The following is a 1,153,433-nucleotide window of genomic DNA, read 5'->3' as shown; positions in this document are numbered from 1 at the left end:
CATTAATTTCAAGTTTATCATTAATTATTCTAATTTAAATTGAAGATGGAGGCAGTTAGGGAAGTTGAGTGCTCCGATTGCAGGATGTGGGAGGTCAGGGACAGCACAGATGTTCCTGATAGCACCTATAAAAGGTGGATCCAGTTGCAACTCTTGGAAGACCAGGTTAGGGAACTGGAGTTGCAGCTGGATGAACTGCATATCATAAGGGAGGCAGAGGCAGTAATAGGAGTTATGGGGGAGGAGTTTCATTGCTTATTAGAGAGAACATTACAGCAGTGCTGTGGCAGGAGGGTTTGGTGGGATCATCCAGCGAGGCTGTTTAGGTGGAATTGAAGAATGGCAGAGGCATGAATACATTACTGGGAGTGTATTGTAGACCACCAAATGGACTGAGGGAATTAGAGGAGCAAATTTGTAAGGAGATTGCATATATATGTAATAAACACAAGGTGGTAGTTGTGGGAGATTTCAACTTTCTGAACATTATCTGGGACACCCATACAGTAAGAGGGCTGGATGGAGTAGAGTTTGTTAAGTGTGTTCAGGAAAGTTTTCTGAATCAATATGTAGAAGAACCGACTCGAGAAAGGGCTGCATTGGCGCTCCTATTAGGTAACGAGGTAGGTCAGGTGACAGAGGTTTGTGTTGGGGAATTCTTTGGGTCTAGTGATCACATTACTATTAGTTTTAGGCTAGTAATGGAAAAGAATAGAGATGGCCCAAAGGTTGAGATTCTTGATTGGAAGAAAGCAAATTTCAAGGGGATCAGGAAAGATTTGGAGGGTGTGGATTGGTATAAGTTATTTTCAGGGAAGAATGTAGCTGATAAATGGAAGATAATCAAAGGAGAAGTTCTGAGAGCACAGAGTTGGTATGTCCCTATAAGGATTAAAGGAAAGGTTAGAAACTGTAGGAAGCCTTGGTTTTCAAAAGATATTGGGAACTTGGATCGGAGGAAGAGGGATGTGTACAACAGGTAAAAACACCAAGGAAGGGATGAACTGCTTGAGGAATACAAGGAATGTAAAAAAAATCTGAACAAGTAAATTAGAACGGCTAAAAGAAGATATGAAGCTGCTTTGGCAGGAAAAGTAAAAATAAATCTAAAGGGTTTCTATAGGTACATTAAAAGTCAAAGAATAGTGAAGGATAAAATTGGACCCCTTGAAGATGGGGGGAGGGAGTGGTGGTAGGCCCTGTGAAAAGCTTGAGGGTGTGGGTGAAATTTTAAACTATTTTTTTCTTCAGTATTCACTATGGAAAAGAATATAGAGCCAGATGAAGTGAGGAAATATGGTAGGGAGCTCAAGGATAATAAAAGAATTAATGAGGAGGTAGCATTGGTATATTGAAAAAGATCAAAGTGTATAAATCTCCAGGGCCTGACAAAATATTCCTTAGGACCCCGAGGGAGGTTAGAGAAAAAATAGTGGGGGCGTTGAAAGAAATATTTTAAATGTCACTGGCCATAGGGGAAGTGCCAGAGGACTAAAGGGTGGCTCATGTTGTTCCGCTGTTCAAAAAAGGATCCAAAATTAAACATGGTAATTATAGGCCTGTAAGTCTGACATCGGTGGTGGGTAAATTAATGGAAAGCGAACTTAGAGATGTGATATACAACTATTTAGAAAGACAGGAATGGATTTGGAGTAGTCAGCATGGTAGATCATGTCTAACAAATTTTATAGATTTTTCGAGGAGATTACTAAAAAGTTTGATGAGGGGAAGGCAGAGAATGTTGTCTATTTGGACTTTAGTAAGGCTTTTGTTAAGGTTCCCCATAAGAGGTTAGTAAGGAAGGTGGGAGCATTAAGTATTAATGATGAAGTAGTGAGATGGATTCAACATTGGTTGGATGGGAGATGCCAGAGAGTAGTGGTGGAAAATTGTTTGTCGAATTGGAGGCCAGTGTTGAGTAGAGTCCCTCAGGGATCAGTACTGGGTCCACTGTTTGTCATATATATTAACAATCCAGGTGATAGGGTGGCAAATTGGATTAGTAAATTTGCAGATGATACAAAGGTTGGTGGTGTTGTGGGCAGTGAGGAAGATTATCAAAGCACAGAGTGATATAGGACAGTTAGAAGAATGGGCTAAAAGATGGCAGGTGGAATTTAATACTCATGTGTGAGGTACAAAATTAAAATAGTGTGCAGCAAAATTAAACAAGTGACTACACCAAGGCTGATTTAAAATATAGTTTGTGTTGATGAAAATATTCACTCATGAATATCCAAGTGACAAACCATTTTTTTTAACCTATCATATTGTTCACCATGGCTGGTAATCACAATGGTTTCATTACTGTATCTTTTTCGGATCATAGCTCTCTCTTCCAACTTCATAACCAGTTCAACCTGCAGAATTCTCATTTTCACCTTCATTTCATGTTCTCCCTTCAGATATTGATTTTATACTCATGAAATTCTCCGGCTAACTTCACGCCATGGTCATCTTTTTTTGTTCTCTGCTGTAAGGTGGTGGCAGCATCTCAGGGATGCTATAGCAAATGCGGAGGGTTCACACTCACTCTGCACTGGCTCTTCCATCCTGATTAGATTCCTTTCCTCTGGGAAAAGCACAAATAAACATATGGTCCTTGGAATGAAAGAAGAATAAAGATTGACACAGACAGTGGAATATATTTACTAAAGGAAGTAACCAATTTACTTTCTTTGGTATATTTACTATTTGTGCTCAGTTCTTCATGTGAATTGTCCAAATGGTCATCATCTGGTCCACCACCAGTAATAAATTGCTCTCTTCTGACCTCTGCATTCTCTCTTTTTAAAGCCAGTTTAAGGTTTTTCCACAGAATTTATAAAGGCAGATATCATTCATTCAAATGATGTCACAAATATATGAATATGAGAAACGTGAAAAACTGATAATAATGAAGAAATCTCACGTGAAGTTGTTGTACTTTTCTTGTGGTTACATTTTCATTTGCATTGAATTCACTGCAAATTGTGGCCCATCCACTCTTTTTCTTTTGTTCAGTCGCAGTAGTATGGTTTTACTTTCAATAACGAGATGGTTTGACACAATTTGTTTTAGTTGTATTTTTTCATACTTACTAAAGTTTTTTTTGAACTAGTTCTTTTTACCTATGCCATGGTTTTGTCTCAAGATTCACACCAGAAATGGTGTTTTCTTTTCCATTCCAGGTTTTTATGAGCACCATTAGACCAACAGCATGTGCTCATACTTAACCTAATCAGGCTTAGCTCATGTTCTCATTTAGCCTTACTTACCTTACTCCAGGGCACTGATTCTAACTATTTTCTTTCCACTCACATACAATTTTAAGTAATCCCTATGGCATTGGTGTTCTGTGATTAGTAAGGGATTGTTTAAGGTGTATGTGAGTGGGAGGGAAGGTTGAGAATCACTGCTCCAGACCCAATTGTTACTGAAATATTTTGCTTGACAAAAAATTGTCATTGGCCCATTTCCTTTGGAAATATGAAACTGTGCACATAACGAGTCAATTAGGTACAATTAAAACAGTGGTTTTCAACCTTTTTCTTTCCACCCACATACCACCTTAAGCAATCCCTTACTAATCACAGAGCACTTATGGCATAGGGATTGCTCAAAATGGCATGTGAGTGGAAAGAAGAAAGGTTGAGAACCACTGCTCCATGACTTCATAGACTCTGACTAACTAAGCCAAACTTAAGCCACGTTCATGAAAGCTACTTAAATGTCCTAGTTTAACTAGTACACATCAAAACCTGCTCCTGTCTGTGAGACCATGTGTTAAGCTTCAGTTAAACTCAATAAAGGTAAATGCATATTACAGTGCTATAAATGTTTGTAATTGAGCAATGATATCCATTATCAATTGGGTTGCCAATGTGTAGAGCGCATCGAAAGAACCAAAGACTTGTTGATCCAAACCAAGGCTTTTATTAACTAAAAGATTGGAGCATATCACAAGTAGGTCGACCAGTCCAGAATGACCTGGTTTGGCTAGGAGCAATCCTTTAAGACCTGCCAGTAGGTGTGGAACACTCTCAGCCAATCACAGTCACCCTACACTACCATTTGTACATATACACATTGGTGATAGAATCTGTACTATCACACAATGCTTTTGATTTATGGTTATATTTGAGGAATTCCACCTTGATTGAAAAGTTGTCAGTACCTGGGAAGCTACATCCAGGATATGTCACTTTCATCTGAACAGCAGGAGAGAAAATAAACATTCAAACGTTACATGAATAGGAATATTTCAATACAACCTTTTATTTTATTTGTTAATTTTAATGATACAGCCCAGTGGAAGGCCCATCTGGCCATGAAACCCGAGCCGTTTAATTACACCCAATTAACCTTACACCCATATGTTTTTTGGAGGGTGGGAGGAAACAAGAGCATCTGAAGAAAATCCGTGCAGGTCATTTGGAGAACATGCAAACTCTTTCCAGGCAGCATCAGGTTCGAATCAGAGTTGCAGCCACTGTAATAATGTTGCACTAACTGTTACACTAATGTTGCCATCTTACAATACAATGTTTTAACAATCACCTGTGACACATTGTCACATTCTGAGTAATGACAACGTTTATCTGAGTTTGGCTTGTCAAAACCAGCACCAGAAATTAGATTTTACTGTCTTTCATTCAATGTGATTTATGCTTCAAATTTTCAGCTGGCAATAAAATAGTTTTATTCTAATAGGTGCTGTTGATTCATTTGCTTCCTAAAATGGCTGCTTGAAATGTATTTTCTTAGCTTTTCTACATCATTTTAGCACTATTGTTGGATAATGATTTGAATCTGCTTTTGGTGACAAATCTATCACCCTCTGTTGATGTGATAAACTATAATTCTCTCACTATATTAGCGTTAAAACAGATGAAAGTAAAGCAATTGGTGATGACGCAGGATTGTCTCAGAGAATGATGTAAGTGCATTGTGCCCCCAGAAACTAAAATTGGATTTCATTCTGCAATGTCGCCACAGTGTTCCAATTACCATCTTGGTGACCATTTAGATAATGTTATTATTCTGAGACCCAATGAATTGAGTTTTTGAAGCAATAATTTGAATTCTAGATTCTTGAAACAAAATTTATTTTCCAAACGTGTCCATAGTTTTAAAAATAATAAATTAATTAATCATGTCATTATTTTGAATTACAATATAATTCTGAAAACTGCTGTTAATTTAATAGAAAGCAAAAACCTTCATGTAGATGCATTTGTCTCTTGAGAAGAAGCAGATTGAATTGGCCATTGTACCACCATCAATGAATCTCCACGCTTCTCAGCTTATGACCGAAGGAAGGTGTAATTATTTTGTTATGATAATACTGAAAGGGAGGCAGAAATATGCCATTCATCTTGGCTCAGCTAGTTTTATAACCTCTTTTCACTCACTTCCCAGGAAGCTAGAAAAGCTTGTGCAAATTTTAAGGTGATCTGAGTGCTAAGATCTGAGTCTGTAATGAGCATTTGAAGGTTAGATACCAGTCCAGGTTGATGGTGATTGGATGATGACATGCAGATGTTACATTTTTTTTGCTACGGATTCCATGTCCTTTAGGCCACTCTTCACATACACTTCAATTTTTGCTCTTCTTGCCTACCGAGGCAGCTGGACACCGTTCCTTTCAGTTTTGGCCAAAGCGTTTTTCAGTGCATTTCATTGGACCTCCATATATATAAACAATCATAAATTAATCCAAACCTAAATTCATGCCACGCCGCCCATTATTCGCCATTCCAAACCCCCACATCCTCCAACCTGACTTCCATCACAAACCACCTGTCACTTACAAGGGCCAATTTCAATAAGGGCCAATTTCAATCCACAACAGCATACAAAGTTAAACGACTGCTTCTACCATGAAGTTGACTTTAGGTTTTATGTGCACAAGGCCAATAAACAATATGGTTCATGCCAGCTGATGGCTGAGATCACATTGAAAGTTACAGCACAGATAGTGTGTGCGTCTCTACCTCCTATTAATACATAGTAAGTGTGGGTTGATTCTCAGCATTTGTTTTCCTGCAATATTAATTTGGTCCACAAGGAATTAAATTTGAACCCTTTTCCATTTTATTTCTCAGTGCTACATCACTCATTGAATTTACCTGGTAGCCTCAAATCTATTTTAAGTAGAAGTCACAGGTTCTCATAGCTTTGTGAAGGACTTGCTTCATTTGTAGGGTAGCCTTAACTCCTGCTCTTGAATAAAGGTGTTTGAAACAAAGCAGTATTTTACCTCTGGTTTACAGCTTGTTTGAACATCAGCCTATTTTTATATAAATATAATAAATTAATGGACATAATAGGTAAAAAAATATTATTTTCCTCAAGTCCATGGCAATATTTTTTACAGCTATTATATTCTGCTCTTTAACACCAACAGGCTTTTTCTAAGACAATGAAAGCAATCTCTAGGACACCCAAGATCATCTAAAGGTCTTACAGCAATATATTCTGCTTCTGTTATATCGTGTGCATTTGAACAATTGCTGCCATGAAATTTATGATTTTCATTTTCCCCCAGACATTTTGGACAGTGAGGTTAAAATTGAAATAGGCTGCATTGGTCTTCAGTCAGAGCACCAATAAATGATTCTGGATTATCAGCTCATTTTTACTTTGTTTCAATTTGATTATCTGTTGGCTTCAATGGAAATGAAGAACTGGTAGAAATAAAATTAGATTTCAACTTAGAATTACGAAATGCTAAATCCAAGAGCTATCACTGGATGATTAATGGAATGGCAAGAGAGCCTAAATTTCAAGTAATATCACGATGATCTTTTACCAAAGATTGTCAATGTGTGAATAACATTTAAAAATGTAAACATGGAGGACAATTCAATTCTTTTAATGCTTACTAAAAAAATAGATTTTCAACGATTTTCACTGGAATGGATCTGCAAATCATATTGATGGGGGGGGGGGGTGGTGAGAGTGGGGAATTCGGTTACTAAAAATTAATAGAGATGGAAAAACACCCTTTGCATATCAAGGTTATCATTATTTTTATGTTTTGAGTTGGCAATGTAATTTTAAAATTTATTTTACAAAATTTCAGGCACCCACAGCAAACAAGCCTTGGAAGGATTAATTTGTATTTTAACTTAATTTGTTGTTTCCCCTGTCAAATTAAAACTGAAGAGTTCACTCCATTTGGCAAGGTAAAGGTCAAGCCTCTTGGCAATCAGCCCCACTTACATTACACACAGAGTAGAGGAAAGGTACCAATCCTGCTTCTTTTTGTGGCTTAAACTATTTCCTTCAGGACAAGATCAGAGCAGGTTTTTTTCTGAATCACCCTTGTTTTGCAACTTTTGGAATTTTTCATTAGTAGTTTTATCTTTCTATGTATTTTTTAAAAAGTCTGCAACCTGCCCCCTAATGAGATGGCTTGACACTTAATCATAAATGTGTTGCTTCAACCACACCCACTTAATTTTAATTAACATTTTTGTCACTTCATATTTCAGTTTGATGCAGGAATATGAAGGTGATTAGTGTGGTTAATTTAACTCTTGCTCTTAAAATTTCCCTGATTTGAGTTAGCCAAGATAATGAAATATATTGGAGATGACAGTATTGTGAAGAGGGAGCTGATGGTGAAGAATAGTATTGAGATTTTTTACTCAAACCATTATCCTCTCTTGTCTTTCAGATTGGATTACCTTATTTTCTTATTTTGGGTTTCCTCTGATATTGACTACACAGCTTTGGCCGCAGCCCAAGAACATGACCATGAGACGAATGCATATCACGAACCTGCAATTGAAAGGATGCCCAGTTTGAAGTTAATGCCAAACTATTCCTCTGTGATATATCAATGGGACACCCATGCCCAGTAGTTCTGGCATCACAGAGTATTTGACTCTGTGCATGGTCTCTCACATCTATCGATTAGATCAACCGTTCGTATGGTTTCCGACAGGTTAGTGTGCCATGGTCTTAAAAAAGACGTTACACAAATGGTGAGGTCCTGTATTGCCTGCCAAAAAGCAAAAGTTCAGTGGCATATTAAGGCACAATTGCAGTCCTTCCCGGCAATTACTTGGCATTTTGCTCATGTCCACATGGACACCATTGGTCTGCTTCCTGTTTCAAGAGGATACCATTGTCTTTTTACAGTAATAGACAGGTTTATGCAGTGGCCCGAGGCTGTGCCTATGGTGGATGCTACTGCAGACACTTGAGCTTGGGTGTTCCTCAGATCCTGGGTGTCTCATTTTGGTTTACCAGAGCATGTTACTTCAGATAGAGGGCTACAATTGACTTACTCGCTGTGGATGGCCTTATCTCGCTTGCTCAGTACAACAATTCATCATACGATTGCATATCATCCCTAGGCCAATGAATGGTGGAAAGATTTAATCGACATCTCAAGGAATTGTTGAGCAGGCTAAGGGAGACCATAGGAAAATTGACCCCTATACCACCATCGTCACATGGAGAACACTCTTCCTTTATGCCAGAAGACCTCAAAAATTGTGAATATGTCTGTACAAAGAGGAACACTTGGTCAATCTTTACAGACACCCTACAAAGGACCTTATAGGATACTCAGACAAACTAGGTCAATGTGTATTTTGGACATTGGAGGGAGGCCACAATCTTTCACTATTGACAGGCTTAAACTACCTCATGTGGACAAGTTTTCCCCAATGCAACAGCCAACAGTCCGTCGCAGAGGTCGACACCCTAAAATACAGATGAACCTTTCTGCCGGTTCTGTGGGGCAGGGCCGTGTAGCGGCGCTATGGCAGCACTACAACTCCCAGGAGGCATCGAACTGGCCATGTGACATCAGTGCATGATGACATCAGCACATGCTGGGCATGTGATTCTGGCTTTTAAAAGGTTGCAGGGAGATGCAGAGTAAATCCGTTTGATTCACTCTAAAAAAAAATCCTTGTGTGGTTATTTTGTCATGTCCACTGTGATTCCAGTGGCCACCAGCCATTTGAAACCTGTTCAGACCTGATGGCAGTTGGGTTGGGCAGTTGGACCAGCACTGAGTCTCTGCTCTCCACCCTCCACAGGTCCGTACCAGTGGCAGCGCTGCCATTACAGCAGCTTCGAACGTGCCACCATTTTTTCCCTAGTGTACCGCACTACAATCACAGCATCTGTAGATTTTCAGGTTTAACTCCTGCCTATCTGGTTACACTCTCTGGTTTAAATGAAATTTGAATTATCAATCAATATATTGCATGATGAAATTGTGACATCTTATCTCAGCAGTTTGCATGTCAGTTAAATCTATCCATAACTTTTCATTTTGCTTTAAAATGAGGAGGCCTGAAAAGTGGAGAGATTCAGCAATAGGTTTCATTATACATTTTTTTTTTCAGTTGGTTGTTTTTCCAGACTCTTTCGTGTAGTCTTCCAAAGGCGCTATTTGCCTTGGCGAGTCTGTTGTCTATCTCATTGTCGATCCTTGCATCTGATGAAATGGTGCAGCCGAGATAGGTAAACTGGTTGACCGTTTTGAGTTTTGTGTGCCCGATGGAGATGTGGGGGGGCTGGTAGTCATGGTGGGGAGCTGGCTGATGGAGGACCTCAGTTTTCTTCAGGCTGACTTCCAGGCCAAACATTTTGGCAGTTTCCGCAAAGCAGGACGTCAAGCGCTGAAGAGCTGGCTCTGAATGGGCAACTAAAGCGGCATCGTCTGCAAAGAGTAGTTCACGGACAAGTTTCTCTTGTGTCTTGGTGTGAGCTTGCAGGCGCCTCAGATTGAAGAGACTGCCATCCGTGCGATACCGGATGTAAACAAAGATAAGCGTATACAGAGCCGTTGTCATACACACACTCCTGTTCGGCTCCGAATCATGGGTCCTCTACCGGCACCACCTACGGCTCCTAGAACGCTTCCACCAGCGTTGTCTCCGCTCCATCCTCAACATCCATTGGAGCGCTTACAAAGTACTCGAGATGGCAGAGGTCGACAGCATCGAGTCCACGCTGCTGAAGATCCAGCTGCGCTGGATGGGTCACGTCTCCAGAATGGAGGACCATCGCCTTCCCAAGATCGTGTTATATGGCGAGCTCTCCACTGGCCACCGTGACAGAGGTGCACCAAAGAAAAGGTACAAGGACTGCCTAAAGAAATCTCTTGGTGCCTGCCACATTGACCACCGCCAGTGGGCTGATAACGCCTCAAACCGTGCATCTTGGCGCCTCACAGTTTGGCGGGCAGCAACCTCCTTTGAAGAAGACCGCAGAGCCCACCTCACTGACAAAAGGCAAAGGAGGAAAAACCCAACACCCAACCCCAACCAACCAATTTTCCCCTGCAACCGCTGCAATCGTGTCTGCCTGTCCCGCATCGGACTTGTCAGCCACAAACGAGCCTGCAGCTGACGTGGACTTTTTACCCCCTCCATAAATCTTCGTCCGCGAAGCCAAGCCAAAGAAGACATTTTTTTTTTATGATTAACGGGATTTGTTTACCTGTGTCAGCATATGAATTGATGGATGGATGTACATTGTAGAGGCCTTTGAAGACCACTTTTCTTCTTTTTGATCAAAGATGCATTGTTAATGGAATTTGATGTGCAGAAAATAGTGATAAGTTAATGACAAAAATCAATAAACTGAAAATGCTAGAAATCTGAAATAACAGCTGAAAATACTGGAAAGGCTCAGCAAGGTAGGCAGCATCTGTGAAAAATCAGTTTCACATTCAAAACTTTTTGTCACAACTTCATTTCTTTATGAAGCCTGGATGGAATTAAATGTTGTTTCTAGGAATGTTATCTTGTATATTTTTTTAAAACTCAGATGCATCCATTACAGATGCAGGGAGACACTGAGGCTTTGTGCCACTCAGCAAGAAAGGAAAGGAATAACTTGAACTCCAATAATCCTCAATCCAACGATTTGGAAATCTCAATGGCTTTCACATCTGGATGACCTGGGTGTTGATCCCTATGTCTCCTTGAACAATTCATGCTCTGTCTTGAAACTCAACAGGATTTTTTCCTCCCAAGATCCTTTTACATCTATCAGAGCAACTGGAAAATTTATTATTCAACAAATGGAGTCAAGAGTAATTCAAAAATTCAGAAAATGCACTTGTTCACCATCACAAAAGTCGCAAATGAGACTGATTAGGGATTGGTAGAGCAGTCTGCGTTGGAATGGTCTGAGGTAGAGTAATAAGGCTTTGGCGAGAACAGGCAAGAGGTGAGGGTTATAGAGGAAGGACAACAAGGACAAGTGTATATTTTGAATCTCGTCTTGGGACTGTGGGAGCAAGCTGTGAGCAAGGGACAGAGCAAGCAGGTTCTAAGCAGACCAATCGGCAACAGGATAGGTAAGTGTTCTTTTATATCTCTCCAGAGTCGCCCAATGTAGGAGTGGCATTTTGAGGTTTGGGCTCATGAGGCTTTGGTGAGTAGAGGCTGAAGAGAAGGTGCAGGAGTAGAGAAAAGGTAAGGACAGGTTTTTCTCATTTTTTTTCCCTATATCATAGATAGTGGGAATGGCAGCCAAGGCAGGACATGCTCCTCTTGCAGGATGTGGATGATTAGGGAAGCCACACATCCCTGATGACTTCATCTGTGAGAAGTGCATCCAGAATCAGCTCCTTACAAACTGTGTTGAGGAACTAGAGCTGGACTGGGCGGTTGCCTCTACTCCCCACTCTCCTCATGTCCATACCAGCAGAAGTGCTGCCTTGATAGCAGCTCCAGTAGTACTGCCGTTTTTGTACAATTTTCATATTTTTGCACCCTTTTTGTATTCCGTTTTCCATTTTCGTATCATGTGGTGAGTGGCTTACCTAGTGAAGCACCAAGCCATAGGTCAGAAATCAGGAATATAATGGCATAAGCTCCTCTTGCCTGGATGAGAGCAGCGTAAGCAACACGCAAGAAGATGAACACAATTCGAGACAAAGGAGTACACGAGATTGGTATCCTGTTTGTCACCCTAAACATTCTTTCCCTTGACTAGCCTACATTGGGGTGGTGCTTACTAATATCAAAATACGCCACTTACACTCACCTAAGCACCTCTCATAGTAGTTCCCAAACCCCTGACCTCTACCAGTAAGAAGATTAAGACACATCACTGCTTGCAGGTTTCTCTCCAAGTTCACACTATCTTGATTTGGAAATATATTGCAGTTCATTTATTGTCATGGGGTTTATATTCTAAAACTTCCCTCAGCAGAGGCAATATCTTCAGCACAAAAAACTACAGCAGTTTGAGGTAGCAATTCTTCCCTATCCTCTGTGGGGTAATTAGGGAAGACAATAAACGGCAGCTATGCCATTATCCTGAAGAAAGAGTTCTGAGACTGTACCTAAACCAGTGTTATCTGATAATTCAACGTTAAAGCTGCAAGTTTTCCCATCTCACATAAGAAAATAATGGAAATAAAATTGCAATCATTAAACATCTCTAAAACCTGAGAATCTGATGAAAATGAATGAGCTCATTCACTGGTAAACAGTGCTTTTGATTGCTCATGTGTATCTGAGTCCACGATTTGCTTGTTCTATTTCTTTGCTCAAGGAACAAGTACTTTATATTCCTGATGATGCCCTTTTAATTACTGAAAGTTGAAAGTCACAAAAACATGATTCTTACTTCCACAAAAACAATGTGAGATGCATTCATGGAGAGATACATAATGCACTATTGTTAATGGTAATGATCGAGAGTTTCATGTAAAGTAGGAAATACGACAAAAGTAACCTTTGTTCTGGGAAATTATACACAATCAACATTTGTATAACAAAATAAAATCTACATAGTGAAACATCTGATGACTGTAGTCATGAGGTTACTTCTTAAAAATATATTTAATTATTTCTGTAGCAGCAGAAATTCTCAGAACATTAATTGAATATACCTGAAACAAATCTTTCTGCCTATATTTGTAAAATTTTCATTAATTATTTCAGTTATAGGTGAGAAAGATTTATATTTTGGAAGTTATTTAAAATTTTTAATTAATGTTTATTTTTGCTTTTGTATGTAAATGACATTAAAATTCTTTATATCATAAGGTCAATAAAAATTTACAATAAAGGGTCAAATCAAAGTGAATGATATTTAGTGTACATTAACATCAGTTAAAATTAAATCTGACGTAAAGTTGAGGAAAAGTTTTTCAAAGCTTTGCTGATTTTAAAGTGTCAAATCTTGTTTAAATAGTAAATGAAAATTTTACTTAATTCTGGAACTATCAGCTACCACATTGATTTATTTTGTGTAAGGTTAAATTCATAATTTAAATGAAATTCATAACTAAATTCATAACTTAATTATGGATCACCCACCATCCTCCATTGATCTGAAGAGTAAAGTCTGAGCTGGGTCAACCTTTCTTCATAAGACATATTCTCCAATCCAGGCCACTTCCTGGTAAATTTCCTCTGCACCCTTTCCAAAACTTCCACATCCTTCCTGTAATGAGGTATCCAGAACTGACATAATTTTCTAAGTGTGGTCTTATTAGAGTTTTATAGAGCTTACAACTCTTAAACACAGTCCCCCGACTAATGAAAGCCAGTATACCATACACCTTCATAACCATCTGCTCAATTTCACAGGAACCTACATATTTAAAAAATGGCGGTACTGCCACTGGTGCAGACTCGGGAGAGCGAGGAGTGCTGCTCCGCTGCCCAGTCTTGATGCTTTAAAATGGTGTTTTTTCCAAACATCCTGCAACCTCGGAGATTTGAGTCCAAATGGCGATAACTGTACTGGGCAGTGGACCACGAGAGATTGTAGACTCTAGAGGAGCAGCAGACTGGCGCAGGACACCAGAAACAAGGAGAACTCCCATCCCATCCCATTGAGCAGGAGAAGCTGGGAGATACCCTACAGGAAAGATTAGCATGGGAGCAGACCAGCAAGGGACTGAAGGAACCACACAGGCTGTGGGCAGTTGGCAAGATGGCATGACATGGAATTTTAAAGTATTTTTTAACACTGTTTCGTAGGGTTGCACTTGTACAATTGGATTACAATAAATTTGAACCTGAACTGCTGGCAACATGCAGTTAATGGACACACCAGACTGAAGGTTGCTAGAGATTGGTTCATGGGAACCAGGTACAGGAACTGGGATTAGAGAGGGTGCTGAGGGCAAGAAGGGCTCCTGAAGGGCTTTGGGAATTGAAGGGTTTCCTGGTTGTATCAGAGGTTTGGATCTGAGCTCAGGTAGAACAGGAGTCTCTGAGGCTGCAAAGGCCGTGGGAGTGCTGGATGCAAATCTACTGCAAATCCAAAGGGATTCACTTTTGCTTCTCTTTCTCTTATTGCTAGGGGCACCGAGCAATGCTAATGGAGACTCTTTGTTTGCCTTATGTCAGGCAAAGCAAGTATATCATGCATATTACAATTTTTCTATAATTACATGACAATAAAAGGAATCTTGAACATTGATTTGGACCCCAAGATCCATCTGTTCCAGGAAGGGTACGTTTCATCTACTACCCCAACCCCCAACCACCTCATCCCCCCATCTTCTGTGGGCAAACCAATGGCAAATCCATTCATCAGGTTTCCATAGATCCCATGTCTGATGACTTTCTAGATGACCCTACCATGGGGAATCTTGTCAAACACTCTACTGACATCTAGATCCACTGACAACTTCTTTTGTTACCTCCTTGAAAAACTCAATTAAGTTCATGAGGCACACTCTGCCCATGTTGACTATCCCGAACAAGATTTTGATTCTGCAAAACCAGTCCCTAAGAATCCTCTCCAATAGTTTGCCCACCACTGTTGGAACATTGTGGAACTGTGAAACATTTACACCTGAATTCATTTTTTGAGAAATGGTACATTCCAATTTTATCAAATTCCATTATTTCTACTTAAATATCATGTATGAATGATACTTAATAAAGTAGACTTTACCAGCACACCAGGTGTGTGCAAAATCCATTGGCAGTGGGAATGGGTTTGGAAGAAATAATAAAGGCTAAAAACTGGCAAAGGTATGTCTCTTGCTGCAATCATTTGACCTACATTTCAGGTGTGATTTCCAAGATGACCAAATAGAGATTTGCAGTACTTCACTGCTGAATTGTTTTTCTTTACCCTAAAACAGGGGTGGTGATTCATCCTTAACATGTGGACACTACAAGATCACAGTGGCTGCAAGAAACATCAGGCAGCAATAAAATGATAGAACACATTTTAAAATTCCATACTTAGTGTGGTTCAAATCAAAAGGAAGCAGATTTTGATGGCAAAACCATACACCTATTAGTAAAGCTTCACTAAATGGTTATTGAAGCAAAATAAAGGTTGCAAGATTGAAAATGGTGGAAAAAGCTGAGAATTAAAATGAATGCTTACCAGACACGAGTATCAGAATGGGGAAAAGTCAAGAAACACAAGCAGGGTTCATTAGCTTCTAGGGGTTAGTCATATATACAGATGGGATACACAGAAATAGTCTACAACTGTATAAAAAGTCCTGAAAATACACTGTCTATGGGGAAAAGAGTACTATGAATTGAAAATGTTACATAAACCATACTTTATTTTTATTACCCTGAGGCAGAAATTGAAATAAAAAGTATTGTTTTCAGACAGGGGTGGCTAAACTATGGCCCCTGGACCAACTGCAGCCAGTTGCCCAGTTTTAAGTGGCCCAGGGTGAATTTTTAAATATTAAATGGAATATGGCCTATTAGAACATAGTTGCTAATAATAAATTCCACTGCATGTACATTGCACTTTGTGGTTTCAACAATAGATGTCGCTGCCATGTTGAACAATTACTAGAGTGACTGTCGCAATGTTACTCATAGATGAAAATGTTTACCTCAGTTGATTAAATCTGGCAGAATCGAAAAGATGGAAAATAGCAAGGGAGTGCCGAAAATTTCAGACACAGTGGGAAATTAAGGGGAAGTGTGTTTGTTTGATTTGCAATAAATTTGTTAATTTTAATAGCCTATCTGCAGATATACACATTACATCATAATCTTTGAGGTGAACATTTGGGCCATGAACTGTATTCACTGAGAGTCGTAGAGAAATGTTGGAGATGGCCTTGTCCCTTTCTTGATTTTTTATCCTGTTCTTATTTTGCACCCAACTTTTTATTTTGCACTGCTTTTTGAATGAGTTTTAAAGTATTCATTTAAATTAAATTCAAGAGCAGCAGATACAGATACAGAAATGCCTACTGTTGTATGTGAGCACATCACTAAACTACTGTAATGTCAACAGTTAAACTGTTCAGTAGTATCGTAGTTATTTTGATAGAAAATGAATCTTCAATGGCATAGGAGTTTTCTGGTCTAAAAGCATTGTTTTTCTTGCAGTGTAACTGGTTGAAAACTGCTGAGCTTAATATTGTTTGGCCCTTGACTCCTTGTATTTTTATGTATGTGGCCCACAACCAAAAAAACTTTGGCCACCCCTGTGTTAGGGTAAAGAAAAAACAATTCAGCAGTGAAGTACTGTAAATCTCTATTTGGTCATCTTGGAAATCACACCAGAAATGTAGGTCAAATGATTGCAGCAAGAGACATACCTGAAGGCATTGAAGTAATGTGTGAGGATAAATTTATTCTTTAAGGTTAAAACAGAGTTCACTATATTCAAGGATCATAGAATATATGTAAATCAGGTCACGATATTGCAAGTTTCTCATTTCCAGAAACAGGTACAACACATGCCAAACATATAAATCATCACACATAAATAACTGAAAGTTGATACACAGCCACTGCAAGCCATTAGGAGGGCATATTGTGTTAACTGTACAACGTCAGAGAAATTTTTCTACATACATATGGAGTCCCGATGAGAGCACATCAAGAATATTGTGTTCAAGTCGGATCATCCTGACTAAGGAAAGATATATGTGATAAAGGGGATGCAATAATGATTCAGCAGCTGTTTCCTGCAATGGGAAGTTTGTTGTATGAGGAGAGATCAAGAAGACATACCTATGATCTCCAGGGTCTGGAAGAACAAGAGCTGATCTCATTGAAACAACAACATTCTGAGGGGAGATGCAGAGTTGATGTTTCCCCTGGGATGTCCAGAACCAGAGTTCATAGAGCACCAGCCATTCAAGGCTGAGATTAGAAGGCATTTCTTCATTAGAAATTGATGAATCTTTACAATTCACCACCTAAGACATCAGTAAAGATTCCATCATTGAGCATATTGAAGACAAAGATTGATAAACTTTTGAATGCTTGAAGAATTAAGAGATATTGGGTCAGTGCAAATTAGTGATACTGAGGTAAAATGTCTGTCTTGATTTAGTTAAATGGCAGAATAAACATGAACGGCCAAAAGGCTATTCCTGCATCATGTGTTATACAAATGAACAGATTAAACCAACTAATAAAGGAAAACAACAATTCAAATTTGAAGTGAATGTGGAAAGTACTGCAGTTTATGTATTACATGTTCATAAGTCTCTTGAATAATGGGTCATCTCAATATAGATACAAGCACAATATACAGTGAGTTCCTTGCTGCTAGATTCAAACAAACACTGTGGTCCTATAACCATAAGTACTTACCCAATTTCCAGCAGTATTCAATGTCTTCATTTGAATTCACTGTTTTTAATTTTTTTAAATGTTAAAATTTAGACAAACAGCATGGTAAGGGGCCCTTCTGGCCCATGAGCCCACGCCCCCCCCCCAAATACACCAATTAATCTGCAACCCCCCCAATACCTTGAAGGGTGGGAGAAACCCAAAGGGAACCCACACAGACATGGGGAAAATGTACAAACTTCTCACATTCAGAGCTGGATGTGAACCCAGATCACTGGCATTGCAATAGTGTACTGCCCAAAACTATGCCTTCATATTTTCATTTTAGTTTGTTTTTCTCAGGGGTTCATTTTATTTTATTAAAATATTTTAAATAATCAAAAATTCAGGAGAATAACCATGTCAGAAACTTGTTCCTTTTGCTGAAATTCCATGCTGTATCCAGAGTTAACTAACAACAATTTATTGAATCAGTGTTAGCTGTGCCTAATGCAAAGGGTTCACTCTATTCTATCCACCATGCTATAGTCACTAAATTACATTCAAAGATAATGTGGTAAAATTGATTCCGAAGAAATCAATCTCTGTGCAGTTCCAGCTTCTTTTAATGGTGCTAATTAAAAGCCTATTGCTTTCAGCTCACACATCAGATGTGTGATGGATGTGTTCCACAGTTTCTTTATACTCACATATTTCACTCTAATCATACATTTTTGTCTCACAAATGCTGCTAAAAAAATGGATGTGGAATTGTTTGATAAAGAACAAAACTGTACTCTAAGCGAGGCAAATTGTGGGGTGCTGGCATTACTCCGTACAAAATATTTCAACTGAATGACTGCATAACAGTTCTCAGAATTATAGGGGAAAAAGTCTTTATTTATGTTCAAGTATTTAAAAAATGCTTTTCCTACAGTGAATTGACTTGAATCGGATAACTGCACAAGTAGAAATAGTTCATCTTAAATTAATAATATGAGAATACAGTTCTGCAGAATGTGGTTCAAATGTTTAAATTGAATTATTAGCTGAAATGCAGGAAGAACTCAGCAACTCAGCTACCTATACAAAGGGAAATAAGTTCACATTTCAGGCTGAAGATCTTCATTTTAGATTTCCTACATTCACAGTTTTTTGCTTCTGAATTATTAACCCAAAGCTTTGCCATGCTTTAGATTAAATGAAAAGAATGGCCACTTTGTGAGATATTGAAATAAATAATTGAGCTTTCTTTCTTTTTAAAATATTTTATTGATATTTAAATTATAAACAATTGAACAGTACAATTATACAATATGCCACAAAATTTGAAAAAAAATACAAATATGATCATAATTAAGGAATCCAGAGCATATTCTTAATAATAAAACAAGGAAAAAAAAAGTTTTAAAATGTCAAACCCCTTCCTCTAAGCAAGGTTAAAAATTGACAGCTATGAATCAAGTAACGCCTTCTTGGAGAGGGACAACACTAAGTTTTTTAAATTATTTATTGAGTTCTTTAAAAAAAATTCCCCAAACCCTTGAGTCAGTGTTAAAGTTATGTAAATCATAATTTACAAAACATAAACTTATCCATAAAATAGAAACACACATGGCAACAAAAAGTATCAATATAATAACCATATTTATGTGTCTATTTAGACCTTTAATATCATTTTTAAAAACTGCTGTTCATTAATATGCTTCACCACAACATCCACCACTATTTCTCCCCAGGAAACTAGATCTTTGCCCCATTTTACTGTCCAATTTATCGAACTGTTTGTAAGACCTGCGTTCAAACGCTGCCACTTTGGCCATTTCCAAGGCCCACTCCTGAAATGACAGTCCCCCAAATTCTCCCAACCTCTAAGTATAATTTGTCTAATCACACTATATCTTAAGATTATGAGAGTAGTCCATAAATGAGCCCCAATTCTTTTGTAATTTAATATTTGAATCGTCGATAGCATATCTAATTATTTTTAAATTTAAGCAAGACATAATATTGTTTAGCCATTGTGCATGTGTAGGTGGGGTATTATCTTTTCATTTGATCAATATTGCACATCTGGCTATCAATGAAGTAAAAGATAAAATTTGGCTCTGAGTGGAAGTCAGTAATACATCATCCTCTTGAGATATTCCAAAAACAGCAATGAAAGGGCAATTAATTTGTGTTTTCAATGGACCCCAAAGATGTGATGGGTAGTACTGAGTCAGGATTTAGACTGTTGTTGGCATTATCCTAAGCTGATATTGCTTTGCACTGATATTTAATTTGTAGTGTAAATGTAGCCTAAAAATCACAGATACAGTTGTCAAAAAATCTAATGAGCCTTCTTCAACTGTTTTTACAACTCACTTCTGAAACATATTAACGTTAACACTGAAATGTTCCTGAGTTAATGACTACAATTTCAGATTGAAATAAACTTTGTGCATGACATAAATAATGGCTCAGAATTGACTGGAGCATGGCACATTGTCATCTTAATCTTCTTTATCCTTCAGATCAAAAATATTCTTCCTTGCAAGTTGCTAAACAAAATCACAAATGTAGGTTATTACAATCTCTAGTTTTCTGTCTTCGTGAATGTTTGGAACTAAGAAAGCTACATAAAAATGATGGAAGAATGCAAAAGAAAGCCAAATTAGTAACAGAGAAAAAGAGAATGAGAGAAGGATTGGGAAAGGTAGATGGACAGACAAGAAAAAGCGGGATAATAATTTTACAAATTTTCAACAGTAATTGCAGTATTTAATCTATATTGTTTTAAACTAATCATTTTTTAGTCCAGAAAAGCTGATTTATGTTCCACATTTTAAATTTGAAGTTAAATCTGAACTCCCTTTTCATAGTTGGGCATCAAACTGGCAACTAGTGCACATATGAGCTCACCAGGAGTCAGAGTTTTATTCATCAAATGAAGCACCCTTCAGCCCACTGAAGCCACACTGACCATTGAACATCCACCTCACATTAATCCTACACTAAATTTCATTTTATTACGTCTCTACATTCCCATTAACTCTTTGCACCAACACATTAGACACAATCTACAGGGGTTAATCAACTTACTAACCCACGCATTTTTCAAGTTCAAGTTCAACTTTCAAGTTTAATTTTATTGTCAGACTACATACATGATAAAAGATTCTTTTCCAGTGGGCCAGGCAGAATTTCTACTTATCAGTAACTGTAAACTATGTGCAAGAGAAAGATATGTATACCAAAGAGAGAAATGTAAACAAATAAATAAATGTAAACAAGCTGTGCAAATACAGAAACAACTATTCAACAATAAATAATGTGCAAAGTAAAAGTCCTTAAATGAATCTCTGATTGAGTTTGCAGTTTAGGAGTCTGATGGTGGAGGGGTAGCAACTGTTCCTGAACCTGGTGGTATGAGTCTTATGGCATCTATACCTCTTTCCTGATGGCATCAGTAAAAGGAAAGCATGTTCTGGGTGGTGTGGATCCTTGATGATTACTGCCAGTCTGCCAATATTTCACATAGAATTTTTCTATAGTGGGGAGAGTTTTGCCTATGAGGTACTAGGCTGTGACCACTACCACTACCTTTTGGAGAGCATTCCACTCAGTGGTATTGGTGCCCCATACAAGTAGATGATGAAACTGGTTAGCACACTTGCCACAACTCATCTGCAGAAATTTGCCAAAGTTTCTGATATCATAAAAAACCGCCGCAAACTCCTGAGGAAGTAGAGGCACGTTTGTGCTTTCTTCAAGATGACGTTAGTATGTTAGGTCCATGAAAAGTCCTCCGAGGTAGTGACTCCGAGGAATTTAAATTTTCTCATCCACTCCACTTCTGATCCCCAATGATCACTGCAACATACACCTCTGGTTTTCCCTTCCTAAAGTCTGCAATTTTCTCCTTGGTTTTGGTGACATTGAATGAGAGGTTGTTGTTAATACACCATTCAGCCAAGTTTTCAGTCTCCCTCCTGGAGCTGACTCTTCACCCCGTTTTATACAGCCCACTATGGTGATATAATCAGCAAATTTGCAAATGGTGCTGTCATTCCAAGCTGTGTAAATCATATAGAGCAGAGGGCTGAGTATGCAACTCCAGTGCTGATGGGCATTATGGACGACATGTTCTTGCCAATCTGCATTGATTGGGGTCTGGCAGTGAAGAAATCCAGGATCACAGTGTGGCATTGAGGCCCTGATCTTGGTGTTTGCTTATTAGTTTTGAGGTGATGATGGTGTTGAATGTTGAACTGTCATCAATAAAGAGCATCCAGATATATGCATCTTTGCTGTCCAGGTGTCCCAGGGTTTCGTGCAGAGCCAGTGAGATGTCATCTGCCATGGACCTGTTGCTGTGGTAGGCAAATTGGAACAGATCCATGTCACCACTAAGGCAGGAGCAAATATGCTTCAACACCAGCCACTCAAAACAATTCATGACTGTTGATGTGAGAGCCACTGATCAGTAGTCATTTAGGCAGGTTAGCATACTCTTCTTGGGCACCAGTACGATTGAAGCCTGTTTGAAGATATCCATGAAAATATTACATCAGTTAGTCAGCACAGGCTTTCAGTACTCAGCTGGATACTCTGTTGGGACCAGATGCTTTACTTGGATTAAATCTCCTGAAGGCAGCCTGTACCCCATCTTCAGGTACTGACAGTAGAGGATTATCAGGGGATGTGGGAGTATGCAGTGGTTCTTCCTCGTTCTAGTGGTCAAATTTGGCATTGAAGACATTAAGTTCATCTGGGAGGGAAGCTTGAGTGTCTTCTATTGCACCAGATTTGGTTTTGTGGTCATTTAGGTCCTGTCACTTCTGTCTGATATCTTTCATTCACGTCCGGAATCTCCACTTTGCCCAGGATATGGCTTTACATTGGTCGTACCTGCTCCTTCTGTTGTGCTCTGAATCTCTGGACTTAAATTCCTGTGATCTGGTTCTCATCAGGTTTGGATGTCATTGTTTATCCAGGGCTTCTGGTTGGGGAAAACCCTGAATGAATTGGTAGAGACCCACTCATTCACAGCTGTTTGGCCTCAGTTCTTCAACTGTGTTCTTGAATACCACCAATCCACTGATTCGAGGCAGACCTATAATAGCTCTTCAGCTCTTCAGAAGGAACACTGCCTGCAGGTGATCCAACTTGCCAAAATGCAATCTCACAATAAGATGATGGGCCTTCCTTATCTTAGTGTAGCAGTGATCAAGTACACTGGGACCTCTGGTACAGCAGCTTACATGCTGGTGATAATTGGGCAGAGTTTTCTCTGTGATATGTGAAGAAACCAGAACATCCAGAGGAAACTAAAGTGGTCACTGAGAGAGAGCATGCAGGCATCACACAGATAGCATCAGAGCTAAGGATCAAAGCTCGGTTAATGGAGTTGTGAGGCAATGACTTTGCAGGTTGTGCCACTGTTCTGGTCCATGAAACTAATGGCATATCAATGCAAATCATTCCCCATTATGGCAATTCAAAGTTCATAGAATACAGCATTACACTCATAATAATTCCCTGACCAATTTATGTGTTACACTAACCCCACATCCCCTTCTTCCCTCAATATCACAAAGGCTATTGGTATTTGCCTTCTACACACACTGCACCTGAGTGTCCTTAACCTGTTGTGTGGAGATTTCCAATGATTCAGTAACTTGTTAACAAAATATTTTCCTCTCGATTCTGCCCTGCGATTTTAAAAAATATTTTATTTAAAAGTATTTCCATGCATATAATTGGTAAAACACTACAATGTTTAAATTGAGGAGATTTTCATTCATTACATGATGGTTATATCCCATCCCCTTCCCTGCCTATCCTATCCCCCCCCCCCCACCCTTATAAAAAGAAGAATGTATAATATATGCAGAAGGTTTTATATATAGTAAAAGAAAGTAAGAAGTATTAAAAAGAAATAGTATGGTACCTTGGATTGCCTGGAGCATTGGAATTAAACACATCTTATATAGTCATTTCATTTTAAGGAATAAGGTTAACACAGGACTCAAGAGGTTGGAAGAACATTTCTACATATTTATACCTAACATTTGCATATATGGGCTCCAAATTCACAAAAATATAAAATTTTTATTTCTCAAATTATATGTAATTTTCTCTAAAGGAATACAGCTTTGAATTTCTGCATTCCATCTTCTCATATCTAAATGCAAATACGATTTCCAAGTCACCCCAATACACTTCCTTGCTATTGCTAAAGCTATTTTAACAAATTTCATTTGATAAATTGATAATTTCAGTGTAGGTCTTATTCCTTCTATATTCTCAAATAAGAATAAATCTGGTTTAATAGGAATGCTATTCCCATAACTTGTTCTAAAAATTTCCCTAAGTCTGCCCAAAAGGGTTTTACTTTGGAACATGACCAAGTTGACTGTAAAAAAAGTACCTATCTCTTCACCGCTCCTAAAACATTGATCTGATAAATCTGATATCATTCTATTCAATTTTTGTGATGTTAAATATAATTGCTGTGAGAAATTATATTGAACCAATCTATATCTTACATTAATAGTATTGTCATAGTGTCTTGACAGAAATCGGACCATTTTTGTACAAGTGTGATATTCAAGTCCATCTCCCATTTCTGTCTAGATTTATGCTGTCCTTGCTTAAGTTTCTTTTTGCAGTATATATTGCTAATGTAAATTTCTTGGTCTTTCCTCTCCTAATAGGTAACTGCATCTCTGAACCTAATTTTTCCCTTAAGAATGCTCTCAGTTGGAAATAACAAAATAAAGTGTTATTGGGTATTCCATATTTGTTCCTCAATTGTTCAAATGACATCAATTGGCCTTGTTCATAACAATCTGTCCTCTATGACTGATCACTTGTTTTAAGATTGTAATCACTGCTTCAACACATCCCAACTCATGGAAGCATCTCCTGGTGAATTGCTGGATAAAGCAGCTAAATAATTTTGCACATTTCAGTGAGATCATTCTATATAACCACAAAAAAACATGTTTTTTCTCTCTTTTTATCTCTCCTTATACAACATACAGTAAGTGCTGTTTCAGACAGCAGTTTTTCCTGCACTCCCTCTATTGCAAAAATCTCCTTGCTTAAATAAATCAGTCCGAACAGCAAAAATCCAGAAGCATGGTCACCCAAGGCCCTATATAATTAGAGCAAGAGATTTTTTCTTGTAAGGTTCGCCAGTGGCTACACTTTGTGAGGAGTTTGAGGAGATTTGGTACATCACCGAAGACTCTCGAAAACTTCTACAGGTATATTGTGGAGAGCCTTCTAGCCAATGGTAATTTATATTCTAGAATATAGTCATTCCCTAGTTCTGGAGGTTTTCCATAACCTCTAGAATAATTTCTCTGGTCTCTCCGATGACTCCACATTCATTGTTTCTTTTTACTACTATGTAGAAGGTTTCCTAATCTGGCTTAAACATTGTAGCGTGAGTATTCTGGTATGGGATTTTCTATTTCTATCAAAACCTTCAAACTCCTTCGTCAATTCTGAAATGTTCTCAGTGCTCAGACTTTCTACATTTTTTGTCAACATTATACATCTTCCCTTCGATCTTTAGCTTCTTAAGATGACCATGTCTGGGTAACATATCCTTTTGTGCTTGTGTGACTTGAAGGTTAGATGTAATATATTAGTCATTGCTTGTTTGATATCACACTCTTTAATGTACACTCGATATCATTGTCAACTTTGCTTTATTACAATTTAAAATCCTGGTTTTGGATTCAAACCATTTTCAATTTTTTCATATTATGATCATTGTTCCCTTAAGTACCAGATCATGAATGAACCTTTTCACATTGTACAATAAAGTACCATAGCTTCTTCAGCCCACTGAGTACCTCCAGCAGATATTTGTTGCTCCAGCTTCCAGAATCTGCAGACTTCAGGCTATGTATCTCTATCTTGTCCCCTTATTGGTCTTTCAGCAGTGATGCAGAAACATCAGCAATCGATCACCGTTATAACAAACTCGACGTAGATTCGATCACCGTTATCACAAACTCGACATAGATTCAATCACCGTTATCACAAACTCGGTCGATCACCGTTATCACAAACTCGACATAGATTCAATCACCGTTATCACAAACTCGGTCGATCACCGTTATCACAAACTCAACGTAGATTCGATCACCATTATCACAAACTCGATCGATCACCGTTATCACAAACTCGATCGATCACCGTTATCACAAACTTGGCGTAGATTCGATCACCGTTATCACAAACTCGACATAGATTCAATCACCGTTATCACAAACTCGGTCGATCACCGTTATCACAAACTCGACATAGATTCAATCACCGTTATCACAAACTCGGTCGATCACCGTTATCACAAACTCAACGTAGATTCGATCACCATTATCACAAACTCGATCGATCACCGTTATCACAAACTCGATCGATCACCGTTATCACAAACTTGGCGTAGATTCGATCACCGTTATCACAAACTCGACGTAGATTTGATCACCATTATCACAAACTCGGTCAATCACCGTTATCACAAACTCGACATAGATTCAATCACCGTTATCACAAACTCGGTCGATCACCGTTATCACAAACACGACGTAGATTCAATAACCGTTATCACAAACTCAGTCGATCACCGTTATCACAAACTCAACGTAGATTTGATCACCATTATCACAAACTCGGTCGATCACCGTTATCACAAACTCGACATAGATTCAATCACCGTTATCACAAACTCGGTCGATCACCGTTATCACAAACTCAACGTAGATTCGATCACCATTATCACAAACTCGATCGATCACCGTTATCACAAACTCGATCGATCACCGTTATCACAAACTTGGCGTAGATTCGATCACCGTTATCACAAACTCGACGTAGATTTGATCACCATTATCACAAACTCGGTCAATCACCGTTATCACAAACTCGACATAGATTCAATCACCGTTATCACAAACTCGGTCGATCACCGTTATCACAAACACGACGTAGATTCAATAACCGTTATCACAAACTCAGTCGATCACCGTTATCACAAACTCAACGTAGATTTGATCACCATTATCACAAACTCGGTCAATCACCGTTATCACAAACTCGACATAGATTCAATCACCGTTATCACAAACTCGGTCGATCACCGTTATCACAAACTCGACATAGATTCAATCACCGTTATCACAAACTCGGTCGATCACCGTTATCACAAACTCAACGTAGATTCGATCACCATTATCACAAACTCGGTCAATCACCGTTATCACAAACTCGACGTAGATTCGATCACCGTTATCACAAACTCGGTCGATCACCATTATCACAAACTCGATCGATCACCGTTATCACAAACTCGATCGATCACCGTTATCACAAACTTGGCGTAGATTCGATCACCGTTATCACAAACTCGACGTAGATTTGATCACCATTATCACAAACTCGGTCAATCACCGTTATCACAAACTCGACATAGATTCAATCACCGTTATCACAAACTCGGTCGATCACCGTTATCACAAACACGACGTAGATTCAATAACCGTTATCACAAACTCAGTCGATCACCGTTATCACAAACTCAACGTAGATTCGATCACCATTATCACAAACTCGGTCGATCACCGTTATCACAAACTCGACGTAGATTCGATCACCGTTATCACAAACTCGATCGATCACCATTATCACAAACTCGATCGATCACCGTTATCACAAACTCGATCGATCACCGTTATCACAAACTTGGCGTAGATTCGATCACCGTTATCACAAACTCGACGTAGATTTGATCACCATTATCACAAACTCGGTCAATCACCGTTATCACAAACTCGACATAGATTCAATCACCGTTATCACAAACTCGGTCGATCACCGTTATCACAAACACGACGTAGATTCAATAACCGTTATCACAAACTCAGTCGATCACCGTTATCACAAACTCAACGTAGATTCGATCACCATTATCACAAACTCGGTCGATCACCGTTATCACAAACTCGACGTAGATTCGATCACCGTTATCACAAACTCGATCGATCACCATTATCACAAACTCGATCGATCACCGTTATCACAAACTCGATCGATCACCGTTATCACAAACTTGGCGTAGATTCGATCACCGTTATCACAAACTCGATGTAGATTCAAGTCTCCCATGATTATTGTATTACCACTGTTAGACTCATTCCCAGTTTTCTGTTATCCATTATATTCTGCATTACCTCTACAATTTGGGACCTGTTAATTAACAGCCACTGATGCTTTCTGTCCTTTATTTTTTCTTAGCTCAACTCAAATTGATTCCACTTCTTGATTTTCAGAGTTATTATCTTTCCTCTCTACTACCTGTAGTCCATTCTTTAATTCAAGGCTACCCCATCTCCTTTTTTATTTCATCCAGCTTTTTGAAAAGTATTCTGGAAGTTTAATTCCTAGTCTTTTGTTACTTTACAACTACATCTCTTCAGTGACTATTAGATCATCATCATTTATTTCTACTTCTTTAATGAATTCACTTAGCATTTGCATTGTGATAAAGAGACCGGAGTTTAGTCCTTTTTTACTACTTTTTCCTGCTCTGACCTTGAATTGATGTATATGCTGATATTTTTACACAATTCCTTTCAGAGACTCTGGTTATCATTACACTCTTTGCTGCCCTGCACCATTCCTTTGTCCTTTGACTTTCTACATTTCTCCTCTCCATAACATTCTCTCTCCTTTCACTGCTCCCACTTCCTCCCACCTATTTAGTATAAGTCTTACCTAAAGCTTCAGTTATTTGATCCATGAAGATACCAGCCCCAATCTGATTCAAGTTAATCCTGTACCATGGAACAGCTCCCTCTTTCCCAATACTGGTGCCAGAACTAATGAATGGAAACCCATTTCTTAAAAAGCAAAATTTGAACCATACATTCACTTATTTTATCTATGCCATTTTTCACATGGCTCAGGTGGTCATTCAGAAATAATAATGTCTGTGGCTCTGTTTTTCTTTGCTTTCAACACTAATTGTTCAACTTTCTTCAGCAAAACCTCCACCATTGTCCTTTCTGGGTCATTGGTACCAATGTGGATCCCACCATTGAATCTTTCCAGTCCCTTTTCAAGAACCTTTCTTGCTGAAGGAAATGTTCATACCCCTAGCACCAGGCAGAGGGCAGTTTTTAGAGTTCATGCTCATGGCTATATTTATCTTCCTTCACAACCTGTCGTCGATGACCATTGCATTCCTTTACCTTTTCCCAAGAATGCTTCAACTTTATTGATAGACGTGTTTCTGCATTCTAATGGGAGAAAATATGAAATACTCATTCTAATGATGGTGAAATTACTGCCTGTTTGCATGTAATGTGGGAGCTTTATATTATGGTGCAGTTTGGTACAATGCAAAGTGTGATAACCTTCACAAAGGATCCAATATGCAGCATTAAAGCAGCATTAATGAGTCACTGTTACTATTTAATGGGGATTTTGATCTGCTTCACTGAAGCAGACAGTCACTTCTGATGGAATGACAAAATGTAACGATAAACTACATAAAATATTAACATTAAACGTCAAAAAGTGAATTGACAATAAATAAGGAACATTAGATGAAATTGAATTTGGATAGTCTCAATCCAAACACTGCACTGAACAGCAACTGATGTGATAGTAATCCACAATAAAATAATAGACCAATTCAATGAGGCTGCAGCGTTCTTCATTGATTGCATACATAGAACCAAATTCTGAACGGAGGATTCACATATCACGTTGATGATATGTTATGAATCAATACATGATCCACCTACCTAGGTGTGCTTGCCTATATATCAAGGAAAAATAAGAAAACCATGTTGACAAACTAATTTTAGTAGAGAACAATTTTTTTTAAGAATATTTCTGTCAGTGGGAGATGACACTGTTACCTGTCATTTGTTGCTGTGCCAAATCAATTAAAAAAAAACCATGGACAAGAGGTGCACAACTGGACTGAAACAACCCACTTCCATTTTCCCTCCCTCCCCATGGGAATCACATCTGACCACCACTTGATCCAAGCTTAAGATTGGGTCTCTCAATGGGGACAACTTCAGAGATAAACCCAGTACTTAGCATTGTGTGATACTGACATTCTACCTAACTTATTTCCCTGCAACAGTAAAAGCAACTCGGTTCTTTGAGAAATGACTTTATTTCATTGTATTTTATGTATAGAAAAATTAATAACAATTTACAATGAAAATTATTTTCATTCAATGATAAAAGGAGAATGTAAGAATCCATGCTGTTTCCTTTTCTATATGACATGATTGTGCTTTTTTTTGCTAAAATAAAGTGCATTCACTATTAATATATAAAAACACATTTCCACATAACATGGTGCTCTTACATTTATTCAGTTGCATTTTGACAATGGGGTTAGATGTTAGACCAGGTTAAAGTATTTCATCTACTTACAAATATTATTACAACCTTGCACTAAATTACTTACCATAAAAAGTAATTTATCAATGATGTCTATCATTTTAGATTCTTGCTGGCAATGTTCAGTTGTTCAATGATAGAAAATCTATATCGCAAGTATATAAATGATATGGACAATGAAGTAGCAATGACCTGGTGCTTGGTTCCTTGTGAGAAATTATTGTCACCAGTGAAATAAAGTGCAACAAAGTGATTTAATAATAAATATTTCTGTGGGTTTAAATAATATTTATTATGTTAATCAAATATCTGGTCCCTTTTACTGATGGTAGCTTATTTTAGAGCTTTTTTGTTCATTCCAAATGGCTTTGATTTCATAGTAATTATATGAAATATAAAAAAATCTTCAGATGCAAATTGAGTAAAACAATACCTTCACCGTGTCTTTGTTTCTTTTTAATGTTTTATTTTAATGGCTGTGGTCCAGGTTATAAATTATTGTCAAATCATAGCGCAAATGGTCAGGGATTTAGCAGGAAGTATGCTCGATGAAGTGAGAATGGGCATGGCATCCAAAGCAGTACCATGATTGCCAGCAACAATTTAATCACTAAGGAGGCCATTTTTGGTTGGTTGTTTTTGAAATGTGCTTCTCTCTCCTCCCGACCCTACCCAACACATAATTTCAGATAACAATCCTAACAGTAAGTTTTAAAATCTACATAGTAAAATAAAATTAAAATCAATCAGCTTCAGAGCGTCTGTTCACACTGTGCTCAAAATATTAGATAGTGATACATCTTTTTAACTTTGGATTATTGAAAGTATAATACATCATCTCAGGAACCAATTCTATTGTTATTACAGTAATATCTTTTCACATTGAAACATCAAGGAGTTGATAATCCCGGTAAATATATGTAGCGATTTATTACGGTATTGCTTAATGCATATAAAATGAAATAAATAGTTTCACAGTTTAGAAATGGAGGCAAACATCTTCAAATAATTTAACCACCATAAAATATCCACACATAAATACATCAGAAAGATAAAAAGGTCAGCCGCGGTAATATGCTGCTTTAGACCCGACACGGCACGGGAAATGAAAAGGGGATAAGGTCCGACGAGGTCAGCCTCTTCTCAGGACAGTTCGTGCAAAACTCACCGACCCTGGAGAACAAATCTGAAGGTAAAAATTGTAAGAAGCTTTGACGTTAACGCATTGACAGCAACAAGGAATTGCCTGAGAAACATACTGTTCTTTGAAGTGGCTCCATGTGCAATCCGTTAGACGTCGCTGGGAGACCGCGCTCGGAGTAAGATGTTGGGGGGAACACAGCCGCAACAGACGAGCCACAGCGCCTTCTGGATCTCCTGGTTTCGGAAGGCATAGATAACAGGGTTGATGATGGAGTTATAGGTGGCTGGAAGCAGGGTGGCGTAGGTGTAGATGCTTGGGTAGGTGTAATCTGCTATCAAGCAGTAAACGGTGAAAGGCATCCAGCAGGCAGCGAAGGTGCCCAGTATGATGGCCAAGGTGGAGACACCTTTCCTGGTGGTCACATAGTGGGACGTGGCCAGGAAGTGGTGCTGAAGGGCGATCTGATGGGCGTGTCTCATCACTATCTTACAGATCTGGATGTAGAGTTGGAGCATCATCGCGAACATGAGCAGGAAGGACACAGACAGCACGGCCACGTTGTTTTTGGTGAGGGGCTTGATGACGCTGCAGGTGGATTCATCCTTCAGGCAGTTCCAGCCCAGGACAGGTAAAAAGCCCAGACAGGTGGACACCCCCCACAACACGACGAGCATCACGTAGGTGAAGGTGACCGTCCTTTCCGAGTTGTAAGTCAATGCATAATAGAGCGAGAGGTAGCGGTCGATGGTGATGGCCATCAGGCTGCAGATGGAGGCGGAGAACGAGGCGACCACCAGCCCCAAGGTCACCAGCCTGACCGCGTCCGAGTGCAGCAGGTAGGCGAAGGCGAAGTTGGCGATCAGCCCCACGCCTGCCAGGAGGTCGGCCACGGCCAGGCTCCCGATCAGAACGAACATGGGGGCTCGCAGGCTGGGGCTGTGGAAGATGGTCACCACCACCACGGCGTTCTCGCACGAGATGACAGTTCCCGAAGTGCAGAGCAGGATGTCCCAAGGATTCACGCCGTCCGGGAACGGCACCACCGAGGCGCCCGCTGCAGAGGTGTTCTCGGCAGACTGAGCCAGCCACAGACCATGTTCACGGGACGTGTTTTGCAAGTCTTGGTTCATTATCTTTCCCTTCGGCTCGGCCTAACGCTAGCAAAGAGAGGTGCACACTCAGGGTTACTGCAAACAGCCACTATTCACGTGAAATCAAACGCGCCCCCTTCTCCCATTCCCAGATCGCTCTCTCGCGATTGAGAACTGTCCCCGAACAATCTGGCACAAATAGTTCAAACCTTCCAAGCACTCTGCGGGTTACCTTGGTTGTCTGGTGCATCGCCCCCATCTGCTTCTTCTCACTGCACCATCGCCCCTTGCGCCTCTCCTCTCCGTCTCCCCCACGGCCGCCGGTCCCAACAGCCGGGCTCAAGTCCTTTGTGCGTGGCCGCAGGTCGCTTGCGGCGCTGCTGCTCGAGGTTCGGCGGTGCGGCGCATCGCTCAATGAGCTTCCTGGATGTGCGAGGTGTAGCGGCTGAATCACTGCACCGACGTCACCCACAGCAACAAGAGCAAGGCAGCGGCAGCCAGACGGAGCATGCATTAAAGAGACCCCTGCGCTGTCCTCACTCTGAGAATTCAATAGCGGAGGACGTGGTTCGCGCCGGGTGCATCTCATGATCAGGAAACGAGAAATAACATTTAAAAATGCAGTTGCCCACCTCTGCAGGGAAGTTTTACTCTAACTAGATGACTGGCCGCAGAGCATTCTGACCATTGACAGGATTGTTGCACACTGTCTCCAGAAACCTTTTTCTTTCCACTCGCGTACCACTTTAAGTATTTCTTATGCCATAGGTGCTCTGTGATTAGTAAGGGGTTACTTAAAGTGGTACGTGAGTGGAAAGAAAAAGGTTGGGAACCACAGCAAGGAAACGGAAAACGTGGACCGACCATTTATCTCCATGGATGCTGCCTGACCCGTTGAGTCCCTCCAGCCTCTCTTTGTTCATTCAAGATTCCAGCAGCTGCAGGTTTTGTGTTTCCCCAGTGCACCCTATTCTAAATGCAGCCACTACATCCACGTTAAAAGCGCTCACCAGAGGAGGACAGCCGGAGAGCGGCACTTTAGTTTGTTGTTAACAAAACGCAACAATCTCAAAAGATTCAGCAAGCTTGCCCTTCGGTCATACCTAAAGTTACAAGCCGACATATTTATCACCATACCCAGAAGACTACTATCAGGTGCAATTATTTCAAATATTTGTAAGTGGTTTATTGCAATGGATCTTTATAAAATTAACAGATGAGGCACAAGAGGTGTTTTACAAATAAATTAATCTATTCTGAACGAATAGATTTACCAATTTAGTCTCTTCCAGTGCAGGGGATAACTGCAATGGATGCATGTAAATTTGCATATGCTATCCAGTTAGAACAGGCATATGGGTGGCGTGGTTAGTGCAATGCTATTACTGTTTGGATGGCAGTCTCTTCAGTCTAAGGCGCCTGCAAGCTCACACCAAGACACAAGAGCAACTTGTCCTTGAACTACTCTTTGCAGATGATGCCGCTTTAGTTGCCCATTCAGAGCCAGCTCTTCAGCGGATGACGTCCTGTTTTGCGGAAACTGCCAAAATGTTTGGCCTGGAAGTCAGCCTGAAGAAAACTGAGGTCCTCCATCAGCCAGCTCCCCACCATGACCACCAGCCCCCCCGACATCTCCATCGGACACACTGAACTCAAAATGGTCAACCAGTTTACCTACCTCGGCTGCACCATTTCATCTGATGTAAGGATTGACAAAGAGATAGACAACAGACTCGCCAAGGCAAATAGCGCCTTTGGAAGACTACACAAAAGAGTCTGGAAAAACAAACACCTGAAGAAACAAACAAAGATCAGCGTGTACAGAGCTGTTGTCATACCCATGCTCCTGTTCAGCTCCGAATCATGGGTCCTCTACCGGCATCACTTATGGTTCCTAGAATGCTTCCATCAGCGCTGTCTCCGCTCCATCCTCAACGTTCATTAGAATGACTCCATCACCAACATTGAAGTACTAGAGCTGGCAGAGTCCGCAAGCATCAAATCCATGCTGCTGAAGACCCAATTGAGCTGGGTGGGTCACGTCTCCAGAATGGAGGACCATCGCCTTCCCAAGCTCTCCACTGGCCACCGAGACAGAGGTGCACCAAAGAAGAGGTACAAGGACTGCTTATCTCTTGGTGCCTGCCACATTGACCACCACCAATGGGCTGATATCGCCTCCAACCATGCATCTTGGCACCTCACAGTTCGGCGGGCAGCAACCTCCTTTGAAGAAGACCGCAGAGCCCACCTCACTGATAAAAGACAAAGGAGGACAAACCCAACCCCAACCAACCAATTTTCCCTTGCAACCGTGCCTGCCTGTCCCGCATCGGACTTGTCAGTCACCAACGAGCCTGCAGCAGACGTGGACATACCCCTCCATAAATCTTCATCTGCGAAGCCAAGCCAAAGAAAAGAAAATTACTGTGGTGATATGTAATTACACCACTAGGTCACCAGTGGTCATCCCGGTGACCTTGTATATAAAGCAGTCCAGAGCTACAGTCTCACCTTCCTGGTTCATCTTGCAGAGAGACAAGACCTCTGAGTGTACATATTAGTTTATTAAATTGTACTGACAATAACCACACCAGCAGTGCAAGTATAAGACAGCTTTATTAAACTAATATGTACACTCAGAGGTCTTGTCTCTCTGAAAGACAAATCTGGAAGGCTAGACTGTAGCTCTGGACTGCTTTATATACAAGGTCACCGGGATGACCCCTGGTGACCTAGTGGTGTAATTACATATCACCACAATTACAACACCAGCGCTGTCTGTAGGGAGTTTGTATGTTCTCACCGTGTCCATGTGGGCTCCATCTGGGTGCTCAATTTACTTCCCACCCTTCAAAACATTGGTTTGTAGGTTTTTTGGGGTTTAATTGGGCAACACAGGCTCATTGGCCGGAAGGGTGTCTTTTACCGTGCTGTATGTCTAATTTTAAAGATTTAGATGGAAGCAGGAAATAAATAGATTATTTACCACTCATCTGGAGTTCAGAACAGGTAAGTGTACAGACATACACTTTGGCCCTATGACAAAGGTAAGAAACTAGCATTGTAATAAACAAAGGGGCTTGAGAATCCACGCACATTAATCATTAAGAGATAGCAATTCTGAAAGGTCATCAAAAAGTCTAGTGGAGCATGAGGAAGGCACACCAGTGCCTCCGCTTTCTAAAGAGTCTGACGAGATTTGGCATGTGGTCAGATACTTTCCCAAACTTCTGATGCACTGAGGAAAAGATACTGACTGGTTGCATCACAGCCTGCTTTGTGCCAAGGAACACAAAAAGCTGCACAAGGTAGCAAATTTGGCCAAGTCCACTACAGGTTCTGATCTCCCTGAGATATCTATGTGAGGCGCTGCCACAAGAAGGCAGCCAGTATCCTAAAGGATTCCCATCACCTGTCACAACCTCTTCTCACTGCGACCTTCAGGCAGAAAATCAGCATCTCAAGGTTCAAGAACAGTTTATTTCCATCAGCTATTAGACTCTTGAACCTCCCCTTTGTAAATTAATCATGGTCTGTCTTACTATTGCAAGTCATTTTTTGCATTAGGATTTCTGTGAATATTTATTGTCTCTTTTAATTTAATTCAATTGGTCATCATTATCATTCAAAGAATATTTGCAGTTATTTTCCAAAGTCTGAATGCAGAAGAAGGAAATTATCCTTTGGTTGTACCAGTTGTGGTCAGCCCCACCTCAAGTACATGTTAGGGTTTGGGCACTGCATCTCAAGAAGGATGTGTCCTTGAAATGGAGATTCACCAGAATTACAATTAATAGCTTAACATTATGAGGGTAGATTGTACTGAGTAGGTTACAGATGCCTCAGCCATAAGTTAGAGTACTTGAAATGTTAAACTGGTTTAATAAACTAAATAGAGCTAAACTATTTTTTTCCATTGGGGCCTCAGGGGAAAATAATCTCAAATTAGAACAAGGCTGATTCAGGAGCATATAATTACAAGGCTTTTTTTTATACAAGGGGTGGTGGAAATCTAGAATTTTCCTAATAAAACTGTGGATGCCAGGATAATTAGGATTTGCAAGACACGAAGATAAAAATTATTTTATTCTGTACAAAAATCAAAGAATGTGGGTCAGAGATTTAAGAATAAAACTGCCATGTACTGGACAAGTTTTAATCAAATAGCAAAATGGGGTTATGGAGCTACTTCTGTCCTTGATATTCATTTGAAACAAAGGACATTTTTACTTTAAAGAATAGTACATTTGATATTCTTTTGTATACTAACTAAACCATCCTCTCAATCTTTATTGGCTTATTTCTCTATGCTCAAGGGAATGGAACTGTAGGAGGTAGTTTCTATATTTTTATATTTAGTGATACAGCACAGGAACAGGCCCTTCCTGCTCACAAGCCTGTGCCATCCTATTACAACCATGTGACCAATTTACACACTGCAGTGAACTGGAATTCACTGTCTGTGTATTGTTCAGATGGCTGGCTCCACCCTCACCTACCCCAATATAAACCCTTGTTTTCCCTCCTTACCTCAGATTCACCTGAGGTCTATTGTGTCTACCGGCCTTTGATTGTAAGCTATTAAAAGCATGTTTGTTCTCTTCACTTGTCTCTGAGTGCATTCAGTTGCAATACACACACTAACACATAACACATGTGTCTTTGGAATGTTGGACGATATTTGGGCACCCAGAGGAAGCCCACATAGTCATGGGCATAACGTATAGATTCCTTACAGAGGTGTGCTAGCTGCATCATGAACTGTGCTACCCCAAATAATATCTCCTTACTTTTCAGTGCTACTCAAAATTCACTTTTATTTGTCATCCTCTAATAAATCACTATAGAAACACAATCTGACAACATATGCTTTTAAGTAGCATGTCTCAATTTGCTGGGTTACTTCTCAATTAGTAATTATTTTGCAAATGCATCAAGCTCTTGGAGACAATTTTATAAAAATACATAATTGCTGTGGAATAGAAGAGTATGAAGAATTAAGGTGGGAGTAGGCCACACAGCCCTTCAGGTCTGCTCACCTTTCTAATCATTCGCTGATCTAATTATTGGTATCAGCATTACTTTCCCTTTGACCTGTGATAAAGCCTGAAAGTATTTCTAACTCCTCCACATCTCCCTAGGGTATGGAATTTTACATAATCATCAGTGAGGAGACACATGGCAGCAGAAAGGTCCCTGTACTGGGGGCACCGGAAGAACCAGCATAAGAAAAATTTTATTCTGAGTAGAACTCTAGAAGAAAAGGACTTCCCTTTAGGACAGTTGAGGAGAAATTTTTTCAGCCAGAGGGTGGAGAATCTGTGAAATTCATTGCCACAGATAACTGTGGAGGCCAAGTCATTTGGTACATTTAAAGCAGAGGTTGATAGGTACTTGATGAGTGAGAGCATCAAAGGTTATGGGGAGAATGCAGGAGAACAGGGTTGAAAGGAAAAGTACATCAGCCATGATTTGAATGGAGGAGCAGATGTGATGGACTGAATGGTCTAATTTGGCTCCTATGTCTCGCAGTCTTTTGGTCTAATTTGGCAGATGGTGGCTCCAGGAGCCTCCTCCAGCATAATAGAACAATGCCAAAAAATCCTGACGTTTCCAGACACATCAAAGTGAGTGCACACTATTGTTCAAATCTGAAAAATGAATATCCTCTTTATGTGGTGGTCTGATCTCTTTAAGCAAGGTACCACTAATTAGGAAATATAAAGCTGTAGCTAGTTCTGCAGTAATTGGAGCAGGAATTTATTGTTGTGTTCCTGGCTGAGAGACATACACCACAGCATGTGAAAAGGTTTTACATGTCATCTGGGCTTCCCAATATGTCAGAAGTAAATCACAAAAATCTGCAGACATCATGGTTGAAGTAAAAACACAAAATGCTGGAGAAACTCGGCAGGTCAAGTAGTGTCCTTTTTGTAGCAAAAGTAAAAATATATAACTGATGTTTCGGGCTTGAGCCCTTCATCAAGGTATGCAAAAATGTCAGTGGGCATCCAAAGAAAATGATGGGGAGGGAGAAGGGGGGGGTGGCAAATGCAGGAGATGATAGGTAGAGAATGGAGGGAGAGGACAGCAGTGATGAGGGAGAGAAGAGATGGCTGGGTGGGTGGAAGGGAAGGGAGAACTGGAAAAACTGGAAAGGGGGAGATGGTTGTGGTATTGTGAAGAGGATCACTTGGTTTGTATTGGGGATTTTATTTTAAGGAGCCAGATCAAAATCTACTGATTAAATGATGAAGTGTTAATGCCTGTATCCTCTACTGAGAGGTGAAGTTGTTGAGGCTGAGCAGGGAGATTCCCCCATTCGTCTTCCTCCTGTTCCTGCTGCTCTCTGGACTCTGCCTCATGGCCCTCGGCCTCTGGAACTTCTTGGTGTTCTTTCTGTCTTCAATCAGCAAGGTTGCACAGCATGCAGGAGGCACTGATGATCTCTCTGTCACTGCCCGGTAGGAACTGCAACCCTCATCCAGGTGCAAAGTCTCATCTTCAGGACACATGGAGCACTTTCCACTATGATCCTGGGTCTCTTTATAGCTGCACTGAACTGTTGTCGTTTCAAGTGCTCAAGCCAGGGAAGTAAAGGGTAGCTCTTATTCCCCAGGATCTGTTCTTCCAGACAGTGCTGGCCACTGCAAACATCTGGCAGTGCTAACTCCCTCAGGATAAAGGAGCTTCCCAGAAAAAGAGCATTCACCGTGACCAAATTCTTTGTGTGATCCATAAAGACCTGTAAATCTAAGGTGTGGAAACCGTTCTTGTTCACAGAAAAGCTTGAATTATTAAGGGGACCCTTTAGTAGCAACCAAATACATTGTTCAGATGATGCCTCGGCATAAACTTTGGTAGTTAGGCTCTTCACTGATGGAGAGCTTGGTCTCAGATTTGTACATCACCCAATGTGGATTGTTGAAGCTTCAACTGAATGAGAATTTTGACAGGTCTCTCTGTCAATTTTAGCTTTTTCTGTGGGCTTTGGAATGTTGTTTGAGATGCTTGTCCTGAAAGTGTTCTGTCAGGATTCGGGGTGTCGGTTCCTTTAAATAGTGAAACAAACACCAACTAATATCAACCCAGTTCCACTGATAATGTTCCAAGACAGAAGTAACCGGAGCTTTCCTTTCCAATCTGTCAGCTTTGGATGAAAAGACTATTATATGAATAACAATGTCATTTAGGATGAACATGATGCTGGGGAAATGTTAAGTATGCTAACAGAAATGCATGTTATAGTTTTAAGTGTAATTTCAGCCAGAAATGATCTACAGAAGAACGCACTCCAGATAAAATTAAAATTGGATCACATGACACTAAAAAACAAGTACCCTGAACTGTGCAATCCAGTTTCTAGATTATGAGCACTGAAAGTGAGTTATCCTGACTAGAATTATTTTAAATTCTTGAACATTTTAGCTTCAGAAGGCTGCAAAAGAAGCAGGAATGTTTTTGTTGAGCTTGCTCAGGTCTTCTCTGGCACAACATGAAATGTTGAAATCAGAGATCAAAGTGGGGGTGCTGTGGAGAAATAAAGGGACGAGCCACTGAAACTCAGGGTCATACTTGCTGAATGAACAGAGGTGGTCTACAAAATCTAATCTGTATTTTGTTTCCCCAGTGTGAAATGTGAGTGAATGTTTAGAAAAGTACAAATAAAATTGGTGCTTCTTGAAACAGAATTTTGGCCCCTTGAAGCAGATTTTCAAGAACCATAGTATTTTGCTTTTGGAATCTCACAATTAGCCTGCTGTTTAATGATTTAACAATAAAATCAAAAATATAAAACATGAATATTATACTGATAAAATGGAAAATGCAATGCTTATGCCTTATTACACTGAAACAACTCTCTTTGCTAGATACTTAATTAATAGCTTTATTAGATAGTTGAAGAATAACAGTTCAACGTTGTGAAAGTGTTGGGTATTTCTACTTGGATTTAGAGTGTAGTGGCTGTGTAGCAGGCCGAGTGGGCACACAGAGTGGTATCACAAACAGTTGCCGGCGTGGCTCTTCGGCAGGCGCGTGGAGCCATAGACTGGACCGCTGGGTACTCACCTGGTTGAGGTGATACAACACTACACTGACCGTACTCCTACCAGCCTACTGCAGGGGGCAACCACTGTACCTGCAGGTAGGTAACCTGGAAGGATGGTTTCACCTGTCGACTGTCAATCACCGGCCTGTATAAAGACCTGAGCCTGCCCCTTCGGGGGGTCAGTCAGAATTGGAGCCAGCAAAAATACTAAGACTGGTCTACAACGTTTAAGCTAATTAAAGCCTATTGTACAGTGTGTGAACTTTGCGTCAGAATTATACACACATCAGCGCTCACAATTTAAATAGCTTAAAATGAAAAGGACCATGGAAAAATTCCTCACCATCGAGATGCTGGATATCGACCCTCAACACCCGGATGCTCCAGCATACTTCGAGATCTGGAAGCATGTGATTAAGGTGATCATCCACACACAGGCTGAGGACATCAACACTAACCAGAAGAGACTTGTGGGACATCGCAGCAAGCAGGGCCCATGCACTTTCCAGGCTATCCGAGACTGCACGGATTTTGAACCAGTGATGGTCATCCTCGAAGGCATGTATCAGCCCCTGCCAAACATACTCTACACCAGTACCTGCTCAGCATTAGGGTAAAGCAGCCAGGTGAGATGGTAGATGCTTACCTGGGGGCACTGTGAGAACTAGCACGCCCAACCATGATCGAAGCTGGGTTAACTGCTGGGGAGGTGGAGCAACTTGTCTGAGAAGCCTGCATGCGAGGGTTGTGGTCGAAGGTGATCCAACAGACACCGTTGGTGGAGAATAATGCCTCCCTTACCTGCGCCAGTGCGCAGTTCCAACAGCTTCAGGCGCTGCACGACACCCTTTGCCACCCAGGTGTCACGTGCCTGTACCACTTTATTAAGGCCTGGAACCTCCTCTTCACTGTCCAAGAAGTCCGGACCAGGACTGAGTCCTGTAGGGTCTGTGCAGAATGCAAACCGTGTTTCTTCCGCCCACCACAGGCCCATGTAGTGAAGGCCACTTGGTCCTTCAATCAACTCAACGTCGACTTCAAGGGACCTCTGCCTTCCACAAATAAGAATGGCTATTTCCTCTCAGTTATAGATCAATACTCTCGCTTTCCCTTCGCCATCCCTTGCCCTGACACCTCCACCGCCTCCATTATCAAGGCACTAGCGCTGATCTTCACCATGTTCGGATACCCGGCATTTACCCATAGAGTCCGGGAGTCCAGCTTCGTGAGAGAGGAGCTGCACCAGTACCTGGGGGTCCGAGGCATCGTGGCTCGTCATACGAATAGCTACAACCCCAGGGGCAACGTGCAGGTGGAGTGTGAAAACGGGGTAATCTGGAAGGCAGTCCTCCTGGCCCTGAGGTCAAAAGGCTGGTCCACCAACTATTGGCAAGAGGCCCTCCCTGAGGCACACCATGCCATGCAGTCGCTCCTGTGCACAGCTACTGTAAGGTAAAACATCATGAGATGGGAATGTGTAGGGAGTTACCCTGTACAGGGCAGTAACAAGAAGGGGAGGTGTCCTTGTACTCCTGTTAGGTAAAACATCATGAGATGGGACCGGAGAAGGAGTCACCCAGTACTAAGGAGTAACAGAATGCATCCTTGTACTTACAAGATAAGAGAGACATTGATGGATTGAGAGGCAGGAAGCTAGCAGGGAAAGGATAGCAACAGTTTAAGAGAGACATTGATGGATTGAGAGGCAGGAAGCTAGCAGGGAAAGGATAGCAACAGTTTTAGTCATTGGACAAGTAATGATATGATGATGTTCTAAGCATGTATCCAAGGGTATAAAAAATCACCATTTTGCTGATAACGGCAGAATGCATTCTCCGACTAACCTGGTTGGTCGCAAGTGTTACAATCCGGTAATAAAGAACAAAGAACCCTGATTTCGACTCAGCCTGGTGTTTGTCTCACTCATTCATGAACAAAGCAGACCTAACACTACCAATCAGACCCCTCATGAATGCCTTTTCTCTTGTCCTAGGAAATTGGCGACTAGCATCTCCCTGCCAGCGTGGCTGACTTCTCTGGGACCAGTACTCTTCCAAAAACACAAGGACCCACAGATCTGACCCCCTGGTCATGCATGGGGGTGTGAGGACACTGTCTTGACCAAGGACCTGGTACCAGCAGGGGCCCAGCCCTCTCACGCTGGGCACCCTTGGTCCATCTAGCATCCCCTGGGAGCCAACACTCCCTCTCTCTGCCTCTCCAGAGGACCCCACTCCCCATGGGCCCACCCCACACCTACACCCCCTCTCTGCCAGACACCATACTACCCACACCACCGGCCACTCCGGCCACCCTAGAGCACACCAACACTCAGGCAGCCCTCTACCTACTGACCATTGACCAGGAGCCTGTCCTGCAATGGTCCCAGAGGCACAGATGACTGCCGCACCACCTGAACCTGTAGAAACCCAGCACTGAGGACACAGCAACCCCCCCCCCCCACCCTGAGGATTCATTTTTAAAAAGGGGGTGAATGTGGTGATACAACCACTACACTGGCCACACTCCTACCAGCCTACTGCAGGGGCAACCACTGTACCTGCATGTAGGTGGTCCAGCAAAGATACTAAAACTGGTGTACAAAGTTTAAGCTAATTAAAGTTTGTTGTACAGTCTGTGCACTTTGCATCAGAATCATTCGCACAGCAGCGCTCACAAAAGTAGTGTCAAGTCACCAAATTATTGTTAGTGAGAGGAACAAGACCATTACCTACAACAATGATCATAGGATACTAGGCCCAGGTATGGTTTTCCTCCATTGTTTGAGTAATTCCTTTTGTCCTCCATCCCTGTCACATGAATGAGGTATCAAAGGTAGAAATGGGTTAAAATTAGGTTAAAAACTCGGAATGCTGGAGGAACTCATCAACTCATGTAGAGTCCATTTGAATTAAAGATATAGAACCAACATTTCCAACTCCAATCCTGAACTGTTTAGGATGCACAACATTTAACGTGAGATTTTTTCCATTTATGGGGTGCCCAGCTCTACAGGCGGACAAAGGCCAAAATACAACAATAATGTTGCCATTGTGTCTTGACCATGATTTTAATTCCAGGTTGATTACTGTTCCATAAAGTCCCTAAACCACCAAGCAGGCCTGAGGCATTTTTTCCATTTTAAATTACCATAAGGATCTGCATTATTTCTTTGAACCCAATGGTGACCTCCCTGTTCAAGTGCTCTACAGCAGAGTGATTCCTGGCGATGATGTTACTCCCACTCCTGTCCGTTGATTACCACCCCATCTCCTCCAACTTGACAGCTTTGGGAAAGAGCCTTCGATGAAACCTTAAATCCATGGCTGGAAATTCAAATGTCCTGCTGATGAAACTATGAATTCACATCCAAGATTCTCATCTAGGTTAAAGTAAATTGATACATTCTAGTGTTGGAAAATATATATTTTACACAAGATTAATTTATTTGCTATTACATATTTGATATCATAGAAAAACTAATTATATATTAAATTAATTCTTTCATTTGGTTGCTGGAATAGATATGATATATTAACATTACCATTACCAACCCACATCTCTTGAGTGGGTGAAAAAATACAAATTTCTAATTCTATCTCCAGCTCCATCACAACTCCGCCGTTGTTTTCACTCAGCATCAGCTTGATGATAATTGTTGAATACATGTTTAGCATAACAGCTAGCACACGTTCAGCATAGCGGTTAATGCAACGCTGCTACAGTGGTAGCAATCCAGGTTCAAATTTGGTGTTGTCTGTAAGGAGTTTGCATGATCTCCCCATGTCTGCGTGAGCTTTCTCCAGGTGCTCCAGTTTCCACCCACCATTCAAAATGTATGGGGTTCTAGCTCCAATAGGTGTAATTGGGTGGCACGGGCTCGTGGGCCGAAAGGACCTGTTACTGTGATGTTTGTCTAAATTTAAATTGAGCAGAGCTATCCAGAGAAATTCCAACTTGGGATATGCAACTCTACCAAATTCTTGTCTGTTCATCCTTTGAAATGGAACCCTGCTTGTCATCATCAGTAAAAAAGATGCTGGCCGTGAATTTTTGTGGTGAACCAAACCTACTCCATTCTCTTGAGGACAATGACCAAATGAAAGATCATCTTCTTTCTATGTGTACAGGTAAATCTGGAGGGGCTTTCCAGATTGGTCCATATTATATTAGCAAAAGGAAAATTATTCTCAAAACACTGGGGAATGAAATAGTGAAGAGTTTAGGTAGCAATAACTGAAAAGGCCACTGGGAATGTAAATTGGGTGGACTGGAAATCTGGGAATGATTTATACTGTAATTATCTCCCAGGAAACATCAAGCCCACTGAGCACATTAAGGTAAACAGTGAAACTGCATCTCATTTAACACTATTTATTTTATCTCTCAGCCAATCAGCTGCCTCTGACAACCTCAAGTCAAGTCAACTTTATTGTTATCTGATTGTCCCGTAATACCCAACAAAAAGCATTCTCCAGTCCTGGGTGAAAAACATGTAGACACGCAACCAGGCATAATACACATACAGACAAGCAATACATATGCAGGATAAGTATTTTGTCTATACAAATAAATATTGTTTTGTATACATGAGAATATTGGATGGTTAGTGTGAGCAGTTCCTTTGGTTGTTCATCATTCTCGCTGCCTGTGGGAAGAAGCTGTTCCTCAGCCTGGAGGTGCTGGCTCTGATACTCCTGTATCTCTTCCCTGACAGCAACAGCTGAAAGATGCTGTGTGCAGGGTGGAAGGAGTCCTCAATGGTTTTGGACACCCTCTTCAGACAATGATCCTGGTAGCTTATGTCAATGGGGGGAGGAGGGAGGGAGACTCCAGTGATCCCCTCTGCTACTCTTATGGTCCCGTGGATTGACCTCCGATCCATTTCTCTGCAGCAACCATACCACACTGTGATGCAGCCAACAAGGATGCTTTCAATAGAGCTCCGATAGAAGACTGACATAATGGTGGCCAATGCCCTTGGCCGCTTCAGTCTTCTTAGGAAAGGCAGTCACTATTGTACCTTCCTGACAAGTGAGAAGATAGTTCTCCAGTTAAGTGAAATCCAAGGAACTTGGTGCACTCCACTCTTTCTACTACAGAGCTGTTGATGTGTAGTGGAGGGTGGTCGTTCCTAGTCCTCCTGAAGTCCACCATCATCTATTTCATCTTGTCCACTTTGAGACTCAGGTTGTTGCTCTCGTACCATTTCACGAGATTTTCCATCTCTTCTCTGTAGTGAGATTCATTGTTGTTCCTAATGAGGCCAACTACTGTTATGTCATCTGCAAACCTGATGACACTGTTGGAACTGGATCAGATGATGCAGTTGTGGGTCAGTAGCGTGAACAGAAACAAACTGAGCACAGAGCCCTGAGATGCGCCAGTGCTCAGCATTCTGCTACTGACCTGGACAGACTGTGGTCTTTCCATTAGAAAGTCCAGAATCCAGTTACAGAGAGTGGTGTTGAGTCCCGGTGAGGGCCAGCCTCTGGGGAATGATTGTATTAAATGCCGAGCTGAAGTGAATGAACAATAGCCTGGCATTTGAAGCGTGGTTCTCCAGGTGCACCAGGATGGAGAGAAGTGATAAGGTTCTGTGGAATGGTTTCTTCTATAGGCGACTCTGGGAGGAGTGCTTTGATGCTTTCCATCATCAGATGATCAAAGCAATTCATAATGGTGAAGTTCAGTGCCACCGGGCAATAGTCATTCAGGCCTGTTATTGTCACCCTCTTGGATACCAGGATGTTGGTGGCCGTCTTGAACCCTGCGGGAAGGATGGACTGCTGCAGTGAGGAGTTGAAGATGTCCATGAAGATATTTTCTGGCTGTCATCCCATGCTCTATCATTTGTAAAATAAGTTAATAAAAACTTCACTGCTTAGATCCTAACCCATATTTTTTTTAAACTCTACTGATCTCCATTTGTTCCACACATTTATTTACGCTTCATCATTCTTTGTAAATCCTTCGAATTTTTAAAAAATATTCATAATTTTTCAAACTCAAAATGTCAACAATCCATAATAATCCATAATAATAAAGACACTACATTTTACAGTTATATACAAGCTTCACCCTTGAGTCCAATCCCCCCTCCCCCCCAACTCATCACAATTAATATATCCAGAGACAAATTTAAATGGACAATTACCCTGAAAAGAGTAACAGCAACAATAAATTAGTTCTCGTCCCTTATTCCTGTAACATTTTACAACATTCTTTTACCTTCTAGACCAGGGGTGGCCAACCTTTTAATTTTTAATTTAGACATACAGCGTGGTAACAGGCCATTTCAGCCCACGTGTCCATGCCACCCAATTAACCGACATCCTTTCACACTGTGATAGGCCATAGGTGTTAATGAGGATGTTCTTTAGAGCCATATATTCACCTTCCTCTGGTGGCGCCTGGTTGAGGTCATCGACTCGTGAAGCGGACTCCTGGTCCAGTGAGCTGACAACAAAGAAGAATTTTGTGGAATCCAAGGTTATCTGCTTGGGGTGGAACTGGGCCTCCGCTTAGCCAAACCAAGTGCGGGGCCTGTTTGTCCGGAAAGTGAGCAGCTTTAACGCAATGGCACCTACAGCTGTGGGGTCCATTGTGCCGAGACTTCAGAACATGGAGACTCGTCGGGGTCACCGGTGTAGTGGGTTGTGCGTGAGCACAGCGAAAGAATTGAGACAACAGGCTGTGAGCTTGTTTAGCACAACTGATTCACTTTGAAGTTCGTGCTGCAGCCCTTAAGGCTGTCCAGAGCCCACCCCTCGCGTCCCAAAACTTACATCATGCTGATGTAAGCATGTACACACACTTCTGATTTGCACTGGAAGAGAAGGACTTACAACGCCATCTTTGCTGCAGCTGCCCCGCTGACCGCTCGCGACAAATGGGCTTGGTTTGCCACTGCTATTATGTGCGCTGCCACAACCCACCAAAATATATATAAATAAAAATAACATTATTAATGATTACTATTGGCCAATATTTATAGTACAGGAGTTCTGCAGAATTAGAGAGGTCCCAAATAATCTAATTTTTAATCAGGAATATGGATTTACCAAATTATCACAATTGAAACAAGAGTAATCAAGAAAATAAGGACAATTTGATTAACGGTTCACCTGGTCTAACAGCTTCCATTCAAGGATTTTAAAGGAAGTTGGTGACAATATTACAGGTTGTCCAGAGCTTTTGGATAGAAAAAATTTCACCCTCTGGTGTAAAATATAGTAAATGTGACCCAACATCACAATATCCAGTCGGAACCACTTAGCATGTCCAGGATTACTAACTGTAGATGGATTTTTGAGGAGAATTTTTCAGAGTGAATTGAATCATTTTCACTTTCATGGTGGCAAGAGCAGACAGAAACAAATATGTTTTCAGGAATGCTCTTTCCCCAGGTTTTATTCAGGCTGGGTATGACATGTGTCTGGGTCTCTACAACTAGCCTTCAACCAATGCCCAGAGCAAAACTTACCTGAGAAAATAAAATGACCACGTGATTTCATCTTGCTGCTACTACTGAAATTAAGGGTTCTAACTTAAAATGTATCCACTCATGAGGCAACAGTACAGGACACATGTCTTTCTAATCTTCCCCACACACCAACAAATACCTGGACCTGTAGGGTCAGGTTGCTGGTGATGTGGAATGCATCATTCCTCCAGGAGATTTGAATTTATTTCCCTTCACATCTGAACAAATTAGTGTGCCGGTACACCATTAGGCAGGCGAACTGGCAGCCAGCCAAAATGGCGCTATCAGGGGTTTCATCCCAACCTCGGCACTGGGCTCAGAAGCCCGCGCTTGGGGACCCAAGTGATGCCCTGGAGACGTCAGGGTCCCCCCAGCGCGGTGCTCAGCCAGGTCTGGGCTGGAAGTATAAGACCAGCCAGGCAGCCTGCAATAAATCAGTTTTTGCTCACTGAACTCAACTCGTCTGGTTGTGCGATCCTCCAGTTAGCAGTGTAGCCGCTGCTACAATTGGTGACCCTGATAGGTTCAAACGTCTTTGAATCCAATATGAACAACCCTTTGATCAATGCTATAGCCATCAAGCTTCCTGACTTCTGGGTTCAGGAGCTGGAGACCTGGTTCAGCCACGCAGAGGCTCAGTTTCACCTCTGTCAGATTTCATCAGATTCGACCAAGTTTTACCATGTGGTTGCCGCCCTGGACCAGACCACCGCCAACCGAGTGCTGCACCTTGTTCAGCACCCACCCATGGAAGATAAGTACGGGACCATCAAGCGGGTGCTTAATGGTTCTGTCGGCCTCTCCAGGCGCCAGCGTGCCACTCGGATGCTGCGTCTCGACGCCTTGGGAAACAGAACTCCAATCGGGTTGATGGACAAGATGCTTGCGCTCATGGACGATCACACCAATTGCCCCCTCTTCAAGCGCATCTTCCTCGGCCATCTGCTTGAAGACATCCAGCCATTACTGTCCCAGGAGAGCTTAGTCTACCCTAGGAAGGTCGCTCAAAAGGCTCAGGAGCTATGGCTCGAACGATTCCCGGAGGGCTCAGCAGTCCAGCAGGTTATGAGTCATGGGCATGACCATGCCAAGCCTTCCTCTAGCGCTGCAGTGGAACACACAGCCTCTGCAGGGGCCTCAAAGAGCATAGCCAGAAGCAAGTCAGTCACTTCAGGCCTCTGCTTCTTCCACCAGCGCTGGGGAACCAAGGCTCGGAGGTGTCGTCAGCCCTACTCGTTGCAGGGAAACGAGCAGGCCAGCTGCTGTTAATGGCTGCGGCGGATGGCCAAGAACACAGACTTCTCTACCTGCAGGATTCATTCAGTGGCCGACGCTTCCTCGTTGACACCGGGGCCCAGATTAGCGTCATCCCGGCCACAGCCATCGAGTCCCGGAACCGGATTCAAGGACCTTCCTTCCGTGCAGCCAATTTGATGAAGATCTGAATGTATGGAGACAAGACCGTCCATTTCCAGATCAGCCTGCAGAAGTTCTTGTGGAGGTTCACCGTTTCGTCCCTTCCAACTGCCATCCTGGGTGTTGACTTCCTCCTTGCCCACGGACTCCTGGTCAACATTCGAGGTAGGCAACTGGTAGATGCCCGTACCTTCCAATCCATTCGCCTCAACGCATCCCGCACAGAGCAGCCGCAGATGGCCATGGTCAGCATGCCCAAGGACGAGTTTCAGTGTATCCTGGATGAGTTCCCGTCCCTCCTCAAGCCGCAGTTCTCTGCTGCCTCATCATGCCATGGGGTGTTACATCCCCACCCAAGGCCCACCGGTCCATGCCAAGGCACGTCGGCTCCCACCGGATAAGGTCCAGATAGCAAAGGAAGAGTTCTCACATCTGCACGAGCTGGGGATCATTCGACGCTCCGACAGTCCTTGGGCCTCACCACTCCATCTGGTCCCGAAAGCCTCCGGCGCCTGGCGCCCCTGCGGAGATTATTGACGGCTTAACGACGTGACAGTACCTGACTGTTACCCGATCCCTCACATTCAGGACTTTACGGCCAACCTGCATGGCACAAGGGTATTCTCCAAGGTTGACCTGGTGTGCGGGCACCAAGGACATACCCAAAATAGCTATCATCACCCACTTTGGCTTGTTCGAGTTCCTACACATGCTGTTCGGGCTCAATAACGCTGCCCAGACCTTCCAGCGCCTTATGGATACAGTGGGCAGGGATTTGAATTACGTATTTATTTACCTGGATGACATCCTTGTCGCCAGCAGAGACCAGGGAGTTTCCACGCCTGGACAACCTCAAGGGGCTACAGGAGTTCGCGGGTATGTCAATTTCTATAACCGCTTCATTCCAGGCGCTGCGCACATCATGCAGCTGCTCTTCACCCTTATCGCAGCCAAAGACAAGACACTCACCTGGACTCCAGAGCTCAGCAGGGCATTCGAAGCCACGAAAGATGCTCTCGCAAAGGCTATCCTGCTCGTCCACCCATGCACCGACCTGCATATGGCACTCTCCGTCAATGCCTCTGCCACAGCTGTTGGTGCCATCCTGGAATAGCAGGTGAATGGACAGTGGAAACCACTGGCATTCTTTAGCCGACTTCTTCACCTGCCAGAGCACAAGTATAGCGCTTTTGATCATGAGTTGCTGGGGATGTACCTGGTGGTGCGTCATTTCTGCTATTTCTTGGAGGGGAGGCCTTTCACCATTTTTACCAACCACAAACCCCTCACTCAGGCGCTTGCTATGGCAAGAGATCCCTGGTCGGCCCGCCAACAGCGTCACCTCTCCTTCGTGTCGGGGTTCACCACCAACATTCGACACAAGGCAGGGAAAGATAACGTGGTCGCCGACACACTTTCACAACTGGCCATTTGCGTGATGACACCTGGCCTCAACTTCGACCAGCTCGCCCAGGACCAGAAGTCCGACGAGGAGACACGGTCCTTCAGGACTGCCATCATGGGCCTGAGCTTCCACGACCTCCTGACTCCTCACGGTAAGGTCCCCACCCTGTGCGATGTCTCCATGGGCACCCTGCGACCAGTGGTTCCACAGCAGTGGCACAGGCAAGTCTTCCACTATATCCATGACCTTTTCCACCCTTCCATCAGGTCCATGGTCCGTATGGTGGCAGAATGTTTCATCTGGCACAGGCTTTGGAAGCAGATTGCGGACTGGGCCAGAACCTGCACCTATTGCCAGCTTTCTAAGGTACACAGGCACACCAGAGCGCCCGTACAAGATTTCGAACACGTCCGGGAATGGTTCAGCCACATACATGTGAACATCGTTGGACCTTTACCCTTTTCCCGAGATAACCATTACCTTTTCACAGTGGTAGACCACACCACTCGTTGGCCCAAGGCGATCCCGATGCCAGATGCTTCCACGGACTCCTGCTCCCGAGCGCTTTTGCATGGTTGGGTTGCCCGGATCGGCATCCCGAGCCACCTCACCAATGATCAGGGCACCCAGTTCACCTCTGCGCTCTGGGCACAGCTTGCCAACAGGTTGGGGATCGAGCTACATCACACCATGGCTTATCACCTACAGGCCAATGGGCTAGTCGAGTGATTGCACCGCCACCTTAAGTCGGCACTCATGGCCCACCTCACCGGCCCCAACTGGGTGGATGAGCTGCCTTGGGTGCTCCTGGGCATCCACTCGACACCCAAAGAAGATCTACAGGTGTCATCAGCTGAGCTGGTCACGGTGCACTGCTAGCCCTACCTGGTGAGTTTGTCAACGCACCTCACAGTCTAGTTTCCCACCTCCGGGTCCAGTTGGACTTCTTCACACCTCCACCACCACCCAGACATGGCACACGGGTCTCTTACATCCCCAGTGAGCTGTACTCCACAGAGTAGATTTTTATCAGGCGGGGCCCATCCACAGCACCTCTACAAAGACCATACAAAGGGCCATACAAAGTCATCCAGCATTCAGGATCCACTTTCACACTGGACATCGGTGGTAAGAGGGAACTGTTTACGTTGGATAGGTTAAAGCCAGCCCACCTCGACCCCACCGAACCAGTAGTTGTGGCCCAACCCAAGAAGCGATGCCACCCAGCAAAAACAGACATTGGCCCCAGTTCTGGGGATAGCCATTAGGCAAGTGAACCAACCCCGTTTGTCACGCACACAGCAGGGCAGTTGGCCAAAATGGCGCCGTTGGGGGTTTCCTCCCGACCTCGGCACTGGGCTCAGAAGCACGCGCTTGGGGACCCACATGATGCCCCAGTGACATTGGGGCCCCCCAGCATGGTTCTCAGCCAGGTCCGGGTTGGGTGTATAAGACCAGCCAGGCAGCCTGCAATAAATCAGTTTTTGCTCACTGAATTCAACCTGTCTGCTTGCAGTGTAGTCGCCGCTACATTAGAAAATTAAGTTATATAGTTTCAGAAGAGTTCAGACCAACTGGCTGCAATCATGCACATAAACAAAAAGATTTGAGAGGTAAACATAACTTCTTACAGTTTTTCAGAATCTCTTGGTTTCCAAACATTCAACACCCTTCCCATGTGAGCTGAACTCCAAAGGTGAGGTTACTGTAACGTCAAGGCAGCATTTGACTGAACCAAACTTCAAAGAAACTTGGTAAAACTGAAATCAACTGAGAATCAAATGAGAAAATCTCCATGTACTGGAGTATTCCCCGCATAAAAGAAAGATGGTTGAAGAAAAAGTTTAGTTGTGGTTTTTGAATAATTATCTCATACCTCCCCAAAAGGAGGTCACACAAGTCTCTCAGGGCAGTGCCTTGAGACCACATCTTTAGCTGCATGAAAAGTGACCTTGTCTCTGATATCAGAAGCAGGACTATTGACTTGTTGGCATAATATTTCACACTCTGGAGCTTGGGCTTTCACTACTTTTTTGACAATGTAGAAAAACTCATTTGCTATGTTATTTTATCAGAATTTATTCAAAAGTTGAACCATTATGATACAGATCACTTAGCAACATTGAACCATTATTTCCTTATTATTTATTTAACCAACCTCAACAGCCTTCAGTGAATCATTCACTGCAGTAACGATTAGTTTCATAATGATATCATTAGTTTAGCAAGCACTGGAAAACCTACTGTGATGTGCAGTTTGTTTACGGCCTTCACAGTGTTAACGTTTTTTTTGTGTTCTGTAGCTTTCTCCTTAAATTATAATATTTATTACTTCTTTCAGTAGTTCCTGGAATTGCTTTAATTGGTTGCCACAGATCAGTTGTACCTTTCTGGAAATGCGATGTTCCAACACGATTTAATTAAAGCATTGTTAAAAAGTGAATGTGAAGAAAATATGAATTAGATCAAGCACAAATTTTTCATCTTTCCATCTGGAAGTAAAATGTCAACCATAATTTTAGTGAATGACACGACAGACACAAGAGCACAAATGGCTTTATTGTATTTATTAACCTTATTTCTTCATGCCTGTTACCAATTGGGACACAAGCAGACAAGATTTAAATGAGCTAATGTTGGGTGGTAGGTGGAAAACCTTCTTTGGAAATGTCAAGAGGTAATAAAAGCATCAATGAGAGTTTCAGGAGAGAGGTGTGGACAGTTTTCTGAGGATCTTATTGAAGAGTTAAAGATGATGAAAAATTTGGTAAGATAGACTAAAGCATTTCATTTGAAGGCAAAGATATCCAGAACTTACAAGTACAGTATAACAATTTTGTAAGTAAAACATGAAAATCTTTCGACACAGTGATTGAAGTAAAAACGCAAAGCTGGACAAACAGCGTCCTTTATGTAAAAATACACAAACAACGTTTCAGGCTTGAGCCCTTCATCAAGGAATGAGAGAATGTCAGTAGGCACCAGAATAAAAAGATGGGGGGGGTGAGTGTGGCAAAGGCAAGAGATGATAGGTGGAGGGAGGGAGGGGAAAGCAGCAATGAAGGAGAGGAGGGATGGGTCTTCCTCCCCTTCCCTCTCTGTTCACCCAGCCATCCCTCCTTCCCTTGATCACTGCTGTCCCCTCCCTCCCTTCTCCACCTCTCTCCTCCTGCCTTTGTGACTACACTTTCCCCCTCCTCTTTTGTTTGGACGCCTGCTGACATTTTTCCATACCTTGATGAAGGGCTCAAGCCCAAAACGTTGGTTATGTATTTTTACCTTTTCTATATAAAGAACACTACTTGACCTCTTGAGTTTCTCCAGCATTGTGTTTTTACTTCTTAATTACAATTTTGTACGCAAGGAAATACTACTTCACTCAAAGAGTATTGAAATATAAACTCCTTCCTCCAAAACACTGCTAAAAATGGAAAATCCAAAATGTAAAATTTTTGAGACATTTTTTTCTGGCTCTTAATTGAGGATTATGGAACTAATACAGGGAAATCGAATTTGGAGACAGATAATCATGATCTCAGAAATGGCAAAATAATCTGATCTTTATTTCATTCTTCTAAGTTTTTATTGCAGAAAATAAGGAGTAAAAATTAAATGGGTGAAAAATTAGTCAATTAGCTGCAGTTAATATTCTACAGTATTCAATTTTCCATTTAATTGTCTTCATTGAAATTGAGGTCTCAGAAAGTGAAGCAAAAGAGAGTCCCCTCAGAGTCACTGAGTGTCTTCTGGATTTGCCTCCAGTGCTCCTGAAGTCCCTGCAGCCGCACAAAACTCCAGTTCAATTCAAACCATCAGCAATCAGAGCCCAGATCCAAATCTCCGACATGATGAGGAAGCCTTCAGCCTTTGGGAACCAGAGGCTGGTGAATCAGGACAAATTGTTGGGTGTATTGAAGGGAGAGATTGATAGGTTCTTGAATAGCCATGGCATCAAAGGTTATGAGGGAAAAAGCCATGAGGCAGGCCTGAGTGGGGAAAAAGTATCAGTTCATGATTAAATGGTGGGGCAGACTTGATGGGCTGAATAGCCTATTTCTGCTCCTACGTCTTATGGTTTTATGGTCCCAGTCCTGTCCAGGGGTAGACCATTCAGTTTGTACCTCCCCAAGAACCAGTTCCAATGCCCCAGATATCCAAAACGCTCCCTTCCAGCACCACTGCTCAAGTTATATATTTATCCTAATTATCATCTCGTTCCTACTCTGACTAGCATATGACACAGGTAATAATCCTGCAATTATCACCTTTAAGATTCTACTTTTTAATTTATCTCCTAGCTCCCCAATTTTGGGCTATTTTACCTATTATCTTTGGAAACTACATGCAACACAACAACTGGCGATTTATCCTTCCCTTTCAGAATGCCCTGTAGCTGTTCAAAGATGTCCCTGAACTATGCTCAATAAATGCACCCAAAGGAGCTTCTCATTCACATTCAATGTATTGGTCCACCCAGATCACTTCCAGATGTTAGTAAATATGAAACAGTCAATCATCAGATTCATAGATTTAGTAAAGTACTTCATGAAGAGTACGCTGTATTAAGAAGTTATTAATGGCTGTACTTACAATATTACTTAGGTAGTGGAAATATCATGCTTTTAATGGGTTTAAATCACAAAGCATCTTTGAACTACACTATTTGGCGAGTAAAACATAAAGGTGAATGGGTGGATAGCTGGTTATTAAACTTTTGTTCTCTGATGCTGATCCATGCTTCCTGCAAAATACTTGATTGTGTGACAGTGATTTTTTTTTTGCTGGAAAGATTAAAAGCTGAAAGTTAGATCGAGTCAGTTCTTCATTCTCTGTCAATGTGAAGCTCATCAGGAGAATAAAATTCAGGTCCTGCATGGGTAAGAAATGGGCAGAGATGAGCCTGCTGTCCAAAATTGGGGAGCTAGGAGATAAATTAAAAAGTAGAATCTTAAAGGTGATAATTTCAGGATTATTACCTGTGTCCTATGCTGGTCAGAGTAGGAACAAGATGATAATTAGGATGAATATATAACTTGAGCAGTGGTGCTGGAAGGGAGTGTTTTGGATTCCTGCAGCATTGGTTCTTAGGAAGGTACAAACTGAATGGTCTACCCCTGGACAGGACTGGGACCATAAAACCATACGACATAGGAGTAGAAATAGGCTATTCAGCCCATTAAGTCTGCCCCACCATTTAATCATGAACTGATAATTTTTCCCCCACTCAGGCCTACCTCATGGCTTTTTCCTCCATATATATTTTATAAATATGTCAAGAGGAAAAGATTGGTGAAATCCAGAGTAGGTCCTTTGCAGTCGGAATCAGGGGAATATATAATGGGGAATAAGGAAATGGCAGACCAATTAAATTCTTACTTTAGTTCTGTTTTTACAAGAGAGGATACAAATAACCTCACAAGGATGTTGGGAAACATAGAGACTAATGCAAGGGAGGAACTGAAAGAAATCAGTATCTCTAAGGACATGGTCTTGGGGAAATTGATGGGATTGAAGGCAGATAAATCCCAAGGGCCTGATAATCTACATCTTAGGGTACTCAAGGAAGTGGCCATTCAGATAGCAGATGCTTTAAGAATTATTTTCCAGAACTCGATAGACTCAGGATCAGTACCCATGGATTGGTGGGTAGCTAATGTTACCCCACTATTTAAAAAGGGGGGTAGAGAAAAAGTGGGGAATTATCGGCCGGTGAGCCTTACATCAGTAGTGGGCAAAATGATGGAATCCATTATTAAGGATGTAATAGCGGAGCATATGACTAGCAGAGAAGGGATCGGACGGAGTCAACATGGATTTACAAAAGGTAAATCATGCTTGACAAATCTATTGGAATTCTTTGAGATGGTGACAGGTAAAATAGATGGGGGAGAGCCAGTGGATGTGGTGTACCTGGACTTCCAAAAGGCCTTCGTTAAGGTCCCGCATAAATGACTGGCTTCCAAAATCAAGGCTCATGGGATTGGGGGCAAAGTATTGATGTGGATTGAGAACTGGCTGGCAGGTAGAAGACAGAGAGTTGGGATAAATGGCTCGTTTTCTGAGTGGCAGGCGGTGACCAGTGGGGTACCACAGGGATCTGTACTGGGACCCCAGCTGTTCACAATTTACATTAATGATCTGGATGAGGGGATTGGATGTAATATCTCCAAATTTGCAGATGACACTAAGCTAGGAGGGGTTGTGTGCATGGAAGAGGGGGTCAAGAAGCTCCAGTGTGATTTGGATAAATTTAGGGACTGGGCAGATACATGGCAAATGCACTACAATGTGGATAAATGTGAGGTTATCCACTTTGGTAATACAAACCGGAGGGCAGATTACTATTTGAATGGCAATAGATTAAGAGATGGGGAAGTGCAGAGAGACCTAGGGGTACTTGTACATCAGTCTCTGAAGGCGAGCATGCAGGTACAGCAGGCGGTTAAAAAGGCAAATGGTATGTTGGCCTTCATATCAAGAGGGTTTGAGTATAGGAACAAGGATACCTTACTGCAGCTGTACAGAGACAACACCTGAAGTATTGTGTGCAGTTTTGGTCACCTTATCTAAGGAAGGATATTCTGCAATGGAGGGAGTGCAGAGGCGATTCACCAGGCTGATACCTGGGAGGAATGACTTATGAGGAAAGATTGCGCAAATTGGGATTGTACTCCCTGGAGTTTAGAAGATTGAGAGGGGATCTCATAGAGACATATAAAATTCTGGCAGGACTGGACAGAATGGATGCAGATGGGATGTTTCCAATGATGGGAAAATCCAGAACCCGGGGCCATGGTTTGAGGATAATAGGCAAACCATTTAGGACCGAGATGAGGAGGAATTTCTTGACCCAGAGGGTGGTGAATCTGTGGAATTCATTGCCACAGAGGGCAGTAGAGGCAGGTTCATTAAATATATTTAAAAGGGAATTAGATATATTTCTTCAGTATAAAGGTATTAAAGGTTACGGAGAGAAGGCGGGGACGGGGTACTGAACTTTAAGATCAGCCATGATCTCGTTGAATGGCGGAGCAGGCTCGAAGGGTCGAATGACCTACTCCTGCTCCTATCTTCTATGTTTCTATGTTTCTAACCTTTGATGCCATGGCTATTCAAGAACCTATCAATCTCTCCCTTCAACACACCCAACAATTTGGCCTGATTCACCAGCCTCTGGTTCCCAAAGGCTGAAGGCTTCCTCATCATGTCGGAGATTTGGATCTGGGCTCTGATTGCTGATGGTTTGAATTGAACTGGAGTTTTGTGCAGCTGCAGAGAATTCAGGAGCACTGGAGGCAGATCCCCAAGACACTAAGTGACTCTGAGGGGACTCTCTTTTGCTTCACTTTCTGAGACTGTAAGTGGCGCTAGGCAAGGCTAATAGCAAATCTTTGTTTGCCTATGGCATTTTCATGTAACATTACATTTCTGTTTCATTACATGACAATAGTGTATGATCTGATGCATGTAAGAATGGAACATTAGTTATCATGGGGGAGTTTAACTCACACATAGATTGGGCAAATCAAGTTAGTAGAAGCAGTCTTGAGGAAAAGTTCATAAAATGCATGGTTTTCTTGAATAGCATGTAACCAAACCTACAAGTGAACATGTGTAGAGCTCGTCGAAAGAATCAAAGACTTGTTGATCCAAATCAAGGCTTTTATTAGCAAAAGACAGGAGCCCTTCACAGGTGGCCGACCAGTCCGGAATGATCCGACCTGGCTAGGGACACAACCCTTTAAGGCCCAGACAGTAGGCGTGGCTTAGCTCTCAGCCAATCGCTGTAAGCACAGTCTAGATACTGTAACTATATACATTGGTGATAGATCTGTACTATCACAACATGTTATCTTAGATCTGGCCCTGTGCAACGATACAGGTAAAATGAATAATCTTGTAGTTAGGGATCCTCTCAAAAAGAGTGATCACAGTATGACTGAATTTCTTATAGAAAGAGAGGATACATGATTTAAAAGCAGTGGATTATGCCTGATCAAGAGAGATAACAACAGGATGAGGGAGGAGTTGGCTGGTATAGCCTGGGAACACAAGCTCCATCGTGGGAGAGTTGAGGAAGAGTGGAAGATTTTCAAAGAGATTTTTCACAGTGCTCAAACAAAGTGCATTCTAGTTAAAAGCAAGGACTGTAAGAGTCAGCATTAGCTAACTCCAGGTAGAAAAGAAGGCATCAAATGATAAGTTTATGCATATAAGGTCAGCAAGAATGAGGGCAACTGGAAGATTGGGAAAATGTAGTTAAGATGAGCTGAGTCCATGGCCAGATCAGCCATGATCTTATGCCATGCACATCCTCATTGATGGGATGAAGATGGAATGGGTTAGAACTTCCAAGTTCCTGGGAGTCTATTTATCAAACGGTCTCTCCTGGAGCGAGCATATTGAAGCAACCATGAAGAAGGCACACCATTGCCTATATGGTCCAAGAAATCTGAGGAGATTTGGCATGTCGTTGAATGCTCTATCAAACTTCTGTAGGTGTGCCATTGCATGTAGGTGGACTGGTTGCATCACAGCCTTGTTTGGTGCCCAAGAGTGTAGAAGGCAGTAAACATACCCATGTCCTTCATAGGCTCCAGTCTCCCATCCATTGAAAACATCTATGTGAGCTTCAAGAAGTTAACGAATATCAGAAAGGACTCTTATTACCCTGATCACAACCTCTTCCAACTATTGCCTTCACCCCAATATTCAAGATCAATTCCTTTCCATCAGCTGTTGGGTTTTTGAAGCAACTCTTGTTTTACTAACCATGGACTGCTCCAACATCATAAAAAGGACTAACTGCATTATAATGCCACCATTTTATTCTTGCACTATGCCAAATGAATATTAATTAACTACCTTTCTTCTGTATTTATTATCTCTTTTTGATTTAATTTAAGATATACTATTGTAGTTGTTTTCTTTCTTTACCAAGTACCTGTTCAACTGCAGCAAGTAAGAATTTGGGTTCATAAGTGCACATGACGACAAACTCATTATCATTATTATATGGCAGAGCAGGTTCGACAGGCCAGATGGCCTACTTGTGCTCCTACACTTCATATGTTCTTTATGGCAGATTGCAAAAGTGATTCACAGCACGAGATTTTGAAGTGAACTCAATGAATAGACTGTAACTTGGAAAGGTTCATGTGTACCATGCCATTGTCATATCTGATCTTCCCATGGCATCCTGTCATAAAATTATTTTCATGTAATAGTGATTGAAGGACCAGCAAATGCAGGCAAGTGATAATTCTGATGCTGGAGATGAGATTTAACTGGACAAGGTAATTTCCAAGAGGAACACAACTTTATCTGAGGTTGAATCCTTTGTTGTGCAGAGGAGCTCAGAAAAATATACCCCCATTTCACAGATCAGGATATTGATAGGACATGTGATATCCTTTCATGAAATTCAACTTTTGTTTATTAACCTATCACTATATCAATTTGTATGAGAGGTTGATAGAACAGTTATTGCAATGAGCATAATTATTACTTGTTAATTTGCTGCATAAATTAGAGAACAGTCTGTTTCAAGCAAAAATAAAACAAAACTATCTCTGCAATAAGGTATTTCTTAGAATTGCCTTTCCCATTGTGTGTGTGTGTGTGTGTAATATATACATTTATTTTTAAAGCTTTATTTCAATAATGGCCTTGCAGTAAACAAAAGATTATTGAAAATGGAGTGTAACAATTAAACAGGCCTTTGAAGAGTGCATAAGCAGCTTTATACCATGAAATTATCTTTCCTGCAGCAAGTGATCAAATTATAAATTTTCCTGTACTTTTCATTTGCAATGAGAAAATATTTACCTGTTTGGTAATAAGCAGCAAAGTATATCCAGAGGGGCCTTAAAATAAATCAGTTTATGATCTATATTTGCATTTAATTGAAGTTAAATTGAGCAGGAGGTTGCGATTACATCTCCCAAGGGAGTTTTGCATTGTTTGATTGTAAGCGCTCCAGAGTCACATCACAACCCTGAATCTCGATCTGTGCTCTCACTTTGCTATTCAGTGTAATGGCACAAACTGACAATTTAATTTTAGTAACACAGGAACCAGGCTTTCTGTAATTTGACATTGACAGATCAGCAACACAGAATAATGTTTTCAAAATTATAAATAAAAAGCTTTAAAGAAAATCCTGGTCTAAATTACAACGCAGCTAGGTCAGGTCAATGGGCGGCGGTGGTGGATTTGCACAAAATACCATTTTTGTGCTTGAATAAGACCATAACACCATAAGGCGTAGGAGCAGAAATAGGCCATTCAGCCCACCAAGTCTGCTCCGCCATTCAATCATCAGCTGATCCATTTTCCCAATTCAGCCCCACTGCCCAGCCTTCTCCCCATAACTTTTGATGCCCTGGTGAATTAAGAACCTATCACTCTCTGCCTTCAATACACCCAATGGCCTGGCCTCCACAAATGCCTGTGGCAACAAATTCCACAGACTCATCACCCTCTAGCTGAAGAAATTCCTCCTCATCTCTGCTCTAAGAAGATAGCCTTCAATCCTGAATTCATGCCCTCTTGTCCTAGATACTCCCTCCATGGGAAACAACTTTTCTACATCTACTCTGTCCATATCTTTCAACATTCAATATGTTTCAGATATCCACCCACATTTTCCGAAATTCCAATAAGTACAGGCCAAGAGCTATCAAATGTTCCTCATATGATAATCTTTTCATTCCCAAAATTACCCTTGTGAACCTCTTTGGACCCTCTTCAGTGTCAGCACATCCTTTGTTAAATGAGGAGCCCAAAACTGCTCATAAAACTCCAATTGAGTTACAAAGCCTCAACATCACATCCCTGATTTTATATTCCATTCCTCTGAAATAAATGTAAGCATTGCATTTGACTTCTTCACCACTGATTCAACCTACAAGTTTACTTTCAGGGTACCCTGCACGAGGACTCCCAGGACCCTTTGCATCTGGGAGTTTTCATCCTTCTCTCCATTTACAAAAGAGTTGTCCCATTTATTTCTTCTACCAAAATGCATCACCATGCACTTTCTGACATTATATTTCATTTGCCACTTCTCTACCCATTCTCTTAATCTAAGTCCTTCTGCGGTCTTCCTGTTGGCTCAACACTACCCACTTCTCCATGTATCTTCATATCAGCTGCAAACTTGGTCACAAAGCCGTTCGTTCCATAATCTAAATCACTGAAGTGCAACATAAAAAGAAACGGCCCCAAAGCCAACCCCTACAGAACACTCTAACAACTGGCAGTCAACCAGATTATCATCCCTGTGTTCTGATACTCTGCTTCCTGCCAATCAGTCAATGCTCCACACACTTTTATCTTGTTAAATAGCTTCATGTGCAGCACCTTGTCAAAAGGCTTCTGAAAATCTAAAGACTGTATCCAACATCCACTGCACCTCCTTTATCTAGTTTGCTTGTCACTTCTTCAAAGAATTCAAATAGATTTGTCAAGCAATTTTTTTCCTTAAGGAAACCATACAATGCACGAGGTGTTGTTACAGGAAGTCCAGGTATGACCAAGGGAAGGCTATCACAGCAGCAAAGAGGCAATTCCAAGGAAAGCTACAAACAGAGTCAGATACTCACCAGCTATGGTAGGTATTACATCCTACAAGGTGAAGTTGAATATCATAAATGGCTGTGATGCTTCACTTCCTGACGTGCTGAACACCTTATATGCTCATTTTGAAAAGGGGAATTCAACAATACCAATAAGATTCCCTGCAGAAGTTGGTGACCCTTTCTCTGAGGTCAACATTAAAACATCCTTCAAGAGGGCGAACCCTCGCAAGGTGTCAGGCACCAATGGTGTACCTGGCAGGGTACTGAAAATGTGTGTCAATCAACTAGTTCATGGATATTTTCATTCTCTCATTACTGCAGTCGGAGGTTCCCACCTGCTTCAAAAGGGTATCAATCATATCTGTGCCAAAGAGCAGAGTGAGCTGTCATCCACTAGCACTCACATCCACTGTGCTAAAATACTTTGAGAGGTGGGTCATGGCCAGAATAAATTCATACCCAAGATCTGGACCCACTGCAACTCACCTACTCCCATAATTGCTCCACAGCATATGCAATCTCACTGACTCTCCACTCAACCCTGGATCACCTAGACAACAGAAACAGACTACTTTTCAATGACTGCAACTCAGCTTTCAATACCATCATACCTTCAGTACTGGTCAGCAAGCTTCAAAACCTAGGCTTCTACGCTTTCCTCTGCAACTGGATCCTGGACTTGCTCATCGAAAGACTGCAGTATGAATCAGAAATAACATCTCCTCCTCAATGACAATCAACATGGTCACACATCAAGGATGCGTGCCTAGCCCACTGGTCGACTCACTCTACACCCATGACTGTGTGGCTAGGTACAATTCAAATGCCATCTACAAATTTGCTGATAACACCAGAGTCATCAACAGAACCATAGAGTGGCAATGTGGAAGCTTACAGGAGTGAAATAGTTGAGTGGTGTCACAATTACCTTGCATTCAACGATGGCCAAACTAAAGAATTGATTGTTGGCTTCAGGAAGAGGAAACCAGGAAAAGAGGGAAAAGTTTACAGGATCCAAACATGATGCTGGATATTCAGGATGGGGTCAGAGGCAAGCAGGTTAAAAAGTGAGTATTAGAGAATGAGGATAAGTAGTAGCAGAGAACAGCCAGGAGAGTAGCAAAGCTAAGCATCAGGTCAGTTCTGACCTCTGGTTCTCTGTTTGGTGTTTGCACTCTCCTTTTCCCTACATGCTCAGGCTTCCTCCACATTCTAAAGATGGGCAGGTTGGTAAGTCAAATTGAGCTGCATGGTGAACGAAGCAGTCAGTGCAACCTGGTTGGAATCCAGTGCAGTCTGTAAGGAGTTTGTACATTCTCCCTATGAGATGATGCTTTTCACCCTACATTCTCCCTGTAGGGTGTTCTGGTTTCCTCCCACCCTCCAAAACATATGGGTTTGGGAGGCAAATTGGATGACCAAAGTTTCATGGCAGCAAGTACCTTCTACTGTGTTGCATCGTTAAAATTAAATTAAAATTAAGACTTGGTTATTGCAAATGTAGGTGTGTTGTGGAATCTCAATATTTGATACTTGCCACCAAAGGCTTTGTTTCTATGCTTAATGACTCTATGAAGGAGAGCTGTGGCTGGTGGGAGAAGGTAGTGATGGTGGCAGAGGAGTTGTTAGTGTGGAATGGCAGGGATGGAGAGAGGGGCTGTATCATCCATCAGGAAAGATCTGATGGCAATTACAAAGGGAGTGATGGGTAGCAGCAGATAGTGGGGTCTGAATGTGGAGACAGAAGAAAAATATTTTAATCTTGCCAAAATAATTCCAGCCTATTAGACAATTCATTTCAGATGTATGCGTTAGATTATTGCCAGTCAGCAGTTTTTGTGAGTGCCGCCCACAGGAAACCAACGTAATACCCTACAACTGACCTAACATCCATTTCGGGACACTGCATGTGACTTGTTATCTTCTGTAAAACAGTCTGAATTTAGCCCACATGAAAACACTCTTGAGGCTTTTTTGTATCTAATAAATAGGTGCCACTTGGCTAAATTGCAAAGCGACTACCATCAAATTCAAAATGTAATGTACATTTTTCAGCTGCTTCAACCTGACAGGGACTTTACACAAATCAGAAAATCATTGATGCACTGGCCATACATCCACTGAACTCAACGAGCAAGAGACATTTGATACACACTTCTTTGTAGATCTCGCCAGTTGAGAGGGTTCTCTCAAGATTTATCTTATGAATCCACTGCCACGGGCTTCATCTGACACAAATTCAGAAGACTTGGAACCAAGAAAGCACATTGTTAGTAACAATGCCTCTTTCATGTTGGCAGGGTTAATGGTAACAAGTGATGATGCTTTTCACCAAGAATTTTGTAAGAGATATGGTTGCCAAATTTATAAGCTACATCAACAGCTGCCTGCTTCAAGATGAAATTTGAGCCTATTCAAAATATTCTCATGGGATTTCTTTAACTTTGCAATGATAATGGACCTTTTCAAAAGAAGTCGTCAAAACTGTTGTAGAAACCAAACAACTCCCATGAATTCTGAAATTGAAACTGAAAACGCTGAAAATACTGAGCAGCTCAGGCACCACCTGAGGAAACAGATTCAGTCCGAACACTGGCCCCTTCCGAGCAAGCTGCAGAAGAGAGAAAACAAGTAAATTTTAAGTCACAGTTAGGGTGGGGAATGGATGTATAGGGTAAAATAACAGCTTTAAGAGTACGAGGCTGGTTTGTTAACTACATCCTGTAATTGACATCTTTATGAGAACAAGAACAAAAGAGAAAGTGAGAAAGAGAAAAGAAAACTGAAAAATGAGAGAAAAAAAAGAAAAAGAAAATGAAAAGAAACAAGCGAGTAGTTAAAACCTGTGAAATGTAGGCTATGCAGCAATAAATGTCCCCCAAACGAGGCAGTGTTAGTGAAGAGAAATACTGAGTGACCAACACAGATGGATAATGTTACAGTAGAGACTCAAGAGACGGCATATGCTGGAATCCAGAGCAGAGAGCAAACTGCTGGAAGGACTTTCTATTGTTGCTTCACCCAGGGCAAGAATTGTTGAAAGCAGAGATGCCAGAAAGAGATGAGACGATTGTGGTGAATCTCTGCTAAGCTGCCTGTCTCCCCTCTGGCAAGCCTTGCTGTACTAACATTGGCTACTGTTAAAGACATTCCCTTTAGGTATAACTGTATATGCACCCATTGTTTTTCATTATTGTACCATAAGTTTCTGCTAATAAAAGCCATGAATATTATTTGCCGTCTTTGCTTACTTCATCAACTGGCACTTCAACGATGTCAAAGGATTTGTCATTAATGGTGGAGAGGGAGCCTTGGTTGTGGAAGACACATCAAAGGCAGCTTTGTGGAATGTTGCATCATTGGAACAGGTTTAATGGAGATAGGAGAAATGGGAAATGGGAAAATGGAATGAAGGGAAGTATAATTGCAATAGCAACAGCAATGTGGACTATGAGTGGACTCTTGTCCCTCCTCGTTGTCTATCTCTGGAACTCTGTTCCCTTTCTGGAATTCTAAGTTTCTGTCTCATGGGATTGGATCTTCAAGCTGAAACTCTATACTTCTTCCCACCAATGCTGCTGTGTCCAACATTTCATAGAATGCTTTTTAATTCATATAAAATTCTGTCTTTTATTTTAATTTAACATCTAATGATACCTTAGCCTAATAGCCTGAATATGCCTGAAATTGTCTGATCTCAGAAGCTAAGCAGCCTCAGGTCTGGTCAGTATTTGGAGGGGAGACTGCCTAGGAACCCCAGGTGCTGCAGGTTTCTATGAGGGGCGCTGGAGAAAGTGGAAGACAAAATTTCATGTATGTTACCTTCTGTGCAGTATTACGTGACAATAATGGAACCTGAAAGAACTCACACAACCAGACAGGTTGAGCTCAGTGAGCAGACTAGTTTATTGCAGGCTGCTGAGCTGTACTTATACTCCCAGCCCTGGCTGAGAACCGCACTGGAGGGTGCTGATGTCACCCGGGCATCACGTGTTCCCCAGCGCGGACTTCTGAGCCCCGTGCTGGGAGGAAGGGAACACCCCTGATGGTGTCATTTTGGCTGGCTGCCCCTCCACGTGACTTACAAGTGGGGCCGGTTCGCCCACCTAGCGGTGAGCCGCCACACAGCCACCCCCTCCCCCCACAACTGGCGCCAATGTCCTTTTTTTCTGGGTGACCTCACTTCTTGGGTTGGGGTATGCCCATGGGCTCAGTGGGATCGAGATGCGCTGGCTTCAGCCTGCTCACGGTAAACAGCTCCCACCTGCTGTCAATGTCCAGAGTGAACATGCAGCTGGAATGCTGTACAACCCTGTATGGCCCCTCGTATGGTCGCTGCAGAGGTGCCGCGGTCGGGCCCCGCCGAACTAAAACGTACTCCACGGAAAGCAGTTAGACAGGAATGTGAGACGGGTGGGTGCCATGCCTGGGCAGTGGTGGGGGTTCAAACGAGTCCAAGCATGCCCTGAGGTGAGGAAGTAGTTCATGCGGCAACCACTAGAGATTGTGAGGTGCATTGATGAACTCACCACATAGTGCCAGCGGTGCACCATAGACCAGCTCAGCAGATGATACCTGCAGATCTTCCTTGGGAGTGGAGCGGATGCCCAGGAGCACCCAAGGCAGTTCGTCCACCCAGTCAGGACAGGTGAGGTGGACCATGAGTGCTGACTTAAGGTGGCAGTGCAGACGTTCGACCAGTCAATTGGCCTGTGGGTGGTAGGCCATGGTGCAGTGTAGCTGGATCCCCAACCTGTTGTCAAGCTGTGCCCAGAGCGCAGATGTGAACTGGGCGCCCTGATCACTGGTGAGGTGGTTTGGGACGCTGAACCGGGCAACCCAACAATGCAACAGTGCTCAGGAGCAGGAGTCGGTGGAGGTGTCTGGCATCGGGATTGCCACAGGCCAGCGAGTGGTGCAGTCCACCATTGTAAATAGGTAATGGTTGCCCTAGGAAATGGGTAAGTGCCCGACGATGTCCACATGAATGAGGCTGAACCTTTCCCGGACGTGCTTGAACCTGTACGGACACCTTGGTGTGCCTGTGCACCTTGGACATCTGGCAATGGGTGCATGTTCTGGCCTAGCCCGCGATCTGCTTCGCAGCCCATGCCATACGAAATGTTCTGCCACCGTGGACCTGATGGACGGATGTGAAGTGTCGTGGATGTGACAGAAGACCTGCCTGCACTACTGCTGGGGAACCACTGGTCGTGGGGTGCCCATGGAGATATCGCACAGGATGGTGTCTTCGCCGCTCGGAGTCGGGAAGTCTCGGAACCGCAGGCCCGTGATGGCAGACTTGAAGGCCCTCGTCTCCTCATCAGACTTCTGGTCCTGGACGAGCTGGTCGAAGTCGAGGCCGGGCGTCAGTGCGCAGATGGCTGGTCGCGAGAGTGCATCAGCAACCAGATTGTCCTTCCCCGCCTTGTGCTGAATGTCGGTGGTAAACACCGACATGAAGGAGAGGTTACATTGCGGGGGGACCGACCAGGGATCCTTTGCCATCGCAAGCGCCTGGGTGAGGGGTCTGTGGTCAGTGAAGATGGTAAAAGTCCTCCCCTCCAAAAAATAGCAGAAATGCCGCACCGCCAGGTACATGCCCAGTACCTTGCGGTTGAAGGCACTATACTTGCGATCCAGCGGGCAGAGCAGGCAGCTGAAGAATGCCAGTGGCTTCCAATGTCCATTCACCTGCTGCTCCAGGACAGCACCTACGGCTGTGGCAGAGGCATCAACAGAGAGTGCCATATGCAGGTCGGTGTGCGGGTGGGCGAGCATGGTGACCTTCGTGAGGGCATCCTTGGATTCCAAATGAGTGTTTTGTGCTTGGCTACGATGAGGGCGAATAGCGGCTGCATGATGCACGCAACTCCCGGGATGAAGCGGTTGTAAAAGTTGATCATACCTGTGAACTCCTGCAGCCCCTTGAGGCTGTCTGGGCTTGGGAACTCCTGATAGCGGAGACCTTTGCAGTGGCTGGTGTGGCTCCTTCGGTTGTGATGGTATGGCCCAAGAACTGCATTGACTCTTTCCCGAATTGGCACTTGGTCGGGTTGATGGTAAGGCCGAAATCAGCCAGCCAGGAGAAAAAGGTGCATAGGTGGGCCTTGTGTTGCACCTGGTCTTTGCTGGCGACAAGGATGTCGTCCAAATAAATAAAGACAAAATCCAAATCCCTACCCACAGAGTCCGTGATGTGCTGGAATGTCTGAGCGGCGTTCTTGAGCCCGAACGGCATGCACAGGAATTCCAACAAGCCAAAGAGGGTGATGATGGCTGTCTTGGATATGTCCTCAGGGTGCACCAGGATCTGGTAATATCCACGCACTAGGTCAACCTTGGAGAAAACCCTCGCACCGTGCAGGTTAGCCGTAAAGTCTTGGATGGCAGGGATGGGGGTAACGGTCAGGAACTGTTCCCTCATTGAGCCATCGATAGTCTCCGCAGGGACGCCAGAGGCCTTTGGGACCAGGTGGAGCGGCGAGGCCCATGGGCTGTCAAATGATCCCCAGTTCCAACAGATGCGAAAACTCCTCCTTCGCTTCCTAGAGCTTATCAGGTGGGAGCCGGCGTGCCTTGGCATGAACCAGTGGGCCCTGGGTGGGGATGTGTTGGAACACCCTGTGGCGTGGCGAGGCAGCAGAGAACTGTGGCTTGAGGAGTGTCGGGAACTTGTCCAGGATTCGCTGGAACTTGTCTCTGGGCGTGCTGATCGTTGCCATTTGTGGTTGCTCCAAGCGGGAGACGTTGAGGCGAACGCCCTGGAAGGTACAGGCGTCCACCAGGTGCCTACCTCGAATGTCCACCAGAAGCCTGTGTGTGAGGAGGAAGTCTGCACTCACGATGGCAGTAGGGAGGGACGAGACGGTGTACCTCCACGCAAAGTTTCGTTGGCCGATCTGGAAGTGGACTGTCTTGTCTCCATACATCTGGATTTCTGTTGTGTTGGCCGCATGGAGGGGTGGTCCACGAGGTCAATTCCTGGACTCGACAGCCGTAGCTGGGATGAAGCTGATCTGGGCTCCAGTGTCAACGAGGAACCGCCGGCCTCTGACTGAGTCCCGCAGGTAGAGGTGGTTGTGTCCTTGGCCAGCCACCGAAGCCATTAACAGCAGCCAGCTTGGTCATTTCCCTGGAATGAGCAGGGCTGATGACACTTCTGAGCCTTGGCTCCCCAGCACTGGTGGTAGAAGCAGAGGCCTGGAGCAGATGCCCCCAAGAGCCCCTGCAGGGGCCGGATGCTCTACCGCAGCACTAGGGGTGGGCTTGGCATGGTCAGGCCTGTGCCTCGTGACCTGCTGGACCTCTGATCCCTCCGGGAATCATGCAAGCCACAGCTCTTGGGTCATCTGGGTGACTTTCCTCGGGTTGGTGAAGCTCTCCTGAACGAGCAGCGGCCAGATGTCCCTGGGCATATGGTTGAGGAAAATGCGCTCGAAGAGTGGGCAGTTGGTGTGCTCACCCGTGAACGTGAGCATCTCATCCAACAGCTCCATCGGGGATCTATCCCCCAGGTCGTTGAGGTACAGCATCCGAGCAGCACACTGGTGTCTGGATTGTCCAAGGGATCCAGTAAGCACTCACTTGATGGTCTTGTATTTGTCTTCGGCGGGTGGGTGCTGAATGAGGTGCAGCACACATCTGGCGGTGGCCTGGTCCAGGGCAGTGACCACATGGTAGAATTTGGTCGTGTCAGACGAAATCTGGCAGAGGTGAAACTGAGCCTCTTCGTGGCCGAACCAGGTCTCCAGCTCCTGAACCCAGAATTCAGGCAGTTTCACAGCACTGATCCCAGGTTCACTCATGATGGGTTCAAAGATGTTTGAACCAGTCAGGGTCACCAATTTTAGTGGCAGCTGCACTGCTCCTGCAATAACACACACACAACCAGACGGGTTGAGCTCAGAGAGCAGATTAGTTTATTGCAGGCTGCTGGGCTGTACTTATACTCCCAACTCGGAACCTGGCTGAGAACCACACTGGAGGGCGCTGACGTCACCCAGGCATCAGGTGTTCTCCTGCAAGGGCTCCTGAGCCCCGTGCTGAGAAGAAGGGAACACCCCCTGACGGCGCCATTTTGGCCGGCTGCCCCGCCACGTGGGTTACAAGTGGGGCCGGTTCACCTGCCTAGTGGTGAGCCGTCACACCTTTACCTTTACTAATATCATAGATTACTATTTCAATCTTTTTCTGTTTCATGTCCACTTTAAAATTTGGGATTCCTATGGCAGTTTAATTGATGTCAAGTTTTCACCTTGACATTAACCTCTGTAGTGAAACTGTAAAAAGTCAACTTCTATTCACATGTTCAAATTTTTTCCATTATTAATCTTTTGAAAACTTTCCAAACATCTTCGTTTCCAAAACAAAGTGGTAAGGAGTTGCTATTTAAAGTCTTGGCTGTGAAACTGCAGAGTGCCATTTTTTTTTCTGTGTAAAGTTGAATGTGAAATGTTAGTGTATATCTTTAGTTAGATATATTGTCAGTTAGATAGGGCAGTTCCACCCATCAAAACTGTGAAGAGTAGCAGTAATCTCAATTCTTCTTTAATGTTGATTTGATGTCAACCATCCTAAATTAGGCCACAAAATCCATCTAATGCTATAAAACACACAAGGGATCCAGAAGTTTAGCTGACATGTCTTACTTAGATGAATAACTGGGATATGTGCAAGTTATGAGATGTGAGCATGAGGCTTGATGGGTTCTGTAGTGGGGGTATCGAATGTCAGCTGGGGGTTATGATTGTTAGAAGTTGTTAAAAGTAAGTGATGAGATTATAAGAGCAAGGTGTGAGAGGACATGTGCCATTATTGGAAATGGGACTAATTAATTAGCCTTGAACACATCTTTGGCTTGGCTTCGCGGACGAAGATTTATGGAGGGGGTAAAAGTCCACGTCAGCTGCAGGCTCGTTTGTGGCTGACAAGTCCGATGCGGGACAGGCAGACACGGTTGCAGCGGCTGCAGGGGAAAATTGGTTGGTTGGGGTTGGGTGTTGGGTTTTTCCTCCTTTGCCTTTTGTCAGTGAGGTGGGCTCTGCGGTCTTCTTCAAAGGAGGTTGCTGCCCGCCAAACTGTGAGGCGCCAAGATGCACGGTTTGAGGCGATATCAGCCCACTGGCAGTGGTCAATGTGGCAGGCACCAAGAGATTTCTTTAGGCAGTCCTTGTACCTTTTCTTTCGTGCACCTCTGTTACGGTGGCCAGTGGAGAGCTCGCCATATAACACGATCTTGGGAAGGCGATGGTCCTCCATTCTGGAGACGTGACCCACCCAGCGCAGCTGGATCTTCAGCAGCGTGGACTCGATGCTGTCGACCTCTGCCATCTCGAGTACTTCGACATTAGGGATGAAAGCGCTCCAATGGATGTTGAGGATGGAGCGGAGACAACGCTGGTGGAAGTGTTCTAGGAGCCGTAGGTGATGCCGGTAGAGGACCCATGATTCGGAGCCGAACAGGAGTGTGGGTATGACAACGGCTCTGTATACGCTTATCTTTGTGAGGTTTTTCAGTTGGTTGTTTTTCCAGACTTTTTTGTGTAGTCTTCCAAAGGCGCTATTTGCCTTGGCGAGTCTGTTGTCTATCTCATTGTCGATCCTTGCATCTGATGAAATGGTGCAGCCGAGATAGGTAAACTGGTTGACCGTTTTGAGTTTTGTGTGCCCGATGGAGATGTGGGGGGGCTGGTAGTCATGGTGGGGAGCTGGCTGATGGAGGACCTCAGTTTTCTTCAGGCTGACTTCCAGGCCAAACATTTTGGCAGTTTCCGCAAAGCAGGACGTCAAGCGCTGAAGAGCTGGCTCTGAATGAGCAACTAAAGCGGCATCGTCTGCAAAGAGTAGTTCACGGACAAGTTTCTTGGTGTGAGCTTGCAGGCGCCTCAGATTGAAGAGACTGCCATCCGTGCGGTACCAGATGTAAACAGCGTCTTCATTGTTGGGGTCTTTCATGGCTTGGTTCAGCATCATGCTGAAGAAGATTGAAAAGAGGGTTGGTGCGAGAACACAGCCTTGCTTCATGCCATTGTTAATGGAGAAGGGTTCAGAGAGCTCATTGCTGTATCTGACCCGACCTTGTTGGTTTTCGTGCAGTTGGATAATCATGTTGAGGAACTTTGGGGGACATCCGATGCGCTCTAGTATTTGCCCAAGCCCTTTCCTGCTCACGGTGTCGAAGGCTTTGGTGAGGTCAATAAAGGTGATGTAGAGTCCTTTGTTTTGTTCTCTGCACTTTTCTTGGAGCTGTCTGAGGGCAAAGACCATGTCAGTAGTTCCTCTGTTTGCGCGAAAGCCGCACTGTGATTCTGGGAGAATATTCTCGGAGACACTAGGTATTATTCTATTTAGTAGAATCCTAGTGAAGATTTTGCCTGCAATGGAGAGCAGCGTGATTCCCCTGTAGTTTGAGCAGTCTGATTTCTCGCCTTTGTTTTTGTACAGGGTGATGATGGTGGCATCACGAAGGTCCTGAGGCAGTTTTCTTCGGTCCCAACAAAGCTCGAAAAACTCATGCAGTTTTGCATGCAGAGTTTTGCCGCCAGCCTTCCAGACCTCTGGGGGGATTCCATCCATACCTGCTGCTTTGCCACTTTTCAGTTGTTCGATTGCCTTATATGTCTCATCCTGGGTGAGGACCTCATCCAGCTCTAGCCTTAGGGGCTGTTGAGGGAGCTGGAGCAGGGCGGAATCTTGGACTGAGCGGTTGGCACTGAAAAGAGATTGGAAGTGTTCTGACCATCGGCTGAGGATGGAGATCTTGTCGCTGAGGAGGACTTTGCCCTCTGAGCTGTGCAGCGGGCTTTGGACTTGGGGTGAGGGGCCGTACACAGCCTTTAGAGCCGCGTAGAAACCCCTGAAGTCGCCAATGTCTGCGCTGAGCTGGGTTCGTTTGGCGAGGCTAGTCCACCACTCATTTTGGATCTCCCGGAGTTTGCGCTGAAGATGGCTGCATGCGCGATGGAAGGCTTGTTTCTTCTCTGGACAGGACGGCTTTGTAAGGTGAGCCTGGTGGGCAGCTCGCTTCTTTGCCAGCAGCTCCTGGATTTCCTGGCTGTTTTCGTCGAACCAGTCCTTGTTTTTCCTGGAGGAGAAGCCCAGTACCTCTTCAGTGGATTGCAGTATGGTAGTCTTCAACTGTTCCCAGAGGGTTTCAGGGGACGGGTCCGTGAGGCAGGTTGCATCGTCGAGCTTTGCTTTGAGGTTTGCCTGGAAGTTTCCTCTCGCTTCGTCTGACTGCAGGTTTCCAACATTGAACCTCTTTCTGGGGGCTTTACTGTTCCTGGGCTTTGGCTTGAGGTGAAGGTTGAGCTTGCAGCGAACCAGCCGGTGGTCAGTGTGGCATTCCGCGCTAGGCATGACCCTGGTGTGGAGCACATCTTGTTTGTCATTTTCTCGCACCAGGATGTAGTCCAGGAGGTGCCAGTGTTTGGATCGGGGATGCATCCAGGTAGTCTTAAGGCTGTCCCTCTGCTGAAAAATGGTGTTTGTAATGACAAGCCGCTGTTCTGCGCAGAGCTCCAACAGGAGGCGCCCATTGTCGTTGCACTTGCCGACGCCATGCTTGCCCAGGATTCCTGGCCAGGTTTCTGAGTCTTTGCCGATGCGAGCGTTGAAGTCGCCATGGATGACAACCTTGTCGGCTGTAGGGGTGCGTTGGATGAGGTTGCGCAGGTCAGTGTAGAACTTGTTCTTTTCTGCTGGTTCCGCCTGGAGGGTTGGAGCATAGACACTGATGAGGGTGATGCAACGCTTGTTTTGAAGGGGGAGTCGCATGGACATGATTCGGTCCGAGTGGCCTGTCGGAAGGTTTTCGAGTTTGGAGGCAATGAAGTTCTTGACCATGAAGCCTACACCAGATAGGCGTCGTTCATCCAAAGGCTTGCCAGACCAGTAGAGTGTGTAGCCCGCGCCGCGTTCTTGGAGGCTGCCTACAGGATCATTTAATTACTCTTGACATTTCCAAAAACTCTGTTCTTCCTCATCAACCTGATTGGCTTCTTATTTCTTTGAACATTGACACTTTCCTGATATAGCAAATATAAAGATACAAAACCAATATTTCAGGCTTGAGCCCTTCATCAAGGAATTGGTTTGAAACTTTGGTTATGTATCTTTATCTTTGCTATGTAAAGTACACTGGCCTGCTGAGTTTCTCCAGTATGGTGTTTTTACTTCAATTACAGTGTCTGCAGAATTTTTGTTTTACACTTTCCTGATATAGTAAAATCCCCATTATTCCAGCACCTACGGGGATCGCAAATTTTCTAGTTGACCAAGATTCACTCGTACACTGCCTAACATCTGGATTAAGAATACACCTTTTAAAAGACAAAAGACAGTGCAAAATGTAAAGTAATTTGAAAAAAAAACAGTATTGTCTTTAATTATGTAAATTTTACTTTAATCAAGTCATTCCTGTAACTTACAACATTTAAATTTGAATCCCGGTCATTGGCGCTGTAACAGCTTTGCACTAGCCACTACGGTAACCATGCTCCCATCATAATTAAACCCTCCTCCCCAATTTACAGATAAAGCCTAATACTTAATACTAATAAAAATATAGACTCTTACTAGGCAGGGACAGGGAGACACTTTGGGAGAGTCACTCCAGTGGTGAGTGGCATCGACCAGCTCTTTACCCTGCTCTCCTGGTCAGGCCCTTGGCGTAACCCGACTCACCTCCACAAAAGTGTCTCAGTCAGACCCTTGGCGCAACCCAACTCACCTCCACACAGTATCCCGATCAGACCCTCGGCACACCTTCCTTTAAATTTGAACCTTGGTCGCTGGCCCTGTAACATTTTTCTGTTAACTGTGCAGCTGTCATAATTACCCCCCGCCCACCACTAAATTTACAGATAAAGCCTTACTAATAATAATAATTTACTAATAAAAATAAAGGCATACCAGGCAGGGATAGGGAGATGCATTGGAAGAGATGCCCCAGTGGAGAGTGGCACTGGCAGCTCTTCATCCTGGGTGCCACCATTTTATTCAAACGCAACTTTATTGAAACTTTATTCAAACAGCTACTGTGGGCAGGGCACAAACGGGGCACTCCGCTGGCTGAATGTTTGCTCCCAAGGGGTTGTGTCTTGTTTTGGAGAACCTTTACTTTTACAATTTTAAACATTTATTTAGAACTTTATTTACTCTTATTATTTTAAAAGTTTTTTTAAAAAATGTATTTCATTGAGGTTTTTTTTTGCCATTTGTTTGAGTTTCTGGTTGATTGAGCACCAGATAATGGGATTTTACTGTACTCAACATTTCATCAGTATAAGGACCCCACATCTGAAAATTACGATGTTTTCTCTTTATTTTATTCTTGCATAGATTCCAGGAAAAAAGCTTTAGGATACCTTTCAGCAGGGGTGAGATACAATGAGCTCCTCTCGTTTAAGAGATGCAGGAACTTTTTAAATCTGTGCCAGTATGATAAACAGTAATATTGCAGTTAGTACTGAATTATCGATATGAATCTGATCGCAGCTGAGAGCACTAATTTCATGAAGAATCTGCAGCAAGTGAAGCTGGAGAGGGTTAATTCTGTTAAAAATTCTAGCATGTTTTCCAGTACAGTCCAATTTCTTGTCTTGAGTCTTAAATGCTACTCAATATTAAATACCCTGGTTGACAAAGAAAATTCAAACAGTGGCTCAAAAAATGAATAATGTAATATATATAAAAAAATATATATATATATAGTACTTGTATTGGTGAAAGTAGTTATTTAAAATTGATATCTAAATTATTAGATTAATTCTGTCTATAAAGGATACAATGGGAGAATTTGTACTCCCTAACCATTGCTGATGTGTGGGCCAAAATAATGACATCCAGTCATTCATCTAACCAGATTTGGAATTGGGAATTCAATTTTGCTCAAAAATATTCAAAATGAAATCAAAACAATTGCATGATTGCAACTGCTGTTGGCTTCAGAATCCAATGCTTGGCCTGGTCATGCATGCAAAATTATTTCCATAAGAACACAAGAGAATACGAGCAACAGTAGGCTATCACTCCCCTCATGTCCGGCCTACCTTTAATATGATCATGGCTGATCTATGCTGGTACCAGTTCTGTCCCATTTCTATATACCCCTCCACCTCTACTTTAAATATTTCTAATGATCCAGCTTCCGCCAGCCACCAGGGCAGAGAATTTCAGAAATTCACCACCCTGTGCAAGAATAAATGTCTGCATACCTCGGTTTTAAATGACTGTCCCTTATCTTGTAGTTATGCCCCCCAATTTGAGATTCCCCACGAGTGCACACATTTCAATATCAACCCTGTCAAGTTCCCATTTGCTTAAGAGTGGTCGCTCCTCATTCTTCTAAACTCCAATGAATACAGACACAAACTCCAGATCACACATGTCAAACTCAGGCCCGCGGGCCAAATTTGGCCCGTGATATAATTATATTTGGCCCGCAAGATCATATCAAATAGGTATTAGAGCTGGCCCGCTGGCCACCGCGCCAGTATAGCGCATGCACAGCTAATATTACAAATCCCAGAATGCTTTGCAAATGCGTTGGCGCCGGCCCGTCAGCCCGCTAATCGCCCCCACCTCCTCTCTTTCATTAGCATCTGCGACCTGTCGCCCAACTCACACGTAATAAACCCCTTTCGAAAAATGGCCAAACGAAAGACAGAAAACAGGACCTTTCAAGACAGGTGGGAGGCAGACTATCTGTTCATCATTTTAAAAGACAAACCTGTTTGTCATTGAAGCAAGTTGTTTTTTTTGACTTGTTGGCTTGTGAAAAAAAATACATTTAAAAGGAGCTTAAAGGCTATTAGAGAAATATTATTTATTGAATATTTTATTTCTCATTTGTTAATGCTTCTTCTGGAAAAAGTTTAACCAAAACTATAATTAAACATTTATTTTAATAAGAAAAAGTTTAACATTACATATGTTGAGAGAAAACATGCAGATGTTGTTGAAAATTTTCAATAAATATTTAGTTTGGCCCACGACTTAGTCCAAGTTTTTAATTTTGGCCCTCTGTGAATTGGAGTTTGACACCCCTGCTCTAGATTCTCTTGGGTAGGAAAACCCTCTCTTCCCACGAATTAGCCTGGTGAAATTCCTTCACCAAAGTTACTATATCTCTTTTTTGGTCTGGGGAATACGAGTCAAGGATCTATCAAATGAGCATGCTCAGAAAGATTCAAACCCTGTATCAGCAAAAACTCAATGCTGGAGAAACTCAGTGAGTCAAACAGTGTCCTTTTTTCTAGCAAAGATACTGCAAATCAGAATCAGAATTTATGGTCCTGAACAAGACACAAAATTCAGTGTTTTGCAGCAACATTATAGTGTAAATATTCATATACACCACTTTTATAACAATACATTAAAACCAAAACTAAAATAGTGTACAAAAAGTAAGGCAGTGTCTTTTGGGTTCATTGATTATTCAGGAATCTGATGGCAGCAGGGAAGAAGCTGTCCTTGTGCTATTACGTGCTCCTCTTTAGGCTCCTGTTCCTTTTTCCCAATGGTAGCAGGGTGAAGAGGGCATGGCCTGGCTGGTGGGAGTCTTTGAGGATAGAGGCTGCTTTATTAAGACACCGCCTTATGTAGATGTCCTCAATGGAGTGAAGGCTAGTGCCTGTAATGTTGCAGACCGAGTTAACAACCCCCTGGAGTCTTTTCTTGTCCTGAGAGTTGGCACCTCTATACCAGACAGTGATGCAACTAGCCAGAATGCACTTAATGGTACACCTGGAGAAGTTTTTGAGAGTCTCCTCAGACTCCTCACAAAGTGTAGCCTCTGGCAAACCTTCTTCATGATTGGATGGACATGGAGGCTCTAGGACAGATCCTTGGAGATGTTAACATCCAGGAATTTAAAGCTCTTCACCCTCTCCACTACTGAGCCCTTAATGAGGACTGGGTCATGTTCCCCTGGCCTCTTCTTGAAGTCTATAATCATCTCCCTGGTCTTGCAAACGTTAAGCGCTAGATTGTTGGCATGACACCACTCAATGTGCTGATCTCTCTCTCTCCTGTACACTTCCTCATTGCCGTTTGTGATTCTGCTGACAACTGTGGTGTCATCTGTAAACTTGTAGATAGCACTGGAATTGTTACGGGTATATAATGAGTAGAACAGTGGGCTAAGCACACATCCTTGGGTGCACCTGTGTTGATAATCAGGGAGGCGAAGACGTTGTTTCCAATTCATACTGACTGCAATCTTCCAATGAGGAAGTCAAGGATCCAGATGAAGAGGCTTTGCCTAGCCCGAAATGTTGGTTATGTATTTTAATCATGATAAAGTTACATAACAGATACAGGGTTTGAAGTATTCAGATGTAAAGGGAGAGAGGTTTGAGGAAGTCAATGTCTACACAAGATTTCCTCAAATGAAGTACAAGAAGGTACTGGGGAAAGAAAGAGGATATCAGTAATTTCATATGACAATTTTCTGTGGGAAAGGAGAGAAAAACGATTGAAGGAAATTAAGAGATTAGCAAATGAACTTATTTGGACTTATTTACTGTTCTGGTTCCTGAAGAAATTTATACCATTATTCTTATAACATTGGGTGTTGATTGGATACATTTAAAATGGAAACTAAGTTAACAATTGCATATTTATACACTTAACCAACTAGTACAGGGTCTTGTGACTCATTCATCTTTAATAAATAACAGCCCCAGGTAGTTATCACTGATAATGCAATATATTCTTGGAAATTGATAATGAATCATAACAATTGTATTATAAGACTCAATTGCAATGAGTCATGGTAATAATACTCAAAGTTCAGGTCTGTTCATGAATGGTGAAAAGCTCATCTTCTGGTACACAAATTTGCACCTGCCTTCTTTCTGACCATTTAGTTCATTGTTACTGCAGAAAGCTGAATATACTCTTCAGAGAGCAGCAAACCAAAAAAACCACTATTTGTTTTTGTTCAATATGGTAGACAATGAGGAAATTTGAGAGCAAAAAAAGATGATTTTATGTCAGGAGGTCAAATTACAGCAAATTGGCCCAAATAAACTGATAATTGATCAAAAGAAAAAGTAGACGAGGTATTAGAACCTGAATTACTTCTATCTAAGACATTTATGTGAAATGGGACTGGAAAAAGGAAACTGTTCTTTAAACAAAAACATAGAGACCAAATGTCACTCAGGAACCTACAGACTTACAAATTTGACAGCCGTTGTCAGGAAAGTTCTGAAAACATTACTCAGATCATTGAGGAGCTGGACAGAAATCTAATAATAAAAGAGGCCAACTGTTGTTCATGAAATGAAGGTTTTGCCATTCTCACCCACTGTTTTCTTTGTCAGTTTGAATTATGGATGTAGATAAGGAGAAACAGTCAGCGTTGTTCTGCATACATCTCATAGGTTTTTGATCTGACATGAAACATAAATGAGAAGAAAATGATAGGCATTGAAAATAAAAGACCGAGGATCCTTACTGAAAATAAATTGAAGCTGTTGCAACACTATTCAATGAATAAATCATGCATAAAGATGTGCAAGGATGCATTGAATGTAAATATGGAGTAGAAACAATGTGGTAAATTTTATTAATCTCATTGCTGCAAAATATCATTTACGCCGATTAAGAAATATGCAAGTTCCAAAATGTATGCCATATTCAAAATGTTTCATGCCATTTTCTTCAGTGGAAAAAAATCTTGCTGCTTGCCTGTACTTTCTAAATTGCAATTTACCACTGCTGCTATTAGTTCAGTTTGAAGATTCATTTTTTTGTGAATCTGATTACACATTAGTAAATCATTTGAACTTGCTGGCTTTCCCTTTTTCCAATCAATCTAAATTCTAATGGAATAACTGCTTTATGAATTAGAATATTGTGCACCATTTCCATTGTTGGAAGTTAGCAGCCAGGGTGATTGAGGGGACTGAGGGATTGAATTATGGGAATTATTAGTAAATTGGATAATTTCTCACTGGAATACTGAGTGTTAAAAGCTGATATGATTGCTAGTTTTATAATTTTAAATAAACTATGTAATGTACATCATGACAAGCTATTTCAATTGGTCAAAACCAGTCAAAGTCAAGAATGATGCACTTGGAGAGATAAATTCAAAACTAATTTCATGGGATATTTTTTGTTGATCTTATTGTTGATCTATGCCCAAGGACTGGTGAGTGTCAGGAACTGTGCTTCGCTTCAGGGGAGTTTAAATTGAAACGGAGCGAGAACCTCGGCGACTGGTTGGAGTCCATGAGACAGCAGCAAATAAAAAGGGAAGCTCAAGCAGAGTGGCCTTGGTAGAGTGACCACTGTGTGAGTGGCCCAGTGTAGGAGTGGTGAATTAGAGGCTTTGGCTCAAGATAGTTCACTGAGCAGAGAGTGAGGATATGCTACAGGTACAGGCAAGACCAGGTAAGATCTTTTCATAGTAACCCAGAATAATAGTGGAGATGGCAGCTAGGGCAGTGGTATACTCTAATTTCAGGTTATAGGAAATCTGGGACAGCACAAGTGTCTCTGATGACTACCCCTACAAGAAGTGCATCCAGCTTCAGCTCTTTTCAGACCATGATAAGGAACTGGAGTTTGAGCAGGATGAACTCTAGATCATTTGGGAGGCAGCGGGGATGATAGACCAAAGCTACAAGGAGATAATCACACCCAAGAAGCAGGTAGCTGGGTGACTGTTAGTGAAGGGCAATAGGCAGTCAGCACAGAGCACCCCTGTGGTCATTCCCCTCAACAATAAGTATACTGTTTAGGGTGGAATATCTACCAGGGATAACTCATAGTGGTCAGTTCAGGAGAGCTATAGTCATTAGGGATTCGATAGTTAGGGGAACAAATAGGGGGTTCTGTGAACATCATTAAGACTCCCTGATAGTATGTTGCCTCCCAGGTACCAGATTCAGGAATGTCTCAGATTGAGGACACAGCATTCTCAAGCAGGACATTGTGGTCCATGTTGGTACCAATGACATAGGTAAGAAAAGGGATTCTATTCTGAAGAGGGAATATAGGGAGTTATGAAGGAAACTAAAAGCAGGACCTCAAAGGTAGTGATCTCTGGATTACTGCCCTCTACATCGAAGGGACTGGACGCAGACTGGGAGATTACTTCGCTGAGCACCTTCGCTCTGTCCACATAAATTACAGGGATCACCCAGTGGCCAACCATTTTAATTCTGTACCCTACTCCCATGCTGACATGTCTGTTCATGGTCTCATGCGCTGCCAAACCAAGGCCACCTGTAAATTGGAGGAGCAATGCCTAATATTCCATCTTGCACTCTCCAACTAGATCGCATTAATATCGACTTCTCGTTTCTGCCTCTCTTTTCTATCCCTCTGTCCTTTCCTCCAGCTGTCCAACCCCCTTCCCTCTCCATTCACAGAGCTATCCCCCTCCCCCACTTTCTCGAGTGCTCCTTCCTTTATCCACTGATTACTTCATCTGTGAGCCTGTGCTTCTCCCCCCACCATTTTATTCAGACACCTGTCTACGTTTTGCTCATACCTTGATAAAGGGCGCAAATCGAAATGTTAGTTATGTATCTTTAATCAGGGAATTGAGTTCAAGAGTTCTATAAAACTCTGGTTAGACCACACTTAGAATTTTGTCCCTAGGAGGTGAAGACATATTAGTGATATTTCAGGCCTGAGCCCTTCCTCAAGGTATATTGTGTTCAGTTCTGGTCGTTTCATTATAGTAAGGATGTGGAAGCTCTGGGGAGGTAGCAGAGGAGATTTACCAGGATGTTGCCTGGGTTGGAGAATGTGTCTAATGAGGCAAGGTTAACAGAGCTATGGATTTTCTCTTTGGAGTGAAGAAGGATAAGAGGTGACTTAATAGGGGTTTACAAAATTAAGAGAGGCATAGTTAGGTTGGACAACCAGCATCGTTTTCCCTCAGGGTGAGAGTAGCAAACACCAGAGAACATCTGTCCAAGTGAGGGGAGGAAGGGGTAAGTTTGTGTTTTCTTTTTAACATGGAGTGTAGTGGGTTCCTAGAATGATTGGAATGACATGGATTGTAGGCTGGTACAATAAGGATACTTAAAAAAACTCTCATACAGGCACACAGATGAAAATAAAATAGAGGGTTATAAGGTAGGGAAGGTTTAGATTTTTGAGTAGGTCTATATAGGTTGGCACAACATCACGTGCTGAAGGGCCTGGACTGTGCTCTATTGTTCTATAAGGTGAAAGTGAAAAGAAAACAGCATTTTTTAAAATAAAAATGAGACCGTTTGTGTCATAGCATATGAGTAATTTGAAACATGATATTCAAGAGGATTGGATCAATGATTCCCATTGCATTCTATCATTTGGGTTTTCCTTGCATCATTTCTAGGTTGCTGAAGATTAGTTAACAGCAATTGATGTCTAATGAGCCTGTTTACTTTGAAGGGCTGACTGCAGAAATGTTGAAATGGTGATTCAGAATGGATCAAAAACATACACTGCTCCTCTCTCTCCTGATTTCTGAAATACTTATTGGAAGGGAACCAAGTCAACTTCTTTGAGCTGTTTGAGAAACTCGGAAGGTTAGACAGGATCCATGGATAGAAATGGTCAGTCAACATTTCAGGTCGAGACCCTTTATTGAGTCCGAACTTTATGCGAACTGACCATTTCTACACGTGGATGCTGCTTGATCTGATGAGTTCTTCCGTTAGTTCAATGTTAGCTCAAGATTCCAGCATTAATTATGCCTCTTTGATTGTGTTGAAAGGGCTTTTATTTGAGAAACAATTTTGTCATTTGCTTTTAAGGGCAAGATGTTATCCTCCAGGAAGGCAACACAGATACAAACCTTCCTTGTTTTCAGTCTCTATGGAAGAGATTTTACCTTGTAACAATTACATTTCCTCATTTAAGGATATTTTCATTGTCTTTAATCCAGAACACTGCACTAAAGGCCAAATAATTTTGCTTTGGCACTCTACAGTGGGAAAACGGATTGCCACATTGGGTATTGGTCCCAATAGCGTGATGGATGCACACATCCATAAAGCTTTCTTCTCTCACCAAATTTTGAATGATTACCTCTTTCACTTCAAATGTATCAAGTTGATTCTTGTCATCTTTTTTTACAGTAAGAAATAAAGCAAACTATCATCTACTTATCCCTCAACAACTCTGAAGAGACAGTATGTGGGAATGCATGGGAAATGAAAATAATTAATGCAATTTCAGGTGAGGGAAAGGACAAGGGCCCAGAGTACTTACAAATACAGGCATAGTTAATAACTTGGGTTCCATTTCAAAGTTATATATTCTGTATTGACTGACAGAGTTCATAATAAATCTACAATGGAAATGCCCCATGCAAAATTGCACTCCAATTGCATCCCTCTAATAATGGTGGTGCTGCCCTCTCTCCACTGAGGATATGATGGCAGTCTGGCAGATTCATAGCCTAGTAATTTAAAATAAAATCAAAGGGACTGAGACCAGAACTTGAAATTACAACATGCACTTGACAGAACACACACAGACATTATTAATGTAATTTCCACGACCAATCAGCACCAACTGTGTGGCTTATGATCGGTATCTAAACGTTGGCCTAATTTTATGCATGATTAACTCAGCTCAAGCCAGCTGACGAAAGTCAGCCTACAGACATTCTTTATGGATGTAAATGGTTATTCCATGGATTAAAGTTTAGTGCTAGTCATGGCTGAATGCAGGTGACAGAGGGCACACAAAATCCCACTGCATTCCTACTGGCCTTCATAGTCGAGAACACAAGGGAGTTCCTCTACCCCATGGACATCAGGCAGCCCTCCAGGAACTGCAAAGAGGCAGAGAGAGAAGGCAAATGTTGAATTGAATGTTTGAGGAGAAGGAGCAAGAATGTGCATTTAATACCAAGTAACGGCTCCACACACCATCAAGTATATCAAAGACATTTAATCCCGTCTACAACGACATTGCCACCTTTCACATCTAACAATGTCTATTAATGATTGAAATAAAAAGACAAATGTATCTCACATATGCACCTTCCTCTAAGCTGTCATGCATTTGCATATGTTGCCATCAATTCAAACATAACAAATATATTACCCATTCACAATACATGTCACTCACTAACACGATTCCCTTGAGTGGAATACAATATTTGCCAGTAACAGTAAGCTGGTGCAGTTCCAATGACTCAATTCTGTGGGAGATAGCAGCTGGACATTGTTGGACAGGTACTATAAAGTTAACCTTCAGCAGTCATACAGATACAATTGAAGATAGTGTGATGATTGGACTTAAACCTCAATAAAATTCCACTTCCGTTTCATCTCACTCTCCCTTTAGATTTACAGAAAGGTACAAGCTTTTATCTTTTACTCTGTCCTGCAACCACTGACCCTACCTTGTCCCACCACAACAACCTCACTATCTTTTCTATTGTACTATTCTCAAATTCAAAAGTGGACTGTGGATACCACGTGAACAAAGTTCCCAGAATAGAGTCGGGAATATAGTCATAGTAGAAAAGGGCAACAGAGTTTCAGATGAACTTAATTTTCTGAGCCTTCTAGTGAAGTAACAGACCATCCAGTGGATGACTGTACAGCCCAGCCTGGAGGCTACAAAAGTACGGATGGAGGTTTAAGTCACACAAAGGTTAACAAGCAAGAAGACAAATTACACCATGCAGGTAGGAGTTGGTCTTGTAAAAAATCAGCTTGGACTTAAGTTCAGTTAAGAATCTGATAGGATACAATGATTTAGTTGGAGAAGAGTTCACAATTTGTTAAGTTTAAGTTCATTGTCAGAAACATTAATACAATATCCAAATGCAATGCAAATCTTAATGCTGCAGCTTCCCAGGGACATAAAACATATAACACACAAGAGAAAAGAGATAATAATAATAATCATAATAATAATAATAATAATATAAAAAGAGGAAAAAATAAAAATATTCACAGTTGGTTTTAGTGCAAAAGATTATCTAAGTCAGTAGTGCAGACAGACGTGGTCTTGAAGAGGTGTTATGAAGTAGACAGCAGGAAGGTTCATGAGTCTGATACCTGTTGGAATGAAACTGCTCTTGAACTTAAAGATGCTGGGCATCAAGCTTCTTCTGTACCTTCTGCCCCAAGGTAGCAGTGAGAAGAACGTGATGGGGATCTTTTATGATATTAACATGAGGCAGCACCCCGCAAAGATATCTTCAACAAACTTCTACAGGCATACTATACGAGTTGTATCATGGCCTGGTTTGGCAATACAAGTGTCTAGGAATGCAGAAGGCTGCAGAATGTAGCAAAGACAGCCAAGCCCATCACAGCCTCTGACCTCCCATCCTTTGCAGACAGCTATGTGAGGCACTAACTCAAAAAGGCAATCAACATCATAAAAGACCACCATCACTCTGGTCACAACCTCTTCTCATTACTACCTTCGGGCAGAAGGTACAGAAGCCTGAAAACCAGCACCTCTAGGTTCAAGAAGAATGTATTTCCAAAAGCTATCAGACTCTTCCACCTTCCCTTGGTACACTAATCGTGAACTGTCTGTGTCACTTTTTTGCACGATGATTACTGTGAACATTTATTATCTATCCTATGTATTTATTATCTCTTTTAGTTTAATTCACTTAGTTTACTTTTATAGTTTTTCTTGATAAGTACCTGTTCAGCTGCAGCAAGAAAGATTTTTGGGCAGAAGCACATTGTACAGTGTGTCACAATAAATTAATCATTATTATTATCAATGGCTGGAGATTGGTGACCATGATTGACTTGGCTATTCTACAGGCTCCTATGTTCCAGGGCATTCATTTCCAAACCAGGCTGTGTTGGCAGGGGGCAAAGAAGTTGATGGACAAGCAGAGTGAAAATCAAAGGCCAATGTAGTGAAGAGTTCCATTGTGCTAAGAAATAGATGGGGCCCCAACCTTAAATCTTTGGTGTATATTAAGAAAAGTTGTACTTATTTCAGGTCATAACTAGGGTAACAAAGACCGTTGAAAGCACCAATACATTTCTCCAAGTGTTGCCAACTATGTTACTGCCTTTTAAATAAAATTGCCCTTAAAAAATAATTCTGGGTTTTCAAAGTCAGACATCTAATGCAACAAAATTACATAAATTATTTTACTCCACTAAAATGAAATAATTCATTTATATTATTTATACCAGCTATCCATCATATTTCTTTTACACCTTTGTTCCATAAAAGTAATAACATGAGAACCTTATGAAAACAATGGCCTTAAGATTTCATACCGTAGTCATTAATTATTTTTTTTCTGATGAAAATAAGTATTTATAACTCCCACAATCAGATGGGCAGTAAACGTGAAATAAACACTATAACTAGATATGAAACGAGTGAAGAAATAAAGTCAGGAAAAGAGACAAAGGATCACTGCTCTGTGGCAACTCAGTCACACCCCAGAGCCTCATGTGACAAACTGGAAATGTCATTTTTAAATTAATTATAGCATTCTATGTGACCCTGACCTGAGCTTCCTACCCCATAACTAATTCACCAGCAGGACTGTTTACTTCCATCTTCATAACATGGCCTATCTCTCTTCTGCAATAGTTCATCTGCCATCAAAACCTTCATCCCTTTAAATTATCCATATATTTTGGTGGATTGGTTCAGGAACGCAGCCTCAGACTATAAATCACACATCGAAGATTTGCCCGGTATCAGCAGCTTTCTGCCCAGCACATGCATCAAGGTGAGAAAAGAACAGCCCATAAAGAACGACAGGAGCACCAATCACCTTCATTGGGCCTATCTGCATGATTTATAGTAGCATTACACTTCAGATCAACAGCATTTGTTTCATGATTATAAATCTTTAAAGACTTCTTGCTAGACTAGTCTGTAAAACTTAACCACTCTATGTAAATTTGAGGAGCACTAGCTCACCAGTGAAAGACCTACAATGTACCAGCTGTCAGCATTTTGTAGCAGCTTGCATCCATGCTGTGTACAGACTTTCATACAAAGTGCCATTCTTTCCATTATTTCCTCATGCCATAAATAGGACATAAATTAAATGTTGTTGCCATGAATTCGTTAACAGTATTAGAACTTCAACACAGGATGATTTATTTATATATAATACATTAGCATACAGATAGACCGACTAGAATCTGATCTTCAAAGGCAATTTCAAAAGATTTTCCGATATATCAATTCAATGAGCACTAGAATTTACCCGCTCAGGTATAAATTCAAAACTCTGCCAACAACATGCCGCTAAAAATAAAGCCAGCTTTCAGCGCAGCATACATTGTTCTTTCACAGTTCTTTGTATTGCTAGTGAGCAACCATCAAGCTATTTTCATCGTTCTCCAGCCCACAAAGACTCCACAAGCTATTGAAGAGTGCGAGTCTTTTGTCAGCATTCAAGAATGCAGCACTCTCACTTTGTCACATTGCTGGTTTTTGACAATCTTTGATTAGCATATTCCTCATCAGCCAACAGTACCTCCCAGAGTTATAAACAATCTATTTATGTGTCCTTTTCAGTTCACACCACACCTAATGATTAGGATGCAGCATATGCTAATTATATCACATTTTGTAGAGGAGATATGAACGGCATTAAAAGAGCTTTGAACCAATTAAGCAGGTTGGAAGATAAAGATTGGTGACGGTGAAATATTCCATAAGATGGAATGGTTTCAGCATCCCAGTCAAAACAGGATGATTAATCAAATTCTAAAACACTATGAAGCATTTAGAAAACAAACTGGAAGTAATTAAAGAATAATTAAGAATCAATATTCAGGATACTATTTCTTTGTAGAGAGTCACAGAGTGGTCCTTCACCCCAACTAGTGCATGCCAACCAATATAGTATTCTGGGCTCATTTCAACTAATCCAGATCCTTCATCACTCTGTCCCATTGCATACCTAATTTTTTGGTGTCATCCACAAATTTCCTAGTCAAGTTAACTACATGACTATTCAAATTGTTAATGTAGATAAAAAGCACCAGTGGACCCAGTACTAACCCCTGTGGCACACCTCTGGACACAGGCATCCAATCAGAAAAACATCCTTCTACTATTACCTTCTTTTTCCTTCCACTGTCAGTTATGAATCCAACAGCCCAGCTCACTTTGGATCATGAGATTTAACCTTCCAAACTAACCTAAAATGGGACTTTATTAAAGGTTTTGATAAAATCAACCTATATAATGTCCACTGCCCTCTTGGTCACCTCTTCAAAACGTCTTGTCAGATATGTGAGACACGATCTCTCTGTCACACATGAATCGTTGACTACTTCCAGTCAGTGCCTGACCATCTGAATGCCACTAAATCCTGTCCCTTAGAATCCCATCCAGCAATTTTCCATCCACCTATGTCAGGCTCACTGGCGTGCAGTTGTCTGGCTTCTCCTTGCTACTCTTTTTAAATAATGGTGCAACATTGGCCTTTAATCTTCTGACCCTTCACCCAAGGCCAACAATGACGTAAATATCTCGCAAGGGCCTCCACACTTTCTTCGCTAACTTCCTACAAGTAGGGAGAATGCCCTGGTGATTGTCCATTAGAATATATTCCAAGGCTGCAAAGACCTCCTCTCTGGTAGTTGTAACATGGTTCACCACTTTGCCACTTGTTTTCTCCTATTCCTCAGTTTCTGTGATCTCCTCCACTGTAAAAACTGATGAGGAATAGTCATGCAAAATCCCACCCACCTTCAATGGTTCCATACAAAGATGGATGGCCTTATTGATCTCCACAAATTCAATGAGTGAGACCAAAATGAAAAAGACATCATCTGAATGACAGGTAACACTCCTGCCATGATATCTTTTTCTAATTAAAATGCAAAATTACTATGAGGAAAACAAACTTGGTCAAATATCTGAAATAATTTAAATTCAGACAGCTGTGATTGGCAAATACAGCAACTCAACCAGTTGTACAGTGTGCACCTAAGCACTAGATTGAATAGTGCCTTGATTTTGAGTGTTACACATTCTTTCAGGGTCTTCTGTTTAGACCATTAGATCCGTGATTTTTATTTAGGGCTACTCTGCATCTGGTGAGTGACACAAAGGAGAAGTTGGAGGCATATGGTAATGTCCAGTGAGACTGCTCCCGTGATCTTCACTTGGAGTACTGTGTGCAGTTCTGGTCACTCGTATACAAGAAGGACATCAATAAATTGGAAGAGCTGTAGGGAAGATTCACGAGGATGTTGCCAGGACTGGAGGGCTTGAGTTATGGGGAGAGGTTGAATAGGCTGGGTCTTTATTCTCTGGAGTGTAGGAGGCAGAGGTATGACCTTATAGAGGTTTTTAAAATCATGAGGGAACTTAATAAAGTGAATGCTCTCAGTCTTTTCTCCAGGGTAGATGATTCTAGAACAAGAGGAGATAGGTGTAAGATGAGAGGGAAAATATTTCATAGACAAGAACTTGTATTGTAAATACCCAAATTGTTTTCCATTGAGGCAACATAAAATAGGTGTGGGGCATAAATACAGGAGAAATCCACAACTATGGGTGGAATACACTGGTGGGTTACTAGGACAGGTAGAAGTCTTGTTGCCATAATAATTATGGGTCATTAGCATTTTCTAGACCTCTACTCTCAGCCTTCTTTACAAGAACAGATTTCCCCTGGTCCCGACTTTCCACCCACAAGCTTCTGTATTCTAACTTCTGCAATATCTTGATTGTCATGGACTGGGGAATGGGGAAGATGTTTCACCAGACACTGGGTATATATGTGGTCCCTCACCTTTGTGTTTTATTTCCTGTCCATGGCAGCTTTTTCTTCAGTTTCAGTGGGTGCCAATGGAGAGGGCACTTTAAGCCTGTGACAGCTTTCCATGATGACCAATGACAAAAACATCAGAGCTGTAATCTCAGCTAGGAACTGTCTTGCAGATCAAATCTTATCAATTAAAAAAAAAGATAAATTCAATAGTTTTTTTTGAGAGTTCCTCAATTCAGGCTGAAACAGAACACAAATTGGACACGTTAAGAGTGAGTGAGTAAAATTCAATTTATAACCACTTGTTTCTCACACTTGCGCAAGGCACTACTCGAATATATCCACTTATTCTACCTTGTTTGTAATAATCTTATTGCCTCTAAATAAAGAAAAACATTGTCAAACATCTTAAAATTGAGCTCTTTTAAAAGCGGTGAATGTGTTTGTGGGTAATGTCGAATTAATTCCTAGACAACAAAAAAAAGCCACTTGTCTGGTGTTTAATCTTCATTTTGTGGGGCTGCACAAAAGATGTTATTAAATTCTTGAAATTATGAACAATTGCATATTGGTTGAACTCATAGTTCTGTTGTGTGACTGTCCATTAATTTCTGATGTTACCTGGAGGAGCACATTTAAACAAATTGATGCTTTTCTCTTTCTGTCATGACATGGACATACTCCTTGTGTTTTTAATCTCAAAGATAAGACGGTAGGAAAATACAATGAAACTCAGTGATGTGGAAATCTTTTCCAGTAATGACTTAAAGATTTTTTTTATTTTGGAGAATTCTTCAATAAAAGTCTCAACATTTAGTTTATGTAAAACAGACATTTATTCATTCCTAATGTTGACATATCAGCTATCTACTGAAAAGTATCATTTCAACTTTTAAATACTTTCATTTGTTAATACCTTTAAACAAAGTAAACTTTATATTTTTTCTTCAGTTGGAAACAACATGTTTTATATAATAGTAAGGCAATTTTTCAGATCAATTAAAATAGTCTTTTAGATATTAAAAAAACTTTTCTGAATCTTTAATGTCTCTTCCTTGCAAGCAAGTCTCTCCACCTACAGTTGACAAACTTAATGTATTTTCCATGGTTTCATGATTCAGAAACAGGAGTACAAATCCTGCCTTAGCAGCTGAGGAAGATTACTTCAGGATATCAGATAAACAAGATTAAAAAGCATGATCAATAATCCCACTTGTGAGTGTTTCTTAAATGCCATCTGATTCACCAATGTCTTACAAGGAAGCAAATATCTACCATCCCTTCCCTGCCTGATCTATATATGACTGTATCCATCAAAGTAGTTGACTCTTATTGGTCTCTAAAACTACAATTTGAGGAGGGTCTTTAATGCTGGCTTCACATCCTGTGAACTAATAATTATAAATTTGGTATTTTAGTGCCTTTGAATCCACCTGCAATTAGCTACCAGATTTAATCATGTCGTATGTTGGACTGGTGAACAGACACCAGGATCTCCCCTATGCTATGCAGCGTTATTGGCAGATGACTATCAGCGAAGGAATACATCACACGCTACAACTACTCCAGCAGAATGTTAAAAAAAAACAGAAATAAAAATACTTCTATTTATTTCTTATTGGAATGAAGATTATAGAGTTATTCTCGATTATTTCCCCTGAATTGCTGGAATATATTACTGCAGGATGTGCTTGAATAAGCCCATGTTTGCTTTTCTATGATGTTAATTTAATCAGTCATCATTTGAAATGGGTGGCATGCTGTGGTGAGCAGAAGAACTTATATCATACTTATATCTAAATGTAGGGGTGATAATTACATATGACACATTTTCATAAAAGGGGATAGGCCATTTATGACAAAAATTAGAAGAATTTTGGTTTTAAATAGTGGTGAACTTTTGGAATTGCCTACCCTAAAGAGCTGCGTAGGCTCAGTCAATGCCTTAGATGGCAATGAACTTGGAGCATGGTTAAATTCATGGAATGCCAACATTGTGGCTATTACTTGGCTGACACAAGGAGAGGATTGGCTGTTGCAATCATGAAGAAGACTCACCAGCGGCTATACTTCATGAGGAGTTTGAGGAGATTTAATATGTCACCAAAGACTCATACAAATTTCTACAGGAGAGCATTCTGATATCAGACTGGTTGCATCACTGTCTGATATGGAGGTGCCAATGCACAGGATAGGAAAAGAAAACAGAGTTGTGAACTCAGCCAGTACCAGCATGGCAACAGTTTTTACTCCATTGAGGATATCTACAAGAGGTGGTGTCTTAAGAAAGCTGCCTCTCTCCTTAAGGACCCTCACAACCCAGGCCACACCCTTTTCACACCACTACCATCAGAAAGGAGGTAAAGCAGCCTGAAGACAATGCCCAGCTTCTTCTCCTTGGCCATCAGATTTCCAAACAGACAATGAACCACAGACATTGTCTTACTTTTTCTTCTTTTGCACTAATATTTGCACCTGTGATGCTGCCACAAAACAACAAATTTCATGACATGTTCATGACAATAAATTTTGATTCTGATATAGATGTTTCAAAAGGGATAGGGAGTGAGGTGAAAGAGCATTGGTAATCCCGGGATGGTATCACAGCTGTGGAAAGGAAGGTATCATCTACTGAATCGTGTGGGTGGGAAGTTAGAAACAGGAAGGGAGCAATCACTCTATAGGTCCCCAAATAGCCACTGAGCAACAGGCAAGTAGGCAGATTTTGGGAAGGTGCAAAAACAGCAGAGTTGTCATCAATGGGAGACTTCAACTTCCTGAATATTGACTGTCACCTTTTTAATGCAAAAGCTTCTGGTGTGGCAGAATTCATCAGGTGTGTATAAGAAGGATTCCTGACCCAGTATGTGGACAAGCCAATGAGAAGAGAGGCCACACTAGATACAATACTGGTGAATGAACCTGGGCAGGTGACAGATCTCTTGGTGGGTGAGCAGAGGATATACCAGGATGTTGTCTGGATTGGACAACAGTCATATGAGGAAAGGTTGAGCTTTTCTCTTTTGAGTGATGACTTGATAGAGGTCTATAAAATTATGAGTGGACAGCCAGCACCTTTTTCTCAGGTGACAATAGCAAATAGGAGAGGACATCTGTGACAGCACTACCCTCTACCTAGTTGGATGGCACACCAGTTGCCAATCGAGGTTTGGATCCACCCCACCCATTAGTACATACCTGCTGTTGGTCCCATGTAAATTGACTGAACTCTCCAGCCTGCCTGTACTTGGCCTTGGGCCATTGACTGATGTAATTGGATTAACCCTCCTGGCACTGAACCATTGGTTCCTGCTAACAACCTGGGCAGGACCTCCAGCACTATAAAGGTGCCATGTGTTCTTTTCCTCTCTCTTTTGCCATCTTTGAGGGACCACCCTGCTTCACTCCAGGCTGAGGAATGTGGAAGAGCACTGGAGAAACTGTTGGTGAGTTGTGAACTAAATAGGGTTGGGAGCATTGATTATTGTCCCTAAATAGCATAGAGCCATGTCTGAACAGTCAAAGGGTGGTAGACATTGTATTGACTTTTCCCTTGGTTGTTTGTGTGTGTATGCAGTTTGTCCCCACATTCATTATTAGTTGCCTGCATGTGTTTAGTCGCTTACTGACTTTTTCCCACAATTGCTAATAAACTGTATGGGTTGTTCAGTACTGACCTGGCATTTTTCCCATGATCTCTAATAAACTGAACGCATTGTTTCACTGCCACTACCTTTTTCCCCACGTCTGCTGTAGAGTGTGTGTGTGTGTGTGTGTGTGTGTGTGTTCCCATTTTCCCACACTTGCCTTCTGTAAATAAAATCCTTCACTACAAAAAAACTGTGTTCAGAGTCCTTGCCTTTGAGATCTACCAAACCTGTTCCCTCACTCACAACAACATCCTTTTAAGATGAGTGGAAGGAAGATCATTTTTTATACTCAGAGATTGGTGGGTGCCTGGAACGCTTTCCTGGTGGTGCTTGTGGAAGCTGGTACAATGGGGACATTTAAAAGTCTCTTAGATAGGCACGTGGATTCAAGAAAAATAGAGGGATATGGGTGAGAGATAGAGAAGGATTAGATTATTGTGGAGTAGGTTCACACACATCCTGGGTAAAGGTCTTGTTCTGTGCTGTAATGTTCTACAGTATGCTCTATGACTGTGATCAAAACAGATTGATATATTGAATATCAAAGAGATTAAGGCATGTGACATTACCACAGTGATACCACAGCAAATTCCATACAAATTTCTCACCCTCATCTACTAAAGAATCAGAATAACTCGTTTAAAATTTGACCTTTTCCAGAAAGCAGGATTAGATTGTTAAATTTGAAATGCAAATCAAATATTATTTATCCTCGTAACATCTCTACATTCCTTATACATCAAATTACTGACCTCCAGTTATTTCCAATTAATTGAAATAATTTGATATTATTCATATCTTATACAATCACAAAAGAGATCTGATAATGTTCCAGTTAAAACAATCTTGGAGATCAAGGGAATTGAAAAGCTGATAGTTTGAACGATTAATATAGCCAGGGCAGTCTAACTATAGTGAGAAGTTTCCTGCTACAAAGACATGATTTAGTTTGTTTTTACATGCTTTTCAAATTACTTTCTCTTATTTCCACATAAATCTATGCCAAATGGGACTTCATGACTGTTTTTCCATTCGTTCTTGGACTTGTACGTCATTGGTAATGCTGGCATTTATTAGATTATTGTTCCTGCACTGTCAATCACATTGATGGGTCTGGAGCTTCATTCCCCCCCCCCTCCCCCACCAACCCCGCCAATGATTTTTCTCCTTCTCTTCCTTTAATCATTCTGAAAAAAAATGGATATAGGTTCACAAATACTAATTAACACAACATTGTAGCTAAAACACCAGAAAATTTGACAAAAGCAGCAAGTATAAAAATACTAATGAAAACAACAGCGTGCATGTGATTCAAAGCATCTTTGTGACAGCTCTGACTGGAGCGCATCAGAAGGTTCAAAAAGTAAATTAGCATAGAGTTTTAGCCTTGTAGGTATATTGATACAATTAAGCTAGGCTTACAAAAAATGCTTTTGTTGTTATAATTAACTACAGGGATATTTTTCTAAAAAAAATAATAAACTTATGCTGAAACACTGCACAAAAATTTTACAATCATTTTAGTGTCACCCAGTGCAGTTCACATCCCCTGCACCCACCGAGTGATCCCAGTGCCCTGTGTTTTGGTTTCTTTCCATATTTAGAAGAAATACAAGTTGAGTATTCAGCCACTGTACTGTAGATTTGATTTGGTTTGACCAATATCCTATAATTGCTCCAAATAGAAATTTCAGGATAGAAGGGGGTCAATTTAAAACACGTGGGAACATTTCTTTAATCAAATGGTCTTGAGTCTGTGGACAGGCACCTGTGGAAGCAAGATCATTGGGTGTATTTAAGGCAGAGAATGACAGGGATTTCCTTAGTCAAGGATTTCGGGGAGAAAGCTGGGGAGGGGGGCTGAGTGGGAGGATGGATCAGCTCATGATAGAATGGTAGATCAGACTCAATGAGCCACTGGGCCTACTTCTCCACCTATCTCTTGAAATCTTGTTAGAAATTAATGAAAATATGGTTACCTTTCCTAGTTTCTTGCAGTACTTGCACACCAGCTGATGCAAATCATACAGTAGGATAACCAAATCCCTCTTGATCTTGTTTGTACAACAATCCAACAGTTTCACCTTTACCATAACTGTGACTAGCTTCTTTAGTTAAAATTCTATTTTATTTAATTCCCAGCTGTCATGGTGGGATTTACTGCCTTTGGATCAATGGTCTGGAAATCTGGCTGTCAGTTCAATAACTTAACCACTCCATCACTGTACCTCATTGCAATTCAATTTCAGTGACAAATTAACATGTATATTTGAAAAACCTGTGATCACTGTTCAAATAGTTGATGCATATTTAATATCATGTTCAATAGCATGGACAAATGCAAAAAGGAAAGAAGCAGACTACAATAGTCTCTTTTACTCCCGTGCATTTTGCTTCCAGGAGATGGAGGCGGGGGAAGGTGATGGGAATGTGGAAACAATAAAGTGGGATTAGTAGAAGATTAATGAAGGAAGGTGCATGAAGGTTAGCACAGACTTGATGCTGTATGACTACGTCTCCTAAGAAATAAATGACCAAACTTGACGACCGCTTATACCAATGTGGCTGACAGGTAGATGCAACATCTAGTAATTGAGATAGTGCTGAATTAACTAATTATCCAAAACATTCTGAAGTAAGTTAAAATGAAAGAAATGAGAGATCATTTGAAAATTTATCATCACATTTCAAGTTGTTGAATAATGGATCTGCAAAACCTTAATTAATAGTAATTGGGATGAAAACTGCATCTCCTGTAATGTTGAGAAAGAATGAAAAAAAAAACAGGATTAATGGAAAGATATTAAAGGTGTTGCTGGTACAACACAGAAGGTGATTTTTCAACCTTTGTAACTTTACTGGTTGACCACATACTTACTTTTATTGTTTGTTGCAGTGGCAAGCATTGCAAAAAAGTAAGAAAATTGCCCTCTAGCTACATATTTAAATGACATCTGAGATACTTGGTGCTGTCCCTTAGCTTGCAATAAGAATATGAATAGTTACTTAGCACATGGATGGGACTGCTTTATGTGTGCATGAATCATAGATCTATATTCAATGGCAATTTTGCTTTCTCATTGTAGACAGCTACTGTTCCGGTGGGAGCGCACTGGCTTTCTTCCCAGAAATATCTATCAATTAGCCAATCAAAAAGTAAATGTATGCAAAAAAGCATCAACGGTTCCTGTAAAACCTTTCTCTTCACCTGGGCTGCTGCCAATTTTCACATCTGTCATCTGATTCTTTTGAGGTCCAAATTATTTTTGATGGCTGTATTTAAAATTTCGCCAAAATTTAAAAATATGCTGGCATGTTTTTTTTCAAATCCCCTATCTCATATCAGAAAGGAACATTCCAAGTTATTCTGCAAAATAAGCAATTCCTTGCATACATTGGGATTAGTTAGGTTTTAGGGTGAAAGAAGCTTGCACATGGTTTTCCCCCCACTATGGTCCCTAGTGGAAGAGCTGCAAGTGTTTCTTCTGCCTGCTTGCTCTCCATCATCCTGCTCAACCATTTTGATATTGTCTATGGGGATGTTCCTAGTGAGATTACAAGTTTAACAGTTGTGTCTTTTGTATGTCTGCAGCAACTGTATACGTGCCCTCAGATATCATATACAAATAATATGGACTCTAAGGAAGGTTGACTGCCACACTTGCACATTGCTAACCAGCTCCCTCCCACATTCCAAAATGGAGGATTGACGAAGTTCAGCGCAGCTTCCAAATCCTCTAGCATTGCAGTAAGAAAAAGAAATAAAAATATAATACTTTCTGGATAGTGAAAGATTAGCTAACTGTTCTGATCATAAAATATACTAATCAGTAGAACATATGTTAATTTAGGAGTGCTGACTCCTTGTCGTCAAATAGTCATTGATGACTTCAAAGCAGAAGCCAGTAAAATGTGTTAATTAATAGGTAGATAGAACTATGGATAGATTATATTTAGTTAGAGAGACAGTTACATGAAACTGAAACCTTTAATGCAGTTAGTGAGCGATGTTTGCTCACTGGCTGCCTGTGAAGCAAGGCACAGAATGATTGATGAAGAGACCAATTATATGGGTTTTCTCTGTGTTGTAATGTGGTCTAGTAACTTTTCATTAGTTTGTTGTATATTCCATCATGTTTGTCACTCTACTCATGAGAGTTTGATGTTAGACAACATTTTAAAAGTTGAGACCAAATATATATGGGAAACCACAGGAATGAGGTCACCAACTATCACAAAGAATTTCAACCCCAAAACTCAATGTCTGGCAATGTCTAGAAAGTACCCATACCTCTGTCAAGATGCTGCTTGTTTTTGAGAAAAAATCTAAAATGTGAGAAAATGATGCCCTAACTATTTCAGGTTTTTCTGTTACTTCCATTCACAGTGCTGCATTCTGGGGCAGAATAATGGCAAATCATTTTAATAACCAAAAAAGACCTTGTAATTAGAAACAAAGAGAAAATTCAGATGGATCAATCTCATCTCAAAAAGCAGCAGGTCTCAAGGTTCCTACTGTGCAGCAGTACGATCATTTAGGCTTAGCCTTGTCACCAGTGATAATGGAGACCAGGTGGATAGGATGAGGAAGATGAGGAGGAAATGTAAGAGACAAACCAAGAGAAAGATGAGGAAATATTTTCATACCTCAAAGACACTGAACTCAACGGATGACACTTTCAATAAATATTCCCTATTCCCCATTCCAAATTAGGTTGAGCCATTCTTCCCAGTTGCTAACAACCACAATGAGGACTTGAACAGTGACAAAGTAAATGCCAGCAAGAAGTGAACAATACAAACTTACCTGTGTGTGGCAATTATCAACCTCTTGCATTCTCATGCCACGTTGTCTGTCTTTCACACACCTTAGACTCCCTCATCTACCTTATTGACCATAGCTGACTGGTGTAAGACTGCAGATGGCTTAGAGATTGTTGGCAAATATCCCAATGATAAAGATACTATCAGAGTGGCAAGATCACAAATTCTCTCACCTTGAGAAGGAATAGAAGACTCATCAAGGGAATAAATATAAAAAGTATAGGAATTGATAATACATCCAACTCTTAGTATATTTAAGGATCTTTCATTTAAGAGTTGCTGATTACCAGACTCAGAAAAAGGAAATACAAAGCTTTTTTTTAGACTTACAGCATGGTAGCAGGCTCTTCCGGCCCCTGAGCCCGTGCCCTCTAAATACACCAATTAACACACAAGTCCCATACATTTTGAAGGATGGGAGAAAACCAGGGCACCCAGAGGAAACCCATACAGACACAGGGTAAAGGTACAAACTCCTTATAGACAGCGCTGGATTTGAACCCAAGTTGCTACATTGTAATTGCATTGGTCCCTCTATTCAAAGGTAAGGGAGGATATGGCATAAGGTCCAATTACCATTTTCCCATCCTCTTTGACGATTTATATGATGTCGTATGTGAAGTAGGCTGTTGAATGAGACCATTCTTCAAAAGGGAAAAGGAAAAGACTAAAAGCAGCTAAGCCATTCATCTTAATGAGAATTGTTGGATATTAGCAAAGATTTATTTAGAGACAATCCACCTGGCAATTTTTTTCAAAAGGTACCACAGAGGTTTGAAAAGGGTGGCATTTTCGATGTAGACTGCAAGGCATTTGACAAAGTCCCAGGCTGCATTAATCTAGAACACGAAAGCCCGAAGAGGAGTCACATGATGGAGTAGTGGCTGGTAGGGAAAACCAGCCCTCTCCAGGAAAATAGGAAAAAAAGTTAAGAAAAAGCAAAGCATAACAAAAATAGAGTACAAGAAATAGAAGATAAAGATACAGAGAAGAGAAAGAAGATGGCTTCCAAGAAGGAGAAAGTAAGAACAACTGGAAAAAAAGTAAAAAAAAAAGTCACCAGAGAAGAAAGAAGGAGGCTTTACCTGGAGGAAGGAACAGGACGCTGTGGTGACGAGGAGCACCCAACCCTCGAGGTCAGTGCCTGCCCTACAGAGTCATGACCCACCAGCCGGTACACTACAAAAATGGCTCTCAGAGCCAAACAAAAGTGCGCAACTGCGCAATCAGAGGAGAAAGAGGACATCGGCAGGAGGGGGGCTGAGGAGAGGAGTGGGCTGTTACAGACCGAGCAGCTGAGAGATGCCCGACACCAGGGCTCTCAGCTGGAGGATAAGGAAGACAGCAGAAGAGGATGCAATGAAACAGACATGGAAGACAGACGGAGGGAAGATCAACAAGAAGGCCAACGTCAGGAAGCACAACAGATGAGCAGCCCAGGAGGGGAGGACCAGCAACAAGAGGGCCAGCAGGGAGAGGCCCGACAAAGAGATATAAGCAGCTCATCAGGAAAAACAGAAGAGACACAGACACAAAGAAGAGAAAAAGAAGACACAAACACAGATACAGACATAGAAGAGGAGGAAGAAGAAGACCATGATCTTCACAGAGAAATAGAAGGTAAAACTGATTGACAAAGAGAAATAAAAGGTAAAACTGATGAACAGAATATAGATAAAGTCTTTTTTGAAGAACAAATGAGATCACTAAAAGAATGGTTGTCATTAGAGTTTAATGCAGTTAAAAGGAAAATTAAAAGAACAGAAGATAAAATGCAAAGGTTAGAACAGGTAATGACAGATATAGGGAAAAGAGTAGAGAATGTGGACGAGCGGAAACTGCTGTAGAAATGAAAATGAATGACTTAAGAGAAAAATTGGAAGAAAGTGACAAAAAAATTAAAGAGACACGAATTGTTAACTCAGAAAATTGATATGTTGGAAAATTATAGTAGGCGAAACAACATAAAAAAAGTGGGCCTGAAGAAGGCATAGACATGAAGGAATTTATAAAAGGATGGATCCCAAAGGTCCTGGGAATGACGAAATGCAGGAAGAAATGGAAATAGAAAGGGCACACAGAGCATTAGCTCCGAAACCACAGGCACATCAAAAACCAAGATTCATCTTAGTAAAATTTTTGAGATACTCAACAAGAGAAAATATACGGGAACAGGCAAGGAATAAAATTAGAGAAGATAATAAACCATTGGAATACATGGGTCAAAAAATATTTTTTTACCCAGACATAAGTTTTGAACTCTTAAAGAGGAGGAAGGAATTTAATACACCAAAATCAACTTTATGGAAAAAAGGTTACAAATTCATATTAAGACATCCAGCCGTGCTTAAAATATTTATACCCGGGGAGCAAAACAGACTGTTCTCGGATCCAGAGAAAGCACAAGAATTCGCTGAACGTTTGCAGGACAGGAGAAGAAATGAAGAGATGTAACAAGAATGAAGAACGGCGATTAAAGTATAAATAAAGATGTAAAAACAATTATTATGTAAAGAACTAAAGAGGGAAAAGAGAAGGGAAGGAAGGGAGTAAGGGGGAAAAAGAGAGAGAGCTTTGTTATATGTGTTAAAAAAATAGTGTTTTCTGGAGAGGGCTGGGTGGAGGGGAAATAACCGTCACTGCAAAATCAGTTGACACTGCGAACAAGATCGCAACTCAAATGAAAAGGGGAGTTGTGGTTGCCCGGCAAGGGGTATGGGGCAACTCAGAGAAGGGGAAACTTTTGGGGTTAAGGTATTAGTGGATGTGGGAACTGCAGGGGTACTTTATGTCTTAAATGTGTTCTTGTACATTAAGTGTAATAAGAGAAAACTAAGAGATGAAAATGGGGAAAAGGGGGATGGAGGTGGCAAAGAGGTGGAAAAGAGGTGTATGCAAGATATAAGATGGCCATGTTGAACTATATGACTATAAACATTAATGGAATACATAACCAAATTAAAAGGAAGAGGCTACTAAATTTATTGAAGAAGGAAAAAATAGATATAGCATTTGTGCAGGAAATGCATCTAACTGAAGCGGAACATAACAAACTAAAGAGAGACTGGGTAGGACATCTAACAGCAGCATCCTATAATTCAAAAGCTAGAGGTGTAGTCATACTAGTTAACAAAAATGTACCAATCAAAATAGAGGAAGAAATAATAGATCTGGCAGGGAGGTATGCAATGATCTTCTTTCTTCTTTGGCTTGGCTTCGCGGACGAAGATTTATGGAGGGGGTAAAAAGTCCACGTCAGCTGCAGGCTCGTTTGTGGCTGACCAGTCCGATGCGGGACAGGCAGACACGATTGCAGCGGTTGCAAGGGAAAATTGGTTGGTTGGGGTTGGGTGTTGGGTTTTTCCTCCTTTGCCTTTTGTCAGTGAGGTGGGCTCTGCGGTCTTCTTCAAAGGAGGCTGCTGCCCGCCAAACTGTGAGGCGCCAAGATGCACGGTTTGAGGCGTTATCAGCCCACTGGCGGTGGTCAATGTGGCAGGCACCAAGAGATTTCTTTAGGCAGTCCTTGTACCTTTTCTTTGGTGCACCTCTGTCACGGTGGCCAGTGGAGAGCTCGCCATATAATACGATCTTGGGAAGGCGATGGTCCTCCATTCTGGAGACGTGACCCATCCAGCGCAGCTGGATCTTCAGCAGCGTGGACTCGATGCTGTCGACCTCTGCCATCTCGAGTACCTCGACGTTAGGGGTGTGAGCGCTCCAATGGATGTTGAGGATGGAGCGGAGACAACGCTGGTGGAAGCGTTCTAGGAGCCGTAGGTGGTGCCGGTAGAGGACCCATGATTCGGAGCCGAACAGGAGTGTGGGTATGACAACGGCTCTGTATACGCTTATCTTTGTGAGGTTTTTCAGTTGGTTGTTTTTCCAGACTCTTTTGTGTAGTCTTCCAAAGGCGCTATTTGCCTTGGCGAGTCTGTTGTCTATCTCATTGTCGATCCTTGCATCTGATGAAATGGTGCAGCCGAGATAGGTAAACTGGTTGACCGTTTTGAGTTTTGTGTGCCCGATGGAGATGTGGGGGGGCTGGTAGTCATGGTGGGGAGCTGGCTGATGGAGGACCTCAGTTTTCTTCAGGCTGACTTCCAGGCCAAACATTTTGGCAGTTTCCGCAAAGCAGGACGTCAAGCGCTGAAGAGCTGGCTCTGAATGGGCAACTAAAGCGGCATCATCTGCAAAGAGTAGTTCACGGACAAGTTTCTCTTGTGTCTTGGTGTGAGCTTGCAGGCGCCTCAGATTGAAGAGACTGCCATCCGTGCGGTACCGGATGTAAACAGCGTCTTCATTGTTGGGGTCTTTCATGGCTTGGTTCAGCATCATGCTGAAGAAGATTGAAAAGAGGGTTGGTGCGAGAACACAGCCTTGCTTCACGCCATTGTTAATGGAGAAGGGTTCAGAGAGCTCATTGCTGTATCTGACCCGACCTTGTTGGTTTTCGTGCAGTTGGATAATCATGTTGAGGAACTTTGGGGGACATCCGATGCGCTCTAGTATTTGCCAAAGCCCTTTCCTGCTCACGGTGTCGAAGGCTTTGGTGAGGTCAACAAAGGTGATGTAGAGTCCTTTGTTTTGTTCTCTACACTTTTCTTGGAGCTGTCTGAGGGCAAAGACCATGTCAGTGGTTCCTCTGTTAGCGCGAAAGCCGCACTGTGATTCTGGGAGAATATTCTCAGCGACACTAGGTATTATTCTAGTTAGTAGAATCCTAGCGAAGATTTTGCCTGCAATGGAGAGCAACGTGATTCCCCTGTAGTTTGAGCAGTCTGATTTCTCGCCTTTGTTTTTGTACAGGGTGATGATGGTGGCATCACGAAGATCCTGAGGCAGTTTACCTTGGTCCCAACAAAGCTTGAAAAACTCATGCAGTTTGGCATGCAGAGTTTTGCCGCCAGCCTTCCAGACTTCTGGGGGGATTCCATCCATACCTGCTGCTTTGCCACTTTTCAGTTGTTCGATTGCCTTATATGTCTCATCCAGGGTGGGAACCTCATCCAGCTCTAGCCTTAGGGGCTGTTGAGGGAGCTGGAGCAGGGCGGAATCTTGGACTGAGCGGTTGGTACTGAAAAGAGATTGGAAGTGTTCTGACCATCGGTTGAGGATGGAGATCTTGTCGCTGAGGAGGACTTTGCCGTCTGAGCTGCGCAGCGGGCTTTGGACTTGGGGTGAGGGGCCGTACACAGCCTTTAGAGCCTCGTAGAAACCCCTGAAGTCGCCAATGTCCGCGCTGAGCTGTGTTCGTTTGGCGAGGCTAGTCCACCACTCATTTTGGATCTCCCGGAGTTTGCGCTGAAGATGGCTGCATGCGCGACGGAAGGCTTGTTTCTTCTCTGGACAGGACGGCTTTGTAAGGTGAGCCTGGTGGGCAGCTCGCTTCTTTGCCAGCAGCTCCTGGATTTCCTGGCTGTTTTCGTCAAACCAGTCCTTGTTTTTCCTGGAGGAGAAGCCCAGTACCTCTTCAGTGGATTGCAGTATGGTAGTCTTCAACTGATCCCAGAAGGTTTCAGGGGACGGGTCCGTGAGGCGGGTTGCAACGTCGAGCTTTGCTTTGAGGTTTGCCTGGAAGTTTCCTCTCGCTTCGTCTGACTGCAGTTTTCCAACATTGAACCTCTTTCTGGGGGCTTTATTGTTCCTGGGCTTTGGCTTGAAGTGAAGGTTGAGCTTGCAGCGAACCAGCCGGTGGTCAGTGTGGCATTCCGCGCTAGGCATGACCCTGGTGTGGAGCACATCTTGTTTGTCACTTTCTCGCACCAGGATGTAGTCCAGGAGGTGCCAGTGTTTGGATCGGGGATGCATCCAGGTGGTCTTAAGGCTGTCCCTCTGCTGAAAAAGGGTGTTTGTAATGACAAGCCGCTGTTCTGCGCAGAGCTCCAACAGGAGGCGCCCATTGTCGTTGCACTTGCCGACGCCATGCTTGCCCAGGATTCCTGGCCAGGTTTCTGAGTCTTTGCCGACACGAGCGTTGAAGTCGCCCAGGATGACAACCTTGTCGGCTGTAGGGGTACGTTGGATGAGGTTGCGCAGGTCGGTGTAGAACTTGTTCTTTTCTGCTGGTTCCGCCTGGAGGGTTGGAGCATAGACACTGATGAGGGTGATGTGACGCTTGTTTTGAAGTGGGAGTCGCATGGACATGATTCGGTCCGAGAGGCCTGTCGGAAGGTTTTCGAGTTTGGAGGCAATGAAGCTCTTGACCATGAAGCCTACACCAGATAGGCGTCGTTCATCCGAAGGCTTGCCAGACCAGTAGAGTGTGTAGCCCGCGCCGCGTTCTTGGAAGCTGCCTACATCTGCCAGGCGGACTTCACTGAGAGCGGCTATGTCGATGTCAAGTCTGAAGAGTTCATGTGCAATGAGGGCAGACCGACGTTCAGGTCGATGGCTGTCAGTCTTATCTAGCATGGTTCTGATGTTCCAGCATGCTAGCTTGAGTTTGTGAGCATCTTTTGAGGGGGAGGACGTGGAGGGGGAGGACGTGGAGGGGGAGGACGTTGAGGGGGAGGACGTGGACCTGTCCTCGGGCCTGCGCAAAGGAGCTTTTAGGTGGAGTGCAGTGCGCGCAGTACTGGCCCCACCCTTTACACCCATGGTTCGTGTGCCGTGGCCAAGCAAGCTGGGACGTGGCAGCGAGGTCCTTGGGTCGTAGGTTTTATATCGGAGTGGCTTTCTCCTATGCAGGTTTCTTACCCGGGCTGGAGGGGCCTGCCTCCCCTCCTAGGTCGGTCCATACTGCCCGGACCGGGGCCTCCGTCTGCCTCACTCGACCGAGGCCGGGGCCGCCGTCTCCCCCTTGCTCCTGCCCGTATCGGGACCGCCGCCGTCTACCCTTCGCCCGGACCGGGGCCTGGGCCGCTGCTGCTCTCCCTGTGCCCGGACTGGGGCCGCCGCCTCCCACTCCCTGTCCGGACCGGGGCCTCCGTCTGCCTCACTCGACCGAGGCCGGGGCCGCCGCCTCCCCCTTGCTCCTGCCCGTATCGGGGCCGCCGCCGTCTACCCTTCGCCCGGACCGGGGCCGGGGCCGCCGCTGCTCTCCCTGTGCCCGGACTGGGGCCGCCGCCTCCCCCTTGCTCCTGCCCGTATCGGGGCCGCCGCCGTCTACCCTTCGCCCGGACCGGGGCCGGGGCCGCCGCTGCTCTCCCTGTGCCCGGACTGGGGCCGCCGCCTCCCCCTTGCTCCTGCCCGTATCGGGGCCTCCGCCGTCTACCCTTCGCCCGGACCGGGGCCGGGGCCGCCGCTGCTCTCCCTGTGCCCGGACTGGGGCCGCCGCCTCCCCCTTGCTCCTGCCCGTATCGGGGCCGCCGCCGTCTACCCTTCGCCCGGACCGGGGCCGGGGCCGCCGCTGCTCTCCCTGTGCCCGGACTGGGGCCGCCGCCTCCCCCTTGCTCCTGCCCGTATCGGGGCAATGATAAAGTGTCAGATATACTCAGAATTTTGGAATTTGCTCAATATATATGCACCTAATGAGGATGATCAAAAGTTTATGCAGGATATTTTTTTGAAGACACACAAGGAAATATATTGATAGGAGGGGATTTTAACCTTAATTTGGACCCAATGTTAGGTAAAACTGGACAAAAGACAAGTAAAAAGAATAAACTAGCCAAATTTATGGTTAAACCAATGCAGGAAATTAAACTCTCAACACCCAAGAGAGAAGGAATTTTCATATTATTCGAGTAGTCACAAAACTTACTCAAGGATTGATATGTTTTTGTTGTCAGCCAATATTCAAGGGAGAGTTAGAAAAATTGAGTATAAAGCTAGACTACTATCAGATCATTCACCCCTATTATTAGCAATAGAACTGGAGGTCATCCCACCAAGAACAAATAGATGGAGGTTAAACTCCATGCTACTTAAAAGACAGAAGTTTAGGGAGTTTATTGAACGCCAAATTAAAACATATTTTGAAATAAACACAGGATCAGTGAAAGACAAATTTATATTATGGGACACAATGAAAGCCTTCATTAGAGGGCAGATAATAAGTTATGTGACTAAGATGAAAAAGGATTACAATCTGGAAATAGAGCAGTTGGAAAGGGAGATAGTAAGTACAAAAAAGGAATTAGTAAAAAGGGGTGATATAATGAAAAGGAGAGAATTGGCAGACAAAAAAATTAAATACGAAACATTACAAACGTACAAGGTGGAGAAAAACATAATGAAAACAAAGCAAAAGTATTATGAACTGGGAGAAAAAACACAAAATATTAGCCTGACAACTTAAAACAGAACAAGCTAAAAGAACGATACTGGCATTAAGGAATAAGGACAAACAAATTACATATAATCCAACAGAGATTAATGAAAATTTTAAGAAATTTTATGAACAATTGTATCAAATTGAGAACGAGGGGAAAGATGATAAAATAGAGGAATTTTTAGCTAAAATTGAACTGCCGAAATTGCAATAAGAGGAACAAAACAAACTAATAAAACCATTTGAAATAGAGGAAGTACAGGATATATTAAAAAAGCTGCCGAACAATAAAACGCCTGGAGAGGATGGATTTCCAATGGAATTCTATAAAACATTTAAAGAGTTATTAATTCCTCTCTCCTGGAAGTAATGAACCAGATAGTAGAAACACAAAACTTGCCAAATTCATGTTTTTTCTTTGGCTTGGCTTCGCGGACGAAGATTTATGGAGGGGGTAAAAAGTCCACGTCAGCTGCAGGCTCGTTTGTGGCTGACCAGTCCGATGCGGGACAGGCAGACACGATTGCAGCGGTTGCAAGGGAAAATTGGTTGGTTGGGGTTGGGTGTTGGGTTTTTCCTCCTTTGCCTTTTGTCAGTGAGGTGGGCTCTGCGGTCTTCTTCAAAGGAGGCTGCTGCCCGCCAAACTGTGAGGCGCCAAGATGCACGGTTTGAGGCGTTATCAGCCCACTGGCGGTGGTCAATGTGGCAGGCACCAAGAGATTTCTTTAGGCAGTCCTTGTACCTTTTCTTTGGTGCACCTCTGTCACGGTGGCCAGTGGAGAGCTCGCCATATAATACGATCTTGGGAAGGCGATGGTCCTCCATTCTGGAGACGTGACCCATCCAGCGCAGCTGGATCTTCAGCAGCGTGGACTCGATGCTGTCAACCTCTGCCATCTCGAGTACCTCGACGTTAGGGGTGTGAGCGCTCCAATGGATGTTGAGGATGGAGCGGAGACAACGCTGGTGGAAGCGTTCTAGGAGCCGTAGGTGGTGCCGGTAGAGGACCCATGATTCGGAGCCGAACAGGAGTGTGGGTATGACAACGGCTCTGTATACGCTTATCTTTGTGAGGTTTTTCAGTTGGTTGTTTTTCCAGACTCTTTTGTGTAGTCTTCCAAAGGCGCTATTTGCCTTGGCGAGTCTGTTGTCTATCTCATTGTCGATCCTTGCATCTGATGAAATGGTGCAGCCGAGATAGGTAAACTGGTTGACCGTTTTGAGTTTTGTGTGCCCGATGGAGATGTGGGGGGGCTGGTAGTCATGGTGGGGAGCTGGCTGATGGAGGACCTCAGTTTTCTTCAGGCTGACTTCCAGGCCAAACATTTTGGCAGTTTCCGCAAAGCAGGACGTCAAGCGCTGAAGAGCTGGCTCTGAATGGGCAACTAAAGCGGCATCATCTGCAAAGAGTAGTTCACGGACAAGTTTCTCTTGTGTCTTGGTGTGAGCTTGCAGGCGCCTCAGATTGAAGAGACTGCCATCCGTGCGGTACCGGATGTAAACAGCGTCTTCATTGTTGGGGTCTTTCATGGCTTGGTTCAGCATCATGCTGAAGAAGATTGAAAAGAGGGTTGGTGCGAGAACACAGCCTTGCTTCACGCCATTGTTAATGGAGAAGGGTTCAGAGAGCTCATTGCTGTATCTGACCCGACCTTGTTGGTTTTCGTGCAGTTGGATAATCATGTTGAGGAACTTTGGGGGACATCCGATGCGCTCTAGTATTTGCCAAAGCCCTTTCCTGCTCACGGTGTCGAAGGCTTTGGTGAGGTCAACAAAGGTGATGTAGAGTCCTTTGTTTTGTTCTCTGCAAATTCATGTAAGACAGCAATAATTACAGTAATACCAAAGACGGGGAAGGATCCATTAACACCAGCATCATATAACCAATATCTCTACTTAACTCAGATTATGGGATAATAGCAAAATTATTAGCAAACAGATTGGCTGATTATGTACCTAAAATAGTAAAACAAGATCAAACTGGATTTATTAAGAAAAGACGAACAGCAGACAATGTCTACAAACTTATTAATCTAATCCACGCAGTTCGAGGAAATAAGAAACCAACAGTGGTTGTTGCTCTACACGCAGAAAAAGCCTTTGACAGAGTAGAGTGGAATTATTTATTTAAAGTATTACAGAAGTTCAATCTACCAGAAAAATATATAAATTGGATTAAAGCATTGTATAATGGACTGTTGATTAAGGTAACAGTAAATGGATAATGTATCGAGTCACTTTAAATTAAGTAGGTCAACTAGACAGGGATGTCCACTATCCCCCTCATTGTTTGCCTTAGCAATAGAACCTTTGGCAGAACTGATAAGAATAGAAAATAAAATAAAAAGGATAAAAATAAAGGAGAAGGAATATAAAATCAGATTATTTGCAGATGACATCATAGTATACCTAACAGAACCAGAGGTATCAGTAAAAGAATTACATAAGAAATTGAAGGAATATGGAGAAATATCGGGGTACAAGATCAACACAAATAAAAGTGAAGTGATGCCAATGAGTAACGCAGACTATACAGTATTTAAAAAAGAATCACCATTTAAATGGGAAGTCTAGGGATCAGGTTAGATAATAACTTAAGCCACTTGTACAAACTAAATTATCAACCACTAATAAAGAAATTGCAGGAAGACTTAGAACATTGGAAAGAATTACCGCTAATGTTGATAGGGCAGGTAAACTCCATTAAAATGAATGTGTTCCCAAGGATACAATACTTATTTCAAAGATTACCAATTCCTTTAACAGAAAAATTCTTTAAGGAACTAAAGAGAATAATAAGGAAATTCTTGTGGAAAAGGAGGAATCCAAGGGTAGTGTTAGATAAATTAACAGAGGTATAATCAAGGTCATTTACAGTTACTAAATTTTAGAAATTATTATAGAGCTGCACAATTGAGGTATTTATCAGATTTTTACCAGACCAGACTGGACTAAGATAGAACTAGATAAAATAGGGGAAAAGTTAAGGGAACATATACTTTATGAAAAGCTGGTGCAATATAAAAACTCACCAGTACTTAATACATGGAAGAAGATCCACTTAGAAAGGAAAAAAATGAATGATCAAATACCAAAATTACTATTGACGCAAAATCCGCTAATCACTTTTACAATAGACAACCTTTCCTTTAGAGAATGGAAGAGAAAAGGAATCAAAAGAATAGAAAACTGTTTTTTGGGAAATAATTTATTAACATTTGAATAGTTGATATATAAATATGGAATAACTCATGGTACAATGTGTGCATATCATCAATTGAAAGCTTATTTAAAGGATAAATTGGGAAACAGCTTGAGATTACCCGAAGGAAGCAGCTTTGAATATGTGATTACAGACACAATGATAATCAAAAGATTTATAACCAACATGTACATTAAGCTGAAGTTAAGGAAAATGAAATAAACTATAAACCTAAGCAGAAGTGGGAAAAGGATCTAAACATAAAGATAAAAAATGAAGTATAGGAAAAGTTATGTTCTGGAACTATGAAGAATACAATAAAGACAAGGTTATGCATGATACAGTATAATTGGTTACATGGGCTATATATCATGTCCCAAAAGTTAAATAACTGGGATCCAACATTATCAGAAAAATGTTTCCGCTGTAAGAAGGAAACAGGAACAACAGTACATGCAATTTGGGCATGGGAGAAAGTGAAAAAGTTTTGGGAAGATCTAAATCAGGTATTAAATAAAATCACAAAAAGCAACATACCAAAAAATCCAGAGATCTTTCTTCTAAGTAATATAAGAAGTAAAGAATTAGGCCTCAAACTGGATGAAGCACAAAAAAGATTTATTATGATACCCTCAACTGTAGCAAAAAAAATGTATAATGTCAACTTGGAAATCAGAAGAGACCCTGTGAGTACAGCAATGGTACATAGAAATGAATGAATGTATTCCATTGGAAAAAATAACATACAATTTAAAAAATAAAGTCACATTATTTGAACAAAATTTGGAACCAAACATAGAACATATTAGAGAGAGCTTGCCTATGACCTCCATCCCCTAAAATGAGAATGAAAATGATAAGAATACAAAACGACTAGATTCAGTGTGTAATAAATAGATGACACATTTTTCTTGTTTATTTTCCTTTGTGTGAAAATATTGTTTTATGGTTTTGTCTCCGCTCCATCCTCAACATTCATTGGAGCGACTTCATCTCCAACATCGAAGTACTCAAGATGGCAGAGGCCGACAGCATCGAATCCACGCTGTTGAAGATCCAACTGTGCTGGGTAGGTCACGTCTCCAGAATGGAGGACCATTGCCTTCCCAAGATCGTGTTATATGGCGAGCTCTCCACTGGCCACCGTGACAGAGGTGCACCAAAGAAGAGGTACAAGGACTGCCTAAAGAAATCTCTTGGTGCCTGCCACATTGACCACCGCCAGTGGGCTGATATCGCCTCAAACCGTGCATCTTGGCGCCTCACAGTTCGGCGGGCAGCAACCTCCTTTGAAGAAGACCGCAGAGCCTACCTCACTGACAAAACACAAAGGAGGAAAAACCCAACACCCAACCCCAACCAACCAACTTTCCCTTGCAACCGCTGCAACCGTGTCTGCCTGTCCTGCATCGGACTTGTCAGCCACAAACGAGCATGCAGCTGACGTGGACATTACCCCTCCATAAATCTTCGTCTGTGAAGCCAAACCAAAGAAGAATATGTTGAATATTTATGAGTTTTGGAAGGGGGTGGGTAGAGGGGAGGGAGAGAAAGGGAGGAAAAGAGGGGAGAAAAGACCACTGTGTAAATTTAATGAGATACATTTGTACATATTTTGGTTGCTATGGTTCACAGTGTGAAAAATGTTTTAAAAACAACATGAAAGCCCATAGAATCCAAAAGAAAGTGAGGTTAGATTTACAAATTGCCTTTTGTGGAGAAAGTAGAGGGTATTAGCTAATATTTATTGATTGGATAGCTGCGTACAATGACTATGATTGATAGCAAGTGTGATGTTTCATTTATTACAATAAAGAAACTTGGGTTCATTTTAAAACAACTAGATTTATTAACTAAACAACCAATACTAAGGACAGAACATACACATGCCAAATCTCATGTGGAGGCATCCATCTTGAATCTACCCAAGATGCAACATTCCTCAGACTCCTGGTGGTAGCGTTCTATAACAACATCCCCTTTCCTTCAGATGTTTAATCAAATGCGACACATTACTACAGTATTCTTTCAATTTAAATTTCAACACAAATGAAACATGAACATCAGCAGCACAAACCTTTAAGTGTGCAGTTCTTTTTCTTTAATTCCAAACACAATTTGATCATGGATCGTTGAATTTTGCAGCCATCCAAAATTGCATGTTCTTGTTTTTAATTTTAAGTCAGTTAAGAAAGTATCAAAGCTCTCTTCCTGCAGCTGTGTGTATGACCAAAGCACATACCTCTCGACTTAATTGGTGGAAAGAGAAATTTCCACCCCTCCCCCCAATGAGGAGAGGGTGTCTAAACTTGATAGGCTCATGGAAGCTGGAAATCTCAGCACATTTAAAAAGTATCTGGATTAAACTTGAACGAGACATAGTCTACAAGTACCTGTAAATGCCTGAAATCTAGAATATGGAATTAAACTAAACAACTCCTTTTTTGGCCCACATGGATGTGACAGGGTTGAATGGTCATCTTTCTCTGTTGCTATGTACCTATCAGGGGAGTTGGCATCTGGGTCAGGACACTTGCTGTTGAAACTCTCACCCCCAACCTTCATCTATAATCTCTGCAGAATTTCTTCATCATTCCTGTGAATCTCTGTCTCTTTCTGTTTCACTACATCAATAAGTCAAATCTATTAAATAACACTTCTGCGGAGTGCCAATGGAATGCTTTACTCTATTAAAATACAATACATGTGCAAATGTTTATTGTCATTAATTGTAGAGACTAAAATGAGTGCATTTTTAGAAGAGTAATGCATACATCAAGGAGCAAAGAACGTGACCACCAAAACCACCCATGTGCAATTTCCTCTAAATGATTAAGAATCGAGTAATGAAATGTTTGGCTAATCTGATATTTAGGATACTGTATGAAAACCTGAATCTGATAAATCTGAAGTCCTGCTAGATGGTCGGAATTATTTAGACTGCATCCAAAATATTTTGCAATCATAAAGGGGATATAAATAAGTATTAAAGAATTTATATTAGAAAATTAGGAATTGTAATATATTTCAAATTCTTGAAAAGCACCCATGGATTTAATGTGCTTGATAATCAAGTACCTGCTGTCCTGCAGAGGTATATACTTTAAATAGCATGCAAAATTATTGAAGAGAACTTCGTTTAAAATAACCTAAATACTACAAAACTCCAAGCTTGACAAGACGATAGTCTAGTGATAAAATAGTAAATCATTTTGATATTGTATTTGAAGTGTCTGAACATTACCTACTAGCTAATGGTTATACATTTTGAGGTGGTCTACACTTGAAAAACAGGAAGGTCAGGGGAGTGAGGTGATCACAGAAATTAGAAATGAAAGAGCACCTCCTATTTGGTGGGAATCCTATGGTTTTCTGCACAGGGCACACTCATTACGCATCTTGATCCAATGATTTTGAAATGATACCATCGGTTCTATATTATTAACGATGATGGATTTACTTTCTGATTTAAAGGGAAGATGTCATGCAAGGCAAAAGTGCTGCAGGACTTGAAGTATTTGTTTAAATTAACACTATTTTAATGTTCTAATTCCATGTTTAGAGGAAGAAACTATAATGCACTTCCTATTGTCAACAATGTTTTGGGGATTCTTGTCTTGAAAAGTAAACATTTTAAGAGATCTTTCGCTGAGGTAATATTTTGCCTCTCTTGAAATACCAAATGTTTTCTGAAGTCTGATCTGACAGGATTGCATGACAGGAGCACATATAGATTGATATAGTACAGGACAGACTGACCTCTCTGTTTTATTTCCAGCTTAAACTCGGTGTACGAAAACCTGAGCCAAAATGCTGATTTGTAAAAGCTACATCAAGTACTGTTAATTTATCTGTAAATGGTTGAATTAATGTTGAAAATGCATGTGGAATAAAAGCGCTAAGTCATTATGACAATAAATCTTTGGCCAAACTCATCCCACATCCTAGATTCACCAGGATGAACAAAGAAACACAAAAGCTACAGATGCTGGATTCTGGGTAGAAATGACTAAGCTTGAATAAGTGAAAAATTATTTTTTTACAAAGGGGAAATAAGCTGGGAAGTGACCCAAAGGTGAAATTACAAAAATTGGTATTCATTGCTAGGTTTACAGCTGTCCAAGAGGAATATGATGTGTTGTCTCATGCCTTCTGACCTGTACTCTATTGCTTCTGGGCCCATCCTCCAGCTTCTTTCTTCCTTTATATATGTAATTTCTCCTTTTCTAGCTAAGCTTTGATAAAAAGGGTTTTGACTTGTAATATTGACTGATTATTTCCTCTAGCAATTCTTTGTTTCATCAGAATGAAGCTCGGGTTACAAAAGTAATTATAAAGAGAGATGAGCAATACTGAGACACTTTCCCTCTTTTAAATCAGGTGGCAGATTTAATTGTAAAATAACATGAATTTTAAGTATAATATAATCTAATAACATTTAAAATATTTTCCAAAGACAACTGAAGACCTTGGTGCTGGAGCTAGAAAGAAGGAATGAGGTGCTCTATCCAAGGCAGGGTAGAATGGGGGAATAAAGAGCTTGCGGGATAACATTTCTGAAGACAGTGATGTTAATGCCAGGATTCAAGGCCCCAGTGCTGCAGAAAGTTCTATCAATTTATTTACATGAATATCCCACCTATCGCCGTCCAGGCATCAGCCACTCCACAACACGCCATAACCTCATCTCTCACCTACTAAGTAACATTACCACACCTAACACCCGCGTTCACTTCAGCATCACACTTGTAGCATAGCTACAAGGAACACTTTTATTCCTTGCAGCCCCTAAGGCCATTAGCTTCTCAAATATGACAGACAAATCACCCAAAACCATTACATGATGTCCTTGACCCACTTCCTCAAAATTATAGTAAAAGGCTATATGTAATTGGGATGATTAAACTCGCAAAACAAACTTTTCACTGCAGCTTGGTACATGTGGCCATAAATTTGAATGTTGTGTAGAGAAGGCTGCTCAGTGTTGGAATACGTAGTTAATCTTGAGTTTTTATTTCCATCATTGATATGCTATTGATAGCTCCAAAAGACTGGAAGTTACCTATTATTCCCATAAGATTGCACGTTCGCTTATGTTGCTGGCCCGATTCCAGGGTCCATACTGGAGGAGAGACTTGGGCATAACCACCTTTATTAGGGAATTCCAAGGAGGAGGAGTCACAGGGTTTGGTAACAGGGAGGCGGGCCAACCATACACACAAAGACAGTATAAATGGAGCAAATAGGATTTCCATGGTATCATCAGAATCGCAACCAATCCTCCCTCTCACATCCCATTTACACCTCCTCCAACTCTTTATATAAGGACTGAAAATATTCAGGCAACATCTGTGTAAGAGACAGATCAGAAACGCAATGCAGTGTTTTAAATTGCTTTTCTTTTCTCTTTATTTGATTTTAAGGTTTTCCTCTTGACATAAAAATTTCTACTTTTTTTTTTACTCAAGTAGGTCTGTTCAGAATTAACTTAGCACAGACTTTATGCCAAGCTTGGACCCTATCCTTCACAGCCTGAAACTGATGGCCAACTCCACTCATGCACTTTGGACCCAATTATCCCAATTATGAAGCAGTGTGCTGTTACCGCTTCCCCTCCCCCCCACCACTCCACCAGAGCATGAACAAAAATACTCCCAACAATGGGTGCTGTACCAGAAGTTCAGCTTAATGTCATGCACGATCAGATTGTTGAATATTTTGTTTTTGATTTTCAAAGACTCACAAATCCAAACACCATTTCTTTCAACAATAGTATGTTACATACAGAATCTATTTTTCTCCTACCCCTCTCCCCTCCCTCCCATATCCTAATATAACAAAGAAAAAATTATATAAATTAAACAAATAGAAATAACCAAATATCGGTAAAGTCACAAACCCTTACGGGAACTTAAGAAAAACCCAAAGAAACCTAAAATTAAAAAAGATAAGGAACAAAATGCAAGAGAACATCATCTGTGCCATGACCCACTTCATTGATCTCAATAATTTCACTATTGGCACAGATTGTTGCATATCCTTTATTCAGAAGGGGTTTAATTATATCTATGCACCAATGGTTGCAGATAGGGCTGCCACACCCTAATGAATGTGTCATATTTCCTCCTCAAGTATTACGTTATTTTGCTCCAGGGGAACACAACTCTAAATTTCCATATTTCAAAATATATTTAGTAGGGAGTCGGACTTCAACGTGATCGCTATACACTTCCTGGCTACTGACAAGGTGACCTTCAAACTGAATTTGGTATCTGGACAGTTTCAAACTCACATCCATAATGCTTCCTAGAAGGTACAATTTCAGATCTAGTGGAAAATCCACTTTCGTAATTTTTTTTCAGGATATCCCACTGTTCTTCCCAGAAGGATCTCACCCTTCTCAGCCAGGTTGAATGGATAAAGGTTCCTATCTCCACACCACATCTAAAGCACATTTCTGAAATTTCTGATTTAGATTTATGTAATTTTTGTGGTGTGAGGTGCAGTTGATATAGGAAATTGTATTGCACCAACCTGAACCTGGAATTAATAGCACGTTCAGATTGTTGACTTCATAGTTATGAGAGATTCCTAATGATAGCATTTTAGACAATATATTGTTTGTACATAAATTGAACAACAAAATGTGTATTTAAATAGCATTTCCCAGCATTTTCTTAATTTGTTCTGCCTCTATGTTTCACTGTGTGACCTTCTTTGATTATAATTAATAATGCTATTTTTCCTGATCAAGTTACTATAGGCAATGTTCACAAATTCATATTTTATTTCATTATAGCTTTATGGCTTATTCTTCTTAGATGTTTGAAAACAGTAGCTTGTTTCATGCTCTTTAAATGGATCTTGGTTTGTCATTTATCTATCGGGCTCCAAACAGAGTATTCTGTTTGCTCAAAAAGAAATTGCCATTTACAGGCCCAGCTCAACTCATTGACTTTCTCAAAACATGGTTTTATAGGACTGAGGAAATTGAGCAGGCTGTATACGGCAAACTGGTCTTGCCAGGCTGTAATCCAGCACCAAACTCATTGCTTTGCTCTAGTTGTAAAATACACACCCTGGAATATTATTATGCTTCTAACATGAGATTACTTTGGCAAAGCTGAAGACATTATGCCTTGCCCCAGCACATGCAAGAATAGACCTGATATATACGTAGAAATGGAATTGCAAGGAGAAGTCTTATTTTCTCTTTTCATTTTCTATTTCATGCTTTTGTATTTCAAATCCATTTCTATTATAGCTTCTGTTCTGTATTCTATGACATGAAGCTATATTTGAATAAATAATGGTGCAAAGTTTTTTTTAAGCTTGTAATTTGTAAAAAGAAAGTTACATTGTAAATCATGAAAGAGCAAAATTTTGGATGTTAGTTTCTGTTCCCTTCCATCTGTTATAGGAATTTACCACCATGGAATTAGTAGAAGTTGTAATACCATGTCAGCTTTGGACATATAAAGAGTAGTTACCATTGGTCTGAACATGGCGTGTGGTTTTGTATGCCTAGTCTGGAGCCTTTTGTTGTTCAATTTGTTGAAATCAAGCAAATTACACATTCTGAAGTTTTGAAATGACTTTGAGGACAAAGCAGGCCAACACACAGATGTCCAATTTACTGTCTCATGTTAAGTCTATGTTCAAAGGGTCTGTTCAAACGTGTTTCCTTTGGCAGCCATAGCGGTTTGTTTCCACTTTCAGCACTTCTGTTGTAACCTTGGGAGTGGATTTTAAAAAGGAAATTTGGCCTTGATCTTTACAGCAGGATGGGGAGGTAAAAGGGAGACAATCACTTTCTTAGATATTTAACTGGAATTAACATTGGGGCATAATTTAAACATTTCCTCCCAATTTTTAACTCTGCAGTCAGATTACAATAACAAAGAAAATTACTTTTAAAATAGAAAGCTGTACTACTGATATTATTATGGTATTGACTTATTTTAATTGGATGTGACCTAATATGAAATGTAGAACACTGATGTCTTCAGAGCTTTTGAAAAGGCACAGTTCAAATGACTCAGAATAATGTTCTGTTATAGATATGATGCAGGAGTATTTTGATGGTCAATAATGTGGAAAAGCAAAAACAAAATTGACTGATGATGGACACTATCTGCAGCTACAAAAAGCTTCCATCTGTTAATTTAGAAACAGTTGCATGGTTAACTATATTCTGACTACTGTAGGAGTTATCTCTGAGCTTTCACTTTATAGACGATAGATCACACTGGGCTACACAATACTAACAAAGATAGTATTAAAAACAACATACAATAAAACCCCTGTTATCTGGAATTCAATAAATCTTCAAAATAATTCACACAATGTAAAAAATATGAATTTAAAATTGTCATGCTTTTCTGTTAGTTCACCAATCCATCCAACACACAATCTCAAACAACCGGAAAATTCACTTATTCAGCATTTACTAATCCCCTTAAGTGCCAGATATGAAGGGTTTTACTGTTTTTGTGCCATTAATTTAGAAATTTTCAAGTCACTTCACTTAAAAATAAATGGACACGGTGCTGCATCAGGAGATACGGACCCCTTTTCATACCTCAGGACCACCTTTCAATGAAGGCAGATACACTCTTTGAAATTTGCCACCATTTTCATACATCATCACATTCTTTGGCTGTCATGGGGGGGGGGAAACTTTTTAAACTACCACCAATGCTTTCACCACCAAACACAATAAATCCACTGCAGGATAACTAATCCAATGTAAAAACACAAAGTTGGAGAAACTCAGCAGGTCAAGCAATGTCCTTTATATAGCAAAGGTAAAAAGATGTAACCGATGTATTGGGCTTGACCCCTTCATCAAGGGATGGGAAAATGTTGATTTACTTCTGACTACTGCCCAACTTGTATTACATTGTTTTACAACTGATCCAATGTTCCTATCTTTTCCAAGGAACACCACATTGAGAATCTAATTCTGTCAGCCATTTCTGTGGGGCAAATTGCCTTATTTTGATGCCCAACACCAGGATCCCAAATAGACACTCCAACATTTGTAATGACAAGTTACCATAAATACTCTGAAACAGTGGTTCTCAACCTTTTTCTTTCCACTCACATACCACTTTAAGTGTTCCCTATGCCATCAGTGCTCTGTGATTGTTTAAGGTGGTATGTGAGTGGGAAGGGAAGGTTTAGAATCACTGCTCTAGACCCAATAGTTACTGAAATATTTTGCTTGAGAAAAATTGTCATTGGACTATTTCTTTTGGAGTTATGAAACCATGGACGCAACGTGTCAATTAGGTACAGTTAAAACAGTGGTTTTCAAACTTTTTTCTTTCCACCAACAAATCTCATTTTGTAAAAGAAGTCACCCTCAGAGAATCTTGGGAATCTCTGGCCTGTGACCAGACAAAATGAGGAAGAATGTGCTGAAAATCTCATCCCTTTGTCAGGGTATCTAGGTATATTACCTGACAAACAAAATTTTGAAGCATCTCCTGGCCCACCTGCTGCAGAATCTGTGGATCCCTTCATGAGACGCCTTAGAATCTATAGAAATGGAGTAGAAGAAAGAAAATAGAAGACTGCAGAAGAAGGGAGAAGGTTAGGGCAGGTGACAGATTATTTCTTAAAGATGGAATGAGAGGAAGATAAATTGAGTGAAGAAGAACAACATCTTAATGGCCTAACCATAAATCAATCTCAGAAACTGCAGACAGTATTCACACACATCTTTGGTAGTAACCAACTGGAATATATCACTAGACAAACATTTTTATCACATTGCCCTCCTGATTTCAGCCCATCGTGGCTCCTTGTTATTTGGAACATAGGTGATTAGGAGATGTTGACTTCCCGACACCTTTTTGACAGGGACAGTTTGTAATTGAGAGGTGAAGATTTGAGATGTTGGGACTACACAGGGTAGGAGAAAAGATAGAAGAAGTTTTTATTCATATGAAGAAAACAGATAACCCCATATTAAAACATGTAATTCAGACATGGTTAAAAAAAATAATCAACGTATCAGAATAAAAGTGAGGATATCTCCTAAAGCGCCCTTGATCCAGAACAAATTACTACCTATGGCCCTGGATAATAAGATCCTGGCCACCTAGTGCCGGAAGGGGATCAAGTATATCAAGGATTGTTATGAGCAAGGGAAGCTTATGTCATTCGAACAGCAAAGGAATAAATATGATTTGTCTAATAAACTTTCTTCAGCTATCTTCAACTAAGATCTTTCTTAAGGGATCATTTGAGACAGTCTATGGCCCTGACCGTGTATAGTGACATGAAGATTCTAATTGGGAATATGCGTAAGTTGATTTCTATGTTATATCTTCTATTCCAAAGTGAAGGCCCAAAGCTGGGCTTACAAATTCGAGGGAAAGGTGGGAGATGGACTTGGGCACAACAATCCATGAGTGGTGCTGGTCAGACTTGTGTCTGGACTGCATGACAGCAGTGATTAATGCCAGGTACAGGTTGGTGCAATACAATTTCCTACATCAACTGTACCTCACACCACAAAAATTCTATAAATCTTAATCAGAAATTTCAGAAATGTGCTTTAGATGTGGTGTGAAGATTGGAACCTTTACCCATTCAACCTGGCAGTGTACAAGGATGAGATCCTTCTGGGAGGAACAGGGGGACATACTGAAAAAGATTTACCAAAGTGGATTTTCCACAGGATCCAGAATTGTACCTTCTGGGAAACATTATGGACATGAGTTTGAAACTGTCCAGATACCAAATTCAGTTTGTGAAGGTCGCCTTATCAGTAGCCAAGAAGTGTATAGCGGTCACATCGAAGTTCGACTCCCAACTAAATATATGATGGAATATGGAATTGCAGAGTTGTATTCCCCTGGAGAAAATCATGTACAATTTAAGGAGGAAATATGACACATTCATTAGGGTGTGGGAGCCCTATCTGCAACCATTGGTGCATAGATATAATTAAACGCCTTCTGAATAAAGGAAATGCAACAATCTGTGCCAATAGTGAAATGATTGAGATCAATGAAGTGGATGATGTTCTCTTGTATTTTGTTCCTTATCTTTTTTAATTTTAGGTTTCTTTAGATTTTTCTTAAGTTCCCGAAAGGGTTTGTGACTTTACCGATATTTGGTTCTTTTTATTTGTTTAATTTATATAATCTTTTCTTGGTTGTATTTGGATATGGGAGGGAGGAGAGAGGGGTATGAGAAAAATAGACTCTGTATATTACATTCTACTGTTGAAAGAAATGGTGTTTGTTTGGATTTGTGTGTCATTGAAAATCAAAAATAAAATATTTTTTAAAAAATGAGATTTTGGTTGATCTTTCAGTACTTAGTAATTTCTCCCATATAATTAGAAATTGTATATTTATTACATTGGTAATACAAGTCATGAATAAATATCCTTACATAATCATCTTACTTACTGAATGAAACTCTGATGTCTAATACTATCCAGGTTTTTCAGTGATGCATTATGACTCATTGATCAATGTTATAAGGATTTCTTGAGGTCTGTTACACACACATAGTGGTATCACCTTCCTTTCTTCTCTCTGGAAAGTTAATCACTAAACCACCTTACTATTGCATGTACAGAGAATATTGTGATATCTTATAATATTTTTCTGTGAATTAGTTTAAGAATAAATTTCTTTTCAATTCAGAAACAGTCCTAGTTTAATTGAAAATGAATAGAAATCTAGATTTGCTGCTCTTAAAAATTTGCTAGTCTGCATTTCAGTATCCAGACTTGAATCAATGAGTTTGACAGATATATGGCTCTAGACTTGAAGTGACTGCAGTATGTACAGTAGCCCTGGCCTCTGCAAATAAGAAAATATTAAATTTGATTGCTGGTATGTGGTTAATGATCTATTCTTGGCTGGTTTGCAAAAGCCTTATTTGCGATTAAAATTTAGTCAGCATGCTTATTTGTCAGAGATTCAGGAGGAATTTTGCTACTTTATAGACCCTTTTTAAGGCTACTGGTGGTGATAATTGTTCAGTCAGTTACACTGAGATGAAAGGATAATTTCTCTGTCAATTAATGTGAGTGATTGAGGCTGATTTTAGGCATAAAATTATATATAACTATCATTCAGTCAGTGGATTCTCTGGAGAAGTTACCCACTTTTACTGGGAGAAATTGCTGCAGGTTCTCACAATTGCTTCTACAATTGACTGTTGGATGAATAAATGATTTTGTTTGCTGGGAGTCGCATCTTCAATTCATTGGCTAAAGGTGTTCTCAATTAATATTAAAAAGCATTTTCCAACTTTAACATATGAAGCAATCACTGAAGTAAAGAAGAACTGGATTGGAGATACCTTTGGAAAACTGGATGAGTGGTAAAGGAAAGATGAAAAACAATCTCACATTTCTCCAAAATCAACATTTCCAACATTGGCTCCCTTTAATTTCAGCACGGATTCTAGGGATTTTTAGTCATGGAACATCAGATTATATTTATATAAATACTTCACTGTAATATTCTCTACTTCTCGATTCATTTGTATCTTAGTTGTCTTTACCTCCTTTATCCTCTTACTGCTATCAATCCCTTCCAAAATGTTCAATGCCATCTTTCAATTTTATAAACTCCAGATATATCGGACTAAAATAAATCACAAAAATCTGTAGACCCCATAGTTGAGTTTCTCCAGCAATTTGTGGTTTTACTAAGGTGTATAGGACTACTCATCCTTCATACAATAATCCCCTTCTTCCCAGCAGTCAATCTAATGAACCTGCTCCAGTACGTCCAATACAAATATATTTTCCCCAAATATGGAGGTCATAACTGTATGTACTCTAGGTATGCTATTATTGACACATTGTAAATTGAATTTTCCCTTCTTCAATACCCATTACCCTTACAAAAAAAAAGGCTAATGTCCCATTCGTCTTCCCAATTCAATCATTGAAGACATCTAAGTGAGGCACTGCCTCAAGAAGGCATCCAACATCATAAAACCCCATCATCCTGGTCACAATCTCTTTTCTGTTTCTCTCAGGAAAAAGATACTCTCCACCTCTAGGTTCAAGAACAGATTTTTTTCCAACAACTACCTATTTCTTGAACATCCCTTTACTACCCTAACCATAAACTATTCCAGGACCTCCAAAAGATATATGTATATCTTTAAATGCCCAGATATAATAATATCAATAATGTTGCAGTTAGTACAATGTTATTACAGTGCCAATGACCTGGTGCTGTCTGTAAGGAGTTCTCACCATCACCTGCAAGAGGTTTTCCTGGGTACTCCAGTTTCTTCCCATAATCCAAATGAATGAGATTGGTTGGTTATTTGGATGTATTCGGGCGGCATGGGTTTCATGGTGTGGAAGGACATTCTATTGTGTTGTATCATTAAAATATTTTTACAGTAGGGAAAATATTTAAATTTAATGTAATGTATACCTATGGAGTTGGGTTTTTTAAAATAAACTACCTGTTTGGCTGCAGCAGATATCAAGTAAGGATTTTGGCGCCAGTATACATTCTACTTGTGCATATGACATTAAACTTAATATGATTATCATCAATTACTTGCTAAACCTACTTCATTTTTTTCATGTCTGAGGTCTGCCAAATTCTTTTGTATGTTAAACTACAATCACAGCAATGCAGACTTTCTTGTTTAACAGACAAATAAAGAAAACAATGGTTTCTTTTTCATTGACTAACTTCCAGTACTCTCTTGTTTGAACTCCGACCTACTATTGTATCCTCCCTGAATGTGAACTCAGTTCTCTGTTGCCCATATCCTTGCTGACAAGATCCATGCTAGTTGATCTACATTGGACCCTGATGCATCAGTTTTAAAATTTTCATCCTTCATTTCAAGTTCTTCATTGCTGGGTCCCTCCGTGTCTCTATAATCTCTTCCGGCCCTCCAAGACTTTATTGCTTCTTTATCTTTGACCTACACTTCTTTCACACTACCATTGTCAGCAATGCCTTCTTTCTCCTAGGAGATAAACACTGAAATTTCCTTGTTAATTCTTTCCAGCATGCAATGTACTGTTCCACCTTTAAGTAGCTCCTTACAATTTACCTCTTTAACCAAACTTTTAGTTACCTGTGTAGCAACTGTGTCGCAGGGCGAAAAGAAGAAGGAGAAAATGATCAGACGTGGTCGAGTTGAGGTTCAGTAAAGTCGTTTACTCAAACAGTCACACGCAGCTTTTTAAAACCCATGTGTTCCAAATGATGTCATCGCATTGTGATGTCATGAGGTCACTCAGAACCTCCATTCGATTAAGCCTTCAGTGAGCCGCTACACCTGCTTGTGAGAGATGGGAAAATTGACCTAAAATTATGAACATGGAAGAAACTAAAGTTCATCAGTAAAATGGCTGAAACCAGTTCAAACAGGATAAGTTTGGGGCTTAGGATGCAGGAAAGCAGAGTCAGCACGATTAACATAAGAATCTTCTATCCTTTGTGACAAGACCATAGGACTAAGATAAGGAATGGTAAGGTACAATAGAATGTAGGAAGTTGAGGTAGTCTGGATCAGATAAGGGTCTCCTAGCCCTGGACAGAAGTACCAAGTCATACATTTCTAATTAGCTAACCATACACAGATTTATGCATATGAAATTAGCCAACCCTAGATAGAATGAGTCAACTCTGCATATCAAGAGACTGTAGCCCAGAGAATCAGGAAGGTGTGAATAAGGACAATGACATGAAGGGACACCGACAGGATACCCCCCCTGGTCCTCCAAGTGTACTGAAACTGCACGTAGGCAGGAAGAATTACCTATGCCAAACCCATCCAGGGGGCAGAAGAATGTAAGGGGGAGGGCATTCTGATACTGAAATTGACTGTATAAAAGTTGGGTGAGCCCCAGTATGTGTGTGTATTCCCAGGGTAAGGGGAAGCACCCAACTTTGCATTGTTGTAGTAATAAATGTTCTTTGTTCTCAATTTTTGTCTCGAGCAATTTCTTTAAAGGTACTTTAATTCCTAACAAATGGGGGCTCGTCCGGGATCACACTCCCTCCACTGACAGAGTACCCCGACGACGAGAGTAGGTGCACCCCGGCTGATTCAGCTGGACTCACGGGCGACGGGTGGCTGGTCAGTGGAAGAAGCGAGTGATATCCGAGAAGAGGCATTGAGAACAAACGGCGGAAGGACGCGCGCTAGAGCAGTACTGCCAGAACTCGGTAAGAGTATTTTACTTGTTCCTAAGTATGGGAATAGCGGGCAGTAGAGATGAGAGTCCTGACACAGGACGTGACCACCAGATAGCTACGTACAGCCCGCTTGGGATGATGTTATCTGAGTGGGGCACAGGAAAGACCCGCGGTAAAGACAAACTGACGACGGTCAGGTATTGTTGTAATGAATGGGTGGGATACCCGGTTAAAGGGAGCTCCGTGTACTGGCCAAAATTCGGATCCGAGGATGAATGGATGTGTGAAGCTTTGAACTCATGACTCTATCAAAACCAGCCAGACAATGTTGAGAGCAGGGAATATGCAGCCTGCTGGCTCAAGGGATCCATTGAACAGCTGGTTTTGAATGAGAAAGAATCCAGGGATAAGAGAGAGGAGGAACCTCTTGTCCCTGAATCACAGGGTTGGGATGTGTTACATTCCCTCCCTCCACCCTATGTTCCTCCTATGCCGGCTCCTATCTTTCCTTCCCCTCCTATGACCTACCCTTCTGCACCTTCCCCACCTCCCCCACCACTAGAGAAGAGAGAAGAGAGCAGGAGTGGTATGATAACTTGCTCACAAAGCACTCGATTACCACCTCTGTTGGCAGGAGAGAGAGGTAACTTTAATTCAGAACAGCGTGAGACTCTTCAGGAAGAAAGGGCAGAACCCTTTGATTCATTTCCCAGGGAGCAGGAACCCAGACCTAATAAGCTAGAAACCAATTGGATGAGACCACTGTGGGAAGTTCCCATGGGAGAGGGTCTCGGTTTCGTAAATGTGCCCCTGACCAGTACTGAAGTGTGTAACTTTAAGAAAGAACTGACCTCCCTGATAGAAGATCCCCAGGGATGTGCTGAACAGTTAGACCAATTTTTGGGACCATATATATATATACAATATGGGGGTATCGACATAGAATCCCCAGCAGGGGAACAATTGGTACTAACAGGTTTTGTTACCAACTCAGCCCCAGACATTAAGAGAAAATTACAAAAGACAGAAAATTGGCATGAGCAGGGAATAACCCAGCTTCTACAGATCACACAAAAAGCATTTGTCCAGACATCTGAGGATAAGCAGAAAGCAAAGGCTAACATTTTGATGCAAGCAGTTAAAGGAATAGTAGATGAGTAACATGAAAAAAAGGCAGGGACTGTGTGCCAGCTCCTGAATGTTGGGAGAAGTGCAGGGAGTGGGAGAGTAGAGACCAGAGATAATTTCATAAATCACGACTTCCCACTTCAGTCACTGACCAATATTGATTAAAATTCATGCTAAAAATTAAATGTCATAAATGATCGTTTTTCAATACTGTAGAATTAGCAAATTTAACTACCAGTTAATTCCAATTTATGAAATAAATTGTATTTAAATGTGATTTTGCACAGGGAGTACCTGATAGTTGAGTGATGTTATAACATTTGCAGGGAGAAATGTTTGCGCAAATAGGGTGAGTTCTATACATCTTAACTTTAAGTGTATGTGAGATAAAGAAAGGATCTGATGTGTAAAGTGGCTGGTTCAGCCAGTTGAAGCAGGAGTGTGCATGTCCCTTTAAGTGCACTGTGGCACTTGAAATTGAGGCTTCAGGCTCTTGTCTTGCAGTTAGAGGTATGGAGCCCTATCAAATACATTTCTTCTACACATTCAGCAGTCAAGGTCCGTGAGTTTAAAGATCACCCACCTCTGGAGAATAAAGATACCTCTGGGGATTCCTATGGGGATTCCTATAAGTTTAATCATTCATTTCTCTGGTGCATTTTCCTCTGGAGTGAAATTAATGCCTCAGCACAATTTCTCTGTATTGCCGCTGTTATTTAATTCATGGTAACTTTCCCCCATTCATCAGGTTTATATTTAAATCCGGTAGTGCGGAAGTTACATTGTAAATAATCACGGAGGTAAACCCTGCGCGACTGGATTCAGCTTAATGGAGAAATAAACCTGCGAACTGGTCTATGGTGCTGTGTGAGTACTACAATAGGTGGAATATGATTTAAATTGGTGGCATAGTTCAGAACAATTGGGTGCATAAGAATAATAATATCATTAAGAACTCACAGATCTTGTACCAGATGCTATTCAGTACATCTTGACTTAAGGACTGGAGAAATTGGCATGTTAGAATGAGATTGGCATGGTACCAATATTTCTTGATTCAATAATGACTCCACAAGCTCCAGGATTCATGCAGCAGAACTTTTAAGTGGAATATAATAGAAACTAGCCTGTACTTAAATTATTGTGTGTGCAATCTTCATAAGAACATCTTTTAACTTTTTTTTGGTGCCTGTTTTACAGACTGTTTTAAATAAGGCCAGCTCCTGTGAGCTGTGGCACAAGGCATTTTACTTAAGGCAGAACTAAAGGTTGAATATGTTTCAAGTTCTCTTGCAGGGGCTCTTGTGCTGCAATGTCTGTTATGTCCTCACTCTAACAAGTTGGAGGGTTGTGCCCCATACAGACAAGCAGCTCCAACTGCATTTTAATAAGGTCTAACATATTCAAAACCCATGCAAATATGGTTTGTGTTTCATTTTACAATTTTTACACTAACACAAAGGAAAGTCAGATTGTTATTCATTTTATTAAAATCTAGTGATTGGTTATATGTAAAAGCATGGCAAGAGGATCAACTAAAACCTGCCTGGGATGGTCCCTTCTGTGTACTTTTAATTACAGACACCGCAGTAAGAACAAGAGAGAAAGGCTGGACCCACATTCAAAGAATTAATGACAAAGTGCCATAATGTTACAATTTTATTCGTTTTTTTAATGGTTTATTCAGTTTTGTGTATTTTATTGCTGTTTTCAATGAGCTTTACATTTATCGTGGTTTATTCAGTTTTTGTGTATTTTATTGCTGTTTTCAATGAGCTTTACATTTATCGTGGTTTATTCAGTTTTGTGTATTTTATTGCTGTTTTCAATGAGCTTTACATTTATCGTGGTTTATTCAGTTTTTGTGTATTTTATTGCTGTTTTCAATGAGCTTTACATTTATCGTGGTTTATTCAGTTTTTGTGTATTTTATTGCTGTTTTCAATGAGCTTGACATTTATTGTGGTTTTATTCAGTTCTTCTTGCATTTTATTGCAGTTTTCAATGAGCTTTACATTTTTTGTGTTTTATTCAGTTCTTATTGTATTTTAATGAGCTTACATGTATTCTTCATTGTTGTTTACTAATTTCTTTGGAATATTGTTCGTTAATGTTTTAAGCCCCCCTGGAATAGGGGCAGCAGAGGTTACAATTCAGCTCCTTTAGAATGTAGACAGGGCATAGATTTGATGTATAGTCATAATGGGATATAAGGGATCCCAATACGGACCAGGGGAATTAAACAGCTTTAGTGGAGTACTCTCGATGTTTTAAGTACTTCTGGAGAAGGGGTAGCAGAGGTTACAGATTGTACTGTTTTACAGGCTAGAGAGGGCATAGAGGCAAGGTATTTAGAATACGGATCAGGGAAACACAGTGGGGATAGGCAGTCACACAGTGAGGCACCTGTGTACACAGACTAACCGCAAAACAAATAATGTACATTTCACACAAAGGGGGAAACTAACAAGCTAACCGCAAAACAAACAGACACTTCACACAACCACGAGACACATAATCCCCCACCTGGCTCTCTCTCTCTGATCATCCCTGAAGGGGAACACCTGTTTTCAGGGAGCTGCTGCTCATCTGGTGGTTATATAACGTGGAAAGGAGCGAAGTAGAGTGCAGGGTGTCAAAATCCTCACAAAGGACATGGTGGGACAAAGACAGACAGAATGGTAGTCAGGATTGTACATGTAGCAGAGAGAGAGAGAGAGTTGACACATATGCTAATGTACACAGACAGGCTGCAACTCACAAGTTCAATGATACATATGCTAATGTTAGCAGACAAGCTGCAACACACAGTTAAATCACAAGAAACGATCCCCCCCCAGCTTGGTCTCTTTTCATCACCCCATGAAAGGGAGCACCAGTTTCCAACAACGTGAGCTGCTTGACACTTTAATATCAGGCTCCAAACAGCCTTCGGAGATCGGTGGCCCTAGGGTTCGGGGCTGAAGAGGACATCAGATACTAGCCACAATCAAACGGAACCGCCTGACTACTGCTACTCGTTCGCTGCTGAAGGCAGCGCTTCTCATAGACTGCGACTCGTTCGCTGCTGAAGGCAGCGCTTCTCATAGACTGCGACTCGTTCGCTGCTGAAGGCAGCGCTTCTCATAGACTGCGACTCGTTCGCTGCTGAAGGCAGCGCTTCTCATAGACTGCGACTCGTTCGCTGCTGAAGGCAGCGCTTCTCATAGACTGCGACTCGTTCGCTGCTGAAGGCAGCGCTTCTCACAGACTTCGTCGGGACAACACTTACAAAGGTCGTGTGCTTCAAAGACACTGCTTCAATATTTCAACGTATGGGATGGACTAGACTTTTTACTGAGAACTGGAGCCTGATACTCCAAACCCTAATAAGCAGCTGGACTCACTCCCCTGACCTTCATGGTGCTCCCCTACCTAAAGACTTTACACAGACATTACTATTCGGTTATTGACCAGCTGGGTAAAACTACACCTTACACTTGAAAGATCAGTGTTACTGATCTAAAAGAAAAGTGAGGAGGGGGGGGGGGGGATCAGTCACACTGACACTAGTAACCAAAGATCAGTAACACTGATCATGGTGAAAGATCAGTATTACTGATCTAAAAGAAAAGTGAGGATTGTGAGAGATGGGAAAATTGACCTAAAATTATGAACATGGAAGAAACTAAAGTTCATCAGTAAAATGGCTGAAACCAGTTCAAACAGGATAAGTTTGGGGCTTAGGATGCAGGAAAGCAGAGTCAGCACGATTAACATAAGAATCTTCTATCCTTTGTGACAAGACCATAGGACTAAGATAAGGAATGGTAAGGTACAATAGAATGTAGGAAGTTGAGGTAGTCTGGATCAGATAAGGGTCTCCTAGCCCTGGACAGAAGTACCAAGTCATACATTTCTAATTAGCTAACCATACACAGATTTATGCATATGAAATTAGCCAACCCTAGATAGAATGAGTCAACTCTGCATATCAAGAGACTGTAGCCCAGAGAATCAGGAAGGTGTGAATAAGGACAATGACATGAAGGGACACCGACAGGATACCCCCCCTGGTCCTCCAAGTGTACTGAAACTGCACGTAGGCAGGAAGAATTACCTATGCCAAACCCATCCAGGGGGCAGAAGAATGTAAGGGGGAGGGCATTCTGATACTGAAATTGACTGTATAAAAGTTGGGTGAGCCCCAGTATGTGTGTGTATTCCCAGGGTAAGGGGAAGCACCCAACTTTGCATTGTTGTAGTAATAAATGTTCTTTGTTCTCAATTTTTGTCTCGAGCAATTTCTTTAAAGGTACTTTAATTCCTAACATGCTCAATCATTTCTTTATAGTGCTCAGTGCTATAATTTGTCTTGTCACTCATGCAATGTACCTTGAGATGTTTTACAATGTTAAAGATGTGACGTAAATGCAATTAGCTGTTATTCAAGGGCAAAAGTTTGCAGTCAATTAGGAACAATTAAAACAGTGGTTTTCAAACCTTTTTCTTTCTACTCACATAACCACCTTAAGCAATCCCTTACTAATCACAGAGCACCTATGCCATAGGGAATACTTAACGTGAAATGTGAGTGGGGGGGGGATTGTTTGAAAACCAATGGACTAAATTAAAGAACTGAGATATTGATGTAACTCCCACCGTAATTATACTTCTCACAGGCTGTGACTTGGTGGGGCTACAATACCTGGATGAGTGGTACCTATCTCTTCCAAATAGAATTCTGAGAGAAGCAGCATTTCCTTTCACTAAAATTGATATTTATCCCATGACTTCATCTCCCTGATCTGTCCACTTCCACTGCCATAATGTTGCCTGCTTCAACCTGTATGATGATTCATGATGGCCTTCCATGAAGTCCAATGGTGGCTTCTACACTACTAAGATAACATATATAAACCTCCATATCCATTCATCTGCCCATTCTCCACAATGTGTACACATCTAGTTCTTCCAAAGTTCATATAATTTTCTTCTAAACCTTTTCTCTTATCCTGGGTAATTTTATATTTAAACCCCACCATGGTTTATTTGTTTCTCTGCAGCTTCTTCAGATTTTTATCCCAATCAGTGGGAAATTGGGACAATGTCCTATCAATAAATTAACATATGATCATCTTCATCAAAGCAAAGAAAATCAAATTATTAAATGTCAATTTAAAAAGAACAATAATATGGGGACTTCAAAGAAAAACACCTAAAACAAACCTCAATAAATGAGTTAATGTTGACAAGACAAATGCTGACATTTATTCCAAGAGAGATACACCAAGTAAGTAAACTGTTTTTTAAAAAGTGCCTATTGATTAATGTTCACTTGCCAGCAGTACTTAAAAGTAGTTGATTCCCTGCCATAAAAAAAACAAAAAAGGTTTTCCTACTAATTACCCAGCCCGGTCATCATTTATCAGGTGTTTATTCAAATTTAGAACAATAAAAATGTGAAAATATTATCCAGCTATGAGATAGAAATATTGGGCATAGGGTAAATGTTTTAATGAATACTAAAAATCTAAAATTTTAAAAACCATAAACACAAGAAGTAGAAACAGGAATACAATACAGTATTCAACACCTGATGTCTGCTCCATTTTTAATAAGATTATGGCTAATCTCTTAGTTCACTTTTGCTCCACTAAATCTATACACTTTGATTTCCTTAACAGCCAATTCTCTTGAAATACTTTGTTGAAATATTATTGAACAAGAAATTGAAGTTCATAAATAACAAATCCATCAGTATGTCCTTCACTTCATACAGGTAAAATTATATCTAGAAGCAGAGTCAATTCCACAATGCCACTGGTGTCACCTTCCTGAGGTTTTCAAGGATCCAAAGAGCTCTGGAGCTGAATTCCATTAATAGTGCTCTGACACATTGGGCAAGCAGCCCAAGGTTACTGCCTTACTGAAATTTCAACAGACTGAATACACAGAAGTACCGCAAATCCAAAGAGATTACAAAAATAGTTTCTGGGTAGCCTATGTGGAATATGATTGCTTGAGCATGTAACAAATAATGAATAGGATCTCTTAATGAGAGGTTTTAACTTGCATGAAATTCTAAGTCCCTTCCCACCCTTCTGGTTTACACAGAAGACTTTACCTGTTCAAGGTGAGAAGTTAATTAAAAATTATTTACTTTGAAGGAATCTACTTTTGTTTAAAGTAAATAACATTAGAATAAATAGATTAACAAATGCAGACGTTTTTTATTTCTATAACTTTTCAGCAATCCCCGAAGTCTTAGTCAGAGCATGATACTTTTGTCGATTTCAGTAGGTGAGCATGGCCATCTTGGAAAGTATTTGAGATACTGTCAAATTAAGCCGTGCTGGATACTTACAGACTAATCCTTAACAGTCTGGGTGGATTTATAAGATGTGCTTCATGGTTGACAAATTTAATTGGATTTTTTTACTACAACTTTTCTGAAGCTTTTTGGTAAAACATTACAGGGAAACAAGTTATCAATGGGAGGGATGTGATATTAATAGGAAACTAGCTATGCAAATGATAGTCATGTGAAATCCTACCAAAATCCTAAAATATCTACTTCTGCAGGACAAAACCTCTATCTCCAGGATACTGGTGCCATCCAATCATCAATTTTGTCACCTCGAGCATCACTGGCAATGACTGTTGACTTTCAACCTGACAGAATATGCAACGTGCATTGGCCTTGTGCAATAACCTTGTCTGCAATCTTAACATATTCAAATAGCTCAATGACACTCGTGTCCATAACAGTCACTTAAGTGAGGCAACAGAAGCCAATAAGTGCTGCAAAGTTATACATCAATTAAAAGAAAATCAATGCACCCAACAAACTAATTTGGACTTTGAACTGTTCTGATCACCACAAAAGAAAAGATATCATTAAACTCAAAAGATTTATAGGATTGCTACTGGGACTGGGAGGCTTGAAGTATAAGGAGAGGCTGGATAAGTTGGACTTTTCTCTCTGGAACAGAGGAGTTGGGGGGGGGGGGGGGAGGAAGAGACGTTATAAAGATTTTTTTTAAATCATGAGGGAGATATATAAGGTAAAGGCCACAGGCATTTTCCAAAGGTAGAAACATATAACATTTTAAGGTGAGAGGGTAAATATTTAAAAGGGACCTGAGGGGCATCTTCTTCATATAGAGGTGAGTATAATTATAATGTTAAAAGCCATAGATAGAAAAGGGAGAAAGGGCTTGCTTGGGTAAGCAACTTGATTGGCATGGCTAAAGAGTCCATTACCAGCCTGTAAAACTCTGCATCTCTATTCATTACTAGGCTATAGGTGAAATATATTGTTCACACTCTGTTTTATTTTTGACTCATCCAATAATACAGCATTTATCTCCATGTGGACCATCAGTTGACCTTCTATTATCCGGCGCTCTGTGGTCTGGCAACAGCCATGGTCCAGCACGTTTTGAATCCGCCGCCATTAGTGCAAACTCTTTACAGATAGCGTGGGACTCGAAATCCGCTCCCGATTGCTAGTGCGGGAACTTGAACTCTGCTCCCGATTTCTGGCGCTGTGAAGGTTGAATCTGCCGTGATCAGGACTGGGGTTCAAGTCTATAAGGAGTTTACACTAACAGCGGCAGATTTAACCTTTACTGGGGTTCAAGTCCTGTGCTGTCTGTAGGAATTTGCACTAACATCCTGAACACTGGCGCTCTAAAGATGTTGTGCTAACTGAGCTGCTCCTCAGTATTATTTCCTGTTTTAAGCTTTGTTCTACCTTTGATATGTTTACATAGGGGGTTCCCTTAGGAGGTCAATTTCTGTTTTCCACCATTTTCTGTGGTCAGGCAATTAATGCCAGGTCCTGACATCACCAGGTTAGAGGTTCAAACTGTATCTATACTAATCCTATTAGCCTCAGCTGGATCTGTAACTTTCTATGCTTGATACTGCATGTTATGAGAGTACCTGCTTTCACCATCCCCTTGGTATACTACGTTCCAGCTTCCACTCTCCGAGTGAAAAAAAAATTCCTCTGCATCTTTATATCCACCCTTTAGTTTTTCATATCTCTGCTATGGAGAGAGGTTTCCAGCAATCTACCCTATCTATTTTCTCATAATTATTCATACTCCTTTCAAGTGCCCCTCAGTTTCCTTCAAAACCTCAATGCTACATCCCAGGAAACTTTCTGGTTAATCTTTTCTACACCTTCTCCAGCATGATCACTTCTTTCCTGTGCTATGGCTATTAGAACTTCACAGCTGCCTTCTTAATTGCTTCCAAATAAAAAGGTCATCCCAAGCAAACTACTGGTCTGATTGATTGTAACAAACCACCTTGTTGATAAAATACTTTCACCACATAGCCTTTGATTTGCTTAACATATTCTTGACATTAAAAGTTAGAAATCCCCAAGCCTCTATAGCCCTCTGGGTGAGAGAATTCTAAAGATTAATTGGAGAGAAGAAGTTTCAAAGTTCAGATTTATTGTCAGAGTAAATTTCTGTACATGACATCACATATAATCCTGAGGTTGAGGGCGAGGCAGAATTCCTACTATTGATTCTTGTAAACTGTACTCAAGAAAAAGGATACAAAAGAGGGAAATGTAAACAAATAAAGAAATGTAAAAAAATTGACTTTACAATACAGAAAAAATTCAGTAATTCAATGTTCAAGATTCCTTTATTGTCACATAATAATACAGAAAATGTAATATTGCATGAAATTTCCTTCTGCCTCCCATAAGACAAAGTATCACCATTAGTAATGGCCAGTGCCCCTTAAGGAGGGAAAGAGAAGCAAAAGAGAATCCCTTCAGAGACACCGAGTGTCCATGGATTCGTCTCCAGCAGCCTCTGCAATTGCACAGATCCTTGTTCAATCCATTGGTAACCTGAGCTCCAATTCCAAAGTTCCAACACAATCAAAAAACCTTTGTGCATGATGTCCTTCGGGAGCCAACCTTGCCCTCAGCACCCTCACAAATTCCAGTTCTGTGAATCCGACAACCACATCATTGACTGCCTGCAGCCTGTGTGGGTCCTTCAGCCGCTGAGCCTCTCACTGGCCCCCTGTTGTGATCACCATCCTGTATGGTTGTCTCCTCTGCTTCTCCTTCTTAATGGGGGATGTTCTCCCCAGTTCTGGTGCCATGCTGCTCCCATGGAGTCTGCAAACTCTCATGGCCGCTGCTGAGCATAGGTGCTGGCCCACCCCAGGGCTACAGAATTTTAATTAAAAACACCCTTGGCTCCATTAACAAGCCATTTAAAGGCTGTTTGGAGCCACCAGCATTAGGAGCAGGCGGTTGGACCCTCTGGAGTCATGTTTTGTCTCTGCTCTTCACTCTCCTGGTCCACACCCGCAGCAGTCTGCCATTACACCACCTCCAGAAGCACCACCATTTTTAAAAATAATAAATAAACTAAGTCTTTAAATGAGTCTCTGAATGAGTTTGTTGTTGAGGAGTCTGATGGTGGAGGGCTAGCAACTGTTCCTGAACCTGGTGGGTCTTCTGGCACCTATACCTCTTTCCTGATGTCAGCAGCAAGAACAGAGATTGTCCTGAGTGGTATGAATACTTGGTGATTGCTGCTGCTCTTGGCTGGGAGCATTCCCTGTAGATTTCTTGATGGTGGGGAGAGTTTTGCCTGTGATGTACCGGACTGTGCCCACTATCTTTTGTGGACTTTCCACTCAGATCTATTGGTGCCCCTATACCAGACCATGATGCAGCCAGTCAGCACATTTTCCTCTACACATCTGTAAACCTTTCTTATTATATTATCTGGGTCCTGAAGTGCTAATTTGATTCTGTATCCCCCAGTCTTTTTACATCCAGGCATGCAAGATATCATCCCTGTAACTAACAGCTGTGGATGTTCATAGCAAGAGGTATAATGGTCAATATGTGAGGACTTTACTTTAAAGAAGTATATATTCTTTGGCTTGGCTTCGCGGACGAAGATTTATGGAGGGGTAAATGTCCACGTCAGCTGCAGGCTCGTTTGTGGCTGACAAGTCTGATGCGGGACAGGCAGACACGGTTGCAGTGGTTGCAGGGGAAAATGGGTTGGTTGGGGTTGGGTGTTGGGTTTTTCCTCCTTTTATATTATGCTCCTGGTTTCAGGGTCCTTTGGTGAGTTTTCTTCCAATCCATCAGTATTTTTGAAGCCACTCTTCCTGAGGCCAAAAAAGAAACTGAGGCCCAGACACCCACATTTTGCTCTTTAGAAAAGATTGGACTTTCAAACCTTGGGAAGCCAAGTCTGCTATCTTGTTAACTGTGTTAACATATCTCTACTGCAGCATATATGAGACTTTGGCCACGAAAGTTCAGAATCTTGTGGTCTTGTTGTTGATGTATTTCAACTGAGAGGTGCTATCGGTCCAAAATATGGAGTCTGTTAGTTTCATCTGCAGCTCCTTTCTCCACGCTATATCCATTTTGCTTTCCATGATGGCAGCAGTCAACTCCATTTGAGGGATAGTGACTCACTCTTGCTTTTCCCCATCACAAATCAGCAATGTGCCTGACCATGGTTATTATATAGTTACAGGTAACTAACAGTACTGTAACCATCAGCAAAATGATGCGGTTGAACACATGTCACAGTTCCAAAGTTTGTGGGTTTGAAACATCTGTCAGCCTTAAAGTCTTCCAGTTTATGAAGATCCTGAATCCAACACATTCATTCCTGTACAATGGAATCTAGTATTGTATCATCCCAACCAATCCCTTTCCAACACAAATCTTGCAGTCAGGATACTAGTGTCAATATTCCTAGGGGATCATATATTGAAAGAATCTCCCTTCTTGTGAGGGATCAGTCTTTCAAGATGATTTTAAACTTAAAAACATCCGAATGAACACACCATTGTACCCCTAACACCCTCTCCACAGGAAGGTTATCATAATCCAAGTCCAGATTCTTCATTTATTTTGCTCTCTCTTTTTCATGTCTGGCAGCCAACACATGACAACTGTTACTCATCCATTTGAAAGGTAGAAAGCCTTCGATTGTAGCTCACGATAAAGACCTATTGCATCTTCTGAAGTTGCTGAATTGAGGCAGTCATCCACATAAGAGTTGGCCATGATGGTCCTTACAGCTGGAGGGCTAAACTGTTTCATATTGTCCTCGGCACACTTCCAAAAGGCAAAGTTTGCACAGCTTGGAGATGAAGTTGTTCCAAATAGATGCACTATCCTTCTGTATTCCACCAGATTCTGACTGAAGTCTCCATCAAGCCACCCGAGGAACCGTAACAAGTCATGGTATTCACGTGGTACTTTCACCTGGTGGAACATGGCTTCAATGTCTGCAGTGATGATGAGAGGTTATTTACGGAATGTAGCCAAGACTCCCATCAATGTACTGGTCAAGTCTGGCCCCTGTAAGAGCTGAGAATTTAGTGAAATTCCCCGAAATATCGCTTCACAGTCAAACACCACTTGGAGTTTTTCTTTTGTGGATGAAAAATCCCATCGTATGGTAGATACCATTCTCTGCCATCACTACATTCCAAGACACTATCTGGTACTTGCTCTGTATAAGCTTTGGATATCATGTCAAACGTGAAGTTGGTGTAGTTTAAATGAAAAGAAGAATCCCTCTTGAATCTTCTCCTTAGGTTCAGCGTTCATTGTGTCAGCAACACTTCTATGGTCATGCATTCATTTTCCTCTTTCCTTTAAAGGTTTTCCAAAGCAATAATCCCATCGACTAGCTTGGCAGATCTTGAGACTAAATCCAAGAACTGCTGGTCTTCTCTTGAAGGTTCTTGGTCCTCACTGAGGCCCTCAGGAAATTCAGTCCTAAAATGCTGTTCCCACAGCTCATCAACTGATATCCTGTTGACACTATTCACTGACCTGCTCCTGAGCATTATCATTTTCTTTCTTTTTCTATCTTTTTATTGATTTTAATAGACAATAAACAATGGACGAAGAGAATAAGGATACATAATTAAAAAGATTACAATATACAGCAATTGGTACATAATAATAGTATCTTCATCTCCCCATACTCAAAGAGAAAAAAAAGCAAAGAAAAAAATTCACATTATAGTAAAACCCCTCGTACTAATCTAATGGAGAAGAGAAAACAAAACTGGAAAGCCTTGGATCAGCGTTCATCAAACATTGGAAGCCTGGTCCTCATCCAAAAGAAAAGCTTAATGGTATCAGGAAGGGACAGTAAGTCAAAGAAAATGTTAAAAATTATATCATATGAAAATATGGTATGAATGGGCACTAAGTTTCTTCAAATTTAACAGAGGGATCAAATGTAGCACTTCTAATTTTCTTTAAGTTCAAACAGCCCATGGTTTGCAAAAACCATTGAACTCTAGTAGGTGAAGTAGGATCCTTCCATTTAAGAAGAATTGCTCTCCTTGCCTCAGGGTGGGAAAAGCCATCATCCGATTGGCTGAAGCCAGTCAATGACCTACATCTGCTCCTAAAACTCCAAAAAGAGCAGTTAAGGGATTTGGTTGTAAATCAATTGCAAGGATCGCTGAACGAGCACCAAAGATATCTTCCCAATATCACGTTTGACATGACATGATATCTTTCCAGGACCAAAACATATGGTCAGTGAAGCCACTTATGAATTATACCTGTAACAGATTGGATTAAAATTAGGAAAACTACAGGTGAGCTTGTCCTTGGACATATGTGCCCTATGTACTACCTTAAATTGAATAAGGGAGTGTTGAGCACACATTGATGAAGTACCAACTAGTTTGAGAATCTTTTCCCACATCTCTGCAGGTAAAGACTTTTGGAGCTCCTGCCCCTGCGCCCTTTTAAATTTTTCAGTTGAGAATAGTCACAATTTTAATAACATATCATATATGACTGCTATTAAACCCTTCAAAGAGGGGTTTAAACAAAAATGAGCATGAACCATATCCAAATGATACAGCAGGGGAAAATGAGTTAATCCAGCACTCAGAAAATATTGAATTTGAAAATATCTAAACAAATGCGAATTAGGCAAACCATATTTGTTCGAAAGTTGTTCAAAGGACATCAGATAAACTTCCATGAAGAGATCCCGAAAGCATCTAAAAGCCTTCACCTTCCAAAAAGAAAAGCTTGATCATTCACAGATGACTGAAAAAAATAGATAAAATAAAGCCAGATAAAGTAAAAATGTTTAAATTGAAAAACCTCCAGAACTGAAACCATATCCGCAATGTGTGCTTGGGTATAGGATTAGGTAAGTGAAAAAGGAAGGACAGTTCCCAATAGGGGAACTATCAAAAATCTCTCAACTGATTTCAATTCCATATTTACCCATGACGGTCATTCAAGTTTATCAGAATAATAAATCCAGAATATGATATATCAAATATTAATTGCCCTATAGTAGGATCTAAGATTAGGTAATGCCAAGCCCCAATCCTTTTTCAACTTCTGTAATTGTGCTTTATTTAGCCGTACATCTTTATTCTGCCAAATATAGGAAGATAGCTTGGAATCAATAATATCAAAATAGGATTTTGGGATAAAAATTGGAATGACTTGAAATAAATACAAAAGTGTAGGTAAAATCATCATCTTGATTGCATTAATATGACTTACTAATGATAATGGAGACCATCTAAAAAGGGATTGTTTCACATGATCAATAAGAGGAAGAAAATTTAACTTATATAAATCTTTAGATTTTTTATGAATTTTAGCACCTAGTTAAGTAAAATTATCCTTCACAACCTTAAAGGTATATCCTCATAAATGAGTACCTGAATGTTTAGAGAAAGTTATTCCCTTTTGTGAAGATTTAATTTATAACTAGAAAAAAAAACTAAATGGCGGCAGCAAAGATAACATAGAAGGAGTGGATTTTTCAGGGCCTGAAACATATAACAACAAATCATCCACATATAAAGATACTTTATGAATGCTATCTCATTTTCTCCTCCTAATGGTCCAACCAAGCATGGTTTTGACAGTGTAAGATCCATATCCCACACTGTATTAAATCTAGTGGTTCCAGAGCCTTTGGCACACCTGAGCCAATCAGCAGCTCTCTCAGGGCAAATTTCAGGTAGATAAGCATTTTCTCAGATGAGACCACCAATCGATATAATTTTGATGTGGGATGTTTCCTTCATGCACAGGCATAGTCTTCTGAGTATATATGCCTGGGAGATCACATAATCGCTGTTGTCCAGTTCAGCAACCTCTAAGCCTGAAACAATTCTGGTTTCAATGACCTTCCTTTGACCCATAGTTCTCAATAGAATACTTGACCTTCTTCCCTGAAGTTTACGCTTATTCATTAGCCCCACTGTGCAAAATGATGCAGTGCTGCCTGGGTCAAGAACTGCATATGTTTCTACTTTGCATTCCCCTTCCTGGCCTTGACAGCAGGTAAACTCCCTAGTTCCTCTATAATTTTCCTTATCTGCATCTGTCACAGTGGTAGCAAAGTAACTTCCTTTTATTCTTGATGAGGCTGTGACTTGGACCTCCTTACATCTTTACTTGGAGTGTCTTTGATATCTTCAAATACTGGATCTGTTGCAATCTGCACTTGCCATTCAAGTAAATCCACCATATCCTTACAGGTACCTCTTTGATTGTGTTTTGCCTGGAACTTACAGGCCACAGTTCTCCATATATCCCTCAGCTGGTAGGGCAACTTCTTTATGATGATTACAGTCTTATGAGTATAGTTGATATCTTCCATGGCATTACAACATCCTCTTAGAAAGTGGGCGTTTGCCTGTAGAGTCTTTGTGTCATTCAGTTTTATTGACGACCATGAAAGAGCTTTCTCCATACAAGCTGTAGCAATTTTATGCTCATTGCCAAAATGCTCCTGTAGTAGACTTAGCCTTCCTGAATCCTCTGTTTGAGGCCATATGTAAGTAACTCCTTACAAACTCCCTTGCTTCTCCTCTTGTGTACTGGGGTTTTTGTTCTTGCTTTCAATATTATGTTGAAAGGATTTAATGAATGCTTGTTATGAAGTCGGTCACCATCGAAAACTTGAAAGTCCTTCTTGGTCATGGAAGAGAGACACTGTAGCTGGATTAATAATGCATTGATTTCATTTTTCCTTTCAATGACTAAGAATTGGCTCTGTTGCTTATAGCAGGTAATGTAGCTGGAGATGTCATATGTGCATGTTCACCCGTATTTCTGATGCTTGACTGGAGTGTCAGGGGATCTGTGGTGAGAGATTGGATTTGAACTACAGCTCTGTCTGTGGTTGTTTGTCGATTGGTAACACTGTGCTTTGGGAAGATTTGTCCATATCTTTTATCTATGCCTTAGCATTGTTTTCTTTTCCTGTTGTCTTTTCTCAAGATATGACTCCACACCATCAGACGCTTCAGATAAGTTACTTCAAACACCAGATCCCTTTGAGGCTCCGAGTACCTTCATTTTGGCCATAGTAGCAGCAATGTTTGCTTCCATCACCTGGTGCTCTTTATTTCATCCTTGTCTCCCTCCTTAGCAGTTCCAAGGCATATTTATCCTTAAGCGATTTTTGTCATACAACAAGAGTAGCCATGGCTCAAGTCCTGAGAACCGGTAACACCCACTCCTGGAGACAGTGGGGTCCCTCTGTTAAGGGCGTTCTAGCAGATTGCTAAGTTCATTAAATACTTAGGAGGCTGGTGAAGATGTTAATGAAATAGATGATGTTATTGTGAGAGCTCTACCAATGATAATGATTTTCAGAGTGAGATTACTGACTTGCACACTAAAGGACTTTGAATTCTAATGGGGTTTGTCATCATCCTGGCTGAATGAGACAGATGGATCATGAATACCATCAAGACAGACTGTGCCCAAGTAAAGCTGTGGATTCTCAGGACATATCACTGAGAAAGGCTGATTTAAATAATTGGAAATACATGGAAATTTTCTCCTCTAATCAAATACTAGTCAATCCAGACATTAGCATAGAGACAGAAGAACTATGTTTTATATAATAGGCAAATAGTTAGAAGTTCAGTACTATTCAGCTGTGGGAAAAGAATATACACATTTGACAAAATTGCTCCACCTGCATTGAATTCGCCCATCGTTATTGAATGAAGATCTACCGGGACCAATGCCTGAAGAGGGCGCACAAAATCAGTGAACCGGTGCGGACTCGAAAGGCCAACATGGCCTGTTTCCGCTCCGTAAATGATTATATGGTTATATTTCAGCCTCAGCCTTTATACATGCAGATATAGTTACTTGTGGAACTAGAAACTCTGGAGCTTGATCCAGAACAACTTCATTTGCTTCTCCTGCTTCCAGAATTTGACACACTGTCACCAGGTATTTCATCCTGTATGTCAGATAATAATATTTGACTCTTACTCCGGTTAGAATTGCACATCCTTTTCATCCTCACCCTCTTCACCATTTTGTGACACACCTTCAGCCATTTCCAAGTTTCTGACTTTAAATTCGGTCAACGTCTTCTGGAGTGGTTTTAATCGCATCTCAGAGGTGACATTGGCAGCCATTTTACATGTCTCCATCCAACCATCTGCTGAGCTTGAGCACCAAGTATGCACAATACAAGCCCAAAATCAACAGTCCCCAATGTTCAAGTGGCAGTACCTCCAATGTGTGTTCAAACTAAATAAATAGACAGAAGGAATCCACAAAAGTAATCCTACCACTTCTGATGAGTGTGATGCACTGCTGTCAACGAGCGAGTTTCCACCACACCAGCAGTCAATAATATTGCTGTGATTCTCGGCAAATGACTCTGCCAGCATATACATAGGATATAATGCTCTAAGATTAGAAGGCCTGGACCCCTCTGTGGCTGATGCTCAGACCAATGGAGTCAGATTGCTGTCAGCAGCTTGCGTTCAGAATTTCCAATATGGTCACCATATTGCTTTCAGTACCAGTCAAAACCAAAGATGGATAGTGGAACTGTTTCAACAAAGTCTAATTCAATCCTGTTCAATATTTTCTGCAACTACTACCATAAAAAAATGCTTTGAAGGTGAAGTGCGCTCTTTACTATGGAATTCATGAAGTCCAGTTGAGTTTTAAACAGTTTATTAATTAATACAAAGGTGGTATGTCAATGGAAAGAAAAAGTTTGAAAACCACGGTTCTAGAATGGAGGGAATTTTAGAAGATAACAACTTGTTCATCCACTATTAATACACACCTTCTTCAGAACCTTGGGGTATAGATTACCTGGTACAAGGGGTTTATTGGCTTTTACTTGTATTAATTTCTCCAACTTCTTTTTTCACTTGTTATTTTTTTCACTTCCTTTTCCCTTTACAGTAGTGAAACGTGAGATGTGCCATCAGTTTATGGTCATAAAAGTTTCTCAGTCAAGTAACTTTTCATCTTTGGAGTTATTGATAGCGCATCACACCTGGTCTTCATTATTTCTGATGGGTTCTCTCAGCTTCACACAGGAAAACCAATGCAACATTGCTCTGACATTCATGTAGTTTAATGTATAAGTAACCTATTTTAATATTTGTCCATCTTTTACCTTTTCGTATACATATAGAAGTTTTTATAGCCTATTTTTGTTTTCAACAAGTTACTCTTGCATTCTATTTTTTCTTTCCTTTTTAGAGGCTTTATTCTCCTTTGGTGAAATATGTAATTTTTCCACTCATCAGGGTCATTGATCTTTTTGGCATTATGAACCTTTTCCATTCTAAAACAATCTCTAGCTTCCATTTATGCTATTGCTAAATTGCTTTGCTGATATTTTTTATTGTGTTAAAGTTTATAATTTTTGTTAATTATGCTTTAAACACTAGCTATTGTTTATTTTCTGATGTCTTTTAATCTACAGCAACTAAGATAGCTTAATGTTAGAGGAGAATTTTGGAAGTATTATTTTTCAATACAATATTTGTGATTTCCATGGAAATTCCTGTCAGATCAACATAAAATGGTTCAATACGGATGCATATTAACATTACTCAGGAGATTATTGATTTCATTATATTGCAAAATGAGCAATATTTTCAGACCACAATGTCGTGTAACTACTGTCTCTGATCTCTGTGACCCTCAGCCTCTTCAATAGATTACCGAAAGTTCTAAGAGAGTAAAATTTCCTCAAAGATTTAACTACACTTCAAAAGTTAAATTGGTGTAAAATGCATGGCAAATTAATGAGATCATGAAAGGCATTATATAAATATCATTCTTTCTCTGTTTTTTTGACGGTGCAAACTGAGCTTGTGCCCTAAGCATTCCCTTTGCTCAAAATCTTGAGGCTAAGGTGGGACAGCAAATGGAATATGAGTCTCAAGGTAGGGGACAGAGAAACCAAACAAGTGGAGAGCAATCCATGACGTTGCTGACCTGAACCTTGTAGATGGTAGAGAAGCATAGGTGAGTTTGGAGGTAAGCTACTCAATGTCGAATTCCTAGCTCTGACCTGCTCTTATACCCACGATCAGTATATGGGTATTCCAGTTCAGTTTCTGGTCAATGGTAACCACCACACCCCCCCCCCCCCCGCCCCCACACCAGGATATTGATAGTGTGTAGCCAACTGCTACAAAGAAACACACACACTTGCAGTGTGGAAGATTAAGCCCTGAAATTTATTGTGGCTGGAAAGGCTCCTTTTATACAGTTGGAATTCCTGCCGTTTGTTTGATTGGCTGACATCAGCTGCATGAATAACAATAGTGGGCGGGAACATTCTTGCATGTGAATACCCTTTTTCCCCAGCATGTTATTGATCTGTTAGCTGGGCAGCTTGCCAAGCACCATTTTAGGGCTGCTGGTCTTGTACTGTTCCAGCTTTCAACCGCGCCAGTTCACTGTGTTAAGGTTCTTGTTATCTGTGTTATGCTGCTGTTCACTACCACGCACAACGCGCAATGTGCCGGCTCTATCTTCGCGGAGGCGGGCCACCACCTGACCCCACCCCACAGAACCGGTGCTGCAGTTCATGGTGTCCTTGGATGCAGTCCCCAATGTCTTCCTCTGCGTCGAGGTGCTAGCGTCTCCATGGGTTGTGTCGGGTCCGTGTGTGCTGGCTTGAGCCTGTCTGAGGTGAAGGCCTTTGGTTTGCCACCGATGTCCAGTTTGAAGGTGGCTCCATTGTTCCAGATGACTCGGAAGGGGCCTTCATAGGGCTTCTGTAGCAGTGGATGGTGTGGCCCTCTGCGCATGAACACATACTCACAGTCTTAGAGTTCTTTAGGAATGTTGAACTTGGCTTCCCTGTATTTGGAGGGTGGGTTCAGAGCCAGGTTACCAACCTTTTCCCACAGCCTATCAAGGAAGGTGATTGTATCCTCTTATTCACCTCTGGCTAGTGGGACGAAATCTCCAGGAACCATGAGTGGAGTTCCGTAGACGAGCTCGGCAGAGGATGTGAGGAGGTCTTCTTTTGGGGTCGTACAAATCCCCAGCAGTGCCAATGGCAGTTCGTCCACCCACTTGGGGCCTTTGAGTCTGATTATAAGGGCGGCCTTGAAGTACCTGTGGAAGTGCTCAACCAGCCCATTAGATTGCGGGTGGTATGCTGTTGTGTGATGTAGCTGAGCGTCCCACAGGTTGGTAGCATCGGTCCACAGACTGGAGGTAAATTGTGTGCCTCTATTGGAGGTTATGTGGCATGGTAGCCCGAACCTTGCTACCCAGGATGAGATGAGTGCCTTGGCGCAGGACCTGGTGTATGTGTTGACCAATTGCTTCTGGCCACCAGGTGAAACAGTCAACCACCGTGAACAGGTAGCGGAAACCCTATGAGTCTGGTAAGGGTACCACTATGTCCACGTAAATGTGGTCAAACCTTCATTCTGTTGGCTCGAAAGGCTGCAGGGGGACCTTGGCGTGCTGCTGTACCTTGGCTGTTTGGCACTGCGTGACTGTCTTGGCCCACCCACTGACTTGTTTCCGCAACCCATGTTACACGTACTTGCTGTCCACAAAGCGGACCATGGTCCAGATTAATGGATATGCCACCCCGTGGATGGAGTTGAAAACTCATCACCTCCATGCTGTTGGGATAATAGTTCGAACCTGCCCGGTGGCTATGTCGCACAGGAGGGTAGTGTTGTTACCTGTGCCAACTGGGATGTCCTGAAGCTGCAGGCCTGTGACGTTGGTCCTGTACTGAGATATCTCGTCGTCCTGCTGCTGTGCCTCCGCCAGTGCCATGAAATGCAGTCCATTAGCCAAAGAGTGGATGCTCTGTCTCAACAAGGCATCTGTGACCACGTTGTCTTTTCCCGCAATTTGCCTTACGTGGGTGGTGTACTACGAGACGCAAGACAAGTGTCTCTGCTGGTGGGCTGACCAGGGATTGTAGACCTTGGCCAGGGTAAATGTCAGTGACTTGTGGTCTGTGAAAGCCCTTCCCTCTGAAAGTACCGGAAATGTCTGTTGGCTAAGTACAGCGCCAGTAGCTCTCTGTTGAAAGCACTGAGGCATCAACTGTGAGGGCTGTGGGAGTGCCTGGCCTGGGATGGGCCAGGAGTGCAGCATCAGCTAGGGCTTCCTTCACTTCCATGAACACTCATGTGGAGTCGTCATCCCAGGTCAAGTTCTTTGCTTTGCCGATCATCAGGGTGAAGAGTGGGCGCATGGTTCAAGCCGCTGAGGGGACGAATCTGCGATACAAATTGACCATCCCCACAAACTCCTGAAGTTCTTTGGTCATACTGGGCCTCAGGAAGTTGCAGACAGCCTCCACCTTGCTGGATAGTGGTGTAGCCCCGCAGTTGGTAATCCTGTGGTCCAGGAAATCAATCGTGCTCAGCCCGAAATGACATTTAGCCAGGTTGATAGTAAGGTCAAACTCATGTAGGCAACTGTAGAAGCTATGGAGGTATTGTAGATGTTCCTTCCAGGTTCTACTTGCCACTAGGATATCATCTAAGTAGACGAAGGTGCCGTCCAGATTCTGGCCCACCGCATCCATCAGTCGCTGGGAGGTCTGTCCCCCATTCTTGAGCCAGAATGGCATCCTCAGGAACTCAAACAACCCAAATGAACTGATGATGGCCGTCTTGGGGATGTTGTCAGGGTGCACTGTGATTTGGTGGTACCCTCGGACCAAGTCCACTTTGGAAAAATCATTGCTCTCTGCAGGTTTGCCCCAAAGTCCTAGATATGTGACACCATCTGGAGTGGTAGCCTTGTTAAACCGACGGTAGTCATCACATTGTCTCAAGCCCCCAGATGCTTTCAGCAGGGGAGAAGCCCATGGACTGTCCAACTGCTGAAAGATGCCTAACTCCTCAAGCTTGTCAAACTCCTCCTTGGCCAGATGGAGCTTCTCTGGGGAAAGTCGTCTCGCCCTTGAATTGGAGAGGTGGACCCCTGGTAAGGATGTGATGCCTGACGCCCATGTTGGGGCACCTCCACTATGAACTAAGGGGAAAGGATTGCCGGGAACTCAGCCAACACCTTGGAGAACTCATCGTCTGAGCTGTGGACAGAGTCCAGGTGCAGTGCCAGGAGGTTTGGAACGTCTCCAGGTGCAAGTCTCTTGCCCTTGATGTCTACTAGGAGGCTGTGGGCCTACAGGAAGTCTGCTCCAAGGAGTAGCTGTTCCACTGCGGCCAGAGTGAACTCCCACGATGAGTGACTGTGTCTGAACTGCAGCTTGGCCCTACGCATGCCATAGGTCTGTATGCTGCTGTTGTTGGCAGCTCTCAAAGCAGGGCCCACTTGCCTGCATCTAGTGTCCAAACCTGTTGGAGTCATCACGCTGACCTCCGTTTCTGTATCCACCAAGAATCGTCTACTGGAAAGGCATCCCATACGTAAAGGAGGCTCTCTTGATGGCCAGCCACCAAGGCCATCAATGATGGCTGGCCTTGTAATTTCCCTGAAATTCGCAGGGTGACCGGCATCGGCCGCCTCAGAGCCCCATTTTTGGTTGTAGAAGCATCATCTCTCCTTGGACTCATCCCTGTCACTCCTTTCTAAGGCCTTCCTTGGTCTGATTTTGAGACTTTGTGACAGGCCCCATGGTAGCTGAGCACTTCGGTTTCTACTTCCACAGAATATCTGCCTACGCTGCGACTTTCCAGGGGTCGCTGAAATCCGCGTCAGCCAGGAGCAATTGGATGTCCTCGGGCAGCTACTCCAAAACCGCGTGCTCAAGCATGTTGCAGGGCTCATGGTCTCCCAGGAGGGCCAGCATCTCGTTCATGAGCGCTGACTGTGATCTGTCTCCTAGCCCATCCAGGTGGAGCAGTTGTGCCCCTCTCTCTCTCCATGAGAGCCCAAAGGTCTCGGTTAATAGCTCTTTGAAGGCACTGTAAGTGCCTTCCGATGGTGGCCAGTAGATGAAGTTGGCCACTCTGTCTGCAGTCTCCGGATCCAGGGCGCTGACCATGTGGTAGTACCGAGTTCAGATGTGATGCCCTGAATCTGCAACTGAGCCTCAGTCTGGTTGATCCACACGCCAGGATGAACTATCCAGAAGATCGGGAGCTTGAGGCCGACTGCACTGATCACTTCTTCGCTATCCATCGCTAGGATTAGATGCCGTCTAAACCCTCGGGGTCACCAATTGTAGCCAACTGCTAAAAAGAAACACACACATTCGCAGCGTGAGAGGTTAAGTTCTGAGATTTACTGAGGCTGGAAAGGCTTCTTTTATACAGTTGGAGTTCCCACCATTTGTTTGATTGGCCGACATCAGCAGCATAAATAACAATAGCAGGCGGAACATTCTTGCATGTGAATTACCCTTCTTCTGCAGCCTGTTATTCATCTGTTAGCTGGACAGCTTGGCCAGCGCCATTTTAGGGTTGCTGGTCTTGTACTGCTCCTGCTTTCAACCATGCCAGTTCGCTGTGTTGAGGGACATGTTACAGTATGTTAGGCTGCTGCTCGATCTCCACGGTGGAAGGTCACCACAAGTGCAGAATTCAGTGATAGAAATACTATTGAATGTTCGAGGGTGATAGCTGAATTGTTGAATATCATAATTGCCATGTATGACATTAATGTTGTTTGTCATCTATCGGTTTAGGCCTGGATACTGGGGGAAGACAATGGTGCAGTGGTATTATTGACAATAATCCAGGGCCAAGCTCTGGGAACCTGGGTTTGAATCGCACCTCAGCTAAAGGGAGATAAACCAGATATCCTTACCTGATCTGGCATACACACGATTCGAGATCTACAGCAATGTGGCTGACTCTCAACTGCCTTCTGATATAGCCTAGCAAACCATTCGGTTGTGATAAGGCATGAGGAAGCCACGACTACTCAAAGTGGAGAAAGAGCTTTGGAGATGGTACTGAGAACTGCAAGAACCAATGTTAGAAGCATAACTAGTTAGAATGCACTGCTTCATAAACTAACCACCAACAAATTTCCACTACCAGCCCTGCCAAGCCACTTCCTGTTTGACCTATGTTAAAATATGAAGGTTCCACATTGGCCTCATTGCTCACCTTCGAACTGACAGAATTGGAGTGGGAGCAAATCATTCTTGGTTCCCAGAGATCGAATAAGAGGAGAAGCAGAAGGATATTTGGGATACATTTCTTCACTAGTTGTTGCTGAATCATATTGTAAGAACTTCAGCTAATGAACAAAATCAGCTAGACACTGTTTCTAATCAAATTTTGAATTTGATGGATTTGCTTGAGTTTCCTTAAATTTCTGCAGCTCTAAATTATCACAAAACTTGTTGACTATTTCAAAGAACAAACCAGTGGTGAAGGACCTCTGTGCTTCGAATAATTGGATTACTGTTGAACCTGCAGTTAATTCAACAAATTTGCAGGAATACAGCTGTCACCAGGATTAGCAGTTCAAAGCAGAAGGGAGGCAATTCTTTTATTAGTATTGAATTTTAATGACTCTTGTATTATTTTCTCCATTACTTGAACCCCCCTCTCCCCAATTATCTCTAAAATATCAGAAAGCATTTTGAGATCCAATAATGAGTGAGTGGTTTATTCTGACTCAAAATTGGAAAGATCAAAGTAAGTGCATTAAGCTCTGGCAACAAACTCTGCTCTGCAGTCAGCAATTCGTTCTTCTCTCTGCAACCTATCCAAACCAGATTATGCAACGGGAGGAGACCACAAGCGATCACGAAGACTGTTTCCAGCTCTGCAGCATTGCCCATTTTCACCTGAAACCTTTATCTGTTCTTTTGTTATTTCTAGCTGTTCCAACATATTTCCTGGCTAGCCTTCCTCTGTAAATAAGAGGCTATTTAAAACTTTTACTGCCCATGTCATAAATCACAAGTCCTATTCATTTACAATTCCTGTGATAGTTGACCTCCTTTTCTCCCAGTTAAACAATGCCTCAGATCAAAACTTCTCACATCTGTTTACAAATTTCTTGACATTTTATTCCTTTGGAAATCTGTATTCACTGTCAACCCTCCATCTCACCGAGATCACTCTGCTCCTCCAGTTCTGGCATCTTGAACATCCAGATTTAATTACCCTAACATAGGTTGGTTAAATCTCTGGATTTCTTTCCTAAACCAGACTACCTAACCATTTCTTCCTACCAGACTACCTAACCATTCTCACCCCACCCCCATCATACTTTATTCTGTTGTATTAATCTACAATAGTCATTCATTTTGTAACTTGATTCTAAACTCTTCAAATTTTATTACTCTTCCATTCATTAACAATTTCTAATTTAAATTTGTTGAACATTTTAATTGCTCCCTGATTTATTAATTCTGAATTATGCTAGGAAAAAGATGAAAATGGATAACAATTGTATTTATGCATGAAATTTTTTGTCTTACTGGAATTACATTAACTACCCACAGAAACATCAGCAAACTAATTCTGAATCACTGGAACATTTTGTGTCTATTTTTGCATTGTTTGAAATACTGCATCCTAGGAGTCCTCTCTTTTGAATAAATACTGTAATTTGAATCTAGATCCCAGAACAAATATTGTTTTAATTGCAAAATAATGACCAAGATAATCAAAATCTGATATAAAGAGCATAAAGCTATCATTTGTCTGTGATATAACTTGTTCTGGCAGAAATAAATACAGGGGTACACTCAAGGCTACACCTACTGGAATTTATGGGCTTCCACTAATCCTGCAGGAGACACCATTGTTATAAAGCTTAGTGTCCACTGGAATTTCCAAGGCCTTGTGGCAGCAGAAGGCTCATGCAACTGGCACTTTTTTTGGAAATTTTGCAAGCATTGAGGTCTGTGCCCAAGATGGTGGCACCTATGCTGGATGGCGTACAATGAGAGGTTGCAGACTACAGGGGAGTAGCAGACTGGTGCAGGGCACCAGAAACAGGGAGAACACTCCCCCCCCCCCACCCCCAATTAACAAGGAGAAGCATGGGAGACAGGAAGGTGACCATGGCAGTGGACCAGTGAGGGGCTCTGCAGCTGAAGGACCCACACAGTCTTCAGGCTGTTAGCAACTTGCAGTCGAAGGACTCACACAGGCTGTGAGCTGCTGGCGACTTGTGGTCAAAGGACCCACAAAGGCATCGGGCTGCTAGAGACTGTTTCATGGGAACCAGGTATCGGAACCTGGATTCAAGAGGGTGCTGAGGGCAAGAAGACTCCTGATCGTATCAGAGGTTTGGATCTGAAGCTTGGGTTGCCAATGGTTTGAAAGGAGTCTGGAGGCTGCTGAGGCTGTGGGAGCACTGCAGGTGAATCCATGGACACTCTGGGTTGCTTCTCTTTTTCCTATTTCGTGGGGAAATGCCCATGGCGATCCTTTGTTTGCCTTGTAGTATATTACATTTTTATGTATTATTACGCGATAATAAAAGGAACCTAGACAAGATGAGTGAGTCTATGAGTCTGATGGAATGCGAACCAAGAAGCCAGCTTGAACAAGCAGAAAAAGGAGAGTAAAGTGACTCAAATTAATTGGAGCCACTATCACCAATTCTGAACTTGGTGGACAACTGACCAAAGAGATGGTGACCATATAAAAATTGAGGTGGAGCTAGATAGTCAGCAAGTTGACAATGTGGATACAGGTCATTGTACCCTATTGAAAATCTAATAGAAGAATCCAGCTGGGAACTGACAAGGGAAAGTAACAAGGAGCTTCCAGAAAGGCACTTATGGTGACCCAGAGCCATCAAATCTGGAGAACCATCAGTTTATCTGACAAATCTCAAGCCAGATCAGCTGTGAGGAGCATAACTGCTACTTGTGGATAGATAGGTGTTGCACTCTTTAGTGTTGAGACAGCTGCCTTCAGGTAATGTTCACTAACCACATTAGGGGAAACAACATGCTCCACAGAGCATGAGATTTGTGAGTTCAAGTAGCTTGTCTATCATTTGAAATCTGCCCCTCAATATTTTTCTGTGAGGACTAATATATTACTGTGAGGACTAAAAATTGTCGATAGATTGCTGAAGGAGGTAAGAGTTGGCACAGTGTGCAAAGAGCTTTCAATGCGTAACCTTGTCCATGGACAGACTCTCTCCTTTAAGCTTCCCTCCACCTCACCTTCCTTGTTTCCAGGATAGACTAATAATTTTCTCTAAAAGCCACATGCATTAATCACAAAGGTATACAGATATGTTTTGAAATTTGGATCCTTTTTGTGAAGATATGCTGGCAGGCAGGTTTGCTAGAGCTGTTGTGGAGACTTTAAATGAGTTGGCAGGGAACTGGGAACCAGATTGTGAGGGCAGAGAATAGAGCAGACAGTGGAAAGGATGATGCAATGTATTGTGGGTTTCTGAAGAAAGACAGGCAGTTTTGGGGGGTGGGGAACATAAATGTAGTCTGTTGGAGGATTTGAAATGTGTCTCTTTCAATGCAAGGAGTATTAGGAATAAAGGAGATGAACTTAGAGTGTGGATCAGTACGTGGAATTACAATGTTATGGGTGGTACAGAAACTTGGCTGACGTAGGACAGAAATGGCTGATGCGGATACTAGGGTTTAGATCAATGGTTCTCAAGCTTTTTCTTTCCATTCACATGCCACTTTAAATATTTCCTATGCCATTGGGGGCTCTGTGATTAGTAAGGGATTGCTTAAGGTGGTATGTGGGTGGAAAGAAAAAGTTTGAAAAACCACCATTTTAATCGTACCTAATTGACTCATTATGTGCACAGTTTCATAACTCCAAAGGAAATGGGTCAAAAATACTTCAGTAACAATTGGGTCTAGAGCAGTGATTCTCAATCTTCCCTTCCCACTCACATACCACCTAAGCAATCCCTTACTAATCACAGAGCACCAATGGCTAGGGATTACTTAAAGTGGTATGTGAGTGGATAGAAAAAGGTTGAGAACCAATGGTTTAAAGGTTTTAAAAGGGATAGAATGGGCAAAAGAGTGGGGGGGGAGTAATATAACTGGTCAGGATTAGTATCACAGCTGAAGAAAGGGAGGATGCTGTTTAGAAGATGAAAGTCCGAAATAAGAAGGGAGCAATCACTGTATTAGGTAGTCTATTGACCCTCAAATAGCTCTTGAACGCTGAGGAGCAGATAAGTAGGCAGATTTTGGAATGGTGCAGAACAGGGTCGTTGTTATGGGAGACTTCAAATTCCCAAATATTGTCTGGCACCTCCTTCAAGAGAGTAGATAGCACAAGATTTGTCAGATGTGTCGAAGAAGGATTCCTGACACAGTATGTAGATCAGTGGCAGATGGAGTTCAATTTTGATAAGTGTGAAGTGATGCATTTTGGGAGATCAAATTTGAAGGCAGAATACATAGTTAATGCAAGTATATTTAAAACTGAGGGTCCAAATCTCAATACATCTCTCAAGGTTGCCACACAGATTGATAGGATAGTTAAGAAGGCCTATGGTATGCTGGGCTTTATTAGTCAGGGGATTGAGTTTAGGAGCCGTGGGGTAATGCTGCAGCTCTATAAATCTCTGGTGAGGCCACACTTGAAATATTGCGTTCATAGTCACCTCATTGCTGGGGGTGGTGGTGGAGGCTGAATCAATAAACTCTTAACAGACTCTTAAACAGGCAGATGGATGAGAGAAAAATGGAGGGTTATGAGGTAGGGAGGGTTTAGTTTTTTTGGGGGTAGGTAAATAAAGGTCAGTACAACATCATGGGTCAGTACTGTGTAGTAATGTTCTATGTTCTAAGGGCTGTGCTGACATTGGAGAGGGTTCAGAGGAAGTTCACAAGAATGATTCCGGGAATGAAAGGGTTATCATACAAGAAGCATTTGACACCTCTTCAACTGTACTTGTTGGAATTTAGGTGAATGAGGTGGGGAACTCAATGAAACATTTTAAATGTTAAAAGTCATGGACAGAGTAGACGTAGAAAGGTCATTTCCCATGGTGGGAGAGTAGACAAGAGGGCACAATTTCAGGATTGAAGGGCATCCACTTAGAACAGAGATGCAGTGGAATTTCTTTTGCCAGAGGGTGGTAAATCTGAGGAATTCGTTCCTGCAGGTGGTTTGTGGAGGCCAGGTCATTTGATGTAGAATCAGTTCTTGATTAGCCAAAACGGTACAGGAGCATGAATGGAACGGGGACTGGCCTGCACAGTGAACATGAGCAGCAGAAGTTGATCAGAATTGAAAGGTGAGCTGCAGAAGGTGTTTGGTTTACAGGATATCTTTGGAGACGCGTGTCAGGAGACGGTGGAGCTGTTGTTACGGGTTGTGCAGTGGGGCTGAGTGAGAAAATAGATCAACTCATGATTAAATGGAGGCGGGGGTGTGACGTGATGGTATAAGTAGGAGATGTGGGAAGACACCTCTCCTGACAGAATTGTTAAAAACTTCAACAATAAAAAAACTTTTTTGACAATAAAAAGTTATAAGAAACATTATTAAAATTGTCGACAGCTAAAATGAGGAAAACTAAAATACAGACGGTAGAGAAAAAAAAACGGCTCAGAGACAACAAGCAACAACAAGCCTACTTTTAAATCAAAATCTGGAGACTTGATTTCGTCTGGTCCACCCCAGCGACAGCAGCTGCAGAGAGTGCAGCTGGCTCCAGCCCCGACTCACCGGAGCAGGGAGGATCAAATGCACATGCACGCTACTCAGATTGTATTGCACTCCGCTGGGGGGGCGACCTCTCTCGATTAAGAAACCCCAGATCATTAGGAGAGGGGTCCAGAACACGGAGGCAGATGGAGTTGTCATCTCGATCTACAGAGGAGGAAGGAGGAGAAATCATTGGAGGATTTGAAGAAGAAGCCATCTCTTTGCCTACTGAAGAGGAAGATACAGTAATATATCAAGGTGGGCCTACTTCTAAGCAGTCAGAAGGATCTCAGATTGACTATTTGACTAAACAGATTGAGGCTATGTCTAAACAAATGAGTCAAGGCTTTTTGTCAATGAAACATCAATTTATTAGTGTGAAAGAAGAAATTTCAACTATGAAAGTTGATGTGGCAAAATATGCAAGAGTAGTGGACAAAGTACAGGATAAAATTAAGAAGATTGAAGAAGGACTTTAGGATTGTCATGAAGAAGTTGAACAACGTAAAGAAAAAAATATGATGGAGGATTCCTTTACTGGTTGGAAAATTCAAAGAAATTATTTGTTAAAAAAATCGATGCTTTCGAGAACCAGAGCCGTAGAAGTAACGTTAAAATTGTTGGACTCCCAGAAGATTTTGAAGATTCGGACCCAGTACAGTTTTTTCAAAAATGGATTCCTATGTTTTGGGAAAGGTGTATTTTCCGAATGGACTGGAATTAGATATAATTCATCGACCACTTGGAAAAAAAAATTTCTTCTTGTTCAATCGCCACGCTCTATTCTAATTAGATGTTTGCATTATCAAGATAAAGAAACAATTTTGCATTTTGCAGTTCAGAATGTGAGAAAACATCAGGGTCCTTTGATGGTTAAGAATAGTAGTTTTCTTTTATGCAGACTTAAGCCAAGTCATAATCAAACGCCAGGAAGAGTTTAATCCAGCTCAAGCAGTTTTATGGAAGAAGGGTTACAAGTTTGCCTTCAGATATCCAGCAGTGTTAACAAAAATAAAAAATTAAAAATAAAAAATAAAAAAAAAATATATATATATATATATATATATATATATCCAGCAGTGTTAAAAGTTTTCTATGGAGAGTATCAAATCCAAATTTTTAGTGATGACACTGAAGCTCTGGTATTTGTTAATTCTTTGCCAGATAATAAACAGCAAAGTCAAGGTGTTTTTCTTTTAGTTGCTGCAACCAGCTCAAGAAGGGAATGAGTGCACAAAGTGGAACAGTGTAAATCAGCTGAAGTTGACATTGATGATGATCAAGTTAACACAGATTTGGAAGAAGCTGATCATACTTGAACGGTTTTATTTACTGCCTTTTAATATTGGTCTGTTCGGGAGGGGAGGGGTGGTATTTGTTGCTTCTCCTTCCGAAGTTGTTAGCCACTTAGCAGGTCACTTTCCACGCGGTAGAGGGAAGTAATACTGTGGTACAGTTTTTTTTTGTTTATTGGGAGGGGGAATAGTGTTCTTTTTACTTTTGGGATTTTTCTATTTTGCTTTATTAAGAAGATGAACATTGTATTTCAGTTAACTGTGGATTGGGACTTCACTACACAAAGAGGTTTTAAGATTTAAATAAATAAGATGTCTAATTTAATATTTGCAACATTTAATGTTAAAGGGCTCAATAACCTGATTAAAAGGAGTGAGTATTGGCTTATATTAAAAAATTTAAAGTAGATATTGCTTTTTTACAAGCAACTCATTTAACTGAAAAAGAACATCAGAAATTGAGAAGAGATTGGGTTGGTTAAGTCAATGCTTCATCTTTTAATTCTAAAGCAAGAGGAGTTGCATTTTGATAAATAAAAAATTGTCATTTAAATTGGAATCTGTCATTGAATCAGTTGGTAGACTTTTAATTGTAAATTGTAACATTTATTCAGAATCTTGGACTCTTATGAATATTTATGCACCCAACGTGAACAATGAAAAATTTATATAAGGTTTCTTTCTTAATTTGTCACAAGCAGATGACAAATTTATGGTTGGAGGTGATTTTAAATATTAGATAAATTTGCAAAAACAGCAACTTGAACTAAAATGGCAAAAGAAAGTATTAACCTTAATGAAAGAAATGAATTTGGTTGATATATGGAGAAAATTAAATCCTATGATTCTTATTCCAGAATAGATTTATTTTTCTTATCGATACAATTACGAGGTCAGATGGTATCTCTAAGTATAAAACTAGACTTGTATCAGATCATTCTCTTTTATTAATAACATATTCTTTCCTTGGCTTGGCTTCGCAGACGAAGATTTATGGAGGGGGTAAAAAGTCCACGTCAGCTGCAGACTCGTTTGTGGCTGACAAGTCCGATGCGGGACAGGCAGACACGATTGCAGCGGTTGCAGCAGAAAATTGGTTGGTTGGGGATGGGTGTTGGGTTTTTCCTCCTTTGCCTTTTGTCAGTGAGGTAGGCTCTGCGGTCTTCTTCAAAGGAGGTTGCTGCCCGCCAAACTGTGAGGCGCCAAGATGCACGGTTTGAGGCGATATCAGCCCACTGGCGGTGGTCAATGTGGCAGGCACCAAGAGATTTCTTTAGGCAGTCCTTGTACCTTTTCTTTGGTGCACCTCTGTCACGGTGGCCAGTGGAGAGCTCGCCATATAACACGATCTTGGGAAGGCGATGGTCCTCCATTCTGGAGACGTGACCCATCCAGCGCAGCTGGAACTTCAGCAGCGTGGACTCGATGCTGTCGACCTCTGCCATCTCGAGTACTTCGACGTTAGGGATGTAAGCGCTCCAATGGATGTTGAGGATGGAGCGGAGACAACGCTGGTGGAAGCGTTCGAGGAGCCGTAGGTGGTGCCGGTAGAGGACCCATGATTCGGAGCCGAACAGGAGTGTGGGTATGACAACGGCTCTGTATACGCTTATCTTTGTGAGGTTTTTCAGTTGGTTGTTTTTCCAGACCCTAAGGCTAGAGCTGGATGAGGTTCCCACCCTGGATGAGACATATAAGGCAATCGAACAACTGAAAAGTGGCAAAGCAGCAGGTATGGATGGAATCCCCCCAGAAGTCTGGAAGGCTGGCGGCAAAACTCTGCATGCCAAACTGCATGAGTTTTTCAAGCTTTGTTGGGACCAAGGTAAACTGCCTCAGGATCTTCGTGATGCCACCATCATCACCCTGTACAAAAACAAAGGCGAGAAATCAGACTGCTCAAACTACAGGGGAATCACGTTGCTCTCCATTGCAGGCAAAATCTTCGCTAGGATTCTACTAAATAGAATAATACCTAGTGTCGCCGAGAATATTCTCCCAGAATCACAGTGCGGCTTTCGCACAAACAGAGGAACTACTGACATGGTCTTTGCCCTCAGACAGCTCCAAGAAAAATGCAGAGAACAAAACAAAGGACTCTACATCACCTTTGTTGACCTCACCAAAGCCTTCGACACCGTGAGCAGGAAAGGGCTTTGGCAAATACTAGAGCGCATCGGATGTCCCCCAAAGTTCCTCAACATGATTATCCAACTGCACGAAAACCAACAAGGTCGGGTCAGATACAGCAATGAGCTCTCTGAACCCTTCTCCATTAACAATGGCATGAAGCAAGGCTGTGTTCTGGCACCAACCCTCTTTTCAATCTTCTTCAGCATGATGCTGAACCAAGCCATGAAAGACCCCAACAATGAAGACGCTGTTTACATCCGGTACCGCACGGATGGCAGTCTCTTCAATCTGAGGCGCCTGCAAGCTCACACCAAGACACAAGAGAAACTTGTCCGTGAACTACTCTTTGCAGACGATGCCGCTTTAGTTGCCCATTCAGAGCCAGCTCTTCAGCGCTTGACGTCCTGCTTTGCGGAAACTGCCAAAATGTTTGGCCTGGAAGTCAGCCTGAAGAAAACTGAGGTCCTCCATCAGCCAGCTCCCCACCATGATTACCAGCCCCCCCACATCTCCATCGGGCACACAAAACTCAAAACGGTCAACCAGTTTACCTATCTCGGCTGCACCATTTCATCAGATGCAAGGATCGACAATGAGATAGACAACAGACTCGCCAAGGCAAATAGCGCCTTTGGAAGACTACACAAAAGAGTCTGGAAAAACAACCAACTGAAAAACCTCACAAAGATAATAACATATATAGGGTCAGAAAAAGTGGACATTACATATCGATGGAGATTTCATTCTTTATGATTAAAAAAAAATGTTGAATTGTGGCAGTACGCCATTTGGCAGGCGAACCGGCCCCGCTTGTCATGCACGCGGCAGGGCAGCCGGCCTAGATGGCGTCGTCGGGGCTTTCCTCCCGACCTCAGCACCGGGCTCAGAAGCCCACGCTGGGGGACCCACATGATTCCCCAGTGACAACAGGGCCCCCCAGCGCGGTTCTCAGCCATGTCTGGGCTGGGAGTATAAGACCAGCCAGGCAGCCTGCAATAAATCAGTTTTTGCTCACTGAACTCAACCCGTCTGGTTGTGCGATCGTTCATTTGACAGTGTAGCCGCCACTACAATTGGTGACCCCAACAGGTTCAAACGTCTTTAAACCCAACATGAACGACCCTTCGATCAACGCTATAGCCATCAAGCTTACCGACTTCTGGGTTCAGGAGCCGGAGACCTGGTTCAGCCAAGCAGAGGCTCAGTTTCACCTCCGCCAGATTTCATTGGATTCGACCAAGTTTTACCATGTGGTCGCTGCCCTGGACCAGGCCACCACCAACCGAGTGCTGCACCTCTTCTGCACCCACAGAAGATAAGCATGGGACCATTAAGCGGGTGCTCACCAGCTCCCACGGCCTCTCCAGGTGCCAGCGTGCTGCTCGGATGCTGCGCCTTGATGCCTTGGGGGACAGAACTCCAATCAAGTTGATGGACAAGATGCTTGCGCTCATGGGCGATCACACCAACTGCCCACTCTTCGAGGGCATCTTCCTTGACCACCTGCCTGAAGATATCCAGCCGTTAATGTCCCAGGAGAGCTTCATCGACCCTAGGAAGGTCACTCAAAAGGCTCAGGAGCTATGGCTCGAATGATTCCCAGAGGGCTCAGCAGTCCAACAGGTTACGAGTCACAGGCATGACCACACCAAGCCTTCCTCTAGGACTGCAGTGGAACACCCAGCCCCTGCAGGGGCCTCAAAGAGCATAGCCAGAAGCAAGTCATCCATTTCAGGCCTCTGCTTCTTCCACCAGCGCTGGGGAACCAAGGCTCGGAGGTGTCGTCAGCCCTACTCGTTGCAGGGAAACAAGCAGGCTGGCCGCCATTAATGGCTGCGGTGGCTGGCCAAGAACACAGCCTTCTCTACCTGCAGGTTTCAGTCAGTGGCCGACGCTTCCTCGTCGACACTGGGGCCCAGATCAGCATCAACCTGGCCACAACCATAGAGTCTCGGAACCAGCCTCGAGGACCTCCCCTCCGTGCAGCCAATTCAACGGAGATCTGAACTTATGGAGACAAGACCGTCCACTTCCAGATTGGCCAGCGTAAGTTCTCGTGGAGGTTCACTGTTTCGTCCCTTCCAACCGCCATCCTGGATGTTGACTTCCTCCTTGCCCACGGACTCCTGGTTGACATTCGAGGTAGGCGACTGGTAGATGCCCAATGCCTCCCGCACAGAGCAGCCGCAGACGGCCACAGTCAGCACGCCCAAGGACAAGTTTCAGCATATCCTGGATGAGTTCCCGTCCCTCCTCAAGCCGCAGTTCTCCACCATCTCACCATGCCATGGGGTGTTTCATTACATCCCCACCCAAGGCCTGCCAGTCCACGCTGGTTCCCGCCAGATAAGTTCCAGATAGCGAAGGAAGAGTTCTCGCATCTACAGGAGCTGGGGATCATTCGACACCGACAGTCCTTGCGCCTCACCACTTCCTGAAAGCCACTAGCGGCTGATGCCCCTGCAGAGATTATCGACGACTTAACGACACGACAGTACCTGACCGTTACCTGATCCCTCACATCCAGGACTTTACGGCCAACCTGCATGGTGCGAGGGTATTCTCCAAGGTCGACCTGGTGCCTGGGTATCACCAAATCCCAGTGCACCCCAAGGACATACCCAAAACGGCCATCATCACCCCCTTCAGCTTGTTCAAGTTCCTACGTATGCCGTTCGGGCTTAAGAACACCGCCCAGACCTTCCAGCACCTTATGGACACAGTGGGCAGGGATTTGAAATTCGTATTCATTTACCTGGACGACATCCTTGTTGCCAGCAGAGACCGGGCACAACACAAGTCTCACCTGCGCACCCCCTTCTCCCGACTGGCCAACTTCGGCCTAACGATCAATTCAGCCAAGTGCCAGTTCAGATAAGAGCCCATGCAGTTCCTGGGCTATACCATCACGGCCAAAGGAGCCACACCTGCCTCTACAAAGGTCACTGCAATCAAGGAGTTCCCACGCCCGGACAACCTCAAGGGGCTACAGGAGTTCGCGGGTAAGGTCAATTTCTATAATCGCTTCATTCCAGGCGCTGTGCGCATCATGCAGCCGCTCTTCGCCCTCATCGTGGCCATAGACACTCGCCTGGACTCCAGAGGCCAGCAGGGCATTCGAAGCCACAAAAGATGCCCTCACGAAGGCTACCCTGCTCATCCACCCACGCACCAACCTACATATGGTGCTCTCCTTTTATGCCTCTCCCACAGCCGTCGGCACCATCCTGGAGCAGCAGGTGAATGGACAGTGGAAACCACTGGCATTCTTTAGCTGAATTCTTCGCCCAGCAGAGCGCAAGTTGAGTGCTATCGATCGCGAGTTGCTGGGCATGTACCTGGCAGTGTGTCATTTCTGCTATTTCTTGGAGGGGAAGCCTTTCACCATTTTTACCCCAGCAGTCACCGCACAGTCTACTTCCCACCTCTGGGCCCAGTTTGACTCCTTCACACCCCCACCGCTGCCCAGACACGGCACATGGGCCTCTTACATTCCCAGCGAGCTGTACTCTGCAGAGTTCGTTTTTATCAGGTGGGGCCCATCCAAAGCACCTCTACAAGGACCATACGAAGGGCCATACAAAGTCATCCAGCATTCAGGATCCACTTTCACACTGGACATCGGTGGTAAGAGGGAATTGTTTACGGTGGACAGGTTAAAGCCAGCCCACCTCGACTTTTTGTAATTTTATGAGGGATCAAATACAGAAGTTTTTGAAAATAAATGTAAATTCTGTTAACATTAAGTTTATATTATGGGATACTTTGAAAGCATAGTTAAGAGGACAAATTATCAATTATACTTAAATTAAGAAACAACATTTAGCGCAAGAAAATAAATTAGAAAGGGAAATAGAATCCTTATAGAAAGATTTACAACGGGATCCAACAGAGGTTAAAAAGATACAACTGGTTAATAAAAAATTACAGTATAATTCATTACAGACTTATAAATTTGAAAAATTGCTACAAAGAACTAAACAGAAGTATTATGAGTTAGGGTCAAGGGCTCAAAGTTTTAGCTTGTCAATTGAAATCAGAACAAGTTTCAAGAATGATAAATGCTATCAGAAAAGATTCAGATATTACGTATAAACCTCAAGAGATAAATGATGAATTTAAGGCATTTTATTAAAAAATATATAGTTCAGAGGCCATGAAAGATGAAGTTATAAAAATTATCTGATCTTCAATTGCCTTCTTTAACTAATAAGGAAATTAAGGAATTGAAGACCCCTTTTACTTAAAAGGAAATTATAGAAGCATTTAAATCAGTGTCTTATGGGAAATCTCCAGGTGAAGATGGGTTTACAGTTAAGTTTTATAAGAAATTTCAAGATTTATTGATACCTTTATTGATGAGGTTCTTAAACAAGCTATGGAAATTCATTCTTTACTGGATTCATTTTCTCAAGCTATTATTAGTTATTTTTATGAAAGATAGAGACCCTTTGAAAGCAAGTTCTGATAGACCTATATCTTTGTTATATGGGATTATAAAATTGTAACAAAGGTTCTTGCCAATAGACTGGCAATGTATTTACCTTCTTTGATTCATAAAGATCAAGCTGGATTTATTAAAGACCATTATTCTGCTGATAATATTACAAAGTTAATTAATTTGATATTTTGCAGGAAATATCTAATTTACTAATGGTTTTATCATTAGGTGCTGAAAAAGCATTTGATAGAGTATTGTAAAATTTTAAATTTGGACTAATTGGAGTAAGGCAATATATAAAAAGCTGATGGCTAGAGTTGTGCCAAATGGGTAGATATCATCACTGTTAATATTAGTGAGGTCCACTAGACAGGGTTGCCTTTTGTCACCAGCATTGTTTGCATTGACTATTGAACCTCTAGCTCAATTAATAAGATAGTAATATCAAAGGCATTAAAGTGAGATCTAATTAATATAAAATTAATTTATTTGTGGATGATGTTTTGATTCACTAAACAGAACCAAAAGAATCTTTGAGAATTTTATATGACAGATTGGAACAATCTGGTTATAAAATTAATTAAGAAAAAAGTGAAATTATGCCATTCACTGAAGATGATTATACCCCTTGTTAAATTTAAATGGTCAGGTTAAATATTTAGTATTAAAATTGACAAAATTTTTCATCATTTATATGAATTAAATTATTTATCTTTATTTTATAAAATTAAGAATGATTTAAATCAATGGAAAGATTTGCTGATAACATTAATAGGTAGAGTTAATTGTATGAAAATGAATATCTTTCCTAGAGTACAATATATTTTTCAGTCTATCCCTTGTAAAGTTCCTCAGAAATTTTTTAAAGATTTGAATTTTATAGTTAGGAAGTTTTTATGGAAAGATAAAATGCCAAGAGTATCTTTACAAAAATTAATATGGAAGTATGATTTAGGAGGTTTACAACTTCCAAATTTTCAAAATTATTATAAGGCAGCACAAGTTTATTAATAGAATGTTTGATTTGGAAAGTCAATTGGTATGGGCAGATATTGAATTAAATCTAATTAATGAGAATAAGAGGGACCAATTTGTATATAAATGGAATTTGAAGTTGTTACGCAAATATAATTCACCAATTTTTATACATTTGATGGAAATATGGATTAAGATAAATGGAGAGGTTAGTATATGTCTTCTATGAAGACACCTTTGCATCAGAATAAACCTTTTCCGGTTAATAATCAACTTTTGTAAATATGGGATCAAAAAGGAATTAAATGTGTACAAGATTGTTATGAAGCAGGTTATTTTATTGAAAAAAGACAAATGCTGGAGAATGAAGGAAAATATGAAATACCATTAAATACTCTTTTTTGTTATTGTCAAATTAGAGCTTTGTTAATGGATCAATTTGGGAAATACTGAGGTTGCCTAGACAGACTAATTTTGAAATTTTAATTACAGATGAAAATAGGTATCTACATCTCCCTCATCAAAAGGAGGCACTAGATTTACCTCTCTACTAGGCAAAAACCTCTCCCCAGAAGTTACAACTTCAGCTTTCTTACTTTCCACCCTATCAATTTTCATCAATCTCTAATTGATACTGTCTTTCAGCTAACTCTAACTCATGCATCCTATTTTTCAGCCTCTTCTCTTTGCCTTTCAGCTTGGTCTGACTCATACTGTGTCTGTTTCTCAGCCTCTTCTATCCTCAATTTCTCCAATTCCAATTCACTAGATCTATCCTCTGGAAAATCTTGTGTCTTTCTGAACAAATTTACCCTCACCTATATATTTCACTGTAATCCTCTAAATTTGTACTTTCCTCATCCAATGTTTAACTTCAATGTTTAATGCCTTAGAAATAACCATCAGTTCCTCTTTTCTCTTGCTCTTCAGTTCTGCAGGTGGTGGTTCTGACAAAAACTTATCAACATCCATTGCTGCTCTTTTTCACAATCAAGTTTTAAATTAGCTTAGAAAAAAAACCAATTGACTAATAACCCACAAAACTCACGTTCAATTGACTGGACGATCCCCATAAAATGTTACAACCCCAAAACCCAGCAGCAATAGACTTTTACTAAGACAGTATTTACTTAAACAAAGCAAAAATAGCACATGAAGTTTTGTCTTGGCAGCTAAAGGCAGAGGAAACCTTGAGGACAATCAATGCAGTTCAATTGGAGTCAAGATATGTTATCTCACTATCCAAAAAAATTAATGTTACTTTGTTACGAGCCCAAAGGACCCCAAAACCCAGCAGCAACAGACATTCACCAAGACAAGTAGTTATTTAAACAAAAGTTGTTTTTAATCAACTTTAAACATGAAAACAGAATCAAACTTTAACTTATCTCTATACTTAACTAACCCAAATTTACCTCCTTCTAATTCTAAGCGCACGTGTATGTAATGTGTGTGTAAATTTAAGAAGTTCTTTGGTTCACAGTTCAATCTCACTTCTCCTTCTTCCAAGTTCTCTGGATGCAGGCAATTCTTATACTGTGCATAGAATTTAACATGTATAAAGTTCACCAGGCTTTGGTGCTTGAAAGGTAAATGTTTACCTTTCAGGAAGGTTCTTGTAGGGTTTGCAGAGAGATTTGTTGTTCCAGGATTTCCACAACTGAGGTACCACCATTAGTCGCCTCAAGGTCTCGCTGATTAAACTTTTCCCATCAGGGTTTTCCAGATGGTAACCTCTTTCTTCAGGCTACCACCACAGAGTTTCTTTCTGTTCCCCTTATTCCAAGAGAAACATCAGACAGATAGCACTTCCAGCCATCTGCCACTGAAGCTTTCTGTTTCCAACCAGGTTTTCCTGGCTTACACTGTTCAGCTGCTTTCAGTGTCACACACACTAGCTGAGAGCTTGTTGAACTTGTCTTATCTCTCTCTCTCCCTCTCTCTCTTCAACCGAGACTCCCAGAAAGCCCATGCGACTCTCTCACTTGCAAAAAGCCCCACCTTCTTCAGCAAACCACAGGAGTTCTCTCTTGGTCAAACTGTTTTCTTAGGTAAACAAAACCCAGGATTCACATTTCTGTGAGCACTTTGCAGAAAGGTCAGAAGCCTTGTAGTTATCCAACTATCCAGCCTTGTCTCCAATTCTAAACAATAGTCTATTCATTTCATGACGTCATTTCAATTAGCACCGACTTGTGAAATGTGCAAAAAAGTCTCCAAACATACGTGAATGTATCTGTATTTAGAGGAAAATATAGATAGTATAGACAAGAATTAATAAGGGAAGGTAATGGAATAGAGAGAATAAGGATGGAATTAAAAGAGTGACCTTTGTTACATATGAAAAGTGAAATCTTTTCTGGGGGGGGCTGGGTGGGGGGGAGTTGTGGTCACTGCAAAATCAGTTGACGCTTGCGAGTGAATTCGCAAACCCAAATGGAGAGGGGAGATGTGGTTGTGCGACAAGGGATAAAGGACAACTCAGGAGGGGAAGGGGAGATTGGGGCTAAAGAAGTTATAAATAGGAGAATAAGGAAAATGTTTGATGTTTTAGGAATGTTGTCTTATAAAGGGTTTAAAATAAGAAAACAGAAATGGAAAAGGAGGAAAGGTAATGATGGAAAAACGGAAAGGGAAGATAAACAAAGTATAAAATGGCTACGTTGAACTATATGACTTTAAATATTAATGGAATACATAACCAAATTAAAAGGAAGAAACTGCTAAATTTACTGAAAAAAGAAAAAATTGATATAGCATTTGTCCAAGAAACACACTTAACTGAATTGGAGCACAAGAAATTAAAGAGAGATTGGGTACGACATGTAACAGCAGCATCGTATAATTCAAAAGCAAGAGGAGTGGCTATATTAATTAGTAAAAATGTGCCATTTAAAATAGAAGAGGAAATAATAGATCCAGCAGGGATATATGTAATGATAAAATGTCAGATATATTCGGAGTTTTGGGATCTACTCAATGTATATTCACCTAACGAAGAAGATCAAAAGTTTATGCAAGATATCTTTTTGAAGGTAACTAATACGCAAGGGAACATACTAATAGGAGGGGATTTCAACCTGAATTTGGATTCAAATATGGATAAAACTGGGAAAAAAATTAACAGAAAGAACAAAGTAACCAAATTTATAATTAAATCAATGCAAGAAATGCAACTTTTGGATATATGGAGGAAACAAAACCCAAAAGAAAAGGAATATTCATATTACTCGGCTAGACATAAAACATACTCAAGAATAGACCTATTTTTGTTATCAGCTAGTATGCAAGATAGAGTAAGAAAAACAGAATATAAAGCTAGAATACTATCGGACCATTCACCCTTAATATTGACAGTAAAGCTAGAGGACATCCCTCCAAGAATGTATAGATGGAGATTAAACCCCATGCTACTTAAAAGGCAGGATTTTAGAGAATTTATTGAAAAACAATTAAAAATGTATTTTGAAATAAATACGGAATCAGTGGAAGATAAGTTTATACTATGGGATGCAATGAAAGCATTCATTAGAGGGCAAATAATAAGTTATGTAACCAAGATGAAGAAGGACTATAATCAGGAAACAGAGCAGTTGGAAAGGGAAATAGTAAATATAGAAAAAAAATTAGCAATGAAGGAAGATACAACTAAAAGAAGAGAATTGGCGGATAAAAAAATAAAATATGAAACATTACAAACATATAAGGTAGAGAAGAATATAATGAAGACAAAACAGAAATATTATGAACTGGGTGAAAAAACGCACAAAATTCTAGCATGGCAGCTTAAGACAGAACAAGCTAAGAAAATGGTATTGGCATCAAGGAAAAAAGACAAACAAATTACATATAATCCAAAAGAAATTAAGGAAAACTTTAGAGAGTTCTATGAACAATTATACCAAACTGAAAACGAAGGGAAAGAAGGGAAAATAGATGAATTTCTGACTAAAATTGAACTACCAAAACTACAAATAGAGGAACAAAATAAATTAACATAACCATTTGGAATAGTAGAAATACAAGAGATAATAAAAAAATTACCAAATAATAAGACACCAGGAGAGGATGGATTTCCAATAGAATTCTACAAAACATTTAAAGACTTATTAATTCCGCCCCTCCTGGATGTAATCAACCAGATTGATGAAACACAAAGCTTACCAGATTCATGTAAAACAGCAATAATTACAGTAATACTAAAACAAGGGAAAGATCCACTCTCACCAGCGTCATATAGACCAATATCTTTACTAAACACAGATTATAAGATAATAGCTAAACTATTAGCAAACAGATTAGCAGAGCAGGTACCGAAAATGGTAAATTTAGACCAAACTGGATTTATCAAAAAAAGACGCACAACAGACAATATTTGTAAATTTATTAACTTAATTCATGCAGTAGAAGGAAATAAAGCACCTGCAGTAGCAGTTGCTTTAGACGCAGAGAAGGCCTTCGACAGAGTAGAATGGAATTATTTGTTCAAAGTATTGCAAAAATTCAGTTTACCAGAGAAGTATATTAATTGGATTAAAGCATTATATAAGGGACCGTTAGCGAAAGTGACAGTAAATGGACATGTATCAAAGCAATTTAACATAAGCAAGTCAACGCGGCAGGGATGCCCACTATCACCTTTATTGTTTGCGTTAGCTATAGAACCACTAGCAGAATTGATAAGAATAGATGATAATATAAAAGGAATAAAAATAAAAGACAAGGAATATAAAATCAGTCTATTTGCGGATGATGTTATAGTGTACTTAACAGAACCAGAACTATCAATAAAAGAATTATATAAGAAATTGAAGGAATATGGAGAAGTGTCGGGTTACAAGATAAACGTAAATAAAAGTGAAGCAATGCCTATGAATAATGCGGATTTCTCAAAATTTAAGAAGGAATCTCCATTTAGATGGCAAATGCAGGCAATAAGATACCTAGGTGTACAAATAAACAAAAATCTCGGCCAATTATATAAACTCAATTATTATCCACTAATGAAAAAATTACAGGACGATTTAGAGCATTGGAAAGATTTACCACTAACACTAATAGGAAGGATAAACTATATTAAAATGAACATTTTTCCAAGGATATTATACTTATTTCAGGCATTGCCAATACAACTGACAGAAAAATTCTTCAAAGAATTAAAGAAAATAATAAGGAAATTTTTATGGAGAGGGGGGAAACCGAGGATAGCACTAGATAAATTAACAGAATGGTATAAACAAGGAGGCTTACAATTGCCAAACTTTAAAAATTATTATAGAGCCGCACAATTAAGATACCTATCAGATTTTTATCAAACAAGGGAAAAACCAGACGGGACGAGATTAGAATTAGATAAAATAGGGGAAAAGATACCTGAACACATATTATATAAATGGGATGAAAAATTGGTACAACATAGAACTTCTCCAGTATTACATCATCTCCTCAATATTTGGAAGAAGATTCATATAGAAAGAAATAAAACAAATTATCAATTACCAAAACTAATATTGACGCAAAATAAGTTACTCCCTTTTACAATAGATAACCTTTCCTTTAGAGAATGGGAAAAAAAAGGGATTAAAAGAATAGAAAATTGTTTTTCAGGAAGTAGATTCTTATCCTTTGAACAAATGAGAGATAAGTACAATATAACTGGAGATACAGCGCTGGCATATTACCAATTGAGATCCTACTTGAAGGATAAATTAGGAAGCAGTTTGAGTTTGCCAGAGGGAAGTAACCTTGAATATGTGATTACAGATACAATGTTAATCAAAAGATTTATAACAAATATGTATATTAAACTGCAAGAAAAGGAGAATGAGGAAACAAATGGTAAAACTAAACAAAAATGGGAACAAGATTTAAATATAAAGATAAAAAAGGAAACATGGGAGAAATTATGTTCTGGAACGATGAGAAATACAATAAATACGAGGCTACGTATGATACAATATAACTGGTTACACAGACTATACATTACACCTCAAAAGTTAAATAAATGGGACCCAACAGTATCTGATAGATGTTTTTGATGTAAAAAAAGAAATGGGAACAACAATTCATGCAATCTGGACATGTGAGAAAGTAGAAAAATTTTGGGAAGATCTCAATCAGATATTAAATAAAATAACAGAAAACAATAAACCAAAGAATCCAGAGATCTTTTTCCTAAGTAACATAAAAAACAAAGAATTTGGAATTGATTTGGAGGATGCACAAAAAAGATTTGTTAAGATAGCTCTAGCCGTAGCAAAAAAATGTATTATGTCAACCTGGAAATTGGAAGATAATTTGAAAATACAACAATGGTATATAGAAATGAATAAATGTATTCCATTAGAAAAATTACATATAGTTTAAGAAATAATATTGAAATATTCGAACAAATATGGGAGCCTTACATTAAATACAATAGCGAAAACCTACCGGGGACAATCATTACCTAAGTTGATGGAAGGAGAAGGAAAGAAAAGAATGGACTCAGTAGAATTTCTGGTGTATTTTTGTTGAATGACAACATTGTCTGACTGGTTTAATGTAACCTAGATTGTATACCTAAAATGGATGGGGGGGTGGTGGGGGGGTGGCTTGGGAGGAGGGAGGGGTAGGGGAGAAAAAGTCACTGTATATGTGTGAAAAAGAAAAAGTGTGTATCATGGCTAATGTGATTTATGGTGTGAAAAATAAAAAATTAAAAAAAAAAGTCTCCAAAGATCCTGCAATGTTACTGAATATGAATTCTTCAGTCTTTCAAATAAGATGTTTTAAAAGTGTGTATGTATGTAACCTACTCTAATTTTACCAAATTCCTCCCAATATTTATACATTACAAAACAAGATTTACTTATTTATTTGTGGATATGAATATTTGCCCTATATATATCTGTATGTGTGTTGTGTCTGGTTGTGTGTGTGTTCTCCCCGAGGACCAAAGAACACTGCTTGTGCAATCCGATGACAATAAACTTGACGACTTGAATGCAGCTACTATTTCAAGGGAGAATGTGCTCAGAAAGTTGAATGGTCCAAGGGTGGATAAGTACAGTGGACCAGATGGATTACATCCTCATGTTTTGAAAGAAGTAGCGGCAGAGATTTTGGAAGCATTGGTAATGAATAAATCGATTCTGGTATGGTTCTGGAGATCTGGAAAATTGCAAATGTCACCCCACTATTCAAGGGAGGGAGGCAGCAAAAGGGAAATTATAGATCGATTAGCTTGACATCAGTGGTGGGGAAGATGTTGGATTGTACTGGACAATAAATTTTTTCAAAAGACTTGTTTCCTGTAACTAAAAATTGGGGATTATGATAGATAACTTCAAGATGAACACAGTTAATTTCAGATTTGGTGTATCATATAGGAAATTTAATCACATAATGATGCTGACAAATTGCATTAGTTCAACTGACCTAAAAATGTTTTGCTGATTATTTTTGTTTGTACTCAGCATCTGATGCCTCTTGTGTCAATGTTCAATACAGTCAGCATTGAAGTATCCCAGTTGCCCTGACACCACCTTTTCCATGATTGCAATCATGTTCATCACTGGCTGCACCACAATCTCAGTGGGGAAGAAGTCCAAGTATGAATGCAGAAAATGAATTTTCCATGACATTGCATTTCATAGTTTTGTATGCTTGAAGAAAACTTAAAATATGATAGGAAATCACAAAAATTGGTTATACCTTAAAAAAAAACTAAATGTGATAAGATTTTAAAGATTTTACAGTAATTTTCATGATCAGCAATCCAAAATCCATAAAATAAACCCAAAAGTGTACAGGAAGCAAAATCTTCACTTTCCTATTGTGAGAGATAATAGAATATAGGAAGTAAAGCTAGTATGAATGAAATAAGGAATACTATAGACTAGATTAGAGGAAGTTAAGTAAGTGCTGAGTAGGGATGAATTCCGATAAGAGTGTGAGGAAGGGTTACGCAAGTATAATATAATAAGGGTCTTATAGTGATAGATAGAATTAGTTCTGCATATAGAATTAGTAAGTCCTGGGGGATGAGATGTGTGAATAAAGACAAAGGCAGATTCATGAATAAGGACAATGACATGATGGGACCCAGACAGGATACCCCATGGTCTTTCCGTAGGCAGACAAGAATTACCAAATGCCAAACCAATCCAGGAGGCAGAAGAATGTTAAGGGGGGGGAGGGTACCTCTACACTGAAATGAACTGTATAAAAGTTGGGTGAGCCCCAGTATGTGTGTGTATTCCCATGGTAAGGGGAAGCACCCAACTTTGCACTGTTGTACAATAAATGTTCTTTGTTCTCAATTTTTGTCTCAAGCGAAATCTGTGAAGGTACTTCTGTTTCTCACACTGTGTTGACAAGAATGAAGTTACAGAGTACTTGGAGGCACATGACAGGATAGGCCAAAGCCAGCATAGTTTCCTTTCGAAAAAAAATCTAACTTGACCAACTTTGTAAAAGTGACAAGCAGGCTGTTATCCATAGAGTCTGCAGTTGATATGTATTTGGATGTTCAGAAGGCCTTTGACAAGGCGCTGCACATGAGAATACGCAACAAGATAAGAACCCATGGTATAATAGAAAACATTAGTGTGGGTAGAGCATTGGCTGATATGGCAAAAAGCAGAGAGTCAGAATACAGGGTTCATACAGTAAACTGGTCGGCTGCTATTTGCTCGTGGTATTCCACAGAGGTTGGTATTGGGTCCACTTCATTAAATATTGTACATTCATGATATGGATTATGGAATAAATGGGTTTGTGGCTGTTTGCAAATGTTACGAAGGAAAGTGGAGAAGCAGTAGTGTTGAGGAAACAGGGAGGCTGCAGAAGGATTTAAACAGATTAGGAGAATGGGCAGAGAAGTGCCAAATGAAATATAATGTCAGATCATGCATTTAGATAGAAACAATAAACGGGCAGACTTTTTTTTAAATGGGAGAAAACTGAAATTACCCAGGTTCAAAGGGATTGGAAGTCTTTATGCACAATAGCCTAGAGGTAAATTTGCATGTTAAGTCCATGGTGAAGAAGGCAAATTAGCATTCATTTCAAGAGGAATAGAATATAAGAGCAGGGATGTGATGTTGAGGCTTTATAAGGCACTGGTGATACTTCACTTTGAGTATTGGGAGTAGTTTTGGGCTCCTTATTTAAGAAAGAATGTGCTGAAGTTGGATATGGTTCAGAGGAGGTACACAAGGAGCATTCTGGGAATGGAAGAGATATTATGTGAAGAGCATTTTACACCTCTTGGCTTGTACTCATTGGAATATAGGAGATTAAGAGGGAATCTCACTGAAACATTTCAAACGTTGAAAGGCACGGACAGAGTAGATGTAAAAAGATTACTAGAATCTAGGACAAGAGGGCACAACTTCAGGAATGAAGTGAGTCTGCTTAGAACAAAGATGCATAGAAATTTCTTCAACCAGAGAATGGTAAATCTGTGGAATTTGTGGCCACAGGCAGTTGTGAAGGCCAGGTCATTGGATGAATTTAAAGCAGAGATTAATAGGTTCAATTACCCAGGCCATTAAAGGTTATGGGAAGAAGACTAGGTAGTGGGGCTTAATAGTCCATTTCTGTTCCTGTTTTATGGAAAGTAGCCAACATCATAAATTCTCCCCACCATCCTGGTTACAACCCCTTTTCACTGCAGAAGGTAAGTGTTTTGGGCAGAAGGTACTGAAGACCAGTGCCTCCAAGTTCAAGAACAGTTTCTCTTCACACCTATCAGACTCATGACCTCCAATTGATACACTCATCATGGACTTCTGACACCACAGATTGTCTGCAATATTGCAGAGCAACTTACTTTGCACTAGCATAAACGTGAATATTTATTAACTATTTATTGCATCCTTTCAATTCAATTAAGTTTTCTAATTTTTTTTTTAAAAAATGAAGTACCTGAGTACCTGCAACAATAATAAATTTGATGCATTTGTGTGTGGTACAATGTATGAAACATTATTCTCAAGAGAATAATCAATCCTGCTCATTGTGTTGATATTAGTGTTTACCAGCCCTCTAGATGGCATTGCTTCACAATTTAGAACCAATCATTATTGTCTATTTGTTCTGCAAGTATTCTCAGAAGCTTGAGATTCTTTATTGTTTTGATTGGGACTGCTTAAAAAGAATGTTATACAGATAAACCTTTAACTGCTAAATCATGCAATTATGAGAAAAACTTGCCTTCAGGACGGCCCCCAATAGATAGCCAGAAACTCTGTACTGTTAATAAGAAATTCAAAAGGTTATAGTTGTAAAATTAGTTTTAAAAAAGCATTGGAATAGATTGATAATTAAAAGATCAGTGCAAGATTATGTGGGAAATCAACATAGTGATGTAGACAAATTTAAGTTTCAAAGTGTTTATGAAGCTTATGATATCTTTAGATCAAAGATACCACTGGAAGGACTAAACAATTAACAATAAAAACAATTTGTTCTTTACAATACCCACATTATTCAATGTGTGCATGTTGTAATTACCCAGTGCCAATTCTGTTTAAATGTCTTGCATAATGTCTGACAGAAAAAAGGACACCTGATCACTCCTCCCAAAATTTCCTGATAAAAATCCTGCATAAGGGAGATACCCCAAATAATTCAGTCTCTTGCCAAGTATCATGTTGAAAGGGATTTTCATGGTAGTTAGATTATAAGATTAGAATCATCAATTCTTTGTGTTTAAGATGTTGCTTTCCATTCAAAAATGTAAAATTACTCAGTGTAAAAATAATTAATAAAAATCACTGTGAAATATGGAAGCCTACAGATGCTGTGATTGTAGTAAAATACAAGAATGTTGGAGGAACTCAGGAGGTCTCACAGCACCCATAGGAGGTAAAGTTGTATAACCAACATTTCAGGCCTGAGCCCTTCTTCGAAGTATGAACAAAAAGCAGGCAGGCATCTGAAAAGGCTGGGGAGAAAGGAATAAAGGGCAGGGAGAGAAGCACAAGCCAACAGGTGATCATTGGACATGGATCAGGGGACAGTAGAGGAAAGGTGGAAATTATCAGGGAAGGGGGTGCCTCTATGAATGTAAATCAAGAAGAAAGATATAAGGATAGGGGAAGGGGAGAGATGGGGGGTGGAGGGAAGGGAAGAAACAGGTGCTCACAGAAACTTGAGGTCTCTATTTACCTCCATTTGAAGGGTTCCCAGACAAAAATAAGGTGTAGTTTCTTCAATTTGCACATGGCCTCAGTTTGCCAGTCCATGAGACAATGGACAGACATGTTGGCATGGGGAAATAGGATGCCACTGTGAGTTCCCTGCTATGGTGGCAGACAGAGCCACGGTACTGAATGAAGCGATCTCCTGTCTCTCCGATGTAGAAACCGCAGATTCACTTGGAAGGACTGCTTGGGATGCCGAATGGTGGTGAGGGAGGAAGTGTACCACTTCCTGCAGTCATAGGGGCAGGTGCCAAGGGAGCAATTGGTGGGAAGGGACGAGTGAAGATGTATCCTGTGGTGGTATCGTAATATGTGGCAGAAATGGCAGCAGATGATATGTTGGATGTGGTGGCTTGTGGGGAAGTGAAACAAAATCACTAAGGCAGTTTCTAATTTCATATTGCTCTATATTATGTTTAAGTAAGAATTTTTAAAGTAGAGAAATATTTGAAATAGCTAATGAGGCAATATACTGAAGCACCTCTGTTGTGTTCAGAGGAGCATCAGGTTCAATAGGTTCACAAAGAGACGAGCCAAGACACACATGTTGCAATCACACACAAGTTTTATTAACACAGGAAATAAACGGGAGAATATTAAATAGTACTTGATCACTATTTCACTTAAGCGATAATATAGACATTCACCTATACTCAACCCACTCACACATGCAAATTGGGACTCTTACACACACACCCAATTTCCTGTACCAACAGGGTTGTGGCTCTCTGCAAGTACCAACCTAACGGCTCAGCCTCAGTGTTGTACACTCCTTACCCGCGACACTTCCAGCTATGTCCACAGTAGTGACCTGGTGTAGACTGATATCTAGGATTTGGACCACAAGGCAGAGAGAAAGAATGTACTGTGTGTTGCTGTTATATGCAGTGCTAATCTGTGGTTCTAGCCAATAATGACCCTAGGAGATTTAAATTAGCCAACTGCAAGGTGTGCACTAATGGGTGTCCAATCAGAGTGACTTCTGAATAAGTTTCAGATGGGGAGGACATATGACCACCCACAATACACACATTCTCAACAGGCAGGGAGGCCACGTTTCCAACACACACAACATTCCACCCCTCGGAAGTCACATTACTCTGAAATCACTACCTCTATGTTCATGCTATAACTTTAGAAATAAATAAAGAAAAACAAAGACATTTTTAGAAAAAATGATACCAATCAACCAGACCAATATATACACAAGTATCTTCCGTATGGTGGACAACACACATAATCAAATTCAATAGGTGGACCCTCCACCTTGAGGGCGGCAGCAGGAGCGGCTCTTAACTTGCAGATTCACCTTGCAGGTGGCACCCCTAAAAAGCTGGTTGCAGCATTGCTTGGTCCACCTGAAAGGGCCTATTCATAACCAGAGCTCCTCCGGATCTGATGGAGGCAGGGTGACTGGTGCCACAGTGCCACCCATCATAAATATGTGGCATAGCAATGGCCGTCTTCCCTAACCATAATCACCCACACAGGTGGAATCGCTGTGCGTTTCCCACAACAGTTCCAGCCGCATTGGGAAGACCGCCATTGCTATGCCGTGTTTTGAGCCACATAAAGCAGCTCCGGTGTAGGAGTGGCCAGCCGAGCTGTGACACCCCTCACAGGCCATCCCTGCCCCGACGTCCTCCATTAGCTTTCCCTGCCCCAATGGTCACCCCTGCCATGACATCCCCTGCTGGCCACCCCTACCCCATCAGCCCCCCTTGCCCCAACAGCCCCTGCCAACCTCCCCTCCCCAGTGGGATAGGGGCTATCAGGCAGTAGGGAGTTGGGTCGCTGGCTGATGGAGTCATCAGCCTGCCCCCAGGCAGCCACTTACAGCAGCTGCACATTCAGGTGTGTCAGTGGAGCGCCGCGCTCTACTGATTATCCCTCCTGGAGGAGGGTTGGTGTCGGCGCCTAGGAGGCGCTTCTGCTGCATTCAGGTGAGTATGTCTTTAGCCAAAAGGGGGGAGATTATGCAGCTTTACACTGGGGTGTTCAGGCCACCTGAAAGGGCCTAATGAAAACACCTCACCGGCTCCCTCCCACCCCTTCTCCCCACCCCCTCCTCCCCAAAGTGACAGGGTCACTTTGTTTCTAATGGGCCAGGGTGCTGTGGGAGCTGCTTCCCAGTGTCAGAGTGGAGGGTAAAGAAAGGAATTTCTCTGGTCACCGACTCACATGCTTGGTTTTTCCGGCTTGGGTGGCAAATGTGCACACCCTTAACACCGACATCTGCAAGCAGGCAGTGCAAGGTCATCCATCAGGTGCCAGAGCTCTCTCTTGGCTTCCACATCCTGTGCCTTGGCCCTCCTTAAGCACAGAGCTCAGATGGCCGTTGTCAGGGAAGGGACAGGACGGCAGACATATATCCAGGGTGTATCTGGGAGCACCCCATTTTTCTGGGCTGTCATCCGACACAAGGATGCTGTTCCTGCTTGCGTTCTCTTACAATAAGTGTCACAAGTGCCTGTGTTGGGGGTGGTATATAGGCCTCCAAATAGTACTGTAGAGGTGAGGGAAGGTATTAAAAGAGAAATTAGAAAAGCGTGCAATAAGGGAACAGCTGTCATCATGGGAGTCTTTAATTTTCATATAGATTGGACTAGCCAAATTAGTAAAAATACTGAGGAGGAGGAATTCCTTCAATGTTTACGGGATGGTTATCTAGACCAATATGTCGAGGAAACAACTCGGGAGCAGGCCAATTTAGATTGGGTATTATGCAATGATAAGGGGCTAATCAACAATCTTGTTGTACGAGGCCCTTTGAGTAGGAGCGATCACAATATGATCGAATTCTCACTCGACATGGAGAGTGATGAAATTAAAACCGTGACTAAAGTCCTGAATTTAAATAAAGGGAATTATGATGGTATGAGACGGGAGTTGAGTAAGATTGATTGGTGGTGTTTATGGGGGAGTTGACTGTGGATAGACAATGGAAAGCATTCACAGATCTAATGGAGAAATTGCAAAAATCGTTTATACCGGTTTGGCATAAAAATAAACCAAAAAAGTGACTCAACCGTGGATAACAAGGGAAATTAGAGACAGCATTAGGTCCAAAGAGAGAGCATATCAATTGGCCAAAAAAAAGTATCACAACCGAAGACTGGGAGCAGTTCAAGATGCACCAAAGGAGGACAAAGGGATTAATCAAGAGAGCAAAAATAAATTACGAAAGTAAGATTGCGGCAAATATAAAAACCGACTGCAAAAGTTTTTATAAATATGTCAAGAGGAAAAGATTGGTGAAATCCAGAGTAGGTCCTTTGCAGTCGGAATCAGGGGAATATATAATGGGGAATAAGGAAATGGCAGACCAATTAAATTCTTACTTTAGTTCTGTTTTTACAAGAGAGGATACAAATAACCTCCCAAGGATGTTGGGAAACAGAGACTAATGCAAGGGAGGAACTGAAAGAAATCAGTATCTCTAAGGACATGGTCTTGGGGAAATTGATGGGATTGAAGGCAGATAAATCCCAAGGGCCTGATAATCTACATCCTAGGGTACTCAAGGAAGTGGCCATTCAGATAGCAGATGCTTTAAGAATTATTTTCCAGAACTTGATAGACTCAGGATCAGTACCCATGGATTGGAGGGTAGCTAATGTTACCCCACTATAGGCCGGAGAGCCTTACATCAGTAGTGGGCAAAATGATGGAATCCATTATTAAGGATGTAATAGCGGAGCATATGACTAGCAGAGAAGGGATTGGACGGAGTCAACATGGATTTTCAAAAGGTAAATCATGCTTGACAAATCTATTGGAATTTTTTGAGATGGTTACAGGTAAAATAGATGGGGGAGAGCCAGTGGATGTGGTGTACCTGGACTTCCAAAAGGCCCGCATAAATGACTGGCTTACAAAATCAAGGCTCATGGGATTGGGGGAAAAGTATTGATGTGGATTGAGAACTGGCTGGCAGGTAGAAGACAGAGAGTTGGGATAAATGGCTCATTTTCTGAGTGGCAGGCAGTGACCAGTGGGGTGCCACAGGGATCTGTACTGGGACCCCAGCTGTTCACAATTTACATTAATGATCTGGATGAGGGGATTGGATGTAATATCTCCAAATTTGCAGATGACACTAAGCTAGGAGGGGTTGTGTGCACGGAAGAGGGAGTCAGGAAGGTCCAGTGTGATTTGGTTAAATTGAGGGACTGGGCAGATACATGGCAAATGCACTACAATGTGGATAAATGTGAGGTTATCCACTTTGGTAATACAAACCAGAGGGCAGATTACTGTTTGAATGGCAATAGATTAAGAGATGGGGAAGTGCAGAGAGACCTAGGGGTACTTGTACACCAGTCTCTGAAGGCGAGCATGCAGGTACAGCAGGCGGTTAAAAAGGCAAATGGTATGTTGGTCTTCATATCAAGAGGGTTTGAGTATAGGAACAAGGATACTTTACTGCAGCTGTACAGGGCCTTGGTGAGATCACACCTGGAGTATTGTGTGCAGTTTTGGTCACCTTATCGAAGGAAGGATGTTCTTGCAATGAATGGAGTGCAGAGGTGATTCACCAGGCTGATACCTGGAATGACAGGAATGACTTATGAAGAAAGATTGCGCAAATTGGGATTGTACTCGCTGGAGTTTAGAAGATTGAGAGGGGACCTCATAGAGACATATAAAATTCTGGCAGGACTAGACAGAATGGATGCAGATGGGATGTTTCCAATGATGGGAAAATCCAGAACCCGGGGCCATGGTTTGAGGATAATAGGCAAACCATTTAGGACCGAGATGAGGAGGAATTTCTTTACCCAGAGGGTGATGAATCTGTGGAATTCATTGCCACAGAGGGCAGTAGAGGCAGGTTCATTAAATATCAGTATAAGGGTATTAAAGGTTACAGAGAGAAGGTGGGGACGGGGTACTGAACTTTAATATCAGCCATGATCTCGTTGAATGGCGGAGCAGGCTCGAAGGGTCGAATGACCTACTCCTATCTTCTATGTTTCTATGAGCTGGAACTGAAAGTTAGCCAATTTTTAGTTTTAAATTAAAGTTCCTGAAGCCCCCACCCCATGAGGTGAGGTACTGGTTTCTGTTAATGGAAGTTCTGGAGCGACACTGTCATCGGCCAGTGAAACAAAATATATATAACATTTATTACTATTGTCCGATCAATGACACTTATAAATTGTAACTTTGAATCTGTGATACTCTAAGCACACTCAGGGAATTGAATTGAAGACATCATTACTGAGGCTCAGGGTGGTTAAAACGGAGAAAAACAAAAGAAGAGGTCCTTTACAGAGTCTACGCTCGGAATGTGCATAACAAGAGATGCAATCAGATAGCCAATGCTGAGGTTTAGATTTCCATGGCAACAGGTCTTGCCTGTCTTGAGAAGAGTTTTTTTTTACATAATAAGTGTTGGGAGCTGCTTCTTGCTGGTTGCAGTAATGGTGCTGTGTGAAAACAGTAATGAGTTTGTAGTAGTCTGTTGATGAGTGTTTCAAGACTTTTCCTGTGAAAGGGGGTGGGGGGTGGTGTTGGGAGAGCTCAAAAGATAGATTAGTCAAGGGCCATCTCCAGTGGGGGAGGATTATCACATGGGAAACAAAAAAAGAGAAGGTTAAACGGTACTTGGTTATTATTTCACTCAAGCAACAATATAGACATTCTCCTCTGACTTCGTTTAGGCAATTGAGCTCAACATTTGAGGACAAAAGAGGAAGCGGTCATTGTCAGAGTAGGCTGAATCAAAGTAGGAAGGCTCTAGCTCAACAGGCTTTGATGAGAACAGGTAAGGGATGAGGAATAATTGGAGTTGAAGACAAAAAGGGCCACCCTATTTGAGGAACAAATAGGATTCATCAGGTAGGCACAGGTAAAGGTAGGTTTTTTTTTTAAGATATATTTTGTTCATCTAGTCATAGACAGTAGGAATAGCAGTCAAAGCAAGGGAATGCTCCTCTTGCAGAATGTGGGTTGTCAGGGAGGCCAACAGTATGCCCGACGACTTCATCTGTGAGTTGTGCATCCAGCTGCAGCTCCAGACAAGCAGAGTTAGAGAATTGGAGCTGGAGTTGGATGAGCTCTGGATCATTCGTGAGGCAGAGGGGGTGATAGACAGGAGTTACCACACCAACTGAAAGTGTAGGTTAAAGGGCATAAACTGGTGTTTGATTCTGAGAGCTTTAGACATCAGACAGTCCAAAAACTCAATCTTCAAGTGTATCCCACTAATTATCGTATTTTTTAAGTGTCCCATATGCAGTCTATAAATATTCAAAAACATTGTATGGTTCATTTATCCTTGCAGGAGGAGGAATTCTGTAAGTTCAGAATGTATGTACTTGAGAATTTATGTGTTCCGCTTCTGTAGGGTCTTGACTTTGTTAAGGGCCCAGAGGACCCCAAAACCCAGCAGCAATAGAAATTCATCAAAACAAATGGTTACTTAAACAAAAGTTGATTTTAATTATCTTTAAAAATGAAAGCAGGGTCAAACTCTAACTTATTACTATTAACTTAACCACCTTCCAATTCTGTGAAGGTGTAGGTAATGTGTGTATAAGTTCAGAAAAGTTCTTTGATTCACAGCCCAATCTCACTCCTCCAAGTTCACTGGTTGCAGGCAATTTTTATACTGTGCACAGAATTTAACATTTATGAATTTCACCAGGCTTTGGTGCTTGAAAGTTAAATGGTTGCTAGTCAGGAAGGTTCTTGTCAGTTTTCAGAGAGAGATTTGTTGCTCGTTGGACACAAACTGATTCCATCCTATCAGCCACTTCAGTGTCTTACCAAAGAAACTTGGCCCATCAGGATTTTCCAGATGATAACCTCTTTCTTTCAGGTCATCACAGAGTTTCTTTTCTGTTTCCCTTATTTCAAGGGAAACATTATACAGCCAGTCATCTCCTCTTGTATGGACCACAAGAGTTTTGAACAGGCTGAACTACAAACTCACAACCAGTCTTCAAAATGTGGTTTTTCCACAAACCTGCCAGCTTATCATGTTCCAGTCCCTGCTGCTGCTACTGAACTGTAGAAATAAATTCTCTCTCACTCAGGAAAAAAAACACATGATCCTCTTAGGACAGAAAACTACACTGAGATAAATCACAGCACTAGACCCAAACTTCTGAATTTGTTCATCTGTTGCTTTCCAAAACAATAATCCATTACTCCACAGCATGTCCAATTAACACCTGCTTGTGAAATTTCTATAGGCATTATTCAAAGTTTTTGCAAAGGCATTTGGAGCTTGGACTGTCTGACTTGAGCAGAGCTTTGGCATTTTAAATGAGATCTGTGTTGTGAAGTATTTATATCTGTGACCTAACTTAAGAAAACCCACAATTGATCTCCTTTAAATATCTATATACAATATAAAATATAACAATCTGTCACCACTTCTTGTGCCACTTTAAAAACGTGAACCTGGAGTTCAGTGAACTGAGATTCACTGGTGGTCTGCCCCCATCTACCCATATATAACCCTGGTTTCCTGCCTAAAACCTGAGCACCTCTGAAGACCACTGTAAGACCTTACCCTCAGTTATAAACTAATAAAAGCATTTGTTCTCCCTCCAGTCGTGAGAGCCTTTATTCACGCTACAGTTTTATTAGCTTATTCCCTAAACAATGGAAGCGCTACTCATGCCAGGTACGCTGCTGATAGACCCTCTGTCCCCCGACGTGGCAGAGGAGTTCACGTACTGGCTAGACTGCTTCCAGGCCTACCTGAACGCAACTAGAGACGTCTTCCACACAGATGAATTCCGGAGGTCCGCATTCATTTCGAGGGTAGGAACGAAAAGGTATGCAGTCATCAGAGACTGCACTACATATGACGCTGCCATCAAGGCTTTGAAGGCTCGGTACCTGAAGTTGTAAAACAAGGTCCTAGCGAGGCATCAACTCACTCTACGTCGCCAATGGCCAGGAGAGACCATCGATGACTACCTGCTGGATCTGTGGATGCTTGCCAAGGAGTGCAAGTACGAAGCGGCTACAGGCCATGTTCATGAAGAACAGATCCGGGACACTCTAGTTGCAGGGGTCTGCTCGAGCTATGAGGCAGCGATTGCTTAAGTCGGGTAAGAAGGACGGGGCAAATCACATTGAACTGGCCAAATCATTGGAACAAGCTCAAGAACAATGACCTCACTCACCCAGGTGACCCCTTCCAAGGACCGGCTGCTTCCACTACCCCAGCCCTAATGGCTGCCACTTCCTGTGCTAAAGAGTGCTACCGTGCTAGGGAGTGCTTTTTCTGCAGCAAGAGTCAGTGTGTTCCAGCTGTGGCAAGAAAGGACATTGGGCAAGGGTTTGCCCCGCGAGGGGAAGCCCGAGAAAGTCCGTAGCCTGCACTGCTCCCGGATCCGACTCCAGCCCAAGCAGTCTGCCCTGAATTCACCCAAGCCCAATTACTGCGCTACATGCCATCAGAGGGTGGCAATGAGGAAATGGCACGAAAAGGCTCAGCAACCATTTTGCCACGACTCAAATTCAAACTCAGTGCCATCATCAGAGGAGGAGGAAGGAGGGCAGCCATCTTTTCTTGACATGAGGTCAATGCCATCTTACCCACAGGCAACCCAGGATGGTGGGGGCCACTCGAGTGAAGAGCATGGAGTTTCCGGGTTCCTAACCTCGATGATTCGAGATCAGTACAGACCTCACCAGCTCAGCAACTCCACAATGACTGTGAAGGTAAATGGACATTCCACTAAATGTCTAATCAACACAGGCTCTACTGAAAGCCTCATAGACTCACAGACTGTGCAAGAATAGGACCTAAAGATGTATCCTTCCAATTATTGCATATTCCAGTCACATTTTATGCATATTCAACATTTGTCATTTGAAGGGGGGGGGGGAATTTTGTAAGATTTTCCTGTCTGTACTTGATGAAATGTGTGATCCGGTGCTGTTGGGTCTAGACTTCTTAAAAGCGTGACCTTGAAGTTTCTGGTCCACTCCCCCTATAAAGGTTCAGAACGAAGGGCCTCCAAGATCAGAACCCACATGCAGCCTCTAAATATCGACAACCCCTCCCCCCCGTCTCACCTCTCTTCCAGAGTCTGTCCTCTGACTGCAAACCTATTGCTATCAAGAGCAAGAGGTTCAGCACAGCAGACGGAGATTTCATGCAGTCTGAGGCAAAACGTCTGTTCGGTGAAGGTATTATCGAACCCAGCCCCAGCCTGTGGAGAGCATAAGTGGTAGTGGTAAAAGGGGAAACTAGTAATTGACTATAGCCAAATCATTAATCGGTACACGCTCCTGGACGCATACCCCCTCCCTCGAATTTCAGACATGGTGAATGATATTGTGCAGTATCGGGTCTAATTGACCTGAACCTGCTTATCACCAGCAGCCAATCCATTCCAAGAACTGTCCATATATGCCAATTCTATAAATTCCAGAGAGTCCCTTTTGGTATTACTAACAGGGTTTCTATCTTCCAGAAGCAGATGGACAGAATCCTGGATGGGTATGGGTTGAAGGCTACCTTCCCTTACCTCAATAATGTCACCATCTGTAGCCCCACCTTAGAAGACCATGACTCCAACCTCCATGCGATGAAAGTCCTGAACCTCACATAACTCTAGCAAGGGTATGTTCAGGACTAAACATCTGGCTATCCTTGGCTACGTGCTGGAGAATGGCTTGATTGGCCCCGACCCTGATAGGATGTGCCCCCCCGTTACCAGGACTACAAAAGCTTTGAGGAGATGCCTGGGGTTTTTCTCGTATTAAGCCCAATAATACGCTGATAAGGTTCGCCCTATTTTAAAAGCCACTAATTTCCCCCTCTTGGCTGAAGCCCAAATGGCTTTTAACTACGTCTGAAATCATATTGTGAAAGCTGCCATGCATGAGGTGGACGAGAATGTACCTTTCCAAGTGGAAAGCGACGCTTTGGACAAAGCCCTGGCCGCTACCCTCAACCAGGTGGGCAGGCCAGTTGCTTCCCCCCCCCCCCCCCACCTGGACATTGCAAGGCCATGAGCTCTGAAACCACTCTGTGGAAAAAGCGGCTCAAGCTATTGTAGAAGCAGTGAGGCACTGGAGACACTACCTGGCTGGTAGGAAATTTACACTTCTCACTGACTAGCACTTTGATGCAATGATGTTTAATAATGTCAAGAGGCAGAGAATAAAAAAAATGACAAAATTGCTAGGTGGAGGATCAAGCTCTCCACCTACAATTATGACATTGCCTATTGGCCATGAGCCCTTAATGACCCTCCAGATGCCTTATCCAGAGGAAGGTGTGCCTCTGCACACACCGGCCAACTCCGGTCTCTGCATAATGAACTTTGCCATCCAGGGGTCACCCGCATGGCTCATTTTGTCAAGGCGCGCAATCTGCCCTACTCCATGGAAGATGTCAGAGAAATGATCAGGTCTTGCCAAGTCTGCGCGGAGTGCAAACTGCATTTCTACCGCAACGCAAAGGTGCGTCTGATCAAGTCATCCAGGCCCTTTGAATGGATCTGTGTCGATTTTAAGGGACCTCTCCCTTCCACTAATGGGAACATTTTTTCCTATCGTTGATGAGTACTCCCGCTTCCCGTTCGCCATTCCTTGTCTAGACACATCCACTTCATCAGTCATATAGACAGACCCTAGATTCTATTTTCACCCTGTTCGGATATCCGGGCTATATTCATAGCATCCAGGGCTCATTCTTCATCAGTGACGAGCTACATCAATACCTGCTGGTGAGGGGCATCGCATCCAGCAGGACTACGAGCTACAACACCCAGGGGAATAGGCAAGCTACAAAGGAAAGCACCAGTCTGAAAGGCTGTCAAACAGGCCCTGAAGTCAAGATGCCTTTCAGACTCACACTGGCAGGAAGTCCTTCCTATGGTGCTCCATTCCATCCAGTCGCTACTATGTACCGCAACCAACGCTACTCCTCACGAGCTCTTATTCAATTTTGAAAGAAGGTTGGCATCAGGAACTACACTCCCAACATAGTTTACAATTCCTGGTCTGGTCCTTCTCAGGAAGCACATGAGAAGCAAGACTCACCCCCCCGGTGGAAAGGGTGAAACTGCTTCCACGCCAATCCTATGTACGCCTGGATGGGGGAGAGGACACAGTCTCCATTAGGGACATGGCACCCACCGGAACAGAGGGTCCATTGCCTCAAGTGCCCTGCAAGCCACAGAGCTCATTCCCACCACCCCCAGTCAGGGTCTCAGGGAATCCAGTTCAGGAGGAAAGTGCATCCCCCTCCACCGTAGATCAAGAAACCCTGCCCGCCACTCCTTCCCCACAAGGGGACCAGGAGACTCAATGAGCCCAAGGCTCTCCTGTGCCTAGGCGCTCCACCAGAATCTCCAGATCCCCAGACCACTTACATTTGTAAATAATTATATTTTTACAGATTATTTTTCTGAATCAATGTTCTCTGTCTTCATCCACAGACCCTAAATTCTGCAGGAAGGGGTGAATGCAGATTAACTGGTGGTGTGTTATATTGATGGCTGGCTCCGCCTGCATCTACCCATATATAACCCTGGTTTCCCACCTAAACCCTGAGCCCCTCTGAAGACCACTGTTAGACCCTACCCTCAGTTATAAGCTAATAAAAGCATATGTTCTCCCTCCAGTTGTGAGAGGTTTTATTCATGTTACAAGGAGTATTCTTGTCCTCTCCCTCCCATTATGGTTTGGAACAGAAGGTCCCAAAACTCTGATGCCATTCGCTGTCTCTCCACACGGAATATAGATCCAGCTCCTCTTTTCCCGAATCCAAGTACCAATTGCTACAAAAAGCAGACGCTACGGGGCAGAGGACAAGGCATTCATCAAAGCTGAGACACAGCGACTGCTTGATGAGAACATTATCATCCACAGTACCAGTCCATGAAGAACACAGGTGGTGGTTGTAAAAGGGGAAGAAGAGTTCAGGCTAGTAATTGACTATAGCCAAACTATTAATCGTTTTACACGACTGGATGCATACCCCCTCTCTTGTATTTTGGACATGGTGAATGAAATTGCGCAGTACAAGGTTTATTCAACCATCGACCTTAAAGCTGCTTATCACCAGTTGCCAATCCATTCCAGGACCATCCCTACACTGCTTTTGAGGCGAATGAGAGATTCTATCAGTTCCAGAGTGATCTCAATCTTCCAGAGACAAATTCGTTCACCATTCGGTCCATCTAATTTGAAAGCCAGCTACCCCTACCTCGACAATGTTACCATTTTTGGCCACTCTCTGGAGAACCATGACACCAATGTTCAGAATTTCCTCCATGCAGCCAAGGCCAGGAATCTCACAACATGTGTGTGTTCAGGGCTAAACACTTAGCCATGTTGAGCTACATGGTGGAAAATGGCATCATTGGTCTTGACCCCAACAAATCTTGAGGTCCATGAAAGCTTTGAGGTCGTGCCTGGGCTTCTTCTCATATTATGCCCAGTGGGTTCGTCAATATGTAGACAAGGTTTGTCCCCTCTTAAATACCGCTTCCTTTCCACTAACAGCTGAAGCTTCAAACTGCTTTCAACTACATCAGAAGCCACATTGTGAAGGCCACCATGCATGCAGTGGACTAGAGTGTACCATTCCAGGTGGAAACTGATGCCTCAGACGTAGTCCTAGCTGCGACTCAATCAGGTGGATAGACCAGTTGCAATTTTTTTCCAGGACCCTATAAGGTCACAAACTTCAGAATCCATCAATGGAGAAAGAGGCCATCAGGCACTGGAGGCACTACCTGGTGGGCATGAAATTCACACTCCTCACAAACCAGCGATCAGTGCCATTTATGTTCAACAATACAAAACGTGGTAAAATTAAAAATGATAAAAATCGCTTGGTGGCGGATCGAACTCTCCACATACAACTACAATATAGTCTACTGACCTGATTCCCTCTGTGAGCCTCCAGATGCCCTGTCCATAGGAAGCTGGGCCTCTGCACACATTGGCCAGCTGTGGTCATTGCATAATGAGCTTTGCCACCCAGGCATCACTCGAATGGCTCATTTCGTCAAGGCACGCAATTCACCCTACTCCATTGAGGATGTCAGGAAAATGACCAGGTCCTGCCGGATCTGCGCTGAGTGCAAACTGCACTTCTACCACCCCAGCAAAGCACACCTGATAAAGGCATCCCAGCCCTTTGAATGACTCAGTGTCGATTTCAAGTGACCTCTCCCCTCACAGTCATTGACGAGTACTCTCGTTTCCTGTTCGCCATTCCCTGCCCGGCTCTGACCATGCCCATGATCAAAGCCCTCCGCAACCTCTTCACCTTGTTTGGATACCCCAGTTATATTCATAGTGATCGGAGGTCCTCATTCATGACCTAGGGTATGGCCACAAGCAGGACCACCAGCCACAACTCCTGCAGGAACAGGCAGGTGGAAAGTGAGAACAGCATGATCTTGAGGGCAATCCTCTTGGCCCTCAAGTCAAGATGGATGCTAGTCTCCCACTGGCAAGAGGTTCTTCCAGAAAACCTGGTCCCTACTCTGTACTGCTAAAATCACCACCCTACATGAGAAACTGTTCTCAGTCCCTAGGAAGTCAGCATCGGGAACTACTCTGCCAGTCTGGCTGATGACCCCAGGGTTGGTACTACTCTGCAGACACATTAGGACTCAAAAGGCAGACCTGCTAGTCAAAGAAATGCATTTCCTGCATACAAATCCCCAATACGCCCATGTACAGTATCCAGACTGGGCACGAAGACACAGTGTCAGTCCAGGACCGGGCTCGAGCAGGAGTCTCAGCAGAGAAGGTGCACCCAGAAATCCTGACCAGCAAGTACCATATAATGTCCAGACAAATTTCCACTCGAATCCACCACCACTACCCCTCAGGCATCAGTCCCTGCACCCCTACACCACAAACTGAACCACTAACAACCCCAGAACACGTTCGGACTAACACAGTTCAGCCCCCAGACATTTAGCCTGCCACACAGGTCACTGTCACGCAGGAGCTGCCAACGACACCACCAGTACTGCGGCGATCACGGCAGCGGATAAAGCCACCGGACCAGCTGAATCTATGAACTATGAAAGACTGAACAACAGGTAACGATGGATGCACTCCCTCATCACCCTGCCAGACTTTATTTAAAAAGGAATGAATGTGGTGGAATGTAGTAGTGCAGGTGGTGACTTCACTACACGGTATAGGCTGGCCCGCCTCCGACCCTGAAACTCCTCCCTGTAAGATTCCAAATAAAGGCTGATGCCCCTAGTCTCCTCCCTCAATACCAACCTTAGATCTGGGCCAGCAGCATGTAAAGATGTGCCTGAAATTTCAGTTTATTAAAGCCAATAATCACTTTGCGTCTGCTTGTGGTCATTGATCGTGCTACATACAGATTAAAGAGGAAGTGCTTGCTGTCTTAAAGCAACTAAGGATGGATAAATCTCCAGGGCATGATAAAATATTCCCTTAGACCGTGAGAGAAGCTAGTGTAGAAATTGCAGGGGCTCTGGCAGAAATATTTAAAATGTTCTTGGCCACGTGTGATGCCAGGGGATTGGAGAGTAGCTCACATTGTTCCGTTGTTCAAAAAAGGGTTCAAAGATAACCTTGGAAATTATTTGCCAGTGAACCTAATGTCAGTAGCAGGTAAATTATTGGAAGGTGTTTGAAGAGATCACATATACAATTATTTGGATAGCCAGTAACTTATTAAGGAGTCAACATGGCTTTTTGGGTGGTAGGTCATGTTTAACCAAACATTTAGAGTTTTTTGAAGAAGTTACCAGGAAAGATGATGAAGGAAAGGCTGTGGATGTTGTCTACATGGACTTTAGTAAGGCCTTTGACAAGGTCCTGTGTGGGAGGTTAGTTAAGAAGGTTCAGAAGCTAGGTATTCATGGTGAAGTATTGAACTTGATTCGACAATGGCTGGACGGGAGAAGCCAGAGATAGTGGTGGGTGATTGCTTCTCAGACTGGAGGCCTGTGACTAGTGGTGCGCCTCAGGGATCAGTGCTGGGGCCATTGTTGTTTGTCATCTATATCAATGATCTGGATGATAATGTGGTAAATTGAATCAGCAAGTTTACAGATGACACTAAGACTGTAAGTGTTGTGGACAGCAAAGAAGGTTTTCAAAGCTTGCAGAGGGATCTGGACCAGCTGGAAAAATGGGCTGAAAAATGGCAGATGGAATTTAATGCAGACAAGTGTGAGGTTTTGCATTTTGGAAGGACAAACCAAGAAAGGACATAGACAGTAAATGGTAGGGCACTGAGGAATGTGGTAGAACAGAGGGATCTGGGAATACAGATTCATAATTCCATGAAAGTAGCATCACAGGTGGATAGGGTTGTAAAGAGCTTGTGGCATATTGACTTTTATAAATCAGACTACAGAAATTTGGATTTTATGTATCAGGTATATTTTGTTGGATGCTGTTGAGGGAGATGACCTGACAGAAGCTGGCAGCAGTGACCAGGTCGCTGGCACTGAGCCTGGCATGGTGGACCAAAAGGTAAAGAGGAATGCAGTGGTCATTGGGGACTCCATTGTCAGAAATACAGACAGGAGATTCTGTGAGCCAGATAGATATGCCCGCATGGTGTGCTGCCTCCCTGGTGCAAGGGATATCTCAAATCGGGTCCAGGGTATTCTAAAAGGGAGATGTGGGGGGGCTGGTAGTCATGGTGGGGAGCTGGCTGATGGAGGACCTCAGTTTTCTTCAGGCTGACTTCCAGGCCAAACATTTTGGCAGTTTCCGCAAAGCAGGACGTCAAGCGCTGAAGAGCTGGCTCTGAATGGGCAACTAAAGCGGCATCGTCTGCAAAGAGTAGTTCACGGACAAGTTTCTCTTGTGTCTTGGTGTGAGCTTGTAGGCGCCTCAGATTGAAGAGACTGCCAATGTAAACAGCGTCTTCATTGTTGAGGTCTTTCATAGCTTGGTTCAGCATCATGCTGAAGAAGATTGAAAAGAGGGTTGGTGCTAGAACACAGCCTTGCTTCACGCCATTGTTAATGGAGAAGGGTTCAGAGAGCTCATTGCTGTATCTGACCGAACCTTGTTGGTTTTCGTGCAGTTGGATAATCATGTTGAGGAACTTTGGGGGACATCCGATGCGCTCTAGTATTTGCCAAAGCCCTTTCATGCTCACGGTGTCGAAGGCTTTGGTGAGGTCAACAAAGGTGATGTAGAGTCCTTTGGGCACACAAAACTCAAAACGGTCAACCAGTTTACCTATCTCGGCTGCACCATTTCATCAGATGCAAGGATCGACAATGAGATAGACAACAGGCTCGCCAAGGCAAATAGCGCCTTTGGAACACTACACAAAAGAGTCTGGAAAAACAACAAACTGAAAAACCTCACAAAGATAAGCGTATACAGAGCCGTTGTCATACCCACACTCCTGTTCGGCTCCGAATCATGGGTCCTCTACCGGCATCACCTACGGCTCCTAGAACGCTTCCACCAGCGTTGTCTCCGCTCCATCCTCAACATCCATTGGAGCGCTTTCATCCCTAACGTCGAAGTACTCGAGATGGCAGAGGTCGACAGCATCGAGTCCACGCTGCTGAAGATCCAGCTGTGCTGGGTGGGTCACGTCTCCAGAATGGAGGACCATCGCCTTCCCAAGATCGTGTTATATGGCGAGCTCTCCACTGGTCACCGTGACAGAGGTGCACCAAAGAAAAGGTACAAGGACTGCCTAAAGAAATCTCTTGGTGCCTGCCACATTGACCACCGCCAGTGGGCTGATTATCGCCTCAAACCGTGCATCTTGGCGCCTCACAGTTTGGCGGGCAGCAACCTCCTTTGAAGAAGACTGCAGAGCCCACCTCACTGACAAAAGGCAAAGGAGGAAAATCCCAACACCCAACCCCAACCAACCAATTTTCCCCTGCAGCCGCTGCAACCGTGTCTGCCTGTCCCGCATCAGACTTGTCAGCCACAAACGAGCCTACAGCTGACGTGGACTTTTTACCCCCTCCATAAATCTTCATCCGCGAAGCCAAGCCAAAGATTCTAAAAGGGGAAGGCGAACAGCCTGATGTCTTGGTACATGTGGGGACCAATGACATAGATAAAAAGGAGGAAGTACTGAAAAAGGATTACATAGAGCTAGGACAGAAACTAAGAAATAGGACAGCCAGGGTGGTGATCTCTAGTTTGCTACCTGTGCTAAGTGCAACTGAAGACAAAAATGGAAGGTTAAGAAAAATGAATGTGTGGCTGAGGGGCTGGTGTAAAGGACAGGGTTTTGGCTTCTTGGATCATTGGGATCTTTTTTGGGGAAGGCATGACCTCTACAAGAAGGATGGGTTACACCAAAACCCAAAAGGGGTCAATATATTGGCAGCTAGGTTTGGTACAGCCGTCGGGTGCGGTTTAAACTAATTTGGCAGGGGGGTGGGAACCTGTATGATAGGGCAAAGGACAGAAAAGATAAAACAGGAAAAGTTAGGTTAGGCAGCGAAAGTAAAAAATCAGAAAGAGCAAGGAGGGTGAAAAAAGCAAATCTGAAGGCTTTATATCATAATGCAAGAAGCATTCGGAACAAGGTAGATGAATTAGCTGTGGAAATTGAGATAAATATGATTTGATTGGGATTACAGAAACATGGCTGCAGGGTGGCAAGCCTGGGAACTTAACATCCCGGGGTATATGATATTTAGGAGGGATCAGCAAGAAAGGAAAGGGGGTGGGGTAGTATTGATGGTGAGAGAAGGGACCGACACGATTGACAGGAAAGATATTAACTCAGAAGATGCGGAATCTATATGGGTAGAACTGAGGAATAGCAAGGGGCGGAAAACGTTAGTGGGGGTGGTGTATAGGCCTCCAAATAGTAGTGTAGAGGTGAGGGAAGGCATGAAAAGAGAAATTAGAAAAGTGTGCAATAAGGTAACAGCTGTCATCATGGGAGACTTTAATTTGCATATAGATTGGACTAGTCAAATTGGTAAAAATACAGAGGAGGAGGAATTCCTTGAATGTTTACGGGATGGTTATCTAGACCAATATGTCGAGGAACCAACTTGGGAGCAGGCCATTTTAGATTGGGTATTATGCAATGATAAGGGACTAATCAGCAATCTTGTTGTGCGAGGCCCTTTGGGTAGGAGCGATCACAATATGATCGAATTCTCACTCGACATGGAGAGTGATGAAATTAAAAACGAGACTAAAGTCCTGAATTTAAATAAAGGGAATTATGATGGTATGAGACGGGAGTTGAGTAAGATTGATTGGGTGGTGTTTATGGGGGAGTTGACTGTGGATAGACAATGGAAAGCATTCACAGATCTAATGGAGAAATTGCAAAAATCATTTATACCGGTTTGGTATAAAAATAAACCAAAAAAGTGACTCAACCGTGGATAACAAGGGAAATTAGAAACAGCATTGGGTCCAAAGAGAGAGCATATCAATTGGCCAAAAAAAGTACCGCAACCAAAGACTGGGAGCAGTTCAAGATGCAGCAAAGGAGGACAAAGGGATTAATCAAGAGAGCAAAAATAAATTACGAAAGTAAGCTTGCGGCAAATATAAAAACTGACTGCAAAAGCTTTTATAAATATGTCAAGAGGAAAAGATTGGTGAAATCCAGAGTAGGTCCTTTGCAGTCGGAATCAGGGGAATATATAATGGGGAATAAGGAAATGGCAGACCAATTAAATTCTTACTTTAGTTCTGTTTTTACAAGAGAGGATAGAAATAACATCCCAAGGATGTTGGGAAACAGAGACTAATGCAAGGGAGGAACTGAAAGAAATCAGTATCTCTAAGGACATGGTCTTGGGGAAATTGATGGGATTGAAGGCAGATAAATCCCAAGGGCCTGATAATCTACATCCTAGGGTACTCAAGGAAGTGGCCATTCAGATAGCAGATGCTTTTTTTTTTAATTTTTATTTTTCACATCATAAATCACATTAACCATGGTACACACTTTTTCCTTCACAGTGCCATTTTCTCCCCCGCCCCTCCCTGCTCCCATCCCACCCTCCCTACCTCCCCCCTCCCGTCCATTTAAGGTATACAATCTAGGATACATTAAACCAGTCTGACAATGTTGTCATTCAATAAAAATACACCAGAAATTCTACTGAGTCCATTCTTTTCATTTCCTTTTCCTTCCGTTAACTTAGGTAATATTTGTCCCCGGTAGGTTTTCGCTATTGTATTTAATGTAAGGCTCCCATATTTGTTCGAATATTTCAATATTATTTCTTAAACTATATGTTATTTTTTCTAATGGAATACATTTATTCATTTCTATATATCATTGTTGTATTTTCAAATTATCTTCCAATTTCCAGGTTGACATAATACATTTTTTTGCTACGGCTAGAGCTATCTTAACAAATCTTTTTTGTGCATCCTCCAAATCAATTCCAAATTCTTTGTTTTTTATGTTACTTAGGAGAAAGATCTCTGGATTCTTTGGTTTATTGTTTTCTGTTATTTTATTTAATATCTGATTGAGATCTTCCCAAAATTTTTCTACTTTCTCACATGTCCAGATTGCATGAATTGTTGTTCCCATTTCTTTTTTACATCGAAAACATCTATCAGATACTGTTGGGTCCCATTTATTTAACTTTTGAGGTGTAATGTATAGCCTGTGTATCCAGTTATATTGTATCATACGTAACCTCGTATTTATTGTATTTCTCATCGTTCCGGAGCATAACTTCTCCCATGTTTCCTTTTTTATCTTTATATTTAAATTTTGTTCCCATTTTTGCTTAGTTTTACCATTTGTTTCCTCATTCTCCTTTTCTTGCAGTTTAATATACATATTTGTTATAAATCTTTTGATTAACATTGTATCTGTAATCACATATTCAAGGTTACTTCCCTCTGGCAAACTCAAGCTGCTTCCTAATTTATCCTTCAAGTAGGATCTCAATTGGTAATATGCCAGCGCTGTATCTTGAGTTATATTGTACTTATCTTTCATTTGTTCAAAGGATAAGAATCTATTTCCTGAAAAACAATTTTATATTCTTTTAATCCCTTTTTTTCCCCATTCTCTAAAGGAAAGGTTATCTATTGTAAAAGGGAGTAACTTGTTTTGCGTCAATATTAGTTTTGGTAATTGATAATTTGTTTTATTTCTTTCTACATGAATCTTCTTCCAAATATTGAGGAGATGATGTAATACTGGAGAACTTCTATGTTGTACCAATTTTTCATCCCATTTATAAAATATGTGTTCAGGTATCTTTTCCCATATTTTATCTAATTCTAATCTCGTCCAATCTGGCTTTTCCCTTGTTTGATAAAAATCTGATAGGTATCTTAATTGTGCAGCTCTATAATAATTTTTAAAGTTTGGCAGTTGTAAGCCTCCTTGTTTATACCATTCTGTTAATTTATCTAGTGCTATCCTCGGTTTCCCCCCTCTCCATAAAAATTTCCTTATTATTTTCTTTAACTCCTTGAAGAATTTCTCTGTCAGTTGTATTGGCAATGCCTGAAATAAGTGTACTATCCTTGGAAAAATGTTCATTTTAATACAGTTTATCCTTCCTATTAGTGTAAGTGGTAAATCTTTCCAATGCTCTAAATCGTCCTGTAAGTTTTTCATTAGTGGATAATAATTGAGTTTATATAGTTGGCCGAGATTTTTGTTTATTTGTACACCTAGGTATCTTATTGCTTGCATTTGCCATCTAAATGGTGATTCCTTCTTAAATTTTGAAAAATCCACATTATTCATAGGCATTGCTTCACTTTTATTTACATTTATCTTGTAACCCGACACTTCTCCATATTCCTTCAATTTCTTATATAATTCTTTTATTGATAGTTCTGGTTCTGTTAAGTACACTATAAAATCATCCGCAAATAAACTGATTTTATATTCCTTGTCTTTTATTTTAATTCCTTTTATATTATTATCTGTTCTTATCAATTCTGCTAGTGGTTCTATAGCTAACGCAAACAATAAAGGTGAAAGTGGGCATCCCTGCCGTGTTGACCTGCTTAAGTTAAATTGCTTTGATACATGTCCATTTACTGTCACTTTCACTAACGGTCCCTTATATAATGCTTTAATCCAATTAATATACTTCTCCGGTAAACTGAATTTTTGCAATACTTTGAACAAATAATTCCATTCTACTCTGTCAAAGGCCTTCTCTGCGTCTAAAGCAACTGCTACTGTAGGTGCTTTATTCCCTTCTACTGCATGAATTAAGTTAATAAATTTACAAATATTGTCTGTTGTGCGTCTTTTTTTGATAAATCCAGTTTGGTCTAAATTTACCATTTTCGGTACATACTCTGCTAATATGTTTGCTAATAGTTTAGCTATTATCTTATAATCTGTGTTAAGTAAAGATATTGGTCTATATGACGCTGGTGAGAGTGGATCTTTCGCTTGCTTTAGTATTACTGTAATTATTGCTGTTTTACATGAATCTGGTAAGCTTTGTGTTTTATCAATCTGGTTGATTACTTCCAGGAGGGGAGAAATTAATAAGTCTTTAAATGTTTTGTAGAATTCTATTGGGAATCCATCCTCTCCTGGTGTCTTATTATTTGGTAATTTTTTTATTATCTCTTGTATTTCTACTATTCCAAATGGCTCTGTTAATTTATTTTGTTCCTCTATTTGTAGTTTTGGTAGTTCAATTTTAGTCAGAAATTCATCTATTTTCCCTTCTTTCCCTTCGTTTTCAGTTCGGTATAATTGTTCATAGAACTCTCTAAAGTTTTCCTTAATTTCTTTTGGATTATATGTAATTTGTTTGTCTTTTTTCCTTGATGCCAATACCATTTTCTTAGCTTGTTCTGTCTTAAGCTGCCATGCTAGGATTTTGTGCGTTTTTTCACCTAGTTCATAATATTTCTGTTTTGTCTTCATTATATTCTTCTCCACCTTATATGTTTGTAGTGTTTCATATTTTATTTTTTTATCCGCCAATTCTCTTCTTTTAGTTGTATCTTCCTTCATTGCTAATTCTTTTTCTATATTTACTATTTCCCTTTCCAACTGCTCTGTTTCCTGATTATAGTCCTTCTTCATCTTGGTTACATAACTTATTATTTGTCCTCTAATGAATGCTTTCATTGCATCCCATAGTATAAACTTATCTTCCACTGATTCCGTATTTATTTCAAAATACATTTTTATTTGTTTTTCAATAAATTCTCTAAAATCCTGCCTTTTAAGTAACATGGGGTTTAATCTCCATCTATACATTCTTGGAGGGATGTCTTCTAACTTTACTGTCAATATTAAGGGTGAATGGTCCGATAGTATTCTAGCTTTATATTCTGTTTTTCTTACTCTACCTTGCATACGAGCTGATAACAAAAATATGTCTATTCTTGAGTATGTTTTATGTCTAGCCGAGTAATATGAATATTCTTTTTCCTTTGGGTGTTGTTTCCTCCATATATCCAAAAGTTGGATTTCTTCCATCGATTTAATTATAAATTTGGTTACTTTGTTCTTTCTGTTAATTTTTTTCCCAGTTTTGTCCATATTTGAATCCAAATTCAGATTGAAGTCCCCTCCTATTAATATGTTCCCTTGCGTATCTGCTACCTTCAAAAAGATATCTTGCATAAACTTTTGATCTTCTTCGTTAGGTGAATATACATTGAGTAGATTCCAAAACTCCGAATATATCTGACATTTTATCATTACATATCTCCCTGCTGGATCTATTATTTCCTCTTCTATTTTAAATGGCACATTTTTACTAATTAATATAGCTACTCCTCTTGTTTTTGAATTATACGATGCTGCTGTTACGTGTCCTACCCAATCTCTCTTTAATTTCTTGTGCTCCAATTCAGTTAAATGTGTTTCTTGCACAAATGCTATATCAATTTTTTCTTTTTTCAGTAAATTTAGCAGTTTCTTCCTTTTAATTTAGTTATGTATTCCATTAATATTTAAAGTCATATAGTTCAACTTAGCCATTTTATACTTTGTTTATCTTCCCTTTCCGTTTCTCCATCATTACCTTTCCTTCTTATCCATTTGTTTTCTTGTTTTGAACCCTTTATAAGACAACATTCCTAAAACATCAAACATTTTCCTTATTCTCCTATTTAAAACTTCTTTAGCCCCAATCTCCCCTTCCCCTCCTGAGTTGTCCTTTATCCCTTGTCGGACAACCACATCTCCCCTCTCCATTTGGATTTGCGAATTCACTCGCAAGCGTCAGCTGATTTTGCAGTGACTGCAACTCCTCCCCACCCAGCCCCCCCCAGAAAAGATTTCACTTTTCATATGTAACAAAGGTCACTCTTTTAGTTCCCTCCTTATTCCCTCTATTCCATTTCCTTCCCTTATTAATTCTTGTCTATACTATCTATATTTTCCTCTAAATACGGATACATTCATGTATGCACATTATACATATACACACATATACCTCTTTACCCACATACATATAAATCGTGGTCATTTTTACTCTTATTACATATCTTCATCTCTCTGGTTGTTTTGTAGTTGTTCTGCAAATTTCCTTGCTTCCTCTGGATCCGAGAATAGTTTTTTTTTCCATAAGATCATTTTCGATGTATTGAACTCCTTTCTCTTCTTCAGGAGTTCAAAACTTATGTGTCTTTTTAGTTCTCAGTCTTTTGTACTCTCGTTACACGTCTTCATCCCTCAGTCTATTTTGTAATTGTTCTGCAAATTTTCGTGCTTCCTCTGGATCCGAGAAGAGTCTGTTTTGTTGTCCTGGAATAAATATTTTCAATACCGCTGGATGCTTTCGTATAAATTTATACCCTTTCTTCCATAAAATCGCCTTTGCTGTATTGAACTCCTTTCTCTTCTTCAGGAGTTCAAAACTTATATCTGGATAAATGAAGATTTTTTGCCCTTTGTACTCCAGTGGCTTGTTGCCCTCTCTTACTTTTTCCATTGTCTTCTCCAGTACCTTTTCTCTTGTAGTATATCTTAGGAATTTTACTAAAATAGATCTTGGCCTTTGTTGTGGTTGTGGTTTAAAGGCCAATGCTCTATGTGCCCTTTCTATTTCCATATCTTGCTGTAGTTCTGGACATCCTAGGATCCTGGGGATCCAATCTTTTATAAACTCTCTCATATTCTCGCCTTCTTCATCTTCCTTAACGCCCACTATCTTTATGTTATTTCTTCTGTTATAATTTTCCATTATATCTATTTTCTGAGCTAACAGTTCTTGTGTCTCTATAACTTTTTTATTAGATTCCTTCAATATCTTTTTTAAGTCCTCTACCTCCATTTCTACTGCTGCTTCCCGCTCTTCCATCTTGTCCATTCTCTTTCCCATTTCTGTTAAGGTCATATCTATTTTATTCATTTTCTCTTCTGTATTGTTTATTCTTCTTCTTAAATCACTAAATTCTTGTGCTTGCCATTCTTTAAATGACTCCATGTATTCTTTAATAAGAGAAAGTATATCCTTTATCTTGCCTTTCCCTTCTTCTTCTATTTCACTGTACTCTTCCTCTTCTTCTTCCTCTGGGTTGGCCATCTGTTGTTTCTTTGTTGCCCTTTTCTTCTCTTCTTTCTTGTTTTCGTTGTCTTCTATGTTCTCCTCTTGCTGCAAGTGTTCTGCAGCTGTCATTGCTGGCTGTGGAGATCGACTCCCCAGCTGGTCACCCCTCCCGTCGGTGTGTTTTTTGCATGCACATCGCGCATGCGCGACTCCTCGCGCATGCGCGGTTGCGCACTTTTACTCAGCTCAGCGAGCCATTTTTGTAGTCCACTTTCTACCGACCTGAGGGAGCGGGTTTCTATCTCCACCGCGGGCCTCTTCGAACAGGTAAGGCCTTCTCCTTCTTCTTCCGTTGTCTTCTCTTCCTCTCTTCTTACCGTTGATTTCGATTTTTCTTTTTTCGTCGCCATCTTCTTTCCACCTTTATATTCACTTTTCTTTAATTTTTATTTTTGTGCCTTTGTGTTTTCCTTTGTTTTTTCCGACTTTTCTGGAGAGGGCTGGAGTTCACCGTCCGGCCACTACTCCATCACGTGACTCCTCCCCAGATAGCAGATGCTTTAAGAATTATTTTCCAGAACTCGATAGACTCAGGATCAGTACCCATGGATTGGAGGGTAGCTAATGTTACCCCACTATTTAAAAAGGGGGGTAGAGAAAAAGCAGGGAATTATTGGCCGGTGAGCATTACATCAGTAGTGGGCAAAATGATGGAATCCATTATTAAGGATGCAATAGCGGAGCATATGACTAGCGGAGAAGGGATCGGATGGAGTCAACATGGATTTACAAAAGGTAAATCGTGCTTGACAAATCTATTGGAATTCTTTGAGATGGTGATAGGTAAAATAGATGGGGGAGAGCCAGTGGATGTGGTGCACCTGGACTTCCAAAAGGCCTTCGATAAGGTCCCACATACACGACTGGCTTCCAAAATCAAGGCTCATGGGATTGGGGGAAAAGTATTGATGTGGATTGAGAACTGGCTGGCAGGTAGAGACAGAGAGTTCGGATAAATGGCTCGTTTTCTGAGTGGCAGGCGGTGACCAGTGGGGTGCCACAGGGATCTGTACTGGTACCCCAGCTGTTCACAATTTACATTAATGATCTGGATGAGGGAATTGGATGTAATATCTCCAAATTTGGAGATGACTCTAAGCTAGGAGGGGTTGTGTGCACGGAAGAGGGGGTCAGGAAGCTCCAGTGTGATTTGGATAAATTGAGGGACTGGGCAGATACATGGCAAATGCACTACAATGTGGATAAATGTGAGGTTATCCACTTTGGTAATAAAAAACCGGAGGGCAGATTACTATTTGAATGGCAATAGATTAAGAGATGGGGAAGTGCAGAGAGACCTAGGGGTACTTGTACATCAGTCTCTGAAGGCGAGCATGCAGGTACAGCAGGCAGTTAAAAAGGCAATGGTATGTTGGCCTTCATATCAAGAGGGTTTGAGTATAGGAACAAGGATACCTTACTGCAGCTGTACAGGGCCTTGGTGAGACCACACCTGGAGTATTGTGTGCAGTTTTGGTCACCTTATCCAAGGAAGGATGTTCTTGCAAAGGAGGGAGTGCGGAGGCGATTCACCAGGCTGAAACCTGGAATGACTTATGAGGAAAGATTGCACAAATTGGGATTGTACTTGCTGGAGATTACAAGATTGAGAGGGGACCTCATAGAGACATAAAATTCTGGCAGGACTGGACAGAATGGATGCAGATGGGATGTTTCCAATGATGGGAAAATCCAGAACCCGGGGCCATGGTTTGAGGATAATAGGCAAACCATTTAGGACCGAGATGAGGAGGAATTTCTTGACCCAGAGGGTGGTGAATCTGTGGAATTCATTGACACAGAGGGCAGTAGAGGCAGGTTCATTAAATATATTTAAGAGGGAATTAGATCTATTTCTTCAGTATAAGGGTATTAAAGGTTACGGAGAGAAGGCAGGGATGGGGTACTGAACTTTAATATCAGCCATGATCTCGTTGAATGGCGGAGCAGGCTCGAAGGGTCGAATGACCTACTCCTGCTCCTATCTTCTATGTTTCTATGTTTAAGTTGTATAAAACATTGGTGAGGCCAAATATGGAGTACTGTGTGCAGTTTTGGTCACCTAACTACAGGAAAGCTATCAATAAGATAGAAAGAGATCAGAGAAGATTTACTAGGATGTTGCCTGGACTTCAGGAACTAAGTTACAGGGAAAGGTTAAACAGGTTAGGTCTTTATTCCTTGGAGTGTAGAGGAATGAGAAGAGATTAGATAGAGGTATTTAAAATTATGAGAGGATAAGCACATTCAAGGCAGGCAGAGAGGCCACATTTCCTCCTCACACAACATGCAATGTTTGTTTGCTCTTCTGCATGGAGTTAAGTTACCTAGTTTTGACTCCTGTTCTTATAGCAATAATACAAGTCTTTCCAGCTCTGCTCTTGATGAATGCAAAATTATTTTTGCTGATATATTCCGTGCAAGCTGGGATTTCCCAGTCTAACTTGTTGGTCAGGATTACATAAGGAAGGAGAGACTTGCCTTAATGTGACATCTTTTGTATATTAGATATTCAAGAATACTTGTAAATAACAACAGAAATACTAGAAATACAACACATCAAGCAGCAATGGTAGAAGAAGAGAAACAACATTTCAGATCAATGAGTTTTTGTCAGAATTAGGAAACATTTAAGTGGAGCAAAGATGAAAAAAATTGGAAAACATCGAACATTTTGTTAAAGTGTACAACAGGAGATGATGCCATAAATTAATATTGTCCAAGGAAAAACAATTTAGAATAATAATGTACAAGGACGCTAGTTGACTGACTGAGATTTCCCAGCATTCCCCTTTATTTCAGATTTTCCTCAGATTTCTACCAGGTGCTATGCTTTATAGCTCAGTTCCAGCAGCTTTTCCTTTCCTCTCTCTATTTACAACTCCCCAGTCTGATTAGCTGCCATTAACAAGCCTTTGATGCCCCCTTTTGGCAGAAACAATCATTCATACATTTTCTTGGTTTCCTTTGGTCTCCCCATCATCACGTCATTGCAACTTAAAACATCCGTTTTATAAATTTTCCCAGTTCTGGAAAAAAGTCATCAACCAGAAAATACCATATATATTTGTGAAACAGTCATTATTGTACAAGTCAACCCCCCCGCCCCCCCACAACCTTTTTTTGGCCCAAAGATTGGATGGTTTTGTATGACCCGTGTAAAAGCCACCCTGCCTCATTTTTGGCCAAGACTACCTGAGCTCCCGACACCCAACAGTGGACCCTCACCCCAACCACACCCCCACTGGAGTTCCCAATGCCCCAACAATAGACCCTCTCCCCAGCCGCCTATCCACCAGAGCTCCCAACACCCCAGCCACTCACCAACTGGAGTTCCTAATGCCTGGCCACTCATCCATTCAAGCCCTGGCCACCTACCCCATCTGAGCCACCTAATCCCAACCTTCCATCTAAACTCCTGACACCCTGGCCACCTGCCCATCCAACAGGAAGGGTGATCAAAAGAGTCCTGAAGGAAGCAATCCCATGGAAAGCAGAGAGGGAAAGCAGTGTGGAAGATGTGTCTGGTGGTGGGATCCTGTTGTAAGTGACAGAATTGCAGAGGATATGTTGAACACAGAGGCTGGTGGGGTGATAGGTAAGGATATGCAAAAGCTGATGAGTGAGGAGGAGAGAAAAATATTTCTGCTCCAATTCAAAGCTATTCATCTTTGGATTCATCATGGATTACCTGAAGTGGAGCACAAGAACATAATTGATGCAAGAGTAGGCCATTTGTCCCATGTTTGATATGATCATGGCTGATTTGCTCCAGGTCTAATCATTTAAGTGCAAATTCTCCTGAGCCATCAACTTCCTCATCTTTCTTTTTAAATACTCCTAGATTAATGAATTCTAGAGATTTAACACCATCTATGGGAAGAACTTCTACTGCTCATCTTGCAACTATACAACCTCATTTTTGATTTCCTCACTTAATTGTGCTTCCCAAGGATCTTGTGTGTTCTAGCAAAATTTTGGACCTTAAAATAGATATATTCAAGTTCCTTAGCCACACATGATAGCACAACCTGTTCGTCCCAAAATTAACTAAGAGATTCTCTTTTGGACTTCTTACAATCCCATTATATTCTTTCTTAAATGAGGAGACCAAAACTACATACAGAACTCCAAGTATGAGTACAGTGTACTCATCAGTACACTGTACCAGTACTTCAATACAAAATGCCAACCCTTTCAAAAAAGAATAATGTGCTATTTACCTTCCCAACCATTTGTTGCATCTGCCAGCAGTGTGCACAAGAACATTGAGATCTCACTGTACTTCATTTATCTACAATCTTTTTCCATTGAGATAAATCTGCCTTAAGATTCCTTTAACCGAAATGCAACCTCACTTTTCCACATGAAACTCCATGACAAGTTTTCATTCACTCATTCAATTTGTCTAAAGCTTTCAGTTTAAATATTCACATTGCAAAGCATCCTCCCACATATTTTCATTTTACCAAGCTTTAAACCTACTTTTCATGCAGCGGATTAAGAATTCTTTTGACAGAATTTAGCGGTTTCGAATGTTCCACAGACTGTTACTGTCAAATATTTTGCTCCAAAGGACATACATTTACATTTTACAACTTTAAGATATCAATTTGCAGCCAATGAAGCATTGTCACAAAATAGGGTAACATGGCAATTAATAAAGTATAAACAATAGTGGACTACATGCACGGCTCTAGCAGAAGATCAATTATAGGCCTATATTTGGGAAATCTCTCATCAAAATGTAGCATACAATATTTTAATTCTACCTGAGAGATTAAAAAGACTCTATATGCCTCATCCAAAGGATCCAAAGACTTTCAGTTGCTGCAATGGAGTATAATCCCAAGGATGGCAGGAATAACTCTGGAAACAATAGAGACATTATCTTTGCATTAAGTATAATACTTTTTTTTTAAAAAGAGGGTAAGAATTCATGGAGAGAAATTGATTATTTTCACACTGAAAATTACATACCACTACTTAATAGCTTGAAACTACATTTCATCTGGGTATAACATAATTTCTCATAGGAACAAGAGAATTCAGGGTCATGTTAACATTCATTTAATTATTGGATAGAAAGGATGCATTCTCTAAGAGATGCCAATACATTGTGATTTTTTAAAACTACCAGCAATTAGGTCTACTGCTATTAAACTGCAGAAGAATAAAACATGAAAGTTAGAACAATTTAAATGTCCTTCTGATTTGGAGGAACTGGACTGGAAGGAGGTGAGAAGGATTCTCAAGTACCTCCTCATTGTGGCATGAGCTCTCTGGCTCCCAACACCATCATCTTAAATGTCAATCAAACAGAAATGCTATAATCATGATACAATAGCAAATAGTTACGAAATGGTTACTTAAACAAAGAGAAGGGCACTTTGAATAACTTTGTCACTGAGATTTTGTATGGAGTGAAGAAAACAGCCAGTTGGATTGAAATTCTGCACTTCTATTTTCTAATAGTATAAAAAGCCTCATTGGAATTTCTGAGTTATATTTCTAAATGATAAATGTTTATGAGAGCAAGGTCTATCCTCCAAAATGTTAGGAAGGCTATTTAACACAATGCAAGAAATCTTGAAAGCATAAATTTTCTTTTGCTGTTTAGTTTATTTGAATTCAACTCATTATAATTTTACACATCTATATGATTAGAAAATAAATTGTTAATAAATGGAAATTCAGGATGAAACCAAAGCATAACAAATGTTTACAAAATAGTTTTGATACATTTTTTTTTAAACTTAACACTAGGTATATGAGAACTAGAACAGACATTTATACATGAATTAAAATGTCTTAAACTATTGGCAATATATTTGATACCTACCTCAAATATACATCAACAGAATAGCACATAACTTTTCCAATTTAAAGTACTATTTAGAGGGGTAATCATTTAAAATAAGAAAAAACTCAAATTAAGAATGAATGAGTAGCAATTTTTAACTGCAGAAATATTTTGGAGTTATTATCCTCAAATTTTATTCTATACAGATTCATAGTGCTTTAAGTTTAATAGAAATGTAACTTTAATTTATCTAATCTTTATTAACTTTCCTCCTTTGTAAAGGGAAAAACATGGGGTCTCTGATTTAAAGTTGAAATCACTATTGAAAGGATATTGAATCCTGATTAGTCTCAGTATTATCATTCCTGTGTGAAGCAGATCCACTTTTGTCCAGGGATCCTTTATCTGTGGAGCTACTTCAAAGAAAGAACAGCAGGCTTGGATTTGTGTAACACTTTGTACATCCTTTTTATGAAAATTGAAAGCATTCAGTGGTCCACGATGTGCTTTCAATATTGTAAAATAGATAATTCAGCTGTCAATGTATACATTACTTCCCTAACAAGATATTCTGTTTCTCTAATTTATTAACTTTTAAATGGCAGATGTTTGTCAGAACACTGGGAATAAGATTCACTTGTCCAAAATGAAAATATAATCCTCAATTTCTATGTTTCAAAGTTTAAGAATTTATTTTAATACATCATTAAAGCATTTTCAGTAGCAGTGAAGCTGATAATACCAACTGGCATTTGATTAAGAGTTTCTTATTCAGTTCCTACAAAGTACTGCACATTTATTATAAATAAACAATTGTTCTTCCATAATCCTTACTAAAGTCATTGGTTACACTCTCTCAGTGGTATATTTAAATAATTCAATTTAGAAATAATTCTTATTTTATAATTCAATTTTGAAGCCTTCATGATATATCAACATTCTTACTCATCTCAACCAAAAGTCATTTAAGTACAGTCATGTGCCACATAACGTCCGTTTGGGCAATGTTAATCACATACATGTCCATGGTCCCATAGGTTATAAGAGTTCAGAAATCGCAATCACAAAATGGGACGTAGCAGCTTCCCCTATGCAACATTTGAATCTCAGGTTTCTTGAATACAAAGCGATTGCGCTGTCAGGCATATAATGGTTCAGTACATATATATACATCATATAGTCATAATAAACACCTGTTACTATAACATGGTGCTTGCACAATGTCCAAATCGCATAACGTCCTATTTCACAGAACATATCGTGGATGTTATGCAATGCATGACTGTAATTATTATTTCACATTTGTTCCACATTACATTTAATAATAAATTAAGTAATATACAATAAATCTATTGAAGCTGCATGTTAGTCTGACCAATTATTCTCAAACTCAGAATCATCATCTGAATCACTATATTCCACGGCAATACGTCTGGATAGAATAGTTGCTACATCATTCCCAACTGGCTCTCGCTTAGCTGCTTGCTCGCGTTGCTCTTGAACTTTTTTCAGTTGAATTCCTAGAGTAAAAAAAAGTTGGTTCCAGTAATCGATGGCAGAACTTGTCAAACTTTTGTCTAAAATGAAGAAACAGGACCCCTCTAAATCCTCCTTTATTTAACAAAATAGTAATTACTAACTCAAAAATTAAATTTTACAGAACATCATTTTACCCTTTACTAAACTTGTTACTGTGAATATATCATCCCTGCTGTTTATTAGAAATTGTGTTCAACAATAATAAAGTTTGCTATGGACAACTAAGATTAAAAAAAGATAGATTGCCTTTTCATTTAGAAGTAAAATTATCAATGGCAATTCAGACAGAGTTCAATTTTTTAAAAATTAGAATACATCAATTTGGCTTCTATTTTCCAGTTTTTAAAACTTGTCAAAACATAACCATAATTTACTATTTTTCTAAATATATTCTGAAACTGTGCCCTTGTTCAGGAGCTCATACATTAAAAACAAATACAATTCTATGCTTAAATTGACACAAGTTAATGTACAAAATATTATCTTCAAAACTGTTAATAATAATCATATCCCAAATTAGACAATTAACATTCTAATTATTCCACAATTAGAAACTAGTATTTATTAATCTGCACTACTTGATTTGCTTCGAGTTTCAGGCTGGGATTGTGAATAAGATAAATAAAGAATCCAGGAATGAAAACATTATAAAAGATTCATTTTCTCCTGCTCATAAAAGAGTGGAAATACTGAGAATTGATCCCTAAAATCAGCTGTGCAGAAAAGTTGGTGATGTGAGGTTTTCCTGATACTATTACATTACATTCATAAAGTTACATTGAGGAGAATGGTCAATTGCAACATCAAAATTGTAAATTATTTGCAGATAAATTTAGTTTTACCATGTGGAGTGCAAGGTTCTTTCAGGTGAGGGTGGGCCCGCAACAGAAAAATAAGTAAAAATCATGGGTACAGTTTCATTCAGTTAAAAATGAGGGGTGCACAGTTCGAATCCAGAACTGTCTGTAAAGAGTTTGTACATTCTCCTCATGGTGCTCGGATTTATTCCCACCTCCCAAAAACATAGCTTAATTGGTATATTTTGGGGGCATGGGCTCGTGCGCCGCAAGTGCCTGTTACCATGCTGCATGTCTTAAACATTCATTTTGATTCTTGGTCTAGGATTTCCTTTGTTCTTCTAATAAAATTGCTGATTAAAGCAGATAAGAGCTTCTGTGGAAAATTACACCACTACTATCATTAGCTCCAATCAATGTTAAACAAAGAAACCAGCATGTAAATATAATTCTCCCTCTTATTACTTACCCACACGAATAGCAGCAAGGAGATCACTTCTGGCATCATTGAGGGGAGTATTTTCTGGTTCATGCTGTTTGTTTTCAGGTATAAATTGATTATGCATTGGAGAGGAAACTAGGGAGGAAGATGTTGCTGGCAAAGTTGGAGGCAAAGGTGGGGGAGGTACAGGAAGGCTAAGTGGGGGAGATGCTCCAGGAGACATTGGAGATGAAGTAGATGCAACTCCCATCATTAATCCAGGATGGGAAACTGGTGGAGTAGACACTTGGATTGGATTTACAAAGGCAGTTTGTGCTGATGGAATTACTGGGTCAGAAGGAGGCAGGGAAGGGTCTGTTGAATTGTAATATTCCATCATCTGAGGAGAAGGTGGCACACTACAATAAATAATATTTAGTTTAAAAATTATGCAACATACACATTTAAACATTTTCATTGAGAATACATCTGCTTTTATTATTTTAAATGTAAAAACTCAATTCTGATATTCTAAAAAAAAATCACAACATTTTAGTAGTATGGTATCTTTAAAACATAGAAATGAATCATTCATCTACTGTTCTACACCAAAACAAATTAAAAGCCACATTTTTTCCAAGTCTCAACTAGAAAAACAGAATACAAAATTAAGAAAGATAAAACTGTCTATGTAACATAGTAACAAAACAAAGAAAATGAGTTATTGTGCAAATCTGATAAAATATTGGTCAGAAAACAAGAATCTTCCAAAGTAAATGTCTACAAATAATTTTGTTTATGTTCCAAAGTTACTTAAGATTTTCAGTCGCAAAATCTTTTATGTTCACTTAATTCACATTATTATTATGCTCTAAAACTATCTAATGACCTTTCTTCATTTTGAAATTGCTTCCTTAATAAAAGATCACTTGGAAAACTAGCTATCAGTGCCAAACATTCTTAGCATCATTATCAAAGTGGGTTGCCTGATATGATTATTACGGTATTTCCAGACTCTTTTGTGTAGTCTTCCAAAGGCGCTATTTGCCTTGGCGAGTCTGTTGTCTATCACATTGTCGATCCTTGCATCTGATGAAATGGTGCAGCCGAGATAAAGATAAAGAGTCTGGAAAAACAACCAACTGAAAAACCTCACAAAGATAAGCGTATACAGAGCCGTTGTCATACCCACACTCCTGTTCGGCTCCAAATCATGGGTGCTCTACCGGCACCACCTACGGCTCCTAGAACGCTTCCACCAGCGTTGTCTCCGCTCCATCCTCAACATCCATTGGAGCGCTTTCATCCCTAACGTCAAAGTACTCGAGATGGCAGAGGTCGACAGCATCGAGTCCACGCTGCTGAAGATCCAGCTGCGCTGGATGGGTCACGTCTCCAGAATGGAGGACCATCGCCTTCCCAAGATCGTGTTATATGGCGAGCTCTCCACTGGCCACCGTGACAGAGGTGCACCAAAGAAAAGGTACAAGGACTGCCTAAAGAAATCTCTTGGTGCCTGCCACATTGACCACCGCCAGTGGGCTGATTATCGCCTCAAACCGTGCATCTTGGCGCCTCACAGTTTGGCGGGCAGCAACCTCCTTTGAAGAAGACCGCAGAGCCCACCTCACTGACAAAAGGCAAAGGAGGAAAAACCCAAGACCCAACCCCAACCAACCAATTTTCCCTTGCAACTGCTGCAATCGTGTCTGCCTGTCCCGCATCGGACTTGTCAGCCACAAACGAGCCTGCAGCTGACGTGGACTTTTTAACCCCCTCCATAAATCTTCGTCCGCGAAGCCAAGCCAAAGAAGAAGAAGATTATTACGGTATCCACAAGGATTGGGTAGCATAGTAGTTATGAACATTAGTTCAGTTGAATATTGTGATCCAATTCAACTGAGGGCAGATAACACTCAAGACATTTTTGTCAATACACACTTCTTCTTAGGCAGTGCATCAGGATTGAGGATGACTTAGTTCCACTTTGTTGTTCCATGATGCCATACGAGGCCAAAATGGGAACCACAGTCTCTTCCAAATTGGAAGTGCCTGAGAGGGAAAGCAGGTGCCTTTCTTCCATCACTTACACTATATCCCCAAATTCCCATGGACTCAAAAGTTCTCAATACCATTTCAAATGCTCCTTTCCCAGTGTCTTCTTAGCCAGAGGTTCTCAGGAGTCACTGATGATGGTGCATTTCTAAAAAAGGCTTTGACCATATATCCTTGAATGACTTCCTCTGCCAACTTCCTATTAGAGAGCTCAGGATAAAGTAACTATTTCAGGTGAATGATGTGGGGTAGGAGAGAACAATGACCTATCAAACAGAGCTGACAGAGTGTACTTGGGATCTCAATGATGAGAATATTGACTTAGGAGAGATCACTCATATTGGTTCACTTATCCTTTGCAGAAATTTGAGGAGACAGAATTTATAATATTTTTACAGAGCTTCGAAGCATTTTATCTAGGTAGTCTGGGTCTTTGAAGGATAAAAGACAGGGATCATTGCTGCCCAGAGGACTACCAGTTTTATGCTGGGTCTGAAATTCCCAAATATCCTTTTTTCCCTCAAATTAACCTATCACCCCAGGCACACTGAAGGTAGTGGTGAATTTCATCACCCACATTGTTCTTCCATTATCCAGTCAACATTATCCAGGATCTCACCCTGAGTCTACTTTGGGAGTGCTGATATGCAGTGAGATAAGATTGTTGGAGGACAGTGTGCAAGGTCCATCTTCTGCTTAAATACGTGCTTATGCAATAGTTGTCTACATACTGCATTTCAATTACTGAGGTCCTGACTCTGCAAGTTGAACAATTCCTATTAGTTCTGAAGATCAACTCCATTCCAGTGGGAAGTTGATTAGAACTCCAGTGCAGTCTACAACTGCTGGCTATCGGGTCAATTCAAGCCAGTACTTTTAATCTTGCACCTCACCCCATAATACTTGAAGTAAGGAAATATATTTAATGTAAAATACTCGGCAATTTAAAAACACTTGCAAATTCCCCAAATCAGGGACAGATAATCCAAGAGTCTTTTCATGGGCAAAATATTAATTTTACAGGTGCAAGGCAATAGAAGCACACCCATAGAATTTTTATTAACTTCATGCTATGCTACTACTTCCTGCATATTTCAGCATTATCCTTTTTTCTCCTATGACATTAGACAATGATTATTCTGGAATTATTGGCAAACAGGCCAGGTATAACATTTTCCACATCTTTCACAGCATTTTTTGAAATTTAAATTTGTATTCAAATGTATTTTGCTATTGACTAGATCAGGTTACGCCATGCTACATTTATTTACTAAGAGTGGTTTTTATTGAATTTACCTAACCTTTGATATAAGTATTTCAAAACAATGGATGTTTCTCAAAATATTAAGTTTCCCTGATAAAAGTCACATGTGAACCACAATCTGACTACTACCAATTTGCAGACTACAATTTTAACTTTCTCTTCTCAGCAGGTAACAGGGATATCTGCCATAATATGGCAGGGACAACCTTAAATATGCAGTTGAGATTCCACTCATTCCATACTACTATTTTAACAAGCAAGGAAGTGACTGCAGTAACAACAAAAAATGTCAGAGAGGTGAATCATGTCACTAATTTTAACCTTCCTATTTGGATACAATACATTTAGATCTTCCAGGTTAAGAGTTTTATAATTAATTGACATGGTTCAGCAATATTGATCCCAGAGTTCTGATCTGCTGTGAGGGTAGGATAGTTTGCCACTCCTGTTTGCCTGATAGCCATCCAGTGGTAAAATGGGACCATATTCCATCAATATACTCTTAAAGTGCTTGAGATATGCAGAATGTAAGGACTTAAATCTGCATTCAGTGCCAAGTTTCAGGAGCCTGTATCTTATTGAATCCAGTGAACAACTAGAAATATGTAAATGTGCTATCCCATTACCAGCCCAGCCAATTAGAAAAAAAGATTAAGGGCATGTTTTCATACAAAAAGCAGAACAGAAAAAAAAAATCATTGTATTCAATAACATTTTTTTAAAAACCTAAACATAATCAGCTGTATTTTTTTGGATACCAACATTAGAGGTAACAATTAATGGTCAAGGAACAAAATACTGTGAATTTCTAGCATTAATTAAATCAACATTGAAAGATATAGCAATCACAGTTTAAATTCTGTCACCTACAAGGCAAACAAATCTCTTCTCCAAATGTTATGTAATAAAGTGGTTTTAGTTAAAGGAGTTGGTTTATAGTTCAGGACTCCATATTTAATAACTGACAAGATGCATGCAACTTACTTGTGGTCCACTGGTTGCTGGAGTGTTGTGTGGATATCATTTATAGTAGATGATGGTGGAGGTGGTGGAGGTTGTTGAGGCCTATTCAAAGTAGTATGTCTAAAGCTTTCAGCACCTGTTCTGCTGTCATGTTTCTGAACTTGATTCCTAGCCAACATTTGCTGGTGGTGTGCATGATGACTTGGGGTAGTAACAGGATAGGAATATTCTGTGAGATCTGATCCATGAGATCTGGTGTCAAAAGCAGAGAAAAATTAACAATCACCAAATATTCCAGAAGTGTTCCACAGTTAGGTTTCAAAACAGCATTAAACCTGACAATAAATTTTAAAAAGTCCACTCAGCAAATAACATTTATAGAGTTTATTCCTGGTTTTCTATAAAATCTCATTTTTAAATTTGTCCAAAATACTGTATGTAACATTCAAGTGCATAACTTAATCAAAAATAAGTTCATTACAAAACGATCCCCATAGTTTAGACAGGTTGGCACAACATGGTGGGCCAAGACCTGCACTGTTCTAGATTTACCATTCCTATAATAGTTAAGTAAAAATGCCATTTTTATATCTATTGTGCAAGAAAATTATATAATAAAAATTAATCATTTGTGTGTAACATTTCTTTATTCTTTCCCAGCTTTCAGTAAAATCTAAAGATAAATCCTATAAAGAGGAACATGTAAAATGATAGCAATGAATTTTAGATTATTTTCACCTGTCCTTCTCACTAATGCAACAGGTTGATACCCACTATGAGGCAAAAAAAATTCAAAAATCTTCATGATTTCAACCTCAGACTTCCAGTAAAACACATTTCCTCCAAATAACTACGAAAAATATTTAAGTCTTTAAAGCAATGCAATAATAATAGAATGATGCCTTAACTTCTGAGATGAAAGTGTGCTTTCTTTGTATTTTCCAACTCCAGCTTCCTGAAATCTTTGGCATTTAGAGTGGAAGAAGAAACAAAAGATAACGGCTAAAGAAGAACATCATGTACATCACAAACACTAAAAATCCCTACGATTTCAGGCTACATTTATGTGGCACCTTCAACAGAATTTTTTTTTTTTCTTTGGCTTGGCTTCGCGGACGAAGATTTATGGAGGGGGTAAAAAGTCCACGTCAGCTGCAGGCTCGTTTGTGGCTGACCAGTCCGATGCGGGACAGGCAGACACGATTGCAGCGGTTGCAAGGGAAAATTGGTTGGTTGGGGTTGGGTGTTGGGTTTTTCCTCCTTTGCCTTTTGTCAGTGAGGTGGGCTCTGCGGTCTTCTTCAAAGGAGGCTGCTGCCCGCCAAACTGTGAGGCGCCAAGATGCACGGTTTGAGGCGTTATCAGCCCACTGGCGGTGGTCAATGTGGCAGGCACCAAGAGATTTCTTTAGGCAGTCCTTGTACCTTTTCTTTGGTGCACCTCTGTCACGGTGGCCAGTGGAGAGCTCGCCATATAATACGATCTTGGGAAGGCGATGGTCTTCCATTCTGGAGACGTGACCCATCCAGCGCAGCTGGATCTTCAGGAGCGTGGACTCGATGCTGTCGACCTCTGCCATCTCGAGTACCTCGACGTTAGGGGTGTGAGCGCTCCAATGGATGTTGAGGATGGAGCGGAGACAACGCTGGTGGAAGCGTTCTAGGAGCCGTAGGTGGTGCCGGTAGAGGACCCATGATTCGGAGCCGAACAGGAGTGTGGGTATGACAACGGCTCTGTATACGCTTATCTTTGTGAGGTTTTTCAGTTGGTTGTTTTTCCAGACTCTTTTGTGTAGTCTTCCAAAGGCGCTATTTGCCTTGGCGAGTCTGTTGTCTATCTCATTGTCGATCCTTGCATCTGATGAAATGGTGCAGCCGAGATAGGTAAACTGGTTGACCGTTTTGAGTTTTGTGTGCCCGATGGAGATGTGGGGGGGCTGGTAGTCATGGTGGGGAGCTGGCTGATGGAGGACCTCAGTTTTCTTCAGGCTGACTTCCAGGCCAAACATTATGGCAGTTTCCGCAAAGCAGGACGTCAAGCGCTGAAGAGCTGGCTCTGAATGGGCAACTAAAGCGGCATCATCTGCAAAGAGTAGTTCACGGACAAGTTTCTCTTGTGTCTTGGTGTGAGCTTGCAGGCGCCTCAGATTGAAGAGACTGCCATCCGTGCGGTACCGGATGTAAACAGCGTCTTCATTGTTGGGGTCTTTCATGGCTTGGTTCAGCATCATGCTGAAGAAGATTGAAAAGAGGGTTGGTGCGAGAACACAGCCTTGCTTCACGCCATTGTTAATGGAGAAGGGTTCAGAGAGCTCATTGCTGTATCTGACCCGACCTTGTTGGTTTTCGTGCAGTTGGATAATCATGTTGAGGAACTTTGGGGGACATCCGATGCGCTCTAGTATTTGCCAAAGCCCTTTCCTGCTCACGGTGTCGAAGGCTTTGGTGAGGTCAACAAAGGTGATGTAGAGTCCTTTGTTTTGTTCTCTACACTTTTCTTGGAGCTGTCTGAGGGCAAAGACCATGTCAGTGGTTCCTCTGTTAGCGCGAAAGCCGCACTGTGATTCTGGGAGAATATTCTCAGCGACACTAGGTATTATTCTATTTAGTAGAATCCTAGCGAAGATTTTGCCTGCAATGGAGAGCAACGTGATTCCCCTGTAGTTTGAGCAGTCTGATTTCTCGCCTTTGTTTTTGTACAGGGTGATGATGGTGGCATCACGAAGATCCTGAGGCAGTTTACCTTGGTCCCAACAAAGCTTGAAAAACTCATGCAGTTTGGCATGCAGAGTTTTGCCGCCAGCCTTCCAGACTTCTGGGGGGATTCCATCCATACCTGCTGCTTTGCCACTTTTCAGTTGTTCGATTGCCTTATATGTCTCATCCAGGGTGGGAACCTCATCCAGCTCTAGCCTTAGGGGCTGTTGAGGGAGCTGGAGCAGGGCGGAATCTTGGACTGAGCGGTTGGTACTGAAAAGAGATTGGAAGTGTTCTGACCATCGGTTGAGGATGGAGATCTTGTCGCTGAGGAGGACTTTGCCGTCTGAGCTGCGCAGCGGGCTTTGGACTTGGGGTGAGGGGCCGTACACAGCCTTTACTGGAGATGCTTTGAAGTACACCTGCTTATTTTAAGATTACAAATGGAACCTGGGACCGGATTGCTTATTGAGAAGATATTGTTAGAAGCAACAGAAATCGGCAACAAGCAAGGACAGATCCTCAAGTACCCTTCACCAAAGATGTGAAGGCTGAAAAAGCATTGCAGTAGAACAAAGGGCCTTGATTTTTTGTCAGCTAGTAGTGTGGACAACTCTATCAAAGGCAGCAGACATAAACAGATAAATTAAGTCTTTTATAAAGAATGAATGCGATAGAGAAGAAATCGTCAAGTCTTCTGATTCCCTTCAAGAGGTGAACAATCTCTGAAAGACTGGCATAGTTAATTTCAATTTAGTCACAAAAAGACAAAAAACACCAAAATGGAGAGAAGTGAATCAATGTGTGGATAAAGATTCAAAATTCTCCAAATTTTATCTTGCCCTTCACTGAAATAGTATTAAAATCCAAAGTTAGGAAGTTCAAAGTGAAAGGAGGATTAATGGAACAAGCAATAAAGGTCAGGATCATACCGAAAACAGAAAGGAGCTGCTTGTCAATGCAGTTATCTATCCCACATTCAGTTCATTAATACAGAGAAGACCGATAAGTGTCAGCTACAGTATACAGTGCCATCCATAATGTTTGGGACAAAGACACTTTTTTTTCATTCATGCTCCAGATTTTAAAATGTAATCAAACAATTCACAAGTAATTACAGCACTTTTTATACATCGTCCCCTCATTTCAGGGTACCATGTTTGGGACATTTGGCTTCACAGGTGTTATTGAATACTTAGGTTAGTTAAATTCAGCTTTGGAACCCCTAGCAATAGCACTTTGGGATTTCAGCGACAGTCAGGGAATTAATAGAGGAGATGGAATTCACAAAGTATCTTTATACAGATGATCTTTTTGTTTATATTTCAGATCCTGAGAAATCTATTCCTTCAATGTTGTCTTTGCTCTCCAAATTTGGTAGTTTCTCGGAATATAAATTGAATCTTTACAAGAGTGAATTATTCTCAATAAACATGTGTGTACCTGTTTATAATCACACACCTTTTAGTGTGGCTAAAGATCATTTTACCTATTTTGGGGTTAAAATTACCAAAACATTTAATGATCTATATAAATTTAACTTTCTTCCTTGACAGATTATGTGAAACAAACTCTTTCTAAGTGGTCTCCATTGGCTTTATCTTTAATAGGTTGTGAAGATAATTATCTTACCTAAATTTTTGTATTTATTTCAAGCAGACCCAGTTTTTATTCCAAAATCCTTTTTTGATATACTCCAATAAATTTGAATGCCCTATTGGGTAATTTGGAATTGAGTAGCCTCTTTATTGGGAGCAGCTCTTCCTTTTACACTTTCCAAGATTAGCAGACATACCTTCAACCCAATACTTAAACATACATTTGTAGCCGCGTGCTACTCGAAAGAAAGGCACATTCGTAAGTGCAGTCAGATTAAGCTTTGTGTTTTATTGGGGGCTCAGGCCCAACTTTTATACCTTTCCTGTTCCCGCTGTTTCCCCCTTTCTACTGACACAACGACCCCCATAACAAAGCAGGTTTCCCGTGCGTGGGTACCCTCTTGCACGACAATCCCTTCTTCCCCACGCACTGTCCATGTCTGTTGGCTATGCAGCGGGGCCATTTTGGGGTCACTGGCCCTAAATTGGTCCACCGGTTCACTTGCTAGGGACAGTGCCACTGCGTGGTCTGCTGGCTTTTAGGTGCGCTCGCCGCCTGGAACCCCGGTTTAATCGCTGCAACAGCAGGCCGCCACACATTATGGATTTGGTTTCAATTTCAGAATTTCTTTGACTTAAAATTTTTTATTTTATCTAGTACCATTTCTCTTAATTATTTTTTTCAATTGTCTATAATTAAATCAAGCCTTTTCTTTTTGGAAAATTAAAGGAAGTATTTTTTCAGATTTGTTTATAGATTGCAGTTTAATATCTTTTGAACAATTATCCAACAAATACACTATACCCGTCACATTTTTAAAAAAAAAGATACTTCCAAATTATAAATTTTCTGAATACTTTACTGCCTAACTTTCCAACATTATACCAACCGGATTTGACTGATACCTTTTTTAAAATTTGAACCTTCTTAAATAGGTAACATTCATAATAAGATAAGATTGCAGTCAAATTCTAATGACAAAATTAAAAGGACCTGGGAAGTGGAACTTCAGTTACATCTTCTAGCGGAATCATGGGAGAAGATTTCTGGATTAGTTAATACCTCTTCAATATATGCTCAACATTCATCAATTTGGTTTAAAATGTTATATCAGGCACATCAATTTGTCAAAAGTCTTTTTTGGAATTATACAATAGTTCCAGAAGTGGGACAAGTTCCTACTTCCACACATCGGGTTGTAGCCTTTTCTACATTGTTGGCTAGAAGAGCTTTTTGATTTAAATGAAAAGATTCTAATTCACCTACTTTGACTCAATGGTTCTCTTAAATTATGTCATGTTTAAGTTTAGAGAAAGTTAGGAGTCATACATTTGATACTTGTTAAATTTGAAGAGACTTGGTAACCTTTTATAAATTATCTCCGCACGACTTAGTTAGTATAATTATTTTCCCTTCTGGACTATTTAATTTTATTTTATTGTCTTTGTTGGTGAAGAGCAGACAATTAACTTTTTATTAATAAATTATCAGGATAGGTACTCAGTCTTTTTTTTTTAAGATTAGATGGGGTTTTATATAATAAAAATTTTTTTTTGAAGATTTCAGTTTGAGGAGATGAGAACATAATCGTTAATTGTGATGCAATGCAATATGATGTCATTATAGTGATTTTTTTTCTTGATTATGTACTCCTATTCTCATGTATTGTTTATCTATGATTAATAAAAAAATTGAAAAAGAAAGAATGGTCAGGTAAAATTGCTTTGTCGGTGCAGGTATAAGAGAGCTAGCCTTTCTTCTATGCTTTTGATCACCTTTGGAGTGTGTAGTTGCCATTTTTCTACACGAGGACCAGAGTTGTGCCAATGAAAGTCAAAGAAGCTATTATTAGGCTGTAAAACAAGAATAAAACAGGAAGCAACATCATCCAAACCTTATTACCAATATCAAAAGTTTTGAACATTATTAAGAAGAAAGAGCGAATTGGTGACTAGTATTCCGAGGAAGACCTCCACTGCCTATGACAGAACAATTCTCATTGGGAGAAATCCCCAAACACATGTCCAACAGATCAGAAACACTCTTCAGGAAGCAGCTGTGGATGTGTCAATAACTACTGTCTGCAGAAGACTTCATGAACAGAAATACAGAGGCTGCACTACAAAGTGAAAACTACCAGTTAGCTACAGAAAGGATGGGTAGATTACAGTTGGCCAAGTATTTAAAGAGCCTGAAGAACTCTGGAAAAATGGTCTTGTGATACAAACCGGGACCAATGCTTGAAGAGGGCGCACAAAATCAGTGAATCGGTGCGGACTTGAAAGGCCAACATGGCCTGTTTCCGCTCTGTAAATGGTTATATGGTTATAGACTGAGGAGACCAAGATTAACCTGTATCAGAGTGACGGCAAGAGCAAAATGTGGAGTCATAAAGGAACTACCCAAGATCCAAAGCATTCAACCTTTGCCATGGTTTGCACCTTGCAGTGTAGGGAACAAATGTTTGAAGAGCTAAATAATGTGTGGCAAGCAGCTAATGAAGAGGTGTTATTTATGCAAGAGAAAGTTAAAAGAAATGTCACAGGATGAATGCAAAAAAAATGCAGAATATATAAATTGTGAAGAAATTATTACTCTAATAATTGGGGAAGTTAGGTCACATAAATCGAGTTGTAGAATCCCGATTTGAATCACTAATCATAAAATAAAGAACATTTTCAATTGCAAAGATTATTTCTAAAGCTCTATAAGGTGAAGTAAATAATCCAAAGCATACATACTGAAGAGAGGAAACCAGAGAAGAAGGGAGTTGGAGGAATGGAATCTTTCAAAGGAAAACTGACTGAAAGGGAATACAATAACTGTATTGGAGCAGTTTGTACTCTTGGAACAGCTAACTTTGAAAATCCCAGAGAAGGGGGCGCCAGCCCGAGGAAGCAAGAGTAATTTTTGGCTAAGAAGGAAAAGGAATTAGGTATATATCTACTATTAAAATACCAAAGAGCATCAATTAGCACAAAAGGAGGAAACCACACAAATAAAGTTATTAACATAGCAAAATAAATTAGAGTGGCCTCAACATCAAAAGTGGGGATGTTCCCTATTTGGTACAAAGAAAGATTTTTTTAAAAATTATACATAAGGCATGGCAACAGGTCCACGAGCCTGTGCTACCCAAATATCCCAATTAACTCACAAACCTTAAACATTTTGAAGGGTTGGAAGAAACCGAAGCACCCGTAGGAAACACTTGTTGACATAGTGAGAACATAAACTCCTTACAGACAGCACTGGATTCCAAAGCAGGTCACTGGTGCTGTAATACCATCGCACTAACTGTTATGCTCACCATTCTGCTCACGATAGTTGTCATTTCTATGATGTTTCCATCCCTCTCCTCTGCATTGTAATGAAGATTTTTATTTATGTGTGTTGGACAACATCAATCCTGAATTTTTTTCCTTTCTTTTTTCTACATTTACATAGCTATATTATATCTTTTCTATTGACTATGATTATTTTGAGGGAGCGGGGTTAAGGAGGGAGGGGATTTGGGAGTATCTAACTTGATTTGTTTCGCAATTTGTGTTACTACATTAATTTAGATTACTGATGTATCGAGAAAATTTTAATAATATTCAAAAAGAGTTCAGTTAAAAGAATACAAAAGAAATAGGTAATTCAGTCATTCAAGCTTGTTCCACTGATCTAATTAATCATAACTGCCCCATATTAGATTCAATTTGTTATTTTTAAAAATTAATTATCGCTCAGCAGGGGAAATAGTTTGTAATTAGCATATTTTTCTCAATCCTTACTCTCCCTTTGTTTAGTACCTGCCATCTCCCAATTCCAACCTTCACCAATCACCCTCTCTGGTCCATCCAACCCCTCCCACCCTGTCCTCATTATACTGGCCATCTCTGCTCTCCAATCTCAATTTGATGAAAGCTTCTGACCAGAAATGCTGACAATTCTTTATCTCTCACTAATGATCCACTCCTCAACCCACCGAATTCCTCCAACAGATCGTTTATGGCCGAGTGTATAGTTATCTATTGAAATCCTTTATCATCTAAAGGATTTCAATTTTTTTTAAAATTTGCTACACAGAAGCCAATTGTGGCCACCCAATTAACCTACACTCCCGTTCATTTTGGAGGGTGTGAAGAAATTGGAGCACCTGGGGAAAATCCACCCAGATACGGGAAGAATTCACAAACTCCTGATAGTACCGGATTATAAACCAGATTGCTGGTGCTATAATACATCACGCTATCCGCTATTCTAACTGTGCTGCTCTTTGATCCTAAACTGTGCCACCCTACTTTAGGCCCTAATCCCTTAAATACTAAATTCAAATGCATACAAGCCATGTTTATGAGGCCTATATTCATAATTTGATGCTGCAGAACCCGATACAATTCTGAAAAATTTGTCTCTACAAGACCAAAGATTATCTGAACTGAACAAGGCATTCTAGATGGGGTACAAAATTAGTTACAGAAACTCAATTTACACCCAACACAAATTGGATTTGAAGTTCTTTGATCTCTTGCAATGATTTGGCCAATTACAATCAAATTGCACTTAAAAAAAAGTACAATTCTTTTTAACATTAAAATGCTGGAGAAATTCGGCAGGTCCTGCAGCTTCCATAAGAGATAAAGATACAGTATATAACCAATGTTCCTACCTTTCCAGCCAGTAACCAAATCTTGTAAGCCAATAACCAAATCTTGTAAGAATCTTACCTCTAGCTCCATGTGATTTTATTTTAAATATTAACAGAAATCAAGGACAAACTTTAGTTAAGTTTAGGACAGAGATTTTTTGAGATGCTTCTTGATAAAGTAGAGACCAGAAATCATGCTGTTCTTTGAAATAATGGAAAATTCCACACGTTGAAAAAGCAGGAGAGAATACAGTAAAAATAAAGGCTTAGTGCGCAGAATAAAGATCTTGCTAATTTCTGTCTCCATCACATAACATCACAAGCAAAAATAAGTGTACCATCTTCTAAAACAATCCCTCAGAATCAAGAATGATCTTTTATTCAGAATTTTTGAATTCGGAACAGTCTAATGAGGCCAATTTGGTAACCAATGGGATTGAATATGCCTGATACCTTGGGTGGGGCCAGGGCAACTCTCCTCCTACTGCTTATGCAGGGCTTCTGCAGTACCCAGGCATGGATATAATGATTTCAATACCATCAGAATGCAACTTCTTCACAAGGAAGAATCAGTGACTAGAGTGACGAGTTCGAGGCAATGTTACATTTCTTCGAGAAGGCTTTGAGCATATTCTTGAATCTTTTTCTTTAACTACTTGTAACATCATCCCAATTCAGGGGATGTTATTAGGCAAAAGGGGAACATAGCCTTCCTAATATAGCTGAAGGTAACTAGGGCCTTAATGCTGGGCATTGGACTGAAAAAAGGGTGCAAACATTCGTTCACATACCCTTGCAGTGAATTTGGGGTATTTACAGGAGGCGTTTGTCCAGAGCTTTGGCTAATTTAGGTCTCAGAAGCATATAGGTGGGCATGGATCAGTGATCTTCATAAATCATGAGTTTTATGCAAGGTCAATAAATCAAAGCCTGTGCTAGGACATTGAAATTGAGGGTAACTTTAATCATCAGGTGGCTCTTGAGAAATGGGAAGTGGCTCATATTTTCCTGGATATCACCACAATCTTTATTGTTAGAGGGTAGTATGGTGCAGGTTGCTCGGGATTTTGTCTTGCAATGATTTGAATTGCAAGCAAAGTCAATCCTCAAAAATGTTTGGAGAGGATAATCAAGGGTGCGCTAACTCAAATCTTTAGCTTGATTACTGAGGTTCTGGAGTGAAGCTGAACAATTTCCCATCAGTTCTGTACTCTCATTATTTCCAACAACCTGGTTCCAAAACATTGAAGCATGAAAACCAACATCAAAGCTTTCAAGGACAAAACAAAGTCAGCTCTTATCGGACTTGGCTTCACAGGCCACCCGTCACTCCTAGCTTCTAGGAACCATGAAGTTTACATGGCTAATGACCTGCCCTCAAGTCTGTCATAATTGGCAGTTACAAAATTAAAAAAGGTACATTTAGCAAGAAGGATGAGGACTCATTTGATGAGTATATTCAGGTGACTGAAGGTGCATGATGTTCTTAGATTGGAAGCTTCATCTTACTTCAAGGAAAGAAATGGCTCTACAGGCACCTGAAGGAAAACCAGTCATTAAAAAAAAACAAGAGACTCAGTAACTCTGACATACACAACATACTTCGATTCAGAGCTGTAAAAACAAAACAATTATGGCTCAAAAACCCAGACCCACCCCAATGACAGCCAAGGCAGGGTGTGCTCATCAAGATCAGAAATAGTCAACACACATTGGAAGGGAGTATTTCAGACCCTTTCAATTGTGAAGTCCTCGACTTCAGTGCCCTTGATTCCATCCCACTGCAATCTAAAAATTAAAAACATTGATATTTTCAAACAATTCTATGCATATTATTAGTATGGGTTTTCTAAGACCTGCAAATTAAGTATATTTTAATACAAATTAAAACTGCATTTGGCAGAGAAAGACTGATACTATTAAATATGTTTGAAACTTGCATTTTTTCTTTCCCTTATCAATAACACTGATTATCATTTAACACAAATTAAAATGGGACTTCCAAATATAAAATAATTTCTGATAAAACACCTGAATTGGCAATGCAGATAAATAGAATGGATGATTGATTGCCTGCACTTAAAATGTTACAGAGCACTTACAAAAAAAACTTTAGGAACAGAATTAAGAAAAAAAAGTTCATCATTATGAATTAGTTGAGCAGGGGGTTTATTAGATAGAGAGACCCAGAATATTAATAAATATTATTAACATGTAGAGGCATGATCTCAACAAGTTTCTGGTCTGAGCATTTAAAAGGGAAGTAGGATACTGCTGTTCTCATGCAACAAAACTACAAAAACGACCAGCAGCAAGATTGGTACCAAAGCAGTCAAGGCTTTGATAATAAAACTAACAAACCCTTTAGGCATTTTCTCCTCTTTCATGACCTCGGCCTGCTCCAGTTCCTTTTCGTCTGTCATGAACTCTTTGCCCATTTTCATTCTCTCCCATTCTTCTTTTCTTGTTCTGACTTTTCTCACATTAACTTGATGATTTCTGTTTGAATTCAATTTATGTTTCTCTCTCTGGAGGGAAAACCATACCAATATAGGAAATAAACAAACAACTAGAAGCAGCTACTTGAACCAAGTTCCAGAGGAAACCTCCGTTCAAATTAAGGTGCAAGTTAATTAAACAATAGTGAGTGCCAATCTCAGAACAGTCACAATACTGTTCAAAAGAATATTATTTTGAAAAAGATATTTAAATTCACATTTACAGTAATTATATGATCAACATTATGTTTAATAACAATGATTAACAAAATATTACTGTCATTACTTTTTGAATTGTCCTAATTAAATTACATAGCTGCAACCCATAATATTGTAGTGTGTTGAATGCCAATCCATCAAACCTATTTCATACTAAGAATCTAAAAGTTTAAAATTTAAAGCAACACTTAATTTCTAATATAGCATCTTGTAATTTTTGAAACTTTTTTTTAATGTAGTTCAGTTACAAGTGGAAATAGAAAATGCCTTCAAGTACTGAAAGAGTCCAATATGAAATAAGCTTCAAAACCAGTCTCCATCCAATGCTCAGTGGTAAAATTCAACTTTAATTTACAAAGATATCAAACAGGTTCATGGATGGCAGGGACTGTCAGAAATGTTCATCTGCATACGACACTGTAGAGGGAGATCTGCATCTGACTAAACTGGGGTGCTCAATGTTTGGTACATGAAAATTTAATTATTCCATTGCCAAATATAAACACCGTGGCTTCAATAAACACAAGAAAATAGTTTATTCTGCCACCAAAAAAGTAGACTAAAAAAATACCTTTGAATACAAACCAATGGCTTTGGTTTGGGTACAATTGTTTTGTGTTTTACTGAATATTTACCTCTAGGTACATTTAAAACAAAAACACAATATAGTTACGGGAACCCAATTTACACCCAGCACAAAGTGGATTTGAAATTATTTGATCTTTTGCAATGTTTGATTACAGCCACATTGTGCTGAAAAAAAAGTACAACCCTTTTTAACCTACTTCCCATAAAAATACAAAAATGCAGAAGGAACTCAGCAGGTCTCCCAGCTTCCATAGGAGGTAAAGATATATAACCAACGTTTCAGGCCTGAGCCCTTTGTAAAGGAATGTTCCTCCAGCATTTTTGATTTTTTTCCAACAATCAGTGCACCTGCAGGCTTTCATATATTCCCATGTTCCTTAGAAATCCACTGAATCATCCTTCCTTGGAAATACACCTCATTTCATTATGATACTACTGGGTTAAGAAAAAAGTGAATTAAAAGTAGGTAGGAGTATTGATGGGAGTAACAGCCAATAGTCCTTAAAATATGCCAGTCAGTTACGACCAAAATAATGCATTTCATATTTCAGTTAGGTTTTTGCCAGTTCTTAATTTTGTAGATCATCTTTCCACAACTTCCTGCAAGAAAGCATATGGAGAAGGAACAGGATTCTTACGAGTTACATATTAGCCATATGAGCTGCTTTAATTTTTTGCATGGTGAGGTACAAACCAAATGCATTTTGAAAAATAAACAGCTAACTTTTCACATGATCATTTAAACTATTGCTTCAGCAGGATCTTTTGCATAGTTGAATGAAATTAAGTATCTGTATCAACATTGAATAATATAGTTGTGGCACTCATCTACATTAAAAAGCTTCAACAATCTTTTTATTGGTAGAAATCTAAATTCAAAATTACTTAATAGTTGAGAGAAAATATACCTATAGATACCCTGGATAAGGCACTTGTTAATTTAGCGAATAATTAAACTAAAAGGTTCAGAAAGTTCACGTTTCATCCTCACATTGCGATTGATTAGCTGATCTCAGACAAAGCAACATCACTGGTAAGTGGAACCCCATTATAATGCAATAATTTGGGTCAAAAAATATATTGCATCACGAAAAAAGTGGGGTTGTGCTAAATCGGTGTTTCAATAAATCGTAGCTACAGTTGAAATTATAAACACAAATTAATTTTTAGTAAACCAACCGTCCCCGCTCCCAGCGGCAGCCTGAGGTCTCCATTCCTAGCAGCAACCCAAGGTCCCCAGTCGCTCTCCATGGCAGCACGACACCAGAGTCTAATGACTCATCGCATTATATCCGGATTTGCGGTAAATCAGGTAGCGTTAAATCAGGGTTCCACTGTATGTTGACAAAGAGGATGATTGTGGAGCAGGGACAATCATCCTCCACTACATATTAATAACTCAGTAGTGCAAAGAGTAGAGAGCACCATTCTTTGGAGACCACTGAAGAAGTGACCCATCCTAGACACAAAACATCTCCTCACTTATCAGGAAGCCACAACAGCAACTGCACTTCCTTACAAGACTGAGTCGGGCAAAGCTACCAACTACACTGGGGGTGACAGCACATTCACATATTTTTCTCTTTTTTTTAAACTGAATCATTAGGAGAGAAGTATGGAAGAAATTAACTAAACAATTGCTTCATAGGGAAGGGAGGAGTCATAAACTTTGAGCAGAGTTCTAAGGAGGCTGCTGTAGAGCATTAGATAGAAAGCAAATTCACAGAACCATAAAAGTAACAGAGAGGATCACTGGGTCCCCCCTTCCCATTGATTAGATTGATCTAATCATTGTTTAAAGAGGGCTCATAAAAATTAGTCAGGAGCCTTACCACCCTGCTCGCAGCATCTTCCAGCTACTCCTGTCAGGTTAGAGATGCATAACTATTAGAACCAGAACCACCAGGCTGTGGAACAGCTTCTTCGCACGGGCAGTGAGACTACTGAAGGACAATTGACAATTGTCCACTATTTACTAATCATATTTCATTTAAATACATGGATATATGGACTGTACTTGACTCTATGTAGGTTATGTCTGCATGAGTGATGGCACTATGAACTGATTTGACTGATTGAACTGGGACTATCAGATGATAAATTGAGAGGGAGGACAACTGGTCTGGGTCCTTGGTGATTTAGGAGTAATAATCATTAGACCACTTGGCCACAGCCTTGATTGTTAAAATGTTAGTCAACACAATTTGGAATAATGATCGAGGTCAGATCCTTACAGTCAAAATTTACTGACATGGCTCAGTAGGTCACAAGAGAAAGTCACTCCTCATCATTAAATGTCATATTATAATCTTCGCCATATTCTGGCTGAAAGTGCACCAAATGCCATACTGAATAACTTTTTACCATCCACAAATCTTTCTCAAGCAGGAATTAAGCGGCGTCAAATAATAGTTTAAGGACACCTCAACGGCAAAATCCTACTCAAAAGTAGCAGAAATTGTCATGGACTAACTGGGATGTGCTAAATGGAAATTTTTAAAAAAATTTATTATCTGGACTTGGCAAGGCTAATGCTCCTGGACCGACAGAAAATATTCACCTATTAATTCCTAAAACGAGGGCTCAGGCCTGAAAATGTCAACTTGCTTTTTACTTTCTATGGAAGCTCCACGATCTGCTGAAATTCTCCGGCACTTTTGTGTGCTGCACTAGACCCCAGCATCTGCAGATTTTCTTTACCTTCATTGGAATATTCATTGCTATGTAACCATAACTAACAGCATCCACCCAATGAACCCTTCAATTCCCATCCCACTGTCCTCTTAAACACACATCTCCAACCAGATGTTTACCTGTACTTTCCAAACATTTCATCAGTTTAGAACTTGCAGGTCACGGTTAAGATTTAAATGAGGTTGAAATCTGTGATAGCCTTGGTCCACAAATATTAGCGCATGTGGTGCTTGCTCCTCTATCAATTTTGTCTGCAGTTTGAAGATTTTCTCTTATAATGGTATTGCTATTACTTGTTCTTGATTTTAGAGTTTTTATTTCCAAAATAATACTTTTGCTTATTGTCAATTATTTCTCATCAGAGGGGAAAAATCTGGAAAGTTATGTTTTCAAGTTCTTACTGACCAGGGAGCTTATATATACACAGACCTATTGCTTGGGGAAACTGAAGACACTCCGTGACACAAATTTTGAGATAATCTGTTGTCAGGTCTAAGTTCTTTGTCATACGCCATCATATTCCACTCCTGCCGCCTGTTCTTGGCCTTTCTAACTTTTTTCACCTCACGGGCTGTGCCATCTACACGTTTCTGCTCCTAAGATAGGAAGAAAGCATGCCAAGAGGTAGGAAAGAGAAGACATACAGAGGGTAAAATTAGTTAACAACAGAAGGAAAGTGTGCCATTTCAAAGAAGGAAACTTTCACTTGTGAATTTTCGTATCTGGATTTTAAATAGATTACATTTAAATTGGAATTAAGAAAAATTAAATAATGAGATTTTGCTGAATACTTGATTGTTTTGTATAACTTTCATTTCCATGGAGGAATTAAAGTCAAATCCTTAGTGAACTTGAGTATATTATCTAAAGTCAAAATTACAGCAACATGATTAAAAGTTGATAAAAATAAAACTCAAACATACAGTGGAAAGAAAGGAACCAAAAGAGAACTAAGGTAAAAAATCTATTTAAAAAGATTGATGATGCACTTTTACAATAGGTGGTTTACTTGCTTAATATTACAAAATTAAACTAGTTTTCAGGAATCACAATATTTCAAGACAAAAAAATTAAAATTTACATTTTTTTGTTATGATGTGAACCAAGAAATTATCACTGATCATCTTAATGGATCAAACTTGAAGAAAGATTTTCAAATCTTTAATGCACTTGTAGGGCATACATCCAGATGCCATTTTATTGTATGCATGCCCTAAGTTATTTATTTTGAGTTTAGGCTGCCTCTGAATAACATACAGGGAAATTATATACAAATGAGTTATACAAGTTTCAAATAGATTATCATCACTTACTTCCAGAACCTCGGACTTACAAAATAACAAAGTTTCACATCCTCTTGATTGTTTGAAGAAATAAAAATCAAAGGCTGTACCCGCATCTCCTACTTTGATCTACCAGTTTTGATCCTGGGTTCACAGCATGATCCTACATACTTAAAGATATTCAACATGGAGGAAGAATAGAATGAAATGAAAAGGAGGTGGGGGAGCTCTGCTCATTAAAGAGGAGGTTAACGCGATTTCAAGGAAGGTCATCAACTTAGATAATGTAGCATCTGTATGGGTCGAGTTTGAAACACCAAAGGGCAGAAAACTTTAGTGGGAGTGTTGTACAGATCACCAAACAGTAGTGAGATCAAGCAAGAAATAAGGAAAGCATCCAATAAAGGTACAGCAGTGATCATGGGTGACTTTAATATGGATGCAGATTGAGAGAACCAAACTGGTTGTTTGTAATACAGCAGAGGATAATTTCATGGTGTCAAGTAACATGTCAAGGAACCAGCTAGAGCACCTGCTACCCCTCTACCGTCAGACTCCTAAACAACAAACTCAGTTCATTAAGGACTCTAACTTTCATATTACTTATTACTCAATATTTATTTTTTTCTGTATTGCAGTTTGTTTACATTTCTTTCTTTGTTTAAATTTTGTGCACGCACACACTTTTTGAATTGATTTTTGCCCTACTCAACTAGAAACTAGTAATTCTGCATGTCGCACAACAAAAAGAATCCCAAGGTTGGATGGGATGTCATGCATGTATTCTGACAATAAATTTGAATATTGAACTTTGAATGCAGGAAAGATTTAATAGCCTGTTAAACCTCAATATCCTGTATTGGATATTAGATCCATTTGAGGAACAGAAAATCTCCAGAGTAATATATAATTGGACACCTTCAATCAAATTTAAAAAAAAAGATTTAAAAAAAAAAGTGATCTGCCACATAGATTTCCAAAACCATGGGAAAAGGCCAAAATATTTTTCATTGCCTTTCCCTCAAAATAGCTTCCTTGACAAAATATTGCAACAAGAGGTTACCTTGGACTATCACTCTCCAATTTGGAGCCTGATATCAAAACCCTTACACAGATATATAAAGCTCAAGTATATCCCCCAAAATTTTCATTTTATAAGTTATTTTTTTTTTAAAGTTCTTTTGATCAAGTTTTCACATCAAGTTTATGCTCAATGTTCCTTAAAGACTCATTGTGTACAAGCTATTGTAATTTGTATGTTTATGTTTTCTTCTTTCCTACGTTTGTATTTATCGGTTTGTTCTGCAATCACAAGCCACGAGCTCAGGTCGTGAATAGTCATTAGTGTCCCCCAGCACCCCTTAAAAGTACGAGAGAAAGAGCAAAAGAAAGTCCTTTCAGAGTCATTGAGTGTCCATAGATTCACCTTCAGTGCTCCCACAACCTCTGCAGCTGCAGACAACTGACAACCCGAGCTTCAGATCCAAACCTCCAATATGATCAGGAAGCCCTTAGCCCCCTGAGGTCCTTCGAAAGCCCTTCTTGTCCTTGGCACCCTTTTGAATCCCAGCTCCAAAACCTGATCCTCGTGAGCCAGTCCAGCACCGCACAGCCAGGCGGGTCCCCCGACCGTGTGTCACCCACAGCCTCTGCTGAGCCCCTCGCTGGTCTGCTGCCATGGTCACCATCCTGTAGGTCATTTCCCGAGCTTCTCCTTCTCTACAGTGGGTGGGGGGTGTTCTCCCCATTCCTGGTGCCCAGCACCTGCCTCCGATTCCTGGAGTCTGCAACTTCTTGTGGCCACTGCCCAGCACAGGCACCACCATTTTGAGCACAGATCCAGAGGTTGCAGGATTTCAGTTTAAAAACACTATCAGCTCCTATAACAAGCCATTTAATGCATGATCGGGTAGTTGAACCCTTCAGAGCAGTGCCATATCTCAATCTCCTGGATTCGCACCAGCAGCAGGCATTGCTGTGAGAGCAACTCCAGGAACACTGCTATTTTAAAAAATTTATTTAAAAGAACACTTTGAAGCATATAAAATTCTGACAGGATGAGACAGATTAAATGCAGGAAGGATGTTCCTAATGCTGGGGAAGTGCAGAACAAGGAGACACAGCCTAAGGATAAGGGGCAAGCCATTTCTGACTGAGATGAGGAAAAAGCCTCTTCACAAATTGTGAATCTGTGGAACTCCCTACGACATAGAGTTGAGGCCAGTTCATTAGATATATTCAAGCGACTTGGAACAGGTCCTTATAGCTAAAGGGATCAAGGAGTATGGAGAGAACTCAGGAATAGGTACTGAAATCATATGATCAGCCATCATATATAATCAGATGATTATATTGAATAGTGGTGCAGACTCAAAGGGCTGAATGATCAACTCTTACACCCACTTTCTAGGATTCTATCCTGACACTTGATGTTTAATTCAGAAATTAGTTCTGCTTTAGTGTGATAACTGGGAGCCTGAGTAGGTAAATGTCAATGGACATCCTGGGGAAAACACAATAAAACGTTGAGAGATCTCTCACACAAAAGAAGAGGACTGTGCTGATTAGAAGTCAATTATCCCAAGACACTACTGCAGGATTTCCTTTTGCCAGTGCTCCAAACCTTATCTTCAGGTGATTGAAGAACTTCCTCCTACCATAAGGCCAAATGTGATTACTCATTATATCCTCAAAAATGGAGCAGTCTATGGACTGAAAAGTAACAAGCAATAACACAGTACAAAAATGTCAATAAAAAAAAATCACATGGTCAAGTCATCTTCTCTCAACTCTTCTTGGCTTTCATCCTCAACATTCACAAGCTCAATAGATACTTAATATTTCAACTGTTACAAACCACATACAAGTGCAAGTCAGAAGCTAGGTATCCAAAAACAAGTTACTCCCTTCTCTACAACCCTAACCCTAATCCCTGATTCTTACATACCCTTGTATTTTACAGCTATTTAAAATCAACAGTGACACTCTCTTCTCCTGCCAATAACATTTAACATATTAAAATTGCTGGTGGAAAGTAACCACCAAATTCTGTGCAAATTGTGCACAATCTTCCACAAAATATGAGCCAAACTTTATTAAACATAACCAATTGGGAATTTCCACACTGGTTTTGTTGTCATGCAGCAAAAAACCAGAACTAAATTTATAATGATGTTGCATCTTATTCATAACAATCTTAATATGCAATAAATTCAGCTATCAAAATTCATTCAGCCTGGCTTTAGTAAAAAAAAACTAGGCAAAATCCAGATATAATGCCCCAGTATTCAGTGGCATGAACATTATTGAATATCAATATCCTAGGGATTACCACTGACCAGACACTGAAGTAGTGTCACCATATACAAAAGGCTAAGAGTCCTTTCACAGGTACCACATCATCTAACTCCCCAAAGCAACAACCATTTCCAAGGCTCAAGACACATCTGGATGACAGCAGCTTCAACAACGCTGAAGAAACTCGACATCACAAAGTTCAAATTTATTATCGGAGTGTATTTATGGCATCACATACCCAGATATTCTTTTTCCCAAGGGCCAGGCAGAATTTCTACTTAACAATAGTGTAACTGAACTCAAGAAAAAGTATACAAAAGAGAAATGTAAACAAAGGAAGAAATGCAAATAAACTGACTGCAATTTAAAAAATACATACAAATAATGTGCAAAATAAGAGGCCTGACTCAGCCAAATAACCATCTCATCCATCAGAATAAGACTGCATTCTGTCAGTTGCAGTGAAAGCAAGTCAGAAGGTCAATATTTGAAAGGAAAGGTAGTAAAGGTTTCTATAGCCCGCAGAAAGTCACCATTGATCACCAGCACCTTTTATTAAATTTGATTTCTGCCCATCTACCAGTAACACTGTACCATCTACAGTATATTCTACAATAACTCTCCAAAATGCTTTAGAGAGAACCTATCAAACCCACAGCCTCTAAAAGCCAGAAGGATAAGGGTAGCAAAAACATGGTAACACCACCAATTGGAATTGTCCAAGCCACACACTATTCTGACATGAAAAAATATTTTTGTTCCTTCACCATTATTGGGTCAAACCTCAAGGATCAAGGAAGAAGGCAGTTCACCACCTCCTTCCCAATTAGGAACAAGGAATTTAATGTTAGCTTAGCCTGTGAATATGAGAAAGGGGAATAAAAACCATTACATGCCCATCCTGCAATTTAATTTTGAGTCTTAATGTTAGATTACAGTTGCAATGATTGCAGTGTAACAGTTCTTTCATACTCCTGTAACCCTCCAGATGCAGTAACCTTCCATATTTTCCACAACTTCCATCCATTTTGTTTGTAATCCCTTACCAAAGTGAAATGGGTCCTTTCTATTCACCCTGGGGTTATTTTTCACACTCAGTTAAATTCCTATTTCCTAAAAATGACAAGCCCTGCCTATCAAATCTTTCCACATATTTAACATTTCCCAGTCTTGCCAATTTCTTAATAAATCTCTGCACCTTGTCCAGTGTAATCACATCTTTCTGCTCATCTGATAATCAGAAGTGTAGACAACTGCCAAGCATTGTAAAAAGACCTTCCTGGTCGAGTACTGGATGCAGTTTCGGTCACCTAACTACAGGAAAGATATTAATAAGATTGAAATAGCACAGAGATTTACTTGGGTGATGACAGGACTTGAGGAACTGAGTTACAGAAAAAGGTTAAATACGTTAGGACTTTATTCCCTGTAGTTTAGAAGAATGAGGGGCGAATTGAGAGAGGTATACAGAATTATGAGGGGTAATAGATAGAGTAAATGCAAGTAGGGTTTTTCCCACTAAGGTTAAGTAAAATGCAAACCAGAAGATACAGGTTACAGGTAAAAGAGAAGTAGTTTAGGGGGAACTTCTTCGCTCAAAGAGTGGTGGGAATGTAGGCTCATTTTTAACATTTAAGAAAAATTTGGACAGGTACATGGATGGAAGTGGTATGGAAGGATATAGATTGGGTGCACGTTAGTGGAGCTAGACAGAATAATAGCTTGCCACAGACTAGATGGGTAGAGGAGTCTGTTTACTGTGTTGTAATGTTTTATGGTTCTAATGCAGGAAAGCATCTTCCATGCATTTTAATTGGCTTGTGTATCCTTAAAGACCTCAAGTTTGTTGATCCCTATTTTGCAATATCCCTCAATTTATTTCCTTATCGTCTTAGACTTCCCCCAAATTCGTTATGTCATACTTATCTGGATTAAATTACAAATGCTACTTCTCTGGACAAACCATAATCGTCATTCAAATGTGCTTTGTTTTGCTTCTCACAAATAACTTTTGTATTATAAAATCCACACAGAAGGAACAATCCACACCAACCAACTTATTGACCCAACTCATTCATACCAACCAAGTTGTTAGCATTCTGAGCTCATCCCACATGCCTGCATTTGGTCCATATCCTTCTCACCCCTTTCTACCCACATACCTGTCCAAATGTCTTCCGAAGATTAGATCTGTATCCACATCTATACCTTCCATTGGCAGCTCATTCTAGACAAGACTACCCTCCAAGTAAAAGTTGTCCCTCTCACGTTAAACCTATGCTCTCTAGTTTTAGAGTTATCTGGAAAAAGCCTGTGACTATTCACTTTAATGCATAACTTCTATTTAGTCATCCCACAGCTTCTTTCATTCAAGGGAACAAAGACCCAGCCTATCTAATTATCAAACTAAAGACCCAGAGGCATTCTTTGAATTTCCTCTTCACCCTTTCAATTGCTTGATATCCTTCCTACAGCTGGGTGACCAGAACTACACACAGTATTTGCCAAGTGTGGCCTTACCAATGCCTTGTACAGCTGTATTACAATGTCCCAACTTAATACCTCACCCAGTGAAGGTGAGCATGCTAAGCTCCTTCTTCATGACCCTGTCCACCTGAGTTGCCACTTTCATGGAACTATGCAACTGCACCCAGAGGCTTCTCTGCTCTACAAAACTATTCTGCTATTTACTGTGCAAGTTCTACCCTTGCTTGACATACCAAGTTCAGCACTTCACAAATGTCAGAATTAAATTCCATTTGCCACTCCTTGCCCCATGCTTCCAACTGATCTGAAGCCTTTTGTAAATTTAGACAGCTGACCTCACTGGCCATTTTACCACCAATTTTTGTGACATCTGCAAATTTAGTAATTGTGTTAACTACATTACCTGTCAAAGGCCTTACTAAAGACCTTATACAAGATCCATTGCCCTTCCCTCACCAGTCCTCTTGGTTAGCTTTTTAAAATCTCTATCACATTCATGAGGCACAATCCACCCAGCACAAAGATTATACTAATTACCTCTCATCAGTCCCTGCCTATCCAAATGCTGGTAAATCCTGCACCTTAGAATTCTCTCCAGTAACTTTCCCATTACTTTCCCAACATCAGGCTCAGTGGCCTACAATTCTCTGGCTTATTTTTGCTGTCCCTTTTAAATAACAGTACATTTGCAGCAACCTCCTTTGAAGAAGACCGCAGAGCCCACCTCACTGACAAAAGGCAAAGGAGGAAAAACCCAACACCCAACCCCAACCAACCAATTTTCCCCTGCAACCGTGTCTGCCTGTCCCGCATCGGACTTGTCAGCCACAAACGAGCCTGCAGCTGACGTGGACTTTTTACCCCCTCCATAAATCTTCGTCCGCGAAGCCAAGCCAAAGAAAGAAAGACATTAGCCACCTTCCTGACACTTTACATGAGGCCAAAGATGCAATTTGTTCCCTCGCTTCCTACAGGATGCATTTGATCAGGCTCTGAGTATTTGAAATGCTAATACAGTCCAGGCCAGAGTAATGGACAGGCAACATGCACCACCTGGTGGCGCTGCTGTGCTCCTGTTCAGAGGACACACTGCCTGCCAATCAAGGTCAAAGACTCACCCCAAGCTATCAAGGTGACCTTTGCGATTGGCCCACCTAAATCACCAGGTGCTGCAGTCCAGGCAACCTACCCAGACTCAGCCCTAACCTTCACCCAAATGGCCCAGGTGAATCACCTCGGCTGACCCCTGCTGAGCCCCTGCACTTGGCTTCGAGCCATTGGCCACAGCAGCCAACGGGGCCCAGCCTAACCTGGTCTGTGACTGTCTGGCATATTGTTGACCCTGTTGTCCCGTTTGCATCCCCAAAATAAATGTACGCTTTTTACCTCGACTTTGGTCTGGTTCTTAACCTGTTGGACCCATATGAACCTGAACAGCCAGAAACACTTTCTCCCTGATACTTCATGTTGCTATTTAGTAGGACCAATTCTCTCTAACCACCCTTTTACTTAATAAATCTGAAGAATTGCACAAGATTTTTCTTCATCCTCTTTTAACCCTACTGATTTCCCACTTAAGCATACTTTTACACCATTTATACTCGGAGGGAATTGCTTGATCAGATAGACCACCTTTTACTTGACCAAAGCCTCAATATCCCTGGTCTTGCTTTCTCACCTTTAAAAGCCCCTGATAATCACCTTTCCAGATTATCAGTTTTTCCCCCACTCATCAGCTGAAAACTTCTTCATGACAGTCACTGCACAAAGTCTAAATAATTAATGCAAAAAAAAAAGGGATAAGATACTGCACGTCATGGAAACCCATTCAAAACAGCCTTCCAGACACAAAAATACCTATCACTTAAATCTCCTGTTACTATTTTGGATTCAGTGAGATTCTTTCTGATCGTCACAGAAGTTATCCAATCTAAACAATATCTAGTGAAACAGCAAGGATGTAAATTATACAACTTATGTAGTGAATCGTGAAAAATATTGAAATAATATTGCTGCAATCGTTTGATCAAAAGTTAAATGTTTGTAACTATTTTTTGAGGTATGCAATCAACAACATTTATTTTTGGGTTTCCTTCTTTGAAAAGCAGTCGATAGATATCTTAATGTGCAAAGCATTGAAACAATTGGTAAGTGATAGAATTATAATAGATGCATTTGCAGAAGTTAATTTGAAAGCAGTTAATTTTACACACGTCTGGGGGAAGTTAAAAGCACCTCCAATTTTAATTATGTAGAAAGTTAATTCCACATTAATTTATTTTTAAGGTTTTTAACCAAAGGAAGACTTTATGGTATGAATCATTAATTGTTTTTAGGATACAATGAAATTTTTTAAAAGCCACAATTTTTCCATATTTTGTACCTTCTGTCTTCTTTTCTCTTTCCTTTTGTCTTCAGTATCCTGGAGCATCTTCTCTTTCCACAAATCAAAGAAATAAGATGGATCTGTGTAAAACTTAAGTCCATCTTTTTTGTCATCTCTGGAAGTACAAAATGCAATTATTTTAGCACTTCCTAAATAAAAGAATTTGGTCTTGATACTTTCTCAACAGTCGTGGATGATTTGCCTTTGAATGTAGATTAAAATTCCATTAAATAACGAATTAAGCCAGAATGAATCTGAACAGCAATCAAACAACAGATAAACAATTACTTCATTACTTTAAATGACATCCCCTACCTTTATCAGTTGAACAGTCTTGATGGTTCAACAGGATAGAAATCAAAATAGTTTTATCAGCAGCGGATTTGTTTCCAAGAATTTCTCAGCAGACTCAGAAATCATTAGGTGTAATCAACCAACTAATAATGATCCTTAAAGACAATTTCCATGACTTCAGTTTCTATTTCTGGAACAGACACATTCTTAGCTCTCTCAGTACTGATTGGAACAGAAACTCTAGGTCTGTTATTCTCAACTTCATTAGGCCAGGTGGCAGATTTGTGTTTTGAAGGAGCAATATTCAGTCATAAACAATTTCTAATCATAGATGCAAGAAATAAGAATGTGTGCTCATCCTCAACCATTGCAAGTTAATGCTACTACATTGAACACTTCAATAAAGAAGGAACCAAAGAAACAGGTGCTCAATGCAGCAACCAGTAACAATGAGAGGAATGGAGATCAAAGACTCCAAAAATCACTGCATGGGCCATTGCCAGGTAAAAGATTGTTTTTACAGATGCCCACAAGTCTGAAAGTACACAGAGATCACCCAGTATGGTGACTATATCTCCATAGTACCATAATAAATGCCATCAAAACCATACATAGCTGATAAGAAAGAAAATGACTAAGTGGAAAGAGGAAACTGGTTCTGTCATTTGCAGGAAGGATTATTTTTATGTACTTGCATTTCAAACTTTTAAATGTAATGAGAGCAGGTGGGCTCATAGTTGAGCAACTGTAATTGGGGAAACAGCCTGTACACCCTCAGATACATTTGATCTCACTTTTCCAAATACCAGATAATCTGGAGGATTTAACTCCAATTGGGCCATTGACATTGCAGGCCACAAGAGGGGTTTAAATACCTGGGAGTTAATATTGATGGCAACTTGAATAATTACACCCCCTTGCTGGAGAGAGTTGAGGAGGATTTGAATAGATGGGCAGGGTTAACAGCATCAAAATGAATGTGTTGACAAGATTCCAGTATCTTTTTCAGACATTGCCTGTGCAGTTGCCCCGGGATATCTTCAAACAGCTGCTACACAAGGTCATATATTAAGGTGGCGAGGGTCTCTATGGAAAAATTAACATGGGACAATAGTGTAGGCAGATTGAGGATGCCAGACTTTAAAAAATATTATTGGGTAGCCCAGTCGAGATACATCGCCTCCCTCTTCCAGGGAGGGGGTGTACCATCCTGGGCACAAATTGATCTGCACCTGGTGGGCAAGAAGATAACAGTTGACTTTATTTATAAATGAGACACTAAATTGCTGTCAGGAAAAAAGAGCAGCCCCATATTAAAATGTGATTAATATCTGGAACAAAATTAACCAATATTTGAACATCAAAGTAGGGCTGTCCCCAAAAATATGCCCAGACTCCTAATAAATTAATACCATTAACAGTAGGTAACAAGATCTTGGACACCTAGCACCAGGTAATGGCATCAGCTGCATAGAGGACTGTTACAAGCAGGAGCAATTAATGTCGTTTGAGCAACTCAAAAATAAATATGATTTGCCAAATCAGACATTCCACTGCTATCTTCAATTAAAGATTTTTTTTAAAAAAACAGGATGTAATGGGTCCAAGTATGGCTCTACCTTGTTGCAGTGCCATAGAGACCATGATTCAAAGGGGGAGTGGAAAGAAATTCATTTCTGCAATGTTGTTCCTGCTCCAGTCGGATGGACCCAAACCGGGCCTCCATAGATTAAGAAAATGATGGGAGTCGGACTTAGATATTGTAACTGATGAGGGATGCTGGTCTGACTTATGCCGGGACAGCATGACCACGGTCATCAATGCAAGGTACAGGTTGGTGCAATACAATTTCTTGCACCAGCTGTATCTTAAGCCACAGAAAATAAACAGATCAAAACCAGAATTCTCAGACCACTGCTTCAGATGCAGCATGGCGACTGCGACTTTCGTACACGCAAGCTGGTCATGTGCCAAGGTGAGGCCCTTTTGGGAAGAACTAGGCCAAGTCCAAGAGAAAAATCATAAGTAAACGATTCCCACAGGACCCAGAGTTGTTACTGTAGGGAAACATAAGGCTTACAATGAAGCTGTCCAAATTTCATATCCAATTTGTTAATCGCCTTGGCAGTGGCCAGGAAGTGCATTGCAGCTACCTGGAAGTCCAACTCTCGTCTTAGTATCAAACGATGGAATATGAAAATGCAGAGCCATGTTCCCCTGGAGAAGGTAACTTATAATTTGAGAAACAAATATAACACTTTTTGAAGGATTTGGCAGCCGAACATGCACCACATAGGCGTATGGCAGTGATTGACTCCCCCATTCCTTGCCGTGGTGTCCTCCCCTCACAATAATCCCAATCAAGGAAAGACAAGAATATATATCGGCCTGTCGATGTAGGGGGACTGGAAAAGACGCAAGCTTGTGAATGCAGTCAATAATGAGAATGGAGTTTATGTAAATTTGAATACAAGCTGCCAGGATGGCACTAACAATGTATATGGCAATACAAGCTTGTGTGAAAATATAAACAAAATATTTGAAAAAAACCTTCCCACTACCATACCACCTCAAGTAATCCCTTACCAATTACAGGACACTTAGGGATTGCTTAAGGTGGAATGTGAGTTTGGGGGGGCAGTTTGAAAATCACTGCTCTAGAGTGTTGTGAAATGGTAATTCTCACAATTCACTTGGAGTAAAGTCAATTTTCAAACGCCTGTTGCTAAAATAGTGTTATCTGACTATTTCTAGGTTTTCAAGCTTTGTGCACAAGTGTCTCTTCAGCATAATATCAGCAAATATCTTGCCTTATTTGTAAAATTGCTTCAACAATCCAAACTCATTATGGGTGTTGACCTTTAGTTAATTGCCTTTGTCTGCCAGAAAATTCATTTTTATCTCTGTGCCAGTTCTACTTCTTTGTAGTAAGAGAATGTCAAGCCTCTTCTTTCACTTATAGAAAATGAACATAACTGACCCCTCCACAGGTAACCGACTTAGCAGCTATGCATGAAATCAAAGATAAAAGGCTACAAGTCTCTATTTGCACAGTATGTAGCCATTGCACCAAATATGTCCAAAACTCCTAAGAACAGGACAAGTCAACTTACATATTTTATGTCCATACCTATACTGTGAGAGCATGTTCAGTGGAGGTGGTTTATCACTCTTATTATACATTTCCAACACTGGATTTGGAGTTGAACCCTTTGAAACAACTTGTTGGTCTTGCATTGTGGAGCTCTTGAAAGCTTTCCTCATGTTAATATCCTGTAAGGAAACTGCATAACACTTCATATTAAGGACTTGAATTCACTTTCAGAGATTATTTCTTCTACTGTACAGTAATCACTGGAATACTGAAAAGAAACTTTAATCCATTTTCAAAATGTAGATATAGCTATATGGTTTAATTAATACATTTTTAAATGAATTCATTAGTGCACAAGAAATCAGATGATAGAAGTTGAGCTTTTTGTTAAACTTCACAGTCTTCCATTTTTATAATTAATTCTCCTATTATTCTTTAGGCCTTATCCTAATTGCTATGCTTCAACATACTGAAATATTTCACAGAAAGACACACAGGCAGAAATTCCTCTTTGATCATAAGCATTTAAAGACTATAATGTTTTCTATTCTCCCCTGTTTAGGTTCATCGACTTAGTATCTTCGATGACACTGAGCGTTCCAATGCTATATCAACTGCTCACCACCTCTGATGCCATGAATATTAATAAAACAACTATCCCTTAAACTATGAAGAATTACAACAATGGTTAAAAAGTACTCCAGCCCACACTATATCTTATCCAAGTAGTAGCAGCGTGGTTAAAACAAATGGTAGTTGTCCATTTTGGCACGAAAAGTTTAAAAAAATCAAGATGGTGAGACTTCTTGGCTTCAAGATGCAGAAAGACAGTGACGATGATTTATGTACCTATGCAACAAAATTACTTGCTACAGCTGAACAGCTTCTTTTGTGGTGCCAAACCATGATTAATGTGACAACAAGGTGAAAAGAACTGTTCTTGAATCTAAAGAAGTTGGCCTCTGGCTTGATAGAGTTCTCCTAATACATGATTTAATAGTGTAGGCAAGAGAAGTAATCAGAAAAGCTACTAGAATGTTTGCATTAATGAAAATTAGTACAAAAATAGGGAAGTTCAGGGGCATGGATGAGATGAGTTGAATAACATTAACTATCAGGGAATATACAATGTACAATATTGTTCTTACTCAGGGAAGGTTATAAATGTAATGAAAGTGGTTCAAATAAGGTTTATCTGACTGAAATGTCATTTTTCTTTTGAATAAAGGTTGGGCAGGCTAGACTTTAGTTGAAAAAAAGGGACGAGATTGGGACACAAGATCCTGAGGAGGCCTGACATTGTGGTTGTGGAGGAGAATGTGGTAGAATCTAGAATTTGAGGCGACTGTTGAAGAATAAGCAGTTATCTATTTAAGACAACATTAAGACAAAACTGCTTTTTATAAGAGGGTTTTGCTCTTTTGAACTTTTTTTTTTTTAAAAAGGGCAATGAAAGCAGAGACAGCCTGATTTTTGATAAGAGTGAAATCTTACCAATTAAGAAAGATTGTAGTCATGAGGAAATAAATGAGTAACAGGTTCAAGGGGCTAAGTGGCCTATTCTTTCTCCTAATTTATACATTGCACATACATTTAGTTTTTAAATTTTAATCATAATTCATGGTAGAAGGCCCAGTATCACCCAATTAACTTAACCCATACATTTTGGAAGGTGGGAAGAAGAGGAAACAGGGAGAACATACACACTCCTTACAGGGAGCATCAGATTCAAATTCCGAACACTGGCTTTGCAATGGCGTTGCATTACCACTACACCAACAGATAATAGAATCCTAAACTATTGTGGCACGAGCAGCCTTTGCAATTTTAGCCAGTTCTGTCTGCCCTTGGAAATAATTGATCTCTTTATACTCAAAATCCTTGATAATTTTGAATCCATTCCTGTATGCTCCACCCCCATTTATTGTCCATCTCCTTAACCTCTCCTATTCCAAGAATAATTCCATTTTCCATGACATTTCCCTTTACCTGTTACCTTGCATCACTGACATCATTCTAGTAATTCACTACTCCCTCATCATTGCCTTGGTTTCATCCTGAGGTATTTTAATCAGAATTGGACACAATACCAGCTAGAACCAACTATAAAGACTTATTATAACATCCTTTCTTGCTTACTACCACTGAGTTCCTCCTACACTTTGTGTTGCTTTTGTACTTAGTAATTGAATTTAAAAAACCTAACATTCCATATACTTTTTCAACTTGCTGGCCTCAAAGATTTTGTTCCCTGTTCCCGAAAATCCTTAATTGTAATAATAATCGTAAGAATATTTAGAGCAAGAACTCAGATTACCTTTAACTAGTTATTCCAATTTCTACTTCCTAGCCTCCTCACCCCCTCCCCCCCACCACCATCACCTATCATCTCCCACCCTCGCCTCCCCCTTTTTGTTCAGACATCTCTCATGTTCCCCCATACCTTGATGAAAGGCTCAAGCCCAAAATGTTGATGCATCTTTACCTTTGCAACATCATAAAGGCACTTTGATCTGCTGAGTTTCTCCAGCATTTGTGTTTTTATAGACAGATTACTTGTTAAACTACATATACTTGTAGCTTAAATAAATGAGTAAATTTATATTCAACATCTTCTTGAAAAAATATAAACTTAAAGATTTAGCTTTGTACTTCCTAGTACTAGAAAGACTTCAAATCAAAGTGAAGAATGCTTCATTCATTTGCAAGAATCTGATTTCTTTCTATATTCTAAGCTATATTACTATAAAGTATATAGTAATTATTCAAAAACAAAGCAAAAAATGTCTTCAAGTAAACTAATGGAAAAAGATATAAATAAGGTAACTTAATAATCATCACAGCATTAGCACACAGAAATTATTTACCTTCCTCCACGGTAGAGTCCAGTTGAGTAACTTTAACAGCCAAACGATCAATTCTATCTTGAAGAGAATTTGCTCGAACATGGAAGTTGTTGGCTTCATTAAAGAGTTCACTAAATACATCCTCTGCATGTTTACCTGAGCAAGTTAAATACATAGAGTAGATTAAAAATGGGAAAGCTATTATGCAAAAGATGAAATTTAAATTTTGCAGAATTCTATTGGAAAAAATGTAACTGTTAGATTTATACTGATAACAAAAGCACAGTCTAATATTTTATGATTTCCAAACAGCAAATGCCAGCAAAATAGACAGTATTAATCAATGCATCACATACAAAGGTAACAACGATAATACAAAAACAAAATATTAAAGTGACTATACATACTGTTGTTCGGGTTCATGTGGGTCCCACAGGGTAAGAACCAGACCAAAGTTGAGCTACAAAGCACACGTTTACTTTGGGGATGCAAATGGGACAACATGGTCAATATGCTAGGCAAACCTCTACACACATATACACACACCCAATATGCAAGGGATAAATATACACTTCGGATAATGAGAAAGGAACAGACAGAAGACTGGGGGAAATTTCATGAACACACACATTCAACAGTCAGGATCAAGGTGATACTACGTGCCCCCACCCCTTGACACAGCACTTGCTACCTGACCTTGGGACTCACCCCAACCCAGTGTGAAAGGTGCTACTTATGTGCCACGAAGAGTCCAAAGAGGCAGAACAAAGGGGCACATGGTCCTTTATATATAGTTCTGGAGGCCAATCACTCGGGGCAGGCTGGGCCCCGTTGGCTGCTGTGGCCAATGCCTCGAAGCCAAGTGCAGAGGCTCAGCAGGGGTCAGTCAAGGTGATTCACTGGGCCAATTGGGTGAAGGTCAGGCCTGAGTGTGGGTAGGCTCCCTGGACTGCAGCACCTGGTGATTTAGGTGGGCCAATCGCAAAGGTCACCTTGATGGCTTGGGGTGAGTCTTTGACCTTGATTGGCAGGCAGTGTGGCCTCCGAAAAGGAGTGCAGCAGCGCCACCAGGTGGCGGACGCTGCCTGTCCATTACTCATATTGGGCATGGTGCACCCAGGGATCCTTTCCCACTGCACCATAATTTACCTGGTTCATCGGGAATCCAAAATTTAAAGGGGGGGGAGGGGGGAGGTCCCGCTTCCAGTGGTGAAGTCATGAGTGACGCATTACGTACAGTGCTCTGACAGCCCAGCCGACTGTACAGTTTATATTTAACATCATAGCCAGCCGTGCTCTGGCAGCCTCGTCGACTGTACGGTTATAATTCACAGTGCAGCCGGCCGTGCTCTGGCAGCCTCGTCGACTGTATGGTTATAATTCAGTGCAGCCAGCCGTGCTCTGACATTAATGGTGGCCCCGCCAACTGCACCGTGAATCCCCACAGCGTAGCCGCTAGGCTGGTCAGAGTGCAGCCGGCCGCGCTGTGAAATATAACTGCCAGACTGACGCAAGCACTTGCGTCGCTAATGGTACCTGGTAAGTCGAGTAGACCATTCACACCGCCACAGAGTGATTAATGAGTTAACTCGGCCGGGCCCGGACACTTGCCCCCACAAGTGTCAGAAGCCGGTTGATTTTTACTCACTCTGCCCGGATGGGACCTTTCACACCACCAGATTACCCACTGCAGACCTGCTAAATTGGCTGGTTCAACCCACATGTACTTGGCAGTGTGAAAGGGGCTAAAAGCTGAGTTCTATTTCAAAACTCTATCATAAAGTTGGATTTGGAAAAATATTTTCTCCAGTATTTCCTATTTATCATTAAGAAGGTCAGGCTAAATTTCTGTGGAAATTTTTGAATAGCAAAAACTAAAATTATGTCTTGTACCCCAGTCTTAACAGCAGGCAACAAGACACAATGACACTAGGAACAATAACAACTTGCCCATTGCAAAAAGCTATCCTGAGAGACTTCATTAGAACAAAATTATACAAAATTTGACATCAAGCCATACAAGGGCAGATTACCCATGATTATTCACTGCTCGGTTTTAAAATAACTACCTTAAATGAGGTAGAAAGGCTGGAGGTTTTTGCAAAGGAACTTTAGAGCCTAGGACCTTGACAGCTACAGTGGTGGAATCATTAAATTTGAAGTTGACCAAAAGATCAAAATATTGTTTTCTCATGCTTCAGTCTGAGATGTTTTTCAATGAGAATGCCAAAAAAAATTGTTCTACATAAACTCACCACCATTCCCCATACCTTCTCCCTCACCACCATTTGGGACCCAAGCATTCCTTCCAAGTTAAGCACTTGTAAAGTGCAGGGGTCATCTACTACAACCAGTGCTCGCATTGTGGTCTCCTCTACGTCAAAGAGACCAGATGCAGACTGGGAGATCACTTCGTTGAGCACTTTTGCTCTATCTGCTATGATAGTGGGGATCGCTTAGGGGCAATCCATTTCAATTCCCTGCCCCATTCCCATGCCAACATGTCTTTCCATGACCTCATGCACTACCAGATTGAAATCTATCTGGGCATTCTTCAACCAGATGGCATTTACATTGACTTCTCCAGTTTCCATTAGCCACACCCCCATTCTCACCTGATGCCTCCTTTCCTCCAGCCCCACATTCATAGAGCCACCCACCCCCCCACCCCCTCTTTGCCAATCAATTCTCACCTTTCCTCTCCTGACCTTCCATCCATGTCAGATTATAGTCTTTTGCCTGTTGGGCTGTGCTCCTCCCCCTGCCCTTTCTTCCTTCCTCCCCCAGCATTTTTTTTTTTTTTAAATTCAGGCACCTACCAGCTTTTTGCTCATACATTAAAGGAGGGCTCAGGCCCGAAACTTGGTTATATACCTTACCTCCTTGGGCTGCTGCATGACCTGCAGAGTTCTTTCAGCACTTTTGAGTTTTTAAACAATATACTTTTATTTTCCCCCCAAAAAAACCCGAGACTTTATCTAAAATTCAAAACGCGACCATCAACACAAACTTCACTCCACTGAGCTGCTTGTTCTTAAACAATATACATGAAAAAAATTGTTTTTCACTGTTTTCTCCTTCTTCTTCTTTTCTTTGGCTTGGCTTCGCGGACGAAGATTTATGGAGGGGGTAAAAAGTCCACGTCAGCTGCAGGCTCGTTTGTGGCTGACAAGTCCGATGCGGGACAGGCAGACACGGTTGCAGCGGTTGCAGGGGAAAATTGGTTGGTTGGGGTTGGGTGTTGGGTTTTTCCTCCTTTGCCTTTTGTCAGTGAGGTGGGCTCTGCGGTCTTCTTCAAAGGAGGTTGCTGCCCGCCAAACTGTGAAGCGCCAAGATGCACGGTTTGAGGCGATAATCAGCCCACTGGCGGTGGTCAATGTGGCAGGCACCAAGAGTATTCTTTAGGCAGTCCTTGTACCTTTTCTTTGGTGCACCTCTGTCACGGTGGCCAGTGGAGAGCTCGCCATATAACACGATCTTGGGAAGGCGATGGTCCTCCATTCTGGAGACGTGACCCATCCAGCGCAGCTGGATCTTCAGCAGCGTGGACTCGATGCTGTCGACCTCTGCCATCTCAAGTACTTCGACGTTAGGGATGAAAGCGCTCCAATGGATGTTGAGGATGGAGCGGAGACAACGCTGGTGGAAGCGTTCTAGGAGCCGTAGGTGGTGCCGGTAGAGGACCCATGATTCGGAGCCGAACAGGAGTGTGGGTATGACAACGGCTCTGTATACGCTTATCTTTGTGAGGTTTTTCAGTTGGTTTTTTTTCCAGACTCTTTTGTGTAGTCTTCCAAAGGCGCTATTTGCCTTGGCGAGTCTGTTGTCTATCTCATTGTCGATCCTTGCATCTGATGAAATGGTGCAGCCGAGATAGGTAAACTGGTTGACCGTTTTGAGTTTTGTGTGCCCGATGGAGATGTGGGGGGGCTGGTAGTCATGGTGGGGAGCTGGCTGATGGAGGACCTCAGTTTTCTTCAGGCTGACTTCCAGGCCAAACATTTTGGCAGTTTCCGCAAAGCAGGACGTCAAGCGCTGAAGAGCTGGCTCTGAATGGGCAACTAAAGCAGCATCGTCTGCAAAGAGTAGTTCACGGACAAGTTTCTCTTGTGTCTTGGTGTGAGCTTGCAGGCGCCTCAGGTGGGCGGCGGCGGCCCCGATCCGGGCAGGAGCAAGGGGGAGACGGCGGCCCCGGCCTCGGTCGAGTGAGGCAGGCGGAGGCCCCGATCCGGGCAGGGAGTGGGAGGCGGCGGCCCCAGTCCGGGCACAGGGAGAGCAGCAGCGGCCCCGGTCCGGGCGAAGGGTAGACGGCGGCGGCCCCGATCCGGGCAGGAGCAAGGGGGAGACGGCGGCCCCGGCCTCGGTCGAGTGAGGCAGGCGGAGGCCCCGATCCGGGCAGAGAGTTGGAGGCGGCGGCCCCAGTCCGGGCACAGGGAGAGCAGCAGCGGCCCCGGCCCCGGTCCGGGCGAAGGGTAGGCGGCGGCCCCGATCCGGGCAGGAGCAAGGGGGAGACGGCGGCCCCGGCCTCGGTCGAGTGGGGCAGGCGGAGGCCCCGTTCCAGGCAGAGAGTGGGAGGCGGCGGCCCCAGTCCAGGCACAGGGTGAGCTGCGGCGGCCTCGGCCCCGGTCCGGGCAGTATGGACCGACCTAGGAGGGGAGGCAGGCCCCTCCAGCCCGGGTAAGAAACCTGCATAGAAGGCCACTCCGATATAAAACCTACGACCCAAGGACCTCGCTGCCACGTCCCAGCTTGTTTTCTCCTATTACGCAGGTAAATAGCAAATCTTGAGCAAAGAAAGAATTGCTGGAGCACCTCAACAGGTTAGTTCAGTAGTAATGGTCAGTTAAAATTTAGGTTTGTGGGTTGGAATACAGGAAGATCAGAGAGAAGAAACAGTAAGATCAGATGGGGTTGAAGGGCTGCTAAATTAACTGCATTCTAAAATTTCAGTCCAAATTCTTTTAATCTCTTAATCTTACATGATCCATGTAAGAATTGCTTTTCAAAGAAACCCTGATAGAGGCCGCATATACAGTAATGTCGAACAACAAGAAGTGCCTATTTTTTTTTTTAAATTTAGAGATAATAACAGGCCCTCCTGCCCATGAGCCCAAATATAACCATGTGGCCAACTAACTTTCTAACCTGTATGTCTTTGGAATGAGGGAGGAAACTCCAGGAAACCCATACAGATACTGGGAGAACATACAAACTCCTTTCAGACAGTGCCAGATTCAAATCCAGGACGCTGGTGCTGTAATAACACTGTGTTAACTTCTACAATTACTGTGACACCCAATCCTACATTCAAAAAATTTTTTAAGGAACATTTCAATGAATGTTAAATCTGTAAAAGTGAGGACCACAAAAGTAAATAGCCTGCTAAATAATATTAAAATCATAGTTGCAGACAATAATTCCGTTCCTCGGAAGGCACTTTGTGTCAGTGTTTAATCTTTAGTTTCAAATGACTAGAAATTCCACAAGTAGTACCTCTGTAACCTCAAAAGAACTAAAATCATCATCCATTTTGGATATAATCCTCAGTGCTAATATTTGAACCTTCTCGCTATTTTATAACTAGATTCTGTCAAAATTTAGTCCACGTAAAACCTCAATGTCCAATGCACTATTTATTGGTAAAAGGTAGCTAACTGGGAACCCAAGAATAGTTTACTTTTTATTACTCAAAAAATAAGCAAGAAATATACATAAATGAATACAGTATAATATAATAAAACTTTGTTCACTGGAGCTAGGAGGCAAGAGCTTTACTTGCTGCACCATTGTACAGTTTTGATATTAAAAGATTACAGCATCCTTCTCCATATCGAATTGATAATGTATCCTAGCGGCTGAAGTCCATTATTAATATAATCATTGTATTTGTATGATGTGTATCTTAAAATAATTGGTCCTTTCAGAGAAAATTTTATAAAATAAGAGAGTTTAAGTAGTTCTGAATATTGTACAGGTACACAATCCTTTATCCAGAACCATTGGGAGACAGTGTGTTCCGAATTTTGGATTTTTCCGGATTTTGGAAAGCCCACCCAAATTGTGCTGCCGTCTCCATCTCCACCCCCTTCCAGTCGCCGAGCCATATAACCATATACAGCACAGAACAGGCCAGTGTGGCCCTACTAGTCCATGCCGGAACAAATCACCACCCTCCTAGTCCCACTGACCACCACCTGGTCCATACCCCTCCAATCCTCTCCCCTCCATGTAATTATCCAGTCTTTCCTTAAATGTAAATAACGTCCCTGCTTCAACCACCTCCGCCAGAAGCTTATTCCACATCCCAACCACCACGTGAAGAAATTTCCCCTCATATTCCCCTTATAATTTTCCCCCTTCAGTCTCAAACCATGGCCTCTGGTTTGAATATCCCCCACTCTTAATTGAAAAAGCCTATCCATGTTGATTCTCTCTGTCCCTTTTAAAATCTTGAACACCTCCATCAAATCCCCCCTCAATCTTCTGCGCTCCAGAGAAAAAAGCCCCAAGCTGCTCAACCTTTCTCTGTCACTCAAACTCTGACATCCTGTCAACATTCTCGTGAACCTTCTCTGCACTCTCTATTTTGTTTATATCCTTCCTATAATTTGGTGACCAAAACTGCACACAGTATTCCAGATTTGCCCTCACCAATGCTTTGTACAATTTCATCATAGCATCCCAACTCTTGAATTCAATACTCCGATTTATGAAGGCCAACATTCCAAATGCCTTCTTCACCACACCATCTACCTGAGTATCAACTTTGAGAGTACTATTTACCATAACTCCTAAATCCCTTTGTTGCTCTGCACTTCTCAATTATCTACCATTCAATGCCGCCTCCCCCAGCCATTGGTCCCCATTTGCCGGATTTTGGAGCTTTCCGGATTTTAGATGTCTGGATAAAGGATCATGTACCTGCACATGTTTTACTTCATTCGTTGCTGCTGAATGATTAAATAACTAGAAATCTAAAACAACGTACGCTCACTGCAACCTAGTCTGACATTCAGAAGGCCCCATTTTCAAGATTTTGTAGGTGAGCCTGTGTTGTCAAAATTCCAAACTTTAATGAAAGAGAAAGGTGTAATGTTTCACAAGAAAATGTCTCAAAAGTGAGAATTATTCTTTGTTTAAAATAATAGGACAAGATGGAAAAGAGACTTCACAAAATTAGAATTAGTCATACTTAACAGAAATGAGAAAATGAATGTAAAACAGCCCCAAATATGCACAGAAAAAGAATTATAAAATGGAATTCAGAAAAAAAACAAAATAGTTAATACACATAATTGAGGAACAGAGAAAAGGAGAAACCAGATGCATAATAAACTGCCTAACAAAATCAAAAATCAAATATAAATCAATAAACAAGAAAGGAACTGGAAAGTGAAACTAGAAAAAAAATTCTCTTAAAAAAATCATACTCTAACATGTAAATGGTATTTTCTTAAATAGTTAAAATGACCTTTGATCACATTTATCAACTTCCAAGAGTATATCATTCCTTAGATAAGTTTAGATGATTACATTCAATAGGTAATTTTAAAACAATAATATCAGAAATTCCAGCCATATGAATCTCAGAGAATATAGTCCAGAAAATTACTGAAAAGGTGTACTGGTCGTGCTTGAAAAATTTAATGTAATTTATTTTCTCCCTTAATATGAAAAATCCAAGGTTACAGTGTACAAATTTTTGCTATTCAATTCCAATACGCAGCAAGTGCACAGAATTATTACTGTTTGAAATTAACTGATATAGAAGTTTAAAGTCACAATCATCAATGTTTACCAAAATTAATAATTTGTCAGAAATAAAATTAAGGTTTTCTCTCAATCTGGTTTAGGAGAAACAATTAAATTCTCAAATCCTCACAAGATGAGGAAACACCCTTTTACTCCTGTTTGTGAATCAAATGCTAGAGAAATATGCAAACTGTTCAAAATTCACAGATAGTACAAGGTTAAAGCATCTAACTGAAGCCCAAGGTGGTCACGGGAATACCTTTAAATTTTAAAAATTACACTAATCTTTACAATGTTATTGGTGAAAAAAGCTCAAATTTGCAGTACTGGGTTATGAAGTTTGTAATGTATTAAAATGAATTTATTTTAGATAATTGAAGTTAATTAATTGGAGACAAAAATCAAAGGGTTGGAAAAGTTTACAAAGTTCAGTTATGCTTATAAAGTATACATCCAATTAAGTATGGTAACTGGGAATGGCATTTTGCAGAGGAAATAGATATACCCTGAAGATTTTTAATATCAAGCTAAAATGATGATCCTTTAATGGAAACAAATTCTGGAAATAGTTGGGTTAACACCAAGAGTAGCAGAGTGTCACAGCCAGGTTTTTGCCTCATGGTCCTAGCATTCTCATTGAGCCAAACCTTCTGATTTCTCGATGTGGTCTTCCTCATGGTGCTTCAATTTCATCAGTGTAACTAAAGTGAGGGGTTGGTAATTGACCATTCTAATGTGGCCTCAAATGTGCAGTGAGCGGTAGAATTTAGGGGGTTGGGGAATTGACAGGAATGAGAGGATAAAATTGAATTAGGATAGGATAAATAGATGCTGGTGGGCAAAGGGTCCTTTCCACGCTTAATGGTGATGATTTTCATTTCAAATTAAACTTTTCTCATAGATGTTGTTTGTCCTGTTATTTCCAGGTTTGTAGTTTAATTCCAGCAAATTCAATATTTTCTCTTCATGATATATTATATTGAAGTGATCCACAATCAAATGCCAACATATGCCTGCTCTCGATTTCTTCAGCAGCAAAAAATCCTGCTCAAAACTACGTTTATATTCTTATATTTAATTCAGAACCCACTCTATTCTTATCCTAATTTGACATTTTCACAGAAGTCTTTAGTTGTGTGTGCATATGTTTGTTGGTGTGTGTCTTTTCCATGTATGCCATAAAATCACATGGATTAATTTCCCCAACAGCACTCTGTGGCAGCATTGCATGGTAATTCATGTCATTTGGTGCAAATCTGACATGAGAAATGCAAACATATTTTACAATCAATTATGCTTGGAAAAACTTCCAGCATGGCACAATTCTGTATAAATCAGTCAATAATAATAATTCTAATCCAGATTTTTTTTTAAATTTATATAGCCAGGAATCAGCATCCTCAACCCCACAGTTCACACATGTCAAAACTTTCAGTAGAACTTAGACTGATTAACTAAATTGAGGAATATGTATAGTAAGCCAAGCTTATCAGTTTCAGCATTAATTTCAATATCTCCAAAGACTTTCAGTTCCTTTTTAGAGTTTTCTTTTAAATTGTAAAAATACTATATTTAAAATGAAGTATTGCTCTTTTTAAAGACATTACTATTATTAGTTTTATGTGTGACTGAATATATAGAAATATTTTTGGGAGATAAATTGGGAAAAGTTAGAGTAGGTTACATACAAACACTAAAACAGATCTTATTTAAAATACTGGAGAATTCATATCCAGAGTTACTTCACAGAAACTTTGAAGAAGGCCTATGGAGACTTCCCAAGTAGGTGTTAATTGGACTGTGGAATGAATGGACTATTGTCTTTAAAGCAACAGCAGAGACATGATGGCTTTTTACAAGAGAGCTCAGAGAGGTCGCTGTTGGGTTCTTGTTTACCTAAAAACAGATGAACCAGAAGACCGACTCCTATTGTTTGATGGAAAGATCAGGTGGTTTTTGCAAGCAGAGGGAGAAAGCAGTCTCTGACTGAGGGTCAGAGTGTGTGGGTGAGAGAGAGAAAGCTGTGACAAGTACCAGAAGCTTACTGGAACTTAAATAGAAGCTCCAGCGTGGAAAATGGCTAGAATGGCTGCCTAATGTTTCACTTGGATTAAGGGAAACAAAAAGGAACTCTGTGGTAACCTGAAAGAAAGAGGTTATCATCTGGAGAACCCTGATGGGGCATGTTTCATCAGCAAGACGCTGAGATGACTGAGGGAAGTACCTCAGTTGTGGATGTCCTGGAACAACACATCTCTCTCTACAAAACCTACAAGAACCTTCCTGAGTGGTAACCATTTACCTTTCGAGCACCAACGCCTGGTGAACTTTATACATGTTAAATTCTGTGCACAGTATAAGAATTGCCTGCAACCAGTGAACTTGGAAGAATGAGAAATGAGATTGGACTGTGATTCAACCGCCAACACCTCTGATACAGATTGTTCTCCACTACCCTTATTCTCTCAAAATATCTTATTTCAGTGGAACTTGTAATCAGATAATATTAATTTTCATGTTCAGTTTTTCCTTTTACAATTAATAAAATGCAAAATCAAGGGAAAACATATTCATTATTTGGAGTGATGCAATATGGAAGTTCTGTAGATTTCATTGCCAAGTCATTCAATGTGATCAGTACAACATAAATGCAAGTGCATTTATTACAATTCAAACTTGTCTTATAGATTTACTTTAATCATAAATGTTAGTTTTAAAATATCGACCCACAGATATTAGTGACAGCTGACAAACACTGGTTATTTGAGACTTAAATGGCTTTGTTTGAATATTTATACAAAATGCATTCGGAAAAAGTATTTGTTAAATGTAAACAATGAACATAATGAAAAAGACAAAAATTAACATTTTTTTAAATTAATCTATTTTTAGACTTACTGAGACTGCTGAGCTGACGAATGATAGCTGCTAATGTATTGTTTGTGACACACTCCAGTTCATTGTTAATTCCTTCAGGTAAAGCACCATGACAGAGATGCCTGGGTTCGATGTTCCTCTTTACTAATGGCATGATTTCTTGTGAGCATAGACCTGCAAAAATAAAGAGGTCATGGCATGAAACTACTGTTACATCACTACTGTATTCTGTTGTTCATAACAAATGGATGTGAGATTAAAATATTATGGGGGGGCAAAAGGGATGATCATCTATAAATCCTGCCTCACTCTTAAGGCTAATCAGATCTATCAAGTGGCATGCCCAATAATTGATAAAAGCTTGCCAGAGATAGAAACATCTGTTAACCAACAGACAATGAGAAGTAAACATACCTAAATAACGAAGAATAATATAGAGATGGTTACCTATACAACATAATCTCTGAATATAGTGAAAGAGATAGAAATATTCTAAATAATGTGATAAATGCTAGGTGGTAGGTTTTCTTCTAGAGGATCTGTTTAGTCAAACGTAGGAAAAGGCTGAAGCTTGGTTTGAGTTTGTCTTTCCTAAGTGTAGGAATTCTCACTCATTTGAAACTTGCTCAAATAAATCTCATGAATTCACAAAATATGGAAAACAGTCAGTGTGCTATTTTAAAAAAATTGATCTGGGATCCACTGATACAATAATCAGTGAAAGGCGCCTTGGAACAGCAAATGGAAGGATTATTATGTAATCTAAGCTTTACGGCAAGATTTATCGTGGTCACGTACCTACCTTCGTCAGGAGCAGTGCCCACTGCTGATAATGAAAGCGATGCAACCACGGGGGGCAATAGCCTGCATGCATGGGTGTGTTAAGCACCAGTATACGGGTGATGAATCTCAGATGCAGAAGGTGAATGAGAGTCTCAGGATGACCCATGTGACAGTAAGCCAATGAGAAGGTCAGAGGAGTTTAACTGGGTGGTGTTTGGGGAGTCGAAGAATGAATACAATGTTGTGTCTAGTGAATAATAAATGAAAGTCAACTTCATGGTGTGTTGAAAGAAATGAGTGAGTGTATTCTTTATTTGTTTGTAAGCTGTGATAAATCAGTGCCGTTACAATATAATTCAGCAGTAATCTGTAAGGTATTGCGTCCAATTTGGTCTCCATTTGGAACTTTGGTTTAGCAGGACATGTCAGGAGGAATCCATTATTGCCTGTGCAATTGATTCCTTCCTCCACTCTTGTGTGACACAATGGTGGTTGCGTTCCACTTGGATTTCCCTTGACAATTTTCTTCATCCCCTTGCTACATTTGTTCCTGCTCTTCTTCAGGTTGTCTTCATAGCATCAGTAACTGTAAGCTAATCTTCCTCTAGAACTAGCAGTCTTCTGATCAAAATGTGGTACAACAATGAGGTCCTTGTGTCAGGAGGGTATGTATTACAGGTAGTTCTCAACTAATTAATGCCTCTACGCTTTGCTGACCAGGAGTCTGCTTTGGCAAATAAGTGAAAGTAGAGAGTGGCAAGTGAAGGCAGTTAGTTGCCTTTCACTACTGCTTTGCAAGCAAAGACAACCCTCCCTCTGATCATCCTCTTCACGTTCCACACTCTTCCTCGTGCACCCAAATGCAAATTGTCAGCCTCCATCAGTCCAATGATATTCCCCAAATCCTCTCACTCTCTCTACAAGTCTACATCACACTCCTCTCAATAACCTTTCACCTCTTCAAATTGCTTGTTTTACATGGATGCAGCACAACTTTTGCTAAATTTGGGAATTCAACGACTTTTCCTCAGCCCCTACTAGAAATTCCTTGGGTCAAAGTGCTCACAAGCTGAGTTTCTTTCAGATTCTCAAACTGAGTTTACAAAATTACATCCTCTCTATCTCAATGAACACCCACATCCAACTTTAAGGATTCAAGATTCTTTTATTGTCATGGTAAGAAAACAGAAAATGTAGTATTATGCAACATTTTCTTTAGTCTGCCAAATGCAGAAAAAGAATCACCATTAGTATTACCAGGCACCTCCTCCAGTAACAGAAAAAGAAGCAAAAGAGAGTCCCTTCAGAGTCAGAGCGTCTGTGGATTCACCTCCAGCCCTCCCGCAGCTGCACAGACCTGTTCTATCTGTTGACAACTCGAGTTATTATATTATTAATTTGCAAAAACAATCAGCAAAAGGCCAAGTGGTCCATTAAGCCTGTGCTATATTTGTATGTCTTATAGAATTGTAACTTATATACCCTAAAGCAGGGGTGTCAAACTCCAATTCACAGAGGGCCAAAATTAAAAACTTGGACTAAGTCGTGGGCCAAACTAAATATTTTTTGAAAATTTTCAACATCTGCATGTTTTCTCTTCTTTCAACATATGTAATGTTAAACTTTTTCTTATTAAAATAAATGTTTAATAATAGTTTCGGTTAAACTCTTTCCAGAAGAAGCATTAACAAATGAGAAATAAAATATTCAATAAATAATATTTCTCTATAGCCTTTAAGCTCCTTTTAAATGTATTTTTTTTCCACAAGCCAACAAGTCAAAAAAATGACAAACAGGTTTGTCTTTTAAAATGATGAACATATAGTCTGCCTCCCACCTGTCTTGAAAGGTCCTGCTTTCTGTCTTTCGTTTGGCCATTTTTCGAAAGGGGTTTATTACATGTGAGTTGGGCGACAGGTCGCAGATGCTAATGAAAGTAAAGAGAGGAGGTGGGGGCGATTAGCGGGCTGACGGGCCGGCGCCAACGCATTTGCAAAGCATTCTGGGATTTGTAGTGTTAGCTGTGCATGCGCTATACTGGCACGGCAGCCAGCGGGCCAGCTCTAATACATATTTGATATGATCTTGTGGGCCAAATATAATTATATCATGGGCCAAATTTGGCCCGCGGGCCTGAGTTTGACATGTGTGCCCTAAAGGCTTCCTCATTCCTCTTCTACACAATGTAGCAAACAATTAACAGATACAAAATGTAGTAGTGAGGACTAGAAACTTCCCTCAGAGTGAATCTACATTTATATTGATCCTGCATAGCTCAATATGACAACACCATTTACAAATTTGCTCCTTGGTTTTGGAGACATTGAGTGAGAAGTTGTCGTTAGTACACTATTCAGCCAAGTTTTTAATTTCCCTTTTTATATAACCCACTACTGTCATTTAATAAAATAGAAAATGTAATATTACACAAAATCTCAGAGGACCTTTCTTGGCCCCAACATACTAACATCATTGTGAAGAAAGCAAGTCAGCACCTCTACTTCCTCAGGAGTTTGCGGAGGTTTGGTATGACATCAGGAATCTGGGCAAACTTCTACAGATGTGTATAGATGCTAACCAGCTGTATTGCAGCCTGGTACGAGAACACCAATACCTCTGAACAGAAAAGCCCAGCAAAAAGTAGTGGACACAGCCCATCACTGGCAAAATTCTCCCCACAATCAAGAAAACCTACATGGAACACTGTAATCAGAGAGCAGCAGCAATCATCAAGGATTCACACCACCTGGATATGCTCTGTGCTCGCTACAGCCATAATAAACTAAGACTCATACACCAGGTTCAGAGACAGTTCTATCTCGCCATCAGATTCCTAAACAACAGTCTGAGACTGCACATTATTTTTGACTGAATATTTTTTTCTGCATTTAGTTTGTTTACATTTCTCTCTTTTATATATGCATCTTTTCTTGAGTACAGCTGTTTTACACTACTAAGAAGAAATTCTGCCTGGCCCACAGGAAAAATCTCAGGTTTGCATGTCATGTATGTACTCTGACAATAAATTTGAACTCTGAACTTTGATATCTCATCAGCTAATCAACATAAAATGGACGAATACGAGGCTTCATGCTTCAGTTAACTCAACAGAATTCTAAAAAAATAATTGCTAAGTTAACAGCATGGTATTTACAACAACGATTCCCAGAAATAGTTTAAATTATTATATCATTTGATTCATAACCCATGCAGGTTTAGGAAACTATCTCCAAGCTTGGAACACTATCCCTACATGACAAGGCAATAGAAACATAGAAAATAAGTGTAGGAGTAGGTCATTTGGCCCTTCAAGCCAGCTCTCTCTCCATACCCCCCGATCCCCTAAGTTACAAGTACTAAATCTAACTCTCTCTTAAATATAGCTATGGAACCACAATGCATGATATGAAATAATTACAACACACCCCACTTCCCCAAAAAAATCAAACCAGTCTTCTCATTTTTAGAAACAATAAAAGTGGTTTTAACCAAAAAAAAACACCTCAAGTCAGACAAATAATGTTTATCTGCTGCAAAGCACAAATGATAATAGGACACATTAACAGGAATTTGCAACTGTAAAAAATACTCAAACATACTCAAACAAGTTAACACTGGAACCAAAACAAACTATAGGAAATCACAATGGGTCAAGAAGCCTCTGAAAAGGGAAAGAAGCAACCCATGTTTTGGGTTGACACCCTGCATCAGTCCTGAGAGCATGAAGGGGGAAAGCCAATGCAAGATGTGAAGGAAATGGGTTGGATAGGAGCAGGAAAGTAATAGATGGAGAAGAGGCTGACAGCAAAGGGTGCAGATTATGGAATCTGACAAGAAAGATGGTGATGAATAGAACCAGATAAAGGAGGAATGGCGAGCAAATGTTGGGGAAGGGGTGAGGGAACCAATTGGAAGATGTTTGAGCAATTGCCTGAGGGGAAAGAAACAGAATAACAGGTGTTGGGGTGGGAAAGGATTGGAAAGATCCTGGATGAATGAGAAGAGGAACTGCAGGTTACCTGAAAATATACATTTCAATGTTTATGCTGTTGGGTAGTTTACAATCTTTTTATATTGGCCATCTCCCTTTTACATTCTCAGTCCTATTTCAAGGTCTCAATTCAAACCCTTGTGGCGGCACGCCATTAGGCAGGCGAACTGGCCCCACATGTCACTCACACGGCGGGGCAGCCGGCCAAAATGGCACCGTCAGGGGTTTCTTCCCGACCTCAACACCAGGCTTAGAAGCCCTGATGGCGTCCGGACCAACGGCACGGTTCTCAGCCAGGTCTGGGCTGGGAGAATAAGAACAGCCAGGCAAGAACTCAATAAATCAGTTTTGCTCACTGAACTCAACCTGTTTGGTTGTGGAGTTATTCAGTAAGCAGAGTAGCCGTCGCTACACCCTCAATAGATCTGGCCTGATCCACCGAATTCTAGCAGTCTGTACTCGTTGCTCCAGATTCCAGCTTCTGCAGTCTCTTGAGTGTCTGTGTTCACAATTATGAACTATTGTTCATCTCATGTCTACATAATGTTAAATATAATTGGTAAATATGTGGTTATAGTCCTAATAAAGCAACCTAATTAACAGTGCAGAGCTATTTTAATTTAGAGTCCAATACATATTTCCTTTACAGTAAAGGATAAAACAATTGCAAATACACCTATCGGTGCCAATTTTTTTTTTAAATTGCCCAAGGTAATTACATTTTATTCCACATATTATTTTGTATTATGCAAAATTAACTCACAAAAAAGGATTTAAAAAAAACGGTGAATCTGCTGGAGCTGCTGTAACAGTAGCACTGCCACTGGTGGGCACCTGTGAGAGCAGTCACAACGCTTCTCCAAGGGGTTCAATTGCCTGATCCTAATACCGGCAGTTTGGTACAGGCTTTAAGTGGCCTGTTAAAAGACCCAATGGTATTTGTTAAGTAAAATCTTGCAACCGCAGAGGTCTGTGCCCAAGATGGTGGTGCTTGTGCTCTGCACCGGCTATAAAGATATGCAAACCCCAGGGAGCAATGGACCAACGTAGAACACCAGAAACAGAAAGAACACCTCCCGTTGAGAAGGAGAGCAGAGGAAGATAACCATAGCAAAATAGCAAGGGCACAGAAGCTGAAGGACCCACAAACGCTGTGGGCTGCTGGAGACTGGCTCATGGGGACCAGGTGTTGGAGCTAGAATTTAAGAGGGTGCCAAGATCAAGAAGGGTTCCCAAAGGGCCTCAGGTGCTGAAGATTCCCTGATCATATCAGAGGTTTGGATTCTTGATCTTGGGTTACCAATGAATCAAACATGCGTCCTCAGACACTCAGCGACTCCGAAGGGACTCTTTTGCTCCTCTTTCTCTCAATGTCAGGGGCACTGGGCGATACTAATAATGATTCTTTGCCTTACAGCAGGAAAAAAAGCAATTTTGTGTCATATTATGTGTTCTGTGCTACTATATGACAATAAAGGAATCTTGAATCTTATAATTGCTCTAAACTTTTTATCAAAAGAAACAATTTCTTAAATATGGCTGAATTGCAACTGTGTGTGGAATTATATTTTTGATCAACTACTGCCAAATTAAAAGCTCTATTAGAAGAAATAGTTCCTTCCCTCAACATAAAGTGAATCCTGTTTTATGCTTTAAATAACTTGCATGCCCTGTGCATATGACTGTGATATACGATGGATAATCCTTATCAAAGGATAAGCTAATTTTCTTGTATAGAACTGTATAATTTGAGGTCTGGCATTTAGACAAAATTCAATTTATTTACAACATATGTCTTTAACATTATTTCTCACAAAGATAAAATATTTCACAAGCTTAGCAATCTATGTTATTCTTGAACTCAAAAGGGAGTCCATGTCACTGGTGGGAAATGGTAATATTTTCCACTTCTACAAAATCATATCAAAGCTCTCCAAGTCAAATTTGGTATGCGATAACCTAAGAAAAACATGCAATATAATAAATAAAATTTCCTCGAGAAACAAAGCTGCAGATACTGGAATTGTTTTTATTTAATTATTTTATTTTTGATTTTTTTCCCCAAAATATACAGTAACATTTTAAATATATTAAACATTTTCTTACAAACACAATAAACAAAGCAAAAACGAGTGTCACTCCCTTCCTTCCCCCCTCCATACGTACAGATTTGTTCATCGCCAGAGTTTACATACATTTTAAGTATATAGAGTACAATTGGGAAACTACGTTTTTGTATGTTTTCCTTTTTATTACTGTATCTGGGGCCCCTATGTGTTGATACTGGAATCTTGAGCAAACAAAGAATCACAGGTCAGGCAGCATCCATGGATAAAAATGGACAAAGTTTCAGGTCTGGACCCATTATCAGGAATGAAGTTAAGGGGGTGAAATTACACATGTAAAAGGGAAGAATCTGGTAAATGGCCCCTGAGGTTATAAGACAACCATGTGAGAGGTGGAGAGACCACTATGAAGATGGAAAGAAAAAAATTAAAGGAGGGAAATAAAGAAGCAATGGAAGAAGTGTCACCAGATAGGGGTGAGGTTTTAATCAAAATTAGAAAAAAAATGATGATTTTAAGGCTGTCTAGTAGGAATATGATGTTCCTCAAGTTTACACTCTGAGAATGGATGAAGCCAAGAACAGACGCATTGTTGCAAGAGTGGAAGTGGGGGGGGGGGGGGGGAGACAAGAAAAGGGGCAGAATGTTTGCACAGAAAGCTTGAGTTTAAAATGACAAATAACATGGGTGTTCAGTGAAGTGAGTTTACTCTCTGGAGAAGGCCACACGGAGTATACTGAATACTATAGATTAGGTTGGACAATGTGCATGTGAAACTCTGCCTCACCTGGAAGGCCTATTTGAGGCTCTGGATGGAGGTAATGGAGGAGATGCAGGGACGTTTTGTACTTTGAGATTCTAGCATTAAGTGCTAAGGAGGTGGAAGGTTGGGTAGGGTGAAAGACTGGACTAGTGAATATGGTGGAGAGGGGAGATGCTGGAGGAAGGAATGCATTAAAGTTAGCAGAAGTGTCAGAGAATAATGTGTCAGATGCAGAAGGTGGAAAATGATGACCAAAGGAATTTTCCTTGTTCAGGCTTGGGGGAGGTTGGGTAAGTACAAATAGAAAAAATACAAGTGCAGGTGTATCAATGATAGTCTGGCAAAACAGAAGATTATTGAAGAAAAAGAACATTTTAGATATTTGAGCGTAATGAGCCTCATCCTGGGTACAGAGGAGGCAGAGGCAGTGGAACTGTGAGAAAGGGATAGTGTCCTTACACGAGACAGGATGGGAAGAGGTATAATCCAGGAAGCTACTGGAGTCCATGGGCTCACAGCAGGTGACCATGATAGTTTGTCACCTGAGATGGGGATGGAAAAATCAAGGGAGAGCTGGATTTGGAAGAAATGGGAATCATCAAAAGATGTTGTTAAGGGTGAAGTCAAGTTCTGCAAGTAGAGAAGAGTGTTGGTAATTAGGGACTCAACAGCTCTACACTCAAAAAAGAGGGCCCTGAACCCTTCCTGATGGGGAATGGGTTTGTAAAGAAATTGCACATCCTTTGAAGAATTCCAATACTCTGGTCCCCACCGTCTTGTCTTCACAAAAAAAATGGAGAGCATAAGTGGTACCCCAGACTTGGGTAGGAAGAAACTGAACAAGGGAGACATGATGGTGTCAAGGTATGAGTAAATAAATTTTGTGGGGCAAGAGCATTGGGTCAGCCAGGGCAAATCTGCTTGTGAATTTTGGGTAGGAGTTAAAAGTGGGGATGGGTAACTATTAAGATGGAGAAAGTGGCAGGAAGATTTTTGTAAGTGATTAAGGCCATGATGGTCTAGAAGAGGATATCATGATGATGGTGGGTTGGTCTCAATCTTGGAGTAGATATGGGGAGGTATCTGAGAGCTTGTGTCTGGCCTTAACAACAGAGGTCAGTACATGAGACCACAACTGCAGATCCCCATCTGCAGGTTTAATGGTGAAGTTGGAGTTGGTGCAGAGTGAGCAGAGACCAGAGCATTTGGGGAGCCAAAATTAGCAAGGATAAGTGGGGTGGACACGTCCAAGCAGTTATTGTCCTGTTGGCCATTGGAGATGAAAAGATCAAGAGCAGAAATTTGCTGGAGGGGAGCATCCAGAAGGAGAAGGTCTGTTCAAGATTACTTCATTAGTGGGGGAGTTGGGATTCCTTGTACAGAAAGCACCAGCAGCAGAAAAAGTGGTCAGTATCATGTTGAACATAATACTGATATTTGGGGGTAGAAATATATGAGAAGACTTTTGCAAGGGTCAGACCATTCCACATCAGAGAAGGGGTAGTCAGAATGTAAAGACATGGTAGGAGTTGAAGCCAAGATCAAGTAAGTGGGTCAGAGGTCAGGGAGAGGGAAGGGGTGTTAAAATGGTAGGGGTTGAAAGGGCAAAGAGGAAAGAAGGTAGTGGAAGGGTACGTGGTGGTGTGGAGAATCAATTTCCTATATTGATCTCTATCATTTAAACATAGCCATCCTCTAAATAAGGATAATGGGGCAAACGAGAAAATTAAAGACCATCACTGTAGAGAAATTATTGGAGAACATTCTTAGGATGGTATATATTGGCATCTACTAAGATAGAGACTTATTAGGGATAATCAACATGGTTTTGTACAGGAGGATGTTATACAAACTATTTTTTGAGGTGGTGTTATCAAAAATGATGAGTAGAAAGTTTATATTTTAGTAAAGCATTCAAGAGAAGGTGGGCTGATTATAAAGTTAGTCCACATGGGATCCATAGCAACTTGGCAGATTGGATTCAAAATTGACATAACAATAGAAGACAAAGGGTAGTGTCTATGTTAGAACAAAGAACACTACAGTACAGGCCCTTTGGCCCTCAATGTGCCGACCGATATATCAGTAAAACAAAGTACTAAACTCACCCGTGTAACCTTCATCCTTTGCCTGTCTGAGTCTTTTAAATGCCCCTTATGTTTCAGCCTCCACCACCATCCAAGGCAAGGCATTCCAGGCACCCACAACTTTGTGTAAAACAAAAACTTACCCCTGATGTCTCCCCTAAACTTGCCTCCCCTAACTTTGTGCATATGGCCTCTGGTGTTTGCCATTACTACCCTGGGAAACAGACACTGGCTGTCCACCCTGTCTATGCCTCTCATAATCCTGTAGATCTCTATCAAATCTCCTCTCATCCTTCTATGCTCCAAAGAGAGAAGTCCCAACTCTGTTAACCCTGTCTCAAAACTTCTTTCCCAATCCAGGCAACATCCTGATATATCTCATCTGCACCCTCTCTATGGTTTCCACATCATTCCGATTATGAGGTAACAAGAACTGTACACAATATTCCAAGTGTGGTTTCACCAGAGATTTGTAGATTTGCAACTTGACCTCTCTACTCTTTAACTCAATCCCCTTATTAATGAAGCCCAGCATCCCACAGGGCTTCTTAACTATCCTACCAACATGTGTGGATTTGAACCCCTAAGGTCCCTCTGTTCATCCACACTCTCAAGTAACCGACTATTAACCCTGTACTCAGCCTTCTAGTTTGTCTTCCCAAAATGCATCACCTCACCCTTATCAAGCTTGAACTCCATCTGCCACTTTTCTGCTAATTCTGTATCCTGTCTATATCCTCTTGTATCCTTCAACAACCTTCAACTCCATCCACAACTCTTTCACTTTTGTGTCATCCGCAAGCTTACTGACCCATCCTTCCATCTCTTCATCCAGATAATTTATTTAAAAATCATAAAGAACGGGGGGGCGTGGCAAGATGGCGTAGGGAGCGGACGTGCATTCCCGGTCTCCCCCAGGCAGTTATATAAATACCCGTTTTAAGAATATTTCTTTTCTGTTAAAAGTCTTTGTTTTGTTTATCAATTGTTTTTAGTTTAAAATGGCAATAAAGATTAAGGAAAATAGAGTTCAAATACAGAACAAAACTACACTCTCCGACTTTGGAAGAAACTCGGCCTACTTGCCCAGACAGAACCACGGAGTCAAGGCTGGAATTTTCTTAAGAACGGAGCTCATTAATTGGACTGTCGGATAAGCTGGCCTTGGACACCCCTCTGAAAGATGGTGATGAATATTGATTTGAAATGTTTTATGAAGATAAATTGTAGTAATTGGCATTGGTTGCCCGTGAGTTTTAAAAATCCAGATAACATTAAAGTTTATTAGTGATTTTTTTTGGATGGAATATCGGAAGGATGAATTTATTATCTATAAATACAGAACAAAATTACATTCTTTGACTTTGGAAGAAATTTGACCTATTTGCCCAGACAGAGCCAGAGTTGGTGCTGGAATTTTCTCAAGAACAGAACTTAAAGTTGATTTCAATCTCCTTTTTGAAAGATGGCGACGAATGTTGATTTGAAATATTTTCTGAAGATAAACATATATATGGAACTCCTTGACCTGCAATAAGGTTTATCAGTGATTTTTTTTTGGATGGAATATTGGAAGAGTGAATTTATTATCTGTGAGTATGCATACATTGCAAACAGATTTTAATAGTTTTGAAAAGATTTTTTTTAAACTAAACAAGATCAGTTTAATATTGAGAAAATTGGAAAAAACGGAAACTTTATTATTAAATTTGGAAATTCAGTAGAAAGAAACTATGAACAAGATTGATGATTTATAAAATTAAAGTCGAAGGAGCAATGTCCAAGAAAAGTTAAAAATTTTGAATAAGTTTTTCTTGAAAATAAACAATAATTTCAACTTAACATTGAGAAGATTGACAAAGTGGAAAATTTGGTATTAAATTGGGAAACACAGAAGAAAGAACTTATGAATAATATTGATGCTTTAGAAGATCAAGACCGAAGGAATTATGTTCAAGAAAATTTTAAAAGATTTGAAAAAAACTTTTTTTTTGAAAGTAAGCTACAAATTCAACTTGAGACTGAGAAGAATGGAAGATTCGGTGTTGAACTGGGATGTTCAGAGGTGTTTTAATTCAGTGGATGAAATTCAGGAAGACTTGAAAAAAAAATTTAAAAAAACACTTTTATTGATTGTAAACAATGTTTAACTCAGTGTTGGGAGGGTGGAAAGGGTGCAAAATTTAATATCAAGTTTGGATTTTCAAAAAAAAGAGTTTATGAATAAGATTGGTTAAATTGATGGACCGGGGTTTTATGGATATAAGAAATGATGATTTTTCGGTTTATATGTGTATTTTGTCTGCCTGGGGGGGGGGGGGGGGGGGGGAGGGAGTGGTACTTCTGCTCCCGAAAGTCATATGCCACTTGTGGTTTATACCACACCCATTTGGGTTTTTGGGAATTAACCACCACAAGGTGGTTTCCTAAGGGGTTAGGGGAGGTGGGGGGGGGGTGAAAATTTGAAAATTATTTAGTATCTATTATGTAATATTATACTAAGTCAATTTGAAATGAATGTATGGAGATACTATAAATAAATTTTGAAAAAAAAAATCATAAAGAACAGGGGGTCCCAGAACAGATCACAGCAGCATTCTACTTGTCACTGGCCTCCAGGCAAAATACTTTCCTTCTACTATTTTCTGGAAGGCAATGTTTTTAATCCACACAGCCAAGGTTCCACTGATCACATGCCTCATGACTTTCTGGATGAGACTCTCATGTGGGACCTTGTCAAAAGCCTTGCTAAAATCCAGGTCTGTGATTTTACATTGAATACTGATAACAAAAGGGGCAGGATGTATAACTTAACAGTGTCAACAACTGCACCTAATGTCACATATACCGTTTTTTAAAATATTTTATTTTTCATTTGTATCAATACATACATATAAATTCTTTATCATATAATACAAAGTAATAAAAATGTTACAAAATGATATAATTTTTTTTCTTTTTATTCCCCCTCCCTCCCCCAAAGTGAAAAAAGAGAAAACATGTGAATTTATTGTCATTTACTATTCGTATATTCCTAACATATTATTCTATCCTATACATATTAATTGAGAGGAGTGGGTGTTATGGACAATGTGGATGGACTCTTACTAATGAAATCCAGATATGGTTCCCAAATAATAAAAATTCTCAGGTTGATTCCTTAAATTATAAGTAATCTTTTCCAATGGTATAGAATTTTGAATTTCTGTATGCCATCTATCCAACCATATAAAATTATCTGACATGTTACTGCCATACATTTCCATGCCACCGCTATTGCTCACTCAAAAATTTTGGTTGATATTTGTCTAACTTCAATTTAGTATCAATGTCATACAAATCATCAAGCAAAAATATTCTGGGATATCTTGGTATCTTCATAATTTGTCCTAATAATATATTCAAATCTTCCCAAAGTTTTCCCACATTGTCACAAAACCAAACTACATGTAATAAAAGTTCCTGTTTCTGTTACATCTGAAACATTGGACAGAACAATCTGAATAGAGTCCATGTAATTTATAGGGAGTGTAGTATAATTGGTGTAAAAAATTATATTGTACCATTTGTTATCTAACATTAATTGTATTAGTTACACTCTCCTGGCACAATCCAATCATGAATTTGTATATTTAAATCTTTTTCCCATCTCTTTTTTTTTTAAAAACTTAAATAGTTCCTTTTTTTGCACTGTGTCTTGTAATTGTATATTAGTAATAAATTTCTCAATAAATGTATGAATTATTAAATACTCAAATGGGCTCTGTTCCAGAAGTCTAAAATTCACACCTAATTTCTTTTTTTTAAAATATGATTTAAGATGATAGTATGAAAAAAGTTTTATTTGGTATATTTCATTTCTCTTTCATTTCTTTAAAGGTCAAGAAAAAAGAACCTAAGAAACAATCTTTTATCCTTTTTATCCCATTATTGTGCCAGCTATCAAAGAAAGGATTAAAGTAAAAGGAATAAGTGGATTCTGCTTTAACATTATCTTAGCTATTTGATAGTTCTTAATTCCTCTTTGTATATGGATTCCATTCCATATCTTGAATAAATGTTTTAAAATTGGTACTCCTTTCAAAGTACTTAGTTCCATTTATACAAAAAATGTTCTGATTAGTTTCTCCGATATTATTCATTTCAATATGCACTCCCACTGTCTTCTCCCCAATTTGAGAACAGGAGGATAGAAATCTTAATTGAGCTGCTTTATAATAATTTTTAAAATTCAGCAACCATAATCCTCGCTGATCAAATTTCCAAGTTAATTTTCCAAAGGAATCCTTGACATTTTATCACGGCAAATAAATTTTCTTACACTTTTATTTAATTCTTGAAAAAACTTAGTTGGTATAGGAATAGGCAACAACTGAAATAAATATTGCAACTTTGGTAAAATATTCATCTCAATACAACTTATCCTTCCTATTAAAGTTATTGGTAAATCTTTCCATCTCTTTAAATCTTCATTGATTTTTTTTGTAATGGTAGAAAATTCAATTTAAATAAATTATTTAAATTTCCATCAATATTAATTCCTAAATATTTAGTTGCTTCCTTTGCCACTTAAACTTCATCACCTGTTTACTTAATGTATAGTCCCCATGATTCATAGGCATCACTTCACTCTTACCTACATTAACTTTAAAACCTGAAATCAAACTATATTCTGTCAATCGTACATTTATTTTCTTTAATATTTCTAGTTCTGTAATATATATCATCTGCAAACAAGCTAATTTTATGTTCTCTATCTTATATTGTAAAACTCAATCTCATTATCTCTTACCATTTCTGCCAATTGTTCTATAGCCAATGCAAATAAGAATGGTGATAACGGGCATCTAGATGACCTTTCTAATGGAAAAGGTTTAAATATTTGCCTATTCGTGACCATCTTAGCTTTTAGATGATTATACAAAGCTCTTATCCAATTTATAAAATCATTTGAAATTCCGAAAACATTTAATACTTTAAATAAAAAGTCCAATTCTAGTCTATGAAATGCTTTTTCTGCATCTAAAGCCACGACTACTGCTGATATTTTTTCTTTCTGGGCAGCATTTATTATACACAAGTTTAACTATATTGTCCGCAGATCTTCTATGTTTAATAAAGCCAGTCTGATCCATATTTATTAATTTAGGTAAATATTTAGTTAATCTGTTAGCTAATAATTTGGATACAATTTTATAATCTGTATTTAATAATGATATCACTCTATAAGAGGATGGTAATAAAGGATCTTTTCCTTTTTTGGAATAACTGTTATTCATTCTTTTTTTAAAGATTCTGATAAGTTATTCAGTCTCTCATTTGATCCAAAGGTCCCATAAAAACAGAAATTAATTCCTTAAATTCTTTATAAGCTCAGGAGTAAAACAGTCCTCTCCCAGAGCCTTATTATTTGGCAGTAAATAAATTGTTAAAAATTCATTTCTTCAACAGCATTTAATTCTGGCAATGTAACTTGTGATCAATATTCATCTATTTTTTCCCCTCATCCTTTAAAGATTCAGACTGATACAATGGTTTATAAAAATACCTAAATCATTAATTTCTTGCATTTTATATGTAATTTTACCAGTTTATTTTTTGTTGCTATTATTGTTCTTGATAATTGCTCCACTTTGAGTTGCCATGCTAAAACTTTATGGACTCTATCACCCAATTCACATTTCTGTCGTGTGCACAGTACATCTCTTTCTACTTTATAAAATTGTATTGTATTAAGTTTCAATTTTTTTTATGCCAGTAATCTTCGATTCTCTTCATTATGAAGATGCAATCCCTTTTCTCGATACAATACATCTTTGTCTAATTGATCTACTTTCATATATTCCTTCTTATTTTAGATGTGTAACATTATTTGTCCTCTGAAATAGGCTTTCATAGAGTCCCATAAAATAAATTTATTTGCTACTGAGTGTTCATTAATTTCTATAAAAAAGTTATCTGTTGTCACATAAATTCACAAAAGTCCTTCCTCTTTCAAAGTACTGAATTAAATCTCCATCTATAACTACACTTTGTTCTTCTTCCAACGCAATTGACATCACTAAATGATCCAACAATATTCTTGCTTGATATTCAATCTTCTGAACTCTAGCTTGTAATTATGTAGAGACTAAAAACATAATACGTGAATACTTCTTATGTCTAAAAGAATAAAAATAGTCCCTATCATTAGGATTAATTTTCCTCCAACTATCAACAAGTCTCAACTCATTCATTAAATCTGTTATGATTTTAACTACTTTTTTTAATAGACAAAATATTTGCACCTGAGCTATCTAGTTTTGAATCAAAGTAAAATTAAAATTTCCACCCATTAATATTTTCACCTGGGCACTTGATAATTGCATAAAAATATCTTGTATTAATTTCCCATCATCTACATTTGGTGCATATATATTCATTAATGTCCAATACTCTGAATAAATTTGACAATTAATCATTACATATCTCCCTGCTTTATCTATAGCTGTATCCAATATTTTAAATGGTAATTTTTAAAAATGTATTATCATAGCTACTCTAACCTTCAAGTTAATTGAAGAACCCAATTCATATCCAACCCAATCTCTTTTTAACTTCCCGTTCTATTTCAGTCAAATGTGTTTCCTACAAAAAAGCTATATCTACTTTAATCTTTTTCATATAATTTAAAAATATTTTTGTTTTATTGGATTCTGAATTCCATTAATATTAATACTAATAAAATTCAATTTCCTGCCATTAAGTACCAATATTAAATCTTCTGTCCATCAATCGTCCCTTTCCCACTCCTCTTACTGCCACTAAAATAACAGGATATGTTACAATAATCTTAGTCAATCAAAGCATAAAAGAAATAAGAACTAGAAAAGAACCACCCCCCACCACAAGGCACATGATGTGGTTACTTCTCTCTATCCCTGATCTATTCGGGATGTGATCCAAATCACATTCACGGACAAGACTTCATAGTGGTTAGGATACATTCAAATATCCACATCCACCTGTCTTGCTTTTTCAGGCAATGAATCGGCATACACCTTTGCCTCATTAGGTTCTGTGAGACACCTATTTCTCCCTTCTGGAACAAAGGCCTTCAAAACTGCCAGATACCTTAAGACAAAGGCATAACTTTCTTCCGTAACACATTTTTAATTGAATTGAATTCTTTCCTCTTTTTCAACAACTCAAAACTTATATCAGGATAGAAAAAAAATCTTATTCCCATAATAAATCATGGGTGACTGTCGGTCATTTTGCTTTGCTGCCAGCTCCAAGATCTTCCCTTGCATCTTAGAAATCTGACGAGTATCGGGCATGGATTCTGGTCCAGCTGTGGCTTTGGCCCCAATGCTCTGTGTGCTCTCTCAATTTCAATGTCTCCTTGAAATTCAGTCACTCCCAAAGATAGTGGAATCCAACACTGCAAAAACTTTTATTTTAAATTTCTTGTCCTTCATCACCTTCTTAGTCCAATAATCGGTTTTTCTGCTGAAGTTCTCTAAAATGTCTATTTTCTGCATTAACTGATCTTTTGTCACAGCTGCTTCTGCCTGCGCCACTTTTATTTGCTCCTTATGCCTTGAATTTCAAATTCATTACCTTTAATTTTCTCATCCATAACTTCACATTTTTTATTCCTCTGCTGCATTAATTTTTCAACTTTCTTCACAAAGGACTTGTTTTCAGCTACAATCTCTCCTTATCTTTTTATTTATGCCATTATAAACTTCCTATCTTGTTTGGAAGATTCCATTTTTTCATTTATCTGCTGAAATAAATGATCCTTTCATTTTCTCCAGCTGTGTAGCCTTGGGACTGAGAAAGCAAAAAATCCTGTTCTTCCTGCTCACTTGAGCTCAAAGTTTTTTTTAAAGGTGCCTCTTTTTTTTGTGCTTTGTGCATGTGTGACTCCTCATGCATGCTCAGAGTCACATCTTCATCCAAGTTGGCCAGCCATGGTCTGGAGAGACTGGAGAGTACTGCAGATTCCAAGGTCTCGCCAGCTCCTGGCTCCTGCCTCAAGGTGGGCCTTTCATCCTTATCTTCCTCAGTTTCTTGTACTGTAACAGCTGGTTTTTCTTTCTTTGCTGCCATTTTAAAATGCTCTGCAGGTCTTCCAATACTTCTTTCTTCTATTTTTCTTAAGTTTTGCCAACTTTTTGACATTCCCCCAACATACCGTTTTTTGACAGCATGTGAGATCCACTTGTTTTTCCAAAAAAAGTGGCTCAAAAATATTTCCCCGATTTAATATGTCAGGTTGAAATTAGAGTGATAATGGTGAGTAACACCAACAGTATAGCTGTCGGTCCCCACAGTGGTGTTGAAGAGCCAGGTCTGTGAGAAATGAGTCTGCTATCAAACATTTAACTTTTATTAAAACACAACAATTAGTAGAAAGCATGGGAATAAACCACATATGCATGCAATATGGAAAAGTGCGTGAAAAAATGCACACAATTTAATAAGACATACGCGCACAATGTACAAAGGAGCTTGGGAATAATGCTTTCGGATTATTGCCTTAGAATCTGGCCAACCTAGTGTCAAATCTAGAGTTAGGGTTCATCATCCTGCTTGTATGCACTGGTCTCGTCTCAGAGGTTCTGGGTCACTATAGAATCCCACTTTTGGTCACCCTATGCTTTTATTACCGTGTGCCTGCTTCTAGCTCTTAGTAGGATCAGTGTTGCATTTTGATATGACCTGGGTAAATTTATTGACTGCATAGAGGGTGACCTTGTATTCACACCTTGGGGATAGGCGTGAGATTTGGGATAGGGTCATGGGTAAGCATGGGGTTTTGGTCAGGGGTATAGAAGCCACTTTCCAAATTCTAGTATTTCCCAATTTCAAAACATGTCATCTTCAAAGAAATGTAAGTGACAATATTCCAAATTATTATCTTATTAATTCAATAAATCAAACTTCGTAGTTGCAGCTGTAACTTTAATTCTTCCTTAAAATGAATAAACATTTTGCACAACTTTGCATTGATTTTCATAATCATGAGTAACAAAGCATAATGATAACAATATTCAACTTTAAACAAATATAAAAGAAATAAACAAAATAAAGATGGATTAAGATTAAGATGAGTTAAAAAGTATCTCGAGCTTACATCTGTCATGATTCTTCGAAGAATGAAATACAAACTCTCAATCCACTTGGATAGTACAACATGTCATAGTAACTATGGTAACACTACAAACAACAATTTTCTTAAATGGATAGACAAAATTATCAAAAAGCAAAAGCACAGGGATAGGCGTGGGGTTTGCAGCCACAACCACACAGAGGAGGCAGCTGACCACTGGGACAAAGCGGGATAGTGAATATACCAAGAAAATTAAGGTACACAATACACTTTGACCCAAGTTGGTCCCAGAATGCCTACAGTGCACTTTAGACTGCAGGCATTTAGGGAAATTGACAAGGGGTCTAGGAAGTAAAATGTCAGAATGGGAATGACATCCTCATTCTCATTGAGCTCTTTATACAGCATACATTCCAGGAAAATGGAAATAATTTACTGGAATGCAGCAGCTGTGTAATAAAACAAGAGAAAAACAACAGTAGATTTGGTACATAAATAGAGTAACAGGATGGATTAGAACTTCCCAGTAAATTTTAGATTATTTTGAAAATAATAATTATATTGTAAAGCTGCTAATTATCCACCCATGTTTTATTTGAAATTGGAAAAGAAAATTGTTAATTCCTTACAATTGGGACTGATTGATGTAGAGGCAAAATCTAAACTAGTACCAACATCAAAAGGTGTGTGTTATTTTAATGCTAATTGCATTCACCCAGGTAATTTTAAAGATTTAAGAGAAAAGAGTAAATCGGCACATACACACATTTTGATTTGTTTCCTTAAGTTGAAGGATTTAAGCAAACAAAGCCTCTAAGTTAGGAGTCTCCAAGGTGGTCGATATCGACTCCCAGGTGTTAATGAGTCCATCCAGAGGGTCAATAAATGCCAGGGGATCCAGGGGGAAAAGAAGAGATTTAAAATAGCACCTTCACACCACCCACAAATGGAGGATAAATTAACATCCAGCTCAAAGTGGCACCGGAGGGAAGACAGAGGGCTCAAAAGTCGGACTGTCCGGCCTAAAACGGACATCTGGCCACTGTACCCTCTCAGCCCACCACCCCCCCCCCCTCACTGCATCCAGCCTCTCCAACCAGTGCCAGGATTCCATGCTTTGGGGTCGATGAGGGAGCATGTAGTTCCTGAAGGGGGTTGACAGTAAAAAGCTTTGGGGACCCCTGCTCCAAGTAAAATAGGTACAAGGCCTCTAGGCATTTGATAGGGAATGCAAACAGGAACTGGGTGATTGAAATAGATGGAAAGTTAAAGGGAAATAACTAACAGTGAAATGGAAACTGGTGAAACTAATTTTCTGAATATTCAAGATTCCTTTATTGTTATGTAATAATTAGAAATGTAATATTACATGAAATTTCCTTCTGCCTGCCGTAAGGCAAAGATTAGCCATTGTTATTAGCCCTCATCCCTTAGAGAGAAAAAATTAGCAAAAGAGGGTTTGTTCAGAGACATTGAGTGACCGTAGATTCACCTCCAGCAGTCTCAAATCCTCTACAGATCCCCTCCAATCCATCAGCAACCCAAATTCCAGTTCCAAAGCTCCAGCACAATCAGGAAGTTTACAGCACCAGAGGCCCTTTGAGAACCCTCCCTGCCCTCAAAGCCCTCTTGAATCCTGGTTCCATGTGTCCCTCAACCGCAAGTTGCTGAGACCCTCGCTGGTCTGCTGCAGTGTTCACCATCCTGTGGGGGCCTTTAGCTGTTGAGTTTCTTGATGGACTGCTGCTATGGTCACAATCCTGTTGGGTCTTCTTCTCTGCTTCTCCTTCCCAACATAGGGTGTTCTCCCGGTACTGGTTCGCTGCACCAGTCTGCTGCTATCCCAGAGTCTGCAAACTTTAGTGATATTGTCAGAGCATAGGCTCCATCTTGGGCACAAACCCTGGGGTTGCAGGATTTTTAATTACAAACACTGTTGGCTCCTTTAACAGGCTAAGTAATATCTGTATGGAGACACCAGCATTAGGATCAGGCAGCTGGACCTGTTGAGTAGTGCTCAGTCTCTGATTCCCACTCTCCCTGGTCCACACCAGAGGGATCACTGCTATTACAACAGTTTCACCAGCACCACCATTGTTTTTTAAATTAAAAATTGAACAGGTGAATAGGTTACAATTAGGTACGGTGGAATAGTAGAACAGTAGAGTCTTAAAAGAATGATGGATAAACATGATATGAGAGAGATTGAAGGAACTACATTTTCCCAAAAATTTCCACACACATGGATTATGGTGATGGTATTTCCTTTCCTTGCTAAGTAACACATTACTTATTCTCAAAAAGATCAAAGTAGAAAAGTGAAGGGCAGGAAAAAAAATTTGAGAGACAGCAGAAAAATAAAGAATAGCAGTGAAAACAGCAATAAAAGAACTCACTTGAATTATTTAATTTAATGATTTAAATGCATGGGCCACATTAGAGGATCTCTTTTTATAGTAATTTGCTTTGTTCCAATGTGGCCAAAATATGGCTTTTGACCTTGTCTACAGAGCAGGAAGGAAATTAATGATGGCACAATAGTGAGAACTTCTCTGACTGTAGCGGATGATCAATTAATTATTGTTCAGTTTTTTTGAGAAATCCCAGTGGAATAATCAAATCTCAGATCATGACAATCTGTACTCCCATGAAGCAAGAGCTGGAAAAAAGAGATCCATAACTGGCACTTAAGATTTGTTATCACACAAATGCCAGGATCTGATGAAAATCATGTCCAAACACAATGCTGAGTCACATTTCTTCATTCTCATCCACACACACCTCTCTGAAAAACCACAATAGAAAAGTACAAGTTCTTGACATTTGTGATTTTTTTTATATAAAGTATATAAACATCCTTACTTGAGCTTGGAATAAAATTGGAATATATCTGAATAGCTTATTAAACTTCTTCAGAAGGTACTTGTGAATCAACTACAGATGCCTAACCTTTTATCTGGGATTGTCAGGTCCGGACACCTACCGCAGCTCAGTATCTTCCAGATTTTGGAATTATTTTGATTTCCATCCCTTTAAACCCACCCGAGTGGTGCTTCCCTCTCTCCCCGCCCACATCCCACTGCCGTCTCTCCCACCCCACCCCGCCGTATCAGCGTCAGGAGAATGGTCCCTTTCTCAGTTCCCCTGCACTGGCACAGTGGTTTCAGCTGTATGGGGGATTATGGGTAGTGACGTCAGCCATTGAGCTGCCACCAAGCTGATTGAAAGTGCCGCGATGCTGGTAATTAGGAGGCATTTATAAAGTAGCGAAACACAACAGGATACATCGAAGTTGAGCTAGGGTCGCGTCGGGTCATGTTTGGTGCCAAATTCCATCTTTGATGAGCAGATGTCATCTACCGAAAAAAGTGCCAGTTTTGGAGTTGCTGGTTTGCAGAATTCCAGATAAAACGTTAGGCACCTGTACATTCCTATCTGTCTGATGTCACATATAGCCTAGATTAGAAAAAAGACAGATTTCCTCCATGAAGGATATTGGTGAGGCAGCTTTTGATTGCTCTCTGATGTGGCTGATGGAATTATGGAAAATATTTGTTGGGTCATGCAATTCAAACCTTAATCTCCAAGGCAGATTTTTGAATCATTTGCCTCAAAAATGATTGATATGATATTCAGATTTATTGTCAGAGTACATTCATGTCATCACATACAACCCAAAAAACCTCAATATACACATAAAAAAAATGAGGAAATAAACTGATTTTTCAAAATAAAAACGGAGGAAAAAAAAATCAATAAAGTGCAAAAGTAAGAGTCCTTAAATGAGTCCCTGATTGAGTTTGTCTAATGGTGGAGGGGGAGCAGTTGTTCCTGAACCTTGTGGCACCTCTTTCATGATGGTAACAGTCACAACAACATGGTTGGGATCTTTGATGATCACTGTGGAGGTTCTTAATAGTGGAAAGGGTTTTACCTGTGATGTCCTGGGCTGTGCCCACTACCTTTTGCAGGGCTTTACACGCAGGGATACTGGTGTCCCCATACCAGACCACGATGCAGCCAGTCAGCACACTTTTTAAAAATACCTGATTTTAAAGTTTTCATACATGTAGTATATAAAATCCATACACATCCATCATTTTGATACAGATTGATTCTGATTACAAATAAAAATTTATACCCCCTGCCGTTAAAAACTAAAACCCTCCCTAAACTAAACCCCCCAAAAAAATCAAACTTATACATATGAATATTATGTAATAACCTATTAAAAGAAAAAGGAAAAATAAGACTACTGGATTGTACTAGGTAGGCCAGGGAAGCACCGAAGACTTAACCATCAAGTATTTATATGTTCTATCTGGTGATGTTGTAGGAAATAGTGATTAGAAAAGAACAGAATTAACCCACAATACCCATCTTGTGTATATATGGGCTCTATATTTGTAAATATTATATTTATTTCTCAAATTGTATGTAATTTTTTCCAATGAGATGAATTTGTGTATTTCCGCATAGTCTGTCTATGCCCAGGTAAGAATCCGACTTCCAGGTAACTGCAATACATTTTCTTACCACTGCCAATACTATTTTCACAACCTTTCGTCGAGTTGATGAAAGTACCAGTTTAAGATTAGTTCCTTCAATATTCCTTAACAAAAATAAATCATGATTTTGTGGATAGGAGATATTTGTAACTTTTTATAACAAATTCCCTTCTTTCACCCAAAAAGGTCTTACTTTTGGACAGGCCCATGTAGAATACAGAAAGGTATCATTGAAGCAGTCCGGTCCCATACTCAAGGGGCCAAGTCGCCACAGCAGCGCAGAGACGCCTCCTCAATGAGGAAAAGCACCAGGGTAAAAGAGCAGACTGCAGGAGTTAGTGCCGCTCCTGAATGTGCATTGATGTCACTCCCGTGAGCCAATGCAGTAGGGGGGTTTCACAGTATTGATTTTGTAGCGCAGTCTCTTAGAATAAACAGTCAATTACTGGTTCACTCAGCTCGGTGCAGACGTTTTCCTTTCTTTTCACAACACCACCATATCATGCACGCTACACCATCTTCTATACCACGCTTAAAACCCTTATTTGATACGTCCGATTTTATTTTATGCAACTTGCGGTGTGATGTATAATTGATGTAGAAAATTATACTGTACCAATCTGAATCACACATTAATTGCATCAGACATATCTTTGGCTTGGCTTCGCGGACGAAGATTTATGGAGGGGGTAAAAAGTCCACGTCAGCTGCAGGCTCGTTTGTGGCTGACAAGTCCGATGCGGGACAGGCAGATACGATTGCAGCGGTTGCAGGGGAAAATTGGTTGGTTGGGGTTGGGTGTTGGGTTTTTCCTCCTTTGCCTTTTGTCAGTGAGGTGGGCTCTGCGGTCTTCTTCAAAGGAGGTTGCTGCCCACCAAACTGTGAGGCGCCAAGATGCACGGTTTGAGGCGTTATCAGCCCACTGGCGGTGGTCAATGTGGCAGGCACCAAGAGATTTCTTTAGGCAGTCCTTGTACCTTTTCTTTGGTGCACCTCTGTCACGGTGACCAGTAGAGAGCTCGCCATATAACACGATCTTGGGAAGGCGATGGTCCTCCATTCTGGAGACGTGACCCATCCAGCGCAGCTGGATCTTCAGCAGCGTGGACTCGATGCTGTCGACCTCTGCCATCTCGAGTACTTCGACGTTAGGGATGTAAGCGCTCCAATGGATGTTGAGGATGGAGCGGAGACAACGCTGGTGGAAGCGTTCTAGGAGCCGTAGGTGGTGCCGATAGAGGACCCATGATTCGGAGCCGAACAGGAGTGTGGGTATGACAACGGCTCTGTATACGCTTATCTTTGTGAGGTTTTTCAGTTGGTTGTTGTTCCAGACTCTTTTGTGTAGTCTTCCAAAGGCGCTATTTGCCTTGGCGAGTCTGTTGTCTATCTCATTGTCGATCCTTGCATCTGATGAAATGGTGCAGCCGAGATAGGTAAACTGGTTGACTGTTTTGAGTTTTGTGTGCCCGATGGAGATGTGGGGGGGCTGGTAGTCATGGTGGGGAGCTGGCTGATGGAGGACCCCAGTTTTCTTCAGGCTGACTTCCAGGCCAAACATTTTGGCAGTTTCCGCAAAGCAGGACGTCAAGCGCTGAAGAGCTGGCTCTGAATGGGCAACTAAAGCGGCATCGTCTGCAAAGAGTAGTTCACGGACAAGTTTCTCTTGTGTCTTGGTGTGAGCTTGCAGGCGCCTCAGATTGAAGAGACTGCCATCCGTGCGGTACCGGATGTAAACGCGTCTTCATTGTTGGGGTCTTTCATGGCTTGGTTCAGCATCATGCTGAAGAAGATTGAAAAGAGGGTTGGTGCGAGAACACAGCCTTGCTTCACGCCATTGTTAATGGAGAAGGGTTCAGAGAGCTCATTGCTGTATCTGACCCGACCTTGTTGGTTTTCGTGCAGTTTGCACTAATTGCATCAGACATATAGTCTCTATACAAATCCATCCAAAACTGTGATACTCAAATCCTGTTCCCACTTCTGTTTAGATTTATAAAGCCCCAGTTTACATGTTGCTCTCTGTAATAAAAGATACATTGCAGAAATAAATTTCCATTCTAGCCCTAATTAAACAAGTTTCCACTTCACTACATAGTGGCAGCAAACTTTCTGGTCCAAATTTGTCTCTAAAGAATAGTTTTATTAGAAAATAACAAAAAAAGCACATTTATAGTTAATCCATATTTATCATTCATTTAAATGAAGGACATTAACTGACCTTGTTCATAACAATCTTCAGACCACAATTTCAAAAATTTATTATCTTGTGAAAAAGATATCAAACTATTCTGATACCTCCCTTTGTCCAAATTTCCCCATCTATCTTAACCCAAATATCTATTAAATGTTTCAATAAAGGTGCATCTTTAGTTCCGGTCATCAATCAATGGGTGCAATAAAAAGCATCTGAGCTGTTCTATAATAATTCTAGAAATTTGAAAGTTGCAATTTCCCCCCCGCCATTCACATTTCCATTTTAATTTCTGCATAGATACTCTATTTTACCCTTCCATAAGAGTTTACGATTCCACTTATTAAGTTATTTAAAATAACTGAAAAAGATATTGAATTCTTGGAAAATATTAATCTTTATACAATTAATTCTACCTATTAAAAGTAATAGGTAACATCATGGATTTCTTTAGATCCTCTTCAACTTTATAAAGTAAAGGTAGATAATTCCATTTATATAAATTCTTTAAATTGGTATCTTTTCTTATCCCTAAATATTTAATCCCATTTTTTGGCCATTTAAATTGGGTATTTCATTGTCATGTAATCGGGGGGCATGGCAAGATGGCGTAGAGTCTAGACGTGTAATCTCGACCTCTCTGGCCGGACTTTTAAGTACCCATTTTTTAACCTTTTGCTTTCAAGTTTAAACTTCTTAAATTTTAGTTTAAAGTATTAAGGAACTATTATGGCCATTAATGGTAAAAAGATTAAACCTCAAGTGCAGAAGAAGTTACATTTTTGAAGTATTGAAGATTTGGGGCCTAAACAACTTGCTACAGCTTCAGGTTTAATTTCTTCAGTGCCTAAACTACAAAGACTGCCTGTGGGAGCTGAAAAAAAAATGTCTACTATTCACCAAGTGAAGGATAGCACTGGAATTACCCGTTCTCTGGAGGAAGGTGCGTGTTCCCAAGAAGTGGATCCAAATTCTGGCAGCTTGCTGATTTTAACGGAGGGAGCACGCAGGAAGACGACTCTATTGTCTGAACTGCTTCAGGAAGCATTTCAAACTGAAGATCTCGATTTCATCCGTGATTTTTTGAAAAAACTGCGAGCTGCAGGGGGGAGACCAGCGTCGACCCCCTGAGGAAGTCGGGGTGCCGTCGCTGGGAGTCCAGACCCGCAGTAAGACCGTTAAAATGCCTTTTGTTGAGTTGCAGCAGGAGCTGCAGTTACCTGGTTCTGCCACTACGTTAGAGAAAGCAGAGCTGAGCTTTTCTGAATTACAATGTAAGCAGTTAAATGCTGTCATTCAGCCTATAATGAATGAGCTGGCTCAAAGAATAAGTTCAGAATTGAATACAGTTAAAGCACGTGTAGAAGCATCTTATGAAGATTTTTTTTTAATTTCAGTTTGCTTTTTTGGAATGTCAACAACAAGTGGCTTCTAATACAGAAAAAGTGTTGAAGGTTTTTTCTGAAGGCTTGGTATTGGAAAGAGCTCATAGAACTTTAAGGAGATCACCTTTACCTGGTCAGCCACCGAGACCTGTAATAATTCGATGTTTGAATTATTTGGATAGAGAAGCAATACTTCGACTGGCGGTGCAAAATGCGAGAAAACGACAAACTCCATTATTGATTCAGGATAGCAGTTTTTTTCTATCCATATTCGAGTCAAGAGGTTATTCAACGTCGACATTGATTTAATCCAGTTAAAGAAGTTTTGTGGCGTAAAGGTTATAAGTCTACTTTTCGCTATCCGGCAGTGTTGAAGGTGTTTCATGGAGATGATCAATCTCGGTTTTTTGAGGATGATCATGAAGCAATGATTTTTGCTGATTCATTGCCAGATATAAGAGGACAAAGACGTAGTCCACCATTGTCTCCTAAAGAAAAATCTGGTTGTTCTGGAAACGGAAGAAATGGTAGAAATGGGAAAAAACGGGAATGGAAAGAGTCTAACTTCTTTTAAAATGGGATCTCCGAGTTTAGAACCTCTTGGATGAATAGCGGAATCTTCTTATTCTTATTTTACTTTTTATGTTATGATATTTTGAGATTTTTTTGTTTAGCTGGGGAGGAAGAGATTTGTTCTAGGTTCTATTAGTCATGAGCCACTGGTGGGTGATCCACACCCAAATTTTGTTCAGGGATTACTACCTTTTGGTAGTTTTTTTTGGGGGTGGGGGGGGGGGGGGTTTGTTAATTTTTTTTCTTTTTTTTTCTTTTCATTTTATCTAGCTTTAACTTTGTGATTTTTTTTCTCCTATTGGAGGGCCTATATACGATGATTTGAGTTTTTATATAAAGATATTATTGGTCTTTAGTAATATTAGTAGATATGTTAAGTTGAGGTTTGCCACTTTTAATGTTCGAGGTTTAAACAGTTCGATTAAGCGTAACGATGAGGGTCAGCTATGGTATTGATAAGAATTCTTTGTTTCTTTATTTTAAAATTTGATCTTTGGTAAAATGTGTGTTTGGTAGCGATATGATGGCAAAGGAGGAAAAACCCAACACCCAACCCCAACCAACCAATTTTCCCCTGCAACCGCTGCAACCGTGTCTGCCTGTCCCGCATCGGACTTGTCAGCCACAAACGAGCCTGCAGCTGACGTGGACTTTTTACCCCCTCCATAAATCTTCGTCCGAAGCCAAGCCAAAGAAAAAGAAAAAGATTTTACCTGAAATGACTACATTTGAGACTTTTCTTAGGAAGGTACCAGAAAAGGGTTATATTTCATTCATGTATTAAATATTATAGGATGGTATGGATAAAAAGAGTTGGGATAAATCCAAATTTGCATAAGATTAAAATACCTTTAGATCTGATAGTATCTTTATTGGGCAGTTTGTAACCTCTGAAAGGTTTGGGATTAGGTAAATTTTAACTTGCTTTTGTATATTTAGCATTATTTGTAGAGAAAAAATGTATTGTTAGTATGTGGAAAGATACAAATATGATTGATATTAATAGATGGCATAATGAGATGACATACTGTTTAATAATGGAAAAAATTACATATGTTTCATGTGATAACTATAGCTTTTTTATTAGTAAGTGGTTGTTATATTCAGAATATTTACATTTTGATATATGTTGATTAGATTTTAATATGTATGTTTAATTTTTCCTTATTTTTTTCCCCCTTTCTTTATGACTCTCCTTAGGAGAGCTGGCTGGGTGGGGGGGAGGGGGGGTTTTCTTTTTTCATTTTTTTCTAAAATATAATGTTCATGTTTTTGGTTTATTGTTGTATATGTTATTTACTATCTGTATTTTGAACGAATAAATAAAGTTTAAAAAAAATGCCGTGTAATCACCTTTTGTAAATCGTAATAACTTCAATTTTATCCCATTTTATCTTATATGGCGAAACTGTCCACATTCTTCTAATCAGAGATGCAATTGCCTTAAGGAGGACACTGATTTGGTCAAGTATATCAATACATCATCTGCATATAAACTAATTTTACGTTCTTCATGACCGACCCTAAATTCATTAATAGATACTTGTCGTCTAGTCATCTCTCCAAGAGGTTCAATAGCCAATACAAATAATGCTGGCGACAAAGAAGATCTCAAAATTAATAGGTGTCAAAATTTGTCCAATTAATAATGGATTATCCCAAATCAAATTTGTCCTGCATCTTAAAAAGAAAGTCCCATTCTAATCAAAGGCCTTTTCTAGCATCCAAGGCTATAGCAACACTTAAATTTCCTTTTGATTGTGCTAAATGAATAATGCTTAACAATCACTACATTATCAGCAGCCAGTCTCTTTTTAACAAAACCTGTCTGATCAGCATTGATTAACTTCAGTAATAATTATTTATCCTATTAGCCAAAACTTTTGCAACAATTTTATAACCCACATTCAAAAGATATCTGTCTATATGAAGCAGGCTTTAAGGGATCTCTTTTTTTTGGTATTACCATAATTATCAGATCCATAAATAAAGTGCGTAATAAATCTTTAAATTCCTTATAGAATTCAGCTGGAAAGCCATTTTCTCCCAGAGCTTTATTAGCTTGTAATGTACTCACTGTTTCTTTAATTTCTAACTGATCAATGGGAGAGTTGAGTTCTGACTGCTCTTCCACAGACAGGACAGGCATATGTATTTGACTAAATAACTATCAATTTTATCAAGATTCTGAACTACACAACTTTGAATAAAAATCCCAAAAGGAGTCATTTATATCTTATAATGAATATTATTAGTCTTTCCAGATACCATTCATGGTTCTGGAGATTTGTTCAGTTTTCAATTGCCACACAATACCTGGTGTGATCTCTCACCTAATTCATAATATCTTTGTTCAGTTCTCATTATCGCTTTTTCGGTTCTACAAATCTGCATGGTGTGATAATTAAGCTTTGAGGCGGCGCACTCTCTTGCGGTGAATCGGCCCCGCTTGTACCACCACATGGCAGGGCAGTCATGAGAAGAGGGCACCGTCAGGGGTCCCCCTTAGCCTATAGTTCCAGCCCAGTGCACGCCTCAGGCAGCCATCAAGACATCACCACTCACACGGTGGCTGAGGTCATGCTCCCCTTAAAGGGATTTGAATAAAACAGTCGTTGAGAGCATCCAGGGTGGTGGTTGCGAGTTTCTTTGCTGTAGCTCCCGCTACAGCTTTTTATTAATTAATAACCTCCTTCTATCCTCTGACCTGCAAACATGCAAATCTTTCTCCCTATCAGTTATCTCCCTTTCTAATTGATTCAATTCCCTCATATAGTCTTTCTTTATTTTAAGAGGTGAAACATAATTCGTCCCCTCAAATAAGCTTTCAGTGCATCTGTAATGGAGAGGCAGCGTCCACCACTGGGCAGCACTGCTGCACTTCTATTCAGAGATCACACCACCTGCCAATCAAGGTCAGAAACTCATCCCAAGCCATCAAGGTGACCCTCATGATTGGCCCAGGTGAATCACCTCGGATAACCACCTCGGTTAACCCCTGCACTTGGCCTTGAGCCATTGGATGCAGCCACCAACAGGGCCCATACAGCCATATGATTGGCCCCCCAGCTTTGCCCCCAGAGCCATAAATTTGTTCTGCCTCTTTGGACTCCTTGTGGATCATGAGTATCACCTTTCATACTGGGTTGGGATGAGTCCCGAAGCTAAGTAGCAAGAGCCGTGCCCATACTGACCAGAGGGGGGGGGGGGTGAGGGCACGTACGATTACATTGAGTGTGTGTGTTATATAAATAAGATTTACTTGACAAATCAACCCCACTGTTTCCTCTTTCATCCCCGAAATAAAGTTGGTTTTGTACCATCCACCTCGGTCTGGTTCTTAACCTGTGGGACCCACACGAACCCAAACAACAGCATCCCAAATCACAAATTTGTCAGTTACTGAATGAAAGTTCAGATTACAAAACAACTAAATTTGCTCTCTTACAAAAGCACAGAAATCTGACCGTTTTAATCATCATCTAAAAATTGCTTTCTTTTTATCAGGCATTTCAACCTGTAACAATAATGGTGAATGGTCAGACAAAAGTAGAGCTTGATAGTCTACCTGAAGTACTCTATCTTGAGTTATGCTGAAAGCAAGAAAAAAAATTCTATTCTGGAATACAAATCATGTCGACTTGAGTAAAAATAATCCTGTTCAGTCGGATGTAACAAGTTCAAATCTTTCATTAAGGTCAGAGTTGTTTTGGCGGCTCTGCTTCTATTGGTCCCTCTTGAAGATCTATCTAATAAGATCTATACAGAAATTAAAATTTCCTCCTACCACTACATTCTTTTGGGCGTTTGCCAAATTTAGGAAGGTTTCCTGTATAAACTTATCATCTTTATTGGGCACATAAATATTCAAAAGGGTCCACAGCTCAGAATAAATGTGACAATGAACCATTATAAACCAACCTGCTGGATCTGTCTCAACATGGTGAATATCTATTGGAAGGTTTTTGTTAATTAAAAATAAAAAGAAGATACAACATAGCCAACCCAATCTCTTTTCAGTTTTGAATGTTCTTTTTCCGTCAAATGTTTCCTGTAAAAAGGCTATATCTACACCCATTTTTTAAAATATGGGCAAGTATTTTCTTCCATTTAATGTTCCATTAATATTAAAATTTGAATTTTACCAATTTACTCATTACTTTTTAATTTCAATCTTTATTTCCATCACCTTGTCCCACAAACCTCCACCATTTAGTTATGTAATTCAATGTCCTCTGTGTTTGCCCACCTGACAACCCAAAGACAAAAAGTAAGTAAAATAAGATACTGTGCCTGTGCACATCCTCATGGCGAACCGGCCCCGCTCGTATCGCCATGTGGCAGGGCAGCCATGGGGAAATGGCGTCGTCAGAGGTTTCTCTCCGACTCCAGCACCCCTTCCAGCGTGCACCCTGGGCAATGATTATGACGTCACAATGCACCAGGTGACTGAGCTCATGCTGCCCTTAAAGGGGCATGCTGAATTTGAATAAAAAGTCGTGAATTTCAACGTGATGGCTGTGTTTCTTCCACCGCTCACACCGCCACAATACATTACTAAATATGATACCATTTAAACAGGATTAAAGAAAAAAACTCCTTGTCGCATTGCTAACCATAGCAACACTATCACCACCACCCCACCCCCCCACCCCATGCGGGCCACAAATGAAGTCACAGATACACACATGAATCAGCGTCCGCACCCTCCTCCACCTCTCCCTACCCTCCTAAGAATCTTAGTATATTTCTTTTATTATATAAAAAAAACTTCATAATCATAGTTCAACTCCAAGCCAGTTGTGTCGAGTTTACAAAGAAAGAAACAATCACATTGCATCCACAATGTCTTCATCCCGACTGTTGACCTGGCAAGTTTTCAACAAATTCTTCTGCCTCGTGATCGTTTAGAAAACTGTTTTGTCCATTTGGAAGAAAACTTTTCAAGGTCACAGGGTGTCATTAAAAATAAGCAGTATCCTTTCTCCCATAAAGTCTTTTAATTAAAAAAAAACAGGATTGAATGCTTTTCTTTTTAAAAAAATCTTCACTGATATCTGGATAAAATAAAATTTTACTCCCTTAGTATTCAAGTGGCTCTTATCTTTGACAAGCTTTCTGTGCAGCTATTCTCAATACTTTTTCTCTATCCTGATAACGCAGTAATTGTTATCATCACTGAACGTGGATTTTGTTCAGGGGATGGTTTACGTCAAAGGGCTCTGTGAGCCCTATCTCTCTCTCAAGAAAAAGCCTGTTTGATTCTCTCTGCTTGCAAAACCACATGACCCTCTTAGAACAGCAAGCTCTACTCCAGACAGAAGGCGGCTCTGACAAGATCTTTCATCTGTTGCCTTTTGTAAACAACAATCCATTAGTGAAGTCTCTTGGGCACTCTTCAAACCTCTTTCAAAAGCTGTGGAGCCGATATGTCTAACATCAGCAGAGCTCCAATATTTCAAATAACATTTTTTTTTAATATAAAGTGTTTGTATGCAACCTACTCTAACAAACCTTTCCCAATTTATCTCCCAAAAACTTATCTATATACTCTGTCACAGTACTTTTTTTTAAAACTAGTTTTCAAGAGGGTCAGAATTTAACGTCCTAACCCCACATCATCATGAGACATTCCCTCTCAAAACCACACATCTGTAGAAGTCACCAAGGTTTCTGGTGTCAGACCAATCCTCTGCAAACTCCTGAGGAAGTAGAGGCACTGATGTGCTTTCTTCACGAAGGTAGCACCTAGGTTACATAGGTCTGACTTATGGACAGCCAATACTTACAAATGGACTACATGCGGCTTCTGGTGCATTGGCTCAAGTAAGGAGAATGGGGTCCACCATTTTTAGTTGCCATTAGCAGTGTTGAGTGTGACGATTTCAAGAAATTGATCCCTGTAGTTTTATATGCATTGAAGTGTAAAATGTATACTAATATACCAAGGCAAACATTTGACAAACTGACGCTAAATAAGAACTTATGTACCTGTTCTGACTTACTTACAAATTCCACTTAAAGACAGACTTACAAACAGATCTCACTTGTAAGCCGAGGACTGCCTGTAGTGTGTTGGAGTCTCTGAGAGCTGTTATAGCAGTTCTCATCCTTTTCACCCACTGATGTTACTCAACTTGAGTTCCTTCAGCAGTTTGGTCTTTTGGCCCATGTCAGAGGAGGAATTACCCCCACCCCCCAAAAAAAAAACTGCTCCTAATCTACTTTCTACAGCTATTTCTGAAGCAGCTAGATTCTGACTCAATGTTTCTACACTCCACCACCAGTGGGGAAAAAGTCTTCATCTTTCTATTTATTTATTTCTTGAGAATCTTCAAATGTAAACTTGACATTGTTCTGAGTACAATTCTAATTTGTGTAATATTTTCTCATAACCTAACTTTCAAATTAGTTCCACCATTAGTGTTAACAAAAAAAAGACTTCCTGTCTCAGATCCAAGATCTTCAAAATTCTTTATTAATGGGAAGAGATGGTGTGCAAATTTTCCTGTGCTCAATGTCAAGTGGCAACACACGAGTATCAATGAGAAGGTTGAAATATCTGCAACCATCTTCAGACAAACGCACCAAGTTGATGATCCTTCTGAACTTCTACCCAACAACCTGAAACATTGCTAAAGCCTGGAGTCACACCCAACACATTTGTTGCAGGTCTGTGAAAGTCCCTGTTTTGGATATGAAACAAATTTTCAGGACCACTGTGAATCAAGTCAAACACCTTTATTGCTTTGCAAAGCCTGAGCACACCATTGTAACAAGAGGCACTGCCAAGCAGCTAGTCCCACTCTTATGGAGTCTGCCTTGCCTCCAAAGTACAGTAGAATTTGTATCTTCAGGGTACATGACAACCACTTTTCTTTTCAACCCTTACAATTTACATTGTTCTTGACTTGCACAGTATTTTTTTATGCAGAACAATGATCTTCACCCATGAGACTCTCAGGCCCTTAGGGTCTCTGCTGATCACTTTAAATGTTATCTTAAAATGGACAGACCACACGTTAATCCTTTTAAACCTGATCACATTAAAAAAGTCTCCAGTCCTCAAGTAAGACAATTGATAGCCTTCACCCGTGATCCTGACAGAGTATTTGTTAATCACATTAAATGTGCTATCTGGCCTTAAGAAGAATAATCAATAGTCATCACTAGTGATCTGGGCAGAGAATCTGCTAATCACTTTTAGGATTGGTCACATTAAAATGCTTCCTGGCCTCAAGTTAAAAAAAACAATTAATAGTCTTCACTAGTGATCCTGGTGGATCATCTGCTAATTACTTTGAAACTTACACATGTAAATGACCCAGGTTGCAGTACCTAGTTAGCCGTTCACACTGGACCACTGAATTTAAGGGGTGGCAAACCTCCAGCAGTGACAACCTGAATGACAAATTACATATTTGCAGGGCACATCAAAGCACATATCCACCCAATGTACAAAAGACCATAGGAAAATCTACTACAGTAGGATGCACTGTTCAAACTTAGAACAAACCCATAGACCAGCTTGTCACTACTCCCTAAACAATAGAGGATAACAACTATTTACATAGCATTACATTGTATTTGCATTATAAGTAATCTTGAGATTATTTAAAAGCACAAGTATGCACTGTCAGCCCTGCCAGCCGCCCTGTGAGTTATGAATTTGCAAGGGTCACCTACTGCATCCAGTGCTTCCATTGTGGTCTCCTCTACATTGGAGAGACGAGGAGATCGCTTTGTTGAGCACCACAGCTCTGTCTGCCGCAATAGCGTGGATCTCCCTGAGGCCACCCATTTCAATTCCCCATTGCATTCCCTTGCTGACATTTTTGTCCATGGTCTCATGCACTGCCAGACTGACATTTATCTGTAAAGAGTTTGTACTTTTTCCCCAGTGTCTGTGGTTTTTCTCCAGGGGCTCTGGTTTTCTCCCACCTTTCAAAACATTGGAGGGATAGGTTAATTGGATGCAAATTGGGGCATGGGCCAAAATGGCCTGCTACCATCCAAATTTAATTTAACACCTCATCTTCTGACTGGGCACCCACCAACTGGCTGGCATTAATATCGACTTCTCTGGCTTTGGTTGAACACCCTTTCCCCCAGCTCTGTGCCTCTCCCTGTTCCTTGTCTCCTTTTGCACAGGCATAATTCTCACTTCTCCCCTTCTCATATCCAATTAACACCTTTTGTTGGTCTGGATTCCTCACCCAGCCAGCACTGTCTGCATGCTGAGATTTCCTGGGTTGTTTTTTTTTGGCTCATTCATTCGGAAATATATTTTAGACGCTGAAAGACCTCCGAGCTCCTAAGCATGTGTTTTTAAGAAGCTGACACCAATCGGGACAATGCAACGACTTGCCAAGTTCCAAGTTTTTATGTGGTCGATGCCCATGTTTCCAGGTCGTTGTGGATTACTCGTTCGTATATTATATCTCTTTAATCTCAAAACAATGATATTCTTCTGCAATTCAAGACCTTCTGGCAGGATAATGCAAGCGTTTATACAGAAATTTCATCTAGTGAGCTACAATTTAAAACAACTTTAACCAAAATTTTACCAATACGGTTTGCTGCTTATCCAAGTGGTGGGGGTGGGGGGTATGTCCGCGATAGCTTCTTTTCATCTGTCCAAATAACACTTTCCTCGTGTAATTAACGTAAACATCTAGATTTAAAGTTTACTTTAACTCCCCCCCCCCCCAAACAAAAAACTTTTCCAAACTAATCTTGCCTGTTAATAATTCTCGAACCTATTGCGTCTAAAAACTGCCGTCAACTCGATGTCCAATCCAGTGACTGGGCAAGGAGGCTGCAAATGAAGACGGGCTGAAGGGAGGTCTCTGCCCACCCACCCAAGAGGAACTATCCTGTTGGAGAGGGGTGAACCCGTCCTCGCATAAGAATGACTAAAAGACCGCGATATGTGATTTAAAAAGGCGGCAGCAGCGCGACAAGAACCGAATTAAAGACCCCTTTCCATTTGCCGCCATCGGCTCTGAACTGCGGTTCAACCGAGCTTCCGCCGGCTGCCCACCATGCGGCCAGTGCGATCGCCCCCCTGACCACCCACACTCCGCACTAACCTCAGATGGGTAAACTGCGGTTTAAGGACGGAATATTCCCGGGGGGTGGGGGTGGGGGGTGGTCGGTCCTTCTTCTTCTTCTTCTTCTCGCTCGCTCGTTCGCTGTCCGTCCGTTGGAAGCCCGTTAGAGCACCGAAACGCTACGCGCGCCGGATTAACCTCACAAGCTCACCAGCACGTTCTGATTGACGTGAGTTTCAGCCACTCGCAGTGTGGCCTCTGAAATTCGACCGTCACTGCCCAATGAGGTGAGCGATGAACCAAGGTCAGCTAAGGGGCGGGGCGGGGCGGGGCGGGGGGCCGGCGCGTGCTGCTGTGGCCGTGATCTGCCGAGGCAGCGTGTGATGGTGCACGTGGCTTCTGTCTTACCTTCCCCCGCCCCCCCCACCCCCACACACACACACACACACACACACTGATGCTCGTGAATTAAACTAGTCAAAGACCTTATGATTTAATCTTTACTTTTTGGCCGTTTGTCTTTCTGAAATTATTGAAATCAAAGTATGTGCGAAAATGCCCTCGAATAAGTTATTATTTATTTGCATAATGTCCAACTCAATGAACCAATTCACAAGGACCCCTCGAAAATGCGGCGAGCGCGTTGTTGACCGAAGCCATAAATGTGCTTTAACTTTGTTAAAACAATCCCAACAAGACGTCTCTGGTCATCATTGGTAGGTTGTAATTAGTACTAACTGGATCGCCATCTGTGCTTCGTTGACATAGCGTTTCGCCAAGTGAGTAGCCAGCTTTAATCGTGGAATATTGTTATATGTTGGACTCTCGTTCTGATTGCAACATCCAACGCTCTCAGGACGGCCACCAGTAACAATCCTTCCCTCATTGCTCATGCAGTCGTTCAGGAGAGAGGAACTGAACTCTGAGAACACTGATGAGGCCATAGTGAAACCAGCAAACTGCTTAAGGGACCTTGATGAAATGAGCCAATTTGCAAGATGGTGCACTCCGTCGGACAAGGGAAGGGATTTGAGATTGTCAGCAACCTCCAGATTGTGCCTTGTTCTTTTGAGTTCTCATTTCTCTTCTGCATCTGCACTAAATACTATTATATACTAAAATGCCTCAATGTCCACAAGTAGGCTTGTGACATCCAGACCATCCACTTCTAAAGTAATATCACTGGATTTTATCCCTGCCTCAACTCTTCTAGTGGAGTTATTTCTGGACTTGATTATTCCAATCAACTTTAAGCCTGTTCTCTCATTCTTCTGTGGTCATCCATAATCCTGCTGCCCAGGGCCAAACTCACAACAAATCACACCCATTGCAGTTCATTACAGCCACAAGTTCAGTTACAGCCAATGTGGAATAACAAAAGCTTCCAAAGATTAGGTAGTTTGTGTCTGATGGAACAGGCAGTTTGGGGATGGATAGTTGGTGAGATGGAGCACACCTCACATTCTTTACCCTGGACGAGAGGCTCTCAACTTCTCTCACCCTCACACCACCAAAGTATTCCTTTACTTACCACAGACCACCAGTAGGGAGAGGATGTACTGTCTGGCTTGACCTCCTGCCCATCCTAATGATAGGAGTTTTATTGATTTGATGAGAAAACTTTTTGTCACCAAAATTACAACCTATTTTACATTAATTCTTTACAATAATATTTGCCTCTGCTGCATTGCCACGTACTATCTATAACAAACCCATGAACACCAGTCGTTGACAGACCACAGATTGAGATATATTGCTGAAACAAAGATTTTTGTTTTCAGTACCATGCTGAATGCAATTAAAAACTAAGGATTCACAGGAGTCGATGCATGCATTGCATTTCTTCAAGTAGATTTTGAAAACTAGTTGCTATGCTAATTAGTCATGTTACAAGCCCAGAGGACTCCAAAACCCAACAGCAATAGAAATTCACCAAGACAACAGTTCCTTATAAAAAGTTGTTTTTAATTTTCTTTAAACATAATAACAAGATCAAACATTAACTTAATACTATTAAGTTAACCCCCTTCTAATTCTAAGCACATGAGCATGGAATGTGTATATGTTCAGGAAAGTTCTCTGTTTCACTGTCCAATCATTTATTTTTCACTTTTCCAAGTTTGCTGGTATTAGGCAATTCTCATATTATGCACAGAATTTAACATTTATGAATCTTCACCAGGCTCTGGTGCTTAAAGTTAAATGGTTACCACTCAGGAAGGTTCTTGTTGGTTTCAGAGAGAAATTTGTTGCTCATTGGACACACACAAACTGATTTCCTCCAATCAGTCATTTCAGTGTCTTGCTGAAGAAACTTGTCCCATCATGGGTTTTCCAAATGATAACCTCTTCTTCCAGGTCACCACAGGAGAAACACTCTAGCCAGCCATTTCTTCTTGTAAGGACTACAAGGGTTTTGAACAGGCTGAACTCAGAACTCATAAACCATCTTCAAAATGGGGTTTTTCAACAAGCCTGCCAGTTGCCATTTTGGAGCCTCAACTGCTACTGTAGAACTGACCTCTCTCTCTCTCTCTCTCTCTCTCTCTCTCTCTCTCACTCTCTCTCTCTCTCTCTCCAAAAGAGAAATCACCCCTCTCTCTGCTTGTAAAAACCGCATGACTCTTCCAGGTCTCCAAACCCCAATAGTCAAAAGATCTAATCAGTATCTGTGAGCCTGGACTTTATTGCCCATACATAATAGATCAGGATCCTTCATTGCTTCTGCAAAGTCAACCAATGCCTCAACATCAAGCTTCAGCAAAGCTCTTGCATTTTAAATGAGATGTCTTTTGTGAACTGTTACTCTGTGAAGTCTATACCCCCACCATCTATATCTTTTAAAGACATATATAGCCCATAACCATTCCAACATTCCCGTAACAGTCATTTCTTTTATGTGAGCCTTGAAAAAAGTGTCAGTCATGCCCATTGCAGCTGACAGTGCAATTAAGACCTCAGTGCTGGGGATGTTGGCTGGATCTGCTGGGATCTCTATCCAGTGGATTTGGGGAATTTTACGGAGGTAGCCTTGGTGCTGTCTTTCCAATGCTTTTGTACTGTTTCATGCACAGAGGGCTGAGATCACTACTGCTTGATAGACCGCAAGTCATGTGCCAAATTTTTGGTCTTGATTGTCAACTCCTTTTCCCTATGTTTTCAGAGGCTGTGCTGGCTTACTGGTGAATTTACTTTTTTTTTTAATTTAGAGATACAGCAGGCTAACAGACCACAGTCCCATGCTGCCAAAATACACCCATATGACCATTTTTTGATGAATATGTTCATGGTGAATTTTTAATTTTGTAAAAGACATAGCTCCTAAGATATGGGAAGTGATCTTTAGTTTCCAGTGTCTTGCAGTAAACATTTATTGTCAAAAGGTGACATTACTCACAAAGGTTTAAAAAAAACTCTTCAACAACATTACAAGTAGAGCACCTAAATCTTCTGAAAGTTGATTGTAAGGCCATCTTCTTGTATATTTTGGTGAATGCATCATTGATGCTGTTAAATCTTATACAAGAATTTAAGCAAATGCAAAATTAGGTGAAATTCAACTACTGCGGATGGGATCATCTTCGTTTTGGAATGTAGACTCTATAGTTTGGACAATATCCCATCAGTCCTATTGATCCACTTTATTCCTGTGGACGGTTGTTGGAGGTGAGACATATCTTTGGTAGTAACTACTAAACTATGGACAATGACACATCCTTATTTGAAACTGAAATTAGCAAACATTTATTGTATTAATTGTACTGTCTTGACAAAGTTCTAACCAAGTTTTCTCTTGAATATTTACATTTAAATCTGTCTCCCATCTTTGTCTTAACTTATGGACTCTTCGTTTATACATTCCTTTTTGCAAAGTTATATACGTAGTTGAAATAAACATTTTGATAGACATATCTGTAATTAAGTTTTCCAAATGACTATGTTCAGGTAATACCAAAACTGGTTCTAATTTATCTCTTAAACATGCCTTTAATTGATAATAAGTATATATTGTATTATTTTGTATTCTGTATTTATTTTTCCAATTGTTCAAATGTCATTAAAGTTGAACCCTGAAAACAATCTTTTATTCTCTTAATTCCTTTGTTGAATCAAATATTTAAAAAAGTTGATTACTTATTGTGAAAGGAATACATTTATTTTGAGTTAATATTATTTTTGGTATCTGATAATTCCTTAATCCCATTTCCAAATGTATTTTGCTCCATATTTTTAAAAAATGTTTTAACAAAGGCATATCTCTGTCTCCACTTAACAATTTATCATTCCATTTGTATGTAAAGTTCTCTGGATTATCCTCTCCTATTTTATTCATTTCTATCTGAATCCATGCTGGTTTCTCTCCCTCTTCAAAGAAGGTAGAGAGAAATCTCAGTTGTGCTGCCCTATAATATTTTTTTTAATTTAGAAGATGTAATCCTCCTAATTCAAATTTCCAAGTTAATTTTTCTAATGCAACTCTTTCCATTTTCCCTTTCCAAATAAATTTTTCTACTCACTTATTTAATTCTTGAAAAAATTTTGATATAAATATAGGTAATGATTAAAATAATATTACACTCCAGGAAATATATTCATTTTTATACAATTAACCCTTCCTATTAATGTTGAAGGTAGTTCCATCTATTTCTTTAAACCTTCATCACGTTTCTTAAGCAAAGGTGTATAATTCAGTTTAAATAAATTATTGTAGTGGGTCACTATGTTTATTAGCTCAAGGTTAAAGAAAGAAGACGCACATGATGGGAATGTAGTCGACACTGTCTTTATTGGGCTGCAGGTCACCACTGGGGCTTGGCTTGAGCAGGGCTGGCTGCTGATTGGCTGTCCCAGATCTGCAGGCTTAGATTGGACCACCTGCGATCCGCTGGCAGTGAATGGTCAATTCAACCACTATTACTGCGGCCTATGGGAACAGGCATCTCATTCCACTTGCTGTTTGCTTAATTGCTGCGATCAACAGTTGCTTCCTGTATCAGCCCATGGAGTGGGCTGTGGGCCACTACACAACCCCTCCCCCCCTCAGAACTGGCAATCGGGACACTATCTTTTGGAGGCCGACCCCTGCGCCGTGGGGTCAGGTGAGTGCCCGGCTGGTTAAAGTCCAAGTGGGCTGGTTTCAGCCTGTCGAGCATGAAGGTCTATTCCCTGCCGCCACTGTCCAACACGCAGATGGAGCCATTGTGTCTGATGACATGGTATGGCTCTTCATAAAGCTGCTGGAGAGGTGGCTGGTAGGGCCTGCGTCAGACGAATACATAGTGACAGTCTGCAAAGTTCTTTAGAACAAAGGTTGTGGCTTACCTGTGAGCTCTGGGCATAACTGGGGCTAGTGAACCCAGACGCTCATGCAGTCGAGACAATATGGCCGCTGGGAACTCCCCCAAGTCCTCGGAAATAGCCATGAATTTGCCCAGGATGACCAAGGGTGCGCCATAGACCAACTCGACAGAGGATGGTACAGATTGTGAGCAGAACCCAAGGGAGTTTGGTCCAGTTTGGTCTGGTAGTTGGGCCATCAGGGCTGTCTTCAGGTGCCTGTGGAACCTCTCCACCAATCTGTTGGCCTGCAGGTGGAATGCTGTGGTGTGGTGGAGTTGGGTCCCCAGGGCATATGCTGGAAGTGAATTGGGCCCCTCTGTTGGATGTTAAATGTTTGGGGACCCAAAAATATGTCAGCCAGGTGTTCAGTAATACCTGTGCACACATCTCCATATAGATTTCAGGTAGTGGCTCCGCCTTTGGCCATCTGGTCAACAGGTAATGTGCACCTCTAGATATAGGTAGGTCCCCCACAATGTCTATGTGCATGTGGCTGAACTAATGGTGTGCTGGTTCAAAGGAGTGTGGAAGGGGTTTAATGTGGATCTGGACCTTGGATGCCTGGCACTAGGTATATTTTGGCCCACTGAGTGACCTCTTTATGGAGGCCATGCCAGACATATATACTGCCCATCATTTTAACTGTAGTCCTGATAGTGGGGTGAACCAAATTGTGGTCCGAATCAAAAACTCGCCTCCTCCATGCAGCCGGAATGACGGGGTACGGTTTTCCAGTTGAGGTATCGCAGAGCAGCTTAGGTTACCTGGAATGATCTGAACGTCCTCCAGCTGGAGGCCGGTAAGTGCCATCCGGTTCACTGGTATGTCAGGGTCTGCCTGCTGCGCTTCAGCCAGGGCCGCAAGGTCGATACCTGGGTGGGGTCGTACACAGCTAGAAAAGCCGGATGGGTAGAACATCGGCTACCACATTGGGCTTGCCAGCCATATGTTCAATGTCTATCAAAAATTCAGATATATAGGACAGGTGCCACTGTTGCCTGGCTGACAACGAGTCTCACACCTTGCTGAAAGGTTTGTGGTCTGTGTAAATTTTGAACTTCCTGCCCTCCAGGAATAATGGAAATGCCGAATTGCCAGGTATAAAGCTAACAGCTCCCTATCAAAGGCACTGTCCTTGAGCTCTGGTGGCCTGAGATGTTTTCTGAAAAAGGCCAGCAGCTGCCACTGCCCATTAACCAGTTGCTCAAGGGTTGGAGGCATCTACCATGAGGGCGGTCGGGGCATCTGTCCTCAGGTGCACAAGGAGGGTGGCATTGGTTAGGATGTCTTTAGTTGCTTAGGAAGGCTCAGTTGCCTCCTGTGCCCATTGAATGTCCTTCCTGGGCCCTGCCATGAGGGGAAATAGCAGACTCATGATGCGGGCCACTGCAGGTATAAAATGATGTTAAAAATTGACCGTACCTGCAAACTCTTGCAGGTCCTTCATGGTTGATGGTCTGGGGAAGGAATGGATGGCATCCACTTTCGTGGGCAATGCCTGGCCCCATGTTGGCCAATGTGATGGCTCAGGAAATTAATTGTCTTTCGCCAAAACTGGCACTTGGCCAGATTGATGGTTAAGTCAAACTCACTTAGCCTGGAGAACAATAGTTTTAAGTGAGCAGCATGCTCAGTACAGGTGTGGCTGGCTATTAAAATGTCATTAAGGTAGACAAAGGTGAACTGCAGATCCTGACCCACTGCGTCCATCAACCTCTGGAAAGTCTGAGCTGCATTTTTCAACCCGACTGGCATGCAGAGGAATTCAAACAATCCAAAGGGGGATTTAATGGCAGTTTTGGGCATATCCTCAGGATGGACTCGGATCTGATGATAATCCCTGATGAGGTTCACCTTAGAGAATACAGTGCCTCTTGCAGATTTGCAGTGAAGTCCTGGATGTGGGGCATGGGATACCTGTCAGGCACGGTGGCCTCATTAAGGCAGCGGTAGTCTTCACACAGCCTCCAACCTTTGGTAGCATATGGAGGAGGGAGACCCATGGGCTATTGGAGCACTGCACAATGCCGAGTTCCTCCATCTTTTGAAACTCTTCTCTAGCCAGATTGAGTTTCTTGTGGGGAAGATGCCACACCCTGGTGTGGAGTGTGTTATGGAGTCCAGAGGACCCCAAAAACCAGCAGCAATAGATATGCATCACAACTCAGGGTTACTGAAACAAAAGTAGTTTTTAATTATATTTGAACAAGAAAACAGAATTAGACTTTAATTTATTACTTAACCTATTTACCTAACCTACTTTATCTCCCCTCTAATACTAAGCGTAGGTGTGTGTAATGTATATTAAAGATTTGAAAAGTACTTTGGATCACAGTTCAATCTCACGGGTTGCAGGCAATTCTTGTACTGTGCACAGAAGTTAGCATTAACAAAGTTCATCAGGCTTTGGTATTTAACAGGCAAATGGTTACCACTCAGGAGGGTTCTTGCTGGTTTTCAGAGAGAAATTCTTTTTCCAGGACATCCACAACTGATTCCTTCTCAATCAGTCTTGCTGTCGAAACTTGCACCCTTTAGGGTTCTCCAGATGATCCTCTTTCTTTCAGGTCACCTTTCAGACCGCCTTTGACCAGGCAGCCTTCCAAAGTTTGCCAGCAGGTCCCTCTGGAATGGATTTCTGTGTCTCTCCACTCTGTTTCAGTTCCTCCCTCTTTGAGAGCAAAACTGTTCTGTTACTTGTCTGCAAAGATCACATGCTCTCCCAGGCAAGCTGCTGCCATTGCTACTTTGTTGCTTTCTGAAAAAAGCACTTTGCAAAAGTCCTGCAAACATTCTGTGCTTAAAATATGTGAGTGCAAGCTGCTCTATCAATTCCTCCCAAACCACCTCAAAATACTCTGTCACAAGGGGAGGACCCTCCATAATGATTTGGTGTCTCACCCCATGTTTAGGTTTCTCTGAGTTGAAATAGGACATAGTGATGGAGGGGAATTCCGCTAAGACTCAGTGAATTCGTTGTCGGCAGTACTCACCGAGTGTAGATGGGGGTTAGTAAGTTTGGTGCCCTTGAGCAAGAGTGTCTGAAATGACCGGATGTGTACCAGCCAATACCCCTTAGTGTCCACCAGTAATGAATTAGCTCTTAGGAAACTGGCACCCAGTAATGGTTGTTGTATGGCTGCCACCGTGAACTTCCAAGTGAATTGTCTGTCTCAAAAGCAGAGGGGGATTGTACTGGTCCCAAATGTCCGAACGTTGGAGTCATTTGCTGCTTGAAGCTCTTGGCCCACTTTGCCACTGTGAGCCTCGAGGCTGGATGGGGGAAGGATGCTGTACTCTGCCCTGGTGTTCACCAAGAAATATCGGCCAGACAGGGAATCTTAGATGTGGAAGAGGGTATGTATTTGGCCGGTCGTCACAGCCATCAATGACGGTTGGCTTTGGCATTTCCCTGGAATGCGCAGGGGGAGTGGCATTGACGGGCCTCAGAACCCCATGTTGAAGGTAGAAAAAGTACTGCTCACTGGTGAGGTTCGCCGTTTGGGTGGTCGGTCGGCGGACTTGTTGGCTGGGCGATGCTGATGAGGTGCCATCACCTGTTCAAGCATAGGGCAGGTGTCCCTCTTTGCTGCCCAGGCAGCCACCATCCTGGGATCGTCAAAGTTTTCTTCTGCGATGAGCAGCCAGATCTCTTCAGGCAGGCACTCCAGGAAGATCTGCTGGAACAGTGGGCAAGAGATGTGGCCATCATTGAGAGAGAGCATGCTGCTCATGAGGGCAGAAGGGACCCTGTCCCCCAAATCATTTATGTACAGCAGTCAGGCCACGCACTCGTGCTTCAAGAGCCCTAAAGTGTGGGTTAATAGCTTCTTGATGGCCACATACTTCCCTTGCTCCAGGGGCAGCTGGAGGAAGTCGATGATGCGAGCTGCTGAGTCTTGATCGAGGGCGCTGACCACATGGTAGTAGTGCAAGTCGACGGCGGAGATCCACCGAATGGCGAACTGCACCTTGGCCTGCTAGAACCACACCCGTGATTGCAACATCCTGAAGCCCAGCAGCTTCAATGATACGGTGTTGATTGTAGGTTGATGTTCCATTGTAAGTCCAAAGCACTGTATGGACCAACCAGGGTCACCACTGTAGCAGAATGCTATGGTTATAGCTCGAGGTATAATGTGGTTATAGGTCAAGGTTAAAAAAAAAGACTCACACGAAGGGAGTGTAGTTGACATTGACTTTATCAGGTTGCAGCTCTGCCTTTTATAGGCAGTTAGCCGTGTCACCACCGAGGCAGAGCTGGCTGCTGATTGGCTGTCCCAGATCCACGGGCCCGGATTGGACCACCTGCAATTTGCTGGTGGTAATTGGTTGATTGAATCAGTATTACTGCGGCCTATGGGAACAGGCATCTCATCCTATATGTTGTATGCTCAATCGCTGCGTTCGACAGCCATTTCAAATTTTTTAATAAACAAATATAGGATCAGTTGATAGTAAATTTGTTTTGTGGGATGCTTTGAAGGCTTATTTGGAAAGACAAATTATTAGTTATACTGTTATAATTAAGAAATGACAAATGTCTGAACTTAATAATTTGGAAAAGGAAATAGAGGTTTTGGAAAAAGATTTACAACAAGTAAATCAACTGAAGATAAAAAAGATACGATTAGTTAGTTTGAAACTACATAATTCATTACAAACATAAATTTAAAAAATTATTACAGAGAGATCTCATAAATTGTTAGCATGGCAGTTCAAAACGGAACAAGCGACTAGAACAATAAATGCTATTAGGCATCATGTGAGGATTATGTATAAACCTCAAGAAATTAATGATGAGTTTCGTATATATTATGAGAAATTGTATACTTCTGAGGTATCACAAGACGAGGTTAAAATTGAAAATTTTTTATCCAGTTTAATTTTACCTTCTTTGAATGATAAGGATATTAAGGAATTGGATGCTTCTTTTACTGTTAAAGAATTAACCAATGCACTTTGGTCTATGCCGAGTGGTAAGTCTCCAGGGGATGGTGGGTTTACTTCTGAATTTTATAAGGAATTTCTCGACTTATTAATTCCCTCATTGATGGAGGTCTTAGATCAAGTGGAAAAGATTGGATCCTTTCCGGATTTTTTTTCTTAAGCCATTATTACTGTTATTCTTAAGAAGGATAGAGATCCCCTGAAAGCGAGATCTCATAGACCTATTTCTTTATTAAATGTGGATTATAAGATTGCAGTCAAGGTTCTGGCTAATAGATTGGCTAAATGTTTACCTGATTTGGTTCATGTAGATCAGGTGGTTTTTATCAAGAATCGTTATTCAGCAGACAATGTTGTAAAGTTGATTTAATTAATTAACATTTCTTGGGAACAATCTGACCAACCAATGGTAATTTCTCTGGATGCAGAAAAGGCCTTTGACAGGGTGGAATGGAAATTTTTGTTTAAAATCTTGGAAAAGTTTAATTTTGGGCCTTTTTTTTGGTTGGATTAAGGCTTTATATAAAAATCCCACTGCAAGAGTGGTGACTAATGGACAGGTGGCTTTACCTTTTACATTATCTAGATTGACCAGACAGGGCTGTCCTTTGTCACCAGCTCTGTTTGCTTTGGTCATTGAACCTTTGGCTCAGATGATTAGACAGGATATTGCCATTAAAGGTATTAAGGTGAATTCTGACGAACATAAGATAAACTTGTTTGCGGATGATGTCTTGATATATTTAACACATCCTTTGCAATCTTTGGAGATTTTGCATAAACGATTGGAACAGTATGTTGCTGAAGTGGCTGAAGTGGCTTGTAGACAAGTTGTGGTTTAAATGGTCTGATCGTATTAAGTATTTAGGTATTGTTATTGATAGTAATTATAATCATTTATTTAAATTGAATTATTTACCTTTATTGTCTAGAATTAAGTATGATTTGAATTGGTGGAAGGATTTACCTATAACATTGATAGGTCAGGTTAATTGTATCAAAATGAATATCTTTCCCCGAATTCAATATCTTTTTCAATCAATTCCATGTAGGATTCCTCAGAAATTTTTAAAAGATTTGAATACTTTGGTGAGAAATTTTGTCTTGTCCATGTTGAGACTCCGCTTTTTACTCTCGCACCATTTCATGAGATTTTCCATCTCTTCACTGTCGTGCAACTCATCGTTGTTATGTCATCTGCAAACTTGATAACAGTATTTGAACTAGATCTGATGATGCAATCGTGGGTCAGTAGTGTGACTAGGAGCGGGCTGAGCACACAGCCCAGAGATGTGCCAGTGCTTGGCATGACAGTGCTCAATGTTCTGCTACTGAATCATACAGACCATGGTCTTTCCAATAGGAAGTCAAGGATCCAGTTGCAGAGAGGGGTGTTGAGTCCCAGCGAGACAGCTCCTCCACTGGCCTCTGGGGAATGATTGTATTAAATGCTGAGCTGAAGTCAATAAACAGCAGTCTGGTGTATGAGGCATCAAGGGAATAGCAACTTCTGGAACAGTTTCTTCTATAGGCAAATTGAAATGGGTCCAGCAGCATATCTGGGAGGAGTGCTGTGATGCTTTCCATCACCAGATGCTCAAAGCATTTCATAATAGAGGAGGTCAGTGCCACAGGGTGGTGGTCATTAAGGTCTGTCATAGTCACCCTCTTGGGTACCGGGATGATAGTAGCTGTCTTGAACATAGAAGAAAGTTCTAGCTGAATCATAGAAGAAAGGGAAGACAACATTTTTAAGAAAAGATCCTTCAATATTCCCTTCCAATAATTTGCTTGAATATGATTCAGTAATTTCAATCTTTTCCATCTAGTACAAGAACACTAAGTACAGTGTGTTCAAGCAACATATTAAATCCATCTTACAGAAAAATTGGTCTGCAGTAAAAACAAATCATGTGCAACCCAATACAAATATAAACACTGTACATAACTTCATTACAATTGTCATTTATCTTAATCTATGTTTGGTGACATGTTGAAATTATGGCCAATTTTCATTGCATGAACTTTTTCATTGTTGCTGCAAAATTTCCTACTTTACATCTTTTGGTCTGAAAGATTGCAGATTATGATATCTTAAATGCAGGTTCATATGCTTTTTAATGCAATGTCGGCTTCTGTCTCTATCACTCTTTCAAAAAAATGCTGCATCCCAACTCCCGACTTTAATATAAAGTGTAAACGTGAAGTTCTGTGACATTTAAAGCAGATTTTGATATTTCTCTCTTAAATCATACTATCCACTCCCCTCTGTTCCAAGAAAATTACTCTTGTATATAAACATTCTCCAATAAAATGATAAAACCTGTGCATAATCCTTTAGTTATGGTCCAATTGTGTTTAATATTGATTGAATGATGGTTTAAATTGAAGGATGTGAGATTTTCCGAACTGGGTGCTGTTAAACATTATGCACGTTGGAGAGGTGATCATCATCATCCAGGTAAGTAAAGAGAACTCTCTTGTTGTCCTTTGGTGCTTTGTTCCTTTATGAGGAATTCTGTATAAGTCTCTCTCATTGGTTCCCCTCTTGTTCTTCTGTCAAGCTCTACAACCATGTGATCTCACTGACTTGCTTCCACAGGCTTGTGTCTTTCCTGGGCAGTAGCGTATCTAGGTAGAGTGGCGCCCTAGGGCTGCCACTGACATTGGTGCCCTCTGTTCAAAAAAACACACACCAACCGTTTAGAACATAGTGACATCAGTGTGTCTGGTGCAAGTCATGTGTGGCGATTCAACAGCACGGCAACATATCAACCCATCACAGTTCGAACTGTGAACTTCAAACTCTTCTCAAAAACCAGTTGTTTGCCCAACGGGAAAAAAAAAAGACAAAACTTTCTCCACTCAGCAATGCGACAGAAACGCTGGGTCATGGTTGTTTCTGTAAAGTTGTTGCCATGTGTCTTTGTCTGTGTGCACATGCATAGCAAATATGGCTTTCCAGCACATTGAGTGACTTTGAAGCCCCCTTCTCACTTGAGTCAGTCAGCAAAGTTTGAATGCATGGCAAGGACATGAGTGCCAATTGCAACCCTTGCCTCACTGCCAGGCAGAACTGCTCGCTGGCAAGTGAGTCACTGCTTTGCCTCTGTGGACTGACTGCACAAAATGTGGCATCATCATCCGGTCGGCTCTGACCTGTGTGTCTCTGATATTAGAGTGAGTCGCCTGTTCTTGTATTTCAAGTTGCTTCTGCAATGTCTTTGTGTTAAATGTGTATTTGATGTAATTTCCCCCACCTCCCTGTAACACATATATGCACACACATTTGGCAATTGCAGGGGTGCCTGAATTTTGTGAATAGAAAGTAAATAAGGGCTTGACACTGATGGTGCATCGTCATTAAGGAGAGAGGGCGAGGGTTGCCGGCACAGAGCAGGGGGATTGTGCCTGGGCGCTCGCCACCTCTTTCCTGCCTCACACTGGAGCACAGCACTCTGCTCTGCCTGTCATCCAGACTGACAGAGGGGAGAAGAATGGTGGCCCCTGTCATTCTGCAGCTGGTGAGTTACTGTAAGAAGCTTGTTTGGGAAGTGGGACATGGAGCAGGAGGTCGGCCTTCATAACCACGCTGCTTGCCAGAAACTGAATCCCTTTGGTGGACCCATTTATTCCCTCCCACCAAACAATCTGATCAACAACCTTGAATCCGCCCAGTCCTTTCCTCGTCCACTGACCTGCACAGACAGCAGCCACCCCCATCTTGCTCCAAAAACGTTTCCAAAGGCGGCCGGCTTCTATCTCTTGGCAGCTCCCTTCGTGCATCAATCCTCATGGAAGCCAGCTGTTCAGAGGGGAAAGGAAGCCTTGTCTACCGATGCTGCCGGCAGGGAGCTCTGCACCAGTCTCGGTCATCCAGTGCCCACCCACCGGCATCATTACCACTCGCTGCAGCTCCGCTCAATGTGGGTTGAATGGGCAAAATGGCCATCTTTGTCTTCCTTACCCATAATCCCCCTTACAGCTGAAACTGTTCTGCCAATGCCAGGGAAACACAAAACAGTTCCAGCTGCATGGGGGATTATGGGTATGGAAGATGAAGATGGGCATTTTGCCCATTCATCCCGCATTAAGAAAGGTGCTGCAGCGGCTCCGAAGCGGCCCAATGAGATGCCATCCTGGAATAGTGCTCTGGAGTGCTCAAGTGAACCCAGCAGCACTGCACCCCCGGGATGGAGATTCACTATTGGGCTAGGGACTCGGATAGTGGACAGGAAAGTCGAGGACAGTGATACCCCCCTGCAAATGGTGCCCTGGTTCTGTGCCCCAACTGCCAAACCCTAGATATGCCTAAGTTCCTGGGCTATTGGCTTGTGCCACGTGCTTTTCAACTCCGTTTTCAGACCTCCCATTTTGGCCCCTACAAGGATTTCAGGTACTTGCACTCCATTGGTTCACATTTCTGGCTATAAAGGTAAACCAGAAAATCTGCAGACTCTGTAGTCTAGTGCAATGCAGAAAAGAGGAGAAACTCAGCAGGTCTCACAGCATCACAGGAAGTAAAATGTTTCTAGCCTGAGTCCTTTGTCAGAAATTTAAAAAATGAAAATAGGTAGGTGTCTGAATAAAAAGGTGGCAGAAGTGAGGAGGAGGATTCATTGTTAAAAAGGTTTTGGGCAGTACGATTCTTAGTGTCTCTGAGTATCCACCACCCTAGGACATTTGCATTGTGATATTGAACTGTAATAATAATATAAAGTTCAAGAAAATATAGTTGGAATTTCTTTTTGGATGTGAACATTGCCAAGCAAATTTTTGAAAGTCATAAATGTTTTTTTGCTATATCAATAGTAGTCTGAATGTTCTCCAGATCTAGCTACATTTGGACAAAGGCTACTTTGTAATCTTTGCAACTGGAACAGAATGCTGCATCCATCACCAGATATCCCCATTTGGAAGGAATGTCAAAATTCTTGGAAGGCATTTGGGCCTTGAATACTTCTCTGATGAACTCTGCAGCAATATCCCAAAAGTGAAATGATCTAAATTCAGCTGTTGTAACTAGCCAACTGATTTCTGCCACCGCAGAAGCTGCTCTTGATTCTTGGTGATTTCATTTTTACCAAGAAGGTTGCTACCATTCCTATCCAAAGGTTCCCTTGTTGTCACTGTAATATCAGTTCTAGAATTCAGTTTTTATCCTTTGGACCAAGAGTGTAATGAGATCCAGAGGCAATTGGTACCAGCAGAACTCAAACTAAGCAGCAATGATCTGAAAGGTAATAAATTAAAAGAAAAAGCTACAGGTGCCGCAAATCTGAAACGAAAACAGAAAATGCTGGAAAAACTCAGGAGGTCAGATATTATCCATGCAAAGGGAAAATGAGTTAACATTTCAGGTCTAAGACTAGTTTTCTCTTTTTCTCAATCCTGATGAAGGGTCCTCGATTCGAAATGTTAACTCCACTTCTCTTTCCATGGGCGCTGCTTAATTGCTGGGTGTTCCTGATGTCCTCAGCTCTTGTAGTACTGATATGCATCTGCTGGGACATGGAAGTAGACTAATTTATCCACTAAAGATGATCTTCTTGCCCACATTTGATCTGATTACATGATACTTTTTGAGTTAATCCAACTCCTAAAGCCATGCTTTTCCAACTTTTTCTTACAGTGCAAACATCAGACAATTCCTGGAGTGATGGTAGAGGATATAGAGAGTGGTTGAAGTTTGATTCTCTGCTTCCCCCTTGGCCACTAGTTCAAGTTTATTGTATTCTGATTGTACATGTACGACGCAACAAAACCTGGTATCTCTGGACCATAGTTAAGACACACAGTACACCCTGCACACACATGACATATATACATAGTGATCCAAAATAAATGTATATAAAAATAATTTATGAGTTTCCAGAATTGTTCAACAGTCTCAACACCTGTAGGAAGAAGCTGTTTTCCAGCCTGGCAGACCTGGTTTTTATACTCCTGTACATCTTCCTTTAAGATAGTCTCAAAGATACAGCAACCTGGATGGTAAGGGCCCTCGGTGATTCTCTGTGCCCTTTTTAAGCACCGCTCCCTATAGATCTCATCAATAGACAGAAGGAATATCCCAGGGATCTCAGCACTTTTAATCACTCTCTACTAACCTCCAATTTAATGCTTTGCAGCTACCATACCACTAAAGATGATGCAGCCATTCAGGACTCTCTCCATTGTGCTCCTGTAGAATGTTGTTAGGATGGTGGCCGGTAGTCTTTCCCTCCTCAAAATTCTTAGGAAATATAGGCACTGTTGCACCTTCCTGACTCATGAGGAAGTGTGGGTTCAGGTCGTCCTTTAAATGGAACTCCCCACTCTTTCTATGAGAGAACCATTGATATGTAGTAGGGAGTGGTCCTTTATCCTCCTGAAGTCCACAGTCATCTCTTTTGAATTTATCAAACAATGAAATTTCAATCATGATGTTCTTTCTAAAATAAAAGCTAGTTTTAATGATGGCAACAATAAAACTACAACATTGTCACAATAACCTTCTCGTTTACTCATGTCTTAAGGGAAGGAAATTGATTGTCCTTACAAATCTGACCAAGAGTCATACAGTGCAAATGGTGGACCTTTGGCTCAACTTATCCATACCAATCAAAACTGCCTGAACTAGTCCCATTTGCCTGTGCTTGGCTCATATCCCTCTAACCATTGTGAGGTGTTGCACTTAGCTAAGGTCAAACCAGAGCAGGACTCATTAAGTGGGAGGGCCCTAGAAATATTGTTGTACAGAGACCTAGAGCTACGGATACAATATGTAGTCCCCTGAAAATGGCAATACCGTGGATAGGGTGATGAAGAAGCATTTGACATGTTTTTGTTCATTGATCAGGGCATTGAGTGCAGGAGTTGGGGTGTCATGTTCCAACTGTATAAGGTTGGTGAGACCTAAATGTGACTTTAGATCCGCAATGCATTTGGCTCTCAAAGGCCAAAGGTCATTGCAGATAGGCAATAAGTCCTGGAGCTGACAGTGGTGTTTCCATTCTGTAAAAAAAAAAATCGATTGAAAAAATAAGAGCTTCAGTTATTTATGAGGTGCTTATGGTAACTCCTTGCTTTCTAAGCTGTCCAGAAAAATCACTGCATTGAAATAACAAGAGGCTCTTATTCATAAATGCAGTTATTGGTGGACACTCTCAGAACAACATGCACTTCCTATTGTGGCTCTAGACTGGGATGTGTACTCGGTAAAGGAATTAATTGCTTTCATTCAATTTTACAGATAAGGAAAAATTGATAGGCAGATAAGCTTCTGAAGATGTGAATTTGTCTTGATTGTAGTTGTGCCTTTATAAGGATACCGTAAAATGCCCATAAATTTACCCTTGTAGAGGAAAACTGAATGCAGCACTGATGATTTTTAGCGGGAGCCCCACGCGTACAACAGAATTATGCACAGCCACAACAATTAAGCAGGCTTATTACCAGAGCGCATCGCCTCCAACGATGTCCCAGTTCTCCAGCTACAAGCCAGGTACCAGCAATTAGGAAAAGCGCACGAATAAGAGCCCGCGCTTTATATGGCACCCGACACCCGAGGCTGGAAAGTGATGTCACTACTGCATCCCAGAAGGCTCAGCGTGAAATGGGCAGAGGGATCTATAAAAGCTGTGGTTAAGCACAGTGTCATTTATTGCCACTTGCATAGGTAGTATCGTCAGATAGGCCACTACAATTTCATCTGCAGGATAAAATGTTGGTTTATGTGCCAGTTGACTTTATATCATGGATCAAAATACAAATGTCCTTTATTCATGAAGAAGAAAAAAAAATCAAATATGCAGTTATACAAAATCATTTGAATTATGCCTTGAGAATTGTTAGATATACCTCTGACATTAAGAATCCATGCTAAGTTTAAGCAAGCCAATTTTTCTTGTATGTTTTTAGCCCCTTTAGCCCCTTTCACACTTGCAAGTGATCCCAAGAATTAACCACCAATCGGCCTTTAAAGTCTCTAGTGTGAAAGCAAAATCACCGGTGTCAGATGACATCATCTCACTCCAGGGATTGACGGCCTCGACCCCTAGTACAATCCCCAGCATCTGCAGATGCCGGCATTACAATCAGGCAACTGTGAAACGGGCAATTGCATTGTTGGATTGAAATGACCCAAGTTTTGGCATGAGTGCAGGAATGCGAAGGAAGAAGAGTGAAGGTATAAACTTTGCTGTGGTAAACTTGCTGGGGGTGTGGGTTGAGGGAGGGAGAGAGGAAATAGCGATAATGGACAATTTTTAAACAGCATGGGAAAATTGTGCTACAGCACACAATTTATAAAGACCATGAGAAAAAGCAATGGTGGATCTGAATTCCCAGAATGCCATGTGGCGGAAAAACCTTTCCATTCATGCAGCCAGCCATACAGCCACATGGCATTCTGGGAGGGCAGGTCCACCATTGTTTTTCCCCATGCTGTTTATAAAATATATGCGATAGCGCTATCAACTTTCTGACACTATATAAATTGAGCACCATAGCGCTACTAACTTTTCCACCCTGTTTAAAAATGATCTGCTATTGCTATTTATTGCTAGCATTTTTCCATGGTTCCTTATAAAGGTTCATGTAGGTTGGCACAACAACAACTGGGGCTGAAGGGCTTATACTGTGCTGACAATAAAGCTTAATCATGTTATAATTAGGCATGATTAATTTTGTTCAAATATAAGATTGAACAGGATTTAGGGCAGGTTCACCATCATGTGATGCGTCATGATGTCACCAATAGAAGGTAGAACAGTCCTAACCCCAGGGATAGCTCCTTGAAAGTGCGAAAGTGTCCCAGTTAGGAGTGGTCAAGTGTGAAAAGCCAAACCCGCATTCCTATCCCAGGAGACTGAAAGGCCAATTTAGTGGGATGCAAGTGTGAAAGGGGCTTATGTTAAATACATTAAAGATACTTTTCCAAGAAAATCAAATATAAATGAAATGCAGAGACATGTGAGATGTACAAGGTCTGCTGGAAATAGGATTAAAGGATTAGTCCAATGGCCAGGGAATGTTATAGCTTAATGTGATTTTATGGCTATTTATAAAGCTAATCATATGGTTATCACAGATAATGTCAAAATAAAAGGTTGAGATTCATTTGAAATATCGTGGCTCTGTGGACTTTTTTTAAACTAGAAGATGTAAAACAAATATTATATCTGAAGAATTACATTAATAGGAAATATATTTTAAAACTCCCTGAGGAGCTTTCCAATTATATGCTGAGAAAACATTCTTATACTTAAAATAATTAAGTTCTTGCCCTCTCAGTTTTTCTTGATAATTGGTTTTTCAGTCTTGCATTTTTTAAAAATTATAATGTAAATGAACAATTTTCCTTTTAAATCAGATGTTTTGGCTTGCTATCCTCAATCTATTGTTCCAAAACATAAGGATCTAAATAATCCATATTGAAGGATGCAGTTTTAACTCCACCCATTTCATTACACACTCTGCCCTTGAAGCATTATCATTTATTGAGGCAAAGGGAAATCAATAGAAAATCAACAAAAAACTGAACCTTTATCTAATTGCAGTACGGTACCAATATTTCACCTTTTTTTTTAACCTTAAGATGTCTAGTTTGAAGAGACTTTAAACATATCAGACATAATATACATAATAACATTTGTAGTAGTCGTCTTCACAGCAAAAGCCAAATAGAATGGTGTATTCAAGGGATTAACCCATGGCATTATGTTTTATTCTGTGTTTATTCACCTCTTTGTCCTTGTACAAGAAAGAGAAATTATTCAATAGTACTGTGAGGCCTACATTACAAAGGAAACCCTTGTTTATTAATAATTTTTATTTTAAATTTGAACATACAGTACGGTAACAGGGCCTTCCAGCCCACGAGCCTGTGCCTGCTTAAATACCCCAATTACAACTTTGGTACATTTTGAAGGATGGGAGGAATCCAGAGCAAATGGAGGAAACCCATGAAGATGAAGGTATGATGTACAAAACAACTTACAGACAGGACCGGAATTGAACTTGTGTCCCTGGTGCTGTAATAGCATTGCGCCAAATGCTGAACCAACCATGCCACCATTAGCCTGTTTGAGCAATACCATGGATTATGTTGCAGATTATTAAAATCAAATACAAGCCAAGCTCTGGGGTTAATTCCTGGAGGGATACAAGCAAAAGTAATGTTAGTCGTCCTTCAGCAAATGATACATATGCTTGAAAACACAAACTTCCAGATTCAAGGACAGTTTCTTTTGCACTGTTATCAGACCCTAAATAGATCTCACACCAGTAAAAGATGTTGTCCTTGCCCTAAACAAGGGTACATGTCGGTTCAGGGGACGATTACGGTACACAAAGATGGTGGAGAAATTCAGCTGGCCACGCAGCATCAATAAGAAGTAAATATATAAGGCTGCATGACCTAGCGAGCTTCTCCAGCACATTTGTGTCCTTGGTCTGTTTATTAAACTTTACTTTTCCTATACCTGGCACTATGTTCTTATGTTTCTCTATACTCAGCACTATTTGACTTATTGTAACATTATTCCCTGCACTGTTGTCTTGTCCATTTGTTATTAGTTGACTTGCCTGAATAGCACAAGAAGCAAAGCTTTTTACTGAATCTAGATTGCATTCAATTTAGATTCAAAGAGCACAAAACAAACGCTGGAGGAACTCAATAGATCTGGCAAAATCTATGCAGGGAAAAAATAGTTTGTGTTGAGACAATGGATTGGAACTCAGAGTAAAGAGATAACCAATATAAAGAGGTGAGGGGAAGGATCAAGTAGGAGCTTGCAATAAATCGTTAGATGGATTCAGGTGAGGAGGTTTCATGAGCTGATGGAACCAGGAGGAGAGATAGCAATGAAGACTGGGAAATGATGAGTGGACTCGATAAGGGAGAGATGAGGGGCTGATAGGAACAATGGGGGAGGGTACAGGGGAACCAGAGAGTTGCGTGGTGATGGGAAGATAGGACCAGGTGGGGAGGGGAAAGAAATTGGAAACATGGGATTGTGGGGTGGGGGAATAATGGAAGAAGAGTGTGTGTGAGAGGACCTGGGTGGATGAGAAAGGAACCAAGAGGATACAGATGACCCAAATTGGAGAATTCAATGTTCATGCTATTGGGTTGTAGACTACCCAGGTGGAAATGAGGTGCTGTTCCTCCAATTACTCTAAGGACTAGAGAAACTCCACTCCTATTCTATCTTGTTGGTGGAGTGAGAGCAGAAGTGAAGGAAATAGAGAAGATGTGGGTGAGGGTTTGATCAACCACAGTGGGGCAAAGCCAAATTTCCAGAAAAAGGACATTTCAGATGTCTTGGAGCAGAACTCTGTTTCTAGGGAACTGATATAGCAGACTGAGAAACTGAGGGAAAGGAATGGTCTCTTTGCAAGAGGGAGGAGGTTTTGTCCTGGTAGCTGTGAAGGTAATGGGTTTCTAATAAATGTCAGATAGTTTGTCTCCTGAGCTGCAGAAAGAAAGGGGAGAGAGATGTCAGAGATAGTCCAAGTGAATTTGAGGGCAAGGTGCAGGTTAATAGCAAAGTTGATAACATTGACAAGTTCTACACAGGTTCAGGAGGAAGTGACAATGCAGTTGCTAATGTAGAGGAGAAAGAATTGGGGAGTATCAGAGTAGGTTTGGAACAAGGACTACTCCAAGTAGCCAATCAGAAGGCAGGCATAACTGGGGCCCATGCAAATGCCAAAACCTTTAATTTGTAGGAAATGAGAAGAACTGAAAGAGAAGTTGTTTTGGATAAGTACAAGTTCTGCTAGGCAGATGTTTGTATTAGTTGGGGGGGACTGGTTGGATTCATGTTCAAGAAAGAAACAAAGACCACTAAGGCCTTCCTGGTGGGAAATTAATCTGTTTAGTTTAGTTTATTTATATAGCACATTTAAAACAACTCACATTGACCAAAGTACTGTACAGATCATAAATTACATTTTTACAAACAGCTATTTAAAGTGCCGTATAAAACGGCTTGTAAAGAAACTGAAGAACTTTAAAATCTATTCTGAAACTATTACAAGCTCCCGTTTTAGTAAATGAAATTATCACTGAAGAGATAGTATGGACAGGGGTGTCTGAATGGTCACATTTAACATTTCGCACAAGCACAACACAAACCACGGTCTATCGATATTCAATACATTGAAAGAACTGAGAGAGGTTTTGTCACAGTTTGTTCTAGAATTCGATACATTTGCAGACACTGTGATTTTGCAAAGGGGAACCGTTCTGACTGTGGAAGAGAAAGCAGTTTTTTGATGCAGCCTTGTGCCAGCCATTCTGTGGAATTCAGAGCAAAGCATGCTCTGTGAATGACTGGGCCTTTTTGGTGGATTGACCTGTTCCAGGAGGGTCTTTTGGGAAGCAAAGTGCTTCATTTCGATTGTGGCTAACAGTGAAGGTCATTTGGAGAGACTGGTGCCAGGGTCTTGGAAGCTTCGTGGAGGCTGCCCAGTTCGAGTCTTGCCTACAAAAGGACCAGGAGTGTTATGACCACAACTCGTGTGGATGGACATTTCTTCAGAGGCAATGCAAGAAAAATTTGTGAATCTGTAGCAGCCACAACTCCAGTCTTCCCATCAGTTCAACATTAATTCTGGGAATCAAATTTCAAAGGCCTACACTTCAACACTGAATTTAAAAGACTGAACTGTGAAGTAACTTTCTAGATTTTGGCCTGGACTGTAAGGGTTTAGGTATATCACACACACAAGACACCTGCACATAGCTGGGGATAGATTTAGTGTTAAGGAATAGCTTAAAAGTTAAGACAATAGTTTAAGAGTTAGAAATAAAATAAAATGAGTGTTTTAAAATTAAACACTTGTTACTTGGGAGGCTTCTTAAATAACTTAGAGATGCAAGATTCAAATATCAGAAGAAACTTTACTTACTGATGTCTTCCACCATCTCTGGGATCTGTTCACACACTCACATAAGCTCCACAGTCGTGCACTACAGTTACCAGAGTATTCTACAGCGGTTACAAAATAGTTCACATTAACCTGACTATATAACACATTGTCTGGTTCATTGCCTATTGATGCTCATTACACTTGGTTGGTAACAAGCTGTACTGGCAGCCAGTGAATGGAGGCTATTAGAGGAGTGATATGGTCCCTTCTCTTGGCTCCTCCTAGCCACTGCATGCTACACAGTTGCAGATGGGATAATGATAACTAACTCCCATATGTAGAAAGTTGGAGTAGTCTAAATGGGAGAAAATGAGGGTATGGATAACTTTCTCGAGGTCTTTCAGTGATAGGAATGATTTGATTTTGGCAATATCGTGGAGCTGGAAAAGGCTAACATTTACTACTGAATTGACCGGTTTGTCAAATGAAGGAGGACTCGAATATCACACCAAGGGATTTGATGTGTGGTTTAATGAGGCTGGATAAGTGACCAAGTGTATTGGAGATATTTTTGGTGGAGTTGGGGGGGGGGGGCAATAGGATGATCTTGGAGTTGCCTTTGTTTAGCTGAGGACGTTTTTTGAGCCATCTAGCACTTTACGTCCTCCAGTCGTTGAGGCTGTTATCTTTGCTGATTGTTGGGCTTCAGGGGGAGATAGAGCTGAGTATCACCAGTGTAGCAGTGGAAGGAGATGCCATTTTTGGATGATAAGGCCGAGGGGGAGCATGTAAAATGAGAAGAGAATGGGACCCAGAATAGACCCTTGTGGGACCTTGCAGGAAAGAGGAGAATGAAAATGTCCCTGCATTTGACTGAGAAGTCCTTTCACTAAGAGAAGATTTAAACCAGTTCAGGGCTGTGCCATCGACACTAATGCTCTGCCGGAGGTTATGTATTATACTAGTGTGATTCACAGTATTGAACGCTGTGCTAAGGTCCATGAAAATTAGAGTGACAGAGCTCCCTGAGGAGCAGGTCATTGTATACTCTTAGTAAGGCCGACTCTGTGCTATGGTGGGCCTTATAATCTGACTAGAATCTTTTAGATATTTTTTTTGGTGTCGGTAGAGCAACAATTGGCTAATAACAATTTTTTTGTGGACCTTTGACAGGAACAGAAGTTTAGAAACAAGTCTGTAATTTTTGGGTGTGGTGGTTGAGATTTTTTCAGGAGGGGCTGGATCACAACACGCTTGAAACAAATTGGAACTTTCCTGGTGGCCAAGGAACTGTTATTAACAGAGTGGATGCTAGGACCTGCTATATCGAAAACATCCCTCAGGAGGGGAGTATGGATAATGTCGAGGGGGCAGGTTGTCGGCTTCATGAGGAACACAATCTTTCTAAGGGTAGGTAGTGTGATTGGGCTAAAACAGTCCAGGATGGATAAAGAGAGCCATGGTAGAGTTAGATTGCAGGTGGAGGAGGGAATGTTGGTATAGGGACAATCTGCGTAGGGACAGGTATATATAATCTGTATAGGGACAAGCGTCGATGATAAAGATGAGGTGGTTCAGGCCAAACAGGAAGAAGTTGTTACAATATTAGTGAGCAGGCAAAATGTCCAGGATGTTGGTGAGAAGGGATTGGACAAGGAGGATATAAGATGGAGTTGAAGTACAAGGAGATAAGTTGAATGGGGCAAGAATGGACCTACTGGGCAGTCTTGCTTGTGGATCTTTGGTAGGAGATGGAAATGGCAGTAAGGGGCTGAGGCTTTATCAGATTGGAGGCTGATAGCAGATTTCCTGGGAGACAGTGAAATATTTTGATCCCTGTCAGATGTGGCCTGACCCACTGAGTTCCTCCAGCATTGGTTTTGCTCCAGTTTCCAGCATCTGCAGTCTCTTATGTCTACATTTTCAATAGAACCTTGTTCAGGCAATACTTGTCATGTGAGAAGTTCTGGGCTGTTAAGCTTGGCTGCAAAATCTTTGCTGAATGCTGCCCACTTGCTTCCAACTTGTCCAAATGACTGGTGCATATTAGTCAGGTAATTTGCATCAAATGACACTTTGAAAAGGACCCTTAAGTTTACAGCATTATTATACATTAGAAATACGAAGAGCAAGCAGAAGTTGACATCTGTCAGCCTGCAGGCAATATCTGTGCAGGAAGAGGGATGATGCAGCTTATATCCGTGTAAAGCAAGTATGGAAGATTGACAAGTACTTCCCAACCTGTGCCATTTAACATGCTCAACAATTGCTTGCATCTCAGCAGCTGATTTAATTTTTCCTGCTGTTTTGTTAACTGGACATTTTAGAGTTGAAAAAAAATCCACAGGAAGTGGTGTGCATTAACTTTCACAAATATCTCCCTTACAGCGCAAGCACATCAGCTCCTCTCCATCACAGTCTAGAAAAGCTTCCAATGCAGCATCCACAAATGTTGAAGTTCATGGTCTTTTATGTGCTGCATCCAACCAAGTTGTAATCCCAACCCAAATTATTTCCACCATTTGATTTCCTTTAAGTACAGGCTGGTGTAAGCAATGTAGGCCATCTTGATGTAGTGCAAGCCATTTACAAACATGAATCCCTGCTCATGAGCTAAGGCTGTACATAACACAATTAATGCTGACTGAATGCTTAAATCTTCTTTATTAGCAGGCAGAATTAATCTGGCATGCTGCCGGAATGTGTCAAGTTGCAAAGTTAATTTTCCACTCTAATTCTGATTTTAAAAGAATTGTATTTCTCCACTGATACCCCTTAAAGATAATTTTTAGTTTAAAACATAAGGAATTAAGAAGCTGTTATTCAACAGTAATTGTAAAATATATGCAACTGATTACCTTTTTGAATATTTTATTTATAATTTTTCAAACTAAAGTTTCCATATGCAAATATTTACAAATATAATTACAGCCATGTACAAAATCAACTGCCGAGTTCAATTCATTTTGCCCTCCACCCCCACTCCCCCCCTCCAAACCTCACACTCATACCTCGCATACAGGACATCTACAACGTAGGTAAGGGAATAAGCAGTGGATCACGCAACTGATTTCCTGCACCAACCCTACACTGACTACAGGCTGTAGTCCTATTTGTGAAAATGAATCCATTTTAAGCCCCCAGTGTATTGGTAAGGAAAACATAACTTACAATAGAATCAGTCAAAATGGTCATCCACCATTTCAATCAAGAGGAAGGAGTCATAACAGCCAATAAAATGTAACTATGTTGTTTTGGCCAATAGAAACACAATTCATTACTCTAACCTTTCCTTTTGAAAATCTGCTGATTTCAGAAATAGAATCTTAAAATCATAGGAAATGTGTTCTGCAGAAAGTCACAGTCCACCATGCCTGTGTTCGGTGGAAACAAAAGCTTACACAGCCTATTCCTACCTTCCAGCACTAGGTTCACAGAGTTGTAGATCCAAGTGCCATGAGGATTTCTGCTTCTGTCAGGCCTCTATTAGTGAAAACATTTTTCGTCATCTTCATTCGATTATGCCTACCAATTACTTCATAACAATGCCCCTTGGTTTTTGACCACTCAGCAAAAGGCAATATGTCTTCCCTCCCCCCCACCCCCCATTTACTTTGCCCAAAATCCCTCAATTAAGTCTTCAATATCTCCTTTTTATCTCCACTACAATCCCCTTCAAAAGTACCCAAGCTACTTAGTCCTGGCAACATCTTTGTAAATTTTCTCTGCACCTTCTTCACTAATGTCCCAACTCATACTAGCCTACCTGCCCCACCATACCCTACCCATCCTGAAGAAGACTATCATACCATACAACTTCACCACATTTAATGTGTAAGTCTTACCCTGGTTTCTTTTTTCAATATTTTTTATTGGTTTTTATAATAAATAAAGTAAAATGAAGAAAAGGAATGAAGATGAAAAAACAATATCACCCCCACACACCCACACCCACCCACACACACATACACACCCACACATACACACCCACCCACACCCACTCACCCACACATACACACCCACACACACCCACCCACACACCCACTCACATACACACCCACACACCCACACCCACACACCCACACATACACACCCACACCCACACACCCACACACACACACCCATACCCACACATACACCCACACCCACACACTCCCACACCCACACACAAAACTTCAAACCCCCTCCAATCCACTGGACGAAAACAGAAAAGACATCAAAAAATTATATATATGTGTGTACATATTAAAACTCATACCTAACCTACTCTTTAAAAAAAAAAATCTGAGCAGCTTAATCTGAGGGTAACATATATTTTTTAGCTTTTGATTCACACTGTGAATCAAAAAACAAAAGTAATACTATATCTCATCTGGAAGAGTGAGAAAATTAATCACATTAAAAACATTTACATCAAATGAAAAGAAGGCATAAAAGCTCACCATGTATCTTCAAATTTCATCAATCAATCAAATACATGATATCGAATTTTTTCTAAACTTAACAACAGGACATAATATGAGAGAACGATTGAAACACTGTTGAAGGTCTAGAGTCTTTCCATTTGAATAAGATGGCTCTTCAAGCCAACAACGTAGAGAAGGCGGCAACCCGATGCGCAGGTACAGAAAAACTCCCCATGTTTGGTTTAATAACCCTAAAAAGATTAGTTATTGGATTGGGTCATAGCTCCACCTGAAATAAAGCTGAAAAGATATTAAAAATTTCTTTCCAATAGATTTCTAAGGATGGAGAAGTTTAAAACATATGTGTCAATGTAGCAATATCAGATTTCGATCTGTCACAAATAGGGTTAATATTAGAAAAGATATAAGCCAGCATATCTTTGAACATGTGAACACGATGCACCACTTTGAATTGGATTAATGAATATAAGGCACATATTGTAAACGTATTCACCAGTTTAGGAATCTTGTCCCATAGATCCACTGATAACGGTCTTGCAAGTTCCAATTCCCAAGCCTTTTTAATCTTATCGTGAAGCACTGGACATAATTTTAATAACCTATCATATATAATTAAAATTAATCCTTTCTGAGGATTCAATTGAAAAATATTACCAATTAGATCTGGTTGATATACAAATGGTAAAATGGTACAGTATTTAAGAAATTTCTCATTTGTAAATATGAAAAAAAAGAATATTTGGTAAGTCATAGCTATTCAAAAGACATTAAACAACCTTCCTTAAATAAATTTGCAAAATAAATAATACCTTTGATTTTCCATGTGGACAAGGATTGATCAATAATTGATGGACAAAAAAAATTATGATAGATAGCACTAGATAGAACAAAGTTTTTTTAAATTAAAAAAATTCCTAAATTGGAATCAGATTCGCAATATATGTTTGATTATTGGATTAGATATATCCTTATTGTCTTCATTAGATATATCCTTATTGATCTTGGTAAAACTAAATGGAATCAAAAAAGAGGCCACTGAATCCTGCTGTATAGATTTCAATTCTAAATCTGTCCATAATGGATGATACAATTTGTCAGAATAAAAAAATCCAAAAAGTTAGATAACGAATATTAACACTCCCATAATAAAATCTAAAATTAGGTAGGGCCATACCTCCATCTTTTTTCAAATAAAGAAAGAAACTTTGAGTCAATATTATTAAAAAAAAGACTTTGGGATGAAAACTGGAATTGCTTGAAGTAGATATAAAAACTTAGGTAATATTATCATTTTAACTGCATTAATTTGATCTATTAAAAATGATAAAGGAGACCATGTAGAAAAAGAAAATCTCACATACTCGAATAGAGGAGAAAAATTGAGTTTATATTAATCTTTAAATCGCTTTGTAATTTTAACCATAAGTCTGTGAAAATATCTCTGGCAATCTTTAATGGAACTTGAGTGTAGATAGAGACTTGTATATTAATCAGAAAAAGTTCACTTATACGAAGGTTTAATTTATATCCAGAGGAAGCGCTGAATTGAGAAAACACCGATAACAGCTGGGAGAGATCTATCAGGATCTGAAATATAAACTAATAGGTCATCTGCAGACAGAGAAACCTTTCGAGCAGAGTCACTATGTTTCTGACAATCCCTTAAACATAATGAGTGCCAGAAGTTCTAAAACTAGATCAAATAGCAAGGGACTAAGGGAACATCCCTGTCTAGTTCCCCTAAACAGCCTAAATAAGGAGGAATTATTATTAGTAACCACCATTGCTAAGGGGGTACTTTCTTTCTTTGGCTTGGCTTCGCGGACGAAGATTTATGGAGGGGGTAAAAAGTCCACGTCAGCTGCAGGCTCGTTTGTGGCTGACCAGTCCGATGCGGGACAGGCAGACACGATTGCAGCGGTTGCAAGGGAAAATTGGTTGGTTGGGGTTGGGTGTTGGGTTTTTCCTCCTTTGCCTTTTGTCAGTGAGGTGGGCTCTGCGGTCTTCTTCAAAGGAGGCTGCTGCCCGCCAAACTGTGAGGCGCCAAGATGCACGGTTTGAGGCGTTATCAGCCCACTGGCGGTGGTCAATGTGGCAGGCACCAAGAGATTTCTTTAGGCAGTCCTTGTACCTTTTCTTTGGTGCACCTCTGTCACGGTGGCCAGTGGAGAGCTCGCCATATAATACGATCTTGGGAAGGCGATGGTCCTCCATTCTGGAGACGTGACCCATCCAGCGCAGCTGGATCTTCAGCAGCGTGGACTCGATGCTGTCGACCTCTGCCATCTCGAGTACCTCGACGTTAGGGGTGTGAGCGCTCCAATGGATGTTGAGGATGGAGCGGAGACAACGCTGGTGGAAGCGTTCTAGGAGCCGTAGGTGGTGCCGGTAGAGGACCCATGATTCGGAGCCGAACAGGAGTGTGGGTATGACAACGGCTCTGTATACGCTTATCTTTGTGAGGTTTTTCAGTTGGTTGTTTTTCCAGACTCTATAAATCAATTTAATCCATGATATAAAGCCCATATCAAAATTAAATCTCCTTAACATTTTACCCTTGTTTCCCTTCTGAAAATTCATCACTTCAGATATATGGAAGTTAAATTCTGTCGGCCATTTCTTGGCCCTCTTTTCCAGTTCATCTTGACCCTGTTATAACCTTAGATACTATCCAGCACACCACGAATTTTGGTGTCATCCACACACTTACCGTTCATGTGACTTACATTCTCATCCAAATAATTAATATTTATGATGTATAACATGGAAACCAACACTGATCACAACCTAGTTTTCCCAATCTACTTGCATGTTAAAATCCCCCGTGACTACCATAATATTGCCTTCTGATAAACCTTTTCTATTTGATGCTGTAATTTGTTGTCCACATCCCGGCTACTGTTTGGAGGTGTGTATATAACTGCCAACCGTGTCTTTTTATCCTTGCCATTTCTTAACTCAATAATTCTATATCTTCTTTTTCTATATCACCACTTTATAACAACTTAATGTTATTCCTCACCAACAGGCTTATGCCACTCCCTCTACTTACCTGCCTGTTCTTTCGATCGGAATTGGACATTTTAGCGCCTGCTGTTTGGTACTGTACATTTTGGCAAAATTACTTTTGAAGCCCTTTGTACATTTTGGTGCTTACAGTTGGGCGCTGGCCCAGCAACCCCCGGTGTTTCAGTGTTGTCTGAACCCCAGGAAACTGCTCCTCTAGTGGCAATGGCAGCGGCAGATCTAACAGTAGTTGTCATTATTGTAGGATATTAATTAAATGTATGTGTATGGAAGTTTCTTGTTAATAATGCCTATGTGCGCCCTATCACCTACGACTATAGACGGTTCTGCTTGGTTAACAGTAGGTATTACTTTCAATTGTTTTATTGCAATTTCTTGTCGAAGGCTGCATGAACGACACTGCAGAGAGAGAATGGCGACAGTAGTTATAGTCACAATGGTTGCATTGAGTTGCACCAGATGTTCAGAACAAAGAATCTATTTAACGACAGCTGGATTGTTTTTAACGAGTGTTTTAAATTTTTTAATAATTTTAAATTTAATTAATTATATATTCTATTATATGTAATTAAACATAATAAATATATCATTATCATTTACCAAAAGCCCTTGTTTTTGATCATACCCTGACTTTTTAATAATTTAAATATATCTCTATAAGCTACGAAAAGGCCTTGTTTGCTGGGGGAGTGGTTTCCTGAGGGGATGGAGTTTCTGCAACACCAGTGTTTCAGGCAATGTGGCAGGACGGAATTGGCCAGTAGGCAGTGGGCCAAAATGTTCAGTGCCAAACTGTGGGCACCAAAATGTCCAAGGGTGCACAGTGTATCAAAAAAAGGATCTTTGACAGTTTGGTGCTGGCCATTGTGGTGCGCTGTAAGGCAGAATCAGACACACACAAGGTAAAGACTGTACCACAGGCTTTAATCCACAAAAACTTCCACAGAGCCAGGCTGGCTGTAGCTGCAGCAACTCAGTGTGAGGCCTTGGGAGGCCAGCGCAGGCTTATATCCCAGAGGGTGATTGACACCCAACTGGGTGGGGTTTGATCCATTCAGGCCAACTGATTGACAGCCGGCCAGGTGTTGTCCTGTCCCCTTACACTCCACCAGGTACAGAAGTTTCCCCCTGCAGTTGGCCAGTGGTGTACCACCACATTCACCCACTTCTTTAAAATTGTCCCGGGGGGGGGGGGGGCAGTAACAAGGAATCGTACCCACTATGTACATACAATATTTACAGGTTGAGATGATTTGGCGGCCACCAGGGTCTCTGTGATCGTCATAGGACTGGCTCCTGGTCACTGGTCAGAGGAAAAGTGGGGGGGGGAGGGTCTGGCGGCAGGGATGTGTATGGCTGGTGGGGAGTGGCCAGGGGGGGGCCGGGGTCGACGTATGCGGGTCGTATTGGATGGGTGGGGAGGCTTCCCTAGCTATCCACTTTCTGCGAGAGGAGCAGGTCCCTGCCTTGGCTGCCATTCCTACTGTCTACTAAAGAGGAAAGAATTAGAAAAACCTGTCCTTATCTTGCCTCCGCTACACCTCATCCTCTGCTCATTGAAACCTCTTGAACCAAAGCCTCAAATTCCCACTCCTACACTGGGCTACCCACAAACGGCTACTCCACAATGATCGCTTGGCTTCTGCTTGCCTTCCTTTTATTGGCTCCAGCTAATTAGTCAATGAATAAATTTAAACAAGCACCTATCTCTCATTGCTTTTTAAATGCTTCTCCTCTTGTTCACAGTCCTGCTCTCAGTCCCGACGAGATCCACTAAATCCTCTTTTCTAACCTCTTCTCTCTGACCTGTGTAGCTTTCTTGCTCTGCAAATGGATGGATCTGCTGCTGATGCGCCAAGAGCCACGAAATGCTCCTTTTTAAACTCTTCTTGTCAACCGGAATGTAGCTCTCTCGCTCTGCAAATCAGTCATTTTGCCCTGCAACACATCTCTGGTCATAAGCCTCCAATATGAAATACAACCCTTCACCGTCACCTTCTGAATCATTCCACCAATCTAATTTTGTATCCAATTGACTCGCTCACCCAGGATCAGCCATGATCTTGTTAACTGGCAGAGCAGGCTCAATGGGCCTACTACTGCGTCAATTCCTTACGTTCTTACCATCAGGCTCTTCAACCTCCTCTTTTGACCATAAACTACTCAAGGACCACAAAAAGAGCCGTCTGCTCTCTTTGCACTATATAATTTACTGAACTTTCTTTTTCATGCACTAATTGTGAATGTTATCTACCTTTTATGCTTCTTTAATTCTTTTCTGTGAAGGAGTAATTTAATGTGCACAGTATTATTGTGTTTTTTTTTAAACAAAAATACCCATTTAAACTCAGCCAACCTTTAAAATTATGTTCATTGGTCCCAAAGCCTCTTTGCAGGGGGCCAAGCAGTTGTCTGATCAGTGTTGCATGCAGTTCCAGCTTGACCTCTCTAATTCTACATTTTTTGCCTCAATATTTTAAAATTCCTTATTGAGTTGACCAGTTATCTTTAAGAATCTGTGTACGTACATAATTGTTATTCTGCGTCTCATTATTCTCCCAGACACAGTACACTCCTTGCTTTAATGCAAATCCTTAAATTCTCTGCATCAAATTCCATTCTCCACATAGCCAGTCCATGTTGTCCTGCAATCTTAAAATTTTACTCTTTGCTTTCAGTATTATAATGAATTTTCTATCACCTACAATTGTCATTCTCTATAAATTTAAGTTCAGGTCATTGCTCTAAACCAGGGGTGGCCAAACGTGCTTAATGTCAGAGCCACATATGATAAAATTCAAATGTTTGAGAGCCGCAAGACATGAAAAAAATATTACATTCCCATTTTTGTCAAGCTGTATGAATTAGTTCTGTCAGGTGTTGAATTGCAACCATTGAACAATCCTTTGTCTTCACAAACTTCATTAGAGTGCAGTGTGAGGGCATCCAGGGCCTCAGGTGCTAGGATGGGAGGGCAGCCAGGGAGTTGGGAGCTCGGATGGGCAGGAAGGTGGCCTGAGCCAGTTGGTAAGTCTGCATTCGAGGCGTCAGGAGCTAAAATGGGCCGGAGGCCAGAGTCTAGGCGATAGTCAATGGCTGGGATATCGTGAGCTCCAATGGGCGGGCAACCAAGGCCTAGGCAAGAATCCGCAGTTGGGACGTTGGGAGCTAGGATGGGCAGGCAGCCGGCTGGGGCTGTGTGCTGAGGGTGCGCTCGAGGTGTCGGGAGCTCCAGTGGGTGGGTGACCGAGGCTTAGGTGACAGAGTGCAGTTGGGGCGTTGGGAGCTTGGATGGGTAGGCAGGCAGCCAGTTGGGGCCAGGTGATGAGGCCACATTCGAGGCGTCAGGAGCTCGGATGGGCAGCCAGATGGGGCCCAAGCAAGAGTCCATGGCCGGAGTGTCAGGAGCTCCGAAGAGCAGGTGGCCTGGATCATACTAAAACTCCCCTAATTTCTCTGCCTGCAATAGAGCCACATATGCCACAATCATCCAATTGCAAGCTACGTCCATAAAAACTACTATTGTGAGCATAGGCTCATATGATTCCTGATAGAGACAACATATTTCTGAGAGCCACAAATTGTATTTCAAATTTGCAAGCATATGGCTTGTGAGCTGCTGTTTGGCCACCCCTGATGTATTCTGTGAAATGCAAGAGGCAGAGCTCAGAGCCCAATGGAATATCCTTCCTCCTGCAAAAGCATTATTTAATAGTCATTGTCTGCAGGCAAAGTGAAACACGATGCTGTGACTAGTAAAAACACTGAAACGCTGGAGGAACTCAGCTATTCTTTTCAGCATTTCAAGCAGATAAAAATATATTGCCAACATTGTGGGCCTGAGCCCTTCTTCAAAGACAATTCAGAAAAGGCAGAAGCAGGAGATATCAGAAAATCTCAGAATTCACACAATGGGGGAGGAATCCAGACCAACAAAAGGCATTAATGGAATGTGATAAGCAACAAGGGAGAATTTATCATGTCTGTGTGAAAGACAGGGAATGGAGAGATGAAGGGGGTGGGGTTTAATGAAATCCAGAGAAGTCGATATTAATGCCATCTGGATGGAGGGTGCCCAGTCAGGGGATGAGATGCTATACCTCCAATTTTCAGGTGGTCTCAGTCTGGCAGTACATGAGACCATGGGCAGACACGTCAGCAAGAGAATGGGATGGAGAATTGAAATGGGTGGCCACTGGGAGAGCCACACCATTGCGGCAGACAGTAGTGTCAAGGTGCTCAACAAAGTGATCTCCGAGTCTGCGTCCAGTCTCTCAGACATAGAAGAGACCACAACAAGAAATCTGGATGCAGTAGATGACCCCTGCAGATTCAGACTTTCCCGTTAAATTTGATAGTCATCCTTTGCTTCTTGCCAATTGCCACTCTCCTTGGAATTTATCTGCACATTTGTTACAGATATTTCTCTTTTTATCATTTATATTCCTTCAAGTTGATGTTTAATGTTGTAATGACTGAAATTTGATCTAGTTCTAAACTAGATTTTCAATTGATCATGACAGCTGTGGCAAACAAATCACTATTGCTTTCAGAATGGTATTACATTGTGGCCTCATCATAATGCAATCATTGGGGTCCATAAAATCTCATCGCAAAAAAAAAGGGTTGTGCTAAATCAGGGTTTCATTGAATCAATTGTTACAGTTGAAATTAAGACAAATTAATTTTTAGTAAACCATTATGATCCAGTACTGTGTTTTAAATATCAGAGCATCTGAGTATAAACCCGTGCGCGTCTGTGTTTGGAACTGCCATGTCTTTCCCGACACCCCCCACTCCTGCCAGGAGCCCAACACCAGAGTCCAATGACTCATCAGGTTATATCCGAATTCGTGTTTAATCGTAGGTACAGTGAAACCCTAATTTAAGAAAAACTTTTTAGACTAAGACCTTGAAAATAAAAGTATTATGATAATGGTGATCTTCATTCCATAAATCTGAGTTGGCTGCAGTTTTGGTCTCCTTATCTGAGGAAGGATATCCTCGCCATGGAGGTGGGGTGCAGAGAAGATTCACTAGAATGGTACCAGGGATGGAAGGACTTACATCTGAAGGAAGGTTAGATAGACTAAGATTGTATTCTCTGGAATTTAGAAGATTGAGGGGGGATCTTATAGAAACATAAAATTCTTAAGGGATTAGACAGACTAGACGCAGGTAGGTTGTTCAGGACTGAGATGAGGAAACATTTGTTCTCTCAGAGGGTGGTAGATCCGTGGAATTCTTTGCCACAGGAAGTAGTTGAGGCTGGTTCCTTGTCAATATTCAAGAGTAGGTTAGATTTTGCCCTTGTGGCTAAGGGAATCAAGGGGTATGGGGAGAAGGCAGGTACCGGGTACTGATCAGCCATGATCATATTGAATGGCAGTGTAGGCTTGAGGGGCCAAATGGCCTACTCCTGCACCTATTTTTCTATGTTTCTATTTCTCTCAGGCAAAGACCTTTACAAAATTAATGCAACAACAGGTTGAGTGAAGTTTGACTTTTCATTTTCTGAATTGCCACAAATTGTCCTTCAGGGTGGGAGTGGGGTCTCCTGCCCTCCCTGCCCATTTTGCCTGCTGGGCAGTTATTTTCTTTCACATCAGCTGCATAACATGGTACCCATCAACATTCACCACCTGAACAGATGTGAGTTAATTAATGAAACTCAGACCTCACATTGAGAACAAGGGAGTAGATCCATTGCCACCTGTCTGTTACTGACAACACGTAAACATTTTAAAGGGGGAAATTGTGAAAGAAAGAGAAAGCAAGAGGGGGAGAAAGTGAAAAAGAGAAGCGAGAGAAAGTGACAAAGTGAGCGAGAGAAAAAGCCTGAATGAAGCATGAACAGGAGGGAGCATGAGAGCATAGTGGGAATCAGAGGAAGAGTTTGCAAATAAAAATGAAAGTGTAGCCAATGCAATCATATGGTTCACTTTTTTATTAAAAATATAGAACATTAAAGCACAGCCCATGATGTTGTGCCGACCTATGTAAACCTACTCCACAGCAATCTAATTTTTCCCAACTCACACCCATAAATCCATGTGACTATCTTAGAGTCTTTTGAATGTCCCTATTGTACCAGCCTCCACCACCGCTAATAAATTCCAGGCACCCACAACTCTCTGAGTAAAAAACTTACCTCTGACATCCTAAATTTTCCTCCACTCAACTCAAACAGATATCCTCTGGGTATTTGCTATTGTCACCCCAGGAAAATGGTGCTGGCTGTCCACCCCATCAAAGCCACTCATCAGCCTCTGCCATTTCTGCCATCTACTACGTGATCCCACCACCAGATACATCTTCCCCTCTCTGCCTCCCTCCTTCCCACCAATCACTCCCTTGGCACTTACTACCGTAACTGCAAGAAATGCTACACTTGCAGCCACACCTCCACCCTCACAATTCGGGACCCCTAAACCGTACTTCCAAGTGAAGCAACACTTCATTCGTGAATCTACAAAGGTCACTGGCTGCATCCAGTGCTCTCACTGCGGCCTCAGCTACATCAGTGAGACTGAATGTAGACTGGGAGATTGCTTTGTTGAATACCTTTGCTTTGTCTGCTGCAATAGTGGGGATTTCCTTGTGACAACCCATTTATATTCACTGTCCAATTCCCATGCCGACAAGTCTGTCTGTGGTCTCATACACTGCTTAATTAAGATGACCTGCAAATTGGAGGAACATCACCTCATATTCTGTCTGGGCACTCTCCAATCAGATGGCATTAACATTGACTTCTGTGGTTTCAGTTAGCACCCCTCCCCGCCTTTCACTTTCTCTTCCATCTCCTTTCCCCCAGCTCTGTATTCACAGAGCCATCCCTCTCCCCCGATCAATTCTCACCTTTCCTCTCCTGTCCTATCCACATCCAATTATTGCCTTTTTCCTAGTAGCCTGTGCTCATCCACTTGCCCTTTCATTCAGGTGCTTTTTGCTCCAATCTTGACAAAGTGTTCAGGCCCAAAACTTTGATTATTCATCTTTACCTCCTCTGGACACAGCAAGACCTGCTAAGTTCCTCCAGCATTTTTGTGTTTTTCTAACCTTACATTCAAGTGTTTTTAAGTTCCCAGATCCAAGCCATCTTCAATCTGCAGATACCAACAATACCTTAACCTGACTGATCCACTAAGGGGCAGCCTTGAGCTACCAGGAGGTGAAACTAACACAGGCAAACCTTCAGGGTTGGTGGCTATTCTATTCCATTTCATCATATCTCTTGAAAAAAATCTTTTTGACAGTGTGGCAATGAAAGAATTGCCAATGCAGAAAATTACAGAAATTGGCTAGATTTTTAAGCTAGAAATACTCAATTTGGAATAAAAAGTAAAATGTTTACATAATGTTGAAAGGCTATTGACATAAGTTACGGCAATAGCTACCAAAATGTACCTTGTAGGAGGTCATTTGAGAAGGGATCATCAGATCAGTCTGAAATTAATAGTCAAAACACATTATCCACCAAATGAGAGTATCCATAAAATTACTTCGATTGTATACATAAAATTGCCAAGAGCTTGTGTGAAGTTACAACTGCATTCATTTGGAAGTTTTAGTTGGCGATTCAAAATGTCAAACTACTTCCCAGAACAGCTAAACAATGTACCAGAGGACAGAAGAGGAGATGGGAAATAAGGATTCTCCAGACCAGTAAGCCTTACATCAGTGGCTGGGAAAAAAATGGAGAAAATTCTTATGGAATGCAATACACAAAAGTGATGGAGAAACCCAGCACGACATGAAGCATCTTTTGGAAGCAAAGGGATATAATCAACATTTCAGGCTTGAGCCCTCCGTCAAGGTATGAACAAAAAGCAGACAAGTGACTAAATAAAAAGATTGGAGGAGTACAGGAAGAAGGGGCAAGGGGAGGTGCATAGATGGAAAGGCAAAAGAGGGAAAAAAGCTGAAGTGATAGCTCTCTGAATGGAGAGGGAAAGGGGTGGGAAGCTGGAGGTAAGGAGAGTGATATATAGTGTGTGAGAGAATGTTCTGAGAGAGAGAGCGAACCCTAACAGAAACTTGAGAAGTCAATGTCCATCTGGTTGGAGAGTGCCCAGATGGAATATTCCTCCAATATACCTTTAGTTTGGCAATGCATGAGGCCATGGACAGACATGTTGGTCATTAGAATCCCATAATTGCAATCAACAGAGCCAAGGTACTCAATGAAACAATCTCCCAGTCTGCGTCCAGTCTCTCTGATGCAGAATAAGCCAGAATGGAAACACCAGATGCAGTAGGTGACTCCTCCAGATTCACGAGTTACTTCATTTGGAAGGATTGTTTGGGGCCCTGGATGGTCGTGAAGGAGGTGGTGTGGGAGCAAATGAAGCATTTCCCGCAGTCACAGGGGTAGCTACCAAGGGGGTGTTTAGTGGGAAGGGATGAGTTGACAATGGAGTCGCAGAGGGAATGGTCCCTGCAGAAAGTGGAGAGGGGAAGATGTGTCTGGGAATGGGATCATGTTGTAGATGACAGAAATTGCAGAGGATATGTTGGATATAGAGGATGGTGGGCTGATAGGTGAGGACAAGAGAAATCCTGTCCTTGTTATGTCTACAGGCAGAGGTGCCAGGCAAGATGTGTGAGAAATGGAGGAGATGCAAGTTATGGCTGAATTGATGGCAGTTGAGGGTGTGACAGAATATAGATATATTTTTGGGAGATAAATTTGGGCAGAGCTTTTAGTGTAGGTCACATACAAACACTTTAAAACAGATCTTATTTAAAATACTGGAGCTCTGCTCATGCTAGACATGTTGGGGCCAACAGTCTTTGCAAAAGCTTTGGAGAGTGCCAAAGACACTTCACTAATGGATTATTGTTTACAAAAAGGCAACTGATGAAAGAACTTGTCGGAGCCGCATTCTGTCTGGAGTGGAACTTGCTGTTCTAGGAGGGTCATGTGGTTTTGCAAGAAGAGAGAGTCAAACCGACCTTTTCTCTCTGTGAGAGAGAGAGATCAGTTCTACAGTCATCAGCAGCAGCTGGAACTGGAACAGGACAAACTGGCAAGCTTGTGGAAACCCCCATTTGGAAGATGGGTTGTGAGTGCTTAGTTCAGCCTGGTCAAAGCCCTTGTGGCTCATGCAAGAAGAGAGGACTGGCTGTCTTATGTTTCACTTGAAATAGAAGAAACAAAAAGGCACTCTGTGGTGACATGAAAGAAAGAGGTTATCATCTGGAGAACACTGAGGGGGCACAGTATAAGAATTGCTTGCAACCAGTGAACTTGGAGGAATGAGAAGTGAAGTTGGACTGTGAACCAAAGACCTTTTCTGAACTTACACACACATTACATACACGTGAGCTTAGAATTAGAAGGGGGTTAAGTAAGTCAATAGAGATAAGTTAAAGTGTGATTCTGATTTCATGCTTACAGATAATTAAAAGCAACTTTTATTTAAGTAACCATATGTCTTGGTGAATATCTATTGCTGCTGTGTTTTGGGGCCCTCTGGAATCGTAACAAGGAAAAGCCACATTTTTTGAAGGAGGACGTCTTGAATGTTCTGAAATGGAAGACCTCATACTGGGAGCAGCTGTGATGGGGGAAGAGGAATTGAGAGAAAGGAATAGAGTCCACATAGAGGACACGGTGTGAAGAGGTGTAGTCGAGGTAACAGCGTGAATTGGTGGAATTGTGGAAAATATCTCTGGAGAGTTTGCTTTCTCAGATGGAGAGAGATTGAGAAAGGATAGGGTGTTGCCAGAGATGGACTCCTGGATAAATTTGTCTATGCACATTTGAAAAGTCATGGCTAGATTAGGGACAGTCAGCAAGAGTTTGTGTGGGACAGGTCATGTCTTACCAATTTGTCTGAGTTTTTTGAGAACGTGACAAAAGTGGTTGACAAGGGCAGGCAGTGGATGTTGTCTACATGGATGTTAGTTAAGCATTTGACAAGATCCTTTATGGTAAGATGATCCAGGAGGTACAGATGCATGCGATACACAGTGAATTTATAGTTTGCATTTGGAATTGGCTGGCCCATAGAAGAGAGCTGTGGTGGAAGGATGTTGGTGTTATTCTGGCTGGAGGTCTGTAACCAATGGTGCTCCACAGGGATTGGTGTTGGGATTGGAGTTGAAAGGAGTTAATTAGAATCATAGTATGTGCAGACTCTTTGATTAACTCTATGTTAGAACCTCCGTTGTTGTAATTTACTTAAATGACTTGGATGAAAAATTAGGTGAGTGGTTTAATACATTTGCAGATGATACAATGATTGGTGGAGTTGTAATTAGCCTTTAAACAATACAACATGATGTAGACCAGTTAAAGATAAGGGCAGAGAAATGGCAGATAAAGTTTAATTTGAAAAAGCACGAGGTGTTGCATTTTGGGGGGGGGGTCAAATGCAAGGGGAATGTATATAGTTAATGGCAGGACACTTAAAAGTATTGCAGTGCATCTTGAAAGAGGCCATGCATGTAGATAGGGTGATAAAGATGCCTTCATTGACAACAAAAATAAGGTTACATTGCAGCTTTATAAAACTTAGGTTTTGGTGCACCTGTGAGACTGTCATTCTGGTTCCTAGAATAGGCTGCCAGGAATAATGGTGGAAGCAGATACAACAGTAGCATTTAGAACACTAATGGATGGACACATGCAGATGGAGAGATATCTATCAGGTGCAAGCACCAGTTTTAGCCTGATTTGGACATGTGGGCCTAATGGCCTGTTCCAGTGCTGTTCTATTCTATGGTCTCTATAACTAGTCCAGAAAAGGGTAAGAGCTTAAGAGTTCAGCTACAGTAAAAGTCCAAAAGTTTAGATGCCAAAAATCCAGATCACTCAAGAATCTGGACTTCTTGAAAACTGTCATCTGAAATCCAGACCACCCAAGAATCTAGAACTCCAAAATGCTCAGTTTTTGCATGCGTTTGTGAATTACGCAAATGCCACAGATGTACTTCCCGAGAATACGGAAAATCCAGACTGACCCATTCCCCGAGCAGTCCAGATTTTTAGTTTTACTGTTTCTGCCATTTAAAAAAAAACAGAAAAAAATGGACATGTCCAAATGCCATCATCCATAAAAACTGGAATCTATGGTATTTTTATTCAAATGCATTAATATTATCTACAACACTTGATAAAATTTCAGTAGTAAAGTTACTACCATAATTTTCAAAATTTATTTTCAGAATACTTGCTTCATTCATGTAAAATGGTACAATACAATTGTTACATTTTTAAATGAACTCTAAGGCTCTTCTACATCTCACACTCATTTTAAGGGCACTCAATAAAAGTATATACATTTTCATTAAAAATTGATTCAACAAAAAGGAAATCCACTACACAATCCCAGCTTTATAAATTTATGACAAAATATCTGAGTTGAAGCTGAAAACATGGAGATGTCACATGCTTTTAGTTTGCTCACAAGTCAGTAACACATGTTGGAAAAAAACTGTGCAAATTAATTGTCCTTTGAAAGTCTGGATAAACATCACAGATGCAATACTCAGTACAGTTCATGTACTATTGGTGAAATTAAGCGTAGCAGCTGTTTTATGTGAAATCAGTTTGTAAGTATTGGAGTAAAGTTGTAAGTATTGAAGGTATGTTTGAGCAATGAAGGCTGGAGCCTTATAGAAGTTACAATCAGTTGATAAATTACGAAGCTTACATACCGTAAAGTTTTGTGCTGCAAACACATTAAAGATAAAACACTGATGAACATGAAGTAACCAACTACAAAATAGAGATAGATGTTAAATTTGTACCAAATAAAGTATATTCTGCAAAATGAATACCTTGACCATCAAATGCAACTGCTCTTCAAGTACCAGTTTAGAAATAGTCTTGCTTATGGTAGAACATTGATAAACAGCAAGAACATTCACCACCAAAAGTTAGAAATCATTGTTGTACATTCACGGCTTCAACTGCTACAATTTGTAACCATAACGGGAAAAGAAAATTGGTCTTAAAAAGCAGATCAAGTAAACTATGGAAGCAGCATGTCAATAAACACAAACTGTGCTAGAGCTCTCTTTTCAAGTCTATCCCAAGTACTTTACGTGTGGAGACACTACTCCATCTGTGGAAACAAAAGGAGTTGGCTAATATTGTTATAGAGTACATTCTTGGGATCTGAGCCAGACCCAGGCTGCCAGCCATATATCCAGTCTATAGCCTCAGCGAGAGCAATGAGCTTGGGAATAATTACAGCTCAGTACCGGTGTGCTTGGTGTGAGTACTGTGGAGGCTGCTGGGAGGTAGTTGAATATCCCATGCTGCTTTGTGGTTGTGATGTGCTTGGTCCAGGATTCTGATACGCAGCATGTGGATTGGATCGCTTTAAAAAGAAAAATGATAACATATTTGTTTTTATTACTTACTGAAAAGAATAAATTTAATATTATTGTAAACTGCAGACCAATTTGAAGGATTGTTTATGCTATAAATGTCTGAGAAATTATCTCAACTAAATTTCATGTCTTTGTATTCAGAGATGTAATTAGAAAATACCACTTTATTCATTTACAAGGAAAGCAGAAAGTGCAGGTTAAGTGGAAAACTGAAGTGTGAAAATTGGTAAAAACTGTACTTTGTCTGATTAAGTTCCTTACTGATAAAAAACAAGGTACTAAAATTTAAATAACAATTTTGAAAGTCTAAAGGTTTTGTGAAAAATGCATTTTTTTTACAAATTTTTCTTTCATATACTGAAGCATTTTGCTTTAAAGGTACACATAAAATTTAAATATTGAAGAACACAACTATTCAAGAAAATTAACGGCAGTTAAATCTAATATTGTGGAAATATTAAAACAAAATTTGTTCCAACTTTGAAAGTTGTTGCATTTTAATTTATTTTACTCACAGCTGACCAAGGATTTCACAAAATGAAGTGGTAAAAAAAGAACAGACACAGCTTTTTAAAATACCGTGTACAGGTATGCGTCGCTTAATAGCCGTTCAGGCAACATGCGACTGCATATATGTCCCATAATTATTCAGTCACCATGAGTAAATCCATAGCAATTTAGAAAAAATAATCACTAGCTATAAAAAATTGTTTGCTGTATACCCACTCCATCCCCACAGCCCTGAATCAGCCCCAACTAATCCCATTGCCCCGCACTTTCCCCACAGCCCTGTATCTGTTCCCACACTGATCCCACTACCCCACTCTCTCCCCAAAGCCCCATGTCGACCCCACTTTGATCCCACTGCCCTGCTCTCCCCACAGCCCCATGTCAGTTCCCACACTGATCTGTACTTACAAATAAAAAGTTTACAGGTACACCACAGGATCCTATATAGCTTTGCTAAATGTATCATATGGTGTTTGCACAACATCCACATCACATAACACCCAATTTCACAGATTGTATTGTGGACATTGAGCAGTGCATACCTGTATTTTTAATAATACCATATATTAAAGTGTTATTTGATATCTATTGGAAATCTAACAATTATATCAAGTTGTTAACAGCAAAGTTACTGTTCAATTTAAATACAAGTCAGTTTCTAGTTTTAGAAAAATTCATTTTTTTTTAAAAAGAGAAAAATGACCATAACCAACCAGAGCTTTAAAAAGAAATATTCCCTGAGCAGGAAATTCTGTACCTGGTAATCTGAGGTCATGATAAGTCCGCCTGAGGTAGTGGTAGGGGGGACAACTCGGACTTTCTTGAGAGGGGGTCCTTGCGTGTGACTGTTGTCTTGGTTCCCTGGATGGCCACCTCCATTAGTGTGATTATTGCCCTGCTGTTGATTCTTCTCAATTTATCAAAATAAAACAGAGAGAAATCTGAAGCTGCATATTCCAATATTCACAAAGATGATCCTACTTGATAAAACAAAAGCTTAAGTAGAAAATTCAATAATTTTAAGTGTTTGTACTTTTACACAAGCTTCTTTACTACACCAAAAACAAATTCTTCTTGGTAATATTCAAAAATATATTTGTTATATCCCACAGCTAAATATAATCTATTATACCATCTGTTCTAATAATGCAATTTTTTTTTTTTTTTACAAGTTAAACTGCAGAACCTAACATCAGCCTAGTTTTTCGTTTATGTCCATGATAAACAGAAATTTCTATAACACTTTGTTTCTTACACCTACCTTTTCTCCTTTATCGTCAGGTTCATCTTCTGTAAGAAATTCTCGTTTTGGATAGGGAATCTGACATCCAGCAAAGACACTGCAAAAATTAAAAACAAATACATTAAAGCTCAATTTTACACAACTTTTTGACATCTAAAGAGAAAGGAAAATAAGGAAAATAATGATTTCCAATCCTGTCACAGAATTTTCCATCGGAGGACTGTTACGACATGTACAAAACTGATTGACAATGAAATGAGACATATTGGTCCCTTCATCCAAGTACCTTCTTGTGAACAAGCAAATATAAAGCTGCTAATTAAATATTGGCTGTTAAAAATTAGTACTCCAAAGGTGTGCTAGCTGTTAAGAATTAAATACATCTCTGCTAATAAGCTCTTTACCAATCATATGCAAAACATCCTTCATATAAACTGATTACATAAGCCATAAGATACACTCAACTGAGAATGGATAGAAATTGATATTTAATTAAACAGGACTGGACATACTGCTTAGATGGAATGAATTCTTGTATACTTTAAGGCCATCTCTAGTGGTGGCCCTCATTCATCTAAACCTGTAATATGATGTTTTTCTGGGTTCATTGTCTGCAAAATTCTTTTCCATGAACACACTGCTGTACCTATTCTGTCTTCCACCAGTCCCTGCTCAGATATCTTTCCTGGCCACGCTGACCCATGTTGGCATATTTTCTGTCAATGCCTCCAATTTAACATTCAAAAGATCCTCATCTCCCCTATTTCTAACCTACCCCATCTCTATAACTTTTTATGGCATATTCCTGATTCAATCTAGAATTCCTTGCTTAAGTCCCAGAACACCACCTTCTCTTTTTTTAAAAAAAAATAAAATTCTCACCAAAAAATATCTTGGCAAAAGCTTTTGATCATTTCCATTCATTTCTTTGGCTCAGTGTCCATTTATTTATTATTATACAACCGTTAAACATATTGGAAAGATAGTCTACACTAAAGGTGTAAATAGAATAAGTTGTTGTTAAAAGCTCTTTGTAACAAATGGAGTAAACATACTCTGATGTTGGGAGTGGGTCTTCAAGGAAGTAGGGGTCCTGCATAGCCTGTTCTGAGGTAATTCTCTTGGTTGGGTCCATTGTGAGTAACTTCTGAAGCTGAAATTGAGTAGAGATTGCAAAAAAAAACTATTAATTATGATGGTAGTCATCAAAATTAATGGATGACTATTTTTTCATACAACTCCCCTCCCCTATCACTGCAGTCAGTTCAAATTGTCACCTTTGGGAATCCTATAGGAGGGAAACCAGATGTTAACTTTGATATTTTCTGACATTCCAATCAATGTATATTTTAAAAATTGAGTCATTGTTATGGCATGGAAATTGTGAAGGAAATTGGTAGTCAAATATTTATGGAATGCAGGTGGATGCCATATCCAAAACTATTGACATCAAAATGCATCATTTATATAATAATGTATGAATACACAAAATAGATCTCTGTATCAATGATTCAAATACCTTGAGACATTAGTTTGCATTAAAAACCCATGATGTGGGTACAATTAGGGCAATAATGATTCAGGTCAACATTCTTGTACAAGGTTCTCCTTAGAAATACTGAGTATTCTTGTTTTATCGTTTTTATCGGTTTGCAATTTCTGAACAATATTTTATTTGTTGATTAACATTTATGGTGATTTGTGTTTAATTGTTGTTGAATCAGAAGGAAAACATTTTAAATCTCCATGCTCCTTTTAATATGAACTAAAAATCTAATCTCAACAACAACTTAATCATTTGGCACCTTTAATGCAGTAAAATATATCAAGGCATTGCATGCGACCATTATCAAATGACATTTGACACTGGAGCCACACAAGATGTCAGCAAAGGTGTCAAATTTTAAAAAAAGAGGTAGATTAAAGTCTATTAAAGGAAGTGAACTGACTGAATAAAGGCCCTTGTACATGAAAGTATAGCTGATGGTAGCAAAATAATTAAAACCAGAGATGTTCAAGGGAAGAGAAATGGATGAACTCTATCCTGAAGTGTTATCAGACTGGAATAATTTACAGAGGTAGGAAGAGATAAAACTATAAAAGGATTTAATAATTTTTGTAATACTGAGTTGCTCAACTATAAACCAATAAAGATCAAATGGCACAGGGGAAATGGATAATTGGGACATGAAAATATGCAACAGAAGTTTGGATGCCTTCAGGCTTTTGGAGGGAAAAACATTGACAGCGAATTGAATAATCCAGAGGTAATAAAAGCGCTAAGAAAGGTTTCAACAGTGCAGGTGTAATGTTTTGGGGTTAGGTATGTTTGTCTTAAAAATGGCATAATTTTGTGAAGTTGGGTGATTAGAAACTCATCTCTTGGCCAAACCAATGCCAAAGTTATAAAAGGAGAGCAATGGAGATAGTGGCAATGATTGGAATTTTGTGATGGGACCACAATAGTTTCAGTCTTTTCCATTCTGAGTGAGGAGAAAATTTCTGCTCAGACAAATTAGTATTAGAGAAGAAACCGAGAGTTAGGGTGGTGAGGTAGAGAGTTGGGTTCCATCAACATGACACATGCAAACTGATGTCATGTTCAGAATGATGACAAGTTTATTGTCATCTAATTGGACGAGTATAATTCGACTAAACAGTGTTCTCCGGTCCTCAGTACAAAATATGCAGGCCCACAACCAGACATTACACACATACAGACAAGCAATACATATGCAAGGCAAGTATTTCATCTAGTTTTGTACTGATATGGTTGTTGATAAGAAATAGAAAATGATCGAAGAGAGATCTTTAGGGAAGACTAGATGCTACAGCAGAGGAACAGAATTGGTAATTATTGTGGGTGTTCCCAGAGACATGGTCTAAAAAATGAGAATGGTCTACAGTTAGGAAAACTTTGGAGGAGGACAGCATGGTCAACTGCATCAACAGCTGCAGACCATTAAGAGAACCTGACATTAGACTTGTTGAAACAATTCAAAAATTTTAAAAAAAGTCACTGCACTCCTGCAGTATGTCCAATTGAAAATAGGCTAAATGGTGGTTTTTGTGTTTTAATTTCCAGGTCCTTTCTACTTACAATACAAAGTGCAATGTGTCATTATTACTAAAAAATACATCCACATATACTTTCATTCATAGGGTGTAACATTTCTTAGGGTTTTGTCTTCACAAATACAAATAAAACGTTTTGTTTCAGTTTGCCCAAGACTAGTTCTATCTTGTGCATCAAAAAGTTTTCTTGTCAAATAGATTTGTCAGTCTTGCTGCAATGCTATGAAATCCCACCTTGGCATTTACTGAATATTAAAAGAGATTGCACCCAACTATTGGGTGCTTTCATCTGAACATTTTTTTCACTAACGTATGTGATAAATAATGTTTTACACAGGTATTTTTCCATATCTATACAACATTTTTCATTCAAAATGCAAATGAACATTCCCCTTTTAATTAAGTAGATGAGGTAGAGATCATTTTCTTCAGATCTTGCTTGAAGATTGTTATTGACCTTTATCTTTTCCTTATCTCCCAGAACAGTTCTCCAGGATAATCTGAGGTCATGCTGTATCCTGACATTTATTCAGCTCTCTGTTGGAAGATGGACACTCCAACCCAATGTTTTTCGCAAATACTTTAGGTTATTTCTTGTCTGAATATTTACTCCTAATCAGTATTTTTATTGTTAACTTTTGCACTGGATAAGAATGCTTTTATTTGATGTAATGTTGGATGCACTGTAAGCCGAATAAATTGTGGCAAGTAAAATGTTTACCTTTTGCAGTTTCCTTATAGATAACACAGGCACAATTAGTTACTTTGTACAGCTGCACATGCAACAAATACAAAATATTTAATCTGAGACTTACCAAATGAAAAGCTTTGCTATCTGGTTTTACTTTATGTTTCTCCATATACTTGATAAGGCTGCAGTTGGTATAACTAGAAACAAAAAAAATAAATCATATACTATTATTGCTTTGAAATGCTCTGATTTTTACAACCAAAAAAATCCCCCCGTCAATGGGAAGATAGCAATGGATACAAATAATCAGTAGAAATAATACTGTGATCAATAATTCCTTCAGGTTCATCTGTGACAGTCTTTGGAATTAGTTAAGTAGTTCTTTATTGGACAATTAACAAGAAATATGATGAGAAGCAATAATTTAACTAATGGAGCTCTTTCATCCTAAATGGAATCTGAAAACAACATTACAGTTCCTGTCACTTTCTTTTCTTCTTCTTTTCTTTGGTTTGGCTTCGCGGACGAAGATTTATGGAGGGGTAATGTCCACGTCAGCTGCAGGCTCGTTTGTGGCTGACAAGTCCGATGCAGGACAGACAGACACAGTTGCAGAGGTTGCAAGGGAAAATTGGTGGGTTGGGGTTGGGTTTTTCCTCCTTTGTCTTTTGTCAGTGAGGTGGGCTCTGCGGTCTTCTTCAAAGGAGGTTGCTGCCTGCCGAACTGTGAGGCGCTAAGATGCACGGTTTGAGGCGATATCAGCCCACTGGCGGTGGTCAATGTGGCAGGCACCAAGAGATTTCTTTAGGTAGTCCTTGTACCTCTTCTTTGATGCACCTCTGACTCGGTGGCCAGTGGAGAGCTCGCCATATAACACGATCATGGGAAGGCGATTGTCCTCCATTCTGGAGACGTGACCTACCCAGCGGAGTTTGATCGTCAGCAGTGTGGATTCTCTGCCATCTCGAGTACTTCGATGTTGGAGATGAAGTCGCTCCAATGAATGTTGAGGATGGAGCGGACCTCCATTTTTTTAAAAGTTGAAAAATGGCAGTGCTGCCACTGGTGCGGATCAACAGAGAGCAAGAGACACAGTACCCCTCCACAGGGCTCTGGCGCCCAGTCCAACCACTGACAGCTCGGTACAAGCTTTAACCAGTCTATTAAAGGAGTTGTCAGTGGTTAATTTTAAAATTTTATGACTACTCTGGGCCTAAGATGATGCACCTATGTTTACCACCAGCCTCGAGGGGTTGCAGACTCCAGAGAAGCAGAGGACTGGCGCAGGGTACCAATAAATGTGGAGACCACAGCTCCCCACCCTGTTTGAGAAAGAGAAAGAAAAGGGGGAACACATGAGATGGTGACCATGGTGACAGACCAGTACACAGCAGGCAGGCTGTTTGTGATTTGATGCAAAGAACCCATGCAGGCTGTTGGTTGCTGGTTACTGCAGCCAAAGAACTCACACCAGGCTGTGGATTGCTGGAGACTGGCTGAAGGGGTACCAGGTATCGGAACCAGGATGAGAGAGAGTGCTGAGGGTGCTGAAGGCTTCCTAATGGTGTTAGAGATTCAGATCTGGAGCTCAGGTTGCTGATAGCTTGGACTGGAGTCTGTGTTGCTGTGGAGGGTGTGGAAGCCATGGAAGCAAATCCACGGATACTTGGTGACATGGTTAGGGGGAACGTCTCTGAAGGAGACATCTGGAAATTTCTGCTGATGGCGAATCAGTCTGTCTTAAGGTAGATTGAAGCAAATTTCATGTCATATTTCATCTGTTTTATTATATGACAATAAAGGTATCTTGAATATTGTAACTCCAGTAATTTAGTATGATCAGGATTTTGGTGGTGGGGGAATTCATCAACTTTCTGGACAACTGGATGTTATTTCCATGAGTGACTCAACACTTTTAATTTACTTTGTTTAGATGTAATGCCACTTGACAATAAATTTTCTCTTGAATCAGGTTCAGTGTATTTAAAGGATGATCCAAAGACAAGACCCCAGTGAGTGGAAGGGGATGGTGCTATTAGGAAACCCAGTGAGTAGAAAGACAGAGAGAGAACAAGAGCCCCGGTAAATGGAGTGGGAGTGCCGCAAACATCTTGTGATTCAGATCCCAATCACAGAGATTTCTGAATGGTGGGATAGTGGATCATCAACATTTTGCAGTACATTGGAATGAAACAGATGATAGTGCAATATTCATTTTAGACAATTATAATTTTAATCCGTGGAATTCCCAGCAACAAGTCATTTTAAAAAGTAGTTTGAAAAGGGAAAACATTAAAGATGTAGCAGGAAATGGCGTTTAAATGAGAGATTGTGAAGACAAAGTGTGCTGCAGTTTTTTTTGCATCATTCTGATTATATCACTATGGCAATGACTCTCACCTCTCATCTCTTCAGAAAGCTATCGTGGTTCATAAATGCAACCATATTGCACTCAGACATGATGTTTCTTCCCAGTTTCATTTCCACAAATAGAAATATGTCAATGCATGCTGTATATTGCACTTCAATAGGTCTGTCTATATCAATTTTTTTTAAGGTTAACTTTGTGGTTAGATTGTGATCACTTGTGAAGAAGGTCTTTTAAAATCAACTTCATCAAATTAGTTTGTTTGCAGACCTGAAATTACACCTAAAGATTTTAAGTTGTCCGCTCATTCACTTTCAGATACAATTATATTAATCCACAAGGGACTGAAAGGGTAATAATAAATAAATCCTCACTCGTTTATTCAGGAAGTGCCTGCAAACTCTCAAGTACGAGTTAGAAAATATACTCATTTAGGAGAGGTGCCAAAAGTGTGACTAGCAACGTTAGTATAGTATCCCAATAATGATTTCGTGTCTTCATGGAATGCGAGAGCACATCAAATTTTCTCTATTAATTAATACTCTTCTGGAGTATCCTGTGCTAAGTTTTCATTAACTTAAATAATCTGTCATAATTAGAAGCAATTCCTCCTCATAAACTGGCATAATCTCCTAGACAGGTCACAAAACCAATCTGGATAATAGAAATGTTAATCCCTCCACCTTTGTAATTTATTGCTCAGAATTTAAGTCACTTTAATTTAATTGTCAATTGATCAGAAATTAACCAATCAGCAAGTTTGCCAATAGGCTGAAAAGGTGGTATAAATATTCAGCAATAAGATTACTATTTAAAAATATCAACACTGCATGGATTATCTTTTCACTTCTTGGTATATGTTTCCTTCATGGGATATGTATGTTGTCCCAGAACTGAGGAGGCAATTCAATTCATATATTGGCCAAATGGCAGACTTCCTTTCCTGAAGGACATTCATTGACGGAGATGCGATTTTGCAATAATATAGCTTTTTTTGATTATAGTTAATCAAGAGTAGTTCCTCCAGGTCACCACCCCCTCCCACCCCTTATAAATTCAATTTATTGAATTATTTGGATTTCAATGTCTTGGATGTCATACTGAAATTTGGAATCATGTAATTGAATCAACTGGCTACAACTTTGCGACGGGGCAGCAATTGAGAACTACCCTCAGTGTTAAGCATCTGGACATACTTTTGGAAGGTTGATTACATTGGAATGAATGCAGTGGAAATTCACTATTATTACTTGGGATGGAAAGTTTCAAGAGAGACTAAATATTCTTGATTTGTTATCTTTGGAGTGGGGAAGACCGAGATATGACCTGACAAGTATACAAAATTATCAGGGGCATTTGGGCCAAAATGGCAGTTTGGATAGGAAGTCCTTGCCAGTAAAAGAATCTGATGACTTTCTATTTAAATTACCGAAAGACAAAATATTATAGGTTCTTTTAAGTGATTCCTGGCATAATTTCCTTTAGTGTTTCAGTTAGCAAAATAATTATGTAGATTGACCAGAAATTCTGCATAACAGAACCTTTCATTTAAGTTCTTTAATCCATCTGCACAGTATAACAAAATCATTAATACCATCCAACAGAAATTAGCAACAGTCTCATTATAAAAGGCAACTTCAAAGTAGCATCCAATTTTACAGTAGGCTCTTTTGTATTGTAATGGATAAATATTGGGAGAATTTGGTAAGATTAGTGGGTTACATACATACACACATTTTATAACAGATCTCATTTGAAAGACTGAAGAATTCATATTAGTAACATTGCAGTCTTTTGAGACTTTTATGCACATTTCACAAGTAGGTGCTAATTGAAATGATGTCATGAAATGAATAGCCATTGTTTTGGAGGAGACACACTGGCTGCAAGTACCTACAGTCACTCCTGGGTTTTGTTTATCTAAGACAACAGCTTGACCAAGAGAGAACTCCTGTGGTTTGCTGAATAAGGTGGGGGTTTTTGCAAGTGACTTTCTGGCAGTTGGAGAGACAGAGAGGTGAGACCAATCTCAATAAACTCTCTCAGCTTGTGTGTCTCACACTGAAAGGAGCTGAACATCGCAAGCCAGGAAGAGCTGGTTGGAAACAGAAAGTTCCAGAGCAGTGGATGGCTGGAAGTGCTATCTGTCTGATATTTCTCTTGGAATAAGCGGAACAGAAAGGAACTCTGTGGTGGTAGCCTGAAGAAAGAGGTTACCATCTGGAAAACCCTGATGGGACAAGTTTAATCAGCGAGACCTTGAGGTGACTAATGGTGGTACCTCAGCTGTGGAAATCCTGGAACAACAAATCTCTCTCTGCAAACCCTACAAGAACTTTCCTGAAAGGTAAACATTTACCTTTCAAGCACTAAAGGCTGGTGAACTTCATACATGTTAAATTCTATGCACAGTATAAGAATTGCCTGCATCCAGAGAACTTGGAAGAAGGAGAAGTGAGATTGAACTGTGAACCAAAGAACTTTTCTTAAATTTACACACACATTACATACACGTGCGCTTAGAATTAGAAGGGAGTTAATTTGGGTTAGTTAAGTATAGAGATAAGTTAAAGTTTGATTCTATTTTCATGTTTAAAGTTGATTAAAAACAACTTTTATTTTAAAAACTACTTGTCTTGGTGAATGTCTGTTGCTGCTGGGTTTTTGCGGGTTGTTACAGTATGCAAATTAACCAGATCAAATACATTAAGAAAACTCACGTGTTTCTTCTAAAATCTTTCATCAATGTTGAATGTTCTGGCATCTTTTTAATATCTTCCCAATCTTTATCTGGAACAAAATATTTGATAAATATATTGCTGCATTCATTTTTTATAAATGAGTTCAATTTATTTTTCCTTTGTAATATCTATAAAAGATTATTTCAAGCATAATACACTTACTCTCATGTGCAAGGTTAAAAAGTTAAATAGTACTGTTGTATTTGCATAATCAATGTCAGGATGGGAAATTAAGTATTTGTTTCATTTTAACATCTTTTATTGATATCAAGAACTGGCATCTCAGCAAGCCAGTTGGAACATGAAAACCTTTTCGATTCTACCACATCACCAGATGATTTGTCCCCACTTGGAATCAACTAAGGATTTATGTACACAATTTGCATTGAAACCAGTGGAACTACTCAAAATATTCTTATAAATTGGGTAAGATTCAAACAGAGATTGCAATGATGAAAGTGTGTTTACACACCACAGTACATTGTTATTTCTTCTTAGGACTTTTATTGCTTTTTATATTAAAGCTCTATATTGAATGATATGAAAACCACACAATTCAAAATTTACTGGAAAATAATCATATCGACTCCCTCTTAATATTGCATTTTCTGCATCAGATTACATTCCTTACTCTAAAACATTGAGAAATCATTGTAATAGAAAATTCACAAACTGATCTCTAAGAGACTAGTGTACCAAATGATAAATTAAGATTAAATGTTGTTCACATCAATTGCTTGAGGGTTTAAAGTAGCAAATGGGAATTATAAGGTGAAGTACAGCATTTGATGAAGCAAAGATATTTCTCATTTTAATTTGTAAGAGACGGTAAGAGCTCTTTCATCGAATGTGAATTTTTGGAATCCAATTTCGTAGTTTATGTTTTTGAAGGAGCTGAACAAAAAGAGCTGAAGATTGTGGCCTTATGCTTGCTAGTTTAATCAAATTCATCATACCAAATCTCATGCTTTCTATGGAATGTGTTTACTTTTTAATAATTTAAATTGATATATCAAGATTAGCAATTCTATTAATGAGGCGCTATACACAGAGAATATTTGATAATAAATAATACAAAACCATAAAAGCATCTTAATATCAGCAGCTTAGTGAAGATTCTAAACTCACCTGCTGGAAATCCCATGACATTAAATATTCTATCCAGCTGGTCATGATGATAAGGATTACTAGTTTTGATGTCCTCTTGTCGACAGTGAAAAATAGGCTCAGATGTTAATAGCTCAGCAAATATACAACCGATCGCCCAAATATCTATTAAAATAGGAGTGAAGATTAGTAAGTTAAAGACACAAACAAAAAGGTAACAATTTGAACATTTTTCAGTTTTTGATGCATTTTAGATGACATTAATTTCTCTTTTATTTTATGGTGTATTTAAAAAAGTTCAAGAGTTCAGATTTATTGTCAGAGTACATATATAACATCATATACAACCCTGAGATTCTTTTTTTCCCTGCGGCCCAGGCAGAATTTCTCTTTGGTTGTGTAAAAAAAAATTGTACTCAAGAAAAATTGCATATACAAAAGAAAGAAATATAAACAAAAAATAAATGAAAAAACTGACGATTCAGTAAAGAGAAAAAAAAAATCAGTAAGAAATAATTTACAAAGAAAGAGTTCTTAAATGAATCTCTGATTGAGTTGATTGTTCAGAAGTCTGATGGTGGAGGAGTAGTAACTCTTCCTGAATCTGGTGGCACAAGTTTTGTGGCGCCCAAAATCTCTTTCCTGATGGCAGCCATGAGAACAGAGCATGTCTTGGGTGGTGCTAATCCTTGACGATTGCTGCTGCTCCCCGATGCCAGCATTCCTAGATGTGTTTGCTGAAGCCTAATAGCCTGAGATTGTCTGATTTCAAAAGCTAAGCAGGCTCAAGCCTGGTCAGTACTTGGAGGGGAGACCACCTAGGAACACCAGATGCTGTAGGTTTCTGTGAGGGGTGCTGCCTTATGGTAGATAAAAGTAGTAAATGTAGTTTTACATGACAATAATGGAACTTTTAACATGTAGATTTTCTCAATGCTGGAGAGAGTTTTGCCTGTGATGTACTGGGCAATGTCCACTACCTTTTGCAGGGCTTTCTGCTCAAAGGTATTGGTGACCCATACAGGCTGTGATCCAGCCAGTAGCCCCCTTTGCACGACACATCTGTAGAATTTTGCCATGGTTCTCGGTGTCATACTAAACCTTCACAAACTCTTGATGAAATAGAGGCACTAACATGCTTTCTTCACAATGGCATTAGGGTGTTGGATCCAGGAAAGGTTCTCTGAGAGAGTGAGTCTCAGGAATTTAAATTTAAATTTGTTCACATCTGATCCCCCAATAATCACTGGATTGTATACCTCTCGTTTACTCCTCCCAAAATCCACAATCAGCTCTTTGGTTTTGATGACATTGGGTGCGAAGCTGTTGTTAGTACACCATTCAGCCAAATTTTCAATCGTCCTCCTGTATGTTGACTCATTGTCCCTTTTCATACCAACCACTATCATGATATCATCAACAGATTTGTAGATTGTGTTGTCATACCGAGCCAGACAGTCATAGGTGTAAAACGAGTAGAGCGGGGAACAGCCCTGTGGTGCTCTGGTACTGATGAAGAATGTGGAGATCTCTCACCAATCTTCACTGATTGGGGTCTGGAAGTGAGGAAATCCAAGATTCAATTATAGAGTGGGGTATTGAGGCCCACATCTTGGAGTTTACTGATCAGATTTGAGGGGATAATATTGAGGAATGCTGAATTGTAGTCGATAAAGAGATGTAGAAAGTGAAACACGAAACTCTGTAGGTGCTGTGATTGGAGTAAAAACACAAAAATGCTGGAGGAATTCAGCAGGATTTCAGTGTCCATAGTGGGTAAAGATGTGTAGCAACTGCATCGCAATGCAAAATGAAGAACAAAAAAAGAATCAGACGTAGTCAAGCTGAAGTTCAGTAAAAGTCGTTTACTCAAACAGTCACATGCAGCTTTTGAAAACCCTGCACGTTCCAAATGATGTTTCTCAGAACCTCCTGAGCCAGTTTGATTAAGCCTCCAGTGAGCTGCTACATGGCACCCCACCACCCCCCAGCGATAGCGGGCTAAACCTCTGGCACCAATACTGTCCACGCTCTTGGGTGGTTTTCCGCTCCTTCACATCAGGGGTTGTGGCAAATGCCGATCAAGGTCAAGATGAGCAGGCTTTAGTCGGTCAATTGTAAATTTCTCTGGATGCCTCCCAATGTCCAGTACACAAGTTGTTCAATTGTTTTGTAGCACTCTGAAGGGGTCCTTATACGGCCTCTGTAAGGGTGGCTCATGTGCACCTCTTCACACAAACACAAACTCACAGTCCCGGAGTTCCTTGGGATGAAGGGTGTCGTTGCTCCATGCCTTGGTGTGGGATTTGGGACCAATTTTCCAAGCTGCTCCCGCAGTCTGCTTAAAACTTCAGTCAGTGCCACCTCCTGTCCGCATGCTGTGGCTATGAACTCCCCAGGTACAATGTTTCGGGCTCCATAAACCAACTTGGCTGATGAGGAGTTGAGATCCTCCTTGGCTGCTGTTCTTATTCCCAGGAGGATTCAGGGCTACTCATTCGCCCAATCAGATCCCTGGTGGCAGGCCATCAGTGCAGCCTTCATGTGCCAATGGAACCGCTCAACCAGGCCATTCGACTGTTGTGTGGTGGAGTTGCATTCCCTGCAATCGCCACAAAATGTCCCAGAGTGCGGAGGTAAACTGTGGGCCTCTGTCTGAGTCGATGTGTGTGGGAAGGCTGATCCGAGATACCCAGGCAGAAATAAAAGCTCTGATTCATGAATTGGTCGATGAGTCTGTCATAGAAACTGACTCCGGCCACCTGGAGAATCTGTCGACGACTGTTAACAAGTATCTAGACCCTCATGACACTGGAAGTGGCCGACAATGTCAATATGCACATGGCCGAATGTGTGCTGAAGCGGCACCTTCACATGCCTTTGCACTTTTGTAGATTGGCAGTCCGTGCACATCTTTGCCCAGTATGTGACCTGTTTTTTGAGTCCATACCATACAAACTTGTTGGCTAAAAGGCAGGCCATCGCTCAAATGGAGAGATGGGATAGTCTATGAATGGCATCGAAAATGCAACATCTCCACACAGCAGGGATGATAGAGCGAGGCTGACTTGTAAAAACGTCGCACAGGAGAGTGGTACCTTGTGGCCCTAAGGCTACATTCTTGAGTTGTAGGCTCATGACAGCAGTTCTAAGCCAGGAGTCGTCATCCTGGCGGTAAGCTTTGGCAAGCGCCATGTAGTCTACACCCAGAGAGAGGGCATGTACAGTTTGAACGAAGGAGCTGGACAGGGCATGTATCAGCCACCACATTACTCTTACCAGAAATGTGCTTAATCCTGGTTGAAACTCAGATATGGTAAGATAGGTGGTGTTGCTAGCAGGCTGACCAGGGATCTGATGCCTTAATGAAGGCAAACGTTAGTGCTTTGTGGTCAGTAAAAACCGTGAAGTCTCTGCATTCGAAAAAAATAGCAGAAGTGTCTTACTGCTAGGTACAGCGCCAGCAGTTCCCTATCGAATGTGTTGTTTTTAGTTTCTGGCTGACATTGTTCATTGGTGTACTGTTCCAAAACTTTGCCTACTTCTGCGTCAGACATGTCTATCGTCAAGGCAGTTAGTGCGTCTATTTGTGGATGGACCAGCAATGTTGCCTTTGCCAGGGCATCTTTGGTCTGCTGGAATGCTACTTTCGTCTCCTTTGTCCACTCAAGTTCTTTGGCATCGCTGGACATGAAGTTGAAGAGGGTTTCATAATATAAGCTGCAGAGGGTAGAAATCAGCCATAGAAATCGATAATCCCCACAAACTCCTGGAGTCCTTTAATGGTATCAGGCCTCGTGAAATTGAGGACAGCTTCCACCTTGCTAAGCAATGGAATGACACCCTGGCTGCTGATCTGATATCCCACAGTTAGCCCGAACTCCTGTAGGGCGACGGCAGAGTAAATACAGATGCTGCAGGTGCTCTTTGTGGGAGTAGCTGACAACGAGTATGCCGTCCAAGTATACAAAAAGGAAGACCATGCCATGCCCCACTGCGTCTATTAGTTGCTGGTTTGTTTGTGCAGCAATTTGAGCCCAAAAGACATTCTCAAAAATTCAAATAGGTCTTGGGCTGCCAGGTTTACAGGATTTCTGAGCCACTCCACACACCAAGTCAATTTTAGAAAATATCCTGGCCCCATGAAGATTAGCTGTAACGTCCTGTACATGGGGCACAGGGTAGCGGTCTGTAGTGGTAGTGTCATTGAGATGCTTGTAATCCCCACAAGGTCTCCAGCTTCCCGTGGCTTTGGGTAGCATATGTAGCAAGGAAGCCCACGGACTATCAGACCCTCATATGATTCCAAGTTCCTCTATTTTGTGGAACTCTTGCAAGCCGAAACTTGTCGGGCGGCAGGCACCGGGCTTGGGCATATAGAGGAGGTCCTTGGGTAAGGATGTGGTCTCCCATGTTTGGGTGTGGCAGTGGAGAACTGGGGAGTAACAATAACTGGAAACTCTGCAAGAAGTTTGGCGAATTCATTGTTCGTGTACTCCATGTTGTTTTGGTGTGGGGTGGGTAGTTTGGTTTTCCCAAGGCAGAAAGTCTGGAATGTTGTGGTGCTCAGTAACTGGCACCCAGGTCCACTATCATTGATTGGGCTCTGAGGAAGTCAGCAATGGCCGGGACCCAGCAGCGAGAATGAACTTCCACATGAACTTATTGTTGTCGAATTTCAGGGATATAGTCTGTGTATTGTACATATGAATTGAATGGTTATTCACTGCAGAGAGCATCGGACCCACGATCCTGATATGGGTGACAAAGCCGAAAGGAGGAAGGAGACTCACCTCCACACCCGTGTCGACTAGAAATTTGTGCTGGGAGAGTTTGTCCCAGACGAAGAAGAGACTGTTACAGTGGCCATAGCTTTATCCCGTAAAAGTGCGGGGGGTGGGGGGTGGACGGTAGTGGCGAGCTCCAGATCCCCAGTGTTGATGGTAAAAACACCAGGTGGTTGTCACAGAGTCATATTGTCCGGGGGAACATACGCCCTCATCACCGGTACTCATGGAACCTGGACCTTTGGGTGTGATGCAGCACTAATTTCTGTGGGCCTTGCTGTTTCGCATGCCACAGAATGTCTGCACGGACGGCCACTGTTCGAGAGTTATCAAAGTCCTCATCGGCCAACATGAGGCAGATGTTTTTAGCATATGCTCTTAAAAACAACTTCTCGAAGAGCAAACAAGACCTTTGGCCGTCTGGCAGTGCCAACATGTTGTTCATTAACTCTGAATGGGCATGGTCCCCCTGGCCATCAATATGGAGGAGCCCATGCAGCTTGCTCATGTCGTAAGAGACTGTAAATCTGGAGAAGGAAGGCTTTTAGGCCAAGAACTGGTGGGTCCCGAAGGAAATCCATTACTCAACTGGCCGTGTCCTGGTTGAGGGTGCTTACCACATGATAGTACTTAGTGGCGTCCACGTCTATTTTGCAAATGTGGAACTGTGCCTCAGCCTGCCCGAATCAAACTTCAGAGTGGTCCAAAAGACAGGCAGTTTGAGCAAAATTGCTGCATTGTCCATGTTGGGTCCAAAATCCATTTGGGCCCATTGGGGTCACCAATGTAGCAACTGTATTGCAGTGCAAAATGAAGAATGAGAAAAGTTGAGTCGAAGTTCAGTAAAGGTCATTTACTCGAACAGTCACATGCAGCTTTTTAAAAACCCACATGTTCCAAATGACGTCGTCGCATTGTGACATCATGACGTCACTCGGAACCTCCCGAGATGGTTCGATTAAGTCTCCAATGAGCCGCTACAGATGCATAAATGACATTTTTTGCCTGATGCCTCATTGTACACAGATTAAATAATTTTCGTTTTTCTCTAAAAGGAACCTGGATTTGGCTATTTATATATTTAACTATGAAGGATTGTTAAGTTGTAAATCAAATTTTGCATGATTCAACAAAGCATAATTATGTTAATAACAAGACAAAGAAAATCTAGCTAGTTCAATACTCCCAGAAATTCAGCCTTAATTTAAGTTTGACACTTAGAACCATTGAACAGTACAGCATAGAAATAGACCCTTCAGCTCATCAAGTCCATGCTGAACTTTTATTCTGCCTAGTCACATTGATGTGCTACCAGACCATAGCCCTCCATACCTCTCCCATCCATGTACCTAAACAATTTTCTTAAGTGTTGAAATCGAGCCCTCAATGACTACTTCAGCTGATAGCTCATTCCACATTCTCTCTACTCTCTGGTGAAGTTCACCCTCATGTTCCCTTTAAACATTTCACCTCTCTCGCTTAACTCATGTCCTCTTGTTCTTGTCTCACCTAACTTCAGTGACAAAAACCTGCTTATATATACTTTACCTATACCCCTCATAATTTTGTATACCTTTACCAAATCTCCCCTTATTCTCTGATGCTCCAGGGAATAAAGTCCTACCCTATTTGACCTTAGGCTCCAACTCAGCTCCTCAAGTTTAAATTTTAAAATTTAGATGTACAGTATGGAAACAGGTCCTTCCAGCCCAGGATCTTGTGCCTCCTTAAGTACACCAATTAACATACAATGTTTTGAATGGTGGGAGGAAACCCACGCAGACACAGGTATAACATTCAAACTTCTTACAGACAGCACTGGATTCAAACCCAGGTTCCTAGCACTGTAATAACATTGTGCTAACCTCTACGTCAACTGTACTGCTCAAATATCAGCAACATCCTTGTCAATCTTCTCTGCACTCAAGTTTCTCAAAATATTACCACAATTTGATGTTATTTGTTACAATTAATTTAAAAAAAACAAATTCTATATTTTAAGGGGAAAATACAATATCGAAATGAAATTTTAGAAAGTATTTTATTTTTCAAGTAACCAAATAGCAAATAATGATTCCACGCTCCCACTGAATAATTTATGTAAAATGAATTAACATTATATTCGGTAATTTGCATGTTTCTATCTTTCAATTATTTTTTACACCAGATTGTGATGATTCCAATTACTTGGATAACTTGGAGTTCTTAACAGTCAATCTCGACTTTGTCAGACTTTTCTGATCAAGGAAAATGGCGTTCTAAAACCCTAATATTTTTCCATTTCTTTCAATACTCACCAATAGCTTTTGTATAATGCCTTGCACCAAGTAACAATTCTGGTGCACGATACCAAAATGTAACTACTACTGGATCCAAGTCTGCTAAAGGTTTTAGGGGAGAATTAAACAACCGAGCAAAGCCCATGTCCGCTGCATGAAAGACACAAATATTGAAAAATATTCATTAATGCCTGCAAAAAGGTAAAATGAACAAATATGTAGTAGAACATCATAAATATTTGTTGCTCTCAAAAAGGATATTTAGGTACACAAGAGCAATACTGGGTTAACTTTGTTCCTGATTCCCATATATCAGGCATTTTGGCATCCAAAATCATTTGCTCTTTTATAGATATATTTTTCTCTGCTACTATTTCACTTTTTGTTCAGTTTCTGTTGATCTTACATCTCTCCAGATGGGCTTCTTTGTCAATTTTTAATTGTGTAGGCAAGTAACTTTTGATAAATAGAGAAATGAAGCAGGCAGGGAGGAAGGAAAATGAACAGTTATGAGAACAAATATAACTTAGCAGTGTAGGTAGAGCATTGGCTAATAGGCAGGAAGCAGAGTCGGAATCCAATTGCGTGATGCTGGCTTCCAGCAGCAAGCGGTTCGAAGAATTCCTGGTCTTGGCGACGTCAAGGTGAGCGGCCTCCTGGGCAGGAGCGCAACCTTGGGCACAGTGGTATGCCCTGCCCTCCCCCCACCCCCATCCCGACACACCAGACACTGACACTAAACCTTCCCCACAACCAACTCCCCCGTATGCATGTGTGGTAGGCCTGGGGAGGATTCAGTGTTAGGACTCCAGTATCAGGAGCTCCGGGGACACAGGAGCCTGCCAACTCCCCAGTGAGTGTTCCAACAGCCTGGGAAACTTCCCCAGGGATCAGTGGCAGTGGTGGGTTCATGTTGGGGATTGGCAGCGGCAGTGGATTCATGTTGGGGATCGATGGTGGTGGATGGGAGGTCTTTTTGGTGAGAATTAACATTATTTTAATGCTTAAAAAGCTTTCCCTTGTTGTTTGTTGTTGTTTAAACATTGATAAAAGTGATTTGCTGTTGCTACTGGGCTGTTTTTAAAATATGACCAGTTATCCAAAAAAAACATTTATCCAACATTTTGGATCATCGGAGTGTACTGTACAATGTTGGAAAGTGTACAGTTAAGCACTTGGGTAGAAAAAAATAAACAGGCAGACTATTTTCTAAATGGGGAGAATATTGATAATTCTCAGATGCAATTGGACCTGGGAGTCATCGACCAGGATATCCTGAAGGTAAACTTGGTTAAGTTGGTGGTAAAGAAGGCAAATGCAATGCTGGCATTTATTTCAATAAGATAATATAAGAGCAGGGATGTTGAGGTGTATTAGGGCACTGGTGAGACCTCACAGTTTTGGGCTCTTCATTTTAAGAAAGAATGTGCTGACATTAGATAGAGTTCACAGGAGGTTCACAAGGATGATTCCAGGAATGAAAAGATTATCATACAAGGAACATTTGATGGCTCTTGGTCTGTACGTTGTATTTAGGAGAATGAGGGGGGGGGAATCTCATTAAAACATTTTGAATGTTGAAAGACATGGACAAAGTAGATGGAGAAAGGTTGTTTCCATTTTGGAAAACTCAAGGACAAGTGGACACACCATCAGTAATGAAGGGCATCCATTAGAACAGAGGAATTTCTTTAGCCATAGGGTGGTGAATCTGTGGAATTTGTTGCCACAGGAGGTTGTGGAGGCCAAGACATTGGGTGTATTTAAGGGAGAAATTGATGGTTTCTTAATTAGCTAAGGTATCAAAAGTTTTGGGGAGAAGATTGAGCAGTGGAGCTGAATGGGAAAATGGATCAGCTCATGACTCGATGGGCTAAACAGCCGATTTCTACTCATGATTTAACTAACTATGGACCCAGCAAGGATGATGAAGGGTTGGATAAGAATATATGATACAACTAGAACAAAAATGATTCAAACTGGAATGAAGAATAATTAAAAGATGCAGGAAATTAAAACAGAAAATATTGTGTATCAATTGTGTCCCAGGCCTGCAATATTAACCATTTTGTTTCCCACAGATGTTGCCTAACCTGCTGAATGATTCCAGCATTTCTGATTTTATGAAAAATAATTAAGCAAGGTAAATGTGGAAATTGCACAGAATATGGATGGAAATATTATATGTTGGAATTCTTTAAATTTGAATATATTTAATTTTAAGGCTCAGATGATATGTATAAATTATGCATTCATGAAAAATGAGAGACCAAAGAAAGGTTTGTATAATCATTCATTCTGATAACACCTTCAGGGCCTATGGACTATTAGTTAAATCATCTGCAATCTATTTGTGCAGTGGAAAGTAAATAAATTTAGTAGCTCAGAAAGTCAACAGATTGCTTTTTTTTCCTCCAGCCATAAATTTAAAACTTGATTTAACAATTTTCAGGTTAACTCTTCAGTGTCCTGCGATTATTCACTTATTAACGTCAATGAAACTGATCAAGAATGGCAAAAATTTAGCTCAAACTTATTTATGAGATTATATAATGGGTAAATTGAATGGTTATATTTTGGGATATTTCTTAACATTTAAAATTTCCAGTAACCGACTGAGGTCAAACACAATAAATCACTGAATCAGCCAAATGCCTTTTATTAAAGGTTCAAAACTAAGCCCTAGTTTAATCATAAAGTAAGAATATACAAATTTTAAATAGTTTCACAATATTATAAATAAATCTGATGCAGCGCTAGTACCAGCTTCTGCTTGAACAGCAGATAATCTAAACATACAAGCAAACAACAAAAATGACAAACTACTTGGTTTACAAAAATGTTACAATGCCTTTTATATTTTTCAATGGAGCTGCCATCTAGTTATAACAATATATTCCACAGAAATTATGTCTAAAAACGTACAGGTTAACGTAATCTTACTACCTGGGAGCAAGTTTGCAGGAATTTGAAAATACCACATTAATTAGCCACAACACATTTATAGTCCCTGGTGGCAACACTGTCTTTTAACTGAAAGAAGTTTTCAGTTAAAAAAATACTAAGAAGTCATTCCAAACGTACCCTAATTTCTCATGTCATCAAATTTTTTGTTTCTGTATTTTGTCTTAATACATGATGTTTGTCGAAATTTCTCAGACAGTAAACTGCTAATTTTAGTCAAGCATCATGAATGCGAAACCAACTATAGGCCAACGCCCACTGAAACGCTTGTATAATGCGCACTTAGGGGAAAAAATTTTGCATGTGATTATAATTTTCAAGTACGGATAAAAATGAGAAATATCAAGAACAATAGCCGAAACCCTTGTGGATAGAAAACTCCCCAGTTCCACAGACGATGTGTAATTACATGGTTCCCTTTTTATGAATGAGTACTATCAAAATTCAAGTCCTGGGCTTGTAAACGAAACATATATCCTCTGTGAGGACCATGATGGAAGTCTTGGTCCCAGAAGAAGTAATCTTAAACTACAATATTCAATTTTAAATATCTTAAGTTAAACTAATTGGTATAATTTTGGTTTGAAGGATAAATGTGCCAGTAGTTCAGTATTGGCATTAGAATATACATACATTAGGATTGAGGAAATATTTCCAATAAGGCTTTTTCCATAAGAAAGATTAAAATGTCAGATTAAACTATGACATTTGAATTTCACAGTGAGGTGTCCTCTCAGCAAAAATAAAGAGCTCCAAACAAACCTAACTGATCAGCATTCTTTCCTATCTTGAATGCGACCATGAATTATCAAAGTCAGGAAATGCCTAAGCTTGGATGCCATCCGGGACAGGAAATGTGGCAAATGTATTTTTATTTTCCCATTGAATTACTATAGCTGAAATTGGCTGATCTTTAATTCAAGATACAATTCTTTACATAGAAGGCAAAATACAAATTCCTGACTTTTTCAGTTTTTCAAACAACCTGTGGCTTGGTTATAGCAATAACTTCCAACTTAATTACTACATGGAACAAAACATAAATGGAAAAAAAGATCGTAGCACATTATACCTATTTTGACTCTCCCTCGTTCTGGTCCTTCACCCATAACTAAAATGTTTGCAGGTTTCTGGAAGAAAAAGAACAATAATCATTTTGGGTCAAGTCACCTAATATATTTAAATAAATTCTTCCTAAGATCAAAAAAGTAAAATTTGTGCAAGTATAAATCCCTTCATGAAGTATGCACAATTATGAAGCCACACAGCTACAATATGGCTTTGATTTAAGATATATCAAAGTTGAGTATTTGAATTAGCGAATTTGGAAAGTGACTCTAACTGATAAGTTTTTCCCTGAGCCTCTATTCAGTCTGTTTCAGGATGTTGCTGTAGCCAAGCAACAGACTAAACAGTGAGTCAACAATTAATGAATTGCAATGTGGTTCTCTAGACCTAGTCTCAAATATCATTTCAGCTTCCATTCAATGTCAGAGGAATACATGATTAGGTAAAGCATTAATAAGTTTGTTCACATTATGTAGGGTTTCATGATGCAATAGATCAAATCTGAAGATGCAATTCTTGGTGGCAAACCATACCTGTGGTGAAATGTTGAGTGAAAATTACACATCAAGAAATTCAAATCATTGTTGCAGCACTGAGAGATTATGTATCACTTTGCTAATATAATGAATTTATTGTCAAATACATTGAACAATGTACATATGCACTGAAATTCTTCCTAAACTACAAAAACTAAACTCTATAACAGTTTAATAATTGAATTTAAAAAAAAAATAAATACAAAAAAAAAATCAGTTATCCTACAGCAAACAAAAAGTGACTTTGTAATAATGCAGACAATCCTTTTGTGGTATCAGCTGTTCCCAAGTAAAAGTATTCAGTAAGGAAAGCCATTCCACATAGCTCGCGCATGCTGCCATTTATGATCCATTCCAGCTGCTCTCGATCTCTCCTCATGAAATGCTTATAGCATGATCATCTGTTTTTCATAATCTTTTCCAGCTCCATTAATTACATCCAATCTAATAATAATTACCTACTCCTTGTTCCACTTTCTCTCGACTCTCTTTATAAAGTGGCATCTTTTAAATTTTCCATTTGTTTTTCTTTTTCGGGATCCATCTTGTATTGATCTTTCCTGCAAATGGAAACATATATTTCCAGGGGTTTTTTTTGGTGACCTCAAGATCACCCTGTGACCTTCTCCCTCAAAAAAGAGACAAAGAGTCCAAATCTCTAGTGAGACCCCACTTGAAATATTGTGTCCCATTCTGGTCTCCTGATTATAGCAAGGATGTGGAAGCCATGGAGAAGGTACAGAGGAGATTTACCAGGATGTTGCCTGGATTGGAAAACAGGTTTTATGAGGTTATCAGAGCTGGGACTTTTCTCTTTGGAGAATAAAAGAATGAAAGAAGACTTAGTAGAGGTCTACAAGATTATGAAAGGCAGAGATAGGGTGGACAGCCAGCATCCGTTTCCTAGGGCAGGAATGACAAACACTGAAGGACATATGCACAAAACTTAGGGGAAGTAAGTTTAGGGGAGACATCAGAGGGTGTTTTTTTTTTTAAATACACAGAGTTGTAGGTGCCTGGAATGCCTTGCCTGGAATGGTGGTGGAGGCTGAAACATTAGGGAAATTTAAGAGACTCTTAGACAGACACATGGATGAAGGTAAAATAGAGGGTTAGAGTAAGGGTGGGTTTAGTACTGTTGAAGGAATATATGGGTCAGCACAACATAGAGGGCTGAAGAGCCTGTACTATGCTGTTGTTCTATGTTTTAAGCCAAATAATCATTCCCCAATGTTCTGGTATTTTGGAATCTTCTGTGCTTCTGAATCTGTTTAACAAGTGGAAACCTGAAATGCTGTACTCACACTCCATCTCATCTTTAAACAAGATGTAATACCAATGTACTTCTCAATTCTCTCTCAATTGTTCTAGAAATAAATAATTGTCTGAATAGTGATGAATTTTAACAGAGCCAGCAATTTAGAATCAGGCAAAAATCTAAAGATTTAATTCTGCCAACATTTAGATATATTGTGCATTCAGCATGGTAACAGGCTATTTCAGCCCATGAGTCCGCTTTGCCTAATTTACAGCCCATTAACCTACACTCCCGATACATTTTGAATGGTAGGGGATAATTGGCACTGTTGATTGCTCTTTCATCAGCAGTGGAATAATGGGGGTGTGGCAAGAAGGCGTAGAGGGAAGACGTGTAGTTCCACCTTTCCCCAGTTAGACCTGTAAAAGTGGTTAAAAATAGTATTTGCAGACTTTGGAATAGTGGAGGATTGCAATGGCTACAAATGTGAAGAAATCAAAGTCTCAGTTACAAAAGAAATTACCTTCTAAAGTGTTGAATTGAGGCCTACCTACCAAGTTGAAGCCATGGAGTCGTCGACTGGAGTTCCCAAGCCTCAAAGGACCCCTGCTAGGCTGAGTATTACGCCAGCGCCGATCGCGCGACCGCAAGATGGCGCCAATTCTGTGACGAGCTCGGCCAGCCCTGACTCGCGCCCCCGTGAGCCCGGGCGTGTGGGCGGATCGGCCGAGCGGGGACAGACTCGCGAGCCTGCAGTCGTGCCTGGTGGCTAGGGGCGAGCAGTCTAGCGTCGGAAGACGCACCTGCGCGGTCGGTGACTCTTCTGGGCATGCGCGGTGCATTGTGAATCTGAGAACTATTAGAAAAGGTGTAGGCTGTGGGGGAGCCCGAAAGACGGCGGGCTGACGAGGTCGGCACGCTGTCGACGGGTATTCAGACCCGCAGCCGCACAGGAAGAGGAACCACTGTATCAGAAGAGGAAGAAAGCACAGCATTATTGGAATCAACACAGGAAGAATATATGGGGACTGGGACCAGAGAAGGTAGGGGAAGTGATGGATTCTGTGTTTACAATATTGGAAGGGATTGCTCATCAAATTGAAAACATGTCAATGCAGATGTCTACTCAGATAAATCAAGGGTTTATGGAAGTGAAAATTAAAATGAATAAAATGTGTGAAGAGATTACTTCTATGAAGAAAGATATGACTGTAGTTAAAAGTGATGTTAGTAGATGTATAAAAATAGTGGATATGGTACAGGATAATTTTTTTAAAATTGAAGAAGCTTTTTTTGAATGTAAGAATCAAGTGGATTGTAATAGAGAAAAAAATGGAAAATGTGGAGGATTCTTTTGTGGATTTGGGGATTCAGAAGAAGGAATTATTGAAGAGAATCAAGGTCGAAGAAATAATGTAAAAATTGTAGGTCTCCTGGAAGATATGGAAGGTTCAGATCCGGTAAAGTTTTTTAAGAAATGGATCCCTGAGGTACTGGGCAATGAATTTTTTCCGGATGGTCTGGAGCTAGACCGGGCACATAGAGCGTTGAGGAAAAAATCGTTTCCAGGTCAACCACCGCAAGCAGTTTTGATTCGTTGTTTGAAATATCAGGATAGAGAAATTATTCTTGGAGTTGTGGTGCAGAAGGAGTGGCAAAATCAAATTCCAATGATGGTTCAAAATAACAGAGTTTTTTTATGCTGATCTGAGTCAAGAAATTATTAGAAGGCGCCAAGAATTTAATTCAGCTGAAGTATTGTGGTGAAAGGGTTATAAATTTGCTTTTCGTTACCCGGCTGTATTGAAAGTTTTTATGGGAATTTTCAATCTCAATTTTTTGAAAATGACCATGATGCATTAATTTTTGCTAATTGGTTGCCAGATCTGCGAGGAAGTGGACGGTCACCATTATCGTCGGCTAAAAGGAGGGTAAATGGTAATGGGAATGGGAAGAATGGGAAACATGGAAAGAAAGTTGAATTGACGCAAAGTCTTCTTGACATTGAAGATCCAGAACAATCAGTGGGACTGGAATCATTGGGTTGAATATATTTGATTATGTACTTTGTGAAAGTCTGACTGGGGTGGGGGGGGGGGGGTGGGGTGGATGACACTGAGACCTTATATTCATCTGGCACTAGTGGGTTTTACCACACACAGATTTTTTTAGGGAGCTACTACTTTTTAGTAGTTTGTTTGGGGTAGTATATTTTTTCTATTTTTTTTAACTTTGTAGAATTTTTATATAGGGGAGGGTTCAGAATATTAAGGAAATTAGAAAGGGGAGCAATTTTATAGTAGTGTGAAGTTTATTTCTAACAAAATGTCTAATTTGAGTTTTGCAACTTTTAATGTTCAGGGATTGAATACCATTAAGCGTAAACGAGTATCGGCTTACATAAAGAAAATGAAAGTTGATATTGTTTTTTTTTGCAAAAGACACGTATGACTGAAAAAGAACATCTGAAATTGAAGAGAGAGTGGGTTGGTCATGTTTTCTTCTTCTTTTAATTCTAAGGCAAGAGGTGTAGCAATTTTAATTCATAAGAAATGACCGTTTGAATTGGAATTATTTGAATGAAATGCAGGGAGGGTTTTGATGGTGAATTGTAAATTTTTTGCTGAATCATGGACCTTGTTAAATATTTACGCACCTAATGTAGATGATGAACGGTTCATGTCAGAGGCTTTTTTATTGTTAAATCAGGCTAATAAAAATATTTTGAATGGGGGTGATTTTAACTGTGTTTTAGATCCTTTATTGGATAGATCTCCGAAAAGTATAAGGAAATCAAAGACGGCAATACAAATAGGAGCTTTGATGAAAGATTTCAATTTAATTGATGTTTGGAGGAGAATAAATCCTATAGAGAAATATTTTTCTTTTCATTCATTTAGACATGATTCATTTTCTAGAATAGATTTTTTTCTTCCTATCGGCACATTTACAAGGTAGAGTACTACAGGCTGAATATAAAAGCCGGGTTATAGCGGATCATCTATGTTGTTCTTCTCCTGTGCAAGTCCAGAAGTGGTGCAATTGTCTTATAGATGGAGGTTTAATACAATGCTATGAAGAAACCAGAGTTTATTACTTTTGTTAAGGAACAGATTGCTTTATTCTTGACTGAGAATACTAATTCAGTAAGTAGTAATTTTGTATTGTGGGACGCTTTGAAAGCATATTTGCGTGGGCAAATTATTAGTTACACTACGAAAGTTAAAAAACAATATGTTGCGGAGAGTTTAACATTGAGAAGCAAATTACTAAGTTGGAAAAGGAATTTCAGAAAGATGTTACAGAAAATTTAAAAAGCTGCTTTAACGGAGTTGACATTACGTTATAATATATTACAAACTTACCAGTATGAATGTTTAATTCACCGATCTAAGCAATGTTATTATGAACTGAGTGAGAGAGCTCATAAGGTATTAGCATGGCAATTAAAAACTGAACAGACATCACGAATTATTAATGCTGTTAAAAAGAATTCAATAGTTATGTATAAACCTCAGGAAATTAATGATCAGTTTTATTCATTTTACCAAAAATTATATACTTCTGAGGGAAAGCAGGACATTGTTTCCTCTGAATCTTATTTATCCAAATTAAAATTACCTGTTTTAGGGGAGGATGAGATTAAGGAATTGGAAGCTACATTTACAGATTTTGAGATTAAAGAAGCAATACAAGAGATGCTGAATGGAAAGTTGCCAGGGGATGATGGATTTTCAGTTGAATATTATAAAGTATTTTATGAAAATTTATCCTCTGTATTTGAGAGATATTGCAGCAAATAACTGAGGATCAGTTGTTACCAGAATATTGTTCGAGTGCTATAATTACTGTGATTACAAATAAAGATAGGGACCTGTTGAAAGTATCTTCATATAGACCTATTTCTTTATTAAATGTAGATTATAAAATTATAGCGAGTGTTAGCGAATAGACTTGCTAAATATTTACCTCAGTTAATACATATAGATCAAACAGGCTTTATTAAGAATAGAAACGCGTCTGATAACATCCTTAGATTGATAACATTGGTCAATGCATCTAGACAGCAACCCAACTGGATGCAGAAAAAGCTTTTGATAGGGTTGAGTGGAATTTTTTATTTAAGGTGTTAGAGAAGTTTAATTTTGGCTGTTATTTTATTGGTTGGGTTAAGGCTCTATATACAAATCCAATGGCTAGGGTGGTGACAAATGGTCAAACTTTTTTACCATTTAAAATGACGCGATCGACCTGGCAAGTTGTCCATTATCACCAGCCTTGTTTGCATTGGCTATTGAACCGTTAGCTCAGACAATATGACAGAATGATAAGATTAAAGGGGTGAGAATTGCAGATGATGAATATAAGATTAATTTATTGGCAGACAATGTGTTAGTGTATTTGACAGAACCGGAGCAGTCTTTGAAATATTTGCAAGATTGTTTGTTGAAATTTTGAGAGTTATCTAGATATAAAGTAAACTGGAATAAGAGTGAAATATTGCCAGTTGGGGAAGGAGATTATTCAAAATATAAAAATATTATAGAATTAAAATGGTCAGATAGAATTAAATATTTAGGAGTAATAATAAATGCAGATTATCAATCTTTATATAAATTAAATTATGTTCCCTTATTAAAAAGGATTTGATTAAATAGAAATATTTTCGGTTAACATTAATTGGTCGAGTAAATTGCATTAAAATGAATATTTTTCCTCGAATCCAATATTTGTTTCAGTCGATACCATGTTCACTTTCAAAGAGTTTTTTTCAGGATCTGAATAGAGCGGGTGTGGGAGTTTTTATGGAAGGGAAAATTAGCACGAGTAGCTTTGCATAAACATACATGGAAATATGCATTAGGTTGACTTCAGTTACCTCATTTTCAAAATTATGAAGCAGCTCAGTTGAAATTTGTTAGTAGATTGATGGATATGGACCAACCCCTGAGCTGGGCGAAGGTGGAAATGGCTTGTATTCCTGAAGTTGAGGTACACCAGTTTATATTTAAGTGGAATATGAATTTATTGCGGGAATGTAATATGCCGGTATTAAATCATTTGCTAAAGATATGGATTAAAAGAAATATGGTTTTAGGATCGAAGGGTAAATATCAATTCAAACCCCGTTCTATCATCATCAGCTTATTTCTTTTTCAATGCTCAATAACCATTTAAAGAGAAGGAATTCTAAGGGTATAAAAATAGTTCAGGACTGTTTTGAAGAAGGTCCATTTCTTTCTTTTAACCAATTGAGGGAGAAATTTGAAATATCTGTAAATTCTTTATTTGTTTATTATGAACTTAGAGCTCTGATAAAAGATAATATGGTAAAGAGATTAACTTACCTATGATGACAAAATTTGAATCTTTGATTTCCTCTATACCAAAGAAAGGTTATATTTCGGATATGTATCAATTGTTACAAGAAGGTATGGATAAACCAAAATGGGAGAAATCAAGGGTTAAAAGGGAAAGTGATTTAACTTATATTATCTCTCAACAGAATTGGGAAGTTAAGTGTTATGAAAGGATAACTAAACTGACGAATGTAAGATATGGAATGGTTAACTATAATTTTTTACATCAGTTATATTTGACTCCAGAGAAACTGAAAAAATATGGGTTCAGTAATTTGGATTCTTGTTTTAGATGTGGATTATGTATTGGAACTTTCTTACATGCCGTTTGGTCTTGTGTTAAAGTACAACCATTTTGAGAAGGTATTAGGTTGGTTCTGGAAAAATTACTCAAAATTAAATTACCATTAGACCCATCGATTTTTTTGTTGGGTTTTATGGTCACTTAGAAGGGATTGGGGTTGGATAAATTTCAGATTGCATTTGTACGTTTAGTGTTGGCTGTAGCATGAAAATGTGTAGCTAGTACTTGGAAAGATAACGTAGAGATGAATATAGCACGTTGGCATAATGAATTGAGAGCTTGTATCACTATGGAAAAAATTACATGTAATTTTCAAGATAATTATTCCTTTTTTGTTAAAATGTGGTCTTATTTGGAATATATGAATTTGGAAATACTTTGAAATATTGTATATATTCTCTTCTGTTTTTATATTTGGCTCCCCTTAAGGGAGCTGGCTGAAGAGGTGGGAGGGTGGGGAGAGGTTTTTGTTTTTGTTGTTTTTATATATATATATATATATATATATATAAAAATTGGGGTTTTTTTGTTATTTGATTGTATACTGTTCAAAAATCTTTTAAATAAAGTTTTTAAAAAAAAAATCACAGAACAACATGATCATATTAGAGAAGTATAAAATATATAAGGGAATTTTACATGTATTATTTGTATAATTTTTGTATTCAATATTATTTTTTGGACATAGTATAAGTTATGATTTAATTGTTTATTATAATTATAGAAATTGATATCTTGAACAAGTTATGTAATTATGGGTCTGCTTCTAATTTACAATTGATGAGTGATATGTGTATGATTTGATTTGGTTGATGTTATCATTAGTTTACCATGTGTAAAGGGTTTTTGTTAAACTCAATAAAAATATTTTAAAAAGCAATGGAATAATGGTACCATGTTAATTAAATTGGTGGGATAACAGTTAAATGTGTAATTGAATAATGAAAACCAAGAAAAAAACTTGCAAAATCATAGGAGTTTAGTCACGGGAGTTAAAAGTAGATTGCTCCTTTTAACATAATTCTTTAAAAAAATAATGCAACTGTGAACCCAAAAGGTAATTGTGATCATACGATTTTATGTAAAGATTCAGTCTTCAAATACAAACAAAGCAAGATTCATTGCTTTTTTTTCTTTTCAGATGCCAACAGACCATGTTAAACACTAATTTGACAGTGGTTTTGGGAGATTGTTGCAAAATATTTACTGGATGTGATTAAGAATGATTTGGAAAATTCTGCAGTTGCTAATTTTAAGAATTGCATTTTGATGTTAGGGAATGAAAGTCCTGTTGTAAAGCATGTCTGAAATTGGGAAAGTTTTACTTGGTTGACAAACCTATTAAAATAATTTACAATTTTAGAACATAAATAGTAAAATTACATACTGGATCCAAAATATTACAGAAGACCAGAAATCTAAACACAAAAAATTGAGAAATTGCTGGACATGTTTAGGCTACATCTATGAACAGAGTTAACAGCTCCGGTCTATAACCTTTCAACAAAACTTTAAAGAAAAACATTTTCTTTTCTCAGCTTTGACAAAAGATCATCAGTTTGAATACAGATACGGAATTATCTGTTGAATATTTCTGTGTATATTTAGGATTATGATCACTGATAAATTTATTGGAATGATTTTTGTAATTTTATAGACAAAATATTTTTTATTGATGGATGTCCATATGGCCCTTTAAAATGTCTTTCATGCTGCTGTTTGATGCTATTCTCTTTCATGGTTAAGGTTATATGGATATAACTAATAAAACTTCATTTCTACGATAACACAAAAAGATCCATTGATATAGTTAATTCAGAACATTTCAGTTGGTTGCAGAGCACGTGCAGCAATGTCACATATCTGGAATTGAGAAGTTCCAAGCATATTTGTACAGAATATTAGGGCAAGGAATTCCAAAAGTGGTTGACAATTCATTAAAATCAAAGCTGAAGGAATTGGGATTCTGGCTCAATATACTCTCCAGTACTGTGTCTGTTACATCCAACTATGTATCATCTGCCTGCCTCAGTATAACTATTGCTGAAAACTGCAGGTATCTTTTTCTCATGGCTCCCAAGTATACAAATTATGAACATGTGTAGGGCACTCAGCCCCAAATGCCTGCTCTGCCATTCTATGATATTGTAGGTGCTTTTCTGCTAATTCCTAACGGAACCCTTCCTCTTACCACTTGTCTCTGCCTTAAAAATGTTCAAACACTCTGCTTCCAATACCTTTTGAGGCCTCAAAGAAAGAATTTTGCTTTATGCCCAGAACAGGTAAATAAATAATTTTAAAACATTTTGAGTCATCATTCTAGTTCTCCCATCCTGTCAAGATCCCACAGGGTCTTGAATTCAGTCCACTTCTAAACTAAAGCAAATGCAAGAGTCTCTGACCCAAATTGTTGACTGACTCTAGCATCAGTTGGCTGCATGTCCCTCACAAGAAACCTCGCCCATTTTAGGTATTGTTTGAGTCAACATTCTTCGAACTGCTTTAAATGCATTTATATCTTTCATATAAAGAAGCCACATACTCTAGATGTGGTCTCACCAATGCACAAGGTTACTGGGGCAAATATTCCCAGATCAATAAACAGCCTCTTATTTACCTATTAGTTTTTCTTTTTATTTGCTGTACCAACATTCTGTTCTTCTGCAAATTGTACAGTAGGACACAAGGTCCTTCGTATCTTAAAGCTCTGCAATCTCTCACCATTTAGATATGTTTCATTTAATTTTTCATGCCAAAATGGATTGTTTCACATTTCCCACATTAAACTCCATTTGCCAAGTCTTTGCCTAATAATCCTCTGTACACTCACTATGCACTCTTCATAATTTTCTATCTTTGTGTCACTAGGCAATTTTGCAATCATCCTTTTCATATTTCATCCAAGTTACTTTATGAATTGTAAAATGCTGAGGCCCCAGCACCGATTCCGATGGCATATGCCTCTTCACGTCGTCATCAAAATTACACAATTCAGTCTATTCTGTTCCCTGTCAACCAATCTTCTTTTCACAACAGATTATCATCTACACTATGTACTTTTATTTTCCACAATATCTTTGATAATAGATAGCAAATGAATTCCAAATATATCGCAACCAATGATTACAATGTTAATTCTTCAAAGAGCACTGATAAATTAGTCAAACCTGATTACTTCTCAAAACCATGTCCACATTTCCTGATTATTTTGAATTTTTCACTGTGTGACAGATTTAGTCATCGTTTCTAACATTTTTATTGTAAGAGATCTGAAGCCCAGAGTTCACTCTCCTGCTTTCCGTTTCCATTACTATTTGAAAGCAGGAGTTATATTTGCAATTTTCCAATCTCATGCAAGTTTAATAAAATCTTATAAATTTTATAAAAATTAAAACCAACTCATCAACTTCATTTAGAAGCACTTCCTTTAAGATCACAAGGAAGACTGTCAGTCTGCAATTCAAACCATTTCCTCCCTTGTGATTGTAGTTTTCCTGAGTTCCTCCCTTCCTTCCAATTCCCCATTTAGATATTTCTGGATGTTAATTGTATTCTTCAATGGTGAAAACTGTTGAAAAAAAACCTGTTCAACAAAAGACCAGAGACAGAACCAGGCCAGACAACTCTTCAAGACTGCTCCGACTTCCATCAAGACAATAAACAATCCTCTACTCCAAAACCATTTACCAGTATCATCTCTCAATAATGCCTTGATAAAGGATTCAAACATGAAAGGTTGACTGACCACTTCAACGCTTGTATGCTGTCTGACATGCTGAGTTCCTACATTGTTCATTTGCTCAAGATTCCAGCATCTGGAGCTTTTGTGTTTCTCTTTCCCAAATCCCTGAGTTTCTGAATGCATTGACATGTTTTGAACTCAGCCTTCACAGTCCTCCAAGGTAGAGAGCACCAAAATTCAATGCATTTTCTCACCCCTAAAAGACATACTGAAACTGCACCTCCTGTACTAGACTGCTCAGTCAGGGGAAACAACCAAAATAAATTCTGATCATATTTCATACACCAAATTAAGTCATCTTACAGATTTCCACAATAGATTTATTAGCCAACTTCTCATTGAGGCCTTAAACAGCTTAAAAATTTTGCTTAGATGATGTCTCATCTTTTGGAATGCTGAAGAATACAGTCCCATTCTTAGTTTCTTCTCAAAAAAACAAATTCATCAAGATTGGTTCCAGTCTAATGAACCAGCCTAATATAGTCTGTCCTGCTAACTTCATGCTGCATCTGCATCTTGGTCCTCAGTGACACAAGTTCAAGGACATTGTCTTCCGAATATCAACAGTCTGCAACCTTTCAACTGTTAATATATACTCTCATTATCTGTTACATGCATTAGACGATCAAACATTTATCTACACTACATCGTATCTGCCACATTCTTGCCCATTTAATCAGCTTGGCTGGATTCCCTTGAAGCCCTTGACATCCTTTTCTGTGTCAGACCTATTTGGCATAGTAAGGAAACTTGGAAATTTGAAATTTCTTATTGTCAGTAAAACAAAAAGTCTGCAGACCCAATGGTTGAAGTATAAACAAAAACAGCATTTCACCTGCTGAGTGTCTCCAGCATTGTGCTTTTATTTCTTACTGACAGCCAAATATACTGTCAATGTTCCTGTGTCTAGAGGAGAGGGACAGCAGGATGGCATCAAAGTTTGTCCTGTTGTGATAAGTGAACTGAAGTTAATTCACTCCAGAACCAATCTCTCAAAGCACTTCATAACAATAGACATGAATACCATTAGCTGATGGTCATTGAAACAGATCACCTTGCTCTTCCTGACCATCTTCTTTGAAGGAAGCCATTTTGAAGCAAGTGGGGACTTACGACAACTGTAGCAAGAGATTGAAAATGTCTTTTAAAACTCCAGCCAGTCAGTTCATGCAGGTTTTAAGGACAGAGCCAGTGTACTGTCTGGCCCCGGTGGTTTTTGAGGATTCATGCTCCTGAAGGTTCTGCTCACATCAGCACCAGAAAGTGAGAGCACAGACTTTTAAGGGGCTGCAGAGACTTACAGGGAATCTTCACAGTTTTCCTTATCAAAGCATGGCAAAGCGCACACAGTTAGCAGAGCAGTAAGTGCAAAAGGGGTTTGAATCCGGCACGGTCTATAAGGAGTTTGTGCGTTCTTCCCATGTCTTTGTGGGTTTCCTGCGGGTGCTTCGGTTTCCTCCCACTGTTCAAAATGTATCAGGATTGTAGGTTAATTGGGTGGAATTGGGTGGAATAGACTCATGGGTTGAAAAGGCCTGTTACCATGCTGTATGTCCAAATTAAAATTATTAAAAATTAAAACAAGTATGGAAGATATTAAGCTCATCAAGAGATGTATCACAGTTTTTCCTTATAGAATGTAACCCCTGCCACAACTGTCAAATGCCTGTTTGAGATCCAGCTTGGTCTGGAATTGTCTCTATGTTGGTAAAGGCAATCCGGAAATTGTACCTGGTCCTTCTGTATATTTCTGAATCACCCAATCTAAACACCACAGATTAGGTCTTAAACATTTTGCGGATCTCTTCATTCATCCATGATTTCTGGTTAGGATCCCTCCAGATAGTCAAAGTTGGAACACACTTCTCTACGCATTTTCTGATAAAGCCCGATCACTAGCATATTCATTCAGATTCACTGCAGAATCCTTGAATGTTGCCCAGACCATCAACTCTAGTCACAAAGACACTCTTCCTGCTTCCCCAGACCATATCTGTATTGTCTACTATTTCAACACTCTTCAGTTTCTGTCTGCATGCAGGAAGCAGGTGCATAGCCAGGTAGTCCAACTTCCAAAGTGTAGGCATAGAAATGGGGCAGTAGGCACACTTGATGGTAGCGTAGTATTTGAATCACGTTGCTCTCCATTGCAGGCAAAATCTTCGCTAGGATTCTACTAAATAGAATAATACCTAGTGTCGCTGAGAATATTCTCCCAGAATCACAGTGCGGCTTTCGCGCAAACAGAGGAACCACTGACATGGTCTTTGCCCTCAGACAGCTCCAAGAAAAGTGCAGAGAACAAAACAAAGGACTCTACATCACCTTTGTTGACCTCACCAAAGCCTTCGACACCGTGAGCAGGAAAGGGCTTTGGCAAATACTAGAGCGCATCGGATGTCCCCCAAAGTTCCTCAACATGATTATCCAACTGCACGAAAACCAACAAGGTCGGGTCAGATACAGCAATGAGCTCTCTGAACCCTTCTCCATTAACAATGGCGTGAAGCAAGGCTGTGTTCTCGCACCAACCCTCTTTTCAATCTTCTTCAGCATGATGCTGAACCAAGCCATGAAAGACCCCAACAATGAAGACGCTGTTTACATCCGGTACCGCACGGATGGCAGTCTCTTCAATCTGAGGCGCCTGCAAGCTCACACCAAGACACAAGAGAAACTTGTCCGTGAACTACTCTTTGCAGATGATGCCGCTTTAGTTGCCCATTCAGAGCCAGCTCTTCAGCGCTTGACGTCCTGCTGTGCGGAAACTGCCAAAATGTTTGGCCTGGAAGTCAGCCTGAAGAAAACTGAGGTCCTCCATCAGCCAGCTCCCCACCATGACTACCAGCCCCCCCACATCTCCATCGGGCACACAAAACTCAAAACGGTCAACCAGTTTACCTATCTCGGCTGCACCATTTCATCAGATGCAAGGATCGACAATGAGATAGACAACAGACTCGCCAAGGCAAATAGCGCCTTTGGAAGACTACACAAAAGAGTCTGGAAAAACAACCAACTGAAAAACCTCACAAAGATAAGCGTATACAGAGCCGTTGTCATACCCACACTCCTGTTCGGCTCCGAATCATGGGTCCTCTACCGGCACCACCTACGGCTCCTAGAACGCTTCCACCAGCGTTGTCTCCGCTCCATCCTCAACATCCATTGGAGCGCTCACACCCCTAACGTCGAGGTACTCGAGATGGCAGAGGTCGACAGCATCGAGTCCACGCTGCTGAAGATCCAGCTGCGCTGGATGGGTCACGTCTCCAGAATGGAGGACCATCGCCTTCCCAAGATCGTATTATATGGCGAGCTCTCCACTGGCTACCGTGACAGAGGTGCACCAAAGAAAAGGTACAAGGACTGCCTAAAGAAATCTCTTGGTGCCTGCCACATTGACCACCGCCAGTGGGCTGATAACGCCTCAAACCGTGCATCTTGGCGCCTCACAGTTTGGCGGGCAGCAGCCTCCTTTGAAGAAGACCGCAGAGCCCACCTCACTGACAAAAGGCAAAGGAGGAAAAACCCAACAGCCAACCCCAACCAACCAATTTTCCCTTGCAACCGCTGCAATCGTGTCTGCCTGTCCCGCATCGGACTGGTCAGCCACAAACGAGCCTGCAGCTGACGTGGACTTTTTACCCCCTCCATAAATCTTCGTCCGCGAAGCCAAGCCAAAGTATTTGATCCCCTGGTGTTGCAGGAGATGTACTGGTGAAATAATAAAAATTAATTTGAGTGCTTATTACAAAGTAGAGGAATCCAGAAATATCAGAGGTAAGCTAGAATAATGCAGAAAACACAAACTATTAAAACGAGTTTCTTGTTAAATTATTGCAGCTAACCAAGAAAGGAAGCTTATTCATCCAATTGGATTCTTCAGACACAGATCTTTAAGGTGAGAGAGCAATGAGCCAAATCACCATAGATTGCTATTTCAAGACAAAAATCTGTGTTTTTATTCTTAAGAACACTTAAGCTGCAGGACTATTTTCATTGGGTCTTTTAACACAGTAACATATCATTTCCATTTCGTATTTCGCACCAGTCAATGGGAAAATTAAAAACTGCAGTTCAAATATCATATATTTTGGCAGATAAGACTATTGACGCACCCAAAAAAACAACCCCCCCTGCAAAAAGAGGGTCATCTTATAGGCCAGATATTAAAAAAAACAGGCAACCGTAAAATTCTGAATTGAAAAGTGGACTGGTCCCAACACCTCCCCAACATAATCCACCCAGACATTTTACAATTGTAAACCAGGGAGCCTGAGGCATCTTCTTTGATGCAGACGACACCACATCAGATGTTGAAAATGGAGTCACCATTGCCAACTCCAGCCGATGCTAAAGACTTTGACCCAGGTCCATTTGGCATCTTCTCAGTCAGAAACTGGGAGGCCCAGACACCAGTATCCGGCACATTGATTGCAGTCATTCTGAGGTGTGGTGCAGAAAATTGGCAGGTCATCTTATACAACCAATAATGAGGTAAAACCATGAAATTCAGGCTGAAATTGGGGTCCTGTCTTATCTTAAGGTCATCTTATCAACCAAAATATATGGTGGTTTTGAAACAAATGAACCATGTTTTTAAAAAAATTATCATACAATTTGCTTAGAATATAAAGTTTACAGAAATTTCAGTGAATGACAACTTGCATTGTTACCAAGAAATTATTTATGGCAGATGTTAGAAACAGCTTGGAAACCAAACATTTCAATGATTGTTTTTTCCAATACAGTGACTGAGGTCAGGATGGCAATTTGGGGATAGGGCATGCAGAGTGGGCATCAGGAGCAGGACCTCGGATCATGTAAAGTGTCAACTAAGTATTGGAATGGTAATAATTCAGGCAACCATGAGGGATAAATCAAAGGGTTGTGGGAAATTTGTGGATGGCAAAGGCAAAATGTTCAAATGTTCAGAGTAACTCAGGCAAATCAGGAAGAGATTGTTATCATGTTTCATTTCATAGCAAGTTCACTTTCAGTCACACAGGAGCTCTATCAAGAGCATTCTGGCCAGCTGCATCACAGTGTGGTACAGTTGCTGTAGAGCAGGGGTGTCAAACTCCAATTCACAGAGGGCCAAAATTAAAAACTTGGACTAAGTCATGGGCCAAACTAAATATTTATTGAAAATTTTCAACAACATCTGCATGTTCTCTCTTCTTTCAACATATGTAATGTTAAACTTTTTCTTATTAAAATAAATGTTTAATAATAGTTTTGGTTAAACTCTTTCCAGAAGAAGCATTAACAAATGAGAAATAAAATATTCAATAAATAATATTTCTCTATAGCCTTTAAGCTCCTTTTAAATGTATTTTTTTTTCACAAGCCAACAAGTCAAAAAAATAACAGCTTGCTTCAATGACAAACAGGTTTGTCTTTTAAAATGATGAACATATAGTCTGCCTCCCACCCGTCTTGAAAGGTCCTGTTTTCTGTCTTTCGTTTGGCCATTTTTCGTAAGGGGTTTATTACATGTGAGTTGGGCGACAGGTCGCAGATGCTAATGAAAGTAAAGAGAGGAGGTGGGGGCGATTAGCGGGCTGACGGGCCGGCGCCAACGCATTTGCAAAGCATTCTGGGATTTGTATTAGCTGTGCATGCGCTATACTGGCGCAGTATAGCGCATGCACAGCTGGCCAGCGGGCCTGCTCTAATACATATTTGATATGATCTTGCGGGCCAAATATAATTATATCACGGGCCAAATTTGGCCCGCGGGCCTGAGTTTGACATGTGTGCTGTAGAGCCTTGGATTGGAGGTCAATCCACAATCCACAAGAGTGGCAGAGAGAATCACTGGGGTCTCCCCCACCACATGTATCAACATGTTCTACTGGGATCATTGTTTTCAGAGAGTTCGGAAAATCGTTGAGGACTCTACCACCCCGCACACAGCATCTTTTAGTTATTCCCATAGGGGAAGAGATTCAAGATGCTTTTACTGTCATACAATAAAAGAGATGTAATATTACATGAGATTGCCTTTAATCTGCCATAAGGCAAAGATTTTTCATGATCAGAAATTGCCCTGAACCCCTTACAGTCAGAGAAAGAGAAGCAAAAGAGAGTCTCTTCAGAGTCGCTGATTATCATGGATTTGCCTCCAGCACTCCTGCAGCCTCTGCAACTACACAGACTTCAGTCCAAACCATTGGCAAACCGCATTCCAAATACAAACCCCCGGCATGATAAGAAAGCCTTCAAAGCCCTCGACACCCTCTCGCATCCCATTTCCGATACCTGATGCTCTTTCAGACTCCAGCAGTCTGCAGCCTGGTGCAAGTCCTTTGACTCCAGTCATAAGCAGGCATACACTAGTTCCTTGCCTCAAGTCACCAACAGCCCACCACCTGTATCAGAGAAACAGCATCATCTCATGGGCAGTGGAACTGCTGAACAACTGAATGAACTGCTCACACAACCCCCGCAACCCCAAGACTGCATCACTTGTTAAATCTTGCTGCAAATATAAAGGGTCAAACGCCATTCTCAGCAAGTCACGTTGTGTCTCCTTTATTCAACACAGAACCATAAAAGCCACTCTCACCTTCTTAACGCTGCCCCACGTGACCACAACACTGTCCCTGTTCGCGCTTCATCGGCCTGTACAGTTGCATTTGGACTCCCGAGCATCACCTCCAGTGAGTTACCAACGGCAACTAGCCCTACGCTAAACATCATGGGCGTGCGGCCACGACAGCACCCCCTCTATCCTCCGAGTCACGCAAGGTGGCGACTGTCTGGATCTGTATCGCCACAGAACAGTCTGGTGGGTCGATTGTCTGGTCTGATCTCGTCTAGTACTGAAGCATGCACAGTGGTTGACAGGATGGGCTAGGGTCTTGTGCCTTTGCTGGTTCAGTGGGTGGCACAGTTGGCTGGTTCTCGACCTATGGTCAATCCACAGGTAAATGAAGAGATATGATATGTATCATGGATAACATTCTGGCAGATTGCATCCCTGCCTGGTATGGAGGCACCAACTCTCAGGACAAGAATAAACTCCAGAGGGTTGTTAACTCAGCCTGGAACAACACAGGCACCAGACTTCACTCCATCAGTGTCTTAACAAAAGCAGCCTCTATCCTCAAACACCTCTACCATCCAGGCCATGCCCTTTTCACTCTGCTTCTATCAGGAAAAAGGTACAGGAGCCTAATGACGAGCACTTAATGGCACAAGGACAGCCTCTTTGTTGCTGCCATCAGATACCTGAATATTGCCTTATTTTTCGTGCACTATTATTTTAATTTTTTTTAATCATGTTTCAAGATGATTATAGAATGAATATTGCCACAAAACACCAAATTTCATGACTTGTTCATGACAATAAATTCTGATTCTGAGAGGATCACTGGAGTCTCCCTTGCCCCCATCCTTCAATGTGATTTACCAGGATCGTTGTCTGAAGAGGGCACGCAAAATCATTGAGGAAACCTTCCACCCTGCACACAGCATCTTTCAGCTGCTCCTGTCGGGGAAGAAATACAGAAGTATCAGACCCAGCACCACCAGGCTGAGGACCTGCTTCTTCACATGGGCAGTGAGACTGATGAACAAACAAAGGAACTACTCACTCTAAACATCCAAAGCTCTCAATTGTACAAAACAATATTTATTTATTTTTATTGATAAAATACTTGTCCTGCATATGTATTATTTGTCTGTATGCATATCTACATGTTTTTGCACTGAGGACCAGAGAACACTATTTCATCGGGTTGTACTTGTACAATCAGATGACAATAAACTTGACTATGGTGGCTTTAGTCAACGGATACTATTTCAGTCTTTTAGTCCTGATTGATCATGAATCTTTTGGACTGGCATTGGATGACATGATAAGGGCTATCATATGCTTGATGAAGCAGATGGAAAAGGGCAACCCTTCACTCCCCGTCTATCAATGCTGTTTTTAGTCAATGGTGGAATTATTCAATGAGGTCGGTTGCCTGTAGACGGTAAGCTGTCATCCAAATCTGGTTGATGCTCAAATGGTTGGTAAGAGTTCAGAAGGGTGATGGCTCAAACTGTGATCCTCTGTTTGTTGTAATCGTGTCGGGACACCAAAGGCTGGAACCTATTAGTCAACAAAAGCGACCTACTGTCTCTGTAGAGGTTTGGTGATTGGGATGGCCTCTTGCATTCTTGTAGTCTGATCTTCACAGGTAAATAAATGTGTAACCTCTTGATGGTGGGAGTGGACCAACTAGATCAAGGTGGACACTTTTGAAATGTGAATATGGGATAGGAAAATCTCTGATTGGGGTTTTGGTGTGTCTGCAGACCTTGGAACACTAACATCTCCCAAAGAGATGAGTTTGCTGGCACCAAAAATGCACTTGCTTGGGTTTGTTACGAGTCCAGAGGACCCCAAAACCCAGCAGCAATAGAAATTCACCATGGTTACTTAAACAAAATTTGTTTTTAATTTTTTTTTACACATAAAAACAGAATCAAACTTTAACTTATTACTATTAACAACCCCCTTCTAATTCTAAGCACACATGTATGTAATGTGTATGTGTTCAGGAAAGTTCTTTGATTCACAATCCAACCTCACTTTTCACTCCTCCAAGTTCATCGGTATCAGGCAATTCTTATACTCTGCACAGAGTTAAGAATTATGAATTTTCACCAGGCTCTGGTGCTTAAAGGTGAATGGTTACCTCGTTGGTTTTAGAGAGAGATTTATTGCTTGTTGGACACACAAACCGATTTCCTCCAATCAGCCACTTCAGTCTTGCCGAAGAAACTTGCCCCATCATGGGTTTTTCAAATGATAACCTCTTCTTCCAAGTCACTACAGAGTTGCTCTTGTTTCCTTTATTGATGATCATTGCAGGGTGAAAAATACAGCTCACCTGTACACATGTGTAACAATCTATTTTTTAGATCTACTAGCAAGGAAAAATTAGAAAGAAAATCTACACCAATAATGGGCTTGGAAACATTTGCTACTGTGAAAATGCACCACATAGGCTTCTGGAGGCTGAAATCGAGCAGGACTGACCACTGGCCAAATGTCTAGATGCTCAAGTTGTTCTTGGCAGCAAGAATACATGCTGGGTTAGGATGATAATACTCTTGTGGAGTGTGAGGAACTGAATCAATGAGATATTGCTTACCAGAGAGACAGTTGTTCAGTAAAAGGTGGTGGCTAGTTTGCCCATAAGCAGCAGTCGCCTCAACCGCCGAGCCTCTTCGTTTTCCAGTACCGTTTGTGGAAGGAACAAGGAGACCATCATGACCAAGCTAAAACACCAAAATTCCAGTGTTTCCAGCATAAGTATTGGGAGTCACCTCTGCCTGTCCCACAGGATTAGAGTGAAACAGGAAACGGGGATAATTCAGATGGGTCATTAAAGCTACAACTTATATGGCCGCACCAAAGTATAACAAAGATGCTGTCTTCATGGCATAGGTTGGCTGGATGTTCCACCACTGCATGCCCACAGGTTCAAGGGTATCTGATGGGCATCCTTCAATCGACCAGCATCGATAAACTTGCAAAACATCTCCACAGCATTTGTGTTGGCCTCCTGTCATTGACATTGTCATCTGCCAGCAGTTCCACACTGCAGGATTGATAGATGATTCAGTTCACTTCAAGATGGGTGCTTTAAGCACGAGGTTATGGCATCGTTTGGTCAGAATTAAAGAGCACATCTTCTACCTCACAAGCAATTTGCTCCAGAAGTCGAGCTGCAAGCAAGCAGAATTTAGTCTTTTGACTAGTGACATTCAGCAAATGGAACCAAGTCTCTAGAATTGAAAACCATGCTTGTGAATTGGTTGCAAAAAGGGTGGGGACAAGGAGCTTGACTTCCTCAACTACAACCCCACAGTTTTTATTGTTAAGCATTTCCATCTTTGCCAGGAAGAAGCTGTCTCCACAATTTTGGCTAAATCTCACCACAAACGGGTCAAAAGCTATTATACTCAGCAAGCCATGTTGCATCCTCCTTATTCAACATGACTCCATTAAAGCCTCACTCTCTTCCTCAACCTTGTTCTGTGCCACCCCATTTGCTACTTCCCGCACATGACCGCGATGCTGTCCCTGCTCACTGGCCCGCACAAATGCATTTGGACTCCCAAGCGTCGCCTCCAGTGAGTCACCAGTAGTGATCAGCCCTTTGCAAAGCATGTGAAGGACTACTATTTATTAATCAATAAATATTTATTTATATATGTATATACATAGTTCATATGTATAGTTTATCTGTATGTGTGTTATATCTGGATGCATATTTGCTCTGAGGATCAGAGAACATTGTTTCATCGGGTTGTACTTGTACAATTGGATGAAAATAAATTAACTCAAAGAAATAGTACTATCCAAAACAATTTACATATTGTAATTTTCTATTGCAAATTTCAATGCAAGGGTACATCTTGAAAATAGTTCAAAGTCTATACACTGGTCAGGTTTACAACTAAATCACCAATTCAGATGGGCAATTTCTTGTCTTTACAATCTCAAGATTTATAACCATGCAAATTTCACAAAATACAAACAAAAGGCTGATCTTAATCAGTGGATAATATTCATCTGTACATTATTACCATTGATTAAAATACATTACTATTCCAATGTTTAAAAAATGTTGGACGGATACATTGACAGAATGATGTTGGGAATGAGGAAACAGTTTTGGTAGGTCTCTAAGACAAGGACTCTGAACACAGTTTTGGTAGGGAAGGATTTTATTTACAGAAGTGTGGGAAATGGTAACTGATGCAACACACACACACATGCGGAATTTACCGCAGCCATAGGAAAGAAATAGCTGACAATTAATGATCAAGGAAAAAAAATCACTACAACACCCTTGACTCATTGCAGGCACGGCTCAATGCTACAAGGAACACTAATTAAACGCTCTCAACCTTTTTAACAGTGCACATCTTACCAAGTGTTTCTCCAGCGCCCTTCCATTAGGCCTGGAGTGAAGCAGGGTAGTCCCAAGCTGGCAAAGAGAGAGAACAAAGGATACATGGCACCTTAATAGTGCTGGAGGTTCCAGCCTAGATCATTAGCAGGAACCAATGGCTTGGTGCCAGGCAGGTTAATCCAATTACAACAGCCAAAGGCCCGAGACCAAGTACAGGCAGACTGGAGAATCCACTCCAGGTAATTTACATGGATCCAACAGCAAGGTGTGCACTAATGGATGAGGCAGAACTGAACTTTGATTGGCAGCTGGTCTGACCTCCAAAGGTAGGGGGAAATGCTGTCACATGACAAATTGGGTTTAGAGCAGAGGTAACTAAACTACGGCCTCTTGGCCAACTGCAAATTGTTTCCCATTTTTAAGTGGCTCAGGGTGAATTTTAAAAATGGAATATGGCCCTTTAGAACATAACCTCACAATAAATTGCACTATGTACATTGTACTTTTTAATTTCAACACTAGATGTTACTGCCATTTTGAATGACCAGACTGACTATTGCAATGTTACTCATCGATGAAAATATTTACCTCCCTTGATTAAACATGGCAGATCCAAAAAGACGGAAAATACCAAGGGAGTGCCAAAAATTTCAGACATGTTGAGCAAATGAATACCTTTTCACAGAAGTCATGGGGAAATGTATTTGTTCGATTTGCAAGGAATCTGTTAATTTAAATAGCTTATCATTAATAGCCGATCTACAAATTTACACATTGCATCATATTCATTTAAGGTGGACTCTTGGGCCATGAACTATATTCACAGAGTTGTGGAGGAATGTTGGAGACAGCCTTGTCCCTTGATCTTTTCTTATTTTGAACCCAGCTTTTTATTTTGCAATACTTTTTGAATGAGTTTTATTATATTCATTTAAATCCAATTTAAGAGCAGCAGATGCAGAAATGCTCACTGATTTTATAATCAATAAACTACTGTAATGTCAACAGTTAAACTGTTCCATAGTGTCATATTATTTTGATAGAAAATGAATTTTCGATGCCACCGGGGTTTTCTGATCTAAAAACAATGTTTTTCTTGCAATGTAACTGGTTGAAAACTATCAGGCTTAATATTGTTTGGCCTGTGACTCCTTGTATTTTTTCTGTATGTGACCCTTGGTTTAGAGGGATATGGCATTAAAAACAGGCAGGTGGGATTAGAGTGGGTGGGGCATTATGGCGAGCATAGGCAAGTTAGGCCAGAGGGCCTGTTTCCATGCTGGATGATTCTATGAGTATTATTTTAAAAGTACAAGGATTTTCAGATCTTTTCAAAGTAGATCAAATGCATATACAAATGTTGTTGTTGAAACAATATTTAAAATAAATGTCGTCTTGAATGTTGAACCAAATATGATAACAATTAAATTGCAAAACCCATAGCTAAACCAATATTCATTTCAGTGACAATACAAAAGCTTTAAAGATTAGTAAAGCATTGTAAATAGCACAATGATTGTTGAGCAAGTTTTACGGCTAGGAGAGAGTACAAGATAGAAAATATGATTCAGAACTTCAAGGTATCCCAAAAAGTTTAATATATACAAAATAAGAATGAATAAGTAAAGGAGATTTCAAGAGACTTTGAAATCAGATCAGAGCTCAGGGTCTTCTTGCCTCCCCCATAGGCAAGATGAAGAAATATCTAACATTAATAACCGATTAACAACAAATCTACGTTTATTTACACTTTTTTAAATACAAATTACAAAACCTTTGGTTCGATGCGTTTCTCAAATTGTTTTTCATATTTCACAGGAAATATAGCAAGTGACTGAGAGTTCATTCATATCTGCAGACTTAGATACAACTTAGCTGACAGTTCTAATAAGTCTGCAGATATGAATGAATTCTCAGTCACTTGCTATATTTTTGTTCCACTCCCACTCTAATTTAACCTGTTGCTTTTTTAAAATTTATTAAGAAGCCAGAATTTATCATTCATCCTTAAATAACCTAGGTGAGCCACCATCTTGAAATGCTACATCCGAATTGGATTTGTTAAACAATGTGAAAGAAAAGTGATTTTTAAAAAAATTGTTAATATTTGCTAAAGAATTCTACTGCATATGGATCAAATGCTTGTAAATATGACTAGCCCTTCAGCCAAACTTAGCCATATTGACTAAGTTGGCATTTTGGGCAAGCCCCAATTCCCTGCAATTCATTCCCATCCATATATCTAACCTCTTCCTATCTATTTATCTGACGAAATGCCTTTGGAATGTTGTAAATGTACCCACTTCCACAGTTTCATCAACCACCTCTGAGTTAAAAAGTTGCCCATCAGGACCCTATTTTATCTCACCTCTCTCACCTTAAAACATTGCCCTCTGGCTCTAGAATTGTCCACGCTAGGAAATAGACTGTAAAGCATTCAGTTTATTAATTAATTCTGCTCATAAATTTTATAAACCTTTACAAGGTCACACTTCAGCCTTTTATGCTCTAGAAAATAAAGTCCAAGCTCAACTACTCCAGTTCTGGCAATATACTGGAGAATAATAAGACAGGGTACACAAGTGGCAAATGAACCCTACTCAGGAAGAAATGGACTAATAACTTTGTTTTCTTCTACAAAGTAACTTTCTGAGCATTTTACTATAGTTCTTCTAGAAAATTCTTTGCTTGGCTTCGCGGACGAAGATTTATGGAGGGGTAAATGTCCACATCAGCTGCAGGCTCGTTTGTGGCTGACAAGTCCGATGCGGGACAGGCAGACACGGTTGCAGCGGTTGCAAGGGAAAATTGGTTGGTTGGGGTTGGGTGTTAGGTTTTTCCTCCTTTGTCTTTTGTCAGAAAGGTGGGCTCTGCGGTCTTCTTCAAAGGAGGTTGCTGCCCGCCGAACTGTGATGTGCCAAGATGCACGGTCAGTTCATTGGCAATATTTATTTGGCATGCAATACCACTGTAACACACTTCAGTGCCATATTAAAAACAATGAAGTAATCTGCCTCCTTAAAGAAATCCTTTACCTTATGCTTTCTCAAGATCTCGATTAAGGAAATCAATCTACAGTTATGCAGTTTTCAAATCCTATTCAACTCAAATTACTTGAAATCTCTCTCCAAATACTGCAAATTTGAGACTGAAGAATGATAAGTAATACAACACTGATACTGCAAAAACGAAATATCGGTAATCATAAAACTGTATCTCAGCTTTCTGAAAATAAGTCAGTTTCTCTCCTCGGAGATTTCAAAATCTCCATAATGCTTTATCTTCATATAAATCCCCAATGTGCTGGGATTAATATTTGTCAGATTGTTCTATAGAAGTACCTAGTAATTAGATCAATAAAAATACTACTCTGCACTTTCAACATTCAAAGGAATAACTAAACTACATCTTGCTGCAGCTGATTTTATAAAAATTGTTGCACTTTAATGAAATTGAAAACTCAACCCCAGAAACACACATCAACAAATTGACAAGTGAGGTAATTTAGCCAGTTTTAAATCCATTCCCTTTTCAACAAAGGGAAGTTTATAATGACAACATTCTTAAAAATGCAGGGTTTTTTTTGAAAGCTTGATTGCTGAGAGGAATTAGACGATCTGATCTTTGTTCAAAATATGCCAGATATGAAATTTCCAATATTTTTCCCACATATTTTTATTTAAATAAAGATACAGCTCAAAAATTTCCCCCAAAATGAGTATTTCAGATGGCATTTTCCTGTAGAGAGGAATAATGCAAGGATTTTGAACTATTGTTTGAAACACAATTCATATATTTGTTTAACATACTGCTCTATCTAACATAGAAAAAAAGAGTCCCTTGTACTACGAGCCTGAAGCAAATATTCTGCTCACGAAATCATTTGGGAAAGAAAAATGTACTCCATGATGCACATGCAAAACAAATATTAAAAGCTATTGAGAACAAAAAAATGATCTCAGATTTGTCATATCTGAAATTAATGACATGGTTATTCTGTTTTTTTGAAATAGAAAATGATAGATTAGTATGTGCTGTGCAGTGATAGGTTTGCATGTGCAAAGTATCAAATAAAATCCTTTATGTCAGCACCTGGCAGGGAAACTGTGGATCAAGTTCCCAATTAAAGGCAGTTGGAGAGAATTGCTGATGAATATATCTTTCAAAACTAAATACAGTCAAATCCCCAGTATCTGGAACTCAAGCAGCTGGCAACCCCAAGCAACCAACAAAAAAAATGATGAAATAAAAGATAAATAAATATATAGATAGATGGATAAAAATAAATAACATTTAAATAAAAGTTTAAAATTGTAAATGTTCTCCAAAGCAACACATAATCCCCTTGAAGATGGTAGCATTCAGCCAGTAGCGCTCCCCAGTTACGCCCTGCCCACAGCAGATGTTTGGATTAAGTAGTGTTTGAATACAATGGTGTTGCCCAGGATGAAGAGCTGATTGATGCTTCGTGCCCCTTCAGTTTACAACATTTAGCATATCGTGGTGAAAAACAACACGGTAACCGATGCTCTGTCACGCCCCACGATTGAATCGAAACATGGCCTGTCCCAAGAGGTCCATTACGTGGCCCTTGCAAAGCACAGCAGCAGGACCCTGAGATCCCTGCTTATAAGACAGACATCTCCGGTCTCAGGGTGGAGGATGTCCCCACCGGCCCAGGTAACTTGACAGTGCTGTGTGACGTTTCTACCACCAGCCCCCGTCCCATTGTCCTGGCCACATGGAGATGCCAGGTTTCCGAAGCTATCCACACATGGTCAAAACGGTGGCCAAAAGGCTTGTCTGGCATGGCCTCTGTAAGCAGGTCAGCCAGTGGGCCAAGACCTGCATGAATTGTTAGTCCTCCAAAGTGAAGGTTGAGACGAGAGCGCCCACACAGACTTTTAAGTCAGAGTGGCGCAGGTTCAGCCATGTGCGGGGCCATTATCAGCTTCCTGTGGGGCAAGATACCTCTTGTCCATGGTAAACTACTCCACGAGGTGGCTGGAAGCAGTCCCGCTGGCTGATACCACCACAGAAACATGCGCCAAGGCGCTCATTGATACATGGGTGTCCCGATTCAGGGTCCCGGAGCACCTTAGTTTAAACACGGGGGTACAATTCACCTCCAAGCTCTGGGTGGGCGGTGCAGGCTAACTTTCTAGGGACGCAGCTCCACCATATCACAGCATATCACCTGCAGGCCAACGGGTTGGTGGAGCGCTTTCACAGGCACCTCAAGGCAACCTTGATGGCTTGGCTCAAGGATCCCAACTGGGTGGACGAACTGCCTTAGGTCCTGTTGGGAATCGTACTGGGGAATTTCTGGCACTGATAAATGCCTGGAAGATCCCGTGGTGAACCTCGAGAGCCTGCAGCAGAAGCTGGGGTCCTTAGTCCCGCGGTAATCCCCACTACATAGCGTCCCAAATGAACCTTGGACTTGCCGATACGTGTTTGTGAGGAGGAGTGCCCACATACCACCATTACAATGACCCTACAAGGGGCCCTACAAGGTCATTAGAGACAATGATTCCACCTTCATTCTCAACATTAGCAATAAGGAGGAAATATTTACCACTGACTGCCTGAAACCGACATATCTGGACTGTAATGAGGTAGACTGCACTCTGCCCCCATGACACAGAGGCAGGCCACCAAAGGCTAAGGAACAATTGCCCGGTCGCTGGTTCTGGAGGGCATGGGGGGGGGGGTGGGGAAAGGTTGTGTAGCGGCCGACACAGAGACACAAACCGGCCCACAAAATGGCCAACAAACAAGCAACCACACGGACCTGAGTGGGGGGGGGAGTGACACTGGCCATCTTCCCAGGTGACCTCCGCACGGTGGGAATGCCAGTCAACCTGATGTCAGTGCCAGGGGCCCATAGACACAGAGCACCCAGTGCAATAAAGCATTTTGATTTTGACTCCTCATATATGCCTTCCTTCCACACTCGTCGTAGTGTGTGCGCTACAATACCATCTTTGTGAATATTTTCTGCACCCATCCCAGCTTTGTGACATACTTTCAAACAGCATCGGGTTACAGGTTCTATTTCTCTTTGAAAACTCCAAGCAGCTACTGCCAAATCAGGAGAATTTTGATGTTAAGAAAATGGTTTTCATAATTTTTTTTAATTTTTCCTCTCGAGGAGGCAAACTACATCTCAGATGCACTGCATTGGCACCTTTCATCCCCAATGTGCATATTCTTACATATTCTCAACAGCGACTAGACACACAAGTCAATAGTGCTCTCGTTATGTGCACATATCTGCATTACCATGTGCAAATTTCTGGGAGAATAACTGAAGTCTTGCAGCTTAGAATGTTTTTGCCAGTAGGCGTGGGGTGCACAGTTGGTATATGTTAGCGCAATGCCTTTACAGTGCCAGCAATGGGGACCCAGGTTCAAATCCCTCGCTGTCTGTAAAGAGCTGTCTGCCTGCGTGGGTTTTCTCCTGGGCTCTGACTTCCTCCCACTGTTCGAAACGTACCCAGGGTGTTGGTTACTTGGGTCTAAATGGGCGGCACGGAGTTGTGGGCCAAAATGACCTGTTATCGTGCTGTATGTCTAAACTTAAATTTTAAAAATAATAAAGTTGCATCCAACTAATAGCAAACTACTACGGACTGTAATTAAATATTTAGTGGCAGAACACAACATTTTCATGGTTCAGAAACAGTCAACTTTGGGATTTGTAAAAAGAATGAAATGCATCTGCTGAGATTGTAGTACAAACACAGAAATGCTAGAGGAAGTCAGTTGGTCTCACAGCATCCAAAGGTGAAGTTATGTAAAAAGTCTGCCACACTGACAAAACAATTTTTTTTTTTAAAGCTGACTAAAATAGTGCACATGGGAATGTTTTTGATGTTATTTTAGGACTTCCAGGAGCATCTGACAAAGCCCTAAAAACAACTGTTAAAATTGTAAATGCATGAAATAGAAGACAAATTATTGACCTGGCAATGAAATTTACTAGGGATAAATTGAATCTCAAAAAGCAAGATATAAGCAGTGTGTCCAATGTGGTTCTGTTCTGGGGTTTCAACATACGATTTTTTTTAAAAATTGAAATATTTAAGAAAATGGAAAATTGTGGAAAGCCTGTTTCAATGGATTCAGGTTTGAAGTCATCTGCTTTGGAGCCAATAGGATAATTTCAAGGTCATGAACAGAAGAAAATAATACACACCAAGTCTTCTTTCACTATTTCATTATACTGCACAAGTAATTAAAATACAACAAGAATTTTTGCCTTCATTTATGGAGGTTTAGAATACAAGAGGATATTTGTTATGCTGAGACTAAACCCCCGTTTCATCCAGATCAGAATACTGGGAACAATTCTGGATACCACACCAGAAAAATATTGATCTAAAAGCACTATTTAAATTTACTAAGCAGATAATAGGACTTCAGATGTTTTTTTTAAAGAAGATATTCATGAAAAAATTTGCTTTGCCAGTACTTTAGAGAAGGGTGTTCTGGGGAAATGCTTCAAAATATTGGGGTGGAGAGAAATTATTTCTGTTAATTGGGAATTCTTAAACTTCAAAACAGTTTAAAATTTTCAGGCATCTCAGGAGGAAGGCAGAAAACAATTCTTCATACCATTTCAAGTTTCTAACCCTTTTGCACAAGCAGTAGCTAATGACAAAATAATTGTTAAGTTTAATAAGAGGGATAGCTTATAAAGTTTTAAATTTAAGTTGATTTGTCGCATAATACATGGTGTGGTGAGAACAGTTCTTCTGTGAGCATCTAACAGGTTAACTAACTTTCATATGGTCTTGTTAAGAGCACAATTTACAGAGTACAGGTACAGCAATGCAATGAAAAGAAAGATCAATGAGTACCAAGGACAGCATGACAGCACTGTGTGGGGTTCTTCAGGAGCCTGATGGCTACAGGGAAGAAATTGTATTTATGCCCATTCACACATGCTTTCACATTTTTGACCCTTATCCCCAATGGAAGGAAGGAAAAGAGTGTCTGGGATGTGATGTTGGCTGTCTTTTTTTTTATAGACAGTAGGAAATGTAGATTTAATCTTTGGACGAGAGGGAAGTTTGCATTCTGTTCTGAGCTGTATTCACTACCTTCTGTAGATTCTTTTAATCTCAAGCTGAGCAGCTCAAAAAGCAGGCTATAATGCATTCAGCAAGTACCTATAGAAGTTGTTGAGGGACAAGGGGACAAGCTGAAATTCCTTCGTCTTTTATGAAGGTAGAGGTGTTGGCTCAGTTTCTTGACTGCCATGTGAACAAGCTTGTCCTGGCTCAGGCCATTGGAGATTATTATTCTCAAGAACTTGAAGCTTTCAACTCTTTCCCCTGTTGATGTGGATAGGGGTTTGATCACTACCACTTTTCCTGAATTCATTGATCATCTCCTTCGTCTGAGAGGTTGCTATCTTTGCACACGCCACTACTTGAAATCTCTTTATCTTCTATCTCATCATATTTGATATCCAGCCAACTACTGTGGTATTGTCATCTAATTTGAAGATGGAGTTGGAACGATATTGGATTGTACATATGTGGGTACCACCGAGGCTATTAAGGAATTTGGAGCAATATGGTTCGATGGAGCTAGGTCAAATCAGTCACGATCTCTGAAGGGCAAAACAGATTGGAGAAAGCGAATAAAAACTGAAATGAGTAGACTATGTCAGCTAATTATACAAAAAGGGCAACATTATAATTTTTAAGTTAAAAAATGACTGAACTTTTAAACACCAATAGTATTAATACCCATGCGATAAATAAAATAAGGCACAAAGATTATCAAATTATGTACAACTTTTCAAACAGATTTCTAAATGATGACTCATTGTTATACAACCATCAATATATGGTTCAATCACTTTAAGGCACTGTGAATATTACTTTTGAAACAATTTGTTCCATTATTAATAATTTCATAGAACATCACCATCTAATACTATAGTGGGTACCACACTCACTTTCCAATGGATAGGTTAAAATAATTGACTAATAGCCTGTTAATCAATAGGCAAACTTCAACTGTACCAATCAACTTGCATCAGCAAATGACATTAAAGGGCAAAATGCTTAAATCAAAAGCAATCTGTATATAATGAATTATTTCGGTGATAGGTTTAACAAGGAAGCATAGTATTATAACTTAAGACAGAAAAGAGAAGATAGAATTTACCACTGCATACATATGGATGTTCTTTCATATGTCCAAGAGCCAGAACTCAGAAGCACCAGACTCAGATTAGTTATGTTGGCTTTTCATTTAAATCCTCATAGCCAGCCTGTAAATGGTGAGTTATAGAGTTTACTTTTCACTCTTGTATCAAATATTTACATAATGTCTTCAAAAAAAGTAAATATTGTTCAGAAATGGAATTATCTTATTAATCACCTCAGAATAAACACGTGTTCAATACCATTGTATGGAGTAATATGCTGAATAACTCTCAATATAAATCTTGTACTTTTAAAAATTGCAGTCCTGCTTTTGGTAATAGGTCACCACCCTCTACACAAAGAGCTATCAAACTCAGGTTTAGGTGGGTTTTTTTTTTAGGGACAAGTTTTCTTAATAACTTGAGTTTTTCTTTTGACAGATTTTCTCTTCAAGGTAGCATCAGACTGTGCAATATTGTATCCCAAACATAGAAGTACATCATAAAAGTACCTCATATCCATGTGTCATTCTCATCTTAAAAACAGTAATCCAACTACAGTAATCACACAAACCCAAAATTCCTGTTTCAAATGTGTTGCCTTGAGAACTAGGATAGAGAACACATTCTTCCAGGCACTTTAAATGTGGGAGTGTCGTCATCTAAAAGATAATTCTAGGAGATTCGTCGTCACTTTCTCAAGGGCAATAAATGCTGGCTTTGCCAGGAATTAAGATATTCTGTCAATTAAAAAGACTTTTAAGCACCAAGTTCCTTGGAATCAGTGAAAAACAATTCAACTAATCCTTCCTTTTATTCAATAACAGTTTTCTATTCACCATATATAGACCACATTAATTTACAAATGCTGACATCACCAGCTTGATAACCTCTTATAATTAAACATTTCCATCTCCAAATAAAACTCTCAAATATCCTGTGAATAACCTCTTGTAATATGTCTGGCAATCCTCTCACCATGACTTGACTAACATTTCTTCTGTTTCATCATGACCTTGCTGCTCTTATATTCTGTACCATGATCAATTACAAAAAAAATTTCATATGCCCTTATCTGTTTTATCTCGACATCCTTCAATCTTTTGGGATTAATATGCAAATTCTTTACATTCCTCAGTATCCTTACATTTATAGCTCTTTTAATTAAGAGTGAGAATGAGGAATTGAAGGACTAAGTATTAGTCAAGAAAATAGCATTAGAGAAATTGGTGAGCGTGAAACCTGATAAATCCAAGCTTTGAAAGAGGTAGTCTCAGAAGTAGTGGTTGATCTATCATTTTTCAATGTTCTATGGATTCTGGAATTGTTCCTGTGGATTTCAGGGTAGAAAGATGTGATGGAAAATGTGGTTTCAAGGGGAAAAACTAGTCCATTGACATAAAAATGGTGAGTTGTCCACTTTGGTGGACATAAAAAATGTTGGTGCTAGAAAACAGCATTGAGCAGAGGTGGGGCCAAACTGCTCATTGCTACTCCTATTTCTTTTAATGTCAAAGTTCTAAAAATTGAAAACATCCTGTTGCGAGCCCAGAGAACCCCAAAACCCAGAAGCAATAGATATTCACCAAGACAAATGATTACTTAAACAAAAGTTGCTTTTAATTATCTTTAAACATGAAAGCAGGATCAAACTTTAATTTATTACCATTAACTTAACTCTCTTCTAATTCTATGCACACGTGTATGTAATATGCGAGTAAATTTAGATACGTTCTTTAATTCACAGTCCAATCTCAATTCTCATTCTTCCAAGTTCAATTCTTATACTGTGCACAGAATTTAACATTTATGAATTTCACCAGGCTTTGGTGTTTGAAAGGTAAATGGTTACCGCTCAGGAAGGTTCTTGTCGGTTTTCAGAGCGAGATTTGTTGTTCCTGGACACAAACTGATCCCTTTTCATCAGCCACGTCAGTGTCTTGATGAAGAAACTTGCCCCATCAGGGTTGTCCAGATAACCTCTGTTCCTTTTTGTTTCTTTTATTTCAAGTGAAAATTTAGGTAGCCAGTCCTCACCCCTTGTATGGACCACAAGGGCTTTGACCAGGCTGAACTAAACACTCACAGCACATCTTCAAAATGGGGTTTTCCACAAGCTTGCCAGTTTGTTCCAGTCCCAGCTACTGCTGCTGACTGTCAAACTGTAGAACTGATCTCTGTCTCTCTCTCTCAGAAAAAAAAACCTGTTTTACTCTTTCTGCTTCTTAGACCCTCTTAGAGCAGCAAGCTGCACTCCAGACAGCCTGCAACTCCAAACTACTCCTCCGATCTCTTTCATCTGTTGCTTTCCAAAACAACATTCCATTAGTGAAGTCCCTTGGGCACTCCCCAAAGAATTTGCAAAAGCATTTGGAGCCAACCTGTCTAGCTTGAGCAGAGCCCCAATTTATCTCCTAAAAACATATCTATATACAAAACAAAACATAATCTGTCACAAGGCCCTTTGGCTGAACCTGTCCATACCAGCAAGCTTGTCCCATTTGCCCAAATTCAGCCCATATCCCTCAGATCTTTCATATTCATGTACCTGCCCAAATGTCTTTTGAATGTCGTAAATCTACTCACTTCCTCTGTCAACTCATTCCATATATCCACCACCTTCTGTATGATGAAGGTATCCCTCAGGTCCATTTTAAATCTTTCTCATCTTCAATTTATGCTCTCTAGTTTTAGCCTCCCATACCCAAGAAGAGGGCTATGACTATTTACCTCATCAATGCCTGCCTCTCACAAATTTATAAAACTCACAGGCAAGTCCCAGTCTCTCCTAATTCAAGCCTACCATGCTTATGAATTTTTTCTGCATCCTTTCCAGATTAGATATCTTTCTTATAGCTGTTGCACCCCCAAAAACCAGCAACAAGAGGTCAAAAAAAGGTTAAACTCTACATTTATTAATAACTATTAACAATAAGATATCTTACCCAAATTAACCCTACTATGTGCCTTTAATAATAAATATACAGATTATTTATAAAAAGTATGTATGTGAGGGAAAAAAATCCCAGACCATTTCAGTCTGGGTCCATTAGTCAAAAACAAAAAAGGAAAAATCCCCAAAACCCCAAGTCAGTCTGGTCAAGTTAGGCAGTCTGGTCAAGTCAGGCAGTCCAAAAACAGTCCACAGAATTCAAAGTTTAAAGTACAAATTCAATTCATTGACTGATAGCAAAAGAACTCTGAATGAATGTTGGAGAGAGCAATGACCGATGTTGCTTGGCAGTAAACTTACGAATCCTTTGCCCGTTTCTTTACCATGGACTTTCCTTGGTTCTTCAAGGTAGGTTTTTTTTTTAAAAGCACCTCACTTATGAAGCCTGTGCCTTTAACACAGCTTCTTCACAATTTCTTTCTTAAGCAGCAGACTCAAAGTGGCTTTTTTGTCACACTCAAATTCAGTCAGTCAAAACTGTTCTCAACACAGAGCAAGGGGTGTCTCTGTGTATCCTTCTGGCTTCCCCACCAAACTTTCTATCTCTGCCTCAACCAACCAGACTCTTTCTCTCTCTATTCTTATCTGCACAGCTTGACTTTGGCAAACCAGCTCTGAGTTACACAGTTCTCAGTAGAAATCTACCTTTAAATTGACAAGCCTAGTCCAAAAGGTCAATCCATGGCCTATAACATAGCTAGCTGACCTAAGCTGCCCATAATACACCAAAGCATGGTCATACCAACTTCTTGTACAGTTATAACATGATAAACCTACTCCTTTGTTCAATGCCCTGACTGATGAAGACAAGTGTGCTAAGTGCCTTCTTTGCCACCCTGGCTACCTGCAATGGATCTATGTACTTGATCTCCACACCCAAGTCATTTTGATCTACAACACTCTCAGGGGCCTAGCATGTACCATGCAAGTTGTGTCCTGGTTTAACCTATCAATTTGTAACAGCCTCATACCTATCCAAGTTAAATTCCATCTTCCATTCCTGCCCTATTTTCCCAGTTCATTTAAATCTAGTTGTAATCTTATAGACAATCTTTCTCATAGTCCACTATCCCACCAACTTTACTGTCATCCACAACCTGACTAACAAAGTCATTCATGTCAGTAATATTGATAACAAACTGCAGTGGTCCCTGCACCAATCTCTGCTGCACACCACAAATCACAAGCCTCCAAACTAAATGAAAACTTTACACTACCACCCTGTCTCCTATCATCAAGTTAATTTGGTATCCATTTGGTCAATCCACTATGACACTATGACATCAGACTTTCTACCATGCAGAACCTTATCAAAGGCCTTGCTAAATTCCCAGTTAGACAATATCTAGTGTCTTGCCCTCAATTTTTCTGATTACCTCTAAAAACATCAAATTCATGAGACAATTTCCCATGCACAAAGCCACACTGTCCATCCCTAATCAGTTCTTGAAAGCCATTTTCCTACCCTGACCAGATTTTAGATAACTTACCAAATTTACTTTTCTTTATCGGAAAGCAGTTTTTTTTTGCATGATCAGAAAATGTCATTACTTCAGCAGGTATAATGGAATCTAAAACACTGATAATGATACAACAAAATACACTGGACATCAGCACTCAGTACATGTCCTCTATCAGTGACCTTCCGGTCACCAATCACATTGATGAACATTATCCTCCATTCCACCGCACCAATTTTGGACCCAATTTGCCACTTTCATTTGGACATTTATGGCTTTTACTGTTTTGATCAATCTGTCATATGGAACACTGCTAAATGTCTGCAACATTTTAAACTAAGTTAGAGAAAATTCAGGCACCAATCCTTCAAATAAAATTCATATACACCTCTCTTAAAAGCTCTTCTGGAATGCAATGATTTGGACCTGTCCTTTTTCAAGTTAGTAATGACTTAGATACCTCATGAATATTTGAGCAAGGATTGCACAGCTCACCTGTGTAAAATCCAGCCATACAACTTGCAGGACCTGTGCTTCAAAGGAGCAAAATAATCAGACATGCACGTTAGATCATTATCAGAATAATGTCTTTCCATCTTGATGAGTTTCAACTTCCCAACAAAATAAACTTTCCTCATCATGGATGACTTAAAATTAGTTTCATTTGGATCACTGGATCTCCCTCCCCCAAATCGATGTGGTTTGAAGAGGGCGCAAAAATCACTGAGGATCCCTACCATACCCCCCACCTAGCGTTTTTCAGCTACTTCTGTCGAGAAAGAGATATAGGAGTATCTGAGCCAGCACCACCAGGCTGAGAAACAGCTTTTTCCACATGGGCAGTGAGATTGCTGAATGATTAAATGAACTGCTCACACCAACCCTCCAAGGCTCTACTATTTATTAAACAATATTTATTTATATGTATACTTGTTCTGCACATTCTCTTGCCTGTATATGAGTTCTGATTGTGTGTTTGCATGTTTTGCACTGAGACTGTCAGGTTGAACTTGTGCAGGGGATAATAAATGAACATGAACCTAATTTGTTGCTTTCAAAATAAATTTAGCTCTGGAGACATTTGCTCCACCTAAATTGTCATTATAACATCCTGTTAATTGAAAAAGACATACTTTGCAAACCCCATGGGAGAGAAATTGGAATGAAAAATCAAATTGTTTTTATTCTTTAGACATGCAAATAGATCACACTGAGTTCACTTTTGTTGGTCATCTGTATTACAATTTGGATAACAAAGTATTTAATGTGGTTCGCACATTAGCAAATGGCACCAAAATTAGTGATAGAGCGGATCGTGAAGGCTATCTAAGATTATAACAGGATCTGGAGATCAACTGGGGAACTGTGCCAAGAAATTATAGATGCAATTTAACTTATACAAGAGTGAGTTGTTGCATTTTGGTATGATCAACCAGACAGGACTCGGATAGTAAATGGTAGGGCGCTGAAGAATTTTGTAAAGCAGAGAGACTGAGGAATCATGTGCTGTGGGTATATTAGCTTCCTAAAAGTGGAAACACAGGCAGATAGAGTGGTAATGAACATATTTGACATAGTTGCCTTCATCAGTCAAGGCACTGAGTACAGAAGTTGGGATGCCGTTTTACAACTGTAAAAGATGTTGCTGAATTGACACTTGGGATTATTGTGTCAGGGTTACCAGAACTAGGTGGCTTGCATTATAAGAGGCAGGATAAACTGGAATTATTTTGCCTGGAGTGTATGAGACTGAAGATGATTTGACAGAGGTTTTGTAAAATCATGAAGGAAACAAGATAAGGTGAACAGTCAGTTTTTTTCCATAGTGTAGGGCCGTCTAAAACTAGAGAATATAAGTTAAAGATGAGAAGGGAAAGATTTAAAAGGGAAGTATGAACATAGAAAGTAGCATGAATTTGTATATGAATTGTATATCAATACATTTAGACAAGTATCATGGATAAGAAAGTTCTTGAGCAAATACGAGGCAAATGATTGTAGCTCAGATAGACATGTTGGTCAGAATGGATTAGTTGGGATGAAAGGCCTGTTTTTGTGCTATATAATCTTAGGACTCTCTACACCCCTTTGACTTTCAACTGTACAAAATTGCTGATAAGAGCTCAATTCTGGCAGAGAAAACAGATAGATGGTGGAATAAACATGAAATGTAGCTAATAAATAAATTTATTAAATGAGCGGCCCAAAAGGGAATAACAAGAAAGAAGGTACTTTTAAAAAAAATGCATAAAGTGATATAACAGTAGAGCATAGTAATTGAAATTTACTGTGTGGTATTTTGCAAAAGGAAATTTGCATTTTGTACAGCGTTTGTTAGTGTGATAGGATATTCCAAACACAAAAAACAAATTTACTTTTGAAAGAGTTTAACGCTAATATTCTGCAAATCATAATATCCAAATGTATCTGCGAGACTCAAAAACAAAGCACAAAGCTAAATAATGTTTTATGTTTTAATGAAAGCTAAAATGTTCATGAAAATTTCCTTGTTTTCCAAATAGTGTCACAGGAAGATTATATCCATCTGTAATCAATACCAATTTTGTGGAATGTATAAAGGGGTACTTTTGATTTAACAAAAATTGTACCGACATGCAGATAGTTATGATTAAATTTAGTACATTTATTTTTCAGGTTAATTGAAGTTAGAGAGCAGGGAAAATACAGAAGTGTGGATGTACATGATTGAATACCGTCTAGTAGCCAGAGAACCATTTCAACTCTCTCAAAAGTGTGAGATTGGAGATATCACCAATTCTTAGATTTCATATTTATTGTCAGAGTACATACATGACATCACATACAAAACTGAGTTTCTTCAGCAGAATTACCACTAATTGGTAGTGCAAAAAATAAACTGTACACTGTGTAAACAATTAAATAAACAAACTGACTGGGCAATACAGAGAGAACAAAAAAAAATCAATAAAGTGCACAAGTAAGAGTCCTTAAATGAGTTTATTGTTGAGGAGTCTGATGGTGGAGGGGTAGCAGCTGTTCCTGAACCTGCTGGTGAGAGTCTTGTGACACCTAGACCTCTTCCCTGATGGCAGCAGCGAGAACAGAGCGTGTGCTGGCTGATGTGGGACTAGAAATTTGCCAGAATTTCTGGTGTCATACCAAACCTCCACAAACTCCTGAGGAAGTAGAGAGGCTGACCTGCTTTCTTTCTTTTTCAATCTTTTTATTAATCACGCTATAAGTAAACAATACATGAGGAGAGTAGAATAGTAAAAACTGAAACATCAATACATTGCAATACTTAATACAATGTATAACATATTATACAATATTATCCCTTTCTCCTCAATTTGGAATATTCAAAAAAGAAAAAAAAAAATTGTTAAAACCCCATCTAACCTACCAAAATAAACAAAAAAAGTGAGGCTGGTCAGTCTAAACTGGGAGTTCATTGCAACATATCAAGACAAACTATTTATCTGGTCTTTGTCAATAAAAACAGAAACCAAAATAGTCGAAGATAAAAGTCAAAAATGAACTCATACAAAAAGTTTATAAAAGGACACCAAGCCTCTTCACATGACATAACTTGAGAGAACCATTGCATCAAAGTAGGTGAATTAGAATCTTTCCATTCCAATCCGATGTGCAGAAGTAGGCACTCGACCCACCTATAGAACTATAATTCCAAAAAGAATCAATGGATTAGGTTGCAATCTAATACCCAATATAATTGACAGTGTCCTGAAAATATCTGTCCAATACTTCTCCATTACAGAGCAAGACCAAAACATATGCGTTAGTGTGGCCACTTGTGATTTACAGCTATCACACAGAGGACTAACATTAGGAAAGATATGGGCCAATCTGATGTGCTTTCTTCACAGTGCCATTGGTGTGTTCGGTCCATGAAAAATCCTCTGAGATTATGACTCCCAAGAAGTTAAATTTGCTCACCGCCTATCTCCGATCCCCTAGTGATCACTGGATTGTACATCTCTGGCTTTCCTTTCCTAAAGTTAACAATCAGCTCCTTAGTTTTGGTGACTCAGTGCAAGGTGGTTGTTCCATTCAGCCAAGTTTTCATTCCTTTATACAACCCACCATCATGGTATCATCAGTAAATTTGTAGATGATGATATTGTTGTACCAAGCTACACAGTTGTAGCTGTAAAGTGATAGAGCAGGGGCCAGGAACACAGCCCTATGGTGCTCCAGTACTGATGGAGATTGTGGAGAAGTTCTTACCAATCTTCACTGATTGTGATTGGAGGTGAAGAAATCCATGATCCAACTGCACAGTGGGGCGTTGAGTCCAGGTTTTGGAGTTTGCTGATCAGTTTTTAGGGGATGATGGTGTAAAAAGCTGAACTATAGTCCATAAATAGCATCCTGATGTATGCATCTTTGCTGTCCAGGTGTTCCAGGGCTTTGTGTAGAGTCAGTGAGATGGCATCTACCATAGACCTGTTAGGCGAAATGGAATGGATCTATGTGACCACGGATGGCAGCAGACCAGTGAGGGAGCTCTGCGGCTGAAAGACCCATGCATGAAGCAGTCTGCTGGCGACTCAAGACGAGAAATCCACAGAGGCTGTGGGCTGCAGGAGATCTCAGTCGGGAGACTCGCACCAGCTGTAGACTGCAGGAGACTGGCTTGAAACTGGCTGAAGGGGTACCAGGTATCGGAACTGGGATATGAGGGGGGGCCGGAGTTCCTGACTGCATCGAAGGTTTGGATCTGGAGCTTGGGTTGCCAATTGCCTGGACTGGACTGTGTGGCTGCGGAAGTGCTGGGGACAAATCCACAGACACTCGGTGACTCTGGAGAGACTCTCTTTTGCTTCTCTTTCTTAGATTGTCAGAGGCACTTCAGGCAATTTCTGCCGATGGCGAATCTGTCTGCCTTACAGCAGGCAAAAGCAATTTCATGTAATATACTGTTTTATTACAATGGCAATAAATTGAATCTTAATATGCTCCATCATCAGCCTTTCAAAATACCATCACTGTTGATGTAAATGCTGCTGGTCAATAGTCATTAAGGAAAGTTACTACATTTCTGTTGAATGTATTTTGTTTAGTTCCTTCTTATTCAGTTTTGCAGTTAAAGCATAAATTAAAATGCTGAAAATAGATACATTTTTATTAGCAGCACAAAACAAAGAGCTAACTTAGCAATGCATTATCTCCAACATTATTCTCTCTGGCAATTCTTCAAGTACTATGTGCAGGATTGCAAAAGTCTTGCTTTGGGTATGTTAAAAAGATGTCACCAGTAGTACTTTTTATGAGCTTAAGTGTCAGCGTACATGTTCAGATAATAAAGGGAGGATTGAACAAACTAACAAGTTGATATCAGTTTTCATGGTCTTTCTAACAAGATGACATTGTGGGCAAATCTATATTCTGTAAAAATTCTGGTTATCAAAACAAGCTGATAAATATTTGAAAAGCAGATAAAACATGGTCTTCTTGATAAAAGGACATGATTTCTTGACCATATTTTTCTTTCTGACCATTCATGAAACATTAGGCATAGAAGTTATGTTCCTTGGTCAAGAACAACTAACTTTGTATAAGCATATTGTATACAGGCTGTTGCTGGATTACTAATGCCCAAAGTATGGGCACCCATCCATAATATTATAAAATTTGAAAGCCTGACTTATACATATTCATTCCTATAATCAGTGGAATGAATTTCCTCCCTTTAACAGTTTTCTTTTCAACACTTCAAGATTTTTTTTTCTTATCTGCCTCGTGTACTTTTTATGCCATTCATTACAATTAGTAGTAGCATAGTTACCTCAAATTATTTTTGTGTTTTTTCTGACTTTCAAGCAAAACTGACCTAGGTATGCCTGTAAAAACTGAATTCATTAATTACCCAGGGATGTATGCAGTTTGTGGTGAAAGAATTTTTAACTCGAGTTGATTGTATTTTGTTTTAAACTGCTGTTTCCTTTCAAAGTGAAAGCATCTAAATGAATTATAACAAAAGTCAACAGATTTAGGGTGGCATTTTTAGTATAGCATATGCTATTACAGCGCCAGCACCCTACGTTTAAAACCGGCGCTGAGTGCAAAGAGTTTGTATATTCCCCCCATGTGTGCGTGGGTTTCCACTAGCTGCTCTGACTTCCTCCTACCCTTCAAAACGTATGGGGGTTGTAGGTTAATTTGCATATTTTGGCAGCATGGACTCGTGGGCCAGAAGGACCTGTTACCATGCTGCATGTCTAAATTAAAAATTAAAACAGAGACCATAGGAATTTGTAATATTAGATAAACAAACAAGAAAAGAGCTTCAAGAATGGTTACTTTTCATAGTGAAGTAATTATTTCAGTTCATTAAATAAGCCATTCGTGGTGATTTTCAGACCATCCCACATTCAAAACATAATCTACCTTGCATATGTTTTCAAAGACAAAATAAATAAAAAGTTAACAAGTCAATAAGTTTTACATCTCACCAATTCTAAATTCGTTTCCATACAATAAATATTTTTGCTTCTGCCTTAACCAAGAAGCTTTCTCATTAAAAAAAAATTCAAAACTTTTAGAGCAAAAAAAGTTATATTCTGCATATAAATTCAACAGGCAATAAATTTTCTTCTCCTTGTTTGAAAATTGCTTTAATTTTGAAAAGATCGCAGGTAAAATAATGACTCTAATTTCAAATGTTTCCATTTTCAAGCATACATCGACCAACATCTTTCCAAATTTGTTCTGGTAAATCTCAAATTAAGAACAACACAGAAGGAACAAGCTACACCAATGTTTAGTTACGCTTGGTAATTGCTAATAGCAAACCAGGGTGTGGATGTGGACTTCTTTAGGAATTTGTGATACATAATCACACACGATAAATGGTGGTCATCTGCTTTAGGCAAGAAAGTACTAAATTCATAGCAACAAAGTAGAATTTGCTAACAAATGTTTAAAAAAATGGTGGAAATTTATTTACTAGTCTTATACAAACAGATATGATACTGTTTACTTATTTAAACTTTAATGATATTCATATTTAAGTGGTTTATTAATATGTACATATTCCTGCAGCAAAAGCATCAACATGTCTCCTTTATTTGGTCCTACTGAAACTAAACATAAATTCCTTTAGTGGAAACTAATGCACTTGAATATCTGACACATGTCACTGTTCTCAAACAAACAAAATTATAAATTCAACCAAAATTTTATCAGTTTAATAAAACAGATCACATGCTCAAATTCAAAACTAAATTTCAATTGATGCAAAAATGAACAGGAACTGAACCAACTATACAAGTCAATATTTTTGATTCTACTCAATTCAGATAATAAACAGCTAAATTAACATATTTTTGGTTGTTGACTCTCACATGCACATTTTATTTAGTTTATATTTTTGTGATGGACTGATAACACTGGACCACAAATTTTTTTCAAAAGGTTTGCTTCCTGAAAAAAAAAGAATTATGATAGACAACTTCAAGCTGAACGCAAAGATAATTTCAAATTTTCTGTATCAGATAGGAGGTTGGCGAAACATTAAAATAACTTTTATTGAATTTGGCATGTTTAATCACATAATGATGCTGACACCACTTTTTCACGGTCACAAAGTCCTGGTGAAACGTTTCACCATGTTCATCACTGACTACATCAAGATCAGCAGGGAAATCCAAAAGTGACTGCAGAAAATTAATTTTGTATGACATGGTTTTGTATGCTTGAAACATGTTGAAAATATGACAGGAAATCACAAAATTTGGTTATATGTAAAAGACAGTATGTGATAGGAAAAGTTTACGGTAATTTTTGTGATTAACAGCCCAAAATCCATAAAATACACCCAAAAATGTTCAGGAAGCAAAATCTTCATTGTCCAGTGTAATTCAAACAATTTTAATTTTTCCAGTTTCTCTTCTCAATCGCTCAAGAATTAAAATATTTGAGACCTTGTAATATCATTCAAGATTGCAAATCAGTCAAATCCAAATCACTTTGTTTTACACTTACAATACAAAAAGAGAACTGAAGAAATATGTTACTAATGCAGTAAAACAAATCCAGCAAAACATTTCTCAATTGGCAGCAAGGTAAATGGGTGCTTAGTCCAACAAATCTTTGTTGAGATTTATTTTTCAACCGTGCTTCCCAATCGTACCTGTTCCAATTATATACAAATGGCACTGTCAATTAATTATTCCTCAACTTTCAAGAGATCTGCAGAATCCCTGGATGTGTCTACTCTTTACTCATCTGGTACTAATTAAAATGCTTTTCGTGATGCAACATGACCGGCCTTTTGTCAAGTATGCCAAAATCAGGCAGATGCCTGAGAAAGGAGGGCAAAAAAGTGAGCAGGTGTTAGGAAAATAGAGGTGGGACAAGGAAAAGAAAGCAGTGAGGTGATGTGGGTGGGGGCAGAGGGCTGAGTAAAATGCTCTCTGAAAGGAAAAAGGAGGGGAAGAGGCTAGGAAGTTAAACAAAAGGAGTCAGAGGAATGAGTGAAAATGAGAGATCACCAATATAATTTACTGATATAATTAGGTTTTCATATGGTCAAAATAAACAGAATAAGAAAATCCTACAATAAAATTAGGAAATTAGCTCAGAAAATTTGTTGCATCAAAAAAAAGAATGATAAAAATAAAGTTTTGAACATAAAATTTCATTAAAGTTAGCAATAAGTTAGCAATGCATTCTACACTAGTTGATTTGAGAGCGTATATGGCACTGCAATTTTTGTGAAACCGTAATTTTCTTTACATTAAAATTGCATCATTTTTGTGAGTACATCATCCCTTTAGTCAAATACACAAAATGCAAAAAAGACAAATTTGTTAAAATATTCAGTTCAACAGAACCAAGATTGCATTGAACAAACTAATGTGACAAAACAAAACCAACGATCAATTCCAATTTGAAGTGCCAGCTCTCAAAAGGGAAAAAAAATGGAACTATGTTTTTATACCTTTCACACTCTTAAGATGTACCTAAAAGCCCCACAGCCAACCAAGCACTTCTGAAGTGTAGTCATGCTAATGAATGCAGTGGCCTCAGACAGCAATAAGACAATAAAAATAACAATGCATTTTAATGTTTATCACAGGTTAAATCTGGCCATAATCTATTTCTTTTTCAAAAAGCTCCAACTGATCTTTTGCAGCTTCTTGACGGTACTTAAAACTTTACCTTAATAGATCATCTGAAAGACAGCATTTTCACTTTCTCAGTGTAAGCACTGAAGAATGACCTTTGTTTTTGTTACTGGTAATAAAGGGAAGTCAAATGTATCTATACGACAGCTCCCTGCAATATATCAATGAGTTGTTGGGATTAAAGTTAGTGTTCAGTTGTCAGAAATATAAATCTAAAAAAATTGTTTTATGAAGTCTAATGTTAAATTAGATTGTACTTGCATTTAACAGAAAGTGCTCTTCCCAAATTATCTTTCTTTTCTAATGAGTTCTTGTATTATTAGACATTCCTGTAATTGAAGGATATATTGCTTCCCCCCCCCCTGTATATGATAGCATCAAGAAAAGTGAAATAAGGCAAAAAGGCCAATTAAGGAAGTGATTGTGGATGAAAAGAATAATTTGTTGTTTTGCAAATCGTAGCTCCAAACATAGTACGAAGAAATGTAGGGCAAGGCGCAAAAAAAAATCCAGCATGTTATTCAGCATTTACTCCAACTAAAGCTCTGATTGCACTGTTGCAATTAAAATGACTGATCTATAACAAAAGCAACCAGCAATGAAATTACGGTAGCTTTTATTTTTCAATAACTTTTCAAGCACTGTTATTCCTTTCAAGTACCCCCAGTAAATCACTCACCAGATCTCTGTGTAACACCCAGTTAGCATGCAGGTAGTGAATGCCATCTAGAATCTGATATAATAGGGACTTCACCATCCCTCGAGGTAACTGAACTGGTTTCTTGTTTGCTTTAGAAGCTCTGTGAAATTTGATTATGTGCTGAAAGAAGAAATGAATAAAAGGAGAGTCAGAGACTGGGACCACATTATTAGTGATCTGCATTCCAGAGAGCAAATTCTTAGCTGTGAAGTGGCACTTTTAAAACTCCCTTGGCTTTTCATTCTCTGCTCTCAATTTATAATACTTTTGATGCATTTACCCACCACCCAAGGCATTCCTCCCAACCAAATTATACACAACAGAAAGGATTCCAAATCTGAATCAGCCTTATTTGACGACCTACCCAAGTTTATTGCTTTGTACACCTGGAATACAATGAGCATATGAATGCAGTGTTAGAAAATGCTTTTATGCTGTTTGCTGCTAAAAGGATACGAGGGAAATTAGGCTATTGTCAAAATATTTTAATCAATATCTATGATCATATTGTGATTCAAAAATAAAGTGAGTACCAACTGAGGCAATCATGCAATAAAAACAAATTCAGTTGTTGGAAATTAATTTAGGCCATAAATTTTAAAATGATAGAACTAAAATAATTGGTCAAGTTTACAAGATACCTCCGTTTTTAAAAAATATAACACCTTGGTCCAGGAAACAGAAGCAGGAAGACCTAAAATATGCAAACTAAGTATTTAAATAAATTTCAGTAATCCAAAAAATGCAATTGAAAATTAGAAAGCTGGGCCAAATGTGGACAAAAACATTAGAGAATCAAAGTGGAGGCAGCAGAAAGGCTGGTACAGACATCCTGTTTTTAAGAAAGGTTCGTGGAATTTAAGGAGAGCAGTTGAATTACAAAACAATTATTAAAGTAAGCTCACAGAAGAACAAAGAACAGCTAGTTTGTCCAGATTAGAGTTTCAAGATTGCTGAATCAATTTAAATATGATGGATGCCTACTGTGAAGTAGAAGATCTCTGCTCGAAAAAAAACAATTAAAATACCACAAAGAAACTAACAAAGTGAAGGGCCTCCCCCAATGAAGACTAAGGATACAAAAAAACAGGTGAATGTCGTCACAGAAAACTCAAAGGATCATTGCCACTTACTGTTTCACTGAATCTTCTTTGTAAATCTTATTTGGATGATATGTTAGTTTTGTATATTGTGTAATGGAAGTGTCGTGAAATTTAAATGAACAGTTTCCAAAGTTTTCGCCAACAAAGCTGGTATGTAGTGCAATTTGTTTTGAAATCTAACAGTATTCAATTCAGGAGTACATTGTCATAGTAATTTTATTAGTGAAATTTTATTAGGTCTGGAATAATATTCTAAAGACAGAATCAATTATACCAAAGCAGGAAAGGATTTAAACTTGTCAATTAATTAAAAATAATACATAATTTTTAATTTCTAAAATTAGTAAATTTGCATGATACCTGAAGAGAGAGAAAAACCCATCTCCTTTACTAATCAGTTTGTGTTGAAAAACCTAATGACCTTACTAGGTCTGGCCCAAATATGACTCTAGACACAAGCAATACAATTGGCTAATTATTCCTTGAATTGGCCTCGTAAGCCACTAATTAACCTTAAATTTAAAAAATCCTGCTGTAGTGAATCCACGCATAGGGGTTTTAAAAGAACCTAATGAGGCTTATTTTCTAAGCAAAAGATTTTGATAAATAGCACTAATGTCACACCCAGCCTCTTTCCTTTCTTTTCTCCTTTTTTTTCTTTTTCTTTCTCCCTTGGTATCTCTACTTTTCCTTCTCTCCCTGGTTGGAGGGAGGGGGAGTGGGGAATGGGGAAGAGAGATATTGATATGCTCCTTAACAGTAAATGATGTGTTCTCCTGGTTTAATAATGGAAGATCAAAAATAAAGTATTTTTTAAAAATTTCGATAAATTGCAATCCTGTTTTGACTTGTATTTTGATAAATTAGATATGGCTCAATGTACAACTTGATTCTTGTGTGATTTTGATAAGTTAAATGTGTTCAATTTTAAAAATAGCACAAATGATGTAACATACACCAAGAATTTCCAAATTAAAAACACAATCTGCTGTAGGAACTCAATGGTCCAAGCAGCATCAATGGTCAAAGTTGCAGGCAGACCCTTCATCAAGACAGAGTGTGGGGGAGAGAGCTGGTAAAATCAAGTAATTTGATTGTACAATGAAACAGTGTTCTTCGGTCCTTGGTACAAAACATGTAGACATATAACCAGACATAACACACAGAGACGCAATACATATTTAGGACAGGTATTTCATGTATACAAATAAATTAATTAATATTGGTTTGCACATATGAGAATCTCGTAAGCTTTGTGTGAGCAGTTCCTTTGATTGTTCAGCATTCTTACTGCCCATGGGAAGAAGCTGCTCCTCAGCCTGGTGGCGTTGGCTCTGATACTCCAGTTTCTCTTCCCCGACAGTAGCAGCTGAAAGATGCTGTGTGCTGGGTGAAAGGAATCCTCAATGATTTTGCACACCCTCTTTAAGATGACAATTCTGATAGATTACATCAATGAGCTTGGAGGGAGGGAGACTCTGTGATCCTCTTATGATCCTGTGGATTAACTGCTGATCCATTTCTCTGCACCAACCGTACCACTATGATGCAGCTGGCCAGGACGCTCTTGATAGGGGTCTTTTAGAAGGTTGACAATGGTGGCCAGCAGCCTTGCCCGCTTCAGTCTTCTCAGAAAATGTCTTAGTTAAGTGAACTCCAAGGAACTTGGTGCTCTCCACTGTCTCATTTCGAATTGATGATGCGTAGTGGAGGGTGGTCATTTCCTGGTCCTCAAGTCCACGATCATCTCCTTTGTCTTGTCCACGTTTAGACCCATGCTGTTACCCTCACATCATTTCATGAGATTTTCTACCTCCTCTCTGTAGTGTTGATGAGGCCAACTACTATTGTATCATCTACAAACTTGATGACAATTTTGGAGGTGGATCTAGCAATGCAGATGTGGGTCAGTAGCATGAACAGGAATGTGCTGAGCACACAGCCCTGAGGAGCACTAGTGTTCAGCATGTTGGTGCTTGACATTCTGCTACCAACCTGTACAGACTGTACATTAGGAAGCTCAGGATCCAGTTACAGAGAGGGGTATTGTATCCCAGCAAGGACAACTTCTTCAATAGCCTCTGAGGTATGATTGAATTAAACACTGAGCTGAAATTAATGAACAGCAGCCTGGCACATGCGTCATTCTCCCGGTGGGCCAGGACAGTGAAGCGACTGCTATAGAATTGACTGTGGAATGGCTTCCTCTGTAGCCAAATTGAAATGGGTCCAGCATCTCTGGGAGGTGTGCTTGGATATGTACCATCACCAGATGCTTGAAGCATTTCATAATGGTGGTCAGTGCCACAGGGTGGTTATTGAGGCCTTTTATTGTTGCCCTCTTGGGTACAGAAGATTGTGGTGGCCTTGATCCCTTCAGGAATGATGGATTGCTGCAGTGAGGTGTTGAAGATGTCCCTGAAGACATCTGTGTAGTCATGCAGTACTCAACAAGGTATGTTGTCTGATCCCACCATCTTGTGTGGGTTCATCTTGGCTAGGGTTCTCCTCACTTCACCTGCAGCTATACAGGAGGTCTGTTCATCAGGGGAACATGGAGCTTTCTTTGGCATGTTCCTATTCTTCTAATCAAACCATGCATAGAAGATGTTCAATCTGTCCAGAAGGGAGGCACCTTTGTCCTTAATTCACATGGTTGATTCATGATCTATTATAGTCTTGATCCCTTGCCACATGCACGTTGTGTTGCACAGTTGTCTCTGGATCTTCTGTGCATACCCCACTTTGTCTTCTGATTTGCACAGGAGAGTTCAGCCCTGGCTGATCTTACTGCCATCCTAAACCCTGCCCAGAAGGCAGTATCATATGCTTTGAGAAGGTACCAGATCTTAGCATCCAACCATAGTTTCTTGTTCGCCCTGGTTGTGCAGCATTTGAGCTCAGTGACATCCTTAATGCACTTGCTGATGTAGCCTGTCACTGACCTTGTGTACTCCTCTATGTTTACACAATCATTGTAGGAGAAAATGAGGGGAGGGTGGGAGAGGTAGGACCAGTGAGGAATGAGTGGATCAGGGAGAGGTGAAGGATAAAGGAGAGAGGCATTTGAGTTTCAGATGCCAGATAAAGAGACAGAGATGAAAAATGTTGAGGCAGAGGAGGGGTCATACAGGATAGGTGGTGGATTCCGATATAATGTTCTTCCATCTAGTACCAGGCAAGGATACTATCCCTTTCCCCCAGTATCTATGTCTTTGCCAAAGATGCTCTCAAAATGACACCTTCTGTTCCAGGACATTCAAAATGTGGGCTTCCACATTTCTATAGTCAATACAGCCATCTGCATTTTTTTTTGTCTTCACTCCAAACAGAACAGGGATTGGGTTCCTCATATCACCTTTCATCCCATTATCCTCTGCATTCAGCATATCGTTCTTCATCATTTCTTCCAGCTGCAACTAGATCCACCACCAGACACATCTACTCCTCTGCTCCAACTTTCCATAGGTATCATTCGCTTCATGATTCTCTTATTATCTCATTCCACCTCACCCCCCTCTCTGTTCCCCTTGTTACTTTCCCCTGAAACCACAGGAAGTGTGACATTTGCTTTCACACCTTCCTCACCATCATTCAGGATCACAAAGAACCCTTCCATGCAAGGAAAAGATTCAAATGCACCTCCTCCCACCACATCTACTGCATTCAGTGCTCCCGATGTAGCCTCCTCTACATTGGTGAGACCAATCAGACATGGGGACAGTTTTGCAGAGCATCATGCTCTGTCTGCAATGGCCATCCCTAACTCCTTGGTGCATTTCAACTCCCTTTCCCACACCGACATGTCTTGGACTTCTCTACTGCCAAAGTGAGGCCCAAAGTAAACTGGAAGAACAACACCTCATTTTTTCTGGGCAGGCTATAGCCCAATGGTATAAACATTGAATTATCTAATTCCAGGTCATGTGTTCCCTTTCATTTCTTCTGTTCTCTAGTACTTTTATTCTTCCCCTTTCCCATCTCATTTTTTTGTTCCTTTTCCCCACCCAGTCTTTGGTTCCTTCCTCTTCAGCCTCTATTTCCACCGGTCCTTCGCCCCTTCACTTCAGTTCCATCTAGTCGCCTCATTTCACCACTATTGTCACCTTCTCTTATCTGATTCCAGCACTGGCAGCCTTTGCCTGTACCTATAACCCTCATCTTCCTCCACCTCTCCCCTTTGCTTCTCCTAGTTTTCTCTTTCTCCATCTAACTACCTTTGACCATTATCCTTCGTCTCTTGCTGGTACAATATTCTCCCTGCTGGCACCAGTCCACTCCTCCCACCTGTCGTCAATATACCAGCTCTTTCGCCTTCCCACATTCTGATGAAGGGTTTCAGCCCATAAAATTAGCTATTCTTTTTCTCCTACTGATGCTGCCTGGGCTGCTGAGCTCTTCTCCTCCAGTATATTATCAGATTCCAGTGGGTCTCTAAAAAGGTGACTTGTGCTCCCAAAGTCATTTATCACTGCAGCACTCCGAAATCTTGTGAACTTTGAGCTGAATACTAAATAGTTTGTTGAACAAATGAATTTTGGTCTCTTTGTGAGCGACGTGCATTATGAAATACAAATCAACAAGATATTTTGCTCTTTTAATAGATTCCCTAAATTATAATCAACAGCATTTGGAAAATTGAATTAGGAACACAAGATGCACATTCAAGTGCAAAATAAATAATGAAACAAAACATTCACAATTATAAATAAAAAGTAGACTGCCAAGTACATTTAAAATCTTTCGAAGTTTTACAGTCAACAAAATGAAACTAATTCAGCGGAGGTTTGTGATATATGATACATTCAAACTAATATCCATACATCACCATCACTTTTTCTGAAAGAAACTGGAAAAGCTACCTGGAAAAAAATTAATGCCCTTTTATCACTCTGCAAATCACTATCTCTATTCACCTGAAAAGGATTGTCGAATGCATCCAAAACTTAGTTGATACACATGTTAGTACTATAATGCATCCTTAGCATTGTTGAAAGAAACTGCCAAAGGAATGGACAAGAACAAAGAAAATATAATACAAAATATGTAAAAATGCAAAGTTATCCACCTTGGTGAAAAAATAGAAAGGCAGTGATTTTGTTTAACACAGTGAAACATTGAAAAGATTTTTGGTGGCTTCATGAATGAACTATTTATAAACAGAATTCCAAGTCAGAAAGCAGTCAGGAAGGCAAATGGCACAATTGGCCGTTGGTACACAAGGATTTGAGGACAACATTTTTTAAAGAATCTCTGTTCAATTCTGTAAAGCCCTAGTGAGATTGCATCTAGAATACTGTGCACCTAAAAATGGATGCATTTGTTTAGAGGAAGTGCAACAAAGGATCATCAAACTGACTCTTGAGTTAGCAGTTGTCATTTGAGGAAAAATTATATTGACAAGGCATATACTGAATTAAATTCAGAAGAATAAGAGCCAATCTCAATAAAATGAACATAATTCATATGGGCTTGACAGAATAGCTCCAGATTTGATGCATCTCCTGAATGAAGAGTCCAAACCACTCATCAGTCTCAAACAGTGGGGTAGCACAGTTGGCATAGCGTTAGCGCAATGCCTTTACAGCGCCAGCAATCAGGACTGGGGTTTGAATCCAGCACGGTCCGTAAGGAGTGTGTGCATTCTCCCAGTGTCTGCATGGGTTTTCTCCAGGGGCTATGGTTTCCTCTCACCATTCGAAACATACCGGGGTGTAGGTTAATTGGGAGTAAACTAGGAGGCACAGATACATGGGCTGAAATGGCCCGTTACCATTCTGAAAGTTTAAATTTTTTAAAAAAATTTTTTAAAAATAGGGGATCTCCCCTTTAGGAGAGAAAAGTAATTTCTTCAACCAAGTGAAGAATCTTTGGAATTCACTATCCAAGATTGTTATGAGGACTCACTTGCAGAATATATTCATGACAGAGGTGAATAGATTTTTAGGTATCAAAGGAATCAAGTGATATAAATTGTGTTCGCAAAAGTGGCATTGGAGTATTGCACTAAATGGCAGAATTGGCAAAAGCAGCAACGCTTACACTTTTTATGAATCATCTTTTGGAGTCAGAATTTGGCCTTCAGTGAAATGTTGTAGTCTACCATCAGGATATTTACTTGCTGATAACATAATATATATTTTTTAAATATCTAACACTCTTCCTCATCAATAGAGCATAATATATTGGAAATAATGATTACAGAAAATTCACATTGTAGAAATCTGCTGTACTGAGCAATTGCCAATCTTTTCAACATTTATAAGTATGTTTAAAACAAAATAAATTATATATTCTGACAAGCATAAGTTTCTATGGAATTTTTGTTGATTAAAAAGAGCAGATAAACATGTCTGAGAATGCTTTCCTTGCAAAACAGTGGAAAATAGTTATACGTTACTCGTAACAGAAACACAAATTCAAAGAGGCAGATAAAATAAGATGACAGGCAATGGAAAGTCAAACTTGAAAATGGAGTACATGATTAATGGCATAATTCTCAACAATGTCGAAGAAAAGAAGGACCTTGGGGTCCAAATCCATTTATCTCTAAGGTTGCCACATAGATTGATAGGGTAGTTAAGCAGGCTATGGCATGCTGACCTTCATTAGTTGGGGAAATGAATTCAATGATAATGTTGCAGCTCTATAAAACTCTGGTTAGACCACACGTGTTCAGTTCTAGTTGCCTCATTACAGGATGGATATGGAAGCTTTGGAGAGGGCATGAAGATTTACCAGGATGTTACCTGGATTGGAGTATGTGTTTTATGAGGCAAGGTTTACAGAGTTAGGGGTTTTCTCTATGGAGCAAAGAAGGATAAGAGATGACTTAATAGAGCTCTTCAAGATTATGAGAGGCACAGATAAGGTGGACAGCCAGCACCTTTTTGCCGGGGTGACAAAAGCAAACATCAGAGAACATCTGTTTAAGGTGAGGGAGGAAAGTTCAGGGGAGACATCAGAGGTTAAATTTTATTTAAAAAACAGAATGGTGGGTGCCTGAAATGCATTACCAGGGGTAGTAGTAGAGACTGGCTTCTGGTACAATTTGGACATTTAAAGAGACTTAGAAAGGCACATGGATGCAAGAAAATTAGAGGGTTATGGATGAGAGTTTGAGGTAGGGAAGATTTTAGATTGTTGAGAAGGCATATAACATCGTGGACCAAAGGGCCCATACTGTGCCGTAATGTTCCAAGTTCTAATACCAGAAGATGGTTCTTGCCAAAGTTATGCATGTCTGAGGACCAGAAAAGGTCATGATTTATTAATTAACATTCATGCAATTTTGAACAAAGTGAGTAAGTAACTAACAATCATGTTTCAATTTACTCAAATCATATACGGATGCTTGTATTCGCTTATGATTCTCAATTTTATACACAGATATCCATTGCACATTTTTTTGTAAATAAAGGCCATAGCACAAATACTAATTAGTCAATATTAGTAATAAAATAAAACAAAACAGTAATACACCAAGCACGCTCCAAAAGGGTAGACCTTACCCAGAGGTCATGTTCAGCATAGTCAAATAAAAGCCACACTTTTCTGTCTGCATGTGACAAAAATACTTTCTGAAGAGCAATGACATTTGGGTGTTTCAATTCCCGCAGCAACTGTGAGAGAAAAAATGTACCATGTTAGAATTATAATTGACTTCAATACAAATCAACTTTATCCAATTGAAATCTTATCATTTTAAAAGTAAGATTAATTATTAGCATGCCACACCAACTTTTCAGTGATTATGAAATTTCTCTCATCAAAACTTATTAAAATAGATCAAGAATCGAAAGAAAAAGTAGTTTAAAACAAAGAAATTCTACAGCAAATAATGAGGAGCTTGAGAAGAAGTGGTCTGTCAACATATCAGGTCTGAAAATCTTTAGATTATGTGTCAATCCATTCATGAAAAGTTCTACCCTCAGATGCTATCGGATCCATTATGTTGTTCTAACTTCTCATTGTTTGCTCAAGATTCCAGCAACTCCATTTTTGTCTTTCCTCTCAAATTCTACAAGCTGCACAAAGAGTAAAATAATGCACCCACTGAACCTTTAACTGTAGATTTTCCAAAATACTGCCTTTCTTTGTACATCTCAATTTACTGCTTTTACCATGCAACCAATTCTCTTTAAAATGTAATGGTGTCCATATTTTTTGAGCAATTTGAAGTCAAACATCCCAACAAATTAATCTCAATGGAGAAGTAAATTCTGCCAACTTCACAATCATTCTTCCAGTGATATTCGGTAGGTCTTATGTCTTCGTTATTAGAAGTGGGAACTCATGGAATGGCCGGTTCTACCTTTTAACCACAATGCACAAACCCAACCATCCAGGTAGACCTAATGTTTCTGCTTGCTCTTGCTCCACCAAACTAGTTTCATTCTTTTTTCCATTGGTCCAATCCCTCCCTACCACACATGCCCTCCAATAACTTCAAATTCTCTGGACTGCCTTGTTTTTTTCCTTTGAATGTCCAATCTCTTTATATCTCCATTGCCCATATAGAAGGTCTCAAAGCACTTCGCTTCTTTCTGGATGAGACGACCAACCATTCACCTCCTACCTTCACCCTCCTCTGCCTGGCAGAACTTGTCCTTGCTCTAAACAACTTCTCCTTTGACTCATCCCACCGTAGCCATAGGTAGCTACAATGGGTCCCAGCTACACCTGCCTGTTTGTGGGCTTTGTGGAGCAATCCATGCTGCAAGCCTTCACAGGCAAGGCCCCTCAACTCTTCCTCCACTATAATGACAATTACATCAGGGGGTGTCTTATGCACCTGCAATGTACTCATCAACATCATTCACTTTGCTGTCAACTTCCACCCTAATCTCAAATTCACTTGTTCCATCTCTGACAACACTATCACCTTTCAGAATCTTTCTGTCTCCATCTCGAGAGACAAGCTTTCCACCGACATATATTACAAACCCAATAATGCCCAGAACTACCTCACACCGTGACCCCTGCAAGGATTCTACTCCCTTCTCACAATTTCTCCACCTCTGCAACATCTGTTCCCAAGATAAAGTCTTCCACTCCAGATCATCTGAAATGTCTGCCTTCTTCCACAGATATGGCTTCCCCTCCACCACCATCAACTCAATAAATTCTGAAGAGGACCAGTCATGCAGTACTGGGGATCTGTTCAGCAAAATGCCATCCATGGATTACAGCAATAAAGACCCAGCAAGGTGAATAGGGGTGGATGTTGGGTTTAAAAAAAAGGTTCATTAAAAACTATGTGCGTGTGCACAAGCATATATATCTATATATATATAAATATATATATATCTATATCTATATATATAAATATATATATCTATATCTATATATATATAAATATATATATATCTATATCTATATATATAAATATATATATCTATATCTATATATATAAATATATATATCTATATCTATATATATAAATATATATATCTATATCTATATATAAATATATATATCTATATCTATAATCTATATCTATATATATAAATATATATATATCTATATCTATAGAGATATATATATAAATAAATATATATATCTATATAAATATATATATCTATCTATATATATAAATATATATATCTATCTATATATATAAATATATATATCTATCTATATATATAAATATATATATCTATCTATATATAAATATATATATCTATCTATATATAAATATATATATCTATATATATAAATATATATCTATATATATAAATATATATCTATATATATAAATATATATCTATATATATAAATATATATCTATATATATAAATATATATCTATATATATAAATATATATCTATAAATATATATATATAAATATATATAAACACATACACACAAAAATATATATATAAATATGTATATAAATATATAAATATATATATATGTATATATATTTATAGATATGTATATATTTATAGATATATATCTATAAATATATATATAAATATATATATCTATAAATATATATATATCTATAAATATATATATATCTATAAATATATATATATCTATAAATATATATATCTATAAATATATATATCTATAAATATATATATCTATAAATATATATATCTATAAATATATATATCTATAAATATATATATCTATAAATATATATATATCTATAAATATATCTATAAATATATATATATAAATATAAATATATATATTTATAGATATATATATTTATAGATATATATATTTTATATTTATAGATATATATATATATATATATATATATATTTATATATATATTTATATATATATTAGCTTCACATAACGTGTTTAACCTACAATGCAAGCATTAAAATTGTCAGAGTCCCACCAAGTTTAAGAGGAATGTGAGAAACAGGGCCCCAATGAGTTCAAGGAGAGTGCAAGAAATGTCACCAGTGAGTTTAAAAGGAGCTTGTTAAACAGAGAAGACCCATGTAAGTTTAATGGTGGTGTGAGAAACAAGGCCCCAATGAGTTTAGTGTGGGAAAACAGAACACTGAGCAAGATGCCAAACGGCTGGCATTTTCAAACAAATACATCATGGAATAGATTTTTTACTGTATTGGAATATTCATTGCACAGTAAACAAAATTGCAACCCAAAAGCCAAGACTGACTATCCAGAGATACAAGTTCAAATTCCTCACGTGGCAGCTGTGTGATGTGAATTTTCTTTAGGGAGGAAACTGTTATGATTACCTGGTTTAAATTACCCAGACTCACAACAACGTGGTTAATTCTAAACTGCCCTCTGAAATGGAAACCATTCATTTCCTTCATATGAACAATGTTGAAACTGAAGGAGAGATCCCACACCCATTTCTGCATCAGATTTGGAAAAGATTGCTCCTAACCCAATCAATCCTATCTTCCTGGGGACTGGTATTTAGTTTTGGGAGACCTACAGACTGTTTAAAACAAAACCTCACCGTCATATTTACTCAACAGTTTCTTACGAAGAAGAGATCATATGCCTCCAAACAATCCCTGGCTGTGACCTCTTCCCAGGAGTTCTGATTTTAAGAAATTATGCGATAGGTATACCGAAAATTGACATACAGTTAAACACTGTAGTATCCAAGCATTTGGAAATCCCGCTGGTTCAGCATCTGGCTCACTGTTTGCCATGCTCCTTTTCATCTAACCAAAGTCCTGGTTTCTGCATTATCTTCAAACTTAACCAGGTGAATTGGAAAATTTATGAAGATACTGTGCAATTTTATTTTTTAAGTGACTTATTTTTTAAGTGACAAAAGGTACAAATAGACATAACATCCACCAGTCCAGAAAGACTGCCATAAAAACACACCAAAATGCTGGAGAAATTCACCCGGTCTTGAAATGTCCATAGGAGTTAGATACATTAGTGATGTTTGGGCCTGAGCCCCTCTTCAAGGACCATCTGAGTTCATCTAAAAATTTTTGTGTTTTTTTTTCTAAACAGCATCTGTAGACTTCTGTGTTTCACTCAGAAAGCCTACCAGCCTGGCACTACAGTCCCAAGCCTGCCAGATTATTGGAATTTTACTGTATAATTTGGTACTGAATACAAATGTATTATGGTCTTCTCAAATTAATATCATAAAAACCTCTGCAATAAAATGTGTATAAATACAAGAATGGCAAGAGTATACACATCTTGAGTTTAGGATTAACTCAATTAAAAATGCTGAACAAATTGATGAAATAGACCCACGAGAATCAGCAAACTAAAATAAACAGAAGACAATCATAAAGAAATAAAATAAGGAATTGAAAATAAACTTTTTTTCCCTCTAAGAACTAGCAAGATCACTACAGTAGGTATTGAAAGCAGAACTTGATAAGCATTCGAGAAAGATAATATTAGGTGGCACATCCTAGATTTAAGTAAATTGTCAGCAACCTCAGTGCCCAATTCAACCTTAAATTGAGGCTCAATTACCTTAAACTATTCCATCATAAAGACTATATGCTCTACACGTGACCTCAGGGCTGCTATGGAGATCTATATTCCTCCCTCGGTCATTCTGGATTTAATTATTCAAAAATTTGTACCACGTGTGTCCCTGCAAAACAGATTTAAAATTCGAATGCCCACATCCTAATCCAAGTCAAGACCGGCTCACCACGTGATCCCTGACCGAGTTAAGCTTCAATGAGTCTTCGAATTTAAAATTCTTATGTGGCTTCGGAAAACAACCCATCTGCAGCAGTACACTTTGTACCTCTTACTCAAAATACAAAATCTACGACAATGCTTGCACAGTATAGAAAAAGTGCTTTGTTGTTCTAGAGGCTGCTGTTCATAACACACAAAACAGAGGCTCAATCTACTCCTTCCTTAAATACAACACCATTGGAATTCTTATGTTAAGAACAAGCAAGTTCTCTTATGTCCAAGGCAATAATTAACCCTCAACCATCTGGCCATTAATACATTACAGTTTTGGAACCTTACTGTGCACTGGTATCTGGTATATCAGTACAAAAGCAAATTGTAATGGATTATAGAAATATGAAAATAAAAAAATCTCTAAAATTGAACAGATTAGATAGCATCAATAAAGAGAAAGAGAAATGCCTTTGCAGAAAGGAATTCTGCTTCTCTCTTCACATGTGGCCTGACCTCAGATTTTCCAGTACTATTTTATTAGTTGTTGTTTGTTTTCTTACAATTTGTAATCCGTTAAGGTTGAAAATTACCCTTTTCAAATAATTTTCCATTTCTATTTAACTCACAGCATAACCCTACACCCAAAAAGAACTGGGGACACATTAAAGTGATCAAAGCAGGAATTTGAAAATCCAATTTGTTGTCATGAAAGCAAGCAGTGAACATTTCAATCACAAACTGCAGGGAAATCATCGACAGACATGCTGATGGACAACCTGGCCCAATATCACTCAAAATACAATGACATGAAAATTTAATGGCTTTGAATAAGAAAGTAAAATTTTGAATTTAAAAGCACCTTTCACAATCTTAGGATGTCAGAAGACGCTTGAAAATGCAATTATTAGACTTGAGGGAAATAGGTCAGTAAATGTGACCAAAAGAATTCTAGTTGGATGAAACAGTTTACACAAATAACAGTATGAGAGTACTGCATGTTTATAGCAGTTGAGGGATAATTGTCAGTAAACAGGGAAAACAACACTAACTATTACTTAAATAGCACAAAGCTCTCTATAATGGTCACGAGGAATTGGGAAACTGTGGGTTCAATACCTCATCCAATTATTAACAGTTTAAATCCAGTGGGCCAATGGAGTGTTAACTAAACTCAAATGATATTGCCAGCAGAGGCTAACGACTGTTGTGCATGACAGCTTGATCAGAAATGTCAACCATTCTTTTTCTCCCAATGATGCTGCTCAACCTAGAGTTCCTCCAGCAGATTGTTTCTTGCTCTTTGGTGCTGTTAGTTTAACTTAATTCCATTACTTAGAAATGGCATAATCTCAATAAATTATTTTAGATAATTGTGCAAAATTACATATCTGTCAATTTAAGGAATAAACTGAACCAGAAGTATTAATAGAAATAAATTGTCAGAAACTAGTGACAACTTCAATCTACTTCATGATCATGGAATAGAGAATGTAACCTGCGCCATCAACCGATCATCTCTACTTTTACCCAAACTAAGGAATAATTGAATATGACTTTTTTTTTTAAAAGAACTGTCTTCTTTCTTTTAAATGTTTCAATATTTAAAATATTTCAATGAGATTCCCCTCTTATTCTCCTAAATTCTAAAGAGTACGGGCCAAGAGCCTTATATGATGACCCTTTGATTCCCAGAATTATCCTTGTGAACTTCCTTTCTAATGTCATGAACGCAATAAGTCATTAGGACAGATTCTAGCCATGTTCATAAAAGAGGACTAAAAACTGAATAAAGTATTCTTTCATTAATTGTTGTAAAATTCAATGTCCAGCATGCAATTCACGTTCATGACGTTAGAGAGGAAGTTCACAAGGATAATTCTGGGAATCAAAGGGTCATCATATAAGGCTCTTGGCCTGTAGAATTTAGGAGAATAAGAGGGGAATCTCATTGAAATATTTTAAATATTGAAAGCCATAGATAGAGTAGATGTAGAAAGGTGGGAGAGTCAAGGACAAAAGTGCACCACTTCAGGATTGAAGTGGTCCACTTAGAAGAGGTGCGAAGGAATTTCTAAAGTGAATCTGTGGAATTTGTTGCCACAAGCAGTGTGGAGGCCATGCTGTTGGGTGTATTTAAGGGAGAGGTTGCTACGTTCTTTATTAGCCAGGGCATCGAGGATTATGGACAGAAGGTTAGGCAGTGGGAAAATGGATCAGCTCATGATTCAGTGGCAGGGCAGACTCAATAGGCTGAATAGCCTATTTCTGCTTCTATATCTTATGGTCTTGCCTCCTCTTCCGATGGTCCAAGTAACAATGACCAGTTCTTCACATTAAACTTCTATTTTGATTCTGATACTTGTTAAAAATCTCCTCAATTTTTCAAGGGATTTTACCCTCAAACTGATGAAATATTATTTTGCCATAGCTTTCTGTTTCAAGTACAAAATCTATAAAGTTTACTTACTGCTATTTCTCTGCAAGCAGACATAGAAATTCCAGTACCCTCTATTTGTTTTAAGGCGTAGTCTTTGTCATCTTTCCTGAACAAAAATAAAAATAACAATTATTGCAAAAAGAGTTTATTTACTGACAAGGTCCAAACAAAATTTTCCTATTAAAAGTTGTTTCATTCATTTAGAAAGCTACAAATTTCTACACATTTCTTTAAGGCAATAATTTTATGTAAAGCAACAGACACAACTGCAACTGCTTTAATTTTGAAAAAAGTTATTTTGTTTACTCAAAAACATCTGAATTTCATCCTCATCTATGAAATAAAACTGAGAATATTGGAGACATTTAATATTATACAGTCACAAATTTCTCAATTCACAAGACAAACCAATTTTTTCTGACCTAATTTATTATTTTTAAAAGAATTATACAGCACTTCCTAGGAACACAGCTGCGTATGAGATTTCTTTCTGTGACATCTTCAGAATGAATGCATTGCAACTATAAAGTAAGATTATCTCAAAATAATTTTGGATATTGAAAGCATAAGGAGGTGGGGTGGGTGAAAAATCAGCATGTTTAGAGTTTCTTCTGATATCGTACTTGTAATGGAAAATGATTAACAACTGTCTACTTTCTGCACCTAGACCTAGATATATTTTGACAGCTAGTCATTTCACTCATGGTACAATGGCCCAGTCTTACTAGTACAATTATGATACAACAAACTCCAAGTTATAACAAGAGTACAATAAGGAAAGCAGCAAGCACCACTCAGGAAGTTCACTGTTCACAAGTAGGTGTCGAAGGTACAAAATTTCTCATGTACATTCTACTACCACCAGCCAACATCCAAGAGTAAATTAATGCATATTATATACCAAGTAAAAATCTACAAAAGCTTTGAATAAAGGAGGAAGATCTTATGATGAATTAAAATGATTACATTTCCAATAGATTATAGTTACCATTTTTGAAAGGTGTGATTACTACTTCTTCAGCTTGCAACCTGCTATATAATACCTCTTTTGAAGATCTAAAATAATCAAATTAATTATCTACTTTGAAGGAAAGCAATGTTACAGCAACTTTCTAAAAATTATTTGCAAAAGATATAAATAATAATCTGAACATATTCCAAATCATGTGCAGCACAAGGAGAAAAAAGTAGTGTGGCAGTTTTATGAATGACGTAGAAGTAGCATCTACCATCAACAAGGGCAGCCAAACACCCCATGCTTATTTACTTTTCAGAATTCTGCTAATTTAAATTTGCTTCAGAAAGATATTGATGCAGAACCCCAATAGTTGTTCAAACATCTGAGAAACTAAAACATAAACAAGTGCAGTTCCACAAATGAATACCTGTACTTGGTAAACCTATCAATTCTTGAAATCCCTTTAGTGTGAAGAATGCATCATATGAACAACATCTTTTCGAATAGACAAAAAAATTGTGCTACAATTTTGTCTGGAAAATCTCATCTCCTGTTACACATTTGCTGAAAAACTGGGAATTCCTTTAACTGGCATAACTATATTGAGCAACAACTTTAGTATTTTAGAAATTAATAATTATCTCAATTATCCCAATCAGCACAACCGTGCTTGGATAAAATGCTGGGTCAATGATATATTCTCTGCATATAACAAAAAAAAATTGTGAATGTTGGGAATTGAAATTTTGAATATCCTTGGGAAGTGGATTACTTACTTTCTGATGCTTACATTTCTGTTCAAAAATTTACAGTATATTTCAGTGTACAAGTTTAGTCGTGAAACCCGAGAAAATCTCTTTAAAAAAAATGGCGGTTGACTTGTATGCTGGATACACTTTTGAAACTTTAAATTCAGCTCAAAATCCAATCAATGCCGATCTGGCATACAAGTCAACCCATGAAAACAAAAAAAACCCGACTGCAACAGATTATCATTGAGAACACATTTAGAACCCTTCAAAATCACTCACTATCATCTTCTGAGGCAAAGATGGCTGCAAGCACATCCATACTCTCACTGTTTAAACAGTCATCATATGGGTCCCAGTCTCTCTCTGATGAGGTGGTTTCACCTTTGTCGTCAGTGTCCCATAACAAACGATCTTCTGTGCCATCAATTGCACAAGAGATACTGCACTTTTTCCAATGATTTTAATCACATTTTCTACTTTAATTTTATCCCATGCCTCGAGCATGAAGTCATACAGCACATCAAGTGATGCAGCATGCATTGCCCCATCTTTTGTGCACAACTTTTCAGCCCTCAACATCCATGTATTCCATTCCTCGCACAGTCTTTGAATGACTTGTTCAAGCAGACATCAAAAGGCTGCAATATAGATACCAAATCACTCAGGGTAACCGCCATGTAAGAATTATGTAGTGCTAATCTACTTTTAAACTTCTCAGTTAAGTGGCTACAAAACATATCCCAGACCAGCAAACTCCATCCTTTGTGTAAGCAATCAGTTCCAAACATTGTCTATCCATTGTTTTTATACCATTTTCATCCATCATGAAAATGTACAAAAATACCTGTATTCCGGTGATAGAAGTCTGTCAGAAGTTCAGAAGTTTGTTTGGGTAGCGAGACACGGGGTAGGCTGCATGGAGATCGGAGAGGCATTAATTGGAAAATCTCTGCGGACAGCTGGGGCAGGCGGTTGGCATCGCACAGCTGGCTGGGCCATCAGGAGCCGGCCAGCGGGGACTGTTTTGGCCTTCGGGGCCACTCGTCGGCACCAGCAGCTCAATGTGGGATCAATGGGTAAAATGGCCATCTTCCTTATCCAATATCTCCACACAGCTGGAACTGCTCTGCCAGCGCCAGGGAAATGCAGAACAGTGCCACTTGCATGCTGGAATGGCCCTGAAGTGGCCTGTATTGAGCTAGGGACTCAGATATTGGGCGGGTAAGGCAAGGACAGTGGCACCCCCATGCAAGTAGTACCCCAGTTCTATGCCCCACCTGCCATGCCCAATGAATGCAGAGCAATTATTCTCAATCATTTTTCAGCTATGGTTCGCTTAGGACTCTGCTCAAAGTTTATGGGCCCCCTTCCCTATGAAGCCATAAAGTTTTGGTTTCTTCCATTCTTCTCTCCTAACAACAACATAAAATAAACATTTAAAAATATTTGTTATGTGAGGTGAAAAGAAAACAAGACTTTTACTTTAATGTGCTGTGGCACTCGGGGTGGGGACACTATCAGGCTCCTGTTGAAAATGGCTGCTGTCAAGCACACCCCAATTTCTTAAATCTGCCCTCACTTCATAATTAAGGGAAAAAAAATTCTAAATTTGTTGCATTCAAAACAATTCTTATTTTTCATCAAATGAACAGACAATCTGGAACTGCTTACGCATTTGCAAATTTCCGCACTGTACCCTGCACCCTCCCATCATGAGAGCACTAGTATATTCACTCGAATAGTCACTAGTATTCCTAATACTTCAGAATTACTGCAATCTGTAATCTACATTACATGTTTAAAGCCAGTACATATCTAACACAAACAGGTGAACTATTAGATTTTAGAGAGTTCTTGATTCTTTAAAATATGTTTTCAGTTGCCAAATGATAAAACCCCACATGCTTATAAAGAAAATAGTGGCAAATTAATAACAACTCGAGGAGAAAGAAGCTGCAATGGAAACAGTTGCTGGAGTCACACCCTGGGAAGTTAAAGAGTAGTCATATAAAAGGAAAGATTTTTTAGCCTGTCTTCATCAAATCTAGTCCTGCAACATTACCTCACACCTCCTGAACTCAATCCCCTGACTAATGAAGCAGCCCAGTATCCCATTTAACTATCCTTTCAACCCAAGTGCATTCTTGAGCGTTACAGATATACCCCGCTTTACAAAACTAGAGCAATCCTAGGAAACCTTTCATAAGACAAAATTGCGTAAAGGGAAGACCCATTCGCTACTATTGAAGGCATTTTCGTAAAGCAAGTATTCGTAAAATGGAGTGCACCTGTATATGGATTTGGTCCCTCTGTTCTTCCACATTGTTAAGTATCCTACCATTAGGAAGGCCTTCAAGTTTGACCTTCCAAAATGAATAACCTCACATATATAAGGATTGAACTCCACCTGCCACTTTTCCACTCAACTCTGCATCCTGTCTATATCCTGTGGTAACCCACAACAACCTTCTATATTACCTTCAACCCTCACATCATCTACAAATTTACTAACCCATCCCTCTATTCCTTCGTTCAGGTCATTTATAAAAATCACAAAGAACAGGAGTCCCAGAACAGATCCCTGCGGAACTTCACGAGCCACTGACCTCCAGGCAGAATATTTTCCGTCTACTACTACCCTATGCTTTCTGCAGGTATTTTTATGCCGGGCCTCCACTTCGAGGCCAGATTCAAATGCATATCAAAATTTTAAACTTGCCTGTCCATGACTCATTACTTTCTGTTCAAATCTCCCAAGGGGGATCTTGTCAAATGCCTTACTAAAATCCACATATACCACATCCATTGCCATAACTTGATCAATTTCTTTTGTTACCTCGTCAAAAAACTCATTTAGGCTCATGAAGCACAACCTTCCCCTCACAAAGCCATGTTGACTATTCTTGAGAAGACCGTACTTCTCTAAATTTTAATTAAAATTTTCTTTTCTTTGGCTTGGCTTCGCGGACGAAGATTTATGGAGGGGGTAAAAAGTCCACGTCAGCTGCAGGCTCGTTTGTGGCTGACCAGTCCGATGCGGGACAGGCAGACACGATTGCAGCGGTTGCAAGGGAAAATTGGTTGGTTGGGGTTGGGTGTTGGGTTTTTCCTCCTTTGCCTTTTGTCAGTGAGGTGGGCTCTGCGGTCTTCTTCAAAGGAGGCTGCTGCCCGCCAAACTGTGAGGCGCCAAGATGCACGGTTTGAGGCGTTATCAGCCCACTGGCGGTGGTCAATGTGGCAGGCACCAAGAGATTTCTTTAGGCAGTCCTTGTACCTTTTCTTTGGTGCACCTCTGTCACGGTGGCCAGTGGAGAGCTCGCCATATAATACGATCTTGGGAAGGCGATGGTCCTCCATTCTGGAGACGTGACCCATCCAGCGCAGCTGGATCTTCAGCAGCGTGGACTCGATGCTGTCGACCTCTGCCATCTCGAGTACCTCGACGTTAGGGGTGTGAGCGCTCCAATGGATGTTGAGGATGGAGCGGAGACAACGCTGGTGGAAGCGTTCTAGGAGCCGTAGGTGGTGCCGGTAGAGGACCCATGATTCGGAGCCGAACAGGAGTGTGGGTATGACAACGGCTCTGTATACGCTTATCTTTGTGAGCTCTTCAGCGCTTGACGTCCTGCTTTGCGGAAACTGCCAAAATGTTTGGCCTGGAAGTCAGCCTGAAGAAAACTGAGGTCCTCCATCAGCCAGCTCCCCACCATGACTACCAGCCCCCCCACATCTCCATCGGGCACACAAAACTCAAAACGGTCAACCAGTTTACCTATCTCGGCTGCACCATTTCATCAGATGCAAGGATCGACAATGAGATAGACAACAGACTCGCCAAGGCAAATAGCGCCTTTGGAAGACTACACAAAAGAGTCTGGAAAAACAACCAACTGAAAAACCTCACAAAAAAATTAAAATTTTAAAAGTTAGACAATAACATGAGCCTGTACTACCCAAATACACTTACAACTTCCATGTTTTTGGAGGGTAGGAGGAAACTGGAGCACCCGGGGAGAATGAACAAACTCGTTATAGAGATCACTGGATTCGAACCCAGGTCTCTGTGCTGCAATAGCATTGCGTGAACTGCTGCGCTAACTGTGCTACTTATAAATATTCATTAATCCTGTCCGAAAGAATCCTCTCAAAGTTTGCCCACCACTGATGTAACACATCCTGATGTAATTCCCAGGATTCTACCCATTACCTTTTTTTTTAAAAAAAACCAAGGGGACCACATTTGCCATTCTCCAATCCTCCAGCATCTCCCCTGTGGCCAAGGATGGAAAGAACATTGCCAACACCCTAGCAATCTCTTCCCTCCCTTCCCATAGCAACCTGGGGTATATCTCATTCAGTTCTGGGGACTTATCAATCCTAACGTTAAGTTTCCATGACTCATTACTTATAGCATTTTAACAATCTACCCACAACACCCGCTTTTGATAAATTCAATAGAAATTCGGACAAGAACAGTTTGCAGAAAATTTCTTCACATATCAATTAATTTTCAAAATTTCTTCTTAAGAAATTAAGAAGTCAACATATTAAATTACAAAGCAATTGTTTAACTTTTGACTATTTAAATAATTTTCAGTATTTAAAGTAAGTGATTAAAGAGTAAATGCCTTGGTTGGTAAGCAAAGGGCATAGATTTAATGGGATAAGTAAAAGAACTTGAAAATGTGAGAAAGAATATTTGCATCAGATGAATATTTAAGAATTAGAAATGCTCTCACTGAAAAATAGTGCTTGATGTTTCAATAGTTGTCCTAAAAGTACTTGATAAGGGATAAGTAAAGAGCACAAGCCAAAACTCATCATTTCGATGGACTCAGTGGCGCAGCATGTAACATGGTTTATACATAGTTTCAGAAATTAGACTCATTTCTGACACTGGGTGCTATCTGTGAAGTCTGCACATTCCCTCTACGACCACATGAATTTCCCCTGGTTGCTGTCATTTCTTACCATATCGCAAAGGTAGGTTAATTGACAACTATAAGTTGTCTCCAGAATATGTGGGTGCCAGGGGAATGGGGGGGGGGGGGGGGGTGGTTGGGAAAGAGAAAGACAATGATAAGCACAAGAGAGAGATGAGAGAGAGAACAAGTTGCAAGCAAGAGGCAGGATTAAATCTTATTGATGGAAATATACTGAAAACCAGCACAGACTTGGCTAAATCGCTTTCATTTTATGTCACAAGAGAGGAGAAATTGCTCTTTAAAAATTCTACTGCAATTTGATGAAATCATTTGAAAAACTGAAATAATTTGATTTCCAATGTTTCAATTATTGTGGAGCTTGCTAATAAATTGCTCTGCAAAGGCTTTTTAATGCAAGTAAATACACGCTCCACGTAACAATTTTTTGAGATCATTCATATTTTACTTAATCACGTTACCTAAAAACGGATTTTGCATACAGATATTCTATACTTGCTGTTCACATTTATACCATCTTCCCAGCAACACAAGATAAAGGAGACCAGTTGGCCCTTCAAACCTGAACTCAAAATCATAGCTTCTGAACTACTTTTCTACAGTAACCCATTATGATGTAATCTCCTTAATACCTAAAAAGCCATGAAATGCTAATCTTAAGCACACAGAAAATGAACTTCACCATCGTCTCAGGTACAGAATACAAAGATGTGCTATACAAGGATTTGTAATACAAAGTGGAAAAAAAACTGACATCTTAGTCTTGAATGGCCAACTCCTCACCTGAGATTCTGAGCCCTATAGTTCTGGACAAAGAGCCAAAGGAAATGAATTCCACATTATTTTTTTTTGTTTTTGTTTTAAATTTAGACATAGTGTGGTAAAAGTCACTTCTGGCTCATGAGCCTGTGCCGCCCAATAACATCCAATTAACCTACAACCCCAATGTTTTTATTAAGGGCGGGAGGAATCCAGAGCACCCAGAGGAAACCCACACAGACATGGGGAGAACATACAAACTCCCGACAGACAGCTCCACATTCGAACCCTGGCGCTGTAACAGTGTTGCGCTAACTGTGCCACCATAATCTATAAACTTAGTGTTTTAATTAGATAATTCCTGTATTCTGAACTCTACAGAGCATAGGCCCTGTCTGCTTAATCTTTCTTCATTGAAAGAATCCCACGTGAAATTGTTAAGAGTTAGTGAAATTGAAAAATACAAAATCAAATCTCTTTGACCATCTGTTCCACTCAAAATGTTTTCTGATTGTTAATTATTGATAATTAACTCTCATGCTTTTATTGATCTGTGTGAGGTGAAATCCATATTCACTGGTTTTCCGTGAATTTTGCATCCTATCAAGCTTATTTATAAAAACATTTAGATGATAAAATTTTAAAAACAAATATCCACAATGACTCCTATTCTGAGATACCCATCATGGTAGGTAGAACATACAGTACATGCACTCGCATATATGATTAGCAAGGGGCCTCAAGTTAAAAAAATACCCACACAGACAGCAGAAATTTAAAATCTTTTTGAGGAACATCAATTGATAGTTGTAAATTTTAAACACAAAGATTTTTTTCTAATCCACTCTATTAAAATGCATAGACCAAATATGGAACGCGCTACAGGTCAGCGATAATCTTGTTAACAAGCAAATCAAAGGTGAGAGGCAAAATAGTCTCTTCTTTCCCCAAGTTCCTATTAGATAACCAGTTAAGCTAGTGAGCCATTCAAACCTTTGCAGGCCTATGAATACATCCATCAAAAATTCTGCTTCCCATTTTGTAACGTGTATAGTTAATAATGAATCCATCAATTTTAAGATTCTCAGAGCTTTCAAATTGCTCCAAAGTCCTGCTTTTTCCAATTATTCCTAGCACCATTATCACAGTCTCTGCAGTATTCCAATTTTAGCAACTTGCTGATCTCTGAATTTAACTTCATCAGTGAAAGACATATATTCAATTGCCAAGACCTAGAATTCCATCCCTCAATCCATCAGACTCTTCTCCATGGGGGGGAAAAAAAATCCCCAGAGTGCAATTCCTTAGATAAATTTTTGCTCTTTCCTCATGTTTCAATGTGAAACTCAATGTCAAATGTTGCCTTATTAGGTTCCTTCTTACATGCTCCCATAAAAACTGAAAGTTACCTTTGTTGCTTACCTTCATTTTATACTATTGACAAATGGAATTTGCTAAATGAGCAGAAAGATTAATTATGAATGCATATTATTGGAGCAGTGGATGCTTCTGCATTACATGATTTAAAAGAAAACACTGTAGCCATATGCTACTCGAAGGAAGACACACACATAGTGTAGTCAGGTTAAGCTTTGTTTTATTAGGGGCTCAGACCCAACTTTTATACTCACTGCGTTCCCGTCATTTCCCCCTTTTACTCACATTACGACCCGGATAGCAAAAGCAGGTTTCTCGCACACGGGTACCTTCTTGCATAACAATCCCTTCCCCGCGCGCTGTCCCTGACTGTTGACTGTGCAGCAAGGCCAGTGTCATTTTGGGATCGCTGGCCTTTAAGATGCCCTTGCCATCTCCCCGCTTGTTGGGGCCAGTGCTGCTGAGCAGGTTGCTGGCCTTTAGTTACGCTCACCGCCTGGAGCATCGGTTTGATTGCTGCCCTCCCCGCCCCCCCCACCACCACCAGAAACAACGATATTGTTCTAGGTGTCCGGAGGCAGAGTCTCTGCAGGTTTTGGTGATCTGCCTCTCCGGCATGGTGCTGGTGTCTCAACCAGGTGTGCCAGGTCCAGGTGTGCCAGCTTTAGCCTGTCCATTTGTAGACCTCCATCTTGCCTCCGCCCTCCAACTCAAATGTGGGACCGTTGTTACAGACAACCTGAAACAGACCCTCATGTGGCCTCTGCAGTGGTGGACAATGTGGATCCCCGAGAATTAAAATATACTCACAATTCTGTAGGTCTTTGGGTATGTTAGTCCTCGCATGTCCATGCCTGGAAGGTGGAGTCGGGGCCAGGTTGCCGACTCTTTCCCTCAGCCTGTGGAGGAATGCTGCCAAGTCGTCCTGCTGTCTGCCTGGGGACGGTACGGAATCCCTGGGACTACCAGTGGAGCTCCATAGAAGAATTCAGCTGAAGAGGTGTCATGGTCCTCCTTGGGTGCTGTGCAGATCTCCAACAATGCCCATGGTAGCTCATCAACCCAGTTATGTTCTTAGAGTCTAGTCATGAGCACAGCCTTAAGGTGCCCATTGTGCAGCTGGGCACCCCGCAGGCTGGCGAGGTCAGACTACAGTCTGGAGATGAACTTGGCTCCTCTGTCGGATGTGATGTGGGACTGTAACCCAAACCGTGCCATCCAGGATGAAATCAGGGCTCTGGTGCACGAGGTTATGGATGTGTCTGCCAGCGGGACTGCCTCTGGCTATCTGGTGAAGTGGTCGACCATTGTGAACAAGTAGCAGAAACCCTGGGATACTGGTAAGGGTCCTACTATGTCCCCATGGATGTGGTCGAGCCTTTGCTCCGCAGGCTTGAAGTACTCAGGTGGGGTCTTAGTATGCTGCTGTATCTTGGTTGTTTGGCACTGCATGTATGCCGTTGACCTGTTTTCACAATCCATGCCATATGTATTTGCTGGCCACCACCCAGACTGTGGTCCTGATGGACGGGTGAAACAGTCCGTGGATAGAGTTGAAAACCTACCATCTCCAAGCTGCCAGGACAATAGGTCTGACCTGGCCGGTGGCCACATTGCACAGGAGGATGGTGTTACCCGTACTGACTGGAATGTCTTGGAGCTGCAGTCCCAATATGGCACTCCCATATTGGGGCATCTCTTTGTTGCTTTGCTGCGCTTCCGCCAGTGCTACGAAGTCCATTCCCCTTGATAGCATGTGAATACTTTGTCTTGACAATGTTTCGGCCACCACGTTGACCTTACATCCGTGGTGTACTCTGAGATGCAAGACAGGTGTCGTTTCTGGTGGGCTGACCAGGGGTTTGAGATTTTAGCCAAGGCGAGAGTCAAGGGCTTATGGTCTGTGAAGGCCGTGAAAGTCCTGCCCTCTAAGAAGTACCTGAAGTAGCGGATGGCTAAGTACAGCGCCAGTAGCTCTCTGTTGAAAGCACTGTACTTTAGTTCTGGAGGCTCCGCCAACTTCCTTTGATCTGCTGATCCAGAACTCCGCCGATCGTCATTCCTGAGGCATCCCCCATCAGGGCCATTGGAGCGTCTGCCCTGGAGTGTGCCAGAAGAGCAGCATGACACGGGGTATTGATCCAGTGTTGTGGCCTCCTTGAGCTGGCGGTAGTCACTGCATGGTCTCCAGCCCCCAGTTGCTTTGGAAACTATATGCAGGGTAGAAGACCTGGGCTGTCTGACACCAAGCTCCTCCAGTTTCTTGAATTCCTCCTTCACCAGCTGGGTCAGGATATGGTGCTGTACTCCATGCTGGGGCATCGCTGTGGTGAATTGGAAGATGAGCACTGCAGGAAGCTCGGCGTATTCGTCGGTTGATTGCTGCACGGAGTCCACGTGGAGTGCTGGGACCTTGATGTCTTTAAGGGGGAAGGTTTGAAAAGTCTTGGTCTGGACCAATCTTCTTCCCTGGAGGTCCACTAGCAGGCTTTGGGCACTCAAGAAGTCTGCCACGAGGAGCGGCTGTTCCACTGCGGCCAGCATGAACACCCACGAGAACAGGCTGCCTCCCAACTGCAGTTGGACCTTGTGGGTACCATAGGTTCGGATCGTGTTGTTGTTAGCATCCCTCAGCAAGGAGTCCGACTGCCTGTTCCTGGTATCCTGTGCCAACGGGGGCAGGATGCTGACCTCTGCTAGTGTCTATAAATGGCATCCAGACTGGCAGTCTCAAACGTATAGGATGCTGTCTTGTTGGCCAGCCATCATGACCATTAGCGACAGCTGGCCCTGGTGTTTCCCTGAAATGTGCATGGCAGCCTGCACCAGTGGGCTCCAGAGCTCCATCTCTGGAGGTAGAAGCACCACTGGTGCAGGGATCGCCTCCTCTGTGGGGCTGCTGTTCTCTCAGCAGGTCTGCATGGTTCTGGCTACAGGGTTTAGTGACGAGCCTCATGGCCGCCAAGCACTCTCTTTTCTGTTTCCACAGGACGTCCGCTCATGCTGCAATTTTCCGGGGGATGCTGAAGTCAGTGTCTGCCAGGAGCAGTTGGACATCCTCGGGCTTTTGTTCCAGGGATGCCAGCTTGAACACGATGCAGGGCTTGTGTTTGCCCAGGAGGGCCAGCATCATATTCATAAGAGCTGACAGGGGCCTGTCCCCTAGCCCATCCAGGTGGAGTAGACATGCCCCTCTTTCACACCAAGACAAAGGTCTTGATATGCAGGTCCTTGAAAGCAGTGTATGCACCTTCTGATGGGGGATCCTGGATGAAGATGGCCACCCATCTTGCTACATCCTGGTCCAGGGCACTCACCATTGGTAGTACTGGGTGGAATCTGCTGTGATCTGGAACTGTGCCTCAGCCTGGTCAAATCGCACATTTGGTTGATTTGTTCAGAAGGTCGGCAGTTTGAGAACGGCTGCGTGGATTGCTGCTGGTTCACTCATCGCTGGGTTTATATGCCATCTAAACTGTCAGATTCACCAATTGCAGCCGCGTGCTGCTCGAAGGAAGACACATGTAGTGTAGTCAGGTTAAGCTCTGTGTTTTATTGGGGCTCAGACCCGACTTTTATACTTGCCACGTTCCCATCGGTTTCCCCCTTTAACTCGAGTCACAACCCGCATAACAAAAGCGGGTTTCCCACGCGCGGGTACCTTCTTGCGCAACAATCCCTTCTTCCCCGCGCGCTGTCCCTGACTGTTGACTGTGCAGCAAGGCCAGTGCCATTTTGGGAACGCTGGCCTTTAAGATGCCCTTGCCAACCCCCCGCTTGTTGGAGTCAGTGCCGCTGCATGGGCTGCTGAACTTGAGTTGCACTCGCTGCCTGGAATGGTGGCTTGATCGCCGCAGTGGTGTGCCGCCACATTACTCGGAGATTAAATACAAGATTCAACTGATTTTAATCAATCACTCAATTTCATCATTATGATTCCATATTAATTCATGGGTTTTCATTGGTGCAACCAGCTTGAGTCCATTTAAAAGAAACATCTGCAGATAGGTGTCCCAAGCCCCTTTTCCACTGGCATCCCAGTTAATTGGCTGTGCAGTGGAAGCCCTTTGTGGTGTTTCCACTGGGCCACCCTTAACTGGGACATTAATTGCTTTTCCACTGAACACAACTCATCCCCGCAGATCAGAGGGCTCTACCTTCAACTGGAAACTAGCGACTTTCTTCTGTCTCTTTTCCACTGGTTTTATCAACATGCCGATGTCAGCAAATGCTAGGGATACGAGTAGGGGTAGAGGTGGTTAATCCCCGGCATGAAATAACTTTATTTGACACCTGCGTTTGGATAATGTTCCTTTTCTACTGGACCCTGTCCCAGTAAATTTCCAGTTAATTCCTGGGACAGGGTGCTCATGGAAAATGGGCTCCAGATACCAGTTTCAAAATTGTGCAAGTTGTGAACAAATATGATGAACAGCAACAAATAGTAACAACACTATGTATTTTTGGAAAATAAAACTAAAAAAAAAATTAGGCACCTGTTCTAAAATCTACCAAAGCAGCATAAAAGCCACAGACTACCAATTATATATTTGAATCTGCGAAATAATTGCAACTGGATATTGAATTTTACAATTTCAGATAATCATGCTTACTTTGAAAATATTTTGTTTCAGTTTGTTAATTTTCTTTCCTGTCTCTAACTACCATTAATTTAAAGATTACTTGCTAATTTATATCTACAATTATATTCTCATTTTTCCAGTTCCAGTGAAGGATCATTCACCTGAAATCTTGATTCTGTTTCTCCCTTCATGGGAGCTGTCTGACCTGCTCAGTTATTGATGTTTTTGTTTCACACAATCTGCTGGAGAAAGTCAAGGTCAAGTAGCAGCAGAGAGAAAAAAAAAGGCAACTTTGTAGGTGGGAACCTCTCATCTGGCCTGCAACATTAACAATATTTCTCCCCCCACCCCCCCGAGTTCCTATAGCAGACTGTGATGTTCCAGATTCCAGCAACTGCAGCTTTTTGCCCCAATTGATGCTTAGCCCATTTGTCAGAAAACATTCTAACCATATTTCCCCAAAATTAGATTCATATATTAGTTTTGGTTTCAGGACAGAAAGGTAATCATGCATAGCAGCTTGAATTTCAAACACATTTTACAGTGACTTATACCTTGCTCCATTCCTTAGAAACTTAATCAAAGAGTTATGAAAGTTTTCAGGGATAATGTTCAGGTTAGACATTGTGCTGAGAAAGTGAACCACAAGATTTTGTTTAAAGAAGCAGAAAGAAAACCAAATTAGACCACATTTATGTTTATCTGAGTTCTAATCACCCTATACAAACTGTGCACATACTGTACATAAAAATTATAGCACAGTACAGGCCCTTCAGTGTTATGCTATTCTACAACAATTTAATTCTTCTCTAACTCACACCCATAAATCTATTTTCTAGTTATCTATCTATCATGACTACCTGAGTCTTTCAAATGTCCCCATTGCACCAACCTCCACCACAATCCCCAAAAATCCATACCAGACACCCACTACGATGCAAAAAAAACAACTTTCCTTTGATATTAGCACTAAATTTTCTTCCACTCATCTTAAACAGACATCCTCAAGTATTTGTTATTCACAAAATTTTTCTTGCATCCAATTATTCATTTTAAACATTAATATTACCCTTGCTTAAGTGCTAATCCTGGAAGTAAATTACAATCTCAAATTGGTACAAAGATTCTCTTTCTTCTCTCTTACATTTAATATTGTGTCTGAGGTTCCTCATTCCAAATTGCTCAACTACTAGAAATGAAGGAAATTTTTGATTTTAATTGCCTCAAAGCGACACCAGTGCTTTTTGTAAAATGCTGGAAATACACAGCAGACTGCATCTGTGGAAAGAGAAATGGAGCAATTGTTTCAGGACAGAAACACTTTGTCGGAACTGAGGAGGAGGCAAAAGAAACCAGTAAAACAGCAGAGGCAAGGGATGAGGGTCCTTCTGAAATGGTACAACCAGGGAGAATGTACACAAAAAAACAAAAGAATGTGGGAGTTGTGTCATCTGTGCAGAATGGCAACCTCAGCTGGTTATTCTGGCCAGGCCCCCCACTCCCAAAGAGAAAATACAGCAGGAACACAAAACACAAGCTGAGCTCTACAGTATTACAGATGACTGATATAGAGCAATAGCAAAGTTACTCTAAATGGCATACTCAATAGAGACCATGACATATTTTTTCTGCTAGATCAAGAATATACATGCACTTGACTTTGACTCAATATTTACATCCACCTCCTTTAAATGATGTCTGACAGCTGAACGTATTGAAGTACAAATCTAAATTATTATGCTCAAATCTCTGGATTAGGATTGCTACCCAGATGTATGTTGCTGCCTGAATGAATCTGTCATCTGGTGAAAGAACTAATATGATGAAAAATACAACCTCACCAATCTGTCACCAGTTATCCAGAAGAGCGTTGGCAGGTGCAGTTACTAGAAATAATGTAGAGACAAACCCCAGACATCATCATGGGGACACTGCCTTTGGGCTGAATGGTATGACTGCTGTGTCAAAAGTGACATACTCAAAATAGACCCAACAACTCAAAACTGTGTGAAAGAATTCAAAATTGCCACACGTCCCTTTATCATCAAAAGTTTTCAAACAAGTGACTGCTATGCTAGTGAATGAATTAGTTATCATTTTTCAAAATTCTATAGAACGTGTAATAGTTCCAGCAGATTGGAGGGCAGAAATGATGTTTTGGGACAGACTAGCAGGGCCAAATAGCCTGTTTTCTATGGCTGCAAATATATTATTAAAAATGGATCATTGAGAGAAGATAACCTAATATCTGTATGGAAAATGCTGGAATGTATAGTACAGGATAATAACACTTAGAAAAGCCGAAGAGGAATTAGGAGATTTATGAACAGAAATCACATTTGACTAGTTGATTGGAGTACTGAATGACCTTTCAGCTCTCCTCCTCATTCCCACACCAACCAGTCTAGCCTTTGCTTTCTCCAAAGCCACAGCAAGGCCAAATGCAAAACTGAACAGCACCAAATAATAAAATACTACCCAATAATCCACTTAGATAATTTGCAACTGGAAGGCACGAACAGTGAATTTTCTAATTTCAAGTAACCTACACAGTGTTCCTTCCCTATTTCTACTGGTCCATCGAACCTCTCTCTCTTCCTCTGTTCATCCCTTCCATTCCTCTCTCCCTTACCTCAATCCCTTCCCTCCACCTGGTTCCATCTATGCATTATCCCTCCCATATCTTGTTCCACATAACCTTCCCACTGTCTCCACCTTTTCCTCACCTGGTACTAAACTCCTTTTTAATCCTTCATCTGTTTCCACCAAACAGCCCCAGTCTCCAAATGCGTAACCATCTCTGCTTTAGCTTCATAAACCATCCCCCTAATCCTCAACCCAAAATAATGACCACCCCTTTGCCTCCATTGATGCTGCTTCACCCACTCGGTTCTACCAGCAGTTTACACCCCATATTCCAGTCTCTACAGTCTTGTATCCCCTTTCTACGAGAATATGGCCAGTTGACCAGATGAAGGAAAACCAGTTATTATAGATCCTAGACTATAGGTTGTTCTTTAATCCTTGACAAGTCCTTGACCACGTCTTGCAATTTACAGCACCTTGGCATTTCTCCTGGAGACAACAAGGATGGAGTTTCCCTTGGCCTCATTTTCACTCCATTAGCCTCTGCATTCAACAGATCATTCTCTGCAATTTTCAGCATTTTTAAACAAGAATCTCCCACCAAACATTTACCCCTCTGTCTCAGCATTCCAAACGAACAGTTTCCTTTGCAACACCCTGGTTAACTTAATGTCAAAGTTGTCGGCAGAATCACAAACTGCAATAAGGAAGCGTACAGGAGGGAGATAGATCAGCTTGTTAAATGGTGTAACGACAACCTCAAGCTCCATGTCAGCAAAACCAAGGAGATGATGGTGGATCACAGGAGGAAGTCAGGGGAACAAGACCCAGTCCTTATCGAGGGCTCAGTAGTGGAGAGGGTCAAGAACTTCAAATTCTTGGGTGTCAACATCTCCGACGATCTGTCCTGGAGCCTCCACGTTGGTGCATTCGCAAAGGCGGCTCAACAGCAGCTATTCTTTGTGAAATGCTTGAGGAGATTCGGTATGTCACCGAAGACTCTCTAGAACTTCTATAGGTGACTGTGGAGAGCATTCTGGCAGGTTGCATCACTGCCTGGTATGGAGGCGCCAAATCTCAGGATGAGAATAAAATCCAGAGGGTTGTTAACTTGCCCTGCGACATCACAGGCACAAGACTTCACTCCTTCAAGGACATCTACATGAAGTGATATCTTAAAAAAAAATACAACCTCTATCCTCAAAGACCCCCACCACCCAGGCCATGCCCTCTTCACTCTGCTACCACTGGGGAAAAAGGTAGTATAGTCGCCTAAAGACAAGTGCTCTATGGCACAAGGACAGCTTCCCCACTGTCATCAGATTCCTGAATAATCAATGAACCAAAGACACTGCCTTACTTTTCATGAATTTTTTTTCAAAAATAATGTTGTACGATGGTTATAATATGAATGTTTGCTCTATGATGCTGCTCTATGATGAATTCATGACTTGTTCATGACAATAAATTCTGATTTTGCACTGTATTTGATCAAAGCAACAGTGAATGAGTGTGTCCTCACCAAATTGTTCAGGGTTTTCACCAACCAGAAGCCCACGATGGACTGCTGAGAACCTGCCAGATCACAGGCATTTAAATCTGAAGTTGCAGAGAACTACTCAAAGAGCAAGTACAACCTAAGGAAAGCCATCTCCCAGACAAAGTGAAGACTCCAGATGATAAAGTAAACAATGAAGAATACCCGTCAGCTGGTGGCATGGCCTAAATGACAATTTGTTACAAAACCAAATCCGGTGCAAAAGGAGACAGCAGAGCTTCACTCCCAGATGAGCTCAATGCCTTCTTTGACTGATTTGACCATCAGAAAAAGAACCACTGCACACCCCACATCCCCAATGATCCTCTTCTATCAGTATCTGAAAGTGACAAGCAGTCTTCTTCAAGAGAATGAATGCAAGAAAATCATCCGGTCCAATTACCCAGCCAAGAACTGAAAACTTACCAACTGGCCAATGCATTCACAGATATTTTCAACATCTCAGCTGTTTCAAACAGGCTTTAATTGGAGCTGTGCCAAAAAGGAGTGTGGTAACCTGCCTAAACAACCACTGACCAGTGGCACTCATATCTACAGTGATGAAGTGCTTTGAGAGGTCGGTGTTGAAGCATATCAGCTCCTGTCTGACCAGGATCCGTGTCAGCAGATAGCATCTCACTGGTTCTGCACAGGTGCATATATTACGATGCTCTTTATTAACTACAGTTCAGCATTCAACACCATCATTCCTTCAAAACTGATCAGCCACCATCCGATTCTTGCCCCCCAGGTTGGACTACTCCCAGCTGGAGCGAACCCAAAGAGAGGACACGGAACGCAAATTTTCCACAGAGCCATTACCGGCCTCCACTTTGAGGACATCAGCCTGCCTGACAGCTCCGACACACTGCTGTGGGATGTTTCCACTAGCTCACCACGCCTGGTCATGCCACAGAAATGGAGACGCCAGATTTTCCATGCCGTCCATGACTTCGCCCACCCGTCCATAAAGACCACAACCTGCAAGGTGGCAGAGCTGTTCGTATGGCACAGCTTGAGGAAGCAGATTTCCGAACTGGCTTGCAATTGCACCCAGCGTCAGACCTCCAAGGTTCACCAACATGTCAGGACTCCAGTCCATCAGTTTGACCCTCTGAAAAGGCAGTTTAAGCATATACATTTCACCTGCTAACAGTGGTAGACCACACCACAAGATGGCCAGAAGCCATCCTGCTAAAAGACACTTCCACTGATTCCTGCGCCAGGGCACTGCTCACTCATTGGATTGCGAGGTTCGGGATACCAGCTCATATTACCACTGACAGAGGGGCACAGTTTACATTGGCACTGTGGACAGAGCTAGCAACTCTCCTGGGAATTAAGCTGCACCACACCACCGCCTACTACCCTCAATCCAATGACCTCGTTGAACGCTTCTACCGCCACCTGACAACAGGTGTCGTGGCCCATTTAACCTGCCCCAGCTGGATGGATGATCTCCCCTGAGTCCTCCTGGTCATCCAAAGTGCACCCAAAGAGGACCTTCAGGCCTCCTCCACGGAAAAGGTTTATAGGGCCCCATTAATTCTGCCAGGTGAATTCTTCCCACCGTCGATCGCCAAAGGGAGAGCAACATTGCAGAAACTATGGGACAGCCTCCTTTACAACCCCCCCCCCCCAACCATCACACCAAGGCCGCCGGCCTGCATCCACTTCTCAGGTCTTATTAACCGCAGATTGTTTTTGTCCACCACGGACCACATTCCACTCCTCTCCAACGACCCTATGAGGGCCCCTTAGAAAGTCCTCCACAGCAGGGCAAAACTTTCACGCTGGACATTGTGGGTAGGGAGGAACTATTCACAGCTGACTGGTTGAAGCCTACACACCTCGACCTCAGCTAGCCAGCCTTGCCAGCGCAACCCAAGCACCGAGGATGACCTCCCAAGGGTACCCACTGCACTCAGGGGTAATGGAATGCTAATGCTGGTTCTGGGGGTTGGGGGTCGTGTGGCGGGGCACATCAGAATGCAGGCAAACAGGCTCCGCATTGTCACGGTTGCAGAAGCAGAGCAGCCACATCAAGATGGCATTGTCGGGTGCGTTTTCTTCCGCAATCAAGCAGATTGCGCACTCGGCTGCGCCCTGACGATGCCGCTTGCATGTGGGTGGTACTTACGGGCCTCCTTATAAGGCACAACATGGGCTTTTCAAAAAAACATTGGAAGTGCAAGCAACTTGGTATGTAGTCTCCTCATTTCACTTACCCTAGTAGTTACTGCTACAAACTGATTTTTCTTTAAAAAAAAACTTGCAGCATCCTGGGTTGTAACAGCGGCAGATTCAAGATCTGGGCTTCAAAGAAATGGGCTGGTTTCACTAGTTGAAACCTATGTTATAGTTGGCAAATTCCAAAATTGCATGCATTGGAGGTCAGGTGCTCAATCCTGGACTCTTGAGTCTACAGCTATCCAGTACCCACTGATGCAAGAGTGCAATATACAATTTATACTTGGCCCCTGTTCTTAACCCCTAGCTGCATCTGATGGGTCAAACATAACTTTGTTCATTTCAATAGAGTAAACAGCTCTATTGTTTTAAAAAAAGTCTGAGTAGTTTACTTTTATTTAGTTTAATCTGAGTATTTATTTAATTGATGAAATGTTTTTAAGTCACAGTGTTAACACAAGTCATTAATGACCAATAGGACTGTGTGTGGACTGGACTTTAGGACAATTCTGTGGCTTGGCCCACACTAAGGCAGCCTTGGAACCATGTCCTCAATATCACAGGAAGCCACTAAGGCACAAAAGGTTAGTGCATCTGTGAGACTTGTGCAAGTTTTGAGCATGGAAACCAAGTTGGATTGAGCAATAAAATGACAACATATGCAACCTACCATTTGTCCGTTTGCTTCATCTTGCTGCAAGATAAAGCAAAGATTGGTCCAGCTAGCTCGAAGTGCCTATGTTTTCTGGTGCATAGCGTGTCACTTCATGCTGTATACCTCCCTGAAGAATCACATTTTGCAAGATATCTTATTAGTTTGAGAATTTGGTGAATTGTAATTGATCACAATGTATTAAAGGTACTCCAAACTTATCCTTCAATTACACCTGGACAGGAACTCAGCAGGACCAAAACTAAAATTAAGTAGCTTCTGCCAATCAGATCTAAAAATAAATGGATTTATCATACTCAGAGGAGAGCCAAGGATCTTAAGAGATGTCACTTATGATCAACTAAAATATAAAACACCAGTTAAACTGTTATATGGGAAGAAAATAAAACAAATAAAAAGTACACTTAACATCAAAACGTGGGAAAACCGAGTACCTTTATTAGAAGAGATGAAAATCCCCAAAATGATAAGAGATTAAATAATTAGGATAAATGTTGATAAATTAGTTTCAACAACTTGTGAAACCATAATGGTTAGCCACACTTAATAAAAGGATCATCCATTTTTGCCGCACTTGTCACACACAGATCAAAAACACTTTTCAAACAGACATAAATAACTTAGACATTGTTATTTTGCAGACAAATGTGATGCATTAAGTCTTACAACAAAGAATTAAATAAAAGAATAGTTGAATTAATTTTGTTACGTTAAATTTTGGGTTGGATATCATGATCCCAATCATCATCAATCAAGTCTCACAGGACTTTTGTCCATTCTCACCAAGAAACAGTTGGAGCTCAGTTTAATATTTTACTCCACAGCCTTAAAATTACATTACCACCTCCCAAGTTCTGGATTGCAGCTCAAAGCCAAAAATGCTTTTAAATTCAGGCTATATAAAAAAAAAACTATTTAATTTTTGTGTAAATCAGTAGATAACTCAGACTCTGCAACTATATACATATTAAAATAAACATTAAAACAGAATAAATTATAACCAACTGTTGAACATGAAAAATAATTTGCTGGAGGAACCAACAGATAGAGTATCATCAGTGAGGAGAAAAAAGAAAATGTCAACATTTCACTCCCACTAATAATGCTCAACTCACTGAGTTCCTCCAGCCAATTTCATGACATGTTCATGAAAATAAATTTTGATTTTTGTTTAGTATTAGATTCCAGCACCTGCAGTTTCCTACGTCTACAAATGTTGAACATGGCACTAAAAAAATTGAAAGGTCAAGAACACTAAAAAATATTACAGGAAGAAAACTGAGCAGATTACTTTTAACTCCTGTAACTTCTCATCACATCAGTTGCCTAATAAAGGTCAGATGGACAAATTTGTTATGGCCAGATTTTGTATTCTCATAGACCTCAGTTAAAATTATGCTCACTGGTTTATACAGACACAATTTTTTCTTCAAAGACATGAATACAGAAAATGTACCTAGTTCCAATTTATCATTTTTATATCAACACTGAAATTTTTCTTGAAAAAAATATTCACAGATGAGCATCATTCATTTGTCAATTTCAATATAATGACAACTGCAGATGTAGGAATGCTATTTTACATATTTACAGAAATAAAACTTAAAAATAATGGTCTAAAGCTCCCTCAAAAGCAAAGGGATAAATGTATCAATGCTGTATTACTGAACCAGATAAGCAGGTCACAGTACCTGATGTTGCAACCATAGGTGGAACAATATCAGAATTCTAAACAGATGGGGGGGGGGGGAATCAGCAAATCATCACTAAGGATTCCCTCTATTAATGCAAATAATCAACCTTTCCTGATGACATTGGCAAAGAATTAAGGTTGCTATTATTAATGCAATATTCTAGAAATAGGACTGGAGAAAAGGGTCAATTGAAAATGCAGTATTGTAAATTAGACCTAAAAATGCTTCTACACTTTTTGACCATCATGCTCAAAGTCAAAATAATTAATGACTAATCCCAATGTGGAAATTTTGTTCTATACTGAGTACAATATTGTAAAAATATACTTGAATGACAATTTTTAAAAAATGACATTTAATAGTTAAATATCTGAAACATCATCGTTTGCTCCAGAAGCATCATAGAGGAAAAAAAGCGTGAAATTTAAAAATCAAATTTCGAAATAGAAATTCTAATCAATAAGCCTACTTTATTTAATTGCTTGAATTTATTAGTTCGTTAAGATGATCATTTCTAAACACATCTTGTTTACCTGACACTTCAAAAGGCAGGGAATTATCCTCCGAAAAACACTTTCCACACAGAATTAGTTATCGTTTATGTAATCTCGAAGACTCAACAAACTGCATCAAACTAACGACTTCAAATCAGGTAACGTCCGATAAAGTTAATGACAAAACGGGCAGCCACTGCGCCCATTAAACCCAAAGCAATGACCAGCGTGGCCTACACCTTCTCCGAAATGTGCTGGGCCCTGGACCTACCCGTCTTTCCGTTTGGCTTTGTATACATGACCGTAAGTGCCTCTTCCAACTTTGCAGCCCTCGTATTCAAACAGGTCCTCTACTCGCTCACGCTCTGTTGTTAGCTTCATCTTGAAATCATAGTCCATTTTCGAAGTTTTCCGATTTCGTGGTGAATTGTATTGTTGAACGGAAGCTTCCTCTCTGTAATCGGCGTGTCACAGTAATCACTAGTTGGCTTCTGGCTGTTGGGGAGCTGCTGAAGTGGCCACTCTCGCCTTCTGTCGCGCCGCCGCCGCCGCTCCCTTCACACAACGCCGGTATCGCACTTCAATACCACGGACGGCACTGCCGTGCGCTGTCGCAAACGCGGCCGGCGTGTGCGCATGCGGGCTCGTGGCGCCGACGCGGCTGAGGCGGGGGGTCTCGGCCTCAGAGGGCGAAGATTGTTCGAAGAACTGGATGGTGGTTTGGATTCAACGACGGAGGGAGAAAACATAAAATTCCCCATGATAGGAGGATAATCATAAAAAAAACACCAATTAGGAGCTCCGTCAGCCACTTGGCTCCTGGATTTTGGCACGTTACGTAGTAAGATTCCGAGTGATCTGAATGTCACTGCATTGCGACTTGGGGTAACCATTTGCCGCCTTGTATATCAACGATCTATTAATCTCTTGTTTAAACGCCCATGTATACTGGTCAGGAAGATACAGATGCATGGAATCCGTGGGAATTGACAGTTTGGTTTTGGCATTGGCTGGCAGAATATAGTGATGGAAGGGTTATTCTGACTGGAGGCTTGTGACTGGTGGTCTATAGTTGGAACCTCTGCTTGGTGGAGCTGTGAAAAATGTAGAGAGCTATCAATATTACAACAGGATCAGTTAAAGATACAGTCAGAAAAATGGCAGGTGGAATTTAATCTAGACAAGTGAGCTGTTGTACTTTTGAAGGTCAGATGCAAGAGGAACCGTGTCAATGGCAGGAGTATTGATATCCCGAGGGATTGGGGCTGGGTGGTTTCACGATTCCTTTCTAGTCATGTAATAAATCAGGTATAATATCACACAAAATTTGCTTTAGTCTGCTGTAAAGCAGATTCGTCTTCAGCAGAAATTGCTGGGTGCCTCTCACCATCAGAGAAAGAGAAGCAAAAGAGAATGGGTGAGTGTCCATGGATTCACCTCCTGTGTTCCCGCAGCCTCCACAGACTTCAGAACAAACCATTGGCAACCCATGCTCCAGATCTGAACCTCTGACGCAGTCAGGAAGCCTTCAACCTCCTCTGCACCCTCTCGAATCTTGGTTCCAATATCTGGTACCCCTCCACCAGTCCGCAGCCTGGTGTGAGTTCTTTGCTGCAATTGCCCGCAGCCTGCTTGGGTCCCTCACCTCACATCACCAGCAGCCTGCTGCCTCTGTGTTCTTCATCCTCAGAGCCCCTTGTTGATCCACTGCCATTTTTTAACGTCCCATAGGGTCATCTCTTCTGCTTCTCAAACAGGGGGTGGTCTTCCTATTATATTTGATGCCTTGCACCAGTCCTCTGCTTCCTTTGATTATAACACAGGCCCCACCATCTTGGGTCCAAATCCCCCGGAAGCAGAATTTTAAAATAAATCGCCTTTGGCTCCTTTAACAGGACGTCTAAAGTCTGTACAGAGCCAGTCACAGTTTGACTGGCAGTAGAACCCTGCAGAGGAGCATTGTGTCTCCTTTCCTCAGTCTCTATGGGTCAGCAATAGCGGCAGTGCTCCCAGTGACGCCACTTTTTTTTTACGAAGATCCTTGAAAGTAACCATGTAATTATATAAGGTGGTAAAGGAGACATATGGTACAACTGGCATACAATCGGTGGGTCAAGGTAAAGACTGATGGATAATCAGGTTGGGGAAGGAAGGGTGGAGGTAATAAAGAGGACAACAACATGCTGTGGAGTTTGGAATCTGATAAGAAACCAGAGTGGAATCAAATTAGGGATGGTTGGCAGATGGGAATAGTCAGGGGGAGTGTCTGGATGATGAGCATATGGAGGAGTGGGTGGGGGAGAGGAAATAAACTGGGCAAATGGGATGAGATTGGAAATAATGGTGTATGAGAAGATCTGGTAAATCAGAAGGGGAAAGAGAAAAGGATGGGGAAGGAGGTTAGATAAAATTGGAAAATTCAAAATTCCTGTTGATGGATTGCAGACTACCCAGGCAGAGCTGCTCTTCTAATTTATATTTGGCCTCGCCCTCTGTAGTATAATATACCAAGGACATACAGGCTACTGTGGGAATTGGAAGGGAAATTGAAATGGCTTGCAATGAGGAGCTCCATATAAACACTGCAGATAGAATGCAGGTGTTCAGCAAAGTGGTTGCCTTCTTTACACTGGGTCTCACCAATGTAGAGGAAGCAGCATTTGGAGCATGAAAACAATAGATTGGAGGATGTGCATGTGAATCTGTCTCATCTATAAGACCTATTTAGGTCCCTGGATGGAAGTGAGGGAGAAGGTGTCTTAGCAGGACAAAATCTGATGGTATGGAGCAACTGTTGGTGCCAGATTCCCATCTACCTGCTGAAGAACAGGCAGGGAGCCAATGTGAATGAACCTGATTTTCCTGCTATAGGTTTAAAAAGCTAGAAACCCAGATTTGTCATAATTTTGTCACTTTATTTTTCAATGTGGTTTTCTGAATTTTTATATCCAAGATGGTGTCAGAGCTTTGCAACATTTTTGTGAAGCCTGGTAGTATGCAGAACCATGCATTTTCATAGTATCAGAATGTACAGTCATGAACTTGTCATGAAATTTTTTTACTTAGCAGCAGCTTCACAAAGCAAACATTTCTATAAACCACAATTTTAAATAAAAAATAGTGCAAGGGAAAAGAAAAAGACAAAGTGAGGTGTGTTTAGTTCATGTTCCCCTCTGATGGCAAAGGGGAATAAGTTGTCCTTGTGCCACTGAGTGCACAATCTTCAGACTCCTATACTTTTTTCCCATGGCAGAGCGAAGAGGGCATGGCATTGGTGGTGGGTGTCCTTGAGGATAAGGTCTCTGTCCACAAGACAATGAATCTAAAAAATAGGACAGTTGTTATCGCTCTTACTGTTGCAGAGGAAAGTACCTGGGGAGGGAGAGAGATGGGTGGGGAAGAATCAGCAAGCAAGGAAATAGCAGAGATTCCCTGCAAAAATCAGAAGGGGAGAGGAGCAAAAGATGTGAATGATGGTAGGATCATGTTGTAGTTGGTGGAAATGTTGAAGAATGATGTACTGGCTATGAAAACAGATGGGATAAAAGGTAAGGACTAACCACTGAATTCTTTCCATTCTATTTACATTCCAGATGTGATCAATTCACCTGCCTGAGATAATAGATGCACAACTTTCCCATCTTTGTATTCAATTCCTCAAGCAACAAACAATAACATTCTGTTAGGGTTTTCTAATTACCTGCATGCCAGCCTCTTAAGATTAATGCAAAAGGATATCCAGATAATTTGCATCTCAAAACTTCACAATAATTCATTTAGATAGAACATTCCTTTATTGTTTATGATTTTGTATTTTCCCACCTTGTACTCCATTTTTAAGCTATTTACCTATTCATTGCTTGTCTCTACCCCTCTGTTGCACAGTTGTGTCCTTTTATCAACTTGTCTACCCAGCTTTGAAATTTAGCAATCTTTGGTCCTTTTGGATATTAATATAAACTGTAAAGTGTTGAGGCCCCAGCACTGAAAAAGACCCACAAGTCTATCCTGTTAGATGGCCAAACTTCTGTCCACACAATGTTATCTTCAATGCCAAAAGCTTACATTTTCTGTAATAATCTTTAATACAACACATTATCACATGCCTCCTGTAAATATTTCCACCAGTAGTTCCATTGGACATTGAACATGTTAACGCTTAATAGAACTAAAATAACTTTCACAAAACCATGCTGACTGCTTGATTACCTTGAATGTTTTTTTAATGTTCTTTGCCATATCATTAATGACAATTTCCCTGTGACTATTTGCAGTTTCTAATCTCCTGAAACTTTGTATGAAAATAGGGAAAATTGAAAAATAAGTTCCAATGCATTAGCTAGCTTAGTAGCCACTTTGTCCAAGATCTTAAGATTTTGGGTGGCACAGTTAGTGTAGTGGTGAGGACAACACTATTACAGCACCAGCACTGTCTGAAAGGAGTTTGTATGTTCTCCCCATATCTTTGTGGGTTTCCTCCAGCTGCTCCAGTTTCCTCCCACATTTCCAGAGACAAATGGAGTTAGCAGGTTAATTGGTCACATGGGTGTATTTGGTGGCATGGCTTATGGGACAGAAGACCCTGTTACCTTGCTGTGTAGTCCATCAGACATATCAATCTGCAGTAACATAATTACTGAATACCACTTCCTTGCTGTTTGAATTTGTCCCCAATCCCAATTTATATCTATTGTTGGGATATTAGTCTAAAGCAGTAGTTTAAAAACTTTTTCTTTCCACTCACATACCACCTTAAATAATCCCTTACTAATCAAAGAGCATAGGGATTTCTTAAGTGTCAAGTGAGTGGAAAGAAAAAGTTTGAAAACCACTATTTTAATTGTACCTAATTGACAGTGCACAGTTTCATAACTCCAAAGGAAATGGGCCAATGACAATTTTTCTCAAGCAAAATATTTCAGTAATAATTGGGTGTAGAGCAGTGGTTCTCAATCTTTTTTCCCTTCCCCCACTCACATACCACCTTAAGTAATCCCTATCCATTGGTACTCTGTGATTAGTAAGGGATTACTTAAGGTGGTATGTGAGTGGGGGAAAGAAAAAGGTTGAAAACCACTGCTCTAAAAAGAGCAATAGATTTTTGCCTTAATCTTCTACCATTTCCTTAGTTCCCATTATTAATTCACCAGACTCACTTTTACATGCTTTTTTTTAAATGCATGTTGGTTATCATATTCAGTTGATTATACAAAAATCATTCTAAAGATGTTTTTTGTCCTTGTGGCTATATTTCAATCAGATTCCAGAAAAATGGTGCCAGATCCCATGGTGGACAATGACTTTCACAGGATATAATATGGCTAAGCTGTTATGTTTGATTCAAATTCAAGATTATTATCTGATTGTACACCTAAAATCCGATGAAACAGTGTCTCTCCAGACCATAGTGCATGCACAAAAACACTGTACACAGTACTTAATGATTACATAAATAATCAAAATAAATATATATAAATATTTTGGAGGTTGTTCATGATTATTTTCACCATTGATAAATAGTCTGAGTTGCTTTATACATTCTTAGCTCCTTTTAAATTATTTGGTGTTGGTTTAATTGTTTGGAGACAAGTATGCTGTTTCTTTCACCTTTAAAACTTTTAAAGTTTATCCAAAACAAATGTATGTATGTGGTTACTTGGGCTGAAGATCAAGGGAGAAAAGTTCAGATACTGCTTGACAAAAAATTATAACTTCAAATATTGGGGTCAAGTGAGAGCTGCAGGACGAATGTGGCCACTGTCTTACTTTTTCAATTTACTTCAATTAAAGTTTGTTAAATTGGCTTCTGGAGAAGGCAGACAAATTTGTTAATCTTTGTGAAGGATTTTGTTACATCTTTTGGTTGCTGATAGCCTGTTGTATGTGTGATAGTACAAATTCTATCACAGATTGTAGAGTAGGATGACTGTGATTGGCTGAGAGCGTAGCCACGCCTAAAGGGTTGCTCCTAGCCAGACCAGGTCATTCTGGACTGGTCGACCTACATGTGATGCGCTCCAGACTTCAAGTTAATAAAAGCCTTGGTTTGAATCAACAAGCCTTTGATTCTTTCGACGCACTCTACAGTATGTTAACACATAATTTTAAATTTTAGCTTTCAGGTATCTATATTTTTGAGAAAACTATTTCATTAAGATTTGTTCTTTTAATAAGTTTTCATACTCATATTTCTAACAAATTTTGAATAAATTGTGCTCCATACATTTACCTCCAGCTTTTCATCCGTTAATTTCCATCAAATGGTGTGCTTTTCTTTTCATCCTCCAATTCTGATAGGACAAGATGTTATCTTCCTCTTTGAAAATGCAAGTAGATGCTGCATATTTACAACATATTCAGTTCTCCAATTTTAAAGTATTTTACCAAGTTTTATCTTCTTACCTTAATCAATGTCTCTGCATCTCTGCTGCCCTCTGCTGATCATTTAAAATTTCCACCATCAAACTCAAATCTTTGAGACAAATATATGGGCTAATAAATCAAACAAAAACATTTTATACTGGTTGATACAAGTATTGTTATATTTATGTCCATGATTATTCCATTCCTTGGTATACCTTCTCTTAGGCATTCTCTCAGGTCCAAGGATGACTTGCTTCCCATTTAGTTATGAGTTCGGAGGTAGCTAACACGGCCACTAATTTTAGCACAAATAGAGCATGAGATGGCTTAGAATTGATGAGCAAGTAATTTGTGAGATGATATGCTCCATTGTTTGTGTAAACTTTTGCATAATTCAAATGTATGGCCTTTAGGATCTCATACCATCCAAAATATTCCTTCCCCACTCCCCATGTGGAGATCAAACATTCAGGGAGGATGCTACACTTCTCCAAGAAAACAATAAACACACCTTGAACAACTTTATCTGTTTATTTGGTAATCTCCTTCCACAAAAGAACTTGGTCATGTGGCATTAGGCATACAAATCGCAGAGCCAGATGAAATGAGCTAACTGGGAGAAACTAGAATTTTAATACAAAGCATATTGGCCTGAGAAATGACATAGACATTGGTTATTGATAATTCTAGTAAGTTTGAGAATTTTCCATTGGCATCTATAGTAACCAATATGTTGTATCATTATGCATATAAAAAGGAGCCACTGCCAGAGCCTCTCTCACTTTTAAGCATTTTAGCTTGTGATTTTCTTGATCTTCTGCAACTTTTTCTTCATTTGTTTTTGATTCATTGCAAATTAGAAAGATGCCTGGATGGGTGGGAAAGGTAAAACATGAGTGGGAGAAATATTGCAGTATTTTGATAGGGTTTTGAATGTGCTCACTATGCATCACATTGTTTCCTTTTCAAACGATACAAATAGAAAACAGCTCAGGTGTTAAAAATGGTAGTTGGATAATGCCATAACCAAAATGAAATCCGCTGTAATAATGACAGAATAATCACATTTTTCAACATTCGGTGACAACTACTCTGAAATGACACTCAAGCAGACGGAGGTTTTAGTCATGCTACAAGTAACTATAATAACTTTCAGATGAGCTCAAAGCCTTTTACGTTGGCTTTAAAAAGGAAAACAGTGAAGCACTCTCACAAGCTCCCACAGTCCAGAGCGGCTTTGTGTTCCCTGTCAGAGGCTGCTGTGAAAAGAACTTCAAGATGGTGAACAGTTGGAAAGTGTACAGCCCAATTGATGCACATGGCCACCTCCTTAAAGCTGCAAAAACTACTGGCTGCAGTTTTTGCAGACATTTTCAACCTCTCGCTACTATGATCTGTGGTTCCCACCTGCTTCAAAACAACACTCATACCAGTGCCCAAGAAGAGCAAGGTGAGCTGCCTCAGTTGGGCCTTCATGTGAAGTGCTTTGAGAGGTGAGTTATGGAGCAAAAAAAACTCCTCTCAGGAAGGACTTGGACCCACTGCAGTTCACCTACTTAATAGCAAGTGAACAGCAGATGCCATCTCACTGGCCCTTCACTCTGTTAGATCACCTGGACAACAAGAATATTGATGTCAGATTTGCTTATTCACTGAAGCTCAACATTAAAAACCATCACAACATGATCAAAGTAAAGGATCTGGATATGTTCATCCCTCTGCAACTGGATCCTCGACTTCCTTGTCAGCAAAGCCTATTCACTGACCATCAACATAGGAGCACCTCAAGGCTGTGTGCTTAGACCCCTGCTTTATTTTCTCTACGCCATGATTACAAAGCCAGAAAATAGGGTATCTAGTTCAAGTTCATTTGTCATCTGATTGTAAAGTAGAAGCTGACGAAACTGCTTTCTTTTATCCACGAGGCAGAACAGTGCAAAATATGTTAACGGACAAATGATACTTATTCTCAGCACATTAAAATAAATATTATTAACAAATGGTAGAGTCACAGAGTGTTGTTCCAGCAGTCATTCAGTAGTTTCACTGCCCATGGGAAGAACTGTTCCTTACCATGGTGGTTCTTGCTCTTAAACTCTATTTTTTTTCCCATTATGCGAATAGCTGGAAGATGTTGCACGAGGAGCGGTAGGAGTTCTCCCTGATTTTACAATCTTTCTTTAAACAACAATCCCGGTAAATCACATTGAGGGAGTGGGGTGGGGGGAAGACACCAGTGATTCCCTTTGCCCCATTTATGGTCCTGTGTATTGACCTCCAATCCAATTCTCAACAGCAACTGTACCACACTGTGATTCAGCTGACCAGCACATTCTCTGTAGAGCTCCTGTAGAAAGTTAACAGAATTGTGCCCAGTAGCCTTGCCTGCCTCAGTCTTTTAAGGAAGTGCAGTCACTGTTGGACCTTCCTAACAAGCGAGATGTGTGCCCAGGATAGGTCACTTCTTAAGTGGACTCCGAAGAACTTGGTGCTCTCCACTCTCTCCTCTACTGAGCTATTAATCTATCGTGGAGGGTGGTTGTTCCTGGTTCTGAAATCCACAATCATCTCCAATGTCTTGTTCTCTTTGAGACTGAGGTTGTTATTATCAGACCATTTTCTGAGATTTTCCACCACTTTTCTGCATTTTGACTCATCGATGCTGCTGATGAGGCCAACTACTGTTGTGTTATCTGCAAACTTAATGACACTTGGAGCTGGATCTGGCGATACAGTCGTGTGTCAGTGGCATGAACAGGAGCAGGCTGAGCACACAACCCTGAGGTGCACCAGTGCTTAACATGATGGTGATCGATGTTCTGCTGCCAACCCAGACAGACTAGTGTCTTTCTGTCAAGAAGTCCAGATTCCAGTTACAGAGAGGAGTGTTGAGTCCCAGTGAGGACAGCTTCTCCTCCAGCCTCTGGGATATAATTGTATTAAATACCAAGCTGAAGTCAATGAACAGCAGTCTGATGTATGAGGCATCATTCTCCAGGTGGGTCAGGGCAGAGTGGAGGGTCAAGGCCATAGCATTGTCAATGGAAAGGTTCTGTCTAGGCAAATTAAAATAGGAGCAGTGTCTATGGGAGGCAAAGCATAGATACATTCCTTCACCAGATGCTCGAAACATTTCTTAATGTTGGAAGTCAGTGCCATTGGCGGTAGTCATTAAGACCTGTTATTCTTGCCCTCTTTGGTATCGGTTGTTGGTAGCTATCTTGAAACCCACGGGTACAATAGATTGGTGCAATGACGTGTTGAAAATCTCCTTAAAGATCTCCATCAGTTGGTCTGCAAAGTTCTTAAATACATGGCCTGGTACATTTTCTGGTCCTGCTGACTTGTGTCAATTCACCCTGGATAGGATTCTCCTCACTATGGCCATGGTTAAGCAAAGGGGCCTGTTCTTCAGAGGGAGGCAATTTTTTTTTTTTTATGTTCTCATTGAACTATGCATTGGAGATGATCGGTCTTTCTAAAAGGGAGGCATAGTTGTCATCACTCCTGTTGTGGTCTTCTCTACATCAGAGAGACTGGACCCAGACTGGGAGATCGCTCTGTCTGCATCAATGACAGGGATCTCCCAGTTTCCAACTATTTCACTTTTGTGCCCTGCACCAAATCTGAGACATCTGCCAATCGTTTCATGCTCTGCCAAACCAAGGCCATGTGTAAATTGGAGGAGCAACCCCTCATATTTCATCTGGTACTCCCCAACCCAATGGCATTAACATTGACTTCTCTGTTTTCTGCAGGACCATTCCCTATTTTCCATCTCTACTCTATCCCTCTGTCACCTTTTCTTCAGTTCTCCATTCCATTCCCTCTCTATTCACAGAGCTATCCCTCTCCCCCTGCTTACTGCTGTGCTCTCCCTCCCTTATCCATCTATTACCTCCTGCCTTTGGGATAACGCTCCTCCCCTATTCCCTTGCCCCCCTACCATTTTGATTGGACGTCTGTTGACATTTTTCCATACCTTGAAGAAGGGCTCAAGCCCAAAACATTTGTTATGTATCTTTATCTTTGCTATACAAAATGCACTTTGACCTACTGAGTTTCTACAGCATTGTATTTTTATTATTAATGATGAAAATCAACTTGATGAAGCTATTGCTGTTGTCCAGGTGATCCAAAGCTAAGAGTAGAGCCAGTGAAATTGCATCTGCAGTGGAACAATCCATGTCTTTACTTAGGTACAAGTTAATTCTGGCCATGACCAACCTCTCAAAGCTTTTTATTACAGTTGAAATGAGTGCTAGTGGGTAATCATCATTGAGGCAGTCCACTCTGCTCTTTTTGAGTACCAATATGATTGATGTCCCTTTGAAGCAGATGGGAACTCCAACTGCAGCAGTGAGAGATTGCAAGTGCCCATGAACTCTAGCTTGTTGGTTGGCCTAGATATTCAATACCTTGCCAGGTACGCCATGAGAGCCTAATGCCTTGCGAGGGTTAACCCTCTTGAAAGATGTGCTGACATTAGCCTCTGAAACATATGACAGTGTTGCCAGCTTCTCCAGGGATTCTCACAGGAACAGTAGTGTACCTCAGTGCACTTGCGAACATAGTCACTGAGCTCATTGATGTTTACAAAGCCATTGTTGGTGGCTGCATTCCGAAAACAGCTCCAGTCCATGGTCTCAAAGCATTCATATTAGTAGTGCTGTGGCCCCAACCCTTCCCCAGCTATATCCTGATTTCCCTGTGAACTGACTTTATTTGTTTTTACAGCAGTCCATTTGCTAGGGTTTGCAGTATGGATATGTGGTCTTTGTATCTGAGGTGGGGATGAGGGGCAGCCAGGGGCATTGGTGTACACTTAATCTAGGGTGTTCTCTCCTCTGGTCGTGAAGTTGACATGTGGAATAACAGTTTTTAAGTTGGTGTGTTTGAACTTGCCAGGCACAAATCATACAACTGTCAGGGTGAGACATCTGGGCTTCAAAGATGACACCATAAAGTTCCTTCATTGCTTCACCTTCATTTGCCGAAGGTGGAAGGTAAACTGCGGCAATCAGCATTGCGTGAATTCTGTGGGCAGGTAGAAAGGTCTGCAATTCACCATCAGATACTCTATCTCTGCTGAGCAGTAGAGCAGTGAGGTACCAGAAGTAACAAAGAACCACAAAGTAAGCAAGGGAAGGTAGACTCATTAAGGGAGGGATGGTGGCCAGATGGAAACAGCAGGGTTGGGGATACTTGGGAAGGAGATTTGATTATGAGGCAGGTGGGAAAGGGAAGAACTGGGAGGGGTTTGGGAGGAGGACCCAGGTGGATGAGAAAGAGAGAGAAAGGAACAAAGTGGAGTGAGTATTTGAAAATAACAAACTCATCGTTCGTGTAGTTAGGTTATAGACTACCAAAGTGGAATATGAGGCTCAGTTCTTCATATTTGCACGAGACTTCACTGTGGCGGTGGAGAAGGCAAAGGAATGACAGCTTTTGTGTAGAAATGAAGAGGGAAATTAAAATGGTTAGCAACCTAGGCATGTGAAGAAAGAGTGTACATGCTTAGCAAAACAGCAGTTTAATCTGCATCTGATCTCATTGATGTAGAGGAGGTCACAAGAAGAACATTGATTATCATTTTATAAGTAGCTTACACACACACAACCAGGTTGGTCTATTTCACAATATCTATATAATTGCACCACTTACAATGCTTCTTCATTATTAGTATCAAAATGTATCACTCCATTGATCTCTGCATTTTTTGAATATTTTTTTTGTTTTTTTGCATAAATATGCATATCAAATTTTTCCATTTTCATGATGTATAACATTTTCTTGCAAACCAAAACAACTCCTTCCCCTCCACCTCTTTCACAGTATAAATCCATACACCGTCAGGGCTTACAATTGGGTTAAAAAAGAAAGTCTTCATTGGGGAGATTACTTATATTTTTATAATAGTAGCACCTTTTTATTTATACTTTGTCCCCTATATAATCCAAATATGGTTGCCATAGTTTTATAAATATGTCATATTTTTTCTTTAGATGATATGTGATTTCCCCCCCCCCCCCCTTATAGGTTTACAAATGTTCATCTCTGTCTTGCATCGTGCTCTCTGTAAAGGGGAGTCAGATTTCCAAGTAATTGCAATACATTGCAATACATTTCTTAGCTCCAGCTAAAGCTATTTTAACAAATGAAATTTGGAATTTAGTTATCTGCAAAGGCCTCCCCTGTTAATATTGTTAGTATTTCAGTAATATCATTCCAAAAGGGTCTAAACTTCACACATGACCACATAGCATATACAAACGATCCAATTTCCATTCCATTTCTAAAACACATCTCCAATATTTCAGATTTTGATTTATGTAGTTTCTGTGGTGTGAGATATAATTGGTGTAGGAAATTATATTGTACTATACATAGCTTGCATTTATAATTGACATTGTGCTATTCACACACCAGACCAGCATCTTTCCAATACTTCAACTCCTAAATCCGACTTAAATTTAATTTTGCCATGCATCCAGCCCCTTGAAACCTATGTTTCCTACTGATTATTCCTTTTCCAAGTTTTGCTTCAATAAAACCTGAAGGTTGTCCAGTATATTTCAGTATCAAGAAAGACACCCTTGGGAAGATACTCCATTCAGTCTAAAAATCAATTGTTAACTTCTACTGTTTCCTGCTCCTAAACAAACATTATATCCATTTGCATTGCCCCTTTTACTGAAAATACTGTTAAGCTTCTGGAAATGTTGACATCTATTATAAATCATATCACTTATTAACTCCCTGTTATCTTTTCAAAGCAATCATTAATGAGGCACAATTTACTTTTAACAAATCATTAGTTTTCTTTTATGTATCCACATGTCTGAGTAATTGTTAATTTTTTCCATGATTTTCATTGCTACAACTTTTGAAATATATATTGAGGTTGAACTGACTGGCCTGAATTTGCTTGATTCATCCTTACAATATTTAAAAACATCACAAAAGCAATTACAGTTCTCCAATGATGGTTCATTTAAGGAAGATTGGAAGATTTTTCTGGAAACTTTGAGCAATCTAGAATGCATTCCATTCTGGCAAGATGAATACAGCTAACCATTTGAGTATGAAATAAAAAAGTCTGCAGACGCTGTGATGGAAGTGAATATACAAAATTGCTGGAGAAACTCAGCAAGTTCCACAGCTGAGTCCATGGGAGACAAGGATATATAATCAATGTTTCAGGCCTGAGCTCTTGCTGAATCCTGAGCAGGTAGGGACCTAAATAAAAAGATAGGGGGAGGAGAGATGTTGATGCCATCTGGTTGGAGGGCGCCCAGATGGAATATGAGGTGTTCCTCCAAATTGCAGGTGGTCTTGGTTGGACAGTGCATGAGATTATGGACAGACACATGGGGTGGGAAATCCAGCAACTTTGTGTATTAACTATTCTCTATCAGGACCTTTATCAGTATTTAGTTTATTCAGTATCTTGTCTCCTTTTTTGTGTTAATTCTGCCTTGGTAAAGACAGATGTAAAATACCCACAAAGCACCTCTGGCATCCTGTCTTCATTGTCAAGTTCTTTATGGATCTTAACTGCCTTCCTCCACCCCACGCCCCAACTTTTATTTATTTATCTACAGGTTACACTTTACTGAAGTGCAACAACCCCACTGAATCCTGGGAACCCATAACTGCTAAGAGAAGGAACATTTGGGGTCTCACTGCCAACCTTGAGTCCATGTGTAGATTACACAAATCCAGCATAAACAGTGAAGGATTGTAATGTCTCTAGTGTTACTTGGGAGACTTCTTAAATAAATTAGAGATGCGAGATTTAATTAACAGAAAAGACTACTTACTCTTTCCTTCCACCATCATAGGAAAAACCAGACACTCATATACATATACCACACAGTGGTGCACTACTGTTACTACAATGAGAAGGGTGTATTCTTACACAGTTAAAAAATAGTTCACATTATCCTGACTATATAACATCCCTCCTCAAGATGAAGAAAAAATTAGTGTTCTTTATCACTTTCTTTCCAGTGCAATTTAATTAACTGAACTTATACAATAGCTTATTTAGACAACTATTTTTAAATAGTTCTTATCGATATTGCACTGGTGACAGTATGTTCCTTTGCCATCTTGTGGATTTGGCTGTGACCGTTGCGCTCTGTATTGCTGTGGTGATGTAGCTTCTTGTGCTTCTAACAACTGCCATGTTGAATTTTTGATATTAATGGTTGTGGTCTCTTCACTTGATACCTCACTTGCTATTGGCTTTGCTATTCTGCTTCACCACATCTTGTGTCGGATGGATGTGAATTATGTTCCTCCTCACCTGATTGCCAGAGTCTGTCTCAATAGTGTATGATCTTGGTGTCTTAGCTTCTCTGATGACCTTGCTGGGATCCATGCTTTCAATATTGGCTCTTGAATATGCACATGCTGCCCTCTGAAGAATTCTGGAAGTGTTTGTGCAAATTTATTATAATGGTGGTGTCCTTGTTCTTGCGTGTCAGCCAGTCTTCTTCTGGATTTCTCCTGGTCTTCTGGAGGATACATCTTGCTTGGCAGAGTTGTTTTATATCTCCTGCCATTTAGAAGTTCTGCCGGGGACTTAATGTCAGCCCTTAAAGGTGTTGCTTGTAATGATAGAAGAGCAAGGTCTGGGTCTTTTTTTTTGTTGTGCAACTCTTAACTAGGGTGTGTTTCAGTTTGCACTTATCTTTCAATGAACCCATAACCTTTGGGGTAGTGTGAGGATGATATAGTGATAACAAACCCATACTCTGCAGCCAGCTTTCTGAATTCTTGTGTTCCATTGTCACATATTACATGTTCGAGTATTCCTTGTTCAGCAAGGAGCGCTCTCATTTCTGAGGTGATAGTTGATACTCTCAGGTCTTTCACCCTTTTGACGAATGGAAACTTGGAGTGGTTACAGGCTACTATTAAATGCCACTTGTAGAGGCTACTATGGTAGAGCTACTGAAGTAATACAAAAACACAGGCCAGACTGGTCAACTCAAGACTGATTTATTCAGGGTTTACAGGCATCTTTTATATACTGCATGTCCCGGGTTCCACGGAACAAGGTGGGACATCACTATTAGATTGGTGCCATTCCACAGGACCAGCAGGTTTAAATTTAGCCATGTGAGTGTCCCGCGCCTTTCGGCAGGAGACTCAACAGCTCAACGTGCCATTCCTCGGCACTCGGTATCTCTCGCGTGCAGTCCATTAGGTGAGTATGCAGACGTCCATATTATGGTTCCGCTCGCCCGCAGAACCGCGCCAGCGAAGTTCACGATGCCGCGCTGTATGCCCGCTCGGCCCACTATATCCCCCCCCCCCCCCCCCCCAGAATTGTCACCAGAAATTAAAACACCAGTTGCCCATGCTGTCTGGGCTAGGGATATTGAATGGATAGAGTGGGATCCATATGGACAGGCTACACTAAACAACTGTAAATGCCCCCAAATGTTCAAAGTAAACACAACCCTGTCCCTCTTAATCACGCGGAAAGGGCCCTCATATGCTCGTTGTAATGGTGCTCCTGGGACCTGCCTGCATACAAAACCAAATTCAGCCTCCAGGGGCTGTGGGGGCACATGTTGTTTAGAGGTTCCATGCCAGCTGATAGGAAGAGGTTTCCTGCTAATGATACTGCGTCAAAGTTGCTGAAGGATGTACAGGACAGAGTTGGTTGCAAAATGAATGTCCTCTGGAACTGTAAGGACTGTACCATAAACTATCTCTGCAGTTGATGCAGACAAATCTTCCTTTGGGGCCGTGCAAACTCCAAGTGGAACCCATGGCAACTCATCGACCCAATTGGGATCAGTGAATCGAGCCTTAAGTGCAGACTTTAGTTGCCGGTTGCCTGTCAGCCACCCGTGCTATGTCATGGGAGTGGTGGAAATCCATGGTAGCGATGGGTATGGTGACACAAACTGGGGGCTTTGATAGGAATAGGGTTTCAAAGAGCAGGCAATGAGAATGACCATCTGCCAATGCAAGCATTTAATTCACTAGTCTGATGGATTCCTTTCACCCAGGCTCTCCATATTCAAAAGCCGCATGCTGTGCTCATGCCCTGTCAATTCCAGTGTATCCAGGAGAAACTGGTGGAACCTGGTTCACTGGTTTTCTGCCAGAGGATTGGCATAAATTTGCTTTCTTGAGATGCAGTAGCAGCATCCAACGCACCTACAACATTCCAGAACCCAAAGATGAAACTGGGTTTCAGCCTGAATAAGCCAAACCTGAGGTTGATGGGTCCAGAAAGGAGGCAAGTGAAGTTCAACTGCGTTAACTGCCACCGCTGCTTTAGCTGCCACCATTATGACTGTAGACTCAGGCTTCAGCTGAATCTTGCAGTCAGGGTCACCAATTGTAGCGGCTACTACAGTAGAGCTTCTGAAGTAATACAAATAACACACACCAGACTAGTCAACTAAAGACTGATTTATTCAGGTTTTACAGGCTTCTTTTATATACTGCATGTCCCGGGCTCCATGGGACAAGGAGGGACATCACTATGAGATTGCTGCCAATCCTCGGGACTGGCAGGTTTAAATTTAGCCTTGTGAATATCCCGCGACTTTCAGCAGGAGACTCAACAGCTCAACTTGCTGTTCCTCAGCACTCGGTATCTCTCGCATGCAGTCCATTAGGTGAGTGTGCAGACGTCTGTATTATGGTTCTGTATGCTTGCAGAACCACGCTGGCGACAGTTTGCGTTGCCACACTGTGCACCCACTTGGCCCACTGCATGGCCACTGCACACTCTTGATTCTCAGTGAACAAGTCTACTCACTGTGAGCCTTGGCCTGGCAGGTACTTCTGTGGAAATCATTTCCTCTTTTTGTTGTTTGTTTCTCTGGATCCTTTTGGATATCTTCTTCATCTGGATCTCATAATTGACAGATCAACTGCAACTCCCAGCAGCTAAACAGACCTAGAATTGCTGGTCTGTCAGCATCTACCACGTAGAACATACAGAGGATGTTCTTTCCCTTATGGCAGCCTTATGGATCTTAGCTCTCCCTAGCTATTTGATCATGGGTGCACCATGGACCGTTAATGTGACATTTGCTGTTTCCAATGCACTGTCTTTTGGATACCTTTTTTATTATGTTCTCTGGGAACATCATATTGAGGACAATCCAGAACAAGTCTACGATATTTAACCAAAAGGTGAAGCTGGATACTGGATCACGAAGCAACATCCTTCTACTCAGACTCTACTGCCATATGTTCCCAGAGAACATAATAAAGAGGTATCCAAAATACAGGGCTGAAACTTTTTAAACAATTCAACAATGTCTTCAGTCTCTCAATCCATCACTAGGTGTATTGTTTTTGCTCCAGATATTTTTATCAGTTTTTTTTTTCTCTTCTTCCCCTTCATATTTCAGTGACTTACAATTAATTGCATGGCTTTATTCTTGTTCTCGTATACTGCTACCACCATGTGTCTCTGCACAAGTCTCTTGTGTTACTTGGGAGGTTTCTTAAATAACTTAGAGATGTGAGATTTAATTGACAGAAGAGACTTTACTTACTCATGCCTTGCACCATTTCAGGAACCTGTTCACACACACACTCATATACATATGCCACACAGTGGTGCACTACAGTTACTACAGTGAGAAGAGTGTGTTCTTATATGGTTACAAAATAGTTCACATTATCTTGATTATATAACAGGGATGGCCAAACTGCGGCTCTTTGACATGTAATGTGGGGCTGGCAGCAATACCTTACATGCAGTGAGGGTAGGTGTCACCAGTGGGGAGGGTGGCTGTCAGCGGGTCGCCAGCTGACTGTCAACAGCCTGCCCGCTGCGAGGCACCTGAAAGTTGCTAGCCGCTTTGCCTAATAGTGCCCCCCCTCTCACCCCGAGTCACCATCGGGCATCTAGCATTTGGGACATAGGAGGAAACCAGAGCACCTGAGAAAACAGCTCTTCTGCAGGTAGAACATGCAAACTGCACACATACCACACCAGGCACCACTCGAGATTCATCAGGGATAAACATAAAAATATAGAAAGGAACAGGCCCTTCAACCCATGGACCGCACTGACTCTGATGCCAGACTAAACTATCACATCTGCTTGCATGTGGCCTGAAGTCCCTGTTCGTACCTGCCTTTTGATTGTCACTGTTTTAACAGCTTCCATCCTCTCCCCTCATGGTGTGTAGCAGGCACCCACCATTCTGTGTAAGCAAAAAGTTTCGCAAATTTCCTTTAAACTTTACCCCTCTCGCATTAACCCTCTGCCTTTTAACAATACGCTGGGGCAGGGGCGGCCATCGCAGGATGTCGGGGCATGGGTGGCCGTCGGGGGACACCGGGACAGGGGCGCCCGTCGGGGCAAGAGTGGCCGTCACGGGATATCTGGGCTGGAGTGGTCATCATAGGACATCGTGGCTGAAGCAGCTGGCGCAACTCGCCCCTTCCCCGACTTCCCGCTCCGGCCGCCCCAGCCCCAGGAGCCGGCGCTTGCTCCGCGAACTTTTCAGGTGGCAGAACAGCACCTTCAGTGCTGCCACTTGAAAGGTCCGCTCCCACAAGGCTCTGGAGGTGCATTTCCCAGGCAAAACCACCTGAAAGGGGCTCTACAGGCGCATTATCTGTGTCAAAGCACCTGAAAGCGGCTAAAGGGGCAAGAGAGAATAACAATGTTGGGTGTGTAGACTTGATTAGAAAAAAACTTTTGCAAAATTGTTCCCTTTGAAACAGTGTTTCCTCACTATCTGCAGTGTATCAGCATTTTGCAAATGGATGATTTGCAAGACAAGGATTGGAAATACTTTCCCCAACAAAACTGTACCGGGGTGGGTAATCTCCCGCGCCGGCCGCCCCAGCCCTGATGTCCCGCGCCGGGGGGCTGGCTGTCAGGCGCAGGGAGTTGGGTCAGCCGCCCGCTGCTGAAAGCTGCTAGCCGCTTTCAGACCGCTGCTTTCAGGTGCCTAGGGGGAAGCTCTCGGAAGTGGAAAATATACCTCCCTGAGGTGGGTTGAGTAAGTACACCTGGGGGATGGGTTCTCCACTTTCAGGTGGTCTCTTGACCGCCGCATTCGGGTATTTTAAGCGGTTTTACATTCGGGTATTATGGCCACCTGAAAGAGGCTAACGCTCGTGTTGATGGGTGTGACTTGCGATTGCGTGATTCCTCCGGTTCTCAAACACCTGAAGTTTATGCTATGCGGGTCTTATGTTAAGCAAGTTTGGCCACCCCATAACACCTCGAAGATGTCTGTTTTCTCCGATATCTCCTGCACTATCTGCAGCAGAACCTGCAGATCACACTTATTGAAGACCTCCATGTGAAGTGGAATCAAATCATCCACGACCAACTGGAAAGGTGTAAGTGAAAGCCCATCAAATGCATTTTTTCCCCTTTTCACTTTAGTAAAGCATTTGATAAAGCCCTGGAGCTGGAGGGACAAAGCAATCTGCTAGCAGAATTCAATGAGTCTAGCAGCAGATGTGGGAGAGCAGGAGTAGTGGACGATCCGGTCTGGAGCCTTGCTCGACGGCTTGTGTGCTTCCCCAGATTTCAGCATTCCCCCATCTCTTGCGCTTCCAAGCTGTGTTGGAGGACCTCATCAGCGAGGGGAATCGTCTGAGTCCTGCGGTCACGGGACACCTGAGAGCCGTGATGAACGAAGGCCCGGAGACAGGACACGGGCGCCCGCCGTCTGGGTCCTGCCCAACCCAGGATGCTGTGTTGCGGTCGCTCCCTCGTCGCCATGACGTCAGTGCTGCGAGCTGCACGCGCCGTTGCCGGGTTGACGCTTTGAGCTGCGGTTGTGAAATAGAATCGGTGTGAAAGACGAAGGAGCGTCGACTCTGAGGTATCACCTTTTTTTAAATTCCTAACCTAGTGGCCGCCGCGGTTTCTTTAAACCGTAACGTCATAATTACCACTGCTTGTTTCAAATTGCGGCGGATCGTTTACTTCATTTTTAAAATTCTTCATTAAAATGAAATAGATTTGTTCGGTTGCGGGTCAAGCTAACGTGATGAGCTAGGCCCGCCCCTGTTAAACGCTGATTGGATGGAGATTGTCGCAGAAAATGGCGTCAGAGATTGTTTGAATTCCGTGTGGTTAGTTCAGATGTCAATAATGAGTTAAAGCTCGCTATCATGGTCGCCTTGTATTTTGGTTTGTAATGTTGAGGCCTGAAACCAGGCTCGGAAAAGCTTTTCCTTCATTCCTTGTTGTCGGAGTTTTTTTTCCCCATCTTGATTCATCAAGTTTTCTCGAGCTATTCCTATGGATTTTTCTTGCCCGAGCTGCTTCATGTAATTCACTAATTGTGCTTTTAATTGATTTCAGAAGTGTAATTACAGTTAGATCAGCTTTAATTTTTTAGCTATGTAATGTGGGCCAATATTTATGTTCGGCAATATTGGACAATTCAACGTATATTCCAGGCAAAAATTCCCCCACCATTGTCAGATCATTTGTTCCTGATAAATATTTGTGCTCTTCAGCAAATTTGGCATCACTGGCATCACCATAGAAACTGATCAAAACCTAAATAATTATTTAAGATTTGTGTCTGAGTAGTTAGCATCTAATAAATGGTTTATCTTAATGCTAACCAATAAGGCTTCTTCACAGTTTGATTTTAAAAAAATCTATTCCCTTCAATTTGGTTTATAATCACTGTTTTATAACATATATTTCTAATTCTTTATTGCTCACTTTGTGTAATGACATTATTTAACTTTGTAATTGAGGGTTGAAGTATTAAATAAATGTTGGAAATTGATCCCTCATTGCATGTTGAGTACTTGAGATCTCTTACATAAAGTTTACTGTCACTGGTATATTCGGCTCGAATTAAAAAACATTTACTGTACTTCTGATCGTGATCCTGCTGCCATTTTGTTTGGATGACAGTGCGCACTTACTGAAATATCAGCCGACTTGGCTGAACAAATCAAAAGAATGTTATAAATTTATAATCCATGACATTTTAAACTTGATGTTTAATTGTCTTTGATGTAAATTACTTAGAATTCCTGTTTCTCTGTATCACAGCATCCAGGAGTGCTAAGAATCATCAGTGTGGTATATCATCACAGAAAACAAATCAAATAGAACTTAAGAGGATTATTTTATATTTTACTGTTCCTTGAGTGGTTTTGTAAACAGTATTGCATGCAAGTAATTGAATTAAAATATTTAAATGTCATACTGCAATTTTGTTGTTATATGTCATTCTTACTCTTTCAATAATTCAGAAGTAGGCTTTGTTGCTGATTCGGATAGTGGTTAACTCTAACCCACTGGCTCCATGTGGCTCCAGGGAGAAAATCCATCTGTTCCAGAGACCTGCACATTGCTCAGTAATATACAGCACATTATTTCAATATTTTATTTTTTAATATAAAAAATATTTAATAATATCTTGGAATCTATTACTTTGGTTAATATGTTCCATGGGTACAGAAAAAAGGGCAATAGCAGGTTTCTTTGCTATTTTTGGTTATAACAGAAACAATGTAGTATGTTCTGGATCAGAGAACATAGCAATTGAAAAACATAAAATGTTGTATTGTGATGTCATTTATTAAAATAATAGCCACAGCCATGAACTCATTGAAAGGAGGAGCAGCTCCACAGGTCAGATGGCCTACTTCTTCTCCTATTAAGTTCTTATAAATATTGATCATTACATTTGAAATTTTGGAAGACAAATGTGAAGATGGGATTAGAGACTAGGTAATAATTGGACAAGGGCAGATTAATATAATTCAGTCTTTAAAGCAGTGGTTCTCAACCTTTTTTGCCCTAGGTACCACTTTAATTTTTCAAAAAAAGTACACCCCACCATTAGCAGTAAAAAGTTATGCATTCAAAAAAAGTTTTAATTAAATCATTTACTGCAAGTCTATTTCAATGCAATTAAGGTCAGGAATACACTGGAACACATTTCATATTCAACTACTACTTCAATATGTCAGCCATCTCAAATACACATTCAACAATTGTTGTCACTTCAGTAGGAAACTTGCCCCTGATGCTGGCTGCAGATTTTTTTTGATTAGAGGGACTAATTTTGTTAGTTTCAACCTTGCATCTCCACATTTTGTAATTTCCAGTCAATTTCTCTTGGCTTGTAGCAAGTCACTAACAGCACTGAAGCCACCTTCTATTAAATAAGACGATGGAAAATGTAGCCACTTTCAGGTGTTCCACTGAAGATCATATGCCGGCATTTGCGACTGGGGAAGTGCAGTTGGCACGTTCAGGTGTCACTTGAACGTGCCAACTGATGGATAGCCATCTACCAGTGAACGCCAGCTCCTTGGGACTGTGGCCTAGTACCGCCCATACTGCCTTGACGTCATTTGCAGTGGGTCAAGGCATCTGACAAACAATATCAAGACATAATCAAAGTCTTAGAGCTCAGCCAAAAAAAAAAACAAATTAATGGTATATTTTGAGCTTGCATCTAGCGCATTTTTTATTTGCAGCTGTACAAATGAATTTCACCCTGCATCCTTCAGGTTCCCGATCAATTCTCATTTGAATAATTGGACTGTTGATCATATCGCTGACCCACAGCGGTGATGTTCAAGAACACGTTTAAATACTCTTCAGTTTAAAACAAAAGTCCGAAATCCTTTTAAATTCAGCTGGTACTTTCATCCAACATAGAATCGAGTGGTTCTCTGCCGTCTGAGTTTGATAGAAACTGGTTTGCAATTGAAACACATCTAACATTTAGGTTTAAAAAGTGGATGGTGAAATAATCACCTGGGGATTAGAGGAGATCGTTAATTCTTCGAGGATTTGATCCGGGAAGCAACACCTTCAGTGGAAAGACTGAGTTGGTGAATATCCTCAAATGTAATATGTGACAAAATACAGCTGCGCTTCAATGAGGTTCCCTTCAGATCAACTCAAATTTAACATGTTCATAAGGTTTTCAAGAGAATGTGCACAACAATAAGGTGATGGGTTGTTTCAAAATAAGCGAATCTCCGCTTGCAACGTAACTTGTGCTATTATCCACCTAACTGTCTATTGAATGGGTCCTCAGTGAGGGGAAAGACGGTGCTGGATTCCCTAATTATTCCTTCATGCTAAGTTCTTTACGGTGTTGAAAGGAGAGCATAGCAAATCCAACTAAAAGTGAGTTTGGTGATGAGGATGTGGTAGTTTATATAACTCGCAAAGTAAAGTCTCAAACTGATTTCATGGCTTTTCCTGAGAATGATCAGAAAATGATTTTTAGTATGTTAACACAGCTCACAGTCTCTCTCTCTCTCTCTCTCTCTCTCTCTCTCTCTCTCTCTCTCTCTCTCTCTCTCTCTCTCTCTCTCTCTCTCTCTCTCTCTCTCTCTCTCTCTCAATGAAGAAAATCTGGGTCCTAATGGCCTTACTACAAATAGCTGAAGGAAAGAACATAAAGGATTTGGGTTTCATACAAATATTGATAACGAAATACACAGGAACAGAACTATTGAATCGTCCTGTCAAGAGGCTGACTTTTCACTCAGGTACCCTCAACCCGGACATGGTTCATTCAGCGGTCCCTGAAATAGGGATCTAAGACAACATCCCACAGTGAGAGCGCCCCACTGTCTGAGGTGTTGCCTTTGAGTTGAAACGATAAACATCCTCAGCGACTTGCCAATATTTGTCTATCTTACAATATCAGTAAAATAACTGATTGCTTGTGACCCTATTGTTGTTAATGGGAAACATCCTGAGGACATCTTATTTGTCACCATTCCTACATTGCTTTTAGTAACGCAGTTCAAGTGTCTTTAATTACCAATACAACACTTTGGAGTATCTTAATGTTCTATTAAAGCTTTAAAGTAATATTGCGTCTGCAGACTTTCTTGTTTAACTTACAGTGTGCTGTGCTAAAAAATAAACCCCATGGAAACCCAGAGTCGACGGCTGATGATGTCACCGCGACATCATCAGCCCGCCCCCTAGCAGCCCCTGCCGCTTTCATCTGCAACGGGGGAATACTCCGAGCAGGATATTAGACCTACTGGAGAAGGGTTAGGTAAGTAGTCCTCCTGGCTGGGTACTTCAGTTTCAGATGGCCACCCAACAGCCACACAGGAGTACAATGTGTGGTTTTACAGTTGGGTATTGTGGGCATCTGAAAGTGCCTTGTATTAATAGTTCCCATGCTAAAGTAGTTGAGTTTGGATATTTTTGATCTTGTTAGAGAGCCACATCATGGTTCCTTTCACTTTGAACAGAGTTTTCACAGATTCATCATGTTGCAACTCAGATACTTCTTGGTATTGCACTGGAATTTCAGATAAGTCCACCAACATTGGCTGAGTTAATCAAGAGGGAAAATCCATTGCCTTTAAATCACAAAATCTATCATTGAAGTTGATAACCAATATTTTCAAATGGTTGACAATGATTATTTGTAGCAGCATTAGTTACCTCACACTTGTTTAACTAATAGAATTAATTGAAGTTTCTTGCAGAAATATTCTTTTGGCATAATTCTAGAAATGTCATAAATTCATATATCTTTGTTTTTGCATCAATTGTCGTCATATTTGCTACTTGGAGTTGCTTGTTCAATGTACTTAGTTTCTCAAAAATGTCCATCAAGTAATTCACATAAGCTTTGCCATCTGTTGTTAGCAAGAGCTTCATTTCAGGGTTGTCCTTCAAAAACTTGCTGAGGAGATCAAACAATTCCATTAACTTTTTGAAGCAGTTTCCCTTTGACAACCACCTTACTTCAGTGTGAAGCAATAATCTCACATGTTCTGCATTTTTATCAACAGAAAACTACTTAAACAGATGTTCATGTTTGGCATTAGCTTTTTTTTAAAATTTTTTATTTTTCACACTATAAACCACATTGATCAAAATACATACATTTTCCTTTTCAAATATATACAGTGTTGTTTTCTCCCCCCCACCTCTTCCCATCCCACCCTCCCTACCTCCCCTCCCATTCATTTAAAGTTCAGAATCTAAGATACATTAAACCCGTCAAACAATGTTGTCACTCAATAAAAATAAACAAGAAATTCCACTGAGTCAGTTCTTTTCATTCTCTTCTCCTCCTGTCATTTTAGGTGGTAGATGTCCCCGGTAGGTTTTCTCTATTATGTTTCATGTATGGCTCCCATATTTGTTCAAATTTTGTAATATTATTTCTTAAATTATATGTTATTTTTTCTAATGGAATACATTTATTCATTTCTATATACCATTGTTGTATTCTCAAGTTATCTTCTAATTTCCAGGCTGACATAATACATTTTTTTGTTACAGCTAGGGCTATCATAACAAATCTTTTTTGTGCACCATCCAAATCAAGTCCAAATTCTTTGTTTTTTATGTTACTTAGGAGGAAGATCTCTGGGTTTTTTAGTATATTGCTTTTTGTGATTTTATTTAATATCTGGTTTAGATCTTCCCAAAAATTTTTCACTTTCTCACATGTCCAGATTGCATAAATTGTTGTTCCCATTTCCTTTTTACAGCGAAAACATCTGTCAGATACTGTTGGGTCCCATTTATTTAACTTTTGAGGTGTAATATATAGCCTGTCTATCCAGTTATATTGTATTATACGTAACCTCGTATTTATTGTATTTCTCATAGTTCCTGAGCATAACTTCTCCCATGTTTCCTTCTTTATCTTTATGTTTAGATCTTGTTCCCATTTTTGTTTAGTTTTACCATTTGTTTCCTCATTCTCCTTTTCTTGTAGTTTAATATACATGTTTGTTATAAATTTTTTGATTATCATTGTGTCTGTAATCACATATTCAAAATTACTTCCCTCTGGTAATCTCAGACTGCTTCCCAATTTGTCCTTCAAGTAGGATTTCAGTTGGTAGTATGCCAACACTGTATCGTGAGTTATATTGTATTTATCCTTCATTTGATGGCATTGATATACTTGATCACAGAATACAGTACCTCATGAAGAACAGGGGAAACTTTCTTTGCAACTAAGTTTTCTAGGAGGATAACTCAATGCACAACCAACATTTTTGGATTTTCATCCTTCATTAATTTTAAACATCCTGGTTTTTTTTTTACCCATCATAGCAGGTGCAACATCTGCAGTACAAGATACAATGTTTCCTTTTAGTATTTCATTTTCATCCATATAAGTTTTGAGCTTGCTGTAGATATTAACTGCAGTAGTGTTTTTTTTACTAATGATTCACAAAATTACATCTCTTCTTGAAACTCTTCCTGATCAATATAGCTCATGTATGCCAATAACAGAGCCTCATTGTCCCGTACGGTAGATTCATCCAGTTGCATTGAGAACTTTCGTTATTTCAACTTATCAATAAGCTGTTTTTCAATATCTTGACCCATGTCATCTATTCTGTTGCAGACAGTACTATTACTCAATGACATTGCTTGGACATCTTTGTCATCCTTTTGCAGAACAGTTTTGAGGTACAATGATATTGTGGGTTTAATCAGTTCCTCCCCAATTGTATGATTCTTCCCATGTTTTGCTATCAGCAGAGAAATTCCATAGCTAGCTTCAAGGGTACGATTCAGGGCTGGAGTTTGCACAGTGAATAATGAAGTGATTTTTTTTTTTTCAAATTTCTTTCAGTGATTTAAAATATTCCAATTTTGACTTGACATGGTTAAGATGTTTTACCCTCAAATGAGCTTCAAGACATTTGTCAATGTCTGTTGGCATAATAGGCAAAAAGTGCACGTTCATCGTGTACAGCAGGTATAAACCCAAGCTTCAAGGACTCCACTGAATGTTGATGAACCTTTTGCTTGCTTGGTCTGCTCATTTTGAATATACAACAGCATGAGCTCCCTGAAACAGATTAATACAACAGTGTGAGCTCCCTGAAACAGATTATGTCTTAGAAATGAAAAAATGCAATTAAAGTAATGATCAAATCAAAGGAAGAATACTGACCCTAAAAAATAATGAAAGAAAACACTAGAGCGGTTTCTGACATTTCTTTTGTTGCAGAGAGGGCATCAAAACTGTGCTAGCCTTGTGCTTTACTTTCTGGTGTCCTTATTTTTTTTCTGAATTTTGGCATTCCCTGCTCAGGTCTCATTCACTACTGAACTGAAAATGTAAAGGGGTATGAATGGAGACATGATTGTCGAGGTAATTTGGAATCCTTGTCGCCAATGAGATAATTTGGAATGGATGTTAATAAGACTGGTCAGAAAAAGTATAATTATAATATTAACCAAGGATAACAACAGTTAAGAGAAACACGGGATGTGCAAAAACATGTTATAAAAATAAAAGAACAAAGTGATTTTACTTGGAAGTTGCCACTTTGTTTTTTCAAACCCCAACTTATTTCCCAAAATATTTGTATGCCCCACTAAAATATTCTTAAGACCCACGTCCCACCAAAATATTCCCCTGCCCCAACTTGAGAATCTATGTTTTAAAGCCATATTTTCTGTCCTCATTTTTTATATTTCCATAATAAATTCCTATATGAATGTTCAATAATGGAAATACTTGTGTTTCATGGTTATGCTGTAATTGAAGCAAACCTGCTTGTTCCTCTTTTGGCAGTGAATTTATAGTAGTAATCGAGGTATGATAAATTTATATGATTAGATTTCATTTTAATGCAGACATTAACACTCACAGAAATTTAACAAAGTGTGGAAAGTTACAAGAATTTTAATGCAGTTAGTAACTATGATCATTTGTCCAGATGTTGTCTTTCAATGCCCAACTGTTGTTATTGAAAATTATAGATAATATTGTATTTGTGTGTAATATGTCAAGTGAATATCTTTCCTGATCAGCTGATCATGATCGCAAATATTTATTCGGTTGATGTTTTTAATGAGTTGCCTCAAATGTAATTTTATCATAAAGTCCAAGAAATTTCTGTGAACTTGTTTTGGTAGGTGAGTATCAGCTACTTAAGACTTTAGAACAGTTTGGGGCATTGATCTTGGAAGGATAAATTGTACAATGTACATGTACACTGAAATTCTTTCTTGCTACAGCTAAACAGCAATTTCATCAAGCAAAAAAAAAACTACAGTAGTAAACTTTAAATTAAAAAAAAGATAATAAACACAAAAGATAGATGATTAATTAATATTTACTGTTGTCAATGAAATTGTCAGTTGTATGTCTTAAATTTACCAAAGATGCTGGCTAAATATTTGCATGGCCAGAATTGCATATCTTTATTGTTGAGATGAGCCTTGGTCCAATATCAAAAAAATAATTTACAAGTTGAAATGGCAGATGGGCAATATTATAGCAAATAAGGATTTATGAATTAATGATCTGCATTAGTCCAGAAGTATCATTTAACCAAGCATTTGAAAGCAATGAATTACAATCACTTTTGCTTGATTGTGTATGATTGCAGATTAATGCATGTCAGTTTTCAGCATTCCTTGTGAAGTTACCAAAATAGTCCACCTTTTTGGCAGTCACACAGATAAGATAGTTCAATCCTACTGTCTATCAAGATCATTAAGAGGTTCAAAACTCCTAATGTATGATCCTTGGGAACTTGAGAGTATTGTGCTGCCTGCCATTTCAGTGCAACCATCTGCAATGGGAACTCCTTTGCAAGCAGATTGTAAAACTGAACAGTGCATTTAGAAAAGTTCAGTACATTAGTGTGCAAGAAGGAACAGGTTTCACATAATTGGCAATCTTGTGCTGAATTTAAATAAAAAAGACCCAGCTTTAAAATGAGAACCATAGCAATGAGAGTTTGTTGTACAATGGACAGATGAACTAAAATCTTTGCTTTCTGTAGCCATGCATAGATAAGATGCACCAACTACAATAATATATATTAAATAACAACAATATGCCAAGACAGAAAAAGCAATAAATATAAAAGGATGATGAATAAATATTTACTGTCCCAATTAATGCAAGAAAAATGGCATTTCATTGGTGCAAACAGATCTTTTGTGGGTCCTGGAGTAATTTATGGTTAGGGTAATTTGGGAAGATTTGAGAGCCTGATAATTGTTGCATAAAAGGCGTTCTTGAATGTGGAGGTTCCGTTCTCAAACTGGAGGTGCGTTGTATAAAGAAGGTTGGTGAGTCAGCATACAGGAGGGAGTTTGAAAACTTGGTTGAATGCTGCACCAACAGCCTTGTGTTCAGTGTCACCAGAACTAAGGAGTTGATTGATGACTTCAGAAAGGGAAAGCCAGAGGTATATAATCCAGATCACTGGGGAGTAATCAGAGATGGAGAGAGTGAGGAAATTTACCGGGAACCCTCTTGTGAACCTGTTGTGTGAAAAGATCGGCCTGGGTATTTTAAATGGGTCTGTGGTCCTACCTATGAGATAGGGCCATGGACCTGTGTACTTTTCCCGGACCACCCTCTTCCTGCAATGTGAAAAGGCAAATCACCAAGCAGGGGAAGCTTCATGATGTCAGCGTTTGTGTGATGCATCACGTTGGCGATCTAAAATTAAAAGATTCATACTTCCTGACGACAGCAGGCCGCTTTGGTACATCGCGACGGCAGCACAATGCTGGATGAATGGCCATCCTTGTTAACCATAATCCCTCATGCAGCTGGAACTGTTCTATATTTACTTTGGATTGTATGATAAGTGTCCAAAAAGTCAGCAGGAATTAGAAAAACAAATTTGTAGGCATATCACAAAATGGTGTCAAAACAATAAGGTTGAATTGAATTGTTTATTTTTATCATGTGTTCTGAGATACAATGAAAATCTTTTGGTTGCCATTCAAACAAATTAGCACAACAGGTGATGCAAACTAAAAGTGCAGAACAGTGTTATGAAAAACAAAAGTTGTTAAAACAGTGCAAGGATCATAAGGAAGTGGGTTGATGAGACTGAGATAATTTTGTACGAGAGGTCATTCAAAAGTCTAACAGCAGAAAAGAAGCAGTTCTAGAATCTATGGTACATGTTTTCAAATTCAGTTATCTTGAAGAAAGAAGAAAGAGTATGACAGCCCTTTATCATGGCCCTTTATCATGTTGGCTGCCTTATCAAGGAAGGGGAACAGTATTGATCGAGTCAAATGAGGGGAGGCCGGTTTGTGCAATGGCCCAAGCTACATTTAGAGCATGCTGCATTTTTATTTGGTCTTGTAACATTCTTAGCACTTAAACACATTAGTCAGTTAACCCAAAATCCAGCTGTAGCACATAGGCTAATTGTCCTTAAGCAGTTTATCTCCATCTGATAAGCAGTTTCGATTTCATTCATTCTAACTTGTGATTACATAATTTTTGTATTCTAGCAGTTTCAACCTATAAAGAGTTGTTTTTCAATTTGTTTAAAGACCTTCTGTAGTTGAAATAATCATTCACATCCTAATCAGTTCTTGCCACGTTAGGACATCCTGCAGTTTGATATGATCGTTCACAGTTAACAGTTCAGTTCATATTATTCTTCATAAAGTATCAATCAACTTTATCATTCCCCCTTTTATGATTTGATGATAACTATAAACCCCTTGTATCAGAGAAATGTTTACAAAGGGACAACATGCAGCGCAGCAAAAACAGGACTACACTGATGAACAAAAGAAATAGTTCCATAGTAAACAATGTATCCCATACATTTCCTAGCCGTCCAAAGGGCCACCATCCTGTATGACCTTCATTAAGACAATCAGCATATTGGATGATTTTTTTTTGTGCTCAATAATGTTATGGAAGTGGTTCTTTACATTAGTAACACATTTGTTTCCTACTATGATACAAATGCCATCTTCTCCTTGTTGGGCAAGTAGGTAATCAAGGGCATAGCGATTCTGCTGGGCATACAAGCAGAGCTCAAAAAGCTCAAAATGTCCTCTAGTGTGCTAGATGTTTCATTGCCGTGGGGAGCTAAACTGCATATAAGGTCATTATGATTTGTGGCAGCGATGGCACCGGCAGATTCACCGTGGGTTAATGTACTCAGAATTCTGTAACCAACTGGCTACCCCAAGGTGTTGGGATTTTTCCAGTCTTCACAAAACTCCATGCTCACAGATATTGCGATTATACGTTGCTGGACTAAAGCGTTAGTGAGGCATGGTACCGTGAGGGGACCAATTATCCTGATGGCAAAATAAGTAGGCAATAATTTTGTAGCCGTGGTAAAAGTACCATTAAAGAGAAAAACATGGGGCGGGGGCTTGGCGTAATGGCGTAGGGAGAAGATGTGGGAAGACAGCTCCCCGAGGCAGAACTATTCAAACCCCATTTCAAAGTTTTAAAAATATTTTTAGAACCTGTTGATTATACTGTTGAAGTATAATGAGGAAAACTAAAGCGCAACCAGCAAAGAAAATGGCTATTAAACAGTTAACAATTACTGAAGAATCTCAGCCTACCTTGCAAGTGGAGCCTCTGGACTCCATTTCTTCTCATCCAAGACCACATCGCTAGTCCTTTGGTAAGGTTCATAACGACACTGGTGCTGAGTTCATGCATTTCTGGGGAAGATGGCGGCGGTGCCTGATGTTGACCTCTTCCCGATCAAGGCGAACAACTGTGCATGTGCGAAACTTTGCGCATGCGCGTTACACCCGATATCGCCCAGGCTATGGGGGAACCCGACCTCTCTCGGTCCAATGATCCTAGACTGACCCGGTGGGGGAGGTGGTGGTGGAGTTTGTACTTGTAGTCAGGTTGCGGTGACCTCCATGTTGAAGGAGGAGGAAGAGGTGGATATCTCTGGATTGGAAGAAGAGGAGGAACAATTTATGGAGGAGGAAAATACAGTTATCTATAAGGGTAGGTCCATGGTGAGGCAGACTTTAAAGTTTAGATCTGATCCTCCCCATTCAGAACCAACTTTATCTATTGATCTGTCTAAACAAGTGGAGAACTTGGCTGTTCAAATGAGTTAAGGATTTTCATTTATGAAGGAACAGTTTGCTGAAATGAAGGGGGAAATATCTTCTATCAAAATGGATGTGGCAAAATGTTTAAAGCAGTGGATAAGGTTCAGGGTAAATTTAAGAAGATTAAAGAAAAATGTATTGATTGTAAAGATAATGTGGACCAAAGGATGGGACAGGTGGAGAATTCGTTTACTGGTTGGGAAATTCAGAAAAGTGTCTTATTGAAGAAGATTGATATATTGGAAAATCAGAGTTGCAGAAATAATGTTAAAATTGTTGGTCTTCTGGAAGATTTTGAAGTCTTCCGAATGGTCTGGAATTAGAGCTCAACAAGCAATAAGAAGGAAACCTCTTCCTGGTCAAGCTCCACATTCTATTTTGATCAGATGTTTGTGCTATCAGGACAGAGAATTGATTTTAAGACTTGCTGTACAGAATACAAGAAGTAATCAGGGTCCTTGTTAAAAATAATAAGTATTTTTCTATGCTGATTTGAGTCAAGCTGTAATTAAACGTCATAAAGAATTTAATTCAGCTAAAGTTGTTTTGTAGAAGAAAGGATAAAAATTTGCCTTTCGTTATCCTGCTGTGCTTAAAATCTTTTATGGAGATTATCAATCTCAATTTTTTACTGATGATGCTGAAGCTCTTACATTTGCGAATTCTTTACCTGATAATAAGCAGGTGCAAGTTCAAGAAAAGTTCCCTCAACAGCTTGTTTTGGTTCCGAAAGGGAAGAATGGGAAGCAAGAGATGGAATCTCAACAGTTGATTGATATTAGAATTGATGATAAGCAGGTTAATCGAGATCCGGAAGAAGCATTTCATAATTGAAATGATTTTTATGTCTTTTTTTTTGTTGTTCTGTTTGGGAGAGGTGGTTCGACTACCGATCCTTCTGAAGTCTTCAGCCACTTTGTGGTATTTGTCACTCCTGTATAATTGGGGGGGGGGGGGGGGTAATACTATTACAGTTTTTTTTTTAGGGTTTTTGTAATGGGTTTTTTATTTCTTCCTTTAATTGAGGAGATCTTTGGTTTAGTTTGTGATGAAGCCCTGGGGATGTGCTTTGCCATTTATGGTGGGGTGTTTATAGATATGACTTAATGGCTAATTTAAATTTTGCTACTTTTAATGTTAACGGACTTAATAATCAGATTAAGAGAAAAAGGATATTGGCATATATTTAAAAATCTGAAGGTTGATGTGGCTTTTTTGCAAGAGACACATTTGACTGAAAAGGAACATCAGAAGTTGAAAAGAGATTGGGTTGGACAAGTTATAGCGTCTTTTACTTCTAAAGCAAATAGAGTCACTATTTTGATTAATAAAAAGTTATCTTTTAAATTGGATTCAGTTTTTGAATCAGCTGATAAGCTTTTGATTGCTAATTGTAAAATATTTTCTGATCTTGGACTTTAATGAATGTTTACTCTCCTAATATAGATGATGAGCAGTTTATGGTGGATTCCTTTTTTAATTTAAGTAAGGCATATGATTAAAATTATGGTGGGGGTGATTTTAATTGTTGCTTAGATCCATTATTAGATAAATCTACAAAATCGATAATTAGAACTAAAATGGCTAAACAGTTAATGGTGTTAAAGATATGAATTTGGTAGATATATGGAGAAAGCTAAATCCTAAGGAGAAAGATTTCTCATTTTATTTATTCCATCATGATTCTTATTCTAGAATAGATTTATTTTTAGTATCAGCACAATTTACAAAGTTGAGTTTTGAAGGCTAAATATAAGAGTAAGATTTTGTCTGATTATTCTTTGTTATTAATTGCGGAAGTTAAGAAAGCATGCTTAGTTAATATGAAATTACGAAATAATTTGCTACAAACTTATTTTGAAAAATTATTACAGAGAACTAAACAGCAATATTATCAGTTGGATGAGAGAACTCATAAAGTTTTAGCTTGGCAGTTAAAGACGGAGCAAGCTTCTAGAACAATAAACCTCAAGAAATTAATGACGAGTTTTGTAAATTTTATGAGAAATTGTATACTTCTGAAGTATTGGAAGATGAAGCTAAAATTGAATTTTATAAAGAATTTCAGGATTTATTAATCCCTTTATTGATGGATGTATTGAAACAGGCAACAGATTCTTTGTCTAAAGCAATTATTACAGTCATTCTTAAGAATGATAGGGATCCATTAAAAGCAGGATCTTATAGACCTATTTCTTTATTGAATGTAGATTATAAAATTGTTGCCAAGGTTCTGGCTAATAGATTAGCTAAATATTTACCAGATATAATTCATGTAGATCGGGCAGGTTTTATTAAAAATCTAAACTCAGCAGATAATATTGTAAAGTTGATTTCTTTAATTTTTTCCCACACATTGATGGTGTTGCTCCAAACCATAGCAAATAATTGAAGAGTGTTAATTGATCTCCTTTCTTTCCTATTTTTCTTTTTTCTTTTAGTGTAGTTTTGGGGTGTGGGAGGGGTGGGTGGGTTAGGGTAGGCAGTGGGGGGTTGTAAGGAGTAAAAATATCATGTGTGCATTATGTTTTATTTGTTTGTATTTTTATTGTATGATTTATCATGATTAATAAATAAAATTTCAAAAATGAGAAAAACATCACCTTTCTTAGCACAGTAACAGGTGGCATTCTTGGGAGCGGGGTATGGTTGATTATAGTGGAAACAGAAGGAAGTCCGCCAAGGTGAGGTGAAGATTAAATTCCCCCTGAATAAATGGGTGCCATTACTGAGGCAGCAAACAATCTGAAGTCCCATGAAAAGAGACAAACAGGTCCAGTTCATACAGCAATAGCCGAACAAATCTTTGTAAATGCTGCACTGATGTTGTTGGCAATAACGCGTGACACAAGAATAGTTCTGCGTGACATCAGTGGTCACACAGGCCCACCTGATGCTACAGTGGCAAGAGGAGTAGCTAGTGCCCTTATCATATCGAAACTGACACTTGGGATCCTTCTTTAATGAATGCCCAATTCCTAAATAGTTGGCAAGAATTATTAAAAGATTAATCTCCCCAAGGTTTTAGGGACCAGCAATGTCCCCTTCCTCCCACCGAGAAGGTTCCTCTACTCCCTCAGCAGGTTCTACCCGAACTCTCCTTAACAACTTCTAGGAAATGTTTATCTGTAGGGGTTACTGCATATAATGACCCTACTGACCCAGCTGGTGGGTAGCATACAATACGATTACCATACAAAAGATTATGCATCTGGAAAAATAAGTTGTGTAGAGCATGTCCACGATGGCATTAAATATGCTAGTCCATAGAGGATAAATGTTTCTTTTATCACATAGGTTGATGTGGTTTTTTTTCACCATTCCTTTTACAGTCTGAATAGTGGATGCATTTTGGAGTTCCTTCCTCCTTCACCACCGTTGGTGTGGAGAGCAGGACCTGGAAAGGACCGTTGCAGCGATTTTTAAATTTTTTTTATTTTTTTTTTAAATTTTTAATTTAATTTTATTTTTTTGATATTTTTTTTTCCTTCCCCCCCCCCCTCCAGCTTTTTATGATCCCAATTTCGTATCAATGCATAATCCCCGACTTGTATCAGATGTTCCTCTATTCCTTCAGACAGCAGTTTCTGTGTTTCCTTCACCTGTGAATGTAATGCTGACAGTATGTTGGTTAGTTGCTGGAATTTAAAAAAAATTAAATTTCACGATTGAGGGCATGTAAGTCTAGAGTTCCCTTGCACAATTTGCTAGCCCCCTTACACAATGGTTTTCCGTAAATAATTTCAGTCAGGGGCAGCATAGTCATGCTAGGTGACGTAACTCATTTCAAACAAGGGAAGTGGTAAAACCTTAATCCAAGACTCGGCCATTTCTCCCATCAACTTGGTCAGTTTATTTTTAAGGCTACCATTTGCTCTCTATTATACTAGAGGCTTGTGGATGATGTATACAATGAAACTGCTGCTTAATTTTAAAATACTGACAAAGTTCCTTGTTTATTGTAGCCATGAAATGTTACCATAGTTTCAGCTGTATTATTAGTAGTAGGTAAAGCCTCGATCCATCTGCTAAACAAGTCTAATACCACTAAGCAATATTTATAGCAATGGGCCCACAGCATTTCAAAAAAATTCAAACATTCATGATGGCATAGGCGTAGTCCCAGTATGTATTTGAATGGACTTGCCCGGAATGGTCTTTTGACAAATTTTACACTCTGAAGTTTGTCATAATGCCTCTTGAAGGATTTTAGGATGCCACCATGTTTCTTTTGTTATTTTTGTCATTCCCTCCTTTTCTGCATGGGTAAGGGAGTGTAAGAACGTCAAAAACATCAGTAAGAATGTGTCAGGTGCACAAATTTGACCAAGAGGGGTGAGCCAAAGGCCACTGGTGTGGTCCAGGGCACAGCCCTCTCGTTTCCATAATTGTTGTTCAGTTGCAGAGGTGTCCCTCTGTAATTGTTGAATTTCCTCCATGTCTGGCATTATCATTGTACCTGTTAGGACCCTTTCTCCTGGGGGTATCATGTTTATAGAGTAGCGAGCAAGTTCTTTAGCTGTTTAATCAGAAAATGCATTTTCCCTGGAGACAGGATCATCTCCCATGTTGTGAGATTTACTATTTAATTACAACCAAATTATTAGGTAATTGGAGGGCTTTTAAGAGGTTCCTTACACATGGGGTATTTTTGATAGGTGTGCCAGCAGAAGTCAGAAAACAACGGTGCTGCTATAGCGCCCCAAAGTAGTGGGCAACTCCGAATGCATAGTGGGAATCCACAATGAATATTTAGGCATGGGTAAGTGCAAACAGCACCACCTGTTGTGCAGATAGGGGGTGTTGGAAATGTCCCTCTTACAATATGACATTGGAATCATTGATGACAGAGTAACCAGATGCTCATTGTCCTGTATTGGACAGAACCATGGGTGAACCATCCACAAAACAAGTAGCTTGAGTGGTTTGTAGCAATATATCTGAAAGTCCCTCCTTGGCAGTGGCTACCTCACAGTCATGTGGAGGCATTCTGCATTCCTTTGGCGATTGGGTGAGAAAATCTGCTTGGTTAATGGTGGAGCAATGCTGGAAGGATACATTGGGATTACTTAAAAGGGCCAATTCATAGCATCCCAACCTGGCAGGAATAAGACATTTTGTTTGTCCTGTGTTCATTAGTGCTGCAGTGCAATGTGTTGTAAAAATTATAGCAGGTTGATGCATGATGTTGGCATCTGCACAGACAGCATCATGGATACCAGGTAAGATTTGCATACCCTCTGGCCACTGCATCAAGGCATACAGAAAAGTATGTCACCAGTCTTCGAACATCTCCGTAGTGCTGCATCAGTATGTCGGATGCACTCTTGCAAAATAGTCACGAATAGTTGAAATGGTCAATCATTACAGCGATCGTCTTGTAGCAGGTGCCGAAGAAATAACCTGTTTTAATTCCTGAAAGGCTGTTTCTTAAGTACAAAGTGTCGAGAAGACTTTGCCAAGTCTAGGGGATTAAAGTGCTTGGAATGCAGGGCAACATTTGGAACCCATTGTTGGCAAAAGTTAACCAGTCCCAGAAAGGTGTGGATTTGTTTCAGAGTTTGAGGCTTCTGGTGATTAACAATGGGGTCAAGTCTTCCAGAAGTCAGTCGTCTTTCCTTGGCACTGAGCATTAAGCCCAAGAACTTTGCAGTCTTCTGACCTTGTACCACCTTTTGTCTGGGTAGAGCATATCCTCAAGAGTACAAGGCCTCCAATAAAGCCTTAGAATCTTCAGCATTTTCATTGATGGTGGTACTGGCCAAAAGCAGGTCCACAAACTGAATTACTGTGGAGCCTTTTGGCAGCTGTAAAGTCTTCAACTGTTTAGCCAATACCTGGGAGAAGATGGTGGGCGAGTGGACAAAACCCTGGGGTAGAAATGTCCAAGTGAAGGCAAATAAGTACTGATAATCAGGATCGAGCAAGACTGCAAAAAATGTATGCTGTAAGTCCACCACTGTAAAGTAGGGGCTGTTGCTGGGATTTGATTTAAAATAGTGACTGGATTTAGCACAAGTGCAGGCACAGGTGTCATTATTTTGTTAATTTCCCGCAGGTCTTTCACCAATCACCATTCAGATCGTCCAGGTTTGGGAACCAGAAATATAGGTATATTGCAAGATGAGTGACAGGGCACTAATATTCTTTGATGAAGTAAAGATGTAAAAAGGACCTGGACTTCTTGTTCAGCTTCTCACTTTAATGGATACTAGGGTATTGGTGGCAAATGAACATCAGATTGCAGTATGGTCATAATAGGTAACAGGTAGTAAGTTCTACGTCGTATGGTAATGCCGACCAGATTCAATCTCCCTCCTTTGACTTCCAAGATTGTGGTTTGAGGTGTCGAATAGTTCCCTGTACGGTTAAACAGTCTTTCCAATATGTTAACAATCCTTGGGACAGGTGTTGGGTAATAAACACATCCATTTTTGCTTCATTCTGTAAAATGAATGTCAAATGGCCTAATTCCTTTGTGGTAAACCCTACATATCATAACATGTGGAGCCGTTAATGAAGCTCCCTGTTGCCATAACCCCTTCGGAACCCTTGCTATTACTGCCATTCTGGAATCTGGTAACCCAGCCCATCATGTCCACCTGGGTGGACTTACCCAAAGGTTGCTCAAAGAAATCACTCATTTCATATTGCAGCTGGAGGCATCAAAAAAGAGAGTCATGTGAGGGTTTAGCATGTCACTAAAAACAGGAGGACAAAAGTTCAATTGCCCACCATTGTGGAGTGGGGAAGTTGGAGTACATTACCCAGTAGGTCTGTAGGTAGATACCATTTTCGGAGCAAGTGATATTCAGCTTGCGGCCTATCAGCAGGTCTCTTCTTGCAAGATTACATCCCAGGTGGGGCATGGCAGAACATGCCAAGGCATAACATTTTTGGCCACAAGTCACCATGAGGTGCTGGGCTTGATGGTAAATTCTGGTCTTTAAATTGAGCCTTTTAATATCATGGCATAGTTCCCTTTGACATTTCTATTGTTGTTTGATGGGTACCCTTATCTTCTGGGCCCCAAGGTTTCAGCCTAATGGTTAATTCACCACTGACTGGAGGCTGAGGGAGTGACGTTATAGAGGGTTATAAAATTATGAGGAGTATGGAGAGCGTAGATATTCAAAGTCTTTTTGCAGAACAAATGAGTCAAAAACAGGAGGGCACAGGTTTAAGACAAAAGGAGAGAAATTTAAAGGAGATCTAAGAGATACTTTTTTTTATATTGAGGGTGGTGATTGCATGGAAAGAACTGCCAGAGAAGATGGTAGAGGCAGATATAATAACAGTTTAAAAGGCATTTGGTCAGAAATTTACTCAAGGAAGATGTGGAGGAATCCAGGTCTATTGTCAAGAAATGGGATTAGTAGAGATAGGTATCATAGTCAGATCAGATGGACCAAATGGGTCTGCTTTTATGCTGTATTACTCAATGATTCCTGGAAGTTGAAATAAAAATTAACAGCACCTGGATCGCTCAGTAATTTTTTTGATAAATTACTTCAATCATATGGGGTTGGTTTCTTTTTTTTAAATTTTTTTATTTTTCACACCATAAATCACATTAGCCATGATATACACTATTTCTTTTTCACACATATACAGTGACTTTTTCTCCCCCCCCCTTTCCTCCCAAACCACCCCCCCACCCCCCCTCTCATCCATTTTAGGTATACAATCTAGGTTGCATTAAGCCAGTCAGACAATGTTGTCATTCAACAAAATTACACCAGAAATTCTACTGAGTCCATTCTTTTCTTTCCTTCTCCTTCCATCAACTTGGGTAATGTTTGTCCCCGGTAGGTTTTCGCTATTGTATTTAATGTCTCCAGAATGGAGGACCATCGCCTTCCCAAGATCGTATTATATGGCGAGCTCTCCACTGGCCACCGTGACAGAGGTGCACCAAAGAAAAGGTACAAGGACTGCCTAAAGAAATCTCTTGGTGCCTGCCACATTGACCACCGCCAGTGGGCTGATAACGCCTCAAACCGTGCATCTTGGCGCCTCACAGTTTGGCGGGCAGCAGCCTCCTTTGAAGAAGACCGCAGAGCCCACCTCACTGACAAAAGGCAAAGGAGGAAAAACCCAACACCCAACCCCAACCAACCAATTTTCCCTTGCAACCGCTGCAATCGTGTCTGCCTGTCCCGCATCGGACTGGTCAGCCACAAACGAGCCTGCAGCTGACGTGGACTTTTTACCCCCTCCATAAATCTTCGTCCGCGAAGCCAAGCCAAAGAAGATTTAATGTAAGGCTCCTATACTTGTTCGAATATTTCAATATTATTTCTTAACCAATATGTTATTTTTTCTAATGGAATACATTTATTCATTTAAATTTGGTAGTTTCTTCCTTTTAATTTGGTTATGTATTCCATTAATATTTAAAGACATATAGTTCAGCGTAGCCCTTTTATATTTTGTTTATCTTCTCTTTCCGTTTTTCCATCATTACCTTTCCTCCTTTTCCATTTCTGTTTTCTTATTTTTCAACTCTTTATAAGACAACATTCCTACAACATCCAACATTTTCCTTATTCTCCTATTTCTATCTTATTTATCCCCAATCTCCCCTTCACCTCCTGAGTTGTCCTTTATCCCTTGTCGGACAACCACATCTCCCCTCTCCATTTGGATTTGCGAATCCACTCGCAAGCGTCAACTGATTTTGCAGTGACCGCTATTTCCCCCCACCCCGCCTCCCCCAGAAAAGATTTCATTTTTTATATGTCACAAAGGTCACTCTTTTAATTCCCTCCTTATTCTCTCTATTCCATTACCTTCCCTTATTAATTCTTGTCTATACTATCTATATTTTCCTCTAAGTACAGATACATTCATGTATGCTCATTGTCTCTATTCACTCTTATACCTCTTTACCCGCATACATATCAATCGTGATCATTTTTACTCTCATTACCCGTCTTCATCCCTCAGTCTATTTTTGTCTTTACCCACATACATATCAATCGTGATCATTTTAACTCTCATTACCCGTCTTCCTCCCTCAGTCTATTTTTGTAATTGTTCTGCAAATTTTCGTGCTTCTTCTGGATCCGAGAATAGTCTGTTTTGTTGTCCTGGAATAAATATTTTCAATACCGCTGGATGCTTTAGTATAAATTTATACCCTTTCTTCCATAAAATCGCCTTTGCTGTATTGAACTCTTTTCTCTTCTTTAGGAGTTCAAAACTTATATCTGGATAAATGAAGATTTTTTGCCCTTTATACTCCAGTGGTTTGTTGCCCTCTCTTACTTTTTCCATTGTCTTCTCCAGTACCTTTTCTCTTGTAGTATATCTTAGGAATTTTACTACAATAGATCTTGGTTTTTGTTGTGGTTGTGGTTTAGAGGCCAATACTCTATGTGCCCTTTCTATTTCCAATTCTTGCTGTAGTTCTGGACATCCTAGGGTCTTAGGGATCCACTCTTTTATAAACTCCCTCATATTCTTGCCTTCTTTATCTTCCTTAAGGCCCACTATCTTTATGTTATTTCTTCTGTTATGGTTTTCCATTGTATCTATTTTTTGAGCTAGTAGTTCTTGTGTCTCTTTAGTTTTTTTATTAGATTTCTCCAATTTCTTTTTTAAGTCTTCTACCTCCATTTCTGCTGCTACTGCCCGCTCTTCCATCTTGTCCATTTTCTTTCCCATTTCTGTTAAGATCATCTCCATTTTATTTATTTTCTCTTCTGTGTTGTTTATTCTTTTTCTTAAATCCTTAAATTCCTGTGCTTGCCATTCTTTAAATGACTCCATGTATCCTTTAATAAGAGCAAGTATATCCTTTACCTTGCCTTTCTTTTCTTCTTCTATTTCACCATACTCTTCCTCTTCTTCTTCCTCTGGGTTGACCATCTGTTGTTTCTTTGTTGCCCTTTCCTCCTCTTCTTTCTTGTTTCTATTGTCTTCTGTGGTCTCTTCTTGCTGCAGGTGTTCTGCAGCTGTCGTTGCCGGCTGTGGAGATCGACTCCCCAGCTGGTCCCCCCTCCCGTCGGTGTGTTTTTTTTTCATGCGCGGTTGCGCACTTTTACTCGGCTCTGCGAGCCATTTTTGTAGTCCATTATTTACCGACCTGAGGGAGCGGGTTTCTCTCTCCGCAGCGGGCCTCTTCGGACAGGTAAGGCCTTCACCTTTTTCCTCCTTTGTCTTCTCTTCCTCTCTTCTTACCGTTGCTTTCGATTTTTCTTTTTTTGTCGCCATCTTCTTTCCACCTTTATACTCACTTTTCTGTAACTTTTATTTCTGTGCCTTTGTGTTTTCTCTTGTTTTTCCCGACTTTTCTGGAGAGGGCTGGAGTTCACCGTCCGGCCACTACTCCATCACGTGACTCCTCGGGTTGGTTTCTTTGATGGTTGGATTGATTTCAGATGCAAAGTAAAATAGATCATCTGCTTTGCACCCCTGGCTGCAAAACTGCAGATTCTTAAGCCTTGTCTTTCGTGTTCGGAAGCAATACCCCGCAAGCAGGTTTCTGCTGTTGTTGAGGATGGGGATATCAGAGCTCTCTTCATTTAACTATACAACTGTCATCACCATCCATAAACAGGAGAGAACTGCAATTTTGATTGGATTTATTAGTTATGAAGTTGTTTAGTACTATGCATAGGATCTTAGCTCTGCTGTTTAATGTTTGTGTAGCCTTGCATTGTATCTTAATACAATGTATATTCTATTATGAAATGTCTCTCACATAGGAAAGTTTGTCCCTCAGTAATTTCTTCTGCTTACAATTGGCGGCAGTGGATGAAGAAGGTAAATAAAGAGCTTTTTTGAGAGGTCTTTGATTCTCTACTCATTCAAGCACTTCTATTAATCTGGAATAAAAATTGAGTTGTTGAAGAAACTCATCAGATCAAGCAAGATTTGTCAAGGAAAATTGAGTACTGAGTTTTGTGTTGAGACCCTTCATCATGTCAATGTGGAGAGGAAAGATAGGCAATATAAAAAGGAGAGAAAGCCTTCTCCTCTTTGTGCTTGCTATCTTCCCTCTCTACATTCAGTCTCAAAGAAGGGTTCTGACATGAAACGTTGACTGGCTATTTCCTTTTACAGATGCTGCCTGAACTGCTGAATGCCTCCAGCAACTTGTTTTTGCTCCATATCCCAGCATCTAGAGTGGATGTCTCAAATCTATATTAATTTTTGGTGCAATTTTGAAAGTGATTTATTGTATTTTGAATTGAGGTATTTATCAGAAAACTCATCTATTATCTCCTGTTGCATTTGAAGAAGTGAACAATTAGTCCTATTCTTCTTTCTTTCTTTGGCTTGGCTTCGTGGAGGAAGATATATGGAGGGGTTAAATGTCCACGTCAGCTGCAGGCTCGTTTGTGGCTGACAAGTCCGATGCGGGACAGGCAGACACGGTTGCAGCGGTTGCAAGGGAAAATTGGTTGGTTGGGGTTGGGTGTAGGGTTTTTCCTCCTTTGTCTTTTGTCAATGAGGTGGGCTCTGTGGTCTTCTTCAAAGGAGGTTGCTGCCCGCCGAACTGTGAGGCGCCAAGATGCACGGTTTGAGGCGATATCAGCCCACTGGCGGTGGTCAATGTGGCAGGCACCAAGAGATTTCTTTAGGCAGTCCTTGTACCTCTTCTTTGGTGCACCTCTGTCACGGTGGCCAGTGGAGAGCTCGCCATATAACACGATCTTGGGAAGGCGATGGTCCTCCATTCTGGAGACGTGACTTACCCAGTGCAGTTGGATCTTCAGCAGTGTGGATTCGATGCTGTCGGCCTCTGCCATCTCGAGTACTTCGATGTTAGGGATGAAGACGCTCCAATGAATGTTGAGGATGGAGCGGAGACAACGCTGGTGGAAACGTTCTAGAAGCCATAGGTGATGCCGGTAGAGGACCCATGATTTGGAGCCGAACAGGAGTGTGGGTATGACAATGGCTCTGTATACGCTAATCTTTGTGAGGTTTTTCATTCAAGACTCTTTTGTGTAGTCTTCCAAAGGCGCTATTTGCCTTGGCGAGTGTTGTCCATCTCGTTGTCGATCCTTGCATCCGATGAAATGGTGCAGCCGAGATAGGTAAACTGGTTGACCGTTTTGAGTTTTGTGTGCCCGATGGAGATGTGGGGGGGCTGCCAGTCATGGTGGGGAGCTGGCTGATGGAGGACCTCAGTTTTCTTCAGGCTGACTTCCAGGCCAAACATTTTGGCAGTTTCCTCAAAACAGGACGTCAAGCGCAGAAGAGCTGGCTCTGAATGGGCAACTAAAGCGGCATCGTCTGCAAAGAGTAGCTCATGGACAAGTTGCTCTTGTGTCTTGGTGTGAGCTTGCAGGCGCCTCAGATTGAAGAGACTGCCATCCGTGCGGTACCGGATGTAAACAGCGTCTTCATTGTTGAGATCTTTCATGGCTTGTTTCAGCATCATGCTGAAGAAGATTGTAAAGAGGGTTGGTGCGAGAACGCAGCCTTGCTTCACACCATTGTTAATGGAGAAGGGTTCAGAGAGCTCATTGCTGTATCTGACCCGACCTTGTTGGTTTTCGTGCAGTTGGATAACCATGTTGAGGAACTTTGGGGGGGCATCTGAGGCACTCTAGTATTTGCCAAAGCCCTTTCCTGCTCACGGTGTCGAAGGCTTTGGTGAGGTCAACAAAGGTGATGTAGAGTCCTTTGTTTTGTTCTCTGCACTTTTCTTGGAGCTGTCTGAGGGCAAAGACCATGTTTGCGCGAAAGCCGCACTGTGATTCTGGGAGAACATTTTTGGCGACACTAGGTATTATTCTATTTAGGAGAATCCTAGCAAAGATTTTGCCAGCAATGGAGAGCAGCGTGATTCCCCTGTAGTTTGAGCAGTCTGATTTCTCGCCTTTGTTTTTGTACAGGGTGATGATGATGGCATCACGAAGGTCCTGAGGCAGCTTTCCTTGGTCCCAGCAGAGCTTGAAAAACTCATGCAGTTTGGCGTGCAGAGTTTTGCCGCCAGCCTTCCAGACCTCTAGGGGGATTCCATCCATACCTGCTACTTTGTCACTTTTCAGTTTTTCAATTGCCTTATATTGTCTCTTCCCGGGTGAGGACCTCATCCAGCTCTACCCTTAAGGGCTGTTGAGGGAGCTGGAGCAGGGCGGATTCTTGGACTGAGCGGTTGGCACTGAAAAGAGATTGGAAGTGTTCTGACCATCGGTGTAGGATGGAGATCTTGTCGCTGAGGAGGACTTTGCCGTCTGAGCTGCGCAGCGGGCTTTGGACTTGGGGTGAGGGGCCGTACACTGCCTTTAGAGCCTCGTTAAAAACCCCTGAAGTCGCCAATGTCTGCGCTGAGCTGGGTTCGTTTGGCGAGGCTACTCCACCACTCATTTTGGATCTCCCGGAGTTTGCGCTGAAGTAACTGGAAGGCAGTGGCGGCCCTGGCCCCAGTCCGAGCAGAAGGTAGGCTGCGGCGGCCCCGATCCGGGCAAAAGCGAGAGGGAGGCAGTGGCCCCGGCCTCGGCAGAGCAAAGCAGGCGGAGGCCCCGGTCCAGGCAGAAAGAAGGAGGCGGTGGCCCCGGTCCAGGCACAGGGAAAGCAGCAGCGGCCCCGGCCCAGGTCCGGGCAGAGGGTAGGCGGCAGCGGCCCCGATCCGGGCAAATCGAGGGGGAGGTGGCGGCCCCGGCCTCGGTCGAGTGAGGCAGGCAGAGGCCCCGGTCCGGCTGAAAGAAGGAGGCGGCGGCCCCGATCTGGGCATAGGGAAAGCAGTGGCGACCCTGACCCGGTCCGGGGAGAGGGACAGTGACAATACTATAGCCTGATCAAAAACCACACCTCAGAGGTGACCTACCTGACCTTCCTCAGAGGTAGTTAGAGAACCCAATTAAACTTACCTCGGCCATGTCCACAGGTGATTTGCGCCCAGGTATGGTCCGACCTAGGAGGGGAGGCAGGCCCCTCCAGCCCGGGAAAGAAACTTGCATAGGAGAAGGCCACTCCGATATGACTCAAGGACCTCGCTGCCACGTCCCAGCTTGCTTGGCCACGGCACATGAACCATGGGTGTAAAGGGTGGGGCCAGTACTGCGCACACTGCACTCCACCTAAAAGCTCCTTTGCGCAGGCCCGAGGACATGTCCACGTCCTCCCCCTCCACGTCCTCCCCCTCAAAAGATGCTCACAAACTCAAGCTAGCATGCTGGAACATCAGAACCATGCTAGACAAGGCTGACAGCCACCGACCTGAACGTTGGTCTGCCCTCATCGCACATGAACTCCCCAGACTTGACGTCGACATAGCCGCTCTCAGTGAAGTCCGCCTTGCAGATGTAGGCAGCCTCCAAGAACGCGGCGTGGGCTACACACTCTACTGGTCTGGCAAGCCTATGGATGAATGACGCCTATCTGGTGTAGGCTTCATGGTCAAGAACTCCATTGCCTCCAAACTCGAAAAACTCCCGACAGGCCACTCGGACCGGATCATGTCCATGCGACTCCCCCTTCAAAACAAGCGTCACATCACCCTCATCAGTGACTATGCTCCAACCCTCCATGCGGAACCAGCAGAAAAGGACAAGTTCTACACTGATCTGCGCAACCTCATTCAACGCACCCCTACAGCTGACAAGGTTGTCATCCTTGGCGACTTCAACGCTCGCGTCGGCAAAGACTCAGAAACCTGGCCAGGAATCCTGGGCAAGCATGGTGTCGGAAAGTGCAACGACAACGGGTGCCTCCTGTTGGAGCTCTGCGCAGAACAGCGGCTTGTCATTACAAACACCCTTTTTCAGCAGAGGGACAGCCTGAAGACTACCTGGATGCATCCCCGATCCAAACACTGGCACCTCCTGGACTACGACCTGGTGCGAGAAAGAGTCAAACGAGATGTGCTCCACACCAGAGTCATGCCCAGCACAGAATGCCACACTGACCACCGGCTGGTTCGCTGCAAGCTCAACCTTCACTTCAAGCCAAAGTCCAGGAACAGTAAAGTCCCCAGAAAGGGGTTCAATGTTGGAAACTTGCAGTCAGATGAAGTGAGAGGAAACTTCCAGGCAAACCTGAAATCAAAGCTCGAGGATGCAATCCGCCTCACGGACTCGTCCCCTGAAACCGTCTGGGATCAGCTGAAGACTACCACACTGCAATCCACTGAAGAGGTACTGGGCTTCTCCTCCAGGAAAAACAAGGACTGGTTCGACGAAAACAACCAGGAAATCCAGGAGCTGCTGGCAAAGAAGCGAGCTGCCCACCAGGCTCACCTTGCAAAGCCATCCTGGCCAGAGAAGAAACGAACCTTCCGTCGCGCATGCAGCCATCTTCAGTGCAAAAATTAGTCCTATTATCCTGAAACCAAATGTACAGAAATGTGGTCATTATTCAATTTACTATTTAAAGTATGTCACTCTCAATGGCTGATCCTTTTACTTTTGTGTGAATTATATTTGCACTTAGTTATTCTTTGGATAGTAACTCACTTGAAATATTCCTGAGGGCATGTTTTATAAATGTGTACACTTAGTAAAGATTTTCAGTCATATGATTGGGTTTAGAATTGTCACTGCCTTTGATTCAATTAGAAATATGACCAAGATCTAAATGTAGTGAGGAATAGAGCATCATATTATCATTTGTGATGTGAACTACATTTGTTTACACTAGGAGTGGCCAAAGTTTTTTTTGGTTGTGGGCCACATACAGAAAAATATAAGGAGCCAAGGGCAAACAATATTAAGCCCGGCAGTTTTCAGCATTTACACTGCAAGAAATAAAAATTTGTACCTGAAAACCCTGTGCCATTTAAAATTCATTTTCTATCAAAATATCTATACGACACTACTGAACAGTTAAACTGTTGACAGTATCGTTGTTTATTGATGTGCTCACATATTACAGTAAGCATTTCTGTATCTGTTGTTCATAAATTTAATTTAAATGAATGCTGTGTAATAAAAAAATCATCCAAAAAGCAATGCAAAATAAAAAGCTGAGTGCAAAATAAAAATAAGAGAAAAGATCAAGAGAGGGTCAAGGCAGTCTCCAACATTCCTCAACAACTCTCAGTCCATACATTTCAGGGCTCAAGTGTCCACCTTAATGATTGTGATGCAATGTGTAAATCTATAGATAGGTTATTAAAGTTAACAGATACATTGCAAATCAAACTCACTTCCCCTTGACTTCTGTGGAAAAAGTATTTATTTTCCCAGTGTCTAAAATATTTGGCATTCCCTTGCTGTTTTCCATCTTTTCAGTTCTACCATGTTTAATCAACTGAGGTAAACTTTTTTTTCAGTGTTTTCATCAACAAGTAATAGTTCAATAGTCGATCGAGCAGGTATTCTAGCAATGACATCTAGTGTTGAAACTGAGAAGTTCAGTGGTAGCCTTGTAATTCAAAGTGGCAGCGACATCCATTGTTGAAACTAATAAGTGCAATTTATTGTTAGAGACTATGTTGTAATGGGACATATTCTATTTTATTTGGAAAATTCACCCTGGGCCACTTAAAAATGGGCAATGGGTCACAGTTGACCCAGGGCCCGAAATTTGGCCACCCTTGGTTTACACCAAATCATTCATAACCTATTTTAAGTTATAAAATTTTGCAAATTTTCATAAGAAAAAAATGTAGCTCAATCAACCAACAAGTAACTGCTATAGCTGATTCTGCTTTTATATATAAACAACCGATAATAATAAGTTGTAATGGCAGATTTAGCATGGTAAATTAGTTTGATAGTGAGATACAAAGAAATAATTAAGGATGATAATGACCATAAGCTTGGTCAATGAGTTAAATTGAAATTAATAGGGGCAGAGTTTTGAGGGGAAAATTCTAGAGCTTAGGGCCTTGACAATTGAAAATAGGGCTGCCAATTGTAGGACAATTAATTTGGGGTAGAATTAAGAAGAGGCTATAATTGGAGAATAGTTGAGATCTTGGAAGGTTGTTGGGTGGAGAAGATCATATTGGAGGCAATAATAAAATCCTGGAAGAATTTGAACTCATTGCTGAGAATTTTGAAATTAAGGAATGACTCAATGAGAATCCAAAAGAGTTCTTTTGGCAAATAAATGGTATAAAAACAGAATTTGTAGGGAACCTTTGTAAAACCATGGCCTAACCTCAGCTGGAGTAAGGTGTTCAATTTGATCACCACATTATAGAAAGAATGTGAAGCTGTTGCAAGGTTCAAGAAAAGATTTATGAGACTGGTTTCTGGAATGAGTGAGTACAATTACAAGGATAGATTAGATAAGATGGGACTGCTTTGAGAAGGAAAGGCTCAGGGGAGCATTAAAAAACAGATGAGGGTGTGTACAGAGTGGATAGTGAGAGTTCCCATTGATGGAAGGATCAAGGAATACAGGTTACAAGTATAAAACAGAATTAAGTTGAATAACAGGAGTAAGATTTTTCTTTCCTTTGTGTGGTTAGATTCTGGGGAATGCCTACAGATGCAGTGGAAGGTTTAATTGTAACTTCAAAAGTGAATAGATTAATGTAGTGAAGAAAGGTGTGCAAGGCTAAGCTGAGAGAACTGAGTAACTTTGACAGAGCTAGGATGAACTTGAGATGACTCTTCTTAATGAATCTACCCCATGACAGATGCGAGTTGAAACTTGGACAACAGGTTTATGAGTAGCATGTTTATGAAGTTACATGGTGTGGAAATAGGCCCTGATCAACTTGCCCGTGTCAACCAAATTGCTTACCCGAGCTTGCCGCGTTTGCTGTGTCTGGCCCATATTCTTGCTTAAGGTGGTATGTGGGTGGAAATTGACTCGTTATGTGCACGGTTTCCAATGACAATTTTTCTCAAGCAAAATATTTCAGTAACAATTGGGTCTAGCTAGAGCAGTGATACTCAACCTTCTCTTCCCACTCACATTCCACCTTAAGCAATCCCTTACTAATCACAGTGCATCGATAGCAAAGGGATTACTTAAAGTGGGATGTGAGTGGAAAGAAAAAGATTGAGAACCACTGCTCTGTACCTTTCCTATCCATGAACCTGTCTGTATATCTGTTAAGTGTTTTGTTTTTTTTAAATTTTATGACATGAATAAAATAAAAATTACATTTAAAGAAATAATAAAAAATAAGATAATAAAAATTAGAATACTACATCATTAAACTACACAAATTAACCCCCCCAATAATTATAACACAACATTAATCATCTAATTTAAAATTAGTCCAACCCTCCCCCCAAAATAAAGAGTGAAGAATTAATTAACAATGTTGTAAAGAAATCTCTTGGTGCCTGCCACATTGACCACCGCCAGTGGGCTGATAACGCCTCAAACCGTGCATCTTGGCGCCTCACAGTTTGGCGGGCAGCAGCCTCCTTTGAAGAAGACCGCAGAGCCCACCTCACTGACAAAAGGCAAAGGAGGAAAAACCCAACACCCAACCCCAACCAACCAATTTTCCCTTGCAACCGCTGCAATCGTGTCTGCCTGTCCCGCATCGGACTGGTCAGCCACAAACGAGCCTGCAGCTGACGTGGACTTTTTACCCCCTCCATAAATCTTCGTCCGCGAAGCCAAGCCAAAGAAAATAAAATAAAAAACCCCACTTACAAAAAAAATAAAACTTAACAAAAAAATTACTAACAAAAAATATCAATACTAAAATAATACACTTAAACATATATTTAAATCAAACATAATACATGTATTTAACAAATGAAATCCACTTTAAAACTAAGTTCAAATATTAAAATCATACATCAACCACATATCTGTTATTCAAAAAAATCATAATAATACATAAATACAGAATTTCCATTAATACCAAGTTTCCTTTATAATTCATCGAGAGAACAAAAACATCCCTTAGAAAAACAATCAGATAAAGTTTTTATTCCCTTCCCCTTCCCTTATATAAAAAAAGAAAAAAAAGTTCAAACTCTTATAAAATTCTCCTTATTCTTCATTTATAACATCTTCAAAATTCTCTATCGAAATTAACTTAATTTTATTAAACTCTTCTCCCTCAATGTATTTGTACTTAATTTTCTTCTTTCTCTTCTTATCACCTTTCCCCTCATCTTCCTCTTCATCTAAATCAACATCCTCAATTTTTGACTTATTATCTTCTGTGACATCATCCTCTTAAAAAAAGAAAGAAAAAAGAGAAAAAATCCCCCCCCAAAAAAAGAGAAAAAAAAGGAGAGAAAAAAAACCTCCTAATTCCCTCTCAATTACAATCAGAAAACAAAAAGAGTTTTAAAAAAAATATTTATTTAAAAAAAAATAATAAAAAAAAACCTTCACTTCTTAACCCAAAAATTAAAAAGAAAAAAAACAGGTCGGAGGTCACAACTACCTCCTCCTGTTTAAACCGCCCAAAGCGGTAACTCCCCCAAAATATTGGGTGTGAGATAACTCACAGGCAGCTGATGACTTCTGGAAACTAGTGCCCACCCAGTTCCCTCTCCCAACTCCCATTTCATTAAACTATCATCATTATTTAAACTATTTAAACTCTTTTCAAAAAAAAGATAAAAGATTTATTTTTTTAAATCAACGTTACCACTTCGATCACCATTGCTTCCATTTCTTTTAAAAATCTGGATCCCACCTTACATCTCTACTCTCTTTGGAGACCTTGAAGGACTACATCGTTCCTGAAACTGCATGATTGGTAGAGACTGAGCAAAGTCCGTAACCTCTTTAGGACTGTCAAAAAATTTTGGCTAATTTCCATCCTAAAAAATCTTCAGTACCACAGAATACTTGAATGTTGCCCTATGTCTTTTTTCCACAACCGTTCTTTCACAGAATTAAATTTGCATCGTAATAGGATAGTATTAAATCTCCATCTTGAAGCTTTCTGAACATCTTGTGAACTCAAATATTCTAATAATAATAATGAATGATCCGAAACCAATCTAGCCTTATACTCCACAGATGTAACCCTATCCTGCAAATGTGCTGATATTAAAAAATAATCAATTCTAGAAAAAGAATTATGTCGCGAGGAATAAAAAGAAAAATCTTTCTCTGTAGGATTAACTCTTCGCCAAATATCAATTAAATTCAAATCTGCCATCATATTAATCACTTGGATTGCCATCTTAGACTTCTTAATTACTCTTGAGTACTTATCCAATAAAGGCTCCAACACCACATTCAAATCTCCCCCAACATCACATTAGAGTTCGATTGTCCAAGTAATAAAGACATATCCACAACAAAAGCTGTATCCTCAACATTAGGAGCATAAACATCAAGCAAAGTCCATGCCTCATTAAAGATTGTACAATTTAATTTTAATAATCTTCCACCATGTTTCTCTTCACTCTAACTAAAATGGTAGATTCTTATGTACCAAAATTGCCACACCTTTTGCCTTAGAATTAAACGAAGAATAAAAAACGTGCCCAACCCATTCACGTTTGAGTTTCAAATGTTCCTTATCTATTAAATGAGTTTCCTTTGCCATTGCGACCACCGTTTCTTCCAGAAATCAAATTCCCTTCTTGCAGCTCTGCCCTCTTTGGAGACCGTGGAGGACTACGTCGTTCCTGGAATTGCGTAATTGGTAAAGACTGAGCAAAATCCATAGCTTCTTTAGGATTATCAAAGAACTTTGGTTGATATCCATCCTGAAAAATCTTCAGTACCGCAGGGTATCTAAATGTTGCCTTATATCCTTTTTTCCACAATAATTCTTTCACAGAATTAAATTCACGTCGTTGAAACATAATTTCCTGACTCAAATCCGGATAGAAGAAAACACGATTACTCTGAACCATCAAAGGAGATTTGTTTTGCTGTGCATTTCTAATAGCCATACGTAAAATAGTCTCTCTATTACAGTAATTTAAACAGCGAACCAGAACAGGTCTTGGATTCTGTCCTGAAAAAGGTCTCCTTCTCAAAGCTCTATGAGCCCGTTCCAATATTAAACCTTCAGAAAACTTATCTTGTCCCAACACTTGTGGAATCCATTCAGTGAAAAATTTTCTTGGATCTGGCCCTTCTATGCCTTCTGGCAAGCTGACAATTTTCACATTATTCCGTCTGGATTGGTTCTCCAAATAATCAACCTTTTTTGCTAAATTTTTATTCTTAATCTGTAACGTTTCAATTGTTTTATTCACATCTTGCAATTGATCTTGTACATCAGATAATCCTTGATCACACATCTCAAGTCTTTCAATAGTTTCAACTTTAAAAGCTCCATAATCAGCCATCTGTTGAGTATTGACATCCACCAATGCATTAATCTTAGAAGTAAGATTATTCATAGAATCACCTAAATGCATCATTGAAGAAAATATCTTATGTTCAAGACTCTTGAAAAGTATATCAACATCAGTATATCCAGACATGGTGGGATTCTGCTGTTCTTGTGGAATCAGAGGACCTTCTATCCCTTCTTTTAATTTAGTAGCTTTTCTTGCAGTTTGACTCCGTGTAAGAGCCCCTGCCACAGACCCTCCAGAAGTATCAGGAGGCTGATGATCAGGGTTATCTTTGATCCAAACCTCCTTTAAAAGCTTCGTTACGTCAGTATCTGGAAGAGCTGTTATAACTGGTGGTATAGCAGTCAAATAACAACTCTTTAACTCTCCAACTGGTGGCGCCCCAGCTAATTCAGCAGTCAAAGTCTCAGTAAACGTTGTTTGAAATACTGGCATCCGGCCAGCCCTTTGTTCTAAAGGCAGCTGAAAACGACCTTCAGAAAGACTTACGGAATCAGAACGGAGCTCCAAGGCCGAATTCTTCGCTTGTTTTCCTGGATCCATTTCACGCTGAGTCGTGGCTTTTTGTAAACAAGCAGGCTCAGATAATTTCGGAAAATATAATTTTTTAACAATCTGTTGATGTTTCCTTTTACTTTTTTTTAACAAATGTACCATTAGGTATTAATTCAACACCTCATACTATTTATAAACTTTTAAAAAAAGTTTTAACGGGCACTTAAAGACAAAACAATAAGTTAGAGTCCGGAGAGGACTGGAAGGCACGTCTGTTCCTTACGCCATCTTGCTACGCCCCCATATCTGTTAAGTGTTGTTGTCATACCTATCTCTGCCACTTCTTCTGGCAGTTCATTCCATATATCCACACTCTCACATGAAAATGGTGCCATTCAGGATCCCTTTAAATCTTAACCCTCTCTCCGTAAATCTATACTCTTTAGTTTTAAAACTTTCACCATTCGCCTTGTGTATGCCCCTCATGGTTTTAAAAGCTTTAGAAAGTTACCTCTTGCGCTCCAGTGAAAGAAGCTCCATCCAATCCTGTCTCTATTTTTTGTTCAAGCCCTCTAGTTTTTGTAAAATCCTTGTGAATCTATTCTTTGCCCTTTTCAGCATAATGACATCTTCCTTTAGCTAGCAAATACACCAAGTGTGGGGGTCACCAACCAGTGCCAGATTTACATATGGGCTGAGCAGACTGCAGCCCAAGGCCTCATAATCTAGGGGGCCTCAGCCTCCTGCCAAAAAACAACTTTCAGATTGTTCTTGTGTTTAATGGTTACTAACTGTACTGGTGAAATATCATTTTCAAGACTAAAAATGATTAAGAATAATCTACAGTCAACTATGTCCCAAGATTGGTGCATTCTCTGGATAGAAAATGATAAACTGCAACTTACTGATTTTAATGATTATAATTGATAAATTTGCATCCAAAAAAACTTGAAAAAAAACTGTTCTGACTTTGTATATAGTGTAATATTAAAACATAGCAATCAATGTTCTGTGTGAATGTCTTCATTAATTCCATACTTTTTAAAAACACTTAAAACATTTTTCATAAGGAAATTAACAATTATAACATTTCAATAAAAATATATACATATCTATATATTAAATTTTGTATAAAGCAAAAGGAAAACATTTTAAAAAAACCCTAACTCTATCCCCTTCTGTCTCCCCCCCCCCCCCTTTATTAAATACCATCAGAGTTCATAACCATATAACAATTACAGCACAGAAACAGGCACTGAACTAAGTACTCTCCTCTAGTCCCACCTACCTGCGTCCTGCCCATAACCCTCCATTCCCCTCCCATCTATATACATATCTAATTTTTCCTTAAATGACAAAATTGACCCTGCCGCCACCACTTCTCCCGGAAGCTCATTCCACACAGCCACCACTCTCTGACTAAAGAAGTTCCCCCTTGTGTAACTTCTAAACTTTTGTCCCTTAACTCTTAACTCATGACCTCTTGTTTCAATCTCTCCTACTTTCAATTGAAAAAGCCTATCCACATCAACTCTATCTATCCCTCTCATAATCTTAAATACCTATATCAAATCCCCTCTCAACCTAAATACCTATATCAAATCCCCTCTCAACCTTCTACTCTCCAAAGAATGAAGACCTAATTTGCTCAATCTTTCTTTGTAATCTAGATGCTGAAACCCAGCTAACATTTTCGTAAATTTTCTCTTGTTGATATCGTTTCTATAATTCGGAAACCAGAACTGCACACAGTACTCTAAATTTGACCTCACCAATGCCTTGTACAGATTCACCATCACTTCCCAACTCCTGTATTCTTAAGCTTTGATATATAAAGGCCAGCATACTTCGCCACCCTATCCACATGAGATTCTACCTTCAGGGAACAATGAACTGTTATTCCTAGATCTTTCTGCTCCACTGCATTCTTTAATGCCCTCCCATTTACTATGTATGTCCTGTTTTGATTATTCTTACCAAAATGAAACACTTCACATTTATCAGCATTAAACTCCATCTGCCATCTTTCAGCCTATTCTTTTAAGCAATCCAAATCCCTCTGCAATCTTTGAAAATCTTTTTCGTTTTCCACAATTCCACCTATTTATTATCATCTGCATATTTACTAATCCAATTTACCTACCCATCATCCAGATCATTTATATATGACAACAATGGACCCAATACAGATCCCTGAGGCACATTGTTTGTCACCAGCCTCTGACCTGACAAACCATTATCCATTACGACTCTCTGGCATCGCCCTTCTAGCCACTGTTGAATCCATTTGACTATCTCAAAATTAATACCTAACGACTGAATCTTCCTAACTAACCTTCCCTACGGAACCTTATCGAAGGCCTTACTGAAGTCCATATAGATAACATCCACTGCTCTATCCTCATCAACATTCCTAGTCACCTCTTCAAAAAATTTAGATTAACCTCAAGGTTTAGGGAGAGATCACTTTTGAATTTAGCAGCGTATTAGAATTGGGCATCAACATAAGTAAAATATGGTCACCATATTTTAAGAAATGTATCATAATTGTTCTTTAAATTATGTTTTTTTTCCATTGGTATACAACTATCCATCTCTGCTTCCACCTCTCAAAGTAACTGGAGAGTCCAACTTCTGCTTGATTGCAATACACTTTTTGGCCACTGCTAGTGCAATTTTAACAAACAAAATTTGAAACTGTGGAAGATCATTACTTATGCCTACATAATTGCCTAAAAAATAAAGTTCTGGGTCACCTGGGAAGGTCACCCTTGTAATTCTTGTTAATACTTCAGAAATTTCTTGCCATAAATGTCTAACCTTCACACATGACCAAGGTGAATGAAAGAATGTTACTTCTTCTATTTCACACCTAAAACACAATTCTGGTATTTCTGGCTTAGATTTGTGCAACTTCTGTGCAGTGAGATGCAGCTGATGTAAAAAAAAATTATATTGAATCAACCCATATCTCATATTAATAGTTGAAGTTACACTATCCACACACCATTCAGACTGGGATTGTTCTGGTACTGCCACATCTAAATTGGACTCCCACCTTTCCCTTGATCTCTGCAGGTTTAGCACTTTCGAGCTGAAGAGTAAAATACGTTCTGGTAATAAATTTGGGCATATTACCCATCCAAAGCATTCCATTCCATTTCATTGACTCCCAGAGAAGTCGATGTCTGTCCCAATTGCTCCCTCAAGAATGCACTCAGTTGAAGAAAACAGAAATTTTCCATTAGGTACACCATAGGTCTGTCTCATTTGTTCAAATTACATCAAAGCACCATGTTAAGAACAGTCTGCTATACAATGTATACAATTTTGAAACCATATGTTTAGAATCCTGTTACCCATATTCATAGGTAACAATACATTGTTACATAACTGAGCTCCTAGCGAAATACTGACTTTTTTTCCAATACATTCATTAATTTCCTGCCATATTTTCACCATGTGTACCAAGATTGGGTTACTTATCTTCCCTTTTTATTGATTTAGTGCTCCATTTATAAATAGTCTTTAGATATTAGTTCATTCATATAATGTAGCCCCATATAAACCCAGTTTGGTGAATTCCCTTCAAAAAAAGATGCCAAAAATCTTGCTTGTGCAGCCAGATAATTTTTAAAATCTGAAAGTCTCATATTTGTTAGTTATCAATATAAGTAAACTTCTGTAAAAGAAAAGTCAAAAATGTACTTTTGAGCAGATTTTTAAAAACTCTCCACGGAGAGCTCACCCAAAGCACATCTGGTCAGTCTCATCGCATGGCCATACCCCCATTAATTTCATATTTCTGTAAACTTAATAAAGTTTATAAATTTATTAACAATCTTTTTATCAATGCTAACATTTCAGCAATGCTCTACTTTCATTGAGTAGATAAAGAAGAGAACAAGGTTTTGTTTCTCATGACAGATACTATTAAGTTTGGCCCTCCCAAGGTCTCTTAGCACAGGGCCTCCAGTTGCATTAATCCGGCACTGTCATCAACTTTTTCTGTAGTTGTATCCTGGCCTACTGTCTCAACGCTCTAATTATTAAATGCAAGCACACCAAACTCCTCCTTCACTACCCTGTCTACAATTTTGCAACTTTCTGGGAACTAGTTATTTCTACCCTTAGGACTCTCACATTCTCCAAGGCCTTGCCATTTCCTGCCCTGATTTATTCCAAAATGTAACATTCACATTTGTCAGAGTTAAATTGTGGGTGTTAAACTCAAGAAGGTTGACTAGATATATGCATTACAGGGTACAGAGGGTGGACGCTTCAGTTGCACCAGAGGTATAGGGTCTGTATTAGTTTCAAGTAAAGACCAAGAAGATGAATAGAATTGATTTTGGAATGTAGGGATCACTCAGCCTATTGAGTTCATGCAGCTGTCTGCTAGAACATTCAAATTAGTCCCATTCTCCAACTCTTGCACTATAGCTTTGAAAGTTCTTCTATTTTCTATTGTTCCTTTTTGAAAATGACTGAATCTACTTCCACCTTCCAGAAAAAAAAAATTGGTTCGGGTCATTGTAACAGATTTGTGTTAAAATATTAATCTTTAAAGTGAAAATATATATTTCTTAGTAAAATTAGTCTTTGTGAGTTTGGCTACAAGTTAAGTTGTCACCTTTATTTATTGTTCATTCCAAGCTTGCACAGTAAAGACGAGAAGCGTTTCTTCAGGACCATGAAGCATATTTACATAAATCTAAGTTAGAATAGAAGTTAACACATTTAAAATATTAAGATATATACAGTAACAGTCCACAGTACCCTATCCACAAATGTTCTGGGAATTCAATAGTCTAATGGCTTTGGGGCAAAAACTGTTGCCCATTCTGGACGTAAGTGCCCGAGTGCTGCAGCACCTCCTACTAGATGGCAGAAGGGAGAACAGTTTGCACGAAGGGTGTGTGAAGTTCTTCACAATTTTTATTGCCTTTTGCCTGCATCAAGTTGTATATGTCATTCATGTAGAAAAGAAAAAAGCTGAGAAGAGATTGGGGAGGGGGTTGCTCTCTGAATGGAGAAGGAAGTGAAGGGGATGGGGAGCTGAAGAAAAGGAGTCTGGGATAGGAAAAGGGAGAGATTTGGGGTAGGGTTTTAACTGAAAATGGAGGTCAATGTTAATGTTGTCTGGTTGGAGACCGCCCAGATGGAATATAAAGAGTTGTGCTTCCTGATGGCGGAGTGCATGAGACCATGGTTAGATGTGTCCATGTGGAAATGGTAGGCCAATGGGATTTCCCTATTTTTGCAAAAGATCGAGCAAAAGTACTCAAAAGAAACAATCTCCCAGTCTGTGTCTAGTCTCTGCATTTATACAAGAGACTATAACAGGAGCATCAAATGCAGTAGATTACACCTGTTGCTTCAATTGGAAGGACTGTTTCAGGCCCCAGATGGTGTTAAGGGAGGAGATGTTGGCACAAGTATCGCATTTTTTGTGATCATAGTGGTAGATATTGAGGGATCGATTAGAGTGAAGGGATGTGTGGATGAAGGAGTGGTCCCTGTAGAGAAGAGAAGGTAAGATGGTGGTGGGGTCACTTTTTCAGTAGCAGAAAATGCAGAGGACGAAGAAGCTGGTAGGGTGGTAAGTGAGGACAAGGGGAATCCTGTCATTATTGCATCATGGGGCAGAAAGGGCCAGGGCACATGTGTGGGTGAGGGCTGATGATGGCAGTAGAGGGGAAACAATTTTTTCTTGAAGAAAAAATTCTCTATCCCTCCTTCTTCTTTCCTCTAGCTCTCCACCCCTTCCCATTCCTCTCCATTCAGAGAGGTACCCCTTCCCATACCACTTCTCAGCCTTTTTTTTCATCCCTCCCATCCATATCCACCTATAACCACTTACCTGTTAGCTTGTACTTCTTTCCATGCCCTCTCCTCTCCTCCCCCTCCTTTTTATTCAGGCACCTTCCTCCTTTTTGCTCCTTCCTTGAGGAAGGGATCAGGCCTGAAGCTTTGCTTACCCTTCACTTCCTATAGAGGCAGCTGTTCCTCCAGCACTTTTGTGTATTGCATCCCCCCCATTGTTCTCTGTTTCCTATTACCAAGACAGTTTGGGATCCTGTTTGCCATCACACCTTGGATCCCATATCACTCAACCTTTTGGACCAGCATACCAGGTCAAAAGCCATGCTAAGTCCATGTAATCTGTTTCGGGCATGTGACACCAGCGTTAGTGGTGTTACAGTGGGAATTACTTCTTTTTCTGAGAGATTAGACTAGAACTAAGTGAATTGTATCCCATTCATCTGACTAACATCTTCAAAGCATTAGAGTGTAGTGTAAGCATGCATATTAAGGCTAAAGGGAGATTGAAGTAAAAACAGAAATGCTGGAAGAACTCAGCAGGTCACACAACATTAATAGGAGGCACATTGTGAAGACACAGAGGGAAGTGGTACCAGTAGCCCAACTGGGTGTAGTAATGTTAATAAATTGAAAAAAGAAACTCAGAGAAATGACCCAGCATTCCAGGTTGATGTTTAAATGACTGTATTAATCTTGGGATGGACTTTTGAAAACCAGTAACCCTAAAATATAAAGAACCCCTGGTTCTATTTTCAAAAAGTGATATGAAGTATTATTCAGCATCATTTGAAAAGTTACATTTGCAGCTTCTGAATGTCCTTCTGATTTTGAGTTTAATAAAGAATATTAATCTCAAAACTCAGCAGAATGCAAGGTGAAAGTTGTACCAGCTGGCCACGTATAAAATCTTTTGTGAGATATCATAATTCATCTCTACAGACTGAAGTGTAAAGACACCATCATCTACTCTTCTGCAACTCCTGAAAGATCTGGTAAGTTATAGAATAATTTCCATGTATTTTCCAAATATAATACATATTATTGTAAAGCACACTGTCCACTATACAACAAGCATGCAAGTATAAAGTATTGCAAATCCTCCAATATCCAGCTTTTTTTTTGTTGCTGATATCTAATGTAAGTGATCTTTCTTCATCTACAATAATTTTACTGTAATAATTTAAATTTGTTTGCAGTTTACAAACTCAAATTGAAATCCCATTTTTGTTTTCACAGATTCACCTCTGGGTCCACGTAAGGGTAACACCGTGTCCGAAAGTATGGAGGACACTTCTAACACCGATGTTGAAGTCTCCTTACAGGTGATAATCAACTATAGCACCAAAAGTTCAAATTGACAGTCTGCCTATTGAGTAGTAAGGAAAGTATGTCTTCAATAGGCAAAATCATCAGGGGTTTTCTATGTTTGCTTCACTGGAAACTGGCAGGTTGTTTTTCAAATACCAACAAGACTCAAAACCATCAAGTTATTAAAAAAAAGTTATAACTAATAACAATCGTTATCTCAAGGCGTGAAGCAGGAGTTTATGCTATCAACCATTCTTAGTCTGGAAACAAATGACAAATTTGGACGTACCTGTATTTTAACATTGCTGAAGTATAGAGTAAAGGGAAGAGTACGTTGAATTTTAGTTGGAGAGGGACAAAATAGAAAGACAAAGCTGTAATGTGAAAGAGCCATCAAGAGGTTGATGGCTGGAGTGCTATTGACTAGCACAGAGCAAGCATTTTATTGTTTCTTTTTCAAAATTGCAAGAGGTGTACTATATCATGATCTCAGAAAAACAAAATACTTAATGGTATATTCTTACTAAAGGCTTCACATGTGTCATCAATTTTGTGTGTGACAAGTTCTCTTGAACAGCAAGTAAATTCATGAAATAGTTACCTCTGAATTGCAATTAAGTGGGTTATGAAAGCTTGTTTCTGCCAAACATTGCTAATGAAAACTTTTTTTTTAAGCAGAGCTGGTTAATTTTTGGAAGTAAAGACATGTATAGAACTAACACATCACCATTTGTGGCCCATTTGTGTTATAATTCACATCTTAAGCATTTTAAAAATGCTGTATCCCCTTCAGAAATAAAGGCTTCATGTATTTTGTTTGGTGTTTAATTGACTTCTTACAAATGAAAACTCCATATATGGGATATGAAATGGAGGCGTGTTGCATGTAGAAATTAACTTTATAATTGTAAACATGGCATTTCTTTTTCAATGTTGCATACTTTCCAGATATGTAGAGACATGGATGAGATTATAAAGCTCATGCAAAATTCTGCCTTTTCCCTATGAACACATAAAATGGTACCCATGAATTTGCTGTCCATTATTGATTCCTTATTTATTTATCAGAAATGGGATTCTTATCCAAATTAGTCATATATATTTTGTGTATTGAATGACCTTGAAATAGTTCTTTACTGTAATAATGCCGAATATTTCATGCTCTGACAATAAATACTTAAACTTTTATAATTATGGTGACATAGTTAAACCTGGCTTTGTCTAAGTTGTTCGGGTGAGATCGCTAACAAATTACCATCAGAGAGAAACCTATTTTTGATTTAGTCACTGTTTCTTGAATCAAGTGGTTCAGAACAAAGATGAATTTGTGCAGTGTCACCATTCTCAAATTGGCATGGGTCAATATGAGTTTCAAAAAGTTGACAAATATTATGGAAGCTTAAAGAGAATGACATGAGTGTAAATGTCCTGCTTGATATAGTACTGCACATTGTATTACTGTGCTTATTGGTTCATTTAAGTTATGCCTGCTGTCAGAACGCTGCAGTATTGTGAACCATTTCATCCTCTTCTTCTGTTATGCAGTAGCTAAGTGCCTAGTGAGAAGATCATAGCAACCGATTGTTTTTAAATGTTTGGATATGCTCAGGCAGGCAGGCAGACAGAATTGTCATCAAGTATATTACACATCTCAAAACTAAGCCTGAACTATTTGATATACATTTGTTCTTGTATATTTTATTTGTGAGACAAAAGGAATATCAATAAATGTCAGAGAATAAGTACATTAATTTACTTAATTATTTGTGCCATTTCTAATAAATATGCCATTGTAGCGGCAGCTAAACAGAGTCAAAAGAATGAAACCAATACTCAATGGGCTCGTCTGCACTCCAGTTGCTTATTGAAAATTCATGCACTGTGCCTAATAAGGCAACGGATAAGTCCCACCCTCGCGCCAGAAACAACATCACAACGGTGCCCGTGGGCATGCGGACCCGACCCAGCGGGTGGAAAAGACAATCCCAGCGGCGCCATCTTAACGCGGCTGCTCCATCTTAATGCAGAGCCTGTTCGCCTGCCATCAGAGATGTGCACCACCTCACAACCCCCCCCTCCCCCCACCCATAGAACCAGTGATCGTGTGCCTTTCCCCTAAGTGCTGTGTTGGTTTCACCTTTGGGGCCTGTCCCTACACTTGGCTGGCTGAGGTCGAGATGCGTGGGCTTAAGGTGGTCATCTGTGAGCAGTTCCCAGTTCCTCCCTGCCCCCAATGTCTGGTGAATATGTTCCTGCTCCTGTGGACCGCCTTCGAGGGTCGTTGGAGGGGTGGGGGGGGGGGAGTGTGCACCTTAGCGAACAAACACGAAGTCTGTTGTCTTTAAGTCTGTGGGAATCGAGGTGGGGTGGTGTTCATGGAGGGTGGGTGACTGTGATGTGAGGAAGCCCAACCTGTCCCTCAGTTTCTGCAGTGCTGCCCCTCCTGCTGTGTCTGTGCCCTTGGTGGCGGGGAGGAATTCTCTGGAGGGCCAAAGGGGCCCCATATTACTAACTCAGCAGAGGAGGCCTGGAGGTTCTCCTTGGGTGCTGTCCAGATGCCAAGGAGTACCTGGGGAGTTAAGTCCATTCAGATGAGCCATGAGTGCCAACTTTAGGTGGTGGTGAAAACTTTCTACCAGGCCGTTGGATTGTGGGTGGTAGGCGGTGGTGTGGTGGAGTTTCGTGCCGAGGGGAGGAAAGCTGTGTCCACGAGGCTGAGGTAAATTGTGCCCCTCTGTCCGTAGTGATGTGGACCATTGACTTGAATTTGGATATCCATTGTGTGAGCACTGCCCTGGCGCAGGCTTCTGCGGTTGTGTCTTTGAGGGGAATGGCCTCTGGCCATCTCATGGCTTGGTCGACCACTGTTAGGAGATATGATGCTCTCGTGAAATAGGCAGGGGACTGACGACATCAACATGAATGTGGTCAAATCGTCGGTTGGGTGGTTCGAACTGCTGGATGGGAACTTTTTTGTGTGTGTGGACTTTGGAAGTCTGGCAATGTGTGCGAGTTTGGGCCCAGTCAGTTAAATAAGCCATGTCATACAAACCGTGCAGCAACCATGTGTGCTGTGGTCTTGATGGATGGATGCAGGAGGTCATGGTTTACGTGGAAGTCCTATTGTCTCCATTGCTCTGGAATGAATGTCAGAGCTGGCTAGTGGAGACATTGCAGAGCAGGGTGTGGTTGCTGTCTGGCAGGGGGATGTCTTTGAAGTGGAGGCTGGTGATGGTTGTGCGAAAAGCCTGTGTCTTTGCTTATCTTCTTGCATCTGTGCAAGCTTGAAGTAGTTTAGGCCTAGTTCTGAATAGTCGATCTTGACAGGGTGTCTGCGATGACATTCTCCTTGCCGGAGAGGTGTTGGATGTCAGTGGTGAATTCCGAGACATATGCCAAGCGGCATTGCTGGCTTCCAACCAGGGGTTGGAAAGTTTCACAAATGTGTAGCTGAGGGGTTTGTGGTCAGTGAAGACAGTGAAAGGTTTGCCCTCGAGGAAGTAGCGAAAATGTCTGACTGCGAGGTAGAGGGCTATGAGTTCCCATTCAAAATCGGGGGATAGGGGGGAGGAAATGGCGGCTGAAAAAGACCAGTGGTCACCAATGTCTGTCAACCAACTATTTGAGTAAACCCCCTACTGGTGTGGCCAATGCTTCCACTGCCAGCATGGTGGGAATGTCGGTTCTGGGTTGGACCAGCAACTTGGCATGGGATAGGGCTTCTTTGGTCCGTTCAAAAGCCATGGCTGCCTCCTTGCTCCAGACCAAGTCTTTCTGTTTGGAGGTCATCATGGCAAAGAGGGAGTGCATGATTCGTGCTGTTGCGGGAATAAAACACCTGTAGCAATTGACCTTGCCAACAAACTCCTGAAGGCCCTTGAGTGTGGGCCTTGCGAATTGCCGAATGGCCTCCACCTTCTCCATCAATTGTGTCGCTCCATCCTTGGTGATCCTGTGGCCAAAGAAATTGATCTCCTGGCCAAACTGGCACTTTGCTGGGTTGACTGTGAGACCAAAGTCAACCAGGCGAGAGTAGAGTTTGCAATAGTGGGTAGTGTGTTCCTGCTGGCGATGAGGATGTCATCCAGGTAGATGAAAACCAAGCCCAGGTCTCTGCACATTGCATCCATTTGACGCTGGAAGGTCTGCACTGTGTTTTTAAGTCCGAAAGGCAGGCGGAGGGACTCAGAGTCCATAGGGAGTGATTATGGCCATCTTCTCAACGTCATCTGGGTGGATGGGGATTTGGTGGTAGCCTCGCACCATGTAGACCTTGGAGAAAACAGTTGCACCATGCAGGTTGGCCATGTAGTGCTCTATATGTGGGACTGGGAAATGGTCCGGGGTGGTTGAATCATTGAGGCACTGGTAGTCTCCACAAGGTCGCCAGCCCCCTGTGGCCTTGGGGACCATGTGGAGAGGGGAAGCCCATGGGCTGTCGAACCTACAGATGATCCTCAGCTCTTCCTTCCATTCATTTGAATTCTTCCTTGGCTAGTGGCAGCTTGTCTAGGGGAAGTCATCTGGCCTTCACGTGGAGGGGTGTGTCTTGTGTCAGAATGTTGTGCAGCATGCTGTGTTTTGGTATGGTGGACGTGAACTTGGTCCTGAGAGTAGATGGGAATTCGCCCAAAATACGGCTGTACCTGTCAGTGGAAGTGGTAAGGTGGCCACTTGCTGGCCCTGAGTGCTGGTGGCCACAAGCTAGAACATTTGGGTGTGTATCAGGCTTTTAGCTTTGAGGTCCACAAGAAAGCTGTGGGCTCTGAAAAAAAATCTGTGCTGAGGAGTGGCTTCCCCACTGTGGCAAGTGTGAAATCCCAGCAGAAAGTCTTGTCACCAAGGCATATCAGTACATGCCATGTGCTGAAGTCTTAATGGCAGTATTGCTGGCCACCCGTAGGATTGGCCTTCATGGGCGCGTGCAGGTCTCTAAAGGCATCGGTGAGATGATGCTGAGCTCTGCTTCCATGTCGACGAGGAAACGCCAGCCTGTGGTTTTGTCCGTAACATGTAGTAGGCTGTTTGTGTGGCCAGCCTGCATAGCCATTAGCGACAGCTGGCCTGAGTGTTTCCCGGAAACAAGCAGGGCTGTTTGCATTTCTGAGCTTTCACCCCCACCCCCCCCAGCGCTGATGGTAGAAATACCACCATGCCTCTGTTGCTTCTGTTGGCCTGCGAGGGCATGGCTGTTCACCGCTTCTTTGGGTTTTGGGCTGCTGCTCTGTCTGGGAATGTCTTAGCTGATTCATGGTGGATTTGTTCCTCTCTTGGTGCGCCAGAGAATGCCTGCCTTTGCTGCGACCTTATGAGGGTCACTGAAATCCACATCCACTAGTAATAGTTGGATGTCGTCAGGCATCTGCTCTAAGAATGCCTGCTCAAACATGAGGCAGGGTTTGTGGTCCTCTGCCAACATGAGTATTTTGTCCACAAGGGCATTCTGTCCCCTAAGCCATCCAGGTCCATAAGCCTGGCTGCTCTCTGGCATATAGAGAGCCCATAGGTGCTGATTAAGAGTGCTTCAAAGAAGAGTGTTTACGTTCCTCCGGTGGGTTCTGTATGAGGTCATCAACTCTGGTTGCAGTTTCTTGGTCCAGTGAGCTGATGGCATGGTAGTACTTTGTGGAGTCTGAGGTCATCTGCTTTATCTGCTTCTGCCTGTCCAAACCAAGTGCATGGTTGAAGTGTCCAGAAAGTGGGGAGATTAAGGGCGATTGCACTGACTGCTACAGCGTCCATAATGTTGAGTCCAGAGGCTTCTGGACCCATCGGGGTCACCAATGTAATGGCATCTAAACGGAGTCAAAAGAGTGAGACCACTACTCAGTGGGCTTGTCTGCACTCCAGTTGTTTATTGAAACATTGTACTGCACCTAATAAGGCCACAGGTAAGTCCCACCCTCACGCCAGAAACCACGTCACGATGTTGCCCCGGGCTGGCGGAAAAGCCAATTCTGGCGGCGCCATCTTAACATGGCTGCTCCTCTGTCGCAACTGTACCACGTGATGCCAGTTCACCTGCCATCAGAGATGTGTACTGCCAGACCGTGAAGATTTTGTGCAGAAAAGACATAATTCAATTCACAGCAAGTTTTCAGGTAAAATGATAGAATGTTGATCATACCATTGTTATTCCAAACTTTCCAAATTAATGTACTTGGTTAAGTTGGACAATAACTCCAAGAGAGTAATGGAGACACAGGAAACTGCAGATGCTGGAATTTGGAGTCATAAACAAACTGCTAGAGGAACTCAGCAGGATCTTTGGAACAGGCTAGCACAGGAACATCGTCTGTGCTGAAGCTGATTGTGGTTTTCAGGAAGGGAAAACCAGAGGTGTGCAATCCAATGATCATTAGGGGATCAGAGGTTGAGAGGGTGAGCAAATTTAAGTTATTGGGAGTCACTATCTTGGAGTATCTTCCTTGACCTAATACACATCGTGAAGGAAGCAATCAGCGCCTCTACTTCCTCAGGAGTTTGCGGAGGTTTGGCATCACCTCAGAAACCCTGGCAAATGTCTACAGATGTGTGGTGGAAAGTGTGCTGATCTACTGCATCATGGTCTGGTACTCCTGAGCAGAAACCCCTGCAAAATGGAGTGAACACAGACCAGGACATCACAGGCAGAACCAGGCCCACCATCGATAACATCTAAAAGGAACACTGCCGAGAGAGCAGCAGCAATCATCAAGGATCCACATCAGCCAGCACAAGCTCTGTTCTCGCTGCTCTCAACAAGAAAGAGTTATAGATGCCACAAGATGTACACCACCAGGTTCAGGAACAGTTGCTACCCCTCCACCATCAGACTCCTTGACAACTATCTCAATTGGGGACTCAGTTAAGGACTTTTACTTTTGCACCATGATTTTTTCCTCTCTTTATTTGTCTGTTTGTTTACTTTTCTTTATTTGTTTACATGTATATGTTGAGTATAGTTTTTTTTGCACTACTAATGAGGTAATTCTGCCATGCCTGCAGGAAAAAGGATCTCAAGTTTGTATGTGATGTCATGTTTATACTCTGACAATAAATCTGGAAAAAAAATTTGAAATTTCTATCTTAATGGTTTCATGGTCTGAATAATTCATGTGCAAAAATATGCCATGAAATGATCAACTTGTGTTTCCTTGCTCACCACTAATAGAGCAGGTTTTTATTTTCCCATTTGTAAGATGAGCGCATTCCTGGAGAAATAGTAGCATGAGCTACTACTTTTATCAGTAGCAAACATCAAAAGGCCTGAAGAGGCTTCCTGTTAAATAATAATTCAGATAAAGATTGGTTCTTGTAATACAGTAAAATCCCCATTATCCAGATTGTGGAATCCAGAAATGCAAATTTTCCAATTGACTGAGACCTAATCTTCCAATGCCTAACTAATACACCAGCATTAAGAATACACCATTTAAAAGACAAAAGACTGTGCAAAATGTAATGTAATTTGGAAAAAAAAAAGTATTATAGCCTTTAATTATGTGAAGTTCACTTTAATCAAGTTATTCTTGTTACTTACAAAATTTAAATTCAAACCCCGATTGCTGGCACTGTAACAGTGTTGCCCGACATACAGTACTACACTAACCGTGCCACCATTATAATTAACCCCCTCACCCAAGTTTACAGATAAACCCTTACTAATATACTTGATACTAATAAAAATAAAGACTTACTAGGCAGGGATAGGGAGACACTTTGGGAGAGTCGCCCCAGAGGCAAACGGCATTGGCTGGTTCTTCACCCTGAGTGCTGCTATTTTATTCAAACACAAATTTATTTAAACTTTATTCAGACAGCTGCTGCTAGCGGGGGACAACTGATGTATTCCATTGGCTGAATGTTTGCTCCCATCTTCACCAAGGTAATCTGACTCATCTCCATACAAGTGTCCCAGTCAGGCTTCGGTGGACCTATGCAAACATCCCAGTGCACATTCCTCATGCTGACAACATGACTTTCTTCTAGGCAAGTGTCCCAGTCAAGACCTCAATGCACCTTCCTGTGCTGACAACCCAACTCACCTCCACGCAAGTGGTGACAGCGAAAAGATTGCGGATGTATTGAGGGACATTGCTAGTTCAGCAAGGCAAACCTGCACGTGTCCAACAAAGTTTCAGTGCTCCCCTATGGGGTCCATCTGTCCAGTCTTGTTCATTTGGTTTATTTATTTACTTGTTTCCTTTTTTTGGCCAGATTTTTTGCATTTCCAGTTGATTAAATTCCAGATAATGGGAATTTTTCTGTATATTGAAATGTATTGTGCCCATTCTTTTGTCGCAGTTATGTGAAGACAAGGTTTCAAAACATTCTCTAAGCTTGTACCTTTCCTCTTTGTTGTGAACTCCTGATCTGGAACCTCTTTTGCCTACTGCCACTCCTCACTGATGATATGGCAATGATTGTGCAGTTCAAAATTTTTTAAACCAAGGAATTTTCTCTTTAACTCATTGTATTGTTCTGCCCTTTACAATGTTGCTTTATCTACCAGCCCTTTTTTTTTTGGAGGATATTGCTGCATCTCTCTACCTTGCACCAACCCTTATTTTAAGACCATTATGAAATCCAAGTAGGTTTTAAATTTGGGGAAAAATGCTGATTGAGGAGACATAAGATTCAGAAAGCTTATAGCTTACAGACAGTTGCCAATGCAACTCCTGTTAATGGAATTACCTGAGATGCAGATCCTCTATTTTTAAAACTTATCTCATAGTCTTACTTTGACCAGCTTATGATATGTGGATCCCACCAAGACTGATGTAATCCAAAAGGGTAAGAACATAAGAAGTAAACGTAGGCCATCTAGCCCTTTGTACCTCTCTGCCCTTCAGTAAATTAATGAATGAACCATGTTCCTGCAAAAACTTCTTGACTTGAATATACCTAACAACTGATCTTCCACAGCCATGTTGGTTTGAGAATTTCAAAAATTAATCAAGCCCTGCTCCATATTCACTCAACTGAGAATTTTTCTGTAGTGTGACAGACACAAAGTAAATATTGTATCCTCTGCCTTTTCATTTATTTTCCCATTATAATTTCTCCAGATTCAAATGGAAATTTGGTGGTGTTCACAAAAAATTGAATTTCTCTATCTACCCAGCTGAGTGGAATGTAAAAGAAGATTATTTCACAAGATAAAGGAATAGAAGCAGGCCAGTCAGCACATAGAGTCTGCTCTGCAACTTCACCTTGAGCTAAACCAATCTTGCACCTAATTCCAATTTCCAGCCTTTCCCCATATCTCTTGATACCCTAACTAATTAGATACCTATCAATCTCCTCCTTTATACTCTCCCAATAATTGGGCCTCCACAGCTGTATGTGGCAATTGTAAGGTAAAACATCATGAGATGGGAATGTGTAAGGAGTTACCCTGTGCAGGGCTGTAACAAGATGTGAATGCATCCTTGTACTTACAAGATAAGAGAGACATTGATGGATTGAGAGGCAGGAAGCTAGCAGGGAAAGGATAGCAACAGTTTTAGTCATTGGACAAGTAATGATATGATGATGTTCTAAGCACGTATCCAAGGGTATAAAAAAATCACCATTTTGCTGATAACGGCAGAATGCATTCTCCAACTAACATTGTTAGTTGCAAGTGTTACAATCCGGTAATAAAAAACAAAGAACCCTGATTTCGACTCAGTCTGGTGTTTGTCTCACTCATTCATGAACAAAGCAGACCTAACACAATGAATTCCACAAATCCATGACCCTCTGGCTAAAGAAATTTCTCCTCATCTCTGTTTTAAATGGGTACCTTCTAATTCTAAGGCTGGGATTGTCCTGGATTTACCCACCAATGGAAACATTTACATCTACCCTGTCCAATTCTTTCAGCATTCGAGATGTTTCTATGACCCCCCCCCCCCCCCCTCCACCTATACTCCATTGAATACAGTCCAAGAACCGATAAACACTCCTCATATGTTAGCCCTTGCATTCCAGGAATCATCTCTGTACTCTTTCCAACATCAGTACATCCCTTCTAAGAGGAGGGGCCCAAAACTTCTCACAGTTCTCCAAATGAGGTCTCACCAGTGCCCTATAAAGCCTCATTAGTACCTCTTTACTTTTTTTTTTACACTATTCCTCTTGAAATGAATGCCAATGTAGCATTCGCTTTCTTTACTGCTGATTCAACCTGGTGGTTAACCTTTAGGGTATCCTGCACGAGGACCCCCAAGTCCCTTTGCATTTAAGAATTTTCTCCCCATCCAAATAATAATCTGCCTGTTTATTTCCTCTTTCAAGATGTACAACTGTACATTTCTCAACATTGTATCTCATCTGGCATTTCTTTGCCCACTCTCCTAACCTGTCCAAGTCTCTCTGCCGGTGTCTTCTGCAAACTTAGACTAAATTATCAATCCATAATCTAAATCATCAATATACATTGTAAAAAGAAGCGGCCCCAACACTGACCCTGCGGAACACCTTTAGTAACCAGCAACCAACCACAACAGAATCCCTTTATTCCCACCCTTTGCTTTCTGCCTATCAGTCAATGCTCTACCCAATCTAATATCTTTCCTGAAATTCCATGGGCTCTCATCTTATTAAGCAGCCTCTTATGCAGCACCTTATCAAAGGCTTTTTGAAAATCCAAATACACAACATCCACAGCTTCTCCCTTGTCCATCTTACTTGAGATTTCCTCAAAATATTCCAAAGGTTGGTCAGACAGGATCTTCCCTTCATAAAACCATGCTGGCTTGGACCTATCATGTCATGCAGCTCGAGGTATTTCATAACCTCGTCCTTGAAGATTGATTCCAATAACTTTCCAGTCACCAACGTCAGACTAATAGGCCTATAATTTCCTCTTTTCCACCTCCCTCCTTTCATAAACAGCAGAACTATTTTTGCGAACTTCCATTCCTCTGGAACCATGCCGGAGTCTATTGATTCTGGAAAATCATTTCCAATGCCTCCACAATCTCCAAAGCCAACTCCTTCAGAACCCATGGGTACATCTCATCCTGTCCGGGAGACTTATCTTTAATCCATTTATCTTACTAACCACTGTATCTAGTAATGTTCCCTGAAACCTCTGACTATCAGGTATATTGCTATTGTCTTCCTCAGTGAAGACTGACAAAATACTTATTTAGTTGCTCTGCCATCTCTTTTTTTACCCATTATAATTTCTCCAGCATCATTTTCAATCAGTCCTATATTGACCTGTGTCTCTTTTACTTTTTATATATTTAGAAAAATTCTTAGTATCCTTTTGCAATGTTATTTGCCAACTTCCTTTCATAATTCATCTTTTCTTTCCTAATGACTTTCTTTGTCTCTTTCTGTAAGTTTTTAAAAGTTTCCCAGTCTTCTGTTTTCCCACTAATTTTTGCTTCCTTGTATGCCCTCCCTTTTGCTTTTATTTTAGCCTTAACCTCTTTTGTTAGCCACATTTATGCCATTTTTACATTCATAATTTTCTTTTTTATTGGAATATATCTACCCTGCACTTTCTTTCTTTCTTGTAGAAAGATCATCCAATTCTGCTTTTCGAGTCAACTTGGGCCAGTTCTTCTATCATACCATTGTAATTTCCTTTGTACCACTGAAATATTGACACACCTGATATCAGCTTTTTCTTTTCAAATTTAAAACTGAACTCAAATCATATTATGATCACTACTTCCTCAGATTTCCATTATCTTTAATTCTCTAATTACCTCAGGTTCATTACACATCATCCAATCCAAAACCATCAATCCCCTGGTGAGCTTATTGACAAGCTGTTCCAAAAACTCATCCCTTAGGCATTCTACAAATTCTCTCTCCTGAGATCTGGTACCTTTCTGACTTTCCCAATCCCCTTACATGTTAAAATTTCCAATAATTATTTTGACATTTTCCTTCTGACATGCTTTTTCTATTTCCATCTGTAACTTGTAGTCCACTTCCTGGCTGCTGTTTGGAGGCCTGTTATTAGGGTCCTTTTACCCTTGCTATTTCTTAACTCAACCCATAAGGATTCTACCAATTCTGATGATTTAATATCATTGCTTGCCATCAGGGGCACGTCATCCCCTCAACCTAACTGCCTGTCTTTCCTACACACTGTGTACCCTTAGACATTCATCTCCCAATAACATCCATCATTAGGCCGTGTCTCAGTGATGGCCACAATGTCATATCTTTTCATTTGTAGCTGTACCACAAGGTCATCTACTTTATTCCTAATGCTCCAAACGTTTAAGTACAGTACACTTAGACCATATCTGTTACCGATTTTGCTGCTTTTCTATTGTACAGCAAATTATCCTGTTTTTCTTCACCCACCTATCCTTTTTGTCATATTTGTTGCACATTATTTTTGATTTTTTTTCTATTCTTTCTCGACCCCCAACACTCTGGTTCCCTTCTACGTTAATCTCTGCACTCATATTTTTGATATACTTAGCATAAATATTCGAGAATAATGCAAAAAATTTGTACCGAAATTTGAGCTCAAAGTAGAGTGGGGGGGGGGTTGCATTAGACAAAAGGTTATAATTAAAAAAAAAATTCTGCCAGGTTTAACGATAAGTAAGATTATCAGCAGCTGTCTACATTGATGGCAGCGCGACTAGGGGGGAGCGGGAGGAGAGATGGCAGCGCGAATCGGGCGGGCGAGTGGGGAGAGAGACACCAGCGCGACTCGGGTAGGCAAGGGGGGAGAGTGATTAGTGTGAGTCGGGTGGGTGAGGGGAAAGAGAGATGCCAGCGCGATTTGGCGATTCGGGCGGGTGATGGGGGAGAGACAGCAGCGCGAATTGGGTGGGTGAGGGGGGGAGAGAGGCATCAGCATGAATCAGCCGGGTGAGGGGAGTGAGACGCCAGTGCGAATCGGGTGGGCGAAGGAAGGGAGGTCATATTATACACGGGGGTAAAACTTTTCCCCTTTTTTCCCATCAAAAATTGGGGGTCGCATTATACACTAATATTTACGGTAAACCAAAAAAAAAGCATTTTAAAATAATGTTCTACACCTCTCCATCTTGCTTTACCTTCTTTCTTTCCCTCTTCTAAATAAACAAAAGCAAAACCAAGTGCAAGTGTCAGAACTGATTGAGTTCAAACTTCCAGCCAATTGCTACTTTAGTATCTTCAACCTGTGTTTTTGCTGGTTTATGGATCTTGTGCTTCGCTGTCTGTTCTTGACCACACATTTCAATCCAGTTTTAGTAAGTTGTACATAGTAATTACATATGCTTGCTAGCTAGCATCACTGCTGCTATACCCACCTTGCATTTTATTTGACCAAGTGATCATTTTGGGATTCCTTCCAAGAAAAGAATGCTCCTGTCTGACTAAATAATTGTAATGCTTACCTGTTACCATGCTGTATCTCTAAATTAAATTTAAAAGAGGGACTGAAAAGTGAGAGTGAGGTCCTCTAATGTTTTGCACAATCAGCAACTGATTGAGTATTAACTTGTTAAATTGTTTTTCAGAACTATCTTTCCCCATCCTCCTTTCACATCTTCCAAGGATCATTAGCTCTTGGAGTTATCACATTTTTACTCATTGTCTTCAGTCTTTTTTCCTTTTAGTTTCTTCCAGGCCCAGACATCAATATCTTTAGGTGTTCCTATAAAGTAACTACAGTACTAGAATTTTTCTGTCAGCCATTATATTTATATTTTTTTAAGCTTGGGATACTGAGCCATAGATCATTTTGGTTGATCCTTGAAAATTCTGTCCAGAGTCTCAGGCTGAAAGCTGTCTTTGCAATTCAAAATTACAAATATGTGTCTATCCTCTAATACTGCACCAAGGACACTTCAGAGGAGTCCTTATCTACAGAGATGATGTGGTGTCAGTTCATGTACTTGTTTTGCTGTCTTCTTCATGACATCAATTGTCAGGAAGATCCTGTTATTTTCCTCAACAAACAAGTCCATAGTCATGTGGCCATATAAATTAACTTGTTCCTTTATTTAATAGCTGCATGGAGAGTACATAGCAGAGTTCTTTCCCAAACAGTTTTTGTTACTAGTTTCTGCTTACTGCTACAAACTGCAGCTACTGCTTATTTCCACGGGCTTTATACAACTCAGAAACACAGTTACCTCCATTGGTTAGAATAAACAAAACTCTTTATCCATATAAGAGAGAAAAAATTGCTTGAGGCACTCAGCAGGCCCGACAGTGTCTGTGATATAATTTATGTAATCCTAATTAAGGCGATGGTCAGTCAACATTTCAAGTTGAAGCCCTTTATCAAGACTCGAATTGTCCATTTCTACCATGGATGCTGTCTGGCTTGCTAAGTGCCTCCAGCAATTCTATTTGCTCCACTTTCTAGTATCTGCAGCTTTTATGTTTCTCTATTTGCCTATGAGTTAGTTTGGCTAGTGATTTACATCCTTTGTCTTTTCTTATACACCCTGGTTACCCCAGGTGTCAAGTAAACCTTACAATATCAAAGACCAAATTGTTCTATCCAATGTAAAAAAAAAAGAAACAGATTTCTGAATTATACTCAAATTTTTAAAATCTTTATAATTGCTTACTTTTATTTAGTCATTTTGTTTAACTTTCTTATTTCTCACTTTTCAGGCAAGGAACCTTTACTAGAACTGAAAATACTGATTCTGTTTCTCTCCCCATTTATGCTGATTGACCTGCTGAGTGCTTCCAACATTTCGTGTTTTATGCATTTCCAGCATCTGCAGTTTTTTGATGCACCTTCATGAAAAGAAATATCAGGTAGTAATAATATACATCACTTTTGAAGTGAAAGACCGTCAACTTTGAAAAATAAATTTTAAATAAAACATTTTTTTGTGCTGTGTTCTTATTGATTGGCAGAACAGGCACAAAGGGTTAAATGCCCTTAATTTAGCTTCTATTTGTGTGACTTTTGGGGAACGTATGTGATTTTGTATGATTTATGCCATCCTAATTAAGGTGACATCTATATTATAAACAGAAAATTATGTTAATAAGTTATGAACTTCTCAGCTGTGCTCTGATTCATTTAAACTGTCCCCTGTTACATAGAAAGCAAAATTTGTTCTGTGCATAATGCTTTTTGAATGTGCATCCAGCAACATATCCTCACCATATGATGGTGTATCAAGAGTGTTTTCCCCCTCATTTTTGACTTTTTACTGCCTTTGTTTAGTTGTCCAACTACTTTATGTAAATGATGCATTTGATGTTGACACTGATGTATTCAAGCAGCAAGATTGTCCCTGACAAACACTTTTCATTGTGTGATGTGTAATTTTTTTGATCTCTAGTTCCGCACAATTTTTTAAAAAAGTCATGAGCAGGAATTGCTAAGAGGTGCCATAGTTTTGGCTGAACATTTACTTTAGTTGCAAGACTGGGGTAGTGAGAGAATAACAAGGAAACAAACTTGCAACCCCATCCTCACAAGTCTATCTGTCTCAGTTAAATGATAATATTGGTAGGACTAATTATTGCATGATCTAAATGCTCAATAGTATGAGGAAGTAGAGACTACGACACACTTATAATGAGTCGAACTACAATCTAAAAGCTTGAAGCTCTGCATTAATGAAATAGTGTGTACCAGGAGCTACAGTTGAGTTGTATTCTAGCACCATTTAAGCAACAATGGGAGTTAATAGTAGGTCTGTTGACTCCATTGCAACCTTGATCCAGATTCAAATCTAGAGGAGTGATAGCCAAGTATGTCCTTGACCAAATGTGATGTTGAGAAGTTGAGGAAAAATAGTCCGTGAGATATTTTTGCTTTAAAATTGGTTGTTGGATACTGATCACTCTGTCCCAGGATATCTTTGGAGCAAAACAGCATTTCTGGAGGCGAAGGAATATTCAACGTTTTGGGTCAAAATCATGCATCAAGGTTTGAAGTTTAGAGGGAAGATGGCCATTATGATGCAATGAGAGGAAGAGATGAAGCAGGGGCTGGCAGGCAATAGGTTGAACCAAGTGAGGAGAGAAATGGTGTGCACAGGTGGTTTTAAGTGGGAGAGAGGCAGATGGAGCCAGCTTGGGAGAGGGCAAGGTGGATGTCGAGACAAGCTAGAAGTTGAAGAGTGGAAATGAGGTTGTGGATGCAGAATTTGATAAGTAAGGAAGATAATAAGCAGATCAAGATAAGGAAGGAATTTTTGGCAGATGCGACTAACAAAGGTTGTGGATAGGAGAAGCAGAAGGTATGTGTAGGTGATAGACAGCTGGAACCGGATGGGTGAGGGGAATTAAACTGGGTGACTAGGGAGAGGGAGATAACCAGAAGGAGGGAACATGGGAAGCATGGGTTACCTGAAGCTGAAAAATTCAGTGTTCACATCATTTGGTTTTCGATCAGTCAGATGGAACATATGTTGTTCTAGTTTATTCTAGTTTGCGTTTGGCATCACCTGGCAGTAGAGAAGGCCAAGGACTGACTGGTTGCTTTGGAAGTGGGAAAGGGAGTTAAGATGACATACAACTGGGATATCAGAATGGCCATTCCAGACAGATCTTAAGTGTTCTGAAAAATGATTGTCTGGTCTCTGCTTGGACTCATCAAAGTAAAGGAAGGTATATTGAGAGCACTCAAGGCAGTAAATAAGTAAGGAGGAGGTACTGAGAGGGGCATCTCAATCTTTCCCTTTCACCTTCTTCCTCCACCCCAATCTCATCCAACCTCAGCCCAAACCTCACTCTCTATAGCGGCATCTGGGGGCGGGGTTTCAGATGTGAATCGTCCCCATAATGGCGGCCGACCAGGCATTCCCGGGGTCCATACTAAGATGGCGCTGGACCCCCTCCACCTCGGGCACAAAGCCCGCATACTGAATAACATGTCACGGGTCGTCATGACAACTCTTCTGGTTTTCGGATGGCCGGATCGGAAGTGACATAAAATAAGTTGGCTAGTAAGAGAATTACAGTTTTTCCTGCTCATCTCAACCTGAACCAGGCATTTTCTTCCATAGCTCTGCCATCGGTGGTGCTACATTGGTGACCCCGATGGTTCAGAAGCTTCTGAACCCAACACAGTGGATGACAAACCAGCACTGAGCACAGTTGCTATTAAGCTGCTAGTGTTCTGGCCACATAGACCACGCGCGTGTTTCATTCAGACAGAGGCACAATTCATCCTTTAATACTACCAGTGAGGGTATGTGTAGGTGATAGACAGTTGGAACCAGATGGGTGAGGGGAATTAATTTTGGCATGCCATTGCATCACTTGTCGAGGAGTCGGCCACTAAAGTTGAACTTTTCTTGAGCAATCCTCTAACTAATGACCAAAATGCTTGCGCTAGCTGACAGACTCTTCAATTACCTAATGTTCGAGGCCACATTATTAGAACGCCTCTCCCACGATATCACCTTTCTCGTGTCTGACGCAGACTTTTTTGACCCTCAAGCTGTAGCAAATGAAGCGGACAGAGTTCCCAAAAATTCTGTCGCAACAATCCAACAGGCAGCCATGTCCGACAGCACGACTACCTCGTCCAATTTGGCAAACCGCTGCAACCCCGAGACAGGCAGGAGGGTCCAAAGGCAAGCAGTGGGACAGGTGGTGTTTCTACCACAGGAGGTAGGCTGGAACACCCACTGATGCGTCCCACCATGCACTTACTCAGCCGACACCCATGGAAACGGCACCGCCAGCAGCCAGTAATGGCCACAACGGTTGGCGAACACACAGGCCTCTTCTGCGCAGTTGACCAAATCTCAAGGCGAGATTTTTAGTCGACATGGGGCCGAATGCAGCATCCTGCCACCAAACACCTGTGAACAACAAATCTGGGCTCATCAGTCTAACCTAGTTGTGGTAAATGGGATGCTTAAGCCCGGCTACGGCACCAGTTCAGTCCATTTACTAATGGGGGACGCGGCTTCCGGTGGGATTTCATAATTGCGGCCATATGTCAACTAATCCTGGGCACGGATTTCCTGAGGGCCAACAACCTACTGGTCAACGTGAGGGGATGGCAGTGAGTCCATGCCTCCATTTTTCAGACATGCCCACTCTCACCTAGTAAACTCCCAACCCTGTGTGTGCAGATCCTGTCTACGGACAAGTTTGCAAAGGACCTGACTGAATTCCCTGAAATCCTTACACCAGATTTTCATTTGAACACCCCACCGCACAATGTCCAACATTATGTGATGACCGAAGGACCGCCCATTCACGCCAAGGCGAGGAGAATTCCCCTTGACCATTTAAACAAACCAAGGAGGAATTTAAAACGATGGAAGAATTGGACATTGTCAGGTGTTCCGACAGCCCCTGAACATCTCCCCTACATGTGGTCTGTAAAGCAACCGGGGGTTGACGACCATGTGGAGACTACTGGAGTTTGAACGGTGCAACGGTACCAGATCGGTACCCAATACCGGAATCTACATGGGAAATGGTTCTTTTCCAAAGTGGACCTTGTAAAAGTTTACCACCAAATGATGTGCCCAAGACAGCCATTATAACCCCATTTGGGCTGTTTGAATTTCTGAGAATGCCGTTTGGCTTGAAAAGTGCAGCACAAATCTTTCAATGCCTAATGGACACAATTTCCAAAGACCTACCTTTCATTTTTGTCTACCTAGATGACATCCTGGAAGCCAGCACTATGGAAGAAGAGCATGTCCAGCATCTCAGACTTCTATTCCAGAAGCTCCACGATTTCAGATTTACTGTCAACCGGGCAAATGCGACTTCGGCATGGAGACTATTGACTTCTTAGGGCACAGAGTCACATCCGCCAGAGCAGCTCCGTTGCAGAATAAAGAGGCTGCCGTCTGGAACTTCCCATGGCCCTCCACCATCAGGGCTTACAAGAGTTTTTAGGCAGGGTAAACTTTTACCACAATTTTATCCCTGTGGCTGCCAAGATGTTACGCCCATTTTTCCATCTATTGACTGGCAAACATGGACGTCTAAGGCAGAGACAGCATTCCAGAAAGCTAAAGAGGCACTAGCTAAACTAGCCATGCTAGGACACCGACGCATGGACGCCCCACTGGCACTGACATCAGACACCTCCAACACAGCAGTAGGAGCAGTCCTAGAACAGTGAATTGATGGCCACTGGCAGCTACTCACTTTTTTCAGCTGCCATCTACATCCCCCAGAACTTAAATATAGTGCCTTCAATTGAGGACTGTTGATGCTTTACCTGGCCATTAAGTACTTCTGCCATTTCTTAGAAGGAAGGCACTTCATTGAATTCACTGACCACAAACCCCTGACCTTTGCCCTCCCTCAAAAATATCAGACCCATGGACAGTGAGATAACAGTAACATTTGGCTTTCATCTCAGAGTTCACCTCTGACATATGGTATGTGTTGGGAAAAGACAATGTCATTGCAGACACCCTCTCCAGGCTTGAGATCAGCTCCATCACATTGGGGTCACCAATGTAGCGTCACTAACGGAAGAGCTACGGAAGAAAACTCCTGGCTCAGGTTGAAATGAGCTGGAAAAACTGTTTAATTCTCTTTCCAGCCAACTTTTTTTTAATGTCACTTCCAATCTGGCCGTCCCGAAACTGGAAGTGTCGTCAGTTACTCAGTTTGCGGGCTTCGTGCCTGAGGTGGAGGGGGTCCAGTGCCATCTCAAGCACGAAACCTACAAACCAAATAACGCATGGGGGGTGCGTCATGACGTCACGCCCAGTTTTGGTACTGTCGGATTGGAAGTGACATAAGAAAAGTTGGCTGAAAAATGAATTAAACAGCTTTTCCTGCTCATCTCAACCTTAGTCAGGCATTTTCTTCCATAGCTCTTCCGTGTGGCGCTACACTCTCCATCTTTCTCCCTCCCCTTTCTCCTCTGATCTTCATTCTACTATTATCCATTGCCTTCCACCCCTTTGATGGTGCTGGCCTTCACCATCCCCCAACAGACTTTCTCCTCTCTGATGCCTACCAGTCTGTCCTGAGCAGATGTCTCACCTTTACAACTCAATGTGTCCTGGGCCTATCACCTCTGACTCTAGGCCTATTTTGTTAAGAATTCCTCATTTCCCCACATGTGACCCCTTTTCATTCTTCAAACATTACTCTTCCTCATGGACATCCCCTTCTGGTTTTAACCCTCTGTTAACCTTTTAGTTTCTAACAGCCAACAGGGTATCAATTGCCTTGACCTCAACCACCCCCCCCCCCCCTTCAAATGTGTAGTAATCCACCACTATGCACCAATCCCAACTTTGTCTTCAAACCCACAGACAAAGGTTATGGCATTATAATCTGGCAGACTATCTCTACCTTACAGAAGCTAGACGGCAGCTTTTGTACTAACCCTGCACCATGAATACACCAGTGATCACGCAATCATTGTCTCCCAGACCATCGCAGGCCTCTTCTCATCCAGAGCTCTCCCCTGCACAGTCTTCAAACTGAAAATCCCCCAGGTTCACAATATCTCTTACCCAACGTTTTTACTTTCTTTTTCCCCACTGACCTCCTCATACTTCAACTCTATCTTGTCTTCCCTTGACTAGTCCATTGTGACACCATCCTACTGCTAGTTACCTCTTCCACTTCCCACACTTTTCTGCCTTACACAAGGACCATTCTCTTCTTGAAATTCTGGTTTAGTCATTCCTCACCAGTCCTCACCTTATCCTGGCACTTTTGTTTCAACTGAAGGAGGAGCAACACTTCGCCCTCGGCTTCTTCCCTTCACGAAGCAACACATCCAGGTCAAATAAAGATTCATATGCACCTCTTCATCTACTGCATTCAGTGATCTCAATGTGACTTCCTCCACCTTGGCAGAATCAAGCATAGATAAGGTGACTGTTTTGAGGAATATTACCCTTTGTCCACAGTGGCCTTCTCCACTGCCAGGCTGAGGCCAAACACAAACTAGAACCACAGCTCATATGCAATCTGGGTAGTTTGCAATCCAATGGTATGAGCATTGAATTTTCCACCTTCATTTAACCCACACTCATACCAGCCCTTGCCTTAGCCCCTCACTTACCATTTTACTTTGGCTATCTCCCCTCTACACTTTCAGTATTGATGCAGGGTCTTGGTCATCACTTTACCTTCACAGATGCTACTTGATCTACTGAGTTCCTTGCTCTATATTCCAGCATCTGCAGTCTCTTGTGTCTCTTATCACTGGGCTAGTTTCTCACTGCCCAACTAACAGTTCTGCAAAGCTGCAAGTAGCACAGTTTGCATTTCCAATTCCTAAAGTTGTAAAGTGATCAATACTCAAATGTAATAGGAGCAAAATAAGATTCTTACCATGTATATGGCAAGTAATGAGTATCTCCAATAGGCAAAAGTCAATTCAGGCTGATTCTTGTTATATTATCATATTTCCTTAAATATAGGCTTGCTCTCAGACCAATATTGTCAGTCCTATTTACTCATTATTTCTCAGTAACCAAATTTCCTTTCACCTACCCAGAACAGAGTTACAACTATTGGAGATGTTTCATAAATGCAAGGACCTGCTTCAATTTTTGACTTCTGGAATTTGTATTTTTCCCAATGAAATTTGGTTTTCTTAGGCTACCCTTACATTATGAGATTAAATAGTCACTGAAAATTATCCCTGATGACCAGGTGAGTGGTAGAATTAAATGGAGAGCTGATGAAAATGGAACTATTGGATGGCACAGTTGGCGTAGCGGTTAGGGCAACACCTTTACAGCGCCAGTGATTGGGACTGGGCCATGGTTTGAATTCCAAGCTTTCTGTAAGGAGTTTATACATTCTCCCCATGTCCACGTGGGTTTTCTCCAGAGGCTCCAGTTTCCTCCCACTGTTCAAAATGTACTGGGGTTGTAGGTTAATGGGGTGTAAATTGGACAGCACTGTCTCATGGGCCAAAATGGCAAATTACCGGGCTGTATGTCTAAATTTTTAAAAAAATTCAGAAACCTATTTTCCCTGAATGAGTTGTAGGTGCATCAAAACACTGTCTTCATATTTCCCACCACATTTTTTGTTCTTTGTCTGTCTTGGATATCTATTGCTGTTTCCTTGCTATTGGAACTTATTGTGGGAAGATGTTGGCAAAAGCATTTTCACAAGAGTTAAGGCACTTTTAATGAAAGTAAATTATTACCACTTTGTCAAGCAGTTACAAATCAAGAGTGAAATTAAAAACATCACTACAATCTAAAAAGCTGAATCGTAGGAAATTCTCCTTTATGAATGTTATGCCATTGACATCTAAGTGCACATGTTGATTAACTCAAAATTTTCCCAATAGATATTTTTAAAAAGAAAATCAAGAAACTGCAGATGTTGGAGATGGAACATACAGGCACAGGGCCTTCAACCCATGAAATCTACACCAAATATGATGCTGTTAAACTAAATTTCTTCTTGCCATTATCCATCTCCCTTCATTCCCTTCAACATGATCCCTATCCCTTCATTCCTTGCATATTTGGAAGCCACTTAAATGCTCCTGTCGTAACTGCTTCCACCACTGCATCCTGTTCCAATCACCTACTGTTTTTTATTAAGAAAAGCTTGCTCACATATCTTCTTTAAACTTTCCTCCCTTCACTTTAAATGCATATCCTTTGGTATTTGACATTTTTTACCTTGAAAAAAACGATTCTGAATGTCTACCTGTTCCATGCCTCCTCTAATTTTATACACTTCTGTCAGGTCTCCCCTCAGTCTCTGTCACTCCAGTGAAAATAACCCAAGTTGTCTAACCTCTCTTCATAGCTCATTCTAATACAGGCACAATTCTTGGTAAATCTATTCTGTACCCTTTCCAAATTCTTCACATCCATTCTAGATTGGTGAGGGTGGGGTGGTGGTGGGTGAATTACACAAAATACTGCAAGTGTGGCCCAACAAAACTATATGCATAACTTCTTTGTGCTTGCACTCACTGCCTCATCTAATGAAGGGAAACATTCTATATATTTACTTTGCTGTCTGACCTGTTTATGTAGCCACTTTTAAGGAACTATGGACTAGGACCGCAGATCCCCAAGTACATCAGTGATGTTAATGGACCTCCTATTAACTATATACTTTCCTCTTGCATATGATCTGTCAAAGTGCAACACCCCATATTTGCTCAGATTAAACTCTTTGCCACACTTGCTCAGATTAAACTCTGTCCACATTTGCTTGGATTAAACTCTGAATCTGAATCAGAATTTATTGTCATTAACAAGTCATGAAATTTGTAATTTGTGGCAGCACCTTAGTGCAAACATTCATATTATAACCATCTATCAACATTACTGTAAAAAATAAATATAACAGTGCATGAAAGTTAAGGTAGTGTCTTTGGTTCATTGATTATTTAAGAATCTGATGGCAACGAGGAAGGAGCTGTTCTTGTGCCATTGAGTGCTCGTCTTTAGGCTTCTGTACCTTTTACCCGATGGTAGCAGAATGGAAGGCATGGCCTTTGCTTGGTTGTTGGGGGTCTTTGAGGATAGAGGCTGCTTTTTTAAGATACTGCCTCATATAGATGTCCTCAATGGAGTGAAGTCTGGTGCCTGTGATGCCGCAGGCCTAGTTAACAATCCTCTGGATTTTCCTCATTGTCATTTGTGATTCTGCTGTCAACTGTGGTGTCATCGGCAAACTTGTAGATAGCATTTGAATTGTGTGGCCACACAGTCATGGTTGTATAATAATGAGTAGAGCAGTGGGCTAAGGATGCATCCTTCGGGTGTCTGTCCTACAGTTCCTGCTCGGATTAAACTGTCCTAAAGTTACTTGGATTAAACTCTGTCTCACATTTGGTCAGATTAAGATGTTCTACAGTTGCTCGGATTAAACTCAACCACATTTGTTTGGATTAAATCTGAAATAAAACAAAAAATCCTAGAAACACTCAGTAGATCAGTTAACATCTGTGGAAAGAGAAATTGAGTTAATGTTTAGGGGACAAAAAGTTGAAACTGTTTTTCTTTCCACAGATGTGTGATCTCAGTGTTTTCAGCTTTTTTTTTTCTTTTATTTAATTAGGTACTTTTATCTTGTTTTGGGATTTTTTCCTGTAATTTTCTCTGTTAATTGTTTTTAGTATTGTTTAAGCAATTTATTTTGGATTTACTTTCTTCAGATCTCTGGTGGATTCTTTGGATAATTATCTTTAAAGACTTTGTTACTCCAATGTGAACAATCACCCTCCCATTACTTTGTAGTATACTTCAATGTAATTATTGCCGGTCTTTCCATTTTAGTAGCCGGAGTTTGTGTGGAGCATTAAAGATTAATGCCAGGATTTGTTGTTTTCAGCAATATTTGTTGTACAATTCAATGTAAGACATGAATTGTGGAAATAGTTGTGACACACTGATAACATTCTGGCCACGAAATTGCTTGATTATGGGTTGAAGTCCCAAGCCATAGGGTGAAAAACAAAAGGGCAGACTGGGACTGATTTTTAATGGATATTGAATTCAGAAATGAAGTGCACTATTTTTTAAAAAGGATGAAGACACATAATGATGACATTATTTTCTTCAGGAAGAGGTAATGGAACAAAATAATAATAGGATTGGGTACAGTCATCATGAAATTAAGAAAAAAAAAACTTAATTGACAAATGTGTTGGAGTTTTTGGTAGAATAGATAAGGAGGAATAAGAGAACTGGTAGCATATTTAGACTTTTAAAAAGACTTCAAATTCCCATATCAGGTTCTTCAATAAAATTAAAGCACATGAGGTTGGGGTTATTATATTAGCGTGGAAAGATGACTGGTGAATAAACAGGAAAAAGTGAAAATAAATATAACCTATTTTGAGTGGAGAGGTTGTAACCAGTGGGATGCAGCAATAATTAGTGCTGGAGCCCCAGCTGTTGCAAGGTATAGGTTTGTGATTGTATTAAGTAAATAAAATCCTTTTATGATGCAAAATTAACACAAACCTCCCTCAGTTATTAAACAAGTTGAGCATGCATTTTATTACTATCAGAGGAAAATATTGAGATTTATCTGGTTTATTTAAGTATCAACCAGGATTATATTGATAACCATTTTTTTTTAAAAAATACATTTTAATGCCTGCTGTCATCATCAAGCATTCCTATGTTCTAAATAGTAAAACTAAATTGATGCTCGTATTCTGTATCACGCTATGACACCATGGTGGTGATGACCGTTTAGGGACCATATGCTTTGGTGATTTCTATATTTTTGGAAGAACAAAGAAACCCTTTAAGAGATGAGAGCAAGAAAAGTAAAATTATTTTGCTCCTTTTCAAATTTTCAAATGGTGGAGTGAGGTGGGGACTGGAGGTAGGGGGTGGTAGAGTGGAAGGCGCAATAGCATTTCTGTGGCAATGTTAAGTTGAAACGTTGAGTTCTGATATAAGCAGGTTACAAATGAACTAACTAATTTTTTTAAAATCTGATATATTGAAACATAAGTTAATGGAATCAATTGTTGTAATTTTCATTATTATGTTTTGGGCATGAAAGGAGTGATTTACTTCATGCAGAATGGTGAAAATTTAACTAAAAATTATATGCTATTTTTGATCATTTTTGTAAATAATTTGTTTATAACTAACTTATTGAGTTACCTGCTTTGATGGTCATTTGCATGGCATAACTTTATTAATTTTTTTTACCAGTTAGTTGGAATTCCCAGTACCATGGACTCTCCTAATCCTGCCAATCGCAGAGGCAATCAACAGTTGCCCACAGAATACGTTAGCCGTAGTGAAGATGAGCGCAGCCGGCAACTAGAACGTTTGAGTCGAGAGGAAGCGTACTATCAATTTATCAATGACTTGAGTGAAGAGGACTACCGACTAATGAGAGATAGCAACCTTCTTGGCACTCCAGGTAAAATCAACCATACATACAAATTTACTCAGAATGTAATGGATTATTATTAGTAGTAACATCTCTTTCTTTCTTTGGCTTGGCTTCGCGGACGAAGATTTATGGAGGGGGTAAAAAGTCCACGTCAGCTGCAGGCTCGTTTGTGGCTGACAAGTCCGATGCGGGACAGGCAGACATGGTTGCAGCGGTTGCAGGGGAAAATTGGTTGGTTGGGGTTGGGTGTTGGGTTTTTCCTCCTTTGCCTTTTGTCAGTGAGGTGGGCTCTGCGGTCTTCTTCAAAGGAGGTTGCTGCCCGCCAAACTGTGAGGCGCCAAGATGCACGGTTTGAGGCGTTATCAGCCCACTGGCGGTGGTCAATGTGGCAGGCACCAAGAGATTTCTTTAGGCAGTCCTTGTACCTTTTCTTTGGTGCACCTCTGTCACGGTGGCCAGTGGAGAGCTCGCCATATAACACGATCTTGGGAAGGCGATGGTCCTCCATTCTGGAGACGTGACCCATCCAGCGCAGCTGGATCTTCAGCAGCGTGGACTCGATGCTGTCGACCTCTGCCATCTCGAGTACTTCGACGTTAGGGATGAAAGCGCTCCAATGGATGTTGAGGATGGAGCGGAGACAACGCTGGTGGAAGCGTTCTAGGAGCCGTAGGTGGTGCCGGTAGAGGACCCATGATTCGGAGCCGAACAGGAGTGTGGGTATGACAACGGCTCTGTATACGCTTATCTTTGTGAGGTTTTTCAGTTGGTTGTTTTTCCAGACTCTTTTGTGTAGTCTTCCAAAGGCGCTATTTGCCTTGGCGAGTCTGTTGTCTATCTCATTGTCGATCCTTGCATCTGATGAAATGGTGCAGCCGAGATAGGTAAACTGGTTGACCGTTTTGAGTTTTGTGTGCCTGATGGAGATGTGGGGGGGCTGGTAGTCATGGTGGGGAGCTGGCTGATGGAGGACCTCAGTTTTCTCCATGTGTTATACAGGCACAGTCGCTCAGCTCATTTTTTTATAGCTCTTAAGAGAGTGTAATTAACCTTTGTTGTCTTTAATTCAGCAATCTTTAATTTTTTAACCTCAATTTGATGTCTTTTGTTTTTTGATTTACTTTGTTTCTTCAATTTTGGAGTCTAATCTTGGGTTTCTCATCAAAAACAGATTTATTTTTGCTTTTGCTAACACTTAGATATTTATCTGCATTATCATGTCCTCCTATTAGTTATGAATAGTACTTTGCTATGCCCTGGAAAGTCAACAAAATTAGACACGATGCCTACTTTTGAGCTTTAAAAAAAATTCAGGATTTCTAATTGAATTGTTTCTTTAATTCAGCATTGGAGAACACAGAAGTGGTCATTTGCTCATCACATCCATGCCAACCTTTTTCATATTTTCAATCAAATTGCTGATCAAACAGTGTATCAAACTGCCTTCACGTGTTCTGTGCCTGATTTTTTTTTAACCACTTTTGAAACCGATTACTTCCTTTCTGTGCAGATCAAAACTGGGCATTTTTATTCTAGAAGGCTTTCAATGTGGCCCACTACAAAAAGTTGGTCAGTCAGGTTAGGATTGAATTGCTTATTGCCACAATAACGAGATGGAGTAAAAAAAACCTTTGATTTGTGTGTTAGTCAACCTCTATTTAAGTGCATAAGATAGTGCAAAATAAAACAGAAGAAGAGCATAATGCAAGGGAGAGGAAACAACTAAGAGAATAGATCAGTAGGACAATTGTAGTGAATGGGTCTGCTGGCAGCAACACATAAAAAGTCGCCATACTTTAGTGCAATTTTTTGGATAATGTACTGACCTGAATTTAAAATTGTTTAATGGACAAAAAGCAGAGTGGGAACCAACAAATATGTCTCAAGTTGACAAGCTGAGACTAGTTGGGTACCACAGAGATCAATAATTGGACTTCAACTATTCATAATATACATCAGCCATTCTCAACCTTTTTTCTGGCTGTGGTCTTAAGACTCTGGTCAAAGTTTTCAGGCCCCCTTTCCTGTGAAGTAAAGTTTAGTTGGTTTCTTCATACTTCTAATAACTACATAAAAAAACATTTTATGATCTCTGTGTGTGTCATTTCCCCCCCCCCCACCCCCCACCCAGATGTGGTGTGGCCCCCATTGAGAATGGCTGATCAACATCATCAGTATAGCTGAGGTGACCAAACATAATATTGCCAAGTATGCTATTGATATTAAACTAGATTGAATAGTATATAGGGAGGAAGTGGCAAAGAGGCATCAGGAGGATATAAATCAATGTGGTGGGCAATAAAATAGCTGATGCAGTTCTGTGTATCAAGCAATTAGAAAGACAAATGGGAGGATTTGTGTAAAGGGATAAAGATAGCTATCATTTCCGTATCCTTAAAAGATTAAAAAATTCAGTATGCATAGCACCTTACCATTACCTGAATAATGGTATAATTGATTATAGATCATGTACATGATACAAATATCAATTCATTCTAATGCATGGAGATGGGGAAAAGGCATCTTTGGGCGGAAGAGGGTTTGCGCTGAGTGGTGTAGGCAGTGTCATTAAAAATAACACATTTTAAGGTAATTTTGTGTGAATGTACCTTGTTGCTGCTTTCTGGGAAATGAGTAACAACATATTTTGCAGCAGTGGAAATGGAAGATGTGCTCTTTTCTATTTTTCAGCAAGACTTCATCTGTTTATGCTCCTTTCAGGAATTGCAGATGTGGATAATCATGGGAGTGCCAGACATATTGTAAATGAGAAAATGATATGTGATAGTATTGTTTTACACCTATGTGATTTACACCTTCAGCAATTTTTAAATTGAGTAAATGTAGGCAGATTTGAGCTGCACAGCTTGTATGGGAACATGCCCTTTCGACCACTAAATGTGGCCTCCAGGTGAGAATTTGTCCTCACTACATGTGCCTTGTGACCTTTTTTCATTTTTCCTATAAACTACTACTTCATGGGCGACTAATTACTTTTGACCTCCCTATTGCTTTTCCATGTGGGAACAGCACCCAGGTCTTAGAGAGTCATATGACACAGAACAGGCTCTTCGGCCCAAATTCTTGTAGCGAGAAAATGCTTCTATCTTTCGCGATTGGCCTCCGTTATCAAGAGGACAGAGAAACTATTCTTTTTAGTCGGTTTCTTCATTACACATTATGAAGATGTACTTATCAATTCAATGTCAGGCAGCCCCCCATTGCAGACAATCCCGGTTCTTTATCTCCTCCACCGCAATCCAACCTGAGGCAGAGGCTCTGTAAAACAAAAGAGCTTGAACTAATTTTATACCTCTTAGTCCCTAGCTAGGTCTTTCCGCAGCTCTTTTCACATGCAAGTGAACTCCTTATCTTCTCTTATGATTTTTTGACCTTAGTACATGCCACAGAGACAGAGCGTTTCTGTCCTGCAACCATTATCTTACGAGGCTGTTTCTGCCATTATATATTAAGCACATTATCTGTTAAAACCTTTTGTTTAAAATTGACATTACTACAATACCAAGGAGGAATCCAACTTTAATTCTTCCATTGCACTCATTCATGCCGACTAAGGTGGCATTTGGGCCTAGTACCATTTGTCTACATTTGATCCTTAACTTCTAAGATCTTTGTATGCAAAGATGTATGCTCAGATGTATTTTGAATGTTTTGATTGTACCCACTTCTACAGTTTCCTCTGGCAGTTCTTTGTAGATGTAGATCAACTTCCATGAAAAAGTTGCCCCTCAGGTTCCTTTTAAATCTTTTCCCTCGTATTTTAATCTTATGCCCTCTAGTTCAAGAACTTTCAGTCCCCCATTCTTTTTCGCAGGATAGATATATAAACTGCTATAAGATCACTCCTCAGCCTCCTACACTTCAAGGAATAAAGACCTAAGCTATCTAATCTCTCCCTATAACTCAATCCCTCTAGTCCTGGCAACAACCTTACAGTTTATTGATGTCCGTCTGCTAACTAGGCAACTAGAATTACACTCGGTGCCCTAAATACAGTCTCACCAGTCCCCTGAATAGAACAATCACGAGGTCAAAACAATTGTACTCCATACCCTGCCCCATGAGGGCCAGTTTGCTAAATGCCACCTTCACCATCTTATCCACCTGAGTTGCCACTTTCAGGGAATGATGCACCCTGGATCTCTCTGTTCTACAACATTCTCCGGGGCTCTGCCATTCACTATGTAAGTCCGACCTTGGTCTGCATTTTACCAAAGTGCAATACCGCACATTTACCAGAGTTGAATTTCATTTGCTGCTTCTTGGTCCACCTTCCCAGTTGACCTAGGTCCTTTTGTAAATTTAGATAACCTTACTCACTGTCTGCTATACCACCAATTAGTGTCATCTGCAAATTTACTAACCAGGTTTATTATATTATTTAAATCATTAATATAGATAACACACAATAGCGCTGACCCCTGTGTACAACACTTGTCACAGGCTTCCTATCAAGAAAATAACTCTCCAGTGTTTCTCTGACTCCTTCCACTTAGGCAGTTTTATTCTTTTTGAGACTTGTGCTCCTTTATAGTTATCTTTGAAGTTTATGTTTAAATTTGAAGTTTTAATTTATTTGTCACAAAATACCTAATACAGTGAGAAGAGTTCTGAAAATAGGCCAGTGTATTATCTCTAACATTCATGCAGCCCTCTAAAGAGCATAATTTACACAGTACAGGATCGCAATGAAAAAGAAAGATCAATTTGTTCCAAGCAAGGACAGCAATGATAACTCTGTCATGGGATTTATTCAGGAGCCTTGTGGCTGCAGGAAACAACCTGCTCAAGACCAGCAAATCAGGATATGCATGAATATCTTGAAGCTCTGCCATGTATTCACACTCAGGAAAGTAGATATTAACTGGATACTAAGGGGCATGAAGCTATTGAGGCAGATAATGTCAACTTGCTGTCCTGTTGAAAATGAGAGTAGAATGCATTGAGCTTGTCGAGGAGGGATCCATTCTTGCCTGCGATTCTGTAGGACTTTGGTTTGTACCTGTGGTGACATGCATGCCTGGCTATAATTGATGGGTATTTGAATTTCAGCTGAGACTGGTTTGGTCTGGTATTGCCTCTTGATGTTCCTAATGGCCTTATGAAAGTCATACCTGGATTTCTTGAATCGATCATATTCTCCTAACTTAAACACCTCAGACCTGGATGATAGTAGGGAGAAGATCTCTCAGTTCCACTATTGGTATCTGGTTGAGAAATTAGCCCAACTCTCTTGGGTGTTCCAAATTAATTTAAGTAACTTTCACATAGTGTAAATATATATGTAGGTATAGGAACTGCTGTCCAAGTCTGCAAGAAATTGCAAATAGTTCTGAGTGCACCTCAGGCTATCACAGAAACCAACCTCCCCTCCATATTTACCTTCCACTGCCTCAGGAAAGCAGCCAACTTATTAAAGGGCACATTCCACCATGATTACACTGTCTTTTCCTGTTGGACAGAAAACACACTCCTGAAAATTTATCTCCTGATTCAAGACAGTTTCCTGCTGATATCAGTCTCTTGAATGGACTTCTTTTAGGATAAGATAATACCTTGTACTATTGTACTGTTTATCTGTACTTTTCTCTTTAACACTATATCTTACGCATTTGTCTAGTGCAGGGGTGTCAAACTCCAATTCACAGAGGGCCAAAATTAAAAACTTGGACTAAATCGTGGGCCAAACTAAATATTTATTGAAAATTTTCAACAACATCTGCATGTTTCTCTTCTTTCAACATATGTAATGTTAAACTTTTTCTTATTAAAATAAATGTTTAATAATAGTTTTGGTTAAACTCTTTCCAGAAGAAGCATTAACAAATGAGAAATAAAATATTCAATAAATAATATTTCTCTATAGCCTTTAAGCTCCTTTTAAATGTATTTTTTTTCACAAGCCAACAAGTCAAAAAAATAACAACTTGCTTCAATGACAGGTTTGTCTTTTAAAATGATGAACATATAGTCTCCCTCCCACCTGTCTTGAAAGGTCCTGTTTCCTGTCTTTCGTTTGGCCATTTTTCGTAAGGGGTTTATTACATGTGAGTTGGGCGACAGGTCGCAGATGCTAATGAAAGTAAAGAGGGGAGGTGGGGGCGATTAGCGGGCTGACGGGCCGGCGTCAATGCATTTGCAAAGCATTCTGGGATTTGTAGTATTAGCTGTGCATGCGCTATACTGGCGCGGCGGCCAGCGGGCCAGCTCTAATACATATTTGATATGATCTTGCGGGCCAAATATAATTATATCATGGGTCAAATTTGGCCCGCGGGCCTGAGTTTGACATGTGTGGTCTAGTGTGTAAATATATCCCAGTCTTTTGCTTTATTTTAATGGTGTCCTTGAACTTTTGTTTTTATCCATGCATTCCCTATTGTGCTATATATGGGTTAACTTTCCTGGATAGCATGCAAAACAACATTTTTCAATGTATCTCATTACACATGATAATAAACAATCGAACATTATACCTTTGCTCAATGTAATCCTTTAAGTGATGAAAGTGCAATTTCATGAATCCTGCCAACATTTTATTTTATTTTCAGCTTCTATATTGTGATAATTTAGATACAAGTGCCTCAAGTTGGTATAACTTTAGTGTGTTACCCTGTTTCAGGTGAAATTACAGCAGAAGAACTGCAGCAACGGCTCAATGGTGCTAAAGAACAATTAGCAACACAGAGCAGCCTTGAAAATAATGAACATGGACAAACTACTGAAAATCAAGGCAAGTGCTGAGTCAGTGGTTTGATGTTTTAATGTGGCCTTAAATTTTTTTTTGCCTATTGCAATATTGGAAGGTGATGTTTGGGAAATGCATCTTCAATCTGTGAGTTTACTAATATTTGTAGAAAACAAAGGCCTTTGATTTTTTTTAAAGTACACAAAAGTACTGGTGAAACTGAGCAGAAGACAAAAATTTATAACCAACATTTTGGGCCTGAGACCTTCGACGAAGTATGAGCAAAAAGCAGGAAGGTGCCTGAATAACTCTCGAGTATTACTCTGACTCCTTCCACTTAGGCAGTTTTATTCTTTTTGAGACTTGTGCTGCTTTATAGTTATCTTTGAAGTTTATGTTTAAATTTGACGTTTTAATTTATTTGTCACAAAATACCTAATACAGTGAGAAGAGTTCTTCTGCAAATAGGCCAGCATATTATCTCTAACATTCATGCAGCCCTCTAAAGAGCATAATTTACACAGTACAGGATTGCAATGAAAAAGGAAGAAGAAGGGGCAGAGGAAGGAGCACAGGCCAAGAGGACAGAGGTGAGCATGGATTGGAAGGCAGGAGAGAAAATCTGAGAATCCATCAAGAGAGGTGGTTAGGTCTGTGAGTAGAAAGCTGGAATAAAGGAGAAAGAGGAATAGGGAAAGATAGAGAAGGGATGAGGGAGAGGGGGCTAATGGAAACTGGAGGTCAATGTTAATGCCATATGGTGGAGGGTGCTTAGAAGGAATATGAGGTGTTGTTCCTCCAATTTGCGAGTGGTTTCATTTTGGCAGAGCATGTCTGCTTTTTGCTCACACCTTGACAAAGGGCTCAGAGCCGAAACGTTGCCAATATATCTTTGTCTCCTATGGATGCTTTTTTATTAAGTCGAGGTTAATGTACAATTTCCCATATCTTAATGGAGGAAATATTATGAAAGTAAATCAATCCCATATAATTTTCTTCCCAGGTTTCCTCATTTTCAATCAGTTTTCTATAATAATCCTTCAACTCAAATGTTTGGTTTTTATTCACCATGTTAGAATGTACATCTTTGCAAAATATTTTTACTATTTAGTTTTTATGGAGGGGTACAGAAGGACCATCCACAGGGAAATCTTGCATGTGAGAAATAGGCTTTTGAAAATGTAGACAACAAATATTTCTTTAAAATATTTGTTAAGATGTGTTTGAAAGCTTATTGAACTAGTGGGTTGCTGTTGTTTGTGTTAAATTTTACTCCTCTCCCAGAGAGAAGATTACAGAGTATGTAGCCACGCGCTACTCGAAAGAAGACACACACACGTAGAGCAGTCAGGTTAAGTTCTGAGTTTTATTAAGGCTCAGACCTAACTTTTATACTTGCAGTGTTCCCGCCATGGCCCCCCTTCGCTGATGTCACAACATGCATAACAAAAGCGGGTTTCCCATGGGCGGGTACTTTCCTACATAACAATGCCCTTCTTCACAACGCATTGTCCCTGTCTGATGGCTGCGCAGCAAGGCCAATGCCATTTTGGGGTTGCTGGACTTTAAGCTGTCTTCGCCATTCACCTGCTGGTTTGCTTGTTGGGGCTAGTGCCGGTGCCCGGGCTTCTAGCCTTTGGTTGCACTTGCTGTTACTGTCTTTGGTGCCTGGAGGGAAGGTCTCTGCAGCCTTCGGTGGCCTGCCTCTTCGGCGTGGTGCTGGTGCCTCGACCAGGCGCACCAGATCCTGTTTGTGGTGAAGACCTCTGTCTTGCCTCCAACCTCCAACTCGAATATGGCCCCATTGTTGCAGATGACCCAGAATAGACCCTCGTATGGCCTCTGAAGCGATGGACGATGTTGACCCCTGCAAATGAAAACATACTCACAGTCCTGCAGGTCTTTGGGTATGTCGGTCCTCTCATGTCCATGCCTGGAAGGTGGAATTTGGGCCAGGTTGCCGACTCTTTTCCTAAGGAACGCTGCAGAGTCATCCTGTTGTCCACCTGGGGATGTTACAAATTCTCCCGGGACCACCAGTGGAGCTCCTTAGATGAGTTCAGCCAAAGAGGTGTTGAAGTCCTCCTTGGGTGCTGTGCGGATGCCCAACAGCGCCCATGGTGGCTCGTCTCCCCAGTTGGGTCCTTGGAATCTGGTGCCTGTAGAAGTGCTCCACCGACCCATTTGACTGTGGGTGGTAAGTTGTTCTGTGATGCAGCTGGGAACCCCACAGGCTGGCAAAATGGGACCACAGACTGGAGGTGAACTGGACCCTCCTGTCAGATGTGATGTGGGACGGTAATCCGAACTGTGCCACTCAGGACGAGATGAGGGCCCTGGTGCACAAGGTTGTGGACGTGTCTGTCAGTGGGACTGCAATCTGGTGAAGTGGTCGACCATTGTGAACAGATAGCATAAATCCCGGGATACCAGCAAGGGTCCTACTATTTCCACGTGGGTGTGGTCGAACCTTTGTTCTGTGGGCTCGAAGTGCTGAGGTGCTGCTACACCTTGGTTGTTTGGCACTGCGTGATGCCTTCGCCCACCTGCTGACCTGTTTCCACAATCGATGCCACACATATTTGTTGGCCACCAGCCGGATCGTGTTCCTGATGGATGGGTGACCCAGTCCGTGGATTGTCTAGAAAACCTGTCATCTCCAAGCCACTAGGATGATGGGACTGGCCTCCATGTTGCACAGGAGGGTGGTGGCAGCTCCTTGTCTTTCTGCTGCACCTCCACCAGTTCCACGAAGTCCACTCCCCTTGAAAGCATGTGGAAACTTTGCCTGGACAGTGCATCGGTGTCTTGGGTAAACTTATACCTCTCATTTTGTTCATTTTAGATTGGTCACAGTGTTTGAGCTACCGAAAGAAAATAGACACACACACCGAGAGCAGTTCAGTTTATACAAATGTTTATTACTAATTCAAAAGCTGATTTCACACTACAATATGCAAGCCCTTCCCAACTATACTTATCAACGCTTGGACTGGTCCCAACTGCCGAAGCGAGGCAACAACTGCACACTTGTAGTAGGTTGTCAGGGCGCTGGTAGCAGCTTCTCCACCTCCCCCGACCGGGACGTTGCTCGGACTCTGGCTGTTCTTCCTTCTTGACAAGGGGTGTTCCCACCCCTCGGAGAGTCTAAACTTCAGCAGCAGGACCACAGACTTTTATACCCCAAAAACAATTAATCATGCACCCACTCCCTCTAACATTTGTCAGTCAAAATCAAAGCTGAGCATACTATTCTACAATTTAGAAGATTAATTATTATGGAGCAGGATGCTATGATATCCTGGTTTATCTCGTAGATACAAGGACTCATTAAAACTTCTTGAGCAAGACAGGTTGTGACCAATACGTCAATTTCAGAGTGTCGTATTTGACAACTGCTTTCCCTGGGCCTCACGGTGGAATTCCATTTCAAAGTGTATCTTCAGATAAGTCCCCATGGCTGAGTTTAATTACATCTGCTAGTTCTGAAAGTAAGGTGACCTGTGTGTGGACCCAGTGTCGTCAGTTCCACATAAGCAAAAAGCATCTGAGTACATGGTTTTAATCCTCCATTACAATCGGCTACCACGTTGTTCTTGCCATAGATATGCCTTACATCTGTGTGGTGTACTCTGAGATGTAAAACAGGTATCATTGCTGGCAGGCTGACCAGGGGTCCAAGATCTTAGCCAAGGTGAAAGTCAGTGGCTTGTGATCTGTGAAAGCCATGAAGGACCTACCTTCTAGGAAGTACCTGAAGTGGCGGATTGTTAAGTACCAGTAGCTCTATGTCAAAAGCACTGTACTTCAGTTTTGGAGGCCGCAGGAGTTTGCTGAAGAAAGCCAGCGCTGCCAGAATTCTGCCGATCGCTATTCCTGAGGCGTCACAGGGTCATTGGAGTGTCTGCCCTGGGGTGTGTCAGGAGAGCGGCACCTGCTAGGGCTTCCTTGGCCTTCATGAAGGCTTCTGCTGACTCCTCCTCCCAGGTGAACAAGGGCTGCTTGAGCCAGGCAGCTGAGAGAATGAACCTGTGATGGAAATCGATCATTCCCACAAACTCCTGTAGTCCCTTGGTCATGTTGGGTCTGTGGAACTTCCGATGGCCTCCACTTTACTGGGAGCAGTGTGGCTCATTCCCTGGTTATCCTGTGGCCCAGGTAGTCGATGGCTTCCAATCCAAACAGGCATTCAATTGGGTTGATTGTCAGGCCGAACTCACTCAGTCAGATCTAGAGGTTGCGGAAGTGCGCCATATACTCCTTTTGGTTCCTGCTCGCCACCAGGATGTCATCCAGGGTCACGAAGGTGCCGTCCAGGTCTTGGCCCACTGCGTCCATGAGTTGCTGGAAGGTCTGTGCAGCGTTCTTTAGGCTCAATGGCATTTGGGGGAATTTGAAGAGACCGAGCTGGGTGATGATGACAGTCTTGGGGGATATCATCAGGGTGTACCGGGATCTGATGATATCCCCACACAAGGCCCACCTTGGAAAAGATCCTTGCCCCGTGTAGGCTAGCCGCGAAGTCCTGGATGTGTGGCACGGGGTACCGATCTGGTGGTGTGGCCTCGTTGAGCTACCGGTAGTCACCGCATGGTCTCCAGCCCCCCAGTTGCTTTGGGTACTATGTGCAGGAGAGAAGCCCATGGGCTGTTCGACCGCCGTATGGTGCCAAGCTGCTCCAGCTTCCTGAATTCCTCCTTTGCCAGCTGGAGCTTCTCCAGAGGAAGGCGTCTTGCCCTTGCGTGGAGTGACTGGCCCTGGGTCAGGATGTGGTGCTGTACTCCATGTTGGGAATCACCGTGGTGAATTGGGGGGGGTGAGAACTGCAAGGAACTCAGCCAGGACCCTAGTGCACTCATTGTCTGATCTTTGTACAGAGTCCAGGTGGAGTGCTGGGAGCCTGGCATCTTTGAGCGGGAAAGTTTGAAAAGTCTTGGTGTGGACCAATCTCCTTCCCTTGAAATCCACTAGCAGGCTGTGGGTGCGCAGGGTCTGCCCTGAGGAGCAGCTGTTCCACTGTGGCCAGCGTGAACACCCACAAAAAGAGGCTGCCTTCCAACTGCAGTTGGACCTTGCGGGTACCATAGGTCTGAATCATGCTGTTGTTGGCAGCTCTCAGCATGGGGCTTGACTTCCTGTTCCTGGTGTCTTGTCCCAACGGGGGCAGGATGCTGACCTCTGCTCCTGTGTCCATGAGGAAGCGTCTTCCAGACTGGCGATCCCAATAGTACTGGAACTGTCTTGGTGGACTGCCATCATGGCCATTAGCGACGGCTGGCCCTGGCATTTCCTGAAACGTGCGTGGCAGCCTACACTGGCAGGCTCCTTTGCCCCATCTCTTGTGGTGGAAATACCACTGGTCATCTGGATCACCTCCTCTGGGGCGCTGCTGTTCTCTCAGTGCCGAGCACTCTCTCTTCTGTTTTCATTCATGTTGCAACTTTCCGGGAGTTGCTGAAATCCACGTCAGCCAGGAGCAGTTGAATGTCTTTAGGCAGTTGCTCCAGGAATGCCTGTTTAAACACAATCTTGTTCATGAGGGCTGACAAGGGCCTGTCCCCTAGCCCATTCAGGTGGAGCAGATGTGCCCTTCTCTCACACCGTGAGAGCCCAAAGGTCTTGATTACCAAGTCCTTGAAAGCGGTGTACACGCCTTTCGATGGGGGCTCCTGGCTGAAGTTGCCCACCCGGCCTTCTGTGTCTTGGTCCAGGGTACTCACCCCGTGGTAGTACTGAGTGGATTCTGCTGTGATCTGCTGGATCTGGAACTGTGCCTCAGTCTGGACCATCCACAGGTGCCGTTGATTCATCCAGAAGGTCAGCAGCTTGAGAGTGACTGCGTTGACTGCTGTCTGTTCACTTATTACTGGGTTTAGATGCCGTCTAAACCATTGGGGTCACCAATTGTAGCCACGTGGTACTCAAAAGAAGACACACACACACACATAGTGTAGTCAGGTTAAGCTCTGAGTTTTATTCAGGTTCAGGCCCGACTTTTATACTTGCTCTGTTCCCGCCGTGGTCCCCCTTGGCTGACATCACAACATGCACAACAAAAGCAGGTTTCCTGCATGTGGTACTTTCCTGCATAACAATGCCCTTCTTCCCCGTGTGCTGTCCCTGTCTGTCAGGTGCGCAGCAAGGCCAGCGCCATTTTGGGGTTTTGCTGACCTTTAAGCTGCCCTTGCCATTCACCTGCCGGTTCGCTTGTTAGGGCCAGTGCAGCTGCACAGGCTGCTGGCCTTTGGTTGTGCTCGCTGCCTATTCAATTTTCAATTTACGGACGACATTAAGGCACAGAAGCCTGTAGTTCAGCACCTCTCAGTTCAAAAATAGTTTCTTTCTTGCATCTATCAGGTTCTTGTTACAATAATAAATTACAAAAGGGCTGTCTGCACCATTGCAAAGTCACTTTTTTTCATCCATTAGGATAACTAAATATTTACTATCTACCTTTTGTATTTATTGTCTTTTTTTAATTCTAATTGTGTATATTATTGTAGCCTTTTTTTGACTGAAGTACAGTAAAACCCCTGTTAATCCGGAATTCAACCAAGCGGCATCCTCAAGCAACCGGCAAAAACAAAATCACAGAAAATAAACAGGTACAGTAAAATCCCTGTTACCTGGCACCTATGGGGATTTGTAAATGCCAAATAAGTGTATTTTCCGGTTGCTTGAGATTGCGTGTTGCTTGATTGTTGAACTAATGGCGAGGAGTGCCAAATTTAAACTTCGTATTACATGAAAAATACAGGCGTGCGCATGTATATGACATCAATATTTGGCAACTCGTATAAGAACCCTGAAAGGTATAAATATATACTTTGGCCACTGGTGTTTAGTATTGTAATTATGTTGAAAGTGTTCGTAATAGTTTTAATTTTTATGTCGTACATATTGCTACATTCCAACCTATTTATTAATGATGTCTGTTTATTTATTTAAAAAATAAAAATGTGAAAATTCTAAACATCGTAACAAACACAAAATACCAGAAGATACCTTGGTGTTTTTTCTAAATAAAAGATATAAACTCAGTTATTCTTCAATATACTTTAACATCTAATTTTTGCATTTGTCATCTGGATGAAAAAAAATGTCATCCAAACAAAGTAACGAATAGGATGTTAGAATTAGCAATCATATACAAACTGATATGAAAATACATTTCAAAGTCAGACCAGCACCAGAATTGGTTCTTCTGAAGGCCCAGGGCTTGACCCACTACACCGGATCAATTTTTTCAATGGAACATTCTTAATCGCTACTTTATATGGTACACTCTCAAATTAAATGAATTCAGTTTGTCTGAAAGTGCACAGTAAATTGAACAGATTATCAAATGTATTTTAATTTCCCAGTTTTAAAGCACCCAAGATGTTGTTACCTGTATATATTACCTATCACCAAAGCTCTTGAATATTTTAAAGCAAACTATCCTTTTTGGACAGAAATGTAACAAAATTGCATTGTTACGCTCTCGGTGGACATTGGGAAAGCTTGTAAAACTGGACAAAGAAATTAAAAAAGGATTACAGCAAACAAAATAAATTAAGATGCGGCTTTGAATTTTACATTCAACGAAGATCCAGTAGATCATTTGCTTTACTGATTATTATTTCTTTCTGCGTTATATTGGCCACATAAAAAAATAAGTTGACTACTTTCAAAGCAAGATCAATGCATTTACAAAGACATTTAGATATTGCAGTGACATGTAATGAAACTTCATTAATTTTACAATATTTCCAGTTGTGATGGGAATGTCATTATTTGTATACCAGATGTTTAAAGCAAAATAATGTTTAAAGATTACCAATTCATACCTTGTTTTATCACCCACTGCTGATTAATTATATTTGATTTGCTTTTTCGGCAGGACAGTTAATGGGCCTCATCTGGAGTTTTTCCTTTAATCTCTTTTAAGTTTTAATTTGTATTTAATAGGAAGATATTTTCATCTTAATGAAAGGATTTGTAGATTTTTGACTTGATTTAATGTGATGTATTTTTTCCTTTTTTTGTAGGCTCTGAGTTGCCAGGGGAAAGCTCGAACAATGATTCCCTCCTTGAGTGGCTTAACACATTTAGGCGTACAGGAAATGCCACCCGTAGTGGACAGAGTGGGAACCAGACATGGAGAGCTGTGAGTCGGACAAACCCCAACAGTGGCGAGTTCCGTTTCAGCCTAGAAATCAATATTAATCATGAACATGAACCCATCAGTGGTCAGACTTTGGATACATCTACACTAGAAAGTAACACTAATATGAACTTGGAAAATGCTCAGCAACAAAGTTTGTCTCCTGTTGCTAGTCGTACCAGAAGTCGAACTCGGGCCCATATCCAACCGGCTACGGAGCGAGCAAGTTCTGAAAGTAATTTTGGAGCTCCAGTCAGGGTTGAGGAAGTAGAAAGCATGGAAGTTGCTCCACCTATGGCCCAAAGGAATATCAGAAGAGGAACTATTGAATTAACAACTGGTAGGCAAAGATCAAGAAGACAAAATGCTCATCAGCAAGCAGCCTTAAATGCAGTTGGTCAACGGCGAATTAGTAGACGAAGAGCAGAATTGCAGAGTGTTAGAACAGTACATGAAGAGGAACAGCGTCGTCGGATTGAACTTGCAGAATTTGAGAGGCACAGAGTTCAAACAACTGTAAGTGAGAATGACATACATGGGCAAATAGAACAGCGCAGATCTCATCGGAATATACTGAACAGACGTAGTCGATCCCCCTTGCGTAGAGAAAGTGTCACAGTAAATTCTTCAGATTGGATCCCATCTCGACGAGGAGACAACGCAGAGCGGAGACATATTGCAAGAAGACAACAGACCGTTGACCAATCCACCATGACCAATGAGGAAATGCAAACTGCTAGTGGGAGTACTACTGTGCCATCGTCCGCTGGCGGCATACAAAGACAGGAGACCATGGATGAAAGGGAGAGAAATCATTCCAGTGGATCTTCAAGTGTTCGAAGGCATCCAACCATTATGTTAGATCTTCAAGTTAGAAGGATACGTCCTGGGGAAAATAGAGATCGTGATAGTATTGCTAATAGAACCCGATCCCGTGTTAGAATGGCAGAAAATACAGTAACTTTTGAAAGTGATAGTGGGGGCTTCCGCCGTACCATCTCCCGATCAGAACTTGCAGGTATTAGGACTTACGTCAGCACCATCCGTATACCTCTGCGCAGGATATCGGAGTCTGGCCTTGGCGAGCCATCATCACTAGCACTGAGGTCAATACTTCGTCAGATTATGACAGGATTTGGTGAGCTGAGCTCCCTAATGGAGAATGATTCAGATTCCGAACTTAACCAAAGAGTTCAGCAGAACTCACCTAATAGCTTTGAATCGATTAGTTCACAGACCCGTCCAAACCTTAATCACTCGAGTTCAAGAAATGAATCAACCAACAGATTAACTGGAGACCAGTCAGCAAGGGTCCAAGGGAATGAAAGTATACTGAACGAGAATGAACATGCTACTGAAAGCATTGAGTCCAGACCAATTCAAGATACAAATAGTTTGGTAGAAAATGGTACCCTGCCAATATTACGACTTGCTCACTTCTTTTTGCTGAATGATGATGATGAGGAAGAACGCCAGAGGGGTTTGACCAAAGAACAAATTGACAATCTTGTGACTCGGAATTATGGAAATGTTAGTGCAGAGAATGAAGCCAGTAAAACCTGCAGTGTATGTATTAATGACTATGCAGTTGGCAACAAACTTAGAAGACTACCCTGTGCACATGAATTTCATATTCATTGCATTGACCGTTGGCTTTCTGAAAACTCCACCTGTCCAATTTGTCGACAGCCAATCATGGGGTCCAGTAATTGATTGATGATGGTTTTATTCAAGCTGCTTGTTCATTTTGGAAAATTCAAAGCACGAGAAATCTGACTTATGGGAATTTGTAAAACAAAGGTTATAGATTCTATTATAGAACCATGAATACATTCTTATTGCTTCTTGCTGAAGCTTTATTTTTTTAGATTTTTTTTGTTGAGCTGAGCACTTTGTCATTGGAATGGTCAGAATTGAAAGAAGTGAGCCAACATGAGGTATATTATTGGACATGATTAATCATACATGTAATACATTGTATTGTAGATGCAATTATGATTTAAGGTGTGCTCTTTTTTGTTACAAGATAACAGTGCAGACTAAAAACAAATGTCATTCAGTCCAACTAATAGTATAATGTACCTGACGAGCAGAATTAATTTGCTCTTAATCTTTGAATATGATAAATAAAACTTTACATACTGAGAATAAGCTTGGTTTTCTGCAAATAAAATACAAGCATTTGCAAGGGAATGGACAAATTTTACCATAAAATTTCATGATTTATTCAAAGGCTTCTTCCGAGTTGGGGGGGGGGGAGAGAGAGAGATTTTGGCATTTTTATAAACAATGCGCAACTTCGATTTACTCTTATTGCTCTCCCATTTGTATCTCAGATTATCCATAATTATTAGAATGGTATGAAATATCACAGGAATGTTTTCTCTTGGCGCTGGGTAGAAGTATCCTTGGAACATAGAAGATAAAGTTATGAGAGACATAGAAAGAGTAGAATGTCTGAGTCTTTTCCCAGTTAGAGGAAATGTCAAATACTAGAAAGCATAGAGATACAAGGTGATAGGGGCAAAATTGAAAGGAAATTTTCAAGCCAAGTTTTTTATTTTGCATAGAGTGGTAGGTACCTGCAACTCACGGCCGGAGGAGGGGGGTGGAAGAAATGCAATAGCAACACTTGGAAGGTATTTAGACTGGCACATGAACAGACTAGGGATGTAGAGGTGTAGACCATGTGCAGGCAGATGGGGTTAGCTTAAATTGAAAAGGTGTTTGCCACACACATGGTGGGCTGAAGGGCCTGTTCCTGTGCTGTTCTATTCTATCATCTGTGGATGGTTTATCTACTAAGGGGTGTAATAGTGAATTAATTCAGATTTTTCCAAATTCAGCATTAATGGATCAGTAATGGCTTCAAACTGGAATTGGTATTCATACCTTTTTTTAAATGCTAGCTGTGTACTTGCTATTACTTTTACTGGAGTCAGCCATTCGGTGGTCATTAATATCTTTATTTCTTGAGGAAATGGGCTGTTTTAATTTGTGAGTTGTAGTTCTGTCACAACATAAATGCCATTTTTAGTTAAAGTGATTAAACAATGCGCTAACTAGCTTTATTTACAAAAGTGACAAGAGGCCCAAAAGTGGTAGTCTCCCAATTAATTGTTGACGTGCAGAGATTGAAATGAACTGCCATTCTTTCCCACCCTCAGTGTGCTTTACCAAAGTTCAAATTGATTGCACTGGCCTGTAATATTAGCTTTTTTCCCCCCAGTAACATCCCTAGGATAAGGTTCCATTTTAACTATTGAGAATAGTTAATCTAAGTTTACTAATGATAAATCTGAATGTTTTTTAAAATTTTTTTTGAGGAATTAGATAGATACTAGCTGTAAACTTTCATGCGCCTGTTAATCCATGATTGTCACCACAGGTTAAACTTTTAGTTTAAATATTTATTTATTTTCCACTTTTTAACATGAATATATTTGCAATATGATACCTATTTAAAATGATTTGCATAATAATGGGCACCACGGTTGGTGTAGCAGCATCAGTGATCGGGATTTGTAAGGAGTTTGTACATTCTCCTCATGTCTGCATGGGTTTTCTCCGGGGGCTCAAAAGCGTACCGGGGATGTAGGTTAATGGGGTGTAAATTAGGCGGCATGGACTCATGAGGCGAAATGGCCTGTTACCGTGCTGTATGTCTAAAAATATTTAAAAAATAATATTTGCATAATTTAAAAAAAACATGGTCGAATCTAGAGCCGATGTGAACTTTGGATAATGCTATCAAATATAGTGAAATCGTAATATGCAATTACCATATTTGATGGCATACAGGATTCTCCATTTCAAAAGGGTATATTAAGAATTTTTTTTAGTGTATTTATGGGTAAGCATGTAATGTTATTGAAATATGTAGCTACAGTATAGAAGAAAAAAACTTGGAGAAAACATGTAACTAGGACAACAGGAAACATCTTTTGAATAACAATACTGCTGTAATTTACAAGAGAAAATAAAATCAGCTTAGCTATAGCAGAAAACATTTTATAAAAACATGTCAGTCCCTGCACTGGTCCCACTGCCTGCTCTCTCCCAGCATTTCGCTGCTGGTCCCCTCAATGGTTCCACTGCCTGCTCTCTTCCAGTGGCTCGTTGTGAGTCCCCGCGCTGGTCCCACTGCCTGCTCTCTCCTGGTGACTCGCTTTCTGTCCTCACACTGTTCCCACTGCCTGCTCTATCCCAGCAGCAGGAAGGTGCAGGACGGTGGGACCAGTGCAGGCACTGATAATGGGGTGATGGGTGAGTCTTCCGACAGCCCGCCACCAGTCCCCAATGATAGATAGCGGTGATGCTGGTGAGCCATGCAGCAACGATGACCACTGTCAGCATTACTCACCATTATCACCCTAATTTCAACCTCTCATATAAGACCCAGGGAATATTTTTCAACCATTTTTTGGGGGGAAAAAATGGGTCTTATATGCTGTAAAATACAGTAAATGAGATTTCTCTTTGAAGGACATTTAATTATTTCAGCAGTAGTTTTCTATGTTGAAAGTATCTCTTCAAATACTGAGAATTGAAATGAATTTTGCATTTGTAATGATAGCAAAATTGTCACCATTTGATATTGCACTGCTGAACTAACAGTAATTTCAGTTGTAATATTAGTAAAATAAAAACTTCCATATGTTGTTATTCATGATATCCTGCTCTTCATTGGACAGGTAGCTGGTGACTTTCAAAAAGACTGAATTGACAGGGTGTTGCACACAACTATAATAATCCAGTTTCAATCCTGACCACAGATGATTTCCATTTGAATCTGCATATACTCCATTCAACTGCATTGGTTTTCCCTGGCTATTCTTGTTTCTCTCCACCTCCCAAGGATGTATAGTAGGTTAATTGCCTATAATAAATGGCTTCTACTCCAGATGGGTGGTAGGTTGGGCTAGACAAGTTAATGGGCATATGAGAGAAGTTTTGGGGAAGTAAGTGGGGAAAAGAAATCAATGGGTGTGCTGAGAGCCAGCATACACTCAGTGGAATAAATGGCCATCTCTTATGAAAATGTAAGAATAAAGTATTTAAGAAGAACTTAAAAATCTTTTACACTAATTTCAGGAAAATTACTTGATAATGTACCTTGATAGTACATTATTTAGCTACCAGGCAGATAAATTTTTAATAACACTAAGGCAAAAATACTGCTGAATGTACACAACTCCAGAACATATGAATATCTAATTTTATGTGGAATCTAATTCCTTCAAAATGAATATTTCAAAATAAATAAAAATAGGTATTTTGCTTTAAACTTATGCTTATGTACCAGTCATCAACTTGCTCTTAAGTTTTTGAAATGCTCAGTAAAAATTGGAACTTTTGTTTTCTGTCTTGGTGAATTATTCAACATTATTGGTTGCTTAACTTCTGGAAACCAGAGATCCCTTACATTCAGAATAAAATTGATGTCAGACAGGGGAAACCATGCAACAGGCACTGAGACACCTTGATGGAAAGCTTTCATGGTCAGGAATGAGTGTTGTTGCTTTGCCATTGGTTGTGCAATGCAAGCATTTAGTTTATCCTAATTTCCCTTTTAAATAAAAACTAGAATCTGCTGGAAACATTCAGCAGGTCCATTCAGCAGCTATGGAAATGTTAAGATACCAATTCAAAGGCCCTTTATCAGAACTGAGAAAAAAATGTTCACTTTAAGTTGCAGAGAAGGGAGGGATAGACAAGACAAAGGTAACATTTGTGGTAAAGTAAGGCCAGGGTCACCAGAGGGAAAAGCTGTAGAGATCATCAGTAGGCAGATTAATGAGTGTATCTAGAAGATTGCTAGAGTGGGAGAAGTTATGAGTTGAGAGGAATTCATGAATGTAGGCAAAGGAATGTGAATAAATAGCCTCAAGTCATGCGAGGAGGTGACTGACTGGATTTGCCCCTCTACAAAATGGTCTGGTGGGCAGATGGTCCATCCCAATTTAGTCTGGTATTGCCAGGCAGGCATCAGAGCTCCGGGGCAGGCAGGAGTTCAGATGTCTCTCTAGTGTTGGGAGTGCCAAAGCAAATGAGGCACTGATATACGCAGGTTTTAAATGGTCAAAGCAAACAGTCAGCTTTACCATTCTGCTGAATAATAAAATATTGAAGATATTGTTCCATGGCCTTGTAGGGTTATCATATACTGGCTGGAGTGGCCAACAAACTGCATCATGATCCACGAACATGTACAAATCATATGGTACATAAATCACTGTTGACAAACTTCGGGTAGAGTTGGTCTTAATGCCCTCATATTCTCCTAAAGACTGTGAAAATAACTTAATGGTTCATACAGCAGAGTCCCATAAACCAATACTACAGCTGAACACCAAATGTCCTCTTTTATAGCCATGCGCATGCCAAGGAGAACCATGGGCAGACACTCACTCCGAAGAGACACATCATCCTGTCGTTAATGCAGCCTTCAACTGTCGATGGAAGCTTACCACGTGGCTGTTGGATTGTGGATGGTAGGCTATAGTACAAGTGTGGGTGGTGCCCAACAGATCCATGAAAGTTGGCAACGACACAGATTTAAACTGAGACCCTTGATCATGGTAACAGTGTCTGGGACACCAAAAGAAGGAATTCAACGATTAATGAAAACCAGAGCGACAGTCTCCACAGAGATGTTGGGATAGGAATGAGCTCCTGCCACCTGGTAGCTCAGTCCTCACATGTGAGTAGATAAGTGAATCCTCTCAATGGAAGGAGCGGACCAACCAAATCCAAGTGCATGAGGGAAACTAGCATCTGGAACACAAAAATCTCCAATCTTGGACTTCGTGTGTCTCGAGACTTGAACACTGACATTGCATGCATGCCCTTCCCCATAATCCACATCTTGCTTGACATGAGCAATTCATAATCAACCTTACCAATGCTTTGCTGCCTGGGTGGGACTTAATCAACCTGTGGTAAAGTCACATGCTAGTGTCTCACCAGAGTCATCTAGGTGCTCCTTTTAGGCACAGATCGGTGTTGATTTGTTGATATCTAATGAGATTGTGCTGTGACCAATCCCTGTACCTGGCCATCTGGCACTTCAGATATTTTCTGGAAGGGAGGGAGTTCATGATCTTCACAGATCACAAGCCCCTCACCTTCACGTTTGCCCAAGTGTCTGACCTGTGGTCACCCTGCCAGCAATGCCACCTGTTGTATGTATCCAAATTCACCACCATGATCAATCATATCTCTGGGAGGAACAACATGTTGTCATGGACATCCATCCAGTCGATGCACGCTCTGTCTCCAGGGCTGGATTACGCAGTGTTAGCAGAGGCATAAGAGGTGGACATCAAAATACCAGCATACCGAATTGCAGTTACCAGACTCCGCCTCAAGGACATACCCTTTGGACCCAGAGGCAGAAAGATCCTTTGTGACATGTCCACTGGGAACTCAGCCCATTGTCCCAACCACTTGGAGGTGCCAAGTTTTCAACACCTTACAAATTTAGCCCACCCTTCCATCCAGCTGATTATGGAGCAGTTCATGTGGCACAGCCTATGCAAACAGGTTGGGCATTGAGCCAGACCCCAAAAATCCAGAGCCACGTAAGGACAGCACTGCAACTTTTCTAACCAACGCATTGGAGGTTCAAGCATGTCCATGTGGACACTGTTGGCCCACTGGCTGTCTCAAGAGGAGCAAGATACCTATTTACAATGGTGGACAAGTTCACAAGGTGGCCAGAAACTGTACCAATCGCCGACACGACAGTGGAGACATGCGCCAGGACTCTGATTGTAACCTGGATGGTGTGGTTCGGGCACCCTGCCTACATAACTTGAGACAGGTGGGTGTAGTTCACCTTGACTCTATGGTCTGCTCTGGTGCAGTTCCTCGGAACCCAGCTCCACCAGACGACTGTGTACCATCCACAATCAAATGGTCTGATTGAATGTTTCCACAGACACCTGAATTCAGCACTGATAGCATGTCTCCAGGAGCCAGACTGGGTAGACAAGCTCCCCTTGATGCTACTGGGCATCCACACAGCACCTATGGAACACCTGGCAGTGTCATTGGAAGAGGTGGTTTACATCTCCCCACTCACAGTGCCCAGTGAATTTGTGCCCACACCCTGTGGCCAATGGGACATGCCAACGGAGGTCCTGACCAAGCTTTGGGAGAGACTTGGGGCACTGGCCCCAGTACTGATATCCCACAATATAGCAATATCCTCCTTCATGACCAATGATCTGCAGCAGAGTGAGTACATTTTAATTTGCTGAGGAGCACAAAGACCACCCCTACAGCAGCCGTATGAAGGGCCCTTCAAGGTAGTGTGTCATAATGGAACAACCTGTGTTCTGGACATTGGGGTCCAGGAGGAGACTTTTTCCATTGACTGTCTCAAACCAGTACACCTGTAGATTAAATGACATGTTGTGGTGCCACCTGCAATGAGACGAGGCCGGCCACATAGAACAGTGTACCGGTTATGGTTTCTGTGCCTCCTATCATTGGTTCTGATTGGGGGGGGGGGGGGCGGGGGTCATGTGGAGGCTCACCCATGTGGCAAGTGAACTGGCTCCAGTGGTCGTGGGCGGGTTCACAGCTAGCAGCATTCACAGGGACTCTCAGTGTGGGGCAAAACCTCGGCCCAGAAGCCGACATCACTTCCACCCCGCAGGGTGTAGGATTCCTGGGAAGCGTGGGCCTCTTAAGTGATTTTAATTTAGCAAATCCGTTGAACTGAAACTGCTTAACTCAGCATGTTTTTTTTCACTTGCAGTGGCTTGACTGCCACAATATCTTTTTTTTAAAAAGGTATGTGATAGGAAATTTTAAGATGATTTTCTTGATCAACAGCCCAAAATCCATAAAATACACCCAACAATGTTCAGGAAGCAAAATCTTCGTGGTCCAGTGCAATTTTAGTAATAGGAGGCAGTGGTTGAGGGTTGCTTTTATTGATTGGAAGCAAATGATGTCTATGAGGATTGGTGCTGGTGCCTTGATGTTTGTATATGATGACATTTTGGATGTGAATACACAAAGTAGAATAAATATGGTGCAGATAACATGGAAGATTATCTTAAGGAAAGGGCATGTTTTAGTCAATGGAGTCAGAAAATTATACATCATGAAAGCAGGCCCTTTGACCCACTAAGTCCACGTTAACCACCAAGAACCCATTTACTCTAATGCTACACTAATCCCATTTTATTATGTAGATATCCAGTAAAGTACATTTTCTAGGCATGTACAAAACAACAAGTTGAACATAAATACAAATAATGGTACTCCTGATTTTCATCTTTTGGAGGTGGAAAATATCTGAGTTAGTTGCTTAAAAGACTTCTGCCTTTGTTGCTAGCGTTTTTAAATATCCAGGAGTCACTATCTTGGAGGTCCTTTTCTGGACCTATCATACCAATGTCATCATGAAGAAAGCACAAGAGCGCCTCTACTTCCTCAGGAGTTTGCGGAGGTTTGGTATGTCACCAGAAACCTTAGCAAACCTCTACAGAGTGTGTAGTGGATAGTGTGCTGACCGGCTGATCTGGTATGGGGCACCAATACTTACAAAAGGTAGTGAACACAGCCCAGTACATCACAGGCAAAACTCTTCCCACCATCAAGAACATTAATAGGGAACACTGCCTTCAGAGAGTAGCAGCAATCATCAAGGATCCACACCACCCAGCACGCACTCTCTTCTTGCTGCTGCCATCAGGAAAGAGGTCTAGTTGACTCAGGACTCATACTAGCAAGATCAGAAACTCCTCAAACATCAAACTCTTAAACAGCAGACTCAACCAGAGACTAATTTAAAGACTTACTTTGCACATTATTTCTGAATATTTTTTTCTCACTTTGCAGTCAGTTTGTTTACATTTCTCTCTTTTGTATACAGTTTTTTGGAGTACTGTTTACAGAGACGGATAAGCAGAAATTCTGCCTGGCCCACAAGAAAAGAAGCTCTGGGTTGTATCTTATGTCATCTATATACCCTGACAATAAACTTTGAACTGAAGTGGATGATCTCTCTTTGGCTTGGCTTCGCGGACGAAGATTTATGGAGGGGTATGTCCTCGTCTGCTGCAGGCTCGTTGGTGACTGACAAGTCCGATGCGGGATAGGTAGGCACGGTTGCAGTGGTTGCAAGGGAAAATTGGTTGGTTGAGGTTGGGTGTTGGGTTTTTCCTCCATTGTCTTTTGTCAGTGAGGTGGGCTCTGCGGTCTTATTCAATGGAGGTTGCTGCCCGCCGAACTGTGAGGCGCCAAGATGCACGGTTGGAGGCGATATCAGCCCACTGGCGGTGGTCAATGGGGCAGGCACCAAGAGATTTCTTTAAGCAGTCCTTGTACCTCTTCTTTGGTGCACCTCTGTCTCAGTGGCCAGTGGAGAGCTTGCCATAGAACATGATCTTGGGAAGGCAATGGTCCTCCATTCTGGAGACGTGACCCACCCAGCGCAGTTGAGTCTTCAGTAGCATGGATTCGATGCTTGCGGACTCTGCCAGCTCGAGTACTTCGATGTTGGTGATGAAGTCATTCCAATTAATGTTGAGGATGGAGCAGAGACAGCGCTGATGGAAGCGTTCTAGGAGCCGTAGGTGATGCCGGTAGAGGACCCATGATTCGGAGCCGAACAGGAGCATGGGTATGACAACGGCTCTGTACACGCTGATCTTTGTGTGTTTCTTCAGGTGGTTGTTTTTCATCAGCGCTGTCTCTGCTCCATCCTCAACATTCACTGGAATGACTTCATCACCAACATCGAAGTACTCGGATGATCTACTTTCAGGATAAAAGTATTCTGAATTGAGCATAAATGATTTGACAACATATAAGCATGGAAGTAGTTACATTTTCTCAATGAAGTTGATCCTCATATTGCATTGTTGGGACCAGCTTGGTCAACATGGACAAGTTGGGCCAAAGAGCCTGTTCCGTGCTGTTAAACTCTGTACTCTGTCGGATGAATGTAACCTAGTTGCCAACCTGTCCTGAATGTTGTCTTTGGTTCTGCTGCATGTAGATGTGAATTGCTTTATTATTTGCAGACTATACCTGTAACTGGGCTCGATCAAATAATCAGCAAACATCACAATTCATATTGTATTCTGGATGGAAGGGCAATGTTCAGGCAGACAGGTCCAGGATATTTCCCTGAGGAATTCCTGCAGCCATGTCCTAGAGCTTTCATGAGGAAACTCATTGATGGGATGCATCTGTTCCTGATAGAATGAACAGCATTGCGATGCTCACGTGGAAAAAGCACAGTGGCTTCCTGGTCATCTTTATTAATACAAGGTTTGAAATGGTAGGTTTTTTTATTTAAATTATTCCATTTTAAATTACATTTAAACATTTATGATCGGCATGTCCAGGACTCAGGTTTGCTGTACCTGGGACATAATCTTCATGCTCCAGTCCGAATTGGTCCTCGGCCAGGCCACCAGGTGGCGTCGAGACGCCTCTGAGCGATGGGATGTTCATGGCTTGTGATCCTCCCGAGGACACCAACTGCACGATGACTAACGGGACCAATGTGAGTTTCCGTCGGTTACATTAGTCAAATTAGAAGATTGTTATTTTAGTACCGCAATTAGAGCCTTGGCCCCTTTGATATCGTGAACAGCGGGCCGACAGTGAAACGGGAAGGAGGGAGGCCCGGACACATCCAGCAGCCAACCCAGGGAGACCCGGACACATCCAGCAGGCAACCTCGGGACACCCGGACACATCCAGCAGCCAACCCCGGGGCCCCCGGACACATCCAGCAGCCAACCCCGGGACACCCAGGGAGACCCAGACACATCCAGCAGCAAACCCCAGGACACCCAGACACAACCAGCAGCCGACCCCAGGACACCCAGGGAGACCCGGACACATCCAGCAGCCAACCCCGGGACACCCGGACACATCCAGCAGTCAACCCCGGGGCCCCCGGGCACGTCCAGCAGTGAACCCCGGGACACCCAGGGAGGCCAGATAGATCCAGCAGCGAACCCAGGGACACCCGGACACATCCAGCAGCAAACCCCGGGACACCTAGATTGGCACAAATAGATTGAAGTCACCAAACAATTACTATACCCAAACTACAAGACAAGTTATATTAAAATATTGCCATCCCTGTCAAGGATGACATATAAAACCCTCAGTGCTTAGCGCTCCCATAACCCCTCCATGGCTCCCGTGGTTCAGCACGTGCTCTTTTTCCAAAGACACCCGGGCGCGAACATACCCCCGGAAGATATCCAGTGCTTCATTACTGGGTGAGCCCTGAGCTGCTCGCTTCCATGAACCACAGATGGACAGTTTGGCCAGGCCCAGGAGCAAGGCAATCAGGACGTCTCCCTTCCTTCCTGCCCCCTTCCTCTCTGAGTGGCCAAAGATAAAGAGGGTAGGGCTAAAATGCAAACAGAATGCGAGGAGTAGCAGCTTCAGAAAGGCAAAGTGGGGCTGCAACCTCGCACACCCAATGTACATGTGGTATATGGTCTCCGCCTGCCCGCAAAAGTAGTACGTAGCTGGGAGATCCGTACAAACTCAAAAGCTTGTTGCAGGGCACCAACTGATGTAATAACCTTCACACTAGGTCACTGATGTACAAGGGGCGAATCCCTGCATAGAGCAACTGCCACTGGGGACACTGCTGACTGATAGTTGATAACACCAGGCACCATGGCAAGGAAATGGAAGGTGTGGAGCAGCAACCTGTACAAGAATTTCCTCCCTGCCTCCCGGAATGGCACAGTGGGTGTCAAGGAGAGACAGCTCAAGTTGTACGGGGCAGGATCCCAGGTGAGATGCCGGGGCCTGGGTCCAACGATCAACTCTGGGCTCACAGCTGGGTCACCACTCCCTGCTGGTGGGGAGGGGAAGGTGGGTGTCATCTAGGCCAGAGGCAACCATGTTCCAGCTTTTCAGTAAGGCCCGGTAATAACTGGGCAACCTCTGCAGAGCAATACGGCTGACTCTCGCCGGAGGTAGCCATGTGTCCTCAGGAAGGCAGCGGCTCCATCGGAGAAAGTACATGGCCAGCACGTGCCACCTGGGAGGCTGCTCAGCATACAGGAATCTCTGCAGTGTCCTAAGGTGGAGGGCCGCCAGCTGTGTACTCACACACACAAGCGACTGTCCACCCTCTGCAATTGGTAGACTCAGAACTGCCGCAGAGACCCAGTTGCTCCAGAAGAAGTCCACCAACTTCCGCTGAATGCTCATGGCAAAGGCAGCAAGTGGGACCAAGGGGGCCAACCAGTATCAGAGGATGAAGCAGAGAAGACCTGCTGGCACTCCCGTGTCTTCCACAGGTCAACGAGGTCGGTCACCATTAGGAGCATGTTGTCATCGTAGGCCGAGAGGACGTACTTCATGTCCAGCTCATGTCGGACCATCCTTATCAACCTCCTACGAAGAAGTCTCAGAAATGGCTCCACGCAGCTGGTGTCCAACTGGCCAGACATGGGTATCCCTGACATACTCCCCTGTTGAAGGGAATGGGGGAAGTCAAGGACCCGTTCACTTCGACGAGGCACTCTGTGGCAGAGTACAAGAGCCGAATCCGGCTTACAAAGTGCGGCCCAAACCCAAAAGCCTGTAGAGTACCCATGAAGTAGCTGTGGTCCATCCTGTCAAATGCCTTCTCCTGATCCAGGGAGAGAAAGGTTGTTGGTATATCTGTCTCCTGGGACAGATGGATCAGGTGCTGGACCAGATGGATATTGTCCTGGATGGACCAGTTTGGGATGGTGTATGACTGGTCAGGGTGGACAACCTGCTCCAGCACTGAACTCAGATGGTTGGCCAATGCCCGAGCAAAAACCTTGTAGTCCGAACAAAGGAGAGAAACTCTGGCCGCCAGTTCTTCAATAGGCGAGGTCTCCCTTCTTCTATCTCAAGCTGCCCGATCTCTGAATTCTGTCCCTTGGTTGAGCCCCTCTCATACTCCTGACAGAACAGATGAATGTGGGCCTTGCCCACATCCAACCACAGCTGCAGGGAGCAGAAATCCTCCCACCGCCCCCTTCACATCGTCCAGAACTCCCGAAAAGAATCCCAGACTCGGTCTTCCTTCAGCAACTGGTTGTTAAACCGAGTTCCTGAAACGGGTTCATGTGGTGGGGTACGAAGGATTACGGTCATGCCCGAAACGACGACTGCTTTGACTTTCTATGGATGCTAAATGACCCTCCAGCATTTTCGTGCACTGCGTTTGACCCCAGCATTTGCAAATGCTCTTTGTTACCTATGATTTGAATCTTGGAGTTATTTCGATTAGTAGCATGAACACCCCATCCAACCACATGTAAAAGTTAAAGGAACTGAGAAGTATTGTTTTGATGTAGAAGGACTTCCTTTTTTTTTAAAAACATATGGAAATAACAGGTTGGGAGTCAGTTCTAGACTTCATCAATTTACTTGTTTGGAACAAATGCTTAATGAAAAATTAGTTGTGAGTCACTCCTAAGTGGTTGTGCCACGCTGTTACTCAGATTGGAAGTCTGTGACCAGTAGTGTGTTGCAGGGAATGGTGCTGGATCCACTTTTGATTGTCATCTTTATTAACATCTTGTACAACAATTAGTAGCGTGGCTAGTAAATTATTGTGTGACAATAAATTAGTGGTATGGTGGACAATAAAGAAAGTTGTCTACAACAAGATTGATGTGAATTGTGAAAGTGGGTCAAGGAATATTAGAGGGAATTTAACTAGGATAAGTAGATACTGCACTTCGGTAGATTAAACCAGAGAAGTAAATAAGGCCTGTGATTGGGATCATAGGTTTGACAGGTTCAAAGAATAATAAAGCCTGGACTTGTTAGAACTTGGTAGAAAACAATGATCTTTGGGGAATGATCTTTGGGGGAATTTGAAACGGAACACATTCACATACACATACACAACAGTAATACGCAAATCATATGCATCGGATGCTAGTCAGAAAAAAATATTCGTAGCTCCTAAAAGTACACTAGGGTTACACATCAATACCTGCCACTTGTCGACAATATCAAGCATGATGATCGATAGAGATGCAGTAGTCTAATTACAATTATAATGCGCATGCAGCGAACTGGAATAAACTCTCTGTGTATTGTTCAAATGGCTGGCTCACCTACCCCTGGTTTTCCCGCCTTACCTCAGATTCACTTGAGGACTATTGTCTCTTCCGGTCATTAATTGTAAGCTATTAAAAGTGTGTTTGTACTCCTCAATTGTCTCTGAGTGCATTTAGTTGCATTACAATTTTAATAGCTTAACTTTGAAGTAGGATGGAAGCCCTGTTGAAGCCAGGCATGCTCCAGATTGACCCTCTGTCCCCTGAAAACCCTGAGGAATTCACCTAATGGCTGGAGTGCTTCCAGTCCTACCTAATGGCCACACAAGATAACTGCAACTCAGATAGTCTCTGGAGATCGGCACTTCTCTCTTGAGTTGGCCCCAAAGGGTACGCTGTCATCAGAGACTGTGCTTCATACAATCAGCCTTAGAAGGCTTGAAGGCCCACTACATGAGGCCCCAGAATGATGTGCTGGCAAGGCACTGACTCAACGTCGGCAGCGCCCGGGTGAGTCACTGGACGACTATGTTCTTGAACTGTGGGTCCTGACCAGAAAATGCTACTACAAAGTGGCCATGGCCCAGGTAAGAGAGGAGGAACAAATCCAGGATACCCTCGTGGCAGGAGTGAGGTCGAGGTATATGTGCCATTGACTGCTAGAGTTTGGGAAAAAAAACTTGGCCAGCACCCTGGTGCTGGAAAAAACACTCAAGTAGGCCCAACTGGGAGCTGATGACCTCATGGGTGAAAGCAACGCCTTTTCAGAGGACCAGGTCATTGGGGCACCTGTGACCACTGCAGCCCCAGTGCCGACCGCTGCAGCCACATGCAACCAGGGATGCTAATTCTGTGGGCAGGTACAGCACCCCCGCACCCGATGCCCCACAAAAGACTCCCGTATGCACAGGATGCGGTATGCAAGGGCACTGGGTGAAGGTCTGCTGGGCTAAAGGGAACCCAAAGAGGGTGACCATGTGTGCAACCCCTGAATCATCGCTTGACCCATGCCCGAGTCCCGAAGTGCTGATCTCTGCCTCTCTGTGCTGTTCGCTGCCAGCGTCTTGCTGCGCCTTGTGGTGGGACCCGCCACCAAAAGTGAAGCATCATGGGAAGCCATGGTGGCCATCTTGCCATGCCTCAAGGTTGGCACTACCTAGTCCTCCATCGGATCAAGTTGGAGGGTGCCCATCTTGCCGCACCTCATGGTCAATGTCATCTTGTCTGCCCATGGGCCAAGAGGAGAGAGTTGAAATCAGCATGGGGAGTGACAGGGTTTCCGGAGCACTAGCATCATTTGTCCTGGATCAGGCAATACCTCACCAATTGAATAACTTGACACTGGGAGGTCATGTGATGATGAATGACTAGGAGGTCGCAGACCTAGATCAGAAAACAGCATTAAAAAGTCCTAAATTCGGAAATAAAAGGGAAAAAATCCTGCCCGATTGAAGGAAGAGGTTGGGGAGGCTTCAATCAACAAAAAAAAGGGAAAGTACAGCGAGGAAATGGGCAGCCTGACAAGGATTTAAGGCAAATGGAGGTGCCTCATGTCGGGAACAATGGCATTAGTAACCTGAGAGCTGTGGAAGAAGACTCGGTCCCCCCGATCCAGGCACCATTGGGAGTCCTGCAATCAGGCTGCTGCCAGAACAGAGGAGTGGTCCCATGTGGCCGAGAAGTTAGTGGAAGCCCTGGGACCAGAGAAGGGGATCGAGAGGGGACAGCTGCTTCCCCCTTGCAACTCACAAGTTCGCGTGCTAATCAGCAGGCTCTCCAATGGCCGGATTCCACTAGTGGGGTATTGATTCGAGAAATGGTGGGCTCGAGTGGAGTCAGCATGAGCTCAGGCAAGGATGCAGAGGGGGCTGGCTGGGACATCGATGATGGAAATGGAGAAGACGAATTGGATATGTGGGTCCACGGAATGGTAGCAATGGCGGAATTGGCGGCAGTCAAGAGAGTGAGGGACATAGGCTTGAGGCCAGGAGAGGTTGGAAGGCCGGGCTGCTACAGAAAAGGGAGAAGGAGGGCCTGGAGCCCTCCTTAAGAGACATTTTACAGACTCTGACCCAAATGGAAAATAGGTTGGAGAAGGTCATGGACAGAAGGGCCAGAGACATGTCAGGATGGAGGGGGCCCTGGTGAATATAATAAGCAGAGTGACAGAGATAGAGGAGAGATTGGGGGCAGGGGAAGATAGAATTGCTACAATGGAACAAGAAATTAAAGGTCTCTGTAAAGAAAGAGATGAGGTTTGGGGAAAGTTGGACTTCCTGGAGCATTTCACAAATCAGTGGGATTGAATAAAGACACGGAGTGGGGGAATCTTATAGAGTTCCTAACTAAATGGATCCCCGAAGTACTTGGAAAGGGGGCGCTGAGAGCCCCCATTAAAATAGAAAGAGCCTTTAGAGCCCATCTTCCTAAGCCAGGACTGGGAAAAAGGCCTCGATTCTTATAAAGTTAAAATATTTTCAAGATCATGAAAAAATATTAGGGGTAGAGGCAAAAGGGGCAATTCAGAGCGGAGCCCCTCTGAAGTACAGGGAGTCAAAAGTGTTCTTTTATCCAGATATCAGGTCTGCTCAAGAAATGAAAAGACTGAACTGGTTAAATGATTGGCAAACCAAAAGGGCTATGATTGTGTTCTGCACCACCCCGCTACCTTGAAAATTATGTTGCGGGGGGGGGGGGGGGGGGGGGATAAAGTTCTTCACAGTAAAAGAAAAGGTGCGTCAGTTTATAAATACTCTGTCGGCACTGAATGGCGGGCCAAGTGGAAAAGAGTAAAATGGGCAATAAGTTTTGACTATAGAAATGCCAGATAAGCAGGACACAACATACAGGTGGCATCTTAACACTGATGTTGAAAAAAAAAGAGTTTTGTAGTTTCATAAGAACCAAAATAGCCCTGTTCCGTGAGGACAACTGCCCCTCTACTCCAGATAAATTCCTTCTGTGGACACCCTTAAGGCATACTTGAGGGGTCAGATAATTGGGTACACAAAGACGATCAAGAAAAATTATAGTAAGGAGGTGGAGGAATTGGAAAAGGACCTTAACCAATTAGAGAAGGACTTCAATGAATTAGGCTCAGAGGATCACTATAGAGCTCTTACGTACAAAAAATTGGAATATAATACGCTTCAAATGTAAAGTATGGAGAAGCCTCTTATGAGGTTGAGGCAAAAGTATTATGAGTTGGGGAAAAGAGCTCACGAGATCCTTGATAGTTAAGGGCAGAAGAAGCCTCTAGAACAGGGGTGTCAAACTCAAATTCACGGAGGGCCAAAATTAAAAACTTGGACTAAGTCGAGGGCCGAACTAAATATTTATTGAAAATTTTCAACAACATCTGCATGTTTTCTCTTCTTTCAACATATGTAATGTTAAACTTTTTCTTATTAAAATAAATGTTTAATAGTAGTTTTGGATAAACTCTTTCCAGAAGCATTAACAAATGAGAAATAAAATATTCAATAAATAATATTTCTCTATAGAGGATTTGTCAAATGTTGCTAGTGTGCTGTCGAATAGTAAAATCTGAGGGCTATTGAGAATGTGGGAGAATAACATGATTCCTGAAACAATCAAATGGGTGACTGATTGTGGGCATGAACTCTAGCAGGGTTATTTGCCATGCCCTTTTTCCATTGGTACAGATATCCTTTGATTTACACACTTTTCAGGTTTTATGCCTAATGAGCTTGTATCCAGGTGCAGGACCATTTTTAACCAGGAATATATTTATCAATGTGACATGAAACTATTGGAAGATCGTTTTATCCTGAGATTAAAGTTCATAATACTTACTCAGGCTTGTGTGCGGGAGGGCGGGGTTTGCGGGCGATCGGGTTGGACAACGACAGTGCGGGGGCATCGGCTCTTGCTGCAGGGCGGCATCTCGGCGGATCAGCGGCCCCGTTACCGTGAGTCGTGGGTCGGCCTGGGGCAGGGAGGGGGAGTGGGCAACGGTCCTGGCGAGGTCAGGCCCGAGGCCTCCGGTTCCGGGCGCTGGGAAGCGGCCTTGACTTCCCCTGACACCGGCCAGGCCCCAAAACCAGAGTCCACGGTGAGACCCTGCAACATAAACAGAGGAGGTGGGGGCGATTAACAGGCTGACGCCAATGCATTCTGGGATTTGTTGTATTACTGTGCATGCGCTATACTGGAGCGGCGGCCAGTGGGCCACCTCTAATACATTTTTGAAATGATCTTGCGGGCCAAATATAATTATATCACGGGCCAAATTTGGCCCGCGGGCCAGAGTTTAACATGTGTGCTCTAGAACAATCAATGCAATACAAACAGGGAGTGGCCAGATCTCGTATAAACCAAAAGAAATTAATGAGACCTTCAGAGAATTTTATGAAGGACTGTGTAAATCTGAATTGACTTGGATCCTAATCAAACGGACGAGTTTCTGGCCAGATTAGATCTCCCAAATTTCAGCCTGGTGGAGCAGGCGGGACTATAGCTTCCTTTTAGAGAGGAAGAGCTGGGTGAAGCATTGAGTGCGCTACAAACTGGAAAGTCTCTGGGTGAGGATGGATTCCAACCTGAGTTTTATAGAGAATTTAAGGATTTACTAATGCCTCTGTGTAGTGGTCCACCACTGGCCTACCTACAGGGGGAAACTTCTGTACCTGCAGAAGAGCACAGGGACAAGACAACACTTGGCGGCTGTCAATCAGCTGACCTGAATGGACCAAGCCCCACCAGGTCAGGTCTCAATCACCCTCCGGGATATAAGCCAGAGCCGGCCCTTTGAAGTCACTCTCAGAGCTTGCAGCAGCTCTCCTCATAGATAGCTTTGTGCAAGTTTATGTCGAATAAGGCCTTTGTGTTTTGTGTGTTCGCTTCTGTCTGATAGTGCACCACAATTTATTTGACATAAACCTCCATAGATCCAGCTGTGAGGAGTGCTGCTGCAAGCTCTGAGAGTAGTAGACCAGACAAGGGAAAAATGGATCCTCTCAGAATTTTTCACAATGGCAATTGTTACGACAATCTTAAAGGTTAAAGATCCCTGCTGAATACTGATTACAAGATGTTTGCCAAGGCTCTGGCAAACAGATTGGCATTGCTTCAGCCAAAATTAATAAAGACCAAGCAAACTTTGTGCAGGAGAGACAAGCAGTGGACAACATTTGCAGACTGAGTGTAATGCATCTGGCACAAATTAGAAATGAGAGGGGATTGGCTGTCTCCCTGGGTCCACCTTGGGCAGCGATTATGATGTCACAATGCACCAGGTGACAGAGCTCATGCTGCCTTATAGGGGCGTGCTGAATTTGAATAAAAACTGTCATTAACGACCCTCAACGTGGTGGCTGTGTTTCTTCCACTGCTCACACCATCACAGTGGTGACCCCAACGAGCCCAGATGTTTTTCTGGACTCAAAACACCATGGATTCAGCAGAGGTTAATACTGTCTCCATCAAGATTCCCCCTTTTGGACCCACCGACTGAGAACGTGGTTCGGGCAGGTGGAAGCACAATTTCAATTCCGCAACATCTCCTCAGACGCCACAATGTTCTATCATGTCGTGAATGCTCTGGACCAAAATACGGCAGCAAGGGTGGACGATATCATCCACCACCCTCCGGCTACGGGCAAGTACACCACCCTCAAAGACCTGCTGCTTGAAACTTTCAGGCTAACTCCCCAGCAACGGGCTTCCAGGCTCCTTCAGCTAGATGGGCTTGGGGACCATAGTCCGTCGGTGCTGATGGATGAAATGCTGGCCCTGGCGGAAGACCACAAGCCTTGTTTTCTCTTCCGCCAGATATTCCTGGTACTGATGCTGGAGGACATCCAGTTGCTCCTCACAGATGGAAGACTTCTCAAACCCGAGGAGAGCAGCAACCCGTGCGGATGCCCTCTGCCGCACGAAGAGAGAGAACGAGGCAGCCCTCAACCAGGTGGCACGACCAGGAGCCAGCCGACTGCTAGCCATTACCAAGACCAAGCCAGAGGAGGGCCAGTTGACCTGGTGTTTCTATCACCAGCGCTGGGGTGCGCAAGCCCGTAAATGCCACCAGCCCTGCAGGTTTCAGGGAAACGACGAGGCCTGCCGCCGTTGATAGCTGCGACGACTGGCCACACAAACAGCCTCCTTCATGTGACGGACACATCCACTGGCTGCCGATTCCTGGTGGACACAGGGGCTGAGGTCAGCATCCTTCGTCCCACACCATTAGAGACTCGCACCTGATCTCGAGGTCCAACCCTGAGGGCGGCCAACGGCTGCACCATCAGACCTATGGCACCTGCAGGGCACAGATCCAGATCGGGAAGGAGAAGTTCCACTGGAGGTTTGTCCTAGCCTCCGTGGGCACCGCGCTGTTAGGGGCCGACTTCCTCAAAGCTCACGACCTACTGGTTGACATGAAGGGCAAAAGGCTGATCAACGCCCAAACATTCCACTCCACCCAACTGGACACAGCACAAGCCCATGGGCCCGAAATCACCACCATACCCACCGTCAGGGACGAGTTCGACGGATCCTCCACAAATTCCCCACCATCTTAGAGCCTCGGTTCCACGCCACCCTGCCCCAACTTGGGGTCTTCCACCACATCGCCACACAGGGCCCCCCACTGCACGCTAGACCCAGATGGCTGCAACCCGAGAAGCTCCAGCAGGCAAAGGAGGAGTTCTCCAGGCTCCAGGAACTGGGAATCATCCGGCGCTCGGACAGCGCCTGGGCATCGCCGCTCCATATGGTCCCAAAATCATCCAGGGGCTGGAGACCATGCAAGGACTACCTTCGGTAGAATGATGCAACCACCCCCGACAGGTACCCGGTGCCCCACATTCAGGATTTCTCTGCCAACCTCCATAGTGCACAGGTCTCCAAAGTGGACTTTGTGCGGGGATACCATCAGATCCCGGTGCATCCAGACGACGTGGGTAAGACGGCCATTATCACACCTTTCAGTTTCTTCAAGTTCCTGCATATACCCTTCAGTCTAAAGAATGTGGCCCAAACATTCCAGCACCTCATGGACGCGGTTGGAAAAGACATGGACTTTGTGTTCATTTACCTGGAAGATATTCACATTGCCAGTCGCAAGCGCGACAAACACAAAGCCCAACTTTACACACTCTTTGCCCGGCTGGCATACTTCGGCCTCACGGTCAACGCAGCCAAATGACAGTTCAGCAAGGACTCCCTTCGGTTCCTGGGGCACACCATTTCGGCAGCTGGGGCTGCGCTGACGCTGGAGAAGGTAGTGGCTGTTCAACAATTCCCCAAACCCTCCACTCTGAAAGGCCTCCAAGAGTTCACAGGGATGGTGAAATTTGACCGTGCTCATGGCCACCATAGAAAAGACTTTATCGTGGTCAAAGGAGGCAGACAGGGCTTTCATTGAGACAAAGGAGGCTCTAGCCAGTGCCATGCTGCTGGTGCACCTGCGGCCGAAGGCATGCATTGCGCTCTTTGTGGATGCCTCAGCTACGACAGTGGGGGGCATTCTGGAACATTGGTTCAATGGACAATGGCGTCCACTGGCCTTTTTCAGCAAGCAGCTGCGCCCGCCGGAGCTCAAATACAGTGCCTTCGACTGGGAGCTCCTTGCACTGTATTTGGTCATCCACCATTTCTGCTACTTCCTCAAGGGCAGGCCGTTCACAGCCTTCACAGGATTACAAGCCCCTCACTCAAGCACTGACGATGGCCAAGGATCTGTGGTCCACCAGATAGCAGCGCCACCTCTCGTACGTGTCTGAGTTCACGACCGACATCCAACACAGGGCCAGCAAGGACAATGTAGTGGTGGATGCACTCTCCCGTCCAGCCATCAACACTCATGCACTCGGCCTGGATTACGAGCAACTAGCTCAGGCACAGAGGAATGATGCGGAGATGCAGGCGTTGGGGACCGCCATCTCGGGCCTCAAACTCAAGGATGTCCAAGTGCCCAGCAGCCCGGACACATTGCTCTGCGACATCCCAATAGGCATGCCATGCCTGGTGGTCCCATTGCACTGGAGGGCGAAGGTCTTCAGTCTGATCCACAATCTCGCTCACCCAGCAGTAAAGACAACCATGCAGATGGTCGCAGAGCGGTTTATGTGGCACAGGCTGAAGAAGGAGGTGGCGGAACTGTACCATGTGCCAGACCTCCAAGGTCCAGTGACACACGCGAGCCCCCGTCCAGAACTTTGATCTTACAGTTCATAGATTCCAACACATCCATGTTGATGTCGTTAGGCCCCTGCCAGTGTCCAAGGAGGCTCGTTACCTCCTCATGGTGGTGGATCAGGCCACAAGGTGGCCGGAGCTGTCCCGATTAAGGAGGCCTCTGCGGAGATGTGCGCCAGGACTCTGGTCAGCCAATGAATCACCTGTTTTGGAGTCCCGGCGCACATCACTAGCGACAGAGGGGCGCAGTTCACGTCTGCCCTGTGGAGTCAGATGGCGAAGCTCCTGAGGGTCAAGCTCCACTACACCACAGCATACCACCTGCAGTCCAACGGGTTGGTGGAGAGGTTCCATAGCACCTGAAGGCATCGCTTATTGCCAGGCTCTCTGGTCCAGACTGGGTGGACGATCTACCCTGGGTCCTCCTCAGGATTAGGACTGCACCCAAGGAGGAGCTGCAGGCTTCAGCAGCGGAGGTGGTCTATGGTGCACCGCTTTCCCTGCCAGGTGAGTTTTTCAGCCCAGACCCTGACACCATGGCCACCAACAAAAACCTGCTGGCGGACCTACACAGGCGACTGGCCTCCCTAGCTCCCCCATCACTGGCACCCGATTGTTTCATCTCCCCAAAGAGCTCGACTCGGCCCAGTTCGTTTTCGTGCGGAGGGGACCACAAGGTGCACCACTACAGCGACCGTACGAGGGGCCATACAAAGTCTTGCACTGGTCCAGCGGAACCTTCATCCTGGACTTTGGGGGAGAGAGGAACTTTTTACGGTGGACCGCCTGAAGGTGGCCCATCTGGACATCACAGCCAGTGTAGACGGCCGTGCCCAAGCGCCGGGGCCAGCTGCCAAGGCAACAGGACACATAGCCGGTTCTGGGGGGGAGGGGGTTGTGTGGCGGCGCACATCCTCAAGGTGAACCGGCGCCACTTGTATCGCCACATGGCGGGGCAGCCATGGGGAAATGGCGTCATCAGAGGTTTCTCTCTGACTCCAGCATCCCTTCCAGCACGCACCCTGGGCAGCGATTATGATGTCACAATGCACCAGGTGACTGAGCTCATGCTGCCTTATAGGGGCGTGCTGAATTTGAATAAAAACAGTCATTAATGACTCTCAACGTGGTGGCTGTGTTTCTTCCACTGCTCACATCGCCACAGGTAAACGATTCCCACAGGACCCAGAACTGTTCCTGTTGGGAAACATAATGAACATAAGGCTAACAATGTAGTTGTCCAAATTTCAAATCAATTTGTGTTATTCACATTGACAGTGGCCAGGAAGTTCATTGTGGCTACTTGAAAGTCTGTCTCCAGTCTTGGTATCAAATGATGGAACACGGAAATGCGGAGTTGCATTCCCCTGGAGAAAATAACAATTTCAGAAACAAATGTGATACCTGTGACAGATTGTGTTTTGTTTGTATTGTATATAGTTATCTTTTTGTGAGATAAGTTGGGTCAAATTTTTTTAGTGTAGGTCACATACAAATACTTCAAAACAGTTTTCATTTCAAATACTGGAGATCTGCTCAAACCAGACAGGGCAGCTCCTGGGGACCTTTGCAAAATCTCTGGGGAGTGCCCAAGAAACTTCACTAATGCATTGTTGTTTTGAAAAGCAACAGATGAAATGGATTGGAGGAGTAGTTGGAGCCGCAGGCTGTCTGGAGTGCAGCTTGCTGTTCTAAGAGGGTCATGTAGTTTTGCAAGCAGAGAGAGTCAAATAAGCTTTTTCTCACAGAGAGAGAGAGATCAGTTCTGCAGTGCTACAGTCAGTCAGCAGCAGGTGGGACTGGAACAGGACAAGCTGGAAAACTTGTGGAAAAATCCCATTTGGAAGACGAGTTGTAAGTGCTTAGTTCAGCCTGGTCAAAGCCCTTGTGGTTCATACAAGAGGAGAGGACTGGCTGCCTAATGTTTCACTTTAAATAAGAGAAACAAAAACGAACTCTGTGGTGACCTGAAAGAAAGAGGTTATTGTCTGGAAAACCCTGATGGGGCAGGTTTCTTTGGTAAGACACTGACGTGGCTGATTAAAAGGAATCAGTTTATGTCCAGGAACAAGAAATCTTTCTGAAATCCAACAAGAACCTTCCTGAGCAGTAACCATTTACCTTCCAAGCATCAAAGCCTGGTGAACTCCATAAATGTTAAATTTTGTGCACAGTATAAGAATTTCCTGCAACCAGTAAACTTGGAGGCATGAGAAGTGAGATTGGATTGCGAATTAAAGAACTTTTCTAAACTTACACACACATTGCATACACGTGTGCTTAGAATGAGAAGGGGGTTAAGTTAGGTTAGTTAAGTTCATAGTGATAAGATAAAGTTTGATCCTGTTTTCATATTTAAAGATAATTAAAAGCAACTTTTGTTTAAGTAACCATTTGTCTTGGTGAATATCTATTGGCACTGGATTTTGGGGTCCTCTGGGCTCGTAACACTCCTTTTGAAGGATCTGGCAGCCGTACATACAGCCGTATAGGCGTATGGTGGTGATTGATACCCATTTTCTGGTGTCTTCTCCCCCAAATTAATCCCAATCAAAGGAAGTCAGGAATTTATATTGGCCCAATGGCTGCCCACTGAACCGTGACAATCCCTATTCCCTAATTATTATTTATTTTCCTGGTTTAGAAAGTTTTTTGTTGTTGGTTGAAGTCTGGATGAGCTGTCCTGTATTAGATGTGGTGGTGGGGGAGCTGAAAAAGACATGAGCCTGTGTTTACAGTAAATAATGAGAATGGAGTAGGTGTAAATTTGAATATGAGTTGCCAGTGATGGCACTAACAATGTATATGGCTCTGCAAGTTTGTGTGAAAATATAAATAAAATACTTAAAACAAAATAACTGATGATAGAGGTGAGGGTATATGGACATTTGACTGATAGCTTAGTAGACATTGAGAGCTTTATAAACTCTGCTACTGCTCTGCGGTACAACTTAAGAGTGGAGCCGATGGACTATTGTATTTTCCTAGCTTCGCACTCCCTCTCTGTGATGATCCAGGGGTATTGTATAGTACATCTAACTGTAAAAGGGGGAGAATTTTGAAAGTTCCAATTGTATGTACTGAAGGATTTGTGTGCTGTGGTGTTGCTGGGCCTGGACTTCCTGTGTCACCTTAAAAGCGTGACCATGGAGTACTCTGGGCCATTCCCTCCAATTACAGTGCAGAATGGAGGGTCCCAAAAGCCGGATGCCACATGCGGTCTCTCCACCCTAAATATTGATTCCCCCACTATTTCTGAACCTGACTCCCGAATACAAACCAATAGCTACAAAGAGCAGGCAATACAGTGTGGGGGATCAGGAATTTATCAGAACTGAGACACAGCGGCTGCTCAAAGAAAACATCATTGAGCCTAGCAACAGCCCATGAAGTGCTCAGGTGGTAGTCGTGAAAGGGGAAGAAAAGTCCAGTCTAGTGATTGACTACAGCCAAACAATTAATTGTTTCACACTTGTGGACACGTACCCCCTCCTTTGAATTTCAGACATGGTAAACAAAATTGCTTGGTACTGGGTCTTTTTGATCATTGACCTGAAAGCTACATACCATCAGTTACTGATCCATTCTGAGGACCACCCCTACACAGCATTTGAGGCAGACGGATGGCTCTATTAGTTCCAGTGGGCCCCTTTTGGTATCACTAATGGGGCCTTGGTCTTTCAGAGACAGATGGATAAAATGGTCGATGAGTACGGATTGAAAGCCACCTTCCCTTATCTGGATAACGTCACCATTTGTGAACACTCTCTGGAAGACCATGACGCAACCTTCAGAAGTTTCTCCACACGGCCAAGCCCCTGAACCTCTCGTACAACTCCAGTAAGTGCATGTTCTCGACAAAATGTTTGGAAATCCTGGGCCAAGTGGTGGAGAATGGCATCATTATCCCTAACCCCAATCGAATGTTCCCCCTGTTATACCTCCCAATCCTGAGGACCATGAAAACCTTAAGGAGGTGCCTGGGCTTCTTCTCCTACTATGCCCAGTGGATCCCTCACTACACATACAAGGTCCGCCCCCTCTTAAAGTCCATCTCTTTCTCATTGTCAGCCAAAGCCCAGGTGGCTTTTGACTATATTTGGAGCTACATTGCAAAGGCCACCATGTATGATGAGAATGCACCCTTCCAGGTGGAAACCTGTGCCTCTGACATAGCTCTGGCCAGGTGGGCCAGTTGCTTTTCTCACCCGCATCTTACAAGGCCATGAGCTTTGGAATCCATCCGTGGAGAAAGAGGCTCAAGCCATTGTAGAGACCATCAGGCACTGGAGCCATTACCTGGCCGGCAGAAAATTTACACTGCTCATCGTCCAGTGATTGGTGGCATTTATGTTTCATAAAACAAAGGGGAAAAATTAAGAATCATAAGATCACTATGTGGAGGATCAAACTCTCCACCTATAATTATGACATAGCATACAGATCAGGTACTCTCAATGAACCTCCAGATACCCTGTCAAGAGGAAGCTGTGCCTCTGCACACACTGGTCACTTATGGTTACTGCACATTGAGCTTTGCCACCCAGGCATCACTTGCATGGCTCATTTCATCAAGGTGCGCAACCTGCCATACTCCATTGAGGATACTAGGGAAATGAGCAGGTCCTGCCAGGTCTGCATGGTGCAAATCGCACTTCTACCGGTCCCAACAAGGTGCACCCAATAAAGGCATCTGCCCCTTCGACTGACCCAGTGTCAATTTCAACAGTCCCCACCCACCAACGGAAATGTGTACTTTTTCAATGTCATTGATGAGTATTCACATTTTCCATTCACTATCCCCTGCCCAGACATGACTACCACCACGGTCATCAGGGCCGTGCACTTTATTTTCACCCTGTTCAGGTATTCTAGCTGTATCCATAGCGACTGGGGATCATCATTTATGAGTGAAAAGCTATGCCAATTCTTGCTCGTAAGGGGCATTGCCTCAAGCAGGACGACTAGCTACAATCCCCGGGGGAGCTGAAAAGCTGAAAAAGAGAACGCAATTGCCTGGAAGGCCGTGAAATTGGCTCTCTGGTTCAAAGGCCTTCCAGACTCATGCTGGCCTACCCACGGTGCTCCATTCCATAAGGTCACTCCTCTGGACAGCGACCAATACAACTCCTCATGAGCTTATGTTTAAGTTCCAGAGGAAATCCACATCTGGGACCACTCTCCTGGCTTGGCTAATGGCACCAGGGCCAGTCCTACTGAGGAAGCATGTGAGGAGGAGAAAGACAGACCCCCTGATTGAGAGGGTGCATCTGCTGCACGCCAACCCAACATATGCCTACGTGGCATACCCTGATGCCAGAGAGGACACCATCTCGATAAGAATCGAGCACATGCCGGAACTGAGGATCCAATAGCTCAAGTGTACTAGGAACTACCGAGTGTACCTTACTCAGGGTCCTGGAGGACACTGCTTTGGAAGTGGACCAATCCATCTCACAACCTGACCTGGAGCCGTCGAGTCTCACTGGTCCTGTACCACCAGGGGTCCAGGAAGTTCGGGAAGCCCAAAGTCCTCCAGTACTATGGTGCTCAACCAGAATTACTAGATCCCCTGACAGTCTTAACTTGTAAATATTTGTAAAGATTTAGTTTTTTTTGAATGAATGTCTCTGTTTTTCATACACAGGCTCAATTTTGAAGGAAGGGGTGAATGCAGTGAACTGGAATTCACTGTCCTTGTATTGTGCTGGCTCCTCCACTGGCTCCACCTTCACCTACCCCAATATAAACCCTGGTTTTTCCGCCTTACCTCGGATTCACCTGAGGACTATTTTGCCTGGTTGCAATCTATTAAAAGCATGCTTGTAATAGACACATTACAGGGTTTTTGCCAATATAGCCCCCACCCTGTTCTGGTAAACACCACACAACTGGTCTACAGTTGTGTAGTATGCACTGGCTCACTGGCCCATGGCTCACAACCTAGATCAGATCCTTCCTGGTCAATCTTCTAGTATTGCCCATGGCCCTCAGCCTGGAGTGGTGATCAGAGATGTCTCAAAGGAACAAGAGAGTGATCTGTTCCATATGGTGGGCTTTATGCTGCTGCCAGCTAGAGATGCTGGGCCAGATGTGTCCACATGACCTGTAAGGATCACAAGCGTCTGGAGGGGCCAGTTGGTACACTTACATGCCCTAGGAGAACCAACTGCTTGGCAGTCACACCTGTGAGTGGATCTAACCTTGATGACATGGGGAAATTACTTTTGACTTACCTCCTCCCTCTAGGAGCAAGCACAAGGAAATTCATTTCTCTGGGCCAGTTTCCTGTAGAATTGAGAGATCTAGGGATAGAGATACAGTTTCTTGAAAGTATCGACACAAATTACAAAAAAGGGGTGGTGAAAGTAGATGTATAGAATGCTTGCCTTCTTTGGCAGATCATTGAGTATAGAAGCAGGGATGCCATGTTATAACTGTGTAAAAAAAACTGATGCGACCACAGTTTGAATGTTGTGCATGGTTCTAGTCACTCAGCTAGAGGAAGGATGCCAATCAGCTGTAAATGATGCAGAAAAAATTCACAAGAATGTTACTGGGACTGAGAGTCTTGATAATGAGAGACTGGATAGGCTGTGACTTTTCCCCCCAGAGCAGAGGAGGCTGAGGGTGGACCTGATAGAGGTTTACAAAATCCTGAGAGGCATATACCAGGTAAATAGAGTGTGTTTCTAAGGAAGGGAAGGAGAACATAGATGTAAGGTAAAGGGGAAAGATTTAAAATGGACTGAGAGGCATTTTTTTTCTATGCATAGGGAGGTAAGTATGTGGAACAAACTGCAGAGAAAGTGGTGGGCACAATGCAATGTTTAAATAGGGACATGGAAAGGAAATGTTCAGAGGGATATGGGCCCAACAGGCAACTGGGGCTATCTTGGGTAGACAACTTGGTTGTCATTGATAAATTGGGTGAAAGTGCCTGTTTCTTTTCTGTAAAATTCTATCACTACGCTAATTATAAGTTTGAACATCTGCCCTGCTGTTTTGTCAGTGCAAATACTTTTCATATGTTGAACTTAAGTTATATCTATATGCCTGCCACAATTCTGTAGAACAGCCAGGTTGTTATCACCAGTGCCCTTGACAATATTTATCCTTCAAGCCACTAAAACAGATTATCTGGTCATTGTGGATTGCTATTTATAGATGCTTGCAGTGTGCTCACGTAAGACAGCCTTTTAATTTACAGCTGTCGTAAACACTGCTTTGCAAACCCTTACCAGTTGTACTGACTACCTATGGAGTTTGGCAGTCCATTCCACCAGTGAATCCTGAATGAGATAGACTTCCTCAGAATGTGTAGATCTTATGTCCAGTCTTTGCACATGCTGATACAATTTTAGGTGGAAAAAAAATATGAAATTATCCCCTCCACTGGCTTCAAATGAAATGTGATAGAGCAAACTGGTGAAGCTTAATATTGCCAATCAAAGCACAAAACATTACGAGTTTTAATACATCATAGATTCAATTGTACATTTTAATTTATCACAATTAGAGAACAAAAATATAAACAGTTTCATAGTATTATAATCAATGCAGATATTTTTGCAAACAAAACATGCTGATTTAACCAAAATGGTTGATTGGAAAATTGTGCATGATTTGTGTGCAGCAACTTTCATATTTATTATATCTTTCACAACCACCAACAAAATCATTTTTAAACTAAAAGTCTGAATCATTTTTATTTATTAATCTAACAATTTGCTTTTGCTCAGCTGTCTCCTGTTGGACATGAAAATAAAATCTTTCTGGGTCCAATATATCATCCATTTGAAACTGGTTAAATTGTTAGGTATATGCTGTGAGAGGATACCTATATAGAACAAACAAGTCAAGTCAGGTTTATTGTCACCCGATTGTACAAATACAACCTGACGAAACAGCATTCTCCAGTCCTTGGTGCAAAACATGCTGACACACAACCAGACATAGCACATATGCAGATAAACAATATATTTGCAAGACAAGTATTCATCTATACAAACAAATAAATAGTTTCATGAATACGAGAGCCTCGGATGGTTAGTGTGAGCAGTTCCTTGGGTTGTTCAGCAATCTCACTGCCGATGGGAAGAAGTTGTTCTTCAGCCTCATGGTGATGGCTCTGACACTCCTGTATCTGTTTCCCAACGGAAGCAGCTGAAAGCTACTGAATGTAGGGTCAAGTAGGTTATCAATGACTTTACACATCCTCTTCAGTCAACAATCCAGGTAGATTACGTCAATGGGAGGAGGGAGATCCCAATGATCCTCTGTGCCACCCTTATGGTCCTGCGGACTGATCTCCGATCCAATGTTCTACACCAACCATATCACACAACTAAGATACTTTCAATAGAGCTGTAAAAAGTTGACAGGATAGTTGCCGGTAGCCTTGCCTGTCTCAGTTTTCTCAAGAAGCAAAATCTTTGGCCACCAAGGCCAGCTCTTATGAGAGATTGGCCACCCTTCCCATAGCCGCTATTTTCCATAGATAGGGCCCTACTTTCACCCCAAAACTGTAATTTTTATGTTTACATATATTTTAAAATTGTATAGTTTTTTTTCAGTCTTATGTACGGATGGTCATAAGTCGGGGACTACCTGTACTAACCGATGAAGACAAGCATGTCACACACCCTTTTCATCACCTTTTCTATCTGTATTGCCACTTTCATGGAATTATATACCTGAACCCTTAAGTCTCTTTGTTCCACAACATGCACTAGGGCCCTATTAATCACTTTCTAAATCCTGCATTGGTTTAACCTACCAAAATGCAGCATCTCGCACTGGTCTAAGTTAAATTCTATCTTCCATTCTCATTTCATCTAGATCCCGCTGGCAGGGAATGGAATTGTTGAAGACTCTCATGAATAAGTTTGGCTGGAATGCTTTTGGCAAATTAACTCAATCTCTAGTGTTGGGAAAACTTGCCTTAGAAGTTTATTTTTGAAGACAGCAATCCAGCTGACGTGTGCAGGAAAAATTATTTTTCAATATTTGGAATATATTTAAAGTGTGGTTAAATACATCAAACATCAGTCAAAAATGCAGTAAACAGGTTGTCTGCTGTAACAAGACTCATTTAATAGTGGAGAAATGAAAATAGAAGGAATGAATGAGAGTTTATTGTCATGTACATAAGTGCAATGGACAGTTGCAGAGAAATTCTTAATAGAGTGGCAAACAATGTTTAAAATAAATTACCATTCAAGAGAAAAAATAAAGAATGAATTAAAAAGGATAGATAAGTATTCTAAGTTGCAGTTCATGCAAAAAAATGTGATGTTACATTAGAGCTAACAGATCCTTGGAGGTCCTGGAGTACTCTTATGGTTAGGGTCATCCACAGAGGTTCAAGAGCCCGGTAGTTGTTGGGGAAAAACTGTTCTTGAACCTGGAGGTGTCTGACTGCAGGTACCTGTACCTGCTGCCTTGAGGCAGCAGTGAGAAGAGAGCATGACCAGGCTGATAGGGATCCTTTAGAATGTTGGCTGTTTTCTTAAAGCAGTGGCTCGTGAAGAGAGATGAGTGCTGGGTAAAAATAAGTAGACTCATTTTACTTGTCATCAAAGAAGGAAGACTTTTGTATTCTGAACACTGCTAGTAGGTGCTGAAGCTAGTCTTATGGATAAATTGTACCTGCAAATACATTTTGTTTAAACAGTGCCTACAAATGATTGATTCAGGAAACCTACTATCCTAAGGAACAGAACACCACAATTGTACATTTCAGTTGATGAATGCAAGCATGATTGCTGTATATTTCATCACATCAAAGTGGAATAAAACTTAACTTGATACACAAAAAGGGAATTGCTACTGACTTGGTATTCATCTTTTCAGTTCCAGAAATGGAGGAATTATCAGAAGATTATGCAGAAGAAGAGAGTGGTGAGTGCACCAGTGTCATTGTATGTTTTTGACTACTTTTTTTCTGGAACAAAACCTCACTGGAATGTATGAAGTAAAATAGCCATCATATGCTAACATAGTCATGGAAATCTAAATACTGTGGGATGAGCAGCCTCCTTAACTGTATTATCTGGTTTCAACCTATTTTCTACTAATCCATTGCAGGAAAGCTCTTGCAATCTTGTGATGCTGAAGTTTTTGTGCGTAGATGTTAGTTGTAATTACACTGATTGTACTAGGTATTTGCTACAGTATAAGATGGAAACAATAATGAAAATTATATTAAAGAGTTCAAATTAGGTAAGTTTAAATCTTTGATTCTGATATATTCTCATACTTAAACTCAGCAGCAATAATTTAGTAACAGTTGTTACAACCTACAGGTTAAGGCTTGAAAACCCAAAGAAATATGCAGGAGTTAGAAAGAGCAAATGATTGAGAAGAAGAATAGATCAGAGGATGTAGTTAAGATTCATGATTACTACTGTGCTGGTAAAGGTTAGGGGAAAATTATACAATTGTTGGAAATTATGTCAGAAAGAAATGCTTCAGCAAGCAAATGGAAAAGTAAAATGTAAATTTGAGTGGGGTTAAAAGGTTACATTTTAAGAGCCAATCTTGGTACATTCAGATAAATAGCCATTTCTTGAGCTGTAAAATTCACAGAAGTTAATTTTCAAAACTTTTTGCTGAGGCTTCACATTAGGATTGAGCCACAAGGGATAAAATTAATAATCACTGGAATTGCCTTAGGAACTGTGTTTTTGAAGCTAATTACACTTTATTTAGCCATTATATTTGCATATTATATAATCATCCATTTCTTCACAATTGATAATGATATTTATGATGAGTTTATTGTCTTATACATTGTAAAATGTACATATGTACTAAAAATCTTGCTGCAGCTAAACAGGTACGACAGTGAAAAAAAAACAACTAAAAATACAACAAACAACTAAAAAACTACAATAGCACACGTAATTGAATTAAAGAGTCAATAAATAGATAATGAGTTCAGTGTGCCCGAGCGGCAAATAGCACCTTTGGAAGACTACACAAAAGAGTCTGGAAAAACAACCACCTGAAGAAACACACAAAGATCAGTGCGTACAGAGCCATTGTCATACCCACGCTCCTGTTCGGCTCCGAATCATGGATCCTCTACCAGCATCACCTACAGCTCCTAGAACGCTTCCATCAGCGCTGTCTCCGCTCCATCCTCAACATTCATTGGAATGACTTCATCACCAACATCAAAGTACTCGAGCTGGCAGAGTCCGCAAGCATCGAATCCATGCTACTGAAGACCCAACTGCGCTGGTTCCTGGCGGCCCAGAGTTAAGAATTAAAATGAGATTAGTAGTTGGTACAGCCACCATCTCACAGCATGAGACCCAGATTCAATCACAATCAGAGTTAATCTTTGTGCTCCAGTCAAAATGGGAATTATATCTGGTAAGCTACTCAACTAAGAATTCCATAGTGTTCTGAGGTATTATTTTTACCTTCCTTTCTTAATGCCAACTTGGTCACATATCTAAAATAAACTCGTAGATTAAGTTAAGGGATCAATCAGTCGAAAATGCAACAGTGGCCATTTAAAGGGATCTTTCAGAACCTTAGAATAGATTATTGTCAGTACAAAAGAAATGTACTGAAAGACAAAGTCCATAATCTGTGGTTAACTAAAAACTTAAAAAGATATTAGCAAACTTTTCAAAAAAAGCGTATCATTATGCAGAAATATGTGGGAGGCTGACTATATAATTAAAAAACAGCAAAAAATTGAAAGATTATTAAGAAAGGAGAAATAAACTAAGAGAAATATTTTAAAAATTGAAAAATCTCTTGTAATGCAGTTAGTAATGGTCCTAGAATGCATCAGAAGAATTAATAAAGGGGGATGGGAAAACAGATGACAAATAAATTAAAAGCTCATTTTACATCAGGCTTCACTAATGTCCCAGAAACAGCTATTAGAAATAGGAAGGGACTTTGGAGAAAAAGAATAGTTGTAATGGAAATAGTGCTGGACTCTGGGACCTGACAGGCTTCATCATCTGGTATCGAAAGGAATATCAAGTAAATAATTAATGCATTGGTTTTCATTTTCAAAAATTTCTTATATTCTTGAACAATTCCATGAAATTCCAAAATAGTGAGTGTAATTCCTTAATTCAAGAAGAAAGAAGAAACAAATCAGGAAATGTCATTCTGTTTAGCTTGATGGTTGTCATCAGAAAAATGTTAGAAGCTATTACTGAAACTTAAAAGCCGTGGCAGTGGAAATGCAAGGTGTTCGCCTGGCCGCTGGTGGTATTGGTCCTCTTGCCCAGTTAGCGCCTTGGTGGAGTAGTCCCGGAACTCTGTAATTTCACAATGATAACATACATGCCCACCTGAGGACCTCCCCTTTTTGGCTACCTCCCCATATTGGAGGATCAGTGGGGTGCCCTCATGGCAGACCACATGGTCACTATTAGAGTTTTCAAAGGCTCAAGGTCACGGGTGAGGACTTGTGCCATAGGACTCTGTTTCCTCATGGTTATCACCATCCATCCACACAAACCCATCTTCCAACCACGTGTCGATACACTCCCCCCACTGAACAATGGCTCAAAATTTTCCTGGGTCAGGTGTGAGCCAGACCAGCAAGTTGCTTGCAGCTGCTGTGTTTCAATCAGCTTCAAAGCTGCCTCCATGACTTTAATTTCTAGGTTGGTCACTTGCACTTGGGCCATCTACACTTCTTCCTGTAGTGCACAACAGGGATGCTGCAGGGATTCTGTATCCCTATCTTTCTGGATGCCCTGATTATTTAAATTGGATGTGATAGCCCACTAACGCCTGAATGGGGATATTGGTAACAATAGGGCTCCCCCACAACTTCCCCTGGCCTCAGGAAACCTTAGTTCTTGCAGGAGGGAGACTACCTGGTGCCCTATCTTTGCTCCGTGAGTGATCAGGCTGTCAACCCGGATGACCAGCATGAACAGCTGAACCGTAATGGGAACCCCTAGGATTTTAAATTCCTCCCTGGGGCTCCATTACTGGCTGTGGGTCACCTCCTGCTGCCCCTGTTAATGAGGAGGTACACAATCACACATGCACCTGACAGGACACACACACACACACACTGGGATTTAAGATAAAGGTAAGTTTAGAGATAAGTAAGAAATGTTATGTTATTAATAGTTTAATAAACACTTATTTTTGAATTTTCCATGGTCTGGTGAATTTTCCATTGCTGTTCCTTTGTTAGTACTAATAAGATTTGTTAGTTTGTAACAAAATTTGAGGATCATCCAGGATTTTACCAAAAATCTGATTTTAATGAGAGCTTATTTGATCAATTAAAATTTGCTTTGTTTGGTTAAATTTCTTCTTGAAAACAAATTAAAATGCTTATTGTGTGTGTGGATAAACACCAGCAATGAGTTTTGATAAATGTTTGGCAACGCTAATTTCTGTAGATTTGGATGTGGAGACTTGGTCGAAGTTGACAAAAATTGCAGATGATTATGTTTTAAACTCCAAAACTAAGTGTGGGCCAAGTGAAACTTTCCAAATGGTATTTGAAAAGTTTTTGGCATCACCAAACTTTGCAGATTTGAAAAGGGAAAGAAAGGATGAGTTGTTGCTTATCACTAAAGAGTTGCAACTTATGGAGCTAAATCAATCGATGAGAAAAATAAGTGATACAGAAAATTATAGCTGAACACTATGTAAAAGAAAAGATTTTTGGGGTGGAGGAGTTGAAACAATTTCTTGCGAGTAGATCTCTTGGCAGCAGTTACAGCTGAGAGAGATGGAGTTAGAAAAAATTAGCATTGAATGTGAGAAAGAGAAAAAGGAGTTTGAAAGGGAACTAAAGCAGATTAAGCTAAAGATAGAAAAACAGATGAGAGGAAAAAAAGAAATTAGAAAGAGAGGAAGCAGAAAAAACACAAGAGAGGAAACTGAAAGACAGAGGCAGTATGAGGTAGAATTAGAGAAAAAGAGCAGGGGAAGCCAGAGACGGGTAGGTTGAGAGAGAAAGGGAAGATTGGAAAAATTCTGTTAAAGTTAAAGATGATTATGCATAAATCCAGATCTTAAATTAAAGCCAAGTGGAACTTTTCAAAAGGGACAAAATTCTTTTACACTTGTAGATAAGAATCACCATGAGACATTTGTGCCCAACAAAGCTAATCAAGAAGGTAATTTGAAATACCTAATTAAGTTTGAAGCTGAAAGTGCTGAGCAAACTGATTTAAAAGCTATGTCTAAAAACTTTGCCAGTGGAAAAAAATGCAGGACAGAGTCATTTAAAAGGTCAGAATTCTGATTTTAAACTTAAGAATGATGACTTATCATGATCTTGGGAAGAGTTTATAGAGAGGAAACAATGCCAGATGCTTGCATTCAAAGAGATGAAACACAGGAAGTAAAAAAGGATTTACTGGTAAAATTAGGAAGGAATTTTAATATTTTGTAAAATTTAATTAGAGGAAGGATCACCACAAGTAATAGTAAAAATATTCCGAGATATTGGGCAGCTCAGTTACAACAGTGTTTTGAAGTTTAGTGATACGACTGCCACAGGTGAAATGAATTTGATTAGAGGTTTGGAGCATGATTCAGAGTCAATACCTTTGCACAAAGTATTGTTGAAATCAGAATTAGTTAATAGATTTACAATTTTACAATTTGGTATTCCATCTTTACCTCTGACTTCAATCCTATGTACAACTCAAAATTAATAATGAAATTTGCAGATGACACCATGATGGTAGGCCTGATCACGGGGACAATGAAACAGCCTATCTGGGTGAGGTTCAGCACCTAGCCTTGTGGTGTGCTGAGAACTATTTGTTACTCAATACACAGAAGACAAAAGAGATCATTGTGGATTTTAGATGGATGGGAAGCCACAAGCACATTCCGATTTATATCAATGGAGCAATGATGGAGCAATTACAGAGCTTCAAATTCCTGGGAGTCCATATCTTTAATGATCTCTCTTGGTCTTTGAATTCATCAACGTTGATCAAAAAATAACAACGATTTCATTTTTTGAGATGTATGAGGAACTCAGCCCCAGAATGGTGTTGGATTTCTATAGATATCCTATTGAGAGTGTGTTGACATACAGTATTTTGATATGGTGTGGGAATTGCTCTTCATAAGATAGGAAGGCACTCCAGCGGGTCACGTAAACTCCCCAACGAACTGTTGGAATGCAATTGCCTACCATCGAATCTATCTATAGGGGACGATGTTTGGAAAGGGCAAAGAATATCATTGGGAAGATGTTATGGGAGCCTTTGCTCAAGAACTACCGGACTTAAAAAGAGCTTTTTTCATGAAGCTGTGATAACGTTAAATACCAAGTCCTGGTGTTGAGCAGTGCTGCACTTGTATTTCAGAATCTTAATCTTTTTCTAACAATTTATTTTAGAATATTGTGGTTTTATTGGACATGGTTTTATTGGACATGGTTTATTGTGTTTTTTACTGTATTGTGTTCTATTTTATATTTTGGTCAAGGAGGAAAAACCCAACACCCAACCCCAACCAACCAATTTTCCCCTGCAACCGCTGCAACCGTGTCTGCCTGTCCCGCATCGGACTTGTCAGCCACAAACGAGCCTGCAGCTGACGTGGACTTTTTACCCCCTCCATAAATCTTCATCCGCGAAGCCAAGCCAAAGAAAGAAGAATCATGTTTCACTGGCTGGTATACCAGCATAATGACAATAAATTGTATCACATAACATCACATTTGTTAAAATAAGGATCAAATCAAGTTTTTCAGCAGATGGTATTTCATTGTTATTTGGAAATGATTTAGCAGAGGGTAAAGTTGTTCCTACAGTGAAGTTAACAGATAAGCCAGTCATTGATGAAACAGAGACAGATTTAGATATATATCCAATGTATGCAGTAATGAGGGTGATGGAGAAAAAGCTTACTAGTGAAAACAATGATGTACAAAATTATTTTAAAGGGTTTGATAGTGCACAGCAGCAGAAAAAAGATTTGTCATTATCCAGAGCAAAATTAATGGAAAGACAGAATGAATTATACTGATCTTGCTGAAGTTAGGGATAAAACACACTTTGATGAAAAAATTAAGAAAGTGCCAGTTGAATATTATGGTCAGGGTCCACTGGTTACTCCTTTAAAACCTATTTCTGTTTTTGGAGAACATTTTTCTAAAGTAATTGTGGATTGTGTTGGTCCATTACCCAAAACAAAAGCTAAAAATTAATATTTGCTGACTATTATGTGTATAGCTTTAAGGTTTCCAGAAGCCTTAATAGGAATATTAAAGCAAAAATTGTGTCTGAATCTTTCAATTCGTTCGGTTTGCCTCAAGAATTATAATCTGATCAAGGAAGTAACTTTGTCAGGTGTGTTTCAACAGATAGTTTATTAATTTGGAGCTAAACTAATTACATCATCTGCAATATCATCCAGAATCTCAGGGAGCTTTTGAGAGGTTCCATTCGACTTTAAAAACTACGATGAGGACTTATTGTTGTGTTCATTTATTTTTGTTTACTGTAAAGGAATCTACAAGAATTGTTAGGTTTTAGTACTTTGGAGTTGGTATTTGGACAAGAAGTTAGAGGACCTTTAATGTTGTTAAAGGAATAGATGGTTAATGAGGATGTGCAGTTGAATTTGTTGGATTATGTTTCAAAGTTTAAAGATCATTGGGAAAAAAGTGTGTAAAATAGCTGAGAAGAATTTGAAAGTGAATCAAGATAAAATGAAAGTCTGGGATGACAGAAAAGCAAGAAACAGAATTTTTAAACCAGGGGATAGTGTTAGTTCTGTTCTCAACAATTTCTAATGTTCTTAGAGAATGTTTAAAAGTACTTCATAATTACTTCTGAGCTGTGATTTTAAAAGATCCTCAAGTTCAACAAGATGTTTGAAACTGGACTTTAAAATGGACTTTTTCAGAATCAAGCTTAAACTGTATGTAGTGGCATTTAAGATAGAGTTAAGTAAGAAAATGTTATGTTATTAATAGTTAACAAAAACGATTATTTTGAATTTATTGTGGTGTGGTGAATTTTCCATTGCTGTTCCTTTGTTAGTACTAATAAGGTATGTTAGTTCATAACACTATGATTTCCCACATGGTTAGTACTCCACGTGTATCCAGCTGAAACTCTTTGAACCCTGCTCGCAGCGCTAATTGTCATGTTGGGAAGAGTATCAGATTTGGTGGGTTCACACACACACACACACACACACACACACACACACACACACACACACACACACACACACACACACAGAGGAGTCTTGTCATAAGTATTACAATCACATGCAACTTTAATTAAAACACAGGAGACAAATGGGAGAACAAAACAAAGGACTCTACATCACCTTTGTTGACCTCATCAAAGCCTTCGACACCGTGAGCAGGAAAGGGCTTTGGCAAATACTAGAGAGCATCGGATGTCACCCAAAGTTCCTCAACATGGTTATCCAACTGCACGAAAACCAACAAGGTCGGGTCAGATACAGCAATGAGCCCTCTGAACCCTTCTCCATTAACAATGGCGTGAAGCAAGGCTGCGTTCTCGCACCAACCCTCTTTTCAATCTTCTTCAGCATGATGCTGAACCAAGCCATGAAAGACCTCAACAATGAAGACGCTGTTTACATCCGGTACCGCACGGATGGCAGTCTCTTCAATCTGAGGTGCCTGCAAGCTCACACCAAGACACAAGAGCAACTTGTCCGTGAACTACTCTTTGCAGACGATGCCGCTTTAGTTGCCCATTCAGAGCCAGCTCTTCAGCGCTTGACGTCCTGTTTTGCGGAAACTGCCAAAATGTTTGGCCTGGAAGTCAGCCTGAAGAAAACTGAGGTCCTCCATCAGCCAGCCCCCCCACATCTCCATCGGGCACACAAAACTCAAAACGGTCAACCAGTTTACCTATCTCGGCTGCACCATTTCATCGGATGCAAGGATCGACGAGATAGACAACAGACTTGCCAAGGCAAATAGCGCCTTTGGAAGACTACACAAAAGAGTCTGGAAAAACAACCAACTGAAAAACCTCACAAAGATAAGCGTATACAGAGCCGTTGTCATACCCACACTCCTGTTCGGCTCCGAATCATGGGTCCTCTACCGGCATCACCTACGGCTCCTAGAACACTTCCACCAGCATTGTCTCCGCTCCATCCTCAACATTCATTGGAGCGACTTCATCCTGAACATCGAAGTACTCGAGATGGCAGAGGCCGACAGCATCGAATCCACGCTGCTGAAGATCCAACTGCGCTGGGTAGGTCACGTCTCCAGAATGGAGGTCCATCGCCTTCCCAAGATCGTGTTATATGGCGAGCTCTCCACTGGCCACCGTGACAGAGGTGCACCAAAGAAGAAGTACAAGGACTGCCTAAAGAAATCTCTTGGTGCCTGCCACATTGACCACCGCCAGTGGGTTGATATCGCCTCAAACCGTGCATCTTGGCGCCTCACAGTTCGGCGGGCAGCAACCTCCTTTGAAGAAGACCGCAGAGCCCACCTCACTGACAAAAGACAAAGGAGGAAAAACCCAACACCCAACCCCAACCAACCAATTTTCCCCTGCAACCCTGTCTGCCTGTCCCGCATCGGACTTTTCAGCCACAAACGAGCCTGCAGCTGACGTGGACATTTACCCCCTCCATAAATCTTCGTCCACGAAGCCAAGCCAAAGAGAAACAGTACTCAATTAACCAATGACATAGACATTTAGCTCGGACCTAGGTTGGACTCTGACAATAGTGGATCTATACTTGGCACACTCACACACTTGAGTACACACACTAAAACAGGGACTCTTACGCACAATCGGTTCCCTGTACCAATGTGGGTGTGGCTCTCTGGAAGTATTGATCTATCACAATACTGTGGCTCAGCTTCAGTGTAGTGTACACCTTACCCACGACACTTCCAGCAACATCCACAGTAGCGACCTGGCATGGAGTGATGTCTGGGGCTTGGACCACAGGGTAGAGACAAAGAATGTGCTGTACGTTGTTGTTATATACATAGCTAATCTGTGCTTCCAGCCATTAATGACCATAGGTTATTTAAATTAGCTAATGACAAGGTGTGCACTAATGGGTGGCCGGAGTCCAACCTTGATTTACAGGTAATGTGAATTCCAAATGTTTCAGACAGAGAATACACACATTCTAGGCAGGCAGGGAGGCCATATTTCCTCCGCACACAACACCTGGGCATGCCCAACACAAGTGCACCTAATGCAACCTGGTCTATTTCCCTCTGTAAATATTCAAGTGTTGCATAGTGAATAGTAGCAGTTTGAATTTCCTGAGTTAAGTGATGTGGCTAGCTTTCAATCTGGATAATGTTAACTTTAAATTGTAAAACACTTGGGAGAGAAAAAAGTGGGTACTGAAGAACTACTATCTGAGCTGGATGCAACCGAAAGAATAGCAGAGAACTACTCTCATATACCCACCATGCAATTACAAAATCTTGTTATTTCTGGATTTGGCCAAATTGGTGTCACATTAGCTTCAGCATCACAGTGTTAGTAACCCCTGTAATTTTAATGAACTTTTCTTAAATTCAGGGGTTTTGGACTTTGCAGTCCTGGTTTCATTCCTGGGTTTGGTTGTTTTTGAACTAATCCATTATCTGTTCTGTTATTTAATCATCTCCCACACTATACCTAAAGTACACATTTCCTTTCTTTCTCAATGCCCTATCTTTCTGTATTTGTTCTTTATAAAAGGCTTGTACATAACACCTCCTAGTTCGGATGACAAGTCGTGATCCAATACAACTCTGAACTTCCTCTCTTGATTAGATGCTGGAGATCATGCTCCAGAAATTTTTGTTACTTTCATTTCAAAATTTCTGCTACTGAAGTATTTTGCTTCTCCAATAACTATTTTGGATTAGTTACTAAAACCAAAAAAAAATGAAAAGGCTCAACACTGAGATTACCAAATCATGAGTGAGTTTAAAAAAAAATCTGGTCAGCCCAGAACCATTTCCACTTCACCATTCTTTTCAGTGGGTAGTGGCTTGGAATGATCAGTGGAATTTGATGTGAATGAAAGTGTGCAGGTAGCATTTGTGGTTTCTTCTCTATAGCTTTCCAAATTTGGTCAAATATAAAGATATTAAATCACCTTGACAATTCCTCTTACTTAAGGCAATCTGTTTTTTTTTTCTCAAACAGATTCAACTGATTTCAAATGCAGAAGATGTTGGAATAATTGTTCTGATTATCTTGGTAAGTCTAAGTGGTCAGAAATTACCACAATTTTCATCATAGTTCTTCTAGCGGTTTGTTTTTTTTTCCATTCTCAATCTCCTCATTCATCTTCCCATCTCTGAAATTAGTGTTTTGATGCATTTCTAAAATGCTGTTATGGTGTTGTATTTTTTTGTTGAGCACTTGACATTTTTAGTTGAATAATGTTTCCAAAATTGGGTAGGGTGAAATGTGAAAGTCATATAAATTTAAAGAAGATCGGCATGTTCCTCTTTAAAATTGGAGTTTTTTTTTTAAATTTAAGGATCAATGTGTAAGGTTACCAATTGGCCCAGCATTAATTTGTTTTGTTATTTTAAATGAATGTCAAACAAATTGCTGTTCAGGCCCATCGACTGTGTAGCAGGCCTTTCTGTTTATCTTTGGAACAATTTTGCCTCCATCTTCCTAATGTAATTTTTGGAATTGTGTGAGTCACTGTGATTTATTGAAACAGGCCAATTCTTTTGCTGGAACTGTTTCAATGAATATAATTACTCATGAATTACAGTTCATAAGCTGGTTCGTTAATTTATGGATCTGAGTAAGTAAATTACAATATTACGACAAAATTATTCCAACATTTTGTTGTCTCTAATTTTAGTTTATAACTTGTCTATTATTGGATCAAATATCCATACCATTTTCATTATATGGTTTGCAATATTTTCAAGCCTATTATCAGGATTTTAGGAGATTTCAATTTCTAAATCTATATTATTTTAATCTTTTTAAAAAAATTGCAACACAACGGTCTCTTTTAGAGCCACAATATTTGTCAGTAGATGTGGAAAAATTATTGAAAAGCATGTCTTCTCCATCCTCTGTCATTCTACTTATTTGACTGCAACTAATTTGTAGGTAATTTGAAGTTCTTAAAAGAAAAAAATATAACCATGCAGTTGGATGGTTTAATAATAGACACTTATAAATTGTCTTCTGATCTAAAAGCATGCTGATGAACTAAAGCATAAATAAGATGGATGTTGTACATAAACCTGAAATGCTTCCTCCTGCACCAACTATTCAGCCACTTGTTCATTCACTTCAACTTTCTATTCCTACCTTCAGCAGCACTGGAAGTAATCCAGAGATTGGGCAAAAGATATAGAGCTCAAATGCTTTAACGTAGTGTAGTGAACTGGGATTCACTAGAAGTATGCTGTACTGATGACTGGTCCCACCTCCCAGCTTCTCCCCCAGGGGCCCGTATATAACCCTGATTTCCAACCTAACCCAGAACCCCTCTGAAGCCTGTATATAAGCTATTAAAAGTGTTTGTTCTTCCTCCAGTCAAGTGTGAGCTTTTATCTATGCTACAATTTTATTAGGTTGCAAACAAGGATGGAGGCATTGCTCAACCCCAGCATGCTATTAATAGACCCCAGTCCCCCAACGCAGCTAGATTGCTTCCAGGCCTACCTGAACGTGACCCCAGGGATCTCTTCCATAAAGATAAGCTCCAGAGGTCGGTGTTCATCTCAAGTGTATGGACGAAGGGTATGCAGTCGTCTGAGACTGCCCGACATATGAGGACGCCGTTGAGGCACTGAAGGGCCACTATATGAAGGCCCCAAATGAGATCCTAGCGAGGCATCGGCTCACCCTAAGCTGCCTGGAAAGTCAATTGACAACTATCTGCTGGATCTCTGGACGCTGGCTAAAAAGTCCAGGTATGAGGCTGCTTTGGGCTGTGTCCAGGAAAATGAACAGATCCGGGACACTAGTTGCAGGGGTCCACTTGAGGTACATGAGGCAGTGACTGCTCGAGTCAGTAAGGAAGGACCTCGCTAGCCACGTTGAACTGGCCAAATTACTGGAACAGGCCAGTCTTGAGAACGATTACCTCGAGGTCAGTGAACTCATGTTCTTGGGTGAGCACCTCCAAGGACCAGCTGCTCCTGCTACAGTGCCCCCCGCTCTAACAGCTGCCACTTTCTGAGCCCGGGAGAGCTTTTTCTGCAGCAAGGCACAGCACCTTTGTGCACGCTGCCTAGCCAAATACTTGGCGTGATCCAGTTGTGGGACATTGGGCAAAGGTCTGCCACGCGAAGGGAGGTCTGGGAAAGTCCATGGCCTGTACCGCTCCTGGAACTGATTTGAGCCCCAAGCTGTCTGCCCCAGACTTGCCCGAGATCGACTGCTGTGCAACCCACCTCTTATGGAAACAGCATAAAAAGGCTTGGCGGCCATCTTGCAGCGGCTCGATTTTGAATTCAGCGCCATCATCATCGACAGAGGAGGATGGAGAGTGGCCATCTTGCTGCGCCATGAGGTCAGCACCATCTTATCTACACAGGTCGACTCAGGACGAAGGGGGCCACTCGAGGGAAGAACACAGCATTTCTAGCAACCTGGCATCGCTGGTCCTCGACCAAAATAGACCTCACCAGTTCAGCAACTCAGTGGTGATGAAGGTAAACAGACATTCAACCAAGTGCCTAATTGACACAGGCTCCACAGAAAGTTTAATCGACTCACAGACTGTGCAAAAATATAACTTAAAAAGTACCCCTCTAGTTACCGAATCTTCCAAGAGTTCCAGTCCCATTCGGCACATGTACAGAAACATTGTATAGTTCATCTGTCATTTGAAGGGGGGGAATTTCGTAAATATCACATGTACATTTTAGATGAATTGTGTGCTCCAGTATGGTTGAGTCTGGACTTCCTGTGTCACCTTAAAAGCGTAACTTTGGAGTTTTCTGGTCCCCTTTCCCCAGTAACGGTTTGGAACGGAGGGCCCTCAGAACCAGGACCCACTTACAGCCTCTTCACGCTGAACATCGACCCCCAACCCCCCCACCCCACAGTTCCTGACTGTAAGCCCATTGCCACCAAGAGCACGAGGTACAGCGTGCAGACTGAGTGTTTATAAAGACAGAGACCCAGTGCCTGCTGGAGGAGGGGATCATCGGAACCCAGCACCAGCCCGTGGAGAGCGCAAGTGGCGGTAATAAAGGGGGAAAACAAGTCCAGGTTAGTGATTGCCTATAGCCAAACAATTAACAGATACCCACTCCTGGACGAATACCCCCTCCCTTGCATTTCGGATATGGTTAACGATATCCCATGGAATCGAATCTATTCGACCATTGACCTGAAAGCTCCCTATCACCACCAATCCATTCTGAGGACCACCCATACATGGCATTTGAGGCTAATGGTTGACTCTATCAGTTCCGGGGGGTCCCTTTCAGTATTACCAATGGGGCGTCTATTTTCCAGCGGCAGATGGACAGGATGGTGGATGAGTTCAGGTTGAAGACTACGTCCCCTACCTCGACGATGTCACCATCTGTGGACACACCAGGGAAGACCAATCTCCAGAGTTTTCTCCATGCAGCGAGAGCCCTGAATCTCACTTACAATTCTGACAAGTGTGTATTCAGGACTACACGACTAGCTATCCTTGACTACATGGTGGAGAATGGTGTCATTGGCCCCGACCCCGATAGGATGCACCCCTGTTAGAGCTTCCCCTCCCCAGAATCACAAAGGCTTTGAGGAGATGCCTGGGGTTTTTCTCATATTACGCCCAGTTGGTCTTCAATACGCCGACACCTCTTAAATACGCCGACGCCTACCCCTCTTAAAGGCCATCACTTTCCCCCTTTTGGCTGAAGCCCTGACAGCTTTTAATTACCTCCAGTAGTCAAGAATGTACCTTTCCAAGTGGAAAGTGATGCTTTGGACGTAGCCCTGGACACTACTCTCAATCAGGCAGGCAGGCCGGTTGCCTTTTTCTCATGGACGCTTCAAGGCCACAAGTTCTGAAACCTGTCTGAAGAAAAGGAGGCTCAGGCCATGATAGAAGCTGTAGGGCACTTCTACTTGGCTGATAGAAGATTTACACTCCTCATGGACCAGCGCTCTGTCGCATTCATGTTCAGCAACACTAAGAGGGGAAAAATCAAGAATGAAAAAATTATGAGGTGGAGGATCAAACTCTTCACCTACAATTTTGACATTGCCTAATGGCCAGGGACCCTTAACAACTCTTCAGATGCCTTGACAAGGGGATGCTGTGCCTCTAAACACACCGGTCAACTATGGACCATACCCAATGAGCCCTGCCATCCAGGGGTCACCTGCATGACTCATTTTGTCAAGTCCCGCAACCTACCCTACTCAATAGAAGATGTCAGGGGAATGACCAGGTCATGCCAAGTCTGCACTGAGTGCAAGCCACACTTTTTTGTCCTGCATAAGTGAACCTGATTAAATCATCTAGGCCCTTTGAGTGGCTCAGCATCGATTTTAAGGGACCTGTCCCCTCCACGAACGGGAACATCTACTTACTTTCGAATATTGGAAACTTGGTTCGAAGAAAAAGGGAGGCGTACATTAGATATAAGAAGCATGGAGTTAAGGAGATGTTTGAAAGATACATTGAATGTAAGAGGAATCTTAAGAGAGGAATTAGGAAAGCTAAAAGAAGGTACGAGAAAACTATGGCAAGCAGGGTGAAAACAAATCCAAAAGAGTTCTACAAATATGTTAATGGTAAGAGGAAAGCTAGAGACAAAATTGGTCCCTTAGAAAATCAGAGTGGAAAACTGTGTGTGGAACCTAGAGAAATGGGGGAGATATTGAACAGTTTCTTTTCTTCGGTATTCACTAAGGAGAAGGATATTGGGAGATGTGGGATAAAAAAAGCAAATTGGGTAAATATGGGGAATATAGAGATTACAAAAGGTGTAGTTTTAAGGCTTTTGAAGAATATAAAGGTGGATAAGTCTCCAGGACCAGACGGGATCTTCCCCAGGACATTGAGAGAAGTGAAGGAGGAAATAGCAGAGGCTCTGGCGGTAATTTTTCGAATGTCATTAGATATGGGGATAGTGCCGGAGGATTGGCGCATTGCGCATGTGGTTCCGTTATTTAAAAAGGGTTCAAGGAGGAAGCCTGGCAACTATCGGCCTGTAAGTTTGACGTCTGTGGTAGGTAAATTAATGGAGAAAATTCTTAGAGATAGTACTTATAAACATCTGGATAGACAGGGTCTGATCAGGAGTACTCAACATGGATTTGTGGGAGGAAGGTCATGTTTGACCAATCTGATTGAATTTTTTGAAGAGGTGACTAGGAATGTGGATGAGGGTAGCGCAGTGGATGTTGTCTATATGGACTTCAGTAAGGCCTTCGATAAGGTACCACATGGAAGGTTAGTTAGGAAGGTGCAGTCTTTAGGTATAAATTTTGAGATAGTCAAATGGATTGAACATTGGCTGAAAGGGAGAGGCCAGAGAGTGGTAGTGGATAACTGTCTGTCAGGTTGGAGGCCGGTGACCAGTGGTGTGCCTCAAGGATCTGTATTGGGCCCATTGTTGTTCATTATATACATTAATGATCTAGATGATGGGGTGGTGAATTGGATTAGTAAATATGCAGACGATACTAAGATAGGTGGAATAGTGGATAATGAAGAAGGTTTTCTAGGATTGCAGAGGGATTTGGGCTGCTTAGAAAAGTGGGCTGAAAAATGGCAGATGGAATTTAATGCTGATAAGTGTGAGGTGCTTCATTTTGGTAAGAAGAATCAGAATAGGACATATGTGGTAAATGGGAGAGCATTGAGGAATACAGAAGAGCAGAAAGATTTAGGAGTGACGGTACATCGTTCCCTGAAGGTAGAAACTCACGTGAATAGGGTGGTGAAGAAGGCTTTTAGTATGCTGGCCTTTATCAATCATTGCATGGAATATAGGAGTTGGGAGGTGATGTTGAGATTGTATAAGACGTTGGTGCGGCCTAATTTGGAGTTCTGTGTGCAGTTCTGGTCGCCTAATTATAGGAAGGATATAAACAGAGTGGAGAGAGTGCAGAGAAGGTTTACCAGAATGTTGCCTGGGTTTAAGCATCTGGAGTATGGGGAGAGATTGGACAGATTGGGTCTTTATTCTTTGGAGCGTAGAAGGTTGAGAGGGGATTTGATAGAAGTATTTAAGATTATGAAAGGGATAGACAGAGTGGATGTGGATAGACTATTTCCGTTAAGAGGAGGAAAGATTAAAACAAGAGGACATGAGTTAAGAATTAAGGGGCAGAGGTTTAGAGGTAACATGAGGGGGAACTTCTTTACTCAGAGAGTGGTAGCTGTGTGGAATGATCTTCCGGGAGAAATAGTGGCGGCGGAGTCAATTGTATTATTTAAGAAAAGGTTGGACAGGTATATGGATGAGAGGAAGATGGAGGGTTATGGGCATTGTGCAGGGAGGTGGGATTAGAAAGGGGTGTTTGGTTCGGTGCGGACTAGAAGGGCCTAATGGCCTGTTTCCGTGCTGTAATTGTTATTATTATTATTATTATATTATACTCATCGATGAGTACTCCCGCTTCCTGTTTGCCATCCCGTGACCAGACACGTCTGTCTCATCCATTATGAAGGCTCTAGCCTCTATTTTCACCCTGTTTGGGTATCCCGGCTATATTCATAGTGACCGGGGCTCAGCCTTTGTGAATGATGACCTGCATCAGCACCTGCTGGTGAAGGGCATCGCAACCAGCAGGACTACCAGTTACAATCCCAGAGGAACAGGCAGGTTGAAAAAGAGAACACCACAATCTGGAAGGCTGTCAAACTTGCCCTGAAGCAAAAAGGCCTTCCAGACGTGCACTGGCAAGATCTCCTCCCCATCGCGCTCCACTCAATTCGGTCACTACTCTGCATTGTGACCAATGTTACTCCTCATGCGCTCGTGTTTACATTTGACAGAAGGTTGGCATGAGAGACTACACTCCCAGTCTGGCTCACTAGTCCTGGTCCAGTCCTTCTCAAGAAGCACGTGAGGAGAAGCAAGACCGACCCCTTGGTGGAAAGGGTGAAATTGCACAATGCCAACCCCATGTATGTGTACATGGAGTACCCGGATGGCAGGGAGGACACAGTCTCCATCTGGCACCTGCCAGAACAGAGGATCCGTTGCCTTAGGTGCCCCATGAGCTACTGAGTTTTTTCTCCCCACCCCTGCTTAGGGCCTCAGGGGACCCAGTTCAGGAAGAGAGTGAACCCCCTCTATCGTCGAGCCAGAACCCCAGCCCAATACCCTTCCATCACAGGTGGACAAAGAGACTCAAGGAGGCAAAGGCCCCCCGGTGCTAAGGCACTCCACCAGGATCTCCAGACCCCCGGACAACCTAAATCTGTAAATAGTATTATAAATATTTCTCTTTTGTGTCTTATTATCTGTTTCCGATCCTTGTTCTCTTCATCCACAGACTCTTAATTCTGAAGGAAGGGGTGAATGTAGTGAACTGGGATTCACTAGAAGTGTGCTATACTGACAAGTGGTCCCGCCTCCTGGCTACTGCCCCTGGGGCCCATTTATAACCCTGGTTTCCTGCCTAAACCCAGAACCCCTCTGAAGCCTGTTCGTGAACCCTACCTGTGTTGTAAGCTAATAAAAGCGTTTGTTCTCCCTCCAGTCAAGTGTGAGCTTTTATCTACGCTACACATGGTAATATCACAGAAGAACTAATGAAATGTGTTCAGGAGGATCTTATTGATAATTTAATCAGTATGTTTCTAGATTTGGTCGGCTCATTTCCAAAGCCAAATAGATGAAATATCAGTGGGGAAGCATCAAGAAAATAGTCGTATTATAAGGCTTAAAAAAGCTTTGTAAAAAGATGTTGACTACTTCAAGGTCAGAAATCCCAGTTTCAATGATACGAGTACAGATCTATCCTGGTTGAACAGCAATTCCACTTGAGAGGTATGTGAATGAGAAAAGGATCGAAAGAAAGAGATATGGTCAATCACGGACCTAACGGGAATTTTCCTCAAATAGACAGACAATATGGTTGAGTATTTTAAATTGATCTTCACTAAAGAGGAAGATGAAATTGAGATTCTGGGTGTCCTAAAAATTATAAGGGGATGGAAAAGGAAGTTGAGCTGTGCTTAAAGTAGATAAATTGGCTGCTCAAGGTGAGTTGCATTTAATGTTGCTGAGAGAATTAAGGGAAGAATTTTCAGAAGCCCTGGCTACTATCTTCAAATATCTAATTTTTTTTGGAGTGCTGTCTGTAAAATTTAAAAAAAAACACACTTGTTCAATTGAGGGAAAGTGATAAATCTAATAACTACAGATTTCTCAGTTTAAACTGTTACAAGTTCAAACCAGCAACCACAAAGAAGGCATATCACACAAGGGTAAAGATGAACAATTACTTCATTAACAAAAAATTCTCCTTCAAACTTTAATTCAAAATCCCCCCTTTTATAACAATGCCCACTGGTTACTTTGCAAATTTCTATAACAGTGTAAAACTAATAAATTCCCCAACCTAAATATAACATATGTAATTAAAGTCTAAGTTATATTTCCAACCAGCCCACAGAAAAATAAAATAAATACTCCATTTTTTTTACAATAAGTATGTGATTATATTCATATCTACCCAGATTAATATCTTGACAAACAATCTGCTATTACATTATCTGTCCCCTTTATGTGTGTAATAATTAAATCATACTCTTGTAACATTAAGCTCCATTTCACTAACCGTCTGTTCTTATTTTTCATTTTAGACAGAAAAACTAATGGATTATGATCAGTATATATTAACAGTATTTGAGCAGTACAAATCTACACATCATTAGGCACCAGAACACAGGGTGAACTCCAATTTGAACTTGATTTTCAGATGATATCATTTTTGAGCATTTAATCCACCTCTTGATCCAACAATCTGCTCTTTTCCTGATTAACTCGTAAGGATGCTGCTTAATAGGCTTAGCATCACCGACTTCCACATCATGACAAACCACAGTAGTTCTTCTTGGAATATCTGGGTATGTATCCTTAAATTTCATAAGTAATGTCTTCATTTCTTCCCTTTCTGATTTAGTCAAATGCATTAACTTGGTGTCTAAGTTTTGCAAAACTATAGAATTTTCCAGCCTGGGGCTTATCACTTTCTGTGCTCCATGACCTTCCATGAAACTTATCTCCTCCTTTATAACTAGCACCTTGATTGGAATCCTAGTCTCCTGCTCAGTCATTTTCTCAAAGTAAGGTTTAAGCATGTTCACGTGACAGACCTGTGTCTCTCTTCGAATATCAGGCGTCTCAATGACATAGGTGACCTGGTTAATTTTTGATTTCACCTTATATGGTCCTGAAAACTGAGCTCTCAAAGGGTTTGACTGAATTGGCAATAAAACCAATGCTTTGTCGCCACGTTTAATGTCCCTAATTTTTGCTTTTTGATTATACCGAATTTTTATTTTTCCCTGAGCAGTTTTTAAATTTTTCTTTGCCATCTCGCAAGCTTGATGTAATCTGTTTTTAAATTTGAAAACATAATCCAACAGATTTGATTGTATATCATTTATGTATCCACTGTTCCTTCAACAATAGTAATGGACTCCTGACTTCATGACTAAACACCAACTCAAATGAACTAAAGCCAAGGCACTCCTGAGTTGCCTCTCTAACAGCAAACAATAACAAATGGATTCCTTCATCCCAATCCTTATTATTTTCCACGCAATGAGCCCTCATCATATTTTTCTCAGTTAAATGGAACCTTTCCAAGGCTCCTTGACTTTCACGATGATTGGCAGACAACACAATTTGATGGGCTCCCAATTCATACACCACCTGTTGAAATATTCCAGACATAAAATAGTCCAATTGAATTTCCCTTGGTAGACCAAACAGTGTGAAAAATTTTAGCATAGTCTTCAGAATCATCTTTGCTTTAATGTTTCTCAGGGGAATAGCCTCTGGAAACCTTGAAGATGTGCACATGAGTATTAACAAATATTCATTTCCCGCTTTGGTTTTTGGCAATGGGCCAACACAATCCACTATCACTTTTGAGAAGGGCTCCCCAAAAGCAGGGATGGGTTGTAAAGGTGCCACTGGTGGTCCTTGATTAGGCTTGCCCACCAGTTGACAAGTGTGACAGGTTCTACAAAAGTTCACAACATCCTTTCTTAATTTCGGCCAATAAAACTGTCTCCTTATCTTTTCTACTGTCTTTTTCACTCCAAGGTGACCTCCTAAAGGTGTACTATGAGCCAAGTTTAACATTTCATTCCTGTAAGTTTTGGGAATTACAACTGGCCTTACTACTGCCAGTTTTCACTGGCAGGTATCACTTGTGGTCTCCACTTTCTCATCAATATTCCATCTTGAACAAATTAACCTACTGGCACAGTTTCAATTTCCTGGTTAGACAGAATCTTATCTCTTATCCAAGCAAGATCAGGATCATGCTTTTGTCTGGCTATTAATTCTTCTCTTGACAACAGCAAAGCTGGATCCTTAGGTTTGTCCTCAATGCTTGCCTCCACTACAGGATCATTACAGACTTTATCTACCTCTACCTTTTTTGTAGACATGGTTCTAGTAATGGCACACGCAGGGTAGATTTCCAAATCCTTTTCAGACTCATAAACCAAAGGCTTACTTCTGAGTTTCACCGCAGGCATGACTTTACCCTCTGCTAAATCATTTCCTAACAAAAGAGAAACTCCATCACCGGCTGACTTGATCTTATCCCTATCGTAACCGGGCCATTAACTAAGTCTGATTTCATCACTATTCTATGCAAAGGTATAGTCTCTACTTCATCACCAATGCCTTTAATTAAATTCACATCTCCAGTATCGGTCTCCTCACCAAAATTCAAAACGTTGCTTAATACAAGCGATTGGGCTGCTCCAGTTTCCCGCAGGATTTTAACTGGCACTTGATTGGATCCTTCTTTAACCAAAATGAAACTTTCAGTCATGAATGGTTTAAAAATATCCCTAACTTTCTCACTTGGAACACAGGCGGTTGGTACCACCTCCCTCTCTTTCTTTCTTTTCAGTACAGGATTATTTGCTATTATGTGTCCTGGCTTCTTACAATAGTGGCAAATAACACTCAAAAAAATTTCCTTCACCCATTTCTCTTCCTTTAACCTCACTTCTAGATTTTCTTTCTACTCTACTTGGATTATCAGCAGTATTCCTTTGAAAGGTTTTCCCTGGTGTCCACATATGCTTTATGTGTTAAAGCATATTCCTCTTCAAATTTGGTCAATTCTTGCTAAGTTTATATATTTTTCTCTGCCAAGTACACTTGAATATCGTCAGGAACACAATTTTTAATCTGCTCAATCAGAATGATTTCCCTCAATAAATCAAAGTTATTTTCTACTTTCATTGCGACACACCACCGATCAAAACACACAAACTTCCTATAAGCAAAATCCAGGTAAGATTGGGTTGCTGCTTTTTTTGAACTCCTGAAATTTTGTCTATAAGCCTCTGGGACTAGTTCATAAGATCGGAGTGTAGCCTGCTTTACAAATTCCTAATCAGCTGCTTGTTGTACAGTGAGACATGAGTACACCTGTTGGGCTTTCCCTTTAAGAACACTTTGTAGCAGGAGTGACCACTGGTCTGGTGCCCATTTTAAATTTACAGCTACTTTCTTAAAATGCTGAAAATACTGGTCTATTTCAGCTTCTTCAAATGGAGGAACTAACCTCACTTCCCTACTGACCAGAAACCTCATCTCCTGACCAGCATGTGGGTTTTGGGCTTTTCCCTCTCCTTGAGTTAGGATCTGCCTCAATTTAGCTAGTTCTAGCTCATGTTTCCGTTCTTTCTCTCTCTCCTCCCTTGCGGCTACCCTTTCCTCCATTTCTGCCTGCCTTACTGCTTCCCATTCGGCTTTCCTTTCTGCCTCTCTTTTTTCCTCTAACTCTAGTTTTCTCAAAGCCAACTTTACTTTCTCTGAAGTTTTCTCCTTTGGAAACTGTTCTAATGCAGCTTCTTCAAATACCCCCTTTACTACATAGTGCTTAACAATCTTTCGGGTAATTTTCTTTTTTTTCATCCCAGTTCTTACCATAAGAAGTTTTAACTTGCCAACTATAACCATCAGTTCTGACTTTTTAGCCATTTTTAAATTAACCACTGAAGGGTTAGCTATGAACTGGTCAATATTCATAGTTGCTGGTGTTTTATACACTCACCGTTTATTTTTAATTTCAAGCTGGAGGTTGAATCAAACTCAAACGACTGATAACTAAGCACAAGTCAATTGCCCCTAAAGCTTCCAAATTGGTCTGATCCTGGACAATTCCCCCAAATTATGTTACAAGATCAAACCAGCAACCAGAAAGAAGGCATATCACACAGGGGTAAAGATGAACAATTACTTAATGAACAAAAATTCACCTTCAAACTTTAATTCAAAATCCCCCCCCTTTTATAACAATGCCCACTGGTTAGGGTAAAACTAATAAATTCCCCAGCCTAAATATAACATATGTAATTAAAGTCTAAGTTATATTTCAAACCAGCCCACAGAAAAAAACTTAAACACAAAACAAACACAAAACACACAAGACTCACAAAACTTCGATCTCAACTGAAGCAAAGATTATAAACAAAATTCAGTTAACTGAAGCCAAAAGATCTTTGAGAGAGAGAGAGAGAGAGAGAGAGAGAGCACAAAATTTGAAGTTGCTTTGTGTTGCTTGCAGAGAGAGGAACCACTGACTTGGTCCGGATCCTTCTGGCTGCCTTCGGAATGTTTATCCTTTTTGAAATCCCAACATTCTAAACTGTCCTCCAGACCATGACTCATGCTCTGGGACTTCTTCCACTCCACAGCACCCCAGTGATGGTTTATTGTTCAAGTCCAGAAATTTTTTTTCATTTTCTGCACATGCTCAGTCCATCTCCCACTCTCTCAGCAGACCACCCTCACCTTGGCTCTCTAAGGCAAACTGTCACATTTTAACATAAAACTACATAACACATAGGCCAATAGACAAAACAGAACTCTGTAACAAAACAGTGGTGGAGAAAGTTAATAGAGCATTAGAGCACAGTACCCTTCTGACCACAATGTTGTGTCAACTTACTCTTTTTCTTTCACCATGTGTCTATTTAAGAGTCTTTCTATGTTCCTATTGTACCAGTCTCCACTACCACCCTTGATCATGCATTCTGGACCATCATCATTCTCGTTTTTTTAAAAAAAAAACTTACCTCTGCCTTCTCCCCTAAACTTTACTTGATTCACCTTATACAGACATCCTCTGGTATTTGTTATTGTCACCTCGTGAATTTCAAGAACATATAATCCAGGGACAAAATTTTGTTGGGTGGCTCTGTTGGTTAAAATAAAAATGAAATCAAATCCTTAGCAAGAGGGGTCATTGGATCAATGAAAAGAAACTCTAATGGGTAGAGTTGAGAAACTTCAGGTAAAAAGACCTTGTTGGAAGTTGCATACAGGGCTCCCAAAAAGAAGCCCAGATATAGGATGCAAATTACAACAGGAATTAGAAACTATGCAAGAAAGGCAATGTTACAGTGGTCATGGGGGACTCCAATATGCGGGTAGACTGGGAAAATCAGGGTGCTGCTGGATACCAAGAGAAGGAATTTGTGGAATCCCTATGAGGTGCAAGCAGCTTGTGATCGAGCCTATAAGGAAAAAGACAATTATGGATTTTGTACTCTGCAATGAAATGGATTTGATTAGGGATTTTGAGATAAAGGAACCCTTGGGAGACAGTGATCATAATATGATAGAATTTATTCTGCTGTTTAAGAGGGACAAGATTAAGTTAGATGTGTCAATGTTACACTTGAGTAGAAGGAACTATGGTGGCATGAGTGAAGAGCTAACCAAAGTTGATTGGACAAGGACCTGGCAGGGAAGATGGCAAAGCAGCAATGCATAAGTTTCTAAGAATAATTCAGAAGAATTATTCCCATGATCAGTTGCTACCCCTCCACCATCAGACTCCTCAACAACAAACTCAATCAGAGACTCACTTAAGTACTCCTACTTGTGCACTTTATTGATTTTTTTTCTTTTGTTTTCTCTGTATTGCAAAGTCAGTTTGCTTGCATTCATTATCTGTTTATAGTTCTTTTATTCGTTTACATGTTTAGGCTGTGCACAGTTTATTTTTGCACTACTGATTAGTGGAAAAATTAATCTCAGGGTCATATGTGATGTCATGTATGTACTCTGACAATAAATCTGAAATCTGAAAATTAGAAGACACAGAATAGATTTCATCACAATGAAGCATTGTAAGGGAATGTTCAGGCAACTGTGGCTGACAAAGGAAGTCAAAGACACCATAAAAGCAAAAGAAAGGGCATACATTCTTGCAAAAGTTAGTGGGAAGCCAGAGGATGAGGTGCTTTAAAAAAAAAAAAAAAAATCGACAGAAAACAACTGTTGTGTTGAGGAAAAAGTATACAGTTCAGTGGGTTCACAGAGAGACAAGTCTGGACATATGGGTTTTCACACAAGAATCTATAGAAGAGTGTGTGAAAACTGTAATGGGGAAAAAAAACACACATGCACAATTTATAAAAGAGTGGGAAAATCGTAATGGTAATAAAATACACACTCGGAAAATTTATAAAAGTGTGTGGTAAAATGTTAAACAGTACACAATTACTAATTCACACAGGCTGTGCAGACATTTGCACACTATAATCGGGGTAATACACACCCTCCTGGACCCATGATCATCGAGAGGTGGCCTTGATACAAATGGTACACACTCTCGGACTCCTGATCATGGGGAAGTGTGGCTTCATTGCAAGTATCAATCTATAGCAATACTATGGCTCAGCTTACCCAAAACCCTTCCCAGCAACATCCACAGAAACAACCTGGCATGGAGCAGTGTCTGGGGCTATCACCACAAGACAGAAAGAACAAAATGTGCTTTATGCTGGTGCTAAATAGAGACCTAATCAGTGTGTCTAGCTGAGTGATTTGAGTTAGCCAATAGCAGGTATGCATTAATCAGTGGTTGGAGTACAACCTTACTGAGAGGTGATATGATTTCCAAATACATTCCATACAGGGAGGACACATAACCACCCACAATACACACATTCTAGACAGACCGGGGTGGGGGGGGGCAGATTTCCTCCACACACAACACCAACTTAAAAAGCAATAAGGGGTGAAAAGATTAAATATGAAGGTAAGATAACCAGAAGCTTTTTCAAATATATAAAAATGAAAAACTAAGCAAGAGCAGACATTGGACCATTGGAAAATGACGCTGGAGAAGTGGTAATAGGGAACAAATAAATGATGGTTGAATGAATAGGTGGTTTGTGTTGATCTTCATTGTGGAAGAACCCACTGATGTGCCAGAAATTCTAGAAAGTAATGGAACATGAGTGTAGTCACAACTATAAAGGAGAAGGTGTCTGAGAATCTGATGGGGCTGAAGGTGGATAAGTGACCTGGACTGGATGTACTATACCCAAAGACTCTGAAAGAGGTACCTGAAGAGGTTATGAGTAGAAGGCAGGAAAATAGGGTTGAAGGAAGAATACATTAATTGAATGGCAGAGATGATTCAATTGGCCAAATGGCCAAATTCTGCTTCTACCTTGCAGCAGGTATTTGGACAAGTGTAGATTTAATATAGAAAGGCAGCATAGATTTGTAGAGTACCTATTTAATAATATTAGCCTTCTGTCCCCATGAGCAGATGTCCTTCTTGATCTCTAATTATCTCCATGTCTCTATGACCTTTAACATTTTCACCAAATTATTGCACATTTTTTGGTTTCCCTTTTCTGATTCCAGCAGTCTTTCTTTGTGCTCTCTTTTGTGACCAATTTTTTATTTTTGAATAAATATCCATGAAGAAAATGTGATTTATATGAATTTCCACATAATAGGTTTTAATTCAAAATTGAAGACCATTAAATAAAAGTACTGTAACTACTTGATAAAAGGTTGATTAAGTAGCAGGAAACTGAATGTAGCAGTGGAAGTCTGTTTCTCAGCTCGAGGAAAGAGTTCAGTGGAGTTCTCCAGAGAGTGGTGCCATGGATCACATGATTTGGACTTCCATGTACAGAGTGGAATTATCAGGTGACACACAACTTGAGGACAATAGATTCAAACAGGTATATACAAGGTATAGGTATATACAAGGTATAGATAGGTGGCAAATGACATTTTGTTCAGTAAATGGGAAGGGGAAATACAAAACAATGGCATAATTGTAAAAGGGTCACGAGAATATACGTGCACAGTTTATTGGGAATGACAAAGCAAGTTTGAGACCGAATAGCTTACAAGAACAAGGAAGTCATGATGACTCTATGTTGAGTGTGGTTCTAGATGTCACAGTTCAGAAAAGATCTGGAGGCTTTGGAGAGGGAACAAATTTTTTTTTACCAGAATTACTTCAGAATTGGTGAACTGAATTTGTGTGGATAAATTGGAGAAGATGATGCTTGTCTTCTTGGTACAGGGAGAACTATTTAAGATCATGAATGGTACAGACAAAGAAGATGGAGATTCCACTGATGGTAGAGAAATCAAGAACTTGGGGATATGGAATAAAGGTAATTGGCAAACAAACCAAAGTTGACTTGGTTTGGGGGTTGTGGGGAGGGGAATCTATTGCACAGTGAGTGGTTAAGGTCTGAATTACACTGCATAGGAAGATAATAAAGGAAGATGTTCTTGAAGCATTCTAAAAAAAGTGGCCAGGTTAAGTTTCTGAAGGGAAACAAACAATGCACACAATTTCAGAGCTACTTTTTAAAAACACATTTCTTTTCATTAATTTTGTTTCTCTTTAAATGTGCTGGAAGTGAGTGAGTTTATCTTTATATTTTGAAATCGTGCTTAGAGTAGTGGGCATGAGATTAACTGTCTTGCTAAGTTCATTAAAAAATGTAACTAACTTCATTTCAGATGATGTTCATACTTGGAGTTTTTTTTTGGGGGGAGGGGTGATTTTTATTGTACACCTTGCTCCTTAATGGGTGAGGGACCCAAAAGTTAGTGAAGCTGGAACAAGATATTAATTTATCTCCCACAGTTCCCAAAACATAATCCAAATCGTTTGATCAATTCATTGCCAATTCAAGCAGTATTTGCTTACACCATCTAGCCACAACCGTGTTCTTGCATTTTGACTTTCTTCCTGAATTTAGCAGATTGTTATCTTGGCTCTCCTAGTAGTAACTGCATTTGTTTTCTTTCACTGATGTGACATTTTTTTAATGGATGCTATGATTGATCTTCCTTCCTCTTGAGTGTATAAACCCATTCCTCTGAGTGGGTGCCTAATCTGGATCAAGTGGCCTTGGCGTTTCCTTGACTCTTGCTTGTGAGTCCAGCTCGACACACTGTTTCTCTTGATTCTGATTTGGTATCTATGTATATGTTACTCAACTTATTTTAGCACTTTGTACTTTATAAATCTTTGGAACTAAAACTAACCCACATTTGGGGAAGTTTCTTGAATCTGTTTGTTTGACGTACTAATTTGAATGCTGGCACTATTGAGAAGATGCATCTTTATTTGCAGAGAGAGAAATTGATCTTTCATCTAAAACTATTAAAGCACACATCTCTTTCGCTCTCTCTCACTCTCTTTCTCTCTCTTCCCCTCTCTCCTCATTCTTTCTCCAACTCTTCGACAATACACATTCTTTTTGGCATTGGCAAACATATTTAACCTCTCCTGACTACAATCTGAACTTCCTATTTGCTTTAAGAAAACCACTATCATCCTGATGCCAAAGAAAGCTGTGCCTTAATGACTACTGCCTAGTGGCTCTGACATCTTTCATCACAAAGTGCTTTGAGAGATTGGTACATTGACTCTAATCTTCCAGGTTGCCTCAATTCACTACAATTTGCCTGTTGTCAGATTAGGTCCGTGGCAGATTGATCTCATTGATCCTGCATTCAATCCTGGAACATCTGGATAGCAAGGGTATGCATGTCAAATTTTCATTTATTGACTACAGCTCCACCTTCAGCACTATACTCTCAAGTAAACGTCTCTCCAAACTTCTGGAGCTTGGTCTCAGCACTCTCCTCTGCAACTGCATCCTTGACTTGGTGACCTGCAAATTGCAATCAGTGAAGATCTGCAACACCACCTCCTCCACCATAGCTGTTTAACACAGTTCCTCACAAGACTGTGCACTTAGCCCGTCATTGTACTCCACATACACTCATGACTGTCTGGTGAAATACTTCACTAACTCCAGTTGTTAGTTTGCAAATGACACAATAATCATGTACGAGATCTCAAACAATGACAAGATAGAGTATAGGAAGGAAAGAGTCTGATGGCATGGTGTCAGGACAGAACCTTCAATGTCAGCAAAATGAAGGATCCAATCATTTACACCTACAACTGCTGGCTTGAACAGCAGCAACACCATTTACAAATTTGTTGATGATACCACAGTAGCGAGCTGTATAAAAAGGTACAACGAAATAGCATACAGGAGAGAGAATTGGAAACTTGGTTAAATGGCGGACTAACAACAACCTCTCACTTACTGTCACCAAAACCATGGATCTGATTGTAGACTTCAGGAAGAGAAAACCAGAGGAGTTCAATTCAGTGATTATTGGGGGATCAGCAGTGAAGAGGGTGAGCAAATTAAAATTCCATGGAGTCACTATCACGGAGAACCTTTCCTGGACCCAACATGCTAATCTCATCGTGAAGAAAGTACGTCAGCACCTCTGCTTGCTCAGGAGTTTGTTCAAGTCTAGTATGACATCACAAACCTTGCCAAACATCTACAGATGTGTAGTGGAAGTGTGCTGACTGGTTGCATCATGGCCTAGTCGAAGGGTACCTATACCATTGAGTGGAAACGCCTGCAAAATTCAGTGGACATACCCCAGTACATCACAGGCAAAACTCTCCCCACCATCAAGAACATCTTCATGGAATGCTGCCGTCAGCAGCAATCATCAAAGATCCACTCCACCCAGGACATGCTCTGTTCTTGCTGCTGCCATCATGAAAGAGGTATAGGTGTCATAGAACCAGGTTCCTAAACAAAACAATCAGGGACTCATCTAAGGCCTCTTACTTTGCACATTATTTATTATTGAATTTTTTTTCTGTATTTGCGCAGTTATTTTGTTTACATTTCTTCCTTTTATATCACTATATTTTTCTTTCACATTTTGCATGACTGATAATAGAAATTCTGCCTGGCCAACAGGAAAAAGAATCTCAGGGTTGTATGTGGTGTCACGTATGTATTCTGACAATAAATTTGAATTTGCATTCAGGTACAGGAATGTACAATATGTATGAATGATGCTGATGTGAGATAGTTGAGAGCTCATTGACACAAAGGCCAAGAAAGCACACCAGCACCTTTACTTCAGAAGCTGAAGGAAATTTAGCATCTCCCCAATGCCTCATACCAATTTTTTATGGATGTTCCATCAACAGTATCCTATATGGGAAACCTTCAGCTTGAGCAAGGCAATATCTTCAAAGTATTGTAAATGTAGCTCAGGCTTCACACAAACCAACCTTCCCTCCATTGACTTTGTACACTGGCAATGGAAGCAGCCAATTTGTTAAAGGACCTAAGCACAAGCACCCTTCCCCCACCTACCATCACACATCCTTCTCCCCTCTCACTTTGTGTCGGGCAGAAGATGTGAATTTGAAAATATGCACCATCAGATACATGGACAGCTTTTTTCCGATTGATATTGATGCTCCATCAATCACTCAGGAGGCTACTGAAGAGAAACCAATAGGCTTTAATTCACTTGAGAACATAGCATATCCCTACTGTTTGGCTGTCCTGCACTGAGTTGCAGTGGGCTGTGGAACAGTTACCTTTATACAGGAGCCAGTGGGGATGGGCCACAGGTACAATTGGCCAATAGGTATGCTTGACCAGATAATTATACATTACAATGGTTTACCACAATCACCCCTTGTTTTTAAAAAAAAGAATCCCCCAGGGTGAAGTGGAACTTAAAGTTATAAGTTTACAATTTGAAAATCATAAGTTCAGCCTATCATGCAGTCGGGTCATTCACTGGGGTCGTCGTTGAAGTGGTTGTGGCTGCGGTACAGCAGCAGAGTCCTGGACTGTCTCGGGCACCTGTTCGTATTCATCAGTATTGTGCTGGTGGGTGAGCGCCGTGCCTGGTGTATCCTCCCTCGGGGCAGAGGCAGGATACCAGAGGTCAGGTGCATCATGTGCGTCCAATGGAGAGGAGGATGTGGGGTGATTAGCAGCAGTCTCCAGGGCTTCTGAGGGAGCCAAGTCCCTGATGGAAATGGAGTCCTCATGTCCGTTCAATATGCCACATAGGCATATTGGGGGTTGGTATGGAGCAGGTGGACCCTTTCGACCAATGGGTCAGACTTAGGTTCCTCACATGCCTCTTCAGGATGGGCCCTGGGGATGCCAGCCATGGTGGTAGTGTGGTCCCTGTCACAGATTTCCTGGGGAAGGAAAACATGCATTCGTGTGGTGAAGCATTAGTAGCGGTGCACAGCAGGGACCCGGTAGAATTGAGGGTTTCCAGCAGAACCTTCTGCCAACAGGAGACTTTGGACTGCAAGGCCAGGAGGACTGCTTTCCAAACCCTAGCATTCTCCCTCTCCACTTGCCCATTATCCCAGAAGTTGTAACTAGAACTCCTGCCTCTGGCCAACAGGTGCTGGCACAGCTCGTCACTCATAAAGGAATGCCCCCGGTCGTTATGGCTATAACTGGGGAAGCCAAATAGAACGAAGAGGCTGTGCAGGGCCTTGATGACAGTGGCAGCGGTCATATCCGAGCAGGAAATGGAAAATGGGAGTATTCGTTGATGATGTTAAGGAAGTATATGTTATGGTTGGTGGAGGGCAGGGCTCCTTTAAAGTTGACAATGAGTCACTCGAAGGGATGAGTGGCTTTAATGAGTTGTTTCCTGTCTGGCCAGTAGAAGTGCGGCTTGCACTCAGCACAGACTTGGCAATTCTTTGTCATGGTCCTGATCTCGTCAATGGAGTACAGCAGGTTGTGTGCTTTAACAAAATGAAAACACCCTGACGACTCCATGGTGACAGAGATCATCATAGAGGTTTTGCAGTCGGTCGATCTGGGTGCTGGCACAAGTCCCACATGACATACCTCTTTAAGTTTTCCTGGTTGGTACAGGATGTAATAGTCATAGGTCTATAATTCTATTCTCCACCATAGTATTTTATCATTTTTAAAATTTTGTCCCCCTGCTGATTATTGAACATGAACATGACAGTGCGTAGATCAGTCAGCAAGGTGAATCTCTTAACAGCCAAGTAATGGCGCCAGTGCCGCACTGCTTCAACAATGGCTTGGGGCTTTTTTTTTGACTGAGGAGTGTCAATTCTTGGCACCCTGCAATGTGTTGGGGGGGGGGAATTTGGCCTTTCAGCCTGATTAAGGGAGCACTGGCAGGCTAAGATCTGATGTGTTGCTTTCCACCTGAAAAGGGTGGTTTCATCCACAGCATGCATCGTGGCCTTAGCGATCTCGGTCTTGATGTGGTTAAAAACTGCACGTCTCATCTGCCAGAGGGAAGGTCATAGATTTGATAATTATGCCTTGTCCACATAATTGGGGACCCACTGAGCATCATAGGAAAAAAACCCAAGGCTCCTCTTCAAGGCCTTGAGGCTGTGAGGAAGGGTGGTTGCGTGTGGTCTGGGTCCGGGACCGGCCAATGACTCCATTCTCCATGACACAGCCAAGGATGGCCAGGTAAGTTGTGCGGAACATGCATTTGGCCTTGTTGTATGTCAAATTAAGGAGCTTGGCTGTCTTGAGAAATCTCTGGAGATTGGCGGAACATGCACTTGGCCTTGTTGTACGTCAAATTAAGGAGCTTGGCTGTCTTGAGAAATCTCTGGAGATTGGCAGAACATGCACTTGGCCTTGTTGTACCTCAAATTAAGGAGCTTGGCTGTCTTGAGAAATCTCTGGAGATTGGCATCATGGTTCTGCAGATGCTGATGTTATCGAGATCTGGGAAAGTGGCCTGCAATTTGTACTGATCCACCTCCCTCTGGAAGACCGAGATGCCGTTTGTGATGCAAAAGGGGGACGCACAGGAAGTTGTAGAGGTGGCCATCCGCCTTTAATTCTGAATACTGGCAGTCCTCTGGGTGGATGGGTAGATGATGATATGCCGACTTTAGGTCAAAGGTTGAAAAGACCCGATACTGGCCGATTTGCAGAAGGGGATATGCTTCAATTGAGTGTATTTATTGATGATCTGACTGTAGTCAATGACCATTCTATTATTTTCCCCGTTCTGCACTACCACTATCTGCGCTCTCCAAGAGCTATTGCTGGCTTCAATTGCCCCTTCCTTAAGTAAGCACTGTATCTCTGCCCGGATGATGGCCCTGTCTCCAGTGCTATACTGTCTGCTTTTAGTGGTGACAGGTTTGTAGTCGGGGGTGAGGTTGACGAATAGCGATGGAGAGGGGACTTTAACTGTGGAGGACCTGCAAGTCGTGCATGGTGAGTGGTTTGGTTGGTGGACGTATATGGTGGGGGATGGCTATCAAATTGCTGGTTACGAACAGTGAGGGGGTTGGCTATCAAATTGTTGGTGAGGGGTGGATGGGGCCTGTCAAATTACCATCGTCACGCTTTTAAGGTGACATTGAAAATCAAACCCCAACAGTGCAGCAGCGTAGAGCTGCAACATTACCATCAGTCTAAAGTTGTCATATACAGTGCCTCACACCATTAAATTCACAATACTGAAACCACAAACATCCACTGTATACAATTTGGATGCCAAGGAGGCCTTCTGGTTCACCCGGCAGTACTGTGAGGGTGAGGTGCCGCACTGTGTCAGGATGTATAAAACTCTGTGCTCCCGCTATCGAACAAGCAACTCGCCACACGGTTGTTTACCTTGATGTCCATCATCAACCTGGTGAGTTGGTGTGGACTGTCCTGGTTGAGGATGATAGAGGCTAGAGTCAGGTTGTTGCACATCGCTGCAGTAGAAGATGGCAGCGTCCAGGATGGCCCCCATGGCCTGCATGCAGTGTTTCCGAATCCAGAAGATGGTAGCCTCGGTGGCCAATGCATGGTGCAACTGGGTCCTGAAGATGGTATTCAAGATAGCAGCCCCAACAGATCACACATGGCGCTGCTGGCCTCGGGTGATGGCAGTGTTGCAGAACACGGGCCCCATGATCTATACGCTGTGCTGCTAGGAAGGGGTTTGGACTTACACACTTTGGAACAGTGGCCCTTCTTTCCGCAGCAAGAGCAGATTGAATCCTTTGCTGAGCAGTGTTTCCTCAGATGCTTGCCCAGGCCTCAGAAATAGCACTTTGGGGATCCCTGGAACACCGCAGCTGTGGTGGGGTTGTTACCAGAGCCGGTTGAGAGCATCAGGAGGGTTTTGCAGAGCACTGATGCTGTAGCCTGCACATTAGTGGAGTGGGGATGGTGGTCCCAGGATGGCTGCGACTGGGGTGACCATGAGATGGACATGTTGTCGGTCGAGTAGGCTTCCACGTTCTGGAGAGCTACCTCCAGCGTACCTCCCAGCTCGACTGCTCTCTGCAAACTGAGTTCCCCTTGCTCCAGAAATCTCTGTCGTATGTAATTCAACCTGATCCCCACAACGTAGACATCTGAATCTGTATACTCCGCGGCGGACACGGCTTTCCATTCACAGGCCCTGCTGAGTGCTCGCAGGGCCAGAAGATATTCGGTGTTTGACTCACTGGGTTGTTATTTTCAAGTCACTAGAATGTGCCTTGCGTAGAAACGTTGATTTGACACTGATATTGCCCTTTGAGGATGTCCATGGCCTGGTACTTTGTGGCATCCCTGATCATGGAGTACACTAGGGTGCCAACTCGGGAGTGCAGTACTTGCAGTTTGTCGGTCTCTAATCGCACAATTATAGAGGAGGCCTGGAGGAAGGCCTCAAAACAGCGCAGCCAGAGTTCAAAGCTGGTTGATGCCTGAGGTGATTGAGAGTCGATTTCCAGCTTTTCTGGTTTGAGGATCTGCTCCATTGTAGAAATTGTCAAGTGAATTAAATTGATGCCCCATTAATCACTCAGGAGACCCTTGAGGAGAAACCAATAAGATTTAATTCATAAGAACATAGGATATCTTTACTGTTCAGCTGCACTGAGTTGTGGGGGGCTGTGGAACAGTCATCTTTGTACAGGAGCTTGTGGGGAGGGGCCAGCAGTACAACCAGCCAATAGCTTGACCAGATAATTATACATAACAGTGGTTTACTACAGATATATTCTTCAACAGACCTCATTAATAAAAGAAGAATGAGAGGAGATCTTATAGAAACATATAGGATTAAGAAGGGTATGGATAGGATAGATGTAGGAAGGTTTTTTGAGCTGGCTGGGGAAACTAAAACAAGAGGTCACAGTCTCAAGATTCGGAGGAGTAGATTTAGGACAGAGATGAGGAAAAATAGTTTTTTCCAGAGAGTAGTGAATGTTTAGAATTCTCTAACCAGGGAAGTGGTTGAGGCTGCTTCATTAAACATACTTAAAATTCGGTTAGAGGAGCAGAATTATGCTCTGCCATTCAGTCATGGTTGATTTTTTTTGTCTCAACCCCATTCCCCATCCTTACTCATCAAGAACTCTGCCTGAAATACACTGATCGATGGCCTCTGTGGCAAAAGATTCACTGGCCACTGGTTAAAGAGATTGCTCCTCCAGACTGTCCTGAAGGGACATCCTTTTATTCTGAGGCTGTCTCTCACATTCTGAAACATCTCCTCCAGATTCCGTTGGTTTCCACGAGGTGCCCATCCTCTGTCTCCAGTGCAGCCCGGACGGGGCCAGGGGCCATCGACCATTTGTGGCCAGCACCTGACCAAATGTGGGCAGGGGTCGGCCAAGCGCCCACACCTTGGAAGGAGGACGGCGGAGGAGACCGCAAAGAAAACATGAAAGAGTCCGAGAGAATTTTAGAGCAAGGAAGGAGCCATCACGAGTCTTTTGTCAACTCTGTGTGAAAACAAATCACTCCCAAAGTTTGGCAACTGTTGAAGACGGAAACCTCACAGTCAGAATTGGAAGGAGGCAACAGGGTCGTTTAGCACGGAATTCAGATCAAATCTGCGCCTCTGTGTCGAACGGCATCAAATCGTGCAGCGTTGATCATCTGGCTCGTGTGACTCGATGCGCCTTCTGCCGTGAAGGGTTGGTCCGAACCACGGCGCCGCCGCCGCTGCGAGGTGACGGGAGCCGACAGCGAGTGCCGCAGAGCCTGCTGCCGGACGACACGAGGATGATGGTGACGGCCGGCACCCGTGGTCGCGTCGTTCGCCTCCTCCCACCAAGATGCCGTTCCCGAGGAAAGCAAGGAAAATCCATTCGGCGGGAGGTGAGCGGGGAAACGGGGCACCTTTCACTGGACCCACTCTGTTCAACCTTGGCTTTAATGTTTCATCCAAAAAAGGGGCAAGCGGCGACGCGAGCCCCGGCTCCCGATCACCTTGGGAGAGTGGGAGGGAGAGAGAGAGAGAGGGAGGGAGGGAGGGAGAGAGAGAGAGGGAGGGAGGGAGAGAGAGAGAGAGAGAGGGAGGGAGAGAGAGGGAGGGAGGGAGAGAGAGGGAGGGAGGGAGAGAGAGAGGGAGAGGGAGGGAGAGAGAGAGAGGGAGGGAGAGAGAGAGGGAGGGAGGAGAGAGAGGAGGGAGAGAGAGAGGGAGGGAGAGAGAGAGGAGGGAAGAGAGAGAGAGAGAGAGGAGGAGGAGAGAGGAGGAGGGAGGGAGAGGGAGGGAGGGAGAGAGGGAGGGGGAGGGAGAGGGAGGGAGGGAGGGAGGGAGAGAGGGAGGGAGGGAGGGAGAGGAGGGAGGGGGGAGGGAAAGAGAGAGGGAGGGAGAGAGAGAGAAGGAGGGCTTGTTTGGCCAGCCGCTGCCTTGCTTTGCCGCCGGCGAACGGGAGCCTCACGAATGTTTTTCGATGGTGCGGGTTGCGGAGATCCTGAAGGAGATGTTTGAGCTTTGTTCTGGACCCAATGCACTCCAACCCCTCCCTCCCTTCCCTGTTTGCATCAGAAAGAGTGTCAGAAATAAAACTTCTCACACATGAGTCTCTTTAAAACTGATGACACGACAAGCTTTATTTACAAGTCTGCAGAGTTGGACTCAACTGGCTTCTCACCAGTTAAGCCCCGATACATACAGTGCATTGATTTTTATACCCTTGTTGTTTGCCCTTCCCCTACTTATTAATACTGTTTTAATTGGTTAGTATTGCAAAAGCATTCTAAGTACAACTGCATTTTTAATTATCACGTTCGTTACGTACGCTGCGAACTCTACATACACTAAATTCTGTTTCTCACCCTTCTTATCAATCTTTTGTCTCCTGCATGTCTCTCACTATGACCATGGAAAGATATGTTTAAAAAAACATATCCAGCTGAACCTTTTGTCCTTGGCTGCTAGTAAGCTCCCTGTCCGTTCTGGCTTCCCTTTTTATGATTAATTATCACATTTTAACTTAAGCCATTTTAACCTAAATTCTCTATATATAACAAAGAGTGTATTGATATTTTGAGGGAACGCGTCTGTTTTGGAAGCACGTGGCATAGTCAATATAAAGGAGTTGATGAGCATTTCTCTCTTCTTCCACCCGCTTCCCCCCCCCCCCCCCCCCCCCCCCATATTCCCAGATGTGGTCGAAGTCGTTTCCCTGGTCCTCCACTGGCTTCTGTATATTCTCCTTCACCGTTTTCTCGCTTATTGCTGCTGTGAATATTTATTTACCTGGCATTTCATATTTGCTTCATGGCATATTGTGGTCATTTAATTGGTGTTTTTTTTGGTGTGTGTTGTGTACCTACAAGTGTGACTGCAGCAAGTTAAGAATGTTGGTGCATCTGCACATGTGTTTAGAACAATATACTCTCCTGCTCCTTCCCATTTCCACCCGTTGCTTATCCATTCCTCTTTGGGGTTTTTTTTCCCTGCACCCTCTTTCCCTGAGCTGCCATTGGGGGACCTCCTCCAACCTGGTCAGTGTTGGCAATTTGGCATCCTTAACAATGACTTATCCAAGCACAGACTGACTGCTTGCTTTGTAGAGCAATTCAGCTCTATCTACAACAACGATCTCCACTTGTTGGTTGCATGCCATTTCATTTTCAATTCTCATTTCTGCACTGACCTGTTTGATCTCAGTCTTCTCTGCAGCAGCATTAAAACCACATGCAAACCAGAAGGACAATGTCTCTCATTCTGCTTGAGAAGCTTACAACTAAATAGTCTCAACGTACAACTTTCTAGATTTGGTACCCAATCCTATGTTCCTTTTCCACTGCCACTAGTCCTTCCAGATTCTCTCTCCCTTCATTCACCTTCCCATTTCCCCACTCTCCCTTTGCTACCTGATTCCAATGACCCATCATTTTCTTTTCCTTGTCATTTAATTCTATCTCTCATCCATCAGCTCCACTGGTTCTCTTCCACTACATTCTATGCACTGGTCATCTTTCCCCTCTTCCTAGACTCCCCAGTACAAATGCAAGGTCTCCACCTGAAACGTTGACACATCCCTTTTTGCCTCCACAGAAGCTGCTTGACCAACTGAGTTCTCTCAAAGCTCTTCATCATGGTGGATGCAAGTGTCATTGACTGATGGTCACTGGCAGGTCACCTTCCTCTTCTTGGGCACATGTGATATCTCATAAAAAATTAGGACTTCTAGAGATTGGTGGCCATAATCACTTGCATGTTCCCTTCAGTGTTGCATGCTAAAGAGTTTGGAAATACATCAGCAATTTTTCATTGTTACCTGGTCTAAATTCTGGAACTCCATTCCTAATAGCATTGCTGGAATGCCTTCACTGGAAAGACTACTTTGGTTTAAATACATTTGATGGGTATGAGGGATGCTTTACTGCCAGGTATGCCTTGGACATGAAATTTAGTTTATTTGTCATGTTATACCCAGTACACTGAGAAGGAAGGATACCCTCTGGCCTTCTCCCTGATGGGAGAAATGTGGGGTGTGATGGATCCTTCAGTACATTGGCTGCCTTTTCAAAGCAGCAGAAGAAATAGATGAAATCCATGCAGAGGAGGGAAGTTTGTGTTATGTTCTGAGCATCATTCACTACCACTGGCAAATCTTGAGCAGCTCCCATACCAAGCTGTGATCCAGCAAGAATTCCTTCAGTGGTGCATCTGTAGAAGTTGTTGAAGACCGGGGTCAAGTTGAATTTCCTGAGATTTAAGAAAGCATTGGGGTTGATGTGCTTGCTTAACAGTTGCTTCATTGTGCTTCTTCCAGGTCATTGAAGGTATTTGTTCCTGAAAACTTGAGCTGTCTTTCCACTGAATTGCTGTTATTGTGGACACGGTTGTGGTCTCTTTCCCCCCTCTCATGAAGTGGAAGATTTGCTCTTTTATTGATGTTGAAACGGAGGTTGTTATCTTGGCATAATGGCAATAGAGCTTCAGTCTTTTCAATATTCTGTTTCATTATTATTTAATAGGCAGCCTAATACTGTGTGTATCTTTGGAGAATTTGAAGATGGAGTTGGCGTGGTATTTGGTAGTACAATGTGGGTGCAGAGGGATTGTACTAGGGGACTTGGTTTGCATCTTTACAGAGCACTGGCATTGAATGTGATCCTGGAGGAGATGTTGTTGCTCATTTTCACTGATTGTGGTTTGTTAGACAGGAAGGCAATGATCCAATTGTAGAAGAAATTGCTGTGGCCTAAATCCTGAAGTTCAGGAATGAGCTTCCTAGGAGACTATGATATTGAAGGCAGAGCTGCAATCTCTGAACAGTGGTGTACTTGAAGTATCCTTGGCATCCAGATATTCCAAAGTCATGTGGGGAGCCAGGACGATGGCGTCTGTTGTGTATCTGTTTGGTTGGTAGACAAATTGAAGGTCAAGGCTGGCTGGTAGACCACCTAATCAAAGCACTTCATGATGTTGGAATGAAACATTTTTTTTTTAAAAACCCTCCTATACAAAATAATACATTTACTTGAGTAGAAAGCAGCAGAATTAGTTTAGCTGCAACTGATCTGTGTTGAGGAAAATGGCTAATGTTTCGTATAAATTCACCTTTGGCCGGAAATGGAAAATGTACATGTAACAAATTTTAAGGGGCTTTTGAGGAAGCTAAGAATAGCTGGCTGTTGAAGCAAACAACAAAAGGATGGGACATGGGGAAGAGCAGTCTGATGTGCAAGGCAAAAGTGATGTTAATGATACAAATGTAATAATGACAAATGCCACTGGCAAAATCATAACATGCTTCTGTTTATTCAAATTAAAAAAAAGGTTACATTCAGAAAGTGTCATAGTAAAGTTCTTCAAGTGTATTCCTAATTTTGAATGCTTTAAGCTACTATTTGCAATGCAGCTTCCATAAGAACAAATTTGATTGGTTTGTTGAGCATTTCCCACAGTTCACATGTATGACCATATTTGAGTTGTTTGGCATTTTAATTTGCTGCTCCTCCCAAATTGCTCTCTCCCCTCAACTACCCATATTGCTTCATTGATGATTGACAAAAGCTGAGGACTAGCACCTCAGTTTTTTTTTAATATATTTGTGATATGTGATACCCCCGGTATCCTGCGCCTGTGAGGATTGGTAGATGTTGAGTCAATATGCTAAAACCCCCGGTATCCTGCACCTGTGGGGATTGGTAGATGTTGGATCAGCATATTTGCTGGTTGCTTCAGATTGTGTGTTGTGTAGATTGGCGAACTGACTGCTGGGTGTGGGGGAGTGGGTGGGTGCCAATTTTAAACTTTTGAAATTTTTTACCTATTTATTTTCTGCATTTTTTTTTAACCAGTTACTTGAAGCTACCGGATACTTGAATTCCGGATAAGGGGATTTTACTGTATTAAATTCAGCCATTTCTGATCTTCGCTTCTCCCTATTGTTTACCTTGAAGCTTAATTGAGTGACACACGAAAGTCTGTGGATGTTGTGATTATAGTAAGAATATACCAAAATGCTGGAGGAACTCACTGGTCTTTCACCATCCATAAAAGACAAAAATGTATTGCTGACGTTTTGGGCCTAAAAGCAGAATGAGCAAAAAGCAGGAAATCTCAGAAAATGTCAGCGGATGACCCCTGCAGATTCACAAGTGAAATGTTGCTTCACTTGGAAGGACTGTTTGGGGCTCTGAATGGTGGTGAGGGAGAGGTGTGGGCACATGACCAGCCTCTTGAAGTATTACACCTTTACTTGGGTATGTGTGTAGAGAGCATCGAAAGAACCAAAGATCCAAACCAAGGCTTTTATTAACTAAAAGACTGGAGCATATCACATGTAGGTCGACCAGTCCAGAAATGACCTGGTCTGGCTAGGAGCAATCCTTTAAGACCTGCCAGTAGGCGTGGCTATGCTCAGCCAATCACAGTCATCTTACACTACAATCTGTACATGTACACATTGGTGTACTATCACAATGTGTCAATTCTGACCTTGACCAGCCTCTCAAAGCATTTCATCCTGGGTGCAGATGCGATGGAGATAGAGCAATTGAGAAGCTTAATTGAAACCTATTTTTATTCATAACCTTTATAACATGGTCACAGACTTGAAAGGAGTAAAACACGAAAGTCTCCAGACACTGTGATTGAAGTAAAAAGACAAAGCTAGGGAAATTTATTAGGTCAAACAATGTGTGCTCTGCCTACATCAATGATAGGGATTTCCCATTTCATTTCTGCATCCCATTCCCGCTGTGATATGTCTTTTCCTGGCCAAATCAAGGCCATCTGTAAATTGGACATTATCCAATCGGATAACATTCACTTCTCTTATTTCAGCTAGCCTACTCCCCTTTCTCCCTCTCTTTTCCCCTTCCTTCTATCTTCTTTCCTCCAGCTGTCCTCCCCCTTGCCTGTCCATTCACAGAGACTCCCCCTGTTTGCTGCTGTGGCCTCCCTCCCTTATCCACCTATTAACTCCTGCCTGTAGGACTGTGATCCTCTCTCTGCCCCTCCCCCCACCATTTTGTTCAGCTATCTGCCTACATTTTGCTCATACCTTGATGAAGGGCACAAGCCTGAAATGTTGGTTATTTATCTTTACAATATAAAATACACTGTGTGACCTGCTGAGTTTCCCCAGCTTTGTGGTTTTTTTTACATACTTGCTTTTGAGATGGCTTGTGATGTATTATAGAAATATAAATATACTTTAATTTTCAGTTAGACAAATTGATTTTTGTTTTGTTTGATTTCCCCATGGAATACAGCATGAAAGTGGGTATGAAATATTCTGTTAGCAAATGTTATTCCTGGCAGTTTAAAAAAAAACTGCTTGAAAATGTTACTCTGCTATTCATTTGCTCTTAATAGCAGGTAACTGAATAGGTTTTCAAAAATATTTTGCATATTTTCAGTTTTGTTATGATGATGTCAATCTGCTTCTCGTGTATTATTGTCCAAGAAATCAAGTTTATCTGTCTTTTGCTGATTTTTCTGTTTGATTCGATTTGGGGGAAAATATGCATCTTGTATGGAGCATATCACATGTAGGTCGACCAGTCCAGAAATGACCTGGTCTGGCTAGGAGCAATCCTTTAAGACCTGCCAGTAGGCGTGGCTATGCTCAGCCAATCACAGTCATCTTACACTACAATCTGTACATGTACACATTGGTGTACTATCTGGTGAGCAAAGGTTAAATTATTTTAGGCAATTATTTAACTTCTCTGCTAATCATTCCTGCCAGGTTTTTTTTTTGGCCTTTGTGGGATGGGACATAAAAGATTAACTGATTCAGAAAAAGAATGAATAGATCCATTAAAATATCCAGAGATGATCAATGTTCTGTCTTCAATGAGATCCCACTGCCAACATGTTATTATTTTCAGCCTCTGATGTGGTGGACTTTTTGATCACTCCAGTACCCCATCCCATGACACTGCAAATTCACACCCTGAAACATTTGTACAGTGATCTCCTCCCTTCTAATGGTTCAGATTTTTTTTGCCATAATGACAGCAATATCTGGTAGAAGTAAAGAAGTGGCTATCCAAATTGGCCCTCTTCTCCAGAGGCTATAAAATATGGCTTAACACCTGGATGTAAATATTAAGTTTGTGTGTGTTTGTGCACACGCGCACACTAAGCTCGCATGCAGGAAGACTGTTGTAGATCCACCATTCCTGACTTGATTCAGTCGAAGTTTCTTACGATATTTTCTTGATCCATTTATCTTCTTCAGTAACTTCCATCATGAGGACAGAACTGTGAATATTCACTGATGACTACACAGTGATTTATTTTTCAAATGAAACATGTCTCTTCAGCAAGACCAAGATGACATTTGGGCATAGGCTGATATGTGGGAAGTAGCACTCATGCCACTATTTAACCAGTTCTCATCACCTGCTATTGACATCATAAATTTCCTAAAGTTGGTCATTAACTAGAAATTTGTACTGTGGCTGCACGAGTCAAGTGGTAGGTAACTCCTCTCCAACAAGAGAGAAGCTGACCATCGTCTTTTGACACTCGATGGTGTTATTATTGTTGAATCTCCGTCCATTAATTCTGGCTGCATCGACTGAATTCACAAACCTGCAGCCTCTACTGATAAGCAAGATGAGCACATTATTGACCTAAAACACAAATGGAGCATATCAGAGATTGAATATCTGCATTGGGTGACTTGCTTCCTGACACCAGTCCTTCATACCATCTGAAAAGAAAAATAATCAGGAGTATGGTGGAATGGCATCCACTTGCCTATATGATTACTTGAACACCATCCAGGACAAAATAGCCCTCTTAGTTGACACTTCATCACACTCAAACCATTCATTCTTTCCTTCCATTAGCAGCGTAAACCATCTACAAAAGCACGGCAGTTGCCTTTCAAGGCTGCAGCAAATGAATTCACAAACCTGCAACCTCCACTGACAAACAAGATAAGAACATTGGAACACTATCACTGGCAGATTTCCCTCCCAAGATGTGTGTCATCCTGATTTGGAACTATATTACCGGCTCGAGAATTCTGGAACTTCCTATCCAATAGCATCTCAATCCTGAGACACAAATTCCTGAGACGGGGTGGGGGGGGGCATGACAAGGTAAATATTGAAATGTTTCCAATGGTGGGAATGTCTTAAAGAGACAAAGTTACAAGATTTTGGGGCAATTATTTAAGATTCAAGTGCATAGGAACTTGCAGGATATATTGAATCTCTGGAGAGTTGTGGAGGTTAGATGGTTGAGGTATTTGAAGAAGAAGGTATTTAAAGAGGTAAATTTTTGAAAGATCAAAGCATTGTGGTACAGAAGAGATGTGGCCTTGAGCAGATCAGCCATGATCTTATTGAATGGCAGGACAGCATAAAGGTGGGTGTTGAATGGTTATGCTTGTATTCTCAGTGAAATCCTTTTAATTATCAATGCATTTTGATTTTTTTTTTGTTTCTTTCCTGCTTTGTCTAAATCACCCATCTCAGTCAGAAAGGCAAATTAAATGGTTGACAAAGGAAATGTGGAGGTGGTTGCTTTACTCAAATAAATTGTAATGCAATATAAAGGAGTTGGTGCATGTAGCCTTTTACCCAATCTGATTTGTGAATAAAAATGCAACAGTAGACAAAACAGTGAACCAATTTAATTACTAGCAGGAGAAATATTTACTGAAAGATGCAGCAAAAAAAATGTACTGAGAATGAAAATCAAAAGGAGAGTTCATGATGTCGATGCTAGATCACAGTTATTCACTATCAATTTATATGGTTAGGATTTGCAAATAATTAAAAAATTCTGTCAGCTTAAGCTCTGAGTTTTATTAGGGCTTCGGCTCAACTTTTATACTTGCACTGTTCCCACCATGGCCCCTCCCCTTGGCTGATGTCACAACATGCATAACAAAAACATGTTTCCCGCGCGCAGGTACTTTCCTGTATTACAAAGCCCTTCTTTCCTGTGCGCTGTCCCTGTTTGTTGGCTGAGCAGCAAGGCCAACACCATTTTCGGGTCACTGGCTGGCCTTTAAGTTGCCCTTGCCGGTCACCTGCTGGTTTGCTTGTTGGGGCCAGTTCCGCTGTGTGGGCTGCTGGACTTTGGTTGTGCACACTGCCCAGAGCGCTGGCTCGATCACCATGGCAGTGGGCCATTGCACCAGAAAATATAATGGGAAATAAAGGTCCGTAAAACAAGTTTGATCAAATGCATGTCAGCAAGAGGAAGGAGGCAGCAAAAATGCTCCCTGGAAAATAAATGTCAACAGGAACCGAGGTAGAGTATGGAGGTCTGATTCACTCACAAATTGTAGCCTGACAACCAAAAAAGCCTGACGTGACTTGACTGTGTAGGCTCAGGCCAGGCTTGATGTACTGGTACGAGCCCAGAGGACCCCAAAACCCAGCAGCAATAGATATTCACCAAGACAAATGGTTACTTAAACAAAAGTTGCTTTTAATTATCTTTAAACATGAAAACAGGATCACACTTTAACTTTTCACTATTGATTTAACTAACCTAACTTAACCCCCTTCTAATTCTAAGTGCATGTATATGTAATGTGTTTGTAAATTTAGAACATTTCTTTAATTCTCAGTCCAATCTCACTTCTCATTACTCCAAGTTCACTGGTTGCAGGCAATTCTTACACTGTGCACAGAATTTGACATTTATAAAGTTCACCAAGCTTTGGTGCTTGAAAGGTAAATGGTTACTGTTCAGGAAGGTTCTTGTTGGTTTTCAGAGAGATCTGTTGTTCCTGGACACAAACTGATCCCTTTTAATCAACCATGTCAGTGTCTTACCGAAGATACTTGCCCAATCAGGGTTTTCCAGATGATAACCTCTTTCTTTCAAGTCACCACAGAGTTCCTTTATGTTTCTCTTTATTTCAAGTGAAACATTAGGCAGCCAGTCCTCTCCTCTTGTGTGAACCACAAGGACTTTGACTAGGCTGAACTAAGCACTCACAACCCGTCTTCAAAATGGGGGTTTTCCACAAGCTTGCAAGCTTGTTCCGTTCCAGTCCCAGCTGCTGCTGCTGAACTGTAAAAACTGCAGAACTGAATTCTCTCTCTCTCTCTGAGAAAAGCCTGTTTCACTCTCTCTGTTTCCAAAACCACATGACCCTCTAAGAACAGCAACCTCCACTCAGACGGACTGCAGCTCCGAGTTCTTTCATCTGTTGCTTTTCGAAACAACAATCCATTAGCAAAATCTCTTGGGCACTCCCCAAAGGTTTTGCAAAGGTATTCGGAGCAGGCCTGTTTGAGCAGAGCTCCAGTATTTTAAATGAGATCTGTTTTGAAGTGTTTGTATGTGACCTCCACTTAAAAAAAAAACCTGCCACATTTTAACACAATCTATTCTGTCATAGTACATCCTGATAAAACATTTGGGGTCAGGTTAGGCTGACCCAGCACCTATCCAGAGTGACCAATGTAGTCTCCCAGAATATGAACACAACCGACACTTCTGGGAATGGTAGGATCAGGAATGCCATACACACATTCTCAAGTCTGAGCTAGAATCTCAAATACAAATTGCTGGAAGTTACAATATAGGATGAATGGGCAATGTATTTGAGAGGGGAAGAAATGAGAGGAATTTTTAAAATCCTTTTAAAACATTTTTTCCAGCAACTAGATTCATGATTAAGGTGTTGATGGAAATGATGGTGAGCATTTACCCAGTACATTGTTCTGTTACAGTGTATGAAGATGCTGAAGCAAGAATTTGTGGATGTTTTTACTTGTATTGAGAATTGGAAGGAAAAACTATTGTTTGTGAAATATAAAATGAGAACCAACATTGAAGATTTTAGTGTTCTTGGAGGAGTCATCCACTGGCATCACTAGGGGTGTGTGGACTGCACTGGGTGACCCCATCAGAGTGGGGTGACATCAAAATTACTGTCTATAAAAAGTTTTTCAGCAGAAATTTATTATTTTTAATAACAATATCCCTGTAGTTAGTTATAGCAACAAAGACATTTTTAGTAACCCCTGCTTACATGTATCAATATATTATTTCTACAAGGCTAAAACTCCATGCTCATTTACATTTTGAACCTTCTAATGCGCTCCAGTCAGATTTGTTACTTATTATCCAATTACAGTGATGCTTCAAATCATGTAGTTTCATCTGCTGGCTTTTTTATAGTCGCTGCTTTTTCTCCAAATTTTCTGGTGTTTTAGTTGCAATATTGTTGTAATTAGTATTTATAAAGTAATAATTAAAGGAAAAGGAGGAGAAAAATCAAAAAAGCTTCCGCTCAGTAACTAATGTAGTAACTAATAATGCAATGCAATGTAGAAAGATTTTATAAATCAATTTTGTTGTTAGCATTCATATAATCTAAGAAATATTACATGAAAGAAATTTACAATTATATCACATTATTCTATATTTTTATATAGTTTCATGTAATTATAGTTGTAAATCTAAATACTTTTAGACTGTACATATGATATTGTAATTTAAAGGTGACATTTTAATTTAGTTGTTTATCTCACAACTATTGCCATTACATTCAGTGACATGCGGGAATTACGATTTACAAGTAACATTAGTACAAAAAACATGACTAAAGATTCTGTATGGTCTGCTGTGGGAGGAGATCCATGTGGGGGGGGGGGGGTGACATCATGAGTTACCGCACTGGGTGACACCAACCCTGGTGACGCCACTGGAGCCATCTTTTGGATTTGGATCAAAATGGAGGTCAAACTGTGTTAATCCTTGTCAAAACTTAATGTTTTTCATATTTTCACCACTGTCTAATCATAAGATTGGTTATTTGTTATGTAACACAATGGATTCATTAAATATATGCTTATAAAAGGGATTAGAATTGGGTTAGCTGTTAGATTGCATGCATTTCACAGACACAGCCTTGCAAAGTCCAAGGACAGTTTCAAACAGAAGGTTCTGGACTTCAGCAACATGTGCAAGCACACCCCAGAAACTGAAACATTTGCAGAGAGTTGGGACCATGTGTTTTTTGTAAAGCCTAGAAATTGCAACATTTGCAAACTGAAAACAAAAAAAATAACAGTGTCTGGAACATCAGGAGGGAAGGGGCAGAGAACCAGAGAGAAGGAGTCAGCAGGAGGCAGTTTGAGAAAAGGCTCCTTTTTCAAGACTGGGCAGAGTTCCAATTATGCTTGCCTGAGTGCACTTTCTGTGGAAATCAGGAGTGGCGACTAGTCTTCCCGATGTGGTGAAGAGGAGAAGAACTCTGTGAGAAGAACCTGGAAAGAAGACAAGTTTCTTCTGGAAGATACTCCTGTTTGGGGTGTCCAACAAGCAACAACCATCTCTCTGTAACCCTCCACAACTTTCCTGCCTGGTAATTCTAAGTAAAGCACTGAAGTTTGCTTGAATGTAATGACTGTTTGATTCTGTGCACAGGATTGAAGATTACTGGAAACTGTATCCTTGGAAATGTGGACAGTGGAAGGACATTCTTTAAAACACATTACACACACTTGTGCTTAGATTACATTGGTGATGGGGGGGGATAACTAAGTGTTGATAAGTGTTTATCTTGTTGTTCTATACTCAAAGAATTAAACTAATTTTGTTTAAGGAACTGTTGCTTTGGTATATTTCTATTGCTGCTGGTATATGGGATTCACTGAACTCTTAACAGTTACAACTGTTGCAGCAATGTTTCAATAAATATTACCAAACAAAATTTAATGCTGAGCCATGCAGATACTTGTACAAGAATTTGGTCTATGCAGTAAAGAGTACGTACTATGCAGTACTTACTTGAGTGGCGAAGGGAACTTGAGAGTTGTAATGATTTGGGGAGAATGTTTGAAGGTGGGTGTATAACTTGTTGATATGGGCATTGCTGGCAAGGCCAACCTTTATTGCCCATTTTTAATTATTCAAAATAAATGACTTCCTAGGCTACTTCTGAAAGTTGAAAGCATTGATGTCAGCAATTGAAGCAATTAAAATTTGGAATGCTCATTGAATTCGTGTTCTGTTGCAAGGTTGCAGGAGGTTAGAGAGTTAATGGAAATGTGAATGAGAATTTTAAAACTGAATCTTTATAGCAGACTAGAAGGAGCCAAGAAAATAGACAGCAGTAGTTTAAACATTGCAAAAAAATAGGTATAGGTAGAAACCTGAGGCCAGAAACCAGTCTTTAAATTGGTGGCATTGGGAGAGCTACTGCTAAGATTGAATTGATTAGTTGGAGCATGTAATGTGCTTTCGGGTGTCCTGTAGGTGAGAAATGATGGGGACAAGAACAGATCCTTGGGAACTCCATATAATTTTTTTTTCTTTCTTTAAAGCATACCGCTTCACATAACTTTTTATATCTGTTGTTTAAAAAATTTAGAAAAAAATAGACACGCCTCCAGTTTGATGCAGTTTGTAAAGGCAGAAAATGTTTTGATTTTTATAAATAAAATAACTAAATCACATCCTTCATGCAGCAGACATTTAGTGTCTTTGTGAAGTCTGAAATTGTAACTTAATAATCAGCAAACTTGCAGAACAGCAGTAAGTAGTAGAATTCTCTTGGTGCCAAAATAGAATATGAAAGTAGATGTTGAATTTGTTTAATGTTGCAACTAGGGTAAGAATTTAAGGCAGTATTTAAATCTGTAATCTTGCATAGTAAATCCCCCAAAAAGTGATCCTTGACTCCAAATATTGTTCAAAGTTAATAAGCTAAATTAGAAGTTTGTATGTAATGATATGTAGATTATTACCTAAAAAGGTTAATAAACTATCCCCTCCCTCCTTTCTCCACCTACCATCTCCTGCCTTTGCCACCCACCTCCCCCCCCCCCACTCCTTTGTTTGAATGCTTGCCAGCATTTAACCATATAACAATTACAGCACGGAAACAGGCCATCTTGGCCCTTCTAGTCCGCACCGAACCAAGTACTCTCCTCTAGTCCCATCTACCTGCACCTTGCCCATAACTCTCATTCCCATCCCATCCATATACCTATCCAATTTTTCCTTAAATGACAAAATGGACCCTGCCGCCAATACTTCTCCCAGAAGCTCACTCCACCACTCTCTGAGTGAAGACATTCCCCCTCATGTTATTTCTAAACATTTTCCCCCTTAACTCTTAACTCATGACCTCTTGTCTCAATCTCTCCTACCCTCAAGGGGGAAAAAAAGCCTATCCATATCAACTCTATCTATCCCTCTCATAATCTTAAATACCTCTATCATCCCCCCTCAACCTTCTACGCTCCAAGAAATGAAGACCTAATCTGCTCAATCTTTCTTTGTAATGTAGATGCTGAAACCCAGGTAACATTTTTGTAAATCTTCCCTGCACTCTCTCTCTACTTTGTTGATATCCTTCCTATAATTCATTGACCAGAACTGCACACAGTATTCCAAATTTGGCCTCACCAATGTCTTGTACAGTCTCAACATCACCTCCCATCTCCTGTATTCTATGCTTTGATATATAAAGGCCAGCATACTGAAAGCCTTCTTCACCACATGAGATTCTATCTTCAGGGAACGATAAACCGTTATTCCTACATCTTTCTGCTCCACTGCAATTTTTAATGCCCTCCCATTTACTGTGTATGTCCTGTTTTGATTATTCCTTCCAAAATGAAGCATCTCACACTTCTCAGCATTAAACTCCATCTTTCAGCCCACTCTTCTAAGCAGTCCAAAACCTTTTGGAATCTTTGAAAATCTTCTTCATTATCCATAATTCCACCTATTTTAGTATCATTTGCATATTTACTAATTCAATTTACACCCCCTCCATCCAGATCATTAATGTAAATGACAAACAGCAAGGGACCCAATACAGATCCCTGAGGCACAGCGCTTGTTACCAGCCTCTAGCCTGACAAACAGCCATCTACTACGACTCTCTGGCACCTCCCTTCCAGCCACTGTTGGATCCATTTGACTATCTCAAAGTTAATACCTAGCGCTTGAACTTTCCTAACTAACCTTCCATGTGGAACCTTATCGAAGGCCTTACTGGTCCATATAGACAACACCCACTGCTTTCCTTTCATCAACATTCCTAGTCACCGGAGGAAGTCACGTGATGGAGTAGTGGCCGGACGGTGAACTGCAGCCCTCTCCAGAAAAGTTGAAAAAAATAAAGGAAAGCACAAAGGCACAAAAATAAAAATTAAAGTAAAGTGAATATAAAGGTGGAAAGAAGATGGAGACGAAAAAAGAAAAGTCGAAACCAACGGTAAGAAGAGAGGAAGAGAAGACAACGGAAGAAGAAGGAGAAGGCCTTACCTGTTCGAAGAGGCCCGCGGTGGAGAGAGAAGCCTGCTCCCTCAGGTCGGTAGAAAGTGGACTACAAAAATGGCTCGCTGAGCCGAGTAAAAGTGCGCAACCGCGCATGCAAAAAAACACACCGACGGGAGGGGCGACCAGCTGGGGAGTCGATCTCCACAGCCGGCAATGACAGCTACAGAACAGCAGCAGCAAGAGGAGAACATAGAAGACAACAAAAACAAGAAAGAAGAGAAGAAAAAGAAAACAAAGAAACAACAGATGGCTAACCCAGAGGAAGAAGAAGAGGAAGAGTACAGTGAAATGGAAGAAGAAGGGAAAGGCAAGACAATGGATATATTTTCTCTTATTAAAGAATACATGGATTCATTTAAAGAATGGCAAGCACAAGAATTTAGTGATTTAAGAAGAAGAATAAACAGTACAGAAGTGAAAGTGAATAAAATAGATATGACCATATCAGAAATAGGAAAAAGAATGGACAAGGTGGAAGAACGAGAAGCAGCAGTAGAAATGGAGGTAGAGGACTTAAAAAAGAAATTAGAAGAATCTAATAAAAAAAGTTAAAGAGACACAAGAGCTGTTAGCTCAGAAAATAGATATAATGGAAAATTATAACAGAAGAAATAATATAAAGATAGTGGGCCTTAAGGAAGATGAAGAAGGCAAGAATATGAGAGAGTTTATAAAAGATTAGATCCCCAGGATCTTAGGATGTCCAGAACTACAGCAAGAAATGGAAATAGAAAGGGCACATAGAGCATTAGCCTTTAAACCACAACCACAACAAAAGCCAAGATCCATTTTAGTAAAATTCCTAAGATATACTACAAGAGAAAAGGTACTGGAGAAAACAATGGAGAAAGTAAGAGAGGACAACAAGCCACTGGAGTACAAAGGGCAAAAACTTTTTATTTATCCAGATATAAGTTTTGAACTCCTGAAGAAGAGAAAGGAGTTCAATACAGCAAAGGCGATTTTATGGAAGAAAGGGTATAAATTTATACTAAAGCATCCAGCGGTATTGAAAATATTTATTCCAGGACAGCAAAACAGACTATTCTCGGATCCAGAGGAAGCACGAAAATTTGCAGAACAATTACAAAATAGACTGAGAGATGAAGACGTGTAACGAGAGTACAAAAGACTGCGAACTAAAAAGACGTGTGTATAGGACTATATACATATATAATACATATATTACATAAGTGCATGTGCATTTGAAAGAAAATATATAGTGTATAGAGAAGAATTAATGAGGGGAAAAAAGGGGAAGAGAGGAGTAAAGAGGGAATTTAGAGAGTGACCTTTGTTGTATATAAAAATTGAAATCTTTTCTGGGGGGGCTGGGTAGGGAGAAATTACGGTCACTGCAAAATCAGTTGACGCTTGCGAATGAATTCGCAAATCCAAATGGAGAGGGGAGATGTGGTTGCCGGACAAGGGATAATGGGCAACTCAGGAAGGGGAGGGGACAATGTGGTTAAAGAAATATTAGGTAGGAGAATAAGGGGAATGTTTGATGTGTTAAAAATGTTGTCTTATAAACTGTTCAAAGAAAGAAAGCAGAAATGGATGAGAAGGAAAGGTGATGATGAGGAAACGGAAGGGAAAGATAAACAAAGTATAAAATGGCTACATTAAACTATATGACTTTAAATATTAATGGAATGCATAACCAAATCAAAAGGAAGAAACTGCTAAATTTACTGAAAAAAGAAAAAATTGATATTGCATTTGTGCAAGAAACACACTTAACTGAAGTGGAGCACAAGAAATTAAAGAGAGATTGGATAGGACATGTAACGGCAGCGTCATATAACTCAAAAGCTAGAGGAGTGGCTATATTAATCAGTAAAAATGTACCAATTAAAATAGAAGAGGAAATAATAGATCCAGCAGGAAGATATGTAATGATAAAATGTCAGAATAGGAAGGATAAACTGTATTAAAATGAACATTTTTCCAAGGATACAATACCTATTTCAGGCACTGCCAATACACTTGACAGAAAAATTCTTTAAGGAGTTAAAGAAAATAATAAGGAAATTTTTATGGAAAGGGGGAAACCAAGGATAGCACTAGATAAATTAACAGAATGGTATAGACAAGGAGGCTTACAACTGCCAAATTTTAAAAATTATTATAGAGCCGCATAATTAAGATATCTATCAGATTTTTACCAAACAAAAGAAAAGCCAGATTGGACTAGATTAGAGCTAGACAAAATAGGGGAGAAGATACCTGAACATATATTATAAATGGGATGAAAAATTGGTAAAACATAGGAATTCTCCAGTATTGGACCATTTGCTTAATATTTGGAAGAAGATTCATGTAGAAAGAAATAAAACAAACAACCAATTATCAAAACTAATACTGACGCAAAATCAGCTAATCCCTTTTACGGTAGATAACCTGTCTTTTAGAGAATGGGAGAAAAAAGGGATTAAAAGAATAGAAAATTGTTTTTCAGGGAATAAATTATTATCCTTTGAACAAATGAAGGATAAATATAATATAACTCAAGATACAGTGCTGGCATATTACCAATTGAAATCCTATTTAAAGGATAAATTGGGAAGTAGTCTGAAGTTACCAGAAGGAAGAAATTTTGAATATCTGATTACAGACACAATGATAATTAAAAAATTTATAACAAACATGTATATCAAATTACAAGAAAAGGAGAATGAGGAAATAAATGATAAAACTAAACAAAAGTGGGAACAAGATCTAAACATAAAGATAAAAAAGGAAACATGGGAGAGGTTATGTTTAGGAACTATGAGAAATACAATAAATACGAGATTACGTATGATACAATATAATTGGATACATAGGTTATATATCACTCCTCAAAAGTTAAATAAATGGGATCCAACAGTATCTGACAGATGTTTTCGTTGTAAAAAAGAAATAGGAACAACAATTCATGGAATCTGGACTTGTGAAGAGGTGAAAAAATTTTGGGAAGATCTAAACCAGATATTAAATAAAATTACAGAAAGCAATATACCAAAAAACCCAGAGATCTTCCTCCTAAGTAACATAAAAAATAAAGAATTTGGACTTGATTTGGAGGGTGTACAAAAAAGATTTGTTAAGGTAGCCCTAGCTGTAGCAAAAAAATGTATTATGTCAAACTGGAAATTAGAAGATAATTTGAAAATACAGCAATGGTAAATAGAAATGAATAAATGTATTCCATTAGAAAAAAATAACATATAGTTTAAGAAATAATATAACATTATTTGAACAAATATGGGAGCCGTACATGGAATATAATAGAGAAAACCTACTGGGACATCTATCACCTAAAATGACAAAAGGAAAAGAGAATGGAAAGAATTGACTCAGTGGAAGTTTTTGTTCGTTAATGTTGAGTGACAACATTGTTTGATGGGTTTGATGTATCTTGGACTCAGAGTTTTGAATGGATGGACGGAGAGGTGGGGGGGGGAGGGGAGGAGGGAGGGGGGGGAGTAAACGACACTGTATATATTTGAAAGGAAAAATGTGTATATCTTGAATAATGTGATCTATAGTGTGGAAAAAAAATAAAAAAAAAACATTCCTAGTCACCTCTTCTCATACTTTAGTTAAGGCCTCAAGCCCAAAATGTCGGTTATGCATCTTTTCCTTTTGCTTTTGCTACATCAAGGACACTGTTTGACTTGCTGAGCTCTTTCAGCATTTATTAAATACTAATGTTTCTACATTTATTATCATTGCATTTTGCACTAGGATACATAAAAATACATCTCAGAACTTGCATTCTTTTTAAAAATAAATTTAGATAAGGGTGTTGGTGAAAGGTTTAGAATAAAAGAATGGGTGTGCCACTCAGATTTAAGATTTTTTGTTAGAGAACATAAAATGACATCACATACAACCAATAGATTATTTTTCCTATGGGTAAGTCAGAATTTACCACATAAAACAACTGTACACAGCTTATACATGTAAACCAATAAAGAACTGTAAACAGATAACAAATGTAAGCAAAACTGAAATTCAGAGAGAATTTTTAAAAAATCAATAAAGTGCACAAGTAAGAGTTCTTAAGTTAATCCTTGATTGAGTTTGTTGTTGAGTCTGATGGTGGAAGGGTAGCAGCTGTTCCTGAACTTGAGTCTTTCCTGATGACAGCAATGAGAACAGAGCTTGTGTTGGGTTGTGTGGATCCTTGATAATTCCTGCTGCTCTCTGCAGATGTTCTTGATAGTGGGGAACATTTTGCTTGTGATGTCCTGGGCTGTGTCCACTACCTTTTGGAAGATTTTATGCTCAGGGGTATTGGTGTCCCCATACCATACCATGATGCAACTGGTCAGCACACTTTCCACCATACCTCTGTGGAAATTTGCCAAGGTTTTCTAGTGTCATACCAAACCTCCGCAAATTCCTGAAGAAGTAGAGGCGCTGACGTGCTTTCTTCATGATGCCATAGGTGTGTTTGGACAAGATAGTGATAGTGATCTCTTCCTGGGGAAGAGATGAAATCAGAAACTTGGCATGATCAGCAAGATACCAAGATTGTTTTCTTAAAATTATGAATTTTGTTCTCTTTGATTTCAGCAAACTCTTGCATGATGGGTTAATGGTTAACATTGCTGCCTCATCAGGACTCAAAGTTTACATTTGAATTCTGTTCTCCTGACAAAGCTCAAAGGCTTCATTGACTACAGATTGGGGATCTGAAAGGATATATTAAATAATTGCAAATTTTTATCCAAGTCTCTCATTTCTTGACTTCAAAGTATGTCCTTCTCAATGAAAATCTTGGAACTCAATAACTTTGCGAATGGGATTACTTCATCAGGTGCAGCAGTTTTAGAAGACAGATCACCACTACTTTTCTTAATAGGCATTTGGGGATGGGCAATAAATAATGGAATTGCCAGTAACACATCTCTTGTGCGAAATAAGAATCTGTGGACTGATTTGCTAATTGAATGCTTTAGCTGAACCTTTCAGCTAAAGTGCATAAAATATTGCAATTTAGTCAATGAATTCAATAATGGGTAAATCTTTTCTCCCAAAGTTTTATATTTAGCTTGTGCTTTATTTAGTTGGCAATTACAGAATTTTTTTTTGCATAGTAGTAACGACTCAATTTCCTTTCAAAGTTTAAAAGCATTGTTATTTTTTTGTCCATTCAAAAACAACATAGCAACTGCAATCTGTATGATTATATTTAGAGAAACTATACTTAATCTATGCAGATTTTATCTTGTCAATTTTTTGTAAGTACCACAAGTATTTTTCTCTCAATCTATAAATTCTGTTCATGGACTTTAATTTCTATATTCTTTGCACTTTCTGGTGGACATAATTTTCACTGTTTCTGCTAGGTCAGTTTGCGAATTATTTAACAAATTGGCAAAATTGAAATGTAGCAGTTTGCTTGTTATTCAGCTTCACATATCACATGCATTGTATATTTGAAAAGTGAATGGATTGTATTTGATTCCAATATGTTGGTTTAATCAGATACAGTATATGATAACTAACTTTTTATCCATTACTCCGGTTTCAAGTTTATTGTTACACGTATTGGGTGCAGTGAGGTAGTTTGTTTTGCAAGCAGTCTAGTTCATCATGCCATTCGCAGTACAGAAAGTCAAGTAGAGAGATCAATTAGTACAGAGCAAAGGCAACATAATTTTACAAGTATGAGGTTCTATCAGGAGTTTAATAGATGCAGAAAAGAAATGATCTTTGGTGATGCGTGATCTCACACTCATGAATGTTTTCCCCGATGGTAAGAGGCAGAAGAGAGGAATTAATTTTTTCCTATGTTGGCTGTTTTCCAAAGCAGCAGGAAGTAAAAGATTGAAGGGAAGTGGGGTTACTAGGAAGATGTGAGCTGCAGTTAGAATTCTCTGCAGATTCCACATAGTGATGCACCCTGATAAGATCCTTTCAATTGTGCATTTAAGGTTGTTGAGTGATACAAGCTCCTGGGGGATAAGAGGTGCAGGTATGCTTTCTTTGACTTTGTGTGGACATGCATGGACCAGGACAGGGCACTGGAAATGTTTACTCAGACCTTGAAGCTGTTTACTATCTCCACCTCAGTGCTGTTGATGTGCACAGGGGAATGAGCCCCAACCTTCTGGAAATCCATGATCAATTCCTTAACCTTGCTAACATTTGTGGGAGATTTTGTCCTGCCATCAAGCCACTGCTATTGGTATAACCTCCGATATTAAGACCTGAATGAGACTAATTTTCCAACAGTTTGATATTGAAGAAGCTAATTCTGTTTATTTTTCTGACTTTGAGCTTGTGTTACATTTTCTATAGAGCTCTAGGATTGGGGAAGATGGTGTTGTCAATCTGGACCAGAAACTGTTACCTGGCTGAATTAACTTCTGGTTATTGGGGCGGGAAAAAAACCTTTGGTAGCTCAGATTGGTCTAGCTTGATGTCATTGCAACGGAAGCTTTCTTTCATCTTTGAAATATTATCATCTACTAAAATTCAGAGCCATGTGTCAGCTTTTCAACCAATTACAGGTCAAATAATTTTGAAATTAAATTGTGTCTGTCAAGTGGAAGGAATTAAGAAATAGTGCAACATTTTAGAGGGATAGGGGAAGAAAATAATGAATTGATAAAAGGGATAATGATTAGGTCAAGGGCAGGATTTTCCAGTGGTGAATAAGTAGTTAGTTATGGAGCAGAGTGCAGGAGAGATGAGAAGCCTGTTGTTATAGTCCTAGATATATTTCAAGCCCCCAAGATGGGAAGAGATCATGAAAGGGTTTGATGTTTCAGAAGCTAGCATTTAAATCTTGCAGCCTCGCTTGTCCTCCATTCTGCATCCAGGACCTTCCTGAGTTGGGAGTTGATTTGATCCAAAACCATTTGGAAATCTAAATACACTACATCTATGGGGTTCCTCTCTTTGAACTCCCCTTCACAACCTGCATGTTGCACCCACTTAAGGCCTGATGTCTCACCATTCTAAGGCCTGTGTGTTTTGACCATCTCAAAGCCTGCATTTTGCATTAATTTCAAACCCATGTGTCATCACTGAATTCCTGAACTGAACATTAAACTGTCTTCTGAGAATTGAGCCTTGCCTTGGGGTATTCCACGCACACCCTTATATTTGTGGATAGCTAGATTTTAAGTTAGATAATTGTATATAAATTTTGTTAAGTTTAGATGTTAGTTAAATTAGATTAGATGTTAAGATTAGTGTATACAGAACCGTTGTCATACCCACACACCTGTTCGACTCCGAATCATGGGTCCTCTACCGGCATCACCTACGGCTCCTAGAACGCTTCCACCAGCGTTGTCTCCGCTCCATCCTCAACATTCATTGGAGCGACTTCATCCCTAACATCAAAGTACTCGAGATGGCAGAGGCCGACAGCATCGAATCCATGCTGTTGAAGATCCAACTGCGCTGGGCAGGTCACGTCTCCAGAATGGAGGTCCATCGCCTTCCCAAGATCGTGTTCTATGGCAAGGTCTGCACTGGCCACCGTGACAGAGTTGCACCAAAGAAGAGGTACAAGGACTGACTAAAGAAATCTCTTGGTGCCTGCCCCATTGACCACCGCCAGTGGGCTGATCTCGCCTCAAACTGTGCATCTTGGCGCCTCACAGTTCGGCGGGCAGCAACCTCCTTTGAAGAAGACCACAGAGCCCACCTCACTGACAAAAGACAAAGGAGTAAAAACCCAACACCCCACCCCAACCAACTAATTTTCACTTGTAACCGCTGCAACCGTGTCTGCCTGTCCCGCATCGAACTTGTCAGCCACAAACGAGCCTGCAGCTGACGTGGACATTACCCCTCCATAAATCTTCGTCCGCGAAGCCAAGCCAAAGAAGAAAGAATAATTAAAAATATTATTTTAAATATAACACTGTCTGGACTATTTTTTAACACTACTGTCTGGTATGTAACAAAATACAGTACAACTCTGATTATCCAAAATAGTCGCGACTGGGTCTGTGTTCGATAAATTTTTTTTTTTTGGAGAACTGGTCATTTTTTTAAAAAAAACAGCCCAGCAGCAACTAGCAAATCACTTGTAACAGTGTTTAAACAACAACAAGGGAAGGCTTTTTAAGCATTAATTTAATGTTTAATTCTCACCAAAAAAAAGCTGGCCGCTGCAGATCATCGACACTTCCCCACCGAGGCCCTGCTCCTGCTGGGAGCCCAAGGTCCCCGGTTAGTTTGGCTCTGAAAAACATTCTAATAAATGAGGATTCTGATTTGTGTCCGATATCCTCATTTAGACAAAAAAATAATAATTTTGGAGAATCCGATTTTTGGATAATCGGAGTTGTACTGTATTCAAAATGTATAGGGATTATAGGTTAATTTGGCAGCATGTGCTCATGGGCTGAAAGGGCCTTTTACCATGTAAAAAGTTTTTTAAAATTTTAAATTTAAAAATAAAATTTAAAATTTATCTTGATGAAAGGCTCAGGCCCGAAACGTTGGTTACCCTTTACTTCCTATAGATGCTGCGTGACCTGGTGAGTTTCTCCAGCACTTTTGTGGGTTTTTTAAAAATTGATTTCATGCATACAAGGATAGCATGTAGGATTTTTGTTTTTTTAAAAAAAGGACAATTGCACATTTTACTTGTGTTTTATAGTTTGTGATGCAATGCTAGCATCTGATTTTTAAGTACAATTTCTCAAAAAAATGACAAGTGATTCCAGCATTGTGTCTCTAGTAATTGTTGTAATAACACCATTTAATCCTGTAAACTAATAGTGGCTTTATTTAAGAATATCTACTAATTTGTAGCTCATGCAGTTTAATCTCATAATTTTAGGGCACCAAGTCTGCTATGAATCCAGCTCTATTTATACATTTATAAAAATATAAAGTATAATGATCCCACTTGCCATAAGTAGCATGGACCAGAACAAGAAAGATCCACTGCGCACCCTCATGTCCTCTGAGGATGGCCTGTGGGCTGCCTTCAGGAGAGTGAATCCAATTTGCTTTGGACATGTACTGCAGGCAGCAACACCAACTCCCTGACACTGTTTTTTCAGGCCCAACTGTTATTGTGACGTCATCATGCAGGACTCCACTGTCCCCATTACAAGTTTCTGCATCAGTAACCCTCAACCAGGACTTCCCCATCCCCTCACAAAAGCAATGGAACTGATTTAAATGCATGGACATTATACCAATTGCTTATTTGACTCTGGGTCAACTGACAGTTTTATCTGCCCAGACCTGGCCTACTGTTGCGGACTGGCTATTCTCCCCACTGCACAGAGAATTTCATTGGCGACCAGATCGCACTCGACTGGGGTAAAGGGGTACTGCGTGACGACCCTGAAAGTCCAGGGCATCACGTTCACAGACTTCAAACTATTAGTCCTTCCCCAATTGTGCGCCCCTGCTCTGCTGGGACTGGATTTTCAGTGCTAGTTTCAATCCATTTCCCTGCACTTTGGGGGACCTCACACTCCGCTCTCTGTCTGTAATCACTCCACCCCAGAAGCCTCCTGCCAGCGGCAGCCCGCGCCACCCACCCCCACACCCTGGGGCTTCACCTGTAGTCTCTCCACCCTCCGAGTTGCTCCGGCAGCTCTTTTCGTAAACCTCACCCCTGGCTGGAAGCCTGTAGCCACCAGAAACTGGCAATATAGTTATGAACACATTTATCACAAGTGAGGTGCACAGACTGCTGGACAAGGGCATTATCAAACCTAGCTTGAGTCCCTAGAGGGCCCAGATGGTGGTTGTTAAAATCAGGGAGAACCCATGGATGGTGTTTGACTACAGCCAGACAATCAACTGCTTCATGCTTCTGTACGTGTACCCCCTTCCACTGATCACGGATGTGGTGAATCAGATTGCCCAATACTATGTATTTTCCACCATTGACTTAGTTCGGCCCACCATCAGTTGAGAAGACTGACCGTTCACGGCCTTTGAAGCGAATTGGCGGCTGTATCAATTCCTCAGAGTACCCTTTGGGGTTACAAATGGTGTCGCGGTCTTCCAGTGGGAAATGGACCAAATGGTGGACCAGAACGGGCTGACTGCTACTTTCCTGTATCTGGACAATGTCACCATCTGCGGCCATGACATGGAGGATCATGATGCCAACCTTGAGAAATTTTTTCAGACTGCCACTCAGCTGAACTTGACCTACAATTTCGACGTGTGTCTTTCGGACCACTTGGCTCGCAATTCTAGGTTCTATAGTGGAGAATGGGGTGGTCATGCCAGATCCTGACCGCATGCGTACCCTCATGGATGCCCCCCCCCCCACACCCAGAAGGCACTCAGATGCTGCCTGGGCTTTTTCTCTTACTAAGCCCAATGGGTTCCACACTATGCCGACAAGGCATGGCCACTCATCAAGACCACCTCCTTCCCCCTGTCAACCGAAGCCAGAGCAGCCTTCGACCGCATCAAATCGGACATCGCTGCTAGAACGCTGCACGCCATCGACAAGTCCATTCCGTTCCAAGTGGAGAGCGATGCATATGACTTTGCACTGGCAGCCACTTTGAACCAGGCTGGCCGGCCGGTAGTCTTCTTCTCCAGAACCCTCCAGGGTCCTGAAAGCCAACACTCCTCTGTCGAGAAGGAGGCCCAGGCCATAGTTGAAGCAGTGTGTCGTTGGAAACACTACCTCACTGGCAGGTGCTTTACATGCTGACCGACCAGCGGGCGGTCTCCTTCATGTTTAGCAATACCCAGCGAGGTAAGATCAAGAATGACAAAATCACCAGGTGAAGAATCGAGCTCTCCACCTTTAATTATGACATACTGTATCAGCCTGGTAAACTCAACGACCCGCCAGATGCGCTTTCCAGGGGGACTTGCGCCAACATACAACTGGACAGGCTGCAGAAACTTCACGAGGAGCTCTGTCATCCAGGGGTCACTAGGTTCGTGCAATTTGTCAAAGCTCGCAACCTGCTCTACATGGTCGAGGAGATTCGCTCCATGACCCGAACCTGCCCAGTGTACGCTGAGTGCAAGCCCCACTTCTTCCGTCCAGAGAACACCCACGTCTTCAAAGCCACTTGCCCCTTTGAGCGTCTCAGCGTAGACTTCAAGAGGCCCCTACCGTCGACTAACCGTAACACCTACATCCTTACGGCCATCGATGAGTACTCCCACTTCCCGTTTGCTGTGCCCTGCTCGGACTTGACTGCCTCCTCAGTCATAGAGGCCCTGCACAGCATCTTCGCCATTTTCGGATATCCCAGTTACATCCACAGTGATGGGGGGTCCTTGTTTATGAGCGCAGAGCTGCAGCATGACCTTCTGGAGCATGGTATTACTTTAAGCTATAACCCATGTGGTAATGGGCAAGTCGAAAGAGAGAAGGCCACTGTCTGGAAAGTGGTTACACTTGCCCTCCAGTCCAAAGGTCTTCCCACCTCTTGCTGGCAGGACGTGCTCACTAGTGCCCTACACTCCATTCGCTCCCTCCTATGCACCATGACCAATGCCACCTCCCATGAAAGGATGTTCTCTTTCCCGAGGAAATCTGAATCGGGAACAACCATACCGGCGTGGCTCATGGTTCCCGGGCCGGTCCTCCTGTGACGCCACGTCCGGTACTCAAAGAACGACCCCTTGGTTGACCGAGTGACTGTGCTCCATGCGAACCCGCATTATGCCTACGTTGAGTACCTGGATAGGCGAGAGGACACAGTCTCAGTAAGGGACCTAGCTCAAGCCGGATCAGGCGCACCAGTGCCTTTAACCCAACCTCCCCCAATTCCTTCTCCCCCAAGTCATGTGCTTGAACAGAGGGACCAGCACCACCCACCAGCTCAGGCCAGACTGTCGATAATGCCATTGGGGAATTGAGCGAAGCAGTGGCCACACTCTACGGGCCTGGCGGTGACACGACTCTGGCGACCCCAATTCCGGCACCAAGGCAGTTACGCCGGATGGTCAGGCCCCCTGACCGGTACAGCCCCTAACCTCCATCCACCTCGGGGTCAGTTCTCAAAGGGGTGAATGTTATAGTACAGATCCTATCACCAATGTGTATATGTACAGATTGTAGTGTAGGATGACTGTGATTGGCTGAGAGTGTTCCACACCTACTGGCAGGTCTTAAAGGATTGCTCCTAGCCAGACCAGGTCATTCTGGACTGGTGGACCTACTTGTGATATGCTCCAGTCTTTTAGTTAATAAAAGCCTTGGTTTGGATCAACAAGTCTTTGGTTTTTTCAACACACTCTACATGTCATTGTGAAGTAAACATGTCAGTAACTCTACTTCCTCAGGAGTTTGCAGAAGTTTGATATGACATCAAAAACCTTGTCAAACCTCTCCAGTTGTGCAATGGAAAGTGTGCTGACCGACTGCATAAGAGCCTAGTATGGGGACACCTATTCCTCTGAGCAGAAAGCCCTGCAAAAGTTGGTGGACACAGCTCAGTACATCACAGGAAAAATTCTCCATACCATTGAGAAAATTTACATGGAATGCTGTAGTCAGAATATCAGTAATCATCAAGGATTCACACCACCCTGGGGATGCTCTGTTCTTGTCTCTGCCTTCAGAAAAGAGATATCGGTGCCACAAGACTTGTACTACCAGGTTCAGAAACAGTTGCTACCCCTATACCATCAGACTGCTAAACACCACACTTAATCAAAGACTCATACTTGGCTCATGTTTTATTATTGAATATTTATTTTCTATATTGCACAGACAGATTGTTTACATTTCTCTTTATTTCCATTTCTCTTTTGAATATCTATCTTTATTTGAGTAGTTTTATGTCCTATTGATGAGTATAAATTCTGCCTGGCCCACAGGGCATCATGTGATGCCGTGTACAGTAAGTACTCTGAGAATGAATCTAAACTTTCACTTTGACTCAGCAATAATTTAGAGAGTGAATTACATGAGTTTAGTTTTTTTTTTGCTGCCATTGCCACTCATCTTTTGGAGTAATCTATTCCTTCCAATACTAATGCTGATATGATTTTAAAAATTATGTGAAGATAAACTCCATATTACGTTCTGTTATGTCATAGAATAGCAGCAATGGAAATTCACCAAGGCAGTGTTATTTTTTTCTTTTAAAATGCTATACAGTACAATTCTGATTATCCAAAATCGGATTCTTTGAAATCCTCAATTATCTGAAAATTCTTTAAAATTTTGGATAAACGGAGGATATCCAACACAAATCAGAAATCTTCATTTATCCAAAATCTTTTGGGAGCCAAACTGACTTGGGACGTTGGGCTCCCGACAGCAATGGGGTCGTTGGGCTGGAATTGGGGCATCGGGGGCAGCAACGAGGCCTTGTTGGGGAGTGGTTGGTGATCAGTGGCGGCCAGCATTTTTTTGGTGAGAATGAAATATTAATGCTTAAAACGCCTTCCCTTGATGTTTGTTGTTGTTTAAACACTGCTACAAGTGATTTGCTGTTGCTATTGGGCTCTTTTTTAAAAAATTCTCCGAGGGGTTTAAAAAAAAGTTTATCGAAAATAAGCTTTGTCCTGACCATTTTGGATAATCAGAATTGTACTGTATTTATTTAAAAAAATAACATTTATCAGCAGCGGATACAAATAATAAGTTCCAATATGCTGCAAAGCATCACAAACTTAACATCTTGAAAGGCAATCAGCACTTGCGTTATCCTTGCCTCTAAAATGAGTTATCATTAAATCATATTCCTGCAGAATTAGATTCCAGTTTAATACTCATCTATTTTTGTTTTTCATTTTAATCAAGAACACTAAAGATATGGCCAATATACACCACAATAGGTCCCTGTGCTGTACAACTGTAAGCATCAAAATGCCGCAAAGCCATTACAAGCGATCATAATTCTTTCTCCATGGTAGAATAATTCTTTTGGATGTTCGTTGAATTTCTTGGATAAGTAAGCCATTGGATGTTCAATTTCACCACGACCATTCTTTTGAAATAACACTGCTCCCGCAGCTTCATTACCAGCATCGACTGCTGAATAAAATTGCTTCTCAAAGTCAGGTGACATAAAATGGCTTTCATTTTATCAAAAGCTTCCTGACAAAATTCCATCCAATCAAACTTTTCACCCTTCTTCAGAAGGTTAGTCAAAGGAAGGCCGATATCAGCAAAAGTTTTCCAAAAACATCCTAACAACTTTATTACCAATGAGAACGGGACACTCAGAGATTGTCTGAACATTTGGATGAACAGGTGCCAACTTGTCTTAATCAACAACATAACCAAGGTAAGTCACAGTAATGTGGTCAAATTCACTTTTAGCTAAATTAACAGCAAGGTTTGGTTTTGAAAATTTGTCAAACAATTTCTCTAACTCAGAGATATGTGCTTCTCAGGTGCCATTCCCTGTAACCAAATCATCAATATAAGACTCCGTGTGCTCTAAACCTTGAATCACAGAATTAATCATTCTTTGGAATGTTCCTGGAGCATTTTTCATTCCAGTGGTAAAACATTGTATTTATATAATCCTGATGAGGTCACAAATGCATAAATTTCCCTACTGTTAAGGGAACACACCCAGTAACCTTTTAATGTCCATCTTCGTAAGAAACTTAGCCTTTCCAATCTTGTCAACACCATCATCCACCTTAGGGATAGGATAAGCATCTGTCTTTGTTACCGCATTAACTTTTCTATAATCAGTGCAAAATCTAACCGTCCCATCTGGTTTAGGCACCAGGACACATGATGAACTTCAATCTGAGGTAGAACATCTAATAATATAATTCTTTAACATATATTCAATCTCTTGATCTACTAGTCTGTACTTTTCAACAATCGTTTGTCATGGATGTTGTTTGATAGGTTTGGCATCAACAACATCAACATCATGACAAGTTATTGGGCTTCTCTTAGGCCATCTGGAAACAAGTTCTTAAATTTTAAAAGTAGCAATTTCATTTCTCCTTTTTCTGGGGCTGAAGATGAGCCAACTTTGTGTCCAAATTATGCAAAACAATCGAATTAAACAGACAAAATGGAACGTTTTGTTTGAAGTGACCCTCACAAGAATCGGCTTGTACCATCTCACGATCCCTAGACTCCTTAGTTCTGTCAACAACCAGTACTGCTGGTGAAGGCTGTTCCTTGCTAAAAGCCTAGTTCTCAAAGTAAAGTTTTAACATGTTGACATGGCAACTCTGTGTTTTACGTCTCTGATCGGGTGTTCTAACTACATAGCTGATTTCATTCTCCTTTGACTCTATCTTATACAGTCTTGAAATTTAGACCCAAGGGGATTGGAATTTGTTGGGAAAAGGATTAACACTTTTATCCCCAGTTTAAAAGTTATCGCCCTTACTCTTTTATCATACCAGACCTTTATTTTGCCTTGAACCATTTTCAAATTCTCTTGAGCTAATTTACAGACTTTCTGCAAATGATCTTTAAACTTTAAAACCTAATCTAACAAATTCAACTGCACATCCTCATTAACCCATTGTTCCTTCAACAACACTAAAGGTCCTCTAACTTGGTATCCAAGCACCAGCTCAAATGGGCTAAAGCCTAATGATTCTTGTACAGATTCTCTCACTGTAAGCAAAAGCAAATGGACTCCCTTATCCCAGTCCTACTCATTCTCAAAACAATAGGTCCTCATCATATTTTTGAGGGTTGAATGGAACCTCTCCAAGGCCTGTTAAGATTCTGGATGATATCCAGATGATGTGATTTGGTTAGCTCCTCATTTATTAACTACAGTAAAATCTTGTTAGAACGTGATAGTTGGGGCCCAAGATTTTGTACCGTGTTACAATAGAGTCACAGAACAGATGCATATATGCCATGATTCAGGAAGCATGAAAACAGAGTACTGTGACTGAAACCATATAATAAGACCTTTAAGACCTTTAAACTCCACATACTAACATATGTTAATATTAAATGAGTCATGAGTCCATTTTTGAGTTTGTGGCTGTTAGCCTGCATCCTAAAATCAATGTTTGGGGTCCACAAACACCTGCACTATAAGCGATTCCGTGGAATAATGAATCGTGTACTATATCAGCCGTGACGTGAAATTACTTCCCTGATCTGATTGAATCTTTTTGGGCAAACTGACTAAAGTGAAAAATTGTATAAGAGCTTTTGTCACAGCTTTAGCTTTAATATGTCAAAGTGGTACCAGTTCTGGAAACTTGGAGGTGGTCTACATGACAGTTAACAAATACTGATTCCCAGCTTTTGTCGGGCAATGGGCCAACACAATCCACAATAACTTTAGAAAAAGGTTAATCAAAAGTAGGTTGTAATGGAGCCACTGGGGGAACCTGATTAGGTTTACCCACAACCTGACAAATGTGACATGTCCAGCAAAATGTCACAACATCTTTTCTTAAACTAGCTCAATAGAATTGTTTCATAATCTTATACATAGCTTTCCTGACACCAAGATGACCACCTGAGGTGTGCAATGGGCCAAGGTTAAAATTTCATACCTATAGACTTTAGGAACTACAACCTGGTGAACAACTGCCAATTCTTCACTGGCAGGGACATCAGGTGGTCTCCACTTCTTCTCCACATGCCATCCATGAAATAATAACCAACTGGCACTGTTTTAATTTCATCATTGGAGAGAGCCTTATCTTTCATATCAGTAAGATCAGGATCTTTGTTCCGCCCCACTGTGAACTCTTTTAGGGATAACGACAAATCTTTATACTTGGGTTTAACGCCAGAACTCTGGTCCAATAAAGGAGGAGATAAAATCTTAGGAATGTCATTACAACCTGAGTGCTGTTTTATACCATCACAGATTCTGGTCCCTGTGAAATCAATCTACACAGGTCTGTCTGCAATAGCAAGCTTTTTAGCCATAGCCTGAGTCACTGCACAGGCTGGATATATATTAGAAACTGTCTTTGTCTCATCAATGACTGGCTTAGCTGTCAACCCCACTGCAGGGACAACTTTACCCCTTCAAGGTCATTTCCTAATAACAATGGAACTCTCTCCACTGGTAAATTTGATCAGACCCCTATTGTAACGGGTCTATCAACTAATGCTGTTCTAAGAGGGTCATGTAGTTTTGCAAGCAGAGAACGTAAAACAGGCTTTCAGAGAGAGAGAGAGAGAGAGAGAGAGAATTGAGTTCTGCAGTTTTATAGTCAGCAGTAGCATCTGGGATTGGAACAGGACAAGCTGGCAAACTTGTGGAAAACCCCATTTTGCAGACAGGTTGTGAGTGCTTGGTTCACCCTGGTTAAAACCTTTGCGGTTCATGCAAGAGGAGAGGACTGGGTGTCTTAATATTTCACTTGAAATAAGAGAACCCTGATGGGGCAAGTTTCTTTGGCAAGACACTGAAGTGGCTGGTTACAAGGAATCAGTATATGTGGGTGTCCAGCGAACATCAACTCTTTCTCTGAAAACCGACAAGAACCTTCCTGAGCGGTAACCATTTATCTTTCAAACACCAAAGTCTGGTGAATGTCATAAACATTAAATTCTGTGCACAGTATAAGAATTGCCTGCAACCAGTGAACTTGGAGGAATGAGAAGTTTGATTGGACTATGAATCAAATAACTTTTCTGAACTTGCATAGAGGTTTTCAATCACATTTGTTTTTGCAGAAGCGGAAGACCACAGCAAATTTGACATGGTTATTGATATGTTTGATGAACACTGTTCATTAAAAAAAATAAAACATTCGAGAGTTACGCGTTTCCCTCGCACACACAGGTGCAAGGAAAGAGTTTTGATACCTTTTTAACAGACTTAAAATTAAAAGCAAGTACATGCAATTTTGGATCACTGGAAGATTCAATGATCCGTGATCAAATTGCCTTGCAGAACACAAAAACGTTAGGTGATCATGTAAAAGCCAGTGAAAATGAAGGCATAGTCTTAGCTACAGTGTCTGCACACACACACACACACACACACACACACACACACACACACACACACACACACACACACACACACACACACACACACACACACACACACACACACACACACACACACACACAAAATATGAGACATAGGAAACAACAAAAAGATGGAGACACATTCAATTGTAAATTGTATGGCACTAAACATGTGCCAAAGCAATGCCCAGCTTATGGGAAAGTATGTAACAAGTGCAAAGGGCAGAATCACTATGAAAAGCAATGTTTATCCAAAGGGAACCTAAACAGAAGTAAAAGTGGACACATTATAGAAGAAATTGTACACATCTGCTCTCAGTGATAGACTTTTTGTGGGCATGGTGGTGCAGGAAGTGAATTGTGTCAAGCAGGATAAATGGAACAAATATTCCTTTCAAGTGAGACACGGGCATATTAGGGTTTGATCTCTGAGCATGATGTAAGGGCAATGAAGATCCATGCCAATCTTGTACAACTTAGAGGATACAATGGGCAGAGCATCGACATGAAAGGTACATGTAAACCTGAGGTTAAAGTTAAAGATAAAGAGCACCACCTCAGGTTCACCATAGTCTCAGATGGTCATTGTTCACTGCTTGGTGACAAAGCATAGGAAAACTTAAGCCTAGTCAAGAGGGTGTACCACGTTAACATGCATAGAACAGCATAGTCAAAATACTGGATCAATTTCCCGACATTTTCAAGGGGTTTGGAATTCTATCATTCACCTATAAGATACAGTTAAAAGAGGATGCACAGCCAGTAGTGCATGCCCCGAGGCGAGTTCCAGAGGTGCTAAAAGAAAAGCTCAAGCAGGAACTTGACTGAATTACAACAGTAGGGGTTATAACAAAAATGGAGGAGCTCACAGAATGGGTGAATTCAATGGTGTGCGTCAAAACGAAGAACGGTGACCTGTGAGTGTGTGTGGACCTGAAAGACTTCAATGTCAAATATAAAGAGGGAACATTATTAGATTCCAACCAGGGATGAAATTACAAGTGAGATGACCGGTGCAAAGTTTTTCACTAAATTGGATGCATCCCAGGGCTTCTGGAAAATAAAACTGCATGGTGATAGCACAAAATACTGTACATTTAATACACTGTTTGACCAATACTCCTGTCTGAGGATGCCTTCTGGAATTTTCTCGGCTCCGGAAGTGTTCCACAGGACAGTGGAGCACATCATTAGAATGCATAAATGGGGTACGTGGACATGGATGACATGATCCTATGGGAATCCACACAGGAGCAACACAACGAGAGGCTCATCAAAGTGCTATAACACACCCAGAAATATGGATTAAAGTTAAACAGAGAAAAATGTCAGTTTGGTGTGAAGGAAATCACCTTTTAGGGAGATAAAATGTCAGAGGAAGGTGTAGAGCCAGACAATTTTAGAGATGTCCAGACCCACTGACAAAAAAAGCATATTGAGAATGCTGGGAATGATCAATTTCATTGGTAAATTCATACCAAACCTGTTTTCCAAAACCATGTATCTAAGGAAGTTGCTAACAGGAAAAATGTGAATTCAAGTGGACAGACAACCATGAGGAAGAATGGGGACGACTGAAGACCATTCTAACTACAGAACCGGTACTTTTGATGTTCTTTGATGCATCAGAAAAACGAAAATATCCACGGATGCTTCAGTCTATAGGAGAAGATTGGAGGCCAGTAGCAAACGCATCAAGGATGATAACAAAATCTGAATGTCAATATGCACAGACCTGGTCTATGGACTTGAAATTCCACAGTTATGTGTATGTCTACCAATATTTGTTGAGAGACAGACCGCAAGTCATTAATGGCAATAATCAAGAAAAAATCTCAGTGAAATGTTGCCGAGAATCCAAAGACTGATGGTGAAGCTGCAGTGTTATGACTTTGAACTGGTGTACACACCAGGGAAACTTATTGTGTTAGCTGATGCATTTTCTAGGGCAATGTCGCAGAGTGAAGCACACAATGAGAGCTCCACAGAGATAGATGAGAATCTGATCACTGAATCTCTTCCCGTATCCTGTCATGAAATCCAAGCAAATCGCAGAAAAAGACACAGTTCTACAGGTCAACGAGAATCTGAAAAATGGCTGAGAGGTGAATGTCTGCCATACATCAGAGCTGAGCTAAGTGTTGTCAATGGGCTTCTACTTAGCAGAATTGTCATTCCTCAATCACTGTGACAAGTGATGTTGAAAACTGTGCTTTAGGGGCACCTTCGATTGAAAAATAAAAGAGGGGGGCCTGAACTGCTGTTTATTGGCCAGGAATAAATGCTGACGTTGACAGGATGGTTTCAACCTGTAAAACCTCTTTGAAGCATCATGCAAAGCAGACAAAGGAACCCATGATAATAACTGACGTACCAGCAGAACCATGGCAGGAAGTTGAGACTGATCTATTTCACATGGATGGAAAGAATTTCTTGCTGGGTATTGATTATCTATTGAACTATACAAAGATTGTGCTGCTTCCTAGCATGTCTGCTGCTTGTGTGATCCAATGAATGAAATCAATCTTTGAAATACATGGAATTCCACAAATTGTCTACAGAGACAATGGACTATGCTACAGTTGTAGAGGATTCCAGAACTTTGCAGAAGAATATGATTTTTGACGTGAATTTGAGTCCTCTGCATCCACAGTCAAATGGCAAGGCAAAGAAAGAAGTTCACATAGTTAAACAGTTACACGAGAAAGCACTAGATCCCTATGTAGCTCTATTGAGTTATGGAGCTTCGCTACTTGAACTTGGCATGTCACCCGCTGAGCTCCTGATGGGACGTAGACTACACACCACACTTCCCTGCTCTGCAGGCCCAAACAAGAACCGGGATGTCAAACAGAAACAAAAGCATCTGCAAGGGAGGCAAAAGGCTAACTATGACAAGTCAGTGAAAAACATAGGGCCACTGGCACAACATGACACAGTGAGATGCGGAGATTCCAACACTTGAGACAAAAAGGCCACTTCTCTGAAAGAAGTAAATCCAAGATCCTGCATGGTCAGAACAGAGGATGGTCAAATACTGGGGAGGAATTGAAGGAACCTGCTGAAAACGCCAGAGAAACTGCAGGAACAGATAAGTGCAGAGGATTCAGCCTGTACAGAAACAGAGGCACACCACCCACGCTAGACAGTAGTGGATCTGAAGAGATGACACAAGCACAAGCACCTGTGTTGAGAAGATCCACGTGAGTTGTCAAAGCACCTGACAGGTTGAATCTATAAAAGGAAAAGAACTGCAAACTTAAAAGGTTGTGCTGCTAATGTTCATATTAAATTTTTGTTTAAATTGATAGAATACTGTATCAATATATCATGTTTGATTAAATATCTCAAGGAAAGAGGATATAGTGATAGAGTGCAACTACCAGAAGGAGTCGGATTGTGTAGTATCTGGGGAATGTTGAATCTTGGGGATGCTGTTGCATTTTAGGTAGATTCAAGATGGATGCCTCCACATGAGGTCTGGCATATGTATGTTCTATCCTTAGGGCTGTTTGCTTAGTTAATAAATCTAGTTGTTTTAAAATGAACCTGTTTCTTTATTGTAATAAAAGAAACATCACACACCACCTCCTGTATTACCTCTTACTTATCTGATTTCTGTTTAACACTTTTGTGCCCATTTAACCAATCTATTCATTTCTTCCTTTTGCCTTGAAATTTTTTTTCACTTCAACCCCACTGACAATTTTGGTGTCTTCACCAAACTTTTCAATTGTGGCAGTCTATTTTATCCAAAATTTTACTCCAAATTTAGTCTGATGGAACTTCACTTCTTGCAACTTTCTGTTCTTATCAGCCATTCCCCATTTCTTTATGCCACTAACTGCACTTTTAATCCCAGTTGCTACTTTCCCTCACATCTGTTGGCTTTGTGATTTTTCATCAATGTCTTTAGCAAATTATTTGAGAGGCTACCATTGTAACAACAGAATGTCAAAGTGAAGTTGCAACTGATCAACCATGATTTTGTGTGATAGAGAAGTCTTGAGGGATTAGGTAGCCTATCCTTGTTTCTCATTAATTTGTGTATTTGTTTGTCTGCTATTCTGATGTAACGGTTCAATGAACACAGAAGTATGGTGATTATAACTGAAGCATTTATCCTTGCTCATGATGGAGTTCACCATAGTAACTAGAAAATTTACATTAAATTAATTAAATATATCCTGGAATTTTTAAAAATTGTCTTTATAATGGTCACAAATTTGTGCAACTCTGACATTCTTTTAAAATCCTATCTGCTTCACTGATGTTCCTTCGGAAAAAAAATATGCAACCTTTGTTTGGTCCATATGCAAGTTTGGATCCACAATTGTGTGAACTCTTAACTAGTTCCTTGGCTTGTGGAAATTGGGAATGAACAGTAAATTCTGCATTTCCATGATTGATTCCACCTTTTTCTTTGTAACCATTTCATTGTTCTGCTTTGAATTCTTGTTTCCTTTCACATTCTTGCATCTTGAATTATTACTGCTTTTGATGTTAAGGACAGATTAATTTTTCTAGTTGATGAAAAATCATCAATTTACATCAATATTACATAAATACTTCCTGACCTGGAGCATTTGTGGCATTTTATTATTCCTTCAAATGATGGAAATGTAGAAAATATTTATTTCTTATTTGGGATTATTTATTAAAATGAAATTCTGCAAGTAGAATAAACAAGTCTGAATAATTAATATGGTGCTCAGAGAAGGTAGTTGAGATGTTTGGAAATGTTGAAAAATATGTTTGGAAATGTTGACAGTAATAACCTACATAGATTATCCAAATGGCATAAAATTGTAGTTTAAACCAAGATTAGCAATATTAATAATCCTATATTTTAACACTCGAGGAAATTTACAATTGTTAAAGATGGAAATTGTGAGGTAGTTTAGTCCAAGTAAATTAGAATAGTCACTGAATAGCCTGGATTTTGTGCTCATTGGCAAAGCAAGAGTTTGAATTGATCCCGAAGATGGATCCTTTGAGTAGCAATGTGACCACTGCTTAGTTTGTTGCTTTTGGCCTGAAATAAACGCAGGCATCAAGCAACATGGATATCATCAAGCTGGCTGGGTGGGCAATGACATTGAGGATTCTTGACACAAATTGGTAAATAACAAGTAGGTTTTATCATTAACTTTTTTGATAATTTTATAGGAAGTAAAGACAGGGTTGGGAAATTAATATGGGGTTAGGATAGAACATTGTACTTTTAAAAAATGTAGTGTTTTGAAATATTTTAAGGAATTTGGACCTGTTAGAGGATAGAACTATGGGGCTATACAGCATAGAACAGGTGCTTTGCCCATCTTGTCCCTGCTGACCAAGTTGGTTTTCTGGGCTCGTCCTATTTGCCTGCATTTGATCTATATCCTTCTCAACCATTTCAATCCACTTATCTGTCCAATGATTTTTGAACATTGTAATTATATCCACTTCTATACCTCCCTCTGACAGCTCGTTCCAGATACTGACTACCCTCTATGTGGAAAAAGTTGTTCATCAGGCCCCTCTTAAATCTCTCCCCTTCATGTTAAGCTAGTCCTCCATTGTTCTAGAATTGCTTATCCTTGAAATAAGTCTGAACATTCAGTTTATCCATGTCCCTAATGATAAAGTGAATGGATATATTTTCCACTGGCTCTGTAAATTTCAATTTTCCTTTTTTAATATTTAAAAGCATGGATGCTTACTACAATATAAACAAGAAAGTCTGCAGATGCTGTGATTTTAGTTTAATCCCTTCATCAGGCCCAAAATGTTGGTTATGTTTCTTTAACTTTGCTACATAAAGAATGCTATGTGACTTGGTGAGTTTCTCTCACATTTTTGCGTAAGATGTTCAGTATGAAACCTGTTTTTAAAATTCATATATGAATAGAAATCTTTATTTAAAAATATGGCCTCTTAAAATATTATGTATATGTAGGGAATCTGACAATGAATTAATGTCAATTTATGGAAACTTGATCAAGATGGATTTTTAGAGATAACTAACAACAGATGATGAATTTTTATTTAGTTTTATTCAGTTTTAAATTTAAAATAAGAAAATGGCATACAGATTCTAAATAAACGAAGCATTATAATGTAACATAAATAACATTTGCAGGCATATGTCGGAAAAAAAGGCACTTTTCTTTGCACAATATTTCCTGTGTGTTTACCCTGTGCAGTGTTTCTATGATGTGACCTGACCCTCTTGATCTATTTTCCATAGGAAATATTGATGTGTCGACCAAAAGTATTATGGGCAGCATTTTCCCCTCGTATATAATTAATGAGAGGAAAATACTGTGTAGTTATGACTTTCTCCAATGAAACAGTCTGTCAGGAGACTGTCCTTTGATGCAAGATAGCTAACTTAACCAATAAATGTTGTAACGTACTGGGTAAATATCTCTTAAGCAGTCTTATTAAACTATAATTAGTAGATACGCTGTCAAGTTTTTAGAAATGGGTGCAGGAGTAGCCCACCTGACTGTTTGAACCTGCTCTGCTATTCTATAAGATCATGGCTTATCTGACCATATACAGCTCCAATTACCACTCCTTCCCAAGGTGTATGAATTGTTATGAGATGAGTTAATCTTTTAACAATTAATTTTTAATTTCACAAGTTTAAGATTTTTTTAATCATGTGGATACTTCAAGAACTTCTGTGACTGTTTTAGAAGGTGAAAAGAATGTACAATTACTTGTTCCCACAGTAGTGTATTGACATAAATTAAATGGAGAAAAATTGTCTGAGGAGGACATAGAAATTTCTTCAGCCTGATATGAGATTTATAATGGAATGAATCTAAACATTTTTAAAATTTGATGGTTTGAAATTTGAGCAGATCAAATTGAGTTTGAAGGCAAGTAATTGGGGAGCAGGTCCTATATATGTGGAAGAAAAACATCTCTAAAGTCATTAAACAGGCAGAATGCAATCATATTTAAGAATACCTCGGTGGTAAAAGAAAAGTCTGGATTTTAATTTGTTTTTTAAACAGTTTACAAAAAAAGCAAAGTAAGAATCAGGGGATGCATAGGATTCCACTTCAATTTGATAAAACAAACTTCAAAGTTGAAATTGATTTTTTTATTTTTAAATAACATGGAAGCTTCAAATATTTGCTGAGCTACTGGGACCATATCCTTCTGTGCTTTGCTAATTTAACTACCTTCAAATCAAACGTGTGCTGGTGTGATGATTAACAGTCGGGAAAGGGATGGTGGTGTTTGTAAGAGTGCAGAAGAGACATTTCCTGGAAGCTGCTTATTGAAAGGAGGGATTGGATGGTCTGGGTTATTTTCATTTTAAATAAAGGAGACTGAAGGGTAGCCTTACAGAGGTTTATGGAATTGTGAGGGGCATGGAGGAGGAGAAGGTCACTGTCCTTTTTCCACAGAGTGAGGGAGTCTTAAACTGGATTGGTGAAGTTTAGGGGGAAGGGGAAAAAATATAAAGAGAGGGAGTTTTTTTCCCCCACACAGAGGTTGATTGGTATATGGAACAAACTACTAAAGGAGATGGTAAGGGTCAGTACAATCTCAGCAAAAGGCAAGGAAAAGAGGCAGATGTGGAAAAATGCAGGAGCCTGGGATTATCATAGATTACCATTTCAGGAAAGATTCAGCCTGAAGGGCCAGTGTCTGAGCTGTTGGATTCTAAATATTATTTTGAGGGAATGAGATCCCACATTCATGACACAAGTTTTTCAGAGATGAAGTTGGTTCTAAACTTCATCTTGTTTAACAAGATTAATAATTTAATAATTTAATTTTCTTTTACAATGCAAATTGTGCACAAGATATTTCAAGATTCATTTATTGTCATGTAATAGCACAGAACACGTAAAACTACATGAAATTGCTTTCTGTCTGCTATAAGCAGACAAAGAATCACTATTTGTGTCACCTGGTGTACCTTGCAGTAAAAGAGAAAGAGAAACAGTCTCTGGGTGTCCGAAGATATGTCTCAGCATTCCTGCAGCCTCTGTAACTGCATAACTCCTGTTCAGTTCATCGGCAACCCAAGCACCAGGTCCACACATCCAACACAATCAGGAAGCATTCAGAGCTCAGCACCCCTTTGAATTCTGGGTTCAATACCTGGTCCCCACATGCTAGTTCCCAGCAGCCTGGTGTGACTCGTTTGATTGAAAGTCGATCACAGCCTATTTGGGTCACTCAGCCTCTAAGCTCCTTGCTGATCTGCTGCTGTGCTCATCTTCCTGTAGAGTTGTCAACTTGAAGTTTAAATCAAATCTCTAACTCTCTCCTGATTGCATTCGCACAAGTACACACCAGAGAAGAGGCATCCCTTTGGCAGCAGCTTTAGGATTGAATGTGTGACTCTGGGTGTAGACCAGAAGTTGTTTGAAAGTAATTGGGAAAACAGGCACAAACTTTGGGCTATTTACTTTGACTGTATCTCTAGCTCAGTCTTTCTAAATTACTGTATTATCCAATCTCTATTCTATTCGACTTTTTCAACTCTTTGCGATACTAAAATGGCCATATAAATTTAAGGTGTGGTTAGTGGCTCGCAAATATCAGAAAATATAGACAATTTATTTGTGACACAACATAGAGCTCTGTGCCACAAATCTAATTAAGCTATTAATGGCTCGAATGCTTTGGGGAAAAGCCAGTGCTATTAAATACAATTGCGAGTGATCTTGGAACACAAGGTCTACTCCTGACTAACTTCTTCAGCTGACAAACTCTTTATTCTGCTGTTGCCTGATTGTTTCTGGACAGCATTATCTCAAGTTCAAGTTTATTTATCATTTGATTGTAACAGTGCAACCTGACGAAATAGCATTCTTCAGTCCACACTGCAAAAACAGTGCAAGTGCACATAAAGAAAGAGCGTACATACAGATAAATGGTATGTATAAATAGAACCTATCTATATGTCTTGTATACATACATTAAAAATAAATATTAGAGTCATGAGTTGCTTTAGCAGTTCAGCAGTTTTATTGCCAATGGGAAGAAGCAGTTCCTTAGCCTAGTGGATCTGGCTCCAATACTCTTTCCCGACAGGCGTCGCTGGAAGATACTGTGTATGAGGTGGTAGGGGTCCTTACAGATTTTGCGAACTCAAGCAATTCCAGTAAATCACATCAATGGGGAGACGAGAGACCTCAGTAATGTTCTCTGCCACTCTTATGGTCCTGTGGATTGACCTCCAATGCGATGCCTTACAGCAACTATTGCCACACTGTCATGCAGATGGCCAGGATGCTTTTGATAGAGCTCCTGTAGAAAATTGACAGATTTGTAGCAGTAGTTATGCCCTCCTCAATCTTCTAAGAAAGTGGAGTTGCAGTTGTGCCATTCTGACAAGTGAGATGTTCCATGTCCAGGATAGGTCACTTCCTAAGTGGACTTGGAGCAAGTTTGTGCTCTCCATTCTCTCCTCTACTGAGTTATTAATGTGTAGTGGAGAGTGGTCATCCCTGGACCTCCTGATGATCACACATCTTTTTTTTTGACTACATTGAAACTCAGGTTGTTATTCTTGCACCATTTCACAAAATTTTCCAACTTTTCTCAGAATTACAACTCATTGGTGTTGCTGATACGGCCAAATACTGTTGTGTCATCTACAAACTTTGATTCTGTTGGAATTGGTTCTGGTGTTGCAGTTATGAATCAACAGCATAAACGGGAACAGACTGAGAACACAGTCCTGAGGTGCACCAGTGCTCAGTGTGATGATGCTTGATGTTCTGCTGTCTATCTGGACAGACTGTGGTCTTTCCATTAGGAAGTCCAGTATTCAGTTATGGAAAAAGGTTTTGAGTCCTAGTGAGGACAGCTTAATCACCAGACTCTGGAATATGATTATATTAATCGCTGAGCTGAAGTCAATGAACATCAGCATAGTGTATGAGGCCTTGTTCTCCAGATGGGTCAGGATGGAATGGAGGGGCAAGGCTACAACATTGTAAGTGGAATGGTTCCATCTGTAGGTGAACTGAAATGGGTCCAGTGTCTCTGAAAGGTGTGCTTTAATAAGTTCCAATGGTGGAGGTCAGTGCAATTAGGCAGTCGTCATGGAGACCTTTTTAAGGCAGCTACTATCATTCCAATACCAAAGAGTATTTGTTACAGGCTGCTACTGTCGAGCCCTTTGGAACTGGGATGATGGTAGCTGCCTTCAAGCCTATGGGGATGATGGAATGCTGCAATGACATGTTGAAGATGTCCCTACGGACCTTGGTCAGTTGGTTAGCACAGTCCTTCAGGATCCAACCAGGTGTGTTGTCTGGTCCCACTGCCTTGTGTGGGTTATGCAGTATTTGATTTTCTGAAGGAAGCATTCAAACTATTAAAGGTTTTTTTCAACTGTTCAGGCACTTGAGTATGAATCGATGTTAAAGTAGAAAATGCAAAGTCATGGCAAAACAAATCTGAAGGAGAAAATAGAAAAAATGACTTGCTGTATTAGTGAAATTTGCTGACAAATAATTCCTAATTCCTCAGGTACATTAGTTTTTAGCATTATGTTGATATATTGCCAGGAGCAGCCAACCACCCTGCTACTCCAACTATTGGGAGACGGCTCCAATTTCAATCTTGCTGCCTTTATTTTTCACTTTATTTCCCTCAAACGCCCTCACCACCCCCTCCCCCGAGAAAGATTAACGTAATCGATTTTTTTTTTGCTCTCTTCTGGCTTACCCCATTTTTTTTCTTGTCTACTCTTATTCTCCCACCCTTTCTGGATTTATGCAGGTCTCACAGATGGACAGTGGAGGAGCATATATGAATTGTTAATATATGGAATGTTAACTTTCCTTGCTGAGTTCAAATGGACAGCCAAAATGTTAGGTGCAGTGCAGGAGTTGATAGAATTCATTCCATAGATTTTTATTTTGGATGTATTTTGCCTGCTAAATGAGGATTCCAACATCTCTGCAGACTAGTTCTGTGAACAATCAAAAAGTTGCTTTATATTGCATTTAACAGTGTATTAATAAGATTCAGGTCTTCTGCTTAAAAAATAAATAAATAAATTGTTTCTTCTGTCACTAAGTAATTCTTTCATATATTTAAAAAAATATCCTGACGACTGTACATATTTTGTCTCTGCACTTTTGTTGATCAGATGTTTTCTCCACATCCACTTGTTGAGCAACAAATGCAAGTTAATTTTAAAATAACAAATAAATAATATTTTTAATCATTTGTACACCCCCCCCCCACACACACACACACACACACACACACACACACACACACACACACACACACACACACACACACACACACTGCAGCAACACTGAGACAATTTAGTTATGTGAATAAAGCAGTGTCTAGCTGTTATCCTAATTATAAACTCCATAAGCTTGCTAATTAGGTGAACTCAGATTGCTAGAAGATAACATTTATATGAGATTTCGTTTAACATTTGGGAAACCTTTTATCATAATGAGTATTCATTATATGGGGTTCACAGCATGTTAAAACTGTCTAATGTGTAATGATTCTGATTTTAACTAATTATGGATTTTCTTCAGTAGATGTTTAAAAAAACATAATTATACATCTGACACAAGTTTAAAAATGTAAAATTAAAGGAATATTATTATCTGCTGAGAAAATGCTGTTGTAGACATCAATTATGGAGTTATGAAACCCTGTTTAATAAGAAGCTGCTCCTTGAAAGAACCAATTACACACTTTCTAGGGAATTACTACATATGTTTCCTACCCAGGATATTAATTAAAAATGTTTAGTATTCTGTGCTACGTTCCCTCATGAATCAGATGGAACTTAGCAGAGTTGAAGGTGGTCCTTTTTCTGCATCCTCAAACTGACGTCCCTGAATCACCTGATTGTGGTAATGCTCAACGTTGTCCTGTATTTTTCATGTTGTCACATGCTAATTAATGTGCTCTGTAATAATGAAATGAGGTGATATTGCTTCGTAGGGAAGATAACATTGACATGAGGCTAGTAATCTTTCATTGGCTTGCTAATCGGTCTGATATAGGCAATAGTTCTTCCTGAAATCCTACATCTGAACATGCATATTCTCAAATGAATAAATAGATCAGTTATTATATTACTGTCACAGCAGGATACTTGTTCTTAATGCTTTAATTGATTAACATGATTGTTCTTTGGGATGTCCACTGCTAGCAATACATTAGCAATGCAAGGAATTGCATATGGTTATGAGCTCATTGTTTGTTTTGTGAAACAGTTACTGTGCTCAGGTTACTAGTCATGTTACTCATCTCTTCCACACTGCTGTCTGAATCTCCATGTACAAGCCTTCTTAGAATGAGAAAAGAAGGGTAAAGCACAGTCTGTAAATCATAGCATGCAAACCTGCAGCCGAGTGCACAAGACAACATTTTTTTTCACTGTTTTTGTCAATCAGAAATACAACATAGAAAATCATTATCTCATTGGATGAATGTTTATCTTTGGAATAGGCTTCCAAGAGAGATGGGGGAAGCAGGTTGCCTTAATTCATTCCACACATATTCAATCTTTTATTTTGGGAAATAATGTTTAGGAGTAGTTTGACACACTAAGTGTTGGATGAATCAGATGATTATGGACCAAGACTCTGAAAACAGCTTTGAAATGTAGGTTCTTCTTTCCTTGTAATTGATGAGGATTTGCTCAATTGGTCATTAATAGTGTTATTGTGATATCATTAAACATTTATTTTTTTTATCAGTTCTTTTGTTTAACTGAATTTCACATAGTTTTTAGAACATGGAACATTTTGTGCCAACAGATGAAAACTTACTCCACAGCAATCCAATCCTTCTCTATCTCACACCCATAACCCTCTTACATTCAGGTGCCTGTCTAAGAGTCTTTCGAATGTCTTTATTGCACTAGCCTCCATCACCACCCCTAGCAATGCATTTCAGGCAGCCACCACTCTCTGGGTTAAAAAAAAATTACTTTTGATATCTCTTGTAAAATTTCCTCTGCTCACCGTAAACTTATGTCCTCTGGTATTTGCTATTGTTGCCCTAGAAAAAAGCTGCTGGCTTTCCATCCTCACAATCTTGTATACTTAAGTCACTGCTCATCCTTTGAGGATCCTGGCACTAAGTAGCACCATCATTACTCTCTTCCACTCTGCTGCCCAAGAGTGAAGGGGTTGTCTTCTGTTGAAAGATGTCAGAGTTTCACCAAACATAAGTAACCCAACTTGTCCAAGTTCGTGTCAACTCAAGCTAGTCCCATTTGTCTGCATTTGGCCTGTATCCCTCTAAATCTCTTTTTACCCATGTACCTGTCTAAATGTCTCTTAAATGTTACAATTCTATCTGGATCCCTCAGTGAGGAAAAAGATGTCCATCAAGTCCTTTTTAAATCTTTCCCCTCTCAATTTCTGGCCTCTAGTCTTAGTCTTTTCCCCAGAGATAGGGGAGTCCCTGACTTATCTATTCTCATCAAGATTTGTGAGTAGTAGGTGCCTGAGATGTATTGCCAGGGGAGGTGATGGAGGCTGGTATAAGGACATCCAAAATACTGTTAGACAGGCACATGAATGTAGGAGGGTTATGGGTGTGAGATAGAGAAGGATTGGATTGTTGTGGACTAAGTTTACATCAGTTGGCACAACATATTCTATCATCCCTATCTTTCCCCATCTTTCTATGATCAACAGGGAAAAGTCCCAGTTTATCCAGTCTCTTCTTGTAACTCAAGACTGCCAGTCCCAGTAATATACCCATGAATATTTTCTGACCCTTTTCAGTTTGATGACATTGTTCTTATTGCTGGGTGACCAGGATTGAACATAATACTCCAGATGATGACTCATTAATGTCTTATACAGTTGTAAATGATGCCTCAGCTCCTGTATTCAATGCCCTGCTCGAAGAAAGCAATTAGACAAAAAAAAAAACCACTTTCACCATCGTGTGTACCTATGTGTACAATTTCAGAGAACTATGTATCTGCATCCTTTGGATTCTTATTCTACGACAGTATCCAGGGTCCTACTAATTACTGTAAAGATCTGCCTTGGTTTAACATACCAAAATGCAACACTTCAAATTTATCTGAGTTTAATTCCACCTGTTACTCTGTGGCCCACTTCCCTATTATACCATTAACTTCCCTATTATACCATTATACCATAAATATCATCCACAGATTTAATAACAATGCCAACTACTCCATAATCCAAGTTGTCAATGTAGATGATAAACAACAGTGAACCAGCAATGATCCCTATGGCATACCACTGGTCACTGAGTAGGGCAACGAGTACAAGAGTAAAGAAGTCGCATGTAGCTACTGTATAATAAACTGGTTGGAAAGCACTTGAAGTTATTGTGTGTATTTCTAGTTGCCCCATGTAGATTCTTTGGAAGAGGTTTACTAGGATGTTGCCAAGATTGAAGGGCTTAACCTATGGGGAAAGGTTGGACAAACTCTATTTTTTTCTGAAGGAGGTTTAAAAAAAATTGAAAGGCATTGATAGGGTAAATGGTCAAAATCTTTTTCTTTGTGTAAAAAAAAAGTCACATGCTGTGACATCATGTCTTGTTTGAATATGGAAAAAAATTGTTAATAATTTGAAGATTTCAAATGGCATGGGGATCATTTATGACTCACTTTCTTATTTTATAATTTAATTATAACTGAATTGTCTAATTTGAGTCTTTTTTATGTTCTCTTTTTTTTTCTCTGTTTTTATTTTAATGCTAATCATATATAGCATCTGGCCACGCTGTTAGGGAGGGGTACTGAGATTTTTCTTTTTGTTTTGTCTCGCCTTTTTAATTATTTTTCTTTTTCCTTTTTTCTCTCCTTTTTATTATTAGTTTTTTTAAAAAATACCTGGACGACAAATTATGAATATTCTTTACAATTTGCATTTGTTTTTGATATACTGATTGTTTTAAATTATATGTTAGTCTGATTCCACCTGCATTGAATTTGCCCATCGTTATTGAATGAAGATCTACCGGGACCAATGCCTGAAGAGGGCACACAAAATCAGTGAACCGGTGCAGACTCGAAAGGCCAACATGGCCTGTTTCCGCTCCGTAAATGGTTATATGGTAACTATTCATATTATCTCATTGTATGTATTATAAAATTATTAAAATCAATGAAAAATTTTAAAAAGAAAGAATGTCACATGCTGGAGGACGTGCATTTAAGGTGAGGGTGAGAAAGTTTAAAGATGATGTGTGGGACAATTTTTGTTGTACATTGAATGATAGATGCCTGCGAACAGTCTGCTATGAATAGTGGTGGTGGAAGCAGATATGATGGCAGGGTTTAAGAGACTTATGGATAGACATGTGAATGTGCAGTAATAAGAGAGATGTGTACCTGTGCAAGCAGTAGAGTTTTAATTTCACTTGGGCATTATGTTTGTTGCAGACATGTGGACAGAATGGCCTATTGCTTAGCTATTCTATGTAACTTTTAAAGCGGATGTGATCCTTTTTTGCTCAGCTGTATGAAACAAAATGAATACCAATTGCAAGAATTCCAAGCGAAAAGAGGTGGTGCTGTTTTAATACTTGCATTTGTGTTGGTCATGGGACCATATTTGGATTAATGCTGTAGAAACTCAGCAGGTCTCAGGTCACACAGCATTAATAATAAGTAAAAGGCAGTTGATGTTTCGGATCTGAGCCCTCCTTCAGGAATATCACAAATCAGAAAGACATCAGAATAAAAGAGTGGTGGATGCCTGGGCTGAGGAGAATTTGAGAGCAGTTGGGATAACAGGTGAGCAGTGAGACAGACCCTCACAGAACTACCTTCGAAGAGAGGAGAACTTTTCAGGAAGGTGTCCATTGAAGAGTCTTCAAAGTGGAGCAGCCAAATGGAGGCAAATAAGAACATCTGCAGATGCTTGGACTAGTGTGTGTCATCGTGGGTATGTTTGAAGTCATCTGCATTTCTAATCGGGGGGCATTAGGGTAACCGCGGTGAGGGCACAAACTGGTGTCTGAAAACTCTCTCAGCAGGGAGCTGAATGCTATACCTGCCATGAACCTCCTCCATGTGCTGCCATCACACTTTCCCTCCCTCTAACGCAACAGACAAATGCACATGCTTATATTATATCGCGTGAAGATGAAACCACATGATGTTAATGCTGCGGGTGGGTGGGGAGGGGGCACAATAACTCATTTGGCCTGCCAATTCCCCCCCCCCCCCCAGTAATGCTGAGCATGTGCCTCAACCACCACCACCTCATCCCTTTTGTGATCTGAGGAACCAGTTCAGCGGGTCCAAGAACCAACAAGTCTGGACACGAAATGATTATAACAAAAGACCTTTATTCACTATAGGGATCTTGCGTGTGCACACAGAGAGAGAGAGAGAGAGAGAGAGAGAGACACACACACACATGCACACAGGTGCATCGGATACTCACTACAACCGACAGCTATTTCTTGCAGGTCCCACAGTTAAAGCCACAGATAGCTGCTAATCATGGTTCCCACAGTTAAACTTGCAAATGAAACAATCCTTATCCTCCGCTCCTGGATCCGGTGCAGGTGTAGCACTATGATTAATTGGAAGGTGAGAACTACATATCAACAATGTTCTTGTTTGTGTGCACTACAATAATCCCCTCCCACCCATTACTGGCACACAACCAGGGATTGATTCTTCAGTGTTTTCTTTGGCTTGTGGCCCAGAGTGGAGCCTGGGTTTGTTCTTCTGGGAAAAGGGACGCAGCTAGTCTACGTATTGGCTTTATATCCCATACTGGCCAGTAGGGCTGGTCCAGCCAGGCCCAAACTAGGACAGGTGATTAAAAGATCAGTAGTGATGTGTGTTCTTTTAAAGGGGCCATTGGCAAGATGACTGCTCAGCATGGGTAGTCCTGACCTTAATTGACAGATGTGGTGGCTTTTATCCAAGTTCCTGCCAGAGAGGTCACATGACCCTCCACACTGCACCATTCCAAACATTCGCCACCCTCTGCGCTTTTTTTTAAAAAAAAATTACCCCTCCGGTTCTTGTAAAAAAATTTTTTTTTTAAAATCTCTTCCACCCCCCCTCCCTCTCCATCCCTTCACCTTAAACCTATGTCCTCTGGTTATTCATTCCCCTACTCTGGGCAAAAGACTCTCTGTGTTCACCCAATCTGTTCCTCTCATGTTCAGGTCGTCCCCGACTTAGACCATAATGGGGTCCGAAGGATTGGTTGCAACTTCAGTTAATACTAAGTTGAATTTGCTCCACAGCACATGCTCGAGGTCACGCAACATTCAACAAATGAATCTTTAATGGGGATATTGGGGTGCTGCGGTGAACGGGGATTTCGGACTGCTGCTGGGAGTGGGGACCACTGTATACAGTACTTAATACAAAATATGTACTTGTACAGTAATTTTAATAAAGATTTTTAAAAAATTTGGTTGTATGTGTTCACGTAGGTCTGAAGTCGAGGACTACCTGTACCTCCTGTGAGTTCACCCCTATTCTCCTGTTCTCTAAGGAATAAAGGCCTAGCCTGCTCAACCTCTCTCTATAGCTCAGGCCACTGAGTTTTGGCAACATGCTTGTAGTGATTGTCAGCTTGCTGTGTCTGTTTATGGATCAATTCATTGGTGCTAATTCACTGACCTTTTAATGTTACAACAGTGATTGCAGTTCAGCATTCCTTTATCTGCACAATGCTTTGGCATATTGAGATTATGTTTCCAGATGTTTACCGAAATTCATTGCAGTCATTGATCTCTCCGTTAAATGAGAAACGTCTATTCTTTCCACTCCTCCACTAAATGCATCTCAGAATTGTATGCATCATAATGAATCTTTCATGCTCTGCTGACCATTGATGGCTCGACCGTTGAGGTTGTCAAGAGTATCAAGTTGCTTGGAGCTTGGCGGAGAATCTCACCTGGTGCCTTAATACCAGCTCCATAGCCAAGAAAGACCAGCAGTGCCTCTACTTCCTGCGAAGGCTGAGGAAAGTTCATCTTCCACCCTCCATCCTCACGACATTCTACAGAGGATGATTTGAGAGCATCCTGTGCAACTGCATTGCAGTCTGGTTTGGAAGCTGTACCTCCTTGGACGGCAAGACCCTGCAGAGGATAGTGAAGTCAGTGGAAAAGATCACTGGGGGCTCTCTTCTTACCATGAAGGATATCTACAACATTTGATGCAGGCAAAAAGCAATAAATATTGTGAAGGACTCCACACACTGCTCACAAAAACTGTTCTCCCTTCTGCCATCTGGTAGAAGGTACTGCAGCACTCAGGTCATTACGTCCAAATTGGGCAACAGTTTTTTTTTTCCCTAAGTCATTGGCTCTTAAATTGCCAGAACATGTGTGGATAGTGCCGTAGACTTTACTGTATATGTCTTACTATTTCAATATCTCAATGTGTTTAACTTCTATTCCAACATATTTATGTATATATGCTCTGTGGTCCTGGAGAAACACCAACTCATCTTTACCATGAGAGCATGGTATGAATGCTAAATGAAGGTGACTTTTAAAGAAGACAACACTATCCAACAGCCTTATGAAACTCTGTAGCCTTCACTTTTTCTTTTTAAAATATTTTTATTGAGTATAATATATAAATCCTACATACAAAGTCATTTAATAATTTAAAAAACTGGTCATATCCTATACATTTCACATATAATGTAAATCAAAAATCTATCCATAATTGTTTGACTTGTTTCTTTAAAACATCAAATTCTATAAATATGATATTTAACAGTTTATCCCTTTATCATAATATGTCCCACTATAATTCTGGACAGGAAATAGATAAGACAAAATTAACAATCCCTTTGTATAAACAAAGGGTAAATTCTATCTTAATTAATGATTTGATCCATTTGATATTTAAACCCATGTTTCACTAATTAATCTTAAAAAAAGTAAAGAAAAAAAAAAGCAAAAATCCTCTGATTAATCTAACCCTTCTCTTTCACCAAGGTTAACTTGTAAAATTGTAAAGATATGGATCGAATAGTGACCTTCAGACACTAGACAGAGAGTCTTTGGAGCATCCAAGCTTCTTAAATCTTCCAATTAAGATGGTAATCTATGAATGGGCCCCACATCTTGTCAAATTTAAACTTTATATCTTTATGTATCTAATTTTCTCCAAGCTTAAATAGCACATAACATTATCTAACCACTGAGCACGCGTAGATAGGGAGCCATCTTTCCATTTCATTAAAATTACTCGACTAGCTATCAATGAGGTAGAAGATAAAATTCTCTCGGGTTGAAGTCAAGGATATATTCTCTTGTCGAGAGAAACCAAATAGAACATGGTTCTAATTTGATCTTTAGACTCATCAATAAAGAATGAAAAATATCTTTCCAAATTTTTCTAAATTAGGGCACTCCCAAAACATATGAATCAATGAAGCTTCAAAGATTTTACACGTATCTCATAGTGGATTGACATTGGCATAAAAATGAGATAATTTGACTTCAGACATGTGAATCCTATACACCACCTTAAATTGTAATAAACAATGTGCACAAAATGAGGATTTATTAATCGAGTTGAGAGTGAAAATCCAATCTTGGTCTGAAAATGATATGTCCCCAATCATTATTAATCATAGTCATTGATGCTGTTCTTAAATCTAATAAATTATTATTAATATTGATATTAATCCATGCTGGGAGAACTGCAAATCAAAAAGTAAATAGAGAATATTTTTTTCTGAAATTTGAGGAAAATCAGAAAGCTTCAACTGAACAAAATGCCTAACTTGTAAATATATATATTTAACATGTCTATTAGGAAGTTTAAATTTGGCTTTTAATTGTTCAAAAGAAGCAAAATTCTTTCAAATTAAAAAAAATCTTTATAAACTTTTGATACCTAATCTAACAAAGAAGGTTGAAAAAGATGGTTATCTATAATAGGACTGGTAAGAGAAAAACTATTATAACCAAAAAAATTTCCTAAATTGTGTCCTTTTTCTCAATTTATTTCTCATTATTAGATTGTGTATCAATTTAGAAAAGGAAAGAAGTAAAGAGGAACCTAAAATTGCCAAACATTTTGTGGATACTTATATTTAAAGAGTCTCTTTTAATTGAATATAATTAATTCATTTTAGTAATTCAGAATTTCAATTTAACTTTTGTTGAAGATCATTTTCTGTAATTTATGGAGAAACTAATCATATGTAAACCTCATGGCCAGAGCATGCAATTAACACTACTAGATTGTATAGGCTATTTGCAGCAATATTGTATAATTTATTTCTCATTAAGTACAAAAATACTTCTCCTTCCAAGTCATTTATATTTTTCACTTTTTGCTTTCCAGCCTGGTCATTCTCATTCATTAACAGGTTGTTTTATGTAAGTACATGGGAACTGTCTCATTGATGGTCTTAAATATCTCATTTAATCCACAAGAGTGGACTTTTTTTTACACAAACTCAAGTCAAGTTTATTATAATTTGATTGCACAAGTACAACCCAATGAAACAGCTTTCTCCGGTTCTCAGTGCAAAACACGCAGACACACAACACATACAGACAAACAGTACACATACAGGACAAGTATTCATGTGTACAAATAAATATTATTTCATGAATATGAGAGTCTCGGATGGTTAGTGAGCAGTTCCTTTGGTTGTTCAGCATTCTCACTGTCTGTGGGAAGAAGCTGTTCCTCAGCCTGGTGGAGCTGGTTCTGATATCCTGTACAGGGAGTCTCCAGGTGACAAATGAGTTCCGTTACCTAAGTTTGTTCATAAGCCGAATTCGTACATAAGGTGGAACAGGTAATTACGGTTCTTATTTAGCGTTTGTGAGGTAACATTTTGCACATTATATGCATGTGTGAATTAGGGCATGATGCACATGTGCTAATTAGGGGCATAATGTGCATTTGTGCACACATGTGAATTGGGGCACAATTCTGTGCATGTGCCAAATAGAGAAGGGCCCGATCGTAAGTATGAGATGTTCGTAATCTAGATGTTTGTAACCCGGGGACTGCCTGTATCTCTTTCCCAACAGGAGCAGCTGAAAGATGAAAGGGGTCCTCAATGATTTTGCATGCCCTCTTCAGACAATGATCCTGGTAGATTATGTCGATGAAGGGAAGAAGACTCCAATTATCTTCTCTGCTGATCTTATGGTCCTGTGGATTGGTCTCCAATCTTTATCTCTGCATCTACTATACCAACTATGGTGCAGCTGGCCAAGATATTCTCGATGGAGCTTTTGTCAAAGGTTGACATAATGGTGGCCACATAATGGTGGCCAGTAGCATTGCCTGCTTTGGTCTTCTCAGGAAGTACAATCATTGTTGCACCTTCCTGACAAGTGAGAAGATGTGTGTCCATGATAGGACATTAGTTAAGTGAAATCTAGGGAACTTGGTGCTCTTCATTACAGAGTTGTTAAGGGAAAACTAGAGCTGTACAATCCAGTGATCATTGGGGGATTAGAGACAGAGAGGATGAGCAAACTTAAATTCCTGGGGGTCACTATCTTAGAGGACCTTTCCTGGACATAACACACGAATGTCATTGTGAAGATAGCATGTCAATATCTCCATTTCCACAGAAGATTGAAGAGGTTTTGCATGACACCTAAAACTTTGTAAAACTTCTACAGAGGTGTAGTGGAAATTCTACTGACTGGCTGCTTCACAACTTGGCATAGGTGCACCAATATGTCTGAGTGGAAAGCCCTGCAAAAGGTAGTGGACACAGCCCAGTGCATCAGAGGCAAAATTCTTCCCACCATTGAGAAAATCTATGTGGAACACTGCCATTGGAAAGCAGCAGCAATCATTAAGGATCCATACCACCCAGGATGAACTCTCTTCTTGTTGCTACCATCAGGAAAGAGATATAGGTATCACAAAACCTGTACTATCAGGTTCAGCATTAGTTGCTACCACTTTACTAAACTAAACAAACACATTCAGAGACTCATTTAGTGACCCTAACTGCACATTATTTATTACTGAATATTTTTTCTGCATTTGCACAATTAGTTTGTTTTTTTTTACATTTCTTTGCACATTTATCTCTTTCACTTGTGAATCTGCAGGGCCATGTACTGTATCCAGTTATCCCAATGTTGTCTCCTTTGCATTGGAGACATTGGACGCAGACTGGGAGATCGCTTTGTTCAAGACCTTCATTTTATCTGCTGCAATAGAGGGTATCTCCCAGTGGCAAGCCATTTTAATTCCACAATACTGACATGTCTCTTGCACTGCCTGACCAAGACCACCTCCACTCCATTATGCCTGGACACCCTCCAAACAGATGGGATTGACATCAATTACTCAGGTTTCTGTTAGCTCCCTACCCCTGCCCCCAGCTATCTCTCCCCTTGTCCCATCCCTATTTTACCTTCCCTCTCACTCTTTCTATCTCTCTTTCCCTTTTCTTTCCTCTGGGTCTGGTTTCCTCCTGCATTCCACAGATATACGGGCTTATAGACCAATTGGTCACATGGGTATAATTTAGCTGTGTGGGCTGGAAGGGCCTGTTACCATACTGTATATCTAAATTTAAATAAAAGAATTACTTGGAATTTAACCCAATTCTGTTTTGTAAAGTTGCTTTGTTTGTATGTCCAACTCTTGTATATCAAATCTGATTGCTACCAATGTTGAATAACATTACAATTTGTGGAGATATTTAATATCACCATTAAATTTCCTTATCTGGAATTTCTTTTTGCACTGGAGAGATGTTGATTTGGTTATGAGTCTGCTTCAGGGAACTCGAGCAGGAGAGGTGAAACATCATGGACCAAAAGGTGGGTTAGAGTTGGCTTCTAGTTGTCAATACATGGGAGGCCTGCCATTGTTATCAGATGTGACCAGCTATGGTGGATAAGTCTGGACAGATGATTACTGATAGTGTGACAGATTATGTTGAATTTTATATTGTATATAGATACGTTTTAAAGGAGATAAAATTGTGGGAGATTTTTTTAGTGTAGGTCACATACAAATACTTCAAAACAGATTTCATTTAAAATACTGGGAGCTATGCTCAAGCCAGACAGTCGGGCTCCGTGTCTTTGCAAAAGCTTTGGGGAGTGCCTGTAGAGATTTCACTAATGGATTGTTGTTTTGAAAAGCAACAGATGAAAGAACTCGGAGGATTAGGTCCAGAGCCGCAGTCTGTCAGAGTGCAATTTGCTGTTCTAAGAGGGTCATGTGGTTTTGCAAGCAGAGAGAGTCAAACAGGCTGTTTCTCTGAGAGAGAAAGAGAGAGAGAGAATTCAGTTCTACAATGCGACAGTTCAGCAGCAGCAGTTGGGATTGGAACATGACTTGTGGAAAAACCCCATTTTGAAGATGGGTTATGAGTTCTTAGTTCAGCCTGGTCAAAGTCCTTGTGGTCCACACAAGAGGAGAGAACTGGCTGCCTAATGTTTCACTTGAAATAAGAGAAAGGAAAAGGAACTCGGTGGTGACCTGAAAGAAAGAGGTTATCATCTGGAAAACCCTGATGGGGCAAGTTTCTTGTGTTCAGCAAACAACAAATCGCTCTCTGAAAACTGACAAGAATCTTCCTGAGCGGTAACCATTTACCTTTCAAGCACCAAAGCCTGGTGAACTTCATAAATGTTAAATTCTGTGCAGAGTATAAGAATTGCCTGCAACCAGTGAATTGGAGGAATGAGAAGTGAGATTGGACTGTGAATCAAATAACTTTTCTGAACTTACACACACATGACATACACGTGCACTTAGAATTCAAAGGGGGTTAAGTAAGTTAATAGTAATAAGTTAGAGTCTGATCCTGTTTTCATGTTAAAAGATAATTAAAAGCAACTTTTGTTTAAGTAACCATTTGTCTTGATGAATTTCTATTGCTGGTGGGTTTTGGGGTCCTCTGGGCTCGTAACATAGTGTCCAGTGAAGTAATGAATGAGCTCAGGGTCATTTCATTGATCAAAGAATAGGGTAGAAGATTGGTGAGGGATAAAGACCAGATTAGTTATTGGTGGAATCTCTTGTTGTGCAAGAGAGGTGATGGGAAATGAGGAAGGCAAGTGATTGGGGTGAAACTAATGAGTTTGGTGAAGTTTATGAGCTGTAAGGGATTTGGATATTGATATGGGGAGAATGTTGTTGAATGGGGAGCCTGAATAATTTGAAAGGAATGTCTCAGTCTATAATTCCCAATACAGTACTGATCTGAAACATTAATTATGTGGTTTCAATTATGCGACCAGTGTTTTGCACCTCAGATCAATGTGATAGAATTGTTTATGAGAACTCTCAAAATTAGAATTCAATTGAGTGATGCCATTGTTATGTGTGCATCCAATATGGAAAATGATATTTTATTATGGCAAATGCTTGGGCTAGTTTCTGGCCTGATGATGTTTTTCCAAGAGGTTTTATGTTGCTATTCACAAAATATGGATTTTCATGTGTGAAATTAAAAATAGTGGTATATGATGAAGACACTAAACACAGTTGTGTGAGTCTAAAATAATTTAGCATCAAACATTTTTAAAGTCATATTTGGGAGATAAAGATGCATTTTCCTAAGATAGTTTTAGAAGCCATCTTTTAACACTCATTTGATTAAATGCTATTTGGTCTTGCCTTGGATTGAAGTTATTTTGCCTATTAATGTATCTTTTATATTATTCTCTGTAATGACAATTCTCCCTCCCCCTTTCTAATAGGATATCTGCACTTCCATTAATGAACACCTAAATATTGTACTTGTGTCTTTTGGAGCATGAATAAAACTCATCAATCCACTTTTGAGCCCTTAATATTCATATACATTCTTTGGATAAGGGGTACTCAACCTATACATTGTGTGGGGTGTATATGCGTATATATGTATGTGTATATATATATATATATATATATATATATATATATGTATGTGTATATATATATATATGTATGTGTATGTATATATATATATATATATGTATGTGTATATATATATATATGTATGTGTATATATATATGTATGTGTATATATATATGTGTGTGTGTGTGTGCTTTTTACAAACACACACACACACACACACACACACACACACACACACACACACACACACACACACACACACCCAAAAGATCGAAAAAAACAAAGAACATTTTTGAGTGCTGACATGATTTCACAAGTGGAAAATATTCAACACCTGACTTGCTCATGTGGGGCTCTGATGCTCTGTTGGTGCCAGTTTGATTACAATAACAGTTAATAAAAAAAATCTTTGCTTCTGGCTGGAAAGATGCCAAATGAAGCTGGCCTCAAGGCTTTAGCATCAGCTGCAGCCAGAGTCACCATTGGCAACTTCATTCTCAGTATCGGGGGCCATGCCGTTTGCATCAAAGAAGTCACCTTGGGTTCCTGGGCAGGAGTGGGAACTGTAGTTGGAGACCAATAGCAACAGTGGGGAGATGTCGGGACAGGTGTCAGAGGAGGTCTTCTTTGTAAGCAGAGGTCAAGTTTTTTTTGGTGAGTACTAAACTTTATTTCATGTGAACTTTCCACTTGTGGCATCGTGTCAGCGCTCAAAAAGCCTGCCATTGTTTGTTGTTGCTGTTTGACTGTTGATACGGGTATTCTGCTGATCCTACTGTGCTGCTTAGTTCCATTGTTTCAAAATCCGAAAAAAGCCAAAAACCGAAAAACGTCTGATCCAAAGCATTTGTACTCCTTATCCAAAATACTAAGGGAGCGAATTAGGGATATGGAGTTGTAGATTGATGACCTGCGGCTTGTAAGGGAGAGTGACTCAACTTTCAGGGCGATAAATACTCCAGAACCCGTGTCAGGTAAGTGGGAAACCATCACGGGGGGAAAGGAAAAAGCGAGAAAAACGGAGAGCACACCAGTGACTATCCCACTCAGCAACAGTTATGTTGTGTTGGATTCTATTGAGGGAGATGACCAGACAGAAGATGGCCACGGGCACCAGGTCAATGGCAATGAGCCTGGCAGAGTGGTGCAAAAGAAAAGGAAAAGGAGAAATGCAGTAGTTATTGTGGACTCCATTGTCAGGGGTACAGACAGGAGGTTCTGTGAGCCAGATAAGTATACCCGCATGGTGTGCTGCCTCCCTGGTCCAAGGGTACGAGATATCACAAATCGGGTCCAAAATATTCTGAGAGGAGAGGGAAAGGAGCCTGATGTCTTGGTACATGTGGGTACAAAAGACATTGACAAGAAAAGGGAGGAGGTAATGAAAAGGGATTACAGTGAGCTGGGACGAAATCTGAAAGACAGGAACACTAGGGTGGTGATCTCAGGATTACTAACTGTTCCAAATGCAAGTGATGAAAAGAAAGTAAGGATAAGGAAAATGAATGTGTGGCTGAGGTGCTGGTGTACAAGGCAAGGATTTAACTTCTTGGATCATTGAGATCTCTTTTGGGGAAGGCATGATCTTTACAAGAGGGATGGGTTGCACCTAAATCCAAAAGGTGTCAACATTTTGGCAAGTATGTTTGGTACAGCAGTGGGGCAAGGTTTAAACTAATTTGGCAGGGGTATGGGAACCAGAGTGATAGAGAAAAGGGTAGGGAAGATAAAGTAATGGCCAGGAAAAGTAAAATAGGAAAAGTAATGTTGGGAGGAGAAAGTGAAAAAGATGGTGCAGTGAGTTTTCAGGTCAATGATAGTGTTAAGAAAATTACAAAGAAAAATAGTGGGCAGAAAAATCAAAAGAAAAGGTTACAGAAGTCACTAGATATTAAAAGGACAAAGAGTATAAGGGCACTTTATCTGAATGCCCGCAGTATTAGAAATAAGGTGAGTGAACTTGAGGCGCAAATCGGTACCCATGCCTATGATTTAGTAGCCATCATGGAAACATGGCTACAAGGTGACTCTAAATGGGAATTAAACTTTCAAGGGTATCAGGTGGTGCAAAGAGATAGACAGGATGGTAAGGGAGGTGGAGTTGCACTCTTAATCAAAGATGAGCTCCAGGCAGTAGTGAGGAATGATACAAGATCTAAAGAGCATAATGTTGAGTCAATTTGGGTAGAGATAAAGAATAACAAAGGGAAAAAATTATTGGTGGGTGTTATCTATTGCCCACCAAATAACAATAGTTTAGTGGCACAGGAAATAAATAGAGAGATAAGTGAGGCATGTAATAATGATACGGCAGTAGTCATGGGAGACTTTAACTTCCACATAGATTGGGAAAATCAAGTTGGTCGTGGGAGTCTGGAAGAGGACTTCATAGAATGCACCCACGATTGCTTTCTTGAGCAGCATGTTAAGGAACCCACAAGAGAAAATGTTCTCCTGGATCTAGTGTGCAATGAGATAGGTAGAGTAAATGATGTAATAGTCAGAGACCATCTGGGAAATAGCGATCATAGTATGATTGAATTTCTCATTCAGATGGAAGGGGAAATAGTTAGATCTAAAACTAATATATTATGCTTAAACAGGGGTGACTACCATAGGATGAGGGAGGAATTGGGCAGAGTGGACTGGGAGCACAGGCTAATTGATGAAACAGTTGAGGAACAGTGGAAGATTTTCAAAGAAATATTTTGTAATGCTCAATAAAAATATATTCCGGTCAGGAAAAAGGGCAGCAAGGGAGGGAAAAATCAACCGTGGTTAACAAAGGAAATAAAGGAGAGTATAAAATTGAAGGCGCAGGTGTACAAAGCTGCAAAGAGCAGTGGGAAACTGGAAGATTGGGAAAACTTTAAGAGACAACAAGGGGTTACAAAGCGGGTAATAAGAAATGGGAAAAAGGATAATGAAAGTAAATTGGCACAAAATATAAAAACAGAGAGCAAAAAATTTTATAAATATATAAAACGGAAGAGGGTGGCCAGAGTTAACATAGGACCCTTGGAGGATGAGAAAGGAAAACTGGTAGCAAAAAATGAGGAAATGGCCGAGGCATTAAACAAATATTTTGTGTCAGTCTTCATGGTGGAAGACACGTCCAGCATGCCCAAGTGCGGAGTTAAGGATGCGAATGTTGGGGAGGGCCTTGATAAAATAGTTGTTACAAAGGAAGTAGTGATGGAGAAACTAATGGGACTAAAGCCAGACAAATCACCTGGTCCTGATGATATGCATCCAAGGGTTCTGAAGGAAATGGCAGAAGTTATAGTTGATGCATTGGTGATCATATACCAAAATTCCTTGGATTCTGGGCAGATCCCGGCAGACTGGAAGACAGCAAAAGTCACGCCACTTTTTAAAAGGGATGTAGGCAGAAGACTGGAAATTATCGGCCAATTAGCTTGATGCCTGTAGTTGGAAAAATGCTTGAAGCTGTCATTTAAGATGAAATAGTGAAACTTTTGGAACGTAAGTTTTCAATCAGGCAGACGAAGCATGGTTTTAGAAAGGGAAGATCTTGTTTGACAAACTTGTTAGGATTCTTTGAGGATATAATGGGTGCAGTGGATGGAGGGGAACAGGTTGATGTTGTATATTTGGATTTCCAGAAAGCGTTTGATAAGGTGCCGCACAAGAGACTTCTCAGTAAGTTACAGGAAAGTGGAGTCTGGGGAAGTCTATTGGCCTGCATTGAAAATTGGTTGTCTGACAGGAGGCAGGAGTCGGGATAAATGGGAGTTTTTCAGGTTGGCAGAGAGTGGTAAGTGGGGTGCCGCAGGGGTCAGTGTTAGGCCCACAACTGTTCATCATTTACATTGATGACTTGGAGGAGGGGACAAAATGTGGTGCGGCCAAGTTTGTGGATGACACCAAATTGAGTGGAAGAACAAATTGTAATGAGGATGTGGAGAGTCTGCAAAGGGATATAGTTAAGCTGGATGAGTGGGCAAAGGTCTGGCAGATGGAGTACAATGTTAGTAAGTGTGAGGTTATCCCCTTTGGCAAGAAAAATAAAAGAGCTGAATATTATTTAAAGGGTGAAAAACTACAGCATGCTGTTGTGCAGAGGGACTTGGGAGTGCTTGTGCATGAATTGCAAAAAGTTAGGTTGCAGGTGCAGCAGGTTATTAAGAAGGCAAATGGAATGTTGCCTTCATCGTTAGAGGAATTGAATTGAGGAGTAGGGAGATAATGTTGCAACTGTATAAGGTGCTGGTGAGACCGCACCTGGAGTACTGTGTCCAGTTCTGGTCTCCATATTTGAGGAAGGATATACTGACTTTGGAGACGGTCCAGAGGAGGTTTACTAGGTTGATCCCAGGGATGAAGGGGTTGACTTATGATGAAAGATTAAATAATCTAGGATTGTATTCGCTCAAGTTCAGAAGAATGAGAGGAGATCTTATAGAAACATAGGATTATGAAGGGTATGGATAGGATAGATGTAGAAAGGTTTTTTGAGCTGGCCGGGGAAACTAAAATGAGAGGACACAGTCTCAAGATTCGGGGGAGTAGATTTAGGACAGAGATGAGGAAAAATAGTTTTTCCCAGAGAGTAGTGAATGTTTGGAATTCTCTAACCAGGGAAGTGGTTGAGGCTGCCTCATTAGACATATTTAAAATTCGGTTTGATAAATTTTTACATGATAGAGGAATTAGGGGATATGGGGAGAAGGCAGGTAGGTAGAGTTAGGTTATAAATTAGATCAGCCATGATCGTATTGAATGGCGGAGCAGGCTCGATGGGCCATTTTTGGCCTACTCCTGTTCCTACTTCCTATGTTCCTATGACCAGAAGTGTTTCAGATTTTGGATTTTGGAACACAGTTTAGAAAGTGCACTCATTCACTCAGACTTAAAGATACATGCAAAACAAATATTTACATATGTACAAATTAATTGAAGCAAGAAATATTGAAAAATCTGCACTCAATAAGATACTACTTATGTTTTCTACATCCCGATCTCAGATCGGGATTTCTGAACTCTATTATTGCATTATCTTATGGGACCACAGATGAAAAATGTCTTGGATTTTGGAGGATTTGGGAATTTTGGATAAGGGATACTCGGCGTGTGTGTGTGTGTGTATGTGTGCGTGTCTATGTGTGTGTGTCTACATATATAGTGTGTGTGTGTGTATATATAATGTGCGTGTGTGTCTATATATATAATGTGTGTGCATGTGTCTATATATAATGTGTGCGTGTGTCTATATATATATAAAATGTGTGTGTGTCTATATATAATGTGTGTGTCTATATATTTTGTGTGTGTGTGTCTATATACAATGTGTGTGTCTATATATAATGTGCCTGTGTCGATATATATTTTTGTGCATGTGTCTGTATATATTTGTGTGCGTGTGTCCGTATATGTGTATATATATATATATAATGTCTGTGCGTGTGTCTATATATAATGTGTGTGTATCTATATATGATGTGTGCCTGTATCTATATATAATGTGTGCTTTTCTATATATATATATGTATAAAATATGTGTGTCTATATATGTATATATATAATGTGTGTGTGTTGTGTGTGTATATATATGTGTGTGTATACATATATGTGTGTCTATATATATAGTGTGTCTATATATGTGTACATATATGTATATTCACATACACACCTTTCAATTTGATTGTTTCATGAGATATATTTTTATTCTGATTTCAAAAATAAAAAAGGAAATTGCTCAATCTGTGACCTACTTCCTTAAAAATAATCAATTTGGAGGAAAGTGTTTTCAGGAAAGGAAAGGAAGATTAAACATTTTAAAATTGGTGAACAAATAAAATAATTTATTGCAGAAATGTATTGTAGGATTTTTTTCTCTGCATTAATTACTTCCTCATTTCCCAGTACAAAACTCTTCCTTTTGAATTAAATGTTATTTGTAATTTGCTGAAGTTGATCAATACAATTAAATTACAGAAGCTGCAATTCATGCCTTGTAAATTAATAAGAATGTGAGACATTGTATGTTTTATTGTTTTGTTACTCACTCAGTAAACCTTAAACAATGTACAGAACAGGAAATATATAATTAAAAAGTGGAATTGTATGAGAAATTTACATTTTAATCTATCCACTATTGAAATGAAATTAAAGTAGCTTAATCAGTCTATAGTTAGAAATTAATATTAGTGGATGCTTTATATTATGTCAAGTGCCTGGTGTCACCACGTGGTATATTGTGTATTGGTTTCACTCCTTATGGAAAGCTGTACTTCCCACAGGGGGAGTGCAAAGGGCTATTTGGGAGATTCTTGGGATGATGTAATTCATTTGGGAGGAGTAATTAAGAAGATTAAGCCAATGTTCTGTGGAGTTTGTGATCTTGTAAAAACTTTCAACATTCTTACAAGGCTCAATAGGAATAATGTTTTTCCTGGTTAGGTGTCCAAGATCAGTGTCTCAGGATAAGACGGCTATCATTTCAAAATGGGATGTGATGAATTGTTTTGACCAAGAGTGTAGTTAATATGTGGTATTCCCTACAAAAGATGGCTGTGGTGGCTCAATTACTTAGTCCAGTCAGTATGGGGACAGATGAGGTTTTGGATGTTAATGGACATGAGGGATATTGGATTAGTGCAGGAATGTAGCATGAACGTTAATGAACATCAGTGAGCTCGATGAATAATGCACGGGTTTGAAGGATTGACTACTGGCCTGATTTTACTTCAATTTTATAATCTTGTTCACTAGCTATATGCTATTGGTTGTATTATACAGTTAAAAAGCAGATGCAATTGTTTGAAATTTGAGCTGGTTTCTGATCTTCATCCATTGCGCCTAAGTAAGGTCAAATAATTTATGATGCTTTGGCAATGTGTTTTGTGTGTACTCAGATTGGTTTTTATTGCATTTTTAAATTTGGTCAGTGAAACTATCGACTTTATCATTAGTGTAAAAAGAATTTTTTAGAGTGCTTTTTACCTATGTGATGGAGCATCGGTCGATCAGAATATCAATGCAAAATCTATGACAACAGATGTAGAAAGCAGTCAAGTAAAAGTGGTATTTGGAAAAATAAAAGGAAAGCAGTGGGGAATTGAAGAAAGAAGAGAGACAAACGTCAGGAAATTGCACACCAGTTGGCCTGACTTCAGTAGTTGATAAGATTTTAAATTAATTTTTTTTTTTAAATACAGCACGGTAACAGGCCTTTTCTGCCCATGAGCCCAATTTCACCCCATTGACTTACACCCTTGTACATTTTTTGAAGGGTGGGAGGAAACAAGAGCCCCCGAGGAAAACCCATGCAGATATGCGGACAAACTCTTTAAAGACAGCGCGAGATTCAAACTCTGGTACCAATTGCTGACGCTGTAACAGCATTGTGCAACCCGCTACGCTAGTTGTGCTGTCCTTTAGATTTTAGAGCCCATTGTTAAGAATTGAATTTTGTTTTGTTTGAAAGCAGATGATAAAATTAGATGAAGACAGCTTGGTTTGCTTCAGCAAAAATCTTGCCTGACAAATTGTTGGAATTCTTGTGAGAATCTAATGAGCAGAATAGACAAAGGGGAGTCAGCTGATGCAGTTAGCTAGGATTTTCAGAAGGCCTTTGACAAAGTGGCTTCAGACTAAAAGGATGTCCCCTGAGAACAGAGATGAGGACAAACCTCTTCAGCCAGAGGATGGAATTCTTTGCCACAGATGGCAAGGGAGACCAAATCATGAGGTATTTTAAAAGTGGAGGATGATAGGTTCTTGAGCAGTAAGGGATCAACAGTTATGTGAAGTCAGGAGAATGGAGTTGAAGGGAACAGGATTAAAATGACAGAGGAGATTGAATGGCCTAACTTTGCCTCTGTCTTATGGAAATAAATGGTGCATTTTGACCAGGACAAAACAGCTTTCCCCTAATCCCATGTAACCAGTAGTTTTGTGTGAATGCTTTAATGTAACTTGCACTGAAAGGTAGCCGGGTTGTTCTTTGAGAGACAAAGGAAATTCCATCCTTCAAAAGAAAAATATTGACATATAATTGAATCTGATGCAATTAGAGGGAAAAAAATTAGAAAATAAGGATAATTTTACTATTGATGGTTAATCGGATCTATAAAATGGTAAATATAATAACGTCACTCGTAGCCTTCAGAAAGGATTCATTTATCTTCCAGCTTGTGATCTTATAGAATACACATCGATGTGTTCTTTCTTGAGGGAATGAGTGATTTCCAACTTGTATTTAAACATACTGGTACATACTGCCCTACTTGCAGCTATTTTTATTCAAATCATTTGATTTTGAATACTTTTTCAAAATTCAGCTCCAACACCTTTCTCAAAATTGCAGTATCCTCCAGTTTCAGATGATTCCAGAGGTTGTCTTCACTATTTGTTGTGAACCTGTTTTTAAAATGATCACAAGTAATGAAAAAGAATTGTTGATATTAAATTGGTTTCATAAATTTAATTGTCCTTTATCCTCCACCTGCAACTTGAGCTAATTTACTTGAAAATGATCTTGGCATCATGTTTGACTCATGGATGAAAGGGCCTGTTCCTGTGCTGTCCTGTTGTATGTTCGGTGATATCTGAAATTTATACTTCGTAATATTGAATGAATTTGCAAAGTTTAAAGAATGTATATTTAACTGAAATCAACTCAACAAAATGAAGTAATATTTTATTTGATATTGAACTTTGTTACAGATAACTTAGTTTATGATCCATTTGTAGTTTGTTTCAGGTTGAATTTAGATGTGATTGCGATTAATGCGAACATTTGAGATATAATTCCAAAATGTTGCATCTTGTGTGATAGATCTTTTTTAAATTTGTGGTAAGTTACAAATTCTTTCAGCACTAATAGTATTTTCTCAATCTGGATTTTATATTGCTATTGTACAATTGTACTTTTGAATCCTACAATGTGCATACATTGTGGTTCAACCCCACTAGCCTCTGCACTTGACATATTATTGCCCCATTATTTTGCCAAGTTCAAGAAAATCATAACAGCAGCCATATCTTCCCCATCACATTGACTTTTGCTTTCGACAGGGATAAGTCTCACTTTCCATTGCAATTGCAGAAAGCACAAACTTGTCCATATAACCTCCCCCCCCCCCCCTTCCAGACCCATCACCCACCTTTCCATGCCCACAAACAGAACTTACAGATGAAGAAAAGCTTTCCGTGCATGTCGTCAAACTTAAATTGAGTTCAATGTATGTGGTGTGACCTCTTCTAAGTTATTGAGACAAAACGCAGATTGGGACACTGCTTTGTCAAAGATCTGTGCTCTGACTGTGGGTCAAAGCTTCAATTTCCAGTTGCCAACCATTTCAACCCTTTTCACGATTCCCACACAGACATGTCTGTTCTTAGCCTCATCCGTTGCTAGGGTGAAACCAGACCTAAACTTGAGGAACAACACCTATTCCTCCTGAACAGCTTGACCCCAAAACAAAAACATTGATTATATTTTCTAACTTTCAGAGACCTCCTCCTCTATCTAGTTAATTTGTTTCCATCATTTCTTTACCTACTCCTGTATTTTTTTTCTCTAACCTATCTCCTCATTTCTCTCATCTTCTGTCCAATACCTTATCATCTTAGCCCCTCTCCAGCTTCTTTCCCCCTTGATATTGTTATTAATACCCCTTCCTACTTTAGCTTGAAATGTTGAATGTCCATTTCTACCCATGGACATTAAGTAACCCGCTGAGTTCCTCCAGGGTCTGTCGCCTTATCTCCATTTTAAAATGTTCAAAAATGGCCTTTCAAATAAATTTTCGATCTACCTGTATTTATTATGGCAACGTTTTTGAATTTTCATGAAAATATTATTTTATCCATTTACATTATTGAATATTATTTTTTCTGGTCAAGCTGACGCTGTAACCGCATTGTGCAACCCGCTACGCTAAATATGTTGCCTGTTAAATTGATGAGGAAACTTGTTCTTTAAATTTTCTTTAAGATGGAAGATTATTCTTCCATCCTGTGAAAAGATGCGCCTTGAATTTCTCTTAGTGAAATGAGTAGTGTGTACTTCTCCCAAATTAATTGTTCAATGATGCACGTTGAGATGGTTAACGTGGAGTTATTGCATCCATTTTGTGTGGCTTTCATTGATTGAAATCCTGATTGTAAACTAGCATCTTCATCAACTGGAAAAATCTGGTAAATTTCTTTGATTTAAAAAAAACGTAGATGGCAGTTGACTGTTTTGGTTTTGAATGGAGAATAGTCAGGGGAACAACAGATAGTTCTCAGTGATCTTGAACAATTGTGGAGCCTGGAGGGGATAAGAGCCACGACTATTGATGCTGTAATTGGATTGCAGAACTGGAAAAGATTAAAGGGATGTTCTGAAAGTGTCCTTTACAGACTGTAGTTTATGCACTGACTTTGGGAGTTCCTGATCTGTGACTGGTCTATACCGAGAAGGAGCTGTAGGAATAATATCGAGAAGGTCATCTGTTCATCATGAGCACACAGAAGTACAAGAAAGAGGCAGAAGGAGTGCACCACCTCTAAATTCCCCACCTACCCATGAAGTAGATCCTGCTTGATACGACAGCCAGCATATCCTTATTGGCTTCATAGCTGGAGAGGAAGGCTATGACAGCCAGCATATCCTTATTGGCTTCATAACTGGAAAGGAAGGATACGACAGCCAGCATATCCTTATTGGCTTCATAACTGGAGAGGAAGGATAAGACAGCCAGCATATCCTTATTGGCTTCATAGCTGGAGAGGAAGGATACGACAGCCAGCATATCCTTATTGGCTTCATAGCTGGAGAGGAAGGATATGACAGCCAGCATATCCTTATTGGCTTCATAACTGGAGAGGAAGGATACGACAGCCAGCATATCCTTATTGGCTTCATAACTGGAGAGGAAGCACGGCATTTTCAAACATAAGGTTTCCTAAGTGGGGTTGTGGTTGACATTTTCCTCTGTATAGTTTTGCCATCAGATCCCTGTTTTATAAAATCAGCTACAGAATAATCAAGACCGGCAAGTTTTATTAAAATCATTTAAAAATACACGTTAAAATTTTTGTATCTATAAAACAGAAGCAGAGAGCCGTTCCACTTTTTGAGTCTGCTTCACCATTTCATATGATCATGGGTGTTCAAATGATTTCAGTAACCCATACCTGCTTTCTCTCCAAACCCTTAATTCTTTCAGCTAAAAGGGCCACATCCAACACTCTTTTAAATATATCTAATGAACTTTCTGTGATAGGGAGTTCCACAAATTTATAACTCTCTGAGCAAAAAAGGTTTCTCCTTCTCTCAGCCCTAAATGTTACCCTTATCTGATGATCCTTGTTCTGGACTTGCCTGGTATTGGGAATTTGTATGTAATCTGTCCAATGCTGCCAGAATTTTGTATGCCTCTATGAGATCGATAAAGCGTGGACACATGAATCAATGCAATTCAAAGCCACTGAACTGGGGAACTGGGTTGTATCTTAGAAACTCATCAAGGGCAATAATATGTTCAACAAACCAAGAAGCTGGAGGGGCCAAGCAGGTTAGGCAGTATCCATGGAGACTAATGGACAGACAATGTTTTCGATTGAGACAGTTTATGGAGACTGAAGAAAAATTCAGCCATCATTTTGATAAACTATTTTGGTCTAGCATAGAATGTTGGAAGATGTATCAAGCTCTGTTTCGGAATGCACACGCTCTCTTCTAAAGAAACTGCAGCTGGAATAGCAAATCTGTTTTAGAAATGCACTTTTTCTCAAATTCTGGTATGCATGCAATTTACATGGCCAAAAAAAAACTTTAAACTTCTTTGCAGGGGCTTAAAAATCATGCTTAATTAAAATTCAGCTCAAACTCATTGTAGATTATGTAGCATTCAGACATGAATCAACTTGAAAGATGTTATATCAAGTCCAAGTGTGATAGGGATAGTTTATTTCGCCCCTCTTGCCCTCCTCTCTGCTGTACACTCTTTGGCTTGGCTTCGTGGACGAAGATTTATGGAGGGGTAAATGTCCACGTCAGCTGCAGGCTCGTTTGTGACTGACAAGTCCGATGCGGGATAGGCAGACACGGTTGCAGCGGTTGCAAGGTAAAATTGGTTGGTCGGGGTTGGGTGTTGGGTTTTTCCTCCTTTGTCTTTTGTCAATGAGGTGGGCTCTGCGGTCTTCTTCAAAGGAGGTTGCTGCCCGCCGAACTGTGAGGCGCCAAGATGCACGGTTTGAGGCGATATCAGCCCACTGGCTGTGCTGGGAACCTATGTAGCCAGAGAGTGGTACTTGCGTTTGCATCGTGTTTGTACCTGAACTCCAGATGATAACCCTTGATATCCACCAGAAGCTTACAGTCAAGACAAGTTTATTGTCATCTCAATATACAAGTACAAGCTGATGAAACAGTGTTCTTCTGTCCTTGGTGCAAAACATGCAGACACACATCCAGACACACAACAAACAATGCATATGCCGGGCAAATATTCATCACTATAAATAAATATTGTTCCATGATTATGAGAATCTTGAATATTTCGTGTGAGCAGTTCCTTTGGTCATTCAGCATTCTCATTGTCCGTGGGAGGACAATGTTCCTCAGCCTGGTGCTGTCTCTGATACTCTTGTATCTCTTTCCCAATGGTAGCAGCTGAAAGATCCCACGTGCAGGGTGGAAGGGGTCCTCAATGGTTTTGCACGTCCTCTTCAGGCAGCGATCTCAATAGATCATGTCAATTGAGGAGAGGGAGACTCTGCCACTCTCTGGTCTGTTTATTTATCAGAATTAAAACATTTAATTTGCAATATTCCGACAGACCTGGTCTAAATAGTTGATCAAATGCTGAGGTAGCATTAGTTTTTCAACCTTTCCTAATTTTTAAACCTCTCAAATCCTTTTGCTTCACATTTCTCAGTTTACAGTGCACTGATCCATCTTTCCCAGGTAAAGTAGATGATGAAACTTCCATTGGTATTGATCATCAATCATCTTCCTTCCATCCAGGCTTCTGACAACTGCACATAATGTGGTGTTATCTGGCACATGCATCTGCATTAACTGTTTCTTCATTTCAGTATGGGGAAACAGCACATTCTCTGATCCCTCCATACACTTGCTCACATTACAGAATATATGATTTGATCTTTCTCTTTTCCCAAAATCCCATGCCATAATCTCCAGTCAAGAGAACATTTAAAGTATTCCTAAGCCTCACATAAAGTCATGGTAAAAGTGATCCATCTCCAGTTTTCTCCTCTCATTTCCACTGTATTGTAATTTCTCAGTCCAGCTGTTATGATGCCGAGTACGAGATGGAATTGTCTCAATCCTATTAAGTCTGACCATTTTTTCTTTGAAAACTAGCTTTGCTTGAGGCAATATTTGACAACATTTTGAATGTTATTAGAAATGCAATGACAAAGCTTGACTACTGCAGATATTGAAGTATTTACTCTCAAAGGTATAGAGCCATCATGTCGCTAGACTTAATAAAAATGAAAATCGAATCTAATCCATAGATATAATACTGACAGATGGCCTTGCTGTGAATACTGCAACAAAGTTCTGAGGATTCCAGGATATAGGAAAGGGAAATCCTTAATATTACATTAGTGTCCACTTAAGTATCCTTTATCAGCTTGCATAATTTATTACTGGTTGAGTGGAAATGTACTTGGTCAGGCATGTGCTTACGTTGCAGCTATTTATCTGACAAGGAGACTGGCAATACTCTGGTGCAGCTTGCATTTCCATCAATGCCTGTGTTCTCATTGGTCTAACAAAATAATTCCTTTTGTACTAATAGCCGTTTTGTTGCTCAGAAGGTTATTTATTTTGTAAACCTGAACGGCTGCTGATAGCTGTGTGTGGGTGCCCAGAAGCAATGAACAATACATGCCTGTCAGTGTGAGCATTGTGAGAATTTTAGCAGCTTAATTTACTGTGAGTACAGTCCTGATGCTTGATCAAACTTTTGTCATATAGTATCAGTAAAATACACATTCTGTTCACTTCAAATCACTGAGCAGGTTCTTTTTTGTCTGAACACCAGGCTGTTCATCCTCGGGCTACGAGAAAGCTGACGATGAGATGTCTGGAACTGCGAGTACAGAGTTGGATCAAGCAGTCAGAATTATTAACATTAATCTACCTCAGATAACTAAATTTTGTGACAATCATATCAGGTAAGAAAATTTTGGAAATTTTAAATATACTTTGTGAGTGGAGTGATTAGAGATGTGTATTATAAATGAACATTTAATTTTTCTCCACAGATGTTTGCTTTGAATTATTAATTGATGCTTTTATGTCTCACTTGTTGCAAAATACATTGTTAATAGAAATAAATTGTTTAATTTTGTTGTTCTTCTGTAATCACTGGCACTTTTTTTGAATATTTTATTTAAAATTTTTTAGACCATACATGTAGTCAAATACAACATTTTAAAAAATATGAGTACAAATTTATGCTGCAACCCCACACCCCCCCCCCCCACCCACCCAAAAGACCCTGAAAAAGTGTGTGAGAAGAGAAAAGGAAAAAAAAAAGAAAGATAGCGTGGGAAAAATAAGAAGGGTTGCTGGAAAGCGCCATTCACTCTATAGATTTCAATTCATTATTTAACTAGTCATCTTCTTTGGAGAAGGTTAACGTGGACTCACCTAATGATTAATACCTGAGATCTGTAAATATGGTCTCCATATTTGCAAAAATGTCATACTTTTATATTTCTTAGTTTGTAAGTAATTTTTCTCAAGGGGAACATATGTCTTCTTGCCAGCGTCCCATACCTAAATGGGAGTCAGACTTCCAAGTAACTGCAATACACTTTCTGGCCACTGCCAATGCAATTTTAACAAATTCAACTTGATATTTAGATACAGTATATTTCGACGTACAAGTCATGTCGTGAAATCCAAAAAAACTCTTAAAAAATGGGGTCAACTTGTATGCCAGATGTACTTTTGAGACCTTAAATTCAGCTCAAAATTAAATTTCACTGATGTGGCATACAAGTGACCCTTGAAAAACTAAAAAAAAAAGCCTGACTACGACAGATCTTCATTGAGAAAACAACAATACAATTTGCACCCTTCAAAATTGCCATCATTGTTGAAAACAACACATTTAGAAACCTTCAAAATCACTCTAGCTATCATCGTCTGAGGCAAAGATGGCGGCAGGTACCTCCATATTTCACTGTTTAACCAGTTATCGTGTGGGTCCCAATCTGTGTTTGATGAGGCGGTTTCAGCTTCATCGTCAGTGTCCCACAATAAATCATCTTCGGTGCCATCAATTGCACAAGAGATAGTGCACTTTTTAAGTGATTTTATCACAGTCTCTACTTTAACTTTGTCTCATGCTTTGAGCACAAAGTTACACAGCATATCAATTGATGCCTTTTGTAAACAACTTTTCTGCACTCGATATCCATGTATTCAATTCCTCACGCACATGGTCTTTGAATGGCTTGTTCAAGCAGACGTCGAGTGATTGCAATATAGACGTCAAACCACCCGGGATAACTGCTATGTAAGTATTATGTAGTGCTAATCTACTTTTAGTGTTCTCAGTTAAGTGGCTACAAAACCTATCCCTGACCAGCAAACTCCATTCTTTCCATAAACTGCCAAGCCGCCTGTTCCACACATTGTCTATCCATAGTTTTACACCATTTTCATCCATCCATTCTTTTTCATGAAAATGTACAAAAATACCTGTAGGGAATTTCATTTTCGGTTTAATTTTCCATTTGTCCCATTGACCATGCATGATAACACCATGGTAAACCTAATCCTTTTATGGCCTGTTTCTCTGGTTTGCACCATTTTAGCACCTTTCCATTCTTTTGTTCTATTGCCTGTCATGTCAAAATTCATGGGGGTTTTGTTCATGTTTCAAATATTTGCCAATGCAAACTGGTGAAAACTTACAACTTTATGATCAAGATCTTTTGAAAGTTTTCTGTGCAATTTTTGGTGTAATACCAGAATTTTCCTGTTCATGAAATGATTTCCCCAGCTTACTGTAGCCTCAAAATTATGACTGAGGTCTGGGTGCAACTTGGCCCACTGCAGTGCAAATGTTCTTATTTTATTTTGGGTGAATATGTAACAATCTTGCCTCTGTCCACGTATCATTCTGCAATGTGATTTTCCAACTCTGGCCAATGAGTAATTCCTTTTCTCAAAGAACATTGGCTTTTTGGTATGTTTCTTAAAGCTGCTTCTTTCTTCCTCCAGTCTCTTAACAACTTCTCATGCACATCAAATTTTCTTGCAGCAGTGCAGTTGTTGGTTTTCTTGGCCATTTCTATCACTTTCAACTTAAAGCTTGCTTCATATTTTTGTCACATGCTGCGTCGTGTCAACGGATCCTCCATGATAGCAATCACCTCCAGCCAATGCCCAGTAGATCAATCCACACGATCAATGGGGGTCGATGTCAACAGCCCATCTCATCCATCACGAGCTTTGGCGGTCGACTTGTATGCCAGTCAACGGGGCACCTCAGGCAGCCAGAAAAGTGGGTTCGACTTATACACCAGATATACCATAAAATCCTTAAAATGAGGCTGAAAAAGTGTGGGGGGATGGTTCTACTTATTTGCCAGTTGACTTATATGTCAAAATATACGGTCATTTCAATTTTGGTCTTGTCCCTATTATATCACTTAGTAAAAACTATTCTGGGTTTTGTAGAAATGGAATTCCAATAATCTGTTCTTAAAAAAAAAATCCTAAAACCACCCAAAAAGGTCTCACTTTGAAATGTGACCACGTTGAGTGGAAGAAAATTTGTATCTCCTCGCCACATCTAAAACATTTATCTGAGAAGTCTGAATTTAACTTATTTAATTTTTGTGGCTTGAGATATAATTGATATAAAAAATTGTATTATTAATAATCTATACCTTATATTTATTGTATTTGTCATACTGAATCACTGGCACTTTAACCCAGTAATTAACCCCCAGTCTACTGGTTAACATGCCAGTGTGAACTCTTGCATGCAGGGGATGAACCACCTCGGGAGGTAGTATCATGGCAAATTTGTTTTGAATCAGCTTATTAGTTCACCCAGTGTGAATGGGATAGGGGTTGTGCAGGACGTCACCACTGGAGGGTAGGTGCTCCTTTGCTCTGCGAAGCCGGGTGATGAATGTGAAAAGGTGCAGAGAACCAGTTAACATTGGTCCAGTGTGAACGGCTCTACCGGTATTTTAAAATGAGCAGTTCACCAAAGTGAAAGGAACTCATGACAACTGAAATACAGAAGTTTGAGTAAAAATATTCTTTGGCAACCAGTCGCTGCTCAAAGATTTTTGTGCTGCATTAGTAGGTACAGGTTTTCTATATTAGTAAATTTATTTGCAATCAGTGTTCTTTAATTAAAACTCCAAGTACATTTCCAATTGTCATTATTTCAGGCCAGTTATACTTTACATTCAGTCAATCTTGTTATAAATTGCAATATTTGCACAGAAAAGAGGTTATGTTTATCTTTTACCTGTCGTTTTGAACTGGATCTGGGATCTTTGCACAGAGCAAAATGCATGACTCGCCATCCTTGTTTGGGAATTTTCTTTTGACTTACTTGGATACTGTTTTAATTGTTGTGAATTAATTGCAAAAGTTATTTACTACAAGTTTTTCTGTTGTGTTGCTCATGGTGTATAAAAACATTCTGCCCCAAACTGAGTTTTAGGGAGACATTTTGGAATTTTGTTTGTTCTCCAGTAGGATATCAAACTGTTCAGGGTATCTGAAATTAAAATAGTTGAAACGACTGGTTTAAATGTCCTTTGAATAATTTGCATTTTGGTTGCTCAGCTTCAAATAATGGCAAGAGAAATAATAACTACAATTTTTTTGAGTGGAAATGGGATTTGAAACTGGAGAAAATAGTTCACAGGCAGAACTTATTTTTAACAAAAGGGCTGCAATTAATATTTTCAGGAAATGAATGATGGCATCGTACATGATCTTACTTCATGGAGAAGCCAGGCCTAGTTAGTTTCTTTTAGATGCTCAAGTAATAATCCAACACTGGAAACTCTATTTTTAAATATCTCCAGAAATAAAAAATGCATTCAATAATTCAGATAAATTAATCTGTTGACTGTGATTGGAAAAGAACTTAAAGTAGTGTATAGCATCAAAATTACAAGCAATCAAATAACAATCTTGAAATAGAATCGTGCCCATTAATGTTTTTGTATTTTTCTAATATTTTAATTTGACCAGAACAAAAATGCCAATCTTTTTAACATGATCAATTTACAACATAAGGAATGTGATGTGCAGTCATTTAATAAAATTCTCTGATCTGTGTATTGAAAGAATATTTGAATATGGAGGTTCAATGAAAAAATACATCCAATAAAAACCTGAATTATCTGGAATGACAGTAAATCCTGTTGCATTCTATAAACAAATAAAGCAAAGAGCCCACGGAATTGTTGGTGTTAACACAGTAGCTTCAGAAATTAATATGGAAATCCTGGACCAACCTAAAGGATCATTTAAAATGTTTGTAAAATTACGTGGAAGAACCCTGTTAAAATTTCTTGTTGTTAGTCTGGAAGGATAGCAATGGTTTAGGAAGTGAAACATACAAAGATAATCACTTGTGATTAAGTTGAATTTAGCAGATGCTGCTCATTGCATTGAGTGTACATTATTTCTGCACTAGTTACTTAAAATTTTGCATGAAGTAGATTCTCTTGAGTAGCATGGAACCAATGAACTGAATTTGTTAAATTCCTGTCAACGTTTACAACTTTTACATTTGAAGAGTCAGTTAACAAAAGGAAAGAGGCTCTTCTTGAATCTGTAGGTTTGTGTTTTCAAACTCGTGTATCTTGTGTCCAAAGGGTGGGGGGTTGACTGGGTGGGATGTGCCCCTTCATATGTTGGCTGGTTTAAGGCAGAGATCAAGTCAATGGAGGGAAGGCTGGTTTGAGTGATGGCTTGATCTATGTTCACAACTCTGCAGCTCCTTGTAGTCTTGGGCAGAGCAGTTCTGAGAGAGAAAAAAATGTCATGTTATCTCTGTCTTAAATAGATGATCCCTGTATTTTTATACAGTGATCACAATTTGTAAATTTTCCCAGAGGAGGACATGTCCAATAGCTTAAGATTCCTCAGAATCTTGTATGTTTCAATCAAGTTGTCTTTCTTGTGCAATCTTTCCTTCTAAGACAGCTACTCACTTGCTGCATGTTTCGGTAAGCAGTAGTCCCTTTCGGTTGAGGATGGAGATCTTGTCGCTGAGGAGGACTTTGCCGTCTGAGCTGCGCAGCGGGCTTTGGACTTGGGGTGAGGGGCCGTACACAGCCTTTAGAGCCTCGTAGAAACCCCTGAAGTCGCCAATGTCCGCGCTGAGCTGTGTTCGTTTGGCGAGGCTAGTCCACCACTCATTTTGGATCTCCCGGAGTTTGCGCTGAAGATGGCTGCATGCGCGACGGAAGGCTTGTTTCTTCTCTGGACAGGACGGCTTTGTAAGGTGAGCCTGGTGGGCAGCTCGCTTCTTTGCCAGCAGCTCCTGGATTTCCTGGCTGTTTTCGTCAAACCAGTCCTTGTTTTTCCTGGAGGAGAAGCCCAGTACCTCTTCAGTGGATTGCAGTATCCATCCTCAACCGATGGTCAGAACACTTCCAATCTCTTTTCAGTACCAACCGCTCAGTCCAAGATTCCGCCCTGCTCCAGCTCCCTCAACAGCCCCTAAGGCTAGAGCTTGATGAGGTTCCCACCCTGGATGAGACATATAAGGCAATCGAACAACTGAAAAGTGGCAAAGCAGCAGGTATGGATGGAATCCCCCCAGAAGTCTGGAAGGCTGGCGGCAAAACTCTGCATGCCAAACTGCATGAGTTTTTCAAGCTTTGTTGGGACCAAGGTAAACTGCCTCAGGATCTTCGTGATGCCACCATCATCACCCTGTACAAAAACAAAGGCGAGAAATCAGACTGCTCAAACTACAGGGGAATCACGTTGCTCTCCATTGCAGGCAAAATCTTCGCTAGGATTCTACTAAATAGAATAATACCTAGTGTCGCTGAGAATATTCTCCCAGAATCACAGTGCGGCTTTCGCGCAAACAGAGGAACCACTGACATGGTCTTTGCCCTCAGACAGCTCCAAGAAAAGTGCAGAGAACAAAACAAAGGACTCTACATCACCTTTGTTGACCTCACCAAAGCCTTCGACACCGTGAGCAGGAAAGGGCTTTGGCAAATACTAGAGCGCATCGGATGTCCCCCAAAGTTCCTCAACATGATTATCCAACTGCACGAAAACCAGCAAGGTCGGGTCAGATACAGCAATGAGCTCTCTGAACCCTTCTCCATTAACAATGGCGTGAAGCAAGGCTGTGTTCTCGCACCAACCCTCTTTTCAATCTTCTTCAGCATGATGCTGAACCAAGCCATGAAAGACCCCAACAATGAAGACGCTGTTTACATCCGGTACCGCACGGATGGCAGTCTCTTCAATCTGAGGCGCCTGCAAGCTCACACCAAGACACAAGAGAAACTTGTCCGTGAACTACTCTTTGCAGATGATGCCGCTTTAGTTGCCCATTCAGAGCCAGCTCTTCAGCGCTTGACGTCCTGCTTTGCGGAAACTGCCAAAATGTTTGGCCTGGAAGTCAGCCTGAAGAAAACTGAGGTCCTCCATTAGCCAGCTCCCCACCATGACTACCAGCCCCCCCACATCTCCATCGGGCACACAAAACTCAAAACGGTCAACCAGTTTACCTATCTCGGCTGCACCATTTCATCAGATGCAAGGATCGACAATGAGATAGACAACAGACTCGCCAAGGCAAATAGCGCCTTTGGAAGACTACACAAAAGAGTCTGGAAAAACAACCAACTGAAAAACCTCACAAAGATAAGCGTATACAGAGCCGTTGTCATACCCACACTCCTGTTCGGCTCCGAATCATGGGTCCTCTACCGGCACCACCTACGGCTCCTAGAACGCTTCCACCAGCGTTGTCTCCGCTCCATCCTCAACATCCATTGGAGCGCTCACACCCCTAACATCGAGGTACTCGAGATGGCAGAGGTCGACAGCATCGAGTCCACGCTGCTGAAGATCCAGCTGCGCTGGATGGGTCACGTCTCCAGAATGGAGGACCATCGCCTTCCCAAGATCGTATTATATGGCGAGCTCTCCACTGGCTACCGTGACAGAGGTGCACCAAAGAAAAGGTACAAGGACTGCCTAAAGAAATCTCTTGGTGCCTGCCACATTGACCACCGCCAATGGGCTGATAACGCCTCAAACCGTGCATCTTGGCGCCTCACAGTTTGGCGGGCAGCAGCCTCCTTTGAAGAAGACCGCAGAGCCCACCTCACTGACAAAAGGCAAAGGAGGAAAAACCCAACACCCAACCCCAACCAACCAATTTTCCCTTGCAACCGCTGCAATCGTGTCTGCCTGTCCCGCATCGGACTGGTCAGCCACAAACGAGCCTGCAGCTGACGTGGACTTTTTACCCCCTCCATAAATCTTCGTCCGCGAAGCCAAGCCAAAGAAAAAAAGTCCCTTTCACACTGGCATCTTGCCCTAGAGTAAGGGCTGTGTGCATGGAGCACTCCTGGAGGGGTTTCTCTGCTTCATGGAATTCTGGATGTGTGTATTTCATCCCTGACTTTCTCATGGCCTTTATAAATTGTGCGGCTGTGTGTTTTATATCACTTTCCCACGGTCTTTTATAAATTTATAAAGGTTTGTATCGGTCAGCAAAACAACAGGGGTTGAAGGGCATAACATGATGCTTAATTATGTTATAATTAGGCATGATTAATTTTGTTTGAATACAAGATAATAATTAGCAGATGTGTCACTCCGACGTCACTGGTGGAGTATAGGCACACCTCTCCCCAGGGATTTCTGGGGGTGAGTGTGAAAGGATGCAGAGAACCAGTTAACAGCCGTCCAAAGTGAACGGCAAAAATGCCTTCTTTAACCCGTTCATTGAATGACCAATTTACAGGTTCGCCTGTGTGAAAAGGCTCAGCAATTCCTCTGAAGTTCATAATATGAGAAATATTAGTTTGTTGTCTTGCTGTTGACTGAGGAATTCAGCTGATAGAAAGTTGTTGAAATCAATGAACAGGATATCTCAGATTCTTGTCCGTTTCCACCCAATGGATCAATTCATCATTTCTATTATGTTGTGAAGCTCCAGGAATGATTTCAAATGCAAGAGGGAATGAGAATTGGTCATTTAGGATAGTATTGCTAAGATTTGTGTTTCTTATAAAAATTGTGGAGCAGCAACTATGTGTGACCATTGAAAACTATGCTGAAGGAATTTGGTTATGTTTGAGCAGATTTTCTCTTAGAAGCCTAGAGTTAGCAATGTTCTGCCATAAATAAGACTAAACAGTGAAAATAGAATTTTAAAATCTTTTGATCTTGAGCACACAAGGATTGGCAAAGACATTTTAAACATACAGTATCTAAACAAGGAGAACTGTCCTTTTCTGTGAGATTAATTTCCCAAGCTGATGTCAGAATGACTGAAATGCTCCATTAGATCAGCGATGCACCATCTTATTGTAGTTCTTTTGTTACTTAGTTGTGCAAAAGGTTACATTCTTGTGGGTGCCGATCTTTCAAAATTCAATTGAGAGGCAAGCATATAATTACAACTACTCATATCAATGCTATTCAGAAATATCTTGGAAATTCATCTACTGTGATATAACTGTGCACTTATAGAGCACCTTTCACAAGATGAAACATCCCAGTCACTTCGCAAAAAAAATTATCAATCAACATTGCATAATAAGCTAGATTTGAGAAAATGAGAAGAATTCTTTGACGTGCAGTCTCTCGTGAACTCATCTCAGAGTTGCAGTTTGTGTCAGCAAAATTTATATAAAGCTGGCTTGACCAGTGGCGACCTGTATGCTATAATGGAAATGTTATCAGGTGGAGATGGCTGCAGAAGTGGTTCTTGTGTACATTGATGATCCTAGTATTGAAGATAAACCACATAAAATTTTATTTTAAATTTAGAGGTATAGCACGCTAACAAGCCCCTCCTGGCCATGAGCCCACTCTGCCCAATTAACCTAACCCCATATTTCTTTTGAATATGGGAGAAACAGGAACACCGGGGAGGAAATGCACATGGGAGAAAGTATAAACTCCTTACAGACAACACCGGATTTGAACCCAGGTCACTGGCTCTAAATTGGTGTTGTGCTAACCACTACTTTAACCATGTTGTTCTAAAATATAGGAGTCTTGTAAAATGAGCCATTGAGAGATCACTGTGAAACTCCAATTTTCTCCAGTGACAGTAGGTTCCCAGAAAAGATACCATTTTAAATATTCATGCTGGAAAAGGCTTGATATGGTGGAGGAGCTGATGTGTTGATTGCTGATGTCGCTGGAAGTGATCAGATTTATTTCCTCAATGTTGAAATAGAATGGAGTCATGATTTGAGAAATGTATTGTAAATTGCTATTTCTGGTCTTAATTTGCCATTGTTGTACACAATGTATTGCAACGATGATATCAAAAAACAGCATAAAAACATTTTAAAAAGCAATTTAACCACAGTAAAAAAAAATGAAGAAAACATTGGTCCCCATTTCTTTTTTAAAAAAAAATGGAACACTTCACGAATTTGTGTGTCATCCTTGTGCAGGGGTCATGCTAATCTTCTCTGTATCATTCCAATTTTATTATATATGCTGCCGAAGTGAGCACTTGGTCACCATTTCTTGATGAGAACTAAGAATTCTAATTTTCCTACGCTAACCATTTTTCACTGATTCATGCTAAATGGAGCATCTGTCTGTTGTTAACAAGAACTGCTTAAACAAATGAAGATGTACATAACAGAAGAGAATATTTGCCACAATCTAAATGATATTGAAGATTTAAGATTCTTTGATTGTCATGTATAGAACAGAATATGTAAAATTATACAAAATTGCCTTCTGTAAGGTAGACAAAGATTCACCATTAGTATTGTCTGGCGTCACTTAAATTAAGAGAGAAAGAGAAGCAAAAGAGAGTGCCTTCAGAGTGTCCATACATTCATCTCCAGCCCTCTCACAGCCTCTGCAGCCGCACAGATTCATCGAAAACCTAAGCTCAGAGTCAAACCTCCAACATGATCAGGAAGCCTTCAGTGCCCAAGGCCTTTCAGAAGACCTTCATCTCCTCAGCACCATTTTGTTATGAACTAGCAAAACCTTATTAGTAGTACAAAGGAAAAGCAATAGAAAATTCAGCAGACAATGGTAAATTCAAAATAATACTTTTTATTAAACTATTAATAATATAACATTTCTTACTTATCTCTACACTTAACTCTAAATTTAACCCCACTATGCACAAATCTAAATGTGTGTGTGTGTGTGTGTGTGTGTGTGTGTGTGTGTGTGAAAGTCCAAACTATTTTAGTTTAAACTTGAGTCTGAAAAGTCAATTTTAAAGTTCAGTTTCAAATTTCTTGTTGAACTTCAGGATCTTTTAAAATTATGGTTCAGATGTAATTATAAAGCACTTTTAAATATTATGATCTCTTAGTGTTTTCACAAGTTTCCTCCTTTCTTGTTAGGGTTGTGGAACTGTGATCTTCACGATGAGTTATTTCTGAAACAGGAGTGACTATCTTCTGGACACAATGAGGTTGCCTCTCTTCTTAAAAAAGCAGTCAGAAGTGATCTTATTTATTTAGAAGTCACTTATATCCTTTAATAAGGATAATACAAGTTCTGTCCTTCTAGGATGTCAAGGGTTTCTTCAGTCTCTTCAGATTCAAAATGTCTCTCTGCCTTCAGTTCATATTTCTCTGACATCATGTAACGTGATGTCATCAATGTGATAAGACTCATTGTGATTATTTACTGGAATCTTTAACAGTTGCCAGCTCCATTATCTTGGAAACTATGTGACCATCATAACTGGCTTGCAGACATCACAACTTAAAAAGATGAGCTCACTTCTCAATGTGTTGTATAGGTATCTGTAACCCTGTTCCAAACCCACTACATTACCTAACATATTTATAAGAAATGTAGCTTAAAATTAACCAAATATTAATATTAATGCAGGCCCATTACATTCTCAAATCCCAGTTCTGGTTTAAATGTAGAGATTTAAAGATTACCATAGTAGGAAGCTTTTTTTCCAGGAGTCAACCAGCTCATTTATTACCCGATTATCCAGTGTGCTTCCAATCCAGTTGTAGCCCTGATTGTGGGGGAAAAACTGGGAGAATGCATTCCATGCTGGGAGTTTAGCAGCTCCATGAGTAACAAATGTTACAAGTCAGTGAATGTCTAAATGTGAACCATTTGCTGATCTGTAATGGATACACTGTTTCACCAAGAAAACATGATACATTGATTGGTTTGACAATTTGGCGTATGAGTGGATACGGGCCAAATTGTCAAACTTGTGGCGGCTCACCACTAGGCAGGCGAACCAGCCCCGCTTGTAAGCCATGCAGCAGGGCAGCCGTCCAAAATGGTGCCGTCGGGGGTGTTCCCTTCCTCCCAGCACGGGGCTCAGAAGCCCGCACTGGGGGACCACGTGATGCCCGGGTGACGTCAGCGCCCTCCAACGCGATTTTCAGCCAGGTCCGGACTGGGAGTGTAAGTGCAGCACAGCAGCCTGCAATAAACTAGTCTGCTCACTGAGCTCAACTCGTCTGGTTGTGTGTGTTCTTTAAGGAGCAGGTGTAGCTGCCGCTACAAACTAATCAATTTGTTATCAGTTTAGTGAACATCCCTTTGCACCTCCAAATCTTTAATTTTCTATCCATCCAAATAATAGTCTGTTCTTTTATTCCTTGTACCAAAGTGCATTTGCAACTTCTCTGCCTATTCTCTAATCTATCTCAGTCTCTCTGCACTGATCCATTTCCTCTTCACTACTTGCCCCTCTACCTACCTTTGCATTATCTACAAACTTGGCGACAAAGCCATTTTTTCCACAGTCCAAAACATAGCATACAACATAAACATAAGTGGCCCAAAAACTGATCTCTGCAGAATACCACTGGTAACCGGTAGCCACCAGAATAGGATCCTTTTATTCCCATTGACTGTTTCATGCTGGTCAGCCAATCTTCTACGCATGTTAGTACCTTTCCTGTTATTCTGTGGGCTCTCATCTTGTTAAGCAGCCTCAAGTGTGGCAGCTTGTCGAAGACCTTTTGAAAGTCCAAATAATACAACAACCAACTCCAGGTCGGTGCCAAGTGGGGGCATTCGCAGACATGCCCCCCTCTTGTGAAGTGCTGTGCCCCACATGCTCGCAGTCATTGCTTGCTGTCAGACCTGCCCTACCCCCGCCGCTTGACTAGCATGTGTCAAGCGTAACTAGTGTCTAGCTTGATGCACACTAGTGACTCCACGCAATAAAAGCAGCACTTTTGACTGCTACATCCATTTGGCAGGTAGGCACCACCAGTACCCCTCCACCCATCCTGGGCTAATGCCCACCTCTAACTCCCGTTCTGGTGCTGATCCTGCATCCACTCCTGGTACTTATCTCAAAAAAAAATTACAGTAAGTTTGTCAGGCAAGATTTTTCCTTAGTGCAACCATGCTGACTTTGGCCTTTCTGTCAATGCTCCACAGTCTCAACCTTGACAATTAACCCTAAACAACTTCCCAAACACTAATGTTAGACTTACAGGTCTATAATTTTCTTTCCGCTACCTCCCTCCCTTTTTCAAAAGCAGTGACTTTTGCAAGTTTCTGGTCCTCTGGAACCATGCCAGAAACTATATTGATTCTTGGAAGATAATTACAGGTAGGGCCCTTCCGTTCTGGGACTCGAAGTTGAAATTATCGTAAGTTGAAACAATAATGACCTTTACCATCTTTTAAAATTTAAATTTTATTTAAATTCTGAAAACCTTTATTATAAACACAAATTAAACTGTAAAAGAGCTGTGTTGCAAATTGCAAGTGTGGGGAATCATCGTAACTTGATACCTACTCCTTTCAGAACCCAAGAGTACATTCCATCTGGTCCAGGAGAATTATCTATGACTGTATTCACCCCTCTTCCCTGACAGACTTGAAAGTCATATACACTGCTAATGTTTTAATGTAGTGAAAATTGATGCAAAATACTCATTCAGTTCCTCTGCCATCTCCTTGACTCTTATTACAATTTTTCCAGCATCAATTTCCATCCGTCCTATATCTACTCTTGCCTCTTTTTTACTCTTAATATGTTTAAAAGAACCTTTTCTTATCCTTTTTGATATTATTTGCTAGCTTCCTTTCAAAGTTCATCTTTTCCTTACTAATAACTTCCTTAGTTGCCTTCTATAAGCTTTTAAAAGTTTCCTAGTCCTCTATCTTCCCACTAATTTTTGCTCCCTTTCTTTTGCTTTCACTTTGGCTTTGACCTCTTGTCAGCCTCGGTTGTCATTTTTCCATTCAATTTTTTTTTTCTCTTTTTGGAATATACCTGTCCTGCACCTTCCTTACTTCTTGGAGCAACTTCAGCCAATGCTGCTCTGCTGTCCTCCCTGCTGCTGTGCCTTCCTAATCAACTTTGGCCAGTTCCTCTCTTGTACCTCTTTATTCCACTGACATACTGAAACCTCTGATTTTAGTTTCTCCCTCTCAAACTGCAGATCATATCATGGCCATTGCATCTTCAGTGTTCCCTTACCTTCTGCTTCTTTAACAACCTTCAGATCCCTCATCAACTCCCTTGTACCTCAAGTCCGAAACATTGGTTATATATCTTTGCTTTATAAAGTACACTGCTGGACCTGCTGAATTGCTCCAGCATTGTGTTTTTTTTTCCAACCACAGTGTCTGCAGAGTTTATGTTTTACTTACAGCTCCCTCATTGTACAATACCAAATCCAGAATTGATATTTCTCTGGTTGGCTCAGCAACAAGCTGTTCCAAAATGCCACACTGAAGACTTTTGATATATTCCTCCTGTTGGGATCCAGCACCTACCTGGTTCTTCCCAGCATCCTGAACATTGAAATCTCACATGACTAATGCAACATTGCCCTTTTTATTTATGTCTTCTCTTTATCCTTCTGTAGATTGCACGCCACATCCTGACTACAGTTTGGAGCCTGTATACAGCTCCCATCAGCATCTTTTCACCCTTACAATTTCTTATTTCTATCTACATGGATTCTATATCTTCTGATCCAATGTCTCCTCTCTCCAAAGATTTAATTCCTTTTTTAAATAGCATAACCACACCACCCCCTCTACCTATCACAAGATAATAGGAGGAGAAGTAGGCCTATTGGCTATCGAGTCTGCTCCGCCATTCTAATCAAGAGCTGATCCATCCACCGACTCAACCTGGAGGTCAACCTTTAGCTTATCTTGTGTGAGGACTCCCAAGTCCCTTTGCACGTCAGAATTTTGAATTTTCTCTCCATCTAAATAATCATCTACCCATTTATTTCTTGTACCAAAGTGCATGACTATACACTTTCCAACATTGTATTTAATCTGCTACCTCTTTGCTCATTCTCCTAATCTATTCAATTCTTTCTGCAGCCTTTCAGTATCATCAGCTATTTAGGTGTCATCTCCAAAGACACAAAGCCATCTGTACCATAATCCAAATGATCTATAAACAATATAAAAAGAAGTGACCCCAAAACCATCCCCTGCAGAACACGACTGATAACTGGTAGCCAACCAGAATAGAATTTCTTTACTCCTACTCTGTTTCCTGCTGACCAGCCAATGCTCTAGCCATTCTAGTATCCTTCCGGAATTCCATCTTGTTGAGTTGTCTGATGTGTGGGACCTTGTTGTAGGCCTTTTGAAAGTCCAAACACCCAACATCCACTGCATTGTCCTTGTCTATCCTACCTGTGATCTCTTCAAAAAGTTGCATTAGGTTTGCAGGCATGATTTTCCTTTAAGGAAACCATGCTGACTTGGTCTTATCTTTTTATGCACCTTCAGGTATTCTGTAATATTATCCTTGAAAATTGACTCCAACAGCTTCCCAACCACCGAAGTCAGGCTAATAGGTTTATAATTTTCTTTCAGCTGCCGCTCTCCCTTTTAGGCAGTGGAGTGACATTTGTGATCCTCCAGTCCACCAGAACCATACCAAACTCCATTGATTCCTGGAAGATTATTACAATATCTACAACTACCTCCTTCCTTTGCCTACCCTAAGACTATTGAGCTTCCAAAGCACCTTCTCTCTTGTGATCTTGACTGCACTCGCTTCTCTTCTGGTTAACCATGAGAGACCAGTATGCTACTAATGTCTTCCACATTGATCTAAAATATTCATTCAGTTCCTCTGCCATCTCCTTGACTCCCATTACGACATTTTCTATTGGTCCTTTGTTTACTTTGGACACTCTTCCTCTTCATATATTTAAAAAAGCTTTTGATATTACTTGCTAATCTCCTTTTCTAATTCATTTTTTCCTTCCTAATCACCTTCTTAGTTGTCTTCTCCAGTCTTTCCCAGTCCTCTGTCTTCTCATTTATTTTTGCTTCCTTGTATTCCCTCTCTTTTGCTTTTACTTTGGCTTTAACTTCCTTTGTCAGCCACAATTGTCTTACCTACAGGAGTGCAGTGCTGCCAGAGCACACTGGAATGCTGCTCGGCACCTCATGGGGTTGCTCTGGCACCTCCTTTGTGCAGTTTTTGGTGAATTCCAGCACCTAAAAAATTAGCACTGCACTATGGCTTACCCATCTTCCTGTCTTTCTGATATTTAGTTCCCAGCTATGGTCTTCTTTCAACTACGACTCAGTGATGGCCACAATGCTGATTTCCAACTCTGCTATTGGATCATCAACCTTATTTCTTATACTGCAGGCATTTAAATACATGACCTTCATCACCCATGTTCATCACCTTTTTAAATCTTGTTTCCAAAGTGCCCCAAATTTAATCCTTGTGTTATGCTTGCAATTTTTACCCATTGACTGCCTATCCTTCAGCACAATCTCATTACACAGAGTATTTATTTGTGTATATTCTACCCTATTCACTGTTCTTTCATTCTGGTCCTCTTCCCCTTAAAAACTCATTGAAATTCTCCGCAACAGCTCGAGCAAATCTGCCTGCCAAGTTATTAGTCTCCCCTTCCGTTCAGGTGCAACCTGTCTTTTTTGTCTTTCATAACTTCCCCAGAAGAGACCCCATTGATCTTAAATCTGACCCCTGCACCAACTCTTAAGCCACACATTCATCTGCCATAATTTCCTAGTCCTGCTCTTACTGGCACGTGGCACAACCAGTAATCCAGAGATTATGATCCTCAAAGTCCTGCTTTTTAACTTTCTTCCTAACCCCCCCCCCCCCTTATTCCCTCTTCAGGACCTCGTCCCTTTTCCTAGCCAAGTCATTGGTACCAACATGGACCATGAAATCTGGCTGCCCACCCTCCTGCTTGTGGACTCAATCTGAGATGTCCCTGAACCAGGCAACATACTATCTGGGAGTATAGATCTTGTTCACAGAACCTCCGATCTGTTCCTCTAACAATTGAATCCCCAATCACTATAGCTCTTTTCTTCTCACCCCTTCCCTTCTGAGCCAAAGGGCCAGATTCTGTGGTCTGTGAGGAGCTACAGCTGGATGCAATTCTTGCAGATGTAGTGATCAGGGATAGTTGTGCTGTCCCAGATTTCCCACAACCTGTAAATGGAGCATACCTCTGCCCAACCTCTCCACTACCAACTCTGGGTTAATCTGAAAGTATCCTATCTGACTTATCTGTACCTGGAGCCTACTCCTACACTCGCTGCCTCATACACTGGCTACTCCAACAATGGTCTGCTCCACTTGTTCCTGGTTTATGTTTGTTTCTGTACATGAATTGTGATTTTGATTGGTCCACTAAAGCACAGAGCCCACAAATGTTCCTTTTTAAATTCTTCTCCCTGACCCTGTGTAGCTCTCCTTGTGATTTTAGAGGTCTAATAGATACCCCTCCATAAATCTTCGTCCACGAAGCCAAGCCAAAGAAGAAGAAGAAGAAAGAAAGCAGTGAACCTACGAATGCTCCTTTTTAAACTCTTCTCCCCAAACTGTGTGTAGCTCAGTATGGCGGTCAGTTAAAAAATGCCTAAAATCTAACCTTTTTCTTCAAGTGCTAAAGTTAGTATATTAGAATCGACAAAAGGCACAATTATAAATAATAAATAATGGGAAAAATATTTTTATACAGCATTTGTAAAAATTGATTCAAAATTACCAACCATTTAAAATTTTACTTTGTAATGGCTAAATTATATGGGTAAAGGCATAGAAGTAGACTTTTTGATCATTAGTTATGGGGAGAAGGAAAGAGAATGGGGTTGAGAGGAAAAGTACATCAGCCATAATTCCAATGGCAGAGCCAAATGATGGGCCAAATGGCTCAACTTTGCTCCTAATTCTCATGTCCTCAATGGCCATCACCTCCTCTCGATATATCTTCCTAAATCCTTTTTTGGTTTTTTCCTCTTATTTTGAGAAACCAACAATGTCTGTCTAAGCAACTTGGTGTTTGAGATAATGATGCAGTCAACTGTGCTTAAAGCAGATGGATTGTTAAGAATTAACTACAGGTTGTGTATTGAAGCTCAGAGTTACCAGCCATTTGGATGTATTTAATATTTAAAATTTGATGGTGTATTTAATCATGTGACATTGCTTGAAGTTTGATTCCATTTGATCATGTGGCATTTGTCCACTATTTGCAATTACTGTAGCAGAATGTCTCAGTGTTAAACAAAGTATGTTAATAAAATCACCGCATTGTATCCCTATTTGAACTACTGCCCTCTCTCTGTGGGGCTTTTTGGTTTATAACATTTGAAAGTCAAGCAAAGAAGGACAAAAGTTTAAATAAAAAACAGCTTATGATTTAAAAAAATATTAGCAACACAAGTGATTCACAGAAATACTAATGCAAGTCCATAAAGGTTTGTTATTCCAAATTGGTGTGATTTGGTATTTGGGAAGTGAGACCAAAGAGACAGGATAGGGTAGCATGGTTAGTGTAGCAGTTAGCTCAGTGCTATTACAGCGACACTGATCCAGGTTTCAATCTGCTGCTATCTGTAAGGAGTTTGTACGTTCTCCCAGCGTCTGTGTGGGTCTCTCTTCTGGGTACTCAAGCTTCCTTTCACGTTCTACAGGCACGCGGGTTAGTAGGTTATTTTGACACATGGGTGTATGTGGGCTTGGGGACCGGAAGGACCTGTTACCATACTGCATCTTTAAATTAAATTTTATAATAACATAGCTGGAGATGTGAACTGCTCCCTCCCTTATTCCTGCTTTCATTTGCCCATCCTCCCTACACCAGTATTTGCTCCCTTTCTCATTCAAAGTTTAGCTACACCATATACTTGTTCTCTATCATCTACAAGTTACATGTGCAAAATTAATGTCTGCTGTCTCAGCAACTATTTTAAAAAAATATAAGCCATGATATATAGGTTTAATATCCATGTTTAATCCCCTTAACTACTTAATTGGCTGATGTGCTGATTCATTTTCGCCAATGAGTCTGATCAAAACTTTTTTGCATTGATGCAGTAATGATCTGATATGCCAATTTAGGGTGCACTAGAATTTTTATTTGACAAGCACAGAAATGGTGGGCTGAATAGCTGCCTACTGTGTTATAAATTTCAATGAGAGTTGATAAATTGTTAGAATATTATTGTCTTCCCTTCCAGCTCTTGAGAGATTGTACATTCATATTTTTTCATTCTGTTGATAAAATGGAGCTGGTATATGATTTTAATTGTCATTTTATATGGTTATATGGTTATGGTTAATTTCAATGTGGTATATAATGAAGTAGTTCATTAATCATTCTCCTTGCTCCCAGTTAGCCTCAATTCTAACGTTGTCCTCACAATGGCATTTGTAATTCATAGTTCTGTAGTTTCAATTGAAGTCAAGGCCTGGCTGCCTCAGCTAACAGATTATGGTTGCCAACTAAGCCATAGGTGTTGGATGTTGAGGCCCCATCCTGAAGTTCACTCCAGATCTTCAAGTTCATTGGTATAATCAGAGGTATTTCAAAAACTAATTAGCTGTTGCAAATGAAAATATACTTAAAATAAATTAAACTACTGGAAATGATTAAAAATGGAAAGTAATGAAAAATAAACAAAGTACTTACCTGAAATAATGGGTTTTTTAAATGTCTTTCTTTGGCTCAGTGCTTGTGTAATGGGTACGCATAGGATGTAGAAGAAATTACTCACGAATGTTTTCCAGCATTTCTTCATTCCCTTTTAGAAGACAAAATAACACAACCATTGTCTTCTGAATTTTCTTCTTTTTCTGCCCATTTTTCTCCCTTAGCAAGGTAACAGCTGTATGAGAGCCAGGAAGGGAGGGGCTTAGGAGGTGCATAAGAGGTGTGCACCACTGAACTCATTCCCACCGGAAACATTATTAAAATGTCAGTAAATACAAGTAACTCATTGAGATAAAATTCACAAATATGGAATTGAGAATAGAAATTATTAAAACCCATTTTAACTCTGTTTCACCTTGACTATTTTCTTGCTTTCCTCCCTTTGTCTGCTGTGGGCTCAGGTAGTAAGTGTAGCTGAATTTCACCGAAGGGAGCTGGTAAAGAAGCAGATTTCCACAGGTGGCTCTCAATATGGCGACATTGATAAAAATACATGCTGATGTGTGAATGTAAATAAAATACCATTTTCAAGATATTCCATTCTGCTGTGCAGCTTAAGAATTATTTTTGGTGTGATATCGGTACATGCGTTTTCAGTGAAATCTCACAATCAAGCACTTTTCTGGAAGAAAGTTAATGGATCAATCTTTTAAGTATAATGGAAGAAACTTGCTGATTTTCAAGTATCTCCAGGGAATCTTTTGCATCCATTTGAGTAGGCCTCTCATCAATGTCTCATTTCAAAAGGCCAGTTCTTAGAAATATGATGCAGCAAATTGAGTTGGTGCTTGTTCAATGCATTTTGGAATGTGCTGTCTGCTGCATTAGTGAAATAGAAGCATAATCTCAGGATCAGTTCTGTTTGAACCCCACTTTTATGAAATTGTCTTGAATGCAGTTGGTTCCATTATGCAAGCATACATAGCATCTCTCTCTCTCTCTCTCTCTCTCTCTTTCCCACACCCACCTTTTCTCAGATGTGTAACATTACATTTTGGGAAGTTAAACGAGTGGAGGACATGCACACTGCCTGAGAGAGTGATTGTGGAACTAAGAGACCTAGGATTACTGGGACACAGTGTCCTGAGGCATAACTTCCATTGGTCACAACACTTGAATACAAGAGTTGGGAGATCATGTTGCAACTATACAAGACATTGATGAAACCACATTTGGAATATTTTGCACCCAGCTGTAAGAAAGATGTGGTTAATCTAGAAAGATTGCATTAAATATTCACAAGAACGTTGCCAATTTAATATGCAGCACATGTAAAATAGATTTACATCTAAAAAATTTATTTCATATTTTGGACACAGGTCCAAGTGTTACAATATATTACAGATGAAAATTTAATTAAGGGGACAGGCCAAAGGAAGCAACAAAAATAAACTCACATTGGTGCACTTAACCTAAGTTTTGGACACAGGTCCAAGTGTTACAATATATTACAGATGAAAATTTAATTAAGGGGGCAGGCCAAAGGAAGCAACAAAAATAAACTCACATTGGTGCACTTAACCTAAGTTTCCCGGAACAGTTTGGTGATGATGCTTAATATCAGGATGTTACAGTTGCATGGGAATGATTAAAAATTTAAGGAACATGATCTAATTAAGTTTCTCTATGTATAGATAAATTATCTTATGATCAGAACAGAATTTATTGTCAGGAACATGTGTGGCAGCATTACAAGTGCAAAATTTTAATGTTACATTTAAAATGTTACAAAAATGTTACCTTTTTTTTAAAAAGGTGCAAGAGAAGAGAAAATGAGGTTGTGTCTGTGGTTAAATGCCCATTTAGAAATCTGATGACAGAAGGGAAAAAGCTGTTTTTGTATTGTTGGGTGTTCATCTTCAGGCTCCTGTACCTCCTTCCTGGTGGAATCTGTCAGACTTTCCACACTGCTGTGTAAAATGGGGATTCCAGGGAAATTTTCACAGGTACCCTCCCATGAACTGGTAGTGTGAAAATGTTGGCCCAGGAAAATTACCCGTGTCCGTGGCCCTACCTGGGTAATTTTCTCGGGCCACCCTCTCCCTGCGGTGTGAAAAGGCAAATGGCCAAGCAGGGGAAGAATCGTGACGACAGCACTTGTGTTCTGTGTCACATAGGCGATTAAAATAAAGAATCATGCCACCTGAAAACAGCAAGTCAAATGGCTGGGCGGGGGGGGGGGGGGGGGTGGCGTGCTGAAAGGCGTGGAGGGTAATGGTGTGCAGTGGGGGGGTGGCAAAGAGCAGCAGGTGGTAGAGGGGATGAAATGTGAGGGGGAAAACAGATGTTGATGGGGGTCTCATTAAACGTTTGGACCATATCAACAAATCTGAATTATGTTCAATGCCAATTGGAGAACTGGGTAAAGAGATACTTTAAAGACATATGTATTAACTTGATGATGAAATAAACACCCCGTATCCCATTCACTTATCAGTGAAGGCCAGTTTGAATGAACAATGGGGAGCAACATAAAGGTCCAATTCAGAGATCCTGAGAACCCTGCTTAGAGTAGCCTCAGTGCATAATGCGTCATTGCTGGGGCAGGACCCCCTAAATTGCTGGGCAAGGTGAATTCTGGGGAATTTGGACCACAGTGTGAAAGGCCCAGGAGGTCCTGCCATTCCTGGAATTTCTCCTGGGTCCAAGTGGGGTCACTGCTCACTGGTGGTGTGAATAGGACTAATGAGAAGAAGGTCCTTGAGGATAGAAACTGTTTTCTAATAAATGTCCATAATGGAGTAAAGACTGATGGCACTGGCCAAGTTCACAACTCTGTCATCTTTTACTGTCCTGTGCATTGGCACCTCAGTGATGCAACCAGTTAGAATGCTCTCCATGGTACACCTGTAGAAATTTGTAGGAGTCTTTGGTGATATACCAAATCTCTTCACGACATTTAGCCTTCATAATTGTATCAGTAGAAATGCTGACACTCAGAAATCTCGATCCTTTCCACTGCCGACCCCTCGATGAGGACTGGTTTGTGTTCTCCTGATTTTCCCCCTCCTGAAATCCACAATCATTTCTTTACTTTTGCTAACATTGAGTGCAAGGTTGTATTGTGATACCACTCAACCGGTTGATCTATCTCACTCCTATTTGCTTACTCATTCGTACCTGTGATCCTGTCATCAACTGTGGTGTCTTTGGCAAATTTGTCGCGAGGGTGAAGGTCCATGTAAAGTGTCTGTTCTGAAATGAAGAGGAATGGTGCAGGTCCTGAAAATTTGAATGCAGGAGCTCTTAGCTGCTGGGCCCTGCTAGGCATTGCGGGTGTCGAGGCCTGCAGGGGGTAGGAGGCTTATCTCTGTGCCCGTGTTGACCTGGAAACACCTGTCTGACAGTGAGTCCCAGACATAGAGGAGGCTATTAGGTGGGCCAACCGCTGCAGCTATCAACGGTAGTTGGCCAAGGCGTTTCCCAAAAACCCGCAGGATGGGTGGCATCGACAGGCCTCCGCTGATAGTAATAGCATAGCTGTCCCAGTATTTCACTTGCCTCACAGCTGGCCTTGATCTCTCCGGGGGGTTGTTTGTGGGGCTTGCTGATGTTGTCTACAACATCGCTGGTATCCTTCTTCTCTCTCCAGGGCATGTCCACCTAGGCCACGGCCCTCCAAGGGTCGCTGAAGTCCTCGTCTGTGAGCAAGAGCTGTATATCCTCAGGCAGCTGCTCCAGAAAGATCTGCTTAAAAAGCAGGCAAGGCTTCTGGTGCTTGGTTAAATCGAGCATCTTGCTCATTAGGGCAGATGGGGCCCTGTTCCCCAATCTGTCCATATGCAATAATCGGGTGGCTTGCTCGTGCTGCAAAAGCCCGTAGGAGCAGTTTAGTAGCTCCTTGAAGGCTGTGTATTTGCCTTGCTCTGGAGGCTGCCGTAGGAAATCTATGACCCTTGTCGCTGTGTACTGATTGAGGGCACTCATGACAGAGAAGTAGCGAGTATCGCTAGCAGTGTTGCGGCAAAGCTGGAACTGAGTCTCTGCCTGCTCAAACCACTCATGTGGCTGCGACACCCAGAACGTTGAAAACCTGGAAGAGACCATGAGGATGGTTGCTGGCTCCGCTCGATCTGTCATCTTCAGGTCTAACTGCCGGATAGACCTGTTGATGTCACTAATGTACTGCGAGCGTCGAGAACTCTTCCCTATTTCCCCAGTGGCTAGACTCATCAGGGTCTGATATATTCAACACCACGTTGTCTGCAAACAAATTGATTTTATGATCATCCTGGTCAACTTTGAATCCCTTTATGTCCAATCCTTCCTTATAACCTCTGCTAATGGTTCAATTGCCAAAACAAAGAGATCTGGTGACAGTGGGAAACCCTGCCTGCTGGATCTACTTAAACGAAACATCAAAGACATCTGACCATTAGTTATAATTTTGGCCCATGGCTTATGCCGAAGATTTTTTATCCAGTTAATAAATATTTGGCCCATTCCAAACTTTTCTAATACTTTGAATAGAGACGGATCACAGGCCTTTTCTGCATCCAAAGATACAGTTATACAGGTTCACTTTAGATTTAGCCAGATGAATTATACTGAATAATCTGCCCAAATTATCCACAGAATGTCTTTTTTTAATCAAAGCCTACCTGATCCGGATTTATCAATTTAGGTAAATATTCCACTAGTCTATTAGCTAGGGCTCCAGACAGAATCTTGTCACCTGAATTTAATAAAGAAATAGGTCTGTATGAGAATGGTTTTAGAGGATCTCTGTTCCGTTTTGGTAGTACCGTGATAATACCTGTTGAGAAGGATTTCGGGAGAGTCTGAGTCTCTGCTACTTGGCCTACCACTTCCTTAATAAGAAGCATCAAAAGATCTTAAAATTGTCTGTAAAGCTTGGGTGGAAAACCATTCTCCCTCAGTCTTTTATTTGCCTGTAATGTATTCAAGGCTTTTTCAATCTCTTCTGGTAAAGGCAGCATCCAATTCCATCTGATCTTTGTTTTACAATTTTGGCAATTCAATTGTTAAAAGGAATTCATCTGTCTCCTTAGAGTCACCAGCAATTCTGACTTGTACAGTTTTGTATATTATTATTTAAAGTGTCATTGATTTCTCTCGGATTATATGTTAATTTATCAGGCTCTGTTTGGATTGCATGAATTATCCTTGATCTTCCGCCTTTAATTAACATGACAGATATTTGAGGTCAATCTCCCAATTCGTAAATGTTCAAGGGTATCAAGTAGTACCAAAAGATAGACAGGAAGGTAAAGGTAGTGGGATGGCACTCTTAATTAAGGATGAGATTAGGGTAATAGTGATTTGACAATAAAAGATCTAAGGAGCAGAATGTAGAGTCCAACTGGGTAGAGATTAAGAATTGTAAAGGGAAAAAAAATCACTGGTGGCAGTTGATTATCGCCCACCAAATAACAATAGCACAGTGACACAGGCAATTAACCGAGAGATAGCTGAGGCATGTAAGAATGGAACGGCAGTTGTTTTGGGGACTTCAACTTCCATGCAGATTGGAAAAATCAAGTTGGTTGAGGTAGTCTGGAGGATGACTTCATAGAATGCATCTGTGATAGCTTTCTTGATCAGCATGTTAAGAAACCAACAAGATCTATTTTAGATTTGGTATTGTGCAATGAGATAGGTAAAATTAACGATTTAGTAGTTAGAGACCCTCTTGGATAAAGCGATCATAGTGTGATTGAATTTCTTATACAGATGGAGGGTGCAATAGTTAGATCTAAAACTAGTGTATTATGCCTAAACAGGGGAGACTACAGCAGGATGAGGGAGCAATTGGTCAGCATAGACTGGAAACACAAGCTAGTTGGCAGAACAGTTGAGGAATTGTGGAGGACTTTCAAAGAGATTTATCACAGTGCTCAACAAAAATATATTCCTGTTAAAAATAAGAACAGTAAGAGAGGGAAGAGTCAGCCTTTATTAACTGAGGAAATAAAAGAAAGTTTAAAATTAAAAGCTCATGTGTACAAAGTAGCCAAGAGTAGTGGGAAACTGAAGGATTGGGGAAAACTTTAAAAGGCAACAAAGGAGAACTAAACAGGAAATAAGGAAAGGGAAGAAAGATTATGAAGGTAAATTAGCACAAAATATAAAAACATAGCAAAAAATTTTGTAAATATATAAAATGGAAGAGGGTGGCTAGAGTCAATGTAGAAAGTTGAGAAAGGGAGATTGATATTGAGTAATGAGGAAATGGCTGAGGTATTGAACAAATATTTTGTATCAGTCTTCATGGTGGAAGACACGACCAGCATGCCAAAGAATGGTGATAGGGATGTGAAGGGATAGTGATGAGTAAATTAATGGGACTGAAAGTGGACAAATCCCCTAGTCCTGATGGGATGCATCCCAGGTTACTGAAGAAAATGACGAGATTTATAGTCAATGCGTTGGTAGTCATTTACCAAAATTCTCTGGATTCTGGGCAGGTCCTGGCAGACTGGAAGACAGCAAATGTCACACCACTTTTTTAAAAGGGATGTAGGCAGAAGACGGGTAACTATTGGCCAGTTAGCTTAACATCTGTAGTTGGGAAAATGCCTGAAGCTGTCATTAAGGATGAAAGAGCGAGACATTTAGAACGAAGAGGTTCCATCAGGCAGACGTAGCATGGATTCGGAAAGGGCAGGTCTTGTTTGACAAACTTGCTGGAGTTCTTTGAGGATATAATGGGTGGTGTAGATAGAGGGGAACAGGTTGATGTTGTATATTTGGATTTCTAGAAGGCATTTGATAAGGTTCCGCAAAAGAGCCTTATCAATAAGATACAGATGAATGGAGTTGGGGGAAGTGTATTGACATGGATTGAGGATTGGTTAACTGACAGAAGGCAGAGAGTTGGGATAAATGGGTGTTTTTCTGATTGGCAGCCAGTGGTAAGTGGGGGGGCCGTAGGGGTTGGCGCTGGGCCTGTAGCTGTTCACCATTTACATTGCTGATTTGGAAGAGGGGCCAGAGTGTAGTGTCGCCAAGTTTGTGGATGATACTAAATTGAGTGGAAAAGCAAACTGTACAGAGGATGTGGAGAGGCTGCAGAAGGATATAGTTAAGTTGGGTGAGTGGGCGAAGGTCTGGCAGGTGGAGTACAATGTTAGCAAATGCGAAGTCATCCACTTTGGTAGGAAAAATAGAAGAGCAGATTATTATTTAAATGACAAAAAACTGCAGCATGCTGTAGCGCAGAAGGACTTGGGAGGTTCTTGTGCATGAATCACAAAAAGTTGGGCTGCAGGTACAACAGGTTATTAAGAAGGCAAATGGAATGTTGGCCATCACTAGAGGAATTGAATTCAAGAGCAAGGAGGTCATGCTGCAACTGTACAAGGTACTGGTGAGGTTGCACCTGGAGAACTGTGTGCAGTTCTGGTCTTCATACATGAGGAATGATATACTGGGCTTGGAGGCAGTCCAGAGGAGGTTCACTCGGTTGATCCCAGAGATGAGGGGGCTGACCTATGAGGAGAAACTAAATCGCCTAGGATTGTACTCACTCGAATTCAGAAGAATGAGAGGAGATCTTATAGAAACATATAAAATTATGAAAGGGATAGATAAGATAGAGGCAGGAAAATTATTTTCATTGGTAGGGGAGTCCAGAACTAGGGGACACGGCCTGAAGATTCAGGCGAGTAGATTTAAGACGGAGATGAGGAAAAACTTTTCCCCAGTGAGTAGTGAATCTGTGGAATTCTCTGCCCAGGGAAGCAGGTGAGGCTACTTCATTAAACATATTTCAGGTTCAGTTTTATAAATTTTTACATTTAAAAAAAAAAGGAATTAAGGGATATGGGGAAAAGGCAGGTAGGTGGAGTTGAGTCAATGATCAGATCAGGCATGATCTTATCGAATGGCGGAGCAGGCTCTACGGGCCGGATGGCCTCTCTCCTGCTCCTATTTCTTACTTTCTTATGTATGTTCTTATATTTATCTTTTGAACTCAATCTCTGGTACTCTTTTTCTAGTTCTGTTATTTCTTTCTCCAGACTATTAACCTCTGCCATGTGTTCCTTCATTATTTTTTTTAGTATATGAAATTATCTGTCCCCTTAAATAAGCCTTGTACCATATTTAAAGAAAAAAGATATCATTAGTTGAGGAGAAATGTGTTTCTCCTAATAAAATTTCAGAAATCTGTCCTTCTCAACAGCGTAGAATTAAGACGTCATCTATAAGCACTCTCTTGTTCTCTGGTATCATTATCATTAGGGTCAGTTGCACATGATCAGATGGCAATCTAGTCACGTACTCCATTTCAACGACTCTGCTTTCCAATTGTGCAGACATTTTTTTAAAAATCAATTCTCGTATAAGAGTCATGAACCTTTGAATTTAATGAATAATCTCTCTCCTTGAGGTGTCACTGCCTCCATACATCTATCAGATTTAAATCCTTCATAAAAGATAAAGTAACTTTCGCAGCTTTTGCTTTTGACACTGTCTTTCTTGATTATCAAGGATGGGGGTCCAAGCAAAAATTAAAATGTCCCCAACCAATATATTTTGTTTTCCTTCCACTGCTTTTAAGAAGACATTCTGCATAAAGGATTCATCATCAAAATTCGGAGCATAAATATTCAGAAACGTCAGGATTCTGCAAATATCTGACAATGCGCCATTACAAATCAATGGCTGTGTCCTCAACCAACACTAGTATATTTTTGTTAATTAAAATTGCCACCATGCTTTGGAGATGAAATAAGATGAAATTACTTGACCCACCCATTCCCTTTTTAATTTATTATTTTCCAAATTTGTAAGGTGTGTTTCCTATTGGAAAACCATGTTCACTGTTAATTTTTTTGAAGTGTGCCAAGACACTTCCTCTCTATGGATCCATTTAAACCATTATAACTAACAAATTTTAATGTTTTACTCATGCTCATATTTATCCAGCTCTACCATTTGACCCTTCTACTTAATCATACAGTGATTTTTACCTTTAATGCCACTGCACTTATATGACATAAAGAAGAAACCCCAGAAGCCCTTGATAAAAGCCCCTGATACTATTTAAAAGAAAACCCTTCCCTTTAACTTTGACACCCTTTTGTAAAATCTCTCCTCCTTTGGCGCCATTAACCCCCTTAAATCGGGGTATCCACCTTGCTACGATTTTACTAAATATTCACCCTCTCCCGAGCTCTCCTTATACATTTCAATATTACTTTAATTAACCAATGAAAAACTATTCAAAATATAACTCTTTTTAAGTTCACAGTTCGCTTTGTCTTTTTCTTATTTTTTTCTTTCTGTAATCCCTTCTGAGGTCCCGTTTATAGTATATATTTCTCTTTTTGGAGATTTACAGAAGTTTCGAGGTCCCTCCGACACATCGATCCTCAACCTCACTGGGTATAGCATAGAGTATTTTGTGTTCTGTATTCGCAGTTGTTGCTTGACGCCATCAAATTCCTTTCTTTGCTTAACCAAGTTTGCACTTTTCCACCTTCCAATTCAACTGGGGCATTATTTTCCCTGACACATTTGACTGCTGCCGATCCTGATAACTCAAATATCTTAACAGGACCAGTCATATGGTCTTCTGAGGATGAGGGTCCAGTGGGCTCTCTCAATAAGCAAGCTTTCTTTGAATCTTCCTGTTCCCAACACTCATGGAATCCATTCCTCAATGAACCCCACCAGATCATTCCTTTCAGTCCCTTCTTTTAGCTCAATGATATGGACATTATTCCTTCTACAGAAGTTCTCCATATGATGAATTTTATCCAGCAGCAGTTTTTTGACAAGTTATGCTGTTGCATTTTCTTCCAGGACCTTCAGTTTTTCCTGAGCCATTATCAGGTCATTTTCGGCCTGATCCACCTGAGTCGTCAGGTTTTCAAGTGCTCTTGCCATCACTGATATTTTGTCTGCCACCTCTCTCAGTACATTTTCTACTTTAGAAAATTGTCCACTCAATGTCTCTATTGTTTCCGCAACCTTTGCAGATCAGGTGTCCACCCCCCACCCCCCCACCCCGGTCTATTTGAGTCTGCTCTGACATCATGGCAGTAACTTCTTCACCACTCCCCTGTGGACTTTCTGTCGACAATCTTGGTGACTTTTGAACACCTTTAGCCCTAATTTTTTGGGTCTTACCCATCATTTTCTATTTTTAGCAAGTAAAATCTTTAGTCTGATAACTTTGAATCATCTTTTTAATCATGGAGCGCTCTTCTAACCCATGTCTGACTAGATCCTTTGCATGGCCATGCTACCCCACCCCCCAGGTTTGATCTTTTCAGATCTGAAATGTGATCTTAGTTTAACATCTCTTTTCCATGGGAACACCTCCCAAGGTGCAGCATTCTGTTTGGTGCTGGACCAATCTGCCAGACTAGATTTTTGTAATAAAACTTGCCTGATCAGAGATTTTGCCTGCTTTTCATTGAACCGTTAAAATTGGACAAATTAAGAACATATTTAGAAAATTAAGGCCCAGAAGTTTGGACTTTAAGATGGAATTTTCTATTGTACTCACACTTTTTTCCCCCTGAGGAGAAATTTCTCCAAAGGTTATCAATTTTATTACAATGCATGAAAAACTCATCTCCAGTGAGATTTTTAACTTCATTGGTCTGTAAAATGATGGTTCTTGTTCACTCAAAATGTTGGCTGTTGAAACAGTGCTATTTAACAAGCTAACATTCATTGTGCATTTTTTGTTTTCTCCTGATACGCCTGATACAAATGTGCACATCTCCAGTTTGCCCTGCCTATTCGGTCCTGCTATCCCTTGGATCCTTCCAAGCTGTTGATTGTTGTCATGTTTCTCACTTTGCTGCTTACTGTTGTATGAGGGAGCTTACTCAAAATCCCTAACAGTGTTAATCAAATTTGTCTGCAGAGAAGGCCAGATTGACAGTTTAGAATCATGTCCAAGGTGAAACACTTTAACCACAAGAGCCCTGAATGAAAATTTTCATCAAGATCATGGATTCAGATTCTAGTTATCAAATAGCCCAGTTTATATTCAAATTGGTACCAAACACATGCCATTAATAATTGTCACATTAAAAATGGGTGACTTGCGTTTAACAGCGCATTCTCAAATTATTTTGTTAAGCCACCTCCGTCCCCTCATTATCCTATCTTTTATATTTAAAATATTTAGTTTTAAAATTCAAATATTCCTTTGCAAAAAACCAGGTATTGTATATTTAACATTTTTAAAACATTTTTCAATTTTTCCTTTACCTCTTCTCAAAATATGTATTTAGTCACTTCTTTCTGTCTATTCTTAGCGATCATCTGTTTTCATTTCAGATAGAATGAATTCTTTTATCATTGACGTATATTGCATACACTTGCGATGATTAATAGGGGGGAAAAATCCTTACTCTTGTACTTCATGTCACTATTTATAAATCCTGGTCTTGTAAATACTGTTTCAACTGTTTTTCTCTGCTACTTTGCTATTTTAAACAATTTTACAATTGCACTGTTTCTGTAATCTTGACATTGTCCAGCAGGTTTACGTTAAATTGACAGAATAGTTGAATGCCACCAAATATGCAAATATACTGTTGGAGCTGAACCTACTGTAATAGTACAAGGAGCTGGCCACAGCCAAGAAAGACACAGCCACCACGTTGAATGTCGTTAACGACTGTTTTATTCAAATTCAGCGTGCACCCCTTTAAGGGCAGTGTGAGCTCAGTCACCGCGTGCGTGGTGACATCATAATTGCTGCCCCAGGCACGCGCCAGGGCAGGAGACTTGAGGCGGGGAGAAACCCTGACAGCGCCACCTTCCCGTGGCTGCCCCGCCAAGTGGCGTTACACGTGGGGCCAGTTCGCCATGAGAGTGTGCACCGCCACACAACACCCCCCCAGTACCGGCTATTCATCCCGCTGCTTGGGCGGGCGGCCACGGCGTTTGGGCATGGCTGTGTGCACCGGCTGCAATAGGTCCAAGTGCGCCGCCTTCAAACGGTCCATGGTGAAAAGCTTGCTTTTCCCCCCTACATCCAAAGTGAAAGTCCTGCTGGAGCACTTTGTATGGATCCTCATATGGGCATTGCAAAGGTGCCGTCTGCGGACTGCACCAGATGAAAACGATTTCTGCCGAGTCCAGTTCTTTGGAGCAATGTGTCGGCTGGGCGCCGTGATAAGAAGGAGGCGGAGGGGTTAGGGAGGAGAGCTTCTTATGGAGATCCGCCAACAGGTTCGCATGCTTGGATGTGATGTTGGTCTCCGGGCCAAAGAACTCACCGGGCAGGGAGAGCGGCATGCCGTATACCAATTCCACAGAAGAGGCCTGCAGGTCCTCCTTGGGTGCCGTCCTGATACTGAGAAGGACCCAGGGTAGTTCGTCCGCTCAGCCTGGGCTGGTGAGGTGAGCCATGAGGGTGAATTTCAGATGACGATGAAATCTCTCCACCAAACCATTTGCCTGTGGATGGTAGGCTGTGGTGTGGTGGAGTTTAACCCCCAGGAGATTCACAGCTGAGCCCAGAGTGCGGAGGTGAACTGGGCCCCTCTGTCACTGGTGATATGCGCAGGAACCCCGAACCGGGCGATCCAATGACTGACTAAGTTCCTGGTGCACGTCTCTGCGGAAGCCTCTCTGATGGGAATGGCCTCTGGCCAGATCGGCAACTATTGTGAGGAGGTAACGCACCTCCCTGGACACCAGAGGGGGCCTACAACATCAACGTGGATGTGCTGAAATCTCTGCACCGCTGGGTCGAATTGCTGGATTGGGGCCTGCATATGTCGGTGGACCTTGGAGGCCTGGCACCTGGTGCAGTTCCTTGACATCTCAGCCACCTCCTTTTTGAGCCTGTGCTACACAAACCACTCTGCTACCATCTGCACCAATGTCTTCTCCGAGGGGTGGGCTAGGTCATGGACTAAGCTGAAAATCTTTGTCCTCCACTGTGGTGGGACTTCCGGGTGCAGTGGGCTGGTGGAGACGTCGCAGAGCAGTGTGTCTGGGCTGTTGGACAACTGAATGTCTCTGAGATCAAGGCCAGAGATGGCAGTTCAGAGAGCTTGGATCTCTGCATCCTATTTCTGGGCCTGTGCCAATTGTGTGTAGTCAAGGCCGGGGGCGAGGGCGTTGATTGCCGGACAAGAGAGGGCATCCGCTACAACGTTGTTTTTGCCTGCCCTGTGCCGGATGTCGGTGGTAAACTCCGACATGTAAGAGAGGCGGCGTTGCTGGCGGGCCGATCATGGATCTTTGGCCATCGTGAGTGCCTGAGTGAGGGGCTTGTGGTCCATGAACACTGTGAAGGGCCTGTGCTCCAGAAAGTAGTGAAAGTGCCAGATGGCCAGGTACAGCACTAGGATCTCCTGGTCGAAAGCGCTGTTCTTGGCGGGCACAGCTGTTTGCTAAAGGAGGCCAGCGGGCACCACTGTCCATTGAGCCACTGCTCGAGTACGCCCCCAACTGCCGTGGCTGAGGCATCCACCGAGAATGCCGTGTGTGCCTCTGGGCGCGGGTACACCAGTAGGGTGGCGTTGGTGAGGACCTCCTTTGTTGCAGCAAAGGCACTCTCTGCCTGCTCCGACCAGGCCAGGACCTTCTCCTTCGCGGCGATCAATGCGATCAGCCGTCGCATGGTGTGGGCGACGCTGATGATCACCATCCCCACGAACTCCTGCAGGCCCTTGAGGGTGGTTGGCTTGGGGAACTGCTAGATAGCCGCGACTTTCTCTGGTGCCGGGGCAGCACCTGCTGACAAGATGTTGTGCCCCAGGAACTGCAGTGTCTGCTTGCCGAACTGGCACTTGGCCACGTTGACCGTGAGGTCAAACTCCGCCAGTCAGGCAAACAGGGTACGGAGGTGGCCATTGTACTCTTCGCAGTTGCGGCTGGCGATAAGGGTATCATCCAGGTAGATAAACACAAATGTCCAAGTCCCTACCCACTGCGTCCATGAGGTGCTGAAAAGTTTGGGCCGTGTTCTTGAGGCTGAAAGGCAAACACAGGAATTCAAAGAGGCCAACGGGGGTGATGATCACCGTCTTGGCAATGTCCTCAGGGTGGACCGTGATCTGATGATAGCCCCGCACCAAATTGACCTTGGAGAAGACTTGAGTGCCGTGGTGATTGGCTGAGAAGTCTTGAATGTGGGGGACTGGGTATCTTGTATGGTGTGGCCGCGTCATTCAAACACCAGTAGTCTCCACAGGGTCTCCAGCCCCCAGAGGATTTGGGGACCATGTGGAGGGGTGATGCCCAGACAATCCCCAATTCCTGCAGCTGGGAAAACTCCTCCTTTGCTAGCTGCAGCTTTTCGGGCAGGTGCCCTCTGGGTTTGGTGTGCAGGGGGGGGCCTTGTGTGTAGATATGATGGTATACCCCGTGCTGGGGTAAGGCGGTGCTGAAGCGTGGTTTCAGGATGGCGGGGAACTCGTGGAGTATGGTCGTATACTTTCCCTGGCGGTGACGATGGTGGCAATCTCAGGCTTTCAGGCATCCGCGGCGTCCAAGTGCACCGAGTGGAAAGTGCGGGCATTGACCAGCGTCTTGCCCTTCATATCGACCAACAGGCCATGTGCCCTCAGGAAGTCGGCCCCCAACAACGCAGTACCCACCGAGGCTAGCACAAACTTCCAGTGGAATTTCTCTTTGTCGATCTGGATCTGTGCCCTGCGGGTACTGAAGGTCTTGATGGCGGAACCGTTGGCTGCCCGCAGGGTGGGACTACGAGATAGGGTGCATGTCTCGAGGGCAGTGGGGGGCAGGCTGCTCAACTCTGCTCCTGTGTCCACCAGGAAACGCCAGCCAGTGGACTTGTCGGTAACATGAAGGAGGCTGTTCACGTGGCCAGCTGTCGCAGTCATCAACGGCGGCCGGCTGAGTCATTTCCCCAGAAGTTGCATGGTTGTCGGCACTTACGGGCTTGCGCTCCCCAGCGCTGATGATAAAAGCACAAGGTGGGGTGGCACTCCTCTAGCTTGTGCTTGGGGGAGGGTTGAGGCCGACTGGCTCCCAGTCGTGTAACCTGGCTAATGGCTGCCTCATTCTCCCTCTTGGTGTGCCAGAGGGTGTCCGCTTGGGCTGCGACTTGACATGGATCTGTGAAGTCCTCATCCACCAGGAGCAGTTGGACATCCTCGGGCATCTGCTCGAGGAAGATCTGACGGAATAGGAGACAAGGCTTGTGATCCTCTGCCAGCGTCAGCATTTCATCCATGAGGGCTGATGGACTGCAGTCCCCAAGCCCGTCTAGGTACAAGAGTCTGGAAGCACGCTGCAGGGGGGAGAGCCTGAAAGTGCTTAGGAGCAGGTTCTTGAGGGCAGGATATTTACCCTCGGCCGGTGGATTGTGTGTCAGATCATCCACCCTGGCTGCCGTTTCTTCATCCAGCACGCTCACGACGTGGTAGAACATCATGGCGTCTGCTGAAATGTGCCTCAAACAAAACTGCACCTCCTCCCTTAAGACCAGAAAGGCGTCTGGGCTCATCGGGGTCACCAATGTGGAGCTGGCCACAGCCAAGAAAGACACAGCCACCACGTTGAATGTAGTTAACGACTGTTTTATTCAAATTCAGCACGCGCCCCTTTAAGGGCACCGTGAGCTCAGTCACCGTATATGTTATGATGTCATAATCGCTGCCCCAGGTGCGCGCCAGGCAGGAGACTTGATGCAGGGTGAAACCCTGACGACGCCATCTTCCCATGGCTGCCCCACCACATGGCGTTACACAAGGGGCTGGTTCGCCATGAGAGAGTGTTCCGCCACAAACCTACTCTAATGGAACAAAAACACATTTCTTGCTAGAGATCAGTAGAATTTTTTACTCTCTGGTCATTACTGTCATATGGTAATATCTAGCTAGCAATATGTTGTGCATCTGTGCTCCAAATTTCCTGTCAAGACCAAAGGCTTCAACTAATTTTCTTTCATCCCACAGGAACCGTTGGGGAGAGTTGCTGGCATTGAAGATTTCTTAAGTTCAAGCTTTAAGAGGCTGCACGAGTCCTTTGTAGTCTCTACCTTTTAGCCCTCGAAGGTCTCCTTCCAGCGTCCCCTTGTGCAAAAAGCATGCCTGCTATTGGATACTTCTTCAGCCTGTCTGTTCCCTGAGAGCAGTCTCTCACTTCCTTTCTCCGCTCCTCCATTCATACAGTGGCAATACCTCTCTGTAGCCAGCTGCAAAAATGCTAGTTGCATCGTTATTTAAAATCCTGCAACTGCAGTGTCTGCGCCCAAGATGGCAGCAGCCACGAGGAGTTGCAGAGTCCAGGGGAATGGAGGCCTGGAGCAGGGCACTAGAAAATGGGGAGACCATCCTCTCTGAGAAGGAGAAGCAGAGGAGGCAACCCACGGGACGGTGACCAAGGTGGTGGACTAGTGAGGCTGGCATGTGGCAGGATACTGGCGACTCGAGGTGAAGAACCCATGGAGGCTATGAGCTGCTGGAGACTGCTGTCGAGAGATTCATGGCAGGCTACGGACTGCTGGAGAGTGGCTTAAAGCTGGCTAATAGAATAGATATGCAAGGGGGTGCCAAAGGCACTGAAAAGTTCCTGACTGTGTCGGAGGTTTGGATCTGGAGCTCGGGTTGCTGAGAGCTTGGACTGAACCCTATGTGGCTGTGGAAGCCCTGGAGGTGAATCTACGACACTCGATGACTCTGGGAGAGACTCTCTTTTGCTTCTCTTTCTCTCTCCCTCTCTCTGACTGTAAGAGGCGCTTCAGGCAATTTCTGCCGATGGGGAATTTGTCTGCCTTTTAGCAGGCAAAAGCAATTTCATGTAATATTACAATGAGAATAAATTGAATCTTGAATCTCGTATGTGGTTTTGAAAGCTGGCTGCAGAGATAACATTCCTGACCATAAATTCTGGAGATCAGGAGAATTGTAATGGTGAAATTGACATTCTGTTTGGTACTTGACACCTTCACTGAACACTTATCACTTTCATTTTCCTACTGTTTATCAATCTTATATAGTTCTTGAGTACAAGAAGTAAGTACAGTACCAAGTATGTTGGCACAACAAGCAATCTACTGGAGGAACTCAGTGGTTGAGCTGCATCAGAGGGAGAAAAAAAATTGTCAGTGATTTGGACTAGAAAGGAAGAGGATGAATCATACAGGATTGGGTGGATGATTAGTTGAAACTGTACTGGAATTCTCTTTTTTATAAAAAGGTGACGATAGTGGGTATAATGAGAGATCAGACTGAACCAAAGATGGGGCACGTTGGGGGGAGGGGAGGGGAGAGGAGAAGAGAGGGGAAAATCCTGTGGGAAATAGGTGTGGAAAAGGAGAACCGAAGAGGGAGAGGGATGAGGATGGGTGGAGTTGGGTGGGAAAGGGGACAAACATTGGAGGAGAAAGGGGATGAAAGGGAAATCGTTCATAAGAAGAGAGAAAAGACTCGTTACCAGGCAGAATATGAGATGTTGTTCCTCTGGTTTGCACTGGGCCTCACTCTGGACAGACAGGTCAGAGTGGGAATGCAGAGGTGAGTTGAAATGGCATGCTTGGTTTCAGATGGAAAAATGGTTTCAGATGGTGGGACCTAGAGATAGTGGTTTCAGATGGAGAGCAGACTTATGGTGGAATGTTGAAATAAAACCACAGAGTGCTGGTAAAGAGCCAGCACCCGGGAGAGGAAGAAACAGAGTTAGCCTGTCAGCTCCGTGACTTTCTGGAACTTTCTGACAGATGGTCATTGACCTGGCATTTTACTTCTTTCCTTGCAGATGCTGCCTAGCTTGCGGAATACAATTCATTACTTTGGAATTAATTTTAAGAACTCTGTCCTCAAAGTGTAGGAAAATAACTTTGCTGCTCCTCCTCACTTTTTCATTTTGTGGTGGCAAGGGAGATATTTCTCATGATGTACCTACTGTGGCTTTTTGGAGCTAGGAAATTTAAGTTGTTGTTAGTTGAGTGAAAAGGGGATTGAATAACTGTTCAGCTGAGAGATCCTGTTGTCAGATTTTTCATCACCTTGAACAAGGAATTGTACTTGAAATTTTGAGCATTTTCTCTTTTAGGTGCTGATTTCTCCAATATTGTGTTTAGTGTGCAATAAATCTTTGGCCTGCCTGTCCCGCATCGGACTTGTCAGCCACAAACGAGCCTGCAGCTGACGTGGACTTTACCCCTCCATAAATCTTCGTCCGCGAAGCCAAGCCAAAGAAAAGAAGAAAGAAGAAGAAATCTTTGGTCGTGAAATTGTTTCCTTTCATAAGGAAAGGTTGTTAGCGGCGAATTATTGTTATAGTTTGATTTTTTTACCCATTCTCTTCAATAACAATATCCATTCTTCATTATTTACAGTACTGCAAAATACAGCGTGATAACATTCCTGCCTCGCTTCTTGTATGAGCAGTTCAGAAGAGCTGCAAATGCTTTCTTTCTCTTTATAGCATTATTACAGGTAAGTTTAACTTGGGTGTGTTTGGGTGAGATTCCATTGTAATGGAAACTATTTTTACTGGTATTTTCTTCCTCATTGGGGTTTTACTTTTGTGTTCCTGATCAGAACAAGCTATGTTGATAAATGACGATGTTTCGGATTATTTTGACATTATCATTTCTTGTTTCATCCAAGCATGTCGTTCCACTCGTTCTGATTGTGAATCACCTCCACAAAGGTCAATTTAGGAAATCTTCATTTAACCACCGCCCCTGCCCCAGTCACCATACACCCATCTTCAGGAGCCCAAGGACAATGAGGACAATCCCATCAGTTGATTACTTGAGATCAACTAATACATTAAAGGGTGGATTTTCCAATACTCAAGGGAGGAATAAAATTTGAGGTTAATTTATTAGTTGCATTATTTAAGTGCACTGACACACAAGTTGAATTTTCATTTTCCTTTCTCAATAAAAGGAACAATGAAGTTGCATTTTTAAGAGATGGTAATTTAGTAGATAAGTTTCAGAATCTTTGGCCAAATGCCTAGACATATGATTTATGAGTTTGAATCTCATAATGAAAACTGGAGAATTTAAACTCAGTTGTTTAAATCAGGGGTAAAAAACTGGTAATTCTTTTTTTTAACTATTGGAGGATTTCTATTGCACCTAATTAATATTTGACAATGAAGAGATTAATATGAAATTACTTACAAGGTAGAAAGTTATATTTGTAATTAAATATAAATTAGAGATTAAATAATTAAAAAATGTTTTTGAAAGTATGATATTGTGTTCCTAATAATATTTTGGGGTTTTTTTTGTGTTTGGATCTTAAGAGAAATTGGAAGTAATTTAGAAGTAAGATTCAGTTATTGGAAGATACATATATCATATTGAGTTTTGATGAGTACTTTTGGAGTAAATTTTTTTTATTATTTGTATTTGTCTGCTAGTAGGGAGGAGGGAAGGGGAATTAAACATCATGTAATGTATAAATGATTAATAATTGATATATTTACTTTCTATGTTGGATACTCCTTGGGACATACTCCTATATATGACATTGTATTATGAAGAATATATTGGGGAATTTTTTTGTGCATTGGGAATAATTTAGAATAAGACTTAAAATTATTGAAAGATATATATTTATGACATTGAGTTGTGGACAGTGTTCTGGAGAAAATGTTTTTCTTTATTTGGTTTTTTAAATTTGTCTATTGGGGTGGGACTGGGGGATTAAAAAGACAATGCAATGATTAATAATTTATGTAATTATTTTCAAATTTGTTTGCATTGTAGATGAAAACTATAAGAAATATATATAAAAAAGCCTTAAATTAACTTACTGAGCTATTGTACCCCTCTAAGGTATATGTGGAGATTAAAACTGTAAAAAGATGTCATATGTAATCCTATCATGCTTTTGTGTCCATATTGCAATAAAGGCCAAAATAACATTTTCTTTATAATTGTTTGCTTTCACTGCATTAATTTTGTGATTGAACTAAAACAAACAGCCATACACAGGGCCCTCCATAAAGGGACAAAGACACTTTTTTTCCCCTTTATTTATCCCTGTGCTCCACAGTTTTAAATTTGTAATCAAACAATTCACATGTAATTAAAGTGCACATTCCAGATTTTATTCATGGTTATTTGTATACATTTTGGCTTGACGAAGTAAAAATTACAGCACTTTTTATACATAGTCCCCTCATTTCAGGGCAGTATAATATTTGGGCCATAGCAATGGTATGTATGTTAAAGTAGTTATATTTAGTACTTGGTCATGCAATGACTGCTTGAAGTTTGTGATTCATAGACATCACCAGGTGCTGAGTATCTTCTCTGGTGATGCTCTGCCATCCAGGCCCCTACTGCAGCCACCTTCAGCTCCTGCTTATTTCAGGTTTTGTCCCCTAAAGTTTTCTCTTCAGCATATGGAAGGTATGCTCAATTAGATTTATATTGGGTAACTGGTTTGGCCATTCAAGAATTTTCCATTTTTTGGCTTTGAAAAACTCCTTTGTTGCTTTAGCAGCATGTTTGGGATAATTGTCTTGGTGTAGGATGAAGTGCCATCCAATAGGTTTGGGGGCATTTGCTCGAACTTGAACAGATGGTTCTATACACTTCAGAATTCATTTTGCTACTGCATCAGCAATTACAACATCATTGAAGATAAGCGCACCAGTTCCTGTGGCAGGCATACGTGCCCAGGCCATAACAACTCTACCATCATGTTTCACAGATGGGGGGCTGTGCTTTGGATCTTGGGCAGTTCCTTTATACCTCCACACTTTGCTCTGTCATCACTCTGATATAGGTCAATCTTGGTCTCATCTGTCCACAAAAACTTTTTACAGAATTCTGCAGGCACTTCTAAATACTTCTTGGCAAACTATAATCACCCATCTTGTTTCTGTGGCTAACTCATTGTTTGCATCTTGCAGTGTAGCCTCTGTGTTTCTGTTCATGAAGTCTTCTGCAGACAGTAGTCATTGATACACTGCCAACTGGCTTCTGAAGAGTGATTCTCGTCTGTTGGATGAGATTTTGTCGAAATTTTTCTTCATTATGATGGGAATTTGTCTGTCATCAGTGTAGAGCGCGTCAAAAGAACCAAAGACTTATTGATCCAAACCAAGGCTTTATTAACTAAAAGACTGGAGCATATCACATGTAGGTTGACCAGTCCAGAATGACCTGGTCTGGCTAGGAGCAATATTTTAAGACCTGCCAGTAGATATGGTTACACTCTCAGCCAATCACAGTCATCCTACACTACCATCTGTACATATACACATTGGTGATAGAATCTGTACTATCACATTCACCCTTTCTTTGAGAACCAACCCCAGGGTGGATGGAGCTTAGGGGCTGTACCAGTCAGGGTGCCTGACCATCCGGTGTGACCGCCGTGGCCCTGGGATTGGGGTTGCCGGAGTCGTGTCACCGGCAGGCCCGTAGGGTGCGGCCACTGCTTCGCTCAATTCCCCAATGGCGTAGTTGACAGTCTGACCTGAGCTGGTGGGTGGTGCTGGTCCCTCTGTTCAAACACGTGACCTGTGGGAGAAGAAATGGGGGGAGGTTGGGTTAAAGGCACTGCTGTGCCTGATCCGGCTTGGGCTAGGTCCCTTACTGAGACTGTGTCCTCCCGTCCGTCCGGGTACTCAACATAGGCATAATCCTTGATCACATGGAGCAGAGTCACTCGGTCAACCAAGGGGTTGTTCTTAGAGTACCAGACGTGGCATCGTAAAAGGGCTGGACCGGGAACCGTGAGCCATGCCAGTATGGTCGTACCTGACTCGGATTTCCTTGGGAAAGAGAACATCCTTTCACGGGGGGTGGCATTGGTCACGGTGCATAGGAGGGAGCAGATGGAGCATAGGGCACTAGCTAGCATATCCTGCCAGCGAGAGGTGGGGAGACCTTTGGACCGGAGGGCAAGCGTAACCGCTTTCCAGACGGTGGCATTCTCTCTTTCGACTTGCCCATTACCACATGGGTTATTGCTGGTGGTCCTGCTTGAAGGAATACCACACTCCAGAAGGTCATGCTGCAGCTCTGTGCTCATAAACGAGGACCCCCCGTCACTGTGGATGTAACTGGGGTACCCGAAGATGGCGAAGATGCTTGGCAGGGCCTCTATGACTGAGGTGGTAGTCATGTCCGAGCAGGGCAGAGCAAACAGGAAGTGGGAGTACTCGTCGATGGCCGTAAGGATGTAGGTGTTATGGTTGGTCGACGGTAGGGGCCCCTTGAAGTCCACACTGAGACGCTAAAAGGGGTGGGTGGCTTTGATCCCATGGGTGTTCTCTGGAAGGAAGAAGTGGGGCTTGCACTCAGTGCACACCGGGCAGGCTTGGGTCATGGAGCAAATCTCCTCGATTGTGTAGGGCAGGTTGCGAGCTTTGACAAAGTGTGCGAACCTAGTGACCCCTGGATGACAGAACTCCTCATGGAGTTTCTGCAGCCTGTCCAGTTGTATGTTGGCGCAAGTCCCCCTGGAGAGCGCATCTTGCGGGTCATTGAGTTTACCAGGCCGATACATAATGTCATAATTAAAGGTGGAGAGCTCGATTCTCCACCTGGTGATTTTGTCTTTCTTGATCTTACCTCGCTGGGTATTGCTAAACATGAAGGAGACTGCTCGTTGGTTGGTCAGCAGCGTAAAGCGCCTGCTAGTGAGGTAGTGTCTCCAACGACGTACTGCTTCGACTATGGCCTGGGCCTCCTTGACAGAGGATTGTCAGCTCTCAGGACCCTGGAGGGTTCTGGAGGAGAAGGCTTCCGGCCAGCCGGCCTGGTTCAAAGTGGCTGCCAGTGCAAAGACAGACACATCGCTTTTGAGTTGGAACAGAATGGACTCATCGATGGCGTGCAGCGTTCCAGCAGCGATGTCCGATTTGATGCGGACGAAGGCCGCTCTGGCTTTGGTTGACAGGGGGCCATGCCTTGTCAGCATAGTGTGGAACCCATTGGGCTTAGTAAGAGAAAAAACCCAGGCAGTGTCTGAGTGCCTTCTGGGTGTGGTGGGGGGGGGGGGGGGCAAGCCCATGAGGGGACGCATGCAGTCAGGGTCCGGCATGACCACCCCGTTCTCAACCACACATCCCAGAATTGCGAGCCGAGTGGTCCGGAAGACAGACTTGTTGAAATTGTAGGTCAAGTTCAGCTGAGTTGCAGTCTGAAAAAATTTCTCAAGGTTGATATCATGATCCCCCGTGTCATGGCCTGAGCTGGTGGGGTGGTGCTGGTCACATGATGTGGGGGAGAAGGAATAGGGGGAGGTTGGGTTAAAGGCACTGCTGTGTCTGATCCGGCTTGGGCCGCAGATGGTGACATTGTCCAGATACGGGAAAGTAGCAGGCAGCCCATTCTGGTCGACCATTTCCCGCTGGAAGACTGCAACCCTGAGGAATTGATACAGCCACCCATTTGCTTCGAAGGCCGTGAAAGGTCGGTCTTCTCGGTGGATCGGGAGCTGATGATAGGCTGAATGTAAGTCAATGGTGGAAAATACACGGTATTAGGTGATCTGATTCACCACATCCATGATCCATGGAAGGGGGTACGCATCTAGGAGCGTGAAGTGGTTGACTGGCTGTAGTTAACCACCATCCGCGGCTTCTCTCCATTTTTAACAACCACCATCTGGGCCCTCCATGGACTCGAGCTAGGTTTGATAATGCCCTCATCCAGCAGTCTGCGCACCTCGCTTGTGATAAATTTCCTGTGTTCATAACTATATTGCTGGCTTTTGGTGTCCACAGGCTTCCAGCCAGGGGTGAGATTTGCGAAAAGTGCTGGTGGAGCAACTCGGAGGGTGGGTGCGGGGGCGGGTGGCTCGGGCTGCCACTGGCAGGAGGTTTCTGGGGTGGAGTGGTTACAGACAGAGAGCGGAGCGTGAGGCCCCCCCAAAGTGCAGGGAAATGGTTTGAAATTGGCACTGAAAATCCAGTCCCAGCAGAGCAGGGGCGCACAATTGGGGAAGGACTAATAGTTTGAAGTCTGTGAATGTGATGCCCTGGACTTTCAGGGTCGCCACACAGTACCCCTTTACCCCAGTCGAGTGCGATCTGGTCACCAGTAAAATTCTCTGTGCAGTGGGGAGAATAGCCAGTCTGCAACGGTGGGCCAGGTGTGGGCAGATAAAACTGTCAGTTGACCCCGAGTCAAATAAGCAATTGGTATAGTGTCCATGCACTTTAATCAGTTCCATTGCTTTTGTGAGGGGTTGGGGGAAGTCCTGGTCGAGGGTTATTGATGCAGAGACTTGTAATGGGGACAGTGGAGTCCTGCGTGATGACATCACGCAAACAGTTGGGCCTGAAAAAACAGTGTCAGGGAATTGGTGTTGTTGCCTGCAGCCAACGGTAAGTGTTGGGGGTCGCTGCTTGCCGTCAGTGGTGGGGCAGTCAGCGGTGGCGTGGTCAGTGGTGGGGCAGTCAGCAGTGGTAGGTCCCCAGTCGGCAGCATCGGTGGGTCCCTGATCGGCAGCATTGGTGGGTACCGGGTCAGCAGTGTTGGCGTGTCCCCGGTCGGCAGTGGCAGCGGGTCCCTGGTCGGCAGCAGCGGGTCTCTGGTCAACAGCGGCGGATCCCTGGTTGGCGGCGGTGGTGAGTCCCTGGTTGGCAGCAGCGGCGGGTGTTGAGGTCGGGGATGGGGCCTGGTCGAACGTTGCTTCATGAGATAGGGTGAACGTCATTGTGGTGAGGGTGGGTTGTTCCTTCAGTGCTCGGTGTCTGCCCCGTGATGTCAGCCACTGCCGTGCAGTGGAGTCCTCGCTCTCATTGGACGAGAGCTCTGAGGAAGAAGTATTTGAAATGGAGAGTGGCGATTTGGCTTCACACAAGGCACTGTGTTTGACGGTGGCCATTTTGGAGCGACAGACTACAGCAAAGTGGCCGTTTTTAAGGCACTTCTGGCACCTGGCTTTTCTCGCCTGGCACTGGGACCTGCTGTGCTTGTTCCTCCCGCAGAAATAACACTTTGTGGTTGCATCAGGCAGTTTAGCGGCAGTAGTAGGGTAGAGGGAGGGCATCCTACTCACAACAGAGTGTGGGGTCCAGCCCCAAGAGTACATGTCCATACTTAAGACTGCAGCCTCCATCGTCTCTGCGATCCAGATCATGTCCTCTAGGTTTTCTTCCCCGTGCTCTAGCAGGCGCTGCCTCACCTCATTCGATCAAACCCCGGCTACATTGGCATTCCGAATGAGATCATCTGTGGCTCCGCAGCAGTTCTGTCTGTGCAGGCACAGTCCCTGCTCATTGCCCTTAGTGCCTGAATATAAGCATTACAGGACTCACCAGGCTGTTGCCTCCTTGTAGCAAGTTTGTACCGAGCATAGACCCTGTTCACCGGTCACTCATAGAACCCTTCTAGCATCTTCATGGATGCGGCGTAAGTGGTCGCGTCCTGGACACTCTGGTAGACTCTCGGGGACACCATAGTCATCAATATTAGTAGTTGATGGTTGTCCTCTATCACGGCAGAATCAGAGAGCTGTATGTTTCGAAGCATCTCACCCAGTGCTTAAAGTCATTCGAGGCTGTAGCTGACTGTGGGTCGATGTCGAGGCGTTCCAGCCGTAGCATACGCTCCATCCCTTCAAAATTTTTTAGTTAATAAAATTGTAGTGCACGTTGAAAGAACCAAAGACTTGTTAATCCAAACCAAAGCATTTATTAACTAGAAGACTGGAGCATATCACAAGTAGGTCGACCAGTCCAGAATGACCTGGTCTGGCTAGGAGCAATCCTTTAAGACCTGCCAGTAGGCGTGGCTACACTCTCAGCCAATCACAATCATCCTACACTACCATCTGTACATATGTACATTGGTGATAGAATCTGTACTATCACAGCCAGCAGTGGGTGTTGCCTGTATGCTCTTCGTAATGATGCAGCCTCATAATGGCTTCTTTGGCTTTCATTGGCACAACTCTGGTCCTCATGTTGAAAAATGGCAACTACAGACTCCAAAATTGATTAAAAATGAGAAGCAAGCCAGCTCTCTTATACCTGCACTAATGAAACAATTAAATGCACCTGAGTTCATAGAAACACAGAAAAACCTACAGCACATTACAGTCCCTCGGCCCACAAAGTTGTGCCGAACATATCCCTACTTTAGAATTACTAGGCTTACCCACAGCCCTATAATTTTAGAAGCTCCATGTGCCTATCTAAAAGTCTCTTAAAAGACCCTGTTGTATCAGCCTTCACTACTGTTGCTGGCAGCCCATTCCAAGCACCCATCACTCTGTGTTAATAAAAAAAAACTTACCCCTGATTTCTCCTCTGTACCTACTCCCTAGCACCTTAAACCCATGTCCCCTTGTGGCAACCATTTAAGCCCTGGGAAAAAGCCTCTGACTTATCCACACAATCATTGCCCCTCATCATCTTATACACCTCTATCAGGACACCTCTTATTCTCCGTCACTCCAAGGAGAACAGGCTGAGTTCACTTTATCTGTTTTCGTAAGGCATGGTCTCTAAACTAGGCTACATCCTTGTAAATCTCCTTTGCATCCTTTCTGTGGTTCCACTTCCTTCCAGTAGTGAGGTGACCAGCACTGAGCACAGTACTCCAAGTGGGGTCTGACCAGGGTCCTATATAGCTGCAACATTACTTCTCGGTTCCTAAGTTCAATTCCACGATTAATGAAGACCAATACACCATATGCCTTCTTAACCACAGAGTCAACCTGCGCAGCTGATTTGAGTGCCCTATGGACTCGGACCCCAAGATTCCTCTGATCCTCCACACTGGCAAGAGTCTTACCGTGAATATGATATTCTGCCATCATATTTGACCTGCTAGAATGAACCACTTCTTACTTATCTGGGTTGAATTCCATCCGCCCTCTATAATCTCTGTCAGCCCTCCACACTATCCACAACACCCCCAATCTTTGCGTCATCAGCAAGCTTACTAACCAATCCCTCTACATCCTCATCCAGGTCATTTATAAAAAATCACAAAGAGTAAGGGCCCCACGACAGATCCATGAGGAACGCCACTGGTTACCGACTTCCATGCAGAATATGACCTGTCTACGGCCAACCTTTGCCTTCTGTGATTAAGCCAGTTCCGGATTCACAAAGCAATGTTCCCTTGGATCCCAAACCTCCTTACTTTCTCAATAAGCCTTGCATGGGGTGCCTTATCAAATGCCTTGCTGAAATCCATATACACTACATCTACTGGTCTTCCTTCATTAATATGTTTAGTCACATCCTCAGAAAATTCAATCAATCTGGAAAGACACAACCTGCCCTTGAAAAAGCCATGTTGACTATTTCTAATCATATTATACCTCTCCAAATATTCATAAATCCTGCCTCTCAGGATTTTCTCCATCAACTTACCAACTACTGAAGTAAGACTTACTGGTATCATAGGCATATCCAGGATATGGCAGCTAGGGCACCACTTAAAGGGGGGGCAGCAACTGCTGGCAGATCCTGAAAATTATTCACCCCCCTCAACCACCTCAAACCCGACTCCCCCATCACCCCTTGTCTGATTTATTTCAAACAGAGTACTTTCAGATCAGTGAGAGAATAATTGGCGTTAGTACTTTTACTATCCCCACAGAGGGGTGGTTCAGAGTCAGGCATCTTGAGCTCCAGTGTGCAGTAGGCCAAAGGGAGGGTTCAAAGTCAGGTGTCGGGAGGTCCGATGTGTGGTAGGTCGAGGGGAGGGTTCGGAGTTAGGCGTTGGGAGTTCTGGTGTGTGGTAGGCCGAGGGGAGGGTTCGGAGTCAGGCATCAAAAGCCCCAGTGTGGGGTGGGCTGAGGGGAGAGTTCGGAGTTGGGCATTGGGAGCTCCGGTGTATGGTAGGCTGAGGGGAGGTTTCGTAGTCTCAATGCTCAACTCCAGACCCTCCCCTCAACGGATGGCCTACAGGATCTGAGCTCCCAACACTGACTCCTGACTCCGAACCCTCCACTGTCCCCTGTTGGACCCAGGGCTGAGGAGGGTATGAGCTGAAGGATGAGTTTGAGCGTGGGCTTTGGCATCTTCTTGCTTCTTTCCCACTGGGTGCTCAGCGCCAAGAGTCACCTTTCTACCAAAGGTAAGAGACAGTGCCCACGGGGACAGTGACAGTCACTCAACACCTTTAACTTTGGCCATTGTACTCTGGCACAGGGAACACTACTCGTTGCTTTTATTCAGTGAATGCTGGCCTTTGAAGTAGACAGAGGGTTTTTTTTAAATTGAAACGACTGTTGGGTTTTTAAGGTGTCAATTATGTTCCAATATCTCAATATATCTAACACATTGTTGGATATGACTACTTTAGAGTTCTACAGCAGTGAACACAAGTAGGGAAGGCGAAATAAATGGCGAGGCACAGCGAGCGATGGTTGCAGGGTGAAGGGTTAAGGTCATTTTTAACGGAGGGGGGAGGTATGCAATTTCAGTGCTTGCCATAGGCACTATTTTCCCTAGATACGTCACTGACTGGTCTATAATTTATTCAGCTATCTCTATTCCTTTTCTTGAATAAAGGAACAACATTCGCAACCCTCCAAACCACCAGTATCTCTTCCGTCCCCATTGATGATTTAAAGATCTTGCAAGAGGTTTAGCAATCTCCTCCCTTGCCTCTCACAGTAGGGGTACATCTCATCCAGAAGTAAAACATGAAAATCTGCAGAGACCGTGGTTGGAGCAAAAACACAAAGCTGGAGAAACTCTGCAGGTGAAGCAGTTACTTTTATAGAGCAAAAGTAAAAATACATAACTGACATTTCAGGCTTGAGCCCTTCATCAAGGTATGGAAAAATGTCAGCAGGCGTCTGAATAAAAGATGTTTGCCTTTTTCAGTTTCTGCTAGCCTACTCTCCTCTTCCCCCCTTCACCCTTGCCTTCCCCTTTCCAGTTCTCCTCCCTCCTTTCACCTAACCATCCCTCCTCCCCTTGATTGCTGCTGTCCCCTCCTTCCCTTCTCCACCTTACACTTCCTGCCTTTGCAACCACCCCTCCCCCTTCTCGATATCCCCAATTATATTGGGGGGCCTAGAAAAACACCCAGTAAAGTTATTGACCCCTTCCTGTTCCTAATCTCCACCCACAGAGTCTCTGTAGACAATCCCTCCATGACGTCCACCTTTTCTGCAGCTGTAACACCATCTCTGATCAACAATGACATGCCCCCACCTCTTTTGCCTCCCTCTGTCCTTTCTGAAACATCTAAAACCCACCATATGAAGTAACCATCTCTGCCCCTGAGCCATCCAAGTCTTTGTAATGGCCACCACATCATAGCTCTAAGTATTAAATGACGCTAAGCTCATCCGTTTTATTCACAATACTCCTTGCTTTAAAATAGACACATCTGAAACCGTCCTTCTGAGCGCGTCCCTTCTCTATCATCTGCCTGTCCTCCCTCACACACTGTTGCCAATCTTTCTCTCTTTGTGAGCCAACCTCCTCTTCCCCAGTTTCCTCAGTTTGGTTCCCACGCCCTAACAATTCTAGTTTAAACTCTCTCCAGTAGTCTCAGTAAACCTTCCCACCAGGATATTGGTCCCTCTGGGATTCAAGTGCAACCTGTCCTTTTTGTCCAGGTCACACTTGGCTCAAAAGAGGTCCCAGTGGTGCAGAAGTCTGAATCCCTGGCGCCTGCTCCGATCCCTCAGCCACGCATTTATCCTCCACCTCATTCTATTCCTATACTCACTGTTTCTTGAGACAGGCAGTAATCCCAAGATTACCACTTTTGCGGTCCTACTTCTCAACTCCCTTCCTAACTCTCTGTAATCTTTTTTCAGGACCTCTTCCCTTTTCCTACCTACATCATTGGTACCGATATGTACTGTAACCTCTGGCTGTTCTCCCTCACATTGCAGGATATCTTGGATGTGATCAGAAACATCCCAGACCCTGGCACCTGAGAGGCAAGCTGCCATCCAAGTTTCTTTCCTGTGTTCACAGAATCGCTTGTCTGACCCCTAACTATAGAATCCATTATCCCTACTGCCTTCCTCTTCCTTTCCCTACCCTTCTGAGCCACAGGGGCAGACTGTGTGCCAAAGGCTCAGCTATTGTTGCTTTTCCTAGTAGGCTGTCTTCCCCAACAATACTCAAACAGGAGTACTTATTGTCAAGGGGCACAGCCACAGAGGTACACTCTAGTTCCTGACTCTTCCCCTTCCCTTCTCCTGACTGTGACCCACTTGTCTGTCTCCCATGGCCCAGGTGTGACTACCTGCCTATTGTGCCTTCTTATTCTCCCTGACCAGATGAAGGTCATCAGGCTGCAATGCCAGTTCCCTAACATGAACATTTAGGAGCTGGGAGACTCCAGGTCCTCCTACATCTGACAGCAAGCACAGAACACCAGCCTCACCCACATATTTCTTGTCCCCAATTAACACTGGTAAACCTACCTCACCTCATTATTGCCTAAGCCCATTGAGCCAAAGCCCTACCACTCTGGTACCCTCTCATTCTGCCGCCCATTCCGAGTGCATCACCGACCCAGGGAAGGCTGCGGGATTACCGCACCACTGATCTGGGGAAACCCATGGGGTCACAGCATTACCAACCTGGGGAAGATCATAGGGTCACCACACCACTGACCCGGGGAAGGCCACGGGGTTCACCGACGTCTCGCACCTGCTCAGTGCCTTGAGTACTCACAAATACCTGTGAAGCAAAATGTCCCCAACGTTATGGTGCCCTAAAATGGAGGACTATGTAAAAAAAAAATGCTGAAATTTCTTCATGGTCAAACCAAAATGGATATAACTAGTCTTGAATAAAAATTAGAATGTGCACTTTAATCATATGTGTATTGTTTGGTGACAAATTTAAAACAGTGGAGCACAGGGACAAATCATCAATCCATACCACCCAGCACATGCTCTGTTCTGGCTGCTACCATCTGGAAGGATGTATATTTCCCACATTCGCGCACCACCAGATTCAGGAACTGCTCATCTACAACAAACTCAACTAGGGACTCATTTAAGGACTCTTAAATCGTCTAGGATTGTATTCGCTCGAGTTCAGAAAAATGAGAGGAGATCTTATAGGATTATGAAGGGTATGGATAGGATAGATGTAGAAAGGTTTTTTGAGCTGGCTGGGGAAACTAAAACGAGAGGACACAGTCTCAAGATTCGGGGGAGTAGATTTAGGACAGAGATGAGGAAAAATAGTTTTTCCCAGAGAGTAGTGAATGTTTGGAATTCTCTAACCAGGGAAGTGGTTGAGGCTGCCTCATTAAACATATTTAAAATTCGGTTAGATAAATTTTTACATGATAGAGGAATTAGGGGATATGGGGAGAAGGCAGGTAGGTGGAGTTAGGTCATAAATTAGATCAGCCATGATCGTATTGAATGGCGGAGCAGGCTCGATGGGCCATTTTTGGCCTACTCCTGTTCCTACTTCCTATGTTCCTATGTTCTTACTTTTGCAGTTTATTGATTTTTAAAATTATTTCTGAATCACACGGACAGTTTGTTTATACTTCTTTAATTATTTAGATTTCTTTATTTACATGCGTTTGTTGTGTGTAGTTTTATTTTTGCAATACTAAAAAATGGTAATTCTGCCTTGCCTGCAGAAAAAAGAATTGTTTATGTACTCTGTCAATAAATCTGAATTCTGAATCAAAAAAAAAGTCTTTGTCCCAAACATTATGGAGGGCACTGTACACTTCTGTGTGCCAACATTTACAGTTCTGTCTTTTGGTTTTAAAAAGTCGAATTCTCTGCTTTCAACCAAAGTCAAGTTCCATCTGCATCCACTTTATATGTTATTTCTATAAAATTCCAAAGAAATTGATTAAATTCCACCAAAGTGAATGAAAGGAAAAGCATTGTGTTGGCTGGGTAATTGGCTATGTGGCAGAGAAAGAGCATGAATAAATTAGGAGGTGACTTGTGATTCTCCATAAGACTCTTGTGTTTTGGCTACAAATTTCAAAGCTGGCAAACATGAAAACATCTTCATTACACCAAAGAAAATTACCATTGTTGTTGTGGAAAGCTAGAAATCACTGATCCAAGACACATAATTAGATCATGGGAAGAAAATATATTCAGAGTTTAATAATGAAATGCTTACTTTGATGTCTCTTTAACTGGAATTCAAGGATAGAAGTTATTTGTTTTAACATAAACATTTAATATAAACCTAGTTTGATCACATCAGGAGAGCAGGAGTAATTCTGAGTAGCACACAGATGGAAAGATGCAGCTAGCCTTCAGTTATTATGAAGATTTACTGAAATGATAACTGTGTTCCAAGGATTTGTTAAAAGAAGAGATTATTCAGAAATTATGCAAAGTCTGGTCATATTCCTTGAGTTAAAAAATGAACCAAGTTTTTGAGATCAAGGAGAACTCATGGAGTGGTTAGTTGCTATTAAGAAATTTAGAATTGATAGGCAAAGTATAAATATTTAGCTCTGCCCAGAGAAGTAAAATAGGGAAATATATTTTGATAGGTGATTTTAAAAATGAGGAGTACTTCAGAAAATTGCAGTTAGTGCTAGAATAACTGTTCATTTGAAATGCAGATGTCAACAGGAGGTTAGATTTATTTATTATCTAATTAAATGGTTGAAGTCTGGTCCTTTTTTCTGGCTAACTTAACCTGGCCATATTAGGGCTTATTCAACCATAAGGGTAAAGCAATGTTGCCAAAGTAGCTTCATTATACCAACCAATTCAGTTGCGTTCTAATTGCTGTTGATATTATGGTGTTTTCTTTCTTCATATGAATATTTTTGTGAAATAATTCTTTGTTTCAGCAAATACCAGACGTGTCTCCTACAGGGAGGTATACAACTCTGATGCCACTTATTTTCATCCTTGCAGTTGCAGCCATCAAAGAAATAATTGAAGATTATGTAAGTACAGTACCCATTCTTCTGTCATTTACGAGAAGGTTGGATGTGTACATGGAGGTGAGGGGGTTGGAGGAATATTGGCGGAAAGTGGGAGGATTGAGCGAGTGGATTTGTTCGAGTGAACCGGTGTGGACTTGAAAGGCCGACATAATATGGTTTATATGTCTTATATTAATAAATATCAGATGACTTTTTTTGAATGCTGAAAATAATTGTTACTTGTGTTATGAGCCCAGAGGACCCCAAGACCCAGCAGCAATAGATATTCAACAAGTCAAATGGTTACTTAAACAAAGGTTGCTTTTAATCGTCTTTAAACTTGAAAACAGAATCAAACTTTAACTTATCACTATTGACATAACTAACCTAACAACCCCATAATGTGTGTGTGTGTATGTTCAGAAAAGTTCTTCGATTCATATTCCAATCTCACTTCTCATTCCTCCAAGATCACTGGTTGCAGGTAATTCTTATACTGTGCACAGAATTTACATTTTCTCCAGGCTTTGGTGCTTGAAAGGTAAATAGTTACCTCTCAAGAAGGTTCTTGTCAGTTTTCAGAGAGAGATTTGGACAGCCACAACTGATTACTTTTTAATCAGCCACTTCAGTGTCTTGCTAACGAAACTAGCCCCCTCAGCATTCTCCAGATGATAACCTCTTTCTTTCAGGTCACCACAGAGTTCCTTTTTTCTCTTATTTCAAGTGAAATATTAGGCAGCCAGTCTTCTCCTCTTGCATGACCACAAGGCCTTTGACCAGGCTGAACTAAGTACTCACAACCCATCTTGTAAATGGGGTTTTCCACAAGCTTGCCAGCTTGTCCTGTTCTAGTTCCAGTTGCTGCTGCTGACTGTAAAACTGTAGAATTGTTCTCTCTCTCTCTCTCTCTCTCTTTCTCTCTCTCTCTCTCTCTTTCTCTTTCTCTCTCTCTCTCTCTCTCTTTCTCTCTTTCTCTCTCTTTCTCTCTCTCTCTCTCTCTCTCTCTCTCTCTCTCTCTGAGAGAAAAAGCCTGTTTAACTCTCTCTGCTTGCAAAACCACATGACCATCCTAGAACAGTAAGTTCCACTTCAGGCGGAATGCAGCTCCGACAAGTTCTTTCATCTGTTGCCTTTTTGTAAACAACAATCCATTCGTGAAGTCTCTTGGGCACTCTCAAAACTTTTGCAAAGGCTCTTGGAGCTGGGCTGTCTAGCATGAGCAGAGCTCCAATATTTTAAATAAGATTTGTTTTAAAGTGCTTGTATGTGACCTACACTGAAAAACCTGCCCCAATTTATCTCGCAAAAACATATTTATATACTGTCACACTTGAGAGATCTGAAATCCACTAATCTGTGGTTCTTAATTGCATAAAAATACAACAGTGAGGTTGGTCAAGTGTTGGAAGATGAATAGATGTAAGTTGTGAAACAAGTGTTATTTTCATGATTTTTCCAACAATTGAATGCTCTTAGTTCAAAGCCTTGTCTGTTACCCTAATTATGTGATTGGCACATGATTGGTACATCTCCCAGCACAATTCCAATGAAGCCCATCCCAACTCCCTGCTACTCATGCCAGAGGCCCATGTATCAGAACCCATTTTCCCCATGTTAATCTTTGAGTCTCATGTTTACTTCTCTATCTTTATCTTCTGTAAACTCACAAATCCCACTCTTTTCCCAGCTACATCTCATCTCACCTGTCTCCTGCAAAGATTCTATTCCTTTCTCTCAATTCCTCCATCTCTGTCGTATCGGATGAGGTCTTCCATTCTAGAACATCTGAGATATTCTACTTCAGAAAGTGTGGCTTTAATAAAAATATTTTAAAAAGAAAAGTGGGGCTTACCATCTACTGCTATCAACGGAGCCCTACCCATATCTCCTCTATTTCCCACACATCTGCACTAGCCCCTACCACCTCTCACCACACCAGCCTCCACATCAACATATTATTTTCCACAATATCTGCCACCTACAATGGGATCCCACCACCAGAGCATCTTCCCCTCTCATCCCTTTCTGTTTTCTAATGTGACCACTCTTTCTGGGACTTCCTCATCTATTCATCCCTTCCCACTAATCACCTCCTATTCATGATTCTTCATGAATTCAACAATTGAAAATTGTTTATTGTTAAATTATGATTATTACATAATCTGTATTTGATCTTATATCAAACAAATTTAAGATCTTTTACAGTTTGGTTTAGAAAAGGAATAATTGCACAAATTTTATCATGACCAATTCCATAAAAAGGCAAAGCTAAACCAGCAAAATGAATTCTGAATGATAAATTAATGACTTTAAGTAAAAACTTCTAAAGGCTTAGTGAATTGGAGTTCAAAACCATACATCCATCAGGGTCACCCGACAGATTGATAAGATAATTAAGAAAGCCTATGGGATGCTGAGCTTCATTAATAAGGGGATTGAGTTCAGGAATAAAGTGGAAATAGTGGCACTCTACAAATCTCTGGTGGTGAGACCACACTTAAATATTGGGTTCAGTTCTGGTCACCTCATTATAGGAAGGATGTGTAAGCTATGAAGAGGGTGCAGATGAGATTTACCAGGATGTTGCCTGGATTGGAAAACAAGTTTTATGAGGCAAGGTTAGTAGAATTGGGACTTTTCTCTGGAGCATAGAAGGATGCGAGGAGACTTAATAAAGGTCTACAAGGTTATGAGAAACATAGTAGGGTGGACAGCCAGCACCTGTTTCCCAGGGCAGGAATAGTAAACACCAAAGGACACATGTACAAAGTGAAGGGAGGGTTGTTTAGGGGAGACATCAGGGGTAAGTTTTTTACGGAGAGTTGTGGGTGCCTGGAATGCCTTGCCAGGGATAGTGGTGGAGGCTGAAACTTGAGGGGCATTTAAGAGACTCTTAGACAGGCACAAGGATGAAAGATAAATGGAGTGTTTCGGGTAGGGTGGGTTTAGTATTTTTTAAAACAATATATGGGTTGGCACAACATTGTGGGCTGAAGGGCCTGTACTGTGCTGCAATGTTCTATGTTCTAATTTTCAAGAAAATGCTGAAGCAATTCTCCTTTTCTTTAGATTAAGGAAAGAATAAGAAGATATAGGAAAAGGTTACTGAGAGCTGCCAATGGATCTGAATTGCATTGTTTGTGCATAAAAAAGTGGATAGATCTTACTTTAGTTGTATTGGGTCTTGGTGAGATCACACCTTAAATATTGTGAGTAGGTTTGGTCACCATTCTCTGCCATTTAGAGAGTGCAATGAAAGTTTACCAGATTGATTCCTGGGATGGCATGGCTGAAGAGTTTAGAAGAATGAGAGGGAATCTCATTAAGATGTATAAACATCTGACACCACTAAATGAGGTAGAAATAGGAAGAAGGTTACTGATGTTGGGGAATGTCAGCACAAGGGGTCACAATCTGAGGATGAGACGTAACCCATTTAGGTCTGAGATAAAGCGAAACTATTGACCTAAAGTTATCAACTTGTTGAACTCTCTACCATAGAGAGTTGTTAATGCCAGTTTGTTGGATATATTCAAAAGGGATTTGGTTGTGGCTCTGATGGCTCAAGGGATCAAGAGGCATGAATAGAAAGCAGGAATATTGAATGGTGGAGCAATCTTGAAGGGCTAGATGGCCTTTTGCTTCTGTTTTCTACGTGAAGCAATATTTGGAGGTCAATAAAGTGTTTTTTCGGGGGAGTCACGTGATGGAGTAGTGGCCGGTAGGGGAACTCCAGCCCTCTCCAGAAAAGTTTAAAAAAGATAGAGAAAAAGCAAAGGCACAAACTTAAAAACCAAAACAAAGTGAAAGTAAAAGTGTGAAGAAAATGGCAGCGAAGAAAGAAAAACCAAAAACAATGGGAAGAAAAGAAGAAGGAAAGATGTTGGAAGAAGAAGGTGAAGGCCTTACCTGTCTGAAGAGGCCCGCCGCGGAAAGAGAGGCCCGCTCCCATAGGTCAGTGGAGGTCCCGGGCTCGGGACTACAAAAATGGCTCGCAGAGCCGAGTAAAAGTGCGCAACCGCGCATGAAAAAAAACACACTGACGGGAGGGGGGAACAGCTGCGGAGTCGATCTCCACAGCTGAGAGAGACACCTGCAGCACAGCAGCAGGTGCAGAACACAGACAATAACGACAACAAGAAAGAAGAGGGTAAAAAGAAAACAAGGAAACAACAGATGGTCAACCCAGAAGAAGAAGAACAGAAAGAAGTGGAAGAAGAAGAGAAAAGCAAGACAATGGATGTATCTTTTTTTAAAGAATATATGGAATCAGTGAAAGAATGGCAATTACAAGAATTTGATGAGATAAAAAGAAGAATTAAGAATGCAGAAGAAAGAATGGATAAAATGGAAGTGGCCATATCAGAATTGGCAAAAAGAGTGGAAAATATGGAAAAACGAGAAACATTTGTAGATATGGAAGTAAAAGACTTAAAAGAGAAATTAGAAGAATCTAATAAAAAAGCTAAAGAGGCACAGGAGCTGTTAGCTCAGAAGATAGATATAATAGAAAACTATAATAGAAGAAATAATATAAAGATAGTGGGCCTTAAGGAAGATGAAGAAGGCAAGAATATGAGAGAATTTATAAAAGATTGGATCCCCAGGGTCCTGGGAAGACCAGAATTACAGGAAGAAATGGAAATAGAGAGGGCACATAGAACTTCAGCCCCGAAACCACAACCGCAGCAAAAACCAAGATTTATTTTAGTAAAATTCTTAAGATATACAACAAGAGAAAATATATTGGAGCAAGCAATGAAGAAAGTAAGAAAGGACAAAAGCCACTGGAATATAAAGGTCAAAAATTTTTTTTCTATCCAGACATAAGTTTTGAACTCCTGAAGAAGAGGAAGGAGTTCAATACAGCGAAAACGATCTTATGGAAAAAAGGATATAAATTTATGTTAAGGTACCTAGCGGTACTTAAAATAATTATTCCAGGGCAACAAAACAGACTATTCTCGGATCCAGAGGAAGCAAGGAAATTTGCAGAATGACAACAAAACAAGCAGAGAGATGAAGACATGTAATAAGAGTAAAAATGACCACGATCTATATGTATGTGTGTAAAGGGGTATATGTGTGTATATATATAGTGTGCATACATGAATGTATCAGTATTTAGAGGAAAATATATAGAGTATAGACAAGAATTAATAAGGGAGGGAAATGGAATAGAGGGAATAAGGAGGGAATTAAAAGAGTGACCTTTGTTACATATGAAAATTGAAATCTTTTCTGGCGGGGGCTGGGTGGGGAGGAGTTACGGTCACTGCAAAATCAGCTGACGTTTGCGAGTGAATTCGCAAATCCAAATGGAGAGGGGAGATGTGGTTGTCCGACAAGGGATAAAGGACAACTCAGGAGGGGGAGGGGAGAATGGGGTTAAAGAAGTTTTAAATAGGAGAATAGGGAAAATGTTTGATGTTTTAGAAATGTTGTCTTATAAAGTGTTCAAAACAAGAAAGCAGAAATGGATAAGAAGGGAAGGTTATGATGGAGAAACGGAAAGGGAAGATAAACAAAGTATAAAATGGCTACGCTGAACTATATGACTTTAAATATTAACGGAATACATAACCAAATTAAAAGGAGGAAACTGCTAAATTTACTGAAAAAAGAAAAAATTGATATAGCATTTGTGCAAGAAACACATTTAACTGAATTGGAGCACAAGAAATTAAAGAGAGATTGGGTAGGACACGTAACAGCAGCGTCGTATAATTCAAAAGCAAGAGGAGTAGCTATATTAATTAGTAAAAATGTGCCAATTAAAATAGAAGAGGAAATAATAGATCCAGCAGGGAGATATGTAATGATAAAATGTCAGATATATTCGGAGTTTTGGAATCTACTCAATGTATATTCACCTAATGAAGAAGATCAAAAGTTTATGCAAGATATTTTTTTGAAGATAGCAGATATGCAAGGGAACATATTAATAGGAAGGGATTTCAACCTGAATTTGGATTCAAATATGGACAAAACTGGGAAAAAAATTAACAGAAAGAACAAAGTAACCATATTTATAATTAAATCGATGGAAGAAATGCAACTTTTGGATATATGGAGGAAACAACACCCAAAGGAAAAGGAATATTCATATTACTCGGCTAGACATAAAACATACTCAAGAATAGACCTATTTTTGTTATCAGCTCGTATGCAAGATAGAGTAAGAAAAACAGAATATAAAGCTAGAATACTATCGGACCATTCACCCTTAATATTGACAATGAAGTTAGAGGACATCCCTCCAAGAACTCCATGTTACTCAAAAGGCAGGATTTTAGAGAATTCATTGAAAGACAAATTAAAATGTATTTTGAAATAAACACGGAGTCAGTGAAATATAAGTTTATACTATGGGATGCAATGAAAGCGTTCATTAGAGGGCAAATAATAAGTTATGTAACCAAGATGAAGAAGGACTATAATCAGGAAACAGAGCAGTTGGAAAGGGAAATAGTAAATATAGAAAAAGAATTAGCAATGAAGGAAGATACAACTAAAAGAAGAGAATTGGCAGATAAAAAAATAAAATATGAAACACTACAAACATATAAGGTGGAGAAGAATATAATGAAGACAAAACAGAAATATTATGAACTAGGGGAAAAAACGCACAAAATTCTAGCATGGCAGCTTAAGCCAGAACAAGCTAAGAAAATGGTATTGGCATCAAGGAAAAAAGACAAACAAATCACATATAATCCAAAGGAGATTAAGGAAAACTTTAGAGAATTCTATGAACAATTATACCAAACTGAAAACGAAGGGAAAGAAGGGAAAATAGATGAATTTCTAACTAAAATTGAACTACCAAAACTACAAATAGAGGAACAAAATAAATTAACAGAACCATTTGGAATAGTAGAAATACAAGAGATAATAAAAAAATTACCAAATAATAAGACACCAGGAGAGGAAATGCCAGATTGGACTAGATTAGAATTAGATAAAATAGGGGAAAAGATACCTGAACACATATTATATAAATGGGATGAAAAATTGGTACAACATAGAAGTTCTCCAGTATTACATCATCTACTCAATATTTGGAAGAAGGTTCATGTAGAAAGAAATAAAACAAATGATCAATTACCAAAACTAATATTGACGCAAAATAAGTTACTCCCTTTTACAATAGATAACCTTTCCTTTAGAGAATGGGAGAAAAAAGGGATCAAAAGAATAGAAAATTGTTTTTCAGGAAATAGATTATTATCCTTTGAACAAATGAAAGATAAATACAATATAACTCAAGATACAGTGCTGGCATATTACCAATTGAGATCCTACTTGAAGGACAAATTAGGAAGCAGTCTGAGTTTACCAGAGGGAAGTAACTTTGAATATGTGATTACAGATACAATGATAATCAAAAGATTTATAACAAATATGTATATTAAACTGCAAGAAAAGGAGAATGAGGAAACAAATGGTAAAACTAAACAAAAATGGGAACAAGATTTAAATATAAAGATAAAAAAGGAAACATGGGAGAAGTTATGTTCTGGAACGATGAGAAATACAATAAATACGAGGTTACGTATGATACAATATAACTGGATACACAGGCTATACATTACACCTCAAAAGTTAAATAAATGGGACCCAACAGTATCTGATAGATGTTTTCGATGTAAAAAAGAAATGGGAACAACAATTCATGCCATCTGGACATGTGAGAAAGTAGAAAAATTTTGGGAAGATCTAAACCAAATATTAAATAAAATTACAGAAAACAATATACCAAAGAATCCAGAGATCTTCCTCCTAAGTAACATAAAAAACAAAGAATTTGGAATTGATTTGGATGATGCACAAAAAAGATTTGTTAAGACAGCTCTAGCCGTAGCAAAAAAATATATTATGTCAACCTGGAAATCGGAAGATAATTTGAAAATACAACAATGGTATATAGAAATGAATAAATGTATTCCATTAGAAAAAAATAACATATAGTTTAAGAAATAATATTGAAATATTTGAACAAATATGGGAGCCTTACATGAAACACAATAGCGAAAACCTACCGGGGATATTCACTACCTAAATTAACGAAAGGAGAAGGAAATGAAAATAATTGACTCAGTGGAATTTCTTGTTTATTTTTATTGAATGACAACATTGTTTGACTGGTTTAATGTATCCTAGATTTTGTACTTTAAATGGACGGGAGGGGGGAGGTAGGGAGGGTGGGATGGGAGGAGGGGGGGGGGGAGAAAATGGCACTGTATATATTTGAAAAGGAAAAAGTATGTATCATGGTTAATGGGATTTATGGTGTGAAAAATAAAAAATAAAAAAAAAAATAAAGTGTTTTTCTCTGCTCTTAATTCCATCCTAATTGCACTGATACCTTCCTTCATTAACAATGCTATCCCACTTTCTTTCCCTTTTTACCTTTTCTTTTGGTACCCTTCTCTATGGGCATTTAGATAAAGAGCCTAAAGCTTTGATTTTCTACAATTTTTACTTTGGTTCCAAATTTTGTTGCTCATTTTTGCTTAATTTTTTCCCCCTTCCTGTAACATTTTGATTTCATTCACATCTTCTCTATCCTGTGCCACACATTACTTTTGATGTGTTAAACTATCCAGAAATTGAATGCCCTTCATTCTATTGCCCTAATTAGTTCTGTCTTTTGCCATAATTATGTGATTTGCCACGATACAACTCCTAGCACAATTTCAACTCTCTTCTCCCCACTACTCATGCCAGATGCCCATGTATCCAAACCCATTTTCCTCATGCTAATCTTTGTTTCGCACACTTACTTCCTATCTTTATCTTTTATGAACCCACTAATCCCACAGTTATATCAACGATACCTCATCTCACCCTGTCTCTTTTAAGAGTTCTATTCCTTTTTCTCAATTCCTTCATTGCCATCACATCTAATCGCAGAATATGCACCTTCTACTCTAGAACATCTGAGATGTTCTACTTCAGAAAGTATGGCTTCCCATCTACTGCTATCAATTCAGCCATACCCATACTTCCTCTATTTCCCATACATCTGCACTGACTCCTACTGCCCTGAGACAATAAAAAGATAGGATTCCCCTTGCCTTCTCTTCTCACCCCACCAGCCTCCACACCTATTATATAATCTTCCACAACTGCATCCCATCACCAGACACATCTTCCCCTCTCCATCCTTCTCCATTTTCCAATGCGATCACTCCATCTGGGACTTCCTCATCTATTCATCCCCTCTCACTAATTGCCTCCTTGGTACCTACCCCTGTAATGACAGGAAAGGCTACACTTGCACCTACACCTCCTTTTACATTTGTCAAAGGTGCTCCATTGATGGCCTGCTCACATTCAACCACGTTTTTGTAACTTCTATATTCACCAGATTTTCTTGTCATAATTTAGAATCGTTGTGAGAAAATTCATTGTTAGATAATGAATGCAATTAATTGATCATGTCCTCTCTCACCCCTCAGTGCCAGAAATATTCCCATATAATCATAAATTTCAAGCAACTCAGTCTACGTATAGCTATGGAACTATAAATTATGAAAATCTGTTTGGGTGATAAATGGGAAATTTAGATTCCTTATTTTATTTTATACACTCAAAGTGCAAATAACCATCTCTTAAAGTTCAAAATAAATAACTGGAAGCAGGTTTCATATGGAAACCCAATCTTGGTTGTTGGATCTGGAAAGCCATTAAAGTAATAGATACAAATTATGATTGTTAGAAATTGAATTACCATCTGACATTGAAGGGTATTCAGAAATTAGATCACATTATGAGTAATTCTCCATTAGTGTTCTGTGTAATTGTCTCCACTGAACTATGAACTATTACATGTTTTTTTGTGGTTATGTGAGTATATTCAAATTCCAACTTTGAGAAATGGCAAACAAATGTTATTTACTGCAAAATGCATCAGATGCAGGATATCTAAAATCAAAGAATTGTGGGAGACTCAAGGTGCTGAGGAGCATGCTTGGTAAGAATCAAGGTTAACATTTCAGTGACTTAGATAAAAGGTTTTGGCTTGTGGTGGAACCACTGTGTAACTTTTAGAGCTGTCTAATACAAATGTACTGTATGGGCTGGCCCACCCCTGTACCTGTGACTCTTCCCCTCAGAATTCCCGTAAAGGTGGCTACACCCAAACCCCTGCCTTGGAACCAGGCCAGCAACATGTGAGATGTGCTTGGAGTTTATGGTGATTCTTTGGCTTGGCTTCGCGGATGAAGATTTATGGAGGGGTATGTCCACGTCTGCTGCAGGCTCGTTGGTGACTGACAAGTCCGTTGCGGGACAGGCAGGCACGGTTGCAGCGGTTGCAATGGAAAATTGGTTGGTTGGGGTTGGGTGTTGGGTTTTTCCTCCTTTGTCTTTTGTCAGTGAGGTGGGCTTTGCGGTCTTCTTCAAAGGAGGTTGCTGCCCTCCTAACTGTGAGGCGCCAAGATGCACGTTTGGAGGCGAGATCAGCCCACTGGCGGTGGTCAATGTGGCAGGCACCAAGAGATTTCTTTAAGCAGTCCTTGTACTTCTTCTTTGGTGCACCTCTGTCTCGGTGGCCAGTGGAGAGCTCGCCATAGAACACGATCTTGGGAAGGCGATGGTCCTCCATTCTGGAGGCGTGACCCACCCAGCACAGTTGAGTCTTCAGCAGCATGGGTTTGATGCTTGCGGACTCTGCCAGCTCAAGTACTTCGATGTTGGTGATGAAGTCATTCCAATGAATGTTGAGGATGGAGCGGAGACAGCGCTGATGGAAGCGTTCTAGGAGCCGTAGGTAATGCCGGTAGAGGACCCACGATTTGGAGCCGAACAGGAGCGTGGGTATGACAACGGCTCTGTACACGCTGATCTTTGTGTTTTTCTTCAGGTGGTTGTTTTTCCAGACTCTTTTGTGTAGTCTTCCAAAGGCGCTATTTGCCTTGGTGAGTCTGTTGTCTATCTCATTGTCGATCCTTGCATCCGATGAAATGGTGCAGCCGAGGTAGGTAAACTGGTTGACCGTTTTGAGTTCTGTGTGCCCGATGGAGATGTGGGGGGGGGGGCTGGTAGTCATGGTGGGGAGCTGGCTGATGGAGGACTCAGTTTTCTTCAGGGTGACTTCCAGCCATTTTAGCAGTTTCCGCAAAACAGGACGTCATGCGCTGGAGAGCTGGCTCTGAATGGGCAACTAAAGCGGCATGGTCTGCAAAGAGTAGTTCACGGACAAGTTGCTCTTGTGTCTTGGTGTGAGCTTGCAGGCGCCTCAGATTGAAGAGACTGCCATCCGTGCGGTACCGGATGTAAACAGTGTCTTCATTGTTGAGGTTTTTCATGGCTTGTTTCAGCATCATGCTGAAGAAGATAGTAAAGAGGGTTGGTGCGAGGACGCAGCCTTGCTTCACGCCATTGTGAATGGAGAAGGGATCGGAGAGCTCATTGCTGTATCTGACCCGACCTTGTTGGTTTTTGTGCAGTTTGATAACCATGTTGAGGAACTTTGGGGGACATCCGAGGCGCTCTAGTATTTGCCAAAGCCCTTTCCTGCTCATGGTGTCGAAGGCTTTGGTGAGGTCAACAAAGGTGATGTAGAGTCCTTTGATTTGTTCTCTGCACTTTTCTTGGAGCTGTCTGAGGGCAAAGACCATGTCAGTAGTTCCTCTGTTTGCGCGAAAGCCACACTGTGATTCTGGGAGGACATTATGGTGATTAAAGCCTATTTAATTACGACTTCTAGTCTGACGTGAGTTGTTGATAGTGTATCAATTTAATCACCATACTTTTGTGCCATGGACAAAGCCATTTGGGCGGATAAACTAGACACCGACCCTAAAGCTCTGGAGGCCTCCATAAAATTTGACCAGTGGCTGCATTGCCTTAACGCCTTCATAAAACAAAATGACGTGCAGAGCAAAGAAAATAAATGGGATCTGTTCTTTGCATAGGTCGGTCACCATGTTTTCAAATGATCAGAGACTGCAGTACTTACACGCTGCTATTGAGCTCCTGCAGAGATAGTACTGTACCCCGACAAATGTCATCTATGCCAAGTATCTTCTGGACCATTGCAGACAAGTGCCTGATGAGTCAGTGGATGAATATATGTGGGTCCTTTGGGAGCTGGGGCAAGCCTGTGGCTGCAGAGAAGTTTCTGCTGCAGTCCACTTAGAGGAGCCGATCCAAGACGTGTGTAACGGGCTTCTGGTCAGAACACATCCGCCAGAGACTCCTAGAAAAGGGCAATTGGAGCCTGCAGGAAGTCGTGGACCTGGCCAAATCACTTGAAACAGTGCAGCAAAATGCAGAGGTAGTCTGGACACCACCATCTTGGTACGTGGGATCCCAAGTTGCCGCCATCGAGCACCCAAAGTGCTACTTCTGCGGCCATGCAAAGCATCCACGTAGGAGCTGCCCAGCCAGAGATGCAACTTGTTTCAGCTACGGGAAGAAGGGACACTGTGAAAGGGTATATAGGTCCAAACCTTCCTCCAGCAGTGCTGAGTGCGGGTGGCAGCCATCGCCATCCTGGACTGTGTCATTTCTGGTGCCACATCCAGTCAGGGGCAACAACTTGGTAGAACCATGGGGACGACCACCTGGAATGGTACCATTTCCAGTGTCACTTTCAGCAGTAAGGAACAGCACTGTGTGGATGCTATGGGGGCAGCCATCCTGAGTCAGTACAATAGCAACGAGTTGGACAGCGACCAAATGTTGGTTTCGATCATCCAGGACCAGAACAATCTGCAAGACGTAGCCAGATCCATGATGGTCATTGAGGTAAACAGTCATGTTATAAGCTGTCTGTTTGATATCAGGGTCATAGAGAGCTTCACATACCTGGTCACAGTACAGTGCTACCCCCTTGCAATGACTCCAGCTAAACGCAAAATTTCTTTGGCCTCCAGATCCCACTTGACCGAGGTCCACGGAGGTTGCAATGTGACATTGACCATGTGTGGTACTAAATACAAAATCTTTAAACTCCTTGTTATGCCACAGCTCTGTGCACCAGTTATATTGGGACTGGAATTTCAGTGCCAACTGGAGTATCCTAATGGAATATGATGGGCCTCACCCCTCCCTCAAAGTCTGCAATGACCAATTTTTAAACCACTTGCCCTCCCCTCGAAACACAGCCAATCAGCAACCTGAAATCTGCCCATTGCACATGATCTGCCATTTGTCCACCCTCGGGGTCCCACTTCCACCCCTGTTCATGAACCTCGCCCCTGATTGCACCACTGAAAGCAGGCAATACAGCCCTAGGGGTAGAGCCTTCATTAGAACAGAAATTAAATGACTTCTGGCTAAAGGATTTATAGAATTTAGCACGAGCCCCTGGAGGGCACAAGCGGTAGTGGTAAAGAGTGGGGAGAAGCACCACATGGTTGTAGACTACAGGCAGACCATCAACTGAATCACCTAACTGGATGCCTACCCCCTACCACGGTGAATGAGATCATCCAGTACCGGGTCTTCTCAACCATCGACCTCAAGTTGGTAGAAACATTATTGCTGATTGATTTGTTGTTGATTTTGTGTGGAAGAAATTTTTAAATAAGTATATGAATTATAACTGAAATACACATTTATGTTACAGGTTAAATTGGAGAGAAACGTGTAGAAATTAGCTTAAAATTGAAATTGATCTCATCAAATTGAACCATCAACTAGCAGGAAAAACCTTAAATTGATAATGAATATGCTTGTAATTTATTTTTATTTATTTAAACCTGACACAGTAATAGGCCATTTTGGCACACAAACCCATGCTGCCCAATTACACCCCATTAACGTACAAACCCCGACAGGTTTTGAACAGTGGGAGGTAAGTGGAGGCTCTGGGGAAAACCCACGCAGGCATGGGGAGAATGCACCAACTCATTGTAGACAGCATGGGATTTGAACCTCAGTCCAATTTCTGGCACTGGAATAGTGTTGCACTGACCACTACGCTAACTCTGCCATCCTATTTTTAGCTGTTTTTTAAAAGTGGGTTGGTTGTGAGCTCTTTGGTAATATTTGTTTCACAACCTTAAACCACGACCAGAAGTCACTGCAGATGCTGGAGGTCTGAAATAAAAACAAAAATATTTTGAGACAGGCAACATTTTTTGAAGGAGAAATGTACGGTAGTTGACATTTCTGGCAAAACTGGGAAAGTGGAAAAAAAATTAAAGCCACCTTTAAGATTTTGTGTGTGTGTGCATGTGAGGGGAAATGTTAGGGAAGAGTCGATGGGGGAGGGGGGTGAAATTAGTTTATATTACTAAAGATGAGTTTACAGCTGGACTGTTCAGTACTGATACAAAGAAAAAATATATTCTCTGAAATCGAGGTTGCAGATGGGGTGCTGTTCTTGAAGATTAGTCTGGACTGATCTGTGCAGGAGACAACAAATCATACAGGAAGTGTGATCACTATTTATAATGACAAGACAGCTGGAAGCTACTCTGTAGACTGAAAGGAAATATTACATAAACTGGTCACTCAATTTACATTTATTTTTTTCCAGTAAAGAGAAGAACATGTTGTGAGCACTGAATGCAATATCGTTGACTGGAATCAATCAAAATGAATCGTTGCTTCATTTGTATAGCCTCTTTGGGTTGTTGAGTGATGGGAAGGGAAGTGATAAAGAGCAGATATTGTATCTCTTGCAGCTGGATTGGAAAATGTTGCAATAAGAGGTGAAGATGAAAGGACAGACTATTGATTAGTGAAGGGAACAGTCTTAATGCTGAAAGTGTGTATGATGTTGGGGGTTATGGGGCTCACATAAATTGCATGATCACTTCAGCATCCTGGATGATCTTGTCCAAGAAATTTCCTTAATCCTACCCATCCCTCCCCCACTGGCTCTCACTTGAAACTAATCTGTTTTCTCACTTTCTTCAACATGAGCCAGTAACTATGTATCTCTTTTCACATTTTCTGTGTTCTACAAAAATAGTGACGTTCAATTCATGTTATGAGCAGCCAATTGGCTCAAAATAATCTGAGATTACAATTGATTATGAAAGTTTTGTGTGCTTTGTTACAGAAAAGGCACAAAGCTGACAATGATGTTAACAGGAAGAAGATCAAAGGTGAGAGCTTGAGTTATCTGCTTGGGGGAATCTGCTTCTTCAGATTTTATTATGAGAGCAAAGTTGCAGTTCCCATTTTTTTAAAAAATGAATGGATGTAGATGACCAGGGTCAGATTCATCAATTTTGATCTCTGAAATGAATGAGTACTTGCATTGAAGTTCCTTTTTCAACTGGAGACCAACTGCAAACCAACCTGTGTGGTGATGAAATGTGCAATCCATTCAATGCCACTTTTTGAGATCGTTTCCCTGTTCTACCATCATTATGGACTACATGAAAATTGCATTCAATTGATTCTGTAATCTGAGAGGTTTTTTTAACTGAAATGTTGCATGTTAAAGGTTCCTATTGTATGGGATGCCTGGATGTACTTTTATTAGGAAGAAGACAGTTTAGTGGATTTTTTGTTTGTTTTGGGATTAGTATGAGTATACATTTATATATATCTATATATATATATCTATATAGATATATATAGATATCTATATCTATATAGATATAGATATATATAGATATCTATATCTATATAGATAGAGATATATATATCTCTATCTATATAGATATAGATATATATATCTATATCTGTATATATATAGATATAGATATATATATATATATATATATATATATATAGATATATATATATATACACACACACATCAGGAATGAAAGATTTTGAATGTAGTTACTTAGGAGGAAAAACCCAACACCCAACCCCAACCAACCAATTTTCCCCTGCAACCGCTGCAACCGTGTCTGCCTGTCCCGCATTGGACTTGTCAGCCACAAACGAGCCTGCAGCTGACGTGGACTTTTTACCCCCTCCATAAATCTTCGTCCGCGAAGCCAAGCCAAAGAAAGATAAGAGAATATTTAGCCAATAGTGCACAATAACCACATCAATTTGAAATTGATGAAGACCAGTCTGGGGTCATTTTCCAGGTGATGCAGGATGGAGTGAAGAGACAAGGTTATAGCATCATCAGTGGAATGGTTTCATTGGTAGATGAATTTAAATGGATTCAGTGTCTCTGGGATGGGTGCATTGATACATTTCATCACCAGACAATCGAAACATTTCATAATGGTGGAGGTCAGTACCACGGGGTGGTAGTCATTGCCGCACTGTAATTCATTCAGCAAGAATGCTTTCCTTAGTGCACCTAGATATTGGGGATAGGTCGAATGTCCTTTAGCGTATAAATGGAGGCATTGGTGCATTTTCTTCTTTCTTGACTGTCATGTCAACGTGCTTGTTCCAAGTCAGGTAGTTAGAGCTATTTATTCATAAGAACTTGAAGCTATCAACTCTTTCAACTTCAGCACTATTATTGTGGATGGAGAATTGTCTCTGCCCACTCTTCTGAAGTCAATAATCATTTCTTTCATCTTACTGATTATGAATGAGAGGTTGTTAATTTGATAGTATGCCACTAGACTTTCAATCCCTTGCCTGCATTCTGTCTCTGCGTTATTTTATGCTCATTCCACTGCTGTGGTCAACAAATTTGAAGAGAGAATTGGAATGGTGTTTAGCTGTACAGTTTTGGGCACAGAGGGAGTATGCAGCCTTGAGGACCACCAGTGTTGAGTGTGATCACGGAGGAGATATTACCCATCTTCTTTCTTGTGGCATTGTACTTGAATTTAGAGTCATTAAACTTATGATTGAACATTTGTATACATACAAAACCTTAACAACTAATAATAGAAAGTACACATAGAGCTCATCTGCTAGCTCATTAGCTCCCAGCCATTCCTCCCACTCAGACTTGACAATATCACATTTGAAAAAGCTCTCTGAATAAAAATCAATTTTGTGGCTTTGACGGTGAGTGAAATGAAGAACACATTTCCAGGTCCTGGTGGAAATCCTTTATTCCCTTTGATTTTTAAATAGTAATTTAGTTGGATAGCTATCTTGAAAGAGTTAATCACCCTGGAACACCTGGAAAGCCTTGCAAAAGGTAGTGAACACAGTCCAGGACATCACAGCTAAAACCCTCCCTCAACTGAGAATATCTACAGGGAATGCTGCTGTCGGAGATTAGCAATGATCATCAATGATCCATACCACCTAGCAAATGCTCTATTCTCACTGCTACCATCAAAAAAGAGATATAGGTGCCATGAGACTCACACCACCAGGTTCAGGAACAGCTGCTACCTCTCCACCATTAGACTCCTCAATGACAATTTCAATCAGGGATGTTTAAGGACTCTTACTTTTGCACTTTATTGATTTTTTTTCTATCTCTATAGACAGTCAGCTTGTTTAAATTTCTTTCAGTTCATGTGTATGTTGAGTCAATTTATTTTTGCACTGCCAATAGGTGGTAATTCTGCCTCACCCACAGAGAAAAAAAAAATCTCAGGGTTGTATGTGATGGCATATATGTACTCTGACATTAAATCAATGTTATGAACCCAGAGGACCCCAAGACCCAGCAGCAATAGAAATTCACCCAGATAAATAGTTACTAAAACAAAAATTGCTTTTAATTATCTTTAAACATGTAAACAGGATCAAACTCTAATTTATTACTATTAACTTAATTTAACCTAACTTAAACCCCTTCTAATTCTAAGTGCACGTGTATGTAATGTGTGTATAAGTTCAGAAAAGTTTTAAATTCACAGTCCAATCTCACTTCTCACTCTTCCAAGTTCACTGGTTGCAGGCAATTCTTATACTCTGCACAGAATTTAACATTTATGAATTTCACCAGGCTTTGGTGCTTGAAAGGTAAATGGTTACCACTCAGGAAGGTTCTTGTTAGTTTTCAGAGAGAGATTTGTTGCTCGTTGGACACCCACAACTGATTCCTTCAGATCAGCCACTTCAGTGTCTTGCTGATGAAACTTGCCCCCTCAGGGTTCTCCAGATGATAACCACTTTCTTTCAGGTCACCACAGAATTCCTTTTTGTTTCCCTTATTTCAAGTGAAACATTATACAGCCAGTCCTCTTCTTGTATGTACCACAAGGGCTTTGACCAGGCTGAACTAAGAATTCACAACCCGTCTTCAAAATGATTTTTTCCACAAGTTTGCCAGCTTGTCCTGTTCCAGTCCCAACTGCTGCTGCTGAACTTTAGAACTGAACTCTCTCTCTCTCTCTCTCTCTCTCTCTCTCTCTCTCTCTCTCTCTCTCTCTCACACACACACACACACACACACACACACACACACACAGACACATTCAGAGAAAACCACATAACCCTCTTAGAATAGCCAACTGCACTCAGACAGACTGCGGCTCTGGACCTCATCTTCCAAGTTTGTTCATCTATTGCTTTCCAAAAGCAATAATCCATTACTCCACAGCATATCCAATTAACACCTAATTGTGAAGTCCTTGCAGGCATTCTTCAAAGTTTTTGCAAAGGCACCCAGAGCCTGGACTGTCTGGCTTGAGCAGAGCTCTGACATTTTAAATGAGATCTGTTTGAAGTGTTTGTATCTGTATGTAATCAAAACTAAAAAAACCTTCCACATTTTATCTCCTTAAAACATATGTATTGTGACAAAGTATATGGATACATTTTGGGAGATAAATTGGTAAAGGTTTGTTAGAGTAGATTACATACAAATACTTTAAAACAGATCTTATTTAAAATACTGAAGTTCTGCCCCATGCTAGACATATTGGCTCCACAACTTCTGCAAGAGCTTTGAAGAGTGCTTAAGAGACTTCACTAATGGATTGTTGTTTACCAAAGGCAACAGATGAAAGATCTGGTTGGAGCTGATTTCTGTCTGGAAAAGAGCTTGCAGTTCTGAGAGGGTCATGTGGTTTTGCAAGCAGAGAGAGTCAGATAGTCTTTCTCTGAGAGAGACACACACACACACACACACACACACACACACACACACACACACACATACACACACACACACACACACACACACACACACACACACACACACACACACACACAAAGAGACATTACTTCTATAGTGTTACAGCCAGCAGAAGTAGCTGGGACTGGAACAGGACAAGCTAGCAATCTTGTGGAAAACCCCATTTGGAAGACAGGCTGGTCAAAGACCTTGTGGTTCATGCAAGAGAAGAGGACTGGCTGTCTAATATTTCACTTGGAATAAGTTAAACAAAAAGGAACTCTGTGGTGACCTAAAAGAAAGAGGTTATCATCTGGAGAACCCTGAAGGAGGCAAGTTTCATCAGCAAGACATGGGAGTAGTTGATTAAAGTTATGGATGTCCTGGAACAACAAATCTCTCTCTCTCTCTCTCTCTCTGAAAACCAACAAGAACCTTCCTGAGTGGTAACCATTTAACTTTCAAGCACCAAAGCCTGGTGAACTTTATAAATATTAAATTCTGGGCACAGTATAAGAATTGCCTGCAACCAGTGAACTTGGAGGAATGAGAAGAGAGATTGGACTGTGAACCAATGAACTTTTCTAAACTTGCACACACATTACACACACATGCGCTTAGAATTAGAAGGAGGTTAATTTAGGTTAGTTTTCCCAAACTTTATTTAAGAGGTAACAAATACATAACATACAGTATAGAAACAATCAAAGAAAATTTTACATTAACACCCATCCCACCCTCCCACCCCTACAGCCAACTCCCTTAAGGGAAGCAAAATAAATAAATAAATAAATGGATAAATTGTATTAAAAAAAATATATATATCTATATGTGTGTGTGTGTGTGTGTAATCTATATATATATAAAAAGAAAATATTGTAAATGTTAATAACATTTCAAAGTATATCTAAATGCATATATTTCAAATACGGAGACCACTTATTAATAAAAAAATAATAATTATCATGTAAATTATAAGCAATTTTTTCCATAACAACACATACTTTCAATTCATTATGCAACATGCTATATTAATCTCAGTATCATCTTTCCAAGTACTAGCAACACATTTACACGCTACTGATAACACCAGCATACAAAAGCAATTTGAATTTTATCCAATCCCATTCTCCTTAACGAATACAAATTTCCCAACAAGAAAATCGTTGGATCTAACGGTAATATAAAATTATATAATTTCTTCAAAACTACTTTAATTCCTTGCCAAAATGATTGAACTTTAACACAATTCCAAACAGCATGTAGAAAAGTTGCAATACATGAGCCACATCTAAAACAAGAATCCGAATTACTAAACCCATTTTTTTTTTAACTTTTCTGGGGTCAAATATAATTGATGTAAAAAATTATAATTAACCATTCCATATTGTACATTAGTCAATTTAATTACATTGTCCTGACATATTCGCCCAATCATCTTCGGCGAAAAATAAAAACTAAGTCACACTCCCATTTAAATTTAGATTTCTCCCAATCTGGTTTATCCATACTATCTTGTAACAAATTATACATAACTGAAATATAACTCTTTTTCAGTATAGAGGAAATCAAAGATTCAAATCTCGACAAAGTAGGTAAAATCACCTCTCTACCATAATTATCTTTTATCAAAGCTCTAAGTTGATAATATGCAAACGAAGAATTTACAGGTATATCAAATCTTTCTCTCAATTGATTAAAAGAAAGAAATTGCCCTTCTACAAAGCAATCTTGTATTGTCTTTATACCTTTAGAATCCCAAATCTTTAAATGATTATTAAACATTGAAAAAGGAATGAGCTGATTGTTAGACAGTGGAGTTAAAATTGATAATTTATCTTTTGATCCTAATACCCTGTTTTTTTAAAAAATCCAGATCTTTAACAAATGTTTCAATATCGGCATATCATATTGCTGTAACAAAATCAAATTCCAACAAAATATAAATTCATGTATTTCAACCCTAGATATACACGCCATTTCCACTTTATCCCAGCTGGGAGGCTGATCCAAATCCATCAATCTACTAATAAACTTCAACTGGGCCACTTCATAATAATTTTGAGAATGTGGTAATTGTAGTCCACCCAATGTATACTTCCATGTATGTCTATGCAATGCTATTCGGGCTAATTTACCTTTCCATAAAACCTCTCGCACTGCTTTATTCAAATCTTGAAAAAAGCCCTTAGAAAGTAAACAAGGTAGTGACTGAAATAAATATTGAATTTGAGGAAAAATATTCATTTTAATACAATTAACCCGACTAATCAAAGTAACGGAAGATCTTTCCACTTAATCAAATCGGCTTTAATCCATCTTAATATAGGTACATAACACCTAAATATTTAATTTTACTTGTCCACTTTAATTTTGTAATTGTTTTAAATTCAGAATAATCTCCCACTCCAACTGGTAAAATTCCAATTAACTTTATATCCCAATAATTCTCCAAATTTCAACAAACACTCGCAATTGTTTCAACAACCACTCCGGTTCCGTCAAATATACCAATACATCGTGTACAAATAAAATTAATTTTATATTCTTCATTCTTAACCCTCATCCCTCTAATTTCTTCATTTTGTCTAATAGCCTGAGCTAACGGTTCAGTAACTAACGCAAATAAGGCTGGTGACAATGGGCAGCCCTGTCGAGTTGAATGAGTCAATTTAAATAGTGAAGAAATCTGTCCATTTGTCACCACCTTAGCAATCAGGTTCATATATAAAGCCTTAACCCAACCAATATAAAAAGGGCCAAATTTAAATTTCTCTAACACTTTGAATAAAAAAATCCCACTCAACCCTATCAAAAGCTTTTTCTGCATCTAATGCTTTTGATATGCGTTGACCAAAGTAATTTATCAAAATATATTGTCTAATGCATTTCTGTTCTTAATAAAACCTGTTTGATCAATGTGTACCAATTTGGGTAAATAATTAGCAAGTCTATTAGCTAATACTTTCACTATAATTTTATAATCTACATTTAATAAAGAAATAGGTGTATATGAAGACACTTTTAATGGATCTCTATCTTTTTTGGAATGACAGTTATTAAAGCACTTGAACATGATTCTGGTAACTTCTGATCTTCAGTAACTTGATTCAACACTTCTCCAAATTCATTAGAAAAATCATCATAAAAGAGTTTATAAAATTCCACAGGGAATCCATCATCCCCTGGGGACTTTTCATTAGGCATTTCCTGAATAGCTTCCTTAATTTCAAAATCCGTAAATGGAGATTCCAATTTCTGAACATCATTTCCATCTAATACCTAACTTTAATTTAGGTAAGTAAAAATCAATAGAACCATTATCCTGTTTCCCCTCAGAAGTATATAATTTCAAATAAAATGAATAAAACTGGTCATTGATTGCCTGAAGTTTGTAAGTAACTTTTGAATTCTTCTTAACAGCATTAATAGTCAGAGATGTCTGTTCATTTTTCAATTGCCAAGCAAGTACCTTATGAGCTCTTTCTCCCAACTCATAATAATCTTGTTTAGATTGATTAATTAAGCGCTCAAACTGATAGGTTTGTAAAGTATTATAATGTAATTTCAACCTCGCTAATGCAACTTTTTTATTTTCTGTTACACCTCTCTGAAAATCTTTCTCTAACTCAGCAATCTTATTTTCTAACTCTAAACTTTCTGCCATATATTGTTTCTTAACGTTGGTAGAATAACTAATAATCTGCCCTCTCAAATAAGCTCTTAAAGTATCCCATATTACAAAATGACTATCCACAGAATTAACATTTTCAGTCAAAAATAAAGAAATCTGCTCTTTAACAAAAGTAACAAACTTGTTTTTTCAATAACATTGCATTAAACCTCCATCTAAACGACGGATGTACTACCTCCAAACTTTCACAGGTAAAAAGTAATAATGAATGATCTGATACTCTACTTTTATATTCAGCTCATAGTACTCTACCTTGTAAATGTGCAGATACCAAAAATAAATCAATTCTAGAAAATGAATCATGTCTTGAAGAATAAAAAGAGAAATCTTTCTCTGTAGGATTAACTTTTCACCAAATATCCACCAAATTTAAATCTTTCATTAACGCATTAATTTGTGTTGCCATCTTTGATTTCCTTGTACCTTTTGGATTTCTGTCCAATAAAGGGTTGAGAGCACAATTAAAATCACCACCAACTAAAACATTTTCATTAGTTTGAGTTAACAATAAAAAAAGTTTCTGAAGTAAAATGCTCAAAATCTATATTAAGGGCATAAAGATTCAGCAAAGTCCAAGATTCAGCAAAAATTTTACAGTTCACTCTTAATACTCTGCCAGCATACCCCTCTGAAGATTCCAATTCAAATGGTAAATTTTTATGAATCAAAATCGCTACTCTTCTTGCCTTAGAATTAAAAGAAGAAAAAACATGACCATCCCAATCCCTTTTCAATTTCAAATGTTCTTTCTCAGTCAAATGTGTTTCTTGTAAAAAAGCAATATAAATTTTCATTTTTTTTACATAAGCCAATATTCTCTTTCTCTTAATTGGATTATTTAACCCCTGAACGTTAAAAGTTGCAAAATTCAATTTCGACAACTTTTTTAACTACTAATATATTTACACACTATAAAATAATGCTCCCCTCTATAATTCTTCCAAGAAAAAAAAACCCTCAAAAAAAAAACCAGAAAATTACAAAAGAAAACCCACCCAAAGGTAGTAATACCCTAAAAATCTGGGTATGGTAAACCCACTAGAGGCAGATGACTATCGAAGTTTTCAGTGTCATCAAACCCCCCCCCCCCCACAGCCAGATACATATTTATTATTTAATCAAACACAATAGAATATAGTCTATATATTCAGCCCAATGATTCCAAGCACAACGACTGCTCCTGATCTTCAACATCAAGAAGACTTTGTGTCAGCTCTTCATTCTTTCCATTCCCATGTCCATTTCCATTTCCATTTACCCTCCTCTTAGGAGACAATGGAGTAGAAGATCCATTTCTTCACAATTCCGGCAAAGAATTAGCAAAAACCAAAGCATCATGATCATTCTCAAAAAAATTGAGATTGAAAGTTTCCATAGAAAACCTTCAAAATTGCAGGATAACGAAAAGCAAACTTTTAGCTTTTTTGCCACAAAACATCTTTGGCCGTATTAAATTCTCGTCATCTTCTAATAACCTCTTGGCTCAAATCGGCATAAAAAAACACTGTTATTTTGAACCATTAATGGAGATCGATTCTGCCGTGCGTTCTGCACTGCCATACATAAAATGATTTTTCTATTTTGATACTTTAAACAACGAACCAAGACTGCTCTCTGTGTTTGCCTGGAAGTGGTTTGCTTCTCAGAGCTCTGTGAGCTCTATCCAGTTCCAAGCCTTTAGGGAAAAGCTCTTGACCCAGCACCTCTGGGATCCAGTGCTTAAAAAATTTTATAGGGTTAGCACCTTCAATGTCCTCTGGGAGACCAACTATTTTCACATTATTCCATTTACTTTTATTTTCCAACGAATCAATCTTCTTCATTAAATCTCTTTTTTGAATTCCCCAATCTATAAAAGAACCTTCCACTTTTTCCATTTTTTCTCTATTACATTCTACCTGAGTTTGACATTCAGAGAAGGCTGTTTCAATTTTCTTAAAATTCTCTTGCGCAGTATCAACTGATTTTACACATCTATTAATATCACTTTTAACTACAGTCATTTCCTGTTTTACAGTTGAAATTTCATCACACAAAGTATTAATTTTTATTTTCATCTCCATAAATCCTTGATTCACTTGAGTTGATATTTATTTTGACATATTATGCATTTGACAAGCAATCCCTTCCAAAACAGTAAACACAGAATCCAGTCCAGATTCCACTTCCATGTTTTGAGATCCACCTCCTTTAACTGCAAGCTCCTCCTCCTGGACGAATTCCAATAAGGTAAGTTCCTCTTCTTCCTCTGTCATCATAGATCCTTTGGCTGAATGGCTGTGGGTCTGGACACCGAATGGCGGCACCCCAATCTCTCCCCCTCAGCCCACACTTTATCCAGCAGTTCTCGGACCCGCGATGCCCCTCGCAGGCCAGGCAAAGCCGTCGGACGCGCAGGAGTATCCTCCAAAGCTACACTGCGTGCCACTGGGCCACCCAGCAGGTTTGCGGGTCCCATTATCGGCCGTGCCGCCCACACCCACGACTTCACATGAACGCTGGTCGGCAACGGCCAGGCTCACCGATGTGTCGGTGCCATCTTGCGGAGGCAGGATCGGCGCCGGAGTCAGACTCGAGTCAGAGCTGGAGTCCTCTGAGGCTTGGAGACTCCCAATGACGACCCAGTGGATTCAGCTATGCAGGTAGGCCTCAATTCTTACGCAGTTTTATATGGTAGTTTTTTCTGAAGCTGAGGTTTAAATTTTTTCACATTGGATGCCATTATAAATCACTGTTATTTAAACAACTGTAAATCTTAATTTTAACCATTTTTATGCTTTTTAAAAACTGGGTATTTAATGATCCAGCTGGGGAGAGGTGGAATACACGTTTTTCTTCTACGCCATCTTGCCACCCCCACCCCCCCTCCCCCCCCCCGCATTTAGGTTAGTTAAGTTAAAGTGTGATTCTGTTTTCATGTTTAAAGATAATTAAAAGCAACCTTTGTTAAAGTGACCACTTGTCTTGGTGAATATCTATTGCTGCTGGGTTTCGAGGTCCTCTGGGCTAGTAACACGATATGCAATATCAAATATAACATAATCTGTCACATCAGAAATCTCAATTGTAATTAAATGTGAATGTTTAAATAGATCAGGTAAAAAGAATATTGTTTGAAGTTTTCTACCCTAGTTGTTGTTATAAAGATTATTTCTTTTTCAGTTTTAAAAGATGGCAAATGGGAGACCATCATTTGGCAAGAGGTATGTGGTTCAGATATGAAAAATATTCTTAATCCTTTAATTTTCAGTCTTGGCAAATAAAAACTTCCAAAAATATTATCAAGTATTCAGTGGCTTTTGTTGCATCCCCACCAACATTTAACACAAAATGATTGCTGAATATTAATTACTCTATAGTGTCTTTCAGGTAGTGATGTATTTGTTGATTTGAGTAGTAGGAATTATAATTCGATAGCAATTGAGTTTTCAGAATTTTGTAATACTCAATCTGAAAGCCAGGTTAAGTATCTCTTTAGTTGATCATGAGGTCCAAGCAAAGGTTTAGCCTAATGGTACATTGGTTTGCTCCCCAGATGCTAGGATGGAAAAGGAAGAGGTGAACAGGCAGGTCTTGGATAACCTTTTGATGCATGAGAGGTGCATAGGATGGGGAAATTGAAGTCTCCCAGTAAGATAACTCTGTGGCTTTTGCAACTTTCCATAATCTGTCTACATATTTGTTAATATGCATTAGAAATTAATTCTGGGCAGATTTGAAAAACTCTCTCTCTCCACCCCCCTTGTCATTTGATCTGAAAATTATATCAAATTGGAATCCCAAATAATTGGCAGGTGCATAGCAGAGCCACCAGCTGAAACTCACTATTGAATTGAAACAGTGCTAACTGCCCTCATCAGATTCATAGTTTTGATGATAATACAGGTACAATCATTTATCCGGACATCTAAAATCTAGAAAGCTCCAAAAACCGTTTTTTTCCTGGTGCTGGTACAGCGGAGGGTGAGAGAGAGAGAGAGAGACAGACAGCAGCGTGACTAGGATGGGGGGGGGGCGGGGGGAGACGGCAGCGCAACTCAGGTGGGCGAGGGGGGAGAGAGATGGCAGCACGACTCGGGTGGGTGGGAGAGACAGCAGCGTAACTGGGGTGGGGGGGAGGAGAGAGAGAGACGGCAGCACAACTTGGGCAGCGGGAAGAGACGGCAGTGTGACTTGGGTGGGTGAGGGGGGAGAGAGAGAGAGACAGCAGTGCGACTTGGGCGGGGGGAGGAGAGAGAGAGAGATGGCTGCATGACTCGGGCGGGCGGGGGGGAGAGAGATGGCAGTGTGACTCAGGTGGGCGGGGGAGAGATGGCAGCGCGACTCAGGTGGGCAAGGGGGAGGGAGACGCCAGAGCGACTGGAAGGGGGTGGATACGGCGGCACAATTCAGGTGGGCTTAAATCTGGGGCAGCTGGCTTTTGTTCTGAAATCCGGAAAAATCCAAAATTCAGAACACACTGTCCCCCAAGGGTTCCAGTTAAAGGATTGTGTACCTGTAATAATAATGACTTTGTCATGAACATGATAAAATATTTTACTTGCTGCAGCTGAACAGGTACTTAAAAACATCTTCAGAAACAAATAAAAAACAACTCCAATAGTATAATTAAAAAGAGACAATAATATCTAAAGTAATATTTATTCACAGTAATCTTATTGCAAACATGTGACTGCAGTCGTGGTGTCAGAGCAGTACTTGATTAGTGTAACAAGGGAGGTTCATCCTTGTGCTCGTTGATAATAATGACCAAGGACTGAACCAGCCAGGTTTTTTTTTTACATTGTTTAACTTTTTAAACCTCAAAATTCATACTTAAAATGAATATTAAATGAAATCAGATGCCCCATGTGATAATTGGGATTGAATCTGAATTGTTTATTATCACAAATATTATTTTGTTTTGATTCAAGAATATCTGGGTGAGCAAGCTAAATATTTAACATTACATAATTTTCTATATTGACTTGTATTTAGTCCATCAAGATTTTGCCAACTCATCATTTTCTGCTCACCCAATTCCTTCTCAATTCTCTTACACTTACCCATTAATAACGCTTCATTCTCCCACCAGCCACCAACACTTGGAATAAGTTCAACTTTATTATCATCTGACTGCACATATACAAACTGACAAAGCGGCATTTCTCTAGACCGTGGCCCACAAACATATACAATACATAGTACATAATAAGCGCCTATTTACATAAAGCTGTAATTTAAAATATATAGAATATTTTATAAAATAAAAATATTTTGTGATTACAGGATATGCATCCTGCTTACAGGATTCTCTTCATCCTTCTCAGCCTGCAGTTCTGATTTGATGCTCCTTTACCGTCATCTTAATGGTAGTGGATCAAAGATAATGTGTGATAGATAGAAAGGGTCTTCTAATTCTTTGAGTCCTATTTAAGCAATAGAGGAAAGGGGGCCGCAGTGATCCTCTCAGCTGTTTTGATGATTCTCAATTAAATTCCAGTCCCATTTTTGCAGCTCCCAGACCACATAATGATGCAGCCAGATGGGACCCTCTCAATTGTACTGCTGCAAGATGTCAAGATGGGGGAAATGTAGGAGCTGCTGCGCCTTTCCGACAGTCGCCAACTACGCTAACAACTAACGCATTTTCATAGAAAAAAAATGAATTGTCAACATTTTGGAAAAGAACCCTTCAACTAGATGAATGATTATTGAATTGGTGCGGTTTAAGGATAAACAACAAATCCTTTTAAATTCTCCAATATTGTAAATCGATTTGTGAAATAAGACACAGATTAAAATGTTGGTTTAGAGGCTGCAAATCTAATGTCTTCATTAAAAGTTCTGAAGAAAAACACTTGCCAATAAAGCTGAGAGTTAATTTGCTAAATAATGGTGAAAGTTACCGAGTAGATGGGGAGAGAATAATATCATATTGTCATATCTCTGATGAGGTATGACAAATTTGCATATGTAGTGACTCGATTGATTTTACAATTATTGCAGAGCTTTTAAAGCTTAGCATCTCACATTGAATATTGAAGATCTTTATTTTTGAATTAAGTAAGAAAGATATAACAAAGAACTGAGAACTAAATAACAGAGATAAAATTTGCCAAAAATGAAATTTACCATTGATATATATAGCTTGTATTGTTTTCGATTGACAACTGCTTTGTTAAAGCTAATTGTTCAATTGCTTTGCAGGTTACAGTGGGGGACTTTGTGATGGTCACCAATGGACAGCGTCTCCCAGCTGACATTCTTATTGTCTCCTCCAGGTTGGCCATTTTCTGAGTTTGCTCTTGTGGATGTTTCTGAATAATGGATTTTAAAGCAACAATTAGACTGCCATAATTTTTTGGTAATTGTAATTAAATGTTGTTTTCTGAGGGAATTCTAGAACATAGAACATTACAGCACAATACAGGCATTTGGCCCACAATGTTGTGGCGACCCACATAAACCTTCTCAACAATCTAAACCTTCCCTACCACACACCCATAACCCTCCATTTTTCTTGCAATATGTGCCTGTTTAAGAGTCTTCAAATGTCCTCATTCTACCAGCCTTCAACACTCTCCCGGTAATGCATTCCTGGTATCCACCATGAAAAAACAAACAACAAAACCCCAAATGTCTCCACTTAATGTTTCTCCTTTCATCTTGTGCAGATGTCTTCTGGTGTTTGCTACTTCTGCCCTGGATAAAGGAGCTGGCTGTCCACCCTATCTATGTCTCTCATGATCTCGTAGACCTCTATTAAGTCACCTCTCATTCCTTCTTCGCTTCAAAGAGAAAAGCCCTAGTTCCATTAATCTTGCCTCATAAGACATGTTCTCCAATCTAGGCAACATCCTGGTAAATCTTTTCTGCACCCTCTCAAAAGTTTTCAGATCCTTTCTGTAATGAGGTGACCAGAACTGGCCGCAATGTTCCAAGTCAAGTTCAAATTCAAGTTGAAGTTTATTATCATCTGATTATACATGTACAACCCAATGAAACAGCATCTCTCCAGACCATAATGCACGTACAGAAAGACATAATACACAGTACATAAAGATCACATGAATAATCAAAATAAATAGATAGATATAAAAAATATTTGGGATGATTGTTACAGTTACAAGACACAATTGTGGTCGAACGAGAGGTTTATTAAACTGCAGCATTATCTTACGACTCTTGAACTCAAATCCCTGAATAATGAAGGCCAGCATGCCATAAGCCTTCTTAACTAACCCATCAACTTTGACAGATTTATGGATTGGACTCTAAGGTCCCTCTGTTCTTCCATACTGTGAAGAATCCTGCTATTCATAATGTACTCTGCCTTCATTGTTGGATCTTCCAAAATGCATCACTTCATCCATCCAGATTTAACTCCATCTGCCACTTGTCTACCCAAATCTGCATCCTGTCTACATCCTGTTGTAACCTAGACAATCTCTATACTGGTCTCAGCACCTCCAACCTTTGTATAATTTGCAAATGCTCTGTCCCATCATTCTACTTCTTCATTCAGGTCATTCATAAAAATCACAATAAGCTGGGTCCCAAAACAGATTGCTGTGGAATTCCACTCATCATTGACGTCCAGGAAGAATACTTTCTGTGCACTACTACTGTCTGATTTCTATAGGCAAGCCAAATCTGAATGCATGGTTCCGTGTCTTATGACTTTCTGAATGAGTTTACCATGGGGGAGCTTGTCAAATGCCTTACTAAATCCATATACACCACATCTAATCATTTTCTTTTGTTACTTCTCCAAAAACTCAATGGGGCTTGTGAGGCACAACATTGCCCCTCATAAAGCCATGCTGATTATCCCTGAGAAGATTACGCTATTGTAAATGCTCGTAAATTCTCTCTGGAAGAATCATCTCCAATAATTTGTCCACCACTGATGTAAGACTCACTGGACTATAATTCCCAGGATTCTCCCTGTTATCTATTATAAACAAGGAGACTACATTTCCCATTCTCCAATCCTTCGGTACCTCCCCTGTGGCCAAGGGGTCTGCAAAGATCAGTGCCAATGCTCAGCAACCTCTTCCTTAATTTCTTGTAGAAACGGGGATACATCTCATACAGTCCCGGAGACTTACCCTATTGTTTTTAAAATGTCATTTTCTCTGGTGAATTCTGAAGCACTTCCTCTTCCTTAACCTCTAACACAAACTTGTTCTATATCGACCTCACATTGCCCAAAGTCCCTCATTCATTTAGGTCCTTCCCCACCTCCTCTGCCCCTGAACAGAAGTAAACAGAATTCCTGCCATGTAACTGAGCTTACAAAGGAATACAAATTAGGTCAGAATCATTTTTTTTTTAAATTAGCAGTATCCATGAATTGAATGTTTATAATTTAAAGTATTATGAATTTTTACTTTAAATGTTTGAGTAGTACCAATAAGCAATATCTAAGTCAGCATTCAGCACCAGTACTGGGTGACAGGTAATTCATTGTTAGAGGTCACTTACCCAAACACCTTTAAATTACTTCCAACAATTAATTATTCTCTGTTGCCCAGTACTGGTGCTGAATGCTGACTTAGATATTGCTTATTGGTCAATCTCCTTGGTTTCATTTGTCATCCATGAATTGGCTTCATCTAATGTACAGAGTGAAATGTAACAACTTGCGCCAGCCATAACAGCAGCATATTCATATGGATCACATGCATTCCAAGGCTCTTTCTGTACACAGAAAATGATGCAGAGCCATACCTAAGGCTGATGAAGGTAAGATTCCAGGGTAGGTTTTGAGGACTTGGTTAAATCTGGAGGGAACTGTTTCGTGACTTGAAATGTTGTCTGGTGTTCTCCTCTGTCATAGTGGGAAGGAGCAAGATGATAGAATCTGAGAAACAAAGGACCGAGGCTTAGAAACAAGGTTAGGAAAGGTTTGCAAAGTTAAGGTGGAACAAAGTGGAATTGACAATTTTAAGATTGAATTTGGTTTGATTTGAGAATAATGCCATTAAACTGGTATCTTGCAACTTATAGTTTTAAATGAGGCTTGTGGCGGCCCACAATTGCGGAGATCGGGCCGGCACATCGCGCGGCAGCAGACGTGGACAGAGATCGCTAAAGCGACTCTCAGGACAACGAACCGGCAGGGGTAGAAGCTGGAGCAGCATCAGACCAACAGCCCTAAAATGGCATTGGTCAAGCTGCTCAGCTAACTCAACAGAAACAGGCTGGTGAAGAAGGGCATTCATATGCATGGATGTTCCCACCAGCTATTGTTATTCATATGGATGACTCAGTCAATCAGCAAAAATGGCGGGAACTTGAACAGTATAAAATCAGTCTTTACAGCTCTAATAGAGGAGTGAGCTTAGCATGCCACACTGTGTGTGTGTGTGTGTGTGTGTGTGTGTGTGTGTGTGTGTGTGTGTGTGTGTGTGTGTGTGTGTGTGTGTGTGTGTGTGTGCACGTTTTTCTTTGTTGCGGTTGGCTACAGGCTAGTTGCACTGGTGTGAAAGACAAATAATTTTGGGAAATTAGGCGAGTAGAAAAAAAATCCTAATTCTCAACATATTCACATTCACAAAGAATTGAAAAATTGTCGCATAAAAAACTATCCTAAATGACAGAATACTTGGAAAATAATCATATTGATTAGAGTCAAAAGGAATTTTTGAGAATTCAATAATATTTGACTCTACTTAATTTTTTGAGCATGCAACTAAGGGTACCAGTGGATGTTGTGCTTTTGAATTTTCAGAATATAAAATCTATGTTAGACGATATGAATTGACTACTGTGTATTAGACATAAAGACATGTTCTATAATGATTGGATTATAAGTATGGAGGAGAGACTTCGTTGGAGATGATAAATAAATGAGCAATGGAATGAAATGGACATTGAGGCAATCTACTTAGGCAAACAGAAAGCTAGAGTATTTTTTAAATGGTGGAATACTAGTAGTAGTTGAACATGATAAAAAGTATTTTTATTCTGCAAGTGGTTTGGGTCCCAAATGTATTACTGGAGGTCAATGCAGGGATGCCATTTTGGGAGTTAATGAGAAAGATTCAGCTGTCGTCTTCAAAAGGAAACTAAATAAACACTTGAAAGGATAAAAAATTAAGGTGAAAGGGAAAGGTAGACAAGTGGGGCTGGCTGGATTCCTTGTCCACTGAGCCCTCGTAAACTAGATAAACATCTGTAACATTTATAAAATTCTAGGCTTTTATGCAAATAGTGTAAAGAATGTTTTCAATGCTTTTGATATAGATCATTTAACTAATTACTTTCTTATGCATTCTATTCCCTAGTGAGCCACAGGCAATGTGTTACATTGAAACATCCAATTTGGATGGGGAAACAAATCTCAAAATAAGACAGGTAATGAATTCAACATAAAATTGGTTTCTGAAAAGTTTCAACACATTCTGATAGGCACGGGGATTTACAATCTGAAATAGTATCAAGGTTTTATTTCACAATGCAGCAATGGAAATGAGAGTTGTTCATTCTTCTTCTGTTAATACATTCCATAGCCTAATTTATGCAAAATTTGCAAACCAATGATTTCCTCAACTTGTGGAAATTGGATTCAATAAAAATTGCTAGATACACTCAACAAATCAAATACAGTACAACTCCAATTATCTGAAATAATTGGGACCTGGCCTATGTCAGATAAATGTTTTTTTTTGAGAACTGGTCATTTTTAAAAAATAGCCAGTAGCAATAGCAAATCACTTGTAGCAGTGTTTAAAATACAACAAAGAAGAGAAGGCTTTTAAAAATTAATATTTAATTCTCACCCAAAAAATGCCAGCCGCTTCCAATCTCCATCACCTCCCCATTGAGGTCCTGCTCCTGCTGAGAGCCTGAGGTTCCCACTCCTGCCCAGGAGCCCAACGTCCCTGCTACCTTTGGCAGCCTGACGTGTCTGGTCAGTTTGGCTCTGAAAAACTTTTGGATAAGTGAGGATTTCTGATTTCAGAGAATCCAATTATGGATAATCGGAGTTGTACTGTAACATCTGTGGAGAGAGAAACCAGAGTAAGTCGGTGATCTTTCACCCGATTGAGCAAATCTTATAAATCAAATGTATTCTAAATTTATAGAAGATGCAAGGGGTGGTTTTTGAGTAGGATTGAGACAATGAGACTTAGATACAAAAAATGATGGTGCCAATAGGAGGGTATGGTGAAGGCTTGTTAATTGTCCATTTGGAGGACATGTAAGTAGAAGTGAATGATTGAGGACCTGAGAGGAGAGGGGAAGAATAATGCTGGAAATATGAAATACAGAATACTGCAGTTGCTGGAAATCAGAAAATAAAAGAATGCTGGAAGTGCCTGGCCAGTCATGCTGTATCTCTGGAAAGAGAAACACTGTTAGTTCTGGTCAGTTCTCATTGGTCAGTTATGATCCAAACTTGAGAGACTTGTTATCTGAAATTGTTAAATTTAATGAGGTTAAATATAGCAGAGTAACTCAAATAAAACTCTCCAAAAATAGGATAAAACCCTGATACAGTAGAAAATTGCCCCTGCCTATTTTATCTCAAACCTCGAGGATAGCGACTTTAATATGTTGTAATAGAACATTTAGTTTGCAATACTAAAACTGATTATTGAAGAAATGATCTCATTCTTGATCCCCATAGAATTTTGAAAGATTACCTTTGGAGGATTCTGAATCTTATTAATTATTGTCTTCTGTGGTGAATAGTTCATAACTCCCAAGGGTATATTTGTAATATTTCTAAATTGGATGGAGATAGCGATGCTTTGACTTGGTTCCAACAATTAATTCTAACATAATGCAATTAATTGTAGTTATTTAATTATAGCTTGGCCTGTTGTCTATGATAAACTTTTTTGTTCTTGAATTTTTTTTTTAAATGGGATCCTCTAAATTTTAATTATCTTTTCCTTCCAGGGCTTGCAATTGACTGCAAATATGCAATCCACTGCAGATTTAATGAAGATGACTGGAAATTTGGAGTGTGATGTACCGAATCGACACCTCTATGATTTCACTGGCAATCTCCGAATTGGAGACCATCGGTACTGTAACTTTAAAAAAATGCTTGTTTTGTTCCACATTCTTTATTCAGCCCTTGAGATCCCATTCCAGAATGCTAGCTAGTGATAGGATTAAGTGTCATAAAAGCACAGAAATGCTGAAAGAGTGTCCAGAGGAGATAAAGATATATAAGCAACATTTCGGGCCTGAGTCCTTCTTCAAGGTATAAGTAAAAAGCGGCAGATGTCTAAATTAAAAAGCTGTGGAGCAGGAAAGAAATGGCGGAGAAGAGTATAGATGAACAGACAAAAAGTGTTGATTGAATATGGATAGGAGGACAGGTAATTGGAAAGGTGAGAATTGATAGGGGGAGGGGGATTGTTGGTAAGTGGCACTTTTGACTTGGCCATATAATGATGCATATCAATTCAAATCAAGCTGTCAACTCCTACTTCCCAATAAGAAGACAGCTCAGATGACCTGGCAGTCAGGCCCATGACTGATTATCCATTGGGAGAACTCATTAATAGCATGCTCTGTGCGGTGCACTGAGGTAGCACAAACTCAGAAGACTGTACAACAGGCTTTATTCCAGTAAAAGTCTGAACATCATTTCATGCCTTGGTGGCTCCAGTGTGACTGGCTCAGAAGGGGCCAGCTCAGGTCTATATTCGGGTCAGCTGATTGACAGCCGACCAGGTGGAGTCAGCCCCTTAGGTGGTCTTCCTGCAGGTACAGAGATCACCCCCTGCAGTAGGCTGGTGGTTATATCACCACACTCTGTTATAATGCAACAACACACTGGTTAAAATGAATGTAATTTAAAAATTTGGCATTGTCTGCAATCTTCCTAATGATGCTATCTACATTCTCATCCATGTTATTAATATCTATGACAAACATCAGGGGCCAGCACCTATGAGGTTAAACAGCAACAGGGAATTGTGCACTTTTCATCTACCTCTCTGCCTTTCCTGGTAATCACCCAACTACCTGCTGCCTGCACCTTTAGCGAGACCACATCACTAAAGCTCGTGTCTGATGGTCTCAGCATGCTCCTGAATGAACCTAACTGCAGCTCAGCTACTCAATGCTTCACAGTTAGCAGCTGCAGCTGGACGCACTTCCCCTAGATGTAGTCATTATGGACATTGGCAGTTCCCACGTTCTACAGGATGAGCATACAGTATGCCCTCACTGCCATCTCTAAACCACCAAGACTGCAGAAACTTGTGATTATCTTACGTTATCTTTACCACTTCTCAGCCTCCTCACTGAAATCTCTTGAGGCAAACCTCAGCACTTGCACCTCAACAGCAACCCACTATCAAAATGGCTCTCCCACAAGAGCCTGCCTCCTTTTTATGTGTAATTTGATCGATAGTTCTCAGAGACTTGTGTGGAGCACAAACGCACTTTTATTAGCTTACAATTAACAGCCAGTATCTACAATGGTTTTCAGGTAAATCGGAGGTAAGGCAGGAAAACAGGGTTTATATCGGGACTGATGGGGGCGAAGCCAAGAGGAGGGGCCAGTCGTCTAATCTACCCATAGACAGTGAATTCCAGTTCACTGCATTCACCCCTTCTTTCAGAAGAGAACCTACGGGTGAAAACAGGGACCACGTTCAGCAAAACGAGCTTTTCACAATTATTTACAAGCTGAGTCTATCTGGGGGCCTGGTTATTCTGGTTGAGCACCTTAGAACTGGTGGACTTTGCTCTTCCAGAACTTCCTGTGCCTCCGTGGGTCTTGGATACTGGAACTCAAAGGGGGATTTAGGAATTCAAGATTCGATGGTTCCATGGTCAGAACCATTGTCGTCCAGAACCCTGCACGGGATATTTGGAGGATCCAGGTCTTTTGTGGGCATTGGGACCTCAGTTCCTGAAGGTGCCAGGTCTGTGATTGGGATGGTGTCCTCTCTGCCATTCGGGTATGCCACATAGGCATACATCGGGTTTGCACGCAGTTGGTGTACTCTCTCGACCAGAGGGTCCGTTTTGCTTCTTCTCACTGGTCCTGGTGTTGTTAGCCGTGCTGGAAGAGTGATCCCCAATGTAGATTTCCTCAGGACTGCAAACATTAGTTTGTGCAGAATTGCATTGGTCGCAGTGAGAGAAGTGATCTTATGGAGTGGAGCACGGTGGGCAGAACCTCTTGTCAGCGTGAGTCTGGAAGGCGTTTAGACTGGAGAGCTAATTTCACAGCTCTCCAAACCATTGCTTTCTCTTTTTCAACTTGTCTGTTCCCCCGGGTGTTGTAGCTAGTTGTCCTGCTTGAGGCGATGCTTCTTACGAGCATGTTTCAGTGTAGCTCTTCGCTCATAAACGATGAGCCGTGGTCGCTATGAATATAGCTAGGATACCTGAACATAGTGAAAATGGAGTGCAGAGCTCTGATAACTCGTGGTGGTGTCTGGGCAGGGGATGGCAAATGGAAAACACGAGTACTTATCAATAACATTAAGAAAGTACACGTTTCCGTTGGTGGAAGGAAGGGGCCCCTTGAAATCGCCGCTGAGTCATTCGAAAGGGCGGGAAGCTTTTCTCAGGTGTGCTTTGTCAGGGTGGTAGAAGTGCAATTTGCACTCAGCACAGACCTGGCGAAACCTGGTCATTTCCCTGATGTCTTCAATAAAGAGAGGCAGGTTGCGTGCCTTGATGAAGTGAGCCATGCGGGTGATGCCCGGGTGGCAGAGCTCGTCGTGAATTGACCACAACTGGCTGGTGTGTGCAGCAGCATAGCTTCCTCGGGGATAGGGCATCAGGAGGCTCATTGAATGGACCTGGCCTATACACAGTCTCATAGTTATAGGTGGAGAGTTCGATCCCCCACTTCCCGATCATTTCATTCTTTATTTTACCCCTTTTTGTGCTATTGAACATGAATGTTACAGCTCACTGATCAGTGAGCAGTGTAAATTTCCTGCCAGCCAGGTAGTGCTCCAGTGCCTGATGGTCTCCACAATGACTTGAGCCTCTTTCTCCACTGAAGAGTTTTAGAGCCTGTGGCCTTGTAGGGTGTGGGGGAAAAAATTACTGGCCTGCCCACCTGGTTAAGGGTTGCAGCCAGAGCTACATCAGAGGCATCGCTCTCAACCTGAAATTATAAGTTTTCGTCCACCGCGTGCATGGCAGCCTTAGCGATATAGCTCCTGACATAGCTAAAAGCCACCTGGGCTTTGGCCGTAATGGGAAGGAGGTGGATTTTAAAAGGGGATGGACCTTGTCAGCGTAATGAGGGCATAGTATGAAAAGAAGCCCAGGCACCTCTTTAAAGCTTTCATGGTTCTTGGGAATGGGAGGTCTAAGAGGGGGCGCATACGCTTGGCGTCTGGACCAATGTTGCCATTCCCCACCACATAACCCAGGATAGCTAGACCTTTAGTCCGGAATGCACACTTACTGACATTTGGATTTGGCTGTGGAGAAACTTCTAAAGATTGGTGTCGTGGTCCTCCAGATTGTGTCAGCAAATAATTTCTTTTTTTTTTCTTAAGTAGGAACAGGAGTAGGCCAAAAATGGCCCTTCGAGCCTGCTCCGCCATTCAATATGATCATGGCTGATCTAATTTATGACCTAACTCCACCTACCTGCCTTCTCCCCATATCCCCTAATTCCTCTATCATGTAAAAATTTATGTAACCGAATTTTAAATATGTTTAATGAGGCAGCCTCAACCACTTCCCTGGTTAGAGAATTCCAAACATTCACTACTCTCTGGGAAAAACTATTTTTCCTCATCTCTGTCCTAAATCTACTCCCCCGAATCTTGAGACTGTGTCCTCTCGTTTTAGTTTCCCTGGCCAGCTCAAAACACCTTCCTACATCTATCCTATCCATACCCTTCATAATCCTATATGTTTCTATAAGATCTCCTCTCATTCTTCTGAACTTGAGCGAATACAATCCTAGATGGTTTAATCTTTCATCATAAGTCAACCCCTTCATCCCAGGGATCAACCCAGTAAACCTCCTCTGGACTGTCTCCAAAGCCAGTATATTCTTCCTCAAATATGGAGACCAGAACTGGACACAGTACTCCAGGTGCGGTCTCACCAGTACCTTATACAGTTGCAACATTACCTCCCTACTCCTGAATTCAATTCCTCTAGCGATGAAGGCCAACATTCCATTTGCCTTCTTAATAACCTGCTGCACCTACATCCTAACTTTTTGTGATTCATGCACAAGCACTCCCAAGTCCCTCTGCACAACAGCATGCTGTAGTTTTTCACCCTTTAAATAATATTCAGCTCTTTTATTTTTCTTGCCAAAGTGGATAACCTCACTCTTACTAACATTGTACTCCATCTGCCAGACTTTTGCCCACTCATCCAACTTAACTATATCCCTCTGCAGACTCTCCACATCCTCATTACAATTTGCTCTTCCACTCAATTTGGTGTCATCTGCAAACTTGGCTACACCACATTTTGTCCCCTCCTCCAAGTCATCAATGTAAATGATGAACAGTTGTGGGCCTAACACTGACCCCTGCGGCACCCCACTTACCACTCTCTGCCAACCTGAAAAACTCCCATTTATCCCGACTCTCTGCCCCCTGTCAGACAATCCAGGCCAATAGACTTCCCCGGACTCCACTTTCCTGTAACTTACTGAGAAGTCTCTTGTGCGGCACCTTATAAAACGCTTTCTGGAAATCCAAATATACAACATCAACCTGTTCCCCTCTATTCACCGCACCCATTATATCCTCAAAGGATCCTTACAAGTTTGTCAAACAAGATCTTCCCTTTCTAAAACCATGCTGCGTCTGCCTGATTGAACCCTTACATTCCAAAAGTTTCACTATTTCATCTTTAATGACGGGTTCAAGCATTTTTCCAACTACAGACGTCAAGCTAATTGGCCGATAATTTCCAGTCTTCTGCCTACATCCCTTCTTAAAAAGTGGTGTGATATTTGCTGTCTTCCAGTCTGCCGGGACCTGCCCAGAATCCAAGGAATTTTGGTATATGACCACCAATGCATCAACTATAACTTCTGCCATTTCCTTCAGAACCCTTGGATGCATATCATCAGGACCAGCTGATTTGTCTGGCTTTAGTCCCACTAGTTTCTCCATCACTACTTCCTTTGTAACAACTATTTTATCAAGTCCCTCCCCAACATTCGCATCCTTAACTCCACACTTGGACATGCTGACACAAAATATTTATTTAATGCCTCGGCCATTTCCTCATTTTTTGCTACCAGTTTTCCTTTCTCATCCTCCAAGGGTCCTATGTTAACTCTGGCCACCCTCTTCCGCTTTATATATTTATAAAATTTTTTGCTTTCTGTTTTTATATTTGGTGCCAATTTACTTTCATAATCCTTTTTCCCATTTCTTATTACCCGCTTTGTAACCTCTTGTTGTCTCTTAAAGTTTTCCCAATCTTCCAGTTTCCCACTGCTCTTTGCAGCTTTGTACACCTGCGCCTTCAATTTTATACTCTCCTTTATTTCCTTTGTTAACCACGGTTGATTTTTCCCTCCCTTGCTGCCCTTTTTCCTGACCGGAATATATTTTTGTTGAGCATTACAAAATACTTCTTTGAAAATCTTCCACTGTTCCTCAACTGTTTCATCAATTAGCCTGTGCTCCCAGTCCACTCTGCCCAATTCCTCCCTCATCCTATGGTAGTCACCCCTGTTTAAGCATAATATATTAGTTTTAGATCTAACTATTTCCCCTTCCATCTGAATGAGAAATTCAATCATACTATGATCGCTATTTCCCAGATGGTCTCTGACTATTACATCATTTACTCTACCTATCTCATTGCACAACACTAGATCCAGGAGAGCATTTTCTCTTGTGGGTTCCTTAACATGCTGCTCAAGAATGTTATCGCGGATGCATTCTATAAAGTCCTCTTCCAGACTCTTCCAGATTTTCCCAATCTATGTGGAAGTTAAAGTCCCCCATGACTACTGCCGTATCATTATTACATGCCTCACTTATCTCTCTATTTATTTCCTGTGTCACTAAACTATTGTTATTTGGTGGGCGATAGATAACACCCACCAATAATTTTTTCCCTTTGTTATTCTTTATCTCTACCCAAATTGACTCAACATTATGCTCTTTAGATCTTATATCATCCCTCACTACTGCCTGGATCTCATCTTTGATGAAGAGTGCAACTCCACCTCCCTTACCATCCTGTCTATCTCTGCACCACCTGATACCCTTGAAAGTTTAATTCCCATTTAGGGTCACCTTGTAGCCATGTTTCTGTGATGGCTACTAAATCATAGGCATGGGTACCGATTTGCGCCTCAAGTTCACTCACCTTATTTCTAATACTGCGGGCATTCAGATAAAGTGCCCTTATGCTCTTTGTCCTTTTAATATCTAGTGACTTCTGTAACCTTTTCTTTTGATTTTTCTGCCCATATTTTTCTTTGTAATTTTCTTAAGACTATCATTGACCCGAAAACTCACTGCACCATCTGATTTTTTACTTTCTCCTCCCAACATTACTTTTCCTATTTTACTTTTCCTGGCCATTACTTTATCTTCCCTACCCTTTTCCCTATCACTCTGGTTCCCATACCTCTGCCAAATTAGTTTAAACCTTGCCCCACTGCTGTACCAAACATACTTGCCAAAATGTTGACACCTTTTGGATTTAGGTGCAACCCGTCCCTCTTGTAAAGATCATGCCTTCCCCAAAAGAGATCCCAATGATCCAAGAAGCCAAATTCTTGCCAAGGGTCCGTGATGACATTGTTGAGATAGGGGAAGGTGGCCTTTAACTCATACTTATCTGCCATTTCGTCCATCTGCCTCTGGAAGACTGAGACTCCATTTGTAATACCAAAAGGGACCCTCAGGAACTGATAAAGCTGTCCATCTGCCTTGAATGCTGTGTAGGGACGGTCCTCAGAATGAATCGGTAGCTGGTGATATGTAGCTTTCAGGACAATGGTCAAATAAACATGGTACTGTGCAATTTCATTCACCCCATCTGAGATTCAGGGGAGGGAGTATGCATCCAGGAGTGTGAAGCAATTTATAATTTGGCTATAGTCAATCACTAGCCTGGGCTTTTCTCCCCCTCTCACAACTACTACCTTGACTTTCCACGGGCTGTTGCTGGTTCAATTTTTTTTTCTTTCAGCAGCTGCAGCATTTCGGCTCTAATAAATTCTCTGTCCCCTGCACAGTATCACTTGCTCTTTGTGGCTATCAGCTTACAGTCAGGGATTAGGTTCTGAAATAGTGGTGGGGGGGGGGGGGGGGGTGCGGCATTCGATATTCAGCGTGGAGAGACTGCATATAGTGTTTGGCTTTTGCAACCTTCCATTCCGCACCTTGATTGTGGGGTGTGGGCCAGAGTACTCCATGGTCACGCTTTTAAGGTGACACAGGAAGTCTAGGTGCAGCAACACAGAAGCACACAATACATACAACCAAAACTTACAGTTAAGTAAACTGTCAAATGCCCCTGAATAGTCGCTGAATACGATTGCGATGCTAGATAAACCTTTAAGTTGCACTGCTGAGCAGTCGCAGGGTTTATAAAGCTCTCAGTTGAGCCAGTGTCTATTAGGCAATCCGTCAGATGTCTGTTTACCCTCACCTCCATCATCAAGTTGCTTAGCTGGTGGGGTTTTGCCTGGTCGAGGACAACTGATGCCAGCACTTCAGAGGTTGTCTTGATCAGAGGGCCGAGAAGATGGCGTCAACCACGAGGAGCAGCAAAATGGCCGCTGTTCCTGGTGTTGCTTCACTTCTGGATTTCCTCGATGCTTCACTTCTGGTAGTGGTTCCCACCACGAGGTGCAGCAAGATGTTGACGATGAACAGCATGGAGAGGCTGGGACCTGCACTTCTGGGCCTGAGCATGGGGTGTACGATGGTTCGGGGATCACACACGTGGTCACCTTCCTGGGTTCCCCTTGGCCTGACAGACTTACACTCAGTGTCCCCTCTTACTGCATCCTGAAAACATGGAATCCTTCGTGGGGCATCTGACACGGTGGTGTTTGGCCTGTCCACAGAAGTAGTATTCCTGCTTGTGTGTGGCTGTGATAGTCACTACCAGGGACTGCAGCACTCCTCAGAGCTGGTCTTCCGAGAAGGCGACGCTTTCATTAGAGAGGTCATCCGCTCCCAGTTGGGCCTGTTCAAAAGATTTTGCCAGATTGAGGGTACTGGCAAGGTCCTTCTTCCCCAACTCTTAACAGTTCACTGCTTCTTGTACCTCGATCTCACTATTGCCCAGAGTGTATCCTGGATCTGCTCTTTTTCTCTCACCCAGGCTGAGACCGCTTCGTAGTGGCCCTTTCTCTTCAGCATCCACAGTTCCAAGAACATAGTTGTCCAGCGATTCACCTAGTCGTTACTGACGTTGAGAGAGTCGGTGTCTCACCAGCACGTTGTTCTGAGGCCTCATGTAGTGGGCCTCAGGCCTTCAATGGCCGTCTCATATGTCACGCAGTCCCTGATAACTGTGTATCCCTTGGGACCGACTCGGGAGAGGAGGGCCAATCTCTGGAGGCAGTCAGAGTGGAAGATTTCTTGGGTGGCCGTTAGGTAAGACTGGAAGCACTCCAACCAGTAGGTGAATTCTTCTAGAGCTTCTGGGAATAGAGGGTCGACATGGAGCATGCCTGGCTTCAAAAAGACTTCCATCCCATTTACAAAAGAAAGCTAATAAAATTGTAATGTGATTGTTGGTACTCAGAGCACAAACATGCTTTTATTAACTTACAATTAACAGCCGGTATCTACAGTGGTTTTCAAGTAAATTGGAGGTAAGGTGAGAAAACAGGGTTTATATTGGGACCGATGGGGGTGAAGGGCGAGTCATCTACCCATAGATGGTGAATTCCAGTTCACTGCATTATGCACTGCTAGTCTGTTAGATCTCTGGGAAGTAAAAAAGCTAGTCCTTTAAAATATACTGCATTGAACACACTATTGCTCAATCAAGAGAAGGGGCAAATAAGCACAATGGACTCTGTTACACCAGGCCAGTGCCTTCCACTTGAAGTGGCTGGTTTATATTTGTTAAGCTTTAATGCTGGAAACTTTGATCATATAACCATATAACCATTTACAGAGTGGAAACAGGCCATGTTGGCCTTTCAAGTCCGTACCGGTTCACTGATTTTGTGCGCCCTCTTCAGGCAATGGTCCCGATGGGTTTGGCCCTTGAATTCCAACTTCAATGGCTGAATTCTCCCGTTATTCCACCTTGGCAAATAGACAGCACAGTTACAGTGCCAACGATCTTGATTTGAATCTGGCGCTGTCTATAAAGACTTTGTACCTTCTCCCCGAGACCAGTGTGGGTTTCCCCAGGTGCTCAAGTTTCCACCTTCCAAAAACGTGGGATGGGAGGTTACTTGGGTATAATTGGGCGACACTGATTGAAATGGCAAGAATCAACTTCTACAGTTTTGATAATAAATTATAACTTTATTATTGTAAAGCATCTAGTAGACTGCTATCCTATCACCTGTTAATTATCCATTTTGGTTAATTGCTTCTAATTTCAAAGACTTTCTTGTTCTTGAACCTTTAGAGATTGTCAGAAATTAATGACTATTTCATTGTATGGTCAAGAAGCCTGCTCTACCTTTTGATGCATCTGTGGGGCCACCCTGATATTTGAAGCTTTTAATTTCACTATTGAAGGACTTGAAAGCACAGATTTTTTTCTTCAAAGTTCCTGCACAAATGTGTTCAGGGATGTTTCCAGTTATGTTTTTGTTATGTTTCTGCAGTCCTGCTCCTGTCGGACCTGACCAGATTCTGTTACGAGGCGCACAACTAAGGAACACACAATGGATACGTGGGCTTGTTGTATATACAGGACATGACACTAAACTGATGCAGGTTATCTAATTTTCTTGTCTTTGTTTGGAAATTGCTCAATTGCCTAGTATATGTACTTCAATTAAAACTGTTATGCTTTTTGGTGATGATATCTGTCTAATACAAATGGTTAGATCTGATGGTTTCTCTAGCTATAGTAAATCCTGCTGGAGAACTAAGCATCTTGGGAATGAGTTGAGGGTCCAATATAGTTTATCAGATTGTTAATTGATTTCAGATTTATTGCCAGAGTATATACATGACATCACATATAACCTGAGATTCTTTTTTCTGCGAGCGAGGTAGAGTTACCACTTATTGGTTGTGCAAAAAAAAACATGTGCACAGTGTATACATGTAAACAAATGAAGAACTGATAACAAATGTAAACAATCTGTGCAATACAGAGAGAATAAAAAATTAATTAATATGCACAAATAAGAGTCCTTAAATGAGTCCCTGATTGAGTTTGTAGTAGAGGGGTAGCAGCTTTTCCTGAGTCTTGTGGCACCTATTACCTCTTTCCTGATGGCAGCAACAAGAAGAGTGTGTGCTGGGTGGTGTGGGCCCTTGCTGATAGCTGCTGCCCTCTGATGTCACCATTCCCTGAAGATGTTCTCAATAGTGGGGAGGGTTTTGCCTGTGGTGTCCTGGGCTGTGTCCACTACCTTTTGGAGGGCTTTCCACTCAGGGGGTATTGGTGTTCCTATACCAGACCGTGATGCAGCCGGTCAATATCAAGAGTTAAATTCCCAGGTGGTTACAGAAACTAGGGTTGTTTCCTTGAAGCTTAAGAAGTTTACCCAGTTGTTTCCATCTGATTGACCATTGTCATATATCTTGTATCTTCTCACCTGAAGAAATGGGTTTTCCAGTTGTATTTAGCAATGAGGTCTGGTCTGAAAAGTTGATTTTTGAAGAGATATGCTACCATAGACCTGGTGAAATCATCTTTAATTCTCCATGGAAATTTGTTTTTAACTGTGCTTTTGTTTAGCTGCAAAAAAAAGTAAATTCTGCTGTTGAGAAATGAGTCCAAATACAGTCTAAAATTGCTCTTTAATTTCAGGTAAATTACCTGATCAATTCTAAAAATGTTGATAGTTTTGAAATAAAAAAAAAAAATCATTTCATTGTGATTTGTTTATATAGGGCCTTGGTGAGACCTCACCTGGAGTATTGTGTTCAGTTTTGATCTCCTTATCTGAAGAAGGACATCATTGCCATGGAGAGAGTGCAGAAAAGGTTGACCCGATTGATACCAGGGATGGCGGGACTTGCATATGAAGAAAGGCTAGAATGACTGGGCTTGTACTCACTGGAGTTTAGATGGCTAAGAGGAGATTTAATAGAAACGTTCAAAATTCTTAAGGGATTTGATAGGCTAGATGCAGGAAGATTGTTCCCAATGTTGAGCAAGTCTAGAACCAAGGGTCACAGTTTAAGGATAAAGGGGAAGTCCTTTAGGACTGAGATGAGGAAGAATTTTTTCACCTAGAGGGTGGCGAATTTATGGAATTCTCTGCCACAGGAAGTGATTGAGGCTGGTTCCATAGCTATATTTAAGAGAGAGTTAGATTTAGTACGTGACTAGGGGGATCAGGGGGTATGGAGAGAGAGCTGGAACAGGGTACTGAGTGGATGATCAGCCATGATCAAAATGAATGGCGGTGTAGGCTTGAAGGGCCAAATGGCCTACTCCTACTTTCTATGTTTCTATATTGGTTTCTCTGAGCTCCATACAAGTGTATTAATGGTTGATAGCACTGATGGTAGAAAATTGAGATTTAACATGTATGTACAAACCTGTTTGTCAGGTTGGTAAATTCTCTGACAATGTAGTCCTAACATTGTCAGCCTGTAAGCATATTCATGTATGATGATGAATGGAACACACTTACTACTTTATAATTCAGTGTTAGCATTTTTGCCGACATTTCTATTCACTTTAAAAAGAACAAACACTTAAATGCTCCTTTATTAGAAATAAATACAATTATATAAGCAACTTGTTTCAAAAGTTAATAAATCATCTTGACATTACTTTGCCTAAACAAAGCCTTTAATTAAAGGTATTTTGTACACAATAGATAAATAATCTAAAGAATGGGAAATAGAATTAATAGAGTTTAACATGTTTTTAGCTCTGCGTTATAAAATAAAACTAATGCATATGAACATCGGCATCTGGCAAATGTAACAAAATTTCACAAGGCACAATGGTTTGGTCCGATTATAATCGAGAACTATGCTGCCACCCCAATTTGGGGAAGAAAAGATCATAGTGTATATCTTGAATTAATCTTGTGAGCAAGGAATGCTTTTTTTTAAATTTTTTTTATTTTTCACACTATAAACCACACTGACCAAGATACATACAGACATTTTTTCTCTTGAATATATACACTGTCATTTTCTCCCCCTTTTCCCCCCTCCCTTCCCTCCCTCTCTCACCCCCTTTCCCATTTATTTGAAGTTCAATCTAGAAGATACATTAAACCCGTTAAACAATGTTGTCACTTAATAAAAATAAACAAGAAATTTTACTGAGTCAGTTCTTTTCGTTGTCTTCTCCTTCTGTCATTTTAGGTGGTGGAAGTCCATGGTAGGATTTCTCTATTGTGTTTCATGTATGGCTCCCATATTTGTTTGAATATTGTGATGTTATTTCTTAAATTATATGTTATTTTTTCTAATGGAATACATTTATTAATTTCTATGTACCATTGTTGTATTCTCAAGTTGTCTTCTAATTTCCAGGTTGACCTAAGCTAGGGCTATCATAACAAATCTTTTTTGTGCTCCATCTAAATCGAGTCCAAATTCTTTATTTCTTATATTACTTAGGAGGAAGATATCTGGGTTTTTTGGTATATTGCTTTTTGTGATTTTATTTAATATCTGGTTTAGATCTTCCCAAAATTTTTTCACTTTCTCACATGTCCAAATTGCATGAATTGTTGTTCCCGTTTCCTTTTTACAGTGAAAACATCTGTCTGATACTGTTGGGTCCCATTTCTTTAACTTTTGAGGTGTGATGTATAGCCTGTGTATCCAGTTATATTGTATCATGCGTAACCTTGTGTTTATTGTATTTCTCATAGTTCCGGAGCATAGCTTTTCCCATGTTTCATTCTTTATCTTTATGTTTAGATCTGTGAGCAAGGAATGCTTGAAGTAAGATACACCATTAATCATTGGGACCTTGGAACTTCAACATTTTATTTTTGATGCATTTACTTGCCCCCCCCCCAAAAAATCAGATTTAAAAGAAAATTGTGTTGCACACATTGGTGTACAGAGTGCAAAATTTTCATCAAAATGTCAGAGTAGAGAATTAAATTAGCTTTAACTATTGGACAACTTTGTCTCCAAAATTGGGTTTCGTAAAATGTTACGCCAATTTTTAGCAGCTGTTTTTTAAAAAATGTGGTATAATATTAAAAATCTCTTGGACTTTTTTTTGTCAAATACCTGTAATAGTGTTCAAAATATTGGTGGTGTGAGAAATGCGTGAGGTACAAACTTACAGAAATTTCACTGATGATGTAGACAGGAGCAAAAATAAGTAATTTTCTGGCTGAACTTTTTTTTTAGGATGCTTGACTCCTTGGATATTTTCCACAATTTTGCAAAAAATAAGACTGAAATTATATTTAACAATTTGTCATTCATGAAGTACGAATTCTAAAATATATTATATAGCTTTAGATTATAGGTGAATGATTCTTGTTTCTGTTTTCTTAATGCACAGAATTCAACTAAGGCACCATTGAAGAGATCCAATGTTGAAAAAGTTACAAACATGCAGATTCTGATTCTCTTCTGCATTCTAGTAGTGATGTCCTTGGTGAGCGCTGTGGGCACCGAGATTTGGAACAACCGGCACGATGTTGATGATTGGTACCTGACCACGAGCAGTAAGGATCGTTCATTATTTAAGATTTAATCTAACACTTTAAGCACTTAATTAAAATCTCAGTTCTGTAGGACAGAGTCAGGTTTATTTTTCATGAAAATGTGTCATGAAATTTGTGGGTTTCCAGCAGCAGAAACAAGAACAAGGAGCAAAAATTATTATAAATCGCAATTCCATTAATACAAGAGGATAAAAAAGATAAAAGGGCAAAAACCAGAAAGTGAGCTAGTGTCCATAGGTTCATTGTCCTTTCAGGAATCTGAGAGCAGAGGGTGAGAAGCTGTTTTTGAAACATTAAGTGTGTCTTTTCAGGCTCCTGCACGTCCTTCCTGATGGTAGCAGTGAGAAAAGAGCATGGTGGTGAGGGTACTTGTTGATAGAAGATGCTTTCGTGAGGCACCACCTCTGAAAGATGTCCTTAATGGAGTGAAGACTAATGCCCATGATGGTGCTGGCCAAGTTTACCCCCCTCTATACCCTGTTCCTGTCCTGTGCATTGGCTCCTCCATACCAGACAGTGATGCAACCAGTCAGAATTCTCTCCACAGTACATTTGTAGAAATTTTCAAGAGTCTTTGGTGACAGACCAAATCTCCTCAAAATCCTAACAAAATATAGCCACTGGCATGCCTTCTTCATGATTGCATTGACATGATGGCCCCAGGAGAGGTTTTCAAAGATAAAGTACACAGTCATTTCCATCGTTTTACTGATGCTGAGTCCATTGTTGTTGTTTGTGCGACACCACTCAACGAGCTAATCTATCTCATTCCTTTACGCTTCCTCGTTGCCATTTGTGATTCTGCTGACAACTGTGGTGTCATCAGAAAATTCATAAATGTCATTTGAATTGTGCCTGGCCACACAGACATGGTTGTAGAGAGAGTAGAGCACTGGGCTAAGCACACATACTTGAAGTGCACCTGTGTTATTGTAAGGGAGGAGGTAATGTTGTTACCGATCTGTACTGATTGTGGTCTTCTGATGAAGAAGTTGAGAATCCAGTTGTAGAGGGAGGTACAGAGGTCCAGGTTTTGAAGCTTGTTGACCAGTACTGAGGGGATGATGGTGTTGCAAGGAGTCTGATGTATGTCGGTATTGTTGTTGTCCAGATGATTCAGGGCTAGTGGAGAGCCAATGAGATTGCCTCTGATGTGGAACAATTGTGGTGATAGGCAAATTGCAGTGGGTCCAGGTCTTTGCTTAGATGTGAGTTAATTTTGGCCATGAATAACCTTTCAAAGCATTTCATTAAAGCAGATGTGAGTGCCACATGGTAATATTTCAATATGATAAAATGCACTTTCTCACATGATGCCCCCTCATTCCTTCCCCTTGGTCCTCAAGAAGTTCAACACTTACACCTCATCCCTCAACACTATTTGGGGCACCAAACAGTCTTTCCAAATGGTAAATCTGTGGGGGAGGGGGGTCAACCTCCTCTTTCAACACATTTCGGGGTCCCAAACAGTTATTTCAATTGGTAAATCCGTAGGAGTCACTTATTGCTGCATCCAATGCTCCTGATGTGGCCTCATCTATTTCGTGGAGACTGGGTGCAGACTGGGACATTGTTTTGTCGAGCCCTTTTGCTCTGTCCACTGCAATAACAAGGACTTCTGAATGGCCATCCATATTTCCACACATTATAGCCACACCGACAGAAATGATTATTTGCTCAAGACTATGCAGAAATTATTTTTGTGGTCAATGCATAATTTTCATTGGTTAAGAATGAGATAATTGAAGGATGAAAAACATGAATCAGTGCTTGAAGAAGCTATTTAAATTTTCAGTATTATACAGAGGTACAAATAGTTATCTATGATGCCAATGGCATATATTATGAAGTTAATTGTATCTTTCTTTCTTTACATTAGGTGGTATCACAGCTAATTTTGGGTTCAATCTTCTCACTTTCATCATTCTTTACAACAATCTTATCCCAATCAGTTTGTTGGTAACATTGGAAGTTGTTAAATTTACCCAAGCTCTTTTCATTAACTGGGTATGTGTTTATTATGTTGAGAACACATTGAAATTGCGTTATTGGCTCCCCCATTTATTTTGTAAGATTATTTAAAGGGTCATAGAAACAAAATGTTTAAACCATTTAAAAGTAATATCATCTGGATCTTCTCTTATTGTGTTTTTGTATAATTTAACATTTGGTATGGATTCAAGGGAAATTGTCAGATAATATTTGATAATTGCCTGAGAAAATTAAAATATACAGATGTTTTGGGCATAAAATCAAAATGTTATTTTTGATAACTCATTGTTGGTTTCTATTAATGGCAATGATAATTGTATATCAAGAGTCTGAATTTGAGATGAGGTTTCATTTTCTTTGCTATTACAGGATATGGATATGTACCGTTCAAAAACAGATACCCCTGCAATGGCCAGAACATCCAATCTGAATGAAGAGCTTGGCCAGGTAGGAAATAGCAATAAAATTTCCAGAAGCATTACTCAGCAAAATCTTTATCATAAAATTTTCAAAATTGCTTTCAAAAATTAGAGGTAATTTTCATTTTATATCAAGTATTGGGTCCATTGCAAACCATTAAAGTGAATAAATTCCCAGGGCCTGATGGGATCTGTCCATGGTTAGTGAGAGACAAATGAGATTGCTGGAGCCTTAACTGGGATATTTATATCCTTGCTTTCCACAGGTGAGGTCCCAGAGATTAAAGAGTAGCCATTGTTTTTCCTTTCTTTAAGGATAATAGGGATAAGCCAGCAAATTATTGATCTACACTGTTACATCACTGGTACAGAAGTTATTGGAGAGGATTCTTGGAGATGGGATTTGCTTGCATTTCAAAAATCATGAGCTTATTGGGGATGGCCAACATTGCTTTGTGTGAGACAGGTCACATTTTATGAACAATTCAGTTTTTTTGTTGAGGAAGTGACAAAGATGATTGAGGGCAGGATTGTGGAAGCAAGGTCCCTCTTGGAAGGCTGATCCAGAAGATGAAGACACATGCCATCCTTGTTGACTTGGTAGATTGGATTCAAAACTGGTTTGGTCATAGAAAATAAAAGGTAGTGGTGATTAGTTTAATTTGACCTTATGGTTAGTACAGATATTGTGGGTTGAAGGGCTTGTTCTTGTGTCATACTATCCTTTGTTTCATGTTCATTTAGCCTTGTTTTTAAATGTTAAAATATAATTGAAACAAAACATAAATTATGACCCTCATCCTTATTTTCACAAATCTCTATGTTAATCCTTTTTTTCCCTACAAATTTCTCTACCTTTGTAACCCACTGTGATGGTCCCTGAATTTAATAATTTCTCCATTGCCAGTTTTGCCTCTGGTACGCCATCTGTGCCACCCCTTCTCTTTGTTCATTCAGGATTCCAGCGTCTGCAGTTTGTGTGTTTCTCCATTCCTCTCTACAATGTCTCTCTGAAAGTAAAACAGACTGTTCATAATCCTTGTTTTGTATTTGACCCTAAGATTAACTTTAAATTATCTGAGTTATTATCTGTTATTTCCATTTCCCAGCTTTGACTACTCCACTGTTAAAACCTTTGTTCTTTTCTATCTACTTTTTAGGGCTTGATTGTTTCTCCCTTATTCTACTTGTCCATAAACTTGAAGTAATCCAAAGCTCTAGTGCCCGTGTCCTATCAAGTGTTCTTGTCTACCTATTTGGCTGTCAATCATGTAAAAGTTTTATTTTAAAATTCAAATTCTTAGTGCTTTCACAACATTGCATAGCATCCTTTCTCAGTGAGTGCCTCCTTCAATTTTGGTCTCATGGGCAATCTAGTTTAAAAGAAAACAAAAATTGCAGATGTTGGAAACTTGAGCATATATTAATATGATAGAGGAACTCAGTGTTTCAGTGAGCATCCAGCGGGAAAAATGGTCACTCAACATTATGGGTCAGGTCTAAAAATGTTAATTCCCTGACCTGCTGAGTTCCTTCATCGTCTTATTTTTGAACCCAATTTTAAAGTCTGCAGCTTTGAAAGTCATGGCTTTTAGTGACAAAATCGATCCTTAGGATTTCTACATTGTCCTTCGCTGTGCCCACATCCTATCTCTGTCAAAACCTGCCATGTGACCAGGTATTATATTGACTGCTAAATTGGCTTGGTGTCAGGTTGTGAGTACTGCTGTGTGAAGAATTCAGACACAAAGTCCACAGGCTGTACAACAGGCTTTGATCAGCTTAAACTTGTACACACCAGGTCTCAGTACACTCCTGGATCCACACGCCTGACTGCTCCCAAAGGGGCCTGTTCAAGTCTTTAGACGAGCTGGTGATTGACAGCAGGCAGGTGGGGCCAGCCTCCCAGATTGCCTATCAGCAGGTACAGAGGATGCCCCCTTGAGTAAGCTGGTAGGAGTGCGGCCAGTGTATCATCACACAGGTATTTTGGTTTTGGTAACACTTTGGTTGTAGACATCTTTCTGCTTGTTCAGAGATAAAAAATTCACGTTGGTTTTGTACAATTTGGAAAAACGACGAGATATTACTTCCTATTGAGAGAGATTAGAACTTAACCTCAAATGTAAGAGTATTTTAGAAATAGAAATACCTATATTGTATATTAGATCTAATTGGCCTTCAGTTATTCAATGGAATAATGTGTTATCCTGTTGTTTAATCAAGTACTTAGGTTGTCATAGTGAAACAAATGATTTGGGACAGTGAGGGCTATGATCCAGTGCAGGTCGATGGAAAATTAGGTGGAAAAATATTTTGGCACCGACTAGATGGGCTGAAAGGATTGTTTTTGGGCTGTAGTTTTCTAGGATTGTAGTTGAGTCTAAATGGCAAGGTTAGATGGCATTGAAAATTTGTATGTAGTCATTTTTCACAATGAAAGATGAAATCTTCATTCTTTGTTATTTTAGATAAATAGATTTATTGTTTATAATTTTCTCTTCCAGGTAAAATACCTATTTTCAGATAAAACTGGCACATTAACTTGCAACATCATGGAATTTAAAAAATGTTCCATTGCTGGCATTACATATGGGTAAGTTCATAAATGAGTAGTTTTCATTCATTGAGAATTATCTGGGAATCAGGAAAGTATTTCCCATTCATGGAAAGAGAAAACAGAATGATACCAATAATATTTTTGGTGCTTGGAAAACTCATTGTATTCCATCGTATTTGCTTTATGCTTTTCTCATTTGCAAACTGTTCATGACAAGAAAGTTGTCCAATGAAAGAGAAATGCACTCCCTTCTCAGCCAAAATCACTAAACGTTTTGTCATCTGGAAAGTTTGTATTTTTTAAATATATTGCATAGAGAAATAGAGCAAACTAATCCTAGTTCCATATATTGGTAAATAATGAGATGTATTTAGATATTACAGCAGTCATTAGTAATTCTAAGAGAGATACTGGAATCTGAAGCAAAAATTAAGCTGGTGAAGGAACTCAGTGAGTTGAAAGCATCTGAGGGGAGGGAAGGAAGGTTTTTTTTTGTTTAAATTTATTTGTCACAAAATACCAAGAGGGAGAAGGGTTCTTATGCAAGCAGACCCATAGATTATCTTGAACATAGAGAACTGCAATGAAAAGCATCAAGTCAGGGCAGCACCATTGCACTATTATGGGCCTGATGTCTATGGGGAAGTAACTCTCTTTGAGCCTGTTGTGCGATTTCACACTTGTAAGCCATCTCCCCAATCGGAGAAGGGAGAAGAGCGCATGTCCAGGGTGTGATGAGATGGAGGTTTGCGTTATTTTCTGAGCTGCATTCAATTCTGCAGCTTCCAGTGCTGAGCAGAACAGCTCCCACACTACTCTGCGATGCATCCAGCAAGTCTGCTTTGGATGTGCATCTGTAGAAGTTGTTGAGGAACAAGGCGGACATTGGAAAATTTATTGTCTTCTAATTAAGTTGAAGTATGTGCTTTCTTGACTGCTGCATCAATGTGCTTGTTCCAGGCTGTAATTTACTCTTTTCATTTGAGCACCATTAATATGGACAGTCATATGAGCTCTGCCCTCATTCCTGAAATCAATGATCATTTCCTTCATTTTTTTGCAGTCTCCAATCATACGTCACCAATTTCCATTAACCCCCTCCTTCTGTCTTTTTCTTTCTCTCATCCTTCTATTTCCCTTCCTGCAGCTCCCATCCCCTCCCCTTCCTTCAGTCAGAGACCTATCCTTCTTAGCCTTCTGCCCTCTCTCCCTCTCAAGTCTGGTTCTTTCTCTTCTACCCTCCCACCAGTATCCACCTATTACCGCTTTCCTGTTAGTCTGTGCTTCTCTCTCTCCACCTTTTTAATCCAAGCTCTTGCCTGATTTTTGCCACTCCTGAAGACAAGTCAAAGTTCGAAATATTGACTATGGATGTAGTGTCACCTGCTGAGTTTCTCTCGCACTTTTGTGTACTGTACTAGTGTAATTGCTTTTTACATTTACAGTAGCTAGAGAAACTTTGAAATCCTTCATGAGCCAGAAGCCATGTTTCATGCTGGAATATTTCCCTTGTGAATGTATTCTAGCTTTTTAATTTTGTAGTTCTGGAGTTTGTACATTAAAATTGTAATGATGTTCTTGTTATGCAGACATATCATGGACTCTGTAACTGAACAGTCTTCTGAGGATTTGGGGTAAGATTTCTTTAAATTGACCTTCCTGGATTTAATTCATACTGAAAATTCCATTTAAAATAGTGAATTGAATTGTTTATTGTCACGAGCACAGCTTTACAGCGAAAAGCTTTGTTTTGCATGCTATCTATGCAAGTTGACCCATATGTAATTATAGCAGGTTGTACAGGGTATTGTGTTACAGTATGTCAAAAGTGCAGGGTATGGATAAAAGAAAAGTTAAAACTGCATGGGCAACATTTACTAATGAGAGATGCACTTCAGAGTTTAATAAAGGCAGGAGAGAACCTGTACTTGAATCTGGAAGTGTGTGTTTAAAAGCACATGCATCTTGTGTCTGATGGAAGGGAGGGAGAAGAGTGTGTGACAGGGGAGAATAGGCCATTTAATATGTTGGTATCTTTCCCAAGACAGTGACACGAAGGACTTGTTAACTTTGAAACAGTAGATTTTAATTTGTATCACACAACATACTATGGCTTTGTACATATTGAGTCTCTTTGAAATGAAACTTTCTATTAGATAAGAGCAAAATCTTATATTTTTATTAATGGCATAGTGAGAAACTTTAAAATAGATACTTGTGTTTGTATCTGTCTCCTATTCTAACATATTATTTTTGGAATTCCTTAGCACCCTCACCTCTTATTTTATTCCAATTTGATTTGTCATCTATTTAAAACCCAAGCTTGGCACTTTCAATTATTATGCAATTTAAAAATATTTTCAAATTAAAGCCATCAGATTTAGAAATGCTATGTTTTTATTCTGGATTTTATTGAGCCGATTCCAAATTGTTGGAATAATCATGAGAAATACTCATTCAATACTTAGCCCATGACTTGTGATTCGACACATGAACAATCTTGTTTATCCTTAAGGGACCCTATTCTTCCATACGCATTTGCTTTTAATATACTTGTTGAATCTCATATCATGCAAGAAAAAAGATTACTTGACAACTTTTTCAATGTTTTCAATTTGTAGTCGTGTATTTTCGACTAAGGAATCAACAGAATTTGATGATCCAACGTTATTGGATAACATCACCAATGGGCATGTGAGTCTTTGTTATTTTGTCCTCATGACTTTTGGATCAAATACTTATTGTGTAATAGCCTATTCTGACTTTGAGAAGTATTTTAGGGTATTGTGTAAAATGAATTAATAAAAACTGTAGTTAAAGTTGATATGCCAATTAAAATAAAGTTAATAATAAACTTTGTAAATAATGGTTGGATTTTTAAAAAATGTCTTAAGATTAGATAATTTTCTGAACATATACAATTGCTTATCTGTAAATTATTAGCGTTTGAACACTAATGTACAGATATTTTAGAGTTGAAGGGAGATTTTATTCTTGAGTTAGTTAAGTTGTACAGGCTTTAACTGGACATCTAAAATCCGGAAAGCTCCAAAAACCGGCTTTTTTTTTTCCTGGTGCTGGTACAGCGGAGAGAGAGAGAGAGACACACACACACACAACAGCGCAACTAGGTTGGGCGGGGAGGGAGAGACAGCAGCGTGACTCGGGCAGGCGGGGGGAGAGAGACAGCAGCACAACTCAGGCGGGCAGGGGAGAGAGACAGCAGCACGACTCAGGCGGTAAGGGGAAGAGATGGCAGCGCGACTCGGGTGGGCAGGGGAGAGAGATGGCAGCGCGACTCGAATGGGCGAGGGCGAGAAAGATGTCAGGGCGACTGGAAGGGGGTGGATACGGCAGCACAATTTGGGTAGGTTTAAATCTGGGGCAGCTGGCTTTTGTTCTGAAATCTGGAAAAATCCGAAATTCGGAACACACTGCCCCCCAAGTGTTCCAGATAAAGGATTGTGCACCTGTATTAACATTTTTTAAATCTATGCACTTTTAATATAATCAGATTTATTATCAGAGTGGAAACATGGCATTGCATACCACCCTGAGATAATATCCCGTACTTAGATTTTCAAATAAAAGTTTATCCTCTTGGTCTACTTCCACAAATTAAAAAAAGTTATCATTGAATACTTTTCACTTAGGTCTTTGCTCATGCGTCCTAAATCAATCCTTTCCAAGTGATGTGAAAACATAGAGTGACTGTATATATTCAATAGTAACATTGATTTTGTCAGTAGTAAAGTAATCAGTTCTGGACACCAAAGTGGGCTGCTATGTGTCAGTATTTTATTACTGTCATAAGTAAAATGTTTTCACTACACCAAAAAGTTACTTCATTATTTCATTGCCTTCCCTTTGTAACAATAAAATTGCCCTAATGATGGGTTACTTCAAAGTCCTTGCTCATATTAAATGTACTATGTCCTAAGAGTAGAACCTTGATCAGGGATCTGTTGCAATCACATTTTCAAGGACCATGACTTGTATTCTCTTGTACATTGCTGTTGGTGTTTTGAAGATCGTTTGATTTGATTTTGTTTTGTTGTGCTGACATGATTCATGAATTTTATGAAATTTATTTTCATTTTCTCCTTGGTGGAGGTGTGGTTAAATCTCTTTAATGATATTAATTAGTTGTTGCAGTAGAAGGTATTGTCCATTACGTATCATCAGTTGTTGCTAACCATGTCTCTGTGTGAGAAGTGATCACTAGAATTGGGTAAAAGTGAGGATTAACCAGATTTATGGCCTATTAGCATATTTCAAGCTGAGTTGCTGTCTTCAAGAGAAAAATGAATGAATACAAGGCTATTCCAATATGTATCGGAGTGCTCGTACCATTTGTGACAGGATATTTGTTTTATGTTGAACACTGCATTGTCCTTCTAAGAAATGTACCTGCACCCTAAATAGTATTTGCCTTTAAACAATATTTCACCAAGATTCTGGGAAAACTGAACAATCTCAAGGTGAATGAAGTAGAGACATCATTTAATACATGGCAAGAAAAGCTTAAAGGTTCTGAATTGCACTCAAGTATAAACAAGCAGTTAATAATACCATTTGCCACAAATGTCTTTGCAAGAAACTCCATCCAATTTGACTTTGACAACTTCATCATAATAGATCAATATCCCTCCAAGAAGCAGTCCATCTGATGAAGAAACACATAATTAATTATTTTAGAAATGTTATTGTGATTGAACTCACTGAAATATTGGTATTTATTCCCCTGCAACTCTTTGACTATGCATGCTGGATTCATTTAGTTACACTGGTGCAGTAGCAAGCATCTTGCAGAGTTTTGATTTACTTGGTTGCATCATCTTCACTTTGTTTGACTTTGAGTGGCATTGCAACAGAAAATTTGGGAAATAGGTCCTGGCACTTGAAATAGTCTGTAATCCTAACTAAAAGTTCTCCACCTCAATAAGTTAAAAAAAATTAAGGTTATTTACATATGGTCAAAGGTGTAAATAAGACTACCTACAAAATATGTGGATTCAAGCAGGATTGTTGAAGATAAAAGAAAGTGGATTTGCATGACAGACTGCAGGTGCTAGTATCTGGAGTGATAAACCATCTGCTGGAGGAATTCATTGGGCCTAGCAGCGTCAGCAGAAATAAAAGGTCAACATTTCAGGGCAAAACCTTTAATCAAGAGTGAGAATGCAGAGGGCAGATGGCCAGTGTAATCAGGTCAGGATGGGAGGGGTTGGTCAAGGGCCAGTAGGGAATTGGTTGACAAGCATTCATGAAAGGCATGCATGGTGGTCATGGGGGCTTCTGTATGCAGGTTGACGTGAAAAATCAGGTTGATGCTAGATCCCAAGGGAAAGAATATATAGAATGCCAATGAGATGGCTTATAGGAGTAGCTTGAAGTTGTGCCGATTGAGGAAAAAGGCAATTGCGGATTTGTGTGATGAACCAGATTTGATTTGGGAGCTTCAGGTAAAGAAACCCTTTGGTCGTGATCATAATATGATAGAATTAATTAAAAAATCAGAAAAGTGCTGGAGAAACTCAGCATGTCAAGCTGCAAAGATAAAGACACATAACCAACATATGTTGGTCGAACCCTTTGTCAAGATATGAGCAAAAATCAGGAAGGCGCCTGAATAAAATGGTGGGGAGGAGATGGCAGGGAGAGGAGCACAGGCCCACTGGCAGGAGATCATAGGTGGAAGTGGTGGGGAGGGGGTGGCAGGGAGAGGAGAGGAGCACAGGCCCATAGGCAAGAGATCATAGGTGGAAGTGGTGGGGAGGGGGTTGCAGGGAGAGGAGCACAGGCCCACAGGCAGGAGGTAATAGGTGGAAGTGGGAGGGAGGTCAGAAGAGAAAAAACCTGGAAAAAGATATAGAGAGAGAGATACCTCTCTGGAGATGGAAGGGAGTGGGGAGCTGGAAGAAATGAGACAGAGGAATAGGGAAAGAGAGGAAGACAGGATAGGGGCCTAACAGAAACCAGAGACAGGATAGGGGCCTAACAGAAACCAGAGAAATCAATGCTAATGCCATCTGGTTGGACATTGCCCAAACAGAATATAGATTGATAGAATTCATTCTACAGTTTGAGAGGGAGAAGCTAAAATCAGTTGTCTGTTTGCAGTGGAGTAAAGGTAACTGCAGTGGCATGAGAAAGGAGCTAACCGTAGTTAATTAAAAGCAAGGATGTAATGCTGAGGCTTTATGAGGCCTTGGTCAGATCACATTTAGGGTATTGTGAGCTGTTTTGAGCTAGATATCTCAGGAAGAATGTGCTGGAACTGGAAAGGAACCAGACAAGGTTTACAAGAATGATCCTAGGTATGAGAGGGTTAATGTATGAGGTGTATCTGATGGCTCTGGGCTGATACTTGGAGGTTGAAGGCAATCTTGTTGAAATGCTCTGAATAGTTAAAGGGTCGGATAGAGTGGATGTGAAGATGGAAGGCCGAGGACCAGAGGATACAGCCTCACAATAAAATTATGTCCCTTTAGAATAAATGTTCTTCAGCCAAAGAATAGTGAATCTCTAAAGTTTGTTGCCACAGTTGGCATTGGATATATTTAAATGGGAGATTGATAGATTCTTAATTAGTAAGGGTATCAAAGTTTATGGAGAGAATGTGGTTGAGGGAGAAAAATGCATTTTCCATTATTCGATGGCAGAGCTTACTCGATGGGGTAAATGGCCTAATTCTGCTCCAATGTCTTGCGGTCAGGGAACAGTGAAGGATGAATGACAGAAGCAGTTGATTGGCAGGTATCAACAAAGGAAGAAGAAGACAAGGAAAAAAGGAGTCTGATGGAAGAAGAGTAGATAGATGGGATAGAGGGGCTAATAAGTAGACACAAATGGTGTCTTGAAATCTGTTTAGAAGTGTTACGGATATATAAATATGTTTTAAAGGAGATGGATTGTGGGGGTTTAGTGTAGGTCACAAACAAACACAAACATTTCACAAAACAGATCTCATTTAAAATGCAAAAGCTTTGCTCAAGCCAGACAGTCCAGGCCCAGGGCCTTTGTAAAGACAATAAAAACTGTTTTGTTAAAGATTTTCACAAAGAGGTGCAAATAGAACCCGATCTCAAGAGACTTCACAAGCAGATGTAAATGGATTATTATTTTGAAAGCAATTGCTGTTCTAAGAAGGTCATGTGGTTTTGCAAGCAGAGAGAGAGGGAACACCAAACAGGTTTTCTCTAAAAGAGAGAGAGAGAGAGAATTCAGTTCAAGTTCTTCAGTGGCTTTTGGAAGCTGGCAGCTTGTTTAAACCCCATTGAGTTGTGAGTTCTGAGTTCATCCTGTTGAAAACTCTTGTGGTCCAAGAAGAGGAAATGGCTGGCTAGAATGTTTCACCTGAAATAAGGGAAACAAAAGGAACTCGGTGGTGACCTGTAGAAGAAGATGCTATCATTTGGAAAACCCTGATGGGGCAGGTTTCTTCAGCAAGACACTGACGTGGCTGCTGGAAGTAAATCAGTTTGCGTGTGTCCAGTGAGCAATGAATCTCTCTCTGAAACCAACAAGAACCTTCCTGAGCGGTAACCATTTAATTTTAAGCACCAGAGCCTGGTGAAAATTCATAAATGTTAAATTCTGTGCACAGTACAAGAATTGCCTGATGCCGGTGAACTTTGAGGAGTGACTGAATCAAAGAACTTTTCTGAACTTATACACATTCTCTTAGGGGAAATTAGGTTAAAGATTAAAGGTAATAATTTAGGTTAAAGGTAATAATTTAAAATTTGATCCTGTTTTTGTGTTTAAAGAAAATTAAAAACAACTTTTGTTTATGTAACCATTTGTCTTGGTGAATTTCTATTGCTGCTGCATTTTGGGGTTTCTTGGGCCCGTAACAGAAGAGATGACACTAGTGATATAATAAAAGCTGTATGGAGAAGAGGAGGAAGAATCCAGGAAGAGAAATATAGGTGGGGGGAATTATGAAGCCAGAGAAGGAAGGGGATGAGAATGAGTGAGAGTCAGAGGAAAAAGGGGGAAAACATGAGAGAGGGTGTAGCAGAAAAGGGGATAAACAAAAGTAGCTTGGAAGAAGGGAAAGGGATTCATTAGCTGAAATTGGAAAATTCAGTGTTCATATCATTGGGCTGCAGTGTGCCCAGGCAGAAAATTAAGTGTTGATCCTCTGGGTTATGTTGGGGTATCCATGGAGAAGACTAAGTATGGACAGATCATTGTTGGAATGGACAGAGTTAAAGTGGTGTGCAACTGGGAGCTTGGGATGGTTATTCTGAACAGAGCACAGACGTTCTACAAAACAGTCTCTAAGTCTGTGCCTGGTCTCACCAATATTGGGAGCACTGAATGTAGTCAATGAGATTGAAGGAGATATCCATAATCCTTTTCTCAAATGGAAGGACAGTCTTGGTCCCTGGATGATGGTGTAAGAGCAAGCTGCAGGGTAAAGTACCATGAGTCATGGAATGGTGGGTAGGAAGGGATGAGTGTACAAGGGAGTTACGGAAGGCATGATCCCTACAGAAAGGGGTGGGGAGGGGGAGATTAGGTCTAGTTGCAGCTGGTGGAAATGACAAAGAATGATGTGCTGAATGCAGAGGCTGGTGAGGACAAGGGGAATCTTATCCTTGTTCTGTTTGTGGGGTGTGAAGGTGCGGGGGAGTAAGAGCGGAACTCGAGAGATGGGTAGCGGTACTATTGACCACAGTAGAGGGGAAGCTGTGTTACCTGATAAAGAATGAGGCCTAATCTTGAGAGCATAAGAACACAATCCAACCTCTCAAGCCTGCTCCACCATATACTGTGATCATGGCTGATCTGATGCTCTCACTTACCTGCCCTTTCCTTATCCCTTTCTTCCCTTACTATGTACTTTTACCCCCTCCATAAATCTTCGTCCGCGAAGCCAAGCCAAAGAGAGATGTAAAAAAATCTATCTAACCTTGTCTTAAATATATTTTAATGAAGTCACCTCCACTGCTTCAGTGGGCAGCAAATTCCACAGATTCGCCACCCTTTCGGAAAAACAGTTCCTGCTCATCTCCATCATGAATCTACTACCCTGAATCTTGAGGCTACAGTAGAGGCAGAAAAACTGGGAGAAAGGGGATGTCATCCTTACAAGAGACAGGGTAGGAAAAAGGGAAGTCTTCGTAGCAGTGAATTCATGCTTGTCTTTTACTTAATGGATGCTGGTTGTTGTGATATGGTAGAGGAATGAAAATAATATATTGTATTTTACTATTATGTCCGAACAAAGTATAGATTATTTGCTTTCAAGTTGTGCCGAAAGAACTTTATGCGCTAAAGTCTGACCAATGTTGCCAATGTTGAATTGCTTTGAATTAGTCTGGAGATCATTCATAATTTATGCTTGTGTGCAGAGTTAATTTTATCATGCCATTTATCTCATTCCACATAACTAATTAATTAAGTAACTGGTTAACTAAGTCTGTCAAGAGATATAGGCTTGCTGAGCAAGGCCAGCATCTATTACCTAGCAGCATATCCTTGAATTGAGTGATCATTTTAAAGCATTGTTGAGGGTCAACTCTGTTACTGTGGGTTCGAGTTGCAGTTTAGGCAGGGAAGGACAGAATATTTCCTCATTTGTGAACTAGAACTATTTTTTTGGCAATGGCATTGTTCCTTGGTTGTCATTCAGATACCAGCATTTACTTTCAAATTAATTTAGTTAGTTTCATGGTGAAACCCTGGTCAAAAAGGCGCTAGTTTATGCCTCTGGATTCTCTTCTTTCTTTCTTCTTTGGCTTGGCTTCGCGGACGAAGGCTCGTTGGTGACTGACAAGTCCGATGCGGGACAGGCAGGCATGGTTGCAGCGGTTGCAAGGGAAAATTGGTGGGTTGGGGTTGGGTGTTGGGTTTTTCCTCCTTTGTCTTTTGTCAGTGAGGTGGGCTCTGCGGTCTTCTTCAAAGGAGGTTGCTGCCCGCCGAACTGTGAGGCGCCAAGATGCACGGTTGGAGGCGATATGAGCCCACTGGCGGTGGTCAATGGGGCAGGCACCAAGAGATTTCTTTAAGCAGTCCTTGTACCTCTTCTTTGGTGCACCTCTGTCTCGGTGGCCAGTGGAGAGCTCACCATAGAACATGATCTTGGGAAGACGATGGTCCTCCATTCTGGAGACGTGACCCACCCAGTGCAGTTGAGTCTTCAGCAGCATGGATTCGATGCTTGTGGACTCTGCCAGCTCGAGTACTTCGATGTTGGTGATGAAGTCACTGCAATGAATGTTGAGGATGGAGCGGAGACAGCGCTGATGGAAGAGTTCTAGGAGCCGTAAGTGATGCCGGTAGAGGACCCATGATTCGGAGCCGAACAGGAGCATGGGTATGACAACGGCTCTGTACACACTGATCTTTGTGTGTTTCTTAACTATTGTCAAATTGCAGATTCATCTACTCATGAGGTTTAGGTCCCATCATGAATTTTTTTCAAACTTTGATAAGATTGAAGGAAAGGAAGTAGGTTGAAGATCAAATGTCAGTTGTTAAGATTATTAGTGAAACAATATTGTTCAAAGTTGTATCTTAAATAACAAAGATGATTGCATATAAAACCTGATATTTGAAGATGTGGAGCAGTTTGTTACTGGCCCTTTTGAAGATGATCTTCTGCAAGCTCCTTAACTTTTTGAGATGCACTGAAGGTGAGGTTCTGTTCCAGGTTTGGCCTTGTTGAAATGCAATTTCCAATTTTGAGTTTCCAACATGGGTGAGTGGTTTGATTCCAAACTGCTGCAAAAGCAAAAGGCTTGAAACTGCAGAAATGCCAGTCTGACAGAACTTGGATTTCACATTGAATGTAATCTACAAAGTATTTTTGGATCCTTTGAGAATTATTTTAATGTTGACAGAGGCTGTTGTTTCAGTTATAAACTTCAATATTTTCATTTCTGAACAGGTATCTAAGCATGTAGGTTAATAATTGAACTGTAAATGTACCATGAATTTCTGTGAAAGGGAGCACTGCAAATTAGGATCATTGAGTCTCGGAAACAGGTCCTTCAGCCCAACTTGCCCATGCTGACTAAAAATGTCCCATCCACACGAGTTCTGCTGTCTGTGTTTGGCCCACATCCCTCTAAATGTATCCTATCCATGCATCCATCTGGATATCTCTTGTGTTGCAATAGTACCTGCATCAACTACTTCAGTTTATTCCATACACCCTTCATCCTTTGTTTAACAAAAAAGCTAAAATATTTACTGACCACAGTTATTAGGCTCACTTCCCTGTAGTTCTCAGGCTTTTCCCTGCAGCCCTTCTTGAATAGAGACACAACATTTGCTACCCTTCAGTCTTCTGGCACCTTTCCTGTACTATTGGCAACTCATAAATCTCAGACAGGGCACCTGAAATTTCCTCCCTATCTTACCACAGTGTCCTTGAATATATCTGATCTGGCCTAGGAGATTTGGATGCCTTCATATACATCAGGACATTTAGCACCTCCTCATCCATGGTACTGACTGTCCTCAAGACACTACCATTAATTTCCCCAAGTTCCCCAGTCCTTCTGTCTTTCTCCACAGTAAAAAGAGAGTTGACCTCATTGATCCCTGAGTAAAATGTGCAGTTTGAGCATGTTTTTCAAGAAACAAAATTTTGAAATAGTAAGCCATGTAAAAGGGGTACAAAAACTCCATGACCAAGTGGTTAATACCCACTATGTCTTCTTTGTTTCCAGCCAACAGCCAATGAAATCAAGGAATTTCTCATTATGATGGCAATTTGCCATACAGTTGTTCCAGAAAATGATGGCAATGATATCAAGTACCAGGCTTCATCTCCAGGTGAGATAAATTGAAACAGCAAATAATAATTGTAGAATCTGGATCAGTAGACATGCATTGTGTTCATTGCATTCATTTCCTAAGCACCAGATTTTTTTTGTCACAAGACAGCATCCACCATTTGCACTGATCTTCAAATTGTGGTGTTTGATTCTACAAAAGCAACCGTCAGCAAATCAGATACAGGAAATAATCCTTGTGTTTATATATCTATGATGTGATTAATTTTAAACTCTGATTTTATTTAACTTTTGAACATTTTAATTGCTCTCATACAACAGGTCTGGTGAAGCTATTAGTTCTGTTAAACGTAATGTTTCTCCAGATCTTTTGTATAAACGTGGATGGCTTGTAGTAAATTACAAGATAGCTCAATTTTTTCCAAATTGCAAAATAAATGATCAAGTGATGGGCTGTAAAATTATTATTTCTCAGACATTTGCTGCTCCACAGAAATGTAGGAGATAGTTATGCAGCAGGAATTCTGATATTTGGAATTTGGGCATATGTATAAAGTCGCTGAATATTAGCTGTACCTGAATGCTCGTTATTGACATATAAGCCTTATCTGTCATGAGCTTCATTGAAAATCTGAAGGTGTTTCCAGGTGTAAGTTGCCCTTAATGCCTAAATTAGACATTAAAGGATAATTCTTTTCCTTCTCCAATATTTTCATAATCTTTTCCCTCTTTTTATTAATTTACTTTAATACACCATCCAGTCATTGATTACCAGATGAGTGTCAGAATGCTTGTGTTGATCATTTGTATTATAATTTGGGTAATTGTTGGGCTTTGTTTGGGCTGAAGGGGTAGCACAGCCCACATCATGTTACATAGGTATGATCCTGACCTGCCAATGCTGTCGAAGTGAAGCTCGCATGCACTCCTTCTGACAGTATGAGTTTACCCCAGGTGCTCTGGTTTCACTCACATCCCAATAATGTTGATTAATTGATTACTGTCAATTAGCCCGAGATGCATGGGCAGATATGCTGCAGAGATTTCAGATTTATTGTCAGAATACATACATGACATCATTTACAACCCTGAGATTCTTTTTCCTATGGGAGAGGCAGAATTACCATTTTATTGGCAGTACAAAAAAAACTACCAAACATACACATATAAACAATCAAGAAATGTAAACAAACTGCAAATAAAGAAAGAGAAAAAAAAGAATGAAGTTCAAAAGAAAAAGTCCTTAAATGAGTTCCTGATTGAGATTGTTGTTGAAAAGTCTAAAGGTTGAGGGGTAGCAGCTGTTCCTGAACCTGGTGGTGTGAGTCTTGTGGCATCTATTCCTCTTGATGGTGGCTGTGAGAACACAGCATGTACTAGACATTGTGGATCCTTGATGATTGCTGCTGCTCTCCGATGGCAGCGTTCCCTGTAGATGTTCTCGATAGTGGGGAGGGTTTTTCCTGTGATGTCCTGTGCTGTGTCCACTACCTTTTACAGGGTTTCATGCTCAAGGGTATTGTGATGCAGCCGGTCAGCACACTTTCCACTACGCATCTGTAGAAATTTGCCAGGATTTCTGGTGTCATACCAAACTTCTACAAACTCCTGAGGAAATAAAGGCACTGATGTGCTTTCTTCAGGATCCTGTAAGTGTGTTGGGTCCAGGAAAGATCCTCCATGAACTTAAATTTTTTCACCCTCTTCACCTCTGATCCCCTAATGATTCCTGAATCATACATCTCTGGTTTTCCCTTCCTGAAGTCAAAAATCAGCTCCTTGGTTTTGGTGACAATGAGTACAAGGTTTTTGCTGGTGCACCATTCAGCCAAGTTTTCAATCTCCTGCCTGTATGCTGACTCATTGCTCCTTTTTATCCAATCCACTACGTGGTATCATCGGCAGATTTGTAGATTGTGTTGTTGTCATACTGAGCCAGACAGTCATATAGTGAATAAAACAGGGGGCTAAGAATGCAGCCCTGTGGGTGCTTCGTACTGATGGAGATTGCGGAGATGTTCTTACCAATTCTCACTGATAGTGGTCTGGAGATGTGGTTGGAATCCAGCATGGACATGATAGCTTTATATGTTGTAAGGACATAAAATCATTAAATTAAATCAAATAAAAATGTATGTGTAACTGAAATAAATTGCTGGTTTTTTCAGTAAAGAGAATATCCTCCTTGCAGAAGAATTGGATATGGAAAAATAAATCAGTTAAGAAAATTCAAAATAAATGGAGAACAAAATACTTTGGAAAATACAGAGAACTCTAACATGGAGCTTCCACACAAAATATTATTGTTAGAATTTGAAGAAATCTGTGGCCATGAGGAAGTCAGGCAAAGGTCATAAAACTTGTCAATACATTGTAGGCTGGAAAAAATCTTCCAAGGTATGATGGAAATCTGTAGTGAAACCAGGATGTGGTACATTTGAAGGAGTTTGAAAAATATGAAAGCAGGAAGAGTTTGGATTTGACAGGTTAATGAAGAAAAGATTATATATAGTACGTCATGTTTGAGGATCATAGGCTGCCAAAACATGATGATAACTGTTTCCACACTGAGTTGAACCTCACTGAAAATATGACAAGGCACTTCCAGCTGTAATTTGACCATGTGTGCCAGATATGATTTCCACTTGGGTTCATACGATTCTCTCTTTTTTTGGTTTTTGCTGCTTTGCAGACAAAATTAGAACCAAGGTGCACACCCCACTGCTTTTGTGCCAGATGTGGTGAAAATCTTATGTGCTGTGAGCCCATGGGCAGGTTCCTTATTGCCTGTAAGGCTTTGCTATCACAGCAGCTCCACAAGGTCTCTTTGTGCCATGCCAGATGCCAACCCTTTGGTTACCAACACTTCCTTGGAACTCTCAGATAGCTGCATGTAGCAGAGGTACATAGTGGACAGGAGATGCACTGTGGCCAGACACTGGAGATAAGATTCAGTTCTTTCTCCATCCCTCCCCCTTTTATTCCCTGCTTAGTGAGTTCCTGGGGCCTACTCAATATTCGCCACCCTATTTTCATCCCATCCCAGACTCCCTGGCACCTTACCTGATGGATTGTGCTAAAACTCCCAACACTCTTCCACAGATAAAGTAAACCTTGTCCCAAATCTTCACATACTTAAAGTTCTCAGATATTTATAATGTTTGCAGCAGCACCCTGACCCAAACTGCTAGGATTATCCAGAAAATTTGTTAGAGTGCACTAGAATTTCCAGTCTGATGTATCACATATGAAATGCAGTATATTGTTCTGATGCAGACACAAGGAGTAGCCAGTTGGTGTACAGTAAACTGTAATGATATGAGTTTTTGTTGAGAGATACATATGGGCCCAATGACCTGTAAAGTTCTCTAGCTCTCTATATACTCACTTGAAAAATAACCTAGATGATACTTTGGTGTGACATTTATCTCGAAATAGAGAACTTTTTTGCCATAATGAACCAGCAATCATGGAATTTTCAGCTTAACTTGTACTTGCAACTCAGCACAAATCCATAAAGTACAACATTCTGTCCTGAGGTCAGAAAGCCATGCAGGCATGAAGGGCACTAGTGATGATTAAAATGTGGTTAAGGATGAATTTGAGATCCAGAAGGAACAGGAAGAATTTTGCAGGTAGAAGTCTGTTGTTTTTGGAGATTATATAAAGAGAAAAGCAGGAGTCAAATGTGGAAAAGAATTGAATCTTGCCCATGATCCCTGACCTGCAATTCTCTTGGATATTCCTCATTCCTAGCAACCTTTGGCAGGCCCAAGGATAGGGCATCTAGTATGGTTTTCTGTGAAAGCAAGTCCTCATGGGCCCCAAGGAACTTCCCCATAAACCCAAGAGCTGTATCTTTTCAACAGACTTTCCAACAGTTTCTTTCTAACAACTATTGTGCTTTTGAACCTCCCCTTGATACCATGGTATTCACAGCCACCCTGATCACAGCATTTTATGTTAAAATCTTGTGTTTTTACTTCTTAGTTAATTTTGTGCTTATCGCGTTAAGAAATCATTGTTTGTAGTGTTACTATTGTTATTATGACATCATATGTCATAATATCTGGGCGTATGGAGAGCTTGCATCTCAATCTTCAAAGAATTATGAATGAGATGTAAGCTCGAGATACTTTTTTTTGAATTTGCCTTAATCATCTTAATTTAGGCTTGTATCTGCTTAAGGTAGAATACGGTTATATTATTATACAGAAAGCTTTGTTTATTTATCATTATGAAAATCTCAATGCAAAGTTATGTAAAATGTTTATTTATTTTATCAACAAATTAGAGCTACTTACAGCTGCAACTATGAAGTTTGATTTATTGGATTAATAAGGTAGTAATTCGGATTATATTATTATACAGAAAGCTTTGTTTATTTATCATTATGAAAATCTCAATGCAAAGTTATGTAAAATGTTTATTTATTTTATCAACAAATTAAAGCTACTTACAGCTGCAACTATGAAGTTTGATTTATTGGATTAATAAGGTAGTAATTCGGATTATATTATTATACAGAAAGCTTTGTTTATTTATCATTATGAAAATCTCAATGCAAAGTTATGTAAAATGTTTATTTATTTTATCAACAAATTAGAGCTACTTACAGCTGCAACTATGAAGTTTGATTTATTGGATTAATAAGGTAGTAATTCGGATTATATTATTATACAGAAAGCTTTGTTTATTTATCATTATGAAAATCTCAATGCAAAGTTATGTAAAATGTTTATTTATTTTATCAACAAATTAGAGCTACTTACAGCTGCAACTATGAAGTTTGATTTATTGGATTAATAAGGTAGTAATTCAGATTATTGTAGCTCACATTTCCTTGAAGATGGCACGTTTTGAAACTGGGAAATATTAAAACTTGAAAAGTGTCATCTATACCTCTTTCTGTGAATGAGGGATAAGCAATGAAAAAGCTCTAGGGGCCATTTTTGAGGCCCCACAATGCACCCGGATAGTTGAATGATCATCGATGCTGACTTCTACCATACTAATCTGATAACAGTGCTGTCAAACTTTCAAATGCATGTCAACTTTCTAATCAGAGGAGACACCATCTTAGATCGGGTGTACACAAATGTCCCCGAAGCGTAAAAGGCTGCCCTCTTTAGAAACTCAAACAACAATTACATTCAGCTCGCCCCTGCATACAGACCTCTGGTGAGACAAGGCAAACCAGTTTGAAGGGAGATCAGAACTTGGCCAGGGGAAGTGAGAGTCGAACTGCAGGTTTGGTTTGGAATCACGGACTGGAGGAGATTCAGGGAGGCAGCCATCAACATCAATGAGTATACAAGCACAGTGACCAACTACATAGTCAAATGTATTGAGGATGTCACGTTGAGCAAACACTACGTAGCCAGGGCGAACCAGAAGCCATGGCTAGATGTGAAAATCCATGTACTACTCTGAGCTCGGGATGCTGCTATCAAGTTGGGTATTATGATGGTACGGGCCGAACTCTCCCGGGAAATTGGGAAGGCAAAGCGGAGGTACCCATAGAATATCCACAGACAACCATGTGATACTGATGACATGAAGCGCATGTGACAAAGTATTTAAACCACAAGTCAACCTTGCAGGTCAGTGATAATGACACATTCCTTCCTGACAGACTGATGCTGAAAACAACACGACACTAAAGAAAGCCCCATTCCTCCCACCACTCCCCTCCCCCTTCCCCGACTCACCCCTGAGGAACAGGCACCCTGCATAGCCACAGCTGAGGTGAGGAGGATCCTGTCCAGGGTGAACCCAAAGCAGCAGAACCAAATAACATAACTGGTCAAGTGCTGAGGGACTGTGCAGGCCAGCTGACTGAGGTCCTAAGGAACACCTCCATCCACCCATTGTCCCCACAAGATTCAAAGCAGCCACCATCATCTGAGCTCCCAAGAAAGTGAAGGTAGCTGGACTAAATGAATATCGTGTAGTGGCAGTGACCTCCACGATCATAGAGTGCTTTGAGCAACTGGCAATAGAGGGCATCATTGTATTCCTACCAGCAACAGTAGCCCCATTCCAGTTTGCCTATTGGCCAAACCGATCCATGGACAATTCAATAGCCCTGACCTTCCTAGAGACTGATGCCTCATAAACTAGGCTGTTGTTAACTGACTTCAGCTCAGCGTACAACACAATCATACCTCAGAGGCTGGTGGATAAACTGTCCTCACTGGTACTCAATATCACTCTCTGCATCTGGATCCTGGAACTCTTGATTGAAAAACCATAGTCTGTTCAGATTGAGAGTAAAACATCAAGCACTGGTGCACGTGATGATTGTGTGTTCATCCCGTGACTGTTCACACTGCTAACTCAAGACTACTGCCAAATTCAGCTCCAACAGAATCATCAAGCTTGTGGATGACATGATGGTAGTTGGACCTCATCAGCAACAAAGGTGAGTCAGCTTATAGAGAGGAGGTTGAAAGATTTCTACAGTGTCACAAGAGTAACAACCTGAGTCTCAATGTGGGCAAGACAAAAGAGATGATTGTGGGCTTCAGGAGGTTGAAGGACTATTCCCCACTGCAGATCAACGGCACTGTTGGAGAGAGAGTGGGGTACACAAAGTTTCTTGGTGTCCATTTAAATTATGACTTACCCTGAACCCACAACACCTCATTACTCAGGAAGGTGCAGTAGTACCTACACTTCCTCAGGAGGTTGAGGAGGGTCCTGGCTGACTGCATTATAGTGTAATATGGTAGCTGCAAAGCATCAGATCGGAGATCAGTAAGGAGGGTGATTAAAATTACTGAGAAGATCACTGGGGCCTCTCTTCTCTCTATTGAAGATATCTAAGGGAGATAAGGTTCTTAAAGAGGGCACAGAGAATCACTGAGGACCATCCAACCTGCAGTGTCTTTGAGACAATACCTTCAAGGAAGAAGTACAGGAGCATAAAACCAGGCTGAGAAACAGCTTCTTCCCATAGGCAGTGAGACTTTTGAACAATCCTAGAAACACGAAAATTATTTTTTATATATATTTATTTTGGATCGCTACACATATATGTTTGTGTGTAGGTTATTCTATGTGTGCGCACTATGGTCCAGAGATGTGCTGTTTCAACGTGTTATAGCTGTACACAGTCCCCTCCATAATATTTGGAACAAATACACTTTTTTACTGTATATTTCCCTGTGCTCCACAGTTTTAAATTTATAATCAAACAATTCACATGCAATTATAGTGCGCATTCCAGATTTTATTCAAGGTTGTCTGTATACATTTTAGTTTGACCATTTTGAAATTTCAGCACTTTTTCTACATAGTTCCCTATTTCAGGGCACCATAATGTTTGGGACATTTGGCTTCAGAGGTATTTGTTGTTATTCAGGTATGTTTAATTGTTTCATTGTTGCAGGTATAAGAGAGCTAGACTTGCTTCTAAGCTTTTGACAACCTTTGTAATGTGTAGTTACCATTTTTCAACACAAGGACCAGAGTTGTGCCAATGAAAGTTAAAGAAGCCATTATGAGGCTGAAAAATAAATATAAAACAATAAGAGTCATCAGCCAAACATTAAGATTATGAAAATCAACAGTTTGGAACATCATTAAGAAGAAAGAGTGCACTGGTGAGCTCAGTAATTGCAAAGGGCCTGGTATACCAAGGGAGGCCTCCACAGCTGATGACAGAAGAATCCTCATCATAATGAAGAAAAATCCCCAAACATATGTACAACAGATCAGAAACACTCTTCAGAAGCCAGGTGTGGATGATTCAATGACTACTGTCCGCAGGAGACTTCATGAACAGAAATATAGAGGCTAGACTGCAAGATACAATCAGGTAGCCACAGAAACAGGATGGTCAGATTACAGTTTCACAAGAAGTATTTAAAAGAGCCTGCAGAATTCTGGAAACAAAGTCTTGTGGACAGATGAGAACAGGATTGACCTGTATCAGAATGATGGCAAGAGCAAAGAAAATTGACACTTTCACTTTATCACTTTTCTCGTCACCTCTGACTGCCGCTAAATACAATCCAAATGTTGTTTGAATCTGTTCCAATTTTCAATCACCTTACCCTTCAACTGAAGTTTCGCTGGTGGATGAAATCCTTCCATTTTTCACTGTGTTAGCTTCTCTTCACTGATCAGTTGCTGACTTCAGATTTTTCCTTTTAAAGTATTTCTTTTTAATTTCCTTCGTCTCACTCTGACACCATATTTCATGGTGAGTTTTTCGTCAACACATAGATGAAAGAAAAGGTTATTTACTTTAGAGTTGATGTAAGCAGCGCCATGAGGCTACAAGCCTCCATTACAGATCTTACACACTGCAGTCTCCTGCTCTGTGTCAGCCCCAACTGGCAGCCAAATATAATCAAACAGGAACTATATCCTTAAGACCTTGCTAGTAGCAAATGCAACCATGATCACTATCATTACACCTGTAATGGTCCAAAAGCAGGGGGAGCAGTGCATGGGGAATGATGTCAATCCAAGAGAAGTTGTCACTGAAATAGCATCATTGCATAAAAGTTGATTGCAGCTGGAAGTAACTTTTTTAAATTAAATGTGATTGTGGACCACCTTTTTTTTGGTTGTTGCTGACTGATATACTTTTGTGCAGATGAAAGTTCATTGGTAAAAGCTGCAAAGAAGCTTGGATTTGTTTTCACTACAAGAACGGCAGATTCTGTCATTATAGATGCTGTGAGTAAGCCTGTCTTTTTGTTTCCCCTGGAGGTTGCTTAAGCGAGGAAGGTCCAGTAGGGATGGGGTAGAATAGATTTAGGTTTAATGCAAGCTATTTATTCCCTGTATACATTCGTGTGACTTTATTACTTTTTGGGCTGTTTTATTTTTGGGCTATGAAATGTTAATTGGGCAAACCTTGCTGGTTATGGTTGGTGATTTTGAAGGAAGCTACAAATTCTATGTATCATAAGTACTGCACATGTGCAGAACTGCTGCAAACCCAAAACATACTGAAGGACAGATGCCATTGTATCTATCCCAATGTAGCTGGGCCCCATGTGATGTCTGATAGCAGAAACCGGTCTTGCTGGAATTCAACAGCTCTCTTGCTGTTATGGGAAAGTAGCACAATTGTTCTGTCCCAAAGGCCAAACCATCGCTAAAGAACCCCCTGATTGTTTTCATCTGGTGCCAGTGAAGGTGGGCAGTCAGGAAAAGGGAGCAGTGGCAAAATTTGTTCTAAGTTTAACTTTTTATATATATAAAAAGAATCATGCAGAATAATTTTAAGAAGGTATTATTTGCTAAAGTTAATCTATGTGTGTCAATAGGTTCATAAGGGGCAATCAAGATAAAATGATTGATTGGTTTTTAAATTTTTCATTTGCCAGATGGGAGAAGAGCAAATATATGAACTTTTGAATGTTCTGGAATTTTCCAGGTACTACTTCTATCATTTTGTGCTTTAAAAGTGCAGTTATATGGGAAAAATTAACAGGTGGATGATATCTTCTCTCTTGCCCCTCTCACTATCATACCTTCCTTCAGCTTTATGTCCCCACTCATCACCCTTGTCCCATTCCTTATCATTCTCTGCCTTCTCTTGCACCTGTCTCCCACTCTTGCACCTCCCCTCCCCTCACACTTACCCTTTTGCTCTTTTTCCTCAACCCCATTGCTCTTCTCCCTACCCCTTCCCTTTCTTGCCCACCCTCTTATTGCTACTTCCCTTTCTCCTTGACCCACTCACCCCCTAGTGCAATTCCCCCTTTCCTTGTTTTTTTTAGTCTCCCTGCTTCTTTCCCCCTTCCCCTACTCAGAATTACTTTCAAGTGTGTGATTGATAGTCAGCAAAACTGTGCAGATTAGTGAGGCAAGATTTGTTTTGTGACCTGCATGGGTTATATTGATAATTGAAAAATGTGATGTTTATATAGAATTGCATTATGTTTAACTGTGTCCTACTTATTAGATTACAAATTTAAGTGCAGATATCATCAGTAAAAGCACCTTAATTTTGAATTAGTAATTCACAATAACTAGGAATATTAATGTAAAAATAGAATCATGTAGTTCAGCTGTCATACACTTTTTAAAAATACATGTTTGTATTCATGTTGTGAACTTACCTTCTGCCCAATAGTAGCAGGAAGAGAATGTCAGTGATTGTTCGAATACCATCAGGAAAGATTCGACTCTACTGCAAAGGAGCAGTAAGTATCTGAATAATGTTTTCAGTCATACACAAAATGATACAGCTTTAATTGCACATCTTTTTCTTAAAAAAAGGTTAGTTTATTTCAACATATTTAATATGTGTGGTGAAGATTTGTAATAAATTCAAATGCAGGGCATAAAACCTATTTATGCAAGTGTACAAATGCACTAAATTGTCAGATTTAATCCTGTTCTGTGTTCGTGTTGTTGATATCATCTCAACTATCATTCATTGCACTGCAAGTACCAGTGATTAAATCTGCTGTGGTTTCAAATGTCCTTCTAAAGATATCACATGTTTTAAGCCTCCCACCAATCATACTGCTCTGCACTAGATGGAAACCACTGCTGGACAGATAAGTTACTGGAATTTTGTATGATTCAGGTCATCGCATCATAGAAAGGACATAATTGAAGTGGGCAGGCAGAGAAGATCTAATACTTGTGATGGAGCATTTCAGTTATGAAGACAGTCTTTGTAGGCTGAATTTGTTTTTTATGGAATAGTGGGTTGTAAGGGGGCACATGTATATGAAATTGAGGGGCTTTGATGGGATGGATTACAGGGGAAAAAAATAAAGGCAAAGGTTGAGGGTAAGAAGTAAGAGGCCCCAAGTGAGAAGTTATCTGAGGAAGAAGTTTTTCACCCAGAGGATAATTAAAATCTGGAACTTGCTGCCCAAGTGGTGGTTGAAGTGGAAACTCTTGGAAGATTTAAGAAATATATCTAAGCAAGCATTTAAATCACATAGACATTAAAGGCAATAACCAAGAGCTAGTCTATTAGATGAATTCAGATAAGTTGTTTGGTGACTGGCATGGATATGATGCATTGAAGGTACTGTTTCTATGCTTTATTGGTCAGAGTCCAAAAATATCTTCCAGTTAGAAGCATATCACTTTGGAGTTTAGAGGTTTCCATGTAACAGTAACCTACTGAAGCTGTAGGATACTGAAATTCCTATATTTCATCCATGGAGGTAAACAAGGAATCTGCAGATGTCGGAGAATGAACACAAAAGTGCTGAAAGAACGTTGCAGGTCATGCCTTAGTGTTTATTCATGAAGTTTGAAACATCGACTGCAGATGTGTTTCATGGATGATATTTGGCTTGTTTTTTTTATAATTTTTTATTTTTCACACCATAAATCACATTAACCATGATACACATTTTTTTCCTTTTCACACATATACAATGTCATTTTCTCCCCCCCCCTCCCTCCTCCCCTCCCACCCTCGATATTTGGCTTGTTGAGTTCCTTCAGCGTTTTTCTGCGTTGTTTATGTTACATCGATGATGTGTGGTGAGATAGATGGTTGATTCAGTTAGCATCTTTAAAACACTTGCTTGAAAACTTGTCAATGCATCCTTCAAATAACGGGATTGTAGCTGTTGATTCTGACTTGCCAAGTTCAGATAAAAAATAGCTGGTATCCATATGGATATTTAGTTGCATAATTCAATCACTTCAGAAGAAAGAAATTAATGATGTAGATTAAGGCTTACACAAGTACTGTTTGCAATTGAAAGGTAGAGTGTTTGTGCCATTTAGTTGAACATATCAATCAATATTGGTACTTAAAATGCAGACTTTAATGTTACACGTCAAATTATTTGACAGGTGACCACCCAACATGTTAAGAACTTTGGATCTGCTCAGTTAATCACTGTTAGACTTGGAAGCAGTGCATCCTTGTCTATTATAGGTAAAAAATGTTATTTTAAACCATTGCAATCAGCCCCCTTTTGAACAGTATTTAATTTTTTTAAAAGGTGCAGGTTCTCAGCCTAATAACTTGCAAAAATTTTCAGTTAAATTCTCTAAATAACAATAGATTTAATTTTCAAACAAAATCATCTTGTATTGTTCGGTATTTGAAAAAGGTATTTGAAAGGCGAACTAAATAAATGTCTTACTATTAAACAGGACAATGTCATTTATGAGAGACTTGCCGAATTGTCAAAATACAGAGATCAAACATTGAATCACCTTGATCAGTTTGCAACAGAAGGTGAGGAAACTCTAAGGTAAAATACACTTTATGATATGGATAAGACTTGGATTAAAAGCTGGTCTGGAATAAAATTATAGTATTGCTACTGTGGCAAGAAAATCATGTGCCTAAAAGTTCATCCCCTGTTAGTGGTGCTTTTTTAAAAAAAAAAATCCATGATAGTGTCAGTTCCCTCTTATTTTGGTTCTACAATTCATTCCATTGATATGGTGTCCTTGGAGTTGAGTTGACTTTCTTTGGTTTGGTTCCACATCTGTGGCATAAAGGCAAGTTTACTTGAACAAGGAATCTATCGGGGGGGAAGTCACATGATGGAGTAGTGGCCGGACGGTGAACTCCAGCCCTCTCCAGAAAAGTTGAAAAAAATAAAGGAAAGCACAAAGGCACAAAAATAAAAATTAAAGTAAAGTGAATATAAAGGTGGAAAGAAGATGGCGACGAGAAAAGAAAAGTCGAAACCAACGGTAAGAAGAGAGGAAGAGAAGACAACGGAAGAAGAAGGAGAAGGCCTTACCCGTTCGAAGAGGCCCACGGTGGAGAGAGAAACCCGCTCCCTCAGGTCGGTAGAAAGTGGACTACAAAAATGGCTCGCTGAGCCGAGTAAAAGTGCGCAACCGCGCATGCAAAAAAACACACCGACGGGAGGGGTGACCAGCTGGGGAGTCGATCTCCACAGCCAGCAATGACAGCTGCAGAACACCTGCAGCAAGAGGAGAACATAGAAGACAACGAAAACAAGAAAGAAGAGAAGAAAAGGACAACAAAGAAACAACAGATGGCCAACCCAGAGGAAGAAGAAGAGGAAGAGGAAGAGTACAGTGAAATAGAAGAAGAAGGGAAAGGCAAGACAAAGGATATACTTTCTCTTATTAAAGAATACATGGATTCATTTAAAGATTGGCAAGCACAAGAATTTAGTGATTTAAGAAGAAGAATAAACAGTACAGAAGAGAAAGTGAATAAATTAGATATGACCATATCAGAAATAGGAAAAAGAATGGACAAGGTGGAAGAACGAGAAGCAGCAGTAGAAATGGAGGTAGAGGACTTAAAAAAGAAATTAGAAGAATCTAATAAAAAAGTTAAAGAGACACAAGAGCTGTTAGCTCAGAAAATAGATATAATGGAAAATTATAACAGAAGAAATAATATAAAGATAGTGGGCCTTAAGGAAGATGAAGAAGGCAAGAATATGAGAGAGTTTATAAAAGATTGGATCCCCAGGATCTTAGGATGTCCAGAACTACAGCAAGAAATGGAAATAGAAAGGGCACATAGAGCATTAGCCTTTAAACCACAACCACAACAAAAGCCAAGATCCATTTTAGTAAAATTCCTAAGATATACTACAAGAGAAAAGGTACTGGAGAAAACAATGGAGAAAGTAAGAGAGGACAACAAGCCACTGGAGTACAAAGGGCAAAAACTTTTTATTTATCCAGATATAAGTTTTGAACTCCTGAAGAAGAGAAAGGAGTTCAATACAGCAAAGGCGATTTTATGGAAGAAAGGGTATAAATTTATACTAAAGCATCCAGCGGTATTGAAAATATTTATTCCAGGACAGCAAAACAGACTATTCTCGGATCCAGAGGAAGCACGAAAATTTGCAGAACAATTACAAAATAGACTGAGAGATGAAGACGTGTAACGAGAGTACAAAAGACTGCGAACTAAAAAGACGTGTGTATAGGACTATATACATATATAATACATATATTACATAAGTGTATGTGCATTTGAAAGAAAATATATAGTGTATAGAGAAGAATTAATGAGATCACATATAATCCAACGGAAATTAATGAAAATTTCAGAGAATTCTACGAACAATTATACCAAACTGAAAACGAAGGGAAAGAAGGCAAAATAGATGAATTCTTAACTAAAATTGAACTACCGAAATTACAAACAGAGGAACAAAATAAATTAATAGAACCATTTGAAATAGTAGAAATACAAGAGACAATAAAAAATCTGCCAAATAATAAAACACCAGGAGAGGATGGTCTCCCAATAGAATTCTATAAAACATTTAAAGATTTATTAATTCCTCCCCTCCTGGAAGTAATCAACCAAATTGATAAAACACAAAGCTTACCAGATTCGTGCAAAACAGCAATAATTACAGTAATACCAAAGGCAGGGAAAGATCCACTTGCACCAGCATCATATCGACCAATATCTCTACTTAACACAGATTACAAGATAATAGCTAAATTATTAGCAAACAGATTAGCTGATTATGTACCAAAAATAGTAAGTCTAGACCAAACTGGATTCATAAAAAAAAGACGAACAACAGATAATATTTGTAAGTTTATTAACTTAATTCATGCAGTAGAAGGGAATAAAACTCCAACAGTAGCGGTTGCTTTAGACGCAGAGAAGGCCTTCGACAGAGTAGAATGGAATTATTTATTCAAGGTACTACAAAAATTTAGTTTACCAGAGAAATATATTAATTGGATTAAAGCATTATATAAGGGGCCATTGGCAAGAGTGACAGTAAATGGATATGTATCAAAACATTTTAACTTAAGCAGATCAACAAGACAGGGTTGTCCACTATCGCCCTTATTGTCCGCGTTAGCCATAGAACCACTTGCAGAACTGATAAGAACAGAAAATAAAATAAAAGGGATAAAAATAAAAGGCAAGGAATACAAAATCAGTTTATTTGCAGATGATGTTATAGTATACCTAACGGAACCAGAAACATCAATAAAAGAATTACATAAGAAATTGAAGGAGTATGGAGAAGTGTCGGGATACAAGATTAATGCAAATAAAAGTGAAGCAATGCCAATGAATAATGCGGATTTCTCAAAATTCAAGAAAGAATCACTGTTTATATGGCAAATGCAAACAATATGATACCTAGGTATACAAATAAATAAAAACCTCAGCCATCTATATAAACTTAATTATTATCCACTAATGAAAAAAATACAGGAAGATTTAGAGCATTGGAAAGACTTACCATTAACACTAATAGGAAGGATAAACTGTATTAAAATGAACATTTTTCCAAGGATACAATACCTATTTCAGGCACTGCCAATACACTTGACAGAAAAATTCTTTAAGGAGTTAAAGAAAATAATAAGGAAATTTTTATGGAAAGGAGGAAAACCGAGGATAGCATTAGATAAATTAACAGAATGGTATAGACAAGGAGGCTTACAACTGCCAAATTTTAAAAATTATTATAGAGCCGCACAATTAAGATATCTATCAGATTTTTACCAAACAAAAGAAAAGCCAGATTAGACTAGATTAGAGCTAGACAAAATAGGGGAGAAGATACCTGAACATATATTATATAAATGGGAAGAAAAATTGGTAAAACATAGGAACTCTCCAGTATTGCACCATTTGCTTAATATTTGGAAGAAGATTCATGTAGAAAGAAATAAAACAAACTACCAATTATCAAAACTAATACTGACGCAAAATCAGCTAATCCCTTTTACGGTAGATAACCTGTCTTTTAGAGAAGGGGAGAAAAAAGGGATTAAAAGAATAGAAAATTGTTTTTCGGGGAATAAGTTATTATCCTTTGAACAAATGAAGGATAAATATAATATAACACAAGATGCAGTGCTGGCATATTACCAATTGAAATCCTATTTAAAGGATAAATTGGGAAGTAGTCTGAAGTTACCAGAAGGAAGCAATTTTGAATATCTGATTACAGACACAATGATAATTAAAAAATTTATAACAAACATGTATATCAAATTACAAGAAAAGGAGAATGACGAAATAAATGATAAAACTAAACAAAAGTGGGAACAAGATCTAAACATAAAGATAAAAAAGGAAACATGGGAGAGGTTATGTTTAGGAACTATGAGAAATACAATAAATACGAGATTACGTTTGATACAATATAATTGGATACATAGGTTATATATCACTCCTCAAAAGTTAAATAAATGGGATCCAACAGTATCTGACAGATGTTTTCGTTGTAAAAAAGAAATAGGAACAACAATTCATGCAATCTGGACTTGTGAAAAGGTGAAAAAATTTTGGGAAGATCTAAACCAGATATTAAATAAAATTACAGAAAGCAATATACCAAAAAACCCAGAGATCTTCCTCCTAAGTAACATAAAAAATAAAGAATTTGGACTTGATTTGGAGGGTGTACAAAAAAGATTTGTTAAGGTAGCCCTAGCTGTAGCAAAAAAAATGTATTATGTCAAACTGGAAATTAGAAGATAATTTGAAAATACAGCAATGGTATATAGAAATGAATAAATGTATTCCATTAGAAAAAATAACATATAGTTTAAGAAATAATATAACATTATTTGAACAAATATGGGAGCCGTACATGGAATATAATAGAGAAAACCTACCGGGACATCTATCACCTAAAATGACAAAAGGAAAAGAGAATGGAAAGAATTGACTCAGTGGAAGTTTTTGTTCGTTAATGTTGAGTGACAACATTGTTTGATGGGTTTGATGTATCTTGGACTCAGAGTTTTGAATGGATGGAGGGGGAGGTGGGGGGGGAGGGGAGGAGGGAGGGGGGAGAAAATGACACTGTATATATTTGAAAGGAGAAATGTGTATATCTTGAATAATGTGATCTATAGTGTGAAAAATAAAAAAATTTAAAAAAAAAACAAGGAATCTATCTCATTGCTTAAATGAGCTCTCTGTCACCTTCAGTTATATAGCATGTGCTTTGTCAACTCTTTAACTGGCAGTTTAATGGCTTACAAGAAATTGATAATGGAGGGGTGATTGCTTCTTTTCAGGTTTAACCTTTCAAACATTATCATGAGTGAGTGTGGTTATGAAAGCTGTATTTCAGCAAAAGTAAAGATGATTTTATTTCCCCTCCAGACGTCGACAGTCAATTTATTTTCACAAATTAGCTAACTACTTAGTCAGAGTTCTGGCAGTTGCTTTTGCACTTTATTTTTGCTCTGGCCCTCTTGTGGTCAGGATAGAAGAGCATATTCGTCTTATTAGATTGTAAGTAATTTTTTTCTAATGGAATACACTTGTTCATTTCTATGTATCATTGTTGTATTTTTAAGGTTGCTTCCATTTTCCAAGTTATCATGGGGGGGGGGGGGAATGAAAATGTCACTGTGTATATTTGTATATATTGTTACTACCATGGTTCACAGTGAAATAATAAATAAAAAAAATATTTAAGTAAAGGATAGAAGCAGGTCATTTTGACTATTGCAGGCTGATCTTGTTCAGCATATCCTTAATAACTAAGCCTCATAGTCTCCTTTGATGCGAATAAATGTCCACTGGATGAAGAACTTTACATCTGGGTTCTGAATGGCTAATTGCTTATTTTGAATTTGTAATCCTGGTTTTAAACTCCAGAGCTGGAGGAAACATCCTTCCCCAATCTATATTGCCAAGACCTGCAAGAATTCTCTTTATTTCAAAGCTATCATCTCTCATTTCTTAACTCTGGACAGCACTCCGCATAGGGCAGTTAGCTTCCCGCCCCTCTGAACCTCTATCCCAAAACTTAATCTAGTTGACCTTCATTGAGATCCTTTTATCACAGTTTTATCCTTTCGTAGAGATACCAGAACTATATGTGATACTCCTTCTCCCCACTTCCTCCTCCCATCCCTCCAGTTCCTTGCTCTTGTTCATTCTCTCCCTCATCCATTCCTTTAGAATAATTTAATTTTCTCTCTGTCCAATTTTGAATAAGTATATTTCTGGTCATGGTTTGCAAATATTGCTGAACAGACTTCAATTCCTTTTCAGGTTTAAGGACATTGTGCTTTGCATATACTGACCTGGAATTTCATGACTATAAACAGTGGGTACAAATTTATAATGAAGCCAGCACAACTCTTCAGAACAGAACCACGAGGCTTGAGCAGTGCTATGAACTCATTGAAAAGGTGAGAACTAAACACTGCAGTTTTACTACAAATATACCTATTGATGGTATGTGATGGCACACCACAGAGATTCTTGCTTGTTATACTGAGCCTATTGCTCGGTCACAAAAGGTCCATCTTCCTTCTTTGGCTGCGGCTAGTTAATAAGTTGCCAAGTGTGCAACCAGCTGTAGGGAAGATGTTCTTTTTTCACAGCTATTGATATTTCTGAACAAATAATGATGAGCTTGCTTTCAGTTTGAATCAAGCCTTGAGAAAATGTGTTGTTGAAGTAGTTCTTTCATGCAGTAGAATAGAAGCGATAGTAACAGGTGAGTGTAGTGCCCTGAGGGAAGGCTGGCCCACTATTTTTTCACTGGTGAATAAAGATTGAGTGGAGGTTTCCATCTGGGGGAGGAAAATAATACATTTGCATTTTTTAAAAATATTTTAATTTTGTGGACAACTACTTTTACATTTCATAGTGTGCTCATTATTATCATACCCACATGATGTGAATAAATCTGCATTGAGCACTCATTAAAGTAAAGAATTTGGAGCCAGGTATAGTGCCAGAGGTCCCCTAGAACAATCTATGCCACTGTGAGTTGAAGCAATGCAGTTAGAATTTTGGCATCTATTTGATAATATGGGTCGTTACATAGGTACGTCCGTTCACAAAAGGGATCCCTCAGGGTGGCACAGTTATTGCAGCAGTTAGCGCAAAGCTATTGCAGCACCAGTGACCTGGGTTCAAACCTGACACTGTAAGAAGTTTGTATGTTTTACCTGTGTCTGCATGGGCCCGTCATGTGCTCCAGTTTCCTCCCACCATTCAAAAATGTACGGGGATTTTAGATTAACTGGGGGACAGGGCTCGTGGACAAAGGCCTTGTGACTGTGGTCCTTATCTTTTTTAAAAAAAAACTGGACACATTCAATCTAGCCAACTATCACTTGACTTTCAGTTGTTAACAGTGCTGTTAAATGACACTTGCATCCTGTAATCTGCTGAGAGATGTTCTGTTTGTGTTTCACCAGGCTTTGGAGCTCATGACACCTTTAGTCCAAATATGGACCAGCAATGCATCCCAGAAATGTAGTGAGAGTCAACAAGGCCATGCACAAGTACAGCAGTTTGTGCAAAATAAAAGTGTAGAATATAGTGTTGCAGAGAAAAGTGATCTTAAAAGCACTTGCAAGGCTTTGAGTTAGATTTTAGATCAGAGATCATCTCATGGGTAGGAGAATAGTCCATTCAAGAATATAATGGTAGGGGGGGAAAGAAAGTCAGTGGAAAACTCTGCTGATTGGAATTGTACTTCACACAAAATCAGATTTGATGTGCACAGCATTGGAACAGGCCCCTTCAAACTTCAATAACCACCAAGTACTCGTCTATCGAGTTGGATATCATGGAAACAGGCCCTTTGACCCAACTCGTCCATGCTGATCAAGAGACCCATTATCTTGTATGCTTCTGCCTTCATCTTGTCTACTTGTGCTGTCATTTTAGGGATGTTTGGACTTCTACAACATTTGTCCATCTCTCTGATCCTCAACATTGCCAAGGATTTTAGCATGCCTTGTAAGTTTTCCCAAAGAAGCATCCTAGATTCTATCTGCCATTCTCTGTCCATCTGATCAGTACCTTACTGTGGTTTAAGAATACATGGTTATCAACAGCACACTAATTTTTATATTGTCTGCAGCTTACTAATAATACTTCAAATGTTCATATCCAAATAGTTGATGTACATCATAATTGTTAGAGTTCCAGCACCGATCCCTGTGTGAAATCACTGGCCATACAGCTCCAATCTCAAAAACAACATTCCACCTTCATTGTCTCCTATTATCCAGCCAATTTTAGATCCAGTTTGACTAAGTGCCTTGGATAGCTTGGAATTAAACTTCTTGGACAAGTCTCTCACAGAGTGGGATGAGTCTCTTAATATGTTGGCTGCTTTTCCAAGGTTGGAGTTATAGACGACATCAATGGAGGGGTGTATGTATGATGATCTAAACCATGTTCACAACCCCTGCAGTTTCTTGCAGCCTTGGGTCGAGCAATTTCTGTACCACACAGTGATGGACTTTGATAGGATGTGTTTAATGGTGCACCTGTAGCTGTTGTTAAGTTGTTTTGTTACTCTGGCCTCTTGCACTGTTGCAGGGAGGCCCCTGAGAGCTTCAGGAACAGCCCCTCATCAGAGTGTATTACAGCCATTGCACATGGGACTTGTTAGAACCCTTATTGATGTCAGTATAAACTACAACTGAACTACCTTCTTCATACTTTGTCACCTGCTCACAGCCATGCTGATTCTCTTTAATTAATCCCTACTTCTTTCCATTTAGATTTATCCTATATCTCAGACATTTTCTCGAATATCATCCCTACTGTTGAAGTTAGACTCAATGCCTTGTGATTACCTGGCTTATCCCTGCAAACCTAGAATTAAAGCACCTGATTTGTTGTCCTCTTGTCATCTGGCACCTCACCTGAAGTTAGTGCAGATTTTAAAAATCTCTGCCCAGTCTCTCATCTCATCTTGGGATAGATCACATGAAGCCCTGGGGATTTATGTTTGCTTATTCTCACCAATACCATGCAGTGATGTACATCGTTAGGGTGTGTTCAATGAATCACCTGTAGATGATGTTAATTTATCTTATTGGTCCGTGACCTTCTGCACTGTTGCTGGGAGGCCCCTCAACTGAGTGCATTGCAGCCTTCTGGATTTGATATTGAATTTTACAATTTCAAGTAACTTAATTTCTCTATATCAGATGCCCATGTTTGATATTGGCTGGGTACGTATTCCTACTTAGTAATTCACAACTCCTACATTCTTTTATTTGTGTTCTTTTGCCTCTCTTTTCGCATTGTAATTATTCCCATTCATCCATTGACCAGAAAACCTTGTTTGCATCTTATTCCCATAGACATCCCAATTTTACTCATTTGGAACCATCCCTCTTCCTCTACCCTCTTTGAAGCTTAACGAGCTTGTTTTTATTTTTCTCCCAGTTCTGTGAGAGTCTTCAATTTGTTTTTCATCCCCACAGAAATAATATTTCCTGCTTTTGATTTTTCATGGACAGTTTAGATTGTTAGAAGTATCTTTTTGTTCAAAAAGTCAAAATTTAAATATAATTTTCCCAGCTGCTCTATTGGGATTTAAGCTTGTGATTCAGAATGACACTTCTTTCATAACTTACTCACTATTTTATAAAAAGAACAGGTCACCAATCTGACACATTGTCAATTTCTCTTTACTTTCCTGAATGACTGCAGCTCAGATGACTCTCAAGAAGCTTGATGCCTGTTAGAACGGCATCCAATCCACAGCCCTAAATTTTCTCCTCCTTCACCACTGAAGGAGCACTGTTATTCCAATTTACATCGTGTACAAACTACTGCTGTTTAAAATAGCAGCTCACTAGATCCTTAACATGGCCGAATCGGGCTGAGATCTTGCAAGCCTTGGCAGTTGGCATGCAATCTATAAATGAGGATGGAAAACAACAGATAATATTTGTGGGGTGTTTGGGTGATATAATGGAAAACTTTATTAAGTTGCATTTGAAGTATTTTGAGGCATTTAGGCTCCCTGTTGAAGGGGTGGGGGGGTTGGATTCATTGGGCTTTAGCTTATTATGAAAAATTTCAAAGAAGTTGAAAAAAAATGTGCCTTTTTTACTTGAGAACAAGATGATGAATGAAAGAAATGTATGATGCAACAAATTCTAGTGTTCAAGAGATCTATAACTGGAAGACAAAGATGTAAATGCATGAGGATTGGGACAGAGTGCAGTGGTCTCCTTCCTTGCTGTGATTTTAATATGCTACTTGAATTGTATCCAGCAGAGTGCAGCACTGTTTAAACATCGGAAACTGTTAAAAGTGTTATTTACTTCGTTGATATTAAGAGTTGACTATGTGAACATCAAATAAGAGAAATAACATAATAAGTAGAAAAAAAATCTACGTGTTAAAATAAATACAGCTTCCTCAGAAGAGTCAATGGATAATTATTTGAGTCTCATTAATGAGCACTGCATTATATGGCATGAACTAAATCCTGGAAACATGCAAGATGTTTGATCCTCAATCACTATTGATGGTTTATAGTGGTAGTTGTAATCCAGGGTCTCATCCATCGCTCTGCCTCCACAGATGGTGTCTGACTCGCTGAGTCTGACACCAGTTTGTTTTTTGCCCTTAGAGATAAAACAACAGATCTAACCTTCCTGTCATTATAGCCGTTTGCACTTCAGCCACACTTTTAATGTATCAAAGCATTCCAGGGTAATTAAACAGGCATGGACAAAACTGTCCCATTAATCTCAGTTCCGTTCAATGGAATATAAAGAAGTTGCTTACATTAAATAAATTTGAATACCAACACTTTTTTGTAATACATTTTTCAGAATTTGTTGCTACTCGGCGCAACTGCCATTGAAGATCGTCTTCAGAATGGAGTACCTGATACCATCACAACACTAATGAAAGCCGGAATCAAAATATGGGTCCTTACTGGTGATAAACAAGAGACTGCAATTAACATAGGTCTGTCTGTCATGCACTGCAGTACACACTAGTTTTTTATTGGCTGACACACTAGTAAGATTTGTAATACATAATTTGCATTATTGTAACTATTCCAAAAATGTCCAAATGTAAATGCTTCATCTGAAATAACAGGCAATTTCTGACTAAAATGTTTTAATTCTTTGAGGAGGTAATAAAGAGATTCACTGAGGGCAGCTTATGTCAGCTGGAGGAACTTGATGGGTTGAACAGCATCAGTGGGAGAGAAAGAATTGTCATTGTCTTGGGCCAGAGCTCTTCATCAAGACTGGTTCAATTTTATTTTCTCCCACTGATGCTGCTCAACCTACTGAGTCCTCCAGCAGACTGTTGCTCCAGGTTTCCGTATTTGCAATCTGCTGCGTGTCTCCATACATCCATAGTTAATCTGGGGTCTAACTGATTTTTGTTTTAACAAAAAAGAAAATTAGAGATTTAAAGAATTGTCTCAAAAGGCAGTCAGCAAAGGGATGCAGGGTAATTGGTGCCTGTTATCTGACTCCACAGGGGTCAATGCATGATTCCTTCCTATTTGTACTAAAAATGATTTGGACCTAAATCATACTAATGATACAGAAATTGGCTTTGCGGGCAACAAAGAAGGTAACTTTACACTGTTGGAGGGTATTGATGGGTTGGTGACTTTGGCAGAAAAGCAGCGATGAAATTTAACCCAGAAAAGAGAGAGAGAAGGTTCAACAAAGCAATGGAATACACAGTAAGTGTCAGAATATTGTGTGGCGTGGAGGAACTGAGGGACTTTGAAACTGGTGTACCAACATTAAAGTTAGCACAACGGGTTAATAAGATATCTTTTTTTAAAAAAAAATACAAGACCATAAAACCATTAGATATAGGCAATTCAGCTCATCGAATCTGCCCCACCATTTAATCATGATCTGATCCATTTTCCCACTTGGCCTGTGCCTGATCTCCCCATAATCTATGATTCCCTGGCTAAATAAGAACCTATCAATCTCTGCCTTAAATAAGCCTAGCCTCCACAACCACTGTGGCAACAAATTCCACAGATTTACCACCCTCTGGTTGAAGAAATTCTTCCACATCTCAGTTCTAAGCTGATGCCCTTGAATCCTGAAGTTGTGTCAACTTGTCCTATGCTCCCCCATCATGGGAAATCACCTTTCTACATATGGGATGTGTACAAGGTCATGTCTGACAATCTTTCAAGTCCCCAGGGTTCTGGTTCTGGGGCTCTCTTTGAACTGACCAGGGCAGTTTCCTGTGCTTCTTTTAAAATTACCACTTATTAAATATTGTATCACTTTGTTTTAATTGAATTTAAGTATGTTAGGGAGTTGAGTAAGATCTAATAGTCCAGCAAATCTTGAAATTTTATTATATTGATCAATAACCTGTTTCAAAGAATAGTGGGATAAGAAGAGTTGAAAAAGACTGGCTAGAAAAAGAGGATATGCCAAATATCTGAAGCTGGTTTAATTTGAGATGAGGATCTCCACAATAAAATCCAAGATGAGAAATGGCACATGAAAACCTAAATTTGAATAGATATTCCATTTATTCAGTCTGTTCCTAATGGGTTTCCATATAAATGTCGTGTATTTGAAGCGTCTGTCAAGTTAAAAGAGAAGCTGCTCAGTATGCAGACAGAGGAGGGTAGTGAAGGATAAGGGCTATTTGGGTCTTCAAGATGGGAACCTAATAACTAAAAGAAACAGATGCGAGTTATAGTGAAATTTAGAGTTGGGTCAAGGTGATCAGTTAATGATAATGCAGGGGACATGGATGCCATAGTTAGGTGGGGTTCTGGGAGTAATACATTTTGTAGGAGGAATTAATATATAATTATTATTTGAAAAACAATTTCTGGCATAAATTGGAAACTATGAATGTCACCTCAAGTGAAATATATCAATTTGGATTAGAAAAGGAAAAGAGACCAGATTCACAGTGGAGAGTGAAGAGCAAGAGTAGTGGATGAGTTAATTCCGAGGATAAGAAAATAATATGGCATTTAAAATGAAGAAAAAAATTTTATCTGTGAGCTATTGCAGTAAGAATAGATTTAGATGATATTTTATGGCAAATATCAGGAAATGCCATCCCCATCTAATGTCTATAATTGCTCAAAAGTGCAATAGGAATTTTCCTTTCTTTCACCAGCACTTCTTCCTTCCCATACAACCCAAGCTCAAGAATATTGCATCGTTGTATCGCTGCCTTCAGTGAGCCTGGTTTAAAGATGAAATGTGGTGGCTTCCAAATTTATTAAAATGTCAGATTAGTTGATTCTGGCTTCTTGGAGACCTACATTTAGCAGCTCGAGGAGTGTTTCATACCACCCCTTATGGAAAGTTTGCCGACTCCGCATTTTCAAAATATTCTCCCCCATGTCTTGAAGCCAGGTATTAATCTGTAGGTATCGTGTTTGTCAGTATTGTTTCAGAAGACATTTTACTTTTCATGACTGCCACTTCTTTCTATTCTTTTGATAGGTTATTCATGCAAACTTTTATCCCAAAATATGACACTCCTAATAGTGAATGAAGATTCTTTGGATGTAAGTCATTCCATTCTTTCCAACCATCCACATGCTATAACCCTTTAAATGTTTATTTTCGTGAACACCGAAATATTTCAGTCATCGTCTAAATGCTTTCCATCATCCAATCATGACTTGTTGTAGTATCAGTAAAAATATAAAAACTGAATTTAGCATTTGGTTTTCATAATCGGTTATTTTGTAATGTTGGTTGAAGTGTCATTATACAATCATACACAATGTTTTGACTGACATACTAGCCTGTGCAACTGACCAGCAACATTGGTGCGCAGATTTTGCACACATTGATTTGATGAGGCCAATGTTTGAATTATGTGATGCTAATTTTTTCTTATTTCTCTTATTAGAGTATGAATGATGCAGGTATGTTTAGAGTAATTGGCATTAGGCTTAAAAATATTTAACCCTTATAAAGAATCATCCTTTGAAATGACCAGTGGCTCTTGAAAGCAGCCATTCTCAACTGTTTTATTTATGGCTCCCTTGGGTCTCTGCTCAATGTTTGAGCCCCCTTGTGAAGCAGTCAAGTTATTTTTTTTTCGTACCTCTCCTTCCAACGACATAAAAACAAATATTTGTTACATGAGATGAAAAGAAAACAAGGCTTTGACTCTGAGTGTAACTCTTCTTGTGATTCCAGAACAAACAAATAAATAGGAAATCATTATTATGTAGGAACAAAGAAAATATGAACATGCAAACTATTGGAGAAAATTCTTCAAGATAGAATCAGTGAACATTTGGCGAAGTACAGTCTTCATAGCTTAGTGAAGGGAAGGTCGTGCCTCAAGCCTAATTGGGTTTTTTGAGGAGGTAACAAAAGAAATTGATGAGGGGCTATATGGATTTTAGCAAGGTATTTGACAAGGTCCCCCATGCAAGACCTATCCAGAAAGTCATGAGGCATGGGATCAGTGGAACCTTGGCTATGTGGCTAAAACATTGGCTTGCAGGAAGAAAGCAGAGAGTATTAGTGGAAGGAAACTATTCTGCCTGGAGGTTGGTGACTAGTGGAGTGCTGCAAGAATCTGTTCTTGGACCACTGTTCTTTGTGATTTTTGTTAATAAATGACCTGGACGAAGAGGCAGAAGGATGGGTCAGTAAGTTTGCAGATGACACAAATGTTGGAGGAGTTGTGGATGTAGCTGAAGGTTACAAGAGGATATAGACAGGATGCAGAGTTGGGCAGAACAATGGCAGCTGGAATTCAATCTGGATAAGTGTGAGGTGATGCATTTTGGAAGGACAAACCAGAAGGCTGAGTACAGGATTAATGGTCATTTACTTAAGAGTATGGATGAACAGAGGGACCTTGGAGTTCAAATCCATACATCTCTCAAGGTCGTCACACAAGTTGATAGGATAGTTAAGAAGGCTTATGCGATGCTGGGCTTTATTAATAAGTGCGTTGAGTTCAGGAGGAGTAGAGAGGTCATATTGCAACTCTACAAATCTCTGGTAAAGACCACACTTAGAGTATTATGTTCAGTTCTGGTCACCTCATTATAGGAAGGAAGCAATGGAGAGGGTGCAGAGGAGATTAACCAGGATGTTGCCTGGATTGGAAAACCAGTTTTATGAGGCAAGCTTAGTAGAACTGGTACTTTTCTCTGGAGCATAGAAGGATGAGAGGAGACTTAATAGAGGTCTATAAGATTATGAGAGGCATAGATAGGGTTGACAGCCAGCACCTGTTTCCCAGGGAAAGAATAACAAACACCAGAGGACATATGTACAAAGTGAAGGGAGAGATGTTTAGGGGAGTCATTAGATATAAGGTTTTTTTTATACACAGAGAGTTGTGGGTGCCTGGAATGCCTTGCCTGGGATGGTGGTGTAGGCTGAAACATCAGGGAAATTTAAGAGACTCTTAGACAGGCACATGGATGGAAGAAAAAGAGAGGGTTAGAGTAGGATGGGTTTAGTACTTTTGAAGGAATATATGGGTCAGCACATATATGACCGAAGGGCTGTAGTGTTCTATACATTTTACAAAAAGGTTCTGAAAGCACGATGAGTCATTAGGGAACCTTGAGCATAAATTCAAGGATGTAAAAACTTTATATATATATATATATATATATATATATATATCTATATGTGTATATAGATATATATATAAAAATTTTTACAAAATGAAAATTTTAATGAGATACTTGAGCTTGATGTTCCTGTGCAAGTTTTTTGATGTTAGGCTCCAATATCAACTCTGTTCCTGAATTTTGTCAATGGAACTTCCTTGCTGAATCCTCATTCAACTAAGTACATTGATGGAAAGGCAATAAAAATTATTTTGGCCTTTTCCCATACCTTGGGAGACCTATTTGGCAGGTCACTCTTAACCCGAAAATCTTTTAAATTGATTGAACTTGCGGTGTGCAATTATATCTCTCTGAAGATCAGTCAACATTGAATTTCTGCATCAACAGGAGTAGGTTGTTCCTCAAATGGATCTAATATCTAATGCAGGATATTGAGGTTTAACAGGTCATTAAATCTTTTATGTGTACATTTGCTTCAGGTGCTTCTCATAAACAATAATGTTATCGTCCTTCAGTGCCTCTGCAGTCTTGTTCAGTTTTGGAAGTTGTAAAAATTCAAACTTTTGTGTTTTCTCTGTAAGGTCTTGTTTTAATAATTGAGTTTGTCAAAGATATCTGCAAGAGTTTTTTTCCATGCTTGTTATGAGAAAGAAAGGAAACAATTGTGTCCCAGAGTGCAACAAAATAATTAAGACAATTTCCTTTGGACGGCCAATTCACCTTGGTTGGCAACAGCAGCATCTGGAAATGTTTGTCAGTTTTTTCACATAGCTGCTGGAATAGATGGTCTTGAAGGGGATGTGATTTTATAAAGTTTACAGTCTTTATGACATTTGAAAGCAAAGCATTTAAACATCCTCCAAAGTTTTTAGCCACTAAGTGTTCGCTATCAGTAATGCAATGAACACACTGAAGATGTCGTATTTTTCAGGTGTGTAATGAACCCTCTGTATTGTACAACCATTGAAACAGCACAGGCAACTATGTTCTCGAATGGAATACTGTTTTCGTTTATGTAATTAACTTCTTAGAAAATAGTCCCTTTGTATCTGTTATAATCCTTCTGGCAAACAATATCTTTTCCATCAGGTCATTTCCATTCCAGAATCTGGCATGAACCATGAGAAGAGTATGGCTCTCTTGCAGAGTGGATTCGTTTAATTGTAAAGAGAATTTCTTGGGTTGTAATGAAATGACTAATTGTTTTTCAATGTCATCTCATCAATTTTTCTAGAAACAGTGGAACTACTCAAAGGAATTGCCTGAGTAGTTTCCTTGGCATTTGTTCATAGTTCAGATCATGACACTGGTACGAACCCAGGGAGCAGAGACACAGCACCACCCCATGGGGCCCTACCACCAATTCCTACGACTGACCACTCCATACAGACTTTAAACAGTCTGTTAAAGGAGCCAATGGTGTTCTATTTTGAAATCCAGTGACTGTGGGGTCTAGATCCAAGATGTGCAGAGTGTGGAGAAGCAAAGGAGATGACCCTATGTGATGGTGTCCAAGAAGCTGACCAATGAAGGGCTCTGTGGTTGAAGAACACACAGGTAGAGGATGATTGGTGACTCAAGGTGAAGAATCCACTGCTGGCGATTTGAGGTCAAAGGACTTGCACCAGGCTGCGGACTGCCGGAGACTGGCTGGAGGTAGCAGGTATTGGAACCAGGATGTGAGAGAGTGCTAAAGGAGGGAGGGGCTCCCCAGGGGCCACAGGTGTGAAGGCTTCCTAATTATGTCGGAGGTTTTGATTTGAAGCTCCGGTTGCCAATGGTTTGGACTGAATGCTTTGTGGCTGCAGGATCGCTGGATGCAAATCCATGGACACTGACTCTGAAGGGACTCTCTTTTGCTTCTCTTTCTCTGACTCCTAATGGCCACCGGGCAATTTCTGCTGATGGTGAATCTTGAATAAGTGCAATTTCATGTAATATTGCATCTGTTTTATTACAAGACGATAGAATCTTGAATCCTCAGTATTATGGACACTGGAGGCAAAATAAATGACTCAGTGATGTTACGAGCATTTCCACTTTTATCAATCAATTCATTCCTTTCAACTGTAGCAAGGAATGTCTAACAGAGTGAGGGGATGAATGTTTATTTTTCAAAATAGACTCCCATGTATCTTCAGCAAACAGTTGTTGAAAGTCATGTTCCCAAATTTTCTTAATGTTAGATAAAGAACTATCGCTAAATCTTAAAAGTAGTTCATAAAGAGCTGAAAGGTCTAAAATTATACTTCCAAGACCAGATTAAAATCTAAATCTTGGGGAAGCCTCAATGTTAATGAAGTTAAGAAACTCCTAATCTGTAAATAGTGAAAGAAATGTTGATTAGGTAATTTAAATTTGGCAAAAGAGCCAAGGTTTTGGTCTATATACAAGCCCAAGAAAGATTGAATACATTGAATATATCCAATGTCTTGAAGCTAGGATTGTTTAAAAAAAGGATTATGTAAAATTGGATTAATTAATAAAAATCTATGATAACCAAAGTGCTCTCTAAATTGGAACCAAATATGCAAAGTATGTCTAACTACCAAATTATCAGTTAGTTTGAAGAGTGAAGGCAAAAATGCTCCAAGTATTGAGTTAAGAAAATGTCTTTTAATGGATTTAATCTCTTAAGTTGATCCATTCTGAGGCACCTGAATATTCATTATAATGTATCCAAATAATGATGTATTTAATGTTTGCTGCCTGGTAATAAAGTCTCAAATAGGTCATGTCAAGCTCCCATTTCTCTTAATATTTTGAAGGATTTTTTTCCAAACGGGATGCTTATTTTTCCATATAAAAGAGGAAATAATTGAGTTTAACGAATCAAAAAAAGATTTTGGTGCAAATTCCGGGACAGCTTGAAAAACATACAAGGATATTCATCTTAATATTAACCCTCCTGATTAATGTTCCTGAAAGAGACCATTGAGATAAGGATTTTTTAATACGAATCAATAAAATTAGAAGATTTTCCTTAAACAAGTTAGAGATCTTTCTAGTAATACCTAAATAATTGAATTGGTTTTAAACAATTTTAAAAGGGATTGAGGAATCAAAAGAGTGGGAATAATCCAAAGGGAATAATTCACTCTTCTGCAAATTCAATTTGCAACCTGACAATTGACAAAATTAACTAAGAAGTGATTTATTACAATTTAAGGTAGTCTATAGGGCCCTCTATTCCACATTTCAATTAGTTTAAAATTTACCTCAATATATCCTCTAAATGCGATAAGTGTACAGGAAGATACTTTATGTCATATGTTCTGATAATGTCCCTCCCTTGGTAACTACTGGAAAGAGGTTTTTAGTACACTATCTTTAACTCTTGATATAAATAACTCAGTTCTTATATTGCTATTTTTGGAATGAGTGGACCAATGGACTTAATTTTGACTCCATCTCAATCTCATGTAGTTGCTTTTGCTTCCTTGATTGCTCTAAGGCTCATTTTGTTGCGGTGGAAAGATGTCCCTCCCACACATACACAGTGGTTAGTGGATTTGATGACATCCCTCTCTCTAGAGAAAATTAGGTGCTCAACTACTAAAACAAATAATTTAAAAAATCTCTCTGGGGTTCTTTTTTCAATTATTTTCAAAATTTATAGATCAATTTTTGCTTTTTATTAAAAAAAATTTTTCTTCATTGAACTATTAGTATTTAAATTAGTAGTTGATGCCTGGTTTTGATTATAATCACTCAGATAATAGGTTGAGGTTAGAAATTACATTTGTTACAGGTTTTTTCCTTTTTTATTGACATCATGGATTATGTGTATTTTGTTTACTATCTGTAATTTTAATTTACTTACCTGAACTTTATATCATGTGTATCTATGTATTTGATATTATTTTCTCAAAAAACAATGAAAAGATTGAAAAAGAAAGCAGTCAATTCATTCATCTTGTATGATACAAGAAGGCTCTTCTAATTTCTGATGTTTCAGCAATCATCTATTTTAAGTGTTGGCCTTCTCTTGAAATTATCTCAAATAGTTTTGAAGTAATCCAAGAGTTTAGCTTTCTTCTCTTGATCTACGGTCTCTAAATGTTTCAGCTTGCTTGCCTCATGCTTTCCTTTGAAAATGTGTAACCTCTGGATTACTTCCTGTGTCATGCAAAGTGAGGGTAAAAATAGAGTCAGGTGGAGACTGAATCTGTGGCTGAAGGGGTAGAGTAAAAGACAGGGTTTTAAGTTCTTGGACCACTGGGACCGTTTCTGGGGGAGATGGGACCTATACTGTAAGGATGGGTTACATCTAAATCCCAGAGATACCAGTCTCCTGGCAGGGGCGTTTGCTAGGAGTTTAAACCTGCTTTGCGGAAACTGCCAAAATGTTTGGCCTGGAAGTCAGCCTGAAGAAAACTGAGGTCCTCCATCAGCCAGCTCCCCACCATGACTACCAGCACCCCCACATCTCCATCGGGCACACAAAACTCAAAACGGTCAACCAGTTTACCTATCTCAGCTGCACCATTTCATCAGATGCAAGGATCGACAATGAGATAGACAACAGACTCGCCAAGGCAAATAGCGCCTTTGGAAGACTACACAAAAGAGTCTGAAAAAACCGCCAACTGAAAAACCTCACAAAGATAAGCGTATACAGAGCCGTTGTCATACCCACACTCCTGTTCGGCTCCGAATCATGGGTCCTCTACCGGCACCACCTACGGCTCCTAGAACGCTTCCACCAGCGTTGTCTCCGCTCCATCCTCAACATCCATTGGAGCGCTTTCATCCCTAACGTCGAAGTACTCGAGATGGCAGAGGCCAACAGCATCGAGTCCACGCTGCTGAAGATCCAGCTGCGCTGGATGGGTCACGTCTCCAGAATGGAGGACCATCGCCTTCCCAAGATCGTGTTATATGGCGAGCTCTCCACTGGCCACCATGACAGAGGTGCACCAAAGAAAAGGTACAAGGACTGCCTAAAGAAATCTCTTGGTGCCTGCCACATTGACCACCGCCAGTGGGCTGATAACGCCTCAAACCTTGCATCTTGGCGCCTCACAGTTTGGCGGGCAGCAACCTCCTTTGAAGAAGACCGCAGAGCCCACCTCACTGACAAAAGGCAAAGGAGGAAAAACCCAACACCCAACCCCAACCAACCAATTTTCCGCTGCAACCGTGTCTGCCTGTCCCGCATCGGACTTGTCAGCCACAAACGAGCCTGCAGCTGACGTGGACTTTTTACCCCCTCCATAAATCTTCGTCCGCGAAGCCAAGCCAAAGAAAAGAAAGAAACTAGTAAGATTGGGGACAAGGGAGGAGAGCAAGAACAGTGTCTTTAGGAAAAGAAAAAAGGCTTTTTCACACAATCTGGAGGTGGAACAGCAGCAGGTAATAAATAGTGGCCATAGTAACAATTGTAGAGAGGGTGAGAGGCAGAAAGTTAAATGTGGAAGATCTTTGAGATGCATTAATTTCAATGCAAAGAGTGTGGTAAACAAGGTGGATGAACTAATGGTGTGGATTGACACGTGGCGTTATGATGTGATAGCAATTAGTGAGACATGGTTGAAGGAAGGTTGTGACTGGCAGTTAAATATTCCAGGATTTTGCTGTCTTAGACGTGAGAGAATTGTCGGGGTATGAGGGGGAGGTGTGGCATTGCTTGTCAGGGAAGATATTATAGCAGTGCTAAGGCAAGATAGACTGGAAGACTCATTGTGAGAGACTCTGTGGGTTGAACTAAAAAATAAGAAAGGTGAGGCTACAAATATAGGGGTACATTATAGGCCACCAAAAGATTATGGGGAACTGGAAGAGCAAATGTGCAGAGAAATAAATGAGATGTATAGTAGAAATAGGGTTGTGATAGTTGGGGATTTCAATTTTCCTGACATTGATTGGGAAACACAGTGAGAGGGCAGGATAGCTTAGTCCAAGTACAATATGTTCAGGATTGCTTTTTACAGCAGTATGTTGAACTGCCTACTAGAGGGGAGGCAGTGTTAGTTAGATCTATTGTTAGGGAACGGAATAGGGCAGGTGACGGATCCAATGATCATGGGTCAAATAGCTTCAACTTAAATATGGAAAGGGATAGGTCAGGTCTGAGGTTGAAGGTCTTCGAGTGAGGTAAGGCCAGATTCGAAGAAATGAGAAGGGATTTGCAGAAAATTGTATGGGTTGATCTTTTTTCTGGAAAGGATATAGAGGAGATTTGGAGGGTATTTAAAAAAGAGATATTGAGAGTACAGGATCTTTAAGGGCCAGTCAGATTGAAAGGCAAGGCCAGAAGCCTAAGGGAACCGTGGTTTTCTGGAAAAATAAGGAAGTTGGTTTGGGATAAGAGGGGGGCAGTTACTAAATTTAAGAAGCTAAAAATGGATAAGATGTATGATTATTACATAATTGCAGGGGAAAAAAAACCTGAAGAAGGAAATTAGGCAAAAATAAGGTATGAGGTGTCGATAGCTGATGAGGTAAAAGTGAATCCTAAGGGTTTTTACAGATATGTGAATACTAAAAGGAGGGTCAAGGATAGAATAGGACTGCTGGAACATGAGAGCGGTGAACTGTGCGAGGAACTGTATCAGATGGGAGAGATATTAAATGATTTTTTTCTCATCTGTGTTCATGAAGGAAAAGGACATTGGACTATGTGAGATAAGTGAGGGATATGGCTTAGTTATTGAAAAGATAGGGATTAGTAAAGAGAGGCTTTTGGAGTTTCTAGGGTCAGTAAAAGTGGATAAGTCTCCTTTACCTGATGGGATTTTCCCCAGGACGTTAAGGGAGGTCAGGGAGCAATTAGCGGAGGCACTGTCAGTGATTTTTCAACGATCACTGGAGGAGGATGTGGTGCAGTGGGATTGGAGTGTGCTAATGTAGTTCCGTTGTTTAAAAAAGGCACGAGGTGTCGGCCAAGTAATTATAGGCCTGTAAGCTTGACTTCGGTGGTAGGGAAAGTTATGGAGGGTATTCTTGGAGATGGTGTGTATAAATATCTAGATAAGCAGGGATTGATCAGGAGTACCCAGCATGGGTTTGTGAAGGGGAAGTCGTATTTGATGAACTTTGTTGAGTTTTTAGAAGAAGTGACAAGAAAGGTGGATGAAGGTAGGGCAGTTGATGTAATCTATCTGGATTTTTAGCAAAGCTTTTGATCAGGTTCCACATGAAAGTTTAGTAAGGAAGGTTCTGTTACTAGGAATTAATAGAGAAAAAGTAAGATGGGTTCAGAAGTGGCTGGAGGAGAGACAGCAGAGGGTCATGGTGGACAACTGTCTGTCAGGATGGAAGCCTGTGATGAGTGGAGTACCTCAAGGATCGGTGCTAGATCCCCTGTTGTTCATAATTTATATTAATGATTTGGATGATGGGGTGGTTAACTGGGTAAGTAAATACACAGATGATATGAAAATAGGGGGAGTAGTGGATAGTGAGGAAGGTTTTCAGGGATTACAGAGGGATTTGGATTGTCTGGGGAGTTGGGCTGAAAGATGGCAGATGGAATTTAATGTAGAGAAGTGTGAGGCACTTCATTTCAGTAGGACATGCATAGTAAAGGGTAGGACATTGGGGAATGCACAAGGACAAAGAGATCTTGGAGTTATGGTGCAGCGTTCCTTGAAGGTGGATTCCCATGTTGACAGGGTGATTAAAAAGGCATTTGGTATGCTAGCCTTCATAAATCATAGCATAAAGTATAGGAGCTGGGAAGTGATGCTATGACTGTTTAAGGGATTGGTGAGGCCAGGTTTGGAGTATTGTGTTCAGTTCTGGTCTCCAAATTATAGGAAGGATATAGATAAGGTGGAGAGGGTGCAGAGAAGATTTACAAGGATATTGCCTGGCTTAAAATACCTAGAGTACAGAGAAAGATTGAAGAGGTTAGGACCTTATTCATTGTAATGTAGATGGTTGAGAGGGGATTTGATAGAGGTGTTTGAAATTATGAAGGGAATAGATAGACTAGCTGCAAGTAGACTCTTCCCCCTGAGAACAGAACAGGGGAGGTTGAAACAAGAGGATACAAGTTGAGGGTAAGGGGGAAAAATTTTAGGAGAATCATTACAGGATGCTTCTTCACTCAGAGAGTGATGGCTGAAAGGAATAATCTTCCAGAGGAAATGGTTGAGGCAGAGTCGATTCTTTCATTTAAGAGGAGGCTGGATATATACATGGATAAGAGAGGGTTGGAGGGTTGTGGGTGGAGAATAAGTGGGGGGAGCTAGTGGAGTTGTTTGAGTGAACCAGCATGGAATTATAGGGCCGAGATGGCCTGTTTCCATGCCATAAACTGTTATATGGTTATATGAGTTTGCATTTTCTTCATAAATTTCACTGTATGAGCAATCCTCTCGATCAGTGAAAAGCGTTCAGTGTTTGGGTTCATCTCTTCAGCAAGCTATTAAGGTCTGCAAAGAATTTGGCTAACCCCTTTTGTACTTGTTCTTCTCTTTCTGCAGTTTCCTTTCCTCTTTCCTCCTCTTCAGCTATTTGCCCTTGCTTGAGCTCCAGCAACTCTTCATTTGTTCCTTCCTCAGAAACCACCTCTTGGAGTTTTTTAATGTCCTCATCATCTGTGTCTAGGTTCGGGTTGTTGTTTACCATGTCAACAACGGCTCTATTAATCCTTTCAATCTCATCATCTTTTTCAAATCCCTTAAAGTCATGCACATACTGCTTCAATATTTTTTTCCATATGCCATTCCTGCACTCTTTGGTCACATCATCCCAGGCCCAAGCAAGGTTCTTAATGCAATGGAAAATGTCCTCCTTCCAGAACTGCATCAATGTCTTGCCAGTGTCGTCAGTTGCAGCAACAGCCTGAGCAAAGGTCCTCCTCTGGTAGTAGGCCTTGAATGCTGCAATAACCCCTTGGTCCATTGGCTGGTGTTTGGTGGGGGGGGGGGGGGGGGGGAGAACAAATTTGATGTTGGGTTGGAGGTCACCAATGAAAGGGGATGTCCTAGAGCATTGTCTACAATTAGTAAAATCGTGAAAGGAATCCCTTTTTCCAAGCACTGCTTCTCCATTTCACTTGCATAGCAATCAAGAAGGGTATCCTGAAACAGGATTTGTGACATTCAGGACTTGTATAATACAATGGCAATAATATTGGTAGAGCTTTAGTTCGAAGAAGACGCATGCAGTTCATCTGTGGACACGAAGGCGTCTTTGTAGTTCCAGTCTGGAAGCGTAGAGTCTAGTACAATGGGGGCACTAGAAGTCCATTTTTTGTAATAACTGTGGCTGCTGCTTTGTGGTGCCATTCAGTTTTCCATCAGTTTTTGGCAGGGCCTGTCTTTAAAACTGGAGGCTCATCAACGGGATCTGTCAGCAGCTGCAGCTTCTAGTTCTCTTGGCTGGATGTCACAGTAACGTAAAGTTTCCTTCACAGCATCTTTATAGCACTTGTGCAGATGACCTTGAGGTCTCCTTCAAGTCTTCAGTTCACTATAGAGCAGCTGGCGAGGCATACAGTGGTTGTCCATTCTGATGGCGTCCTACCCACTGCATCTGGGTTCTGATGATCAGGGACTCAATGCTGGTGGACTTGGTGCGACGCAGGACCTCTAGGTTGGAATACATGGTTTTGCCAATGGATGCCAAGATGAAATAGAGGGTGCGCATGTGAAATTTCTCCAGTTGTTTGATGTGACGTTGATACATAGTCCAGATCTCGTCTCCATATAGGAGAGAAGGGATGACAACAGCTCTGTAGACTTTGTGGAGATGTGAACATTGTATTGATTGAGCACTCTGGTACACAGCCTCCCCAGAGTCTGGCTGGCCTCGCTGATCCTGGAGTCAATTACTTTGTCCAAAGACCTATCACTTGAGAGTATGCTCCCCAAGTATTTTAAGCTGTTTATCTATGTCAGCTGGGTGTTTTCAACAGCGATATTTGGTTCTATGGTGTTGGTGTTTGGCACTGACTGATGGAGTACTTCAGTCTTGTTCAGGTTGATGGTCAGGCCAAAGAGTATAGCAGCGTCTGAGAAGTTGTTCAACATTAACTGTAAATCACTATCTTTGTGCGCCAAGAACACACAGTCATCAGCAATGTATTTCTTGAATGACTGCGTAGAGGCTCTTCATCCATGCGTTCAAGCGGCGAAGGTCAAAGAGAGAGCCGTCCAGTTGGTACCTGAAGAACAGATTGAACAAGATAGTGTTTTGTGCAAATAAGGGTCTTGGATGGGTAGTTCCTTTGGTCGTTCACCATTTTCTCTGCCCATGGGAAGAAGCTGTTCCTCAGCCTGGTGGTGCTGGCTCTATTACTCCTGCATCTGAAAGATGCTGTGAGCTGGGTGGAAGGGGTCCTCAATGATTTTGTGTGTCCTTTTCAGATAACGATCCTGGTAGATCACTTCAATGGTGGGGAGACTAGTGTTCCTCTCTGCCACTTTTGTGGTCCTGCGGATTGACCTCCAATCCATTTCTCTGCAAGAAAATGAGACTAGGTGAGAAAATCGATGAGACAGATTGCATCCACCTGCGTTCTAAAAATAAAGCAACTCCATCATCTATCTTAAACATAAAATATGAATGTTACCATTTCACAATTTATAGAAAAACACACCCATTCTAAAAAAAAATGCACTTTTGGGAGAATCGTTAAGACTACAGCTTAATGGTAATTTTTAAATTCAAATTTAGACATACAGCTGGGTAACAGGTCATTTCAACCCATGAGTCTGTGCTGCCCAATTAACCTATGCCCCTGGTACATTTTGAATGGTGGAAGGAAACCAGAGTGTTCCCTTACCCCCCCCCCCCACGGGAAAACCCATACAGACACAGGGAGAACGTACAGACTCCTTACAGACAATGTGGGATTCAAACCCTGGTCCTGAGCACTGGCGCTATAAAGGCATTGTATTAACTGCTATGTCAACTGTGCCATCCGAGATATCAGATTCTGTAATCTCAAACCTCCTTCACAGTGAATCTGATATTGCTGCTAAATCTCTTGGCTCTCATTTGGCTGTTGTGGATCCACAGTACGTTTTTGACAATGGACAATGAAAGTAGTGAGAAATGTGTGTTGGTGGTAGGCCCCAAGAAAATGCAGACCAATAAAACTTCACTATTAATAGATAATTTAAATCACTCTGTTTCCCTTCACAGATCTGAAATGATGGGCAATCTTTTTTAATTAATATCACTGAAAATTTAAATTGAGCATTTTCTACAGTTTTCAATCCCAGGCAACAATGACAAATATTGAGATATTTTATGTTCATAGTTTCCCTTAAAAAAAAATCACTAATTTACTTTGACAACTTCCAATATCCACTCGTTGTGCTTCATATTTTTTTTCTGCTTGGTTTATTTTATCAATTTCTGTTTTGCAGGTTCTGGTATAGTCATTGGTAGCATCTTGGCTGCTGAGTCAACATTTCTGGGTTTTTTTTGTAAATTACTTGCGCACTCCAAGGAACAAAGTTACAATTCATCTTTCCACACACTGTCAGTATCAGGAATTATTTTTAAAATTATTTTAGGTCAAAGCTCTGTCCTTGATCCAAAAATTAGAAGATTGTAAGAAATCGAGGGCAACTTTGTAGTTCTGAACACAACGGAGTTATTTTGTTCATATTGTTAACACAGAAAGTTGACGGTTTTGTTCAATTTGAACTTGCAATCCCTGAAGCCTTTACATTTGTGTGATCTGAAATGTGTCCCATTTCTAATATCACAAACATTGCAATATTTGTACAATTTTAATCACAGATCCTAATTTATGTGTAATTTTGTGGTTGTGACATTGTGCTGTTGACACTGTAACTGTAGTAGTGATAAATAATATAGTTCAGTTATCGACTATAATGCCTTGCAGGATGACATAGATTGGTTATCGATTGAATTTCTTTTGACCATATGGATCAAAGAGTTAGCGATGAATGACAGTTGCTCAGTGCTCAGACCTAATAATTGAACGTATTTGTTGTTAATGTATATTATGGCCTCCTACGTGCATAGTCAGGAATGAGAAGGACAAGATTTGTTGCAAGATGTCATCAAATGTTAGAAACTGTATGAAAAGATGAGGTAATCCAGCAAGCAATGAAATTCCAAGCCCATGACTCTGAAAATAGAGAAGAAACATTCAGGATGGTATTGGGAACCTAGAGTCTGCACATTAGGAGTGCGCAGAAGCTCTGTGTAAACAGCAAAAGGAAAACATCGCTTCACAAACTACTGTACTGACAATATGTACATCTTTTTTCCTTGTATGGAAGAATCAGTGGCTGCCACATTGGCCTCAGCAGTTACTTCAGTATCTTTAAAACCACAGGTGAATCAAGTTGTCCTCAACCCCACGAGACACTCTGAAAGAAAGGAGAATGTTAACATTAAAACATAAAAGGCTGTAGCTAGAAGCAAAGATCCCAGCCTTGAGATTTTGGAAGGAATGAGTAGAAAGAAACGAAAGAAGCATGTTTGAAATATTTTTGTAATTCCACAAATTGATTATTATTATCAAACATAGTGTCTAAAATTAAGTATAGTGTTTCAGCAGAAATAGTTTCCTGCAGCAACACCTATGCTTTGTACTTTCAAGGATCTTTAAATTTACCTTGTACAACCTACCTCACCCAACAAAGATGGTGCCAGCTTATACAAGCTCATTTTTGGGAAGTCATCACCCATACAATTCATCTGGTTTGCGGCAGTAAATGCATGCATAAGTGGTGATTATGTTCCCACCTGGTTTGCTTCTAGTAAAGCCAATGGAATGAAATTTTGAAAACAGAATATAGCATGCAGCCTTTTTTGTTCTTTATATTGTGTATATCGTGTCTTCAGAACTACCGACTGAGAATGACTCATCACCGTAAGCCTGACTTTTTTTAATAAGAGTTAAATAATATTTGAACCATGATATTACAGTGATTGGCATGTTGCAGATGTGGTCATTTTTTAAAAATATACAGACCATCAGGTTCATGTTTTTGGTTATTCTAATTACAAAAGAGATTGAGATCAAATTCATGAAGATTAACATCTACAAGATTGAAGACAGTTTGGAAATACTATTCAGCTTTTGCTTCTCCATGAGCTGTGAAATGGCTTAACCATTTTCATGGATGTGAGAAGTGAACTTCTGGTAATTAATAGTTTCTCCTACATTTTCAGACAGGCTTTCCTTGGGGAATATTTTACTTAGTTTCAAGTCTGGTATGTTTAAACCATTATGGTACGTCCTTGGGGGTGGAATATCAGAAACATGAGGTAACCATTGCCAGATCTGAGGTAATCATCAGTAGTGCGTTGTAGCAAAGAGTTTATTTGTATGATGAGAGGTTGAATTATATACACTTCATACCCCCTGTATTTACTTTCACCATTAGAAGAAAGCTCTAAACTCTTTCATCTTGCTGATGGCTAGTTGAGATGTTGCAATGGTTCTTGAATTCATTCTGCTTCAAGTTATTTGTAGACCTGAATTTCACAAGCCATTATAAGATTTGTTTCAATCTGCTTGTTCTAATGTTAAATTATTCAGTTCAATTAGACAAACTCATTCATACTGGCCTGCATTTAGCTCGTGTTCCTCTAAAGCTTTCCAATCCAAGTATCTGAATTTTTTTTTTAAACATCACAATTGTATCAGGCTCTACAGCTTACTCTGGAAAGTTGTTCGATTGCACAAACCCCCCTGTCTGGAAAATGTTGCCCCTTTGGTCCCTCTTCAATCTTCCCTATCTCACCTGAAGTCTCTGCCCCCATTTGCTGGGTACTTCTGCTCTGGGGGGGTGGGGGAGAAAGGATTGTAACCATTCACATGGATCTATGCCCCTCAAGAATATATTTACCTCTATATAAATATCACTTCACAATCTCAAATGCTCCAGGAAGAAAAGTTTGTCTTTCTAGTTTATAATTCAAACCCTCCAATCCTGGTAATGTCTTTGTTGATCTTTTTTGCACTCTTTCCAGCTGAATTATATTATTCATGTAATTGGTTAACTAGAATTACACACAATACTAGGTGTGGTCTCACCAATGTCTTGTATATTTATGACATGACATCCCAGCATCCCAATTCTTGCACACAGTGACCTGATTGATGAAGGAAAGTGAGCCAAAAACCACCTTGTCTACCCATTTTGCCATTTTCAGGGAACTTTGTAGCTGTACCCCCTAAGTGTCTGCTCTACAACACTCTCCAGGATACAACCATTTACTGTACAATTCCTACCCTGGTTTATTCACAATTAATATTATCCCCAACTCTACCAAGATAAAAAGAGTCCCTCATGCTTGATTTCTATGATTATTGAAGCTTTTTCTGTTGGATTCAGAAAATTGATTACACTGGACAACAAAGATTTTACTTCCTGAATACTTTTTGGTGTATTTCATGGGTTTTGGACTACTGATCATGGAAATCACCTTAAAAATTTTCCTATTATGTACCATTTTTGGATATAATGTATTTTTGTGAATATTCCTATCATATTTTAAGTCTACAAGTATATTGTCCACAAAGCAAGCTGTTTTGGTCAATCCAAGCATGCCTGCACATGCACTTAGTGCAGATGCTATACAAATGTTTTCTTGGGCCTGAGCATACTTGGAAAGCATTTAAAAATGCTGTTAACAATTTTGTTGGCACCAAACTACATTCAGCTGATTGACAACATGCTTCAAGCATCCAAAACCATGAAGTTCAATGTATAATTGAAAATTCACTTCCCTGCTGATCTTGGTGATGAACATGGTAAAAGGTTTCACCAGGGTATTTCAACCATGCAGAAGTGGTATCAGGGCAACTGGAATCCATCAGTGCTGGGGAACTATTGTTGAACATTGACACAAGAGGTATCAGATGCTGAGTACAAATGAAAATCAGTGGCGAAACATTTTTTTAGGTCAGTTGAACTAACACAATGTGTCAGCATCATTATGTGATTAAACATTCTAAATTCAATTAAAGTTAATTTAATGTTTCTCCAACTTCCTACGTGATGCAGCAAATCTGAAATGACCTTTTGTGTTCAGCTTGAAGTTGTCTATCAAAATCGTAATTTATTTTCAGGAAGCAAACATTTTGAAAATATTTGTTGTCCAGTGTTATCGATGATTTATGTTAATAAAAGGTACTTTATGTTGGTTCTGCTCAGAACTCTGGAGAGGTGAGCTTTCTTTCGTTTGTAAAAGATACAAATAACTTTTTAAGATACAATGTAGGAACAGGCTGCTACGTCCAGCAATACTTTACATGACCAGTAGCCTGAAACCTTTCTTGCCTTTCTCTTGGATTCCTTTGTCAAGCTTTCAACCTTTGTGAAAGCTGATTTAGCCATTGCTTCAGTTACTCTCCTTGGCCATTCCACAGCCTCGCAAACTTCTGTATCAAAAATATTCTTACAGCTCAAGTACATAAACCATCTGCTGGTGGGATTGGCAGATGAATCTGACTAAATCTAAACTTCAGCTTTGTATTGGTGAAACAGAAGCTATCCCTGGTCACTTCTTCAGGTTGAACATGACTGAGTAAATCAGTGTCTCATTTCATCTGAAGTGGCCTTTAAATCCCTATCTACTAAAACATCAAGATGAACGACTCCCATTTCTGAAACTTAATCAGCCATTTCTATATTTCCATTCCTTCAGTGCTAATATCCACCTTTAAATCCTTTTTACAATTATGGTTAATTTCTCTAGTGCCTGACATTTCTCAAAATTTCTCAATGATGGACTGTGACAGTTGTAAGTAATAAGGATTTCAGGTGTAAAATTTGCTTGCTTATCTATCATTTCTTTTCCATTAAAGATCTTGCATAATAGTTCAGAATTTGCATTTTGCTTTAAAATTGACTATAAAAGGTAACCTAAATAATAGTAATGTGTTAAATATCCCAAACTACTCAGTAACACTTTTTAAATGTGGTTGCTGTCATTTCAGATGAGATTCAGCCAAAATGAACACAAGTTCAAAGAAATAACATAAGTAAATAAATTGCCATTCAATCTTGTGTTAGTACAGATCTATCACCAATGTACATAGTGTATATAGTTACTGTATCTAGATTGTGCTTACAGCGATTGGCTGAGAGCTAAGCCACACCTATTGTCTGGACCTTAAAGGGTTGTGTCCCTAGCCAGGTCGGATCATTCCAGACTTGTCGGCCACCTGTGAAGAGCTCCTGTCTTTTGCTAATAAAAGCCTTGGTTTGGATCAACAAGTCTTTGATTCTTTCGACGAGCTCTACAAATCTATATTTGGAAATGTCTATAATAATAATAATTGATGAATCTCCATGTCAAATCATCTATTTAAACACAATCATGCTTTTTTCCAGAGTAAATTTGAAGTCCTAATGATTACTTGATTTCCAAATGAAAATAAGAGCTTCACTTTATCCTACACAGTTAGGAAATAGGATAACCCTTCATAATATTAATTAGTGATTGCACAATGGCATGGAAACCAATTGTGTTTCGATAGTTTCGTACTGTGATTGAAATATACACTTAGCAAGGATATTTCCTTCAACCTCCTAATGTTACAGAAATTACACACAATTGCAGCTTGTGTTTCTATCACATTGATAAATGATGCAAACTTCTTTCAGTACTGAGGAATTTTTTAAAAAATGATCTATTCAGTAAGTTTGCAATTATGCAGAAATGAATAGATTTGGTGTTAGATTTTTGAGTTCTGTACCTAGTATTTTGTTCACATCTAGAAAAAGTGATGTTCTTCTCCAAAGTTGCATTATTTTTATTAGATGGGTCAGTAGAATTTGAATTATGGGCACTGCACCTGTTGCCTGTAGACTAGTTGTTTCTACAGCTGTCATGAAATAAGCCTTTCTGATGCTTGGAGAGGGAGGATGTAGCCATTCAGCTTGACTAATGACTTTCCATTATCTCACCATGGATTGATTCTGACATACAAGTCCTCCACATTCATCTTTTGTCAGCTTTATTTGAGTGTGTTTGAGAACAGGTTTCTGCCAGATCAGTGTACAGAGAAGCTGATAGCTAGAATTTCATTACCTTTGTGTCTTGAACATAACCTACAATTAAAGTGTTTTTAAGAAATTAAAGCATTGTGGCACTTAAACAGCTGGAACATTTTAGTTGCCAATTAGCAGTACAAATTGCGCACCCACTTTGAGAAAAAACAGAATAGACTTAATTGCATGAATGTTCCATGGAATAGTTATGCAAATATTCTTCAGTGCTAATAATGATGTGAACTGGCAGCGTGATTGATTCTTAATTCTTTGAGTTAAAGCCCAGGAAGAGATTTGTGCACCTGTTGGTACTTTAATCTGAACCTGTTTATAATCCATAGGGATGATCTATTTTTTCTTTGTTGTTGTCGACTAAAGCACTTCAACCACTGTGAATTCACGTTCTCACAACATTCCTCTTGTATTTGTACATGTTCTCATGATCTGCTCACTCCCTCTAATCACGTAAAAGGTCATCGCTAATTAATTTCATTTAATCTATTATCAGTCCAATAAATCAATCCCCCGTATGCTTCCAAAACATTTTTTTGTGTACCAACAGCAAGAAGATCTCACAGACGTAAACCTATCTCCCTCCTGGCAAATGCACTTTCAGAACCAATCTTTGGATTTTTGTTTACAATGGCAGAGGGTAATAATTTCCTCTCCTTTTGGGGTGGTGCAGCTGGTTTCTCGGTTCTAAACTCTTCTAGAAGTCAGTGTGAGTTTTTACCCACATCCCTAATATTTGTTGTAGAACAGAGAGGCTGAGGGACAAAGATGCAGAGTTTTTTTTTAAAGTGTCAGCGCAAATTGATAAGGTTGTGAAGAAGGTGTTCGACACACTGGCCTTCAATGGACTGGGTATAAAGCACAAAGTTGGGACCTCGTGTTTGAGCTATATAAGGCTTTGGTGAAATCACACTTAGGCTGTGATGTGCAGTTCTGGTCACCCAGCTGTAGGAAGGATATCAATAAATGGGAAGGAGTGCAGAGGAGGTGCACCAAGCTATTGCCTGGACTGGAGGGGTTGAGTTGTCAGAAGAAAGGTGGGATATGCTTGGTCTTTATTCCTTAGAATGAAAGTGGCTGAGGGGTGATCTTACAGAGGTTTACAAAATCATGAGAGGCTTAGATAGAGTGTATACTCAGTCTTTTTCTCAGGGTAGATGATCAAATGCTAGAAGGCATAGGTTTAAGGTGTAAAAGGAAAGATTTAGGAGAGACCAAAGAGGCTTTTTTTTACATTCAGAGGTTGGTCCTTATCTTGGTCTTTAGAAGTGGGCACTATAACCATATTAAAAAGCTATTTGGGCAGATTTATAGATAAGAGGACCTTGGAGGAGTATTGACTAAATATTGTCAACAAGGATTATGCCAAGGTCGACCTTTATGGCCAGGTCACAGGGGGAGGGGTTACATGGGGTCAAGTCATCAGTGGGTGGACCAGCCACTTATGTACAGAGCAGCAGCAGTATATACATACAGACATATCATTTCATTCACCCACTCTTTTTAAAAAAAACAAGACCCAGTCCTAGAGGTTCAGCTGGTCAGGTGACTTCCTCTGCCTCTGTGACTTGTGCAGCTCTGCTGGGGGTGTACTGGTCGGCTCTGTTGCTGGTTGAGTGTCTTTGGGGGGGGAGGAAACCAAGGCTGTCACCTTAGGGGGTGGAGTCTGGTTGTCTGTGGGGGCGGTCATGGGAAGCATCCTGGGCACGTGGTGGGGGGGGGGTAACATTTGATAGCCTGTACCAAGCCCCTGTAGGGGCTGATGTGAGTAGGTGGTGGTCGGGGCCGACGTGAGTATGTGGTGGTCGGGGCTGGGGGTAGGTGGCCAACTCTGGCACGCACCAGGACCCAGACAGGAGGACTTGAGATGGGAGGAACAAGATGGATTGTGGAACTTTTTTTCACTGGAGTGTAAGAGGGTGATGAGTGACCTTGTAGAGGAATATTTAGAAACGATATGAATTTGCTTCTGCAACTCTTGGAAATTGATATCTCGCATTGATTACTGATGAAGGAAATTTCTGGACTGCTTTGACAAGATTAGCTGGTTTCCCTCACATACAACTAAAAAATGGTTTTCTCCTATCCCAGATCAGAATCTTCCTTTGTTCAAATTTCTGCTGCTCCAAATATTAGAATTGAATATTGTGTTTAGATACAAGTAGGGTGCTGTGCAGTTTTATCATGATTTCAACAAAAGTAAATATGATGGATGTCTTGATGAAGAGTTCTAACCTAAAATGTTGATGATTCTTTTTGCCCCACAAGCAAATTTCCTCTAGCAGATTGTTTTTTTGCTCCAGATTCCAGCATCTGCTGTCTAATATGTTTTGTGAATATTACAGATACAGGAAATCTAGGGGGTGGGCAGAAGTTGGTGGAAATTCTTGAGATTGGACAGCATCTGCTCAAAGGAAAAAAAACAATTTAACACTTAATGAAAGATTTGATGTTGCCTTCCTTCCTAACTCTTAATCTGACTTGAATTTTACATTTCTGGCTCTATTGGTCATCAGTTTTGTTTGGCTAGTGCTTGTGCCTGATAAGGCTCCTTAATATTCCAAAAGTTACTGAAGTATACATCTTTGTTTTGCATATACAATAGTTACAATTTCTGTCTTGAATTTTCTTCTTTATTACCATGCACATTTGCAAACATTTTACCAATTTTACTGTTATTTTTGATTTCCTAACTACTGACTTTGGATATTGTCTCCAAAATTACCACAGTATATTTTTGTAAATAGGGAACAGTAATGGCTTAATTTAAAGCCCTGGAACACTCCACACTGTTCTGTGAGGAACTATTTGTAATATAAACTGGATGCTCATTGCTAGTTTAAACACACAAAATATGGAATTCCACATTCTTATTTCTGAAATACTGTGGTGTATTGGTCTAATTACAGTTCAAGGCCACTGTTGGCCCAAGTGACCACATATCAGCTTTAAGAAAGTCCTGTTCAAGATTATGTTAGAACAACTGTGTATCAATAAGAAACAAATGGATATACGTCTGCAAGCCAGATAACACATCTTTGACCTTACCACCAAGGCAGTGTAAGATCAGAGTGTACCAAAAGAATCTGAGCAGCTGAATCAGACATTTGTTTGTATTGGCAGTAAGTGACCTGTTAGGGGAAGACAGTTTGAAAAATGAAACACATGAATGATTAATAATGTTGCTTGGGCTTCCATCTGCTGCTACATCAGTAAGCTTTACACTTGCTTCAATACATTTACAGAGAAATACATGTTGTTGCTCTTGGCTTTTCCTTTGGGTTTTGCCCTTGCAGCATTAGTTTGCAATTAAATACTGGCATTCCTTTAGCATCCATCATCAGCTCTTCTCCCTTACAAACAATAGGGCAAAATTCTGTTTATCTATGCAGAATATTTACCTTCTATTCAGCTGACAGACTTTTTAAACAATGGACCCTTACAAGGCTTGACCAACTCAAGTAAAAATAGCTGGTCATTTGATTTTTCAGCAATAAAAGTGTGAATCTTGATGTGAGCCATATCTGATTTTAATTTTTGGGGAGGATAATTTTATTGCTGAGTACGCATCTTAACTATAATTTGCGGTGTCATTTAAACAATGATGAGCTCTAAGTCAGATCTTGAGGCCACATGCATTTTACAGCTTTGCATAATCTAGTCCTGCATCAGATGTCTTTGAGCAATGAAGTACTGAAACGGACCCTTGTGCCAACCATCAAATAATCACTCTATTACTTTTTTCCTAATTCGTTCTATTCTCTCTATCAACTCCCCCAGATTTTACTACTCATCGACATACTAGTGGTAGCTTACAATGGGAAATTAATCTAACTATCCACGCATTTTTAGAATTGGGGAGGAAACTAGAGCATTTTCTGGAAACCTATGATTACTGGAGAATGTGTGAACTCTCCCACCCTAACTCCCCCCCCCCCCCGACAGAGAGCACTGGAGGTCAGGATTGAACCAGGGTCACTGACACAACAAAGGAGCAATACTACCAACTACACCACTGTACTGCCCAATGTTCTTGAATGTCCTTGAATATATGAGACAATGGAATCATACAATACAGAAACTGGCTGTTCAGCTCACCATGTTGGCTATTTTACTTGCCTATACTAGTCCCATTTATCTGCATCCCCTTCCATGCCATGGCATTTCAGTACTTTATTCTGAGTGAATTGTGAGAATCCAGTTGAGACAAAGGAAATTGCTCGAGTTAACCTGGACTCTTAGTATTTAAGAAACATTCTCTCAATAATTTAACCTGAATATCTGGAATATTGCTGCATGAAGTCCAAGTCATTTTAATGGTATATTATGATGTTCCTAGAGCTTAGCAAGTGCCTGGTGTTTTTTTTTCAAAACTGTTCTATAATTATCCCAAATTATAATTCAGTTTCTACTTTAAAAGTAACACTCTGTTCCAAACTTTATTTCACACTCTGGAAAATGTTTTGAAATTATTTGTACTTGGCTTACTGAAAGCCATGAGCCATATTAAAGACGTTATAGTTGTTGGATGCCAGGGATCTGAGCTGAATACTAATCAACTTTTAGTAAAAAGAAGTTGATGTCACATGTATCATTACATTTTCATGAAGCGCTTCCATCAAAAGCAGTGCTGACTGCCATTCTTTGCTGCTGGTCACAAGTGAAGGTAGACCAATGTGTGTAATTGAAGTATCTCTTCATCACTTTTGTATACTAAAACTGTGTGGGTAAGGGTTGCATAAATAATATGGCAATGAGAGGAGGTTATGGGCTGGGATTCTTGTGTTGATCGACTTGTCGATCAACACCCCCAAACAATGGTTGCCAACTTTGCATTCCCAGAATAAGGTTCAGGATGTGTGGAACTTTATATTTTTAGTTTTTACTTTTAAATTCTTTTATTATTTCACTTTTAGCATCCTATCACCTCTGCCTAGAATTATACAATAAGCCAAAATGCTTTCAGAATCTGCAGAATTTTATTTTTGTTTTGACCTGTTTCTGCACTTTGATGGCATTTACTGCCTCATTGACCTTTGCTTCATCATTTCTCCTCCTGTATTCCAGTGCTTGAAAACAAAGCAATCGAAATCACTTTCCTATCCACGATGTCTTTATGCCATTAGTAGCTCTCTGTCCTATTCATTCTGAATATTACTCCCTTTGAAATATAGGGTAAAAACCTTCTGCTTTGTTAGCAACACCCATCTGCAAAAAAGAATAAAACATTGAACAGTGACTATACTGGAAGAATAAATCATTTTGAATGCTGTTCACAATGTCACAAATTATCTTGGAGAACAAATCAATATTTGTGTCGATTCATTGTGCACAACCATGTATGAAATCATCATCTTCTACTCTGCATCTCATTTTTAAAATAACTAATCTGTGTTCACATCAGAATTGCCGATCTTCAGTTCCTCCAGCTTTTAAAAATTCATCATAAATAGAAGTCAGTCACATTGTGGTTGGGGGGAAAAAAAACACTTGCAGGTTTCCACTATACATGCATATCCATCATCCTCTGAATATTTTCTTTAATACATCTGAACAAGGCTCTCTGATGTAATTGTTGGCGAGTTTTTTGAAATTTGATTGATGACTTACATTTAGTAATAACTCTTTCAATTCAGTGTTAACAAATTGGGAAAAAAAAACTTGAGGTTTTCTTTCTACATTTGGAATGCAGAAAAATAGTTTACATTTTTATTATAACTGTTTCAATTATTACGACCTTGTCTGTAACCATTGTTAACTGTTCACTGTCAAACTATTTCCAGCACACATCAACGTGCAGTGAATGGTGCTATCCATAGTTCAAGTTTGTATAAGAATCATGCAGAAATGCAATTAACATCCATTTGCTGTTTCTAGAGGAAACACTGCCATTCACAAGGATTTGTTTGAAACTAAAACAAATTTGTGTTACGTAGCATGTCAAATTGAACTTTTGTTAATCAGTGCAAACTCTGAATAACCAAGTTTAAATGAGAATAATGAATTTTAAATCAGAAAGCAAAACGGAAGGAAAAATTGGTTTCAGTTGAAGAAAAATATTGGTTTTTTTTTCTATCTTCAACAACAATTGAAATCTATAGATTGAGACTCTCTCTGGAAAAGCAAAGGAAACCTTTGGCGGTGATTAACAACTATTGGCCTGCTAATGTTTTTTTGACTTGTATTGGATGTGCCTTAATTTTCTGTGGGTTTGGTCTAGATCTTCAATGTCAAGTACAAAAATTCAGCCTCATTCAATACATTTGATCTGCGATCCATAGTTTATGGAGGAAGAGCATGTTTTTCAACAACAGCTTATAGAATTTTGGTTTTATTTGCCTTCACCGGAAGTTGGTCCCTGTCCATTTTTTTTTCTCTCTGTCACAACTGTCCAAAAAGTAGTTTGACAACCATATTGAATCTTCATTTGTTATACTAATTCTTTGGCATGCGAATCTCTCCCACTGAAGGGGTGAGATTTAGAACAATCACTGTTGATTGATTTTTGTGGGGGAAAAAATGAAAAACCAGAAAACCAGGTCAGAAGTATTTGTGTTGTGGAAGAAATTATGAAATGAGTAGTTCTAAACTTGCTGCCATAGTTCTTTGTGGTTTTCATTTGAAGGCCAATGCCACATAGTCATAATCTTGAAAGCACTCACTGAAATGATTTTTGCATAGTTTTATGATGTACAATGCATTCTTCAACATTCAGAAAATAAATCTGTGAAGGGAGAGGAAGGATCAAGGATGCAATCACAATTTTAGTTCTTTTGAGATAAATTAAATCAGAGTTGGGGATGTGGAGTTCTGGAGTTTGAGGGGCAATTGAAGATTGAGAAATGATGCAGATTGCGGGAGTTAAAATCCAAATGAGTTATGTGTTGGAGGAAGCTGCATCAAAAAGTGCCCTGGAGGGTCTTCAGTGCAATTGTGTTAAATTTATTTAAGATGGAGTTGTTTAACTAAGACTGGGATGATGGATGAATAGGGATTAGGGCATTATTGTTTTGGACATTTTGAAGTTTGTGGGAAGGATATAGAAAGCCCGTGAGAATATTATATTGGAGAGAACTTCTTTTCCTTGTGCATTGGGATCTGTTTAACTTGTTGACAATAGTTTTTTTATCCCCAATTATCTACTATGCACCTCTTTTGTGAAAGGAAATTTCAACATTAGCCATTAGTTTGTGATGTAGCTGACTTGAGGTGCCTGCAAACTTCTGGATTCAGCTGTGTGCACTTAGAGTTGTGGCTTGATGGTGTTTAACTGAAGGGCTGGTGGCAATCTTGGAGCAGCACCCTAGCATGGGTAGGAGAAATAATAGGGCAAAAGTGAACAACATCCAGATTCAACAGCTATTAAATAATAAAGCAGTTCACAAGAATATTTTTAAAGTACACATAGGGCAAAGGAAAACACTGAAACAAAAATTGTCCACTTTGAGTGGAAGTGTTTTATGCAATATCTCTTCTATCAAAGGAAGGTGTCCAGCAATGCAAACTTTTTTGCAAAAAAATTCCTAAATAATGAATACATTTCAGAATGTATCTTACATTAAAGCTCTTTTAAAATAATCAAGACAAGTATTGGGAAATGTAGGTTGCAGCAATTCTCACATTAAATGAACACAAAATGAGATGTTTGAGAAGATGTAGAGGTTGAATCCCATGCAAACTCTTTATTAGAAGATTAGAGTAAAAAGCAGAATGAAAGTGTTAAGTTTGGAAACATTAGAATAGCACTTTGGGTGCCCTTTGGTATTTGAGACGTAGAGAGGCAGTGTTCTGAGAGCTACCGAAAACAGCTGCACAAAATATGAAGGAAATGGAAGTAGTGTAAGTGAACTGATACTGCCTTACTCTGCCCAGATGAAATGGGGCTTCCGTACCAAAACAAATTTGAGCATGATAAAATGCATGATAATGGGCTCACTGGTGTTTCCCTTTTATTAGATTAGTGCACCCACTCTTGCAATTCACCTGAAGGGCATCTGGAAATGATTAAAGTGTTGTAGAAATCAACAGTAAAGTGCCTGACTATTAGCCACTGTGTAAATGACAATGGATTATTGGACACATAGATTGGAATTGGAATGTATATCATGCGGATCCTCTAATTATCTGGTCAAGATTTTGAAATATTTTTGTGCAGTTGTAGTAATTTTGTTAAAGTTAAGAAAACCTTTCATTTTTAAAAGCCTTTCAGTTGATGTAAGCAATAATTTACAGTAGATTTGAACCAATTTAATGTAGAGAAAGATTTGATGTGGGGAGTGCTCTTAAAATTGCAAATAGTTGGTCCATTGCACAGGGGAGAATAGTTACATCAGTCTAAGCTATTTAATTTCATAATTCCAAGTGCCAAATATGTTCTTTGACTTGTCAGTTGAAATTCCTTTTTGATATCAACACTGGAGATTGAAGCCAGAAATGTGGAGCTGCCTGCTGTCCTGAGTTCCTCTTACTATTTACTCTGATTCAATGTAATGAAAGTCTTTCACGTTGGTGCAGAGAGGTTGATTTCAGAGATTGATCAATGGGGGATCAGAGGTGGAGAGGATGAGCAGGTGTGGGTTCTTGGGAGTCGCTATCTCGGAAGATCTTTCCTGGAACCAACACACCAGTGGCATCATGAAGAAAGCCTCTTCTTCCTCAGGAGTTTGCAGAGGAGCTAGTGGAGTTGTTCAAGTGAACCGGTACGGACTTGAAGGGCCAACATGGCCTGTTTCCATGCTGTAAACGGTTATATAGTTATAAAGTTACTAATGAAACAGCACACTTTCAACAGTGCCTTCCAGATCAAAACAACTCACTGTGCACAAATATTTAATCTCAGCATTGGTTCTTTTGCTGTTTACCTTAAAATGACATCTTCCATAGCCCATGCTACTGCCACTGGAACCAATTTCTCTTTAATTATTCTGTCTAAACCCTTTTGAATACCTCTATTAAATCTTTCCTCAGAACTGCTGTGCACAAACAGGAATACTCCCAAAGTGGATGGTGTGCATTGAAGATTACTTTTAATTTTTTAACTTGTTACAACTCTTATTTGTACTCCTTCTTTTGTAGATACTTCAAGTTTAAAGTGCAGTAATTTTGCTTTTATCTGAATTTTTTAAATGATCAACGATAATTTTTAGTTATGGATTTTCTTTGATAAATTATTGAAGTGGTCCTGATTATGCGGTTTTTTTTAAGTTTACGGAGAAATTTGGGCTTTTTTGGCTTAACAAAGGGTGTTCCTCGTGGCCATAACTGTAAGAAATCCCCCTGAATGGGCTTGATCTATTCCATCATAGAAATTGTATCAGATTTTTATTTGACAACTTTGTAGGTTGTCTTTCCACCCCCCCCCCCCATTCTACCAATGTTGATGTATGTTCAAGTATAATAAAGTAACCACCACCCACTCTAAAATCTTCATTCTGCTGTTACTAATTCATGAGAGATTAGTTAATAAGTAGGATAGCAGGTCGGTTGTTAGTGGGATCATCATCCACAGTCCAATTATGTTCTCACTGAAAATCAGTCTGTTGCCATCAGATGCAATTGAACCGTATTAAAACCCAAAAAATAATTATACCACCATCTTCCCCAGCTGAGATCAAAGAGATCCTGACCAAAAACAATTGCAACTGGCTTTTCAGATTTAAATACTAGTATATTTGTCTATTCTTCTTTTTGGAGATGGATCCTCAAGTTGGCATGCAGTTAGTCTCTTCATGATGCTTTATATTAAAGCTCTTAAATTGGAAACAGTGACTCCTTCAAATGAATGATTGACTGAGACTACTGTTCTTAACATCTGTGACCCAATTGGGGGAAAAAAAAGCCAAGTGATCAAGGTCTAACAAAATAAAATGTCCCCTTTTCCCACCAAATGAACTTGCTCCACGAACCCCACTCCTTTAACCCATCCCAACCACACAGCCTCACCACTTTTTATTCAATCTGGACATGACAGTAAAGAATGGGAACAGTCACAGGAAAGATTATATTGAATCTTCCACAGTCTTATCAATTAGTACTTGGCATTCTAAGTTAATAGAATGAAATTAAATCCAAGTACAAGTTTCCAAGATGTATTTTTACAAAGAAGGATGCAGGCAATCAAATAACTTAAATTTTGCTGGTTTGATTGTTCATTAGAAAAACTAACGACAACTTTGAAATGGCTGAGTGTGGGAGTAGAAGAGAAGCTAAAAAATTTCAAGTTCAAAATCTTGTCATCTGGAAGAGCAAATTTGGTGAGATCATGTTTGCTTAGTAATCAGCCCCACAACTCTGACTTCTCCATGGATCTCCAGAACAGACCTCTTCAGCCTGTATCTTTTGCTTTGCTCCTCCATTGAATGCTGGCAGCAGGGACGTAAGCATCAAAATAGCTTCTTAAAATTTCTTTGCCTCTTTTAAGAGCTTTCAAAATATTTTTATGACCGAGTTTTTTTTTAAATTCTTCATCCTAGTATTCCTTATGTGAGGCAAATCGAGTTTTTTAAGTTATCATGAAGAAGCCTTGCTAAGTTAAAAGCTTAAAATGAATTATAAAGTTTAGAAATGGATTCACAAATATGAGATATCTCATGCAACACTAAGTGCTATTTATGCAAGCATTCCTTAACTTGTTAAATGAGTCAGATTGCAGGAGATGTTGGTTCCAGGTTTTTAAAAAGTTAAAAGTTATTTTCAATCATTTTGATTTCGTATATAATACTCCAACCTTGCTAGGTAATGCTACAAATTGAAATGCCATCCTTGTGAGTGTCACTTGGTCCTAATGCTTCATAGTGTAAGGTATCTGTAGACTCCTCTGAAAATTTTAATGTTTTTTTTTGTAGCTGATCACTGAAGGATTTCATTCATTTTTAAAATAAAAACTGGTGGAAATGCACCACAGGTCAGCCAGCACCTGTAGAGGTTTTAATGTTGCAGAATGAGAGGTATACAGTTGGGGAAAGATGAGAGAGAATTGACAAATACTTGGAGAATGAGGGAATGGAAAATTTACAAATTCATTGACTGCAAAGTGGATTTCACAACTGGGAGGGAATGACTTCCCTAATTCATTCATCCAGGCCACAATGAGATGCATGCTGGTGTGTGGCTAAGTAATAGATCTGAGATAAAACTGTAAACTTAGAAGGACTTGCGTTTCTTTCACATTAGCTTTCCTTATTACCTCCTTTGGGTTGACAGCTTAACTTTTATAATATGACTTTGTATAAGATGAACCAATGGATCTGAGTTGGTGAGCAACTGCCTAATTGTCCATCGTTAACTAGGTGTACCTCCGAATTTAGTACCAGCTCCTCTGCTGTAGGTGATGCAGTTTACCATTTTGCAGCAAGGTGTACAGGAGTTGATATTGAGTCAATCTATTATTTATTGGTAACCATATATCTAGCTCTGTAGATAGCAAGTGATTCATATTTGGCATTTTTAACACAAGTAAAAGTGAAGGTATTTGAATTTTCTTTGTTTAGTTCTAAATTGTGGTCGAAGTGGATAATTGTTGATAAGCTGATCAGCACCAGCATTCAAAGTGTGTAAAATAACTCCAACTGTCCTCATCACCCTAACTATTCTTAGAGGTCAAGGATGATGGTCTTCATTCCTATGAGCTCTCGAGTGGCTTACGAGTCCAATCTTGGAAAGTGGCCCACTGAGTGAAGATGCAGTTGTGTGTATTTACTTAACATCACACAAAACTCAAAACGGTCAACCAGTTTATCTAACTCAGCTGCACCATTTCATCAGATGCAAGGATCGACAATGAGATAGACAACAGACTCGCCAAGGCAAATAGCGCCTTTGGAAGACTACACAAGAGTCTGGAAAAACAACCAACTGAAAAACCTCACAAAGATAAGCGTATACAGAGCCGTTGTCATACCCACACTCCTGTTCGGCTCCGAATCATGGGTTCTCTACCGGCATCACCTACGGCTCCTAGAACGCTTCCACCAGCGTTGTCTCCGCTCCATCCTCAACATCCATTGGAGCGCTTTCATCCCTAACGTCGAAGTACTCGAGATGGCAGAGGCCGACAGCATCGAGTCCACGCTGCTGAAGATCCAGCTGCGCTGGGTGAGTCACGTCTCCAGAATGGAGGACCATCGCCTTCCCAAGATCGTGTTATATGGCGAGCTCTCCATTGGCCACCGTGACAGAGGTGCACCAAAGAAAAGGTACAAGGACTGCCTAAAGAAATCTCTTGGTGCCTGCCACATTGACCACCGCCAGTGGGCTCATATCGCCTCAAACCGTGCATCTTGGCGCCTCACAGTTTGGCGGGCAGCAACCTCCTTTGAAGAAGACCGCAGAGCCCACCTCACTGACAAAAGGCAAAGGAGGAAAAACCCAACACCCAACCCCAACCAACCAATTTTCCCCTGCAGCCGCTGCAACCGTGTCTGCCTGTCCTGCATCGGACTTGTCAGCCACAAACGAGCCTGCAGCTGACGTGGACTTTTACCCCCTCCATAAATCTTCGTCCGCGAAGCCAAGCCAAAGAAAGAATATAATGTTGCACTCCAAGAAGCAGATGATACTTCACAAATCATTCAACTAATTCTAATGGAATGAAAACCATGACGATTGGAGCTGATGGATTTGTTGCAGCCTTCGTCTGCCTTCACAGCCATTTAGTTCAATGTAACTTCGTCCGCCTGTTCCACTCTTGAGGTCTTGGTTGGATTGTTCTTTGCCAAGGACCTCACCCTCGACCTTACCACCATGGATGATCATACTAGTAGCATAACTCCAGATGGCATCGTTTTCCGGATCTAAGGACCACACAAGCTTCTCCACCACAACAAGGTGACAATCCAACTGCGGTAAAGGTACTACACTCAGATATTAGTCAGTCTTGCTTGCTTTGGACATGCAATGCTGCAAAAATTGTTCATTGTTAAATTGAATATTTTTATTCCTGAAAAGTAATTGGTGAGTAAATTTTGGCTCAGCAAACTTGGACTATTTTGTATTTTTAACAGATGCAGATTTGTAAAGAAATAATATTTGCAGTTGATTTTACTTCCTCTTTTGGTTTCTCCAAGACTTAAAAATATGACTTCTTTTTCATGGGAGTTGACAATGACTTTGATATCATACTGATAGCAGTTCTAAATATCTTCTGGGAAAACCACTTTTGAAGTTGAATAGTTGTCCTCCATTATCCATTGTAACTACAGCCATGAACATGATGGCTGCAGATTACAGATTCAGTAAAAATATAAATATTCTTTCAAGAGTGAAAACATACAGTAGAAGTCCAAAAATCCAGATGCCAGAAATCTGGACTTTTCGAGAACGGTCTTTTTAAATTTAGTGGACTTTTGTGTAGATGCATAAGCACCACAGATGCCCAGTGGAATTTTTATTTTTCTTTAAAACTGCTCATTTTGATAGATGAAGCATGCTGTATTTGCTAATGAATAAACAATCAAAATTTTACCTGTTCATCTCTTTATTCCTCCTTAAGTTCGAATTTTAAAAGTACTGTCCAAGAATCTGGAAAATCCAAACCAATCCAATCCTAAGCAGTCCAGATTTTTGGACTTCTACTGTATATTTTACACCTGTGGTAATGTAACAAAGAAATCCTGGATCATCGGGTTCTTGTATTGATGCTGCAGTTCACAAGTTAAATTACTGCTGCAGGTGTAAGCATATTCAAACACACCATTGTTTTTTGAACATGTTCTCCTTAATGCCTGGTGCTGAGGTATTTTGTTTCAAATCAGTACGGTGGTACAATCAGTAGAGCTGCCCAGATTCGGACCTTAGGTGGTGTATGTGTCATTTGCACCTCCTTGTGATCACATGGATTTTACCTGGGTATTGCAGTTTCTTCCACATCCCAAGGACTGATAACTCATTCAAATGTTTAGCTGAGAGCCAGCATCTAGGAGAGTTGATGGGAATCTGAAAATATTTTAAAATTGGGTTTTGTCATATTAGTGTAATGGGTTACTGGGGCTTCTGGGGCTAAGGTCCTGTTTCCATACTATGTGACTGATTCAAATCTTTTGTAATCTCTCAATGTTAGCAAACACATGGGGACATTATTAAATAAAGCAATTAATTAAATAAATAAATGGCATGTATTTTGGCTTGTAAGCCAGGTCTTGAAACCCTCAAAAATCTCTCAAAAGTGGGTGGAGGGGGGGAGACAGTTGGGGTTCACATACACCAAATATATTTTTGAAACTTTAAATTCAACTCATAAAAACAGCTTGATGTAGATTCGGGGTATAGACGACCTGGAAGCACCTCCTCATCGCCAGCGCTGCTGCTCCCCGACACCTCCCCACCACCAGGTGCCACCATAACCCACCCAGACTTTTTACAGTTGCAGAGCCCGAGGTAACTACTCCTACCTGGGAGCCAACACATAGCCATGTTTCCTGCACACTTGGGCAGCGAGGTGATTTCTTCGATGCAGATGGCACTGAACCCAATGTTGAGAATGGAGTCGCCATTGCAAACTCTGGCTGTAGCCGATGCTGAAGATTTGGGCCCAGTTCTATTTGGCATCTTCCCAGCCAGAAGCAAAGGTTTTTTTTAAACTTGTTTGCTTAATTATCAGCTTTTTTACTTGGTGATTGGGGTGTTGCAACAAATTTTGTGTTGTTATTGGAGGCCCGGACTCCAGTCTCCGACACATTCCTTGAAGAAAATTGGGGTTCGACTTTATGCCAGATATATGATAAATCCATTAAAATGGGGCTGAAAACGAGGACACAACTTATCTGCTGGTCGACTTGTACACCAAAATATATGGTAGCAAGATAGATTGAATTAATTAATTAAATAATTAGATTGATACCCACGTGTACATTATTGTTTTGTGAAGGACAGTTGACATGGTTTCAGATGGGACGGGGACGGGGGTTGGTTGCCTAAGATGTGGCAACAACAGCCAAGCTGAAATTCCATTAGTCATGACTAAGGACAGTGAGAGGCTCTGGAAAATGAGTTATCTGATAAATGACAACCTAGCAGATAACTTTACAGCAGTCCTGTTTCTCTCTAGAACCATGTGATTTGCAGGAATTGGGACAATCAAAACTGTAAAAGTACCTTAGAGGAGGGGGAGACATCTGTGTGATTGGTCCACAATGGTTGGTGCATCATGTAGACAGATATTGCATAGCTTAATGCTGATGGAATAATGCTTGTTGCCGAGGAGGTGACTTTTGAGATTGGTTAATGTCAGATAGTGTTGGAAAACTTAAGCCCATATCTTTGTATGTTCAGGGAGCTCCTTGATTCTCTACTGGGTTTAAAGGAACTCCCACCAAGCTTGTGTCTGAATAAAGGAATATTGGGAAATTAACATCCATGTCCTCCATTCCTTGCGGTATGTTTGCTGAAGAATAGAGCACTACACTGGACCTGGATGAAGGAGGTAGAAAAACGACCATCCACATTTCCCAGCCCTCTGCTGATTCTGTGCGGAAACCATTCATTGCATAATATTAGAAATTGATCAAAGATGAATCTTTGGATAACAATTGGGAGAGCACAGAAAACCACTTAGTATCTGAGTTCCCATAAGAATACTGCATATTTAAAGTTACCAATGTAAGCTCATGACTTTTTATTCTGTGATGCTGTGCGTTAGCACATTGCATTAACATTAATTTTTGCGTGAAGTTGTAAACAGAAGATTTTATTATGATGACTTATTATTAATATATTGATTCAATGAATATTTTATAAGTAAAAAGAGATCACTTGTACCAATCTTGCTCTGGAAATTCATTCCACATTAATTTGTATTTTAGTAGGATTCAAACCACAATAATGACATTGTATATCTCCTCATTGTCTCAATGCCCAATTGTTTCTTCCTGGTTTCTATCCAAAAATTGTAATATTTCTAGTTTTCCTTCTGCTTGTGCACATAAGAGAATATGCCACTCCTTAAGACTGGGGCATATTTGAATACCTTCATGAATGATTAATAATGTACCAAATGAATTCAATTTATGAGCTCTTGGGAACTTGAACATTTCTGTGTTCAAGCTGATCTTGGTCTCTCATGCTAATATGCAAAGAGCTCAATTTGTCAGCCACTTTGATAGATGGTGAATGCAATGAAGGATAACTGCAATGGTGACTATCTTCAGTGGCATCAGTAATCATACTCTGGGTACTGGGTGATCTAATGTTGACAATGCCATCCTGTAAAAGATCTAACAGGCAGAATATGGCCATTCAAATAACAAGGTAGGACAAACAAAACAGAAAAAGTTTCATCACTGGATGGCTTTTGCTGTCAAGATTGAGCTGGTCTGTCATCTTTGTGAGTCCTTATTTCAAGATCTTTTGGTACACAGTGCAGAACCTAAAAACTGGTCTTCAAGCAAGGAAGTTGCAGGTGAGACTAAGCAGTACTTTTCCAATTTTGAAAAAAAAATTCAGGCCTGTATGCCAGAGGGAGATGAAGTGATCCCCAAGTGACTTCAGTTCCAGGGACAGAAAAGAGATGATCCTCTAGAAAAGAGCAAGAAGCAAAGAATAGGAGAATCTACGTCCAACACAATCTTTCTCATAAAGTGCATGCATGGTCTTGTTGTAAGCAGCACTAGATGTTGCAAGGGAGACCTTAAGGCAATACTTCTAATCAGTCCATTGACATCCATTAGTGATTCTCAACCTTTTTCTTTCCACTCACATACCACTTTAAGTAATCCCTATGCCAAGAGTGCTCTGTGATTAGAAAGGGATTGCTTAAGGTGTTCTGTGAGTGGAAGGGAAGGTTGAGAATCACTGCTCTGGACCCAATTGTTACTGAAATATTTTCCTTGAGAAAAATTGTCATTGGCCCATTTCCTTTGGAGTTATGAAACTGTGCACATAATGAGTCAATTAGGTACGATTAAAACAGTGGTTTTCAAACTTTCTTTCCCCCCACATACCACCTTAAACAATCCCTTACTAATCACAGAGCACCTATAGCATAGGGAATACTTAAAGTGGTATGTGAGTGGAAAGAAAAAGGTTGAGAACCACTGTGGTAGATTGTGTCATCTTAGACAGAGATGGCAAAGATGTTTGTATCAGTTGCACCATGACTGTTATTAACTTCCATCAATCTGGCCAAAAAATGATTATTGAAACAAGAATACTGCAGCCAAAAAAAAATCAATGTTGAAAGCCTTGAGGAGCGAGCAAGGAAAGTTCTTCTCTGATAGCATTTCATAGATAACCTAACAAATTCCTATCAACAGGGTCTGCAAACTGTTCAGCATGGTTTTGTCAGGGGTAGATCATGCTTGACAAACCTGATTGAGTTCTTCGAGGGGGTTACAAAAAAGGTTGATGAAGGGAAAGTTGTGGATGTTGTCTATTTGGACTTTAGTAAAGCTTTTGACAAAGTTCCCCACAGGAGGTTAGGAAAAAAGGTGGAGGCATTAGGTATAAATAAAGAGGTAGTGAAATGGATTCAGCAGTGGTTGGATGGGAGGTGTCAGAGAGTAGTGGTAGAAAATTGTTTGTCCAATTGGAGGCCGGTGACTAGTGGAGTTCCTCAGGGTTCAGTCCTGGGTCCACTGTTATTTGTTATATATATATTAACGATCTGGACGTAGGGGTGGAGAACTGGATAAGCAAGTTTGCGGATGATACAAAGATTGGTGGTGTTGTGGACAGTGAGGTAGATTACCGTAGATTAAAAGGTGATTTAGGAAGACTGGAGGTGTGGGCTGAGAAATGGCTGATGGAATTTAATACAGATAAATATGAGGTGCTACATTTTGGAAAGGCAAATTTAAATAGGTCATATACATTGAATGGTAGACAATTGAGGAGTGCAGAGCAACAAAGGGATTTAGGAGTTATGGTAAATAGTACCCTCAAGGCTGATACTCAGGTAGATGATGTGGTGAAGAAGGCATTTGGAATGTTGGCCTTCATAAATCGGAGTATTGAATTCAAGAGTAGGGAGGTTATGATGAAATTATACAAGGCATTGGTGAGGCCAAATTTGGAGTACTGTGTACAGTTTTGGTCACCAAATTATAGGAAAGATATAAACAAAATAGAAAGAGTGCAGAGAAGGTTCACAAGAATGTTGACAGAATTTCAGGGTCTGAGTTACAGGGAAAGGTTGTGCAGACTGGGGCTTTTTTCTCTGGAGCGTAGAAGATTGAGAGGGGACTTGATAGAGGTGTTTAAGATTTTAAAAGGGACAGACAGAGTAAATGTGGATAGGCTTTTTCAATTAAGAGTGGGGGAGATTCAAACTAGAGGGCATGGTTTAAGATTGAAGGGGGAAAATTATAAGGGGAACATGAGGGGAAATTTCTTTATGCAAAGGGTGGTGGGGTGTGGAATGAGCTTCCGGCAGACGTGGTCGAGGCGGGATCATTGGTTACATTTGAGGAAAGACTGGATCGTTACATGGATAGGAGGGGACTAGAGGGATATGGACCGGGTGCTGGTCAATGGGACTAGGAGGGTGGGGATTTGCTATGGCATGGACTCATAGGGCTGAACTGGCCTGTTCTGTGCTGTAAGTGGTTATATGGTTATATGGTTCAGTTTGGACTTCACTGAAGTCTGCCATAATTAACACCTGCAGAGTTCCTTGGCCTCCCTACCAGAAAATACTCAAATTGGTTTGATGAGAATAATCAGGAGATCCTGGAGCTAATTAAACAGTTTCAAGTTCCAGGAAGTCAACATATCAGAATTATTCTGGAGCCAACATATCAAGGCAACTGTGAAGACATACCAACTTGATTTTCTAATATGTCCAAGGCACGTCTACAGAAGTGTCCACTGTGGTTGTATCAGGGCCTGGTTTGGTCATTCAAGTGCCCAGCCATGTATACAGTGGCAATCCGAGCTTCATCCAACACGAGCACTGACCTCTCGTCCATTGAAAATATCCATGTGAGGTTCTGCCTCGAGCGCAGCCAACATCATAAAGCACACCGCCACCTTGGTCACAATTTCTTCTCACTGCTTTATTCAGGCAGAAGGTAACCTAGCATCCAGCACCTCTAGGTTCAACAATATTCAATGCATCAGCTATCAGATTCTTGAACTTACCATAAACTACCCTTGGAGGACCAAAAATCTGTTTGCACTACTGAAGTGTCACTTTTTTCTTAAACTAACTGCAATTGTAAATATTTATTCATTTATCCTTTCCCATTTATTATCTCTTTATCTCTTGGCATATTGTACTAATTTAATATTTTTTACTGTAGTTGGTCTATCTTTCATATCTGTTTGGCTGCAAAAGGTAAAAATTCTTGGTGTGTGTATACATTGTACTTGTGTATATGATATATAGTGTGTCTAGATTGGAAACACCATTACACTTCAAGGAAAATTAAACAGCTCTTCAGGCACCTAAAAACTAAGGCCCAGCAGAAAGCTATGATCCAGAGAAATGTATTCGATGAAAAGAGTGCAGGATAAATAAGCTGTGCACAGATTCTTCAGAAATCTTAAAAATATTTCCTACAGATGTTGCGTGACCTGCTAAGTTTTACCAGTATGTTTGTATGCATCGCGCACGACCCCAGCATCTGCAGACTTGTGGAGAAAACAGTGGGAACCTCAACAGGCAATGGCACTTGGTCTTTACATACCTAGGGTCTATACACAAAGGTGGCCATCTGAATGAGTGTTGCATTGGGTACATTTATTGGAAAGGTTGTATTCCAACATTTTGTAAATTCTATCCATTTCCTGACTCTCATCAGTTGCACAGCAATGCCCCATCCCCAACAATAAAGGTTCACAGTGAGGTGCTGGAGATATTTCCTATATCTTGGCACCCAGTTTTTTAAGGCAAAATTGGAATATGATAGTTAGCATCATTTTCATTGCACCAGTGTAGACGTTGGCTTGTGACAGAAAGAATGTTTGAAGTTTCTCAAACTTGGCATAAAACTAATGATTCACTGCTCACGAAGGTCTCTGTCTTTCTGCAACAAGCATCTTAATGTATTGGAGAGGAACCATTCTCTTTGCAAAATTCCCCAAATATATTGCCAGCATCCTGATTTAAAAACTCTGCACTCTTGTTGGTTCTTATTGACAGGACTTGCTGTTGGCATGTGCAACATCAGATTGCAATGTTTTATGAATTATAAAGTAAAAGAAACCTTTTGAATCAACACTGCGGACTGGTAGAACCTCAGCATGTGGTGGTACTTAGTGGACAGAGGGCCACAAAGTGTTGGTGGAAATTAAGCCCTAAGAAAGTTTCATACTGATACAGTAGTCAAGCAATATACCTCTGTTTGTGGGTCTAAAATTGAGCTTCCTGGAGTCAATCATCTCTCAACGCCTCTGTTCTTGGGCTTATCCATTGTCAGGGTGAGGCCAAATGTAAACTTGTCTAGTCCTCCTGATTCCAGCCTCTGCAGCTTTTGTGTTTCTCTTCAGAAAAGAGAGGAAGTTGTATTTGACTGCAATGAAAAATTTAATCTTTGACCAGATTCCTTAATCCAAGAAAATTGCAGATGTTGCATTATGAACTTCATTCAATTGGTGTAAGTATGATTTAAGCAGGTTTGCTACTTTCATCTTTCATAAATGATCAAGTTTGTAGTTATTTTTTTATTTGTTCATGGTGTGGAAGCATTCTCTGAACTGAACAATTAGGTATGCCATTTCAGATGGCTTTTTAGCCGACAACATCAGTGGTTGATTCCTTCTTTGGTTTTTGAAGCATACAACTTCACTGGATGAGTTTTGTGAATAGGTATTTATGAACAAGTGAAATTGCTTTCCTATCCAGAGGGCATTACACTGGTAAATATTATAATTGATTAAACGAGGTGAATTAAAATTGTTCATCAGCAATAGAAATTAATGCATTTTCATGCAAACTGTCAAATATCTTGAGATATTCAAAGGAGAAGCTCTTGTAAGAACTAAGTGGCAAACAGAACTAAAACTATGAAATTAAAGATCATTGTAAAGGGACTAAAAATAAAATTTTGTGTATGTGTGGTGCAGTGTATCTATTGGATGAGTAGATTTAAAAAAGGTTAAAAACAAAATCAGAATCCTGGAAATAAAACATCATACTGAAGTTGGTTTTGAATTAGAAAAAAAACCAGCAAATGTTTTATTTAAAGCATGAAAACATTAGTTTGAGATTAATAGTGAATTTAAAATGGAAAAAATCCAGACGATCAAGAAATAATGCTGCACTTCAGACTTAACAGGTAAAGTCCTTGGTCAAATTCCAAGTCCAGACAACAGATACAAGTCAGTAAAACGTGTTACAAAGGAAATCAAAGCATTGTGCTTTCAAGGTCTCTGGAACAGATAAAGCAAGATGCAGTAAAAACAAAATACTGGAGAAACTCAGCTGATCACACAGTGTCCTTTATATATCAAAGGTAAACATAGAAACATAGGAAGTAGGAACAGGAGTAGGCCAAAAATGGCCCATTGAGCCTGCTCCGTCATTCAATACGATCATGGCTGATCTAATTTATGACCTAACTCCACCCACCTGCCTTCTCCCCATATCCCCTAATTCCTCTATCATGTAAAAATTTATCTAACCGAAATTTAAATATATTTAATGAGGCAGCCTCAACCACTTCCCTGGTTAGAGAATTCCAAACATTCACTACTCTCTGGGGAAAAATTATTTTTCCTCATCTCTGTCCTAAATCTACTCCCCCGAATCTTATAAATGTAAAAATATATAACCGACGTTTTGGGCCTGAGCCCTTCAAGGTGTGGAAGAATATCGCCCAGCATCTGAACAAAAGGGAGGAGGGAAGGGGGGAGTCAAAGGCAGGAGGAAATGGGTGGAGAAGAGAGGATGGAGGGAAGCATGATGGAATCCACTAGAAGTTACAAGGCAGGGAATGGGGAGGCAAGTCAGTGAACAAAAGAAAAATGTCAGAGCCTACCTGGAAGAGGCTACATTTACAATGTCTCCACTTCTGGGCATAGGTTCATTTGTCTTCCTATTGAACTCAATGTGGCTGCAGCCATTTTCAAGCAGAAGACTTTGTGGCAATTGTAAAATTTATGATATAGTTGCATAAAGAGCTCTCAATACATCCTCTATAGAATGTAGTGAGGATGGAGGCTGGGAGATTAACTTTCTTCAGCCTTCACAGTAAGTAGAAGTGCTGCTGGGATTTCTTGGCTATGGAGCTGGTGTTAAGGGACAAGGTAAGGTTCTCCGCCAGGTGCACACCAAGGAACTTGATACTCTTGACGACCTCAACAGTCGAGCCGTCAATGGCCAGGGGAGTGTGGTCTTCCTAGGCCCTCCTGAAGTCGACAACCATCTCTTTTATTTTTTTATTGTTCAGATACACGTTGTTTGCTCTGCACCAGTTCATAGTGACTGCACTTCATCTCTGTCTGCTGCCTCCTGTTCTTACTGATAAGGCCCAACACTGTTGTGTTGTCAGTGAACCTAATAATGTGGTTTGAGATGGGTTTTTTTGCACAATCATGGGTCAGCAGAGTAAACAGGGGACTAAGCACGCATCCCTGGGGGGCCCCTGTGCTCAATGTGATAGTCTTGGAGGTGCTGGTGCCTGAGGTCTCCCTGTCAGGAAGTTAAGAATCGAATTGCAGAGGGAGGACTTTAGTCCCAGCAGGCCCATCTTCCTTATCAGGTACTGAGGTATGATCATGTTGAATGCCAAACTGAAGTCGATAAACAACATTCGAACGTATGAGTCCAGGTGGGTGAGGGCTAAATGATGGGTGGTGGCAATAGCATCATCTGTGGAGCATTTGGATCTATTTGCGAACTGCAGTGGTTCTAGTGAGGGGGGTAGCAGGTGCTTGATTTGCCCCATGATGAGCCTCTCATGACAATGGACGTGAGTGTGACAGGGCAGTAATTGTTGATGCAGGACACAGACGATTTCTTTGGCACTGAGACAATGGTGGCAGCTTTAAAGCACGCTGGGACCACAGCGCTATTCAGAGAGATGTTTAAAATGTCGGTGAGAACATATGCTAGCTGAGCCACACAACCCCTGAGAACTCTGCCGGGAATGTTATCCAGTCCAGCAGCTTTCCTTGGGTTGATTTTGCCTAGTTCTCTCCTATCATCAGCCATTTTAAGACACAGCACCTGGAAGGGTGGTCTTCTCTGCAGCCACATCATTTTTCACCTCAAACGGCACATAGAAGTTGTTCAGTTCATCTGGGAGGGAGACATCACCAGCACAGGCAGATGGTGTAGTCTTGTGGTTAGTGATATCTTGGATCCCCTTCCACATGCGTCATGTGTCCTTGCTGTCCAGGAAGTGACTGTGAATGTGTTGGGCCTGTGCACGCTTAGCCTCCCTGATGGCCTTGGACAGCTTGGCTCTTGCCATCGCTAGGGCTGCCTTGTTGCCCACTCTAAAGGCAGCATCTCAGTTCCTGAGCAGTGCCCGTGCCTCTGCACTCATCCATGGCTTATGATTAGACCAAGTAGTGATGGACGTGGGCAGTACACTTACTAATGTAACTGGTCACTGTTGCCATATACTTCTCCAGATTGATGGTCGCTGCTTCCTTGAACATGTGCCAGTTTGTGAGCTCAAAGCAGTCTTGAAGTGCATGAATGGCCCCTGCTAACCAGGTTTTTAACCTACTTCAATACTGGTCTGGAGTGTCAAGCAAGCCATCTGTTTGCTGGGATTAGTATTACAGAGTTGTGGTCTGAGTATCCGAGGTGGGGTCGAGGTGAGATAGATATAATAAATGAGAATAATTTCTCATTAGACTGAGAGTTGGAACTGAAGATGCCATGGATTATTTTGACTACAATGACAGTGTGCCACACTTGATTAGTATGTTGTGAATAATGAAAATACACATAGGTGTTGTGGTCCAGAGTGGAAGGCCAGCGAGATTGTAGCATGAAACAACACAATAGCCAAAAAATGCAAATAGTTGCACATGAGCTTTGTTTCAAAAAATGAAGAATCCTAAACTAGAAAGCAAATTTCCAAAGGGAGCTAAATAAATGTTACTTTTTCCCCTTCTTAATCACATATATTTTTGGTTCTTTTGAGTTTACCTGTGCTCAAGTCATGCAGAAGTGGAAAGAATTTTGCAAGTCTGAGAATCTTGATGAAAGAAAGTGTACGTTCTTCTCCAAAATCTCTCGATGTCCTTTTATATAATCTTAATTCCATATGTGGGAAGTATTCAATGAATAATGAGTAACCAATCTCAAAACTAGGAATGTATTTTCTTTAAAGATGCTTATTTTCAATTATGCTTTGTTTTGGCGGGACAACTACTTCCTGTCAGCATTCCTCAGATTATCACTCCTCGTAATCTGCTTTGTGTACTATTCTTTTCTGGTGCATTACTTCATGGAGTTTTCATATTAGGATTATTAGAAAGGGAAGATGGACAAGGAAAAGGAGAGACTAAAATTAAATGTCAGTGTCCTTAAACTGGCCCAACGATGTTCGAGAGATCAAGGGTTGAAAGTAACTAATCTTGTTGAATTAAGTGGAACTGCAGATTAATTTTTACTGAATGTTGTTTGTAAACCTAGATTATGATATCACTCTCCATCCACGGCTATGATGCAAATGTAGATCGAAAGCTTCATGAGCTTGTGCCTTTAAACGTGACATTGATACCTAGCAAGAAATTGGGAGCCTCTAAAATAATGACCTGAAATGACCAAGTTTTTCTGATGCATATTCAGCATGGCATGACCTTGCATGTCAATAGGAGAGGAGTCAAATGTTATTGCATTTGACTGATGTACACAGAGCTTGAGTTATACAGCTAAGAATCTACAAATGTCATGCAGTTAGTTCAACTGCAAGCCAAAAGAAAATGTGGCTATCTCAATTTGTCATCGGAAGGTCATAGATCAGCAGTGATACTGTTGCTGCAACGGCAGGCAAAAAATTGGAGAGTTGCACGAAAATCTGTAGACACCGTGGTTGAAGTAAAAACAAAAAATGCTGGAGACGGTATTTTCTCCAGCATTTTGTGTTTTTACTTCAATCATAGGGTCTACAGATTTTCATGATTTATTTCTGACTATTGCACTACTCTGTGAAAACTTCAAGGGATGCCCACTCTTAAGAAGTTCTCCTTTGCTGTCTGAAGGGAGTTCTTGTGGGATTCTCTCACTGCTCCCCATCTGTAATCCATGCTGCTCTCCAGCATTTTGTGTTTTTTTAATATAAAATTGGAGTGTTTTGATATTGATGCTTGAAAGTTGCATCTGCAATTTTTGACATGTGTGGAAACCACCAATTGAGTTTTACAAACTGTATGTAAAGTGAGATACTTAGAGGCAAAATACCATCGCTATTAATGGGACATTTTCAGTTGTAGCTCATTTTACACAGATGTAAGATGCAGAATTACACTGATCCGTGTCTTCAGTCCTTTTTTTTGAGACTGGTGGAGAAGCTGAGTTTCTTGTGGTAACGCTTTTTAAAAATATAATTGCAAGAAGTTTGCCCCTCCTTATTACCCCATTAGACCACAAGAAAACCTTTCATCTGGCCTTTTAAGAATTGAATAATTCAGTATACCACCAATGATTCCTGGTGTTGTGAAGCAGATGTGTTTGCACATTTCAGGGTTGAGAAACCTTAAATGTATTAACTGGTATAAAGAGCTAACCATCTGTTGTTTAATTGAATGTGTATTATGTAATGCTAATTTATAAGTCCTATGGAGGACTGTTATATTTGCATTGATGCTATGGAAGATAGTTATATACTCTATATGCTGACTTCATAAATCACTGTGGTGAAATTGAGATGTCCAGTGCCAGTGATCTTCTCATTTTACTCACCACATTAATTCCAAGTTATTTTTAGTTGAAATAAACATTGTTTTGGATTGATATTTTGGCATCACTAATTCTATTTTTTAAACTGTGGTGCATTTATTTTATTCTTGCTTTGAGGGCTTATTTCTGCACTTGATTTCAGTTTGCAATACTCCTCAAAGTTTAGCAGATTGCTTACATTTTCATTGTCTAAAATAAAGGTGTTTATAATGGCGGCTTTCAAAATGCCAGATATTCTCCGTTTTGATGTTGCAGATGTGCAGTGGTTTGATTGATAGTTAAAGGAATAAGCTCTCCTATTCAGATTGATATTCTGTCAACTGTGCAAGATTGATACTAAATCCTTTTGAATGATTACATTGCTCTGAACTTAAAACAGTTTATGCACGTAGTTTTTTTCTTGGACATTGTAGAAACCAGTAAATAGTTCAGAAAAACTGTAGTCAGTGTTTGAATGATTTGTTCATTGTATCTTTGCACTGGAATAAATTTCTCCCTATAGTTAATAATCGTAGAAGTCAAGGGTAGGGGTTGAAAAGTGCAATCTATTTACAAGTTTAGGAAGTTTGGCTTCATGTGTAAATATTCCAGTTACTCTAGTCCTCTGTTTTTGACACCATTTTCCCTCCACAATTGCCTGGGTGGCAGAAAAAAATTGTATGGCTTTGTTCTGATTTATTACAACTTGAGAAAAGATAACAATGTGAAAACAGCTTAATATCTTGACAGTGCCATTTTAATTAATTGTTGTGCATTATTTCAACATTGGTGAAGTCAGCACGTATTGATGCCAGGTTTACATTTTAATATTAAATTATTTGTAGAATCACAAATGAGACCTCCTTGAAATTTTAAACTAAATTGTCATTCAGTTCTAACTGCGTGCATGTATTTTTCAATACAATACTGAGTGGCAAATTACAGAGAGCCTGTTGATTTAATTCCACTGCTTAAGGTTTAGCTTTTTAAATCCATAAACAGATTGAGCAAAAATATTGTGACTAATGTCAACATCCAAACCTGTATTTTTTTCATCACAAGGGATAATGTGTAAGTACTAAAATACAGGAATATTGAACTACTGTCATTATGCTAATCCAGCAATACCTTCACTGAGACAACTGAAGGTGAGAAAATGTAAACGACATGTCATTACATGACTTCTTGCAGATGCAGCCTGCAGCTAAGACCACACATTGCATAGAGCCTGTAGGCTACACTGATGAGTTGCTTACTTGCTATGGGGCCATGTTCAAATGGGCAGATGCATAATAGTTTCGATTGTGTCTTTTGTTCCAACCTTGTCTTGTGGGGATTTGATTTATTTGAACAGTACATAGAAATTTGCAAAAGTTTAACATGTAAATACTTCTGACAGCTGTTATGATTTAAGAAATGCTGTTTCTTTGGTTTGCTAAAATGCCCTTTGAGGTCATTTGAATATTTTTCAGAAAACTGACAAAAGACCTTGCTTATTTTCAAATTGGTATGATGACGAGATATGTCTTCCAGATACCTTTTAGAAGTGGTATTCCATTCCCAAGTTGTGTACTATTTGACTGCAGTGTCAATCACTACATTGATATGTGAAGCGGTGGATAGTTACTTAATTTAAAAAATGGTGCATTTGTAGTGGCGGCTACTCTGCTCCTGCAATAACACACGCAATCAGACGGGTTGAGCTCAGTGAGCAGACTAGTTTATTGCAGGCTGCTGGGCTGCACTTATACTCCCAGCCCGGACCTGGCTGAGAACCGTGCTGGAGGGCGCTGATGTCACCCAGGCATTACGTGGTCCCCAAGCGTGGGTTTCTGAGCCCCGAGCTGGAAGGAAGGGAAACCCCCGACGGTGCCATTTTGGCCAGCTGCCCCGCCATGTGGCTTAAAAGAGGAGCTGGTTCACCTGCCTTGTGGTGAGCCGCCACACAGCACCACCCCCCAGAACTGGCGCCATTGTCCTTTTTTGCTGGGCAGCCTCGCTTCTTGGGCTGGGCAACAACCACAGGCTCAGTGGGATCGAGGTGCGCTGGCTTCAGCCTGTCCATGGTAAACAGCTCATGTCTGCCGCCCAAGTCCAGCGTGAACGTCGAGCCGGAATGCTGTATAACCCTAAACGGAGCCTCGTACAGTTGCTGCAGAGGTGCTGCAGTCGGGCCCCGCCGAACGAAAACGAACTCCACAGAAAGAAGCTCGCCAGGAACGTAAGATGGGCGGGTGCCATGCCTGGGCGGCGGTGAGGGTTTGAAGGAGTCCAAGCATGCCCTGAGGTGAGGAAGTAATTCGTGCGGCAACCGCTGGGGATTGTAATGTGCATTGACGAACTCACCAGGTAGTGCCACCAGCACCGTAGACCAGCTCAGCTGATGATGCCTACAGATCTTCCTTGGAAGTGGAGCGGATCCCCAGGAGCACCCAAGGCAGTTCTTCTGTACAGTTGGGACCAGTGAGGCGATCCATGAGTGCCGACTTAAGGTGGCGGTGCAGACATTCGACCAGTCCATTGGCCTGCGGGTGGTAGGCCGTGGTGCGGTGTAGCTGTATCCCAAACCTGTTGGCGAGCTGTGCCCAGAGCGCAGATGTGAACTGGGCATCCCGATCGCTGGTGAGGTGAGCCAGGACGCCAAACCGGGCGACCCAACCATGCAACAGCGCTTGGGAGCAGGAGTCGGTGGAGGCGTCTGGCATCGGGATCGCCTCAGGCAAGCGAGTGGTGCGGTCCACCACTGTAAACAGGTAACGGTTGCCCTGGGAAACAGGTAAGGGCATGACGATGCCAACGTGAATGTAGCTGAACCGTTCACGGATGTGCTCGAACTCCTGTACGGGCACCCTGATGTGCCTGTGCACCTTGGACATCTGGCAATGGGTGCATGTTCTGGCCCAGCCTGCAATCTGCTTCCGCAGCCCATGCCATATGAACTGTTCTGCCATCATCCGGACCGTAGACCTGATGGACAGATGTGAAAGGTCGTGGATGTGACGGAAGACCTGCCTGGGCCACTGCTGCAGAACCACTGGCCATGGGATGCCCAAGGAGATATCACATAGGATGGTGCCTTCGCCATTCTGAGTCGGGAGTTCTCAGAACCGCAGGCTGGTGATGGTGGTCTTGAAGGCCCTTGTCTCCTCATTGGGTTCCTGGTCCCGGGTGAGCTGGTCGAAGTCGAGGCCGGGTGTCAGCGTGCAGATGGCTGATCGCGAGAGTGCATCGGCAACCATTTTGTCCTTCCCTGCTTTGTGCCGAATGTCGGTGGTAAACTCCGACACGAAGGAGAGGTTACGCTGCTGGTGGGCCGACCATGGATCCTTTGCCATTGCAAGTGCCTGGGTGAGGGATTTGTGGTCGGTAAAGATAGTAAAAGTCCTCCCCTCCAAAAAATAGCGGAAATGCCGCACCGCCAGGAACATGCCCAGTAACTTGCGGTCAAAGGCACTATATTTGCGTTCCGGCGGGTGGAGCAGGCAGCTGAAGAATGCCAACGGCTTCCAATGCCCATTCACCTGCTGCTCCAGGACGGCACCAATGTCTGTGACAGAGGCAACGACAGAAAGTGCCATATGCAGGTCAGTGTGCGGGTGGATGAGCATGGTGGCCTTCGCAAGGGCATCCTTGATGGCCTCGAATGTGGTGCAGGCTTCTGGGTTACAAGTGAGCGTCTTGTGCTTGGCTACGATGAGGACGAACAGTGACTGCATGATGCGCGCAGCTCCCAGGATGAAGCGATTGTAAAAGTTGACCATACCTGCGAACTCCTGCAGCCCCTTGAGGCTGTCCGGGTGTGGGAACTCCCTGATAGTGGCGACCTTCACAGCGGCGGGCGTGGCTCCTTCAGCCATGATGGTATGGCCCAGGAACTGCATGGACTCTTTCCCAAACTGGCACTTGGCCAAGTTGATGGTAAGGCTGAAGTCAGTCAGCCGGGAGAAAAGGACACGTAGGTGGGCTTTGTGTTGCACCTAGTCCTTGCTGGTGACAAGGATGTCGTCCAAATAAATAAAGATTAAATACAAGTCCCTGCGCCCACAGAGTCCATGAGGCGCTGGAAGGTCTGAGCGGCGTTCTTGAGCCCGAATGGCATGCGCAGGAATTCAAACAGGCCAAAGGGGGTGATGATGGCCATCTTGGGTATGTCCTCAGGGTGCACCGGGATCCGGTGATATCCGCGCACCGGGTCAGCCTTGGAGAAGACCCTTGCACCATGCAGATTGGCCGTAAAGTTCTGTATGTGAGGGATGCAATAATAGTCAGGAACAGTTGCCTCGTTGAGCCGTCTATAGTCTCCGCAGGGATGCCAGCCACTGGAGGCTTTCGGGATCAGGTGGATCAGTGAGGCCCATGGGGTGTCGGACCACCGAATGATCCCCAGCTCCAACAGGTGCGAAAACTTCTCCTTCACTACCTGGAGCTTGTCAGGCGGGAGCCGGCGTGCTTTCGCGTGAACTGGTGGACCCTGGGTGGGGATGTGGTGGAACACCCCGTGGTGTGGCGAGGCAACAGAGAACTTTGGCTTGAGAAGTGTCGGGAACTCGTCCAGGATCTGCTGGAACTAGTCTCTGGGTGTGCTGATTGTGGCCATCTTCAATTTCTCCGAGCAGGAGGTGTCGAGGTGATTGGCCTGGAAGGTACGGGCATCCACCAGGCACCTATCTCGAATGTCCACCAGAAGCTTGTGTGCAAGGAGGAAGTCTGCACCCAGGATGGCAGTCGGGAGGGACGAGACAGTGAACCTCCACACAAAATTCCGTTGGCCGATCTGGAAGTGGACTGTCTTGCCTCCATACATCCGGGTTGCCGTTGTGTTGGCCGCATGGAGGGGAGGTCCACGAGGTCGGTTCCTAGATTCGATGGCCATGGCCGGGATGATGCTGATCTGGGCTCCAGTGTTAACGAGGAACCTCCGGCCGCTGACTGAGTCCTACAGGTAGAGAAGGCTGTGTCCTTGGCCAGCCGTCGCAGCCATTAACAGCGGCCAGCCTAGTCGTTTCCCTGGATCGAGCAGGGCTGATGACACTTCCGAGCCTTGGCTCCCCAGCACTGGTGGTAGAAGCAGAGGCCTGAAGCGGATGCTGTGGCTTTGGTTATGCTCTTGGGAGCCCCTGCAGGGGCCGGGTGCTCTACCGCAGCGCTAAGGGCACACTTGGCGTGGTCGTGTTCGTGACTTGCTGGACCACTGAGTCTTCAGAGGATCATGCGAGCCATAACTCTTGGGCCTTCTGGGCAACCTTCCTTGGGTCAGTGAAGTTCTCCTGAACCAGCAGTGGGCAGATATCCCCAGGAAGATGCGCTCAAAAAGTGGACAGTTGGTGTGCTCACCCATGAGCGCAAGCATCTCATCCATTAGTTCCATCGGGAACCTGTCCCCCAGGGCGTCGAGATGCAGCACCCGAGCGGCGCGCTAGTGTCTGGATAGTCCGAGGGACCCTGTAAGCACTTGCTTGATGGTCTCATACTTGTCCTCGGGGGGTGGGTGCTGAACAAGGTGCAGTGGCCTGGTCCAGGGCAGCGACCACATGGTAGAATTTGGTCATGTCGGACGAAATCTGGTGGAGGTGAAACTGGGCCTCTGTGTGGCCGAATCAGGTCTCCGGCTCCTTAAACCAGAATTCATGGCTATAGCGGTGATCCCAGGCTCGCTCATGATGGGTTTAAAGATGTTTGAACCAGTCAGGGTCACCAATTGTAGCGGCGGCTACACTGCTCCTGCAATAACACACGCAACCAGACGGGTTGAGCTCAGTGAGCAGACTAGTTTATTGCAGGCTGCTGGGCTGCACTTATACTCCCAGCAAGGACCTGGCTGAGAACCGTGCCGGAGGTCGATGATGTCACCCGGGCATCACATGGTCCCCAATCGCGGATTTCTGAGCCCCGAGCTGGAAGGAAGGGAAACCCCCGACGACGTCATTTTGGGCAGCTGCCCCACCACGTGGCTTACAAATGGGGCCGGTTCGCCTGCCTTGTGGTGAGCCGCCACACATTCCTGTTTTAGCTCTCTATCCCTTGCATTCCTTAGTTGAAATGACAGGCATTGAGTTCCCCTGGGAGTGAAGATCAACCTTCGACACCAATTTGACCACCAGAACAGGGAAGAAACACTACTGTGCAACTCCATGTCCCCTCATGATCTTCTCCTGTCTATTTTTGAGGATGATATGTGGCTGCCTTTAGAAAAGTGAATCCATGGGAAGCATCCAGTCTGGACAGAGTACCCGGTATCAATCATATCAATATCCAAGAATAGTGTGGTTATCTACCTAAATGACTTTCGACCAGTGGCACTCACCTTATCAGTGATCAGAGTTTTGAATGGCTGGTGTTGAGGCATATCAGCTCCTATCTGAACAGCAACATGGATTTGATCCAATTTGTTTATTGTAGCAATAGATCTACGGCGGATGCCATCTCATTGGCTTGCCACAAAGCTCTAGAACACTTGGACAGCAAAGGTGAATTCATCAGGAAGCTCTTTATCAACTACAGTCCGGCATTCAACACCATCACCTTTCAAAACTGATCAGCAAACTCCAAGATGTTTATTGTATCCTGGATTCTTTCACCTCCAGACCAAAATCAATGATGATTGGTAAGAACATCTCCATCAGCACTGGAACACTGAAGGGCTGCATTGTTAGCCCCCTGCTCTATTTGCTATACACCTATGACTGTGTGGCTTGGTATGACAATAATGCCATCTAAAAATTCACTGATGATACCATAGTAGTGGTATAAATAAGTGAGTCGGCATGCAGGATAGAAATTGAATACTTAGCTGAATGGTGCACCAACAACAATCTTGCAATGTCACCAAAAACAAAGAGCTGATTGTTGACAGGAAGGAAGTTCGAGAGGTGACAATCCAATGATCATTGGGGGATTGGAGGTTGAGAGGGTGAGCAAATTTAAGTCTTAGTAGTCACTATCTTGGAGGATCTTTTAAGGACCCAACACTCTAATGGCATTGTGAAGAAAGCCTACTTCCTTTGGAGTTTGCCAAGATTTGGTATGACATTGGAAACCTTGGCAAACTTCTAAGGATGTGTGGTGGAAAGTGTGCTGACTGGCTGCATCATAGTCTGGTATGGCGACACCAATAACTGAGCATAAAGCCCTCCAAAAGGGTGTACACTTTAAGAACAAAGAAAAGGGTGTATACTGTCTCATACAGCTCACAATGACAACACTCATTACTATGTTAAAGTTGGGCTACTTTAGTAGCTGATGAGTTTTAATGCTTTGAAAAGGTAGATAAATCTTCAATTAGTTGGACTGGATTTTTAATTTTTTTTTAAATTTAGAGATTAATTTAAAGATATGGCACAGTAACAGGCCATTCCAGCCCATGACCCCTTGCTGCCCAAATACACCAATTAACTTATAAGAAGAGTGTGATAACCTGCCTAAATGACTTTCACCCAGTGGCACTCACATCAACAATGAAATGTTTTGAAAGGCAGGTGTTGAGGCATATCATCTCCTGTCTGAGCAGCGACATGGATCTGTTCCAATTCACGAGGGTGGAAAGAAACTGGAGTACCCAGAGGAACCCCATGCAGACATAGGAGAATGTGCAAATTCCTTTTTGACAGGGATGGATTTGAACTTAGGTTGCTGGTGCGGTGGTAGTGTTGCGCTGACCGCTAGGTTAACCGTGCTGGCATCTGCAGCTTCCATCAAGAAGAGCAAGGCAAATTATCACTTGGGAACAGCCACTGCCAAAATGCCAACCTTCAAGTCACACACCACCCTGACTTGGAAGTATGTTTCACTTACTTGATTAGCATTGAATTCAAGTCACGGAACTCCCATGGAACAACATTTTGGATGTTTCTTCTTCAAAAGGACTGGCCATCTTCTTGCTTTATCAAAGCGTAAACAATAATATGTCTAATGATTCTGAGTTTTTAATTGAATAGATGTTTATAATTGAGTTTATAATTAAATCAATAACATGGCTGTTCTAAATAAGAATAAAATTAATTTCCTCCTTTCATATCTGATGAAAGCATTGCAATAGTTAAATGCTGGTGTCAAAATTCTGCGCATAAAGAAACCATCTATTTTACAACAGATTCACTGAAAACTGTGGTTTCCTTTAGGGGAGATCTTGCCTGACAAATCTGTTGAAATTATTTGAGGAAGTAACAAGCAGGACAGATGAAGAAAAGTCGGTGGAAGTTACTGTCTTAGATTTTCACAAGGCCTTTGACAAGGTGTCACGTGATATTATGGAAAGGTACTAGCATGAATTGAAAATTGACTGACTGGCAGAAGACAAAGTCTAGGAATAAATGGGGTCTTTTCTGGCTAGCTGCCATTGACTAGTAGAGTTTTGTAGGGGTCAGTTTTAGCTCCAATAATTTTAATGTTGTATGTTAATGATGTGGATGATGGAATTCATGGCCTTGTGGCCAAGTTTACCAATAATATGAAAATGGGTGAAGTGTTAAGGAAGCAGGAGTCTGCTTAGGGATTTAGGTTAGTAGAATGGGCAAAGAAAAGGCAGATGGAATTCAGTGCAGGGAAGAATATGGATGTGCACTTTGGAGAATCATTAAAGGCATTGACTATTTTGTAATTTGGGAAAGAATTCAGAAAACAGAGGTCCAAAGGGACTTGTGAGTCTTGGTGCAGGATTCCCTAAAGGTTAATTTGCAGGCGAATCTAGTAAGGAAGGCAATTACCATGTTAAGATTCATTTTGAGAGGACTAGAATATAATGCTGAGACTTTATTGGGTATTGGTCAGACCACATTTGGAGCATTGTAAGCAGTTTTGGGCGCAGGTGTTGGAGAGGGTTCATAGGAGGTTTACAGCAATGATACCAGGGATGAGAAGGTTAACATCTGAGGAGCGTTTGCTGGTTCTGTGTCTATACTCGCTGGAGTTTAGAAGAATGATGGGGGATCTCATTGAAACCTTATGAATATTGAAAGGACTGGAGAGAGTGAAAATGCTCCCAGTAGTGGGAGTGTCTTGGATCAGAGAGCACAGCCTCCAAATTAAAGGAGATCCCTATAGAAAAGAGATGATGAGAAATTTCTGTAGGCAGAGGGTGGTAAATCTGTGGAATCTAGATGGCAGTGAGGCCATAATTGGGTGTATTTAAAGTAGAGTTGATAGGTTCTGAGTACTAAGGATGCCAAAGATTCTGGGGAGAAGGCAAGAGAATTGGATTGAGGGAAAAATATATCTGCCATAATAAATTGAGGAGCAGAGTCAATGGGCCAAGTAACTTATTCTGATCTGACTTCAAAAGATACAAGGTCACCAGCAAATCCAGTGTGTAATTTTTATCTCCTAATATGTAGTTTCCAAAGCAAGATGTTTTCCATGGCTTTGTCTTATGGATAAGAATCTATTTGAATTGAGTTGTTAGCTTAAAAAGTCATTATTAAATTCAATTATGACTAAATTGAACTGTAAAGTACCCAACAACTGAAAATATCAAATCAAAGTGTTTGTGTCAGATGTTCTGTATTAAATTTTCTTTGTTTTAGCAGTGATGGGTATTTGGTAGTTCTGGGCAAATGCAGCTATCCCTTTGAGAAAACAAAGTCCAAATTGTCTCCAATAATTCCAGCTCACGCATTCAACTATTGCTGACACTTTGAGAGACGTGTTGAATTGGTGCCTTCCTGAAAAACATTAACGGAAGTTGATGTTAGATATTCCGATGCATTGAAGGACTGATCCCAATCGAGAAGTCCATGTGAAAACCTTTTTTTGCTCTCTTTCCTTCTTTATCCATGCAGAATGTTGTTATTCCTTTGACATTTTAGGAGCTGAACTGTGCCACATCGTGGCTATTACGCTGCAAATTAACAAAGTTTTTCCATTAAAAATAACGCTGAGTGCATAATTTGAATGTCTAGCTGAAAGAGAATGTTTGGGCCATCTATAGTAGGAATCTATATTTGGTGTATTTATTGATTGAATGCAATGGGAAACTCTTCACCTTTTACAGCACATGAATATAATGTTCCTTGTGTCCAGTAAAACAATATTGTTCCAAAGTTGTTAAACACCTTTCTAGTTGAAGAAAGACTTTCCCTTCAATTATCTTCAAGTGAGTCCGAGATTTTGCAAGTGGAACAGTGCCAAGACCCCATCCAATGAATGGAACCAGGAGTCCGATGTTTGCTCCCTTGAGCCAGCTTCACCATTCTGTACAGCTAATCTTTCAGCTCCAGTATCAATTTCCTCCTCTCCTTTGATTCCTAATGATATATCAGCCTTTACAAATGTGACATACATCTGAGAGAGAATTGTTCCTTGAGCATTAATGCATCTCTGTCAAGTCTATTTCCATTTAAAAGAAACTGCAGATGCAGGACATCTAAATTTAAAAATAATGCTGGAAACACTTAGCAGGTTGAGCTACATCAGTGAGAAGAGAAAAGAAGAGGTCAGTTTCCCATGGCTGCTGTTTTTATGGCAAAACACAAAAGCTGGAAAAACTCAGCATGTCAAGCAGCATCTCTGGAAAGTAAAGGATAACCAATGTTTTGAACTGAGCCCTTTGTCAAATGAGCAAAAAGTAGGTAGGCCTCTCAAAAAACAACTTGGTACTTCCAGCCTTTTGTTCCTGTTCCTGAGTCGGGATACAGAGGTTGCTTGGTAGGCACAATGCCAGGTGTTTTGATGTCTCTTCAGCAGTTTGCCTGTTCAGCAAACTGTTTCTTCATCTCTAAACTCCACAAGTGGCACAAGTTGATTTCTCCCTCTGCACTTATTAAATTGCGCCTAAACTTTCCTTCTCCAATGCCAATGTGCAGTGAACTGGGATTCACTGGTAGTGGGTTGTGCTGATGGCTGGCTCCACCCCCATCTGCTCACATATAACCCTGGTTTCCTGCCTAAACCCAGAACCCTTCCAAAGACTACTGTGAAAATCTACCCATTGTTATAAGCTAATAAAAGCATTTGTTCTCCCTCCAGTCGTGAGAGCTTTTATTCACGCTACAGTTTTATTAGCTTATTCCCCAAACGATGGAAGCGCTACTCATGCCAGGTACGCTGCTAATAGACCCTCTGTCCCCCGACGTGGCTGAGGAGTTCACGTACTGGCTAGATTGGTTCCAGGCCTACCTGAACGCAACAAGAGACGCTTCCACACCGATGAACTCAGGAGGTTTGCACTTGTTTCGAGGGTAGGCAGTCATCAGGGACTGCAGTACATATGACGCTGCCATCGAGCCCTTGAAGGCTAGGTACCTGAAGTTGTAAAACGGCTCCCCTCAGCACTGCCAACAATCCATACTGTTGGGAGAAAGCAGGATGTGTTTTAAAATGATGACTAAACTACGATTTTTATTCTTAAAAATGGTGTCATCGGTCTTGAACATTCATTCACCAGATAGAAGTGGGTTTCGTGTCTCTCTGAAAATTTGCATCTCTTAAAACAATAAAACAGAAAATGCTGGAAAAACTTGGTAGGATGAGCAGTATTTATGGAAAGAAAAATCATTTCAGAGCTGAGAAAACAAGTTAGCAGAAGATGGTGGAGAGCAATGGTTGGATCAAAGGAAATTTCTGTGATTAATTTTTTAAAATGTAGCTAAGAGCCCTGGTCTTGTAAACCAGGGGTCACAAGTTCATTTCAATGAGCGGTGCTGCACAAAGTGGCGACTCTCTGTGTTCCTTACGATAGACAAAGTTAAAGAATTTTATGTATGCTACATTCTAATTGTAGTAGTATGTGACAATATGGAACCTTTACCTTGTCTGTTGTGAATTCCAGGTCCTGTTGGGATGTTCTCAGTAAACCCAAGTATTCAAATGAAAGTAAAAAGGAAGAGAGGAATGGCAGGCAAAAATGGGCAGTGCAAATAAACTGAAAGAAAATTTGGAAAATTCAGAATTGCGTCTTGCAGGCTGCTGTGCCCATTGAAAGATGAGGGTGTGTTCGGAGAGCTTGCATTGGGCTTTATAACAATGCAGGAGGCTTCAAGCAGAGAGATCAGTGGAGGTGGGAAAGTGACACTGAGCTCCTGGTTCCCTTCAGCTCCCAATGATTTAACTTCCAATTCATTTAAAACCTGACCTGCTAGATGTTTACAATATTTTCTGCTTTTATTTCAGATCTGTAGCATTAGCAATTAAAAATTGTTTATTAACTGATGATGCAATCCTTCATGTTTCATTGGAATATTGGACTGGTTTCACTTGATTGGTTCTTGGCAGTAGACATAATCCAAAACTGACTGGAGAGTAAATAACCAAGCTGTATGACAAGATGTTAACAAACATTTAGTCCTGGAACAGGAAGTCATTTTTACAAATTGAGGACAATTTTTTTTCTAATCATTTTTATTTTGTGAAGACTTGATTCTTTACCTAGGGTACATCAAATGTTCCCCCATGCTTGATAACATGCTGAGTCCAGATTAACATGCTGCCATCATACTTAATTTAAGAACAGCAGTAGGACAAAAACACAAATATTATCCAACTACTTCCTGACTCTCTTCCTTTATTATCCTTGATTGTCTGGGAAAATGAAATGCTGAGAAAAACATTACACTTCTGCTTGTGCTCTGCCTTGGTCTAAAAACAGCTATTGATTTCACATTAAACAGGATTCCGAGTGTACTCAGATCTGCAGGATTGGAGTTATGGGTGTTTTCAACTTCCCTAATATTGACTGTCCGCGCTGAGCTGTGTTCGTTTGGCGAGGCTAGTCCACCACTCATTTTGGATCTCCCGGAGTTTGCGCTGAAGATGGCTGCATGCGCGACGGAAGGCTTGTTTCTTCTCTGGACAGGACGGCTTTGTAAGGTGAGCCTGGTGGGCAGCTCGCTTCTTTGCCAGCAGCTCCTGGATTTCCTGGCTGTTTTCGTCAAACCAGTCCTTGTTTTTCCTGGAGGAGAAGCCCAGTACCTCTTCAGTGGATTGCAGTATGGTAGCCTTCAACTGATCCCAGAGGGTTTCAGGGGACGGGTCCGTGAGGCGGGTTGCAACGTCGAGCTTTGCTTTGAGGTTTGCCTGGAAGTTTCCTCTCGCTTCGTCTGACTGCAGTTTTCCAACATTGAACCTCTTTCTGGGGGCTTTATTGTTCCTGGGCTTTGGCTTGAAGTGAAGGTTGAGCTTGCAGCGAACCAGCCGGTGGTCAGTGTGGCATTCCGCGCTAGGCATGACCCTGGTGTGGAGCACATCTTGTTTGTCCCTTTCTCGCACCAGGATGTAGTCCAGGAGGTGCCAGTGTTTGGATCGGGGATGCATCCAGGTGGTCTTAAGGCTGTCCCTCTGCTGAAAAAGGGTGTTTGTAATGACAAGCCGCTGTTCTGCGCAGAGCTCCAACAGGAGGCGCCCATTGTCGTTGCACTTGCCGACGCCATGCTTGCCCAGGATTCCTGGCCCCAACAATGAAGACGCTGTTTACATCCGGTACCGCACGGATGGCAGTCTCTTCAATCTGAGGCGCCTGCAAGCTCACACCAAGACACAAGAGAAACTTGTCCGTGAACTACTCTTTGCAGATGATGCCGCTTTAGTTGCCAGCTCTTCAGCGCTTGACGTCCTGCTTTGCGGAAACTGCCAAAATGTTTGGCCTGGAAGTCAGCCTGAAGAAAACTGAGGTCCTCCATCAGCCAGCTCCCCACCATGACTACCAGCCCCCCCACATCTCCATCGGGCACACAAAACTCAAAACGGTCAACCAGTTTACCTATCTCGGCTGCACCATTTCATCAGATGCAAGGATCGACAATGAGATAGACAACAGACTCGCCAAGGCAAATAGCGCCTTTGGAAGACTACACAAAAGAGTCTGGAAAAACAACCAACTGAAAAACCTCACAAAGATAAGCGTATACAGAGCCGTTGTCATACCCACACTCCTGTTCGGCTCCGAATCATGGGTCCTCTACCGGCACCACCTACGGCTCCTAGAACGCTTCCACCAGCGTTGTCTCCGCTCCATCCTCAACATCCATTGGAGCGCTCACACCCCTAACGTCGAGGTACTCGAGATGGCAGAGGTCGACAGCATCGAGTCCACGCTGCTGAAGATCCAGCTGCGCTGGATGGGTCACGTCTCCAGAATGGAGGACCATCGCCTTCCCAAGATCGTATTATATGGCGAGCTCTCCACTGGCCACCGTGACAGAGGTGCACCAAAGAAAAGGTACAAGGACTGCCTAAAGAAATCTCTTGGTGCCTGCCACATTGACCACCGCCAGTGGGCTGATAACGCCTCAAACCGTGCATCTTGGCGCCTCACAGTTTGGCGGGCAGCAGCCTCCTTTGAAGAAGACCGCAGAGCCCACCTCACTGACAAAAGGCAAAGGAGGAAAAACCCAACACCCAACCCCAACCAACCAATTTTCCCTTGCAACCGCTGCAATCGTGTCTGCCTGTCCCGCATCGGACTGGTCAGCCACAAACGAGCCTGCAGCTGACGTGGACTTTTTACCCCCTCCATAAATCTTCGTCCGCGAAGCCAAGCCAAAGAAAAGAATATTGACTGGCACTTCCTGACTGCAAGAGGGATAAATGAGGTTGAATTTGTCAGGTGTGTTCAAGAAGGATGCATAACACAGTATGTGGACCAGCCGACAAGAGGAGAGGCCATACTGTATCTAATTCTGGGTAATGAACCTGGTCAAATGGCGGAGCTCTCAGTGGGGGAGCATTTTAGTGAGAATGACCACAACTCTGAGTTTTAGCATAGCTATGTATAAAGATAAAAGCAGATAAAATGGGAAAATGTTTAATTAGGAAAGGGCTAATTACGATGGGATGAGGTAGGAACTAGCGCAAATAAATTGGAAACAGATGTTCAAGAGTAAAAGCACAGAACTAATGTGGAGGAAGTTTACGATCCACTTGTGCTGGGTTTAGGATAGTGTGTCCCACTGGGTCAGGGAAAAGATGGTAGGAAAAGGGAACTGTGGTTGACGAAGCAGGTGAGGCACTTAGTCAAGAGGAAGAATGAAGCATACTTTAGTTATAGGAAACAGGAAGGGCTCGTGAGAAGTGTATGGTAGTCAGGAAGGAACTTGAGAAAAGTCAACAGAGCTCGGGTTACGGTTAGGGTCATGAGGAAACCTTGGCATTGTAGCCGACCGCTACAAAGAAACACACACACAGTGTGGCAGGTTAAGCTCATTCCTTTATTATGGCTGGAAAGGCTGCTTTTATACTGTTCAAGTTCCCGCCATTTTTGCTGATTGACTGAGTCAGCCATATGAATAACAATAGCTGGCGGGAACATCCATGCATATGAATGCACTTCTTCCCCAGCCTGTTTCTGCTGAGTTAGCTGGGCAGCTTGACCAATGCCATTTTAGGGCTGTTGGTCTGATGCTGCCCCAGCATCTACCCCCGCTGGTTCATTGACCTGGGAGTCGCTTTAGCGATCTCTGTCTACGTCTGCTGCCGTGCGATGTGCCAGCCTGATCTCCGCAATTGTGGGCCGCCACAGCATGTAGGATTAAGGAGAACCCCAAGGCATTCTATGTGTATGTGAAGATGAGGTGGTGGGGCCACTAATGGATAAAGGAGGCAACGTGCCTGGAGGCGAAGGAGGTTGGGAAGGTCCTAAATGAATGCTTTAGTATTTACAAGATAAAAGAACCTTAATTAGTGTGAAGTCGGGAAGGAATATTTTGCTTTAGTATAAAGGACCTTGATCAGGGTGAGGGCTTGTGTGCGGGACATTGTGGAGATTAAGGAAGGGTTGGATCTTCTTAAAAACATCAAGATTGTTAAGTCTACGGGGAAGGAAGTGATGTACCGCAGTTTGTGGTGGGAAGTGAGGTTAAGAGATAGCTGGAGCAATAGCAATGATCATTGAATCCTACTTGGCCGCAGGGGAGGTGGAGAGTGGCAAATGTAGTCCCCTTGCTTAAAAAAGGTAATAGAAAGAATCCTGGAAATTATAGACTGGTGAGTCTTAAGTCAGTGCTGTGCAAACTATTGGAGAGGAATTTTAATGATAGGATCCTTGAGCATTTGGAGAAGTAGAGTCAACTCAAGGATAGTCAGGATGACTTTGTGAAGGGAAAGTCATGACTTGCGAGCCTAATTGAGTTTTTTGAGGAGGTAACAAAAGGAATTGATGAAGGTAGGGCAGTAGATGTGATCTATATGGATTATACTAAGTCATTTGATAAGGTCCCCCATGAGAGACTCATTAAGAAAGTCATGAGGGATGAGATTCATGGAACCATGGATCTGTTCTGGAACCCCTGCTCTTTGTGATTTTTTTTTTTAATTATATAAATGACCTGGATGAAGAGGCAGAAGGATGGGTCAGAAAGATTGTAGATGGTATGAAAGATTGGAGGAGTTGCGGTTGGAGCTGAATGTTGTAGAAGGTTACAAGAGGATGTAGCAGGATGCAGAATTGGGTGGAGAAGTGGCAAATGGAGTTCAATCCGGATGTGTGAGGTAATGCATTTTTGAAGGACAAACCAGAAGGCTGATACAGGATTAACGGTTGGTTACTTAAGAGTGTGGATGAACAGAGGGACCTTGGAATCCTTCAAGGTTGCCGCACCGATTGATAGGATAGTTAAGAAGGCTTATGGGATGCTGGGCTTCATTAATAGGGGGATTGAGTTTGAGAGTAAAGAGGTCTGTGGCAACTTTACACATCTCTGTTGAGACCACACTTAGAGTATTGTGTTCATTTCTGGTCACCTCATTTCAGGAAGGGTGTAGAAGATTGGAGAGGTTGCAGATGAGATTTACCAGGATGTTACCTGGATTGGAGACTAAGTCTTATGAGGCAAGCTTAGCAGATCTAGGGCTTTTCTCTTTGGAGTGTAGAAAGATGAGAGGAGACTTAATTGAGGTCTACAAGATTGAGAGGCATAGATAGGGTGAACAGCCAGTGTCCGTTTTCCAGGCCAGGAACAGCAAAGTGAAGGGAGGAAAGTTTAGGGGAGACATCATAGGTAAGTTTTTATGCAAAGAGTTGTGGGTGCCTGGAATTCCTTGCCAGGGATGGTGGTGGAAGCTGAAACATGAGAGGAAATTTAAGAGACTCTTATACAGGCACATAGATGGAAGAAAAGGTTACAGGGTAAGGTGGGGTTAGTACTTTTTATAAGGAATGTATGGGTCAGCACAACATTGAGGGCCGAAGGGCCTGTACAGTGCTATTGTGTTTTATGTTCTAAATGTGAAACCTTTCAAATCGACTTGGAGATTTTGTAGTGAAAAATTATTTCAGTCTTAATATTCAGTACATTCTTTTACTGTAAAATGCACATTAAATCTCCAGTCTGTGGCAGACTGACTTGTGCTCTGGCGAAGTTAGACTTTTTAAGTTTGGAGAATATACATAGAACATTACTGCACAGAACAGGACTTTCAGCCCATGATGTTGTGCTGGCCTATACAAACCTAATGCCCAACAATCTAACCCTTCTCCAACACATACCCAAAACTCTCTATTTTTCTTTCATCCATGTGCCTAAGTCTTTTAAATGCACCTCAAACCATCTTCCTCCACCACCTGTGGCAATGCATTCCATATGTCTGCGTGTGTGTGTATATACTGTATGTATATGAGGAAAAAGATGCTGGCTGTTCACCCTATCTCTGCCTCATGGTGCAAGAACAACTTCAGTGATGCCTGTGGACCTGAGCATATGCCGCAGAACATGATTACTCAAAGTATGTTTGTTCACTTCCTTTTAGGCAACGAGGGAAGCAATTAATCGTCACTGTGAAGACCTGGGTGAATCCTTGAAACAAGAGAATGAACTTGCCCTCATCTTGGACGGAAACACATTAAATTATGCTCTGTCTTTTGAAGTCCAAAATTCGTTTTTAGATCTCTCTTTATCTTGCAAAGCAGTCATATGTTGCAGGTAAGAACATTGACTACATTGGTAAGGTGTTACTTAAGTTTACTTTTTTAAAAATGTGTCCTTGAGATATTTGCAAGGCAATATTTATTGTGGGTTCCATTTAGAATCAATCAATATAGTGCATGGTAAGGTCAGACAGGTCATGATCTTCACCTCCCTTAACTCATGATGCATTTGGCGATTCCATATATGCACATAATCTAATAAGTTTATATGGTTTGTTATGTTATATCCACTGAACCATATTATAATAAATATAATGGGACTGTTCCTGATCTCTCAAAACAGGACACATACTTGTTCATGTACAGAACACAGTACTTCTCAAGGAAATGAAATGCCATTAAAAGTTTTAAGCTATTCTCATTCATCCATAAAACATGAGCAACTTCTTCGTGTAAAAGTCTTTATATCTGTACAGTAACAGCATAATAGTTTCGGGATAGAATTTCCACAGTATCAAGTGTAGAAAAGCCAAATGCTTTCAATAGAATGTACTGAAAAGGTTAAAAAGAAATTAAATCTGCATGGTCTTACCAATGATGCCAATAATACAGCTTTGGGCAGAGCATGGGTTTAAATTCATATACGTAGGATAGTTGTTTGTTTTTTGTTGTTGAGTGAAAATAACCTGATATTTGAATGTAAACATTGGGTTGAACTTTGTGATTTTGTTATTTTCAAAAGTAAGGGAGCTTCAGGTCTAGATACGAGCAAAGTTCATTTCCCAATGTTTGTGCAAAGATTCTATCAGGTTTTTAACAAAAATAGGCACTCAACGATGTGTAGGTAATAATATGAGGGCCAAAGTTGCCTCTAGTTCTGCACTCACTAGTTCTCCTATTTGCATAAAATACCTTTTAGCGGATAGTTCATTCTGTCTCTTTAAATGTGTAGAATTAACTGGGATTTTTCTGTGCATACAAGCTGAACACCTACGTATATAATAGTGGATAATTCAATGTGCTTCCATTCGGCAGCAAGCAATAAAGATCCAGATGTGCTCATTTACTTTTAAACATGAATGTTTTCATTCTACTCATGTAGACATGGAGACAGTCAAGGTAATTCTGTCAGTATTTGGAAACATCAGTTATTGTTAGAAAAGTTTGACTCGATCTTGTCTACTCATTTTTTTTTGCTGATAGAGGAGATATTGATATGTTGAGTGAGTTTATTGAACTGTGGATTATTGCCTTTTGATTGGTAAAACCAAAGATTCTTGAGTTTATTATAATATTTTACTTTTAAACCAGGACAGTGCAGCTCCACTGATCTTTGTCTATCTTGCTTAGTATATTGATCAGTTAAATGTCTTTAATGTGGATTTATTTATCTGAACTTCACTGATATTTCCACGTTACTCAAAGATTTTTATTTAACATGGACAACAAATATTTTGATCACCATTGGATATTTACAATATTGTGGCGAACCGTTATCAAATGGCGTCCATAGTTGCAGGCCCCCAAAGGATCAGGAGTTCCCGGTGGCTGGGGGGCACAAAGAACTCTGGGAGGTGCATGACTTCAGAGGTGATTGTGATAGAGCTCCAACAATAATTATTTGAACTCCTGTGAAGATTTCAATAAACAGTTCTGTTGGTTCAGCTCACAGACAACTCCTATTGTGCTTTATTCACTACACCACTTGCTACATTGGTGACCCTGATATTTTGGACTGCACTATGAATGCACAGAATGCTGTTGCACTCAAACTTCCACTATTTTGGACCTTGCAGCCACAGGTCTGGTTGGAGCAGGCTGAGGCCTAGTTCCATCTACGCCAGATTACCACTGACAACTGAAGTACTACTAAGTTGTTGTATAGCTGGACATAGGGCATATTGTTGATTTCTTACACCAGCTTCCAGCCAATGGCAGGTATGAAACCATCTAAGTCCTGCTCATAAACACCAGCTTCCAGCCAATGACAGGTATGAAACCATCAAAGTCCTGCTCATAAACACCAGCTTCCAGCCAATGACAGGTATGAAACCATCAAAGTCCTGCTCATACGCATTTTCAGCCTTTCCCGACGCAACGGGGTAGCATGACTTCTTCATATGGTCGGCCTCGGAAACAGCGCTCGTGAACTAATGAGCGAGATTCTGGCACTCAATGATGGACACAAGCCCTGTCTGCTTTTCGAGCAACTTTTTCTCGAGCAAATGCCAGAAGACATCCATTTGCTGTTTGCAGACGAAGATTTTAACAACCCCCATCATCTGTGCTGATAAGTTGTGGCACGGTAAGCAGCAGGGTAGACTTTTGGTTGGGCACGTAGTGGTGCCTCAGCAAAGAGCACAAACCCTGCCCACTCTGGATAGCGGTGAGGAGTTGGACTCGACCAGACGCAGACAGAGCAGTGGTGTTATTACCATCATAGAGGAGAAGCTGCTGCCATCCCCCCGCATGCATCTGGGAAACACTGAGGCCAGCTGTCTGTAGTGGCCACGATGGCTGCCATAAGAACAACCTCCTTTTCCTCTAGAAATGACACTCAGGCCGTCATTTCTTGATCAACACTGGAGCAAAGGTTAGTGTGTTTCCCTCCGCCAGTCCAGACACACGTTCAGGAAAGAAGGGACCGCCTCTCACGTCCGCCAACAACAGCAGCATCTGGACGTATGGGTCACGGACAATTCCACTTAGTTTCAGCTTGTCACACTTTGGCTGGACTTTCACATTTGCTGATGTATAACACCCACTCCTGGGGGCTGATTTTTTTTTTGCATGCATACTCCCTTCTAGTAGATCTCAAAAGCCGCCGCCTAGTTAATTCAAAGACTTCAAGTCCCTCGCATTAACCACACCTCGCCTCGACTTAGTGATGCTCTCGGACAATGAATATGCAAGAATCCTAGCGAAATTCCCCAGCATTATTACTCCACAGTTCTCAACAGCCCAACCGAAACATGCAATGCAGCACCACATTCTGACTCATGGGCATCCCCTGCATGCTTGAGCGCTCAGGCTACCTCAGGATAAATTGCAGTTGGTTAAAGGCAAATTCTGACACATGGAGGAAATGGGGATTGTTTATCACTCCGAAAGCCCTCGGGCATCACTGCTGCATATGGTTCATAGGGCATTTGGAGAGTGGAGACCTTGTGGGGACTATCGGCGTCTGAATGACATCACTGTGGCAGATCACTTCCCTGCTCTCCAGATACAGGATTACTCTGCAATCCTTCACAATGCTAAGATTTTCTCCAAAATTGGTCTATCGTGCGGGTACTGTCAGATCTCAGTTCACCCTGACAACATTTCTAAGACTGCCTTGATTATCCCATTTGGGCTATTTGAATTCCTCTGTATGCCTTCTGGTTTAAAAACCACAGCCCAGACATTTCAATGCCTAATGGACACGTAGTTGTGGGCCCCCAGGGGATCAGGAGCTCCCGGTGGCTGTTGGGGGGGTGGGGGGGGGAGAGGCACACCTCTGGGAGGTGTGTGACTTCAGAGGTCGGATGATTGTGATAGCCCGCCAACTGTAATTATTGAAACTCTTGCTGCCTGCTTGCTGCCGGAATCGCCAGCCATTCGTGGCAGCAGCTCCAGGCCCATTTCCATCAATTATGTCAGCGACTCGATGACCGCAGGTTAGCCTCACATAAATTGATCAATTTCCTTGGCCACCGCATCAGTCTACATGGTGCAGTTCCACTACCTTCCAAGGTTGAGACCATTTGCAAATTTCCAAGACCTTCTACTATCAAAGGCCTCCAAGAGTTTGTTGGCATGATTCAATTTTACCACCCACTTTTCAAACTCTTGTCCGGACAGCCCAAGGAATTGAAATGGAATGAAGAGGCCACGATACTGCCATTCGAGACTGCCTTGGGAGCGCTAGTGTGAGCCACTCTGCTCATCCACCCAAGGGTGGTTTTTTTTGTAAATTTTATTTTTCATTTACATTAATACAAATATTTATCCATGTCAAAGAGAACAATAAAAAACATCGATGCAAAAAGAATACATATTTTCATATTTTCTCCCCCTCCCTCCCCAAAAAATAGGAAAGATAGAAGAAAACAAAAGAAAGCCTGCCTGCCTGATAATCATATCCTCTTGATTAGTTAAATTTCAAATTTACATAATGATCCTGAACCTTAAATTAACTAAGATGAGTTGGAGCGGGAATGGCAGACGCTCCAGATGAAGTCATAGCCAGAAAATCCGTATAAGGTTTCCAAATCTTATCAAATTTTTCTGGTTGATTCCATAAATGATATGTTATTCTCCCTAATGATATACAATTTAGTAATTCTGTTTGCTATTTATTCAACCCCACATTATTGTCTAGTTTCCACATTACAGCTATACATTTCTACTGCTACACTTAAAAACTTTTGATAAAGTCTAATTTCAAATCAAAAATATTTTCTAATAATATTTTGGGCTCTTTCAAAACTTCATCTTCATAACTTTTCCCAATAAAATACTTGTATCTTTCCAAAATTTTACTACTTTTTAACCTTGCCAAACTGCATGCAAAAAATTTCCTTTATTACATCTAAAACTTTGATCAGAATAATTTGAATTAATTCCATGTAATTTAAATGGAGTATAATATAATTGATGTAAAAAATTAAATTGTACCATTTGTAACATTAATTGTATTACTTACACTTTCATGACATAATTTTGACCATACTTCTTGTATATTTAAATCTCTTTCCCACCTCAATTTAGATTTAAATAGATCCTTTTTCTGCATAGTCTCTTGCAATTTTATATACATATTAGTAATAAATCTTTTGATAAACGTGTCAGTTATTAAATATTTAAATTGACTTTGTTCAGGTAATCTATAATTCATCCTTAACTTTTTAAATATGATTTAAGCTGATAATAAGAAAAAATAATATTATTTTTCAATTGGTCAAAAATTTTAAAAAAAACCAAAAAAACAATTCTTTATCCTTTTATTCCACAATTATACCAAATATCAAAATAAACATTAACCGTAAAAGAAATCAAAGAATTTTGCTTTAATAACATTCTAGCCAACTGATAATTCTTCATTCCTCTTTCTCCATGTATTCGATTTCATACTTTAAGTATATGCTTCAAATTTGGTGTATCTATTTGCCCTTTCAACAATCCTTCATGCCATTTATACAAAATATGCTCAGAATTATTTTCTCCTATTTTAGTCATTTCAATTTGTACCCATTGCTGTCTTTTCATTGGTCTGATAACAAGAGGACAAAAATCTAAGTTGAGCTGATTTATAGTAATTTTTAAAATTAGGCATTCGTAGTCCCCTGGTCATATTTCCATGTTAATTTTTCCAATGCCATCCTAGGCATTTTGTCTCTTCAAATAAGTCTTTTTACACTTTTATTTAAATCTTGAAAAAACATTGTTGGTACAAAAATAGATATTGTATTCTTAGAAAAATATTAATCTTCACACAGTTTACCCTATTAAAGAATTTCGCAAATCCTTCCATCTTATTAAGTCTTTAATTTTCTTCAACAGAGATATATAATTAATTTAAATAAATTATTTAAATTCGTATCGATATTAATTCCTAGATATTTAACTGGCTCGTTCTACCATTTAAATTTTATAATTTCCTTAACTTGAATCTAATCTGTCTCGGTCATCGGCATCATTTCACTTTTATCAATATTTACTTTATAACTTGCTATTAACGCATACTCCGCCAATCAAATAATTACTTTTTTTATGAACTTTCAGGATTTGTGATATATAATACATCATCTGCAAAAAGACTAATTTTATGTTCTCTATCATTTATCCAAAACCCTCTATCTCATTATTTCTTCTAATCACCTCTGCTAAAGGTTCTATAGCCAACACAAATAAAAAAGGAAATAATGGACAACCTTGTCTAGATGATCTTTCCAATAAAAATTTTGATATTTGTCTATTTGTAATTACTCAAGCTTTTGGATGATTATATAATGCTCTTATTCAGTTTATAAAATTTTATTGGAATTCCAAAACCCTTCAATACTTTAAATAAATAGTTCCATTGTAATCTATCAAATGCTTTTTCTGCATCTGAAGCCAAAGCTACTGATCGTATTTTTCTTTTCTGTGCCATATTTAACAAACTTAAAAAATCTAAAAATATTGTCAGTTGATCTTCTATTCTTGATAAAACCTGCTTGGTTAATATTAATCAATTTAGGTAAACATTTAGCTAATCTATTAGCTATTATTTTAGACAAAATATTATAATCTATATTTAATAATGAAACTGGCCTATATGAAGATGGGAGTAAAGGATCCTTCACTTTTTTTGAAATAACTGTTATTAATGCAGTTTGAAACAACTGAGATAAATCACAAAGATCTTGCATTTGATCTAACAATCACATAAATATAGGAATCAATAACTCTTTAAATTCTTTATAAAACTCCAGAGAGAAACTATCCTCCCTGGAGCCTTATTATTTGGTAAAGACATCAATATATCATATTTCTGTAACAGTAAAAGGATTTGTTAATTCAGTCTTCTATATTTAATTGTGGCAAAATAATTTGTGACAAATATTCATCTATTTTATCTCCATCCTTCAAAGTTTCCAATTGGTATAATTTCTTATAAAATTTCATAAAAACATAATTAATGCCCTGTATTTTACAAGTAAGATTACCTGAATCTTCTTTTATAGCTGTTATTGTTCTTAATAATTGTTCAGCCTTCAATTGCCATGTTAGAACTTTATGCGCTCTATCTCCAACTTGTAATATTTTTTGTTGGGTTCATTTTATATCTCTCTCCACTCTTTATGCTTGTATTGTATTAAATTTCAATTCTTTAAAAATCCAATATTCTTCATTTCTCATCATTTACTTGATTTTCCAATTCTTTTTCCATCTTTATTATTTTACTTTCCAAATGATTAATTTCAGACATATATTCTTTTTTTAACCTTAGCTGTATAACTTATTATTTGTCCTCTTAAATAAGCCTTAATCGAGTCCCAAACCACAAATTTATTCATTACAAAATGTTCATTAATGTCTAAAAAAAATTTATCTGCTGTCTTATAAATTCACAAAAATCTTGCCTTTTTAACAATGCAGTAATAAACATCCATCTATAAACTTACATTTTACTCTTCCTCCAATAAATATGACATAACCAAAGGTGAATGATCAGACAATATCTTTGCTTGATATTCAATATTTTGAACTCATGCTTGCGGTTGAGAGAGAGGAAAATAAAAACATATCTATATGTGAGTATGTCTTGTGTCCAGGGTGCACCACTCCATAACTGTGGACAGCGGTCGTAGATCTTCAGAAATGGTTCGACCTTAAAGGGGAGGCAGGCCTCTTCAGCCCGTTTAAGCAACCTGCATAGGAGAAGGTCACTCCGATATAAAACCTACGACCCAAGGACCTCGCTGCCACGTACCAGCTTGCTTGGCCACGGCACATGAACCATGGGTGTAAAGGGTGGGGCCAGTACTGTGCACACTGCACTCCACCTAAAAGCTCCTTTGCGTAGGCCCGAGGACAGGTCCACGTCCTCCCCCTCCAAAGATGCACACAAACTCAAGCTAGCATGTTGGAACATCAGAACCATGCTAGACAAGGCTGACAGCCACCAACCTGAACGTCGGTCTGCCCTCATCGCACATGAACTCCTCAGACTTGACATCGACATAGCCGCTCTCAGTGAAGTTCGCCTTGCAGATGTAGGCAGACTCCAAGAACACGGCATGGGCTTCACACTCTACTGGTCTGGCAGGCCTCAGGCTGAACAACGCCTATCTAGTGTTGGCTTCATGGTCAAGAACTCCATTGCCTCCAAACTCGAAAACCTCCCGACAGGCCACTCTGACCGGATCATGTCCATGCGACTCCCCCTTCAAAACAAGCGACGTATCACTCTCATCAGTGTCTATGCTCCAACCCTTCAGGCAGAACCAGCAGAAAAGGACAAGTTCTACACTGATCTGCGCAACCTCATCCAACGCACCCCTACAGCTGACAAGGTTGTCTTCCTTGGCGACTTCAACGCTCGCATCGGCAAAGACTCAGAAACCTGGCCAGGAATCCTTGGCAAGCATGGTGTCGGCAAGTGCAATGACAACGGGCACCTCCTGTTGGAACTCTGTGCAGTACAGCGGCTTGTCATTACTAACACCCTTTTCCAGCAGAGAGACAGCCTGAAGACTACCTGGATGCATCCCTGATCCAAACACTGGCACCTCCTGGACTACATTCTGGTGTGAGGAAGAGACAAATGAGATGTGCTCCACACCAGGGTCATGCCCAGCGTGGAATGCCACACTGTCCACCGGCTTGTTCGTTGCAAGCTCAACCTTCACTTCAAGCCAAAGTTCAAGAACAGTGGTGCCCCCAGAAAGAGGTTCAAATGTTGGAAACTTGCAGTCATGTGTAGTGAGAGGAAACTTCCAGGCAAACCTCCAAGCAAGGCTCGAGGATGCAAACTGCCTCACGGACACGTCTCCAGAAACCCTCTGGGATCAGCTGAAAATAGCCATACTGCAATCCACTGAAGAGGTACTGGGCTTCTCTTCCAGGAAAAACAAGGACTGGTTTGATGAAAACAACCAGGAAATCCAGGAGCTGCTGGCAAAGAAGCGATCTGCCCACCAGGCTCACCTTGCAAAGCCTTCCTGGCCAGAGAAAAAAACGAGCCTTCCATCTCGCATGCAGCCACCTTCAGTGCAAACTCCGGGAGATCCAAAATGAGTGGTGGACTAGCCTCGCCAAACGAACCCAGCTTAGTGCCGACATTGGCGACTTCAGGGGTTTTTATGAGACACTAAAGGTGGTGTACGGCCCCTCACCCCAAGTCCAAAGCCCTCTGCGCAGCTCAGACGGCGAAGTCCTCCTCAGCGACAAGATCTCCATCCTCAATCGATGGTCAGAACACTTCCAATCCCTTTCCAGTGCCAACCGCTCAGTCCAAGAATCCGCCCTGCTCCAGCTCCCTTAACAACCCTTGAAGCTAGAGCTGGATGAGGTCCTTACCCGGGAAGAGACATATAAGGCAACTGAACAACTGAAAAGTGGCAAAGCAGCAGGTATGGATGGAATCCCCCTAGAGGTCTGGAAGGCTGGCGGCAAAGCTCTCCATACCAAACTGCATGAGTTTTTCATGTTCTGCTGGGACCAAGGAAAGCTGCCTCAGGACCTTCGTGATGCCATCATCATCACCCTGTACATAAACAAAGGCGAGAAATCAGACTGCTCAAACTACAGGGGAATCACGCTGCTCTCCATTGCAGGCAAAATCTTCGCTAGGATTCTCCTCAATAGACTAATACCTAGTGTCGCTGAAAATGTCCTCCCAGAATCACAGTATGGCTTTCACGCAAACAGAGGAACTATTGACATGGTCTTTGCCCTCAGACAGCTCCAAGAAAAGTGCAGAGAACAAAACAAAGGACTCTACATCACCTTTGTTAACCTCACCAAAGCCTTTGACACCGTGAGCAGGAAAGGGCTTTGGCAAATACTAGAGCGCCTCGGATGTCCCCCCCCAAGTTCCTCAACATGGTTATTCAACTGCACGAAAACCAACAAGGTCAGGTCAGATACAGCAATAAGCTCTCCGAACCCTTCTCCATTGACAACGGCGTGAAGCAAGGCTGCGTCCTCGCACCAACCCTCTTTACTTTCTTCTTCAGCATGATGCTGAAGCAAGCCAATAAAGACCTCAACAATGAAGATGGTGTTTACATCCGGTACTGCACGGATGGCAGTCTCTTCAATCTGAGGCGCCTGCAAGCTCACACCAAGACACAAGAGCAACTTGTCCATGAACTACTCTTTGCAGACCATGCTGCTTTAGTTGCCCTTTCAGAGCCAGCTCTCCAGGGCTTGACGTCCTGTTTTGCAGAAACTGCCAAAATGTTTGGCCTGGAAGTCAGCCTGAAGAAAAATGAGGTCCTCTATCAGCCAGCTCCCCACCATGACCACCAGCCCCCCCCCCCCCCACATCTCCATCAGGCACACTGAACTCAAAACAGTCAACCAGTTTACCTACCTCGGCTGCACCATTTCATCTGATGCAAGGATCGACAGAGCTAGACAACAGCGCCTTTAGAAAACTACACAAAAGAGTCTGGAAAAACAACTACCTGAAGAAACACACAAAGATCAGTGTGTACAGAGCCGTTGTCATACCCACGCTCCTATTCAGCTACGAATTATGGGTCCTCAACTCACCTACGGCTCCTAGAACGCTTCCATTAGCGCTGTCTCTGCTCCATCCTCATCATTCATTGGAATGACTTCATCACCAACATCGAAGTACTCGAGCTGGCAGAGTCCGCAAGCATCGAATCAATGCTGCTGAAGACCCAACTGCGCTGGGTGGGTCACGTCTCCAGAATGGAGGGCCATCGCCTTCCCAAGATCGTGTTCTATGGTGAGCTCTCCACTGGCCACCGAGACAGAGGTGCACCAAAGAAGAGGTACAAGGACTGCTTAAAGAAATCTCTTGGTGCCTGCCACATTGACCACCGCCAGTGGGCTGATATCACCTCCAACCGTGCATCTTGGCGCTTCACAGTTCGGCAGGCAGCAACCTCCTTTGAAGAAGACCGCAGAGCCCACCTCACTGACAAAAGACAAAGGAGGAAAAACCCAACCCCAACCAACCAATTTTCCCTTGCAACCACTGCAACCGTGCCTGCCTGTCCCGCATCGGACTTGTCAGTCACCAATGAGCCTGCAGTAGACATGGACATACCCCTCCATAAATCTTTGTCTGCGAAGCCAAGCCAAAGAAAAGAAAAGAAAGGAATAAAATGAATAATCTCTAATATCAAGGTATATTCTTCTCCAACTGTCAACAAGTTTCATTTCAGTCATATAATTCGTCACAGTTGTAACTACCTTGTTTTTAACCATAATTCCACCTGATCTGTCCAACTTCAAATCAAAGGTAAAAACTAAAGTCTCCTCCCATAATTATTTTCTCCTTTGCATAAACTAATTGCAGAAAAACATGTATAAATTTTCCATCATCTATATTGAGTGCATATATATCATCAAAGTCCAATATTCAGAATAAATTTTATAATTTACCATCACTTATCTCCCCACTTTATCAATAATTGCATCCAATATTTAAATTGGTAAACTTTTATTTATTAATATCGCTACTCCTCTAGCTTTAGAATTAAATGAAAAAGACAATCCCTTCCTACCCAGTTTCTCTTTAATTTCTCATGTTCTATTCGCATTAAATGAGTTTCTTGTAATTAAAAAAAAAAGCCACATTTACTTTTGTTTTTTTTATATAGCTTAATAACCTTTTTCTCTTTTTATGGATTCTGAATTCCATTAATATTAATACTAATAAAAGACAATTTCCCTGCCATTAGACACCAAAATTTAAGCATATGTCCATCCAGTGTCCTCCTCACTCCTCCCCACTCATCTCAACCCTTCTTGTATAATATATTACATATATAAACAATCCAGGCTTAAAACAAAAAAAGATAAAGAAAGGAAAAGAGAAGAAAAAAAGTAAAGAAAAACCACAGAGGCGCATGATGCTAAAGTGTCTCTACTCCCTTGATCTATGCAGGATGCAAAGATTATCACCTTAGTGCCCATGACTCTGCAGTGGTCAGCATTATACTCCCCACTAACTCATTAGAAATACCACACCATCCCTTACTAATCTTTTCAATAGCCTTATAATTCATTAATCTTATCAAATATAATAGATCACACACATTATAGGTTAAACCTTTCTCCCCCTTTAAGCTCTCTCAAAGCACAAAATACTTTCAGTTACAGCAAAACAATTTCAGTTCTATAATTAATTCAGGTATAAACAACCACCTGTTGTTCTTTAGTGGGCAATGAATCATCATATACCTTTGCTTTATTAACCTCAGTAAAAAATCTATTCCTTCCTCCCTCCTGGGATGAATACTTTAAAAACAGCTGGATATCTCAAAACAAAGATATAACCTTTATTCCATAACACATCTTTAACCAGATTAAACTCTTTTCTCTTTATCAACAATTCAAAACTTATGTCTGGATAAAAGAATATCTTATTTCCATTATAAATCAAAGGTGATCATCTTTATTTTCGCTTGCTTTGCTGCCAGCTCCAATATCTTTTCTCTTATTTCACGTCGAAGGAATCTGACAAGTATTGGATGGGTCCTTTGGTCAGGCTGAGGTTTAGGACTCAATGCCTTGTGGGCTTGTTCTATCTCCAAATCTCCTTAAAATTTAGCCTGACCCAAGATTCTGGTATCCACCATTGCAAAAATATTTTCATAGCTTGACGTCACTTCATCCCCTTCCTTAAGTCCAACAATCTTGATATTATTCCATCTACTAAAGTTTTCCAAAATGTCTTTTTTTCATTAACTGGTCGTGTTTAGCAGCTGCCTCCGCTTGTGCTTTCTTCATTTGGTCTTTGATATTTTGAATCTCAAATTCATTCCCTTTAATTTTGCCATCCACTATTTCAAATCTAGTGTCCACTTGTTGCATTAATCTTTCCATCTTATCTCCATTCTTCTTCACTTCATCAGTTAACACTTCCATAGATTGTCAGAAAAAGTCTAAAAATTGTTTCATTTCTCCAGAAGATAAAAAAGCTTCTGCACCTTTTTCTGATTTTTTTTTTCTTGATTGTAGGTCGTTCTTAATCTTTCCTTTGCTTTTCCAGGTCCTCTTTTTCAAAAAAAAATCTTTATTAATACATGTATTATAAATCAATTACAAATCATTTGATATATGATCCATTTTTTCTCATACATGACAATTTTAAGTTTTACTCCCTCCCTCCCACCCCCACCCTCCTTCTAAAGAAAAGATCCCATAGAAAAGAAAGAAAAGAGAAGAAATATCTTTGACTATATATCAAGAATTATATAGAAATATCATTTCTAATAGTTAGCAAAGAGTATATTATAAATATTGCATAGTCAACTAGGATTCTGCTTGCCATACTACTACATTATTGCCAATTATCATATCTCTCATATAGCCCATCCATTTGTCCTTGTAAAGCAGTGTGTTCCATCTTCAAATATTTTACCTTCTGTCTCAGTTGGATCCCTTTTACTAGATCATACACTTTGATGATTTTAACATCTGAAATTCTTAATGTCTTGTCTAATTAAAGGCAACTCTGAGAGTTCCTTTATAATTTTCTTCAAAGACCCAGTGACAACCTTTTGGTGTTGTTTAAATGCTGTAGGATCAATCCTTTTTGTAGCTTCCCCTGGTAACTCTTCTTCACTGCCATTATCACTATCACTTTCTTCTATTTCCCCTACTGGCTCATCTATTTCTATTTCCCCTGCTCCCCCACCAAATGCTCCTTCTTCCTCAGGTAGCTGAAATTCAGTCTCCATTGATTGTTGTTTGTTGGTTTGTTCTTCGCTGTGTCCTTTTCAGTCTTCTTCCTGATCTTCTGGACCTCAGTTGATATAAGCAACCACTCTATTATGGTTGTTGGTTCCTTTGTACGTCCACCGCGCATGCGTGACTCCTTGCTCCACTCCCCAACTCGTCCAGGGATGCCTCAGCTCACTAGATGGCAAGCTTAGATTCCCGACGATCAAGTGGAGGTGCTGCAACTGTGGGTCCCAGCTTTTTGGGCGAGGTAGGCCCTTCTTTGTGTTTGCTGTCTGTCTTTCACCTGTTTCATTTTGTCTTCCTCCTCTGTTGTCTGTTTTCATGCCATGTCAATTGTGTTCTGTATGTCTTCTCAATCAGTGTAATTGAGTTTTAAATTTGTTCTGTCCAGCTTTTTGTGACATTTTAAAAAACTTTTCCTGGAGGAGCAGGTTTTCCACTTCTAGCCTCTATGTCATCATGTGACATTCCCTCCAGATCCTCCTCTTGATCGCTGGAGCTCTGAGTGTCTGAAATCTTTTTTTAAATTTCCTCTTTTTTTATGTGCTCTGGACATGCGCAACTCCTCGCGCATGCGCAGTCACTTCTTCCATCGATGTCGTCGGCCATTGTCGGAAGAGACCTTGTGCAGCAATGTTCAAGGTCTCCCTGGCTTCTGGCCTCTCTCCTTTGGATGTTACAGTTCCAGGATCCTTCCTCAAGGTCGGCCTCTCTTCCTTTTCTTGCTTGGTTTCTTGTATTGCAGTAAGGCCTTTAACCTTCTTTGGTGGCTTTGTTAATGTCTTCTGTATGGTTCAGACAATTATTTCTTATACTTTCTGTAACTTCTATAGTTTTTAAATCACTTTTTCTCAACTTTTTTGACAAGAACAAGGATTATCAGTCTAACCTCACGTCATCATGTGGCATGCCCCCATACAGCCGAGGGTTGACGTGCCAACGCCTCTGACCGCTCAGGCACTGTGGTAGGTGAAATCCTTTGGAGGAGCTCATCAATGGCATCTGGAAACCCGTAGCTTTCTTCAGTCATCATTTGAGACCACTGGAGCAAAAGTACAGTGCCTTTGACAGGGAGCTCCTTGCCCTCTACTTGGCCATACCACATTTTTGCTATTTCCTCGAGGGCAGTGGGTTCATGGTCTACACGGATAACAAGTCGTTGACTTTTGCATTCGCCAAGATGTCAGATCCATGTTCAGCACAATAAAAATGACCACTCTCCTACATTTCAGAGTTTACGACTATGATAAAACACATCGCTGAGAAGAACAATCTAGTCGCTGACACGCTATCCCGCACCACCATCACTTCCCTCCATTTACCTGCTCCCATTATAGACTACACGGCTTTGGCAGCAGCTCAGCAGGAAGATGAAGAGATGACCAAGTATCACATGCCACATCGGGACTGAAATTGGAGGACATATGTTTAGGTCCAGCAACTGCCTCCTTACCAAGGCTTCACCTGCTGTGTGGTGATGTCAGGTGTTTGACCTGAAGGCAGTTTGCCTCACCCATCAATTTGGATGACAACAAGGCTCCTGGCAGGCAAATTCATGTGGCACGGCCTGTGCAAGCAAGTCGGCGGCGCTTGGCAAGGACATGCATCCAGTGCCAGACCTCAAAAGTTCAGCACCACACCAAAGCCCCTCTACAGGTTTTTACACCCATGCACCGCAGGTTTGATCATATCCACGTGGATGTTGTTGGCCCGTTGCACTTGTCCAAGGGCAATACTCACCTCTTCACAATAGTAGACAGGTTCATGAGATGGCCAGAGGTTGTCCCACTCTCTTGACACCTCTGCCTCACCTTGTGCGAGACCCCTCATTGCCAATTGGCTAGTGCATTTCAGACTACCCATGCATTTCTCCTCTGACAGAGGAGCTCAGTTTACATCCAGGTTATGGTCCACAATCGCACAGATGCTGGGTATGCAACTACATCGGTCGATGGCTTCTTATCCCCAGTCCAATGGCTTAGTGGAACTTTTTCACTGTCATATGAAAATGGCTCTCATGGCACGTCTTAAGGGTAGATGAACTGTCCTGAATACCTTTAGGTATCCGTACCACATCAAAGGAAGATCTAGCTACATTCTCCACAGAAATAGTTTACGGAGCCCCCCTAACTGTCCTGGGGGTTTTTATTCCAGCAGCATGTGGGCAGCAGGTATCTCCCACTTTGGTAATTACACGCATAAAGGGGAAGGTGGGTACACTGGCGCCTATCCTGGCCACATGGTATGGGTCTATGACTTCATACTTTACGCATGAACTCAAAGACTGCCTTTGTATTCTTGTGCAGGAATGTGCACAGGGTGCTACAGCAGCGGCCATATGAAGGTCCTTTCAAGGTTGTACGGAATGACGGCTCCACGATTATTATAGACATTGGTGGCAGGCAAAAAACAGTTTTAGTAGATTGCCTTAAACTGGCACATGTGGACCTAGATCAGCTGGTATAGGTAGCATGCCCTTGTCATAGGCCATATAGGTGAGACTGCAGTGTCACCGCCAAACTCCGGTTCGGGGCGAGGGGGTGGTGTATGTGGTGAACCACGCCACTCCATTATCAAACTGCTGTCTTTAGTTGCAGGCCTCCACAGGATCAGGAGTTCCTGGTGGCCGGGGGGCACAAAGAACTCTGGGAGGCACATGACTTCAGAGGTTGAGTGATTGTGATAGCGCACCAACTATAATTATTTAAACTCTTGTGAAGATTCCATTAAACAGTTTTGTTGGCTCGGCTCACAGACAACTCCTGTTGTGCTTTATTCACTGCACCACTTGCTACATTATAACTTTTATATAAGGAGTGACAGAGGTTGAATAATGAATAAATTTTAAAAATGCAAATGTCTAATTGAAACCATGAGATTAAAAGGCTCATTTATTCAATTTATCACATCTGGATGGATGTTTCCTGAAGAGATTCCTGATAGAATCTGAGAAGGTAAAGTGCTCAATTTATGTTTTCATTTTCTGGATGTGGGTTCTTGAGTGCCCTTTCCCACTCAAGATGATACAATGTAGAAGGCAACTTATTGGAACACTTCAGTACTAATACAGTGGTATTGGATATGATATTCTAGGATTTTAAACCCAGTGATGAAGAGTAGGCATGTTTTGAAGTTAGGATGATGTGCGACTTCAGAGGAAACTTGCAGATGATGATTGTCCCATGTATCTGATTCATACAGTTAAGGGTTTTGGCTGTACTGTTCAAATAGCCTAGACAGAGTGCCAGTGTTGGAGGGCAGAATAGACAGTGTGTTTGATCCATCCTGTTGCCAGTGCTAACTCTTCTTGCTGCAGCACTGGGAGCCTCCATTCTGTGACTTTTTAAAGACAGTGGGCCATGAGACAATCAGGTCTGAGGCCCTGCCCTGAAGGCCTTTGACAACTTGCTGCTTTCAGAGATATTTTGCCTTGTTTTTTTTAACTCCTCTGATATTCAATAAATATATTACATTTGAAGATATTGGAAGGCCTAATGGGCAGCAGTTTCCAGTGGAACTACCATCCACTTCAGAACTCTAATCTCCAGTGTTTTGGATGGTGGATTGAATACCAAATGAAATGAGCTGCTTAATCCTTGCTGGGGATGGTCAGAACGTGAATCTTTTGTAGCATAGGTATTGATTACAATTTATCAGCCAATGCCTAAATATTATCTAAACTTCTGTAAGCGCGTCGAATGGCTCAAAGACTTGTTGACTCAAACCAGGGCTTTTATTAACAAAAGACTGGAGCGTAATACATCAAGGTCGACCAGTCCAGACTGACCTGGATCTGGTTATGAGCAGCCCTTAATGACCTGCCAGTAGGTGTGGCTAGGGCTCTCAGCCAATCACTATTACTATATGTAAATATATACAAATATATACATTGGTGATAGTATCCTGTACAATCACACCCTCAACATGCAGAAAAATTGCAGAAAGAATAAAACTTTATATTTATCAACCACTGACCTCACAAAAAAAAACAAAAAAAGCTCAATGGGATTGTTCATCTGTTCATTCCTTCTTTGTTATGCATTAATGTCTTGGATGAACTTTTGTCCCAGACCTACTTTCTGGAAATAATCTCACATTTCCTGATTCTCTTTATGTTCAAATATCTGGAGGTAAAGTCATTTTGGAGAAGTAACTGAAGATGCATGTTCTTGTAGTACTGCCCTTTCAGGCTCTTGCAGCTTTATCCTGGGGCTCATATTGATTTACCTTCAATGGTAATTGTTCTTTTGCTTTGTTCAAAATATAACTACGGTCTTTGAAGAGCTTTCCCTTTTGTTTCCCAATGAGTTCAGTTTTACCAGGGCCCCTTGATACGATACTTAACCAAATGCTGCATTCCCACCTCGCATATAGAGTTGAGTTCTTGTTTGTTTAGTTCAAGGTGGCTTTGCCATCTGGAACTGAGAGATCCTGGGGAAACCTGAGCACGTTGATGATTGCTTAGTAGCACTCTCAATATATTTTCCATCATTTAGCTGATTGTTGATAATACACTCCTAGGGTCCTATTCAGCCAAGTTGGATTTGTCCTGCTATTTATGAACAGGGTAAATATGAACACTTTTCCTACATTGTAAAGTACAGTAAAACCCCTGGTATCTATGGAGGTTGGTAGACAGCAGATAAGAGAATTTTCCAGTTGGTTAAGACTGTGTGTTGTGTAGATTGGCAAACTGACCGCTAGGAGGTGCTCATTTTAAACCTTCACATTTTTTACCTACAGTAGAAGTCCTAAAATCCAGACTGCTCGAGGATTGGGTCGGTCCAGATTTTCATATTTTCCGGATTCTTGGGCAGTAGTTTTAAAATTCACATTTAAGGAGGAATAAAGAAGAAATGAACAGGCAAATTTGATAGTTTATTCAGCAGATACAGTACGCTTCATTTATCAAAACAACCAGTTTTAAAGAAAAATTAGAGGTGGATTGTCACCACCATCCATCCAGATGCATGTGGCACTAACGCATGCACACACAGACACACGTCCGCTAAATTTTAAAGTTGGAGAGTTTTTGAAAAGTCCAGATTCTCGGGTGATTTTTGAACTTATACAGTATTTATTTTCGTGTTTTTTTTTCCGGTTGCTTGAGGCTGCCAGTGCTTGAATTTGGATAGCAGGGATTTTACTGTAGTGTCAATATTGTGATTGTACTAGAAAGACCTGGCTGGAAGCACAGCTAATTCTGCAGTTTTAGTCTTCAAGACCACAAGAGGAAATATCTCCATAGTTTTTGCTGTATATGATATTCCTTCAGAAGAATTTTTTGCTCTATATTCCAGTGTCTACCGTCCCTTGTATCTCACAAGGAAGATTGAAGCTATTGTGATAGTTTGCAAAGGATGGGCAAAAGTTTTTTATATGATGATGAGTGGTTTTAGCAATGAATTTGCTTCATGGGATGTAAAATGTTGTGGCATTTTGACGGATTGTTATTTTTATATTATATATAGATATGTTTTATAGGAGATAAATTGTGGCAGATTTTTTAGTGCAGGTCACATACAAACACTTCAGAACAGATCTCATTTAAAATGTCAGAGCTCTGCTCAAGCCAAACAGTTCAGGCTCCCAGTTCCTTTGCAAAAACTTTGAAGAATGCCTATAAGGACTTCATAAGTAGGTATTAATTGGGCCTGCTGTGGAGTAATGGATTATTGTTTTGGAAAGCATCAGAAGATTAGGTGCGGAGCTGCAGTCTGCCTGAGAGCAGTTGGCTGTTCTAAGAGGGTCATGTGGTTTTCTCTGAGTGTGTGTGAGAGAGAATTCAGTTCTACAGTTCAGCAGCAGTAGCTGGGACTGGATCAGAACAAGCTGGAACACTTGTGAAAAACCCCATTTTGAAGACAAGTTGTGAGTTCTTAGTTCAGTCTGGTCAAAGCCCTTGTGGTCCATTCAAGAGGAGAGGACTGGCTGCATAATGTTTCACTTGAAATAAGGGTGACCTGAAAGAAAGAGGTTATTATCTAGAAAACCCTGATGGGGAAAATTTCTTCAGCAAGACACTGAAGTGGCTGATCAGAAGAAATTAGTTGTGGGTGTCTTATGAGCAACAAATCTCTCTCTGAAAATTGACAAGAACCTTCCTGAGTGGTAACCATTTACCTTTCAAGCACCAAAGTCTGGTGAAATTCCTAAGTGTTAAATTCTGTGCACCGTATATGAATTGCCTGCCACCAGTGAACTTGGAGAAGTGAGATTGGATTGTGAATTAAAGAACTTTTCTGAACTTGTATACACATTACATACACACGCTTAGAATTAGAAGAGGGTTAAGTTAATAATAATAAGTTGAAGTTTGATCCTGTTTTCATGTTTAAAAATAATTAAAAGCAACTTTTGTTTAAGTAACTATTTGTCTTGGTGAATTTCTATTGCTGCTGGGTTTTGGGGTCCTCTGGGCTCATAACAGTGTCAAGGAACAATAATGATACTATGTAAATGAAAGGTTTCCCCCCCCCCCCCCCCGAGAATGACTTGAGGATAACCAGTTGGGAGCTGTAGGAATCATCTGGTGAAATTTTGATAAGTTGTTCGTTTAACGTTTCCCAAAATATTGTTTTCTGAATGAAATCTTCTCAGTTGTGCAAACACCTGGAGGAAAACAATCAGAATGGAATCTGAACCACAATGCAATTTGAGACCAACCCACCAAGGTGCTGTATCTTGAGGTAGAACCTTAACGATGCTGTCTCAAATGGAAACCCTAAGGCAATAACAAGCTCCAGGGACCTAAAAGAAAAAATGATGTCAGAGAAGGGGATAAGTGGAAAGAACGGAGCTAGAATAATTTTTTATTCATAGTAGAAGATGATGATGCCAGAGAAAAGTTTAAAGGACCTTGTATAAAAAAAAATTTTGACGAATTTAATCTGCCACACTTCAATGAAATATTTCTCCACCCTCCTCTTCACCTTTTTGTGCATTCAATGAGCCCCATATTGTGTACTGGGTTTTGAAACAAAAACTTAGTAAAGAGATTTTTCCTTTCGTATAGTAATGGATAATCTTGAATAGTCAGTTTCAGCATACAAAATGGAGATTTTTTTTATTTAATTATTTCCTTCAATAACTTTTTTGAGGAAATCTGAATGTATTGACAAGGGAACTTTTAATAGAATATAAAGTAGAAAGCTGAAGAACAGATCATACTCAAAATACTCAGGAGTCGAGCAGCTTATTGGAAAGAAAGAATTTCTGTATGAATGTTGGCTGACCTACTGAGTGGTTCCAACATTTGTGTTTCAATTTTGTAGCATCAGCTATATTTCATTTTGGATCACAAAATTTGACTAGATCTACTATTAATCAAGAACAAAATGAAAAAGTGAGAATGTTTTTTGAAGAATGCTTTTGAGGGGCGATTGAAATGAAAAATATATCTTATTAACATGATTTTTTTTGTAGAAGAAAATGGGAAACGAGCTGGAATTCAAGTTTGGGAGCTATTTTGTTGGTGGCAGCTTGTTAGCTTGAATAGACTGTCTCTGTGATACAAGTTCTTCCACAGATAAAACCTATGTAACCTATCCAACTTTGTGGAGGCTTTAGAGCGAGTTCACAGGAGATTTACCATGATGTTGCCTGGTTTTGAAAATGTGTCTTAAGAAGAAAGGTTGACTGAGCTAGAGCTTTTCTCTTTCATGCAACTAAGATTGAGAAGCAACTGAATAGAGTATGTAAAATTATGAGAGGCATAGACAGGTAGACAGCCAGCACCTTTTTTCCAGGGCAGCTACGTCCAACACTGGGTTAATAGTGAGTGGAGGAAAGTTTTTACACAGAGTGGTTGGTGCCTGGAATGCATTGCCAATAGGAATATCTAAAAGAGTCTAGGCACATGGATGCATGAAATATGGAGGATGTGAGGAGAGGGAGGGAAGTGTTAGATTGATGGTAGAATAGGTTTATCTAGGTCTGCACAACATCGTGGGCCAAATGGCCTGTACTGTGCTCTACTGTTCGATGAAATGATCTTATCTCAGGTTTTAGTCATGTGATGCTCTTAACATATTGAATATTCACATCAATTACATGCTTTAATTTGATTTAATTTAGACATCAGCATGGTTACAGGCCATCTGGCCCATGAGCCCATTCTGCCTAATTACACCAAATTAACCTACAACCCCCATACATTTGGGAGGGTGGAAGGAAACTGGAGAACTCGGAGGAAACGTATGCAGACACAGGAAGAATGTACAAACTCCTTCTAGACAGCACCTTATAAATTTGAACCTGGGTCACTAGTGCTGTTGCAACAGTACACTAACCATACTACCCTGAGACATTCATAATTTTTGATTGGTTATTAAAAGCATAGCCTAAAACTTCAATGTAACTCAGAAAGAAAAGTACCATCCATTTTCGGTTGCCTCTGTTTGAGACCACTGATATCCTGTACTTTGTTTGCCTTTCAAATCATAGAAATTTATTGTGGAACTGCTTTAATTGTACTTAATATTCTTACTTGGAACAGTAGATGGTGCTCTTCCAATTGCAAATTTCAAGCCATGCTACTTTACAGTCATTTATGTTTTTTACAGAGCCGCTGTGTTCCAGGAAATTATTGCCATTTTCTTGGAAAGCATGCTGTGTTTAAAAAGGTTGGAATGGAAATGAGGGTGCCATTCCCATTCAGATATTTTACCTCCTAGACCCCTATTGTATTTCCAGGAATGCCTGCATTCTAAACTGAACTGCAGGTGATTCGTGAACAACGGGCTAAAGCCTCCTTAAATACTGCACCAGGTATTCTGATTAAATTCGCAGTGTGATATGGATATTTAGAGTTTTGCTCACTCGTGTGAACAGCCACTCTCAGAAGGTAGGGAGACACTTCAGAGCTGGGGAAAAAAAAAATCACAAGTTCTATGTAAAAAAAACACAATTGTTCTAATTGGCATAATGTGGTCAGAGTTCATGTGATTTGAATTTCAACTAATGGAACATTAAACGAGCACTTACCTGTGTGAAGTTTGATGATTATTATTCAAGCAATGGGAATTTGGTTAGTCAACATGAGATCCCATCCGCGCATGCACTGCCATTCTTTAACAGTCCGGAGTGAGAAGCCACTGAACTTAAATGAGCTAAACTAGACAAACCAACCATAAAACAAACCTGTGACTGAACATTATTTATTACAAACCAAACATCTTTATCTGTAAACAAGAAAAAAGGGGGAGGGAAAGGTGGGCACGTTGACTCACCAAATTCCCATTGCTTGAATAATAATCATCAAACTTCACACAGGTAAGTGCTCATTTAATGTTCCGTTATTCTTCGCAATGTACGTTGGTTCGCCAACGTGAGTTTGTTGCTCAGTGGCTTATCCCCTTTGGGTGGTCCGACAGACCATAATCAGTTCAATGGGAGCCCCCTTCTGCAGCCTTATTCAATTTGCCACATGTAGGATGGAAGCCATGAAACTCTGCCCCTTTGAGTTTAAAAGTTTATTGTAGAACCTATTAAACATTCTCTCATTGCTCCATCCCGCCTGGTGGAGGATACCCCATATAGAGACCTTGGCCCTGTTGGCTGCCAAGGTTGCTGCCGCTCTAGTTGAACGGGTCCCATCTGAGAAATATCCACTCCAGCCAGTCTCATGACCTCCTGTAGCCATCTGGCCAACGTCTGGGAGGTAGCCCACTGATATGGATTCTTTATAACATATAAAGAGGTGTTTCTCATTTAGTCTAATATGTTTTGTACATACAACATATCTTTTTAAACAATCCAACACACATAATCTTTCATCATCTCCGTATACATACAATGAAAATTTTGTCCCAATTTTCCCTTGCCTGTTATATTTCAAAATGTCTGTAGCTTGAATGCTTACATAGTCCTCCTCCCAACAGATATAGTCCATATGAATACAAGACAAAGTTTGTACCCTCTGGCTAATGTCAAGGCCACCAGCATTATCAGCTTATGCGACAGGCTATGCAAGTCCAAACTGGAAGTTGGTGACAGTAGCCTTAAATAATCCAAAACAATCTTTACATCCCAAATTTCCTTATAATGGGATACTGGAGGATGCAAGTGGAACACTCCTTTCATAAAGCTTTTGATCAGGGGATGGTTCATCATCTCATGCTCAGAGTCCTGGAGTGTCAAGAAAGCAGCCAGTGCACTCTTTGATGTATTCACCGCGCTGTAGCTGGCCCCCTACACATAAATCAGTGGTTAGAAAATTGAGTACACCTCCGAGAGAGGCTGACTATTCATTCAGTCCAATTTTGGCACAGTACTTTTTCCATTTCCCCACATAGGAAGCATACTGTTTTTGTGTAGACTTTCTCTAAGATGCCGCCGGATGTCCAGAGTTCTAGGCTGCAGAGTGTTTATGTCGATCCTCGCTCTCTGATCCTGCAGCCTAACAGACTTAAGTGAGACAATGGATGAGATATTTTTGACACCGGTTGGATTAGCAAACATTTGTTTTTCGTGAATACCAACAGACTCCCCACCATAAGCCTAAGAAGAAGGGGAACCAACATTGGGAAGGCCAATTTGGCACTACCAGCAAACCCGAGGCACCTTCTTCCTGTATCTTATTCAGGCATTTCGCCACCAAGACCAGTCTAGGGTAAAGGCATCAATGGCCTCCGCTAGGAGATCTGACAGCCAGGACACGAACCTCAGAACCTGGGCATTAAGCCTGGATACAAACAAATCTATCTCTGGCATGCCAAAGGTATCTGCTAGTAGCTTAAAATATTTCTTACCCAGAGTCCACTCAGTGCTATCATTGAATTTTCTGGACATCATATCCACCTGTGTGTTCATCCAACCCAGCAGGTAGGCGGCAGTAACCCATATGTTTCTTTGAATGCACCAGTGCCAAGTCTCAATGGCTAACTTGTTACAGGAAGACTATTTGAGACCTCCCATATTATTTGAGGTAGGCCATTGGTGAAGTGTTATCTAACCTCAGCAGTACATGAATGTCAACTTCCCTTGCACAGAAAGACTTTAGTACAAGAAACCCCACTAGCATTTCCAAATAATTAATGCCTGATTTAGAGGCTTCCCTGAGCTCTCTGTCCATCCATCTGCCCCCAGTAGAGACCTTTAGATTCATGGCTCCCCAACCTTGGCCACTAGCGTTTGACCTAATCTACAGGTCCACCTTTCTGAGCTCTATCCTTGCATAAGTCAGTGAGATATAGTTGATTCACCTTGCCAGGTTGGATCTGGCCTCACTTATTAGTCTCATGGGCCTGTCAAAATGTTCCCTAACTGCCTTAAGAGATGATATTTTGTCCCTTTCCAGGAACCTATAATTTAGCGGACTATATTGTACCTCCGGGAAAGCCACCACCAGTTTTCCAATCAGCCTGGCCACCTTTCTTATGAAGGGACGACACTCTGTCAAGAGCCCTCTGCAGGCTGTCCTGATCTCTGTCGCTTTATCCTCTGGCAGGGTAACTTTCATGATTTCTGTATCAATAATGAAGCCAAGGAATTTTAACCTCTTAGTAGGCACCAACATTTATTTCTCAGGATATATAAAAAAAACCCACGTGGCCCATGATAACCCATTACCATGTGCCACTCTTTCCTGAGGCTTGCAAAAACTGGCTTCAGTAACTTGGTAAATGCCCTGGGTTCCGAGCTCAGCCCATTCGGCAAAGCCTTATACTGCCATAGCTCTCCCTTCCAGGTAAATTTCAAGAACTTCTTGTACTGTGGGCGACTGAATAGTATGCATCTTGCAAATCTATCGAGGTCATGTAATAGCCTTTATGTAACATCGGCATCACAGAATATATGTTATCCATTTTAAAATGCCTGTACAAGACATATTCGTTAAGATCCAATAGATACAGTATCACTCTAGTGCCGTCACTTCTTTTGATACAAACTCATGTTTTTCATATACGATGTTCAATAACGTTTTTCTTTTTTAATGCCATGATCTCGGCATGTACAGCCTTCGTCAGTTGTGGTCTGTGTATATAGGCCCTTCTCCTTATTGGAGGGGATTTTTGTGGGTCAAATTCGATTTATACCCCTTTACTGTCTGCTGAATAGAAGCATCTGTGGTAATATTACACCATCTATCATAGAATAGTGTTAATCGACCGCCAGCCGTTAAAGCCTTGTAATTATCAAGTACACTCAACTGTAATTGTGTAGTGTTCACTTCCTCAACCTGTCCAGTCTGCGGGGTAGTGCATTCTGGGCCCACCTCTGCGAAACACTTTGAGCGGGAAAATTCTGCTGCCGCTGTCTCCACAGAGGGTGTTGCCCTAAAAAAGACCTGTTGGCTGTAGCCGCTTGGAGCAGGAAACTACCTTGGATAACCCGCTTAAATTCCCCCCCCCCCATACCTGCGATAGGGGTGAAACATAACAGATTCTTTTGCCTGTGCTCTAGGACCTCTGACCATGCCACCTGTTGGCTAAGATCATCACCAAATAGAAATTTCATTACAGGGTTAGATGGGCTGCACAAATGAGCATATCTTACATTTAGATTGGGCTAAATTAGCTCCTTCCTGAAAACATTCAGTTCATAGTTTGCATGGGATAACAGCCCCAGAGCATCTTGTTGGGTCTCCGATAAATCATGTGAAAGCGTTGTGTAAATGCAGTGATACCTTAAACCAGTGAACCCTGTAGTCTTTGCAATTCATGTCTTTTGCCCTCGTGGGAACCTTCAAATTGTCCCATATCACGGGGTTTACCTTGGGCACCTCCAACAGATGGCAGTTAACAGGCAGGGGTACTTCTTGATGGATTCTTCTAGTACCGTCTCCTGAAAAGCATTAGGTACCATACAAGTTATTGACCCTACAATATCATCCTCTCGTGGCTGGCTGATACCACTCAGTACTGCAAGCTTTGCGGCAATAGCCGGTATATGGTTCTCATCCTGGCTGTCCTGAGCAACGTATGGGAATTTGGGTGACTCGTCCTCCATTACAGGCCCTTCATCATCATACCATGTATAATCACATATGTCCTCCCCCTGTTCTGGTGGTGTAGGAAACTTGCTCACCATGGCCATCACCATTTCCTCCAATTTGTCCAGATGACTTATAATTTTGTCGCTGGTCGAGGCCTCTGCTCTCTTGCAGGCCTTACTCTTGGACCCCAATTGAGCGGGTGCCATCATACAGAGACCATGCCCTTCCTCGGGCTTTTTCTGGTGGTTATTCTCGCCAGTCGAGTGGGTGGCTTTGCTACACGATATGTTGTTTGGCTCAGGTCCTACCTGCTCTTGTTTGGGGTACTCCCCCTTGCTGCCACTTGATGTACTGAGGTCCACTTGTCTCATGCAACTCACCTCATGCAGCGGCATAACAGTATCACTGCTTGCTTTTTGAGGCCCCAGCTTCCATGAAGCCAGGTCAGTGCAGCCAGACTTGGATCCCACCTTCAGCGAAGGTAGATCTCTGTTGCATGATCTCACCCCCAGTGGAGGTAGATAGGCATCACGGCTATTGTTTGCAAACCCCAACTTCAACAAAGCTAGGTCAGTGCAGCCAGCCTTGGGCTCCACCTTCAACTGCTGCCTGATCCCACCTCCAAAGGAGGTAGATTGGTCTTGCTGCTCCTCAGCTGGGACATTGCACCCTGGCAGGCCCGCTGGATTTTTGGCACTAATGAAGTACTGTGGGGGCTTTTGTTGGAGGCCTTCCTCTTTGGGCTCTTGCCACCTTGCCTCTGCCCCAGCCCCTCATCAGGACCCAGGAACCTCCCACCAGTTGTCCTGGACCTTTTCTGGTACACTTCCGCCTCCGGAGGGCGACATCAGGGCCTCCCCTCATTGGGACTCGGGGAACCTCCCACCAGCAGTCCCGGAATTTCTACTGCTCCCCTCTTTCTCCGGAGGGCTCATTCGGGGATTGATTCCATTTTGTGGATCGCACTCCTGTGATCTCCCTCAGGGCTCTGCTCCTGCAGGCCCATTAATTTAGCCCTTTTTTGGGATCGCTCTACTGCGATTCCCTACTGACTTGGCGTTTTTGCTCTTGCACCAAAAACACGTGCTGCTTCTAGCAAGTCAACAGATGTAATGGTTACACATGCATGGATGGAATCTCACGTTGGAAAACCAACGCACATTGCGAAGAATAATATCAATTTTAATAGCCTCCTTGATGACAGTAAATGGGTTTAATTGGTGTATATGCATAACATCATTCTATCTGACGTCTAAATCTTGTCAACAAGTAAGCATCCAGAATAATATGGTTTTCCTGAAATTCATCTTTTCATGTATATATAAATGATCCATTGGCAGAGTTTGAGTTGGAGAAAAGAGTTCTGTTGATGTCCTGAGTGAAACTTGTTGATACAAGTTTTTCATTGTGTAAAGAACCTTTGCTGAGGATTCTGCTTCTTTTTCCATGGAGAACTGTGTTATTTTAGTTTTTTGTTAATTTTATATTTCTGTATATCCTGAGACTCAAACCAGAGCTTATAAGAAATGAACAAATTTGTGACTAGGGAGATGCTAGACTTTGAACTGCTTTCGGCTTTGATATATTGGAAAATTTATTTTCATACAAGTCGATGTGTAAAAGGAAAATGAATTGGTATCCTGCATAAGAATAACTCCATCTCTCCTGATATATGGAATATATTAGATTTATAAAGATTTTCTAAGTATTTTGCATAATGTATTACCCCACAACATTTTCTAACAAAAAGATGTTCTTATTATCCCATTTTTAGCTGTTTTCTTTTTTTGAACATTTTATTAACTGTTTTCTTTAACTTCTGCTCTTTCCAGTACTTTTTTTTGTTTCTCTTTGGAACCTTGTACATTTTGGTTATAAAATTTCTCTGATTATTCTCTGGAAAAGATTTCCTCAGTAATTTGCATCACTTGCAAGTCACTTGCAGTCTTTGTTCCTGCATTCTGGCCTTTATCTTCCAGGATAGCCAATAAACTTACTGGAGACATTTCTATTTATAGACATAACTCTTATTGGTAAGATTGGCTCTGCAAAAGGACACAAGTTATAGTAAAAGTGATCTTGAACATTCAGAGTGCAGGAACCCATCTGACTATGTAGAATCTCACAACTGATCTTCATCTCAGCAAAGGTGAAGGTAAAGGAGATTGTAGTTCAATGATAAATAATTAAGAACAGAAAACTTTAGCCAGTGTCCTAATTTTTTAATATTATTCAGAGACCTCTTCAAGAATATGCCTTTGCAAATACATTAGATAAGCACAGGGTCTTGACTCACAGGGTCTTGACTCACATAAAAAGAGCAGCTGCTTAGTCATGAACAGGGAGGGTGGTTGCTGGGCCTCATGAATTTGGAAAGGAATTAGCATCTTCCATAGAGGAGAAGATAGCACAATGGGTACACAGAGGATTTTAAAACCGATTTGTAAAGGGTTAAACAATCACATGTAATGTTCCTTGTATTAAGCACATACAGAATGGGTGAATGCATTTCTTGAATTAATTTGCATCAGTGCACTTAGCATTGCTGTGGAAGTAATGTACAAGCAGTTGGATAGAGGGTAGATTATACGTTTGCATTACAATTTGCATGCCAAGGTAACTGATAGAACAACAGTTATTTGGGAAACCTTTCAATATTTTTCACTAACTTTTCCTCTGCAGCTAGCTTGCTTTGGCCCCTGCCTGTCACTCCCCTAATTCACCAGGAGGGTTTTTGCTTGTCCAAGATGACTGCAGCTGTTAGTTCTCAGCAGGGAAGCTGGCTGCTTAGCTGAGAAAACTACTACATTCTCGGACTGAAATAACACAGCTGTTGACAGTGCAGAGTGTTTTTCTGTAAAATATAGTTTGCTTAATTCTCCAGGAAATCAGTTTGTAATTTTTAATAACTCAGTGATACAGTGGTGTTGTCCTCAATTCTTTGACTTCTTGAGAATTACAGTTGCAACTAAGTTGGTACAAAAGTTTTGCCTTCACTGCATTCCTAAAATCTATTTGTTTATCATTTAAATGTTTTTTTTTCAAATCTGGTCATGCTAATATTTTTAATTGTGTTTAATACTTGTTCTTTAACATATTTATAAATTCTCTTTTTTTTTAAATTTTTTATTTTTCACACCATATCTTTTGATGTAGTTCTTAGTAAGAAAAGAAATTAGTTTTGACAGGGGTAAAATAAGAATGCGAAAGAGCTAGAGTTTCATGGAATTCTACCACTGCAGAAATACCAGAGCAGTGTTTTATATTGGGACAATCCAGTGTCCATATAACATTTTATCTGAGGCTGAAGACAAAAATGAGATATTTGATATTCATTGCTTCATACATTTAGTGACCTCTACCCTGCAGCATATATAATGTATGCAAAGGCCAACCTTCCATTTATATGGAATATGATGCTATTTCAATGTCAATAGGCAGATTGACAGGATACCAGTGTGTTTCTGCAGTCCTTTGTCAATTCTTGAAGGCTGTTTGAGAATGATGCCTCGAGATTAGTGGGTTATAAGATGCTTAAATAACCAAGGTACTGCCAGGGTAAATGGGGAACATTTCTTCCTCTTGGTGGGAAATTCATTTTTCTCTTCCAATCTTTTTATTGACTTTTATAGAACAAGCACACATTATAGGTTCTCTAGATAGAAATTTATTTTCTCTATATAGAAACAGCCAGAATTGAATAACCTGCTCAAAAAGTGAGGTTGGGGAAATAGCTTTTCACATGTGGTCCTGTGGCAAAGTGAAATGCTCTGCTACAGAAGGTCACCGGTACAAATCTGACGTACATATTAGCAGAAAACTATCAAGTTGAAATGTAAAGGTAGGCCATTCAGGCCATTTAACTTGTACTAACTCTGCAAGATAGATCAAGTAAGACCTGTGTCCTAGCCCTCTCCCTGTGGGCCAGCAGAGAGGATCTTTTAAAAGTAATGTTGTGGATAGAGAGCAATAAATTGACATTAAAATGAACTATCTGAGTTAAATAGGTTCAATTAAACCAGATTCAATTGATGGTCTCGATCTGAAATATCAGCAATCCTTTTTCTCCTACTGATGCTACTGAGCCCATTGAGTTCCCCCAGAAGATTGTTTTTCCCTCCAAATTTCAGCATCCGGAGTTTCTTGTCTAACTGGCAGAAATAAGATTTTTTTTCTGTTTGCCAAGTAAATGGAAAATATTACAGTAAAGTCTCTGGTATCCAGCACCTACGGGGATTGGTAGATGCCAGATAAGTGAGTTTTCCAGTTGCATGAGACTAACTCTTAAAATGCCTAATACACCTGCATTACGAATAAACAGATTAAAAGACAAAAATATAATACTGTACTGACAATGAATAAAATTCACTATCATGAATATATAAACCTTAAAGAATTTTACTTTATTTTCAGTCACATTCTTTGAAAACGTTTAACTGTTGCTGCTTCTGCAGGTTCCTCCCCCTCCATGGAGCCTCCTGAAAGATGAATAATAATATCATAATTAACCCGCTCCCCAAGTTTGCAGATGAAGCCTTACTAATATACTTAATAATATGCTAATAAAGATAAAGAGTCTTACTAAGCAGGGATAAGGTGAATGACATCAACCAGCTCTTCATCATGGGTGATGCCCTTTTATTCAAGCACATCATTATTCAAACTTTATTAAATGGCTGCTACTAGCAAAGCATGACCAAGGCACTCCACTGGCTGATATTTGCTCCCATCTTCACCAAAATGAACTATCTGAGTTAAATAGGTTCAATTAAACCAGATTTATATGTTTCTTCAGAGAACATTTATTTTTTTTATTTTAAACTTTTATTTAAATTTGTATTTATTCTTATTTTATTTATTTTTCTCTTTTTTGCCTGTTTCTTGAATTCCAGAGGTTTCGCTGTATTTTTAAGTAAAATTTTCATTATAAAATTACAAAGTATAGTTTCTGTGCATTGCCCTATTCTTTTGCAAATCTTGTATGACAAATGTAACACAAACTCTAACAAAAGGCAAGTCCAAAGACTTCATGCACAGTTTGGAACCTCTGTCTCACAGTCTCTGTTCAATGTCGATTGGCATCTGTCAAAGGAAAAGTGGAAGTTCAGTCCCTCAGTGGCGTTTCTGACATCTGTTAGCTTGCTTGCTTGCCTGCCTATTTGTCCCAAATGCATTACCGTTCCTCGGTTGAGGTACTCAACAGCTTTTGATGTCTCCTTGCCAATAATGCTGAAAATTTGAAGTTCAGGAAGTCACTGTTTACATGGAAGCTAGGTTTGTACTGTTTGTAAATGATGCATGAGTTGGCAGCCAGACTTTAAAAAAAAAGAGCCCCAAGTTCTTCAGTTAGGAAAACATCTGTGTAGTTGAGTGCTTCTACAGAGGAGTTAGGTTTGGGTTTTTTTTTATTGCCGGCTTGCTTTTTTTCAATCCTTAATTCCTTTCCCAGAAATGGGGTTTGTGCTTTCTTGATCTTCTAAGATTCGAATTTAAATTGATAATTATTTAAAGTTATTTATTGTGCAGGGTCCTGACTTTGATCATTGTGAGATTGGGCAGTAGAAATGTTTCCAGTTATTGTTGCCAATAAATTTCAATTTTTATTTACTCTATGCACTGAAAAAGATCCTCATAAAATCTCTACAGTAGAAATGATCAAGTTTATTGTCATCTGATTGCACAAGTTCAACCCAATGAAACCCTGTTCTCTGGAACTCAGTGCAAAACATGCAGACTCACAATCAGACATAACACACATCCAGACAAACATATATATGCAGGACTTGTGAACAAATAGATTAATAAATATCGTTTTATGAATATGAGAGTCTCGGAGGGTGAGTGTGAGAAGTTCCTTTGGTTGTTCAGCATTCTCTCTGTCCTTGGGAAGAAGGTATTCCTCAGCCTGGTGGTGCTGGTTCTGATATTCCTGTATCTTTTTCCTGATGGAAGCAGCTGAAGGATGCTGTGTGCAGGAGGGAAGGGGTCCTCGATGATTTTGCGTACATTCTTCAGGCAACCACCTCAGTACATCCTGTCAATGGGTTGCGGGGGGGGGGGGGTGTGGGGGGGGGGAGAATGGGAGACTTTAAAAAAAAATTGTTGCCTGGATGCTGAGCTGTTGCAACAGTTCGCTGTCATCTATTTAATATTATGTGCTAGGCAGAGATTGTGGTCAGGCAATCGGTTTTTAGATTTTGTCAAAGCTGTTCCAAACAACCAAGTCAGTTGAGCAAGTGAAATAAGGGAGCCTGTCCTTTGTTTATGGGAAATGGTCATAATTTTGGTGGCTGATACCAGACACTCACTTAGGGGAACTCTGGAGGTAAAAGAAAACATACATTTTCACATACATCCTGCTCAATTGAAATACCCAGATGGACTATACCAGAATCTCTGCTGTCATTTTCTCTTCATTATTGAAAAAAATATCAGAATGTGCCTGTGTATCTCATGTACAGAGATAATATTTAAACTGGAACTTCGTCAAACAAAGTTTGACACTGAGAAGAAATTAGGACAGGTGACCAAAACATTAGTTAAAGAAGTAGATTAGAAGGAGCATATTGAAAGACAAAGAAAGAAGCAAAGAGGCAGGTGTAGACAGAGATTGTGACCTGCTAGTTGTGGTGCAAGTATAATCTTACTTTTACAAAAAGCCAGAATGGTATATCCCTCCAACTTTTCTTTATTCATTCAAAGTTGACATGTCGCTGAAACTGGAGGGAGCCAAGATATTTCAACTGGTCATGAAGGCGATGAGAGACTGGGACTTGGGTTGATCTAAATTTTACATAGACTGGGAGATAGAAAGTCAGCCAGGTTTGTGTTAGAAATCTAGAGGCCAAAAGGGAATGGATAAAAGTTTGAGAAATTGGTGAGCCGAGGCAGAGCAGTGCAGCCAGCCTGATTGAAATAGAATTGATGGAATGGATAAAATCTTGTCAAAAATTGCAGTTTTTTTTTTGGTAAGGGTTTAGTTTTTTTTTCTTTATTATCATTCTGACAACATTATATGGGGAAGGGATTATTGTTTTATTTTGTGAAATGTACTTATATTTTCATATTTGAAAATATACTTATATATTCATATCTATATATATTCATATCTATGTAATATTTCATATTATATAGAGAACCTATAATGTGTGCTTGTTCTATAAAAGTCAATAAAAAGATTGGAAGAGAAAAATGGCAGTATTTATGAAGAATTTGGTCCATCTTAATTTAGTTGGCAGGGAGTCAATTGGAGTCTTGTTTAGGGAACTAAGTCTTTGGAGGATCTTGTACTTTGTCGGAGAAATCTCTGTGCATCTGGAGCTGGATATTGAACAAACAGAATAATCAAATGATTTAGTGGAATATAAGAAATTTTGGCTGTTTACTTCTGTGCCTATTCTGTTATCAGCAAGACTCTAGCTGATCTCGGACATAACTGTATCTCCTTTTCCTTATAGTCCTGTAATTCTTTTGATAATAAAAAAAAGTTTCTCAAATTTAGAATTAAATGAGTCCCTGATTGAGTTTATAATTGAGGAGTCTGATGGTGGAGGGGTAGCAGCTGTCCCTGAACCTAGTGGTATGAGTCTTGTAACACGTATACCTCTTCCTGATGACAGCAGTGAGAACAGTGCGTGTGCTGGGTGGTGTGGATCCTTGATGATTGCTGCTGCTCTCTAACAATAGCATTTCTTGTAGATGTTCTTGATAGTGGGGAGGGTTTTGCCTGTGATGTCCTGGGCTGTGTCCACTTCCTTTTGGAGGGCTTTACGCTCAGGAGAATTGGTATCCCCATACCAGATGGTGATGCAATTGGTCAGCACACTGTCCACCACACATTTTTAGAAATTTGCCAGTTCCTGGTGTCATACCAAACCTTGACAAACTCCTAAGAAAGTAGAAGTGCTGACGTGCTTTCTTCATGATGCCATTAGTATGATGGGTCCAGGAATGATCCTCTGAGATAGTGACTCCCAAGAACTTAAATTTGCTCAGTCTCTGCAACTCTGATCCCCCCAATGATCACTGGATTATACACCTCTGGCTTTCCCTTCATGAAGTCAACAATCAGCTCCTTAGTTTTATAGTTTCTGAAAGGCATGAACATCAACTTATCTGATTTCTGCTTCTCCAGCCAGTTGGCATTAACATCAGCCTTTGCAGTTTCTGCTAACCTGCTCTCCTCTCCCCTCTTCCCCCCCTTCCCTTCCCAATTCGAGCTCTCCTCCCCCCATCTCTATTCACCTAGCCATCTCTACTCCTCTTGCTCACCCTTGTCCCCTCCCTTCTCCACCTATTACGTCTTGGCTTGGGAACCAAACCTCTTTTGTTTAGACGACTGCCAACACTTTTCCATACCTTGATGAAGGGCTCAAGCCCGAAACATCATTCTGTATTTTTTGCCTTTGCTAAGTAAAGGATGCTGTTTTACCTACTGAGTTTCTCCAGCATTGTGTTCAACCATGGTGCCTACAGATTTTCATGTTTTATTTTTAGCTCCTTAGTTTTGGTGACATTGAGTGCAAGTTTGTTGTTGGTGCACCATTCAGCCAAGTTTTCAATCTCCATCCTGTATGTTGACTTAACACCTTTCTTTATACAACCCACTACTGTGATATCGTCGGCAAATTTGTAGATGGTGTTGTTGTACCAAGCCACACGGTTGTAGGTGTAAAGTGAGTAGAACAGGGCTAAGAACATAGCCCTGTGGTGCTCTGATACTGATAGAAATTATGGAGGAGATATTCTTACCAATCTTCACTGATTGTGATGTGGAGGTGAGGAAATTCATAATCCAATTACACAGTGGGATGTTGAATCTAGGTTTTGGAGTTTGCTGATCAGTTTTGAGGTGTTGATGGTGTTAAATGTCGAATTGTAGTTGATAAAGAGGATCCTGATGAATGCATCTTTACGGTCCAAGTGTTTCAGAGCTTTGTGTAGAGCCAGTGAGATGGCATCCACCATTCACTTGTTGCTATGATAGGCGAACTGGAATGTATCCATGTCACTGCTCAGACAGGAGATGATGTGCTTCAACCCCAGCTTTTCAAAGCACTTCATCACTGTGTTGATGTAAGTGCCACTGTTCGATATTCATTAAGGCAGATTTCTGTGCTCTTCTTGGGGACCAGTATGATTGACACCTGTTTGAAACAGGTGGATACCACGACCTGCTGGAGTGAGATATTAACGATATCATTGGTAAGTTGGTCAGCTGAGATTTTTAATACTTGGCCAGGTACTCTGTCTTGGCTCGATGCTTTCCTCGATTCACTCTCTAGAAGGCAGCATACACGTTATCTTCAGATATAGGCAGGCTAGGATAATTAGGGGATCTGGAGGTGTGGAGGGGGCTGTTCTCCATTGTTACTGTCATCAAATCGGGCATAGAAGGCATTGAGTATTGGGAGCAAAGCTTTGCCGTCTGCTACTTAACTGGATTTGGTTTTGATGCAGGTTTAGGCCTTGCCACAGCTGCTGGGTGTCCCTTGTAGTTTCCATTTAAGAGCTTTTGTGTGCGTGACTGCACACGTAAGCAGCACAGATGCACAACGGCCACAAGTGACCACATTTAATACAGGAGCTGTTATCTTATCACAAAGAAGTTCACTTGTACGTTGTATTTTTCTTTTATAATGTTAATTTTTAAACATAATTGCAAGCATCACACACTTTTTTTGTAGTGAAAAAAGTTTATATTTTTGTCAAGTGTTAACTATTTTTTAAAATCTACGTTTTGATAAATGAAACATGCGGGAAGAGGGGCATTCAGGAGAGTAGGGAGAGGGAGGTGGCTTGGGAGCAGGCAGAGAGTGCACCTCGGAAGCGGGGAGACAGGGCGGCTCAGGGGAGCCGGAAGAGTGGAGTGGGTGGCGGTGGCTCAGGGGAGGGGAGGGGGCACTGAGGAGTTGCCAAAAGGTTCACCCCATTGATCGCCAGGCTCCACATTCACTGGTAGGTGAGTGGCCTGGGACCAGGAGCAGGTCAGCTGGCCACTGATGTACGCTTTGCCCTCAAGATGGTCTCAGGCCCATCTTGAGGGTGAAGCATGTTCATGGGAGTGCCAGGGTCATTTATTTTTCCTGGGGCAGAAAGTGGTGCAGCTGATGATCCACTCCTGGTTATAACGATGTGGTGAGACTTCAGTGAACATTTGGCGTGAATGCAGTCATTTCGCTACCTGGTTCATGACCTTGAAAGAACAGGCGGCATTTATCTAGTCATAAAATATTTCCTTTGGTGAGGGATATTTAATCCATATGCACAGTCCCCAGGGCCACTGATGACAAAAGCTGACAGTTTATTCCGGTGAACGGTGTATGTTGGAGCAGCTGAGGGTGATCAAGCGAATACATTGGGTTGCAGGCCAGATAAATTTGGACCTCTGACCTAACTGGGCTTAGGTTGTCCACTCTTGGTGTAGGGTGGAAAATAGTGAGGTAAAAATTAATAGTTTCATTACATTATCCAGGATATTGCAAGTTTCATTCCTATTAGCCTTTAGAAGAAAACCATAATTAAGTATTTAATAAAAAAATAAGTCTAGCATTATAGAACAGAGAAATGAGACCTTACGACTTAATAATTAATGACAATTTCTTGTGTATGAATTATGTCAAGCAATGGGATATATCGGATTTCATCCAATTTTATTTTGGTACACATAAAGGGAAAAAAAAGTTTTTACCAATTTTTAAATAAGATCCATGCTCTACAAATTGTGGTTTTCATTTCAAGTTCAATGTTGGGTGGTAAGTGCAACTTTGCAGAAATTTCTTTAACTTGGATTATTGCCAATGGTAACAAGATAAATGTGTGGTAATTGTATTGGCATGTAGCAGTTAAAGCAGTTTGGACCTTTTTACATTTTTCATAACATTTTCCTGACATTTTGATGCATTTTAAGTAATTTTCACACCTCCAACAACCTCTACTGAAACTAATTTCACCCCTTTCTTCAAGTTCTTCGAAATGATGTTTTTGCTTGTGCACAGTCCTTAAAACATCAGATAACCTTTAGTACCACATCTGACCTTGGGAACAGGAGTTGATCCTTCATCTTTGTATTCCATATTTATATTAAATCATGATTGAGTGCCTCAGATGAATTTCTTTGCCCCATCTCTGCATTGGAAATCTATCAATTTCTGAGGATGAAAGATGCCTGTGTGTGCATTGGTGGTGATTGACACAGTCTTGACAATGTGAGATCAAGTGACAAGGAGATCCAACATGATTAGAGACGAGCTCTGCTGCACAGTCTTGGGATGCACATGCACATAGGCACGAAGATGCACAAGGATCTCACTTTACATGTGGAAACAATCATAAAAAATCTTTTCCACACCTTCATTCTCTGTCCTCTCACCTAGTATTTCTCCAACCATAATCCCTGAACTTTTGAAGCTCTGAACTTCTCTATCTCTGCCATCCTGTAACTGAATCTTCAATTTGCCTCTTTTTTCAGCTCTCTCCCTCTTCTCCATTTAGTTTAGATACACCAGAAGGTACCACTGTGGTGATATGTTTCCTCCATTGTATGATTGGCTACTGTATATCTGGAGCTGGCCCGCCTACTGATGACTCGTACCCTATTACTCCTCCCCCGTGGTCCTGGGCCATAAAGGTCAAGCCACCTCTCCCTTCCTGCCATTCCTATACCTGGATCCGAGCCAGCGAGGTTCTTCTGGACATTAAAGCCTATCGATCCCTCAGCCTTGTCTTGGTGGTTACTGGTAGTGCCCTATAACCACACAGTTGATGATGTCTCAAAATGTATGTGCAATTTAGTTTTTGTGAACTTCAATAGAAGTTTAACCTTGTGCCATAACTAAACTATATTTCTTTTATTGCAATATACACTGTGTTGGAGAAACACAGCAGGTAATGTAGTGTCCATAGGAAATAAAGGGTATCCAACTTTTCAGGTCTGAGCCCTTCATCAGAAATAAGAGAAAAATAGGCAGATGCCTGAATAAAAAGGTGAGGAGGAGAAGGAGGGTGGAATGGAAGGGGGAGGAGCACAGGCTAACAGGTGAAAAATAAAAGGTGTATGGAAGTGCGAAGTTAAAAGAGAAAAGAGCTGAGAAATGATGGGGAGTGGGCAGAGGGCTAAAAATGGATAGCTCTCTGATGGAAGAAGGGGAACTGGAGGAAAGGATGCAAGAATTCTAGAGAAAGACATGGAGGTCGATGTTATTACTGTCTGGTTGGAGACCTCCAAGACGGAGCATTGTGTATTGTTCCTCCAATTTGCGGATGGCCTCAATTTGAGGTCATGGTCAGACATGTCACTGTGGGAATGGTGTGTGGAATTAAAATGGTTGGCCTCTGGGAGGTTAATTGCTTTTGCAGTGGACAGAATGAAGGTGCACAGTGAAACAATCTCCCAGTTTGCGTCCAGTCTTTCCGATATAGAGACCACAATGGGAGCCCTGGATGAAGTAGAAGGCCCCTGAAGATTCACAAGTGAAATGTTGCGTTATTTTGAAGGACTGTTTGGGTCCTCAAAAAAAGATTGTTTGTTCCTGGTAATGCCGTGCAGTTGGCACAGCTACACAATGTAGAGATTCAGCATATATTGCAATCATAGCCTGATTGACTGTAATAGTTCCCAATTTCTTCATTTTATCTTTTTAGATCACTTTATTAATATTGTAAAACTAAAGTGAGACATTTTGTGAATACTTGAATGAGGCAGAACTCACATATTTCTGTTGCATGTTTAAAAAAAAAATCAGAGCATGCCCCAGCAATTTGAATGCATCCTCATCGATGATACTGCCGTCTTCCACTCTCACTCGCTTGCTCTTGTTCATTCTCTCACACAAGAAATAGCCCACAGTTTCTTTTACCAACAGTTCCAACTTTTGCATAAGAGTGTTTAGGAAAATATTGGTTTTGGCTCTGATCAAGTGTGAACACATGCACTCATTGCACAGGGTGTTAGCTACTGCTTTTTAGGGTTCTGAAAGTGACAGTACATTATGTGTTACTTTGAATTAGATTCCAATATATACTCCGTATCACTGAGCATTGTGACCAAGGTGTTTTTTAGTTGAAGAAAAATTGAGTTATTGCATACATTTAAATGTCTTAATTCTTAAAATCTGCTCTCCTTGATGACCCTATGAGTAAATCCAGGCCAGAGATTTGACAAGTTTGCTTTCTGACCTTTATTGAGGTGACTGATCTGACTTGATATGGTAGTTAATTTGCTGCAACTGCCTTCAACTTGGGGGATGAGGATAAACTAATTAGAACTCTGGTTCCAGACTTCTTGTTCTGAGACCTGATTTGGATATGAATTTAGGCTAATGGTGTTATTTGGGGTTGTACCTGATGGTCAGGATTCTGCCTAAACTTGCAGATGGAGCAATAGTAGCACAGATTGGATGTTGCCACTGAATTACAAGGTGATTTGAGGGAATCTTTCACAGAAATCTAGTATATTGAACATGGAACATTACAGTACAGGCCCTTCATCCCTTGATGTTGTGCCAACTTGTATATTCCTAACAAAAAAAATCTAAACCCTTCGTACCTTGTAACCCTCTATTTTTCTTCCATCCATGTGCCTGTCTAAAAATCTTTTAAATGCCCCTAATGTTTCAGCCTCTACCACCATTCCTCGCAAGATATTCCAGGCACCTTTCTTCCTTTCACTTTGTAGAGATGTCCCTAGTATTTGTGCAGTGAACTGGAATTCACTGTCCATGTGTAGATTAGATGGCCGACCCCTCCGCTTGGCTCTGCCCTTGTCCATCCTGATATAAACCCTGTTTTCCAATTTACCTGAAGACTATTGTAGATACCGGCTGTAAGCTAATAAAAGCATGTTTGTACTCCTCAGAAGTCTCTATCGATCATGTTACAATTTTATTAGCTTACTTTTGAAGATGGGATGGAAGCCCTATTGAAGCCAAGCATGCTCCAGGTTGAGAAGTCCCACTCCGATGGCCTCCAGAGATTGACCTTCCTCTCTCAAGTTGGCCTCAAGGGATACGCAGTCATCAGAGACTGCGCAACGTACAAGATGGCCATTCAAGGCCTGAAGGCCCACTACATGAGGCCCCAGAACAACATGCTGGCAATGACTGGGAGAATCACTGGACGAATACATCCTGGAACTATGGACGCTGACGAGAAAGTGCTACTACGAAGTGGTCTCAGCTTGTGTGAGGGAATAAGAGCAAGTCTGGGATACACTCGTGGCTGAAGCGGTGCAGCCTCTGGAGCGCTGGCATCAGTCGTCCTCGAACAAGCGAAATCCCACCAGCTGAGCAACTCAACAATGGAGGTGAGAGTAAACGGACATCTGATGGATTTTTTAATAGACACTGGCTCAATGGAGAGCTTTATAAACTCTATGACCACTCAGAGGTACATCTTAAAGGTTTACTCCACAGACTACTGTATCTATCTAGCATAATAATCGTATTTGGTGACTATTCAGGGGTATTATACAGTGCACTTAACTGTAAAAGGAGTGGGGGGGAATTTTGCAAGTTCTGACTGTATGTATTGAAGGGTTTGTGTGCTGTGTTGTTGGGCCCAGACTTCCTTTGTCACCTCAGGCCCACTCCCACAAATCACAGTGCGGAATGGAAGGTCCCAAAATCCATAGACTACATGCAGTCTCTCCACACTAAATATTGAACCCCCTCTTCCCCCCCCCCCCGCCCACTTTGTTTCAGAACCTAACAGTTCAGGAGACCGAGAATTTATTAGAGCCGAAACACAGCAGCTGCTTGAAGAAAAAAAAACCATTGAACCCAGCAACACCCCATGGAGAGCCCAGGTAGTAGTCATGAGAGGGGGAGAAAAGCCCAGGCTGGTGATTGACTATAGCCAAACTATTAATCACTTCAGACTCCTGGACGCATACCCCTTCCCCCGAATCTCAGACATGGTAAATGAAATTACGCAGTACCGCGTCTATTCGACCATCAACCTGAAAACTACATATCACCAGTTATCAATCCATTCTGAGCACCGTCCCTACACCACATTCGGGGCAGATGGATGGCTTTATCAGTTCCTGAGAGTCCTTTTCGGTATTACGAATGGAGTCTTGGTCTTCCAGAGGCAGATGGATGAAATAGTAGATAAGTATGGGCTAAGGGCTACCTTCCCCTATCTCAACAACATTACCATTTGCGAACACAATCTAGAGGACCACGATATCAGTCTCCAGAAGTTTCTCCGCAGCCAAATCCCTGAACCTCACATACAATGTCAGTAAGTGCTGACAGGACCAAAAATAAAGCTATCCTGGGTTATATGGTGGAGAACGGCATCATTGGCCCAGACCCCAAGCATATGCGCCCCCTCTTAGACATTCTTATCCCAAGGACCATGAAAGCACTAAGGAGGTGCCTGGGATTCTTCTCATACTCCATCCAGTGGGTACCTCATTACGCTGACAAGATCCACCCCCTCTTAAAATTCACCTCCTTCCCATTACGGCTGAAGCCCAGATGGCTTTTAACTATGTCAGGAGCTAAATTGTGAAAGCCACCATGCATGCGGTGGAAGAAAAAGCACCATTCCAGGTAGAGAGCTATGCCTCCAATGTAGCTCTGGCCGTGACCCTTAATCAGGCGGGCAAGCCGGTAGCTTTCTTTTCCTGCACCCTGCAAGGCCATGAGCTCTGAAACTAATTTGTGGAGAAGGAGGCTCAAACCATTGTGGAGACCATCAGGTACTGGAGGTACTAAATGGCCAACAGGAGATTTACTCTGCTCTCACTGAGCATTGATCTTTAGCATTCATGTTCAATTATACGAATAGGGATTGAACATGCGCTAGTGTATAGGCCAGGTATGTTCAATGAGCTTCCAGATGAACACACCAACCAGTTGCGGTCACTTCACGATGAGCTCTGCCACCCGGGCATCACCCTTTCTCTATTGAAGACATCAGGGAGATGACCAGGTCATGCCAGGTCTGCGCTGAGCGCAAAGTGCACTTCTACTACCTTGACAAAGCACATCTGATAAAACCTTCTCACTCCTTTGAATGACTCAGCATCGATTTCAAGGGGCCCCTACTTTCCACCAATGGAATCATGTACTTTCTTAACGTTATCAATGAATATTCACATTTTCTGTTTGCTATCCCCTGTCCAGACACCTTCACCACCACAGTTATCAGAGCTCTGCACTCCATTTTCACCATGTTCAGATATCCCAGCTATATTCATAGTGTCTGGGAGTCATCGTTTCTGAACAAAGGGCTACACCTGTACCTGCTCACAAGAGGCATCACCTCAAGCAGGATGACTAGCTACAACCCCTAGGGGAATGGACAAGTTGAAAAGGAGAACGCAACAGTTTGGAAGGCTGTAAAATTGGCCCTTCGGTCTAAAGGCCTTCCAGATGCGCTGGCAAGAAGTTCTGCCCACCATGCTCCACTCCATAAGATCGCTTCTCTGCACTAATGTTTGCATTCCTGAGGAAGTCCACATCGGGTATAACTCTTTCAACATGGCTAATAACACCAGGACCAGTCCTGCTGAAAAAGCATGTGAGGAGAAGCAAAATGGACCCACACGCAAATCCTATGTTGCATTCCCAGATGGTAGGGAGGACACGATCTTGATCAGAGATCTGGCACCTTCAGGAACTGAGGTCCCGACGCCCACAATAGGCATGGAGTCCAAATACCCCAAGCAGGATTATGGACGACATGGTTCCAACGGAGCTACTATCGGATCCAAGATCCCCAAGTCCCACTATTCAAGAACCACGGGAAACACAGGAAGTTCAGGAAGAGCAAAGTCCACCAGTACTAAGGTGTTGAACCAGAATAACCAGGTTCCCAGACAGACTCAACTTGTAAATAATTGTAAACATTTGTGTTGCTGAACATGGTCCCTGTTTTCGCCCACAGGTTCTTTTCTGAAGGAAGGGGTGAATGCAGTGAATTGGAATTCACTATATATAGATTAGATGCCTGACCCCTCCTCTTGACTCCACCCCCGTCGGACCCGATATAATGAGGACACTTTTTACAAGGTTCAGTTTCTCACAGGCCGTTAAACCTAGAATGGCCTGTACATCCTTTGATACCATGATGAATGCTATCATATGCTCTTTGTCCTTGTGTTTCACTTTGACCATGCTTTCTCATTGCACTGGTATATCACTACCTGAATATCCTGTCACCTTCACTTTTGTTCCATACATCTTTGGTCTGGGTCTAATCTTCTTAAAGTCAGTCTCTGATATTACAATAATTGTGTTCCAGTATCCAATTTAACTGAAATGTATATGTCATTCACTTTTAATCTCAACATCCAGTCTCTCTTTTCTTTCTTGTTTTCGGTCACAACATCTACATAGAGGAAATTCTATCTCCCTTTCATCTACTGCATGAACCTTGCTTTGTTGCACTTAGTTCCTACAGCAATGGACATGATGGTTGCTTTTGTTGCACATATTTCATGTTTTACCTTATGCTAGATAGATGTTGTGTACCACATTGATGATGTGGCTTTCGATTGTCCCTTTCATTTTTGTTCACTGGCCATGCCTCTCTTTCCACTTTGGCACTCTTTTTGTTAAATAGTTTATGTCCATTCTTGCTCAGTGCATCCACGTTGCAGCTAGTTTCATTGAACAGCTCTTTTGCCTGCGCTTTTACAGCTTCTGTAGTTGTACAGAGTGCTATGGCTTTTTCTAGGTCTAGGTTTTGCTCTTAGCGGTCTTTCCCTTAGACTATTATTTGGAATACCACACACAAGTCCGTCTGTCTTTTGTCAGCGAGTTGGTCAATCCATAAAATTCACACGTTTTGCTGCTTTTTCTCAATTCAGTCACATATTGATCAATACTTTCTTCTGTTTACATGAAAAATCTCTGCCTCTCAAATGTCACATTATGTTTAGGTATGCAGTATGCCTTAAACTGTTCCATTATTTTTTCCAATTTCATTTTGTCTTCTTCAGCAACAAATGTGAAGTTATTATACACTTCCAGGGCTTCATCACCCACAACATGTAAGAAAACTGACGCTTTCACTTTATCTCTTTTCTCTTCAGCTCCGACTGCCACTAAATACAATCCAAAACATTGTTTGAATCTGTTCCAATTTTCAGCCACATTACCTGTCAACTGAAGTTTCGCTGGTGGATGTAATCCTTTCATTTTTCACTGTGTTAGATTCTCTTCACTGATCAGTTGCTGTCTTGATTTTTTTTCTTTTAAAGTATTTCCTTTTAATTTCCTCCATTCCACTTCTGACACCATGTTTCATCTTGTATTTGTATGTGTGAGATCTTAGACAACACATGGATGAAGGAAAAGATTCTTTAAAGTTGTTGTAAACAGCCTATGAAGCATGCGATGAGGTTATCAGGCCTTCATTACAGATTTCTCCTACAGTACTCTCTCCATCTGTGTGAGCCCCCTGCTGGCAGCCAAGTACAATCAAACAGGAACTATAAGCCTTAAGGAATTACTAGTAGCAATGCAAACATGATCACTGTCATCACAATGTTGTCTATTGTCATTTATTTTGCCAATTCCAAAGTGACCAAGGCAAGACAGCCAGGAGTCATTATCAGGCCCTACTCTGGCATTGAAGTCACCAAGGAGAATGAGGTGCTCATTACTGGGAGTATTCCTGACCACAGCTTCTAATTTATCGTACAACATCTTTTACCTGAGATGTGAAATTCAAGGTAGGGGCATACATACTGATGAGAGATACTGGGGCATGACTGGTGAGTCATAAGTCATTCTGATACATTTTCTGGTCCCCCACCATTTACAACAAGGAGTTCCTAATGACAAAACCCACACCATGCTTCGGGGCTCATCTTTGTTCTTTCCCTGCCAGAAAAATGTGTAGTCCCTTTCCTCCAGTGGACATGAATCTGCCAAATCTATTTCTTGTGCCTCAGTAGCTTATTGTTCATGACTGCTGTTAATTGTGCATCTTCGATATCCTTGAGGTTTTGGTCAAGTCCAGTCATCATTGTGTGGACATTCCAACATACCAGCTTGAGGAATGTTGTCTTATTGAATTTGTTTTATTTCTTGTCTGGTGCTGTAATTACAGACAGCTCTTCATGGAGTGGCCCATTATCTCCATGCCCCCAATGAGGACGACTGACTGGCAGGACAGTACCTTTTTGGCTAGGGGCTGCCCAGCTCTAGACGAGCAGTAGCCGTCCAGTGAAATGTGGTGATCTCTCCCACCACTGGAAGCAACTCATAGCACCATGCTCTACACCAACCAAGCATTATAACTTGTAACCGAAAGTTGCTGCTTCCCATGTTTGTCCAACGATAAGGCGAAGCTGGAGTGGCATCTCCAGGGCACAAGCTCGGGTAAAGTTGATATGGAGATCCGTCTGTTGCCCATGCAGTGGAATCCCCCTCTCCGTGCTAATGACGTCCAAAGGAACGACAAAAGTCAATGGAGCTTGGTGCTAGCAGCATCTCATGAGTTGCCATGCTTCTGCTGGTTCAGCACTCCAGATTTTTCCTCTGGGTTTACTCCCAAAGCCTTTCCCGTAAGCGGGTATAGCCACAAGGCAGAAGTTTTCCCTCTCCTAGATGGTTAACCATTGAGCCCCATCTACCTGGAGCAACTGGTTTCAAGGCACCAGTGGCGTGCTTTTGCCCCTTCTCCAGTCAGTGAGAACAGCTCCACCAGGCATAAGAGCTATGCCATACATGAAGGCCAGGATTCGGACTTGGTTGTCAGAGGCTGTTTGAGTCATGAAGAGCATTTGTGGATCGGTGGGAGCTTGTCCCCACTGCCACCCTTTGGTTATGACAACCTTTAAAGCTAATTACAGTAGATTTATTTTGCCCAGATTGAACTATGAAAATTGGAAATATACCCTAAATATTTACCTCTGTTTGTAAAGTATACGTATTTCTCTCTGTATTTGAGAATATTTCTGCAACAAAAATGAAGTATTGTAGAAAAGTTTGTTGATTAAATTTGATTATGTAAAAGTGTTATTCATTAGTTCTTTGCGAATGAATGATATTTGGCTTATGGTGGAGGTTGGAAGAGATCTTGTTATACAAAAAATAGTGGAGTCGTTAGCTGAATTGCAACTTGTCAAGTGTTAAGTTCACCTACCCTGGAAGGACAACGAGGCTAAAATCTGGTGGCTCTTACTGCTTGTGCCTGCCTCTTGATAATCAGAGCCTTTTGCAGATGCAGGATCTAGTTTTGATAATTTTTTTTACTCTGACTGAAATATTCTTGCCATCCTGTGTCCTCAGTTATGTTATTGATTCTGAACTTGTAGCCAGTGAGCAAAATGCTGGGTTTCAATCCAGCACTGTCCGAAAGGAGTTTGTATTTTCTCTCCGTGCCTGCATCGTTTTCCTCCGGGTGCTCTGATTTCCTCCCACTAGTCAAAGCATATGACGGATGTGGGTTTAATTGGGGTATATAGGTGGCACGGGCTTGTGGGCTGGAACATTTAATGTTTACGGTTACCATGCTATATGTCCAAATGTTTTTAAATTATTAAATGTTTAAAAATTACATTCAAAATTTAACTAAGAGTTGAGTTTTGTATAAATGGCTTCCAGATATGACAGATTCATTATGATTAAAGAATATTTCTCCTTTGCACCAAAGAAATTTTCATTGCTGCAGAAAACTGTAAAAAAAAATTGTTTAATTTTAATCGCATTTCCCTCTTGTTCCTTGTTACTTATCTAATAATCTCAAGTGGTAAGCACACTCCAGAATACTTAGTTCACACATCCTCCTGATCTTGGTTTTGCACTGAATTTTGATTACAGGGAGTCCTTGGGTTACCATATAACCGTTTACAGCACGGAAACAGGCCATGTCGGCCCTTCAATCCACGCCAGTTCATTTGAACAACTCCACTAGCTCCCTCCTCCCTCTCTCCGCCCATAACCCTCCAACCCCCTCACATCCATGTACACATCCAACCTTCTCTTAAATGACAGAAGGGACCCTGCCGCAACTATCTCTTCTGGAAGATCATTCCATTCTGCCACCACTCTCTGAGTGAAGAAGCATCCTCTAATATTTTGCCTAAAATTTTACCCCCTTACTCTACAGCACCAGCGATCAGGCCTGGGGTTTGAATCCTGTGCTGTCTATAAGGAGTTTGTACGTTTTCACCGTGTCTGCGTGGGTTTTCCCCAGGGGCTCCGGTTTCCTCCCACCGTTCAAAACATACCGAGGTTGTAGGTTAATTGGCTGTAAATTGGGTGGCACAGACTCGTGGGCCAAAATGGCTTGTTACCATGCTGAATGTCTAAATTAATTTTTTTTTAAATTAAATTAAAACCCCAGATCTTCCCGATGCTTCTCTCCCTCATCTCTGCTCCCTAATTGCACTCTGGTACTGAAGCCACTGAACAGCCAGTTAGCCTTCGGCATTTCACTCTGGCGGCTGCCAGCGGTGATTACTAAACAGAAACTGAGCTCGAGCCTCAAATTTAGCAGAAACTGAAGATTGCTTGTTCTTTCAATATTCCCAAACACAAAATTACCAAATCATTCTCTTAGCTCACTGAAGAGGTTTTCTTTTTAAAAGCCGATTTTGTCTTTGCATCTGATTGCTATCTTCTCACAAGTTCAGTTTGAGAATCTTTTATTTATTTCTGTTTTCTAGGCTTTTTGTGCATGAATTGTTTTTGAAAAATTATCAGGACGACAATAAATCAGAACAGTTGGGCCCATACTCTTTGAATAATCTTCCCTGCTATTTATGTTGGTTACTTTTCCAATATTGTCATTTACATGATTCACTAGGTTGATTCTTGCAGAGGAGAAGTTGAATACAAAGTCACTTGAGTTTGAATGAGTGAGGGGGAGATCTTAATAGGACAGATGTTAAGTTGTTTTTATGACAGAATGACAAGGTTGATTCTGAGAGGCTGATTTTTTTTAAAATTTGGAACATCAGCAGCTAGGCCGTGTTTTCTTTGATAAAGATGAGGAAGAAATTTTTGCAGAGACTTGTAAAATCTTTGGCTTTTCTGTCGTTTTGAAACTATGCTCTGTAGATTTTTTCACACCTGGGAATTGAGGGATTTGGAGATCAGTCAGGAGGATAGCCAATCTTATTGATTGGCGGAGCAGGCTTGAAGAACCATATGGATGACTCCTTATTCTAATTCTTAATCTTTCATTGTTCACATTTGAAACTGTCAGAGTTTAAAACTCTTTGGGGTAAAACCTTGGTTTTTGAGGTTTGCATCCTAACTTAAGGAAGTATTAAAATAATTATATACTGTCTGCAGCTTATAATTGATATGTTGCACAGATAAGTATGTTGTTCTGGTTAAATGTAGGTGTCTTTGACCTACAGTTTGCTCTGAAGTTTTGTCTTCAACCAACTACAGCATTGCCCTTGGATTTCTTTAGGAACTTTTCTACTTTGTGAGTGTGGAGTCTTAAATGTTATTATATATTAATTGTTTTGTACTCTTTTGTACTCTTTGAACAGCAAATCTCAGGTGACTAGACATTTTTCATAGTTTGTGCATTTCTGAATGTTTCTGAATTTCACTGACTTTTGGAAATACTGACAAGTGGCTAAACCAGGCTGGCACAGACGGAGTAGCAGTTAGAGCAACGACTTTATAGAGGGTGGCACGGTTGGCGTAGCGGTTAGCGTAACGCCTTTACAGTGCCAGTGATCGAGACTGGACCGGGGTTCAAATCTCTCACTGTCTGTAAGTAGTTTGTACGTTCTCCCCATGTTTGTATGAATTTTCTCCGGTTTCCTCCCACCGTTCAAAACGTGCCGGCGGTGAAGGTTAATGGGTTGTAGATTGGGTGGCACAGACTCAAGGGCCGAAATAGCCCATTACCACGCTGTATGTCTACATTTTTTTAAATTAAATGACTTAGTCGGTTCTTGGAGTTTTCAGTTTTTCCTCGATAGGGCTTACTTAGCCCCTATCCTCACATAATGGTGTTGTGCTATGGCAGCCTTGCCTTAACTGATGGAGTACAGTATTTGCACCAGGGCTGAGAATACATGGGACAATGCAGAGTTCCAGCATGTCTTTAATTGGCAAATTCCAAGCCATTGTTGGAGGTAAAATAGGGTTTGAAGTTCAGGCATAAAAGGAAATTCAAGAATATGGAGTCAATAATCCTCTTTAAACTTTTATATTTGATACTTTTTACCATAGTACAAATTTTAGCTGTTTAAAAAATATTGTGTGCTTGGGATAAGAAAGGGGCCAATAGCTCACAGTTCTGCCCTTAATGTTGCTCTTTTGCTTGTCATTGATACCTTGGAATACCTTTTGCTGTGAATAAATTTGTAGTTATTTTGTATTATGGAATCTAATGTTAGAATGCCTGCTGTATATTTGAAATCTGCAGAGTACTGAAAGTTGTTTAGGTATCACTTTAACTGCTATAAATTAATAATGCTGTTCTGTATTATGTATGGCCATAGGGTACTGAAATTATAATCCAGTTTGTACATAACTAGATTTTTCCACTTGCTTTTGCTTCACAGGTCAGGAAAAAAAGCTGCCTTGAATAATAGTTTCAGTGCTACCTCTGCTCCCAGTGCTTTGCACCCTGTGAGGCTATTGCACATATTTATAAATCTGAAGCTTCAGTCTCTGTTACTCACTGACCCCTGAGCCAATTATAATTGCGCTCCGCCTGCATACATATTTCTAAAGTGCTGTGGAACTGGGATAAGAGTGCTCGCTCTTCAGCATTAATACTCATATGATGCCAGTTGGAAGATTTAGCGTGCATTTTTTTCTTTCTATTTGGGATAATGATACTGGAAAAACAAAGTATAGATTTGTGCCCACAGGCATAAAGTACCAGACGTAAATTGCATATGGATTAGACATCAGTTAATTTGCAAGAAATTGAGGTGCTGCTGGAAACAAAAAAAAATTAAATATTCTCTTTCCACATTTAGTTCAGACCATGTGAATACCAGGTTTAAATATGCATCTTGCCAGATCCGTGTATAACTTTTAAAATTTATGTCCTCCAGTTATTTGTCCAAAGTAGTAAAAGTCTATGTTTTTGTTTCCAAAAAAAACAATCATAGCAAATCATCTGGTGTATTTTTGATGCAATTTATACAAACATTGTTTCATGTGTTTGTACAAAAGAAGGAAATCTGTGTTAAATTGCTTTAAATAATGACATTGCAGATAACAAGTATTGTTTAAATAAGTGGAATGTAGGGGCAGGAATTACATTCCTGTGAAACCATTATATCTGTTTACGTGACTAGTGTAGCAAGGTGGGAGTGCACATCCCTTAAGAAAGAAGGAAAGGCATCTGTCTAGACAGCACAACATAAAGTGCTTTCCAGCTAATGAAGTATTTCTTGAAGTGCAATCATTGTTACAATGACACAGACCAGCTAATATGTGAAAAACAATCTTGGCCTGATAATCTCTCACAGTGGTGTTGGTTGAAGGATAAATGTGTGTCAATGCACAAGGGAGAACTCCCCTGTTCTTTGAAATACTGCCAAGGGATCTTTGAATTTCACATTGCTGGCCAGATGGGACCTTGGTTCAGTGCCTCATCTGGAAGATGGCATTTCCCACAATGTTTCAGTCCCTTGGTGCTTTACTGCATTGTGATCTGGGATTTTGTGCTCTACTCTCTAGACTAGGACTTGAACCCACAATCTTTTGTTGCTTGTGGATACTGAGTTGAGTTTTTTTTAAAATTAAGAGCATGGAGGAAAAAAGAATTGCCTCTTCATTGTGTGGTATAACGAACTCCAAGCTTGCAGAAGACAATTGGAAAGTGGCAGTGTACATTTTAATGGTAGAAACAAGAGTAAAATATTTGTCATTATTTCATGGGTTATACTTTTGTGCATCCTATTTAATGCAACTAGCATTTTTTACAGAGCGAGATGTGATTTATTAAAATCAAACAATTGTACGTTAGAAACAGACTACCAATTTGAGTTTGACTTAAAGCTTGGAAAACATTCAGGAAAGAAGAGGTGATTATGAGCTTTGGGTGTTGTACATTGTAGTTCAGAAATCAATACTTATGGAAATGTAAAACATTTAATGAGAGTAAACTTTCACAGTATAAGGAATGATTCACAATGTTGTTGCTTTCTGAATGACTCAAGAATCATGAAGCCTATGTCAGATAAACTCATTTGAATGTTCATGTGTTCATTGTCTAAATTATCTGTGTGCTAAAAATTTTTTATTTAAATTCTATTTGTTGATATTAACATTTTAAGTGCATTAGGATATATGGCGCTTGACTGATTGACAAGTAAATTGTTTATAGACCTTGTCAGTGCATTTAAATATGCATTTAAACTGGCTCTGCAAAAGAATGAAAAGTTGGCAATGGACATTATGCAATTGAGCAAGGACTTTTAGCTTTGGATTTTCATTTGCGCTTATCTGTGATGTGAGGAACAAGTTTGGCGGGTCCGAGAAGTAACAAGTATGAACGCAGCTTAAGATGCGGGGGAAGTTGCCACAGGATCAGACATAGACACACAAGCCCACACACCCACACCCCAGACACATATACACCACACATACCAGACACACACACCAGACACAGACACACACACCACACAAACACCCTCACACCCTGCGCGCGCCCACGCACACACCTAAACAACCAATATATGCTACAATACACAATAGAATAGAAAGGCAGTAAAAAAAACAGTACCCACTACCCCTAGATAACTGGCAGGCATGGCACTATAGTAAATAAAATAAATGACAACAGTCTAACAGGCATGCATCAACTATAGCTCCTCACACTTCTGTGGTGATATGACCACCAGCCTACTGCAGGGGGCAATCACTGTACCTGCAGGAAGACCAGTTAAGGGGCTGACTCCACCTGGCCAGCTGTCAATCAGCCAACCTGAATAGAAACCTGAGTTGGCCCCTCCTGAGCCAGTCACATGGGGAGCCACCAAGGCTTGAACTGGTGTTCAGAATTTTACTGGAATAAAGCCTGTTGTACAGTCTTTTGAGTTTGTGCTTGCTTGCTGCTATCTCAGGGCACCACAATTTATTCCAGTAAAATTTAATGAGAGACCATAGAGAAGTTTCTGACAATCGGGAGCCTGGAGATCGACCCCCACACCCAGATTCCCAGGCATGCTTCGAGATCTGGAAGCACACGATTCGGGCAATCATCCAAACAGGCTGAGGTGATCAAAGCCACTTCTGGCTCATGGTGCTCCACACCAAGCTGGGCCCACGAGCCTTCCAGGCCATCAAGGACTGCACGGATTGCGAACCTGTGATGGCCGTCCTGCAGAGTATGTACAAGTCCCTGACAAACGTGGTCTACGCCAGGTACCTGCTCATCATCAGGTCCCAGCAGCCAGGTGAGACAGCAGGGCCTATCAGAGGGCCTTGCATGAGCTAACCTGCCTGTGCCTGGCCGAGACCAGGGTGAGCGAAGCGGAAGTGGAGCGACTGATTCAGGATGCCTATGTGTGAGGGCTGCACTCGAGGAGCACCTGACAGAAGCTGCTGGAGGAAAACATTGCCTCACTCACCAGGACTTTGGAGATTGTCCGTTCCCTGGAGGCTGCAGCTCATCATGCAGAGGTCTTCGATGCCTGACTCCCCCATTCTTCAACTTGGCAGATGCAAATGACAGCCATCACCAAAGGATTCTACGTGAAGAAGACAATCACAGCCACCGGCGCAGCTTGCCCTTGTAAGTACTGCGGGCCCCGGTGTGGGTCAGACAGGCGATCCTGCAAAGGCTGCCCAGCGAGGAACTCACATTGCTCCCGATGCAGAAAGAAAGGCCACTTCACCAAGGTGTGCCTTTCCAGGTCTGTCTCAAATGCCATCACGTGCAATGACCAGGCAACGCCATTACTTCCCCTGCCACTTCCACCCTCACCACTAACATCATTTCCAGCCCAGCCACCGACCTGCACTGCTGCAGTGTGCTCACTCCAGGTGCCACCATCTTCCTCCGGACAACTTCCTCCCGCACCGAAGATGTCACTCTGCTCATTCGATGACATCTCCTCCAGCTTCACTGCCGGTTGGGTCACCCAACCGCACCAACACCTCGTGCGTCCACCAGGCACCGCCATCTTTAGCCAGCTGGGCCTTGACTGCACATCAATGGGATGATGTGGTCAACATGGGTGCATACCTGATCGCCCACCCGATGCACCCCACATCCCAGAAGGAAGCCACTGACTGCTAGTCACTACATCCATCAGGGAGCAGTGACTCAGACCCCGAGATGGTCCTTGCATCCACCACCTTAAAAAGGGACATTCCCCATGGACTCGGGCACTCAATGATGTACATTGCTGTCAATGCGAAGGTAACAAACTGCCTGTACTGAGAGCTACGTGCACCGAAACCTGGTCCGGACAAGAAAATTAAAAACTTTTCCATTGCTTTCACTGCCCTCGGACGCTGCTCAGTGGAATTGACGGTGGGGGGGTGGGGGGGGGGGGGGGAGTGGGGGAGACACACATACAAAGGGTTCAGGCTCCTGTTCATGCCCCAGCTCTGTGCCCCAGCCATCTTAGGGCTGGACTTCCAGTGCCACCTCCAAAGCCTCACCCTCACCTTCAGCAGGCCCCCTCCCCCTGCTCACACTCTACAGCACACAACCCAGCAACTGCCCCCAGTCCACCTGCAGCCTCTCCATGCTACGGGTAAACCCCCCCCCCCACTCTCTTCAACTACCTTACATCAGACTGCAAGCCCATAGCTGCCAGGAGCAGGCGCTATGGCGCAGCCGACAGGGCCTTCATTAAGGCAGAAGTGAGGCGGCTTCTGGCGGAAGATATTATAGGGCCTAGCACCAGTCCCTGGAGAGCCCAAGTCCTAATGGTAAAAGGAGTTAGCAAAACGAGGATGGTCATCGATTGTAGCCAGACCATAAACCAGTACACCCAACTGGATGCCTTCCCCCTATCCCGAATAGCCGACATGGTCAATGAGATAGCCCACTATAAGGTCTTCTCGACAACTAACCTAAAATCGGCCTACCACCAGCTCCAATTCCACACCAGGGATAAACCAAATACTGCCTTCGAGGCAGATGAGTGGCTCTACCAGTTCCGCTGGGTCCCGTTAGGGGTCACTAAATGTTTTTCAGTGGGAGATGGACTGCATGGTACACTGACACAACCTAAGAGTGACCTTCCCGTACTTGGACAATGTCACCATCTGCGGCCACAACCAGCAGGACCATGATGACAACCTGGAGAGATTTCTCCAGACGGCCGAGGAGCTGAACCTCACTTACAACAAAGAGAAGTGCGTGTTCAGCACCGCCCATCTCGCCATCCTAGGGTACATCGTGGAACATGGTGTCATTGGTCCCGACCCAGAACGCATGCACCCACTAATGGAACTGCACCTCTCCCACACGCTCAAGGCCCTATGCAGATGCTTTGATGCTTCTCCTATTACTCCCAGTGGTTCCCCTATTTTTTGGACAAGGTCTGCCCACTGGCCCAAACCACCACCTTTTCTCTCTCCCCCGAGGTGCAAGCAGCTTTTGCTTACATCAGGCAGGACATCACCGACGCCACGATGCTGCCGTGGACGATGAGGAGTGCAATGCCTCTGAAGTTGCCTTTGCAGCCACCCTCAAACAAGGGGGCCAACCCATGGCTACTAATCAGACCCCTTAAAAATCAGCGACTGGGGTCTCCCTCCCAGCTTGGCTCATATCCGCTGGACTGGTGCTCCTATGTAAACATGTGTGGGCCCATAAGTCCAACCCACTGGTTGAGCAGGTGCTCCTCCTCCATGCCAACCAGAACTACGCCTATGTCAGGTACCCTTGTGGCTGTGAGGACACCGTCTCGACCAGGGATCTGGCACCAGCAGGGGCCCCACCCACCCCCCCAGCATCATTACTACCCAGTCCAACCTCCCCACCATGGGTACCCTTGGCCCACCAGGATTCAGGGGCTGACCTCCGTCCCTCCAGAGGGCCCCTTTCCTAGCAGACCACCCCCACCCTGCCACCCAACCCCACTCCGCAGTCAGTCATATGGATATACACCACATTGCCCACACTGATGCCTGCCATGGCTACGCTGAACCCAGCCATCCCTCAGACCACCATGCCTTTGCCGACCTTTGACCAGGAGCCAACCCTGCTACAGTCCCAGAAACTCCGGCGGCCGCTTGATCACCTGCATCTGTAAATACCACCCAGCACCATTTTACACACCCATCCCCAGGACTTAATTTTAAGAAGGGGGTGAATATGGTGATATGACCACAAACCTATTGCAGGTGGTGATCTCTGTACTTGCAGGAAAACCACCTAAGGGGCTGACTCCACCTGGCCAGCTGTTAATCAACTGACCTGAATAGACCACTTCAAGGGCTGATTCCTCCTGGCCGGCTGTCAGCCCATGCTGTTCCTAGAAAGAACGACACTCTCAGCTTTATTGGGCTTACAGCCCTGCTTTTATTCTCAAGCTGAGGGGTGTGGTCAAAACCCTCTCAGCACTGATTGATGTGTTTGTGATCCGCTTTCCCTGATAGGCTAGTTAAGCTCTTTTGGTTGTGGCCAATTGGAGGGCAGTGCTGCAGGCCTCGTGCAGCCGGGTGGATTGTTGCGTTAGTCCTTCATTTTGTGAGGCCCCGTGGAGGAGCTGTGAAGGGTCAACACACAACCCTTCCCCCCAGAACCTGCGATCGGAATGTTGTTATTCTTGGAAGGCTATCAGGCTACCACCTATCAGTGGTAAAGGTCACCTCTCAGCCTCCGATGTCAATTACACAGGTTGAACCATTGTGCCGGATGACGCAGTATGGCCCCTCATAGGGTCTCTGCATCGGGGGTCTGTGCGTTTCACGTTTTACGAAAATGTTCTGAAAAGTTCTGAAAATCCCTGGGGTCAAACATGTGCGGCTTTACCAGTCAAAGGTAAAAGGACCAAGGTTCCCAACTGCTCATGAAGCCACACTCGTGCTTCCCTGGGGGTTCTTCGGTTCCCCTGTTGGTGGCCAGGAATTTGCCCGGGATGACCAGCGGCACCCCATATACCATTTCGGCAGATGAGACTTCCAAATCCTCTCTCAGCACAGTTCAGATACCTAAGGGGACCCAGGGTAATTCATCAGCCCAGTGTGTCGAGCCATCAGGGCTGCTTTTAGGTGCCTATGGAATCTCTCCACTTGGCCATTTGCCTGGGGATGGTAGGCTGTAGTGTGGTGCAGCTGTGTCCCGAGTGCTGTTGCTAAGGCTGGAGGTGAAGACTGGAGGTGAACTGGGCTCCTCAGTCTGAGCTAAGGTCCTCAGGGACCCCGAAACATGCCACCCATGTGTTGAGAAGTACCTGGCATATTTCAGTGGATATTTTGGGTAGGGGAATGTCTTCCAGCCATTTAGTCGACCTGTCTACCATAGTGAGTAGGTAACGAGTGCCTCGGGAGACTAGTAAAGGGCCCACTATATCAACATGAACATGGCTAAACCTGCACCGCGGAGGTTCAAAGGTTTGGAAAGGGACTTAAATGTGTGTCTGGACTTTCAAAGTTTGGCACTGCATGCACATTCTGGCCTAATTGGTGACCTGTTTACGAAAGCCATGCCAGACGTAATGTATCGCCACCATCTTGACGATGGTCTTGATGGCAAGATGGGCTAAATTGTGTAAGGATTCAAATATCTGCCTCTTCAATGTGGGATAATGGGTCAAGGTGTTGCAGAGTAAAGTTGTATATCCTGTATCGAAGGGAACATCCTCGATGTGGAGGCCAGTTATAGCCATTCTGGAGGCTGCAACATTGGGATCGAAGTACTGTGCCTCAGCCAGGGCCTTGTAATCGATGTCTGGAGTGGCATGGACAGCCAACACGTTTAGGCATGACAGCGCATCTGCCACGACATTCACCTTCCCAGCAATAAGTTCAATGTCTGTGGTAAATTCTGAGACATAAGAAAGGTGACGCTGTGGCCCAGCTGACCAAAGGTCCGAGACCATTTTGAAAACATTAGTGAGTGGTTTGTGGTCAGTAAACACTTTGGATCTTCTTCCTTCCAGGAAGTAACGAAAGTGTCTTATGGCCAGATACAGTGCCAGCAGTTCCCTGTCGAACGTATTGTATTTCGGGTGGCCACAGATATTTACTAAAGAAAGCTAGAGGTCTCCAGTGTCCATCAATTAATTGTTCTAATACTCCTCTGGCTGCAGTTTTGGAGACATCAACCGTGAGGGCTGTGGATGCTTCTGATTGTGGGTGTCCCAGGAGGGTGGCATTTGTTAAAGCATCCTTAGCCTTTTGGAAGGCCTCGGAGGCTTCTGCATTCCATTTGAGATCTTTTTGGGTGCCTGACATTAGAGAGAAAAGGGGACGCATGATGTGGGCTGCTGCCAGTATGAATCCATGATAAAAATTAATCATCCCTGTGAATTTCTGAAAGCCTTTTACTTTTGTAGGCTGTGGGAAGGATTTAATGGCCTCTACCTTTTCAGGTAGTGGCCTAGCACTGTGCATGTCAATGCGATGGCCCAGGAAGTTGATTACCTTTTTTCCAAACTCACATTTAGCTGGATTGATAGTCAGTATGTTCACTCAGTCTTTTGCACAGTAGTCTTAAATGAGTGGCATGCTCAGCCAGGTCGTGGCTGGTAATTAGGATAAGTAGACGAAAATAAAGTCGAGGTCCCTGCCCACAGCGTCCATTACTCGTTGGAATATTTGGGCTGCATTTATCAGTCCAAAAGGCATCCTTAAAAACAAATAAGCCGAATGGGGTGATAATGGTTGTTTTTGCGATGTCCTCTGGTGGACCAGGATTAAATCAATCTTGGAAAAGATCCGTGCCCCTTGTAGATGTGTGGTGAAATCCTGAATATGGGGTACTGGGTAGCAGCCAGGCATTGTGGCCTCATTGATCCTGAATATGGGTGTAGAGCTCATCGAAAGAATCAAAGACTTGTTGATCCAAACCAAGGCTTTTATTAGCAAAAGACAGGAGCTCTTCACAGGTGGCCGACCAGTCCAGAATGATCCGACCTGGCTAGGGACACAACCCTTTAAGGCCCAGACAGTAGGCGTGGCTTAGCTCTCAGCCAATCGCTGTAAGCACAGTCTAGATACTGTAACTATATACACTATATACATTGGTGATAGATCTGTACTATCACAATGGGGTACTGGGTAGCAGCCAGGCATTGTTGCCTCATTGAAGCGTCTTTAGTCCCCACATGGCCTCCACCCTCCTGTGGCTTTAGGGACCATGTGGAGTGGGGAGGCCCAGGGGCTGTCAGAGTGGTGTATAATACCCAACTCCTCCATTTTATGGAACTCCTTCTTTGCGAGGCTGAGCTTTTCTGCTGGGAGGCTGCGCAATTCTGGAATGAAGGGGCAGACCTGTATTAAGAATAAGGTGTCTTACCCCCATGCTTGGATGATGTAAATAATGGCGTCGTAATGGTGGGAAATTCAGATACCGGCACTTGTAACTTTGGATAGAGGACCACAATTTACTTCCTCACCTTGCAGACAGCCTTGTCTCACTTGCTCGATACAACAATTCATCATATGAATGCATATCATCCCCAGGCCAATGGAATGGTGGAAAGATTTCATCAACATCTCAAGTCAACCTTGATGGCTCAGTTGAGGGCCTGAACTAGGCTGATGAGCTGGGCTGGGTATTACTGGGCATTAGAACAACTCTAAAGGAGGATCTCCAAGATTCATCTGTGGAGCTCATGTATGGCACACTGTTGGTGGTTCCAGGGGACTTTGTCCCTGCCATTCCACCTCCAGCAATGATCCGAAGGAACTGTTGAGCAGGCTAAATGAGACCGTAGGAAAATTGACCCCTATACCACCATTGTCACATGGAAAGCACTTTTCTTTTGTGTCTGAAGACCTCAAAAACTGCAAATATGTCTTCATCCAAAGGGGAACACTTGGTCAACCTTTACAGATGCCCTATGAATGACTTTGTAAGACAAAATAGGTTAACCTGTATTTTGGACATTGGAGGGAAGCCACAGTCTTTCACCACTGACAGACTTAAACCAGCTCATGCGGACAAGACTTCCCCTTAGCACCAGCCAACAGTCCGTCGCAGAGGTTGACAACCTAAAAGACAGACAAACCTTTCTGCCAGTTCCGGAGGGGTCATAGCACTATGGTGGCACTACATCTCCCAGGAGGCATCGAACCAGCCATGTGACGAGGATGCATGATTCTGGCTTTTAAAAGGTTGCACGGGTGATGAAGAGCAACGCCTTGTGTGGTTATTCCAGTGGCCATGCACTCCTGCAATCACAGTACAATCCAGTCACGGACTTAACTCTATTGATGCTAGCATCTGTACAGACATACAAGCACAGTACAGTCCAGTCACATCGGACTTAACTCTACCGACACTAGCCACTGTTTATAGACCTGTAACAACTAAGGATTGCAATATGCTATCCACCATTCCTTATTGAACATGGGCAAGGCTCCAATGCTATCTACAACACTAATGTACAACAGCCCTGATCCTTGAGCAGTGCTCACCTTACCAATGACTCCTACAGCATTGTCCACAGTTCGTGACTGCAGTGGAGCAGGGTTTGTCTCAGGACCGAGGAGCAAAAGAGCAAGAGCTACTCCACTCAATGGAATTTATAGTACAGTAAGCTGGAGAATCTGGCCCACGTAATCACTAGGTGATTAAAGGGGCCAATAGTCAGATGTGTACTAATGGGTGAGACTTTTGACTAGGTTTCAGACAGAGAGGTCATGTGATCCTCTGCAATCCATACTACATCTGCTAATTAGTCTATTTTAATTTGCTTAAATGCTATTTGACTAGTACAGTATGCAGATTGTGCTGTGACCCCTAACTAAGCTGGAATTTTGATTGTTATAAACTAATAAGATTAATGATGTTATAAAATCTTTCTGAAAATATTTGTTGAAATGGTTTGATTTGTTCCATGTGTTTGCTGATATAGAACATGAACCATTCTATTTTGTATGCTGCAGCTGTTCTCCAGTATTTTGAGTCATACAGCATGAAACCAACCTTTTGGCCCAACTCATCCATGCCGAACATGTTGGCATTCTGGGCTAATCCTATATGGCTGCATTTGGTTCATATTCTTCTATGCCCTTATCTGTCCAAATGTCTTTTGAATGTTGTAATTGTACCCACATACACATAGCTTTGCCTGGGAGTTTGTTCCAAACACTGAACAACCTCTGAATGAAAAGATGCCCCAATGGTTCCTTCCTAAATCTCTTTCCTCTCATGTTAAAACTCTGTCCACTAGATGTAAAATCATTTACTCACCCCTGGGCAAAAGACTGTGAGCATTCAAATTGCTTTCTTACTTGCTGCAGCCAAACAGATATATGTGATTCACCAACTATAATCTTTGGCTTGGCTTCGCGGACGAAGATTTATGGAGGGGGTAAAAAGTCCACGTCAGCTGCAGGCTCGTTTGTGGCTGACAAGTCCGATGCGGGACAGGCAGACACGATTGCAGCGGTTGCAAGGGAAAATTGGTTGGTTGGGGTTGGGTGTTGGGTTTTTCCTCCTTTGCCTTTTGTCAGTGAGGTGGGCTCTGCGGTCTTCTTCAAAGGAGGTTGCTGCCCGCCAAACTGTGAGGCGCCAAGATGCACGATTTGAGGCGTTATCAGCCCACTGGCGGTGGTCAATGTGGCAGGCACCAAGAGATTTCTTTAGGCAGTCCTTGTACCTTTTCTTTGGTGCACCTCTGTCACGGTGGCCAGTGGAGAGCTCGCCATATAACACGATCTTGGGAAGGCGATGGTCCTCCATTCTGGAGACGTGACCCATCCAGCGCAGCTGGATCTTCAGCAGCGTGGACTCGATGCTGTCGACCTCTGCCATCTCGAGTACTTCGACGTTAGGGGTGTGAGCGCTCCAATGGATGTTGAGGATGGAGCGGAGACAACGCTGGTGGAAGCGTTCTAGGAGCCGTAGGTGGTGCCGGTAGAGGACCCATGATTCGGAGCCGAACAGGAGTGTGGGTATGACAACGGCTCTGTATACGCTTATCTTTGTGAGGTTTTTCAGTTGGTTGTTTTTCCAGACTCTTTTGTGTAGTCTTCCAAAGGCGCTATTTGCCTTGGCGAGTCTGTTGTCTATCTCATTGTCGATCCTTGCATCTGATGAAATGGTGCAGCCGAGATAGGTAAACTGGTTGACCGTTTTGAGTTTTGTGTGCCCGATAGAGATGTGGGGGGGCTGGTTGTCATGGTGGGGAGCTGGCTGATGGAGGACCTCAGTTTTCTTCAGGCTGACTTCCAGGCCAAACATTTTGGCAGTTTCCGCAAAGCAGGACGTCAAGCGCTGAAGAGCTGGAACCAACTATAATAGATGCACATTAACTTACCACCATATGCTACAACAGAAAAAGAGATAATAAATATAAAAAGATATAGTAAAACACAGAAATGCTGGAGGAACTCAGCAGGTTTTGCAGCATCCATAGGAGGTAAAGATACTGTCTATCATTAACTTTTCAGCCCTGAGCCCTTTTTCAAGGTAAATTCAGATAGATATTCTTCGATAGAATCTATTCTTCAGTAGATTCTTTGACAGTTAGAAGCCATGACAAATTTGTGCTTTGAGATTCTCCTATAATCAAAGATTGTGAATTATCTATAATTCTGTGACAGAAAGAATGTGCTATTCCATATTATAGATATGTCCTTCATTGCTTATCTGTATCTTTTTTTAATATTTTATTTTTGAGACCATACACACACTGTGATAGGACAGACCTATCACCAATGTATATAGTTACAGTATCTAGAGTATGTAATGACTGTGCTTATAGCGATTGGCTGAGAGCTTAGCCACGCCTACTGTCTGGGCCTTAAAGGGTTGTGTCCCTAGCCAGGTCGGATCATTCCGGACTGGTCGGCCACCTGAGAAGAGCTCCTGTCTTTTGGATCAACAAGTCTTTGGTTCTTTCGACGAGCTCTACACACACACACTATGTTAATCCCATCCCCTTACTTCCCTCCTTTATACAATTGATGAAGCAATCAATACATTTATGTTAATGCAAAATCAATTAACTACCCTTACCTTTTTTTAAAAAACACCCACACGTGCACACACAGTGTCTGCGGCATCTTTGCAAGTAAGGGAATTAATCAAACTGGGTGCCAATATAATTCAAATAATGTTTCCATATTTTAACAAATGTGACATAATTCTTTCTAATATTGTAAGTGATCTTCTCTAGGGGAATGCAACTCTGCATTTCCATATTCAATCATGAGATGCTTAACGGAGTCGGACTTCCATGAAACTGTTATACACTTCTTAGCTACAGCTAAGACAACCTTCACAAAAGAAACTTTTGCATTGCCAGGTGGAGTGGACGAAAGTTCCAACCTCTACACCATATCTAAAGCACATTTCTGAAAATTCAGGTTTTGATTGATGTAATTTTTGTGGTGAGGTATAACTGATGTAAGAAATTATATTTCCCCAATTTATATCACCAGAGTGGTCTTGCCACTCTTCGTTAATATTTGTATCTAAATCCAACTCCCATCTCTCTCTAGATCTACACAAGTTTGGTTTCAGACTCTCACTTTGGAATATGTAATACGTTCTAGATATAAATTTATATACATTCCCCTGCCGAATTAGAATCTCTATATTGTTGCACATAAGTAAAATCATACCTGATCCTAATTTTAGTTGCAGAAAACAGAAGAATGTTCAAGTAGACAAATCATATTTATTTCTTAATTGTACAAATATCATAAACTGGCTTTGTATATAACAATCCTCGATATATCTGATCCCTTTCTGACACCAGATGTCCAGGATCTCATCACCTATAGTCAAAGATATTAAATTATTTTGGGTCAAAGCCATTTTTGGAGATATCCCAATTTTTAATCCAATACATTGATTTTTTTTCCAAATTTGCAATATATATTTCTTTGAAATTAATTTAGTATTCCATTTGTAAATAAATTCTCCTGCTATTTTTTCATCTATCAAATAATGTGCATTTGTCCCCAGGACGAGATCAATGTTATAGGCAGAGCTCTCCATCTAGCTAGATCCTTCCCAATCTTCTGGAGCAAGAGGAGATAATTAAGTTTGTACAAATTGCATAAATTTTTATCTACTTTTATTCCTAAATATTTTACGCCTTCTTCTGGCCACCTGAACTGACTTCCTTGTTGATATTGTCTACAATCCCCATTTGTTAAAGGCATAATTTCACTCAGCCAAATTCATCTTATAACCTGAAACTTTCCCATAATCTTCCAGTGTGGTCTTTAACTTAGTCAGTGACTTCCCAGGGTCTGTCAAATATATTAATACATCATCAGCAAAAAGATTGATTTTATGATCTACCTGTATAAATGCCTCTCTGTATCTTTATGGAAATGATGCAATATTGAGCATTATTCATACTATTTTAAAATCTATAGTATGAGAAAAGTTCAAGGTGGTGATGGAGGAATTTAGAGTAAATTATTTGATCTCCACCTTCAGACAATTATTTTTCTTTGCCTCATGCAATTTCAATTCCTCCGTTCAGAGATCAATTTATTAATCCAGTTATAATGTAATTCAGTTTGTAGCTCTGAGGGCAGAAAAGGTCAATTTTGTGTATTCAATCACTTGTAATAATTTTAATTAAGGAACAGATTTAAATATTTGAAGTTAGAAGCATTAACTTTTTTTTAAATCTTGTGGTCATTCTGTGTGCACACATTTGGCACCTTACATTGGATGGCCCACAAAAAAATGAGTTTATAAATCAATTCTTGCACTAACTATAAATGTCTCCTGATCGTAGTTAGAGACACCACATGGGTGGGAAATTGATGTTGGCAGAGGGGAAAGATGGAGCTTTTTTTAAATTGCATCATTATAGTATGAGAAAAGCAATGACCATTATTGTCATTGTGTGCTTTGGATTTTGTACCATTGTTTTAATTTATGTGGTTTGACATGCAGTGGCAAGCTGAATCATTACAGCTGTTATTTTACACAAGGAGTGAGCCTCAGCAACAAGTCCAAAACTCAAACTGGTAAATAATTGATGGAATTTTACTTCTTCCTCCGAAGCACCAAGTGTAAAAATGACAGTTGATGTATTCAAAGCAGTTTCCAGTTATTTTAGTTCATACTAGAATAACTAGGCAGTTAAAGGAAATGTATCTCACATTTTTTTTTAAAAGGTGTGCATTTGCGATAAGAATGTCCTCTGCATTAGGACTAAACAAAATTGTGTCTTCTCCTGTTTGATGTTCACCTTTTATTGTCCTGCTCTGTTTTTACAGGATCATGATTGCATATCTGATTCTGGTGCTCTGGGAATGCCATGCGTCAATCTCTGGCATCTTCAAAAGGACCAGAGCTAATCAGAGCTTGGAATTTCAACATCACTCTAATTTGATCTGATTAGGAGAAATAAAATAGTATTCTACATTGCAGGCCACATTTTATATGAAATGGCTGAATTATTTAAATGCAACTCATTTACAGGATGTTTATTTAGCTTTCTTTATGCCTATCATTAACACTATAAATGTCAACAATTTTGTACCACAGTACGTTAAAGCAGTGCAGTTAAAAAAAAATAGTTTTAATTAAAAATTAAATCTGGCATCCACCACCAATTGCTTTCTCTCCCTGCTCAAACCAATCACAGGAATCAAACATCACACAATGAACTGAGTGAAACACTATAGGCTGCAGATGCTGTGATTGTAGAAAATGCACCAAAATGCTGGAGGAACTCAGCCAGGTTTTTATCATCTAAAGGAGACAAAGATATATTGCTGATGTTTCTGGCCTGAGTCCTTCAAGGAAAATTCAGAAAAGGCAGAAGCAGGATGTGTCAGAAAGTCTCAGAATTCAAACAATGGGGGAGGAATCCAGACCAACAAAAGGTGTTAATTGAATTAATTTATCATATAGGGACTTGGTTCACCTCTAATAACACTCCCTTTCCTTGATCTCTGACTCCATCTCAGGAGACAAACTCTCGACTATATCTTCTATAAACCCACTAGCTCCCACAGCTACCTCGACCACACCTCTTCCACCCTATCCCCTATAAGGATTCCATTCCAATTCCTTAAATCCTCCGCCTCTCTCTCATCTGCACCCAGGATGAGAACTTCCATGTTAAATTATCAGAGATGTCCTCCTTCAAACAATGTGACTTTCACTCTACCACCATCAACTTGGCACTCACCCGCATATCGTCCATTACCCGCTCATCTGCCCTGGCCCCCTACACCCCCACATGCAACAAGGACAGGATTCCCCTTGTCCTTACCTACCGCCCCACCAGCCTCCACATCCAACACACCTTGCTCTGCCATTTCCACCACCTACTAAGTGATCCCACCACTAGAAACATATTCCCCTCTCCACCTTCTGCAGGGATTGCTCCCTCCATGACTCCCTTGTCCACTCTTCCCTCCCCACCAATTGTCCCCTTGGGATCTACCCTTGTGACCACAGGAGATGCTCCACTTGTGCCCACAACTTCTCCCTCACCACTATTCAGGGCCCCAGTCCTTACAAGTAAAGCAACATTTCACTTGTGAATCTGCAGGTGTTATCTACTGCATCCAGTGCTCCCACTGTGGTCTCTACATCAGAGAGACTGGACGCTGTGGTGTGCTGTTAGACGGGATCAGACACACACAAAGTAAAGACTGAACAACAGGCTTTAATCCACAAAAGCCTCCACAGAGTCAGGCTGGCTGTGGCTGCAGCAACTCAGCGTGAGGCCTCGGGAGGCCGGCACAGGCTTACATCCCGGAGGGTGATTGACACCCGACCGGGTGGGGCTTGATCCATTCAGGCCGACTGATTGGCAGCCGGCCAGGTGTTGTCCTGTCCCCTTACACTCCTGCAGGTACAGAGGTTGCCCCCTGCAGTAGACTGGTGGTGTACCACCACAGACGCAGACTGGAGGATTGCTTTGATGAGCACCTTGACTCTGCCGCAATAGCGTGGATCTCCCAGTGGCCACCCATTCCCTTGCCGACGTGCCTGTGCAAGGTCTCCTGCACTGCCAGATTGAAACCACCCGTAAATTGGAGCAACGACACCTCATCTTCCAACTGAGCACCCTCCACCCAGATGGTATTAATATAGACTTCCCCCTTCGTCTCTCTCCTTTCCCTGTCTTCTTTTGCATAGACATGATCAATTCTCATATTCAATTTACACCTTTTGTTGGTCTGGATTCCTCCCCCATTGTTTGAATTCTGAGACTTTCTGATATCTCCTGCTTCTGCCTTTTCTGAATTTTCCTTGAAGAAGGCCTCAGGCCTGAAATGTTGCCAATATATCTTTGTCTCCTTTAGATGCTAAAAAGATTGGCTGATTTTCTCCAGCATTTCAGTGCGTTTACACACAATGAACTGTGTCGCTCCCCCCCCCCCCCACTTTACATCTGAACAAATCATCGACTAATGTGCAAAAACAATGAAACTTGAGCAGTATCTTTAATAACATTGTAATTGCTTAAGTTTAATCACCAAATAAAAGGTGGTTGTCTGTCGGTATTTGTTTTAAATGTACACCTCGAGTGCATCGTGCAAAGACCCTTTGGATTCAAAGCTATTAAAGTGATTAATATTTCTTCTTTCAGGGTCTCGCCACTTCAGAAATCAGAAATAGTACAAATGGTGAAAAAGAATGTTAATGCCATCACCCTAGCAGTTGGAGACGGAGCTAATGATGTGGGGATGATTCAAACAGCACATGTTGGAGTAGGAATTAATGGCAACGAAGGCCTGCAAGCTACTAACTCATCTGATTACTCCATTGCACAGGTTGGAAGATAAGCATCACTGTCTTTTTACCACAATCAGAAATACTCCCAAAATATGCAACATGCTGCAGTTTTGCTATTTTCCTTCCCATTTCTAGCACACCACAAATAAACAGTTTGCTTTGAAGTTGTAACTATTCCTGGTTTTAGTTATTGGAGAGGTCTGAATACAGAAGGCATAGCAGGCTTGTCACTTGAGCAACTGGCGTTTACTTTGCAATTAATGACTGTCCATTAAATGCACCTGAAAAATCTATTAATGTAATTTTAGTTTTCTGATTATAGAATGCATCCTCTTCCATATTAAAATGCTTGCCACTTGATTAAATCCAGAAGACTTGCACCAGATTGATATTAGTCAAGAATCAATGACTTGGGCATTCAACAAACTAAACCCATGCATGTTGTGACTGCAGGATGTTTGTAAACTGCCCCTGGCCAAAATAGCAATGACAACTATACTTGGTGGGGTGTTTTTTAAAGTCAATTGGGCAAGTAGCTAGTTGATCCACAGTGAGATTGAGGACTGTTCGAGGGCTGCTGAATTCAGGCATAATTTTGCAGAATTATGGTGTACTGACATTTTTATCTTCCTGTGTCAGATAGGTCTTCACTAAGATAGCTTTGTGGCCAACTTTGGGATAATATAAAGATAACAGAGGGAGCAGATGTGTTGAGGAAGCTCTGAGTCTACAGAGGGACTTAGGAGATTGGTAAGGAAATGGCAGATGGAATACAATGTAGAGAAGTGTATGATCATGCACTTTCATGGAAAGGAATAAAGGTGTAGACTGGTAATGAGTTTGAAAATTGGAGATGCAGGAGCCCTTAAGGTTAAGTTGCAGGGATTCTTGCTGCAAGAATTGTAGGGCCTGCAAGCTCCAAAAATAACAAGTGAGAATAGTCAGAAAACAACCAGAAGAATGGTAGAAAAGTGGCAGAAAAAAGTGACTGGAAGAAGATTAAACCTTATAGAAATGGGGAAAAAAGGAAAAAAAGGCAATCCAGAAAGAAATAGCGACCCTAGCGCATCACAAAGACCAAGAGAGGTAGCCTTGCGGCAAAGAAAACAGCGGGGCCTGTACATGGCACCCGTGAGAAGAAAGGAACGATTTACCTAAACAAGCTGCTGAGTTGGGACCCGCTCGTCGGCAGGCCCAGAGAAAATTATAGGCATCACTGTGGGAGAGTCGATGCCTGCACGTCGAGATGAGAACCGTGGGCAGCAATAGGGACCCCAGAGCAGCCCCGCAAGCAATGGAGGCAATGAGATGGCAGTGGTGAGAGTAGCTGCAACGGTTACAATAGTAGCTATGGTAGAGACGTGGTAGCAACAGCTGTGTGATGAACCCCGTGGGTGTTGGCAAGAGGGGGCTGAAGGTGGTGGCGCAGGAGAAGCCGTGGAGGAGCCGGACAACCCTAACCCTGGATTGAGAGGCAGGGATGGAGGAACAGGCAGCGCCTTGGGAGTTTGTCTGCATCTTGGGTGCAGCAGAGGTAATGAGGTGGTGGGGAGAGCAGCGATGATGGCAGTGGCAGCAAAAGAAGAGCATCGGGAGACAGTGTGGGGAGCAGCACAAATGAAGAGGGGGAGAGCGGTCAACCAGGTGGCCCATCGTCACGGGCAGGAGAGAGGAAGAGAGCAGGAAGTGGGCTCGGAGCCCTCAATGAAAGGCATCATGAAGGTGATGGAGGTGGTGGTTGAGGCCTCCAAGAAAGGACTGAAGAATGTATTAAAAGAATTGACATTAGAGGTAGGGGAACTCAGGAGGGCCATGGGGGAAGTATCTGGAAGGTGAATATGGTGGAGAGGGTCGATAGGATGGAGGACAGTGTAGAAATGTTAGAGAATGATAGAGATGCTGGGGTAAAGGACAGGCAAAAGATTTGAGATAAGCTAGGTCTGCTAGAAAATTTTAATAGGAAAAATTATATAAAAATTTTAGGGCTTAAGGAGGGGAAAGACCTCATTAAACCTTTTAAAGGGTGGATCCCTGAGATATTGGGAATGGAAAGGGGGGAGAGGAACTTCAGGTGGAAGGGCCCTATCGGTAACCCTTCCCTAAGCCATGGCTGGGACAGAGGTCGCATTTGGTCCTCATAAAGCTCCTGAGATATCAAGATGGAGAACGGATCGGTGGGAGGGGGTACAAAGCAAAGAAGTGGCCCATTAGAAGTAGAAAGGAAAAAAGTTATTTTTCTCCTGGATAAAAGTAAAGAACTGGTAAAAATACAAAAAGAATTTGATACGACAAAAAAAGTTTAAAAAATAAGGGCACTGGTTTCGCGTTGCTGTATCCAGCAACTTTAAAGGTGTTTCTGCCAGGGTGGGAAAGTTTTTTCTGGCAGTGAGGTTTGCTAATAACCTAGCTGCAGCCCAGGAGGATTCCCAAGGAAGATAAAGGGATGGAGGGTCAATGACAAGAATGGACCTGGTTGTACATAATGTATATATGAAAATAATGGTTATACTTGTTTATCACTAATATCATTTTAAAGAGGAAAGGTATGTAGGGAGCTTTAAGGTGGCAGAGGAGATGGTGAGGGTTTGATGGGTGTCACAGGCAGGCTTCAGATTTTGGACAGGAGCACTGGGAAGGGTAGGAGTGGATCCGCAGAAAGAAGGGAAGTAGAGGCGATCATTTTGGGGTTTTTTATGCATTCTTTTGAATTATTGGTTTAAGTTTTGTCAGTCTGTTTAGGTTTTGTTTCACACACGTGCTTCTGGGCCAGGAGTCGATGTAAGACAAAAGGGACAGAAGGTAAGTATTGGAGGACAAGAGGGGAAGGGGAGAGGAAGATGGAGAGGCACTGAGGTAATGGATAAAACAATTAAGTTTATGTTTCAATGTAAATGGGTTAAATATGTGTATTAAGAAAAAAAGAGTCTTGGCACACGTTAAGAAGCTGCAAGCAGATGTAGTGTTCCTGCAGGAAACCCACATTATGAACCAGAGCATTCAAAATTAAAGAAGGGTGGGTGGGCAGGTAAGGTGGCAGTGTCCTCCTTTAATTCCAGAGTTAGAGGAGTGGCAGTCTTAATAGGAAAGAATGTTCCAGTGACAGTCTGGGGATTGATCGCTGACCCAGTAGGGAGGTTTATGATTATGCATTGTCAAATATATTCAGAATCCTGGATACTCATGAATATATATGCCCTGAATTTCAATGATGAAAAAATTTATGCAAGATATATTCTTGAAAGTGTCTGAGGGGTGTGAAAATATACTGACTGGAGGAGATTTCAATTTTTGACTTGATCCAGTCGTAGATAAATCAGCCAAGTAGGTGACGAGGTCCAAGGTGACTAAGTCCAGCCCGACCTTCATGAAAGAAATGAATCTCATAGACGCTTGGAGAAGGCTTAATCTGAGAGAAAGGGATTATTCCTTTTATTCAAAGCAACACAACTCTTACAACAGATTAATTTTTTTGTCATCACCCCAGTTTGAAAGTAGGGTAGTAGAGACCGAGTGCATGGCTTGGCTGTTGTCAGATCATTCACCCCTGACTTTGACCATCATAATGCCAGATAAGCAGGCAGGGGCATATTAATGACACCTAAATTCACTGCTGTTAGGAAAGCTGGAATTTTGTAGCTTTGTCGGAACTCAGATAGAATTGTTCTGTGAGACAAAATGTTTTTTAATTTGGGCATATTGAAGGCTTATTTAAGGGGATAGATAATTGGATGCACTAAAGGAATAAAAAGGTGGTGCATGAAGGAAATCAATAATTTGGAACAGGACATAGCTCAACTGGAAAAAGACCATCAAAGATGGGAGTCTGATATAGGGATTTAGTGAATAAAAAGCCAAATCCAATACGTTTCAAACATACAAAGCAATAAAGTTGATCTTAAGATCGAGGCAACAGTATTATGAGCTGGGGGGAAATTACCATAAAATCCTGTCCTGGCAGGTGAAGGTGGAAACGGTCTCGAGGACAATCAATGTGATTCAAATGGGGGAAGGCAAGATTTCACTCAAACCATAAGAAATAAATGAGACATTTGGAAAGTTCTATAAAGAGCTGTAGAAATCATAATCGGGGGGACTCCGCTAAAATAAATAATTTCTTGCTTTCATTGGAAACTTGGATCAGGAGGATCGAGAGGAGTTAGATGTCCCACTCCCTAGAGAAGAGATCGAACATATCTCCATACTCTGAATAATCTGCAGGCAGGGAAATCACTGGGAGGGTATGGTTTCCCTGCTGAAATTTATAGAAAATTTAAAGTCCTTTTAATGCCCCTTCTTATGAAGGTGGTGGATCAGGCAGTGGAGACACATACCTTTCAGGAATATTTTTCAACAGCAATCATTAAGGTGATCCTGAAAAAGGAGAGGGACCCATTGAAACCCTCCACCTTTAACCCTATATTTTTATTGAATGTAGATTATAAAATTATAGTAAAAGCTTTGGCCAAAAGGTTGGCAAAACATTTGCTGAAATTAACAAATCCAGATCAAGCTCAAAAGAGACAATAAGCTAGATTGCTCAATATAAACAGGGGGGGGGGTGGGGGAACCAAGAGTGGCCGTATCCCTGGATGCAGACAAGGCCTTTGATAGATTGGAGTGGGATTTTCTGTTCAAGGTACTGGAGAGATTTGGACTGAGTCAAACATTTACTAATTGGGTAAGGACACTATTATAAAGCCCAGGCTAAAATCATCACAAACGGGCAGATGTTTCCAGTGTTCCCACTGAGTAGATCTAGTAGCCAGGGCTGTCCACTGTCCCCAGATCTGTTCATACTAGCTATTGATCTGTTGGCAGAAACCATTCAGCAGGATCCAGACATAAAGGGTTTCAAGGTGGGCCAGGTGGACAGAAAATCAACCTATTTGCTGACAATCTATTAGTATATTTGATGGACCCTGGGGGGAGCAGGGGCTTGTTGGCCAGGCTTAGGACCACACTGGAGGATTATGGGAAGATCTCGCTGTACAAGGTAAATGTGGACAAAAGCACGATCATGCCTTTGACGAAAGGGGATTATAGACCCTACCAGCAGGGAATCCAATTTAAGTGGCCTCAGGAAGACATTAAATTATCTCCCTTTGCTCCAGAAGATTGAGGAGGACCTGGCTAGATGGAAAAAACTGACCATGATGTTAGTGGGCAGAGTTAACTGTGTAAGAATGAAGGTGATGCCAAGACTACAATATCTTTTTTAAACTACAATATCTTTTCGAGCCCCAGTGCTTCTTTAAGATGCTCAATGGATGTGTCAGAAACTTTTTGCAGACTGGTTAAATGTCTAGAATCTCCATGGAAAAGTTGACATGGGAATATAAATTGGGGGGCTTAAAACTGCCAGATATATAAATCATAAGCGAGGTTTATTGCCTCATTTTTTGAGGGAGAGGATCCCTCTACTTGGGTACAAATTAGGCTACATGCAATATAGTAAGAGAGTTTATGTACAAATGGGACAGTAAATTAATTAGAAAAAATATAACCACATGATAAAACACACAAATACTGGAGAAACTCAGCAGGTCAAAGAGTGCCTTTATGTAGCGAAAGTAAAGATACATCACCAACGTTTCGGGATGAAGGGCTCAAGCCCAAAGCGTTGCTGCATAAAGGCACTGTTTGACCTACTGAGTTTCTCCAGGATTTGTGTTTTTTAACTAACCACGGTGTCAACAAAATCCTGTGTTTTACCCCATAATGAAACATGTACCAGATTTGGCAAAGAATAAATTGATGTATTGGATTGAAGGTGGGAATATCTTCGAAACACCAGAACAATTTACTACCCATGACTCTGGGCAATAAGATACTGGACATCTGGTGCCAGAAAGGGATCAGGTGTATTGAGGATTGTTACCAACATGGGCAGCTCATGTCATTCGAACAGTTGAGGACAAAATATGAGTTATCGAATAGAGCATTCTTCTGCATTCTGCAATTAAGATCTTTTCTAAGGGACAAATTGAGTCCAACAATGATCCTGCCTGTCTGTAGTGACATGGAGATTCTAATTAGAAAGTGGAATGTATGTAAGTTTATCTCTAAGATGTATTCCATATTCCAAAGTGAGGACCCAAAGCCAGGCTTACACTGGTCAAGAGAAAGAAGGGAGTTGGACTTGGGCACAATTGATGAAACATGGTTGGAAAACTTGTGTCTGAATAGGATGATGGGAATTATCAATCCCAGACACATTTGTACCTCACACCATCAAAATTGCATAAGTCAAAGCCAGAAATTTCAGAAATGTGCTTTAAGTATGGTGTGTAGGTCCACTCCACATGGCTGTCCCCCCAACCCCCCCCCCACCCCCCACTCCCTGAGTAAGAAAAAAGAAGCAATCTGTCCCAGCAGGTAAATGAGTGTGAATTGGGGGATGTGGCATAGACAACATGTTTTTTAAAAGCTCCCACCCATTTTTATTAAACATCCAGGGTTCTCTAGCCTTGAGGGGGATCATTGATTTCACCAGTAATTTATGTGGTTTTTGTATTCTTATATTTTTATATTTGTGTAATTTAGGGGATGGGGAAGGGAGGGAGCAAGTGGGGGGGGGGGGGGCAAATGGACTCTTTAATCATGTTGTGTGGAAAAATTATATAATGTATTGTTGAACTTACATGAGTCTTTGAAAATCAAAAATAAAATAATCAAAAGAATATGTTAACTTGCAGGTAGAGTCAGTAGTGAGGAAGGGAAATGCAATGCTGGCATTTATCTAAAAGCAGAGATGCAGAGCTGAGACTATAATGCATGGGTCAGACTGCATTTGGAGCATTATGAGCAGTTTTAGGCACCTTATCTAAGGGAGGATTTGTTTGAATTGGAGAGGATCCGGAGAAGGTTCTTTCACTAGAATGATCCCTGGAATGAAATGAATATCACATGAGAAGCATTTGAAGGCTCCAGGACTGTTCTTGCTGGCATTTAGACGAATGAGGGAGAATCTCATTGAAACCTATCAACAACTGAAAGGACTAGATAAAGTGGATATGGAGACAATGTTCCTGTGGTGGGGGAGTCTGGGACCAGAGGGCACAACCTCAGAATAGAAAATTATCACTTTACAACAAATATGGAGGAATTTCCTTACCCAAAGGATGGTGAATTTCTGGAATTTGTTGGTGTGATTATATTTAAGGCAGAAGTAATTAAGTCTTCATGGGGAAGGGAATCAAGTGTTATAGAGAGAAGTCAGAAAAGTGCAGTTAAAAAGGATAGTAAATCACAGTTTGTGGAGGTTCAGTATGATAATCGGAAACCTTGGCAAATTTCTACAAATGTTAGTGGAAAGTGACGACCAGCTGCATCATACATTGCTAAGTGGGCATTAATAGCTCTGAGCGGAAAGACCTGCAAAAGGTAGTGGTCACAGCCTAGTACAACACAAGCAAAATTCTACCCACCGTTGGAGAACAATCATCATTGATCCACAGAACCGTGGAAATGCTCTGTTCTCGCTGCTGCCATCTGGAAAGTGGTAGAAGTGCCACCAAACTCATACCATTAGATTCAGGAGTAGTTGCTATTCCTCCACCATCAGGCCACGAGACTCGATCAGAGATACATTTAAGGACTCTTACTATGCACGTTATTTATTACTGATGCTACGTCACAGACTAGCATCAATAGAAATTCACCAATGCTGTGCTGTATTTGTCTTTTAAAACACTATCTTTGTTAATAACTACTAATAATATAAAACATTAGTCAAGTCAAAACTAACTACATGCAAATGTACATGAGTGTGTTCAGGATGCCCAAACCGTTACAGCTTAGGCACAATTCTGAAAAATTCAGAAGTTCCAAAGTTCAGTCTTCGAAATCCATTGTCAAAACGCAGACTTTTAAACTGATGCCCAGAAGTAATCATGAAGGAGACAGGAGAGAATGAGTGACTGGACTGTTGAAAACTCACAAATCCTTGTCGAGTTTTTTTTCCAGAGAAATAACCTTTCGTACAAACAGTTGTCACAACTCCCCTTTTCCTTACGCAGGGGAAACGAGATGCATGACTTTCACAATAAAGTGACCTTTCCTTTGGTACGGTGGGGTTCAATAATTCTCCTAGCAGGGAGAATCAGCCAAATTGTCACACAGAGTCATTCCTGCTCCGTGTTGAATGAAGATGGCCACTGGTCAATAAAGTGCTGTTCCTTCAGTGTTTCACACACAGGACTCTCTCACCACTTGTGACCTTGGAAAAAGCACCCAATGTCCTTTGACCTCTCCAAGATAGCGAATTTGGGTGCACCCTGTACTAGCTGATGCCACCCAGTCTCTCCAAAAGTGTGAATGGTTGCAGCCTGAATTAACCCTTAAAGTGATACACTAAACGGGAGCTCATCATTCTGAATATTTTTTTCTGAATTGCACTGTCATTTTGTTTACATTTTTCTAATTTACATTTGTTTTGTCTATGTATCTTTCTTGTGTATAGTTTACATTTACTGATAAGTTGACATTCTGCCTGGCCTGTAGAAAAAAGAATTTCAGAGTTGCAAATGATGTCATGTATGTACTCCAACAAAAAAAATTGAATTTGAATGAAATGCAGGGTGGACCCAGTTGGCTGAATGGCCTAATTCTTATGGTCTAAAATGTCACAAATTCACCAAGACACATCACCTTCCTTAGTACCAAGAATTATTTTGATAGTATAATTATTTTTAAGCTTGATGATATTTATAACAGTGTCAATGTAACTCATTCCTCTTTGACATTAATTCTCAGGGTAACATAAGATGCTGGAAAAATTCAGCTGATCGGAGAGCATCTGTGTAAATAAAAACAATCTACAATAACAGACTACATGTCACCCTTGTCATGACTAAGAAAGGATGAATGTAAAGAGAGAATTCAGTTGAAGAGAAGGTATAGGAGGGAGCAGGGCTGAATTTCATTAATCAATTGTGACCAACTGCTTTTGACATAGGAACATTGGAAGTAGGAACAGGAGTAGGCCAAAAATGGCCCATCGAGCCTGCTCCGCCATTCAATACGATCATGGCTGATCTAATTTATAACCTAACTCCACCTACCTGCCTTCTCCCCATATCCCCTAATTCCTCTATCATGTAAAAATTTATCTAACCGAATTTTAAATATGTTTAATGAGGCAGCCTCAACCACTTCCCTGGTTAGAGAATTCCAAACATTCACTACTCTTTGGGAAAAACTATTTTTCCTCATCTCTGTCCTAAATCTACTCCCCCGAATCTTGAGACTGTGTCCTCTCATTTTAGTTTCCCCGGCCAGCTCAAAAAATCTTCCTACATCTATCCTATCCATACCCTTCATAATCCTATATGTTTCTATAAGATCTCCTCTCATTCTTCTGAACTCGAGCGAATACAATCCTAGATGATTTAATCTTTCATCATAAGTCAACCCCTTCATCCCAGGGATCAACCTAGTAAACCTCCTCTGGACCGTCTCCAAAGCCAGTATATCCTTCCTCAAATATAGAGACCAGAACTGGACACAGTACTCCAGGTGCGGTCTCACCAGTACCTTATACAGTTGCAACATTACTTCACTACTCCTGAATTCAATTCCTCTAGCGATGAAGGCCAACATTCCATTTGCCTTCTTAATAACCTGCTGCACCTACATCCTAACTTTTTGCGATTCATGCACAAGCACTCCCAAGTCCCTCTGCACAACAGCATGCTGTAGTTTTTCACCCTTTAAATAATATTCAGCACTTTTATTTTTCTTGCCAAAGTGGATCACCTCACACTTACTAACATTGTACTCCATCTGCCAGACCTTTGCCCACTCATCCAGCTTAACTATATCCCTCTGCAGACTCTCCACATCCTCATTACAATTTGCTCTTCCACTCAATTTGGTGTCATCCACAAACTTGGCTACACCACGTTTTGTCCCCTCCTCCAAGTCATCAATGTAAATGATGAACAGTTGTGGGCCGAACACTGACCCCTGCGGCACCCCACTTACCACTCTCTGCCAACCTGATAAACTCCCATTTATCCCGACTCTCTGCCTCCTGTCAGACAACCAATTTTCAATCCAGGCCAATATATTTCTCTGGACTCCACTTTCCTGTAACTTACTGATAAGTCTTTTGTGCGGCACCTTATCAAACGCATCACAGCAGTGTTTATAGTCATGGTTCCATTTCGAACTAATTTCTCCCTCATCTTTGGTCTCAGTGAAAATGAAACTACATTCATAATTTATTCATGGTACATAGTATTTATTTGCCCTTGTATTTTTACTCATTTAAAGGATATATTTGTTTCTGGCAGGGCCAGCATTTATTACTCATCTCTGTTTATTCTTGAGAAGGTGGTATATACTTTTTTTTTAAGAACAGCTGTAGTTAATATATAGGAAGATACTTCCACGACATTGTCAGTAGAGTGCACAAGTATGTGGATGCAGTTGCAATGAAAGAATTATGTATTTTTAAGTCAAGATAGTGAGTTGGTGGTTTGGACAGTATCCGAGAGCTAATGCTGACATACTTTGGTGAATTCCAAATATGCATTTTGTTGATTGAATACCAAAACAGTGTTCTGTTGAGGGAGGAAATTAAAGCTTTGTGTGGAGGTGCTGGTGTCAATAAAGCAGGCTGTTCTGCCCTGGATGCTTGGAAATGTGGAGGTGCACTTACCCATTGGAGGGAATTCCATTGAGATATTGATTCACCTTGTGGATGGTACATAATTTTAAGAGAACCTGAAGAATCACATCATAAGCTATCCGGCTTCCAACCACCTTCTGTTGTAGTATTTACAGGGCCCTCCATAATGTTTGCGGCAAAGACATTTTTTTCCTTTATTTGCCCCTGTGCTCCACAGTCTTAAATTTGGAATCAAATAATTCACGTGTTGAAAGTGCACATTCCAGACTTTATTAAAGGTTATTTGTGTACATTTTGGTTTGACCATGTTGAAATTACAGCACATTTTATACAGGGTCCCCTCATTTCAGAGAAGCATAATATTTGGCTGCTCTAGTTAAATTTATGGTCAATGGTCAAGGACTAAGAGATGGCATGATTACTGAATTGCAATGGTTGATGGTTAATCTCTCTTTGTCATTCCTTGGCATTGTGTGATGCAAATGCTGTAACTAATTTGGCAAAGGCTGAATGTTGTCCAGTTCTTTCCTGAGAAACTCCAGTAACAGTGCCCGAGTGCTGAGACAATTGACCTCAAATAACTGCACCCATCTCAGTTTGTGCTGGATATGAATCAATCCAGTGAGTGGAGAGTTTTCCTCTCAATCCCAATTAATTTCAATTCTAGAAGGGTCCTTTGAACTTCGTATATTGTGCCTGTTGGTTACTACATGCTATCATAAATTATTGACCGTTGGACTATTTTTGTGCAACCTTGATTACAGATTGAATTTACTTCTGTGTTTTGTGATATAAACATATTTGTAACATTGATGAAATCTTTTTTTTTTTTACTTCTCATTCTAGTTTTCATATTTACAAAAGCTTTTATTAGTCCATGGAGCCTGGAGTTATATCCGAGTGACAAAATGCATCCTTTACTGTTTTTACAAAAATGTGGTGCTGTATATAATTGAGGTAAGGAGCATTATCTGTGCCTCATTAGTGGTTTAATACAAGAAAAGTCTTTGAATAATAATTAGGCTGAGCCTCAAGTTATGGAATACAATTGGAGGAGCAAAATTTTCTCCCATGTGAGATGGAAATAGAAGGTTTGGGGACATTCCTTTGATATGTTGCAATTATTTCGATTATTTTTGTGTTTCTTTTTATAAAAAACATTTTTTTACTGGTCACTGTCCAACTCTGTATGCATTGTAGGATACCTTCTTTGTTGAAGACTGAAAGGAAATATTTAACTCTAACATCCTTAAACATCATCCAAAAATTTGCAATTCTGTCCATTCTGGAAACCAAACTCACTTGAACAATTTTCTATTAAATATATTCTGATATTTTGTGCAATTAATTACTTTTCCTTATATTCTCTCTTTTTTGCATCAACATGACCAGACTGCACAGCATTACAGCAAATTTCTGCTTCCTCTTTATTTTGGTTAGGTTTGTCATCTTGCTAAAAGCGACCCTAATCTAATGTAGTGTTCTTATTGGATCTGAAGAAAACTGAATTGAGGTTACTACTCCCAAACATCCAGCAATATCACATTATAGTACAGATGGTTTGTGCACTTCCTTTTGATTGAAATTAATTGTAACTGGTAGATGAAAAGAATCACTGCAATATCATGTATTTTATTTACTTTTTTATATTATGTTTTTATGTTGGGCCGCACGGTTAGCATAGCAGTTAGTGCAAATCTGTTACAGTGCCAGCAATCGGGACTAGGGTTTGAATCCTGTGCTGTCTGTAAGGAGTTTGTACAGTCTCCTTATGTCTGCATGGGTTTCCCTCAGGTGTTCCGGTTTCCACCCAACCTTCAAAACATACTGGGGGTTGTAGGTAAATTGGGTGTAATTGGGCGGCACAGACTCGTGAAAATGGCCTGTTACCATGCTGTATGCCTCAATTAAAATTACAATTATAAAGCTTGAACTTTCAAGGATTCACAATAGAGATTTAGACTTGCTTATTCGTGATTGTATTCAAACATGGTCACGTTATTAAGGTGGCAATAGATCAAAACCTGCAGTCTAGCCCTCAAAATCTGAATATGCCAATTTGTCGTAAATAATCTCTCCTCCCCTGCTTTCTCACACAATTGCTTGGGATGAAGTAAGATTTGTTTCCACTCCAGTTTTGATATGATAATTTTTTAATTACCAAAACCCAGACTTGACAGAGTGAGACCTGCCTTCCCCAGTCTACTTCTCTGTTCTAGTCCTGAGCTTTCTCTCCCTTCACCCATCCACCTATCTACTTGTCCTTACTCCTTCTTTCTCTGATATACTCTTCTTACTCTCCAGTCATCGGTCTCTCACTCTGATAGAGTGAGGTCACTGCTCACCCTCACCTCTTCCGTAATCCTACCACACACATTGTACCAAAAATATTCCTCTGTCAATTAGTCAGGAATCCTGAATTGTGGCTACAAGTTTCAAGACTGTCACACCTCATTTCCATTTTCTCAAACATTTGCTCTTCTTAATCTCAGTGGTCTAGATTGGATAGCTGATTGCAAAAGATGGTGCAGACAGAGTTGTATTATCTTTTTTCTTTCATTGCTGAATACAGAATGGCTTATCATGGTGTGTGTTACTGGGCTAGTTCTCCAGAAGTCTGAAACAGCTGCATGGTTTAACTCGTGGCCTGAGCTGGCCCACATGTGACTCCAGACACTTATGGTGGATTCATAAGTGCATTAGTGATAAATTACTGAGTGAGACGAACTATATTGTTGACCTCACGGCTCTGATAAAGTATAATATATGAATATAAGAATCAGCTAAAATCAACGTGGGCATCTTATTCAGGTATTACAGGTTTACCTCAAAGTTGTAGTTTCCGTACACTGGAAGCACAATCAGAATTCAAGTTATAATGTGCACTTTTGAAGCAACACCCTGCCACTAACATCTTTACAGAAACATTCTAGACTTCAATGTCACTCCCTCACCAGTTGGACGGACCACCCACTGGAGCTGGTGGTTCAGTTGGGAGGTGGAGTGAGTATCTCATTTCTCAGCTTAATGAATCTACTCCTAAATATTGAACACCATTTGGAAGAAGCACTGAGAGAGTGCAACAAGGACATGGGATCTTCATAACACTCAAGAATCCTCAGGGAGCCCATTTTTTATGGTTTGGCCACCTTTGATTGGGGCACCAGTTGAGATATTGAATAATATATTGTTCTTCTCCATTTGCCCCCGTGCCCCAACCCTGGGGTACAGGGGATTGGGAAAATCATTCAGGATAACATTAACAGCTTTTGCACACAACAAAATGTTCAATATACAAAAATAACTCTGTACTCGTATCTCGAAAGTCTGTAGTCTTTTACCTTGGTATGCACTTTGGCTTTGCATAATCCTGATATCATCAGTGGAAATTTAAGTGAGGAATAGTTTGAGATAAGACCATTTAAAAACACCAGCAAAATAATGGCCATGTTCCTTGTCTGATGGCAAATCTATGTTCCTGACGCCTTCAGATCTTAAAAAGCATAGATTTGAAGAAGCAGATCATTTCCAATTCGGGTGTTGCAGCAAACAAACATGGGAAACCTTTGTATGCTTCAACAGAGTTCAGTAATCAGCAGTATCTGCTTTTGATGCTTAACATATCGTCTGACTTCAAAATGATTAAAAATGTGTTATACAAAATCTCTGCTGATTGCAGTTCAGTCTCCTTTTAATCATCCAAGCATGTTTTGTTTGTCTTCAGCAGATTGAAGTATATAGAATACTTGTACTTTTAAGTGTTGCTGTCTACAGCTTCCATTCAAAATAACTGGAATCCATCTTCTTTTGTGTTACTGTGCAGCAAGAAATATTTGTAGTTGTACAGTGAACTTGTACGATGCACCAAAGAAGTTGATTGTTCATGCCATTTCCAATAGAATGTTTGAGCTGTATGATTTACTTAGCGGCAGACACATCACCAGAACTCAAGGCTTATTGATTATCGGTATCATTTTTGGAAGGATCTTTATGGCATGGTTGGCATAACGATTAGCACAACGTCTTTACAGCGCCAGCAATTTTGGGACTGGACCAGATTTGAATCCCACGCTGTCTGTAAGGAGTTTGTACGTTCTCCCCGTGTCTGCATGGGTTTTCTCCGGAAACTCCGGTTTCCTCCCACGGTTCAAAATTGTGCCTGGGGTGTGGGTTAATGGGATGTAAATTGAGCTGCATGGACCCATTCATTACAGTGTCTATCTCAATCATTACAATCATCTCAGTGTCTATTTTTTTTTAATTTAAAAAATTTGTCCTGTCCTTTTGATTGGCATGTTTCAAGCCTTTGGTACCATCTACTTTTAAACTGTTTTGTCAGGTGGCTGTTGATGGGGTTGTTTGTTATCATTAATTGGCTCTATTTTCGTGACCATTTTTCTTCATTTTGCATTCAGTTCCCCCAAGCTGCTCTTCCATGCCAGTAATATTTTGTACCCATGTTTTTTTTTTAATTTTAATTTAATTTAGGTATACAGCATGATTACAAGCCCTTCCGCACCATGAGCCCGCGCTGCCCAAATACACCCATGGGACCAATTAACCTACAAACCTCATACATTTTCTTCTATTGGTTTCACTCACTATCTTTAACTATTTAAGTTTGAAAAATACGCACTCCATGGAAGGAATGGAGCTCATTCATATGAGGAACAATATTTCAGAAATGACATGTCCTCTGAGGTCCTTTGAATGAAGTAAAGAGACAATGAATAAACAGTGTCTGTTCCTATGCTGTATTTTATTCTTGGCCTACCATGTCTGTGCTGACCATGATGGTTGCGCATTGTTCATACCCCTCCATTTCTTGCATCTTCATGTGCCTGCCTCAATATCTTGAAAATATTGCAATCATCTCGGTGTCTACCACCTCCTCTAGCAGTGCATTCATGGGACTTTCCACTCTCCTTGCAAAAAAGCCTCCCAGAAATATCCTTTAAATTTTTCCACGCTCTCCTTAAAAATTTGCCCTTTAGTATTTAACACTTCCTCCCTGGGAGAAAGATTCTGACTACCTGTTCTTTCTGTGCCTCTCATAATTTCAGAAATGTCTATCAGGTCACTTATCAGCCTATGACAAACCAGAGAAAACAATTCAAGGGTGTCCAACGTCTCCTTATAGCTAATGCACTCTAATTCAAGCAATATTGTGGCAAATCTCTTCTGTACCCTTTTGAAAGTTTCCATATTCTTTCTATAGTGTGGAGACCAGAACTGCATACAATTCTCCAAATGTGACCCAACCAAAATTTTATACAATTACAATATGATTAACCATTTATATTCAATGCCCCCACCAATGAAGGCAACTATATTGTATGCATTCATCACATTATTTACCCATGTTTCCACTTTCATTTGCATCTCAACACCCCTCTGTACATCACTGTTCTTTACTGTAAATTTTCCACTTACATTCCGAAACCTCACTCTTGACCACATTAAATTCAATCTGCCATTTTTTTTCTGCCATGGAACCTTTTGTACTTTTTTTTAAAGGAAGGAACTTCACCCATTTTTCAGTACAGCACAATTGCGAGTTTCCATTTGGTTCTTAATGTGCCAGATTGTGTACAGCATACCTCCCACCTTGCATTTATTTCCATAGCTGCACTTACTACTCCTGGCCCTGCAGGCCCATTTGAGCATAATGCTGTGACACCGTGGCCATCCGCTGACATCAGACGGTCAATGCAAGGATGAGGGTGGGCAACTAGATACTAAGAAAAATATATTTATTTTAAAACATTTATGTAAATTAATTAAGACCAAGAAATAAACAATAAATTGACCTTTGCATCCCACTCAATTAACTTATTCCAATTACTGGGGCTATTCAGGGTACAAAGCTTGGGAGCTGAATGCCAAGTGCAATTGGTCCCTGTCTCAGCATGACCGAGCCTTTAGTCCTGAACTTGATGGTCAGTCTAACAGCAGAAGAGTTTAGATGCAGTCAGTGTATTCTGTCCTTTAGTGCTACAATGCACAGGTGCCAAAGTTAGAAATTTCATGGAATGCAAGAGTTGCAGCATTGCAACCATGTGGTGCAGTTCATTTTTGTTCTTTCCACAATAACAGCTGAAGGGGAGCATCATCTAGACCAGTATTTTTCAAACTTTTTCTTTCTACCACTGTTTTACACGCACGGTTTCATAACTTCAAAGGAAATGAGCCAATGACAATTTTTCTCAAGCAAAATATTTCAATAACAATTGTGTCCAGAGCAGTTGTTCTCAACCTTTTTTTTCCACTCACCCAGACCACTTTAATTAATCACAGAGCATCTATGCCATAGGGATTACTTAAAGTGATCTGTGAGTGGAAAGAAAAAGTATGAATAAGAGGTGCTACTTCTTTACCAAAGTACAGCCCATTCAATTCATACAGGTGGAACACATAAGCAATGAAAAAATGAGTTGAAGTATGTTTCAAAATGTGCATTAGTTATTGTTTAACTCAAACATAGGGAACAGGGGCCCTTGGGAGCTTCACAATAATTATCGTGTAATTACATCAGAGTTTTCAATTAGAAAGAAAATTTAACTTGCTGATTTGTTGACCACACCCCTAAAAAGATGAAAATTGATGAACTTTTCCAAAACTTTTACACAGCCAACTTTTTGGTCATGCCCACATGTATGAAATATGTTGGAGTAAATGTTCCAAAAAAGGGGATTATCAGTAATTACACATCTGAATGTTGCCTCATCGTCTGCAATCTCTATAAAGATAACCACTTGACATGACGATCTATGAAACATTGAGTAATTGAAGACCTATCACTGGACTATTATCCTATTTTGTTGTTCCAAATCTATCCCTTTACAGGTATCATCTCTCAGTAGGACCACTATTATAGTTTGAGTGAAAAGATCAGAATTAACAAACTTATTTCAAAGTTGCATAGCTTCAAGAATAGTATGTCCTGAGGCTGCTTCACATTTCAACAAGGAATATACTGATTTTATAAAAATGTCTTTGCATTTTTTTTCATGATTTTAAGAAAATAACTAAAAGTCCATAAGATATAAGAATGACAGAAGTCAGCCATTTGGTCCATCGAGTCCATCAAGAGCGATCCTTTCTCCACTTAGCCCCACTCCCATGTTTTCTCCACATAACCTTTGATACCCTGACTATTTAGATACCTACCAATCTTTGCTTATATGCACCCAATGATTTGGGCTACACAGACGCCCATGGCATCAAATTCCAGAGGTTCACCACTCTCTGGTTAAAGAAATTCCTCCGCATTTCTATTTTAAATGGGCGCCTGTCGATCCTGAAGTTGTTTCTTCTTTTCCTAGTCTCCCCTACCATAGGAAACAACTTTACCGCATCTACTCTGTCCAGGCCAATATTCAAAATGCTTCTATGAGGTTCTCCATTCATTCTTCTGAACTCCAAGGAGTACAGAACAAGAGCTGTCAAACTTTCCTCGTGTTAATCCTTTAATTCCAGGAATCATTCTTGAGAATCTTCTCTGAATCATCTCTAATGCCAGCACATCCTTTTCTAAATCAGGAGTTCAAAACTGTACTCCGTACTCCAAGAGAGGCCTCACCAGTACCTTATAAAGCCTCGACATCACATCCCTGCTCTTATAACCTATTCATCTCGATACGAATCCCAATATTGCATTTGCCATCTTCACCACTAGAGGTTAACCTTTAGGGTATCCTGCATGAGGTCTCCCCCAAATCCTTCAGCAGCTCCAAATTTTGAATTTCCTCCCCATCCAAATAATAGTCTTGTGGTCATTTAGTGATGAACTAAACTCATCAGTCGTTGTAGTTGAGTTAAGACCATCTGTCTTACTCAACGCTGATGCCCATTTTTTAAAGCACCTGCGCTCCTGACGGCCTTTGGGATGCTGATCCTGGAAATGATGTCAACCCTGACAATTAGCATCAAGCCCTTAACTCCAGGGCTTCCTGTTCTTGCCAACTCAGAGCTCCATGAGCCAGTTCGTTATTTAGCGCGGTTCATCCTACAGTCTGCCTTTTTATTCCTTCCACCATTGACATTAATTTGCCACTTCTTTACCTATTCTCCTTTTTAAAATCTCTCTATAGCCTCTCCATTTCATCCTCACTGCCTGCCCCTCCACCTATCTTTGTATCTGCAAACTTAGCCACAAAGCCATTTAATCCACAATCCAAATCATTAACATACAATGTAAAAAGAAGCGGCCCCAACACCAACCCTGCAAACACCACTGGTAACTGGTGGCCAACCGGCATAGGATCCTCATATTCCCACTCTCTGTTTCCTGCCAATCTGCTAATGCTCTATCTGTCTTACAATATTTCATGTAATTCTGTAGGCTCTCAGCTTGTTACGCGGCCTCATGTGCAGCACCTCGTCAAAGCTTTTTGAAAATTTAAATATACAACATCCACTACATGTCCTTTGTCTTGGTTTGCTTGTGGTTTCCTAAAAAAAAGGTTTGGGCAAGATTTTCCCTTGAGGAAATCGTGCTGAATTCATTCTATCTTGCCTTGAACCTCCAGGTACTCCATAACCCCATCCTTGATAATAGACACCAATAACTTGGCAACTACTTTTGTTAGGCAAACAGGTCTATGATTTCCTTTTCTCTCCTCTCCCTTTTTTAATAGCAGAGTGACCTTTGCAATTTTCCAGCCCTCCAGAACCATGCCAGAATCTTTTGATTCTTGGAAGATCATTACCAATGCCTCCATAATCTCTAAAGCTCCTTCTTTCAGAACCCAAGGATGCATTCTATCTGGTCCATGAGAATAATCCACCCTTGGACCATTCACTTTCCCAAGCCCCTTCTCTCTGCTGATCATGACTGTAAGTTCAATATATTTCTTGATCAGTGCTGTGTGATAATTAAATGGTGATCCATCAATTTTCAAAGATTAAAAAACCCATTTATAAATCCTTGGAGGTATTATTAGATCTTCAATGTTATTTTATTACTTTTGTTACAAGTTTGTTGTTTTACTTCTGTGCTTTTGGAGATTACTTAAATTTTCATAAGGGCAGTTTGAGTCTCTGTATATTGAAAATACTTCACATCCATGTGTATTTTTTTCTTGTGACATTTTCAAGGCTTCTTGAATAACTTACATAAACTGGTCAACCATTTCTTATCACTATTATTATTTTTTTGTATCTTTAGCATCAACAAATGACCAACAAAGCTCCACACTTCAAAACAAAGAATTATCACATCATTAGTTTTATATTCACTTAAAAGTTCAAATAGAAACTTAGCATATGTTCTAATCAACCATTGACTTCTTGGATTAAATTTTAAGATTCTGTCAGGTCAGATGATTACATTTTATTCATTTAAGTCTTTGTGAAGTTGAAAGTTTTTCCATCTCTCATCCTTTTTCCAAGTGCTTCCATTGTTCTCTTTTAAAAAAAAATTGCATCTTCAATCTTTAACTAAAATGGTTTGTTCGAAAATATGTTGCATTTCAAGTGCGTCTTTAACCATGACGTGGCATGGTTAGTGCAGTGGTTAGCTCAATGATATTACAGTACCAGCAACCCAAGTTGGAATTCGGCAATGTCTTTAAGTTTGTACGTTATCCCCATGACCTGTGCGGGTTTTCTTTCAGTGGTCTGGTTTCCTCCCACCCTCCAAAAACGTATGGTGTTGGGCGGAACAGGTTTCATGGGCCAACAGGGCCTTCTACCATGCTGTATCATTAAAATTAGCACCAAACTTCATGATGCAGAGGATTTTAAAATAAAAGTGCCCAATGTATGTACTCGCACTTTGCTTATCTATCTATTTCCTCATCCTTTATTTTGAATTCTATCTCCCAAATTTTTTCTCTTCCAAGCAACCTCATCCACACTCTTTTAACCTCATTAAGGAGAAATTCCTCATGACTGGTTACTTGAAGGTCTCTATGAATTTTCCTCTTCCCATCATACCTTGCTGTCCTGATTTCTTGAGATCTCCCTTGCCTCCATGCATTCTTGCTGTCCTGTTTTCTTGAGATCTCCCTTGCCTCCATGTATTCTTTCCTCGTTATTATTTGCTGTGTATCCACATCTGGCCCCCAAAAAATGTATATTGGGCTAAATTATGCCGAATATGGTGTTGAGCTGTTAGTATCAAGCTTTTCCAAGCTGAATGAAGTTGCCCACAGTTATAAAACCCGGCCTGCCCTCATTTGCAGGATTTCCAGAATCTGCTGACAATCAACAATAACTAATTAAATGTCATTTTTACACAGAAACCAGAATTATTCTGAAAAAAATTAGCATACTTACCTCCGGTGTGTCCCAATGTGGCCGTTTACACAGGGGGACTTTTATGGCACTTTTACTCAGCCTTCCTGTGTGGTGGAATTTGTCGGAGGGGGAATGTCATATTCATTAGGCTTGTTTCTTACGGAGTGGCTACGGTTATTTTACACTGCAGCCACTCCGTAAAAACATGTAGGAATCCCACTGGAAAAATTACGGGATGGAATTTACATAATAAATTCCGTTTTGGCATTTTTACACTGCCGCCGGCTGTGTAAAAGTGCCTAAAGACAAATTCATTGGAATTTTAAGTACAACACATATTCAAATTATTTTCTTTATTGGAGTTCACCCTCTTATGCCATCTGACTTGAATTATTTCAACACTATTTGTATAAATTTATGAAAATTTATACATGGTAGGCGTAGCAGTGTGTGCATTGCTATTACAACACCAGCGACCTGAGTTCAAATCTGGCATCATCTGTAAGGAGTTTATACCTTCTCCCTACGTCTGCATAGAGTTCCTCTGGGTGGTCTGTTTCCTCCCACCTTCCAAAAACATGTGGGGTTTAATTGGTGTATGTGAAGGGTCTGGGCTTGTAGGCTGGAAGGGTCTGTTACCCTGCTGTATGTTTATAAAAACATTAAAATATAGTAAAATCCCCAGAATCCAGCACCAACAGATTGATGGTTGCTGGATATGTGAATATTCCAGTTGCTTGAGACTCACTCTTACAATGCCTAACTAATACACATGCTTTAAGAATAAAAAGTTTAAAAGACAAAAATAGTTTACTGTACTTACACTTAACAAATTTCACTTTAAACCTTAAAGAATTTTACTTTATTTTAAGTTACATTCTTTGAAAATATGTAATGTCATTGCATCACCAGGGAGATGCCCAAAAGCTGAAAAATAACATTATAGATAATGAAACCCCTCTTCCCCAAGTTTACAGATAGAGCCTTACTAATATACTAATAAAGATAAAGATTCGTACTAGGCAGGTAGCCAATGGCAAGCATTGTCAATCAGCTCTTCATCTTGGATGATACCATTTTATTCAAACATAACTTTATTCAAACAGCTGCTACGAGCAATGCGTGTCCAAGGCACTCAGCTGGCTGAATATTTTCTCCCATTTTCACCAAAGGCTTACGCATTACTTCAGAGAACAGTTACTTTTACAATATTAAAATTATATTTAAATTTTAATTTATTCTTATTTATTTGAAACATAATTTATTTATTTTCCACAATTTTTTACTGGTTGCTTGAATTCCAGATAAATGGAATTTTACTATATAATTGTTGATATTGGATCATCAGATAGAAGGAACCTTTTTCAAATTGAACATATTCTATAAAGTCTAGATCAAATAAATAACTGTTTCTAAAATTTATGATGAGAAAGGATATTAGCCAGTTAAGCTCTTTGTACTGCAATGAATCATGTCCTAGTAATATACATATTTGAAAAAGCCTAATTTTAACTCACTCAATAGCGCATTGAACTGTTAGCAAACATTATTACTATAGCTTCTTTTGTCTTTAAATTTTTCTTAAAAAGTAAATTTAGATATAAGGCACAGTAATAGGCCATTTTGGCCCAATTTACACCCCATTAACCTACACCCCCGGTACATTTTGAAGGGTGGGAGGAAACCAGAGCCCCCGGAGAAAACCCACACAGACATGAGGAGAACGTACAAACTCCTTACAGACAATGTGGGATTCAGTCCCCAGTTCAGTCCCAATCACTGGCACTGTAAAGGGGCTGCACTAACTGCTAACACCAACTGTACCGTTTTTTAAAAATATTTTTTAAATTTAAATTTAAAAACTATATCTAGTAAACAGGTAGCAAACCTTTGCCATAACCTTGCCTCAATATTGCTTTGTTCAGTGGAACCTTTCTTTCAGGTTGAAATAAAGTGGAGGAAGAGAATGTTATATCTCTTCATTTTTCATCCTCTGCAAATCCATCTGGTATCCTGTAATGGTCTGTTATTTGCTATTGTGATTGGAGCTTCACAAAACTTGGCCAATGTGGATTCAGTTCACACTTTTAGGGTTGATTGCTGTTGCCTGTAGTTTTTGTTTCTGTTCCTTGAAGTGGCTGATGTGATTCTTTGTTCAGTAATAATACGTGCATGTTTGACAAATCATTATGACAGAGAGCAGAGAAAAACTACCATCGATATAACTGATGTTCACTGTCAAGCCTGCCAATAACAGCATTAATCAAAAACCAGTAGTTCCTGGCTAGATTTTTCCCAAGCTGTCAAAACTGTTGCTCATTTATTTGTGGAGTTATGGTGGGTGTGTGCTGATCTTCCAGACTGTTTCCAGTGTGTATAAAAAACAGTTCGAATTACTTGGATGAATTGAAGTGAATGCATTAAAATATATACTGTAAAATTCCAACAGGTCAGGGAATTTGACATTGCTGGAGGCTATGATTTACAACAAAATGCACCCTGGCTAGATTGTCATTTATCTTTTGTCCAAAGTGACTAATATAATCAGACTTGACGTGTCATTTTGAGATTTGCATTGCTGGTCTTAATCCTTTGAAGTCTATTAAAGTGGTAAATAAACTAATGGTTCTGCAAGAGCTGAAATACATTCACTGGCATCTATTTTAACCTTCAGACCCCCACAGTTGAACCTGGAGATTAGCCTATGGTATTGTTTCTTGTTACATTTATATACATTTAATTTCATTAAAACACCTCAAAATCCTTCACATTCAGTTGTGCAGATAGAAATGGTGGCCGGATTCTAACATTGAAACTATTACTATGTGGTGCCACTAATGCATTGGATTAGATTGAGCGAAAACAGAAAATAAGAGTTCAAACCAGATCTTTATAATTTAAAAGTGAACGTTCAGAAGCACCCAGTTACATGGCTAATGTAACCTCGGAATAAGTTGATGAAAATTGTGGCATTTATATGCACAACATTTAATCAATGTGCTAACTGTAATGTTGACACCAACAGTCAATTTGGGATACAATGAGGATCGATGATGCAATAAGGTGGTGTTTTTAAAAAAGCCTGAATATTGAATGTGTCTGTCCTCCAAATCAAATATTCAGCAGAAGTAAATTAATTAAAGTATTTTTTAATTTGAATTTATCTGCTTTGCTTCTCTCAGACCAGCTATCTTTTATACTTAATCAGTTGTATGATGAGAGATGATATAACCCAAAGATTAAATGTCATTTTTCTGTTTGTCAAGGATTGTAAATGATATATTTTGCAAAGTATGAATTTCTCATTCAAAATGGCAAGGTGTGTTTATCAGGTCACAGGAGCTAAATATGGTTCCTTATACCATGTTGCAGTATTTCTTCTGTAGTTCATGACTTTTTAAAGAAAAGGAAATGGATCTGTTCAGTTTTGAAATGTGTTACTTCAAACGGGGAGGAAGATTTTAACTTAATGTGTCTGATTTTTAAGGAAAGAATCTAATGTTTTCCAAACATTTGTTGTCTTACTGTTGATTGAATGCCTTGCTATTCGTTCAAGAATAAACTGTTAACTTTCTTTTTCTGTTATAGCTTTGGTTTGCATTTGTCAATGGATTTTCAGGACAAATTCTCTTTGATCGGTGGTGTATCAGCCTCTATAATGTGGTAAGTAAATTCTGTTTCTATATTCTCTTGTTGGCCATGTACCACTCTTCACCATGGATTGCTCCAAAGAGCAGCTTCTTTTTTTTAATCAGTCCCAGTTATCTGAACTCCACCTCACACAAATGGGTGCAGCAATCATCAGCGAACATTTGGCTGATGGAATAAAACAAGCTCTCTGAAGTTCCATTCAATTTTTATCTTAAAGTCTGGTGCAAAGACACTACAGCACGGAAAATCAGGAACTAACCCTATACATACAAGGAGGTGGGAGTAGTGCCAATTTAGACAATGTTGATAGCTTGTTACTTTCCCTGAAGCTCTGGTCTCTATGAACACACTCTTAAGCACTCATTTTGAACTTTATTCCCTCCAGTCTCTTCTAATTGGTCTAATTTCTGGCTTATCATTTTCACTTGTTTGTGAAGCACTTTGGAGTCCTTTTACATTCTTGGCTTTTATGAAATATATGTAGTGCACCATTGCATATCATGCGATTCAGATCTATGTAGTTATAGAAGTTTTAAAATCTTTCATTGATCTTACTGCATGGTATGTGTTGTAATTGTAAAATTACTAAACTCCGTAGAATAATTTTTTTTCATTAAGCCTTTTACTATGAATCTCTCCAGATTTTCACTGCCTTACCTCCCTTCACAATGGGCATTTTTGAAAGGACTTGTAGTCAAGAGAACATGCTGCGATTCCCTCAACTTTATAAGATTACACAGAATGCGGATTGCTTCAATACAAGAGTAAGTGCTCTTTCCAACAGATAAAGTGCATATTGCCAATTTCAATTCATTGGGAAGAATAAAAGATTATTCTTTATGTAAAATAAATTGGGTGATTTTTTTTTAATTGTTATGTAAAATGAATGCCTGAAACTAAAAAAAATCTCCAGTTTGTTTCACTTATTTTCGAAGCACATTGATGGAGTAATATGAAGCCCAATAAGAATCAACAAACTGATTTTATTATTGTACAAACAAGTAAAATAAATATTGGAAAAAATTATTTTGCATCACCCCCTTATAATGTGGAGAGCCACAGAACTCAGCACCAATATTTAAAGACACGTTTTTCACTTGCTAGGTCCAGGTTCTTTATCCAATCTTTCCACGTATCATGTTCTCCTTTATTACCAGAGTTGGCATCAGACAAGATATAATTGGTTGGCATTAGTGTGACCGTGGTTTGAGAACTCACTCAGCGGGCGAGGAGGGTGTTTGTTGCATCGAATAACCAGACAACACGAAGTGGCAACCTCTGAATGTTAAATTCAACAGTACAATGTATAAAGGGAGCCCCCCCCTCCTAAATGGCGTCCGCTACCAGCCAAGCTCCATTTATTTTTATTTTTAACTTGCATGCTTTGCAGGGACTCAAGCAAAGGGATGCTTCAGCTTGAAAGGGTGTGCCATCCGTGGTCTCGGGGGTGCAGCCATTTGTTTCATGAGTTGTTACTGAGGGAGCTCCACCTACCCTGGGTTCATGTTCCAGATCCTGGTTTGTAGTCTCATCAGGAATGGGTTGGGATGGGGGTGGCTGGTTGGTGGTTTCATCAGGAATGGTTTGAAATGGAGGTGGCTCCCTCATGGGTAGGATGTGTTGACAGTTTCTCCAATACACCCTTCCTTCTGATTTTTACCAGGTATGACCTGGGCTCCTGGCAGCTCCTTTTGACTATGCCCATATGGTCATAGCCCTGTGAAGTCTGCATCCTTATGACTTGACCTTCTGCTAATGGCATGAGTGGCCAGTTGTTTCTGTCATAGCACTTTTTCTGTGTTAGCCTGCTGTTCAACAGTTGGGATTTAATTTCTTGCGGTTTCTTTAGCTGAGGCTCCAAGAGTCTCCTTGCCTCTGGTAGAGTCATCCGTGTCTGCCTGGACATGAGTCACAGTGCCAGACAGCCCAATATGGCATTGCTGGGATGTTCCTTGGGTTTAGTAGGTTTAGGAACACATCCATATTTTCCCTGTGGGACTTCTTCATGAGTTGCTTTGCACTTCTCACGGCTCTTTCAACCAACCCATTTGACTGTGGGTAATCCGGGCTGCTAGTGATGTGGTTGAAATCCCATGTTGTTGCAAAGTGGCTGAATTTCTCACTGGTGAACTGGGTGCATTTGTCTGATAGCAGAGTGTGAGGGGCCCCATGCACTGAAAAGGGCCTTTCTAAGTTGATAATGACTGCCGGCGAAGTGACGTCAGGTAAAAGGTCAATCTCAAACCATCCAGAGTATGAATCGACAAGAGCCAAATACAGTTGACTTTGTCATTCGAAGGTGCCTGTTGCCACAGTTGACCAGGAGAGGTCCAGCATGGCAAAAAGGTGCAGTAACTCTGTGAGTAATTCATCCTGGAATGGGATGTAGGGTTGCACAACAGGTGGTAGGCTGCGCAGCTTGTCGGGCCAACCACCCTTGATAAAAGTGCTCAGGGTCCTCAAAATTGTATCTTCAACTGTGTGTTGTCTCAGTTCCTCCAACCGGGAGGAGGAGATGTGCATTACTGTCATATCAAACGGATCCTCTTCCTCAGCTTGCTGGATCGTGCATTTCCTGGGAGCACGAGATAGTGCATTGGCTTAAATGCATTTCTTTTCCGCAATTGGAAACTAAAGTCATATTGTATTTCTGAAGCCTGAGCGTCATTCTATGCAATCGTGCAAGGGCTGCATGGATTGGCTTTTTCAGAATTGTGACCAGAGGTAAGTGGTCAGTCTCTATGGTCACTGGTCTGCCATAAATGTAGTCATTGAATTTTGAGCAGCCAAAAACTACTGCTAACAACTCCTTCTCTATTTGGGCGTATCTGGACTCCATGGTGGTGAGTGGCCTGGATGCATAGGCCACTGGTTTTCCATCCTGTGACCGTACTGTGATGCATCACAGGTTAGCATGACTGGTCTTCATACGTCGTAGTATGATAGAACAGGTGGGCATGACATATGGCTTTTTAATGCGTGAAATGCATTTTGTTGTTGCTCTTGCCAGGACCAAACCATGTCTTTGGCGTCAACTGCCTTAGCCTTAGAGGGGCAGTAAGATCACTGGTGTTCAGAATGAACTTGCTCAGGTAGTTGACCATGCCTAGGAAATGTCTGTCGGTACCGGGATTTCACCGATTGCACTGGTCTTTGAAGGGTCCGCCTTCAGGCCTTCTCCTGCGAAAACATGCACTTCCGGGGGCTGAGTTTAAGATTAACTTTCCAGGCTCTGTCAGGTACCTTTTTTAAATTTGCGTCGTGTTCTTCCAAGGCTTTGCCACCTACAAGTTTGTCATCAATAATGATGGCACAGGGATATCCCACAAAGATTTGCTCTATTAATCTTTGAAATCCTTTGCTGGCTGAATAGATTCCAAATGTCATTTACAGGAATCTGTTGACTGTGGTCAACAGTGATGACGTAGTCAAGTTTGATTTGCCAGAAGGAATTCTTTGTGTTCAAAACCGATAAAACGGTCGCAACAGCCATATGCCCAGCAACTTCCTCCACAGAACTCATTGGATGGTGTGGTTGTTTTAAAACTGTATTGAGATCTCTCGGGTTGATGCAGATCTGGATCTCCTGTCTGTCTTTTTTCTTAGAAGCCACCATAGAGGACACCCACTTGGGAGGCTCGAAGATTAAGGTAATAACACTCAGGTCCTGCATCCTGACCAGCTCGGCCTTAACCCTATCCTTTATTGCTATCAGTATACGGTGTGCAGTTGGGACGAACCACAGGCCTCACTTCTAGGTAAAGCCACATGGAGTATGTCACTGTCAGTTTTCCCAGTTTCTCCGTAAAAAGTTCACTGTACTCAGAAAAGATTCTGTGCATCAGATCAGCTTCGTCCAGACTTATCTGGTGTACCTCTCTGCTGAATGAAACAAGACCATGTCCATGCTTGCGCTCAGGCGCAGCAGAGGCAGGACGTCTTCTTGGACTATGAAATATTTAACGTGTAGCTGTCCTTGTACATAGCACTGCAGTCGCACTGTGTCATCAGTTCAAATTTTGCTGCCCCCATATGCCACTAGAGTTGTGGACTTGGAGCACGATATGACCTGTTCTGACTTTCTCAGTAGGTTGAATGTTCTTCATGACATGACATTGCACTTGGCTCCAGTGTCAACTTTCATGACTATTGCTTTGTTGTTACAAAGCAACATTGTTACAAATGCTTCATTATTCCTTCTGATTTTTGTTGGGTCTCCTGCCATCTGCAGAGTCAATCCATCAACGTAATACTCATCATCCGAGTTGGTTTGTCCTTGCTCAGGTTCCAACTGGTTAATCATCCTTCTGTATCTGAGTCTCGGGGTGAGTTGCTGCCTGGCTCTGCAGCACCTGCTAAAATGGTTCCATTTCCGCAGGCTCTGCACTGCTGGACGAACTCTGGGCACATCTTTTGTCTTGCCACATCTCTCGTCTTGCCACATGGTCGCTGCACTCTGTCCTGGGTGAGAGTGTAACAGGGTTTGGTTGACTTCGTCTTCTTCTGGCTTCCAGTCACTGCCTGCTCGCAGGTTCTGTCTGGACTGGAACTTCATTTGTGCTTTGCTGCTGTGGAGGGGCTAGCTTTCTGCTGTTTTCTTCCGTGGTTTCGTAAGCCAGGCACGTGGAGATGGCCTTTGCAAGCGTTAGTTTGTCACGCAGCAGTGCCTTTCTTATGCCTTCGTCGCAGATGCTGCAGACAATCCTGTCTTTAATCACAGTGCTCCAAAGTTACAGGTCTTTGCCCTGATTTTTAGGTCGCTGACATAGGAGTGAATTGCCTCTGGTTTCTGATATTAAATCTGTGCCTTTCCATCATTAAGTTCTTTTGTGGATTCCACATTTCTTTTTAAACCCACAGGGTCCTCTCTTGACTCAGTTGGGCTGATAACAATACTCACTTCACACACCTCGTTTGCATATATGAATGACCTTGCCCTTCAATGGCCTCAGAGCTTGCTAAATTTAGTAAAATGTATGCTTTGACTTGGGCAGACTCATCACTATGCACTGCCGCGATGAAAATGTCCTATTCTTGTTAGAATATTCGCCAATTCTCAGCCACATTACCTTCAAACACAAGCAGGTCAGGCCTTCTGAATCCGTCTGCCATTATGGCACAGTCACAAATGTGTTGCAAATGTGGTGTTGGTTACTCACTTTTCACTTGAAGGCTTCAGGTTCAGACTCCTGATACCATGTTCGCTGTTACATCGAATAACCAGACAACACAAAGTGGCAATCTCTGGCACATGCTTTACTGTTAAATTCAACAATGCAATGTATAATGGGAGCCCCTGGAAATGTCATCTGCTACCAGCCAAGCTCCATTTCTTTTTATTTTTAACTAGTACACTTTGCAGAGACTCGTATATGCGCAATAGCGTCGTGGTGAGTACAGTGGCTCCAGTGGGTGCAGGCAGCCAATAGTAGCGGCTGTCTTTGATGGGGGAGGGGGAGTGGGTGTCATACCTGCCGTGGACCTCCTCCATCCTCTGCACTGTCACATTTCCCCCTCCCTCCAGTGTTTCAGACAAGCGCGCGTGCTTATAGTGCTTGGAGACGAAACCATGTGATTCATTTTGATGACACCCCCTCTGATGGTGTCACCCGGTGCAGTCCGCATCCCCTTAGTGATGTAGGTGAGGGGGGCACAATGACCCACCCCAATGACACCGAGCCTGTTTATTACTTAGCTGGGCAGAAAGGTTGAAACATGACACTAACTTTTCGACCATAACTTGCATTAAAAGAAGTGCTTAACAAGGGCACTCGTCAGTGTAAGCTACAAAACTGAAGAAGATGAGCAATCAAAAATTCAGCTGAAGATCATGGATCTGACAATAATATTTGCATTTATGTAGCTCCTTTAAGTTGGAGAAATGCTCCAGTTTGATTTGCCATGTTATTGAATAAAATTTGACACCACCCTCTAAAGCACCCATTCTCAGCCTTTTTTTTCATGAAAGGAAAACAAGGCTTTTACTTGAATGTGCTGAAGCCCCGGTGGGTGGTGGGGGGGGGGGGGGGGGTGGTGGTGCCTAGGGTCCCTGTGGAGAATGACTGCTGTAAAAGAGATGTTGGAGTTGAGTAACAATACAAATTATTTGTCAAAATGCTACATTTTTTCTGGACTATCCTCAAGAACAAAAGAAAGTGCAGTAAATTTTGAAAGGGAGTTTCAGAATTCAGGGCTTTGACAGCTATACCTGGTGAGATGGATTAGAGTTGCAGGATAGAGCAGGAGCAGATGTGGCATTATAAAGCCTTGGGGTCCTCAGCACTGGCTTCAGATGCCATGAAACCTCGTCAGATACTATTTATTGTCATGTAAGAAAACAGAAATGTAATATTACACAAAATTGCCTTTAGTCTACCAAAATACAGACAAAAATTTAAATTATCGCCTTAAAACTAGAGAAAGAGAAGCAAGAGACTCCCCCCCAGAGTCACTAATTGTCTGTGGGTTTGCCTCCAGGACTCCCACAGCCCCTACAGCTGCACAAGACTCCAATTCAGTTCAAACCATTAGCAACCCGAACTCAGATCCAAACCTCAGACAGGATAAGGAAGCCGTCAGCACCCAGGGTCCTTTGAGAGCCCTCCTTGCCCTCCATATCCTCTCGAATCACAGCTGCAGCATCCAGCTCCCATGAGCCAGCCTCCAGCAGCCCTCAACCTGGCATGAATCCCTTAAACTCACGCCATCTCTAGCCTGTATGAATTCCTCACCTGCAAGTTGCCTGCTTGTGTCCTTCTGCCACAGAGTCCCTCGCTGGTCCACCACCATTGTCCTAAGGGTCATCTCCTTTGCTCTCCTTCTTAATTGCGAGTATTCTCCCCATTGCTGATGCCCTGTGCCAGTCTGCTGCTCCCTTGGAGTCTTCAACCCCTCGAGGTTGCTGTCGAGCTCAGGCACCGCCATCTTGGGCCCAGACCTTGCAGTCAGATCAACCACAGGCAACTTGTTTGGTTACCTCTCATGCATATGCTAATGAGCAAATAGTTGTAATTGCCTATACTGTGCTGTTTCACTGCAATCCAAGTAGTAGTAACTTAAATGAGAAAATTAGTTAAATATTTTGGATGTTGCCCTCAAGACTTGAGAATCCTTTCCAAATATGTGTTGAAGATTACTTGGCATATCATAACAAGGTAGAACAGAGCAAGCATGGAGGGAAGGGAGTGCTTTCAATAATAATAGGTTAATCCAAAGTAATCTATTGTCTCAACATAATCACAATCTTGCTTCATTTTTTTGAAAGTCAACCAAAAAAGACTGGCATTTAATTACATGACCTGGAAGCAGCTTCACAATGTACTTAATAGAAGAGACAATGTTGTTTAATAAAGTCACAAAAATCATGCAGGGTTTGGATAAATCTGAGCAGCAAATGGAATGTTTCCTGGGGCTGCATTTTGATTAAGTATTTCTGAAAAAGCATCATCATCTAATTTACCGTGAATTTGGTTAGAGTGATTATGCAGTTATCATGAAAAACTGAACCTAAGCTTTATACAACCTTAAGAAAACCTTGCTCTTGTCATTTTTAAATTGAAGTGCATTGTTTCTGTGATACCTAACACGCTCATTGGTTGTCCCATGACTTTAAGCAGCTTTTCTAAATTTAGATTTGCTTAGAAAAAGATGATCAGACATTCAAAAGAACTGGTTGAATTTCCCATCGTGGCAACTCAAAAGCAATCCTGATTATAGGCCAAACTAATGTCATTAGTTACTCTGGTTTAATAACTTGGGTTACAGATATACCCAAATCACTCCAAATTTTGTCACTTTTATAAAACAGCACAAATACATTTGTGGAGAGTTTAGGAAAGAAAAAAAAATGGTTGCATGGATGTGAATTGTCAAACTTGTGGTTTGTATTGTAAGCATTTTTATACTGCTTAATTGATCATTTTATAAACTACCCTTTCCAGTTCACAAGCTGCAATCTATGTACTCCTGAGACACACCCAATGTTGATAATTAATCTGCAAAGTTGCTGTAACCCAGTTAAAGTTGATATTTAACTTCCAGTGTCCCTTCAAATTACAAATAATCTTTAACTAGTTTCACATGATACTCTGAATCTTCCTTTTCCCTTTCATTTCAAGTTGGCTATTTCTCCTTCAATTAGAACCATATAACTCTACAGTACAGAAACAGGCCCTTCAACACTTCTAGTCTGTACCAAACTATTTCTTCCATCTAGTACCATTTATCTACACCTAGACCATACATTTATGACTTGAATACCCCTACTATCCATATAAATATCTGATCTTTTAAATGTTGTTGAACCCCGCATCCACCACCTTCACTGGGAATTCGTTCCACACTCTCCCCACCTCTGAATGAAGAAGTTCCCCTTAATGTTCACCTTAAACATTTCACCCTTAACCCATGTCCTCCCATGCTTGTCTCACCTAACCTCAGCAGAAAAAGCCTGAAATTATACCCTGTTAATGCTAGTATACTTCACTGCACTTATTTTGATGAATATCAACACTCCCTCTTCTTTTCAGTTAATTCTGGCCTTTTTTCCCCACCTCAACTATGAAACCATTTTCACTTCTGATCCTTCCCTTACCTTTGCCTCATTGCTGAATCCTTCTCTTTACTTTCCCTAGTTGTCTCTCCACATAAACATACCTGTGCACATCAGATCAGTTCACAATTTTTGATTACTAGTGACTGCTAAAATTCAGCCTATGTCATGCAGACAAATCATTATATAAGCAGACAAAGAATTGCTGGAGGAACTAAACAGATCAGACAGCATTCATGGGAATAAATGATCAGTTTTGCATCCAAACACTTAACAAGATCAAGATAAAGTAAAATTACATATGTAAAGGGGAAAGAAGCTGGGGAAGGGTCCCACAAGTGATAGAGTGTGATGTTTCTTTTATTACAATAAAGAAACTTGTTTTTTTTTTAAAAACAGTGGATTTATTAACTAAGCAAACAGTACTCAGGACAGAACATACACATTGCAGATTTCATGTGGAGGCAGCCATCTTGAATCTACCCAAGATGCAACAGCATTCCCCAGATGCTACACACTCTGTCTCTGACTCCTCCTGGTGGTAGCACTCTATCACTTCATTAGCGTATAGGGCAGAAGATGTGTGAGATGGAGAGACAAGAAGAGAAAGAAACCATGGTGGGGAGAAGGGGGGAGAAACAGTAGAGGGAGAAAAGAAAAAGAACCAAGTACAGGAGTTGGTAAAGAAATGCTGGAACCAGTGGAATCAGATTGGGATGGAGGTCATCTAAAAGTGGGGAAAAAAAATCAATGTTTATGTCATTAAATTTATGGCTGACAAGCAGGAATATGTGTTGTTCTTCAGGTTTGTATTTGGCCTCACCGTGACAGTGGATGAGACTAAGGACAGACATGTCATTGTAGGAATGTTGGGGAAGTTAAAATTGTTGGCTACAGGAAGCCCAAGTTTAGACCTAAAGACAGAGTGTAAGTATTCAGAGAAGCATCACCAAATCTGCATTTGGTTTCACTGATGTAAGGGAGGCTGCACAGAATGCAGTAGATTAGTTTGGACAGTGTGCATGTAAAGCTTTATCTATCTGAGGCCCTGGATGGAGGTGAGGGAGAAGATGTAGCAATAATTTTGCACTTTCTCTGATTACAATGGGAAGTAGATAAGGAGCTGGAAGGGTGGGTTTGGAGGGAAGACTGGACTTCAGGAGTTTTGGAGAGTCATCTGTGCAAAAAGAGGATAAGGGTGGAGAGGGAGAGATGTGGCTTGTGCTGAAGTTGGATACAGAGGGACTGTCCTTGTTCTGCCTGTGGGGAGGTGAGATTAGGGCAGAAATATGAGAATTTTTTTTTTAAATTTTTCACACTGTGAACCATATCAATCAAAATACATAAACATTTCCCTCTTAAATATACACTGGCATTTTCTCCCCTTTTTTCCCCCCTACCTTCCCTCCCCCCTTCCCACCCCCCTCCAAACCCATTAAACGTTCAACATATACAATACAATAAAACCATTAAACAATGATATCACACAATGAAAATAAACAAGAAAATTGTGTCATCTACTTTTACACTCTGGATCAAGTCATTTTGTCTTCTTATCATTTTAGGGGGTGGAGGTCCGAGACAAGCCCTCTCTGTTATGTTCCATGTATGGTTCCCAAATTTGTTCAAATAATGTGACTTTATTTTTTTAATTATATGTTATTTTTTCCAATGGAATACATTTATTCATTTCCATGTACCATTGCAGTATTCTCAGGGTCTATTCTGATTTCCAAGTTGACATTATACATTTTTTTGCTACAACTAAGGCTATCATAATAAATCTTTTTTGCACTTCATCCAGTTTGAGGCCTAATTCTTTTCTTATATTACTTAGAAGAAAGATCTCTGGATTTTTTGGTATGTTGTTTTTTGTGATTTTATTTAATGCCTGATTTAGATCTTCCCAAAACTTTTTCGCTTTCTCACTTGCCCAAATTGCATGTACTGTTCCCATTTCCTTCTTACAACGAAAACATTTATCTGATACTGTTGGGTCCCATTTTTTAAACTTTTGGGGCATGTGTAACCAATTATACTGTATCATGTGTAACCTTGTGTTTATTATATTCTTCATAGTTCCAGAGCATAACTTTTCCCATATTTCATTTTTTATCTTTATGTTTAAATCTTGTTCCCACTTTTGTTTGGGTTTATAGCTTATTTCATCATTTTCCTTCTCTTGCAGCTTGATGTACATGTTTGTTATAAATCTTTTAATTATCATTGTGTCTGTAATCACATGTTCAAAGCTGCTTCCTCTGGTAATCTCAGTCTGTTTCCCAATTTATCCTTTAAGTAGGCTTTCAGTTGATGGTATACAAACATTGTACCATGAGTTATTCCATATTTGTACGTCATTTGTTCAAATAATTAATAAATTATTTCCCAAAAAAACAATTTTCTATTCTTTTAATCCCTTTTCTCACCCATTCTCTAAAGGAAAGGTTGTCTATTGTAAAAGGGAAGAAATATGAGAAATTAAAGAGATTTATCAATAATAGTTACAGGAATTAATGTATTGGAGGGGAAGGCCTCATCCTGAGTTAGATGCAAGTAGAAGAATTGTGAGAAACAGATGGTGACTTTACAAGGGACAGGGTGGGTAGAGATATAATCGAGGTAGCTCTGAGTCTCTTGTGTTCACTCTTTCTCCCTCTTGTGCTCTCCCTTTCATGCACTTTCTCTCTTCCCCACTTCATAATAGCTTCTTCTCTATCTCTCTCAACCTCCCGCACCTTCTGTCCTTCTACTCTGCCACTCATTACGTCTGTAAAGGGTTCAGACCCAAAACAGTGGCTATCCATTTTCACCCATGGATACTGCCTGAAGAGTTGAGTTCCTGCAGCAATTCTTTGTTCAAGTTTCCAGCATCTGCTACAACTCTTGCAATTTTCTAAATACTGTAATTGCTTAAAGTTGCTAATTGTCTTGACACTAAATTGAAGTTAGACAAATATCAAGAAAATGTTTTGAGTGTAGCAATAGCGGTGGCACGGAAATGTATGGCAGTAACATGGAAGTCAGATAATTTTATGAGGTTGGATAGATGGCAAACAACCTGAGAATTTTTATATGACTTGGAAACCATATCTGGATTTCATTAGTAAGAGTCCATCCACATCATCTATGTATAGGATAGAATAATATGTTAAGAATATATGAATAGTGAATGATAAATAACTTCAGGTGTTTTCTCTTTTTTTCTTTTTTTGGGAGAGGGGATAAAAAGAAAAAAAATGATATATCATTGTGTATCATTTTTAATACATTATACCCGTATTGTTATATGATAAAGAATTTATATGTACATATTAATGCAAATGATTTTCCAAAAAAAGTTGCTGATTGACTTGAGGCCAGATGTAGCATGTGATATAAATAACATAAGTAGATCATGTAAATGACAGTCTTTGGTCAGTGTTGTGTTGCTTTGTATTAGTTGGGAAGCAGTTGTGTTGCCGTCTGCTTTTTGCAGGAAGTACAGGAGACAGTATTCCAATCCTGCTTGCTGTGCAGGGAATGCCTGCTGATGCAGATTTTGGGTGGGTTGACTCCCAACTTCCATCATACAACTCTCAAATATTCAGCATTTATCCCAGGATTTTTTAGAATGGGCACAATGTGAGGAACAGTGTGCTGCGGTACACATCAGGGCCATCAGGAGAGAACTAGCTTGTACACATTGGAAATATCACACCTTGGGAGTTAAATTTATGATTGGTTATGCTTAGAAAGGTGCTCATTCATACTGTTAATGAAATTTTTGTAATCATTCATTCAGAAAACATAATCAGTGATTTTAAAAGTCTACAATCAACATTTGATTTCAAATAACCAAGGCATTAATCAATATTTAGGATCGTCCAATTTGGCCAGAGTAAACAGGCTCCTTTGCACGATGCAGATTTTGGCAAAACCTCTCTCAACACTCGACATGCAACAGACATGCACACCTGCTGGTCATTCTCTAGAATTAAACTGTTGAAGTGTGGGGAAAGTGGCAGGATTAACTGTAAGAAGGGGAAGGGATGGTATTCATCAAAACATAAATGTAGAGAAGAATGCTGGCATGAACTGTAGTAATTCAGATCCTGGAAAGGTTTAACACATTCCAATTTAATAAAGATCTAAGATCCACATCACTCCTTCTGTGTTTCTAGGAGGCTTTTTAAAAAAGCATAACTTAGTATTCTGAAATGACTTTCTACTTCATGGAATTAAACCCAGTAAAGGGGTCATAGATGAATGTTTGTGTGAATGTCCAGAAACCAACATTCCTTCCAATAACTATAGCTCATGAATGAAGTTAACCCCCCACAACAACACTTCTCCCAAATTGGATTCATGCCCGGATGACCACAGATCATTACGAAACCTGGCAATGGCTGTCCTAGTTACTGGCCTTCAAAAGACTTTACAAACTGAATTTGAAACTGCTGTGTGTAGAAAAAAAATTTAAAAGATATTTTAATTTTGACTGAGGTTGAAACAATCTATGTGTTTGAGTAAGAATGTAAACCATAATAGTACCATCTAAATTTGCCAGGAGTTCAATATCAATTGCCATTTTAATAGTGCTGTGCATGTAGGGCAGGAGAGTATTCAGCTCTAGTTTCTGAATCCTGATCATTAAGTCCAATTTGTAGTTATTTGCTTATTTATTTTTCAGGTTGAATTTTGCATTCAGAAGCTGCCTTTATTTTTGATCTAAACATTATCATCTTGCTCAAGTTAACTTCTGTGACCAAGATTTTCATTGCCCCTTCCTTCCTGCATTTGCATTTAGTTTCATTTTTCCAATTTATGAAGCACTCTGGGATATATCTTTGTTAAAAGTTTTTTTATCCATATAAGTTGTTGAATGGGCACTAATGCCCTTTTTTGCCAGGAGACTGAGGTCTCAGGAACTTCAGCACCCTGTAACTCCCAACCTTACTGGCTCAATCTGCACCTTTTTGTCCCTCTCCTTATCTGTCTCTGGTTTTCGCCCACCAGCCACTGTCCGCCAACATCAAATACCCCTCCTCGACCATCTGGCTACATCTGTCCATCATCTCCCCTCTTCACCTGGCTCCACCTATCCCTCCTTTTCACCTCTTTATGCAGGTCATCACCCCTGTTCCCTCTGAGTGACAATGCAGGGACTCAACCCTCTTCCTTCACAGATGCTTAGTTGTTCCAGAAGTTTGTTATTAAATTCAATTTTTAAATGGCTTCAGGGGAAATTAGGAAACCAGGACATTCATGGTTTGGATGCTTTTGACTCTACCAGATTTTTTATATATAGAATCTGATAGGAGCTGCCCAATTATAATAATTATACTAACAATATGAACAGTTGTGGTTTGTTTTAAACACTGCTGGTAGGTGTTTAGCTGAAGGAAAAGAAAGACTGGTGAAATAGGAGATTAAGGGCTCCTCTTCGATGTGTATTAATGCTGTTTTAGGTACTAGATCAGTGGTTCTCAACCTTTATCTTTCCACTCACATTACACGAAGTATACCCTATGCATAGGTGCTCTGTGATTAGTAAGAAATTACTTGAGGTGGGTGGAAAGAAAAAGTTTGAAAACCACTGTTTTAATTGTACCTAATTGACTCCTTATGTGCGCGGTTTCAGAACTCCAAAGGAAATGGGCCAGTGACAATTTTTCTCAAGCAAAATATTTCAGTAACAATTGGGGTCTAGAGCAGAGATTCTCAACCTTCCTTTCCCACTCACATACCACCTTAAGCAATCCCTTATAATCACAGAGCACTCATGGCATAGGGATTACTTAAAGTGGCATGTGAGTGGAAAGAAAAAGCTTGAGAACCACTGTACTAGATAATGTCAAGTCTCAGTTTTTACACCTTTCCCCCCTACTAAAATTAATTTTTTGTGTTTATGTTAAATTTTGTAAATATTTATAGGGATGTATGCAAAATTATCATGGCCACATGAAGTGCGAGATTTTTTAATGGCTGCTCATATATTTGTTTGAATGTCACAAAAAGGAATAGGAGTAAAAGCTACTGGAACCTGATTTATTATTCATTGTAATCAGGGACATTCTTATCTTTGGTCTCAAATCCATATTTAAGAAATAGGAGCAGGAGAAGACATTTTAGATTCTTTACTCCACCTTTTCATCAATATCATAACTGATCTACCTCATTGCCATTTTCTTTCACTAAAACATTCAATTCCTTTAACATCTGAAATGCGTCCATCTTTGCTTTGAATAAACTTCAACTGAAACCCCATGGCTTCCAGAATAGAGAATTCCAAAAATTCACCACCATCTGTGTGAAGGAATATCTTCCCATCTCAGTCCACATTCTAAAAATCTGACTCTTGTTCCACCTTCCCAATCCGAGGAAACCTCCTCCCTGCCTCTTGTAGCAAAGCCATCATCTGTAAAGCCAATCTAGTGAATGTTCACTGTACTCCATTTATATTCGTTGCTAGGCAAGAAGATTAAAATTTTAGGCAATATTCCAGGTGTATGCTCATCAAATCGCTATGTAACTGCAATTGACACTTGTACACAAATCCTCTTTTAAAAAAGAATAACATATGATTTGTTTTCCTAATCTCTTACAATCCATGCACCCCTGCCATAATCTTTAATTCCTTTCTAGTCCAAGTATCTATTTCTTTCATCCTTGAATGTGGTAATGTTTATTGTTATACACAATGTACATATGAATTGAAATTTGTACTTGATGCAACTAAACAGGTATATTGTAAAAGAAAACCATTCCAATCATATGCATTAAATTACTGTAAAGAAAGATCATTATAAAGGGTAGATAATATTCACAGTTACAGCAGTAGAAGAAAAAAAGTGGCAGACAGGTCTTTTTGTGGTGTTGGAGTAGTTTCTGATGAGGGTAGAAATGGATTATTCAAGGAACTGGCTTGACTCACACCACCCAGAGAAGAGAATTCCAAAGAGATACATCCATTCTGAGAAGAAAATGTATTCATCTCAGCAAATTACCCTTAACCTGATGCAAGTTCCCCTAATTCTGGCATCCTTCATCCTCACAACATCTACTTAGTTGAACCCCTCTGAAGAACACCCCTCTCATTTTTCTAAATGTAAGAGTCAAAGGCCAATCTGCTCAATCTTTTCTTTGATCATTCCCTCATCCCAAGAATCAACATTCACTCATAGGCTTCAGGCATTTGCAGTCTCTACAAAACATTGCTCAGTCACTTCCCCAATTATGTACTTGTGGTCTAATTAAATTGACAAAAAGATTTCATGGATTCATCAGTTTCATTTATTCACTGGAAATATGGAGCCATTCTCAACCAACATATTTATATTGGATGAATGCTAAATTTAAATTGTTTAGTAAACAGTAATATTACTGCTCACACACATTTTTGACTCACTACCTTGAAGAAGGCTCCAGCCTGAAACGTCAGTAATGTACCTCTACTTCCTATGGACGCTGCGAGCCTGGCTGGGTTCCTCCAGCATTTCTGTGTTTCTACTGCAATCACAGAGTCAGTGGGCTTTCATGTTTCACTCTAAAGGTGGATTGAATTTGTTGGTAGTGAAGCTTTTCATCAGCTATTATTTATAAAATTAATGCAAAGTACAGTGCGATGAAGGTTGACACCAAGTTCATCCTCTCAAGATGCATTTAGCCACAATAAATTAGACTTCAATTATGTTAGAATATTTTTAAATGTTTCCACTAACTGGGACATTGGTTGTAAACAAGTCCAGTAGATTTATATTTTTCATATGGGTGTCCAGAGGTGAAGAAGCAAATGGACTAACTTCTGACTGAAAATTTGTTTTTCCTGTAGGTTTTCTGGGGTCACTGCATAAATGCTTTGATCCATTCTATCCTTCTCTTTTGGATTCCACTAAGGGCACTTGAACAAGGTAGTCAATTTGTTATTATTGTTCTTGGGAACTGTTATAAAAATAAAATATAATTTACGTACAGTTCATTATTTTAATGCAGTATGATTTTAAAAATGCATGAAAAGACAAACTCTTAATATAAATAGAGTGGATACAAAAATATTTTAGTTTTGGATTGGAACATTTCTACTTGCCTTTCTGTTGCTGCTGGGATGAGTTTGGCTTCAAGTGCCTTGCCAACCTTGTTTAGATTTTTAAAGATTGCTTTCTGTTCAGTTTTAAATTGTTTTTGTTAACTCCTTTTATAATCACACAACAGGACCTATTTCTATGATATATAATTCTCTGTCTGTATAAATATTGTCTTGCTTCACAGCTCTTCAAGATCAATGGTATAGTTTATGTGTTGGTGTATAGGAAGTATACAACACCCAACCCCAACCAACCAATTTTCCCTTGCAACCGCTGCAATCGTGTCTGCCTGTCCCGCATCGGACTTGTCAGCCACAAACAAGCCTGCAGCTGACGTGGACTTTTTACCCCCTCCATAAATCTTCGTCCGCGAAGCCAAGCCAAAGAAAAGATAGGAAGTATGAAACTATATTGAACAGATAGCAGAAATGGAGATGGCTGTCATGAAGTTGAAGGAAAATAGAGAAGCGGGGGTGGGAAAAGGTGGGTACTGATGCACTGAGCACAAGATGGAGATCCTACCTCTTGAATTCAGCAGGCTGTTTGTTCCTCAACCAATTGTTGGGCTGTCACATCAGTAACAGCAACAAGAGCACACACATGCCTTGATTTATGCCAAAGCTTTTGGCAATTATATTTTTAAAACATTAAAATAAATGGTGCCATTTATGAACTATCCTACACAGATTATTGAAATCATGATTCTTTGCTTTCAGTGTAATTTGTTGCTCATTTTGTTGAGTTTCAAATGAAGGACAGCTTACTGTAAATAAATAACGGGACAGTGATACAACAGGATACAACAGGACTTGCCTGGATAAAAGTGCCCATTGGGCAGGACTTCAGAATTTATTGTCATGAATAAGTCACGAAATTCATTGTTTTGCAACAGCAGTATCACAGTGGAAACGTTCATATCAACATTCTTAAAAAAATATAAATAGTGCAGGAAAAGTCAATGTAAGGCAGGATCTTTGGTTCATTGATCATTCAGGAATCCAATGGTAGCGAGGAAAAAGCTGTTTTTGTGCCACAAAGTGCTCATCTTTAGGCTCCTGTACCTTTTTCCTGATCGTAATAGAGTGAAGAGGGCATGGCCTGGCAGGTGGGGTCCTTAAGGATAAAGGATGTTTACTTAAGATACCGCCTCTTGTAGATGACATCGATGGAGTAGTCTAGTGTCCATAGGCCACAACCTCTGGAGTTTTTTTTTCTTGTCCCCTGAGTATTGGCACCTCTTCAGAAGACAGTGATGCAACCAGCCAGAATGTTCTCCATGGTACACCTGTAGAAGTTTTTCGAGAATCTTCGGTGACATACCGAATTTCCTCAAACACTTCTCAAAGTATACTGTTGCCGCTGGTGAGGCGTCTTTGTGATTGCATCAGCATGGAGGCTCCAGAGTAGATCCTTGGAAATGTTGATACACAAGAGTTTGAAGTTCTTGACCCTCTCTACTATTAATCCCTTGATGAAGTCTGGATTGCCTTCTCCTGACTTCCTCCTGAAGTGTGCAATCATCTCCTTGGTTTTGCTAATATTGCATGCAAAGGTTGTTGGTGTGACACCACTCAACAAGCTGATCTGTCTTCCTCCTGTACACTTCCTCAATGCTGTTTGTGATTCTACCAACAAAAAAATGTGTAGATAGCTTGGAATTGTGCCTGGCCACACAGTCATGGGTGTATAGTGAGTAGAGCAGTGGGCTAAGCATGCATTTTTGAGGTAAGTCTGCGTTGATAATCAGTGAGGAGGAGACATTGTTTCCAATTCACACTGACTGTGGTCTTCTGAAGAGGAAGTCAAGGATCTCATTGCTTAGGGTGGGGGCTATAGAGGCCCTGAGGGAATAATAATGTTGAAGACTGAGCTGTAGTCCATGAAGAGCAGCCATATAAATGAAATGCTGTTTTCGAGGTGGTCCACAGCTGAGTGGAGAGCCAGTGATATTGCATCTGCTGTGGAGCAATTGTGATGATAGATAAATTGCAGAGGGTCCAGACCTTTGTTTGGGTACGTGTTGATTCTGTCCATGACCAGCCTCTCAAAGCAGTTCATCTCAGTAGATGTTGGTGCTATTGGGCGATAGTCATTGAGGCAGCTCACTCTCCTTGGGCACTGGGTTGATTGATGCCCTTTTGAAGCAGGTGGGAACCTCTGACTGCAGCAATGAGATGTTTTAAAAAGTCCATAAACACTCCAATTAGTTGGTGGGCACAGAGTTTCAGTATCCTGCCATCAGGGCCTGATGCCTTGCGAGGGTTCACCCTCATAATTGATGTTCTGGCCTCAGACAGATATAACAGATATCACTTCAACATGACATGGGCCGAATTCTCAAAAGCAAGCGTAATCTTGGAGCTGTTTATTTCGAAAGTGCTGTGGAATTTTGTAATTCACTTTCTGTACCCTTGTCCTCTTCCTTTTCACATCCCTCTCCACCCCACCACCCATTCTCCTCCTCCACCTCTCACTCCTACCATTGATCCTTCACTCTTTTTACCATCCGGCTCTACAAAACAGCTTCTCTCTGGTTTTGATCCTGTGTTTGTCCCAGTATTTTTCACTCTTCATTTTTTAGCCACACTTCAGCTGCAACCTAAGAATTCTATCATAGATCATGGCCAGTCTATTTTTCTCTCCTTCTCTCAGTTATTCTTTGAAATTACTTAATCTTTTTTGATCATTTCAGAATCAGAATTTATTGTCAAAAAAGTCATGAAATTCGGTGTTTTGTGGCAGTATCACAGTGCAAACTGAGGTCCTCCATCAGCCAGCTCCCCACCATGACTACCAGCCCCCCCACATCTCCATCGGGCACACAAAACTCAAAACGGTCAACCAGTTTACCTATCTCGGCTGCACCATTTCATCAGATGCAAGGATCGACAATGAGATAGACAACAGACTCGCCAAGGCAAATAGCGCCTTTGGAAGACTACACAAAAGAGTCTGGAAAAACAACCAACTGAAAAACCTCACAAAGATAAGCGTATACAGAGCTGTTGTCATACCCACACTCCTGTTCGGCTCCGAATCATGGGTCCTCTACCGGCATCACCTACGGCTCCTAGAACGCTTCCACCAGCGTTGTCTCCGCTCCATCCTCAACATCCATTGGAGCGCTTACACCCCTAACGTCGAAGTACTCGAGATGGCAGAGGTCGACAGCATCGAGTCCACGCTGCTGAAGATCCAGCTGCGCTGGATGGGTCACGTCTCCAGAATGGAGGACCATCGCCTTCCCAAGATCGTGTTATATGGCGAGCTCTCCACTGGCCACCGTGACAGAGGTGCACCAAAGAAAAGGTACAAGGACTGCCTAAAGAAATCTCTTGGTGCCTGCCACATTGACCACCGCCAGTGGGCTGATAATGCCTCAAACCGTGCATCTTGGCACCTCACAGTTTGGCGGGCAGCAACCTCCTTTGAAGAAGACCGCAGAGCCCACCTCACTGACAAAAGGCAAAGGAGGAAAAACCCAACACCCAACCCCAACCAACCAATTTTCCCTTGCAACCGCTGCAATCGTGTCTGCCTGTCCCGCATCGGACTGGTCAGCCACAAACGAGCCTGCAGCTGACGTGGACTTTTTACCCCTTCCATAAATCTTCGTCCGCGAAGCCAAGCCAAAGAAAGACAGTGCAAACATTCACATTATGAACATCTTACAATATTAAAATAGTAATGCACGACAAGTAAGGCAGTATCTTTGGTACACTGATTATTCAGTGGAGAAGAAGCTGTCCTTGTGCCATTGATTACTCGTCTTTAGGCTCCTGTACCTTTCTCCCGATGGTAGCAGAGTGAAGAGGGCTTGGCCTGGGTGGTGGGGTCTTTGAGGATAAAAGCTGCTTTTTTAAGACATCGCCTTATGGATGTCCTTTATGGAGTGAAGTCTGGTACCTGTGATGTAACAGGCTGAGTTAACAACCCTCTGGAGTTTATACTTGTTCTGTGAGTTGGAGTCTCCGTACCAGGCAGTGATGCCACAGCCAGAATGCTCTCCACGGTATACCTTTAGAAGTTTATGAGAGTCTTCGGTGACAAACAGAATCTCCTCAGACACCTCACAAAGTATAGCCAAGGTCGAACTTTCTTTGTGATTGCGTCGACATGGAGGCTCCAGGACAGATTCTTGTCCTTTTTACTAATATTACCACAAGGGGAGTGGTGAATGCAATGGATTAGAAAAGCTGTGTATCTTTTGAGATTTTTATTCAAATTCAAGCTAGACTGAAATGTTGAAAGTCTTAGTTATTTGAATGATGTAAGTAAATTGAGTTGAGACAATCTCAGGTTCCAGGGGATGTAAACTGTCCATACAAAATTGGTCGTTTCACTCTGATGAGTCACGTAAATAGCTGATGCGGGAAATGGAATTGTTACGTGGGCTAGTTAAGTGTTGCCATCATAAATTGAAGCCAAGGCATGTCATCAGACAAAAGTAGAAGCAGCTTTAATTGTGACTAACCTGTGCAGTACATGTATCTTGTGGTAAACTAGATGTAAGTAGCAAGTAAGTGTATTCAATATACAATTTTGAAATCTCCTAAAAATTGGCAAGTTGCTCAAAATATTATGAATTTTAAAAAAGTGATTAATAAAGAAATGTTACTTTGCTGTTCTCTAACCAGTTTTGTGTGTGTGTAAATCACAGTTGTAATTTGACACCTTGGAGCTTGTTACACTTCCAACTAGTAAGTGGCATGATAGTCTCGGAAAGTACACCTCAATTACATGAGCAATTTTTTTAAAAATAGCAATACAGTTGGCGTTCTTTCGTAATTTAACTGCCCTCAGTGAGAGTAGAGGGAAGTAAACAACTTGTGAATTCCTGAATTTCATAAATATCAAGATAACTCTCTCCCATATCTCAGCCTAAACCTCCCACATATGCTTATCTGCTGTTTCCTGAACACTGTTAAACCTCAAGCAATCCATTTGATTAGGTAGAGAAAAATCACTGCTTTATATGCTCTAAGTTTGGTGTGGCCAGAATTGGATGTGGAAAAATATATTGGTGTGGATGAAATAATTGGGCTATAATCATTCTAATGTGGGGGCAGGTGTGAAGGCAATGATTGTCAAGGAGAAGGTGTCTGAAGTACTTGATTTGCTGGAGTCATTGAGATGGATGAGAATGATGGTGATTTTCGAGGGAATACCTCTGCTATCCTTCATGTTTGATAAAGGGTACCGACCCAAACTATCACCAGTATTTTTCCAATTGATCCTGCTCAATAATCTGAGCTTATCCAGCATGTTGCTTTTTTAAGCTCCTCTCTTATACAAAAATGTCCACTTCTGCCTTTTAATGAATCACTTGTTGGCCCAGGAACAGGAGTAGATAAATGCGATTAGAGGTTGGGTGTTATTTTCTTTTGATGAAGAAGCTTAGATTTGAGGAGACTTCGATCAAAATTAGGTTCCTGAGTCATTTGCACTAAAAAAAAATGTTCTGTAAGCTTAGTGAATGCTCTAGTAGTTCTGAGAGACCAAACTCCTGTTTCATATATTTATCATGCTTTAACTTTGGATGTTGAATGCCTGCAATTTGATGGTATCCACAATGAACTCCTTTTACCCGAGTGATTCAATGGTTGAACTGTAACCTTGAAACATTACCCTGCATCTGGTTGGTTTGCATGTTGTTCTGCTGGTTGATGGCTGCAGGATTCTTCTCGTTCAGACTAACAAATTGAAGAAGGAGCTGCATTTTTCCTAGCAAGTGAAAAATATTTCAACTGGAACAAACAAAAATTCCCCACACATGTACAAAAGCGCAAATTTCTCTGAAGTTTCGCACTGTACTTGGAACGCAACCTAATGACAGGAATTTTAAGTTAAGGCCAAGCACTTTCTTTCAATTTCCATCCTGAAAGCATCTGATTGATTGATCCCGTTTTCAACAGTATAACAATCAAATAACGCATCTGGGAGAAATTGTGAAATTTGTGAACTGTCATTTTTCCAAAGTGAGCATCACTGGCGTTGTAATGTAAAATAATTTAAATGTTTCAATTTCAGAAATACCGTATCAGGAAGTTTCACATGCTTTTGCGATTATTTTTATTGGTGGTGATCTAGACAGCATTCAATGTAGAATCTACAAAAAGAACTTGTACATCTAAATATTGCATTCACAGCTTTTTCATTGCCTTCTTTCAGATGCAGTTTTTATGAATGGATATGCTATGGACTATTTAGTTCTTGGGAACATTGTTTATACAGTAAGTTCATTTTTTCATATAATAGAAAATAATGTTAAGTGTTATCGCATCACCAATTATCTTTGTTAATATATTGACTTTATTTCTGCTGGCAAATATATTTGGTTGAACCAGAGATTGTTAAGTTGTGGCATGTTCATCTGCAAATTAGGATCCATTTAGCTTAACATAAACCAGTATCACAAACATTTAGACCACATGAGGCTGTTTATTCATTGAGAAAGTGGCCATGGTATTTCAACTTGAGTTATTCTATAATTTGGGCAGCATGGTTGGCATAGCAACCCCTTTACAGCGACTGTGTGGGTTTTCCCTGGGGGCTCCAGTTTCCTCCCACCATTCAAAATGAACAGGCAGCACAGACTCATGGCCGAAATGCTGTATGTCTAAATTTTTAAAAAAAATAAACGAGCTACCATCTACCAAAAAAAAACAGTCGTGTCTACACAAACTCTGGAACCATTTTGTTTTTGGTTTCAATATTAGTCATGGTTTGTTTCAGCTGGCCTACTGAGTTCCATAAAGAACACCTCTTCTTTGAAAACACAAGTGGAAAATTGTATGAATCCATAACAAAGAGAGAGAGACCCAGAGGTTATGTCCTCCCATCATGCAGGAACGTGAAGAGAAGTAAACTACATCATTTCACCTGACATTGCAAAGCACAAGCTCCAATTCATTGTCACCATAAGGGTTAAAGAAGCTAGTTTAAAGGAGCATTTTTCACATGAGGAGACATTTGGCATACCACAGATCATAGGCAAAGGGAAGCTATTCTGCTTTTCTCTTGGTAGGAGAAGTCAGACAACAGTCCTGTCCACTGACAGGGCACAAATTGAAAAGCTCAAGAAGACAGGTTACCAGTTTTTTGATTCATTATCCATTGCACAAGTTGGCAAGAAATTTTGTGGAGTCATTAATTAATTATTCCCATACTGGAAGTGGCACACCCTTCTGAGCTGGCTGGTAATGCCACTTAACTTTGGAGTGGCTGAAAGAGTAACCATCATCTCCATGGAGATCATCCAAAGTGTTTGTGTCTCTGTTGTACCAGTGCCTCCGCCACTGATGGAGCAGAACAGCGAATAACCACTGTACACCTCCATGTCCCCGATCCGAAAATGATTTGTGGGCTGCCTTCGAGAGAGTTTTTTTTGTTTAAATTTAGACATACAGCACAGTAACAGGCCATTTCAGCCCACAAGCCCATGCCTCCCAATTACACCCAATTAACCTACAACCTCCAGAGCATTTTTTTGAACAGTGGGAGGAAACAGCAACACTAACTGCTCCCCATAAAAAGTGAATCCAAGGAAAGTAGCTAATCCGCATGGAGTACCCAGCCAAGATCTGAAACCAGTGCTGACCAAATGGTCAATGGATTCATGAATATCTTCAAAATCTCATTCTGACACCTGTTTCAAACAGGCCTTAATCGCACCAGTGGCCTAAATGACTACCAATCAGTGGAACTCACATCCACAGTGGTGAACTGTTTTGTCTGCTCTGTCTGAGCAGCGACATGGATCTGTTCCAATTTGCCTACCACAGCAGATGCCTTCTCACTGGCTCTACGCAAAGTCCTAGAACATCTGGATAGCAAAGATGCATACGAAAGGTGCTCTTTATTGACTACAGTTTGGCATTCAGCCCCATCATCGCACAAAACAGATCATACCCTAATTTGTAATTGGATCCCATTCATTGCAGATAGGCAAGAACATCTCCTCCACAATCTCCATCAGCATCGGAGCACCACGGGGCTGCGTACTTAGTCCCCTTGCTCTACACCTATGACTGTGTCTCTCGGTGCAACAACAACATCATCCACAAATTTGCTGATGAAAGCAGAGTCAGCTTTGAGGAGGAAGATTGAATCCCAATGTTACCAAAATCAAGGAGCTAATTATAGATATTAGGAAAGGTAAACTAGAGGTGTATGATCCAGTGATCATTGGAACATCAGGCATGGAAAGGGTGAGCAAATTTAAATTCCTGGGTGTCACATCTCAGAGGATTTTTCCTGGATCTAATCTACTAATGCATCATGAAGAAAGCACGTTAGCGACTCTACTTTCTCAGGAATTTGAAGAGCTTTGGTATGACATCAGAAGCCTTAACAAACTTCTACAGATGAGAAGTGGAAAGTGTGTGGACTGGCTGCATCAAGGGCCAGTATGGGGACACAAATACCTCTGAATGGAACGTCCTGCAAAATGTTGTGGACTCAGCCCAGTACACCACAAGCAAAACTCTTCCCACCATTGAGAAAATCTACATGGAACACTCCCCATTGGAGAGCAACAGCAATCATCAATGATCCACATCACCGAGGACGTGCTCTGTTTTTGCTGCTGCCATCAGAAAAGGGATGTAGGTGCTACAAGACTCGTACCACCAGGTTAAGGAATAGTTATTACCCCTCCACCATCAGACTCTTGGACAAACTCAACCAGAGACTCATTTGAGGACTCAAACTTTGCACATTATTTATGACTGAATTTTTATTATTTTCTGTTTTGCCCAGTTTGTTTACATTTCTTTCTTTGTTTGCATCTCTCTCTGTTTTAATTTCTCTCTTTTGGAAATGTATCATTTCTTTTGGTTTCTTGGGTACCAATTCTGCCTGGCCCTGAGGAAAAAGATTCTCAGGGTTGTATGAAATGTCATGTACGTACTCTGACAATAAATCTGAACTTTAAACTTTGAACATTCAACTGGATCATCACAGAGGCAATATTGGAAAGAGATTTTATGTGTGTGAATGAGTAGTGCTCACCCAGAATCACCATTTTAATGGGAACTAACTTCAGAATCCACATTTGGTCCCAAGAATATTTCTGGAGCAGACTGCAGAGGTTCATTTAAAATGTGTGAGTGATCCTAAAAATTTAGCTGCTTTGCAAAAAGGAGGCATCTAAAAAATTGAATAAACAACAATTGAACAAATGCAATCCAATTTCCCTTGGCAGACAAATGAAAGAATGATTGTATCGTCGGAGTACAATCTGTGCTTCACACAGATGACATGCCAACACGTCATCACTGGAAGTGCCAGGCCTAATTTCTTGTCTTTGGGAAATTTCACTGATAAACCATAAATTTAATTCCCCTGCAAAAAAAAAAATCCATTTCCTATTAAGTGGAACTGAATTATTCCCAAGGGATGCAAAAACTTTGAATGGGGGTCTTTGTGAAAAACCAATGCAAGCGGAGCATCAGTGCTTAAAAGCTTCAAGACACTTATTAGAAGATTTAAAAGACTGTTAGCTTTGCATGGCTGTTTCTCTCCCAAGGAAAGAGAGTATGATCGGGGCAGGAAGGGTCCATTAATATGTTGGCAACTTTCCCAGGACCACAGGAGGTATAAATGAAGTTGAGGGAGGGCAGGTTGGCCTGAACTGCATTTGCTACTTTCGACAGTTTCTTGTGGTCTCTGCAGAGCAGTTCCCATGCAGGGTGTGATGCATTTGGACAGGATGCTTTCTGTGGTGGAGATACATGAGAGACTGCAGATGCTGGGATCTGAAGCTTAAAAACAATATGCTGGAACTCCAGTTTATTTTAATTTTTACTTTCTAGAATGCATCTTTAAAAATTGGTAAGATTATTTATGATGATGTCAGTAATTTTGACTCAAATGTGGGGCCCATGATTAGGAAGTTTGTAAATATGCCAAAGTTAAAGATATTGTTGACAATTAGGAAGAAACCAGTGCCTCCTGTAAATTGCCTCAATTGTGCAGCTAAGTGTTTGAATCTATTGGGAATTGTTGGGAATGTTGGAAGAATAAGATGGGATTAATATAAATGAGATTTGATGGATCAAAAATCCTGGTTCTATAATGTATGACTGTACAATATTTCTGGCTAAGAAAGCCAATGGAATATATTATTTTGCCAGTTGTTAAATATAAGACATGGGGCTTCTGCTAAGATTGTATAAAACATAAATTGGACTAAAGCTACCTACGATGTACAGTTCTCAATTCTAGTCATCACATCAGGGTAAAAAGTAGGATCTTGGGGGAAATTTAAGTTGGTGGCTAAAATTTCAGAAGGCTTAGATGTTTTTTTTTAAAAAAAGATTCAATTTTACTTAATTGAGTTCAGTCAAGGAATTTAAGGTAATCGTGGAGTTGAATGGAAGAAAGATTCCTTTAGAGGGCTGCAAATCTGGAAATCAGTGTCTGAGAAGTGACCGAGACAAAAATCCTGATTTCATCAATGAACGCTTGATGTCGGAATCTACAAGGCTGCAGTTGGACAACTACTATGCAGAATTAACCAAAGAGCTTTCTTTGTTTGGCTTGAACCCAGAATTTATCTTGGCCATAAATTCCTCAAATCTATAATATTAGGAAAAAAAATTAATAGCCCCTCCAGTCAATCCAACATCGCAAATTTAGATTCTGCATTCTATTTAATGTAAGCATTTGTTAAATACTTATTTGCAGTTAGTTTGCAATAAATTGCATCACAATCATCCACTGTGATTTATCTTAACACATTTATTACATCTCTTTCTGCAGTATGTTGTTGTAACTGTATGTTTGAAAGCTGGCCTTGAGACAACTGCTTGGTCAATGGTAAGCACAACTCGTGTTGTATATTTTAAAACCTGTACATGTTGGGAATATCACACGAGCACTTTTAATGCAGGTTCACCACTGGAATGTTGGAAAATGCAAGGGATTCTGACTTTCTGGAGGTTGTAATTTCTTCCTTCATCAAATTTTGCAATTATAAATCCTTTACTAGTGAAATATTCGCCACTCACAACTTAATATTAAACATTTGTAAAATATAATTGCAGAGTTTGTATCAAAATGATGGTTCGTGCATCTAAACAATTTAGATTAACTAGTTAACAATGTAACTATCTTACTTAACTTATGTAATTGCTTAATCCAACTATCCATGTTGTCGGTGGGATTTACACTCATGAATTTGTCATCATTTGGTGGAATATAATATTTTACACACCCAGAAATATAAAGGTTGGTTTGATTACTTGACCAATTACCACCTACCTCTTTAGCAGCCCAATGAGCTTTTGTCAAGAGTGGGAGGGAGAGAAGCAGTGTGATGACAAAGTGATAAAAGTTCTCCTAGCAGGTTGTTGTTTTATTATCTAATTTACTATTTATTTTCTCTAGTTCAATCACTTGGCAGTGTGGGGCAGCATAGTGTTGTGGTTGATCTTTTTGGCAATTTATTCAGTCATCTGGCCCACCATACCTCTGGCACCCGACATGCTTGGACAGGTAGGACATGTCTTTTCATTTGATGAAATCTGATCACATTTTCAAGCACCATTAAGGTGTTGAACTGGGGAACCATGCCAATGAAACTTTTTCAAAGCAGAAAGAAATGAACTGTAAACTTAATAGGTGATCTAAAAATGTTACTGAAGTAAAAGTATAAATGACTACTGTATTACACGGGTAGGTCAAGAAATGTGAACTCAGAAAAAATAAGCTTATTGGTTATTATTTGCTTTGTTTCATGTCAATTTTGTAAGACTTGATTTTATTCATTTTCTCAAATTTTTAGGTAGTAATTTGTGAGTTCTATAATGGCAAATTTCTTAACTCAAATGGCAAGAAAAAAAAACATAGATTAAGGACCGACAATAATCTGAGATTCAGATAATATACAAATGACCTATTTAGTTGACTGGAGCTTGTTGACTTGACAAAATGGAAAACCATGAAAAAAAAGGCTCCTCAACAGGAAAGATCACTTGTCCAACCATCCCTTTCCCAACCATCAGACTCCCCCGAACAGAAGCACAAGCTACTTTACGAGTACCTTGTATGGGAGAAAAATGTCTATCAGGTGATTATGGAGTTAAGGGGGTGCATCTCATTTTTGTTAAAATATTTATTTCTTTATTTTAAGTAGTTCTTTATTTCACCATTGATATTTTACATTTCATCCTTAAAGAAAAGAATGACACAGTAGCTGTACCACCATTTATTTAATCATTCATTCTGCTCCCACATCTAATGAGGTTGGCTTAAAAATCAACTCTGTCATCTCATTGCCTTTTATTTCATCTTTTCCAACTTAATTTTCCTCACTTCCAACTGCAAATCTTTGCTCTATCCTCTTTCTCCAAAGGCACCAGCTTTTTTTTTAATTCCCCCACTTTAGTTCCCCTTTCCATCTTGCCTGTAGTATCCTCTCCTCTTACATTGGCATCCATTCTCTTGCCTTCACAATCTCCATTTTATGTGTACAGTAAAATCCCCAGTATCTGGAATTCAAGCAACCGGTAAGCCAAGCAACTGGCAAACAAAAATTGAGGAAATAAATATTTTTTTAATTAATAAAAATTTAAATAAAAGTTTAAAATTGTAAAAGTAAATGTTCTCCAAAGCAACACACAACCCCTTGGTGAAGATGGGAGAAAACATTCAGCCAGTCATGTGCCTGGTCACACCCTGCCCGCAGCAGCTGTTTGAATAAAGTTGTGTTTGAATAAAATGGCACCGCCCAGGATGAAGAGCTGGCTGATGCCACTCGCCGCTGAGGTGAGTATCCCAAGGTCTCTCCCTATCTCTGCCTAGTAAGAGTCTTTATCTTTATTAGTATTAAATATATGGTAATGTCCCCATAAATCTTCGTCCACGAAGCCAAGCCAAAGATTAAGTATATGAGTAAGGCTTTATCTATAAACTTGAAGGATATCATTGTTCTTGTACTCACAACCTCTTGCAACGAAGATCAGCATTCCATTTGCCTTGTTGACTGGTTGGTTCATTTACATGTCAGTGACATGAGTCAAGGGGGATGTAGAACATTTCCCAGTCAATCACTATTTCAATAAGAGACATCCATTTTGGAGCAAAAAGGCAACTTCACATTTATTCCATATTAAACTGTATTTACCATGTATTTGGAAAGCACCTTGAGATATTTTTGATATTCATGATTTTCTGTAAGTAAATTATTGATAAAATGGATCCTGCTTGCATTCAAAAGCATATCCCCAGGAAAGAAATTGTACATCCTTCAGAAAATATGGCATTCATTACTGAAAACTACAGATATTTGTCAAATATTTGTCAGTTAGATTACATATGAGGTGACCTGACTCGTTTATATTTCCCACAATCTACCCTTGTATCTTTATGGCCTAGTGTTGATTGATCTGAGCCTTTTCCAGAGCTGCTCATACCTTTTGCAGCTCTCCAACTGATGGGAGTGGAGCTGTGAGTTCTGTGATAGCACTGTGAAGCAGAGCTGGCTGCAAGTGGTAGCTCAAGAGACCCTGCTTCTGCAGAACCCTGCTGGCTGCTGTCAAAGACCTTGGCAAAATGGCTCAAATATTTTGGTATGTTTACTTTAAAAAAGAACTCAAAAGGTTCTAGCAGTCAAAAGCATTAAGTAAGCAAACTACTTACCCGCACATGTATTTTTCATTAAGGTAGGTGACTTCATTCAAATCATGGTGTAGAAAACTGGGTTTCGTGGAAAGGCACAGGGGTTCCGCGGAAGAAATGGAGAGTAATAACTAAAACTTGCAATTATTGTTTTATTCAATATATTTAAATTACTTTTCACCTGTGTTTCTAAACAGTTGCCTCAACACTAACAAAACAAAATGGCATCTTGAGGCCTGATGTCAGGCTTCAAAACACCATTTTCAACCAATGAGGCTCTGATTTCTTTTGGTGCGAGGCTGGCCACATTCAAACGGGCTGGATTCTAACTTGGGTCTCTAGTTCTATAATAGCATCTTGCTATATCTAATAGCATTGCTAGCCACCCAGTTTTCATAAGCATGATTTTTATTATTGATCATTTTTTTGGGAATTATTTTGTTTGTATTCCCATGATAGTTTCATAGTTTTCACAGGTACCCTTGATGTAGCAGAAAAAAAAGATTTTCTTGCTTTTGAGTCCCCAGTGTCATAGTCCAGCCTTGATCACATATGATCATGCACACATTGTGTACAGTAAACTTTGTGTTACCTTGTACTCTGAAGCTTGTATCTCATTGGCAATATTCATACATGTGAAAGCTATATGATATGGAGCAGATATTTTATCAGCCTTCAAGATGTGCAGCTAAAAACAAATTCTTTCATTATGACGGCATTATTTCTTAGATCTTTTGGGAGCATCTGGCTTCTCTGAGCAGAGGGGAAACCAAAACCAGGCTTCTGGTGGAATGGATACGGCTGCACAAGTGTGACAAATAAAGCTAAGTTAGAAATACAGATTTTAATTTTGGTGTGGCACTCTAAAAAGAAACAAACCTAGGCTTCTCAGAATTACTAGCTGCAATTGACATTCTTTGTACCCATCCCCCCCCCTCCCCATACCTCCCACCTGCCACGTGCACCCTTAAATTTATTTGCAGCTGTTGCTGTCAAGGCAGGTGGTCTAAACTGTGCATAGCAAGCTGTATTTTTTTTCAGAGGTTACACTGGTTATTAAGAGGAAACAGAGGGCTAATTTTGGACTGACATTTTGCTCCTTCATTGGACAATGTTGCCATCATTACCCCCAAGACTGGGTAAATTTTGACCAGATTTTTGCGTATGTAATTCAAAGAGGAAGAAAAGTCCAAGTGGGGAGTATTTTTCAATAAGGGCCTTCAATATTTTCCAAGATTTGCCTGTTTAAAAATACTCTGTTTAAGTTGCGAAATATGGGTGTCATTTTCAAGAAAGCAGTCTCCAGTTACATATGGAAAGATGATGGATCACCTTCTTGATATCCTCTCATGGTGGTGGTGTCAAAGTACATCAGTGATAGAGCAAGCATAAGTTTAACATGTTTAAAACTATAGTAGAGTCATTAATGATCAGCTGAAGATGATTGAACCTAGGAGATGACCAAGAGGAACTCCACTGATACCTGAAGCTCCTATTACCGGCGTAATAAAATGAAACTGAACCTTTGAATTAGGAGCAGGAATGAGCCACTCCACTCTTTAAGTCTCTTTCATTTAATTATTCACTTGGTTTTCAAGAATCTATCCACCTTTGCTCAAAAAATATTCAAAGATTCTAAAAACTCATCCTTGAAGAGGACAAAAAAATCTGTCTTAAATGGGTGTCCTTCTTGCTTAAAAAAAAGGTGACATTTCATTCTAAACTCTTCCACAAGATGAAATATTCCCTCCACATCGTCCCTCTTGTAACTTCTCAGGGTCATGTATTTTAGATGCCCTCTCTCACTCCAATAAACTCCAGCATGCACAAGCCTAGCCGGTCCAAACGAGACAAGCCTTCCATTTCTGGAATCAGTGTGCTACCATCCTTCATTCAGCGTGGATGTTAGCATGTTGATCCCTGAAATCCCATTCAAAATACTCTCCAATGTCAGCTTAACCATAATCTTTTACATTCAATTTTCCTCAGAATAAACAATAACATTCTATTAGTTTCCTAGAACTTTTGAGAGTCTTACACTGGGATTTGCGATCCTCTGCTCTCTGAATCTTAAAGCTCTGCATTCTCTCATCATTTATATTATACATTTTTTTTAAATTTTCCTGCCAAAATAGGCAATTGAATGCTTTTCCATGATGTGTTCAATTTATCAGTTATTTTCCCACCAACTTAACCTCTGTACGTTCTATTGCAGCCTTTTATATCCTCTTTACAACTTACTTTCCCCCATCTGTAAAATTATACTCAGGCACATTTTCTCAGGCTTTCCATTTGCTTTGGTTGCATGTAACATAAAATGAGAAATGACCCAGCACACAATGTACAATGAATGCGGCAGAGAGTTTAGACAGTTATTTTGCACCTGTCTTCAGCTACCCATCCCAGGACAGCTGTTCTGTGCTTTGTATAGTTTATTGAAGCATTTGCAGGCTTGTAAGGCATACTTGCAGCCTGTTTCTTTTATCACATTCTATAAAGTTGCTTCGTTTTTTCCACTTTCATTCACTTTCCCAGTATATTGTCAGTTATTTTAATTAAACTTGGCTGATTATAGAATTCCTATGTGGAATAAGAAAAGTAAAAAATGTTCTCATCAGTTGCAAGGAAGATTCCCCCATCAAGTTATTTGTTACTCTCATTCAAAACGGAGATTGATAGTAACTTGTATATTAAGAGAATCCAGGAATGTGGGGTTAGTGCTAAAATAATGGGACCAAATGGGCAACTATGATTTGGGTCAGCAGCTTGTGCAAATGCAACCTGTCAGCTGTTCAGGTTTTATTGTGCAAAAGTTTTAACAGAAATGATGAGGTCAGTAGATAATAATCAGTAGATAATAAATGTATCAAGCATAGCTAACTGCAAAATAGAGACAAAGAAGATATGTTTATACCAATGGAATCTTAATTTGTGATGATTTGACAAATTAAAATTGTGGTGCTTCAAGAATTTGCACAGACCTTGAAAAACTACTGCCATGAGAGGTGATATGCTGAACAGCTGGCATGTTAAAAATTTGAGATACTCCATCCCTGATACAGTTGCTAAGTATTGAAGCTTGACATCTCTTGGCTGTAAGACTTCTGAGAATTGTGTTTAAGCAGCATATTTGTTTCTTGTCCTGGCACAAAACAGGCCAAATGTGCTTAATGGTTCTCCACAGATTTTTTTTGGAATGTAAATTAGTTTGAGTAATTTTCTGTAACTGATCAGTTAGGTAAATCTTAATGCTAGCGTAGACAAATGTAAACGAACTAATTGCTACTCTTGCTCTATCAATGGTATCTTTTAACTACAGTTGGCGTGTAAAGTGGGATCCAAAAAGTCTAAATCAATAACAATGAATAAGATTCGCAATTGTTTTTGTACATCAAGATTCTGAAGCATGATTTTAGGGTTATGTATTGGCCTGTCAAGATACTCCGCCATTTAACAAGATCATGACTGATCTTGCTCTGGACTCAACTACTTGCCTTTTTCCCACAGTCTTAAATTCAACTCTCTTTTATATAATTCAGGGTTTTAAACTTGCATATACTGTAAGTCAATTTGTTTAACCTGATTGATTAAATCTAATCTTTTCTTATTAGTCTTCTTTATATTAGCTGTATAAGAGATAATTTGTCCTCTAAGATATGTTTTCATAGTTTCCCATACAATCAGGTTAGAAACTGTTGAAGAAGAATTTGTATTAAAAAAAAATTAATTTGGTCTTCCAGGAATTTCAAAAAACCATTATCTGAAAGAAAGGTAGAATTAAAACACCAATTCTTCTTTATAGAAGGAGAATCAAGAAAATTCAAAGACAAGATAACAAGAGCATGGTCAGATATCACAAGATTTGGTTGAAGCAATCAATTAATTTTCTATTAAAACATAATCAATCCAAGAATAAGAACAGTGATAGGATGAAAAAAATACCAAACATCTGAAATACCAAAATTTGTTTAAAAACTAATGAATTACAGCAGCAGATTTACTCAAAGTAGCAAGTTTCAGATCCACAATTAAAATCTCCCCCCACAACAGTGACTAAAAACTTCAATCTGGTAGGGAGAAAAAAACTTACAAAAAATTCTGGATTATCAGTGTTAGGGGCATATATATTAGCAAAAATTACCATTTTATTATATAGTTTATCTGTAAGAATAATATAACAGGGGCATGTCCATGTGAAGGACTTACACAGACATGTTTTTATTGAGCTCTCTGTGAAGAGTATCAAATAGACTGTTAAAATCTTAACATTAAGAATTCTTTTCATCAAAAAATGGACCAAAAGAACAAAGCAGCAGAAAACAAAAACAGAGGAAGTTTCTACTAAGATAAGAACATCAAATGAAAGCCTGAAAGGGAGCAGCGTAAGAGTAGCCTCAGGACCAGTGGACCCCGGCAGAGCTGGGGGGGTCAGGACAAGAATTAAATATTATCCTGGAGAAAATAGAAAACTTGAGCAATCGATTTGTAGACATCAAAACTGTAATGAGAGACATGTCTGAAAGGATGACTGAAATTAAAGAAATTGTTGAAGACTTGATGGGAAGAGTGAACCAAGCAGAAATAGACTTGGTAAAAACACAAAATGAGCTAAAAGCTTTGGTAAAAGGTGAGAAGAAATGGGGAGTTGGACAGACAAGGACTGCTGGACAAGATCGACCACATGGAGAATTTTAGCAGATGAAATCATGTTCAAATTATTGAACTGAAAGAAGGGATCGAGGGGAGAGATTTGGTGAACTTCTTTGAAACGTGGGTCTTGCGAGTGCTGGGAGAAGACAAATTCAGGGAAAAATTACATTAAAAGGGTTCAACAGACAACAGACCCTCAGACCCAGAAGAGTTGGTGATCAGTGACCATGATTGGTCCTGGTAAGACTTTTGAGTTACTGGGAGTGGGAGGCAATTCTGGGAGCAGTATATGAATACTCTAAGCAAAATTATGGCCCGTCCGAGATTGACCATGAAAAACAATTTTTTCAAGAATTTAGTCCTACTTTTATTAAGCAAAGTAAGGTGTTTGATGATGTAAGAAGACAAATGCATTCTAAAAACTTGAAATACTCGATGATATACCCTGCGACTCTGAGGGTCAAAGTAGCAGAAAGTAATCAATGATTTTTCAAGACTGAGAACGAGGTGAAAGACTTCTTGTGAGGTTAATTAAAAGAATGAGGTTTACAAAGAAGAAAATTATGAAGCATGTTTACAATGGAACTATGTAAAGGTTGTATTTTTAAACCATTTTGTATCTATTGTTGAAAAGGAAATTTTATTGAAATGTTCACAGGGAGTTCAGTGAAGAGCGAAAATTTGGGAAAAGTAGTAGCAGGGTGGAGACTTCAGTCTAAGGGGAGAATGGGAGAGAAGTGTCAATAAAAGATGGTGCTAAAGGGAGGGGTTCTTCTTCCTCGAGAGTTTCCATGGGCTTTCAGGGTTTCCTGTTTACATCTCTGTCAGGGAAGGGACATTGTATGTGTTCTTTAAAGGGGAAAGATCACTATTATTTAAACAACTGAAAAGGTTTTATTGTTAAACAATATTTGTTTAAATGAAAAAGCACACAAATGCTAGAGAAACTCAGCAGGTCAAACAGTGCCTTTATGTAGCAAAGATAAAGATCCATCACCAATGTTTTGGGCTTGAGCCCTTCATCAAGGTATGGGGGAACATGAGAGAGGTCCGAACAAAAGGGGGAAGAGGGACGGTGTGGGTGGGGAAGGTGGGAGATGATAGGTGGAGGGGGCAGGGAGGACAGCAGGAAGGGGGAGGAGTCTAGGCTAGATGGAGAGAGAAAGGAATTAGGAACTGGAATGACTAGTTAAAAGGGGAGGAGGGGGGGGAGAAAGGTGAGCTGATTAGTGAAATGCAATGCCCTGGGGTTGGAGAGTGCCCAGACAAAAAATGAGGTGTTGTTCCTCCAATCTGCAGATGGTCAGGGTGGGGTAGTGTGAAAGACCATGGTCAGGCATGTGAGCTTGAGAGTGTGACTTAGAATTGAAATGGTCCACTACGGGGAGGTCGCTTTTGTTGCGGACAGAGAGGAGGTCCTGGGCGAAGTGATCTCCTAATCTGCGACCGGTCTTTCCGATGTAGAGAAGGCCACAGAGGGTGCACTGGATGCAGTAAATGAGTTCTTTGGAGGTACAGGTGAAGTTTGCTTCACCTTGAAAGGTCTGTTTGGGATCTTGGCCCGTGGTGAAGGAGGAGGTGTGGGTGCAGGTATTACACCTACGACCACAATGGACAGTGCCAGAAGGGTGATGGTAGGGAGGGAAGAGTACACGAGGGAGTCACAGAGGGAGCGGTCCCTGTGGAAGGCTGAGAGGAAAGGAGAAGAAAAAATGTGTCTGGTGGTGGGGTCCTGTAGTAAGTACTGGAAATTCCAATGGATAACATGTTGGATGAGGAGGCTGGTGGAGTGGTAGGAGAGAACAAGGGGATTTCTGAGTTTATTGTTTCTAGGGGCGGGGGAGCTAGGGCAGATGAACGTAGAATGGAGGAGATCCGGGTGAGGGCCATTTACTAGGATGATTCCTGGAATGCAAGGGCTAATGTACAAAGAGTATTTGGCATCTCTTGGGTTGTATTCATTGGAGTATAGGCGAATGAGAGGAGATCTCATAGAGGCATTTAAAATTTTGAAAGGTTTAGATAGGGTAGAAACATAGAAACATAGAAGATAGGAGCAGCAGTAGGTCATTCGACCCTTCGAGCCTGCTCCGCCATTCAACGAGATCATGGCTGATCTTAAAGTTCAGTACCCCATCCCTGCCTTCTCTCCATAACCTTTAATACCCTTATACTGAAGAAATAGATCTAATTCCCTCTTAAATAGATTTAATGAACCTGCCTTCACTGCCCTCTGTGGCAATGAATTCCACAGATTCACCACCCTCTGGGTATAGAAATTCCTCCTCATCTTGGTCCTAAATGGTTTACCTATTATCCTCAAACCATGGCCCTGGGTTCTGGATTTTCCCATCATTGGAAACATCCCATCTGCATCCATTCTGTCCAGTCCTGCCAGAATTTTATATGTCTCTATGAGACATATAAATCTTCTAAACTCCAGGGAGTACAATCCCAATTTGCACAATCTTTCCTCATAAGTCACTCCTGCCATTCCAGGTATCAGCCTGGTGAATCGCCTCTGCACTCCCTCCATTGCAAGAACATCCTTCCTTAGATAAGGTGACCAAAACTGCACACAATACTCCAGGTGTGGTCTCACCAAGGCCCTGCACAGCTGCAGTAAGGTATCCTTGTTCCTATACTCAAACCCTCTTGATATGAAGGCCAACATACCATTTGCCTTTTTAACCGTATGCTGTACCTGCATGCTCGCCTTCAGAGACTGAAGTACAAGTACCCCTAGGTCTCTCTGCACTTCCCCATCTCTTAATCTATTGCCATTCAAATAGTAATCTGCCCTCCGGTTTGTATTACCAAAGTGGATAACCTCACATTTATCCACATTGTAGTGCATTTGCCATGTATCTGCCCAGTCCCTCAATTTATCCAAATCACACTGGAACTTCCTGACCCCCTCTTCCATGCACACAACCCCTCCTAGCTTAGTGTCATCTGCAAATTTGGAGATATTACATCCAATCCCCGCATCCAGATCATTAATGTAAATTATGAACAGCTGGGGTCCCAGTACAGATCCCTGTGGTACCCCACTGGTCACCGCCTGCCACTCAGAAAATGAGCCATTTATCCCAACTCTCTGTCTTCTACCTGCCAGCCAGTTCTCAATCCACATCAATACTTTGCCCCCAATCCCATGAGCCTTGATTTTGGAAGCCAGTCATTTATGCGGGACCTTATCAAAGGCCTTTTGGAAGTCCAGGTACACCACATCCACTGGCTCTCCCCCATCTATTTTACCTGTCACCATCTCAAAGAATTCCAATAGATTTGTCAAGCACGATTTACCTTTTGTAAATCCATGTTGACTCCGTCCGATCCCTTCTCTGCTAGTCGTATGCTCCACTATTTCATCCTTAATAATGGATTCCATCATTTTGCCCACTACTGATGTAAGGCTCACAGGCCGATAATTCCCCGCTTTTTCTCTACCCCCCTTTTTAAATAGTGGGGTAACATTAGCTACCCTCCAATCCATGGGTACTGATCCTGAGTCTATCAAGTTCTGGAAAATAATTCTTAAAGCATCTGCTATCTGAATGGCCACTTACTTGAGTACCCTAGGATGTAGATTATCAAACATCCTTGAGAGGTTATTTGTATCCTCTCTTGTAAAAACAGAACTAAAGTAAGAATTTAATTGGTCTGCCATTTCCTTATTCCCCATTATATATTCCCCTGATTCCGACTGCAAAGGACCTACTCTGGATTTCACCAATCTTTTCCTCTTGACATATTTATAAAAGCTTTTGCAGTCGGTTTTTATATTTGCCGCAGGCCTACTTTCGTAATTTACTTTTGCTCTCTTGATTAATCCCTTTGTCCTCCTTTGGTGCATCTTGAACTGCTCCCAGTCTTCGGTTGCGGTACTTTTTTTGGCCAATTGATATGCTCTCTGTTTGGACCCAATGCTGTCTCTAATTTCCCTTGTTATCCATGGTTGAATCACCTTTTTTGGTTTATTTTTATGCCAAACCGGTATAAACGATTTTTGCAATTTCTCCATTAGATCTGTGAATGCTTTCCATTGTCTATCCACAGTCAATTCCCCCATAAACACCACCCAATCAATCTTACTCAACTCCCGTCTCATACCACCATAATTCCCTTTATTTAAATTCAGGACCTTAGTCTTGGTTTTAATTTCATAACTCTCCATGTCGAGTGAGAATTCGATCATATTGTGATCGCTCCTACCCAAAGGGCCTCGCACAACAAGATTGCTGATTAGCCCCTTATCATTGCATAATACCCAATCTAAAATGGCCTGCTCCCGAGTTGGTTCCTCGACATATTGGTCTAGATAACCGTCCCGTAAACATTCAAGGAATTCCTCCTCCTCTGTATTTTTACCAATTTGACTAGTCCAATCTATATGCAAATTAAAGTCTCCCATGATGACAGCTGTTCCCTTATTGCACGCTTTTCTAATTTCTCTTTTAATCCCTTCTCTACACTACTATTTGGAGGCCTATATACCACCCCCACTAACGTTTTCCGCCCCTTCCTATTCCTCAGTTCTACCCATATAGATTCCGCATCTTCTGAGTTAATATCCTTCCTGTCAATTGTGTCGGTCCCTTCTCTCACCATCAATACTACCCCACCCCCTTTTCTTTCTTGCCGATTCCTCCTAAATATCGTATACCCCGAGATGTTAAGTTCCCAGGCTTGCCCACCCTGCAGCCATGTTTCTGTAATCCCAATCAAATCATATTTGTTTATCTCAATTTCCACAGCTAATTCATCTACCTTGTTCCGAATGCTTCTTGCATTAAGATATAAAGCCTTCAGATTTGCTTTTTTTCACCCTATTTGCTCTTTCTGATTTTTTACTTTCGCTGCCTAACCTAACTTTTCCTGTTTTATCTTTTCTGTCCTTTGCCCTATCATACAGGTTCCCACCCCCCTGCCAAATTAGTTTAAACCGCACCAGACGGCTGTACCAAACCTAGCTGCCAATATATTGACCCCTTTTGGGTTTAGGTGTAACCCATCCTTCTTGTAGAAGTCATGCCTTCCCCAAAAGAGATCCCAATGATCCAAGAAGCCAAAACCCTGTCCTTTACACCAGCCCCTCAGCCACACATTCATTTTTCTTAACCTTCCATTTTTGTCCTCAGTTGCACTTGGCACAGGTAGCAAACCAGAGATCACCACCCTGGCCGTCCTATTTCTTAGTTTTTGTCCTAGCTCTCTGTAATCCTTTTTCAGTACTTCCTCCTTTTTATCTATGTCATTGGTACCCACATGTACCAAGACATCAGGCTGTTCGCCTTCCCCTTTTAGAATACCCTGGACCCGATTTGAGATATCCCGCACCCGCACACCATGCGGGCATACCTATCTGGCTCACAGAATCTCCTGTCTGTATTTCGGACAATGGAGTCCCCAATGACCACTGCATTCCTCTTTACCTTTTGGTCCACCATGCCAGCCTCAGTGCCAGCGACCTGGTCACTGCTGCCAGCTTCTGTCAGGTCATCTCCCTCAACAGCATCCAACAAAATATACCTGTTACTGAGAGGGATAGTCACAGGTGTGCTCTCCGTTTTCCTGGTATTTTTCTTCCCACCCCTGACAATTAGATGTGGGTAAGATCTTTCCCTTGGTGGGTGAATCAAGGACAAAGGGTCATAGTCTGAAATTTAGAGATTAACCATATAAAATAGAGGTTAGGAAGAATTTCTTTAGCCAGAGGGTCATGAATCTGTGGAACTCACTGCCACATACAGCAGTGGAAGCCAGATCACTGGGAGTATTTAAACAAGAAATAGACAAGTATCTCATTAGTGAGGGCATCAAGGGATATGGGGAAAAGGCCGGAAATTGGAACTAGTGTAGAGTGGCTTAGTGTAGATTAATGGAACAGACTCAATGGGCCTAGTGGCCTGCTTCTGTTCCTTTGTCTTGTGCTCTTGGCAGGTAAAGGCAGAGAAATCATCTTGGATAATAAATGCAATAAAAACAGGCTGATATAACATATAATCAAAAAGAAATAAATGATATTTTTAGACAATATTATATGAAACTATGTGAATCAGAAATATTAGGAGATGGATGAATTTTTAACAAATATTAAACTTCTAAAATAAGAAGATAGAGAATGGGTTGATTTAGATGCCCCTTTTACAAGAGAAGAAATTGAGAGAGCTTTGGACACTTTACAAGCTATTAAATCTCTGGGGGAGGATGGGTTTCCTCTTAAGTTGCATAGAAAATTTAAAGATTTATCGATGCCTCTTATGATGGATGTATTGGACCAGGCAGTGGAGACCCAGATCCTCCCAGAATCTTTCTCAATTGCTATGATAACAGTATTACCGAAGAAAGATAAAGACCCATTAAAAACTTCATCATATAGACTGATATCACTTCTGAATGCTGATTATAAAAAATATTGACAAAGGTGCTAGCTAATAGATTGAGATAATATCTACCAAAATTAATACATACAGATCAAGTGGGATTTGTTAAAGGAAGACACTCTTCAAAGAGTCTGTGTAAACTATTTAATACATATGGCAAAATCAAAGTTGAATCCTCCCCAGACACAGAAAAAGCATTCGACCATTTAGGTCTTTTTTATTTAAAACATTAGAAAATTTTGATATAGGCAGAAAATTTATAGATTGGATAAAAACTTCTTATCATAAACTACAAGCCAAAATTATAACTAATAATCAGATATCAGCATTTTTTCTCTTGAGTAGATCAAGTAGACAAGGGTGTCCTCTGTCCCTAGCACTTTTTATCCTAGCGATTGAACCATTGACAGAGATTAGAAGAAGAGATCCGGATATTAAGGGCTTCAAAGTTGAGCAGGAAGAACATAAAATTAGCTTATATATATGGTAATGTGGTATTATACATGTCTGACCCAGCTGAATCCTTGGTAAAATTACAAAGAATATTAGAAAAATATGGAAGAGTATCAGTGAGATTATGTCACTGACAATTCTTGATTATGAAAGATATCAAAAAAGTAGTAGATTTAAATGGAAGATAAATGGAATCAAATATTTAGGAATAATGATGGATTGTAGCATTTGCGTTATATGATCTCAGAGAAGAATGACACTCACCAAAGCCTTGGAAAATGAGATTGGTTTATTGCTCTGGCCATTGCGCTTATATGAGCCGCAGACACTGACGTCAGGAGCGTCAGCCTGGGATTAGACGGCATTCCCACCAGAGTTCCCCATCATCCCGCCATGCAAAGGTCACCTGGGACGACAGATGGTGTCACCTCCCCAGGTCCACGCGGTTGCCACATTCATTGGCCATCATCAGAGTGCCGGCCTGGGATTAGCCGGCATTCTCACCAGAATTCCCCATCTTCCCGCTGTGTGGCAGTCACCTGGGATGACAGCTGATGTCACCCCCGGTCCACGTATTCGTCGACCATTTTGCGGGCAGGTCTGTGTCTCTGAAATATTTTGCTTGAGGAAAAATTGACATTTGCCCAACTGAAAAACCTCACAAAGATAAGCGTATACAGAGCCATTATCATACCCACACTCCTGTTCGGCTCCGAATCATGGGTCCTCTACCGGCATCACCTACGGCTCCTAGAACGCTTCCACCAGCGTTGTCTCCGCTCCATCCTCAACATTCATTGGAGCGCTTTCATCCCTAACGTCAAAGTACTCGAGATGGCAGAGGTCGACAGCATCGAGTCCACGCTGCTGAAGATCCAGCTGCGCTGGGTGGGTCATGTCTCCAGAATGGAGGACCATCACCTTCCCAAGATCGTGTTATATGGCGAGCTCTCCACTGGCTACAGTGACAGAGGTGCACCAAAGAAAAGGTACAAGGACTGCCTAAAGAAATCTCTTGGTGCCTGCCACATTGACCACCGCCAGTGGGCTGATATCGCCTCAAACCGTGCATCTTGGCGCCTCACAGTTCGGCGGGCAGCAACCTCCTTTGAAGAAGACCGCAGAGCCCACCTCACTGACAAAAGGCAAAGGAGGAAAAACCCAACACCCAACCCCAACCAACCAATTTTCCCCTGCAACCGCTGCAACCGTGTCTGCCTGTCCCGCATCGGACTTGTCAGCCACAAACGAGCCTGCAGCTGACGTGGACATTTACCCCCTCCATAAATCTTTGTCCGCGAAGCCAAGCCAAAGAGAAGATGAAACCAAGCACATAACAAGTAATTTAGGTATGATTAAAACAGTGGTTTCAAACTTTTTCTTTCCACCCACAAACCACCTTAAGCAATCGCTTACTAATCACAGAGCATCTATGGCATAGAGAATACTTAAACTCATATGTGAGTGGAAAGAAAAAGGTTGAGAACCACTGTATTAGGCAATAACCATGGAATAACAAAATGCTGAGAATTTCATTGGAAAAGCTAGCTAACATGGGACTCTAAGTTGGGAGGACTTAGACACAGACTTTAAGAAATATTATTTATCAGCACAAGCAAGATTTTTATCATCCTTTTTTGAAGAAGACAGTCCCCGTTTTTGATTCTGAATTCAATAGAAGAAGAAACAGCGAAGAACTTTATTTATGTGGAATGTTAAATTAATTTAAAAAAAAGACAGCTAACCCTATATTAATACATATGATTAGAATATGGTGAGAAATAAATGAGTGTATTGAAAAAAAAAGCAAGTATATCATTAAGAATACCATTATGTAAAAATGTGTAGCTGCCTATGAATCTGGGTAATAAAATATTGCATTCATGGAATGACAAAGGAATAAGATCTATTGATGACTGTTATTTGAAGGGATGTCTTATGACTTTTGAACAATTAAGAAATAAATATGGAGTAGCTAATGGGACTTATTTTGTTTCCTCCAGCTAAGATCATTCCTAAGAGAAAAATGGGGTCCAAGTTTGGTCCCACCTGAAATTAGTGAAATGGAGAATGAACAATTTGGCTGGGGAATACACCTAAATTTTTAAATGAAGAGGCACTATGCTCTCCAGAATGAAATCGAGAGAGAGATGGGAGTCGAATCAAGTTGTTGAAATAATAGAAAGAAGTTGGTCTGATTAGTGTGTGGATAGCAGGACATCAATTATAAATGCAAGATACAGATTAGTGCAATATAATTTCCCACACCAGTTATATCTCACACCACAGAAGTTGCATAAATCAATGTCTGAAATATCGGAGATGTATTTTAGGTGTGCCACAGGAATAGGACCGTTCTTAAATGCTACGTAGTCGTGTATGAAGGTAAAACCTTTCTGGTAGGATACTACTGAAATATTTAATAAGGGTAACAGAGGTGGCCTTCACAGGCAACCCGGAGCTTTATCTTTTGGGCAACTTTATTGAAGTAAGCAATAAATTAAGTAAATTCCAAATTTTGTTTGTTAAAATAACCTGAGCAGTGGCTAAGAAATGTATTGCAATTACTTGGAAATCCAACTCCCCTCTACATACAGCACAATGGACTGCTGAGATGAATAATTGCACACTTATGGAAAAAAATTACATACAACTTAAATAACAAACATGATCTATTTATCAAGCTATGGCAGCCATATTTGGATCATATAGGGGCCCAATTATAATTAGAACTACAATAATGGATGCTGCTACATGATAAATACAAGTGACTTCCCATAGAATTTTTTTATGGGAATATAAATGTGAGCCCTGATGTGTGTGTGTGTGTGTGTGTGTGTGTGTGTGTGTGTGGATTTATATTGTGAAAAGGAGGGGGGGTTGTTTTGTTTGTTTTTCTGTAAAAAAATTTTTAATATATATTTAGTATGTGTACATTTTGATATTGGAGAGTTCACAATATATATTTATGGGGAAAAATAAAATATTTTAAAAAATAACAATATTTATCTGATAAAGTGTTATATACAAAAGGGATGTACTTTTTTTAAACTTTATTCATTCAAAAACAAATAATATATGACATATACAGCAATTAAACATGAACATGAACTTTTATATATATGGGGAAAAAAAGAGAAAAAGAAAAGAACCCCCCCCCCCCCACCTTCAGCCAACTATCCTAAGAAGAGCCATAAAAAAGAAAAAAGAAAGAATATTAAAAAAAAGTTAAATATACATTTTAAAATCTAATCAATATAAACTGAAATGTAAATATTCTGAGTATAACAGCCACTTATTAATTTTAAAATTATAATTATTGTACAATTATGTAATTTTTTCCATTATTAAACAATATTTCATCTCATTATGCCATCTATTAATATCAATCATATTTGTATCTTTCCACGTACTAGCAATACATTTTTTCCCTACGCTTAAAGCTAAATATACAAAAGCAAGCTGTAATTTATCTAATCCCAAACCTTTCAGAGGTTTCAAACTACCCAATAAAAATACTGTTGGATCTAAAACTATTTTAATCTTATACAAGTATTCTAAAAACTATTGAATTTTCTTCCAAAAAGATTGTGTATATATACATAACCAAACAGCATGAAAAAAAGTTCCAACATTATCACCACATCTAAAACACAAATCTGATTCATATAAACCATATTTTTTAAAATTTTCAGGTGTCAAATGTAATTGATGTAAAAAAATTGTAATTAATCATTGCATAATGTGCATTTATCAATCTAGTTACACTATCATAACAGATATCTAACCAATCATCTTCAGAAAAAATAAAACCAATATCTGCTTCCCATTTAATTTTAGATCTACCCCAACCCTTTTTATCCATACCATCCTGTAATGTTTGATACATAAATGAAATATAACCCTTCTCTGGTAACTTCATAAGAAAAGTCTCAAATTTAGTCATTTTAGGTAAAATCATATCTCTACCAAACATACATTTTACCAAAGATTGAATTTGATAATAAAGAAATAAAGAATTCTTATCAATACCAAAATCTTCCCTCATCTGATTAAAAAATAATAACTTACCCTCTTTAAAACAATCTCCCACATTTTTCACACCTTTAAATCTCCAATGCAATAAACTTTGATTATGTATTGAAAAAGAAATAAGTTGATTATTATACAACGGAGTCAAAGCCAATAATTTACCTCTGGAGCTATCATTTTATTTTTCTTTATCCATAACTTCATTAAATGTTTTAGTATAGGCACATTATATTGTTGTAACAAATTTATATTCCACCTAAACAAAAATTGATGTATTTCAAATTCAGAAATACTTGCCATCTCAATTTTAGCCCAACTAGGAGGCTGTACCAAATCCATCAATGAACTAATAAATTTAAGTTGGGCTGCCTCATAATAATTTTGAAAATGTGGTAAACTTAGTCCCCCTAACTCATATTTCCAAGTTAATTTATTCAAAGCTACTCTCGAAAATTTACCCCTCCATAAAAACTCCCTAACCATTTTATTCAAATCTCGGAAAAAAAATTTTATCAAGTAAATACAGAATAGATAGAAACAAATATTGTATATGCAGAAAAATATTCATCTTAATTGTATTTATCCTTTGCATTAAATTAATAGGTAAATCTTTCCATTTAATCAAATCAGTTTTAATTTTTTTCATTAACAGAGCATAATTTAATTTATATGAAGATTGATAATTAACATTCAAAATTATACCCAGATATTTAATTTGATCAGTCCACTTCAAATTAATAATATTCTTATAAACTGAATAATCTTCTTCACTTAGCAGTAATATTTCACTTTTTTCTCAATTAACTTTATATCCAGAAAGACATCCATATTGTATTAAACATTCCTTCAAATGCAAAAGTGACTGAGCTGGGTTTATTAAATACACCAATACATCATCAGCAAATAAATTAATTTTATACTCCTCATCTAAAACTTTCATATCTTATATCTGTGTATTTTGTCTTATCAACCGTGCTAAAGGTTCAATCACTAACACAAACAAAGCTGATGATAAAGGATAACCTTGACGAGTTGATCGAGTTAACTTAAAAGATTCAGAAATCAAATCATTCGTCAATTCTCTAGCTACCGGTTTACTATATACAGCTCTAATCCAACCAATAAAAGAAGGACCAAACTTGTATTTCTCCAAAACTTTAACAAAAAATTCCATTCAACTCTATCAAATGCTTTTTCTGCATCTAAGGATATCACCATCGGGTGATCTAAAGATTATCGAAATCTATTAATCAAACTAATCACGCGCAAAATGTTATCTGAAGCATATCTATTCTTTATAAAACCTGTTTGATCAATGTGAATCAACTTTGGTAAAAATTTAGCCAATCTATTCGCTAATATTTTAGCTATTATTTTATAATCTACATTTAACAACAAAATTGATCTATATGAAGATACTTTCAAAGGATCTCTATCTTTTTTAGGAATTACTGTAATTAAAGCACTAGAACAAGACTCAGGTAATTCATAATGTTCTCCAACTTGACGTAATACATCCCCAAACACTGTAGATAAATCATCATTAAAAATTTTATAAAATTCAACCGAAAATCCATCATCACCAGGCGATTTACCGTTCAGCATTTCCAGCATAGCCATTTTAATTTTCGAATCAGTAAATGGTTCTTCTAACTCCTATATATCTTCATCCTCTAATATCGGTAAATTCAACTGTGATAAAAAAAAAGATCAATCGATCCAGTTTCCTGTTTTCCTATAGATGAATATAACTTTTTATAAAATGAATAAAATTCATCATTAATCTCACGAGGTTTATAAGAGAATTCTGTCTAACAGCATTAATAGTCCTCGATATCTGTTCTTTCTTTAATTGCCATGCCAATTCCTTGTGTGCTTTCTCTCCCCATTCGTAATACTGTTGTTTAGTCCTATTAATCACACATTCAAATTGATAAGATTGCAAAGTATTATATTTCAATATCAGCCTAGATAATTCTATTTTCTGATCTTTTGTAGCATCTTTCTGAAATTCCTTTTCTAACTCATCGATCTGTTTCTCTAATTCAAGACTCTGATTTAATCGATTCTTTTTCATTTTAGAAATATAACTAATTATTTGTGTTCTCAAATAGGCTTTCATAGCATCCCATAATACAAACTTACTTTGAACAGAATTAGAATTTTCTTTCAAAAAATATTAATTTGTTTTTTCAAAAAATCAATAAATTCCATATTTTTAACAACATTGTATTAAATCAATGATAAGCTATTTGAATTTTCTCAGAAGTTTCATATGTAAAATATAACAGAGAATGATCTGAAATCACCCTACTTTTATATTCCGCTTGTTGTATTTTCCCTTGTAAATGTGCCGATACTAAAAAGAAGTCAATCCTTGAAAACGATTCATGTCTAGATGAATAAAAGGAAAAATCTTTCTATGTCGGATTAAGACATCTCCAAATATCTACTAAATTAAGATCTTTCATCAACAGTTGGACCTGAATTGCCATCTTGGATTTTTTAACTTTCTTCGGAGATTTATCTAATAAAGGTTCCAAAACACAATTAAAATCACCACCAACTAAAATATTATCATTAGCTTGACCCAAACATAAAAATGCATCTGAAATAAATATTTCATCATCTACATTTGGGGCATAAATATTAAGTAGCCCAAAATTCACTAAAAATCTTACAATTCAATTTAAGAATACATCCTGCCTTTTCCTCCATTGATTGTAATTCAAAAGATATTTTTTTATGTATCAAAATTGCTACACCTTTAGCTCTAGAATTAAATGAAGAAGAATATACATGCCCAACCCAGTCCCTTTTCAATTTCACGCTTTCCTTCATATTCAAATGTGTTTCTTGTAAAAAGGCAATATCAATTTTAATTTTCTTAATATACGCCAAGACCGCTTACGTTTAATCTGACTATTTAATCCTCGAACATTAAAAGTGGCATACCTCAACTTTGACATATCTACTATTGTTACTAAATACCAATAATATCTTTATATAAAAACTCAAATCAATGTATATAGGCCCTCCAATAAAAAAATCACAAATTAAAAACTAAAAAAAACAAAATAAAAAATAATAAAGAAAAAAATCCCCTCCCCAAAATAAACTACCAAAAGGTAGTAATCCCTTAAACAAAAATTGGGTGTGGGTCACCCACCAGTGGCTGATGACTAGTAAAGAACTTAGAGCAAATCTCTCCCTCCCCAGTCAATAACATCAAAATATCATAATAGCAAAAGAAAAAATAGAATAAGAAAATTCTTCTTTTCATTCAGAAGATTCCAATCTTGAAGATTCCATTTCAGAAGGAGGTAGACTCTTTCCATTCCCGTTTTTCCCGTTTCTTCCGTTTCCAGAGCAGAGCAACCAGATTTTTCTTTCACAGATAATGGTGGACTACATCTTTATCCTCTTGTATCTGGCAAAGAATCAGAAAAAATCATTGCTTCATGATCAGTTTCAAAAAACTGAAATTGATAGTCTCCATAAAACACCTTCAACACTGCAGGGTAACGAAAAGTAGACTTATAACCTTTACGCCACAAAACTTCTTTAACTGGATTGAATCGACATCGACGTTGAATGACCTCTTGACTCAGATCAGGATAAAAAAATACTCTGCTATTCTGAATCAATAATGAGGTTTGTCATTGTCTCGCATTTTGGAGTGCAAGTCGAAGTATTGCTTCTCTGTCCAAATAACTCAAACATCGAATTATTACCGGTCTCGGTGGTTGACCAGCTGAGGGTGTTCTTCTTAAAGCTCTATGGTCTCTTTCCAGTACCAATCCCCCAGAGAAAAATTCTTGCCCTAATATTTGCGGAATCCAGTCTTTAAAGAAACGAAGAGGATCTTGTCCTTCTATACCTTCTGCATACCAACAATTTTCACATTATTCCTTCTGCTTTGATTTTCCAAATAATCTATTTTTCTTTCTAGCTCCTTCTCACGTTCTCCTATGATTGATTTTTCCACGTTCACACTTTTTCTGTGTTAGAAGTCACTTGTTGTTTACAGTCCAAAACAGCAGTCTGAAATTTTTTTAAAACTTCGTAAGATGCATCCACAAGCGTCTTAATCATATTTAATTCTGAACTTATACCAGCATTCATTTAAGCCATTTCATTCATTTGAGATGTCAACAAAGGTTTTATAACAGCTTGAATAACTTCATTTAATTGCATACACTGTGATTCAGTAAAGCTCGGCTCTGCTCTCTCTGACATAGTGGCAGAACAAGGTAACTGCAGCTCCTGCTGCAACTCAACAGAAGGCATTTTAAAAGTTTTACTGCGGGTCTGGACTCCCAGTGACGGCACTCCGACTTCCTCAGGGAGTTGCCGCTGGTCTCCCCCCTTATCTTGTTGTTTTTTCATCAATTCACGAAGAAAAACGATTTCTTCAGATTGAAATGCTATCTGATGCATTTCCAACAATGGAGTCGTCTTCCTTTGAACTCACTCCATTGAAATCGAAAGACTTTCCAAATCAGGGTCCACTTCTTGGGAACAGGCACCTTCTTCCGGAGAACGGGTAATTCCAGTGCCATCCTTCATTTGGTGAGTAATAGGTTTTTCTTCAGCCCCCACAGGCGATCTTTGGGGTTTAGACAATGAAGAGATTGAGCCTGGGGCTGTATCAAGTCATCTCGGCCCCAAATCTTCAGCACTTCGAAAATGTAACTTCTTATGAGGTTTAGTCTTTTTACCATTAGTGGCCATAATAATTCCTTAATACTTTAAACTAAAATTTAAAAAGTTTAAACTTGAAAACAAAGGTTTAAAAAACAGGTATTTAAAAGTCTGGCCAGAGAGGTCAAGATTGCACGTCTAGACTGTACGCCATCTTGCCACGCACCCCCCCCCCCCCCAAAAGGGATGTACTGTTAATTAAATTAGAAACTCTCCTGACCTTAGCCTCAGAAGAAGAAAAAAGTCTGGCATTATCACAATTTCTAATGAGTTTCTTGAATAAAACCCATTTCCACCTTTACATGCCTGACATGAGCAAACACTCTTCTATGTTTAATTGAGTTATTTAACCCTTTCATGTTCCAAGAGATAAATTTGGTTAGATTAATCATGAATCTTAACTACTGTTATGAAACAATGCACTAGCACAGATTGTATAACCCATGAAGCTAAAACAACTTTGCAAACTCTGCTCCTTATACGCAAACACACACCCCCAAACTTCCCTTCATTGAAACCTGCTAAACAACACAGCCACAAGCTCCAAAAAAATACATTTTAAATCAGTGGTCCTCAACCTTTTTCTTTCCTCTCGCATAACACTTTAAGTAATCCCTATACCATAGATGCTCTGTGACTAGTAAGGGATTGCTTAAGGTGGTATGTGAATAGGGGAAAAAAAATTGCAAATCACTGCTCTAGACCCAATTGTTAATTAAATATTTTGCTTGAGAAAAATTGTCATTGCCCATTTCCTTTGGAGTTATGAAACCATGCACACAACAAGTCAATTAGGTACGATTAAAACAGTGGTTTTCAAACTTTTTCTTTCCACCCACATACCACCTTAAGCAATCCCTTACACAGAGCATCGATAACATAGTGAATACTTAAAGTGGTATGTGAGTGGAAAGACAAAGGTTGATAACCACAGTTTTAAATCCTTACTCTTCTGCTGAAGAATCTTAGTATGGCTCCTTATTTTAAAAAAAGTAATTAAGAATTTTTCCAAGACAATAAAAAATTATATAAAAGAATATAACTAAAGTAAAAATTAAGAAGTCAAAGCTTCTAGACAGCAATCAATCAAAATAGTATCATAGCATTAATAGTTTAAAAAATAAAAGTCCAGTAAATACTTTTCAAACTCAAAAAAAGATATCTAAAATCTGTGATTAATATAAAGTTCCCCACACTTAGAATAAACTATACGTGTATACATCGTTTTAATGTTAACCGTATTTTCCCTTAGTCACATAATAAAGGGTAAAAAAAATTTTAAAACAGTAAATGTGATCCCAACATAGCTGGATGATGGAGAAGAGTCACTTTAACAGAAGTTGCCCAAAGGCTGAGAAAGAGAAAGAAGGCAAGATCATAGGGTGGAGTTTACTTTGAGAATTGGGCACTTATTGCTTTCAGGCATTGAAATAAAATAACATCCAGCTGTAAAATTGGATAAATGTTTGGCAAGTGGTTTATTCACACCTCTGACTTAGCCAGAACTCTCAAACCCTTATCAAATTGAAGCTTCTTCAAAGCATTTTAAACTGTTTTATAAAAAATATAAATAAGAAAAGTAAAGCATCGAACTTAAATGGTTAGATTTTTAAAATCCAAAAATATATTTGAACACCTTAATAGATGCTTTGCAACAATTGAATGTCTTTTTTTTTAGATTTTCATTCTAATTCTTGGGCAGATTGTGTGAGTATTTTCAATCCAATAACCATTTAAAATTAACAAATTTAACTTGAGACACCTTCAACTGTGTTCCCTTTCATTCAAATCAAGAGATGGATAAAACCTTACAGACATGGCATAGAATTGTATGGCAGAAAATCACTGATAGCAACCTCAAGATTTCTACATTCATGTGCCCAGAGTTGGTGTCAACATTCACTGTCAATAGCCCTTGTGAATGACAGCAACTCTGGCTATCATTAACCCTGCATAATTCAGACTTATGTGACCAGGTGAACAGTCACAAAAGAAGCAATTTTAGAGCTAAATTCTGATTCCAGGAAGGAAGGGTTGGAATGTGGAATCCAACAATACCTTTTGAAGTTGCAGTGTCAAGAGTTGGCCTTTTAATAAGAGGTTGATAAGAGGGTAAGTACTAATTGGAAATCGTAGGAAAGAAAACTTAAAATTAGTGGTTCTAGGGGAACCTGATAGATTGTTTGGCCAGTTGTCATGGAAATGAGAGAGGTAGGAGAGGTACCAATCATGTTATCTCAATCTTTCTAAGAAAATGTATACATTTTTATCGGTTGACTTCCATGGATTCTGTCTGACCTGATCAGTTCCTCCAGCAATTTGTATGTGGCCCTGTTTTCCAACATCTGCAGTTTCTCTTGTTTACTCTACAACTTCCTCAGGTGACTTATTGGAAATGAAACTGGAGGCAATAGTAAGGAAATAATTTGCAGTTAATTTGAGAAATTGTGAGTAAGGTTTGCAATCACGAATAACCCTGGGATAATGAGTACTTTTACAGATTAGAGCATGGGCTGGAGCTTCTCAAAGGCATTCAGATAAATAAGTCTCTGGCACTAGACAAGATATTCAATAGGTTACGATGGGAAGTGAGGGTAGAGATTGCTGGAAAGTTAACGATAATCTTTGTATCCTCCCTGGCTAGATAATATTGAATATTCATTTATATAGCATATTTTAAACAGAATGTTGCTCCAAAGTGCTGAACACCAATTAATAAAAGAATACAAAAAGCACAAAATCAACAAACACAAAAGACTAGACATTGGACAAGAGAATCATCTCGCAGAATAGTAATGGGTTGGAGAAACATGTGGGTGCAACAAGCTGCCCAAGCACACTGGCGTGGCTGGCTTAGCTCAAACTGGGCAGGCATTGCGGCTCCCAAGACAACCATGACAAAAACGAGCCCAAGACTTTTATCTGAGGTCAAGGGAATCAATACAGATTTGAAGCTTATTTCTTAAAGCTATGACAGTTATAATGAGCAGCAGTAAAAACAAAATGAGAGCACTCTTGAAGACTGGTGCATCATTAGGGTAAAGCCCAAGACACAATTTAGAATTTAGACTCAAAAAAAATTACGTAAAAAGGGAAGTGGTACCAGAGGATTAGAGGATGACAAGTGTAGTTCTCTTGTTCAAGATAGTTAATAGGATATATCCTGGGATTTAAAGACCATTGAGTCTTGAGTCAATGATGGACAGACTGTTGGAGAAGGTACTTAGGGACAGAATTGCGAGCATTTGGAGAAGCAAAGTCATATTGGAGATGGTCAACATGAAGGGCAGGACATGCTTTATTTAATGGAGTTTTTGAGGAGGTGGCAAAGGAAATTGATGGGGATAAGGTGGTGGGCTTGGTGTATATGGATTTTAGAAGGGTGTTTGACTATGTCCCCACAGAGCATGGGATCAATGGAAACTTGGCTGTGTGCACTTAGAATTGGCTTGCCATGGAAAGGAGAGGGTAGTAGTAGAAAGAGCATATTCTGCCTGAAGGTTGGTGACTAGTTGTGTTCTGCAGAGATCTGTTCTGGGATCCCTCCTCTTTGTGATTTTTACGTGACCTGGATGAGGAAGTGGATGGGTGGTTTAGTAAATTTGTAGATGACACAAAGGTTGGTGATGTTGTGGATAGTCTGGAGGGTTTCCAGAGATTACAGAGGGACTTCAATAGGATGTAAATCTGGGCTGAGAAGTCGCAGATGGATGGAGTTTAACCCAGAAAAGTGAGAAATGGTTCATTTCGGTCAGTCAAATTTGAAAGTAGAATACAATGTGAATGAGAAGACTCTGAGCAGTGTGGACGAACTGAGAGTTCTTGGGGGTCCATATTCATTGGGCTCTCACCACTGCTGCACAGGTTGATAGTGTTGTTGGTGAATTGGCCTTCATTAACTGTTGGATGGAGTTCAAGAGCCTTGAAGTAATGTTACAGCTTATACAAGGCCTTAGTTAGAATCCTCTTAGAATATTGTGTTCAGGTCTTCAGAGATGTTGACACCCAGGAATTTGAAGTTTCTTACCCTCTCCACTGTTGACCCCTCAATGAGAATTGGTTTGTTTTCTCCTGCTTCAGGGCTGATGCCAAGGGGGGGCATTTGTGGGCATTGCCCCCACCATGAGGTATTGTAACCCTCCACCCATAGCACTAGTATCACTAGTCTCCAGACAATATAAGTAGCATGTTTGTCTGTTACATCGGAGGCAGGGGGAAGTGTGACAGCAGTGGGGCACGTCAGAGGTTCATAGTAGGCAGGCACAACCACCCCCCTCCCCCCCCCCCAGTGAGCAGTGAGCAAGTTTTTGAATGTCAGACTGTGACCCCTGCGGTTACCCTAATGCCCCCTGATTAGACTTGTTCTGACACTGACCCTATCCTAGTTTCCCTGTCCTGAAGTCTGCAATCATTTCCTTAGTTTTTCTGATATTGAGCGCAGATTGTTGTTGTGACACCACACAACTAGCTGATCCTGTACGCTTCCTCATTGCCATCTGTGATTCTGCTGACAAAAGTGGTGTCATCAGCAAATTTGAAGGTGCATTTGAATTGTGCCTAGTCACACAGTCATGGGGAATAGAGAGAGTAGAGCAGTGGGCTAAGGATGCATCCTTGAAGTGTGCCTGAATTGATAGCCAGTGAAGAGAAGATGTTGCTACGAATCCACACTAACTGCAATCTTCCAATGAAGAAGTAGTCAAGGATCCAGTTGCAGAGGGAAGTACAGAGGGCCAGGTTTTGAAGCTTGCTGACCAGGACTAAGGGGTTGATGGTGTTGAAAGCTGAGCTATAATCAATGCAAAGCAGCCTGGTGTAGGTATTGCTAAATGGAGAGCCAGTGAGATTGCGTTTGCTGTGGAACTTTTATGGCGATAGGCAAATTTAGGCGGGTCCAGGTCTTGTTTAGGTACAAGTTAATTCTGGCCATGACCAATCTCTCAAAACACTTCATTGTAGAAGATGTGAGTGCTATTGGGTGATTCATTCAAGTTTGAAGATGAGTCCTTGAATATGGTCCAGTCCACCAATTCAAAGCAGTCCTGCAGGCGCTCCTCCTCTTCCCTCAACCGTATGTTCACCATCTTCACCACTGGCGCTGTAGTTTTGAGTCTCTGCTTGTATGCAGGCAGTAGAAGTACAGCTACATGATCAGATTGCCAAAGTGCAGACGCGGGATGGTGGCGTAACGGTGATTAATTGTGTTGGCTCCTCTGGTTGTGTAGGTGATACTTTGATGGTAGTTTGTCAGAGACTTCTTTGGTTGGCCTGGTTGAAGACCCCTACACAGGGTGTGCTGCCTCTTGGCTCCTCCAGTGCCAGCCTGATGTTAGCCTGGGGAAGAATGTACACTGCAACCAGGATAATGGTGGAAAAGTCTCTCGACAGATAAATCGACAAATGTTCCAAGTCAGGGGAGCAGGACTGAGACATACCATCCCAATGGGGCCTGTGAAGCAGTCGTTTTGGTTTCTTCTATACCTCTCTCCTACCGACTACATAAAAAATATTTGTGTTACATGAGACAAAAAGAAAACAAGGCTTTTACCTAAATGTGCTTTTCCCCTTTCCCCCCCCCCCCCGCAAATATGAGGAATAAGGAATAATGAACATATTTAATTAGTAGGCCATCAGAACTGACGTTGAACCCTGTATTTTTGTAATGTTGCTTGCAGTATCAACTTTTAAAAGATCAGTGCAACATACTATGGAGAAGCTTGGTTCAGCAAATAGACAATCCATGTCAAAGGAACAGAAAAGCTGATAAATGTGTAACATTTGTCCTCTGAATATTTTGTTTTCTAAGCTGTTTTTGGAGAAATGATTAGCTAATGGAATCATTGCCAGCAGGTGGGAGGGCAGGACAGGAGCAGAGCCATGAGGCATGTAAACTGAATAAAGTTTGCTGAGGGAAAATTACAGTAGTACAGGGTACATACACATCATTGATAGGGAAGTTTTTAGAAAGCATACTTGGGGATAGGATTCATGCAGTTTTAGAACAGTAAGGTCAGATGGTTTTGTGCAGGTCAGGTCATGTCTTATAAGTTTGACTGAACCTTTTGAAAAGATGGTTTATGAAGGTAGGGAAGTGGATATTGTCTTAACAAGGTTCTTCATGGCAGGCTGATCGACATTCCAATGCATGGGATCTGTGATAGATGAATAGTTTGGGTTCTGATTTGGCTGGCCCATAGAAGACGAAGAGTAGTGGTGGAAGGGTATTTTTCTGGCCGGAGGACTGTGACCAGTGGTTTTCTGCAGGGCTATAGTTTGAATTGTATTTCAATAATTTGGATGAAAATATACGGTAGGTGGGTAGGTTGGTAACTTTGCAGGTGACACAAATATTGGTGAAGTTGTGGGCTGTATGGAGGGCCTTGAAAGGTTACAAGAAGATATTGATCATTTGCACATGGGTGGAGAAATGGCAGATAAAGTTTAATATGGTCAAGTGTGAGTTGCTGCATTTTAGGAGGTCATATGTAAGGGAAAGTTAATGGCAGTGCACTTAAAAACATTGAAGGACAGAGGTATCTGAGGGTTCAGATCCAGAGCTCCTTGGAAGCTGCCACAAAAGTAAAAGGGTAGTTTTTAAAATAATGGTGTGCAGTATGTTTGGCATGGCATTGAGTATAAAATCAGGAAATTACATGCAGCTATACAAATCTTTGGTTGATCCACACTTGGAGTATTATGTGTAATTCTGCTCACCTCATTATAGGAAGGACGTGAAGTCGATGGAAAGGATTGACAAGATAATGCCTGGATTAGAGGGTATTGGTTATGAGAAGAGATTAGACAAAATGGGTTGTTTTCACTGGAGTGTTGGAGGCTAAGGGAAGTCCTGATAGAAGTTTATAAAATTATGAGAGTCATTGATAGGGTGAACAGTCAGAATATTTTTCAGAGGATAAAAATCTCAAATACTAAAAGACTCACATTTAAAGTGAATGGAGGAGAATTTAAAGGAGATTTGAGGGCAAGTATTTTAACATAGGCTGCCAGGAGCCCTGGAGGAGGCAGATACATTAATGTTGTTCAAAACACTTCTGGATAGACACATGAACATGCAAGATATAAATAGATATAGATCATGTCCAAGAGGTGGAGCTTTCAATTAATCTGGACACTGTATTCGACACAGATATATGGGCCAAAGGCGCTTTTCATATACACCACCTATTTTAGGATTAAAAGTTAAATTGTGAAATCAGTAGGCTTATGGTGTATTCCTTAGCAGTTCTTCAGTGCTCAAAAGCCTTCTCTGGAGTCACGATCAATAGATTTCTTTGACTACTCAGACACCAATATGTCAAATGAGGATGGAAGGTGAGAGCATGGGAAAACTTGACGAATATGGACAGTTGTACAAGTTCTCATTATAATCCTTATCTCCTTATTTGTTTTTATCCTTAGCAGTTGGTTATAATGACAGGCTTGGCTTAGCTGCCAGATGTCAAAAAATTAAGCAGCACGAAGCTGCAGCTGGTAACTTTGAGAAATGGGAAGATGCATGGAACAAGCAACCAGTCTTGGATCTGAGGAAGGTGAACTCAGCACCCAGAACATTGGATTGAGGTGTAATTTTTACAATTATTTTGTGGCTGTTTAGGGATTGAATGCTACGGAAACGATCTACTGGAGGAGCTCAACAGATCAAGCAGCGTGAGAAAAAGAATTGTCAACATTTCAGCTCAGATCCCTTCATCAAGACTTGATAAAGGGGGGGAGGGGTCAGACTCGAAATGTCAACAACCCAAGGAGGCCGACATCATTAAGGACCCCCCATCACCCTGGTCACAGTCTCTTCCCACTGCTACCTTTGGGAAGAGGGTACAGAACCCTGAAGTCCAGCACCTTTAGGTTCAAGAACAGGTTTTTTTTTCTAACAGCTATTAGGCTCTTAAATTCCCCCCCCTGCACTACCCTAAACTACCCCCTACACTACTCTTAACCTACTCTGAGACCACAAAAGGATTCATCTGCACTGCTGCGCTATTTTAGTTAATGAATTTGCACTATCTGTAACCGTTACATTTATTATCTATCTATCCCTCATTTATTATCTCTTTCATACTGGGGTGTAATTTTGCTGCATATTGTTATAAAAATGAGGGAAAAAAGCCTTTATATTATGTTTGAAAACTAGGTCAAACGTGCACAGAAAGTTGTAATAAATAGCAAAGAGAATAATGAATTAATCTGCATTTTTTTTTGGTTTGAGGAGAAATGTTGGCATGGTCTTTGAGATTATTATTTCTATCCACCTGAATAAGCTCACAACTTCAGTTTAGTGCATCATTCTAAAGATAGCACCTCAAGCAATGCAGCATTTCCAAATGACAATCCAGAATAAATGATGTGCGGGAGTGGTGCTAAAAAACCCCCACAGTAATGAGTGCTCTAGATTGTGTTTGTATATATTTTGAAAAATGCATGAGATTGTTTGGAAATGTAGATGAGATAGAAGATTTCTTCTTCCTGTAGTGAAACAATACACAAGCCGATGCAGCTCGCTGTGCGTGACATCGATTGAACCCATTAGGAACACTGGTATCTGAGCTTTACAACAAAATTAAATATCAGCTGAATAAAACTGTGCCATGCATTGGAGACCTGTGAGCCTTTCATTGTGGATGATGAGTCCAGAGATCCATATGCAACCCCCTTTTGTTTCTTGCACACGTCTTTGTTCAGTCCCAGACAATGCTCGTGGAGGGGATTGCCTAGACATTCAACTAATTAGCTAGGAAACGTACATCTGGCTTTCTAATTACTGCTGTAGGCTTGCCAAGGCCCAAGCTGTTACCTTCATTAAATCATAGTACTGCCTTTCAAGGAATTTATACATAAATTCCCTATAAGAATGGTATCTAAATTAGTATCTGGCTGACCTCTTTTCAATCTTTTAAGGGTACCAGCTGACAGAGATTGGGGGGAAAAAACTAATTGGCTAGGCCTAGTCAAGAACAATAACTCTGCCTAATGTAACGAAAGGACTAATGTGTCATTCAACACCAAGCAAAACTTGTGCAAGTACCATGTATAATTACTCCAATTATCGTAAGATGAAGATAATACTTTAAATGACCCTGAGCAGCAGGAGTACATTGCTGGAATAATGACAGCACTGGGGTGTTAAAAGAGCAAGTAAAAGGTGATTTTCACAATGAGCACTTTCCTTCAGCTTTGTTTTAATTGTTGTTGTGATGTACCTTGGCTCAGAGAGTTGGATTTGATTTTAAATGAGAAGAAATTTAGTGAATCCTTTCAACTAAGTCATGGGAAAGTAAAGAAAGCAACATCAGATTTTCTTGTTTGACAATAAGAAGGCAAACAGTGTTTATGTCTCCGGGGATCAATGTTTTCAAACAAGTGATGCAAGTACTGTATTAACACAGTTTGATGCTTTAATTTCCAATAATTGGAGTTATTACCGGTAAATCTTATAACACAGAACCAAGCCCTTTGGTTCACCCTCTCCGTGCTGACCATCAATACCCAACTTTCTGGAAGACATACTTTATGTACTTTCTAAGAAGTCTGAGGAGAGTTGGCATGTAGTCAAATACTCTATGAACTGTACTGCAGAAAGTATACAGAAGGTTGCATCACACCTGGTTTGGAAACTCGAGTGCCAGGTACACAGAAGGCTGCAGAAAATGGTGAACCTGGCCGAGTTCATCATTCATTGAAAATATCTAAGTGAGGCACTGCCTCAAGAAAGTAGCCAATATCACAAAGGATCCCCATCATTCTGTACACAATCTCTTCTTGTTGTACCTTCAGGCACAGTTTTTTTAAACTAAAAATAGACTCTATTCGCAATAAATTATTTACAAAAATAAATCAATTTGAAGTCTCTTTCCATCCTTCCCATCATATCCAAACATTACCATCATTGTACATTGTTACATATTCTCTCTATTTTGACCTTTGCCATTACTGTGGCACCTTGTCATTACTCTTTCCCCCCCCCCCCCCAATTGTTTGGGGGCTTCCCTTCAGTCTCTGCCCTTCACCTTCAATGCCCAGTAAAGGAATGACTCTAGACCAGTGGTTCTCAACCTTTTTCTTTCCATTCCACTTTAAGTAATCCCTATGCCATAAGTGTTCTGTGATTAGTAAAGGATTGCTTTAGTGAGGGTATGTGAGTGGGAAGGGAAGGTTGAGAATCACTGCTCTAGACCCAATTGTTACGGAAATATTTTACTTGAGAAAAATTGTGTGATGGATTATATCATATTTTGTATTGTATGTTTTTTGAAGAGATAGATTGTGGGGGTTTAGTATAGGTCACAAACACTTCACAAAACAGATCTCATTTAAAATACAAGAGCCTTGCTGAAAGTGAGTCATGTATGCACTGAGAACCTTTGCAAAGACAATAAAACAAGGAGACTGCTAAAGAATTTCAAAAGCAGGTGTAAATTGATTATTGTTTTGAAAGCAACAGATGAATGGACTCAGAAGTCTGGGTCCAGTGCTGCAATCTGTCTGGTTGCTGTTTGCTTTTCTAAGAAGATCATGTGGTTTTGCAAGCAGAGAGAGAGAAAGAGAGAGAGAGAGAGAGAACTGGTTTCTGCAGTCGTGGCAAGCTGGCAGCTTGTTGAAACACCATTTTGAAGATGGGTTGTGAGTTCTGAGTTCAGCCAGTTGAAAACCCTTGTGGTCCATACAGGAGGAAATGGCTGGCTGAAATAAGGGAAACAAAAGGAATTCTGTGGTTACATGCAGAAGAAGAGGTTATCATCTGAAAACCCTGATGGGGCTAGTTTCTTCAGCAAGACACTGAAGTGGCTGATCGGAAGGAATCAGTTTGTGTATGTCCAATGAGCAACAAATCTCTCTCTAAAACCAACAAGAACCTTCCTGAGCTTGGTAAAAATTCATAAATGTTAAATTCTGTGCAAAGTATAAGAATTGCCTCATTCCGGTGAACTTGGAGGAGTGAGAAGTGAGATTGGACTGTGAACCAAAGAACTTTTCTGAACTTAAACACATTACATACACATGTGCTTAGAATTAAAAGGGAGTTAAGTTAATAGTAATAAGTTGAAGACTGATCCTGTTTTTATGTTTAAAGAAAATTAAAAACTACTTTTCCACCCTTCTCCACACACTCTTAGCAAATCTGCTTTCTGCAAAGAGCTGGATGACTGTCTCCACTCCACCACAGTCATCTCGGGAACAATGGTGGTTGATGTTCCTATGGTACAGGAAGGATTTGACTGGGAGGGTTCCTCTCACCACCAGCCAGGTCAGGTCATGAGCACTGGCAATGGGGAATTCCACTCAATGACATGGATGGTCTGCTGAGGGCACCATTGAGTCCTCCACTCTCAGTGTCTGCAGGATGTTCCATGCTGATCACTGGATTATGGACGTGGTCTTTGTCTGGAAAAGCTTTTTCACAAAAGATTGGTGTGGAAAAGTCCAGGTGTCTATGTCATTGTGTGTCAATGGAGCCAGGCCAATCCTTTCCAACACCTGGCACAGGTAGAACCTCAGTACATTAGTGGCACTTGGATCCATCCACACCTGATGAAGCCACACACAAAAGAAGTCAACAGGATGAGGGCCATATGAATTTCAACTTTGCCCCCATTGTCTGGCAACTTGTACATGGTGACCCTTTCCATCATGGATCCCCAGATGAACTGGAAGACTGCTCTGGTGACCATCAGGGCAGAGGTGCAGGGGTTGGGCCGCACCTGCACCAAGTACAGCAGTACCGAGAGCATCTCACACCTGATGACCTGATGTTCCCTGTTATTGATGGGATCACCGTGCCCACTGACCCAATTTCTGGTGCACCTTTGCAATCTGCTCAGACCAAATATTTATTGCACACCTCAGCCTCTTCCAAGGAAATCTAGATCTCACAGGATCTTTCCTGGACCCAACACACCAATGGTATTGTGAAGAAAGCATTTCATTGCCTCTACTTCCTCAGGAGTCTGTGGATATTTGGTATGACACCAGAAACATTGACAAATTTCTACAGAGATGTGGTGGAAAGTGTGCTGACTGGCTGCACCACGGTCTGATGTGGGGACACCAATACCCTTGAGTGTAAAGCCCTCCAAAATGTATTGGACACAGTCCAGGACATTACAGGCAAAACCTTCCCCACTATTGAGTATATCTACAGGGAACGCTGCCATCAGAGAGCAGCAGCAATCATCAAAGACCCACACCTCCTAGCTGCAGCCATCAGGAAAAGAGGTCTAGGTGCCACAAGACTCATGGCAACAGGTTGAGGAATAGCTGCTACCCCTTCACCATTAGACTCCTGATCAACGAACTCAATCAGAGACAAATTTAAGGACTCTTACTTGTGCACTTTATTCCTTGTTTACACTCACTATCTGTTTGTTTGGTTACATTTATACCCTGTGTACAGTTTTTTTGCACTGCCACCTGCAGGAAAAAGAATCTCAGACTTGTATGTGGTGTCCTATATGTACTCTTGACAATTAATCTAAAATTTATTGCTGTTTCTGTGTGTCTGCAACATGTAAGAATTTTGGGGCATCTGTACTCAACTATATGACTATCAACCTCATATCGAGTACTAATCCTGTCTTCCAGCACTCAGCCTGAAGCGTTTAAGGCTCGGCATTTCAAGTGCTAATCAAAATACCACTTAACAATTAGGAGTGTAGCTGCCTCTACCACTTCCTCAAGCAGTGCATTTCTGATCTTAGCCATCCACTCAATTTTTAAAAATGTTTCTTCGAATTCTCTCCAATTCTCATCTCCCTTACCTTGAACTTATGACCCCTCTTTATAGACCTCTGCTGAAGGGAAGAGATTCTCACTATTTTATATCCCTCAGCTGGAGTTCCCTCTGGCCTTTTTCGCTGCAAGGATAAAAAACCCAGCCCATCCAGTCTTCTTTAAATCTGAATCTTTTCAAGACAAAAATAAAAACACAACGCTGGAGAAACTCAGCTGATCAAACAGTGTACTTTACATAGCAAAGATAAAGATACTTAACCAATGTTTCAGGCTTGAGCTCTTCATTGTATGAGCAAAATGTTGGCATGTGCCCAAACAAAATGGTGGGGGTGAGGGGCAGGAGGAGGAGCACAGTCCCAAAGGCAGAAAGTAGTAAGTGAATTACAGAGGGAGGGCACACAGGCAGGCAGGGGAGGAGGGCTGGCTCTGTGAATGGAGATGGAAGGGTGTGTAGAGCCTGAAGAAAAAATAAAAAGGGGAAAGGAGGGAGAACTGAGAGTAGGCCAGCAGAAACCAGAGAAGTTGATGTTAACTCTCCAAAGCTTATTCCCAGTGAATCTCCTGCCCAAACTCTCCAGTATAGTTGCATCCGTCCTACAGAGCAGCAACCAGAGTTGTACACAGTGCTCCAGGTGTCACCCAACTAATGGATTTTACATTTACACTATTTCCACATTGTTCTTGAATTATTTTCTCCAGCTAATAAAGGAAAATACTCTATGTGTTTCCTCAACCATCTTATTCACCTGTAATGCTACCTTCACGATCCTTGGACATGTTCACCATGCACCCTCTCTGGTCCTCAGAACTTGGTGTCCTCCCATTCATCTTGTGTATTCTAGCCTTATTAGTCTACCTAAATGAGCTCACATTTCCCAGGATTAAATTCTGTCTTCCATTCCTGAATCTATCTTCAAGTCATTCGCAAATTATCATCTCATCCATTGACATCCAAGATTTTAATTTATATAAACAACAGCAGTGGCATATCACAGGTCACAGGTTACTTCCTATTACTGGTTCAGCTTTGGATTCAGTTTGTCAAATTTGAAACACTTGGGCACTTATTTTTCTTTTGGCCAGTCTCCCTTGTGTTAGGTCTGCTTTGTTCATGAATGAGTGAGACAAACACCAGACTGAGTCGAAATCAGGGTTCTTTGTTCTTTATTACCGGATTGTAACACTTGCAACTAACAATGTTAGTCGGAGAATGCATTCTGCCGTTATCAGCAAAATGGTGATTTTTTTATACCCTTGGATACGTGCTTAGAACATCATCATATCATTACTTGTCCAATGACTAAAACTGTTGCTATCCTTTCCCTGCTAGCTTCCTGCCTCTCAATCCATCAATGTCTCTCTTATCTTGTAAGTACAAGGATGCATTCACATCTTGTTACAGCCCTGCACAGGGTAACTCCTTACACATTCCCATCTCATGATGTTTTACCTTACACTTGTTAAAGGCAAATCTGAAGTCCAGGTTGAGTGGATGATTCCCCAAAACCTCCATATTGCTTTCTTGATATGTTCAATCAAATTAGTCAAACTTGATCTCCTTTCAACATGGTGACACACCTTGTTGAATTCCTGCCTCTCCAGGTGGTGATTAATACTCTCCAGTCCAGAAGATGCATTAAGAGTATAATGCTCTGAAATATTTTTCCCTTTTTAATTTTATATTTTCCCTTGATTTTCCATTAACTGGCCAATACATGTAGTTGATTGTGAGTGAGAGGGTAACTGATAACATTGATTTGCTATAACATTGGTGCACAAGTACAATATTGCTGTATGATTTGGTTTTGGGGGAATTGAAGAAATTAGCATAGATTTTCTTCCCATATTTTCATTTTGATTGGAAAGTGTTTTATCTCTTTGATATTTCTCATTAATGGTAGAAGCTGGAAAATAAATGGAGTAATTTTTAAAATATAATATTTATATTTTCTACCTGTGCAACAATTTTATTTATATTGCATGGGATACACTCTCCCTTTCTGTAGCACGATAGAACAATCCATTGTCTTATTGGGCTATCCGTGGAAATTGCAGTCATTATATGATGAATAATTTTTACAAAAAAAATAGAATTTTGTATCGCCATGGGGGGGGGGGTGCAGTTTGCATTTACTAAAATAAAAGTGTTGAAATATGAGGAGCAATTCAAAATAAAATCATACAGGTGCTCCCCTACTTACGATGGTCCAACTTACAATTTTTCGAAGTTTTGACGGTTTGAATCTGTACTTTCAATTTTGAGTTCTGATCTGTCGCTGCACTTGCGACATGTAGTGCGTTACTCTGCTGTGGTGCTGGGTGATGGCAGCAGCATACTGTCTTGTGATGCGGACTCAACGATGCTCTCAGTCTCTGTAGTGATCATGTGAATGAGTGCACTGTGAACAACCCATCATAAAAAAATGGTAGATGCGGTATTCTTTTTCAACATTCGATGGGTTTGTCAGAACATGGCCCCATTGTAAGTCGAGGAGCAGCTGTACTTCCTTGAATTCAGCAAATTAATATTTTACACAATTGAAGCTTTTGAGATTTAAGGGAAACTGAAGGAATAGTTGGAGACACAAGTTTCACAGTTCTTTGACTCTGGAAAACAGCCTAAAAATTAAAGGTCTTTAAGTAGTGAAGTTACTATGCAAAGGATGGTAGCAGTTTTTAGAGCACTTTTACAATTGGTATTTGATGCTTAGTGAATTTTTAAATTTGAGATGTAAGTATTTTTGGGAAAATGTTACTGTTTTGAAGATGGAGTATCACATTTGTGCTTGATCCTTTGCTCATCTGTCTATTTATGGGCATCGAACAGTCATTTTAAACAAAAAGCAAATACACCCTTGTTTGAGTTTTCCTCCCTTTTGATATACTGAGTTCAGGAGCCCCTGCATTTAATCATTGGAGTCCTCCTAAGGCTCCCAATCATGAACAAATTTAATTCACAATCCTGTTCTGCCTCTGATCTTTCTCTGACCTTCTTCACTGTCTCAACAAGGCTGATTGCTCACTTGAGGAACAACACCTCAGTATCCACTGGTGTACAACGGCCTTCCAGACTTGTGGAATTCCCCAACTTTAGGTTGACTTTATTTGTGCTACGCCGAGTGTGGAAGGAAGGCAAACACACGAGGAGTCAAAATCGAAGATTATTGCACTGGCAGCTCAGCTTATATGGGCCCCTGGCGCAGATGTCAGGGGCTCGCGTCATCGGAACGCCAACTTCGGGTTGGCCGGCATTCCCGCCTGAGTTCCTCGTCTTCCTGCCACACAGAGGTCACCTGGGACAATGGCCGGTGTCACCCCCCAGGTCTGCGCGGTCGCTGCGTTAATCGGCCATTTTACGGTCCGGTTTGCGTCTCCGTGCACAGGCACTATAACTTGCTCTTTCTCTCTGTATCTAAATTATCCAGATCGGTCAGTTATTTTGATTCAGTTTTTCTTGTTCTATTTGTGCAATCTGTCTTGCAGAGCATGTCCTACATCTTTGCTCTTAACTGCACCTCACACAGATGAAGCTACCCTTGCTATATTTACTCATTTGCTTGCACCCTTTTGTTCCACTCATCCTTCCCCACCTTCTCTATGACTGAAAACATGTTTGTCTTTTTCTCTTTACTAACTCTGACAAGGTCTTAGACCAGAATCTTTCACTGTTCCTTTTCCTACATGCCCTGCCTGACTTTCTAGTATTTATTTCAGATTTCCAGCAGCTACAGATTTTTGATTTTCATCTTATTTAATGATTTATGGTTTTATTTAAGTGCTGCTCTCCACAAAATTGCCTCTGTCACCATCCTCTGGTAGGTTTCAACCGAAAACAACACCTAGTTTCGGATCCTAAGTGTAATGCAACATGTTGAAGCAGTATGCAGTACCTTCTATTTTATCAGACGGATTGTAATATGCAGCATAAATAGCAAATAGAACCTGCAGTTATTTTTTTTATATTTTGAAGATTAAATTATTCAATATATTATTTTCTATTGCAAGGTATTTTATATACAATGAAGCATTTCTAAAATATTACAGGAGAGCCCATAATTGAATGTCCCCATTGTGAGCCTTTGAAGCCCTTCCAGGGAGTATATGCTTAGCACCTGATCAGTCCACTTACTACTGTTGGGACACCTGCCACCATTGTGACTTGACAGTTTTCCACACTGCCTGTTAGCCATGCAATCCAAGGTAACTTGTTCCAGATTTTTTGAATGTTGTCCCAAGGAATTTGCTAGTCTGGCTGGTTTTTCTTTGGAACTAATTCAAAAGGCATTGTTTCATAGTTTGCAAGCCACAATGTTACTGATGAAAGTATATTACAATATTGAAAAAAAACCTTATCTCCCTTTATTTTTCCAGTGGTTAAATCATTTTAGTTAAGGAAATTTTATTTTCAGAATAATTTCTTGGGGTTATACTAATGGTTTGTCACAGTGGAAAACTATAAATGGCTGATGTATTCAGCAAAGGTAATAACATGGAAAACTCCGCAAGTCAAGTGCTATTCTGTGCAGGGCTGGAAGATTTAAAGATGTAACGTACCCTTTTAGTGGCAGGATAGAACATAGAACAGTACAGCAGAGTATGGGACCTTCAGCCTATATAAACCTACTTAACATAAATTCAACCCTTCCCATCCACGCATAACCCTCTTTTCTTTACAGCCATGTGCCTATCTAAAAGTCTTTAAAATGTCCCTATAGCACCAGCCTCCACCATCATTCAAAGCACCCATTACTTTCTGTGTATAAGTAAAATAAACACCTACCTCTGACATATCCCCAAAACATTCCTCTACTCACCTTAAATGGATATCGTCTACTATTGGCCATTACCACCTTGGGGAAAAAAGGTGCTGGCTGTCTATTCTATCTAAGTCAATGGCTCTCAACTATTTTTTCATTAACATACCACCTTAAATAATCCCTTACTAACCATAGAGCACCTATGGCATAGGATGCATAGCTGAAATGTGAGTGGAAAAAGAAAGGTTGAGAACCTCTGATCTTTTCTTCCTCCACCATTCCTCAAATGATGAATCCTTGGTCTGAATCAATGCACTGTTAGCACTAAAGAGAAAGAATACAGAAGGATGCAATCTGCTTCATGTAGCTTCAGTGTCCTTATTAGCAAGGATATTTCAGAAGACTGGGGGAGAGGAAACAATTTATGAGTACTTGCTCAGTAAAATGACCCAAAGGACTTCAGGGGCATATAGTAACCTGATGTTCTTGGAAGAGAGAGAGAGAGAATTTGGGAGATAAATAACTTGGAAAATGATGATAACAGAATAGAGCTTGGAAAGTTGAGTAAGTTAGCTGATTGAATGAGCTTCAATCAAAATGTTGCATTGCAAATATTTAAAACTCCACTTAGATGAGTAGGAATGAAATCTCCAATGAACAACAATTCTGAAGAGCCCGGGGCTCTTAAATTTCCTTATTTGATATAGTCTATGGGTGCCTTGTATATAGCTATTCAAGGTAATTCAGTTTGGCGACCTCTGATCTATCCTGTAAAAGTTTTCATCTGGCCATTTGTAATAAGTAGAATCAGTCTTGCTGTACAGTTAGAACTGATGCCTTCATTATTGTTCTACATATTATAGACATTCAAAGTGCCTTCAACCCAATGCTAGCAGATGGATGTGATCCCAGTAGGGTCGATTATTAGGGCTTGTCCTGTCAATCAAAGTGTGGCTCCAGACCAGACTAAATCAGGCATATGGAAACCATTCTTTTCTCCCCTTCTGTGGGGAAGAAGAATAAAATAAAGTGCATTTGAAATTTTCTATTGAAATTTTTTTGGTGAATTATTATAGTTAGTCTAACAATTAACATTGGATTTATTTTTTTTTCCCGAGAAGAAATATTTCAGATGATCAATTGGTTTTTTCACCGTCTATGCTATAATTTTATATTTTTCACAGTGTAAAGTACAAATCCTAATTTTAAACCATTTAATTGAATTCATTTGTTGAATCACAGTCATATAAACACAACTGTTTCTCCAAAGCACATCACTCTCAGTCCAAGTTTTAACAGGATCATTGTCTGCTGAAGAACATAGGAGTTCTGCAGATTGCTCTTTGGGGCACCAACATAGACAGCTGGGCAGTCATGTCTAAAGATGTGCTGAAAGAGAACATTTTGAATAACCGAATCCAAATCCCAATTTCCCGCGCTAATTTTCCATCGCTTTTGGTCAGTTCCATGATTGAGGAGAGGGTATTTTCTTGCAAAGTATTACAGCAAAAACAAATGAGCTCATGATTAAATGTTGCAGTTTTCACTTGGAAGCTTTATGCTTTGTTTCTGAAAATTTTTGCCTCTTTCATTAAAAAGTTTTCAATAGAATATTTTTTTCTTTATAACCACTGAAGCACATCTGCATTTTACTCTCATTCATCATAGTACAATCGATGATTCCACTTATTCACAGTGAGGATTTTGACTGTGGCCTTATTTTGAGGAAAAGAATCCTTCATTTTCTTTTGGTGAAAATATAGTCTGACAAATCTTTTCAAGTAATTAGGAGATTTGATCATCTACAAAAAATTCAAAATGAAATTATCTAGAATGATTAGACCTTTTTTCTTGTGATGGCTAGTTCCAATTCTCATGAAATATGAAACACCAACTAAATCAGAACAAAAATAGATGTCGTGGTAATTATTTCTTACAGTTATTTTCTGAATTTTTGCCCCCAGAGTGTTCATTACTGAATAGGCCACCTTTAGAAGAGCATTGAATCAGATTAATATTTGCTGCTTGCTCAGTGAGGTGAATATGCGGTGAGGATTGTGCTTATAAAGAATAGCAGTTTTGGCTCAGTTTGCACATGTGAATTTGCTCTTTATTATGATCATTTCTTTATATTGCAGTTATTGCTGTACCTTCTCAAGAAAAACACCAGATTAAAATTACAAAATTGCATAAATGTCATCAAATTTAGGCAGCCCACTTTGTGGTGGTGTCCTGCCTCAATGTAAGGATATGAATTCATCTCATGGATTTGACATTTGCTGTTTTCAGTGGCCCTTGTTGATAAAGTGAGGCCTGCCAACCTTTGGTGAGATCTGAAAAATGGGGTGGTCATAGTAATGAATTCTTTGATCTTAAATGGAGAAAAGACTACTGGAATAAATCCTGTCCGACAAGTAATAACTCATTTGTGAATGAGCTTGGATATTGTAGTTCATCAGTTTCACTGAGGATAGTAGCTTGTGCCATCATTGACTCAGAGCTAAAAGCAAAGTGGCAGAAACATAGAAACATAGAAGATAGGAGCAGGAGTAGGTCATTCGGCCCTTCGAGTCTGCTCCGCCATTCAACGAGATCATGGCTGATCTTAAAGTTCAGTACCCCGTCCCCGCCTTCTCTCCGTAACCTTTAATACCCTTATACTGAAGAAATAGATCTAATTCCCTCTTAAATATATTTAATGAACCTGCCTCTACTGCCCTCTGTGGCAATGAATTCCACAGATTCACCACCCTCTGGGTAAAGAAATTCCTCCTCATCTTGGTCCTAAATGGTTTGCCTATTATCCTCAAACCATGGCCCCAGGTTCTGGATTTTCCCACCATTGGAAACATCCCATCTGCATCCATTCTGTCCAGTTCTGCCAGAATTTTATATGTCTCTATGAGATCCCCTCTCAATCTTCTAAACTCCAGCGAGTACAGTCCCAATTTGCGCAATCTTTCCTCATAAGTCATTCCTGCCATTCCAGGTATCAGCCTGGTGAATCGCCTCTGCACTCCCTCCATTGCAAGGACATCCTTCCTTAGATAAGGTGACCAAAACTGCACACAATACTCCAGGTGTGGTCTCACCAAGGCCCTGTGCAGCTGCAGTAAGGTATCCTTGTTCCTATACTCAAACCCTCTTGATATGAAGGCCAACATACCATTTGCCTTTTTAACCGCCTGCTGTACCTGCATGCTCGCCTTCAGAGACTGATGTACAAGTACCCCTAGGTCTCTCTGCACTTCCCCATCTCTTAATCTATTGCCATTCAAATAGTAATCTGCTCTCCGGTTTGTATTACCAAAGTGGATAACCTCACATTTATCCACATTGTAGTGCATTTGCCATGTATCTGCCCAGTCCCTCAATTTATCCAAATCACACTGGAGCTTCCTGACCCCCTCTTCCGTGCACAGTGTAACAAAAGGAAGGTGGGATGAGGAGACTTATTTATGCCATGTTATTCAAAATAAGTGTCAAACATCTGCTTTCACTGCATTTGGAGGCCTACTGGTCAGAGCACTGTTCCTGACCATAGTTTCCAGCTGAAATCACTTGAGGCATGGATACTAGCTATTGCATGTTTACTCATCTGTGAGAATGCTGACAGCAGGCATTTGTAAATTCCCACAGTTGGTCAGCATTGGACATAGAACAGATGCAGGGATTATTGGGCTTTCGTGGAGGCTTTAGTTACATGCCTGTGAAAATAATTCATTCTTATGACATAGAAAGATCTATCTGAAGTTCAGATGAATGTGAGGGTCACAGACTGTACAGATTTCATACAATAAGTTGCCCTCAGAGCGATAATGACTAATCTCTTCCTCACAGCTATTTTCTTTAAAATACTACCAATATTTAAAATCATGAAACTTATAGTCTCTTCGGTGAGTTTCCAATAGAATGACAAAATGGTTATGAAAAACATACTTTGTGTCAGACTCGTGCGAAGTGCATAGAAATGTCAATTGAATTGCACACAGTTTTTGCTTTCATAGCATGTATTTACTACTGCCACTAAAGATTTTAAAACAACTAAAATTATTCTTAGCCAATTAAACAGTTTAAGTTGTCACTCTTGCATTATAGGAAAATACAGCACCCATCTTGTGCACAATAAGATCTCTCAAACATGTTTCCCAGGTACTGGGAGAACTATTTTGCTTTTCATGGAGATGCTGAATTTTCACCTCAGTACAACAGAAACCTTCTGGCAGTTAAGTGGAACATCGTATATGGTTAAAACATTCCAATGTGCTTTGCAAAGCCTTGATTGAACACATATAGGTACTATACCAGAGAAGGTCATAGAAAATGCTGAGAACTTGATCAGAGACAGGCTCTTGAGGAAGGGTCATGAAGAGGGAGTGGGTGTTGAATAGATATCAGAAAAGATTCCTCGGTGTGTGCCCCATTCAGCTTAAGGCATGGCTACCAGTATACAAAACACCAAAGGCTAAATACCTAATACATAGGGTCAGCAGAAGCCTATGCAGCCCTTTAAGCCTGTCCCTTCATTCAGGAATTGCTGAGGTTATGAGAGGTGCTGTAGATTTGTCCTCCACAGCAGACAGCACTTTGAGAATCAATTTATATTTCAAGTGCACAGGTTTTTACATTCAATGAGTTACCACTTCTAGTTTTCCTTCTTTTGGAAGTTATTGGCTTTGGTCCAGATAGATATACTCACTTGTGTGTAATAAATTCAATGCACCACAGTTTTGCCTTTTCATGTAATCTATTTATTTATAGTTTTATTTCCAGTTTTCCAATTTTATTATTTTCAAACGTGAAGGGCTCCATGTTGCTTCTAGCCACTGACCCAATCATGATTATTGAAGAAGAAAAGTATTCAGCCCAGCAAAAAGAGAATGACCAGAACAAATTCTACTTCCTGGCTCTCATGCTGGATCTGTCAATCTTCCATTTTAAATGTGATGAGAGTTTCCATGTCCATCTTTCTTTCAACCAAGAAGTTTAAGGTTTTTAAATTTAGACATAGAACACGATTAAAAAAAAACAATTTCGGCCCACGAGGCTATGCTGCCCAATTGACCTACATTCTCCCAATACGTTTTGAACGGTGGGAGGAAACCAGAACCCCCAGGGAAAACCCTTGAAGACATGGAAAGAATGTACAAACTCCTTATAGACAGCACAGGATTCGAACCCCAGTCCCGATTGCAGGTGCTGTAATAGCATTGCACTAACCACTATGCCAACCGTTCCGCCCAAAATATACAAGTATAAAAGGAAATATCCCTTCATGATTTCCTTCTACTTCTTTCAAAATTACTTTAAATTTAAGTACCATGTACAAATGCACAAAAATTCATGCTTGTTGCAGCCACATATACACCAACTGCAATAATATAAATTAAATTGGCATAATGTGCCATAATATAGAAAAAGAGATCATTATAAAAGCATAGATTGTGGTGGCCCGCTACCACGGCAATCAAGCCGGTTCTCCAGGTGGTGAGCGCAACCAAAGGCCAGCAGCCTGTGCAGCGGCACTGGCTCCAACAAGCAAATCGGTAGGTGAACAGCAAGGGCAGCTTAAAGGCCAGCAACCCCAAAATGACGCTGACCTTGCTGTGCAGCCAACAGACAAGGACAGCACGTGAGGAAGAAGGGCATTGTTATGCAGGACAGTACCCGCAGGTGGGAAACACACTTTTGTTATGCATGTTGTGACGTCAGCCAAGGGGGGCCATGGTGGGAACAGTGCAAGTATAAAAGTTGGGTCTGAGCACCTAATAAAACTCAGAGCTTAACCTGACTGCACTATATGTGTGTGTGTGTGTGTGTGTGTGTGTGTGTGTGTGTGTGTGTGTCTTTTTTCGAGTAGTGCATGGCTACAATTGGTGACCCTGATGGTTTAGAGGGCATCTAAACCCAGCAATGAGCGAACAGGCAGCAGTCAACACAGTAGCGCTCAAGCTGCCGATCTTCTGGATGAATCGACCACGCATGTAGTTTGACCAGGATGAGGCACAGTTCCAGATCTGGCAGATCACAGCAGAATCCACCCGATACTACCAAGTAGTGACACAGCAGACTGGGTGGCCAACTTCATCCAGGATCTCCCATCAGAAGGGTCGCGTATGCTGCCTTCAAGGGCTTGCTGATCGAGACCTTCTAGCTCTCATGGCATGAGAGAGGACCTCGTCTACTCCACCTGGACAGGCTAGGGGACAGGTCCCCATCAGCCCTCATGAACAAGATGCTGGCCCTCTGGGCAAACACGAGCCCTGCATCATGTTTGAGCAGGCATTCCTGGAGCAACTGCCCGAGGACATCCAACTGCTATTGGCTGATGCGGATTTCAGTGACCCCCGGAAAGACACAGTTTGAGCGGACGTTCTGTGGAAACAGCAGAGAGAGTGCTCAGCGTCCGTGGGACTCATCACCAAACCCCGCAGCCAGACCCATTCAGAGCTGCCAAGAGAACAGCAGCACCCCAGAGGAGCAGAACCAGATGACCAGTGGTGTTTCTACCATCAGAGATGGAGCACTAGGCTCTGCCGGTGCAGGCCGCCATGCACGTTTCAGGGAAACGCCAGGGGGAAGCCGTTGCTAATGGCCACCACGGCTAACCACCAAGACGGCCTCCAGTATTTTGGGTCCTCAGGAAGCTACCTCAAGGACATGAGCAGAGGTCAGCGTACTGGCCCCCTCAGGACAGGACACCAGCAACCGGCAGTCTGGCCCCATGTTGAAGGCTGCCAACAACAGCACAATTCAGACCTATGGTACCCATAAGGTCCAACTGCAGTTGGGAGGAAGCTTCTTCTCATGGGTGTTCATGCTGGTCGCAGGTGAACAGCTGCTCTTCGAGGCAGACTTCCTGCGCGCCCACAACCTGCTAGTGGACCTCAAGGAAAGAAGATTGACAGCGCGTGGGGAAGAAGGGCATTGTTATGCAAGAAAGTACCTGCGCGCAGAAAACCTGCTTTTGTTTTGTATGTTGTGATGTCAGTCAAGGGGGGGCCACGGGGACAGTGCAAATATAAAAGTCGGGCCTAAACCCTAATAAAACTCAACACTTGTTTGCGTATCTTCTTTCGAGTACAAGATAAATATTCTCAGATGCTGTTCATGGAATAAAAAAGTGATGTTTAAGTTGTGCAGATAGATCATTCGATAGTTCCAAGTATTGTTTTTGGCAAGGATAGTTCGGGGAAGTTCAAGAGTCTGGTAGCTATTGGGGGGGGGGGTGGGGGGGGAGAAATCATCCCATTTTCTCCAGGACAAAGGGGTAGTCATAGGTAACCACATGGCCCCAGCTATGCCTGCCTTTTTGTTGGCTATATGGAACAGTAGATGCTACAAGTGTTCATAGACAAGGTCCCTCAACTCTTCCTCCACTACATCGATGACTAGTTTGGTGCTGCTTCATGAATGTATAATGAGCTCATCAACTTTATCCACTTTGGTACCAACTTTCACCCTAACCTCAAATTCACTTGGCCCACTCTTGCAACACTCTCCCCTTTCTGATCTCTCTGTCTCCATCTCAGGAGACAAACCTTGGCAGACATCTACAAAACCACCAATGCCCACAGCTACCTCAATTACACCTCTTTATACCCTGTCCCTTGTAAGGATTCTATTCCTTTCTCTCAATTCTTCCATCACTGTCACATCTGCTCCTAAGATGAAGTCTTCCATGCCAAATCATCAGAGATGTTCTCCTTCAAACCATATGGCTTCCTCTCTACCACCATCAACTCGGCCCTCACTCTACCACCATCAACTCAGCCCTCACCAGTATATCCTCCATTACCCACACATCTGCCCTGGCCCCCTCAGCCCCCACATGCATTAAGGACAAGATTCCCTTTGACCTCAACTACCACTGCACCAGGATTCGCAGCCAACATATCACCCTCCACCTTTTCCACCACCTACTACATGATCCTGCCATCAGACACAAATTTTCTGCTCCTCTGCCTTCTGCAGGGACTACTCCCTCCGTGATATCCTTGTCCATTCTTCCCTTCCCACCAATCGCCCCCTTGGTGCTTTGTGATCACAGGAGGTACTGCACTTGGGCTCACACATCCTTCCTCACCACTATTTAGGGCTCTAAACTGTCCTTCCAAGTAAAGCAACATTTAATTTGTGAATCTGCAGGGGTCATCTACTGCATGTGATGCTCCCAAGGTGGTCGTCTCCACATCAGAGAGTCTAGAGGGAGATTGGGAGATTACTTTGTTGAGCACCTCAGCACTGAATGCCACAATAGTGGGGTTCTCCTAATGGCCATTCATTAAATTCCACACTCCTTTCCCTTGCTGTGATGTCTATCCATTGTCACTTGCACTGCTGGACTGAGACCACCCACAAGTTGGAGGAACAACAAATGGGGTGGCAGGGTTTGTGTAGCGGTTAGCGAAACACACGGGAGGGGATGTAGGTTAATTGGGTGTAAATTAGTGGCAGGACTCATAGGCTGAAATGGCCTGTTACAGTGCTGTATGTTTAAATTTTAAATTTAACACCTCTCTGGGCACCCTCCAACCATTAACATCAACCTCCAATTTCTGTTAGCTACCCACCCTATTTATTCCTACATGTCTCCTTTCTTCTTGCATGCACTCACTCTCTCTCTCTCTCCCCCCCCCCCCGCTTTTTCCCTCTGTCTCCTCTATCCCAGTTCTGCATTCACAGAGTCAACCACACCTGCTGCTCTTTCTTTTCATTCCAATGCCTGCTTGCTTTTTATTCAGACCAATTGATATTCTGACTCATCATTATCTGATAATTGGCTTCCCTTGATGCCATTAATAAATTTTGAATATGAAAAAAAGTAAATTTAAATGGAAGATGGCTGGAATAAAATATCTTGGAAAAGCAACTGACAGTAACTTGAAAAATCTGTGCAAACTAAATGTGTTCCTCTACTTGGGAGGATAGAAAAAGACCTACAGAAATGGAGAGGCTTACCATTACTTTGGTGGGAAGGCTTAACTGTGTCAAAATGAAAGCGATGCCAAAACTCCAATACTTTTTTTCAATCGCTGTCTATTCCGTTACCTACATTTTTTTAAAGCTTCTTAACAACCATATTAGACAGTTCCTATGGAATAATAAGGCACCAAGAATTGCATTGGAAAAACTGACTTGGGACTACAGGCTGGGAGGACTTACAGATTTCAAAAAATGTTACCTAGCTGCACAGACTAGATTTCACTCAGCCTTCTTCACTGAAGACAACCCCCCATCCTGGGTTCAAATGGGAATGTACTCAATGGAGGAGGGGGAAGGAAAAACTTTATCTATAAATGGAGTTTCAAATCACTAAAGAAAAAATGGATAACCCCATTTTAATACACATGATTAGAACGTGGCAAGAAATTAATGAATGTATAGGAAAAAAAGAAGGGATATCAATAAAAGCAGCATTATGTAAAAATTGTTATTGCCTATGAACATGGGCAACAGATTATTAAATTTGTGGTATGACAAAGGTATAAAATATATTAAGGACTTTTACATGGAAGGAACTCTTATGTCCTATGAACAATTAAAACACAAATACAGAGTGGCCATTGGGATCTTATTTTATTTTTTCCAGCTTAGACTTGAAATTAGTGAAACTGAATGAATGGTCTGGATGGGAATACTTCCAAATTTATAACAAAAATGTATTATGTTCTCCAGAGCGCAAGTGCAAAACCTGGGCTGCAGAGTTCAAGGGAAAGATGGGAATCAGACTTGGGTGTGGTGATTTCAGAAAGAAGCTGGTCAGATTGGTGTAAGGACAGCATGACATCAATTATAAATGCAAGATATGGTCTGGTTCAGTATAATTTTTTACACCAATTACATCTTATCCCACAAAAGTTACACAGATCAAAAGCTGAAATTTCAGAGATGTGTTGCAGAAGTGGGATTGAGACAGGATCTTTTCTACATGCCACGTGGTTGTGCATGAAAATTAGGCCATTTTGGCAAGAAATCGCAGAAAAATTAACCAGGATTACAGGAGTAGCCTTCACGGGCAACCTGGAGCTATATCTATTAGGTAATTTCATGGAAATAAGTGACAGGTTGACCAAATATCAAATCTCATTTATGAAAATAGCAATGTATCGCGATCACTTGGAAGTCCAATTCCCCTCTACTTATACCACGAGGGACTGCAGAAATGAACAGCTGTATACCTATGCAAAAAAATCACATATAACTTAAAGAACAAATATGAAACTTTTGTGAAGGTCTGACAGCCATATCTGGACCATATACAGGCCCAGATACAGTAATAAAAAGAAATAAATGGATATAGAAGTAACTATTATACATATAAAAATGTAGTTTCCCCAACTGTGAGCTTTGACAGTCAACGGATCTGTATGTATGGAAGGGGAGGAGGGAGGAAGGGATTTTTTTGTTTGTGAGAAGGGACAGTATTGGATGTACTGTTGGGGAATAACTTAGGGCAGGTGACTGAGGTGTGTGTTGGGGAGCACTTCGGATCCAGTATCATGGATCCATTCGTTTCAATATAATTATAGAAAGGGATAGGTCTGGTCTGACGATTAAGGTTTTTGAGTGGGAGAAAGCCAGATTTTATGAAATGAGAAAAGATTTGCAAGGAGTGGTTTGGGCTGATTTGTTTTATGGGAAGGAGGTAGAGGAGCATTGGAGGTCACTTAAAGGTGAGATTTTGAGGGTGCAGAATCTTTATGTTCCTGTTAGGCTAAAAGGCAGGGCTAAATGTTCAAGAGAACCGTGGTTTTCAAGGGAGATTAGAAAGTTGGTTCAAGGTAAAAGGGAGGCCTACATTAAATTCATGAAGCAAGGTATGGACAAGATGCCTGAAAAATACATGGATTGTCAAAAGAAGCTTAAGAAAGAAATTAGAATAACAAAGAGAAGGTACGAGGTGGCTATAGCGAGCAGGGTGAAAGTAAATCCAAAGGGTTTTTTACAAATATGTGAATAGCAAAAGGAGAGTGAAGGATAAAATTGGTCCATTGGAGAAGCAGAGCGGACAAACGTGTGCAGAGCCGAATGAAATGGGGGAGATATTAAATGAGTTCTTCTCGTCGGTATTCACTAGAGAAAAGGATATGGAATCGTGTAGGATAAGTGAGGCAAAAGGGGTAATTTTGGAAAACATTGGGATTAGGAAAGAGGGGGTGTTGAAAATTTTGAGGCATATAAAGGTAGATAAGTCTCTGGGTCCCAGGACTTTGAGGGAAGTCAAGGATGAAATAACGGGAGCTCTGACAGTGATTTTTCAACCGTCACTGGAGGAAGGTGTGGTGCTGCGGGATTGGCGTATTGCAAACGTGGTTCCACTGTTTAAAAAGAGCTCCAGATGTAGGCCCAGCAATTATCAGTCAGTAATGGAAAAAGTATTCTTAGATATAATATGTAAAAATATCTAGAGGGGCATGGATTGATCAGGGACACCCAACATGGGTTTGTGAGGGGAAGGTCATGTTTGACAAATCTTGTTGAATTTTTTGAGGAGGTGACTAGGAAGGTCGATGAGGATAGAGCAGTAGATGTCGTCTATATGGATTTCAGTAAGGCCTTTGATAAGGTTGCACATGGAAGTTTGGTAAGGAAGGTTCAGAGGTTAGGTATTTAATGTTTAGATAGTCACATGGATTCAATGTTGGTTAGAAGATAGATGCTAGAGAGTCATGGTGGATAACTGTCAGGATGGAGGCCAGTGTCGAGCGGTGTGCCTCAGGGATCAGTGTTGAGTCCCTTGTTGTTTGTCATTTACATTAATGATTTGAATGATGGAGTGGTAAATTGGGTTAGTAAATATGCGGATGATACAAAAATAGGGGGAGTTGTGGATAGCGAAGATAGTTTTCGGGGACTGCAGAAGGAATTGGACTGCTTAGATGAATGGGCTAAAAGATGGCAGATGGAGTTTAATATTGATAAGTGTGAGATGCTTCATTTTGGGAAGAATAATCAAAACAGGACATATGCAGTGAAGAGGAGGGCATTTTGGAATGCAGAGGAACAGAGAGATCTTGAAAGAGAGATTCATTGTTCTTTGAAAGTGGATTCTCATGTAGCTTTTGGTATTCTGGCCTTTATAAATCAAAGCATAGAATATAGGAGCTGGGAGGTGATGTTGAAACTGTTCAAGGCATTGGTGAGACCAAATTTGGAATATTGTGTGCAGTTCTGGTCTCCAAATTATAGGAAGGATATCAATAAGGTAGAGAGGGTGCAGAAAAGATTTACTAAAATGTTGCCTGGATTGCAGTATCTAGCATACAAAGAAAGATTGAGTAGACTGGGTTTTTATTCATTGGAACGTAGAAGGTTGAGGGGGGACTTGATAGAGCTATATAAAATTATGAGAGGGTTAGACAGAGTAGATGTGCTTAGGCTCTTCCCCTTGAGGGTAGGTGAAATTGGAATGAGGGGTCATAAATTAAGGGTTGGGGGCAAAAGTTTAGAAGTAACATGAGGGGAAACTTCTTCGCTAAGAGAGTGGTGGCTGAGTGGAATGTCCTTCCGGAAGAGGTGATTACAGCAGGGTCAATTTTGTCATTTAAGAAAAGGTTGGATGAGTGCATGGATGTGAGGGGATTGGAGGGTTATGGACAGGGAATGGGGAGGTGGAACCTGTGGAGTTGTCTTAAATTGGTGCAGACTAGAGGGGCCAAGATGGCCTGTTTCCGTACTGTAATTGTTATATCATTATATATGGTTGTATAGTGTATTTAAAATGCCATTGTATAATTGCTTTAAAAAATTGGCTTCCCTTGCTCAATACTGACTCAATTTCCTCTGTAACACTACACACTGTATTATGCTCTGCTCTTCTACTTTGCACTGCTCTATGCATGTTCTAGTTGACTTGTTGGACTGCGCACGAAATAAATCCTTCTCACAGTACCAGATATACGAGCTTGTTTCCCATGGTGGGAGAGTGTTGGACAAGAGGGCACAACTTCAGGATTGACGGGCATCTGCTTAGAACAGAATTGCAGATGAATTTCTTTAGCCAGAGGGTGGTAAATTTGTGGAATTTATTGCCACAGGTGGTCATGGAGGCCAGGTCATTGGGTGTATTTAAGACACTTTAATGTGACGGGGAGAAGGCTGAGCAGTGGTGCTGAGTGGAAAAATGGATCAGCTCATGATTAAGTGGCGTTGCAGACTCAATCAGTTAAATAACCTATTCCTGCTCCTATGACAATAAACTTGAATTTGATATCGGTATGAGGTTTTTCTTTGGGACAAGGTTATTGTCCATTGAGATCTCTGAGAAACTTGGCATGGTCATATTTGTCTGCTTTTAGTTGAAGTGCTTGTATATAACTTTATTAATACTGTGTTGACTTCTGTTAATTATTTTATTTAGAATTGAAGATGATATTTTCCAAACGAAGCACAGAGAGTATTCTCATTCAGTGGAGATGGAAGATAGAGTTACTGGATAACATTTAAAAATGAGCACCAATCCTTTACTAACAGACTAGCCTTTGTGACATTATACATTTTTTAAAAATCAACTTATCTTTATAGTTTTGTATTTACCAGTAACAAGGAATAATCTCCAATTGAGTTATTTAAATTTGATCACATCCTGATAGTTCTCTATTACAAGGGAAACTTCAGTTTTAATTATATTTTGCATAATTTCTCAAGAATAATTGTATATTTAATTGCTGGAAATACAGGTACACGATCCTTTATCTGGACATCTAAAATCTGGAAAGCTCTAAAATCCGGCAAGTGGGGACCGGCGGTTGGGGGAGGTGACCGAGGAATCGGCGGTTGGAGAAGACAGCAGAGGGACCATGGTTGGGGGAGATGGCCGAGGGACCAGCGGTTGGGGGAGACTGCCGGGCGGCCGAGGGACCGTGGTTGGGGGAGACAGACGAGGGACCGGCAGTTGGGGGAGGCGGCTGAGGGACCGGCGGTTGGTAGAGACAGCTGAGGGACCACGGTTGGGGGAGACGGCCAAGGGACTGGCGGTTGGGGGAGGCAGCCGGGTGGCCGAGGGACTGGTGATTGGGAGAGGCGGGCCAGGCAGCCAAGGGACCGGCAGTTGGAGGAGACGGCTGGGTGACTGGAAGGGGATGGGGGTGGATACGGCAGTACAATTCGGGTGGGCTTTCCAAAATACGGAAAAATCTGAAATTCAGAACACACTGTCCCCCAAGGGTTCCGGATAAAGGTTTGTGTATCTGTATAATTATTCAGAATACTGTAATAGTAAAATACAGAATTCATATATGTTATATCACTTGGTAACTCAGAAAGTCCAATTTTATTGCAACACATACCAAGAAGCAGTGATAGAGATTGTTCTGTATGCAGACCTGTGGGTATCTCATATGCCTTGAATGTTTCAGGAGATTATAATTCTGTAGTGATCCACGGCCCGACACAAGTAGCAATGTCCAAACACGACGATCGAACAGGTAGCTCAGGCTTAGACAGCCACTGTATCTCACAATGGCAATGGAGAAAATGGACCAATCAGCAATCAGCAGATCTGAGGCCACCAATCACTGATTGGCGGAGCATAGGTCATGGCCACTGATGACGTTGCAGTAAGGCTCAGCAGGCAAGGCGAATGACCCAATAAATCAGTCCTGTTTGTACTCTCGAGTGTGCGTGTCTTCTCTAGAGCTCTAACCCAGAGCTATAACCGCAGCCACACACTACAATTCCATGTTTAATTAATGGAAGAGCTTTTAGGACATTTGAGAATGGAATTATAACCATATATAGAAGCTCTTTCAAATATAGTAGATCTTCTGTGGTACCCTAGCATTATTTTACTCCTGGTAATATTATGTTTTGTATTACAAGTTTATTTAGATCCCAGCCAGCAAGACAGTCACACCCATAGATAAAATATAGATTTGCCTTCTGAAATTTTATTTTATAAGCTACTTGGTTTTTGGCACTGGAAGATATCCACATATACATTTTCAGAAGACTGCTTCTGAACTCTTTGAAATTGAAGGAGATGTAAGTCTGAATTATACACTGCTGTATTTGAGTCTGTGGATCAAGAATGTTGTAGCTTCATTTTTTTGGATTTACCGTGCGATGTGCATTTGTCTCCAGCATCACTGCATTCATGAATAAGGTTCATTGTAGTCCTCAATGGCAATCTACAAAACACAACAAAATTATAGTTGGTGCATCAGATGCCTGCACACCTTGGAGTCATGGGAGGAGAAGAAGTATTGTACAGCAAATTTTGCCTGACAAATTGCACCAATCCCCGACACCTCCTCATTGCCATCGCCGAACCTGCCTGGGAACCTGAGGTCCCCACTCCGATCTCAGACACCTCCCCACTGTCGTCACTGAACCTGCCTGGAAGCATAAGGTCCCCACTTCTGCCACCACCACCCCCTCCCCCACTGTCAAATGCTGCTGCCACCCAGCCCCTCCACTCCACAGGGTGTGACGCTGATGAAAAATCAGTGCTCCCTCCCTCCACCCCACCCCCCCCCCCCCCCACTGCGGTTACCCTAATGCCCCCCTGATACTGACTCTGGGAACAGCTGACAATCAAGTACAGTGGAGGGGTTAAAGAAGAAATAGAAAGAGAGAGGGGTGGGAGTTTCCTGAAACAAAGACAATCTCTCCATGCACTGCCTGACCTGCCGACTTCCTCCAATTGCTCACTGATATTACTGGTGCTAACAGCACATCAGAGCCCCACATGAGCATGTTGGGTTTAAATATTTTTTCAACTTGTGATGTTGCATTGCCACCAAGAAAAGATTTGGATAACTGAGAATTTTGGTTACGTGATTTTTGGATACTCGGAACCGCACTGTATTTCAAGTTCATCATTCTGCTATTGTCATTAAAACCTTTAACCTTCCAAAGGGAAAACTTGGTTGAGTCACCCACATTGTTTATATTTCAAGGCAAGATAATCAACCTTAACACCAAGTTTCTAACTGCTGCACTCAGTATCCCTCATCTTGCAAGATTATTATAGCCCCATCCCTACCTCATTTTTCCCATTCAATATTTCTCAAGTTAAATAAGTCTTTTATCCTCTGTTTTGCAGGCTGAGATGATCATGAAATGTGGAACATTCTGGTTTGGACTGGTCCTTTTGCCCATTGCATGTTTGTTGAAAGATGTGTTTTGGAAAGCGTAAGTAAAACAGAATTGGATGAACAAAAATTTGTACATGACTTTGCATGCAATATTAAGATTTGTTCTACTTGGAGGTCATAGAACTTTGCAAATATGATTTTGTTAACTTTCTTTCTGTTGAAATTTGATTTGTGGGTTGGACTAAAGCTGTTTTGAGCCTGCTGCACAAAGAAATCTTAGGCAGCCCCTTGGGTAGCTTTCACTTCATTTTGTAAGTTCGCAGGTGTCTTAATGAAACTGCAGGCTCCTCCACATCTGGGCCAGGAATGGCTGGTGAAGCAGGCAGCTGGGTCGTTTACCATAAAATAAGTGTAAAGATTCTGTCTGTTGTGTTGAATCAGAAGCTTTTTGGGCGCTTTTTTATGTAGACCCACCAAACCTCAACCATGTTCCTGTTCCTACTCTCATGAATTCAACAACAACTCACTCCTTATCCTGACATGCTGTCACAGAGAAGACTGTGGTTCCTGACTCCATTTGCAAAGGATACACTAGTTTTCTACATGTGACTGAAACTTACTAACAAGAGGTTGACAGCTTCACCATCATCACTGAAATTTCTCATTTCCTTGGTGGTGACCTGGCCCCTTATCAATATCATACGAGGCTTTCCCCTGACTTCACATGCCATTTTCTGCTTCAAGGATTTTATCCTGATTTTGCACCATCTTTAACAATGCTTTATGTTTTCCACCACCCCAAAATCCTATTTGAGAAATATACCATTAGTGCCCTCTCAAAAACATACCAACTTCACCAGCCACCTATGCTTCCTGAAGATCTGCTTTCATGAAAAGGCCTTTTGTTTGATGTAAGGTCCTCAGCTATACCATCACGTTCAACCTACCACTCATCCTGGGTGGGCATTTAAGGAGATGGCACCTGCCATTGGCTTTGGTTGAGAGATTGAAAAGGCACAGACTACAGATGAAGGGAATGGAGAAAGCACTGTCTGCCGTTGAGGGGTTGGGGAGACACTAATTGCAGACAGGGCTGGTGGGGAGTGGTGTTTGGGTAGACACTGTCTGTCACTTTGGGGGATGGGGAGACACAAAATGCAGATGGTGGGTGTTGGGGAGACACTGACTACAGGGGAGATGGTTGGGAGACACTGCAGACAGGGGATAGGGGGTCACTGACTGCAGAGGGGGATGGGGATACTGACGTGGTCTGGGGGGTTGGAGTCACTGACTGCAGACGGGATGGGGAGACTGACTGCGGATAGGGGGATTGGGGATACACTGTAGATGAAGGGATGAGAGACACTGCAAGCAGGAAGGGGGATTGGGGAGACACTGACTGCAGATGGGGGAGTTGGAGAGACACTGACTGCAGACGGTGGGGTTTGGGGAGCCACTGTATCTCACCATGGGAGACACTGAGTGCAGGCAGGGGAATTGGGTGCTCACTGCAGACAAGGAGTTTTGGAGTAGCAGTGAGCATATGTGCATGTAGGAGGTAAGGTGGCTGAGACCAAGATATGGTGAGAAGCTGACATGATGGTGTGGGCGCACAGGCTCTGATGGGAGAGATGAGGCATTCACTGTGCCTGAGATGTGAGTGGAGGATCTCTTGGAGGAAATTGTCAGCCAAAGAAGCTATCACAGCCACACTGTGCGCTTCAGCTATAACATTATTTTCAAGTCTTGATAATTTCTTTAATTACATTCCACATAAATGAAGCAGGATTCTGCTTCTTTATGTGTATTCAGTTCAGCTTCTCAACAGATTGACCTGCGTGATTGTTGTGACCTAACCCTTGCTGTTTTAACTGACCCCTTGCCCAATTTCAGCCAGGTGAGGACAGTTAGAATTGGATCTGGTACAAGTGCGGTGCTCCAAAGTTTTAAGATTATTTTTATCCTCCATTCTTTACTGCACAAGAAGGTGAAAAGTGCTCTCATTTTGCTACAGATTAATTATGAATGATACAGGTTGAATTATAAGTTATTGTAATTACTGTTTGTGATTTGAGAAACTGAAATTTGCATCAGTAGCAATGAGATTTCTTTATGCCCAGCTTCAAGTTTAATTTCTGTATACATTTCTCACAATATGTAATTTTTGTGCAGTTTTTTGGGAAGGTATTCTGATTAAGTTCTGGATATTTAGCATTTTTATCTATTGGACATGTGAAGAGTGGCCTGAAAATAATTTTCTGTTACTCAGAGGCTGGCATTCTTACCGTAAAACTTTGTTGGAGGAGGTTCAGGAGCTAGAAGCTCGATCCCAAGATCCTTCAAAGGCTGTATTACGTGATTTCAGCTCAAAGAGGTAGGACAAGTATGATAACTGTTAATGTCACTTAATTTGATTAAATACACCAGCATTGTCTTTGAAAGGTTTGTTCAGAGGAAATATTTGGGCATTGTTTCACAAGATCTCCTGTTGAGGCACAGCAACATCTCCTCTTGTATCTCAGGCACAAACTGATCTCTACTCTTTCCCGACACACCCTAGCAACAACTTTCTCTGCCCTGCCTCTTCTCCAAAAGAAAACAAAGGTAACATGCATGAGTAATAATACTGAAATCATCAACTTGCACAATGTTTGTGAGTGACCTTACCTGGGGCATTTGTTAACCTACACTCTTCAGGTTAGTAAATCTGTCATGAAGTGGTATTTTGCACCTATTCCTTTAGAATTGATCCCTGTGCTATATTTTGAGAAAATTTGTGATGATTGTCAGTTTGTTTAGTATGTACTTAGATTCCAAGATGCTGTTTTGAAATGCAGTTGAAATTGTTACATAATTGTTTTACTTTTCCTAACAGTATAATTTAGGCAGCTTGGGAGCTGTTGTTAAATGTTAATGCAGTAATGTAATTCTGTAATTTACTGAAATAATATTTTTCAATTACAATATTTGCATTATTTCCATCTAGAGGCATCCATGTGTTTTTGGGTGTATTAAGGAGGCTCTCTTCATGATCACTCAAATGTAAAATTGTATTGTCTGAAATTTGTTACTTGCTATTCACAATGTTCCATGAATAATGTGCTGACATGGATCGAGGCTACCATGTGATGGACTGGTGGAACGTTGTTTGGTTCCATGTGCAGAATGCATGCATCCATGGGAAACAGGTAGCCAGCCACCCAATTAGAACAAAGAGCAAATCACTGGTAAGGATTGGAATATTGTACTACAGGAAGTATGTGGTAGCAATAGAGACCACAGAAAAGGGCTATAAGATAATGAGAGGTACAATTAGGATAGAGAGTCAGAATCTTTTGCCCAGTGTTGGAGAGTCTAGAGCTTGGGGGACGCAGGTTTAACATTTAAAGGATATCTGATAAGAAAATGAGGATGGTGAATATCTGGAATGAGCTGCCAGAGGAGGTTGTGAAAACAGTTGCAATTACAACATTTAAAAGGTGTTTGGACATATACATGGTTATGAACAAATGTAGCCAGTAGTGCAGTGCTATTACGCGCCAGCGTCCTGGGTTGAAATCTGATGCTGTGTGCAAGAGGTTTATACGATCTTCCCGGGTCTGCATGGGTTTCCTCTGAGCGCTCCGGTTTCCTTCTAACCTTACAAAAATGTTTGGGGGGGGGGGGGTTATAGGTTAATTGGGTGGCACAGGCTCATGGGCCAAAAGGGTCTGTTACCAGTATGTATATGTATGCTGCTGTAAAGGAATAGAAGAATACTGACCTAATGTGCACAAATAGAATTAACACGGTCATAGTCTGCATAGATGAGGTGGACAGCTGTACAATTCTATGATTCAGAAGCTTTACCTGTTGAATTCCTGGGCAATTGTAAATCAATTAAGGATAAAAGTTTTTTTTAAAGTTTACCCCTCAAAAACCACTTTAAGAATTTGGAAAAGATACAACTTATCTCAAACCTTCTTAACTGTTTAATAAAATATTAAGTTTATATTTTATACCATTTTCCTTTTAGATTATAATTAATGACATTCCTACCTTCAAACTCCAAGACGTTCTCATCCTTTGTCAGTTGTAAATGAAGACTATTTGACACCAGCATGGCTGATACCATGTTTATATAAAATGAGTGTGGTCCACTTCACACTCCACAGGCAGATAATTTGGCTTTGAAGTCTGGAGACCACTGAATATCTTTCATTATTTTAGTTAAGTAATTACTTGTTGAATTGTTTTAGTTTGTCAATATTTTTAAAATATAAGCCAGCATTTATAGGACAGAATAATCAGGAATAGTGACAGAAATCCTGCTTAGCTCGAGTAAAATTTTAAAACGTAGGGTTTGCAAAAGAAACATTTTTTTATAATTTTGTTGTCAGGAATATACAATGTTTCCAATCAAGTATTGTTAAAAATAAAATGGTTATGTTACTTATTGATCATATCAATTGATGTGTATTTGCAAGTAAGTTTTAGAATGGGTCAAATAAACAATTAGCTGCAGTAAAGGTTGAATCTCTTTAACCAGCCTGCTGGGATAGAAAGAGATTACATTAATAAAACCAATGTGATCTAATTGAGTTCCATTAGGCTTTTTTTAACTGTCTGTCATTAAATTAAATGCTTAATGTTAATAGTCACTTACTTTAAATAAATAAACAAGCAATAGAATGTGGATGGAGTACTCCCGCAGCAAACCTTTGTTAATGGATTCAAAAGGAATAAAGGGATGCAAGAGATTTAATAGAAATCATATAATATAAATTGCATCTGGAGCATAAACTGAGAGAGCCTGATAACGTGGATTTTGTGGCAAGATAGCAGCAAAAAATGCTCTATGGGCCCTTTTATAATCCTCTTGCTTCAAGTTGTGTAAACTGGAAGGAATCTCTGTGGTGAAGCTTTTCACATTAGTGTCATCAGCTGCCCGTAACTGCACCAAAAATGAAAAAGGATTTGTAGCCTGCTACATCAATTTAAGCTGGAACTATCAGTCTTAACTCTTTAAAGCAGTATCATTTCTAATATGTTCAAAATATTTAAAACCTAAATAATTTCTTTTTAATTAAATAAAATTCAAAGGGTCATTATGATTTAATGGCTATCTAGTTTGCTTTATTTTAGAAATTTAAAGAGGAACAATTAGCGTCGCGGTTAGCGCAACACTGGTACAGCGCCAGTGACCCAAGTTTGAATCCCACACCATCTGTAAGGAGCTTTTATGTTCTCCCTGTGTCTATGTGGTTTTCTTCCAAGTACTCAGTTTCCTCTCACTGTTCAAAACATATCAGGGTTGTAGGTCAATTGAGTGTACTCTTATACTTTTGCACTTTATTGATTTTTTAAAAATTCTTCCTGCATTGCACAGTTGGTTTATTTACATTTCTTTATCTGTTTAAATTTCTTTATTTGTTTACATATGTACATTGGGTACAGTTTTTTTTTGCATTACCAGTAAGTGGTAATTCTGCCTCACCCAAAGGAAAAAGAAAGTCAGGGTTGGATGTGAGGTCATGTATGTACTCTGGCAATAAATCTGAAATCTGTAATTGGGCAGCACTGGTTCATGGGTCGAAAGGGCCTGTTACTGTGCTGTATGTCCAAATTTAACAACTTATGTCTTCTTAAACAATTAGTCTGATGTGAAGTTCTCATGACCGCTCACTGGCATTAACATTAATGAAAGAAAGTGTTTTGTGCCTCTATACCTGTTGCAAAGTTCTTCACCAAAATTGTCTTGTAAATAAAGGATAGTCTCTCTCGTAATCTGAATTCTAAACACCAGTGCCAGTAAATTTTCACTCATACTGAAATAATAAGTGTTTGTGTTGCACAGATAGGGAGGAACTATTTTGGATATGCTGGCCATCTTAATTGAAGACTCACTTTGATTCTTGACTCACATTTGAGAAATAATCACTTAAACAAGGTATTTCCAGCAAAATTTGCATTGACTTCGGTTCTGACAATTAATAACACAAATTTCTTTTGAAAGCTATAGAAAAAAAATGAACAAAAACTTAATTCTAAAAGAAAACTAAAAATTTGTGAAAGTCCTCAGCGGGTCAGGCTGCATCATTTCAGACCAAGAACCCTTCATCAGAACTGGAAAAGTGAGAAAGTAAGCATGTTTTAAGTTGCAGAAAGGGGGAAGGGTTGGAGATTGATAGGATGCAGACCAAATATGGCAAAATAACAAATACCCTTTATTTCATCTTGTGTTCACATGTGTGAGTTCTTAGACAACATATGGATGAAGGAAAAGGTTCTTTAAAATTGATGTAAACAGCCATGAGATATGTCATAAGGCTGCAAGCCTCCATTACAGATCTTACATATGCAGTCTCCTACTCTGTGTCAGCCCCTGCTGGCAGCCAAGTCTAATCAAACAGGAACTATAATCAAGACCTTGCTAGTGGTCATGCAACCATGATCACTATCATTACCTTTCCCTTTCTTAAAACAAAAGTAGCTTACTTTTAACTAACATGTTTTCTTTATATAACTCTGCAATTTTAACTCTAACACCAGGAACTTACATTTTCATTATTATCAACATTGTTAACATTTTTATACTTGTTTTGAATGTTCATTTACACTAAAACTTGAAGAGCGAATAAGATAGCACTACTTCATTCTATAACAGGAGACTTTAAATTTGCTCAGTGATTCTCTTAGGAGGATTCACGTGTCTTGACGATCTCCTGATTGATTGTCCTTGAATCCGAGTTGGGTCGTAAAACCTCAGAACTGGTTCCTCTGTGAGCAGTTTCTTTAGTTCCCTCCATGACTTTTCACGCTCATGACTCCACTCCCATTCAATGTTCTTTTCTGTTCGTCTTCTCAATGGAGCCATCTTTTCTGAGAGGTTGGATATGAATTTGCCCATATAGTTGACCATTCCATTAAACCTCTGTATGTCCTTTTTGCATTGTTTCTTTGGCATGTTCCCAATGGCGGACACCTTTCTGGGATCTGGTCTGATGCTCTCACTGCCAATAATATCTCCTACAAATGTTAGTCTCTATTCAGGTTTGCTTTCCTTGTTGCTTCCAGCACTTTCCTCATTCTCTCATCATGCTCCATTCTCGTGGTTCCCCATAATATGATGTCATCCATTGAGGTATCAACTCCATCCAGGTGATCATAGACCTTATGGATAGTTTTGTGATACACTTCAGGAGCTGAGGCAATTCCAAATGGTAACCTTAGGAATCTGTATCTACCAAATGGACTATTGAACGTGCACAGTCTTGAATTTGCTTCATCCAATTTTAAATGCCAAATTCCTGATGATACATCTAACTCACTGAAAAACTTTGCATTTGCAAACTGTGACATGACTTCTTCATGTATCGGAAGCTTAAATGGTTCTCTCTTTATTGCTCTGTTTTGATCTCTTGGATCCAGGCAAATTCTAAGCTTTCCATTCTTCTTGTCCACAACAATGAGTGAACTCACCCACTCTATTGACTCACCTATCTTCTGAATCATGTTCAGGCTTTCCATCCTGTCCAACACTGCTTTCAGTTGTTTTTGAAGTGGAAATGGAACTTTTCTGCATGGATGTATTATCAGTGGCACATGTTTATCCACTCTGATCGTGTGTTCACCTGAAAGGCTGCCAAGACCATGAAATAGGTCATTGTAATCTTTCATGAGTTCATCATAGACTGTCTCTCCTTCGCTTTCCACAACGAGGACTCTTTTTTACCAGGTTCAGTTTCTCACAGGCTGTTAAACCTAGTATGGCCTGAACATCCTTTGGTACCACGATGAATGCTATCATATGCTCTCTGTCTTTGTGTTTCACTTTGACCATGCATTCTCCTTCCACTGGTATATTGATATCTGAATATCCTGTCACCTCACTTTTGTTCCATACATCTTTGGTCTGCCTTAGTCTTCTCAGGAAGTGCAGTCGTTATTATGCCTTCCTGACAAGTGAGGAGATGTTTTGTGCCCAGGATAGGTCACTTTTTAAGTGGTCTGTGAGGAACCAGGTGCTCTCTACTCTCTCCACTACTATTAATGTAGAGTGGAGGTCTGTCACCCTTGGTCCTCCTGAAGTCCATAATCATCTCCTTTGACTTCACCACATTGAGACTTAAAATCAGTCTCTGATATTATATTAATTTGTTCTCCAGTATCCAATTTAACTGAAATCACTTTTTAATCTCAACATCCAGTCTCTGTTTTCTTTCTTGTTTTCAGTCACAACATCTACATAGAATTCCTCTATCTCCCTTTCATCTACTGCATGAAACTTGCAGTCTTTTCCTTAGTCTATTATCTGGAATACTACACACAAATCTCTTATTAGCAAGTCAGTCAGTGCACCAAATTCAGACGTTTTGCTTCTGTTTCTCAATTCAGTCACATACTGATCAATACTTTCTTCCATTCTCTGTACCCATGTGAAAAATCGGTGCCTATCAAACACCACATTATGTTTAGGTATGCAGTATTCCTCAAACTATTCCATTATTTTTTCCAGGTTCATTTTGTTTCCTTCAGCAGGAAATGTAAAGTTATTATACACCTCCAGGGCTTCATCGCCCACGACATGTAAGAAAATTGACGCTTTCACTTTATCACTTTTTGTGTCAGCTCCGACTACCACTAAATACAATCCAAAATATTGTTTGAATCTGTTCCAATTTTCAGCCTGATTACCTGTCAACTGAAATTTTGCTGGTGGATGTAATCCTTCCATTTTTCATTTTGTGAGCTTCTCTTCACTGATCAGTTGCTGATTTTATATTTTCCTTTTAAAGTATTTCCTTTTGATTTCCTGACACCATGTTTCATCTTGTATTTGTATGTGTGAATATGTATGGATGAAGGAATAAGTTCTTTACCTTAAAGTTGATGTAAACATGAGGCATGCCATGAAGCTGCAAGCCTCCATTACAGATCTTACATACTGCAGTCTCCTTCTGTGTCATCCCCTGTTGGCAGCCAAGTCTAATCAAACTGGAACTATAATCAAGGCCTTGCTAGTGGCCATGCAAACATGATCACTATCATTACACCCCTTAAAAAGCAGAGACAAGCATCAGAAGAGGAAAAAAACAGAAATAATTTGAGAAAGCAAGTTACAGCTGCCTACTGTGAATAGGGGGTAAAAAAAGAAAGTGGTCTCTGAAATTGTTAAATTCATAATTAAATCCCCAGGGCAACTGTCCCAGACAGAGGATGAAGCAAAGTTACTTTCCAACTTGCATTAGATATGATTAGATAAGTGTAGCAGGCCAGACAAGGAGATCAGAATGGGAAGGGGAGATATTTAATAACTCGATAAAAACAGTGTGTGTTAGTGAACCTGATGAGCTTTTAATGACACTCCGTAAATGTGAATGCACCTCCGATCTGATGCTCTACAGCAACCATACTACACTGTGATGCAGCCGGCCAGGATGCGCTTGATAGAGCTCCTAGAGAAAGTTAATAGGCTTATGGCCAGTAGCCTTTCCTGCCTTAGTCTTCTCAGGAAGTGCAGTCGTTATTGTGCCTTCCTGACAAGTGAGGAGATGTTTTGTGCCCAGGATAGGTCACTTTTTAAGTGGACTGTGAGGAACCAGGTGCTCTCTACTCTCTCCACTACTATTAATGTAGAGTGGAGGTCTGTCACCCTTGGTCCTCCTGAAGTCCATAATCATCTCCTTGACTTCACCACATTGAGACTCAAGTTGTTATTCTCACACCATTTCACGAGATTTCCACTCCTTCTCTGTAGTGCGACTCGTAGTTATTGCTGATGAGGCCAACTACTGTCATGGCATCTGCAAACTTGATGATTCTGTTGGTGCTCAATGTGGCGTTGCAGTCTTGGGTCAGTTGTGTGAATAAGGGTGGCGTGAGCACACTGCCCTTAGGTGTGCCCATGTTCAGCGTGATGGTGCTCAATGTTCTGCTGCCAACCCAGGAAGACTGTTGGTGTTTCTGAAGGATCCTCTGAAGGGCATGCCCAGAAGAGATTCTTCTGTCTATCAGTCTATCAAGGTTATTTCATTATCAAAGATGACTTGCTTCTGATGGTGGAATCTTGAATTGCTGGAGAAACTCAGCTGGTCAGACATCAACCATGGTAGAAATGGTCAGTCATCATTTTGAATCTGATAGAATTGGTGAAATTACGTATATAAAGGGAGAAGGAAGCTTGGAGGGGTCAAAGGTGATAGTATATAGGACAAAAGGGATGAAAGGTGGAGAGTGAGGTAAAGGGAGAATCCATAAGGAAGGGACATGGAGGAAAGAAAAGTTTGAGGAAGAAAAAAGCAGTGGAGCAATTGGTAAAGAAGAGATGGTAAGAATTGAATTAGTTGGGATGGGGTTACCAGAACATTGATTTTTCTAATTTTATCATTGTTTCACTCTGTCCAGGAGGAATGTGAACAATTGTTCCTGAAGTTTACGTTTGGCCTCATCTTGGTAATGGACAGAAATGCTATTGGAGGAATGGTTGTGGACATTGAAATGGTTAGCAGCAGGAAGATTCTGTTTTAGTGGATTCTGAGGTGTCAATGTAGGAAACCCAGACTCCTGCAGAGATGGGAAAGGGTTTAGATGGTCAGATAGTAGATTTTGAGGTGGAGCACTCCTACTCACCTAGGTTTCTCGTGACCCTGATGTGCAACTTCACAAATTGTCAGCACCCTCCCAAATGCATCTCCACTTTGAGTGGTTGTGGGTCAGAGGTTTCCAGGAGTTGGCGGGGATGCGGCTCTTCAAAGAGATTCCATTCACGTTATTATGAAATATAAAGGATACTAGTTGTAACAATCTGATTATATCTCCTCATTGGATTACTTTTCCCAGAGGTTGCAGAAGATACTGACTGAAAAGTATGAGGTCTAAACCTTGAAAATGTTGGTTAACTTAAATGAATTTCTTTAATAGTTCTGTACACACTTAATCTGTGTGATTTTATCCAATCAACCCCTGTGTAAAATTGCTGAAGATTCTAAACAAGGTTAAGTTGTTAATGCAACTGTTATTAATTTAAGACATTTTCTTTATTCAGTTGAAATTAATTGAACATTGACTTTTCCCATCAGCATTATTGACAAAATTTAATCTTAATTAGCTCAACTTCCAATAGCACCAAGATTTTTTTTTAGAAGAAATTAATGTTTCTATCAATGTTGAAAACATCCATAGATTTTCTAACTTGTATTTCAGTCTGATTTTTTTATGTCTCCATGGCCTGATCAGACATTTATAAACTGCAAAATATAATCCCCACCAGTCTCTGAGGTGGGACTTGTAGGCTAACAGAAAAGTCAGCAGGATTATGTAACAGACACGCACACAAGTCTTTTCAATCAGAGGGATTGCGTGTGCTCTTTGAAAGCAAACATCTTATAAATGCCTTGGTTACCTAAGTCAGGTTTTTTTTACGGTTCTGTGTTAAAACAGCTTTAAAAGAGGCTCCTTCAGAGATTACCATCAGAAGGAACAAGATTAGAGTGGTCATTAACTTGAGTCACAGTTTGAATGTTCTGTTTTACAAGAATCTCTTTCTTTATGCTCGAAAGCTATTCTTGTCTATCGTGAAACTAAAGGTGTTATTGCAAGAGGACTTTATGAATTAATTACATTTAAAAATGTTTTATTTGCTGATTGTTAAATGGAGTTTAGTACATTGTATTTTAGTGAGGGAGGGGGGGGAAAGTCCTCAAATTACAATCTTCCATATTGGAATACAGCTGCTGACATCACCCAGTGATAAAATGCTGTCAAGAGGTTAATGGATCCTATCAGATATATGGGAAAGCTCCCTCCTGAAACTTATTTTGTAACCCACTAAACTGAATAAGCAATTTGCCGTTACAACTAGTCATTGGAAAACTGTTCAGTGGTAATTATATGTTCTTTAGAACTTGATTTTTTTTAAATTTGTTTATTGCCCTTCAAAAAACTTAATACAAATATGTGGATTCATATAGAATATCGTAGTAGTGAGTTTTACCAGTGTAACATTATCATTGTTTCTGCTGTCACCCTGTATTTTGCAGCATATTTAATAGTTCTCACATATGTTACTAGTAAGAAAGTGTCTATCAGATCTCTGCTTCTTTAATTAAGCTCGTATGGTGTTTTCAGCATTTTGTCCAATTGTTGTTACAGGAATGCTCTGATTTTTGCAGACACATAAAGGTAAAGGTGATATCACTTACTGAGCTGTCGGCACCAGTGTGCAAAGCACCAAGGTGTCTAAACAAATGGGGGCACATTACCCCTCATCCAACCCTTTGGTAAATACATATCTGACAGGATCCATTAACCTCTTGACAGCATTTTATCACTGGGTGATGTCAGCAGCTGTATTCCAATATGGAAGATTGTAATTTGAGGACTTTCCCCCCCTCCCTCACTAAAAGAGGTCCAATATGCTTACTCCACAGTAGTAAACTGCCTTCCTCTCATTTAACAAATTAAGACATTAAATTAAGTGGATAACCTTCTGGATTGGGTGCAGACTGCAATTCTGACACTGAGTGGAGAGAACCAAGCGTTATTGTTAAAGACACTGTTAAACCCAATTACAACACCGACGCAGAATGTGAACCTCTTACACTCGTGGGGAAGCTGACTTATAACTAAATCGGGCAACAAGGTCTGCGTCCATCAGTTAAAGAAGAAAAAAAAGATTACATTGCATCTGTTCAATCTTCATTTTTGCTTTGATTTGACGTGACGACTGGCAAACTCAGGAGTAGGAAGTTACAGAGCATTGAAAATCCATTGTCACAAGGAAAATCTTGTGTGGATGTATATTTGGGGAGTTTTTCTTACTTCTGTTGGGAGAAAATATATATTAATTGCTATGTTACTTGTTAATTTAAAAATGTTTTCATCTGCCTGTTTCCGCACAGACTCGCTTCGCTATCAAAATACTTTCATGGAGATCATGTAAGATTAGCAACTCTCCTGCCTAGCCTTGCACTGTATATTTATTTCACTAATTGTTCACAAATTTTCTGGGTGGTCCATCTGTGAATTAGATAATAGTGTGACTAAATCTGTCAAAGATTTTCATGTCTTTTATTTTGCTGCAGTGGGTCTCGAACTGGTTCTAGTCATTGTGTGATGTTACTTCCTTTGTTTCTTCTGCAATTCCATCACACATGCTCCTACTGGACTAAAGAAGAATTCAAATAGGCTTCTGTGGGTTTTCTCCTGCCCTCATTTAGAAGATTATCTGAATTCTAAGTGACACAGTGGTCAGGAAAGGACATGGGCTGCATTGTCTGATCTTGTGTGTGTGTGTGTGTGCGTGCGTGTCCCACATGCAGCTCTCCTTTCCCTCGGTACTCTTGCTGGGTATCCCTACTGACTTCTGTGATGCTCTGTGTGCAATGCGTTCCCTACAAAGGTATATAAATGTAATTCACTTGTTTTTAATTGGTTATGTCACATCACAAACTATTGGAAACTGCAAGCTGTTTGCTCAGTTTCTGCCACATCAAAAGAATGTAGTGAATGAAAATATCATATTCTCCATTAAAAATAGCATTAATATGTTTTGAATGTTAACAAAAGACCATTATTCTCAAAGGCTGGATGGCCCTAGATGATATAGCTTATGCATGTTTGGAGCTTTGTCATTTTCAAATTCATAGAAAATGCCAATCTTCCTGAACTGTGTATAAATTTTGGTCAGTAAGCTCATGAATACCAAAAGAGTATCTCACCATTTCAGTGGGTGACCCCCAACCATGACCTACTCATTGCTGTGGGCGCTCTTGAAGTGCCATTTTCTAAAAGCCATTATTGTGAGCATAGGGAACTGACTATGCAAGCATTTTTCTCAAGGCCAATACAAAACGGTGGTATTGAAACTATTCTTGAAATTCTCCTTCATTCGAGGTTTAAGAGCCATCATTTTCTGGATTGAGGGGAGGACATATTCCCTGTTTAAATAACATATATAAATAATTATAACTTAGACTCAACATCAGATTGAAATTAAAACTCTATCTCCTTCACTTAGCCTTAATGAAAGCCTTCACCCTCCACAAATCCTCTTATATTCTAACTAGATTCTCAACATGGATTTATTTTTAAAAGTTCTTTGAAGAATTTGGGTTGCTCACTTGCTTTTAATTGTCCTTGTAATATTTGAATGTTGATGGCATTTGGCACCAAGAAATTGCCAGTGATTCTGACACAGTTTTTGAAAATGTTGTCATAGTTCCATCCATGCAACCAGATCCACCTCAGCCCAACACCACAACGTGAATGTTAATTATAAGTGGAGCACAATGGTACTGACATGACAGAAGCCTACATCATGAAATGGTAAGATGCTAGTCCGCAGCTGTCATTCTTAAAGAGACAGCTCCCAGTCGCAAGCACTAGTTGCGCTGGGATTTCCATAGACTATAGAACATTACAGCAAAGAATCAGGCCTTTTGGCCCTTCTAGTCTGTGCTATACTTACTCTGCCTAATCTTACTGAACTTCACCCAAACAATATCCCTTCATACCCCACTCATCTATGTACCTGTCCAAACTTTTCTTAAATGTTAAAATTGACCCCGCATTCACCACTTCAGTTGGGAGTTCATTTCACATTCCCACCACTCTCTGTGTGAAGAAGTTACCCCTAATGATCCCCCTAAACTTCTGCCCTTTCACCCATGTCCTCGATTTGTATCTAACCTAACCTCAGTGGAAAAAACCTATTTACGCTATCCATATCTCTTATTATTTTGTATACCTCTAACAAATCTCCCCTCATTCTTCTAAGATCCAGGGAATAAAGTTGGAATTTGCTTAACCTTACCCTGTAACTCAGTTCCTGATGTCCCGGAAACATCCGAGTAAATCTCTGCACTCTTGTAATTTTAGTGATATCTTTCTTGTAGTTAGGTAACACAAACTGCTCAAATATTCCAAATTTGGCCTCACCAATGTCATGTACAACTTTACCATTACACCCCAACTCCTTTACTCAATACTTTGATTTATGAAGCCTAAAGCTTTCCTTACAACCTGTGACACCACTTTCAGAGAATTATGTACCTGTATTCCCAGATCCCAATGTTCCACCACCCTCCTCAGTGAACCGACCACTTACCAGTTATGTTCTACCTTGGTTTATCATTTCATCTGTCTTTTTTCAGCCCATTTTTCCACCTGGTCCAGATCCCTCTTGAAGCTTTGAAAGCCTTCCTCTCTGCCCACCACCTCCAATCTTTGTGCATTTTCGGCAAACCTGCTGATTCAGTTTACCGCATTATTATCCAGATCATTGATATAGATGACAAGCAACAGTGGACCCCATACTGATCCCTGAGGCGCGCCTCTAATGACCTTCAGAACTTCAGTTCTGAGAGGCAATCATCCACTACCACTCTCTGGCTTCTCCCGTAAAGCCAATGTCAAATCCAGTTTACTAAATAAAAGGTAATACATTTCATTGACTGTACACTTTTGCTTTTTCCTTATAATGTTCTCTCACCTTCACCTAGAAGCAGTATTCTACAATGAGTAATCTCCAAGACACACTCCACAGTCTACTCCAAGTAGTTTAGATATCATTTTGAACCTTGTTGATAAATTTTGATGAACAATGTGACTAAGGCAGGCTGATGCTGTCACTTCTTCAGGACGAACTTGAACATATACTCAGTCATGTGACAGTGAGTTGCTGATTTGTAGTCAGGAGCAGGAGCCATATATGATTTTTCCAACCTTTCACTTCTCTCCTTTCCAGCTCCTCCCTTCTCTTCCCTAATCCTACTTCTCCCCCTCCTCCTCTCACTCTTTCTCATCTTATCTCCCCATACCTGCTCCTTCTGCTCCCATATACCCTCTATTGCCCTTGCCTTCTCCATCCCTTCCTCACCTCCCTCTTCTCTCCCTTCCAGCCCCTCCAATCCCCACTTTTCCCCACCCTGTTCCCACCATAATTTTTCCCCCTGTCCTATACCTCTTTCCTCCCCATTCCTTCCCCCAACTTTCTCCTTCACCTCCATCTCTAACCAACTCTCCTCCCACCCCCATCCTTGGAAATATTGGATGCTGTTAGCAACAACACTGAATACTGATCTTCAATGGAAACAAAAATAAAGTGGAAATATTGGTGATTTTTTATGGAGTGATCCAGAAACCGCGACATCAAGGCACTTGTCATCTTTAAAGGTTATTTGTTAAAGAGGACAAGGCCACCCTTAATGACAAAACCAAGAAACGTTTCAAATTTCAAGGATGACAAAGTTTGTGTTCTCGCAGCAAATTAATCTGAACACCAGGACATTTAACAAACCTACTTCAGACTTTTTAAATTAAAGATTTGTTTTACTTGTCACCAAGCAGTTAAGAGGATTTGTTCAGTTTTAAGTCAATCCTGCTCATGGTTATTAAGTGCTAATTGGCATTTCTGGGTAACTTAATGTTTGGTTGAGGAAATTGCTTCTTTTTAATTGCTACCCTAATGAGACATTAGGATCTTGCAGTTAAATGATTCATTGTTTTGGATTTGATTCTGTGCATTTGCTAAATGTTTGTAGCCTGTTTGCCTGGCTTCTCACCCCTTAGACTGTGGCACTTCCATGTGGTTTGTTTCCTTCCGCAGTCTGAATGAACGTGCTTTCCTGCTGAAGAGAGTGTTCAAGAAAAGTTCTTCAAGCCTTGCCCGGGCTCATCCCCATCAGCGGGTGTCACGTAAGTACGCATCTGCTTCAGTCTTTTCAGTCACACCACTTGTCTTGCCAGATTTACCTCAACATGATTGTATCTTCTTTGTACACATGTAAATACAATCTGTCAAACTCATAAATTCTATATTAAGTTACATAATGTTTATTATGGTATTAAAATGTGTTTTCTTTATCCTTTGCTCTCTCCAAAATGATTGATAAAACTTTGTGTGGCTTCTCTGAGGATTCTTTGGTTTGTTAGCCTCCTCAATTTTAAGTTGTTGGGTCTCAGACATTCTCTAAATGTGGGCAGAATGGGCAGCCTGAAACCCAAGCAAAACATTTTCTGCACCAACCCCTTCTAGAACATTAGTGAGTCTGTTATTTCACAGTTTTCCTTGGCCCATAATGAATGCTCTGCAAATTAACAAGCAAGAGGGTTGCTGAGAATTTACTGGCCTGCCTTCGCCCTTTCAGCCCTCTGCCTTCCCAATCAACAGATCGACAAGCATTAATCATAACTTTATTCATTATAAATCTTGTTACTTTAGACGATTGTGTACCATACAAGGTGATGTCAGTATTACAGGTTAGGGACTAACTAAAGTTTGTATTTCACTTCTGCCCTTTCAGCAAACACTCAAATGTAATTTTCACTCTAAAACTTGTGTTTGCTGCAATTTATTTTTCTCACTTTTCCCTTTTCGGCGCACAATTATTTCTGTATCCTTAAGCAGTAATGGGTGTGTCTTTGTACATTTTTATTTCCATATTCTCCCACAACTCGAAAGAGGTCATTTGTCCATTGTCTATGCCAACGCACAGAGAAATCCAATTTGCCCACTAAATGACCATGTACCCTACTCTTCACATAATTCCATCTGCTACCTCCAGGTTATACAACTGAACGACAACTAGAGATGATTCACAACATACAATTAACTTCCCACCCCAAGGGAATCCCATGTTATTCACGTGGAGAGCATCCAAATATCGTACAGATTGCACCAAAGGCCAGGATTGAACCGGGGATCATTGGAGCCGTGTGGCAGCAACTCCATTAGCTGTGCCATTGGACTGTCAAAGTCACCTTTCTTTTAATTAAATCATTTTTCTGCTATTTTCAATAGTAATCTATATAATTGCCCTCTGTTTCTCTGTACAAATCAATATCTCTGCACAGAGTCTTTATACTTTTTAATCAAGGATGATGATAAATAATAAATAATAAAAGCTGTAAGTTTGCACCATGCTATTTAGGATATACAAGAAAGGAAAAGAGTAGCATATTTCCACTGGAAACATTTTCTATGGAAAAGGCAGCTCTTTCGATTTTCCCTGCTGACTTCATGACTGACATTTGGAGGTTAACTGCATTGAAACACCAAACACTAGGCTAAAGTAGCATAATGTACCTTTATTCCACATTCATCCAGGATATCCATTGCAAGTAACCCGTAGCACCACAGCATGATACATACCAGTTTACATCCTGGATAGGTCTAAGGGCAAGCAACCAGGCCTGTCCAAACTTTAGTTAGTCCCTATCCTGCAATACTGACACCACTGAATAGCTGCCGGTCAAAGGAGGGATAAAATCTTGTACAAGACAGACACAGATATTCTCTATTTTAATATAAGCAGTTCATTCTCTGCTTGACACAATTGTGACTATAGTTTGATGCATTCACGTTTGTGGATAATGATTGGGGTCTGTCTACGGAATGCCACTTGGTTTAAGAGAATGAAAATCAGTATGATAATTCATTGAATAGAACATAGGGTTTTCAGCTGAGGGTTTTCTTTGTCTGATTAGGGATGTAAACAACATAGAGAGGGGAGGAATTTTATTGAGCTTTAAAACTTGAGAGGGAGTTCATGCTTAGAAAACTTATCAGCCCAAGTTTTATTTATATGTTAGAACTTCACAGACTGCACCATCTGGAGAGTAAAACTTTTTTTTCACATTACTGATATTTTGCTGTACTGTTGTAAAGATCAACGGTGACACCTACAACCCCTCAGTCAAAAGCAAGAAATTTACATAAGTAATAGGGAAGGTTATTGCTCCAAAATGTCTTTGCATTTCACTGCTTTAGTGAATAATTGGCATGTATGAAAAACAGCGCAGAGAACCATAGAATGCTCCAGCACAGAAAACAGTCTATTTGGCCCCTCTAGTCTGTGCCGACCACCATCTCACTTATCCCACTGACCTGCTCCCATTCCATAACCCTTCAGACCTTTCCCATCCATATATCTAACCAATTTATTCTTAAACACAAGATCGATCCTGCATTCACCACATCAGATAGCAGCTGGAGCTCATCCCACACTCTCACCACTCTCTGTGAAGAACTTCCCCCTAATGTTCCCCCTAAACCTTTCCCCTTTCAGTTTAAAACTATGACCTCTCATATTTATCACCCCCAATTTAAGTGGAAGAAGCCTGCTCGCATTTACTCTGTTTATACCTCTTACAATCTTGTAAAACCTTTATCAAGTCTCCCCTCATTCTTCTTTGTTCCAAGGAATAAAGTCCTAACCTGTTTAATCTTTCCCTGTAACTCAACTCTTGCAGTAAATCTTCTCTGCACTCTTTCAATCTTATTGATATCCTTCCTGTAGTTAGGCACCCAGAACAGCACACAATAATCCAAATTAAACAACTTCAACATAACATCCCAACTCTTATACTCGATACTTTGATTTATAAAGACTAAGGTGCCAAAAGTTGTCTTTTCAACCTTGGCCATGCGACACCTCCTTCAGGGAACAATGTATCTGTATTCCCAGATCTCTCTGCTCCTCCAAACTCCTCAGTGCCTTATCATTTACTGTGTATGTCCTACCTTGGCTTGCCCTTCCAAAATGCATCACCTCACAGTTGTCTGCTTTGAATTCCATCTGCCATCTTTTTGGCCCATTCTCCCTGTTGGTCCAGATCCCTCTGCAAACTTTGAAAACCTTCCTCGCTGTCCACGCCTCCTTTCTTTGTGTCATAAGCAAACTTGCTAATTCAATTTACCACATTAATATCCAGATCCCTGAGGCACACCACTAATCACAGGCCTCCAGACTGAGAAGCAACCATCCATTAACCACTCTGTTTTCTCCCACACAGCCAATTACCAATCCAGTTTGCAACCTCTCCATGGATACCTGGTGTCATAACTAATCTCCCATGTGGGACCTTGTCAAAGGCTTTACTAAAGTCTATGTAGACAACATCCACAGCCTTTCCAGTGGAAACTCTACAAGTTTCATTAAACACGACCTACCATGCACAAAGCAGGAATTATTTCTTTCAATTTAATTTTAGTCAGCTTCAGGAGTTTGATCACCAGGAATGATTGAAATTGGAATTACCCAATGATGTCCTCTCTTTGTTGGAATAGCATTCAGACTGTATGCAGTTTTTCCCTATAGGGTATGATATAATTAATGTCATAAATCGTGGGAACATAAGGACATAAAAAATGGTTGCAGCATAGGCCATTCAACCTGCCAAGCCTGTTCCACTATTCTATAAAAGTATGGCTGTGTGGCCATGGACTCTAGTCCATCTACCTCACTTTTCCCCATGACCTTTAATTCCCCTACTTTGCAAATATCTACCCATCTGATTTTTAAATATATTAGTGAACTTGCTTCCACTGCTTTCCTGGGCAAAGAATGCCACATCTTCACCACTAGTCTGGGAAAAGGAGTTCCTCCTCATCTCCATCCTAAATCTCCTCCCTCAATTCCTGAGGCTACAGGCCCCAGTTCCTGTAAATTGCAGATAAGCATGAATTAAATTTTTCCTGAGAGCGAGGGTGGGATTTTCACTGGCATATTTTCATTGTGGGGTTTAACATGCACAATGTGAGATCTGCCCTCTGACCCAGTCCTGATTTTTGAAATGGAATGTCATATGTCTTTTAGATCATATCCTCATCAGTATTAATAGGTATGGAATGACATTATGAAAAACTGGAACTAATACAACTGTCAATAAGGTGAAAAAAAGAACGTGGTATGAATGCTTTCTCCTTGATATGTCGTAAATCATAATTACACATCTCTTGGAGAGGGAAAACAAAAGCTGGTGTAGCTTCTATCGCTTTGCATTACGCGTGGAGATATGGGAAAAGGTAAAAAAAAAGCTTGTACATATAGGAGAGAGTGGTAAGAGGTGGAAATGAATTCTAAACCTCAGGGCCCAAGAAAATAAATACATGATGGAGATGTGGAAATCTAACACCATTGCAACAATGAGGACATGTGAGTCCATGAGTGGATGTGAAATCTAAAGATACAGACATTGAAGGCTGTCAGTAGGCAGACCAGACAGGTGACTTGATGGTGGAATTCACACATAGCAGGGGTTTGGATGCAGTTGGCAAGGTAGCCAAATGAATATTTGAACAAGAAAGTGTAGAGGTAACAAAGACAGAGGGAGACACATAGTGTTGCAGAGCTGAATGAATAGCGAGTAGGTGAAGGACTTTGACATTCAATTAGCCTGGTCAGGTATAATGTCTTGAGCCTCTCTTAGTGGGTAGGGAGAAGGGTAGAGAGTAGTTTGTAATGTCGACTGAAATCACAAACTCTTACTGTGTCTTTCCATCCTTTACCATTATGTTTCCATTGACCAACTGAAATTGATTCACTTTCATAGTTCTTCTTCTTGACTGCTTCCAAATTGAAACTTCCCAAATATTAATGTCCCCTGGTTAATTAAATGTTAACGTGCCCTGGTTAATTAAATGTTAATGTGCCCTGGTTAATTGAATGTTAACATGCCCTGGTTAATTGAATGTTAACGTGCCCTGGTTAATTGTATGTTAACGTGCCCTGGTTAATTGAATGTTAACGTGCCCTGGTTAATTGAATGTTAACGTGCCCTGGTTAATTGGATCCTTCATCATAACAATCATCCAGTTTAATTCATTCAATTCCTTTTTATGTAATCTTGAAAATTTCAAATGGATTACTTCCAGAAGGTTAAAAAATGCATTTAACATTCTTCATACCTTAATTATTAATATTATGTCATTGTCTCTTCCCATGTGGTTTTCCTCACCTAGAAAGATACATGAATCAGGAGCTAGAATTGGGTGGGGGGAGAGCCTTGAGTCTGTTCCATAATTGTTTTGATTGTAATCTCAATTTTGGGCCGCATGGTTAGCGCGACACTGTTTCAGCACCAGTGAGACCCGCTTCAAATCCAGTGCTGGGTGTAAGGAGTTGGATGTTCTCCCAGTGACCTGTGTGGGTTTTGTCTAGGTCTTCCAGTATCCTCCCACCTTTCAAATACTTTAAAAATACCTGATGCTTTTGGGGGGAAAGAATTCCACAGGTTTATTCACATTTGACCTCAAGTTCTGGATTTTTCTATTTTTCCATCCATGTGTCAAACCCCTTCAGAATCTTTGAAATGGAATTTTAAAATGCTCTGGTCTTGGACCTGAAAGATTAGCTTTGTTTCTTTTTCCACAGACACTGCCTGGCCTACTTATTGTTTTCAATTTGCTGCATCTGCAGTTTTTTAATATTATTTTCCCTTGTTTCAATCAAGTCCCCTGTCGTTCCTCTAAACACAAGCCTAGTCTAAAAAAAACCTTTGAGCTATAATCAACATGTTTGCACTCTTTATGGAACTAAGGAGGCTAATGTTGTAAGCAGTACCTCAGATATAAAATTTTACATTTTAATTTAGACATATAGCATGATAACAGGCCATTTTGGCCCTCGAGTCCTGCTGCCCAATTAACCTACACCACCGATATGCTTCAAACGGTGGGAGGAAACTGGAGTCCCCGGGGAAAACTCACGCAGATACGGGGAGAACGTACAAACTCCTTACAGACAGGACAGGATTTGAACCCTGATCCCAACCACTGGCATTGCGCTAACCGCTACGCCATCCGTGCCGCCCTATGACTTCACCAGGGTTCTATATAACTGAAGCATGAGCTCTTAACCTCTGTATGTTATTAGGTCACATTGAGCTGAGTGACAACTGGCTGTTCTGTGGCTGTCAGTCATTTGTAATGTCCCAGACTTCTGTATATGTTTAACCAAATACAGAAGTTTTGGGTGAGCTCCAGCTACAGAGCACAGACATGGTGAACTTGATGCACTTCATGTCTGGCTCAACGTTTCATTCCAGCAAGAAATTGTGTCTAATTCTTTGTTGAAGATATGGAAAAGACTCAGTGGGAGGTGAATGGGCATTGTGGCCAGCAGGCTATGTCTATAATGGCTGTGCCTGCTAGTTTACTGCTGTATGTTTCTATATTAATATAAAATTCTTCCTTTCACAGGATGTGGAAGTAATATCAACATGCCATTCCTTCTATTTAAATCATTTTGCTCTGTTTCAGATGGGTATGCTTTCTCTCAAGAGGAAAATGGTGTGGTTTCACAAAGTGACTTAATACGTTCATATGAGACCAGTAAAGTGAAAGTAACTTCAGACTGACCCCCCCCCACCCCCCATCTTTCCCCAAGATTGGATGGATGAGGATTTTTGTCAGGCATTTGATCACCAGACCATCGGTACTGGATCATAATCAGCGACAGTTAAGAGAACGGATTCCCTATATTTGTGGCCTTGGCCAATAAGCTTAATTTATATTTATTCTCTTCTGAGGTTTAAATGCTGTCAATTATTTTGTGTTGCTGTTTTAGTCAGACTGTAATAATGTTACATTGTAGCTGCTTATCAAACAATTCTAAAATAATAATTAGGAGGAATGCAATGGAACTGCCAATCCATGCTCCCACTCCTAACCTCCTCCCTCCCCCTTCCAAACTTACTCAGGTTCAAAATATCTTCAGTAGGTTGATTTTATTTTTTACTGAAGTTGAGAGACAGAATGGACGAGGCATTGTACATGTCGTTCATTTGGCCACAAGATCTGAGATTTCACTGTAATTTGTGGTAGTAGCAGGATGGGGAACACATGGGCACTGCCAGTAGAAGCCAGTGAATACCTTTGAGACCTTGTATTTTATTATAAAAAGAAAATGCATTCACAGCTGTTCAACTTGTCATACAATAACGATATCAGAACAACCCAGCTGTGCCTCCAAACAAAACTGGAGAGAACCAGAATGTGCTCGTGTCCCAGACTCGCTACTTTAAACCACTGGGATTTCTGGTAGTGTGTTTAATACTTTTGTGATATTATTTTAATATTTCAAAACAAAATGTTTCCTGTAGCAATCTGATGACCGAATACAAGTTAGTCTTTCAGATGCTAGTTTGTAATCTGATGCTGGAGACATTATCCTGTCCCCCAGACCAAAATAAGTTCTCCAAATCACTTATTTGAAATGTTTTCAGGACAAGTTGTGAAATTGTCACTTGATGCTTTGACGCAGAAATGTTGAGCTGGATTGCTGTAATTCAGATCACTAATGCAATGAAAAACTGACTTTGGTTTCTCCTTCTTGAGAGAAACTAAGCAGAAGCTGAGTCGACCCCCGTGTGACATGAGCACCAACCTAAACTGTTCCCACCTTTTAACTAGCTACTGAATTCTCTTACCGGAGATTTTGCGATAGGTTGTAGCAGCTGAATCTGGCTCACAAATACCTGGTGAAAATGAATATCCCTCCCTTCCCCCGCCCCCCCCCCCCCCCCCCACAGATATACTTAAACCCGTAACTTTTAAAGTTTAGAAGTCGACCAAATCCAACTATAAAGTCCTGTCTGAGTCACAGCTGGCGTTTAGGGTTACTTTTTTTCATTCTAGAGACATTCAGGCATAGGTCCAGGTTTCATTTTTTTAAAATATATTCCTTAAGAATTATCAAAATGTATAAATGCTGAATTAAAGCAAGAAAAAAAATACACCGCATCTGTCGTCTGTTAAATGTCTTGTTCTTCTCATCACCCAATAACAGTTAAGATGTAGTAATGTTGTGGTCAACATTAATCCTTTTTTTTCATTTTTTTATTTTTCTCACTATGAACCATATTAACCAAAATACACACAAACATTTCCCTCTTGAAATCCAGAGATCTTTCTTCTAAGTAATATAAGAAGTAAAGAACTAGGCCTCAATTTGGATGAAGCACAAAAAATATTTATTAGGATAGCCTTAGCTGTAGCAAAAAAATGTATAATGTCAACCTGGAAATCAGAAGATAGCCTGAGAGTACAGCAATGGTACATAGAAATGAATAAATGTATTCCATTGGAAAAAATAACATATAATTTAAAAAAAAACGTCACAGTATTTGAACAAATTTGGGAACCGTACATGGAACATAGCAGAGAAGTCCTACCGTGGACCTCCACCCCCTAAAATGACAGAAGGAGAAGAAGACGAAATGAACTGACCCAGTGTGTAAAAGTAGATGACACAATTTTCTTGTTTATTTTCATTGTGTGATGACATTGTTTAATGGGTTTATTGTTTTTTATATGTTGAATGTTTAGTGAGTGGGGAGGGGGTGGGAAGGAGGGAGAGGGGGGAAAGGGGAGAAAATGACAACCCATTAATCTTGATACTGGAAATCTTTTCTGTGACTTTTACTGTGATAAAAAGCTGAGCACCAGACATATTTGGGAACTGTTGCACTGACTGACTCTGGGTCTGTTTCTCAGTGGGTGAAACTGTGCACGATATGTCAGTTGTAAGGCTGAGCTGCTTAACTCTCTTTTCAGATTCAAGTTTGTTATCTAATGCTGGAGACATTATTCTGTCCCCCAGACACAATTGAGTTCTCTAAATTGTTTCATTAGAAATGTTTTCAGGACTTGGGATGTGCTCCAGTCCTTACAGTGCCTACTGGACCCAGATAACTTCCAATCAGCCGGACATGATAGGCCTCCTCTCCAGGCATCATTGTAATCTTGAGGGGGGTTCAGCAGTCCTCATGAGATCCTGTCCCTCCCCCACTGGTCCAGACACCCTGCACAGCACTGAAATGCAACTGGAATTTGAGGAACAGACATTCAATGTGGAGCTCCAACCTCTTTTACTCCATGTATAGGTGGCACAGATGTGGTCCGTCTGCAAGAATGATGGACACTCTCCCACCAGGTCTAAAGAAAAAGGAAGATTTCTACATGGAAATCCCTCATCACTAGTTGGCAGCATAGATGACCACAGTGTACTCAAAAAGTAATCAAGGACAAGAAACCAGAGGCTTTTCAAGAGCAACTATGTAGGAAACCCCGTTGTGGTGTTCCAGGGTGTACTTGACAACAACTGGAGGTGTATGGAACCAGCTCCTTGGGGAGACTGAGTAATGTTTTGGAGCTACACTTAATTCACTCCCTGCACAGCAGATAGATTTCAATAGGGGTTGTACATTAATCAAGTATTTTCACAGTTTACCTTAATTAACACCCTCATGTTCCTTTAATATTATGGTAAACAGCAACAGTTAGTTTTGACATTTGGAGCTAAATCCTATTGGCTCCTTCATGTTTAGGACTGGTATTTATGTATGTAATGGATAAAATTAAGTACTTTCAAAACATCATGGTATCTGCTTGCATGGATACAAAACTGCAAATAAAAATATTATCCATCTTTAACCTGGGTTTCATCAATTTTCAGATTGTGACTAAAGAGAATTATTATTTAAAGAGAAATATGAAGTCAACAATATATCTGAGAGCTACATGATTGAATCTAGGTGTGAATTGCATCTGCTTTCAGACAGATACAACATAGAGCAGTACAGGCCAGTATAGGCTCCTTGACCCACAATAAGTTGTGTCGACCTATAGAAATCTACTCCACAATCAATCTAACCTTCCCCTCTCTCATGTCCCATATCCGACATTTTTCTTACATCAATGTGCTTCTTGAATAGACTTTTAAATGTCCCTATTGTATTAGCCTCTACCACCAGCCCCAGCAATGTATTCCAAGCACCCACCAAAAAAAATCCTTCCTCTTATATCTCTCCTAAACTTTCCTCCACACAGGTCTTCTGGTATTGGCCATTGCCACCTTGGGAAAAAGGTGCTGGCTGTCCACTCTACTACCAATGCCTCATAATCTTATATACATCTATTGAGATGCTTCTCATACACCCCAAATAGAAAAGCCCTGCTCACTGAACCTTTCCTCATAAGACATGTCCTTCAATCCAGGCAATATCTCCTCTGCACCCTCTCCAAAGCTTCCACATCTTTGTTGTAATGAGGCGACAAGAACAGAACACGATACTCACCAGAGGTCTCACCAGAGTTTTATGGACTGCAACATTACCTCGTGGCCTTTGAACTCAATCTCCTGACTAATGAAGGCCAACACACTAAATACCTTCTAACTAGCCTATCAACTTGTGTGTCAGCCATGAGGAATTTATGGACTTGGACCCCAAGATCCCTCTGTTCTTCCAGACTAGCAAGAATTCGGTCATTAATCATGTACTCTGCCTTCAAGTTTGATCTTCCAAAGTGTATCACTTCATACTTCTCTGTTGCAGATGTTGTAATATCAGAGAACAGACAGCAGGTTTAGCATCACTTAATCAAAATCGCTCATGCACAGAAGGCCTGTGAACAGCAAGGGCTTCATATGCTAAGCAAGGACTAACCGGAGGACTGAGACATGTTGGTGTGGGTAAGCATGGGCCACCACCTCTCTGAGCCCTTGAATACCTGACCAATTAACTCCACCATGCATATGGCTTCCATGATCAAATCCTTTCTTCCTCACTGGTGTCCAATGGCTCATGTCTGACATTAACCTCCAATGGCCTTGCATGGCCAACTCATTGATCTCCAATAGCATACCCAACTGACCTGAGTGATGATGCACTAACTCCATAGTCCTGTCGAACTGACCAGTGGCCTCCTGATCACCTTGGACCCTTAACCAATAGAATTTAATTGACAGGGTCTTCATGATAAAAAGTGCTGCAATGATCTGCCTCAACTTTTGCCTTTCCTGTCCATTCAATTTCTGTCTAATGAGTTATTAAATTTTATTTAGTTATTTATATTGTAATGGATAAATATTGGGAGGAATTTGGTAAGATTAGTGGGTTACATACAAACATTTTAAAACAGATCTTATTTGAAATATTGAAGAATTCATATTCAGTGAACTTTACAGAAACAATGGAGAATGCTAAGCACATTTCACAAGTATGTGCTAATTGAAATGATGTCATGAAATGAATGGACTGGAGACACTCTGGCTGTTGGAAGCTCTTTTCAAGGGTTTTGACAGAGTGCACAGAAAGGTCCCTCCTGGGTTTTGTTTACTTAAGGCAACAGCTTGACCAAGAGACCAACTCCTATTGTTTGCTGGAAAAGGTGGGGGTTTTGTTGCAAGTGAGAGAGTCACACGGGCTTCCTGGCAGTTGGAAGTTGAAGAAAAAGAGGAAGGAAAAACAAACTCTCTCAGCTAGTGTGTGTGTGTGTGTGTGTGACACTGAAAAGCAGCTGAACAGTGCAAGCCAGGAGAAGCTGGTTGAAAACAGAAAAGTTCCAGAGTGGCAGATGGTTGAAAGTGCTATCTGTCTGGTGTTTCTCTTGGAATAAGCAGAACAGAAAGGAACTCTGTGCTAGCCTGAGAGAAAGAGGTTATCATCTGGAGAACCCTGATGGGGCAAGTTTCATCAGCAAGACATTGAGGTGACTAGTTGTGGAAATCCTGGAACAACAAATCTCTCTCTGCAAACCCTACAAGAACCTTCCTGAGCGGTAAACATTTACCTTTCGAGCACCAAAGCCTGGTGAACTTTTATACATGTTGAATTCTGTGCACAGTATAAGAATTTCCTGCATCCAAAGAACTTGGAAGAAGGAGAAGTGAGATTGAACTGTGAACCAAAGAATTTTTCTTAAATTTACACACACACATTACATATACGTGCGCTTAGAATTAGAAGGGGGTTAAGTTGGGTTAGTTAAGTATAGAGATAAGTTAAAGTTTGATTCTGTTTTCAGGTTTAACGTTGATTAAAAATAACTTTCGTTTTAAAAACCACTCGTCTTAGTAAATGTCTATTGCTGCTGGGTTTTGGGGTCCTTTGGGCTCGTAACATTATGAATACTTTAGTTTTTAATTACGACCCACCTACATCATTGACAGAACACTGTGGTTAGACTTTCTGATTCATGCTCCACCTTCCAGTAATTTTCTCCTCCCCCCCCACCCCATACCATTACCTTCCAGTTTGTGGCCAAGAAAGCTCAAGTGATGTGAGGCCTGCTCACAGCAATGTGACATGCTCCAAATTTGGCCAGATCTTGATTCACATCATACATTATTTTTTACTTTCTTTGCCAATTTTTTTCTGTCCTCTTTTTACATCTTTAAAGTGCCTGACTCTATCAACTTCCATCACCAGTTTGTGGTGGTGGCCCCTTGTTGGAATCATATTCATTCCCTTTATTATTTAATCTCTCAGGCAAATGCCTTCCTAACTATCTGTATGATGTCAGTGATGGATTCTGAAGCAAGATCAATACTGTGATTTTTTTTTTAAACTTTATTTAAAAGATTTTTAAACAGCTTACAATCAAACATAACAGAAAGAAATCCATTTTTATATATATGTATAAAAAAACCCTCCCACCCCTTCAGCCAGCCCCCTTAAGGGGAGCCAAATATAAAAATAAAATGTAGAATATATACAATATTTCAAAGTATTTCCAAATTCATATATTCCAAATAAGTAGACCACATTTTTACAAAAAAGGAATCATTATCATGCAAATTACATGTAATTTTTTTCCATCGTAATACAAGCTCTCGATTCATTATGCCAACGTACCATATTAATCTCCACATTATCTCTCCAAGTACTAGCTACACATTTTCGTGCTACAGCCAACACTAACCGTACAAATGAATTTGAAATTTATCCAACCCCAATCCCTTCAGAGACCATATAGCCCATCAAAAGAATCGATGGGTCTAATGGTAATTTAATTTTAAATAATTTTTCCAAAACCAACCTAATTCCTTCCCAAAATGGTTGTACTTTAACACAAGACCAAACGGCATGTAAAAAAGTTCCAGTTCATAATCCACATCTAAAACAAGAGTCCGAATTACGAAACCCATATTTTTTCAGTTTCTTTGGAGTCAAATATAACTGATGTAAAATATTATTATTAACCATTTCAATTCTTACATACATCAATTTAGTTACACTTTCATGACACATAACTTCCCAATTCTCTTGAGAGATAATATAAGTTAAATCACTTTCCCATTTATTCCTAGATTTCTCCCATTCCAGTTTATCCATACTTTCTTGTAACAATTGATACATATCTGAAATCTAGCTTTTTTTTGGTATAGAGGAAATCAAAGATTCAAATTTCAACAACTTAGGTAAATTCATCTCTTTACCATAATTATCTTTTATCAGAGCTGAGTTGATAATACACAAATAAAGAATTTACTGATATATCAAATTTCTCCCTCAATTAATTAAAAGAAAGAAACGGTCCTTCTTCAAAACAGTCCTGAACTATCGTTATACCCTGAGAATTCCATCTCTTTAAATGGTTATTGAACATTAAAAAAGAAATAAGCTGATTATGATATAACGGGTTTGAATTGATAATTTACCCTTCGATCCTAAAACCATATTTATTTTAACCCATATCTTTAACATGTGTTTTAATATCAGCATATTACATTCCCGCAATAAATTCATATTCCACTTAAATATAAGCTGGTGTACATCAACTTCAGAAATACAAGCCATTTCCACCTTCACCCAACTCGGGGGTTGGTCAATATCCAGCAATCTTCTGACAAATTTCAACTGAGCAGCTTCATAATAATTTTGAAAATGAGGTAACTGAAGTCAACCTAATGCATATTTCCATGTAAGTTTATGCAAAGCAACTCGTGCTAATTTTCCCTTCCATAAAAATTCCCGCACCACCCTGTTCAAATCCTGAAAAAAGCCCTTTGAAACTAAACATGGTATCAACTGAAATAGATATTGGATTTGAGGAAAAATATTCATTTTAATACAATTTACTCAACCAATTAACAATAACGGAAGATCTTTGTATTTAATTAAATCCATTTTAATCCTTTTTAATAAAGGAACATAATTTAATTTATATAAAGACTGATAATCTGCATTTACTATTACTCCTAGATATTTAATTCTATCTGACCATTTTAATTTTATAATATTTTTACATTCTGAATAATCTCCTTCCCCAACTGGCAATATTTCACTCTTATCCCAGTTTACCTTATATCCAGATAACTCCCAAAATTTCAACAAACAATCTTGTAAATATTTCAAAGACTGCTCCAGGTCTGTCAAATACACCAACACATCATCCGCAAATAAATTAATCTTATATTCAACATCCACAATCCTCATCCCTTTAATCTTATCATTCTGTCGTATTGCCTGAGCTAACAGTTCAATAGCCAATACAAACAAGGCTGGTGATAATGGACAACCTTGCCAAGTCAATCATGTTCATTTAAATGGTAAAGTAGTTTGACCATTTGTCACCACCCTAGCAATTGGATTTTTATATAAAGCTTTAACACAACCAATAAAATAAGGGGCAAAATTAAATTCCATTCTAACACTTTAAATAAAAAATTCCATTCAACCCTATCAAAAGCTTTTTCCACATCCAGTGCAACCACCATTTGGTGGTTGGGTTGCTGTCTCGATGCATTGACCAGTGTAATCAATCTAAGGATATTGTCAGACGCATTTCTATTCTTAATAAAATCTATATGTATCAACTGAGGTAAATATTTAGCAAGTCTATTCACTAACACTTTTGCTGTAATTTTAGAATCTATATTTAATAAAGAAATAGGTCTATACGAAGATACTTTCAACGGATCCCTGTCTTTCTTTGAAATCACAGTAATTATAGCACTCGAGCAAGATTACGGTAACAACTGATCCTCAGTTATTTGCTGCAATACATCTCCAAATACAGAAGATAAATCTTCATAAAATACTTTATAAAATTCAACTGAAAATCCATCATCCCTTAGCGACTTTCCATTCAGCATCTCCTGTATAGCTTCTTTAATCTCAAAATCTGTAAATGGAGCTTCCAATTCCTTAACTTCCTCCTCCCCTAAAAGAGGTAATTTTAATTTAGATAAATAAGATTCAATAGAACCAATGTCCTGCTTTCCCTCAGAAGTATATAATTTTTGATAAAATGATTAAAACTGGTCATTAATTTCCTGAGGTTTATAGGTAACTGTTGAATTCTTTTTAACAGCATTAATAGTTCACGATGTCTGTTCCATTTTTAATTGCCATACTAATACCTTTTGAGCTCTCTCACTCAGTTCATAATAACATTGCTTAGATCGGTGAATTAAACGCTCATACTGTTAAGTTTGTAATGTATTATAACGTAATTTCAACTCAGTTAAAGCAGCTTTTTTTTAATCTTCTGTAACATCTTTCTGAAATTCCTTTTCCAACTCAGTAATTTGTTTCTCCAATGTTAAACTTTCCGCCACATATTGTTTTTTTAACTTTCATAGTCTAACTAATAATTTGCCCTTGCAACTATGCTTTCAAAGCGTCCCACAGTACAAAATTACTACTTACTGAATTAATATTCTCAGCCAAAAACAAAGTAATCTGTTCCTTAACAAAAGTAATAAACTCTGGTTTCCTCAGTAACATTGTGTTAAACCTCCATCTATAAGACGATTGTACCACTTCTGGACTTGCACAGGAGAAGAACAACATAGAATGATCTGATATAACACGACTTTTATATTCAGCCTGTAATATTCTACCTTGTAAATGTGCTATACCAAAAAAAAATCTATTCTAGAAAATGTATCATGTCTAGATGAATGAAAAGAAAAATCTTTGTAGGATTTACTCTCCTCCAAATATCAACCAAATTCAAATCTTTCGTCAGAGCTCCTATTTGTATCGCCACCTTTGATTTCCTTATACTTTTCGGAGATCTATCCAATAAAGGATCCAAAACACAGTTAAGGTCTCCCCCAATCAATATATTTTCATTGGCCTGATTTAACAGTAAAAAAGCCTCTGACATGAACCATTCTTCGTCTGCATTACGTGCATATATATTTAACAAAGTCCATGATTCAGTAAAAATTTTACAATTTACCATGAGAACCCTCACAGCAGTTCCTTCAAATGATTCCAATTCAAACGGTAATTTCTTATGAATTAAAATCGCGACACCTCTTGCCTTAGAATTAAAAGAAGAAAATACATGACCAACCCAATCTCTCTTTAATTTCAAATGTTCTTTTTCAGTCAAATGTTTCTTGCAAAAAAACAATATAAACTTTCATTTTTTTTAATGTAGGCCAATACTCATTTACGCTTAATTGGGTTATTCAATCCCTGGCCATTAAAAGTTGCAAAGTTCAAATTAGACATTAATTTAATAATATATTTCACACTACTATAAAATATTGCTCCCATTTCTAATTCCCTTAATATTCCAAACCCTCCCCCATATAAAAATTCCAAAAAGTCAAAGAAATAGAAAAAAATATACTCCCCCCCCCCCCCAACAAATACTAAAAAGTAGTAACTCCCTAAAAATCTGGATGTGGTAAAACCCACTAGTGGCAGATGACTATTAAAGGTCTCACCACCCCCCCCCCCCCCAGTCAGACTTCCACCAAGTACTTAATCAAATATATTCAACCCAATGATTCCAGTCCCATTGATTGTTCCGGGTACTCAATATCAAGAAGATTTTGCATCAGTTCAACTTTCTTTCCATTCTTCCCGTGTTTCCCATTCTTCCCATTCCCATTCCCATTTACCCTCCCTTTAGCCGACGATGATGGTGACCGTCCACTTTCTCGCAAATCTGGCAATGAATTAGCAAAAATTAATGAATCATGATCATTTTCAAAAAATTGAGATTGAAAATTCCCATAAAAATGTTTCAATACAGCCAGGTAATGAAAAGTGAATTTATAACCCTTTCACCACAATACTTTTTAGCTGAATTAAATTCTCGGCGCCTTCTAATAATTTCTTGACTCAGATCAGCATAGAAAAACACTCTGTTATTTTGAACTATCATTGGAATCTGATTTTGCCGTGCCTTCTGCACCGCAATTCATAATATCATTTCTCTGTCCTGATATTTCAAACAACGAATCAAAACTGCTCATGGTGGTTGACCTGGAAGTGGTTTTTTCCTCAATGCCCAGTCTAGCTCCAAGCCATCTGGAAAAAATTCATTGCCCAGTACCTCAGGAATTCATTTCTTAAAAAACTACCGGATCTGAACGAACCTTCCATATCTTCTGGAAAACCTACCATTTTTACATTATTTCTTCGACCTTGATTCTCTAATGAGTCAATCTTCTTCAATAATTCCTTCTTCTGAATCCTCCAATCCACAAATGAATCCTCCACTTTTTCCATTTTTTCTTTATTACAATCCACTTGGTTCTTACATTTAAAAAAGTCGCCTTCAATTTTTTTTTTTAATTATCCGGTATTGTTCACTGTTTTTATACATCTACTAACATCACTTTTAACTGCAGTCATATCTTTCTTCATAGAAGTCATCTCTTCACACATACTGTTCATTTTAGTTTTCACTTCCATAAATCCTTGATTTATGAGTAGACTTCTGCATTGACATATTTTCCATTTGATGAGCAATCCCTTCCAATATTGTAAACACAGAATCCAGTCCAGGTTCCATCACTTCCCCTTAAGGCCTACCTTCTCTGGTCCCAGCCCCCATATATTATTTCTGTGTTGGTTCCAATAGCGCTGACACGGTAATTCCTCTTCCAGTGCGGCTGCGGGTCTGGATACCCGTCGTCAGTGCGCCGACCTCGTCAGCCCACCGTCTTTTGGGTTCCCCCACAGCCCACACCTTCTCTAACAATTCCTGAACTTGCGACGCACTGTGCATTCCTGGAAGAGTTGTCAACCGCGCAGGTGCATCCTCCGATGCTACACTGCGCACCCCTAGACCACCAGGCACTACTGTGGGCTCGCGCATCTGTCCCCACTTGGCCAATCCGCCCAGCCTCATGGGGGCGCGAGTCAGGGCTGGCCAAGCTCATCACAGAACCGGCGCCACCTTGCGGATGTGCGATCGGCGCTGGTGTAATACTCAGCCGAGCAGGGGTCCTTTGAGGCTTGGGAGCTCCAGTCAGCGACTCTGTGGCTTCAACTTGGTAGGTAGGCCTCAATTCTTCAACACTTTTATAAGGTAATTTCTTTTGTAACTGAGTTTTTGATTTCTTCACGTTTGTAGCCATTTTAATCCTCCATCATTCCAGTCTGTAAATACTATTCTTAGCCACTTTTACAACTTTAAAAATTGGGTATTTATAAGTCTAACTGGGGAAAGGTGGAACTGCACGTCTTCCCTCTACGCCATCTTGCCACGCCCCCCCCCCCCCCCCCCCCAATACTGTGATCTTGATGTTCATTGTTTAGTTCAGCACTGTACAACTCACTCTGCAGGACCAAACCACTTTAAATATGTAATGTTGCTTTGTTTTGTTTTGACAAATTTCTTTTAAATAATGAAACAGAGCTCCATCACTTTCATGTGGAGAAAAGCACCAACATATGGTTGATATGCAATATTTACATATATAACATTGATGTACAAGACACTCCATTACATCACACCTGAAATTAAATAACTTTAGTCTGGTGGCTCATGACCAATTTTTAGGTCATTGTGCTCAAACTGATTCAATCCTGCGACAAGTTAACATCATTCAGTAAGTCATAGTTCAGATGTGTTAAACTTTTCAATGTATCTCTTATTAAAACAATCAACGTTTGATGCTGTAGTTAAAAATACACATTAACTATTATTGAAATATTTCACAAATATGCAATTATTTTTTTTCTCTAGAGTGTATGAGGCTGAGGGGAATCTTATGTAGGTTTGCAAAAACATGAAGGGTATAGATAAGGTAAATAAACATAGATTTTACACAGGGTAGAAGTCTAAAACCAGAGAGCATAGATTTAGGATGAGAAGGGGAGATTTAAAACAGACCCGAGGGGCAACTTTTTCACGGATGGTGGGTCATATATAGAATGAGTGGCCAAAGGTAAAAGTTTGGACACGTTTTCATGTTTAGAGCAGTGGTTCTCAAACGTTTTCTTTCCACTCACACACAACCTTAAGTATTCCCTATGCCATAGGTGCTCTATGATTAGTTAGGGATTACTTAAGGTGGTATGTGGGTGGGAAGGGAACCACTGCTCTAGACCCAATTGTTACTTAAATATTTTGCTTGAGAAAAATTGTAATTGGCCCTTTTCCTTTGGAGTTATTAAACCATGCACACGAGTCAATTAGGTACAATTAAAACAGAGGTTTTCAAATATTTTCTTTCCACTCACATATCACCTTAAGCAATCCCTTACTAATCACAGAACACCTATGGCATAGGAAATACTTAAGGTTGTGTGTGAGTGGAAAGAAAATATTTGAAAATCACTGGTTTAGAGGGATATGGACCAAGGGCAGGCAAATGGTCCTAGCTCAGAGAAGCAACTTGGACAGCAGGAATGAGTTGAGCTGAAGGGCCTGTTTCCATGCTATTTTGCTCTATGACTACAAATCTTATGGTTAACCTGACACTTAGTGAGCTCAGATGTAAGATACCATAGAACTCTGACATTGTAACATCCTTTGACCTCTCTTATTCTAAATGTAAAATACTGAATTTAATAACATAATGGGTTAAAACTTGAGGTATGAGGGTATAGTCAGCAGTTATACATTGTGAGGAGTTTCTACATGTACCTTGGAGACCATTCTGTTGGGTGCATCACTGTCTGGTATACAGGTGCCAGAACAGGTTAAGAAGAGTTGTTAACTCAGACAGCAACATCATGGGCACCAGACTTCACTCCATCGAGGGCATTTACAAGAGGCGGTATCTTCAGAAAGCAGCCTCTATTCTCAGTGTCTCCACCACCCAGGGCATGCCCTCTTCACACTGCTACCAAAAGAAAAAGGTACAAGAGCCTGAAGACGAGCACACCCAGCAGCACAAGGACAATTGCGCCTAAGTTCAAATCCTTGAAACATAGAATAAATATATTGCCTGAAGCAATTTACTTAAGTTCTTTCCACTTTAGTCAAAAGATTCCTCTTTGCGACCGGGAGAATAACAAATAACCAAACAACATTTATCAGTGTTTATATGGAAAACAAGACAACTTCCAACAACTGTTAAGTAACTGTTCAGTTAAAAGCAGAAATCAGAAAGTTGTTATCCAAAAAGTTGCCCATCTGCTCCCAAAAAGATGGAATGTTTATCTCTGACTAATTTCTCATTCAAATGTTTTGAATGGTGTGAATTTTTTGCTGTATTTGAAGTAAACTGGCCAACAAAAATAGTTTGCCCATTTCATTGGAAGTAACTTTTGTCAGTATAGTAAGTCTTAATCTCTAGCAGTTTTTACATTTAGAATCTCATTTTTTAGAGATATTTAAACATCAAAAAAATGTTTTAAACTTTTCCTTTTAATCATCTTTATTTCTTGTTTTGATATCTGTTTTGCCATTGAATTACACATTGTTACTCACACTTCCAGGTGCCAGCTCCTGAAATTATTTTTCAGTCGGATCATTTAAGCATAAAGCCAGTGTTTCAAAGAGAGACAACACAGAAACCCACCGAGTCACGGCTGAAGATCAAGCACCTATTTTTCTTCATCAATCCTAGCCAAACATATTTTATTTGCAACTCCTACCCCTAACCCCACCTTCACCTGATTTATGGCGACCAACTGATCTGCAAACCAGCACATTTTCGAAACAGAATCAGAATTTATTGTCATGAACAAGTCAAGAAATTAGTTGTTTTGCGGCAGCGTCACGGGGCAAACGTTCAGATAAACAATGTTACAATTTTTTTTACAGTGCACGAAAAGTAAGGCACTGTCTTTGGTTTATTGATTATTCCGGAATCTGATGGCAGCAGGGAAGAAGCTATCCTTGTGCCATTGAGTGCCTTTTCCCTGATGGTGGCAGAGTGATGTATTGGAATCTGCAGAAAACCGAGAGTCCTAGGGACAAGGTAAACACTCCACACAGATTAACTTTTGCTCAAGTTGCAATGCCCTGCTGGGTTGGTTGGTTAATAGAAGGTCCCAATAAAAAATGTAGATATTTGTCAGAAAGTCTGACCCTTTGAAAAACCAATAAGAATGTAATAAGATGCATTGATTATTCTGATTGAGTTCATAGTTCAAATTACTTCATCTTATCATTCATTAACACTTTTACACAGAGAGAGTTGAGTTAAGAGAGTGAATAGTTTAGCATTGCACTGTGGAGTAAAATAATACCGGCAAATCCTAGCAGCCGTATGTTTGTCATCCTACTTTCATCATAGAAAAATAAAATCAAAAAGAAAACTGGGAGTACACAACAGCTCAGCAAATTCAAGTGGCTTTAATGTAATTGAACCAATTTTCAAATGACATTTTCAAAAGAGGTAACTTCACGTGAAACGATTTTGCATGTTGTGTCTTTTGTGGGATGCTGACCAATCCGTTGCCTGCCATTTTCCTCAATTTCCAGCCTTTATAATGTGCCTCCACTAATACTGTAAGGTAGATGACAGGATATAATCCACAAACAGAGACAAATGTGTTGTTCATGTAATGAAAATAAAAGTGAGTAAACAAATAATTTGGAACAAAATTCCAACTACCTTTCATTTTTATTAGTTCCTAATCCAATGGAAAAATCACTTTCACTGACAAATGGACAAACGTCTATTTTAAATTGAAATTTTCATCTTTGTCAATAATGGTTCAAATTACAACAAATTTGAAAACACTAATTTATCAAATATTTCAGCTGTGGAAATATAACCCCCCCCCCCCACCACCACCACCACCATCAGCCCCAAGGGAGTGGTGACTGCTGATCCATATCCAGAATTTCCATTTTTACATGATTTTATGACAAAGTAGATCCTTGAATAAACTACCAGTAAAGGAAACTCCTAAGGGGGTCTAAAATGTCAAAGTGAAATGACCTGCAGGCCACATTTCCCGCAGTCAGTCAGTAAAGCTTCCAGTGGTCGAGTTTACTTATTGGCAGCAGAAAGACAGAAAAAAGTGCAGCAAAAGTTTGATGTAATTAAATATCATCTTTCTCCAATCTTGCCATCTCACACATTCTGCTTTGACTTAGAGGGATGTTGATGGGAAAAGAAACACTTCCATCTTTCATTGTTGGCTTCCATCTTAGATCATCTAAAAGTAAATTCAAGTTAAACAAGAGTTAAAAATAATCGACAAGTTATGATTAAAAATTGAGTTTTTTTAAAATCGAGGATCAATCTTCCCTTTGGTGTTCTTTGGATAGTTGGATCACTTGCTTATACTGTATTTTGCATATGCAAAATGTGCCCTTCAGCTTTTTAAGTAGAATGCTCTGGGCTGTTTAGTTCTTTGTTTTCTCATTTCACTTGATGGGTTTATGGAGAAATTATTATCCACAATGGCCAGAATAGTTTGAGACCCTTTACCTTTGCAGTAAGTATTCATTTGGCTCAACTTTCTCTTCTGAACAGAAAATTGGTTCAAAGCCAGGACAGTCATTTCAATTCAACAGACGAACAGAAGCTCTACAGTCTGCTTTACCAAGAATTTCCTGCTCAGTTTGGTTTACATAAAAAGGTCTATTTTAGTCACTGAATATTGACATGTGAATGGATGAACCTTACTGTGAATATATGCATCAACAAGAATGTGTGCAAGTATGATGGAGTATCAGTATATTGCTCTAGTCCAGCCATTCTCAACGGGGGCCCTATGCACACCCCTCCCCCCAACTCTATGGGGGCCACAGCACATTTATCTAAAAGCCTTGAGTTCAGTTCACATAACATAATTTTTTGTTTGTTTTTTGTGTAGTCGGTTGGAGAGAAGTATGGAAGAAACCAAAACTTGACTGCTTCTTAAATTTTGAGTAAGTCTATAGCCAAAAACAAGGTTGAGAATGGTTGCTCCAAACTATCACACCAACCGAATAAGACCTCCATTTGGTGTTCCCTTCTCCTGCCTTCACACATTGTAGTGGCTAAATGCCACATTGTCAAGGGGGAAATAGAATGATTTGCAGCATTAAAAAAATTTAAAAGGATGTCTTTTGTGATTCTTTAACCTGCCATACAAATTCATGTTTGAAACTAACATTTCCCCTTTAGGGAAGAATTGCACATGTTTCAATTGGAAGGGGGTACTGACCTATAGGATGGCCCAGTTCTGCAGTACTCAAAGAATTCCTAACAGGATAAAACAAACCACATTGGCTGAAATGTTCCATAAAACAACCCTATGAATATTGGGATGTGATGTGAGGGCAAGAGTGAAAATGAACATATTTGAGTTTTCAATAACTCAGAAAAGTACAGACACCATATAGTTTCCTACAGCAGTACTTTCTGTTTAGGTTCACTGTCAAATGCAAAAAAGATTTTATTGAATATTTATCTTCAAATATATTGAATATAACTTTATCTTAAAAGTACATCAATTCCTAGGCAATACAAGTTTAACTGTATTTTAATCTTTTAACACCAATCATGTGATTTAATTTGAAGTTACACTCTTTCAATGTAAGTAATGAATGCATTGTGGGTATAAAAGGAATTTATTACACCTCCCTTACAAAGAGCAACAATTAATCTAACAATCCTGAATTTATTTTGATAAAAACTTTTGAAAAATGACATCATGATCCAAATGCTATCCTTCGGGGGAGTTAAAGATGCCTGTCATTTGTATTGAGCCTTTTAAAAATTTAAGATCTCACAATGCACTTCACAACCAAAGAAGTATTGTTTGATGTATATTCACTGATATAATGTTTGAAACACAGCAGCCAATTTGCTCACAGTAAATCAGTAAGATGTTGATTGAGGAATAGATATTGGACAAATTAATGGAGATTACTGCTCTGCCCTTTGAAATAACATTCAAGATCTCTCACTTCATCTTGTCAAAAATACAGCATCTACAAACATATTGCCTGCTGGAGCGTCAGCTTGGAATTTGTTGTCTCTAGACCGAGAGTTGAACTTGCAACCTATTGAATCAAAGTTTAATGCTTTATGAACAGAGGTGAAGTTTACACAAGTTTAGTACCAACATGGAGTAATTGCATTATTGAAGAAGTACAAGTCATTTGGCATGGTAAATCAATGTACAAGATGTTCCTTCATAGAATCTGTACATGTATTGGTCCAGACATACACCAAAGTGTGTGAATGCTGCAACTTAGATATCAATTTGTTGAACAATTTCAGGTGCTCTCACAATTTTGATTGCTTTTGGAATTCTTTTAAATATTTTTTGAGAACTTTAGACAGTATTTAGGTAGCTGCACTCTTAAAGCTACACTGATGAAAACGAACAGCACAATGTCTGGATAGGTTGTGTTTAATTGGAATTAGTCATGGACATGTTGGTTACAACAAAAGAAATGCACAAAGAGCTAACAAATTTCTTAGTTTAGGAAACCGATTTGTGGTCATAATTATGGCATTCACAATTCATTGAATAGTGCCTGCTTTTTTTTAAGAATTAATCATAATTCTGTTAAAGAAATTTGGTGTACCCTGGCTGTATTTTTATTTCTTAAGATTTTTTTTTCAATTTTTGAGGCCAAATTGTGTAGGATATTCTAAACATCATAAAATGGCTTATGAGAGAACGGTGTTCAATGAGTGGTTATCACCAACTGAAGTAGTCATCTATCTAATATTATTTTGCAGATTAATTCAAATCTAAACCAAATGATTAACAAAGCAATAATTCAGGCTTCTGTATAATCTTGCAATAATCAATAGAACAGGATTCACTGCAGAGACTACCGTATCTATCAATGACACAATATTAACCATGTCATTCCAGTTTTCAATGGGATAGAAATCACCAGTGGGCAGCAGTGACCTGTGTATTCACAAAATATAGTTTGGCCATTAAGTAACAATGACAAATGAACAACATTAACATCGATTGCAGACTTACAACCAGGAACTCGTTAGCTTCCTTAAGCACTCAGAGCTGTCAAAAGGTACGATCGAAAGTGGAACAAATTCTATAAACACATTTTTCACACTTTTTTTTTTTAAATTTCATTTGAAAAAAAATTGACAAACTAATTGCTTACAAAAGTCACAACCCATGTTGTTTCTCAATACAAATAGCTAACCCCCTCGTTGCAGTTTTACAAAAAAATACACCGGCACTTTTCTATACAGTTACTGTTGTATACACCATCTGTTCAGTATTTGCATTGCCATGAGGAAAGGCAGTCTGCATTTGTCTATAACCATTCTGCAATCCGTCCATGTAAGGAGGTGTGAGGGTCATTGCTAAAGAGTCGTGCTGAACTGCAAATCCCAGATACTGAGGGTGTAAAAACTGGGCTTGATGTTGCATTATCTGTGGACCCTGCTGGCAATTCATCACCGAGAAGTTAGGTGGCATGTTCAAGTATATGTTATTCATTGGCCCTTCGGCTGGGAGGCAACAGTTTGTCTGTGTTCTGAGAGGGGGCCCTCTGCCCCCCGAGTTGGCACTGGAGCTGGAGCTGGCAGCAGTGCTGGATTGCCGTGATGAAGAGCCTCTGGGATTGCCAGAGCTCGAGATCATAGGGATAGATTCCATCAGCCGATTTCCTGCCGGGGCTCGGTTCTGCTGGGGCTCTTGTTTGGGCTTGAGGCATTTGCAGCAACAGGCTGCGACGAACGAGGCTATGATGATAAAGGCCACAAATACTGAGCCAACAATGAGGAAAGGCACGTAGATTGGCACTGGAGAGAGAGAGGAAAAGAAACATACCACGTTACCATTGTCAAACAGCATGGAAACAGGCCCTTCTGCACAACCAAACTGTACCATCCACACTCACCTTACCTACCTGTGCTTGGCCCATATTAATCGAAACCCATTCTATCCAAATATCCATATAATCTTTCTCATACATTGCAATAGATACTGCCTCAACCACCTCCTCAGGCCCATTCCATATATTCACCACCCTCTGTGTAAAACAAGTTACTCCTCAGGTTCCTGTTAAATCTCTTTCTTCCCCCGCCCGCCACTGATTTCCCTACTCAGAGCAAAAGGCTCTCTGCGTTCAACTGATCCATCCATGTCACAAGTGTAAATTATGGGAGAAGAAAACAACAACTTGCATTTATATTGTGTTTTCAAAACCATAAACTGTACATTGTGGTTCAAGGGATAATATCAAAAGTAATTCAAAATATTCAGACAAAAAGCCAAAATCTAACTCATTATGGGGACAGTTTAACAGCAAATGAGTAGAGTGAGAATGCCAGAGATAAGGGCCTTGGAGCTGAAGGCACACCCAAAAGTGTAGACGTCATTAAAATCAGGATATTCAAGAGACCAGCACTGGAAGAATGTGTATATAACTGAGGATATTAACCAAAGAGAGAGGGGGAGAGTCATGGAGGGACTGTTTAATACAAAGGTTTTAGTCAGTCAGCCAACAGTGGGGTAATTGATGGTGTCAGGCAACAAAGCTTTGGAATGACTTCAATTTTAGATCGGGTCAAATGTGGAAGGGTGGACAGGAATAAGTTGGAATAGTTAAGTCCAGAGATTGCAAAGGCAAAGAGGAGAGTGTTAGTGACAGAGAAAGCAAGGCAGGGACACAGTCAGGTGACATAGCAAAGTGGAAGACCTCTTCATGATAGCAGGGATAGATGGTCAGAATTCACTTGGGGCAAATATCACACCATGGCTGTAATGAGAATGCTGTTCAGCTTTTGAAAGAGAATTAAACCATTGTGCAGAGTGCAACTTTGGACATAGCTAAAGCAACTAACATAGGTCAAATAGACACCACATTCTACTGGTGTGCGTTTATATGCTTGGTAATAAAATTAACTAGAAGTATGGATACAAGTTTATATAAACATCAAAATATTACAGAGGATCAAATGCTCTCTACAATGGGGGGGAAAAAAACAGTACAAGGTTCAGCTAGACAAGCAGAGAAGTCACAAAATTCAGCATTTGATTTTGCTGCAATTCATCGAAAAAGTACTATCTAGGGCAGCAACAACTCCTGGATGCCTAGTGAATGGTTTCACTGTGCGGCGTTCTGTTGGCGGGACACCAAAACAGGCTCTTCAGCTCAATAGGTCTGTACTCCACATGATCCTCCAACTACCCCTCTCCTCCTGGTCCTAGGTCAACCATTTTAAAAATTATTTTATTTAAATTTGCATATATTTTTGAAAATTTGGAGCCTGTATACCATATTTAGTTCTCAAATTACATGTAATTTTCTCCAAGGGGATAAAGCTTTGAATTTCTGCATCCCAACTTCCCAAACCCAAAATATGAATCTGACTTTCAGGTCACTGCAATACACTTCCTTGCAATCACTAATGCTATTTCAACAAATTGTATATTTGATACATTGATCGCTTCAACTTGGGTCTAGTTCCTTCTATATTTCTGATTTTTGTGGAAATACAATGCCTGCATCTTGTTCTAAAAAAATCCTCGTCCACTCAAAAAGTCTTTACCTTGGAACATAACCAAGTTGAATGCAAGAAAGTTCTGATCTCTTCGCCACATCTAAAACATTGATCTGATAAATCCAATTTAATTCTATTCAATTTTTGTGGTTTCAAATATAGCTGATGTAAAAAATTATGTTGAACTAATCTAGACTTTACATTAATAATATGTCATACAATCTCGACATAGATCTGATCATCTTTGCTCATCAATTGTAATATTCAAATCCAGCTCTCACCTCTATCTAGATTTATGGACTCACTGTTTAGTAGTACCTGTTAGCAATAAAAGATGCATTACAGAAGTAAATTTCTTAGTCTTTTCCTTCCTGATGAGAATTTACACCTCACTGCAAGCAGATAACAGCATCGTTGGACCTAACCTTTCCCTCAAATATCCTCTCAATTGAAAATAACAAAAAAGTATTTATTAGTTATTCTATATTTATTCCTTAGTTGTTCAAATGACATCAATTGGCCTCTGGGTGTATAATATTAATTAGTATTATACACTTAGCACAAAAAAATATTTAGGTATTGTAATGGCTTTAGACGCAGAAAAGGCATTCGATAGATTGGAGTGGGACTTTTTGTTCAAAGTCTTGGATAAATTCATGTCAATAATAATTTAAAACATTGAATTATTTGTCATTACTCAAAAATGTTGAAAAAGATTTTTTTTTAATGGATGATTTTACCTATAACTTTAGTAGGAAGGGTTAATGGTGTTAAGATGAATATATCCCCAAGAATACAATACTTTTTTTCCAAACCTTACCTATATTATTATCTCAAAATATTTTCCAAGAATTAAATAAACATGTAAGGAAATTTCTTTAGAAAGGTAAAATGTCTAGAGTTGCTATAGAAAGATTAACATGGAAATATGAATTGGGAGGCCTACAGCTTCCTAATTTTAAGCAGCTCAAATGAGATTTCTTACTTTTTTTTGAAGAAGCAGGAAATCCAACTTGGGTTAAAGTAGAGTTGGATAAAATAGGAGATAGATTAGCAGAGGAATTTATACACAAATGGAATTCAAAATTAATGATTGGTGTTAATGAAACACCATTGTTGAAACACTTGATTACTGTTTGGAACAGATAAATGAAATAATTGGAATAAAAGGAAGTATGTCGCCCAAAATCCCTCTGATTCAAAATTATCTTGTATCTTTTTCAAAGGATAATCAATTTTTAACTATTTGGCTTTGTAAAGGCATTAAAAATACCATGACTTCAATCTTGAATTGTACATCTTAGGATCTCTTAACTACCTTTCTAATATATTTTGTGGCTTTTCTTATGTCAGATTCTTCATGTGAAACAATATCTCCTCAACTCCTTCATTAGAATCAGAATTTCTTGTCATGAAAATGCGTCACAAAATTTATTGTTTTGCAGCATCAAAGGTGAATTAGTTTTTAAATAAATAAATTAGCACAAAAGAAGAGAAAAGTGGTTCATTCAGAAACCTGAAGGCAGAGGGGAAGAAGCGGTTTTTGTACCATCAGGTGCTAGTTTTCAAACTTGTGTACCTCCTTTTTAATGGTAGCAGTGGGAAGAGGGTGTGGCCTGGGTGCTGGGGGGTCCTTGAGGATAGAGGCTCCTTTCTTGAGACACCACCTCTTATAGAAGTCCTTAAGGGATGAAGATTAAAGCCCATGATGGCATTTGCTGAATTCACAATTCTCTGTAGTCTTTTTTGTGATTGTAGTCTTTTGTGACCACTGACACTGTAGTCAGTTTTACAAAGAGTAAAGAGTTTGTATATTCTCGCCATGTCTGCGTGGGTTTCCTCCGGGTGCTCCAGTTTCCTCCCACCTGTCAAATCATACAGGGATTGTAGCTTAATTGGGTGTAATTGAGCACATGGGTTCGTAGGCCTGTTACAGGCTGAATGTAAAGATTTAAAATTTTTAAACTTTTCCTGTCCTGTGCTTAGGCACCTCCATACCAGATAGTGATGCAACCACTCTCCATGGTACACCTGTAGAAATTTCCAAGAATCTTTGGTGACATAGCAAATCTCCTCAAACTCCTCGTGACATATAGCCACTGGTGTCCCCTCTTCATGCACACGGTCAGGCCTTTCCTCCACTCCCACCTGAGACACCTGTTGTTCCCCTCTCTGTCCACATGGTCGGGTCATCTTTAAATGGCTCGTATGTCGGCTGTTTAAAATCACATGCAGTCCACAGGAGTTTGCCATTCCCGACAATCACCAAGTCTTCCAACGTACTTATTACATTGTTACTTACAGGTAGGTTGGTTCCTGTGGCTATGGGTTCAAGTTGCAGTAGTTCTAAATGGGAATATCGGATGATTTTCGTCAGAGTTACACGCAAAGACTCACCACTGTGCCATTCCCCCCCCAATAAACTAGTGGTTGGCATTACTCAAGGTACAACCAAGGTGATGGAAAAGAAGGAAAAAAGAGCAAACCAGGTATTCTCCTCTTGCTAGAATCTGTTGCTTATCATCCAATGTTAAAAGGCTCCAATAATGTATGTGGTATGGTATTTCCTATGGTTTAGTTTACGGCTGATTTATTAAAATAAAAATCATCTCAAGAAAGCATAATTATTTCAGAATTAATCAAACATGTAAACAAATGTTAGACAAGATTTATTTGTTAGGAAAACCATTTCTGATGTTTGAGGAATTGATCAACTCCGTAGTGAATACAATTTGATGAGAAGTTTATATTCTGCAAACTGCAAATAAGATTCTGCACATTCATTACGATAGAGCAGGGAATTTATGACAGTGGTCCCACTTTATCAGCGGGCTATACCATATGCATTACACTGAATCCATCTCATCAATGTACTGTTCAGACCTATTGCATCAATGTACTGATTGCACTGAAGTGAAACATGAAAATCTGTAGACATTGATTATAGTTAAAATACAGAAATGCTGGAGAAACTCAACCAGTCTCACAAGGTCCATACGAGTTAAGATTATATTAGTGATGTAAAACATTTCTGTGAAATGTATTACATTGGTTCCATTGCATCATTGGACTGCAGAGAACCCACTAAACTGGTTATATTTCAATTAACTTGAAGATTACAATGAATTACATCTGATCTCTGTAACCCTTTGAGGTTATTTTCTTGATGATTTTGGCAGCTGCTCTTGAGCACGGACAATATTTTTTTATGTTTTTTTTATATTTTGACTTCCTTTTCCTTCCCTTTTGGCCTGACCACCATTCCTCCATTCCCACCTGTGCCATCTGTTGTCACTCCATATCCCACCTTTATCTCCTGATACCATCAGCTCTCTTAAAGCCTTCTGTTAAACCACACATGAATTCCTTTACAATGAGGCCTAGCAAGCCAAAGGCTCTTATGATACGCTCTAAAGCAGTGGTTTTCAAACTTTTTTTGCACTCGCATACCACCTTAAGTAATCCCTTACTGATCATAGAGCACCTTTGGCATACGGGTTGCTTAAGGTGGTATGCGAGTGCAAAGAAAAGGTTTGAAAACCACTGTTTTAATTGTACCTATTTGGCTCGTCATGTGCATGGTTTCATAACTCCAAAGGAAATGGGCCAATGACAACTTTTCTCAAGCAAAATATTTCAGTAACAATTGGGTCTAGAGCAGTGATTCTCAACCTTCCCTTCCCATTCACATACCTCCTTAAGTAATCCCTTACTAATCACAAAGCACCTATGGCACAGGGATTACAAGATGGTGTGTGAGTGGAAAGGAAAAGTTTGAAAAAATCGTTGGTCTAAAGGAACCATTAAGGATTGAAAAAAGCGGCAAGTCCAAACCATCCCCCTCTCATTCCTTGCTGACTTCCCACTTTAACACTTCCTCAAACCAGCATCCCAGCCACAATGGACTCAGGTACAGGTTGAGCCACTCCCTGGCCTGCTTTCCTTTACCCGTTTGATCTCGTCATCACTGTAAATGATCACATTAATATGTTTGCTTGATTGAATTTTGATATCCATTAGGCTTCATGCCTAATTGAAGGTTCCCTCTCTGGATTTTTTCACAACTTTTCCAGCCAGACACAGTGGCAGTGAGTCTCCTCCCCAAGTCATTCCTATCCATTTTTCCCCCCTCCTCTAAATCCTGACACCCACCCCTGCGCCAACATTGTCCATCCACAGCCTCGTTCACTGCCAAATCAAGGGCACTTGTAAATTAAAGGAGCAACACTCAATTTTACGCCTGGGCACTCTTCAACAGAAGACATCAACAAGACCATTCCGTTTTCCATCCCTTCCTTATCCTTCTCTTTTCTTTCCTCTTCCCTCACCATTCACAGAGTCACCCCCCCCCCCTCTTTTATCCACCGATTAGCTTTTCCCTTTGGATGTGCTCCTTCCCCTGCCCCTCCCCTCCACCATTTTATTTAGGTGCCCGTCTACATTTTGCTCATACCTTGATGAAGGGCTCAAGCCCAAAATGTTCATTATGTATCTTTATTTTTGCTTTCTAATATATGCTGTTTCTCCAGCATTGTGTTTTACTTTATTCACTCCATCTGCAGATTTTTGCTTTATCCCTCTCATTTTTCATCATGTTCGGAGACCTTTGCAGAGTTTCACACTGACTCTTTTTCTCCCCCCTGAATCTTCACTCCCAAGTTCCAATCTTCTGCTCAACCTCTTAATTCTCACCCTGTGAGATTGTAGAAATTAAGACTTTTAACCCACTCTTCATGGCTATGCCCCAGTAAAATTGGGAATCAGGGACAACTCTCCACAGCTGGAATTAACTCAAAGAATGAAGATGGTTGGGGTTGTTGGAGTTCAATCATCTCAGCCCAGACTTCCACTGAACAGAGTCTTAGGCACATTCATTCACTTTGTCAACAACTTCCATCATAAAAAAAGTTTATGCCAAATGTAGAGATACAGTAAAAAGTTTAATTCTGCATGCATGCCAGACAAGTCAACTCATACAGCAGAAAGTGCAATAGTAACAAATAAACAACAGTATTACAATAAGTCATGCAGCTTTTCGCGATAAGTAGAAAAAGCACAGCGACATATAACATCCTGCAGTGTATGGAGAAAAGTACAGTTTTAAACGGTCCAAGGGCATCATCTATTGTCAGTGAGGGATTGGTGTGATAGCAGTAGGAAAGAAACTGTTCTTGAATCAAGCCCAATGGAAGAGGGGAAAAGTGCGGGTGGTATATAGGCCTCCAAATAGTAGTGCAGAGGTGAGGGAAGGCATTAAAAGAGAAATTAGAAAAGCGTGCAATAAGGGAACAGCTGTCATCATGGGAGACTTTAATTTGCATATAGATTGGACTAGTCAAATTGGTAAAATTACAGAGGAGGAGGAATTCCTTGAATGTTTACGGGACAGTTATCTAGACCAATATGTCGAGGAACCAACTCGGGAGCAGGCCATTTTAGATTGGGTATTATGCAATGATAAGGGGCTAATCAGCAATCTTGTTGCGTGAGGCCCTTTGGGTAGGAGCGATCACAATATGATCGAATTCTCATTCGACATGGAGAGTGATGAAATTAAAACCGAGACTAAGGTCCTGAATTTAAATAAAGGGAATTATGATGGTATGAGATGGGAGTTGAGTAAGATTGATTGGGTGGTGTTTATGGGGGAGTTGACTGTGGATAGACAATGGAAAGCATTCACAGATCTAATGGAGAAATTGCAAAAATAGTTTATACCAGTTTGGCATAAAAATAAACCAAAAGTGGTGACTCAACCGTGGATAACAAGGGAAATTAGAGACAGCATTGGGTCCAAAAAGAGAGCATATCAATTGGCCAAAAAAAGTACCGCAACCGAAGACTGGGAGCAGTTCAAGATGCACCAAAGGAGGACAAAGGGATTAATCAAGAGAGCAAAAATAAATTACGAAAATAAGCTTGCGGCAAATATAAATACCGACTGCAAAAGCTTTTATAAATATGTCAAGAGGAAAAGATTGGTGAAATCCAGAGTAGGTCCTTTGCAGACGGAATCAGGGGAATATATAATGGGGAATAAGGAAATGGCAGACCAATTAAATTCTTACTTTAGTTCTGTTTTTACAAGAGAGGATACAAATAACCTCCCAAGGATGTTGCGAAACATAGAGACTAATGCAAGGGAGGAACTGAAAGAAATCAGTATCTCTAAGGACATGGTCTTGGGGAAATTGATGGGATTGAAGGCAGATAAATCCCAAGGGCCTGATAATCTACATCCTAGGGTACTCAAGGAAGTGGCCATTCAGATAGCAGATGCTTTAAGAATTATTTTCCAGAACTCAATAGACTCAGGATCAGTACCCATGGATTGGAGGGTAGCTAATGTTACCCCACTATTTAAAAAGGGGGGTAGAGAAAAAGCGGGGAATTATCAGCCTGTGAGCCTTACATCAGTAGTGGGCAAAATGATGGAATCCATTATTAAGGATGTAATAGCGGAGCATATGACTAGCAGAAAAGGGATCGGACGGAGTCAACATGATTTACAAAAGGTAAATCGTGCTTGACAAATCTATTGGAATTCTTTGAGATGGTGACACGTAAAATAGATGGAGGAGAGCCAGTGGATGTGGTGTACCTGGACTTCCAAAGGCCTTCGATAAGGTCCCGCATAAACGACTGGCTTCCAAAATCAAGGCTCATGGGACTGGGGGCAAAGTATTGATGTGGCTTGAGAACTGGCTGGCAGGTAGAAGACAGAGAGTTGGGATAAATGGCTCGTTTTCTGAGTGGCAGGCGGTGACCAGTGGGGTGCCACAGGGATCTGTACTGGGACCCCAGCTGTTCACAATTTACATTAATGATCTGGATGAGGGGATTGGATGTAATATCTCCAAATTTGCAGATGACACTAAGCTAGGAGGGGTTGTGTGCACGGAAAAGGGGGTCAGGAAGCTCCAGTGTGATTTGGATAAATTGAGGGACTGGGCAGATACATGGCAAATGCACTACAATGTGGATAAATGTGAGGTTATCCACTTTGGTAATACAAACCGGAGGGCAGATTACTATTTGAAAGGCAACAGATTAAGAGATGGGGAAGTGCAGAGAGACCTAGGGGTACTTGTACATCAGACTCTGAAGGCGAGCATGCAAGTACAGCAGGCGGTTAAAAAGGCAAATGGTATGTTGGCCTTCATATCAAGAGGGTTTGAGTATAGGAACAAGGATACCTTACTGCAGCTGTGCAGGGCCTTGGTGAGACCCCACCTGGAGTATTGTGTGCAGTTTTGGTCACCTTATCTAAGGAAGGATGTTCTTGCAATGGAGGGAGTGCAGAGGCGATTCACCAGGCTGATACCTGGAATGGCAGGAGTGACTTATGAGGAAAGATTGCGCAAATTGGGATTGTACTCCCTGGAGTTTAGAAAATTGAGAGGGGATCTCAGAGACATAAAATTCTGGCATGACTGGACAGAATGGATGCAGATGAGATGTTTCCAATGATGGGAAAATCCAGAACCCGGGGCCATGGTTTGAGGATAATAGGCAAACCATTTAGGACCTACATGAGGAGGAATTTCTATACCCAGAGGGTGGTGAATCTGTGGAATTCATTGCCACAGAGGGCAGTGGAGGCAGGTTCATTAAATATATTTAAGAGGGAATTAGATCTATTTCTTCAGTATAAGGGTATTAAAGGTTACGGAGAGAAAGCGGGGACGGGGTACTGAACTTTAAGATCAGCCATGATCTTGTTGAATGGCGGAGCAGGCTCGAAGGGTCGAATGACCTGCTCCTATCTTCTACGTTTCTATGTTTAAGAATGAATGATTTGGGTGGAACAGATCCTCAGAATAATGGATTCCATCATTTTGCCCACTACTGATGTAAGGCTCACAGGCTGATAATTCCCCGCTTTTTCTCTACCCCCCTTTCGCTGACAGCAGAAGGTATAGACAGAGTCAATGGAGGGGAAGTTGGTTTTCAAAATGTCCTGAGCTGTGTTTACCTCTCTCTATGGTTTCTTGCAAGCCTGGGCAGAGCAGTTCCAGTGTTCAGCTATGATGCTTCTGGACAGGAAACTTTCTGTGATGTATCGGTAAATGCTGGTAAGAGACTTGGGGACAAGTTGAATTTCCTCTGGTTTCTGAAAAAGTAAAATCTTTGGTGCACCTTCATGGTTGCAACATCAAAGTGGTTGGACGAGGACAGGTTGTTGGTGATATTTACTCCAAAGAACTTTCAAGTTCACAAGAAGTGGAAATGCTCACAGAAAACTGCAGTGTTAAGCTCCATTACAATAATTAGATAATGAAGGGTTAGTCTGATCAGGGGGCATCATCTTTGTGTCAGACAATAATAAACTCCAAAAGGAGACATACAATGGCAAAACTACTCGTGTCCTTCACCATCAATATTTTGGGGTTCATTTCTGACCTGAAACTTGACAGCTTAGGATGTGTTTTAGCTGCATTCTTCCAGCCATATAAAAACTTTGGTCAAATAGCAAATAACACTGAACAACAATATTTACCACCACCCCCCAAAAAAAAAGTTTGCTTCCTGAGAAATAATTGAGAATTATGATAGACAATTTCAAGATGAACACAAAAAAGTTCATGTTTCCAGTATCACAGGAAGTTGGAGAAACATCAATATTGAATTTAGCAGGTTTAATTGCATAATGATGCTGACACATTGCGTTAGTTCAACTGACCTAAAAAGGTTTGGCTGATTTTGTACTCATTTTTGTTTGTACTCAGCATCTGATGTCCCTCATGTCAGTGTCCAACAACAGTTGGCCAGAATTGATGGATTCCAGTTGCCCCAAAAATACTTTTTCATGGTTGCAATGTCCTGGTGAAACTTTTCCCCAGGTTCGTCAATGACTGCACCAAGATCAACAGGGAAAAAATCCAAATGCGAATGAAGAAAATGAATTTTCAATGATATGTTACATTTCATGGTCTTGCCTGCTTGAAGCACGTTGTCAATCAGCTGGATATAGTTTGGTGCTCTGTAGTTGCCAAGAAAATTCTCGAAATCTTTAACTGCCTTCCAAGTATGCCCAGGCCTAAGGCAACATTTGCCTAGCACCTGCACTGAGTGCATTCCCAAACATACTTTGACTTACTGGGCAATATGCAACTAAATTTAAAAATATGACAAGAAATCAAAAAAATAGGTTATACCTAAAAAAAAAGTATGTGGTAGGAAAATTTTAAGGAGATTTTCATGATCAGCACTCCAAAATCCATAAAATCAGGAAGCAAAATCTTTTTGGTCCAATGTAATTAATTTCTGAACTGCCCAAGACTTCCTGCCATCTACAAAGCACAATTCAGTAATCTAGTGGCAATCCTCTACTTGCATGGATGATTAGCTGCACTAAAACTCTAAACGTCCAGGTCAGTGCAATCCTGTTGATTAACAAACACCCTATTCAGTACCCAAAATACTCTGTTCTTCATGAGAAGACCATAGATACAAGTCTGTACCATCTACAAGATGTACTACAGCAACTCCTCCAGTTTTCTTTGGTGGAACCTCCCAAAACCATGGCCTTCTGTCTAGAACAGTAGTTCTCAACCTCCCACCCCACCCACCCCACATATGCCACCTTAAGTGTTCTACTGTGGTTAGAAAGGGATTACTTAAAGTGATATGTGAGTGGAAAAAAGGTTGAGAATCATTGCCATAAAAGAATTTTAATATTGAACACAAAACTGGAACCACATCCTCTAGAAAAATTGCCCGAGCTACATGGAATGACAGTGAGGAAAGTGGCCTGGCTCAGCAGTGAGAAGTCAACTTTGTCAAAGGTAATGAAATAAGGCAGTCTGGTTTGAGCCAACAAGTTATTCGTAGATTGAAATTTCAGCACAAATTCCATTGTCTGAGTCCATGAGGACTTTCCACTAGGGGGCAAGAGTTGAAGTACAACATAGGCCAAAGTGCCACTGAGCCTGACAAATTCACAATACCTACTACTCTGACAGGGCCCAGTGAAAATGTTCATCGGCCCTTCTGCCATCTGGTCCGGAAATCTGTCACCTGAATCTTTGTTATTGTGCAATAATGTACCATTATTTGCCTGCTCACTACAAAGTTACAGTCAATATTACAGATTCAACATAATAATCTCAAACAAACTAATCCCAAACTCCCAGTGGTAAAACACAAAAGTCTACAGACCCCATGGATGAGGTACAAACACAATGCTGGAGGAACTCAGCAGGACAAAGACTGTACTTTAAATAGTAAAGATACATAACCAACGTTTTGGGCTTGAGTTCTTTATCAAGGCATGGAAAAATGTTGGCAGATGTCCTGTGACAGAGTATATAGATATGTTTTTGGGAGATAAATTGGGAAAGGTTTGTTGGAGGTTACATACAAACACTAGAACAGATCTTATTTGAAATACTGGAGCTCTGCTAATGCCAGATCGATCAGCTCCACAGCTTTTGCAAGAGCGTTGGAGAGTGTTCAAGAGACTTCACTAATGGATTTTTGTCTTGTCTGGAGATGTTCCAAGAGGGTCATGTGGTTTTGCAAGGTGGGAGGGGGAGAAGAGAGAGAGAGAAAAACGTTGGCAAGCTTGTGGAAAGTATCCTTTGGAAGACAGCCTGCTTCATGCAAGAGGAAAGGACTGGCTGTCTAATGTTTCACTTGGAATAAGAGAAACAAAAAGGAACTTTCTAGTGACCTGGAACAAAGAGGTTATCATCTGGATAACCTTGAAGGGGCAAGTTTCATCAGCAAGACACTGGAGTGGCTGATGGAAGAACATCAGTTGTGGATGTCCTAGAACAACAAATCTCTTTGAAAACCGACAAGAACCTTCCTGAGTGGTAACCATTTACCTTTCAAGCACCAAAGTCTGATGAACTTTATAAATGTTAAATTCTGTGCACAGTATAAGAATTGCCTGCAACCAGTGAATTTGGAGGAATGAGATGTGAGATTGGACTGTGAACCAAAGAACTTTTCTGAACTTACACACACATTAAATATACGTGCGCTTAGAATTAGAGTGGGGGGGGGGTTAAGTTACGTTAAGTTAAAGTGTGATTCTATTTTCATGTTTAAAGATCATTAAAAGCAACTTTTGGTTAAGTAACCGTTGGTCTTGGTGAATATCTGTTGCTGCTGGGTTTATGGGTCCTCTGGGCTCGTAACAGTCTAAACAAAATGGTTGGGGGGGGTGGGTGGGAGACATGAACCCAAAAGCAGGAGGTAATTGGTGGATAAGGGAGAGAGGGTACAGCAGTAAGCAGGGGGAGGAGGGATGGCTCTGTGAACAGAGATGGAAGGGGATGGAGAGCTAAGGGAAAGGGAAGGGGAAAGGGAAGGGAGAATGGAGAGTCAGTGATGACTGGTAACAAAACATTCTCCACCCTTAACACTGGTGCCCAACAAGGCTTTATACTCAGCTCCCTTCTGTACTCCCTGAGCATTCATTGACTTTGTTGCTAAACACCACTCAAACTCCACCTGCAAATATTCAAATGAAATAGTCATAGGTTGGACCTTAAATATTGACAACATGGAATATAGAAGAAAAACAGTGAATTAGTGGATTGGTGGCAGAACAACAAGCTCTGCCTCAATGACAACAAGCCTAAGGAGCTGATCATAATATTCCAGAAGAGGAAGGAACTCTCTCTTATCTGCGTCAATGACATTACAGAGGAAATAGTAGACAGCTTTGTTCTCAGATGCAAATATCTCCAACAGCCTGTGTTGGTCCAACAATGTTGACACAAAGGCCAAGAAAGCACACCAGCCCCCCTCCTTCCAAAGAAGCCTCTGGACATTTGGCATTTCCCTTGTGCCCCTCAACAACTTATGAATACATGATCAAAAGTGTCCTTTCAGGATGCAAAACTATTGTGGTATGGAAATTGTCTGCCCAACATTACATGAAACTGTAGAATTGTGAACTACACAAACCTCCCTCCCCTCCATCGACTTCCCACTGCCTCGGAAAAACAGCCAACCTATTAAAGAACTCCTCTCATCTTCTTCTCCCAGTGCTATCAGACTCTTGGGGAAAAAAAAATCTCCAACAACAATGTTGTCGTTGCTTTGTTCTAACTGTCCTGTCTCTGTGGCTCTCCATCCTGCACTATGTATGGTTTGACTAACTAGACAACTCACAATAATAAACTTTTCACCACTGTACCTCACTCGATGTGACAATAACGTTGAGCTTCGCAGTGATGCTGTAGATAAATAAATTTGAAATGCAAGACAGTGTGGGCCCACACAACACTGATGTTGTCTGGGGATAGATCTGGGAAGAATGTACAGTTGCCAAATGGTTGCAACACAATAGAAAAGGATGTCTCATTGCTGCAGTAGAATACATTTCCTAGAGGCCTCTAACTCAAGCAAAGAGCTTTCACACAAATGACAGAACACCTGGAGCTTCTGGTCTCTGTCATCTGTTATTGAACTTACTTTATTTTCTCATGTCCGGAGAGATGCCCTAAACTCTAATCATAAAGTAACTCTAGCAGTTAGAGTAATGGACACGACTCCTTAAAATTAGTTTATAATCAAACTGCAGTAGCTATTTTTAACATTTTATCATTGAGAAAAAAAATTATTATTTTTTTTTAAAACTATTTACAATAAATTATTTTCACTTGGCATTTGCTGGTCTCCTCACATCCTTAGTGTCATATCTATGCATTTCCATCACTGTACATTTTTACACTCATTTTCTATTTGCCACCTCTGTGGCACTTTATAGTTACATACCCTCTGTTGTTTGAGGGGGCGTTCCCCTCAGTCTCAGCCTTTCATTGCTCCAGAACAGGACTCTAGACTGTGGTTCTTCCCATAGCGCTCTTGCACTGAATGTGCAGCCTCAGTGCGTTCCACATCATGTACTCCTGCAGACTGGAATGTGCCAGTCAGAACCATTCCCACACCAACATCTCCATGTGCCAAAAGGTTTCAGGCAGTCCTTCACCAAGATGTTTTTCTGTACGTCGGGCTCTTTATGCATTCCCAGGAACAGTCCTAAAGTTAGAAAGCCCTCGGTCTCATTGCTGTGGGGATGAACCATAACAAAGACCCTTGGATTTTCTTCACATCCCTCAGTGAATGTGCTTTCACAAAGAGGTGGACGATTGTCTTCACACCACCAGTCATCTAGGGAACAATGTGCATTGTGGGTGATGTTCCTATAGTACAGGAAGGATCTGACTGGTGTGACAGAGTATTTAAAGATGGCTTGGGAGGAAATGTTAGAGCAGCTTGCACACACACATTTTAAAAAACACTGAATATTTGCAGGACTTTTGCAGAATGCTTTTTGCAGGAGGCAAAAAAGTATCAACAGCAGCTTGCCTGGGAGAGCATGTGATCTTTGCAGGAAGAGGAGAACTGTTTTGCTCTCAGACAGGGAGGGTGTGAAACAGAGGGAGAGGAGACAGAAATCAGTTCCAGAGGGACAAGCTGGCAAACTTTGGAAGACTGCCTGGTCAAAGGAGAAGACTGGCGGACTGAAAGGTGACCTGAAAGAAAGAGGATCATCTGGAGAACCCTGAAGGGGGCACGTTTCATCAGCAAGACTGATTGAGAAGGAATCAGTGGATATCCTGGAAAAGGAATCTCTCTGAAAACCAACAAGAACCCTGCTGAGTGGTAACCATTTGTTAAGCACCAAAGACTAGTGAACTTTGTTAATGCTAACTTCTGTGCACAGTACAAGAATTGCCTGCAACCAGTGAGATAGGACTGTGATCTAGAACTTTTCTAATCTTAAATATGCATTACACACATTTGCGCTTAGTATTAGAGGGGGGAATTAAGTAGTTAGGTAGGTTAAGTAGTAAGTTAGAGTTTAATTCTGTTTTCTTGTTCAATTATAATTAAAAACTTTTCTTTAAGTAACCCTGTGTTGTGGAGCATATCTATTGCTGCTGGTTTTGGGGGTCCTCTGGACTCCGTAACACTGGGAAGACTTCTCTCCCCAGCAACCAAGCCAAATCCTGGTGTTTGTTCATGAGTATTGGTAATGATCAGGACAATCTGCACAGGAAACCACCCCACCATGTCCACTGAGTCATTGTCCCTCAGTGTTTGCAGGAAGTTCCATGCTGACCACCGTCTGATTGACTTGTGGTCAAAGGTGTTTGTCTGGAAAAGCATTTTCATGAAGGAAAGGTGGTGTGGCTGATGGGACATTGTATAACAATGGAGCCAGGCCTATCCTTTGCAACACCTGGGGCAGGTAGAACCTTAGCATATAGTGGCACCTAGTGCCCACATAACTAGTGCCCTAGTTCCACACACAGATTAATGCAGCCGCACATGAAAGTGGTCATCAAGATGAGGGCAACATTAAGTACATTCTTGCCCCCATTATCTTGCAACTTGTACATGACAACCCTTCAGACCCTTTCCAGTTTGGATCCTCATTGGAACTGGAAGACTGCTCTGGTGATGACACTTGATCACCAGGTTCTTCCCTGCTATCGAGAGGGAGTGCCATGTCCACAAACTCAATTTCTGGTGGATCTCTGATTTTGTTGCACGCCTTGGCCCCTACAAACCAGATCCCCAGTGCCTTCATGTTGTCAGACCTGACTGCAAAGGGGATGGTGGACTGGTCAGGCCAGTTACCCAAGATCATTGCCTCACTAATCTGGTTTATCTGGAACCCAATGCAGAGTCAAACTGGCCACAGATGCTGATTAGTCTGCACTCCTCAGTCTAACAGAAGACTGCAACATCGTTCATGTGCAGGAGACTTTGACCTGCGGGCATCCACTACCTGGCAACTTAACACCCCATGCCTTAGTCTTTCCTAATTGATTCACACAACACTGGAGAAAGCAAGCAACTCTGCCTGAAATAATTTGAGGAAACTTATCAGTTTTCCACTCATTGATTTGGACTGTGCTACGGATATCCTGTAGACCAGTTTCATCCAATTTGGGATTCCCTCCCCAAAGTCCATTTTGGAGAACATGTACATGTGTAGTATCCAGTTGAAAGCCTTCTCCTGGTCTAAGCTGACCAGCAGGTTTTCTCTCCCATGAAAGTGATGGTATCTCTGAGCAGCACAAGGCTGTCAGAGATTTTCCTGCCCACAACCATGCAGATTTGGTCTCGGTGCAAAACCTGTCCCAGGACAAGCTTGACACAATTGGTGACTCCATCCTTGCCGTGGCTGCACCGCCGACTGCGCATGTACAACTCAGCTGGTAAGCAGTCACTTCCGGAGGTTTTCCTCATCCCAAAATAATGGATGGGGTCAGTCAGCTCCCCAGGGTAATTGGCTGCTCAAGACTCTCCTGCTTGCTAACTTCTTATTGCCAGTGCATTGAAAGCAACACATTTTGAACAGGCTCTGGCATGGAGACCTGCTTCTCCACACAAGTTACAGCACTTAGTGTAGTGGCCCTCCTACTTGCAGTTCTTACCAATGACTTCCCTACATTGGGCTGCCAAATGGACAGGGTTGTTTTAGTTTCAGCACACCCTACGGTATCCAGCGTAGACCAAGTTCCCATAGTTCCCTCCAATGGCAAAAATGTAAGGGGTGTGTTGATTATGGCCCATTTGCTATACTCTCAGCTTCACTTTCACTTGGCATTTGCTGGTTCAGATTGCAAACATGTCTTTGATGTCCACACAAGTACCAGTCCCTTTGTCACATTGGTCCAGCAGTTATGTGGGTTGAACATGTGGATGGTTTTCATTCCTTCTGCTTTGGAAGGGTGTGCCTTGAATAGCGAGACTGGAGCCACATTCCCTTCTCCTGGAAGGCCCAGAATGTCCTCTGCCAGCCTGCCAGGTTTTGAATGCCACATCAAAGAGACCATCATTTGCAGCATCCTGGAGACTATAGATGACCTTCACCTCAAATTTGCAGCATTCCATCAGGACCTTCCTGACAAAGAGTACCTTCACCATCACCCAGACAGTGTTACAGATTCTTTACCCTCCCAAGGAGTTTGTTGTTGTGGCCATCCTGGTGAGACTAATGGAGGTGGTCAACTGTTAAAAAGGGTATTAGATTGATCCCCCAGTCTGCACTGGTAGGCCAGGTCACACGAGACCATCTCTTTTGCTCCCTTGGTCCTTTCAGTCATCTTCCTCGTTACCACTTCCTTCTTTCTTAAAGAGGCACCTTCTCACTGATCCAGTTGATCAGCTCACAATAGGTGAGCTGCACTTGATCTTAGCCAATAGGCCGAGAAGCGATTACATGATGCTGCTTCACTCAAGTGGCTGATCAATCTAAATTTTCATGCTCTGTTAGTAAAGTGGATCTGGAGTCAGCAATACACTTCATGCAAAGTCCCACACATCCAGCACTATTTTCAAAACACAATGAGGTGGGAATAACTTGTAAACCCAGCCTTCAAAGTGCTTTGTAAATAATACTGCATTTACAATTACATTGTCTTATCACATTGAAATATCAGAACTGCTTCACACACAATGGACTTTTAGATGCAAGGACTTTGATACCATGGCTCACAAACAGAAATAAGACAAATAATCTGTTTATTTATCAATGAAATGGCCGGAAGGAAAAGAATCCTAGAAATTGGATCAATTTGCATATATTTTTCTTACAGAATTTGCTTGTAAAAACAATTTTATCCAAATTATCACACTTAGAAACATTTGCAGGTGAAATTTTGGAAGTGGTTGGCTCTCCACCATCAATGTCCTGCGCACTGCATCTGACTGCCTCACGTCAATGTTCAGGATTACAGAAACAAGGTACCTGTTGCAAGAGGAGAGGACCTCACCAATTAGCTTTATTTTACATTAATGCATGGCATGTATGATTTTTCTCCATTCAATATAGAAATGGCATCTGGTGCTTCCATCTGAACTAAATGAAATACAAATATTGCTTTCACTTGTAGACTGATCACTATCCCAGATTTGTATGGTTTTCCAGCAAACAAAAATCATGTACCTGGGGTTAGCGCTCAACAACAAAGTACTCAAACGTGTTAACCCACAGGGTGGGTGGGTATCAATCTCTTCCACCTGGAACTGATAAACTGAAGTTTTACAGAATAAATGTATATACATGTTATGTGTTTCATATTCTGATACAAAGTTTGAAACAAACACACAAGGCTAAGGTAGAAATTGAAATATCATAAACATTATTAATGTTCATTAGATTTTAAATACTTTCTCAGATAATTCATCTGTATATAAATGTCTTTAATTTAGAGGCTGGATATCCACTAAGCAATAATTATGGCTTTGTTTATCATTAAAAAACCCTCACATCTCATGAAATAAAGCACAATATTTTTAGGATGTGCATTTTACAAGGAGAACAATACACAATGTGACATTTTTTAATCACTTTGCTAATTTGAGAAAGCTATGTCAATTATGGTCTTCCTTTCCCTTATCAAACCTTCAGTATTCTTTCCAGTTTTCTGGAACTTGCTGTCCTTGCCTTTCACACTTGAAAGAAACATGTTGGCCCTCACACTTGTTATTTCATTTGGAAAAGACAACCTCTATGTAGATTTACCTGCAAATCGTTCCTCCCTTCCTAGGTTTTCCATCAAAATAGGCCATTCACAATTCAGACAGTTGATTTTTGAATTTGCTTATCCTTTTCCATAACTAGTTTCCAAGTTTATGGTCATTATTCCCAAAGTTCTCACCCACTGCAACTTTGCCCAGCTTCATTTCCTGGAATTAGTATTGCCCCATTCCAAGCAGAACTGATTATATACTGGCACAAAAAGTTCTCCAGGATGCACTTGAAAAATTTAACAACATCCAACTGCTTCATACCAAGGTGATCCCAGAAAAGCTGAAATCCTTTGCTACAACAACTCAATTTACTTTTACATCTCTGTGATTTACTTTAACTGCAAATACACTAATTTACCTTCTAACATTTGGGAAGCTTGTAGCATAATCCTAGTAATGTACTCACTGGTGTTTTACTTCCAAAGTCCTTACTCAAAGAACATTTTTAGACTCCTCTCTTTCTGCTGCAGCATTCATCTCCCTGATCAATAAGCCAAATACATATTGAAGATATGTATCTGTACCTTGGCTTGATATTAACAGTGAGAAAGCCAAGTAACTGGTAACTGCAACAAAGTTGCCAGAACTGAAGTATCTTGGAGTTACCAACAGAAAAACAAAAATAAAGTTCAGTTCAAATGCTTTGGACTGACAGATTTACATTATAGCGCCACGATGGACATTCCTTCCTATTTGCTGTGAAATAATAAATCCTTTTTATGGTCTGTAGATTCGTGGATCTTTTTAGACATGTCGACATGGGGAACTGAAGCACTGGCAACTGTATACTCTGAACTTTACAAGGGGTTGGTGATGACACCTTTTCATTGCACCAGTTAGACTGGACTTGGAACCAGTTCCCAAAAAGTAAAACAAATCTCTACAAACACCATTCATCATCCAATCATTTATTTACAAGGTCTTGGTTCATTTTAAAATTATTTAGAAGAACTTAGTCCTCATTTATAAGTTGCTTACCCCAGCATTTATAATGAAGTTTATAAACCAGCAAGATGAAATTACTTTCATCCTTCATGAAAGGATTGTAAAGAAAAAAAAAAGTTTGTAATTTATTTTTGCTCCAAACTCCAAAGTTGAACTATTATTACTGTGTGGCGATGCACGATTTCAACAGCAATCTGGCCATGCTTCATATGCGCAGTCGGCGGTGCAGCCACGGCAAGGATGGAGTCATGGGTCCATCTCTTCATCGGGATGCAAGCGCCAGGACGTTAGGGACGGAACAGAGGATGAGCTTAAAGGCTGTAGAGCAGAATTCAAAATAAAGCAGTTGTGATACTTGAGCTCCCAGCCTGTGTCTCAGTCTCTTAGCTGCGCTCGCTTACAAAACACCACATTGGTGACCCCATCGAGTCTCCACGTCCTGAAGACTCGACACAATGGAACAAGCAGCTGTAGGCGCCGTTGCGTTGTGCTCACAATGGCAGGAGACCACAAGCCCTGCCTCATGTTCAAGCAAGCACATCTCGAGCAAATGCCTGAAAGCATTAGACTCCTGTTGGATGACGCAGTGTTCAACAACCCTGCCAGAAAAAGAGAGTTCCAATCTAGATGGTGAATGTTGGGGAGCATCAATATGCAGGTGCTGTCAGGCATATTCATTCCCTGGAAACAATGGGGCCAGCGCCGTTAGTGGCTGCAGCGACTGTGTGACTAAACAGTCTTCTCCACGTCTGGGACAGCATCTCAGGCCGCAGGTTCCTTGTGGACATGGGGGTGGAGATGAGTGTCATTTCCCCTACGGTGTTAGATATGCACTCGAGACCCAACAGCCCTTCACTGCGTGCTGCCAATAACACCACCATCAAAACCTTCAGAAAAAGGTGAATTCCTGTACCTTTCAGCAACACCACATTCCAATGGTTCTTCATGTTCACTTCAGTGGACAAACCTCTGGTAGGTGCAGATTTTGTCTGGGCTTACTCCCTACTTGTCGACCTCCAGGGCAGACGACTAGTCCATGCTGAGACTTTCCATACAGTGCCCCTCGGCAAGTCCAAGAAGCCCTCTGTCCAAACCCAACCCAGCCAGTACAGCCGCCTCCTCACAGAATTTCCCACCATCCTGTGCCCCCAGTTCACGGCAGCCATGGCCTAAGCAGTGTGTCCAACATCATATTGCTACCACTGATCCACCATTGCATTCACAGGCCTGCTGCCTGGTCCCAAACAAACACAGCCTCACCAAGGAAGAGTTCAGGCACATGGAGGAGCTCGGCATCATCTGTCATTCCAATAGCCCTTGGGCCTCACCCCTCCACTTGATGCCCAAGGGCAGCTGGAGACCCTGTGGTAATTACAGATGTCGACACCACAAGGCCATATCCAAGGTTTCACAGCAAACCTCCATGGTGCAAAGCTTTTCTCCAAAGTGGACCTCATCCGGGGATACCATCCAGAAGACAGCTATCATCACCTTGTTTGGCCTGTCGAGTTCTTACACATGCCATTTTGTTTGAACAAAATGCAGCAGACATTCCAGCGCCTCATGGATGCAGTTGGCAGAGATTTGCATTTCTTCCCCCCCCATCTACCTCGACGACATTCTGGTAGCCAGCAACTCAGCTACAAAGCACATGACATCTCTGCCAGCTTTTTACTTTCCTTGCACAGTTCAGCCTCACCATTAACTCAGAGAAGTGCCAGATCGGCCTCACGGAAATAGACTTTCTGGGCCACAAAATTATCACTGCTGGCACCACCCCTTTACTAGGCAAAATGGATGCCATACAATGCTTCACCAGACCGACAACACTGAAGAGCCTGTAGGAGTTCATGGGCATGGTGAATTTCTACAACAGATTCATCCCTGTGGGCTCATCCAAGACACTCGAGTGGACCAATGAGGCTCACAGCGAATTCGAACAGACCAAAGAGGCCCTGGCCCACACAACAATGCTAGTCCACACACACACACACACACACACACACACACACACACACACACACACACACACACACACACACACACACACACACACACACACACACACACACACACACACACACACACACACACACACACACACACACACACACACACACACACACACACACACACACACACACACACACACACACACACACACACACACACACACACACACACACACACACACACACACACACACACACACACACACACACACACACACACACACACACACACACACACACACACACACACACACCCAGCGCCGGGATGTGAGGGGCGGGCTTGAAGGCTTCAGCGCGGAATTCAAAATACTTGAGCTCCCAGTCTGTGGTCTCAGTCTCTTCGCGGTGCTCGCTCACAACCCGCTCCAACTGTTTATTATTAGTAAGGGATGTTATTCAATTACCTCTTGCTTCATCACCCCACTAACCACTTGCAAAAGAGTCAGTAAAACTTTCTCAGGACTTCCCTCTTTAGACATAACAGGTGTTGGACAAATATACCCAAGAATGTCTAATGATTCAAAGCAAAGAGAAACTCTTTTTCAGCATTAAACCGAGGGTCTGTGAACGTAAAAAACTTTCTGGGGGTCTGGGCCATTTGAAACCAAGTGGACAGCTAATATTTTCATTTCAGTTTCTGCAGGCTTCACGGAGATAGCGATTTTGGGACAAGTCACTGAAATTAAACGGAACTCCAGCACCACGATACCCTCCGCCGTTGAAGGAAGAATATCAGAAAGGCAGCAAATCCCGAGCGAGTTCAACTGATCCAGCTGTTTCCCTCCCGAGCCTTTGGGAAGTTATTTATTTTGTCTGCTTTATTTGTTGCATTTTTGAGGCTTGGCTAACTTTCAGTTACTTGGGTGGTCTCAATGTTCACAGTCAATTTCTTTGCAATGACCACTTCTAGCATGAATGGGCACGGCTTATTTTGCGATATTAATCATTTCAAACATTTTATATGGAAGAATAATTGAAAACACAATATCGCAAGACTCGAATCCTTTCTTATAAACAGCGGGTTTCTTTGCAGAAGACTGGAAAAAATAGGAATGTGCAGGCGAAGTGGTCGGCGATAGGATTTGGTCACTTGGTCTCTGCCCCCCCCCGATGGGGCCAGGCGAGGGAGTGCTGCCTCCGCTCCGTCCTTCTCACTGCACATCAGGTGATTGACAGGTCTCCCGCGCTGGAGCCCAGGGCGCACTTGCAGTTTCGCGCTCGAGTTAAAACCATGCGGGCGATCTCTGCTGATTTTATCTGAAGCTTTTCCAGTGCATTGGTCTCTTCAATGCTAAAAAACTAAATGCATTTTTCTTTTACTGAACGCGTCCATACGCGGAGGCAACGACAACCCTGATCTGACGAGAGACGTCCCTCACCTCAAATTCGAACTAACCAAGTTCTACTTATTCCTTGAGCTCTCCGGCCGCTGAAAGGACGGGCCAAGTTCCTCCAGTATTTCGGGGGGTCTTTACTACAGTCACAACGTCTGCAGACTTGTGCTTTCCTTTCCTACCACAGATGCTGCTTGTCTGACTGAGCTCTTGTCGCATTTTTGTTTCTGCAGCGACAACTACTAGACGAGCTCCTTCCCCCCCTCGTGTGTGTGTGTGTGTGCGCGCGCGCGGCGCCACTGGGGCAGCAGAATTCCTGGCCCGCGAAGGTTGAACGCTGACCAGGTTCCGCCACACCCTGGAGAGGAGGCGGAATTGGGAAGTTTGGAGGTTTCGAGTCAAAGCGCCGAACCGACCCTTCGGCCCTTCTCGTACATGCCGACCAAGTTGCCTATTGCACTGCTCCCAAGTCCCTCAACATGCACCTGTCCAAATGGTGTCCCCTCCACAGCTTTCTCTAGTAGCCAGTTTCACCCAAGTTGCTCAGGAGGTCCCCTTTAAAATCGTCGCCTTAAATCTATGCCCTCCAGTTTTAGACTCACTCCACAGATCGACCGACCTCCAGCACAGCAGTAACCATTTCATTACAAAAGATCGGCACTGCCGTTCACGCTCCCACCCCACTTGGCCAAACTCTGGCAAGGTTTCTTTCGCATGCCTTTTGGTTGTAAAGGCACGCTCCTGCCAGCTTTCCCGCAAATGTTGACGGAGCCCGTCCATCGCCTTCTTACCTGCCGAGGAGTTGCCGCCGTCTCTGCCCTCACTGCCGCCCTGGTCGTCGTTGCTTCCCGCCGGCTGATCGTTGTCACAGTGTCCCTGATCGAGCCTGGCCTCGGGGCTGGAGCAGCAGTAACGTAGGGAACAGGAGCCGCAGCAGATGGTGGCCGAGCCCGAGTCGAAGCGCTCGGGACACTGGAAGCCCCCGTGCCAGCTCCCCTGGGAGTCCAGCCAGCCGTGGCAGTACTCACCGTTGGCACTGACGGCAGCCGGGGCCGGCAGCAATGCGCCGAGGACCAGGAGGAGGCGGCTCGGCGACAGCCCGCACCTCCCCATGTTTCGCTTCCCCGCGACCGGCTCAGCCCAAACAATGGAGTGGGCAGAGACACGGCAGTCAGCGCTCCAGCCCACAGACGGGCTGCTTCATCCAAAGTTCTGGGCTCGGGGTGGGGGTGGGGGGGGAAGAAGCTGGTCAGAAGCAGACTTTAAACAACAAATGGAACAACAGGTAGACAGAATTCACGTCCCATTCTCGGCGATGGGCGACCACTCGCCCTTGAATTTCGCGAATGAATTCAATCGTTTCTTGCTTTCACAGTGCCAGTAGGTGAAAAATGTTCCCTTTCCAACATTTCCACGGCTCTCGACCCAGCACCAAACTGGGCGACCTCATGAACACAGGCGTGAGCTTTCAATCCAGTTCTCCAGCCACGGGCTCTCCCTTCGGGACTGTGTTGAGCTTAACTCTCCCCTTCCAAGTCCTAGGATTTGTAATCCTGACGGTGTTAGCAGTGCATTCCCACGGAGGGTCTCTGAATTACATCGATGCTGATGGACGAGATCTGTCTCGACCAAAGATGACCAGGTCCTCCGGACACCGTGAGGTTCTCCATGTGCTTGGCCAAAGCTGCCGGGCGCAGCACAGCTGCTGCGAGAGAATGGCCACTGTTCAGCTGTTGCCACCAAGGTGACCCTCCCGTCAATCGCCCAGAGCCGAAATCCCGGGACCGCTGTCGCTCACAGCCCTTCCAGCCGCCTCCGCACCGTGTTATAGGAGACCCGCACGGGGCTCTGAGTCTGCGCGATCCAACTTGCACGGTCCCGTGGGAAGTGTAGCCAAACTTCAAAGTGCCCGTGAATTCAATGATAGGCTCGGCGGAGTTTATTGTGAAACACGTGCAAAGTTCGAAACTCTGCAGAATCGACCGACAGGTCGGGCTGGAACTTTGCTCAGCCCTGGTGGCGGGAGCCTTCATTGCACTGTGGTGCCGACGCTCGGGACAAGCGAAAAAACTCGAGAGGGTGCGTGGTTAATTCGGCCCGCGACAGAGGACATCTCGACACGAGTCCCTCTCCTGGAGGACGCCCACCACACGGGCCATGTCCTCTCCACTCTGCCACCACTGGGGAAAAGGTACAGGAGCCTCAGCGGCACAAGGACCGCTTCTTCCCCGCTGCCAAAGGTTCCCAAATGATCAATGAACCTTTGTCTTTTCCTTGCACTGTTTTTATTTATATTGTAAGGTGTTTTATATAATCTTTGCATTGAGACGCTGCCGCAAAAACAACGAATTTTGTGACCTGTTCATGACAATAGAGGGGTTCGGGCTGAACTGCAGACTCTTAAACCATCCCAACGCTGAATCAATGTTGTGTTAACATGGGGATGTCAAGAGAGTGTAGGAACCTTCTCCACAGTGTGGGGCTAAGGCAGGTTTCAACAGTACAGAGGAATGTATCATTAACAAAAGAATTATGTACCTAGTCATAGAAAAGAAAACAGCACTTCAGAGAACAGGAAAAGAACTGGAAATTAGAGAAAATTAAAGAAAATATAGTACAATAGGTTGTTTGATACTTTCTTCTGCAAATCCTGTGGCCCATTGTAAATGTCCTTATTGCTACAGCAATGTCCACGTACAGCAAAACAAATGGAGTTGCTACTGTTGTGTTGGGTCTGCGGCTGAGTGTAATGTTCTAATTCATCACACAGTGTATTTGGAGAAATGTTCTTACCTATGTATTCTGTTTGAAGTAGTGAGGATTGTGGCAGTGCCACATCTTTGAAAACGCGTTATTTAGTTTTTGGTTTGATTGGAATGAAAACCTTTCCATTTATTTGGGGAGAAAACATGCTGCAAAACAACATGGTCCCTCCTCCAAATAAATGGAAAGGTTGGTTCCACTCCATCAAATCAAAAATTAAGTCCTTTGGGACACAAATTTGCACACAAATTTGAAAATAATTCAAGTTGAACATAGAGTTTCCAGAATTGTGTTACTGGTGTAGAATATGGTCTGTGATGATTTGTTAAAATGCAAATTAAGATTTATTCTTGATGGAACTTTCTTGGTAATGCCCATTATTAATCAGTAGGTCAGTGACATCTGTGGAGAAATATTATTTTCCCCAGGATGATACTTTATCAGATCTTTGAAACTGCTTTTCTGTCCAGAGGTGCTCCTTGAGTTCTAGGTGACACAAGAGGTTGCAGATGTTGTAATCTGGAGCAAATAATGAACTAGTGGAGGAAATCCGAGTCTGCCGGCATTTGTGGAAGCAAATGTTGATGTCTGAGGTCGAAAACCTGCATCAAGGCTGAGAGTGGAGAGGGGAGAAAAAGGGGAGATGAACAGAAGGCTGCAGCAGGAACTAGCAGGCAAGAGGTGGAACCAGTTTGTGGGGTAGGGAGGAGGTGATAACAACAAAGAACCGGTGGAGGTGGAGGTTGAGGGGTGGGATTGGGATCTGGTGACTGATGAAAAATATGGAGAGAGAAATAAAGGGGGAAATAGGGAGCTGGGGAAATGTGGGTGGAGGTAGAGACGGAGGCTGTCTCCACCATTTTAATTTTTCCTCCTTGACCTGATGACTATTGTCTGCATTTTCTGCTTTTAAATTTTTTAAATTTAAATGGTTAATTTTTTTTTAATGTAGACATACATTTCAGCCCACGAGTCCGTGCCAACCAATTTACATCCCATTAATCTACACCTCAGTATGTTTCGAAGGGTGGGATGAAACTGGAGCCCCCTGAGAAAACCCACACATACACTGGGAGAACATACAAACTCCTTACAGACAGCGCAGGATTTGAACCCAAGTCTGGTCCCGATCACTGATGCTGTCAAAGGCGTTGCACTAACTGCTACAGCAACCATGCTTTATTTCAGATTTTAACACTGCAATATTTTGTTTTCATATTGCATGAAAAGTTACTTCCTGCAAATCTATTTGTCCTTTTATTTTGTGTGAACTTCTTAAAAGATTCACTGATTTTAAGATTTCACAGCAATATACTACTTGCTGCATACATGTGTACCGCTACAGCATACTACCTATTGGCTAAATGTGAGGGCCTAATTTTCCTGGAAATTTCATGAAGTGTTCTTGTTGTTAAACTGGTTTTGCAGTCCAAAGGATGAAGAGATGAAGGGAGAATTATGCCACTCACCCTGTCATTTTATATGCAGAAGCAACACCTCCTCCTCAGTTCCCAGTGAATTTTTTAAAACTTGTTGGATTTATGCCCAATAAACATAGTAGAAAGTTAGCCATAATTGCAATAACAAACATGACTCATCATTTTTGCTAATAAGACTGGACAACAGATTTTTTCAAAAGATTTGCTTCCAGAAAAAAATTGGAGATTATGATAGTCAACTTCAAGCTGAACACAAAGATAATTTCATATTTTCTGTATCGGGTAGTAAGTTGGAGAAACATTAAATTAACTTTTATTGAATTTAGCATGTTTAATCACATAATGATGCTGGCACATTGCATTAATTCAACTGACCTAAAAATGTTTTGTCGCCTATTTACTTTTGTACTCAGCATCCGATACTCTCATGTCAGTGTTCAACAATAGTTGGCCAGCATTGATGGATCAAGGTGGCTCTGATATCGCTCTTCCATAGTCGCAATGTCCTTGAGAAAAATTTCACCATGTTCATCAATAACTGCACCAAGATCAGCAGGGAAATGTCCAAGTGCGAATGCAGAAAATGAATTTTCAATTACGTTTCACTTCATTGTTTTGTACGCTTGAAGCATGTGGTCAGTCATGTAGTTTGGTGCTCTGTAGTTGCCAAGAAAATTGTTAATATCTTTCAATGCCTTCCAAGCATGCCCAGGCCTAAGACAACTGTTACAAGCCCAGAGGACTCCAAAACCCAGCAGCAAGAGAAATTCACCAAGTCGATGGTTACTTAAACAAAAGTTGCTTTTAATTTTCTTTAAACATAAAAACAAGATCAAACTTTAACTTACTACTGTTAACTTGACCTAACTTAACTCCCTTCTAATTCTAAGTGCATGTGTATGTAATGTGTATATGTTCAAGAAAGTTCTTCGTTTCACAGTCCAATCATTCACTTCTCACTTCTCCAAGTTCACACTGTGCACAGAATTTTACATTTATGAATTTTTACCAGACTCTGGTGCTTAAAGTTAAATGGTTACTGCTCAGGAAGGTTCTTGTTGGTTTCAGAGAGAGATTGTTGCTCGTTGAACACACACAAACTGATTTCCTCCAATCAGTCACTTTAGTGTCTTGCCAAAGAAACTTGCCCCATCATGGGCTTTCCAAATGATATCCTCTTCTTCCAGGTCATCACCAAGTTCCACTTCTTTCCCTTATTTCAGGAGAAACACTCTAGCCAGCCATTTCCTCTTGTAAGGACTACAAGGGTTTTGAACAGGATGAACTCAGAACTCACAACCCATCTTCAAAATGGGGTTTTCAACAAGCCTCATCTTACAACCTCAATTGCTACAGTAAAACTGATCTCTCTCTCTCTCTCTCTCTCTCTCTCTCTCTCTCTCTCTCTCTCTCAGACAAGAATCTTGTTGGTTCTTTCTTCTCTCTCTGGTTGTAAAAACCAAAATTTCTTTCAAACCCAGTCTTTGAAATATCTTTATCAGCACTTGAGCCCAGACTTTTCATTTGTACCTGCCTTTGAAGATTTTTCCCCAAAGCAGTTCTATTCTCTTTGCAAAATCACTGGTGCCTGAATGTCTCACTTCAGCAAAGCTCTTGCATTTTAAATGAGATGTGTTTAGTTACTCTGTGAAGTGACCTATACTGAACCCCCACAATCTATCTTTTTAAAGGCATATTTATATACAATATATAATATAACCTGTAACCCAACATTTGCGTAGCACCTGAACTGAATGCATGACCAGGCATACATGGATTGGCCAAAGCAGCTTACTTTATGGGTAATATACTAGTGGACTTAAAAATATGACAGGAAATCACAAGAAAAAGGTTATATATAGAAACTATATTTGTTAAGAAAATTTTAAGGTGATCAGAGGCTCAAAATCCATAAAATACACCCAAAAATGTTCATAAAGAAAATTTTTCATTATTCAGTTTTATTAATATAATGACATTCAATCTCTTGCTGAACTGCCTAGTCTCATTCATGTGTGCATCATATTTTTCTTAGGAGATTTTAAATTTTCAAAATTTCTCAAATAATAATTCATGGATAAATTGCCCAGAACTCCAAAGGATGACGGTCCTGCTCCTCTTTGTCAGGGTATTTTGTGTTCACCAAGAGCATTGCCAAGGTCTGCGATTCACAAGCCATTGAAAGACACCACCTCCATGGAATCCAAAATTCTCACTTTGGAGTGCCAGCCTAGATTTATGTGCACAAAATGCTGGAACTTTCTAATTTATAAATAAGGGTACTCCCAACTAAGCCACAGCTGAGACAATGACCTATGTAATTTAAGCAAGATTATTCTGCTGGCATTTTGAATTTACATATGAAGTAGATTATTCTTGCATATTCCACTGAGATGGTACAGTGAAAAAAGACAACACATTTACTCCAGCATCTGTCATTCTAACTAATCTATAGGGACCTGAGACCAGCTGAGGTGAGGTATACCAGAAAAACTACTAAAATAAAATGAATTCATAATTAAAATAATAATACTCTCTGAATAGAAAATGCATTTTTATTAAGAAAGAACACTATTTCTGTCAGTTTTGAAATTTCCTTGACTATTCTCTGAAATATTTATGACATGGTCAGTTGCCTGGATGAAGTTAAGATTCCGGATTTATGATAAGTGCATGCAGCCATCAAAGTTATTCTGCATTCTTACCCAAGATATCCGTTAATTGTATTGGACAGAAAGCTGTAGACTTGGTGGTATTAGGATGTCATTTCCCAATCTGTCTTCATAGCATGCACCATGGTGGTTGTAGGGGGAGGGATACTGATTAGTTGGCTACTTGGGAAAAACACTGGAGATTGGTTATTTCCCTAACAAATAAAATAAAATCTAAACATTTTGATGCTCCAATATTAATTGGTATAGGGTTGTGAAGCATGGGTTCAAAGCCCACAGTTCCATCATGTAAGTATGAGAATTCTCAAAATCACAATCCTGAAAAGAAAACATTCACACAAGGATAATGCACCTATGAATATACAAATTCAGACTGGGAGGAGAGCACTTGGCTCCTTGGCCCTCTGATGCTATTAGTCAATAAGATCATGGTTGATCTGATTGCAACATTAACAATGCATTCTAACCTAGCCTTCATATCCTTTCACTGTTTTGCCGCCTCTACCTCAAAATATTTAAAAATTCTGCTCCCTTCTAAAACCTCAGAACATTCTGACAGAGAAAATATTTAACACTCTTTCATCTCTTAAAAAAAATTAATGCAATAGCTACACCAATATTTTCAAGAGTTACTCCAGTGATTGCATTTTATTTGTATATGGGCTGTAGATATCACTGCCAAACCCTAAATTTATTGTACTTTCCTATTTGCCTTTGAGAAGTTAGTAGTGAATTGATGCAATCCATACAGTTAAAATATTCCTAAAGAGCTGTTTCGGAAAATAGGTCTAAGATTTTGACCACAGAAGAAATTATGATGTTTCCAACTCAGGATGGTGCAATCCCATGTATGTGCTGTCTTCATTTGAGGTAATATTGAAGTTAAAGCTAATGCAGTTAATACTAAATGTTATCAATTTTTCCTTAAACAGTTCATATGCTGCAAAATTCCTTTGAAACAAGGTTTATTAGAAGGCAGAAATTATGTTGGTATAATTCTAGGGAGTTACATAGCAGCTTTTCTATTGCAGCTCTTCAATGAAGGAAGAATTTTTGAAGGCTGTGGTATGGAGTTTGATGAACAATGTTCCCTTCTCCTTTGCTATCATGAAATAATAACTCAAAAAGTACTTGTTCAGTGGCTCGAGGGTGCACAGAATGCACTGAAGCTGTGGATTAGTGTCCATACTTTACATAGATTTCAAGTCTAAAATCACTTAAAAACTATTATAATAGCATTAAATCTTTTCAGGTTGATCTGCTGTTTGATAGCACTTTCTGGGTAGACAAGGTCTATCTAGTAAATTTGATGAATATGCTTTAAGTATTTCTAAAAGTTTCATAATTACTACTTTCTATTTGTTGTTGTGCCCATGCTATTCTGTGTACTGCATTTTAAGCAGTTAAAATCCCCAAACCTCCCCACCACTGGGAATTTATTCAAAATGTATCGGGGTCTGTAGTTGTCTAATTAATAGAGACTGACAGCTGTAATTGGCAATTGACAAATATTAATTGCTGTGATAAGTCAACAGCTCTACTATTCATTGTATCAAGTGACTGCCAGGTCATAAAAAACCAATGAGGCAGTCCTTCATATCTTTCATCCAGCGATTCCTATGTTCCAGTCAGTACTTGCCATATTTGAAGGCAACATCCTTGTACTGTTATCATTTAACTAACTTGTGGAGATTTTTTATATTGCAACTAGATATTTATCAGTGAATAGAATATAATTGTTAATTGAATGTATTGTAAAAACCAATTCTTTAATAAAGAAATAAATACATATTTTTAATAAATTTCTTAAATAAATACACAGAGAATCCTTGGCAGTACCCAAGAGAGCACAAAAGCCACAGTTTGTTGGAGAAAGTTCTGTCTCTGTGAAGAAGGGAAACCCTAAGTGGGACTGACATTTTAAACAAGAGATCTATAGCTGGTGACTGACATTGACTGTTCAGTTCATTTTTCCTGGGAAGATAGAGAAAACTTGACAAAAGAAATGTTGAATTTCAATAAAATATGTCAACAAATTTCAACCACCACACCTCACCAAGCAAGATTTTTTGAACTATTGTGGCTTTCCCTGTTCCCAAGCCATTGGCTTCTTGCTTATTTACAGAACACATCTGACCTCCACAGTCACTGGGTCACACTGCTGCCAGGTTTTTTTTGTGCAGGAATACCTTAAAAGGGAGAGCCCATAAGCTGAATAAACACATAGCTTGTGTAATTTGATATTAGCCTCAAAGTTTCATAACTTTGATCACATAAATGGTCAAAAATTTAATGATTGTGACAAAATAAACATAAAATTAGTTATCATTAAACCCTCCATTATAAATAATTTTGCTTGTTTGTATTTCTAAAATACGAATTACTATGTTTAAAGAAAGGAATAGTTTAATTAAAGAGATTAGTTAGTTTGTTTTAATATCCTACATTGCCCTTTTATGATTCAAATTCCATAACTGCTAATTATTTTAATATATTTTAACACTAGAAATGAAAGTCACAAGGATTTTTCTTTCACTTTTTTTTTCAGATACTCTTCATTCATTCAGTACATTTCCTAGGGAAGTTGAGTCATGATTGTAGGATCACGAAAGTGAAAAGAAAATCTTTATCAAGTGAAAGGACTATCAGTGTGGATCAAAATCTGTATTGGTTAATCCTGATTTCTGGCATTCAGGTTTTGATTGAAAAGAAAAGTAATCTTTGAAGATTTTGACTTCCTCTTATGGTGAACCTTAAATCAGTGTTAAATTGTAGGAGTCGGTTTACTTTTTACAAAAATAACACAGAAAAGTTTAAATTCCAATGTCTAAATGTTAACCATATAACCGTTTACAGCACTGAAACAGGCCAGTTTGGCCCTACTAGTCCATGCTGAACATCTTCTCTCACCTAATCCCACTGGCCCGCATTCGGCCCATAACCCTCCACCCTCTCCCGTTCATATACCTATCCAAACTTTCCTTGAATATTAACATCGATCTTGCTTCTACCACCTCTGCCGGAAGTTCATTCTGTACCACCACCCTCTGCGTGAAGAAATTCCCCCTCATATTTCCCCTAAACTTTTCCCCTTTTACTCTCAATCCATGCCCTCTTGTTTGAATCTCCCCCACTCTCAGTGGAAAAAGCCTATCCACATTGACTCTATCCATTCCCCTTATAACTTTGAATACCTCTATCAAATCACCCCCTCAACCTTCTACGCTCCAGGGAATAAAGTCCCAGCCTGCTCAACTGTTCCCTGTAACTCAAACCATGAAACCCTGGCAACGTTCTCATAAATCTCCTCTGCACTCTCTCTCTATTCTGTTTCTATCCTTCCTGTATTTCGGCGACCAAAACTGCACACAATATTCCAAATCTGGCCTCACCAATGCCTTATACAATTTCAACATAACATCCCAACTCCTGTATTCAACACTCTGATTTATGAAAGCAGACATACTAAATGACTTCTTCACCAACATTTTACCCTCAATATCTACTCAACGCTCAACAAATCATTTTTGTTTGAATTTGCTTTACACCATTTAAATTTGTGTTCTTTCACAATGTCATTGTGGGCTAATATAATATTGTCCACTTAAGTTGCATATCTTTTAATATTTAATTTCACCATGAGCTGCTCAATTCGTTACAGTTTGGATTACTTTAATTTTCTCTAATTCCTGTCAATGCTTTTCTCACTTGGTAATGAGAATCTTACACAGCAAAATTCAAAGTATTCTAATCAATATCACAACCTCGTGCAGTACGAGTTATGATTATTTAATTATTTTTATTCAGATAACCACTTTCCACCATTGTGCTTGTACATATTTTAATTAAACGACTTTCATGCTGAATTTTATCAAAATGTTGCTGAAACTCTGAAGAAACTATACCATACATCAGGGCTTCAAGGAAGTTATTTGACTGATGTGATGTATTAATCTCAAATCCTTTTCACCCATTGAACCTCCCACATAGACATCAATGTCCTCAAATTAGTTATCAAATTATTTTTTTTCTTTGCAAATATCTCTAAAGAATATAAATTTTTGGATATTAATCGTGCATATTTTCAAATTCAAGATCACTTTCATTGTTTTAAATGCTTAAATGTTCTAACTTTCCAAATAAAAATTGTTTTAGCAATTTCTTGTATTTCTCAGGGGCTCTGATAACTTAATGGTTAGAGCACTGGGCTTGTAAACCCAGTGTGTTCCTCGCTGGGGCCTCATTTCTGTAGACAAAGTTAAAGAATTTCATGTACGTTACATTCTATAGTAGTATTACATGACAATAATGGAGCCTTTACCTTTAGTATTCTAACTACCCCATTCTTATTTAGATTAAAATATGTGGGTCTATTTAATTTTTCTGGAAATTGTTTAATATGAGATGTTTGATCATCCATAATTTTAGTGCTACAATCACAGTTTGCTCACTGCTGTTTCATACCTAGTTTTGTTCTGCAAAGTAGGAAAAAATACCTCATTTCTAGCTTTAGAGCTTATCATAAGTAATTCAATTAATTGACTGTTGTTGTACTAATGGCTCATTCAGGTTGAATAATAATCTAAAAGGTGTCAGGGTTCAAAGGACTGAATTCCCTAGTCGTCACCTCAATTTATATCATCTCCTTCACACAAGACATTTGACACACCAACATGGCAGAGATCAATGACTCATAGATCTCATCTGGAAGAACTCACAAACTGCCTAACATACAAGATCTATTCAGCCCTGCTGAATGATTTACTGACTAAATGTCTCATCGCTAATGAACTGAAAACCTGTATTCCCCCAGCTATTTGATCTTTCCTCCAACATCAGCAAATTGCCATCATCAACATGGGTGTTTTAATTCATTGTGCTTTCAATGGAAAGTTAATTGGGTGTTAAAATGGAGCTTTGCAGAATTGCTAGAATTCAAAGTAATCATAAAATTCTATTTTCATCATCCAAACTGCTTTGTATTTTAAATATTATGACTAAACTGTCCAATACAGAATTATTTTGGTTGGTGTAGATTTTGAGAAATTGTGCTATTAAGACCTGTGATTTCCAAACTATGACACGAAATGTAAGGCCTTACTGTGCTACGTGTTTATATTTATATCACAATTCCATTAAACATATTTCAATTCAGTGAACACACTGCAATTAAGAAATTGCCACTAAATGGAAATTGTTGTTCAAGGACATTTACTATTCCTTTGTTGCAGGACCACAGGCATAAAACAAAGAGAGTGCTGACAAGTTTCAAAATATTTAAAGTTTTCTGCACCTGTTGAATTGATATTCGGAGCTATTAATGAATGTGATTAAAATGTAAGCTCGTGCTCTAACGAAGCAGAATATAAATATACACAGAAGGTGCCTAGCTGGGGTGTGGCCATGTGAAGGACTAGACAGACTGTAGAGCAATCAATTGACCACATTAGATTGAGAGTTGTGATTAATAGGCTTTAATCACCAAAAGACATCAGTACATCTCGCATGTTGCTGGCCCGGTTTCAAGACAGGTACCGAGGGAGAAGTTTGAGCGTAACAGCCTTTATGTGGATTCAGAGGGGAGGAGTCACAGGTGCAGGGGCGGGCCAGCCCATACAGTACATTCATACTCATTTTAAAACAAAGTCCGGCGGGGTGAAGTAGATCAGTGTCCATTACAGGTTCAGCCTGTCCTGTGGTCTTGTCCGTTGTTGTTACCATTGCAGTGCCTACTGTGGCTCAGCCACTGGCTGAGACAGGCCAGGTCACCGGTGGCTAAAGGTTGGGGGGGGGGGGGTGTTAATAGAACTGTGGGGTGGCTCGATCTGGGGTTGGGATGGGGCTCTGGGTGCGATTAGAGGGGCCAGGTGGCCTGTAACACTGCTGGTGGTTGTAGGTGGAGGGATACTGATTAGTTGGTTGACGAGACCCCTGCAAGTGCGGTACCCAGACAGAAACCATGTCTTGCTGCCCATCTTGGTACTCCATGTATGTGTACTGGGGGTTTGCATGGAGGAAGTGGACCTTCTCAACCAGAGAGTCAGCCTTGTGCCATATGATATGCCTCCGGAAGACTAGAAATCCAGTCCCAGTATGACTGGCATGCAGAGCTGTGGCATGACAAGGAGTTTAAAATTCTTGAACTCAGTGCCACCACGCATTGTCAATGTGATGGTGCAGCTGCCGTGGATCTCGGCTGAGTTGGATTTGGAGGCTTCGCTGGAGTTACTGCAAGGGAGTAACGCTGCAATGCATGCAGGTGAATGAAGCTCCTTGTGCTCCATGTATCAAATAGGCAGTTTATGAGGTGATTGTTTACCTTGATGTCCATCATGGTACTGGCCAGTTGATATAATCATATAACCATTTACGGAACGGAAACAGGCCATGTTGGCCTTTTGAGTCTGCGCCGGTTCACTGATTTTGTCCGCCCTCTTCAGGCATTATGTTAGAAAATTTTGAAAGTGTCACTCCTAAATTATCGCTGTCAGATTTTCAATTAAAATTTGTTAAATTGGTTTTAGTAATAGCAAGGAAATGTGTTGCTGCAACATGGAAATCTGATGTTTCTTTAACATTAGATAGATGGCATGCTGAGATTTATTTGTATTCTATTAGAAAAAAATACATCTAATTTAAGGAATAAATATTCCTTATTTTTGCAAAGTTTGGGTCCATATGCTAAAATAGTGAAATTAAAATTGTTTTTTTTTCCCTAATCAGTGAAGTTTTCCCTGAAGGTATAATAATGCTATGGTATCTTTGGGCTGTCCTGGTCAGGTTAATTGAGGCCAAGGTTTGGTCACTGCCTGAATCAATGTTGTAGTACTAGTTCAGGGATTTCCACTCTCCCCCCCCCCCCCCAAGATGGCTGTCCCATGCTGCACACGAGGTGCTGCTCCTCACCACCAGAAGTGGTGCCATCCCGGTTTGCCATCCTCACGGTCCCACTGAGCCATTCCCAGCAACCGGAAGTGACACGGTCCAAGATGGCAGCAGCTGCAGGCTGCACTGCTGGAAGAAGGTTAGGACGTATAAACCTTCCCACAGTATCCTTTCTTCCTGGAGGCGGAGCATGTAGCATTTCAGACCAGGCAGCACTTACAAGGATGTTTAGCATGGCCACAAAGTAGAACTTTGGGTGCTCATCATTAGCACTGGTGACCTAGGACCCCGCATCCCAAGATGGCAGCACCTGTTCTCCCCACGTGGAAGCCATGTTTCCAGAGGAGATCTCCAGGTTCAGCTGCACTGTCTCGAGTGCTTTTCTAGGAGTGATGCATGTGTGGCTGGATTCAAGACTGATGTGACATCTCTGCAGCCTCAGGCTGGCCCGAAATCCCACAGGACCCGCAGGTATTTGTCCACCAACTCACCAGGCTACAGCTGCCCAGAAGGTACCTGACATAGATGATATTAGTCAGGGTCTGATACTGTCTCTGCCGTAGCTCCATTTCGACCAAGTTATGTACTGCAGTCCCTGATCATCTAAAAAACGTGGTGGCTGACCTGAGCGAAAAGTGGGTCTCATTTATCCTTCTCACTCTGCACGTCATTGTGTCTCATGAAAGGGTTGAGGCAGTGCAGCCATTGATCGAATTTGATGGAGGCCTCTGGATCTTTAGGGTCGGTGTCCACATATGGAGACAGTCACACACCATGATGAGCAATTATTCATTTTATTCAAAGGTTCGCAATTCCTATACATTTGTTTTTAATGTCTGTGCAATTGAAAAACAGAGTGGTTGGGAGTGATGCGATGCGAGGAGGTGAAACCCAGGAGCTCCCAGATCCATAGGAAATAAAAACCAAGAAATATATTAAAACAATCAAAATACTCACCAGTGATGTTGGAAGACGTCAGCAGTAGGAAGATGTTAAAGAAAAATAAAACAGCCAACAAAAATGCCAAAGAATCAGCCCCAACTCCAGGGGACAAATCTGAGGTGCCTCATGGCAGAGAAAATAGAGGTGCCGTCTCAGGGCCCTCTGCAGAGGATGGCATGGGAGTGGAAGTGAAGCCCATCCCACAGGAACGCCAAGGCTGAGGTAAGGCCGGTCTGAGGGAGGGAAGCGACACTACCCCGGACTGGCAAATGGGAAGCCAAAGCCCTGTGGTGCGATCCAAAGTGCAGGAGGGGCTTGGGGACCTCCCTCCCTCGGTGGGAGTGCCAAGACAAGTGCTCTAATGCTGAACGTGATGAACACATTGTAGCCAGCAGGTGGAACCAGACTGAGCAGCTGAGAAGCGTGGAGAGCGCATAATGTAAGGACGGCGGGTTCGAGGCAATCCAGCATTGGGTTGGGCAACGACAGGGATGGTGATTGCAATGAGGAAGCAGCAGCAGTGAAAATGGAGGACGAGAGGATCGACACAAGGCCAGGAGGCCTAGGAAGGACTTGGTGACAAGGCAAAGGGAGAAGAAGGGCTCGGAGACCTCTTTGCGTGATGTGTTGGAGGCCAAAGGACTTATGGAAGATAGACTGTTCCAGGCAATGGAGAGCTGAAGATATGGCTAGAAAATTAGACAAAATGCAAAGTGCCATCTTTGGCCTAACAGGGAGAATGGCAGAGGTAGAAGACAGAGCCGGTACAAATGAGGACAAAATAAGCAGGGTGGAAAATGAGCTGAATGTGTTAGTGAGGGAGAGGGAACACGACTGGGGAAATTTGGATTCTCTGGGAAACTATAGTCGGAGAAATAATATATAGTGGGGCTGGTGGAGGGCTATAGTCGGAGAAATAATATATAGTGGGGCTGGTGGAGGGCCTCGAGGGGAAGGACCCTTTTTTCAGCGCTGGATCCATGAAATGCTAAGTAAGTATACATTGGGAGAGATGGTAGAGGTGGAAAGGGCACACCAGGCAGTCCTTCTGAAACTGGGCAGAACCCTGCTGTGCCATCACCAGAATAGGGAAAAAATTTTGGGGGCAGCAGTGGTCAATGCAGTGAAGGGAGTGGAGGGTGATAGAGCTAGAGGGGTATAAAATATTTTTCTACCCCTATATTAGTGCATCACTTTTAAAGCACAGAAAATAATTCGAACCAGTCAAAAGACTAGTCAAAGAGAAAAGTTATGATGATGTCCTTTGGCACCCAGCTACTCTGAAAGTAATACTGCCAGGGGAGGAAAGGAAGTTCTTTGAAAAACCTGAAAAGGCACAGGATTTTGCAAAAGAACTGCCAGCATGTGGGGGGAAAAAATAAATAAAAACAGGGACTAATGTATTTTACTGTGAATAACTGTTGCAAAATGGAAAGTATTTTGATGTAAATTTGTATAAATACTGATTTTATGTAAACGTGTTGGAAATGAGAACTGGGAAGACTCTGGGGTGAAGGTGGAGGGGGAAATGGAAGGGAGAGGTATAGAGTACACAGGCTGAACAATGGAGGGAAATGGTGATAGCATGGGAGATGCAATTGCCGGGGGTGGGGGGGGGGGAGAGATGGGAATATGGGGTGAGGCATTGGGGTTCGTTGTGGTACTGTGGGTTGTCTTTGCCTTTTTATCTTAGGATTTATCGTGGAACGGGTGGGCTGATCCGAACGGTCAAGGATAAAGGATTAGATGGACATCAGACAGGGGTGATGGAGGGACGAGGGCCACACAATCACGGGAGGAATCACTGGGGCAATGACTAACTGCATAAAATATTTCAATTTTAATGTGAATGGATTAAATGGCACAGTGAAGAGAAAAAGAGTCTTGGCACACATAAGAAAATTAGGAGTGGATATAGCAGTGGTTCTGAACTTTTTCTTTTCACTCACATACCACTTTAAAAAAAAAATCCCTATGCCTTAGGTGCTCTGTAATTAGTAAGGGATGGCTTAAGCTGGTATGTGGGTGGAAAGAAAAAGTTTGAAAACCATTGTTTTAATCGTACCTAATTGACTTATGTGCACAGTTTCATAACTCCAAAGGAAGTGGGCCAATGACAATTTTCCTCAAGCAAAATATTTCAGTAACAATTGGGTCCAGACCAGTGATTCTCAACCTTCCCTTCCCACCCACATTATCATCTTAAACAATACCTTACTAATCAAAGAAAACTGATGGCATAGGGATTGCTTAAAGTGGTATGTGAGTGGATAGAAAAAGGTTCAGAACCACTGGGATATAGCTTGCCTTCAGAAAACACATTTAATAGAACATGAACGCCAAAAACTGAAGGGAAGATGGGTGAGCCATGAAAAAAGACCTGGAGGCCAGCAGTGAGGTCCTGACAAATCCTATGATAACTTTTTTAAAATTTGGGTTTGTTTTCATTTTTTTGTAATAATTCTTTAAGTGTAATTGTTTTGTTTAACATTATGTTCCTAACTTGTCAGGAAAATAAAGGGACGCTGATCAATGTTATAGGAATAAGGGACTAATTTATTGCTGCTTTTTCTATTGTGATTGTCTATTTAATTTTGTCTTTAAATGTTGTATTTGTGAAATGGGGGAGATGGGAGGGGGAGAAAAATTGGATTCATGATGAAGCTTGTATTTAATTGGAGAATGTAATGTGTTTTTTTTAAATTATGGATTATTGACACTATTTGAGTTTGAAAAATTGTAAATAAAATACTAAAAAAAAACCCAGACTGGTTGAAATGGAATATCTAGCCAGATCACTCTCTGGCCACACACCACTGACTTTAATGATAATGATGACGTCTTAATCCTACGCTGTTGAGAAGGACAGATTTCTGTAATTTTATTAAGGAGCAAATAGAATTGTTTTGTGGAAAAAAAATTGACCCTCTTCTAATGATAGTTTCCTAAATATGGGACACACTAAAAGCTTATTTGAGGGAACAGATAATTTCATATACAAAGAAAAAGGAATATATGGCAGAGGTCAATGGCCTGGAGAAAGAATTAACAGAAATAGAGAAAGAATACCAGAGAATGGATTTGAAAGAAAAATACAACACTTTGGTAAATTAGAAATTGAAATATAATACTTTAAGATAGTTTTTTTTCTATTCTAGAGGTTTGTAAAGTCAAAAGAGAAATACTATGAATTGGAAGATAGAGCACATGAGGTTTTGTCTTGGCATCTAAAGTCAGAGGAGATATCAAGAATGATAAATGAATTCAAACAGAGTCTGACAAATTAACATATAATAAGAACTAAATCAATGATACTCCCAAACAATACTATACAACGGTGTATGAATCGGACTCGATAGATATTCTACTGAAAAAGATGAATTTCTCTTGGCGATTGAACTGCCAAAATTGGAAGATAGAGATCAGATGGAATTAGATGCCCCCTTCACTAAAAAAGAGATTGAAAAAGTCTTGAGTATGCTACAGGCAAAAAAAATCACCGGGAGAAGATTGTTTTCCACCCGCATTTTATAGACAATTTAAAGATCTTTTGATGGCTCTCAAATGGAGGTATTGGAACAGCTGGTTGAAACTAAGACTCTTCCAGAATCCTTCTCAACAGCTATTATTATGGTATTACCACAAAAAAAAAACCTGCTAAAACTGTGTTCATACAGATCTACCTCTTGTTAAATGTGGATTGCAAAATTTTGGCAAAAGGGGAATATCTACCTAAACTGATACATTCAGACCAGGTAGGTTTCATTAAAAAAAGACAATCTGCAGATAATTTGAGCAGGTTATTTAATATAATTCATTTGGCTCAGTCTAAATAAAATCCAAATATAACTGTATTAGATGCAGAAAAGGCATCTGATTGACTAGAATGGCCATTCTTATTCAAAGTACTAGAAAAATTTGGAATGAGCCAAAATTATAACCAATAGACAAATGTGGTGAATGTTTCCTTTGAGTAGATCCAGAAGACAGGAATGCATACTGACTCCAGGCCTCTTTGTTTTGGTGATTGAAGCATTAGCAGAAATTATAAGGAGAGATCCTAATATATAAGGAATTAGAGTTGGCCAGGAAGAGCATAAAATTAATTTATTTACAGATGATGTGCTGCTGTACTTAACAGACCCAGTTGAGTCTGCCCAAACTACAAACCACACTGGAAAAATATCGAAGAGTCTCAGGTTACAAAATAAGTGTGGAAAAAAGTGAAATTATGCCATTACCAAATTTTGACTGATAGATATCAAAAAGGAAGCCAGTTTAAATGGAAAGTGGATGGAATTAAATATTTAGGAATAATGGTAGATAATAATTTACAAAATCTGTGGTTGAAAAGATAGAGGAAGATTTACAAAGGTGGAAAGATCTGACTATTACCTTAATTGGAAGGGTTAATTGTGTGAAAATGAAAGTGATTTACTGCAATACCTCTTTCAATCATTGCTGATTTCTTTGTCTAAGTATTTTTAAAAGATACTTGATATAAGACCATTTCTTTGGAATAATAAAATGCCTAGGATCACATGGAAATATAACCTGGAGGATTATGATTAATGGATTTTTAAAAATATTATTTAGCACCCCAGGTGAGGTTCCTCTCATCCTTTTTCTAAGAAGAGAATTCTCCCTCATGGATCCAAATGGGACTACATATAATGAGAGGGGGTGCAGCAAAAGATTTAATTTATAAATGGCATGTCAAATTAATAATAAAAAAGATTACCCCATTTTAAGACATATGATTAAAATCCAGCATGAAATTAATGAGAGTATTGGAGAAAAAGAAAGCAGGAATATCACCAAAAGCACCACAGTGCCAGAACAAACTATTGCCCATGAACTTGGGCAAGAGAATTAAATATTTGGCATGAGAAAAGAATTAAGCATATTGAAGATTGCTATGAAGAAGGGCTAATTGTGTCCTTTGAACAACTAAAAAAGAAATATAATCTATCTAATAGAACCTTCCACTGCTTTTTTCAGTTGAGGTCCTTCTTACGAGAGAGGTGGGATCTAAATTCATAATTAGGATGTATTCTGCTCTCCAAGTAAAAAGTGTTAAGCCAGGCCTACAAAGGTTGAGGGAGAGGTGGGAGTTACAATAACAGAGGAATGCTGGTCTGACTGGTGTTTGGACAGTATGAAATCAATGATTAAAGCGAGATATGGACTGGTCCAATATAATTTTCTACATTAACTATATCTTGCATAAATCTAAATCTGAAAAATCTGAAATGTGCTTTAGGTGTGGCATTGAAATTGGAATCTTCCTAGATTCTACATGGTCGAGTGTGAAGGTAAGATCATTCTGGCATGATGTCGCTGAAACACTAACAAGAGTGACAGGAGTGACTTTCACATGTGACCCAGAGCTGTATCTTCTGGACAACTTTATGGATGTGAGCAATAAATTGACTAAATTTCAAATCTGTTTTGTTAAAGTAGCCCAGATTGTGGCCAAGAAGTATATAGCAATCACTTGGAAGTCTGACTCTCCCCTATTTATTGCTCAATGGGCTGGGGAGATGCTTAGTTGTATACCCATGGAGAAAATTACTTATAGCAAAAAAATAAATATAACACTTTCATTAAGATATAGCAACCATATTTAGATTATATAGGAGTCTACTTGTAAACTTGATCCTTCAATGTGTGTAAAGATGTGATATCCCAGAAAAAGAATCATGAACAAAAAGAGAGCTCTGACAGTGTGTAAAGTTATATACTTGTATTTGTGGGTGGGGACGGGAGTGAAAAAGGGGGACATTTTTTATTTTTTTGTTTGTAAACATTTAATATATATTTGAAATGTATAAAAGTTTTAAAAGGTGTATGAATATATTTATGGAAAATTAAAAATAAATTATTTTAAAAAGATGTCTGGCTTAATTCTAAAGAAAATTCTACTTTATTCTGTGAATTAACTTCACTACTGAGTAGATTGTTTTCACCTTTCATTGAACCTGCATAACTTTTTGACAGTATTAATTCATCATTTTGATTCCTGAGCACAAATATTTTTTGAGTATTATTTCTTGCCTTTAGGGCAGGATAGGAAATTTGGACAAGAAGCCCAGAATTATCTAATATTTGATCAGATTCTCAAATACTGTCTTTTTTAGAGATTCGCACAGTTGAAAATTTGAAAATCTTTGATATATGTGGACACATAAATTGATTTGATACAGTTAGTTCTCATTTTGAATTCACACATTGCCTTTCTGAGCAACATATTAAGGTTTGAGCACATGTTGCAGACTTATCTGGTTGCAAGCCCCAATGGAAGACTGCATTTTTTTGGAAACTCCATCCTTTGGATGAAGTAATAAACCATCTTCTTTGGCTTGGCTTCGCAGACGAAGATTTATGGAGGGGTAATGTCCACGTCAACTGCAGGCTCTTTGTGGATGACAAGTCCAATGCGGGACAGGCAGACACGGTTGCAGCGGTTGCAAGGGAAAATGGGTGGGTTGGGTGTAGGGTTTTTCCTCCTTTGTCTTTTGACATGAGGTGGGCTCTGCGGTCTTCTTCAAAGGAGGTTGCTGCTGCCGAACTGTGAGGCGCTAAGATGCACGGTTTGAGGCGATATCAGCCCACTGGCGGTGGTCAATAGGGCAGGCACCAAGAGCTTTCTTTAGGCAGTCCTTGTACCTCTTTGGTGCACCTCTGTCTCGGTGGCCAGTGGAGAGCTCGCCATAGAACACGATCTTGGGAAGGCGATGGTCCTCCATTCTGGAGACGTGACCTACCCAGCGCAGTTTGATCTTCAGCAGCGTGGATACGATGCTGTGGGCCTCTGCCATCTCGAATACTTCGATGTTGGAGATGAAGTCGCTCCAATGAATGTTGAGGATGGAGCAGAGACAACGCTGGTGGAAGCGTTCTAGGAGCCGTAGGTGATGCCGGTAAAGGACCCATGATTCGGAGCCGAACAGGAGTGTGGGTATGACAACGGCTCTGTATACGCTAATCTTTGTAAGGTTTTTCAGTTGGTTATTTTTCCAGACTCTTGTGTAGTCTTCCAAAGGCGCTATTTGCCTTGGCGAGTCTGTTGTCTATCTCGTTGTCGATTCTTGCATCCGATGAAATGGTGCAGCCGAGATAGGTAAACTGGTTGACCGTTTTGAGTTTTGTGTGCCCGATGGAGATGTGGAGGGGCTGGTAGTCATGGTGGGGAGCTGGCTGATGGAGGACCTCAGTTTTCTTCAGGCTGACTTCCAGGCCAAACATTTTGGCAGTTTCCGCAAAACAGGACGTCAAGCGCTGAAGAGCTGGCTGTGAATGGGCAACTAAAGCGGCATCGTCTGCAAAGAGTAGTTCATGGATAAGTTGCTCTTGTGTCTTGGTGTGAGCTTGCAAGCACCTCAGATTGAAGAGACTGCCATCTGTGCGGTACCGGATGTAAACAGCGTCTTCATTGTTGAGGACTTTCATGGCTTGGTTCAGCATCATGCTGAAGAAGATTGAAAAGAGGGTTGGTGTGAGAACACAGCCTTGCTTCACGCCATTGTTAATGGAGAAGGGTTCAGAGAGCTCATTGCTGTATCTGACCCGACCTTGTTGGTTTTCGTGCAGTTGGATAACCATGTTGAGGAACTTGGGGGGCATCCGAGGCGCTCTAGTATTTGCCAAAGCCCTTTCCTACTCATGATGAAGTAATAAATCATAGTGCCATCTTAATCTGTGATTAAGGTAAATATTTTAAAATATCTGGCATGGTGTACCTATTCCATCCCCCCCCCCCCCCCCACTGCATTTCAACATCTCCTTTAAAAAATATTTGTCGAGCTATTCATCTTTGTTTGTTTGCTGACGCGTGAAACAAGTATAAATCGAATTTATAACAGATTTGTGGTTAGCACAACACTATGACCGTGCCAGCAAACTGGGTTCGAATCTGGCACTGTCAGGTGTTTATAAGTATACCCCATGTGTTTCCTCCGAGAACTTTGGTTTCCTTCCTCTCTCCAAAAAACAATGTACGGAGTTTGTAGTATGATTGGTGTGTTGAGCAGTATAGGCCCGTAGCTGTAAGTGCTTCTTCCAGTGGTTTATCTCTAATAAAAATGAAGAGTTGGAGAGGAAAAAATATTCACTCTCTTTCAGGAAATAAAAAAAAGGGTGATAGCTTTAAAGACCTGCTCTACATCATCGATGAGTTTTTGCACTAAATGTTCTGTGACATTTCACCATTCACTATAGCAAGCTAACCATCTGAAGAATTCCATATTCAAGAAACAATATTTATTTATTTATTTGTATTGATAAATACTTGTCTTGCATATGTTTAGTTTGTTATGTCTGGTTTTATATCTGCATGTTTTGCCCCAAAGACCAGAGTGCGTTGTTCTGTTGGGTTGTACTTGTGCATTTGGATGACTATAAACTGACTTTACTATTTCTCAAAATACCATCTTCAAATTATGAAATTCTCCTTTGTAAAAGACAACAGGTCAAACAGAAATGTTCTTGTTACTCGTGAAGTTGAAGTCCATTTGAAAAATGCTGAATATGGCCTCTTTCTATTTTCTCCCAAAGTACTGAGAACAGTTAATAGGGCACCCTGGTGTTCATTGGACAAACCAAAGTACTTCTGAACCAATTAACTAGTTTTCAAGTGCCGTTATTGTAATGTAAGAAAACAGCAGCAAACATGTGCAAAGCGGAGTCAGACACACTATAATAAGATAAGTAATTAAGTAAAGCATTTTTTTAGTGAGGTCGCTACAGCTACGCTATAGCTCTCAGTTATAAGCCTAAGGCTGTACCTCAAATCCGCAGGAGAAGAAACACACACACACACACACACACACACACACACACACACACACACACACACACACACACACACACACACACACACACACACACACACACACACACACCAGTAGAGTGTATTCAACACTGAGTTTCTTCACTGGCAACTCTACCTTTTGTAGTCAGCTCAGTCGTGTCACCACCGGGGTGTAGCTTGAGCAGGCTGGCTGCAGATTGGGTCCCCTGCAATCCACTGGCGGTGATTGGCCATTTTCACTGCTCTGCCGGCGGCCTATGGAAATGGGCGCTTCAGCCCGCACGATATTTTCTGGTCACCGCATTCAACGGCCATTTCCTGCATCAGCCTGAGGCACGGGCCGGGCCGCAAGCCGCTACAATTTCAGTGATTTTGTTGCCACATAAATGTTGGTTAGGCCATCTGCCCAATTCCAAATTGTACTGTGGTACCTTTTGCATCCACTGACTACAAGGAAGCCACTCATTCAAAAACATTGGAAGATGGCACCTCAAATAGTACAAACTCCCTTTGCAGTCCTCTAAAATTCATACTCCAGACATGCTTTTATGTCCTGGTCCTGATCTTGGAAGTTTAGAAGCTTTTATTGATGGTGTGACTTTTATAGATGGCTGCATTTCTTACATTAAAAGAAACTGTATTTGCACGCTTATAATTTGTAGAAGTGTTGTGACTAATTGAGTGTTTTATATTTGACTTTAGTCAAGATGTATCATTATCTAAGAATTACTAAGCAATAACAGCGTTTGGGTTGTCATTCTTTTGCTTCATCTACTTGTTTTTGGGGTGTTACTCACATGACCCTTTGGTTCACTCCACTCATTCAGTGGACTCTTCTACACGAGGAATGCTCTTCTGCACTAACCACACAGCCAGCAATCCCTTCACCAGGTGTGAACTAACAGTTCCCCTCTGAAACTTGTGTGCTTTTTTTTTCACCCGGTGGCTAATTTTCTTCTTCTAAGAGTCTCAATTTCTGTAGCTAGACAAAATCTCTTTCCTTTAAGAAAATAAAAAAATTACTTTGATGGATGTTGGATTTTGACTTTTCACTGAGACAGAACAAAGAGTATTGTAATTAGAATTTTCTCCTCCGCTTGACTTTAACATTTATTCTCACCAATTTCAAACAAAGATTGGTCCCTAATGTTAAAACCGATGCTCATAAGTAATTATTATCAAAAGTATGTGAGTACGCTGTAGGAAAAGCTACCTCCAGAGCCACAAAGGCTGCTAATGCTTTTCCCATCTGCTTCAGGTAACTTGTCTGTATGGAAATGACAAGTTCGCCCCCTCATGGAAACTGTAACAAACAACATCTCAAGATTCAAGGTTTAATTTATTGTCGTCATAATAAAATAGTGTTATATTAAATGAAATTCGCCATCGGCAAAAAATTGCCTGAAGCACCTCTTACAGTCAGAGAAAGAGAAGCAAAAGAGAGTCTCCCCAGAGTCACTGAGTTTGCCTCCAGTGTTTCCACTGCTTCCACAGCCACACAGAGTGCAGTCCATTGGCAATCCGAGCTCCAGATCCGAACCTCCATTTTTGGCTTTGACATGGGCTTTTCAACCAGGAGACTAATACTGTGTTGAGTCCCAGTTCTTGGAGTTTGCCGATCCGTTTTGTGGGATGATGGTATTAATGCCAAACTAGAGTCAATCAAGAGCATCCTGATGTATGCGTCTTTGCTGTCCAGCTTTTCCAGTATTTTGTGTAGAGCTAGTGAGATGGCATCTGTCATAGACCTGTCGTTAGAGTAGCAAATTCAGACAGGAGCTGTTATGCTTCAATGCCAGCATTTCAAAGCATGTCAAAAGTCCACATGTGAGTGCTACAAGTCGATGGTCATTTAAGCAGGTTTCCATACTCTTCTTGAGTCATTGATGCCTTTTTGAAACAGTTGAGTACCACACCCTGCTGGAGTAAGGTGTTGAAAATATCTGTGAATACATTGGCAAATTGGTCAGCACAGGTTTTCAATACTCGGCCAGGTACCCTGTCTAGGCAGGATGCTTTTCTCTGATACAGACAGGAGAGGAATATCAGGAACATGAGGGTGGTTCGTCCTTGTTCTTGTGGTTGAATCGGACGTAAAAGGCATTAATTTCTTTTGGGAGTGAATTACAAGCAAGTTCAGGCTTTGGTTGAGAGCAAGGAATCATGGGTGTGGAAACCAGCTGGAATCAAGCGTATACCTGGAGGGATTTTGGGAACTAAGGGACAAGCTTAGGGAGAGTTAAAATGGACCAGGAAATAGCACTGGCAGGACAACATAAAGGATGTTATAACATTTATCTCTGTTTTATAAACATATCGAGAAAGAGTAACCAGAGAAAAAAGGGACCCTTCTGTAATCAATGTGGTCAACTCTATGTCTATGTGGAGCCACAGGTCATAGACTAGGTCCTTTACTGTGGAGAAAGACCCGAGCCAGTGATA

The 1,153,433-nt window shown here is 40.6% G+C and overlaps 6 protein-coding genes, 1 long non-coding RNA gene and 1 other non-coding gene across 62 annotated transcripts; 2 read left to right on the top strand and 6 right to left on the bottom strand.

The window, feature by feature from the left end:
- Positions 1-30,944: 30,944 nt before the first annotated feature.
- On the bottom strand, positions 30,945-32,183 carry gpr12 (G protein-coupled receptor 12). The gene has a single exon (XM_069892519.1). It carries the CDS (start codon positions 32,181-32,183, stop codon positions 31,200-31,202), a length of 984 nt encoding a protein of 327 aa, XP_069748620.1. The 3' UTR covers positions 30,945-31,199.
- Positions 32,184-43,286: 11,103 nt separating this feature from the next.
- Positions 43,287-290,138, bottom strand: wasf3b (WASP family member 3b). Of its 21 annotated transcripts, none has more exons than XR_011342250.1 (16): positions 285,133-285,274; positions 253,455-253,607; positions 242,826-242,960; positions 239,995-240,148; positions 236,568-236,685; positions 227,547-227,713; positions 212,211-212,441; positions 207,956-208,326; positions 206,526-206,670; positions 204,120-204,216; positions 183,923-184,059; positions 123,775-123,978; positions 121,113-121,241; positions 89,820-89,975; positions 79,401-79,488; positions 43,288-43,579 (listed from the first exon to the last, which is right to left on the bottom strand). XR_011342250.1 is itself a non-coding variant. In XM_069891491.1 (9 exons), the coding sequence occupies exons 2-9, from the start codon at positions 253,585-253,587 to the stop codon at positions 206,516-206,518; spliced, it is 1,464 nt and encodes a 487-aa protein (XP_069747592.1). In that variant the 5' UTR covers positions 253,588-253,607; positions 289,976-290,138; the 3' UTR covers positions 205,118-206,515. The 21 variants fall into 21 exon arrangements, 7 of the variants coding, with proteins under 7 accessions (XP_069747592.1, XP_069747587.1, XP_069747588.1 ...); XR_011342249.1 differs by lacking the exon at positions 43,288-43,579 and adding an exon at positions 64,507-64,697; XR_011342254.1 differs by lacking the exon at positions 79,401-79,488 and having other exon boundaries at positions 43,287-43,579.
- Positions 290,139-331,612: 41,474 nt separating this feature from the next.
- Positions 331,613-440,051, bottom strand: cdk8 (cyclin dependent kinase 8). Of its 6 annotated transcripts, none has more exons than XM_069891475.1 (14): positions 439,741-440,051; positions 416,954-417,029; positions 409,875-409,985; positions 401,240-401,380; positions 374,343-374,420; positions 355,727-355,784; positions 351,709-351,840; positions 344,646-344,789; positions 343,497-343,566; positions 338,533-338,605; positions 335,698-335,795; positions 334,661-334,739; positions 334,157-334,309; positions 331,613-332,876 (listed from the first exon to the last, which is right to left on the bottom strand). In XM_069891475.1, the coding sequence occupies exons 1-14, from the start codon at positions 439,866-439,868 to the stop codon at positions 332,751-332,753; spliced, it is 1,467 nt and encodes a 488-aa protein (XP_069747576.1). In that variant the 5' UTR covers positions 439,869-440,051; the 3' UTR covers positions 331,613-332,750. The 6 variants fall into 6 exon arrangements, with proteins under 6 accessions (XP_069747576.1, XP_069747577.1, XP_069747578.1 ...); XM_069891476.1 differs by having other exon boundaries at positions 334,157-334,306; XM_069891477.1 differs by lacking the exon at positions 374,343-374,420.
- A 19,411-nt stretch (positions 440,052-459,462) lies between these two features.
- Positions 459,463-546,381, top strand: rnf6 (ring finger protein (C3H2C3 type) 6). 11 transcript variants are annotated; one of them, XM_069891472.1, is made up of 7 exons: positions 459,466-459,673; positions 500,088-500,140; positions 500,385-500,470; positions 515,019-515,168; positions 525,983-526,196; positions 532,813-532,923; positions 540,909-546,381. In XM_069891472.1, exons 4-7 carry the CDS (start codon positions 515,142-515,144, stop codon positions 542,735-542,737), a joined length of 2,181 nt encoding a protein of 726 aa, XP_069747573.1. In that variant the 5' UTR covers positions 459,466-459,673; positions 500,088-500,140; positions 500,385-500,470; positions 515,019-515,141; the 3' UTR covers positions 542,738-546,381. The 11 variants fall into 11 exon arrangements, with proteins under 11 accessions (XP_069747565.1, XP_069747573.1, XP_069747569.1 ...); XM_069891464.1 differs by lacking the exons at positions 500,088-500,140; positions 515,019-515,168 and adding an exon at positions 463,196-463,337 and having other exon boundaries at positions 459,463-459,673; XM_069891468.1 differs by lacking the exon at positions 515,019-515,168.
- Positions 546,382-561,400: 15,019 nt separating this feature from the next.
- Positions 561,401-1,086,046, top strand: LOC138739430 (phospholipid-transporting ATPase IB-like). 19 transcript variants are annotated; one of them, XR_011342240.1, is made up of 40 exons: positions 561,401-568,074; positions 574,090-574,137; positions 584,376-584,429; positions 681,199-681,331; positions 718,572-718,671; positions 732,951-733,049; positions 748,057-748,102; positions 758,804-758,844; positions 761,831-761,904; positions 765,916-765,985; positions 767,537-767,664; positions 777,375-777,486; positions 781,220-781,385; positions 783,265-783,392; positions 783,747-783,824; positions 786,304-786,392; positions 787,946-787,990; positions 788,978-789,050; positions 798,047-798,152; positions 806,721-806,803; positions 807,460-807,509; positions 808,212-808,281; positions 810,215-810,299; positions 816,069-816,208; positions 820,625-820,763; positions 823,262-823,326; positions 885,772-885,944; positions 952,858-953,041; positions 964,483-964,593; positions 977,467-977,541; positions 978,171-978,293; positions 993,894-993,972; positions 1,000,318-1,000,379; positions 1,004,911-1,004,967; positions 1,005,538-1,005,645; positions 1,061,550-1,061,638; positions 1,063,811-1,063,915; positions 1,074,423-1,074,459; positions 1,075,742-1,075,848; positions 1,078,130-1,078,213. XR_011342240.1 is itself a non-coding variant. In XM_069891443.1 (39 exons), the coding sequence occupies exons 2-39, from the start codon at positions 574,098-574,100 to the stop codon at positions 1,084,660-1,084,662; spliced, it is 3,567 nt and encodes a 1,188-aa protein (XP_069747544.1). In that variant the 5' UTR covers positions 561,401-564,741; positions 574,090-574,097; the 3' UTR covers positions 1,084,663-1,086,046. The 19 variants fall into 19 exon arrangements, 18 of the variants coding, with proteins under 18 accessions (XP_069747544.1, XP_069747543.1, XP_069747542.1 ...); XM_069891443.1 differs by lacking the exons at positions 1,074,423-1,074,459; positions 1,075,742-1,075,848 and adding an exon at positions 1,084,565-1,086,046 and having other exon boundaries at positions 561,401-564,741; positions 1,078,130-1,078,218; XM_069891442.1 differs by lacking the exons at positions 1,074,423-1,074,459; positions 1,075,742-1,075,848 and adding an exon at positions 1,084,565-1,086,046 and having other exon boundaries at positions 561,401-565,399; positions 1,078,130-1,078,218.
- On the bottom strand, positions 575,016-609,779 carry LOC138739434 (uncharacterized). Of its 2 annotated transcripts, XR_011342242.1 has the most exons (3): positions 607,165-609,779; positions 597,460-597,581; positions 575,016-575,485 (listed from the first exon to the last, which is right to left on the bottom strand). It is a non-coding gene; the product is annotated as an uncharacterized lncRNA (long non-coding RNA). The 2 variants fall into 2 exon arrangements; XR_011342241.1 differs by lacking the exons at positions 575,016-575,485; positions 597,460-597,581 and adding an exon at positions 603,999-604,715.
- LOC138740193 (U6 spliceosomal RNA) lies at positions 690,782-690,888 on the bottom strand. Its single transcript, XR_011342732.1, has one exon. It is a non-coding gene; the product is annotated as a U6 spliceosomal RNA (small nuclear RNA).
- A 15,615-nt stretch (positions 1,086,047-1,101,661) lies between the features above and the next one.
- On the bottom strand, positions 1,101,662-1,129,382 carry LOC138739433 (protein shisa-2 homolog). The gene is made up of 2 exons (XM_069891462.1): positions 1,128,270-1,129,382; positions 1,101,662-1,103,972 (listed from the first exon to the last, which is right to left on the bottom strand). The coding sequence occupies exons 1-2, from the start codon at positions 1,128,589-1,128,591 to the stop codon at positions 1,103,410-1,103,412; spliced, it is 885 nt and encodes a 294-aa protein (XP_069747563.1). The 5' UTR covers positions 1,128,592-1,129,382; the 3' UTR covers positions 1,101,662-1,103,409.
- Between the last annotated feature and the right edge of the window lie 24,051 nt (positions 1,129,383-1,153,433).

This window comes from Narcine bancroftii, chromosome 7, assembly GCF_036971445.1.
Source record: "Narcine bancroftii isolate sNarBan1 chromosome 7, sNarBan1.hap1, whole genome shotgun sequence".
NCBI lineage: Eukaryota > Metazoa > Chordata > Chondrichthyes > Torpediniformes > Narcinidae > Narcine > Narcine bancroftii.
The sequence above is the reverse complement of the archived record's forward strand: the minus strand, read 5'-3'. Positions and strand labels throughout refer to the sequence as shown.

What these genes read in the sequence shown, in the direction of transcription:
- wasf3b (XM_069891486.1), bottom strand. Translation starts at nt 285,220, where the DNA reads ATGGCGATACGAGCGGGGCCGGTTCGCCATGAGGATGTGCACAGGCAC. An exon ending in AAGAGAAAAGAAGACAGAAG is followed by an intron (nt 227,714 to 236,567) that starts GTACAAAATATG and finishes TTCCTATCTTAG; the next exon opens with GAGCAGAAACGTGTAGATGG. An exon ending in TCAGTTTCCCCAAGCAATAG is followed by an intron (nt 212,442 to 227,546) that starts GTCTGTGTATAT and finishes TTTTGACACCAG; the next exon opens with ATCTCATGGATCAGATCTCA.
- cdk8 (XM_069891475.1), bottom strand. Translation starts at nt 439,868, where the DNA reads ATGGACTATGATTTCAAGATGAAGCTAACAACAGAGCGTGAGCGAGTA. An exon ending in ATGCTGAACATGACCTCTGG is followed by an intron (nt 401,381 to 409,874) that starts GTAAGGTCTACC and finishes TTCTTCTTTCAG; the next exon opens with CACATAATCAAATTTCACAG. An exon ending in TGTCATGGGATTTCCAGCAG is followed by an intron (nt 343,567 to 344,645) that starts GTGAGTTTAGAA and finishes ATTTTGTTCCAG; the next exon opens with ATAAAGATTGGGAAGATATT.
- gpr12 (XM_069892519.1), bottom strand. Translation starts at nt 32,183, where the DNA reads ATGAACCAAGACTTGCAAAACACGTCCCGTGAACATGGTCTGTGGCTG.
- LOC138739430 (XM_069891443.1), top strand. Translation starts at nt 574,098, where the DNA reads ATGGAGGAATTATCAGAAGATTATGCAGAAGAAGAGAGTG. An exon ending in GTATCAGCCTCTATAATGTG is followed by an intron (nt 977,542 to 978,170) that starts GTAAGTAAATTC and finishes GAATCTCTCCAG; the next exon opens with ATTTTCACTGCCTTACCTCC. An exon ending in TTGGGAACATTGTTTATACA is followed by an intron (nt 1,000,380 to 1,004,910) that starts GTAAGTTCATTT and finishes CTCTTTCTGCAG; the next exon opens with TATGTTGTTGTAACTGTATG.
- rnf6 (XM_069891464.1), top strand. Translation starts at nt 463,211, where the DNA reads ATGGCCTTACTACAAATAGCTGAAGGAAAGAACATAAAGGATTTGGGT. An exon ending in ATGTTGAAGTCTCCTTACAG is followed by an intron (nt 500,471 to 525,982) that starts GTGATAATCAAC and finishes TTTTTTTACCAG; the next exon opens with TTAGTTGGAATTCCCAGTAC. An exon ending in ACAAACTACTGAAAATCAAG is followed by an intron (nt 532,924 to 540,908) that starts GCAAGTGCTGAG and finishes CTTTTTTTGTAG; the next exon opens with GCTCTGAGTTGCCAGGGGAA.
- LOC138739433 (XM_069891462.1), bottom strand. Translation starts at nt 1,128,591, where the DNA reads ATGGGGAGGTGCGGGCTGTCGCCGAGCCGCCTCCTCCTGGTCCTCGGC. An exon ending in CGGCGGCAACTCCTCGGCAG is followed by an intron (nt 1,103,973 to 1,128,269) that starts GTAAGAAGGCGA and finishes CTCTCTCTCCAG; the next exon opens with TGCCAATCTACGTGCCTTTC.